At 46.6% G+C, this 1147365-nt stretch overlaps 15 protein-coding genes, 6 long non-coding RNA genes and 1 other non-coding gene across 55 annotated transcripts in view; 12 read left to right on the top strand and 10 right to left on the bottom strand.

The window, feature by feature from the left end:
- The window catches only part of BFAR (bifunctional apoptosis regulator), a 26822-nt gene extending 3321 nt beyond the window's left edge, over positions 1-23501 (top strand). For 2 of the 3 annotated variants that reach the window (XM_045776085.2, XM_045776086.2), the window contains exons 2-8: positions 9201-9535; positions 10904-11108; positions 12220-12389; positions 14499-14643; positions 19528-19701; positions 21187-21389; positions 22839-23501. In XM_045776085.2, the coding sequence (XP_045632041.1) occupies positions 9273-9535; positions 10904-11108; positions 12220-12389; positions 14499-14643; positions 19528-19701; positions 21187-21389; positions 22839-23031 (1353 nt within the window). In that variant the 5' untranslated portion in view covers positions 9201-9272 and the 3' untranslated portion in view covers positions 23032-23501. Of the gene's footprint in view, positions 1-4372; positions 4417-9200; positions 9536-10903; positions 11109-12219; positions 12390-14498; positions 14644-19527; positions 19702-21186; positions 21390-22838 lie in introns of all 3 variants that reach the window. The other variant, XM_087870331.1, reaches the window with a different exon arrangement.
- A 2843-nt stretch (positions 23502-26344) lies between these two features.
- Positions 26345-42202, bottom strand: LOC123778614 (group 10 secretory phospholipase A2-like). The gene is made up of 4 exons (XM_045776092.1): positions 42106-42202; positions 38668-38818; positions 36901-37007; positions 26345-26487 (listed from the first exon to the last, which is right to left on the bottom strand). The coding sequence occupies exons 1-4, from the start codon at positions 42200-42202 to the stop codon at positions 26345-26347; spliced, it is 498 nt and encodes a 165-aa protein (XP_045632048.1).
- A 47168-nt stretch (positions 42203-89370) lies between these two features.
- Positions 89371-95310, top strand: LOC123778608 (uncharacterized). Its single transcript, XM_045776081.2, has 2 exons — positions 89371-91136; positions 94737-95310. The coding sequence occupies exon 1, from the start codon at positions 89570-89572 to the stop codon at positions 91085-91087; it is 1518 nt and encodes a 505-aa protein (XP_045632037.2). The 5' UTR covers positions 89371-89569; the 3' UTR covers positions 91088-91136; positions 94737-95310.
- Positions 95311-100521: 5211 nt separating this feature from the next.
- On the top strand, positions 100522-128011 carry RRN3 (RNA polymerase I transcription factor RRN3). Of its 3 annotated transcripts, XM_045776072.2 has the most exons (19): positions 100547-100666; positions 100879-101023; positions 102178-102283; positions 103325-103381; positions 108391-108480; positions 108591-108720; positions 109123-109182; positions 109548-109611; positions 110817-110886; positions 113539-113637; positions 115672-115764; positions 116724-116862; positions 118314-118444; positions 119491-119621; positions 120556-120740; positions 122923-123031; positions 124273-124425; positions 125378-125465; positions 126132-128011. In XM_045776072.2, exons 3-19 carry the CDS (start codon positions 102188-102190, stop codon positions 126291-126293), a joined length of 1857 nt encoding a protein of 618 aa, XP_045632028.2. In that variant the 5' UTR covers positions 100547-100666; positions 100879-101023; positions 102178-102187; the 3' UTR covers positions 126294-128011. The 3 variants fall into 3 exon arrangements, with proteins under 3 accessions (XP_045632026.2, XP_045632028.2, XP_045632027.2); XM_045776070.2 differs by lacking the exon at positions 100879-101023 and having other exon boundaries at positions 100522-100666; XM_045776071.2 differs by lacking the exons at positions 100547-100666; positions 100879-101023 and adding an exon at positions 100673-100804.
- Positions 128012-129594: 1583 nt separating this feature from the next.
- NTAN1 (N-terminal asparagine amidase) lies at positions 129595-141216 on the top strand. 5 transcript variants are annotated; one of them, XM_045776101.2, is made up of 10 exons: positions 129595-129771; positions 134580-134682; positions 134759-134824; positions 135127-135235; positions 136299-136372; positions 137456-137509; positions 137995-138048; positions 139002-139099; positions 140380-140493; positions 140976-141216. In XM_045776101.2, exons 1-10 carry the CDS (start codon positions 129691-129693, stop codon positions 141153-141155), a joined length of 933 nt encoding a protein of 310 aa, XP_045632057.1. In that variant the 5' UTR covers positions 129595-129690; the 3' UTR covers positions 141156-141216. The 5 variants fall into 5 exon arrangements, with proteins under 5 accessions (XP_045632057.1, XP_087726405.1, XP_045632056.1 ...); XM_045776100.2 differs by having other exon boundaries at positions 129598-129771; positions 140881-141216; XM_087870279.1 differs by lacking the exon at positions 134759-134824 and having other exon boundaries at positions 129597-129771; positions 140881-141216.
- A 555-nt stretch (positions 141217-141771) lies between these two features.
- PDXDC1 (pyridoxal dependent decarboxylase domain containing 1) lies at positions 141772-194901 on the bottom strand. Of its 3 annotated transcripts, XM_045776098.2 has the most exons (24): positions 194691-194901; positions 182820-182894; positions 179108-179181; positions 178503-178565; positions 176469-176549; positions 174315-174461; positions 170894-171083; positions 167578-167646; positions 166199-166277; positions 164061-164145; positions 163179-163227; positions 162697-162798; positions 161712-161837; positions 158228-158278; positions 152579-152642; positions 150246-150334; positions 149174-149279; positions 147639-147810; positions 146880-146998; positions 146464-146585; positions 145192-145284; positions 145011-145107; positions 143995-144099; positions 141772-143492 (listed from the first exon to the last, which is right to left on the bottom strand). In XM_045776098.2, the coding sequence occupies exons 3-24, from the start codon at positions 179155-179157 to the stop codon at positions 143233-143235; spliced, it is 2319 nt and encodes a 772-aa protein (XP_045632054.1). In that variant the 5' UTR covers positions 179158-179181; positions 182820-182894; positions 194691-194901; the 3' UTR covers positions 141772-143232. The 3 variants fall into 3 exon arrangements, with proteins under 3 accessions (XP_045632054.1, XP_045632053.1, XP_045632055.1); XM_045776097.2 differs by lacking the exon at positions 182820-182894; XM_045776099.2 differs by lacking the exons at positions 179108-179181; positions 182820-182894; positions 194691-194901 and adding an exon at positions 179033-179086.
- On the bottom strand, positions 175864-175933 carry LOC123778622 (small nucleolar RNA SNORD45). Its single transcript, XR_006775971.1, has one exon. It is a non-coding gene; the product is annotated as a small nucleolar RNA SNORD45 (small nucleolar RNA).
- Positions 194902-211300: 16399 nt separating the features above from the next.
- On the top strand, positions 211301-218937 carry MPV17L (MPV17 mitochondrial inner membrane protein like). Of its 2 annotated transcripts, XM_045776094.2 has the most exons (4): positions 211303-211653; positions 214687-214757; positions 218579-218608; positions 218690-218937. In XM_045776094.2, exons 1-4 carry the CDS (start codon positions 211344-211346, stop codon positions 218867-218869), a joined length of 591 nt encoding a protein of 196 aa, XP_045632050.1. In that variant the 5' UTR covers positions 211303-211343; the 3' UTR covers positions 218870-218937. The 2 variants fall into 2 exon arrangements, with proteins under 2 accessions (XP_045632051.1, XP_045632050.1); XM_045776095.2 differs by lacking the exon at positions 218579-218608 and having other exon boundaries at positions 211301-211653.
- A 30619-nt stretch (positions 218938-249556) lies between these two features.
- Positions 249557-357069, top strand: BMERB1 (bMERB domain containing 1). Its single transcript, XM_045776093.2, has 6 exons — positions 249557-249801; positions 312020-312143; positions 344871-344944; positions 351720-351834; positions 353094-353176; positions 355817-357069. The coding sequence occupies exons 1-6, from the start codon at positions 249696-249698 to the stop codon at positions 355927-355929; spliced, it is 615 nt and encodes a 204-aa protein (XP_045632049.1). The 5' UTR covers positions 249557-249695; the 3' UTR covers positions 355930-357069.
- Positions 302869-317442, bottom strand: LOC123778618 (uncharacterized). Its single transcript, XR_006775970.2, has 4 exons — positions 315673-317442; positions 315206-315442; positions 305302-305478; positions 302869-304144 (listed from the first exon to the last, which is right to left on the bottom strand). It is a non-coding gene; the product is annotated as an uncharacterized LOC123778618 (long non-coding RNA).
- Positions 318153-351795, bottom strand: LOC123778617 (uncharacterized). Its single transcript, XR_015727907.1, has 7 exons — positions 351665-351795; positions 346051-346203; positions 337281-337343; positions 328097-336774; positions 327028-327132; positions 322286-322427; positions 318153-319333 (listed from the first exon to the last, which is right to left on the bottom strand). It is a non-coding gene; the product is annotated as an uncharacterized LOC123778617 (long non-coding RNA).
- Positions 357070-366376: 9307 nt separating the features above from the next.
- Positions 366377-405936, bottom strand: MARF1 (meiosis regulator and mRNA stability factor 1). Of its 8 annotated transcripts, none has more exons than XM_045776047.2 (27): positions 405821-405936; positions 402075-402276; positions 399222-399911; positions 398278-398452; positions 397127-397353; positions 395918-396035; positions 395187-395359; positions 393529-393957; positions 393169-393326; positions 392923-393081; positions 391283-391475; positions 390385-390563; positions 388823-388903; positions 386256-386492; positions 386010-386129; positions 385123-385298; positions 383599-383819; positions 382719-382861; positions 382414-382547; positions 381145-381347; positions 379861-380088; positions 376296-376526; positions 373907-374119; positions 372618-372678; positions 372405-372530; positions 370850-371020; positions 366377-369031 (listed from the first exon to the last, which is right to left on the bottom strand). In XM_045776047.2, exons 2-27 carry the CDS (start codon positions 402216-402218, stop codon positions 368787-368789), a joined length of 5235 nt encoding a protein of 1744 aa, XP_045632003.1. In that variant the 5' UTR covers positions 402219-402276; positions 405821-405936; the 3' UTR covers positions 366377-368786. The 8 variants fall into 8 exon arrangements, with proteins under 8 accessions (XP_045632003.1, XP_045632004.1, XP_045632008.1 ...); XM_045776048.2 differs by having other exon boundaries at positions 391283-391472; XM_045776052.2 differs by having other exon boundaries at positions 391283-391445.
- A 4045-nt stretch (positions 405937-409981) lies between these two features.
- NDE1 (nudE neurodevelopment protein 1) lies at positions 409982-442824 on the top strand. Its single transcript, XM_045776043.2, has 9 exons — positions 409982-410074; positions 417496-417621; positions 418621-418774; positions 424373-424521; positions 434747-434883; positions 436247-436426; positions 437676-437767; positions 439235-439386; positions 440174-442824. Exons 2-9 carry the CDS (start codon positions 417539-417541, stop codon positions 440265-440267), a joined length of 1041 nt encoding a protein of 346 aa, XP_045631999.1. The 5' UTR covers positions 409982-410074; positions 417496-417538; the 3' UTR covers positions 440268-442824.
- A 2-nt stretch (positions 442825-442826) lies between these two features.
- MYH11 (myosin heavy chain 11) lies at positions 442827-557077 on the bottom strand. 4 transcript variants are annotated; one of them, XR_015727877.1, is made up of 44 exons: positions 556946-557077; positions 540173-540534; positions 529672-529828; positions 509423-509450; positions 496785-496887; positions 495236-495256; positions 492918-493010; positions 491660-491723; positions 489606-489704; positions 486239-486382; positions 481702-481797; positions 479581-479699; positions 478653-478805; positions 477589-477762; positions 475911-476084; positions 474135-474249; positions 471512-471705; positions 470067-470188; positions 469830-469899; positions 469505-469665; positions 467992-468100; positions 466564-466695; positions 466261-466467; positions 465171-465308; positions 463976-464099; positions 463264-463435; positions 461548-461760; positions 460221-460365; positions 458092-458298; positions 456611-456715; positions 456370-456522; positions 455893-456141; positions 454066-454278; positions 453511-453723; positions 453109-453270; positions 452566-452694; positions 452198-452286; positions 451628-451751; positions 450805-451013; positions 449828-449936; positions 449577-449749; positions 449215-449284; positions 446016-446054; positions 442827-442981 (listed from the first exon to the last, which is right to left on the bottom strand). XR_015727877.1 is itself a non-coding variant. In XM_045776042.2 (43 exons), the coding sequence occupies exons 2-42, from the start codon at positions 540515-540517 to the stop codon at positions 446024-446026; spliced, it is 5838 nt and encodes a 1945-aa protein (XP_045631998.1). In that variant the 5' UTR covers positions 540518-540534; positions 556946-557077; the 3' UTR covers positions 442827-442981; positions 446016-446023. The 4 variants fall into 4 exon arrangements, 3 of the variants coding, with proteins under 3 accessions (XP_045631998.1, XP_045631996.2, XP_045631997.2); XM_045776042.2 differs by lacking the exon at positions 449215-449284; XM_045776040.2 differs by lacking the exons at positions 446016-446054; positions 449215-449284.
- Positions 557078-562687: 5610 nt separating this feature from the next.
- CEP20 (centrosomal protein 20) lies at positions 562688-578909 on the bottom strand. 5 transcript variants are annotated; one of them, XM_045776075.2, is made up of 5 exons: positions 578807-578909; positions 575294-575491; positions 573198-573282; positions 569009-569185; positions 562688-564664 (listed from the first exon to the last, which is right to left on the bottom strand). In XM_045776075.2, exons 1-4 carry the CDS (start codon positions 578832-578834, stop codon positions 569020-569022), a joined length of 477 nt encoding a protein of 158 aa, XP_045632031.1. In that variant the 5' UTR covers positions 578835-578909; the 3' UTR covers positions 562688-564664; positions 569009-569019. The 5 variants fall into 5 exon arrangements, with proteins under 5 accessions (XP_045632031.1, XP_045632030.1, XP_045632033.1 ...); XM_045776074.2 differs by having other exon boundaries at positions 569049-569185; XM_045776076.2 differs by lacking the exon at positions 562688-564664 and adding an exon at positions 567603-568408 and having other exon boundaries at positions 569049-569185.
- Positions 578910-604581: 25672 nt separating this feature from the next.
- LOC123778611 (uncharacterized) lies at positions 604582-613850 on the bottom strand. The gene is made up of 3 exons (XR_006775966.2): positions 613646-613850; positions 612599-612759; positions 604582-610158 (listed from the first exon to the last, which is right to left on the bottom strand). It is a non-coding gene; the product is annotated as an uncharacterized LOC123778611 (long non-coding RNA).
- Positions 613851-613938: 88 nt separating this feature from the next.
- Positions 613939-743591, top strand: ABCC1 (ATP binding cassette subfamily C member 1 (ABCC1 blood group)). 6 transcript variants are annotated; one of them, XM_045776062.2, is made up of 32 exons: positions 613939-614081; positions 653051-653227; positions 655689-655814; positions 660178-660315; positions 661710-661835; positions 672804-672865; positions 674123-674254; positions 682393-682623; positions 683275-683452; positions 684794-684955; positions 689429-689521; positions 691309-691512; positions 698370-698516; positions 700179-700266; positions 702977-703052; positions 705193-705319; positions 708249-708425; positions 710441-710608; positions 712311-712494; positions 716429-716476; positions 721801-721891; positions 724137-724272; positions 727159-727366; positions 729362-729672; positions 733834-734033; positions 735597-735723; positions 736285-736386; positions 738568-738714; positions 740578-740736; positions 741390-741556; positions 742575-742838; positions 743350-743591. In XM_045776062.2, exons 1-32 carry the CDS (start codon positions 614034-614036, stop codon positions 743456-743458), a joined length of 4713 nt encoding a protein of 1570 aa, XP_045632018.2. In that variant the 5' UTR covers positions 613939-614033; the 3' UTR covers positions 743459-743591. The 6 variants fall into 6 exon arrangements, 5 of the variants coding, with proteins under 5 accessions (XP_045632018.2, XP_045632021.2, XP_045632022.2 ...); XM_045776065.2 differs by having other exon boundaries at positions 613940-614081; positions 742644-742838; XM_087870260.1 differs by lacking the exon at positions 613939-614081 and adding an exon at positions 630924-631169.
- ABCC6 (ATP binding cassette subfamily C member 6) lies at positions 741556-797602 on the bottom strand. Of its 2 annotated transcripts, none has more exons than XM_045776069.2 (31): positions 797452-797602; positions 796159-796341; positions 794335-794460; positions 794073-794201; positions 790640-790765; positions 789404-789465; positions 786717-786848; positions 782265-782468; positions 780875-781052; positions 777958-778119; positions 776094-776186; positions 774417-774620; positions 773060-773206; positions 772324-772411; positions 771839-771914; positions 770005-770131; positions 769644-769820; positions 767332-767499; positions 766724-766898; positions 765135-765210; positions 763558-763678; positions 761594-761801; positions 760357-760667; positions 759219-759418; positions 757111-757237; positions 756258-756359; positions 755336-755482; positions 753426-753584; positions 753179-753345; positions 750481-750675; positions 741556-741709 (listed from the first exon to the last, which is right to left on the bottom strand). In XM_045776069.2, the coding sequence occupies exons 1-31, from the start codon at positions 797485-797487 to the stop codon at positions 741703-741705; spliced, it is 4413 nt and encodes a 1470-aa protein (XP_045632025.2). In that variant the 5' UTR covers positions 797488-797602; the 3' UTR covers positions 741556-741702. The 2 variants fall into 2 exon arrangements, with proteins under 2 accessions (XP_045632025.2, XP_045632024.2); XM_045776068.2 differs by lacking the exon at positions 741556-741709 and adding an exon at positions 744522-750149 and having other exon boundaries at positions 797452-797601.
- On the top strand, positions 773201-776037 carry LOC148110532 (uncharacterized). Its single transcript, XR_015727925.1, has 4 exons — positions 773201-774282; positions 774384-774649; positions 774818-774973; positions 775327-776037. It is a non-coding gene; the product is annotated as an uncharacterized LOC148110532 (long non-coding RNA).
- On the top strand, positions 782511-790657 carry LOC123778603 (uncharacterized). Its single transcript, XR_006775965.2, has 3 exons — positions 782511-785515; positions 786108-786265; positions 790575-790657. It is a non-coding gene; the product is annotated as an uncharacterized LOC123778603 (long non-coding RNA).
- On the top strand, positions 791503-794078 carry LOC148110531 (uncharacterized). 2 transcript variants are annotated; one of them, XR_015727924.1, is made up of 4 exons: positions 791503-791799; positions 792771-793180; positions 793351-793504; positions 793985-794078. It is a non-coding gene; the product is annotated as an uncharacterized LOC148110531 (long non-coding RNA). The 2 variants fall into 2 exon arrangements; XR_015727922.1 differs by having other exon boundaries at positions 791503-793180.
- Positions 797603-800174: 2572 nt separating the features above from the next.
- LOC123778600 (BOS complex subunit NOMO1) lies at positions 800175-853930 on the top strand. 2 transcript variants are annotated; one of them, XM_045776061.2, is made up of 31 exons: positions 800175-800429; positions 802752-802841; positions 804331-804376; positions 807130-807230; positions 808136-808242; positions 810342-810414; positions 812185-812337; positions 812867-813004; positions 813328-813417; positions 816254-816359; positions 816569-816719; positions 821082-821256; positions 822672-822813; positions 823863-823994; positions 825030-825166; positions 826656-826743; positions 828697-828760; positions 829627-829722; positions 832293-832511; positions 832600-832682; positions 833552-833711; positions 833836-833962; positions 835707-835820; positions 836693-836820; positions 837784-837925; positions 841187-841270; positions 842417-842527; positions 844370-844471; positions 845952-846071; positions 850420-850512; positions 853286-853930. In XM_045776061.2, the coding sequence occupies exons 1-31, from the start codon at positions 800265-800267 to the stop codon at positions 853415-853417; spliced, it is 3669 nt and encodes a 1222-aa protein (XP_045632017.1). In that variant the 5' UTR covers positions 800175-800264; the 3' UTR covers positions 853418-853930. The 2 variants fall into 2 exon arrangements, with proteins under 2 accessions (XP_045632017.1, XP_087726334.1); XM_087870208.1 differs by lacking the exon at positions 853286-853930 and adding an exon at positions 852716-852790.
- Positions 853931-1147365: the final 293435 nt, after the last annotated feature.

The following is a 1147365-nucleotide window of genomic DNA, read 5'->3' as shown; positions in this document are numbered from 1 at the left end:
TTGTTTATTTATTTAAGCAATCTCTACACCCAACGTGGGGCTGGAACTCATGACCCTGAGATCAAGAGTCACATGCTCTGGGGCGCCTGAGTGGCTCAGTCGTTAAGTGTCTGCCTTTGGCTCAGGTCATGATCCCAAGCGTTCTGGAATCAGCCGCATGGGGCTCCCTGCTCAGCAGGAAGCCTGCTTCTCCCTCTCCCACTCCCCCTGCCTGTGTTCCCTCTCTCGCTGCCTCTCTCTGTCAAATAAATAAATAAAATCTTTAAAAAAAAAAAAAAAGAGTTACATACTTTTCCAACTGAGCCAGCCAGGAGCCCCCTCACCCCTATTTCTTTTGTGACTGTTTCTGCTTATTTATCTCATGGAACCCCACGCTCACCCTAACAGCCACAAGCTGGAGTTCATGTTCCAAAACACAGTGTTGTCATATCCCAGTTATTTCCTCCAGTTTGGACTTCTCAGCTTCATAGTAGCAGCATAAAGGAGCAAATTAGTCCTTTGAACCATTAGCTATTACTGATTACCTCGCTGAAATAATGTGAGGTCAGGCTTTAACTCAGACCATGATTCAATACCTGGTTCTGCCCTATATTAATGAGGCCTCCCATTTTCTCATCTGTAAAATGGAGATGAGAATAATAATTATCTCATAGGATTACCTTTCACATTATAAGGACTCAGTAAATATTAGCAATTGTCATTATTCTTTGTTGTCATGTAATATATAATAAAAAGAAATAAATAGCCTAATTAAAGGCCCATATAAAGCCAAAATGTTCGTATTCTTTTTTTTTAAAGATTTTATTTATTTATTTGAGAGAGAGAGAGAGACAGCCAGTGAGAGAGGTAACACAAGCAGGGGGAGTGGGAGAGGAAGAAGCAGGCTCCCAGCAGAGGAGCCTGATGTGGGGCTCGATCCCATAACGCCGGGATCATGCCCTGAGCCGAAGGCAGACGCCCAATGACTGAGCCACCCAGGCACCCCAAAATGTTTGTATTCTTGCAGCGAAACATGTTTGCTAAGGAGTGATTGAGATCATATTTTCAGGCTGGAATTCCAATAAATTAGCCCTCCAAAGGATTAGTCCTAAAACAGTAGGTATGTACTATCGTCACAATTAACGTTTTGTGTATATAACTGTAATTATGTATCTCTGAACAAAGCATTTTGAAGATTATGACTTCTAAAGAGTTAACAATCATTACACAAAGTCTTTATAAGGTAAGGAATACAAATTGTCCACTTAAACTCAGAATTAATGCATTATTCTTTGATAAACTCAATGCAGATTACTGTCTTAATTGCCTTTGGGGCGACTAAGGAATCGAACAGGTGACAGCAGTGCTACCACCTCCTTCTAGAGAGTAGCCCTCTAGATGAATCCACAGATGAGTTCTTGACCAAGTCAAACAATTTTCCTTCCACGGGAGCAGTAGCCAAGTTCCCTGCAGGTTCTTTAATCACCCAGAATAATAGGGAGATTGTATGTATCCCAGCCCTTTTTCTTCCTTCATAGATTTTTCAAATAACTATAGCATGTCAGTTAGGTATTTCTTTGGGGAAACAAAAGGTTAGAGCGATAGAGATCTTGGAATTGCCCAATTCATCAGACTGTGATCAGTGTTTCCTATCAGTTGTGCCAACAGACCAAACCCATGAGCATTTTAGAAAAGGCCAACTAGGGGCGCCTGAGTGGCTCAGCCGTTAAGCATCTGCCTTCGGCTCATAGTGTGATCCTGGAGTTCTGGGATCAAGCCCCACGTCGGGCTCTTCTGCTGGGAGCCTGCTTCTTCCTCTCCCACTCCCCCTGCTTGTGTTCCCTCTCGCTGGCTGTCTCTCTCTCTGTCAAATAAATAAATAAAATCTTAAAAAAAAAAAAAAGGCCAACTATACAGTTTGTTCGTGTCATATTTTACATATTCATGTTTTCTAAAGCTTTATGCCATTTCTTGATGCTGAAATTTTAGAGATGATATTTTCCTCAGGAAGTAATATCTTTCCAGGTGCTTTAAAAGTTACATTGCTGAGATGTCAGAACAAGTTGTTGATTATATGGCATGAGCATAAGAACAACTTTCGAGATTCCTCACTTACACGGTTTGGGAAGTGTCACACATCTGGACGTGGAAGAAGAGACCACATTTACTGAACACTTCCAATGTGCTGGTGCTTACATGTATCTCCTTAGTGCTCATGACAGCTCTGTGAGGTCTGCTGTGGTGACCCCATTCCTTACATATGCTAATGGGAGACTTAGAGAGAATGACTAATTTTCCCACAGTCTCATGGCTCCTAGTGAAGCTGGGACTCAGAACCTGTCTTCTGATTTTAGAACCGAGGTGTAGACATCATTGTTACATGGTGCCAATAAACGTTAGCTATTATCAGAAAAAAAAAAATTACACTGTTTCTCAGAACCAGGAAGTAAATAACTCCAAAATATTAAAGCAGGTGTCTTAAAGGCCTGTCCTAAATATTTGATACATAGAAGAGCCCACAAACTCTCACTTCATTCATTTTGACCCCGATCTCTGGGAATATGAGGAGAATAAAGCCAACTTAGCATTTTTAGACTTGCCCTCAGATTCAGCCAGAGCCTTTCGCATGTGGAATCTACTGAACGGGGGTATCTGGCCTCTGAGTGTAAAACAGAATAGAAGCAGTCATTTAGAAAATTTTGTGGAAGACCTCAGAGGCACTTTCTCAGCAGTGATGGTAAGAAACCTGCCTGCACGTCAGGAAACAGGAAAACTGTAAGCTGATCGAACTCCTGAAGCTTGCTAGCCTAAGACCAGTTAACCTAGAAACCTCATACGCTCATCAGGAGACTCTAAAGGCATCAGCTCTGGGAGAGGTCATGAAAACACATATTCACCCAGATATGCCCAAGGTCAGGCAGGAAACAGAAATGAGGAAAACAGGTGGGTGAGGACTAGCGAACCAGAGCGGACCTGCCCTATCTGAAGGGTGCAGCTGCTGAGTTTCTCAGCTCCAGCTGATTCTTGTCGCTCCATATGACATCCCAGTCTTGTCAGGTCTTCTGACTTTTTTCAACAGAAGCCAGGAGTCTGGATTTTTATGTGAAATCAGATTTTTTTTATCCCCGGCACTAAATTCAAGAGAAGGGAGAGAGGAGGAAGAAAGAGAGGGTCAGGGAGAGAGGGAGAAAGAGCAGCACCATGTGAAAGCCTATCCAAAGGCCACGTGTCACCAAAGTGGAGTGGTGGCTCCCTGTGTGGAGACTTCCAGGACAGAGAGTGTGGAAGCTCCTGGCAGTAATACCGCATCACCTTGGAAACGCTCACCTGGCTTCATTATAACCACTCTAGGAAGCAGGGGGCTGTAGAACATTTAAGAAGTCTTTATCCTGGGGGCACCTGGGTGGCTCAGTTGGTTATGTGTCCAACTCGATTTCAGCTCAGGTCGTGATCTCAGGGTTGTGAGATCAAGCCCTGCTTCAGGCTCTGCGCTCTGCAGAGAACCTGCTTGAGAGGCTCTCCCTCTCCCTCTCCTGCTTGTACTCTCTTCCTCTCTCCCTCCCTCCCTCCTTCTCTCTCTCTCTCTCTCTCTCTCTCTCTCTCTCTAAAATAATAAATCTTTAATGGAGCGCCTAGATGGCTCAGTCGGTTAAGTGTCTGCCTTCAATTCAGGTCATGATCTCAGGGTCCTGGGATCGAGCCCCACATCAGGCTCCCTGCTAAGTGGAGAGTCTGCTTCTCCCTCTCCCTCTGCTCGTGCTCTGTCTCTCTCAAATAAATAAATAGATAAAATCTTTAAAAAAAAATATGTCTTTATCCTGGGGCTTCTGGGTGGCTCAGTCAGTTAAACCTCTGACTCTTGGTTTCGGCTCAGGTCATGATCTCAGGGTCATGAGATGGAGCCCTGAGTGGGGCTTCAACACTCAGCAGGGAGTCTGCTTGGGATTCTCTCCATTTCCCTCTCCCTGCCTCTCTGTTGCTTTCCACTGCATGAGTGTGCACGCTCTCGCTTGCTCTCTCTCTCTCACAAATAAATAAAATCTCTAAAAATGAAAAAAATAAAATAAAAATTCTTTATCCTGGTGGATAAACAGTAGTTTTTAACTTTATTTGGGTCTTGATCCTCTTTGAGAACCTAATAAAAACTGTAGATTTCCTTCAGGCAAGTGCTCACGTTATACAGTTTTATGCACAAACACAAGCCTGGCATGTAATCTCAGAGCATGCGCAGACCTCTTGACGTGCCTCTGCAGACATCAGTTGAAGACCCCAATTTGTATCCAGAAACCACAGCTCTTCAGAGTGACGCAGTCCCCAGAGGTTTGCTGTATTCTTCACTTCTGTGGTGTTCATCTTGTCATTTTAAACTTGTCTCTGTTTGCGGTTTTTGCAGACTTTTCCAAACTCCGGCATTCTTAGCCCTCAGTTTTGAACTAGGTAATTAACACTTGTCATTTCATGTGATGCTTAAACGAAAGTGTATCCCTGTGAAGATGGCACAGGGGGTAGAGAATGGAATGAATCTCCTCCCCTAGTCCTCTCTGGAGCCTTGGAGACAGGGAAAGAAGACAGTAGGCCACAGGGACATTCTAATGCTTACTTGTGAAGGAACTCGGAAAGAGCCAGCAAAATCCTCTCACAGCTCCTGCTGTGGGCCAAGTTTATAGAGAACATCTATAAACATCCTCAAGAACACTGGCTTTCTCAAAGAGGCCTTTAATCATTGCCAGTGCAGGAGGGTGTGTTGACCCACAGCTTGGAACTTCAGTGTCTGAGCTACATTTTATCACTTAAGAGGTACCTTCTTCCTCTGAAAGCGCTGCTTTCCCTCATGGAAATAACCCAAAAGCAGACAGACAGAAATAGCAAAAGATAACCGACTTTGGTTTAGATGTGTATTCTTTCTATGTTAGCTTTCACACTTTGAATTTAGGGTAACCTGAAACGAGCAGCGTTCCTAAGATGTAATCAAAGTCTATGCAGTTTCTAGTTTGTTAAAGACAATTTTAAGGCAAAGTTAGTGGCCACTTCATCTTTTCATTGTAGATGCAATACGTGGTTTGTTTCCTGTCATGAGAAATAAACTTTAAGAGATGGTAAGGTAAGGAACAGCTTTTACCTTCTAGTTTTCAAAGGCTAATTGGTGAGGGGCACCTGGGTGGCTCAGTCGGTTAAGTGTCTGCCTTTGGCTCGGGTCATGATCTCGAAGTCCTGGAATCAAGCCCTGTGTTGGGCTTCTTGCTCAGCGGAGAGTCTGCTTCTCCCTCTCCCTCTGCTCCTGGCCCCCCGCTCATGCTCGTACTGTCTCTCTCCCTCTCTCAGATAAATAAAATCTTTTAAAAAAATAAAAGGCTAATTGGTAAGAAATGAATTTCAATACATATTGTCATTTCTCTGCAAATGACTCTGAAATGCATACACTTGGCCTCATTCTTAACTCCCAACTACAGTTTTGTATCTCTAGCTGCTCATTGGACATTTCTACCTGGAAGTCTTATCATCACCTCAAACTTAAGTTTTCTGAAGTTCCACTTCTTTCTAAGGTTGGCCCCATGTGCTCACAGTAACCCATTTCCACCACAAGTACCTTTCTTCTTCTCTGGCTCTGACACCGAGGCAGCATCTTTGATCATTCTTTCTCTCTAGTCACTGGAGCCCATAAATTATTTTCTTAATGTCTCTCAGATACATTGATCCCTTTCTTCATCACCTTTCATTCCTCTGCTGTTTTCGTTTTTTTGTCGCCTTCGTCCCAGAAGTGATCTACATTTTACTTCTTTTTTTTTTTAAGATTTTATTTATTTATTCGACAGAGATAGAGACAGTCAGCGAGAGAGGGAACACAAGCAGGGGGAGTGGGAGAGAAAAAAGCAGGCTCATAGTGGAAGAGCCTGATGTGGGGCTCGATCCCGTAACGCCGGGATCACACCCTAAGCCGAAGGCAGACGCTTAACTGCTGTGCCACCCATGTGCCCCTACATTTTACTTCTAAGTCTTCCTAGTCTGGCCCTCCTTCCTGAGGGCATTTATCATCCTCAAGCGCAGCTTTGCTGATCTGATTGCCCCAGAAACCTTTATGAGTTCCCATTGGCCCACCTGTCATTAACTAGGCACACAAGACCGCCGTATCAGACCTGTAGCTCTGGGTCACTCGCTGATCCCCATGAAAACGCTGACCGCAGTGCCCAAGTCAGGCCCCTCTTTTCTGACTCTCTGCCCAGCCCTCACTGGAAACCTCGGGGTCTTTCCTCTGACACCAAATCCAGATGAGATCCTAAATATACCTAAAGGGCCTCCCCAATGCCCAGCTCATAGGACATGCTCAATAAATAGCAATGGTTCAGGGCACCAGGGTGGCTCAGTGGATTAGGCATCTGCCTTTGGCTCAGGTCATGATCCCAGGGTCCTGGGATGGAGCCTCAGGTGGGGCTTCCTGCTCAGCAGGGAGACTGCTTATCCCTCTCCTCTTCCCCTCCCCGCTGGTGCACAAGCGCTCTCTCTCCTTCTCAAATAAATAAATAAAATGTTTAAATAATAATAAGCAAATAAATAAATAGCAGTGGTTCAATTAATATTTCTTAGGATAATGCTCTCCCCATGGCAGTTGTTTAATCAGCATTAGCCAGATAAGGGAATTACTTTATCAAAATGATTCCTTTTTCTTAAAACCTGTATAAGATCTCCCTTAGCAATTTGAAGAGACTGCCCAAAGGAAAGCACTTAGGATTTTTTTTAATGCTCCTAAACATACAAATAATAAACAAATATGATTGATTATCAGAAATGATGTAGTTTTCATTAAGAAAATATTTATTTGAGCTCTTCCAGAAAGAACAATTGTTTGTTTTTCTAAAATTTTATTTTTAAGTAACCTCTACACCCAGCGTGGGGCTCCAACTCACAACCCCAAGATCATGAGTCGCCTGCTCCATTGACTGAGCCAGCCAGGCACCCCAAAAAGAACAATTTAGGCCTCTACAGAAGGTTGCTCCCCTCTGTTGTGAATAACTATATTAATTTAATTATTATGTTTTAAAATTTTATATCTGATATTTAATCTTTTAACTTTATATTTATCTTTGCCTAATTATCTTTTTAGTACTGATGAGGAATCTCTATTCCACTTTAACGCTGAGTTCAAAATTCAGTTGTGTTTATTCTTTGAGTTGAAAATCCCCTGCTGGTATTGAGCCAAAAGGAATATAATGTTTTTGCTTTTTTTTACAATTTCATATATATTTTTACAATTATTATAACATTATACATTTTCATTAAGAACAACCTGATAAATACAGAAAACCAAAACCAAAAGAATCACAGCCCTCCCCCTACCCAACATACTCACACCCACTACAAATACTTCATTGTATTTTCTATTAGTCTTTGCTTATAGATTTGCTTTTTTTTTTAAAGATTTTATTTATTTATTTATTTATTTATTTATTTATTTATTTAGGCAGGGGCGGGAAGTAGAGGAGGGAAAGGGAGAGGGAAAGAATCTTAAGCAGACTCTGCCCTGAGCACCAGCTGTCACTGGGTTCAGTCTCACGACCTGAGATCACAACCTGAGCAGAAACCAAGAGTCAGTTGCTCAACCGACTGAGCTACCTAGGTGCCCCCAGATTTGCTTTCAATATAATGCTCTATGTAAGTAGGTAAGTGCTCTGTGTAAAAGGTGATGCAATCCCAGGCCCCCGGTGGCTCAGTCAGTTGAGCATCAGGCTCTGGGTTTCAGCTCAGGTCATGATCTCAGGGTCTTTTGATCCAGCACCATATCAGGCTTCCTTAGTAGGGAATCTGCTGGGGTTTCTCTCTCTTTCTCTTTCTGTCTCAAATACATCATCATCATCATCATCATCATAATAAAAGGTGATACAATTCTCATGACTGTATTTGAAAAGGAGGTAGACTCCTACCGTATATGGTTTACTTGCCACATACCAGACTCTCTACGAGGCACTTCATTGCATACTCTTGTTTAATTCTTACACCTTCCCAGTGAGGGTAAATGCTTTTACCACCCCCACTGCCTCAGTGAGGAAGCTGAGTCTCCAAAACATCCAGTCCCCACAGCTAGCGAGTGGCAGAGATAGAGTAAGACCCCGGGCAGCCCAGCCCTGGAGCCTGTTTCTCAACCACTGTAACCGGAACGTGTAAAAACTTGAGCCCTGTCTGCATGACCACTGTGGGTGATGAAGAGTGGGTGACTTCCTTTGTCTTCACAATAGCGAGGTGAAGACACCCTGACCCGCCAGCGCTTCCACTGTGGTAATGCCAGGAATAGTGTGAATCATTTCTTTAGCCCCTGTTTACACCATATACCATCCTTGGCACTTTACTTTCAATGTCTCTCATCGTCTCAAGAAGCCTTGAAGGTTTCTGTTAACCACCATTACACAATCGAGAACACAGGGCTCATAGAGCTCAAGTAACTTATGCGTAGTCACGGAGCATGATCGAAGAGCTAGGATTCTGACTCCATTGTGTTCTGCACCATACTGTCTCTCCATAAAGCAATCTCCTAAAACCCAGATAGGAACAAGAAAAGTATGGTCCTTTGCCGTTTGCTTATTAGCAACATTAGCATGTTTCTGTGGCACCAAATTGGCCAAATCCAGAGGGCATGACATGTGTTTGGATCGATTTGGGGGAAAGGGTATATTGAGCCCCAGTGGAGTTGATCTGGCACAAGGCACCTCAGAAAACAAGGTTTCACTCACTTTTTGGTACTATTCCTATGGGAGCCTCTGCAATCATATGTTTATGAAATAAATAATTACCTAACGAAAAGGCAGATTTGTTTGGATAAAAAAGGCATTATTTACATGAACTACATCTGTTACTACCAACTTCAGACATTTTACTGGCCCAAAACGCTGTTTTGTTTTGTTTTGTTTTTTAAAATCATATACACGAAAAGACTTGAGAAATTGAATTGGGAAAACTGAGGCCAGAGGAATTACATTAGTGAAAGAGAAGGATCTAGAATTCTCCACCGCCCCCAAGTCCATCAAGCTTTCCACTACATTGTTTTGCTTCACCTAATTTTCAGAAGTATGACAGAGCAGGAAGAAATTCAGCGAGGTTTATTTGGTTTAGGGACTGTGAATTTTTAGACATTAAATTGGTCACATTTAAAAGTCGGCTTTAATAGAATGGCAGTAATCTCAAACACCTGCTAAACTATTTGTCCGAGTTCTGTTGTTGTCTTTTTCTTCTAGATTTAATGATGCTTTGCCACAGCTTCATAAGTCTGAAGTTTTCTGTGCCTGTGCATCCCAGAATTTGCTAAGATGGAGGAGTCTCCGCAGAACAATCCGAACACGATGACCCACGAGAAGGGTGACCCTCTCCAGAGCACCAGCCCTCAGATTTCCATTAGTGAATTTTCTTGCCACTGCTGTTACGACATCCTGGTTAACCCCACCACCTTGAACTGTGGGCACAGCTTCTGCCGGCACTGCCTAGCTTTATGGTGGGCCTCTTCAAAGAAAACAGAGTGTCCGGAATGCAGAGAAAAATGGGAAGGTTTCCCCAAAGTCAATATTCTCCTCAGGTAATGCTCAGTCCTTATCGGTAGCCCATACAGCTGGCACAGTGTGCCTGTCTTCATGGGAGCAGCCATGTTTGAGAGGGCCAGAGGCGCAGAGCACCCCCTCCTTCGCCGTGATCATTCTAGATCTGCTGGCATGTGAGTCAGGGAGCTCAAGGACTGCAGATCCTGACGCCCTTCCTCACAGGTGACCGTGATCTGTTTGTGATTGTTTATCACAAAGGAGAAAAAGAAACTCTGATTATCGGTTATTGCTTATTATCCTTTGTCATATAACACTTTATTGATCCGTATCCACCGAGGACACCCTGGGTCTGATAGAGAAAGTGGTATGACTGCACAATTCTGTGCTGATTTTCTTCATCTTTGACTAAACTCTGTTCCAGTTTTCATATCAATAGAGGTAGTTTCTCAGGCATAGTCTCATAAAACAAATGGCAAGACCTTTCAGATAGTAGGTTCTTTTCTGCTTCTGTCCATAATATTTATAATGTACTTGTGAGGTCTTTGAGGCTAAAATCCTTGCTTTTCTTCTGTTGGCTTCTTGATATCAACAGAGTATCAGAAAGTTCCATGAAAACATTAACCTAATATTCTCTTTCTCGTATGAAATATATTTACAAACACTTTGCTTTCACCTGTCAGCCTGGTTTACCTGAAGGTTGATCTTAAATTGAAAGAAGATTCTCTGATTATGTGTAATTGAAAATAGAGACCAGTAGGAGGACCTAATGGTCTTCCTCTTACTACTCAACTCGACCTGTTTTCTTTTTTATGAATTAATTTTTAATAACATAAGCAATACATAGATACCTTTACTTGTTTCTATTCTTTTTTAAAAATTAGAATAATTACTGATAAAGTTAAAAACCCCTTCGACCTCTCCTTCCCCATCTTGCCATCCTTCCTTCCTTCGTTTTTTCCTGAGTCATTTCAGTTATGATTTCCTTCAGATTTTTAAAAATACTTTTATACACATGTGTGCCAATAGGAAATGCAAATATTTCCTCACATCATGGTGTACTATCTGTATGGTTTTACATTTTACTGTTTTCATTCAATGATATGTATGTCTTAAATTTATCTATCTAGATACAAGTGATACCCAGTAAATTCATTTTTAAAACCATGTAGCATTCCACTGTGTGAATAGACCATGTTTTATTTGACTGTGGCTCTAACTCTGGACATGTAAGTTGTTTCTCATTTTTTGCTGTTACCATCAGGGCCATAACCAGCCTTCTTGTCCATTCTTATAAAGTGCTTGTATATTATTAAATATGGATTGTTAGTGTGATTTTAGCCTTTAAACATGAGAAGTATATTTAGGCAAACAACTGTCTTGTGATTTTTTTTTTCTATTCTCCATAGGGATGCCATTGAAAAATTATTTCCTGATGCCATTAGAATGCGATTTGAAGACATTCAGCAGAATAATGACATAGTCCAGAGTCTTGCAGCCTTTCAGAAATATGGGAATGATCAGATTCCTTTAGCTCCAAACACAGGCCGAGTGAATCCGCAGAGAGGTGGGGGATTCTTTTCCGGAGTGCTCACCGCTTTAACTGGTGTGGCCGTAAGTTTATCACTGTGTTTCTCTGCCCCCTCCCCGCACAGTTTCCCCTGAAGTTAATTCTGTTGAAATTGATGGCATACCTGCATGCGATGATCACCTCATGCATGGAGATCTGCTGGGTTGTGTGATTCTTCGGGGATGCTGCGTACTCAAGTAGTCAACGTCATAGTCAGAGCCCGGTTATTGTTAGCTTTATTCCATTTCATGCTCTTCATAACCTCTGCAATAGCCACCGTTATTACTCTCATTTTATCTGTTTATTTCTTTTTATTATTATTATCGTTATTTTTAACGTAAGCTGGAGGCCTGGCATGGGGCTCGAACTCACAACCCAGAGATCAAGAGTCGCATGCTTTCCTGATTGAACCAGCCAGGCGCCCCTGTTGTTCCCATTTTATTTATTTATTTGTTTGTTTGTTTATTTATTTATTTATTTATAAAGATTTTATTTATTTGACAGAGAGCCAGTGAGAGAGGGAACACAAGTAGGGGGAGTGGGAGAGGAAGAAGCAGGCTCCCAGCGGAGGAGCCTGACGTGGGGCTCGATCCCAGGAAGCTGGGATCACGTCCTGAGCCGAAGGCAGACGCTTAACGACTGAGCCACCCAGGCGCCCCTGTTGTTCCCATTTTAGAGTGAGGAGACCAATGCAGGAAGGTGTTAGAACTGGAATTCAAGACCATGTCTGCCTTGATAGTCCAGCCTCGAGTGTAGTAGCACTTTACAAACATCCCATGGAGAAACTATTTCCTTTTTAGTTCCATGCTACAACAATTTAAAGGTTACACATTTTCCAGCAAAAAAGGCACATGATAAGTCCATTATGTCAGCCAAGATGTTGGGATCAAGGGTGCAGTGCAGCCAGATGCTCTGCGCTGAGTCCTGTTCCTGTCCCTGTTCCCTCATGGCCTCACCCCCAGCAGTGAGAGGAGCCCCCCGAGAGTTCTGCTCCCTGGCTCTCTGGCAGTGGTGTTGCTTTGCTTCCTTGTACTGGAGTGGCCTCCTTCCCTTCATGCTCAGCCTCTTCTCTTCCCTTCCCTGTCCCACGCTCACAGATGGAGAAGCTGGCGTCTCTGACCTTTCTATGTGTTAAGGGCTCTCCCTCTTCCCCAGGTGGTCCTGCTCGTGTATCACTGGAGCAGCAGGGAATCTGAGCACGACCTCCTGGTCCACAAGGCTGTGGCCAAGTGGACAGCAGAAGAAGTTGTCCTCTGGCTGGAGCAGCTGGGCCCTTGGGCCTCTCTCTACAGAGACAGGTTTTTAGCGGAAAGAGTAAATGGAAGGTGAGAAGCAAGATCTTCTGACATTTTTTTAAGCTGCTTTATTGAGATATAATCCACATACTCTTAGGATTCAGCTATTTAAAGTGTACAACCCATGGTGTTCATCATATTCACAGATGTGTGTAGCCATCATCCCCGTCTAGTTTTAGAACATTTTCATCACTCCAAGAAGAAAGCTCTTACCCTTTTGCCATCGGTCCTCATAAGCCCCTCCCTCATCTGCCGGCAACCACCGTTCTTGCCGTCTTGCCTATTTAGACTATGTCGTGTAAATGGAAGCAGACAATATTCGTGACCTTTGGGGTCTGGCAGAATACTTTCAAGGTTCATCCAAGTTGTCGCAGGTGTGGGTGCCTCATGTATTTTTATAGCTGAGTAATATTCCAGTTTGTGGCTAAACCACATTTTATGTAGCCATCCTTCCATTGATGGACATTTGGGTTGCCTCCGTCCAGGGGCTGTTACGAACAGTGCCGCCATGATCCTCGGTATACGGGTTTTTGCGCAGACCTGCATTTTCAGTACTCTCTTGGAGTGGGATTGCTGGGTCATGAAGTAACTCCTTATGTTTAGCTTTTTGAGGAGCTGCCGAACTGTTTTTCCAAAGCAGCTGAATCATTTTATGTTATTGACATTTTGTGTGTTGCTTGATGATAAAAGAAGCTGGTATTTACTAGTTATTTAAAAATAATACTGTAGAACTATAGGGTATTGGAAGTGAAATACCCTCATAATTCTACTCTTCAGGGAAAACCACCATGGTCATCTTTCTGGAATTCTTTCCAGATTTTTTTTCCATGTTCATACAGAGATACACATAAATGTATATTATTTATTTGATTAAACTGAAAATACAATTATACTAACCAGACCTGTTTATATATGTGTATCTATATATGCACATATGTGTATATACCAGAGTCTATTTCATCTCTACCAGAACAAATCTGGGTTGTTTCCTCTTTCCTGTTCCAGGCAATTCCACACAGTGTTGTAGCAAATGCCCTGGTATGAGGAACTCCCAAATCGAATTACCAGGCTCAGGGGAGGCCTGCTTCTGCCCATCAGCGTATCCCCTTCCTCCCTTCCAGAGCACTGTCCATCCTTATTGGAGTCTTTCCTTCCCCGGAGGGACTGTGGAGGGATAGTACTTAGTACACCATGCAGTGCCAAGAGCAGCCACAATCCGCTTGTCCCGGACGGCCGTCCATTCACTGCCCCCTGGAAGTGGGCTTTCAGCGCTTGACCCTCCTTTGGGAAAGCCAAATGCTCCCACTCGAATCGTCTGTTTATTGTAGGAATTAGCATCTCTCCCAAATTGTGGTTAAAAAAAATTTTTTTTTCTCTACCTACCTAATACATCTTTGCATAATTGCCTTCCTTCCAGAAGACAGATTCCTAGAACTGGAGTTTTTGGGTCAAAGGTCATAAACCTTTACAACTTTGATAAATTTCCAAATTCCCCACGTAAGGACATCAGCCTCCATCCCTCCAGCGGTTGTGTGCCTGTCGGGCTCTCGGCTGCTCCTGCATCAGGGTGTTTTTAACGATGAGTGATTGTTGAGGTGGAGTCATGTTTTCTGATGAAAGGGATCAGATGAGGGATCTGCAATCATTTTTCTTAAATTACTACCCCCAAACAGCTACTCTTAAAATCATAACGTTTTATTGGATTTCTTTCCAATTTTATGTATATATATATGTGTATATATAAATACACATATATATACACATATATATACACACATACACACACACATATATATATATATATATACACATTTTGAAAAATAGAGCAATATGTGAGAGGCTGTGCCTTGGCTGAGCCACTTTATTCCTCCAAGCCATTTTTTAGCCACAGAATGGCCATCATGCCACCTACTGGGCAGAATTGTTAAATGGATCAGTGATGACTCATGAAAGTGTTTCAGAGAGTCACTAGGCATTTAGTGGTTTGCTGTTACTACTGCTATGTCATATACTAAGTATCTTACCTTACTCAAGCCTAACGTGTTTGTGCTGACAGGAAGCAAGCCTGACTGTGGAGAGTTTGCCTCCAGTATATAATCTCAAAAGAAATCTCCTCCTGCTGCTCCCCCTCCCCGACAGGTTGCTTTTAACCCTGACAGAGGAAGAATTTTCAAGGGCTCCATATACCATAGAAAACAGCAGCCACAGAAGAGCCATCCTTCTGGAACTGGAGCGTGTCAAAGCCCTAGGTGTGAAGCCCCCCCAAAATCTCTGGGAATATAAGGTGAACTCTTCATTTTTTTTAAGTTAAGAAAAGTATAGAGAATAGCCTCTCTGTCATCTGCCTGCCCACAGCTGAGGAAAACATCACAGACACCACTGAAGCCCCCAGCTCCCCACCCTCTCTAGAGGTACCATGTGCCTGCTGCAGAGCTGGGGCTCTTTATCGGGCGTGTTTCCCTACTTGTATCGGGGTGTGCGGATGCAGGCACTAGGAGCGCTGTTGCATGGGTCCGTAACCTCCACGGTAAGGGCACATGTCCTTCTGCAAGTAGCTTTTACCTCTCTGGCTCCAGTTCACTAATTTTCTCTTTCGAGCACATGCTGGTTGAGGCCTTGTTCTGTCAGTGAACCCTGGGATTCTTTCCAGTTTTGCTACTAGAAACAGTGCTGCCGTGGAAATTCTTTGGACGCTCTTATGCTTGATGGTATATACTGAGGAACGGGATTGCTAGCTCACAGGCGATACACAGCTCCAACTTTATGAGTTGAAGATAAATTATTCTTCACCGTGACTGCACCACAGATAAGATTTAGCAAATGCTGTACTGTGAAACCAATAGTTTTTATTATAAGGTATCTGGAATATATACCAACTTAGATCCTAAAAAAGACAGCTTGGAGAAAAATAATTACAAATGACCCATAAGTCCATGGGGAAAAACGCTCACTCATAATTAAAGAAGTGCAAAACGAAGTAAGCAGATGGCATCATTTTCTCCTCTCTGGTCTTGTCAAGGATAAGAGCATCCTAATCGGAGGAAAGACACACTCACATGTTCTTTGGATCCTAAACATGGTGCAGGCTCCGTGGAGAGCAATCTATCAATAACTATTAAAATTTAAACTGCCCCAACCCTGTGACCTGCAATTTCCCTTCCTTGGGCTCAAAGTACAGGCAGCCTGGTCTGGGGATCAAGGGCAGGGCGGCTGCGGTCCTTGACCTGCTCCTCCAGGGCCCCGTGTGCCCATCTCCTCCTTGATAAGTGACTTCATAGAGTCACGGTGAGAACTGAGCTTTGAGTCCCCAAACGTCATTCAGTGAGATGCTCCCAGCAGCATCGTTGGTAATAGCAGCACGTGGAAAACAAGCAAAGTGCCCATCATGAGGACAGGTTCAGTAAAGAGGGTGCACCTGTACATATAACCATTACAGAAGAAGGTAGGAGGTGGTGACTTGGTGTGCCAGTAAGGAAGGATGCCCAAAGTTGTCCTGTTAACTGCAAATAAAGAAAAGCACATTGGGAAAAAGATGCATTTGTATGTATCTGTATGTTTGCATATGCATGGAATATTTGTGGAAGGGTACACAAACTGTTAATGTTTTCATCTAGGGATTGAGACTTGGACAGAAGGGAGAATTTTGTCAATACATTTTTGTGCCATTTGGAAAACATTGTGTTGACTATGTACACATATTATTTTAAAACTAAAAAAACACTCGTTTCAGAATTTTTGGAGACTGGGCATGAAGGTCCTTAGGTAGAAGGTTTGTTGTTTTTTGGGTTATTGCTAACCCTCTATTTGAAATACTTGAAAGTAATCTTAAGATTAACCAGAACAAACAGGAACCAGTTCTGAACCCAGGCGGAATCTTATCAGTTGGCTCCTTCAGGTCTTCTAAACTGCCAGCCCCTCCTCAAGCATGGCCATTTGACAATTCACGAATTAGCTGAAAGGTCCAAACGTGTGTGATAAGATTCTTCCAGCCCTAGTGTCCGGGTGCAATTCCTATTCTCATTAGACATGAAAGAAACAGCCGCCCGCTGAAGTGCTATCATCATAACCACTCCACCAGGTGGTGGCTTTTCTTCCTCTTCTGATAGGAAGCAGCCAAGCGCTCACACCGGTTCAGTACTCCCACTGACACCAGCCCCACAAGTAGGTAACCTGCTCATCTCCCTTTCTCTTGTACTAACCATGATGTGGCTGGCCATATTCAGACTTTCTTTCTGGGACCAGTGCTCCTTTAGATCTTGCATATTCAACAAGAACAGTATTGGCCCCAAGGTGATTGATTGGTGGGGGGTAAAGAATAAAAAAAGTCTTAGTTTGTGATTTGTGTCCCCCTCCAAAAGACCACAGTACATAAACAGATGTGTAGTATATCTGTGGTATTCCCATTTCATGGGGAGGCAGGATTATGAGGGAAAAAAATGTTTTTCAAAGGCTCCTTAAAGGGGGATAATAAAAAAAAAAAACAGTTTAGGAAACATTTTTGAATGATGAATTACTCCCATGTCTATTTCCCACCTACGTTAGGATGCAGAGGTATTTACTTTGGAAAATTTCAAACATGAAAGCAGGGTAACAGTACAGAACTGCTAAGTACCCTTACCAGCTACAGCAACTTATGGTCATGTTTATTTCAGGGATCCCCCCACCTACTCCCACGCCTGACTGTTTTGAAAATCTAAGATACCTTTTTTTTCATAAGTAAATATTTCATTGTGAATCTCTAAAAAGTAAAGACTCTTTTTTTAAAAACAAAACTAGGAGTGCCTGGGTGGCTTAGTGGGTTAAGCATCTGCCTTACCTCAGGTCATGATCCCAGAGTCCTGGGATCGAGCCCCATGTCTGGGGCCCCCAGCTCAGCGGGGAGCCTGCTTCTCCCTCTTCCTCTGCCCCTCCCCCCAACTTGTTCTCTCTCAAATAAATAAATAAAATCTTTTTTAAAAAATTTAAAAACAAAACTAAATTCCCTGATACCAAATAACTTGTCAGTATTCAAATGTGCTACATCTTTTTTTCTTTCAGTTCATTTGTTCCAAACAAGGTCTACCTGTGGTTATTGTGTCTCTCAAGTCTCTTGTAGTGTGTGGATTCTCCCTCCCTCTTTTTTGTTACCCTGCATTTATTTGTTAATGAAACCAGATAGTTTTGCCTGTAGTTTTCCCACATCTTGAATTTGGCTGATTGTCTCTCTGTGGTGTCACCTGACAGGTTCTGCTGTCTCCTGCATATCCCATAATCCAGTAGTTAAATCTAGAAGCTTGGATTGGTTTAGGTGTTTGACAAGACTACTTCATAGGTGGTGGTGTTTTCTTCCATCAAGAGGGTCATGATATCTAATTGTTTCTTTCTGACGATAGCAGCCACCATGATCATTGATTCTTTACTTGCAAAATGGTGATACTATAATTCTCTCATTTCTTCATTTTTTTTAATAGAGCACAAGGTGGGGGGGGCAGAGGGAGAGAGAGGGAGAATAGCAAGCAGACTCCCCACTGAGCATGGAGCCCAATGTGGGGCTCGAGATCATGACTTGAGCTGAAACCCAGGCGTCCCTCAGTCCGTTTCTTAACTTCCACATATAAGTGAAATCTTACAGTATTTGTCTTTCTCTGACTTAGTTCATTTAGCATAATACCCTCTAGCTCCATCCATGTCACTGCAAATGGCAAGCTTTCATTCTTTTTTTATGGCTGAATATTATCCCATTGTGTGTGTGTGTGTGTGTGTGTGTGTGTGTGTGTGTGTGTATACCACATCTCCTTTATTTATTCATTAGTTTGATAAGTTTTGACATACAGCACACACCTATGAAACCATCATCATAATCAAGCTAGTGAACATATCCATCACTCCCCAGATCTGCCTCCTGCCCCTTTGTTGAGCCCTGCTCCCCCCCTTTCCATTCAAATAAGTGTATAGTGCTTACGGACTTGTCCAACTTACATTTCTCTAAAAACTAATGATACTGAGGATTGTTTATATGCTTATTTGCCATCCTTAATTATATCTTCTTTGGTGAAGTAGCCATTCATACCTTTTGCCCATTTTATTTGATGCTTAGTAGTGTCAAGGTAAACTGAATCACTTGGAAATTACTTTTATAATCAGGAAAAATATAAATACACATTCTTCATAGCAAAATTTACCACAGTGATAAAAATAAATCGCCCACAGTCCCACCTGAGAGTCAGACATGGTTTATGCTGCATTTTCTCTATTTTCTTCCAGACGGTTTTCTGTGCAGAATTTAAGTGGTCCTTTTGTTTGTGTGTTCATTCCACAAACACATCTGCTGTGAGCCAGGTGCTCCTCTAGGAGCAGATGTGAAGGAGGCCTGGCTTCTATGAGGCCAACAGTGGAGAGATCAGATTGCTACATGTCTTTGAATCTTGTTTCACCTAACAGTGTAACATGGGCATTACCCAAAACTGCACACATTCACTTTTCAGTAGCTGTACAAACTCTGTGCTAAAACATCTACTGTAACTTCATTACTTACATCGCAGATTTCACTTTCTCTGTTATGCACAATGCAGCACTAAACATTTTGTGCATAGAGCCTTCTGTATTTGTGATGACTTTTATTTTAAGTGGTGCACACTCATACACTGGTTAAATTAAACTTTTTTTTTGAGAGAGAGAGCATGCATGTGAGCGGGGTTGGGGGGTGCAGAGAGGGAGAGAGAAAATCTTAAGCAGGCTCCACGCCCAGCATGGAGCCCGACACAGGGCTTGATCTCACTACCCTGAGATCATGACCGGAGCTGAAACCAAGAGTCAGACGCTTAACCGACCAAGCCACCCAGGTGCCCCTAAATTAAACATTTTTAAGACTCTTTGATACAGTTTACAAAATTGTTTTCCAAAAAGGTTGGGTTTTACTAGCCACTAGGCATGCATAGGAGTATGCATCTCGGCTCCACACAAGCCCTCCTGACAAAGCAATGGAGAAAGAGTGGGTCTTTATTAAATGTAGCCCAACATATTGATCACTTGGACTCTTCTTGCCATTCATTCATTCATTCATTCATTGTTTGTGCAAACCACCCACGAAAGGCTGATGGCGAAGGGCGTGAGACTGTGGAAGGAGCACAGGTGGGGAGCTGGCCGCCATGATTGTAACTCAGCCCCATACCCGCCTTGTCCTGCGCAGGCTGTGAACCCAGGCAGGTCGCTGTTCCTGCTGTATGCCCTCAAGAGCTCTCCGAGACTCGGTCTGCTGTACCTCTACTTATTTGACTACACGGACACCTTCCTACCCTTTATCCACACCATCTGCCCTCTGCAAGAAGACACTTCCGGGGAGGACATCATCACAAGGCTTCTGGTAGGTCTGCACAGTGCTTGAATGGAATTATTCTGCTACTCCTCGGTGTGGTCTGGAATTGGAGATGGGACTGTAGCTGTCATGGAAGAGCCAACAGCACCCAGCCTTAAGACGAAACCCTATAAGAGCACATAAAGCAGCCCCTCCCCACTTCCAGAAGCTGGTTTTGTTTCCTGCATCACACACAGCAAGAGGGGCTACCCTCTGGACTTGAAATATTTAGGGGGGAGAAAAACAGCATTGCTTTTCTAAAAGAAGATAGCCTAGGTCTAGGTTGCCCGAAGGTTAGATCTGCGAGCCTTCCAGCTTGGTCATCTGTCTGTTAAGAGGATCCCCAAAGGATGATTATTTGTCCCACCGCAGGGCAGGGTTAGCAGCCCTCCCAGTGGCCTCAGAAAAGTAAGCCTCATCCACCTCACTGATGGGAGTTGTCACATCAGCTGACCACAGGCCCCTGGCAGGGATAGTTACCCACCTTGGCTTTTGTGTCTTCGGTGTGACCCATGGAGTCCTCCAGAATTGTTGGTGGACCGCACTTAGTGATTTCTCTGTGCCTGGTTGGTCAGTCATTTCAGGTAATGTCCTTTGCATTGCTGCTCTGAGGACAGTCTCTCTGATCTGTTATAATCAAAAGTCACATGGTTATAGGAATTGTCGTATATGATCCATACCCATAACTATTAAAACAGAATTCCTAAATCTCTGAAGACCCTTTTTAAAATACTCCAGTCAGGTGTCTGCCTAACTGACTTGAGCCTTGGATGTAGTTTAAAGCCTGCTGATGAGCCCCTTTGCACGGTGTTTACCTAATTACCAAGTTCCCTGCTCTTACCTGCCCTTGCTGGACTGGGAGCACAGAGACCTCCCTACCTCTCCATTTTAACAAGCCCCAACAACCCCTGTCCTCTCATCAGGCTCACTTTCTTCTTGTAATATTTAGTATCTGCCCCATTGTACACAGTCCTGCTGAGCTCCCGTAAGCCTTCTGGATGCCTCCATGAGTTGTTTAAATGCTCTGGTTAATTATTTGTTAATATCTGTAGTTAGAGCTTTTTATCTTCCCCAGAATTACTTTTTCAAGGTGTATGTTTAATTTTTCCCATGATCTGTTATCATTCCAATGTGGCTAAGATGTCAAACTTAGAAAATTGAGTCACCCATGCAGTGAGCAAGAAATTTAAAAACTGGTCTAATTTCAGTTCACTGCAACCTCATTATTTATAACTCATGCTTAGATTTTTACTTCTGAGTTTCCACCATTACATAAGAAGCATCTCTATTCAACTTCTTTGGTAACATTTATCCAGTGTGATATTAGTTATATTATAAGGTGAGCTGATGGATGGGAATTTCATGTTATGTTGTTGGATGTGTGGGTATTTTAATAAATGTAAAGTTCACCGTGAGGACCACAATATTTTCTGTAAAAGTCAATCCTCACGATTTTTTGCATCCTCTTGTGCTTATTTTTCTGTTACTCTAAAGGATCTTCGAGACCCCACATGGAAACAGTGGAGAGAATTCCTTGTCAAGTACTCCTTCCTTCCGTACCAGCTGATTGCTGAATTTGCTTGGGACTGGCTGGAGGTCCATTACTGGACGTCACGGTTTCTCATTGTCAACGCCATGTTACTCTCGGTTCTGGAATTATTCTCCTTTTGGAGGATCTGGTCAAGAAGTGAGCTGAAGTAAGTGTGTTTTTACATTGGAGATGGCTGGAACAGCAGACACTGAGAAGGACTTACTAAGTGGTGGAAGGTTCCTTTCTGAAGTAGTAGGTAAACGTGAAAACACGTTAGAAACACTGCTTGAGCAGCGAATAGGAAACCGTCCTCATGTTTGGGGGCGGGGAAGTTTTCTTGGTGCTCACTGTTCAAGAGTTTCTCCATGTATCATCCGTACTTCTTGGGGTGGGGGTGTGCATGAAGGATTGTATTAAGGAATATATAAGTGAGAAGAGGGTGCTTTACGGAAAGGGCACTGTGTAGAGATCTGGTGAGGAATCCTGTAGGCATGAGTTCTAATCCTGCTCGGCCACCGATCAGGATGGTAATCACTTCTCTGGATTAATGCGTAAAATAAGAGCATTGGGCTAGCTAGTCACAGTCAGGACTCTTGGTTGCATGTGATAGAAATCAGCCCGAACTGGCTTTCCCAAAAAGAGAAATGCCCCACCAAGGCTTCCTGCACGGCTGGACCCAGAGACCCAGATGCTGTCATGAGGACTGACCCTCTCCCTCTCACAGCCCTGCCCTTTGCTCTGTTGTTTGGCCTCAGGCAGCTCTCTTCACGCGGGGCCCATGGTCACTCCAGGCACAGATTTGAACAGCTTAGCAACCCTGGTGGAGGGAACACTTCTTTCCCCACAGCACTTATAGTCTCGGGGCTCCCACTCCTTTGCTCTGGCGCCGCCTGGGGCCCCTGCCCACCCAGACCTATCACACAGTTGTGGGGCATACCCTGCCCCCCAGCCAGAGGCTGCCTTCAGCTCCACCGGGACCATATGGAAAAGAAAAAGGGAAGGAGGCACCAAGAAGGAAAACTCAGACAGTGTTTCCAGAAGAAAGGGGGCGGCTACAGGAGAGGCGGAAGTAACACAGCCCCACACCAGCACCCTTACAGCCTTAAACATCCCATGACTCAGAGAGTTCTTGGCCTTGTCAGTCAGGAACAGTCCTATAATAGTTCCAAAAACCTGACAAGAATCTCCTGTTGATTTATTCATGCGCACAGTTCCTTGAGCCCCTCCTCTGCCCCTGGCTCTCTGCTGGGTGCTGCACACGTTTTGGTAAAGAAGACAGTCTGTACTCTGAAGGCCCAGAGCCTCGCAGAGAAAGTATGGATATTAAATCCATACAGGTGCGACCCAGTGACGAAGCAGGCCGGGCTGGGGTGGGGGGTTCCTCACCCCGCGTGGGGACCAGGAACAGGCACCACCTGCAGGCCGCATCCTAGGAGTTGAGGACAGTTGGTCAGGCGGAGGCCCACCTTGGGCAGCAGGGTCAGGAAGCAAGGTCTCTGCAGCACGGATAGCCAGACTCCGCTTGGGAAGAAGGCCCAGGGCCCGAGCACTTTGGCGTCATCATTAGAAAGAGCATCACAATTCCGCCTCTCAGATGCTTCTCTTCTTTTCACAGGACCGTGCCTCAGAGGATGTGGAGCCATTTCTGGAAAGTATCAACACAGGGGCTTTTCGTGGCCATGTTCTGGCCCCTCATTCCTCAGTTTGTGTGCAACTGTTTATTTTACTGGGCCCTGTACTTCAACCCAATTATTAACATTGATCTCGTGGTCAAGGAAGTCCGACGGCTGGAAACCCAAGTGTTGTGACTGGCACTGCCCAGGCCCTGAGGGGCTCTTCCAGCCTCCTTGACATCGGAGCATTGATGCTTGCTGGGGGGAGAGGGGGAGCAGACTTCCTATTTCTACACCTCGTGAACAAGGTGCTGCTTTGTCTGTCAGAGACTACAACCAGGTCCTCTCTCCCTCTGCCCGTGGCCTCATGGCAGCAGGGACTGACAGCCCAGAGCTCGGCCGACACAGCAACAGCACCTCGCAGCCAGCCTCCCTCCTCACAGGGACTGAGGAGGCCCGGTCCACCACGGCTGTCAAGGACCCGGGTCCCCAGAGGATGCAGTAGGGTGGCGGCAGAAGGCTGCCACGTCAGCAGTCCCGCTGGACAAAGGCTCCCGGCGCGAGTTGCAGCCTGAGGCTGAGCCCGAGACCCGGCTTGTTGGGGCCATGCCTGTCCTCTACGGCAAATTTAGGAAAACCGGGAGAAGATTTCATCATAGGCATAGACAGTTGCACATAAAAAATACAGAGAAGCCCAAATCTGATAGACGATTCTGTATTATTAAAGAGTTGCTAGAAGGTTTGTCAGTTAAGCATCTAAAAGGATTCCGTTTGAGACTAGACTGGTGGTCAGACTGTCGTCAGGTTTTCCACCTATAGTCATATAATCGCAGCAAGTTTGGATCCCTGACCAGGGGTTGAGTAGGATGTCAGGCAATAATGGAACGTAATTCACATCGGGCTGAGCTGCCTCAGTGCTACTTAAAATGATTGTTGCGGGCTTGGGTGGTTTTGTTTTCAGGAATTTAATATCCAGGATAATCTTTTTGTTCAAGGAAACATTTTGTATGTTGACCTCGCACTGTATAATATTACTGTCCTGTTCTAATGTATAAAACAGCAAGTATGATTACACCAAGTGCTGTAATTGTAAATATGAATGAAATGAAGCAGGGCCTTTTCTTTGCTTCCAGTGTAAAGGTAGCGGTGAGAACATGAGCCGTCGGAAGATCGGCCCCGCAGAGGTAAGCTGGCATCCACAGTGTTGTTTTGTGACTCCGTGAACCCTTCATTAATCCTCTGGACCTTTGAAGATTTCCCTCAAGCTTTGCATCCAAAAGTTTGAAGAAATCACTTGAAAGCAAAAATAAAGATTTTTGTGTAGATAAAAGTGCTATATAGAGAAAGAAAAGAGTTGCTTAGAAAACGTGAAGAAAATCTGCATTGCCCCATACAGCCTGCTAGTCACACTGAAGTCCCCCAGCCTGATGTGAGCATGGCACCAGGGAGCCACCCTTCGGTGTCTAACGAGAAAGGAGGGAGTGTTTTTCTTCCCCCTGCTCTTTCTCGTTAGGCCCCAGGCCTGCCTGACCTCCCCCTTGTCACTGGAGACAACACGCACTATTTGCATGTCCCTGGCCTGGTGCCTTGCACAGTTACTGTTCTCCTTTCCAGATGAGCACGGGGAGGCTGGTTGGCATCGGTGGGACTAGGCCCAGGCCAGACTGCCAGCCCAGTGCCCTCACCTGCACCCTGTGGGCTCACACCATCCCCACCTCCTCCCCACATCCTGCTTCAAGGATGAGTAATACCCACATATGCGCTGGGAAGGAGGAGGGGCAAAGATGGCCTCAAGCAGACGGGCTGGGCGGACTCTCGCTTCTTATCACCAGACTGGGGACAGGCACATTGAGAGAAGGGCCACTGGCTGCCTCTCTCTGCCCTCAGACCCTCTCAATCATAGTGGGCTTGGATACCTTAGAAGGCGCGTTTATTGAAAATATTCAGACCCTTTGATGCAAAAATTGCACTTCTGCAAGTCGGTGTCAGCAAGAATTCGTGTCCCCATTCAAGGTCCTTCTAGCTGGATTAAGAATCAAATTGACAAGAGACGGATCAACAGAAAATCAAATGTAACTTTGGATATACGGGGAATCCATCCAGACATGGCTGTTCCAAAGATGGGCGAAACAAGGCCAGATGTCATCCTGAACTAAGGTAGGGATGTGGGCTGTCAGCGGGAAGGAATGCATTTCACAGGCGTAAGAGCATATGTTCGGTAATGAGCTGTTTGTCCTGCCACGAAGATGGGCCACTCAGATACGATTTAAACCTCATTCTAGGACAGACCCCCAATTTAGATTCTTCTAGGGAGCTAAAGGAGGGGCAAAAGTTTCTCTTGAGCCCACAGGGTCTCTGCTGCCTTCAGCTCAATATAATCTTCATACCAAAGTGGCCTATCTTGGGGCGGCCTGCCCTTGGCCACGACACTGGGTTAAGGAACAGTAAAAAGAGGGATGGTGGGGTGTGACAAAGATGTATTCACTAGCATCCTCGTCACATCAGTAATCGATAAAAACTGGAAATATCAGTACCCAAAAGTGGGCAGTCTATAAAACAGTATGTTATACAGTTATTTAAAATGAAGTTTCCAAAGGTTTTTTAATGACCTCAAGAAAAACTTAAGGAAGTCCTATGCTGTGATCTCAACTGCATTTTTAATTATCACAGAAAACACTAATGATAGCACACAGAGATACTAAAAGTGGTTACTCTGGATTGTGGGAATTAGAGTGATTTTTTTTTCTCCTTTATATTTGTCTTTATTTTCCTTTATCTTTTTAAGCATTGAGTATATACTACTTCTGTAACCAGGAAATTTAACCATTAGGTGGAGTGGGTTGGAGAAGAATACTCTTTCTTAAGCTCTAACTACCACACTAGAACTTCATGGGAGTGGGCTTTTTTTTTTTTTTAAGGATTTTATTTATTTATTTATTTGAGAGACACAGAAAGCACAGGTGGGGGCAGGGGGTGGGGGGGAGGAGCAGAGGGAGAGGGAGAAGCAGGCTCCTCGCAGAGCAGGGAGCCCAACCTGGGGCTTGATCACAGGACCCTGAGATCATGACCTGAGCCGACGGCAGAAGCATAACCAGCTGAGCCACCCAGGGGCCCCAGGAATGGGCATCTTGTTTATGGCCTCTTCCCAGAACACAGAACAAGGCGAGGCATGTGGTAGGTGTTCGTTCATGTTTGACCACCCACCATCAGGAGCAGGTTAGAACACAAATCTCAGCCCTTTTCATAAAGGGCGAACCTCAAAAATGGTACCAAACCCAATACAGCCATAGGCATAGTTGTGGGGTTTTTTAAAATAAGCACGGGACTTTTGACCTTAAACTGGAAGCCACACAGGCTCCAGCCCCAAGTTCCGGGAGAGAAAGCAAACACGGGTTGCAGCTTTCACACTTGGCCTCCGTTCCCTCCTGCAAAGAACTGAATGAAGCTGTTGATGAGTGAAAAAGAGTATTTATTTCCTTATGCGAAAGAACATTCCAAGTTAGGCTAGTCAGTCACACTTGGGTGAGTCCTTTCCGCATAAGAAACGGGGGTAGAATAAGTACTTTAAGTTGTACTTAGTCTGGGCTAAGCAGTAAGCAATCTCCTTGTCACACTTGCACAAGAGCTCCTCGCATTTGTTCTTCGTTGGTCCTAGAAGAAGTGGGGAAACTGAGTTAGAGCAGGGCCTCGCAGACACTTGACAATAAACACTAGGGAAGCCAAGAATCTGGAGACAGGAAGGGTCATAAGTAGCATCTGTGTGACGCTTCGCAATTCACCATGTGATCTCCGTCCTGGCAACTTCGGAAGGGAGACAACGTTGGCCCCATTTTACGTAAAAGGAACCTGAAGTTCCCAGGGAAGTGTTTCAGATGTTGAAGTCCAAGGTCCATGTGACCTTCTGGCTTCTCTTCGCATCAGTATTACCCTACCTCCCCCTGAGGATCCGTGCAGATAAGCAGTAGGTGCCTGGGATCAATCCAGAGCATTTTTGGGGGTTACGTGCTCTGCTCCTTCCTAGCTGGGTGATCTTGCCTAAGGAGTCTGAGCCAAGTCCTCCCTGGAAACGGGTTGCGGAGAAGCCCATGTAAGGCACCCAGCAGGGGCTTGGCAAGGGACATGCATCCAGTCAATGTTGGCTCCACTCTTCCCTTCAGGAGTGTGTTCCATCTTTCCCTTCCAGCCTGAGCCTGCCTGGTGGAGACGCAGAGGCCGCCACTCAAAGGTAAGTCTCCTTTGGTCTTGGTAGTAATCCTGCCATCAGAGATTCACTGCTTGGGGTTAGAAAGATTTCCTGATCTTTAAGTGGTGTTCTACTAATCTAGAAGGTATAACGCCTGAAACAGTTTTGGAAATCCCACCTAACCATGCCACCCACTGCCTCTCAGTGTGGGCTTTGAATTATTCACATACATGGAAATACAAAACCCAGCCATCATCGAATCCTTCCAAATTCCCTCCAGAGGCACAGTGATGTACCAGCTTTGGAGTTAACCAGCTCAGTCATGGATGGAGCCGCTCTGTGCCTTGAGACATGAATTCATCCCTTCTAGGTGTTTCCTTAGGGCAATACGCGGATACTAATAGTATCTACTTATAAGGGCTGCTGGGAGAACGAAAAGACACCCAACAGATCATTTTACCCAGTGATGCAGGGCATACAGTAGACATTTAGTAAGCTGGAGCTGACCACCTCCTGCGGCCAGCTACTCTTTGAGGATCCTCTCATGTTCCTTGGAGTAGTGCCTGGGTGGCTCAATCAGTTAACCATCTGCCTTCGGCTCAGGTCATGATCTCAGGGTCCTGGCATCTAGCCCCACTTCAGGCTCCCTGCTCAGCAGGGAGTCTGCTTCTCCGTCTGCCCCTCCCCACCACTGGTGCTCACACTCTCTCAAATAAAAATAAATTTTTTAAATTGTTCCTTGGTGACCCTCACAAGGTGAAGTGTGAGACTTCCCAAACTCAGGTCTGTGGCAGCTTTAGGATTATTGCTTTAAATCCCCTCATTTTTAAATAGTCAATTATTAAATAAAGTATAATTTAATTATATTAAATGGTATTAAATTACATTAAATTCTAAAAAAATTAAAAATAAAAAAAATTAATTCTTTCATTGCCATAAATAGAAAACCAAAATCTTATACCATAAATATAAGAAACTGGTCAAAAAACAAACAAGCAAAAATAACAAAAACCAGTGGGGGTAAATTTCTAAGATTAAAGGCTAGTTAGATGCTATTGCCTACGTAAAGGCTGTAAGCCCCAAATCAGGGTGTCTTGGTTTAAAACAGGGAGATTAGGGCAGCTGGGTGGCTCAGTCGGTTAAGCATCTGCCTTCAGCTCAGGTCATGATCCCGGGGTCCTGGGATAGAGTCCTGTATCGGGCTCCCTGCTCAACAGGGAGTCTGCTTCTCCTGCTCCCTCTACCCCTCCTCCCTGCTTGTGCTGTCTCTCTCTCATGCTCTTTCTCTCTCTCTTTCTCAAATGAATAAATAAATTATTAAAAAAAAAAAAAACGGGAGATTAGCAAGTGTAAGAGAGGTCTAACCTCTCCAGCTGTCAGACCATCTCACAACCGAAGCTTGTTCCTTGCCTAACTGGAAAAATTAACAGAGGACAGAAAGAGAACATCCTTCTCATGTAAATTCATTGTGAAACTTCCCACAGTCTGGAAAACTACTGAAAGCGAGGACAAGAGACAAACACCCCCAAATCCAAAAGCCTGTGTTTAAACGCTCTGCAAAATGCCGTGGTTATAATTCCTTAAATTGGTAACAAGAAGTCAGGACGATGAACACCAGCGTTTATTGTGCATTTATGGGCAAAGGACTCTATGGTCCCCATCTCACCCAGCTCTCAGGGCTGTGCCACAGGCACCCCAACCTTCCAGAGGAGAAATTCAAGAAGGGGCAAGAAGACTAGATTCCCAACCGGGTCTCGTGATCCGTCTACAGGGAGGGAATGGGGAACGGACTCAGGGGACATGCCCACCCTTACAATTCATGTTTGTAACACAGGATTCTTTAATAGGGTTTTAATGACAGGAGAAACAGCTTATACTTGCAAAAAGTAAGGGGCACAAAACAGACTGCCATATATTTTTTTTACACTTGATCTTAGCCAAAAGGCCGAGAAGCAATGCCATGTATTTTTTTAATGATGCACTTGAAAAAGACAGGAAAAACACCATAAGGTTAGCCAAGGGGTTGTCTGTATAGTATCAATGGGAGTTTTGTTTCCTATAAAACTTACATTTTGTAATCTCAGACTTTTCTACTTTGAGCCCTATGATACTTTCATTACAGAAAAAGCAATCCCAAACAAAATTTGAAGGGTCACTATTTCAAGGTGTAATTTAAGATATCTGTTAGATTTAAAGTATCTATACCACCGAGTCGCAGTGCCAAAAAGAGATGACCCGTGGGGGCTTCAGTGGCCTTCCTCCCCCTCTCATATCCACCAGGTTCCCCCTTTACCCCTCCCAAGAGTCTACAAATAAACATGATTCACATTTTTTTAAGTGCTCTTGCCCTGTAAACTCCCCTTCCAGAAAAGTCCCCGAGCCAGCCCCCAAGCCCTTTCTACATACAAATTCGAGAGATGGCTCAAAGGTGCCATCAGACCCAACGGTTCTAGGACTTGATGCCACAGAACCCTCACACAGGTGCTCAAGGATTTATGATTTGCCACGGTCTATGCAACCACGGGCAGCAGTTGATGGGAAAGTGGTCAAAATCAAGTGCATTCACGTCCCAGACCAGTTGTTCTCAACCGTGGGCATTTACCAATGTCTGGAGACATTTTGGGGTCATCACAATGGGGGGGTGTGCTACTGGAGTCAAAATGTCAACAGTGTTAAGACTAAGAAATTCTGCCATGGGTTATTATCTTGCTTTATTTTATTTTGTTTTATTTTTTTACAAGATGTTATTTTTGAGTGATCTCTACACCTAGGTAGGGCTTGAACTCAGAAGCCTGAGATCCAGAGTTGCATGTTCTCCTGACTGAGCCAAACAGGCGCCCCTTATTATCTTGCGTGAAAAGAAAGAGGTCAACCCCTATGTTCCAAGATGTCCAAGACACGATGTTAAGTGAAAACAATGATAAAATATATGTAGCATGATCTGATTTTATGTGTGTGTGTGTGTGTGTATACACACACACACACACACACATCTGGTGGAAGAGATGCCCACCTTACTAGAAGCTAGCTAACGGGTGGATGGAGTTGTGCATGTTAAAAATGCACAACTTTCTACTTTATGATATTTCTTTTTTTGTTAAGATTTATTTACTTTAGAGAGAGAGAGAGTGAGCAAGAAGGGGGGAGGGGCAGAAGGATTGGGGGAGAGAATTCTTGAGCAGACTCCCTGCTGAGTGCGGAACCTGACATGGGGCTCGATCCCAGGACCCTGAGACCATGACCTGAGCTGAAACCAAGAATTGGCTGCTCAACCGACTGAGCCATGTTGGTGCCCCCTCTACTCTATGATATTTCCTTAACATTTGAGTTTCTCGCAACAAACACGAGGATGAACGGACAGATAGATGATGATTGGTAGATAGATTGTTGACAGATAAAAAATAATGTGTAAAAATCAATAACAGAACCAGACCATCCAGGAGCAAGCCTTCTGCCTGTAAACTTCCCCTGGGCTGCCGCACGAGAGACACAGGCACCCCCAGAGCAGCATGACCCCCTGGACTCCCGAGGAAGGAGCCATTGAAGCTCCAGGCTGGACTTGTTCCCACAGAGCTGGCTGTCTAAGGATAGACTCACTGGAACGAATACCCCAGCCATCTCCTCTCCTCTCACCTGTCCATCCGTATGTCCTCACCAAGACCACAGTCACAGCCTCATAACCAGTGCCTGGCTTCCATCCTTCCTCCTTCCAGGATATGCTCCATACAGCAGCCAGAGGAGTTCCGTTAAAATGCAAACCAGATCATGTCCCTCCTCTGTTTAAAACCCTGGCTCCCCATTTCAGAGGAATGCTTTCAACGTTGTGCACAATCTGGACCCTATCACACTGACATCATCACCCACCACTCTCATCTAGGTGACTCTACTCCAGCCTCACCATCCTCCTTGAGCTTCTTGGACCACCCAGACATTCATTCCTGCCTCAGGGCCTTTGCACTGGCCGTTCCTACCACCTCTTTACACGGCTCCTCTCACATTCCCCGGGTCTTTGTTTCAATAGCATCTTATCACTGCTTCTCTGGCCCCAGACCATTCTATATAAAAGAGTATCCCTTACCCTGCTCCCCTGCATTTTTTATTGAGGTGAAATGCCCAAAACAAAATTTACCATTTTAACATGCACAAGTCAGCGGCATTTAGTACCTTCACAATGTTGTGCAACCATCACTCCTATCTAGATCCAAAATATTTCTATCACTCCAAAAGAAACTTCATACCCATTAAGAAGTCACTCCCCATTATCCCTCACCTGAGTCCCACTAATCTTTCCAGGCAACCACTAATCTGCTTTCCATCACTATGGATTTGCCTATTCTGGACATTTCATAAAAATGGAGTCACACTTTATGTGACCTTTTGTGTCTGGCTTCTCTCTCTCAGCATCATGTTCTCAAGATTCATCCACATTTTAGCAAGTATAATACTTCACCTGCTTTATTTTCCAACACAGTACTTACAATAGCCATGAACACAGATACTATATCCCGCCCTCCTCCTTTTAGACTACAGAACCTTGCTTCTCCGTCTTGCCCAAAACCTAGCACGGAGCCTGGCACAGAGTAAATTCTCAATAATATCTGCTGGGAGAATGACCAGAAAGCCATACACTGTTTCCAATTCTCATACAAACCCAGCATCTAACCTTTATTATTCTCATTTGATGGATGAGGAAAACGGATTCAGTAACTTGTCCAACACCACAGCACTAAGTGGGGGGGGGGGGGCCGCGGGGGGACACCAGGATTCCAGCCAAGGATCAGTTGACCCAACGCCTATATCTGCCTTGTGCTCTGACCCTGCTCCCTGAACAAAAAAGTTTTTCTTTCCCTCTTTCTTTCTTTCTTTCTTTCTTTCTTTCTTTCTTTCTTTCTTTCTTTCTTTCTTTCTTTCGAGAGTGAAGGAGGGGGAGGGAGGAGGGGGTGCACAGAGGGAGAGAGAGAATCTTAGGCAAGCTCCACTCTCAGTGCGGAGCCTGATGCAGGGCTCGATCTCACAATCCTGAGATCATGACCTTAGCCAAAATCAAGAGTCAGATGCTTGACTAAGCTGCCCAGGCGCCCCAGAAAGTTTCTTTGAAAAGCAAGACTTGGTCTCATTGCCCCATGGCCTCGGCATCATGTTATTCAAGAAGAATAAAAACTTAAAAGGAAAAAAGAGCCCCCAAGGATTAAGCTTAAAATAAAGGCCTGCCAGTAAATATTATTATAGGCTTTAAAAAAATTTTAATATATTTAAGTCAGGCCCATAAATGGAAAATGGGCAACACCTGTAATTAGGTAAACGGCTATGTTCGGAGTATCTCCAAACAGAATAAGAGAATATTTTTAGCCAAAAACAAATGCAGAATAGATATTTTGGTTCTTTTCGTTTGGTTCAGGGAGGGCAGTTCTGTAAACAAGCATGAGCTCCACCAGCAGACACACCAATAAATAGTTTACAGACATCGCTTTCACATGCTCAGCGGCAAGTGGAACATGCAGGTTGAAGGGAGAAGGGAGAGAACTTTAACAGATTTCCCAGTCAAGTCCCATTTCACCTCCTCTGTGCCCACCCTGGGAGGGGGCAGTCTGGGGACAGAGGATGCACCCAGGAGGAGGCACATGACCACCACATTAAGAGAGTCACTTCTTTCTTTGAGCTTCATTCATTTTCCCCAACTCTAAATAAGAGGGCTGGACAAGATATGTCTGGGACACTTTCAGTTCTAAAAATTGGTATTATGTCTCCATATTAACTCAGCTTTGCTCTTATACCAACTGCTTCTTCATGCTAGGGAGATGCAGCTGAGAGTCCATGAATATCTAAGACCCTCCTTCCAGTAACCCTTATGTTGGCTTCCTTCCCTGCAGCGCTGGAGCTGTGGGTTTAATGGAGAGTCATGCCAGATCTTTCGTTCTCTCTAATGGAGGTAGTGGAGGTCAGAGAGAGGTTCAGATCAGGCAGACAGCTGGAGGAGAAGGGATGGGAAAGAGTAACAACCCAGTCCAATCTCTTTTTCATGCTATAAACCCTTTTTTCTCTTTGCAATACCCATCTTCCAGGTAAGGAAACTGAGGTGCAGGGAAGTCATCCATCTAGGGCCAAGTGACTCACAACCAGGGTACCAAGACTACTCAGTGGGAAGAATGAGTCTCTTCAACAAATGGTGTCAGAACAATGGAATATACACTTGCAAAAGAATTAAGTTGGATCCCTACCTCACACCGTATACAAATATTAACTCAAAGTGGATCGATGACCTAAATGTAAGAGTTCAAATTATAAAACTGTTAGAAGAAAAGCGGGGTAAGTCTTCATAATATAGGATATGGCAGTGGATTCTTAGGACACCAAAAACATAATCAACAAAAGACAAAATAGATAAACTGGACTTTATCAAAATTAAAACTTTTGCACATTCAAGATGTTATCAGTAAAATGCAAAGACAACCTACAAAATAGGAGAAAACGTTTGCAAATCACATATCTGAAAAGGGTCTATGATCCAAAATATATAAAGAACTCTTATAACTCAATAACAGAAAGACAACCCAATTAAAAATGAGCAAAGGGGCACCTGGTAGGCTCGGTTGGTAGAGTGTGTGACTCTCAATCTTGGGGTTGTGAGTTCAAGCCCCATGTTGGGTGTAGAAATTACTTAAAAATAAAAACATTAAAAATTTACAAACAAAAAATGAAAATGAGGAAAAGATTTGAATAGACATTTCTCCAAAGAAAATATAAAAATGGCCAACAAGCACATGAAAAGATGCTCAACCTCGTTAGTCATTAGAGAACTGCAAACCCAAACCACAACGAGATACACTAGACACCCCCACTAAAAGCAAACAGACAAAACAAACAGGAAGATAACAAGTGTTGACAAGGCTGTGGAGAAACCAGATCCCTCATACATGGCTAATGAGAATGTGAAAGGGTGCAGCTCCTGTAGAAAATTTGGTGGTTCCTCAAAAAGTAAAAAGAATTACAGATGACCCAGCAATTCTACTCATAGTGATATCCCCCAAAGAAGTAAAAACAGGTGCTCAAACAAATCCTTGTTCACAAATGTTCAGAGTAGCACTATTCCTGGTACTCAGAAGGTACAAAAAACCCAGTGTCCACCAATGGATGAATGGATAAACAGAATGTGGTCCTATCCGTACAAAGGGAATGTTACTCAGCCATAAAAAGGAATGAAGTTCAGCTATGTGCTACCACATGGATGAACCTCGAAAATATGATGCTAAGTGAAAGAAGCCAGACACCAAAGACCACAGACTGTATGATTTCATTTATATGAAGTATTATATATATATTTCATTTATATGAATTATATATATAATGTTATATATAATGCATATTCTGTTATCATATGTAATATACAGTTATTTATAACATATTATATATGTAGTAACAGAGTTCAATTTATATATATTATATATCAATATATATAAATAAATATATATTATATATTATATATATAAATTATATATATAACATAACAGAATTCAATTTGTATATATAAAAAATTAGAATCGGTAGATCCATAGAGATGGAAAGCAAATTGGGGGTTGCCAGGTGTTGGCGGGAGGGGGAATGAGAACTGACTGCTTAGTGGGGTTCTTTTGAGGGAGAGGGTGGGGTTGGAAGAAAATCTTCTGGAGCTGCACAGAGGTGATGGATGACATTACTAATGTATTAAATATCACTAAAGTTTATACTGTAAATGTTTAGTTTTGCATTATGTTTATTTCGATCAAAAATAAGAAAGAAAAGAAGTTACAGAACCAGTTTCTGGGTCAGCAGCCTTGCCTACCTTGTACCTATACTATTCTCATATTTATTTTTTTCTAAGGTTTTATTTTTAAGTAATCTCCGCTCCCAATGTGGGGCTCGAACGCACGACCTCAAATCGAGTTGTATGCTCCACCAACTGAGCTAGCCGGGTGCCCCATTACTTCCTTTTCTTTTTTTTTTTTTTTATTACTTCCTTTTCTTTTTTTTCTTTTTCTTTATTTTTGAGAGTGTGTGTGTGTGTGTGTGTGTGTGTGTGTGTGTGTGTGTGCCTGTGAGTGGGGGAGGGGCAGAGAGAGGGAAGGAGAGAATCCCAAGCAGGCTCCACACCCAGGACAGTGGAGCCTGACACAGGGCTCAGTCCCACAACCCCGAGATCACAACCTGAGCCAAAATCAGGAGTTAGATGCTCAACCGACTGAGCCACCCAGGCATCCCTACTTCCTATTTTTAAAATGGATTCAGTTAAATTTTAATTTATTTGAAAGGAACCTATACGTGGAAAAGGCCATCCATCAGAAGGAAGTCTTAAAAATAAATGCATCAGTCCTTTTCTTACTGCTTTGTTTAAAAAAAAAAAAACAGGTTAAAAAAAAAAGCAAACCAGTAAGGTTGCCCCGAGGGACACTTAACATTTTTTTTTTTTAAGATTTGCTTTATTTATTTGAGAAGAGAGTGAGTGAGAGAGAGAGCATGAGCAGGAGAAGGGGCACAGGAAGTGGGAGAAGCAGGCTCCCCACTGAGCAGGGAGCCTGATGCGGGACTCAAACCCAGGATCCTGGAATCATGATCTGAGCCGAAGGCAGAGGCTTAACCGACTGAGCCACCCAGGTGCCCTGACACTTGACATTTTTAATCGCTGTTTTATTTTTCTTTTAACTTCAGAAGTGGCTGGTCATGTAAAATGTACAACGCAGTTAGGATGGATAATGTTATGATTATCCTCACTAAATACATGCTGATTGCAGGTAAAGACAGGTAAGTAGTAAATGGGTAGGTAGCTAAATAGGAAGAATTTTTTAAGGCAGAATCCCGTTGATGAACGGAAGAGCTCTTGGATATAAAACTGCTCTCTCCATTAAAAAAATAAAATCAGCGTGTTCCAGGGATGTTAAGCTAAAGTAGCACTGAACTGAGACTTTCTCCTCCACAAAGTTAGAAGGATTAAAGGAGAGGGGTGCCTGGCTGGCTCAGTCATTAAGCGTCTGCCTTCAGCTCGGGTCATGATGCCCAGGTCCTGGGATCGAGTCCCACATCTGGCTCCCTGCTTGGCGGGAAGACTGCTTCTCCCTCTCCCTCTGTTGCTTACCCCTGCTTGTGCTCTCTCTCCGTCTGCCCTCCCACCCATCCATCTGTCCACTTTTTTATTTTATTGTGTTTTGATGCCTGTCAGAGTAATTGCAGAGATCGGGCACTTTACTCTGGCACAGATTCAGGCTATGTATTCCTTTTCTTTCTAAGCTTTGACTCCCGAGTAATTCATGAAGACATTCCCTTTGTAAAAGAAAGGAAACATCCCGGGAACGTGAACTTGCCTCCACCGCCACTGCCTCAGCCTGACCCTGTGCCTAGGGAAGACCACAGCCAGCCACCCGCAGCATGCCATGTATCTCTACATACCTTTTTCTGAGCTTTGCAAGTGTCTACACGTAGCCATGGAAAGTAAGCATGCTACTATGTTGCAAGCTTCTTTTTTTTTTTTTAACAGAAATTGTGATTTCCCGGACATTGTCACCCTGCAGTTTGCTTTTCCACTCAACACCTTCTCGTGTCAGCAGGTGGTACTACCTCACCCCTTTCTGCAGGCTGCAGAGGGGTCCCCAGTAAGAATACATCATGGGTTTATCTACCCACGCCCCCACCTGATGGACACTGAGGTCGTTTATACCTGGTGTATAAGCTTTTTAAGCTTTTGTCCCGGTTTCTTTGTCTATTTCTGTAAGTGCTCCGTGTTAAAGATCACTTACGGTAGACAACCCCCTAGGGGGTTGGTCCCTGGAGTGTTGGGAGCAGTGGTGAGCTACTGCGGCTGGGATGCTTGGGGCCGATTGGGGACGTAGGTGAGGGCACTGCTGGGGACTCACCGCACACGATGTTCTGATTGTCACACTGCCAGGAGTAGCGCTCTATCTTGGGTCTGCAGCCAGCCTGCTCAGCATGCGTGTAGCAGCAGTCGTGCCGATGACAGCACCTGTGGATGGTAGACAGGCGGACCAGCAGGTGGGTCTCTTGGCCATCCTCCTATGCCAGCACTATGGGTCAGTGAGCACACGCAGGGAGCCAGCGTCTTCTGGTGCAAGCTCTATCCCCAAGCATCCCCACCCTGGGGAATAATTTTGCTGACCCCAGTGTGTGGGGTCTGCCCTGGCTCCGTCCCCTGGCCCCTGCCTGTCTCACTCTGTGTCTCTGAGCTCCAGCTCACCTGCCTCCTCTCTGTGCTGGAAGTGAACCAAGCCCTGCCTGCCTCCTGACTGCGTGGGACCTGCCCTCTGCCTGGGACACTTCCTGCCCATCCTTCCTCCCTCCAGATCTCAGCTCAAGAACCAGCTCCCATCCCAAGATGTCATCCAGCTCCCGACCGACCTCCCCAGTCTATGACGGTCTCCTGGTTACACCCTCTCATAAAACTGGGTACCTTCCCTTCAGAGCAGGTTTATAACGAGACTGTCATTTTAGGGAGAAGGCTGATGAACATCTGTCCTCCTCACTGGCCAGAGCTCTGTGGGGACAAGACCATGTCTGCCCCACTCTCCACAGTGTCCCCAGCATCCAGCCCCAGGTCTGCTACATTAATAGGACCTCAGCCATCATCATCATCATAATAAAGATAATTTGCTGTTGAGCAATTCTGAGAAACATCCACAAACGTCCCCAAAACTACCCATCATTCATTAATTCATTCATTCACTGGTACTGTCTCCATCCAGCCACTAGCCCCACTGTGTCCAGAGCCCTCAGTGGGATCTGGCAGGGAGAGGTCAGCCAGATGCCGCTCTGCCCTTAAGGAGCCCCCAGTCTGGGGTGGGGATGGGGGGAGGCAGACAAGCCACCAGACACCACATGCATGGTGAGAAGTGCTGGAACGTGGGATAAGAGGAGGGAGACTCCGGGAGTCCGGAAGGGAAACGCCTGAGCTGCATCTGGGAGGTTATATAGGAAGCAGACGACCATGTACCCTGTACGGGAGTCTTGGAAGCAGGAGACTGAGCAAAGACCCGTCTGGAACAGTCAAACCCTCCAAGCAGGGAAGAGACCATCACACTGTGCCCTCCGCCACCTCCTACTAGCTGTGTGCAAATGGGTGAGGGCCGTGCCTCCCTGAGCCTCAGGAGACAGCCCTCCTGCCTGCCTCTGAGGATAAGCGAAAGAAAGTCATGGAAAGATATAAACCCACAGCCTTGCCCAGAATAGGTATTTCTCACATGGCAGCAGAGAGCAGTGATTAGGGGCATGAATCCAGCCAAGCTGCCTGGGTTTGGATCCCAGCTGTGGCCCCAAACAAATTACTTAATCTCTCCCACCTCAGTGTCCTCATCTCTGAAATGGGATTGTTGCGAGGACTGAGAGGGCTTCTCAGAACAGTTCCTGGTGCATAATAAGTCTGATTGACTTTTTGTTATTTTTTCAGCCCAAGTAATTCATCCCATGGCCAGGCTGGGGGGCAGCTGGCACCTGGGGTTTTTCCTCATTGGCCACATCACCCAGGAGGTCCTCTTCCTGGAAGGTTGCGCCGTGTGCTGGGAACTTGCTGGTCCAAACAGAAACCTCAGTTGTGGGTCTTGCCTTATATAGGCCTTAACTACCCCAGGGGGTGAGGGACCCTCTAAGCCCGGGCCCAAGCATGCACTCACCAGTCGATGGCGTCACGGGGCTGGCCATGGCCACCCAGGCCACAATAGCAGCCATACCTTATGTAGGCCAGGGGAGTGCGGGTGCCAACACAGCTCATGGTCCCTGCCAGTTCTAGAAGCCCACGCCGGTGCACGTGTGACCTCTGGGAAGCTAGAGGGAAACAAAGGTCAGATGTTGCAGGGCAGGGCTTGGGGAAGGGCGCTAGTCTGAGAAGCTTGGATGACTGTTTGGGTTTGAATCCTGCTTCTCCTACTTCCTCTCCATGTGACGTTGGACAACTTACTCAACCTCTCCATGCCTTGGTTTCCTCATTTATAAAATAGGGAGAATGAAATGACATCATACATGTAAAGCCCCTGGCACATGACAAGCTCTAACTATTATTAAAGTCTTCAAGGCAGCCCTAAAAGAGAAAACAAGTCACGGAGCCACAGCATCTGAAAGCTCCACCACTGGGCATTTGCACAGGCTGGCCCCTCTTCCTGGAATGTCCTGATTTCCAATCTCCTGCCCTTGACTACTACAAATGAAATCAGATGGCTAGTCCCACATCAAATGTCTGTCCAGTTGCCTGTGCTGGGCACTGGGCATCAGAGATGAGCTAAACAGGGTACCTGCCACCAAGGAGGGCTCCCCTGCAAGGGCTTTCCTGTCTGTGGGTCTCTCTTGTCCCCCGCCACACCCTTCCAGAGTCTGGCTCAGGGCCTTTTGTGTCTTCTCTTATTTCCACTGCCCAGGCATGACTTCCTCCCACACAGGACGGCCTGAGCCCAGCCATCTGTCTGGATTCCAGTGCGTCTCTAACACACAGCAGTGCACAGGAAGGGCGACTGGACCCCCTGCATTTCACAGGTGAGGAAGAGGAGACTGGAGCAGGAAGGCCAACCCCCATGGTCACACAGCCAACAAGAACCTGATCTTCCTGGGGGGCTCTGACCCAAGCTTCTGACTTCCAAACCGGTGCACCTTCCTCTTTACCCAATAACGGCAAGGGAAGGAGGCCCGCCAGGGTGACAGAGCTGAGAAGCACAATGGGCCCACTGCTTGGGGTCAAAGGCCTCCAAACCCCTGTGACAGGGACGTCCAACAATCCCAAAGCAACTCCTCCTTCTAGTGAAGGCAATGAAGGAGTCTGCTCTCTGGCATTGGTCAAAAAACCAAACAGAGCAACAGTGAGCCTCACCCCATACCAACCACCGTGCTCTGCAATCGACAGGCATCTCCTGTTGTCAACAGCATAGCCTCCTTGTCTCGTGGGCAGCTGTTATCCCACTTACGGATGGGGAGACTGAGGCTTAGAGATGCACAGGGCTGGCGAGGCTCAGAGCAGAAACTCATACGGGAGCCTGCCTGATTCCTGGGTATCCACTCTCCACGGCTCGGGGACTGAGGAGCCAGGCCAGGTCTGCGCATTGCATCTGCCCATAAATTCTCATCTCTTTTCATCTAAAACAAGTTTTCAGGGGCGCCTGGGTGGCTCTGTCTGTTAAGCGTCTGCCTTCGGCTCAGATCATGATCCTCTTGGGATGAGTCCTGCATCGGGCTCCCTGCTCAGCAGGGAGCCTGCTTCTCCCTCTCCCCCTGCCTGCCGCTCCCCCAGCTTGTGTGCACACACTCTCTCTCTGTCAAATAAATAAATAAAATCTAAAAAAAATAAAAAATAAAAAAATTTTTAAACAAGTTTTCATCACCCTGACTTTTTTGAGGAGTTCAGGCCAAAGTTAAACCCATTGTTGTTTTTCCTCGGTGGAAAAAGTAACATATTTGTGGGGGTGGGGGAATAGAGATGAGTTAAGTAAAAAGAAAACATAGAAACTAGTTAAAAGTTTCCCCTTCCTCTCTGGGAGACCAGTCCTCGCTCTCGCAGAACTGGCCAGGTACTGCTCCCAGCTGCCCACGCATCTGCCCGAAACTTCCCGTGGCTCCCACCACCATCCAGATAAAGCTCAGGGGCCTCGCCGCAGCCCCGAGGCTTTGCATGAGCGGGCCCCTCCCACCCTCCCATGTCCTCTCTCAACACCCCCACGCAGACCCTGCTCATCATTAACCTCTCCTCCAGTTGAGTTTCCCATCACGGATGCCCTGCGAGGCACACACCCTCACCCCATGCTCACCCAGCTCACCTGTCACCTCCTTCTGTCATCCGCCTGCCCCCAGGTGACCATAGGGGTTCTTACCACGCTGTGCAGCTGTCTGCTTATGGGAGTGATCTTCTCTTTATTTCTTTCAAAGATTTCATTTATTTGACAGAGAGAAAGCACAAGCACGGGAGCGGCAGGCAGAGGGAGAGGCAGAAGCAGGCTCCCCACTGAGCAGAGACCTACCTGGAACTCAATCCCAACACCCTGGAATCATGACCTGAGCTGAAGGCAGATGCTTAACCGACTCAGCCACCCAGGCGCCTCTGGGAATGACCTCGACTAGGAGCTCTTTGAGGGCAGATCTCTGCTGTAGACAGGTCCAGATCCCCTGGCACACAGTGGGCTTCCAGAAAAGGTCCCTTGACCTCCGGATCCACCAAGCCCATTGGAACATTCCCCATCTAAGCATACCTGAAATGGCCCCAGTCCTAACTCCATACCCTAAAGCTGTCCCCAGAGGTCCCCCACCCTGACCTGACCACACTCTGGCAATCTCAGGGTCCTGGACACAGCCCTGCAGAGAACCAAGGCATGGGGCAGCCGTCCAGCACTGAGTTTGGAACCAAGGAAAACACTCCCTCCGTGCCAACTTAGGTGAGGCAGGTCATTCTGGGGTCTGTTTGCTCTGTCTGCCCGCGACAGCCTCTACTTGGGAGTGCCAAGGCTGTCCAGGCGTCCCATAGGCCTGAGTGTGTGTGTGTCTCTCTGTGTCGGGCTGTCTGGTATGCCTGAGCTATATGCGTGTGTTCATATGTGTGTTCCCTCCAAGGTCCGTTTGCCTGTGTCCCTGTGTGAACCTGGCCGTGAACCGCACACCTGAGTGCCCAGGTGAGGCTGAAGGTGCTCTGTGCCCGCATGTCTCCCTGCTTGTGGTGTGACTGTAGAGTTTCCTGTGAGTGGGTGTGTCTGTACACCCCAGAAATAGGCAGGTGCGGAGGAGACCTCTCTAAGGGTGATGGCCAGGGGCAGGTGAGAAAGCCTTCTGTTCTTCACCTGCCCCTCCCACGTGTCCCCCTAGCAGCCCGACCTTAGACCTCGGGGACAGGTGGAGTGAAGGATCAGTTCACAGACCCCAGGCCAGGCGACTGGAGGGTGCCCCGGGGGGGGGGGGGGCAGGGCTGGGGGACGGGGTTCCTAGAAACCTGGTAAGGAATGCAGCAGTGGGGCGGGAAAGGAGCGCTGGGGGCTTCCGGGGCCCCGGGGTGGGGGGTAGGCTGATGAGTCGGAGGGGTTTGCAGAGGGACGGGAAGGCGGGGCTCCGCGTTCCTCCGGGGGCCCCACTCCTCACTCACTCACCGGCGCTGGGCCCGAGTGCGGGTCCCAGCAGTAGCAGCAGCAGCAGCAGCGGCAGCGGCGGCAGCATTGCGGGCGGGCTCGGAGGCAGCGGACCCATCCGACGGCTGCAGGTGCCGGCCGCTCTGGCGGCGGGTGTAGTCTCGGAGCCCCGCACCCCGCTCCCCCCGCCCCTCCCCGCCGCCCCGCCCGGCCCCGCCCCCGGCCTCTCCCAGCCCCCGGGCCCCGCGGGCAGGCGGGGCGGGTGCTCCCGGACCTCCGCAGACGGGCCCCTCCGAAGGGGCAATGCGCGCGCGGGGAGAATCGGTCCCCAGATGTGTCGGACTGGGAACTGCGGAGAATGACGGAGGGAGGGCACGGGTCGGTCGAGGAGTAAACCTGCGACAAAGGTGCTCTGTTCATGGTATCACCTGCAGCCCCCTCCCGGTGCTCACCTGGACGCCTGAGAGGAGCACAAGACTTGGAGGCGAAGGGAGAGGAACTGAACTGATCTTGAACATTTTAGTTTAGTTTTAGTTTAGTGTGTGTGTGTGTGTGTGTGTGTGTGTGTGTGTGTTTAAGATTTTATTTTATTAAGAAATCCCTACACCCAATATGGGTCAGGAACCCACAACCCCAAGGTCACTCTACCGACTGAGCCAGGCAGGCGCCCCTTAAACAATTGAAATGCAGGAAACTTGGCGCTCCTGATACCCCTGGAAATCAACCCCCTGCAGCCACCCCCACCATATCAGGGAAACTGAGGCGGTCAAAGATTGGCCCAAGACAGAGCTGGAATGCTGGGGGGCGTGAGGGGGTGAGGCTGCAGACGTGTCGGAGCAAAGCACATAGCCCATCGCCTTCCCGCCTCAGGCGTCTCACCAGCGTCTGCTCGAGGCAATGGGGCTGTGAGGGTCTACACAGCAGGTGCTCAGTGCTGCAAAAAGACGTTTATTCGCCTTGGTCCTGGGAGCTAGCCCTATCCAGTCAGTCAGCAAGTTCTGTTGATTTTGAGTCATAACTACTCCTGAGAGTGGCACCCCAGACCCCTCCCCATCTCCACAGCTAAGCCCTAGTAGAGATCATAGTAACAAAGGTGATGTCCTGGCGTACCCGTCAGAGTGTGCTGAGGGCACCAGACTCGTGATCTTAGTATCACCCAGACCTCCTGATGGCCCCATGTCACAGGAAGACACGGGGGGTCAGAGAAGCTAAGAACCAAGAATTAGGAGAGGCCAGATTCGAACGCCTTTTGGCATGGTGGTCAATCTCCATCTGCCTCCTGCTATGAAAACCTGAGGCATCGGGCCACCCAGCTGCCCCACACTGAGTTCACTGTCCCCCCACAGGAGCGAGCTCCTCAAGGCAACACGTGGGTCTCTCCTCTTGAACGCCCCACGTGAACCTGCCTGACAGGAAACAGGTGTTCAATTAAGGTTTGCCCACTAGGGGAGTATGGGTTTCCGACTCTCTCAAACACGGGGTAGAAAACATTTTCTTTCTTCTAAGGGCCCCCAGGAGTGACAGCAGATATAACCCATGTAAATCCAGGAGAAATGCTTTTGCTTTCAAGGACTTCCCCAATCAATATGTACAGAGGAAAACCCAACTTGTCGTGAAAGGTCCATTATAATGAACAAGTCAGGAAAATCTGTCTCCATATCAGAACTTTTGTACCCAAACTCTACCACTATAACTGGTTAGCCTACATCATCTGCAAGGATCCTTTACCCAGAATAATTTGCTCCCAATATGGGAGATAGGACTGAGGCATTGGGACCACCATCAAAGATATTAATGTCAGGGCGCCTGGGGGGCTCAGTTGGGTAAGCCATGATTTCAGGGTCCCGAGATTGAACCCCTAGCCTGGCTCTCTCCTGAGCATGGATCCTGCTTAAGATTCTCTCTCTCTCGGGGCGCCTGGGTGGCACAGCGGTTATGCGTCTGCCTTCGGCTCAGGGTGTGATCCCGGCGTTATGGGATCGAGTCCCACATCAGGCTCTTCCGCTATGAGCCTGCTTCTCCCTCTCCCACTCCCCCTGCTTGTGTTCCCTTTCTCGCTGGCTGTCTCTATCTCTGTCGAATAAATAAATAAAATCTTTAAAAACAAAAAAAGATTCTCTCTCTCTCTCTCTCCCTCTGCCCCTCCCCCTACCTCCCCATTAGTGCTCTCTCTCTCAAAATAAAAGAGAGACATACTAACGTCATACTCTCCTCAATTAACATATTAAAAATAACGAAAATTCTAAATCATGTGCAAAGGTGCCTCAGTTGAATGTGCTGAGAGATGAGGGGATATGACAGAATGGAATGGAGTCAGAAATCGGTTCATTTCCAAAGGGGGAGTTACACATACCAACGAACTGTGCCCTGGTGCCGGTCTCAATCTAACCACATCCTTGGCTTTCATCCTGGTCTGTTGACAAAGGCTTGCTGCCGATGTTTGGTAAGTAAAATGATTTCTTCTTCTGTGTGACAGAAGTGGGAATCTTCTACGACTAGAAGGTAGAGTAACTCTTCACATACAAAGGATCATCTGAATTTGGGTGCTTTCTCCAGCTCATGAGACCCCAGAAAACAGAAGAGTGAATCTTCAGATCCAGCACACCCTCTGATCTAGCTATTCCTAGGGAATAGCTCTAAGAAAATAAAATGCTCAGACGAGACGTATACACAATGTGGATCACTAACAAGGAGCAAAAACCTAGAAACAACCTAATCTTCTTACAATAAAATGATAGTTTGGGGTGTCTGGCTGACTCAGTCCGTAGAACATGCTACTCTTGATCTCAGGGTCGTGAGTTCAAGCCCCATGTTGGACTTAAAGTTCAGTTTAAAAAAAAATTTTTTTTTACTTAAAATGGTAGTAACATGATGAGATTTTCATATGACAGAATATGCATTCATTCTAATAGAGAATGTTCTTGAAGATTATTGAATGGCCATTTAAAAATACTTTTAAAAGCAGAAAGCTACAGTGTAATCCTACCTTTATAATTAGAATGTACAACTGAGCAAGAGCCGTGTACAAACATGTCTTTACGCACATACCCAATACACATACATACATGGGGCTCTCTGGAGGGAGAAGAAAAAAGAGATAGGAAAGATGAATGAAAAGTATCAAAATGTAATACTGATTATCCTTTTTATTTTAATTCCAGTGTAATTCACATACAGTGTGATATGAGTACCAGGAGTACAATATAGTGATTCAGTAATTCTCTGCATTACTCAGGGCTCATCATGGTAAGTGTACTCTTAATCCCCATCACCTATTTCCCCTATCCCCACATGCCCTCCCCTTTGGTAACCATCAGTGTGTTCTCTACAGTTAAGAGTTGGCTTTTTTGTTTGTCTGGTTTTTTTCTTTGTGTGTTTGTTTTGTTTCTTAAATTCCCCATAGGAGTGAAATCATATGGTATTTGTCCTTTTCTGACTATTTCACTTAGCATTATAACCTCTAGTTTCATCCGTGTTGTTGCAAATGGCAAGATTTCATTCTTTTCTATGGCTGAGTAATATTCCATCGTCTATGTGTATCCCATCTTCTTTATCCATTCATCTATGGATGGACGCTTGGGCTGCTTCCCTACCTTGGCTATGGTAAGTAATGCTGCAGTAAACATAGGGGTGCTAATATCTTTTCCAATTAGTTCTTTCACATTCTTTGGTTAAATACCTAGTAGTGTGATTACTGGATCATAGGGTAGGTCTATTTTTAATTTTTTGAGGAACCTCCATATTATCTGTCTCCCACAGTGGCTGCACCAGTTTGCATTCCCAGCAAGGATCCCACAAGGGCTCCTTTTTCTCCACATCCTCACCAGTACTTGTTACTTCTCGTGTTTTTGATTCTGATTGTTTTTGGATGGTGGAATTGCTTGAGTCTTATTTTTATCTCTTCATTTTCCAAATTTCTATGAGAACCTAAACTTTTCATAGTCAGTGATTCAGAAGGGAAAAAAATTAAAACAAAGTCGTAAACTTTAATTCAGTAAAGCTTGTCTCTTGAAAGGCTGTCTTGGTATTATTCTAAAAACACAAAGACCCAGGCATAAAAATAAAGATGTTCATCGGTTTTGGGTTTCTGTTTTGTGCTTTTTAAAAAGCTTTGTATTCCTGTGGTTACCAGGGGCTGAGGGGAGAAGAAGAAGAAAGTTGTTTCATGCATATAAAGACATATGCACTTACCTTCTGACTCAGCGATCTAATTCTAAGAATCTACTGGCAAAAATATGAAATGGCTTATGCTCAAAGCTATTGACAGTGACACTTTTATAACAGCAAAGTAATGGAAACAACACGAATGTCTACCAAGAGGGGAACAACACAGCCTCACAATCTTAATAAATTTTAATCAAGAACAGTAAACTTTTCTTGAGGTAGATCTCTGCATATCGCTATGCGAGATCTCCGGGATACAGTGTCAAGTGAAAAAAAGCAGGATGCAAAAATAGTATGTAGGGTAGGCCCTGTTTTAAGAAAAGGCAGAAGGATTGCTCTTTTCATTCCGTACCTCATGAGAGAAGTATGCAGACCAGAGGGGGCCTGTGCTTGTCCTCTAACCAAAGTCATTGATAAGACCTTTAGTCATTATTTCAGGACATCTTTAGACTAAACTTTTACAGAATCATGTAAAATATTCCATAAAGCTCAGTCACTCCCAAATATTTCCCTCATCCTCGTCCCGGGAGGAAATTTCCCATTTTGAAGTTAATGGATAAAACGTTAAAGAAGGGGGGGCGCCTGGGTGGCACAGCGGTTAAGCGTCTGCCTTTGGCTCAGGGCGTGATCCCAGCATTATGGGATCGAGCCCCACATCAGACTCCTCCGCTAGGAGCCTGCTTCTTCCTCTCCCACTCCCCTGCTGTGTTCCCTCTCTCGCTGACTGTCTCTATCTCTGTCGGATAAATAAATAAAATCTTTAAAAAAAAACAAAAAAACGTTAAAGAAGGGGAATAGGTGTGGAGAAACATTTACCAGAAAGTTAAACTTACTTTTTCAATGGACCTCTCCATTAAAAAGTAAAGGCAAACATTTTGGGGGAGGGAGGGAAGGAGGGAGGAAAGAAAGAAGGAAAGAAGGAAGGAAGGAAGGAAGGAAGGAAGGAAGGAAGGGAGAAAAAGAAATAAAGGGGGGAAGGATATAAGTACATATACGTATGACTTTTTCTATGTATAAAGTAACCATAACTAATAACTAATAAAAGTAAACAAAAACAATAAAAATGGTTACCTGGGCAGGGGGTGCCTGGGTGGCTCAGTCTATTAAGTGTCCAACTCTTGGTTTTGGCTCAGGTTGTGATCTCAGGGTCGTGAGATCGACCCCTAAGCTGAGTGCGGAATCTGCTTGAGATTCTCTCCCTTTCCCTCTACCCTTTCCCCCACTTGCGCTCTCTCTCTCTCAAATAAATAAAATCTTAAAAAAAATTGTTTACGTAGGTTATCTATAGGGGAGTGTGAAAACAGATTGAGGAATTAGTAGAGGATAGACCTCTTAATGTATTTTATTAACTTTGACTATGGATTCACGTAAAAGTTTTACATAGGGGCACCTGGGTGGCTCAGTCGGTTAAGCGTCCAGCTCTTGATTTTGGCTCAGCTCATGATCTCAGGGTCATGGGATGGGCCCCAAATCGGACTCCGCACTCAGCAGGAAGTCTGCTTGAGATTCTCTCTCTCTTTCTCTGCATCCCTTCCTAAAATAAATAAATCTTTAAAAGATAAAAGTTGTATATAATTTAGAAATAAAATTAAATTAAAAAGGGCAATATTCTTTAAAAATAAAAAGCAAACAGAAACAAATGTATCTACATACATAGTTGGGAGATAACCACAAGGAGAGGAATTATTTCAAGAGACTTTAAAACATAGTATTTTGACTGCACATCCTAAAGATAAAACACCTACCCCCAAAAATCCTTGCTGTGTTCAGCAAGCTCATTGGTAATGGTAATGGTGTGTAAATATTGAAACAAAGTGAATACAGCAAAGTAGGAATAAAGGAAAAAATGGCCTCATCCTGATAAAGAAATTTACTAGAAGTCACAACTAACATCATACTTAATGGTGAGAAACTAGGAGTTTTCCTGCAAGAACAAAGCAAGGATATCCCCTCTCACTACTTTTTTCAATATCATACTAGAAGTTCTAGCTAATTGCTATAGACAGAGTGTTTGTGTCCTCTCAAAATTCATACTTTGAAACCTACTCTCCATGTGATGGTGTTTGGAGGTGGGAGCCCGTAGGATGTGCTTAGGTCATGAGAGTAGAGCCCTATTCTGCCCTTATGAGAGACCCCAGAGAGCTCCCTCACCCCCTTCCTCCATGTGAGGGCACAGCAAGAACCAGCCATCTATGAAACAGGAAGCAGACCTCACCAGACGCAAAATCTGTCTGCACCCTGAACTTGACCTTTCCAGTCTACAAAACTATAAGAAATAAATGTCTATTATTTATAAGCTGCCCAGTCTTTGGTAATTTGTTACAGTAGCCTGAACAGGCTAAGGCACTAATGCAGTAAGACAAGAAAAGGAAATAAAAGCTATACTGATTGGGAAGGGAGAAATAAAACTGTCTTTTCCCAGAGATGACATAATTGTCTATGTAGAAAATCCTGGAACTAAGTATTTATTAGTTGCAGGATACAAAGTTAATATACAAAATTCAATCACTTTCCTGGTATACCAGTGACAAACAAGTGGAATTTGAAATTAAAAATACAATGCCACTTACGTTAGCACTACCGAAATGAAATACTTAGGTGCAAATCTTACAAAATATGTACAGGATCTATATGAGAAATACTACAAAACTGATGAATGAATTTAAGAAATGAAGAGACATTCCGTGGTCATGAGTAGGAAGGCTCAATATTACCAAGATGCCAGTTTTTTCCAATTCAATCTGTAGAGTCAATACAATCCCAATCAAAATCCCAGCAAGTGGGGCACCTGGGTGGCTCAGCTGGTTGGGCAGTTAAGTGACCAACTCTTGATTTTGGCTCAGGTCATGATCTAAGGGTCCTGAGATCAGCGTGGAGTCCACTTGAGATTCTCTCTCTCCCTCTCCTTCTAACCCTCCCACTCATGCTCTTTCTCTCTCTCTCTAAAATAAATGAATAAATATTTAAAAAATATATGTATGTTTTAAGATGCAAAAAAACAGGCACCATCCCCCCAAATTCCATGCTTAACCTCCCTCCCCCACCTTCCAGCACCTTCCTTCCCACCCAGAAGTTCTCCAGTGACAGATGGAATCTAATCAAAACAGAGATGCCAGCAGAGTATTCCGTATTTCTCTACAAATTTTCCCAAATAGGCAAGACTTTGATTTTCTTTTTCTTTTTTTGGTTTGTTTTTTAAATCGGTTGAGAACTTCCTTTTGTGTTTCTTTTTACCATTACTGAGATAGGGATACTACTTCTAAGTAACTCAAAACTGTTCCTAATTATTCAAACTTCAGGTTATACGTAAATAATGTTACTTTTTCATGATACCATTCCACCAGGCATTGAACATATGAACATTCTGGTGTATTTTTTCACACTGAATTGTCAGTGAATGGAATGCTTTTTTTTTTTCTTTCATGTAAGTCATCTTTTTTCAAATTTTGTGTATGAAATTATTTTTATAAAGAAAAACGCATTTATTCTGAAAAGGGTGTATTTATCTTGTTCTTACAGGTCTAAAATAAAAACTACATTGGGGTAGATTTAAATAGGATTGCCAGATTTAGGAAATAAAAATACAGTATGCCCAGATACATAGGAATTTCAGATAAACAATGTGTTTTTTAGTATAAGAATGTCTTAGGCAATCTTGGAGATAAAATTATATTTTAAAAAATGTTGAACGTTTATCTGAAATTTCTGTTTAACTGGGTATCCTGTATTTAACCTAGGAAACTTGAAGGTGCATAAAAGTGCTTATTAAAATAAGAAGTGGTATATAAATACAGTGGAATATCACTCAGCCATCAAAGGACTGAAATCTTGCCATTTGCAACAACATGGATAGATCTAGAGAGTATTAGGTGAAATAAGTCAGAGAATGACAGATACCATATGATTTCACTCACATGCGGAATTTAAGAAACCAAGCAAATGAACAAATAAAAAAGAACAGACAAAAAACCAGACTCTTAACCAGAGAGAACACACTAGGGGTTGCCAGAGGGGAAGTAGGTAGGGGGGATGGGTGAAATAGGTGATGGGGATTAAGGAGAGCACTTGTCGTGATGAGCACAGGGCAACTTATGGAATTGTTGTATTATATGCCTGAAACTAATACAACACTATGTTAGCTACACTGGAATTACAATTAATGATGATGATGATGATGATGATGATGATGAAGTGCTTATTAAAACCCAGTCTCTGAACCCTACCTGCAGAGCTCCTGATTCAGCTGGTCTAAGCAGACGTGGCTGATTTACATTTCTCACGAGCTCCCAGGTGAGACTGATACCACTCGGGGAGGACACATGCAAAACCAATTCAACCGCTTAGAAGCAGCCTTCATTTAGAAGTAATATTTGCATCAACATAGCATCAGGTGAAATCAAATGAGGAGGCAGTTCTAGTATCTAAATGGCACAGAAGCAGCAGAAAATCAATGTATCGCTTTCTAACTGTACACACAATTACCTTCACCTGACTGGACAGTACTGCGTTTTGGTGAGCTTTGGAACATCCTGGGAGCTTTTAAATTCTTCTGATGTAGGACGTGGCCCCTGGAAATTCTTCTAAGTCAGGTGGTTTGGAGCAGAGCAGAAGCACCTGTATTTTTTTTTTTTTTTAATCTCCTTAGGTGGTTCGCTCTTCTGGGCAACAGGATTGAGAACCACTGTGCCATAGTAACAAAGGCCCTGTTCCTGAGATCCTTCACCACGTAAAGAGCACGAAACGACAAGCTTAATTAGTGGGAAAAGTACAGATCTGAGTTGTCAACGTGGGTCCCTCCGAAAGTCGACGTTATTGTAATTAATGACAATCCATCCCATGTATTTAAAAAGCTGAGAGGTGGAGAAAGAGGCGGGTGTTTTATTTCTTCTCTGCAGAAAGAGGAGCCTTCGGATGGTTCAAAGATATCTTGCCTGTTTCTTAAAGTATCTTCTAATTCCTTGCCTAACAGCTATTTTTTAATAACAGGTAAGTCTAAGAAAAATTTCTCATAAAATGCCTTGGTGTTACTCAGAAGTTGTTTTTTTACTTTTCCTTTGAAACAAAGGTTTCCTTTATGTGAAGATAAGATCCTTTTGCTTAGAAAGTATCCTAATGGCTGTTGGGTCCTCAGAATATTCTGAACTTTAAAAGGATTAGAGAAATATAGTGAATATCTTAACTGGAGCCCTTTTTAGAAATGTTTGAATTTGGTTTATTTCACTACTCTGGTGACTCAGAATAAAGGTTACCGGAGACTTCAAAAAAACGTATGTTCTGAATTTCTCAAAAGGGAAAGCTCTCCCGGGTGCCCTATTCCTGAGACAGGTTGAAGTTGGTTCTTACAGGACAATTAGGATTTTCTTCACAATAGGGCCCCAGACAAGACAGTCCTCTCCAGATCTTTTCTAAAAGCAGTTTGTTGACATTGTTTTTAAATATCCACAACAAATAGCCTTTGGGGCTTTGTTTTTTGTTTTTTGGTGTTCTTTTTTTGTTTGTTTTGTTTTGGGTTTTTTTGGGCCCCGTGGTGAAAATGAGGGCTTTTCCAGAAAGTAACTTAGAGTATTCTGGATTCTTTTACTTAAAAGTTTATAATTTATAAAAAGATAGTGTAATTTATGTTTTTTGAGTCCCTCTCCAATCCTAATTGTGATTGACATTTCAGTGCATTTTCTTCTAGACTTTGTTGTGCATGATAGGTTTTTCTTTATTATTCTTGTTCTGTTTTTCCAGTTTTCTTTCATGAAATTTCTTTTTCATAATAAACACCTGTTTTTTATGAGTACCTACTCTTATTTAATAAATGGCTAAAATCAAGCGTTTTGTAGAGAAAAGTAAACTGAGGTAGTTTACAATTAGCCTTCTCGGTATATTTCACTTCAATTTTTTAAAAAGATTTTATTTATTTATTTGAGAGAGTGAGCATGAGCAGGGGGAGGGGCAGAGGAAGAGGGAGAAGCAGACTCCCTGCTGAGCAGGGAGCCCCCCCACCCCCGTTCCTGCCTCCATCCCAGGACCCCCTGAGATCAGGACCTGAGCCAAAGTCAGGTACTTAAACAACTGAGCCACCCAGGTGCCTCTCACCTCAGCAAATTTAGAATAGGTAAAACCAAATGCAAAGACAAGGGGCTACAATTACTAACCAAAAAAACAAAACCAAATAAAACCGGTAAGTGTATATATTTAAGAATATTTCAGGGGTGCCTAGCTGGCTCAGTTAGTAGAGCATGTGACTCTTGTTCTCGTGGTTGTGAGTTCAAGCCCCGTGCTGGGGGAAGAACCCACTTAAATAAGGAAATAAGTTTTTAAAAATATTTCAAATTACTTCTTCAGTAATTACTATTTGTTCACATGTTCAGCTTTTGAAAACGATTTCTGTAAAATCTTAAAAAAAAAAAAAAAAAGTACGCCTGGGTGGCTCAGTCGGTGACACGGCTGCCTTTGGCTCAGGTCATGATCCCAGAATCCTGGGATCGAGTCCCACATGTCCTCCTTACTCATCCGGGACCCTGCTTCTCCCTCTGCCCACCGCTCCCCCTGCTTGTGAGCTCTCTGTCTCCGACAAGTAAATAAAATCTTAAAAAAAGAAAAAATGATTTCTGAAACAAGCTTATAGATGGGCAACTAACATCAGGTACTCAATTCGGAAAAATTCTAATCCAAGATGCAATGATGGGTTTCCTCTTGGAAATCCCTGCTGTTGTGTTGGCTAATCAAGAGCTTACTTAGAAAAAAAGAGAAAGGGTGGCATTTTTCTCTGACGGCTTTTTTTGTTGTTGTTTTGAAGGCTACTTATTCATGAAACTGCTTCTGAATCTTTGCTTTGAAAACCTCTTTTTATACCAGGTAAGTAAACTTCAAGTTTTTTGTTGTTGTTGTTTTGTTTTTAATGACTGTATTATCATTTTTCTGGGTATTTGCACGGGATTCTTGAAAATGCAGCTTCCCACCATTATTTTACTTTCTCTCTGCTTAATCTGTAGAGCAGTGCTCGTCATTCTCAGATTAAGCTCATGCGTGGCTAGGAGACTTTTCCTGGTTGTTCCGGGTCATCCCTCCATCCATTCACCTGTGTCAGCCTCTAGTGTCACACCAAGAAAACTTTATTGCACAGATTTAAATAACTGTTGACCTCTTCCAGATCAGACTGGTGGAAGGCAGGGCTGATAAAGCTGGTGGGTCTGAATTTCAGTATGCAGGTGTGAGGTGTGCGAAGACTTTGAAGCCCTGTCCTCAGATTCTTAATCTGATAGGCCTTCCACAACTCTAGACTTTATTAGGAGGTTGTCCTAACTTTTAAAAACATTGTTCATAGCATCCTAGTGTGTCAAGGGTATCAGCAAACTTCTTGAATGTGTGTCATGATTTTGCAGAATTTGAGGAAATAAGTTTCTCAGTAGATTGGAAGTTTCTCTGTTGAGTCCGTTGAGGGCATTTCTCTATACTGAGACTGGGGACAAAAAGGTGAAATGCAGAAGAGCCCTCAATGCCATACAATGACAAATCTTCAAGGGTAGCTGTAGGGTCTAGAAGTCTTAGAGAGTTCTGATGAGTGTTCTGATCATCTTGAGAAATCTTGAGATCTACAAGAGAAGATAGGGTAGCCTATACCACAAAAGGGGTGTCTACTAGAGGCAACGTTGAGTTTCCTAAGTGTGCTAATTTAATCCTCTCCGTTGTCAAATGAGATGTGAGTATTGCCACTAATGAAGAAATGGAGATCAGAGCGGTAACTTACCCAGGAGGATGGGGTCAAATCCCCATGGCCTGATGGACAAGCATGGCCCCAAGGAGACTTTTCCTCGCTCTGAGGCCACTAAATACCTATGCTCTCTTGGCTACCTACCAGATTAAGAGCTAGTCCCTTTCGGACACTGAGACCTTAAGAAATGTTTACATTTAAAGCGAGTTCAGAGCGGCAACACATGTAAACACTTCACCACAACCACCACCACCACCCCCCCCCCCCGGGGGGGAGTGATTACATATCACTAGATAGTCAATGATCGGATTGTGACTCCAATTGTTGGGGTTTTTTTGTTTGTTTTTTAAAGATTTATTCGAGAGAGTGAGCACAAGCAGGGGGAAGGGCGGAGGGAGAGGGAAAGAGAGAAGCAGACTCCCTGCTGAGCAGGAAGCCCAACACAGGCTCTATCCCAGGACCCTGAGATCCTGACCTGAGCCAAAGCCAGAGCTTAAACGACTGAGCCACCTAGGTACCCTTCCAACTGTTGATTCTTAAGTTCAAATGGATTTTACTCTTTATGGATCATTTGTGTTTGTTTTTATAAAGTATGAAATGACTTGCCATATGGTGAAAATGTTTCGGAATGACCTCCAAAGCTTGTTTCCTGTAATCCTTAGCATGCCTCAGGAAAACACGGTGCATCCCAGTTTCAAAAGGAGTTCACTAGGAGTTGTTCAATAAATTCATGATTACTTCCCCAAAGTTATCAAAAGCCACGTAGAATGGAAGCTAGGTGTTCTCTTGTCTCGAGGATCTTTCATGGAAGGTATCCTAGATTATCCTATTGTGTTCTTTATACTATTCCCAGAAAACTAGATAGGATAGAACCCTAGTCTGACCAGTCATGCTCACTGAGTACAAGTGAACTTTATATTTAAAACAATGTCCTTCCAGAATGAAAAGTTCTTTAGACTGGAAACTGGATTTGTAATTGTTGGGCTCTTCTACCTGCCACCAGCAACATTCCACCATGCCTGGGATCCCACATGTTCCTAATTTAAACGTCATATTACAAGAGATCAGAGAATTTCTTGATTCAACACCGGGAATTCATCGTCGTCTCTATGTTAGGGTGTGTGCTGCTCATGATTGGAATGGCTTTGTCAACTGAAGAGTGGATAATTTTTCTCCTCTTACTAGTTCTTCTCTGGGTACTGATATTCAACATATGAATGCTATGGCAGAACGATGGAGAAGGTTAGTCAAAGCCCAGCAAAACAGGTTGGTGCCCACCTATAGAATAAACTTCCAGCTGAATCTAGCTGCAGGAGCCCAAATGAGCCTGTTAGCCATTCTTGTGTGCAGAGCCCGCCTCAAGTGTATCTTACTTTTATTGACTTTTCTTAAACATGGAGTAAATTTTAGTTTTTAAATGATAGCAACAGAAACTTTGCTTCCAATTAGTTCCCTTTTATTCTCAGAAAAGTTTTTCTTGTGTTGAGAGCAGAGGGAAAACTCCCCTTGATCCCAATTTCTCTCCAAATATTGGTGATAAAATAAAACAACCAACAGAAGAGGTAGGTTTAGTGAGAGTCTTCAGAACCAGTTTGCTAGACCTTTCCGAAGTCTCAGAATCGATGCCCTCTAGAATAACGAAGGTCCAAATTCATGTTCCCATTTAACTTTTTAACCAACCCACCAGTTAAAAGAAAATCAAGGATGACCCAGCTTTTCTAGCCTTTGCTCCTTGGAGTGCCAGCTAGGTGGGCCCCAGAAAATAGGAAGAAATCAGAGCAGCAATTGTTTACTAAAGTGGGCAAGATGGGAATGTCTTCTTGTCTGTTCCTAGGATTCTGAGATTGTATGTGCTGAAGCCTCAGGTCTTTGCCTCTTCCTCCCCAGGGTAGTTTCCCCTCTCACAGCCTGGCCCTATGGGGAAGAAAGCCTCAGAGCCAGCGCCTTTGGGACCAGATAGACATCCTTCGGTTCCTCTACATCCGTGGTTCTCAGCCGGGGTAGATTTCCCTTGGCGATGTGTAGCATCCCTTTTGGTGACCCACCCTGGGACGGGAAGGCAGGGAGGGGGATACTACAAGCGTCTGCCTGGGAGCCAAGCCCAGAGGTGCTGCTAAATGCCATGCAGGGTGGAAGCTAGCCCTCCCTCAGCACAGAATCTTCCCGGACTGTGACAGTCTGCTGGGGCTGCCATCACAAAAGATAGACCAGGGGGCTTACATGAAGGAAACTGGGTTCTGAGCTTTGGGAGGCTGGACGTCTCCTCTTGAGGTTCTGGTGGGTTCCATTTCTGGGAGCACTGTCTACCTAGCCACCTCCTCCCAGTGTCCTCGCACGGCCACTTCTCTGTGCAGGTACGGGGAAGAAACGTCTGGTGAGTCTTCCCCTTCTTAAAGGAACATCAGCGTTATCCAAGTAAGGATCTGCCACCCTTAGGACCTCATTTAACCTTCCTTCACCTCCTGATATGCCTTATCTCCAAATAAAGCCACCTGGGGAGTTAGGGCTTGAACGTAAGAATTTTGGGAAGCCATAATTGGGTCCATAACCAGGAACAAAGATCAGTAGTGGCAAGGCTGAAAAATCTGGTGCTCCGTGTTCTTCCTAGGTTCCATGCTGGGTCGTATATGAGGACAAAGGCTGGTTGCGCAGAGAGCTGGAACCTCCATGAGTAAGACTGGATTGTGACACCTTCTCAAATAATATTAGCACCTAACTTCAACCGTGTGAAAGTGAAGGGAGAGTAAGAAGGGTAAACTGAGATGCAGATGTTGTGTAGAGGTCAAAACTCACGCACTTGGTTCTTTGTACATACTAGTCCTTTGGGGTCATTGGCCAACAGTAAAAATGGCAATGCTAAGCATTCGAAGCCCAGTGTGTATTGTGTATAAACTAAGGTAGAAAGGAAGTGTCTGTTAGAAAAGATAATTCCAGGGGTGCCTGGATGTCTCCATCTGTTAAGTGTCCAACTCTTGATTTTGGCTCAGGTCATGATCTCGGGGTTGTGAGATCGAGCCCCGTGCTTGGAATTCTCTCTCTTCCTCTCCCTCTCCCCCACCCCCTACACACATGCGCATGCTCTCTCTTGCCCTCTCTCTCTCTCTCATAAATAAATCTTTAAAAAGTAATAACTGAAATAAATGGAGAGAGAGAATATGCCCATAGATGGGAAAATGCAATAACATAAAGATGATATTTCTTCAAAAGCCACTATAGTCCCATCAAATCCTAAGAGAGCTTTCCCCTGGAACTGGGCAAGTTGATAAAATTCATACTGACATGTAAAGGAACGGAGGTTGGTTTTACAATATAGAGCGATACCACGCAAGTGACGTTATTCTAAGTTTTCTAGTAGCCACATTTTAAAAAGTATAAATATCTGTAAGTGGTGAATCGCTGAGTTCTACTCCTGAAACCAATACTGCACTATGTTAACAAGAATTTAAGTTTTAAAAAAAAAGAGTATAAAGAGATGGAATTAACTTTTATACATGTATTTGACCCAGTGTATGCAAAATAATTTCAACACGCAATCAGTATGAAAATACATTGAGATACGTTATCTATTTTCTTCATACCAAGTCTTCAACATCCAGTACGTATTTTTTGTTTAGGAAACGTGTGGATAGGGACTAGCCGTATTTCAAGTGCTCAAAAGCCATGTGTGGCACAGTTACCATATTGGGTGGTGGTAGAGAGCTCAGAAAGAGGCTTTTGCGTATGTAGAAATTTAGTGCATGATAAAGTCAGCATTTCCAGTCAGTGACGAAACAACTAAGAAAGCCTCTGGGACAACCGGAGCCTTGTAGCAGGGCTGTGAATGCCTGGCCTGTGTTCCTTTAACGGCTGCAGAGGTCCGATTTCCAGCTACAAACACAGGCCTTTCTCTGGCTAAGGGCCTTCCGGGGTCTCCGGAGACCACTTTGTCATCCGCACAGGGCATCTGTGTTCGCAGGAAGGGCCTTCAGCTAATGACTGACCAGTGGGCAAACCAATACCCCAGTTCCCTCACCCCCTGATTGGCGTAAATCGTGCATTGATTCTCAGCGGGGTGAAGACCTAGTTGCCCAGAGAGACTGAGAACATGCCCTTCCTGAACTGTTTTGCCCTTCCTGGTCTCATTTCCCAATCCCCTGACAAGGGTGTTTCCTTTTACCTCCCAAATAAATGACTTGCCCTTGAATTCTTCGGTTTGCTTCTGTGAGAACCCAAAAGTAAGAAAATATCCATTTGGGAGGACAAAAACATAATTCCTTTTCTCAAATTATGCTGAAGATAAATTCCAAATGGATGAAAGTCTTAAAGCCTAGGGGTGCCTGGGTGGCTCAGCTAGTTAAGCGTCTGCCTTCGGCTTAGGTCATGTATCGGGGTCCTGGGATCGAGCCCCACATCGGGCTCCCTGCTCAGTGGGGAGTCTGCTTCTCCCTCTCCCTCTGCCTTTCCCCTTGCTCTTGTGCTCTTGCTCTCTCTCTCTCTCCCCCTCCCTCTCAAATAAATAAAATCTTTTTTAAAAAGACTTAAACCTAGAAATCACAATTATAAAATATTGAAAAGACGTTGCAAAAGATCATGCATTTATAATTAAGGATTAGGGAACGATGACTCCCCGGTGATACATAAAACCCAGGAAACATTAAAGATATAATGAAAAAGGGAAGGTAAAAGATAACAGGCCAGGAGTAATAAACATTTATATAGAGTTGATCCCATAGAGGCATAACGAAAACATGAAGCTGAAAGATGAGGTATACTGGAAGACAGCAAGAGAGAGAGAAAGAGAGAGGTGTGTTTCCATGTCATAAGAACCATAAGAATGAATAATACCAAACAACAACAACAAAACCCTCTTACGAACCAATCTGGACTTTGCAGTCAACATTTTCTCTGTCAAATAGCGCAAGACCACCGGCAGGAAGAAGACAAGCAGAGATGGAAAGAGTGCTGGTTGGATTACGTCCCAAGCCCAGACACTGAGCTGAGCCCCGGCCTGCCCCAGCGCTTCCTTCAAGCCCGTGGGCTTCCACACTGCGTAATCAACCAGCACATTCCTTGGTTTTCCCTGATGCCAGTTTGATTTGGGCGTTTGTCCTTTGCAACCAAGAGCGTGCTTGGACCCTTGAATCTGTCCTTTAAGAACATTTGGTTAAGCATCTAACTCTTGATTTTGGCTCAGGTCGTGTTCTCAGGGTTGTGAGATGGAGCCCTGAGACATCTCTGAACTGGGTGTGGAGCCTGCCTAACATTCTCCCTCTCTCCCTCTGCCCCTCTGCCCAACATCTGTGCTCTGGATTTCGGCTCAGGTCATGAGCTCAGGGTCATGGGATCAAGACCCACATCAGGGTGCACGCTCAACATGGAGTCTGCTCAAGATTCTCTCTTTCTCTCTCCCTCTGCCCCTCCCCCTGCTTGCATGCACGCACTCTCTCGCCTTCTCCCTCTCTCCAATAAACAAATACAATCTTTAAGAAAGTATTCAGTGTTCCCCCAAGAACATCTTTTTCCGGAGGTCCAAACTATTTAGACAGCATTGAAGTTACAGCAGAACCTCTTTGCTTGATGGCTGCTGGTTTGCCACTCTTTCTTCCGTTACCTAAAATCTCTGTTGTACACCTGAAATGAAACTAAGATCATTCTGTATGTTAACTAACTTGAATTTAAGTAAAAACTAAAAAAATGGAGGAAAAAGAAGAAATTACAACAATAACCAAAATCTCCAAGGAACACTAGCGTGTGCTTAAACCTCACAAAATGGGACCATAGAGTGAATGGACACCAGTATGAGCACAAGTAAAAAGTTGATACCTAATATATTCTCTTTGAAAGTACCACTTTAAAAAGGGGTCTTAAAAAAAAAGATGGCTTTTTTTAAGTACTAAATTTCTTTTTTTTTTAAAGATACTTATTTGAGAGAGAGCATGCACACAAGCAGGGGAGGGACAGAGGGAGAGAGAGGGAGAAAATCTCGAGCAGATTTCCCACTGAGCACACAGCCCAGTGTAGGGCTCCATCTCCAACCTGAGATCATGATCTGAGCTGAAACTAAGAGTCACTCAACTAACTGAGCCACCCGGGTGCCCCCAAAGTACTAAATTTCTTGAAAGGAGGAAAAAGTTCAATAGAGGGGCACCTGGGTGGCTCAGTCAGTTGAGCATCTGCTTTCAGCTCAGGTCCTGGTCCAGGGTCCTGGGATCAAGCCTCGAGTCGGGCTCTCCTCTCGACAGGGAGTCTGCTTCTCCCTCTCCCTCTGCCCTTCCCCAACACTTGCTCACTCTCTCTCTTGTTCTATCTCGAATAAATCTTTAAAAAAAAAGTTCAATAGAGAAATTATGACATAGAAATGAACAGATACCAATAACAAGAAAAAAATGAATTTTTAAGGTTTAAATGATACACTCTACATGTCATATGTAGGCGTCATTGGCTACCATTTCCTTAACGATCGTTGTGAGAAGGCTGGAATTTATTTCAGACAGCTAGTACTCTACTCAAATAACACTAATGATGTGGGGAAAAAAGGCAGAAGAAAAATTTATTAAATTTCCTGACTACTGACAGCCCATTGACAAGTCCTTGAAACAGGCAGAGTGACATTCCTCTAGGAACTCAGCCGCCTCAATGTTAATACTTTGCTAAGGGCAAAAGGCAATCTTAGCCCAACCCCTAGGATCCTGAAAGTCTACTTTAACATACAAAAATTCCTTTAGAGACTTCCTTTATCGCTACCCCCAAGATCTCTGTTGGCAGTCATCCTCCAAGCATATGACCCACCGATACATATCTGAAGGGTCTCATGACTCAGGTTTTATTAGACGGGCATAAATGACCTTTTGCTAACAACAGCTAACCCCTCAAGATCCTGGAAACCTTGCTTCCAAAATTCCTTAGAGACTTACACTCTGTAACCCCCTGCCAACTTGAAAGTACATAATGGGCCACTCCTCATGACCCCGGGGCAGCTCTTTCAGCCCACAGGTCCTATCCCCCTGCTTTAATAAAACCACCTTTTTGCACGAAGATGTCTCAAGAATTCTTTCTTGGCGATCAGCTTTGAACCCTAACATCCTTCCTATATCACTGACAGGGAGGACAACTTAGATGTTCACCCTGGAACCAATTGCAGGATTCCTGGACTGATGATCAAGAAGAAAGACGGTAGCCAAAAGGAAGAAACAGCCAAAATGTCCATCAGCTGATGAATGGATAAACAAAACGTGGTATTTGTAGAGTCTGCTTTTAAGTAACCAACTTGAACAATGGACATCTGTGTAGGATAGAAAGGCCTAAAGTGACACCCCCCCCCCCGCAGCTGAACACAAGTAGGCCCACTAGGTGACCCACCTCAAAAGATCCATGAGCCCTAGCTGACCCATGGGTTACTTTCAACAGGACACAGTTACCAAAAAAGGAAAATTCCATACATTCCCATCCGTCCTCACCTTCCCCCTTAAACCACAGCTCCCGCCACTGCTGGTGGCAGATAGTCTCTCCTCTTCTGTCCTGCCTGCAGCTTCCTTGCGCTATATTCAACAGACTTCTATCAAATTTGTTCTGCCTTGAGTGAATTCCTCCCCCACCTGTGCAGCCGACCTCCACGCAATCTGGTCACCCCACAGGATGTCCATACATTGGAAATGATGAGCTTAAGAAGGGATGAAATTCTGGCATGCCCTACAACATGGATGAACCTAGAACAATGTGGGTGCTAACTAAAAGAAGACAGACACTTCAATCTTGAAGGTTGCTGAGGGTGGAAGGTCTTATCTTCTGTGACTTCTTCCGCATGAGCAGGGGCACAGATATCCCTACCTCTGGGTCAACGTTGGTCAGTTGGGGCATTTAGGTACTGGACTTATGAAAGGCAGCGGCAGCTGAATCCAAGGTCGACAACATTTCGGAATCTCCTGAGTAGGAAGGAGCATCTGCTGGCTTGAAGTGATGGCGTGAAGGAGCCTTGACACCGGGAGGTCAAAATTGTTCAGGGGGGAAATGAGGAGGAGAACAAAGGGAAAAGAAATGTAGATAAATTTCCTTACAACTTGCAGCCCATTGATAAATACCTGAGATAGGCGGAGTGGGACATTCCTCAAGGACCTCACTGTTGCCTTAATGTTAATGCTCTGCTAGAGGCAAAAAGCAACCTTAGCTTGACAATAGCTAGACCTCCGGGATCCTGTAAGTCTTGTCTAACCTATGAAAAATCCTTCTGGAAACTTCCTTTATCTCTATCTCCCAACTTAAAAGAATATAATCAGTTTCTCGGCACAATCCCAGTGCAGCTCTTTCTGTCCCTGGGTCCTGTCCCTGTGCTTTCATGGAAACACCTTTTTTGCATGGGAAAGAATATAAAAAATAAAGATAAATTAAAAATAAAAGACAGACACAACAGGGCAAATATTGTATGATGACTCTTTTTTGAGGGACCTAGAATAGTCAGATTCATAGAGATAGAAGGTACAATAATGGTTATGAGATGCTGTGGGAAAGGGATGATGGAGAGCTAGCATTTAACAGATACATACTTTCCGTTTGGGAAGATAGAAAAGTTTTGGAGATGATGGTGGTCATGGTTGCACAACAGTGTGGGTATACTTAATGCTACTGAATTGTACATTTAAAAATGGTGAAAAGGGGGTAGGCGATGTCAGCAACATTGTGGCACAGGTGTCCCTATGCCCAACAACAAAAATTTGGCCTCCATCCATGGACAGAGTGACACTGAAAGAGTTGTGGGATCCAGCACCATAAGCCAAGGGACCCAAGAGGAGTCTTAGGAGGAGTCAAGCACTAGGCAAACAGACCTAGGTCCTGCCTGCCTCCCTGCCCCCAGTCCTTTGGTCTGCACCCTGTGTGTACTCCTGACAGCAGCAGCAAGAGCAGACTTTGGTAGACAGCTACCGAACACACACAGAAAGCTGGCCCAAATCTGTGGACCAGGGAGAGACCACAAACTAAAAAGCTATAAAGCTTAAGCACCACCTTCGGAAAAATGAAAGAGAGGCTGTCAGAACCCACTAGTGCATTGCAGCATCCAGAAAAGGCATACAAGCTTAAGAATTCTGCCATAAGCAGAGGGAGCAAGAAGCATGGAGCAGGTGTACCCATATAAGGTCTAAGAAAGCCTCAGAATCTCTAGCAGGGCTGACAGATGGTACTTCTCTCCAAAATGCTTCTGTAAGAACTGGAGAAGGTGACTGTTACTTCAAATACAAAGATAGCAGGGTGCTGGGTGGCTCAGTCAGTAAAGCGTCTGCTTTCAGCTCAGGTCATGATCTCAGGGTCCTGGGATCGAGCCCCACGTCAGGCTCTCTGCTCAGCGGGGATCCTGCTTCTCCCTCTGCCTGCTGCTCCCCCTGTTTGTACTTTCTCTCTCTCTCTCTCTGTCAAATAAATAAATGAAATCCTTTTTAAAAATGCAAAGATAGCAATACAAAACTTAAGGAACCTGGAAAATCAAGGTACCATGACACCACCAAAGGATCAGAGTAATTTTCCAGTAACCAAACCCAAAGATGTGGAGAGCTTTGATTTACCTAATGATGAATTCAAATAGCTGTTTTAAGGAAACCCAATGAGCTCCAAGAAAATTAAAAAAAAAAAAAAAACAAAAAGAAAATTCAATAAAATCATGGAAAACATTATATGAACAAAGTGAGATGTTTAACAAAAAGATAGAAATCATGAAAAAGAACCAAACAGAAATTGTGAAGCCGAAGAATACAGTGAAAGAAATGAACAATGCAGTAGAGAACTCCAAAAGCTGATGGACCAAGTGGAGGCATCCGTGAGATAGAAGACAGGGACTTAAAACTTATCCAGTTGGAAGAGAACAAAGGAAAAAGAGTGAAGAAATTATTTGTGATCTATGGGTTACCATCAAAATAATCATTTTGTGTTGAGTAACCTTTAACAAAAGAAAGAAGAGAAGAAATAACCACTTTGTGAATTGTTGGAGTCCTGGAAGAAGAGAGGAAGAAGGAGACAGAAAGTTTATTTGAAGAAAAATGGCTGAGAACTTCCTAAATCTGTTGGGGAGATTTGGATTTCCACATTCATGAAGCTCATAGGTCACCAAACAAAATCAACTTAAGAGATCTCCTTCAAGGGGTGCCTGGGTGGCTCAGTTGGTTAAGCATCCTACTTTTCATTTCAGCTCAGGTCATGGCCTCCGGATCATGAGATGGAGCTCTGCATTGGGCTGAGCGTGGAGTCTGCTCAAGATTTTCTCACTCTCCGTCTGCCACTCCCTGCTGCTCGTGCGTGCGCTCTCAAATAAATAAAATCTTTTTAAAAAAGATCCTCTTCAAGACACACTATAATAAAACTATCAAACATCAAAGACAATCTTCAAAGCAGCAAGTGAAAAATAAAAGCCTGTAACTTACAAGGGAACTCCCACAGATAGAGTATTGGTAATTTCTCTGCAGAAACCTTATAAGCGAGGAGAGAATGGGACGCTATAGTCAGAGTGCTGAAAGAAAAAGAAAATGCCAACCCAAAATACTTTACCTAGCAAAGCCATTTTTTGGAAATGAAGGAGAGAGAAAGACTTTCCCAGAAGGACCCCTGGCTGGCTCAGTTGGTAGGTGCATGTGACTCTTGATCTAGGGGTTGTGAGTTCAAGTCCCACATTAGGTGTAGAGATTACTTAAATAAATAAATAAATAAATAAATAAATAAATAAATAAATAAATAAACACACTGAAATGACTTCTCCACGTTGAAATGAAAAGACACTAATTAATACCATGAAAACGTAATGAAAATATACAACACATTGGAAAGGTAGGTATTTAGTCAATTCAAAAGACTTGAATACTGTAATATGGTGGAGTGTAATCCACTTAAGTCTAGTGTTAAAGTTAAAGAACATGAGTATTAAAAAGAACTGTAGCTACAGTAATTTGTTAGTGAATACACAAAATAAAAACAGGTAAATTATGACATCAAAAACATAAAAGGGGAGGGGCGCCTGGGTGGCTCAGTCAGTTAAGCGTCTGCCTTCAGCTCAGGTCATGATCCCAGGTCCTGGAATGAAGCCCCACTTTGGGCTCTCTGCTCAGTAGGAAGCCTGCTTCTCCCTCTCCCTCTGTCTCCCAGCTCTTGCTCTCACTCTCTTTCTAAAATAAATAAAATCTTTTTTATTTTATTTTATTTATGTATTTGACAGAGAGAGACAGCAAGAGAGGGAACACAAGCAAGGGGAGTGTGAGAGGGAGAAGCAGGCTTCCCGCCGAGCAGGGAGCCTGATGCAGGGCTCGATCCCAGAACCCTGGGATCATGACCTGAGCCGAAGGCAGATGCTTAATGGCTGAGCCACCCAGGCGCCCCAATAAAATCTTAAAACAACAACAAAAAAAAAAACCATGAAAGAGGAGAAGTAAAAGGGTAGAGTTTTTGTATGCAATCGAAGTTAAATTGTTAGGGTACAATAGATGTTTATATCTATATGATGTTATATGTAAGCTTCACAGTAAGCACAAGGCAGAAACCTATGGTAGATTTGCAACTATGGAAAACCATCAATTTACAAAGGAATGCAGAGAGAGAGGAAGAAAGGATCAAGGGAACTACAAAACATCCAGAAAACTGTTAACAAAATGGCAACAGTAAGTCTATACCTATCATAATTATTTTTTTAAAGATCTATTTATCTGAGAGAGACAGAGAGTGTGCACTCAAGTGCGTGTAGGGGGAGGGGCAGAGGGAGAGAAACTTCAAGCAGACTCCCCGCTGAGTGTGGATACCAACATGGAGCTTGATCTCATGGCAGGATCTCATGCTCTCAGGTCAGGGGATCACGACCTGAGCCAAAACCAAGAGTCTGATGTTGTTCTGAACAAAAGATTCACAATAGCTGTGTTTGGATTTCAAAAAGGAAAGAGAACTGTATTATTATTATAGAAACCTAATAGAAACAGAAGAGGAAAGGAATCTACACATAGATGAAGGCAATATTAGGCAACAAATGAGAATAAGACAAAGTTACATCAAATCAGGTGCTTAAAACATCCAGCCTTATGAACTGGGGAAGCCCCGTGGAGACAGCCAGGCTGGAGTCCTGGAGGCCTGGGTTCAGTGTCTTCCCCTCAGGTGAGCCTTCCACTGACCATTCCCATAAGGGCCATATTTACAGGGCAAATGACAGGGTTTAAGGTTAAACATTTGTTTGCCTGCATACAGTTTGGAGTGAGCTGCATTTCTGTGTTATCATGTTTCTATATTTTCAAGAATCCTCAGAGCCTCAGCTGTGTGTGTCTGCCTCCCCTCCCAGATTCCATTCTAGGGTGCCAGCCCAACCTGGAGCAGGAGGGGATGTGAGAAAAGATTTGTGTAGCTCTGGGTGTCCAGAACAGAAGGGCCAGTTCTGACCTGGAGGCCAGATAGTATATTTCAAACAACCAGGCTCTCAAGGTTCTTTACATAGCATGAGTCTCACAAGCAATATTCCTTAGCCTGCCTGTGTCCATGCAGGTCCAGGTGGTTGGTTATGTGGAATAAATCACGAACACAGCTATCCATATAGAACAGACATTTAACCGACTGAGCCACCCAGGCACCCCAACTTAAATATAAATGGACTAAATTCTCTAATCAAAAGACACAAGGTGGCAATGGGTTAAAAACAGAAAAACCAGCTATATGCTGCCGACAAGAGATTTACTTCAGCTTCAAGGACACACTTCGACTCAAAGTGAAGGAATGGAAAACAGATATTCTGTGCAAGTGGAAAGCAAAAGAGAGCTGGGGTAGCTACCCTTGTATCAGACAAAATAGACTTTAAGCCCAAATGGTTTGATACAAAGAAGTTCATTATGCAATGATAAAGGGGCCGATTCATCCAGAAGATACAACAATTGTGAATATGTAGGCACCCAACACAGGAACACCTAAATGCACTAAGCAAATACTAATAGATCTGAAGGAAGAAATAGACAATACCATCATGACAGGAGACTTCAGTACTCGACTTTCAACAATGGATAGATCATCAAGGAAACAGAGGACCCAAGAACTGAGTGACCAAAGCCTCAAATGAGATGCAGGTGGCCGTGGGGTGTTATGTCCCAGCCCAGCTGCTTTGACCTCGTGAAGATGGGCTTTGTGATGGGCTACACAGTGGACACAGCAACCTGGGCACTCTTCAATGTCTTTTCCTGTCTCAGGATCAGAATGTGAGGTCAGGAGCTGATGGGTGGCATCAGGAAAACCATGGTGCAGAATGGCGGCACCTTTGGCACATTCCTGGCCATTGGGATGGCCATCCACTGTTCATCAGTGCAGTGGTTGCCCGTTATAGGTACCCCTTCCCATCAGTCCCAGCTCATGTAATGTAATGAAACAAAAGTCTCGGGGGGACTGCTGGCTTGCTCCGTGGTGGAGCATGGGACTCTTAACTTCAAGTTTGTGAGTTCAAGCCCCACGTTGGATGTCAAGATTACTTAAAAATAAATAAAATCTTTAAAAAAAAAAAAAAAGGAAGAGAGGACCTGAATAACGCTATAGAGCAAATGGATCTAACGGATCTAACAGATATACAGAACATTCCATCCAACAGCACCAGAAGGCACATTCTTCTCACAAGCATATAGAACATTCACCAGGTGAGATCATATGATAGGTCACAAAACAAGTCTAAGCAAATGTAAAAAGATGAAAATCATACCAAGTATCTTTTCCAAACACTCTAGTATGAAACTAAAAGTCAACAAAAGAAAACCTGGACAATTCACACATATCTGGAAATGAAACAACAGCATCCTGAACAAACTGCTGGTCAGAGAAGTTGGTAATCAAAGGAAAGCAAACCAAAGTGAAGATGCAACATAGCAGCAACACCTATGGGATGCTGAAGGGGTAGTTCTAAGAGGGAACTTTACAGAGAGAAACTCAGCATTAAGAACAAAAGAAAGATCTCAAATCAACAACTTAACGATGGAACTAGAAAAAGAAGAAAGTAAACCCAAAGTTAGAAGGAAGAAAATAACAAAGATCAGAGCAGAAAATATATGAAATAGAAGCCAGAAAAATAATTGAAAAGGTCATTGGAACTGAGAGCAGTTTTTAAAGATAACCAAAATGGACAAACCTTTATCTAGATTTAAAAAGAGAGAGAGAAGACTCAAATAAATAAAATCAGAAATGAAAGAGTTATGCATACACATACTGTAATATTATTCAGCCGTGACAGGAGCAAAAAGGAAATCCTGCCTTTTGATTCAACATCGATGGACCTTGAGGGCATTTTGCTAAGTGAAATTAAGCCAGAGAAAGACAAATACTGTATGATATCACATACAGTGTTAGTGGTCTAGGAAAGCTGAACTCATAGAAACAGTAAAATGGTGGTCACCAGAGGATGGGGGAATGGGGTACAGGGAGGGGGGTTGGAGAGATATTGGTCAAAGGGTACAAACTTTCAGTTATTAGACAAGTTAGTTTGGGGGATCTAACATCCCCCATGGTGATTTTAATTGATAATCCTGTATTAGGGCCGTCTGAGTGGCTCAGTTGGCTAAGCACCCAACTCTTGATCTCAGCTCAGGTCTTGATCTCATGGTCATGTGTTCAAGCCCCGTGTTGGGCTCCACACTGGGTGTGGAACCTCCTTTGTCAATAAATAAATTAATTAATTTTTTAAAAATCCTGTATTATGTACTTGAAAGTTGCTAAGAGAGTAAACCTTAACTGTTTTGCCCAAGGAAATGGTAATTTTGTAATGTGATGGAGATTATTACCGAACTCTACGGTGGTAATCATTTTGAAATGTGTAAGTGTTTCAAATCAACATATCATACACCTTGAACTTACACAACGTTATATGTCAATGACATTACAAAAAAGCTGGAAGAAATAATTAAATGGCAAGTGTTAGGTGTATTTTACATCTAAAAAAATAGTGAAATAAAAAAAAACTAAAGAAACTAATCTGAAGTGTGAAAGTGGCTTCCTCTGAGACACTAAGTTGTCCTAGTTATCTACTCAAGATTGTGCCTCCCTATAAAAGAGCTGTCATGACATTGGGTTTTTTTTTTTTAAGATTTTTTTTATTTATTTGAGTGGGGGAGGGGCAGAGGGAGAGGGAGAAAGACTTCCTGCCGAGTCGGGAACCCGACTGGGGGCTCCATCCAGGACCCTGAGTTCATGACCTGAGCCAAAGTCAGATGCTTAACTGACTGAGCCACCCAGGCGCCCCCATGACATTGCTTTTTAAGAATCCCCTGGTGGTTGTGCAATTTGGCTTGAAAAGCTTTGTTCTATGTTCTTGCGTAAGAACTACTTTTCACCATCAGGTAAGTAAAGAAAGCATTTATTTCATTAAAATAATAAGTACTTATTATTTCATTAAAATAATAAGTACTTATTATTTCATTAAAATAATAAGTACTTATTATTTCATTAAAATAATAAGTACTTATTATTTCATTAAAATAATAAGTACTTATTATTTCATTAAAATAATAAGTACTTATTATTTCATTAAAATAATAAGTACTTATTATTTCATTAAAATAATAAGTACTTATTATTTCATTAAAATAATAAGTACTTATTATTTCATTAAAATAATAAGTACTTATTATTTCATTAAAATAATAAGTATTTTGAGTACTTACTCAAAAATATGAGTAAAAAACACTGAAGAACCTGAAGAATTTGAAAATCTTCTCAAATGCCATTAAGCTTTTAACAGTTCTTCATAAAACTTCTGACATGGTCTTCTTTTATTTTATTATTTTTTTAAGATATATTTATTTATTAGAGAGCGCGAGTGTGAGCGAGGGGAGGGGGAAAGGGAGAGAGTGTATCTCAAGCAGGCTCCCCACTAAGTGCGGACACCCCCCACCCCAATCAGGGCTTGATCTCAGGATCCTGACATCATGACCTGAGCCAAAATCAAGAGTCCTATCTTTAACCAACTGAGCCACCCAGGTGCCCCTGGTCTTCTTTTAAAGCTTTTTTTTTTTTTAAGGTTTTATTTATTTATTTGAGAAAGCATGAGAGAGAGAGAGAGAGAGAGAGAGAGAGAGAGATATCACGAGCAGGGGGAGGGGCAGAGGGAGAAGCAGACTCCCTGCAGAGCAGGGAGCCAGACGTAGGGCTTGATTCCAGGACCTGGGATCATGACCTGAGCAGAAGGCAGACGGTTTACCGACTGAGCCACCCAAGCTCCCTCTTCTTTTAAACCTTGAGAAGACTTGCTTGTATCAGAAAAAGTAACCTGAATTTTGTAACCTGAATTTTCTTCTCACATCTGATGACAAACTTTAATTCTATTAGTCAAAGGACATACTGTTTAATTTTTGGTCTGTAATAACTATCTTAGAATCTGTTTCAGGATCCTTCGGCGGGAATACAACAGTGAGCAAGATGGGTTGTTGGTCTTTACTTCATCGAGGTTTCAAGCCTGTGATTTAAAGGACAGACTGAATGCGTGGAATCTAACAAAACAAAGAAACCAAACAGACTTTCAATACAGAGAACAAACTGGTGGTGGCCAGAGGAGAGGTGGGAAGGGCAGGGGGAGGGTGCAGTTGCAGAACAGAGGTGATGAAAAGGTAGAAACTTCCAGTCACAAAACAAATATGTCACAGAGGTGAAAAATATAACATAGGGAATATGGTCGATATTGTAGTGACATTGTCTGGTGACAGTTGGTGATCACACGTATCGGGGTGAGCCCTGAGTAATGTATAGAATTGTTGAATCAATATGTTATATACCTGAAACGAATATAACATTGTATGTTCATTGTACTTCAATAACACAAACAAACACATAAAGGACATACGGAAGTATAAAACTTCAGACTCTAAAAGCCACCGGGCTAGAGAGGACCTCAGGACAGGGTTTTCTAAGCTTCTGGCTATGACTCATCAGTGAAAGCTTCCTCACACTTTCCTTATCAAATCCACTTTCTTAACACTTTTTTTTTTTTTTGCCAGGCGCTAATTCTATACCCTGCTACTGCTGTCTCGGTTCATGCTCTTAATGCTGAAATTCTGCCTAAATCTTAACTAACTGGTACCCTGATGACAGATGCTGTCTTCAGTCTACCTTTCCCACTACCTAACAGGGTACTCGAAAAGGGTACATCTGTTATCATTCCCTCACTTAGGGCCCTTCTGTGGTTTCCCCCCTGCTCACAAAATGCTACCCTTTGTATTATGTCCTAAACTCCTTGACCGTTGAACACCTCCTAGCCCCATCTGTCCAGTCTCCACCCCATTTCTCCAGCACTCTCTCCAAATACACAGGCACCCACACCAACTACGCTGGTCCGCTGACAGTTTCTTTAATATGCCAGAGAGTTTTCATTCTCCCTTGCTCACACAATGGCCTTGCCTAGCTGAAAGACCCTTACCCATGCCAGTCCCCCTTTTCCTCAGTATTTATGCTTAGAGCTATGAAAATGAATAAAGGGAGAGCTCACAAAGGTGGACTTGGGATGCTAGAAGGGGAGGCTGGTAGGGGGAGCCCTACCATCCAGGGTCAATTACAGGAAGAATTGTCAATTATAGATCCCTACCAGAAGAATCGCTACGGGAATGAATCATCAATTACGGGTCCCACCAGGAAAGATGTACATTGCATCTCCCACAAGAAATCGACCACCCCAGCAACTCAGCCAGTGAGAAATGATCATCACCCCGAACTCTTGCTTCTCTCCAATGGACTTTTGTGCAAAACAACGCCTCCCAACTTCCTCCTCCTTCCCCCGTAAAATACCATTCCTCTCTTTTATTACACTTCCTATGGTTTTGCCATAGCTTGCTTATCCCGGATTGCAATTCTCTGCTCTTCCTGAATCAACCATCATGACTGTTGGCAACATAACTGACAGTCTTATTTTTCAGGTTAACATGACTTGGTGATCAGAAGTGGGATCCAGAGAAGACCCCCAACAATTTGGAGGCTGATGACCAAACGGGTACCTCTCCGCACAGACCCTACTGGGCTCACTGCTTTCTTTCCAACCCTGGAGAATGAGGTAATTTTCTCCTGGATTTCAGGCCCCGTGTCTTGTGTTCAAGATCTGTTTTAAGGCCTTGGGTTTTCTTGTTTGTTTGTTTTTTACTTTGAGAATGCCTGTTTGCCCTTTGGTCCAAGTCCTGTTTGGAACCGGACTGTTCCAATAGAACCTTGCTGGCCTTTGCTCTGATTTCTTTCTGGAACCAGGCTGTTCTTGTTGAAACTGCTGTGTTTTCCTCTTTGCTTTAGAGAAAAATCTCTAAGAAATGGGATTCCCCCTCGCCCCACTGAAACTCAGGACTATCCTTTATGTTTAAAAACTCTGGTCCTGGGGCGCCTGGGTGGCTCAGTCATTAAGCGTCTGCCTTTGGCTCAAGTCATGATCCCAGGGTCCTCGGATCCAGCCCTGCATCGGGCTCCCTGCTCCACTGGGAGCCTGCTTCTTCCTCTCCTACTCCCCCTGCTTGTGTTCCATCTCTCGCTGGCTGTCTCTCTCTCTGTGTCAAATGTAGATAGATAGATAGATAGATACAAACAAACAAACCCTGGTCCTTCCACATACACATTTACAACTAAGTGGACTAACTTAACCAAAAGTAATTTAGAACTTCAATGGACATTTTGGAGAACTTTCGATCTCCCCATACTTGTTTTACCCAAAATTAAGTTAGAAAGCCATGGCTCCCTAAAACATTTTTTATTTTCATTTTTATTTTTTTTAGATTTTATTTATTTGTCAGAGAGAGCATACAAGTAGGGGGAGCGGCAGGCAGAGGGAGAAGCAGGCTCCCCGTTGAGCAAGGCGCCTGACATGGGACATGATCGCAGGACCCTGGGATCATGACCTGAGCTGAAGGCAGATGCTTCACCGACTGAGCCACCCAGGTATCCCCTGAAAAAATTTTTTCAAAGAAAGAAGAAAAAAGAAAAAAAGAAAAAAAAAAGCCTGAATGGAAAATCTATCATCATCATTATTATTATTGCTACTAATGATTATTATTTTAATAATATTTTAAATGGTACCTTGAGGCTTCTAATTTTGCCTCTTTGCAAAATAGTATTTCTAAATTACCTGAGGCACATAACTGAAAGAAGTCAAAATGGCTCTGAGGCCTCATTTCCCCTTCCCCACTTTCTGTATTTCTAGAAACAAAGCAGCCACCTTGAGTTCAGGCCCCACCTCCAGCACCATTTTCCTCTCTTCTCTCCGCCAAATTTACTCTTCATCAGACTCTCCCTGCTCCCTCCTCTTCTGAACCTATTAAAACCTACTTCTTTCAAGTCTTCTGAGGCTCTATATAAACGTCAATTTTCTTACATTCCCTAGGTAAGCTGTTGCGGTTCAGCACCGATGGCCAAGAAAGAATTCTTGAGACATCTTCGTCAAAAAAGGTGATTTTATTAAAACAGGGGGACTGGACCCATGGGAAGAAAGAGCTGCCCTGGGGAATGGCCCATTATATACTTTCAAGCTGGCAGGGGGTTAGGGAGAGCGGAAGTCTCTAAGGAATTTTGGAAGCAAGGTTTCCAGGACCTTGAAGGGGCTAGCTGTTGTTGGGAAAAGGTCATTTTTTACTGTTTAGTAAACCCTCAGTCACGAGACCCTTCAGTTGTGTATCCCTGGGCCATATGCTTGGAGGATGATTGCTAACATTGATCTTGGGGGGAGTAGAGATAAAGGAAGTTTCCAAAGGAATTTGAATATGTTAGCGAAGACTCACAGGATCGGGAGGGGTCGGGATAATGTTGAGCTAAGATTGCCTTTTGTCCTTAGCAAAGTAGTAACATCAAGGCACCTGAGCAGACAGAGGATGGTCACTCGACCTGTCTCAAGGGCTTGTCACTGGGCTGAAGGAAGTAAGGACATTTAATTTTTTCTTTTGCCTTTGTTTCCCACATCACCTGGACTAAAGCCGAATCGTAAGCCATAGTGAAAGAGTTTCTCAGAGTGACTGAGGACCCCCATAAGTTTGCTGAAGAATTTTAACATAGTTATTCAGATTTACCGACCTGGTTTCTCAGATTTATATCTGGTAGTTCACATGCTTGTTGGTGGGGACCAGGCCAAACGCTGGACGAAACTAGCCCAGTGGGAACCTCCTGAAGGGGATGTAGAGAAACAAACCCCTAACTTTTGGCAAGATGCCTGAGCATTTGCTGGAAAGCTCCACCAGGCAATTTATGCTGGATTGTCATAAGCCTGCTGATTGGTACAAAACTCAGGCTTTCACATAAAAGCCTGACCAACCTCTTCATATCTGTTACAATCAACTCCAAGTTGTCTTTTGCTTTTTTAAGGATTTATTGATTTATTTATTTTCTAGAGAGCACAGCCCGGGAGAGGGGAGGGGTGCATGGCACACGCACCCCCTGAGCACGGAGTCCAAAGCAGGGCTCGATCTCACCACCCTGAGCTCATGACCTGAGCCACAAGCAAGAGTCAGATGTTCAACCAAAGGATCCCCCCAGATGCCCCTGCAAATTATCTTCTAAGAATATTCTGGTCTTCCTTTAGATGTTGAATCTACCCCATTAGTAGCATTCAACGCTGTGTTTATCAATGAGCTGGACCTTTTTAGTTAAAAAGACCAGGTTGGGATGGGAAACGGCCCACTCCAGATTTAGGTAATTTGGCAAACTGGCTTGCTTGCATCCTAAATGAGTCACCTGAAAGGAAGACTTCTAAAATTCTCAATGTTCAACTGCGGCAAATGAAGGTTCTTTTTTTTTTTTTTAATGATTTTTTTATTATATTATGTTAGTCACCATACAGTACATCCCCGGTTTCCGATGTAAGGCTCGATGATTCATTAGTTGTGTATAACACCCAGTGCACCATGCAATATGTGCCCTCCTTACTACCCATCACCGGCCTATCCCATTCCCCCAACCCCCTCCCCTCTGAAGCCCTCAGTTTGTTTCTCATAGTCCATAGTCTCTCATGTTTCATTCCCCCTTCTGATTACCCCCCCTTTCTTTATCCCTTTCTTCCCCTACCGATCATCCCAGTTCTTATGTTCCATAGATGAGAGAAATCATATGATAGTTGTCTTTCTCTGCTTGACTTATTTCACTTAGCATTATCTCCTCCAGTGCCGTCCATGTTGTAGCAAATGTTGAGAACTCGTTCTTTCTGATAGCTGAGTAATATTCCATTGTATATATGGACCACAACTTCTTAATCCAGTCATCTGTTGAAGGGCATCTCGGCTCCTTCCACGATTTAGCTATTGTGGACATTGCTGCTATGAACATTGGGGTGCATATGGCCCTTCTTTTTACTACGTCTGTATCTTTGGGGTAAACACCCAGTAGTGCAATGGCTGGATCATAGGGTAGCTCAATTTTTAACTTTTTAAGGGACCTCCACACTGTTTTCCAGAGTGGCTGTACCAACTTGCATTCCCACCAACAATGTAGGAGGGATCCCCTTTCTCCACATCCTCTCCAACAATTGTTGTTTCTTGCCTTGTCTATTCGGCAAATGAAGGTTCTAAACAAAACCAAAAATCCCCTAGTTTCTGTTATTAGTGCAAAGAGCCGGGGGCACGGGGCCCCTGGGTGGCTCAGTTGGTAAAGCAGCTGCCTTTGGCTCAGGTCATGGTCCCAGCGTCCTGGGATCGAGCTCCGCGTGGGGCTCCCTGCTCACCAGAGGGCCTGCTTCTCCTTCTCCCTCTGCCTGCTGCTCTGCCTACTTGTGCTCTGTGAAATAAATAAATAAAATCTTAAAAAAAAAAAAAAGCTGGGGTATTACAAAAAGTTTTGCAAACTTCAGCATTCCAGCACCTTCAGTCTTCTGTGTCCTCCTAATTATCAGTGATGGGGCTCTTCGCGACCCTCCTCGTCACGGGCTCAGACAAAGCACTCTCCAGATTGGGAATGAATCTCTCCGTCCCTATTTATATGGGAGCCACCTTCATGGTCCTCAGCCCCACGGCTGTGAAGCAGCCCCTGTCTCCGAGTATTAAAGCAGTTCAAACAGTAGGGGTCTCTCATAACCCTCAGCACGGTCCTGTCTCTGAACCCATCCCTTTTGTCTAGGAGCTTTGAGAGACACACGCCCTTTTTTCCTTGATTCTTCTGGCCCTATTCATTTATTGGGCTGAGATTTCTTAGCAAAGTATCAAGCCGGAATTTCCTTCTCCCCAAAGAGAGAAATAAATCTAGAATTTGATAGCAGTAACCAAAATAGCCAACCAGGGGAAAGAAATGACCTTTTGGCACCTTTTCTGTGCTCTGTCTCTGAAGGCACCATAGCTGAGGCTGGGGACACTGATCATTTGTTCCTATTGGGTCAGCTACCATCCTCTTGACGGGAAAAATTCTCAACTGATGTTGGCAGAATCCACAGTGCATCTCCCATCAAGACTCAAATAGATCCCTCAGAACCTCTCCCCATATTTAATCAATGTCCTATAAGTAAAAAAGCCCTTCAAGGCATCAAGCCTATAATAGAAGATTATATAAGGCTCAGGACCTCATAATCCCCTGCCCTGGTTCTTGTAATACCCCTATTTTACCTGTGAGAAAACCCAACGTCTGAGAATGGAGGCTTGTTCAGGACCTCAAGCAATAAATTATTTTTTTAAAAAGATTTATTTATTTATTTGAGAGAGACCACGAGAGGAAAGAGGGAAACGGATTCTCCACTGAGCAGGGAGCCTGACATGGGACTCGATCCCAGGACCCCAAGATCATGACCTGAGCAGAAGGCAGATGCTTCACCAGCTGAGCCACCCAGGCGCCCCCTCAAGCAATAAACACTTCTGTCACCCAGGACCCTGCTGTTCCTAACCCGCATGTGCTACTGACCTCCATTCCCACTGAGAGCAAAATTTTCCCTGTAACTGACCTAAGGAGAGCACGTTTAGTGTTCTAGTTGATAAGGGCGCTAGTATCTTCCGGCCTTCACTTGGGAAGAATGGACATACATCTGGCCAGGAATTCCCCAGGGTTTCACAGAGAGTACTTCTTCTCACGAACCTTAAAATCTGATTGGGAGTGTTCTGCAGGCTCGATTTTGTTATAACATGCAGATGACTTGCTTCTCAGCTCCCCTTCTCAAACCTCTTCACAGGAAGATGGCATCCATCTGAGGTGGGACACAAAGGCAGAAGAAAAATTTTGAAATTTCCTTACCACCTACAGCCCATTGACAAGTCCTTGAAACAGGCATGGTGACATTCCTCTCGGGACTCAACTGCCTCAATGTTAATACTGCACCCCCTCCCCCAGGATCCTGTAAGTCTACTTTAACGTTTAAAAATTCCTTTGGAAACTTCCTTTATCTCTAACTGCCGCCCCCCCCCCCAAGATCCATGTTGGCCATCATCCCCCAAGCATATGGCCCACCGATATACATCTGAAGGGGCTCATGACTCAGGTTTTATTAGACGGTAATAAACGACCTTTTCCCACCAATAGCTAGCCCCCTCAAGGTCCTGGAAACCTCGCTTCCAAGATTCCTTAGAGACTTACACTATGCCTAACCCTCTCCCAACTTGAGGGTATATAATGGGCCATTCCTCATGAGCCCGGTGCAGCTCTTTCTGCCCACGGGTCCTGTCCCCGTGCTTTAATAAACCACCATTTTGCACCAAAGACGTCTCAAGAATTCTTTCTTGGTCGTCGGCTCCAGACCTCACCCCAACTCACCTCACCAATATCCCACAACCTCATCACGTCTGCTAAAACTTTTGCCTTCAAGACACACAAAGTCTCCAGGGGAAAATTGCTATTTGCTCCCATTCAGATGAGGCACTTAGAGCATAAGATCTCAGAGAAAGCTACATTGTACACCCATGAAAGCCTTTATGACTGCTTAGCACTGACACATTCCGTTTTGACATCCCTGTGACCATTTACAGCGAACTCCTCTAACCAACGCGGAATTGTCCTGGTTTGCTGATGGTTTTTATTTAAAGGAGAAAAATGGTGAATCCCAGTCGGGTGAATCCCACTATCACAACTCCCTTGAAATCATCAAGGTAGCTCCTTCACCTCCAGCTTCTTCAAAAACACAGGTTGAGTTAGGTGACTTTCCTCAGGCTCGTACCGTAGCCAAGGGCAAAACCGCCAAGCATTTATACTGATAGTGATTGGCTCTCAGGGCAGCTCCTGGCTTTGGAATATTATGGAAACAACGAGGGGTCCTTACCTCGAATGGTACGTAATAGTAAAAATGGATCCGATGTCCAAAATGTATTAGATGCCACACTTTTGCCAGCTGCCCTGGGGCACTCCAGACTTGTATTAAGTCTGGGGCATTGCAGACTCTACTCCCTGGAGGCCAAAGTAATCCACCTCACTGATACGTGCACCAAAAACACTGCTCTCAAGAAGACCAACAGCCAAACCTCGGTCAGAGTCCAAAGATATGTTCTCTCAAATGATAATTTCGGAAAAACTGACAAGAGATACCCAACGTTTGGCCTCAGAGAGGGAGAAACAATATCGAAAATCTAATCATTGTTGGTTAGATAAAAAGAGAGAGATGTGGTTTGGACCAAGTAACAATGTGGCCCCACTAGAAGTTCTAAAATTCCCACTAACAAGTGAACATGCATGAAACCATTGGTCTACCGACATAATCATAGTGTTCATGAGCCAGTATTGGTGGGGAAAGGTGAATAAGGCCCCAGAAAATGACTACCTCACTTGTCTTACCTGTCCAAAGTATAATCCAGGGAAATCTGTTCACGCAAATGGATTTCATTCTGCTTCCCCATCTCATAGATACAAATACGTTTGAGTCATGGTTTGTATGTTTTATCACTGGGTCAAACTTTTGTGGACAAGCCAGTGCTTCTGCTATTGGAAAACATGATCCCCCCTTGAACTTCATAGTGACCAGGGAACCCATTTTACTGGTTAGCTCCTTCAACAAGCGTGCACTCTTTGGCGGGTTTTTATAACACTTTCATTGTGCCAACCGTAGGGGCTGTGGGCAGGCTCTCCCAAGATGAGCCACTCTGACATGAAGATTATCTTTTTTTTTTTCTTTTTCTTTTTTTAGTAGGCTCCACACCTGACATGGGGCTTGAACTCACAACCCTGAGATCAAGGGTAGCATGCTCTACCAACTGAGCCAGCCAGATGCCCCAAGATTATCTTGAGCTGAAGGCACTCAAGACCCTGTGGGTGCAGAAGAAACGTTTGCCACTCCCTTATGTACACAGAAGAATATAAATCGGGGGTCTTTCCCAGAATAAGAGTTATTAGGAGAGATGACTTTTATCTGCATGACCCATCTGTATGGCAGGGAAAATATCTAATTACCAAACATCTGTTCTCCTTATTGCCCCGAGAATTGCATTTCTTTCCCCTAATGTCCTGGACCCCTATGCCCTTCTCCTTAGTTCAGGATGATGAATATACCTCATTTTGCCTGTTTTTGGAATTTCCATGTCTATGTGGATTCTCTGCATATACAAAATTAAATTCAATTTTCTCCTTTTAATCTGTCTTATGTTAGTTTGATTCGTAATCCAGTTAGAAGGACCCGAGAGGGGACAGGAACTCTTGCTCCCAGGCAACACCCTCCTTAATCCTGAGGGTTAGTCACACACTAATAGCACTATTAAGACTCAATAGGCAAGGGACGCCGGGGTGGCTCAGTCAGTGAAGCGTCTGCCTTCTGCTCAGGTCATGATCCTGGGGTCCTGGGATCGAGCCCCTTGTTGGGTTCCCTGCTCAACGGGGAGCCTGCTTCTCCCTCTGCCTGCCGCTCCCCCTGCTTGCACTCTCTCTCTCTGACTAGTAAATCTTGAAAAAAAGAAAGCAGCAAACCCAGACTGGACCTTACACCATCTGGTGATGTGAATGTGAAGATTTCCACATGTGGACGGACAGTTTTCCTGGGATGTCCTGACCAGCCCTGATACCTTTTCCTCACTCTTGCCTCTCCTTGGTTTCCCATGAAAAGACCATTTCCTTGTCCACATTTCCCAAAACTCTGTGAAAGGGGAGAAGTTTTCTTTTGATCATGGCCTTTTGGAAACAGCCTCATCATGATTCCTTGATTCTACTTGCCTTTTCTGAAGGGTTAGAAGGTTCAGAATTCATAAAAGTCCTTCTTTCATCTAAACAACCGAGGGCTGCTGGGTTCTTATCCAACTTCATGATCTCTGAATTTACAACTTTAAAGACTGTATAATTCAATAACATTTATTTTCAAAACAGGTTTTTTTTTTTTTTTTGGAGATAACGATACTCCAGCCCCCCTGCAACTCACCAGTGAGAAACTGTCATAACCCTGAACTCTTCTCTCCAAGGGACTTTTTTTAAAAAAGATTTTATTTGTTAGAGAGAGAGAGAGAGCATGAGCCGGCAAGGGGCAGAAGGAGAAGCAGGCTCTCTGGTGAGCAGGGAGTCCAATGTGGGACTTGATCCCAAGACCCCGGGATCATGACCTGAGCTGAAGGCAGACACTTAAGCGACTGAGCCACCCAGGCGCCTCCAAGGGACTTTGATTCAAAACAACCCTGCCCAACATCTTCCTTCTTTTCTACAAAATAATATTCCTCTCTTGCTTGTTGGACTTGCCAATGGTTTTGGTGTAGCTTGCTACTCCTGGATCGTAGTTCTCTGCTATTCCAGCATAAACCCATCTTTCGCTGATAAAATAACTGGAATTTTTTTTTAAAGATTTTATTTATTTATTTATTTATTTATTTGAGAGAGGGAACGAGCGTGAGCAAGAGAGCAGAAATAGAAGGAGCAGCAGAGGGAGAGGGAGAAGCAGACTTCCCGCTGAGCAGGGAGCCTGATGTGGGGCTCGATCCCAGGACCCCAGGATCATGACCTGAGCTGAAGGCAGACGCTTAATGACTGAGCCACCCAGGTGCCCCTGAAGGCTGTTTCTAAGTGCTCTGTTCAAATGCACCCAGAGCCATGGCTTTCAGCACATAGTATATGTTCAAATGCTTCAGTCTTGAAGCCCTGTCTCCTGACTTCGGGTCCCCTACACTATCCTGTATTGTGTATTTATTTGTCACCTAGTGGCCATATGACCTTGAACAAGTTGGTCCCCGTTTCTCAATTTCTTCAACCATAGAACACAGGTAATAATCAAACCTTCATAGTACCGTTGTGAAAATTAAAGGACCGTGCAAATGAAGAGGTTAGTGTTCACACTCCTGACACAAAGAAAGCACTTAAGTGAAGGTGTTAATATTATCATAAAGGTTTTAGTAATATGAGGACTTTAGTGTGTCTTAGTGTGTAAAGAGCTTATGCAAACTTCGAAGAAATCTAGAAGACTTTATGAAGAATCAGACTGACAGATTTAATTAAAAACAAAGATGGTGGGCTCCTGGGTGGCTCAGTCAGTTGGGCAACCAACTCTTGGTTTCAGCTCAGGTCATGATCTCAGGGTCGTGATGGAGCCCAGTGTTGGGCTCTGCACTGAGCACAGAGCTTGCTTGAGATTCTCTCTCTTCCTCCCCCTGTGACCCTTGCCCTGTTCATGCTCTCGCTCTAAAAAAAAAAAAAAAAAAAAATGGGGGTATAAGCTTCACATAGGTTCCTATACTGGGAACACTTCTCACTAGTGAGAACCGTAACCTAACACAAATGGAAAAGATGACTGTACCAAGCCTAAACTAAAAATGGACAAACAAAAAGAAATACTCTGAAGAATAGAATACAGTGTTTTTCTGCTGGACAATTAACTCTTTCTTGAAAAAGCTGCAGTAAGTACGAGAGAATGTGGTTGTTCCAGTCCATGAAAGATGGTCAGTGGTGAATCCTCTATTTACAGAGTTTTACTGAGCCCCGGAAGTTGAAAAATTGTAATTTCCTGGGACTACATTAGAACTCCATAATTTTTAGACTCTAAAATTGCAAAGTTTTCCTGCCACTATTAAGCAGCCCTATTGTTATTTTGTTTAAGTAATAGCATATTTGTCAAAGAGAAGTAAATAATATAAACTAATACTTTCTTTAAAACACCTATTTTATACATTCTGGTGTTAAAAATAGGTGTATATTTATCTACTGTATATTACGTTACGGGTTTTTTGATCTGCTGTGTCTGACCTGCAGTGGTTCTCTAGAGAAGTTGGCCACTTCAGACAAGGGATAGATTCAGATTTTGGAGACTCTATTTCACATGATGGGTGAAATATTTCACATTTCCAAAAGACTGGTCTTGTAAAAAAAAAAATTCTAGTGGCAAGTTGATTTATTTTTATTGGCTCTCTTATGCCAAGGAATCTTTGTCTTTATTTCCATGCATATTTTTTTGCCAGTAGTTCAACAGAATCAAATATCTCTAAGTCAGAAAAAATACAAAGATTGGAAGAATGTAAACAGAATTTGAGATCATAAAGATTTAATGTTTCATCATGATGTTTTCTAAAACAGGAAGGTTTTAAGAAATATTCAAACTGATAGTTTGCTAGATAATGCTGAATAGAGAGTCATACAATCAGAGAAATAAAAAAGGAAGAATATTTTGCCAGGGATTTTAGGTGTTATGTTTTGTGCAAAAAATATATATACCTCTTAGAGGATCACAGGAAAGTGTTGGAAGTCTAAACCCTAGAATCTTTCCAGATTTAGATGAATTTATGGCTTATGATAATGTTGATATACCTAATGATAGGAAGGAATCTGTGCCTTATTTATTTCATGAAATTTAAAAGGAATTTTTAGGGGTGCCTGGGTGACTCAGTTAAGCATCTGCCTTTGGCTCAGGTCATGATCCCAGGGTCCTGGGATCGAGCCCCACATCAGGCTCCTTGCTCAGGAGGGAGTCTGCTTCTCCCTCTCTCTCTGCTGATTCCCCTCCCCCTGTTCTCTCTCTCTCTCTCTCTCTCTCTCAAATAAATAAATAAAATCTTTAAAAAAAAAGAGCTTCTAGAAAACAAAAATAAAAAAAATAAATGGAATTTATAATGCTAGCAGGAAATTTCATTAGACCTGAGATACCATTCAGAATAAAAGAAGGAAAACTCTCTTCCTTACTTTTTTAAAAACATGTATTTATTTATTTTAGAGACAAAGAGAGAGAGTGTGTGCTTACACCCACATGGGGGAGAGGGAGAGGGAGAGAGAGAATCCCAAACAGATACCTCTCCCCTGCACCAGGTGCAGAGCCTGACTCAGGGCTTGATTGCATGACTCTGAGATTATGACCCAAGCTAAAATCAAGAGTCGGCTGCTCAATGGACTGAGCCACCCAGGCACCCCTCTTCCTTACTTTTTGATACAGTTAAACAGGTGCAACCCATCATAAAAGTGTCAGGTTATAAGTTAAAAGTGCTATCATAACAATACAGGAAAGATGTATTGACATGATGGAAGTGAAAGAAAAATTTTGATATGGCCAAACTTAGCAGGTTCTTGGGTTTGTTTTGTTTTGTTTTGTTTTGAAAGTTTTATTTATTTAAGTAATTTCTACACCCAACACAGGGCTGGAACTCAGGACCCCAAGATCAAGATGTTCTTCTGACTGAGTCGGCCAGGCACTCTGAATTTAGGAAATTCTTACCTGGAAGAAGACGATATTGACATACAGAAGCTCACGGCCAGAAAAATGATAATGGAGCAACTTTGGTAGGTGTATAAAAGAGTAGAAGCCCTCATTTCCTCCCTCTAAATGATTATCCCACATGTGTGTCTTGCTCTGCCATAATTTCACATGTAAAATTTCTGTGTCTGTGAATTCAAATGTAGCTTTTAAATATTTCCTTTTTTTTTTTTTTAAGATTGACGTATTTATTTTAGATAGAGAGCATAAGCAGGAGGGGCGAGGGAGAGGGAAAGAGAATCTCAAGCCGACTCCGCAATGAGCCTGGAACCTGATGCAGGGCTTGATCTCACAACCATGAGATCATGACCTGAGCTGAAACCAAGAGTCAGATACTTAACCAACTGTGCCACACAGGTGCCCCCCCACTATTAAATATTTTATAAAGGACTTACTATTTATTTATTTAGCAAATTCAATGAGCAGATGGGCTATTCTAATGTCTGTTTTAAAAACCTAGGCACATAAGGATATCCAAGGACATCAAGGTCAGATGCAATCAGGGTATTTACCACACAAATTAGCATTCACCCAATACTGATACACATAATATCGAATGAAGAAACACACTCTGCTGAAATCAAAAGGGTCTTGATGCAAACAGATCACACATTTTTATGCAACTTCTCAGTGTGAAATGACTTTTTAATCAGGAAAAAAGAGCATATAATCCTCCAATGAGAAAACCTGACAAGAGATAAAGCTTCATGCTTATTTGAAGGCCTTATCCCCTTGCTTATAACAAAGGAAAGTAACTTTGCAAGTATGCCTTAAACTTCGGTGAGTCATATGACTATACCCTCTGAGTTAGAAAATGAACAAAGGGCGCCTGGGTGGCTCAGTCCGTTGGCAGCCGACTCTTGATTTCAGCTCAAGTCATGATCTCGGGGTTCTGGGATTGAACTCCGTGTCGGGCTACAAGCCTGTCAGGGAGCTGCTTGAGGATTCTCTCACTCCCTCTCCCTCTGCCCTTCCCCCCCGTTTGCTCTCTCTCTCTAATCAATCAATCAATCAATCAATCAATCTTTAAAAAAATAAACAAAAAAGTAGAGAAACTGGAAATGTATGAACTGGATTAAATTATCACTTATTTAGGGAAATAGGCATACTTAAAAATATTAGGATATTAAACTGTCTTCAGATTTTAACTGGTGAGAAATCAGAATAGATCTGAGTTATAGCAAGCAGCCATTGATTTGGTTCTAAATATTCTGATCATTTAAGTCCGGCTGAAATTTCATCTTCAGTGATTTTAGACAGCATTCAATATCAACAATTCATATTTTAAAAATCATCATTGTGTTTTGATATTCTAAAATTGAGTCATGAATTTTGCTTAATTCGATCTTATCTAGGTTTGGAAGCTACCTTTATGTTTCTGTTTTGTTTTGTTTTTTTTACAATACCAGTCACAATATTGGGGGCCTGAAAAAGAAGTTTCAGTAAGTTGAAGGTAATTAAAAATTATCTAAGCTAGTAACTATTTCATGAGAAAATGTACAACATGGCGATTCTCTCTATTGAAGTGAGATACACTAGGAAGTATATTTTAAAAATATTTGCTTCCAGAGCGCCTGGGTAGTTCAGTACGTTGAGCACCTGACTCTTGATTTTGGCTCAAGTCAGGATCTCAGGCTGGTGAGATTGAGCCCCGTGTGGGGCTCCCCGCTCAGTGGGGAGTCGGCTTGAGATGATCTCTCCCTCTCCCTCTGCCCTCCTCACTCACGCACTCTCTCTCTAAAATAAATACATCTTTAAAAAAATAATTAATTAAAATAATTCCTTCCATTGAGGCCAGGAATATAAAATTGTAATAAATTCTGATTTGGTATAATTATTATATTTAAACTTAATGTTTTTTTCATTTTTCAATTTTTCAATATATTTCAACTACTTTTACATTGTAGGGAAAATTAACCACTAAAAAAATTATTTGAAGTATAAATGTACTGGCATACATTTTCTCTTTCACCTCTGGAACCAATATGACTTGGCCGGGCACTGGCTGTATGTCCTACTTATTTTCGTGAAAGGAAAGTCTTGGTATTTTGTATCTTTATTTCCTGACTAAATGTGTTTCCCTTCTTTAAATTAGTAGCAGAATTTCTCCCAAGAAACAGGCCTGAGTCTGTAAAAAAAATAGTATAGCATGCTAAGATTGGGAACCATCAAATCTCTCAATAAATGGGTACTTTGTAAAATAAATTTTGCTAAAATTCATACAAGAAAAGAAAAAATAAAACTCTTCATGAGAAACCTCCAGAATATGAAAGGTACAATGCTTACTAACTGAAAAATAAGTCTCCGGAGAAGGCTTGGCAAAGCTGTCAGGCCACAGGAAGAAAAGTTTTTTACTCAGTATTTACAGGACACCAAGTTGGCTCTAAAGTCAGGAGCCTGACACATATCCTAATATGACAAAGGTAACACAAACATTTTGTGCTACCTTAAAAGCATATAAACCTATTAATAATTACTCAACAATGAATTTTTTCTCTCTCTTTTATATTGGTACAGAGGGGTCTTAAAAAAAGGTTTTAATTTATTTGAGAGAGAGCATGCACAAGCACACGTGCATGAGTGGGGGGGTGCAGAGAGAGAGGGAGAAGCAGACCCCCTGCTGAACGGGAAGCCCAACGTGGGGTTTGATCCGAGGACCCTGAGATCATGACCTGAGCTGAAGGCAGATGCTTAACCAACTTAGCTACCCAGGCACCCCTAGAGGGGTCTTTTGATTGTGGGATTATTTTATTTCCCTCCAAAAATGAGGTTTTTCTTATGTCACCGTCCTATATATAGCAGTATTTCTCAAGAAATTTTCTTTTTTCTTCTTTTTTCTTTTTTTTAAAGAGAGGATGGGGGGGTGGAGGCAGGGAGGGGCAGAGAGAGAATCTTAAGCAGGCTCCATGCCCAGCACGGAGCCCAAACGTGCGGCTCTATCGCACAGCCCTGAAATCATGACCTGAGCCAAAATCAAGAGTCCAAGACTTAACAGACTGAGCCACCCAGGCGCCCCTCAACAGAAGTTTTCTCATCAAGTATCCCTAATGTCAAAAGCAAGCAAGCCCTGGGAAGCCTGGCTGGCTCAGTCAGTACAGCATGTGACTTTTGATCTCGGAGTTCTGAATTTGAGCCCCACCTTGGGTGTAGAGATTACTTAAAAATAAAATCTTGAAAAAAAAAAAAAAGGAAGATGGGACAGCTGGGTGGCTCAGTGGGTTAAGCATCTGCTTTCAGCAAAGGTGGTGATCCCAGCGTCCTGGGATTGAGTCCTGCATTGGGTTCCTTGCTCAGTGGGGAGCCTGCTTCTTCCTCTGCCTGCTGCTCCCCTTGCTGTGTTCTCTCTCTGACAAAGAAATAAATAAAATCTAAAAAAAATAAAAAGAAGAAAAGAGAAAGAAAGCCCCTATCCTGGAGATACAGCGCAAAGCCATGTCTCCTATTAGATATATATGGATATTTATTCTACCCCATAATATCTTGTGTTTGATATTATTGAAATAGTTAAATATATAAATATACAAAAAATAAATGTGAATCTTTCATATAAAAAAGTCTCAAATTTCTTACTACTAAGAAACGGAGCTTGCTTGAAGGTGTACCATGTTTATATGCACAAAGTCTTTGTCTAAAGTCTGGCACACTGTCTAATATTTCTGAATAGCCCACAAGTAATGAACTTTTATCTTGGGTATTTAACCCAAACCTTCTGCTTTCTCATTTATATTCTATTCCATAATACATGTTTACTTTCAAAATATTTATATTTTAAACAACTTGCTAGCAAGGAAAGTTGACACTGTAGGAAGATGGCCCATGTTTTATCTTGTGACATCAGGTATCCTTAGCATATTTCTGGGTTACCTAGGTTCAGAAGTAGTCTTATTCGTTGGCCAAGAATTCATGAAACATTGCTTCCTAAACTTTTAGAAACACGAAGAAAAAAAAAAAACGCTTATAAAGAGAAGGCACTGCTTTGTAATGCGTTTTATTTGTATTTTCTTTTTTTAAAGATTTTATTTATTTATTTGAGAGAGAGAGAGAGAGGGAGAAAGCATGAGCCAGGGGGAGTGACAGAGAGAGAGGGAGAAGCAGACTCCTCGCTGAGTAGGGAGCCCATGTGGGGCTCAATCCAGGAACCTGTGATCATGACCTGAGCCAATGGCAGCCACGCAATGACTGAGCCACCCAGACTCCCCTGTAATGCATTTTAAAAAACAAAGTACAATGATATGAAAATGTTGGGTTCAGAGCCAATGGTCAAGAAAGAATTCTTGAGACATCTCTGTTGCAAATAGGTGGTTTTATTAAAATATGGTGATAGGACCTGTGGACAGAAAGAGTTGCACTTGGGGTGTGAGGGGTGGCTCATCATATACTTTCAAGTTGGGAGGGGGTTAGGGGGAGCATAAGTCTCTAAGGAATTTTGGAAGCAAGGTTTCCAGACCTCGAAGGGGCTATTGTTAGGAAAGGTCATTTATTACTGTCTAATAAAGCCTTAGTCATGAGACTGGTCAGATACATATCAGTGGGCCATATGTTTGGAGGATGATTGCTAACAAGTATCTTGGAGGGTAGAGATAAAGGAAGTTTCCAAAGAAATTTGCGTATGTTAAAGACGACTTACAAGATTCTGGAGGTCTGGGTAACGTTAAGCTAAGATTGCCTTTTGCCTTTAGCAAAGTAGTAACATCCAGGCAGTTCGGTTCCTAGAGGAAGGTCGCTCTGCGTGTTTCAAGGACCTCTCAGTGGGCTGTAAATTTTAAGGACGTTTTAATTTTTTTCTTTTGCCTTTGTTCCCCACATCACAAATACCGGGTGTATGGAGGTAGAGAGGAACTGTCTATATTAGCTCCACAATTTTTCTGCAAATCTAATCTATTCTAAAAGTAAAAGGTTATTACTTTTTAAAGATTTATTTTAGAAAGAGTGAGAGATACAGCATGAACAGGGGAGGGGCAGAGAGAGAGGGAGAGAGAATTCTCAAGCAGACTCCCCACTGAGTGGGGAGTCCCGTCTGGGGCTTGGTCGTAGGACCGTGAGATCACAACCCAAGCTGAAATTGAGTCGGAAGCCCAACCAACTGAGCCACCCAGGTACCCCTAAAATTAAAAGGTTATTAAAAAAAATAATCTACCTTTAACAACTGAGGGACCAAAGGTCAGTGCCTGGCTATGATTTTTTATTAACAGAACCTGAATGACACCAGGTCTTATACTAGTTTTAATATTCTCATGCCCAATTCTCAAGCTTCAAATGAGCTCATTTTTAATCTATTGCGGTTTTTGGTCTCCAGTCGATTTTCTTATTTTTGACACAGTTTTCCTACCTTACTTTGTTGGGAATAGTGGGAAAAGCTGTTATTTAACTATTTCCAAGGGTCTGGGCAAGCAGGTGATCAAAAGTGGTAACCATCAAGGGGAAGAAAATGTAGAGTGGGACAATCCTCAAGAATTCACTTCTAGGTCTGGTATTAACCAGCACAAGAATGTAACTACCAGCAAACGGATAAGATCGCAACTAAGATTTAACAATAGATCCTAACCTGGCCACTTCATCAAAACAAAGGAAGAGCATTAACTCCTCAGAAGGAGCAGCACCTGGGGGCCACGCTGTACTCTCCCAGCTGGGGGAGGAGTTACAAGAAGAGGGTCCTTGCCCTTTGCTCTCCTTCGGGAAGTCACCCCTGCTCTCGAAGGCTGGGACGTGGGGAAAAGAACACAGCTACTTCACTCCCCGAAGACGGGAACTCAGACCATAGTCCGCAGAAGTGAATTTCCCACGCTCGCGTCCTGAAGTTTGCCAGACTCCATCCTGGCTGAACCCGGGAGTGACGCAGTGGACAGGAACACTGCGCATGCGGGGAGGACGTGCGCGCGGGCGACGGGGCATGCGTCCCTCTCTTGGGCGCGCATGCGTCCCTCTCTTGGGCGCGCCCTTTTTCTTTCTTACGGCAGGTAAGAGGCGGCCTCGCTTTCCCGCCCTCTCGCTCCGCCCCCTGCGCGGCGCACCTCGGGGCGTTGCCATGACGACCCAGGGGCCACAGCCGGCCTGTGGCGTTACAGCCCGCCCTGTCTCCTCTGAGGACCTGGCGCCCGCGGCGACAGTGGCAAGTCATGGAGCTTTCAAGAAACGTCGCGAAGGTCAGAAAGCACACGGGCCTCGGCCGTTGCAGGCATTTCTTCTGGCTGGGGGTGGTCTTCGACACGGTGGGAGCGACCCTGCTGTTCACCGGGGTCTTCGCGCACCTGCTCTTCTACGACCTGCTGCTCTACTTGGGTTCCATCATCATCTTCTTCAGCCTGCTGTGGTGGGTCTTCTGGTACACCGGCAACATCGAACTGACTCCCGAAGAAGAGTCCTTGAAGAGGCCCTTCGACATGCCCTTCACCATGGGGGGCGCGCTGAGCCACCGCTTCTCGCTCACCATCTGCAACATGTCCACCACCTTGACGCGGATAAGGAGGCGCTGCGGTCCCAGGACGTCCTTTCTTAGACCTGCTTCTCTGAGTATGACCGTCACGGGCCGGCTCGAAGACCAGCCGGAGAAGGAAGACCAGGGCAAAGACGGAACGACAGGTGCCCAGGAGAGCGGCGACGCGCAAAACCTGTGCAGCGAGGACCTGGGCCCCAAACCTGTCGGAAGTTTAGAGGGAGTTCGCTCCTCAGGCCCTGATGCTGGGTCTCTGGGCCCCGAGACTGGGCTGCCAGGGCTTGTGAAAAGATCGTTTTTCACTCATCTGGAGCCGCCTGAGTTCACTCCATCTCTTCCAGACCAGGCTCAGCATCCAGCCGTCCTCTCCTCCAGGAGCCTGCCTGTAGTCCCCCCGGCCTCTACCCGCCAGCCTCTAGCCGTGCGTGTTTCCAGTAGCCAGTCTGCGGCCTCCTTGGCTTCTACCAGCCAGCCTGCGTTCATCGTTGTCTCTGAGAGTCAGCCTGCTGTCCCCTTGTCCTCGATGACTCAACCTACAGTCGTCCCTGCCTCTCAGAGCCAGACTGCAGCGTCTGTGGCCTCTCAGAGCCAGCCCTCTTTGGCTGCGGGCTCGCAGGACCACTTCTTGGTTTCCACGGCCTCTCAGGTCCATCCCCTGGTGCCAGTGCCTGCACAGAGCAACCTCCAGGTCCTTTTGGCCGCTCACAGCCCCTCCCTGGTGTCTGCGGCGGCACAGAGCCACCACCAAGTCCCACTAAGCCAGCTGGAGAATCCTCCCTCAGCCTCCCAAACTCTGTCTTCAAGTGCTCAGGCTTCCCAGTTGGAGACCCTGGCCACCCCTGTGTCTCTGATCCAGCTCCTGTCATCCCAGCCTTTTCAGACCCAATCTGTGGACCTGCGGGTCTCCCTTGCTGTCCAGGACTTTCAGGCCTTCTATCACAGCCAACAGACCGTCCAGAGCATCTCTTCGGTCCAAGAGATTGCTCCCAGCCAGTCTGCGCCTGTCCAGGAGTTTCAGAAGAAGCCAGTCCCACAGGCTTTTGAGACCGCGCCACGAGCGGGCCAGGAGCTAAGTCAGGAATTCCCTGCCACCTCGTCCCCACCCCCTGAGTCCCAGGCTCCAGTTTCTCAGGCCCAGCAATCAGTGTCCCCTGAGAGCACACCCGCCCCTGCCTCAGAGAAGAAAAGTCTCCCTCCCTAGTACAGAACCAGACCCCAGCAGTCGGAGTGGCCACTCAGGCCTCGGCCAAGTAAGTGCCTTTGGCAGAATCTTCACCTGCAGTATTCCTGAATTGTTTCTGGGTCCGTCTTTTTTTTTTTTTTTTTTTTAAGATTTTATTTATTTATTCCACAGAGACAGAGACAGCCAGCGAGAGAGGGAACACAAGCAGGGGGAGTGGGAGAGGAAGAAGCAGGCTCATAGCAGAGGAGCCTGATGTGGGGCTCGATCCCACAACGCCGGGATCACGCCCTGAGCCGAAGGCAGACGCTTAACCGCTGTGCCACCCAGGCGCCCCTCTGGGTCCGTCTTCTGATGGAACAATCCCCTCTGCTGGAAAAGAATAAGGGAGTTGAGGTGGAGGGGTCTGTTCCTTCAGGGATGAGATCTTTTCCACTTTGGTAGGGTTTTGAAACCTCGTGCCGTTAAGGTTTTACCTACTCTTATCTGAGAGTGAGATCACTTTCTTGGCTTTGTAGGGACAGGGTGGCAATTAAGACATTCCATCAGGAGCTGTGGGTGGGGGGAAAGGGACTCTGCACTATTTCTGAAACAGGATGGTTTTAGGTGGTTCAGGGACGCAGCATTAAATAGCAGTGAGTCCTTCCATGGGAAGGTTATTCCCGTCTCAATTCTTTAGCTGTCTTTTTTGATTCTATCAAGGAGAGTGCCCTCAGTGTGGAGTAAGTGGTCTCCAACACCTCTCCAACATTTTGGTAGACAACAACTGCACCCAGCTATGATTTAATACCATGTGTGTTCAGGTTATTTCAGTGGATAACTTCTATTTATGCCGAGTAATACTGGTTTTTCTATTTACAGTAGTGATAGTTGCTTTTCAAAATACATTTAAGTAAAAGAAAAACAAAAACAAAAACAAAACACGTAGACAACTTAAACGTAAAAATTAAGCGTGTAGTGAAACTTGAATGATCCCGAAGTTTGGAAACAGTTTGGCTATTTGTAAATCCCATGAGCTTTCTACTAAATCGCAAGACCCTTTGGGCTAAACTGTTTAATGAACTCTATGGTTGATGCTACCAAGGACCAGTTCCACTTAACTCCCCAACCCCTTGTCAATTAGAAAGGTAGAAAAGGTCATGTAAAGGTCAGAAATGGTGAGCCTGCTTCTCAGTGGTTTGAGTGCTGTTATAATGGTATGCACTGCTGAGTATCCGTTTCCTGGTCTTTCTCTTTAATCCTATTCTATAAATTACCTACTCTGGAGGGGGAATATAGGGCAGAGCAGTATTTGGAGGTAATGTTAATGCTCCTTGTCTAAATGCTACCAACATATTATCCAAAAAGGTTATTTCATATTGGTTGGTTTCATTTCCAGGGTGGGGTACAATTGAGTATTCGATGGAAGTCAAACTCTTGATTTCCTTATAATTTTCTCCAGTTATCCTTCAAGAGAATGTATACAGGTGTATATGTGTATACACTCATATGTGTATACACCTATATACATTCTGTAGCTAATCTATAGGGACAGAGCTTTCCGGCTCTGTTGGTTTTGTACAGTTTGGACATTTGGATTTTAAAATGAAATCAGTGACTTATGTTTATGTCTATTAAAAAAATGAAAAAGGAAAACACTAACAAACCACAGTAATTACAGAAAGAAAAGATTTAGTGTGACCAAAAGAGATCGTTAATTTTTTCCCCTTAATCATATCCTTTCAGGTAATTTATATGGTTGAATTAAGTCTCAATGTAATTCCTGAAGAGGGCTTGAGCATTTAACTAACTGCCAGGAATATTGGTAAACATGTATAAAGATGAAAGGATACAGGCCTTGCCATTAGAAGGCTTTGTTATAGACTTTGTTCTCAAAGGAACAACTGTAAAGAGGAGAAAATTTTAGACAAGAAAGGAAAATGGGTTTACCTAATAATTCTTAGTGGAAGAATTATTTTTTGACAGGAAGAGCCTTGCAGTACCCTTCAAATAATCATTTCACTGACTTTCTAGTCAGGGCTAGGCATTACATGAGGCACTGGGGATTCAGAGTTAAGTAAGATGCAATAGGCCAGTAATTAGATAATAATTGCTAAGGTCTCTCCTGGTTAGTTCTGAGCTGAAAACAGACCTCTTAGACATTAACAGCAGTTTCTAACCCAAGTGTGGGCTCCATGGGCATTCATCTTGGAAAAACTTTCAGGCGTTTATTTACTTGTACACAACTTTTTTTTTTTTTTTGCTACAAAGATGACATCAGGTAGAATAAACACCAAATGTTATGACACATTTCTCTGTATTGACCGTACGATACCTACTTACCTAAGCCAAGAGTTGACAGATTTTTTCTATAAAGGCCCAGATAGTAAATATTTTAGGCTCTGTGGGCCAAGAAGCAAAATCAAGGATATTATGTGGCTGTTTATATAAGAAGAGAGAAAGCTGCCCCCGGTTTGCCTGGGTAGGCGGTAGAGTTACTTGACTCCAGTTGGATCATCTGGAGGCATCCGCCTAAGAGCAATTGGCCTGCGACAGAGGGTGAGGGGCGTGGCTTGGCCTGTCAGGCCTAAGGCCAACCCTGTGGTTCGCTCTGCCCCAGTGATACCCGGACCTGAGGGTGGGATTGTCTGCTCTCAGAGAACCTGGCCCTGTCATCTCGGTCCGCTGGCCTGAGAAGAGGTGATTTCCACAGTCTCTTGACTCCCAGATTGCGATTCCACTGGGTGGTGCCTGGCGTTTGCCAGTAGTGGAGTCTAGAATGTGTAGGTGGTGGCGTTCAGGCCCTGAGCAGACCACTGGCCAGACAGGCAGGCATTGGGAGGTCTGGGGGGAGCAGGGGTGGAAGCCGATGCCCAGGTTGGTCTTTGAAGCTCACAGTGCAAGGCCACAGCAACACAAAAACGCAGAGTGAGGAGGGGTGCTCCTGGTGTCTAGTGGGTGGAGGCCAGAGGGGCTGAGCGCAACACACAGGGCACTGGCCAGCCCGTCACAACACAGAATTATCCCACCCAAAATACTGTTACTGTGACGTTGACGAACCCTGATTTAGAATAATTTAAAAAAAAATTGATCTATAGTTCATGAGGTACTTAAGGAAAAATCTTTTTATCCTCAGAGGACTCGTTAGCTCTTAAATAGTCGTGGTATCTTCTATAGAGACCATGAAGATTTTATTCACCTTTGTTTTATTTATCTTTATATTCCCATTCTGAATCAACACAGACGTGGGGGCATTTATTAATAACATACAGCTAACATTTATTGGGTGTGTATAATACACTACACACTGTACTAAGTAATTTACAGGCATTGTCTCTTTTCTCTTAACAATTAGGTAGGCACCATTATTATGTCCACTTCAAGGAGGGTAGACTTGACGTCGATTGAAAGGTTAAGGCATTTTCTCAATGTCACACAAATAGTGGAGCTGGAATTAATGTGCAGTTGATGTATAATTTGTTACAAGGTGTAGATTCTAAGCTTTCCTTCCAAGTTAAAGTTATTAATGAGCCTTTTTTTTTTGTAAGCCTATCAGTTGTAACAGTCCAGATCAGTCTGTGGGTGACTTCCCTACCAAAAGCTTTACTCCCAGAGAGAGAATGAAAATCAAGAATTGTTCTGCTCTGTTTATACATACCATCTCACATAAAAATTGCTTTTTTCTTTCCAGAATCACCAATGTTTCTACAGATTTAAGTGCCAACTTTATAAAAGCACAAATACTTACCTAATCCTCCTTTCGGAAACCTCCGTGTGGGGCCCTGACCTATCTCAGACCAGCAGACCTACTACACTGCCTTTGCTAAGTATGCGTGTGTCAGTGTTGGGGAGAGTTTTCCAGCTTCAGATCATAAAGTTCTTTATTGCCAGAATTTTAAGCCATAATAAACTATGCTATTCCAAATGAACTTTGTTTTAAAACAAGTTGGTTTTTAAAATAGACTCTTGCAAAGCATTCCAGCATTCCAAGTGGAAAATAATGCCTTGCATACTCTGGGCGAAGACGAAAGTAAGTACACTTCCCACAGAAATGGACATTGGAAAATGTAAGTCTGTGTATTTAAAGGTACTTTGTGACCTCGCTGACTAATAGAAAAGTTAACACAATCAGTACATCGTAACATGCCACAATTTACATGTTCATTTTGATTGGAGGAAAGTGAATTTCTGATTTTCCCAAGGATTTCAAAATCTGATTGGGTTGTATATTTTAATGATAATCAAATAAAATTCATTTGAGAGTATCCTCCTCTTATATTCTTTCTTTGTATCAGTAGATTATTTATGCAAGAATGCTCTCATATATGGATAGTTTTCTTTTGAAATTTCCAGTTATAGGCAAAAGCATGTTTTTAGATGGGACAATACTTTTGATCAAAGCTTCCAAAAATTTAAACTTTTTATATTTCTTCCCCCTTTCTGTCCTATGCTTCCGTATTTCTGTATTTTTAATTAAAAAAAATTAACTCAGACCGGAAGACTATGCATTGCAGATATTTAGAACAAAGAATAATGGAAGGACATTACACTAAATGAAGTAAGCCAGTCACAGCAAGATAAGTACTGTATGGTTCCACTTAATGGTGTTTCTCATACGACGGAATTGAATTCACGAGACAGGAAGTAGAGGGGTGGCTGCCCAGGGCTGGGGCTGGGGGTGGGAACGGGGAGTTGTGGGATGGGTATAGCATTTCAGATGAAAGAAGTTCTGGAGATCGTTTGCACAACAGTGTGATTGTACTTAACACTAGTGAACTGTACACTTAAAAATGGCTAAGATGATGGGGCACCCGGGTGGCTCAGTTGGTTAAATGTCTGCCTTCTGCTCAGGTCATGATCTCAGGGTCCCGAAATTGAATCCTATATTGGATCCCTGCTCAGCGGGGAGCCTGCTGCTTTCTCTGCTGCTTCCCCTGCTTGTGCTTTCTTGCTCTTTCTCTCAAATAAATAAATAAAATCTTTAAAAAAAAATAGTTATCCCCATTTTATAGATAAGGCAGCTGGAGTTCTGAGAATATAAATCAGTTGCCCAAAGTAACAGATTAAACAACAAAGCCGAAATTTTAATCCTGCCCTATGTGACTGTGGTTCTACTAACGGGTGAAATTTCGCAAAACCAATGAGACAATTTCAAATATAAAAGCATTTAAAAATTAATCTCGTTAATGTGATAATTTACCCTTTCCCCACTTTGTGTGAATTAATACATTCGTTGCACTAAATAAACATGGAAGACTTATGCTTTTTATTTTATTTTTTTAAAGATTTATTTATTTATTTATTCGACAGAGATAGAGACAGCCAGCGAGAGAGGGAACACAAGCAGGGGGAGTGGGAGAGGAAGAAGCAGGCTCATAGCGGAGGAGCCTGATGTGGGGCTCGATCCCAGAACGCCGGGATCACGCTCTGAGCCGAAGGCAGACACTTAACCGCTGCGCCACCCAGGCGCCCCTATGCTTTTTATTTTTTAAATTTTTTAAATTTTCCAAGTGTTTTTTTAAGTAAGCTCCATGGCCATTGTGGGGCTTGAACTGAGGATCTGGAGATCAAGAGTCACATACTTTACTGACTGAGCCAGCCCCAGACTATATGGTTTTTATTCATCTGCACAAAAAAAGAGAAAGGAAAGAAAACTGCATTTTGACAAGTATCAAAATTCATAAATTATATCAGAGTGTGATAATAGACTGTACGTGGTATAGCTAAGGCTTCCAGTACTATTGTCCACAAATCCAGTGTGAATTCCCCGGGATCTTATCTCCCATCACTTGACTCTGCTGGACAGAATGGCACTGGGGCCATTACTTACAATTAATAAAGTGGTGTCCTACTTTTGGGAAAGTAGAAAAGGGCTGTAATTAAGAGCTTCACTCATTATTTCAGCAGTAGTTTGGTGAAATAGTAGCCTTTGATCAGCCTAATAATGAATACTTTTCTTGTGTTGTTTCTGAGTTGGGCTGAAAGGTGAGCTGTAAGTTTCATCCTGTGAGCTAGGTCAAGGCAATTGCTCTAGAGCCTACTGCTCTTCCCAGGCTGCCGTTCTTCTCCTTAATGTGCTTTTATGTCATACAGTATATATTTATCATGCTATTTTAGTCAAAAGGGCAATGGATCATACAGCTATAAATACAGTTCTAAGGCTTTCTTTATCCTCTATTACAGAAGTAGATTTTTAGTTAACATACACAGTTGAGATCTTGCATTGGTGAACGGAGTTTTTAGAAAGTTAATTGATTCATGAAATAATTGTTGACTTTCTGGAAAGGGGAAAGGAACAAATGGGATACTTACTGTTGGTTTTGCTATTTAGAAATTGTTAATCTGGATCTTCCCTACCATTCAGCCATTTGGAAAACTTTTTTTTTTTTTTTAAACATTTGTTGAGCATTAATAGTGACCCTCCTATCCACAGCAAGTATTCTTTGGAAGCCATTTGGTACAGTATGACCTCACCTGTCTAGATTATATTAGAGAAGTGCACTTGAGTCAGATTTGGTCAATGAGAAATTCTTTGTTGCCTTAATATATCCTTGTATCCTTACAAATAAATTCTCCTTTTCCGCTTAAGCTGGTTGAGATAGTTTCTGTTACTTTCATGCCAAGAAGCTTTAACCAACAGAATTATCTAGGGATGATTGTAAAATTCATCTCTCGGGGAAGACTGCTCTTTTGAAAAACAGTTTAATGGGTCTTCTGGGTATACAAAAGTAAAGCAAGAATTCATTCTGGAATGAAGAAGCTCAGAGCAATTATGAACAACTGCAATGCACAGTGATGTAAAACAATGACTACATTGTAGGCAAGGCTGTCTTTGCAGGCTGCCATGTTAATGCTTGTTTGCCTTTCTGTTGCTTTTGGAGGAGAGGTCTTTCCTTTTTTTTTTTTTTTTTTTTTTTTTTTTTTAGTACACGGGCTGCCATAGCAAGCACTCCTTTTTTTTTTTTTTAATTAAATTATCTGTACACCTAATACAGGGCTTGAACTCAATACCCTGAGATCAACAATCATATGCTCTACTGACTGAGCCAGCCAGGTGCCCCAGTCCTGATTTTCTTTGATTAGAGCTGGAGACAAAAAGAGATGGGACTCCAGGGAAGGCAAGACTGGATAAAGGAGGCATTTATCCTGGCAAGATGAATTGGCACATGGAATAGGGTGACTGAGTAGAGGATCCCCAGTGAAGGGACATGACCAAAGAACTCCCAACAGTGAATTATGCTATCTAGCTTTAAGATTTTCCTTGTATTATGATGAGGCTTCCATTGAAAAAAAAATTTTTTTTTGAGATTTTATTTATTTGACAGAGAGAGACGGCCAACGAGAGAGGGAACACAAGCAGGGGGAGTGGGAGAGGAAGAAGCAGGCTCCTAGCAGAGGAGCCTGATGTGGGGCTTGATCCCAGAACACCGGGATCACGCCTGAGCCAAAGGCAGACGCTTAACGACTGTGCCTCCCAGGCGCCCCTCCATTGAAAAAAATTTTTAACTCTGCTTTGGGAAAATACAGAAGGAGCTGTGCTCAAGGTTATGGAAAAGATGCCTCTCGGGGTGTATATGGGCACAACCACTTAGAAAACTCTTTCAAGTGTGTCTTGTATACCCTCTAAGCCAACAATGCTACCCCAGAAAAATTTCCACACACATGATTCAGGAGACTCTACAAGCATATTCATAGCAATATGTGGGGTTTTGGGAAGGAAAAAATAATCTAAATGTTGGTGATAGGAAAATGGATATATAAATCATGGTATATTTATATAATGGAATGCTACATGGCAGAGAAACACAACAGGGAAGGATTGAAAGAAGTATAATGCAGCATGGAAATAATTTTATCATGGAAAGATAAGCAAAAGTATATATAATAGTCTAGGAATAGGGGTTCCTGGGTGACTCAGTCGTTAAATGTCTGCCTTCTGCTCAGGGCGTGATCCCAAAGTCCTGGGATAGAGCCCTGCATCGGGCTCCCTGCTCCGCTGGGAGCCTGCTTCTTCCTCTCCCACTCCTCCTGCTTGTGTTCCCTCTCTCGCTGGCTGTCTCTCTGTCAAATAAATAAATAAATAAAATCTTTAAAAAAATAGTCTAGGAATATATATGGTAGTTAAATACAGAAAAGTTGAAATGGTTTTAAAAAGTTAGGATAGTAATTAGTTTTGGGAAGAAGCAGGGAGAAAGTGGGACCTGGGAGGAACACACAGGAAGCTTCAATAGTACAGGTTAAGGTTCTGTTTTATAAATTGGGCCGTACATTCACAGGTATTCATTTTATTATGTCGTATAATCTACATTAACGTATATTTTCGTGCATGTCAGACTTTCAAAAATGAAAGAATAAAGTAATTGTCAAATTGCTTGACAGTGCAGTGTTAAATTTCTGCTCACAGTGTATGAGAGTGCCGATGGATGTGATTTAACTTTTTTCCCTCTGCTTTGGGGATGGAGGGGAGGAGATCCCAGTTCAAGGGATGTCTTGGAGTATCTTTGTCCACTAAAGCGCAGTTTGCTCTCAGGACATTGATGATACCTGCCCAACATTCTGAAGGAACTCGAAACCAATGGCATAAGAAATGGTGGGACCGTATGGAGTTGGCAGAAAGATAGTTACTGATATTTACACTGTTGCAAAATAGAACAGTGCTTTATATTTAACAAGTTGTTGTGGTTTATCTAATGCCCTTTCAGTGGTTCTATACAGTTTCCAAAGGTTGCAACATTATCCATTCCTAGAAACTGAGGGGAGGGGCAATCCCTCTTTCCCTCGGCTTCTTTCCCACCCACCACGCCTTGGCACCTGCTGTTCCCTATGCTGGAAAACCTTTCGCTGCTCTATTGGTCTGGCCGACTTCTGGACTCCCTGAGAACTTTAAGTTCAAAGGCTAACGCCTCTTACAAACTGTCTCCTCTCATTCATTGATTTCTCATCCCAGATGACCACAGCTCGGAGCTTTCTGAGCAAATGGGTTGGTCAAACCTCAGTTTCCGCAAAGATCAGCTTGGATGTCTGTGAGGATAGCGCAGAGGGTACAGAGCCCAGGATGCCGGGTGGAGCAGCCTAGTTCGAATCCCCGGGCCGCCCCCATCTCTGTGCTGGTTTGGGCTAATTAGACCCTCGGTTTCTTTAGTTTGACTACGGGATGCTTTGACTCCCGAAAAGTTAATACTCGTGGAACCCGGCCACCGCTTAGCACCTCCCGGGCGTCCCCGCGCTTCCTTCATGACCCTGGGAGGTGCTGGGAGCCGCCAGATATCTCTCCTCTCCCAGTGCTGTGGCAGCTAAGCGTCGCACCCCGCGGGGCGGGGAAAGTCCTCCAACTGCGAGGAGGGGCCCTGACGCAGGGCGGGGAGGAGAAAGCTTTGGCGGCGCTCTAGCCCGCCTGGATCGCGGCGCTTTCACTCGGGGCTCCTGATTGGCTGAAGGCTGCCGCTGGCGCGCGCGTCTTCCGGGCCACAGGGGAGGCCAGAAGGAGCACGACTTCCGGTGCGAGGCGCAGTCGTCGCGGTTGTCCGGCCCAATGGCGGCCCCGCTGCTTCACACGCGGTTGCCCGGAGATGCGGCCGCCTCGGCCTCTGCAGTCAAGACGCTGGGCGCGTCAAGGACTGGGTGAGAGTCCGGGACGCTTCTGCGCATTTGGGACCGAAGTCCAGGACCGGGGTTAGGACAGAGGATGTGAAAGGGCCCGGGGCAGAGCTGATGAAATCGTGGGAGCAACGGGTAAATGGTCGTCGCAGGTTCTCAGGAGTAAGCCCATACCCCTTAAGTGGGTAGTAAAGGTGGGAAGAGGGCTGGAAAAATGAATCCGTTCTCCGTTGCAGGGTCCCCTTTTCTCCCCACGGAGCTCCCTCATAGCGCCCCAGGCCTGGGTAGTACCTTCTTTACTCATCTCTCCCGCTTCTTCGTCTAGACCTGGAAAGAGTTCCCTGGGCTCTTTGATTTATCAGGCGAATGCTGTCATTGATGGTAAACGGACTCGTAATTTTTTGTTGATGTTTGAAATTTGTTTCCACATATACGTTTTTTTAATCTGTCTTCCTCAACTTTAAAAAAAAATTTTTTAAAGATTGATTTATTATCTATTTGAGGGAGAACGTGAACAAGCTGGGGGAGGGGACAGGGAAAGAGAATCTCAAGCCGACTCCCCGCTGAGCTCAGCGCTGGACCTGGGGCTCAATCTCAGGATCCTGAGATCGTGACCTCAGCCGAAATCAAGAGTCTCAGGCTTAACTGACTGACCCACCCAGCTGTCCCTGTCTTTCTCAACTTTTAAAGCTCCTAATCCCCATAAAACATTTTGGGGTTTGACTTTGAGAGTCATTAGTAGGATGCTGTTTCTCCCCCTATTACTCTGCTCTGTGTAAAGGAAGAAAAGTTTGTGAAACACTTAGCAATTATGTCATTCATAGTATTTATTAAGTGCCTGTACTTTCTTGGTTATACACTGAAGACAGTAGTCCATCAAAAGAGACAACGTCTCTGCTCTCAACAGAGCTTACAGTCTAAGGAGGGAAAGACAGTGACTAGGTTAATAAATAAAAGAACAGCATGGTTTCAGGTAGAGATAACCTGAAGAAATAAAACAGGGTGATGGGGGGGAGAGAGAGGTTGGATTCTTTAGATTTCAGCCTCTCTGACACATTTGACCTTCAGCTTGAAAGAAGACAAGAACCCAGTGTGTCTAGATCTGGAGCATGAGGGTTTCTGATAAAGGTAACAGCAAGAGAAATAGGAATCAGCTTGGTAAGTTTGAAGAATAGCAGGAACACTATGGATGCAGTATGTTAAGTGGTTGGAGGTGAGGTCAGAGAGGTAGGAGGAGCCAGATTAGTGTAGGACCTTGAAGACAGCGACAGAGTTTGAATTTGTGTTCTAAGTGAGGTGGGGAACCTTTGGAGAATTTAACAGGAGAGTAAGGTAGCATGATCTGTTTTAAATTTTGGAAAGATCATTAGATCACTGAATGAAGAATGTTGGGAGGTTAGAGTGGCAGCAAGGAGGCCAGGTAGGAGGCTTTAGCGATCGTCCCACTGAATGATGTTGGCTCCATAAATGTTGACTATTATAATTCTATTATTCTCTGTCCTGCACTTAATAGTGTGATAATCTTGGTTCTACAGGCTCTCAGAAATGCTCACATTAGAGAATGATTTCTTCAATTCTCCCCCAAGAAAAACTGTTCGGTTTGGTGGAACTGTGACAGAAGTCTTGCTGAAGTACAAAAAGGTAAGAGGAAATAATGTGAGGTTTGGTGTCTTTCTCCCCCCTGCTTTATTGAGATGTAATTGGTATGTTGAGGTTTGGATTTTTGTTGGTTAGGATACAATTGTAGCCTTTATACAAAAGACCAGTAGACATAATAAAATGAATTTTATTCATCTTGTTGGTCAGTGTGTCTGATTGATCTGACTGATCTGTCTGATTGATCTGTCAGTCTTGAAGTCAGGTATTTAATGACAGCATTATGCTATCAGCTTAAAATTAGAGTAATAACCTCTTTGCTGAGGTTATATATCTTTAAATGCTTTATTCACATAGTATCTTGAAAAAACTTGAGCATGTGCTAGAATAAAAATCATTAGATCAGAGCATTGTCTTTCTTTAAAAAAACTTTTTTAAAGATTTTATTTATTTATTTGAGAGAGACAGAATGAGAGAGAGCATGAGAGAGGGGAGGGTCAGAGGAAGCAGCCGACTTGCCACTGAGCTGGGAGTCTGTTGTGGGCGGGATCCTGGGATTTCCAGGATCATGACCTGAGCCGAAGGCAGACTCTTAACCGACTGAGCCACTCAGGCGCCTGAGAGCATTTTATTTCTTAAGGAATTACCTAAGCATTGTTTTGGGTCAATAAACCAGTTCTGTCAATAGGGATTTGTTTTGGTTTTTGGTTTGGTTCTGTGTTAGTTTAGAAGTGATTCTACTAAATCTCAGCGATGGAGGAAAAATAGGAATGTCTGTTTTTATATGTGTAAGCATTTTAAATCCACATATGTGTATGGGATGGTGTCTTGTGCCATCAGCTGTTGTATTCAGGTGTCAGTACACAAGTGTACCTAAATGTGAACAACGTTTTCATATTCATTTTCTTTTTTTCCAAGCCGCCTAGCTCCACTAACGTGAGTTTTTACATTTTTGGAGTTACAATTTTACAATCCACTGATGTGTGAAAGTCATGATGTTCCTTTTGTAGTAGTTAAAAGTCCTGCTCTTGGTCTTTAACAGGAAACAAGCAAGCAGAACTTTTTTTTCCCCTCGTTCTTGTTTAGGGTGAAACAAATGACTTTGAGTTGTTGAAGAACCAGCTGTCAGATCCGGACATAAAGGTAATTAATTTACATTTGATCATTAGCAAAGCTGTTGCCACTTTGTACAGATTGAGTTTGCACTTTAGTCCTGTTCCATCCTCTAGAACTTGCCCTCTGAATGATCCATCACTGTAATGCAGCGGCTCTCCACCAGGGGCACTTTTGCCCCCAGGGCACATTCGGTGACGAACCGGAGACATTTTTGTTTGGCACGTCTGTCTTGGGGAGGACGGGTACTGCTAGCATCCAGTGAGGTGGGTGATGGGTGCAGCTAAACATCCAGCGTGCACAGGGCGGCCCTCCACACCAGAGAATTCTCAAATCTAAGATGTCAGGAGTGCTCGGGTTGAGAATCCCTGCTTTATCTTTCCTTTCTGGAACCTCTTTCCTCTATGCTGTATGCTGCTCTCATGTCTCTCCACCGTGAAAACAAAAACACAAGTTGACTTGTCTTTCAAGCTAGTACTCTTTCCAGTGTTTTTGGAAAAGTTTCAAGAGATGTACTTTTTAAGATATATACCTGTCATGTAGGCACAACTCAGTGAATTTTGTTTCCCTTTTCGTCCCCTTATTTCCCACTTTTGGAAAGAGGAGTCTCTTAACCATGGCAATGGTAGTCAGATTGCCTGGGATCAAATCCTTACCCTGTTGTTTCGCAGTGTGTGATCTTGGGCAACTTGTTTAAACCTCTCTACCTCTGTTTTTGTCTTTGTAAAAACAGAAAAACGATAGAGGTCTTTTAAATGTAGAGGTTTTAGAGGATCCAGTGAGTTAGTATACGAGAGACACTTAGAGCAGCCCCGACACAAAGGACTTTGTAGTGTTAGCTGTTACTCCTGCTGACAGCCCACACTTTCTCATTTCCCTGTGTGTTTAAATCCACTGTGAAGTCCTCTGCTGTGATTACTATGACAGAGATTACCAGTCATTTCTTACGTGCTGATTTCAGCAGACTTTTTTTTTTTCCCCCAAACTGTCATGAATTCCTCTTAACAGTTGACATTGTTGGCTGCCCACTTCTTAAAACTTCCTTCAGTTTCTGGGATCTTCCTGTCGTCTTATCCCTTACGTCTAATCGTTCTTGTGACTGGTTCTTAAATTTGGTGTTGATGAGCTTTCCAGACTTGACCCTTTCCTTCCTCTGAAGATTCTTCCTGGATAATCTCCTTATGCCCTTGTGGCTTTGGAATTCACCCATGGCCTGGTAACTTCCAGGTTTGTATCTATAGCTCAGATTGCTTTTGTGGGCTCCCGACTTGTTTCTTTTTCTGTTTTTTTTTTTTTTTTTTTTTTTTTTTTTAAGGTGTATTTATTTATTATAGAGGAGAGAGCACACGCACAAGCAGGGGCAGGGGTGGAGGGAGAGAATCTCCAGCAGACTCCTGCTGAGCACAAGCAGGTGCAGGGGCAGGGGTGGAGGGAGAGAATCTCCAGTGGACTCCTGCTGAGTGTGGAGCCCGACATAAGGCTTGATCCCACAACCCTGAGTTCATTACCCCAGCCGAAATCAAGAGTCGGGTGCTTAACCGCCTGAGCCACCCAGGCACCCTTCGTGACTTGTTTCTTAACTGCCAGCCCACAAGTATTACAAGTGCCCCAAATTTCTCACTTTTCTCTCTCCCAAACTCACTCCTCTATCTATAGTCTTCTTTATGGGCTTAAGTGATGTATTGCTTACCTATTTCTTGAGCTAGAAACTTTGGGGTCTTTCTCAACTTTGTCACCTCTCATTTCCATTGATTCACCAGAGCCTTTTCAGGAAAAAAAAAAACATCTTTCAAGGCATCTTGCGCTGTTGGTGCTCTTTTGTTCCCTAAACTCCTTTAGGTTATCTAGGTTCCAGTTCTCCTCTATCTCCCATTGCCACACTTGCCCCCCCCCCCATTTTACCCTCTGCAGTGCAGCCTAAATCATCTCTAAAGCACATGCTAAACGTCATTTTCCTGTGGGAAAACTTCATACCTTTTGCAGAAAGGCCCAGCTTCTTAGCATAGTCTGCTGCCTTTTTTCAGTGTTCAGTCTCACTAGATACTTTGTTCCATGAATTTGCCACTTTTTGTCTTTTTCTTTCTTTCTTTTTTTTTTAAGTAATCTCTACACCCAATATTGGGTGCCACTTCTTTTCATCTTTGTCTCTAGCATGTGCCTTTTGTGGCTGCAAGAGGTCCTCCGTATCCACTTCAGTTGCTACCTCTTGGAGCATGAGCTCTGGCTATTTGGCCTTTCTCCCTTACTGGCTTTGTGACTGAGGGTGAATATACTGCACTTCTGTGCCTCACTGCCCCCAGCTATAAAATGGGAACCAATGGTAGCACCTACCTCATGGGGTGGTCGTAAGGATTAAATGACTTATTTTATGTTAAAATCTTAGAAAGGTGCCTGGCATGGTAATTACTATATTAGTGTTTACTGTTATTATTACTTTATCTACAAAATTCCTATTGTTTGAGATCCAGCTGAAGTATCCTCTTTTTTTTTTTTAAAGGTTTTATTTATTTATTAGAGTATGAATGGGGAAAGGGGCAAAGGGAGAGGGAGAAGCAGACTCCCTGGTGAGGAGGGAGCCTGATGCGGGGCTCGAACCCAGGACCCTGGAGTCATGACCCAAACTGAAAGCAGACTCTTAACCGACTGAGCCACTGAGGCGCCCCTGAAGTGTCCTCTTTAATGGAAATTTCCTTGGTTCTCTCTAAGCACATGGGTGTTCATTCACTCCATTCCCCACCCTTCCAGCAGATCTTCGTAATTACAAATCTGGCTTACAAGGACTTTAGTAATTTATCTCTTCCCCTCTTTGATTCCCAGATTTGTCTGTTGACTTGCTTACCATATACTCCAGCCATAACTGAACTACTTTTGGTTTTCTGAATACATGTTTGTCACCCTGTGAGGAATGTAGCCCCAGAGAATGCCCAGTCTGTTTACAGACAGCAGAAGTGTCACTTCCTGTTCGAAGCTTTCCCTGACCCTCGCGTTCTTCTGTGGGTACAAAGGACTATTTTGTTGGTGTTCTTTGTTGTTGTTGTTGTTTTTAGGATTTTATTTATTTTTTGAGTAATCTGTATACCTAGTGTGGGGCTCAGACTCACAACCCCAAGATTGAGAGTTGCATGCTTCACCAACGGAGCCAGCCAGGCACCCCCACTGTATTTTTATCAGCACTTCTCATCGGTATCTTGACATACCAGCAGTTGCATCAGGTGTGTCTGTACTAGTTCGGAGAGTGCTGCAACTGATCTGCTTCTAATACTGGTTCAGTATTAATGCGCTGGAGTCTGCGACTAGTTTAATTTAAAAAACAGAGCAGTTTAAATGTTAGCTTTATAATTTTGTTGCACCTTTTTTTTTTTTTTTTTTTAGTGGAAAAGGGATAGGATAGAGTTACCTCATTTTTATTTGCACGTACCTTAGTTTGTCTTCTCTGCTTCAGGCCTTGGTGAGCTACCAGTAAAGTTATCTTTACTGGTCGTGAACATTATGTAATTACCATAGTGCACATGAGTTGCGATTTACTTGATTTTCCTGCCAGCTTACTTAGGGTTTCATCAGAAAAGAGTCAGTTTCATTGAAGTTTCTCACAGCACATTGCAAGCAGTCAGTGGTTGAATGAAGTTGGGGGAAAGGCGGTGGGCTCCTTCTCTGTGACGAGCAAGGCATTGTGGGAGAGTGGACACTATGTAGGCTTTGACCCAGTCAGACAGGTTTGAACCTGGTTCTTTATTAGCTTCTCAAATGGGCAGATTGCTTATTAATTTCTCTTAGCCTCAGTTTCCTCAGCTTTAAAATGGGAACACCAGCAGTCCATTTTCCGCATTGTTAGGATTAGTAAGAGATGCGTATGTGTGGTGTTGGCGCTGTGCCTGGCACCTGCCGTGTTCTCACTGAGTGATAATCCCTATCAGTAGTCTACAATTGCAGGTACAGCCCTGGCTGGTGGTAGTCTCTTGCGTGCGTACAATACTGTCTGTAATAACCTATCACCATAAGCACGTAGAATAGGCTCTTGTGATAGGTACAACATTGTATTGCTTTTGTTTATTTATATGTCCCTTCCCCTACTGAGTCTTAATCAGCATTAACCACTTCTTTCAAAATTGGGGGTTTTTAGTTTGTTCTTGTGTATATTGTGCATATGAATTAATACAAACAGTATATTTTATATTTATCTGATGGCATATTTTATACATGGCTTATTTTCTTTTAGCAGTTTTCCCATGTTACTAAAAGTTACTAATGATGAACAGTAATTTTATTGCCTGAAAACTACTTTATGGAGTAGTGGAGCCAACATTTATATATATCACTTTTTTTTTTTTTTTTTTTTTTGAGAGGAGAGAATGTGCACGAGCTGGGGGAGGGGGCAGGGATAGAGTTTCTTAAGCAGGCTACACACTCAGCACAGCCTGAAGCGGGGCTTGATCTCAACAACCCTGAGATCATGACCTGAGCCAAAATCAAGAGTCAGACGCTTAACCAACTGAGCCACCCAGGTGCCCCTATATAGAACAGATTTTAATATATAAGTCTAGTTACAGGTTGGGTTGAGAAACAGTTTATATGTACTGATGTCTCTAATTAGCTTAGACTGAATGTTAACATGTTTGCACATCAGCATGAATATAGAGGATATTGAGGTATTGTGGTCCTTGTGGTCTTACAGCGTTTAAATCTACTGTCATCGTTCTGCAGTTTGAAAAAAATTCCCACGGGTCAACATTTGAGGTGTTTCCACTTATTAAGGGCAAACAGAAGTGATCAGAATGAAGTATTGCATCTAATTCTTTTTTCCCTGTATGTCAGAGTTACTATGTAACACTTTTTTAAACAGGAGAAGGTATTATAACATCCTTGTGTTTTGATACAAACTAAGAAATTTTCATTCCAATTTTGGCTTCAGTGCAAGTTTGTGGCTTTTTTTCTCCTAATTTAAATATATTGGTAGGTGCTTGGTGCAAGATAGGAATCATCTTTTCAGTTATTTTAGAGGATTTGTGATTTTGAAAGTACTTTTCTTTGTTTACCTTAAGGATGACCAGATCATTAACTGGCTGTTAGAATTCCGTTCTTCCATCATGTATTTGACTAAAGACTTCGAGCAGCTTATCAGTATTTTATTGGTAAGTTTGCCCCTTACTTCACTGACTAGTATGTGATTGGGTACTTTGAAAACAGAATACACTGTATCAGTAAAATGTGTCCTTTGTGTTTCTCTTCCTCCTACCTCTAGAGGCTGCAGTGGCTGAATAGAAGTCAGACAGTGGTGGAGGAGTACTTGGCTTTCCTTGGCAATCTTGTATCAGCACAGACTGTCTTCCTTAGACCATGTCTCAGCATGATTGTTTCTTATTTTATACCTCGTAAGTGGTTCTTTGCTTTTTCATTTTTTAAATACCTCTTTATTAAAATACTACCTTCTCAGAACCCTGTGGGGATTGTGCCAACATGGAAAATTCTGAGATGTATATTGGCAGCAGTTTTGATACATGTCTATTCCCTGTAATGATTCCGTGGAAGCATCTAGATTTATTGCTGTGATTTTTTTTTATGTTGTAATTTGCTTTAATGAGATTCTCATGTAGTGTTAGAAGTCAGTAATTTTTAGCTTTAACTGTAAAGCTGCTTGACTTTTTTTTTCTTCTTTAGACTGCAAATTGAATCGTACTAAGTTTGGACGATGGAAAAAAGCACTTTTTTGTGTAGCTGTTGATTGCTTAGGTCGGTGACAAAAAGAATGACATATTTTGTTTTTCCCTCAAAAGCCCGAGTGGTCATTAAGGAAGGTGACGTCAATGTTTCAGATTCTGATGATGAAGATGATAGTAAGTATAAAGAGGATGAAAACAAGGGATGGCTCCTGTGTCTGAGAGAATGCATGCTGAATGATAACGTATAGGGCAACTCCAGGGTTTGTTCTAACGGGTAGACTGCAACAAATGGCAACCTTTGATGGAATCGTTTCTGTCCCATTTAGCATTAACATGTAATCAGTTGCCCTTAGTGCATTACTTATGTAATTAATCCATTTAGTCTTCATTGATGGTTGGTTTTGGAAAAGAATCTTACATTTAATATTTTGCTAATAAATGATTCAGTTTTGGTTAGTGTGTGTTTTTAGCTTAAAACACATAAGTTTTCAGTTTTCAATTTTATTTTTATGCTTATACTCTCACTTTTCTCCTTGTAGATCTTCCTGCCAATTTTGACACATGTCACAGAGCCTTGCAAATAATAGCAAGATATGTCCCCTCGTGAGTATCCTTTTGTTATTTATTTTGAATCATGGTCTTTAAGTCTCAAGAAAATTATAATCGGGCGCCTGGGTGGCTCAGTTGGTTGGCAGCTGCCTTTGGCTCAGTTCATGATCCTGGAGTCCCAGGATCGAGTCCTGCATCGGGCTCCCTTACTTCTCCCTCTGACTCTGCCCCCTCTCATGCTCTCTCTCTCTCTCTTATTCTCTCTCTCTCAAATAAATAAGTAAAATCTGTATAAAAGAGGAAAGTTATAATCAGTTAGTAGGAACTTCTGTGTTCATAGCACCAAAACTCAAGCTGTATACTACATGTTTTTGTGTCTTGTTGATACAGCATTCTACAAAATGGCATTTTAGCTCTCTCTTCATTGTCTTTATTTAAATTATTTAGAAATTAATTTAAGAATTAAGGACTTAATTAAAATTATTTAAATTCTTTCTTAAAGCTTGTATGGAAATTTTCCTCCAAATTTTGCTTTTATCTTCAACAAGATGTGATATCCAAAAATTTTCAGTGAGCAACCCCTGTGTGCTTGTGTCATGCCATATAAATAAAAATTGCAGTTCTAATATTGTATGTTGATTATATTTGAATTTTTTTTCCCTAAGGATTTATTTTATTTTAGAGAGGGAGAGCCTGAGCGGGGGGAGGGGCAGACTGCCCCCTTAGTCTGGAGCCTGACATGGGGCTCCATCCCACAACCCTGACATCATGACCTTTGCCGAAATCAAGAGTCGGTGGCTTAACTGACTGAGCCACCCGGGCTCCCCATATTTGAATTCTTAAAAAGTTACAGTTCTAAGAAAAGCTTGGGTTTCTTTTGGAGGGATGGACTTCAAGTTCCCTTTGTAAGTTTATTATTTGATAACTTAAAAAAATACTCAAGTTGATACTTTTTTCTCCTTTTTAAAGTCATACATGTGGGAAAGCACTAGAGTGGGAAACATTTAGATTTTAAACTGAAACTCTTTTGCTTTTGTAGAAAAAAGAATCCCTCTTTAATTTGCTATTGATAGCAAAGCTAGTGGAAGGCTGTTTCCTCCTAAGTTATTGTAGATTTTCTCTGAAGCTATGTGTTTAAGTTCCGATTATTTGAGGTAGTTACCATTTGCCTCCTGCATCCGTATTTGCTCTTACAATGGGAATGTCACCTTCCAAGAAAGTCTGGTTAACATGGATTAATTTTTCAATTTTTTCAATAGGACACCGTGGTTTCTTATGCCAATACTGGTGGAAAAATTTCCATTTGTTCGAAAATCAGAGAGAACGTTGGTAAGAAATCTTTTCAAGGGGAAAATAATGGAAAAGTTGTGATTTAGTTTTAGGTGATGTTACGTCTTTTTCTTAGCAGTTGTCTTCCAGATTAAACTCAAGACTAAGAATTTGACTCAGGGTCCTTTTTTAGGAACTCAGTGAGGATCCCAGTGTTTTTTTCCCTTATGCAAGTGAAGGACAGAGTCCATTTCAGAAATAGCTGAATAGGCTTAGTGATTATACAGATAAAAATTACTAGAAGGTAATAGTTTATACATTACCAATCGTAAACATGCCTTATTTGAACATGAAAGCAGAATCTTCTATGGATGAATTCTTAAGTTTTCGTGTAATATTTAGATGACCCCTGGTTTTCAGTAATGAATAATAAATAGTGGTTTCTGACTAAGCATAGCTTATTTTTTCCCAAATAAGGTATTATAATTATTAAGGATGGAATTAATAAGGTTTGCTAATGTTTGTGGTAGTCTGCTTCAAGTGGCATATTATAAATCTTGTATCTCTTATGAGTATAGATATAAAAATCCTCAACAACCCACTAGAAAACTGCATTTAGCAACATAAAGAATTATGCACTATGACCAAGTGACATTTATCCTAGCACTGCGTGGTTCATTTAATACCTGTTAAAATCAGTTGATAAAACACACCACGTCAGTAGAATAGATGACAGGAACCACATGATCATTTCAGTAGATGCACAAAAGCATTTGACAAACACCAAAACCCTTTCATGACAAAAATAGAAGGGAACTTTTTCAACCTGATAAAGGGCACCTATGAAGAACTCACGGGTAACATCCTACTCAATGGTGAATGAGAGCTTTCCCTTTAGATACGGAACAAAACAAGGATGTCCGCTTTTGCTACTTCTGTTCAGTATTGTACTTGAGGTTCTAGCAAAGGCAGGTGGGAAGAGGAAAAGGCATCCAGATTGCAAAGGAAGAAGTAAAAATGCCCGTATTTGCAGATAACACCCTCCTACATTTAGAAAAATCCTGAGGAATTCTCAAAGCACTATTAGAACTAAGACGAATTTTATAGAATATGTGATCGATACACAAAAGCCAGTAGTACAAGATAATTTAATGGGGCAAAGAACAGTCTTTTCCACAAATGATTGTGGGACAAGCAGACATCTACATGCAGAGAATGAAGCAGCCCCCCCCCCCCAAACAAAAATGAACTCAAAGTGGATGAAAGACCCAAATGTAAGCTAAGAAAAGAGCTCCTCGAAGAACACATAGGTGAGCATTTTTGTGATCTGGGATCAGGCAACAGTTTCCAGATAGGAAGCCTGACGCAAGGAGCCACAGAAAACCAGATGAGCTTGACTGCTTTACGATGAACCAGCTGTGCTTCGTGGGCACCTTCAAGAGAGCGAAGAGACCGCCCAAACAGTGGGAGAAAATACTGTGCATCGTGTATTGGATAAAGGAGTATATCTAGAGTATATGAAGAATTCTTTAATATCTTGATAATAAAAAGGCAAATAACTCAAAAATGGGCAACGATCTGAATGGATATTTCTCCAGAATTGATACACATATGGTCAGTGCACACAAGAAAAGCCCAACATCACTAGCGGTCAGGGATACGCAAGATGAAACCATAAGATCGCACTTCATACCCCCTGGGATGGCCGTACTCCGAGGGACAGACAGTCACAAGTAGTGGTGAGGATGTGGAGAAGTCAGAACCCTTGTTCCAACGCTGGTGGGAGTGGGGAATACGAGGTGCTGGAAGTGCTTTGGGAAGGCCCTTGACCGTTCCTCAGAAAGGTTAAACAGAATGGCCATACAACTTAGCATTTCCACTGCTAGGTGTCTATCCAGCAGAAAACGTTTGTTTACGCAGCACTTTACACGAATATTCAGAAGCAGCATTATTTCTAATAGCCAGAATTCGGAAACAACCAATGTTATGGGGCGATGAATCGACAAAATGTGGCATGTCTACACAGTGGGTGTTACTTGGGTTTAGAGGGTTTACTTGCTACAAAGTGAGTGAATCTTGAAAACATGCTAAAATGCCACACAGTGTAAGATTCCACTTCCATGACAGATCCAGAATAGGCAAATCCTTAGACAGAAAGTAGATCAGTGATTACTTAGGGCTTGGGGTGGTACGTTACTAAAAGATACCCTATTGTTTTTAGGGTGATGCAAATGTTTTAAAATGGGTTGTGGTGACAGTTGCACAACTCTGAATATACTAAAAACTGTTGAATTGTACACTTTGGATGAATGAATTATATCTCAACAAACCTGTTTAAAAAAATACTGTAGAAGTATACAGATTACAGATTTAATTAACGGGGGCGGGGGGTGCCACCCAGCTGGCTCAGTTGGCGGAGCATGAGACTCTTGATCTCAGGGTTGTGAGTTCGAGCTCCACGTTGGGTGTAGAGATTACTTAAAAATAAAATCTTTAAAAAACCAACCCCCCTCCCCATACAGATATAATTTACTGGGGGGCAATTAGATTAATAATACTGAACATTGTGTTGATAGAGGAACAGTATAGTTTCTGTGTTGCTGGATAGTCTATTTTCTCTGTTTAATTGAAACTAAAGATTGTGTAATTTGTGTTTTTTTTATGATGAAACATTAACCCTCTGTTGAAGTGTTTTGTCTTTTTATATTTTAGGAATGTTATGTTCATAACTTACTAAGGATTAGTGTATATTTTCCAACCTTGAGGCATGAAATTCTGGAGCTTGTGATCGAGAAGCTACTCAAGTTGGATGTAAGTATTTGATAATCTGTTTTTCTCATTGATTTTCATTTATTACATACATAGTCATAATTTGTGAAACAGTAGTAGATAGAGATGATGGAGAAGAATCTACATTTCCACCTTTGATTTCTTTGAACATTCCTTGAACTTGATGGATGTGCTGGTGGTTATAGATAGTCCCATATCTCATGGTTGGGGAACAAGGCATTAGATGGTCACACACGTGTGAGGGTACAGTTGTGGTAAACGCTATGAATGGGACACAGGCATCGTTACGTGCCAGAAAGCCTGATGTCATGCGAAGGGGTCAGGAAGGCATTCCTGAGGAAGTGGTGTTGAATTCTTTATACCTTTTTTTAAAGAGGCCTGCAGTGGGGTTACAGCAGGCATGAAGGAGAGTAGTGGATTCTGGTGACATGGGGGAGGAAAGGCGAACCAGTCCTTGAGACTGGGTTGAAAGTGGAGAGGTAGAGGGTAAGAGGGAGGTCCGCTCCCCGAGGAACAGAGTCAGTGTTCGCAGCAAGGAGGAAAGTCAGGAGGAGGTTGGAAGGGGAAGAGTGCCGTTTTGGATGGACTGGGGTGCAGCTGGGGCGCCCAATGGAGAATGGTCAGCAAGCAGTGGTAGCAGCGGGTGGGGGCCAGAGCGCAGCCGTGCTGTGGTGCTGGTGAGGGCGGGAGAGGGGAAGTGTGATGTGGAGTGGGAGCGCAGGCGAGTATGGGCACCTGCGGAGGGTCTGGAAGAAGGAAGGGTTTGGTCAGTGGTGTGAGCTACTCTTGACGTTTTTAAGGAGGATGAACAGACCCAAAGTCCTTGGATTTGGTGATTAGAAGAGAGTTTGCTGCTGTGTCCCTGGAGGGGGAAGCTGCGTTTCAGAGGGGGAGTGTGCATGGTTGGCAAGGGGGCGCTGCTGGAGGCCTTGGTGAGGGTGTAAGAGGGGATGGAGCAGGGCTGTTGGGGAGACTCGAGGTCTGTGGCCTGGGGAGCTATGAGTGATGGACGAGAGCCCGATACTGTGGGGGGGACAGGGTAGCAGTGCGGCAGGTCTGGGAAGAGCTGGAGGGTGGGCAGGCTGGCGCGCTGCTCACTGGGAGGAAAGCTGTCTGGCTAGCTGCATGTGCCATCTGTAAAGTCTTCCCATCGTCATTCTGTGCAACATTGGAGAGCGCGTTTAGCAAGAAGGTCATGTAGAGAGAGTAAAAAAGGCATGATTTAAATGTGTGAAACGAGATAGCTGAAGGGTCATATACCAAAATGAGTATTGAGTAATTCACATTGACTTGCGTTTTGTCATTTTCCTGCTCAATGGATGGATGATACGCTTCTTGTACAATATGTAAGAGTTGGAATGAATGAGTTTGTTGAAGCTTATTTAGACCAGCACACTGCATTTTGTAACGATTTTATAGAAGTATGTAGTGAAAGGGGTTTGATTTGTAGTCTCGTAAATCCCTTCGTGACCCAGACCAGTTTGTAGGTTTGCACCATAATTGTATATTGAGTTACGGTGCCAGGAAGGGTGCTCATGTGGACCCCTTTAAAGTATGTCTATCAGATGAATTTCCAGTCCTCAGATAAAGTAGTCGTATTTGTTTTTTTTAAGGGAGAGAGGGAGCAAGTGGCGGGGGGATGGGCAGAGAGAGAGAGGGAGAGAGAATCTCAGGCAGGCTCCACATTGAGTGCAGAGAACAGTGTGGGGCTCGATCTCATAACCCTGAGATCATGGCCTGAGCCAAAACCAAGAATCAGATGCTTAACTGACTGAACCACCCACATGCCCCAAAGTAGTTGTATTTTTTTTTTTTTTTGACTTTATTTATTTGAGAGAGAGAGCATGAGAGCGAGTGAGTGTGGGAGCAGGGTGTCGGGGAAGGGCAGAGGGAGAGGGAGAAGCAGGTTCCCCGCTGAGTAGGGAGCCCAGTCCCAGGACCCAGGATCATGACCTGAGCTGAAGGCAGACGCCCAACCGACTTAGCCACCCAGGCGCCCTAAGGTCGTTGTCTTTTCACTGCTTTCGTTGTTTTTTCCCGTTTGTCACAACGTAGGTGAACGCGTCCCGGCAGGATATTGAGGACGCTGAGGATGCAGCCATGCAGGCTGGCCGCGGGTCAGACGCCGCCGAAGGACTCTTCAGCATGGTCAGCGCTTCCTAACACGGCTCGTGATTCCGCGGGGGTGGGGGTGGGATGGCCAGCGGCTCCTCATCTTCTGCAAAGCTTTAGTTTAAAACAGTTGTTACACAAGTAGCTGCTGTCACGTTGCTTCCTGTGCAGCAGAGGGCGTTCGTTTCCAAGGCTGGGAATGTGGGAGTGGTGAAGTAGGTTTCATTCTTGTTCTTAACCTTTGTGCTCTTTGTTTTGTTTTGTTTTGTTTTGTTTTGTTTTGTTTTGTTTTGTAAACCACGTGTTCTGAAGGAGCTATACGTAGGAAAGCATACCAGTGTGATTTCTTCATTTTCCAAGTCTTAGGCCTTAATGCAGTACTTCTCTGCCTGGGGGGGCTCCCTGGAGGAGGAGGGCCTGAGAGGGGGATTTAGGCCATTAGGGACAAAGGGCATGAAGAAGCAGGAAAGGGCAGGGAAGGAACTAAGGGAGAGTTTGCTCTCGTTGGAGAATAGCTACAGCACGATGACCCCAGATCCTGGGAGCTTTGGATCCCGGTTGAAGCCAGGGAGACGGCCTCTGGTGAGCCCTTGTCAGCCGGTCATTTCGGCTCGGGAGGTCAGGGAGGAGTGCAAGGGCGGTACTCCCGAGAACCGGTGCTCCCAGCAGCTGGGGCAGGGGTGCCCCGTCCCGGGAGAGGAAGCCAGCACAGTGGATCCCCGGAGCTGGGGGTAAGCTGCGGTGTTCGCGTGGCCTTGCTTCAAGGGGGCCTTCCACGGACTCTCCGGATGGGCTCGGAATCTGCTTTTATTTGGGATGTCACCAGTGGTTCCAAGTCACACTTCTGGTGGGGAGCCCCTGCCTGGGGTGGGGGGGGGGGGGTCTGTGTCTTTTCTTTGTTTTACCTTTCAAAGGAAATAATCAGCTCTGAGAATTTTCCCTCTTACCTATTTTACTCCAGTTTTTAATGTCAGCTTTGTCCTTTCTCTTCAAAGGATGAGGACGAAGACACCGAACAGGAGGCAGAGGCTGACCTGCAAAGGCTCGATCACATGGTCCATCCTGTGGCCGAGCGCCTGGACATCCTGCTCTCTTTGCTGCTGTCCTACATCAAGGACGTCTGCTATGTCGATGGTAATGACCCGCACTCGTCACAGTAGCTGCATTTGAATGCGGCAGCACCCCGGGCTGTGTGCCGTGTGTTTTTACTACATGGCATGGTCCTCCTAGGGGTCCTGTACAAATCAGCATTTCGAGTATGAGGAAAAGAGGGTTTAGAGAGATCCCGTGATTTGCCAGTGTGACACAGCTTGAGAGTGGTGGGACTGGATTCGGGCTTGGCTGTATTTGTCTTCAGAGCCCCTGATGGTTTCGCTGACCGTCAGAGTCAGTGATTATGTCAGGAGTTTGGTCAGTTTTAGGTGGGGATCAGAGCACACTGGAGTTGTTCAGGACATCTGAGAGTGTAGTGCGCATTGATACAGGGCGCTTGGTGGTAGGGATTGAGTTTGGGGGTGTCGTGCTGTGTTGTGTTGTAGTGAACAAATTGGGTGCTTATTGCCGTCCTGGAACTTTGTCCGCAGCTTTTGCCAGGAAAACACGGTCCTTCCATTCACATCGTGAAGGTTTAAGAGTGGTAGTTGGCCATTCAGATAGTAGGACTTGAGTCTCAGTTGTCTGTGTTATTATTTTAATTTTTGTGTTACAAAAATAATCCAGTCGAGAGAAAATTTGGGAACTGTAGGAAAGGATTAAAAAAGACGATTTAAATGTCTGCATTTATACTATTCAGGGAACCATTAATCGCATTTTGATCTGCTCTTCTTTCTGTTAGCACGTGTGTATTTAGGAGTGTGTTTGTCAGTGAATTTGGGGGTCATGCTGTACACAGTGATTCATAATTCGCCCTTTTCCACCCGCCATGAACACTTTCTCAGACCATTCACTGTCCTTCTAGGTTGTTACTGATCATGTGGATTTAACTGGTCTCTTTTATTCCCCCCCCCTTTTTTTTTAAGATTTTTATTTATTTATTTGAAAGAGTGAGCAAGAGAGAGAGCACAAGGGGAGGGGAGCAGAGGGAGAGGGAGAAACAGACTCCCCTCTGAGCAGGAAGCCCGATGTGGGGCTCGATCCCAGGATTCCAGGATCATGACCTGAGCCAAAGGCGGATGCTTAACCGACTGAGCCACCCAGGCACCTCCTCCCCCACCTTTTTGCCATTATAAATGTGTAATGAACATCCTTGTGTATATATATGTCTGGTAGTGTGCTTCTGATAACTTCCTAGCAGTAGAATTAGTGGATCAAAGGGCTTCTGCCACATAAATAGTAAAATTGCCCTTTAGAAGGGCTTCCTGTTTATGGCATCACAGCAGTGTGTGAGGTGAGGGCCTGCTTCATCGTCAGTGCTGGATTATTACAGGTATAAAGGAAAATCTGTGCAAACTAAAAATGGCATTTTGTTAGAATCATAGCTTAATGGATGATGTTTCTTAATGGTATTTTATTTTTGGAAATTTGGTAAATGAATGTGGCAGCTTAAAAATAGTGTGTGAAGCTGAAATGCCAAATTTTCTCTTCAGGCAAGGTAGATAACAACAAAACAAAGGATTTATATCGAGATCTCATAACCATCTTTGACAAACTCCTGTTGCCCACCCACGCCTCCTGCCATGTACAGTTTTTCATGTTTTACCTCTGCAGTTTTAAATTGGTGAGTACTGTGTCCGCATGGTCTTAGCTTATTTTATTCTTGCCCATGATCTTCCCTTAAAAACTGGGGGTGGGGATCAGGGGGAGTAGGGAAGGGAGACAGGAGGTGAGTATGTCTTTTTCTTGAGCTCACTTTTCTGGTGCCTCCAATAAGATAGCTCGTCCTAGGCCGAGCGCTCCGCAAGTGCCATTCTGCATTTGGTCCACTAGGCGGTGCCCTTCCCTTTCATTCCAGTCCTGGCTATTAAAATCCCAGGGGATATTTAACGGTTTCTGTCCTTCATTCTCTCACTTGATCCTAACTAGCCCAAAACAACTTCTAAATCCAGAATTTTAAAACTTAGGCAGTGGCTTTCTGTTTTGGGGGGGAAAAATGGAAATACAGAAGACTGTTCCTTTGCCCTGTTTTGTAGCTTCCTAGAACAGTCAGGAGAGTTCTGGGCATGGGTAAGAAGGTTAAATTCACTTTGCCCCCAAGCATGTGTTAGTAGCTCTTGAAGAGAGCTGTTTGGGAGAAGTTGGAGGTTGTGCCTTTTGTTAAAAAGAAGCTTTAATTGGTCTTTTTTCTATGATTAGCGTAATTAGTCGAACACTGGCTGCCCTTGAATCCGTGTCTCTGTTTCTGGGTAAGGTCAGTACATGCGGTCAGAGACTGGGAGAGGACTTGGCACTGTGACGGGCCTGCCGCACGGTTCCCACTTGAGTGTGGGTTGTCCCTGCTTTCCATTTCTGGCTAAACAGGCAGGATCACTTGCCGATTCCAAAGCCCTGTCACTGAACCTATGAAATCTGTGGGGTTGAATCTAAATTTCAGCTCTTTTCGGGAACTTATTTAAGGCTGGGGAACAAACACCTTTTGTTTGTAATACTGTTATCTCAGAGTGTTGTAAAATTAAGAACCATGAGAGCTGCATGTATTGTTTATCTAGCCGTGTAACTGAGATGATAGCCCTTTCCCCTGTTGCTGAGTTACAGTCTTAGGATTCCGATAGCTAGAGATTTCTTCAACATTAAAGAAGATCAGAGCAGTACCTTCTCTTTTTATAGGGATTCGCAGAAGCATTTTTGGAACATCTCTGGAAAAAATTGCAGGATCCAAATAATCCTGCCATCATCAGACAAGCTGCTGGAAATTATATTGGAAGCTTTTTGGCAAGAGCTAAATTTATTCCTCTTATGTAAGTAACCTAATTTTCCGAGTGCTTTTTCATGTCACGCTTTAAAAAGATTATAGCATTTGTCTTAAATCAGAGAAATACCTGCTTTAATTTTTGTCTGCCTTTAACGTGAAAAAGCTCTGTTCCCCCATTCTCGGTAAGATATTTACATTTCCAAAAGGCAATTTCAGAATAAAATGTCTCCTTTAGATATAAAGCCTCATACGGAAAGCTTTTGTCGTCTGTTTTGCATGGTTGCACTTGAACATGAAGACCCATTTGTCTTCGTGGATATTGTACAGTGTTGTATACTGTTTTGATTCTTTTCATAGGTTTGTCATTTTTCATTTGCATTCCGAATCAGTTGTATCTGTTAAAGCTGAAGAAAAAAACCCTTTAAAGGTAATAGAAAGATCTGTTTAGGAGGCCAGCTCTGGGCCTACCTCTTCCAGTGATCCATGAAGATGTCTTTGGGCAAGGTTGCTATTACGAACCTTCCCCGACAACTAAAAGCCATCTGTCCACTCTGCCCTAAATTGTAGGCCACAGAACTTCATCAGAACCCCATAGGGAAGGGTGAAGTCAATCAGATGGTCTCTTCCTTATAAGATGTTGCTAATTGTGCCCTTTTCTGTGGCCATATTTCTTGGTGAGGGCAGGGGACTTCTCATGAGAGAAGTCCTTCTGAGTCAATAAGGAGACACTTGTCCATCCCTTGGGACCACAGGCAGCTTTAGGGGCCTGCCTGTTGTTCCTAGAAGGGCCCTGCACGCTGCCTTCCTGCCTGCCCATCTGTTTCCTCCCTTTGCTGCTTCTCTGTGCCCAAGGGTAATAGAGCAAGAAGCCTATGGACTGACTTTTCTTAGTCTGTAGTGAGAGGCAGTTGTGTGTTTTTATGTCACTCTTGTTTTTTTATGAAGCAGGTGAAGTTGACTTGAGTTTTTCTTTTCTCTAGTACTGTAAAATCATGCCTAGATCTTTTGGTTAACTGGCTGCACATATACCTTAATAACCAGGATTCGGGAACGAAGGCATTTTGTGACGTTGCTCTCCACGGACCATTTTATTCAGCCTGCCAAGCCGTGTTCTACACTTTTGTTTTTAGACACAAGCAGCTTTTAAGTGGAAACCTGAAAGAAGGTCAGTGATGTGGGATTGGTGGATGTGAACTGGATTTTCCTGGAATACTAGTCACCCTTTAGAAGGAAGAGCTGTTTGTTTGTTTGTTTGTTTGTTTGTTTTTTAAGATTTTATTTATTTATGTGACAGAGAGGCAGCGAGAGAGAGAGAGAGAGAGAGAGAGAGAGAGAGAGAACACAAGTGGGGGGGGGGAGGGAGAAGCAGGCTTCCTGCTGAGCAGGGAGCTCGATGCGGAGCTCGGTCCCAGAACGCTGGGACCACAACCTGAGCTGAAGCCAGACACCTAATGACCGAGCTGCCCAGGCACCCGACTTGTTTCTTTTTTAAGAATTTGATGAACACTGTGGAGTCGGAGTACTGCCCATGCACTCAAGCTTTGACACGTAACTTCAAGCAGCCCGTAGGTCCATCAGGCGCTTTAAGGCCCCTTGTTAACGGGATGGATTTGAGGTGGACACGTCTGTTTCCGAGGGTGGCATCTAGACTGACCGTGAACCGTGAGGGTGCTCTTCCTCGGAGGCTAGGCCCAGCACAGCGCTTCCCATTTGTCCTCATGCCGGCCAGGAAAGGCGGGCGTTGTTCCCCCGTGACGGGGACCCTAAGCACACGCAGGATAGTGACTGGCAGGATTAGATGAATATGGTTCTACAGCTTGGGGTCATAACAGTTATGCTGCTCTATCTAGGGACTTAAGCGTTAATCGACCGGTTTTCAATTTTGCTAATTTCTAAGAGTTGCGTGTAATTTAAATCTACCAGATGAAGCTTGTTTATCAGGTTAGTGTGACAAGGACAATGTCAGTTAAGTCCGTTTAAATGGTTTTATTTGCATGAATAATTTAAATGGTTTAATAGGCTGTTACCTCTAAACCAAATTTTCTCAACTTCTGACATTCGGGGTTCTCTAGTTGTTGTGAGGGCCGTCCTGGGCATTCTAGGATGGTTACCACCCTCTACCCACTAAATAACCAGTAAGCCCCTGCCCCCACACTCTCTTATGACAGCTAAAACTCCAGGCACTGCCACACGTCCTCGTGGGGCCACAGCTGCCTTGAGAGTTGAGAACCACAGCTCTCAACTGAACCTTGAATGTGTTGCATTGTATGTATTTACTTATATCCTGTTACTTCTCAAAAGGTTAAAACTAGTTGTATAAACTAGTAGTAGGACAAGGTTTTAGCACAGCGTAAGCAAAGCGTCTGCTTTTTTTGGTTTTATAAACAAAAGGTAAGAGTCTGGCTTAAAGAGGATGTAGTTCTTGTAAGCCATGGCAGTGTCCTACTTTTAGTTACTTTTATCAGAATATACATGGCTGGCTCAGTCAGAAGACCATGAGACTCTTGATCTCGGGGTCGTGAGTTTGAGCCCCATGTTGGGTGTAGCGATTACTTAAATAAATAAAACTTAAAAAAAAATAAAGTATCTTAAAAAATATATACTTAAGTACAGGTTGGTTTGTTTGCCTTTCAAAATGGTGGTGTCCTTCTTTTACTAACATAGGAAAGAAGTATATTTATTTCTTCCCGGAGAGTGGTATCTAATCCTTATTCTGCCTCCATAGTTTCCTTGTAAAAAAACACAACTGATTTATGAATGACTTTCACACACGCGAATAATTTGCTCCACTTCACTAGTAATTTCAGATGTGCGGGTCTTGCTCTTTGTTTGCTCTTGTCAGATTGGCGTGCGTATCTGTTTGTGGAAGTCAGGAAGGGGAAATTCCAGATTGTACAGTCATTACCTCTTGGGAATGGAGACTCCATGTGTTGGCTCAGCTTCGTACCGATCTCATGATTAACTGAAATCAGATCACATGGTTTTTTGTTGTTGTTTGTTTTGTTTTTTCTTTCTCTATAAACTCAGAATATGCTGAGTTTACAAATTTCCGAATTCCAGATTGTCATATAAGTTCCTCGCCCACTAGGGTTGTGGCTTACTTCCTGGGTCTTTGCAAGAATACACTGTTTCTTTAGAGAAGTTGACTTAGTCCAGAGTGAGTGTGGGTGAGACTGGTGGCCTGTGGGGTTCTGCATCGTGTGACGACATGGACCTCAATTATATAAAGCATTTTTGCAAGTAACTTTGTGAAAAATTCTTTTGATGTGTGAAATAATCCATGCTGCTTCAAGGTGTTTAGACTGTTACGTTTGTACTTGTTAAAAAATTTTATTTTTTAATCAAAGGTTTGAGATACCTTCAAAGTCTAAATTTCGAACGTATAGTGATGAGTCAGCTCAATCCCCTGAAGATTTGTCTGCCTGCAGTAGTTAACTTTTTTGCTGCAATCACAAGGTAAGTTATTGATACTTAATGGGTGGAAATTATTTAAAAATAAGTTTATGTTAGTATCGCTATTGTATAATTCTAGTAAATCTCTATGAAATTATTCAGTAAAATTAGTAACCATAAAACACATAAAAACCAGTCACCCCATACTTTCAGGAAACACTGCAGTTAAGGTTTTGTTTTTCTGCTTTGATGGTACTGGAAGTTGCTAGTGCTTTGTATTCAAAGATGGTAACTCAGCAGAAACCTCCGCGCTTGGAAACGAGTAAGGCAACCAGTGAGCTGAGAGGTACAGACCAAGGATGTTTCTTAGAGTAATCAGCAGAGAGCAGCCGCGGGAGGGGTGCACAGCGGCCGGAGACAGGCCGGCGGCAGGCTGGTGAGCGGCTGTCCTGTCAGGCCCGGTGCTCCAGGCCGTGCTCTGCGGGGGCTGCGCCTCTCGCAGAACTCACTGCGTCCCCTCAGTCCTAGTATTGTAGTGGTAAGTCCTGTTTCAAACCGGGACGGTGGAGGCCCAGCGAGACAAGGTGACTTGTGAGAAGTGGCTCCCTGGTGGGCGAGCCAGCGCGCGGACGCAGGCAGTCTGGCTTTCCCTGAATTATTCTGCTTTGAGTACAGAGTGAGTTGGGAGACTTGGAGCCCTTGATCAGTGTATTCAGGGTAGGATCATAGCTTAAAACCTTCAACACAGAGGAATCTGTGTGTTAGAAGACAAAGGTCATTCTTGTATCCCTTCGACCCCTTTAGACTGCTTGCTGCTCTTACTCAGTAATCTTATTTTCCCTTTCCTGGGCATGTAGTTCAAGGTGTTCTGTCACCTGAGATCTCAAAAATGGTAACAATTAAGGGAAGGAATAAACGTTAAGCAAGGGCATTCATGGAGAGGGAGGGTCGAAGGGTCCCAGTGCACTGTGGAAAGATAGGAGGCAGCAGATGAAGAGCAGTGGAGGCAGGAGCTCCTAGAATGTTCCGGGGGTGGGAGCCGACTATCCCAGAGGCTGTCGGTATGGGGTCAGGTGTGAGGCCGAGAGCAAGAGCTGGGACTGTAGGTCTGTGTCACACTGATAGGCCCGGAAAGCAGTACCCTGAAAGCATTGCTTCCTGCTTTGTGTGATTTGTTCTTGCATGTGTTATGTGTGACAACATCTGTGTGGTCACGGTTGTCACACACAAACAGGCATGTCCGTGCAGAGTTACTCCACGAGCTTAACGCCTTCTGTGCGTGTCTTGGCTTTGTTGCCCCGCAGTAAATACCAGCTGGTCTTCTGCTACACCATCATCGAGAGGAACAACCGCCAGATGCTGCCGGTCATTCGAAACACAGCCGGAGGGGACTCGGTGCAAACCTGCACAAACCCGCTCGACACCTTCTTCCCCTTCGATCCTTGTGTGCTGAAGAGGTGGGTATCGCAGCCCATCTACCGGCCGGAGCAGTGGGGGCAGGGAACACTTACCATGTGACGTGTATTTGCTTTGCCCAGGCGGAGGGCTTCTTTGTCATAAGTGGTGTTCGTATCTGTTAATCAGAGGCTCAGGGTCCCCTTCACATGTTTCATGGGCCCAAGGCCAGGAATGCCTGTGACAGGCTGCGGGGTGCAGACCTGTAGTGCAGGAAGACCCCCGGAGTGACACCAAAGGTTTTTCATTTATCTTTTGTTTTTCTGTAAACCTGTTGGTTTCAGCATGAAGGGGACTGGGCGCAGAGGTGCCCGCATGGCGAGGATGCTGCCTTTTCATGGCTCCCAGTTTTCTGCCAAGTGACTTGTTCCTCCCTCTAGAGACCACATTCCCTGCTGTTGCCAAGGATAAACAGCAGCCACGTAATTTATCTGGATGGGTGATGGTGAAAATCCACCAGGCCAGTCTTTAACTTGGCTTCTGTATAGGGAAGCAGGACTTTTGCTTACTATGCAGTTTCTAACTAGCAACACCACAAGTTAGGATTATCTGGTCCCCCAAGTCTTGGTTGACCAAAACCACATTGGTCTTTTTTCCTAGACTTAAGTTTTAGTAGATTTACTCTAGGAATTAAAAAAAAGAAATGTAATTCCAGAGTAATATAATTTTGTTTTCATTCGGACGTATTCTAACTCATTGTCAGTCCCGGCAGAGTGGAGAAATCACTTCACTTGAAAATAAAAAGATGAGAAACAGTAGCTGAATACACCATCTGAGTAGATAACAAGGAGCCACGTTATTTACGGTATTGACGTACAGTGTTTTTTGGTACAATGATTATTTGAGCCATAGTTTTTATTTTGGGTAGTGGATCCTGTGACAAAAAGAGCCAGACAAGTCTGACCTTCAGTGTGGCGTTGAACTTGATTTTGAAATGTGACCTCTGAACGGCAGGTCAAAGAAATTCATCGATCCCGTTTATCAGATATGGGAAGACATTAGTGTGGAAGAGCTGCAGGAGGTGAAGAAACCCAGTAAGAAGGTAAATATGTGGCTCAGCACACTGGGGGCCTCCCGCGTGGTTAGCGACCACGGGCAAATAGTAAACAGCAATGTCACACTTGAAAAAACACGCCATTTTATTCATCCTGCCTTTACAAACATCCAGGGTCGGGTTACGTTCTTAGAAAAAGAATTTTTCGTTTTTTGATGAATGTTTAAACACTTTATAAGTGGACTTTGGGAAGTGAAGGTTCGTTAAAAATCAGCTCAACAAATTAATATATGTACCACACGATCCTCACCACCAAGTACCAACGTCAGATTTACGTAAGTCCCATTTTTCATAAGTAATCATCGGAAGCCTCTTTTTTTCTTTATATTTAGCTTGGGTGGAGAGATCGTTCATTCCCTCATTGACATTGTGTTGGGTACAAGGGTGATGCCACTGAGCTCTTGAATGACACGTCATGCTGCCTGCCCTCTTTGAGCTTTAAATGTGTTTTAAAAAATCAGACCTAACAAGTTAGTTACGACGTGTGACGAGCAGTTGTGTGGGTGGTCGGTCATGAAGAAGTGTGTGTCAGAGGAAGCTTCCAAAATTAAGATATGTTTCTTTACCTTCCTCTTTCCGGGAGTGGCACATTCCTGAGGGGACCTTTCACACTGCCACCGGTGGTCCTGTTGATAACCTCTGTTCTTTCTACAGGAGGTGGTGGAAGATGAGGATGATGATTTTTTGAAAGGTGAAGTTGGGATCACCCCGAGCTCCTTTGACACGCATTTCCGAAGTCCCTCGAGTAGTGTGGGCTCCCCTCCCATGTTATACCTTCCAGACCAGTCTCCTCTGATCACAAGGATTTGTGATTGAGACGAGCGTTCTTCCCCATCGTGCCCTTCAGTACCAGGGCTCCCCCTGTTTGGACTAGAGCGAGGACATGCTTCAGGCATCTTAGTTCCAAGGTAGACCTACTCTAGTCTCTGAACGGACATGGTTTTTTCTTTTTTGCTCCCCTGCAGACAAAAGGAAGAGACTGGATATCATGTGCAATATTTTAGAATGGAGTTGATGATAAATGTTGAAGGCTTGGCATGTTTGTTTAATGTATATTTTATTTCTGTTACAGCTTTCTGACATCATTGTGAAATTTCTGATATTGGCAACAGCCTGTTTTAACTGATTGCATTTTTCACACAGGTTTTGTCTGAGCCGTAGTCACAGGACTGTGTTGATCTGATTTCTTTTCAGTGAAAAAAATGCTCTATGTAGATGCTATTCAGTGTCTTTAAAATGATTTACTATGGACACATTGTTGCCCCTCAGCTGGAACTGTATCTGTGTGTCGGGATTTCAGGGGGGTGCAGAGGGTATGGGAGGAAAGTGGGGAGGTGGCCAGAGCTGGTCCCTGACACTGGAAGCTGGACCTGGCACGGAAGATCTCCAGGGACTTTGGGGACCAGTGAAATCCTGGAGGGAAGAGATGGAGGATTGAGGGAAACAGAAGCAGACAAATCATATACTTGTGAGTTTAAAAATGGATTTACAAGAAACACGGAGTTCGGGGTAAATGGAATTCCCATGCACTGAGAGTGGGGTTGCACTTCTGTAAAACACAGCAAATGGCATTTTACCCTGAGGCTCTCAGGAGCTGTTAGAATTGTAACTGCTTGTTGTTCGTAGTGGATTGTTACTTGGAATTTTTTTTTTTTTTTAACTAGAATCAGTTGGTCATTTTGAGAATCTGTTTGTGCTAACGGGGTGGCTTGGGGAGCTTGGGTTATTTGGTGGAATGGTTTTGCTAGCCACGACAGACCAAGGTTACAGCTCCAGCCTCCATCTACTGGCTGTTGGTGTCGTGGATTTCAGCTCCGCGAGATCCTCCTCTGGGAAGGCTCTTTTTGTACTTTTATAACTAAACACTGAGAGAGAGGAGTCGAAACAACCTCACTTTATAACACGTGTGCAAACACTGCTAGACCCATTTTGTAGCTAACGCATATTTTAGCTTTGTTCCTTATTTGTGTACTTTTGTTACTTGTGAAAATGGACATCTCTAAACATATTTATTTTTCTGCCACTTTTCCTATTATTTAAAAGCAAGCGATATTTTCTTGATCACAAATATTTTGTAATGAACTTTCTCTTTCCTAGGGCTTTGTATGTTCTTGTGTAATTATATTGATGGCAATGTAGAGTAAATATGGTTTTGGAAAATAGAAATTTTTACATGGGTTTAAAAAGTTTTGGATATTGCAGATTTTCTTTTGGTGGCTTGGTAGAAAGTCATTTGAGAACCTTTGGGTTCTGTGTTCTTTTAACTGCTGGCAAAAAGGTGGGATTTTCGTACCCTGGGTACGAAATGAGTACATGAAAATGTGTCCCTAGAAGTTAACGGTAAGTGGGCCTTTGTGGGTTGAGAAGTTTTAATGTAGTTAAGGGTATCTTTATACATAAGTCTAATTTCAAAGGAGTTTGAAGGGAAAAACATTGTGAAAATAAAACAATGACATGGTTAATTTGGATCTTTTGTTCTTACACCAGTAAAGGAGTCAAGGGAGGTACCCCAATAAAGAGGCTTCTCACACAGATCTTATGGTTTCCGTGCTTTTTACTGATCTCTGTTAAAGCTCCGTGAGAAACCGCAGCTGAGCCCTTAGTCTTAACGAGGCAGAAGTCTCGCCAGAGCAGCTGCGGGTGCTGGGAAAGAAAGTACACAGTGGGGAGAGCGACTTCCAGGGGCTGCCACCGTGTCAGGGACGCCGTGAGCAGGCCCAGGCACAAGAGTCCCCCAGGCTTGAACTGGTTCCAGGAAAACAAACACTTCTTTGAAAAATGCATCATACATTAAAGGAACATCTGTGTGTGTGTGGGGGGGGGGGATGGTGAAATTTCCTTGGGAATTCTAGAAAAAGGATTTTCTATTCCTCTTATTGAAAAGCAGGCTTTCATTTTGGGGTCGGAGTTCCAGGGTCTATCCTGTTGTCTGTCTGCTATGGTCGGCTCTTCCTTAACGAGAAGTGGGTGAATTTATACAGGTATGAAAGGACCAGGGAGTTCTCAGGTGTCACAGATAAAACACTTGGCATCTCTCTAGCCAGCTGTGTGACCTTGAGCAAGTCCGATCTCCACTTGGAGCTGTATGGTGAACATAAGGATCAGCAGCTAGGGCTGGGAGGATTCAGTGAAAATGCGTGGAAAGGCAGGAGCTGTTTAGCTGCCTTGTGAGAAAGTAGTTAAGCAGGAAGCACTGCCACGGAAGGGTCTTTCCAAGGCAAGGGTAATGTTCATTCTCTCCACACCTATTGCCTCCTTGGTACCGGCTGAAGAGGTCTCAACTGGAGAGGAAGGGCCCGTGTTTGCCTCCTGCCAGGCATTGCTCATTACGGCGGCTCGTAGTTCTCGGGCCTAGAATCCCCTTGGGAGCTTTGAAAACCGAAGGCGGTGGAGTACAGACGCCATTCCAGCAGTGTTTGCTCTGTGAGGTGGCTCTTCGTCTCACCACTAGTTTTGTAAAGTTGCCTTTTGGTTAAGGTATTGTGGAGTTGGGTCTATTTTAAGGAATATTTCCAAATTTCAGAACAGAGAGCCTCTGGGTAAGAAGCCTCGCAGCCGGGGACCTATCCTCAGTAGGGACTGGATGGTATTTTGTGGATCTTCACTCCCAGGGTTCTTAGCCCATCAGTGAGTGCCTCCTGGACGCCAAGCAGCAGGTGTTATTGATGATTTCTAAATGTGTGGGGATAGCAAAGTTTCGACTCTGTTTTACTGAAAATTCCTATGGAGCAGCATAGCAGGTTCCCCAACTCGGATAATCTGCTCAAGGTCACGGTGAGAAGTAGTAGAGTCGTGATCTTGACTTGGGGCAGTCAGACCCCAGAGCCCACATTCGGGCCACGCTGGCTGATCCGCGAGCCGAGCCAGCGAGGGCACCAGGAGCCGAGGCGCCCTTGCGGTCAGCCCGGCTCCGCGCCTTCCCTGGTCGCCCACGCTTTCGGGACTACAGTTCCCGGCGCCCCCTGCGGAGGGGGGGGCTGGCCGTGGGCCGCTCCGTCGCGTTTGGACTACATCTCCCACAGGGCCGTGCGGCCCCGCCCCCGATTTCCCCAGCCGCTCCGGGCTGCACCGCCCCCCGCCGTGGGACTCCATTTCCCGGCGCCGCCCGCGGGGGGCGGAGCGCGGCGGGGCGGCCCGGGGGCGGGGGCCGCGGGCGGCCCGGGGCTGGGGAGGCCGCCGCCTCCCTGGGCCTGCCGGGGCGGCCGCCTCCGCGATGCCGCTGCTCGTCGAGGGGCGGCGAGTGCGGCTGCCGCAGTCCGCCGGGGACCTCGTGCGAGCCCATCCATGTCTGGAGGTGAGCGGGGCCCGGGTGGGGGGTACTTCGAGGCGGGTCCGGGGGGCCCTGCCGGGCGGGCCCGACCCTCCTCGCCCCACCGCCTCCAGCCGCGCTCCCGGAGGCAGAGTTTAAACTTGGCGCAGCGGAGCGGCTGGCGGCACGTCGGGAGCCCCGGCCGCGAGTCTGCCTTGGCTCGAGGCGTCTGTGGGTCTTTCCCCTCCCTGGGACCTTCGAGGGCGTCTGCCGAGGCCTCTCTTTCCCGGAGGAGGGGCCGGCGGCCCAGAGAGGTTAGGCGACTTGCCCGAGGTCGCACAGCGCCGCGGCCGGAGGGCGCCCGGGGACTTCCCGACCCCGGGCAGGCCGGTCTCCACCCCCAGCCGGGCTTGGCCTGTTGAGGCCAACCGGGGCAGCGCCCCTGCGCGCTGGCACCCGCGGGGGTCTGGGCCCCGCGGGGAGCGGCTCCTCCCGGCGGGACTCCAGGCAGGGGCACCCGGCCGCTCCCCTGGGTTTCTCCCCACCCCCCGGGGTTTAGGGCCCCGGGGTATTTTTAGCCAGAAGAAAGGGCCCTGCTTTTCCCCCAGCTGAGCCGCGTTGAGGACCACGCCCTGATGGAAGGGTTAGGTTTTGTTTCGTCTTCCTGCTTTTGTCCTCAAATAGATCTCTGAACCCTTAGTCCGTGCTAATGCAGACACCGTTTGGAAAGGGGTCCACACCTCTCACGTGCTCCAGATCTGGTTAAGGGGGAATCCGTCAGTTGATTGGAGATACGAACTGAGGAACAAAGCCCCTTCTCACTCAGACGTGAGGCAGAGGAGCTTGACCTAGCCTCGAGGCTCGCGGAAGGTCGTGGCGGGTTTCCTGCCAACTGTTGCACACTTCGAAATTATTTTGTCTCTACACTTGTGTTGATTTCTGCCTTGATATGCCCCCCAGAACAGAAGCTTCCCAAGCAGAGAGTGTGGTGTTGCTCTGTGTTCTCCGAGCCTAGGGCAGCCCCTGGCCATGAATCTGCACTTGGCAAAATATTTGTCATATCCATGAATGAGCAGAAGGACCCCTGAAAATGACCTGAAGGATGAGGAGTTACAGGGCTTTAAAAGGGGGCACCTGTGATTCTCAGCTGTCGTTTCCAGAAAACAGACGACCTACCCACAACTTAGCCGACCTCAGGGCCCCGTGCTAAGCGCTTTCCTCGGGCTGCCTCGGCTGTTCCTCGTTAACTAGCGAAGTCGGAGTAGGACTCGCGAAGGGGAAAATACTTCAGCTGCCTAAAGAATTTAGGTGACACTATTTTTATGTCTCTCTGAAAATTTCTGTGATAAAAAGTTAGAAAGGTGAGCGTTCGAAGCAGCACACGCCGTGAGGAGTCGGGAGGGCTATGATAGGGGGTGGCCGGCCCTCTCGAAGGCCTGCTGTGTCGTGGGGGCCAGTGTGCATTCCAGGAAACTGGGGGTGCTCACCTGTTTTGCATCGGGCTGAGGGAAGCAGGCTGCGTGCAAGGGAGAGAGCGGAACGGGGAGGAAGGAGAGGGCATTCTAGCTGGGCAGGTCCACCTGTGCTGCGTGGGCGGGGGGGGAGCACCCCGAGGGCTGGTCACGCGCCGGGTGCCCGGGCGCCAAGGGGGCGAGGGAAGAGTGGAAGATAGAGACCCAGGGAGGTGGGGCGCACGGGGCTCGAGGGCTTTCGGTGGGTCATTCAATGCATAGGCAGTGGGGTGAGGCGAAAGCTTTCATGGGTTTTTCTCTAACAAGTAGCGAGTCCCCTTTGTAAGAACTAACATATGTCAACAAGAAGACCACAGCCACTCTTCACTTTTTGACCTTGACAGAGGTTTTTCTTTATATTGGAATGATGTGCTTCTGAAAGCGCAAACTGCACTCTGTTCGGTGCTGTGTCTTTTTCACGGACCCATCTGGCGTGTGCGGTGGCAGCAGTTAGGAGCCCGTCCCTAGCCAGGCCTGGCCCAGCCCCCATCGCAGGGACGAGGCAGGACGTGCCCGCAGGACGTGCCCGCAGGACGTGCCCGCAGGACGTGCCCGCAGGTGCTCTCACTAGGCCCACTTTAGAGACGAGCGCTCGCTCGGAGGCACAGACAGGTGGAGTGAGTGGCCCAGCGTCCCACGTCCTGGGAGTGGTGAAGCCCACATGGAGACCCTGGCGGCGTGCCTTTGGCTGGAGTGCGGCGCTGCTCTGTCTGGACCCCCATGGGGGTCCCCCCTGCTCCGTGGGGCTACTTACATGTCATTACCGTGAAAGAAAATGGAAAACCCAGTTCCTCAGTCATACTGGGCACGTTTCAGGTGCTCGTGGTTAATGGCTACTCTGTGAGGCAGGGCGGGTCTAGATGGTGGTCAGCACTACAGAACATTTCCTGGGGCTGTGCTCTCTTCGAGCCTTTGCTCTTCCCTAGTCGCCCACTGGTGCTTGCTTAGTAGGCAGGCCCCCAAGTATCCCGCTGAGCGTGGTCCCATAGAATTCCGCGATTCGAATGCAGCCTAACTTAGTTCCTGCCTCTAAGCATGCAGGATATTTCTAAATCTTCTGCGTTATGTTCACAGAGCTAAAGCTTAATAATCCCCATAATTATTCCCACAAGTGAAATTGCTGGACTTAAAGGGTTTCCGAGGATAAAAGGGGTGTAACAGTCAGCATTTAGAAGCAGTGACGCTGGCAGCCATCGGGGAGGGTAGTGTGGATGGCGAGGGGGACCAAGGGGGTCAGGGAAACAGGCGGGCATGGGGATAGCCACCCAGTTAATCCCCACACAGGCTAAGGAGCAGATAGCGTCATCCCCTTTTCCCCGGGGGAGGAGAATTTGCAGGAAGAAATGACAGACGATAGCAGCAGGGGTCAGGGACACATGGTCCTACTAAGTGATTGGCTAAGACAGGGGTCAGCAAACTCCAGCCCTGGGGCCAGATGCTGTCTGTGGACAGCCCGTGAGCCACGAATGGTTTTTACATTTTTAAATGGGGGGGGGGTAAAAAAAATCCAAAGAGGAGTATTTTGTGACATGTGAAATTATATGGAATTAATTCAGATTTCGGTGTCGCCCATAAATAGTCTTCTGGGGCCACAGCGCCCGTCTGTTTGTTTACGTGTTGTCTCTGCGGCTCTCAGGCTACACAGCAGAGCCTAGTGGCCGCAAGAGGAGACCGCAGCCCAGCAGAGCCCAAAATAGTTACTCTCGGGCCCTTTTCAGAGAAAAGTTTGCTGAGCCCTGACATCGGCGAGTGGCGTTGTGGAAGAGGAGTTGGGAAACAAGGGGCTGCTGGAGAGGGGATTCCGGGGTGAATCCGAGTGTCCAGAGACTAGCAGACGTCGGGAAGACGGGGCTCCTTTATTTCAGGAGGGGTGGGGGTTCGTAAAGTGGCTCTCGGTGTTTTTCCACAGCGGGGAAGTTTGGCTAAACTTTTTTCCTTTCTTAAAGTGGGAAACAAAACATCGCGTTCTTGCCCTGTGCCATCGGCTCGTCTGCTGATTTATGCTCCTGTCTGTCTGGGAAATAGGAGCCTGGGCGGGGGGGAATGGGACGTCGTGATTTCCGGTCTCGGGGACGCAGGCGGCAGTTCCTGGCCCCACACACATGGCCTTGCTTTTGGGGGTGCGAAAGTGGGGGTCACAAGTTGCCTTCGCCCTCCTTCCCCCGCCCCCGAAAGAATAAAGCGAAAGGCGCGCATTCCAGGGATCACGGGAAGGAAAAGTGCGTCCTCCCGTGTCTTACTCTAAGGTGAGAAGGTGCCCTGGGCGTCAGAACAGTGAGTCATCCCGGTCCTGCCCGGCCGACACTGCGGTTCCGGGGCTCCTTCTGGTTGGTTCTGCCGCGGAGCCATTCATATTGCTGCCTCGCTTCCAATTCATGAAAGTTGATGAAAAGAAAACAACGTGGTGTAACTGATGAAGCTGATCGTGGTGGGTTGGTCGATTTATTCCTGCATCTCGTGTGTGACGAGGTCAGCGAGCAGCCCCGTGAGACCCTCAAGGGAAGGGGGAAGGAGGGGTGCAGTGTGCGTAGCCGGCAGTGATAGACCGTGGGGTACCAATCCGACGTCTCTGGAAAAGGTTTCCGTTTTCATGAAAGAATTTAACCCCCTGAGGTGGGGGTTTTATTCTTATTTTGAATGTTTTTTTAGGCTGACTGCCTAAGATGTTTGTTAGACCTCAGTTCTGGTGCCCTTGCGGAGGGTACGTCGCGTCAGGCGCGCGCGGGGACTGCGCGAGGACTTGCGCTCCTGGTCCGGGGAGCGAGTTCGGACAGCGGCCCGATCGCGGCCTCTCCTCGGGTGGGCCGACGAACAGCATAGTTGGAGCTTTTACATTTTTTTTGTTTTTTTACACTTTTGTGTCGTTTCCATTTATGTCGCCAAAGCATCTGCCTGTGGAGCCTCCGGCCTTGCTGGCCACTTGGCCGTGGCGAGCAGCGCGGGGAGGTGCGCGTTCAGTGTGCATACACAATGCGGGGGTCCCGAAGGGGGAGGACCAGACAGGGGACAGGGACAGTCCTAGCCTCTCTCCCACAGGGGCAGGGGCTGTGGCTGCGGAGCCGGCCGGGGCCCAGACACCCCGATTCCCTTCCCAGTTGCAGAGTTGGGCAGAGTCTCTGGGTCCTGAGTCAAGGCTCGTCTTGTAGGCGCATCAAAGAACAGAACTTGCCTGTTCCTTTGCCTTGTCCCCCACGATAGCGACTGCCGCCCCGGTAGCTTAGCCGGCCCGCCCAGCAGCGCACACACACCGGGCCCTGGGAGCGTGTGTCTCCCGCCACCTCACTGGGTACTCAGTCCTCACTAATTTCCATCACTATGTTATTTTTTTTCTTAATTAAACAGGAAAGAGCCAGACTTCTCAGAGGTCAGTCTGTTCAACAAGTGGGACCCCAGGGCCTTCTGTATGTTCAGCAAAGAGAGCTGGCAGTGACCTCCCCACAGGATGGTAGGTTAGGAAGCAGTGAATTGGGCGTTACCCCCCAAGGCTACGGGATATTTTATTCTATTTCTTTTTCAAACAGGCTCCATCTCCATTCTGGGTTCTGATGATGCCACCACTTGTCACATTGTGGTCCTGAGGCACACAGGTAGGACGAGAGGCACGAAGGAGACCGGTCCTTAAAGCAGCGCCCCACGTGGGGCCATCAGAGCCTGCGCCTGAGTGTCCCGGGGTCCCGTCTGACGCCCGGCCTTCTCACCTTCTCTCGAGTCTGCATGGTGGCTCCCTGTGGCCCTGGGCCGAAGGGTTGGCGGGGCAGCACGGATGTTTCTATTCTTTCTTCTTTCAGGCTACCCAGAGATGAGGCGACATGAAGGGACAGGACTAGGTGTGGCTCACGCCCCGGGTTCTCATCAGGAATAACCTGAGTCCTTCCACCCTCTTCTTCAGGTAACGGGGCCACCTGCTTGACCCACTGCGATGGAACCGACACCAGAGCGGAGGTCCCCTTGATCATGAGCTCCATCAGATCCTTTTCTGAGCACGCTCAGTGTGGAAGGTGAGCTCCGCACGCGTCTGTCTCGTGCTGTCAGGCACCGTGCACCATGGTGTGGAGGGGCTGGCCGTGGCAGCCACGCGGGAGGTCACGGCCACGGGGTCGGCTTTCTCCTGGGGAGCAGAACTGGCACAGCATCGGCCCCTCGTCGGTGGTTCTGGGGTCGGACGACTGGGTGACGGGTACAGGTCAGGAAGGTCTGACTTTGAACCTCCAGCCGTCTCTTCACTCACATGCTTTTAGAGGGTCACGTGTCAGACGTCGCTTTGTTAGACCCCAGATGCTGTCTCCCTGTATTCATTCATTCATTCGTTCGTTCAATCGTTCTTCCGGCGGTCGCTTGTCGGGGGCTCCTTCCCAGCCAAAAGCTGTTCCAGGGGCCCAGGCTGTAGCCGCGAACAGAGTGGACAGGAGCTGCCCCCGGGCACTCCCGTTCTCAGGCAGGGGGCTCTTTGGGAAGCCCCACGGGCTCTTAGGTGCTGGGAAGGGCTGGAGGCAGCCGGGGCAGGGGAGCTCTGCCTGGGTTTCATTCGTGTCACCCCGGCTGGGCCGGCACGTCCTGTGCCCCCCCCCTGCCCCCCCGCACGCTGCTCGTAACACGGTGGGAGGGATCTGGAACTAACATGGTCCGTCCGGGTGAGGGGGACGGGAGGTAGTGCGGTGAGGGGCCCGCTGCTGTCCCCGCGTCCGCCGCCTCCCCTTCCCAGCCCTGCGCGCCCTTAGGCAGAGACAGGGAAGAGGTTTCTGGAAGTACCCCGCACTGGGTGGACGTGCGAGGTAGTCCTGCGCCCCCAGAGCAGTGCCACTCGCCAGCAGACGCGGCCCCCCCTCGGCCCTCACGGCCCCCGAGCAGGGTCCCCGGAGGCGCGTGCAGCCCTGGCAGCCTCACCCGGTCCCCCCAGTGCCGCCCAGATGTGTGCTCCCTGCGCCCCGGCACCCTCGCGGCCAGAGGGAAGCGCTGCTCTAGAGCGACGCCTCGTGGCCACGGAGCTGAGATCGCACGCACCCCGGGGCCCCTGCGGCTGCCGCGAGCGGGCCTCTGACCACCGTCCCGTCTCTTTGCCAGGCTGGAGGTGCACCTCGTGGGCGGCTTCAGTGACGACAGGCAGTTGTCACAGAAGCTTACTCATCAGCTTCTTAGTAAGTACACTGCTTTTTCCCCAACTCGGGTGAAAGTCTGCACCCCCTGTTGCTTGCGTAATCCAGTCCTCGTTAGTGCAAAACCTCGGAGGGCCCCCCTGCTTGGAGCACCGGGCGCGGCTCAGCCGGGATTCGTGCAGAAGCGAGGGGCACAGAGTTCAGTTTTCAGGGGCTGATGGGCTGGGGGCCTGATTTCCCGAGCAACAGCAGTCGACAGGGTCCAGAATGGTCGGCACCGGACCGTGTACAGACAGAACCGCCCTGTGGCAGGAACGTCCATTTTAATCTGCCGAACCGCGAAACGCCGACGATGCCCTTGTTCTGCCTGCTGAAGCAGCGAGCGTGAGAGGCAGCGGGGCGGGCACGCTCGCGCCCTGGAGCAGACGCTGCTACAAGCCGTGGGCGAAGCGACCTGGCATCGTGGCTTAAGTCCTAGAAGGGTTTCATGTCCCTTGACCCAGTCATTCCCACCTGGGAAAGTAAGAAAATCATCTGCAACATGCACAGATTGATTTATGCCCAAAGATGGGCGGTAAGAACCTTTACATTAGGAAGGAGTCTAATGTCCATTAGTAAAGACACTAAGGAGCCATCAAGCAAGACTTAGAATTACGTGGGAAGGTACGTGTGTGCCGTGGGGACAGACAGCTGCCCGCCCGCTGTGGGCTTGGGGCACAGGCCAATGAGAGGAAACGCACACGCTCTTCACTGCTGGAATTATGGACGTTAAAAACCCATATACTTCTTATACTTGCCTGTATTTTTTTTTTTTTTTTTTTACAGTGATCAAGTTTTTTATGACTGTTGATCAGGAAAAAAGTTCCTGAAGAGTAAACAGCTTATGAGTCAGTGCCCCCGCCCCAGCCCTCAGCAGGGAGAGAACAGGGGTGGCCCCGGTCAGGTTCCTCTGGGCCCGAGGCGAGCAACAGGCCTGTCACTTGGCAGGCGGGGTGCCGTGGCGTCAGTCCGTGGGAATCTGGCCTCTGCTGACGGGCCAGCTTGTGGCTCCGCCGGCCGCTATCCCTCGGGCCCCTTCTCACCTTGCTCATCCTGTGTGTTGCTAACGGAGGACTCTCATTGTAGGTGAATTTGACAGACAAGAGGAGGACATTCACTTAGTGACATTATGTGTGACAGGTGAGTTCTGCCTCCCTCCCCAAGGCTGGCGCCCTCCCCCTTAAAGCAAGACCTCGCATGAGCACCTCCGTCACGGGAGACGGTCTGGCAGTGCTTGGCTGACACCGGTCCCACTGGCATTGCCTGTGGCCACGTCCCGCCCCTGCCCCGTGCCGCCTCTGTGGACACCCTGTCCCCCACCTTCAGTGCAGCTCCTCTCTCCTTCCTGGGGCTGGTCAGAGGTTTCCTCGGCTCCTGGGAAGGAGGGAGCAGCCGCCACACGTGGCAGACCTAGAGGCTCTAACTTGGGACAGGGCGCTTTGTGGACGATCACCCCCACTGTCCGGGGACTTGGCAGGAACACAGGAAACCAGTCCCTTTTGTATTCTGATTTGTTTCCTCCTTTTGCAGTGTGGCCTCCTTTTTGGCTTTAATTATAGAACATGACAGCGATTGTTATTTCTTAGAAATCAGATCTTAAAAAGAACTTTTTTTTTTCTTGTTAGAATTAAATGACCGGGAAGAAAATGAAAACCACTTTCCAATAATTTATGGCATCGGTGAGTAGCGCGTTTCTTTGAGGGTCAGAGGCCAGCCCCGTGCGGACAGGCCGGGCTCCGGTCCGAGGCTGGACCACGTTGTGAGCCCGCTGTGGGCACTTAGTGTGCGTTCCTGTCCTGGCTGCTCGGCGGGCCCCCGGGCAAGGAGCGCGCCTTCTCTGACCTCTGTCTACGAATCAGAGAATGTCCGCAGCCTGAGACCACGAAGGACACACACGGGGGCGGGTAGAAAGCGGAGCCAGTGGCACTAGTAACAGGGCTGCAAGCAGCCGGGGCCACGCCGCTCTCGCCGGGCCAGCCGGGCTCTCCGCCAGCCGGGGCTCCGGGCTGGGAGCGCATCTGCGTCTCAGTTCACATCGGCAACCTAGTCAGGTCTGCTTGAGAACAGTATTCCTCCTAAGGAAAGTGAAACGCTCTTCCGGCTCAGGAAAACCCAGAACCCTCTCCCGCGACAGCCCTTAGGCCCCCTGAGGTGGAGAGAAGGGTGAGGCTGGCTGTGTTTGCCGAGGCCGCATCTGTGGGAGTTTACCGAGCTGTGCGCACAGCTGTTCATTATTTCATTCCTTAGAACTGTGTGTCTGAAATAAAATTTAAACAAAACCCCCAGATTTGGCCACTACCCCAGGCCCCATTCTGCCCCCAGCCGCTCAGATCCGTGCGGTCACAGGGCCGAGCAGGGAGGTTTGCCCCGTGTCTGTCCGGAGGGATGGCAGGCCGCCCGTGGGCGCAGGGGAGCCGCACCTAGTCCGGCCCAGGCCCCAGCTCTCTGCGCCACGGGCTCGGCTGAACGGCTGCGAGTCCCTCTCCGCGAAGGGGGAAGCTACGGACTCTTCACAGTGGAAGCGGAAGAAGATGACTCTCCCCTGTCTCCGGGAGACTTACCAAGTTCTGTTACGTGTGGGAGAAATATAAGACCTTGCAAACTTGCCATTTGTGTCTCTTGTCCCCCACAGCTGTCAACATTAAGACTGCAGAGATTTACAGAGCATCCTTCCCAGATCGGGGTCCAGAGGAGGAGCTTCGTGCTGCCCGAGCTTTAACAGGAGGACCAGTGAGTTTGAAATCATCTTTGTGTTAAGGGGTTCAGGGGGGAAAAAATGGCACTGCAGTCCAAAGCCTCAAGTTTTATAGACCTTAGAAGTGAACAGTTTACAGCAGTTTCTTTAAAGCTATAAAATGATCAGGGTTCACCTCCCCCCCACATGCAGCACAGAAGAAGAATGAAGGATTTAGGCGGTCAGCTCAAGACCCCAGTTCTCTGCCTTGAAGGCGTTGAGGGGTAACGTTACGTGTGCCCCCGCCGTCCAGTGCAAAGAGAACGGACCCACTTTACTTTGTGCAACCTTCACCTATACATGTGTCCCGAGGAAAGGACAGCCAGGCAGGGGGGAGAAGAGGGGTCTCCCTGCACCCCGGCAGCACACACTCCTCTGGACCAAATGGATAATCCGAAAGAATGATCACTTTTCACAAGTCTGATCTACGGAGATGCTTTTAATACTAACACCTTAATTTTGGAAGTTAGAAAAATAAAAACCTAAGACTTACAGGCTGTGTAAAAATGCCTAAAGGGTCCTTCACCCCTTCTCTGGTGAGCAAGACCGGACAGCGCACTGACAGCCCCCCGAAGGTGTGTGCACTGGTGAGCTGTCGACACTTTCACCAGAAAATGTTTGGCTTCAGAGTGAAGGACGGAGCCAAGACAGGTTTTCGCCAAGCAGTTCACAGGGGGACACAGGTGGAACATTCCTTGTGCGCTTTCTCCAGCGGCACAGTCGCCTGGACTCCGCGCAGTCTAAGGAGCCCAAACCCCCCACTGCTGGTTAGAAACTGCCACTGGCAGATTTGGGAATTCAGGGAATTGATGGTTCGGTAAATGAGCATTTTTACCAGTTGGTTTCCCCTTGCTTTTGATCGGGCGGCCCGTGCTCTGCGCTTTCACGTTGCCAGTAAGTAGCTGTCGGGGCCCAAACAGCGAGGCAGCGTTTCCTGCAGCGCTGAGTCCAGCGACCGTGGACTTCAGTCAGGCTCCACCAGGTCTGCGGCCCGGCTCGGCTTCCTGGAAGCCCGCCCAGTGCCTGTCCCTCTGAGCCTCAGGTTTTCACCCAGAAGGGGGAAAATGCTAGCTTCCCAGAAGACTTGTCGGGACTGAAGGAAATATCTCCTGTTACTCAGTGCAGTAGCGGCTTGTTATTAGAGGAGACGTTTTCGAGAAGGGTGTCATCCAGGTAAACGCGTGACTGTGGGACTACACTGGGACTGGCGTTCCTGGTGGGGTCTGAGAAGCTGGGAACGCCCCTTACACTCTGTCTTTGAAATGTTCTTTCGTAGATGATTAGTATTTACGACGCAAAGACAGAACAACTGCGCATAGGACCGTACTCCTGGATGCCGTTTCCACATGTGGATTTCTGGCTGCAGCAGGATGATAAGCAAATACTAGAGGTGAGAATTTACAGGGTGGGTACATCTGAAATCTCTGCACCCTGGTTTCTTCATCTGTAAGGAAAAAAAAGTGTTTAGGGCGGAGATGCTTTCTTTTAGTGGGTAGTAGTGAGTTTGAGGACGACATCGGCAGAGCCTGTGTAACTTCTAGATCAGCGAGTCAGGTTCCGGCGAGGCATCTGTGGGGCCGGAAGGTGGCAACCAACTGCTTTTTTCTCATTAATGTAGGACCCCTGGCGTCTTGGGTAGTTTTATAGTGGGGATGCGCCGGGCGATCTGAACACGAGGATCCATGTTTAAGAGCACGGAGCTACTTTGACAGCTCTATCAGGGGAGGTGACAGAGCCCGCTTGTTGCCCTCTCATACCCAGAACCTTGTTTTTCCAGAACCTTTCCACTTCGCCTCTGGCCGAGCCACCCCACTTTGTGGAACATATTAGGTCTACCTTGATGTTTTTAAAAAAACACCCGTCTCCCACCAGCGCACTGTTCCCTGGAAACCAGGCCCTGCTCTACAGAAAGAACGAAGGTGGCTTATGGGAAAAGATCTCTTCTCCAGGAAGCTGAACCCAGGATCACCAAAGACGGCAACTTGTTGGCCTGACCGAGACCGTGGGGGTTGCACGGAACGCGCGTCAGACTCTACATCCGCTGAGGCCTAGGTCTCCTTCCTTACTGTCCTGCAAGTGACTTTCAAAATAAAATCTTATTTTGGCAAAGGCATTTGTTTAGGTTTACTTTCTGCCTCGCTGAAGCTGACCTCCAGCCTCCCCTTTTTGGTATGAAGGGCACCGGAGGAGCTGCCTGCCTCGCGATTCTACAAGCAGCCATTTCAGATACGCGGTGAGTACTTCTCATTCTGTTAAGTTAGGGGATAAAGGAAAAACGGTAAGTAAGTAAGTTTGTTTAAAAAGCAGTAACATGCACTAAAATTCTGTGAAAATTTATACATCTCACAGAGGGGTTTTTTTTTGGCCCCAAAATGTTTTAGAAGCATCAATTCGAAAACTGGAATTACACTCCTAGATGAAAGAGTTAAGGGTTCGGAAGGAAAAACAGAATCTGATCAGTGGGCTCTGCGATATAATTAAAATAATGTCCTAGGAAACTACATTTAATGTGAGAGTTACACAGAGCCACTGACAAGTCTGTTCTTCAAGGTATAAGGTCATTAAAATGCCAAATTGTGATATAGGTCAGCCCTGCAGAGACCTTTAGGTTTCTGAAGTTGCCGCCCTACAGACCGACGTGTGCGTGATTAGAAACTGAACTCACTGGTGACAATTTCAAGAACCTTTATTGAAACCAACATTCAAATAGTGTCTTAAGGGTGAAATTGTTTCAGCAAAACCAATTTAACAATTCCAAATATATATATAAAAACATTTAAAAATTAATTTTGTTAAAGGTGATAATTTCCCCTTTCCCCATTTTATCTGCTCTACTTCATTGCACCAAATAAACAGGGAAGACTTGAATCATCTGCACCAAAAAAAAAAAAAAAATTGCATTTTGACAAGTGCCAAATGTCCGAGATCACATCCAATCAGAGTCGTCTAAGTATAGGCTTAATATGGTGTAACTAAGGCTTCCAACACAACAGTCCCCACACCCAGTGTGAGTCCCCACTAGCTTGAGGTGTCCTGCAGCTTGACTAGGCCGGACTAAAGGCACCGGGGCCATCACCTATGATAAATGAAGAGACGCAGTACTTCTGGAAAAGGACAAACGGGCAGTAAGTACTTCCAGTTACTTCCGCAGTGGTCTGGCTTGAGCAGCCTGAGCGAGAGGACTTTTCTGGTTCTTGTTGGGCCCAAAGTCAGGCCTTTGGGGTGCTAGTGGGGAAAAGCCATAGAAGCTCCCACGTCACACAGGTCACAGGGACACTTATTGTAGACTCGGAACTTAACGGGGTGCCCCATAGCATAGCTGAGGTTAAGAGTAGCGTCTCTGTCGGGTTTTCCGATATTAAACATAGAAATGAGCACAGTCTGTACCTGTGTGCTGATTTAAAAGCTTTACCAATATTTAAAAATATATATATGGTCAAGAGTTTCACTCTTCATAGATAGTCCTTTGTTTACAAATAGTACATAAAGGGAGAAATGAATCTGCGGCAGGGGGCGTCGCAGACCGCAGCGTGGACCACCGCCCCGCGCCCCCTGGGGGAGCAGCAGCGGGGGCGGGGGGCGCAGACGCTCACAATCCCACTGAATCCTGTTCTCCTCCAAGCCAAGCCAACCCCGCTGTACGCGGCAACCTGACCAAACCGAGCACGGACCCCAACACGGCACACCGGGCCGTCTCTCCCATACGGCAGTACAGCGGAGACCCCAGAGAGCTCTAAAGCAAGCTGTCTTAACGAAAAGTTCTATGTAACCTCATACAACGTCTTATGTTTTAGAAAAGTAAGCGCAAGTGTTTCAAGTGGCAGGCACTTGAGATTCTAAGTGTTCTTTGTGAATTGAAGTGTTTATGGTAACGTGGGGGGAAACGGTACTAACTACAGCTGCGTAGACAGAAACAACAGCAGTTGCTCTGCCTACCCATGGAATCAGACACGTTAACTGCCCGTCTAAAAAGCCTGGCTTTCAGGCATGCATTTGTGCAAAAATCCCAGTTAAGCACAAATGACAGTAATTTCTCTTGCATTAACATGTGGCACGGTTCACATTTTCAGTCTAACTTCATCTTCCCTGAAACAATACTCAGTACAGTCTCAAAGCCAAACACGGAATTTTATCTTAAGCTGTCCGGTTCTTCTACCTGTGGCTGGTCATCCTCGGGGTGCTGGGTCCTGTTCTGGAGGGCCCCCGGCTGCTCGGCGTCCTGCGGGGTGGGAGCCCCGGGGTGGAGCTCGGGGCTGCTGGTCTCCAGGGCCGCCTGCTCTGGCCCACCGGACAGATGCTCCATGTTTTCCAAGTCTTCAATGTGGCTCACTGAGCTTGTCTCACTCAGGGCATCAGAACCCCTCAGGGACCTCTTGAAAGGCTTCTGGCCTAGAGAAAGAGCCACAGACCGTGCTGAAAGCTCTCTCTGCCAGGAGCAACTGCCTTATTCAGTCCCAAGTGCTTCTGGAGAAACCCCTGCCATCCCGAGCCCTGACGCCCCAGAAGTGATGGGGTGAGAAATGCGAACGCAGGACGCCAACGTGGCTTCCGAGGCTGGGAACCTCCGAGGTCCCCATCACGAAAAGCTCAGGTGAGTCAACACCAGGTTCAACATGATGCCAGCTCTCAAGTCCCTAACTTACCCTGTCAAGGGCTACGGAGAAATTTCTCCAAGGTTTAAAGCTCAAGGCAACAGACATGGTTAAAAGGACAGCTGGTCTTAGGTAAAGAAAAATAGGACGTTGGGTCAAAGCACCAAGAAAACAGAAGGATACAGGTAACACCTAACAGGAAAAGCCCCCAGGATGCAACAGTCTATGTTTCCAAGGGGAGCCACCAGTTCTCAGGGTTCGTAAACTCACACATGAAGATGTATGAAGATGTAAGGTACCTGGAAGTCTCTGCTTCGTGCGGGTGCCTGAGGGAGTCGGAGGTGGTGTGACTCCCGTGCCTTGGACCTTGTAGACGTAGGTGTGTTCCGTGGACTCCAGGGAGCCTGTGGAGGAAAGAGCGAGAAGGGTGTGCAGAAGCTCCTGGCACAGGCCACTCTGGGAGCTGACCCATGCAGTCTTGTTCCCCGAGAAGCTTCCTCTGCCATGCAGCCTCAATCAGACTAACAGAGCCTTTGGCCCTCCAGAAATGCGCTAGGAACTGGAGAAAGTCACCTCGCGGCGGTCCTCACAAGGCCCAGCCCTGCCTGCCGTTCCACCCTTAACCTCCCCAGGTATCCTCTGTCCAAGGGACAATCGTCAGCCAGCAGGATGGCCCGAGCATGCCTGGGGATCCACGTACGAGTGGGAAAGGTGCTTTAGCCAACAAGGAACAGATACCTCTCTGCTAAGGGCTGAGGCCTGGCGTGTTAAATCAGATTACAGTCCTAGGACAACACTGCCGTCATTTCCAAGGGAGGGGCCCCAGGCTGAGGGAGCTGTTCCCCCAGTAGAACAGGAAAGGAGGAGACTGACAGCAGGACATCCTCTTCCTCAAATCCCAGCAACTAATACTTGCCGGTTGCCTGGTCTGAAACAGGCTGGCCCGGGGCTCCCACTATGATCTCCTCTCCCCTTTCAGAAGCAGCCTCTTGCTGGGGCCAGGCACTGCTGAGACGGCAAGAAGTATTAACGCTGGGCGTTGAGCAAAAGACCCTGCGTGGAGAATGGGAACGGCCGAGGGAGCACGTTCCCCTGGGACTCCAGAACGGGGATCCGCTCTTGTGCCACTGCAGCCGTCGGGCAGGAGAGGGAAGACGCTACAGTGCAGTGTCCCTGTGGGCAGAGGCATCTCGTCTCCTGGGACAGGTTCCCCTGCACAGACCCAGCGCTGAGCACGGGCCGTGTGTGCGATCCCAGGAACCGGGTCAAAACTCTCAAGATGAATGAGACCTGGGAGGATGCTGGTCAGTCCTACCTGCTGTTAGGTTAAAGGTTCTTCCCTTCTGTGAAGCCTGTACTGGAGAAAACCAGTTCAGTACGGACCCCACGACGGGGATCTGCCGCAACACCCCCTGCAAAACACAACCATTGCTCATGACCATCCTGCCAGGGGCGCCCAGTGTGGCGGCAGCCGCGAGGTCTGTGCTCAGCCTCACCTCTTCCAGAAGTCGCTCCTCATTTGCCTTCTGCAGCTGAACCTGAGCTTCCTGAATCCCTTTCCGAACCACCTCTGTCATGTTTTCCAGAAGCTGTTAGGACCAAAAAAGACATTACTTGTCCAAGGCTTTTTTTTTTTTTTTTTTTTTTTTTTTTTTTTTTAAGATTTAGAGGAAGACAGAGGGTGCACGTGCGCCCAAGTGTGGGGAGGAACAGAGGGGGACAGAGAGAATCCCAAGTAGATTTTGTGCTGAGCACAGAGCCCGACATGGGGCTCGACCCCATAGCCCTGAGATCATGACCTGAGCCGCCATCAAGAGTCAGACACTCAACCAGCTGAGCCACCCAGGCGCCTCAGGTGCCTAAGCTTCGTGCCCAAGACCTACAACCATCACCACAGCATGGGCGACATTTTTCAGAATATTAGGAAATGGAATTCTGCACTTTCAAATGTCAGGATACAGAGTAAAAGAGGATTTTAACCAGAAGGGGATGCAGTGCCTGGATAAGGAAGACACGCCTTGGTGACCAGCCTCACTTGCCAGGGAAGGAGAAGAGAAATGTGATCTGAGTGTCTTACCGACAGAAGACACACACTGCTCAACATTCACGGAAATGGAGTCGGAAGGGACGGGGCGAGTTTAGAAGAACCTTTAGGAAGTCCACCCAAGAATGAATAAAGCTGGCTCCTCAGGCTCACAGCCCACTTCCTCCTCTCCCCTCCCGACCAGGAGTGGGCCACGCACACACCTTGGCCCCCTCAGACCCATCTTGCTTTAGTTCCTTTTCTCTGCTTCTGAGGGTTCTCTACTGACTCAAGTACCTGGTTCGCAGAATGACCATGAAGCTTACAGCCTGGTCTCAGTGCCAATTGGCCAAAAGAAGGTCTATTACTGGAGGAAAGTTCTGCTGTGAGAAACACGTGCCTCACGCAGCCCCAGGACCAGCTATGCTGGTCCTCTCACCCTGTCAGGCACACGTGACTGCGTCTTCCCGAACACTCGGCTACCCCTACCTCTCCCCCACGGCACTGACCGCCTCGCTGGCTCTGCGGCTCTCGGCCCCCCGCTGTGAGCCCACCCAGGGCAGGGACTGTGTCCAGTCCTCATGGGCTTCTGGATTCCTGGCACAAGCTTCAGCTCACAGGAAGCATTCGTGCACTTTCTGGGAATGAAGAGGTATTTCTGAGGGGAGCTGCGGCTGTTGGGACCTCAGCTAGCTGCCTGGAGAAAACCCAGAAAAGGAATGAGACAGAGATCAGGCTTACAGACCCGTGAGTTCTCCTCAATTTCTCGGGCTGTGACTGCAATGGTCTCCACTAGTTCAGAAATATCCACGTCGTCACTCGCCATGCCAACGTAAATACAGCTCTTCATGCTTTTATACTCCGGGCCTGCGGGAAGAGACAACCGACCAACTCGGCTTCCAAGTCCTCGGTCACGAGGCCGCCAGGGCCGTCTCCGTACGGCAGCATGACCGCGCACAAAGGAGCCTCCCTCACGGGGCGAGCAAAGTGGTGCCAAAACGGACACGGCACCCGGAGAGACCGCAGGAGGGGGAGGGAGCTAGCTCACTCTAGAAAGAACGAAACCAGCATTTCCTCTGAGGAGACAGAGTCCACTGTCCCTTAACCAGTTAGAAAATGGCCTTTCAAAGTTCAGAGTTGACTTATAAAAGTAGTAGTTACCCATTTTAAATGTAAGGTCAGATTCCAGCTCATTTAACTTTTTCAGGAGTCCAGCATGGATTTTTTCCCCTTCTGGATCTAGTTTCAAACTGCTCTTATCATCACTGGCATGTTCATACCTACAAACAATATCAAATAACAGTATTTCAATCTAAAAGATCAAAGCCTCTCCGTACACACGACTGCACGTGGCGACTTCCAAGAGTGTGAGACACATGGGCCCAGGAGCCACTTGGAGCGTCTCAAGGTCAGACACCGTCAAGAACATGGCAAGGAAGGCTCAAGGCTCTAGTCCATGAAGCAGAGAGAGGCCGGGTCTGGAAGGCTCATTCGTAATAGAAGTAGGGAGTCTCCCCCTCTGCCTGGAAGGAGACGGTCAACAGCCACGGGGTAACCGTGCGCTGAACAACGGAGGGCAGAGGCGTGTGCTCGGCCGGCGAGCTGGGTCCTGGTCTTCGTGATCTGTGACTCTGTGCACCATCTGTCAGTTGTGTCAGTACGTGTCCCCACCCCCCACAGTCACCTGCAAGCTGGCACAGGAAGCACAGGGACCCCTATTTCACTGAGGGCAAGGGTGGCTACGCGACCGCTGCGCTGGGCTTTTCTAAGTGCCCAAAACGTCTTGTTGAATTTCCGTTAGACATGTACGCTGGGACCACACGTATTCACCGTCAGTTGCTAAGCCAGCCCACACAGTGACCTGCCCGGCGGGCTCTATACGGCAGAGGAGGACCGCCAGCCGAGAGGCTGATCCCGTACCTGACAACCCCTATTCCAGGCCAGTTCGGGTCATCTACGTGCAGGAGACCTGCTGTTGCTGTCACCTCCTGCTTGAACTCCTCCCGTAGCTGCAGCGTGCAGGTCAGGACGGGCAGCCTACTCTGTATGCAGCTCACGAGCTGGTCCACATCCTCCCCCCGAGTGCCTAAAACTGAAAACGTCCCCAGAGTGTTAGACAAATGCATAAGGAATACGGTGAAAAACAGGGCAGGGCTCCCCTCCCCTTGTCAGGAGGTCAGTGGCTCCAGGGGCATCTGGTTAGCAGGAGCTGAAGCATTAACAAAGGAAAGAAAAAAGCCACTAAGCCCATATGGAAAAATCGGGTGTTATAAACTGACACCACCAGCTCCTGCAGTTGTAGACACAGCTCCCTCTTACACAGAAGACAGAATGAGCCCCCTGATGTCACACACTATGAAACTCCAACAGAAATCAGATTCTTCTCACAGCACTCCGCTCAAGTTATCAACATTGTACCGCAGGCTAAAAAGGACGAAGCAAGCACACGGCTCTCTCCACGTGAACATCATGGGGAGAGAGGGATTCTGGGGGGTGTGTGAGGGGAGGCAGGAGGGCAGGCTGATGACAGCAGCACCTAGGACAGCCTGAGAGCCCCCAGGGCTGCGGGGACCCCACATCACTACCCCGGCCATGTGACTCAAATGGGGCAAGGGATCACACTGAGCCTCCGCACGTGCTGCCTCGGGTGTCCTCAGCTCGCTCTGCCAGGGTGAGAGACTAAGCCTCTGGGGCTAAAGCCCCCCGCACAGCAGGTGCAGAAATCACTGGAACATCGGGAGGCCACCAGTCATCTTCATGGCGGGCTTTTCTCTGCAGGACAAATGCTCACCTTTGAACAAGTATCTTACCAAAAATGCTAAAAATATCTCATTAAAAAAAAAAAATCACAGGTTTTCTGAAAATCTTTGAATCATTTCAGAAAAAAACATCATCAGTTTTTAATGTATCTTTTGCTAGCGGATTTTTCAGGCCCACAGCACTGAGGCAGGCACTACCTGCGTGCACCCCGGACGCTCTGTCGTGAAAGCCCACGCACCTGCAGCCGTCCGCTTTCCAAAACCTCTACAGTGGTGGCCCCCAGCCTTTGCGGGTCCATCCGAACTGCCAGGGGAGCGGGAAGGAGCACAGCGCACGGGCTCCGGGGCCCGCAGAGTCTCCGTAGGCGGGGCAGGTGCTGCGGGTTCCGGAGTGGCGCACGTGCCCCTCACAGGCAGTGTGGACTCAGCACCAGCAAGGGACAACAAAGGGTCTTAAGACACCAAAACATAGGGAGACTCAAGTGACTGTACGAGTCTATTTCTGGGAAGTTACTCGGGAAAGCTCATCTACCTAAATGTAGCCAAAGGCAAACAAACAAACAAACAAAAAAAACCTCTTCAAAGAAAGAGAGGAGAGCATCCCAAGGAAAAGCAAATGAAGCCATGGCCCGGACTTGCACGGACATGTCACCGGCACTCCCAGAACGAGGGCGGGCGATCCCCGGAGACCGTTACCTGCGGCTGTCATCAAAGGGCTGAACCGGATGCACACGCCCTCCACTTCCAGGTCCATGACCGTGAGGCCGCTCGCGGGCACCAGCTGTTTGAGCTGCTCTCCCAGCTGCAGGGACAAGGGCACAGGCTAGAGACGCCCACGGGGAGGGACGCGCCGGGCTTCGCACCTACCCTCACCCACAGCCCCCGGCCCAGGAGGCCCCCGCGATCCCTGGATTCTCCTTGAATACTTATGGCCACTTCTTTTTAAATGGACTAAAAGTTTTACCCTTCTTGTTTCCCAAAACCACCACCTCAGTGTAGAAAAAGCTAGGAAATACAGGTGAACCAAAAGAATAAAATAAAAATCACCCACGACACACCACTGAGAAGCGCCCACGGCTGACGGCTGACAGAGCCGTCCCGGGTCCCTGCACGTTCTATCGCCATTAAACACGACACTACGTGCTGGGCAGTAACCTGCGGCTTCTCATTCACGTAACTTCTGACGACCATTTCCTTTCTGCCAGGACCATCCGGCTACGTGGCTTATTCTGGCTGTTCTGGACGTCGTCGTGTGAGTGGATCCTCGCTGACCCACCAGAGCCCCGAGCTGGGGCATGACCCCCGTTACCCTAGGCCTGACACAGCTGTGCTGGACACCCTGACACTGTGTAGAACATTCTATCCACAGAAAGCCCAGAGGCACAACTGCAGGGTCGAAAGGCAGCGAAGCACCGTGCGCTCGGTCCGTACTGTCACACTGCCAGGCGTCCGCGTTCGGGGGGCTCTGGCTCGCGCGCCCTGCCGCCGCGACGGACGCTCCCAGCTCCCAAGCGGCTGCCCTGCGGTCCCCGCGGGGCGTGCGGTTTTACAGCCGCGCTCGGCAGCCAGGAAACGGCTCCTGACGGAATGATGCTGGAAGGCCCTGCCCGAAGTCACGCAGCGTGTGGAGCGGTGAGCTGCTAAGAGCCCTGCGGGGCAGCCCAGCGCCTCCAGGGCAGCGTCCCTCCTGGGGGTCTGACTTCCCACACACAGCACGGGTCACTCCATCTGGGGTGGAGAAGAAGGGGCACACGACCGCCATGCTTACCCAGCGATTCAGGGCATCCCAGGAGTGTCTCTCCCGGCCGACTACTGAAGGTGCCATGTTGGGCACGGGGACGGCTTTGAGCACCGGATCTGACACCAGAACACAGAAGGGAGTCACCTTCTAGAAACACGGCTCCACGCACACCCCTCAAACCGTTTCACTGAGCTCCCAACAGAGCCCAAGAGAGAAGTCTCAAATATTACAGAAATAAAATGTGAGTAAACAAAGCGTGGCGTGTCCACACAGCGAGGTGCCCCTCGTCCTTAAAAAGGAAGGAGACTGGCTCACGAGCTCAATGGGGATGAACCTTGAGGACATTACACTAGGTGAAATAAGCCCGTTACAAAAAGACCCGTGCCGCATGACTCCACTGACACGAGGCACCCTCGGGAGTCAAACTCAGAGACGGAGGTAGACGGTGGCTGCCAGGGGCTGGGAGGGAGGCGGGAAACGGGGAGTCAGTGTGTAATGAGCATACAATTTCAGTTTTGCAAGACGTAAATGTTCTGGAGAGCTGCTGGACAACAACGGGATGTATTTAACACTACTGAACTGCACACATAAGATGGTAAACTTTTTTTTTACCACAATTAAAATTTTTTGAAAATGTGTACCTTACTTAAGCAGGGGGTTTTAAACTTCCACATGTTTTTCCTCATGAAAAATATAACGCCTAAATATAGTCTCACACATAGAATTTTTAGTTGCATTTAAGAATCTTTCGGGGCGCCTGGGTGGCTCAGCTGTTAAGCAACTGCCTTCAGCTCAGGTCATGATCCCAGGGTCCTGGGACTGAGTCTCGCATCAGGCTCCCTGCTTGGCGGGGAGCCTGCTTCTCCCCTCTGCCTGCTGCTCCCCCTGCTTGTGCTCTCTCGCACTCTCTCAAATAAAATCTTAAAAAAGTCTTTCAAGGAACTTTGAGAGGAAAGTATAACATTTTAAGTTACCAACTAGTCTGTTGACTACTGTGCGAGGTAAAATCAGAGAACCCAAGAGCACCCAGGGTGGGCCTCACAACAGAATCATCCTCCTTTCATTCAAATGGTCTGGGTGCCTGCTCGTGCCAGGTGCTGTGCTGGGCACGTGGGATATAAGGCAGACGAGGTTTCTGTCATCCCGCTGTTTATATTCTATTGAAGAAACACCATAAAGAAAGAAATGAAATCACCACATACTGTTGCTACTGCCATGAAAGAAGGTAGGGACTCTGATACAGTCGCCTTAGACAGGACAGACAGGGAAGGCCTCTCTGAGGAGGCTGGACATTATGGAGACCTGAATGGTGACAGGGAGCCAGCCAGAAGAAGAGTGAAGGGCAACGTGCTCGAGGCATAGGGAACAGCAAGTGCAAAGGTCTTGCTCTAGGACAGAGCAGAATGTTCTAGAAACTCAAGAGACCAGTCTAACTAAAGCACAGTAATCGAGAGGAGAGGTAGCCTAAAAGGAAGTCACAGGAGATGGCAAAGGCTAGACCCCAGAGGCCTCGCGAGGTACAGAGCTTGGACTTAATTCAACAGAAACAGTAAGATATTGAACAGTCTGGGCAGCGACAGGGCATAACGGGACTCCCACGTGTATCATCGCCCACTCTGACTGCATACAGAGAATGGTCTGGAATGGGGTATGTGCAGTACACGGAAGTGAGAGATCAGTTCAGTGGGTACTGTGGCTCTCCAGGTGAGAAATAACCGTGCCCTGGACTAGGATGGGGCATCCTATAAGAACAGCCTCATGTTATTCCCAATCTCAACTGCCAATGGCTTTAATGTATGTTTGCACTGTAGTTTAAATTACTCAAAAAAAAAAAAAACACAAAAAAACAAAACTATAAGCACAAAAAAAGAGAGATTTGGAGGCCTTACTTCATTCAGATACTTTGATTCATTAGGTTGTATGTACATGTGTATCCAAATCTCTATTTTCAAGGGACTCTTCTAACACTAATCCAGGGACTGGCAGTTGGAAACCACTAGGTTGATCATAGGAAACTGTCAGTAAAATGCTAAGGCATTTATTAGGCCTGCAGTTTTTGTGAAAATTATATATATATATTAGTGGGTTTTTTTTTTTTTTTTTTTTTTTTTTTTTTAGAGCAAACATGCACAAGAGCAGGGGTGGGGAGGGACAAAAGGAGAGGGAGAGAATCTTAAGCAGGGTGGAGATCATGAGCTGAGCAAAATCAGGCACCCCTGAAAATTATTAACATTTTCTGAAACTCTGACTGAAGATATTAGCAGTCAAAATATTTTGGACTATTTGTATAAGTTGAAATGGTTTAAAATTCAAAGCCCTTAAACACAAATACAAAAGTAACTCTTTTTAGAATCACTTACCTGAGCCTGGTAATTCCTGGCAAAACCTGAACACCACTACTGGAGAACTGAGCTCATCTTCCACCTGAAAAATCAATCTGATGTTACCAAGTAACATTAAATCCCAACACCTTGCAAAATAAAACAGCGACTTTGAAAAACAGGCTAGAGATAGCATATTTTCTTAATAAATACGTAAAATTCAAAGGTTAATTTCAGTTGCTACAGAAACAACAATTAAGGTTTAGTAAAATTCCTAGAAATAATTCTAAGCCGGTTCTGACAATGCATTGCTGAGTCGTGACATCGGACACCGGCACACTGAAATTAAAGCAGGAAGAAACTATAATAATAATAATAAACATACACCTGCCATTAAAGATCAAAGGAGGCAAGGAAAAAGTATAATTAGAATCAGTGTTGGGAGAGCTGAAGCTTTCAAGAATCCAGAGATTATGCTAACTCAAACAGGACTGGCTGCACTTTTTTTTTTTTTTTTTTTTAAGATTTTAGGGAGAAGGTGGCAGGGGAGGGTTGGGAGAATAGGCTCCATGCCCGGCGTGGTGCCCGGCGTGGAGCCCGACATGGGGCTTGATCTCAGGACTCTTGAGATCATGACCTGAGCTGAAACCAAGAGTTGGACACTTAACTGACTGAGCCACCCAGGTGCCCGACTGCAACTTTTTATATTCACAGACAAAATATTCTTCTCACTTTGTAAAACTTGTGAACAGGATGTAAGTCCTGCTGAAGCTTCATATTTTCTCAATCACGGAAGTGGTCCTTACATTCGGGATGGGGGTCAGACGACTAACTTCATTAATGGATTTCATTACAGACAAAACACATTCCCTGCATTACGATAAGCCAGCATGACGTTCAGGCTCACCACTGAGCAAACGCGCAGCTGGCCATCAGCTCCACCACAGGGCCAGGATACAAAGGAGCAGCAATGCCCTTGATGGAATATGGCACACAGGGACAGAAGATCTCTGAGCATTCAACAATTCCAGTCATAAAACCTATTTTCCAGGGGCGCCTGGGTGGCTCAGTCGGTTGGGCATCTGCCTTCAGCCAGGTCATCTCAGGGTCCTGGGATCGAGCCCCACGTCGGGCTCACTGCTCAGAGGGGAATCTGCTTCTTCCTCTCCCTCAGCCCCTCCCCCTGCTTGTGCTCTCTCAAATAAATAAAATCTTTAAAAACAATAAAAAACCCCAAACCTATCTTCCAAGGCTCTGCATATGAGGTCTCCATGGTAGGAATGCTAATGTGCAAAGCCACGATGCAGATGGCCCAAGGTTTTCTCTAACCTCTCACAGGACCACGCGGATGGGATTCAGATCCAGCGAGATGTGTATCCAGTCTACTAACTTACTGAGCTGATTCCTGTGCTCACCTATCATCTCCTTTGACTTTCACATAAACAAATCTATTAATACTTTTAAAGCTGGAGGGGCTTAATATCTAAATAGAATGGAGTAAACCTACGAGGGAAACAAAAGTACAAAATTCTCCAGCCATCCCCCATCCTCAGTTAGGATAGGGCAGGATGATTTGAGTGCTGAGACTTCTATATATAGTTTAATACAGTCTTTGGTTTCTTATTTCTTTGAGCTTGGTGGTCTCAAATGTCAGTACATGAGAAATACTGTCCAGGGTTATGTACACAGAATTCTGTTTCTAGGCACATGGCAGACTGAGATACTGGATTAAATATCCTGATAACCAAAAAAACCTTTAAACCACGGCTAGGCTCACAAAAACAGTGAATCTACAAAGAAGAGAAAGCAAAGAATATTATTGGCTGAGCAGGGGGCTGAAGGGAGGAGAGTGGGCACGGAAACCTGGCTTTCACATCTAGAGTCTTCAGGCCCATGTGCAGATGGCAGTAAGGGGCACATAAATCTGGGACCCTTGAAGAGTGCTCCTGGTGAAAAGAGGGAGAGAGAAAAACTACCCACTGATCAGCGAGAGGGCTTGCTGCTGCCTGAGACTCTGTCTACACAGGGAGAAAAAAATTCTCTCAGGAGAGATCAAATCATCAGGTGTGCACTGCACCGGGCTTGATCTCCCATGTGGCACATGAGTCCTAAAGCTGTGGAACTGACAGAGAGATGGACCTGGGCCAGTCACACAGGCAAAAACATCTAGCTCACAATGACCGGTTATGACACACACAGGGGAGCAGGAGTCAGCAGACATGATCCGGGGGGTAATCCGAAAATTGAAATACTAAAGCAATAATCAGAAGTGGAGGATAACAACCATGCTTAAACAGAGAAATGAAGACTAGGAACAATTAAAAAAAAAAAAACAAAACACAAAACCGAAAAGGGGGTACTGACTTGAAAACTAAAAAGAACATGCTGGAAGAAAGAAAGTCACCAAACTAAAAACTCAGCGAACAGCTAACGCAGATGAGAGGCAGCTCAGGAGCAAAGAAAGGCCTGGAGAAACTCAAGAGGCAGCAGCAAAGAGGCAGCGATGGGAAGTGTCAGAGGGACGCACAGAACATGGAGCGACAAGGTTCACTATGCCAACTCAAGGTCCAGAGTTAAGACTGCAGAAAGAGGTCATATCTGAAAAAACGAACTTGATAGAACTGATTAGAAAAAAAAAAAAAGAACCCTCAAGTTTAATAAGCACAAGTCCCAAGTTCTAGAAAATGCTCACTTAGCTACATCACGGTCGAAGTAGTAGAACCTTAAGGACGGAGACGATCTCTAAAGCCAGCAGAGAGGTAAAGTGTGCACAGGGGCATCCTGAGGTTCTCAGGGCTAAGGGGGAAACATCAGATTTCCCCCTAAATGCCGAGGTTAGAACACAGCCCGCGTGCTCAGGAAAGCCAGTCAGTCAGCAGCCCACGACGCGGCTGCTGAGGAGACGGGCATCGACCCGCAGACAAAGCAGCTGCCCAGGGCTCCTGGCACCAGGAAGAGGTGGTGGGCTGCTGAGCCGGGGAAGCGCATCTGTGCCTTGGGACCAGGAGGCTCTGGAACGGATGGCCATGTACACAGGCAAGAAGGCCTGTGGGAGCCTGGAGAAGGAGCTACTGTGCTGCAGACACAGCTCGTCTGCGACACCCTGGGTTCAAGTCCTGGCTCTGCCACCTACTATGATGGGACTCAGGACACGAACCCACAGTGAACAACAGAGACGGGAGTCACATCGTTCCACCACAGTGACGTCTCATGGGGACTCAATGACTGGGGATCTGTGGGACCACCACACAAATACTGTGGCGAGAGCAAAAAACATTTAATAATGGCTGATATTTTATGATGCCCTACAACCTTCATTTTGCTTTTTCACACATTATCTGATCCGCCCTTCAGAACAAGTCACCGAAGCAGGACAAATACGAAGTTCTCCTGTAAAATGACCGGGCGCAGAATGACCCAGTGGTTAAGAACACAGGCCTTGCAGTGTGAATCCCAGCTCCACCACGTCCTAGCTGTGTGGTCTGAGCAAGTCACTGAACTGCTCTGGGCCTGCTTCCTCACCAGGAAGGAGGGGACAGCCATTGCAACCAACTCACAGATTAGATTTATTTATTCGGACTTAAATACCTACTCTAGGCCAAATACTAAACTCGACACAGTATGAAAAAACCAAAAGACGAAAGTCCCTGCCTTTACAAAGAAAAACAAACAGGAACATATATGGTCTCAGGTAGTAAGAGCTGCCAAGGACACGCCCAGGGGACATAGTGATGGACGCTGGCAGGGCTGGTTTACGTCGGACTGCCAGGCAAGGCCTCTCTGAAGACATGACATTTGTTTTGTTTTCTAAAGATTTATTTATTTGGGAGGGGTGGGGGGGGAGCACAAGCAGGGGCGGGGCAGGTGAGAGACGAGACTCCTCAAGCAGACTGCCTGCCGAGCGTGGAGCCCGACACAGGGCTCAATCCCTGGATCCTGAGATCATGACCTGAGTGGAAATCAAAAAGTCAGATGCTCAGCCGACTGAGCCACGCAGGCGCCCCTGAAGACATGACTTCTGAACTAAAATCTGAAGGGTAAGAAACGAGTCATACAAAGAATGGAGAGGAACAGTGCTTCCAGCTAGAAGAGCAGACACGAAGGAGACTACGGGGAGGGGTAAATGAAAGAACGCCTGTGCTCAGCACACAACACGCATCTCACATAGCAGCTGTGATGAGGACTGTTACCAAAGCCGCAGGGCCGCACAGGGTTGGCCGGTGGTTGCACATCTCCTGAGAAGAGCATCCCCATGGAGCAGGGTTCCATGGCCTTACACAGACGCTCCAAACCCACTAGTGATTAACCAGCACCAGCAAATCTCCCAGCCTGGAGGGGGAGGAGGAGGAGGAGGAGGGAGACGACATGAGCCCGGAGCGGGCTCAGCGAGTGAGGGACAGAAAGTCCACTGGCCCAGTACTGCCTCGATTCCTGCCATCTTGCTCGTGCTAGTCCATGGTTTGGGCTCCTCTGTTTACTAAAGGAGTCCAACCGACATACCTTCACTGACAGCTGAGCTCACAGGCTTAGGCAGCTAAGAGAATGACTCAATGTCACAGGGCCTCGGTGGTATGGCTGAAATTAGAACCCACGTCTCCTGACTCACATGCACCCCTCTGCTTCTCCAGTGGGCCACTCTCCTCTCGCAAGCTAGAACTTGGGTCATCTCAGGTCAACTGAACAGGCTCCAAGCTCGGACTCTGAAGGCAACACAGAGCAGCCCCCCTCTCAGGCACTTAAAGCAAACTGTGTACTAAAATGCACATCAACTACGTTAACGTGAACCCCAAATTAACTCAAATATTAGTTTTGCACTTAACTGTGTCCTGCAGCACCCAGTGACCCTGTTTAAGTTGGAACCTGACCTATATTTTCTGAAATCCTAAAATACAGTGAAGCAAAGCATGAAAACATTCAAACCTGAGCTGATACTTCGTAGAAGCCCCGCTAAATCCTCATCTCCTTGTCTGGTAAGTACCCCGAGACCACACTGACAGTCTGCCATCTTTTAGGGGGATACCAAGGGAAGACAAGAGCAAGGCCAGGTGCCTATCTCTTCCTTATTCCCCGCTCTGTGCAAATGAAAACTCTGGTGTCAGAAGGTTTCAGAAAAAGTAGGCCAAAACACTGAGACAAAATGACTTTTCCTATCAGAAAGATGGGTGTTTTAAAATCGTTGGGCAGGTGTAGTCATTAATGTTTGTTACATCTTTGTGCATTTCTAAATTTCAACAGAATAAAACTATAAATGATTATATGAAAAGCACCAAAGGGGTTCAGCAAATGGCACAAATTTCTAGGCTTTGTGCTTTCTGCAGAGTTAGGTCATCAGGATGGGCCTGATTCTCTCCCAGAGAATGTGGTTTCACTACAGTGCTCACAATTACACTGAAATGCACCAAATCTGGAGATCATCCTAGCTTGAACTTAAGCTATTTACTTCAAAAACAGATCATATTAGGGGCGCCTGGGCGGCTCAAGTCGTTAAGCATCTGCCTTCGGCTCAGGGCGTGATCCCAGCATTCTGGGATTGAGCCCCGCATCGGGCTCCTCTGCTGGGAGCCTGCTTCTTCCTCTCCCACTCCCCCTGCTTGTGTTCCCTCTCTCGCTGGCTCTCTGTCAAATAAATAAATAAAATCTAAAAAAAAAAAAAAAAAAGAAAACCAAACATCGAATTATACACTGTACCAAGATTTTGATGTGGTTCACTTTCTTCAAACTTTCTTGTAACCGTTGACTCTGCAAAAGACAAAAGAAAAAAAAAAGCTTATAATTACTATAATTTCATTAAATTATATGTATTTAATACCTACTTATAATTTCATTAGATCAACACAACATATTAAAAAATGGTTTTCATGAGGGTCTTTGCAGGCCTGCAAACAAGGATCTCAGGCAGATAAAGCCATCTGTCACTTGCTGGCTCCTGAGTTAGGCTGCCAATTCTTGCTTTTCAACAACTGCAAACATTCCCCCGTCTTTCAGTTGAAAGTTACATGTAGTGCTTCCAGAAAAGTTTTATCTAATAAGACACATGTGAATCTGTCATATTAGCAACATAAGTCATTCATTCTTTCAAAACCTACTCACAGTACATGGCAACAAATGCAAAAACAAACACCTATATCAAACTAAAAAGCTTCTGCACAGCAAAGGAAACCACTGTCAGAATGAAAAGTCAGCCTATTGGATGGAAGAAAATATTTGCAAATAATTTATCTGATAAGGAGTTAATGTCCAAAATATATACAACTCCTACAACTCAAAAGCAAAAAACCAAAATCTGATTAAACAATGGGAAGAAGATCTGAAGAGAGATTTTTTCCCAAAGAAGACATCCGGATGGCCGACAGGTACATGAAAAGATGCTCAGGATCACTCATCATCCGCAAAATGCAATCAAAACCACGAGATATCACCTCACACCTGTGAGAAAGGCCAGTATCAAAGAGAAAAGAAATAACGAATGTTGGCGAGAATGTGGAGAAAGGGAACCCCAGAGCACGACTGGTAAGAATGCAAACGGGCATAGCCCCCATGGAGAACAGGATGGGGGGATCCCAAAACTTTAAAAACAGAGCTACTGTAGCATTCAGCAGTTCCACTTCTGGGGATTTATCCGAAGAAAGCAGAAACACCGATTTGAAAAGATCCCTGCACCCCACGTTCACTGCAGCATTACCTACAACAGCCAAGATACAGAAACAACATGTGACCATGAATGGATGGATGAATAAAGAAAAGGTGGTATATAATATACATACACAATGAAGTATTAGTCACCATAAAAAAGAATGAAATCTTGCCGTTTGTGACAACACGAATGGACCTTCAAGACACTGTGCTAAGTGAATTAATTCAGAAAGAGAAAGACAAATAGTGTATGATCTCACTTATACGTGGAATCTAAAACAGAACAAAAACCCCGCAAGCTCATAAACACAGAGAACAGACTGGTGGTTGCCAGGGGCAGGGGGTGGCGGTAGGAGGTGGGAAAAATGGGTAAAGGTGGTTTGAAGATACAAATTTCCAGTTGTAAAGTAAGTCACAGGGATGTCATGTTCAGCATGGTGACTCCAGTTCTTAACACTATACTGTATGTTTTAAAATTGCTAAGAGTAAATCTTAAAAGTCCTCATCACAGAGAAAATAATTCTGTAACAACGTACGGTGACATGTGTTAACTGGACCTGTAACTGTGGTGATTATTTCCCAATATACACAAATATTGACTCATTATGTCATACACCTAGAACTGATAGGATGTTTTATGTCAATTATAGCTCAAAAAACCCCTACAGAACTACTGGGTGCAAATGTACAAGGCACAGAACCTAATACTGGGGAAGGAAGAGCCAAGATAACTGAGGAAGAGCTGTTCAGAGCACGGCGTCTGGAATGAGCACACCTGAGTCGAAATCTCACCTGCAGGACAAGGAGTCCATCTGCCACTCGCTAGCTATTCAGCCTCTCTGTGCTTCAGCTCCCTCGATGATAAGATGGGGAGGAGAGCAGCTATCCGACAGGGCTGTCGTGTCAGGTGCCTGGAAACGGCCTCCAGAACACCGTGGGCATCACGTGTGTGATGACTTTCCTCCTCAGGATTCTACTGTTATCTCAATCCCAGGTCTCTCGCTATTGATGTGGGTAAAAGAGCATCTCCTTCAAGGGCTTGGGGTTCATTCATTCTGCAGTTGTTTACTGAGAGTCGGACACTGGAAAACCCCTCATGAAAACTACTGCTTAGTAACGCTGTTACCCGCGGACTTCATATTCTAGGGAAGGGCAAACAAGACCGCGCGTGCGCAGTGTGCGCCACGTGCTTCGCAGAGTAGACGCTCCTAACTGCTTCCCAGGAAGATGAGGAGGACAGTGCTGACGATGATGATGGGAGGAAGCAAAGGAGGAGGAGGATACAGATTCCTGCCCCCACGGATGGGGCAGAACGTACAGATAACCACACGAGCTACATCTCCCGGGAGTTCCACACGCGCTCGGAGCACCGGGGAGTCAGCGACAGGCCATCAGAGGTGGTCAGCGGTCCTGTGAGCAGCTACAGCGTCTGCGTGCAGGAGACAGAGCTGCAGTGACCTCAAGGGTTTGGTAGTTAACGTCTCATTATTTTCCTGTGCTCCGTAAGCCAAAGGGAATTGAAGAGCCTTCCCCTGACGCCCAGACCTCCCCTGAAGTGACTAAGTTACCACGGCAGTAAAGGCCTCTCCTTCTGAACAACCAAACCTCAAGATGTGAGCCGACAGCCCAGTGAGAACATTTTTTTAGAAATGTGCTTTTGTAAACCTAATGAACATAAATCTTGAAATTATCTGTGTAAAAATCAAACTACTTCATTTACAATGTTTCTGTTGCATCAGAGTGTTAGAATGAACGATCCTGACATTACGAACCAAAGACAGTTGCTACAGTGACAGATACTAATTTTCCCTAAACATAAAAATGACACGAGGAAGTCCTGATTCCATGGAGCACATTTAAAACAAAGATTTACTGTTAAATCCATCTGCATGTCATTAGGCACTACACGTACGAGCTCGTTCAGTCCTAACTACCTCTTATTACATCACCCCTGTCTTCCAGGTAAGCAAAGAGCCTTAGAGAGGCGACATCAAGCTTTCAGACTCAGCTCTCAAACTGCATGACTTTCTTTGCTTTCTAAACTAGAGCATAATCATACATTTTCACAACGAGAACACCTCATACAGAAGGAGAATTATAGAACTGTCCCTAGAGCCTTGCCACTTGGGAACCCAAGCCAGGTGGTATTAAAAACATGCAACCCATCCATCATCCACCCCTAGTGGCCATATTTCCTTCCCCCTCAAGAGACGGCCAGTCAGGGACCCCAGTTACCCACCCCCTTCCCTTTTGCTTCCTTCTCCACTCCTTGGCTCTCACCTTGTGACTTCTTTTCTCATCATATGCTGACATGGGCATTCATCTAATCTCATTTCATGTGGACACAATTGCTGGGACACCCCAGCTGTCCCTCCCAGAACTTCGGACCAGAAATGTACACATGCAATCTGCTTGCTTATGAGAAGCCAAATCCAGACGACAAGGTCATGGACGGCGGGTGAGGCAATGAGGCAACTTTCTGTTGCTGCTTTTGCCACAGAGGATTGGTGACTCATTTAAACTTGAGGTTTCTACTCACCAGCTGGCAGGCATGTTTAATCCTCTCCACAATCCCATCAAGCCCCAAGTACTGTAAAGACAACCACAGTGGCAGGGCACGGAGTTTGTCTGCTGGCTTGTTTGATGTAAGACCGGCAACTAAAGTCTAAAAAAGCCAAAATGGCTTTAGTGATCAAAGCCCATGAAGACACACAGCAGAATTATCCAGTTACCATTTCCTCTGCACTTAGTCCACGTCAGATGCTACACCAAGGACCCGGCTTGCCTTATTCATCTGACCACCTAACGGCCCCATGAGGGAAGTATTATAGGCAACCTAGGTCAGACAACTTGCTTTCAAGCGTTCACAGCTCAGGTGTGGCAAAGCCAGGATGACAATCTGGATGCGTCTCGTCCCAGAGCCGAAGCTCTTGGGCGCTCAAGAAGTAGCCCCTTCCAAGGCTCTTCTGAGTGTCCTCAAACACCTGGCCCTTATCGACTAAGCAACAAGTAACTGTTTCAGTAAGAATCACTTAAAGCTTATTTTGCATATGCCTGTCACTAATTGATCCACTATTAAGAACCACTTCTTAGAAAAAATATGTTACAACCTTCTAGACAATGGGGATCAAGAGCTTTAACTACTTTTAATAGTAACGTCACATCTGGGAACATATTCGAAGGAAATAATCTGAAATACAGAAAGATGCTCATTATTTTAGTAATAAAAATTCGAAAACATCTTAAAAGTTGACAAACAATGATTAAATTGTAGTATTTAAGTGACAGAATATTACGTAGTCATAAAATGTCATAAAAAGTTCTACATACACATAGGGGGCTATGAGGAGAATAAATAGAAAAAACGTATACAGTACTGTTTCACTTATGTTAGAAACCTTTTTTTGATAAAATTGTCACAGAAGTGGCATTAAGGAAATTTTTCTCTTTTTCCATATTCTGCTCCCAGACTCGGTAATGATTAGTAGCCATTCCCCAGTCCCTCTCAGTGAGAGTGAGCTTACCAAGGCAGGATCGTCGTGTTTATAGAGGGTGACTGCAGGGACAGCCGGCAAACCCAGCCATGGACCCGGAGTCAATGTCATGCTGTCACATTTGGTTGCAGCCTACCAAAGCGAAAACAACTTTTTGTTACAGACTATCAGAATACACTAAATCCAACACCCTTCTCCAGTCATAAAAAACACAAAAAGCCATCAGGGATTGGTTTCTTTCTTTTCTTCTTTCTTTCTTTCTTTCTTTCTTTCTTTCTTTCTTTCTTTCTCTCTCTCTCTCTTTCTTTCTTTCTTTCTTTCTTTCTTTTTTTAAGTAGGCTCCACGCCCAGCACAGGGCCTAACATGAGGCTTGAACCCACGACCTTGAGATCAAGACTGGAGCCAAAATCGAGTTGGATGCTTGATCAACTGAGCCACCCAGGCGCCTCAGGGATTAAGTGATTTTAAATTCCTTCTTAAAAACACAACATTTAGTAAATCAATCACATACCAGCACTGATGAGGAGACATAACCTAGAGCCAAGGTTGCCAGATTCACACTGGGGGAAAAAACACAAATTATTTATCACTGCTTATGCACTAGGCTTATACGTAAAAAAAAAAAAAAAAAAAAAAAAGGCTCTGTTGGTTCAAGCTGACATTTAAGTCTTTCAGCCAGATTATAAGCGTTTATATCAACAGAAAATGCGGTATATACTAATTTCAGCAAAACTTTGGAAATGCACTTTAATCAAATGTGTTTCAGGGGATGTCACCTAGTGATGAGTGTAATGGGTGTCTTATTTTCTATCTTTCATATCTATCATTTTCTAGTCATCACTCTTTCCCAGAGGGATAAAACAAAAGCCCAGCTCATACGGTGTGCTGGGTATGGATTCTGTAGCTGCCCCGTATCTGCCCCAGAGCCCTTCCGGGGAACCCCCATCTCCTCCGTCAGACCACGGCTTCAGGTGGAGGAGACGCCACCACCTGCTCCAGGGGCAGGCCGATCACCGAAACCATGGAAGCGTTACGTCTCCCTGGCCACGGTAACGGGCTCAGCAGGAGACCTCTGCTGCGACATCTGACCCTCAGGACACAGACCTGGAAAGCAAGCTGGAGCCCCTGCAACTACTCTGCACCGAAAGAGGAAAGTCTATCTATAGCTGGAGGCACCCACAGACGAAATGAGGCCAAGTGACTGGGGGAGTGGGTGGTGAGAGGAAGACACTGAGCCTAAAATAATCCTAACACCCATCTTTTTAGTTACGTGAGCCAATAAAATCTTGCCTCGCTCATGCCACTTTGGGTTACTTTGTTACCTTTACTATGGAACCCAAAGAGCCCTTAGAGAGAAACGTCCCCCACGGAGCCAGCCTCGCGCAGCACTCACCCCTCCACGTGAAGCCATATGCCATAGTGCTCACAGAGCTCTTTCAGACGCCCAATCTTATCTGTGTGCCCTACTGCCGCAGTTCCTAGGATGAAACACACAAAAAAGGATACTACAAGGAACAAATACTTTCTGAGTCTTTACAGCATGACAAAAGCTTTGAAATACATTATCTCTAAGAAGGAAGTAACATTTTATCTGTTTTACTGAGATTTTTCTATGTGACCTGGCTTACAATCAACTTTCACAAATTGGTTATTCAAATTCCGAAGTGTGCGTATTCTGCATTTTGTTTCCACAGAAGCAAGCTTGTGAATACTGTTACCTAAAACCTCTATATGCTTTTCTTTCTACTTGGTGTTCTTTCAGGAGCAATATATTCAAGTCTCTCACTAAGATGGTGGCTGTGTCAATTTATACTTGTAGTTTATCAAATTTTCCTTAGGATTTCCTTTCTATATTTCAGTTACGTTCATCAGCATTCTTAACGCCTGCTCTCTTAGTGGATTACGTGAGTTATAATTCGTGTGGAGTCTACCTTATTTCACACTAACAAAACTATAGTACTTCCAGTCTGTCACGATGTACCCAAGATGCCCTTCTCCACGCTTGTTATCTTGTCACTTTCTGGGTTATTTTTATTTAGGTGTGTCTATTATAAACGTAAATGGATAAATCTGCATGTTTTTTTTAAACCCAATACAAGAGGTTCTTTGTTTTAATACAGAACATGCATTCAGTTTAACAGTTTAAACATACTGAGCTTTAACCTGTTCCCTGGATAAATCTGTTTACACTATAGGTTGGATAGGCGGGTTCCTCTTCACAGAGCAGGAGTAAAACAGGACTCATGCATTCTCCCTACTGTCCTAAACTTCCAGTTAACAGAATCCCACCTAATAAGGTTGCAAACCTGCATCAACAGCCTCAACAAAAACAACCAATGCAAGTGGTTCTTTTGCAGGGTTTAGGTCTATAAACCATTTATAACTGATTTTTGTATATAGAGTGAGGTAGGAGTTAAGCTTCAGTTTCGTTTTTTTTTTTCCACGTGAATATCGACTTGTTCCAAGACCAATTGGTGGAAAAGACCCACCTTTCTTCCCTTGAAATACCTCGGCATCTTTAAACAAGTGACCAGATACATGTGAGTCTATTTCTAAACTCTCTTGTCTTTAATTAATCCACACTGTCCTGATTATCTGTAGCTTTATACTAAGTCTAAAAGCCAGACAGCCTAAGTCTGAATTCTGTTCTTTTTCAAAATTATTCTGGTTATCCTCACATCCTCTGTTTTCCATATAAATTTTAGAATCAGTTTATCACCTCCTGTAAGAAACTGTAGCCTGCTGAAATTTTGATAGGGACTGATGTGTACAATCTACAGATTAATTCGGGGAAATTAGACTTCCTTATATTGAGCCTTTCCGCTGTATTATTCCATTCATCTGGGTTTTCTTGAATTTATTTCAGCAACATTTATAGTTTTCAGCATACAAATCTTGCATGTATTTTGTTAAATTTATCCATAAAGTTTTCATGTTTTTGATGCTATTATGAATGGCATTTTTAATTCAATTTCAGTGGTTCATTGCTGGTGTGCAGAAATCCTGCAACCCTGATCAATCTCCTTATTGTTCCAATGGCTTTTCTGTAGTTTGCTTAGGAATTTCTATCTATATAATCAGGCCATCTGCAAGTAAAGACAGTTTATTCTTTCTAATATGTGTGTCACGTCATTATTTTTCTTACCTCATGCACTGTCTAGAGCTTTCAGTACAATGCTGAATACGATGAGGGAAGCAGAGCAGAAAGTGGTGGTTGAACTACCACATTCAAGGTGGACATTTAAGTACGACATTTTAAAATTCAATTTAGAAAGGAAGCGCACAAAAGAGAGAAGTACTTACAACCTAAATGAGGAAGTACACATACCAACAAAATAACTCCCCAAACTAACTAACAATTAAAGGGAATCTAAGGAGCCAAGTGTAGTATTGTAATTCTCACCACGATGCTGATACAAACTGCCTTAAACATGGGGCGCACAAACATTTGACTTTTTTTTTTTTTTTAGGCTAAGTACCTAGTCTTTCTCTCGTATGTCTAAAGTGGGAGATTCAGTTCATAATACCTACCAGCGTTTGCCACAAGCAACAGGGGCAGTTTTCCTCGTTCTATATCATCTTTAATCAGTTTCTCCAAGAAGGCAATATCCTAGATGAAAACGCAAACCACAAAAACATGAACTAAAAAAAAAAAAAAATGCTATACAATATTGTTGTATAAAAGCTATACAATAAAAAATTAGAACTTTCAAAAGAAGCAGATGACTCTCAAAATTAATCATGCAAATCAATTCTTATCTTTTTTTTTTTTTTTAAGTAGGCTCCATACCTAGTGTGGAGCCCAGCACGGGGCTTGAACCCATGACCCTCAGATCAAGACCTGAGCTGCAATCAAAAGTAGGACGCTCAACAGACTGAGCCACCCAGGTGCCCCTCAATTCTTATTCTTGACCATTTTTCTATTTCTGCTAATCACAGAGATAAAAATCTAAGTTTCCCTTGAAGACCAACTACAAAAATCAGTTAAATGAGATCAAAGTTAAAAACTGCAAGTGTACCGGACAAATCTTTCTCTAGTTTTAAATACTTATGTTTTAAAAAAATATTCTCTCAATCCCCCCCACCAAATAGCCAAAAATCTCTCTCTAATATTACTCATTGATGTATCCAAACCAGAAGATCAAACTACCTTGGAAAAAGAAATACAGAATCCTAAAACCTATCCCCTTTGTTTCTGGCTTCAGTATGGAAAGGCTTAACACTTGAATGTCTAAAAATAAGCAGAATATGGGGAGGGAGGGAAAAATAAAACAAGATGAAATCAGAGAGGGAGACAAACCATAAGAGACTCTAAATCACAGGAAACAAACAGGGTTGCTGGAGGGGATGGGAGTGGGGGGATTGGGTGACTGGGTGATGGACATTAAGGAGGACATGGGATGTAATGAGCAGTGGATATTATATAAGACTGATGAATCACTGAACTCTACCACTGAAACTAATAATACACTACATTAATTGAATTTAAATTAAAAATTTTTTAAAATTAAGGGGAAAAAAGCAGACTCCAATTCCAATCCCACATTACAAGAAAGAACCTCATTTTCAAAATCTGCTACTCACAAATTCAGACACCAATGATAACCTTTCAAAGGATGAGCTTTAGAAGAAACTTCTGGTGCTTAACTGGACTCCCAGGTTCCTACTTAAAGCAGGTGATACAGTAATGACAAGAGTCCTTAAGAGGCAGGTGTTTCTCACCTATACGCCAGCCAACCTTCACAGACATTCAAACATGGAAGCATGTATTATGCAATGGGAAGATATAAGTGATAAATGAACAAGCTAATAATTATCTGGAGGCCAGCAAACAGAACTTCAGTTGTAAAGGAAGATACGGTTTCAAAACACAATTCCATATTATTTTACAAACCAAAAAGAGAACTTACCATCTGATGCTGGGATCCAAACATAGTGTTACATGGCACACGACACAAGCAGGGGAAGGGCAACCCAAGCTACAAGAAGAAACACACGATTTTGTAGGAAAGACCTTTGTCACCATTCACTTATGCCCCCTAAAGACTGTGGCTCTAAGAAAAGTCACAATTACACTTTTTAAACAATCTCTCTCCTTAGGAACTCTTAATATTATAAATAGATGTTGAAGTACATCTAGAAAGTTTTAAAAAAGGGTGAATTTCCAGGGGCAGAGATTTTTTTTTAAGATTTTATTCATTTATTTATTTGAGAGAAAGTGCACACTGGTGAGAGAGCACAAGCAGGGGAGGGGGTGAGGGAGAGAAAGAAGCAGGCTCCTCGCTGAGCAAGGAGCCCCATGCAGGGTTAGATCCCAGGACCCTGGGATCATGACCTCAGCCTAAGGCAGACACTTAACAGACTGAGCTACCCAGGTGCTGAGATTCTTATAAGAAGATACAGACAATGTAATATTCTCTGTGTCAACGAAATGAATAACTACCAACTCATGTTCTAAATGAGTAACTATCTTTGTTATATTCTAGAATATACCAAAAAATAAAAACACTTTTCCAAACCAAGAAACAGCCCAGCTCTAAGCATTTTGGGAGATAATTTAGGATCCTTCCTCCAAGCATTAGTGATAAATAACGCCAGCAAAAGGCATTCAAAGAACAGTATCTCATTTAGGGATCCGCCCACTCTTAAAAAGCAGTAAATATGGATTAGCAGATGTACATTTCTTAAAAGAAACGAAGTGTTATGAATGGAGATAGTAATTGTCAAATAAATTTTAGATTCTTTATTTTTAGCTTCCAAATCCTTGAGGACTTTACAGTTTTAGAAATTTTTAAACAGTTGCAGCATATTGTTCTGTGTAACTAAGACTTGGTAGCACCATTTCGAGACCAAAAATTTAATGAGCATACTTTCTCCCCCCTTAAAGGATTTTCTTTTTAAATTATGAAAATGAAACCCAAGTAAAACACATAAGAATAAATATAGAAGTTTAAAGTGAAAATGCCCTTACACCCCATAAGCCATCGAGCCACCACTGTTAACAGGTTAGTATAAAACCTTCTAAATATCTAAGTATTTATATCAATATTTTTTTTGGTATGAAAAACATACACATACACACTTTCTTTTTTTTTTTTTTTTTTTAAAGATTTTATTTATTTATTTGACAGAGATAGAGACAGCCAGCAAGAGAGGGAACACAAGCAGGGGGAGTGGGAGAGGAAGAAGCAGGCTCATAGCAGAGGAGCCTGGCGTGGGGCTCGATCTCGTAACGCCGGGATCACGCCCTGAGCCGGAGGCAGACGCTTAACCGCTGTGCCACCCAGGCGCCCCCACACTTTTTTTTTTAAGTAAGCTCCACACCCAATGTGGGGCTGGAACTCATGACCCAGAGATCAAGAGTTGCCTGCTCTTGTGACTGAGCCAGCCAGGCACATCCCCGCCCCTATACAGCTTTTGAAGACTGGGTTGCTGTCCCAAGACAATTTTGGGTCCATAAGAACCTGGTCTGTCGGAGATACTCAGTCATTTTTTCCAGGTTTCTGTAAGGATATTATAAATCTCTTCGTTCTGTACATACTCAAAAAGAAGACACGAGGGCGCCTGGTGGCTCAGCTGGTTAAGCATCTGACTCTTGGTTTGGGCTTGGGTCACGATCTCAAGGTCCTGAGACTGAGCCCCATGTCAGGCTCCACACCCAGCATGGAGTCTATTGTCCCTCTCGCTCTGCTCCTCCCCCTGCTCTCTCATAAATAAATAAAATCTTAGGGAAAAAAAAGACAACATAATTTCTTGCCCCCAGTGACTATAGCTCATAATCAACCTAAGTCCCTGAGTTTCCCCCATGTATCTCCCCAGGAGTCCTCTATCTTACAAAAGACAAACCCTCGAATCCTACAGGTTTTGCCTTAAAACATTCTTGGCCAAGGAGCTGTACTTTTTTTGTAGCGCCCTAATTGAGCTACATATACCATGAAATTAAAAATTGGTAATGCTCTTTGATCTAGCAATTCTAGATAAACTTTGAAAATCTAAGGAATAGAATCTAGAAAATAATTTCTAAATATAGAAAAAGCTTAATACACAAAGATGTCCATAATAATCCTATGCAAAGAGCATTGCCTGAAAATGGCCAGAGAAAATAAAAGAATGTGAACACTCTAATTACCCAAAAGGGAAATAGTATTCCATAAAATCACTTGAAGGAATATTATGAAGATATTAAAAACAGACTGTACTTTGAAGAACTGTTGAAACAGCATACGTACCTGTTATAACACTAAGTGAAAAAAACCAGACATAACCATGTAAAAACACATAACCATGTAAAAACTCTTTGATTAAAGTCTGGAAAAAAAATGTTGACTGCGGTTGCCTTTGGGCAACTAAAACTAAGAATACACACACACATAAGGGGTGCCTGGGAGGCTCAGTTGGTTAAGCGTCCAACTTTTTTTTTTTTAAGATTTTATTTATTTGACACAGAGAAAGACTCAGTGAGAGAGGGAACATAAGCAGGGGGAGCGAGAGAGGGTGAAGCAGGCTTCCCGCTGAGCAGGGAGCCCAACGTGGGGCTTGATCCCAGGGTCCTGGGATCATGACTTGAGCTGAAGGCAGACGCTTAACGACTGAGCCACCCAGGTGCCCTAAGCGTCCAAGTCTTGATTTCAGCTCAGGTCATGATCTCAGGGTTATGAGATTGAGCCCCACGTTAGGAGTGTGGAGGCTCTTCAGAGGGGAGGGGAGTGGGGGAATGGGATAGACCGGTGATGGGTAGTAAGGAGGGCACGTATTGCATGGTGCACTGGGTGTTATACACAACTAATGAATCATCGAGCCTTACATCGGAAACCGGGGATGTACTGTATGGTGACTAACATAATATAATAAAAAATCATTAAAAAAAAAAAAAAAAAAAAAGGAGTGTGGAGGCTGCTTAAGATTCTCTCTCTCCCTCTCCCCTTACTCCCTGCTTGCGTGTGCATGCTTTTATTTATATATATATATGTATATATACATATATACACACACACATTTATATATACACACATATATTTATATATATATTTTCACACACACATATATATATCTGAAAATACATTAATATACCGTTATGTATTTTCTGATAATGACAAAACCATATTGTTTCTTTTCATTTGAAAAAAAACCCTGCAGCTTAAGAAATAATATGTCTACATACTTTATAAAGTTTCAGGACAGAACAAAACACAATTGCTTTAAAATATCTCCCTTATACCACATTACCTGATTACAGAGGTACTGGCCCAGGCCAGGCCTAGCAGCAGCACTAAGATATATAACAGGTTTCTTGTTATATAACACATTGAAACCATCCACTACAAAGTCTTCGTAACGGGAATGAATAGCAAGCCTACAGATCTTTGCAAGTCCTTCTCTTTCTTCTTCATGGAAATAAGCGCAGCCATTTTCATACCTGTTAAGAGACAGCCATATATCAGAATGGTCTTATCTTTAGTTAACTCTGATTTTACAATCCTAATCTTACAATCCTGGAAGTAATTCTTTTCTGAACCTAGAAACTGTCACCTAGAACAGTCAGAGAAGATAGGGATCACCCTCATCTGAGATGCTGACCACACCTTACAGCTGCAGGTTATACAGAGCAGAGGAGGGGCGCCAGGCTCCATCAGTCTGTTGAGCGTCCAACTCTTGATTTCGGCTCAGGTCATGATCTCAGGGTCCTGGGATCGAGCCCCGCATGGAGCTACCCGCTCAAGCAGGGAGTCTGCTTATCTCCCTCTGCCCTTCCCCCTGATGCTCGCTCGCTTTCAAATACGTAAATCTTAAAAACAAACAAAAAAAAAACCCAAAAAAACAAAAAAAACAGAGGCAATGATCTTTCATCCATACTCAACTCCACAGACAGCAGAAACTATCAAAAACAGTAGAGAATAAGAATCCCTCAGATATAAAAAGGCTGAAATCATGGTTTTGGCTGCTTCTACAAGAAGGCCAGCCCTGGATAACACAGTCAAGCTTCTTTGCAGTTTCAGCCCTAAAACATCCGAAGTAAATAAAATTGTCAAAAATGCTAGTCAACCTAACTTTTGCTTTCACTATTATCTGCCTGGGGCCAATTACTTCTCTCGGTCTGCCTTCTAAAAAAGGAGAGAATTTTAATTGCAGAGAGAGTATTATTAAAAGAAAATTTCTCCTTTGCAACAGAGTTAAGCAAACATATACTCTCACCACGCCAAGCTCTTTCCCAGTATCTGAAAATGAGTCTCTCAAGTTAAACCTTTCAGGGTTAGGCCAACATCCCTTTTCTTTAAAAGTAACAGCATGAACACAAAAATACCACTGGTCCTGTATCTTTTACTGAATCCTTACCTCCTATAATTCCTTAATAATGCCAACATTAGTATTTTGATCGGGATGGCACTGAAAGTGTAGATTGCTCTGGGTAGCACAGACATTTTAACTATGTTTATTCTTCCAATCCATGAGCATGGAATATTTTTCCATCTTTTTGTGTCTTCTTCAATGTCTTTCAAGAGTGATTTGTAGTTTCTAGAATATAGATCCTTTACATCTCTGGTTAATTCCGAGATAACATATGATTTTTGGTGCTGTTGTAAATGGAATGGATTCCCTAATTTCTCTTTCTTCAGTGACATTTTTCAAAGAACTGGAACAAACAGCCCTTAAATTTGTGTGGAACCAGAAAAGGCCCCGAATCGCCAAGGAACTGTTGAAAAGGAAAAACAAAGCTGGGGGTATCACAATGCCAGATTTCGAGCTGTCCTATAAAGCTGTGATCACAAAGACAGCATGATACTGGCACAAAAGCAGACACATAGACCAATGGAACAGAATACAGAACCCAGAAACAGACCCTCGGCTCTTTGGGCAACTAATCTTTGACAAAGCAGGAAAAAACATCCAGTGGAAAAAAGACAGTCTCTTCAATAAATGGTGCTGGGAAAATTGGACAGCTACATGCAAAAGAATGAAACTTGACCCCTCTCTCACACCATACACAAAGATAAACTCCAAATGGATGAAAGACCTCGATGTGAGACAGGAATCCATCAGAATCCTAGAGGAGAACATAGGCTGCAACCTCTTTGACATCGGCCACAGCAACTTTTTTCATGACACATCTCCAAAGGCAAGAGAAACAAAAGAAAAAATGAATTTGTGGGACTTCATCAAGATAAAAAGCTTCTGCACAGCCAAGGAAACAGTCAAAAAAACTAAGAGGCAGCCCACGGAATGGGAGAAGATACTTGCAAATGACACTACAGATAAAAGATTAGTATCCAAGACTTACAAAGAACTTCTCAAACTCAATACACGGGAAACAAATGAATAAAAAAATGGGCAGAAGATATGAATAGACACTTTTCCAATGAAAACATACAAATGGCTAACAGACGCATGAAAAAACGTTCAGAATTTTAGCCACCAGGGAATTCAAATCAAAACCACATTGAGATACCACCTTACACCAGTTAGAATGGCAAAAATTGACAAGGCAGGAAACAACAAATGTTGGAGAGGATGTGGAGAAAGGGGATCCCTCTTACACTGCTGGTGGGAATGCAAGTTGGTACAGACACTGTGGAAAACAGTGTGGAGGTCCCTTAAAAAGTTAAAAATTGAGCTACCCTATGATCCAGCCATTGCACTACTGGGTATTTACCCCAAAGATACAGACGCAGTGAAGAGAAGGGCCATATGCACCCCAATGTTCACAGCAGCATTGTCCACAATAGCTAAATTGTGGAAGGAGCCGAGATGCCCTTCAACAGATGACTGGATTAAGAAGATGTGGCCCATATATGCAATGGAATATTACTCAGCCATCAAAAAGAACGATTTCTCAACATTTGCAGCAACGTGGAAGGGACTGGAGGAGATAATGCTAAGCAAAATAAGTCAAGCAGAGAAAGACAATTATCATATGGTTTCGCTCATTTATGGAACATAAGAAGTAGAAAGATCATTAGGAGAAGAAAGGGAAGAAGAAAGGGGGGGTAAACAGAAGGGGGAATGAACCATGAGAGACTGTGGACTCTGGGAAACAAACTGAGGGCTTCAGAGGGGAGGGGGTGGGGGAATGGGATAGGCTGGTGATGGGTATTAAGGAGGGCACGCATTGCATGGTGCACTGGGTGTTATACGCAAGTAATGAATCATGGAACTTTACATCAAAAACTAGGGATGTACTACTGTATGGTAACTAACATAATAAAAAATCATTATAAAAATTAATGCCAATATTATCACAGCATAAAGCAAATCTCAATTTCATAACACACACTCACATTCCTTATGGAAGCATTTCCCTTCCACTGAAGCACAAGCTAATACTTTGATTAAAAATACTTCAAGTGCATTTTCCTACACTATTTTCTATCAACATATGCCAAGCTGGAATCCTAAAAATAAGTAACTCTGACATTATCCAAACTATATGTGCTTATGTTCTTGGCTCTTGAGATATGCTCATTCTTTCACTCACTTAATCCTCATAACAATATGATGACATAAATATTAATGTTATCCCCATTTAATAGCTGGGGAAACTGAGACGGTAAGAGATTAAGTAACCCTTCAAGAGGAAGGGGAAGAAACAGACAGGAACTTAGGTAACAGAGCTCCAGAAAACAGTCTGTACCCAACTCATATATGTCCTTACCTGAAAATTCTGCATAGCCATAATGTAGTGTCTGAAAGTATCCTGGTCGTAAGTTTTCTAAGCTTCTCTTTGTCCAGAGTCGAAATATAAGCTCCCAGACTATGCCCCAGCAAAGCTATATGACCTTGTTCTCCAATATTCTGGATTCTGTTAATCAAAACGAATTATATTAAGAGTATTATTCAAAATACAAATAAAGCAATAAAACAAAACTTAGAGACACAGTATTTTCACAGAAATCCATCAGACTCGAAATCCACTTAATGGCTTAGAAGGCAAAAATTCAGATAAATTTAGAAATTTCATGTATATAAAATATTGATCATCTGGGGAAGAAAAAGATTTTAAAAAATTCAAATCCTGGAGTGCCTGGGTGGCTCAGATGGTTAAGCATCTGCCTTTGGCTCAGGTCATGATCTCCAGGTCCTGGGATCAAGCCCCACGTTGGGATCCCAGCTCCACGGGGAGTCTGCTTCTCCCTCTCCCTCTGCCTCTCCCCATGCTTGTGCTCTCTCTCTTTCAAATGAATAAATCTTTTAAAAAAAAATTCAAATCGTAGGAGATAAATATCCTTATTTTTATTGAATATCCACTAAATATACAAACTAATTTTTTCCTTTTTTTTTTAAATTAAATGCCAGCTGTAAGAATTACAGAGCATAGTGCTGAGATACACCAGGCAGAAAATAATTTTTTCAAAATATCATTAGAGGACGATCAGTTCCCCACATTGAACAGCTGTTTATAACAATACGGCAAATTCAAGGGGAACCAGGTATTGTTTTATGCATAATTAAAATGGAAGGACTAATTTCCCTCACAAAGAGTTAAGTGTAAATCACTAAGAAGATGACCAAAAAATTGGACAGGATATTGGGCAAAGGATATATTTCATAGAAAAGGAAGTATAAATGGGCCTTAACACACATAAAAAAGACATTTAACCTGATTCAGAAAAATGCAAACTACAATTATGCTGACATATCATCTCTCACCTTGCAGACTGGCAACAGTCCTTACGTCTGCTAGGAGCCTTGCAGGCAAGGTGTGGGGAAAGAGATACTCTCATGCACTGCTGGTGGGGCTGTAAACTGGCATAATTCCATGGAGGGAAATTTGGCATTATTTATCAAAATGACAATTATACAAACTATCTGGCCCAGAAATCCCACTTTTAGGACTTTAATCTCCAGAAACACTTGCTTGTATGATAAATGACACACATACAGAGTTACTGGCAGCAACAACATCTGCGACAGTAAACATGAACAGCAGACAAGTTAAATAAAATATGGTTCATTCATCCAAAGTAAAACTAAACAGCTCTTACAGGAGAAAGTTCCTTGTGTACTGATAAACGACAAACTCCAAGACCTAAATGAAAAAAGCAAGGTACAGAACAACGTAACAGAGTATTTACACACTGGAGGGAATGCAGACACTTTGCTTGTGTACACATACATAGGAAGTATCTCCGAAGAATACACGAGAACAAGCTGGGGGTGAGGTGGGGAGGGGAAGAGTATGAAGGAAATTCCCCTTTTCATCTAAGGCCTCTGTAATTTTAGAATTCACATCAATTTTGGGTTCAGGTGACACGTGCCATCACATCACTGACTGAAAATGGCTTCCGTGGACTCTTTATCTTTTGAAATTTGAAAAAGGAGAATGCATTACTTATCTCCCTCAAAATTAAATTTAAAACAATTAACCATGAAACCAAATAAATAGCTAAGTTAGATGAATAAAAACAAATGGATGATTCACAGACAACGGGACCGGCCACCAACAGATTCAGCTGCGGCAATTCTTAGCAGCCCGAAGCGGAAGCCCGAAGCAGAAGCCAGCAGCAGAGCTCACAGCGGTGTTCTCTGCCCCCTGCCAGCCCCTAACACACGATGCCAGAGAAACTACAGGATTTAGTTTGAGTGAGTGCCTTCCTTTTGAGAAATAGGTGACCTAAAATATATTAAATGTCTCTCTGAAAAGGAAGAAATGAACCCTCTTAATATCATAGGTAACTCTGCAGGAAACAGAGCTCTCTGTTTTGGCAACCTGTAAGAATGCTGTTTACCAAAACAAAGGAATGCAATCACCATCGCAATCGAGAACACATATACTTTCAAAGAGAAGCTGCCAACCGTCCCGCATTACCGGGTGCTCTGGGGCGCCTCATCTTCATCTCCGTGCATCAGATTCTGAACTAACTGGAGGATGCTCACCATGTCTTGTCCACTGCAGAAAAAGGAGAGAGCTGATGGACAGGTGGAAATAGCGCACATCCCTCACCACTCTATTTCCTTCATTTAAACCAGCTTCCATAAGCTGTTTTCTTTTTTTTAAATTCAGTAGCTATAAGAAGGTGCTTGAGATACGCTAGACATCTTTTAAAAACAAACCTCAGGTTAACTGAATTCTCAATATAACCATGTAATTATTAAATCTTCTACCCAAAGAGGAGATTGATTTCTGAAAATTTCACCAGTAATACTTCAGCACTATTTCTCTACCTGTTCATTTGAATCCAAGGAGAATATTTAATAAGCGTGTTAAAAGAACCAGAAGTTTTTAAAGATGCTGGAAGATCACAACAGCAGCAAGAACACTGCAATGTCACTGGTATGGCTAGTCTCCTTCCACGCAGGAGTCCTGTCTGGTTGTTCTAACAGACTTACACACGTAATGCAAACACCGTTTATCACCACCTCCTTCCCAAACAGGGAAACTGGAGATCCACTCAGAGTGCAGACAGATTTAGTTCTATCCTACATATGTTATTAAACGCTTATTATATGAGGGGTTGAAAACTTAGGAGAAGAATGTGAATGGCTAAAGTAGTAAGCAATGGCAAGGCAACTTGTAATAACTGTAATGTAAAAATATTATCACTCCGTTAATGAGAATGTGCCTAATAAAAAGTTCTCTTTTGAAAAACAGCACTGTCAAAACAATGCCGCAATACCCCTCCTCCCCAAGGTGCTGACCCTCACATGAGAGGGGCTCTGGCTCTTGGACGTGGTGGAGAGAGTGGGTGCTAGTCACGTGACCATGAGCAAGCTGCTGAAACTCCCTAGGCCCCTACACTGCAGAATTGTGAGGACACAATCAGGGCATGAAACACGTTTAACGGTGTGCCTGGCAAAGCGCTATCGCAGACGCTGGCTTTCAGCATTACTAAGTGCGACACTCCTGCCCCATGGGTTTAATGCCCTCCCATTCTGAGAATGAGAGTTGTTCCTGCTAGCATCTCTTGCAGGGAAAACTTCTGCGGGATTAGTAGAACCCTCTCATTCCTTTCGGGAGATGTGGGAAGAGGGGACTGATAGGATTTGGTTCGTGCTCTCAGCTGCAGAGCCCACTTCGCATCCAGAGGGCTTCAAATCAGCACGGTTCAGGCTACACGCAGGAGCGCCTATCTTAAATATTAGTATCTGGGTGTGTTAGATAGTTACACTATTGACACACTGTGATCCTTCCTCCACGCTTTTCTTTTGCAACCTTGTATATATTCATATTCAGGTCAAAGGACAATTGAAGGGAGTTGTACTGTTTACCTATGTGCAGTTTCCTGGTTATTAAAAAAAAAAAAAAAAAAAAAAAAAAGCTTGAGGGAAGCTGGGCTTCCCTTAATTCCAGACTGAGTGCTAACATCCTGTGAACATTTCAGTTACACAGCTACTTATTTTTCTCTGATATTTCTCCTGCTAGCTTAAACCACACAGACTTGACAGATTTGCTTTAGTTGTCAAAAAAATAAATAAATCACTCTCCCTACAAATGATCGAAGTTGACATTTTCATTTTACTGTATTATAAAAATGATACATCTTATCAAATTAACGTACCTCTCACCATAAAGCACAGTCTACTGAATAGATTACGGGTTCCAAGGATGAACTAAGTGTGATAGTCGAGTTATAAGTTTGTGTATCGCTTTTGAGTCATGAGGTTGTTAAATTCTGAATGGGAAATTAAATTAAATCCTGAATGAGAAAGCGGGAGAAGCAGGCAGATTCGGCATTATAACCAACCAGCCAATGGCATTCTGTTTTCTGATGTTACACAGCACAGGACTCTCAATTTGCTTTGTGCTTATCACAACTAAAACTGTCAATCAACAATGGTTTGAAAATCTCGATTTAAAGAAAACACACATCCAACTAAAGTACGTATCTTCATTGCCACCTACCTGCCTTGGAGTGGCCCCGGAATATCTCCTGTTATCTTCTTTCCATTTTCCTCTTCTGCTCTTCTAATTTAAAGGAAATAAAAGACTATTTGTTCTATCTTATCAAATCTCTAACATTTGAACATGCAAACATGTGACGATGTTGCCTTCAACCTCTCAGTAACTGATGCAGGATTTGAAATACATTTATCACATGTCTTCCCCCATCCCCGTTGCCCTAGAAACCCCCTAGTTTGGGGTATAATTTGAATTTCAGGAAAAGAATATGAAACAAATAACACTCTACCCCATTTCTTGGTTAGCTGATGCTCTATATGACCTAAACACATAGTAAGGAGTATTTACAGCATTTAAGTCAGTATATTAAGTAAATGAAACTCTTAACAGCCAGAACTGAAAATTATGAGTCCTGCCCCTCAATTTCAAAATCTTATAATTACAAAGTACCTTCTAGCCAAAACAAACACCATCTTTAAATTCAGATGAAGCTAAGCTAAGCGTGACATTGTGAAACCAAGAGGTGTTTTTACCAGTAGGAAACCAGTGCCACCAGCTTCACAACAGGCTGAACACGTTTAATAGGGTCACTTCTGTTCCAGGCTCACCTCTGACTGTCCTCTAGCATCTTCATGGCCTCTTTCAAGTTTTTTCCCATCTCAGCTAATGTAGGGTCTGCTATCTGGGAAACAAATTTAAAAAAAGTTAAATTGTAATAATCCCATATTACTTCTGCAACATAATTCATCCAGAAAGATTAAGCTCAAATTTTTTTCTGAATTTATTATATAACATATGGATTTATTATAAAGTACATGTTTTAAAGGTTCTCTATCTTTGTTAAATTTTTTTTTAAAAACTTTATTTAGGGGCCCCGGAGTGGCTCAGTCCGTTAAGTGTCTGCCTTTGGCTCAGGTCATGATCCCAAGGTCCTGGGATGGAGCCCCGCGTCATCCCTGCTCAGCGGAGAGCCTGCTTCTCCCTCTCCCTGCCACTCTGCCTACTTGTGCTCTCTGTCAAATAAATAAAATCTTAAAAAATTAAAATTAAAAAAACTTTATTTTAGAGAGAGGGAGAGAGTACGCATGTGCAAATGGGGGGAGGGGTGCAGAGAGAGAATCCTAAACAGACTCCTCGCTGAGCATGGAGCCCAACATGCGGCTCGATCTCATGACCCTGAGATCATGACCTGAGTCGAAACCAAAAGTGAGATGCCTAACTGACTTACCTACCCAGGCCCCCCTAAAATACATCTGATTTTAAAATTCGAAAGTACAAACATGTAATGTAAAAAAGTCCACCAGTCCTACTCCCCTGGGGAAGACACTCAAGTTTGACATGCATCTGTCCAAACTCGCACCTTACCCCTATGAACCTCTGCAACTTGCTTTTTTCTACTTTTTAGTGAACATGGTTCCATGTCAGTATATATCCACTTCATTTGTAGTGGTAACACCATATTCCACTCTATGGATATATCATTATTTAACCAGTCTTGAATTAATGTTAGATTATTCCAGTTTTACACTCTTAGACGCAAGGTTCAGAAAAATATGTATAGTATGCTATTTGTTTTATTGCTGTAGTAGGCTGAAAAATGGCCTCCCAAAAGAGATTCACATGGTAATACCCTGGAACTTGTGAATGTTACCTTATATGGCAAAGTCCTTGCAGATGTGATTAAGTTAAAGATCTAGAGACGGTGAGATTACCCGGAATTGTCCCGGTGAGCTCTAAATGCAGTCACATGTATCCAGCTAAGAGAGAAGTAGGAGACTACATACATACGCACATACACACACACACACACACACACACACACGAGAAAGCTATGTAAAGACGCAGCAGAGGGAGATCTGAAGGTGCTGGTCTCAAAAACTGGAGTGACGGGGCCACGAACCAGGGAATGAGTGCTGGCAGGCAACATAAACTGGCACAAGAAAGGGACTCTCCCCTAGAACCTCTGGAGGGATTTCAGCCCAGTGATACAGAATGTAAACTTCTAGCCTCCAGAACTGTGGGGAAAGACATTTCTGTTGTCCTAAGGCACCCGGTTTGTGCTCATTTGTCACAGTAGCCACAGGAAACCAATATCCTCATAAATCCAGAAGTGATTCCATAAACTCTGCAAGCTTACACAGCTGGTCACGGTGACTGCCTCCAGAGAAGGGAACTGGAAGGATGGGCATCAGGTCAGAGGGAGTCTTTTCAGCTCACATCTTTTTGTTCTTTTCAGATTTTAGTACCAAGTGTACCTCTAGCTCCCGCTCAAAAAATAAATAAGACAAAATTTCTAAAAATCTTACAAAATTAAACAAACTCATTTTCCTTTCTTTCTTCTTAATCTCCCTTGCAGTCTTAAGGCAGACGATCTGGTTGTCTTGAATCTCAATACAAGCTGGGTTATAAATAGTTAAGAGACTTTCTTTGTCCCCCTCTTAACTCTTCCTTCCGGTGTATTTACGCTCTTTTCCCTTCAGACTGCCTCCTGTACCTTATCATATCTTATATGGAGTAAGTGTACAATAGGTTGTGTTACAGTTAGCACTGCAGTAACTCCTCAAAATTGTTTTGTATTGTTTTGTTTTTTTTCCTCAAAATAGTTTTGTATTGTTTTGTTTTTTTAAGAAAGGGAGAGGAAGAGAGAATCTTAAGAAGGCTTCATGCCCAGGGCAGAGCCTGACATGGGGATCGATCTCACAACCCTGAGATCATGACCTGAGCCAAAATCAAGAGTTGGACACTTGCTTAACAGACAGAGCGACCCAGGCACCCGTCTCCTTAAAACTGTTTTTAAGAAATGCTACTCGGTTTATCCATGTAAGTGTGGAAAAATGTTAACTTTCGGGATTTAGTCCAGGGATTTTCCACTTGTGTTCTTCTGAGTCTTAAGACTCCCCGGAAGAACTTTGGGGAAGTAGGGATGGGTAGGCAGTTGGGGCTTTTAGCTCCCTGCCCCCCCTTAAGGAGATCACATTTGTTTTATAACAACAAGAGTTTTAACTTTCACTTATAGAAGAAATCACTGAAAAAAGAAGAAAGATAGATAGATAGATAGATAGATAGATAGAAAGATAGATAGATAGATAGATAGATAGATAGAAAGAAAGAAAGAAAGAAAGAAAGAAAGAAAGAAAGAAAGAAAGAAAGAGAGACATGTAAACCTTTGGTGTACTGTTTGAGAAGTGTAGAAACTAAGACTCAGAGAGGTAAAGTGACTGGCCTAAGGTCACAGGGTTAAGAGATGACACAGCGGTGCCAGAAACCTGGTTTCCTGACTCCTGTTTCTGACCTATCACGCGGACTCCCAAAACAGACTGCAAAATAACCACGTAGCCACATCCAATATGATTTTACACAGGACAGAAAAATCATTTTAAAACTGGTGTTTCCAATATAGTTCACGATTTAACTGTAACTGTGAGATGGGTTAGAAAGCAATCTCAGATGGTCTCAGTGTTCTCAGTTAATGATTCTGAGTAGGATGAGAAACAGACAATGGTCAAGAGAATGTATCTGAACTCCTCAGTCCACTGGTCATGTTCCTTATTATCCTCATCCCCTGTGACCCTCCAGGGTGTTTCCAATCATCTGGCCAAATGAAAAGATAAACAGTTCTGCTTGATCAACCAAACTTCCATGTTTCATGCTTTTAACACTTGCCCTGTCTGAAATGTCCTTCTGCCTTTTCTCTCTCTAGCTATTAAATCACAATTCAATACTTCCAAGAAACTTTTTGTATTCTCTTTAAACGTATCAATACCATTTTTGCTAAACCAAAGAATCTGGACCTGCTGCCTGACAAGGATTGTATTTATGGGGACAACGAAAGAGAACACGTGACACTGGGGCCATTCTAAAATGCAAATGCCATTTAACCTTAGGATTCCTTAACATCCTTTACTGTGAATTGTTTTAGAGATGATCTTTCTAGTATATTCTCTCCAATTAGATTATAAGCTTCCTGAAGGCAGTGATTCAGACTCCTACTAATTTTGACTGTTTTTGTAGGACTAGGGGTCTCAAGTCAGCTTGATTCTTGGACTGTCATGTTATCTCTGAAACCCCTTAGGAAGGGACAGCATAATGGGTATCAACATACCAGCTCTAAGTGCAACACAGCTAACGTTTCCTACAGGATTGGAACAGTTTTTCAGTTGAGAGTAGACAAAACAGTTGACTTAGTTTAGAATTCACTTCTTATGAACAATGTGGTGACAAGACGCTTAACGCTGTGAAAGGCAGGAGGAAAATGCAGCTTTGCGTTTCCCCAAGTGAGTCTCTCTGTAGAGCACACGCTCATTCAAACGAATGGCTTACGTTTAAATTCTGCTGGCCCCTCCTCTCTTTTAGGAAGTGCAGTCAAGGGTGGAGCAGGTGGCAGAAAGTGGGTGGCTAGGGAAAATAACATTTATAGTTATCTTTCAGTAAATTAAATGTGAATATGATGGGACTCCAATGCCACACAACCTCAAGGGCCTGTGTTAACTGGATAAATCCAAAATATAGTGTTATCCAGCTGCAGGATAATAATACACCCTGTCAAGGAACGATCTAGGAAAAACGTCTATTTGTTAATCGGTTCCTTAAAACTAAAAACCATGTCTCCATAGGCTTCTAGTGAGGGTGGCCGTGCTTACCTAATTCACATTTCTTCCCCTCAGTACCTGCTACGGTGCCAGACAAGGCAGCTGTTAATCAACAACAGCAGGGCAACGGCCAGACACAAACCTAAACGAGTGAAAAATTAAGTTTGTATAAAGGTATCTATTCAGGGGACCCCTAGGTGGCTCAGTCAGTTACGCATCTGCCTTTGGCTGAGGTCATGATCTCAGGGTCCTGGGATCAAGTCCCACATCAGGCTCCTTCCTCAGTAGGGAGCCTGCTTCTCCCTCCGCCTGTTGCTCCCCCTGCTTGTGCTCTGACAAATAAATAAATCTTTTTAAAATAAATTTTAAAAAGAAGACTGTTTTAAAAAAAGATATTATTCAGTATTTATTTATTTATTTATTTATTTTTTAAGATTTTACTTATTTATTTGACAGAGACAGCCAGCGAGAGAGGGAACACAAGCAGGGGGAGTGGGAGAGGAAGAAGCAGGCTCCCAGCGGAGAAGCCTGATGTGGGGCTCGATCCCAGAACGCTGGGATCACGCCCTGAGCCGAAGGCAGACGCTTAACAACTGCACCACCCAGGCACCCCTATTATTCAGTATTTAGATTAAGACTATTTTAGGATTTTGAAGGGAAAAAGACAGTATTCTGTGCTAGGTTCCTAGGAAGAACGTCCTATCATTTTTTTTAATCCTTAGCACCAAGCACAGGATCTGGCAAGGAAAAAGGGCTCAATGAGCTTTGTGATCCTTAATAATTACTAATAGTTACTGGACTGCTTATTATATTCCAGGCATTATGCCAACTAATACTTTTATATGCATTACTTCCTGACTAACCCAAAGGCAGTTAGTATGCTTTAGGGCCAGTATTTTTTTTTTTTAATTTAAATTCAATTAATTAACATAGTGTATTACTAGTTTCAGAGGTAGAGTTCAGTGATTCATCAGTCTTATAAAATACCCAGCACTCATTACATCACATGTCTTCCTTAATGTCCACCTCCCAGTTCCCCATCACCCCAACCCCCCTCTGCTCCAGCAACCCTCAGTTTGTTTCCTATGATTAAGAGTCTCTTATGGTTTGTCTCCCTCTCTGATTTCATCTTGTTTTATTTTTCTCTCCCTTATCCTGTGATCCTGTTTTGTTTCTTAAATTCCACATATGAATGAGATCATACGATAACTGTTTCTCTGACTTATTTCACTTAGCATAATACCCTTTAGTTCCATCTATGTGGCTGCAAATGGCAAGATTTCAATTTTTTGATATCTGAATAGTATTACACTGTGTGTGTATATATATATATATATATATACACACACACACACACACACACACACCACGTCTTCTTTATCCATTCATCTGTCATGGACATCTGGGCTCTTTCCACAGTTTGGCTATCGTGGACACTGCTGCTATAAACATTGGGGTGTAGGGCGAAAATTTAAAATAAAGCCTGTACTACCCTAAAACTAGTGCTCTTAACCACTAGGCAACAAGGCTTTTCAAATTTATCAAATAAGTAAACAAAGCAACTCACACTTTGGAAAAGCCCTGCACTCAAGAGTTTTAATTAGAGCTAGGGCCTCCCCTCACCTTTTTAAAAGTAGGCTCCATGTCAAGCATGGAGCCCAAGGCAGAACTTGAACTCATGATCCGGAGATCAAGACCTGAATTGAGATCAAGAGTCAGATGCTCAACCAACTGAAACACCTAGGGGCCCAGGCCTCGATTTAAAGATGATACTTGCTTAATGTTTTCACCTAGATAAAAAGTATATCAGAAGGCTCTCCCTATTGGGAAAATTTCAGTGTCAACTAGATGACCAAAAACTTGCCATGCAAACCAGGGCATTTTCAACAGTGAAGGAAGCACTATTAATAATTAAGCCATGACAATAGGTATAAACAGGGACAGTCCTGGGCCAACCCGGATGTGCAGTTACCCTGGCCTTGACTAAAACTAAAATGTTCACTCAAGAGCTCACGCCTTTGTTCCACCTAGCAGAGCCCATGCAAATGTCTCTGGTCATGGCTGTCTGAGCTACGAGGTAAAATCAAAGACAACATATAATTTGCAAGTAGTGCACCTGAAGTGCAAGTATTGCTAAGACTTCTTTTCCTACCTACAAACACATCTGAATCCATTTTCCCCTCACTGAAATCCTGAGTAAAGTGACCTGACTAAAAATCCGGGCCTACCAGAAACAACTTCTGAAAAAAAGGTCCCTCTGTTAATGAAATGGTCAACAGATTCCAACCAACCCTTTCGAGGCCAGGGGTCTTCAGCTGCTTCTTTTCTATTGCTTTCCTTTTCTATTGTTGACCCTAACCAAGCCAGTCCAGGTTGTAAAGTATGTGAGTGTGGGGTTTTCAGGTGGTTTTCTAGGAAAGGGAGCTGGATACCCATGGCCTCTGCTCACCCTGGGTCCCTAAGCCTTAAAGAGGCTTGCGGCAATCATACTGTTAAAAAACCAACCAAAACGATGCAACAAAGCATTTACAGAGTGTGTGTACCCAATCACAAAACCACTAAATGCTCATTACTGAGGATTCACAGACAGCTATTAGACTGTTAGTCATTAGATTGTAAATTTATAAATTATATTTCAGTTATGGCTGATTCTGCTGTGTAATGAAGTGGATTCAGTATTTTTGCTTCAATTATATCTAACAAAGACGTGTGGTATGACTTAATGCAATTTCAAGGCTAAGAAGAACCATTCAATTGTTCATACAGTAATTGTCACAGAATTGAAACAGCTCATTTTGTAAAACAAGCTCCGCCGTTCATTGTATAAACATTTAAGAGCCATTTTTAACTAGTTGATTTTCATCACTTTCAGTCAGTGTGGAATTGTAAAATATCCTGCCACTATCAGAAGAAGAAATATTGGACTTGTAATGTTAAAACACCACCAATTAAAGTTCTCAATTTAAACGCTAGAGGAACAGTCAAATGCAAGGTAAAATAGTCAAAGTAGTCAGGGAGTAATTCTCAAGTTTTCTAAAGACTAGTAGGAAGTTCTAAATTTATCTGGAACAGGGCTGTTATGGATTAATGAAAAAATCATTTTTGCTTTTGGCTAGAATTTTATCAATTCAGTAGAAAGTTAACACTGGCACTATTCCTACCCTTATTTGGAATACACTCTATTTATTGTTTTGTTCTATTTCATTTTTTAAAAACTGCTGGTCATGACCTGCTAAGGTGAGCCGACATCCCATACACAGGATGTAACCTGTAGTATGGATGGTGGTAGTTACTAACAACCAGATAAACAATCATTTGTTAATAAAGTTTATTTACCAAGAAGTTGTTTATAAGAACCTTTCAAAAGTGGAAACTGCAGTAGAAAAAGAATGTTGGGGCATAAAATGTGGGAACTATTGCTCTATAGTCACTTTTAAAATGTTCTCAGCTTTCGAGCATGCTTAATCGAGCTCTTGTATACATTCTCTTCAGTCAAACCAAGTGTGACAACAAAAATCATGTATTTACTTTCATGAATTAGGGAAGAAAATAACACCTCGAACCCTGAATTCATAGACACTACTGTTCAGCAAAATCTAAGTTAAAAAGGGGGCGGGGCAGATTATAGGAACAGAAAGCATATCCAGGATTCACTGTAGAGAGGCACAAGGGAACTTTTAAGGGAGATGCAAATGTTCCATATCTTGATCTTGCTGGTGGTGATAGGTTTGTATATAATCGCCAAAACTCAAAATGTATCATTAAGGTGGGTATTTTTATTATACATAAACTGTCCCTCAATTTAAAAAAGGTGGGTGAATTGATTTAAAGTCATTTAGAAGAAATATTAAGCAAATACTAGTGCAAACGGTACAACGGATGTGGCAAAATTCAAAGATGGTACATGAATAAGTGCTATTTGGGAAGTACAGAGCTAACCCTTTAAAGAGAAGCAGCCCCCAGAGGAGAGGGAAAAAGGAAGCCCAAAATGTAATTTTAAAATAGAAAAATCTCAAAATTCATCAATAGAAGTAAATGATACTGTAGTTTCAATAAACTTTTTCAGGGGAGGAATGTTCATAATTGGGGAGTTCTAAGACTGTTGGCAAAGAACTAAAGCATATGAGAATACCAGCTGCTCACAATGGACAGAAGACTGTGTCATCAAATGCTAGTTTACAACACACGCATCAGACACGTTAAAAGAAAAAATCACCACCTGGGTGCTTGAGTGGCTCAGTCGGTTAAGAATCTGCCTTTGGTTCAGGGGGGCATGATCCTGGGGTCCTGGGATCGAGCCCCACATCGGGCTCCCTACTCAACAAGGAGTCTTCTTCTCCCGCTCCCTCTGCCTCCCACCTGGCTCCTGCCCTTTGTCAAATAAACAAACAAACAAAAATCTTAAAAAAAAAAAAAAAAAAAACCACCTTTCTTCAATCAATCAAAGCAATCAGAAAAAACTCTGAAATCCTGTTTCTTTCTTTTCTTTTAAAAGATTTTATTTATTTATTTGAGAGAGAGAGAGCAGGAGCCAGGGGAGGGGCAGAGAAGCAGACTCCCCACTGAGCTGAGAGCCCAACTTGGGACTGGATCCTGGGACTCGATCCCTGGACTCCAGGATCATGACCTGAGCCAAAGGCAGCCACTTAACCAACCGAGCCACCGAGGTGCCCCCAAATCCTGTGTTTCTTACATACAAAGTACTGGGGACTTTCAATCTTTCTAAACAAGGTAAATCCTGGAGAGTGACAATCATGCAACGATCATCAACTCTCTCAAAATCATTTATTTTCCTCCTGAGTGAAAACATAAATGTGCCTGCTATCCAGCACTAGTTCAACAAGTACCCCAATACTACACATCTCTGAGAAGCTCCAAGCACACAGCAGCAGCTGCTCCAGGACCACAGCTGTTCCTTTCAGGTCAAGGACAAGAGAAACTTTTTGACAGGGATTCTCTGGGAAGTTGATATAGCAAACCTGGCCTGCCTTTTTGGAATCTCAATGTCTACATTGTGGATACTTTTGCCTGATTTCAACAGAAAAGTTTTTCATTAAGAACTAGACACTACTGGGGCGCCTGGGTGGCACAGCGGTTAAGCGTCTGCCTTTGGCTCAGGGCGTGATCCCGGTGTTGTGGGATCGAGCCCCACATCAGGCTCCTCTGCTATGAGCCTGCTTCTTCCTCTCCCACTCCCCCGCTTGTGTTCCCTCTCTCACTGGCTGTCTCTATCTCTGTCGAATAAATAAATAAAATCTTTAAAAAAAAAAAAAAAAAAAGAACTAGACACTACTGTCTGTGTCTTCTAAGAATTGGATACTCTTGGAAAACCTTTTTAACTATCACGGACTCTATGCTTGAGTGTGTCTGTAAGAACACGAAGACATACTGTGATCACTGGCTCATTAGGTAGCTTAATATCCCTAGTTGAAGAGGGATATTCAAATATTGCATGGGGCATTAGTATTTAATCTTACCAATTCATCAAGAGGCAAAAAAGAACATATGGGGAAAAGAAGGGACAAAAATAGACGGCAGAGAAGTTAGAATCTGGTAGAGATAAGGAGGCAGCACTGAGTAACACCAGATCAAACCTGTCACAGAAGCATAAAGAGGGTTAAAAAAGGGCGTTCAAATCACTCACCTTAAGATATGTGGGAATGCTAGGGATCCAAGTCTAAATTTCAACAAATGTATTCCTAGAGACCACTTTTCTGGAGAATCAATTCATTCAGGCTTTATATATACCATGAATAAATGCTTCCCAACAACTACACAGATGGAAAAGTACCGCACACCAGACAAGCTCTATTTCTAAGACGTTTACTAGTTCATCTGGAATCACACACTTATTCTGGAACACAAAAAAACTGCCTACAGAAAAGCATGCCATCGTCACTTGAAAATAGAAGTCTTTCACTGAGATGTGCTTCTTTTAGGGAGCGCTTCCTAGGACTCGCTGGGGATGGAATCAGAAGATAAAGATATCCATTATCCTCACCAATATCACTCTGTCCCATACTGAACTGGAACTCTGTAGAACTCATGGGGCTAGCCTTATCTTTCTGAGGAAAGGAACCCATCGATTCCGAAGCCTTTGTGTGTTATCTATGTATCTTCAGACCTTTAAAGCTGAACTGTGTGAAACGCCTACATTCAACTGTTTTTAATGCACAAAACCCACAACTTCAGAGGAGTCCACCTAATACAATGTCCAGTCTAATAAGTAATTCAGTCTCACTAGGATCCTGAGATCACTGGAGCTAAATGTTCAATGTCATGGAGTTGCATTTATTTTTTAAGTAGGCTCCATGCCCAGCAGGGAGCCCAACACCAGACTTGAACTCATGACCCTGAGGTAGAGACCTGAGCTGAAATCAAGTCGGACATTCAACCCAACTGAGCCACCCATGCACCCCATGGAGTTGCATTTTAAAGTGAAGGCTTTATTTTGTTGTTTCTGCTTTTCAACATATAGGAAGAAGGTTATATTTGACAAGTGTACTCCTCTCTCAGTCCTTTTAAACTCAGAATGCATTTTCCACAGAAATAAAAAGTGGACAGGGTCCCAGGACAGACTTCAAGGACTATCCAATTTTAAGGCAACTAAATACTTAGCATTTAATAAAGCAAAATACAACTGCAATAACAGAAATCAAACCAAAAAAATTAAAAATACTGAATATTTTCATTTTGAATCTTACTTGGAAAAAGTAGATGTAAGCTAGAGTTTGGACATTTTCAAAGTGATTGGAAACGTATTTTTTAACATCTGATTTAACTTCAAATGTGAAACAGGTTTCCTTTCCCTTATTTTCTACCAGCAATTAATACAAGGCACAATCGTATTATAAAGTAAGCATTTACATTTCATTTATCTTTTTAAAAAACTCTAGAAAAGCCATGGTTCTGATATTCTACCTAAAGAATTTCTTCTATAAAAATCTTTCCTGGGGCGCCTGGGTGGCAGAGCGGTTAAGCGCCTGCCTTCAGCTCAGGGCGTGGTCCCGGCATTATGGGATCGAGCCCCACATCGGGCTCCTTCACTATGAGCCTGCTTCTTCATCTCCCGCTCCCCCTGCTGTGTTCCCTCTCTCGCTGGCTGTCTCTATCTCTGTCAAATAAATAAATAAATAAAATCTTTAAAAAAATAAATAAAAATAAAAATCTTTCCTGGTCACTCAATTCCATGCATTCCCCATTTTTTCCTTAATACTTTTTACCCCACCTTGCTATACAAAGATTTGTCTAAACATGCATGACCCTACCAGAACATAACCTCCTGAAAGGATCAGGTCTTACCCTGTGTTTCTCTCAGCACTGGGCTCTGACCACAGCTGGCCTTCAATAAAAATTATAAATCAAAGCAGGCTACTGCTTTAGGTGAAAACAGCTGACATTAAACTCAGGCAACTCCTCTCTATAATTTTAACTCATAATCCTAGATATGGTGGCACACACACCGGACTCGGGATCATCAACAGCTCTGTCACTGACTGCCTCTGCAATCTTGAATAAACCAAAAATCACTGAGGCCATAAAGTTTTAGGGTCAGGAACTTTGTACCATGTTTTCCCGGACACCCAGCATCTGGTAATCATTTACCACTTCAGCCACCACACACCTGTATGCAAAACCCTTACATTATGATGATATAGGGATCAGCTTTAAACGAATGGTAAAATTTCAGGCTATCATCTCCTGTTCCCTTTTCTATGTAAGGTCTACAAACTCAGACCACAGAAAATGGTTCTTTCTTTCATTGATTCATTCATTCATTTTCTTTTTTCACTTGAAGAAGGTTATTTCAAACATGTCTAATAGGGGTTCCTTTCGTTAGCTTTTAAAATAAAAAACAGGAATAGAAATTCTGGTAGTCTCTCTCAGTAATAATCAGGAATGTTCCAGTCATGTTCCTATTGCTTCTTATAAACTTTCAAGGATGAAAAATTTTCCAAAATCAGGTCCAAAGTGGTGGGGGTTTGCTCAGAATGAGTACAAGAAAAAGTAATGGGCTAAGCTGCAATGACTTCGATCAGAAGCAGGGTCACAGTTGCCTCTCATAGAGACAAGAATTAAACACGCAACAAGTGAACCAGCTCCACTCTATAGTGCTGCCCAAGAGAATCGTCTGTGGTCATGGAAATGTTCTACAACTGCACTGTCTGGTAGTGCGGCCACAAGCCACACGGTGACTATCGAGCACCTGAAATATGCCGACTGAGGAAATGAATTTTAGATTTTATTTAATATTAACTAATCTAAATTTAAGTAGCCAAATGGGGCTAGCGGCTACCATACTGAACAGTGCAGCTCCAGATTCTCTAAGTCAGTGGGTCTCAACCAGAGACAGTCTCCCCTACCCCCAGGGAACAATTTCTCATTTGGTGACTTTGGTTCTCACACTGTGAGAAATGCTACTAGTAGAGGCCAGGGATGCTGCTCAACGTGCTACAACGCACAGGACAGCTTCTCACAACAGAGCAGAAGGCCAGCAGGGCTGAGTTTAAGTTTACTCAAGGCTGGAATTAAAGTAAATGCAAATAATTTGCAATACACTTTGTCCAAACGTAACACCCAGGAAGAACGAGCTTTCCCAAGCAACAGGAAAAGGTCTAGGCTGCTGTACAAGTTTAAAGTAGCAGGTTTTTACTAAAAAGTGTATGTAGATGTGTTAACTTATTAAGATCTAAAACATCAGAATAGTTACTTCCTGTGGCATTTTTTAAACTTGATTATTAACGTAAGTAAACACTGTGAGACTATGTGACTGGGCCTTGTTCCTTATGAGGTGGACACAGAGTACTGGGGGCTGAGGCTCCTACACCTGCTCCTCCAGTCTGAATGCCTTGCCCCTTCACTGACCTGTCTTGCTTTCTTAAGACCCCACTAATTTCATATGCAATGGATAGTACTGTGAAAGAAAAGCAATCAAGACAAGAAAACGGCTCTGTCATCGCAGGCCTCACATCTACATATTATCTAAAGAGAACGCAAACGAGTACGGAATTATATTTGGACCAAAGGAAATGTAATGATTCTACTAAATGATGATGGACTACTACATTTTAGAGAGAGCAATTACTTGAAATTAGAGGATTGGAATCAAATAACATCGTGGTTTCTGTAGCCAGTATAAATTATGCAAGAATCAGTTTAAACGGGATCATTCAGAACTGCTCACTAGCTTATATTAGCAATGTAGAATTTAGCCCAGAATAGCCTATTCCTCAAAGAAACAGGAATAACGGACACAATTCTATGTTTTTACGTTGATTCAAACTATTTTTCAGAACATGAAATCCTCAACATTCATATTGTAGCAATTCTTTTTCTTTTCTGCCCACTTAGCACCAACAGAAATTGTGCATTACATGTGAGGCCCTCTATTGCTTCAGGGAATATAAAAATAAGACACAGTCTTAGTTCTGAAAAACTTACATTCAGAATTTCCACACTGGCCTAAGGCAGAAACTTCCAGCCCACACATTCTGAATTCCTCAAAGATCACTGCCATTTTTATGAATGCTCCAGACTGAAGCATTCTCGAGTTTCAGCACCTCTTCAGATCTTCACTTTTACGATCTTTTACCATCAATTAACATTAACAGGGAGAAACCAGTATCATTGACTAATTAAATGCCAGAAAAGGAGTATTTAAAGTGGGATTCCAAACCACTCTGTTTTTGCAGATTTGCCTATAAAAAACTATCCTTGGAAGAAATATCACGCCAGTTCTTTAGGCTTCTAACTGAAAAGACACAAAGCCCATCCTGTCTTATGAAACTGGACAGAAAACAACACTGAAGAGGCAATCTTAGCATCATTTTATATTCAACTACTGGCGTTACACTTATGATCTAGACCAGGGGTTCTCAGCCTCAGCGCGACTAACATTTTAAGAAGGTATTCTCTGGTATCGAAGGTGTCCTGTGCAAGGTGGGATGTTTTGCAGCAACCTTGGCCTCTACCCACTAGATGCCAGCAGCACCTCCCTACCCCCCCCCCCAGTTGTGACAATCAAAAAGGTCTCCAAACAAGCTGCCAAATGTCCCCTAGGGAACAAAACTGCAACCGTGGTTGAGAATCACTAACCTAGCCTGTAACTCAAGTACCACAAGGTAGACACTGTGTACTAATCAAAAGCCTGGAAAGACTTTATTCCTACCCAGAAAAACACTTAACATTAAAAACATTATCTTTTTTTTAAAAACATTTTATTTATTTATTTGACAGAGAGACAGCCAGTGAGAGAGGGAACACAAGCAGGGGGAGTGGGAGAGGAAGAAGCAGGCTCCCAGCAGAGGAGCCTGATGCGGGGCTCGATCCCGGAACGTGGGGACCACACCCTGAGCCTAAGGCAGATGCTTAACGACTGAGCCACCCAGGCCCCCCTATCTTTTTCTTTTCTTGACTGCCTTCCACCCAATTTATGAGAAACCTGAGGTGTAAGCTATACCACTTTGTGCACTGGCTGAACTGGTACAATTACTCCCTTCAACTTTCCAGTGACAAGGAAACCAATCTACAGCAGCTGCCACACTAAACACCACCACCACCACCACCATGACAAAGTATGTCATTTCTGCCAGTTCAAAATCAAAATAAGGCTGCACTGCTCCCAAATTCTGCATACACAGAAGAGCTGGGTCTGCACGAGCCGGCTCCCAAGCTTGAGGAAAAAGAACTTGGAGGGCAGGCAGAATGCCAGGTTCTGAAGACAGGTATCCATAAAGGGATCCAAGCACTGGTTCTCATTTACGAGCCCTAAATCCGGGACAATTAGAACCCATTCCCCTTGCCTGAGCAGTCAACCAGGGACATCCCGCTGCTGCTTCCCTCAAGGCGGACTAGAGGAAAGCAAGGCTATCAAGGGGATGTAGGATCCCCCCCCCTCCACGGAAAGGGGGAGCCACAAGCTGTGGAGTAGCAACCCCCAAAACGCAATTCACCATCTACAGGAGACCCACGCCTTACTTGACCTCGGTCGGGGGGGGGGGTGGTCTTCACAGGTGTTCACAAACTACAGCGTCAGAATCACGTGGGGGAACTTGTTAAACAGGCACATCCCCATCCCTCCACCATGAGGGTCCGACCCGACAGCCGAATATCTGGGTGTTTACCGAGGGCCCCAGGTGATTCCTAGTTACGCTTAAGTTGGAAAACCACCGCTTAAAGATTGTTTCCCCCCTAACTTGGAGACCACAGAAAACCTACACGCTTGCAGTTGGCTCCGAAACCACGGGGACTTCTGTCCAGGCTCTTCTGGGGCCGCAAGGGGTTAGCTCTGTCATCCCAAAGGGTGAGCCGAGCTCGGGCAGGCCCCAAGGTCGGCCCCGCGGCCCCCGTACTGGGCTCCGGGCAGAAGCGGCCCGGCCTCTCTCGGCCCACGGGGACCCGAGGGACTCCCGGCCCCGTGACGTGACCAGGCCTCAGCCGCGAGCGCCCTGCCGGACGCCCTCGCGGTCAGGCCTCCTCAGGCAGGGCCAGTTAGCCCCCGGGCCCCTCCCCGGTCACAATGGCAGCTCGCGACCGGGAAACAGTCGCCCCGGGGGCGAGAGGCCCCCGGGCCGCAGCGCCGCCCCCCAGCCCGAGTACGGACCTTCTCCAGTGACGCGTCCATGGCTGAGGCGGCCGGCGGAGCCCGATGGAGGCTCCGCGGTCTGGGCGCTACTTCCGCCTCCCGCGGCCCGCCGCGGTTTCCACGCTGGCAGCGCTGACGTCCCCCGCGGCCGCCGCCGGCGGGGCGGAGACGAGGAGGAGCAGCCTGGCGTCGCCGCGGGGTGGGAAATCTGCGGGTCTTGGGGAGGCGGGGCGGGGCGGGGCGGGGCGGGGCGGGGCCCCTCGGGGTGGGCGGGGCCCTCTGGGCTTCCGTACCTGGCCGTCACGCCGGCCAGCCCTAACGTTCCCAGGTGAGGGGGGGCGGCACGGTGGAGCCGCTCCAAACTTTCAGAAGTCTGTCGCAGGCGTCGGGGTAGACATATAATAACCGCAAGTGACCAATCTTGCACTGAGAGGCGGGAAATGCTAGTGACGCACCTGTACTTCCGGGCCCAGGCTTCTAAGTTTCCCCCACTGTCAACATCCCTCAGGAATGGAACAGGCCACGCACCGCGGAAGGGCGGGGCTGGCGAGCCCCCCCGCGCATGCGCAGGATAGGCAGTTTACTAGGTGCCCAGGGGTTTGCGGCGGGTTCAGGTGTTAGGTTCCCAAGTGACGCGTGCTCAAAAAAGGGGCTGGTGCGATCTGGAGTAATTGTCTCAGATCTTACCGCAGGATTCCAGACGGAAAAGACTTTGAGACAGCTGGTCCAGCTTCCTCTATTATGTCAAGCCATAATTATGACTTGTCAGGTGATAATAATAATAATAGTCAGCTGCTCCTATTCCACTTTAGAATGCAACAGCCCTATGATGGAGAGATCGTTATCCATTTCCCAGTGCCAGTTCAGGTAGTGTCGAGACCAAGCACTCTGACTGCAGCGCCTGTCCACTACACATACTGCCTCCATAACCGCTTCCACCCCTGCCGTATAATCATGATGTGTTTCTTACGAATGGGAGTGGGCATACATTTAATTTGCTTATTAAATTCCTTTAATGAGGAAAACTGAAATAGAGTAGTCTACCACGTTTGGAGCCAGTAGCACACTTCACCAAAGACCGATGACGTTACAACCACAAAACCATCCCCTTTCCTCTTTTGTGCGCATCTCTTCTGAAATCTATGTAAATGACTGGGTCACATTTTCAGTGTAGTAATTACATGTTTTGTGCTATCTAACTTGTGTTTGGTAAATTGCCCAGTTATATTAATAAAATTGTTTTCTACTAAAAGAAGCCTTGGGTGCCGGTTCAGACTGTACCGTGGGAACTATTAAGATTCTCCAAACAGTTCTGCAAACAGAAGGAAAGATTTAGGTCTATTTATGTCTTCCAAGATCAAAATTAAATGTACCTCTGCTTGAGCGAAACAAATCACTTTTTCCAACTTAGTAAGAAAATGTTCAGGGACATAGTACAAAAATGTTCAGAACCTGGGTGTCTCAGTCAGTTAAGCCGCTGCCTTTGGTTCAGGTCATGATGCCAGGGTCCTGAGATGGAGTTCTGCGTCAGGCTCATTGCTCAGCGGGGGAGCCTGCTTCTCCCTCCGCCTGCAACTCTCCCTGCTCGTGCTCTCTCTCTCTCTGACAAAAAAATAAAGTCTCTTTTAAAAAAAGAAAAAGAAAATGTTCAAACATTTAGAAAAAATTGAAAGAATTGTACAGTGAACAACCACATGCCCACTTTCTAGATTCTACAATGAACGTTTCCCTATATTTGCTTTATTTCATAAGCGTCTATCTATTCATCAATATGTCTTCTATTTTGATATACTTCAAAGTTGTAGACATCAATATAGTTCACCCCTGAACATCTCAGTATGGATATCATTAAAAATTCATAATTTCCAAAGCCACCTCCAAATATCTTTGCATTTTGTAGATTCTACAGAACAGAAACTAGAAAGATGAAACTAACCTTTTCTAGTCTAGAAGTAAACTTTAAAACATGAAAATTATTCCCCCATGAAAAAGTGGGAATAACTGGTTTGTTTACTATTTACCCAAATAGTGCTGGGTTAGGCAGCACAGACACTAATATGCACCCAAATATATTTGTTGGCTGCCACCTTGGACAGTTGGGTGCTAGAAATACAAAAATAAGATACGATCCTTGCCTTTAAGGAAACACTGTTAAGAGCAGAGGTTTTTACTTTGGGACCCAGGGGAAGGCCTGTGAAACTCCTGAAACTATACCCCAAATGTTGTTTGTGAGTGCATTTATCTGGGGAAAATGTATGGTCCATAGCTTTCATTTTATACTCAAGTCTATTAAAATCATTTGGCTTGTGGAGGGACAGATATGTAAGCTGATAAATTATAACTCAGCATTCTATGAGCTAGTACAGACATGTGAGAAAAAATACCATAGGAAGCCAAAACATGAAATCAGTCATTGTGAGAACATTTGGCTTACACGTGTGGATACAGACCTTTCCTTGATTAATAGGCAAAAAGCAAACCAAATAAAAAAAAGTTTGTGGTTATTTTTCCCTTTGAGTCCATTCACATGATTTTTGTAGTGTCCTGATTGATATTTACATAACCATATTGAGATGTTGCTTTTACCTTTAACTTTTTGAATCAACCAAGTGACACATATGGAAAATGTATTTACTATTCACCACGGCACTGTAAAATTAATAAATCACCAAAAAGTGGGAGGGAAGGGACAAGGTCAGTAGGAATGTAAGTGGAATCATCAATGTCTTCAACTTCATTTCGGAGTGTAAGTAAATACTCTCTAAAAGTGCTAAATCAAGATTCAAAGTTTTAAGTGTAATATTTAAAGGCATAAAGAGTGTTTGCTTTTATTTCCAGGAGAAATAAAATTTAGTAACAAAAATCCGGAGGTGGAGAGGATAGGAGAGCTGGTGCAAATGGCAACAAATTTTCCATTTTTCAGAGTATGGGAAGCAATAGATTCTTTCTAAATTAAGAAACAGATACAAAGATTTTTTTTTTTTTTTTTACAAAGTAGAAGGTGAAAACTATGGAATGAGAGGAGTTTAGAGATGAGGGAAAAGAAATCGGCAGTATCCCATTTTATATTCTTTTGCACTATCTGAATTTTTACCATTTTCATGCATTTCTCTTATGAATTAAAAAAAGTAAATTACCTGTGAAAAATAGATTTCAATCATTTTTTAAACCTTACCGGGCAATTTCAGAGAGAAGTCTGCAATTCCTAAAGGCGACTTGAGGTGGCAACGCTGAGACCTTGCTTTGTTAGTTTCGCCAAGTACATAAACATAGTTAAAAAACAAAACAAAACAAAAACAAAAACAGGTTTTATTGTTAAAATATAGGAAACAACTTAAAAGAAATGAATTGTCCCTAACACCCTATAATCACCGTCCCCTCCACGAGGGGAACCTTGTCACACCCCCATAAGGCCTCCAGGAGCCCCTGCCTGAAACAATCCCAGTTCCCCCCACCCCAAGAAAAAATAACCACTTTCTGACCTTTACAGCAATCATGTCCTTACAATTTCTTTGCAGTTTTATCACCCAAATGTGCATCCATAAACACTATAAAATATATCTATAAATATACGTAGTTTCTTAATATAGTTTCTATATATAGTCTTTTATATATACATACACATATATAGTCACTTTTAATCTATAGGTTTTCCTATATCTTTTTTTCCCCTTTACATTTGATTTGTTGAAGACATCAGGTTACTGTTCTAGAATTTTCCTTAGTCTGGATTTGCCTCTGTTCTCTGTTTTTGCTGCAAATTGCTAGTGGACTCTAAGGCTTAATCAGGTTCAGGTTGGAAGTTCTGCGGACCTATTCAGAGATGGCTGTTATTCTCTTCATCAAGAGGCATGCGGTACCTGGTTTTCTCTTTTTGTGTTGTTAGCAGGTGCTAACATTCTTTACTTTGTTAATTCTGACCTAAATGAGAAAAGCTGTGAATTTTCTTATGCCACTGATATTTTTATATCCAAGGAAGTTTGCCAAGATATGATTTCTTATCACCTTTTCGTTGTTGTTTGATGTAATTTTAAACTTGTAGGAAAGTTGCAAGAAGAGTACAAAGAATTCTCTTAAATTTTTCGCCCAAATTCCCCAAATGTTAACATGTCACCGCATGTTATTATGTTCTCTCTAATGAATACATAAATCCGAATATACACATATTTTTTCTCTGAATCATTTCCTAGTTGGTTGCAGATGATATCCTTTCATCTCTAAATCATTTAATGATATTACCCTATTCATATTTTGACAAATTTTCTCAGTAAAGTCCTTAGTAGAAAGTCTGGAATAGGGGCGCCTAGGTGGCTCGGTTGGTTAAGCGTCTGTCTTCGGCTCAGGTCATGATCCTAGGTCCTGGGTTGGAGCCCCGCATCGCATCCGGCTCCCTGCTTCTCCCTCTCCCCCTGCCGCTCCCCCTGCTTGTGCTCTGTCAAATAAATAAATAGAATCTTTTTTAAAAATTAAAAAAAAATAGAACATAAAAGAAAAAAGAAAGTCTGGAATAGTGTGCTCTCAAATAGTTCTTTAGTCTTCAAGTATCTCACAACAGACAGGAGTACAGGACAAGTACTTTGCAGACTGTCCATCAGTGTGGGGTTTCCGCCTTTGATGAGAAGATCCTAGTGTTAATATTTAGCATGCTTAGTGATTTTCCTCCATAAACACCTTGTATGACCAGAGCCCCCCCATATAAAAGTAGATAAATTTCTTATTATTCACAAATCTCGGATAATGAATAATCACGTTTTCCTCCCAAGAAGCCTACAAAAGATTATAAAAGTATTCTTTCAACGGCAGACTTATAAAGCAAAGGTATAAATATTGGATTACACAGGGGCCAGCTTTCCCTTGGTTCATAGAACACACTGTACGAACTCAGATTCTAGACCAAATAAATCTGGGCTCTTCAAACAGAAAAGCGACTGGAGTCGGGCCAGTTGCTTTACTTCGTGCTGTTTTCGTTTACTGATCTGAAAAGTCAGGTTATACTCACCTTTTAACGTTCTTCAAGCATTCTTGTGGTTTTTACATCAAAAAACACACAAAGGGGCGCCTGGGTGGCACAGCGGTTGGGCATCTGCCTTCGGCTCAGGGCGTGATCCCGGCGTTATCCGATCGAGCCCCACATCAGGCTCCTCTGCTATGAGCCTGCTTCTTCCTCTCCCACTCCCCCTGCTTGTGTTCCCTCTCTGGCTGGCTGTCTCTCTGTCAAATAAATAAATAAAATCTTTAAAAAAACAAAAAACAAAAAAACAAAAACGCCCCGTGGGGATCATCCGCGTCCTCCTCCAGTTACACTGATGGTCTCGAGTTTCCTCACATGTGCACCACCAACTCATTTCAATCTGGCTTCAGTGGCTTCCCTCCACCCAAACCTCACTAAAATCATCCCCATCCATGTGACACGATGTCTCCGCTGCATTAGGTTCAGATAATCGCCTCCGTTTTGAAACCAAGACTCCCCTTGCTTCCCAAGATCAAAATCTCTCGTAGTGCTGCCTGCCTCTTCTCTATCCTTCGTCCTCTATCCAACATTTAAAGGTTTTTTTTTTTCCTTAAAGATCTTATTTATTTATTTGGCAGAGAGAGCGAGAGCACAAGCAGGGGGAGCGGCAGGGAGAGGGAGAAGCAGGCTCCCACTGAGCAGAGAGCCCAAGGCAGGTGTCGATCCCAGGACCCTGGGCTCATGACGTGAGCTGAAGGCAGATGCTTAACCAACTGAGCCAGCCAGGCGTCCCTCTATCCAACATCTAATTGTTGGGTGTCCTCAGCACTCAGCCTAACACTTTTACTCCCCCTGCCTGTGTCCTCCGCTCTTTCCCTCAACATCGATACCAGTGTTGTTTTCAAACTGACAGTCAACTCGTTGACGAGTTGTGAAATCAATTTGGGTCGTGACTAGCAATTTTGAAAAACTGAATTGGAATAGAAAACATCATGGCACATTATAGGGAGTCAGGATAATTAGGAAACAATCCAAATGTCTGTCAACAGGCAAAAAGAAAAGTATTCGTTGCCTATCCATGAGACACCAGCCATAAAAAAGGAACAAACTACTGACACGTAGAACACCATGAAAGTCAGCGTTTTCTGTAAAGTTCCGGGTGGCAAATGGTAAATATTTTTAGGCTTTGGGGACCATTCAGTCTGTCACAACTCTGTAGAGCATGAAAGTAGTCATAGACAATATGTAAACAAATGAGTCAATGCTATGTCCCAATAAAACTTTATTTATGGACACTGGATTTTGAATTCCATACAATTTTCACATCATGAAATATTCTTCTTCTGTTTTTTCCCCCCTCCAACCATTTGAAAATATAGAGCCATTCTTAGCTCTTGGATTTTTTTTTTTTTGTAAGCCCTTGGTCTTTTATAAAAATAGCAGGCCAGATTTGGCCTAGACGCCATAGTTTGCGGGCTCCCTTCACAGACGAACTTCAGAAACATTATGCTGAGTGAAAGAAGCCAAATATAAATGAACACATACACTGTGTAATTCCAATGACATGAAATTCCACACAGCGCAAACTCACCTGTAATGACAGAAAGCCTGGGGCCAGGGATGCTGGGGAATTAACTGCACATGCGTGATTTGGGGAGGTGATTGAAATTTTAATTTTAATTGTGATGGTAGACAGAGGTATGTGCATTTGTCACAACTCATTTAACTGTACATGTAATACGAATATATTTTATTATACGGAAAAACATACTTCAATAAAGTTGCTAAGAAAATATCAGAGTGTATCACATGTCGTAAGGGTCACCATGTTTCTGAAACTTGTGATCCAGTTATGCACATTCATAGATGGGCATCGAACTCGTCCTCTTCTGCCCACACACAACGAGGGGCTCCTTGACATTCTCTGTTCCAGGAAAGGCACCATCACCCGCCCAGTGGTTCAAGCCAGGAAACGGGTGTCTTTCTCACATGTTTCTCTTTCCCCAACCTCTTCCAACGCAGATACCTCTTAAATATCTCTCATGGCTGTCCACATCTCCATCTGCACACCCTGACCATGCCATACCTAAGCTATCTCTGTAGCCAAACCATTCTGAACACAGTCACCAGAATAGTCTGTTAAACAGAGAAATCAGACCCTGTGCTTAGAAGCCTTGGGTTGTTCAAGGAGGGAAGCGTGCATCCTTCACATGGCCCACCAATATGGTGGCCTCCTTCTACCTCCTTGGATCTCAGCTCTCATTTCTTCCTTTTTCTTCTTCTTCTTTTTTAAAGATTTTATTTGAGAGAGTGAGCGAAACAGAGAAAGAAGGATTAGGGGTAGGGGCAAAGGGAGGAGAAGCAGATTCCCCTCTGAGCAGGGAGCCCGATGTGGGACTCAATCCCTGGACTCTGGGATCATAACCTGAGCTGAAGTCAGATGCTTAACCAACTGAGCCACCCCAGCGCCCTCCCTTGTGCCTCTAATACCGCAAACTCCTTCCGGAGAAATGGTTTTCTTTAACTGGTTTATTCTTTCCTTCCTTCCCCTTGTTAACATTCTAACCTCCTTGATAGAAGTTCAAGTATCATTTTCTCAGGGAAATGTCGTAAGTGTTCATACAGGCACCACACTTCTGCTGCTGTGAACTTAGCACAACTGTAATTGTCTGCTTAATGTCTGTCTCCCTTGACAGACTATAAATGCTATTTCTGCAGAGACAGAGTCTGTCCATACTATTATTTTGTCCCCAGGAACTAGCAGGTAGACTCCAAAAATGGTTGCAGAATGAGCAGATGGATGGATAATGAATCTACACACTGACGCAACGTGCAGATTTAATTTCCAGGCATTTCCAGTGTTTCCAACTGGTTGTAATGAGTATTACAGGTTAAAGACATTCCACGGGCCAAGCAAGCAATTTTACATCCCAAGTCTCCATAGCCCAGTGTCTGAGATATGGTGAGAGTTCAGGGAATGCATTGATTTATTTATTGAATTAATTTATTGAATGCATTAATTCAACAAATACTTTCTGAGAGTCCACTCTGTGCCAGGCAGTGTTCTAGGAATCAGGGGTACAATGATTGGGAGAGACTCTGCATTTGTGGGTCTTACTTACATTCCATTGGAATGGACAGATAGCAAATAGCCCTATAACATTAAGTGGTTGTAAGTGCCATCAGGAAAATAGAGCTGGATAAGAGAATAGAGAGTAAATTGTGAATGAATCCACCCCTTGGGCTGTAAATTTGAAATCTCTGCTCCAAAACATGGAAAATATTTGTTCACTGATAATTAGCTGGAAATAAAAGAAAATAAACCAAACCAACCACTACCAAGGACAATTTGTCATTCATTTTCAAGACCTTGAGGAAGGCATCGCCATTGATTTTTCTATTTCTTGAAGGACCTTTCTTTGATGTTTGAGCAGTTCTCGCCATTCTCAGACCTATCATCATCCAAATACCACAGGAGCGGGGTTGGGCATGAGGTCTTGGAAAATCTGAAGCAGATGTGTTAAGATTGATGCAGCCATATGAAAGAAACTTTTTAACCGACATTTTAAGCTACATTTCAACTAATGTTTGAGACTCTTTCTTCCCTAAAGTAAAACTTTAGATGATACTGAATATTTTAGCTGACATGGCAAAAAGATAACATAGCGTAAATTCACCTCATTTGTTTCAGATTTATTTAAGTTTTATGAAATAATTCAGCCTTCTCTGAAACTTTGTGTTCCAAAGGATAATGAATAAAAACATTAACCTATGGTAATTAAAAAGTAAAAAAATGTGCAAATGGTCAATCAACACACAGAAAATCAACTATTACTACTGATCAAAATGCACATTTAAGTGAGATAGGATTTTTGCTTATCAAAGTAACAAAGTTTTGGGGTTTTTTTGTTTTTGTTTTTTTTATAATAATATCTACTGTTAGGGGCACCTGGGTGGTTCAGTCAGTGAAGCGTCTGGCTTCGGCTCGGGTCATGATCTCATTGTCCTACAATCAGGTCCCAGGTCGGGCTCCCTGCTCAGTGGGGAGTCTGCTTCTCCCTCTGCCCCTCCCCCCACTTGTGCTCGCTCTCTCTCTCTCTCTTTCTCTCTCTAAGTAAATAAATAAAATCTGGAAAAAAATAATATCCACTGTTAAAGTGGGAAAAAATAAATACTCTTATTCATTACTGATAGAATTTCAAATTGTTATTAAACCTTTTATAGGTTTCAATGATACTGAGCAGAATGCATTTTGGCAATTTATCATCTACTGGCTCCAAATCCACTATGTTTGCCTGCTGTGTAACGATGGATCTGGGCCCTTCAAATACTTTCCCTCCACCAGCTGGTGCGATGTTAAGTTTTGTCAGTAGAGGGCGCAAGGGAGACATTGCAGGAAGAAAGGGTTTTGTTTCCAGGTTCTTCCTGGTGACGTCTCCAGTGCCCAGCTCCTGCAGCTGGTCTTAAATGTAAAGAAAACTACAGGGTATCTCCTCTACTCTCAACTCTCTGTTACAATACTACTTCATTTCTGACACCAGATGTGTGGTTTTCCACTCACCAAGCCGTTTTCTGAGTGTCCTACAATTTAACCCCATTCTGACACTGTCTACCCAGAGAACATGTCCCATCCCTCAAATGTTCAGTCCCACTTCAGATGCCCATTGCAAGTCTAGGTTGTCACCTGTGATTCTAGCCCACTGGCTATACATTGGATGTTCCAAAACACTCCTCCTAGGGTCCAATTAATTTGCTAGAGGGGCTCACAGAACTCAGGAAAACAGCTTACTTACTAGAGGTTATTAGAAAAGGATGTAAGGCAAGATGGAAGGGATGGATAGGGCAAGGTATGGAGCAAGGATGTGGAATTTCCGTGCTGAGAGCTCCACTCTCTCCAAATCTCCACATGTTCACCACCCCAGAAGCTCTCTGAACCCATGCTTTTTGGTTTTTTATGGAGGTTTCATCACACAGGTGTGGTTGATTAAATCATTGGTCATCGGCGATTGAACTCAGGCTCCAGCCCCTTTCCCTTCCCTGGAGGCAGGGGTTTGGGCGTGGGGCTGAAAGGTCCTCGGGCGTTTTATCTCAGTCCTGGCGGTAGGGCTGTCCCGTACACCTGCTCTTTCTAGACTCTTTAGACTTCTCTTATTATCCAAACCCTCATTATTCCAATTCTCCATTAACAATTCTGCGTAGAGTCCATCCCCATTATCTGTGGATTCCATATTTGCAAACTCAACTACTTGCAAGAGTTTACCCCAAATCTATACTCCTGATGCGTTTGCTGTCCTTTGAAGGCATGCGCATGCGCGCGGCAGCAACAACATTAAGTCGATTGGCGAGCGTGTTCCGGGCTGCATTCTGTCGCGGATCCAGGCGACACTGTGCCTTCATGGTGCAGCTCTCACACTGTAAACAAGTGTCCCTTTCACAGTCTACATAGGGCCACGTTTTCCACATTTTTGTGCTATGAGTGTATTCGCTGTTGAAAATGGCCCTTAAGCATAGTGCTAAGCGCTGAGCGCAGGAAGGCCGTCTGTCTCGTGCCCTCAGTAGAAAGCACCTGTAGATAAGCTTTATTCAGACATGAGTTATAATGTCGTAGGCTGAGAGCTCAATGTGAATAAATTATTTTATTCCGTTTTCAACAGAAACACAAAGCAAGGGGTATGGGTTGATCAGCTGATGAAAATGCTGGGACCAGAGCCTCCAAGGTACCCTCACCCTGGAAAAGTCATGGTTCAACAGCTGCTAATTTAAGTGTTCATAGCAACTTTATAGAATATAACTACTTTGAAAAATAAGAATCGACTGTATTACGCTTTCCCGTTTTTTTTTTTTTAAGATTTTTATTTATTTATTTGACAGAGAAAGCACAAAAAGGGACAGCAGCAGGGGAGTGGGAGAGGCAGATTCCCTGCTGAGCAAGGAGACCAACACGGGGCTCCATCCCAGGACCCTGAGATCATGACCTGAGCCAAAGGCGGACACTTAGTCGGCAGAGCCACCCAGGTCCCCCTGTTTTCCCTTTCTAATTACGATGTGATTTCTCTCTCCTATGGGATCAGACGGAGAGAGTACTGAACTCCTCCCTGGATCGGTATTCTACTAATTAGTTATTTCTTCCACATATTAGTGGAGTCATACATTTCCTATAGTAACTCGAGTTTCAGAGGTTCAAGAAAAACATAACTGGAGAAGAAAAGCCTCCATAATTAATCCACCTTTATGTGGAAATTCCTAAATTCATTTGCATTTTGAATAGGCACTATCTTTAAAGCTACCTCTAATGTTGGGTTTTCCATGATTTCAGAATTTTAAATTTCCTCCCTTTTAAATGCATTTTAGGAGGACTTAACTTGCAAAGCTATTTCTTTTTCCCAAAACCTAACAATGGGAAATTAATGAAATAAATTTAATTGCTCTATTATCCCACACCAACTGTGGGCAGAAGAGTTACTTAAAATAAAGCTGGTGAAAACAGAGTTTCTGAGCCAGAGAAACACTCTACTTCAAATATTTCTTCCAAATGGCACCATTTCAAAATGCCAAGTTGTAGGTTGGAATCTGAAGTCCACCATCCCTGTGGAGAAATCCATGCCATGTTTTAGTATTCGATTGAGGGCAGGATGGAAGGATGAGGAAGTGATCCAAACTTCTGACCAAGAGCAAAACACAGATGCAGTTTTAGCGTCAGTGTTTTGTATCAGCTCCGGCCAACATGGAAATGTTCTAAAACCCATCGCATTGATCCAAGCACCTTTCACTTAATTTGCGTCAACATCAAGGATATGAGAGTTGCCCAGGTCATAGAGACAGCATTTTTAGGCATGGTTTTTCCACATTAGAGCTGAGCTGTAATGATTTCATGACAGAATTGCTTAACATTGTTTCTGCTAAAAGGAGAAACTGAGGTTCTGGTGGGAAACAGGTTACAGCCTCTTCCCTTTAACCTCCCTTCCGACCTTTTCCAGCTGGAGCACCTGTCCTGTGTCTCCCAGGGCATGTTCAGACAGAGAGTAAGCAGTGGTGGTGGCCCTTACTCTTACCTCCATAATTTCAATCCCATTTGCCTATCCAAATAAAAATAACTTAAAAAATATTTTATGTATTATTTGAGAGAGAGAGAGAGCATAAGCAGGGGGAGGGGTAGAAGGAGAAGTGGACTCCCCAGTGAGCAAGGAGCTGAACTTGAGGCTGGATCCCAGGACCCTAAGACCATGACCTGAACCAAAGGCAGACACTTAACCAACTGAGCCACCCAGTTGCCCCAAAAATAACTTTTAAAGAGTAAGTCATACAGCAGTCCCTCCCACCCATTATGCCCAGGGGAATGCATTCCAAGCCCCTCCAGTGGATGCTGGAACCCTCGGACAGTACTGAAAACATATATGCTATGTTTTTTCCTATACATACATACCTATGATAAAGCTTTATTTATAAATCAGGCACAGTAAGAGGTTCCCAACAATAACTAATGATAAACTAGAACAATTCTAACTAATCTATAATAAATGTTACGTGAGTGTGGTCTCTCAAAATATCTTACTGTCCAGTACTCACCCTTCTGGTGATGACATGAGGTGATAAAATACCTGCAAATTGAGATGAAGTGACGTGAATGACATAGGCACTCTGACCTAGGGCTGGGCTACTATTCACCCTCTGATGATCCGTCACAAGGTGGACCATCCACTTCCTGACTGTGGCTGTTGACCTCTGGTCCCTGAAAGTGCAAATAAGGGGTGGGGTGGGAGTAGTAGTAATTAGGGTAGTATAATTTGCATAAAGTATAGCTCTTTTAACTCATCTGTAGCCACACTAAGCAAAGACCCGGTTCCTGCTGGGCACACCCAGCTTCAAGTCAACGCACCCCCTTCCATTTGGATCCCTGCTGGAGAGATTCCAGAGAAAGTGTTCTGGAATGAAGCGGTGGGTGGCCGAAGGAAAGAGGGAGGTTCCCATACTTTCCCTGTCAACTTCCCTTGAGCCTCATTTCAGGTGGCAAAGAAGAAGACGGTTTCCCACTCTCTCCCTATACCCAGAAACGAGTGATGTCTTAGAGGTGATCTTGAAAGGATTTGAGGAGCTTCAATGACTTTAAAAAAAAAAATATTTGTTTATTTGAGAGAGGGAGAGAGAGCATGAGCAGTGGGAGGAGCAGAGGGAGAGGGAGAAGCAGACTCCCTGCTGAGCAGGGAACCCAACAAGGGGCTCGATCCCAGGACCCCAGGATCATGACCTGAGCCGAAGGCAGATGCTTAACTGACTGAGCCACCCGGCACCCCACTGTTTTTTTATTTTTGAGGGGTAGCCTTAACTGATTGCTTCCTCTGCTCTTTGGAAAACACACCTATCTTGCAGCCTTTTAAGCAGAGAAGCCTTCTGTTTGTCAGTAGACATTTCAGAGAAATTTTCAAGAGGAGATAGAAGATTTTAGACACCGGGGCCCACAGGGTGGTTCTTATGAAGCCCCGATTCATTTAAGTAAAATGAAACAATCGCTGTTACAATAAGCTTCATTGTAAGCATCCTAATGTATTTTTAATGTGATCCTTTGTTGGACATTGAAACTCACTTCCCGCATCAGTGTTTATTCCCTGCTGAAAGCCTTCCTCATGAAATTCCTCTTTCACATTTTAACACGGCGCCGTGTTCCCCAGCTATCCCCCACTGTTCAGGGGTATTAATGTCACACGGAATGTGCCGCTTCCTTCTCGCCGAGGGCTCCGCATCACAGCTTGCAGAGACGATGTTTCATCGATGTAATGAACTCATTTATCTGAGAGCGCCTCCTCTTGTCTGAAGGCCAGGCACATCCTTCAGCACTTGCTTGAGTAATAGGCTGTCCTTAATAATCGGATTTTTTTAATTGTTTTTAAGAAGAGACAAGTATATAACCACCCATGTAAAATTGTCTCGGCCTTGCTGGTATTTATCTTTCTTTCAACTCCCATTAAGCAAATATGTCGAGCTGCTTGATAAAGATCACCATAGATTTTGGAGGATATATGTCCTTGCAGATTGTTGGCAGGGCCCCTTCCTCACTGGGTTTCTAGCAGGAGTAAATGAGCTAATGTGTTGGGTGCCTCCGGGTAGCAGACACATGTAGTGGGCTCTCGGTGATCGTCAGCACTGCCCTTTGGGGGTGCCAGATTTAGCCAAACAAATTTAAAAAATAGAGTGCTCCGTCAACTTTGAATTTCAGGTGAGCAGTGAAAATTTTTTTGGAAGTCTGTCCCAAATATTGCACGGGGCATACTTCCACTAAAAAAGTGATGCATTGTCATCTGAAATTTCGAAGTTAACTGGACATCCCATATTTCACCTGGCCACCACCCAAACCCTCCCCACCCCCACTTTCCTGCTTCCGGTCTCCAATTTTGCTCTATTATTCTAATAAATTTGGTCAAGGAAACGGTGTACGAATCATCAGGGAAATTTTCTTTGTTTCATAATGAAGGCCATAATTTCCTCCAGGCTGCAATTAGATTTTTAAAAAGGCGTGGAGAGTATAAATCCTTGCCACAAGCATGTAGTCTGGTGCCTGGCATATCATAGCGCTCAGGCATACTGATCTGTTGAGGGAATGAATGCAAAAGTGCTGGACAAGCAGATAGCCCTAATCTACACCCATGGAGAAAATGGGCAGTTTCACTTCAGCTAACAGGATCATTTGCTGTTGGAAGAGATCAGAAGGGTTACAGAGAAAGAAGACATGATAAAGGGGGTGCAGGAGGCTGAATAATGACCCTCCAGAGACATCCACACTTGAATCCCCAGAACCGGCGAATACGTTATTTTACGCGGCAGAAGGGACTTTGTAGATGACCCTTGAGGTAAGGATCTTGAGATATGGAGATTACCCTGGATTATCCAGGTGGGCTGAATATAATCACAAGGGTCCTTCTAAGAGGGAGACAGGGGGTCAGAGTCAGAAATGATTATGTGACAACAGGATGAGGCGGTGGGGCGGGGGGATGCCTGGCTGCTGACTTTGAGCAACTAGAAAGGGTCAAAGAACACAGAAATTGGCAGGTTCCCAAGAATTGAAGAGAATGGGTGTATTACGCGAGTAGGTCTGCCAGAACAAAATACCACAGACCAGGCGGGTTAAAAAATAAATTTTTCTCCCAGTTCAGGAGGCTAGAAGTCCAAGGTCAAGGTGTCAGCTGGGCTGGTTTCTTCCGAGGCCTCTCTCCTTGGCTTGCAGGTGGCTTCCTTCTCACTGGGTCCCCACACCGTATTTCTTCTGTGCATGCAGTGCCCTGGTGCCTCTTTGTGTCCAAATTCCCTCTTCTTACCAGGACACCAGTCAGATTGGACTAGGGTCGCATCCTGAGGGTCTCATTTTTCACTCAGTTATCCCTTTAAAGGCCCTATCTCTAAAGTCACATTCTGAGATACCGGGGGTTAGGGCTCCCACATATGAATTTTGGGAGGGACCCAATTCAGCCCATGACAATAAGGTGGGCAAGTGGAGGAAGTCTGCAACGGAACTGGTCAGTCCCCCAGAGTGGAGACTAAAGGGATAGATATACAGCAAGTCAGTGCGATGCAAAGTCATCGGGGTTGGATACCAGACTGGAAAAAGGACTTAATAATTTGAATAAGGTCTGTAGGTTAGGCAATAGTATTACATCAGTAATTATTTTCTGGTTTTGATCATGGTACTACAGTTATGCAAGATGTCAGTATTTGGGGAAGTTTGGGTGATGCCTATATGGGAACTCTGTACTATTTTTGCAACTTTTTTCTAAGTCTCGAATCATTTCGAAATGAAAAGTTAAAATTAAAACAAATTAAAATGAGGGGCACCTGATTCTTTCCCTCTCCTCCTGCCCCTCCCTCTGCTTGTGTGCACACGCTCTCTCAAACAAATAAAATAAATCTTTAAAAAAATTAAAACGAAATAAAACAGGGTAAATAAATAGGAAAGAGAGAATGAGAATAGGTTTGGATGTATTAGAGAAGGAAGAAAAAACAAGGAGGGAAAGAAGCAAGGAGGGCTGAGTTCCTTGGGGTCAGAGATGGTACCTGTGGCAGAGGTCCCCTGTGGTTGAGGTCCCTGAATTTTCGAGGCAATATTCAGTGAGTCACACACTGAAGAGAAGGCAGTAGGTCCCTCCAGCCTCACTTCCCATTCACGAAAGGCTTTGCATTTCAACTTTTGGATTTGTCTCCTAAGTGATGTGACAGCGTATTGTGTGCTTTGGAATGGTGAATTCCTTGCATATAAACATTTAACATACACCGCCCTCTTGGTACCCGGATTTTGGTATCCCTTCTTTCCCCCTTCTTTTTCTTCCCATCTCTTTCAACCTTTTTTTTTTTTTTTGAGATATAATACACATACCATAGAATTCACCCCTCAAAGAATCGCACACGCAGTCACTTCGCATCCCCGCCCCCCCACCGCCTCTCTGACAACTCCTAGCCTACTTTCTGTCGCTATGCACTGGCCTATTCTGGACATTTCATGGAAATGGATCATGCATTCCGTGGACCGGCCACATTTCAAATGCTCAGCCCTACAATGGCTAGTGGCCACGGGATTGGACGGCGCGGATTGGGTGTGCGCGGGGGTGCCCAATGGGTCTGGAGCATCCGGGAGGACAGGTGCAGGTGGCGGAGGCGGCGCGGAGGGCAGGGCCGGCGGGCGGGCGTGGCCCAGGGAGCCGGCGCCGCGGTGGCAGGCGGGCGCCCCCCGCGCGGGCATGGCGGGCTGGTGGCCAGCGCTGCTGCGCGCGGCCCGGCGCTACCCGTGGCCCACGAACGTGCTGCTCTACGCGGCGCTCTTCTCCGCCGGCGACGCGCTGCAGCAGCGGCTACGGGGCGGCCCGGCCGACTGGCAGCAGACGCGGCGCGTGGCCACAGTGGCTGTGACCTTCCACGCCAACTTCAACTACGTGTGGCTGCGCCTGCTGGAGCGCGCGCTGCCCGGCCGTGCGCCGCGCACCGTGCTGGCCAAGGTGCTGTGCGACCAGGCGATCGGAGGGCCCGTGGCCGTGTCGGCCTTCTATGCCGGTGAGGGGCCGGGGCGGGGACCAGGGGCCAGGGCGAGATTCCCTGAGGGGCGCCAAAGGATCTAAGGTTGGGGGGACTGGAGGCAGGGGCTGGCGGCTCCCGGATCTGGGGGCTGCAGGGGTCTGGGATGGAGCGGGAGCCAGGGGCTCTGAGGCCCGAGCAGGGCTGGAAGCTGTGGGGTGGCGGTGGGGCAGCATTTCAGGGGGTCTCCTGAGAAGGCCAGGGTCGAGGTGCCAGAGCTGAGAAGTCTGGGAACCGGAGATTAAGTGGGAGAAGTTGAGAGGTGGTGCTTGGAAAGGCGGGGGATGAATGGGCCAGGGTCCAGGATCCAGGATCGCAGTTGGGACGCCGGTGTTCAGTATAGTCGGTGGCTGGAGGTTTCAGGGGGGCCTGCGGCGTCCGCTAGAACTGGAGGGAGGCAGGGCTGGGGGTCCATTTCCCCCTAGAAAAGGTTCACAGAAATGTCCAGGCAATCATAGCCCCTAGCCATGGTGGCTGTCACCCCTGTGACACAGTTGTGGGACCGGGCTGTCCTGCTCCCCAGGAAAAATCCCTGCCTGGGGCTATGGGCCTCCTTTCCACTGGCAGACACTCCTTTCCAACACACCAACGGAATGCGGGGGGGGGGGGGGGGGCTGCGGGCCCATGGGAGCAGAGCAGGTGGAACCAGAGGTAGGAACAGATTCCCCCAGAAACTTCATGCTCAAGGCCTTAGTCCTGCTTTGATAACAAGATTTTCCTTTGGGGTTCCCTTCCCTTTGTGAAAAGCCAAGAAAATGTGAGTGGACCTTGGACCCTGCCTTGGAGAACGCTGCCTCTGAAGTCCTGGGAGGCCCCTCCTCAGAAAATCACCCTAGGGCTAAAGGCCAGACGTCAGGAATCTTCCTTAGGGCCTTAAATACCAAAAACAATGGGAGGGGCTCTGTAGCCTCCATCCTCCCTAGCAGTATGGATAGCCTGCAAAGGGGGGGTGGGGGACCGTCACCAATTACCCAAGAAAATCCTAGGGCCCTGGATCTGGCGTTCAGGAATAGAGAAGGTCTAGGGAAGGCCTTAGGGATAGAGAAGGGATAGAGAAGAAGGTCTAGAGAAGACCCAAGAAGGTCTTCTTTTCAGTGGCTTCTGGTGCCTTCTAAACCAGGTCATGGGGGTCACATCAGAGCCTTGAAGAAACCTACACTGCCCTCTGGATCTTATTTTGGGGAGCCAGACCCAGTTCCTTTCCTCACAAAGCCCACAGGAAGCATGAAGGACCTGGCCAACCACAGGGCCGATGGGGTCAGTGGGGTCAGGGAAATGAAGGACCTGGGGGGGGGGTGCTGCCGGATGCCTGGTCCCAAGGTGACTTCCAGGCCACATCTGCAAAGAGGCCCCTCAGGTCCATTACTGCGATGGCCTTGAACCCGGGTGAAGGAGTTGGGACTAGGGGCTGGGCCTTCGGGAATAGGGTTTCCATTTAATCCTCAAACAACCCAGTGAGGCAGACCCTCTTTGTTATTCCTGTGTTACAGATAAGAAAACTGAGTCTCGAAGGAGGTTAAGTGACTTTCCCGAAGATAACATAATCCATGCCCTGTTCTTTATCTTGAGTGTGGTCCTTATGTCCGAAGCCAGAAAGGGATTGGAGACACAGGGGCCCCAAGAGGCCTGTGATTTAAGTTCGAGGCTCCTGACACGGATTCCTACCCAGAGGGCCGCTTTGTTTTGCTTTTTAGATTTCTGGCCCAATTTCTCTCTCCTCCTCTCCTCGTGTGAAAGTGAAGGGGGGTGGGGTGGGATGGATGTTTGTTCAAGGCATTTCCAACTTGGAAATTGCCTATATCAGATGATTCTCTGTGCTGGGGCCACCTTAGGGAGCTCGGATTGTGATGGAGAGGTCTGGCTCGGAATCCACACCTCGGTTGGACTTGGTCCGATATTAACCTCCCTGAGCTTCGTTTCTGCCTCTGTAACTCCCAACCTCAGCGGGTTGTTTGGGGTGGGGGGAGCGGGTGTCCAATGAAATAAGGCACAGAAAGTGCTTAGCGCCTCATTAGTGCTTGGTAGGTGAAACCTGATATTACCCGTATGCACCTGGGTATTCTTATAAATCTTCAGAATTCCTTGCAACTGACTAAAGCCCCCTCTTATTTCCCCTTCCTCCTAATCGGATTTGAAGGAGACTTTTTAAAGCACTTTTATTTTTACTGCTTCCTAAAATAGGAGGATTTTGTCTTTGCTCCCTGAATTTCTTTTCAGGGTTGTTGAACATACAGAGTTTTCTGAATGTTTTTAGAAAGGCTGAACTGGTGTTCTTGCTTTCAAATTCTGATTGGAATCATTCTAATGAGAATGCTGATGGGAACTTAGTAGTTACCAGAATACTCAGGGTCCATCAGCCTTTTTTTTTTTTCTAAGAAGGAAATTAAAATTTTAAAATGTTATTTATTTATTTAAACATTTTGTTTATTTATTTGAGAGACAGCGAGAGAGTGTGAGTGAGAGCACAAGCCAGGAAGAGGGGCAGAGGGAGAGGGAGAAGCAGACTCCCGGCTGAGCAGGGAACCCGATGTGGGGCTCCATTCCAGAACCCTGGGATCATGACCTGAGCTGAAGGCAGACGCTTCACCGACTGAGCCCTCCAGACACCTCTAAATTTTTTAAATTTTAAACATTTTACAAGAAGTTTGGAAGGCAGAGAAGAAAAGTCACCACTGATCGTCCTGCTATTTGAATGCTGTGAATTCTCTCTCTCTATATATATTTTTTCTCTCTCTATATATATACTTTCATACCCTGCTATTTTCACTTCGTATTTATCATTCCTTTAAGATTTAGCTAGTTTTATTTTTTTAATTCTATTTATTTTTTTAAAAAGATTTATCTAGTTTTAGAATGGAGGTCATGTTGTTTTCACTGTTAGGTCAGAAGGGACGTAATGAACGAGAGATACTGGTGGGTACTTTGCATATTAGAAGAGAAAACTTGAACTGTTATACAGTCTTCTTCTACTGAATCGTGCAAGATTCCTGTGGTGTGTGTTTTTACAAATAGGTATGAGTATTCTCCAGGAAAAGGATGACATATTTTTGGACCTGAAACAGAAATTCTGGAATACGTACAAGGTAAGACAAGACTTTTGAAAAGGTAACTAAGATTTTTTACTCTATTTGTAACATTGGATACATTTTAAGAAAACTGTTCTTAAACTAGGCTCCAGTTGGTTGGCACAAGGGTATAGTATTTTGACGGGGAGCTCTTAAGTTTGTTTTGAAAGAGAAGTGAGAAGAAGCTTTAAGAATGTCTCTACGTTAGGAGACACGTGAGCGTCTCTGAGGTTTAGTCAATGTTCCTAATGATTCCTGCTTTTAAAATTTACTCTTGTTAGTGATTACAGTTTATTTAGTGAATTTTGGAGCCAAAGAGGTTATTGCAAAATAGGAAAAGTAGAACATTGAGTGATGAATGGAATCGTTTCCATTTGGGACCAATGTTCCCAGGTGTACATTCTGCTAAGTCCTTGTGGAGGATAATGTCCCCCAAGGTTACCTCTAGGCTTAAAGTACATCACCTGTTGTACTGTTTGCTCAATGCAAATATACGCACTCCAGTCCGACAAATATTTATTAACTTATTCAATGAAGGTTTATTGAGCATTATCCATAAGGCCTGGCAAAATCAGGGATGCTTTCCATCTCTGGCCTAGAGGATGCTTGATTTTTTTTTTTTTTAAGATTTTATTTATTTATTTTACAGACAGAGAGATGGCCAGTGAGAGAGGGAACACAGGCAGGGGCAGTGGGAGAGGAAGAAGCAGGCTCTCAGTGGAGGAGCCCGATGTGGGGCTCGATCCCAGGACCCCGGGATCATGCCCTGAGCCGAAGGCAGACGCTTAACGACTGAGCCACCCAGGCGGCCCAGGATGCTTGATTTTTATTAATCCCCATGAAGTGAATTTTCAGGATTGCAGGATATACACAGACTGGCCTTGGGCTTCACTTGTACTTAATTCCTTATCAGAAGCAGCGCCAAGCCACACCCCGCTATTGCCCAGTACTGTTTCTGGCATTTTCTGTTGAGTGACACTGAGCCCCAGAATCAGCATCGCCCACCTGATGGCTGGAGGCAGATGATAGGGAGCGTGGAAGCCACATGCTCGGGGAAAGTCCTTCTTTCTTTTAAGGGGAGAGAGTATTCAGAACTTGTTACTTCTCTTGGGGCAGAAATTGTGAGCCTGTTGCGACATCCAAATGTGATTGTCTTCTGCTTTATTTTGGAAAAAGGAACAAGTTGTCCCATTATGTCATGGATCCTATGGAGGTGTATACATTTACCGGTAAAAAAAAAAGAGCAAGCGAGCAGCATTGGGGAAGAAAGGGGCTTTAAGCAGGGATGTGCAGATGTCTCCGATTCTCCTCCCTTAATGAAGACACACAGGCCACCTTCGGTGGGAGTTGCACGCCATGCCGGGGATCCTGACCGTCAGGAATAGTGGCGGGAGAAACCAGCTAGAGGGTTACTGTGACCGAGTTCACATAAGAAACAGGGCATGCGAATAGGAATGACTGGAGAGCTATTCAGGAGGTAGCATTGGTAGCCCTGGGTAAGGGATTGGTGGTTGGGTAGTGGGCGAGGACACATCTGTGATGACCCACAGGTTTCTGGCTTGAGTAACTCCATGAGTGGTGGCTCGTCACTTGAGCTAGGATGTAGCAAGCCAATTGGGAAAAAAAGATAGATGAGTTCAGTTTGAGAAATGTTGAATTCTGGATGCCTTTAGAATATCCAAAGGGAGGGGCGCCTGGGTGGCTCAGTCAGTTAAGGGTCTGCCTCTGTCGTGGGAGCCCCTGTGTTGGGCTCCCTGCTCAGCAGGGAGTCTGCTTCTCCCTCTTCTTCTGCCCCCCCCGTCATCTCTCTCTCTCTCTCTCTCAAATAAATAAATAAAATCATCTTTTTTAAAAAGTAATAATATCTTCTATTTCATGCAGTAAGCGTCAGAGATGACTAATTTTATCTAAAATGTTTGATTTTTTTAATTAAAAAGAGATTTAAGGTAAATAATATATTCCACTATTTCTTGCTATAGAATAAGTTTAGCTGACATTCTTGTGTATTACAAAATTCCCCCCAAAAAGGGAAAGCTCTGTTGTTGTTGTTGTTGTTGTTGTTGTTATTTGGGGGAGGGGGAACAGACTGTATTCTTCAAAAATATTAGTGTTGTAATAGGTTTAAAAAAGGCTGAGGAAAAGATGGCAACTAAATGCACTACCTGACCCTAGACTGGATCCTGTACTAAAAGGAAAAAAAAATGGTATAAAGACCATCAGGGAGTCGATTGACAAACATGGCAGAAGGATGGTGGATAAAATAAAAGGCTCATTACCGTTGTTAAATGTACTGAAGTTGCTAACTCTGCAGTAGTTACGTAAAAGAATATAATTATTCTTAGAAAATAGATACTTCAGTATCTAGGGGTAAAGGGTAATTCTGTGTGCAGCTTATTCTCAAATGCTTCAGAGAAACAGAAAGATGGATGGATATAGATGGATCGAGCCAGGAAATAATAAAACAAACGGGCAAAATGTTAACTGTGGGTGACAACCGGTAAAGGGTATTCTTTGAACTATTCTTGTTACTTTTCCATCAGTTTGAAATTGTTTCCAAATTAAAGCTTTCAAAAAGTGTAAAAGAGACGAAGTAATTATCAGATAAATTTCTAAGAGGTAATATACCTGCGCCCCCCTATTGTAGCTGGTGGAGAGACAGAAATTGCATGCCATCCGCACAAAAACCGACCAACCAAAAACTCAAGCAGCACCGACATGTCAACAACAAACACACTAGGCATGTCCTGACTACCTTCATCCAAAGAACGGGGATTGGGCAGGGGCTTGATTCCTCAGCCACAAAAAAAAAAGCAATTCTACTCCCACTCACATATCCTCTAGGCTACAAGAAAGCCTTTTGTGTTACGAGATTCTTTTTGGATGCTTGTTTTCCCACCCCTAACATTTGTGCTCTTGGTTTCCTTGATCAAGCTTGATTAGAGAGCCTGGTATGAACCCAGTTTCTTCCGTATCTAATATTCCTAGCTCTGGGCTCTCCTCTGTGCACTTGGGAGTCTCCCTTTGGATATTCTATTTTTTTTTTTAAATTTTATTTATTTATTCGACAGAGATAGAGACAGCCAGTGAGAGAGGGAACACAAGCAGGGGGAGTGGGAGAGGAAGAAGCAGGCTCATAGCGGAGGAGCCTGATGTGGGACTCGATCCCATAACGCCAGGATCACGCCCTGAGCCAAAGGCAGACGCTTAACCGCTGTACCACCCAGGTGCCCCTGGATATTCTATTTTTTAAAAAGATTTTATTTGAGAGAGAGAGAGAGAGAGAGCGCACAAGCAGGGGGTAGGGGCAGAGGGACAAGGAGAAGCAGGCTCTCCGCTGAGCAGGGAGCCCGATGCTGGACTCAATCCCAGGATCCTTGGATCATGACCTGAGCCAAAGGCGGACACTTAATTGATGAGCCACCTGGACACCCAGTAGGACATATTACTAACAAATCATTCCTTGAAGAATGATAAATTTAAAGCTTTAGTGATGATCCTTTTATAAGTATATTCCCATAGCATTTGCTTGGGCTAACAGGAAGACGACAGTGTATACATATATGTTATTCTGAAAGCGGAGGTTTAACAGAAGTGGTTCTAGTTCTGGTAGCCTTTTCAGTCTGGACCCGTGAGTACGACTACTGTAATCGCCTCACGCCTCAAAGCTCTTCGCACGGCTCCCACCCTCTTCCACCGAGAGATCTGAAGGAATCTGATGTAATCGGCTTAGTCTGAAACACAATCTCACCTCTGCGTTCTCCCCGCCTGGTATTAATCTTTGGGCTTGTTTGTGTGTGTGTGATTGAAAGGCGTCCTGACCGAGTTTTTCTGTGTTCCAGAGCGGTCTGATGTACTGGCCTTTTGTGCAGGTGAGTTGCCAACTACTCGGAACGCTGATTTCCTGGCTGCCGTTGACCTGGACCCTAGCACACTCTTCCTTTCTGTTACAGCTGACCAACTTCGGCCTGGTTCCCGTTCACTGGAGGACCGCTTACACCGGACTCTGCGGCTTCCTGTGGGCCACTTTCCTCTGCTTTTCACAACAGAGCGGCGATGGCACGTTCGAGTCGGCTTTCGCCTTCCTTCACGTACAGGAGGCCAGGGCGCTGGAAAGGCCCCCCGAGAAATGAGAAGCCAAGGATTCCCTGACAATGACGATGTTCTTTTTCTTTCTTTGTTTCTTCTTCTTTTTTTTTTTAATGCGGTGGATTCCCTGCAGATAAAAGAGTCAACCTACCAGTTATGTGCTCCATTTTGGAGAATGACTCTTGCATAGACGCCATTGTTCCATTATCCACGAATACGTATAATTTTATCCTTTTTTTTCCCCATTCTGGTCTGAAAGTCTCACTTCTCTTCTATTTTTACTCCTCTCGTTATTTGGTTAATACTGGTAATAGTGACATCATGGCATTTGGCAGTTGTTCCGATTTCTATGCCGATATTTTAATGCCGGTTGATTTAAAGAACTTGTTTTGATCATTTACATTTCATGTCTAAAATCTCAGGTTATCCCCCCAAACACTTTTGGGTCAGTTCAACTTTTATACCAAAAGTAGTCCTTAGAGTAAATTTCTATTTACATAGAGCTCAGTCGAGGAGAAGATTGAATAACCGAATTCGTTTTTCTCAGAATACTTTGTATAATAATTTATTGTTAGTGCTGACACTCAGTTCCGGAAGTACATTTTATGCTGTCAAAAAAATAATAGTATCTAATTGGTGTGTCCCGTATGGAATATCTTTTACGGACATCTTCTACTTTTGTAATTTCAGAGTTAAGCACTTTTTAGTTAATGTGTCTAGTTTTGAGCCTATTCAGTTGACTCAAGGACCTCGTTTTCTAGACATAGGAAAAATTTCTGGCTTCTAAAAGACCTATATTGAGTGAAGTTTCTAAGAAAATGAACAATTTTTCTTCCTCTGGAAGGAAAAACTCTATTCCATAGATTTCCAGGGAAAAGAGTTACCCCAAATTTCACACTGAGGTTATATTTCTAAAAATCAGTGCTTTCCAGGGGTACTTGGTTGGCTCCGGTTGGTTGGGCATCTGATTCTTTTTTTTTTTTTTTTAAAGATTTTATTTATTTATTCGACAGAGATAGAGACAGCCAGCAAGAGAGGGAACACAAGCAGGGGGAGTGGGAGAGGAAGAAGCAGGCTCATAGTGGAAGAACCTGATGTGGGGCTCGATCCCGTAACGCTGGGATCACGCCCTGAGCTAAAGGCAGACGCCTAACCGCTGTGCCAGCCAGGCGCCCCATCTGATTCTTGATCTTGACTCAGGTCTTGATCGCCCAGTCATAAGTTTGAGCCCCACTTTGGGCTTCACACTGGGTGTGGAGCCTACTTAAAAAAAATTGATACTTCCCAATCTTTATCAGTAATCTTTAAGCTAGACATGAGAAACTTGATCCAGACTTTCAGATTTACTCAGTTTGTCTGACCTCAAAACCAGTGGGTCTAAAAATGATATGAATATTTCAAGAAGTTTCAGCAAACGTCACCTAAGAATTGTACCACAATGTCGCTGCTTCCAGTGGAGTCTTGCACAAATTTTAAGATGGGAAGCACTGAAATGTTATTACATTGATCTTGCGAATTTGTATGTAAGATTAATTGAAGAATGTATCCTTAAATTTTTTATGCACATAATTTGTAATATAAATTTATGTAGGTCCTAAGTATATAATGTCTACGTATATGATTTATTTGAATTTAGTAGGTATTAATATATTTTACATTTTGAGGACAATAGTAAGGAAATTTCTAGATAGCTCCTAAAATAATTTGTTATCTACATTGTTTTGAAAGCCATTAATACAATGGAAAAGCTATTTCATAATACCTAAGCCAACTTTGTCATTAAAAAAGTGTATCCCGAGTAACTATGCGAAAGTACTACCTGGCAATCTCTTTGATGAAGTTCAACATTATGACGGAAGAGCAGTGTTTGCATTTCGTATTAAAGTGTTTGGGAACACAGACCTTGTTTATACCGTCAAGGAAAAAGGCTTATTGTTCATAAACGAGTAAATCTTCATAAATCTTTACCCGATAATGTGCTGCTCTGTGCTGTAGAGAATATATATAGCGTGAATTCTCAGAATTTTTGCAAGTAATACACTTCTGATTTTTCCGCAATAGTACTTTTGTGTTTCCGTGTGAGAATTGGAAGGTATTCCCAGCAATGCAACATTTGTCTATTTTAAAATGCTGCCAATCTTGGTAAAACGCTCTCTGAACCTTCAGGGTTTGGAACCGAGCAAGGGGCCCCCACCCTTTCTCCAGATTTTCCTGTTCGGCGAGGTGTCTCTAACTTGGTTGTATGTTGCTGCCATGTTCCTCTGGCCCTGCGCTTCTCAGGCAAGCACCTATCATTCACTTCCCTGAACAGAGTTGAGACAGACTGGATTTTCAAAAACAACTTTACCTAATACGTGTAGAAAACAGAAGGGAAGTTTGAAAGGGGAGTTTGAGAAATGCCAAAGCATTTAAAAATTTTTTTTAAACATTTCTTCAAATTTAAATTCAGTTAACCTATAATGTATTACTGGTTTCAGAGGTAGAGGTCAGTGATTCATCAGTCTTTTATCACACCCAGTGCTCATTCCATCACATGCCCTCCTTTATGTCCATCACCCGGTTACCCCATCCTCCACCTCTCTCCCCTCCAGCAACCCTCAGATGGTTTCCTATGCTTAAGAGTCTCTTATGTTTTGTCTCCCTCTCTGATTTCATCTTGTTTTATTTTCTCCTCTCTTCCCCTATGATCCTCTGTTTCAAAAGCTTTTTTTTAAAAGAGCTTATAGGATACCGAATTCTTATCCTCTACTGAGTGAGCTTGAACTCAGGGATCGTGAATCCTGTCCTAGGTCCAGGCTTTGGGGCTAGTTATCCTGTGGCTCAAACAGCACCTCCCAGCATTCCTTTTTTCTGACTCCCTGATTGTCACTGATAACACCACTCACCACCACCACCAGGAAGGCCGTCGTCCTGGCCCTGCTACCGTTACAATTAAGAGTGCCCCAGTCCCATCTTACTGGACACCTGGTTTCCATTTCCAGGGTCGGAAATAGGCCTCTTACTTAGATAACTTAGAAACGATTTCTCAGTCCAGGGGAGATCTTTCCTTCCACACAAATGGATGTGACCATTCTTATCATCCACCAGTATAACCGTAACAAATAACCATAACCCTAAGCTTATGTAAGTAAGCAACAAATGTTATTAAATGGCCAGCATAGGGATGTAAAGAGGATAAACAACATGATGATAACTGTGTGGAAAGAATCGCGATCTACTTGGGAATAGAAGTAAAAACACTGATAATCAAGTTCTCCGGACAGTTTGTCCAATTCATCATTCAGCACTTGAGCAGTGCTTGTGACAAGTGGTCAATGGAAAGCTTGGGTATTACCCAAGCAAAGCCACCCAGCTGCAGGTTAGTGACATAAGCAGTAAGTACTTTGAAATCATGGTGCTCTGGGTAATCAAGGAAGGCTTCCTGGAGGAGATGCCTAAGCTGGGTCCTGAAGAACGGAAAGTCACAAGACTAAAGGTCTGTAAAGTGGAAGGGGGATGGAGGAGCAGAGGGGATGAGATCTTGAAAGACAAAGGCAAGAAAAGTTCCAGCATCGAGGGACATTTCCATCAACCGTTCCTCAACTTTGGATAATGTAATGCTCCTAGCCTGCTTACTTGGATTTAAACATCATGCATGATCTGCAACTTCTCGGTCTTTTTCATTTGTAGGAAAAATAATAAAGGTGATTCCCTTTTATCTATATCATGTTTGGGTGAGACAGAATTAGGCAATAGGAGAGTTTGCATATGTTGAAAATGTTCTGATACCAAGTTGGAGAGAAACATGGGAAAATATTTACTCAGAATAGGTGCAGTAGGTGATTTGGTAGACAAAGTAATGGATTTTTTTCCCTGAAGATTTATTTATTTGAGAGGGGGTGGGGGAGGGGCAGAGGGAGAGACAGAATCCCAAGCAGACTCCCGCTGAGCGCTGAGCCTGACGCAGGGCTCGACTTCATGACCCTGAGATCATGACCTGAGCCGAAATCAAGAGTCAGATGCTTAACTAAGTTACGCAGGTACTCCCAAAGTAATTAATATTTACCCGCTATACAGTCAGCGAATTTGGCCTTTAAAGGGTCATACGCATGAAGGATGCTTCAGGAAACTTTTTCCTCATTTGTACGGATGATGTTTCATGAACAGAAGGTACAGATACAGATGTAGTTCAAAGAGAAGAACATTTTCTCGTTCTAGGACTTCCTTAATTATAATTTTGGTTCTTTAATACTTTGAAGAAAAAATGTATTTCATTTCTTTCACAATAAGATCTGTAGATAGAGATTTCACTGTGGTATTGAGGTTGCGTGTAAATAACCGGAGCCGCTACGGTAACCACAGCCAACCTAATTAAAGGCAGGTGGACTCTGCCACTGAGATGCGTCACCCAGAACTACAATTTCTTTTTTTTTTTTTTAAAGATTTTATTTATTTATTTGACAGAGACAGAGACAGCCAGCGAGAGAGGGAACACAAGCAGGGGGAGTGGGAGAGGAAGAAGCAGGCTCATAGCAGAGGAGCCTGATGTGGGGCTCGATCCCATAACGCCGGGATCATGCCCTGAGCCGAAGGCAGATGCTCAACCGCTGTGCCACCCAGGCGCCCCCAGAACTACAATTTCTAACTCACGTATCATTGCTTGATTCTTTGTTGACTGTTCTTCTTCCAGGGATTGGCATCCCTTAGGATTTGTTTAAAGCTCTCAGAAATATTTTTCCCTGTGTGGGCACTTTACTTCTAGGTCAGGGGAATTTTACGTGAATGTCTACAGAGCGTGTCCCAAAACACATTCTATCCCGAACGCAACGAACATTCTGGAGGCGGCTTTCATTCGGAAATTCGGTTTGTCTTCTGAAAGTACTAGAAGGTTAGTAGATTCTTGTGCCTGAATATTTAGACTTTACATCGGCTACATTCAATTTGGTTTTACCCATAATGTTTGGAGTCTAAAGGAACCAAATCGCAGAAAGTGCAATTTTAAAACTTTTGAAATAAAGTCGTGTCTGGGTGGCTCGGTTGGTGACTGAGCACCTGACTCTTGATCTCAGCTCAGGTCTTGCTCTCAGGGTTGTGAGTTCAAACCCTACGTTGGGCTCCACGCTGGGCATGGAGGCTACTTTAAAAAAAATTGAAAAATTTCCTTTTAATACTGTCGATGGCAGTCAATGAAAGGGGAAATCTGTCGTTCAAAGATCAAGTATGTAATGGGAGTTTACAGGTGACAAGAAGAGCTGTGAACGGCAGCCAACCAACTGAACACAAGAGAGTAATTAATAATTGAGTAACATTTTGGGTATATATATCAGTTAAAAGCTTTTCTTTTCCTAGTTCCCGGTAAGCCTGTCTTTCCTTAAATGAGTCTTTAATTCATGCATATATTCTTCTTTCTCTGTCGAATGGTCACATCAAACCCCCTCTGTCCTTCGACTCCTCCCCCCCAGCCATGGCCACCACCCAAACACTCCAGGACAGCATCACTGTGGTGAGGCTAGGGACCAGAGCCCTGAAGTGGCACGGTGGCCGTGCTTTTAGAGAGGGGTAGCAGGGACCCCCTCTTTGGATCAGCTCTAAGGGAGAATTTTGAAGTGAGTAAACATTCCGCAGGCGGCTCCCGTTTGAAACCAGGTTTATCTTCTGAAAGTATTAGGAACCTAATGGATTCTTGCACCCGAAGACTTAGACCTTGCATTGCCCATTTTCTTTTCAGAGCTGCTCTCTTTCCTCCTGCTGCCCTTTTCCTGCAATCTCTCCAGCTATAATGCTGTGTCTTCCAAATTGGTCCTACCCTTGCCACTCAAAACTCCCATCCTCTTCCTGTGGCTGATTTCAGCTAGATGTGGAGAAGTAGTTTATTAAACTAATTTACTACGATGTGGATGAGAGCTTTTCTAGCTGAGGGTTTTATTTATTTATTTTTTATTTTTTAGTTGCTAGCACAAATCTCCGGATGGAATTTCAGGAACTACTGCTGGGGTGGGAAGGGGTGGAGAGAAGAGGATGTATCTTTGGCAGAAGACTTCTGATACGCTTTCTGTTATGCCGTCCACTTCCCACTGGCTCAGACCAGCCGAGCAAGGATCGTCACAATGTATTGTGAACTTTCCATAACGGTTGGTCATGATCTATTTGCATATTTGTGTTTCCTACCAGGCCGTGAGCTTCTGGAGGGGAGAATGTATTTCTTATTTATATTTGTATCTGAAGGGTCCAGCACACAGCAGAAACTCTGTTCACAGTGTTGAATGAAGTAACGTAGCTGGTGGAATTCTTATCTGTTGTTTTTTGATGGTGCTAAGAAATTGGCACTGATCTCACCTTTTTAAAAAAAGATTGTATTTATTTATATGAGAGAAAGAGAGGGAGCAGCGGGGAGGGGCAGAGGGAGAGGGAGAAGCCGACTCTCTGCTGAGCAGGGAGCCTGACCTGGGGGGGTGGGGTTCGATCCCAGGACCTGGGATCATGACCTGAGCCAAAGGTGTCAATGACTGAGCACCCAGGTGCCCTTGGACTATTCTCACTTTCGTTTTCATCCCCATATGCAGGCAGCTGTTCTGTCTTAAGCTCAGCACAGCCCAGACCATCACCTACTCCAACCCCAGGCTCAGACAGTTATGTTTTCTTAGGGATGCTTATGACTTGGAGGCTTTGGGTCCCCATACCCAACTTGCACATGTCCCTCAGAAGGGCATCTCTTCACACCTCTACAAGGCTGGATTGTTTGTCTTTGAGACTAGGTAGAATTATGGTAGTTGGACTCTCTGAATTACTGAGAAACCTTTTGTAATGGTTAATTTTATGTGTCAAGTTGACTAGGTCCTGGGAGGTCTAGATACTTGGTCAAACATTCTGGGTGTTTCTCTGAGGGTGTTTTTGGATGCGGTTAGCATTTAAATCAATAGAATGAGTCAAGCGGATTACTCTCCCTAATGTGGGTGGGCCTCATCTCATCAGTTGAAAGCCTGAGTAGAAGAAAAAAGGCTGATGTCCCCGAAGGTAGAAAAACTTCTTCCTGCCTGACTTCAAACTGGGACACTGGCTTTTTTTCCTGCCTTTGGACTCAAATGGAAACATTAGCTCCTTCTGGGTTTCAAGGCTGCTGGACTTCAGATGGGGACACACCATCAGCTCCGGTTCCCAGGCCTTCAGACTCAGGCTGGAACTAAAGAATCATCTCTCCTCGGTGTCCAGCATCCAAGTCACCTGGTAGAGGGATTTGCCTCCATAATCATGTGAACCAATTCTTCATAATCTCTCTCTCTCTCTCTCTCTCTCGTACATCCTATTGGCTTTGTTTCTCTGGAAGACACTGACCAATACCCCCCTTGTTTATGTACGTATTTCACAGTTTGTGGTTCACGCATTGTGCTTGTCTGTGGGCAATGACCACCAGCTCCTAACTGTTAACAGAATTACACTGAACATCACGTTCTGGGACCCCTGAAATCATAACGTAGGAGGTCATCCACCCTAATCCACAGCCTCTCTATGAGGACCACAAATCTCTATAACCTGAAAATAGCAGTTCAACCGGATAGCCAGATAATTGCCAAATAACAGAATGAGGCAAGTTCACTCCGGCTTGACAGCGGATAGAGTACGTATGTTGTGAATTCTGTGACTGTTGGGGGCTGAGAATGGACTCCAGTTAGACCGTAAGCCCTTTTGGAGCTGAGACCGTTAAGGGCTCGGGCTGGGTTCTCTGCTCAGCGGGGAGCCTGCTGCTCCCTCTCTTTCTGCCTGCTGCCCCCCTGCTTGTGCTCTCTGTCAAATAAGTAAAAATCTTAAAAAAAAAAAAAAAAGTACAGCAAATGACTCTGCCTATATTGTGTTATTGATGGTATGAATATTCTGGGAAATATGTAAAGGAAATGAGACATCCTGTCATCTTCCCTAATCATCTTTATTGCAAATATGAAATTTATGCCCTCACTTTGGATTGAGATACAAGTTGTCATTATCTGTTTATATGTGTTCTTTGTCCCTGAATTCTTTCCAAACGTTTGGCTTACTTCCTATGTATCTACATACGTACGTACTCTCATAGAGCTGAAAATTTAGAATTGAAATTTTTCCCAACTGGCTGCTCAAAAGCCATTCTTTTTGAGCATGAGTAAGAAAAAAATTGCAGTATTAAGGTTCCTCTTACTAATCCCATGGAGGCAAACTTGAACTTCAAGTTACTAAGGCTACTTTTTCCACCATCGAGTGAGGACTTGGCTCCTTTGATCTGGAGACCTGCTATTTTCTTCTTTTGTGATTCAAATTCTTTCCTACTGTCTTGACTGAAACAGATTTTCCTGACCATATTCCATGAGAATGTGTTCATTCTCCCCTGAGAATATGCATTTGAAAAATGTGTTGCATTGTTCTGGAGTTGAATTCGGCGAACATTTGTACATCTATCCTGTTTATGAACGTACACACTGACGTGCCTTAAGGTCACGTGGATCTTTTCTGTGGTTACTCTTTCTGTATTTCCTGCGTCTTCATTTTAGGTTCCTTTCTGTTGTTTCAGTATTAGAACCAAACTGTTGTGGGGCACCTGGTTGGCTCTGTAAGTTGAGCGTCGGACTTGTGGTTTCCGCTCAGGTCATGATCTCATGGGTCCTGGGAACAAGTCCAGCACTGGGTTCAAGCTCTGCGGGGAGTCTGCTTGGGATTCTCTCCCTCTTCCCCTCCCCGCATGCATGTGCTCTCTCTCTCTCTCAAATACATAATTTTTTAAATAAATTATTAAAAAATAATCAAACTGTTGTGGGTAGAAGAGAGAGACAGACACACACATGAAGAAACAGACTCTTAACTACAGAGATCACAGTGATGGTTCCCAGGGGGGAGGTGGGTGAAACAGGTGATGGGGAAGAAGGAGCGCACGTGCCATGATGAGCGCTGGGTGACGAATGGAAGTGTTGAATCACTGTATTGTACTCCTGAAACTAATATTACACTGTATATGAACTACCTGGAATTAAAATTAAAAAAACCAACTATTGTGGGTATAATGGGAATAGTAAGTAGCCATCAGGAAGTGAACTTGGGAGTATGGGAGAGAGAATTCCCTTCGTGGCACACAACGCTTGTCTTTTAGTTCTAGAATTTGAATGGGGATTGATCAAATGGAATTAAGTTCCATGTAAAGTTCAGGTTTGTTAAGTTTTCATGTATCATTCTATCTGACTATCTTCTGTGTAAGAGTTGTAAACTGGAAAATGGAAATAAAAATGACTAAACCAAAGTGAAAGTATTCCCTGTTCACTTGATTTCTTTAATAGCAAGCTTCCAAATTGAAGATCAGGAGAATGTTCTTACACACACACAAAAAGTATGTCAGTACAGGTCCTTGTACGTTTTGGCCAGTTTGTTTTATTTTAATTTTTTGCTACTAAAGGAAAGTGGGGCGGGGGGATCCGTTTATGCTGGGGTTGAATGCCAGAGAAAACGCTTTAATAATAGAGGTCTTAATAAAGAAACATGAAATATTACATTAATATACTGAACAGTAAGATATAAACCCACCAGGCAGAAATTATAATCTGTCACATTTTTGCAGACTGTTTTTACTCCATAATGATAAATAATAGGAAAATGAACCACGATTTCCAGGCTTTGGGCCAATAATGAATTTGTGAGAGTAGCGTTAGAGAATTTCCTGCAGGTGATGTGTGAAAATTTTGAATAGAGTTAATGATTGCGCGCGGTTTATTTTACCCTCTGGGAGAAATTGTAGAAAAACGATATATACATCTTGAGTCATTTCTCAACAGTTTGGAGCAATGATGCTTTCACCTGAAGAAATGAAAAACTTCTTACAAGGAAAAAAAGTGTAAAAAATGGTCAATTGTAAGGCTGAGGAGGCAATTTTTAACTGCAAATGCGGATGAAGAATGATGAATAATACTCACAAATCTTAAAAGTGAAAATCAACAATTTATTCCTCCCCACCCTGTTTCGCCCTCCCGTAGACTGGTTTCTTCATGGTCCTCTCAGAACGTTGACATTTGCCCATGTGTCCCCTCCTAGGATATTGTGTCTTTGCCTTTTTTCTTTTTAAATTAGAATTCTGCTCATAAATGCACTTTTGAGGGTGTGTGTGGGGCGGGGGCTTGGTTAGTATTCATTCCTGTGCTGGTTTCGGTCAGTAGAGGCTCTGAAGGCTCTCCCTTCTGTTTTTCCCCCAGGGTTGGGAAAACAGGGCTGGTGCACATGGGGTAACTTAGTGGGCTGGGCCACGTCAGAGCCACAGACATGTCCATCTTGCTGGAAAATGAGCACACAGGCGATGAGAACTGCCATGTAGATCCTGCACGGGGATCAAGGATGGTGTTGGCTTAGGCAGTCATCTGCGCCATCTTTGAACATTGACCTAGCTCCTCCTCGCTGGTGAGGTCCGGTGCTCAGTCCAGAGGGCCTGGGGCCCTTCAGTGCTCATTCAACTCCTTCCCAGAGGCATCTCTCTGTTTCTAGCCCCAGGGACCTCTCTGTTCTGTCTTCGTCTTCCATTTCACCTCCCTCTGTCTACCTCTCAGGGCAACGTAATCTCAGTCTTCATTGATTCTCCACAAATCTAATAATCATTGCTGGAATTCATGCCCTGAGCCCTTTGGGACTTGACTTTCGATTCTCAGAGGTAAATTACAGGACTGTAGGGGGTATTTAAAAGTCGTCCTTCCATGATGAGTTTCCAAAGCCCGTTTTTGAAATCCAGGGAGCTGATGATTGATTGACTTCTGGGTTATCTGTGCTGTTTCCTTGTGTCTTCCTTCCCTTGAGCTGCAGGGGCTAGGGAAGGGCCATGGATACAATATGTGGTGATGGGGAACTAAAAACAATTCTCTCTAGTACCTACTACGCATCCATCCATTGATTTTTTTTTTTTTTGAGTAGACTCTAAGCCCAGCATGGACCCCGGTGCAGGGCTTGAACTCAAGACCCTGAGATCAACACCCAAGATGAGATCAAGAGTCAGACGCTTAACTAACTGAGCCACCCAGGCACCCTTTCCATTTATCCATTTATTTAACAAGTAATTATTGAACTGAGTACCTACTCTATGTTTTACAATTGGTGTTCAAAGCCCAGCCCCAGACACCTTGCCCTAAGGCCATCTCTGCCTCTTCCGGCTATGACTATAGTTCTTCTCTCCTGATTCTCAGAACATTTATAGTCTGTACCATCCAACTCAAAGCTTAATAGTATATTATTGTGTATTGCAGGTCACCTCACGTATATCATATTTTTTTCTCCCAACAAAACTGAAGCTCACTTAAGTTAAGGACTATGTTTTAGATTTGTCCTGTATCCCTCCAGCCCAGTGCCTCGCCCAAAGGGGTTCAAGAAATACTTGTTGGTTGAGTTCTGTGTAAATGGGTACTGACATTGGCATTAATTGCATTCATGCACAGAAAGCTCCTGAAATTTAAGAAAACAGATTTCTTTGATTTTTCTAGCTAGTATAATAAATAATATGCCGTTAAATCTCAAGCTGGTGGAGAACAAAGAGGAGAGAAGGTGCAGGATGGGAATTAAGATCAAGGGCAATGGTTCTCAGCTGGGGATGAGTTGGCCCTCCAAGTAGGGTTGTCCGATTTAGCAAATAAAAATAAAGGACACCCAGCTAAATGTGAATTTCAGATAAACAATGAATATTCTTTTCATCTAAATATGTCCCAAAGGTTGCATTTGGGGCATATGAATAAAAATGATTTGCTGTTTATCTGAAATGTATATTTAACTGGAAGTTCTGTGTTTTATCTGGCAACACGACACCTAGGGGTCATTTGGCAATGTCTGGAGACGTTCTGGGGCATCACGACCCAGGGATGGGGGAGGTGCTATGGGCATCTAGTGGGCAGAGGCCATGGGTGCTGCTAAACCCCCCACGTTTCATTAGCTCCCACAACAGAGAATCATCTGGCCCCAAATGACAAGTGTATCAAGTTGAGAAACTTCTACAGGGTATAGAGAACCTAGTTCCAGGGGATTTTGTCTTTCGGGTGCTGTGAACACAGTGCTGAGGGTCTCTGACCTTTTTAAGGGTTTAAAGAAATGTCTGACACTTGAAATGTGTATGTATATACACACATACGCCTTTCGACATGTATACATACTCACACATAGGTATGGCTTCAAAATACAAAAAATCTAGGAAAATTAAAATGAATAAACTTATATGTCTTTAAAAAATGTCATGTTTTGGGACGCCTGGGTGGCTCAGTTGGTTAAGTGGCTGCCTTCAGCTCAGGTCATGATCCCAGGGTCCGGGATCAAGTCCCACATTGGGCTCCCTGCTCAGCAGGGAGCCTGCTTCTCCCTCTGCCTGCCACTCCCCTAGTCTGTGTGCTCTGTCTCTGTCTGAAAAATAAATAAAATCTTTAAAAAAAATTTTTTTTTTAAATGTTTGCTGGTCATCTGCAGCTCAATGTACATAATTCTATCATCTATATTCTTTAAATTTATTTTTAAATTCAGTTAATTAACATATACTGTATTATTAATTTCCGTCTATCATATATATTAAATGCGGGATGTGGGTGCATTTTAATACATTTAACATTATGTAAGGTAACCCTCTAAAAGAAAGAGTGTCCAGGTTTTACGGAGGTTTAAAAATAGCTCTGCTGAAGTCCAAAATATTGTTTCTGGGTTGGCGCATGGAAGAAGAATGAGGCATCAAGATATAGAGGATACTAGAATGTTAGGTCCACTTAAAGATTATAGTTGAAATAGCCATAGAATACTTGTTTGAAAGCACAGGATAATTAAGGACAGAAATTAGAGGCAAGGGAGAAAAAAAGAAAAGGCCTTTCTGGGGACATCTGACTGGCTGAGTCAGTACAGCAGGCAACTACTGATCTCAGGGTCATGAGTTCAAGCCCTGTGTTGGGCGTGGAGTCTACTTAAAAGAGAAAGAAAAAGTTTTACTGCACTATCACACATAATATGAAATAATTTGTAGTGTAGTGTCCCAATCCTACCTTCTTTTACAGTCATCAGATGGGTAAGCCATTTATGTCGTTCCCCCGAGAATAAACCCTTGCAATAGCTCTTCATCTCAAGCTGAAGGAAAGCCACGATTCTCACAACAGTTGGGAGATCCAACTCCGAACCACACACCCTAGGGTCTTGACCCTCTGACCTTCGTCCTTATGCCTATTCTCTTCTCCTCACATTCTCCAGGCACATGTATTGTGCTGTTGCTGTGTAACAGATTGCCCCCAAATGCAATTACAATGACAGACATTTACTCTTTCCTGGAGTTTCTGTGGGGCAGAAATCTGGGATGGGCTTAGCTGGGTGGTCCCAGTTCAGGGTGTCTCATGAGATTACAGTCAAACATCAGTGGGAGCTGTAGTCCTCGGACAACGTTGACCAGGGCTGAAGGATCTGCTTCCCACCTCACTCACATGACTGTTGGCTGGAGGCCTCAGTTCCTCCCAACACGAACCTCTCCACAGGGCAGCTCCCAACGGGGCTTTCCCGAGAGCGTGAGACGGAAGAGAAAGAACACTTGAGAGAATGCCAACATGTGCTATTTATGGCTGAGTTGTCAAGATACACTTCCACTTCTGCCACACTCTATTCTATACTCTTCTAAACCCAGCCCTTGAGGGCATGAATACCAAGAGGCAGGGATCATTGGGGGCCATCTTAGAAGCTGGATACTCAGGGTCTTTGCACAGGCTCTTCCCTATGATGACCTCGTGGCCAATTCTCTCAGGTTTTTCAATTCTTTGCTCTGATGTATCTTCTCAATAGGGTCTTCTACTCCTACCACCTTGGTTAAAATGGTCACCAGTCCCCTTTTCCCTTATACTATCCCAATCCTCCTTACTCTGATCAACATTATTTTTCAAAGGCACATAACATCTTTTACTACGATATATAGGTTACTTATTTATCACGTTTATTGCCTGTTGTATGTCTCCACCATTCTCTTCCCTCAAGCTCCAGGTGGCCAGGGTTCTTTGTCTATTTTGCCCACCGATGTATCTCAAGTTCCCAGAAAAACATCTGGCATATAATGGGTACTCAGTAGATATATATATATATTTTTGAAGATTTTATTTATTTGACAGAGCACACAAGCAGGGGGAGCGGCAGGCAGAAGAAGAGGGAGAAGCAGGCTCCCTGCTGAGCAGGGAACCCAATGTGGGGCTCGATCCCAGGACCCTGGGATCATGATCCAAGCTGAAGGCCAATGCTTAACCAACTGAGCCACCCAGGCGCCCCACTCAATAGACATTTTTGACTGAACGAATGAATAAAGAGCATTGGCAGAAACAGTTAATTTAAAAGTTGACTTAAAATTTGCTGATGTCTCAAATAAAAGAAACAGAGCACGTATCTAAGACTCTTATCTCAAAAGGGAAACTGGAACTTAAGTTTAGCCTTGCACAGGGTAGAAGAAGATAGAAATGAGAGATAAACCAGAAGTCTTTTAATAGCTGCATGCGGGTAAGAATGGACAAATCTGGCCCACAGAGTGCTTTTTATGGCACCCACAAGGTTTAAAGACTTGGAAGATTTCATATTAAAACTGGGTTTCTGGCATCTCCTGAAAAACGGGAAGATCTGGCCCCATGGTTGCTGTGGTCCTCCATTAAATGTCGTGCAATTGTATCTGCCTCCATTAGAAAGTTCACCATCGACTTCATCTCCTGTGGTCTTACAACATGCCCGATGTATTTATTTCCATCACCCACTAGCCATTGTAGCCAGGAGTTTGCCCTCCCTGTTTCCGATGATACACTACGTTGGTGACACTGGCCAGAAAACCACACATTGCTTATTAGCTTAGTTGATAAAGAACATAATACAATGAAGGGACATAGTGCTGTGACAATATTTCCCACATCTGTCCGCTGGTGTAATGAGGAACCTGTTGGTCAGAGATGGTCTAATTCCATCTTGCTCACTATTCAGCACATGTTATATTAATAGTGGTAACATTACAGTATGATTCAGATTTTCTATTCCATTTCTCATGGCAACAACCAATGTTTTCCTTCTGAGTCAGCATTACCTAGATGCCACTGCTGACCAAAATTAGACCATAGATTGTCAACCACAGAAATAGGAGCAGTTGAGAATTGTCTTAATATTGATTGCGTGTGTAGGTCATATAATTAGCCCATGTTTATAGTTCTATGATCTATGTATGGTTGGTACAGAGCCAGAAGGGAAACGCGGCAGCATTTCTCTGTTATGCAAGCGTCGTTACATTATAATGAATAGGTAATTTTACATTGGGCTGATGAGTCATATTACAGTAATCCAATATTTCCTTTGTGAAGTCCCTGAGGTTTATACAAGGAAATCTACTCTAATAATAAGAACAGGGATGCTGAAGCGTACGCCTCTCAGCACCTCCGTCTTTATTTACTAGTTGTGTGATCCTGGGGAAGGAGCTCAACCTTCCACAGCCTCAAGCTACTCAGGATTAAATGAGATTAACTATGTGGAAGCTTGAAGGACTGTACCTAGAACAGAACAGGATCGATCGATGTTAGTATATATATATTTTAATAGAGATTGATTCTTAAGATCCACTAAATGATAGATGAGCCCTTCTCTTGAAATTTATTTCCCTGGGTAGTAGGGGATTACATATTGTGTGCACACAGGACGCTTCTGGAATAGACGTAAATGGGGAAAAGAAAAAGATTGATCTCTTTCCTTTCTACTCTCAAGCCAGGCAAAGCAGACCGTGACCTGTTACTTGACATTTCTGTTCTGAATTGACCAAAAAAATTATAGCAGACCCCTAAAACATGTACTGGAATATATCCCATTTTTAAAAAAGATTTTATTTATTTATTTGACAGAGAGAGAGACAGCCAGAGAGAGAGGGAACACAAGCAGGGGGAGTGGGAGAGGAAGAAGCAGGCTCCCAGTGGAAGAGCCTGATGTGGGGCTAGATCCCATAACGCCGGGATCACGTCCTGAGCCGAAGGCAGATGCTTAACGACTGAGCCACCCAGGCACCCCTGAAATATATCCCATTTTTAATCCCAGTCTATAATTCAGCTATAAAAAGCTCACTTATCTTACTAATGCCATAAACCAGCAAGAGTTTGTTTTCATGTTCCCCGATGTCAGGCAATCCTCTTTTCTTCTGGTTGAAATGATTTCTATAACTTTATCACTTTGTAGTCCCCATTCCAATCAACATTAATTTAACAAATATTTAAGCTATGGCTCAGCCTTCATATGAAGCATGAGGGATTGAGGTGAGTCAGAGAAGGACCCTGTTCTCAATAGACAGACGTAAGCAAAATAGAGCTACCAGGTGTGTGTGTGTGTGTGTGTGTGTGTGTGTGTGTGTGTTAAGATTTATGTATTTACCTGAGAGAGAGAGAATGAGTGGGGAGAGGGGAAGAGAGAGAGAATCCCCAAGCAGACTCCCTGATGAGCATGGAGCCCCAGGCGGGGCTTGATCCCACAACCCATCAGATCATGACCAGAGAGAAGAAACCAAGTTCCACGCTCAACCCACTAAGCCACCCAGGGGCCCCTTAAAGCTACCACTTATTGTGTGCCCACAGACTGCAGACAAGGCTCTGTGCCACACCCTTTATATCCTGTACTAACAGCTGTGGTGTAGTGAAGAGTTGCTAGCTGCTTCTCCAGCATTCACTTCCTGCCCTCCTTCCCTACAGCTCCCATTTTCCGTTTGGGATCCTCAGGGATGGTAAGTCCACTCCCGGCTCCCGCTATGGAGCACCGTGACCAAGGTTAAGCCAATCGGTGCATTTCCTGCCCCTGACTCGTGATTGGTTCAGAGACTGCCATGTGACCCACTGTGGTCCAATTAGAGTGAACTTCCTTACTTTACCTGGGAAAACCAGGACAAAGGCGTGTTTGCTCTCATTTTTTGGTTTGGGTGTTGATATTAGGGGTGAATAACTCCTGTAACTGTTTTTATTAGCATGAGGGGAGGGCACAGAAAGAAGCAAGTATCACTGCCAGAACAATGATGATTTCATCATCTCCGGACCAGCCTACGCAGAAAGCCTACACTATCTCTGGGCTTCTCCGTTACAGTAGCTGGTGGATCTTCTTTATTATGGAAACCACTTGTGAATTAGGTTTCCTGGGACTTGAAGGAAAGCGTCACACATGATGTCATAGGAAATACCACACCCATTTCTTAGCTCAGTGGACAAGACTATTGTCTTCATCACCAAGCGAATACACACCAGAACTATGACTTAAAATCCACACTCTTTCTATGACAGTATATTCCGCACTTTTAACACAGTCTAAGAGGTAGATGAAAAGTACAGTAGTGACAGAAAGGAAGGAAGGATCCACTCCTGTGTGTTCACGGTGGGCATGGAGATCTTCCAGGAGGAGGAAAAACTGTTGACTGGCTCATGACATATGGCGAACAAATGTTTTCTATTTTATCTTCTTTTACCCTTCTGAACAATATACATTGCCAGAGAACCTAACCCAAGGGTCCCAATCTTTTCATGGATCCTTGAAGACAACATAGGGAACTGAAAGTAAAGCTATCATTCTAAAGCAGAGTTGCACAGTTAATTCAAACATTCCTCCTTTACCATTCCTAAGAGCTGTGTTAGCCTAGTGTGGCTACCCCATGGGCTTGGTCAGCAAGTCCTGTTGTCCCTTTAATGTCACTTTGGTCTGGACCCTTCTTTTGATCTCAGTGCCGTTGTTCATTGTTTCTCGTGTAAAGCCTTGCTACTCAAAGTATGGTCCACCGACCAGCAGGCTCAATATCACACGGGAACGTCTAAGGCTCTCAGAACCTCATCTAAGGCCATCTGGATCAGGATGTCCATTTTGGCACATTAAACTTTGAGAAGCACTTTTGTATTTTACCTCGAGAGCCTCCCAACTGATGATCCCTGCCTCTAACTTTATGTCACCTCCACTCCCCACGCCATTCTCCCGGGTACCATCAAATGACATTTCAGAAGTACTGACTATGTCTCTATCCCGCTAAATATCAGTGGTTCCTTCGCTGGTCCCTTGTGGCCTTCTGGATAATCTCCAAATTCCTTTGATAGAGGGGGCAAATGTGACTCTTTTCTACCCGGGCCGTCTCATCTCTTGCTGGCCCTTGACTCCTACTTACATGGCAGCTTAGCTGTGGGACAGCTCAGTGGTTGAACACATGGGCCTTCGTGGCCTATAGACTTGGGTTCAATATCTGGCACTCCTGGGTGGCTTTGGGAATCTCACTTAACCTCACTGAGGCTGCGTTCATTTGTTAAAAAGAAGAAGAAAAAGAAAAAAGAGGCGTGTGTGTCTGTGTGTGTGTGTGTGTGTGTGTAAGAAAAGCCATCTCATAGGCTTGTAATGTACACAGATCCAGAGCTCAGAGCCTGGCCCAGAGCAAGCTCTCAAAATAGTAGCCACTTTTGTTTGGACTTCCCCAAACTCATTAGACTCACACATTTGTATCTTTCCACGTGCTGTTCCAGCTGCCCAGTAATCCTTCACTCTTCACTTGATCACTCCTATTCATACCTCAAAACGTAGCGCAGTTGTCACCTTCTCCAGGAAGCCTCATTTGTCACCTTTGTCATCTAAATCATGCTTCTTGGCATTTGTGGCTTACCTCTATCATAGCACTCTTTATAGGCACCAAGTTACATGTGTCTTTGTTTAGTAAAAGGAAGAAATCATATACACCAACAAATGTAGCTTGTTTATAGATGGAACGTGGCAAAATAAGGCGCCCCAGGGCTTGGTTGAAACCTTTTATGCTCCTTCTCATGAGGGTTTCCCAGTATGTGCTTCATGACATACGGTTTTAAGAACCTTATAACTGTTATCTGACAAGAAGCAGATCCCACGGAGCACGGAGGCTGGCCCCATGCTCAATCCCAGGACCCTGAGATCATGACCTGGGCTGAAGGCAGATGCTTAACCGACTGAACCACCCAGGCGCCCCATGTAGTACGCACTTCTGGTGAGTATAACGTGGCATGGTGTCTTTGGAGGACAGTTTAATAAAAGGCATCGGGTGCCTTTGACAATGTGTATATCCTTTGAGTCAGCAATGTCACGTTTAGGAATTCATCCTAAGGGCAGAAAGGATGTCTCCAGGGCTTTACCTGCCAGACTGTTCTCAGAGTTTTCTTGATCATCCCGAGAAGTTGGGGATAGCCTGATTTCCTCAAAACCAAGGAGACTGGTTATGAAAATTACTCTGCAGGCAGCGGGAATGCAATGGAGGACTTGAAGCACACGAGTGGCATTGAATGTGTGTGCGCTTCGGGATAATTTTAGAAGCAGTGTGGAGAATGGTCTCTAGTGGGGGGAAAACAGAGAAGATGGTTTTTGCAAGAGTCTAAGTGAAAGATGATGCAGAAGTGCTAAAGCAAGGCCGGAGGAGTGGAGGGGACAGTTGGATTTGGGAGAGATTCCTAAGGTAGAATCAATAGGATTTGTTGACCGACTATGTGTGGGGGGGGGGACTGTGACATATTGGAGAGTGAGGTACGAGGGAAAAATGTGAGATTTCTAATTCAGGTGGAGCAGGTTTGGGGGAAGATCTAAGCAGTCTGATTTTGAACATGCTCAGATCGAGGTTATAAATCCCTTTTCTCGGCCATTGCCATGGTGATTCCTTGAGAAGAAAGGAAAGCTTTGAGAGGTGGTGTGAACTGTGGCTAAGTGTTCGGCCTCTGGGACTGGCGGGCTGAGATTGAATGCAGGTCCTACCGCTCACTAGTAAGCAGTTTACTTACTTATTAGTGAGGAGCTCTCTGAGCTATAAGCCCCCATCTTGTAGGATGCTGTTCGGAGTACAGAGTTAAGAAGGGTAGGTCTTGCGGCGGGCGCCTGGGTGGCTCAGTCGTTAAGCGTCTGCCTTCAGCTCAGGGTGTGATCCCAGGGTCCTGGGATCGAGCCCCGCATCGGGCTCCCTGCTCAGAGGGAAGCCTGCTTCTCCCTCTCCCACTCCCCCTGCTTGTGTTCCCTCTCTCTCTGCCTCTCTATGTCAAATAAATAAATAAAATCTAAAAAAAAAAAAATTAACAGTAGGTCTTGTAAAGTGCCCAGTATGTAGTAACCACTCAATAAGTATCAGTTCGAAAACAAACAAACAAACAAAAGGGGCGCCTGCGTGGCTCAGGGGGTTAAGAGTCTGCCTTCGGTTCAGGTCATGATCCCAGGGTCCTGGGATCGAGCCCCGCATCGGGCTCCCTGCTCAAGGGGGAGTCTGCTTCTCCCTTTGCCCCTCCCCCACTCATGCTCACGTGCACGCACGTGCTCTCTCTCTAATAAATAAAATCTTAAAAGTATTAAAAACAAAAACAGACAAACAAAAAAGCACCATAATACAGGGAGAGTCTCCATGCACCCTGGGGATTTTCCTCAGACTCCTTCAGTACCCTGTACAGGCACGTAGCCTGGGCTTCTCTCATAATAACTTCATGTCCCAGCACGGTCAAAACACCTGATGCCCTCTCCTTGAGCATTCCGTGCAGAAGCACCAGCCCCAGCTCTCTAGCAGATGCAGGATTTCGGGCCCTAAGTCTTGGGTATATATTTCCTTAGCTTCTTTTCTCTCTCCTAAGCCTCCTTCAAGAGTGTGCTTGAAAGCACACAGTGTGCTTTCTGGAATTCTCTTTAACTCTATTTGCTCTTCCAAATACATTCCCCTCTTTTACCATTTTTCCCAAGACTTCTGGGTATTTCTAAGAAGTGGTGGGGGTGGGGGTGGTGGAACACGGGAGAGGAACAGGGGCTGCAGATGGAGATCGGAAGCCATTGCTGTCGGGGCCACCACAAAGGATAGTTTTAACTAGGAAGGGGTGAAAAATGAGAAGAGAGACTATGGACTCTGGGAAACAAGCTGAGGGCTTCAGAGGGGAGGGGGGTGGAGGATTGGGATAGGCCGGTGATGGGTAGTGAGGAGGGCACATATTGCATGGAGCACTGGGTGTTATACGGAAGTAATGAACCATGGAACTTTACATCACAAACTAGGATGTTCTGTATGGTGACTAACATAACATAATAAAAAATTATTACAAAAAAAAGAAAAATGAGAAGAGAAGAGTTGGAAGAGGAGAAACACTGGAGAACCATCACTGAAGGGGGTGAACAATGGAGAAAGAGCTCGTGACAGAGATGGAACAGTGGGGGGTGGAACCGGAAGGACCCGAAGAGAAGAGTCCTAGAGGGCAGGTGGGGCGGGAGTTTCGAGGAGGGTCTGGCTTGTCAGGTCTTATTGTTTTGGAGAGATCAAGTGGGGTGATGATTGAAACAAAGCTACTGGATATGACAAGAAATGGGGATCTTCGAGCCATTTCAGGGGAATGGAGAGAGGTGACTTGCTGGAAGGTCATGAACCAGTCAGTGGTGTAGCGAGGATTGCACGCACACTAGAATGTTATAGTGTCTCTTGTGTGTTTGTGTGTGTTGGAAACTAAGGACATATTTCATTGTGCAAGAGATGAAACCTTAAAACCCAAACTCCTACTTACATGCTTAATTCAATATTCACTCCTCCCTAAGCTGGGAGGAGGTCTGTTGACACACTTGGTCTATTGAAGCCCATGTGCATTTATCTGAGATGCCAAACACGCACATCCAGATTTGCTCTATGGATGCTTATGGGCTCCTAAGACATCGATCACAGGCTTTACAAACAGAACACACCAACAAAACAACCCTGGTCTGATGACAGAAGAGAGTTGCGCTACTCCCAACTCTGCACGATGAAAAGTATACAGTTCTGCTTTGGAACCGACCCTAGGCAACCACTCACCCACTTCCTTTCTCTAGAGAGTTTCTGTAGATGTGCTTCCTGTATAGAGATACATCCTGGGCGTTCCACAGAAACGGAATCATGCCATACACATGTGGTCTGTTACGACTGGCGTCTTTCACTTAGCACAGTGTTTTCAAGATTGATCCATGTCGTAGCATGTTACTGATACTCTGTTCCTTTCTATAGCCAAATACTATTTCACCCTAAGAACATGCCACATTCTTTTTTGTCCATTCGTCTGCTGATGGACATTTCTGTCGTTTCTGGCTTTTTGCATCTCATAAATCATGCTGCTATGAACGGTGGTGCGCACGTTTTTATATGGTTTTTTTTTTCCATTTCCTGCGGGTGCATAGCCAGGATTGGAATCGCTGGGTCCTATGGTAACTGTGTTTACCCTTTTGAGAAGGTGCCAGGCTGTCTTCCTGTGGCTGCACCGTGGTACATTTCCGCCCGCAGCACGTGAGGGGTCCAATTTCTCTCCCCAGTATCTTTTAATAGATCTCTGTTTTGTTTCGGAGACTTCATTGGGTAAATGTCCTAAAGGTGAGGACTCCATCAACCAGCACAATGTAGTAGTGGTAATAATAATAAAAACAGCAAGGACGATGACAGCTGTATTGGGGCCCTCCATGTAACGTCGCGGGTGGTCTCATCTCTCCATCGCGGCAGTCCCCTTGCATAGTGTATTTAGAGGCTTAGAGGTAAAGAAAGTGAAGCTCAGAGAAATTAAGTGATGTGTCGCATGGGGTAACACAGCTGGCAGGTGGTGGCATCGGGGCTTGAACTCAGATGCGCCAGATTTCAAAGCCCGTGTTTTTGCAAGCCGTGCTGTTCCGATAAGCTCAGTGTTGTGTCCATTTGCAAATTGTTAACACGCTGGATAAAGGATCAAATTACCAAGATGATAATGCATTATTTTCCCTTTCAATCAACCCTAATGACAGTTATAAAAGTATGTGGCACTGGGCCCCGCGGCCGCCCTGGCCCTTTGTAATCATCCAGCATCCCCTACGAGTTTGGCACTGCCAGAGGAGTGAGGCGCTGAGCCAGGATGGGAAGCCAGGGCTGGAAGAGCCACTTAATAATTCCACGCAGATGGTTACCTCAGCCGGTTACTGAGCTTGAAGCATTACCACCCTAGACTAACGCAAACAGGGTTCTGGGCATGGCCGTGGCAGGGCTCCTTTTGTCCCGTAGGATTACAGAATTGTATTACTCACACATTTTTAGAAACAGAATTCATCGTCTTTCAACAATAAAACAGCATGTGCTCAGGAGCGATGATCGGAGAATTCAGAAAATTAAAAAGGAAAAGATTTCCCCCAACTCTCCACTCTTAGAAAGGACCACTATTAATATTGTTGTGTATTTGCTCCTACTCTTTTTATTTTCCACGCATTAAAAACATCATTAATTTTTTTTCTGATTGTAAAAGTAATACATATTCCTTGTGGGAACATTGGAGAATTCAAACGAAACATTATTTGTTATCTCAACAGTTCATAGGTAGTCACTCTTACCGCTTTGGTATATGTCATTTCAATGTATTTTTTGGGGGTGCTTTGATGGCTCAGGTCATGACCCCAGGGTCCTGGGATCGAGCCCCACCTTGGGCTCCCTGCTCAGTGGGGAGTCTGCTTCCCCCTCTGCCGTTCCACCCACTTGTGCCTGCTCTCTCTCAAGTAAATAAATAAAATCTTAAGAAAGCAAGTGTTTTCTTTTATTGGATATGTAAATATGTGAACAGATAACAAAATTGGGATCACAGTATTTTTTCATTTAATTTCTACTATTATCATTTTATGAAATACTTAATACAATTGAGATCACAGCGTACACTTGATCTTAACCAAAAGATCAAGAACAGTAGCCCATACTTTGGATTACAATGTGTGTTCTACTTTCCCCTTTTACGTTTGAAGAACATTGTGTTACAATGTTTTCCCCCTGACATTTCAAACTCTTTGTAAACATAATTTTGCGTAAGTACAGAATTCATTTAGCCATTTCCCTTTTGTAAGGTAGTAGACTGTTCCCACATTTTACAGAAATTATAAGAAATACCTTATGTGTGAGTATTTTTCTTAATATTTCAAATATTTCTTAGGGTAGATTCCTAAGAGTTGAATTATTGGATCCAAGACGTCTGGCTATTTTTTCTTTTCTTTTTTTTTTTTAAATTATGACATTAATTTTAATTTAATTTAATACAGAGAAGTAGAGATCGTAACATGACAAAGATTCCTGAACCTACTGACCACTTTGTCTTTAATTTATACACCATTTTATTTAGTTTTTTAAAAAAGATTTTATCTATTTATTTGAGAGAGAGAGGGAGCGCACACGTGAGCAGGGGGAGGGGAAGAGGCAGAAGGAGAGGGAGAAGCAGACTCCTTACTGCACAGGGACCCGGATGTGGGGCTTGATCCCAGGACCCTGAGATCCTGACCTGAGCTGAAGGCAGATGCTTAACCAACTGAGCTACCCAGGTGCCCCATTTAGTTTTTAATATTGAGGTATAATTTCCACACAGTAAAGGGCATATATCTTAAGTGGCCTTCTCAATGAATATCCATATTCACACATATATATCCATATAAATTATATATATATATGTGTGTGTGTGTGTAGCCACACACACACACACACACCCCGCTATGTCATCAATCATTTCAATATATTTCTAGTATTTTTGTAAAGATTTTATTTATTTATTCGACAGATAGAGACAGCCAGCGAGAGCGGAAACACAAGCAGGGGGAGTGGGAGAGGAAGAAGCAGGCTCCTAGCGGAGGAGCCTGATGTGGGGCTCAATCCCAGAACGCCAGGATCACGCCCTGAGCTGAAGGCAGACGCTTAACCGCTGTGCCACCCAGGCGCCCCACATTTCTAGTATTTTAACAAGTTCCTCTTCTTGTTTATTGTTCAGGAACCCCTAAAAGTAGCCACTATTCTGACACATATCACTATAGATAAATTTTGTCTGTTTTTGAACTTTACGTGGATGGAATCATTTATATGTACTATTCTGCATCTGGTTTCTTTTGTTTAATGTTAAGTCATCCTTTTTTTGGTAGTAGTTTGGTCTATTCCATTGCTGTGGCTATAATCACAAAAAATATGTATATATGGTAACTGTTAGGATGCGGAGAAATTAGATCCCTCCTACTTTGCCAGAGGGAATGTAAAAGGGTTCAACCACTGTGCAAAGCAGTTTGGCTGTTTCTCAAAAAGTTAAACATAGAATTGCCATATAACCCAGCAATTCCAGTCTTCAGTACCTTAAAATAGGCACTCGAACAGATATCTCTATGCAAATGTTCATGGCAGCACTATTCACCGTAGCCAAAAGGTAGAAACAACGCGGATGTCCATTAATGGATGAACGGGTAACCGAATGTGGTGTATTCATACAATGGAATGGCCATCAGGAGGGAAGTACTGATTCACGCTACAGCATGACGAACCTTGACAACAGTAGGCAAAGAGCAAGAGTCTGGACACAAAGGTCACATGGTGTATGATTTCATTCATGTGAAATCTCCCGAACAGGTAAGTTCATAGAGAAAGAAAGGACTGGCAGTTGCCAGCAGCTGGAGGGAGGGGGAATATGGGATAACTACTTAGTGGGCATGGAAGTCTCCTGAAAACGTAATGAGATGTTTTGGAATGAGACAGAGGGGTGATTGTACAACATTGGGAAAAGACACTACTACTAAATTGCTCACTTTAAAATGGTTAATTCTAGGGGCGCCTGGGTAGCGCAGTCGTTAAAGCGGCTGCCTTCGGCTCAGGGCGTGATCCTGGCGATCTGGGATCGAGTCCCACATCGGGGTCCTCCGCTATGAGCCTGCTTCTTCCTCTCCCACTCCCCCTGCTGTGTTCCCTCTCTCGCTGGCTGTCTCTCTGTCACATAAATAAATAAAATCTTTAAAAAAAAATAAAATGGTTAATTCTAGGTTAATGTGAATTTCACCTCAAAAAAATTTAAGAGTCAGACTTCCTATTTTTCTTTAAGGTTTGTGTTTTGGGGTCTTAGCTAACATAAGCTTCCACCATAAAAGAATAAAGATGTTCTTCTATATGATCTTATGATTTTTAAAAACTTTGCTTTTTCTCATTCGGGTCTCTAATCTACCTGGAATTTGTATATATGATATGTATATATGATAGGTGTCTATATGATACGAAGTACAAGGTGGACATTTTTATTTTAGCTTTCCATTTGGTTAGTCAACTAATTCACTACCATTTAGTGACGAGTCTATCCCTTCTGTACTCACTGGTAATGCCTCCTCTGTCATATACCAGTTTGACCCAAATATATGTGGGTCAATTTTGGGGCTCTCGATTTTCTTCTTACGTCTTAAGGTTTTACAATAAGGTTTTTAAAAAATATTTTATTTATTTATTAGACAGAGAGAGCGTGGGTGTGAGCATGGGGGAGGGGTAAGCAGACCTATTCAAGGCTCTATCCCAGGACCCTGGGATCATGACCTGAGCCAAAGGCAGACTCTTAACCGACTGAGTCACCCAGGTGCCCTACTGCCAGGTTTATTTTAAAGTCCTATTCCTGGGTGCCTGGGTGGCTCAGTCATTAAGCATCTGCCTTTGGCTCAGGTCATGATGCCATTGTTCTGGGATCGAGCCCCATATCAGGCTCTCTGCTCAGTGGGAAGCCTGCTTCTCCCTCTTCCACTCCCCCTGCTTGTGTTCCCTCTTTCGCCGTCTCTGTCAAATAAATAAATAAAATCTTTAAAAAAAAAAACAGTCCTATTCCCTATGGAGATTTCAACTACAATTATCACTGAAGAGAACTGCCATCTTTATGAGACTGATTCTTTTGTACCCTTGAATGTGGCATATCTCTTCATTTTTTTTAGTTCATTTTTTACATTGTTTACAAATGCAACATAAAAATCATTAATTAATAGTCCCAGTTGACACAAAATAATAATTTTCTCCCCAAAGGTTCTTGGGGCTTTTTTGTTATTATGATTATATCCTTAAGTTTGATTAATAATGTACAGAGATATTACTATTTGTATATGTTTACCTTGTTTCCAAAAACTTGGTCTTATTCATTTTAATAGCTTACATGTGGATGTGCTTGCTTTCGTTTTGCTTGCATTTTTATACAGGCAATTATAGTGTCTGAAAAAGAAAGTTTTGTTTCTTCTGTTTTAATTCTTTTTTTTTTTTTAAAGATTTTATTTATTTATTTGACAGAGAGAGACAGCCAGCGAGAGAGGGAACACAAGCAGGGGGAGTGGGAGAGGAAGAAGCAGGCTCCCAGTGGAAGAGCCTGACATGGGGCTCGATCCCAGAACGCTGGGATCACACCCTGAGCCGAAGGCAGACGCTTAACGACTGAGCCACCCAGGCGCCCCTCTTCTGTTTCAATTCTTATGCCTCATTTATTTTTCCCGTCTGACTAGGCTAGGATCTCCCGAAGTGGAGATGACAGGCTTCCTCGCTTTGTTCCTGACCTTAATGATCAGGCACAGGGGTTCAACAGTAAATGCTGAATGTTTGCTGTTGGTTTTGATAATTACTCTCTAGAAGGTTAAGGAAATGATCTTCTATTCTTAATTTGCTAAGAAAAAAAAAAGATAGATGTATATACAACTGCTATTTTTTTCAAATTCTCTTTCTGTATCCATTAAGGTAATCCAATAGGTTTTCCTTTTAATCTGTTAATAAGGTATATTATATCAAGAGATTCTCTGATACTGGGTCATTACTACATTTTCAAAATAAACCTCATTTGCTCACAATGTATTTTAATATTTAGAATTTTTGTACCTGTGTTTATAGATGAGCACAGTCTAGGATTCTTTTACTGTGCCATTTTAATCTTGTTTCAATATCAAGGTCATATATTGTCCTCACAAAATGAGCTCTGAAACAATTTTTATGAAATAAGGATTATCTGTTATTTTGTTAAATATCACCTATAAAACTGTTTGGACCCGACGCCTTTGTGGGACTAAGGAAGAAAATAAATTTTTATATTAAGAATTCAGTTTTGGGGGTGGCTGGGTGGCTCACTTGGTTAAGCCACTGACTCTGGGTTTTGGCTCAGGTCATGATCTCAGGGTCCTGGATTGAGCCCTGAGTGGGGCTCTGTGCTCAGTGGGGAGTCTGCTTGAGGATTCTCTCTCTCCTTCTGCCCCCCCACTTGCTCTCTCTCTAAAATAAATAAATAAATCTTTATAAAAAGGAATTATTGATTTGCCTTTTTATTTCTTAAATACATTTTAGTAGTTTACTTCTTAAAGTTATCTATTTCAACCAGTTAAAAAAAAAAACACCTTCCTGTATTTGTATTATGTCTCCCTTTTCATTCCTAATATTTCCATGAGTGCCTATCTTGGGGAGTCTTGAGAGGTTTGCCTTCTTCATTAGTATATTCCCCCCAAGGAATCAGCTTTTGATTTTGTGGCTCTCCTCTATTGCTTCTTGGTTTTCTATTTAATTTATGCTCTCATCATTATTATTTTCTTTTTTCTACTTCACAGGTTTTCTCTGTTCTTTTTCATTTTTAAAAAGATTTTTATTTATTTTAGAGAGAGAGAGAGAACGGGACAGGAGGGGCAGGGGGCAGTGAGAGAAAGAAAATCTCAAGCAGACTCTGTGCTTAGTAAGGCGCCTGCCTGAATGCCAGCTCGATCTCACAGCTCTGAGATCATGACCTCAGCCAAAATCAGAGTCAGACGTTTAACCAAGTGAGCGACCTAGGCACCCCATCTGTTTTTATTAAAGTGTTTTGAGTTGAACACTTAACCCATTTTTTTTTACCATTTTAACCATTTTTAAGTGTATAGTCAGTGGTATTAAATTCATTCATTTTTGGCAGCCATCACCACCATCCATCCCCAAAACTCTTTTCATCTTGTAAAACTGCAAATCTATACCCATTGAACAATAACTCTATTCTCCCCTTCCTCAGCCCCTGGCAACCACCATTCTACTTTCTATCTCCATGATATCTGACTCCTCTAAATACCTCGTGTAACTGGAATCACACCGTAACCATCTATTTGTGTCTGGTTTATTTCACTTAGCAGCATGCTCTCAGGGTTCATCCATGTTGTAACACATTGCAGAATGCCCTTCCTTTTTAAGGCTGAATAGTATTCCATTGTATGGAGAGACCATGTTTTGCTTATCCATTCATCCTAACCCACTTATTTTTAGTCTGATATCTTTTTAGAGTCAGCTGGAGTTAATTTTTTAAATTTAAATTCAATTAATTAACATATAATGTATTATTTGTTTCAGGGGGTACAGGTCTGTGATTCATCAGTCTTATATAACACCCAGCGCTCATGACAACACATACCCTCCCCAATGTCCATCACCCATTTTTTAATGAAGGCATTTAAGGCTGTACATTTATTTCTACCAAAACTTACAAGTTTTGATATGTCGTACTCTCACAGTTATTCAGCTCTAAATATTTTATGATTTTCATTCTTATGTTCTGTTTTGCTCATGGGCTACTTAGAAGTTGATTATTTTTTAAGATTTTATTTATTTATTTGACACAGAGAGGCAGCGAGAGAGGGAACACAAGCAGGGGGAGTGGGAGAGGAAGAAGCAGGCTCCCAGCAGAGGAGTCCGATGTGGGGCTTGATCCCAGAACGCCGGGATCACACCCTGAGCTGAAGGCAGACGCTTAACGACTGAGCCACCCAGGCACCCCTAGAAGTTGATTATTGATAATTTTTTTTAAAAGATTGATCCATTCATTTTGAGAGAGAGAAGGAGTGCGTGTATGGGGGGAGGGGTAGAGGGAGAGAATCCTCAACCAGACCCCCTGCTGAGTGCGGAGGCCAGATGCGAGTTCAATCCCTTGACCCTGAGATCACAACCTGAGCTGAAACCAAGAGCTGGATGCTCAAATGACTGAGCCACACAGGTGTCCCCATTGATAATAACTTTAAAAGGACATTTACTACCAGTGGCTAAATAATTTTCTTAAACAGCTAGGCTATTTTACACTTCCACAAACCAACTGGATACCAAAAATTGCCCCAGATGATATCTTAAAAGCAACAACAAACAACTCATATCCTATAGCGTCTTTCCCGCCCCTCCTGCCATACAAAACACTAGTGTAAGGAGTCAGTATAATAGAGAGGCTAAGTCTGGATTCAATTGCTGACCAGGCCACTTGGTAAGTGTGGGACTCGGAGCAAATCGTCTTTAACACCTCAGTTTCATCCTCTGTAAAACAAGGCCGACAAAATAGTATCTGTTTCACACAGTTATCAGGAAGTGATCACTCCTGGTCCATCACTAGCCATCACTCCATAAACTCTTACTAATTTTTATCAATCTAGCTGCAGATTTTACTTTGTACTTTTAAAGCTGCCACGCTGTGTTACTAAGACAAACCTCTGAGTTTCTGGAAAGTAGAGACCCGTGTTCCAAACAGCTGTGCTTTAACTGTGTCCAAAATATGTCCATGTCCCTCTCAAGTTCACGCAAACACCTACAGAGTTGACACAGGGCACCTGCCTAACAGGACTGTCCCATCTCATATTCTAGTTACACGCGGAGAAGCAAACCCCAGACATTCTGACAAAAATGCACTCGACCAAGCCCAGAACCCCACAGATTCAAGTCCACACGCAGGCTTCTGCACACTCCCCACCAAAGATGGATCCATCGCCCACAGCTAGAGATGCGCTCACCAATCCCACTCAAAACCCCAGCAGCCCGCTGGCAGATCACAAGCAGCTCAGAGTGCCCTGGCAAAGCATTACCATCGGCTCCAACACGAGCAGGGGCCTTGTTTTTCACTTCCTTTGGTTGGTTCTATTTTAGTTGTTGTTTGTGTTGTTCTTAGAGTTATCATCTGCCCCTCTTTCTCTCTACCCAACCCCCAAACCCCCCCTCCCGCCTCCATTGCGCATGCGCCCTGCATCCCTCCCCCCTGCTGGGTACCAGTCGGCGCTCCCCGGCCCTGGCAGCGGAAGAGATGGAGCAGCGTCACGAGCGCCCGGCCCCTTAAAACGCTGCTGGCTGGAGCCGCCTCCCTCCCTGCATCCCGCGGCGGGGATGGAGTAAAGGGGGACCCGTCGACCTGCCCGCGGGGATCAGCGATGGAGTTAAAGCAATCTTTGTCCACCCATCTGGAAACCGAGAAGCCTCTGAGGCGCTATGGGGCGGTGGAGGAGACGGCGTGGACAGCGGAGGGACTGGGGAGAAGTGAGTACTCGGCTGGAAGGGGGGGGACAGTTGGGGATCCGTGCGCCGGAGCCCGTGGTCGTGGGAGCGCGGGGATCGCGGGGAGCGGACCAAGGGGAGCGCCCCCGCAGCGGGGCTTTCGGCGCTGGGGGGATGCGCAGCGCTGCGCAGCGACGCGCTCTCCCGCGAACCTTTTGTTAAGGGGGACCCTCCAGGCTGGGCATCACCGGGAGGCTCGGGAAATCGCGAGGCAGCAAGCCGGGAGCCCGGGGTGGACTCTGTAGTCCCGGATCCGTAAGCTCGCAGCTGGTCTTGGAAAGTAAGGTCTTTCCCTGCAGCCAAGAGAGGAGAGTCGGTTCTCCGCCCGGGATGCGCTAGGACGCTGAAGCGGTTGGACCATCCTGGAAAGCGCCCACGTCCCTGTAGAGGGGGGAGTGTCCGCCGGGTTTCCGCCGTGTTTCTCCCCCAGCGCGAGGTTCAGGGCACACCAGAAATTCCCAGCGTTTCTTCCCCCGCCTTCTCCTAGGTCGCGGGTGGGAGGGAAAGGGTTAGGGGAAGGTTAACCCTGTGCACACCCTTCTCCTTTCTCCCTTGACTCATTCAGTCTTTGGTTTGGTATAATCCTAGAAGGCACTTCTGAAACGGGCCGACTTTACCTGCTGAATCTCTCTATGATATTTAGGTGTCAACAGTGTTTACAGATAAACGAAGGATTTTTGTTTTTCAATGAATAACAGTGGTTAAACCTCCTGCTTTCAGTATAGAGGCAGCCGCAAGGGCTCCAAGGGTCACCAGCCCTCCCTGCAAAGCCAGGGCGCTTCGTGGTGCCCCTGCCTTTGCATGGCTCCCCTAGCACGGTGCCTCCTGCCGGGCTGGGAAGGGCCTCTCACCCTTCTCAAGGACCCCTCCTTGGCTCTAGGTAATCACGCTCAGCACCAATCCCAGAGCTATGGACCAAAGTATTGTGAATGTGCTCTTTTTTGTCTTGACCTGGTAGAAGATAGTGTGTGTGCATGTGTGTGTGTATGCGTGTGTATGTGTATGCGCTCTTTCTCCACACCTGTTATTACAAATTCAGAAAATCTTCCTAGAATGGCTCAACTGTGTTCTGGTTCTCAAGGGTTCAAGTTGAAATCACAATCAAATGTCTTAGCTCTGCACCCACAGTGCTCCCAACCTTTTTCCTTCTCTTTCTCCTTTTAAAATCTGGGTCCTTCCTCCTGTTTCCTCCTTTCAAACCCCTTGGCTTTGGTGCTTTGGCATGACACCAGGACTCAGGGTCTCTGATTCCTACAAGCTCAGATTAATCCCCACAATGGCTGCCTCGTATTGATGGATGGCCAGGCACCAGGTCCTGTGCTAAGAACTTTGAATGCATCATCTCATTCAGTCCCCACAGCCACCCGCCGAGGTGAATACTGTGACTCCCCTTCCACAGCTGGAAAGACCTGGGCTTGCTAGGAGCTGTGACAGGCAAGCTTCAAAGACAGGATTTGAACCCAGAGCCCCTCTCTGCTTTTAACAGGAATGTTTATTGCTTTCACAGTTTCAGGAAGCGCTCTCAATCTGTTGAGAGAGGCTGAGAACACATCTAAATACGTGGCCACCCTGTTGGTCTCTGGAGCCCCCAGTGGCCTTGAAAGAATGCCGGGTCCTTGCACAGTACAAGCTGTGCTCTGGGTTGGAATGCTGGCTCTGCCCCTCGCCGGCTATGGGACTGACTTGAGGCACGTTTCTAAGCCTTACTCTGCCTCTGTTCTCTGAAATGCAGACGATAATAGGACCTACCTTAGAGCTCCACTGCAAAAACTCAGTAAGAAGGTGTATGTCGAGCTCAGAGTAAGTGCTCAGTACGTGTTGGCTGCTTCAATTATTTTATTACTGCATGTGTAGAAGTAGTAGGTTCCAGCCTTCCACCTTCGCAAGGCACCGCATAAAGCAACCCTCTGGACTCAAACTGCCGTGTTGGTCATTTCCCTAATAATTCTCTTGCAGCTTTTTATCTTCTCGCCATTTTATTAGGACAGTTTTCAAACGTACAGGAAAATCGCACCAAACACCTACTTTATAGCATTTTAGCTCCTGAAATTTTTATCCTTCTGAGTCTTAGGCTGCAAACTGTTAAAAGCCTGGCAGAAAGGCTTTCTCATCTTCTCTGTTCCAAGCCATCAAAGACTCTGACTTTTGCTTCCTATTCACATACAAGACCACAGTTTCTGATCTCCTTCTGCATGGATCCCTAAATCTGCTTCCCCCCCCCATTCAAACTTGAAATATTCTTAAAGCACTGATCCAGAGTCTCCCTTTTGAATCTTAAGTCTCAGATTGTTACCTTTAGAAAGCTTTGATCTCTGGACTTTTGTTTGCAACCTGACCTTTTTTTTTTTAAGTCTTTTTTTTTTTTTTTTAAGATTATTTTAGAGAGAGAGAGCATGAGCTGGAGGGGCAGAGGGAGAGGGAGAGAGAATCTCCAGCAGACTCCACACCTGGTGCAGAGCCTGACGCAGGGCTCAGCCCCACAACCCCAAGGTCATGACCTGAGCCCAAACCAAGAGTCAGACACCTAACCAACTGCGCCACCCAGTGCCCCCTGACCTTTTTTGATCCAAGTGGTTTTTTGAACTCCGCCTCAACTTCCCTGGGATCTGCGGATTCATATACTAACATGTGGGACCTCCATTTATTTCTTAATGAAGTGTGAAAATTAGTGCTTTTGAGTCTACGGAATAACAACTGCCAAGCCAAGGAAAGTTGTAATGCATGAAATGCTGGAGGCAAAAAAAAAAAAAAAAGAGGCCCATTAAAAATAAACCATGCTTGGAGGTCCTGGCTGGCTTGGTTGGTAGACCATGAGACTCTTGATCTCAGGGTCGGGGTTCGAGCCCCACATTGGGCATAGAGATTACTTTAGAAATAAATAAAAATTTTAAAAAAAGAAGACATACTTTAACATCTACCTATATTTAAATATTTTAGGTTAAACACTGAGTGTGTTACTTAAAAAGAATTTTTTTTAAAAAATTTATTTATTTGACAGAGAAAGAGAAAGCGCACAAGCAGGGGGAGAGGCAGAGGGAGAGGGAGAAGCAGACTCCCCGCTCAGCAGGGATCCCTACATGGGGCTCTATCCCAGGACCCCGAGATCATGACTTAAGCCGAAGGCAAACTCTTAACCGACTGAGCCACCCAGGCACCACTTAAAAAGAATTAAAAGGGGGGGGATTACAGAACCGGTCATTTTCAGTGTAAGTTGTATTAACTATTATCTTCAATTTTAACTATAGTTTTTAGATGGAAGATTCATATAGTACAGTAGCAAAGAGTGGGAGTTTTGAAATCAGGGTAAATGGGTCCAAACCAGCACTAATACTTTGTTGCTATGTTACCGTGGGAAATTCTTGAACCTCTCTGCGTGTCAGTTATCTCATCTGTAAAATGGGGATATGTTGGTTTGAGACCTTGGGAGCTTCCCCAGGGTGAAATTCAAAACTAGCCCCCCACACAGAAAGGAAGGAAGGTGAGGCCACGAAGAGTCAGGTGGTCCACCTGGATAGCTGGCAGGTGTAATAAGCAAGGAAATTTACAGATGGCTGCAAGACGAGTAGATCTCCATACCTGACTGCCAGAGTCTTAAAAAGTTTTTATGGAGGCCTGAACAGGGTTCAGTCTTGTGTATTTCCAGATGGTCTCGGTAACACCTTACTCTTTCAAGGCTGTGCCCTTGGAACGGCTCCCGCTGTGAAAATGCTTGCACATATCAAAGACAAAGGAGGCGGCAAGGAGTCTCCAGTTGCTGGGGGACCAGCTGTTGGGTCAGATAGCAGTCATGTCCTCTCCGTAACCTCCCCCAACAGGATAATCAGAATGACCACTTCAGGCTGTCAGGAGGATTAAATGAGATAATGTATATAATGCATTTAGCACAGAGCCTGGCACACTTTAAGTGCCTAAATAGTGCTGAATGGTTGTCACAATAGGACTTAAGTGGATGGTGCCCGACAACATGGGAGAAGGTTATTCCGGGCCCACCAGTCAGTTCTTGTGTATATTGCTTTGTAAATTGCAGATAATGATGGTGTATACACCACGTTCCTCCCCGTGGGAATGTATGGCGGAATAGCTTTTGAACCCTTGCAAAACACCTGGTATTTTCTCCTTTGAGAAGGATTCCAAGCAATTGCTCCCAACCATCCATCCACCTTAGACAGCATTTTCCCACTAGCAGTGATTTGGTTTTCTTTGTTTTTTCTTCTTTTTACTCAGTTGGAAAATGGATAGTGACATTTCAGTGTGGTTAGATATATAAAAATATTGCTTTCAACCAACTGTAATTAATTGAGGGAGACACAAAGACAAGGTGACTTTTGAAAAAGCGTGGAGCTTTTGTCGTGGAGCAGTTGTCTGTGGTCATAGCCGTTTCACGATAGGTTTGCACGGACCCTAAAGGATGATCAAGATTTTGGACAGGGGAAATGCAGGGTGTGTGTGGGGTGGCGGGTTAGGAGAGGCGTGGGGGGGGGGGGCGGCAGCACAGCGGGGAGGAAATGCCCCTAGAGGTAAAAGCCCTGGCAAAGCACAGAGGTAGAAATAAATGTGCTGAGAAGGGGGATTGGACTGAAGCGGAAAGCTCCACCACCAGGAGAGGTGACAATTATTTAAAAGTCCAGGGGTGTGTGCTGACTAGCAAGCAGATCAGTCCACTGGCCAATGTTTCAGGTATAAACAGTGTGGAGGAGGAAATAAGACGGATTGCCAGCGATCCACATAATCGATTCTTGGCAAAGGTTTGTGTTCCTTTCATCTGTCTGAAAAGCTATGCTAATTTCATTATCTCAATTTTATTTTGTCCTGGCATTATTTCTTTTTTTGAATGTACAGAATAGTAGGTGCACTTTATTAAAAATTGAAATTCATCTGAAATATAGAAAGTGAAAAATGACCATAATCTGCTTCCCCCTGCCCCTCCCCCACGTATTCATTCAATAAAGAGGTATCGAGAGTTTTCTAAGTGCCAGGAAGTGTTCTAGGGGCTGCGGATACAGTGTTGAGCAAGGCAGACAAGGTTCCTGCCCACGGGGAGCTTCTATTCAGGGAAGTGAAGGCGTCAGATAATACGTAGGCAAACAAATAATGTAGCTCAAATGCTAAGTGTTACATGGGAATTAGTAGGGGTGGGGTAGTTCCCATCTGGTGGCCCAGAAATGCTTCTCTAAGAAGGTGACATTTTGCCAGTAAATGTCAGGGATCAAACGCAAAAGTCCTTGCTGTGTTAGAGGAAGAGACAGAAGGCCAAGGTGGCTGGCACCCAGAGAGTCAGGGAAGAGAATGGAGATGAATTAGAGAGAAGCCAGACTGGGTAGGGACTTGTAGGTGTGGGTACAAAAAAAAAAAAAAAAAAAGTAAAGATTTTATTTCTCTTACAGAAGAAGCTACTGCCGAGTGTTAAGCAGGAGACTAACATGAGCTGGGTTTTGTTTTTAAAAGGTCACATAGGCTCCTGGATGGAGAATGAGACTTCAGTGGGCACGTGACAATCAATGTAATTAACCTTTGCGGTGGGCCTGTTCTTTCTGAATCAATCCCACTGATAAGTGGTAGGAATTTCTGTGAGTGTGAAACGTGTGACAAGGGGCAGGGGCAGCTTGGGCGTCTTGTGGGAGACCAAGGTCCGGGTTCAGATTGCGGAAACGTGACCGTTTCTGCTCTATGCTGGATGGAGAGCGGATTGTGTAACTTACTGGAGGAATTATTATAGCAGGAACGTGAAGATTATGAACATGATTGTATCTCATATGCACTTAGAACAAACCCAATTATTTATGTTTCTCTGTGTTCGTACTGTTGTTTCCTTGCTTTAAATTTATTTGAGAGAGAGTGAGAGAGCACAAGCAGGGGGGAGGCCAGAGGGAGAGGGAGAAGCAGGCTGCCCGCAGAGCAGGGAGCCCCATGATCACGACCTGAGCCGAAGGCAGATGCTAAACTGACTGAGCCACCCAGGTGCCCCTGTTGTTCCATTTCTGCAAGCATTTCCTTCTTACGTGTTAATTGAAGGAAAAAACTATTTGTGCCTCTTCTTGCTCTCTGATTAGTTATTAAAGACTTATTAATAATAATAGTAGTTAATGAGTTCTAGCTGTGAATTTGAGCTTATTAAATTCTCATAACAACCCTATTAAGTCAGCTGAATTCTCACTCCCCTTTTACTGAGGGGGACATCGGGGCTTCGGGAGGAGTTGAGAAACTTCCTGAAGGTCCTGAAGCTGGTATGTGGCAGAGCCGGAGAGCCTGGATTCTGGCCCTCTGTGACCGTAAATGTTCCTCGCCCGTGTCTGTTATGCCTAGCATAGATGCTGCAGAGAATAGAGATGAGATATGACACAGCCTCTACCCTTAAGGAGCTTCCAGATTTGGGGAGCGTGGAGACACAGAAGTAAAGAACAGCATCATAATATGTAATACCAGTTAACAAGAAACGAACGTGAAATGAAGGGACCGTGGGGAAATGAGAGAAAGGAGAGCTCTGTTCTTCCTGGGGGACCCCAGTGTGACAGCAAAGAGGAGTGTTTGCACCGGGCCTGAAGGCTAAGCAGGGTTTCCATAGGTTGCTAGTGGAGAGAAGTACATTTTGGTGAGCTGCCCAGCCCCATGCAGGGAGGTGGGGATCCCTAAGGCCAGGGTCCCTAAGGCTAGGTTGTTTTAGGTTTTTTTGTTTGTTTGTTTGTTTTCTTTTTTTCTTTTTCCTGTCTCTTCCCCATTGGCTCTCGAGTCCTGGGACTCAGGGTCTGTCTGTCTGGCTTACGGGTGTGAATCATCCGTTATCTGGATGAGCCTGTGGGTTGGAGACCGGCACAGGCAGACGCTAATAGCACAGCCGCTCAGACCAGCACTCACAAAGCTCCCCCAAGGATGCTGCCCGTGCTTCAGAGGCACAGAGAGGAAAAGACCCAGACCCCATCCTTAAGGAGTTCTCAGGCTGTCTGTGTTCCAGGCCTCCCTCTGCTGCTCCTCACCTCGTGATCTTGGGCCAGTCGCCTACCTCCCCTAGACCTCAATTTCCTCCCCTGAAAAATGGAAATGTACCGAATGCTGCTGAACCGTATGTGGCTAAGATGGCATATTTTACATTATGTGTATTTTGAGGGATGGTTCTGGGGTCTGGGAGAGGAAGAGGTTCTTGAAGTAGCCTGAAAAGATGAACAGTATTTCATTACTGATTGTGAGGAACAGCATTCCAGGCAGAGGGAACAGCATATGTGAAGACACACACATGAAGCAGCACGTGTGACCAGGGAACTGTAAATGTATGAGCAAATGCTTGCTAGGCTCTGAATGCACGAGGGAGACAAGATCAGAGCAGAAGGTGAGTGCACTTTGGAGCCCAGGGTAAGTCCACGGAAGGCTGGACGTAGAAGGCTCAGCTCCCCATTGAGACAAAACTTTCCTGCAGGGTCCAAGTGGGGCACCTAAGGACCAGACTCGTTTGTTTGAATGAACCAGAGTCAGACTTATTAATAATTATTTTTTTCTTAAAATGCCTCTACACAAAGGGATGGTTAAAGGAGAAAAAAACAATTATTCTAAGGGAAGTAGAGGGGAATGATTATAAAGACAACACGCACAGACTTCCGACGTGCCTGCCCTGTGCTCGTGTTTATATACATGCTCTCATTCGCTCCTTATAAAACACCCTATGATGGGAGGTACGTGGAGATATTTATTGCATTTTACAGATGAGGAAATTGGGACTCAGGGAGGTTAAGCCATTGCCTAAGGTCACTCTGCCAATAAACGGCAGAGCTGGAACTCGAACCCAAGCCTGGGTGCCTTAGTCCTGCTGCCTTCCTGAGCTCCTGGGAGTGGCTGGGGCTCCCATTCATTCAGCCGGTAAGGTCAGTTAGTGTTTCTAGTACATCTTCGTGTTTCTTAGTACTGCTTCTGAAAGACTTCTTGGGCAACAGAGGGGCCGATCCGTGCTGTGTTTGAGAGCGGATGCTCTGCCTACATTTGATTCCTGGCTTTATCCCTCCTAAGCTGTGTGACCCTGGACTGCTTACTTAACCTCTCTGAAGTTCAGTCTCCTCTATAAAATGGAGCTACTCACAGGACCTGCCTCATATGGTAACGGAGAAGATCCCAAGAGAAACTATGTGAAGGCCTTTGGCACAGAGCCTGGTGGTCTTGGGAAATGGGGGGATGGTGTTGATAGAACAGGACATAAAGTGGGCCTGAACTGGGTACATTCAGACAACTGGAGAGAAAGAGAGAATGAGGGACGTCAAAGTGGGTGGACCAGCCTCAGGAAAGAATGCAGTTGATAAAGCGGATGGCGACTGCTGGAGTCATGCATGAACTTGGCTGCCCCGGGAGGAGTACTGAGGTGTGAGGTGGGTTGAACAGGGTCACTACACTCGGCCAGAGGAAACGTGACAGGTGTCCAGAGCAGGACAAGGGATAGAGGTAAAGAAAGTAGCATTTTAGGAAGACTTGTCTGGTGGTGGTTGCACCCTGGATGGAAGGACAGGGAAGCTGGAGGGTTCTGGAATCTTCTGGTCATGAGGTCGTCGAGGCTAGGGTCCAAAGCAGTGGCAGGGGGTGGGGAGGAAGGGGTGAATGAGATATCCTGAAGGGAGAAGACCTTAGTAGTTGATTACAGATAGGAAAGAAGGAGGGTCTTCTAAGAGCCGCAGTGTGGTAGGCAGGGAATAACAGTATGGTTTAGTCAGGGGGTCTTAGGAATTAAATACACTGGGATCTGTGCTGCCCACTCTCACTTTCAGCAGGGTTTTAAGAGGTGCAGGGAGGGGTGCCTGAGTGGCTCAGTGAGTTAAGCACCTGTCTTCGGCTTAGGTCATGATCTCGGGGTCCTGGGATCAAGCCCCACATTGGGCTCCCCGTTCAGCGGGGAGTCTGCTTCTCCCTCTCCCTCTGCCCCTCACTCCTGCTTGTTCTCTCTCTTAAATAAATAAATAAATAAAATCTTAAAAAAAAAAAGATCTTCTTGATTTCATCTCAGGTCACAATCTCAGGGTTGTGAGATGGAGCCTGGCATCAGGCTCCTTGCTGAGCATGGAGCCTGCTTGAGATTCTCTCTCTCTCTCTCTCTCCCCCTCTCCCCACCCTCCCCCTGCTCTCCTGCCTCTCTCAAAGACACCCCAAAACCACAACAACAAAACCCCAAGAAGCAAAGAAACCCAAATGGTAATAAGAATGTCTAGATTCCATAATATCCAAATTGGGAAATGACCACAATTCTGTGCATTTGAAATTCCCGGACAGGTAAGCCATTCAATCACCTATTTGCCCATCCATCCATTCATTCCCTCATCCATTCAATGACATATTTATTGCTGGCCTCTTCTATGCCAGTTATTGTGCTAAGCTCTTGAGAATACAGTAGCGTTTTGAGTAAGAGGTTTACAGTCCCTCCCTTCAAAGTGATTTAAGGTCTACTAGTAAAAATAGAACTACCATATGATCCAGCAATCCCACTTCTGGGTATATATTTGAAGGAAATGAAAACAAGATATTGAAGAGCTATCAGCACTCCTGTGTTCACTGCAGCATTATTCACAACAGCCAAGATATGGAAACAACCTAAATGTCCACGGACGGATGAATGGATGGAGAAGGTGTGGTGTATGCAATGCAGTATTATTCAACCAGGAGAAAGAAGGAAGTCCCGCTATTTTACATTTGAGACAACGGATGGTCCTTGGGGCATTATGCTAAGTAAATAAATCAGACATCGAAAGACAGATACTGCATGATATCACTTACATGTGGAATCGAAAAAAAAAAGAAAAAAGAAAAAGCCAAGCTCATGGAAATGCAGCAGAGAAGTGGTTGCCAGGGGCCGGAGGATGAGGGAAAGAGACAGAGAGGTTGGTAAAAAGGGTATAAGCATCAGTTGTAAGATGAATAAGGTCTGAGGACCTAATGCAAAACCTGGTGACTACAGTTGATAACACTGTAGCATATAATTGAAATTTGCTAAGATTGTGGAACTCAAGTCTTCTCTCACATGCGCACACACCAGATCAATAGGTAGGGTGATGGGTGTGTTAATCACTAGGTGATAGGAGTTCTTTCACAGTGTGTCCCCATAACGAACCACCATGATGTCCACTTTGAAGATCTTACGATATCGTCAGTCAGTTAGACCTCAACCAAGCTAAGGAAAGGGGGTCTACAGGGAGCAGTCCCTGTTTCCAGCGGTGTCGAACCAAAGGGCCAAGACATGGTGCTGTCCGTCTTAGTCCTTTGGAAACAGGATTCAGGTCAGTTTGCTGACCCATTGTGCTCTTAGCGAAATGTTGTCCAGAGATGAATTCGGTTGTTTTGCTCTATGCATATTTTGAAGGCCCTTGAGAAGATGAGTCCTAATAGGGTCAAACCGCGTTTTATGGGCAAATCCAAGTGCAGTGATGTGATCCTGTCTTCTTGTGAGAAGAAGGATCGCAGAAACCCTGGGTGTCATAGTCGCGCCTCAGGGCTGAATGCCCGACATCTATCACACTGGCCAGCACTTAGAAGTCTCTCATTCAATCAATAGTTGCCGAATTAGATGGCTGTTAACCCACGAAGACTGAGGTGCAAAGGATTTAATCATATTCTGCAAACCTTTGAAATCATCGAACTAAAGAATAAGGCTAGCTGGAGTCTCGGTCAGAATCACCCGCCCATCTCCTGGTTTAGACAGTTTGCTGCCAATGCTGCAGTTAGGTGAGCACCCTTGCTTTTCTGCTTCCAGGGAAAGAGGCAAGATCTTCAGATCAGATACAGAGTAAGAGGAATAGGCACTGGGTCCTGGTTCCTGGGAGGTGGTGCTGTACTCACCATGTCATGATGGGTGTAGGCTTGGCTGGGTGCTTTACGCACGAGTCACAGCACCTTGACTATAAGATGTCACAGGGGCGGGACACATGGTTCAGGGTCACTCACAGCTCTTCAACGGCAGAAACAACCCCAGCATGGCCACGTTAAATATACTGGGCCATTAAAAGGCCTTTTAATTTCACGCAGAGAACACAGTCATCTTAGACGCCGCTGGTGGAACTGTTTTGAGCGTTGCAGGCTTTTTGGAAAGCAACCGGATAACATCTATTAAAATTTAAAATGCTCGTATGCTTTGACCTAGCAGTCCCGACTCCTGGGACTCTGTCCAACAGAAATAAAACACCAGCATACAAAAACATATGTGCAAAAAATAAAAAAAACTGGACACAAAATGAAGGCCCATCAGTAGAAGGAGAGTTGAAGAAATTACTGTTCATCCATTGATCAATGTTCTGAAGCTATTAAAAAGGAAATAAGCGGCGATGATAGTTGTCTTAGAGGTATGATGGAGGGAGGAAAAGGAGATCCAGGAAATGTATGTAACAGGATCTCATTTCTGTACAACAAAATTCTCTATGTCTCTGTCTCTGCCTGCCTGTCTGTGTCTATAGCACGTACAATATATCGCATGCGTGTGCGTGCACGTGCCCGCATGTGATCTTATTAGTAGGAGAAAAACATGGAAGGACGCATAATAAGTTGCGGCCATAGGCTACGTGGGGGGGGGGATTGGAGACAGGATGATGGGAGGGAAGAAAGAGGAGGTGGCAGCCGTCAGGCAAGGAAAAAAGAAAATTAAAGAACTACTTCCCTGGGCGGGGGGGGAGTCCTCTGATAAAATTATCACACTTAGATATTTGTGTTAGGCTACACATTGGTGGGACGGGGGAAGAGGCATCCTAACTTCAGAAAGGTTAAAATGTGCTGGGGAAGGTGGGTCTCAGAATCGGAGGGAGAGAATTTCATCTGACTTAATCCTCGCCGCAATCCTATAAAGATAAAGCAGTGTGTGTGTGTGTGTGTGTGTGTGTGTGTGTGTGTGTACACACAAATATATATCCAGGAGCAGAGGGATGGAAATCTTGCCCCATTAGTCAATAGAGAAGGGATTTGAGTCTCTGGACTCTCTGGTTAAGAAGTTCATGCCTTTTCCCCCTACAATTATTTGTAAACATCCAAGTATATTAAATTCCACTGGAATTTCATATTTTTTAAAAAAGGAAAGGCATCTGCAATAGTTTGTGGAGCTCTATTTTAAGAATCTGGGTCATCACAGGGTGGGCCATGTTCCTTTAGATCTTCTCTCTTTGTGCTTCCCAGTTTCCCCTGGTGCCCAGGGCTGAGAAATGAAACCACTCACTCCCCATAGTCCCGGTCTCAGAGACAAATTTGGGCAATAGGCGATAATCAGCAGAAGAGGAGACCTACCAGGCTTTCCTTAATTCCTGTTTTGCTTCCTGTCTTTCCTCTGCTCCGGATGCTGTAATTAAAGGCCGTAAGCTAGGTGGCTTATAAAAACCAGAAATTCATTGCTCAGTTTCAGAATGGAAGTCCAAGATCAAGGTACCTGCAGATTCCGTGCCTGCTGAGGAACCCCTGCGTCACAGCCTCTCCCATAGCTGTGTCCTCACATGGCAGAGGGTACGGGGAGTTCTCTGGGGTCTCCTTGATCAGGTCACTAATCCCATTGATAAGAGCTTCATCCTCAAGACCTAATCACCTCCCAAAGGTCCCACCTCCAAATACCATCACCTTGATGGTTAGATTCTTAACATGAATCTGGGGGACGGAGGACATAGGTGTTCAATCTCTAGCATCCTCCTTGGTCCTGGAAGGAATTAAGAGAGCCGAAAGCCCCACTCCAGGGGTCAAATGCTTTTAGCAGGGGGCTCTTAAAAGGCGGCCGTCATTTTGATAAGGAACAAAAATGACTCCCATTTTGGTTCCATTTGGGTCTTCTACACCCAGCACCGCGGGTGAGACCAGTTCACCCAGAGTGTGTTTGCAGCGCTCTGTTCGTGCTGGAGACCGGCCGCCCACCGCTGCAGGATCTGTCCATCCTCATCCTGTTGAAACAGACCTAGGGAAGGCGTCCCCGGAGCACATCCTGGTGGGTAAATCTGGCACAAGCACCATCCATCCGTAAGCCCAGGGCCGCCGGGCTGGGTTCCAAGAGCTAAGAGGTCCGCTTTCCTGGGGATCAGTTCTGCCTTAGAACAGGGGTTTTTTTATTTCCCAAATGCTTAGCCTGGACTAGTTTAGCTTTCTGTGTCTTTCTTCTCAATGGAGATAGAGTTTTTTTTTTTTTTTAACCAAGATAAAACTCACATACCATAAAATTAACCCTTAACCATTTGAAGTGTACAGGACAGCGGCATTTAGTCCGTTCACCGTCTTGTGCAACCTCCACCTCTATCTACTTCCAAGGACCCCTGTACCCATGAAGCAGTCCCTCCCCGCGCACCCCTTCCCCTAGTCCCTGGCCACTACTTTGTGTGTGGATTTACCTATTCCGGATGTTTCATATCAATGGAATTGTGCAGTGTCTAACCTGGCTTCGTTCACTAAGTGTAATGTCGTTGTTTTTTAAGATTTTATTTATTTATCTGACAGAGAGCGAGAGCAAGAGAGAGCACGCACACGAGCAGGGGGAGCGGCAGTCAGAGGGAGAGGGAGAAGCAGACTCCCAGCTGAGCAGGGAGCCCAACGCAGGGCTCAATCCCAGGACCCTGAGATCATGAACTGAGCCAAAGGCAGATGCTTAATGGACTGAGCCACCCAGGCGTCCCCCATTAAATCTCATTACCTCCGTATAGGCCCTGCCTCCAAATACAGTCACATGGCGGTTAAGGCTTTAACATAGGAATCTGGGGGGACAATGGAGCCAATAACAATAGACTTATTATTTAGGAGTGGACATCATGTTTTCACATCATGATGTCTTAAGGCTGGAAGGAAATTTGTGGAGTCCCTTTATCCAGGATTTCTCAACCTTGGCCTTATTGACATTGACATTTGGGGCTGGATCACGCTGCACTGTGGGGGCCGTGCACTGCAGGATGGTCAGCAACGTATCTGGCCTCTGCCCACTAGGTGCCAAAAGTACCACCACCACCACCACCCCCACTCCTGCCCAACTGTGACAACAAAAACGGTCTCCAGACGTTGCCAAATGTTCACTAGAGGGGTGAACTTGTCCCTAGTTGAGACGTGCTGATCGGATCGAATTCTTTTTTGATACAGATACCCTAATTTTGTGGATGCAGAAGAGTCCAAAGGTTTTTTGTTTTTTTTTTTTGTTTGTTTTTTTGAGTCCGAAGATTTTTCTACCCCTTCTCTGTACCTTGATCCCTAGGTTTCTGGCCTCTTCTCCGCAAGCCTCGCTGGTTTCTGTTCACATACACAGAAAACACCGTTGATAAAAACCCTACTGGATGTGCTCGGGAGTAAGCCAAGAGAAACCCTATTACGAGCTCCCTGAACCATAAAGAAATCTCCCCATGCAAAATGGATTCGATTTTCCTCAAGGCATTCCTGCCTGGGAAGATTTCTATTTACTACAAATTGAAGTGAAGAAGCAATTGTCACTTACACTTACAACAAAGAAAATGTTTCAGGTAGATACATAGAAATACTCCTTCAAACAACAGCCCTTAGCTCTGCTACCAAAATGAGGGGATTTATGTCAGCCCAGAGAACAGGGACTGGACGTTTTCTCTGGAAAACTCTGTCCAGGGACTGACAATTTTTATTGCCACCCCCAAAGAATTCACAGACAGTAATGAAAGGGACCAAGAAAACAGCACAACGGATGACAGATGACATCGCCATTCTTGCAAACTGAAATGAGCACTTCATTTGGCCGGATGGGGAGGAGACAGAATACATAGTTCTTTTAATGTTCTTGGATGAATTTCTTAGTGTAGACGTGTAATAAGAAATCAAGTATTCCTGATGATTCAGGTGTCTTCTCCTCTTCATAAGAAAGACTGTATATATGTCTGCCTATTTTTAAAAAAAATTTTGTTATCTTTTTTGTTATGTTCAGTTGGCCACTGTATAGTACATCATTAGTTTCTGATGTAGTGTTCAGTGATTCACTAGTTGCATGTAACACCCAGTGCTCACCACAACACGGGCCTTCCTTAATACCCATCACCCAGTTACCCCATCCCTCCACCCCCCTCCCCTCCAAAACCCTCAGTTTGTTTCCCGGAGTCCACAGCCTCTCATGGTTCATCTCCCTCTCTGATTTCTCCCCCTTCAGATTTCCCTCCCTTCCCGTTGTCCTCCATGCTATTCCTTATGTTCCACGTATGAGTGAAACCATATAATTGTCTTTCTCTGCTTGACTTATTTCACTTAGCATTATCTCCTCCAGTCCTGTCCATGTTGCTGCAAATGTTGGGTAATCGTTCTTTCTGATGGCTGAGTAACATTCCATTGTATATATGGACCATATCTTTATCCGTTCATCTGTTGAAGGGCATCTCGGCTCCTTCCACAGTTTGGCTGTTGTGGCCATTGCTGCTATGAACATTGGGGTACATGTGCCCCTTCTTTTCATTACAGCTGTATCTGTGGGGTAAATACCTAGTGGTGCAATTGCTGGGTCGTAGGGTAGCTCTATTTTTTTTTTAAGATTTTATTTTATTCGACAAAGATAGAGACAGCCAGCGAGAGAGGGAACACAAGCAGGGGGAGTGGGAGAGGAAGAAGCAGGCTCCTAGTGGAGGAGCCTGATGTGGGGCTCGATCCCATAATGCCAGGATCACGCCCTGAGCCGAAGGCAGACGCTTAACCGCTGTGCCACCCAGGCGCCCCTCTATTTTTAATACCTTGAGAAACCTTCGTACTGTTTTCCAGAGTGGTTGTACCAGCTTGCATTTCTCAACAACAGTGTAAGAGGGTTCCCCTTTCTCCACATCCTCACCAACATTTGTTTCCTGTTTTGTAAATTTTTGCCATTCTGACTCATTAAGGTGGTATCTCGTTGTGGTTCAGCCCTTTGTCTGTAATGTCATTTGCAAATATCTTCTCCCATTCCATGGGTTGCCTCTTAGTTTTGTATGGAACCAGAAAAGACCCCAAATCACCAAAGGAATGTTGAAAAACAGGGCTGGGGGCATCACGTTGCCTGACTTCAAGCTATATTACAAAGCTGTGATCAGCATGGTATTGGCACAAAAACAGACACATAAACCAATGGAACAGAGACTCCAGAAATGAACCCTCAACTCTATGGTCAACTAATGTTTGACCAATCAGGAAAAAATATCCAACGGAAAAAAGACAGTCTCTTCAATATGTGGTGCTGGGAAAATTAGACAGCTACATACAGAAGAATGAAACTGGACCATTCCCTTACACCATACACAAAGATAAACTCAAAATGGATGAAAGACCTCAACGTGAGACAGGAATCCATCAAAATCCTAGAGAACATAGGCAGTAACCTCATCGACATCAGCCACAGGAAGTTCTTTCAAGACACGTCTCCAAAGGCAAGGGAAACAAAAGCAAAAATGAACTTGTGGGACTTCATCATGATAAAAAGCTTCTGCACAGCCAAGGAAAGCGTCTGCCTGTTAATGTTCAATGTTTATGATTCTATTGCTTCTACAGAACATAGGATAAAAACTTATTTCTAGAGATCGTCTAGTTCTGTGTGATTCTCAGCTCTGTCTGCACATTAGAAGCCCCTGAGTAGCTTTTGATACAGTTAGCCCACTTCCCCACCTGCTTTTTTTTTTAAAAGATTTATTTACCTATTGGAGAGAGAGAGAGAGTGCGCATGCATGTGTGAGAGCGGCGGTGGGGCGGGGAGAGGGAGAGAGAATCTCAAGCCGACTCTGAGCTGAGTGCAGAGCCTGATGAGGGCCTTGATCTTACAACCCTCCGGTCATGACCTGAGCTGAAATCAAGAGTCAGACGCTTAACCAACTGAGCCACCCAGGCACTGCAAGAGTTTCCTTCCTCATAAAGGACTTCCTCCCCCAGACCGTGGTGGCCAACACCTGAAAACTCTCAGTAAAATAAATTATTAAATCCTAAATTGTAAATCTGTCCTTGCTCTTGGGAGAAACTTCAACCCACGAGTCCTGTTGCCCTAGATCTGCCGTCCATCTCTGAATACAAAAGATACTATTGCTATTATGATCAGCCAACACTATCCAAAAATGTGTCATGGATAGAGAGCTGCCTAACCTGTATCAGGTGGACCAGCCTCTCCATTAACGTAGGTCCTTTTCTGAAACACAATAAACTCTATTTAGAAAAGATAATTGTCCGCTAGCTAATGCATTTCTCAAAGAAACAGCCTGCTTCTCTATGATGATGGGGCATTAGCAGGAGAAATTCACCCATAGTTCTAATGGGGCATAGGGCAAGAGACAAGGCATATTTGAGGGAATACAGAAACACATTAATGTATCTTTCTTTGTTTTTGTTAAAAGATAATTTCCAGGGGTACCAGGGTGGCTCAGTTGGTTGAGCAGCAGACTCTCGATTTCGGAGGAGGTCATGATCTCAGGGTGGTGGGATCGAACCCCCCATCTACATCTGGCTCCACACTCAGTGGGGAGTCTGCTTGAGATTCTCTCTATCTCCCTCTCCCTCTGCCCCTCCCGCCTGCTCACAATGCTCTCTAAAAATAAATCTTTAAAAAAAAAAAGATAATTTTCAGAGAAAGGTAAAATAAGATCTCTATGATATAAAAATAAACACATGTTATGGGGCATCTGGGTGGCTCAGCTGGTTAAGCATCCAACTTTTGATTTCAGCTCAGATCATGATCTCAGGGTTGTGAGTTTGAGCCCCACATTGGGCTCCATGCTAGGCACGGAGCCTACTTAAAATTTTTTTTAAAAAACCCATGCTGAAGATTTTATTCTGCTCAGTCCATGATGCAAACAAGTACCCAATTCAACGGCATCTGAAGATTAGACTAATATATAGGTCAGGAATATTGAAATGAAGGGGTAAACAAAAATAAATCTGAGTTTTCCTTGAAGGAGAGAGAAGTCAGTTGGACATCTACCAGCTGGGTGAGGATTTGCATGTACATGAGAATTATTTTTGCCTTGTTACACTACTACTTGTAAAACAGCTCAAACACAAGGAAGGACTAGAATCAGATAACCTGGAGACGTGACCTCTAGATGCGTAATCTCCCTTCAAAGCATATTTCCCCTTACGCGACCTACGTCCTCTCCTGAAGAGGAAGCAGAGAGAATCCAGGTTCTGAATTAAGCAGCTTTCAGGCACAAAGAAAGCGACCCGTTTTCAAGAGTTAACGGTTAGGAAAATTATCCTTGAGAGCCGAAAATGATTTTTTTTTTTAAAGATTTCATTTATTTATTTGACAGAGAGAGAGACAGCCAGTGAGAGAGGGAACACAAGCAGGGGGAGTGGGAGAGGAAGAAGCAGGCTCCCAGCAGAGGAGCCCGACTCGGGGCTCCATCCCACAACACCGGGATCACGCCCTGAGCCGAAGGCAGCTGCTTAACGACTGAGCCACCCGGGCGCCCCGAAAATGATTTCAAATGAAACCCGGTCCAGGGAAAGTCTGTACTTGTAAATGAGTCCAGAGGGGACTGAAAAATGAGGGAGAGCGAAGTCTATTAATTATCCCGACGTTGATCTCTTGATGCCAAGTATTTTATTGACTTTCAAGCACCATCCGGATGTTCAGCTTGATTGAAGCTGAAAGCGGGTTCAGGGTCATTACCATATATCCTGTGGCTGATATCTACCAACCCTGGCTGGTTAACAATCTTCCTTTCAAAGAAACTGTTAAACACGGAACTGACACAGTAGGAATTCAGGGCGTGTTGGCCGAATTGCATCGAGGTATTTGATTCGTAAGCAACTGAGGCACGTTGCTTCCCTTCCTGAGGAGGTAGGGATACTGGACAAGATGCTCACAAGCTTCTAAAAATGGCCTTGAGAGAGAAATCACTTTGGCCTCTGTGGGATTGGAATCGGGTGTCTCCATTTACAGTATGTACGCAGCTGCCACTTGTATTATCTAAAAATAAAGCAAAGCAGCTTGAAGTTGGCACGTGAGTCAGAACCCCTCGGTGTTCGATTACTTGCTAGCTTGACATACGCGGCTGCTTCATATATAAAGATCTGGAGACTCCACACAGAGGCATATCGGGGGCAGGGTTTAAAGATAGAAACCCGTGCATCCATTTGTCTTTTTGCCACATTTATGAAATCAGCCATCTGGATGCTCGTGGCCCAGTAAAATGATCTCTCGTATGACCAGAGGCCTTTTCTCAAAGGCAGCATTTCCTAAGCCATGTTCTGAGAAAGAGTAGCTGTTAACAGGTTTTCTAAGAAAAAGGGAGGACTCCGGTCCATAAGCTTGGGAATTGCTGGGTGAAATTTAGGGATGCCCATGTCTTGACGGTAGGGATCTTCAGTAGGCTACCCGCACGTTGTCAATTTCCAAGCTGCAAGAGTTGGGCCTTGGAGTGGGTCTCCTGCCCTCTTCTGCCCGCTCTACTGCTGACCAGCATTTTTATCCTCTTCTTTTTGGCTTCTCTCTCCCTTTTCCCCAAACTTCCCATTGCCTGTGACACCAACTACAAATTCCTCTATCATAGATAGATAAATATAGATCTATTTTTTTTTTTTTTGAGAGAGAGAGAGGAAGGAGGAGTAGAGGGACAGAGAGAATCTTAAGCAAGCTCCACACCCAGGGCAGAGCCCAACTCAGGGCTCGATCTCATGACCTGAGCTGAAATCAATTAAGCTGGGCACTTAACTGACAGAGCCTCCCAGGTGTCCCACCTCTACCATTTTTTGTTGGTTGTTCGTATTTTCTTATATATATATTCAAAGATTTATTTATTTGAGTGAGAGTGAGAGCATGAGTGGGGGGAGGGGCACAGAGAGAGAGGGAGAGAGAATCCCAAGCAGGACTACCCTTCAAGCGCGGAGCCCGTCGTGGGGCTGGATCCCACCGCCCCCAGATCGTGACCTGAGCAGAAATCAAGACGCAGACGCTCAACCAACTGAGCCACTCAGGTGCCTCTCGTATTTTTTTTTTTTTAATTTGAGGATGTTACATTCTGCCTGGTTGACCCCACCCTCCTCAATCCACACCTTCTCTCCCTCCCAAGAGAGTTATTTCCCTCTATGCTCTGCAATTCATCTCTGATCTGGGTATCCGTGTCCTTCACATCCACCTCTGTAAAATGGGGATAATACGGACCTACCTCATCACAGTGATCGAGAGCAAGCAGTGAAGGTATTAGCAGAGGGGCATTGAACACAGTGCCCAGCATGTGATAAGGGCTTGATCATAACAACTGTTCTTATTGTCAATGTTGTAGTAACTCCCTTCTTTGTGCTAGGCCACCCTCCTTTCTTGTTGTGTGCTGACGCGCGATCCTACCTTGCCTTCGTAGCCGTCCATTGATCTCCCTGCTTCCGCGGATCCTTTCCTGGGGTGTGCACAGCTGATCCCCACCCCTCCTGTAAAGAAAAATGCAAATGTAGCTCCAAGTTCCCACCCAGATGGTCTCCAAGTCCCACCTACTTAGAAACACAGGTGTTGCTGAGGTTCCAGGCTCACCTCCTCCAGAAGCCCCCGTAATTCCTTCCAGTCTACCTCTTCTTTTGAAAAATCCCTTCCATTGTCTGACCTCCTATTACACCTCCCATCGTGGGTCCTTGATTTGTCTCGCCTCATTAATCCTAAGCTCCCCTAGAGCAGGGACCATGCCTTACCTTTGTTTTAATCTCCCTCTAGCGTTTCGGCCAGGGGTTGGCAGACTTCTCCGGTACTAGATAGTAGACATTTTCCGGGGCTAGATAGTAGATATTTTCGGCTGCGCAGGCCATACGGTCTCTGCGAACACGACTCGTGTCTACTGCTGGGTGCCCACAGCTGCCGCACATGGGAGTGCTCCAATGAATGGGCATGGCCGTCTTCCTTATAAACTTCATTTCTGGATGCCGAAATTTGGATCTCATGTCATTTTCCCACGTCCTGAGATATTCTTCTTTTGATTTTTTTTTTCCAACCATTTAAAAATGTAGAGGCCATTCTTAGCTCCGGAGCCAGAAAAACACTGACAGTGGGCGTCTTTGGCCTGCAGGCTTGTCAACCCCTTGCCTAGACAAATGCCAGGCAGAGAGAAGGCAGTCAGATCCCAAGTGAAGTTTTGTTTTCTGCCGGAGGAGAAAGTTCTGGCTGTTTTGGCTTTGCTCTTAGGCTGGCTTGCTCCCAATCACCCGTGGCAGGTTTTTAGCTCGTAGAGCTTATCCTGGAGGTAAGGAGAGTCCACTGCCAGAGAGAGACGTTGGTGTGGTTTAGTCTTCCTTTTATAGGTGCTCATTTGGGCGCTCTCCACAAACACGAGATAGGATTGTTGACAAGCCAATGGAAATCGACTCTGGATAACTGAGAGGATTTCCAGGTGTGGGAGCAACCCATTGATCAGTGTAAGGGGTTGCAAACAGTTTAAACAATGAAATAGAAGTGAATAGAAAATTTAAGGATGCATCGAAAGTACTAAGGGTAAATATGATTCTGTGCGATTTTTATCTCACTTCTGTTTACATGTGTATGTCTCACTGTGGGTCACATTTATATAAGCTTGCAGAGCACAGAAACTTAAGGAGAAAAAAGGGTTTACTGGAAGCTCGTGGAAATCCTTACAGAATGAAAAAAAGGCTAAATAGCCAGGCTTTTAAAAAGAAGAGGACCCATGAAAACTATAGAGTTGTGGGTACAAAATCCATCCATCCATCCATCCATCCATCCATCCATTCAGGTAGTAGAAAATTCAAGCTGAATCAGCACCCCCTTTCCCGTTTTTCATCCCCTAGACAGCGTGCTAAAGATTCAAACACCCAAGGAGAGGAGCGAGAGAAAAATCTCTGAGTTAACCAGTGTCAGTTCTGTTGCTTGAAAAGAATCCTACCTCCTGTGTGCAAAAACTCCCAAAACGAGAACCTATAAAAAGCACGCCAGACGCTACAAACTTTCCCCACATCCCAGTGCCTCCTCCCAATATTGACCTTTGCAACTACTCTCAGGCAGTGGACCCTCCCCGGTCACGGGACCAGCCCCATTAGCAAACAGTGGCTGCATGGGGGTTGGGGGCAGCCAAGCTGAGGTCAAAGCCAAATGTGTAAGTTGGTCCAGCTCCGTCGGTACCCAAGCCTGGGCTAAGAAGGGTGTGGAGTCTTGATTGCCAGTCCCAGCAGACAGCATTCCATGAGGGAGAAAGAATCTTAAAAATAGAACGGAGGTGCATGGTCAGGGAAAGGACAATGGCTGTTGCAGAGCAAAATCCCTCCAGCCCTCTACTGATGACCACTCAGCGAGGTTGTTTTTCCCTCTCCAATAAAAATAACTAGCTTTTTTATTCTGATAATAAAAGGGTTAATGCTCATAATTTTTTTTTCCCTAGAATCATCAGTTTATTATGAGAGGATATAACTCAGGAAGAGCGGATGGAAGAGGTGCATAGGGCAAGGTATGGGGGAAGGGTGGTGAGCTTCCAGGGGCCTCTCCTCCTGCTCCTTCACGAGTTCAGCCGCCCGGAAGCTCTCTGAACTCTGTCCTTCTGGGGTTTTATGGAAGCTTCGTCACCTAGGCATGGTTGAGTCATCATCTTTTTAATTAAAAAGTACTGAAGATTATCAAAGAAAGCAAATGTCATTTAAAATAATCCTGCCACCCTCAGATAACCACTGACGACATACTTTCAGACGTCCCTTTGTCCTCCTTCCTCTCCTTCCCCCACCCTTCCTTCTCCTCCTCCTCTGAATCACGCTTCTCAAAGAGAGACAAATCACATTTTGGAATCTGGTCCCTTTTCTCACGCATTTCCACTGTTTAAGGGTACATCCCCTCCCTATGGACAGAAGAGAGGATTCTTTTCTTTTTTTAGTGTTTGGAGGGAGGAAGCCTTCAGGCAAAGCTGCGTGTAGCTCAGAGCAGGTGAGAAGTGGCAGCTTAAGAGAAAACAGTGCATGACAAATTAGAGATAACTCTCATAATTTGAAGCCACAGTAACGGGAATGGGATATCACGGAAAGTCTAACTTGATTCAATAAACACACGTTTTGATTCTTTGTGTGCAAATGGCTTGCTGGGCATGGGGAGAAGGAAGGAAGCCGAGGTGAATAAGGCAGAGTTGCTTCCTTCAAGAAGTTCACCTTCTAGTAGCAGAGAGAATGACAGACAATGGCACATGCCAGCCGGAGGTAAATGCAGGAACCGGGCAGTACGGGGGACACACGGGAAAACGCAATTAACATGCAACTATCAATTAGTTCATTCTGATACATTTTCATTTCACAAATAGGAGGCATCGGGTGTGTCTCGCATCCCGGCCTCACCTGGATCCCCTCCTGGGTGGAGAACCTCTTCTGCTGGGTGCCTTTGCTTGGATTCTCTCCTTTCTCACCTGGGGAACTCCTCCTTCTCACGCTTTTAGGTGTCCACTATCAATACTCTCAAAAAGCCTTTCCCTGGGCTCCTGCAGGCTCAGTGCCCTTCTGTCTTGCCAGTTTTCTTCCCATCACATGGTTACTCTTTCCCTTAATTCTGTTACAGAGGGGATCACACCTGTTCTGTTGGCCCACTCAATGCCGGTTGAATGAATGAGAAATAAGTGAATATGTCCAATGTGAGAATACACTTGTTGAAAAACAAGATTCAACCGAATACATTGTAAAGATCTTACTGGCTTTAATCAACGATTCATGAATCGGGCAGCATCCAATCTAGGAGATAAAACGGAGCTCTGAAGAGCGGTACGAGGCAAAAGTTTTTATAGCCAGAAAAGAGCAGGAAGAAGAAAGTTGTACTAGGAAGCTGGACTGGAGCCTACAACAGAAAAAGAACATTAATGGGAAAAGTGGTGAATTCAAATCCAGTCTGTGGTTTAGGGAATAGTATTGTACCAATGTAAAAAACAATTTTTTTTAAGTAGGCGCTGGGCATGGAGCCCAATGTGGGGTTCCAACTCATGACCCTGAGATTATAACCTGAGCTGAGCTGGATGCTTAACCGACTGAGCCAGCCGCCCAGGCACCCCTAAAATTCTTCATTTTGACACACATGCCATTGTTCTATAAGATATTACCATGGGGGGAAATTGGGTGAAGAGGACATGGGTAACTTTCTGCAGTATGATTGCAACTTTTCTCAAAGTCTAAAATTATTCCAAAATAAAAACTTCACTTTAAGAAGGCAGGGAGAGGAGAAGAAGCAAAGAAGTCAGCCCGTGGATCTGGTCAGTGGTGCAGAAGCTCTCTGAAAGTGTGAATGCTAATGCCTTTTTGCGACCCTTGTTTAGAACTCCTTCCAGAATGCTGGGATAACTCAGGGCTTTCTGTTTCTGATTCTATGATATTCAATCCAGAAAGACTTTTCTGTGGTTAGTAAACTCATTCAAGTTTTGGAGGTATGGGGTAACACTTCGACAAGAAGCCAGAGGGACTACATTGAACTTTCTGTTCCCTCTCGGCTGGTCACCTATGAGGTGTCACCCACTTTCAAGGCTGGAAATGAACAAACAAAAAAGTTAGCCACGCTTGAGAATATGAGGAAAAACACTAAAAGGTTTTTTCTTCCCATGTGCCATATTTTATTACCTGATTTTGTATTTTTAAGAGAAATATCAGGTTCCCCCCGTTTTTAATCATAATTTTTATTTATTTATTTTTAAAGATTTTATTTATTTAAGAGAGAGAGGGAGAGCATGAGCAGGGGGAGGGGCAGAGGGAGAGAGATAAGTAGACCCCCTGCTGAGCAGGGAGTCCACCTTGGGGGTCCATCCCAGGACCCTGGGATCATGACCTGAGCCAAAGGTGGACTCTTATCTGACTGAGCCACCCAGGCATCTCTAATCACAATTTTTAAAAAGAAATATGAAATTCTCTCAATCTTAAAGCCTGACTTGACGTTAATTGAATAAAGACTAACCCTAATTCTCCAACACTCGCCGAGCACCTCAATTCAGTCTAAGACATTTATTAAGGTTCTACTGAGTGAATGGGACAATAGCAGCAGTAATCTAAAATATGTGAAATCCTGCATCTGGGATCAAATAATTTTCAGTCTCCTAGAAGAGGGTCTTTTGTGATCTCAGGAGTGTTTTAAAAGTCTCAAGAAAAGGAGCTCCTGGGTGGCTCAGTCATTTAAGCGTCCCACTCTTGATTTCAGCTCAAGTCATGATCTCAAGGTCCTGAGACTGAGCCCCTTGTCGGGCTCCACGTGCAGCGGGGAATCTGCTTGAGATTTTCTCTCTCCCTCTCCCTCTGCCCCGCCCCCTGTGCACGTGGGCACGCATGCGCTCTCTCAAATAAATCTTTTTTAAAAGTCTCAAAAAAATGAGCTTGCAAAATTAATTCCTTTCCGTTGCAATAAATGCATGTAGTATACTTTGAAGTGTATTCTGCAAAGTCAAGCTATACCATAATCAGATCATAGTGTCAGAACTTATGACTCATTTTGTTAATGTCTAACTGATTTTTTCTTTCTTTTGTCTAACTTGTAATCATTATAAGCTTAGCCATGGCCAGTGATTAATTATTAACTGCTTTGATGGAGAGCAGTGGAGCGTGAATGTGCTAACAAGTCCTTCTCAAACAAGCCATGAGAAGGGACCAAGAACTGTCAAGTTTCCAGGCCTAGCTGCCTTCCATCCAGTCAGTCTCTCTCCTGTAGTACATACTAAAATCACCTATGTCCAAATACCATCTCAATCCAAACAGAGATTCTAATCTCTGGGGAAATGCAATAGGCTTTTGACATAAATGACTTTTTGTGAAGCTGCAAGATCAAGATCACTAGTCTATTATACTGTGAACATGGTGAGGACTGAGCAGGAAAAATGGAGATCAACACTCAGAAAATTACACTTGAAAGGCTCTCCGTTGAACAGAGCAACAGTTCAGTTAGTGGAATTTGGTTATAATGAGTATTTTATGAGAAATCACTCACCTGGGCTCTGAAGCATCAACAATCTCTTGCAACAAAGAAGGCTTGGAATGAATAGGGGAAGAGTAGAAAAATGTCATCTGAAAAAATACACAACGATGGCCACCACTAGAGTATTCAACCATCTTGGTTTGCCTGGGTCTGTCTCAAGTTGAGCACCGATAAGTCCTGCATTCTAGGAAACCATCGGTCCCAAGCAAACTGGGCTAGTTGGTTGCCCTAGTACTACCTGTTTTATGGAGATTGCAAGGATTAAGAAAGCATTTGCTACCCAGTGCTACACAATTCAGCTGGTCACCCCCTGTTTATCCCTGGCACGACAAACCAGGTACTGTGCTGCTGAGGGTAGCTGCTTCAAGACATGGCCCCAGAGGAGAAAAATATAGGTATAGAATGAGCTGGTATATTGGACACAAAACAACCAAGTCAACAAAGCATTGCTAACGTTAACTAGATATCGAGATAGGAAATAGCTTTATTTTAAGGAATGCTCCCCCCCAACCCCGCTTCTGGGGTGTGAGTTTGAGCCCCACATTGGGTGTATAAGGAATGCTCCTTTGAAGCATTCACCAGCAAAGCATTTAACCAGTATACTGAAGCCAGGAGGCTTCTGGCCTGCCTTTCCATCCATTTTCTCAGAAAGGGCCGTAGTTAATGTTTGACTGTTCTTTATAGCAATTTCTGGCTAAGCAAGTTGACATTTTCCTTTCTCTTCAGGCAGTGGAGATGTAAGAGACTGAATTAATTTCGTGGCATTTATTGCAGGGGCTGCATAGATGCTGTCAGTAGGCTTTTAAAAAGTCTTTTAAAAGTCAGACATGCTCATTATAAAAATTCAAGCACTACAGAATGTAAAAAGTAGAAAGTAAAAGCCATTTCTCACCCTCAAACTCCCCTCAGATTTGGTGGACATATATTAACATATGTATTTCTTTAATGAAAGGAATTATATGTAGTAAACACAGCCTAATTTTTCTACTCAAAATATTGTGGCCAATTTCCTATGTCAATAACATGGAACTAGCTCATCCTTTTTTTTTTTTTTTAAGATTTATTTATTTGAGAGAGAGAGTCAGAGAGCATGAGCAGGGGGAGGGGCAAAGGGAGAAGGAGACAAAGCAGACTCCCCACTGAGCAGGGAGCCCGACTCAGGGCTGGATCGCAGGACCCCGAGATCATGACCTGAGCCCAAATCAGGAGTCTGATGTTTAACCGACTGAGCCACCCAAGTGCCCCTGTAGCTCCTCCTTTTTGACGGTTGCATAATTTTCCCATGTCTGGGTATACCTAACCAATTTCCTACTGATGCAGACGTAAGCCACGAAACATTTTTGCTCCTATTGACAACTCTATAATAAATACCTTTTTTAGTTTTTTTCACATCTATCCCATTATCTCCTCTGTATAAATTCTTAAAAGTAGAATTGCTCAATGAAAGGTGTTCAGTTAGGTTTGGATTGTGAGAGAGACATAAATCTGAATTCATTTTGTGGGGTTCATTTTGAGACTACATTGAAACTTCTTAATGAGGCTGAAAGAAAATATGATTTGAAGTCAACATGCTGTAGTAGAAAAAGTAGCAGATTGGGAGCCAAAATTCCTTGGTTCCACTCCTTGTTCACCCCTAACCTAACTGTCCGACCTCTGACAATTCACTTAAGCTTTCTCTTGTCTCCCCCTGTATCTTGTCTCCTGCATCTTCCATAACTGACAGAGTCCTTTTGTAAAATGTGAGTATGGCCCCCAGTTAAATCCATTAGGAATTCACCATTAGCCTTCAGGCTGCAGCCGGACTCCTTCCTAGCTTCCTTGCAGCCTGCCTTTCTAGGTTTTTCTCCTTCCACAGGCCCAGCCAGGACCTTTGATCCAGCAGCCATCATCTCCTCGTATTATTTTCAAGGCTTACAGTTTAATATGCTTTCAGGCTTTGGTGGAGGTTGTTCCCTCCTTCTAGAATACCTGGTTCCCACTTCTCTGGTGTGTTAACCCCTACTCATTCTTCAATAAATAGCCTGCGTTTCTTGCCTCCTTGGAAGCATTTCCTGATCCCTCCGAGTTGAATGGATATCTCTCCTTTTGGCTTTTGTGGACATAGCGTATTACCCCATGCATCCTCTGTAACGTAGCACTAATCATACTGCATTATAATGGCTAACTGTTTTGTCTGGGTCACATCCCTCCTTGGAGGGCAGAAACCATGACCTGTTCATCTTTGAGTCCGCAGTATCTATCACTGTGTCTGACACAAGTACGTGTCTGCTAAATCCTTGTGGAATAAAACAAATGATCTGACAAATAAGTGATTAGATTCAATGATACAAAATTCTGTGATTTTTATGAGAATTAAAAGTTGTAGGGAGCTCCAGAGCAACCACTAAAGGAATAACTGAAGATAAGATAGTGATGGGACTCCTCAGTGGCTCAGTCGGTTAAGTGTCTGCCTTCGGCTCAGGTCATGATCCCAGGGTCCTGGGATTGAGTCTCGCGTTGGGCTCCTTGCTCAGTGGGGAGCCTGCTTCTCCCTCTGCCTGCCTCTCTCCCCCTGACAAATAAATAAATACAATCTTAAAAAAAAAAAACAACACCCTAAAATAAGATGGTGAAATACAAACAAACAAAAGAATTAAAATGGCACACTGGAAAATATCCATTTAACATAAAAGAAATCAGTAAAGGAGGAACAGAGGAATAAAAAAGGCAGGAGACATAGAGAAAACAAATAACAAAATGGCAGGTGTAAATCACATCAATAATAACATTAAATGTTAATGGATTAAATGCTCCAATCAAAAAGCAGAGATTGTCAGACTGGATTGGGGAAGAAAAAAAGATCCAACTACATGCTGCCTAAAAAAGACATGTTAGATTCAAAGACACAAATAGATTGAAAAGAAAAAGATGGAAAAATATATAATAGGCAAGCATAAGAGAGCAGGAGTGGCTCTACTAATGCTGAATAAAATAGATTTTAAGACAAAAAACATTGAGACAAAGAGGGACCTTTTATCATGATGAAAGGGTCAATCCAATAGGAAGTTACAACATTTATAAACAAAGATGTGTCTAACCACAAAAGTAGAAGGGAAGAATAGCATGAGTTATATGTGTTTTCAGAAGCGTCCTTGGAACCTCCCCAAGTTCTTTACCTGGTGGCCTCCTCTCTATTCCATTCTAGGGTATCATTGTGCTCAGGTGCACCGTAGTGGTGGTTTTGATGCAGAAAAGAAATCACAGCAGCATCAGTAGGAAACAGCCTAAGGGAGGAGGCACCATCATTTTTAGGTGGGGCGGTGGGGGATGCTCGAGAGCCCATTCTCGACATCAGCACCTCTGGTCTCCAGACTTTCGTTCTCTTCTCTTCTCAGGTCTCTGTTCCCTCGGTGACTCTCTCTCTTGCCACTCCTCACTTCTCATTAGTTCTAGTCTTGATGCCACAGACCTTCCATTTTCTGTATCGAATTGGCACATTTTCTACTTTAATTCCTGTCCGACTCTCGGATGGACCATACCATCTTCTGGTGTGACCAGAAGCTCTAATTTAAATGATTGCCTTAAAATTCCCCTATCCTTCTCCCACTTCTAAGGAAGTAGACTCCCAAGAAGAATTCTCTGAGGGGGTTGAGGATTCTCTGAGTGGGATGCAAATTGGATAAGTCCAGAGTGGACTAAACAGCCCTGCCTAAAAAAAAGGAACCTGCAAAGTATAGGTAGGTCCAGGGGTTTGGGGCAGGTGCTTGGGACCTGGAGCCAGCTTGGCCAGAGAGGGGTCAGGGGAGAAATAAAGAGGAGATTCAGGGAAGTGTCAAGTGTGTATAAGGAGAAGAGATACAAAGCTAGAGTACATTTAGAAATTTTGCTCTGGGATGAGTCAGATAACCATCTCCTAAAGCTTCAACTAAAAAAAATACATTACTTACTACTGGAGCTGGGTTTGTTGTCTTCATTTTTTATTTTCGTTTTTGATGTTATTATGTGCCAAAACCAGCCTGAAGGTGGTCAAAGGCAGAAGGAGGGATGGGCCACACTGAAACTAGGTGGTCAGTTTGACCCGTCAGTGAATCAGCTTAACGCACCAATGACTCTTGGCTGAGCATTTACCAGCTCTGCCCAGTTACAGGGTTTCTAAGATGAACAAGACACTGTGCCTGCCCTCAGGGAATTCATGGGCTGGTGAGAGAGACAGACACATTAATACATAATGATATAATATGTTAAGTGCCTCATAAGAGGGAAGATCTGGGTACATTGGGAACTCAGAGACTTCTGATCCAGCTGGGGAGCCCAGGAGGGCATTCAGAGAAATGCCCCCATGCTCAGGTGACCGGATGAGGAAGAGAATGGGCAGAGTTACAGAAGTGCAGAGTCGTGCTTTCTGGAAACTAGAAGTAGTTCATTGTCAACAGAACATATCTTCTATGGGTCTATTCCTACCCAAACTACCTACCTACCTACCTTCCTTTCTTCCTTCCTTCCTCCCTACCTTTCTTCCTCCCTTCCTTCTTCCCTCCCTCTCTCCCTCCCTTCCTTCCTTCCTTCCTTCCTTCCTTCCTTCCTTCCTTCCTTCCTTCCTTCCATCCTTTCCTCCTCACACTCATCCTCCCTGCTTCCTCCCTCCTACCTCCTCACACTCATTCACTCACCTATGAGGGTTCTTTCCATGCCCTCTGTGTTCAAAACTTGCTGCTAGGAGCCAGGAGTAAAACAGGGAAGAAACAAACCTACCCATTGCCCTCATGGAGCTAATCATAGAAACGGAAATATAATTTCCACCTCTGGTAAATGCTTTGCCCGATAAGTCCAGGCAGGGTTGCCAGATAACAATGCCCAGTTAGCTTCAAATTTCAGACAAACAGCAAATCATTTTTAGGTATAAGTTTGTCCCATGCAACATTTGGGACATACTTATACTAAAGCGTTTTTCTGAAGTTAGAGTTAACAGGGAGGGCATCCCATATTTCCATTTGCTACACCTGGCCACCAGACATCCAAGATACTATGGAAGGCTGGGTCTGGGACAGAGGTGGGGAGGTGGCAGGAGATGGCGTGAGTGAGATCTGTATAACAGAAGCCTTTACCTGGGAGAGGAGTCCGGGAAAAGAAGGTGTTTCTGGAGGAGGAAAACGCAGGAATGGGGGCAGCAAGCATCCTGGACAGAGAGAGCATTTGAGACAAGGCCTCCCTAGGGCTTGAGGACAGAGGTTTAATTCACTGGGACATGGAGAGAGGAGAAGCAATTAAAAATGAATAAATAGATCACGTTTTTAAGGAGGGTGCTATAAATGTCAGGTACAGTGACTCAGGTTATTGATTCTGGAAGATTAGTCAAAAGGGTGCTGTATGCTGGACTCACTGAGCCCTTCTGTTGCCAGATGTCCAATAACTCAGATGCGGGGGCTGGGAAGCAGGCAGCCCAGGATTCTGGAACCTTGCACAGTCATCCTTAGTGCGTGGGACTTGGCCTGTAAACACCCATCCATGGAGAGTTTCAAAAACTGGAAAAGGATACCAGTCCTTTATCTGTAGTGTCATTTGCAAATATATTCTCCCATTCCGTGGGCTGCCTCTTAGTTTTTCTGACTGTTTCCTTGGATGTGCAGAAACTTTTAATCTTGATGAAGTCCCATAAATTCATTTTATCTTTTGTTTCTCTTGCCTTTGGGGATGTGTCATGAAAAAGGTTGCTTTGGCCGATGTCGTAGAGGTTGCTGCCTATGTTCTCCTCTAGAATTTTGATGGATTCCTGTCTCACATCGAGGTCTTTCATCCATTTGGAGTTTATTTTTGTGTATGGTGTGAGATAGTGGTCAAGTTTCATTCTTTTGCATGTAGCTGTCCAATTTTCCCAGCACCATTTATTGAAGAGACTGTCTTTTTCCCACCGGATGTTTTTTCCTGCTTTATCAAAGATTAGTTGCCCAAAGAGCTGAGGGTCCATTTCTGGGCTCTCTATTCTGTTCCATTGGTCTATGTGTCTGTTTTTGTGCCAGTACCATGCTGTCTTTGTGATCACAGCTTTGTAGTACAGCTCGAAATCTGGCATTGTGATGCCCCCAGCTTTGTTTTTCCTTTTCAACAGTTCCTTGGAGATTCGGGGTCTTTTCTGGTTCCATACAAATTTAAGGACTATTTGTTCCAGTTCTTTGAAAAACGTTCTCGGTATTTTGATCGGGATAGCATTGAAAGTGTAGATTGCTCTGGGTAGCATGGACATTTTAACTATGTTAATTCTTCCGATCCATGAGCATGGAATATCTTTCCATCTTTTTATGTCTTCCTCAATGTCTTTTAAGAGTGATTTATAGTTTCTAGAATAAAGGTCCTTTATGTCTCTGGTTAAGTTAATTCCAAGGTAACGTATGGTTTTTGGTGCTATTGTAAATGGGATGGATTCCCTGATTTCTCTTTCTTCGTTCTCGTTATTCGTGTACAGAAATGCAACTGATTTCTGAGCATTGATTTTGTATCCCGCCACATTACTGAATTGCTCTATAACTTCTAATAGTTTGGGAGTGGCTTCTTTTGGGTTTTCCATATAGAGTATCATGTCGTCTGCGAAGAGAGACATTTTGACTTCTTCTTTGCCGATTTGAATACCTTTGATCCCTTTTTGTTGTCTGATTGCTGTTGCAAGGACTTCTAGAACTATGTTGAATAATAGTGGCGAGAGTGGGCATCCTTGTCGTGTTCCTGATCTTAAGGGAAAGGCTTCCAGCTTTTCCCCATTGAGAATAATATTTGCAGTAGGCTTTTCATAGATGGCTTTTGGTATCCAAGATCTACAAAGAACTTCTCAAACTCAATACACGAGAAACAAATAAACAAATCAAAAAATGGGCAGAAGATATGAACAGACACTTTTCCAATGAAGACATACAAATGGCTAACAGACACATGAAAAAATGTTCAAAATCATTAGCCATCAAGGAAATTCAAATCAAAACCACACTGAGATACCACCTTACGCCAGTTAGAATGGCAAAAATAGACAAGGCAAGAAACAACAATTGTTGGAGAGGATGTGGAGAAAGGGGATCCCTCCTACATTGTTGGTGGGAATGCAAGTTGGTACAGCCACTCTGGAAAACCGTGTGGAGGTCCCTTAAAAAGTTAAAAATTGAGCTACCCTATGATCCAGCCATTGCACTACTGGGTGTTTACCCCAAAGATACAGAATAGTGAAGAGAAGGGCCATATGCACCCCAATGTTCATAGCAGCAATGTCCACAATAGCTAAATCGTGGAAGGAGCCGAGATGCCCTGCAACAGATGACTGGATTAAGAAGTTGTGGTCCATATATACAATGGAATATTACTCAGCAATCAGAAAGAATGAGTTCTCAACATTTGCTACAACATGGACGGCACTGGAGGAGATAATGCTTAGTGAAATAAGTCAAGCAGAGAAAGACAACTATCATATGATTTCTCTCATCTATGGAACATAAGAACTAGAATGATCAGTAGGGGAAGAAAGGGATAAAGAAAGGGGGGGTAATCAGAAGGGGGAATGAAACATGAGAGACTATGGACTATGAGAAACAAACTGAGGGCTACAGAGGGGAGGGGGGTGGGGGAATGGGATAGACCGGTGATGGGTAGTAAGGAGGGCACATATTGCATGGTGCACTGGGTGTTATACACAACTAATGAATCATCGAGCCTTACATCGAAAACCGGGGATGTACTGTATGGTGACTAACATAATATAATAAAAAATCATTATTAAAAAAAAAAAAAAACTGGAAAAGGTTCTGGGAGGCCAGTTTGTTTCCACCTGAATATAAAGTGCAGCCTAACCGATCTGTCTGAGCAACACCACTGAGGAAACCTTTCAGTAAAGGAAGCAAGTTTTCTTGGCCTTGTGGCTGGAAGATCACAGTGAAGAGGATGAGTGAGCGGGGCGCTTGGGTGGCTCAGTTGGTTAAGCTTCTGTCTTTGGTTCAGGTCATGATCTAAGGGTCCTGGGATCGAGTCCTGCATCGGGCTCCCTGCTCTGTGGGGAGTCGGCTTCTCCCTCCGCCTGCCCCACTCACTTGTGCTCTTCTTGCAAAAATAAATAAAATCCTTTAAAAAAAGAATGTTCTTGATGAAGCAATAAGAATTACTAATTTCTTTTGACTCTTGACCCTTGAGTACATGTCTTTTAAATATTCTGGATGATGGGATGGGAAGTACATATAAAGCACTTCTGTGTATTCTGAAGGAAAAGCACTGGAATTGTTTGAACTAAACGAGCTGCCTTTTTTTTTTTTTTTTTTTTTGTATAGAGTGCCATTTTTACTTTAAAGAATAACTGACAACTTTCAAGGCTTGGGTGTTTGCCAGACAATTTCTCAAAAGTGAATGAAGGGAGCCTGTCACTTCAAGGAAAACAACTGAGAGTATTTGTTGCCAGTGATAACTCTTGAGCTTTCAATAGGTGATCAAGGTTTTGGAAAACTAGCATCTGTTTCCATGAGCTTGACAGCTTCCCAGTACATGACTTCTCTGATGAGACTGGTAGTAATGTGAATTCATGGGATTTTTCTGATGAAATGTGTCAACATTTAGAGATTAGCATAACTCAATGAATCAATATTTTCTAAATGATCAATGTATGATATTACAAAATGATTCCTGGTTCAAAGATCTCTTCTGGGGTGCCTGGGTGGCTCAGTCAGTTAAGCATCTGCCTTTAGCTCGGGTCATGATCTCAGGGTCCTGGGATCAAGCCCCATGTCTGGCTCCCTGCTCAGTGTGAAGCCAGCTTCTCCCTCCCCCTCTGCCGCTCCCCCTGCTTGTGTGTGTGTGTGTGCACGCTCTCTCTCTCTCTCAAATAAATGAATAAATAAATAAAATCTTTAAAAAAAAAGATCTCTTCAAAGAGTAAGATAGACCAATGGATTTTCATGTAACAGAACTTCTTAAGTTCATTGATAAAGTTTCAGAATCCACATTGCAACTAACCTTGAAGGTACTACTTCTAATTTTTGGTGTAGTACAAAATAAGAATATCCACAATAATTTGGAAAGGCTATTAAAACTACAACAGCCAAATTATGGAAACAGCCTGAGGGTCCATCTACCGATGAGTGGATAAAGAAGATGGGATATATATATATATATATATATATTCAATGGAATATTACTCAGCCATCAAAAAGAATGAAATCTTGCCATTGGCAATGTCACCGATGGAACTAGAGAGTTTCATACTAAGTGAAATAAGTCAGACAGAGAAAGGCAAATACCATAAGATTTCACTCATACATGGAATTTAAGAAACAAAAAAATGAACAAAGGGGGAAGAAAAGAGAGACAAACCAGGAAGCAAACTCAAACGAGAGAGAACATAGTGATGGTTCCCAGTGGGGAGGTGGGTGAGAGGAGGGGGGAAATAGGTGGTGGGGATGAAGGCGTGCACTTGTCATGATGAGCGCTGGGTCATGTATGGAGCTGCTGAATCCCTATATTGTATACCTGAAACTAATATTATACTGTATGTTAACTAATTAGAATTTAAATAAAAACTTTTTAAAGAAGGCTCTTACTTTTCTTTGCTAACCACATATCCGTGTAAGACTGAATTTTCTTTATGTGCTCCAACCAAAACAATATAACACAACAGACCGAATGTAGAAGCAGATATGAAAATCTAGCCAGACATCAAGGACATTTGCAAAAATGCAAAACAGTGCCACTCATTAAGTTTTTTTGTTTTGGAAAACAGAGGGTTTTTTTTTTTTTAATTAAAAATATTTATGTTAGCATGTGATGAGTTTGTAGCAATTATTTTTAAATGAATTAATAAATCTTTCTAAAAGTTCTCAGTTTTAGGTTATTTATATAATAAATATTGATAGATGTATAAACAAAAGCTCTTTCGGTCCTCAATAATTATGTTAAAGGGTTGAGAACTATTGATGTATGGCCTGAAATAGGGATATAATTTTATTTTATTTTTTCGCATATGAATAACTAGTTCCCCCAGTACTGGGGAATAGTCTACCCTGTCTCTACTGATTTATAATGTAACCTCCTGCCTTTAGCACGTTTCCATATGCATGCACGCCTAGACTCTTTTTTATTATGTTTTTCTATTTGTCCATCTATATGTCAGTTCCACAGTATCTCAATTACTGTTGCATAATATTACCTTGCTATCAGGGGAGAATTGACCATTTATGATATGAGTCTTCCCACCCATGACCAAGATACATAGTTCCATTTATTTGGGTCTCCTCTTTATGTTCTCCAGTAAACTTTCATCACTTTCTCCCCAAAGATTTCACCTATTTTGTTAAATTTATTCCTACAAGAACTTTATAGTTTTATCTGCTGTTGTGATTTTTTAATTGAAATTTTTAATTAATTGTCATGAGAGTATAGGAATCTTACTGATTTTGGGGGGTATTAATCTTATACCCAGCAACTTTAGTAAACTCTTTAATATAAATGCTCTTGAATTTTCTTTGTGGACAATTGCACAACCTGCAAATTAACACTATTTTGTTTCTTTCTGTTTCTTATACTTTTTTTTTTTCTCATCTTACTGCACTGTCTCAGCCTTCAAGTATAATGTTAATAGTGGTGTTTTCATCAAATGCCATGACTCACTGTATCTGAATTCCTGATGATGCAGAAGGGTGTCTGTTACAGGGTTGTTCAGGTGTGCTGTTAAGGTGGTGGTGTGTGGTGGATGGGGTAGTCTAGCATGGTGGTTAAGAGCATGGCTTTGGGAGTCACATGATCTGAGTTCACATCATAGTTGTGTCATGTTCTAACTCTGGAATCTTGGCAATCATTTGATTTCTTACAGCCTTGGTTACTCCATTTGTAAAAACAGAATAAAAATAGGGGCTCCTGGGTGGCTCAGTTGGTTAAGCATTTGACTCTTTGTTTCAGCTTAGGTGGTGATCTCATGGGTGGTGGGATCAAGCCCTGTGTTGGGCTCGGAACTCTGCAGGGAGTCAGCTTGAAGATTCTCTCCCTCTGCCTCTCCCTCGATTGCTTATTTTTTTCTCTCTCTCTCTCAAATGAGTAAATAAATCTTAAGAAAAACAAAAATAGAAACTTACGATGTTTTTGTGAAGATGATATAAAATAAACATTAGTTTTTGTTTTGAGCCCTTCTACCTTGAAGAGGACAATTAGTCTGTTACTGAGCTCCCACTTGGGCAGTGGTGGATTTTGTCAAGATAACCGAGTCCATTTTATTGTTCTTTCCCTCAGGTCAACCAGGCAATTATCTCTTCAGTCTTATGTTCAAGTTCAAGGTAGTAAATGTGCCTATTCTATACTCATCTCTTTGTGGAGATCCTTTGAAAGGAAGGAAAATATTGGGATAAAGCAAACTTAAAATACTTTATCCTAAACACATACCACAATTGTTTATTAAATCTTGAGAAGTCAGCATCGACTTGAAAGACTGAATTTGGAAATTCATTTGGTGTTTTGGAAAGGCCCTTTGGCAATATTTAACAATATTTTAAATGAACCTCTCCTTTGCCCCAGGAATTTCCCTTTTAGGGATCTGTGTTTTACACACATTTGCACAAATGCATGAAGCTCTCTGTAATGGAATTTCATTATAGCGTTGTATCTAGTAATGAAAATGTGGAAACAACCCAATGTCCATCAATAGATAATAAGTCTGCCACTTATTATTTTTTTAAATGTTTCCTTTCTTTTTTTTTTAAAGATTTTATTTATTCATTTGAGAGAGAGAGCACAGAGAGGGAGAGGGAGGGGCAGACTCCCCGCTGAGCAGGGAGCCTGATGCGGGGCTTGATCCCAGAACCTCGGGATCATGACCTGAGCTGAAGGCAGATGCTTAACCAACTGAGTCACCCAGATGCCCTGGTAGAGCTTTAGAGCAAAATACTATGTAGCTATATGGAAAAGACTGCAGTAGATCTATTTTGAAAGTCAAGGAAAAGGTCTTCAAGCATGTCAATTAGGTAAAAAAAACAAAAAACAAGTTGCAGACTATGTAGAGTACATTCCCATTTCTGTAAAAGACACAACCTAGAACCCTGCATGCCTGCATATACGTATATGCCTTCCCAGCTCTCACCAATGGTTGGTTACCTCGGGGAGAGGCATGGGCCTGGAGGAGATGTCAAGGGAACGCTTTTCTTTCCTTTTTCAGTATACTTCTAGATTGTTCAAATTTTCTACAATGAGAATTAATTCACGTACTGCTTGTATAATTCTAAAACATTGCTGGGACCCTGAACCAGACCTTCTGGGAAAGACAGAGATGTCTCCTTGCAGGGTAGAATCCATTGCCATTGATATGGGTAAGATGCCTGCAGCGCCCCAGCCTGCCCCAAGTGGCAGAGTGACCTTGAGTAGGAACCAGCCTTGAGAGAAAGGGAAAAAAGGCCAGGTCCTGCTCCGAGGAACTGCTCAGAGGGATACGATGATGCTGAGGCCACATCTTCTCTATCTCTAAGGGGAAAAGTCTCTGCGCAGTACATGGACTGAACTGGATGCCTTGATGTTAAGACCCAAAACACGAACCCATGAGGTGAGCAGAGATGTTGTTCCTGATGCCCAGGGTTGGAAGTAGGGAGTGAGAAGATGTCTCAGGGGCCACCAGAACCATCCACTGGTTTGGCTTTGAGCCCTGTCACCCCTTTTGGAGGGACAGCCTGGGGGCAGAGGGCTGATCCTAGAAGAAGCTAGCTGCTTTCGACGCAGAGCGGCATGAAGCTGAGTCAAGCTCACATTTCAAGGGCACCTGTGGAAGCAGCATGACTCACTGCCCCCTCCACTTTCACACCTGGAGGAGGATATCACTGACAGGGAGCAAAGAGAGGTGACTTCTGAGGGCTGGGATGTAGGAGTCTCCTATATTTAAAACAAAAGCCAAGACACAAAAAAGGTTCAACAGGATTTTGAAATAGCATTTACTGCCTGTGTTCCTAGCTACAAAATCAATCCATGTGCATAATAATAATAATAATAATAATAATAATAATAATAATAGTTCCAGCCATTTTATTGGGCATTTGTCCTAAGTCAGACATGGTGCTTTAAACTTTACATACATTATCTCATTTGGTCTTTATAACAACTGGACGAGAGAAGTCCTAATGCTACGTCCATTTTACAGACATGAAAACTGAGAAAAAATTATAAAACCATAGAGAAGAGTATCACCCACAATTCCACCTTCCTAAGTTAACCAACATTCTGATGCATGTTTTCTTTCCAGTAATTTTTCATATTTTTCCCATGCAACTATTCACTTTTCCATATCCTGCCTTTTTTTTTTAACTTGGCACTATATATTGCAATCATACTCCCAATTCATTAAGTATTCTTCAATAACTTGATTTTAACCAGCCCCTGCAGCTGAACATTTGATATTTCCAATTTTTCTCTGTTACAGAGAATGCTGTGATGAGTATATATCTAGTGGTCTAAATCCCATGGATTATTCTTTCATGACAACCTTAGAAGGAAAAGATCTTTATATTGAGGTATAATTAACGTATAACATACTATTAGTTTTAGATGTACAACATAATGACCCAGGATTTGTGTATATTGTGAAAAGATCACCACACTATCTAACGCTCGTCACCACATAGTTGTGCATTTTTCTCATTGTTGTCATGAGAAGTTTTAAGATCTATTCTCTTAGCAACTTTCAAATGTGCAATACGGTATTATTAACTAAGGTCACCACGCTGTCCATCACATGTCCAGGACTTCTTTTTTATTTTTTTGAAGATTTATTTATTAGAGAGAGCGGGGAGGAGGGGCAAAGGGAAAGAGAGTCTCAGGCATTCTCTGCACTGAGCGTGGAGCCCGTCCTGGGGCTCGATCTCACGACCCTGAGATCATGGCCTGAGCTGAAATCAAGAGTCAGATGCTCAAGCGACTGCACCACCCAGGCACCTCAGAACTTATTTCTTTTATACCTGGAGGTTTGTACCTGTTGACCCCTTTTGCCCGTTTGGGGTAAATTAATTTAAAGGAGAACTCTGACCGTACATGCTTTTCTTTTTATGGAAGACAGCTCAGCCTGGCTGAGAGTCAGACAAGCCTGGGTTTGATCCCAGCTCTCCACTACTCACCAGCTGAGCAACCTTAGCCCATTTCCCTTTCTGGGCCTCCCTTCCGCATCTGTAACATAGGGCAATGTATTATTTCCCTTTCGGAAGGCTTGCCCTGAGGATAACTGATGTAATTAAGGCTTAGCTCTTTAAGAGGCCTAGGAAATATCTTTCACCCTCTTCCTGCCTCCCGACCTCCAAAGGACAAGACCCAAACCATCCATCAGGATCCAGCTCTAAGGCCACCCCCTCCATGAAATCTTTAGTATCTCTCTGGCTAGAATTATGTCCTTTCCCCCTTTTTCTCTTTTTCTTTTTGGTTTTAAATAGAAGCAAAATTCACAGAGCATAAAATTAACCATTAGCATATCATTTGGGTATTTAATACATTCACAATATCATGCAGCTATCGTTTCCACCAAGTTTGCAAACATTTTTGTCACCCCAGAAGGAAACCCATCAATTCCCATACCCCCATCTCTTGGACTACTCTTTCTGTCTCTGTGGATTTGCCTATTCTGGATATTTCTGCTGAATGGAGTCATACAATAGGTGGCCTTTTTGTGTTTGGCTTCATTCACCAGCTTTACTTCTCTGACATTGAAAATACTTGTTCTAGGGGCGCCTGGGTGGCTGTGTCGGTCAAGCACCTGCGTTCAGCTCATGTCACAATTCCAGGGTCCTGGGATCCAGCCCCGCATCGGGGCTCCCTGCTCAGCGGGGAAGCCTGCTTCCCTCTCTGCCTGCCACTCCCCCTGCTTGTGCTCTCTTCCTCCCTCCGACAAATAAATAAATAAAATCTTAAAAAAGAAAAAAAGAATGAAAATACTTGTTCTACACTTGCTTTTCCTCTTTTGCCTCATAAATTTCTCTCTTTCCATGGGCTTCAAAGCTCCTTGGGCCCAGGACATCCTCCTGTGTGTTCTCAACCCCGCCTCCCCACCCCTGCCATCCAGCAGGTGGTCCTGCCCAAAGGAAGCCCCCGAACCCCGCTTTGCTGAACCGGATGGGAAGTGCAGCCCTGAGCAATTCCCCTGCCTCGGAGGCTGAAGAGTTCGGGGAAGACCCTAGACCACGACAAATCATTACTCACTGTGAACTGACTCCGAGCAGCCCGGCTGGCTTTGTCGACACAGGCAGGATCCTTCTGGGCTGCTCTTCTGGGAGACCCTTCCCCTTCCGGCATTCTGACTGCACATCCAGAGAAGAACTTCAGGGCCTGAGTCAGAGATAGCTAAAGATGACCCCGTTGCAGGAAGAGCATCTCCTTTCCTGGCTGGCTCACTTTCTTGCAGTGCCTCCCTACTGCCCTCACGCTGGCAGCTGTGGGACGACTGGATTGTGTGGGTTCAAGATTGGGGCCACAGGGCTCTAGCCATCGCTCAGCTGATGGGGCCGTGAGATGGTATGAAGTGGATGGATTCGGGATATGCTTTAGGAGTCTAGTTAACAGACCTGCAGACAGACCAGGAAGAGAGAGGAACCTCCAGCCTTGTCTCTTGCGGGGTCTTAGCTCAAATCCAGGGCTGTCCTCCCTGTGTTCTCCTTTCCTCTTGCACAGCTCAATCACTACTCAGGGCTCTCAGGTTCAAACAACACAACTAATTCAACTGGCTCAAGCTCAAGAAAGAGGTTATTGGGGGCACCTGGGTGGCTGCGTCGGTTGAGCGTCCGACTCTTCATTTGGGCTCAGGTCATGACCTTGGGGTCTGGGGATTGAGCCCCACATTGGGCTCTGTGCCCAGCAGGAAGTCTGCTTGAGGATTTCTCTCCCTCCTCCTCTGTCCCTCCCCCTGCTCATGCTCACTCTCTCTCTCTCAAAAATAAATAAATAAATAAAATCTTTAAAAAAATAAAGTGGTTATTAGCTTATGAATAGACTGTGTTGACTTCAGGCATGGCTAGATCCAGGGGTTCAGAAATGCATCAGTTCAGTCTTGCATCAGCAGGACTCAGTCTTTTCATCTTCTCTTTATTCTGCATCTACCTGTGCTGGATTCATTCTCAGACAGGTGCTTTCCACGTGATGACACCAAGATCTCCAAGCTTACATGACCCATCAGCTAGCAATTCCAGCAGGGGACAGAGTCTTCTTCTCCAGTAGTTTCACTCAAAGTCCCGGGACTGACTTCATTGCTCTAACTGGGAAAATTTGTCCATCTGAACCAGTTACTGTGGCGGGAAAGAGGGAGAGAGGGGAAGAGGTGGCAGTGGAATATTTTGATTGGCCAGGTTCTGGGTCATGTGCCCAGTCCCCCAAAGGAAAATCAGGAAATGGATAGTGGCTGGGGCAAAAGAAAGACGTCACTCAGAGGAGCTGGAGGCCAGAGGCCTGATTCTGACCTTGCCATCAGTTAGCAAATCTCCTGGCCATTCAGGTCCTTCATCCATAAAAGGGACCGTCACACCCATTAGAATGCCAATTACTACCAGCTCTGGGAAGACATTGTTCTCTTTTTCCATCCCACTTGTTTAATTTCTTCAGAAAAGGGTTTGGATGATGTCTGAACCATTTCCACCTGATGTGACTTACAAGGAAATTATGCATGTGTTTTATATCCATTCTGGTCATTTCGGTAATTGGTTCTGAGACATTGTTTATCTCCCCCAGCTCCATCCACCTGTTTCATTGGAGGAAAATGGGGAAGGAGGCTCGTTTCCTTCTCAGGAAAAGAGAAGGGGAGTAAACATATATCCACCAGAAAAACAAAACCGAAGCCTAAAACCAATTTGCCGACTCCCAGATTGTCCATTTTAGGCATATTCAACTAATCTCTCCACCTGCAAACCAGTAATTCTTGGGAGCTGGCTTAGTTAGTGCGCAACTGAGGGAATAATTAGAAATCCAGAAAATCCATTATTTGAGAGGCCCATGTTGATGATTCAGAGAATATAAAAACTGGAAGACTGTTTTGCTGGGCTACGTGTCAGGATCCTTTCGGTTGTAGGTAATTGAAACCCACTCGATTTAGCCAAAAGGGGATATTGCTTAAGGATTCTGGGGTTGTATTAGTTAGGGTTCCCCAGAGAAATGCAACAGGCGATACGTATCTATATCTATATCTATCTATCTACCTACCTATCTATCCATATCTACATATAAACATGTATATATGGTTTATTATGAAGAATTGGTTCATGCGATTATGGAGGCTGGGAATTCTCATGATCTACCCTGCCGTCTGCTAACCGAAGACCCAGGGGACCCCGTGATGTAATTCAGTCTGAGTCCAGAGGAAGGCCTGAGAACCAGGGGAGCTGATGGTATAAATATCAGTTCTTGGACAGAAGAAGATGAGATAAGCTGTCCCAGCTCGGTCAGTGAAGTAGGAAAAAAAAGGGGTGAATTCCTCTTTCTTCTGCTTTTTGCTCTGTTCAGGCCCTCAACGAATTGGAGGCTGCCCACCCACGCTGGGGAAGGCAATCTACTGTTGCCCCTTGAACCACACGGGTTTGAACTGCTCACGTCTGCTTCTATGAGGATGTTTTTCAATAAATGCAGTACAGTCCTGCAAATGTTTTTTCTCTTCCTTATGATTTTCTTAATAATATTTTCTTTCTTTCTGGCCTACTTTATGGCAAGAATACAGTGTAAGATACATATAACATACAAAACATGGGTTGACTGTTTATCTTATTGGTCAGGTTTCTGATCAACAGTAGGCTATCCCTAGTTAAGTTTTGGGGGAGTTGTAAGCTATATGTGCATTGGACTCTGTGGGGAGTGGGGGGTCGTCGCCCCCTAAGCCCTGTGTTGGTGGAGGGTCAACTGCGTGGTGCTATTAATTAAATTTCCAATGACAGTGAGATCTTGTTACCTTTACCTCTTTTAAATAAAGCTGAGATGGTCTACCCCATAGCATAGCCCAGGTTAGGGGGCCAGAGTACTGGGGTTTGAATCCTGGACCCAGTATTCGCTGGCTGTGTGACCTTAGGCAAATTACTTCACCTGCCTCTATGTCTGAGTTTTCTCATTTACCAAATAGGTATGATAATAGTACTTACCTGATATGTGGTTTCGGGCCATTAATTGTGTTAATATAAGCAAAATGTTCAGAATTCTGCCTAGCAAAGAGTAAAGACTTAATAATTAAGAACTATTATCCTTACTGTAAAGTTTATTTCAATTATGGCTTGGATTATTTATCAGATTCTATGAAAAAAAATAGAAAGCGCTAGAAAGAGAAGTTTTGTGATTATGGAAAAATCGGGCTAAATAACCATTACTAAGATTGAATATATCATTGCTGTTGCCTTTGAGATTATTGTTCGAATTTCTAGATAGAAATTCAGCTTACAACCTTAAAAGCTAAAATAGAAGTTTCTTCTAAGCAAACTTGTACAAATAATTAGCTATTCTGCTCATTTTACCTGGCAAGAAAGACCAATGTTTTTTTTTAATCAAGTTTATCAGCATAAGTTTGGAACTTAAGAAACCTCTGATATCCTAGTTTATAAAAGACAAGTTACAGAGTCGCTTTTCCTAAATGCCTAAAGGACCCCCTTTTGGATAAAGGTTTGCAAACCTTTTCTTAAAGGGCTAATAGTAAATATTTGTGTCTTTGAAGCCATATGGTGTCTATCCCAACCATCCAATTCTGTGTGAAAGCAGCCACAGACAATACATAAACAAATGGGCACATGGCTTTGTTCCAATAAAGCTTTATTTATGGACACTGAAATTTGAATTTTGTATAATTTCCGCATGTCACGATCCATTCCTTTTCTTTTGATATTTTCCCCCCTAACAATTTAACAATGTATAAATACCATTTTTAGCTCACAGGCTGCACAGAAAGAGCAGCGGGCTGGATTTGGCCCCCGGGCTGTAGCTGGCAGACGCTGCTTCAGATGCTGGTTGTGTAGACAGTCTGGGTGCAGGCGGGTGGGAGACGGTAGGACTGCCCTTTGCTCCACAGCTCGGTTACTCCAGAGGCATTTCGGCCCCTGCTGCTCATCCTCACACATTTCTCTTACAAGGATGTCCAGTGTTCATGTGACGCTCTACAGGAAACTCCCAGAACTGTTCAAGCGAAAAGAGGACGCACTACATTCTGTTTCTCTAGGGGCGGTGATCCAGGCTTTCAAAATACCTCATTTGTTTTTGTCCATCTCTTGGTTCTTGACCTCCTTCCATGAAGGCCTTGCTCCCAGGATCCATGTGATGGCGGGTTCATGTCCGGCAGAAAATGGGACAAAGTTTCTCTTCCTCCAAGAGTTCACGTCAAAGTCCTGGGCTGGGTTCCTTGTGTTTTGTTATCGGGCCCCTTGCCCCTCTGAAGCAGCAGCCCCAGTGGCTGGGGAAATGGAATGCTATGCCTCTCCACAATCCCCAAGACCCGGGGCTGATGCCCACATTGGTTGCCCAGTGGAAATAGGGGTCCTATTACCAAAGAAAGCTGAATGGCCGTGGGGAGGCAAAACCAACAGCTGGCCACTCCACGTCAGAGACATCCCACGATGACATTTAGAGTCGAAATGCCCTGAACAAAATGAGCCCACGGCAGGAAATCGCCCTTCACACCCCCTCATCTCGAGGGGGTTGCTTGTCTACCCTTCGGCAAAACGCTCTTTGCAGGTTCCACCTTCTCTTGGAGCAGACCTTCTGGGCTTGGCAAACCTGGAGCTACAGAAAGGTTTATTTTTCATTTTCCGTGCAGTCGGGTGGCCCGGACGCCTAGCACTCCGTTGATTGAAATTCTGTTTAGGGGAAGCAGTGACTTGAATAGCTAACAGCCTGGCTCAGCCACTCATCGCTCTCAGTCCAGGCAGACAGAGTCCAACCCTGTAGCTGGGCTCAAAATAGCCTTTCCCTGACGTGGGCTCTCCATGATTCAGACTGGAGTTTTCCAGGCTCATGGGTATTGTTGACAGTTTCTCTCGCGCTTCTCTACCCCACGGAGTTTAGCTTTTCCTACCTTTTCCCAAATACCTTTTACTACTTCAAGTTTACCACAGGGTACACCTCATTGCCACACCGTTTTTCTTCCCCAACTTTTGCCAAACCCAGACTTCGGCCCTTGGTTACTGGCACCCACTTTAGAAGATGCCAAATGGGGGCGGCGGGGGAGGGGGGCGCTCCTGGGTGGCTCAGTCGGTTAAGCATCTGCAGACTTTCAGTTCAGGTCACTATCCCAGGGTCCTGAAATCGTGGCCTGTGTCGGGCTCCTTGCTCAGCAGGAAGCCTGCTTCTCCCTCTCCTTCTGCAGCTCCCCCTGCTTGTACTCTCTCTCTTACACACTCTCTCTCAAATAAATAATTAAAATCTTAAAAAAAAAAAAAAAAAGGAGGCACCAAGCAGGTGTAGGGGAAGAAAAAAATCTTTTTCCTCTATGCACATTAGGGTGCCAGGCTGGGGCCCTGTAAATTAAACTGACAAAAGAAGGATTATCGAGAGTGGAACTAACAGAAGTTTATGAACATGTGCACTGAGCATACACACGTGCTGAGCGACTCATGATAGTAGTTAGAACTGGGGCCTCTACAGTATCTTAACAAAAGAACAATAGATTTTTAGAGAAGTCAAAGGGGAAGGACTTGGAGCTGCCAGGCAGTAAATAGTGGGGAGGTAAACGTATGGGGGAAATTAATGGCAGGTAAGGGCTAGTTTTCAGCAGCATCTGTTGTGTAGATTTGTCTGGTGCTGATAACAGTCTAGAGTTCTCTCCAGTGATTAACCTCTGCCCTTCCTGAGCTCGAGGGGAAGGAGACACCTTTATAGATTGATGTCCTGCTTTTAGGCAAATCAGGGAAGGGCAGAGAGCTTGCTTTGTTTCTGGTTTGCTTGCTTTTTTTTCTTGAATGCCTTTAGCTCAAAATAATTCTTAGGCCAAAGTGGCAAATTTGGGGATGGTGTGTTCTGCTAGCCTTCACAGGAACCTTCTGAATGCACTCCAGGGTTAACTGAGGCCCGGGCTGGGTGTTTTGGACCCCGCTGTGTGTGCCTAGGGGTGTGCGCCCCCAAACACTCTGCCTCCCCACGACTTGAATGCCACGCCCCAGGCCAGTCGGCCCGTCTGTGGGAACAGGACGGGACGCCAGCAGGCCCTGGGCTGTCCCACACTCAGAAAGATCCCCAGGACAGGTTGCTGCTGAGCCGGCTTTGGCCAAGTGGGGAAAAGCAGCAGGCATCTACATAACCATGTTGGAAATGACTGCCTTTGTTTTATTTTATTTTATTGCATTTCTTGATTGTTTGCTATGACCAGGCCCTGGGTTAAGCACTTTGCACGCGTTGTGATGCATTTAATAGCAGGAGACTGGGCCGCTACTACTGGGATGTTCCCTCAACTGTGTGCTCTCTCACACGAGACAGCAACTGTGAAAAACACCGTCGGATCTCATCACTGCCCCACTTAACGGCCTTTGGTAGGTCAACCACTGGGAATCAAACCCCGATTTTCCACCACGTTCTCTGGCCCCTTCCTGTCTCTGCATCCCGCAACACTGCTCCCCTTTCTCATTTCGCTCCAGCCACGTGGACCTTCTCTGTCCTTGAACATGAAGCTTGTTTCCATCTAAGGCTTTGGCACCTACAGCTCCATCTGCCGGCCTCATTCCTTCCACCCATCTTCTCAAGCCTGCTCCTCCTGGCCAGAGCAGCCTTCCCAGACCCCAGTGTCTGAAAGAGTCCCTCATCCATTGCTTGGAAGCTCATAAGTGCATTTTACTCGCTGTGTAATCCTGTCAACTGAAAGGATATTGTCCATCTCTCCTTGCTTGTTTGTCCATCTTCCCTCCCTTAGGAAGCATGTTTCATTTCCATAGGCCAGCTCCTAGAACATTGTCTGGTGGATGGTAGTTATGTTGAACAGAGAGCCACCAAATGCCATATGAAGCCACGTCATTTGCCCAAAGCTCCACAGAGGAAGGACCCCCCCAAGGGGACAGAGCCCTGAGTGTTCAAAAAGGATGAATGAACTGAATGAAAAAAATCAGTGCCTATGAAAAGAATACAATCGGGCTGAACCTCTGCCTTGCTTTGGTGCCCAGTGTTTGTTTTTTTTAATTGTGTGTGTGTTTTGTTTTATTTTTTTTGATGTCTTCAGCTTTTTTGAAGTCAGGTTGAACCTTGGACGTAATGCTCAAATTCTGCATTCCTTGCAGCATTGCTGGGGAGCTGGCTCGGTGCCACCTCTCCAGTTCAGGCTGGGACACACAAGAAATTCTGGGCTTTTGCTTCACTGGTGTGTGATCCTCTTCGTCTTTTAACGCAGGAATAATTTTCTTCTGATTATGAAAATAATACCACAGTCCGCCCCTCAAGGAGGTACACGTAACTTCCCACCCTGTAAATGCGGGCTGTGCTTGGTGACTTCCTTCCAAAGAGGACAGTATGGGAAGGAGTGGGGCAGAGGGCAAGAATAAGCTTCCCCTGGAGGAACCTGACAAACTACTCAGCCGGGTGATCAAGGTCAGTATCAGCATTGACAAGTCATCTTGAGAACATGTGCCCTTGATAGAAAGTGATGAGAATGGCCCTGTTCCCTCTGTGGCCTTCCTCCTTCAAACCTGTAGCTCCAGTGTAAGGATCGGAGAAATATCAGACAAATCCCAATTATGAAGGACATTCTACAAAATAGCTGATGAGTACCGTCAAGGTCACCATTCAAAACAAGGAATACTGTCACACACAAGGACCCTAAATATCATGGTAGCCTGGATGGAATCAGGAATAGGAAAAGCACATTTGGTAAAAAATAAGGGATCTGAACAAAGTCTGGATTTCAGTTAATTTAAAAAAAAATCATTGAGTATTTCCAGTCCTGAAGCTCTTGCCTTTGTGAATGATCTCCCTGGTGGGGCCACAACTTACTTCTCATGCTGGACTTCCCATTCTGCACTTCCATCTCTGTGTTGGCTTCTCCTTCCTTCCTCTCCCATGATCCAGCTCTGCCCCTGGCTTCCCAGCGTGCCATCTGTGTTGGTGAACATTGACCATAGCCCACCCATGATCACATGCCATCCTTGCACTGGCTTCTCTGACCGAGGCTCTCTGACCCTCAGACACCTTGAATCACACCCAAATCACCCCCATTCATACCATGGCTTATCCCCTGCTATTCCCCTGTCTCACATTTTCTGAAAGAAAATAATGTTCTCCAAGCAGTTTATCTCGAAGTTTCCAGCTGGTGAAGGATGAAATGAGCCACATGATTTCCAGGCTAGGCAATTTTTAAAAACTGAAATATTACTTTAGACAGTCGCAATTAATTTTCCTCTAGATCCCAATCATTTTAGCCCCACCAAGCATGGTTTTAAGCAGCATCATCTGGTTCTCTATCCATCCTTGCGTGACCATCACCCTTCACTTACTTCTGAATTGGTTTGTAAATTGCAAGTGTTAGGGAGTCTTAGCAGAGAGGCATGAATCATGGCTTAGGATAGATTCATAATTCTCTATATTCATGAAATCATTCTGAGATTGCAGGGCTGGAGGATTTTTTTAAATGAACTTTGAATAACAGAATGAACCTGCAAAAGTGCTAAAAAATTTAGTTGTTTATGAAATGTTATTTTTTATTTTTTAAAGATTTATTTATTTATTAGAGAGAGAGCACGAGTGGGGGTGCAGAGGGAGAGGGAAAGAGTGACTCTTTAGGCAGACTCCATGCTAAGCATGGAGCCCAACACAGAGCTTGATCTCAGGACCCTGAGATCACAGCCAGAGCCGAAACCAAGAGTCAGATGCTTAACCAGCTGTGCCACCCAGGTGCTCCATGTTTATGAAATTTTAATTGGACCATCATCTTATTGTTATTACAAGTTTATCAATTTCCACAGTTTTAATTTGACATCCCTAACAATTCCCACTGAATTAGCAAGAATATTTGATTCTCTTATATGATCTCAAAGGACTTCTGAAACCAACCAAAGCCCTTCCGCTCAGGGCTGGGAGAAATATGACAGAGCTGTTTGGTGACTCATTGAAGGTCACTTAGAAGTGTTGGAGGGAGGATGCCAAGTGATGAAAAATGACATTACACATTGTTAAATAATCTGCCAGAACTCATGTGTTATCTCCTTCAAAGTCCCACCTTGATGTAACACACATTATTCAGATGAAAGCCATTCTGGAAATCCTCCTTTGAAACCGTAGTGCCAGTCTGTGTTGAGATCTTGTGAACATCCACAACAGTGGTAAATCTTTCCCTTGGAGAGGGAGTTTGATTTTTTGGAACTACCCAAAGTCATTCCGAGCCAGCTTGTGCAAATAAAGTGGGTAATCAGATCATGTGAATATAAAAACATGAATTTAAATGTGCTAAACTGCTTTTCTGCAATGCCTCATAAGCTGATTTGAAAGTGATTATCAAAGAGTTTGTTTATTAAGAACTCTCCTTATTCCAGAAAGGATTTAATAGTCATATAAGAGTCTAAGGAGTCTTAAAAGGCTTGAGGAATGTTGGTATTATTAGAAACATAAAGTATTCCAAGATGATTCCTTGAAGGATAGTATTCTAGAATATTTGTTTTCAAAAAAAGAATTTATTTCCATTTACCTTAATATCACTCCCCCACCCCAGGCTTACTGTTGGTTTTGTGGACCATGTAGGTGAGGCACACGACTTTTGGTGCTTCTCATCCTTCTTAAGAAGGCATGAGATGGGATGGTGTACGAGGTGGGGTATTCCTCATGAACAGAGTTCTGGGAAGGAAGGTAAAGGAGACGGGGCTCCCAAGGGACTGATCTCCTCTGTGCTTTCCCACCCCTAGCTCCAGCTATGGTGGAGTCTGAGGTGGGGTGCTTTCTCTTTCGATGGTGTTGGTGGTGGTGATGGTGATGGTGTGGTGGTGGTGATGGTCATGGTGATAGTGATGATGATGATGGTCACGGTGATAATGGAGGTAGTGACTGTGATGAAGATGGTGATGGTCATGGTCACGATGATGATGATGGTGATGGGGATGGGGACAGTCATGGTCATGGTGATGATGATGATGGTGATGATGGTGGTGATGGTGATTGTGATGATGCTGGTGATGATGGTAGTTATGATGATGATAATGGTGACAGTGGTGATGATGGTGGTGGTGGTGATGACGGTGATGATGATGGTGATGGTGAATGATAACTGACACTCATCAAGATCTAACTTGGTCTTTTTGTTGTACTAGCCTTAAAATCTCTGACTCAACCCTCACTATGACCAATGCGTAGTTTCTATTATTGTCCCCACTTACAAATGATGGATACTGAGGGTGCGTTAGGTTGCATAGTCCACTTAACAAGATGTCCACAGCCTAATCCATGAAACGTGTGAATATGGTACCTTGCATAGCAAACAGGAAGTAAGGTGTTCCTAGGAGCTGTCCCGAAAAGGTGGATCTAAACCAGTGATTCTCAGTCAGGGATAATCTTGTACCCCAGGGGATATTTGCAAAGGTTTGAAGACATTTGGGGTCGGTGGGAGGATGCTACTGGCATCTAGTGGGTAGAGGTCAGGGACACTGCTACACATCCTACAATGCACAGGAGAGCGCCCTTAGCAAAGAGTGATCTGGCCCTAACTGTCGATAGTCCTGAGGGTGATAGGTCCAAACAAAGAGCTTAGAGGCTGCTGAGCAGGGGTGAGATCAAAGTCTTGCCTTAGCTTTTGGTTCCTGAGCTTTCAAAATGAGCCTTCAGTGTTCTCACATTCTACTTCCTTACCCCCATTTTACAGATAAGGACACTGAGGCTTAAAGAGATTAAGTCATCTGCCCAAGGTTGCCAGTTAGAAAGGGGCAGAGCCAGGGTTTAAACCCAGGTTGGCTTGGCTCCGGCGCTTGTTTCTAATCCCAGTGCTGAGCGTGCATTCTCCTAATTACTTTTGCCATCTTGGACAAATCAGCTGTTGCTGAGAAAATAGAAACTCAGAGAAGCTAAAAAATGAGCCCAAAGTCACATCAGAGACTAATAACCATGGCCAAGATTTGGAGGCAAGTCAGCTTCCTCGGCTGCAAAACCTTCCTTGCGGGGTGATCATGAGTATAAAGAGAGTACATTTGGGAAGGCCGGGTGCAGCAGGAGGGATGATTACATGCAGGACCCAGCGGCATCTTCCTTCATGAGGCAGGCTGGGGGGAATGGAGCAGCCGGGAATGTTGCAATTAAAAGCAGTTACTTCATCTTCTTGGGAAATGATGACTCATTAAAAGCAACCGGCTGTTTCCTATTATATTCCCGTTATAGCGAGAAGGCGAGATGCTTGGTGCATCCCATAATGCAATGTTTGGAGTTTGAGATGAGCTTCTTTCCTACATGAATGATTGATGACAATAAAAGGCGGGGGTGTCACCAGGAGCCTTAGAAGTGCATCAGGATATAGTAATGGGGCTCAGATATATTTCCCCGGTATTTAAGACTGTTGGGTTGGAAGACGTGCCTGGGTATACTCGGTGATGAGCCAAGAGACTGACTCCCGACAGAGGGCTGGTGGGAACCCTCTGGACCCTGCTTCCAGGGCAGGTGAAGTCTTATCTAGAGGGACAGAGGAATGGCCTAGATGCAACCTGTTGATCTCCAGATCTGATGATCTTCATCTTGTTTCCTTCCCCACTTTAGTCTGGCTCCTTCCAGGAGAAGGACATCCGAGGGTAGTCAGAATGATGCTGGGCACCCTTTATCATGCCAGGCGCTGCAACAAGCACTTGACATCTTATGTCACCTTGAGAGCAGCAACTCTGTGAGGTAGGAGTCCCATTTTACTCAAGAGGCAACTGAGATTAGGAAGATTAAGTGGTGTGTCCAGATCACACACTTAGTGGTAGATCCAAGACTTGAACCAGAATGTGTCCAAATCTAGCATCAGGGATAAGCTGATGGTGTACTAATGACCTTCCTCCCTGACATGTAAGCTCCTTCCTGGAAAGTCAACTTGACGAGGGCAGGGATTTTGTCGGTTTTGTTCCATCCTCATTGCTTTAGAAAGGTATCTGGCACAAAATGGGTTTTCAAAGCATACTTATTAAAGGAATAATAAGAACGAATATTACAGAGACAGTTATAGAGAGAACTTGCTATGTGCCTGGCACTTATATAAATTACCTATGAAATGGGTGTGATTGTTCCTACGTTGCAGATAAGGAAACTGAGGCTGAGTCATCAATGGATGAGACCAAGGTCAGCATAGGAGCCAACCCTGAGACCCCAAAGCCCATGCCCATAACGATCCCCTTCACTTGCCCTCTTCCAGGGCTGGCCTGGCTCCCACAGTGCCTGTACCCACCAACTCTTTTCCTTTGCTCTTTGTTTCTTTTTTTTTTTTAATCTACCTTGATTTATACCTGCTCATACTAAAATTCAAACAATATAGCCAATAGCAATACACCAACATCAGTGTCTTGGTGATGCTGGCAATGGTGGGAACTAGGTGAAGGATATATGGGAAGTCTCCGTGATATCTTTGCAACTTATCTCCGTGATATCTATGAACCTAAAATTATTCCAAAATGGGAAGTTTATTTAAAAATTCAAACAATGAAAAAGGATGTATTAGGTGGAAGGGGATCCTCCTAACACTTGACCTCCCACCCCCCACAAGCAACCCCCAAGGTCCTTCTCTCAGGTGTCCTTCTGAGGATGTTCTAAGGATGCTAGACACCTCATAAATCTTCGTTGGGGCTGAGATTAGTATGCCCACTCACGTAATTGCCTCTGCCTCGATGCTATGAGCTGGGTTGAAATAATGACTCATTTGGCTGATGCATCTTTGGGTGAGAAAGTTGACACATGGTTGAGACTTTTCCTTCAGACTTGGGTTCTCATTTAATTTTCCAGTGACAACTCCAGAGTGTAGGCCTATTGCCCTTTGTCAAGGGACCCTCAGAACCCAATCCTGTTGTGTCAGGTCACATCGTCGGATATGGATCTGAGGCTGACGGAATGACCTTTAACACCCTTGCAACCCGAATCCCACTGTACAACAACTTTTCTGGGGTGGGTGAGAAGGGTACCCCCAGTGGTACTCAAGATGCTTCTAGCATCAAACAACATCAAATTACATTGTGGGAAAATTACTCCCCCCCCATTATCAACCTTTATGATTACCAAAGAAAGCCACAATCTGGTGGTTTGCCTTTAATGCCTCTCTAGCACTTGCTAACTTTCTAGGACTTGCTAATCCACCTTGTTGAGAAAGAAGAATTTGGCTTCAATCTGAGCATTTAGCTGGAATTTAACAACATTACTTTGTTTCCATTGGAATTATTTTTATGGCTACTTCCCAATTATGCTAAGTAATAGTGACTTGCTCTTTATAGATATGATATGAAATTTCCTTTGAGGAGCTTATTTGAGTGAAAAAAAAAAGCCAATCTAAAGAAACAATGAGTAAATGATAGGATAGATGGTGTCTTTCCTTGGGCAGCTTTAGCAAAATACCATAGACTGGAGAGCTTAAGCCATAAACATTGACTTCTCACGGTTCTGAAGGCTCGGAAGTCCAAGATCAAGGCACTGGCAGATCCCGTGCTTGGTGAGAACCCCTCCCTGGCTCATCGATGGCTGTCTTCTCACTGTCTCCTTACGTGGGGGAGAGCAGAGAGAGAGAGAAATCAAGCTCTGGCGTCACTTCTGATAAGGACACTAATCCCGTCATGGGGCCCCACCCACATGACCTCATCTAACCCTGATTACCTCCTAAAGGTTCCCTCTCCTAATACCATCCCACTAGGGTTTAGGATTTCAGCATATGGTTGGGGCGGTGGTGGGGGTTGGGAGGGGCAACAGCCTTTCTGGCTGCAGCAGATCCTGGGTGGTGCATGGCTGTGGTGAACTCTTTGCAGTGACTGAGGTTTTGGAAATGCTCTTCTGTAGCTTTTTGATCTACAACATGGGCTTTGAAATCGGACAGACCCGGGTCCGGGTTCCAGTGATTTTGGCCCATCTCCTATGATCTCTCCGAGCCTCATCTTACCAGTCTGTAAAGGAAGGGTAATAACACTAGCATACCCCTTCCAGGGCACCTGGGTGTGTGGGCACACAGCAGCACATTCACAGTAAATGCTCCATGTGCACAAGCCCTGGGGCATATACCAGGTGTGTGAAAGTTACAAAGCAGAAACAAGAGGAGGGCGGGGGATGTTCCGGGGGACCCTGGACTTAAATTCCTATTTGGATCCATGGTTGGAAAAGACAGATTAGAGAAGGCTTCTCTGTTCCCCGGCATGGTTTTACCCCTTCCTGCCTATATTTAAATCACAAGCTTCTAGGAGGTGGCCAGCCCTCATCTACTATCACCACCCCCTCCCGCCGTGCCACCATCCCCGCACAGCTTTGAATTTTCAAGGTATACCGTGAAACATGCAGGTGTGCCCCGGTTATGCCCAGTGCTCAGCTCTTGTTAGCTGGAGCTGCGGGGCTCATGAGGCATGCATTTCCCTTGTGTGGCATTTGGGGATAAAAAGATGGATTTAGCTGCCTCACCCCCCAGAAGTGACTCAGCTCCTGGGAGCTCAGTGACGGAAGCAGCAGTTGGAGCCCTGGGGACTTCCTTGCCTTAGTGCTCTGCTCTCTCTCTATACAGCAGCCGTGGAGCCTTGTAGGCACCGTCTTCTCTAGCCAGCCCGAAACACTTGTCCGTTTTTTTTTTTCCTTTAAGATTTTATTTATTCGTTTGAGAAACAGAGAGAGAGCACGAGAGGAAGGAGGGGCAGAGAGAGAGGGAGAAGCAGACTCACCGCTGAGCAGGGACCCAGACGCGGGACTTGATCCGAGGACCCTGAGATCATGACCTGAGCCGAAGGCAGACGCCTAACAGACTGAGCCATCCAAGCGCCCCGCGTGTCCATCTTTTTCTGGGATTTGTCCTCCTCATGGACGCACTCATTGGCAGCTGTTGGATGCCTGCCCTTTAGCTGGAAAATGGTGTCAGGAAGGTTTCCATCACATTAGCTCTGTCTCCCAAGTTCAGACTGAAAACAGCGACCGTGTGTGACGTTCATTTATTTAAGACCTGTACCAGGGTTTCCCAGAGTCTGGCCTGAAGACTTTCTGCATAAGTTCCCTGGACATGACTCCCCAGCCCGGTTTTAGCCTAATCTCTGCGGGTATCTCTGGGGGTAGACTCAGAGAATCTGCCTTTTTAACAAGCTGCCCAGATAATCACCAAGCCGGCTAATACTTGAGAACAGTGATTCCCCATTTACCTCACTCAATAGAATATGCTCAATTTTCCCTCTTGTCAAGATGATGACATACTTCTTAAGTGGGGAGGTAGTTCTTAAATGAATGTGATTATTACCACAAGGGCCCTAGAGTAGGACGGATCGGACTGTAAATTTCAGCTCTCCTACTTATTTCTTTTCTTGAGCTTCAACTTGCTTGTCTGTGAAGTGGGGGTGCTATTAGGGCTTGTTTTGAGAATCAAATAAAGTAATTTGATCCTAGCATATGATAAATATTCAATCAACGTTAGTTCTTACTGTTACTGGGTAAACCTTTTTTTTTTTTTTTTGTAATCTTTAAACTGGGGAAATTATAGCATCTATTGTCTAGGGCAGGGGTTGGTAAACTTTTTCTGTAAAGGGCCAGACAATAAATATTTGAGGTTTTGCAGACCATGCGGTCTCTATTGCTGTTGCAGCTACAAAGTTCTGCGGTTGTAACATGGAAGTGGCCATAAATAATATGTAAATGAATGAGCATGGCCAGTGTTTCAATAAAACTTTATTTGCACCATCAGGCAGGGGGCCAGATTTGGCCTGTGGCCATAGTTGCTAACCCCTCACCCAGGATGCTGTGAAGATTAATTAACATGAGGCTTATTGTGAGCCCAGCACAGTGCCTGGCACACAGCACTCACCATAAGAAGGGATCCTAACCATCCCACACCTGATTTGAGGTCTAGGCATTGCTCCTTTCTCCAGGAGAAGGAAAGCACCCACGAGCAAGACTTTTCAATACAGGTATCAACCCCATTCTCAGGCCCAAGTCACTGCTAAATGTTCCCCTCAGCACCTGGAGCCTGGCAGTGCCATTCCCTCCATCCTCCCTCGAGGACATAAGTAAAATGCCAACCCATGGGATGTGAGTAAGTTTTTGTCCCATGTTTTGCCCCAGGGTATGTGGCCATTTTCAACCTCTGTCCCGTGGAAATTAGGTTGCCCATATGAACCACGACGTGAGAAACAAGGATACTCATCCTTGAGGGGTGGTTAACACCACGCTTTCCCAACCACAGATGCCTTTAGCCCTTGCCCAGAGGCTATCCAATGTGCTTTAGAGAGAGAGAGAGAGAGATTGCACCCTGGGTTTGCATTCTGTCTCTGCAACATTCTGACTGCGTGATGTTGGCCAAGTCACTTCCTTCTTGAAGCGTCTGATTCATCAGGTATAAAATAGGGATTAAATGAGATCATATAAAGCCTCAGCACAGCATAGCACATGGTAGCTTCTGAAAAAGGAAGGAAGAGGTGCTAAGAGGTAAAGGGCTCATTCGAGGTCATGCAGCTGCCACTGGCTTCAGACCAAGGATCTCTAACTCTGCCCCTCCCCCTGGCTGCTTCCTGGGACCCCAGTGGCTTCCAGCTAGGGCTGACTCCAGGTGCAGTGACTAAAGCCCTCCAAGAGGGGATGTGGCCATCAGGGAGGTTGCAAGCCCAAGGCCGTTCTTCCCTGTGGTGGGTTAAATAACGCCCTCCCCAAATTCACATCCACCCAGAACCTCAGAATGTGACCTTATTTGGAAATAGGGTCTCTACAGAAAAGGACACAGAAGGACATGCAGAACCACAGGGAAGACAGCCCCATGAAGGGAAGAGGTTGGATCAATGCTGCCACAGGCCAGGCATTGCCAGGAGCCACCAGGGTCTGGAAGCAGCAAGGAGGAACTCTCCCCAGAGCCTTTGGAGCAAACACAGCCTTGCCGACACCTTGATTTGGGACTTCTGGCCTCCAGGGCTGTGAGAATATAAATTCCCGTTGCTTTAAGCCCCTGAGTTTGTGCTGATCTGTTCCAGCAGCGCTGGGAAACTAAGACACTGCCCCTGACTCTAAGATGGGGATGGACAGCGGGAGTTGGTCTTAAAATGTCTGCTTGCACGAAGGGCAGCAGTGATGGGGCAAAGTACCTGTGTTCTGGAGGCAGACGAGGGCTCAGCTCCCTTCCTAGCCAGCTCTGAGCCTTTGTTTCCTTATTTGTTCAACAGAGAACATCTTGATGCCGCTGGTTTATGGTGAGGATTAAAAGAGAAGGCACAGCAGAGCAGGCTGGTGGTGATGACCGAGGGCACCGTAACTATGCATGGGGGCTGATGTGCCTCGGTTAATTCCATCCTCACAGCTGCCCTGGGTGTCCTCACATGACACAGGAGGAAACAGTCATGTGATGTTAACTAAGTCTCCAGAGCTGGGACTCAAACCCCAGCCATCTGACTCCAGAACGCCCCCCAGCTCCCCACCCCTGGGCACCACAACTCTCTATTGCCCTGTGCCCAGAGTCCACGTTCCTCCAAGCTGGTCCTCTAGCCTGGTTGGAGCCTGGCACACAGTAATGCTCAATTAATATTACTATTTTTATCCTGTGTCTTCCTTCCTCCCTCCTTCCTCAAGTCGGGCCTCATTGCTCCAGCCCAGCCCATGGCTCCAGGAGCCATCTTGGTCTTGGGGGTGAGCGAGGGCAATAGGACCCCAAATCTGATTCCAGGAGCCTTGAGATCATGACTCAGCATGTCACATGGACAATTCCTAAAATTCCTCCTTCGACATCTGTTGCTCTTCTCAAGCCCCAGTCCTGAGACAGCTCCTCTGCTCCCCTTCCCTCTCCCTCCTCTTTCTTTTTTTTTTTTTTTAAAGATTTTATTTATTCGACAGAGATAGAGACAGCCAGCGAGAGAGGGAACACAAGCAGGGGGAATGGGAGAGGAAGAAGCAGGCTCACAGCGGAGGAGCCTGATGTGGGGCTCGATCCCGTAACGCCGCGATCACGCCCTGAGCCGAAGGCAGGCGCTTAACCGCTGTGCCACCCAGGCGCCCCCCTCCTCTTTCTGACACTCACCCCCACCACCCTCCCCGTCTCCCCATCCACCCCATTTCAGCACCAGCTCAGCCTGACAGCAGGATAGTCTTCAGGACATGCAGTGCTTGGAGGGCTGCGGGAGGGGACAGTAAATATCCCCGATTTAACATCTCGTCTGTCTGCCCACCTCCCCGCCAACCATCTAGACCATTGTTTGCTGCCCTCCTCCCTGGCTCAACACCGTGCACTGTCCATGTTGGGAAATCTGGGAATTCTCGGCAAGTATAAAGAGAAGCAGATGCTCTTTGAGGGGCCGAGCTGAGTGGGGACAAGATCTCCAGCAGGCCTACGGCTGCCATGCCACAGTTTCTTTGCCCTGACTCATTTCTTGGTCTTTCCCCTTGCCTTTGTCCTCGTTGATCTCCTACTAATTCCAAATTATCTCAGAGAGCATGAAGAAGTCCTTTCAAGGTGGGAATCAGCTATAGGTCACAGTTCTCCTCCTGCTTACTCAGCAAGGTGGGGAGTTCTGATGGCTGCAGGGGAGGCTTACGGAACAGATGTGTTGGGGGGACAGGTGATGGAAGGGTATGGCGATTTACCCCAAACCTGGTATCTAGTGGAGAACCGAGGGTCAGGCATTTCCCACAGATGACAAAGCAGCTGTGTGGGCTTCCTGCCGAGATCCAAGATGGCAAGGTGTTGACTTAACGGAAGTCTGCAAATCACAAATCCCCAGCCCCTAGGTCAGGGATCCAGGTCAGGGGTCAGGGCTCCAGGTCGTAGGAGGGAGACAGGTAGAGAGAGGACAGCTTTCCAAATCGACTTGGAGGTAAGGGAAAAGATAGATGCCAGGCAGCAAAGCCAAGGTGCTGGGTGTAGAAGGAAGGAGCAGATGTGGGTCAAGTGGAGTTGGCCTCAGAAAAGCAACACTGTCTTCTCCCCTCTATCTTTTTCTCTGCCTGTGAAAGATCTGAGGATGCTGCAGCCTTTAAATCCCAGCCATTCACTCTGGCAATGTGGCCTAGAGACACCTCCCAGATGCACGCAAGGACTGAGCTTTGAGAGTGCTCATCACAGGGCTGCTTATGGTGGGGAAAATGGAAAACAATCTAAACGTCTGGGGGTTGGTGGAGTGATTCATGCTACAGCCACAAATAGACCACATAACCTGTCCCACTGTTGCTGGGGAAGACCATCCAAGGATGTGTGAAATGCTCACGATATGTTACGTGAAAAGAACAGGTAATCCAATGTGAGACCCTAACTTTATATGACCAAGACCAGACCTGCATAATAGCGGAAATGTAGGTCTACAATGGTGTGGGTGTGTATGAACATTTTTAACTACTAACATTTTAGCATACATTTTCCCAGTTTTTTTTTTAAAGATATGTGTATGGGGGCACCTGGGTGGCTCAGTGGGTTAAGTGTCTGCCTTCAGCTCAGGTCATGATCTCAAGGTCCTGGGATCGAGCCGTGTCAGGCTCCCTGCTCCACGGGGAGCCTGCCTCTCCCTCTCCTCCCCACTTATGCTCTCTCGCTGTCTCTCTCTCTCTCAAATAAATAAAATCTTAAAAAAAAAATAGGTATGTGTATTTGCCCCTTATTGCAAGTTCGTACCCTTAACAACTCTTAAACAACATCAATTTTAGTCCGCCCTCCCATCCCCTGGTAACCACCATTTTACTCTGTTTTCTACGAGTTCGATTTTTTAGATTCCACATGTAAGTGATAATCATTTAATATTTGTCTTTTTCTCACTTTCCTCACTTAGTATAACGTGCTCAAGGTCCATTCTTATTGTCACAAAGGATATCCTCCTTCCTTGTGGCTGAATAATATTCCATTTGTCTATATACCACATCTTTTTAATCCATTCATCCATTGATAGGCATTTAGGTGATTTCGTATCTTTGCTATGATGACATACATGTGTGTATGTATGTGTCTATATAATATTCTGCATAGAAAACATATAAAAACCCCATATGTATTACCCTAAATATGCACACCACATATGTAATATATATAACCCTATAAATTACCATGTATATATTGGAAGAATGTACACGAAAATGTTAATGGGAATATATGTGCTGATACATATATATACAAATATAACATGCATACATATTGTTATGGACTGAGTCCTTAAGTACCCGCTGAATTCATATGCTGAAGCCCTAACCCCCAGGGTGACTAATTGGGAGACAAGGTCTTTGAAGAACTGACTGAGGTTAAATTAAGTCATAAGGGTGGGGCCCTGATCTGATAGGATTAGTGTCCTTATAAGAAGACACACCAGAGAGCTCTCTGTGTGTGTGCCCAAAGGAAAGGCCACGTGGGCCCACAGTGAGAAGGCGGCCATCGAGGAGCCTGGAAGAGAGCTCTCACTCCACACTGACCCTGCCAGACCTTGACCTGGGATTTCTAGCCTCAAAATAAGTATTTGTTGCTTAAGCCCCAGCCTCTGGTATTTTGTTATGACAACCCAAGTGAGCGAGTACAGTGCACACATAGATACATACGTGCATATATATGGAGTGTCCTTCCATATATATGGTAATACATATAGGGTTTTTTAAAAAAGATTTATTCATTTATTAGAAAGAGAGAGAGAACATGAGCAGAGTGAGGGCAGAGGGAGAGGGAGAAGCAGATTCCCAAATTAGCTGAGCAGGGAGCCTGATGCAGGCTTGATCCTAGGACCCCAGAGTCATGACCTGAGCTGAAGGCAGACGCTTAACTGACTGAGCCACCCAGGCGCCCTACATATAGTTTTTAACATATGGTTTTATGTATATTGCCATGTATATAATACTAACTATAAATACGAGATAGGAAAAATGTCCATCACCATGCAGATCATGGTTCTCTCTGGGAAGTGGGGTTATGGATGACTCTTTATTCTGTTCTTTTTTTTTTTGCCTAGCTGTATGACCTGAATTTACAACAAACTTGTATTATTTCATATTACTATTCCTTACATTACTTAGTACTCCTGTAAGATAATAATTAATAGTATCACTGTAAAATAGATTTAAAATGATTTTCTGCCTAAAGTTGGCCTTGGTCTTGAGGCTGGGACAAGGGACAAATGGCTGCAGTCAAGGGGAGCAGAGCCCCAGGAGCTGGGACCGGGCAGGGACCGCCAAAGCCACGTGTATAACTTTGAACAGGTTTGGTGAGTCCGCCAGAGCCTCCTCTTGCCATCGCAACAGGATTCCCAAGGAAAACGTGTTGTCTGGTTTCCAAAGAGCTGGCTCCTTACACGCACACGCGCGGCTCAGGCTGCCATCTGTGTGCCCTCTCGGTGCGCCAAGTGTGCCAGGGCAAGGCTGCTCCCTGGAACGAGGGCAAGGACAGTCCTAAGGGAATTCTTGAAAACTGGGGTGGCCTTGGGGCCTTGACACCTATGTTTTGTGTCTCCCGCACAGATCAGCTGGACATCATCTCCATGGCAGAGACAACCATGATGCCGGAGGAGATCGAGCTGGAGATGGCGAAAATTCAGCGCCTCCGGGAAGTCTTGGTCCGACGGGAGTCTGAGCTCAGGTTTATGTGAGTGCCTCAGGGAGGTGGCCGAGAAACAGAAGGGGTGGTGGAGAGGGGATCACCCAGAGAAACTAACATGTACTATTTATTACTGCAGGCCAGGCGCTGGGATAAAGGCATCATGTACGTTTTAAAAAAATCTTATTTGATTCTCAAGACTGCCTAGACTAGGAGTGGGTATCGGAGTCTTCCATTTTATTATTTATTTATTTTTTAAAGATTTATTTGGGAGAGAGAGAGCATGAGCACGGAGGGGAAGGGCAGAGGGAGAAGGAGGGAGAGTCTTGAGCAGACTTGGTGCTGAGCACAAAGCCCAATGCAGCCCAAGGCGGGGCTCGATCTCACAACCCTGAGATCATGACCTGCGCTGAAACCAAGAATCGGATGTTCAGCCAGCTACGCCACCCAGGCGCCCCCATAGAGACTTCCATCTTAACCCAGACCCCGAAGGTGGGATTGAATTCAAGCCAGCCTGACTCAGAGACTCAAAGAGCCCAAGCTCTTTTTATGTTTGCTTCTGAGAAGAGAAAAGGGGAGAGACAGAGGGAGAGATGGGGACCCAGTGGTGGTTCCTACGTCCACGTCGTTAGGCACACACACTCTGGGTTCAGATAGTTACGAGATCCCAAACAGCTGGGAGAGTTTGGGGCAGGTTCTCTCTGGGCTTCATTTCCCTGGCTTGTGAAATGGGGGGAAATGATAATACCTCCTGGGGTCACCGACAACCCGAGAATCACATGATTTGACCCAACCTCCACTGGAAAAAGCAGCAACATCACACTTTTTGGGCGTGCGCTGGAAGGTACGCGTTCCACCCATTCTTTCACTGACTTTACAGAGGCCCGTTACGGGATTATCTCCCATTTTGCAGACGGGAAAGACTGAGGCTCAGGGAAGTTAACCTGCTCAGGGCCTCCCAGCTAGTAAATAGAGCATTTAAGAATCAGATCTGGCTCTTCCTGCTTTCAAAACTCATATTCTCCTTGGATGACCTTCAACACATACTGCATAATACGACCTCCTCTCTCACCCTGTGAGATGGACCAATGGATCGACAGCTGCCATTTATTCAGCTCTCTGTGTGGGCCAGTCCCTGTGCTAAAATGCTTCATGGGCATGGTCCCTCCTCCCAGGAACCCTTAGAGGAAAGTTCTAGAACATCCCTACCATATGAATAAGAAATACCTTCCCTTGGATCTGGGAATAAGCTAAACCAATACATACATGACACGGTGAAACAATCCCTTCCTCCTCATGGATTTTTTTTTTCAGTTTTTGTTTTTCAAAAGAACTTGAAGGACTGGTTGTGTGGGAGAAGTATTAACTAAGACCAGGTGTTCTATTAAGACAGGTGATTCCAACCACTGAGATAGCCAGGACTGGACAGGAGGTGCCTGCGGGTTATCCAAGCACAGATGAGTGGCAGGAAGTTCTGTGTCTTTGTCGTGTGCAGGAGACCACGGAGCTAGACCCAAATTCTCAGGGATCGCCCGCAGAGCAGCAATTACTAAACTGAAGTAACGGGTATAGTCACCCCACGTAACAAACAGCAGACAAACAGCCAAGATCCAAGCACGGGATTAGGGAATGCAGAAATCTCCGTGTGACTCCTCCTGCAGATGAACTCAGGGCCAAGGGAAAAGCCAGAAAATATGGACTAGTTGAGAATTCACTGGCAGCAAGAGGGTTTGGGATGATTACAGTCTATAAATAATACAGGTGTGCCTTAGAGGTATTGTGGGTTGGGTTCCGGACCCCTGCAATAAAGCAAAACTTGCTATCAAGTGCGTAAGATGAATTTTTTGGCTTCCTGGTGCATATAAAAGTTATGTTTACACTATACTGTTATTAAGTGTGCAATAGTGTTGTCTTAAAAAAAAAACAACAACAAGGCACATGCCTTAATTAAAGCAATCCTTCCTTGCTAAAAAAAAACGCTAGCAGCCATCTGAGCTGTCAGTGAGTTATAATCCTTTTGCTGGTGGAGGGTCTTGCCTCAATGTTGATGGTGGCTACTGATCAGGGTGGTGATCGGGGGTGGCCGTGCAGGTTCTTAAGACAACCATGAAGTCGGCTGCATGGATGGAGTCTTCTTTTCATGAACGATTTCTCTGTAGCATGTGATGCTCCTTGATTGCATTTCACCCACAGAACTTCCTTCCAAACCAGAGTCAATCCTCTCAAATCCCATAGCTGCTTTATCCACTAAGTTTATGTCATATTCTCGGTCCTTTGTTGTCATTTTGACAATTGCATGCCATATTCACCAGTAGATTCCATCTCAAGAGACTTTTTTTTTTTTTTTTTGCTCGTCTATGAGAAGCAGCTCCTTGTCTGTTAAAGTTTTATTGAGAGATGGTAGCAATTCAGTCCCATCCTTAGGCTCCACTTCTCATTCCAGTTCTCTTGCTATTCCCACCACATCTGCACCGACTTCCTCCACCGAAGTCTTGAACCTTCGATTTGTAAAGAAACGCAGTATCTTCGAAGCGTAATAAAGTGGGAAACACAGTAGAACGAGGTGTGCCTGTACATGCAAATTAAGCCTTTCTTCCTCCCTTCTAGCTTTAATCCCAATTCATAAAAATGACCGTTGTTAATAGTGATGGTTTTTATTAATTCTGATGGACAGTTTTACGACTGTTCTTCTATTACTTAATATATAACCTTTAGTTGGGGCACCTGGGTGGCTTAGTCGGTTAAGCGTCCGCCTTTGGCTCGAGTCATGATCTCAGAGTCCCGGAATCGAGCCTGATATCGGGCTCCCTGCTCAGCGGGGGTCTGCTTCTGCCCCCTCTCCCTGCTCCTGCTCTCCCTCTCTCAAATAAATAAATAAATAAATAAATAAAATCTTAAAAAAAAATAAGGTGCTCTCTCTCCCTCTGCCAACTCCCCGCTCTCACACGTGCTCTCTCTCTTTAAAAAAACAAATAAAAGAAAGAAGACAGAGAGCATATGAGTTCTGCTGTGAAGTACTGAAAACTCCCTTCAGCAGGTGGGTGCTCAAGAGGGAGCAAAGGTGCATTTGCTGCTACAGGAACAAGGGCCGTCACGTCGCATTTACTGACCTTTGCATCCATCCGGTGTGCGTACGCTCTTATCCCAGCATCTGGCCCATGCCTGGCATGCAGTGAGCGCGTGATGACAAGAACAGCCAGCCTGTAAGCTCCAGCGCTGGGCCAAGCATGGCACTGAACTCTTGACTCACTGAATTTCCCCATCATGCCCACTCAGGGACAAATCTCAGCTGCAGATACTTGAAAGTAGCTAGGCTCACCGCTACACCACCAGCGCCTCAGTAGACACTGGAATAAATCAAATTATTCAAAGGCTACAGAAGGATGTCAGTGTCGACAGGACAGAAGAAGGGCTCAGTTTCATTCTCAGGGGGAGGGGCCGGCTTCCAGGCCCCTAGGGAGGCGGCGGGGGGGGGGGGGACTTGCTAGGAGCCTGTAGACAATTGTGGATTCTACGGACAGCTCCCCCGAGGCCCCTGCCTGGTGTAGTACGTAACCTTGCCGGGAGGTGCACCCACCTTGTTGGTCTCAGCAGGACATGATGGACCCAGGGGGACCAGGATAGAGATCACCGCCCACTCAGCCGAACAAACGCGGCTCATCCATCATCCGTGGCCTCCCCTGCTAGCAGGCCACATGTGGGCCATTCTTGAATTCAGTTTCCAGGCTGTGTTTCAGAGCCAGGCCCTTACACAGCTATAGGCTTCCTATTCGTGCATCCCTTTTAGAGAAGAGAAAAATTGGAGGTTAAATAATTTGCCCACTGTTGCATTAAGCTAATCAGAAGCCAAGCTAGGATGCTGTGATTCCAGAGTGTTGATTCAGTGAGTAAGGGGAGGGAGGAAGGAGGGAGGGGATGAAGGAAGGAAATTCTTTAAAGAGTATACACTGCGACCACGGTAGGAATCTTATTCATCTTCCTCACTGTTCTATCTTCCTAGCGTCTTGAAAAGAGCTTGGCACTTATTAGGGCAATTAATATTTGTTGAATGTGCACATTCCATCCCTACCCAGCAACTTCTCTACACACACATACACACACACACAGGAGGGCCCCTGGCACAGGGTAAGAGGGAAATAGAATTTCAGACCATTCTAAGCATTTGCAGGCTTCAGTGGGGAAGGTCTGAGTGACAGGAATGTGACAGCCGTTGACTGAAACCATCCCAATGATTGTAGCTGTAATAACCAGGAGGAGATTGGTTTTGTCACACCTGCTCCGAAGTAATCAAGTTAATACCCATCAGCTCCTGTGGAGACTGTGAGTCAGATCACATTTCATGGTCGTGGGTGTCTTCTCACTCTTATGTGCTGTATTGACTCTTTTAAGAATGGGTCCAGTGGCTGCTGCCCCCAACACCCCCAACGTTTAGCATTTTCCTTTCACAGACTTCCATGTTCTTCTCTTGCTGGTTCAACCTCTCCTCTTGCCAGGATGGTGAGGGAGTAGAAGAAGGAGATCTACCCAGTCCCCAGGGAACTAGCATGAATTCATGAGAAGTGGACTCAGGGGTTGTCCTGGCTCTCCTGTGTCCTCAGTGTGTGACCTTGGGCACATGACAGAGTACAGAAGAACTGCTATTTACTCTTTACTCCCTCTCTTCTTTGCCCAGCACTTCTAGAATGCAAAGGCAAACTCCTGGCTGGACGCCCACAATCTCACAATCCCACATTGGGTTTTGTCTTGTTTCACCATCTTGAATTAAGTGTGGTAGAAACAGAAAGGATTTTACCGAGGGAGGCTCAGTGAACAGGACTCAGGACTTTTCCATACTCTTGCTCTGGAGAGAAGCAATTTATTTGGAACCTAAAATGATGAGCTCTAACTTAGGTGGCCAGGTTGGCAAGTCAACCTGCCAGGAATTCGCGGTAATGCTTTGTAACGGTTCCCAGGGAGCACAGCAGTCAATGGCAGTCATCCTTCCTGCGGGCCAGCCCAGAGCACGCGTTATCACACCATCTGTGAAAAGTGCCTACTAATGAAAGGACGAATCAGGGGAACCCCCTGTTCGCTTTGACTAAGGCCCACAAAGTCAGGTTCGAGGAAGGGCTATAAGTGACCCTGGCAGGGAAGGCGTTATCTCCTCTGTCTTCCTTAGCTTGTCCTCTGGTTTCCAGGTTGCTACTTGGCAGCTGGAGAGCTCCCTCTTGAAGTTTGGTGACTTAATGAGCATCATTTGAATGAGTCAGTAAACCCCGCCCCCCCATCACAAAAAAACGCCTCTGTAATAGGTGCTAAATGTCCGGGAGATCAAGCTTGGAGCTTACTTTGTTCTCTCCTTGATCCTCTGTGCCTCCCACCTCCCCGTCCCTCCACGGCTGCCCCAGGTCCCTGCCACTCCCTCTTGCCTGTCCTACCGAGGCTGTCGCCAACCTTGGACTCATTTTCTCACCTTTAATTCCAGGCACTGAATCACACCATGAGCTTTCCATAACTCAGCAGCCTGTGCTCGCCTGCCTCGGCTCTCCGCATCGTCCCTACAATCTTGGTCATGCTGTTTATCTGGGCTTCAGATAATTAAGAATCCTCTGCCTCTGAGCAGGGGCAGGGGGTGGTTATCTTCATTTTACACCCGCTTGCGGGATTTTCATAAAAGGGAGAGTATGCTCTGTCTCTTGGCTTGCCCTGGGCAGTGGCGGCTTTTAATCAGGGAGTGTCAGAACTGCAGCGGGGAGGGTAGGCGGGTGTGTGAAGGGCGGGTTTCAGGAGCACAGTGCCCGCATTCCACTATTTCCAAAGCCTGGGCTTGGACCCCAATCACTTCCTTTCATTAAGAAGCACCCAGCAGGGTGAAGAGGTCAGGCTCTAGAATCCAGATGGCAGAGATTCAGGTAGGGGAGGGTAGAAGGCACATAAGTTGTAAACAACAGCTTTCGGAATACTTACTATGCTGAGCAGCGTTCTAAATATTTTATGTGCATTGATTCAATTAATCCTCACTACAACTATAGAGATAGACAACACCCACGCCCCAGCCCACCCCGCTATTTCCCATCTTATAGAGGAGGAGGAAACTGATGCACAGAGAGGTTGAATAACTTGCCTGGGGTTGCACAGCGTCCATTAAATAGCAGATATTGGTTTATCCCAGGCATTCTGGGTCCAGCGTCCATCCCAACCACCATGCTATGGGGTCTCTTAACTGGCTTTGAACCCCAGTTTCTACTTGTTACCAACCGTGTGGCCCTGGAGCAGATACTTAGCCATGTTCCAGCTTCAGTTTCTCCCTCTGTACAGTGGGGCATCGATGCTTCCCTGGCAGCAAGACAGCAAGAGATGAAAAGAGAGGATGTGTGTGAAAGTAAGTGGCTCTTCCTCTTAAGGAAATAAGCAAATCAAAATTCCCTTCCTCCTTTTCACTTAACACCGCGCTTTGAGGGATCGCAGGGGATCAGGGCTGCTGAGTCATCCCCAGAGAATACCCAGAACACACTCCTCTCCCCGAGAAGCTGGGGAGTGGCTCTCCACCAGTAAGACCAGCTCTACCCCAGGGCCTTGACACTATTATCACCAGTGTTATTTTTAAAAATGTTTTATACACCTGTATTTTGTTTGTTTGTTTGTTTTGTTTTCGTCTTCAATGAGCTGGTGATTCTCAAGTCTGTTAGGAAAAGCTTCAAGCCAAGGGCAAAATGAAGCATGTGCATTTATGTAACTTGACACATCTTAGCCACGTTCGGGAGTTCTGCATCACGCCGGTTGCACTCTGGGTTTTAAATAGCATCCCCTAAGAACAGGTCACTGTCGCCAGAGCCACTGTACATATCAGGTGGGAAGAAATGCCTCTCAATGCAGAAGATCTGAAAAGCAATTTGTTTCGGACAAAATGTGCACAGGTTTGAGGAGTTGGGTGGGGGAAGAGAAGGAGGGGAGGGGAATCGGAGGGAGAAGGAGGGAGGATGGAGGACATTGCAGGTTGGACCTCGGAGTGGAAGGACCATCCTGAATTCCTAAGCATGCCGGGAAGTAGGGATGGGTTTGGGAAACCGGACTGATCAAATGAAGAAAGATACGTCCCCCACTCGACAAGCTTCTGCTGTTCCAAGTTGCCTTTTGAAGTCAGAACACACTTCAGGAAAGGAAATTCTCTCTCTCTGGGAGTTCGGACTGTCCTGCCATCGAGGACTTCATTCTCTTACCTCCAAGGATCTCCTCTGAGCCTCCTGTGTGCTGGTGAGCTGGGAAGAAGATCACCATATTAGGCTCTTGTAATGGTTAGGTTTATGTGTCGATTTGACTGGGGCTGTGGGGTGGCCAGACAGTTGGTCATATATTATTCTGGGGGAGTCTATGCGGGTGTTTCTGGGTGAGAGGAAACATTTGGATCAGTGGATGGAGTAAAGCAGATTGCCTTTCCCAGTGTGTGTGGGCCTCATGCAATCCATTGAAGACCTGAATAGTGCAAAAAGGCTGAGAAAGAGGGAACTTTGCCTGCTTTACTGAGGAGCTGGGATATTGATCTTTTCCTTGAACTGAAAAATCAATTCTTCTTGGGGCTGGAGCCTGCCAGCTTCTGGACTGGAGCTATAACATCGGCTCTCCTGCTTCTCTGGCTTGCTGATGATGGATCTTGGGACTTCTCAGCCTCCATACTCATGTGAGCCACTTCCTTATAAGTAATTAACTGATTGATCAATCAATCAACCGCTCAATCAAACCTCCTATTGCTTCTGCTCCATGGGAGAATCCTAATACAGCCCTGTTTATTCTCAGAACCTTCCATCTGGATGCTTTCTCTGGCTAGCAAAGACCTAGGAAGTTGGAGAACACTGATCAAGATGAAGGGATACAGGCTCTAGCACTTTGTAGGACAGTCTGGCATTACCTAGTAAAGATGAGCATGTACTTACTCCACAACCAGCAGGTTCTCCCCCGGGGATACCCTAGAGCTGCTCTGTAGAACTGGGTAGGCATGGGCTATATGTGGCTATTTTAATTTAAATTCATTGATATAAAATAAAAAATACAGTCCTTCAGTAGTCCTACTGCATTTTGAGGGCTTGTTCACTGACTGAGCCTAATGGCTGTCCTATTGGAAAGCGTACATGTTTTCATAGAACATTTCCATCATCCCAGCACTGCCCTGAAGAAACTCTCACACGTGAGTGCCAGGAGGCATATTCCAGAATGTTCTTATCAGCCTTGTTTGTAAGAGCAAAACACTGGAAACAACTCAGGTGTTTGTCGGCAGCAGAATAGGACAAATTCGTGGTGGCCTAGTCATTCTGTGGAATTCTGTACAATGGTGAAAAATAGATGCCCCACAGGCATTCACCCAGATGCATCTCAAAAAACAAGGCTTTCAGCCAAGATGATGTAAAGGTCAAAATGAGTAAAACCAAAGAAGGCACAGACATTCATACAGAGATAGTAAATTAGAAAAAGCATTAAGATAAACTCAGCCCAGGGCTCACCTCTGAGGGACTGAGGGAAATTCAAGGGAACGGGGCCCAATGGGGATTCTAAGGGTCCCGTACAGGTTATGACTTAGGCAAGATGATGGGGACATAACTGTTTATTATTCCATAAGTGGCATAAATGTATTTTATGAACACTTCTGTATATAGTTCACACACACACACACACACACACGCACATTTTTCCCCAATTTTGTATTGTGGCAAAATACACATAAACAGAAAAATTTTAAGTATACAGTTCAGTGGTATTAAGAATATTTACACTGTTGTGCAACCATTACCCCTGTCCAGCTCCAGAACTTTCTAACTTGCAAAACTGAAATCCTGTACCCATCAAACAATAACTCAGCATTCGCCCCCAGTCCCTGGCAACCACCACTGGCTTTCGGTACCTATGATTTTGCCTACTCTAAGTTCCTTATATAAATGGAATCTCACAGTGTTTGCCTTTTTGGACACACATGTGCACCTTTTCTTTCTCTCTTTTTTTCTTTCTTTTCTTTTCTTTTCTTTCTTTCTTCCTTTCACATATATATAGAGAGTGCATGTGTGTGAGTGGGAGGGAGGAGAGGCAGAAGGAGAGGGAGAGAGGGACTCATAAGCCAGCTCCATGCCCAGCACAGAGCCCAATGCAGGGCTCGATCTCATGACCCTGAGATCATGACCTGAGCCAAAACCAAGAGTTGGAAACTTAATTGACTGAGCCACCCAGGCACCCCATGTGTACCTTTTTAAAGGAAAAATACTAAGAAAGGGAAGGAAGTTTATGATCTTTGATATCTTTGCATCAATGTCTCAGATACCTCAAACCCAATATGTCCAAGTCCAAACTCATGATCTCCATGCCATGCCCCGTCCCCACCAAACATAACTCTGCAAATAGCCCAGCATCACCATCTACCCATGGAAATGCCAAATTCTGAAGTTAGATACCATACTTGACTCCTTCCAATTTGCCACTTCGTGTATTGAACCCATCCCCAAATTGAGTCAATTTTACCTTCTAAAGTAATTTTTAAAACTGTCCACTTTCCTCCATCACTATGACCACCACCCAAGTGCACACTCCCATCTCTGTCTTGGATCTCAAGAGCCTCCCAGCCTTCCACCTTGCTGCCCTCCAGGCCAGGGTACCACAGCGAGAGGGAGCCTCTGGAAATGCAAATCAGACCATGGCTCCCAGTTCTAAACACTTTCCAGAATTTGTTACTGTGATCAAGCCTACCTGATACCGCCAGGTCCATTCCTGGCTCTTCTGCCCTGTTCTTTATCTTTCCTCCACCTGCAGGCCCCACCCCTGATCTGCACCCCATGGGGCACCCTTCAGTCCCCCCCAACACACACACACTCCATGCCCTGTCCTGCCACTGGGGCCATTTTCTGTGCTGCTCGCTCTGCCTGGACCCCTCCTCCCGCCACCCTCTTTGCCTGGTTAACTCTCCCTCTCCCTCCAGGGCTCAGATCCAGGGAAGGGAAGCCTTCCCAGTACTTCCCAGGCTGTGTCCAATATTCTCCCCATAACCACAATCCTTTCCTTAGAAGACTTTCCCTCTATTTAGATCCACATGCATTGGTGTGAGTATGTGCTATCTTTCTCCTACCAGACCCTGGCCCTGATGAGAACAGAGGCTGAACTGTTTTCACCCCCAGCAGTGTCAGCAGCCCCCAACACATGCCCAGACTCAGAGCAGGTACACAGTGAATACTTACCTCATCAATGAGCTGGAGTTCGTCTTCCTGCTCCTCCCAGTGTCTGAGCCATTGCAAGGGCTCCCCTGGAGCTGGCAAGTCCGGGCAATGAGAGCTGCCTGGCCCTCTAAAGGTTAGATGGTGGATCCAGTTCATAGAATTCCTACAGAACAACAGTGTGACTTTGCTAAGTGTATAAGTTTCCCATGGCTGCTATAACAAACTCCCATAGAGTTGGTGTCATAAAATAACACACACTGATGCTCTTACAGTACTGGAGGCCAGAGGTCTGAAATTGGCTTCACTGGGCTGAAATCAAGGGTCAGTGGGACCATGCTCCATCTGGAGGCCCCAGGGGAGAGAACCTTTTTCCTTGTGTTTTCCAGTTTCTAGAGATGCATTTCTCGTAGTCCTTGGCTGGTGGCCCCTTCCCCCCCATCCAAGCCAGCAGAAGGGAATCTTTAAATCTCTCTCCACTGACGTCATCCCATCTCTTCCCCTCTTCTGCATCCAAATCTCACTCTGTCTCCCTCTTAGAAGTCTACTTGTGAGTACATTTAGAACCCACCCAAATAACCCAGGAAAATCTCCCTGTCTCAAGATCCTTAATGTAATCCCACCCGCAGAGTACCTTTTGCTGTAGGAGGTTAACACACTCCCAGGTTCCAGGGATTAGGCCGAGCACAACTCTGAGGACATCGTTCAGCCAGCCACATGAGAAGAGACTGAGAGCAATTCGCATCGGGGCTCAGCATCGAGCTGAAGTCCCAGCGTGGCAGCAATGGTGACAGATAGGGCCGTGGCCAGGCTGAGCAGAGGGGAAGCACACTCCATGTGGAGAACTCGCATTGCTTGATCTTATGCTAAGTTCTCATTATTTTTTTGAAATCTCCCCAAGATGCAGCATCTTATGAGACAGAGAGAGAGGACGAGGGAGCGTCTCGGTGATTCAGCACAGTGGCCTGACAATCAAGGGTTTTCTCCCTCTCTCTGCGTGTTTCTGGAGCAGTGCTAGACTTGAAGGGCAGCAAAGCTTGGGAAGTGCTCGTCCATATCACCTGACGATCTCAATTGACGGTTCAGCTTTTGCTCCAGGCTTGGTGCGGAATCAGATAACACTGGACTGGGCGGCCTCATTTCCACATTGTCCCTTCACATGAGAGCCAGCCCTTCCGTGAGATTTCCTGGGCAGGATGCTCACCAAGAAAAGGACGGATGGAAGGTACAAACGGCTTAGCAGGTGTGCCTTGGTGTTTTGGGTCCGCGAGGTTCGCTGGCCCCCGCCTCCCGGGAAATGTAAATATCCTGATTTACATCTTTCACTTTATTTAATGGGCTCCTCTTCGCTGAATGATCAGATATGTGGATTTTTTTTTCCCCCTTCTGGAATTTTGACCCACTCTGGGTCATTCTGTCCTCGGTCCTCTAAACTCCTCAGGGGTTTCGAATTCGATTAAGTCAATCCAAGACACTCCCAGTTGGCTTCTGTCAGTGGGAAGGCAGCCTGTGTTTTCACTTCTGAGTGTCCTCACTTGGACATCATTGCCTTCTGATCAAGAGAGAGACTTATATTTGCTCTAAGTTAACTTATACCTACGTTTGAACTCTAGCTCTGCCATTTACAGGCTGTGCAGTCTAGGACAAATACCTTAACCTCTCTGAGCCCTACCTGTCTCACCTGTCAAACGGGGAAGGCTCCGACATCACACAGGGGGGTTATGGGGAGTAAAAGAAGTCATTTTTACATTAAGCACCCAGCCCGGTGCCTGCCACCATGTAAGTGCTCAGTAAATGTTACTTTCCTTTGCTTCTGGAAGAAATAGAGTTTGGAAATGAACGGATGCATTTGTAAGAGCAGACGTTAGGCCCACGCTCTTGATTATTAGTTGTACAGTTATTTATCTTGAATAGGGGGCACAGGAGAAGGGGGGGAGGTTGGAAGGTGGACTGAAGGTCTCCTCCATGACAAGGTTGTTCAGATTGGAGAGGAGAAGACTCAGGGGCACTTGAGATGTGTCTCGAGACAGTTGAAGGATTGTCCCGTGGAAGAGGGTGTCTGCTTCTTCTATGTACGACCAGGACCAAACATAGATGCTGCGGGTGAATTAGGTTACCATCTCAGCCTGAGAGAGGCCTCTCCAAATGCTTGCAGCTATAAAAAGTGGGAGCCTTGGGAGGTGATGAGTTTCCACACCTGGGGATATTCAAGCGTTTATTTATTCCTTCCTTTATGCAGCCGGCATCTACTATATCATTATCACGTGTCAGGTCCCGGGAATGTGGGGATGAACAGTGTAGACGAGAGCTCCGTCCTAATGCAACCTGAGGGAAGACATAAAAACTGCACGACTCCTGGGGGGTATACGGAAGCTTCAGATGGGCGATGGGGGGGGGGCAGTGAGTGTCAGGATGCTATGCTCAATTCTTAAGGTTATCATTTTTATTAATTTCCTTAACATCTCTTGAGCACTCCCATGTGCCACGCACGATCCTAAACTTCTTATATGGATCACCTGATTTCATCTCCATAGAACAAGATGAGGCAACTACTATCAGGAGCCACAATGAACAGAGGAGGAACTTGCATCTCATAGAAGTTAAGAGACTTGCCCAAGATCACCCCTCTAAGAACCAGCAGGGTTGGGATTCTAGATGCAGCAGGCTGACCCCAGCGCTTGGCTCTGTGGTGCACACCCAGGGCCAATCCTTGCCTTCCAGTCCATCCCCTCTTCTCAGAGAACCAGTCCCAGGAGTGTGGGGGGTCTCTGTCTCTCCTTACTCCCCTCCTGCGGGCCGGAGCTGACTGGTCCAGATTGGCTCAGTCTGGGCTAATCAGAGTCTCTCTCCTTGGGATACAGAGAGACTTGGGATACAGAGCGCCAGTTCGGTGATGGATTTGCAAACCAAAGACAGCGGGTGAGCACAGAAAGCCTGTCTTTGGCAAGGAAGGAGGACAGCACAGCTGCCTCAGGGTAACAAACAAGAGAAAACTGTCATCCCCGAAAGCAGACAATGAACTTGGCCATGACATTCCCATTCCAGTCCCCAAGCAGCTCAGCTGAACTGGGCCTTTGAATAAGATGTCGCATCTTCTTACCCCCTGGGTGTCCACTGTCCAGACTGTCGGAGAAAGGTCTCACACTTGTGTGTCTGCAGCCTGGGGAAACCCAAAATCTGCCGCTGTGATGTTAGTGAATTTCAGGGTTTCCCTGCTCAGCTCTTCTCTGCTCCCGGGCTTGGTTTCCTGCTCCTTGAACCCCACCCACGTGGGTAGGAAACTCGGATGCTTCACCAGTTTCCATAACGACAGAACATAACAAAGCCCTATGCTACTCCCACAGGTCATCCAAGGAGTTGCCGAACTAAACATTCGGAAAGGGCTCGCACCAAGCTCTTCACTCTTCACAGCAATTTAAAAACCCACAGTTGACATTCCCAGCTAACGAGATCCTTTTAGCCATCTTGTACCAAGAGGTTCCTTTTTCTTGGCCCTTCTCCACTTTGAGGGCCCAGGCTCACCCACCTTGCTTGCAGTTCTCTAGCTCAGACCTCTCAGTTCCAAGGAAGACAACTTCCCTTCCCTGTCTTTTTTTTTTAAAGATATATTTATTTATTTGAGAGAGGGAGTAGGGGGAGGGGCAAAGGGAGAGAGAGAATCTCAAGACGACTCCACAATGAGCACGAAGCCTGAGATCATGGACCTGAGGCAAAACCAGGAGTCGGAGGCTCAATTGACTGAGCCACCCAGGTTCACCCCCCTCCCTGTCTTACGCAGAGTAGTTTCACCTGCTTCCAAGAAGCCACGGTGCCAAAAGATGCTTGGGCTCTCGGGAACACTACCCCAGCTGTCTGTCAAGTTACGATTCTGAGCAAAAACTCTTTCTGCCCCAAGATAAATATGGGTACCTGCTGTTAAGGTGCTAACATTTCTCCCCATTTTTTACACCTTTATTAAACTATGGTTCATCAAATGAGCTTGAGGGGATCTCTGTTCCTTCTAGCCCGTGCTGGGAGGTTCTGTTGAAACGTTAATCGGTCGAGAACTCCATTTCCCAGAATCTTGTTCCTTGTCTGGATCCAGGTTAAAGGTGGGAGATCTCAGAGGCAGACAGGAAGTGCAGTGTTGACTCACTGAGGGCCACCATGTTTGGATGAGGAGGTAATCAGATAGAGAAGGCCATGGAGTTTCCAGCTCATCCTCACTCTCCCCGACTTCTCATCCAACTGGTTGTCCTGGCTGCCGGTCCTGCTGACCAACAGCAGCCCCCCATCTTCTAGACACTTGGCAGACAAGACAACAGCCTCCCGAAGACCCTTCTACCCGCTTTCCGTCTACAGCCCCACATCGCCAGCTAGATGTGCGTGACTTCACAGATGGGCTGGCTGGTGCCTCTTCGGTCTTCCACGACCCCTCCTAGACCTTTGTGTCCCCAGCTCCTTCCACGATGGTGAAAGGTCTAATTCCTACAGTGCAGCCCTTGCCCCATAATTCAAGGTGGTTCTGCTTCCCTGATGGAGCCCTGACCGATACATATCCAGAGCCTTTCCAAAAGAAGCAGCCGAAGGCTGGAGGCAGTGAATCACAGGGAATCAGCCAGAAAGCTTTAGAGAAAATGCCAACACCTGGGACTTATCCTAGAGTCTGATTTATTTGACCCAGGATGTGGTGCAGCCATTGCAAGTTTTAAAAGCAGCTGGGGTGAATCCCCCCCCCCACTGGCCACCCACTGCCTCGACCTCCCACTGTATAGACGTCCTATTACCTCTTCCCTGGGGAAGAACAATGCTGGTGGCTGTTGGTTGCTTGCAGATGACTCATCTTCTTACTTTCTTTTTGTAATTTTTTCTTGATGAAAATTGGTCTCAGCCTGAAAGTGTAAAATCCACCCAACATTAGCATGGCTCCTGGCATGGCAATAGCTACCTCTCTCTCCAGTGGCTTTGAACCGTGATCGGAATCAGAACGAAATGTATGTTTGTGGTCTCCCGTGGCACATGAAAATCCCAAAGCCATCTGTTGTCTTCATCATCGTGTCTGTTATCAAAATACACTGATTAAGCCTTTAATTGAACCTGGTGCTGTATTTATCGAGAAACTCACCATGATTAGCTTTCTAAAAGCTTATCACCGAAAGCCAAATTTATAATCATTCAGCGACCATCGCTTTCAATTCACTCCACTGCCCACTTACGTTTGACCTCTAAAAACCAACACGCAGTCTCCCTTTTTTGCTTTTATTTTTAAAAAGATCCAGTGGGCAGAGGGATGTGGGGATCAGAATGTAATATGATAAAGGTGGATTCTGGGGCCGGATGGGGCAGAAATTCACTCCCAGCCTTACAGCGGACTAACTGCGGAAACTTTAAGCCTCGAATCCCTCATCTTTAAAACTGGTGGAATTATAATTCACACCCGCTGGAATGAGGAATAAATGAATGCTCGAGAAGAACCTAGTATAGAGCCCAGCCCCTGTAAGCACTTCCTACGTATCAGTCATGAGGATGCTTACCGACGTCTTTCTGTGATTCCAAGAGGGAGTTGGAACTAGAGTTTGGCCCAAGACAAAAACTGTCCATTTATAAAATGAGATCTGAATTTCACTTTGAAAGCCACACTTCTGAACACGCCTGAATAAACGAACATTTTGGCTTCACATGAGGTTTCCCCAGATGGAGTTTGGTGAGCTGGACCAGGTTACGAAGAGGGACCTCTGCACCCTCCCGCCCCCGGGAGAGGGTGATTATCTGCTGTTGTTTGTCTCCAAGTGCTCGTGCTGCCCCTTAGGCCCACTAGGACTGGACTTTCGGGTGCTGGGGGAAATTTTCACTTACTGCTGGAACAATTTAGAGTAGAGGCGTCTCAGGCTGTGATGCAGTCTGGTTAAATTCAGGGAGACTTGCCCAGGGCATCATTAACCGCCTGGGGGAGTCAGCCCTGGCCATCTGTCGTCTGCCATCCCTCTGTCTGGTTTTCCCTTTGGTCACATTGAGCCATCCTGAGAAACTTCTAAAGGTCCTCTCCTCTTGCTGTGCTGGCACAGTTAACGAGAAACACGGCGTGGTCGGGGGTTCAGCGTTGGGGCTGAACCAGCCCTGGACTTGGAAATGGGACCTGGGTTGAGATCTTGGCTGTGTGACCTCCGGTGATGCGACTGGTCCAGTTTTTCCCAAAATGGGCAACGCTCTAGGATGATTTTAGGTGTTAGCTGGGGAAACATTCATTGAGAATTTATTTTCCTGTGTTTTAAGGAAAAATATCGGTTCTCCATCTATAGTGCTGTCAAAAGTCTTATATTAAAATATTTTCGTATGAAAAGAAAAATACTGAATAAGTAATAGTGGAGCAGGCTTGAGATCTGGCAGTCATTGTCATGGTGTTAAGCAAATGACTAACGTTTAAGAAACACTGACTTAGCCAAACTGAGCCTTCTTTCCTGCAAGAGGCATAAGAATACTTCCTCCGCTGGGGGAGTGAAGTAGTAGGCAAAAGCTAGAGGAAGCATAATGGGTGAGCGATTGTCAAGAGCTGCATTTGTGTAAGAGGTGGTATCCCAGCTGAGCAGCTAGGCAGCTGTGTGATCTTGGGCAAATTGCTTACCTTCTCTGTAACTCTTTGGTTTAGTGTTTGATGTTTTTTACCAAATATGCATCCTTTTTCCATGCCAATTCTCTGATTCTCTGACCCCAACTGAATATCCAACCATTAAGTCAATTTTGACACTACCTACCTGGAGTTAGGGTCAGACCCCACAAGTTAAAGGGCTCATTCCCATAAGACTGCCCTCACTTCAGACGCCTGTCACAAGTCCCCAGGGTACCTACACTTCTGTCCAGCCCACTACAAATTCGGGGTTCCCATGCCCCTCCCTCCCAGACTGGATAATTCGCTAGATTGAATCAAAATTTAGGAAAGCATTTTTGTTTGTGTTGCCTGGTTTATTATGAAGGCTACAACTCAGGAACAGCCAAATGGAAGAGAGGTGTAGGGCACAAGATAGGGATGGTGGGGTGATACAGAGCTTCCATACCCTTTCTGGGCACACTAGCCTTCCCAGCCCATGTGTGTCCACCAACCCAGAAACTGCTTGAATCTTATTGTTCAAGCATTTTTATAACTCAGTCTGCATCCCCCTCCTCTCTTCAGAGGGGGGAGTGGTTGGGGGGAGGTAGGGGCTGAAAGTTCCCACCTTCTAATCACGTTTGGTCTTTCTGGTGACCAGCCCTCACATGAAGCTATTGAGGGGTCCCACTCTGATCACCTCATTGGCATGAACTCAGATGTTTGTGCCTGAGGGGATCATTATGAATAACAAAAGACACTCCTTTCCCGCAGGAAATTCCACCAAGAGTTTTAGGAGCTCTGTGCCAGGAACCAGGGACAAAGACCAAATATATTGTATGATAGTTCCCTCTTATCCAAGAGGATACTTCCAAGACCCCCTGGGTGGATGCCTGAAACCATGGATACTACCAAACTCTACATATATACTATGTTTTTTCTTAGCCACACCTACCTATGACAAAGTTTCATTTATAAATTAGGCAAAGTAAGAGATGAACAACAGTAGCTTATAATAAAATAGAACAATATAACCAATACACTGTAATAAAAGATATGTGAATGTGGCTTCTCTTTCAAAATATCTCATTGTCCTGTACTCACCATTCTTCTTTGGGTGATGCGAGATGATAAAATGCCTAGGTAATGAGACAAAGTGAGGTGAATGACGTAGGCATTGGGATATAGCTTTAGGCTACCACTGACCCGACCATATGTTAAAAGTGCCCATGAAGGGCGCTTGGGTGGCTCAGTGGGTGAGGCGTCTGCCTTTGGCTCAGGTCTGAGCCCTGTGTCAGGGTGTCCGCTCAGTGGGGAGTCTGCTTCTTCCTCTCCCTCTGCCCCTCCTCCCACGCCTGCTCGTGCTCTCGCTTTCTCTCAAATAAATAAAATCTTAAAAAAGAAAGAAAAGAAAAGAAAAGAAAAGAAAAGAAAAGAAAAGAAAAGAAAAGAAAGAAAGAAAATTGTTTAGAGACCATCTGTTGTTATTCACACCATGGCCCTTGTGGTTGGGGGGTGTTGGGACGGTGGGGGTGTGCTCCTGTACTAGGTGTGAGTTGCAATTTTGGGTTGCTCAGTATCCAAACTCTAAATTCAGGGGACCCATTCACCGTGTCAGTTCTCATCAGAGAAGTTAAAACAGGGAGACCCCTGCCCCAACTTTCCCAAGCTGTACCCACCAGAAGACCCCACCAAGATCCCTTAGCAAATGACGCAGGGACAAAAGGCTGGTGTGGCTGCATCCGTTGTGTCCAGCAGCAACAGCAGGGGCGTCCTGCTCTGATCGGTCCCGTGGCCAGCCCCTGGAGTCCTCTTAATGCCTGCTCATTTCCTGAAGTCCCCTCTTCAGTTCTATGAGCCCTCCACCCACTCCACCCCACTGTCAGCCTTGTAGTCAATCCTGCTGGAGATTTGCTTGAGTTCAGCCGAGTCGATTTTTGTTGCCTGCAGCCAAGAACCCGAACCTAAACCAGCTTTCCCCCCAAGGGGCTCCTGCCACCCACATGAATCCTCCCTCTGAGGGAAGTCCTGATGGGGACAATTTTCTCCATCTTACGTCACTTTGAGTTTGTAGCACCTTGTATGGATTGCTAGCTGGCTAGCTTGGCCCTCAATTCCATTCTGGACAGAAAGATGTCATTAAGAAGGCGTTATAAAGGACTCATTATAACACTGGGGCTATAACCCTGAGATCATGACCTGAGCTGAAAGGAGACACTTAACCAGACTGAGCCACCCAGGTGCCCCCAAACAGTTTTCTAAGTAGGGTGAGCCCTGCCACCTGCAGGATTTTTGGTTTTTGTCTTTTAAGAGGGTTGTGTTGAATTGGTGTCACAGTTACATTTCTTGGAGCCGTAAAGGAGTTTCTGTCTTAATATGAGCACCAAAGTCAGACTACTTTGATTAACACCCTACCTCCAACTAGCTGTGTGGTTTTGGTTGAGTCACTTAATCTCTCTGAGCCTCAGGATCTTCAGCTATGAGAATGATGATCATATAAGAATCCACTTCTCAGGGTTGTTATAACCCTATGTGGATCCATTGGGATAATCTGTGCAAAGTACTTACTGCCTGGCACCTGGTGAATTCTGAATAAATTGTAGTTAAAATCATCATCATCATCACCATCATCATCAGGGTAATCTTTTCCCTACACAGTGCTCAGCTTCTCTTTCTAAATAAATGTTGAATAAATATTTAAAGAATGTTGAAGAGGCACCCCTCCCCAGATTTGCCCACCTGCTGATTCCAACCAGCGATTTTAAATTTGCAGGAATCTTGCCAGCTCATTGTTGAACTGTTGGAAGCTCAAAATCTGCCATGTGGTGGGAGTATTTACACCATGGAAATTGGCAAATGATACAAACCAAGTCTTCTACCTCCTCCCTGACTCCTAACCAGCTGTTAGATATTTGCCAGCAGCCCCCGCGAATTATAACCCTACCCTGCTGGGCTCTGGGGCATCCAACAGAGGACACTTGCTCTTTCTTTGTGTTTCAGCCAAGCCCAAAGGTCCTGCTTCTATACACACATGAGGTCACTAATCACCGTTGCTGAATAAACATGAGGCTGATTTACATGTTAATATCCTTCTCATCAAAAGCAGATCTGCTTCAGATGGTGCAATGAATCTAACAGGAACTTGGGGTGGTGATTGCAGAGAGTTCACACTCCAAAAGGATGCTTGGTGTTTTGGTACGTCTAGAGCTAAGGCAGAGTGTGGACTGTGCAGCCCAGTGCATAGACTACCAAAGATGGGTGGGGAGAGCAGTAAGGGAGCCCTTCCTGGGTTTGGGGCTTGCAAATTGTTTCTAAGATTTTTTTTTTCCCCATCCTTAGATGCTCAGTAAGGAATAACAGCTTTAGAATTCCTTTTTTTTTTTTTTTTTTTTAGATTTTATTTATTTATTTGAGGGAGCGGGAGAAGCAGACTCCCAGGACCCTGAGATCATGACATGAGCCGAAGGCAGACGTTTAACTGACTAAGCCTCCCAGGCGCCCCTGGAATTCCTGTACAGGGGACTTCAGGCCAGCAATGTTGTCAGAAGGAGGGAGCAGGGGATTGATCTGAAATCTGCATCTACCACAGCATGACCACTGTCCTTACTGACAGTGGGTGGGACAGGACAACAAGAGTGTGGCTTTCTACCAAGTTTTTTACTTACACTTTACACAAAATTGGGGGAAATTCCTATTGCCCATCTGAAAAACATTAAAATGTCTAAGTGGGTTTGCCGGCTAATGGAAATTATGGGATGGAACTGAAGTCATCCCCCAAGAAAGCCCACATCTTGGAGCTGCCCTTTGTTGAAAGCATTTGAAGAGGCTCCTGGTGGCAGGGATGGGGCAAAGGACAGGGGCGGCGTGGTCCTGGGGCAGAACGGGACAACCTGGTGTGTCTGCGGAGCACCTCTGGTCAGTGTGTTATAGCGGCAATTGTTAGAGCTCTGGGGTCAGACTGCCTTCTTTCAAATCTTGCCTTCATCGTTTGCCAGCTGTGTGATCTTGGATGCTTTACTTAACCTCTCTGAGCCTTCTGTAAGGTTAAGAATGATCATACCTGACCTATCAATTACATGAGATGGTGCCAGATCCAGTTCCTAACCGGGGTGCGTGCTTGGGTGAATGCTAGCTGCTGTTAGTCCCGGATCAACGTGCGAGATGGCCGTGGCAGTGGGGAAGGTAGATTTGGGAGAGGAGCTGGAGTGTTAGGGGGAACTCAGCAGGTAGCAGAGAACGTACCCGCTCAGGAGGGTCCCAGAGCCACCCGATGACGAAGGGGCTCAAGAATAGAAACTATTGATAGAATGCAAAGCAGGATCCCTTGAAATGCGGATGTTTAATTGGATTTCTCTGGGGGTGACTCACCGCCTTTGATAAATGCCATTGCCCTCATGAGATCTCTCTCATGGAGTTTGGAAAATTTTCCACCTGCACTTGCCGTCTTGGGGCCTTATGTTAATAAAACTCCAGGACTGTGTGTACTCTGTGCCCGCCTGCCTGCTTTTCCTGATCGCAGGCTGACTGCGATGTGTCAGGCACAGGGGACGTACGAGAACCCCAGAGGAAGGAGGCAAAGTGTCTTAAAGGGTGCACACGGGCTATTTGGGGAGAAACACCAGCGCCTAGGTGATTATCAGGAGGTTGGACGATGGGAGGACATGGGGTCTTGGCAGCGTGAAAGAAGAGCACCTGATTAGCCCGAGAGCATCAGGAAGGCCGCCCCAGGGGCTGCTTAGGAATTAGTCTGAGACGAAGCTGCTCTGGATTGGGGAAGACTTGAAGGGAGAACAGGCCTGAAGATTGCGGGTCAGGATTGACATGGGCATGCAGGTGGGCTACTAGCCCACAACGGGGGCTCTCTGGTTAGAGAGGAGGCCAAAGAGATAAGGCCACAGAGGGGCTTTGACTGTGTTTACAGTGATCCAAGGCTGGCTGAGTTTGCCTCTGAGAAAGCGGGTGGCCTGTGGTAATTTAAAACGAAAAACAAAATGCCTTAAAAAAAAAAAAAGATTTACTTATTTGAGAGAGAGCGCAAGCAGGAGGGGCAGGGAGAGGGAGAGAGAATTGCAAGCAGATTCCAAGCTGAACACAGAGCCCAATGTGGGGCTCAATCCCACGACCCTGAGATATGACCTGAGCCAAAACCAAGAGTTGGCTGCTTAACTGACTGTGCCACCCAAGCGCCCCACAAAACACAAAATGCTTTAAAAGTCATCCAGATATCATACCAAGTATCTTTTCTAATCACGGTGGTTTCAGATAACACATGCATATTGTAGGAAAAAACCTGAAATGCAGAGAAGCAAATGAACGACATAAAAATTCCTTCAAAATCATCATTGTAACATTTCAAATGGAGTCTATGCATAGGTACTGTGCAAAATCGGATCCTGACATTTGTTAACCATTTTTATATGGTTTATTCTCTACTATCCCATCTCTCCTGAGCATGATTTTTAATGTCTGTGTTATGAATTCCGCTATGCATATGTCCCATATTTACTTAAGCAGTCTGCGATTATTTGCAGACATTTAAGATGCTTTTGGTGTTTTGCTGTTGCAAACAAGTCTGCATTGCACATAATTATTGCTAAATTTTTATGGTACCCTTAACGATCTCTTTAGGATGAAATCTTAGAAATGGAATCAGTGGGCTCAAGAGTTTAAATGTTTTCAAAGCCCTTGACATAGGTTCCCAAATTGTCCCCAGTTTTCTCCTCTCATCAGTCCATGGCCCATATTTGTTATTCCTCCTTCAGGCTTTTCATCTCTGTCTTCTCAAACTCCCACACTGCAGGAAACCAGTCAACAGAGGGCTCTCCAGTGGCCATGGGGAGAGATGAGTCTAGGAGATGCAGCCATTATTCTGATTACTGAGGCCTTCAGGACAATACCCCTCTCCCCCAGCACAAAACAGGTCCCCCTGGGCTTGGAAATGAGCCTGAGGCTGGAACTCTGGCTTCCCTCTTCTCATAGGATTGCCAGAGAAAACACAGGACGCCAAGTTAGATCTGAATTTCAGATAAACCATAGATCCTGTTTTTAGAGCAGGTATGTTCCAAATATCGTGTGGAGCCTCGTTATACTAAAAGTTATTCCAATATTTATCGGAAAATCCAATATAATTGGGTGCCCTGGTTTTTGTTTGTTTGTTTGCTAAGTCTGGCAACCCTAACCCCTTAGCGTCTTTCCTCGTCTATTCTCTGTTGGCTGTATTTTCTCGAGGGGTCCTCTTGAGAAAATCTTGCAGTTTGGCCGGCCATGACTTTGTAATGGTTGTTCAGTTCTTCCTCGTAGAGGTTGAAAAATTATATATGGAACCATGAGCTACTATTGGGCATTTATATGATTCCTTTTCTCTCTTCCCTTCCCTTCTCCTTCCTCGCTCCCTTCTCCTTCACCTCCTCTTTCTTCTTCTTCCCTCCCACCATCACCTGTTTGAACCTTAATCTTTATTCACATCTTTAAATCTTTTAAAAAAAATTTTATTCATTTATTTGAGAGAGAGAGAGCACGAGCAGGGTCAGAGGCAGAGGGAGAGAGAGAAGCAAACTCCCTGCTGAGCAGAGAGCCCAATGCGGGGCTCCATCCCAGACCCCGAGATCATGACCTGAGCCGAAGGCAGATGCTTAACCAACAAGCTGCCCATGTTCCCAGTCCACATCTTTAATTCCTGGTGAGCCACTCAGCCAAGGGCCTCAAGGCTAGGATTAGAGAAACCCAAGGCCAGAACACCTCTCCCCTTCCTAGCTTGCTAAGCCATCCAAGGGACGACTTATGTGTCTCAGTCTAGGCTCTATCTTTGCAGGAGATTGGGGGATAAACATAGTAAATAAGGAATGAAATCTCAGAACTTCGTATCTCCTTTAGAGACACAAAGGACGCGCGCAGAAGGACAAATGCGGTTGCAGAAACTGCCAAATCACATTAGCTGGTGCCTGCAGGCAATCTGTTGGCCAACCTTCTATGCGTGGGGCACAGCCCAATTCCCCACTGGATCCCGGAGATGAGAGTGCGCTGGACCCTTAGTTAAAAGCAGCGGGACCTGGGAGAGCCCTGCCGGCTTGCCGCGTGGCCTTGGTGGCTGGTGCAAGTGAAAACTGAGTCAGGAAGCCTGGCACACAGTAGGCTCTTAAATAAGTATTTTCTGGATGATTGATTTATTAGACAAGTCAGCAAATCAATGCATCCGGGGTCAATATTCCCCTCTCTGGGCACGGGCTTCTTCATCCATATAAGGTGAGAGCTCTTCCAGCCTCAGCAACCCAATTAGTCTCTGATTGACACATGGTTCTTTCTGAAGATCAGGATGCAACAAAACATTTCTACAAAGAGCCAACCAGTAAAAATTTGAGAGTCCAGAGGGCCATAATACAGTCTCTGTCCCAATTACCTCTGCAGTTAAGCGAGAGCAGCCACTGACGACATGTGAACCGATGGGCGTGGCTGTGTTCCAATAAAACATTATTTATAGACACTGACCTTCAAAGTTCATGTAATTTTCATGTGTCCGGAAATTTTATTCTTCTTTTCATTTTTTTCCTATTTAAAAATGTAAAAACCATTCGAACCAAGGGACGCGTGGGTGGCTTAGTCAGGTAAGCGTCTGACTCTTGGTTTCGGCTCAGGTCGTGCTCTCAGGGTCGTAAGATCGAGCCCCGCCCGTGTTGGCCTCCGTGCTGAAAGTGGAGTCTCTTAAGATTCTCCCTTTCCCTCCGCCCCTCCTCTCCATCTCCGCCCCTCCTCTCCACCGCACGTGTGCATGCGCTCTCTCTCTCTCTCAAAAAACAAAACAAAACCCAAAAGCAGAAAAAAAAAAAAAAACCCCATTCTTACCTCATGCAATGTACGAAAGCAGATGGTGGGCTGGATTTGGCCTGTGGGCCATAGCTTGTCAACGCTGCTGAAGATTCATAACAAACTTATTGTCTCCGAAGGCTCCTGAGCACTGTAGACAGAAAGTTCAGAGTGAGGGTGCTCTTTCTTCCTGGTGTGCACATACGGGTCACCACATCTGCCAAACTGGCTTTCAAAGACCCATTGCCATGCCATGCTCTCACTCTAGAACCTAAGATGGCTCCACGGTAGGTCTTTGTAACCCAGACCCACCAATATGTCCTATGCAGGTGGATGCTTCACTGCCACACACTTGGGGACACCACACGCCTTTCTACAGTCAGCGTTTGAGTGAGCTGCCCCCCCTGCCTGAGTGCCTGGCGCCCATCTCCCCAGCCGCCCAGGTCATGCTCCTGTAAGTGGCCCTTCACGAGGAGAAAACTCCCTTCCAACTACTCTTATCTCTGTCCTCCCTGAGCTCCAACCACCATATGGGATGGAACTTGCATATTCCCTGGTGGAGAGACCAGACTGCCTAGATTCAAGTTCCTGTCACCTATTCTGTGACCTTGAACAAGTTCCTGACCTCGTCAGAGGGGTAAAAATAATAGTACTCACCTGGGGGGGTGGTCGAGGTGAGAGTTAATGGAGATGTTTTGTGTAACATGCTTAGCCCAGAGCCTGGAACCAAGAGGACAAAAACATAAATAAATGCCAAAAATATAAATAAATATGGTTATACTTCTCTATTGCTTGACATATTTTACAGGGAGGCTGTTTTCAAGGAATATGTATACAGCAACAAAAGATCAGAAATACCCTTCTAGGCCTAAGACAAAATTCACCAATATTGTTGATAATTTTTTCAGGTAAATTATTAATCGACATGTAACATGCACACAAGAGAGGGTACAGACCCCCCACGGTTCCGTGTGATGAGTTTTCGCAGTGCTAGTAATTTCCTTTGACTCAAAAGGGAGCCGCTCTAGAAAAGCTCTGGGGGAGAGAAGAGTCATCGGCACTCCAGGGAGGTGACATTCTTTTGGGAAGAGAGGGTTGCATCTAGGAATGAGGGTCAGGTTACAACCCAAAGGAGAAGCCAGTTAACATGCAGACCGTAAATGTGCCTCGGGGAGCAAACAGGCAGCTGGTTCCTCAGTGATGTGTCACAAAGACGTCCCTCTCATAGATGTGTCACCTATGCCCGTGGCAGGCCCCTGTCTGGGCCCTTGATCCCTGGCGGGATGCTGAGAGGTGGCTGGGCCCACAGGCTCCCTGGAAATGTCTCAGTACTTCTCCCCAACCCAGGGTTAGCATTTAAGCTCATTAATCCAAGAACACTAAACAAATGCCCATATTCATCCCCGAGCCATTCGGCTTGAGGAAATGAAAACAGCTTATGAAAGCGAGACTCATTCTCTGACGCAGGAATGGTGGTGAAGATTTTTCAGGAGTGTCTGCCAGGTGACAGGCCAGGGCGGAGGGGCAGGAGGAAGTGGCCTTTTCCAGTGCACCTACTGGGTGTGGGTGAAGCACAGGGCTGCCTGCTCCGCTCTGTGAGCTTTCTTCATGCTCGTGCAACCCCAAGACAAGGATGTTATTCCTTTTCCATAGTGAGAGCACTGAGCCCCAGAGCAGTAAAGGGACCTGCCCATATTGTACAGCTGGTGAGCAGTGGAACTGAGAGCTACACTCAGGTCTGGCTGGATCTGGGTGCTAGCAGAACATGGCCCCAGGGATCCCCTCATTTTATACATGAGGAAACAGAGCTCCTAGGGGAAGGAATGGCTTGCCCGAAGTCATTGTGGTATAATAAGAAGTATGTCTGGGCTTTGACCTCAGTTTCTGACACAAAGCTTGGGACAGGCTCATACTTTCCTGATAGGAAGTGCTAGGAGATTCTTTTGTGCTACTATTTGGTCTTAGACCAATGTTCCTGACATGAGGAGCCCCTGGGAGTTTTCTGAGTGATTAGAGTGTCTCCTTATAAGCTAATAAGATGACTGGTGGCTAGGGTCCCTATTTGGGTTTAGAATGGGGCCAGATCATCAGAAGGACCAAGGCATGGTTAGAAGCTTGGAACATTCTCCAGGGAAGGGAGAGGATCTGGAGACTGGCGTAAGAATGAATCATGCTGATGTGAAGAAGCCTCATAAAAATCTCTCAAGTATGACGTCTGGAGAGCCTAGAGAGGGCGCGGCAGCCCTGTGCCCCTTCCCCATACCTTGCTCTGTGCTTCTTCCTCATTAAGCTGTTCACCTGTATCCTTTGTCATATCATTTATGATAAACCAGCAAATGTAAATAAACGTTTCCTCGAATTTCACAAGCAGTTCTAGCAAAGCACTGAACCTGAGGAGGGGGTCATGGGAACCCCAATTTATGGCCAGTTGGTCAGAAGAACAGGTAATCCAGACTGGAGATCGGCATCAGAAGTAGGGGCAGGCTTATGGGATGGAACCCTTAACCTTAGGGTCTGTGCTAACCCCAGGCAGCGAGTATCGGAATTGAGTCACACCGTAGGACACCCAGTCAGGATCCGCCAAGAATTGGAGAATTGCTCGGTGCGGAGAAACACACGCATTTGGTGTCAGACGTGTAGAGTGTATAGAAAAACAGTTTTTCTTTTAGTCCTAGGAGAGGTTTGTGGTGGGACTTAGGCTGGGATCCAGGCTCCACACCTAGACCAGTGCTTTGTCTCTGGATGGGTGCTCTGTCTTCTCACCCATCCCCAGAATGCCAAGCATCCACAACTTATCAAAGAAGGAGCCAGATAAATATAATGTTTAAAAGTCAGCCTTTTCCTCTGTCAGTCTACTTCGACCTTCACATGGCGGTCTCTGCTGGATTTCCATTAGGCTCCAGACCGTGTCATGTTCAAAGATACTTTGTAAAGCAGCTGCGCTATTATGCTGACAGAGTTTGATCACCTCTCCCCGCCCAGGGCTGGTAAAATGACCGATTTTCTCCACCGTCCCAGCATGAAAGCCTAGGACACAGAACGACACAAGCTGGCTTCTTTTCCCTATCGCATTAATCAAGTTCTTGGAGATGACATCTCTCTCTCTCTGGAATAAGCTGGAACAAGCTGGCAACAGCAGAGTTTGATTTCCAGGACTTAGCTCTATTCCTGCCGAGAACTGGACGAACGTGCCTTATTCAAAAGTTCCAGCCAAGCTTCAAAAGTGCTTTGCATGAACTACTGAAATGCTTTTTTAACAATATAATTTAATGGCACTGAAATTCCATCATGATGTAATGCTTGCAATGAGGAGGATATACTGATGGGCAATATGTTTTATTAAAAGCACACATATCCATGCACATGTATCAGCGAAGATGTCTTCAACTATAAATAAAAGAACATTCCATTAGTAGTGTCTTAAATCTAGAGGCACCTGGTTGGCTCAGTCGGTTAAGCATCCGACACTTGATTTTAGCTCAGGTCACGATCTCAGAGATCGAGGCTTGTGGCAGGCTCCGAGCTGGGCTTGGAGCCTGCTTAAGATTCTCTCTCTGCCCTCCCTCAAAAAATTTTTTTAGAACCTAGTGTCTTAAATCTAGGATGACCAACTGTCCCTGTTTCCCTGGGATGGAGCAGTTTCCCTGGACATAGGAATTTCAGGGCTAAAGCCGGGACAGTTCAAGGCAAACCAAGACAGTTGGTCACTCTACTTAAATCATAAGGCCATTTAATATTTACTTACCAAGAAGTCCAGATGCAGCTTGTCTGAGCATCAGCAAGGTAGCTCTTTGCTCCCTTCCCCTTGCCGCTCTCACCACAGCAACTGCAGAAGTGTCCGGACGTGGGGTGGGGGCTAGCACTCGGGACTCAGATCATCTTGCCCAGGAGCGCCCCCAAGCAGACTTCCTCTTCCATCTCGTTGGCCAGAAGTGGGTCTCATGTCTACCTCTAGCTGCAAGGGAGCCTGGAAAAGTGGATGTCCGGCAAAGGCAGATGGGATTGCCATCACTGTTGCTGAGGACTGAATTTCTCCCCACGAAGTTCATATGTTGAAGCCTTGATTTCCAGTGTGATGGTACTTGGAGGTGGAGCCTTTGGGAGGTACTTAGGTAATGAGGGTGGAGCCCACATGAATGGGATTATGGCCCTTATACAAGAGACCCCAGAGAGATGATCTTTCTCCACCATGTGAAGCTCAGGAAGAAGGTAGTCATCTGCAAACCAGGAAGGAGGCCCTCACCAGGAGCTGAGCTGGCTGACGTCTTAATCTTGGACATCCCAGCCCTTCAGATCTGTGAGAAATCAATGTTTGTGGTTTGAGCCACACAATCTATGGTGTTTTGTTATGGCAGCCTGAGCTTATGAAGACAGCTGGTTTCCACTGGGGGCTGAAGACCTTGCTTCCCGAACAATTCAGGGCTCTGAGAAGAAGGTGGAGGGCGGTCAGTTCAATGGGCCATGAACCGTGTCAGCTGCAGGTCATGGAGCCATGTGGAGAGGAGACACCTTGGGAAAGTGAGCAAGAGCCCAAGATCAGGCTGAACCCCAACTGCCACTTCTCAGGGGGGGCCTTTGAGCACGTTGCTTAGTTTCCACTTCCTCGTCTGTAAAATGGGGATAAAAACACATCTCCCAGAGGATGGCTGTGAAGATTTAGATGAGCTTATGCACAGGAAGTGCTGAGATAGTGCCTGGCCCATAGTAAATGCTCAAAACATGGTGACTTTTTGTTTCCTTTAATGGCAGAACCCATCACTCCATTTTCCAGGAAAAGACCTGATTTTTATTGAGGTGAATTGTCTGATATATAGCTTGGGGAGGAGGAGGGGAACCAGCTCCTTTCCTGGGGGATGCTCGAGGAACCACCAGGCTTTGGGCTCTGCCAACTGGGGTTTGTCGGTTGAAGACCAGAGCTGGATTGTTTGGGACGGGAGGACCCTCCTTTGGCCACAAGGTGTGTGAAAGAGAAAGGGACAGAAAAAGAAGACGTGGAAGCCGGTAGCAAGAGAAAAATGTGAAGAAAAGAGCATGATTGAAAAGGGATTTTTATGAGGAGCTGCGTCATGACTCCCCATGAGAGCTTCCAAAGAATTCCATCTGACCTGTTAATGGAGGTGGATTTGAGTGTATTTCGGAGAACTCAAACTCAAGCTGACAGTTTCGAGATGGACAGAGAGTGAGGGCAAAGGACTCCCAGGGCAAGCCCGCCACACTTGGGTTACAGAAGGGAGAAAAGACTGACGTGAGCTACACGGAGACACTCAGCGTAGAACAGTGGCCTCTGGGTGCACGGGAGGTCAAGGTCACGCATCATTTTAGGTTCCTTTTTCGTACCCACTGGTGTTTTCCAAAAACTCTGCAGTGAGCAGGGTGTCTTCTATGATTAGATAAGAATTTATTTTAAAACTCTGATATAGAGGAATATTACCAAGAATTATTTTTAAGGTTGAACACGTTCCATTTGTCACATATTCTCCCAGCATCATTTTCTCTTTCTCTCCCTGCTTCTTTGTCATAGCGAATAGTTTTACTAGATACCAGTTACTGAGCATTTTACTCTATGTGTCCCAGGCACATGCTCAGCACTTGACATGCAGAATAATCTTGGGCAGCAAACTGTTACTATTCTCATCTTAAAAAGGAGGAAAGTAAGGCTCAGAGAAGTTCAGTCGCTGGTGCATGGGCCCCTTAGAAGGAGAGCTGTTGGGCACCAGGGCTCTTGCTTCTGACCACTGTCTGTCTCTCTTTTGTCCCTTTCACCACCTTTCCTTTCGTCTCTTGAAAATTATTAGTCAGGTACCTGACTCAGTTCCATGGTCATAACCCATGATTTTTCAGCGTTAGCATGATTGACATTCGGACCAGATCGTTCTCTACTGAGGCGCTGTCCTTTGTGCTGTGGGATGTTTAGCAACATCCCTGGACTCTACCCAGTAGGTGCCAGCAGCCATCCCCACACATGCCCAGTTGTTACAACCAACATGTCTCCAGACGTTGCCAAATACCCCCAGAGACAAAAGCATCCTCATTAGAGCCACGGATGGAGGCTGATCTCTGCAGTCGATGTGGCAAAGGATTCTGGAGCCCCTCCAGTTGAACGATTGCCGACGGGAGCCCACGGGAACAGGCTGTGCCCTTCTGGCAAGCCCCCCAGATCACTCAAGGCAGCTGGCACCTGCTAGGACATTTTAGGACAGGGCCTGACAAATGCTTGGTGGGGGGGTTCTGGCAACAGGGAGACGATCCTGTGGCTTGTCCCGAAAGCTGCGAGCTAGGATCAGAAGGGGCAATAACGGGCGATTCTCGGCCAGCAAAGGGCAGGAGGCCCCAAGCTGGTCTGTGGCTGGCACTTCCAAATGGGGGCAGCAGATCCCAGGAAGGAGGCAGGAAGATCAGTGGCCTCAGAGCAGTTGATTTCTAGCCTTGTTCTGTTCCAGCTTGCTGTGTGCACTCAGTTGAGTCCTTTGAGAACATGAATGCTCCCCTCTGTCTCTTCCTGATTGTAGGATGATGTGTCCAAACTGGCCCTTCCATCCCCTTGCCCCTCGCTTTACTCTTTTTCAGAGCATGTGACGTTCTATTGTATTTGTGTTCACGCTCCGTCACCCCACCTAAATTTCAGCTCCCGGGGGCAGAGGAGGCTGCCACATGCTTGGAGCCCACGACAGTGGTGGACACAGGAAATGTTCAATAAAGGCGTGCAGAGTGAAGGCAGATACCCTCCATGCCCCACGGGGAAGTGATTTAAAAAGACGTCTCATAAGCCATAGCCATGCCAAGCCCTTTGTACTCAGTGGTGACGCTTCTGAGAATGCACGGTCCCCACCCCAAATAATCCAACTTGAAGAAAAAGCCTTTTGTGAATCCACGTGTATCCAACAGTGGCTCAAATGGCACCCCAAAACCGAACCCAAAAACCCCACCTAAGTAATCAAGACAGGGGGGTAATTGAAGCAGCCCTGATAAATATACTTGGGGAAGTTCCGGGTACCCAGTACACACATGGTTTACAACAGTGTAAGTTAATGTTGTAGCACACCTACAAAACTGTAACACACGATGCAGCCCGAGGACTGAGATTATAGGAGTGAGCATCCTTGCACACAGTTGGCGGGAATATCATGCACCGTCCATCTGGAGGGCAATTTGGAAGTTCCTAATTAAAATGCAAGTGTTGGGGCACCTGGGTGCCTCAGTCGGTTGAGCATCCGACTCTTGGTTTCGGCTCGGGTCAAGATCTCGGGGTCCTGGGATCGAGCCCCGCATCAGGCTCTGCGCTCAGCACAGAGTCTGCTGGAGATTCTCTCTCCCGTTCCCTCTGCCCCATCCCAGCCATGCACTCTCTCTCTCTTAAATAAATATTTTTTAAAAATAAAAGATAAAATGCAAGTGTTCATGTCACTTGACCCAGTGATTGCCTTTCTAGGAATTAATTTTTCTAGGAATTGATGTATTTCTAGAAATCGATCCTAGAAACAACCCAAATGTCTGTGGCTGGGAGAATGGTTAAATAAATCACCATGTATCAATACAGCGGAATACTATGCAGCCATTAAAAACGAGGAGGTGTGCATGTCCTGACATGGAGAAATGCCCAAGATATATCATTAAGTTAAAAAATTCCAAAATGTTTTTGTATAATAGCAACGATGTCATAACTTATGGTATAAACAGGAACATTTTAAAAAATCTGGAGGAATATATACCAAAGCGTTGACAATGTGTTTTTTTTCTCTTTCCCTAAAGGATTGAGGGAGATTTCCTCTACATTGTGCATTTCTATAATGTTTAAAAAAATTTTTTCAACATAGCTGCTAATAGAAAACACTGAGTCTGCAGCAGAAGCTCATTCGTATGAGCGAACAGAAGTGAGGACGTGAAGACCAAAAGCAATTCCATCACGGGGTTATCAGTAGTGATCAGTCATTTCTAAGTAGTAGGATAATGGGCACTTTCTGTCTTTCTTCTTTTTCTTTTTAAATTTTGTATTTATTTAAGTAATCTCTACCCCCCACGTGGGGCTCAAACTCATGATCCCGAGATCAAGAGTCATGTGCTCTTCCCGCTGAACCAGCCAGGCGCCCCTGGTTTTCTTCTTTTGAGGGAGAACTTGTATAAAGAGCATGGGTGCTCTTTACAAAGGACAACGTCCTCCCCACAGTCTTTGTTCAAACTGGGTGATGCTCAGGGTGTAGAACGTTCTGTCAGTGTGACCTGCTGTGGGATTTGGTCCTGTCTCCCCAGGATGGATGACATCCAGCTCTGCAATGACATTATGGACCTGAAGCAGGAGCTACAGAACTTGGTCGCCATCCCAGGTAAGCACGTGGGACTCCAGCCGAGTCAAGGAGCTGCCCAGCGCCCCCCCTCACTGCCCCAGCCAGCCCCCCTTAGGTCTGAAAGACAGAGTTCATGTCTTCTCCAAGCACAGCCCCATCCTTGCAATGCGGCGCTCCCAGTCTGGTAGACACAGCTTCAAGTCTTAATTCTGGCCTCCTCCTTGACCTTGGGAAAGTCACTTTATCTGACACTCAATTTCCCATCCTCCAGAGATGGGGTAGTAACAGTCATAGCACTTAACTCTTTGGGTATAAATCCCACTGTGATGCACGGAACATGGCAAGCCTTGGGCTTAGCTTCACATCTGGTCCAAAATGAAGAGTCCCGCAAGTATTAATGATTATTACTACTACTATTCTAGCTGGGGGGGCAGGTAGAGTATGACTTTGGAGTCCAACCTAGATCTGTCGATTATTAATGACATGAACTGTAGCAACTTACTCCACCAAAACTCCGTTTCCTCCCCTGTCAACTGGGACAATAACGGTATCTACCTCGTAGGATCGTTGTGGGATTGACTGAGGGGAAAAACATGTATGATGCCAGGCACAGTTCCCATCCTATAGTAAGTGCTTAAGAAATTATTACTGTTGTTCTTGTCATTAACTGAACAAATTTCTATCCACCCTTGTAACATATTTATATACTAATTCGTGTTAACACGACAGTAACAAACCTATTACCATTTAACCTAAGTTCCTTTTTTTTGAACCATAATTATCTTTTCTAAACCCACAAATAATTAATGAGAAAAGTTGCATGTTAAAAAACTATTATGAAATCTCTTTCACATCTTGTTTACGATAGTGCCATATCTGCTTCGGTAGGTATTGAGTTGGAAAATATTGTTTTGCTTCAAGTATATGGAATAAAGCCAGATAAATACACACACACACACACACACACACACACACACACACACACACACACAATTTCCACCCACCCTTCAGGTCCTAGTTTATTTGGCCTCTTTTCCCAAGAGAGCCTTCCCCGCCCATCCAGGCTGGGTTAAGTGCAGGAATGAGGGCCTGGCAGGTGCTAAGGGAAGGTGTATCTTGAGACAAGTCTGTCTCAAGAACCTTACCTTGGAGGATGCCTGGGTGGCTTTAGTCGGTGACACGTCTGCCTTTGGCTCAGGTCATGATCCCAGAGTCATAGGACTGAGTCCCGCATCTGGCTCCCTGCTCAGTGGGGCTCTGCTTCTTCCTTTGCCTGCTGCTCCGCCTGCTTGTGCTCTCTGAAAAATGAATAAAATCTTTTTAAAAAAATATTAAAAAGAAAAAAAAAAAAGAACCTTGCCTGGGCCTTGGGAAGCAGCAGCACAGGCCAGATAAACAGCCATTGGCCTCTATTGGACTATGTTGGCCCTCCTATCCACTCAGTAAGTAGGTCTCAAGAGGCAGTACAGGTGCAAGCCCTGGTGATTCCCTACTCTAGCCGCTCACAAGTCAGTGGGAAGAGATAGGGCCTGGCGCACACTGGTACCAGCGAGCTGTAGCTGGGACTGAGCAGGAAGCACAGCCGAAGGCGTTGTCAGTCCAGGGGACACCTGGGTGGCTCAGTCAGTTAAGCGGCCAACTCGGTTTCAGCTCAGGTCATGAGCTCAGGGTCGTGAGATGGAGCCCCGTGTGGGGCTCTGCACTCAGCGTGGAGTCTTTGCTCAGGATTCTCTCTCTCCCTCTGTCCCTCTCCCACCCCACTCGTGCACACTCTCTCTCTCTAAAAAAAAAAGAGAGAGAGAGAAAGAGAGAGAGAGAATGCGTTGTAGAACCAGGCACTGTTCTAAATGCCTTCTCACTAGGAACGTGTAGGGCCATTCTTTGCTGGGGCTGGTGGGGGGCCCGTCCTGTGTGCTGTAGGATGTTTGGCAGCACCCCTGGCCTCGACCCACTAGATGCCTGTAGCACCTCCCCCTCACCTATGACAACCAAAAATGTCTCCAGGTGCTGCCAAATATACACTGGCAGGGGGGTGCAAAATTGCCACCTGTCTAAGAGCCCCTACTCTGTATTTTTGTTTTATTTTATTTAAGATCTTACTTATTCATTTGACAGAGAGAGAGAGACAGAGCACAAGCAGGGGGAGTGGCAGACGGAGAGGGAGAAGCAGACTCCCCACTGAGCAGAGAGCCCGATGCGGGGCTCGATCCCAGGACCCTGGGATCATGACCTGAGCCGAAGGCAGATGCTTCACCGACTGAACCATGCAGGCACCCCAAGAACCCCTACTTTAGAGTATAGTGACCTGGCTTTGAATCCAGACTGGCCAGACAGGTGGCCTTCATGTAGCAACTTAATTTCTCCCAGCCTTAAATTCCTTGTTTGCAAAATGAGGCCAATAATGCCAGCCTCCCATGGTCATTGTGCAGATGCCAGGAGGTGGGAGATGCAAACCGTGGGAGCACTCAGGACATTCTTGTTCCAACGGCATATGCGGATAGCAGACCCTTCAGACACTGCGGCTCCCACGAGCACTCACCAGGTGCCAGGCACGGTGCGGGTGCACAGCAAACAGTATAGGGTTTCTCTTCAAGGCAATCAAACTGTTCTAGAGTTGACTGCGATCATGGCTGCTTGACTCGATAGGGGACTCGTTATGGTATGCGAATTATATCGCAAGAAGACTGTTAGCATGGAAAGTCAAATGTCAGATGCAAAACAGTCCAAGAAGGGAGCAAAAAGAGCAATGTCTAGGCATCACCCACTAGAAATTCGATTCAGTTAGTGTGGAGTTCTGGCACGGGTCCTTTTCTAAAGTCTCATGTGGCCGTGAGGAGCAGCCACCCTGTGAGGACAACCGCTTCTGCTGTCCCATTTTATATCCCGCCCAGAACTAGCTTGAAAGGTATAAAAACCCACCCCAGCTGCTGGAAGCACCGAATGGGCAGTTACTGGAAGGACAGGGCAGGCTCCTGGAGCCCTGGGCCATTGTATGAGCTCCCTAAGGCTGCCCTAACAAATTCCCTCGAACTCAGCAGCGTAAAACCATATAAATTGTTTCTCCCTCAGTTCTGGAGGCCAGAAGTCCGGAATCCAGGTGTGGGCCAGGCCCTGCTCCCTCCAGAGGCTCTAGAGGAGAACCCTTCCTTGCTTCTTCCGGCTCCTGGGGGCTGCCGACAGTTCTTGGTGCTGCTTGGCTTGCGGCTGCCTTGCTCCAATCTCTGCTTCTGTCATCCCGTGGCTTTGTTCCTGTACTTCTATGTGTCCTCTCGCCTTCTCACAGGACAGCTGTCGTCGGATTTATGCTCCACCCTAGTGAATACGACCTCAGCTCAACTAATTACATCTGCAAAGATCCTATTTCCAAATAGGGTAGACATGACATTTGGGGGTGGGGGGTGGGAGGATACTATTCAACCCAATACTGGCCTGAAGCTCAACCCAACCTCACAAAGGTCCGGAACCAGAGACAGGAAAGCTGTTGGAATGTTCCCTCCCTCTCTGTCTGTCTCTGTCTCTCTCTCCCTGTGCTTTGGATGAGCCAAGCAAGCCCACTCCATCTCCCTCCCATGATCTTTTCACACAAAAACCCAACTCTTCCATGTTTAGCAGAACTCCTAGAACATGCAGATTAGCATATTGTATCCTTCCCGTAAACAGATCCTCCTAGTTCCAGTAAGACCCCTTGTCACACATCATGTGCTTGAGAAACAATGATAAAGGTTTATGATTATCCTGAAGGGCCAATAAAGGCGGGCGCAAAGACGAACAAAGGGTCTTTGTCTCTGAGCGTTGAGCCCCTTGCCGTTTTCTCTCTTTCACAGCAAAAACAAACAAACAAAAACAAAACAAAACAAAACATAACTTAACAAAAAAACAACTCTTAGGACCTCTGTGTCCTAATTTTCAGCCTCCGAGGAGAACTCTGATGGGCCTAACATGGGTCAATTTCTGAGATCACTCTTGGCTCAGCAGAACACATGGGAGCTACTGAGGCAAAGAAGACATGGGTGTGTGACCACTGGACCAGCCAGGGCCACCTCAGGCCACAGGCGCTCCAGTCGGGGTTGTGGCAGGCTCTAGAACACAGGAAGAAATGGATGGGAGCAGGGTTCTTTGGCTGACACAGTCCCTGGGGTGCCTGACTGACCAGAACCAGGACTAGGGTGAGGAGGACAAGGTACTCAGCCAGAACACAAAAAAATTCAGTAACCAGGACAAATACTATATTAATGCAATATTTAAAATACCAAAACAGGGGTGCCTGGGTGGCTCAGTTGGTTGAGTGTCTGGCTTGTGATTTTGGCTCAGGTCATGATCTTAGAGTCATAGGATTGAGCCCCACGTTGGGCTCTGCACTCAGTTGGGAGTCTGCTTGGGATTCTCTCTCTTCTTCTGCCCCTCACCCCACCCACGTGCACTCTCTCTGACAGTCTCTAAAATAAAATAAGTAAAATAAGTAAATACCAAAATACACACACACACACACACACACACACACACACACACACACACACACACACACAATCCATGATAAACAAAATACCAAAAGTTTAAATTAAGACAAGATCAGTACCCATACTCAGTAGGCGGAGTCCAAGGATGCCCAAACCTGCAGCACAGGGGGGTCCCGCATGAAGAGCGAATTCTGCCTGAAATATCATCAACTGCCTGGCTGAGAAACATGGGTTGGCAAGGTCATGGGACCGGTTAGCTACAGAGCTCAGGTCCTCAACGCCAGTCCCATTGATTTCCCCAGGAAATCAAGTTTTCCCAGTGACCTTTGTGTAGAAATTCACATATTAATATTTTCTTTCTTCTTCTGCTTTCCTACTTTACCTCTCCCTACCTTCTCCTCCAACTCCATGTTGAGTCTTTCTGTGTATTCCCTGGACCAGGGCCAGGTGACTAGAAGGATGCAGCTGAGTGTAAGGGGGTGGGGGAGAAACAATGCTCCTGGCATCGATAAAGGTATTAAGGAAAGAGATCACTGAATGGCCAAGAAATTCATGCCTCTCCAGCCAGGGTCAGAAGATCATTCACCAGCTCCCCAGTGGTGGGTGCAAGTATGTCTGGTTGGAGAGAATGCCTGGGGCCCTTCCTGCCTTGAGGGCTCCTCTGGGACAAGCCAAGATGTGACATCTCACTTCCACTGGCCCCCACTGCCACCTCAGAACTGGGGATGCATAGCCCCGGCTGGAGAGGCCATGGCACCTTCCCCTTGGACATAAAAATACTGTCTCCCTCATAGGGTTGTTGGAAAGGACTAAAGTTGTGGTTCTCAACCAGGGTGATTTTGCCCCCCCTGGGGACATTGGGCAATGTCCGGAGGCATTTTTGGTTGTCACGTCTGGGGTGGGGTACTGCTGGCATCTAGTGGGTAGAGGCCAGGGATCCTTCTAAACACCATATGGTCTATGCGACAGTCTTTGCAACAAAGAATGATCCAGTCTGGAATATCAGCGGCGCCAAGGTTGAGAAACAGAGATTAAACAGAAATGACAATCTCATGGGAATACAAATATAATAGCTGCAATTTATGAAGCACTTCTCATTTGCACACTTATGCTAGGAGATTTGCTTTTCATTCATTAAATAAGTCTTTCTTTCGTACCTGATTCAGTAGTATTTAAGAGGAGAGTATTTAATCATTAAAACGATGACGATGTAAAATGATAACTTATAATAGGAGCAGCTGACAGTTCATGAGCCCTTACTACATACCAGGCAGTGAGCCTATTTTCCTTGGTTTCTCTCCCTTAAAATTTGCAGCAACTTCATGATTATCTATGTTGAGAGACTGGATGCCCAGAGAGGTTGAGGAACATGCCCAGAGTTGCACAGCTAGGGCGGGGAGAGCTAGGGTGTGAAGGCAGGATTGTCTGGTTCTACAATGGGTGCTCACGGTTGTTGGAGGGGACGGCCAGGGAATCCAGTTAGGAATGCACACATGGTCCAGGAGGAGATGGCCTGGGCTAAGGTGGTGTGCTGGAGGAGATGAGAAGCAAGTGGGAGAGTCACGTTGGTAAGCACATGGAGATGTTAGGTATCAGGTGTGTGGTGCCAGCAAGCAGGGGGTGAAGCTGGCAAGCTGGCAATTCTCATTGGCAAGTAGGTGGATGATGTTGGCAAGCAAAAGGATCACATCACCAAGCAAGTGGTGGTGCCTGCAGGCAGGTGGGTGGTGCCTGGAGGCAGGTGGGTGGTACCTGGAGGCAGGTGGGTGGTGCCTGGAGGCCAGTGGGTGGTACCTGGAGGCCAGTGGGTGGTGCCTACAGACAAGTCTCCCCCACACTTTTTATCTTCTGAAGGGGTCTGAGCAGAGGGAGCCAAAGAAGGTTCAAGTTTCTGCCCTTCTTCTTTTCTCAGTCATCATCTCCAGCTCTGGGACTTTTGTTTTCTCTTTAGCCTTCTAGCCCTTGGTATCTGGGACAGAACTAGAGCCCGCAGCATGGATGATCTCCATGTGCACACTGGTTAGCCCTGGCTGTAGAGTAACTCCCTCCCACACCCCTGCCTGAGCCCTCCGAGCCCCCTGCCTTCTGCATGACCACCTTGTTGCATCATTACCACTTCCTGAGTACCTGCCACAGGCCCAGCTCTGTGCTAAGCCATTTACTAACGCCACTGCCTTTAAGCCCCACCGTGTGTCTTTACAGGAAAGGAAACTGAGCCTTGAAGAGGTCCAGTTGCTTCTTCAAGGTCACCCAGCGAGTGACATGACAGAGCCGGGATCTCATCCCTGGCCCCTGGACTCACGTGCTTCCAGCAGTTGCACTCGACTGTTTCTTTGCTGGTGTTTTCTTCTTCCCAGAAAAAGAGAAGACCAAGCCGCAGAAGCAGAGAGAGGATGAGCTAATCCAGAAGATCCACAAGCTGGTGCAGAAGAGAGACTTTCTGGTGGATGATGCGGAGGTTGAGCGGCTAAGGTGAGTGGGCTCCTGTCCCCACGCTCCGAGAATGCAGCCCTCAGCCTCCTCCCAAACCCATCTTCCGCTGCAGGGACTCACGGCCTGGCCTGACAAGTGTGGCCTCGGCAAATGCTCCCACACACTGGATCCAAATGAAGCCCCAGCCTTCTGGCCTGAGGACCTGTCGCACATTCCAGGGAAACTGGGATCCAGCTCCGAAAAGTCTTGCACAGGCCTGTGGGTCTTAAGTCAATGTTATTCGAGGAAGTGACCAGGGAGGAATGACATCACATGACACATGGCAGAGCTTCCTACACTTTCTCTTCACTGACCTTTGTCCCAAGGCAAACTGTTCATCAAGGCCACTTCTGGAAACTTCTGTGTGCTTCCGCAGAAACCCTGCCCCCTGTACTGACTTGCTTCCTTGCCTGCCCTCTCCACTTCCTCGCTTTGTTCTCTCCCCTGCCCTTGGTGGCTCCAGTGCCCCTCCCTAGCCTTTGGGGTCTCCTACTTACAGATGCACCTGCCACTTGATCTGGCCAACCATGGGCCCTGGAGCCACAGTGCACCTGCTCATAGGAAAGATGTGAATGTTGATTCTTGAGTATTTTTGTCCTGGAGCCAGGCCTTTGGAGCCCCCCACAAGGAGAGAGGCTCACAGGGCTTCCTCCAACCCAGAAGGCATCTAGCTCTTTATTGTCTGTGTCCTCCTGGGACCTCTGAGGCCTGGAATGCTCCTTGCCTGGCTCAGCCAGGCTGGGCCCACTGATGTTTTTCCTGGTGACTCTTGGAAGAGTTCAGGTGACTTGCTCTCTGACACTCGCCACGTACCTCGTGGGAGTGCAGATGTGTAGGCTGACTTAAAGGCAGAGGGTCAGGAGGGGTGTTACCTTACAGAAGCTGGGTCCTGCCATGGCCCTGCCTCTGCCCCAGGATCTCACCCTGGCCCCGGGGAGACAGTTACTCCACTGTTGATACATGTCTGTGCTTCAGAACAAGTTCATCAAAAGCAATATGCACACACCATCAACACCTAACACACAACAACATGGGCACACCACCCACACAGAACACAGAACAACATATACTCCCCATCCACATGTAACGCGCAGCATACGTGTACCAGCCGCGCATAGCACACAAAAGCATGCCCGCGCCAGCCAGAAAGCCTGATACATGGTCCCACACACTGAACCTGTGGCCGCATCTCCTCAGTTCCTTGATGCTTTCCTTGCTTACGCTACTTCCCTCCTGTCTTTACATGCCTGTCTCCACAGGGAGCAAGAAGAAGACAAGGAAATGGCGGATTTCCTGAGAATCAAGTTAAAACCTCTAGATAAAGTAACCAAATCTCCAGCCAGTGAGTGCCTACGTTATTCCTCCTCCTTCCCCCATCCAGGAGAAAAGGAAATTTAAAATAGGTCTGGGAGCCAGAGGGCGGACGACAAAATGCTTTCTAGAGCTCAGACTTGGGCACATGATGGCAGCAGGTGCGGTCAGCTTCATGGCCATGCTACCAGGGGAGCTGCCCAGGCCCCAATGCCCAGAAGGGCACTGTGCCTGCTTTCATGTTCTGCTATTGCTGTCTTGAGGTTCATAACAGTTTTGGAACAAGGGGCCCTGCATTTTCATTTTGCCCTGGGTTCGGCAGACTGGGTAGCTGGTCCTGGCAGCAGCTGTCCCTTATCAATCACAGGTTTGGTGGATTTCTTAGGAGTTCCATGGCCACTGAGGCAAAAAGGTGGGGGCAGAGGTTCAGGGAACTCCAACCTCTGTTGATACTCAGAGTGAAAGGGTTTCCGTGTGATATAAGTTCGGAAAATGCTATGTATTGGACCCTCTGTTTGGTGCCAATGTCTATTAGCATATAAAAGTGATAAGAGGTCCTGCTTCTCTTTGTTGACCCAGTGAGGCTACGTTTAGTTATAAGAAATGGATGCCCAATTCAAATTTGCCCTCGCAAAAAGGGGGGTTCGTTGGAAGAAGAGCAACAGGAAATAGCTTCGGGGACTAGACACTGTTAGAATGCCCTCATTTTCCTTCCATTTCTATTTCTGCCCCTCTTTGTACATGAGTTTCATTTTCTCCCACTACACAGGCCTTCTTCATGGGGCCTGAACTCTAGAACCGTAACTCAGCAGCAGCAAGACAACACTATCTGTTCTCTCTCCTGGTATCCAAACACATCAATCTCAGGGGAATATTCTGATTGGCCCTTCTTGGATCATGTTTCCACCTCCTGGGCCATCACCATCATCAAGAGGCTGGGATACTATGATTGGCCAGATCTGGGTTGCATGCCTACTCCTATAGCCACAGGGACATTGGCTATTACCAGAGTGAAGCGACTAGAAATCTTGCTAGGAAGACAAAACACAAAGGCCGCCACCATCTACTATGGCCACACACTCAGTTTTCCTTGACCATCTATTAAGATCCCATGAAAAGTGCTGTAGAGTGCAAGGGAATAAAGAAGAAGGTTCCTTTTGCAGGCCCCTAATATCCCAAGGTGTACGGTCCTTGCTTAAATCCAGCATCCTCGGTGGACTGTCTCTTCCATGAAAGGCAAATTAGAAAAACTCCACTAGCAGTGTGGGGAAGAAGCAAGAAAACTGCCTTTTATGCAGGGTTATGGATAGCAAAATGTAACCTGGCAAGAAATCAAAACACCCAGCCCATACCCCATGCAAGGGGCGAAGTGTCCAAATTTACACTAGTCATTTAGTGCTGGGATCTAAAGTTGAAAAATTAAAACTAATTTTAATTAGTTTAATTAAAATTAGTTTAAAACTAATTTTAATTAGCCACTGAAATCTTTGGGACCCCAGCAAAGCAAAGGCAAAACTGCTCAGTGGGGACCCTTCTGCATCCCACAATATGTAACCCACAGATAAAATAACCTCCATGAAAATGAGCTCTCGATAAAAATTGTATTAAACACATAAAATAAAATAAAAATTAAAAAATTAAAAAATTTTTTAGAAAAGGGGTGCCTGGGTGGCTCAGTCATTAAGCATCTGCCTTCGGCTCAGGTCATGATCCCAGCATTCTCGGATCGAGCCCCGCATTGGGCTCCCTGCTCGGCGGGAAGCCTGCTTCTCTCTCTCCCACACCCCCTGCTTGTGTTCCCTCTCTCATTGCCTCTCTGTCAAATAAATAAAATCTTTCAAAAAAAATTAAACACATAAAGAACTGAACCACCATGAGTGGAGTCAGTAGATGCCACAAAGAGAATGTCTGTCCTCCCAAGAACCAGAGATAACAGATTATCTAAAAGAGACAATAAACTAGGTATATTTAAAATGACGAAAGAGATAAGAGATGGGATAAAACCCAAAATGAAATAGCAGGAGGCCATGAGAAAAGAATTGGTAGATTTGCAAACAATCAGATTTCTAAAAAAACTATTGTCATGGAAGTAAAAACTCGTAGATTAAACAGAGCTGAAGGGACAATTCATAAATTGGAAGACAGAGCTGAGGAAATTAACCAGCATGTAATACAAAGAGACAAAGAGATGGAAAATGTCTTCTAAAACATGGAAGGTAGAATAAGAAAATCCAACTTACTTCTAACAGGCATTCTAGAAGTAGTGATAACAGAAAACAAGTGTTGGAGGTATCTGAAAAGATAATGTATAACCAATTTCCAGAATTGAAAGACACAAAGCCCCGAATTAAAGTGACCTGGACAAAATTTCCCATTTATTTGTTCAGCAAATATTTTGAATGCCGGACCCTGTGCCAGGCTTGGCAAATACAATAGCAAAGAGAACTGAATAGAATAAGAGCTTAAGGCTGTGATTGGAAGCTGAGGACTGAAAGCCAGTGGGCTCACAGGGAGTTGGGAACAGTCATTGGAACCTGATCTGTGGAGTGGGAGAAGGCCTGGCTAGGGGTTGGGATGGGACAGGGGCTGCAGATGGTCAGGGCTCTCCTTACATCACCTCTTCCTCTCTCCCTTTTTCCCTCTCTCCCTCTGTGCTCCTATCCTGCTGCAGGCTCCCGAGCAGAGAAGAAAGCAGAGCCCCCACCTAGCAAGCCCACGGTGGCCAAGTCTGGGCTGGCACTCATCAAGGATTGCTGTGGGGCCACCCAGTGCAATATCATGTAGCCCCCACGTGGGGTGCCCCCGGGGCCACGGGGACCCCCCCCTTGTCTTCATAGCCCCCATTTCACCGGGGCCCAAGAGCTCTCCGAGGCGGAAGGGGTTGAAGGCAAGCCTGTGACTGCCGCCAGGGGCCGTGGGCGTTGCGGGCGGGCCCGGCCGCCCTGTACAGAGTGTAGCAATAGGGAGTCCCTCACCGTCGCATGGCCCCCCCCAGAGCATGCCAAACCCAGGAGTCTGTCTCACTGTTTATCCAACCACCAGGAAAGGTCCTCCCTTGAAAAAGTATATCTCCACTTCTATCTATCTATATCTAACCCACCGTGCGAATGAACTGGGACAGGGGCATGATCCCCAGGTGTGTATAGTCGTGACTTTTCAACAATCTAGCACCATGTTGGACACATCTCCCATCCGCCCTTCTAGCTCTGCTGTCAGACCTGCCCCAGATGGGCACAGCTTCTGTCCCCTACCTGTCCTCTCCCAGGCGCTGTGCTCTGGAGGGAGGGCTCCACACAGCCCATGCATCTTGGAGACACGAGAGCCCATCTGTAAAGACTGAGCTTGTGTGTGGTGTTGTGGTTACGTCTCCTGCTTTCTCCCCTCCTGTGTCTGGGCACGGTTCACATCCGGAGTGTGTCCATTCGCTCTTGGCTCTTCCTTCCCTTGCAATGTCTGCCCCAGGTGTGTGGAGCACAGTGGGGATGAGGGCCTACGCTGGAGCACAAGCAGTGCTCAGAAGAGGTAGCAGAGAGCTAGAGGCTCCAACACCAGGCATGGGCAGATGAGAAGGGGACCCAGAGCAGATGCTGACTCAGGCGCTCTCCACCCACTGCGGGCCACTGGAGGGAGTGCCAGCAGGACACCACTCACCAGCCTAACACACAGACCTCCGGAAACAGCAGTGGCAGGTGGGAGAGGTGGCCTGACCCAACCGTGTCCCATCATTTGGTGGTGTATTTTAACCAGCCTAATAATTCCACCTGTGTAACTTGATGTACATTTGCTACAGCCAGCTCGGCACAATCCGTGTGATCTCTCTGTACGTGTGTGTCGTACCGGCCTAACGTAGTTAGCGTAACTCAAGACTCACTGATGTGCAATCATCCATCAGAGAAAATAAAAATGGAAACCACGTACACAGCATTTTTAACGTTTTTTTACTTTTTTCTTGATTATGGAACTCATCCGTGGACACAGTAAACCTTTTAAAAGTATAGAAAGTATAAAGAAGTTTCTTGTTTTCTGTTTGTATCTCCCACAAATTTTCCAACTCAAGACCACGCTGCCCTTTTGGCAGATTTCCTTCCATGCTTTTTTTTCCCCCCCATAATTGGCGTCATATTGTACCATTTTATAACCAGTTTCTTTTTTCATTCAGCGTTATATCACTATCATTTTCCCACATCATTAAGAGCTCTTTGTAACATTAAACACTCTTCACAAATATTTGCAATGACTGCTTAATAATCCATCTTGTGGCTATGCCATAATCTATCTAACTAACCCTTACCTTACTATCGGACATTTAGGCTGCTTCTACTTTTTCAGTATTAATCAAGAATGTCACAGGGTACCTGGGTGGCTCAGTTGGTTGGGCGTCCGACTTTTGGATTTCAGCTCAGGTCATGATTCCGGGGTCTTGGTATCGAGCCCCATGATGGGCTCCATGGTCAGTGTGCGGTCTGCTTGTCCTTCTCCCTCTGCACCTCCCCTGCTCATGCTCTTTCTCTCTCTAATAAATAAAAAAATCTTAAAAAAAAAAAAAAAGAATGTTAAGATAAATACCCTAGGGGACAGAGCTTCATCTGAATTTGATTTTTTTCTTAAGATAAAAGTAAACTTCTTAGGTCATCTTTCTCAAAAATCTTTGTAAATCAAAAGTGAATCTGAAGGTCTTTCAAGTCACACAGCAACTTTGCCCTTGACACAAAATATCTCTGACTGAGGACCCTGGAGCCTTGGGTTCCATGGCTCTCCCAGTGGCAGCACACCCTCAATCCCTCCCACCGTCTCAGATGTGTTTGTGCCTCAGTCCAGGCTTTGGCCTGCACACCACTTCCTACCACTCTGAAGCCAAAGAGGCTGCCTTTGGCCACTGCTCGTGCCCCCTCACTGGCCCTAGGGAACCCCATGGTCTCCTTCACTGCCCTACACCAAGCATGAAGCCAGACTCTGTGAGCTTCCCAGGACACTCCCATAACATGGTACCTCAATCAGGGTGGCTTCAAACAACACAAACGTACCCTCTCACGGTTCCTGAGGCCAGAGGTCTGGAATCAAGGTGTCAGCAGAGCCACGCTCCCTCTGGAGGCTCTAGGGAAGAATTTTTCACCATTTCCATCTGCTGGTGGCTCCTGGCAATCCTTGGCATTCCTTGGCTTCATCACCCCAGTTTCCGCCTCTGCCTTCACATGATTTTGTCCTCTGTATGTGTGTGTCTGTGTCCCATCCTTTTCTTATAAGGTTTCACCTTAAACCCAGGATGCTTTCCTGTAGATCCTTAGCTTAATGACTCCTGCAAAGATCCTATTTCCAAATAAGATCACATTCTAAGACAGCAAGTAGACATGAATTTTTTTTGGGGGGTATGCTATTCAAGCCACTCCATGGACGCTTCCCACTCTTGCAATAAAAACCCAGGCTGCAAAAGTTCTGCCACTCTTCCTTCTTTGTAGAAAACATGGGTCTCGGAGGTCTGATCTCAGACCAATTAGGGAGCAGTCACTCACTGATCCAACGAGCCAAAGGAGATCGAAACTCTCATAAAAATCCTGCCTCTAGTACATCCCCTGAGCCCTGGGGTACACCTAATTTATGTTCCTGCTATTTCTATTGATTTGTTTTAAACAAACAAAAACCCCACCATTTATTCAGGCTTTCAAAAAAGAGCAGAAGAAAGTAATAATTCAAGGTGTTCCTGGATCACCAAGGCTGCCTGCAAAGCCAGGAAACCTTGCAGACTCACTCATTTTGGAAGCTAGAGCAGAAAAGATACAACAGGAGAAACATTTACTGAGAGCCCCATGTGCATTGTTTCTGCAGCTACTCACATCAACCCCAGAGACAGATGTTCTTATCACTTCCACTGTTCAGATGAGGAAGTGGTCCCAAGTCCTTTGAGCAACGCCCTCTGGGTTGGTGGTGGTGGGGTCACCATTCATCCCAGCCCTTCTCCAGTACCCTCAAGAGGACTTTCTTTTCCTGTCAGAATTGAAACAAATCTCTCCTATTACCAACCAAACAATCTCTCCCATTACCAACCAACCAGCGCTCCATCCCATCTTCCCCTGCAGCCACCACCTCTCTGTCCATCTTCATAGCCTTACATGTTGAGAATTGTCCGCCATCTTACTATTTTCATTCCCTCACCTCTAGTCCCATCCTCACCCTATTTCAATCCAGTTTCTGTCACTCTTTTGTCCCTGAGCCCTCTCACCGGGGTTGTCACCATGTGGTTATGTAGGGAAGGAAAAATCCTTTTCTTTACCCATCTCCAGTTCTCCAGCTGGGGTCCTTTCAATGAGACAGGCCAAAGACAGAAGACCAAAAGAAAAACAAGCAGGAGTGTATGAACACGGGCACTGCACAAGTGCATGTGAGGGCACTCCACAATGAAAAACCCAAAGAGGTCTTTAGAACTTGAACTTACATACCATCCGAACTAAAAGAAAGGGGTTTTGGGCTTCTGGCAGGGTGGCAACTTATGGAAAGAAGGCCAGGAAAAGTATGGTGAAGAAGGGTTGTGTGGTTAGGTTTGTTATGCAAACCTGTCTTCTCCACAAATGAGACTCCTCTTCCTGGTGTGGGAGAGGGAAACACCTTTTACACTTGGAAATTTCCTTTATAAATGGAGATTGCCTTTATAAAAGGAGAGCTTTCTCTGCACTTCTTGGTTCTCAAGGGCCTTTAGCTCGAAATAATCCATATGCCAAAGGGGCATTTCTGGTGGTGGCATATTCTGGCAGCCCACACTGACAACCCAGTCACGCAGTCAGCCCTCACACGAGCTCTCTGGGATGTGTTATGGCCCAGTTGTGACACTGCCAACATTCCCCATTCTCTAGGCGAACCTCCCACCACCCAGGAGGACCTCTCTCCTGTCTCCTTTCTCACTTCCTTGACCTCAGGGCCTGACCCTCAGCATTCTGCTCTTCCCCCCTCCTGGCCTTAGAAGGCCTTTTTACCCGGACTGCTCCAGGATTCCTTCCTTCGTCTAGACATTTCTTCTGTATTCAGACCCACCTCCCTGACTGCTTCCTAGACTATCCATTTGGAACTGGAGGAGGCACATTAAATGTGACATGTCCTAAACCAGGGGCCAGCAAACTGTCCCATCACCTCTATTTTGTACATTGAGTTTTATTGGCAGATAACCAAGAGCATTTGTGTATATATCGTCTCCGGCTGTTTTGGGGCTACAACAGCAGAGTTGAGTACTTGTGACAGAGACCCCAGGGCCAACAAATCCTAAAATATTTATCTTGGCCCTTTAAGAAAAAGTTGGCCAACCCCCTTCCTAAACTGCCTCAGCTTCCTCTGCAGTTCCCCATCTCAAGAAAGATTATCCTAGGACATGACCTCGACTCGTCTATTCCTCCTCACATGCACACAATTGCCAAGTCTTTAGCTACTGCCCACTGAGTTTCCCTAGAGTCTGTGCACACCACCATGCCCCCAGTGTAACCGCCATCACCTTTTGCTTGATCACCCACAGGAGCTCTGAACCAGGCTCCTTAGCACCTGGTTATGCTCTGCACAGCGCCTAGCTGCTTTTCTGAATAATACAAACCTAACTGCCATTCCCCACTTTAAACTGGTGCCCACACCTTTAGGCTGAAATCCAGGTTCTCTCCTGTGGATGAAAAGGCCCTCTGGACCCAGCCCCTCCCTACATCCCTGGCCCCAGCACATCCTCTCAGCTGTTGTGCAGAGGCCACCGAAGTTTTCTTGGGGTTTTATGGTTCTTCTGGCTATGCCGTCTGTTGGCCCCCTTCCTGGGCCCTCACACGTTATTCCCTGTACCAAGAACTTCTCAGATTCCCTACCAGTTCTTTCTCTGTCAACCTGTGTGCCATGCTGAAGCCAAAATGACCTTCCTAACATGCAAATCTGGCCATCTTCCAGCTCTCCCGCACCTGCTCCCCACCCTCATAGTCAAGCCCTGGGGCTGGGGCCTGGTTTGCAAAGGCTTTTGTGAGCCAGCACCTCCAGGGCCTTGCCCACCTCCACCCTACCTATTCCTCCAGCTTCACACCCTCGCTCACACCATCGTTTAAGGGAGCAAACAGTAAGTGCAGCTGGGAAGGAAGAAGGAACACCTGGCAGTGTCAAGGAGGGGGTGTTCTGCAGCTTCCAACTTGACCCAGACATCATGTGACCTTAAAAAGGGCTCACAGGACCCTTTTCACAAAAGGTGCCCCCCCTCATCCACTGTTCCATCGCAGTGGGGGAGAGGTCATCATTTCCATGTGCCAGATGGGGAAACTGAGGCTCAGCGAGGGGAAGTGATTAGCCTAAGTTCACACAACATATCCGTGGGAGAGCTGGGACCTGAGTCTGAGAGCAGGGTGAGAATCGGGCTCAGTGTGTTTCTCATTTCTAACCCCAGCAGCCTCACACCCCAATCCCTGTTGAACTGTCCTCGAATGGAGGTGAGTCATGGCTACACCTGCCGCAACTGAGCCTATTCTCTAAACCTTTCTGTTCCGTGGTGGCTGCACAGCCCTGAGCTGTGGGAACGCACCAGCTCAGCTCGAATACAGTTTGGGAAGCAGCAGTTAGATGTGCCCACTGCCACCAGCCAAAGCTCAGATACCTGCCACCAACAAGAGGATAGCTGGGTGGGCGTCATGGGCTGGGGCAAGACACTCAGGAAAGCTGGCTTGAGGAACAGACATCAGGTCATTTTTCCATCCATTCATGTGTTTAATTCCACTAGTGAATGGAGCACATGGCAGGTACCAGGGAACACACATGAACCAGACAGGGAGGGTCTCACCTTCATGTAACTTACGTTCTAGTGAAGGCGATGGACATCCAACAGGAGGGCAGGGGTAGGCCTCCTCAATGGTGGTAAATCCGAACAAAACCCACTGACCAGCAGGATTAGCAAAAGGGAAAGCAATCTAGAAGGTGATGAAGGGCTTTGGATGTGAGTCAGCTCTGCCTGGGTGAAAATCCCAGCTGAAGCCCGCCCTCGGCGAGCCTAGGTGATCTCTTTGCCTCTCTGCACGTCAGTGTCCAGACCTGTAAGATGGAGAGAATGCTAGGGCATTAATGAGACATTAACTGTGCGGGAGGGGCTTAGAACAATGCGCGAAGTAGGTAAGGCACTTAAAAAAGTGATTATTGGCCACAGCTGAAGGTAGGAAACTGCGTGATCAGAAGGGCGCTCAAGCCTTTGCTAGGGTTCTGGAAGGCCTGGGGCGGACAGGGTGAGTGAGACCCGCTGGGTCCTGCCTTCATGAAGCGGACACTGAGCAGACACGTGAAGAGGCTGCAGTGACAAAAGTTACTGTGATCTGAAAGTCAGCTGGAGGCCCATTCCACATGCTTCCCCAAGATGTCTGCACCTTCCCCGGGGCTTACGGGCACCCCCCTCCCCATCACACATGACCTGGACTGCACCCCCACTAGCTCTGCACACCCCTCACATCCCATCCCACAGCTGTCTCCTCCCTCCTTCCACCAAGTCCAACATGGAACTCACCTCCTTTCCCCACTCACCGCAGAAACCAAGCTGCACAAAGCCTCAGGACATGAAGCCGACCTTCTGGAATGTTTATGGAGGTGGGTGTGGGTTCACATCACCACCGTACACACCAGTGAAGATCGACTGCTGCTTTTCCCACCAACTTTGCCACCAGCCCCCTTAGGGCTTGCCTCTGTCCTCAGGCCTCCTTGTGAGCAATTCCCCTCCCACTTTATTGGAACAATTGAGCTCCCTTGGGTTTTGATGAACGGTTGTGGACTTTCTGTCCCACTGCGATATAGGGGTAAGCGCAGAGGCTGCGGGAGTGTGGGAGGGGGCAGGGACAGGAGTCTGGGGTTCAGGGACGTCCCTGAAGGAGAACACACCTCTGCAGCGAGATGCAGTACGGAGAGGAGCTGGAGGAGGTGAGGCTGGGGTGGGGACAGGAGGCTGCCCGGGGCTGCTGGGAGCTCTCAGTGCCTCCACCGCCCCCCCAGGCCCCTCACCCCCCCATGCGGAGCTGGAGCTCTGCAGTGGGATGCTCTGGGTCTTAAGTAACCAAACTGAAGCCAAAGAGGCCGAACAATGAGAGCATTTCCTGGCTCCTGGGCTGAGATGTGGGGTACCTTGGGTCCAGGGGTTCACACGCTGTCACCTGGGCTCCGTGTTTGTCTGCCCCTCCTCCCACCTCCCTCGGGGGCTGGCTTTATCCTGGCAGCGTCTCCTGGTGAGGCTCACAGCAACAGCTCCAGGCCCTCGTCTTCCTCGGGGCCTCCCGGACCCCAACATGGGGTCTGCCAGGCCTGGCCAGCCTCATGGTAAAAGATAAACTGAGGCATATTAAAAACATAAGTTCAGAGATGCCTGGGTAGTTCAGTCGGTTAAGCATCTGCCTTCGGCTGTCATGATCCCTGGGTCCTGGGATGGAGCCTCTGTCAGGCTCTTTGCTCAGTGGGAAGCCTGCTTCTCCCTCTGCTGCTCCCCCTGCTGTGCTCTCTCTGACAAATAAATAAATAAAATCTTTTTTAAAAATATTAAGTTTCCCTGAGCAAAAATCAATTCGAATTGGGCAGTATCCAGTGGAGCAGAGAGTAAGGCACTCAGAGAAGCTGTAATAGGCAGGAGGGAGCAGGAGCCGGAAGTTTACTAGGCGCACAAGCAGGTTGGCTACTGCAAGGCCACCTTCCTTTAGGGGATGACAGGGATCTGGCAGGCACATTACCTGGCTGGTGCTGATCAGACTATTGGTTTAGGATTCCATTTCTGGGAGCGCTGAAATTGTAGTCAAGTTTCGGTGTGGTGGCATGGAGCTTAGCATAAGCAATTCCATTTTGGGCCTGTTGTCCTGTTTTTTAACGGTCACATGGCCAGCCCAGAATTACTGGCTGGGTCAGAGAGGGTGGTTCTCTGCTCAGCCCCCGCAGCCTCCTGGTCCCATCTGGAAACCTCAGTGTGGAGGTGGAAGGTGGGTGGACTGTAAGTCAGTCTATCAGGGCTCTTGCTGCTTTGAAACTTGGCTGCTGACCCTCAGCGGGTTTAGCCTGGGACTCCTTTCCTTCTTCCCCAGTCACTCTCTCCAGGATCGTGTGGGAGCCTGTGATTGGCTTCCAGGTGATGGATGTTGGCAAGGACCATGAGAAGCCGCTCCCTTGGTTTGGTTACATTCTGTGGGTCTCCCTCTCAGCCAACTGGAGATTCTCCTCACAGGTTTGATGAACTAAGCTGCCATTTTGAGGGAGCCCATGTGGCAGGGACCTGTGGATGGCCTCAGGATTTACAGATGGCTTCCAGATGTCGGCCAACAAAATGTGGGGCCCTCACTCAGGACAGAGAGGAGATGTGGGAGGTCGGCAGGGGTCAAGACTCATAGTCCATGTGTAAAACCCTATTCTCCTCCTCACGTAGGGAAGTGAAATAAGAATTCCACTTGAGAATGGAGAGGTCTTTCCTGATTCCACAACCGGGCCACACAACAGATTCGGAGACTGCTAACATGGAGGGCAGAGGCCCTGCAGGCCCGTGGGCAGGCTTGTCTGCACTCACTGTGAGCGACATCAGGAACTCTGAGGGAGGAAGGCACGGGAGGTGGGAGTGGGGGTTCTCCCATGCCAGGCCCCGCAGCCTGGCCAGGAAGGCTTCAGGGATGAGGTGGAAGGAGAGGCCTTCCCATGGGCTGCCCTGCAGCGGTCGGAGAAGACGGCGCCAGCCTGCCCTTGTGACCGCAGCGACGCTCCTGGTTACTCCACACTGTGGCGGCGTCTCCTGAGCTTCCCCTTGCCTCCTCTGTGCCTGAAGTCCCCCATTTCCAAGTACTTCCTTCCCAGAAAATGGGAATTCTTCTCCTCATCGTGCTGAGGAAAGTACTGGCTATTTCTGACTCGAGATCTTCCAAGCTCTTGGCCGTGTGCCCCTGAGAAGTGAGGGTTCTCTCTTTGCTGCTATTTCCATAATTTGCTGACCCTGTCCCAAAGGTGAGTGGTTGTTTCCTCCTATTTCTCAGGGCTGCTTTCTTCCCAAGGAGAGACTAGAACTTTCCTGGGAAAGGATTAACTCAAACGAATGGGCTCAGTTTGTCCCCAGAGAGTGGCATTAGGTGACGCTGATGCTCTTAACAGTGGCAGCCTGGAGACTGGCTGGCTATGGTGGGAGCGTGCGGTCAAGCGGTTCAGGTCAGGCAAGGTAGTGGTGGGACCACAGCGACCACTGGCTTATGGGGCAGTGAGTCAGCATGCCTGCTCCTCCTGCAGTCCCAGGACCAACGTGTGACCTGTCCCAGTGAACAGAGCAAGCTCCTTGGTGGGCGAGGCAGTGGGGATGCTTCTGAGCCATGACTGGGTCTCTGCCCACGTGAAGCTGCTAGAAAGCAGAGAAGAGACATCCCAGAGCACCATGCTCCTCATGGTGGAGGGAACAGCTAGGGCGAAGCATCAGGAGCCAGGTTCTAGATGTCCACACCCGCCTCCTCTGCACGGACGGGGTGCCTTCGCTCAGCCCACCATCTTGGAAGCCACCACCTCCAGACCGCATGGGAAACGCACAGAAACGCAGTACCCCGTTGCAAATCCCAGTCCAGACCTACAGAACCTCCCTGCGTCGCTCAAAAGGGGCATGGTGGCAGCTCAAGGTTTTCTGCAAAGATCTACCACAAAAGACATTTGGAAAGGACTGCCAAAGGTCTTTAAGAGCTTTTTAGCGTTGGAACTTAAAAAATGGCACTTCATGAGGAAGCAATTTACCCCAACATTCAAGAGTCTTCCAGGTCCTTTCAGATTCTTGCAAGGGGGGGGCAAGAGGGTGGGCGGTAGTAGTCTCAGGGGACGGACTTCACAGTGGAATCGATGGAAGGAGTCTTTTCCAAAAGGGCTTATAGGAAAAGAATGCCCCACAGTGACAAAAAACAAGATAGCCTGCAAAATGGATTTCTCTCACAGGGAGAGATTCGAGGGATTATGTCAGATTTCTAACCAGAGTCCTTTGTGATTACTGTATTTGCCCCACATGTGATTATACACTTGGCTGGAAGCCTCAGAGGGCGCTAACCATGGGGGGGGGGGCAGTAGTGCACACACCTGCCAGGGCTGTGGGCTAAGTGAGAAGGGCCCTGAAAATATCAGACTACTTCACTCTCCCCAAAATAGCTGGATTTTCAGAAGGGGTGAGAAGTTGGGGGAACCCAACGTGAAAAGAGGACAGGACAGGACTGGACTGGCTTCTTGTTCCTCCCCTCAGACAAATAACACAGCACTTGGAAAACTCAAATTAGATGCTTGCTTTGTAAAGTTTATTGACAACTGTTTGGTCCCAACACACAAAACAGCACTTGAACCACAAAAAAAGTGTTCAAACAAAGTAGACAGTTAAGAAAAACATCTCTTCCCCCAAGCCCGATCCGAAACAAATAGTGCAAGATGGGAAAGGGGGTTGTGGTGATAACTTTTTGTCTTTTTTTTTTTCTTTAAACAGATATATCTAACCTGGTACATCTTTCCACCCAGAAATAAAGAATTTCTTTGTCTTAATTCTCATACATCATTTCGTCACATCATTTAATTAAAGCCTCTTGATAAAAAAATAGATAGCAATCGGACTGGCCATTGTGGAGTACATCACGGACACAACGAGCTCACGCTGTTTATTCTCTTATCTTCTAACAGCGACGGTTAGAGTCACACACGCCTCCCAGACTGGCTGGTGACTCCAGCGAACAGTTGGGTTTGACCACTCCCATGACAGCATGGGCCTGCAGGCTCTTCTTTGACTGTTGCCCAAAGCAGCTGCTCTGAGACTGTTCCTCGTGACTTGTAATGGTGCCTCTGACGTTTTTAAAGTCAATCATGCCTAGGCGAGCAAAACTAAAGTCCAAGAGTGCAAACTCAGCCTTAAGAAGTCTCAGAATAAGGCAACTGAGGTTCTCGACGCCACCTTTCTCACACTGTTTAAAAGCTTCTTATAAAAAAAAAAAAATTGCACATCTGCATTTGACCTCCTGCCGTACTATGTCTGTAGGAGAAATGCCTTCATTCGGAGAGGCTTCGCACAGGGCCACACTGCTTGCGAGGCTTTTCCAGGGTTGTTCCATCTCGACTGAGGCCATGTGTGGAGAACTGGGAACCACTGGCTTCATTTTAAAGATTTTGGGGAACAAAAACCCGACTTGTAAAAATCTCTCTGGAGCCCTTGTTTTGTGGCATTTTATCAAAATGCTGGCTGTGAAATCAGAGCGCATTTTCTGGCTTTCTAGAAATTACAAAATATAAACATTTCCCCAAAAGAAACCATCTCAGTAGTGGAAGACCTAATGCCAACAGGTTCTTTCTGCTCTATGAATGAATCCGCCTTTTTGCCCAACAAATACAACCCATTGTAAATGTCAGGTTTCTCCAGGAGGGGTGAGAGGCCACCCGTCACCGGATGCCTCCGCCACCTCGAGGCGAAGGTCATTCCACAGGGCAGTGCTCCCTCAAAGGCTGGCTTTTCCCAAATGCCAACATCAGACACCACAAAAAACCCAAACATGCTTCCAACAGTGAGAAGTAACAGTAAAAGCAGACACTATTAAAAGACACTGAGCCAACACACACACACACACACGCTCACACATAAAGCTTCCCAGCTACCAAAACCAGGTTTAAAATTACAAATACAAGGTTAAGATGATCAACCTTGGCCTTCACACATATAGATAGGATTTCTGTCTCTTCCTAGTGGAAAGAGTATCGATGTCGCTCCTGTTAAAGCACCTCGCCCCTCAGCTCTGATTTGTAATTTATGCATTTCATGCATATTTTAGAAAATCAGACTCTCTTCCCAACACTGCCACTCAACACACAATACTGTGTGCTGGAATTCAAATGCTGACTTTAAATTCATGACACCAAGACCATCTCCTTTTCCTTAACCTAATCCATATCACACTGGAACGTAACATAAAAGGGAAGCTTAACATCCTCAACTTTCTAGAAAGCTCCTACATGGCACCCCGAAGTGGAAACAGTGTTAAAAAATTTGTGATGAAGCCACATTTATCAACTACAGACATAGTTCAATAAAACAAACAAGGCACGCTTACAAGTCACATGGAAGCCAGGAAGCTTCGTATCTAACCCAAAAATACATTCTCCCCACCTCGCCTGCCCTTCTGCTTCCATGTGGGAATGTGCAGGGCCGCAAGGTAGGCTCTGCTACACCACACACCGTGCACTTGATTCATACTGTCTGGAAACACCAGGAAGCAAAGGCTGAGAGGCTATCTTATGCTACATGTAAGATTCTACCACGGATGTAGCTTGAATGGCAGTAAAACCACTCCCTTCTAGCTGAGTTCTCACTGCTTTCTCCTTGTGGAACACCATTACATTTCCTAATCATTAAGAAAAATTTGGTAAGATATATTAAGGATTCCTTAACAAGGGCCAGGAGGTTTTGGGGTTTTTTTGTTTGTTTGTTTTGGTTTGTTTTTTCCAAATAATTAGGGGAGGAAAAAAGAAAGAAATACTTCAGCTCTAAAGCTGTGTTCAATGTAAAACCAAACGTTGTGGGATACATCTGAAGATGAACTGGCTTCTAGGGGGCTTGCATTCAAACAGAAAAGGCTGTGTTTTTTGAACCCACTTTTGTGTGCAGAATCAGACAGTGTTTCCCCATCCTAATTCTATGTTCAAAACGCGAGTCAAAGCTTGGTTATAGGTGCAAAGGAAAAATTGGCTGCCAATTTTACTCTATTTTTGGGTTGCTTTTTGGCTGGGCTTTCCACGGGGTCCTTGCTGGGCAGTGACTCTGAGGTTTCTGAGGAGGGGCAGGGAGGCACTGGGACAGCTGCTGAGATGCCGGAGGAGCCGGAGTCCGAGGCTGGGTTGTGGTTCTTTACTGGTACTGGAATTTCAATTTTTTCTTCTTGGTTTAAACTCATAATTTCTGTAAATGCCAAAAAGCAAACACATTCAGTTCTAGGACCTGCAAGATGTGTGGGGTTTTAGTTTCTCCCTCGTATCATCTCAAAGAATATTTTTAAGATCACCCACCAAACATCATGCCCATGCCGCAATTTACGTATCAGCTATGTGGCCAACACGTCACGTGAGTCAGATATTTAGAAATAAACTGCACCTCAGCTCTCCTTCCCTGGGATTACAAAGTTTTAGAAAGCTTCATTTTTGGCTGTAACTCAATGGGCAATGGTGTAGAAACATTTTTTCCCCCATTTGGATTCTCTGTCCTTTCACTGTCAGGTAGTTCAAGACCCATGAGCTTCATGGGACCTGAAGACTTTCCCACGAGGAGGGGCCTCACTGTCAGGAAGCCCCGGCGTGTACCACTGACAGAGGGCTGTGCCCCGCGTGGATCTAAGGTGGGCAGAGACAGACCGAGAAATGCACAGAGGCAGAATTACCCTAAATATCCAGGCAGTGAAACAGCCATTTTTCCTGCAGTGTTTACAGGCTGCTCTTTCTCTGCCTGAGCCCTGAGTCCTGGGCCTGCTGCGTATACAGGGGGCTGCTTTTGCTTCAAAGAGATGTTCTGTACCTCAGACTCCCTCAGCGTGTACATGTGCAAGGGGCCCTGGCACCAGAGGTGCAGAGAGGCCAGAGCAACGGAAGCAATGCTGAGCCCCAGCTCCCTTCTCAGGCCAGCACGCACGAGAATGGCACACAGACCTGCCCACGCCATTCCAATTCGGTTTCTCTGCCCGGTCCCAGGCGTATGGTTGCCTCTTGCGCAGACTAAATGCACCAGAGCCGCCACCCCATGCGCGGGCTGCTAGCCATCTCTCACCAGCTCCCATTGTGCGTCCCAGAGGAGCACATTCCTGCTTCTGTTACACGTGACATCTTCCAGTGGCAGAAGCCAGATCTATGTTTCCCTACCTCCCATTCTCCAGGTAAACAGCCTCAGTTCTTTTACAGGGCAACACAAGGCTGTCTGTCCCTGGTTTCCCCCTGGAACAGTAAGCAGAGTGGAGAAAAACTCATTGTGACAGACAAAGGCAACAAGGGAAGGGCCTGGACAGAGCAGATGGGTCACCTCTCCAGAGGTCAGGTGATACAGCAGCAAGACAAGGGGCTTGTGGTTCAAATCTCAGCTCCGCCACTTTCAGTCCGGTAGCCTGGAACCAGTGTGGTCTCCACAGGCCAAGCCGCACCCTCCATCGCCAGCCATGCAGGGATGCAGGGAGGAGGGGGTGTGAGCGTGCCTGTGAGCCCAAGCACAGGGCTGGCACCAGGTCAGTGCTCACCACAGCCAGCTTCCTGTCCCTTCTCAGCTCACCGTGCAGGCCCCGGAGCTCAAGTCACAGATGGCCCTCCCTCCCCTGCTCGTACCCTCACAAGGCCCCAACCTGGAGCCATCATTCACCTCTAGGCCGGACCAGAGCTGCTGTGTATGCACGTGGGGCACCAGGTGTGCCCACGAGCTGCTGTGCCTTTAGGAACGCAGGCAACAAAAGTCCAGGAAACCCTCCATACACACCTCCGTGGGCTTCTCCATGGCCCAGCTGTGGCATCCCTCCAGACCCACCATTGTTCTGGGCTTGAGGCTCCCCAAGCCACCCCAGGCTGTGAACCCAGCTTTGCAGGAAGACTGACCAGAAAAGAGGGTCCTGAATAATCAGCACAGGTATTCTTATGCCTGAAAATACAATTTCTCCCCACCTCCATCGAACTTTACCATACCGGCATCGTGCTTTGATTTTTAAACCCACAGAGAAAACCCCTGCAACCACACAGTGCATCCTACCAGGAGGCTCTGGGGGATGTTCCTCAAACTGAATGAGATCAGCAGATTGGAGGATGACAGGATCTGGTCTCAGCTGAGGGGACGGCAGGCACGAAGGGACGGGTGCACAGAGAAGGTCCACAGGGGAGTCGTTGGTCAGGCAGAGAAGCTCCTGATCTGTCTGGTGGGGCCCTGGACAGAGAAGGCAGGCCGGGGCTCGATTCAGGACAGCAGTCTACCACAAGTCTGTGCCTGAGGCTTTCTTTCTCAGCCTTCAAGATGAAAAAGGCCAGGAAGTACTCAAGAACTCAAGGTTAATAACAACAACAACAAAGCCATGAACAGAAAGGTCTGGGTCACTCTTTGGTAAATGAAATGCCACAAGCCAGGATCTCCTGATTTGTGTTCTCAGGAATAGCAATGCCCCAAGGGGCCAAAGCCAAAAAAAAAAAAAAAAAAGGATTCCACAATCAGCTTCCAAAGAGGAGAAGTAAGTCCTTAGAAGCGGTATAAAGTAGTTAAAATAAGCAAAAGCTCCGAAAATGCTAAGACATGGGGCCCAGTTCCATCACTCCCCAAGTGATCTTGGGTAAGCTCTTTAACCTTCCAGGACTTGGGTCCCTCATTCGGAGACTGGAAAGGAAGTTTCCCTGCAGGCTGTGCTGACAGCTGAGGGCAGGGAGCTCCATTCCCATGCTTTATAAAATGTGAAATGTGTCCTCCACACACAGGCCACAGTAACACTTCCAATGAGCGACTTACAGAGTCGTACAAAGATAAAAGTCTCATATGCAGCAATGGATTCAAAAGTCTTTCAATACAGTTACAACTGCTACAAAGCTCAAGCTAGTCGATTTCTATCTACAGAGGAGGCTCCACATAAAATCTGAGCGGATCAATGTTGTTTTAAGTATTATTAATGCATTATTACCAAGTCTTTCCCAGAGGGGCCCTGTGACAAAGACTCTCTCGATCCCACTTGAGCCTGGCCCTTTGAGCCTTCTTCTCCACGAGGCCTTGACCTTGGCCTTCCGTGTCTGTCTGGTCCTCACTGAGCCCAGTCTTAGCAAGCATCCTGGCAAGTCAGTTCTTCAAGAACTCCTCACCCCTGCTCTCTGACCAAAGCCCTCATTCCTCCACCCCTGATGTCTTCTCCTGGTGATGTGCCCCCACCGTCCCCCTCGCTCTCTGCTTCTTGACTAAAACATCCCCGTTCATCCTTGTACTCAGAGTTGCCTTCTATCTCCCTCCTCAGGTGCAGCAGAGTTGATCCTATTACAATAGTCTTAACATACTGTTTTAACAAATGTCGGAAAAATTATTTCCTCTGAAGCCTGAACTGGGCTGACATACTGTCATTACAGGACTGTCAACATCATTCAAGACCCTGAACCAGGGACCATAAAATACTATGAAATGCAGGCTCGTTTTTCTGTTACCAACCAAACACCAGACTGCTTTGGAGAATATATGAACATGGCCCACTGTGGCCCTTGCCCCCACCCACTCCCAGCCCACACCCCGGGGTCAGTTCTCCAAGAATTTCGCAAGCTTGGCTGTGTTGTGCCTTGCTTACCATCGCTGCCTGCTCCAAGTTCAAGTTCCACAGCTATGCCAGATTCAGGCACCGCTGGGATGTGCTCTGTGGCTGAGGGCTGGTTTTCAGGGTGGGTGGGGGCAAGCCCGAGTGAACTCAAACGACCTGGGGGACCAAGAGCAGCCGTCAGAGGGAAAAGTCAGTGAGAGAACCGGGATTTCTGAAGCAGGGAGGGGATGGGTGCTTACTTACTTTTCATGTCATTTTTTAACACTACAATTCTCTTATGACCATGTCCTTTTATCCAGACCACCTGCACACAAGACATACTACTGGTTAAGCAGTGGAAAAGGAGGGGAAATAAGCCCTAAATCCAGGAAGAATGGGACCTGTTGCACTGACCCTAAATATATTGGAAGTTAGAGAGGAATGTCAAGGAAAATTCTTCTATACTTTCATTAGCTTTTAAAGTAACAGAAGCTGGCAGAGACATGCTCCTTACAAGAAGATGTGTACTCTAAAAATGATGAGACTCAGCTTTAAAAATATTCTTTAGGGCTCTCAGAAAGACCATCTCCCCAACACCAGCTCTGGTCTGTTAAAGGAGATAGTTGTCACAGGAGAGTCCTTCCTATTTTCTCCAGAAACTAAATATACCCTAAGAAAACTAATGGGGATCATCCAGACCCCTCAAACTAAGCTCCTGGTCCTAATCCTGAAACACAGTCCTCTCTCCAGCTCCTCAGCCAAGCAAAAGCGGGAGCGGAGGCCCTTGGCTCCCAGCACTCCCCCACACGCGTCTGCACCAAGTTTCCATCTCAGCCTTCCTGGGTCCTTCGCTGCCTCTTGCATTACTTTCAGGTGGGTTCGGTCTCGTTATCACTCTCACCTGTGCTCCGGCCACAGCAAGGGTACTTGCCAAGCACCCTCCTCCCCTCCTCCTACTCTGGACACAGCAGTGACACTGGTGCTTTCCACACACAAACCTGAGGCTCCCTACTTCTTTCCTCCAGGTCCTTCTGCTCACAAGGCCCTCTGTAAGGGAACTCTCACTACATTGGTAGGCCCCTGCCTGGTTTTTCATGTCCTCAATATTCCACGCTACTTGTCACTGCTTATGCAGTCCCCTCTGCCCAGACTGTCCCCTCTTCGTCACATGGTTGACGTCTATAAATCCTTGACATCTTGGCTCTGGAACGAACCCCGAGCCTGGGCATGGGCCCTGCCCGTGGCCCTCCTCAGGGTACCCATGGATAACTGCACTGACCACACTGCCTCAAACCTGCCAGGTGCCCTGACTCTCCATCACCTGACACCTTTCTCAAGAAAGGGGCTGCAACTTACTCACCTGGCATATACAGATTTAATAAAGGCTTGCAGAATCAAGGAAAAACGCTAGAATCATCCCTTTAATGCCAACAGTATGTTTTTCAAAATGCCTGCCATTTCATTGTCCTGGCAGCATTTCATGACTGTGCTCAGGAGAGTGAGCCTGGGGTTCTCCAGGAAGACGCTCTCCAAGAAGCTCTGAGAACACCCACCTGAGGGATTGCTCCCAAGAGCTCCTCCACGCTACTGTAGCCATAGGTCTTGGGTTGCAGTGTTTCTCCGACATACTTGGTATAGGCCATGGAAAACTCATGGAGAAAAAGCTGCTGGTAGTGGTAAGTATGAAGTAAAGACCGCACGTTCTTGGCAAACAAATACAGGCTAGTGAGCTTTACACACTCCTCTGTCTTTTCGTTAGTGAAAACCTGGTTCAAGAGAAAAACACAGCATTAAAGACTTCCAGAGTGGGGCACCTGGGTGGCTCTGCTGGTTAAGGGTCTGCCTTCGGCTTGGGTAACGATCTCAGGGTCCTGGCATCGAGCCCTGTGTCTGGCTCCCTGCTCAGCAGGGAGCCTGCTTCTTCCTCTGCCTCTGCTCTTCCCCCTGCTTGTATGCTCTTACTCGCTCTGACAAGTAAATTTTAAAAATCTTAAAAAAGAAAGAGAAATTTCCAGAGTGACTGGCCTCCCGCCCCACCCAGGAGTCCAGGGCCTCCAGCTGAGACTGAAAAGGCACTGAGTCAACTTGAAAATGGGCACTAAGCCTGGGAGGAGGGGGCGCTCATTCAAGGATCTCCTCCCACAGAAAGTGCTGCCTGAGAGCAAACTTCCCTTCTATCTGTGTGTCTAAGATGGCAGAGGTCTGGGGAAACAGCATGTCAGAAAGGAAGGAAACTGGCAGACCTGGGGTCTCAAACAAAAGGCAGTGAGGAAGGGAGGCAAACCCCCAGAGTGAGAGCACTGCATCAGACAGCGGGGAATGAGGCCAATGAACCCCTTCACCTAAAGCAGGGATCCAAGAACTCTGTGCTGCAGGATGACCACATTAGTCTTCTTTAAAAAAAGGACCGGGGGGGGGGGCAGTAAGGGAAGAAATCCCAAAGCTCTTCTGGCTTCAAGTAAACAAATTTCTTTACCATAAACCTTTATAGAGTCTTTAATGTGCACTGAGGCTTTCCAAGGGAAGGGGTATATCCCAACCCGAGCTGGCCATGGAAAGTCTTCTGTCCTGGATCATCGGTTTACGCTGCCTAGAACCACTGTTCACACAACAGATAATTAACAGAGTTTCGAAAATGTTGGATGTGATACTGTGAGGACAAACCAGAGCTGGAAAGTAACTGAAGTGGGAAAAATAGTTTTTATTCAAGAGCTACTGCAACAAAAGGAAAGAACCTTAGTGCAGAATTGGGCTTCATTCTGAATACAACAAAGAAAAGTGGAGATTTAGAGCTAAGGAGGGAGGCGGGGTGCTGGTGGACAGAAAATTACCAACACATCCCAGGTCGCAGTCTAGTCTAGAAGGCGGCTCCCAGGAGCCCGGCCCGAATTTGGACAAGGGGAGAATTTCTGTCAATCCCTCTTAATTGTGTAGTTATCAATCACATGGTTATATGGTAACAATGGTACAGCACTCTTTTTCCACGTTGTTGGACTTATTGGTTAACACCCTATTTAGAATCATTGTCTTTTGGGGGACTGTATTAGGTTTTTGATGTTAAAGTTTCTTTGGCTTCATAAAATGAAGTGGTGAGGTTTGTTGTTTTTGTTTTTTTGTCTTGTTGTTTTTGTCTTTAACATGGCCTAGAATGTTTTTTAGGAAGTTGGGAGTTACTCTTTCAAGTTAGCTAAAAATCCAACTGTTAACAACCTATCTGGTCCTGGTATCTTTTCCACTGATAAAATTTCAATGATCTTACAGCCTCTTTTGTCGTAACTGGTCTAATTTTTTTTTCAAGATTTTATTTATTTGACGGAGAGAGAGAGAGAATAAGCAGGTGGAGCGGCAGGCAGAGGGAGAAGCAGGCTCCCCGCTGAGCAAGGAACCCGCCATGGGGCTTGATCCCAGGACCCTGAGATCATGACCTGAGCCGAAGGCAGATGCTTCACTGACTGAGCGACCCAGGTGCCCCAATTGGTTTAATCTGTACCTTCTTGGGTCAATTTTGATAATTGGGCTGGGGGCAGGTGAGGGTCTCATCTACTTCTGTAATATTCTCCTGTGATTCTTCCCATCTTCAGCGCTATTCTTAAAAGGCTACCCAGGGTACTAGCCTTCCTTTCTGACCGGTGTCTGACTGATGACAGCCCCCCGCCCTGCCCCCACACCATCCATCTCGTCAGCGCGAACAGCAGCAAACTGCAGCCTGGTGGAGCTCGAAAGCACCCCAGCTCAGGACTCAGGAGGCCAGGGCTTCCGTCTTAGCTGGGCACTCATTTGGGCAAGGTGCCTATACCCCTGCTCTGCCTCGGTTTGTTCAACTATGAAATGACCGACTGGTCCCTTCCCGCCCTATATGCCCTAAGTCAGATCACCAGGCACCCCAGGAGCAGCGCAGCAGATCTCAGTAAGATGGCGCTACAGAGCCGTTAGCAAGCATACCTCCACTAGGTAGGGCAGACTCTTCAGAAGTTCGGTCAAGGTCATGAATCCATATTCACAGGGGTTGAGGGGAACGCTATGGGTAGTTTCGTAATGTCTCTTGAGCTCATCGACAGAAAGGTGGGCGGTTCCTTCCCAAGACATCAGCAACACCAACAGCTGGGCGGTGAGGGCGCGCAGGGACTTGCGGTTGATCAGCTGAATCTGTTTGCCCGACTCCATGTCAGCAATCTGGGCGAACAAGAGTCCCAGAGTTTCCCAGCTCAAGAGCGGCACACTGGGCCACGGCCACCCAGCTCAGCTACTGTCCTTTGGGTGAGGGAGACCAACAGAGGGAAAACCTCTACTTCCCTCTTTTCCACGGAAGTGAGTGTGTGAGTTTGTTTCCGGCTGCTGTGGGACACCAGAGCGGGAACTGTTCCCTCCCTTTCTGCCAGCCCACAATCAGAGATGGCCATCACACCAGCCCTCTCTGCAGGCACTCATTCCACTCCCCTATGGACGGAGGTAAGACTGGCCAGCATCCAGGGGCCCAAGCCCCTGAACTCAAGGTTGCCGCGCTCAAGGGGGGAGGCTGGGCTGCAGGTGACGGTCCACAGGGCAGCTCTGCAGACCGACTCACCCCACCTTTGTGTCCAGAGTAGACTGAAGGACCACTCTGACTAAGGCACCCGCCGCACTCCCCTAGTCCATCATCACTAGCCAGCAAGCGGGTATTTTCCTATCTGACTACATGTCTCTCCCTCGCTTCTCGGGGAGATACAAGGTTGAAGTGATGAAGTGCACTGGAAGGGAGGTCTTCTGGAAAAGACACAGGTTAGCACTGGGAGACCAAACAGCATATGAAGAAACAAGCAAGGGCTAACCAAGAGCTGCAGGCTTTGGGCAGAGGAACGAGTCTGTGAACTGAGCCGTCACTGGACTTAAAACAGGCAGAGTCAGTATGCACGCGCTGAGGTGCTGGGAGGCAAACCAAGTTTGTTACAGAGTGTCCCCCTGTCTGCTCTCCCAGCCAAGACCGCAGGTCCCAGTGCCTCACTGAGGGCTAGGTCATCACAGGCTCATACTCTGTGGGGCTCTGGGTTCACAATCCTGGTGTGTCCCTGGTTCAGACACTCACCCAGAGCCAGGGCAGGAGGTTAATGGGTAGACGCCCCCCACCCCACTTCTCATGGTTACAGATTTGTGGAGATTCCAATAACAGATTTCCTCTGCAGATACAGGGTTTAATCAATCAACAGATTCAAGTCTAAGGGAATCCGAGCCATCTTCTCAGATGCCCAGACTATTGCTACAACTCCAGCCTTTCAAGGAGAAAAGATAAAAACCTGCTCTTTTGATGCTACTTAGAGACATCTCTTGATTCTGAACCCCTGCTACACAACAGAATCAGCTAGGGAGCTTATAAAAAAATGCCAACGCTCAGAGCGCACAGGGACTAATGACATCAGATTCTCAGAGGCAGGGGTGAAGTCTGGGCATCAGCATTTCCCAGAGGCTCCTGGGAGACGCAGCAGCAGTCAGGGAAGCACACGAGAGCCCCTCTGTTCCTTCCCCATCCTGACTGCTGACGCCCCAACTCCCCACTCCCTCACCCTCGCTCCTCAAAATCTCTGGTCACGGCTTAGACTTGCCATCCACTGGAGCCCACCACTGCCTTCACACGCTGGGTGACCGAGCATCCAAGGGGCCTCGCCCACACCGTGGCCTTTCCGTTCCTCATCCGCCCCATCTCCAGGCACACCCTCTCCTCCTTGATTCCACTCCAGACCCCCATTCCCAGGTCACTTGGGATTACCGGCTACCGCCCACTTCTCAAGCAGCTCATGCAAACCTCCCACGGAGACCGCAGGCGAAAGGAAGCCTGAGGCAGACGCTGGAGTGGGAGACCGGAAAGAGATTCCAATGATCGGCTCTGCTTCCCCTTCTCCAGCTTCGCCTGCATGGACTCCCATGTCCTCCCAATTTAAGTCCTCTCCCTTCTGCACACATTCCTCTTTCATCCACCTTGGTGCTGATGGGCCATTAATTTATTGCCATTCTGGTCATACTCCATAAACTCCTTTGTCCCCGTGCCTTTTCTTTGCACCATCTGGCAAACTCCCACCTTGAGCCCAACTGTCTGCTTTCCCTATGCCTGCACCAAAGCAGCCCTGCGCCACTGACCATCCCTCCTCTCTCCTGTGGAGCTCCCCCTACTCCCAGCCCCCTGCCCGATGTCCTGGCGGGTCCCATGCACCACAATGGCCACTTCAATCTTGAATCCTGTCTCCTTCATCCTCTCTCTATGCAGTTGCTCTCACTTTCCATGCAGAAAAACAGCTCATGGAAGGTACCTCCCTCCTCTTCCCAGTGAGGAACATCAAACTTACTGCATCTACCCTACACTCCCTCCCTCCGGTCAAAGTACTAATATCAGGGCTGTGCCTCCTTCCATTGAATGCCAATTCCCAGGTCTGCCTTCTTAGGACCCCCATCCCACCACCCTGTCTTGCCCTTGTGTATTTATCTTCTCTTCCTCGAGCAGATCCGTCCCTGTGGCTCTCACACATGCTCAAGTCTCTCCATCTGGGAGCAAAAGAGCCACAAGAAAGCGCACTGGCCCACTCCGTCCCACAGTCTCCCCTCACTGAGCTCTCACTCTCCTCCCTCACAAGTACACAAGCCAAAAAGCTGTCTGCATTACCTGTCACCATTGTCATGTCCTACTCCTCCGGCCTCAACCCACTCCATGTCCCCACACACTGGTGTTGACCCCGTCCTGGCCACGAACACTAAGTCCCCCCCAACTCAGCTAGGCCCAAAGGTCACATTAGTCCCTGTCTCACCCATCCTCCCAGCAGGGGGCACTGGGAACGTGCCACACTCCTAGTGTCCTTCCTGCTTTCCAGTAGCTCCTTCTCTGTCTCCTGTGAAGCTTCTTCTCCCTTTAACCGGACACAACATAACTGGATTCCTTCCACATCTGTAATTGGGGCTGCTCGCACTTGGTACGTTTTCCCTTTCACTTCTCCCTCCTTATAGTGAGCTGTCTGGGTCCCATGCAGGAGGCAGCCTGGAACTATCCAGCTGGTCTGCCTAGGACAGGGAGGGTCAGCTCAGCCCAGGGCGGGAAGAGGAAGTCACCCTCTCCAATCTCCTGTTAACAGCAACAAAGGCAGCTGTGAGCCTAGCCTGCTCCTACATCTACTCAACTGAGTCAATCTGGAAGGTGAAAGAGATCTGTGACCACAGTCTCCCCACAACTTCAGAGATCATAATCCGCTTAGGAGGATACTCAAGAGAAGAAACACCCTCGGATAAAACGGAGACCTCATCGCTCAAAAAGACATTACTTTGGCAAGGCCTCTAAGAAACATGCAAGAGCAAGACCAAGACCAAAACTCTTACCTGCCAAATTGGAGTCCTCTCCTACTCCCTAGTAAGGTATTAATGGCCTACAAAGCACATCCTGTGAGGCGTTAACCAGTGCCAGGGGTGAACAAGGAAATGCTAAGCACCAGTAAACATCACGGGCAACATGCTGCCGCCACATTTTCGCCCATGAAAATGAGAATCTGCTCACCTTTACCACATGGCAGAGTTTCTGAGTTAAAGCCGAAATTGAACTGACATCATAGTCTTGGAGACGAAATGTGTAACCAAAAGTTTTAGCATATTCTGTGAGCAGATCTGTCATCATAAGGCAGTTATCTTTCTGGGACCGCAGGAGTTTGACGAACTGGGCAGCCAGCGCTTTGAATCGTTCCACCTCTGTCAAAGTGAGGATTTTTTCTTCCCCACATTCCAATACCTTGGAAAACACACAGGAGGAAGAAGGCGAGGGTGAACAAGTGAGGACTGTTCATGGAATTAAATAGCACATAAATGTATACACTTAGTAACTAAGAAGCACTCTGGTGGTCTCTCACGGATAGAGAGCCTGGGTTTTGCAAGATTTTAATACCACTGAAAGGCACACTTAAAAAGGGGTTAACTAGGTAATGTGTTTTACCACACACAAGAAAAACTTTAAAAGCACTTCAGGGGTCAAAAATAGTAATACTAATAAAATTAACAACAGAAATCTGGTTCAACCTCACAGTGCCTAAGAGCTAAGCATTCTTATCACCTCATGTACTCATCCCACTGTCAACCTAAGAAATTTGAAAAGTATCGTGCCAATGGAAGAACAGTCCATTTAAGAAATCAAACTACTTGGGGATGCCTGGGTGGCTCAGTCAGTTAAGTGTCTGCCTTTGGCTCAGGTCATGATCCCAGGGTCCTGGGATTGAGCCCACATCAGGCTCCTTGCTTAGCGGGGAGCCTGTTCTCCCTCTGCCTCTCCCCTCAGCTTGTTCTAATAAAAAAATAAAATCTAAAAAAAAAAACCCCAAAACAAAGAAATCAGACTACATATTTTTTTTCAATAATTACCCTGAAAAAATTTGAAGAATGATTTCTTTACTAAAGGAAAAAGACCTCACATTGACCTAAAAATACTGAGCCAATGACATAGCTTCTCTGACGGAAATATTTAAGGTTTTCCTATTTCCTTTTTTTTTTTTTTTTAAAGATTTTATTTATTTATTTGACAGAGATAGAGACAGCCAGCGAGAGAGGGAACACATGCAGGGGGAGTGGGAGAGGAAGAAGCAGGCTCATAGCAGAGGAGCCTGATGTGGGGCTCGATCCCACAACGCCAGGATCACGCCCTGAGCCGAAGGCAGACGCTTAACCGCTGTGCCACCCAGGCGCCCCTTCCTCCTATTTCCTAACTCTCTACTTCCCAGGAAAAATAGACCTGGAAAAGAAAAATTTTCCCCACATAATATGTTCAGAAAAATATAACTGGAATCTCTTCACTCACTTGTAAAATATCAGGTATGGCTTCAAAAAGTTCAAGTAGTTTGGTAAACCCGTAGTACGCGAGTTTGCACTGCCGGCCAAAGTGGTGGTGGTAGGAGGGGATAAATTTGTTAAAGGGCATCCGGAAGTGTGGTTGGTGCCGCAGCAAATCAACAACATCCTTGGAGAACTGTTTTGTCCTTTCTATTTCATCCTGGGTACGCTCTTAAAAAATAAAAAATGAATCACAGTTTTCTTCCATTCATTTGTGTTAAACCTTACCGCTGTATTAGTCCTATGCACAGATGACAAGAGATACCGTCTTTGCCTTCCAAGCACAGACAACCTAAAACAAACACGTTCGTGTTCTCTCTTTCTGCACAATGGTTTTCAAACTCACTCAAGGGCACACCACCAGGAAGCTGGGAGACTATAATGGTATACGGTGAAAGACACATACACCCATGTAATCTGGCTTTGCAAGCTAGACGTATTTTCTCTAGCTCCCCGTCCCCCATTCCATATATATGAGCATGACACACATCCAAGTCTCTGTACTTGAAAAGGTGACCTAGAAATTATTTCTATAAAATTGCATTTCTGACTAGCCACACACTTTTCGTGTCTTCTTCTGATCTTCAGTTAAAATTGCTAGCAGAAGAGAGTATCAGGCAACAAAAGTTTAACAAAAATACAGGGGAGAAAAAGCTTCAACTTCCATTTTTGTTTCTATTAATTTTTAAATTACAATCGGGAAGACTGACATTACTCACTCCAAAAGCTCTGGAGTATTAGGATCTCATGAGCGTCAGTGTTCTGCAGGAACGGAGGTTAGGAATCACGGATTAGTAATACTGGGAGAACATGACAGGAAGTAGATTAATTTTACCTATTCCAGCTCCCAGACTGCAACCAAAATGACCAAAATGCAAAAGGTAAAATAAAACATTTGCTTGGATTTTCTTTCCTTCTCAAGAGTGCACAGTCAAGGAGCTCAGTCCAAGAGAACAGACAAGCGACAGCCATGGTACCTGACTCTCAGCTGGGTAATTATGGTGTCAACAGCCACAGACAGGCTGCTTATACCCTTCTTTTCCTTACAGTGAACTCTAAGACACCAGCTTGCTTTTCTTGTGGGCAAGTGGCTGCGCCTGCTCTGAAGAACCTCGGATCCACTGCACAGCGATAGTTCCCACAATGCACTTTCCAAGAAATCTTCAGGAACCATGGAGGCCCCGGAAAGGATACAGGATTCCGTGTGAAGGTAACCAGCACATTCAAGTCAACATACCTCTCTTAGGGATGCAAATCACCATTTCGTTATCTTGTTGGGACAAGCAGATGGTTGTGTCTGGGATCTCTGACACGATATCGATCAACTCACAAACACCATATTCGGTGACATCCCAGTCTTTTGAGAAACACCTAGAATTAACCAGGGAAATGGGTAAGGAATGAGAAATATCACTTGCCAAATTAACTTTTAAGTCTTCCCCAAAAATGCTAAATAGAAAATATTAGGTAATTATTTGTGGAAAGAAAAAGTGTTTTAAAATATTTGCTTTCCTTCCCCCTCCCCCCTTCTCATCAACTCACCAATGATAAGCTTGTGAGAACTCCCTCACAATGACCTGTTTGCTGGCTTGGGATTTGAGAAGTTTTAGTAAATCCTGAGTAAAGCGCTTCACCTGGGCCCTGTGCGTAAGGGTCAACAAACGTTTGGAGCCCATTCCGAGAATCTGCAAATTAAACAAAACAATCTGATTATTTATACCCATCAGACCTTGGCACATACGGACTTTCTGGCTGACGGCACTCTCTCTCTCTCTCTCTCTCTCTCGTTACTGCTCTCAGAGAACAAGTCCTTTTATGTATGGTATCTGCATTTTCAAACACAATGTGGATCAACAGAATGAAGACGGTCAAAATGAACAACTGCTCAAGTGCCTTGGACCCCCACCCCCTTTTCCTTTCCCTTTTACCCCTTTTCAAATAGTCATGACTATAGAAATAAAAAGCATATTATTAATCTGGGCAACTAATTTTGTCTACAAAAGACAACTAAGGTGTTCCAGGACATTTTATAAGTGGTAAAATGTTTTATAGGTAAGAAGCTATGGAACACTCTAAATTAATAGGGCAAAGACTCCTCAGAAAACAACGCTAGGCTCCAGCCCAGGAGCCGGTCTTTAACTCATTGATGAGAGCTAAGCCCATGTTCTCGGCAGCTCTTCTGTAAGAGTGAACAATCCTGGAGAGGCCTGGGCTAGGAAGAGGAAGGTCAATCTACAGAGATTAGAAGGAAAATACTCCTCAGTGTTCTGAGGGGCTTCTTCTTTATGTTTAAACTCAGTTTTCTGGAAAAACTGAGAAGCCACCTTGAATGAGGTTACCAGCCACCCTGTTTCTTTGAAGGAGCCGAAGCCACAGAGGGACGTTCCCATCATTTAACAAGTAATCCTTAAGCTTTCCTTACCTGCAACACATGAGGCACGGCTTCCAATAATTCTATCAGCTTAGAATATCCATAGTCTGATACCCGACACTGCTTTGCAAAATGGTGGTGGTAGGACGGGATGAAATTGCTAATGGGGATGACACAGGACGGCTGGCTCTTCAGCAGGTCAATCACTTCCCTGCTGAACTGGATCAGCTGGGGGTTGCCCACAGGACTTTTAGAACGCAGGAGCCAAGGGTCTAGATGGGGGGAGAAAGACAGAACATGGCTAAGATAGGATTTCACTTCTGAAAGATAACTAACCTCGCTCTCCCTCGCCTGAGCTCAACCATGACCAAGGAGGTGAGCCCAAAGGGCCGCTTTACTTCTCAGCGTCTATACTCAGGCCCTGTATGATCTACTTTATCAGCCCAACTTCTTTATGGGCTGGCAGACGCTTTACCACTACCTTCTTAAAGTCCTGTAGTCCAAGTAAAGCACAGTTCAGCAGAGCATTAACGTAAAGCAGAAGTGAAATTACACAGGATGTTTCCAACTTATAAACCAGTTGTATTTCAAAGATTCCTTTGTAACTTGGTCCCATGGAATGTATTTTTCCCACAGAAAGAAAGTTATAGACGGGCAGCAAGCAGGTAGCCCAGAAAAACCCTAACTAACCTGTAGGAAAGCTGAAAAGATTGCTCAGGAAACCATGGAAAGCAGTAATGTAAAACTAGCTGATATAAAACTGAGTAAGAAAGAGATTCTTGTATTTATCTTGACTGTCCATGTAATTAAGAAAAAGTTTTAATTATGAAAGTATACAGATGGAAACCCTTCTACAAGACTGGCAAGCTAATGACAAAGGAGGAAGAGCACAGTGTACGGGAGACTGCGTGGTCTAGGACTGAGGCGAAAGGCAGGAGAAAGCGGTAAGCAGCTCTAATACAAACATTTCTCCTTCCCTGGTAATCCTTACCATTCTTCCCATAGAGGGAGGAGCAAAGGAAGTGTTTGGGATCAAAGAGAAGTGTCCATAGGAAAGCAACAATTTTCAGTTCACGGGTGGTGGGATTAACACCTGCAGCCCAGGGAAGGCCTGGAACTCAGAAACTCACCCAAAGCTAGGTTTACATTTCCTGGTCCTTTACACTGAAAGCTAAATCTGTTTTCACATTTATCAAAGTTAGAACCATTGACCAAAACGAATTTCAAAGGTAAAATTGCATTTAGAGGTATTTCTTTCAAATACCTGAAACGATTTTTAAAAGGCCAGTCAACTGACAAGCCAAAAAGCCTCACAAGATTAGGTAGGGCTAAAGAGATTCGTAACTGTGAAATGTGGGTTTTAAATTTTTTTTACAGATTTTATGCTGGTCCTTCCAAAAAGTCTGGTTCTGCCAGACCTTCAGCACTTTAGAGAGTAGTTTCAGTTTTTAGAAGATCAAAGGAGACGTTCACAGTGCTCTGTGCTTGGCCAACAATGCTGCCGCACAAGATAAAAGCCAACAGCCTCCTCTCACGGTAGCCGGCGGCTCAGAAAAACCAGTGCCTGACTCCTACCCGTGTTTGGAGGCGGGGGCTTGTTGTGAATCCATTTGACCACTTTGACGCCATTCTGCGCAGTGGCAATGTTTACGCCCGGAACACAGGTGATGAGGTGCTCCAAGGGAACACCCCCTTGGTTCTCCTGCACTGCTTCCAGGTCACCAAACTCGGCAGCGTAACAATCTGGAAAGCTGAAGTGGGGAAAAGAAGGCTAATCAAATTAATGGAAAAGCAAAGCACCTGCTAAACAGAAATCTTTAAGATATCCATTCATAAATCATTTCTCCTTAAATCCTCAGGATCTGGGTTTGAACGTGAAAATTCAGGTCCCAGGGAGGGGGAGGCAATCACTGCGGCATTCACCTCTTTGATGCATTCTGAGGATACCAGAAATTCCTGGACAATGTTCCAGCAGAGGGGGTGAGAAATAAGGCCACTGGGTTCCAAGTCAGTTATTTACCTGCTTTAATGTATCAGTGGCTTTAGGGCAAACTCAGTCCCGTGTTGGCCCCCACAGTAAGTGTACTGCGTGGCCCACGAGATGGTTACGTGGCCTTCTGAAGCACACCTCTGCTGAAGCTTTCCAACCTACTACTTGAGGCTGTGTGCACCCTTGCAGCACGCATGGATACTTGTGCAGCACTTACACTGATCTCATCTCTGTGGGGAAGAAACGTTCCTGTTCGTTGTTTATATTTCTAAACATCAGCACACACACAATTTTCTTGTGGAAGTACTGAGCAAATGGATCCCATTTCAGATGTACTTTGACTGCAAGATGCTAAAAATGTTAGGATGAAGCATCCTCTAATACTCGCTTGGGAAGAGATGTGGGCAGAAGGCAGACTTTCTACAAAGAGAAGAACCAAGGCCTCATATCTCAATGGCTTTGACATGTTCACCTTAATAAAGGCACGGTGCCCTCGTGTGTCTGCAGAAGACTATGAACCTGGGGCGCAAACGTCTTCAAAGAGAGAATCACAAAAGGAATCTTATAGGAGTCTGGATCAAATTCATGCTCACTACAGAAAAGAGAACACAACAGTTAGCTGACATTTTTCTCAGTCGTCTATAACATTTGCAAGGTAATTTTAACAGTTATTCCACACCCCTATGCAAAAGGAGTTCTAAAGGGAAATGAGTTATACCTGAAGTCCTTATTGGAACAATGCTGTCTGCAGACAGGCTCATGATACTCTAACTCTTCAAATATAATTGGGCTGCAATTCGTCGAAGAGCCGTCATGCGACTGGGAAGACCCCAAGGGGCTCTGCCGGGCCTGACTGCTGGGTAGGAGACACACCAGTCTGCCATTCCCTTGTTCACGGATTGCGACTGTGTCTGTTAATTTATATAAATCTGACACATTCAACTTGTGTCCAAACCTAAAAGCGAGGAAAAGGAGAGAGATGCTGACTTAGAATGTTCTTCGATTATACAGAAACGCCTGTATATCAGATGAAATAAAGGGCTATAACCAAGAATCGTTCCTCCGTCTCTTCAGAAGTAAAACTGGAATACTTCTACTATAAATTCATTCACTACCAAACCAGTAATGCTTGGCACTTCCTCCGAGTCACCTCTGGCTCACTGCCCATTAGTCACTATGTCATTTGGTACTTATTCCTCGAACCCTGCAGTTTCTGTAAATAACCTCACCTAATGTTCTGAGATGGAAAGCTATCTGGTATGACCTCTTTCAAGCTGGCTCCCCTAAGCTGGAAATCCCTCTGTATTACACCCCTCTCACCATCTCTGCTCTCCTCCCTCAGAAGAGGTATACTCCTTTCCAGCAACTCCCTCGCCTCATCTATGCCTCAACCTCATGACCCACACTTCCCGAAGGTTCAACTCCTCAATCATGCCCCCGACGCAGCTCTTTCACACTTGGAGCTTAAAGGCACAAGGGGCGCCTGGGTGGCTCAGTCGGTTGAGCGTCTGCCTTCAGCTCAGGTCGTGATCCTGGGTTCCCTGCTTAGTGGGGAGTCTGCTTCTCCCTCTCCCTCTGCCTGCTGCTCCCCCTGCTTGGGCTCTCTCTCTCTCTCAAAACAAAACAAAGGGCACAGATCAGAAAGCAGATAGATCTGAGTTCACGTCCTGTCTCAATCTTTTGGCCTTAGTCACCTTCTAGAACTTTCTAGAACCAATCCAGGCCTCAGCTTTCCCAAATGCAAAATGGGAAGATAACAGCTACCTCACAGGGTTGATACAAGGATTAAATGTTATGTCTGGAAAGAGCTTTGGCACGTATTAAGCGCACATTCAACATGAGCCGCTCCTGTGGTTTCTTCCCAGGGCCCTACACTGATGCTCAGATGCGCCTCCCCTCATCGCCCTGCCCCGACCAAACGCGGTCTCACGCCCTTGCCCTCACTCATGCTGTCTGCCCCTGCACACACACAGCCCTGGTGCTCTCACTCAGTCTTAATAATCTCACAGTGCCTCTAATGGAAACAGCTGCTCTCTCAGGAGCCGCACTGCCATTTTGCCATCCAGTCTGTCAGCCTGCTCCCCCAGGATTTTATCCACAGGACTCTGCAGGGATGGCTCTCAAGTCACCAACAGCCACCTCCTCCCTGCCAAACCTCGCACCATCCCCACATGTCCTGATGTCACCCTCACCTCTGGGTTCTTTCCCACTTCCTGTCCCTGGTGCCATTTCATCCAGGTCTGCCTTTCTCTGGGTTCCCTCTCCCTCCCTATCTGCTCCCCTATCCCACAATCCCCTTTAGGAAAATAACTGTCACATCTTTGTATCTCGAATGTCCAAGACCAAGGTCAAAAATTCACTGTACCTCCGGAACATGCCTTCTTTTTTCTCCATTTCTGGTTTAACCATACAACCATCCGCCCAGTCATCTCTGGCAAAAACACTGAGAATCAAAATGACCTCTACTATTTACCTTGCCTGCTACATAAAACTAGTCATCAAGTCCTGTCTCACTGACAACTCAAACTTCAGCGTTCCAACAGCATCTGCCCAGGCCTGGGGACTGGTGTGGCACTGTCCCGCCTTCATTTCCCTGCCTGCCCTGTCCATTCCATCTCAGACTGAACCATCACCAGAAAAGTCTTCCTGAAGCGTGTTTCCTGCCACCACACCTCCCCCTTACTCCTCCACAACTCAGGACTCCCACGGTTCACAGAATAACAGTCCTGCTCCTTGTTCCTTCCATCCTCGTACCATTTTCTCCTCCATGCTCCTCCTTTATGATAGTTTTCTTTGTTCTATAATGATTTGTGTTTTCTCTTCCCTTCCAGACATAAGCTCCTCAGGGACAAGGGTTGTGTCCTCCCAGCTGTGCATTCTCCACAGAGCCTCACACTTTCATTCCACTAATACTTGCTGAACACCTACTAAGCCCCGGGTACTGAAGAGCCCATCCTAAGTCCTTGTCGTCCTGGAGCTTACAGGCTAGAAGGTGCATAAAATGCTCAATGAAGAAAAAAACTCATCAATTGGAAAAAAATGAAAGGACAGCTTTAGGGACTGAGGTCTAAATTTACTAAAAATGAAAGACATTTTTAGGAGGTATGTTAAAACCGAAATCTGAACCTGAATACCATTGCTTTTAAGTCTTTTCCTCCACCAGGCTGGAAATTCCTTAAGAGCAGCTACCACAATTTTATGCCAATCACCCATCAATATAGGAATTCTGGAAGCTGCCAATCAGTACCAACTGGATCAGTGAAAAAAAAAACAAACCTAACTTACTTTTTTTCATAGATATCTGTAAATTTAAAAAGAGGCAGACAGCAGGCAGGAGCATCCTGAAGAATAGACATTGTTTCTGCACTGTAAAACAAAATTTCACTTCATCAGAGAACCGATGTTATTGGACATCAACAGATGATTTCCAAGTTGTATTTAAAAAACTGAGTTCATAAAATTAACACAAGGTAAGCTGACCCCTGAACATGTGTTTGAACTTCATGAGTCCGCATACATGTGGATTTCTTTCGATAAAGGCAGTACAGTCCTATAAATGTATGTTCTCTTCCTTATGATTTTAGTAACATTTTCTTTTCTGTTACTTTATTGTAAAAATACAGTATATAACATATACAACATACAAAACAGATGTTAATCCGTTGTTTATGTTACCAGTAAGGCTTCTGGTGAACAGTATGCAATTAGTAGTTAAGATTTTGGGGAGCCAAAAGTTATACGTGGATTTTTGACTGCGTGGGAGGGGGGATCAGTACCCCTAACCCCTACGTTATTCAAGGGTCCGCACAACATAAATTTAGCAGTTTCTGATATGACAAAATTAATTTTCCGGAAAAACTTAAAGAAATGACTTTAGGGACAATGTAATTAAAGAATAAAAAGCCAGACACACTGGGATTTTTATCAAACTCAAGCATAGGGCTTCTCATACCTGTGTATCAGAAGAACGCTGACTACTCTGTGAGACAAACACCTTGTTAACTCAGAATAACGGGCAGAACAGCTTGAATGTCTCCTGCCACGTTGTGGCTCATGTGGTTCATGAATTCCACATGGGGGCAGAATGCCCAGAGTTGAGGATACACAACCAATTATGGTTTTAAAAAACAAAAGGCAGCCAAAAACACTCAGAGGAACTGTTGAGGGATTGGCTTTGAGCCACAGGGATTATGGATTTCTCCCCCTCTTCTTTTATGTTTCTGACCTTTCCAAAGTTTCTTCAATGAGTATTACTTTTATTCTAGGGGATAAAAGCCATAATTTAAAATAATGGTGAAGTACACATCACAGAAAGAGACCTTCGAATTCAGATTTTTAGGAAGAATCACCAAAGCGCATTAAGAATAAAATCATCACCAGATTCCTACAACTGACATAATCATAATGCAGACCTACAGAGTGTCTGTTTGATGTTAAGGATCTATCTGCAGGTTGAGAGCTTGGAGCTTTGCAGATCTACCTTTTACAGACAAACCTACCTTCTCCTAAGATTTGGAGGTAGTATTTCAGACTTACAAACTTTTATCGTAGACGGCTACTATTTTTAGAACCTGTTCTGGATATGTGGTGTATTATTTTACTCCTAACTGCCTGCCAAGTTGAAGCTGTACTTCACCTTTGAGTAATGCCCTGAACAAGAGTCGAATTATTCTAACCAGCTTATTGCTGACTTCTAGCTTATTTCTAAACTATATCAATTAAGAATAAGCATTACTGCATAAGTAATCGTCTAAGAGGGTTGGGAAAGTGATCAAATCTATTTTCTGATTTCCAAAGTTGTTTCTGGGCCAAAACGTTATTTCCTGAAATAAATGGTTTGTTTTTACCTCAGTAAAGAGAGTGATTTATTAGCAGCTCCTGTGGCAAGTGAGACCAGGATCTTCTTGCTGCCAATTTTGTATCTGTGGAGGCTATTCACCGCACTGATTGCTTCTTGTAAGTTCTCCATCTGAACAACAGCCTTGAGCTGATAATCTGTATGGGGGCTGAGCTCAACATTCTTCACCTACAGCAGTAAAAAGGAAAATGGAATGCTATGTCTACCCAGAACCCTGTCATTTTAAACTGAAGGTGAATCATTAAGAAACACGTCTGCGGACTTCCGTGCTTCTGTGAGGGAACTTGTCCGAACTCTACGCTTCTGCCCAGCAGAATCTAAGTGAACTAGGACTGGGTGACCTTCAGGGACAGGAAACTGGCCTGGCCTGCCTGCATGCTCTGGCACACATAGCTCTCCCACGCAGGCTCAGGAGCCAATACATGCGCGGAGTCTCTGCGGTCTTCTCTGGACCCTGCAAACACCTGAGGCACAGCCATTTTAATAATCGGGAAAAGGTACACTTCTAGCAAACAGCACCTAAAAACTGCATCGGTACAGTTAAGATGTTAACAAAAACAGCCGACATTACTTTAGAATCCTATTTCTGTATTTTAGCAGCCAGAGCTAAATAAAATCCATCAGCGTTTTATTTCCCAAAGTGCCACTTAAATCCCTGCCCGTGACCACAAGTGCTTCTCCACTAGGTCTCTCGCTCTCCGGGGCTATGTCCTAAAAACTGGATGTACAGTATCACCATGAGCAGACCACAGGAAAAAGGGTGGAGCTCAAACTCTCTCAGTCATCGTTATATTCTGGCTGTGGTTGTGTGTGTTGAAGGACATTCTCTCGACCTGGAGGGCTAGCAAAGGGTACAAGAAAGGCGGGAACAAGAGAGAAAAGGTTACCTTGCCGTGCCTGGAAAACGCTTCCTGCATGAGCTGCTGCAGCTCCTTCCGGGACAACCTGTAGTCGATGTTGCTGATCTGGATGTCAGCGCCATTTGCAAACGGGTCTGGGCTGTCGGCCCCAATGCTCGGATTTGCAATGTTGAAAGCAAGTGGGGACGCTCTGTTTAAAAGGTTTGGAGACATACTCCTGCTTAAGACATACATATTGAATTATTTTTAAAAACTGTGATTCTATTTATTTCACTTGTATCACCTAGGCTTTGTTCGAAACCATATATAGAAACAGCTTTCCACAACACAACCAAACTAAAGATTTGGTTTTCGGATGTATGTTTATCTTAAATATGCATGGATTTAGATTTATTGGCCGAAGTACTACCTGTTGACCCCTTATTAACAACAAGTACATGCTTTAATATCAAATATTCTTTCACTGGATTATTTAAAACGAAAGACAAAAATTACAGGTGGGCCTAATGAATTAATTTTCCACTTTGGGTATTTATTCGTGGTTAATTAGCCTGTGATACTAATGTAAGTCATCTCACCTCTCCCTGGCTCTGAAAACACTAGATATTCTTGCTCATGTGCGGCAGTCTTCCTCCATATCAGGAAAACTTAAACATGAATTTTATTTATTTTTTTAAAGATTTTTTTTTATTTATTTATTATTTATTTTTAAAGATTTTATTTATTTATTTGACAGAGACAGCCAGCCAGTGAGAGAGGGAACACAAGCAGGGGGAGTGGGAGAGGAAGAAGCAGGCTCCTAGAGGAGAAGCCTGATGTGGGGCTTGATCCCAGAACGCTGGGATCATGCCCTGAGCCAAAGGCAGGCGCTTAATGACTGCGCCACCCAGGTGCCCCTAGATTTATATGAGAGAGAGAGACAGTGAGAGAGGGAACACAAGTAGGGGAAATGGGAGAGGGGGAAGCAGGCTCCCTGCGGAGCAGGGAGTCTGATGTGGGGCTCGATGACAGAACCCTGGAATCACGACCTGCGCTGAAGGCAGACACTTAACCACTTAGCCACCCAGGCGCCCCTATGTGAATTTTAAAATGTAACTTTACAGATCCAAAGTCACTTTCTGGAAGGAGTCTTCACCAACTCAGCAGAAAAATACGATGCTTGAAGGAGTTCACGTGATGCAACATGGCCTTATGGCTCCTGTCCTCCAAGCCCCCGAAGTACTCAGTGAGTGTTTGGAGCACTTACGTAAGTGTTAGTTGGGTAATTACAGTGGTTTACAAGGACCCTTGCTTCTCAAACAGCTCCTGGTAATTACCCTATAAATAATAACCAATTTGTGTCCAGTTTGGGCTTCTTCCACAACATGACAAAGTGAGGAGGAAACGGTAAGGACATCTTAACATGCCTCCCATCCGGGCTAGGGACTCCCAGACCAGTTTCTCTGACCTCTGCTCACCCAGACTCCCACATGGAGGAGGGAGAAAGGGTGAGCAGCACTGCCCCCAAAGGTGAGCTAAGGAGGAAAAGGGGGCCTGGAGGAGGAGGAGTGGAAGATTCATCTTTTACTTTATGCATTCCTACACTGCTTGCATTCTTTCAAACAGGTGTTATTTCATAATCCCTCCTATTGCGAGTAACTACCCCACGATCAAGAAGCTGGACTCACCGAGAGGACCACGACTGTGCGGAGAGCAGAGGACTGACTTGCCTTGATGTGATCAACTTGCTAAAAGCCGATGGGTAACTCACTTGGAACGGGGTCTCCTCTTTATCTTTTTTCTCTACGGGAGAACTGGTGACACTTCGGGCACAGAGGTTCTCTTTTCTAATGGAGGGAAGAATTGAAGGGGAAGGGTCACTGGATTTCCTTCATGTTAGACAAGCATCTGTGAGAAAGAGTCATTGAACCTACTTCGGATTGGTTTTGTAAGCAGATTCTGCTGTCCCCGAGTTTCTGGGCACCGGTGCTGTGGCACTCAAGCTTCTGTGAGGAGTTGCCGCCAGCCTCGGGTTACCTTGCTGGGAGTCACTGTTTCTAGTGCCAGTCTTCGACTCCATGCGGCACAGCTCCTTAAAAGAGAGAAGTGCGGCGGAGGTGAAAATTTAAGTACCGACCGTGTGTTAAAGCCTGTCCGGAAAACAGGGAACTCTGAGTATGGTCAAAATGGAAATTAAAAAAAGGACACACCAAAAGCAAGCGGGCATCTCGAAAAGAGACACAAAGAAACCAAACCTACCATAAACTTCAGAAAGCAAGAGGTATCAAAGTTACCTGTAAACTTTTAACATTTGTGTTTTTTGTAGCAGATCCAGAATTTGCCTGCGACCCTTTTCCAGGCGTGGCTTTGGCACTGGAAGATTGTTCACTTGTATCTTTGATGAGGCACAATTTTGGATTCTTAAGTTTTTTGGGAGACTTCGCTTTATCGGCAATTGCACTGGAACTCTTTGTCTCACAGAGTTCTCTAGTTTTTGGAGTAAATGACACAATGATCCTATTACCAAAGACATCTTCATTTTCCATTCGCTTCTGAGCCCGTTCCGCACTATCTTGGTTTATGAAGCGGAGAATCGCACTGCAGCCTGTGATACTCAGCACTTTCCCACCACAATTATCAGACAGGCGCCTGAGCCTGTTGCTGATGCTCTTGCCATCTTTATTTGCTGGTAGGTTATAAACATAGAGCAGAGTGTGGCACTGCTGGTACAGAGGAGAAGTGTTACAACAGGTTAACTCAGGGGCACGCGTTCAATTACACAATTAGAACAAGGAGTGATCTCCAGACTTAAGCTAACAGCCTTAGCCTTGGAGAGGAGGTCAATGATTTAGAGGGGAGAAGGTAAACTTATTCAGACTGAAAAACACAGAAAGAGAGAAATGTACCCTCAACGATCACTCTAGTGGATGAGAATGGCAAGATTTAAAGTTCTGAATACTCAAGCCTTTTTTTTTAACCATGAAGAATAAGTGGAAATAAAAGTGGAAAATCTGTTACCTAAAATACTACAATTGACTTAAAGGCCTTTGAGGTTAGAAAAGGGAATGCCAATTTCTTTAGGAGTTACTTATATATTCTCCAAATAGCTTAAAAACAGCTCAACACTGTAGTAAACATGCTTGTCCCAATCAAGACTCAAAGAAACGCTCATCCTGCTAGAAATACGCTCATGTTCTTCTAGCACGTGGCTCAATGAGCTACAGGTGTAGCAATAACCACTACAATCTGTGCGAGTGCACACGCACGGTGAGGAATGCAACTGTAGAAAACAGCCCCAGGGGTTCCTGGGGCTTAAAGATTAAATGCCTAAAAAGTGTACAATTAGGGGCACCTGGCTGGCTCAGTCGATCAAGCCTCCAGACTCTTGGTTTCAGCTCAGGTCATGATCTTGGGATCATGGGATTGAGGCCCATGTTGGGCTCCACCCTGAGCATGGAGTCTGCTTGAGATTCTCTCTCCCTCTGCCCCTCCCCCTGCTCGCTCATATGCACACACTCTCTCAAATAAATCTTAAAAAAAAAAAAAAAAGGTACAATTTCTCTGTTTATTTGACTGCAACCACGAGTGTGTGCAAACCATCACCATATTCTTTGCCCATGACTGGAAGCAAAAGGAGTAATAAATGTTTCCATTACTTCCATCCACTTGACACAGAACACTGCTAGCTTTGGAGACACTGACAAGTGGCTGTTGGTAAGGTTAACCTACACATCAATTCCCTATGATACTGTGCAACAAAATAAAAGCAAAATCCGTATGTTATCAATTCTCTGTATATCTGTAAGAGAAGAACTATTTCTAAGCCTTATTTCAAAACTCTGGCCAGCCTCCTACAAAGAGCAGCCTCACTTTGTGGCCCCCGTTATGGGTGGTCTTCAGCCTCCATAATGTAACATCAGAATACAGCAAACAAGAACACAAACGCACTTACTGGCATTTTTAGTGGTAACCTGGGGGGCAGGTCGGAAATGAACTCTTCGAATCTGATCAGCTCGTTAGCATGATGCAGCAGCGCTTCTGAGGCCTGGTTTTTATGGACCAAAATTATGTGGAAACCATGCCTGTGTCTCAGGTCACTGAGTTCCAATGCAAAATTGACATCAGCTGGAAGAAAAGGTACAGCCCATCCCCATCCCCAAACGTTAGAAGGACTGGACAGAGACACACAACTCCACTGACACCCACTGAGAAAAAAGAAATGGCTGTACTGTATTCAGAGTTGCTCCCCACCTCCCACCCCTTCTTAAAATAGGAACACATTTCATATTCGAAGAATTAACACCACAGGACAATTCTACCACATGCTTATACTGAATTCCAAGACACATGTTACTTCCCATAGGAAAAGAGAGCAAATATTAACATTTCGGGGAGCATCAACTTTGGAAATGATTCTTTCTAGATTTTTAAAATTTGCAACACTGGGCCCAGGGTTAAAAAAAAAAAAGTTCCACTTTCTTTAACTGGCTTCACGTTTAGGGAGAAAATACACAAAACCCACGCACTCCATTTCCTCTCTAAACAGCTCTCAGACATAAGCATAAATACGTCCTGTGTATTTCAGCCTCTCTGGAGGCCTATTTTACTTTAACATGGTCTGGCTTCTACAACAAGGCCCATACAGTGAGTTAAGCTCAAATGAGCAGATGCTTCTGCACTTACTCGACACAAGAACCACAGTGGCTGGAGCAGTGTGCGTGTTTGCGAATCTTCGGAGACTCTGGCGGAGCTTATCGTCAGCCGCATTCTTTGCGGTAGCGTTGATGTGCGCAACAGTTACCTGCGTTAATTTAAAGTAAGGACAAATGAGCAACAGCTCAGGTCAAAAAACCACTATATATTCTGCCTGCATCTTAGCAGATGGTCCTGAGGAGAGACACTCTTATCACCACCACTTAGGAATGGAAAAAAATTATAAGTGGATCTCAATAATTTCAAATCTGTCTCTCCGTACAAATGAACCAGACCCGTTATTAACCCTACTTGCCTCTCTTATCTTCTGCTTTTGTACTCCATCCACCCACCTTTGAGAAAACAGGCAGAAAAGGAAGTGAAATTTGAAGTAGGTAAATTAGCTCTCACTAATAGCTTTTGCCTACAGCTGTGAAAGTAGCAGAGATTGGTATATGAAGAAGGTGAGATCAGGTGCTATACTGGATGTCCTTTGTCTCCACTAGACATCGTCTGTGGCTTTCAGGACCTGGAGTCAGGTGGTGGGAGAGGAGAGGCATCTGTCCCCAAGAGAGCTAAAATGTGCTTATTTCTGTTAAAGGCATCAGGCTTACACAGAAGTCTCCAGAGCAAGGAAAAGTTTGAGAGGTGCTTCAACTACGTGCAATACACAATCAGATTTATTAGTTTTTTTTAAGGAGCACAAATATAGAATTTGAGGCAGTGATATGGCAGTTATCAATAGAATTACTTGTCTAAGAGTCAAAAGAACTGGATTCTAGTTCCAGCTTAATAGACTTTGCAGCTAGACAATCTGGATTTAAATCCTAGCATATCCATTTATTGGCTGTGTGATCTTTAAAAAGTTGCTTAACATCTTGGTGCCTCAGGTGAATTTGTATATTTCAAATAATAAATCCTATGAGCCCTTTTCACAAAGCAGTCATGGAAGTCAAAAGAAAGGATATAAATGTAACCATCATACTAGCAGAGCACTAGTCACATACAAGTAAATTACTGGAAGATCAGTTATGAGTAAACGATTTCTAGTACTTTAGAAATAATCTTTTGCTAATTTTCTTTATTTGCAAAATCAGCACAAATGCGTATTAAACAAAATTTGAATTGAAATTCTTAAAAAAAAAAAAAACCTGCATGTGCTTATTCTTCTACCGTAATAGATTAAAATTATTTTTTTACCTGGCAATTATTCAGCTCTTGAATAACTTCTTTGTTTTCTTTACTAATGTCGCACACACAGATGAATTCGGCTTCTCTGTGGCCTTTAAAAAACTTCTCACGGATCCTCTGTACAACAGCAGTAGCTGAGCGGCCAGAGGGAACGGAACAGTTTTCAATATCCCAAAAAACTCCAATGGGGGGTAAGTTTTCCAGCACCTGTCCGGCTAGCGCAACTTCTGGTGACCCTTAGGAAATGTTAACACTTTCAATCACACATAGTGGAAAAAAAAATGGCAAACTAAAATAAAATAATAGGTAGCTACCTATCATTCTTAGTGGCAGAAAAATGAAATTACTGATTGATGTTAAGCTTAAGGATACCAACCTCACCGGTTGACCTAATAGCACAACCGCAAGTTCCAATAGTATTTCTAAGCGATTATTCCTATTTTTCAGGAGAGAACAAATCTAAAGGTCAAGTTACTTCAAGCCCACAGTAAATCCATTGCAAAGCATGAGCCATTCTCATGCTGATCATTATGCTCCTCTGAACACTAACTCGGAGGTAAACGGACACTGCAGCTCTGAGACCTGATTGTCATGCTCTGCCCACGCTTGTCTACCTGCTCAGTATGGAAGACCAATGAAGAGGTGACAAAGGGTGAACTTGTTACTGTCCTTGATTAAAAAAAAAAAAAAAATTAACACTGCATTAACATCTGATTTAATATTTAAAAAAATGTTTTCAAAAGATGAAATACATTAACTACTTTTCTGGGGAAATGATACTAGGTTTTTTCAATTCGTTTTTCATCAACCATTACTAAATCTTTCTAAATATTAAGGACATCTATGGAGTGCACAACTAACAGTGTGATTATGAACCTAGGTTGAAAAGGAGTCCCCTCGAGCACTGATTTCTCCAAATATACTCCCTATTTTTCTATACACAGCTTCTGGTCTCAAATAGCTGCAGTTCAACATAAAAGGCAAATGGCTTGTTGGTCTATAAGAATAAAAAGATTTTTACCAAGAGGTAGAAATGGAGACTCATATACACAGTAGCTTCAGAACCACAAGGAATCTTTTCAAGGCGATTAAATGCAGTGTTAGTATCAGATACTGAAAACTACTTAAATATGCACATTTTATACCATACTGTCATTTACCAAATTTCGAAGAAGCTTTGCCTAGACTGGTCGCCAATAACAACGTGGTCTCCTTCCCTGTTCCTTTGGTTCCACAGCCATTACACAGAGGAATAGTAACAGGTGCAGTTTGAGTATTTGGAGGTGGTATATTTGGCCAGACTTTAGCAGCATCAATTATACTATTTCTTGCCGGCTGTTTTAAAAATTTTTTTAAGAAAAGGAGGAGGTTTCAGATACATCATTTCAGAACCTAGAGTTATAAACAACAACTGAAAACACAGTCTAAGTGTTTCTTCTTTCCACCTGTTAACCTCTGATGGAATGTATTTTCAATATTTCAGGGCATTCCCAGAACTATTAGCTATCAATTCATGAACCCACTTCAAGAAGTGACTTGAAATGGTCTGGGAAGATATTCACACGATCAGACCTTTACGTTCTGGGGCATGTGTATCCTCCTAAGGCGACCCCAAACACACTTGATGTGAAGGTAATTGAGATTTTTACTTTAATGCCCGTGTGATCGAGGCCAAGTTCCAAGTCCCTCAAAGTCTTACAAAGGAACAACACAACGCAGCGTGACCTACATCACTGAATGGGTCTGTGTATAAGGTGAGCGTGAGTTATGAGAAACCACAATCGTGCTCTAGTCGTTAAAGACAAAACAGAACACGAAGGTTTGTCGAACTCGGTTTACATGTAGGAAACGGACTGATCACAAGAGCCTCTAAAAGCATAACTACATAAATAATGACTCTGCACGTTTTTGAATGGCCCTTCCCATTTTACCCTTTGCTTCTTTCAGGACCAAGAGAAGCTATGCTGACGGGGTGAAAGCTACCTCACAGGAGAATCTTCACCCCGTGCACGATAAAGATTTTTCAAGAAACATCTATCTACTTTAAGAAAGTCATTCCTCAAAGGTCAGCTGCACCCAAGAGAACAAATAAAAAGATACACACCTTGTTTAGACAGTCTTCGCAGTAAAGTGAGCCCTTTAAACAAACCGGAGGTACCACATTTAGGTGCAAAGAATTGGTGCACAAGTGAGGCGTTAGCTCCGACTGTGAAATGTGCTCTTCCAAATGCCCTGGAGCCCCGCTTGTGAAATCAGAACAGGGGAAATAGGCAGCAGAGGCGCAGCCCTGGAGAGCCGGGAACTGATGCAGCTTGTGCACATTACCATGGCATGACTGGAAATGAAGCTTTCCGCAACAGGGCAGGTGTTTGCAGGAAGAGAGATTACTTTCGAGACACATGCTGGGAAAGTCACTTGCAATGCCGGCCAAATTGTTCCTAGCTGAGGCATTCTGGAGTGAAGACGCAGACTGGAAAGCGAACCCTGACCCTACCTGACACGTGATGGTCCTGGTGCTCTGCGAGTCTAACAGTGCGCCCGGGTGAATCAAGCTACCGGTACCTCCGCTCCCACCACCACCGCCACCACCAAAATGCATTGGCGACGTGGAGGGTTCATTAGGGCAATGAGCACAGCAGCTTACTTTGGGGACAGGTGAAAGCTGTATTTTAGGTTGCTGAAGAGAATGGATATCTGGAAGTGGGACTGCTGGAAAAAGTTTAGAGCCAGCATGAAGGGGAGATGGCACATCCTTTAATTCCACAGCAACTTTCTTGTTCTCCATGTAATCTTTCTGGGAAGAGAAGATCAGAACGCCAGTTAATGTGACGACGCTAGTGACTTTTGGTTACTCACATCCTACTGTGACCCAAAAATGGAAATAGCGTTCAATTCTGTTTACATCACTCAACCACAACCAAACAATATGGAATGGCAGCTGAAACCAGGGGCATTCTTCAGAAGGGCCTGCAGGAGGCGAACACCGTAACAGACAACTAAAATCAAGACCGTATCCTTCCTGAATCTGAGGAGACTGGGGGAGGGTTCTGCTTACATGTTCAGCAAGGCAGGTTAAACCATCTGTGCCTCAGGGACTTCCCTTTGATAACTTCCCCTTGCCTCACAGGGTCTTCTAAAGACAAAACAGGTGGTATGAAAATGACACAGTCACAAACAGCATTCGATAAAGATGGCTTACAAGCCAAGCGCTTTGAGGAAAAGACTTAGTAGTTCTTGCAGTCAGACCATGAGGCATTTAGGAAAGTCCTCCAGACGATTCCAAACATTAAGGATAAGATCAGCCATCTGCCCCAGCAGCCCATCCATGGACAGGTCTTAAATGTGTTGTTGACGACATTAAGCAAACTCTAGGATATCATGACCTAAAGCCATAATGCCAACAATTACTTTGTAGCCGGGGACAAGAATTAGAGCAATTAGAAAACTATTTGGGAATAAGATCCCAGAGAAATAGTTTGTCATATGCCTCTAACATAGACACAGGAGGCCAGTAAATTTACCAAGGTTATAGCATGACACCTGCGTCAGAGACCTGGGTTTGAATGCAATACCCAGGAACTGTTTTAGGACCTTGGGTAAGTTACATAACCTCTCTACACTTCAGTTCCGTCAGCCTTCAATTGGGAATGACACGATGAACCTCCTACAGTTGTTAGAAGGATAAAACGAGATAGTGCACGTAAGCACGCAGCAGAGTACTTGGCTACTGAAAGGGGATCTAACTAATCAATAGCCCCTATTGGCTGACTGCAGGAACTATTAAGAGAAAGAGGACGTCCTGATATAGTGAGAGACATGCTCTTCCCTCAGAGCACAGAAAGGGCCATCTGACTACTATGATTTCACTCCTTTGGCTGTGGTTCTACACTCGTCTGGGAGAGTACACTCATTTAGGAGAAATCTGGATTTTTCACTTGGACATTTCCTAAAAGGGAGGAGAGAGCAACTGACTGACTGCCAACAAGCAGTGTGTTCTGCCCTCTTGGTAATTACAGTTTAGGTTGGAAATTACTGGCATTCTGATTTATGGAGATCTGGCTCTTAAAAAAAAAAAAAAGATGTGGCTCTTATGGTCAGGGTTATTTGAGTTGGTTCTCCTGAATTTACTCAATTCTGGGTGCCAATGATAAATTCAAGTTTCTGGATCTGTAAAGTTGAGTGCAATCCTGCACTGTGTGACTCTGTAAGGGCCAGATCCTCCATCCCAGGAATTCCTGTCTGAGCTGCCAACCCTGTTGCCAAGGGTCCCTAAAGTAAGTGACCTTAATTACTGATGCCATGCAAAAAAGATAACTATATAATGAAAAACTGAAGAAGACAGGGCATTTAGTTGAGTTTTTAAAAAGTTACTAATACCCTTATGTAAATTCATAGTAAAGACTCACTTAAATCCCAAGTGCACTAGCAAAAAAGACATAGAATAGAAATGTGGTAATATGGTGCATGGAATAAAATCAGAAAAAGTCAAAATCACTATGAAAAGGCAAAGGAAGTTACAGACACATTTAAATATTCAAGAGAAATCTGGAAGAGAAAAAGACTGCCAATAAGGGCCTATCACTCTTCCCTTGATTTTAAGACTCAAACCTCAGAAGGCTAGAGTGAAATAAAATCTATTTTATACTTTCCTTTGATTTGCCTCTGCAGTTTGGATTTTATCTTTGGAATCTGTGACTTCTCCAAGAAACAAATCTTCCCCAATGTTAACATTAAATATTTAAAGCACCTACAGGTCCGTAGAATAGGAATGCAGGAATTAAAAAATTTACGCTGTCCTTGAGTCAGGAATTATAATCATGTGCTACAAGGAGGACTCAGCAGGATACAAGGTAAAACTTAGCACAGACTCCAGGGAGAGAGACTGCCCCAGACCAAACGGACCGCATATCTATTCGCATAAGGAATTTCCTATGTCTTCAGTCTTGAGCATAGTTACCGTTTGGGGACTAAGTGGCAATGTCTGCTCAGGACGAGAAAAGCAATTAGAGAATTTCCAAAGCCATGGCTTAGCATCATTATTTTGTTGCAGCCATCCAGGTGTTCTACTGCAGGAGTCCTCAGTTCCGCTTCCTTCCATCATACAGCCATACAAAGTGGTTCAACATTCTTTCATCTTTCTTTTCTTTCATTCTTCCACCCTGTTAAGAATGAGATCTCAATGTTATTTATTTGCCTAAGTACAAATTTCACAATTAACATGTGAGACTTGGGGCGCCTGGGTGGCTCAGATGGTTAAGCGTCTGCCTTTGGCTCAGGTCATGATCCCAGGTCCAGGGATGGAGCCCCAAGGTGGGCTCCCAGATCAGGAGGGAGTCAGCTTCTCCTTCTCCCTCTGCCTCTGATCTCCCTTTGCTTATGCTCTCTCCATTTCTCTCTCTCTCTCACTCAAATGAATAAGATCTTTAAAAAAAAAAAAAAAAAGTAAGACTGCAAGGGCACCTGGGTGGTTAAGTGTCTGCCTTCAGCTCAGGTCACAATCTTCGGGTCCTGGGATCAAGAGCCCCAAGCTGGGCTCCCTGCTCAGTGGGGAGCCTGCTTCTCCCTCTCCTCCTCCCCTCAACGTGTGTGTGCACACTCCCGCTCTCAAATAAAGAAAAAAGTGAGACTGTAACTGTACTTATGGCACAACTGTATTTACAGTACAATGGTTCCCAACAAGTCAGATAATAAGGAATAAAAGTAGAATTCTAGCAAAGTGGCAACCTTCTCCAGCCCTGAGCAGGCTTTTTCTGTAGTTTTTCTTAGTTCTTCTCGACCATCTCTCCCTAAAGACTCTACTGGTGAGGGTGAAAAAGTTAACAAAGAGAGCATGTAATTTTAGTAAAAGAACAATTATGTGTCTTCATTGCCAATTACATAAGATTCTGAAATTGACTTAATAGCAACCTATCCCACCGTGTCGTTGATGTGACTGTGGAAGGTCCAAATTAAGTGAACTCTGTGGACTCTGAATTTGATTCTGCTACAGAACAAATCGAACCAATTTCTTCATTTACTTATTACAAAAGTGCAATCTGATATACCATCAAAAATCTAACCGAGAAATCTCAAGTAGCAGATGTGCTGTATCTACTCCAGTGTTCCCACATTCTTACAAGTCTTACACAGTACAATAAAAGCAGATCAAATCGATAATAGCTAGTGGGCCTGGAGGCAGCCTGCCAATGGTAAGGACAACTGAACCTCATCTCCAGATCCTTGCCATCCTACCAAACTACCACCTATTCTCCAACTACAGTGGCCATTTTAAGGGTATCAATTTATCAGAAATTTCATGTGGACATAAAACAATTTCTTTTAGGTCTCTCTCTCTGATAAGGTGCTCTTCTCAAGAGATTGTAACATCTACATAGTATGGTGAAGGGAGAGAGGAGTACTCTCTCTAAAATACAGAACTGATCAAATAAAACAAGGGCAGGCAAACTAGAGCCTGCCAGCCAAAACCAGCCCACAGCTTGTACTTAAATGACCTTCAAACTAAGAAGGTATTTTATACTTTTTAATTCGGGGGGGCGGTGAGAAATCAAAATAATAATATTTTGTGACACTAAATTACATGAAATTCAACTTCTTTCTCTAAATTAAGAGACATTTGTTTAAATACTGTCTGCGGCTATTTTTGCACGAGTATTTGCAACAGAAACTCATGGCCCACAAAGCCTAAAGTATTTACTATTTGGCCCTTATGTGGAAGCTACAAAAACTAAGTTTCAGTTTCTTCCTCTGCAGAGTGTGGCTAATTTCTCCCCCCTCCCCAGCATTGCTGAGGGGGGGAAATCAGATAAAGGACCTACCATCTGGGTTTTGTCTTCCCCAAGGCAGAGCTTGTGCCAAGCACAGGGCTTGCAACATAGTGTATACTAATTACTTGTTAAATTAAGGAATGAATACAGCAACTATTCACCCACCATGTAGAGTTAGGAGTCAGTGTGGAAGCAGAGATGGAGTTAACTGCCACAATGACAATAAATTATGATTGCTGTTTTTCCTACTAAACACAGATCTTGCATCCCCCAACGAGATGCTCTATAGATCACAGGAATCTGTGATATTCACAATACACAACTTCAACATGCTCTAAAATCTTTTCAAGGCCAATCCTGAAAGTGAGCTAACAGGTAGTGTGCAATACCAATTACAAAGCCTTTTTATTTAACATTATTTCCTCATTCAGTAATTATTTATTTAGTATCTACTATATAACAGGCCTGTGCTTGGCACAAGAGATACGATGATGAAAACAAACAGACAATAAAGTTCATTTATGTAATTTTTCCCCACAGTAAATCTGTGAGATAGACAAGGGAGAAATAATCCACAACTTTACAGAGTTGAGTAAACAGAAGTTTAATTAAGTTTTTCAATTTGCCAAGATCACATAATTAGAAAGGGGCCGGAGCCAGGCTTGTCCACCTCTTTGCACCACACCAAGGTGCCTCCGGTATTGCTCAACACAATCAACAGAAAGTACAAATATATTAGCTTGTTAGTGGCCTGAACCCAGAAAATTTCCCAAGCATTCCTGGGAATGCCACCAAGTAACTTAGGTAGCCAAAGCCAAGTTTTCTGTTGATTTGAGTGGAATTCTTTGAACAATTCAGATAATGCTTGAGAGCACAGACTCTGATGTCAGTCTGTGTATTAATCCCCAATTTTGCTTCCTGTATGTGTTGCTCTGGAGAGTTCACAACCTCTCTGAACCTCAGATCCTATGTGTAAAATGGGCCTGATAACAACTGTAGCATCCTCACGGGGCTGTTGGGATTTAATAAGACAAAGTGTAAAAGTGGCCTTCTCTTAACACCCAAGTTAGTCCTGGAACCACACACCACCCAGTCCTATTACTTTTTTTCACAGCTCTTCTACCTAAAATTGTTTATTTTCTTGAGTTTATTATATGTCTCCCCTACTTGAATATAAACTCCAAGACAGTAGACATCATGTTTTCTCATTCATTGCTGTATTTCTTGCACCTACCAGTGCCCAGTGCATATCAACAACTGTTGAACGAGTGAAGAGTTCAATAAACATCTAGGAACACCGTTTAAGTTTTGACTGCCCTGTATGCAAAACAGCGTTATTTACCGCTCAGAGAAGTGGGGAAGTCCAAAAGATACAAATGTAATTGGAAAGCTCTTGGTAATAACAGAAAGGTGTTTGGGAAACGAAAATATGTATCACAGTGTAGCGTTGCAATTAGTAGTGGGAGTGGCTCATGCCCTAAGGCAACTGAACACTATCCGTCAAACCAGAGACTACACCCTAGGGAGTGCTGAACTACTGACAAGAATGCAAAAACCCTCAGGGTGGTTGAAAAACACCCGCCCCTTCCTTCCTCTCTTAACCTTCCATCCGTGTACCCTGCTCCGGAAAGGTTGCTCTCCACACCTGGAAGCCCCACTAGGAGCAGGGGAACAGGTGCGGGCAGGGAGCCAAACACCTCCAAAGGGCAGCAGGGGCGCAGCAGTGACTGTCGTGAACGGACCTGAAAGGGAGACAACCCGTACCTACGGTGGGGGCCTGACTGGTCAGTCCCAGTCCTTCCCCTCGGAGTAGTCAACCTCCCCCACCTCCGCCAGCAAAGGGCAGGGGAAGGGGGGGGACGCTGTCCCGCCTCCAGCCGGTGGCCCCACAGCAGTGAGCCCGTCAGGAACTAGTCCCCAGAGCTGCCAGCCAACTCACCTCAGCCGCCGGCTCCACCTCCGCTCACATTCCGGCCCCGCCGCCTTCCCCCCGCCCCCCCAGGCCCTTTGTTTTGATTCCCGACTCCGCAGCTCCCGCCGCCGCCGCCAAGCGCACCCTCCACTTCCGCTTCCGCACCGCACCGCCCCTGTCGCAAAACCGACGCCCTTCTCTCCCCCCCTCGCTCCGCCCCTTCCTCCACCCCGCCCCAGACGCCGCGTCCTCCTCGCGCGGGGCGTGCTGGGAAACCCGGGGGGGGCGGGGCCTCGCGGCCCTGCAGCCTCGTCAGGCTCAGTCCCCTCCCGATAAACCCCTAAATAGGGACCTTCCCCGGGGGAGACCCCGGCTTTTTTGGCGAAAACCCCGAGTTTAAGGAGGACTTCTCCCTGGCTTATCGTGGTGGAGTGGAAAGGAACCTGAAAGCGAAGAATGAGGGGGCTTGTGAGGTGGAGCCGGGGGAAAAAAAACCTGCCAACCGGGATTTGATACAATTTGGCTCTTTCAGTCTTTTGAGGGAAGGCGATTTAAAGGGGATTTCGATGAAAAACCCGATGGTTTTGGCGCTCTCGCGCGGGCGCGCTCCCCATCTCCCTCTCGTCACGTGATGGCTCTACCTTATTATTTTTTTTAGTTAAATGACGCGTAATTTCCACAGTATCCTTAATCTACTGCAACCTAGTGGCGAGTGGAGAGAAAATAACCGCCAGCGGGGCTTCCCGCGGCGTCCTTCGGGCCGGCGGGGTTTCTCTCAAGCCGGCGGCCCAGCTGGCACAAAACGAAGTGTGTGCTCAGACTCGGCTGGGCACTGTCACCTACTATTAAGGGATCCTCGTGATTTCAGTTAGAAAACGTCACTTTTTAAAAGCCCTGGGCCAGACAGAGCCTGTTGCAAGTGCATGCAAACTTTCTAGGGACAGGGGAGGGAAAGCCCTGAGAAGCCTGTGACGGCTTGTTTTAGGTGGATGGATGTGACATGGTTGGGTTTTGGGGGATTTGAGGTTTTGTTTTTTTGGTTTTTTTTCGGGAAGGGGGGGTTGGTGCTTCACAATCTTTTACCTGAAATAATTTTTTTTTTAAAGCTCAGCACGATGGTCGTTTCTGAAACTTGCCTGCTCGCTCTTTTCTGTTGCCAATGAGAAAAACAAAACATAGCTAAATCGAGATATATTTAAGATGGGCTAGCTGAATACGACCTAAAAGTTCACTTCTGAAGTTTGCCGAGAAACATTAATTTTGCAGAAGAATAAGTAGAATTCTAATCACTGAATGAGTTTTTCCCCCCCTACCTGAAGTCAGGGTGAGGCAATTTCATTAGGCAATTTGCATCAAGTGGGGGGAAATTTCAGGGGAAGCTGATCCATCGCTGTAGACATCCTTGTAGACTCCTGTTGGGGAGGGCAAGATCAAACACGTAGCTGAAGCACCCTTTGTGCTTGCTTTTCATTTTCCAGAAGGCAGATGACAAGCACACACATCATCTGCCTGCTTAGGTATTTATTACTGCTGAGTAAATCTTCATTGTGTCTGTGTGTGGGTATTATTTTCCAAGTGGGAATTAGAACAGATGAAAAACAACCCTGTGTCTAGTGTGGTTTTTTTTTTTTTTCTTTCCCCAAGTATCAAACAAATGTGCTTCTCTTTAGAGGAGTTTTTCTTTTTATTCTAGTTATCTCTGAACACAGACAGAAGTAACTAAAAAATACAAAAAGGAAACAAAGTAATTGTGGATTTTTTTATTGCCTTTTTAAAAAAGGTTTTTTGGTCACGAAGCAATACAGAACAGACACATTTTGTTTGACTTTGCTTGGCATTCTTTCAAGTCCAGAGCTGTGCCTGTTCTCAACAGGTTAAATACAGTAAATAAAGCCGAATCAATTCTAAATGGAAAGTTAATGAAAAGTCTGAATTACAACTAATTTTTAATGAAATGCAGTTTTAGTGTTTTCTGTAGAAAACCAGCCCAAGCAGACTACACCAGCCCTGGGAAGCAATCATGAAGTGAAATGCAATTTGATACTTGTGAAAGAGTGCTTTCACATTTTTCTTAAGAGATATTTTCTTAACTATAGTCTCTGTTAATCTTACTCTATTTCTTTACTGGGCAAACTCTTTTATCAGAGTAAGAGTAACTTTAAGTTTTTCCCTGTCCAAATCATAATCTTCACATTTATGGAACCAGGATGAAGTTTTATTTTTGTGCTATTTAAGTGACCATTTTACATTCAATTCACCTTCTAAATGAACCTAGCTGTGACTAAAGGAGTTTCTCCCCCAGCAACTTCTCTTCTATGTTCGGTTTAGTGTTTTGAAATAATAAATTATAATGGAAGGATGTAAGCAAGAGAAACTGAGCTCTCTGCTCATTCATATCTAAAAGCTACAAGGAAAACATTAAATAAAGGGAGGAAAAGGTTTTAACATGCACCAAAATTTTCTTTTCATTGTAAAGGTTTTTACCCAATAACAAAGCCATTTCCCTAAACTATTCCTGAGAACTTTCATGATAATCATTTCAGTGTCCTCCCTGTTGTCTTTATGGAAAATGAAGGAAATTGGAAACTAGCTAGTTTAATTGACTTGATCAATGCCATTCAGGCAGGACTTGTAACTCATTGATTTGTACTTCAGTTTTTCTGTAAACTGGGTTGATTCTTCCCTGCCCAGAAACCTCACGGAGTGGTGCAGAATCAAATAAAATTCTGATGAAAGAAAGCATCAGAGGAAAAGTGTTGAGAGGAGGGTGTGTATGGTTTATTAGTGTTTGTGAGCAAGATGGAAGTTTCCTGAGCGACATTTTGGTACTTAACCCTGTTGATATAGGTAGTGAGGTTCCCTTTTGCATCTCTCAACTCCTTTAGGAACTAGAAAGGAGTCAAAACAAAGTCAAATTAGAGAAAGGTCATTCTTTACCAAGGCAGGGAGGCAGGAAAGGTTCTAAGAGTGGGGCCTGAGGCCTCAAAATAGCTAAAAATCTTTTTGCCTCTAGGGTAGTGCTAAAGAATATGGATATAGGAGTCAAACGGACCCAGGTTTGAAGCCTGATTTGTTATTACTAATTGGGACTCCTTGGGCAATGCATTTAATTTCCTACACCTTTGTTTTCTCATCTTTAAAATGAGGACCATAAAAGTGCTTTTCTGTGGTCTCAGCTCTATTGTCACCTCCATAAAGCAGCCTTCCCTGATCATCTGAAGTGACCCCTCCTGGCCCTTTCCTCTCAAACGACCTTGTGTATTCTGAAATTATTACTTACAAGCATCTGAAATTATTTTACTCTTTTCTGTTTGCTGATTTAGAGTCTTGCTTTCTTACAAGCATCTGAAATTATTTTGCTCTGTTTGCCGATTTCGTGTCTTGCTTTCTTAGTAGCATAAGCCTTTTCAGGACTGGCATCTTGTCTGCCATTTGTTGTGTTACAAGCCTGAGTTCTCAATAAATATTTGTTGGTGAACAGTTGGGATTGCTGTGAGAATAAGGAAACCCATGTGAAGAAGTTAGCATTGCGTCTGACACAGAACCAATGAACAAATCATGATCATCCAAGAATTGCACAGATTGTATTTAACTTTGTGCTAGGCACTGTCCTAAGTTTTACAGACTCCTTTAACTCATTTTGTCTCCGCATAACCCCGAGGTAGAATCCTATTATGAGCCATTTTACAGATGAGGAAACTAAGTCACAAAGCTTTTAAGTCACTTGGCCAAGATCAACCAGCTAGGAGTAGAGCTAGAATTCAAAGCCAGGTTCAAAACCAAACCCTTAAACACGAAGTTCGCTGCCTTTGAAGAAAATGATGTTGAAATTTTTATTTTGGGTGTAAAAAACATGGAGCACTGCTTAGCCTGAGCGGACCTGGATCTTTGTCCTTCCCTCGATTTGGGGAAAATGCGATCGGCGACTAAGGGAGGGACTCGTATTATCTTGAACAGCATGGCCCTGACGTCCAAGGCCGTCCCCGGATGTCCAGGGACCCGCCTGCATACTCCAAGGCCGGCCAGATCCCAACCAGGGAGCCGGAGCCTCCCAGGCCCCGGCCGGACCAGTGCCGCCGCGTGGCCACGCCGCGCCCGGGCCCTGGGAAAAAAGTTTCCAAACGGCGCTACTAGGCGCTGATTGGCCGAGGCGGACGCGGTCTCGTGGCGCCGCAGCCAATAGTCGGCGCCCGCCGCGGACGCGGGGGTGGGGGCGGTGGTCAGAGGCCGGGGGAGCGCGGTTCGCCGCTGCCGCCGCCCGTCCTCGCGGACCGAGCCGGGGTAAGTGGGGAGCTGCTGCAGTCGGGGGTGGGGGCCGTCCCGGGACCGTCGCCAGCGCCGGGAAACTCTTCTGCCTGCCCCGGTGCCCTCCGCGCTCTCGGGATCGCTGGGAGCCGCCTCGCAGGGACCCTGCCGCGCCCCTAGCTCGCGCGTCCCTTCCCGGCCGCCTGTACTCCGCCGGTCCCGGGCGCTGGGCTCAAAAATCCCGCTCCCTGGAACCTCCCTTCCTAACTTTGTTCCCTTCCACCCTTGTGTCCTCGCACCCAGCTCCTCGCCTTTGCCAACTTTCTCTTCTCTCCGACCAGCTGCCCTCCGCTCCCTCCATGACTTCCTCAGTCCTTCACGCCCTCCTCGTCCCCTGTCCCCGCTGCCTGGCTCCTCTGCCCTCTAACCCTTCCACCCCCACCCCAGGCTGCCCTCCTGACTCCCTTGGTCTCTTCTCGCTCTTTTTTCTGCCTCTTCTCAGCCCCCGCCACCCCTTTTCCTTCTGCTGCCCCAGACTCTCCCTCATTCCTCGTACCCCCCCCCCCCACCTCGTCCACTGCCCCTTGCCACTTCCACCCTCAGTTCAGGATTCTTTCCAAAAACCTCCCCCCCCCCACGCCCGCCACCCCCGGTTGGCATCTCCCTGCCTTCGGGAACGTGTTTGGAACAGTCTTTCCCTCTGCTTTTCTCAGATGTCTGCAGCAGGAAGGTTCAGATTTCCCCTGACAGCACTTTGGGGAAGGATTGGATAAAGGATGAAAACGCTTATTCTACAGTTTGAATGCAGTGGTGGGGCTTACCTGCCTCCCCGAGGTCGTGGGAAATCCCTCCATCACCTTGACACAGCTTTTTGGGAAGCTACCTTATCTTCTCCAGTCATCTCAGGTTCTCTGCCTCCTGAGGGTCTGAGCTTCCCTGATTTCTTTGTCCAGGGTTTGTACCAGGTTGTGCCTCTTTCTACTTTTAGCCTCGAGGTCTCTTTTAACTTCCTTTCTAAAGAAACGGCCTTTACAAGGTGCACTGGGCAGAGATTTGTCATTTTCTATGCTGGTTTTGTTTCGGTATTCTTGGATAGGACGGCATTTTAGGACACGGGTAGGGTGCTTTGAAGAGCAATTGAATCCCAGTGACTGACTCCCAGAGCCACTTATCTGACCCCACCACCACACTGGTATTTAACCAGGTTTGAAACTTTAATCTGTCCTCTTATTGTGTCTTTTGCGTAGGATTAGATTCTTGAAGTCTCAGGGGCGTCTGATTGGCATATTTTATCCTCTCATTTCAGATAATAGTTTAACTTGGCTTATTCTGTTAGGATGTTATTTTTGTTTCCAAAGTGTGTTCTTTTGCCTTAGAACATGTGAGCCCAGAGAGATTACACTCCCTTTCCTTACCAGATAATCTCCTAACATGAGTGGGCCTGCATACAGAAAGTTTGTGTCAGCCGCTAGGACTGTTTCTGCACCTAGTAATGATGTAGGTGCTTTCTGTCTGCCTCTCCCAGCAGTGCTTTAGCACTTAGTAGGTGTTTGGAAATGTTCGAGAAGGGATGGAGGAGAGGGAAATCACAGAAGGAAAAAATCTTTCCCTGGCATCTTTTCGTTTTTTTTTTTTTTTTTTAAGTTTTTATTTATTTATTTGACAGAGAGAGCACAAGCAAGGGGGGAGGCAGGCAGATGCAGAGGGAGAGGGAAAAGCAGCCACTCGTGGATCAGGGAGCCCAATTCGGGGCTCAATCTGAGGACCCTGGGATCATGACCTAAGCCAAAGGCAGACGCCCAACCAACTGAGCCACCCAGGCGCCCCTTCCCCTGGCATCTTGATTCAGTACAATAGAATTGTTCTGGAACAATAGCTGTTCCATTTTTTTTCATTCTATATTTTGACCTGAGTTTAAGCTTTTTAAAATTTCAAAGGCAGCACATGCTTTCTGTAAAAATCCATGTATAGTGTGTCCAGTACAGGTTCTTATCTCAGGGCCTACTTTACCCCCATCTGGTACATTCTTCCAGACCCTTTTCAATTCATGTATGCAGAGAGCTAGCTACCTTTATTTTTATTTATTTTTAAAGATTTTATTTATTTGAGAGAGATTGAGAGAACAAGGGTGGGGGGACAGAGGGAGAACCAGACTCCCCGAAGAGCAAGGAGCCTGATGGGGGACTCGATCCCAGGATCCTGGGATCATGACCTGAGCCCAAGGCAGACGCTTAACCAACTGAGCCACCCAGGCACCCGAGGAATACCTTTATAAACAAAAGTGGCACCCTTTCTTAACCTATCATGAACTTTCTTCCAAATTAGTTCATATACTTCTTAACAACTGTGTAATTTTCCAAATCAGTCCTCTGTTGACAGTTAAGTTTTTCCAATTTTCCACGTCAGTGAATGATGGCATACACCCTTGAGTCTATGTCCTTGCATGCCTAAGTATTTTCATAGGAAGATCATTATAGACTTTGAAAGCACAGAGACAGAAGTCAGACTTGCTGACTCTTGACTGGTTTTGCCCCAGTGATGCCACTTCTGCAAAATGCAGAGCCTGCGTCATAACCTAGAAGCTGTTGAAGTACATGCAGACATTTGGCCATGTCTTTCTGTCCCCTCCCTTTCCCTTCAGCTCTTCCCTTTGTTTTGATTGGGAAGGATTGAGGTTGGCGTGGAGAAGGGTGGTGAGTTAATTCTCGATAGTTTATACATGTATACTGCTCCTGACCAGCTGTGCTGGCTTTCTTCGCTCAGAAGAAAGCCAAAGGAGAGTGCTTTGTTTTCTCTAGGGTTTTGAAATCAAAGGTTGGTTGGGAGATCTAAGTTATGCAAAACAATACATACTTGTTGAACTTCTTGCTTCCAGCTTGTTCTTCCTTGCATGCTGTAGCGTATACTTTTGAGGTGCCCATTAGGTTTGTCCACAGAGCTCCTGGGGCACGATGTTATGATGGTGTATTGAGAGCACAAGCTCGGAGGCAGAATGCCTGTAACACTTGTAGCATAAAAGAAAGAAATGCATGCAACGCCGATTTTTAAGATGGTACAGAGTTGTATATACCGAGACCTAGCATTAACCTGTGCCTGCCACCGTGCCTTTAAAAAGACTGTGTGTGGGCCAGATGAAGCAAGTGAACAGTCTTTTTGCAACCCCATGGAGACCATGAATTTGAATTCAAAGACCCTCCAGTCACCCCCCCAACTTGCACTTTGGGTCTGGTTTGCCTCTGCTGTCCACTTGGACCTCTGAAAATGGCCGAGGTGGGCAGTGTTTCTGCTCCAGCTTCTAAGAACCCAAGTGATGTCTCACTTATTCTTATAGTTGAATGGCTTAAAGGGGATAAAGTTGAAGATAAGTTATTAACACCCAGCACGCGGTTGTTCAATTCAGTAGGGAGAGGGAGTCTTTCCACGTCCTCTTACCTGCTCTCTGTGGCAAAGAATAACGCACCTTGGAACTGTGAGACATTTTCAAATGGCAAAGGAAAAATCGTACATTTTAAAGATTGTTGTTTCGGAACAAAGTGAAGTTCAGCTGTTACTTTTTAGTCTCTGATATATTTTTCCTCTTCCCCTAAGGATTGTTTTTAAAATGCGGGGGGGGGGTTGAAATGCCAAGCCTGTGGTTTTTGCCCTTTAGCTGAAGGCGCTAAAGATGGTACAGGCCACGACAGGAGCTCAGGTCTCTGCTCAGCTTTTTTCCACCACCACCACCTCGCTACCCCCACTCCCAGTCCAAAACCAGAGCTTTCCCATCAGCACAGTTGTAATTAGAGCCTCTCGACCAATGGAAGTCCTTAAAACATCTCAAATTCATTTCTTTCCTGAGGATTAAGTTTTAGTCGTCACTGGCCATAAGTGTTTTATTTAGGAAGGTTTTTTCCTAAAACTCCTCTGTCATGAGAGTGCAGGATGAACGTTATTAAACCCTAAGAACACTATCAGATGCCCCTTAGCATGTACACCTGGGGAGGGGGTGGTTTCCAACACGATGCCCTCTGCTCCTGCCACTTCCCACTAATGAGATGCCACTCAGGTGCTGAGGGAGAGTGGGGTTTTCCCCATCCTGACAAGCCTCTTAAGGATTTACAGATGTCAACTATAAACTAGTCTTCAGAGGTTTCTGGCTTCTTGCCTTTCCTTAACCTCACATTCCCTTCCTGCTAGTGGTCCATTTCTTTCTTCCCCTTTGCTCATTCATTCCACAAGCATTTTTGGAGCGCCTGTTATATGCCAGGCACTGTTCTAGGCATTGCATTAAAAAAGCAAGATGGAGAAGGCCCCTGTGCTCAACAGGTGACATTCCAGTGGGGGAAGATAAAAACAAACTCAAAATGATGAAATAAAGCTGAGTGTAATATAATAGTGAAGGGCTAGAGGGGATATTTGGTGGGATATTCAAATAAGGTCTCTCTGGGGAAGATATTTCAGCTGAGGTCTGAATGACAAGAAGAATACCTGGGCAGAGATCTGAGGGAGAAGCATTCCAGGTAGAGAACAGCAAGTGCAAAGGCCCTGAGGTGGGAGCAAGCTTAGTGTGCTCAGGGAACGGAAAGAAGGCAATGTGGCTTGAACATAAGCTAATGGGGGCGGGTAGGGTTGGGGAATGTTTAGAGAAGTAGGCAGGAACTAATTACACTGAATATTGGATATGATATTTTCCCAAACAGTAGGAAAAGGCGGTCTACATCCATTGTTCCCAGTTCCTCACTTTTTCGTCCTACTACATGGGCTCGCGTACCATGCAGTTGAGACTGTCCTCGGTAAAATAATGGCCACACGGTACTCAGTTGCACGGGCTCTTGACTCTATAGGGGCTGGTTTGGTGACTTCATACTAGATGAGTTCTGGGCTCATTAGAGCTTAAGGCTTGAGCAGGGAGTATCCAGACCTAAGTTTACCCTTATCCATTGCCATGTTGATTACTGTTATTTACACCCTAGGTGCTCTGTTCTTTTTACTTTCAGCAAACAACATCTTTCACTACTTACCTTAATTAGGACCCTCTGTGGCAGCCATCCAACACTAACTGGTGTGATCAAGAAAGGGAGTTGGTTCTCTCTCATAACCTTAACGCAGGCGTGACTGGATCCAGGTGTTCAAATGATATCATCAGGACGCAGTGTCTCCACCTCTTGGCCCTGCTTTCCTCTGTTTTGGCTTCATTCTGTGGCAGACTCCTCCCTTGTGGTGGAAGGATGATCGGTGGCAGCTCCGGGCTTACTTCCTGCCATCTTACCCGAGTGGGAAGAGTTTCTGTCTTTGTTTTTTACTCTTAGCTTTATAGAGATAGAATTGACATAGAACATTGTGTAAGCTTAAGGTATATAACCTGGTGGTTTGATAAACGTATATATTGTGAAACCATTTCCACAGTAAGGTTAGTTAATACTTCCAGAGTGTCTTTCTCGATGGCTCTGCAAAAGCCCTAGGCCTACACACTGGTTTGCTCAGCTTGGGTTAGGGCCACCCATGAACCAATCATTGGCCTAGTTTGGGGTTAGATCCATCCTGTTATTGGCTCAGCTTGGGTTAGGCCCACCCGTGTCGTTGGCTCAGCCTGGGTTTGGTCCACCTCTGAGCCAGTTACTGATGCTGGAGGTAATCCCTCCTATCTTGTGCCTCCTGCTAGATGGTGATGTCAAGTACATCAGGATCCCATGGAATGAATGTAGGGTTGGTTTCCCCAAGATTGGAGTGGTGTTACAGAAAGATGGAAGATGAAGTGCTGGAATGGAAAAAGATCAACGAATGAGCAGCTTTCTACTCTTTCCAGCTTCTGTGCTTCCATCCAGCTTTCAGAGAAGCTGTTCCCCGGAAGGGGAGGGGTGGGGCCCATGGCATGTTGTCTCTGAATTAGGGAAGGGAGAGAAATGAGGAAGGAGAGAAGATGTGAGTACAGGTACTAACAAATCTAGTTCTCAATAAGGGCTGTGCTCAAATATAAATACAATTGTTTGTGTGTGTTTTGTTGTTTTGTTTTTTTTTTACCAGGGATTGAGAAGTTGGTGATTGTGTCCATGTCAATACTAACATTTAGCCGAATGATTCATATTTGTAGTAAAAAATATAGCTTGTCATGGGGCGCCTGGGCGGTACAAGTCAGTTAAGCATCCGACTCTTGGTTTCAGCTCAGGTTGTGATCCTCAGAGTTGGAAGATCGAGCCCTGCCGTCGGGTCTGCGCTCTGACCTGGAGCCTGCTTAAGATTCTCTCTCTTCATGCCCCTCCCCCAAGCGCTCTCTCTCTCTTCCAAACAAGACAAAAATACAACTTGTTATGCCTTGCAAAGTGAGGGGTCGCGTTCATTCTTTTGTCCCTAAGGACATCAGATTGTGATCTCCCTTGAGGGAAGGAACGGACCTTGGAGACATCTCATTTGGGTTCCTGATGAACTTTTGACAAGCTCAGAGACTTAAATTCAGAGAATAAGCTGTTACCCGGTAAGCTCTATCAGAGGGGAGTCTGTACACCGCCCGCCGTTCTTAGAGATCCGTTCCCCAGCCTCTGCTGTGGATCTCTCCAAGTCCTCAGAGCCAAGGTCCCATTCCCACCCCTTGCTCTCTAGCTACTGTCCCGTTTTTCTGCTTCTCACACCCAGCTCTCCAAAATTCCCTCTACTTCCTCTTCTTCACCTCCTCGTAACTCCTCCACCCAATTTATTCCTCCTCCCCCTCCACTGTGTTGAAACTATTCTTGCTCACATCACCAGAGACCGACATTTGGCTAAGTCTCCTGGGTATTTTCCAGTCCTTAGTTTCTCTGTTGTATCATGGATACTGTGGACCGCTCCTCCTTTTCCCCTTGGCACCATCTATCTACTCTCAGGACAGCTCACTGTCTGGTTCTTGTCTCTTCATTTGTCCCCTGTCTCCTTAGATGACAGTTTCTTTCTTTGCCTACCAAACACTGGCATTCCTCAGAGTTCCCATAAATAGTCCTCACTAGATTCTCCAGCAGTTCCGTCACAAGAAAGAGGGAAGAAGTAGTTACAGGCTCAGGACTCTTATATTTGTATCAGCCCAGAGTTCACTCCTGAGTTTCGGATCTCCTCTTGCTTCTGGAAGTGTCACTGGTGTGTCAAACTAGAAATATCCCAAACTGGGCTTATTATCCTCTCACCCCAAAGACTTTCCTTCTCCTGTTGTTCATCTCTGGTGATGGGGATGATGGTAGCACCGGTTGTCTAAACCAGAGCCCCAGGAGATGTCCTCTCCTTTTTTTTTTTTTTTTTCCTTGCCCCCCTTCCCCAAATGAATAAAATCTTGGTAGTTTTATCTTTCATGAAAGGTAACACGTGGATGGGCTGTATTTTGTCTGGATTTGGTTTCAGTTTTTGGCAATGGTTTATCATTTAATCCAACATAAAATTCAGGAGATCCCCCCCCCCAATTTAAGATGAGCTGTTTAACCAGACATGGGTAATAATATTAAAGCTTTCCCTCCTAGACACCATGCCACAGGAAGAGTGACCTCTTGCTCTGTTTTCACCATGGAGGACTCAGGAAAGACTTTCGGCTCTGAGGAGGAAGAAGCTAACTACTGGAAAGATCTGGCTATGACCTACAAGCAGAGGTCAGTCTCCCGAAGTCCACCCTGCTTTTTCTTCCCATGGCGGCCACCATTTCTTTGGGGGCCTCTTAGGTGACAAGCACTACGAAGGACTTGACACACATTCTGTCCATTAAATCTCAAAACTGCCTCATGAGGAAACCGTTATTACCCCGTTTAAAAATGAGGAACTGAGCCTCTGGGAGGGCAAGTAACTGGCCCACCGAGGTCACACCAGCTGGTAAGCAGCTGGGGGAGAGTGTGAGTGCCAAAGCCTCTGGTCCTAAGCACACTGCTGTGCTCCTTCCCATTCTGTTTTCTGGCAGGGTCTTATCAGTTCCAGATGCGTTATCTGGTCAGTCCCCGTGCCTGACAGTATGGGTTGTTGCAGATTTTAAATGTGAAACCAGTGATTCAGTGCCCATAACTGGGAGTAGTACGTGTGTGTGTTCAGCATTGTTTCTTTTTATTTCTCAAGGACTCTAATACTCTCCATGTGGAGGTCTTATTCCAGTCCCTCTAATTTCCTTACTCTTAATTTGACTTAAAGATAGCTCAGGTTTAGTATTTAAAAAAAAAAAAAGTTGCCTGACTTGTAAGGGTTGAGGAGCTGGAGTTGGGTGTCTGGGGTTGGCCAGGGGCACATTATAGTGATGCAATAAGCAAACATTCATATTAGGTCCAGTTCCTGCTCACAAGTCAATCCACGGAGGGTATGCAATCCCGATATATTTACTCCACGTTGAGTTCACAAACAAAATATGTTGAATGAATGAGCGGAGAGTGAATTGGTAAAGAAATGGCTTCGGAGTCAGGCAGACCTAGGTGCAGGTCCGAGCTCTGCTTCTGACTCACGAGACCTTGAGACACGTCACATCTTCTCTCAGCCTTACCTGTAAAATGAGGGTAAGGCCAGTTTCTGCCTCGAAAGGTGGTTGAAACACAAGCTAATCTATGCATCGCACTGAACAGCACGGGTAGGTGCTCAGTAAATGATTGCCAGTGCGTCTGGGACCTCTGTAGGGCAGAGAATACGCAAGAGGAGCTCCGAGAATTCCAGGAGGGAAGCCGCGAATACGAAGCTGAATTGGAGACACAGCTGCAACAGATCGAAACCAGGAACAGGGACCTCCTGTCGGAAAATAACCGCCTTCGCATGGAGCTGGAAACCATCAAGGTGAGAGGACATAGACAGCAGGTCCAGACAGGCTTCCGGCGTGGCGTGTGTGCCTGGGAAAGCGAGTCGGGCCGTGCAAGGGGCCCCCGGGCAGCCCTGGGCACACTCCCCGCCCCCTCCAGGACTGCTGGGTGGAAATGCTGGTGGAAATCTTTTTTCCCCCATTGGGAGGAGCTCTGTGAGAAGCGAGTCACACCTGTGTCCCCACAGTCATTCTTGGCTGTCTACCACATCCCCACCAGGCATGTGAAAGGTAGACATTTTTGGAGTATGGGGTGTCCCTGGGTTTGCTGATCGTTAGATTATACACAGTCCAGGGTTATGCTGCCCAGTGTGGGAACCCCCAGCCACTTAGGGCAACTGACAGTTAAGTTCATTAAAATAAATAAAAATGTAATTCATCGGGGCGCCTGGGTGGCTCAGTCGGTTAAGTGTCTGCCTTTGGCTCAGGTCATAATGCCAGGGTCCTGGGATCGAGTCCCACATCAGGCTCCTGGCTCCACAGGGAGCCTGCTTTTCCCTCTCCCACTGCTGCTCCCCCTGCTTATGCTCTCTCTGTCCCAAATGAATAAATAAAAAAAAATTTTTTTTAATGTAGTTCCTCACTTCTGCTAGCTACATTTCCACTGTTCAACAGCCCTACGTTTCTGTTGAGTATCATTATTGGACAGAGAGGTGGAAAATACTTCCCTCGTTACAGAAAGTTCTGGACAGTGCCAGTCTAGAGCAGGTTCCTCAACCTAGACACTGTGGACCTTTGAGGTTCGGTAGCTTTTCTGCAGTGGGAGCTGAGGTTTTCATGGTAGGATGTTGAACCGCATTGCTGGTCTCCACCCACTGCCAGGGGCTACCCTCTCCCCCCAGATTTTTGAGAACCCAAAATACTTGCCAACATTGCCAAGTGTCAGGAGCACCACTGGTCCAAAGGGTAAAGACTGCCTTTTAGACATTCTGTAGGGCTTAGCAGATAAACAGTCACACCGTGCCCTGCAGACCGCGGCTGTCAGCCCTCACGGCCAGGCAGGATCACCCGGCTAGCTTCCTGACCCTCGGGCCTGAACCCACCCTGGCCCTGAGATTCCTTATCTGAGTAAGCATGGGGGGGGGGGGGAAGCCCAGGCATGTCTGCATGTTTTTTCTTTCTTTTTTTAAAGATTTACTCCTTTATTAGGGGGAGAGAGAGAGCAGCAGGGGGAGGGGCAGAGAGAGAGAATCCTGAATCAGACTCTGCTGAGCACGGAGCCCAAGATCATGACCTGAACCGAAATCAAGAGTCGGCTGCTTAATTGACTGATCTACCCAGGTGCCCCTTCGTTTTCTAAAAATAAAGCTCCCCGTGTAAATTTTGATGAGCTGCTGGGCGGGGGGGGGGGGGGGGGGGGGGGGATGAACCAAGGGCCAGGTGTGGTGGATACTAGAAGATGTGTTCCTAGCGTTCTGGAAGTTTCGTGAGGAAGACAAACCTAACCCCAAAAACACTTAAGGAAAAGCTGCTCCGGTACATGGTACTGGTCGAGAGATCCTTCTGAGAGAAGGGTCTGCATGAGCTAGAGATAGCTTCACGGGCGAGCTGGGCGGGATTGGAGCTGGTGTTTGAAGGTGAGAGGAGTGTGTGTGCTTATGCACGTGTTGCTAGCAGGTTGGGGCGTAGAGGTTAGTGCAGAGTTAATTTGGGATAGACATAGACAACAATAGATGTCAAGCAGACCTGAGAATCCTGGCTTTAGTAGTGCATGGGAAAAAGTGGGACCCACAAATGGATTGGGGATTGAGGGATGGGGAGGGGCAGAGGAAAATCCCGAAGACCTCAGAAGCTGAGCAGTGGAGTGTAAGCTTTTCGTGTCGTAGACCACAGAGCCCACACTGGCCATCTAGAGATCAGTCTGGCCCACTGATGTTTTTTGCTTAGCCTTCCGTGGTTTGGTTTTTTTTTTAAAGATTTTATTTATTTATTTGACAGAGATAGGGACAGCCAGCGAGAGAGGGAACATAAGCAGGGGGAGTGGGAGAGGAAGAAGCAGGCTCCCAGCCGAGGAGCCTGACGTGGGGCTCGATCCCAGGACTCCGGGATCACACCCTGAGCTGAAGGCAGACGCTTAACGACTGAGCCACCCAGGCGCCCCAGCCTTCCGTGGTTTTTATGCAACTTTTTATCATGACGGTTTTCAAGCACACAGCAAGGTTGAATTTTCCGATGACCACCTGTATATCCATCACCTAGGCTCTACCAATAACATTTGCCACACTGGATTTTTATTACCTATCTAATCTATCCATCTATCAGTCTAGTTTTCTGATGCATTTCAAAGTAACTTGCAGACATCTATACGCTTCCCTGTAAATACTTCAGCATGCTCTTATTAACTAGAGCTGAGGATTTGTTTACAGTTCATCCTTTTGATAGTAAAATAGATATCTTTAGTGTTTTAAGATTTTATTTGTTTAGATAGAGTTCACCTGTGGGCAGGGGGAGGGGCAGAGGGAGAGGGAGAGAGCATCTCAAGTGAACTCCATCCCACCACAGAACCCTGAGATCATGACCTGAGCCAAAATCAAGAGTTGGATGCTTAGGCAGCCGAGCCACCCAGGCACCCCCAGTGTTTAAGTATTTAATATCAATATTCAGAGTTATTAGGCTTCATATAAAAATCTGGATTCCTGACTTCCTTTGAGAATCAGCATGCCAGGCCTGCTGCATTCTTCCACACCAGCGAAAAGCCAGGTAGCGGTTGCCAAGACCAAGCAAGCATTCACTAGCCCGTCCTGATCCCCACTGCTGTCCCCCACCTCCATCCCTGACACTGAGGGATAAGTGTCCTTTGCTTTATCCCTACACCTGGCCCACGCCACTCATTTTGTGGACAGCCCGACCCCTGCCACAGGCACTGAGGAGTCCTGGTGCTAACTTGGAGGGGACTCAGGGACAGGAAGCTGTGTGGAAGGAGGAGCGGCTGTATGAACCGTAGTTGGGGGAGGGACCGGGCCCTCCACGGAGGCAGACTCCTAGTGAACAATTATGAAGTAATTAACTTTTTCAAGACTGAGCCCTTGAACCTGCAAAAGACCTTTTCATGACAAACACCTGACAGATGCCTGAGGTACAGAGTTTAGAGCGGGAGAAGAAATAGAAATGCCAGGGGAAACAGAACTGCCACCGGGGCGCCTGGCTGGCTCTGTTGTTGGAGCGTGCAGCTCAGGGTCTCAGGGTCGTGAGTTCGAGCCCCACATTGGGGTACAGGTTACTTTAAAAATAAGTAAATAAACTGCCACCGGCAAGTTATCTGTCAGTCACCTCGGAGACATGTATTCAACTGAGTCAGACTTCTTGACAACTGGCTTATTCATCGCAAGCTGAATAAAAAGGCCTGTAAGGGATCAAACAGAGCGGCTGTTGATGCCTCCATCAGCTGACAGCTTATTCTAATTAGCCTCAAATGAAAGCACGACCTTTAGCAACGGCTTTTCATGTCCACAAGTTCAAAGGACAGCATTTGAATCTTTATGCTGGTGGGGAAGCCCGCTAACTGCATCATCTTGGAACCTGCATTTCAATTGAGGTTAATGACGTAGGACCCTCCGCACTCCTGTTTCGTTTGGAGATGCATGCAGATAAAGGGTGTGAGGCCGGCAGAGCCAGCCCTGGGAATCTGCCCATGCATGGGGCTCGGTCAGGGCCTGGTCGGCCCCTCCTTGCATGAGGGGAGTCGCTTCCTCTGCTCATGGCCAGGAAACAGTATCAGAGGGGACAGAGCATCGTGAGGATGCGGAATGTCCTCCCCGTCCCCACCCTGTAAATGATCAGCTTGTTCTGTGGGAGTTCTTCTCACGGTGCCCTCACCACACCTCTCTGGCCCAGGCACCATTATGATATCATTCTCCCCGTGCATCCCGACTGTTTTCTAGCAACGCCTTTGTTTACTCAGTTGAGGAAAGAAGAAGAGTGTGTCTGTTTTTCAAGCTTCTTTTTTCTTTTTTTTTTTTATAAGATTTTATTTATTTATTTGACAGATGGTGCAAGTAGGCAGAGCGGCAGGGAGAGGGAGGCGCAGGCTCTCCGCTGAACAGGGAGCCCAATGCGAGACTTGATCCCAGGATCCTGGGATCATGACCTGAGCTGAAGGCAGACGCTTAACCCATGGAGCCACCCAGGCGCCCTGTTTCGTTTTGTATTTTTAAAGATTTTATTTTTTAAGTAATCTCCACACCCAGTGTGGGGCTTGAACTCCCAACCCTGAGATAAAGAGTCGCATGTTCTACCAACAGAGCCAGGCGCCCCTCAAACTCTCTAATTAGATTTTGGGCTTTCCTGTGGGACGTGTTTTGTGTGTAGACGAAGGGAAAGCAGTAGGGGTGTTTGGTGAAGGAAGGTGATTTGAAAGAGTAGCCAGAGCAGAACGTATGTGTGTGTGTGTCTGTGCGTGCATGTGTGTGTGAGCACATGTGTGTGCACGTGCAGTCAATACCTATGTGGCCTGGAAGGAAGTGTTTGAGGGCAGTTTAGCATAGTTGTTTAATGAGCACAAGCCCCAGGGGCCCAGATTGGATCTTGGCTCAGTCATTTGCTACCAGTTGGCTTCGGACTAATGAAGTAGCCTCAGTTCCCATCTCTGACGTAGCATTAAATGAGCCAGCGTAAGTACTGTCCTGAGCCCAGAAGCCGGCCCAGGGTAAGCATGCGGTGACTGTTAGCTGCTGCGATTGGGCAGCGACAGATCGTGAAGTCATTTGACTGTTCCTTGCTTGGAAAGCACTAGTCGGATCACGCTAAGCTCTCTTGATAACTAGTAACAGGTTGTGTTTTGTTGGTTTGTTTCCTTCCTTCCCTCCTTCCCCCAAAGGTCCAAAAGCCCCTTCTAGCTCCCCCACGCTGCAGGGGGCATGTCGTGGATCACAAAGGTAGAACAGCTGTCAGACTAAGTCCATGGTCTCCTGTTCTTACGGTGAGGCACAAGCAACCAGAGTTACTGTGATTCCTGATAGGCAATCCAGGGATGTCACGGGAAGTGGATTTGTATTGCCCTTGTGGATGAGGCTTGGAGAGGTTTCTGTGGCTTTCATGGCTGTGGACACCTTGAGCAAAATAATGGCTTTGAAGATTGTTGGGAGCTTCTTGACTCCCAGAGGCGGCAGGGACTAAGTTTGGAGGGGGCGGGCTGCAAGGTGCTCGTGGGCCAGGAAGTGGGAAGCAGTTAGAACATCTTTGTATGGTGGCCCCCCATTCTCACCATCTGCCCTCACTTGCTTCAACATGTCTGTGGAGAAAAGGTTCTCCTGGCTGAGGTTAGGCTTGTGGCCTGGCTGCGGTGGGAGGCTGCGAGAAGGTCTGGAGCCTCCTTAGTGAGTGTGATGTGAAGACCGGTCCCATAAAGATCCTACGATAAGGGAGAGCTAAATCCCCTAAAGAAATCAGGGTGCTGCCGAGGCGTGCACACAAGGAGAATCGGACGCTCACGAGCTGAAAACAACAGTGTCCACTCCAGCACGAGAGCGTATGTTCCAGGATTAATCCCTCGGTGTTTTGAGATGACAGGAAAGGGAGATAAACACAGCTTATCAGAAGCCTTCAATCGCGCACTCAGTGTTGATTTTGTCCTCCAGGAGAAGTTTGAAACGCAGCACTCGGAAGGCTACCGGCAGATCTCGGCCTTGGAGGATGACCTCGCCCAGACCAAAGCAATTAAGGATCAACTGCAGAAATACATCCGAGAGCTGGAGCAAGCAAACGATGACTTGGAAAGAGCAAAACGGTACGTTGGGAAGGAGAGAACAGGTTTCGGAACGCATTCGTTTGGCCATTGGCAGGCAAATGTCAGGCAGGACTTCGCAGTGGAAGCGGCATTTGGGCTAAGACCAGGGGATGCCCGGGTGTCATGCAGGGGAGGGGTGTGCGGTGAGGACCTCGCAGGCAGAAGGACGAGCACGTGCTAAATACCCCCCTAAGGTGAGCATGTGCAGAGAACGGGGTTTCTTAAACTGACGTTCTGTTGTTTAGCAGAATGCTAACAGTCGTGACTCACGTTTATTGAGTAACTACTTGGTGCCAGGCCCCCTGTTTTCTTTAATGAAAACACTTTAAAAATTAGCTATAAATCGCATATAGTGGCATGCACAGGTTTGAACATACAGTTCCATCAGTTTGGGCAAATTGCGTATATGTTCACAGGACCCATGCTCTTGTTAAGATATGGAACCTTCCTGTTGACCTCCTCGTCCCCTGCATTGTTGTTGTTGTTTATTATTATTTTATTATTATTATTAGTTTACTTAGGCTCCACACCCAGTGTGGAGCCCAGTGCGGGGCTTGAACTCACAACCCTGAGACCCAGACCTGAGCTGGGATCAAGAGTCAGACGCTCAACTGACTGAGCCACCCAGGTGCCCCATCCGCTCGTTATTTGTTAGTGGTTGCTTTAGGGTCACAACATACACTTCGTTGTACCCCTTCATGTAAAGCGCAGCAACCTTGCAATCTCGCAGTTTCATTTTTATCCTCGAACTTCATGCTAGATTCGTAATACTGTTATGTCTACAAATGCTGTGGATTCCACGATACGTTGCTATAATTTTTGCTTTGAAGTATATTTTAAAGAAATTAAGAGAGTAAAGAGATAGGCTTTTATATTCACCCACGTATGTACCATTTCTGGTTCATGCCTTCCCGAGGACCTGGTTTTCCCTCTGTACCATCTCCCTTCAGCTTGAAGAACTTCCCGTAGGGTTTCTCGTAGCACAGGTCTGTTCACAGTGAAGTCTCCTTGTTCTAATTTATTTAAAAGTGTCTTTCGTTTGTTTGCCTTCATGCTTGAAAGATAGGTCCACTGGAGGTAGGATTCTGGGTTGACAGTGGTTGTTTTTTGTTTTCGTTTTTGTTTTCAGTGGTTTGTTCCACTGTCTTCTGGTTTCCTTGGTTCAGGTGAGAAGTTAATGGTCATTTGAATGGTTACAGCCCAGTATGTAATGCGGTTTTTTTCTGGCTGCTCTCAGATTTTTCTCTTAATTTTTTGTTGGCAACCGTCTATGATGTGCCTAGATTTTATATATACTTAACTTAAAAAAAAATTGTTGGATTTAACCAGAATTGATTTTTAAATTTCCTTAAATAATCTCCACACCCAGCGTGGGGCTCGAACTCACGATTCTGAGATCGAGAGTCAGCTGCTCCACTGCCTGACCCAGCCAGGCGCCCCTATATGTGTTTATCTTGATAGGGTTTTGCTGGGCTTTTTTAATCTGTAAATTTCTCATTTTGCCAAATTTAACTTCGGTCATTATTTCTCAAAGATTTATGCTGTGCTGTTTTCTCTCTCCTGTCCTTCTGAGACACCAACTGCACACACATAAGTTGTTTTGATCTTGTCACACAGGCCCTATTCCTTTTTTTTTTTTTCTCCTCCTTATCTTTTTTTCTTTTGGTTCTTCAAATTGGATAATTTCTGTTGATCTGGTCTCAAGTTCACTGATTTCTCTCCAGTCTGCTGATAAGCCAATTCCAATAGTGTCTTTAGAGATCGTATTTTCAGTCCTAGAATTTCCTTTTTTTTTTTTTTTTTTAAGATTTTATTTATTTGTTTGACACAGGGGGAGAGAGCACAGGCAGGGGAAAGCAGCAGGCAGAGGGAGAGGGAGAAGCAGACTCCCCGCTGAGCAGAGAGCCCAATGTGGGGTCCAATCCCAGGACCCTGAGACCATGACCTGGGGCGAAAGCAGACGCTTAACCGACACCCAGGTGCCCCCCTCTCCTTTTTCTAAATTTCCTTTTTTAAAAAAAAAATTGATTTATCTGACAGAGAGAGAGACAGAGACAGAGACAGAGACAGAACACATGAGCAGAGGGAGAGAGAGAATTCCGAGCAGACTCTCCGCTGAGTGTGGAGCCCGACATGGGGCTTGATCTCACAACCTGAACCAAGATCAAGAGTTAGGCGCTTAGCAGACTGAGCCACCCAGGCGCCCCTCTCTTTGTATCCTTGAACATAGCCACAATAGCTATTTTCTTTTTTTTTTTTTTTTAAAGATTTTATTTATTTATTCGACAGAGATAGAGACAGCCAGCGAGAGAGGGAACACAAGCAGGGGGAGTGGGAGAGGAAGAAGCAGGCTCATAGTGGAAGAGCCTGATGTGGGGCTCGATCCCAGAACGCCGGGATCACGCCCTGAGCCAAAGGCAGACGCTTAACCGCTGTGCCACCCAGGCGCCCCGGCAGTAGCTATTTTCAAGTCCTTTTCTGCTAATTCTAACACCTACGTTATCTTAGGGCTATTTCCAGCGATGGCCTTTTCTCCTGAGTTTGAGTCATATTTTTTGTGCTCTTCATGTGTCCTGTTGAGTAATCTTGAGTTCTGGACGTTATGAATGATGTGTTGCAGAAACTATGGATTATGTTTTTTATTTTTTGGGGGGCGGGGGGGGGGTCTGTTAACCAGGCCGAACTAACACGCCAGACTGTTCCCGCGTAATGGGCAGTAGCTGAAATCTGTTTGATTCTTCGAGCCTTAACCAGGCTGCTCCAAGTCTGCTGAGCGTGCACATGGTCCAGAGGTTAGCCACAGATGTGGGAGGAGTTTCGATGAGAATTTGGCGCTCCCCTGTAGCCGTGGAGTTCTGTCACTGGAGCTGTAGGCAAAACACTAACAGAGACGCAACATTCACCCCCTGCTGTTTCTTTCTTCCAAGTGTTGGCTCCCGTTCTTGCCCGTGTCTTCCGACCGTGGCTGTTGGACCCAGAGTTTATAGTTGTCGTGTATGGGAGCTTGGGTCTGATACAAGCCCCCTTCTCCTGATCAGAACTGGGATCTCTTTTCTCATCAGTTTGTCAGAACTCTTTGTATATTTTTGCCGTTAATCTTTTGTCCTGCGTGGAACATACTTTTCATAGAATAATCCAGTCTTTTGCCTTTGTCTTTGGTATCATTTTCCATACAAATAATTTTCATCTTTAGGTCATCCAATTTATGTCTCCTTTTTTAGTTTCTAGGTTTCCAGACTGCTCTAGGGAAATCTCCTTGATCCTTTGTGCATGTCTTCTATTAATTTTATTTGTAAGACTTATTTGTTTTATACTTATAATCTGCCTGGAATTTTTTTATCTAGTACAAGACACAGGCCCAATTTTCTTTCTTCCGTTCTTCCTTTTTTAATTTCAAAAATTTTTTTTATTTTTTTCCCAATTTTATTTTCAGTATGTAGATAGCCATTTGTACCAGTACTATTTATTAAGTACTCATTTTTTGCACTGAATATAACCCATCTCTGTCATATATTAATCTCTGACATATCCTGGGATCTCATTCTGGATTCTCTGTTTTGGTCCAGTGTACAATTTGTGAATTGCTATACCAATACGATAATGACTCGATTACCATGACTTCGCAGTATGCCTGCAAGCCCCTGGCATGCCATTGTTTTCACCCATATTTCATTGATCAAAGCAAGTCCCATGGTCCAGGTCAAGAGGTGGGACAGTACATTCCACCCGCAATGAGGCCATGGAAAGGATGCGGACGTAGGGAGGGTGAAGAATTAGGACCAATAATGCAGTCTATGGTGAAGACACGGTACATTCACTGGTTCCCAAATAATATACAAAGAGTAGAGTTTTTTAATGCAAATTCAAGCCAATAAAAATGGAAATTCAGCTTATTCCCCCCCCCCCCAAAAGAGCGTTCTATACCCACTGTTGTACATCTTCTCTCACATAACAGTAGGTCTTGGAGACCTTTCAGGACACAGAGCGTTCTTTGTTCCTTTTTCCCCCAAGTGCATAATATTCTATTGTGTGGCTGGTGTTGTACAGTACATAATAATTTATTTGTCCGGTCCCCTGTGGGTGGCTATCTGCTACGTTTGCATTCTGGTGCAGTGATAGGCGTTGCTGTAATGAATCATAAACACTGCTTGCACGGGTGTTTATCTGTAGGATAAATTCCCACAAGTGCGATTGCTGGGTCATGTATCAAGGGATACATGCGTATGTGCTTTTGATAGTTACTGCCCATTCGTTCCCTGTATGGTTGCATCACCTTATTACATTCCCAGCACCCGTGCACGTAAATCCCTCTTTTCCAGATAGCTTCACTAACAGTGGTTTTCAGACCTCGATTTCTGTCAGTCTAGTAAGTGACCGATGGGTACGTTTCTCGGTTATGAGTGACGTTGATTCCTTTTCCTAATTTAAGAACAGTTTTATTGCTTTTTCTGTGAACTGTGTTAGCTTTGCCTTTTTAAAATTGGTGGTTGTTTTTCATTTCTAGGAGATTGTTATATACTTGTGCTATGGATTGAAAATATTTGGAGTTTAGATTTGTCTTCCCGCTTTGTCGTAAACGTTACTGTCAAACGTTACTTGATTTCTCTGTAGTCGGACGTATCAGTCACAGTCGGAAGGTCATTCTGCAGTCCAAGGTTTATAAAGCGTTAGTCTGCGCTTTCTTTTTCTTCTCTTTCTTACATTTCTTTATATTTTTTAGGATTAAAGGCGCATTGGATTCACATTTTGGCCAAATGCTGAATTGTTTGATGTTAAAATTAGATGAGGTAGAGGCGAGGCCCCAATCATCATTAGAGAATGCATAAAGTTCTGGCATACTGAAGTTTTATGTTTTAAAAAAATTAAAAACAAGACAATTTTATTGTAAAATTTTAATAGTTATATTTGTAAAATTTGACCGTCTACTTCAAGAACAGTAATTTCTCAGCCCTACCAGCTATTTGCTTTTTATAAAAATTTTTTTTAAAAGATTTTATTTATTCATTCGACAGAGATAGAGACAGCCAGCGAGAGAGGGAACACAAGCAGGGGGAGTGGGAGAGGAAGAAGCAGGCTCATAGCAGAGGAGCCTGATGTGGGGCTCGATCCCATAACGCCAGGATCATGCCCTGAGCCGAAGGCAGACGCTTAACCGCTGTGCCACCCAGGCGCCCCAGCTATTTGCTTTTTAAAGTCCTTCTGTTGTACATCTGTAAAACGAAATGGCTTACTTTTAGGAAGGGGGTAACCCTGAAAGACTCAGGGCCTAATTGGAAGTAACTAAGAATTAAATACATTCCTTAAAGATTATTATTATTATTTTTTTTATTAACACATGAATGCTAAGGTATGGAAAAGTTGTACAAAGATTAAAAATGATTTTATCTAATGTTACTCTTCTATGTGGTACTGTTACATAGACATTAAAAAAAAACCCTCCTGGGGCACCCGGCTGGCTCAGTCGGTTAAGCGTCTGCCTTCAGCTCACATCATGATCCCAGGGTCCTAGGATTGAGCCCTGCATCGGGCTCCCTGCTCAGCTGGAAGCCTGCTTCTCCCTCTCCCTCTGCCTCTCCCTTTGCATGTGCACTCTCTCTCTCTCTCACATCAAATAAATAAAATCTTTAAATAAAAAAATTTCTTGTGATAAAAACACATCAAATACCATCTTAACCATTTTTTTAAAGATTTTATTTATTTGTCAGAGAGGAAGAGGGGAGCACAAGCAGGGGGAGCAGCAGAGGAGAAGCAGGCTCTCCTCTGCTTGAATTAAAACTTGCACCCAATAAACACTTTTTGCTTTCTCTGATTTTCACTACTTTGCATCCTCTGTTGGAATGGAATCATCCACTATTTGTCCTCTTGTGACTGGCTTATTTTCTTAGCATAGTGTCCTTAAGATTCATCCATGCTGTAGCATGCGACAGGATTTTTTTTTTTTAGGCTGCATAATATTCCAGTGTATGTACAGTTGACTCAACACAGGTTTGAACTGCACGGCACCACTCAGGGAATTTTTTTTTTTTTCAATAAATGCAGTGTAGTACTATAAATGTATTTTCTCTTACAATGTTTTTTTTTTAAGATTTTATTTATTTATTTGGCAGAGAGAGAGTGCAAGTAGGCAGAGCAGGGAGAGGGAGAAACAGGCGCTCTGCTGAGCAGGGAGCCCGATGCGGGGCTTGATCCCAGGACCCCGGGATCATGGCCTGAGCTGAAGGCAGATGCTTAATGACTGAGCCACCCAGGCGCCCCTTAAAATTTCCTTAATAGCATTTTCTTTCCTTTCTTTCTTTTTTTAAAAGATTTTATTTATTTATATGACAGAGAGAGAGACAGCCAGTGAGAGAGGGAACACAAGCAGGGGGAGTGGGAGAGGAAGAAGCAGGCTCCCAGCGGAGCAGGGAGCCTGATGTGGGGCTTGATCCCAGGACCCTGGGATCATGCCCTGAGCTGAAGGATGACGCTTAACAACTGAGCCACCCAGGCGCCCCGTAATAGCATTTTCTTTAGCTTACTTCATCGTATAGTGTGTAATACGTAGCATGCAAAATACGTGTTAATAGACTGTTCATGTTGTTGATAAGGCTTTTGGTCAATAGTAGGCTATTAGTAATTTAGGGGAGTCAAAAGTTCTATGCAGGTTTTTGACTCCATGAGGGGTCGGCAGCCGTAGCCCCCGCATTGCTCAAGGGTCAGCTGTATATACCACATTCTCTTTATCCATTTATGTGTCCGTGGACATTGGGCTTGCTTCTGCCTCTTGACTGTCGTGAATGATGCTGCTGTGAACACAGGTGTACAAATACCTCTTTGAGATCCTGCTTTCACTTTAAAATATATGCCCAGCAGTGCGATCGCTGGATCATATGGTAATTCCATGGGTTTTTTTGTTTCTTTGTTTGTTTGTTTTTAAGATTGATTTATTTATTTGCAAGAGAGAGCGGGCATGAGGGGCAGAGGGAGACGGAGAGAGAGTCCTGAGCAGATTCCACTCTAAGCACAGAGCCCGACACGGGGCTCTGTCTCATGACCCTGAGATCATGACATGAGCCAAAACCAAGAGTCAGTCACCCAGCTGAGTGAGCCACCCAGGCGCCCCTCCGTGTTTAATTTTTTCAGGTGCCTCCATACTGTTTTCCGTAATGACCCACCATTTTATATTCTCCCAGGCAGTGAACAAAGGCTCCAGCATTTCCACATCCCCACTGACAGTTGTTTCCTGTTGTTTCGGCAGTGGCCATTCTGATGCGTTTAAGGGGATACGTAGATTTTTAAAGCATTTATTGACTCAAAAAGAATGTTTTTAGGAGCGCCTGGGTGGCTCAGTCATTAGGCGTCTGTCTTCGGCTCAGGTCATGATCCCAGGGTCCTGGGATCGAGCCCTGCATAGGGCTCCCTGCTCAGTGGGAAGCCTGCTTCTTCCTCTCCCACTCCCCCTGCTTGTGTTCCCTCTCACACTCTGTCTCTCTGTCAATAAATAAAATCTTTAAAAAAAAGAAAAAAGTGTTCTTAGTTATCTACCGAATGTATTTCTTAATATGTATCTTGACTGAAAATCTATTTTCCTACTTAGCTCTTTTTCAGTTCTTAGTAACGTTACGGGAGATCAGATTGCACATTGTGTATTGCGTACACAGCATTTTACTCTTACGTGATAGATATGTTTTTAATACATCCGTTGACAGAATTTTAACTTATGGAGCACAGGAAGCCATTTTCACTACGGTCACGGCCACAGGATGCTTGCCTGTTTCTGGAAGCAGGTATTCACACAGTGACAATACCTCCAAGCACCAAGCTCTGCTGGTGTTACCAGTGCTGATTATATATAGCCGTGTCCTCATCGAGCCACACGGGTTCAGAAATGCTGCTCAAGGGGCGCCTGGGTGGCACAGCGGTTAAGCGTCTGCCTTCGGCTCAGGGCGTGATCCTGGCGTTGTGGGATCGAGTCCCACATCAGGCTCCTCTGCTATGAGCCTGCTTCTTCCTCTCCCACTCCGCCTGCTTGTGTTCCCTCTCTTGCTGGCTGTCTCTCTCTGTTCGAAAAAATAAAAATAAAATCTTAAAAAAAAAAAAATGCTTCTCAAGTTGCTGTATTTCTCTGGCATTCCAGAAGCCAGTAATAGATTTTAGCCAAATACTGAGTTGTTGAAACTTTTGATTCAGTTGATCTTGGGGGGTGTAGTGTGAGGTATGGAGCCGACATTAATTTTTTGTGGGGGCTACTTAGTAGACTCCAAACCCAGAATTGAAGCAACTGTCTTTTCTTTTCTTTTCTTTTCTTTTCTTTTCTTTCTTTTCTTTTCTTTCCTTCCTTCCTTTTTTCTCTTTCTTTCCTTCTTTCTTTCTCTCTCCCTTTCTTTCTTTCTTTTTCTTTCTTTCTTTCTTTCTTTCTTTCTTTCTTTCTTTCTTTCTTTCTTTCTTTCTTTCTTTCTTTCTTTCTTTCTTTCTTTCTTTCTTTCTTTCTTTCTTTCTTTCTTTCTTTCTTTCTGATTTTATTTACTTGAGAGAGAGAAAGCATGAGTAGAGGGGAGGGGTAGAGGGAGAAGACTCCCCGCTGAGCAGGGAGCCTGATGCGGGACTCCATCCCAGGACCCTGGGACCATGACCTGAGCGAAAGGCAGATGCTTAACCGACTGAGCCACCCAGGCCCGCTGAATCAGCCATGTTTTCATCAATGATTTGCAATGTCACTTTTATCATAGATTAAGTTCTTCTGTGTATTTGGATCTGTTTCTGGATCTCTGGGTCTCCCTGGTCTGTCCTTATAACTGTTTAACGCCGTCCCACACAGTGGTTCACCGTTGAGGCTTTGTAATAGTGCGTTCTTTATACCTGGGAGAGCTCCTTCTCTCTCTTTCAGGGTTCTTTCGGCCATTCTTATTTTGTTATCACGTGCTCTTTTAAATCAGACCCCCGTGCCACTGTCCCCAACAAGAACCTATTAATGTTTTTACTAGGACGTTGTTAAACTATCAGGTAACTTAGGGGGAATGAATTTCTTTGTGATGTGGAGTCTTCCTCTTCACAGACACCATATGTCTGCATTTCAACAACCCTTCCGTGCCCTGCGGTAAAATCCTACATGTTTGTTGTTACATGAATTCCTACGCATTTTCTTTATTTGTTGTTTGACATGTCAAGCCTTTAGGGTGATGGTACTCCTAAATGTTATTCCTTTGTTATTTTTATTTAAGCACTTTTGGTAACTTTATTTTTCTCTGAAGACCAATTGAGGGAGGGTGCGAATATAATTCAGAATGAATTGATCCTCACTTTGCAATTGGAGGACCAGCGCCCCGAGAGGTTAAGCTGCCCAAGAACGCTTAGCTAGTCTTATGTCGAAGAGCCAGGTGGTAGCTCCTGGGTTCTACTCCAAACATACACTTCTAACTACCATGAGATAACGATTAGCAGAATGTTAAAGGTCTTCCAAAGACAAACACGGGGTTAGTAATGAAAATTGCTGGAATTTCTGAGTACTCGTGTGCAAAACATCTGTTGGAGGCTTCGTGTATGACTGTACTTGCCCCTCGACACCCCCTCTATGTGGAGGTGCTGTTACTACCCCTGCTTTGCATGTGAGGAAACTGGCCAAGCTACCTGCTCCATGCCTCAGAGTTACACACATTTCTTTGTTACAGCCCTTCTCAGTGCCTTTAATGGTGTTCCAGTGAAATGTCTACACTGGTCACAAGAAGTGGTTTTTAGGAGGGCAGCTGAGCATTTTGAATTGTTTAAGGGAACTGAAAGATCTGTGAAAGTCTATTAAATAGAAAGACCTATTAAAGACGGTCTCTTCTCCCTGTTTAAATGTACATTAAGTTGTATATGGATTTTAGTAAGGTATTCTGAATACCGATTTGCATTGTGAGTCTCCAAAAGAAGATTTGCTGCTTTGGGCATTAGCTGGGCCCTCTGTGTCATCCTAATAAGGCGCAGGCTCATTGCTTAGTGTTACAGGAACATCTCTCATTTAATGCCCAGGATAGCTTTGTGTACCTCAAGTGGTAAGACAATTTCCATTCTGCAGGCGAAGAGCCTGGGTCCCAAAAGGTTAAGACACTTGTTCAGGTCTGTGGTGTCTCGGAAGTGCCCATACTGGGACTCACGCCCCCCACCCCCCCCGCCCCGGTCTGGCCTTTCTTATCTCCCAGGTTCGTAGGCACCAAACGGACGCTGCCGTTGGCTCTCTTGGACAGCTTTGTTTTTCTCTTACCAGGGCCACAATTATGTCTCTGGAAGATTTTGAGCAGCGGTTGAATCAAGCCATTGAAAGAAATGCCTTCCTGGAGAGCGAACTGGATGAGAAGGAGAATCTCCTAGAATCTGTTCAGCGGCTGAAGGATGAAGCCAGAGGTCAGGAGGCCTTGGCTTTGTTCTGTGCGCCCTCACCAGCGTTTTCTCCTCTCCCTGCCTGAGAACAGCTTGTCCTGCAGTGTCGCCCAGCGTTACCTTTGCTGGAAATCCATGCCCTGCTCAGCACACAGTCTGGTCAGAGGGTATAGAACCACACTGGGCTGGCTTCAGCCTTGGTCCCCACCCCGTGCTAAGAATTGTCAGGTGTCCCACCCTCTAAAGACCCCTTATGGATATTTAAACCCACCCCTGGCTTTTTGATCGGTAGGCGTATAAGAGTTTTGTGGGGAGAAAATTCTTGTTAATGGAATTGCTAGCTAGCCCATTGTTTTTGTGGCTTGCTGGCCGCCGATGCATGTGGCTTCGAGCTCTGACTTCCCAGCAGCATTTGCTCCATGGAAGTTACAGTTCCAGAGATAGATCTGCGTGCAGAAGAGTTTTTTTTTTTAACATCCCAATTAATTGTTCACAACATTAATTTAGTTTCTAACATATAGCCAGTAGGAGGATTAAAAAGAAAAAACTTTTTTTAATATACATTGGGTGCATGTATCCTTTTATTTTTATTTTTTTAAAGATTTTATTTATTTATTAGAGCACGAGCGGGGAGGGGAGCAGAGGCAGAGGGAGAAGCAGACTCCCTGCTGAGCAGGGAGCTTAGTGTGGGGCTCGATCCCAGGACCCTGGGATCATGACCTGAGCCAAAGGCAGACACTTAACCAACTGAGCAACCCAGGTGCCCCTAAGAAAAAACTCTTTAAGTTTGAAAGGCAGTTCTATAAATGTCCATCAGTAGTGAAGTGGTTAAATAAATTACATAGATTTATTTTTTGGAATATTAAACAATTGTTAAGATATAGATATAAGTAGAAAGATTAAGACATACTGTCACAGTCAGTAGATATATTTCTATTTATACTTAATAGGGATTATTCCTATCATACGCTTAATAGAGATACATATAAAGTCTTTGTCTGAAAATACAGAAAAAAAGGATTGAAAATATCTCCCCCATATTATAGTGATTATGAGTGAGGAAGGGCATTTGGGGATGGGTTGGGAAAGCATATTTTCACTTACTATTCTATATACCCCATTACACTGCAATTGTTTTGAAGTAAGAAAAGCATTAGTGTATCTATCAGTGCCATTTTAAAAAAAATTTTAAACTTTTTGTTTTTACTAAAAAATCATGTGGTTTTACAAGCCTGCTAGGCCAGGTCCTACAGGTTTCACTTCATCAAGGATTTCCACCTGTTTTTTGTTCTGGTACTTCTTTTCCCTGACCAGCGTCTACTGTTGACCCTCCCCTTCCCCCCTCACTCGAAGCAGGGACCTAATCTGAACCCTTGTCCTGGCTCAGATTTGCGGCAGGAGTTGGCTGTGCAGCAGAAGCAGGAGAAGCCCAGGACCCCCATGCCCAGCTCGGTGGAGGCCGAAAGGACAGACACAGGAGTGCAGGCCACTGGGTCCGTGCCATCCACACCCATAGCTCATCGGGGACCCAGCGCTAACTTAAACACACCAGGGACGTTCAGACGTGGTAAGGGAATAGCCGTCGAGAGGATTTTCTTTGCTCCACAGAGCTCTCCCAGGAGTAGGGTCCTGGATGAGAGAGACTGGGCCAGGCTATACTGTGAGGAGCGAACTGGGATGCCCACGGTGGGGGTGTGGTAGGGGGAGCAGAGCTTTGAGATAAGCAAGAAGAGCTTGGTTGTAAGGCAATAGGGAACAGTGGAGTCTGCGGTATGCGGGCGGGGGGGATGGAAACCTCATCTTGAGGGGGCAGCTGCCACTCTGTTCCTACCTTAAGAAATGTGGGCCCGGCATTAGCAGACATTTCCATCCTTCATCAGAAGCCGGAAATCCTCTTCTTGAACATGAAATCTCCCAAATTGCAAATTTCAATAACTAGATAAAAAAAAATTTGAAAAGCATTGTGTGGGTCTAGCAAGACATTGGTCTAGAAGTGGAGCCAGTGTAACCTGGGCTGCATGGTAAACAATGAAAGATTTGAGTTTTCTTTCCAGCTCGTCTGCTGATTAACTGAGATTGTTACCGGGCCACTTAATGGCAAGTAACAACAATAGACAGTTACTGAGCGCTCGGCGTGTCCTAGCCACTCTGCATCACGTGCTTTGCATATGTATGACCTCACTGAATCCTCACCACAGGCCCAATTTGCAAGTGCTGTCCCCATTTGATGGATGAGGAGACTGAGGCCCCGGTAAAGGAGCTTGCCTAAAGTCATACTGCTGGTAAATAGCAGAGTCGGGCTTCAGACCCAGGCCACTGGCTCCAGTGGTCACACTGTGTTATTCCTTAGCCTGTCCCCTGGGATCAAGAGGCTGGTGACACTTCCAGAATCCCAGTCTAGAGCAGGGTTTTTCCACACTTCAGTGGAAATGAGATCCTGCATCCTAACCAGCACCCCGGTGATGCTGGTGCCGCTGGTCCCTGGGTCCTACTCGGAGGAGAGAGAGGGGCTCTGGAGAGTTAAGCCCCTTATAAATGGGGTTTGCTCCAATGCTGTTCCTAACTATATGGAATTCCTAGAATTTCAAGAGGACTTGTCCTGATTTTGTTTTAAAAGAATAACATTTCCTATAGTAGTGGTAAGGCTGCAAAACGTTGGTCATCAAGTCGACCCTTGCCGTGTTAGCTAACCAGTGGGGGCGGCAGGGCACAGTTAGCTTACCGCGCCCGCCCCTGTGCTTCTGCACTTAGTGACGTTAGCGCACCCCCTTAGGACTGTGGGTCGGTATGACGTGTGCTTCCTTTTGCACACCCAGGTCTGGACGACTCCACGGGTGGGACCCCCCTCACTCCTGCAGCGCGGATATCGGCCCTCAACATCGTGGGAGACCTGCTTCGGAAAGTGGGGGTAAGACCGCCCCCTCCCTGGGGTTTGGTGTAGCTCCTTGCCTGTGTTTCAGGATATTGGAGAGAGGGGACCTTACCAGTTCCTTCCGCCTTTAGCAGAGACTCCCTGCACTGTAGGCAAAAGTCTGGTTCTCTTAGTGTCCCTGAGTATCATCTGAGCTTCTTGAGGAACACCCAAAGGTGTGACTCTGTCCTCCCTTCGAAACCTGGGCATGTCTTTCCCTGCCATTTTCCTTTGGAATTTGAAAAAATTTTGTTAGTGCCTATGATTTTTTTTTCTTACTTGGAAAAAAACCTGAGAAACATTTAAAAATTGCCTCCTCTTTTTAAAATTCTTAGGAAGTTAAAGACAAAATCTCGAAAGGCTGGAGCAAAAAAAAACTTTGTAGGTTTTATATTCATTACAGGGAAAGATTTCTTTAGTGCTTAAGAAATAACATAGGTATTCTTTGTGGTGGTTTCTTTTATTTTTAAAAATGATGGCCTGGAAGATGCCATATTTTAAAACCTGCCATGGGGCGCCTGGGTGGCTCAGTCGTTAAGTGTCTGCCTTCAGCTCAGGGCATGATCCCAGCGTTCTGGGATCGAGCCCCACATCGGGCTCCTCCGCTGGGAGCCTGCTTCTCCCTCTCCCACTCCTCCTGCTTGTGTTCCCTCTCTCGCTGGCTGTCTCTATCTCTGTCAAATAAATAAATTAAAATATCTTTAAAAAAAAACAAACCTGCCAAAATGTCTGTAGTCAGAATTGCAATGTCATAGAAGCTTGCAACTCATTGCTCATGTTTTTTCTTTCACCTTTTGTTTGTCTGGTTTTCTATTCTGTAAACACATTTCTCTATCTCTGTCTTTTTTTTTTAAGATTTATTTATTCATTTTATAGAGTGCACAGGCAGGACGGGCGGAGGGAGAGGGAGAGAATCTGAAGCAGATTCTGCACTGAGCATGGAGCCTGACGCGGGGCTCGATCTCATGGCCCTGAGATCACAACCTGAGCTGAAACCAAGAGTCGGATGCTTAACCGACTATATCACCCAGGCGCCCCTACACATTTCTCTGTTCATGTTTTGTACAGTTAGAGTATAGGGAAGTGTGGGGTGATCTCGGTGCTCTCTCGGTTTGCATGGGGTCCCTTTCCAGCAAGGCACATGGCTTCCACACAAGCCACTCTGTGCATGTTTATTAAGGTAAACAAAAGAGCGAATTATTCCACAAGTGCATGTCCTCTTTCCCATAGGCAGAGCTGGATAATTGGCAGGGCTAGTGATTTTCCCAGGAAGCTCCGGAATGTCTTAGGCCAGTGGCTCTAAAAGTTGGACATATGCTGGATTCCTTCCGGGCCCCACTTTGGAATTCCCGCGTCCAGCACCATTTGAGAACCCCTGTTTTCAGTTATTGTCTGTGTACAGGCTCTGGGTGAGAGGTGAGTTCTTGTCTTTGACCTGGAAGATGAAAGCGTATTTCTCTGCAGGCCCTGGAGTCCAAACTTGCATCCTGCCGGAACTTCGTGTATGATCAGTCCCCAAACCGTACGAGTGGCCCCGGCTCGGGGCGGGGAAGCAAGCACAGAGATGGCGGTGAGAGACAGCCAAGCAGCGCTGGCTTGCCTCTGGGTGACAAAGGGTCAGTACCTTTAGCTGTCCTCTCTGGGGAGGGAGGGGGGCCTCTAACCCCTGACCCATAGCCATTTGGGAGAAGTTGCAGGGGTATGTCTGTGAACCTTACCCTCTACCCCCTTGAGACAGAGTTACGTGGTGTCTTCTGGTTAAGGGCAAATGGCCAAGAAGAGGCTCGTTTTCATTATTTGATCCTGCAACCCCAGCTCCTGTCGTGCTGTGAGCATGTCCTGTAGAAAACCCTTGTTTGGGACTTGGGCTTCAAACACCGCTCTGCTTCCCCCAGAGGAGGGTAAAAACTCAGGAAACTGGCACTACGTTCCAGCCAGACTAGATTCCTGAAGCCAGTCACCTGATGGGGGAAAACACAAATCTGACCTCTGACAGCTTTGCGTGTTTTCTGACCTGAGAATCAGGGCAGCTTCTAGATTCATTAATTTTCTCAGCCGTGCCACCATCTTCCTTGGCCCCTAAGCACGTCACTGTGGTAAGACCCATGGCAGACAGATCGCGGGAAATGAAGCCTCGTTTTCCATGGCATGCTCACAACTGCCAGCCCTGTCAAAGAGGATATTTTTAGCGGGTCTTCTATGACCGTGCTTTCTTTGTGGCCTTGGGAATGTGCGAGCCAGATGGCCAGTGTCCTTTTCTTTGTTTCACAGGAGAGAAAAATGACACCCAGGGAGATATTGCTCCTGACTCTTGATAGTCACTCATAGAACTTTGTGGGCCCCGATGCTAGCCAGTCTGTAACAGCTGTCGTGTCCGCCTAATTTGGTTTGCTCTGTCTGAAGGTTGGGAAAACGCCTGGAATTTGGGAAGCCGCCTTCAAATATTTCCGCACCGTCGCTGCCATCAGCCCAGGGTGTAGTCAAGATGTTGCTTTAGGAAATCCACGGAAGCTGAAGCCCCATTGTGTCTGTGCGGGAGTCCTACCTTTCTTCCCCTCTTTAAACTAGGTTTTTGTGTTTTTAAGTTAGAGAAATAGGAGCAAACAGTCACATTAGCCAATGAGGCCATTGCCGGTGGCCCCTGGTAGTTGGCCCCGGGGAAATGTTGTGTCATGATCCCTATCCTGCTTGCTGGTGTGGACAGGGACAAACGGGACCCTCTGGAAAGGGCTCGAAGGTGCAGACGCCGAGGCTACCCCATCATTGTGAGCTGACCTGAGTCCTGAATGGTTCTGAGATGTGTTTTTAATGTTTGGAGATGCCTTAAAAGTGGGATGTGAGCCCACCTCACTCAGGCTGTCTTCCAGAACAAAATCTCCCAGGGCTCTGTGGCACAGGGAGGGTCTGTGTAATGAAATCATGTCTAGGAGAGAGGAGTACAATAGGCACATGCCTTTTTGAGAAGAAACTACGGTCTTGTGCACCTCTGGGACTTTTTAATCTGCCTCTCACTGAGGCATTGAGAGGTGTGCTTGTGTTTCAGAGGAGAGCTTGTGTGGACCAGGTCAGTGGAAAGTCTGTGTCCTGTTTAGATCGATCCTGATGGTTGGTCTTCCTTGAACTTCTGCCCTGGCCTGAGGGTGACCTCCGCTTGAGGACCCTGACGGTCTGCGGGGTGGCATGGCCTTGGGAATGCAGCCCCTAAGAGCAGGACATCGTTCAGAGTTTTGATGAAATAATCAGGGTGCCCTCCAAATAAGCTTAAACCACAGGATTGTTGTTGGAATCTTCCTTGTCAAAGAAGAAACAAACACGGGATTTCCACGCGGACGTTGTACGTACTCAACCCTGCTTGGTGTGAGCTGCCGTCTCACGCTTTTGGAGGCGTGTAAAAAGAACACGGGAATTCAGGAGCATGCATGCAGCCTAACGACCTTTTGTTACTAAGTTATTTTTCCAAAAGAATAGCAAAAATATCCTTGAGTTGAAGATAGAACTTTACAAGTGCTACTGAAATTCAACAGAGACTTGATCTCTGGTGCCCGGCTCCTTACCCTGGGAACGTTCTAACCTGTATCGGTGAAAGACGTACTTTTATTTTTTTAAAAGAACAATAAAATCAAGAGAAACAAATTTACAGTTAGTTTGTGGTGGTGGTCAGTAAACACTGCTTTGTTTGTGCTTTTTATGTTTGCTCATATGGTGGAGAAAAACTTGTTTTTTAACCCAGTAAGTAAATATGAAAAAAAAAAAAATCCTACTTTTTAAAAAAATTCCCTTCAGGTCAGCTTCTTAGAAGTGTATTTGGGAGATGTTTGTGCATTGCTCAGGGTATAATTTGCATTTAGTCATTGGCTTGAGTTTTTTAGTTGGCGTTATTTCTTCTCTTCTCAAATCTATTGGACCCCACGGAGTCGATGTGTGGAATTTTGTGTGTCAAATAGAACTCGTGCAAGGGATCTCCATCTGGAACAGTCAAGCTGAGGAAGGAAAGGACCCACAGCCTGGTGTTGTATGATGCCCTCAGTAAGAATGGTTTTTATGTTTTAAAGGGTTATTTAAAAAAAAAAGGAAAGATAAACATGTGACTGAGACCAGATGTAGCCTGAAATATTGACTCTCTGGCCTTCACAGGAAGTTCGTTGGCCCTGCTGGATGAAGTCTTATGTTTTAACTTTAAAATTCAAGGATCTCTTGTATTCTTCGCAGTATGTATGTGTGTATGGGTTTGGATTGATAAGGATGTTCTTTCTGGTCACGTTCCTACTTCCTGGGCCTGGAGCCTCCCAGCTCTGGGTGGAGAAGTCCCCTCACACAGACTCACGTGACCTCCCTGCTAGCGTTTTTTTTTTTTTTTTTTTTGCCAGCTGTGGGATCTCGGACAATTCGTTTCACCTCCCTAGGCCTCAGTTTCCCCGTTTATGAATGGCTTCACAGAGTCCCCACAAGGATTCGGTCAGAATGCTCTTCCCTGCATTCTTTCACTCTCGGAAACCACGGAAGAGCTGACTGCAGTCCAGTGATGTATAACCTTTTATTCGTGAGGGTGTCCTGAAGTACAATTGGGGTGCATATAAAACAGTGTAACATTCCTGCTCTTACCCGCTGGAGCAGTGTCTCCTTTTTAATTCCTGTGACTACCGAAGGCACTTGGTCTCCGTGAACTGTGTGCGTCTGAGGTGTGGTAACCGGGAGGGGAAGGAACTCAAACAGGGGCCCACTCGGCACGTCGGAAGGGTACACAGGTTAGGGAATGACTTGGGGGCGGGAGGCGGCGGCACCCACTTCGGTGACTTCCTCCCCATGCCATGTAAACTAAGTTGCCAGTGATCAGTTACTGTGGTTATGTCTTTCCTAAAAACTCACAATTTCGGCACAATTCACCGATCGGGGCAGTGGGTGTGTCTGTGTCGCCTGCTGGGTTTTTCTCGTTTGGTACGTCACTCAAAAGTTCCACGGATGCCCCGGACTCAGGGCGCTGGTGTTTCTAGTCATCGTGAGGGGTGTCTGTGATGTTTGGAATTTGAAGATGGATTTTGACAGTGCTAAGCAAGTCCACTGGGTTTGTAGCAAGTTGTTTATTCACTGGCTTTGGTTCCGTTGAAGTCCGCGTCGCGAGCGTCTGCTTCCTCCTCGGAGCCGTCCGCGTTTTCAATGACTCGCCGTCCTGCAGACCTTCTAGCGGGAACAAAAGAGGTCTCGTTTCCTCGCCTGCAGATTTAAGAGAATACATGTTTCTTGAGTATGGAAATCTCCCTCGAGATGGGAAGAGATTTTTCAAGGGGCAAAAAACAAATGCAGACAAACTCAAATGAGAGGCAGATATTCAGGTTGAAGTCAAGCCCTGACCAGTCTGAATACAGAATTTCATCAGCTGGCATGGGGGAGGGGAGGAGTAGATTTTTCAAAGCAAGATGATTGGCTTTTAAAAAAAAAAATCTGGCTTGTTCATCTGATGACCCACAGGATTCTGGTCTGCTGGGGTCTTCGATTTAGAAAAGAAGGAAAAAACAAGTGGGGGCTGACACGTTCCCATGGGTTTTTTCATACCCTGTGGGGCCGGTATCAAGGGGAGCTCGTTCTCATGCTCTACTTCCTTGCCTTCGGGAGGTTAAAAAGGGGGGAGTCTTTTAGGCTTTCAGTTGGAAGGAGGTGGAAATGAGCATCAAAGGCAGCCTTGAGGGGGGAGGTCACTGCGTGGATGCCAAAAGGGTACTCTTGGTTCAGGCAGTGCAGGGCCCTTGCTTGTGTGGAGCAGAATTCTTGGCATGAGTTCTCACAGGGCGGAGATCTTGTCTGATTTTTCCTCACTATGAAGGCACCAGTGTGGACGATAATAGGTACTCAATGAATATTTGTTAGAAAAGTAAGATTGGCCTATTAACGCAAGGTGTATTTTAGCTCTAGCTGGTAGGACACCTCTTTCTCTCTGTCCTTAACAGCTCCCATCTCTGGAGTGCCAGACGACCTGAGTTACTGCTCGGGCCTGCCCAGGTCACCGGAGGTGAGGCTTTGCTTAGAAGGGCAGGCAGGCAGAAGGAGCCATGAGATCCACCTGCATCCAACTTCCTCTGCTTGGAAAACATGTTTGCCATCTTTTCTGTGACCACAGCAAATACTCTTGTTGGGCTCTGGCCATCCGGCCCTGATTGACCTGAATCAGAGGACCTGTGTTGACTTATTTTAGGATGCCTGAGAGGAGTGCAGACTCTTTGTAACAAAAATGACCCGCTTGACCACACAAAGGCCGGACAGAAAAGCCACGAGGGAGAGAGCCCATTCCAGTTATCCATGCTTTAGTCAAAAGGGGCAACTCAGAGAGGTAAGATTGGAGGCAGAGCAAGGCCCAGAGTGTCTGATTGCTGAGAAGGGGAGTCCCAATGTGAGCCTTTCGGGGTCTGAGGGTGGGAGAAACATGGCTGGGAAAACCCGCTCAGGTTCAGAGAATGGTAGTTTCGCGGGCGCAGCCATCAGGAACCAATACTTCAAGTTGTAGCCACTCCCAGCTGAAGACTGGGGCCAGCCTCCCTCACAACAGAGGGAAGCTTGGAGGTGCCCAGCGCCCTTAGAGCTCATTTTCCGTCACTCTCTCTAGAAGGACCTACAAGTCTTCCTTAGCACAGTGCTTTCCAAGAACCTGCGTCCCAGAGAAGGGTCTCTGAGGACAGGACAGAAAATGTAGCAGCCGCTGCTTGCATGGGTCTCCTTCCATGGCTGCTCTCCCGGTTCAAACTTGATGGGACAGCCTGGGGCTGGGAAACTCTTTCTGCCCTACATTCCAGGCTCCGGGCACTCTGTACCTCTTGGGACAATCTGTATTTGCAAGTGAGAAGAATTGAAGTGAGAAATGGGTTCCCGTGATCTAAGAGGTAAATCGCGTCCTGGGTCACTGTAAGCCTCCCCCCCCCGCCCCCCCCCCCCCCCCGGCCAGATGCCAGTCCTGTGAGCCTGCCTCCCAGTTCAGGTGCCCTTCTTGAAGGAACGGATTTCAAATCCATGGCAAATGTTGGTGCTGGCTGCATCTGTCACATGAAGTAAGGGACCTCCTCTAGAGATTTTCTTAAAGGGTCTGATCCTGGAGCATTTGGCTTCTATTCACGGGCTCCAAGAACCGCAAGGCATAGTGGCTCACCAGGAATCAGCACAAGACTACGAGCACTTGCTTTGCAAGGACTCAGTGTCCCATCAGCTAGTCGGTCCCCGCGTTCCAGTCTGAGCTGGCAGGAACGCGCTGCTCAAAAGCTTTTAGAGGCTGAAAGCCCTTCCTAAAGCTCCTGCCAATACCTCAGTCAGCGTTAAGTACTTGGGTAGTGGCAGCAAAGCTGAGATTCTCCAAAAGAGCAGAAGGGGGACACCAGCCAGGGCTTGCTTGGCCTCTCGAGGAAGATGAGAGGGCCCCGGTGCCCCGCTTCACATGGGATAAAGTTGAGACTCCCAGACAAGTCGAGGCCTCTTAACTCTTACTTGGAGAGGGCTCTGTGTTCTCTCTTGAGTCCTGGGTGTCCACTCCCCACTCTGAATATGTGCCCACAAGATCTCTGGAAAAGGCTCTGCTGGGACCCCCGCTTGGCTCCGAGGTGGCCAGCGTGCGCCCTCGTGTGCTGGAAATGCGGTTAGCAGCCAGGCCTTGCTTCAGCCCCACGCAGCCTCAGCGACTGTATGATGCGCGGTGAGAGCTCATTTCTTTTGCAGACGTGTTTGTGAAAGCCCAGCTGTGGGGGGAGCCAGTTGCTGGGCTGTGGTTACAATGACCCTGTGCCCTGTGAATTCTGATCTGGAACCCAGACCAGCCAGCTTGAAGCCAGTGTCCGGGAATGGACCCAGATGGTGGAGTTGTCATACGCACTCCGTGTGGGGTCTTAACCAGACCAGGGAGGACAGCGCAGCCAAGTGTCCTAACAGTGTGAGATGCGCCCTCTTAGGTAAGAACAATCCAGGTGACACACACACAGCCTCTGACCACCGGTCTACACATGGTGACAAGGACACACTTGGTGCCGTGTCAGACGCCAAAGCGAAGTAGGGAAGGAAAATGGGTCAAGAGATGAAGTCTTCTTAGGCTGATCTTGGCCGTGATGAAAGAGTTTTGAACTAAGATCTCCACGCCTTCAAATTTTGCAGCTTTCTCACAAAAATTTGCAGGGGCCCAAAAAGGGGGCCACCAGGGATAGGGCAGGCGGGATGGCAGAAGAGAAGTGGAAACTGAGTGCAACACACATGAGCTGCGGAGCTGAAGGCATGGTACCTGGTGAGTCATTGCGGAGTTTCCTGGGGGAGGGGGGCTCTGAAACAGAGAGAGAGAGTCCCTGGTGGTTATATTCCGCAAACAAGAGGGAGTCCGTTGAAGTGCGTGTTTAATCATTAAAGGCATTCACTTCAATTAAATCATTAAAGGCACTTAGAAGGCAATCTTGCAGTGAAGCGCCCGCCACCAAGAGCTCTGAGGCGGGCACGTATAAGCCGTTGTTTCATTTGAAAAGCTCGTGTGGGGGAGGCCTGGCGTCGTGGCAAAGGCTGGGTATGGTGGTCAGGCTTTAACAGGAGCTCGTGTCGAGATTTATCGGGGCCGTAGAACCATGCAACTTGCTTTGCACTTCCTTGGCCTCCGAGAGCTGGCTAGGCTTGCCACCCTCACTCAGAGCTCTGGAGCTCGACTTTAGGTTTTGCACGTGTACAAGACTCGGGGCAGAAACGCTAGGACCTGTCTTCACCCGCCTTAGCGTGTGCTCATACTGGAGCTGTAGGAAACGGAGTGTTCAGTACTGGCCTGTGTGGCCTAAGAGGGTCGTTTGGGGCAGAATCCATAGGGGATGTTCAGCACACCTAAAGAATCATTGTGCCTGAGAAAAGGGAGCAGGGACAGAGCCAGAGTGGCTGACTGCTGCCCCACCACTCAGCCCTGCGCCGACGAGGGGCAGGGTCCTGTCACCAGCAGAGCAAACTCCAGGGGTCTGCGTGGTGAGAACTGCCCTCTTGCTGACCATCACCCTGGGGATTGTTTCCCAAGCCCCTGTTGGACCTGAGGGGTTATGTTTGGCCTCCATCTAGCAGTGGGACCCACAGCACCTCACCTTGCATGATCCGGGGTCTCCTTCCTGAAGCCCTATACCCTCCTGCACCAGCCCTTCTTTTCCCCACTCTGACAGGGGTTTGGGCTCTCCCCTTGTCCCTGCACTGGTTCTCAGAGTCTGGAGTTGATGTGGCAGGTGGTTTCCGATGGTTCCTGGGCACGCGTGCCACTGGGTAACAACTGCACAATGACTGACAAAGGTATCCCCTTTCCACCTTTTTAAAAACACATCCGATTAGGTCAGAGACCGTCTTTTTGGTGCTGCTGTTTCTGTTGCTCCCTTGTTAACAGAGAAGTAGGCCTTCAGGTCATGGTCATCAATTTGTAGCCACAGTGGCTAGAATTCATTATCGTTCTGTTTTCACCGTATTTCTATTTCATCGTGACCTGTTAATGCTGGTGATGCTGGTTTAACAATACAGAGGTGGTAGACTTTATTTGCAAATTGATGTGTGTATGATTAAAAGTTAATTTCACAGACACTGGGAGGTCAACGATGGTACAGGTAGTAAGAGGCTAAGGCAGAAGGGCCAAGGTGGTAGGACAGTGAGGTTGGGGAAACATCATCTCTGACTTAGTGATTGAAGGTTTGTGGCCAGCACTATCCCAGACACTGGGGATGAGTAAACAGACAAAACCTCTGTGCTCCTGGGGCCAGAGTGAAGGCTGCAAATGACATAAGTAGCAGGTTACATGGTGACAGGTGGGCAAGAAGGAGGAGGACTGCAGGGAGTGAAGTCGGAAGTTGTAGACAGGGTAACGTGGATGAGTCAGTGCCTGAAGGAAGGGAAGGTGGGATCCCCCTATGTGGAGAGCTGGGGGAAGAGCATTCCAGACAGAAGGAACCACCAGTGCAAAGGCCCCAAGGCAGCGTGTGTAGACTTGGAGGGCTCATGTAGGAGGCAGTGGACAGAGATCATTAGGGCCTAGGGGAACCACCCATCGTAAAGACGTCGCTTTCGATCTGAATGAGGTGAAGCCATTGGATAGTTTCAAGCAAAGGAGGGTTGCGACTCACCTCCATTTCAGCAGGATCCCTCTGGCTACTGTATTGAGAACAGACTATAAAGGCACAGCATGAACACAGAGAGAGGCCCACGAGGAGGCTGTGAAAGTTATCTACATGGTAGGAGAGGGTGGCTTGGACCAGGATGGCAAGAAACGGTTGGATTCTGGATGCATAGGATTTTTAAGGGAAAGTTGACCAGATTTGACAGATGGGATGTGAGGTATAAGGGAGAGGGTAAAATAAAGTATGACCCCAGCTTTGTGGCCTGGGTTAATGACCACTTGAGCATTCCAGTTGCTGAGCTGGAGAAGTCTATGAGGGAAGCTGATGTGGGGGTGAAGAGGTTCAGTCAGGACTCAAGGTGTGAGCTGCCGTGAGGCATTGGGTGGGAGTGGCACACAGGTCTGGGGTTCCAGGAAGAAGTCTCGGCTGGAGATAGAAACTAGGAAGTCACTCGCTGTGGGTAGAATTCAAAAGCCACCGGGCCAGTTGAGATCACGTAGGGAATGAGCAGAGATGGAGAGACCAAGATGGCGCCCTGGGGCAGGCCAATGGCAAGCTGGCTTGGAGATGAGGAAAGACAGCCAGAAAAACAGGAAGCAAACCAGCTGAGGGGAGTGTCTAGGAAGCCCAGTCAAGGACCAATGCTGCAGCTGAATCAGGTGAGGCCTATGGACTGACCATTAGGGTTTTGTGGTCAAGGGTAGGAGGGGAGTGGGTCTCAGAGGTTTTCTCAGCTCGTGGCATGACTCTGTTAAGGGAAAATGTTGCAAAGGAGAGGAGGGTAAGAATTTCTGGAGCAACGTCCTTGAGGTAGGTCTACCCGAGGTGTTGGCCTGAGTTGTTTGTTTCTGGACAGTGCAGCCCAGAACTGGGGATAGAGAAGAAATGAGCACAGCTTGTCGGGAAGTGGGTTAATGGGGGAAATGGGAGCTTGTAAGGATGGGCATGGAGAGTCAGTCTGGTTAGAAAGTGAAAAGCAGATGTCCGAGAGAGGGAGGATGGGGGAGCCTGAGGTCCAGAAGTGCTGAGTGGGGTCCGTTCTACGTGGCCGTCGAGAACGCCCAGCGGGAAAGGGTTGTACGCCTGTTTGCTTTTCTCAAAGCACTCTGAGCAGCGGAAGGTAGAAAGTGTGGTTTCATCTGGGTTGTGTTGTAACAAACTAAAGAAGGTGGCAGGCAGAAGACTCGATGCTTGATGGGCAAGTTAGAGCTAGTGCTGACGGCGCCGTGGAGGGATCGCGGAGGAGGAGGGCAAGGACGGGAGATGCTGGAGCAGCCCCCTGGAGGGCTCGGGGGCCCCAGCCTTCAGGGAACCGGTGGAAGTGGGAAGGAGCCCTGAGGAGCAGGGGGGTCGCCTACCCACCTTCAGGCCCGGAGGCGCAGGGGTGTGGGAGAGAACTCAGCCCCGGTTCGGGCAGCACACAGGCCAGCTCCTGTGATCGAGAATGACCCAGCCCCAGACCCCAGTGGTGACCAGAGACCCTGCGGAAGACCAGGGAGCCGCAGGGAGTCCAGAAAGAGGGTCAGGAGAGAAGGGACTCGCACTGCCAGGGGCCGGGGGTTGGCCGCCGCCGCTGTCCTGAGGATGGGAAGGGAAGGGAGGCAGCCGTTCCAGAACCCGAGGGAGCATCGGCGCCCACGGGCGTGCGGGCGAGTGGGAAGAGCCCCTGGAGAGGAGCGGGGCAGCGGGGAGAGGGCGCCCCGTGCGGCGGCCGCGGGCCTCACCTGAGCTTGCTCTTGAGCGCGGTCACCTCGCGCCCCATGGCCTCGTTGCTCTCCGTGGCCTCGTCCAGCTCCCGCTGCAGCTTCCTGCGGTTGGCGTTGATGCGCTGGGACTCCTCCTCCGCCTCCTCCAGCTGCCTTTTGAGTTGCTTGACCTTCGCGTTCCCTTTCTCCGCCTGTCGGGGAGAGGCCGGAGGGTCAGGAGGGGTCCCCCGAGGGTGGGCGCCGGGCGGGAGGGCCGGGCGCCGGCCTACCTGCTCCTTGTACTGCTCTGCCATCTTGCGCTCGTCCTCCACCTGCAGCAGCGCCTCCTTCAGCTTCTTGTCCTTCTGCTTCAGCGACTTGGCGGCCGCCTGCTTCTCTCTGCATAGACGGGGGAGAGGGGATGGCTTCCCTTGCCCGTGGGGTGTAGACCCGACCAGCACCGTGCCCGCTGTGCACGCTTTTCCTGCTCAGCCCCCAAATCAGAAGGGGATGCGGCCATACAAGGGGACGTTCTGACAGCTGCTCCGACACGGTGAGCGCGGGAGACGCTCGGTGAAGGAGGCCGGGCACGGGAGGGCCCACGGTATGCGATTCCGTTTCTGTGGTCTGTTCTGGACATTTCATAGAAACGGAAAGTTGGCCCGTGCGTGCTGAGGGCTGGGGGAGACAGGGCGATGGCGAAGGGGTACGGGGTGTCTTACTGAGGGGGCGAAAACGTTCCCTGGTTGACTGTGGAGAGGGTGCCCCTCTCTGCGAATACACTGCAAGCCACTGAGTTGAACACTTTAAACGGCTGAATTCTAGGGTACGGGAGTTGTCAGTAAAGCCACTACCAAAATAAACAGAATGGGTCGGAATCCTTGCAATCTGACAGTGATCATGGTGCTGTGACCTTCCTTTCTCAGTAAAATGAGAAGCCTTCCCCCACTTGCTTGTGCTGCATGGGCTGCCGATTGGGACTTTCTGGGTAGCCCTTAACACGACATCCTGCAAACGCAGGCCAGGGAAAGCCGGCGGGCTCCCGGGACGGCTGGCTGACCTCACGGAGGAGGCCTGCTACTTAGTGCTACTGGTAAGGGCCTTCTCCGGGCCAGGCCCACCCCTCCCCGGTGTCCACACACCGTTCTCCCAGCACAGCTGCAGTCTGGGTTTCCAGCTAGAACCGATGCCCGGAGAGCCTAAGGGACCCCTGCCCCCTGCCACCCACTGGCATGAAGGTTGTCTTTGTAGCCCGGGCCCCACGTACCTGGCCTCCTGCTCGACCTGCTCCTCCAGCTGGGCGATCTTGGCCTCCAGTGCTGCGATGGTGGACTTGAACTTGGACTTGACTGCCCCCTCCATCTCCTGCAGCTTGCTCCGGAGCTCCTTGTTCTGCCGCTCGAGCTGCTGCCTCGCACTCTCATTCTTCTGGGCGGCGCTGCGTTCCGTGGCCAGTTCGTTGTTGAGCTGCTCAGCCTGCGGAGGACAGTGAAGGTCATGAGGTGGAGGGCACAGAAGCCCGGGGTGGTCCACGGAGATGACGAACGTCTCCTCCTGTCCTGCCGCCCCAGCCTTCTTCGGCTTCTGCATGGGTCCCGGGAGCTGCGGCCCCCAGCAGCCACCCCCCACCTCTTCCAGCCACCCAGTCCTTTCTGGGCACAGCTCAAGAGGCAGTGTCCCAGGGCTCCCTGTTTCCAGGTCATGTGGTGGGTCCCCAGCACCTGTCCTGGAGCTGGTACTCAGTAATGTCACTGAGTGCTCACGAGTGTCAGGTCAGGGTTTGGGGCTGGGGACTGAGCATGAAGTAGACCCCCAAGGCCCTTCCTCCAGGCACACAGCGTCTACTAGAGGAAGCCAGACATACCCTGGCCCCCCGATGAGACACTGCAGGCTGGCAGGGTGCTGCATGACTGTGAGAGGAGGGAGTGGGTGCAGGGAGCAGACGTGCTGGCTCCCCGCTCCCCTCCACCCTAACCCGGGCCTAGCACACAGGAGCCTGCTGTGCATGTCACTGGACCAGTGTGGGCTTGTTACCGGGTGGAGCCCCTCTCTGGTGCCGCTCAGGTGCCCTGCCCCGCTCCGGCCCCCACCTGCTGCGTGGCCTTCCGCACGCGGTCACTCATGGCCTCCATGTTGCCTTGCTCTTCCTCCAGCTCCTCCTCCAGCTGCGCAATGCGGGCCTCCAGGCGGCGCTTCTCATCCTGAAGTGTGTTCCTAAGGGAAATGCAGCCACATCTGGGGCTCCAGCCTACCCCCGGCTTAGAAGATTCCCTCTCCTTGGAGGAGTGAGGCCTTAGGGTTACCCTCATTTGTAACAGGAAACTGAGGCTCAGAGAGGCCTAGAGACTTGTGCAAAGTCACACAGCTGGGAAGTGGGGAGCCAGGACTCCCATCCAGTTGCTATCAGCAGAGCCTGGCCTGGCACAAAGACCGGCTCACTCCTTTCTGTCCCCCGGTGCCCCACCCCCACCCCCACCACACTGTTCATTCAGAATGAACGAAACTGGCTACCCACTCAAATGGGGTGTGAAGACCCCTGTGAGCAGCTCGGCTGGACAGTCATTTTCAGCATTAAGATGGGAGTCCCGGAGGTTCTCCCGTGAGCTGCCATTCCCTCATTGTCTGAGCCTAGGCCCCCTCCTCCCTGCACAGCTCCATACCTTCCTGAGACACTGCTGGCCAGCTCCTCGGCCAGTTCCTCCTTCTCCAAGTCGGCCTGTTTGCGAGCCCTCTCAGCCGCGGCTAGGTCCTGGACGGTGGGGGGTGGGGAGGAAGGAAACCCGTTATCTACACGGAAGGGCTGAACCCCAGCAGTTTCCATGGCCACCCCTGAAAGCGGCTGTGCCTCCTCTGAGCTCAGGGGAGGCACTGCGTGTACATCAAATCCTCTCTGTCCCTGCACTTACTCTGGGGGTCCACCTATGTGGAATGCTGAATGAGCGAAAGAAATCTGTGGGTGCACACACCGGGGTGCTGAGGGCTCCTACCACGCTACCCCCATCTGAGGCTCTCAGCAAGAAGGCTTTACCTCCTGGAGCTGCATGAGATCTGCTTCTAAACTCTTCGCTTTCTTCTCGTTCTCTTTGGCGGTGGCAAAGATCTCATCTCTGGAGGCACGGGCGTCTTCCAGCTCCCTCTGGAAGTCCTTCATCTGAGCCTGCATGAGTCACAACAGGAAGGACAAGCTAAGATGTCCTCACTCCCCTGAGTTCTGCCCAAATTACCGTTCCGTGCCAGCCCCTAGGATTTCCCACGATTAACCACAGAGAAGTCCCCATGGCATGAGCACTGCCCACCAGCTCACAGGGCCAGGTTGCTGTTCAGGGGCACCGTTCTGGGTGGGCTCAGCAGACCTAAAAGATGGTGATGTGGTCGGAGGCCCATGGCCGAATGCCTGGGAACGGTGCCTTACCCAGGGCAGGAAATAGCCCCCAAATGCTGAACGGTGGTGGGGAAAACAGCAGCTACTAGGCACCAGTGACAGGCTGCGTCCTGCTGCTGCTGACTTCCCCGACCTTGGGGAAGCCGTCGCCTCCCGCCACCTGCGCCCTGCCTCTGAGCCACCACCCACCTGCAGTTTCCGAAGCTGTTTAATGGCTTCTTCCCTGCCCTTGATGGCCGAGTCGGCCTGCAGCTCCAGGTCTTTGAGGTCCCCTTCCAGCTTCTTCTTGGCCGCGGCTGCCAGGGCACGTTGCTTTCTCTCGTCTTCCAGTTCTGTCTCGTATTCATGAAGCTGAGCAAGGAGGGGAGATGTGCGCGGCTGGGCGGACCCATCCCCCGGGGGCCCTTTCCCCGGCCTCAGCCAGCGTTCAGCCAATCCCCGGTGTGCACAGCCCCCTGCCAGGGGGGTCTGCACCTCCCCAGGTTGCAGGGGACAAAACCAAGTCCCCATCGGGCCAGGACATGGTGGGGGGAGGAAGGACACTGGCTGCCCTGCCGAGCTTCCCCCCTTTTCCGAGCTGCCCCGGATTACCTGCCTCTGGAGCTGCCTCCTCTTCTCTTCGTTCTGCTCATCGCGGGCCTGGAGGTCCCGCTCAAACTGGCCTTTGAGAGCCTGCATGTTGACCTCGAGCCGCAGCTTGGCGTCTTCCGTAGCCTGCAGCTCGTCCTCCAGCTCCTCCAGCTGGGTCTTCATCTCCTCCATCTGGGTTTCCAGGGCCCGCTTGGACTTCTCCAGCTCGTGCACCTTGCACATGAGAGTTGACTTCATGAAGATGGGCAGGCAACCCACACTGACAGGAAGCTCACTCAGGTCCACGAGCTGGCTTCCTGCCCCCCACTGGATGCAGGGCCAGGGGTCCAGACCAGAGCCTTCCTCTGGGGGCCCTGGACTCAGACCCCAACCCCAACCACTGTTTCCAACCAGTGTGTGGGTGACAGTTGGAGGGACGGCCTTCAGTCCCGATGATGGTTTCACATCAAAGACTATGGAGCCAGCCCCACCGCAGCCCGCCCCAGGGACTGACAAATATCGGGGAGGGTGGGTTGGTGACAGGTGAATGAGCAATGACGATGAAGAGTGACTTACGTTCTTGCCCACGTCATCCTTGGAGCTAACCAGATCCTCCATCTCGGCCTTGAGCATTTTGTTGGTCCTCTCCAGTTCCTCTTTGGCTTCCAGAGCCTCCTCGAGGGCTCGCGCCAGGGACAAGGCCTTGGTTTCCTTTTCCCTGGCTTCTGCCTCGGCCCTGTCCCTCTCATCCGCGTATTTGGAAGAGATGCTTTTCTCCTCGGCCAACAGCTGCAGCAACACAACAGAAGCCTCGGAGGTGACCCCTGGCATACCCGAAGCTCAGCTTCATTTCACTGCCTTGTGTCCTGCTAATTTCACTAGCATCTGCCTTTGGTTCTGGTCATGATCCCAGGGCGCTGGGATGGAGCCCCGCATTGGGCTCCATGCTCAATAGGGAGCCTGCTCTCCCTGCTGCTCCCCCTGCTTGTGCTGTCAAATAAATAAATAAATAAATGAATGAATGAATGAATGAAAGAAAGAAAGAAAGAAAGAAAGAAAGAAAGAAAGAAAGAAAGAAAGAAAGAAAGAAAGATAGATCTCTGGAAAGAGTTAATCATAAGCTGGCTTCTGACTTCCAGGGCGACCTTGTGCCCAGTCACAACTGCTGAGTGTGTTTTGAAATCACTCATGCTGCCCATGTCGGTTAGAACATGCTGCTACTGAGGTCCAACTGACAGTTAATCCTGCTGGAGGCCAATCATTCTTTTTGGTTTTTTCATGGCCACTCGTCTCCAGCTCTCAAAAGTGCCCTAGGAGCCAGAGCAGGGACCTTCATCTCATCTGCAGAGTAGCCTATCCCACACTGACACATCCAAACCCAGACTTCTAGAAGTCAGCAAAGACAGGTAAGTAATAGGCCCCCAAACAGCACAGCTGACACAAAAGCCGTACACCACATGTGACAGGAAAGGAAAGACGGGACCTCAGGCCTCCGAACCGATAATGGAAAAGCAGAGTAGACACAGTGAAGACAGGCTGACCACACCGAGACGGAAAAGGGAAAAGCCAGCATGTCACCCAGAAGCCGGGGCTCCGAGCCCCCACGCCTCTGGCACCGGCCCCGTACAATTCCCAGACTGATTTTTAGGATAACCCCAAGTCACTTGCAAACCGAATGATGTTTGCTAAATCTGAGCGACAGCATAATCAAAGTCAGTATTTGGGGATCTGGGCCACACAGGTGTATGCATTCGTCAGAACTCGAGAGAGTGTACCCGTAAAAATTGGTGCATTTCCGTGTAGGTAAATTTTTATCTCATGAGAAGCAAAATTCTATCTTAAACAAGACCTCTAGTTAACGCAGCATGTTGAGGTATGCAGGCGGAGGTCTGTCATCTGCTTTGAAATGCATCCAAAAGGTAAGCTAGCATTGACAAGTACAGTTCATCATTATTCATAAACATGTAAGAACGCGAGCTTGGTAAAGCGTTCAGGATCTGATGCAGGTGGTGGGCATACAGGTGTTCACTGTTTCATGCTTTCAGTGTTGCTAGGTGCTTGAAATTCTGCATGATGAAATGTTAGGGGAAAGTGGTTATCCGAAGGGTAGAAGCATGACATTACTTGGAATCTTCAGGAGGCAGTCCATAAACACTTGTTGAGTAAATAAATCTCATGCCTTATCAGGGCTAGAAGCTAAGGCATCGTCGGCGTCATGGGGCCCTCACGGTGGCGGTACCTGGGAGGCACATCTGGGCGGTGCCGCTCTTCTGCTCTGAACTAGAAGCCCTTGTGTTTCACGGTCACCCGAGGCAAGCTAGCTTTCCCGAGCTGCAGGTACACAGCCTCGCAGACCTGCCCCAGCCCGTGTCCGCACGCAGCGGACCGCCCTCCAGCCCCTACCTGATCGAACTTCTTCTGCTTCTTCTCCAGGTTGGACACCAGTTGCCGCTGGTTGTCCAAATCGACGACCAGGTCGTCCAGCTCCTGCTGAAGCCTGTTCTTGGTCTTTTCCAGTTTGTCGTAAGCAGCTGCCTTCTCTTCGTACTGCTGGGTGAGGCCTTCGATCTCCTTCTGGAACTTCTTCTTGCCCTCTTCCAAGGCTTCCACGGTGCTGGCAAAGTCCTGCAGCTTCTTCTTGGAATCGGAGAGCTAAAACGGCAGGGTGCAGGGTCCTCCAGTAAGAGGAGGGCCTTTGGGTGCTTCCCCTCCCTGGCCCCACCCTGAGAAGAGACCACCTTCCACACGTTGCAGAAATGCAACATCAGGGGGAGCCAGTGAGCCAAGCAAAATGGCTCCAAGGCTCCACCACAGCCCCTCAGAGCTCCTGATCTCCCCCCAGGGCTCAGTCCTGGCAAAGCAAGGACACCCAGCCAGCACCTGGATGTTCAGAGTCGAGATGTGACGCTCCAGGTTCTGCTTGGCTTCCATCTCCTCGTCCAGCTGGTCCTGCAGACTGTTCCTCTCGTCCTCCAGCTGGCGCAACTTGGTGGACACGTGGAGCTTCTGCCGGGTTTCTTCCTGAAGCAGCTCCTACGGAAGGACAGACGGAAGTCCCAGGGACCCACACACGGGAAGTTCCTACCCCAGGTCCCTCTGGATGATGTGGCCCAATACCCACCTGGGTGTCCTGGAGCTGGGACCCAAGGGACGCCACGTCCTTGGCCAGTTTTATGGCCTTCCCCTCAGCCTCGTTCAGCATCCCTGTGACACTCTCCACTTCATTCTGAGGACGCCGAGAGACTGGTTAGAACCTCCAGAACGGGATCCTTCTTAAGTAAGAGAAGCCCTGTGGTATCCACCGGTGGAGAAATACCCACGAACGATGGGGCCCAATCACGGTAGCTCCGTGGCTCCCAAGGGAAGCGTATCGCCTACAAGTTGGGATGTCTGGTTCTAAGAACCTCTTAGAGCCCCAAACTGTATTGACTGAGCCCTAATCCCACGAAATGGATCCTGGATCCTAGATCCTTGCCAAGGGTGGCAAAAAAATGAAACAGCGGGTTTGAGAGGCCAGACACAGAGCTGCTCTAGACCCGCCTGCTCCCCAATGTTGGAGAAGAGGATGCCGACGACACCTCTGCTTCCAAGGGCCCTTTTCCCACCACCCTCTTCCTCACCCCTACTCTTGGCCCTTTCATGGGCCCTTATGGCCAAAACCAGAGGTGCAGGAGCAGGTCCTTTTGGAGATTCCAGCCCACCGTCCATCCCCTTCGCACTTACAACGAGGATATAAATGATCTTGACTCTGCTCCTCTAGAATGTTGCTTATGTTAGGAGAGCAGAGTCCCTGCTCTCCCCTGCACGTGGGGAAAAAATCATATTTAATGCTTCCCTTGCCTCCCCTGTCCCAGGCTATAAGCACATTAAATATTTATCAAAGGTCTGCCTATATCCAATGAATGGAAGTCAGGCCAAACCTCTAGTCAAAGCTAGATAAGACCAAAGACAAACAGACCTTGTCATTGCTCCTCTTAAAACCTATCAATGGCTTCTCATCACTCGGAGTAAAGACGAATATACGTATAATGGGGCCTTGAAGACCCTGTGTCATCCAGGCACGACCTACCTCTCTAGTCCCACTTTGCACGTTTCCCCTTCTAGCTCAGCATTCTCGCTCTCCTTCTGTCATCTCTTATAATTTCCCGCCTACCCCTGGGCCCTTGCACATGCTGTTCCCTCTGCCTGCTAGCCTTCTACTTATCTCAGACTATACCTCCTTCTTAGGGAAGCCTTTCCAGACTCTTCCTGCAGGCCAGGCCCCTTGTTACTTACACTAACTGCATCATTTTGCATTCATTCATGGGACTAGAAATGCCTTTCCCTCCACTGGGTCAGAGTTCTATCGGGCCAGGTGCCGGGTCTTTCTCACTGCTGTGTCTCAGCATTAAACATTGTGCCCGGCCCACAGCAAATGGGCCCACAGCAAATGCTTGCTGAATGAGCAGACGAAGAGAATGGAAGAGAGAGCCCATCTCTCCCTGAGGATGGCAACAAGAGGAAAGCGACTTGCTTTGCAGCAAGAGAGACTTCAGTTAGCTGCGAAGAGCGTCCTCCCGCGCAGAGCTGGGATCAAGGGAGCCTGGCTGCGCCGCGCCTCACCTGCAGCTTGTGGACCTTGTCGTTGAGCTCGGCCCGGGCGCGCTCCCCGTCGCTGCACTTGGACTGCAGTTCCTGCAGCTGCACCTCCAGCTTCTTCTTCTTGTGCTCCACCTCCTGCTTGGCTTGGCTCAGGACCCTCAGCTCTCCGGCCAGGTCGGCGTTCTCCTTCTCCAGCGTCTGCTTGTTCTTGTCTAGATTGGCCTTGGCCTGGCCGAGGAAGCAGAGGCGGGGAGGCGGTACAGCTCCGGCCAGGGACAGTTAAAGATCAGAAGCTCTGCCCCTTGGGGGCATCGTCCTCTTTCCCTTTCCCTCCATCAGTCAGGAAGGTTCCAGGGAGGGGAGGGACATGGCGGGGTGGGGGACACACAGTCACTCTAAGACTTTTTGTATTCTCTTTTTTCTAAAGCTCATGGGTTGCAAAGGATCCCACGAGCTACAGCCAACCTGCGGTCATGTCCTGGTTGACCTATTCTTAGTTGCCAACATTTTAATAAAGTAATGTCATGTAAAAATCTGGATTCCAGGGGCGCCTGGGTGGTTCAGTCTGTTAAGTGTCTGCCTTCGGCTCAGGTCATGACCCCAGGGTCCTGGGATCTAGTCCTGCATTGGGCTCCCTGCTCAGTGGGGAGTCTGCTTCTGCCTCTGCCTCTCTCTCTCTCATGAATAAATAAATAAAATCTTAAAAAAAAAAAACCTTTAAAAAAAAATCTGGGTTCCAGCTTCTTTACGAAAAATCCCAGTGTCCTGTACCGTGACGGGTGATGGATACATACGCATAGCTCAAAATTCATCGAACCCGACAGTTAAAATTGGTGGGTTTTACTGCATATACCTCAGGAATTCTCACTTTTAAAAAGCAAGACAAACATACTCAGTGGGGAAAAACAGCTTTTCGCCTTAGGTCAGGAACAACATAAGGATGTCCACACCCCTTTTATTCAACTTAGTACCGGAAGGGGAAATGTACATTGTAGTTAGGATGAGCAAAATCGTATTTGCCCAACATGCATAAAGCATTGAGACAATGTCCAAGGCTGGTATTCCGATCCCACTTGAGAAGAGGACACAAACAAGGGTCCTTTTACTCATCTGGAGGGTGAGGGGGGCTCGGTCTGGCACCGCAGTTTCCAGAATGGTCCTAAGACCACCTGTATGTGGGCGGAAGATGGGGCCAGGGGATCTGCCCATTAACAAGGCCACAGAGGAAATGAAATGAAATGGAAAGCAATGGAACAGTGTGGGGCCATTATTTTCACGTGCAGGAAATTTTGAGATTCTGCGAGCAGCGGCAGTGACCTAGCTCACAGAAAGGTGCTCAGTAAAACACCTCCCGAGGAATATTCACCTAGGCTAGTCACAGGAACAAATGCCAACTCCAACACGTTTTAGGTAATGCCACCCCCACTTAGTCTAGCTTGGGGGGATATCTAGAAAGTGCTGGGATGCGGGGAAGCCATAGCACTGAGGGTGAGGGACAGAATTCAGATCTTGAGGGAAAGAATCCAGATGTCGCAAGCTACAAAGCTCACCCCTCGGAATGAAACTCAAGGAAATTCTCCCAAGGGAGAGGAAGTTCCCGGTACAAAGCATTCAGAGGAGTGCTCTTTCGCTGCCCCACATCCCATACGCCCCAAATAGCCCAGCACGGGGGGCGGCGGGGGGAAGAGCGATTAGATCCTGTCATTCTCAAACTCTGCCAGAGAGCTGTTTCCCTCCCATCTGCAGAGAAATTATAGGATGTTGTCCATCTCAAGTTATCCTCCCAGAAGTTTTGCTAAACGGTGGCTTATCTGTGGGGGGCAGTGGATTGTAGACCCTGCCCTGGAGAGGGTATGAGGCAGGTTTACCCACTGCCTGCCTGGGTTCAAATCCCGGCTCAGGCACTAGCTGTAGGACCTTGGGTAAGTCCCTTCACCTCTAGGCACTCTGATCCTTCATGTGTTGGATGGGCTCCTCAGCACCTGTCTCACAGGCGGTTGTGAGGAGTAACTGACCTATGTACTTACTAAATGCCCTCTCGACCATTGTCATTACAGTGTCATACGGCTGGCTCTGTCTCAGCACAGACCCTGATCTGTAGTTATCGGAAGCTGTTGGCATATATGGTCACCAAAAAGCTCACCACGTACCCTCTTGAACTGCTCCAGCTGCTCGGTGAGCTCCTCCACCGCCTGGGTGTGCTTCTGCCTCATCTCCTGGACCTGGGCCTCGTGGGACCGCGTCTCCTCGTCCAGGGCCTTCTTCAACACCGTCACCTCCTGCTCCCTCTTGGCCCTGGGCGGGAAGAACACAGTGAGTGGCCGTTGCGTGGAGATAGGGCTTCACTTCAGACAGTGCTACACACAGGAATGAGCGCTCTCCCAGGACCCCGAGCTGAGGTCTCCATCGCCAGCCCTCCCTGGCTGTGTGACCTCGGGGGAGTCACCTAACCTCTCCGGACCCGGCATTTCCTCAGCTGCAAAATGAGGAGCATGGTTACTGCCCAGAAACTCTCAAAGCCAGCCAATAAATATGCAAAAATACTCAAAATCATGTTGAAGGAACGTTGAGTTGCAAAATGTTCCTCAAATGTTCATATTAGCTCTTATTTATTGAGCATTTATTATATGCCAGGCCCTGACCTAAGTTCTTGAATATTACCTTTAGAGTGACCCTCAGGGGCAGATATATGAATTCTTCCAATTTACAGATGAGAAATCTAAGGCTAAGAGAGGGTAGGCAGTTTGCACATGTTGGTACAACCACTGGGCGATAAGAGCCAGAACCTGGTCTGGCTCGGAGCCCATGTGCTTAAATACTGCACCGAGCTTTTCTGGATCGTGGACCAGATGGAGAGGGAGCAGGACACTGTGTTGGCTTCTACGCACAGGTAAAGGATGTGGCACAAAACCCCAGAGTGTGGGAAATCGGTCTCAGTGTTAGCTCCTGACCCAGGACGCGCTCAAATCCATCTGCATGTTTGTTGAATGAATAAGCGACCTACTTTCACTAAAGTCAGCTTTCCTTATCTAGCAGGTGAACTGTTTTTGTTGGGGTTTTTGTGGTGTGTGTGTTTGTTCTGGGGCGTTTTTTTGTTGCCGGTGTCTGCGATCCTCCAGTGAATCTTAGGACACATCCAACAAATGTTGTTTTAAAACATGGGTCACAGGACAGACACACGCTTGGGGACTGGGACCTGGAGGGCTACTGACACACGCGGACACACACATGAGAAGACGGGAAGGAATACCCAAAAATGTTGACTGTGTTGGGACTAAGGGTGATGTTTTTGGTGTCTGTGTTTCTATAGCTTTCAGATTGTTCTCGAATCGAGCAGGTCCTACTACCATGACGCAAAATTAGATGAATAAGGGTCGTGCCTCGATTCCAGACGGTGACTGTGGGGCCTGAGGAGGCCTGTGATTCAGGGTGTGCCTGGGGGCTGCCGCTCCTCCACCGCCCCATCCATGCTCCCACCTGAGCTCCTGCTGGGTGGCCGTGCTGTCCAGCGTGTCCTCCAGCTCTGTCTTCAGAGCTTCCAGCTCCTCCCCCAGGTCCCGCTTCTGCTTCTCGGCCTTGTTTCTCGCCGCCCGTTCTGAGTCCAGGTCCTCCTGGAGGTCTGAGATGTGACCCTCCAGCTCCCGGATCTTCTTCAGAGCATTGTTCTTCTGAGCAATTTCATCGTCGAGCCTGCCGGGGACAGATCACCAGGATCAAGACCCCTGGGTCCCTGGCCCCTGAGATCTCACGACGTCACCAAAGATTGTTTCCTGGGAACCAGAAACTCATGCTCCATAGACATCAAGCCACGTTCCACCCACGTCCCTGAGACATGGGGGACCCCTTCTTGCTAGGTGGGACTGCTGGCAGATTAGGACTTGTCTGATGTCAAAAAACAGACTGTGGTGAGTGTGTGTGTGTGTGTGTGTGTGTGTGTGTGTGTGTGTGTGTGTGTGTGAAAGCAGAGCCTGGTCCCAGACTAGTCAGGTGCCTCGTTCACAGCAGGAGCTTAATAGATGCTCTGTGAACACTAGACAGTCCTTTCTCCTTAGCAGCTACTTGTTTTTCTTTCTTCCTTTTGCTCAAACAGTGGCTGAGGGCCTGCTCCATGCAAAGCACCGGGTGTTGCTTGGGGAGCTATTAAAACCAGGGCCCCCAGTGTGGGGGACGCGGCGACCATGGCTCAAGGTGGGGCATAAATGCACTGTCTGAATGGCCTGGAGTGCATTAGGACTTTCGTGGAAGGCAGCTCCCTCCTGACGCATGGTGGAGCTGACCTCTTGCTGTGATGGAAGGAAAGGGAGCAACATGAAAGAGGGCTCAGAGGCAAGACTCCTCAGAGCAGGGGGAGATGAGCACCTCAACCGTACAGAGCCTGGGGACGGGAGCAGTAGGAGAGAAAGCTAAAGGGTCGGGTTAGGGACAGGGCGTGCGGAGCGGGAGCCTGGCCTTCTGTGCACAAGCCAGCGAAGTCTTCCGCGAAGGTTCACAGCCCAGGGGATGCTTCTGGTCCATCACCCTAGCGCAGTCCTGCAGCACACACTGGGAGCGAAAGAGCTGGCCAGGGGACCAGTCAGAAAGTTCTGGGGCTCAGATCCCAGCTCACATTCCCTCACCTCCCCCCACGCATGGCTTCCTGCTCAGGGACACAGAGATCGCAGCAGTGTCCCTAGCTGGTGTGCGCGAAGATGCTGCCTGGAAAGAGCGTGGCACAGTGAACAGGAAAATCCCCGTGAGCTGTGGCTGCAGGATTCCCGGTGCGAGGGTTAGCGTGAACCCGGCCAGGAGAAGGGCAAACGGGATGGGGCAGGGACACGTCTCAAAGGACCAGCAGAATCTGAGGGCTACTGCAGTCTGGGGGTGGGAGGAGAGCAGAAGGAGGGGCACGAGGGTCGTCCTGGGCTCAGGCACGCAGTGCCCAGACTCCCTGGGCCACTGTAGACGAGAAGGGCCTGGACATCCAAGAGGCAGATGGGGCAGAAGTAGGGGAGATATGGAGACAGGAGGAGTTTGGAAGGAAGAGAGGGAAGTTGGTGGCACGGTTCTGGAGGTGCAAGCAGGACAGGGGAGGCACCCAGGAGCACAGAGGCCTGCCTGGAGGAGGAGGAAGACAGGGCCCACTGTGGTTCGGCAGGAGGGCACGGGGCCCACAGACCCACAGGAGCACCGGACGCGCCCCGCCAGCCAGGCTACCTGCTCAGGGCGGCCTGCAGCTCCTCCTCCTTCTTGGCCAGCTGCATCTTGAGCTCCGCGATCTGCGCCTGCAGGTCGGCTATCTGCTCGTGGAGGTCACTGGCCTCCCCCTCCAGCTTCCGCTTCAGCTTCTCCAGCTCCTGCCGGCTCTTCTCCTCCTTCTTCAGCCGCACTACGACAAAGCCAGGCACCCTTCAGCAGGTGCAAACTACAGCAAGGCGCCCAGAGGGCAAGCCTTTCTGCTGTGGCAACTCACGGACACGCACATGAACACGCGTGCACGCGCACACACGCACACACACACACACACACACACACACACACACACGTAATTGTCACAGCCCAGACCACTCTCTTGCGGCAGGAAAATCAATGCTGATGTAAAGCGCCTTATTATTATGACTGGTGTGTTGGCTGCGGGAGCCTCGAGAGGGTTGTACCTCCCCTAAAATCATCTGCCACGCTCAGATTTGCTCTCTGATTTTATTTTTCTTTTAGGTTTTATTTATTTGAGAGAGAGCATGAGCAGTGGGGAGGGGGAGAGGGAGAAGCAGATTCCCTGCTGAGCAGGGAGCCCGATGCAGGACTCGATCCCAGGACCCCGAGATCATGACCTGAGCCAAAGGCAGACGCTTAACCGACTGAGCCACCCAGACACCCCAGCTGATTTTAAAACACCCATTTGAAACCCTCTTCGAGATAGCCAGTTTACCTTCCAGTTCTGAAATCATAGATTCGTGCTTATTTTTTAGCTTGGTAAGATTCTTGGCCTTTTCTTCCTCTTCTGCAAGATTCGTTGTCAAGTCACTAATCCTCTCTTCGAGGAGTTTTCGCTCCTTTTGGGGAAAAGAAAAAGAAATATCGGTAGGTTTTATTTTTTTTTTCCTCTTCTCCAGGATCTACATTTCATTTTTAGTTATTTCCAGATAAACAGTTGGAAAGAAAACCCACATGAACACCAAAGACAACCTCTAATATTAAAATATAAAGAGAAGTTCCTTAATGGTCATTCCCTAAAACCCAGCCATTTCCCATCTCATGCGACCTCTGACCCCCACACTTCATGTTCCAAGCAATCACACCCTCATCCCTGCCTACCACATGCCGGCTCTTCCCTGCCACAGGGCCTTTGCACAGATAGGACCACCTGCTGAGCTGCTCCTCCACTCCCTTTCCAACTGCTCTTCATTCTTCAGGTTTCCTCTTAAATGTCACTTCCTCCAGGAAGCCTTCCCGGAATACCTTGCTTCCATCCCCTAATGCTCTATTTTTATAATATGGTGAACACCTTCTTCAGAACCCTGATAATGAGGGCCATTAATGGTTAGGTGTTTCCTGCCTCCCTAGAGTATGAGCCCCACCAGGGCAGGACCCCCCTTCACCATGCATGCCCTGCACCCCAAACAGGGCCTGGCTCACGGTAGGTGCCAGCTGACATCTAGTTCAAAGAACTCAAGGGAGCCCAACCTCAGTGGAGCTGCTTAGTGGTTCCTGCCTTGGGTGACCTACTCATCCCAGGTGACACAGGGACTTTTCCAGTTTGGCCACTCAAAGTCCCACATTCCAGAAAGCCTTCAGTCCCAGGCAAACCAGGACCACGGTTCACCCTATTACTAACTGGAAGTGGCCTTGCGAGAATGCAGGAGAGGCCCCCAAGTCTCAGGTTCATGGCTGCCTTTGCCAACTCAGGGGTGTCTACTGGAATGGAATTTCTGAGACCTGCTCCATGGCAGCCCTGGTGCTGCTGGGACCGCTGGGGACTCCGTCCATGGGGCCCACCTGCCTCTAGATGGCAGTCAGAAGGCTGCCTCCAGCATCTTGCATTTGGCCAGAGAGGGAAAGCATCTGGAGCGCTTGGCCCCGGGGAGCCCGCCAGGTTAACGCAGACGCTGGCCCCACGCGCTCACTTTTGACAGCTTATTGTTCTGATCGTCCATGACCAGAATATCGTCCTCCAGTTTCTTGATCTTGGCCTCGGCCGTGACCTTCTCGAGCTGTAGCTTCTGCCTCGCGGCTTCCTCCTCCTCCAGCTGTTCTTCCAGGTCCTTTTTTGGGGAGGGAAAGAATCACAAACCTCGCTCACAACAGGGACCCTCTCTCGCAGCTTGGGGGGTTGACTTACGTGGAGTCTGGGCCTCACGGAACCCACCCCACCACCACGCACTGTGGTCTCCTTTTACTGGAAATAAAAGCTTTGGGAAACCACTGGCTTCGTGAAGCCTCAGTCTTTCCATCTGTCAAACGGGGATAGTAGATACTGTGTGGTTTCAAAACGTGCCCACCAATTCTCTGGTAGTCTTCCCTTCAGGAGGTGGAGGCTAATTCCTCTCCCCATCAGTGTGGGCTGGATTTAGGATGCTCTTCTAACAAATAAACCAGGAGGAAGCGATGGGGCGGGATGTCTGAGATTAGGCTGTAAGAGGCACCGTGGCCTCCTCCCCTGTTCCCTCTCTCGATTCGTTCCTCCTGGGGGAAGCCAGCCGCCATGTAGCTCTAAGGAGAAGCCCCCCACCCCACCCCCGCCGCTCCAGCGAGTTGCTGAGGCCTCTTGACCACAGCCACGGGAGCAAGCCACGGGAGCAAGCCACGTGGACACGGGTCCTCCAGCCCTGGGCTCACATCCCGACTGCAACCTCAGGACAGACTCTCAGCCAGAACCTCCAGGCGACCCCACGACACGCTGATTTGTTGTTCCTAGCTGCTAAGTTCCGGGGGTGTTTTGTCCTGCAACCCCAGCTCACTAATACAATTAACCCTCTCACGGGGTTGCTAGGAGAGAAAAGGTGTTCGCTCGCACACGGAGGGCAGGGCAGGAGAACAGAGCGGGCCCTCCAGGAGACCGCTCTGGCTACATGGCCCTGCCTGCGCAGATGGCCCATTGTCTCCAAGCCCTAGTCCCCCGCGGGGACATACATGACCACACGCACCTCCCAGGCCTGCAGGGAGGGTCGAACGATAAGCCACCCTCCAAGGGTAGCAGCCCCTGCAGGCCCTTACCAGCATCTGCTGGGCCATCTTCTTCTTCTCGGCCTGCAGCTGCTGGCCGCGGTCTTCCTCCTCCTCCAGGCGGGCCTCCATCTCATGCAGGATCTCCTCCAGCTCCTGCTTCTTCGCCGCCAGCCGGACCCGCATCTCCTCGGCCTCAGCATACAGCTCTGTCTCGGCCTGCAGCTGCTCCTGAAGCAGGTTCTTCTCCTCGGCCAGCTGCACGCGGGGAGCAGGGGGCGGCCGGTGAGCCCCGCGGGGACACACCCGCCCGCCCTCCCTCCGCAGCCCCGCCGCGCACCCCCGGGCAGCTACCTGCGAGTGTTTCTGCTCCAGCTCCTTGAGCTCGCTCTCGGCCTTCTGCTGCCGCTCCTTGGTCTTCTGCAGCTCATCCTCCTTGGCCTGCATCTCCTCCTCCTGCCGTGTCACCTGCAGCAGGGGCTTCACCTGCACACACGCCAACAGATGTCATTGGCTCTCATGGCACAAGGCAGGTGTAAGCTCTCCTACTCGCTCAGATCAGCGGTTCTCAACCAGGGACGGTTTATGCCATCCCACACCCCCGAGGGCACGCTTGGGGATTTCTGGGGACAGTTTGGGCCGGATGCTACCAACACGGAGTGGGTACGGGCCGGGGACGCCGTTGCAGATTCTAGAACGCACAGGGGAGCCCCCGCAAGACGGGATTATCCATCCCAAAACACCAACAGCACCGAGCTTGAGAAATCATACACTAGAGCAACCGGAAAGGTGCACGGTGTGAAGGAAGATGTCTCTCCTCCTCCCATTTAGTCCCTTCCCAGAGAATTACTGCTGACCAAGGGCCATATTTCATTCCAAGGAGAAAAGAAATCTCCCACGTTCTCCCTCCCCATCAAGGTCAATGCGCACGTTGTTGGCATTTCCCGCCAGTCTGTTTTCCTGTATGTTTAAAAAATACACCCGAGATCACGCTGTCCGATTTTCTATGCCACACCGTTACTTAAAACTACAGGAGGATTATGCCCCCATGCCGCTCTGTCAGCCTTACACCTTTGTTTCTTGATAGCTGCCATTTTTGTGGCACAGGATGGGTGAGAGGGGACATCCCTGTCTTACTCCTGGCTTTAGGGGAAAAGCTCTCAGTTTTGTCCCCGTTAAGGATGACGTTAGCCGTGGGTTTTCTACAGCAGGCCTTTATTATGTGGGGGTAGGTTCCCTCTCCACCTCCCTCGTCGAGGGTTTTTGGATAGCCGTCATTTTTAAGAGTTGCAAAGCATCCCACTGATAGTTGAGTCTGGTGGGGGCTGGGTGCTGACATTTTGCTCCTGTAAATAAGATGCACGACAAATGCCCCTGATTCCTGATTTCCAGAGAATCATGGTGCTTGACGAAAAAGCCAGTTGCCCAGAAGCCAGACCATCTGACTCCGTTGATGCAACGTTCTGGGAACGGCAACATCACAGAAAGGGAGGACGGATCGGCTATGCCGGGGAGGTGGGCGTGGCCAGAAAGGAGCAACCTGAGGGGTCCCTGTGGAAATGCTCTGGATCTGAGTCAGGGTGATCGATAACCCATGTGCCGAAGAAGGTGGGGTGGGGTGGGGTGGCTTCTGGGGCCCGAAGGACTGGGGACAGGGGAGCTCTGATTCTGAGCCCCCGAGTGCACCCGGGCCGGCAACCAAATGTGGTCCCACAGTGGGAGTGTCTGGAGCACAGAGCCCGGGCGGAGGGTCCCCACGGGTGCGGGGCCCGCGACACCCACCTTGGTGAAAAGTCTCCACCACTGCCAGTTCCGCAGCTTGAGGTAGGCCGCGCAGTTCCTCTGAATCACCTTCATGGCCGTCAGCTGTTGCTGCCGCTTGGCGAAGGCCCTGGGGCGGGGGAGGGGGTGCCGTGAGAACCCCCTCCCGGGGCGGGGCTGGGGGGAGCCAGCCCCTATCTCCACGCAGTCGTCTTCAGCATCCCGAAAGCAAGACGCGCCTGTCCGGCGTGTGATGTTGTGACTCGCGCAGGGACGTCCCCCCTGCCCCCCCAGTTCTCTCCAGCCAAGATTCTTCAGGAAACTCTAAAACTCCTTCTTCAGGAAGCACATGCGTACTGTCTGGGCAATGACTGCTTCAATCATCCGAAGGCCAGAGCCTTTCTCGGTGAGCAACGAAAACGCCCTGGACTCAGAGCCGTGGTCCAAACAACACCTAGGAAGTCAATCCACGCTACACCATTCCTAAGGGGGATCCTACATGTCTCCAGCTGGGCTGCATCTTCCCCAAAGCTCAGGGTCTGACAAACCTAGTCTCTCCTCAGGTGTATTTTCGAAATCTCCAATCTGACTCAGAACCAGAACTCTTTGGGTTTAAGGGCCGATGGGTTTGCCAAATCACCGCCAAGGGTGCTGAAAGGATTCTCTTTCTTCTGCTCAGCGGCCATCCTGGAACATGGGTGAACTTGAAGAAGGACGCCGCTCCAGTTAGTGGAGACGGGAGGGGGCATCGGAGAATTTAGTTATGGAATTTAACACTTAGATCAGTCCCTGGACTACAAAGAGCCCCCCCCCCCCCCGCCGCCCCGTTCTGGCCTTCACCATCTTGGTTCTGGCCTCCAACATCTTGTTCTGGCCTTCACTATCTTGGGGCCACTTGGCAATGAATGAGCTTACTGCAATGAGGGCTCTGCAGACAAGAGCGCGGTCCACACCTCACGGTAACACATGCCCCGGACAGAGAGCCACTCCGTCAGCCCCCTGCAGTCCTCTTTGGGGTGTGACTTCCCACAAGGAGCCCCATCCCTCGTGCAGACCTCAGGCCTCACAAAACAGAAGGGGCATCCGATCTTCCAAGACCCCGCCTTTGGAATTCCTTTTGAACACAGGGATACGAATACAGCCAAATCCTCTTTCCTCCAAACCTGACCGTATTCTCACACTTCTGAAATGACACCTGGCCCTGTTCTTAACCCTCTTCACGCCCTTCACTGACTCCTCACAAACAACCCCACAGGGCAGGAATGAGCACCCTCATTCTCAAGTGGAGAGATCGGGGCCTCAAGGAAAGAGTGAAACTTGCCCAAGTTCACCAGCAAGTAAGTGGGGGTGGTAGGACGAGAGCACTTATAACTAGGGCGCATCCCTACAGTGGGAGCGTTTTTGCTTCTGCAAGAAGCAGCCACGGCAGGTGGCTTCTTAGAAGCAAGAAACCAGAATATGAGGCCGCAGAGCGCCCCGAGCAGTGTAGGTTTCTGGGCCGTTTGCAGGGAGGCGACGGCACTCGGAGCCTTACTTCCTGGCCAGGTAGCCGCGACACATGGCCTGGAAAGCCATGATGACGTCCGTGATCTTCAAGTCCCGTTCCTCCTCCAGGTGTGCCAGGACCCCCGTCCGGAAGAAGATTTTGCTCTGGCCAATTCTGTACAAGTTGGGGTCGAGTTCCAGGGCTTTGATCTGCAGAAGGAAGGGGGGACAGGTGCTCTTGTTCTCAGCTGTGACATGTGTCCGTGAGGCGTGTTTAAGGAAGGTCCCATCCCAACAAGCTCCTGGCAGTGCCCCCAGGGACTGGGGGGGGAGTTGCAGTCAGATCCCTGGGGAGGGGCTGGGGCAGGGCTCACCATGAGAATGCAGGCCTGCTTCCCATCCATGAAGCCTTTGGGAATGGCGTTGGCAGCCAGGATCTCGTAGCTGGAGACACGGGGCAGATGCCAGTGATCAAACACCTCTCCAGCGTCCTTCTGTCCCTCCTCCTGAGCTGATGCACCCCCCTCTCCAGCATCCTGCCATCCCTCCATATGGCCTGGCTCACCCCCCCCGCCCACCCCAACCCCCATGTGTGGCCCCAGCAAGCTCACCGTTGGCGGAACTCCTGGAAGACGATCCTGTTGGGGAAGCCCTGACGGCAGATGCGAATGCCTTCCAGCACCCCGTTGCAGCGCAGCTGCTCCAGCACCAGAAAGGCGTCCAGCTTGCCAGACTGCAAGGGCAGAGAGGCCCGTGGACCAGGGGGGCTGGGACTCAGGGAGCAGCAAGCCCCAAATCTCAGGCCTGGGTGACCCACCTTGTCAGGCCACCGAGGTTGACAGAGGCACCAGGTGAGGTCTCAGCTGAGGGTACAGGTGCCACCTCTCTTGTACTCGGTGACACCAGCATCACCTGGCTAGAAGCTGGGGCTTCCTCCCCATCACCTCTCCTTCCCTCACCTCTTCTCCATCAATGGTTCTACAGCAGCTACTTCCAGGTAACTCCCAACGGACGTACTGCTGTCCACTGCCATCCACCCGCCATCAACACCCCCTACCTGCTTCCCTCTGCAACCTCCCATTCTGTTTCCATAACATCAGTCTGATCATGGCATACCCCTGCTTTTAAAAGCCCCCAATGCCTCCTCTGGTCAACCCACGAGAAGTGCCACAACCCAGCTCCTGCCAAGTGATTCAACCCCATCTCTCCCAATCCCTGCCTCACACCATCACATGCCAACGTGAAATGACCTAGTGTTTCACTGCCTAGACCTTTCATCTCTCAGCTCACATCTTTGGTAGGTCCCATTGCCTAGGATGCCTTCCACTTCACCAAGCTGATGCCTACAGGCTCCCAAGGCAGCATTCTCGGAGCCCCGAGGCTGGAGTGGGAACCCCAGCTGCACGGAGTTCTCATAATTGACCACACTACATCGTGCATAGCAGCTTGTGTGTTTCTCTCCCCCACCGGCTCTCCCGGGGTGAACATTACTGACATCTTGGGCTGGATGAGTCTCTGCTTTTCCCTCCGTGAGGGCTGCCCTGTGTGCCACAGGGTGTTTAGCAGCATCCCTGGCTTCTACACACTGGATGCAAACAGCAGGTTCCTCCCGGTTATGACAGCTAACAAAGTCTGCAGACATGGCCATGTGTCCCGGGGGAGGGGCACCACTGCCCCAGCTGAGCACCCTGCCCTAGAACTGTAAGGACCCTGCAGGCAAGGACCACAGTTTGTCCAGCCTGTATCGTCAGCACCTGGCACAGGTGCAGCGCAGTAAATCTTGACTGGGATGATGAACGGTTGAGTGACTGTACGCCCTGGATGGAAACTCCAGGGCTGAAAGTCCCTTCCGTCCCCTCACCTTCCTTTGCCTCCAGGATGGGGAATAGGTACCCAACTCAGACAACCTTCCACCCGCGTCAGATGGAGCCATGGGGTACGGACTCAGGCTTTCCTCCTGCCCCTCTCCCCTGGTCTGCCTCTCCCTTTCCCAAAGCCCCTAGGGTGCCCCCAGGGAGGACATCCTGACCCCCAAGGAGCCAGCCAGCAGCCTCACCCTCTTCTCGTGGTTGGGGATGATGCAGCGCACGAAGTTGGGTGTGGTGTTGCGCAGCGTGGTCATCAGCTTCCCCAGCTGCTCTTTGTAGAGCTGCCCCACCGTGCGGAACATGCCCTTCTTGGTCTTGGAGGCGCTGGGCAGCGAGCTCTCCGTCATCTTGGCCATCTGGTCCAGGCCCACGATGCGGTCCACTGTGGGGCACGTTAATGTTGGTGTCAGCCTCTGGCCCACCCAGGGGCCCGCCACCTCCACGATAGGCCAGATGACCAGGGCCAGAGGGTGGAGACCCTAAGTCCTCTGCTCTTCTCTGGTGGGAACTGCCCTCCCCCATTCTCTTCCACAGGGGACCAACACCTTTCCTCCAGCAATAGGTAGGGGGAGGGGTGCAGAGGATTGCTTTCCAGGTGTTGTCTATTTGGGAACTCTGAAAGCCCCTGAGTGACAAAAAGAACAAATTCTCTCTTATGCTGTCACAGAGACCTGGAAATAAATCCCACTCTTGCCACTGTGTTGGCCTGGTGCCACTTTGTGCCTGTTTCTCCTTCTACAAAATGGGGGTAACAACACATCTACTTCATAGGGCAGGAAGAAGCAAATAAGGCTTACCCTTCCTGCCTGCCTTTGGTCCTTTATCTACCAACAAGTATTTATTAAGAGCCTACTGTGTGCCAGGCCCTACGGATACAACCATGAACAAAACAAAGACCATGTGTCTCCACACACACCCCCAGCTCATATTCTATGGATATTCTAGTGGAAAGAGACCAGCAATGATGACATATGTAAGTGTACAATATTCCGAGGGGTAAGGCGTGCTTGGAAGGATAAAGCAGGGTAACGGGGGAGAGAAAGAGCAATGGGGGTGATCTCTCCTATAAGTTGAATCGGTGATCAGGTAGATATTCGGAGAAATAATATTCAGGGCAGAAGGTATTAGCAAACACTCCAAGACAGGAATCTGGCACATTAATAGGTACTCAACAAGGAATAGGTGGTGGTGTTATTGGTGGTGGTGGTGGCACAATCACCAAGGTTCTTTTTCTTTCGGAACAGAATGAGAGACTCCCACCATCCCAGGGGATGTTGCACATGCCAAGCCCAAACCACTGGCATTGCTGTGAATTTCCCTCAAGGTGCTGCTTTGGCTGTGCCCCACAAATTTTGGTAAATTGTGTTTTCATTTTTATTTAGTTCAAAATATTTTAAAATTTCACTTGAGAAAATTAAATAACACACCAAGACACTTCTAAATAACACATGGGCCAAGGGCCAAAGAAGACGTTTCTTTGGCCCATGTGCCATTTAGAAGTGTGTTGCGTAACCTCCATGTATTTTGGGATTTTCCAGCTATCCTTCTGTTATTGATTTCTAGCTTAATTCCACGATGGTCCAAGACCAGAAATTGTATGCTTTCTATTCTTTTAGATTCATTAAGGTGTGTTTTATGGTCCAGAATGTGGTCTAGCTTGGTGGAATTTCCATGTGAGCTTGAGAAGAACATGCATTCTGCTGTTGCTGGGTGAAGTAGTCTGTAGATGACAGTTCCATCAGGTTGGCTGATGGTGGTTCAGCTCAACTCCACTGGCATTAGGATGCCCTGTTTCAGCTCCTTGTACTCAATTAGGCCCCATGGAACAATGTCTTTGCTATTCCCTGGGCTCCTTGAGGGAAGGGCCTTGCTGAAACGGTCACAAATCCCAGGCTGAGATGCCATTACCCCATCCCAGGGCCTGGGACATGGTGAGCACCCAGTAAATGTTGGCACAACAGAACCTCTCCTCCAGCATTTTCTACCGTGCTTAAAACAAGGGTGTTCAGGATAAGCCCAAGGCCCACAGGCCCCGTCACAAGGACACAATCTGCTGCAGGCACGGAGGTCCAGGAACAAAAGCGGAAAACCCCACCACCCCTAACAGTCGTCATGGAAGCAGCCATGTACTGAGGGACTGCAGGGGCTAAGCACTTCACATGGATTATCTCTTCGCTGGTTCTCAGAGGGAACACAAGTGTGGTCCCCAGAGCAGCAATAGCACCCCCTAGGAATTTGTAGGAAATGCAATTCTCAGGCCCCTCCTGGACCTGTTGAATCAGAACCTCTTGGGGGGGGGGGGATGGCCCAGCTCTCTGAGTTTTGACAAGTCCCCCCAGGAGATCCTGATGCATGCTCAAGATTGAGCCCTGGTCTAATTCTACCCTCACAATAATCCTAGGAGAGGTGGGGTCTTAGTAAGAGTTTTACTAAGGAGGACACTCAAGCTTAATGATGTCAAGAGACTCGTCCAAGATGACACAGCTAGTGTGTGGCAGAGACGAGATCACAGTAAAGTCTTTCCGACTCCAGATGGGAAGTCACCACACCTCCTGCACTGTTTTCTCTGTTACTGCCTGCACCCTGATTTAGGACCTTCTCCCTGGGGTCCAGGTGTGGGACTGAGGGGTCAGGGGTCACCACTCCAGAAGTGGCTGAACGTGTCAAGAGTCATCACTAGCACCTGCACACCCTGCCCTCTCCCCACCCCCACGCAGCCCCCCCCCCCGGAGCAGGTGTGCAAACGGAGGCAGATGGAAGGAGGCAGAGCACTGCGTACCCTGTCCCCCAGCTCCAGCCGGCAGCCCTTACCGTCCTTCCACAGGTCGGCCACGAACTTGTCCGAGGACGCATTGAGGAGGGAAGTCACGTTGTCATTCAGCGGGTCCATGTTCTTGGTCAGCCAGGCGCTGGCATTATAGTCCACCTGCCCAGGATCACCCCACCGGTCAGGCGCCCCTGCCTCCGTTACAAATGACAGCTAGGGCCCAAGGCCTCCCATTTCCCTCCCGGATCTTCCCAGGTGGGAGAGGAGATGGCATTAGCAGCCACAGCGATGGGAATCCTCAAACCCCAGGAAGAGACCGACAGATCAGTACTTTAAAGGGCCCTGTGCACGGTGGGGCATCAGCCAACGGCACCCCTTGTTGACTCTATCCTCGCTTCTCTCAGCTTCCGGCAGCCTCCCCTCTGCAGAGCCCAGGAGGACCGCTGTGAGTTCCACCAGGTGGAGAGCTTTGCTGATGGCCAAGCCCCTCCCTCCCACCTGAAGCTCCCCTCTCAAGCAGAGAGGCCTTGGGCACAATCACATGACATTGGAGGACCTCATTTCCCCTCTCTGAGGAGTGTAATTGTTGAGTCTCAGAGAGGCCGATATATGGATATACAGAAAAAGGACCGATAAAGCTTTTTCAATTCCTGACTTGACCCCGGACAGTAGCCAAAGCCTTCATTTTATGATTGCGACCCTGAAACGGAAGGAACTTGTAAAATAGCTTTGGGGGGGTTATTATGGGATGCGGGTTTGTATGGTGGTCACCAGGCCTCATCGGAGAGGGGACTGAAAAAAGCCACTTGGAAAGCGGGAAAGAGGAAAGTGTTACTCGTGTGCTTATGGGAACGCACACTCCCTGGAGTTTGGGTAGGAGTTGGCAAACTCTTTTTGGTAAAAGGCCCAGATAGTAAATATTTTCAGCTCTGCAGGGCACCACATCTCTGTCACATCGTCGGGTCACAAGCAGCCAAAGACATTATGTAAACACAGGAGCCCTGCGCCCATAGAACTGTATTTACAGAAACACGCGGTGGGTCAGATGTGGCCCCGGACAACGCCCGGTACAGGACATTGCCTGTTTGCCTGAGGCTGGAGGGGGGCAGTGCTGGAGAGACAATAAAATACTCAGATCTGCAAGCCAGGCCAAGCTGCATCTCTTCTACTTTATCCAGAACCCTCGGGAGCCATAGGGGGAGCTCCTATGTATTTACAGTTCTCACCTGACGGTTATCATTATCATGCAGAAGAAGGGGGAGGAGGAGGAGGGAGGGAGGAAGAGGAGGAGGAGGAAGAAAGAGGACGAAGAGGACAAGGAGAAGGAAGAAGACAACCGTCACGTATCCCTGGACAGCACAGGCTGGCAGTGGTGAGCGCAAGTCTGTGATAAGGGAGAGGTTTGTTGGACCCAAAGGTGTGTTTATCGGTCGTCCCATCCCAGTTGGCCCTTCCTGTTGGGTTTAAATTGTAGCAGGAAGGATTCAGCATCTATACAGGAATTGCCTGGTCACCCTGGTTGGAATATATATATTGGAATATATATGTGTGTATATATATATATAAAATATATATATAAAATATATATATAATATATATGTGTGTGTATATATATATATACACACACATATATATATATACACACACACACACACATTGGTTATATCTATTGGTCTCCCTTACAGATGCTCAGACCATACATAGGAGGCCTTGCTTGGATTTGATTTACAACACATGCCTTTGGGCTCTGCCATTCCCAAACTCCTGCTCTGAGCACCCCCCGTGGACAGAGAGCGAGCCCTGGGGCCCACGGCTGGTACCTTCCCGGCGTAGTGGATGATGGAGAACTCCGTTTTGTCCTTGAGCTGCTTGGGCTTCTGAAACTTGGGGTGCTGGCCCTGCTCCGTGCATAGCTTCTCCACGAAGGACTTGTCTGTAGCTTTGGGGAACCAGCACTCCTCGTCCAGCAGGGCCAGCACCCCGGGAGGGTTGTTCTGTGGGACACCGGAAGGCAGGGTCATAGCTAGGGTGGCCCAAGCCTCGGGCTTGTCAGAAAGAGCTGGCCACCGAAACATACTGTAGGGAGCCCCCCTGGCTCTGTCACCTCTTCTGTCTACATAGAGAGATGGATTTATGTCTTCTAGGCCCACGGATCTATCCCCAAATTAGCCCGACGGGCGGGCACCCACAGAACCTGTTTGCTGCTGCCCCCTAGTGGACAGAACACACTGACCAGCCCAAAGATCTCACACTTGAATTTGTTGCTTTACATATAAATTCATCCAGGGTTCCTTTGACCAAAGCCCTTCTCTGTGGCCCAGACAGGCTAAGCCCAGGTGCCAGGAACATGGCCAAATTTACACACATGCCATTTACTCTGCTTAAATGGTCTTCATGTTTTAGACTCAGATCAGGGAAGTATTTCTTTTCTTTTCTTTCTTTCTTTTATTTTTTATGTAAGCTCTACACCTCACGTAGGGCTCGAACTCAGGACCCCGAGATCAAGGCACATGCTCCTTCGACTGAGCCAGCCAGGCACCCTGAGAAGTACGTCTTCACTCCTCTGTCCAAAGCAGGCCTCCCTCAGCCGTTCTCCGCATGGGCCTCACGAGAGGTTTTAGTTGATTTGTTTGTCTGGTTTCACCATCTGCTCCCTCGGGAGGGCAGGGACTAGGTCCACCCCGTCCACAGTTACATCCCCAGCCCCTCAAGAGGGGCCCGGCACACAGTAGGTGCTCAGTAAACACTCAACAATCATCGCTTGTACACCTACTGTGGGCGTGGTTCTAGGAGTCAGGGACACATCAGTGAGCAAAACAAAGACCCTTGCCTTGGGGATGAATGAGAGAGAGGGGAAGAGAGGGGAGGGGAGGGAAGAGAGGGAGGGTAAGGAATGGATGGGAAGGGAGGGGAGGGGATGGAGGAGAGAGGAGGGAGGGGAGGGAATGGAGGGGAGAGGAGGGATGGGAGGGAATGGAGGGGAGAGGAGGGAATGAAGGAGAGAGGAGGAAGGGGAGGGAATGGAGGGGAGAGGAGGGAGGGGAGAGGAGGAATGGGAGGGGAGAGGAGGGAGGGGAGGGGAGAGGAGGGAGGTGAAGCAAGGGAGAGAGCAATAAAAGAAGAAAACACCCTTGAGAATAAAATGTGGGTTAAGGGACAGTGGGATCGAGGGGCGCCTGGGTGGCTCAGTCATTAAGCGTCTGCCTTCGGCTCAGGGCGTGATCCCGGTGGTCTGGGATTGAGCCCCACATCAGGCTCCTCTGCTGGGAGCCTGCTTCTTCCTCTCCCACTCCCCCTGCTTGTGTTCCCTCTCTCGCTGGCTGTCTCTCTCTCTGCCAAATAAATAAATAAAATCTTAAAAAAAAAAAAAAAGGGACAGTAGGATCGAGCTTACAAGGACCCGGGGGCGGGGGAAGCCGGGCACCCGTGGGGCGAGGGCGGGGTCCGTGTGCAGCCAAAGGAGGCCTCACACGCATGCGAGTGTGGGGGAGCCCTCACCGGGCGCTCGATGAGCTCGATGCAGGGCTGCAGGTCGAGGCCGAAGTCGATGAAGTTCCACTCGATGCCCTCGCGCTGGTACTCCTCCTGCTCCAGGATGAACATGGTGTGGTTGAAGAGCTGCTGCAGCTTCTCGTTGGTGTAGTTGATGCACAGCTGCTCGAACGAGTTCACCTGCGTGCACGACAGCGGGGGGGCCCGGTGAGCAGCTCGGTCGGAGGACAGGGCGCCCAGGGAAGCTCTGCCCCGAGAGCGCACCCTGGCTGGCACCCTTGCCACAAGAGCCCATCTGCCATTTCGGAGCCCAGAGGGCTGAGCCCCAGCAAAGGCTGCCGAGAGCTCATGGGGCTGGCTCTTTGCACGGCACAGGGTCCCCACACACGTTGTTTTGAGGGTGCTTCTCTCCTGCCCCTGCACAGAGATTTATGGGTAGTAGAACAACTGTGTAAGGTCCTTCATCACCCCCACTGCACAGATGTGGACGCTGAAACTCAGAGAGAGAGTGATTCTCTAGTACATACGTCTCAGACTACCTGTCCATCTCCAGACCTTCCCTCTCACTGAGAATGCCCCTCCAGTCTGTGGGGGTGGGATCCAGTGGCCATGTTCCCATTACATGAAGTATAGGAAGACCCTGAAAACAGGGCCTGACCCAACTCAGGTGAGTAAGAGCCAGTGAGACTCAACTGCAAGATTTTGGTTGGAACTGTTGGGAACGGTTGGAACTGCTCAGAACTTCCAAGGTTGCTGAGAGCCATCTAGAGCTGTGGCAGCCATCTTGCCACCATGAGGGGAAAACCAGCTTGAGAACAGAACCAACGTGGAGGACGGGAAAGAGAGAGATGGAAGAGATCAGGTCTTGCCTGTTGGACCCAGCTGTAGCTCCGGCCTTAGTTTCACAAATGAATACATTTCCTACACCCTCAAGGGTGTAACCTTAGCTAGACAACCTTCCACTCTAAGTAGTTATCTGCCTGCCCTTCTCTGAAATAATGACTTCTCCAGAGGGAAACTTCATCCCAGAGAGCCAAGACCATGGCTGTCATGATCCCACCAAGCTGTACCTCAAAGATCTCAAATCCAGCAATGTCCAGGATCCCCAAAAACGAAGCCCCTTGCCGGTGAGTCTTGTCTAGGGCTTTGTTCACACGGCTGAGTATCCAGCGGAAAAGGCGTTCATAGGTGGCCTTGGCCAGAGCCTCTACGGCAAAGTCTGCCTGTGGGGGCAAGTGAGGGAACATGGTCATCCCCGATGGGCCCCATTTTCAGATAAGCCTGGCCAGCAGCTCAGATTTTTATTCCCCTCCTACCCATAATCAGTCCTTTAAAAATAAACAAAAAAGGAAATTATGCCATCTCTACACCCAGTAGAAAAGTGGCAGTAAGGAATAGAGTAGTCAGACCTAAGGAATGACTGCGTGGATAATAAAACACTTCCTGTCAGAGGGACCTGGAACAGAGGAAAGCCTGTTCCATCACAGGGACCACTTAGAAGTGGTCAGTTCTGCCTCTAGAAAGGGTACACAGTCATTTTCAAAAATGTATCTTTTAGGTCTGACCTTGTATGTGCAACTACGAGATCAAGATGACGTACCATGCTGTTCTTGTTCAGTACTGAACCTTCAAAACCTGATACGGGACTTTGAATATTCCAGTATTGAATGGATGAGGGATAAAGAAATGGACAGATGGATAAAAAGATGGATGGATGGATGGTTGGATGGACACATGGGGGGGTGAATGGATGGATGAACAGATGGAAGGATGGATAAATGGATGGATGAAAAGAGATACACGGACGGGTAAATGGATGGATGGAAGGATGAACTGATGAACAGATGTTTGTATATATGGATGGATGGATGCATACATGGATGAACAGATGCATGGATGGATGGATGGATTGATGGATGGAAGGAAGATTCTGCAGAAATAAATGGCGAGTGTAGAAATCATTTCACATGCAAAACTGAACAACAAGTGCGTCGTTACCTGTTCTTTTGTCTGCGCTTTCTGCACTACATCCCGCCCGACTTTGATACGTGGGGTCAGGATAGACCTGGTGAAATCTGTCACATTAATTCCCATGAGGTGGCAAACTTTCTGAGCAGCTGGATGGAAGAAAAAGTACACTTAATAAAGTGTATTACAAAAGAGAAGGCTTAGGAAGGAAGGCACATCACATGGGACATTTGTGATCTGTGTATACCTTGGATATTTTTCGAGAAATGGAGCATGATGGTAGTGAACATTGCATGAAAGGCTCCTGAAAACTGCTGTCATTGGTGACCTCATCCCCACTGTTTTGCTAAGAGTGGGATGGAGGTATGCCCTAAGTGGGGGCTTAGGGTCAGGCAGTTCTAGACTCAAGTTCTCGCACCTTTCCCACTTCCTAACTACGTGATTTTGGAAAAGTCTTTTCTCGGCTCATAGAAAGAATGGGGCATCTGGTACCTTGTGGGGTTGTCAACATGATTAAGTGAGGTAAGGCACAGGCCAACTACCAATAAAGATGTGTCCCACTGTGCCAAGATCTGTGTTGCATCATTATTTGTGGTGGGAAAATATTGGAAACGACTTAAATGTCCATTAATATGGAAACGAACAAATACATCACAGTATTTTCACAAGATGAGTACCCAAGAGTAGGTAAAGGAACGACTCTCGTTTTCTCTCTCTCTCTAGACCAATGGCTCTCAACTGGGGATGATTTTGCCCCTTCAGGACATTTGGCAATGATCAGAGACATTTTTGATTGTCACACTAGTGGGCGCTATTGTTGAGAAACCAGGATCCAGACAACGGTGAGTCTAGAGAAAAACTGCAGAATGACGCCTCCAGTGTGACATCACTCATGTAAACTAAAGTCACACTCACAAAGCAACAGCATATATTCAGATACATGCGTGTGAAAGCATAAAAATGCAATGGGAGGGGGACAGAGTTGCGGTTGCCTGGAAGCATGAGGAGGAGAATGGGAGCCTGCTGGGAGGACAAGGTGACGTCAATGTCGGCTACTCGGTTTCATTTGAAAGACAAAGCAGTATGAGAACACATTCACAAATGTCGATTCTGGATGGTGGACCCTTGTTACATTATTGCATTTCTGCGTTTTAAACCTTTTCCTCAAAAGAAAATAATTGTCGTCCACCAGGACTGCTTCCTCCACGCGAAGGCTAGTGGTGCCTGATGGTCTGCACGCGTGTGGCGGACGATACATGGTGTGGTTTTTGGGTTTTGCCCCATCTCTTTGTGAGGGGGGCCTTTGGGTTTGTCTTTCCCTGAAGTTTTCTCCTTGGTGAGAGAAGCCCTTTCACGTGCTGTATTTTGGAGTGTACCACGTGAGAGACAAAGGGCAGGTGCAATGGAGGGTAAGCTCCAGGGAGCTCGCAAAAGCAGCACAACATACGGCCTGGGCCGGTGGCTTGGAGACCGTAGGTGGACAAGCCGGGACTTAAGTTATGCTTTTGGCTCAGCCACCCACATGCATAGGGGTAACCACGCAATCTTTCCATAACACCAAACACTGCTGATTTGTAGGTAAGGCCGTCAAATTTAGAAAAAAAAAAAAAAATACAGGATGCTTAGTTAAGCCAGAATCTCACATAAACCACCAACGTTTACAAATTATAATTAGGTCCCAAATATTGCATAAACCATAAGATGATATATATCTTGTAATAAAAATATTTGTTGTTTATCTGAAATTCAGGTTTAACTGGGCATCTTATACTTCATCTGGAAACTAATTGCAAAGAAACTTGAGCTCTGTCTCCCCAGCAAGACCGTCTGTGCCATGAGGAAGTGGGATTGTACCCGCTCAAAAATATTTGTTTAACAAAACAGATGATGGGGGCGGGATTAGAATTGAAGCTCCCTAAGGATCCTTCCTGTCTGATCTGAAACTGTTAGTTCCCCTCCCCCCCGCCACGCTGTTTCGAGAACTTCCCACTGTAGGCTCTTGGGCAGTAAAAAGTCTAAAACAGACAGAAGTCAGTGAAAACAAGTTACCTCAGCTCTTGTTAATAGCCCCATCCAAAAACAACCAACGGCTTCACGTGGCCCTCTTCCCATCACAGAAGTTGTCAATTATTGAGAAAAGGCAAAAAGCACCTGTGTTATCTGGCATGGACGCCTGGTCTGTGTTTCTTTCCTTCTTGAAGACAATATTTCCAAGCTGCAGGACAGATGACACCACCTTCAGTATGGCTGGGGTGAGAAGAGAAGAGCGGGTAAGACAGACGTCAACACCAAGGTGCTTTGGAGGTTAAGTCTAAAATCTATCAGGGACCTTAGAGCCAACCTATGTCTTTTTCCCAAAAAGACTCAGCTTTGAGCTCCTAAGTCTAGAAGAAAGGCAAACTAACCTAACTTCCTGCTACCATGGTAGAAAACCTGGCTGGGGATAGCAGGATATGTTCAGATGATTGCCAAAAATCTTGTGTTATAAGGGAACACTGTGCAGCAGGGGTTGGACCAACCCATGGACAAAACTACAGCCCGTGGACCAACTCCGGCCCACTGTCTGCCATTGTAAATAAAGTTTTATTGGAACACAGCCACAATCATTCATTTATATATTATTAGCAGCTGTTTGATGCTACAAGGGCAGAGTTGAACAGTTGCAACAGAGATCGTATGACCCACAGAGTATTTACTCTCTGACCCTTTACAGAAAATGTTTGTTAACCCCTACTGTAGAGCAAGGAGAATGAATGATTTATAACCACAACCAATGAAACTGTTGTATCTCACAAATGCTGAACAAAAGACACCAAATGCAAACAAGAACATAACTACGTAAGTCTACTTAGAGAAAGTTCAAGAACAGGAAAAACTATGCTGTTAGAAGTCGGGATAATGGCTATCCTTGATTGGGGGAAACTACTAGAAGGGCTATGGGAAGCTTCCAGGGGGCTGTTGGTGCTCTCTTAGTTGAAATGGGTGCGAGGAGCACAGGTGTGTTCAGTCTATAAAAATTAATCAAACTGTGCACTTAACGATACGCACAGGTTTCTAAATGTAAGTTATACGTCAATAAAAGATATTGAAAGAGCAAAAAACAAAACAAAGCAAAACAACAATCCCTGTGCTTCTTAATATCGTCTGGCTGAGCGTATAAGGTGCTCATGCTAGGATCCAGAAGGGGGAGATTTTTTTCCTACTTGTTATCCAGGTGTCCTCAGATAAAACAATGTGTTCCTAGACCCATGGAACCCTTCTGACTCCATACTCAGCCATGCTACTGTTCAAACGGCTCCTACGTCTGAAATCCCCACAAGACCTTGAGTTACTGGAGAGTGGGGGACTGACCTATCATCTCTGTATTCTCGAAGCCTACTTCAGGGTCCAGACACACATGGGGAGGGAGGGAAGATGGATGGAGGATGAAGGATGGATGGATGGATGGATGGATGGATGGATGGATGGAAGGAAGGATGGATGGAAGATGGATGGATGGATGGATGGAAGGAAGAGAGGAAGATGGGTGAATCAATGAATAGATCAATAGATGGCTAAGCTGATCAGTGGATTGATGAAGGGATGGACATATTGATGGGTGGACATATTGATGGGTGGACAGATAGATGAATGGAGGATGGAAAGACAGATGACTAATTAATGCAAACGCTTGCCTTTAGTTTAACACAGATGCAAATCCCCCAGGGTTCTGGCTTCCAAGAGAAATCACTGTGTTCTGGGAACAAAGCCTGAGTTCCCAGCCTTCTCATTCCTCAGGCCAAACTCGGGGTGACAGCCCTTCGCAACAGCTTTCCTCACACCTCAAGGACCCTGGCCCAGCTCAGAAGGAGGAAGGCCCCGTTACTGACCACCCACCCATCTGCTCCCACTCACGACTGCAGACACCCTTCCTCCCCAAATGACCTACAGCTTCTTTTGATGGGAAACAACTAAGGCAGCTCCCTTTAACAATACCAGACGGGCTTTGTAAACTGTTAAGTGCTGTGCTAACAGTTTTTAAACTCCAAGTTTAGACTAAGGATTGCTGCAATGCCTACAGAGCCCAGGGAAGCGGTCTAACTCAGGGGGTCTCAATCTTGGCACTACTGAAATTTGGGATCAGATAAATCTTTGGTGTGGGGGGGCTGCCCCGTGCCTGCCTGCAGGATGGTCTCTGACCACTAGGTGTCAGGAGTGTTCCCTCTCCTGAGTTGTGAGACCCAAAAATGTCCCCTGGGGGGGCCAACTTCCCACCCCACCCCCAGGTCTGTGTCCCATGGCGCATCAGTCACCACACACACTTGTCTTAACGCTCACTCTGCGTTCCATCCACCCTGCTATTCACTTAACATTTTTCTATACATTCGCTTACTTCTCTCTCCTGAGCTTACTTTACTAGGAAACTGTATGGTAAGTGAAAGATCAGCTTCCCTTGCCATGGAAAAAGATGGCAACTACGAAAATAAATACAGGGAAAAGGAACAATATTATCAAATTCTAGTAAGACGCTGGGCCCAGGGGTCTGCTCTTTGTGGTGAAAGGGGGGATGAGCAAGGACCAGAGAGGGGGGCTGAGGACCTAGTGGGTGCCAAGCTGCTACTCTCTCCTTGAAAGTCATCAGAATTGAAAAGGTGCAGAGAAAGGACCAACATCCCGCAGTGGGATTCCACAGCACTGATAAGGACACCAGTCCGCATTTTAGGATACACTGGCCTCCTTCTAGCCTTGATTTCCATATCTTGGTTCTGACACCGATTTTTGAAAGGGTTTAAAGGACAAAAACCACCTTTCCACAGACAAAAATGGAACACAGTGAATCACACAATGGGGCTTGGGAGTTCCTGAGCTGGAGAAGGAGTCCAGCTCCACCAGCAACATGCTGTATGTCCTTGGGCGAATTCCTTCACTTCTCTGTGCCTCAGTTTTCTCATTGGCAAATTGGGGGTAACAATGGCCACATCGCTGGGTTCTTTTGATATTAAATAATGCATATAAAGCACTTAGCATATTGCTTTGTCACCTGATATCTTCACTTTAAATATATTAGAAGTATTTCCACAAGTCCATGTTTAGAAAGCAATTTAGAAAGCAATCCTTTTCTGGGGCGCCTGGGTGGCCCAGTCGTTAAGTGTCTGCCTTCGGCTCAGGGCGTGATCCCGGCGCTGTGGGATTGAGCCCCACATCAGGCTCCTCTGCTATGAGCCTGCTTCTTCCTCTCCCACTCCCCCTGCTTGTGTTCCCTCTCGCTGGCTGTCTCTATCTCTGTCGAATAAATAAATAAAATCTTTAAAAAAAAAAAAAAAAGGAAGCAATCCTTTTCTTCCTTAAGGCTGAATAATAATTGAATAAATCCTCACTGATCAACATTTTAGATTGTTCTGGTTTTTTATTACTTAATACGGGACATTTTGGTACCTTTTTTTTTTTTTAAAGAGGCATTAGCAAATGCCTGGCATACAGCAAGTACTTAGTGTGTGTGTGTGTGTGTGTGTGTGTGTGTGTGTGTGTGTGTGTGTGTGTTTAAGGCAAAGATTAGAAGCAAAAATGACTCGTGTCCCAAATAAAATAAATCATTCTAGGAGAGCCATTCAGGAAGGGATGCTGTTAACATTGGATTCTGCTGCGGGGCTCTGGCCAAAATCCACAAACACCACCCATTTGTCCACTGACCCACGGAGCCTGCTTTTTCTGGGCCCCCAGTTATCTCGAGGGAAGTTGCCCCTCCCTCTATGCTGTATTTCAGCAACCACAGCACTATTCTGGGGTTCCAAAGGGGTGTGGGCGTGGGAAGGAAGAAAAATTTTCCACAACCGTGTCCTCATGTTCCCAAAAGAGATTAACCTCGAACACTGGGGCACGTCTAACCCAGGACAAGTATTTCTTGAAGCACAGTGTGGAAACCAAGATTATCTCTTTGAGCTTTCTTGGTCTCAGAATCAAATGTGTTTCTTGGTCATTGGTTGGTGACATGGATCAACATGGGTCTATCACCAGAATGCACTTTCCAGGAAGAGCCCAAGTAAACCAGCACCCCCGCCCACCCTGTGCCCATATGTTCTTGAGGAGGCCAACATACTCTCTATCTCCAGCCCCAAAATGGAACAGAGACCATCACATAAGCCACTCAGAGCTTTCCGTAAGCCCAGATCACTGTGGATAACTCAGGAATATGCACATCAACCTAAGCCGACCAGTAAGAGTCCATGAGACTTCATTCAGGGACCCAGGCGGGGAATCCAATCTGTTCTGCTGGACATAAGCCCAAAGGATGCAAGGGCTGGAGCTGCAGCAGCCTTTCTGCTGCCAAGAAACTGCAGCCCACCTAAAGACAATATTGCTCAGAGATTAAGTTCTAGACACATCCTTTGAGCCCACAGAACCCATTGTACCTGAAACCCATATCCCTGAACTTTCCAGCTCTGCAAGTGGATCGTTTTCCTTTTCACTTAAGCCAATCTGGGTTGGTTGTAACTGAAAGAGCCTAACATATGAAGCCACTTTTCTAAAACACCAATAAGCCACCTAAGGTAATATTTATTTTCCTTCTTTTCTTCTTCTTTGTATTTGTGTATTTTTTTTTTTTTGAGGGAGTTGAGGGAATCCAGCAAGCAGAAATCTGTCACTAATTCTGGTGGTCCTGAGAGCACGACTCTAGGTCCCCTCACCAGCACCCAGTGTGAAGACTTACACAGCTGCTCCTCCTCAGTGAAGCCCATGATCGCCATGGCCTCCACTGTTTCCTGGAACATCTCGTCATCCTGGGCGGCCGGGATGGGCACGAAGCCGTTGGAAAGGAATGTGTAGTTGTTGAAGCCCTCCAAAAGCAAGTCATCTAGAAGGAGAGGAAGATAGGGTGGTGGTCACGAGGAGGGACTCTGAACATGAGAGGCAGGAACCTGGCGAAGGGTCTGGGCCATCCTAAGTTCATTCCCTTTTCTGAGACTTGTACAGTTTAAAACTTCCTCCTGCTCCATCACACAGAAGTCATCAGCAGCCACCACTGGCCTCATACAGTGGTGCAGGTTGTGCACTGCCCCAAGGTCCCTGGCAGCTGAAACCTAGCCTTGGCTCCACCTGCTAAGCCACGTCTCCCGACACAGGGTTGCATCTAGCCCGAGGAAGGGAAGCCTTTATCTCAACTGCCCCCAAACACCCTGCCTTTTAGAGCAAAGCTGCCTGAAGAGTTAGATCAGTTTTTATCCATCCACTTATGAAACTGGGTCGCATCATTAATGCACATGAATTTTAAAAATCAATTACTACCAAAAGGTTTATAATAAAAACACCATTCCCTGTCCACCTTTTTTCCAGTTCCTTCCTTACCCTATAGTACTGTTTTTATCTCTTTTAGCTGTTCCTTCTGGTACTTACCACTATCTCTCTATTTAACAGCTTAATATAAATTACACATAACATAAATTACACATTATATACTCTATGTCATATATCATATAGGCTTATATAAATTATGTTATGTTTATATATCATCTATAATTAGCTATTTCTGGATATTTCAAAATGAGATATTATCTATTGATCCCCTGCATTGGTGGATAAAGATTTAGCTCTCTTGTCCAATCTAGTCTCCTGGTTGTTTTTATAAATAAAGTTTTATTGGAACACAGACACTCCCATTTCCTTGTCTCTTTTCTATGGCAGCTTTCATGCTACAGGGGCAGGCAGACTGGAGTAGCTGCCACAGAAACCGTATGGTCCCCCAAACCTAAAATATTTACTATCTGGCCCTTCAGCAAAAACATTTGCCAACTCCTTGTTTATATCAGGAGACATGGTTCTCTGTAAAGCAGTATTCTGTGGTTACATTTTATGGCTGTTCTTGATTTCAGCTCTGGGGGCTTATTCAGCACCCCTCCCCTAAATTTATAATTGCTTCTCTTTTTCTTGTACTATTTGCTTTTAGCACACCCGCCAATACATCAAGTATCCTCTTCTAGATCAATCTTTAATGAAGCTGGATTTGATTATGGTTTTGGAGAGAAGTCAATGAGATATTTTTCTTTTTGAACAAAGGTCTTTTATGGGTCAAGTCACTTGGAAGGTGCCTGAGGTGAAACTGACCCAAGACACCAGTTAACTCCAGCCTTTGGATTAGTCACGATGCCAGATTAAAGTCACAAGGATTTGGGTCTTGGCCAAAATTTCATTATCCAGACTCTGGGTAAATTTACAAATGTTTGATCCTCTCAAAAAGCCTTACCTCTTTCCAGATCTATCATCAAGAATAAAAATAGCCCCTAGGAATTTCAGTAGTTAGACTTATCCTTGCCCAATTTCTGGAAGACTAGAGACAGAGCACAAAACTGGAACCCAGATCACCAAACAAGCAAACTGTTGACTTTGGTTTCAAAGAGAAAAAGAGATATACACATTTCTCCCTGGGCCACCTCATAATGTCCCGCACTGTAACTGACAATTTGCCTAACTTCCAGTGTACAACATCAGCATCTCCCTGCCTTTTATCCAAAATTTCTCCACCGCAGCCCCTATTGTATGCTCCAGACCGCCCAACATCAGAATTAAACAGTGAATGAGGTCGCCCCCTCGCGGCAGAATGTCGCAATACACTTCATCACAGCGAAGTTACCAGCAGTGCAGACATCCCTTCGCTAAGTTTGTTAAGCAAAATGACTAACCCCAGGCCCCAAAAGTGATGGGAAGCAAAGTTTGTATTGCTCTCATAAAATTTTAGTCTTAAAAGAATTACTAGAATTTACACTATACTATGTATATATTCCTTTTTTTCAGCTATGTGATTTGTGTATTCTTTTGAGAGTTAGCAAATTACCGTAGGTACAGAACATATAATTTCCCACTGGAATCTCATATACAGTATATTGTATTTGCAGGAAAAAATATTTTCCCTACTGGTGACAGATGTGAACTACACTGATGGTAGTGTTCACTTTGCAATATATACAAATACAGAATCGTTATGTGGTATACCTGAAACTACTATGTTATACATTAGTTATACCTCCATAAAAATATTTTTTCCCAGGAAGCCTGGGTGGCTCAGTTGGTTAAGCATCTGACTCTTGATTTCAGCTCAAGTCATGATCTCAGGGTCCCCGCACCCGGCTCCGCACACAGCGGGGAGTCTTTGAGATTCTTTCTCTCTCCCTCTGCCCTTCCCCCTACTCGTGCATGGTCTCTCTAAATAAATAAAATCTTTAAAAAGATATTTTTTCCCTGCTCCAAGGGTAAGAAAACTATAGCATACCACCTACTTTGTAAATAAAGTTTTATTGTAACATCATGGGCTTATAATTTGCCTATGGCTGCTTTTGCATTACAATGGCAGAGCTGAGCACTTGGGACAAAACCCCCTTGTCAGCAAAACGCCTAAAAGATTTATTATCCAGACCTTTACAGATCGTCTGTTGACCCCTGACCTACAAAGGCCACTTAAGTTTGCTTTCAAAACATGTATAATGAAAAGTGCTTAGTTCTTCCCTTCCAAATTCCTTACGAAACTGCCTCTTACATACTTCCAAGTTTTTTTATTTTTTTTAAAGACTTTATTTATTTGACAGAGAGAGAGAGACAGCCAGTGAGAGAGGGAACACAAGCAGGGGGAGTGGGAGAGAAAGAAGCAGGCTCCCAGCAGAGCAGGGAGCCCAATGTGGGGCTCGATCCCAGAACTCTGGGATCAGGTCCTGGGCTGAAGGCAGACGCTATACGACTGAGCCACCCAGGCGCCCCACTTCCAAGCTTTATAAACCGGCAAATATTGCATTTGTCCTTCTCCCTTCCTGGAAGGCAGACTGTGTCCAATTGGACTTGATTAGTCGTCTAACATCTAATTAGACTGTCAGCTGTGTCACATAGCAGGTGCTCAGTAAATGTGGCTTGAACAAAAACCACACTCACTGAAGAGATGATGACTCATACACCTGCCCCCCAAAGACAGTTATTCCCCTGATAGCACCTGAGGCTCTGGTTTAATAGCCAACCTATTAACCCTGGATCATGATGAGTGGGATGGCTGAACCCCCCCCCCCACCCCCCGTGATGCGTCCTCACAGGTCACTTACTTTTCATCTTGTCCTTGGCTCCAGCAATCAGGTAATAGAAGATATGGAACGTCCTCTCATCTCTGGCTTGGCGAATCGCCCGTGACTTCTCTAGCAGATCTGGTTTGAGGGGGGAGTTAAGAATTCTAGGGGTACCACAGGTGTTCCCCTTGCCAGAACCTACCTTCTTCCCCCATCCCTGTCTCACCAACCGCAGGAGGGGAGATCTCATTTAAGCCTTATGAACTATACGAGGAAGTAAAAGCAAATATTATTTGCATTTTCAACATGGGGTAGGAGAGGCTCAGGGAAGGAAGTCATTTTCCAAGAGCACACAGCTAGCAGGTGGCAAAGCCACATCTGTGGTGGCCAAAAGCACCCTGGCTGAGGGGCTGGGGTTCAACTAGCCTCAGGATGTGAACATACCCCTAATTCATCTAAGGCGAGAGCCCATTCCGCTGCGGGGCGGCACAGAGACACAGGGGTACCGGATTGGTGGGGGGAGGGCACATGTGTGGCTGGGCTGTTGTCCCAGGTGGATTTCTTCATCCCTAAGTGTGCTGTGGCAGGATGTTAGGGCAGGCCCACCTGTGCCCTGCAAACGTGGCAGCGCTGGCCTTCCTAGGGCCCTCAGACCGCCTGGCCCTTGCCTCAGCTGTCCCAGCCTCCTTCCAACTGTGGATCCTTAGCAGGCTTGTTAAAGTCCAGGGGGCCAGCCCACCCTTGAGCTCTGAGCCTGCAGGTCTGGGGCAGAGCCCACGGCCCGTATTTCTAACAAGCTCGCAGGTGATGCGGGTGTTGCTGGCCACACTACGTACTTTGCCAGCCACGGATCTAAAGGGCAGAAGCTGAGGCCACAGGGAGGGGTCTCTGCCTGGGACTTGCCATGAACATACGAAATGAACAGCTGAGAAGTATGTGCAGGGGTCTGAGAATGGGCTGTAGGACAGAATCTTCCCTGGGTGGGTGGGCCATGCAGCCCCAAGATCGTGGGGGTCTCAGCCCATAGCGGGCAACTGGTCTCAGAGTGGCCGGGCTGGTTGGGGGCCTGGGGCCTGCTTCCTCCGAAACAAACAGGAGGCTGTTCCTTTATGTCTAAAGAATCAGAATTCCACTGGCCCGCCAGTGCCCAAGGCCTGCTCGTCAGCCTCCCAGCAGAAGCTCCGGCCACGGCCGGGTCCTCTGCAAAGACAGCATCCCCACATCCCCAAGTTGGGCTGGAATTAAATGAGATACTGTGTGCCAAGGGCCCAGGCTGGTGTCCAGCACACAGCACCCCTGCGTTAGGCTAATGATCAAAATCCGGAAGTTCTGCAATCTTTTTTCCCAACTCTTGAGCTGGAAGAGGTTCAGAGTTTGCTAGATTTTGGAGAGACCACTGAGGATACCCTATACGAGTGTCATAGGACACTCTCAATGGTGCCAAGGGAGCCCATGGTTACTCCCGCGGCAAAGGACATCCCTGTTCTCCTAAGGGGACCAGAGAGATTACAAACAGGCTCTTGGGGGCTCGGCAGGTTTAACCATCAGCTGAGTTTCGGTTTTAGAAGTTACTGGAGTTCAGAATTTGTGGACCTGTATTGTCAGAGGCCTTGAGGGCAAAAACCACCCTGCGTGGTTGGACACAGTGTAATCCAGGGGCCCTGGGGGCACAGGAAAGAAATGTTCCTCCCCCAGGGCCTCAGCTGTTAGCGTTTTGCCCGTTTCCATATAGTCACGTAGAGCCTGGTTCTTCTGTGTGAATTTAAGGAGCTAACATTTGCTGCGGTACTGTTATCACTCCCATTTCACCGACGAGGCACAGAGAGGTTGAGTAATTAGCCCAAGGTCACACAGCTAAGGAGGGGTCAACCCAGAATCAAACGCAGGCTGTTTGGGGCTCACGTTTGTGTGACCACCACACCTCAGTGCCTGCTGTCAAGAGACAACGGCCTCAGGGCAGATCTGTTCTGGAAGGAACCCAAGAGCCTGGGGAGAGAGGGGCCGCTCTGCCACCTCTCTGGGGCCTCTCAGGCTTGGGGCAGGAGGTGGGTTGGGGGGCAGGTCCCGTGTGACCGAGGCTCAGCAAAGGATACACGTCTCAATGTTGGCTCCCACGATGTAACCGGTGACGTCGAAGTTGATGCGGATGAATTTGCCCTGCCAACAGGAAAACACAGTCATGGGGGTCTCCCCAGCCTCAGCCCCTCACCCCCGCACTGCAGGCAAGTGGAGAGAGAGATGTCCAGGGGCAACTGGAGATCTTGGGGGGACAGAGAGAGTTTCTTGCAAACACCCAGAACCTCACAGGTCAGCATGTCAGAAAGAACCACCATCTGCTGAGCTGGGATGATTCCGGGCCTGAGAGCCACAGAGGAACTTATAAAACATTCGTGAAACAATTTCATTTGGCTCTTGCAATGCTCCTCAGCTGGTCATGGTCATCCCCATTTTAAAGGTGAGGAAACTGAGGCTGAGAGAGGCAGTATGAGCCGCCCAATGGGCCAGTGCTCCTAAGAGGTAGAGCCATGGTGAGGACAAGTTTTGGGGCTGGAGGGCTCCCTCCCTGCCCCCTGCTCAGAAGCATGCTGGCCCCGCCACGCTCCTCCAGGCTCAAGGTCACCCAGCTGGGAATCAAGCCTCCTCTTTGGGACAGGGAACCACATCTTCGTGTGATTGACCACCCGCTTTCAGGGCTCTCCTGCCCCCGTGAGGCTCAAGTGAGAAAGGGAGCCCCTTGGAGTCTGGGGAAGTGTGTGTGGGAAGGTGGCACCTTCTGCCTCATTGACCTTCACCTCCCAACTAGACCTCACGGAGGCTGGAACCGCTTCTGATTTGTTTGCTACAATCCTGTGAGCCTGGCTCAGGGTCTGGTCTACAGCAGGTGCTTAATAAAAACTGAGCAAAGGAAAAAGCAAGAGGATGGTGCATATAACAGTTTATGAATGATCATACACAGTAGGTGCCTAATAAATACTTGCTGGAGGATGTATGTGCCTAGTACATAGTGGGTGCTCAATTCGTGTTTTGCTGAGTAAATGAGTATTAAGTGTTTGGCACCTACTAGGTGCTCCATAAGTATTTATCGAATAAATGTCAAATGCCTAACAGGTGCTTAGTATACAGCAGATGCTCAATGGACATCTATTGAGTGAATAGTGAATGAAGGAATGAATGAATGAAGGGATGTGTGGCAGGAGCCCTGGCAGCCCTGTAAGGTCACGACAGGACTGAAGATACAGAGCACAGTGCTGTCGAGGGACACACGTCCAGCCGTTCCGGTTCAGGCTCCCTGCACATGCAGAGTCTGCGTTCCCAGGCAGGAGAGGACACCACAGGCGTTTTGCTACTTACGAATCGTGAAGAGTTGTCGTTCTTGACCGTTTTGGCATTGCCAAAAGCCTCCAGAATCGGGTTTGCTTGCAGAAGCTGCTTTTCCAGCTCACCCTAAAATTCATTCACATCTAGTTAGTGGAGAAAGTAACCCAGGTAGTGACAGTTCTGCCCTAGACGAGGGCATCCCAAAACTCTGCCCTTAGCCTACAGGTCCTCTCCTATCTCCTACCCTGTTTGAGATTGCAATGCTAATGTCCAGATGTACTCAAGGATTTCAGAACAGAAGCAACCAGCCGGGCTCTCTGACAGCTAGGACATCTGTTCCCTAGAAAGGCCTCTTTCTGACAAGGGTTTGCTCATCTATCCAACATCGTTTCACTGAGAACCACTTCACAATGTTGAGGATGTCATTTATATCGTAATGAATTGTGCTCCCTGGAGCTGTGCAGTGCACAACCTGCGCTGCTGTCTATGGCAGTCCCGCTGCTGCTCACGGTTAACAAGCAGCTGTCCTCAAGCTAAGCACTACAATCCTTCTCCTGACGGTTTGTGTGATTTTTTTTTTTTTTTTAATGTTGCACGTTTTCTTCTCGGGACTAGTTTTCTGAAGTCTTTATGGAAGACAAAATAAGGAATGCACAAAACCCACCGGGAATACTCTTAACCGACTGCAAACAAAGCTTCAAAGCAGGTTGCCTGAGCTCCATTCATCAGGTTAAAAGCAGCTGAGACTGTACACAGCCCACCGGCCCCCTCTGAGGGGGCTCCTGTGCACAAACGCGGTCATGTGATTAATCATGGCAGGAAAAGGGCCAACGAGGTAAGTCATGCCAGGAAAGCGATGAGCTGCTTCTGCCCAGCCCCAAAACATGGCGTTGCAGACTGGCCCAGTGGCCTCCCCTGGGAAGTGCTGGACCTCAGGGTTTCCTCCTTGTTCCCTCTTGAATTCCCTGTCCCTTTCCCCAGGGCAGCAGGGCAGGGCTAAAAAGAAGCTGGGGACAGTTCTAGAAGGGAGTGCAAGCGCACAGCTCTCCCCTTGTGCCTCTGTCCTCCAGGAGGGCATTACGGGTAGCTGTCCCTAAAGGGGACAGGAAGCTGCTACTTATTTCTGTGTCTGTGCCTCCCCAGGCCCTGCTCCTCTGCAGCTCCCCAAAGATGAAAGGAAGGTGTCACCTCTGTGAAAATCCCGGGCCCAAGAAGAATCCCCATAACAGGGACCTGCGGGAATGTGCAAGGAGGGCAAAGGGCTTCCCTTGGCTGGTGGGAAGAAGGCTAAAGGGATTACTTCTGTCGACACAAACTTGGGGTACCAATATCCCCCAAAAAAGGTTCCCTTTCTAGAATGGGAATTCCAGCTGATGGGACCAAAAGACCTTCTCAGGAGAGCTGTAAACCTGGACATCTGGTCCCAAGCACTCATTGTTTGGATGATGAGACTGGGGCTCAAAGAAGTTAAGTGACTTGGCCAGGGTCACACAGGAGCAGATCCCAAAGAAGAATCCTGATTCTCCTTCTGATCCACCCATGGACATGGCCTCCCAGGGTCTCACTAAGATGCACTGAGTGTGATCCTAGCACATGCTAGGACCTCTGAGGATCTCTTGCAGAATGCGACCCATACGCCAGCCCCCACCCCCCCAAGCTCTGCGTTAGAGATGAGTTTACATCTGCGGAGGTCCAGGCAGGACCCCGTTGGGTGTTGCATAGCTGGGGCCTTACCATGCCACCAAAGCTAGTGCATCGCAAACTCCAAGTCTCCTGTTTCCGGAGCCTTGGGTCAAGCAACCGGCATGCAAAGACAGACACGCACTGCACACACATGCACGAGGACACACCAGTGCGCAGGGGACAGGGCTCAGGGGAGAAACATAGGGATGATGGCAGGGAGGAGGGAGGGAGGCAGGCCACAGCAGTGCCATTAACTGTCAATCAAGCCAGGGAAGCTTCAGGGCCAGAGTGTCCTAAAACGCTCAACCAGGTGGGACAGACGTTTCTAGGGCGGTCCAGTCGGGGGTACCGGTGGTGGATGCATTGGGGGGAATGGCGGCGGGGGGGATTCACTCTGAACTGGGGAATTCCATTCCAGGCTGGAGGACAACCTGGAACATTCCAATGGGGGTCCCGGGGCTGGCTCATGGGCCCCCACACCATGCGCTGGCCTCGGACCCCCCAGCCGGACGGTACTTTGGTGAGCTGGTCGGTTTGGGCTGTGAAAACTCGGGGCCCCCGCCTCTTCTACCATCAGCGACGGGACTCAGTGGTGCAACAGGGGCATGCAGTTCTAAGTACACTCCGTGCCTCCCGTACACACCAGGAAAACACTCCCAGTTACTCACGTAGGCAAGAGCTGGGCCTTGCTGTGGTTGAACAATACAGTATAAAACAAACGTCAGTGTCATTCCAATCGCGCGCACGTCCGGGGCTGGAGAATTAGGATTGCAATCCCCCCCCCCCCAAGACAGCCTGGATTCCCCAAGGTAATTGGGCAGCGGGGCGGGGGGGGGGGACTCTCCTTTGATTCCTGTCCTTTGCCGTTTTGCTCGTTCCTTTTAAGAATTTCTCAGGGACTCAGATATTTCAAAAGTTTTTCCCACTGCGGGGGCCAAGGTGGGCTCTTTGACACGTGATCAATGAGATACCATCCGAGTCGGGCTTGCAGGGGCAGAGAAAGAAGTGTCCGGCCCATCCTAGGCCCTTGGTAGAGATCAGTCACGATTAAGTATTATTATGTCTTATGTTGACTATTACACGGAAAGAAGAGGCAGCGGGAAGCAACGTTTAACGGCCGTGTAAACTTAACCTAGGATTATGTGTTCCTACACACCGGGCCAGAGACAGCGTGGAAATGCTGGATTTCCTGCATTCGTTGGAGGGAGGAGGGTTGGAGCCACGGGCGCCGCCCGCCCCAGACAAGCTGTCTCTGGGACGGCTCCGGAGCCCTCTGAGAGGTCTAGACAGCAAGACCCCCGAGCTGTCTTCAGGCTTCCACGCTGCCATCTCCCCAGCCCCAGACCTTCCGACAGAGACGCTGGCAAGTCCTTCAAGCAGCCCCACTGCGTGTCCCCTCCTCTGGGACAGATGAGGTAGGGCTAAGACGGAGGAGGAGGAAGAGAGGGATGGACCCCAGGAGGGATGAGTCTAGAAACTTGCTTTTCTTTTCCTTCCAAGCCCTCAGACTGCATCAGCGTGGGTTTATCTATATGACTATTTGACAGTGATCTCTCACCGTCTGGAAGCCCAGGGAATTGAAGGACAGCATCGCTCGGACTCACAGCTGGGCCCCATCCCATGTCACCCCGCACACAGGTGATGCTCGGTCACTGCACTGGACCAAAGCTCATAGCTGAGTGACACTGATATTCCCGTCCCCTGGGGTCCCAGTCAGAGGGGCACATGGAGGAGTGACAGGTGTGTCTCAGTTCTAGGGAGTTTATAGAGACCCATTGACAGGGTGATTCTCAATCAGGGTGCCCTAGAGGACACCTGGCGGTCCTACAGACGCGTTTGGCTGTCACAGCTGGGTAGTGGAGTTGCTATGAGCATCTTGTGCGGGAAAGGCCCGGATGCTGCTAAAATCCTACACTGCATAAGGCAGCCCCACCACAGAATTCTCTGGTCCGAAATGACAGCGGCACCACTATTGGGAAGCCCTGACTGAAGCAAGACTCCTCCCTGTGGCAGGAGAGGGCCCGTCCCACGTCATGAAACAGGACCCCTCAGGATGATGATCCCGCCTGAGGCGGACTGAAAGGGCTCACCCAGCTGGAAAAAGACCCCTCCTATGAGTTGTCGGGCAAGGGGCCCGTGAAACATGGACCCGGGCCTCCCAGTGGAGCCCAGAGACCCGTGCACTATGGCTCGGCCACTGACAAGAGCTGCACTCACCGTGATGCTCGTGTCCTTCTTGCCCTTGTGGGAGGAGGCCACCACGGCCAGGTACTGGATGACTTTCTTGGTGTTTTCCGTTTTCCCGGCTCCGGACTCCCCCCTGAAAGACACGGGAACAGTGAGCCACTGGAAAGAAGCCTACCCTCTTTCTACAGTTCCAGGCCCTTTGCCAGGTAGGGCAAGTTAGGCTCCCAGAGGGGAAGCGACTCGTCCAAGGTCATGCCACTGGCACAGAGCTACGCGGGGCCACACACGCTAGCCGCCACCTCAGTGTACGGCGCAGGAAAGGATTCAGATGAAAAGAGTAAAAGAGAAAAACTGACTTTTCCTACCAAGGTCCAAACTTAGGTTTATTTGGAGTTATCTACTTTTTGTTTAAGATACTTTATTGTTTTTAGGCCAGTTTCAGGTTCACAGCAAGGTGAGCTGAAAGAACACTGAGTTCCTCTATCCCCCGTCCCTCAACGTGTACAGCCTCCCCCACGACCAGCCCCTCCCCCACCAGAGTGGTGCATTTGTTATCATCGAGGAACATATGCTGACATATCATCACCCACAGTCCACAGTTTAAACCAGGGTTCACGCTTGGTGCTGGACTTTCTATGGGTTTGGACACACATAACATGACATGAATCCATCATTATAGTACCACACAGAATAGTTTCTCTGCAAGTCATCTACTTTTAAGACATTGTTAGCTCAGTTGACAGAAAGAAAGATCAGGCAAAGGGCAACCTTCCAGGAAGGAAATAGGTACCTCTTACAGTATAAGACTCTAAGGTAAAAGTTTTAGAAGCTTCCCTTACAGATGATCCTACCCGCCATTGGGCAGATATAAGTCCCTTCATCCTCTGGAGAAGCCCACTCTGATTGTAAGGTGGCTAGCTAATGATCTGAGTCAAATATCAGAGGATAAACCTGGTTGAAGTAATTCATGCTCAAGTGTAAATGACTGATATATTTAGATCGGCAGAGCATTGTCTGTCTTTTCAAAACAGCACTCCTACAATACGGCAGATTTTTTTTTTTAATCAAATGGCCTTCTTGAAACCTGCCTCTCTTGGCTACCAAAGATCATCATGGTGGGCTTGCTGCATCTGAGGGTTCCAGATGCTGACTCTGACTGCCGGGCTCCCTGGTGAATTGGAAGGACAGGGCCTCAACCAAAACTTTCTTCCCTTCTCATCCTCCCCTCACATCTTCTTTTGTTTTTCCTTTATTTGCTAGACTCTCTCATTTTCTGAGCTCAGTGAATCTCCTGCAATGCAAGAGATGATTTTTTTTGAAGTCTGGAAAAGAATGTGTCTACCGTGAGGTCAGCTCAAGGTTCTCCATGCTGAATCAGTGCCACAGCCCTAGTGCGGTCCCTGCTCTTTTTCCTAATTAGGAAAGAAAGAAATTAATTTGTCCTGCCAAGCACCCGTTAACAACTCTGCTCATGGCTAAAAAAGAAACACATGCCCTGAATTTCTGGACCTAGTGCAGTGGGCCCCGATGTCCGGACATCAAGTGTGTGATCTCCAGGAACGTCAGGCTTAGCATTGCCCTCTCCCTCTTCCTAATGGCCTTTATCCCAGTGGCCACATCATTTCATGTAGCCTCAGAGGCACTTTGTGAATGGGGAACCATGGAGTCGATTATCCCTATTTCTTGAGGGGCAAATAGAGTCCAAACCAAAAAAAAAAAAAATTTTTTTTTAATTTTAAGGAGAGAGTTGAATTTAGGGGAGGAGAGGCCCCATGCTAATTGTTTCACATGCATTATCTCCTTTAGCTTCTCTCCCCCAATCCTGAAAGTAGGATGAACCACTTCCCAGTTATTACAAAAGAGGAACTCTGGCCCAGAGTGGGTAAGCAACTTGCCCTAGGTCACACAGTGAGGCAAAGGCACAGTCAGAACTGAAAGTCAGGTCTGTGATTCCAATGCAATCAGGACACTTTCTACTATATTCTGCCTAGTCATTCCACAACACAGACCCACCCCTCCAGGAACTTTCTTTCTAAGGCTAGAGGAACCAATGAACCAAACCATTCAGTCATTTACACCTTAGTATGAATTACTTCCATCAGGCTAACATCAGAAAGCTTGACATATATCACCTCAGACTGAAGGGGCAGGTTCTGACCAGAGTAAGAGAAAGGAGAAAATACCTGAGTGTGGGAAGCCACCTTTATAGGTGATCCTGAACCTATCCAGATCTAAGACAGTACACACAGTGTTCAGATCCCCAGATCGTCCCCTTTCCCACAATAATCTCATTCCCCACCTTTGTTTTCAGCCTCTCCTACCTCTTCTCTTACAACAAAGATATTGGCACGTCCATGACTGTGGCCCTGGCCTTCGACCTTAGGAGGGAGGGGAAGTGGGACGTATACTCTGGGAATCTGCTTCTCCCCATGTGGGCTGCTTGGCTCAAAAGTTTCCAAGTTTTATTGATAAAAATAAATTGTCCTGGGAGGTTGTGCCAAAGAAAACTCCAGGGCTCCAGGCCCACGGGTGTCTGAAGATTGATGTGCTCGGGGCTGCTTTAGAAACGTTAATATCTTTGCTTTTCTGACCCCTGAACTCCGGGGGTGAAGATGCCTTCCTGATCGGCACACCCGAAACCTCTGTCCTATTTTGTAGGGAACTTGGTGCCCAGTTCCCTCCTCATGACCATATAAGGCCTCCTGGCCTTGTACTCCCCCCACTGCCAAGTCCTGCCCCAAACGCAATGGGCGCTTTAACCCCAGCTGGGCCAGCTTCATGGGAGGGCCCTGTGCTTGACTTCACACTCTCAAGTTGCCATCCTGAAATTCTTAATACTTTTTGAATAAAGGGCTCTGCATTTTCATTTTGCATGATTTTACACATCATGTGGCTGGTCCCGGGTCCCAGGGTTGAACACCATTAACACCATTTACAAGTCCATTTCAGCCCGTGGTCTGCCCTTGGCAGCAAAGCCAAATTAGCTCTGGGTTTCAGCGCTGTTCAGTCCCTGGTCCTCATGGGACTCCCGCACCTGTAGCCTGCGTGAGGTCTTCAAGCAAGTGCGCTGCCAACTCCTACACACCCTGCAAAGCCCAGATAAGCATCGCCTCTGTTCTGAACGCTGCCCTCTAGGCAGGAGCAATGCCTCCTTCCCCTACAGCACCGATCAGCGGAATAGCTCATTGGGCCTCAAGACGAGACTGTCTGAGTTCAAATCCCTGCTCTGTCAGTGACCTGTGTGACCTTGGGCAGGTCATTTAACTACTCCCATGCCTTGGTTTCCTTATCTACAAGCTAGGTACAATAAACGCACTTGCATGATTGTTACAAGGATTAAATAAGTGAACATGTATAAAAATATTTAGAACAATGGCAGGTGTACCAAAAGGTGAGCTATCATTACTTACAACCATTTCTTCCCTAATGTTTGCATTAATACTTATAATGCTTATATAATGTTTATATTCTGTTCATATCAGTATCTTCAACATTCATACTACTATTAAAACATAAATGCTATCCCATTTTTCCACTGTACAAGCCAGGAATCCGGAAACCATTCCTGTAAAGAGCCAGACAGTAAATACTTTAGGCTTTGCGGGTCATGTGTTCTCTGTCCCAACTACTCAGCTCTGCCATTGTAGCAGGAAAACAAGCACGGCCGCGTGCCAATAAAACTTTATTTACAAAAAACAGCAAAGAGCCACATTTGGCCCACTGGTCAGAGTTTGCCGACCCCTGGCTGTGGTCTCTCCACGCTTTCCTGTCCATTTTATTTTATTTTATTTTTTTAAACATTTTTATTTATTTATTTGACAGAGATAGAGACAGCTAGCGAGAGACGGAACACAAGCAGGGGGAGTGGGAGAGGAAGAAGCAGGCTCATAGCGGAGGAGCTTAATGTGGGGCTCGATCCCAGCGCACTGGGATCACGCCCTGAGCCGAAGGCAGATGCCCAACCACTGTGCCACCCAGGTGCCCTTCCTGTCCATTTTAGATTAAAGTTCAAAATCCTCCCCGGGGCCCGGAAGACCCCCCCCCACCTCCCTCTGACCTCCTGCCCCACCACCCCCTTCCCTTTTAATCCAGCCCCTCGTCACATACAGGTCACTCCTTGAACACCCAGCTCTCTCTCAGCCCAGGGCCTCTCCATGCCTCACCTAGGCCCCTGTTTGTTCACACTGTATGAACTACGTGCTAGACCACAGGACTCAGCTCGGAACATTGCATTCACTCACTTCCCAGGTTCCTGATGGCAGAATCATCTGCAGCAAATTATGAGTCCCAGCTGGGCTTACCTGGACCCCTGATTATTTTTTTTTTTTTTTTAATGATTTTTTATTATATTATGTTAGTCACCATACAATACATCCCCGGTTTCCGATGTAAGGCTCGATGATTCATTAGTTGTGTATAACACCCAGTGCACCATGCAATACGTGCCCTCCTTACTACCCATCACCGGTCTATCCCATTCCCCCACCCCCCTCCCCTCTGAAGTCCTCAGTTTGTTTCTCATAGTCCATAGTCTCTCATGTTTCATTCCCCCTTCTGATTACCCCCCCTTTCTTTATCCCTTTCTTCCCCTACTGATCATCCTAGTTCTTATGTTCCATAGATGAGAGAAATCATATGATAGTTGTCTTTCTCTGCTTGACTTATTTCACTTAGCATTATCTCCTCCAGTGCCGTCCATGTTGTAGCAAATGTTGAGAACTCGTTCTTTCTGATAGCTGAGTAATATTCCATTGTATATATGGACCACAACTTCTTAATCCAGTCATCTGTTGAAGGGCATCTCGGCTCCTTCCACGATTTAGCTATTGTGGACATTGCTGCTATGAACATTGGGGTGCATATGGCCCTTCTCTTCACTACGTCTGTATCTTTGGGGTAAATACCCAGTAGTGCAATGGCTGGATCATAGGGTAGCTCAATTTTTAACTTTTTAAGGGACCTCCACACTGTTTTCCAGAGTGGCTGTACCAACTTGCATTCCCACCAACAATGTAGGAGGGATCCCCTTTCTCCACATCCTCTCCAACAATTGTTGTTTCTTGCCTTGTCTATTTTTGCCATTCTAACTGGCATAAGGTGGTATCTCAGTGTGGTTTTGATTTGAATTTCCTTGATGGCTAATGATTTTGAACATTTTTTCATGTGTCTGTTAGCCATTTGTATGTCTTCATTGGAAAAGTGTCTGTTCATATCTTCTGCCCATTTTTTGATTTGTTTATTTGTTTCTCGTGTATTGAGTTTGAGAAGTTCTTTGTAGATCTTGGATACCAGTCCTTTATCTGTAGTGTCATTTGCAAATATATTCTCCCATTCCGTGGGCTGCCTCTTAGTTTTTCTGACTGTTTCCTTGGCTGTGCAGAAACTTTTAATCTTGATGAAGTCCCATAAATTCATTTTATCTTTTGTTTCTCTTGCCTTTGGGGATGTGTCATGAAAAAGGTTGCTTTGGCCGATGTCGTAGAGGTTGTTGCCTATGTTCTCCTCTAGAATTTTGATGGATTCCTGTCTCACATCGAGGTCTTTCATCCATTTGGAGTTTATTTTTGTGTATGGTGTGAGATAGTGGTCAAGTTTCATTCTTTTGCATGTAGCTGTCCAATTTTCCCAGCACCATTTATTGAAGAGACTGTCTTTTTCCCACCGAATCTTTTTTCCTGCTTTATCAAATATTAGTTGCCCAAAGAGCCGAGGTGGACCCCTGATTATTTTTAAAAGCTCATACCCTGCTATCAACATGTTGGTCCTCAAGTCACTTTGGCTGATTTTGACAATGGCCCCAATGAAATTTAATAAGGAGAGCTAAGCAGATGATGGTTTGGGGGCAAATGGACATATTTGCAAATAAAAGTTGAATGGCTACAGCCAATGCCCTGTCACTGGGTGCCGGCCATGTACAGGGCAGTGTGCTAGGGGACGAGGACACTGTCCCACCCTCACTGAGCTTACATTCCAGGAGAGGGAGACAGACACAAGCCAAGGAAATGAGTAAGTAATCAAGGTTGTCGAAGGGTCTGCTACGGCTGTATCGAGGTGGCATGACAGGGAACTGAGTCAGGGGGCGGCTGTCGGTGGGTAGCCAGAGGGGGAGCGGAGCCCTGCAAGATGCAGGTGGTAGCCTGATGCTTGGGGTGCAGTATTAACAGCGAAATCACTAACGAAAAGCCATAAAAACACAGTGCGGTGCTAAATCTAGCAGGTAAAGGACCCAGTCGTGAGCTGAAACACAAAGGCAGGGTCCCCTTGGCTGGGAATGCACGTGTCATCAGCATTCCTGGTTCTGAGCGTCCTGGTTGGGGGTTACAAATACATTTTAGCAAGTAGGTGAATTTGCAAATATGGAATCAAGAAATAATAAGGATCGATTGTATATATATCTTTATATATACTAACGTATATTTTTAAAGTCTGGAAACAATCACAGCTACCATCCACAGAGGGTAGTTAAATAAAACACAGCCTTTCTGAGCCTCTCAAGGAGGGAGGCTGGTTTCTGCATGATCAGACAGAACGCACTCCAAGATCCCCTGCTGAGTGGAAAGAGCAAGGGCAGACCAGCACATGCAGAATGCAACCACTGTGTTTTCTAAAACCCAGAGTTCTGGATCCTCCTGGGGAGGAAAAAAAACCCAACTAGTTCTGGGAACGGTGTATCAGCATTCTCCCATGGCATAAGTTCTCTGGGGCAGGATTGCAGCTGCCCCTCGAATGGGTGTGAGCTTTCCAGTTTGCCACAGTTCCCACCACTCCCTAATGTGACCCCTGACCTAATCCACCCCTTTCTGTTACCTGCCAGCCTCTCCGAGGCATTAGCATTTGTAAATCCTGATCTGGGGATACAATGAATGTCTGTAAGCAGCTTGCTGTAAATCTACCAGCCAGGCCTAAAAAGGCATTAAGATAAGATAATCATGGACATAGCTTACCATGAATATGATTTATTGTCTGTCACCCCATACATTTCTCCTTGCTTTTGCTTAGCATGGCTGCGGGCGAAGTTGGACTTTCAAAAATAACTAACAATGAACAATTATGTTCACTGAGTGTTAAATGACATCATCAGGCACTGTGCTCAGTGCTTTCCATGAATTAACTCACATGTTCCTCACAACTGCCCTGTGAGGCGGGTGCAGCTGTCCATTTTACAGGCAAGGAAACTGAGGCTCAGACAGGGTAGGTGGCTTTCTGTGAGAATACGGCAGAGCTGAGTCCTGGGCTCCCTTCTGTTCTACTTCACTGACTGCCCCTAAAATGAGAATCTGGACTGTTCTGGAGCCAAAATGACCCCATGCTGCCTTGCTTGGGGCAGCCAAGTGTTGTCAGAGCATCACTTAGGGGCCGAAGGGACCCCAGAGCCCCCATCACTTTACTTCATCAGCCAGCAGAGTTGGCTAACAGTCTGAGGACCCCCGTGCCAGGGTGGGCGCACTCCCAGCCTAGCCTAGGCTCCCCATGAGCTGAGCCCAGGGGCCCTCTCTCCAACGCCGGCATGTGCCAGGTAACCCCAGATGTGTTTCTGCACAAGGCCTGCACCCAGCGGTCAGCCGTCTGGGGGATGAATCCGACATGCTCCCTGCAAATTGTGCACCACGATCTCCAGGACCCCCAGCTCATGTTTCCCACCCCTTCTGAGCTCCCAGATGGGCCGCAGAGGGGAGGCACGTGAGCCCCTTCCTCTGTTAGCAGGGGCTCCCCAGAGCCACACCACCCTCTCTCCCCCCCGAAAGCCAAATGTGGGTGTAGACAGTTCAGAATCAGCCGTGCCTTCAGCGTCCCCTGGAAAGATGCCTGCGACGAGTGTTGCCATCCCTGCCGGCTTGCTGGCTGGCCCACCTGCTTCCCAGGCGCCTGACAGGCTAGATAAAAACCCGGCTTTCCCCAGCTCCGCCCCAGGCCACTGAGTCAGGAGTCTCCGGGGTGAAGCCAGGCCGTCAGACCCCCGAACCATCGCTCAGCAACCGAGGTGCAGCCACAGAGGTCTAGCAGGACCCACCCTCCGGGGGTACCTGGGATGGTTTTAAGCAGTCACGGTCCCCCAAATTACCTGACCAGGGAAGCCAGAACTGGCTCAGACATGAGGGCTACACCCAGCAGACAGAATGCGAAGCAGGTGATGAAGCTTAACATCACCAGGGACAGGTCACGTTCGTGTCACGTGGATGTCACGTGGGTTGACGTACCGCCTGATACAGTGGGATGTAGAAGGCACCTCACCTCCGCGTCATTCTCCCCCAAACCCATAACCCCAGTCTGACAACCGAGAACCATATCAGACAAACCCAAATGGAAGGATGATCTGCTAAATCCTGGTCAGTCCTCAAAACTGTCAGGGTCAGGGGCGCCTGGGTGGTTCAGTCGGCTAAGCGTCTGTTTTCGGCCCAGGTCATGATCCCGAGGTCCTGGGATCGAGTCCCACATGGGACTCCCTGCTCAGCGGGGAGTCTGCTTCTCCCTCTCCCGCTGCCCCTCCCCGTGCTCGTGTTCTGTCTCTCTGTCAAATAAATAAAATCTTAAAAAAAAAAAGCTGTCAGGGGTCATGAAAAACAAGGAACGTCTGAGAAACTGTCACAACCAAGGGGAGCCTAGGGAGACATGATGACAAGATGTTATTCTGGATGGGATCATGGAACAGAAAGACATTAGTGGAAAAACTGTGAAAGCTAAGGTCTCTAGTTTGATAGTGACGTACCAATGTTGTTGTCTTAGTGTGACAAATGTGGTGACGTCACGTGTCACTATCAGGAGAAACGGAGACTTGGCAGGTGGGATATGGGAACTCTCTACACTATCTTGGCAACTTTTTCGTAAATCTAAAATCATTTCAAAAGTATTCTATTTTTTAAAGTGATTCCACTTAAAGAATAATAATAATTTAACAATAATGTGCACGTACAGCCAAAATTGTAACCACAGTGCCAGGCAAATGAGGTTGGGGAAACATGAGTTATTTCTGGATTCCACCAGTCTCCGGAATCAGAAGACTTAGACCAGACACAACCTATGCTTCTGTGACCCTACTTCTGTCTGGGATCCTACTTCCATCCTCAAAGACAGAAGCTGAGGAATCCCAGAAGTTCTGCCCACAAAGTTGGACGTCATCATATATTTGCTTGGGAATAAAATTTATTTTTTTTTAAGATTTTATTTATTTATTTGAAAGAGAGAGAGAGCACAAGCAGGGAGAGTGGCAGGCAGAGGGAGAGGGAGAAACAGACTTCCCACTGAGCAGGGAGCCCTACATGGGGTTCGATCCCAGGACCCCAGGATCATGACCTGAGCCGAAGGCAGATGCTTAATCGACTGAGTCACCCAGGCGCCCTGAGGATAAAATTTAAAATGACCTAAGAGCTTCATACCTGGGGTCTGGTCAAGTGTTTCACTAATTCCACGGAGGGTTAGTGGTCCTCCAAAAGGGATATTTGTAAATAACACGGAAATGTGACGTCAGTGGAATGTCAAGCGGAAAAAAGCACGAGATAAAGATGTATGCACACAATTGAGTTCGTGTTTATGTTTAAAACTGACTAGCAAAAAAAAAAAGAGAGAGAGAAGGAGCTCCACCAAGGTTTACTGGGGTCAAGCTTGGTAGTGGGCTGTGGGTGAACTTCTTCCTACTGCTCACCTCTAGGTATTTATCTGCTTTACTCTTACAGTTACAAAAAAATTAAATGTATGTGTTCATGTGCATTTTACATTTCAATTTAATTTAAAAATTATTTATTTTGTCTTTGTGGTAGAAGGGAAAAAAAAAGAATAAAAGGAAGTGGAGAGAAGTTTGTTGATTTGCCTAAAGCTGGGGAGTCAGCAAACTTTTTCTGTTAAGGGCCCCTTGAGGCGCACAAATGATTTGTTGCACCTACTCAACTCAGCCATAGTAGCGCAAACAGAGCCACAAGCCACACAGGAATGAATGAGTGTGGCTGTGTGCCAATAAAACTTTATTTATAAAAACAGACAGAGGGCCGGATTTGGCCTATGGGTCACAGCTTGCTCCTCCTGGCCTGAAATCACAGAGGTCTAACTCAGGGATCCTTGGATCAGGGGAAGGGGAGGTTCTATTGCGGCCAGGATTCTGATTCCTAAGCCTGGGCTTTGCTCTTGAACACCACGGTGCCTCCAGCCGCAAGGCTCAACAAAACTCCAGCAAAACGCCACCATCTGTCAACCAGCCAACAATGATGCGGCACCGGCTGCGTGCCAGGACCCATGCTCCATTCTCCCCCAGCATTGCCCCTTCAACCCTCCCAACGGATATCCCCATTCTACGGATGCCAAAAATGAGGTTTGCAGACTTACCCAGCTTGCGCAAGAACAAACTGCTGGCATGCAGCGAGGCAGGAAAGCAGACCTCGCCCTGTGCCAAGGCCCCACCTCCGAACCACAAGCGCTGCCCTGTTGAGATATGTGTCCCCTCGATATTGCACCGCATTACCAAAAACACCTTAAAAAGTCCTGTAGGCTTTTATCAGGGAGTGTTTCTTCTTCAAAAACAGAGCAGAAGGGATAAGGGGAGGTGGGGTCAAAGTAGGAGGCCTGCTTGGGAGGAAACTCTGGCCAGGCCATAGGTGAGGTACCCAGTGGAATCCCCTTGGAAACCCTATAGTTTTACAAGAGTCAATGTGGGCCCCAGGGAAGGGTGGCAGGAGGCAGCTGGAGAAGACAATGGCCTGAGACCAGAGTCTGAGCAACCCAAGTGGGACATGCAAATCCAGGTGACTCATGACCAGACCCTGACAGCACCAGTGTGTGTCCCCAGGCCGCCCTTCCAACTTCCTTGAACGGTCAGAAAGATCTCATATACCTCTTTTCTATGCCTTCATCCCAGTTTGCAAGGTCCTGCCGGTCGGCTCCCTGACCACATCTTCCTACCCATCCCCTTCCCCACTGTGCACCAGCGCTTCCAACCTTCTCTTTTCCCCGAAAAGCAAATGGTCCCTACCTCAGGACATTTGCTCTTGCTGCTTCCCACCTGACACTCTTCTCCCAAGTTCTTCCAGGGGATGGCTCCTTGTCACAAAGTTTAAGATCATGCCTTACAAGGGGTTGAGCCAGCATGGGCAGGCTGCAAATATTTTTCTCTAAACCAATGTGCTAAATACAAAAGCCACCAGCCTGGGTTCTGGAAAGGCTCTTCCCAGACGGGGGTCTTCTTCTGGCGGACACACTCTAGCCAAACTGACCTCTTAATTTCTTAATTACAACATACTCTATCTGACCCCAGGGCCTTTGCACATGCTGGAACCTCTTCGCCCTTTTTCTTTGCTATTTCTGCCAAAAACATGACTTCATTGGAGAGGCCTTTTTTGTTTTCCCAATCAGAACACTTTCTATGTGTGCATTCTCCTAGTTCCTTACATGTTTCATTCTTTGTAATTTTCATAGTTTGTAATTACACATTTACTTGAGTGATTTAAAAAAATGTGTATGTGGTTCAAGGCAACACCTTAAAGATAACACCTTCACAGGGCCAAGCAGTAAATTCAAGTAGTCTAAAAGACGAGAATGTGATTACTGTCCCAGTGCTGTCTTCCGTCTTGAGAAGAGGGGTCCTGTTTATTTTTGGCTCACTCCAGGGTGCCTTATACCCACCAGGAGGCCTGGTCCATTAAATCTGAGTAAGGAGTGATGGTGGGGGTGGTATAGGGGTTAGGATGGGAGGGAAGGGTATGAGTTTCTCGTTGCTCCTGAAACGAGTTTCTACAAACTCAGCACCCATGAGCTCACAGTTCCAGAAGTCAGGCGTCCAACATGGGTCTCACTGGGCTAAAACCAAGGTGTCAGCAGGGCTGTATTCCTTTCGGGGAACTCTAGGAGAGAGTCCAGTTCCTTGGCTCTTCCAGCTTCTAGAGGCTGTTCTCATCCCTGGCATCCTCCCTCATCAAAGCCAGTAATCTCGGGTCAAGTTCTCACACTGCATCTCCCTCTGACCCTCTGTTCTGCTCCCACTTCCACTTTTAAGAACCTTGTGACGACACTGGGCCGTCTGGATGATCTCGATAATCTCCCTAGTTTGAGGTCTGCTGATTAGGAAACTGAATAGCATCTGCAGCCTTCACGCCCCCAGGCCACGTGACCTGCCGTACTCACAGCTTCCAGAAATCAGGATGCAGAGATCACTAGGGGGCCCATTATTCTGCCCACGACAGGAGGGATTTTTTCTGAGTATTGAAGAGTCTCTGAATGATTCTAAATTGAGTTAATGTCTTCTGACTAGTATTCAGGTCTTCAAAGACACTGACACCAACCACTAAGTACGGCGCAAATGTGCTCGCTCACTGTGACGTGTTAGGGCAGTAACTTAACACGAGCCAAGATTTCCGCACTAACAGAGATGTCCTCCACCTACACAGAGCTGTTATGCAATTCTGTGAAGAGTTCAGGGCCCAGCATGCAGTAAGTGCTCAATAAATGGTCATTTTAGAAAGGCAGGTGGTACAGAACAAGATGGCACCAGGGATCACCAACACTTCGGGTGTGCCTGCCTCAGCACGAGGACTTCCGTTCAGCAAATGCTAAGCGCGCATCTCCTCCATGCCAGATACGAGCGAGACGCCTGGAAAGGTCAACAAAGAGTTCTGCCCTCAAGGACCACTCTCTTTAGTAGGCTGGATCTCGACTGTAGACAAACAGGAAAAAACAGCTCTACTTACGTGCACAGAATGGACTGGTCCTCTCGATCTGAGAACAGAAAGAAAAAAGGCTATGAATTAGTATTAGCTCAGAGCTGAGGGTCTGGAGATGTCTGCTCCCCAGCACCGCCCCCCACCCTAAGCTCCTGCACACTGGCCCCATCAAAGGTGGCGAGGGGCCAACTGGGCTCATTGCCCAGGATGCAGGGGACAAGAGCAAAGCCGAGAGGACAGCAGGGCTCCTGTAGGTACTCCTCCCTTCCCCCAAGTCCTGGAGGCAGCCCTAGGAAGATGCTGGCACCTGATGAGTTCAGAAGGCAGTGGGCATTCCAGCCCCTCCAGCTCTTTGGGGGGGGTCCCAGGAGCCCACTCTGCCAGACAGAACAGACTGGGGTCCCACTCAGCCACTTCTCAGCTCTGTGGCCTTGGGCGAATGGTCTTAACCCCTCTGAGCCTCAGTTCCTGCACCTGGAATATAGGGTAGTGGACAGTTTGGGTTTGAAAACCTAGCATGTCCTCTTCTGGGAAGAGCATCATCCTGTGTTCCTCTGGGAGACATGCCTCTGGCCGCACCCCTGCTACCATATTCAGTCTTGGTGGGGAAGCACCGTGGGTGGACAGAGCCTTAGGGCCCTCACTTCCTGCACCCAGATCCCAAGAAGCCCATTCCTGCCATTTCTGAGGGTGGCTCTCCAGTCTTCCCACCCCATCGGTGAGCTCCCTGACAATCCTGCATACATTCCTTTCCTAGATAAAATGCTGTGTCGGTCTCTGTTGCTGACGATCATAGAACCCTGCTGGGGAACACAGGGCATCATGAGATTAAATGTGATTAAGCAGACATTACTGATCACCTTCTACTCTTAAAGTGGCCTCAGAGGGTAGAGCCAGAGTCTGGAACCCATTCCCTGCCCTACAGGGATGTGGGGAGAGTTACCAACACCCTCAATCATTGACGAATTAACCATAACCAAGAAATCAGAGCATCGTATCTGCTGATGAGCAATGCTAAAGTGACCAGAGTTTCTGAAATCCATTCCCTGGCTCCATCCTCGCTGTCCTGGTGCTCAGGCCTCTCATCTACACCTCTCCAAAGATCTCCCCAGATCTTGTCCTGTCCTCCTCCAACCCCTTCTCAGAGTGATCTTCCTGACACGCCGAGCTGCCAGTCACTCTGCAACTTAACACTCTCTCACTCTGGAAGTTTCTTTAGAAGTCCAACATTAATCTACCATCGGACCAGCACTCCAGTCCTGGGAAAAGACCCAAGAGGACTGAAAGCATGTGTCCCCGCAAGACTGGCCCATGAACGTTCACAGCAGTGTTATCGTCATAGCTAAAAAGTGCAAACGGCCCAAGTACCCCTCACCTGGGGAGCAGATAAACAGTACGTGCTGGATTCATACCATGGCCGTAAAGACAATGATGTCCTAGTGACACAGGCTGTGACACGGATGACCCTCAAAAACACTGTGCTGAGTAAAGGAAGTCAGACACAGAAGGCCGCATATTCTAGGACCGCATTTACACAAGACATGCAGGGCAGGCAAATCCGTGAAGTCAGAAAGCAGATGAGTGGTCGCCGGGGCTGGGGGTCGGGGGGCTGCAAATAGGCGTCTGGGGTTCTGAAATGGGATTATAGTGATGCGGACATAAGTCTATCCGTTTACTAAAGATCTTTGAAGTTTACTTGTAAAATGGGTGAATTTTTGGTACTCAAATTTTATCTCAAGAAAGCCATCTTTATTTTATTTTTTTAAGATTTGTTTATTTTAAAGAGAGAGAGAGCAGGAGCAGGAGGGACAGAGGGAAAGGGAGAGAGAATCTCAAGCAGACTCCACGCTGAATGCAGAGCCCGACGCGGGGCTCGATCTCAGGACCCTGAGGTCACAACCTGAGCAGAAACCAAGAGTCAGATGCTCAACTGACTGCAGCACCCAGGTGCCCAATAGAGCTGTCTTTAAAAAGCCAGTGCCCTGGGGCGCCTGGGTGGCACAGCGGTTAGGCGTCTGCCTTCGGCTCAGGGCGTGATCCTGGCGATCTGGGATCGAGCCCCACATCAGGCTCTTCTGCTGTGAGCCTGCTTCTTCCTCTCCCACTCCCGCTGCTTGTGTTCCCTCTCTCGCTGGCTGTCTCTATCTCTGTCGAATAAATAAATAAAATCTTTAAAAAAAAAAAAAAAAAAAAAAAAAAAAAGCCAGTGCCCTGGGGCGCCTGGGTGGCTCAGATGGTTGAGCGTCTGCCTTCAGCTCAGATCATGATCTCAGGGTCCTAGGATCAAGCCCCGTGTCGGGTTCCCTGCTCAGCCAGGGAGTCTGCTTCTCCCTCTGCCCCTGCTTATGTGCTCTCTAATGAATGAATAAAATCTTTATTTTAAAAAAAAGGCCAGTGCCCTGAGATAAGGCCCACACTCCTCAGCATGGCACCCAAGGCCTCCCATGACTGGCCTGGCCCACCTTCCCAGCCTTGGCACCCCGTGTCCTTCACTCTGATGCCCCAGTGACCCCCCTGAGCATACTCCTGCCTTTGTTCAGACTGCTCCCTTCTCTTGTTCCTGGCCCCTACCTGGTCCCTCAGCCTCAGAGATGACACTTCCTCCTTCCCCCGGGGCATGGATTGGCCTCTGGGATAGAAGGATCTACTTCCTAAGAATGGGATCTCAAATCCACACATCTGTGTCACCATCTCTGCCGTACCCAGTCTAAGAACCATCACTTTGAGCCCACATTGTCTGTCTCCCTATACTACTAGAAAGCAAGCTTTACTGGGGAAGTGGGAGCTTATATGTTTTGTTTAACATTTTATCTCCATGGGGCACCTGGGTGGTGCAGTCGTTAAGCATCTGCCTTCAGCTCAGGGCATGATCCCGGTGTTATGGGTTCGAGCCCCACATCAGGCTCCTCCGCCATGAGCCTGCTTCTTCCTCTCCCACTCCCCCTGCTTGTGTTCCCTCTCTAGCTGCTGTCTCTATCTCTGTCAAATAAATAAATAAAATCTTTAAAAAAATTTTTTTATCTCCAGTACCTGGCAAATAGTAGGTGCTCAACTCTATTTGTTACATGGATGGATGGATGGATGGATACATGGATGGATGGATGGATACATGGATGGATGGATGGACGGATGGAGGGACAGATGGATGGGACTGGAGGAGGCCATTCCTGTGTGTTACTGGGGAATAGAGAGGATAGTAATGACCACGTCTGGACGGGGGAGTTCTATCACATAAAGAAAATGCGGCCCACTGCAAGGCAAGATGAATGAGATGATTGGGCAAGTTCCATGGACCCTGTGTCACCTCCAATCAATTCTCCTTTTCTTCTCTCGGATTACAGATGGACATTCTGGTGACCTGGTTGAGCCAAATCCTCACACCAAAAGGCAGAAGTACCAAAAGACTATTTAATTCCTCTTTCTTGCTCTCACTTTTTCCACCTTGAGGTGGTAGGACGGGCCTCAGCTGCCTGCAGGGGCCGCGTTCAGGGAGTGTGGAGACCCTCCGTTCAGGCAAGTCTGACCCCTGAGCTGAAGGCCAAGGGGAAGGGCCCCAGGAACAAGAGAGAGAGATGGAGTGCTCTCCTTCTGCATCAGAACTCCATCCCCACACAGTCTCATCTTCTAGACGAGCTGCACTGACCCTTACCTACAGCCCCATCTTCTGCTACGATTCCTGGCTGCTCCATATCCTTCCAGAAGCATCCACATCAGAAACACCCACACCTGTGTCTAACGACAGACACCTAAGTCGGTCACTGCCACCACATCGGCAGTAGCAAAAGACCAGACACAAACCATTGACCTGGTCCGTCCACTGAAGACAAGCTAGTCAAACAACTTCTAGTATTTGAAATTCTGGTACAGACATGGAAGGACACATGAGGCAGCCAGTAAAAAAAAACCAAGAAGACGTTTACCCAATGATGCAAAACAATGTCGAAGATACATTAAGCTAAAAACAAATAGCTAGGAAACACAGCGATATGCCTTCTGTGTTTTAAAAAGAGGGATATAGGGACGCCTGGGTGGCTTAGTCGGTTAAGGGTCTGACTCGTGATTTCAACTCAGGGCCTGATCTCAGGGTCCTGAGATCGAGGCCTGAGTCGGGCTCTGCACTGAGCAGGGAGTCTGCTTGGGATTCTCTCTCTCTCCCCCTCTGCCCTTCCACCCCACCCCCAACTTGCATGTACTCCCTAAAAAATTAGCAGGATATCTATACACATGCATGTACACATATACACACATATGAACACACACCCTCAAATACTTGTATATGCATCGGCTATATGGGGAAGCCACCACTCTTGACGCAGCCCACAGTGGTTGTCCCTGAGGAGAGGGTCCAAGTGCTGAGAAGCAGAAGAGAAGGGACACCGACTTTCACTCCATCTGCTTTTAACCTGTTCACGTTTGTGCTGTGAGCACGCATAACCATTCCCTCATCTCACCAAAAAGTGGTCGATGGAAGAATACTCTTTAGTGCTCTTGAGGAAACCACTGTAACCCCAAAGCTTAGGACACGGAAGAGAGAAACGGCCACCACCCACAATGCCCCCAGTGGCTCCCCCTTCCGGAACGCTCACAGCGCCTCGGGCCTGTGCGGAGCTCCTGCGGTGCTGCGTGACCCATTTAGTTCCCATGGCGGCCCCGGAGGTGGCAACTAGCATCACCCCCATTTTACAGATGAGGAAAATAGAGCACAGAAGGTGACTCGCCCAAGGGCATGCTGGCTCCCTAGAAGGTCTGTCTGCTCTGAAACTCAGAAGGTGACCTTATTTAGAATCAGGGTGTTACTGGTGTAATTAAGGATCTCCAGATGAGACGATCCTGGTCTTAGAGTGGCATCCAAATCCATGATCGGTGTTCTTATTTCTGAGAGAAAGGATGATGAGATTAGAGACACAGGGACAAGGCCGCGTGAAGGAGGAGGCAGAGACTGGAGCGATGGGTCTACAAGCCAAGGATCGCCAAGGATGGCATGCCCCCCCCCTGAAGCCAGGAGGCAGGTGCGCCCTGGATTTTCCCTTGGAGTCTCTAGAAGGAACCAACCCTGCCCATGCCTTGACTTTGGGCAGAAAAATAGAAGAAAACAGGGCCTGGTGGGGAGAGACAGCAGTCAGTATCACCTCTCCCGTAGAGGGGAAATCTGCAGACGGAGGTGCCCTGTCCTGGCACAACCACGGCTCCTCATTCTGGAATTAGGGAATACGGATGTCTGTGCCTCCAACTTCCACCCAAAGGAGAGACCTGCTCAGGAACAGAGCCAAGTAAGAAACCCATGAAAAACTGATTCAGGAAGCGATGAGGGGTAGACGAACCAAGCACCCTGCGATCAGAACCAGGCAAAGAGACATCCCCTGGGAGGCTGGCCCAGACAACCTCTGCTATTTTAAGGAATGATTCTGAGACTGACTGACAGACGGACGGGCTATATTGATCCATCTGCTCCAGGGAGACAGACAGGCTTTCCCAGCAGCCTTGGGAAGCCTGGCCCAGAGCACAGCAGATTTATAAGGTCAGACGCTCGTCCTGGGGCCTTTCCCCCAGGTCTCCAGGAGGGGCAGCAGGCTCCGGGGGAAGGCTCAGAAGCTGCCAGGGCAGCTCCGCGATGGGGGTTGCCAGGGACCTCTGGCCGGGGACATTCCCATGGGAAACACACCGCCTCCAAGCGTGGGAAGCTGACAGAGCCAGGCTACGGGCAGAAGGAGGGCTTGATGTGGGCACCGCATGCTGACCCGCGACTTCCTGGGGCATTCTGCCTCCCTCCTGAGCCTGAGCCCGAACCTGGGTCTGACACAAGAGAGCAGAGTCCTCTGTGGGAAGCAGGGTCCCCCCGAGCTTTCCACTCCCTGCTTCTTCTGCCCACAGCACCCTCTTCCTGTCTGACCCATTTTCCTCCTTCTTTTTCCCATCGAGGTGAAACGCACCTAACACAACATTAACCAAGTACAAGTGAACAGTTCGGTGGCATGGAGTACGTTCACAGCGTTGTGCCCTATGCGTGGTGTACCTGGTGCGTATCTAGTTCCAGAACATTTTTATCAGCCCAAACCCTCAACCCGTTCAGCAAATCACTCTTCCCTCCCCACTCCCGTAACTGCTCCCAACCATTCATCTGCTTTCTGTAGAGACAGATTTACCTCTTCTAGACACTTCACATAAATACAGTTGTATAATATGTTGCCTTCTGTGTCTGCCTCGTTTCACTTAGCACGGTGTTTTTGAAGTTCATTCCTGTTGTGACATGTGTCCGAACTTCCTTCCTTTCCACAGCTGAGTAATATTCCCTTGTATGGATATACCATATTTTGCATATCCATTCATTCATCGATGGGTATGTGGGTTGTTTCTACCTTTTGGCTATTGTGAATAGTGCTTCTCTGAACATTCAAGTACAAGTTTTTTTTGAGAACTCGTTTTCAATTCTTTGGAGTATATACCCCAATCCGTTCTCTCTTTTTTTTTTTTTTAAGATTCATTTATTTATTTTAGAGAGAGAGAGCAAGCATGAGTGGGGGCAGGGGAGGGCAGAGGGAGAGGGAGAGAATCTCAAGCAGACTCCTCACTGAGCGTCGAGCCGGACACAGGGCTTGATCTCATGACCCTGAGATCAGGACCTGAGCCGAAACCAAGAGTCGGACACTCAACCTACTGAGCTACCCAGGTACCCCACCCCAATCCATTCTTGAAATGGCATCTTGAGTGTCACTTCTTCTATGATTTTCTCTGACTCTATACCTCCCTAGAGCTAAACTGGAGGCCTTTCTACCACATGCCCCCTCTGGGGCTGCCATGGACAGTGGTACAAGTTGTACACTGCATAACTCTAGGGGGAACCATTCACACTGGTCATTATAGATTTGTACATTTATTAAGACAACCTTCCAGCAGATGGAGGAAAAATGCCTTGAGAAAGAGGTGCCTTCTTCTACTTCTATAAAGGCACCACATGGCCTCCTGGTGGCGCTAGCTCTGATAGTCCAAATGTTCCCTCCATTGTAGCACCTAATCTCACTGTGATCATTGTTTGACCTCAAGACTTTTTAGTGGGGAAGGGTACAGATTATCTGGGAAAATAATGGATCATTTATCCATGATAGGACTCTATGGATGGATGGAAAAATTCTTTTTCCATCTTAGTAAAAATTATGTTACTTTTCATTATCTACAATAGCCAAACAGTAGAAACAATAAAAAATCCATCAAATGCTATGTGGATAAACAAAATGTGGTAGAGCTTACAATGGAATATTACTCAGCCACAAAGAGGAAATGTAGCCCTGACACCTGCTACGAGATGGATGAACCTTGAGGCCATGATGCTCAGGGAAAGAAGCCAGTCACGAAGGACTGTGTATTGTAGCATTCATTCTATTGATAGGAAGTGTCCAGAACAGGCAAATCTAGAAAGACAGAAAGTAGATGAGCAGTCGCCTGGAACTGGAGGTAGGACGGGAAAGTGACCACTAACAGACATACAATTTTGGGCAGGGGGGTGAGAGAAATGTAAAATTAGATTGTGCTGGGGTGCCTGGGTGGCACAGTGGTTAAGCATCTGCCTTCAGCTCAGGGCATGATCCCGGTGTTATGGGATCGAGCCCCACATCAGGCTCCTCCACTATGAGCCTGCTTCTTCCTCTCCCACTCCCCCTGCTTGTGTTCCCTCTCTCGCTGGCTGTCTCTATCTCTGTCAAAAAAAAAAAAAAAAGATTGTGCTGATGACTGCATTCCCCTGTAAATTCACTAGTGACCAGGGAACTGTATACTTTAAATGGATTACTTTGTAGTATATAAATTATACCACAATAAAGCTTTTTAAAATAAACTATGGTTATTTTACACCATCTCTAAAACAAGAGATATGACTCCTTTTTCTTTTTTTCAAGATTTTATTTATTTATTTGCGAGAGAGAGAGCATGAGAGCACAAGCACGGGGGAGGGGCAGAGGGAGAAGCAGACTCCCTGTCGAGCAGGGACTCAATCCCAGGACCCTGGGATCATGACCTGAGCTGAAGTCAGACACTTAACCAACTGAGCCACCAGGTACCTGTGAATCAAGAGATCTGACTCTTTAAAGTTCACACAGATCTATTTGTTTTTCAGAAGTTATAAAACTGGGGCACCTGGGTGGGATAGTTGGTTAAGTGTCTGACTCTTTGTTTCGGCCCAGGTCATAATCTCAGGGTCTTGAGATCAAGCCCCACATCGGGCTCTGAGCTCAGCAAGGAGTCTGCTACAGTTTCTCTCTCCCTTTCCCTCTACCCCTCCCCCGGTTTGTGCGTGTGCTCTCTCTCTCTCTCAAATAAGTAAATAAATCTAAAAAAAAAAAAAAAAAAAAAAAAGTTACAAAACTGCTTTTAATGCTTCTCTTACCGGCCCCTGAGCTGCTGAAGGCAAGGGCTGTGCCTGATCCCAGGTGCCAGGAACAGTGCTCGATACATAGTAGGTACTCACGAAATGCTTACTCAGGGCGCCTGGGCAGCTCAGTTGGTTAAGCAACTGCCTTCAGCTCAGGTCATATTCTCAGGGTCCTGGGATCGAGCCCCATGTCTGGCTCCCTGCTTTGTAGGCAGTCTGCTTCTCTCTCTCTCTGCCCTTCCCCCCAGCTCCTGCTCACACACTCTCTCTCTCAAATAAATAAATAAAATCTTCAAAAAGAAATGCTTACTCAATTGCATCTCTCTTTCTCTCAAGGCAATCGAGACAGAAGCAATGGTAAACACTTAGGTCTGTGGTCACATATTCACTCAGCAAACAAGTCCTGGCCCCCCCCTGGAAGCACGAAGTTCACGAAGACCTACTGAGTCTACTTTTAAGAGGCTTAGGATGTGGGAGGCAGATGGGCCAAGAAATGACCACAGGAAGTGAGCAAGCCTACAATAAGCATTTGCCCAAAGTGCTATGCACGAGAGGGTCGGTTTTGCTGCCGCCTGAGACAGAGATGCTAAAACGTCACAGCTGAAGTGATTCTGAGCTGCGTGAGAAGGACGTGGAGGAATCCCCGAGTTGGTGGAGACACTAAGGAAGCAGAGCACCTCAAGCAGAGGGCCTGGGACACAGCAGATCAGAGATGGAGAGAGGACAGAGTCCGGGAGCAGAGGTGTGCAGGGCTGGAGCGGGCATTCCAGCATCGCGCAGCCCAGAGCCCCGGGGCGCCCCTTACCTCGCGTGCACCCCTAAACGTGCCTCTCTCTCCTCCTCCCCAGACTCGGGGTCTGGCCTTGGACGTGCAAGTCTGCGGGTCAGCTTGCCGAGGAGATAAAGGACTCCGGTGGTCCCTCCCCCCAAGCAGGCCTGAGGACTCTCAGGGGACGCCCAGCTCCCCACAGACCAGCTATTTCGGCCCGATCCCAAACACAAGCTCATGGTTTATGGCTGGGGAGCCAGAGGCCTGCAGGCTGACCATAAAAGGAGAAAACCAAGCTGGGACTGAGAACAGACCCAGGCTCTCTGCTGCTCTTCCTTCCCATGCCAGGCTGCTAGGGGACCCAGCGAGAGGGAGGTGGCCAGGCCTATGTCCCTGTAGGGTCACCACTCCCCCGCCCCAGGCCAGTAAGGACTGGAGGACACAGCCTCCACTGTGTGCAGAAGAGCAGCGGCCTACCCATTGCCACACACGAAGGTAAAGGTCAGTGCTGGGCCTTCACTGCGGGCCGTGGAGAGATGACAGCTAACACCTGTGGAACTTGCAGTGAGCAGGGTGCGTGTTCCCCACACACTGTCCAAATTAACCCTGGCAACAACTGGGGTCGGCCCAGTTCTCAGCCTCACAGGACAAAACAGGAAACTGGGCACAAAGAAGTGGGGGCATTGGCAGAAGAGGGATTCAAACCCAGCTCCAGGGCCCCTGCCCCAACCCACCACTCTGCAGGTCAGGGGCCTTCTCTTGCTCTGGGCCTTCCTCTCCCAACCTTGTCCTCCAGCAGAGATGGTAGGAAGAGATTCTGGGTGGGAAGCGATACTCTGAGTGTTTGTGCTGGACCCCAGCTGGAATTTTCCAGACCCACAGGAAGCTCTGGCATCTTTTATAGCAGACCTGGCCAGGTGATGGCTGGGGTCTGGGGAGACCAATATTTTCATGGGGGGCTCTTGGGCCTCAGCTCCCACCTGCCCCACTCTCCTTCCTTCTCTCTGCTCCAGCCCCACCAGCCTATGGATCCCATATGCACCTCTTTGTTATGCCCACTGCCCCCCTCCCGCCCTTCCAGACTCTGACAGGCCCCAGGGTTCACCTCACAGCTCCCCAGAACTCCCTTCCAGAGCACAAGTATTTGTGGGGTGATTTGATTATATACCTGCCTTCTCCCACACCTTGTCCTCATCAAGTAGATGGTACCCCTCCTCACCGTCCCACCGCCCCACACTGGGGTCTCAACACTGTTGAATCAAAAGGGGAACAGGGAGCCAGATTCCCTCTGAGGTTGGGAGAACATGGAGGGAGGAGGCTGGAGCGTGCCTTTGTGCTCAAGCGTGGGCCAGAGCTTTCCAAGTCCTTTCAGCAGGCCTACTTCGTCAACTCAATATTTACTGCCTGTTAAAAAAAAAGAATTCTCCCTAGCCCTCTCCTGTCCATGTAAGTAAGACACCACAGGCACTCCATAAAAGGCTCATCAGAATCTGATGATCCTTTACCCTTCCTGGTTTCCTGGCAAAGAACATGAACTTCTCACAATAACTCAGAGCGCCAACCTCCATGTCCCAGGGCCTTAGCAATGACCAAGCCAGGAAGACGAAGCCACCATCTGCCTACCCCGCCACCAGGCCAGACACAGAGCTGAGAGCTGCTGCAAAATCTCCAAGAGGCCGGGAGCCATGCATCTGGTCCCCTCTGCGGGGACACATGGTAGCAACACGGTCTCTCAAACAGAATGACTTGGAATGACATCCTGGCTCTACCTCTTGGACTAGACCCTGTCCTTACGAGGAAAATAGGGATAAGAATCCACACCTTTCAAGGAAATGAAAACAGGGAAGGAAGACTGGATGCACAAAGCTTAAAATTACCTGCGGCACGTGGAAAGGCTCAGCAGTTGCTATGACTGTCACCGGGGCCATCATCCGCATCATCCCACATAGTGAGCTTGAGCAGTGGCTCTAGACTGCTGTCGATCTGTCCCAAGGGGGCAGGCTCTGAGGCCAGGTTCAGAGCTTTCTAATGAGAAGGCCTGAGCCAGTCCCTTAGCCTCCTGGGGCCTCGGTTTCCCAGTCTGCGAAATGGGGGTAACAGCACCCCACTACCACATGGCCGTGGAGGGAAGATCAATGTTTCGAGGGCAGCAGAGGGTGACATCTCCAGGTGGGACATAGGGCTCTAGGGCCAACTCACTCGGTGCGCTGGCAGTTTTGTCTGTCTGTAAAATGGGCGGGCTCATGGTGCTGGAGAGGGCCGAGCCACACGGGCTTTCCAGAGCCGTGAGCCGGGGCCAGGGTGGCGGGGGGACGTCGGTGCCCTCCCTCTCTCTGCCAAGCTTACAGAGCAGCCTCTGTGGCATTGGTGAGCCTGAGCTGGCCCCCAGGACCCGCCGACCTCGACCTCCCTCGGACAGAGGGTATGCAACTGAGTGTGGGAACTTGCAAAGCAGAGAGCTTAGAGGTTAGCTCATGCCGCCTCCCAGATTTCTCTTCTACTTGCAGGTTCAGCCAAGAGCCCCGGAGCTGACAGAGGCCAGCCAGCCGTGATTTCTTTTTTAATCCCCTGAGAGTGGCCCTTTGGTGCTAATTACATGAGGACGAAACACTTCCAGCTGTTATCTTGCACGGGGCAACAAATCCTGATGGCTCCACTCAGCACATCAGGATGAAATCCTAGTGCCTTTCACACCCTTCCCCCCGCCCCTGGGACCCTGCCGGGGAGGCTGGAGATCCAAAGTGGCTTGTCGGGGAAAGCCTCAGGGGTGGTGCTTTCCCCACAGGCATCTTGCTGATTTATCCCCGTTAGCTAACCATCCCTTCGCCAGGGCTGAGCCTTCAACACCCCGCACGTGTAAGAAGATAGAACTTCCGGGAGCAAACCGCCTTCCTCGGGACAGTCGGGGGCTCCGTGCAGCAGCCAGCTGAGCGGGCAAGCCTTAGGTTTGGGCATCAGATAAGCCAAGTTCAAATCCAGCTCTGACCCTTACGGGACCTTGGCAAGTTCTTTGCCTCCCCGAGCCTCAGTTTCCCAGGCCCTAAAACAAGGCTAATCATATCGCCCCTGCCTCCAGGTTTGGATTAACCGACAGGTCATATAAACACAGGCCCACGTGCACACGCACACACGGGAAGGATGGGAGGGAAAAATAAGGAGAAATTTTGAAAGGATTCCGTATTTGCTGTTTCATAAAAACCAGCAACAGAAATGTTATGGGGAAAAATAAAAACTTTGTTGGCCTTCCTGACTTTATAATGTAATATTGTTTTTATTCTAGATTCCTTATGTGGGCACTATAATAGTTTCAGGGCTTAATTTTATTTTATTATTATTTTCGAAGATTTTATTTATTTGAGAGAGAGCACGAGGAGGGGAAGGGAGGGGAGAGGGAGAGGGAGAAGCAGGCTGACCCACTGAGCCGGAAGCGCAATGTGGGGCTCGATCCCAGGACCCTGAGATCATGACCTGAGCTGAAAGCAGATGCTTAACCAACTAAGCCACCCAGGCACCCCAAGGCTGAATTTTAAAGATTTTAATCGGATCCTGTTCGCCTTGTAGGTTGTGGGTTAGGATTCACTGAGAATATTCCTATAAAGTCCTGAGCACAGAGAAGGCACACAATAAAAACCGATTATTATCGGGGCGCCTGGCTGGCTCAGTCAGTGGCACTGATCTTGGAGTTGTGAGTTGAGCCCCACATTGGGTGTAGAGATTACTTAAAAAATAATATCTTTGTGGGTGCCTGGGTGGCTCAATCGGTTGGGCATCTGCCTTGGACTCAGGTCATGATCCCAGAGTCCTAGGATCGAGTTCCACATCAGGGTCCCTGCTCTGTGGGGAGTCTGCTTCTCCCTCTGCCTCTCCTCCCACTCGCTGTCACATTCTCTCTCTCAAATAAATAGTATTTAATTATATTTAAATATAATATATATATTTTTAAAATATCTTTGAAAAAAATCCACTATTATCATTATCACCTCTTTGGAAAAGAAGGTTTGAGAGAATTTTCATTGAAACATAGTGGGTTGGACATTTGCCATTAGTGCTTCTCCCTCCCCAAACCTGAGTAAAATGACAGTAAAGGGATTTTTCAAGTTGAAATGAACTGGAAAAGAGAGAGGAGAGCAATGAAGTCTTGGAAGCCAGAAAACAGGATGAGTGAGGACAGTCCCAGGAAAGAAGCCAGCCATGGAAAAAGCTGAAAGCAACCTGATTTCATCACAGAATCCCCTGCCCCCCCTCCAAACCTCAGTAACTGGCCACAGCAGGGGGCTCGGGAGACAGGGCAGAAGGAGGACAAACACAAGGATTGGCTGAAAGTCTGTCTGAGAAGCTCCTAGACATGCCAGATACCTTCCATGCTCCCTGCAGCCAAGTGACTGCCCTTCCCCCAGCCCACAGGAGGAGGCAGATTTTATTCTCTCCAGAATGGTCTCTGGGCAGCACCCGAGACCGTATTGAAAGGATAATGTGCCAGTTTCATTCCACAGTTTGAAACCCTTGGCCTCTTACCTAGACCCCCACAATGACGGGAGACAGATCTTTACCCTCCAGGCAGATGATGGCACAAGTCTTCTCTGAAAAACGTGATCAGCCCAAGGACAAAAAAGATGGAAAGATCTATGAGAAGTGCCTAGTAGAATGGCCCAGCTCCAACCAAACTAGAGCCAAGCTCATCACCAGCAAGCTCCTCCTGCAAGCCCACAGCACGTCTGTCAACCTTGCCCTGAGGCATCCCAGATGACCGGGCAGCCAAGAACCAGCAGACGTTCGCAGAAAGCTATGGATACGTCAGCCAGAAGTGGAAACGAATCACTAGGGAAATTAAGCATCTTGAAAGACACAGAGCCTAGGCAAGGAGAAGAATCCTCCAAGGAAAAGGACATCACATCACGTGGAAAAAGAACGCTGTAAGAAAGAAATATTCGGGAAACAAAACAGAGTTCTTATTTCATATAGACAGAAATTAAAACTTAACAGGCGGCTTGTAAGATCAGGTTGAAGTAACTGCCCAGAAAAAAAGAATAAAAAGATAAAGAGTGAAAAAGGGACAGCCCCGGAGTTTAGTTCTGGACATGAGAAGACTTCTACAAAAGCAGAACTGAGAACACAGAAATAAATCATCAAGGAAGTAACTCACAAAAATTTGTCAGAATTTAAGGCCGCGAGTTTACTGATGAAGAGTGTCCATGAAATCTCCAGCACAATGGGTGAAGAGAGACCCGTGACAAATCCCATCATCAAGAACAGGAGGATAAAGAAGGGACTAAAAGCTTCCAGAGAAGGAGAAAAAAAAAAGGTTTTTTTGGTCAGACACAAAGGATTATGAATCAGATTGGCTTTTATCTTCTCAGCAATGAAGCAAGCTAGAGGGCTGTGAAGCCATGCCTTAAAAATCCTGAAAGAAAATGATTTGTTGCTTAAAATTTTAAACTTAGCTAAAATGGCCCTTACATATTAGAGACCCATCAAGTCTTCAGATGAGATATGCAGACTCTCCATCTCTCTCATGTACATCCTTACCTGATAAGGTACTAGAAAAGGTGCTCCATTTGAACAGGAGGGTAAAGCAAGGAGGAGGAAGACGTGGAAACCAGGAAACAAGGAATCCACCACGAGAGGGTTGAAGCCAATTCCATGCATGATAAGGAAGGTCCCAGATGTCAACTACCTGTCATAGAGGGTAGCCAGAGCAGGTAGGAAGGCTCCAGTAGTAATCACCGTCAAAGAGAAGCTATAAGTAGGGTCCCCAATATATATATAGACATAGTAAAAGGATATCAACACATTTAGAAAGGAGAATTTGGGGTAGAGCTAGTGATTAAGAACAATCATTCATTCATCAGCAAATATTAACTGAGCAGCTACTGTGTGCCGGGCACCAGTAGAGACGCCTGAGATACAGAGGTGAATAGGCAGACAAGGATGAGGTCGGCTCTTAGGCAGGGTATGGGTCCTCAGGAACTGAAGGGTTCCCGTAACACATTCAAACATGACATTCTCTATTCAGTGCATGTGCTAGCCGTCCGTCCCCAACCCCACCTCTTCACATCTCATCTTGTTCTACAAAGGATTTAGGAACAAGACAGAAAGCACATCGTGCATCCCAGCCGAGTGACCTTACACCCTGGGATCACGACCTTCATCAACGGAGTCACAAACTGGGCCTACACCTTCCTTCGCAAAATCCAAACTTCCGCTTTCTAGAGAAAAAGTTATTTTTCCCGAGCTTGCATTTCCCCCCCACGATTTGTTTCATTGGAGTGTACCATTAGTAGTTTTCTAGAACGTACCAGGTAATGCCAAAATGAACCCATACACAACAGCTGTTGATTCACATTGAAACTAAATGAAGTTTATCTTTTATGGACATGTGTGCTCTCACAGTTGTCACTTTCTCTTGGGGGGTGAAAATGTGTCAACATTTCTGAGTCATTTTCTTTTTCACGAGGTAACTTTGTGTTATAACATAGAGCCTAGAGGGAATGAAACATATTAACACCGGGGATCCTCTTCATCTAGTCTAACACTGAAACGTGATCACAGCACAGAACTAGTCTTCAACGAGGCCACCTCTGTGGATTTCAGACCCCACTGAGACAGCCTTCTCTGGCCTGCACGCTGCCAGCCACCAACCATCACGATACACACACAGAACAAAGCAGCAGCTCCATGACACTGCCCATCTCCCTGAAGGTGCAGCGCGTCACCAAGTCAATGAGCTTGCAAAGGCCACAAAAAAAAAAAAAAAAAAAAAAAAGTCAGGTCAATTCATGACTAGATATCCCAGAGTCGTCATGAAGGACAACACGATGGGGGCTTTATGAAGCACCCCCAAAACAAAAGAGCCCTTGGGAGAACAGCTGACCCTTCTCCTAAGTCTGCAAAAATTATTCTCATTAGCTCCTGCTGCAAAAATCAAATGTGACATGAAGAGCGTTGTGTTATGCGCTCATGGGATTCTGTCCAAATAAAAAAAAAAGTTCAAAAAAAAATCAGCCCTTAATTTTCTACTCAATCTAAGAATTCGCATCTAGTTGCAATTATAACCGAATTCCTATTATACGTAGATAAAATAATAGACAATTTGCAATGTCATTTCTCCAGCCCTATCAAACCTTTTCTCCCCGCTTACAGTGAAATTTTGGTCCCTGTTCGAAGTGATTTATTTTTTCTGGAATCACTTATTTTCAGACAATCAAAGTTTCCTGCATTTCGGGGTGCTCAGCTCAGTTATGACATGAAAGGCTGCATACCAAAGTGCTAATGGTGGTGATCTCTGGGTGATAGAATTATGGGGGCTGGTATATTCTCTTTAGCTTATATATGTTTTAATTTTTCTAGAATGAATATAAAATATTAAAGGTTTTTTAAAGTTACACATATGTATTTTAAGAACACTGCAGCACTTCGCCTTCTCCTCTGTGAACTGAATTTCATTTCATTCTGGTATTCAGAGAAAACGTGCTTGTGGGAGCTCCCCCAACTCCAGGAAAGAACCAGGAATAGTTCAAGCCAATTATGAAGGTCCCAGTCCTCTTTGCCAACCATTAATTTAGAAGCTGGCATGTGACCAAAGGTTTAGCCAATGAGACATAATTACAAACAATTACTAACATCCCAGTCCTCTGCCAACCATTGGTTTAGAGGTTGGCATGTGACCAAGTTTAAGCCAATGAGACATAAGGGGACGCCTGCTGAGGAGTTTCTGGAAAAGGTTTTTCTCCCTGATAAAAAAGAGACAGAGGAAAAGAACCTAACCTTCCATTTCCTCTAGGCTTTTGGACATCACTTTATGAGGACATGGTGGCTGGAGCTATGGCTGCCATCTTGTGACCATGAGGAAGAAGCCAAGAAAATCCCAAATAAGTCTGTTTTTGAGCTGCTGAATTAACTAACCCTGAAATCACTGACCTGCACTTCTTCTTATGTGAAATAATAAACTCTTATTGTTTAAGCCACTTTAATTGCTATATGGTATGCCATATTTTTGTGCAACTAAAAGCCCCCAAATGACATGAATACTGTAACTTTGTGATGTTCAGCTTCCTTAAAAAGGTGTGTGAACCATCACTATAAACTTGTCCATCAAGGGAGACCACAAACAAAAAAAAATTTTTTTTTTAAACAAAGACACACACCTAACTTCAGGAACCATCCCTCACAACCTGAGATTACATCTCCACGGCCCTTTCTGCAAGGCTCCATCTGCTGGTCTTTGAAGGTAAGGCAGCCCCATGTCTGCAGTGATCCAGCTTGGGTCCCACATCTGGGGTTTGGCTAAATCTGTCAGTAACTTGGGGGCACTTCTACTGAGCCCTTCAAGCTTGGACACACCTGGATCCCCGCCCTCAGGCACTTCCAGAACTGAGCTCTCAATTCCTGATTCAGAACACTCTTGGAGGTAGCTATTCCAGAGGTTGCAAAGTAATCACAAGGGCCAGGCTGTTAACACAAATGAGTGCCCAGGCCAGGTAAGGACAAGGGAACTGGAAAACTCATGCCCCTATAAAAACACAAGCACTTTTTATGTATAATTTCCCAATTGTTAAAAGTTGGCAACTACTTCAAGTATCCTTAAAACTCTGTGTGGAACAAACCAAACTTATCTGAAGGCTGGATGCAGCCTACCAGCTTCTGGTTCACAACCTCTGGACTAGTCACACCTCATTATCATATAACAATTACATACAACTTTAAGACTTCCCAAGCCCTTTTCTATTGCCCTTTCCCAAGTGTAAGGATGAGAGAACTCCTGTGTCTCAAGACCAGATCCATTTACAGGAAAGAAAATCCTCTCATCTTTCCCCAAAATCAATGACACTGGGATGGGTGCTGCCCTTTTTACAATTTAGCCAAAATACAGAGGAGGAAAGCAAGGGCTCAACCATTCTGAGGCAAAGGGATTTGCTGAGAAAGGACCAAGGCTGTTGAACAGGTAAAGCTCACAACTTAGAGATGCCCCAATTTATTTTTCGTGTCTTATTACACTGGCTAGGACTTCTAGTACAATGTTCAATAGCCGTGGTGAGAGTGGACATCCTTATCTTGTTATTCATCTTATGGGGCAAGCATTCAAATAGCATTCACTATTAAATATGATGTAAAATATAGGCTTTTTTGTAGATGCTTGTATCAGGTAGATGAAATTCCCTCCTTTTCCTAGTTTTCTGAGCAATTTTATCATGAACAGATATTGAATTTTGTCAGATGCTTTTTCTGCATCCATTGATATAATTGTGTGGTTTTTTTCTTCTTTAGGCTATTATATTCACCAATTTTTGAATATTGAACCAGCCTGGTATCCCTGGGAGAAGCCCCATTTGGTCATGGCCTGGGTTTCCAGTACTTTCAGAGACTCTGTTGCCTCTGTCATAAAGTGTAGGTAGTAACACTGACCCTATCTCACAGAATTGTGCTGAAGATTAAAAAAAAGAGAGAACATGTGTGTTCTTGTGAAAGGAGGTACATGCCTTGACCCAGAGTGCTATTCAGATAGAGGCCAAGAAGAGGCCCTGCAAAGGCAAACTTCCGTCGTTCAAGCTTCTGGCACACCAGGCACCACATGGAACACAGGAGATATCCTAATTCCATGTATCATAAAGCATGCAAAGTGATTTTAAGTGCCACTAAGATTAATGATTTCAGTTTTAATAGTCGTATATTCTCTTCAATGTGCATTAGAAAAAAACATTGCAGAGCTGCCTGGGTGGCTCAGTCGGTTAAGCATCTGACTCTTGATTTCAGCTCAGGTCATCATTTCAGGGTCGTGGGTTTGAGCCCTGCACTGGGCTCCGCACTCAGCACAGAGTCTCCTTGTCCCTCTCCCTCTGCTCCTCTCCCCACTCACTCACTTGAGCTCTCCCTTCCCCCTCTCTCACATACATAAATAAGTAAATAAATAAAATCTCTCTAAAAAAAAAAAAAGAAACAAACATAGCTGGCATGAGTAATATCTGGTTTCATGCATGATGATGATAATAGTTATACTTAGTTTTGACCGAGTATCAGGCACTGTTCTAAGCACTATGCAATCATTCATTTCATCTTCACATCAGCCCTATGGGTAGGTCACAGTTATTATAATCCTCTCTTGCAGATGAGGAAGCAGAGCACAGAGAGATTAAGTAGCTTGCTCAAGGTCACACAGCTGGTGAGTGGCAGAGCTGGGTTTTAAACACAGTCACCCCCATTCTAGAATCCATGCTCTTAACTAATCTAACATATTGCTTTTTTTTTTGTTCAGTCTGATCTAGATTGTGGGGGAGAGAGCTTACAACAAAAATTTTAAGTAAGTAATATAAGGAGGACATCATTTTTGTGAATGATGTCTAAAAACAGACAAAACTGATGGTGACAGAAGTCGGAATAGCAGTTACTTCTGAGGGAGACAGGGGGTACTGACTGGGAAGAGGTGTGAGGGAACTTTCTGGAAATATTTCACATCTTGGTCTGAGTATTGGCTATATGACTGCAGACATATGCCAAAATTAACTTTAGGCTGGACACTAAGTTTGTGTACTTTACGCCCTCTACTGTATATATATTTTACCTCAATTATAAGTTCATTAATAATAGTAATAATAATAATAATAATACACAAACATGGAGGTAATATGCAAAGGTCTTCAGTTTGGAGAAGCCTGCGTGAGAATCTCCACAAGCTGCAAGATGGACCCTATCACTCCCCTTTTCCAGATGGGGAAACTGAGGCCGGAGAGGAAAAGACCTCTTACACCACCCTCAGGGCTGCAAATGCAGAGATGGCTGGCTGGGCCCGGGGGCTGACGGCCACCCCCTTCCCTCTGGAGTTGAGGAGGGCACCTCACCATCCTGCAGACGGCTGGCCGGGCCCGGGACAGCAGAGGGGCTGGAAGCTGAGCAGCCCATGCCCGTATTTGCCCAAGCCGTCCGCTCTCCCTCACCCTCCCAGCCGTGCACCCAGATGTTCGGCTGGCTTTTTCCCTTTTTCAGTCACAAGGCTCCTGGGGCCCAGCTCCGCCTGCCAAACTCCACATTCTTGGCAAGGACTGCAGGCCGGCAGGCGGGCAGGAGGGGCCGGGGCAGAGCAGGCATCCCCGGAGGCAGCCCTCGGCAGGGAGCAGCCCCGGGGCGCACCCTGTCCCTCTGCGGGCGGCTCACCTTGCAGCATGCTCCGGTAGGCCGTGTCGGCGATGGCGTAGATGTGGGGTGGCATCTCGTGCCTCTTCTTGCCCTTGTACATGTCCACGATCTTCTCCGAGTAGATGGGCAGTTGCTTGTAGGGGTTGACCACCACGCAGAAGAGGCCAGAGTATGTCTGCCAAAGAGAGAACCCAAGCTTACTTGCAGCACGGGGCCGCGGGGAGAGCTTGGACACCCAGCCCGGGGGGTCCGGGCCCAGCAACGCCCACCACCGCGGGCACTTAAACACGTACTGAGCGCCTCTGTGTGCATTTGGTCACCGCATCTTCATGGCAAAACTGTGAGATGGGGAAACTGAGGCTCAGAGTCCTGGCATCACTGATAGGCTGCGGATGGGGGAAGAGAAGAACCCTGGGGTTCTGGGCCACCTCTGTTCTATCTTAGAGCTGTGTGCTTTCAGACAGTCGGGGTTCAGACCCCAGCCCCTCTCCCACACGCCGCCACTCACCTCCCCGAGCCTCCGTCTACTGGGCACTTACTGTTCCACGCACTGGGCTCTAAGCACCTCATGGGCATCTCTTCACTGAATCCTCTTATCTCCCCTGTGACCGTCACACTGTGATTTCCCTGCTGCCCATGTGGCAGATGAGGAAAACGGGGTTGGTGAGGTCATCACCAGTCCACCCAGATGGAGGGAAATTCGGAGCTAGCAAGCACGACTGTTCCAGCCCAGAGGTTACACACTCTTGCCCGTTAACAAAATACTGCCTCCTCTGTAAAGAGAAGGGACGAACACAGCTGTCCTTCAAAAGGAATGGCCCTGACACACGCCAGCACACAGACGAACCCCAAAAATGGTATACGCTGGGTAGGGAAGAAGCCAGACACAAAAGGTCGCCTAGTGTATGATTCCATGTATCCGAAACGCCCAGGACAGGCAAATCACAGAGACAGAAACACATCCCTGGTTTCCAGGGACTGGGAGGAGGGGGATGCGGAGTGACTGCTAATGGCTATGGGGGTTTCCTTTTAGGCTCATAAAAACATTCCAGGGGGGCGCCTGGGTGGCTCAGTTGGTTAAATGCCTTTGGCTCAGGTCATGATCTTGGGGTCCTGGGATCAAGCACTGCATGGAGCCTCTCCATCTGCCCCTCCCTCTGCTCATGCTCGCTCTCTTTCTCCCCCCCCAAATAAATAAATAAATAAATAAAATCTTCCCAAAAAATGTTCCAGAACTAGACAGTACTAATAATTGTACAACACTGTGGATGTGCTAAATGCCATTGAATTGTACCCTTGAAACTGGCTCAAATGGCGAATTCTAGGTTATATGGATTTTACCACAATTTTTAAAAAAATCGTTGTTCTGCCCCACCAAGTGCATAGGAGCATCTGAAAATAATCAGAATACGGAAAAGGTGTGAAGGCGCTCGGCAAACCCTACTGTGAGCCATGTGCGAGGCACTATCGTTGCTCTGGCTGTCCTTTACTAGACATCGGCTTTTCCCTGGGCTGAGGTCACAGCTCAGGCGACAGGCTCCATCCTGTCCCACAGGAACTGCTTTTCCCCAACGATACCATCAGTGCTGCCTGAGGCTCTAAGAGCCGGGAAGCAGGCCATCTCTTCACCTCCCCCTAGAAGGGATGAAAAGAGGAGCAGATGGCCCATCTCTGGGTGACACTCAGAGCAAAGCAAACACCAGAGAGGTTAAGCAACTTGACCAAAGTCACAAAGCGAGACCCTGGCAGCGCCAACCCCAGCTCGGCCCACTCCCAGGCCTGAGCACCGCCCGTGAGGCTGTTCAACCTCTGCCCGCCCCACAGAAAGAGAAACAATGCATCATTTGTTCATGCAGTCCCTCATTCATTGTGTCCTAGACACCGTGCAAGGCTCTGCGGTTAAAGAAGACGAAAAACACGAGGTTCTGACCACAAAGGAATTTCAGCCTGGGCTGCACTGATTGGAGGAGAAGCGCCCCTCCAGGGCTCAGTCTGCTAAGGGACAATGGTGTGTGATGCGCCTGGGTGAGAAGAGGACAGTATTCTTCAAAAGGTACAGGATTGGGGGGAATAATCTCCCTGGTTCTCAGCATTCCCCAAAAAAGCAGGAAATGAGGTCAACACAGACCTGTCTAAACATCCATCAGCCATTTATTGAGCACCTACTGTATACCGGGTTTGTGCTAGATGCTGGAGATAAATAAATCATTGGTGACTCCTGCCTTCTGAGAACCCACAGATTGGAGAGGGGACAAGGATATTTAAAAATAATGTCCCTAGAACAAGGATGGAGCTCAGGGAATGAGGGGAGCAAGGAAGAGAGGGCTCTAATCCACAATGGGGGTCAGTCAGGGAAACTTCCAGTGGGGAGGTGGTCCCTGCCCTGAATCTTAACAGACAAGGAGGTGTTAGCCTGCTGGGGAGGTACCGAAGGCACGGAAGGCAGGGGGGCGAGTGCGCACCCGCAGGGAAACTGCAAGCAGTTTGGTATTTCTGGATCATACAGGAGGAGACAAGCAAGGGTGAAGGGATTGGCTTCCGCAGAGGCAGGCAGGGGCCAGGACCCGCACTCAGCCTGATGGGTCTTCTGTCGGCCCGGGGGCCCCCTCCCCCATCTGACTGTCCAGTCCCCTCCCACCATCCTGCCAACACCAGTGCAAGTGCCCTGAGGGCGGAAGCACCCTCTTCCTCCTCTCCAGTCTGTACACAGGCCGTGGCATACAGTAGGTGCTCACTAAATGCTTGCCCAACAAAGACCTGAGGGGTACGTTAATTACAAAGATTCCCTGAAACAGGGCTTGCAATGCCTTCATCTCTGTGACCTAGGGCTTTGCCCTGGGCCGGCACACAGTAGGTGCTTGTAGATGTCTGCGGACCTGGTGACAAAGGCTCTGTGTCTTGTTCATCTGTGTCCTCGTCCCTAGCACGGGGCCTCCCCAGAGTAAGTGTCCAAATAACGATCAGTCGTTTGAATGAAGGTCAGCCAAGTCTTACCTCTCCTTCAGGCCTTAACTCCACTTCCAGATCCCCCTGGCTGTGCCCCCTGCCAACCGCCACACCCTTGTTAGAATATAGGTGTCATTTACAGCCCAAACCACCTTCTTACCAAGCCCTTGACCTGGAGGCAATGAAGGGCAGTGGTTAAGGGTCCAAAATCGAGGACTTGGTTTGAACCCTCATTCTGCTACTTCCTGCCTGTGTGACCCTGGACGAGTCTCTTGACCTCTCTGAGCCTATTTTCCTCCACTGAAAAACAAAGGTGTGTAATAGCAGATCCTTCATAGGCTTGCTGTGAGATAATGTTCACGAAGCATTTAACAGAGTGCGTGGTATATAGTAGGTGCTCAATAAATATTAGTGTCTCTACCCTGCTCCCTTTATTTCACAATGACAACAACTTCGCCAGCTTGGAATCTTCACGTGCACCATTGCTCCTATGTCTCCCCTCCGTCTTCTCAGAGCCATTTCCACCTCCTCTTTCAGGGCTCATCCTCAAGGTCACCCCCTGGACTGCAAGCTGCCAACGCGGTATCGCCAGCCCAGTACAGGGCCATGCACAAGGCAGACACTCAGCAAATACTTGCTGAATACAATGAATAAAAGAAAGAAGGAACGCCCCGGCTCTCCCAATTCCTTCTCCAGCTTTCTAGGAAGTATCACTTTACTCCTGTCTGCCCAGACCAGCTCCCGGGAAGCCCTTAATCCGAGCTTCCAGGCAGATCTGAATCTCTGCTCGGTTCAGCACATCTTCCCAGGGCACCGCGAGCCAAGAGGAAGAGCCGGGCAGGCAGCAGCATGCCCCACGCAGGGTGGCTGGGCTTCAGAATCCACAGGTCTGAGGTCTGCTGTTTAACCTAGGTTCATCTCTCCAGACCAAGACCCCTGCAGTGGGTGGTGTTTCTGCCTCCCTGTCCCCCACACGCCCCTCTCCAGCAGGTCAAGTTCAGAGGTTTCACTACGCCCACCTCCTGTGTCCCCGGCAGCATCTCAGGGCCACATGCCCTGAGGCCACCAGCAGGTCCCAGCCACAGGCCCAGGGTTTCCCTCTTGTGACCGTATTAGGAAGTGACTCTAGTTTTTCCCTGACACTTTATATGGTCAGCCACAGAGCCCTGAGCTGGAGATCGCTCCCACGGCCTCCTCCTCGCAGGCACCAGCGGGCGAAGGTGGAAGGAACGCAGGCTTTAAGTCACACAGCCCAGGGCAGAACCTTAGCTTGGCCCTCCTCCATGACCTGCGTGATTTGTGGGAGTGGCCAAACCACTGAGCCTCTTCTTCTGCATCTATAAAATGATGGCAAGGGGCACCTGGGTGGCTCAGTGGGTGAAGTATCTGCCTTTGGCTCAGGTCATGATCTCAGGGTCCTGGGATCAAGTCCCATGTAAGACTCTGTGCTCAGCAGGGAGTCGGCTTGTCCCTCTGCCCCGCTCCTGGTTTATGTGCACACGCTCTTTCAAATAAATAAATAAAATCTTTTTAAAAAATGATGGAGAGATGTACCTTCTTTACCAGGTTGTAGTGCGATGTCATGGCTTTCGGAACATCCTATCCTAAAGACAGAGTCCACCAAGAATGCAATTTACTTTAGCCTTAATTTTAAAGGTAAAAAAGACTAGAAACAACCTAAATACCCATCAATGGGGGAGCAGCTTAGTAATTACACACACTGCATTAAAAAGAGTACATTAGGGGCGCCTGGGTGGCTTAGTCGGTTAAACGTCTGCCTTCGGCTCAGGTCATGATCCCAGGGTCCTGGGACTGAGTCCCGCATCTGGCTCCCTGCTCAGCAGAGTGCCTGCTTCTCCCTCTCCTTCTGCCCCTCACCCCAGCTCATGCTCTCTCTTGCTCTACTCTCTCTCAAGTAAAAAATTTTTTAAAAAGAGTACATTTAGGGGCGCCTGGGTGGCACAGCGGTTAAGTGCCTGCCTTCGGCCCAGGGCGTGATCCCGGCGTTATGGGATCAAGCCCCACATCAGGCTCCTCTGCTATGAGCCTGCTTCTTCCTCTCCTACTCCCCATGCTTGTGTTCCCTCTCTCCCTGGCTGTCTCTATCTCTGTAGAATGAATAAATAAAATCTTTAAAAAAAAAAAAAGAGTACATTTATACATGTATATACATGCATATATATACAAATATGCATATGTTTGCCTGTATAGGTATAAAATATTTCTGGAAACCTATGTAAGACACATGCTCACGCCTTCTCTATGGAAGGGAACGGGAAGATGAGGAATGGGGATGAAAGGACAAAATTTTGAACATCCTGATATACTATTTAATATTTGCCTGTATTACCTATTCAAAACAACGTTTTATATCTGGCCAGATAGTTAATAACAAATACAAGAAGAAGCCACAAGACATGATGTATGCTTCTTATTTTCAAATATTTTCTTGTGGTCTTTGCATGGACAGCCTTGTGTTACTGAAAACCTTCTTTGGAGGAATAACAATTTGAAAGATCTAAACAGTGAGGTCACGGGGCTCAATATCGGGCAGCTGGCAGCTGTGTTTTCTACCTTCCGAGACCCGGAGCGGTTATATATACTTTTTTTCTACCCTCCAGGACCCTCTGGCGCTCAGGAGGCCTCTGCTCAGAGCCCATTCTCAGCATCCCTGGGCAGATATTCCTTCAGGTCCCTGGGCCAAGTGTCTAAGACAAAAAATATGGTCACCCGCTCAGGTTTGGAAGGAAGGCCTCTCCTTACCCCCCCAGTCTTCTCAGAACAGTGAACTCAGAATGAGGAAAAGATTCTTTGGGGTTCATGGGTGGGGAATTTGGGCCAGGAAACCCAATAAATAGGAGAGTCCATCTACCTTTGCTCTGGATCATGCTCCTAACCCCAGGGCCTTGGCACGGCAATGGAAAGTCCCACTGTTGACGGGGATCAAGCAGGTTAGAGATGAGTGAAGTGGGCCAGGTCTGAAGAAAAAGCAGGTGTAGTAACAACAACCAACAACACTCAGCCCCAGGATCTGGGAGACAAAAGGGAGCAGTGAGACCTATGGAGAAACTGCCCATACCCCGTCTAACAGGATGGTAACCTAACAACCTGGGCCCAGGGGTAGGTACCAGCTCTGCTTTTCCAAGCAATGCCAGAAACTGAGATTTTCTTGTCTTTTCTTGTCTTTTTTGGGGGGGCATGGATAGGGAGAAGTGATATGTCAAATTAACTCAATTTTAAAAAAATCACTCACTCTGGGCTAACAGCTAACAACTTAGTAGGTACTCAAGACATCCTAATTACAAAGTTGGACTTCTTCCTTCTGTGCACTTAAAGGCTGCCCAGCTCCAATCTAATGGCACCCGGGGCACCATCCCCACCTGCCCCAGCCCACAGCCATCACTCCAGCTCAAGGGTCCAGTTACCCCAGGGCCCTTTACCACCCACAGGTAGTCAATCACTCCGGTCCTGGAGGCAAACGAACCTCGCCTGGATCCCAGCTCTGCCCACTTACACCAGTAGGACTGAGCACAGCTGAGCCTCAGGGCCCTGGTCTCTGAAATGGGGTAACAGCCTCCGTCTCATAGGATCCTTGGAAGGATTAAATGAGCAGCTGTTCAAAGCGCTGGTCCCAGGGCCAGCTTTTCAGGGTTCAAGACCCAGCTGTTGCTCATCAAGTTACGTAAGTTTTCCAAGCCCCACTTTATCTGCAAAAATGAGACTGAAAAACAGTGTCTCTCTCTTACACAAAGAGAAGAACAGTAGTCGCCATACTAATGTCTTGGTGGGAGCTCATAACCCAGGAGTTTTAAATGAACAGCAGTTACCATCACTGTTGTGGGGCTACGGAAGCTCCTTTGAGAGTCTAATGAAATCGAAGACCCCTGCCCAGAAAAAAATGTACGTATACCCGAACTTGTCCTTAAATCCTTGGAGGCTGACAAACTCCTCAGTGCCCATTTGTGGGCACTGAGTATAGAACACGTTTAGGGGGGAAAAACACGTTTTTTGGTGAGAACACTTAACACAGTTGTGGTCTACCCTCTTAACCACTTTTTAAGTGTACCATACGGTACTGTTAACTGTAGCCACAAATCTCTGGAACATACTCATCTGCACGACCGAAACTCTGTAGCTGTTGGACACCTTCCTATTTCCCTCTCCCCCAGCTCCGAACGCCCGCACCCCACCCCCCCTACCCCCCAGCCACCATTCCACGCTCTGATTCTGAGAATGACGATTTTCAATGCCTCCCGTGAGCGGAACCTGGATGGTTCGTCCTTCTGTGCCAGCCCTATTTCACTCAGTATCTTGTCTCCCGGCTTCACCGATGTGGTCACCAATGGCAAGATTTCCTTTCTTAAGGCTGAATGATGGTCTATTGTATGGACACATCACATTTTCGTTATCCATTCCACATGTTGGAATCTAGGTCCTTTATTTGCATCTGGCTCAAGTGAGTCTTATCTTCCTTCCTATCCTCCCTTCATTAGAAAGCAGCCTCAGGGCAAGGGCTGGGTGTTGTACTCTCAGCGGGAGAGCCTGGAGCAGTCTACTGGACAGGCAGAGTCTGGCCCAGGTCCCTTCCCAGGCAAGTCACGTCAGCTCTCTGCCTGGGACAGGTCACGTGTAGGGTGGGAGATCTGCTTTGCTCTCAACGGTGGTGTAAAGGACAAAATGGGGCGGGAAGAATTTAGGACGGTACCCAGTATAGGCAAGGCCCACACTTTATTGAGTGTCCGCTGCCTGAAACCCTTGTCTCATCCCCCCGCCAAACAGTAAGGATGGAGCCAACTGCTGAGTGCTGGTGCTAAGATCCTGGCAGAGAGAACCCAGCGTCCAGAAGGGCAGAGAAGTGTGGACGGGGACTCAGAGTCACACACGTGTGCCATGTGTGCCATAAACAGGTAAGGCAAGAACCTGCATTTCAAGGATAAGGACACAGGACCCAGTGGCATCCACAGACTCTTCTAGAACCAAGAGGACAAGGGTCTTCATCTGAGTTGCACTTTGCAGAATGGAGGGGGAAGTTCTCTTCATTAGCAAAGGCGAAATCGGGCACCCTGGCTGCCTCAGCGTCACCTGCCACCGACCTGTGTCTCCCAAGGTCATGTACCGTGCTTCCCTTCCCCCACTTCCTTCTCTATCTCCTCCATCATGGACAACAGGTTCTATTCAAGTGATTAAACTGACCAGAAAGGAACGAGATCCGAGTAGGCACAGGGTCACAAGGCTGAAAGGCTTTTCTTCTAATCTGTCTAGAGAAGCACAGCAGGAATTTGAAGCTTTGATTCATTTTTTAATCTGCTGTCAGATTAGATATTCTGGGTCTCGGGACCTTCATATGCCCTTCATTTTTTTTTTTTTTTCTGATTTCTATTTGGGGCTCAAATGCTATGTGAGAGGACAGCAGGTGAGATTTATACACAGGCCCGTCCTTGACCTCTCCGAGGGAGAGAACACATCTGAGATGGGAGGCCTGGAAGAGCTCCATCTCCCTCCCAGCTCCCTGCAGCCTGGCCTCCTTAGAAGAGCCGGTCCTCTGCAGACAGCTCCAAGTCCATAGGATTTCCATGCAAGGAGTGCCTCAGACAAAGGGGACTTTCCCTGCGTAGTTAGGGAAGTTAAGGATAGGCTTTAGCTCTCTGAGATCAGCTTGCTCACCTGTGAAATGGGACAGTATACTTATTCCATGGGCATTGTGTCGATTACATGAGGTAAGATGTGTCAAGGTACACGACAGGGGCTAGAGGAGGTATTCGATAATTTCAGGTTGCTCCCCTGTTCCCTCTTGGCTCTTAAAAAAAGCTACTGTTGGGACGCCTGGGTGACTCAGTCGGTTAAGCGTCTGCCTTCAGCTCAGGTCGTGATCCCAGAGTCCTGGGATCAAGTCCCACATCAGGCTCCTTGTTCAGCGGGGAGCCTGCTTCTCCCTCTGCCTGCAGTTCCCCTGCTTGTGCTCGCTCTGTCTGACAAATAAATAAATAAAATCTTAAAAAAAATAAAAGCGACTCTTAGGCCCTCTGAACTATCCATATGAAGAATGGGTAATCAGTTATGATCCCTCCACAGGATAGATGACAATAGCCGCTGAAGGGCATGGTGGGGGGTTATAATGGAAATGTGGGAATGCTCAGCGATGACTCATAGACAGAAAAAAAGAGCGAGCCAGCTATGTGCGCAGACTTGTAAATATGTAAACATCCACCATTCTCACAAAGCAAGAGCCCAAGAACGCACCATTTTATCAGCTGTTACCTTTGGGGGAGGAATGATTTTTTTGTGTTTGCTGTGCTTTTCTGAATTTGCCAAACCTTCTGTAATAAACGTGACTTATTTTCCTAATTAGGAAATAAAATCTGCAGAGCATTTTTATAGATGACAAGGGATTTTTTTTTTTTTTTGGTAATTTTCACGTGGCAACACTGAAGGGGCTGAGCCAGAGGGTTTAAGGATGGAAGGGAGGGACCGTTTTCACAAATTTGCAAAGGATGCCAGAAAAAAGACCAAAACAACGACATAACCAGTAGTAACACCAGCATTCTGAGAGCTGACCATGTGCCCAGAGGCGTGCCAAGTGCTTTCTTTTGAGAGTAACCCACTCTGTGAGGTTGGTACTAATCTTCTGCTCACTTCACAGAGAAGACAAAGAAATTTCAGAGAAATTAGGTAACTCGCCCGTGGGATTAGCACACCCTTTCTGAGGGGCAAATAGACAAAGGCTGAGCTGGAGGACCCCCTCGCCAGCAGCTTGATACCAGGGGGCCACCTGTGTCCCTCTTGTTCTGGGGAGTTGGTCCAAACCCACAAGGAACCTGTGCACCCCAAGTCACATCGTCACCCTCAGAGCCTCCAGCAGCGATGCTAGTGTCCTATCCGGTACTGCCCAGTACGGCCGCCATTAGCCTCACGGGCTGGTGAGCACTTGACATTGGCCGGTGTAACCGAAGAAACGAATTTTGATTTCTAATTCGCTTACGTCTAAATGTCATTAGCCACATGTGGCCGGTGGCCACCATCGTGGACAGTGCAGCTCTGCTCTGCACAGGAGACCCAGAGGCATCCCGGCTCCAATCGAGGAATTCCCATTTGCAACCGGGAAGACCTCCACAAAGCCTAGCCAGATCCTCCTGTCTCCTCCCCAGCTGGCTGCCCAGGGGATCCAGCCTTCCCAAGAGATTATGAGCCCCTCTTTATTTCCAAGATGAAGGAAGAGCAGAAACGACTTCAGGGAAGTCTACTAAGCACCTACCAGGCACCTTGGCACTCTGCATAGACAATCACATGGCATCTTTGCTCCTCCTTTGTGTGGGGGAGGGTGGTTATTCCCATTTCACGAATAGCAACACTGAGGCTTCAGTAGGTGAAAGGGTTTGTTCGATGCCACAGAACTAGGTGGGGCAGCACTGAGGTGTGAACCAAGTTGGAATGATTCTATCTCACCACGTGGCCTCCCTCAGTTGAAACGTTCATCCTCCCAACCTGTATCCCAAACACATCTCGAAAGTTCTTCCTTCCCTTAGGGGTGCTGGAGGCCTCGGAGAAGTGCCTGGCTGTCCCCCCAGATACTCACGTAGATGAGTCCTGAGAAGTATCTCTCCCTTAGGTTGTGCAGTACAGAGGCTTCGTTGAGGCACGTCAGCTCGGCCATGTCCTCCACCTTGGAGAATTTGGGTGGGTTCATCTTCTGGATGTCATCTTTGCCAACCGTGACCTTCTTGCCGTTCTCCACCAGCTCGACAATCACCTCATCGCCTTTCTCCTCCTTGATGCTGGCGGCCTCGAAGCCTTGCTTCTCTGAAGGGACCCAAACCAGCTTCTTGGCAGCCCAGTCAGCCTGGGCCACTGGGCTGTTGACGAAGTTTTTGTCCACAAAGAGGAACTTCTCATCATCACTGAGCTGGCTCTTCTGTGCCATGGTGCCTGGTTGGTCCCCTGTGGAATAAAGGGACAGCATCAGCATCCAGCCAGAACAGAGCCCTACAGACAGTCGAATCCCTCACCTCCCATGCCTAGGAATGAAGTCTGCAGAAATATTCCACAAAGTACAGGGATGTTCCCTGCAGTATTGTTTATGTGGTCAAAGAATGGAAACAACCCAAAGCCCCTCAGGAAAGGATCTGCATCATTGCCTATTGTCCATCATCATGGTACTGGAGACATAAACCATGGTATTTTCACACAACAAAATGCCAAGGGTTATGAAGCAAGAGTAAGATCTACGTGCGTTGACATAGGAAGATATCCAAGTCTTGTTGTTTACCGAAAAAATAAAACAGGAGCGATCTTCAAACAGTTAAACACAGAGTTATCATGTGATCATGAACAATGCCGTTCCTAGGCATGAACCCCAAAGAAATGAAAATACACATCCCCAGAAAAACTTGAAGTGAATGTTCATGGAAGTGTTACTCACAATGGCTAAAATGTGGAAATAACTGAAGTGTCCATGAACAGAGGGAATGAGTAAATAAAATGTGGTCTCTCCATACAATGGAATATTATCCAGCCTGAAAAAGGAACAAAGTACGGATACATGCTACGGCATGAATGAATCCCAATAAAATTGTGCCAGGTGAAAGAATCCAGTCACAAAGGGCCACATACTGTATGATCCCATTTACATAAAACGTCCAGAACACACAGATCCATAGAGATTAAAGTAGATGAGTGGTTGCCGGAGGCGGAGGGGTGACAGCTGAGAAGGGTATAGGGCTTCTTTTTGGAAGTAATGGAAATGTTCTAGAATTTATTGTAGCTGTAGATGCATAGCTTTGTGAATATGCAGAAAAAACATTTAACTGTACGATTTAAATGAGTGAATTGTATAGCATGTGAATTATAGGTCAATAAAACTTTTAAAAAAATAGAAAGGAGAACGTAAACAGTAGGTATAATGCCCCCTTTTTATTTTAAAATATTTAGAATAATTTAAATTTTTAAATAAAATAAATATTTTATTTTATTATTTATATATTTATTATGTATATTTATTTCTAAATATTTCTAAATATTTCAAATAAAAAAATTTAGAAAAAAGGCAAAAAATTGGAGAAATACCCACTTGAATACATTTATGACGGGATATTTCTTTCTTTCTTTTTCTTTTTTTTTTGGAGAGAGCACAAGTGGGGGTTTGAGGGGGGGAGGGAAAGAGGGAGAGAGGAAGAAGATTCCAAGTAGACTCTCTGCTGAGTGCAGAGCCTGACACGAGGCTTGATCTCATGACCCTGAGATCATGACCTGAGCAGAAATGAAGAGTTGGATGCTTAACCGACTGTGCCACCCAGGCAACCCTAGGGATTTTTGCTTTCTATCATTTTTCCCCCAATCTTTTTATTGCAGTAAAAGATACATAAAATTTGCTCTCGACCATTTGTAAGTGTATAGTTCGGTGGCATTAGGTGCATCCATATGTTGTGCGACAATCACCACCATTCACCTTGAGAACTTTTTACATCCTACAGAACCGAAACTCTGACTCCATTAAACACTAACTCCCCACTCCCCTTCCCCCAACGCGGGGCGCCCACCCTCTACTTTCTGCCTCTATGAACCTGACTGCTCTAAGTACCCATACAAGTGGTATCGTATTGTATTTGTCTTTTTGTGACTAGCTTGTTCTGTTAGCATCGTGTCCTCAAGATTCATCCAGGCTGTCAAATGTGTCAGAATCTCCTTCTTCTTCAAGGCTGAATAATATTCCACCGTACGTATATACCACATTTTGCGTACCCCTTCATTTGCTGATAGATACCTGAGTTGCGTCCGTGTTTTAGCTACTGTGAGTAATGCTACTATGAACAGGGATATACTTTCAATTATCTATTTTTTATCATATTTGTAGTTTTATAATTTTTGTCAAATTTATGATCAACAAATATATATATATATATATATATATATATATTTTTTTTTATGAAGACCTTCAAATGGCCGATGCACATGAGAAAAAGATGCTCAACCTCACCAGTAAATGAGTTAAAGCAATGAGATGTTGATTTTCCCCTATCAGCTTGGCTGAGATGAAAACTATTGGTCATAATCAGTGTTGTCGAGTTGTAGGGGGTGGGCCTCAGCACACACCACACTTATGGATGGAAAACCTTAAAATCTATGCAAATGCTTGACCTGCAAGTGCATTTTTTTTTAAAGATTTTATTTACTTGAGAGAGAGAAAGAGAGCACAAGCAGGGTGAGGGGCTGAGGGAGAAGGACAAGCAGACACCCCACCCCAGGAGCCTGATGCGGCCCTCAATCCCAGGACCCCAAGATCATCAGCTGAACTGAAATCAGATGCTTAACCAACTGAGCCACCCAGGCGCTCCCTGTATTTGCATTTCTAGGAATTTAGCCTAAGGAAACAGACAAGGGCTGGCAGACGCATCACAATGTGGGTTGCAATGCTATGTGGAACAGCAAATCTACAAGCCATCTAGATGGCTTTCAGTGATACCTTCTTAACTGGGACATCCATTCATTAGAATGGGGTAATTCCCCTGAATTTTCACGGTGTGAACTTTTCTTTATGCGAAAATGTCTCCCTTTTCTTTTAACATATTTATCAAAGGGTCATTTACATGCCATAAAATCATTTCATTTGTAAATGTACAATTCAATGAGTTTTAGCAAATTTACGGAGTTGTCCAAGTATCTCTACGACAAAATTTGGAATGTTCCCATCACCCCAAAAAGGGTTCCTTTGTGCTGGTCTGCATCATTCCAACCCCACTGGCACCCACTAATCTATTGTCTGTCTCTATAGGTTCCTCTTTTCTAGACATTTCATATAAAGGGAATCATACTACATGCAAAGATACTTACAATGTATTTCTTTTTTTTTTTTTTTTAAAGATTTTATTTATTTATTTGACAGAGAGAGAGACAGCCAGCGAGAGAGGGAACATAGGTAGGGGGAGTGGGAGAGGAAGAGGCAGGCTCCCAGCAGAGGAGCCGGATGTGGGGCTGGATCCCAGGACTCCGGGATCACGCCCTGAGCCGAAGGTAGACACTTAATGACTAAGGCACCCAGGCACTCCTTATGATGTATTTCTAAATTACAATTATGTATAAATAGAATGCTCAGGGAAAACAAATAGACAAATCTTAAAAGCATTATGCTAGACCAAAGAAGCCAGACCCAAAAGGCTCTATTACTTCACTGATATGCAAGTCTAGAAAAGGCAAAACCATCAGGACAGAAAGCAGATCAGTAATGAGCTGCTAGGGGCAGAGAGGGGAACTGACCACTGAGAGGCACAAAGGAACCTTCAGGGTGATGAAATGTTCTATATTCTGATTATGGTGGTTATACAACCATACACATTCATCGAAACCCACTGGGCTGTACACTTAAAAGCCAATGAATTTTTTAAAAATTGCTGAGTTTTACTGTATGTAGATGATACCTCAATAAAGCTGATTGAAATATTTAGAACAAAATCTTTCTTGTAATTTTATATGTATATACATTTTTTTTCTTTTTTAGATTTTTATGTATTTATTTGAGAGAGAGAGAATGAGAGAGAGAGAGAGAGAGCATGAGGGGGGGAGGGTCAGAGGGAGAAGCAGACTCCCCACTGAGCAGGGAGCCCTGATGTAGGACTTGATCCCAGGACTCCAGGATCATGACCTGAGACGAAGGCAGTTGCTTAACCAACTGAGCCACCAAGCACCCTATATATACATTTTTAAAAGTCTAGAAAATGGGTGCCTGGCTGGCTCAGTCAGTGGAGCATGTGACTCTTGATCTTGGGGTTGTGAGTTTGAGCCCCATGTTGGGTGTAGAGATTTTTTTTTAAAGTCTAGAACACTATATATTAAAATATTACACTTGGTTCTATCTGGTCCAATACAAGTGAGTTTGAACATCCGTAAGAAAAGTAACTATAACGGGCGCCTGGGTGGCTCAGTTGGTTAAGCATCTATGTTCGGCGGAGGTCATGATCTCCAGGTCCTGGGATGGAGGACAGCATCAGGCTCCCTGCTCAGCGGGGAGTCTGCTTCTCCCTCCCCTTCTGCCCCACCCCCGCTTGTGCGCGGGCATGCTCTCTCTCAAATAAATAAATAAAATCTTAAAAAAAAAGAAAAAGAAGTATGAGAATGGAAAGAGGAGTATGTTAAACCCATGAGGCACGATGATTAACATAAATTTCAAAGGCCATCCCTGTAAGATGCTGGGCAACCCAGACATTGTTTTGAAAACAGGTAACGATGAGCGGAGGGGAAGCAAAACATTGATTCTGCCTTCCGATACAGATCATTCCTCAAGGTCACTAAGTAATTGGCAGAGAAAAGGCTTTATGTAAAATTTTAAGTCATTAAATGTCCTCTCAACCGGAGGAGCCCATGAGAGACAGTCTTCATCCTACTGTCTAGATGTGTCCATGAGGCCGGTGCTGAGACTCCAGGCTCTGTCTGGTCAGCCTGGCAGCCTGTTCCAGACCAGACCTGCAGGAGCTTGCCTCTGCCCCGAAACATGTGCTGCCAGCTGGCTCCCCCCACCTGCCCCATCTCTCCTCCCCCACCCACTGCTGCGGTGCCCCCAGGAACTGAGGCGCAGGCTGAGCTAGGATGGGTGGTCACCAGGACACACTGTGTGGTTGCCAACCCTACTTCAGCAGCGAAGAATTCACAACTCCTTTGAACCCACGCTTGGACCCCAAATCCCATGGAGACAGAGTAGCCCCACATCCCAGGAATGGGCAACTCGTGAGACGCAGACTTTGCAAAGCAAAATACAGCCACTTCTCTCTTTTCTGAGTGAAAATAACAATAAGAAAAGCCAGAAACTGATATGTTCAGAGAGGGCGGTTATTTCTTCCAAGAGTCCTGATCTAGCAGCTCGTTTTTAAAAAATATTTATTTATTTTAGAAAGAGAGCGCACGCAAGAACATACAAGCAGGGGGAGGGGCAGAAGGAGAGGGAGGGAATCTCAAGCAGGTTCCAACTCCCTGCTGAGTGCGGAGCCCAACTCAGGGGTCAGTCAGACCCCGACCTGAGCCGAAATCAAATGTTGGCTGCTTACCCAACTGAGCCACCCAGGCACCCCTCTAATTGTGCATTTTTAAGAAGATTGAAAAATGAGCAAATTATTCCCTAAACCTGAATAATCACTTCGTCACTCAAAAAAGTGAAATAAGGAATTGCACACAAACTTGAGTTTAACGACCACATTTCCCGCATTCCTGCACATTTCCTGCATCCCTCCCGCAACCTCACTTTTAACTGTTGTGAAAGAACACTCCCTCTACTTGGAAGAATTTCAGTTAACAAATGTAGAACAAACAACAAAACTAGAATGTAGCGGTTCCAGAACCCCTAATAAAATAATGGGCCCTGACAGTGACCATCGGTAGTTGCTAAAACCATGAGACCAGGGGCTTGCACACATCCCCGTGCACCAGCCTGCCCTGGGGGGTTGTGAAGTCACAGATGCCTGGGTCCATCCCAGAGCTTCTGAATCAGCAGGGCTGGGATGAGCCCCAGGGTCTGCATTTCTAACAAGTTCCCGGGTGACGCTGAGGATGTGGGTCTGGGTCCACACTTCCCGATCCACAGTGTTAGATGAGAAGTGGATGGAGAGCTTTACCCTGCGTGCATCAGGATGAGGTCACCCATTATGCTCATTAACCTTAATATTGCAATAAAGAGTCAATCAGATGTGATGTGCTTCCAGATGGGGACCCATACAAAGTGCCACTAGCATCAAGGAAATATTCTTCCAGAAAGGAAAAGGGGAGGGCGGGGGGCGGGGGCTCAAAGCTGACAAAGCCTCTGGGTCTAATATTCAGGAAATGAAGGGCACAGGGAACACGGTGAACCCTGTTAAGGCAGGGGGGCGGGGGGGGGCGGGGTTGTAACAAAGTCCACAGGTGGGATGGCATAGGACAAATGACTCCATTCCTTTAACAAAGCACAGAAAAAGAAGAACCTGTGAACTAGAAGGGGCTTCGAGACCCAGAGGAAAAACAGTAGGTGAAGATCCATGAAGACCAGCAGGTTTGATCATTACCAAAGGGGAGTGGCAGGTGCCAGGGGGGTGTGTCCTAGCATTCTCTCTATTCGTGCATACACTGGAATATTTTCACAGTGAAAAAGTCCAACAGAGACAATAAGACAAACATGGAGGGAGGGAGGGAAAGAACCCCCTTCTCCCCCTAACACACACATACGAGGCCAAATTAGAAATAAGGGCACATTTTGCATTTTTAAAAAGCCACCCCTTGCATGGAAAGCTTTGCAAAATTGAAGGCAATTGTGAGAAAAAACGAAATTCCAACAACCCCTCCAAAAACATAGGAGATGATCAAGAAAATCTGAGCATCAACTTGATATCCTTTATATTAGGGAATTTGTTGACTTTTTCGCAGCGATAATGGTACTATGATTTCATCTATTTAGTGTCCTTTCCTGGGGCACCTGGCTGGCTCAGTGGGAGGAGCAAGAGACCCTTGGGGTTGTGAGTTTGAGCTGCATGTTTGGTATAGAGATGACTTTCAATGACTAAACTTTTAAAGAGCATTTAGAGTCCCTTCCTTTCTGAGACCATGGGAATTAGTTGTAGCTGAACTGAAAAACCTGGGGTTTAGGGGTGGGGTGCCTGCAAATGGGCTCTGTTGTTCTGTTGACTTCTGCACGTTCGAGGTTTTTCCTTAAAAGGAAAAATATTACTACATAAAATCTGTACAATTCTCGTCTATGTGTAAGCAATGTCGGTATCACACCATCTCCTATTTGGCCTGTACGTCACCCCTGGGGCTAAGTTTTCTGAATACCCGCAGTGATAGTTAACGCTCACAGACCCCGTACAGGTGCTGGGCTGAACGGCTCACATGCAGGACCATCAAGTAACAACAGCACAGCCTTAGGAGTTGGGCGTTACAGTCAGCTCCATCTTACAGATAGGGAAACAGAGGCTCAGAGAGGTGAAGCCATCTGCCTGAGGTCACACAGCAGAGCCAGGTTCTGAGCCCACATCTGATTCCAGAGCCTGTGCTGCTCTGCCTCCCACACGAGCCTGATGGGCTTGTCCGAAGCTCAAAGGAGAATTTGCAATAAATGAACTGACCCTTGAAAGTACCCAACACAGTGCCTGGCATATTATACACATTCAAAACGGGACCCCAATCAGACGAAGGGTACTTCAGCTCCATACCACAGTAAGAAAAAAAATCTCACACACACATTTGAACAAAGAAGGGAGACACATAAAGAAGGGACTATGGGATTCTGTTTATAGGCGGTTCAAAACCAGGCAAAGCTATCCTATGGTGATCGACGTCAGACGTCTTGCATGGAATAATAGGACTTTCTTAATCTGTGTGCCTGTGACAGGGACGTGTTCACTTTGTGACAATTCATTGAGCTACATACCTACGGTGTGTGTACTTTTCTGAAACAAAGTATACACTTCCAAGAAAAATTGTGGTTTCTTTTCCTTTTTATCCTCATGATAAAATACATATGACATAAAATTGACCACCTTAACCAATCAAGTGCACAACTCAGGAGTGCTAAGTGCTCTTCATGTTAGTGTGCAATGCGAAGTGTTTAAAATAGTAGCCAAATATACTCAAGAGGGCCGGGGAAGTGTTTTGTTCTGTTCTGAGCAGCGTGACAACTAGGTGGGCTCTTTCAGATCGCGATGTCGGTCAGCTGCCTTAAAAGTCAGAAAAACAGCAAAACAGCAGAAACAAACAAAAAAACACAACAGAAAAATAAAAGGACACAGGAATTCCCATCGCCAGGAACCCTGTCTGATCCAGGATTCAGAAACACAAACAAGATCAAGGGCAAAGAGTCTATGTCTAACCAAAAAAGGAGAGAGAGAGAGGCTGGCTTGCTTCTCACGGCTTTGATGCCTCCGACAGTTACGAAGTGTGACATCTGCTTTGGTCAAAGGAAAGAGGAGCCTGGCTTCACCCTGGAATAGCGTTTCCCAGAGTGTGCTCCTTGGAACCCTGATCCCTCGAAAGAGTAGGGGTGGGGGTTGGGCGGGATTCAGGGAAGTTGAGATACTCTTCAAAAAGAAAAAAAAAAAAGATTCTGCGGCTAAATCCACTTGAAAAGTGCTAACCCCCCACCGTTTCCACTCCCCCCAAGCTCCCACCCCCCACCTCTGTCATGGAGAGGCACAGCTTGTATCAGGACATCGAAGACCTTGGCAGGTCCTGAATCCTAAAATCAATATTATACCTTTGGACCCAGGGCTCCCCCAAAACATTTGGCCACAGACCTCTTTTCCCACTAAACTGATGAAATCCTACTGATTTGCCCTTGAGAAAACTCCGTGAGCCTAGCAAATTAATAATACTCATATTAGTAGTCATAGCTGCTCAATCTTTATTGGGTATCTTAGCTATTATCTCATTTAATCCCCTCATAAACACCTAAGTACACCATTAACTCTGGCTTACGGTGAGGAAACAGGCATAGAGAGGTTAAGTAACTTGCCCATCGCGGCACAGCTAGCTATGGTGGACCCTGAATAAAGGTGTATTTCCAAGGTGATCTTTTCTGCTTTGACTTCTCTGAATCAGGCAGAGCGCTTGAGGACTGTGGGAAACATTGGCATGCCTGAGAAACATTCCCGATCAGGGTCGAAAGCTCCCAATAAGTCAGTTTGACCGGTCCAAGGACATGCCCCAGCTTGCACTTGGAGCCTTGAGCCTTAAAATTTGGGATGCTGGCAACCAGGCAAAAAGTCTCAGGTCAGGCATTAGGGGAGACACAGGGAGGAATAAAAAGTATCTGGCAAAATCCCAGGAGTGATCAGGGAGCACGACCCCACTGAGAGGATTTTCCGCGTGCTCCACAGAAGCAAAACCTGGTCTCCTGCTCCCTGCGTGGTCCTTCATGCCAAGCAGGGTTTTCAACGTTGGCACTGTGGACATCGGTGCTGATCATTCTTTGGTGGGGGAGGGGGCTGTCTCGTGCATTGGAGGCTGTCTACAGCATCCTTGTTCTCTACCCATTAGATGCCAGTGGCCACTCCTCCTGCCAGCTGTGACAACCAAAAGGCCTCTGGACATTGCCAGATGCTGGAAACTGTCCCCCGTGAGAACCACTGCTTTAGAGTAAAAGCAAGGGCTGTCTTAGGAAGACAAGGAAAGCTGAGGACAGTCGCCACTTCATCCACACCAACGTAGAAGGCCAAGTGCAGAAGGTCACACAGGTGGAGTGAAGACATCAGATCAGATGAGAGACACATGCTCAGGGGGCTGAACCTCAAGGAGACCCCCCCCCCTCTGAGCCCTCCTCGTCCACCGTCCCCCTCCTCCCACGTCCTGCCTCAGCTCCAGCAGCTGAAAAGGCCCCTGCAGTATTATTACACAGGACTGATGGGTACTCAGTACAGTCCATTCATCAGGGCTGCTCTCAAACGTTTTGAGAAGAACAAAGGACTCTTGTTGTCGGCGTCAGCAATATTCGGCAGCTAAGCGTGTCCGCCGTGGACACAGTCTCAACTTCCTTGCCAACCCCACACAGTTTCATTCTCTGAGCACCAGCAAGATATTCACTAGCCTCTGCGACACCAAAGGGTTACAAGTCCCAGTTCTGCTACTCATTTGCTGGGTGACTCTGTGCAAGTGTCTCTGCCTCTCTGAGCCTGGCATTTTTCATTTGGCGGGGTGGGGGGGGAGATGGTGGGCCGCCTAGCGCTCACATTTGATGATATCCGTGGTTCTGTATCCAAGGGTTGAAATTGGACCAGTTAAGACTGTTTAGTTGCTCTCGTGTGTTCTCACATCAGCTTTATTTTCCCCCAGGGGAATGCAGGGCTAAAAGGTCTTGCCCTTTCTGCTTCTGCACTAATGAAAAATGAATAAAATACCCCAGGACCCAAACAGAATAGGATTTGCACATCACCGCACCTGCTCGATAGCTTCCCTGAAGATTGCATTGCCAAGCCTCCGGCGCAAGAGCTTAGGCCAGAGACACAAACCCAAATGTCCCTGGGGTCAGAGGAGCAATGTAGAGTGACCCAGGCTCGAGGGGGCTGGCCAGAGCCCTCTCACTCTGCCTAGAGATGGCAACAGCTCCTACACTCCAGGTGGGGTCACCCGGTGAGAATGTGGGCCCTGCATTGCCAGATGGTCAACAGACCCAGAAGTCTGAATTTAGGTACAAGAGAGCCCCCCCTCAAGTTAAACCATTGCCTGTTTCATACAGACAAAATGAACGCCCTCCGAGCCCAATCTAGGACACAACCTACCTGCTGGAAGGACCTCTACATCAGACAAACAAGGTCAAGGCCTGGCCCAGGTGTGGGGGGAGCCAGATGTGCAGAGGGAAGAAGGAGAGGGACCAGGCTCCCTCAACGCACCAGTTCTCCCAGCCCCAAGCTGTCCCCACGAAGCTGATGGACTCTACCTCTGTTACTAATAACCACCATCATTACTGGACCCCTTCTATTCACCGGATATTGGGTCAGGCCATTCATTTTTTTTTTTTTTCAGAAAGTTTTTTTTTTTTTTTTTTAGGATTTTATTTATTTGACAGAGAGAGACAGAGAGTGAGTGAGCACAAGCAGAGGGAGCAGGAGAGGGCGAAGCAGGTTCCCCACTGAGCAGGGAGCCCGATGCAGGGCTTGACCCCAGGACCCTGGGGTCAGGACCTGAGCTGAAGTCACAAATGTTTAACCAACTGAGCCACCCAGGCGCCCCCGGGTGGGGCTGTTTATTAAATACACCAACTTCTTCTGTGTCCTAAGTGTTCAGCAAGGAGAGCATCATTTAGTATTCCTTTAAGATTATAGAGCTCCTGGAAAGTCAACTACATTAAAGGCCTTCACTGGTAAAAGTTGGAGCCAGGATTTAGACCCAGATCTGCCCGACACCCAATCTACTCTTAGCAGAAAAGCTCTTCCTTGCCGCATGGCCTGGCCCCCTCGCCATGCCCCCCACCAGTCACAACCCCCACCTCCCAAGGGTCCCGAGGAAGCCCCACTTCTCCGTAACAAGGAAAAGGTGGGCAGGGAGTCTGTCACTTCAGTGTTGCTTTTGACATCTAACTCATTTAAATACTGCGTTTAAAGTAACTCCGGAAGGAAGTGTTTTTATTTTTATTTATTTATTATTTTTTTAATCTTTTTTTTTTTTTAAGAATTTATTTATTTATTTATTTGACAGAGACAGCCAGCGAGAGAGGGAACACGAGCAGGGCGAGTGGGAGAGGAAGAAGCAGGCTCCCAGCGGAGGAGCCTGATGTGGGGCTCGATCCCAGAACACCGGGATCACGCCCTGAGCCGAAGGCAGACGCTTAATGACTGAGCCACCCAGGCGCCCCTATTTATTTATTTTTTAAACAACTAACTCTCAAATGTTTATTCACGTCTTTTGTTTTACCATTTAGCAACATCTGCTTTTAACTTTTTTTTTAATTTTAATGTTTTTTTTATTATATTATGTTAGTCACCATACAGTACATCCCTGGTCTGATGTAAAGTTCGATGATTCATTAGTTGCGTATAACACCCAGTGCACCATGCAATACGTGCCCTCCTTACTACCCATCACCAGCCTATCCCATTCCCTCACCCCCCTCCTCTCTGAAGCCCTCAGTTTGTTTCTCAGAGTCCATAGTCTCTCATGCTTCATCGGAAGGAAGTGTTTTTAGTTCATAGAGCGAAATTATTTTTCTCCCCTACCGAGAGAACTGGGTTGGCAAGAAACACCGTAGCTCCTACCGAGAACGCTTTTGGGAAAGAGAGAAGTGGTCATTTCTGACCCTAAAAGCCCCATTGTACTTTGTAGCTTACAAATCTAGCATAACACCGCTTACAATAAATGTATAGTCTTGAATGTGACAGACATTTCTGAATATCTATCTATTTTAAATGTGCATGCGGGGGCGCCTGGATGGCTCAGTCAAGAAGCATCCAGCTCTTGATTTCGGCTTTAGGTCATGATCTCAGGGTCATGAGATCGAGCCCTGTGTTGGGCTCTGTGCTGGGCATGGAGCCTACTTAAGATTCTCTCTCCCTCTCCTTCCTCACCTCCCCTGCTCTCTCCTTCTGCCCCTCCACCACCACACTGACTCTCACTCTCTCTCAAAAAAATAAAATAAAATAAAATAAATGTGCATGCCCTTTGACCTAGCCATTGCATTGCTGGGAATTTATCTGACAGATAAACTCATGTAATTAGACAAAAATAGACACAAGGATGGTCCCTGAAGCACTCATTGTAAGTGATGGGGAACAGGATGTTTCAGTAAGAAGCTATACTTTCAAATAATAGAGTATTATGCAGCTGATTTTTTAAAATGCCAAAACATGCTGATATAGAAAGATGCAGAAGATCTATGATTAAGTGGGAAAAAAATCCTAATTTCCAGAATACCAATATTTGTCTAAAAAAAGGAAATTCAACGTAGAAAGGTTTTGGAAAGATACATGAGAATACACTAACTGTGATCATTTCCAGGGATGAGGAGGGATGGGGAGGGGCAGGGGATCAGGGAGAAGGGCATTCTACCTGGAGACTGGGGAATGGCGGTCGTGACCCCAGGGGTCTCAGAGGTTGGCCTCTTTTGAGATTCTGTACCATCTGCTGCACGCTTTGCTGTTCCAGGGTAAGGAAGGAACGGGTCTAGTGACATGGCAAGTTCAAGTCTGCATGAGTGAGCAAGGGGTGAGTCCTGTGGCCCTTTCTTGGGGAACTTTGATGAGGGCTGTTCCTTCCAAGCTGCTGAATAACTGATTCAAGTCCAAGTTACGGGACTCCCCATGGCAAGAAAAACGGGCACCACTAGCTCCTTCCTCCATCGCCTGACCCTTACAAAATGCCCTTCCAATTCCTGCTTGACCTTCTCCAAACTCAGCCTTTCCTCCAATGTGTGGCCATGCTTAAATTCTTGACAGGTCAGGGGTGGAGGGCAGAGACCCCAGGGAGCCAAAGAGCCCTATGAAAACCAGACAGGTTTCCGTTCATAGGTGAGCTCTTAAAGAATGCCATCACGACCCTACATGAATCACAAATGGGCCAACAGCACTGGAATCTGTGATGTTCCTGGCACAGGGGAGGAGGTGTGGTCATATGAAAGCAGAAGACGATTCTAGCAAATAGGAATTGGGTTTATGAAGACATTATCCAAAAGGAAAATTAAGGACAAGTTTCTCCTTTGCAGAAAGGCCACACCATAGATAGGCTTTCTGGTTCTGCCAAGTACCAGCTCTGCCACATTAAGCAAAATCCTTAAGGTCTCTGGTCAGGTTCATTGTAAGTAACTGTCCACTGAAGCTGACCAGGGCCAGGCACTGCGTTAAGGGCTTCATTGGCATTACCCCACTTAAGCCTCCCAACAGGGTAATCCCTTGGGCTCTAGAGTTAGAGCTAGATCTGCAGAATCTGTTCCTTCTCATCAGCCAGGCAAGCTATCTTGAGCAAATTATTTAGAGCACAATAATAAAAAGGAGCCAGTAGTAATATCTACTCCAAAGGGTTGTTGTAAAGATGGTAAAAGGATGCCAGGAAAGAGCTTTAGCATGCTGGCTGGCAAAAGTGCTCATTAGCTCTTCTCCACCCCATTTTTCAGATGGAAAAACTGAGGTTTGCCGAGTCTACCGCAGGTAATTTCTAAATTTGCTTCTGACATTCTAGGATTCCAGGGGATTTAACTCTGGACTTGGTTTTCCAGAAAAAAATCTGATGCCCATTTCAGAATTACATGGTTGTGCCTACAACAGAAAATCCACCTGCCTGGATCCAATGTCCTGCAGAAAGAAGAGACACTTCCCCCCCTCTAAAAATAAAACTTCCAAGAAAGGCCACGTGAACACACAGCGGGAAGGCACCCTTCTTCAAGCCTGGAAGAGCGTCTTCACCAAGAACGGAATCTGCCAGGGCCTTGACATTGGATGTCACAGCCTCCAGACTCGTTCCTCTTCCCTTCCTTAAGCTGACAGGTCCTCATTTGGCTAACTGATTTAATGGTCATTGGCACTTGATGAATAGGCACGATTCCAATGAGCTGGTTTGGCCGAACCTTCTGGGTGCCAGAGCTCCGGGAAGGGGGAGACTGTGCCAAGAGGCTGACGTAGAAGAGGGGGACAGCAGGGAAACTTCATATTGAATGAAGGGACTTGACTGTGCAATGTTAGAGAAATTCATCAACGGACTGGAAAGGACTCCTCATGGTCTTTGTGAAGCCTTGGAGTTCCTAACCCCTGAGGCAATATGGTCTCACAGAGATAATTACCTTTCTACAGAACCAAAGGCTCTGTTTTCTATTCCCACCTGGGAAAGCAGTAGCTTAATAAACCTGAGTGGTCAAAGAAAAAAATTTCTTTTAAATAAATAAAACCTCCAAATAAGAGAGGAGCAGGCAAAAGTCATCCCCCTTCCCTTCCAAAGGCCTTCTCCTCCAGGCTCCCCCACTTGTTCCCGAAGGAGAAGAACAAGGGCCAAGAAATCCCCAGAGTCACGACCAACAAAGCTGCAATAGAACGCTAATTTGCGAGCGAGCTGGGGATGGCCTCGTAGAAAACGCTACCATACATGGGCATGTTTGCCTCAATCTCGGCCCCCGGACAGAAAAGTAATGATAACAAACCCATAACAAATACCTTGTACGGAATAACACGTCTATTTCAGATGTGAAAATAAAAAAACATGGTGTGTACCAGGCGAGCCCCAGAAGCTTCTAGCGGGAGGCCCGGCTAGTTCGTGGGTTGGACCCTCGGGATGGCAGCCCAGATGGCCCACCACCCCCACCACCGGGGGGAATAAACAATGCATTTTATTTTAAATTCACAAAAGGTCAGTTTGTTATTTTCTTCAAAGAGAAGGGGATAAACACTTGCCTTCCTAGAAGCATCTGGTCGCCCCCGGAAACCTAACTCCAAAAAGAGTTTGCAAAGACAAAAGATGGTGGGGTCACGGCTATAGCCTTGGCATCAGACAGACCCAGGAATGGGTTCCACCACTTGGCAGCTGTGTGACGCTGGGCAAGTTACTGAACCTCTCTGTGCCTCAGCTGCCTTTTTACTAAACAGGCATCATGATGCCTCCTTTAAAAGGTTGTTGTGGCATTTCAAGGGCATAAATTACATCAAACACTGCTACAGCGCCTGGTACATACGTATCCCACCGGGGGTGGCTAGCTCACTGGAAAAGCTCGGAAGGAAGACTTCCTTCCACAGAGATTCAACATCCTCTGTTACACGCTGCCATCCCATGCCTTTCAGTCCAGCGTCTTCAAGAAAACAAAACCAATCAGGAAAGACCAAACAAAACACTACTCCACACATCGGCTTACTCACGGTCTGCCTGCTTTCCCTTTGCCAAACCCTGGCCACTTTGAAATTTCATCGCTCAGTTCTTAATACTGTAACTCCACACTCTCTGTCTTGGGTCTTGAAATATTTTCTCTGATTTCTTGATCAGTGTGGCTTTGAATGGTGCCTTTTCTCAAGCAGCAAAACCCCCACCAGCTCCCTGTGCAGGGAGCCACGCTTTTTCTCACTTTGCCCACTTTGTGGGGCGTTGAGAGCAACACTTGTAGTGGCTGCTCCGCAGGCAATCCCAGCGCCTTCCTGCCTAACCCACCTGCAGGTCATGGATGCAAATTGAGCTCAGGCGTCTGTCAGGGTATTTGAAGCCCCTGGGGTCAACCTGTATAATTTTTTTTTTTTTTTTTTTTTTACTTTGGAGTTGGGGGGCCAGTGAGGAGGGGAGCTCGGGAAGAAAACTGGGCTGTAGAAATTAACAGGATCATAACCAGACCTACCTCTCCAGAGATATCAACAAGCACATCCTCTAAACTGATGAAAAACACTCTTTCTGCGGAGCACCTGCCCATGTGTTTTCAATTGATTTAACACATTATCAACAGAATTAAGCCAGGCTTCCAAATACACCTGGAGGGTTACTTTGCCTGCCTGTGACTGGAAATGACTTTTTCAGTGAAGTTCAGTTGCACTTTATCTGTGCCTAAAAGAACCTAAGGGAAGTTGGTCCTCTGAGATTTTAAGGGATCACATCTCCCAGATTTTGCCTTATAAGAATAGTATGGGACTTCTCCTCTTTTTTTTTTTTTTTTTTTTAAGCACAGTTTTTTTCTGAAGATTCAAGTGTAACTGGAGGTGGGTTCGGGCATTTGTCTTTAGTAAGTACCACCTTGGGGGTATTTTTCATTGGCAACCTTGGGATCCCAGATGCTGGTTTGGGGAAAACTTAGGCTGACAGGGCAGAAAAAAGAAAACTGTGAATCCCCCACCTCCTCACCATAGTCCTTGAGAGGATGAGAACCAAAACACCCCAGCCCCTGTAGGATGCCCCATGGGACCTTCAAACCCCCTACCCAATTGCCCCACCCCCACCCCAGGACCACCCTACTTACAGATCTCCCAACTGGGGGGACAGCAGAGAAGAAACTGGGTAGAGAGCTCAGAGCTGGCACACCTCCCAGGCAGGGGAGTCCAAATCTCCCGGTTCGCCCGGAACGCCTCTCTTTATAGACCCGGAGCTGCCCGCGGGTGGGAAAGGGGAGGCGGCCCGGGGGGGAGGGGGGGGGGTATAGAGGGGGAGGGTCCCATGCCGCTCCCTCTGCAGCGCCCCCTGCAGGGCCCGGGAAGCGCGGCGTCTGTGCCGGCCCTAGGGCGCACCTGCGGCCGCGTGGGGAGCGGGGCGCGCGCCGGGCGGGAGCGCAGGGGGCTGCAGAGCTCCCCGCAGAAGCCTTGGGGGCAGGTGTCTCACCCCTCTTCCCCGCTCTGGGACAGTCACCGAAACTCTGATTCCCAGAGAAAGGGATCGAGCGGCCAGAGTCTAGAGGGGATGCTTGAGAATGGCTTCGCCGGGTCAGCGCGCTGCACGGATTTTAACCGCTTCTTCCCCACGGAGGATGTGTGTCTGTGTGTGTGTGTGGGGGGGTCTGAATTGTCACCTCCCCGCCCCACTCCCCATTTTATTCCCCTTCCACTGACTGGACACAGGGCCAGCCGTACTGCATGAAGTGTAGAGAAAGGGGATTTTTTGAACTTTGCAAAGTGCGAGGCAGGAGCCCCCCCCCCCCCGCCCCGACTGCTGGGAATTGTTCGGAAAGGGGGACTTTTTATTTTTCCCAATTTGCCATCCCCACCTCCATCCACAGCAAAAGAAGGGGAAAAAAACCCGCTGCTGTCACTTCAGGCCTGGATGTGCCATTCGCTGACTACTTGACCTCAGGCAAGTCATTTCCTTGCTCTGAGCCTCAGTGTCCGCAGCTGAAAAATGGGTGCGTGTGTTGGGGAGGGTACGTTTATGTAATTTGCAAGGTGGTGTCAGGATTCAAAGAGAAAATGGGTGCGACCCCGCCCTTGCAATTCCCGACCTTTCCTCCCCTGAGAAATTCTAGCAAATGAAGAAGCTGCTTAAAACTTCACTTAAAACTCAGGACCTCTCTCTCCCCTCCTCCCCCTGCGTTTGTCTCTCTCTCTCTTCGTACATCTGACACAGTGTGTCTCCATCATGCTTTTGTCTTGCGGTCACTCTGTATGTCACTGTGCCCATCACTGTCTCTCTCTCTCTCACTTTGTCATAAGTCTCCCTCTGTCTCTGTCTCTGTGTCTCTCCCGGATGTCTCCCTCTGTCTCTGGCCCCGTGTCTCTGGCTCCAGATCTCTCTGGCTGGCTCTCTCCCTGGCTCTCCGTCTTCTCCCCGGTCTCTGTCGCTCGCACGCACACAGGCCATAAAAGGAAGCCAAGGCGGTGGGCTGGCCCCGCGCCAGGACAGGGACCCGCGCGCCCCGCTCCCCGCCCCGCTCCCCGCCCCGCACGGGCTCCAGCTTCCCGGGCCGGTCCTCCCTCCTGGGGCGCGACGGGGGGCGCAGGGCGGGCGACAACCCAAAAAGGGCAGGCGCGGGCTCCTTCCTGCAGGAATTCCCAGCGCCGCATACCAGCCCGGGGCTGCCCGCTCCCCCTGACTAAATATGGTGCCGAGCGGCGTCCCGGGGCGGCGGGCGCGGGGGAGGGGGCCCTGCCTCCCGTGGCTGCGACAGCGCCGCGCGGGGACAGCCCCCAGGCCCACGCGGGCTCCAGCTACTCCCGGCGGCCAGAGGGTTTGGGGAGAGGGTCAGAGGCGGTGGAAAGACCCCTGCCAAGCTCTGTGCCCTCGGTCTACAACTCCTCCCCTGGTAACCAAATCAGATGGGGGGGGGGCTGTATTAATACCCCTTTTGCAGGTGAGAAAACTGAGGTCTTAGAGGTGTGCAGAGATTTGCCCAGGCTCTCGCTGGGACTGGAGCCCACCGTTGCCAGGATTCACTTCCAGAGAGATTTTAAAGGGAAATGCCTTTCCGGGGTGAACTGGCTTAGGAGCTAAACAGGTCTCTGAGGTTAGTGGCCAGTACCACTTAAAGCCTCCGTGACTCAATTTCCCTACCTGTTTGTAAACAGTCTTTGAGATGATCCATGTAAAATGAACATATTGTGTTGCTTCCTGGTAGTTGTTATTATTCTCATTGAAACCAAGTAGGGGTTACAGGCCTGGGAGCCTGTCCATCCTACAGGGTCCCCGCTGCAGGGCTTAGCATCTCAGACCCTCTTGTCATTTCCTCATGCTTCCAATGTCAAGCTCTCCTGCTTTCTCACCCCTGAAAGCACACAAGTGACCTAAATCAGAGTCAAGATCCACCAGAGTTCAGCTGACTGCACAGCTAGGGGAAAGATCTTCAGAAAATGATGGATAAGCTGCTTCTCCACGTGCCTTTTACTGTCTACACTGTAAAAGGAGTGGAAATTGTCCCTGCGTTGGCTGGTACGGACAGGGTGCCGAGCGGAGGGTGATGGAAGAGTGAAGTTGACCACCATCTTCCAGTCCTGGAAAGAACCCAGAGCAGGCTGTTAGAATCAAACGTGCTGGCTTCAAAGTGAGAGCTGGCATCTTTACTGGAGGCCTTAACACTGGTACTTCAAAGGAGCTGCATTTGACTCGTTAAAGAACTTGCTGGTAAATTTTAACAGGAATCCTTATAAGCAATTATTAACAAATGGGGAGTTTATTTTTTAAACAAACAGTGAATTGTACTGCATTCTCTCTCCTCTTCTTTATAACAACCCCAGGAAGTAGGTACTTAAAATTTTTTTTTTCCCATTTTGCTGTTGACAAACCAGGTTGGTGAATTAAGTAACAAGCCAAGGTAGCATAGCTAGTTAGTGCTGGAGCAGGAATTCCAACTCCACATGTCTGATCGAGTCCGTGTTAAGTAGATGGGAGGTTTACACATGATCTGCAAGGCATCAGACCAGAAGCCACAGGACAGTCAGTGAACTGAGACTGTGTCTTCCCAAGGAGGAGCACAGATGGACAGAATCTTTGCCTCAACTACCTTACTGGGTTTAATATGATGATGCATGTGAAGGCCTTATGTAAAGTATTTCATACCTTTCCAGTACATTCTACAAGTGCTCGGGGACAGTATGTGTACATAACAGTCATTCATTAACTATCTGTCCAGTGCAGAAGCTCAGATGTTTGAATCTTCAAATGCGCATTGTTACAATAATGAAGTCAAATGCCTGTTTTTTTTCGAATGCCAGTTACTTTAAGATCAAGGGGGAAAAATACTTTAAAAAAGTGTTACTTCGAGAGCTGTCCAGTAAATTTCCTTGGCTTGTCTTCTTTGTGAGGTGCTGTGTAATGGGAGTTTCCATGAACTCATGAAACAAGATGGCAGAGGGGAAATTTCTCTCTTGGAGTCTTTCCCTCTTTACCAAATAGCTTTGTGTTTGCTGTTGGCTTCAGAAAGCCCCAAAATGTGATTCCCTCCAGTTTTTAATAATATCAAAGATCGGGTCCAAGCATGGTTTACTCTTGTGTGTGCTTCACAATCTAATTATTTAAAAGTGTAGCAGCGCTCAAGTCCTCCAGCCCAAGATTTGCACAGCACTGTGCCTCCTTGTGAATGAAGGGACATCATTCTTGGCCACGAGCCCGGCTCGGCTCCATCTCTTGCACAAAGGCACTTCTGTTTCTCTCATGATGGCACCACACTTCTCCAGGACAAGACCGCATGGCAGATTGACCTGCGATGCTCTTTCCCTCATCAATTTCCGATTCTGCTGTCTTGGTAACTCCAGATTCTCCACCCTCCATCAGGAAGGGTACTAAAATTCTCAAAAGTAGTTTTACAGTGTCTTACAAAACGAAACATATTCTTAACATATGAACCAGCAAATCGTACTCCTTAGGATTTACTCAAATGAGTGAAAAGCTGACGTCCATGCTAAAGCCTGCACTTGGGATGTTGAAAGCAGCTTTATCCGTAATTGCCAAACCTTGGGAGCAACCAAGCGGCCCTTCAGCACATGAATGGACAATCTGTGGTACACCGAGGTGATGGAATATTCTTTGGTGCTAAAAACAAACGGGCTCTCAAGCCATGAAAAGACGTGGAGGAATCTGCCGTGTATTATTACCAAGTGAAAGAAGCCAGTCTGAAAAGTCCACATCCTGTAGGATTCCAACTATACGACATCCTGGGAAAGGCAAAACTAAGAGTTAAAAGATCTGTGGTTGCCAGGGGTTGGGGGGCTGGAGGGATGAACGGACAGAACAGAGGGTTTTGAGGGCAGTGAAAATACTGTGTGGTACTAGAATGGTGGATACCTGTCATTATGCATTTGTTCAAGTGCACAGAATGAGCAGCACCAAAAATGAACCCTGATATAAATGATGGACTGTGAGTGATAATGATGTGTCCGTGTAGGTCCACCCATTGGACCAAATGTGCCACTCCTGGGGTGGGGTGGGGGGCATGAGTTGTGGGGGGGTGAATAGGAGGTATATAAAAACTTTCTGTACGTTATACTCAACTTTGCTGCGAACCTAAGCTCGCTCTCAAAAATAAAGTCTATTTTGGGGGGTGCCTGGGTGGCTCAGTCAGTTAAGCGTCTGCCTACAGCTCAGGTTATGATTCCAGGGTCCTGGATTGAGCCCTGAGTCCGGCTCCCTGCTCATTGGGGAGTCTGCTTCTCCCTCTGCCACTCCCTTGCTCATTCTTTCTCTACTCTAATAAATAAAATCTTTAAAAAATAAAAAGTATGTTTTGAAAAAGGTCGTTTTACCTTTCATTTAAAAAACAAAATGAACGAAGACCACACAATCCTTGCAGAATGGTTGTTAACAAAAATCAAATACCAAGTGGCTGGGAAGCATTGTCCCAAATGCCTTTAAAGGCATATTCTCACAATGTTAATCCTTCATGTACACTTGGCTTTAGGTTGAAAGAACACATCAAATTTTATATAATCATACAGGCATGTGAGTCATATACAATTGCGTTCTTGCACATAATTATAAAGCTATCAGTTTACTCTGTGCAAACATATATGCTAAGCTAATTTATCATCTTCAAACGCCACCTCTGCTCCTGTGGGTTTTTAGACTGCCCGAGTGTTATATCTCCAGTTTTCCTAAACTCCTCTTCAGTCTCAATTCCCATCCCATTTTTCTGTAAATCCAAATCTTCTCCTAAAACTTCTCCCTATTTCTGGAAGAGATCTTCTCCCAACAACCCCATGAAAACCACCAGCAATGATATACTGATTTAGTTTATGAAGTATGAGAACAGTTAATGGGTCCTCTGTATTTTTATTTGTCTTGTCTTTCCCTCAGTTTTTTTTTTTTTAATGTCTCAGCCCAGGCACCTTTTTCAAAGACTGGCTTATAAATTAATTGACACTGTTCAAAAATCCTGAGTATAAAAATTTCTAGAGCAGAATTTTCAACCTAAGGTCCTTTGTGGAAATCATGAAAATCTGTTTTGAAAAGAGGTGGTTTTCTCTTTTGCAAATATAAAAACATACTACTAAATATGCTTTTTCTAACCCCTAAATGGCCCCCCCAGGTTACAATACTGTCCCCCCAGAGATTGACACCATCAGCCTCCTGGATGAAGAGTAAGTGTTGCAGGGTGATGTGGCTGATGCCAAGGGCACACACACCAGGAAAAGTTTCCCTCCCTCCACCTCACTCTATTCCCTCCAACAACTAGGGCGCTGGAGATCCCGAAGGCAGGCCTGGGGAGCCACCTCCAACATTCTTCCCATCCTGGTGCCCACTTCTTGATGACAGAAGAGTCATAGGGACACCCTTTGCACAAAGATGAGCTGCTTAATTGTTTTTTTATTAATACATCGGAAGTATAAAAGTTGCCTAGGCACAAACAAGTTACAGAATAATGCATACAAACACACTATAGACTACATGTGACAATTCTGTTCAGCTTCTATTGTGATGATTTTCTATCAGTAACCAAAATTATAAACTCCAGCATTTTTTCATTATCTACTCCTGCATGACTGTAATTCCTGAGGTAAATTTAGCGTCCACTGCCAACATCCTTGGATGTAAACCAAGTCCTCTGAGAATAATTCCGATATTTATATTCCCACGTACGATACAATGGAATTCATAATTGTTATCAGATACTACAGATTTGATTTGAAAAATGGAAATGAGCCCTTGTGGTACTTCTGCATCTATATCTGTAATTCTAGCTCATCAATAGGGCCTCTCAAAATCCTCTGACTTATAAAGTATGGCTTAAGGGAATTTCTTTAGTAATTTTCTGCATTCAGATAAAAATTCTTAGTTCATCTGCAAGGACTGAACACTGACCAACACCAAATATGAACTCAAAAGTTTCAAAAGACAGCACAGAATCAATATCCCGAAGAGAATGCCAATTTTGCCACCTAGAGCCCTTCTCACTTGCCCTGTGAAAACATTCAGCTAAATGTTGTCGGTATATGGGCAGCTGTGCAGTTTTGTCTGAAAAGACTTTATGACTTCTGCCAATCAGGCGCTATTAAATATCACAGCTGTCAGTGACATAAGTCTGTAGATTCCATGTTATAAAAATATCTCAGTAAATGTCAAAATAGCATCTTAGAGATAGCACAGGAAGAGTTCTTACCATTTTTCTATCCCAAGAATACAAAACTCACATGCAATGAGTGCAGATAAGTAGGGACTGGCTCTTTCAGAGCTCACCTTGTGATTGCACAACTGAAGGCCACATGGAGGTTCAACAATGCCATCTTTTAAAAGGTGTTTTCTGGTATGTCTCCTAAAGCCTGTCTCTTCATGCTTATTCCACATTCTTTATATAATAAAATAAACTCTTTGTTTTACTTACAGCAAAATTAAAAGAATTATTTCCCCCTCTACCTTTCAATTAAATCTTCCAGTAGAAGCCAAAATGGTCTAAGGAAAGAAAAAGCACATTGTTACCTAGTTTAAAAGTTCAAATATAGGGGCGCCTGGGTGGCACAGCGGTTAAGCGTCTACCTTCGGCTCAGGGCGTGATTCTGGTGTTATGGGATCGAGCCCCACATCAGGCTGCTCCGCTATGAGCCTGCTTCTTCCTCTCCCACTCCCCCCGCTTGTGTTCCCTCTCTTGCTGGCTGTCTCTATCTCTGTCGAATAAATAAATAAAATCTTAAAAAAAAAAAAAAAGTTCAAATATAGACAGTAATTCAGATATTTAAACCAAATTATAAATAGCTATCTGAAAAATTGCTAATCATAAACAAAAAACCAAACTTCATAGGAATTCGTTTTTTTTCTGGCTTTAATGTTCTTTTAAATGTTTTTTTAAAACACAAATGGATTTTTCTACAAATCCACATAATTCCATCCTGAAGGAAATTTAATTAATGTAACCTTATTAAAGAGCAGAGCATATGGCTATAAAGACCTGAATTTTTTTTTTTTTAAATATACGGGGTACTAAAAATTCCTTCCAGTTCTCACAAATTTAAAAACCTTTAAAATACTTTCTAAAAACAATGTATTTTCTTTCGAGTCAAATCCGGTAAGCTAGATGACAGAGTTAGCTTTTATTCACAAATGTAGTAAAACAGGAGGGGCTAAATGTTTTGCAGAAACTCAAATTTCTACAAAGGACAAGTATTAGTGATGTATGTTGGTAATGTTGGGAGAATAAATATGTCACTTAATACACACAATTTTAAGAAAAAAAGATGCCCCGAATGGAAATGTCATCTCTTCACTGCTTGAGAAACAAGAGGATCTTCTATGTTAGTACTACTCCCCTTCTCCGTTCTTAGGTGGTCATCTGAAATGAACAGAAACCAAAGTCAATACTTACCCCAAGTCAAAGTAGGGAGTGTACAGACATGTCTACATGTATTTTTGGATGTTACGTACTACATATTGTTATGAGTTCTTTAGGTGGCTTAGGACAATGAAATAAACTCACCATTTAAAAAACATTATGGAAGAAATCAGAAAAATTTAGTACTAGAAACTCACTGTCAAGTGTTTTTAGGGGAATAGAGAGCACCGTGGAGCAAACCCACGTGTAAGGAGCAGTTACAAACTTCTCTTACATGGTATGTAAAGAATGGAATCTGAGAAAAAGGACAGGGTGTTCATTAGCATTTTGAGGGATGCCAAAGTTCAAAAATACCACCTTCAAATAGAAACACTACATCAAAAACTACTGATGTACTGTCTGGTGATGAACAGAACATAAAAAAAAAAAAGAAAAAAAAAAAAAAGAAATGCCTCTTAGCAGCACCCTCTTGTGGCAAGAAAAAAACCAGCAGAGTTTACATTTTCCTACCCACAACAGAAAATATTCAAGAAATTGTAGAAAATGTTCTTTTACCGAAGACACAACAATAAAGCTCCATGAGAGTTCAGAAGAACCTAGAGCCCCTGTGCCCACACCCTGTGCTCTGGCGATAGAAGGGGTCCTAGTCACTTCTGCTGAATTTTTGTCATGGGGAGAAAGGGGTAGAGGGTAGAAGTGCCCTGTATGAAAAGAACCTGAAGAGATTTAATAGCCAAATGCAACAAAAATGCAAGGCAAAGACTAAATTCTGAGAAATTGTGAGAAACTGAAAACATTCCCTAGACAGTTTTATGCTGGAAAAACCCATTTTTATGATTTTGACGACAGTTTGAGAAAAAGAATACAAATATAGACAGTTGTTAGAAACACGTAATTTTAGCACCAAAAACACATCCTGGATGTTCTAATTCTAAAGACAACCTGATTCTACACGCAGGCCTTCTAGAGCCCGTCAGGTGATCATCCTCATAAAGACTGGAGACTGTAAGTCTGGACCACGGATCACCATCTCCCTCATTTTTAGGCAGCTTTGCTGGACAGAACAAAATTAACAATATCCTGAGGCCACAGACAGTTTAGGTTTTCTAGAAAAGCATTACTAAGAAGTACGTGATTCATGCACTTCACAGATGTGCAGTAAAGTTGCACCGCTGATGGTCTTCTGTTATAACATATCTGGTCTTTTACTTACAGCAAGAACCTACAGTGGCTCCACTAGCTCGAGCGCCGACATCAGCAGCCCTAACGAACTGGTTACCATCCCAGAGGCAAGTGTGTCGACACAATAAACCCTGTTCATTTTGCCAGCTCTTTGGAAGCCGTGATAAAAGGGCTTTCGTGTTGACATGCTTCAGACTTACGTTCACACAAAAGACAACTTCATGTTAGTGTGTCACATCTCAGTTCGATGAGCTTCTGTAGAGATTAGGTACTGTAATCTGGATAGTAATATTTTAATATTTTCATAGCCTTTCCACGTTGTCAAGAAAACATGTTTCCACAAACAGTAGGCTAGAGTTGAGAAAGTAGACGCTGAAGTAAATGCTGAAGTGTGTTACTGGGACAAAATGCCATTTGTGGCTGCTAATTCTTCACGAATCATCGCACAAAGAGCTCACCATTATCAAGAAAATTTTTGATGGTCAAGAAAAATAATTTGCAAAATCCCTGTTCTTCTATTAGTTCAGCCATCCTCACCGAGCCTGCCACGGAGCTTCCACAGAACACACACCCAAAGCTCTACTGACTTGAACTGGATTCTCTGACGTCTCTGAAGGCCCCAAAGCAACTAGTGCACTCTCTCCTCTCTCCCTCCCTCCCTCTTTCTCTCTCTTCCCCACCCCCACATGCACCCACTCTCCAGCCCTCCCACCTCTGTGGTGTAAAGCTACCACTAGCTATTCTGTGACCCACGTCTCGAAAGAACAGAGCTGGGTTAAGAAATACTCTGTTATTTGTAACCTTTTTATTAGTCATCAGCCATGAATGAGATTGATTTGTAAAAAGCTTACAAGCCATGCAAAGACATGGATGGAGCTAGAGTGTATCATGCCAAATGAAATAAGTCAGAGAACGACAAATACAAATGACGTCACTCTTATGTGGAATTTAAGGAACAAAACAAATGAACAAAGCAAGAAAAAAGACAAACCAAAAAGACACTCTTAACTCTATAGAGAACACACTGATGGTTACCAGGCAACAGAGATTAAGGCGATGAGCACCGGGGTGTTGTATGGAAGTGAATTACTATATTGTACGCTTGAAAATAAACAAATAAAAATAAAAAGCTTTCAAGCCAGAAAAGTGATTTCTCAAGAGGTCATTTTTCCTTATGGGACTGAAAGTACCCATGTCATGGGTTTGCTGTGTTAGCAAGTGTTCACATGTACAATACCCCTTGGTGGCAATTAAATAGAGAAACTGGTATTATCATATATTCTTGGTACGGAAAGCCTTTTAGAGGGGAATTAGACAATATCTACTACGTTTTTAATATGCATATGCTTTGAACCAGCAACTGTACTTCTAGGCATCTAGAGAAATACTTGTATGGACAAATAATTCTACATTACGATATGGTAAAAGCAAAAACTTAAAAACATAAAAGTCCATCAGTAAGGGTTGATTAGCAATACTAGCAATAGTACACAAAGTTAAGAATGAGGTCGAAGTAGTTCTACACATACTGACAAGGGAAAACAAAGCAAATCTCAGGAGAACACATTGTACATATAAATCTACATGCGCAGAAATGAGTCCAGAAGGAGACCTCCCCCTCCCAAGCTGCTAACAGGGACCTTCTACGGAAGGGAGGGAGACTGGGGAGTTAGGGAGAGACAAGAGGGAAGAGAGTCAAGGGAACTTTATGTTGTATTATTTGAATGTTTAGAGATTTACTCGTCTACTTGTGGGGTTGTTTGTTTTTTTTTTTTGCTTTTTAAGTACTTGTCAAATAGTCAGCACTAATGACAGTTCTTTACAAAGCCCTGGAAAGGGAACTAGGAAAACTTCTTTACATTCTTTAAGTGGAAAAGTATACAGGAATGGCACTCAGAGGCGCTCATTCTGCTAAAAATGATCAGCTGCAGACTTTAGAGGAATCACTTAACCTCTCAGTCCTGGTTTTCTCAACTGTAAAGTAAGGAGGTAGGGGTGATTTCTTTTGCGATGGTCCATCAGCTCAGCATTCTAAGATACATAGATGAGTAACTCATAGTGAAATCAGAAATCACCCGCAAAAGAGGTCACCTTGCTTCACAAATACTTCATTTTCAGATCTTAGGCGACACAGCAAATATTTAATGGGATCAACACTGCTCACAGCAGTTTATGAAAACTATGAAAGGCAATTTGTATTTTAGATGTTTCCTAGAAGTTTATTTCAACATTCAAGATTTAGATTTGTTCTGCTAATCTGCTGCCTGAGCCCCACCTCTGACTGTCCTTCTTAGAAAGAGATCAGCTCTACCAAGGTTGGAAAGAAGGAGCTATAAACCATTCAGTTTAGATTATCAAACTGAGATCCTCTTGCTGATGTGATCACAACAACTGAAAGCTCACTTCAAGAGTGAACATTCTGAAAGAAATAGAGACTATTCTTCTAGGAATTTGTTATCTGTAGGTAACTACAGTCTTCCACCAACAGTATCCTAAAAATGCAAAGGATATAGACACCCGTGACTTCTCTAGCTTTATTCGGCAATCTTGCCTTTCTTCAATCTTGGAGGGGGAAAAAAAGTGACGATTTGATAAAAATCTATGTGAAAATCAGGTTTTTCCATACTTCAGCATAGAAACAATATCTAAGAATTTTGTCCAATCATTTCCCCACCCCCTCAAGATTCTCTTTCCAAAAACCGTTTTGTTTTTTGGAGGATAAGTAACACAGACTCAAACTATATTAGATTAAAGTAGAATTAAACTATGACTCAAAAGCTCAGGAAAAAATTCCTGAGAGGAAAAAAAAAATTTTTTTAAGATTTTATTTATTTATTTGAGAGCGAGAGAGAGAGCAAGCGAGAGCACAAGCAGATTGGCAGGCAAAGGGAGAGGGAGAAGCAGGCTCCGCGCTGACCAGAGAGCTCCACACAGGGCTCAACCCCAGAACCCCTGGGATCCTGAGCCGAAGGCAGACGCTTAACCGACTGAGCCACCCAGGAACCCCGAGAGAAAAATATTTAAGAAAAAAAAAAATGCTTGGGGCACCTGGCTGGCTCAGTCAGTGGAGCATGTGACTCTTGATCTCGGGGTTGTGAGTCTGAGCCCCATATTGGGTATGGAGATTACTTAAAAAAAAAAAAAAAAAAAAAGGAAAAAAACCTTGCTGACAGCTAAATGATGAATCCCAGGAAATTCATACCCCTTTCCTTTCTTCTGCTAGGTTGTCCGCCAAGATTTGGGTTTGGAGGCTGAAGTGAAGACCCTCTCAGAAATGAATTTTGGAGGTCATCCTTAGTTCCATGCAAGAAATGAGCTAAAATTCCATATAAAAGAGGTCTGCAGCAGGAAGAAAACCAAAATCAATTAAAATTGCAGATATAGGAAAAGCTTAACTCTCTTCTTTAAGGTAGCCTCTACCACCAAAACGGCCAGGTAATTCTCCAGACTTAAAAGAGACAAGAGGCACAGCTACTATCCAAATCACAAACTATTCATGCTTTTTTAAATTTAAGAGTACCATTTAACTCGAAAGACAATTAAAAAACCCATGTTAACAACTTAAACATCAACTAAACTGAAATACAATGTCAATCCATCAAGCCACAGGAATTCTGCCTTTCAACTTTCAAGTCCAGCTTGTGATTTCTCATTGCCTAGCCCTGTCTGATATACAAGAGGTATTCAGTAAACACTTACTGGGTGAATAAATCCTTGCCTAAAGTATGTCCCGAAAGCCAGACTGCCTGGGTTCAAATTCTGACTTCCCCATATGACCTCAACAAGATTCTTAATGTCCCCAGCCTGATACATGTTTCTTCCTCTATAAATGACGAAGAGTGTAGCCCTTACCTCCTAGGGTTGCTGAGGACCAAATGAGTTAATAAATACCAAGCGTTTAGAACTGTGCCTGGCACATATTAAATAGTATATAAATGTTAGCTATTCAGGAATTGAGTAAGAACTAACATTTTATAAGCTATTTTTAGGGAGGGAGGGCAGGTTAAAAAAAAAGCTATTTTTACAGTTTACAAAACACTCTAACCTCACTCCATTTTATCCTCGCCTTGTGGATGTCCTAATCATCATCCCAGTTTATAAATGAAACCACCACAGCTCAGGGAAGAGTTGCTGGAGATTCCTCAGTAAGTAAACAAACTTTCTACTTGAACTTCAAGTCCCATATTCTTTTCATGACAATATTCTGCCTGGTGATTTCTATTAGTACCCCAGCACAAAAGGAAGCTACTTGCTGACAAATGAAGAGAGGTACAACAGAAATGGTTTCATTTCCAATCTCATCATTGAAGATACAATTTCACTGATTTTTTCAAGCTATCTATTTAATAGTTGATGAGATAGTTTAAAGTATGACAATCCTTTCCTTTCAAAAAGTGGAGCCCAACTGCCCTCCCCTGGAGTGTGGGCTCAAGTCACTTCTATGAACCAAATAAGGTATTCAGTGACAGCGCTGTGCAACTTCCAAGACTAGGTCATAAAGCACTGTGTACGGTGGCTGCCTCCGTGCCTTCTCTTTGGGCCACTCTCTCTGTGGGAAGTCAGATGCCATGTCATGGGGACACTCGAGCTGTCCCAGGGAAAGGTATCCATGGGAGGAATGGGGGACTCGTGCAAGCAGCCACGTGAGCAAGCCACACAGAAGGGGATCCTGCAGCCCCAGCCGGGCCTTCAGATGAGGACCTCCCAGGCTACTTCGTAACTGGAATCTCCTGAGAAATGCAGAGCACCAGAACCACCCCGAGATTCCTGACCAACCACAGATAATAAATGATTGTTGTTTCAAGCCACCCAATTCTGGGGCACTCGGTTATGCAGCAATAACTAACTGCTTGCATGCCAACCTCTTCAGCCCGTGAGGAAAGCAGGAAAGTAAGTTTCTATATGTAAGATGCCTCAACTCTTAGGAAAGAAATATCTTATATTGGAACTCTTATATCCAATAATGTAAGATCCATCCTTTTGTTTAATTTTAAATTCATGGTTCCCAAAGAGCTAACTGGTTCAAGATTTTTAAGTTTGAACAATTTTGTTCTTAAATAACATCAATGAAGTTTTAAGATTTAAAATTTTTAAGATTCAGATACTTTTAAATATTATTAGAAAATATATAGCTTGCATATTTAACCCACAAATTTATGGATATTAAGATTTTTTAAAATAAAAGTTAAAAAAAAGAGAATTTTTTTTGAAGTCCAGGCTTATCATATCTTATTTGCAATGATGAAACACGAAAACTCTGAAAACTAGTTTTCTTCACAAATTTGGCACAAACTCAAAGGCTATTCTGACTTTATCCTACTTTGTGTAAAAATTCTTACGTTTTCCTGAAAAACATCTATGTATTTACAGAGAGCTACTTTGTGTTCACACCAGCACATATATCTAGTATTTGCTTTACTTTCTATATCACTTTTCCCCCCAGCTTTACTGAGGTATAATTGAGAAATAAAGTTGTAAGGTATTTAAAGTGTACAACATGATGATTTGCTACACACACACACACACACACACACACCGCGAAGGAATTCCCCTCATTGAGTTAAGTAACGTATCTATCACCTCACCCATTTACTTTTGTGTGTGTTACTTTCATGGGTGAGAAAACATTTAGATTCTACTCTCTTAGCAAATTTCAACTATTCAATCTGTATTACTTTTTAAAATCTGAAAACTTTACAATGGAGAGGTTTTGTTTTTTTGTTTTTATGGAAGTGGAGCCCGACGTGGGCCTTGAACTCAAGACCTGAGCTGAGATTAAGAGTCAGAAGCTTAACCAACTAACCTGCCCAGACAGCGCTACAATGAAAATGTTTTAAACAAAGCAGTAACTGTCTTTCAGAAAGCCAACTGTTGGCAGTATGAAGGTAAATTGGGAAAGAAAGTGACTCGAGACAGAGGAAGCAGACAGATGGCTTCTGAACAGTGCAGGGCAGTGGGAAGGACTAGGGAACCCGCAGAGTGACTGACTGGTAGAGAGAGGGTAAGGAGTCACAAATGTGCATGGACTCTGAGGTTAAGACCCAAATGGCTATATGAAGAACCTACAAGGGGGGTTTAAGAAGGTGAAAAGAACACATTTAATTTTTGGACACACTGAGTTTGTGATGCCAGCAGAAATGTGGGTCCGTAATTCAGGGGATCTGTCAGATTTAAAGCACGGAGGCATCATTAAAGACTCAGGCATACTTAGAAAAGTGGGCACGGGGACAGGAAGAAAAGTTTTATTAAGGACAAAACTTGGAGTGCTCATGATTTAAACGAACCCTAAAGGAGTCAATGAAGAAACTAAGAACACTATTAGCGACAGAAAAACTTAGACAGTAAAGGTTCATAAAAGACAAATGACAAAACGTGTTTTAAGGGAGAATAGTCACTATTACAAAATGTGACAGAAACTGAAGTAAAACTGAGCTTCTCAAATTGCAAATACAGATACACACCCACTCTTGGTGCCAGGGACTTGGGACAAAGTACAGGATAAAGGTGGCATACGATCCTGGAACATTAATTGTACAAAGATTTGTGAGAGAGTTCAATTTAAATGGTATGTCATTTATAACAGTTTTATAGTAAAACAGACAATTATACCATGAAGCAGAAAGAAAAAAATTCAAGAAATTTTTAGAAAGGGAAAACATAAGACTTCAAAGAAATTTTAGGGCGGGGGGCTGCTTTGAGCCTCCTAGGTACAATTTTTTTTTTTTTTTTTTTTTTTGCGCCATTCAGGGAACCTCTGGAAAAAGTTTAAGCAACTCTGAGGTAGGAATAGAACTAAGAAACTAATAGAAAGTGGTCAGCCTTCTTTTCAAGAGCATAGTTTCAATATAAATGGTGAAGGAAGAATTTAATATGCAGAGAAGGCAAAAGAGGGGAGAATAACAAAATGAAAGCAGACAGTTGGTTTTCACTAAGTTCAGTGGTAAAAAGGAGTTGACCGGTTTTTCTGGAGATCTGAGTGTATTCCTAAGCAGAAGTGAAGGATACAATCAGGAGGAAGAGTTCATCATGAGGAAGAAAACAAATGACAGAGCAAAGCCTCAGAAGAAAAAAAGGAATGCATCCAGAAGCCCAGAAGAGTGACCCTTAGTGAGACAGATGCTCAGGCCTCTGAAACCATGCGATTTTTAGCTCCAGAGAGCAGCGGCCTTGCCCCGTTTATTGCTACACACCTCGGATTTAGTGCAGTGTTAGACACATACTCGAACCAAATAAACACCTGCTCAATTAAAATGAAATAAAACCACTACTATGTGATTATGAGTCCAATACAATATCTAAAAACTTACTAAGTTTTTATTTTTAAAAACTTTATTTAAAAAAAACTTCTTACATTGTATTATCCTTTGATTCTTCAAATGCATTTAGTTCACGGATGAGAAACTGTCTGTCCAATGGAACTAGAGGTTGACCAGATTCTAGAGGAAAAATCATGAGTCTTTATTCATCTAAAAAGCACATATGATTTCAACCACTTACCAGTTATACAGATTTTTCAGATTTTGGAAGAGTGATGATGGCACAACCAAGGCAGATCCAACTGTATGGGATTTTACGATTTTCAAAATATCATTCTGTTATATGTATAACTTAATAGAGTTTAACACAAATTAATTTTTTAAATCCCCCAATTTTTGGTTGGGACCATGTTTCTGCATACTGGACTTCAGAAGTCTTTTTTGGAAGAAGCTTACAAATTAAACACAGGACAGTAACAATATTTGGTGGTAATTATTCTAAAAGTAAAATTAACCCAAATATGAAGTGCTAGCAAGGATACAAGGCAACTGGATACTCTCATATTTTGATTCACTAGTAGGAGAGCAAAATGGTCAACCACTTTGGAAAACAGTTGAGCCGTTTCTTATAAAGGTAAGCATGTACTTACCACACACAACCTGCAATCCCACTCTCGGCACTTTACCCAAGAGAAATGAAAGCTTACCTTCACATAAAAACTCGTGTGAATGTTTATAGCAGACTGATAATTGCCAAAAACTATACACAACTGGCGATCAACTAATAGATAAATCGGCACAGCCATACAAAGGAATGCTATTCAGGGGGAAAAAACCAACACAGCTGAATCTGAAATGCATTATGCTAAGTGAAAGGAAGCAGACTCAAAAGGCTACATTCTGAATGGGCTCATTTATATGACAGTCTGGAAAAGGCAAATGATAGGTACAGAAAAAAACAGATCAGTGGTTGCTAGGGGTTGGGGTAGGTGAAGAAGTTGACTAGAACAGGGCACAAAGAATGTTTTGAGGTGATAAAAATATTCTCTAAGTGATTGTAATTGAGGTGGTAGTTACACAACTGTATACTTTTGGTAAAATTCATAGAACTGTATACTAAAAAAAAAAAAAAAAAGGTGTATTGTTAATTATACCTCAGTTTTTTAAAAAAGCCAAGACACTTAACATGAAACTTGACTACTGTGACTACATTTCATTCTAGGGAAGCCCAGGTTCAAGACCTAATTCATTATATTTTCATAATTTTCTTCTTTTCTGAGTGTTAACAGTATTACATCGCCATCTACAACAAACTGAGGAAAGTGGAGGCTGATACTGAAGATCCTTAAATCACTAAAAATCACCAGTCTTTATTCAGTTAAGGTATGTGCTTAACGTTAAATAAAAGATCCAGAATATTAATAAAAAATCTATTAAATGGAAAAGTTCCAACCTCACAAAGAATTCATTCTCTTTTCCAAAATCTACTTCATGGTCTCTTTTTTTTTGGATGAGGCAAGACACAGTCTTAAAGCACAGATTAAACCTTTAACAAAGCAATCCTTCCAATCCCATTTCTCCCTCCAGCCCAAAGGAAAGTCTATCTTGATTAATGTGCATTCCTTTCAGTTATTTACTTTTCTTCAGAAATAAAATATAAGAGATAAATGTCCCTTTAACTGCTCACCTCCTCCCCCCAACACCATTTCTCTCCTTCCTATCATTACAGTGAGTTTGGAGTTTACCTTCCCAATCCTTTTTAAGTAGGTTCCAGGCCAAGCACAGAGCCCAAAGCAGGGCTCAAACCAATGGCCCTGAGATCAAGAGTGGGACGCTTAACTGACTGAGCATCTGAAACTGTGTGTATTTTTAAAGCATCTACATAGAAAAAAGCTGGCAGCAAACAAGATAAAATGTAAACAACTTTTTATTCTCAGTATCAGGAAATACAGATGATTTTTCAAAGCACGCACTTAGTTTAAGTGTTTAGGTATCATTCTCCTCTACAATACAATAAGCCCCATGAGAGCGTATTCAAAGCTATGGAAAGAGCTGAGGAGATTTTTATGCCCCAGTCACTCGGATGACACTGTGTGATAATGGAATGAGATTTTCAGCCTAAACATTTTCTGAGAAGTGAGGGAAGGGAAAAAACAGATTTTGTTTCAGGCAAGTAATAATAACCTCTTACCTGATATAAGGACAGATGCTGTGTACTTGTATTTGTTGAATTCCAGATACTCCCGAATTAGTTCATTAATTAGAAGGTTTTCATGAGACAATGGTGGTCGGGGTTCACTTTCATCATCTAGGGCACTGAAAACTTCAGCTCGGATCCTTGCTTTTAAAAGCCCTAATACTCCCCTTTTCTCCAACGTGTCCTTTAAAACTGTTAAACATAAAACATGAATGCTTCAATTGCAGAATAAATTTGGTTATTCTTAGGCATACTTTGAAGAAAAATGTTTAAAAGGTAAATGGCCTAATAGCCATTGTTTTGATCTAAACAATGTGCTGAATGGACGTTATCCGATTAGCATCATGTTTGTAATAAAAAATAAAGTTCTCAAGTTGCAATGATTTGCTATTTTAATATATTTAAGCAAATTCAAGTTTCTCTTTCTAGCATCCTCACTGTGGGAAGCTATAGTCTGGCATGCATCTTCAGTGAGGGAGGAAAAGACAGCACAGAATCAGCAGAATTATACTTGGCTTACTGGGGCCTGAAATTTACCCTGGCTCCTATATTTTCAAGAGCGTTTATCACTGCAGACAGGTTCCGTGTCACTAAAAACCTCTGGTCTAGAAAGATAATTACAGATAACAAGTACATCTCATAAAAGGAAGGAATTTGTTGTCTTCTGATAAAAACCTCTGATACCCAGAACCCTTGGGGAATGGCCCATTCTGAACAAAAAAGTGTTTCTTTGGGTTTTGTTTGTTTTTTAAAGACACCTATGAGTAACTTCCTAAAAAAACTAGTAGGATTTTGAAATTGTAAGCCTAGATAGAAATCTAACACGTGGCTCTATCACTGCCATCTTAAAGAATCAGGGATATATATGCTGAATGTAATCTAACTTCTTCTTGATGAGCAAGGGTCATATTGTAATATTAGTTGTGATTATGAGATTTAACTATAAATACTAGTATGGACACTGATGGGGATACAGCTGAATTGGCATCATTCCTTGCAGTGGTCTGGAACCTTTTTTTTTCACGTTGTCCCTAATGGCTAAATAAGAAATCCAGACAATCAACACATCTCACCCACAGTGCCTAGAACATAGTAAGAGCTCAATAAATACTACCTGGGAGCATTATAATACAGTACTATATACTATTGGTACATAAATTAATACTGTATTGTGCCCTGCCAAAGGCACCAAGTAAGCACACCAAAATAAAAAAAAATTCATAAATGGAGCCCAAGGAGCTTATCCATGTAGGCATAAACATAAAATCCCTTTATTTTTTTTTTATTTTTTTTTTAAAGATTTTATTTATTTATTTGACAGAGATAGAGACAGCCAGCGAGAGAGGGAACACAAGCAAGGGGAGTGGGAGAGGAAGAAGCAGGCTCCTAGCGGAGGAGCCTGATGTGGGGCTTGATCCCATAACGCCGGGATCACGCCCTGAGCCGAAGGCAGACGCCTAACCGCTATGCCACCCAGGCGCCCCAACATAAAATCCCTTTAAGATACAACAACAAAAACCTGGGTCATCTGATTACAGTGACATAAAGTAGACTAAATTTTAACCTTTCTTGCCCCTTGTTCTTAAATCATCCCCTCAACCTTTTTGGCAGGTATGCAAGTATAGTTATCACCCAATCAGACTTTGTAATAGGCCCATAAAAGGAAGGTCCAGCCTTTTCATATTCTTGGGATCATAACCAAACCCCAGTTTCCTAACTCCATCTTTGGAAATTAGATGGAAGAGATTTTTTTCACTGGCCAGGATCCTGTCCCTATTACTTTGAATTTACACACAGCACAGCCTCAAACTCAGCAGAGAAATGAGAAAGAAGCTGGAGTTAGGAAGCCTATCCTGTCTCATCACCAGCTCATGCCTCAGCTGCCCTCTCCAACATAATGAGTTCTACCTCTCAGAGGGAGAACCAAGTGAGGTGGAAAAATGTGAAAATGTTGTAATAAGGTAAAAGCCCAGGGGCACCTGGACGGCTCAGTGGGCTAAGGACTGACTCCTGATTTTGGCTCAGGTCATGATCTCAAGGTGTTAAGATCAGCCCTGCACTGGGCTCCAGAGTGGGCATGGAGCCTACTCAAGATTCTTTTTCTCCCTCTGCCCCTCCGCCCCTCCCCACCTCCCGCGAAGTGGCGGGGAGGTAAAAGCCCATACAATGTAAGATCATTGACCGGAAATATATTCTCACCGAGTTTCTCTGAACACAAAGCATATTCAGAACTGGGGAATGCAGAAAAAACAAAGGGATACATGTAGGGAGGGATACAACTGCGTAGGACATTCCTAATCCCGTGTTACATTTTCTTTTTCAGTTCCATACCATTTTGCCCTTCCTTTAATTATGCTTAAAACTCTGTACCGTAACAAATTCTTCAGACAGAAGTTCTTAACCTGGCCTAATATCCCAAAGTATCTTTAAATCCTCTGAAGCTGATGCAGTATTACAGGTGTTATGTATTTCGTGCAGGGAGGGTGCTCAGATTCACCTCAAAATCTGTTCTTGTGGATAAAGGCAGGCCTTTTTTATGACTATTCACCAGCCCAGTGCCCCAAATACACATTTGTATCAATGCTTACTGAATCCTATCCTCAAAGAAATTCAACCCCTCTCTGCCAGATCTTTAAAAATTACTGATTTAGAGCCCAAGGTCCCTGAACACTGGAACCGGTTTTATTAATCAGGTAGCAGTATCACCCGGTGATTAAAACCTGGAATTCAAGTGCAGCATATCCAAGTTCTCACGCACAGCTTCCTTCTAGCTAAGTTACCTTGGGCGAGCTATTTCACCTCTCTGCACCTCAATTTCCAAGTCTATGAAATGGGCCTAAGGTTGTCACATAGACTAATAGGTGACCCAGGAGCTGGGCAGTGTCTGACATTTAAGGCTCAGTCACCTATAATTACTATTATTTGCCTGGTCATCTGCGTTAAAACCAACGGTGCAAAAACGTTACCCATTTAATGACTCGCACCTTTGTGGAACTTCGTTGAAAAATACAGAATGGCCAGGCAACCTTCTACCTCCAGGTTTTCCCGATGGAGATCGGGACCTACGCCACAGGTTGTTATAAGGATTCCGTGAGACAAGTCAGCAAAAGGTTTAGGAGTTGCATCTAACCCCAATAATGGATGTGGGTACTGTATCATCAGTCCTCAATGAAAGCTGCGGCCCAAAGCCTCGGCTCGAGCGGGGTCCGACAAACGCGCCAGAGGCCCAACGTGCAGGACTATAGACCTCTCAGGAACCTGTGGGTCCTATAGCTCCTCCGCCAGCTCAAAGCTGGTTTCCAAACTGCCCCTGTGCGACCGTTTCCCTCACCCAGGGCGCCGGCGCAGCGGACGCCACACCAGCAGGACGCTCTGCGGGCCCTGACGCCGCAGAATGACCCCCGAAAAGGCGGCCTCTGTGTTCCGCGCGCCCTGCTTTCGTTCCATCCTTCTCACAGGCGGAAGGCCAGACGCCTTTCACCCGACAAACTTCCCACTCGCACTCACCAGCCTTCAGTTCGGCGACTGTCGCCATTTTTCAACCGCCTTCAGGGGCCCGCCTCGGCCGTGCGCACGCGCAGCTCCGCCCCGCTATGCGGTGTGGTCTACAGCCAATAGGCGCGCTGCTCTCGCGGCGCTCCTTCCCGCCCCTTTCAGTTTTCTCTCTCCCGGGTTGGGGTGGTAACTGTGCCCAGGGATCTTACCAATCAGCGAGCTCTCTAGGTGCTGAGGGAAGTGGGAGCAGGAGCCGGGACTGAGACAGGTTAGAGCCCTCACCTGTGGGTGCTGTCGGCTCTTGAGTGCTTCACTTTAATTTATTAATCCTTCCATGATCTGCCCACTGCTCATCTCTGCAGCCTCGGGGACTGTCAGTGGTTACCATGTATTAAGCCTGTGGTTCTCAAACTTGAGCGTGCCTCACAATCACCTGGAAGACTTGTTAAAACAGGGGCGCCTGGGTGGCTCAGTCGTTAAGCGTCTGTCTTCGGCTCAGGGCGTGATCCCGGAGTTCTGGGATTGAGCCCCACATCAGGCTCCTCAATTGGAAGCCTGCTTCTTCCTCTTCCACTCCCCCTGCTTGTGTTCCGTCTCTCGCTGGCTGTCTCTATCTCTGTCAAATAAATAAATAAAATCTTAAAAAAAAAAAAAAAGACATGTTAAAACAGATCGTAGGGCCCCACCATTGGGGTTTCTGATTTAGTCAATCCAGGTTGAGATCCGAGAACTGCATTGCTAACAAGTTCTGCGGTGATGCTGGTGCTGCTGGTCTGGGGATCACACCTTGAGAACCACTGCATTAAAGCCTTACTACGGGCCTGACACTGTGCTAAATGCTTTACACGCGTTGGCTCATTGATTTCTCTATTATGACTCCCGTTTTACAGAGGAGGAAACTGAGTCTTTGATGACTAATGAGGTTTAACCAAGATGATCAGCAAATGGTGGAGTTGAGATTTGAATCCAGGCAGGCCTCTTGCTCTTCAAAGTCTGTTCTCTTCCACTGGCACTTAATAATGGGTAGCACACCTGAGGAGTTCAAAAGCTACTTGTGAATAATTGAGGAACAAATAAACTCTACTGTCCCAAAGAAATGAAGAAGAAGGAACATGGGAATAATCTACCCAAACTGAGTGTGAGGTTCTGGGCTTGCATTTAGGAATCCAGTTCTGTGATTCCTTCCTTTGCCAAGAAGACCAACACCTGTGACCTAGAATCCTAGAACAGTGCCCTTTAAACTACTAGTAGGTCAACACATAGTAGGTTTTGAAATCTATTTATCAGTAGCTCCCAATGAACATATTTTCAATGAAATGGGATGGAACAAACAGAAAACAAATAAGTATTGGGGTAGGTTTTTTTGAAACTTTTGTTTTGGGTATGAATGTGTATCCTGATTCTTGGTGTATTTCTTAAAGCGGGTAGCAGTGAAAAAAAAGTTTGAAAGCCATTGTAACCTAGAGGAGTCCATTCCCATTCCAAAGTAGATTAATTTTGATTAATCTGTGGGACACAGATCTATTCTGTAAACTTAGAAAGGCCCTATTCTGTCCCATTTCCCTATTCTGTAAAACCCACAGAGCCTGAATTCCTGGCCAACATCTGAAAAGATTTATGAGGATTAACCAAATTCCATAGGTAGAATGTTTGAGCTCCTCAGAGAAAAGCACTCCTGGATATATTGATGAGAAACTCAGAGAGAGAGGCCAATAATAATGTGATTGATTGATTGGTAGCTGTAATCATACAATAACATCCTTTGCCACTCTGTATAGGACAGGCACAGCTCTAATGCTTTACTTCAAGTTCTCACCAGCAACTCACACAGCAATCACCTAAAACACTATGTTGGTGAGGATGTGGGGAAACAGGCATTATCATTCCTAGCTGGTATGTGTGTACATTGGCCCTACCTTCTCGGAAGGCTATTTGACATTATCTAATCAACCTTTCACACCCTCCAACCTACCAATTCCAGTTCTAAGAATATATCTTACAGATACGCTCACATCTAATCACCGAGGATATGTACAGAAGAATATTCACTGTAACACTGTTTATAGTAGACAAAATCTATATGTGCCCATCAGAATGGCCAGAATCAAAAGTAGTGACAATGACAATACCAGAGGCTAGTGAGTATACATTCATTGCTGGTAGGAAAACAAAGTGGTAGAGTCACTTTGGAAATCAGTTTGGCTAGCGCTGATTAAGCCAAACATATACTCACCATGCAACTCAGTAATCCCACTCCTAGGTGTTTACCCAGGAGAAATAAAAACTTATCTCTACACAAATCTAGTATGAAATAGTAGCAGATTTAATCGTAATTGTCCCACCTGGAAATCACCTAACTTTCCAACTGGTGAATGTATATAAATGAGCTATGGTGTATATCTATACCATGGGATAATAAAGGGTCAATAATAAAAAGGAGCTGGCCACTGATACATAAAACAACGTGGATGAATCTCAGACGTATCGCGCTTGGTGAAAGAAACAAGACTCAAAAAGCTACATCATGGGGGCGCCTGGGTGGCTCAGTCGTTAAGCGCCTGCCTTTCGCTCAGGGCATGATCCCAGGGTCCTGGGATGGAGCCCCACGTCGGGCTCCCTGCTCTGCTGAGAACCTGCTTCTTCCTCTCCCACTCCCCCTGCTTGTGTTCCCTCTCTCACTGGCTGTCTCTCTCTCTGTCAAATAAATAAATAAAATCTTTAAAAAAATCTACATCATGTAGGATTCCACTTACATAATATTCTGGAAAAGGCAAAGACCCTTTGGAAAAGGTATGGAAAGCTCATCAGTGATTGCCAGGGGCTGAGATAATGAAGGGCACTGTCCATAAGGATGCACTAGGACGATTTTTGGAGTCATGGAACTATTCTATGTCTTGGTTGTGATTACTTGATTGTATGCACTGATCAAAATTCATAGAGCTGTCCACTTGGAAGAATGAACTTTATTGCATGGATACCTCAATCAACTTGACTGTTTCAAAGTTACTGGAAATACCAATATCATCAGTAGGGAAACTGGTTAAGTAAATTAAGGTACAGTCATAAATGAAACAGTCATTTTAAAGAAGAAAGAGTTGTAAACATATACATATGTAATCATCAGCAATATGCACAGATAGAAATTTTTAAAATCACAGTCCAGTAGACAGTGTGCGGTATGTCACCAATGGTTTAGAGAAAGGAAAAATACTAAGCATTTGATTGCCTACATTGGAATACCTCTGGAAAGATATACAAAAAAGTAAAGCAAAAATTGCCCCTGAGAAGGAGGACTGGAATGCTAGACAGTGATGGTCATAGAGAGATGTATGTCTTAATCCATAGACTAAATCTGATTTAAATTTTGATTCAATTATGTGCACGCATTACTGTGCATAACCTGGTATGTGCAGGGGCAACCTCTTTGTGCCTCCTCTTGACTGCATGAAGTACCTTAACATGCTCAATTCTGGGAAATGTAAGGGATTTAATACCTCCTTTGACCAAGGAGAGAGAGTGGATAATCCATGTCTCAGGTGGACACTTCTTCTTTGCTTATTTATTTATAGCACAAGCAGGGGGAGGGGCAGAAGAAGAAGGAGAATCGCAAGCAGATTCTGTGCTGAGTGTGGAGCTGACACAGGACTGGATCTCACCACCCTGAAATCATGACCTGAGCCGAAATCAAGCGGGACACTTAACCAACTGAGCCACCCAGGCGCCCCTTGGGTGGACATTTTTGAGACATATTCTAGGTAGTTCCTTATGGGATCTCTATTGGGACTGAGCCCAGGGCAGTGAACATCTCAATAACCCACCACTGCATAGGCGTCTCCCTCTTCAGTATCCCCATTCACAGTTTCCCAGAATTCTTCCCAAAATAAACTATATGCAAATCAGCCCTTGACTCAGATTCTGCTTTTTTGGGTTAAACCAAGCAAGGGCAATGACCTTCATATATCTATGTGAAGTCAACGCAGAGTCCCTGCATGATGCCTCATTACTGCCGTCAGTTTTCTGACACAAGCTCATGGCGATGGATCATTTCAAGTGGAATAAATGGCCGCTTATGAGCTTCATGGAATCTGAATCCTGAGGTCTTATGATGACAGGATGAGAATTTTATCATTGTGTCTCACTTTTTATTTCATCGTTAGTTGATATTGTAAACCGATGCGGATGTATGGAACTGGTGTGTACGGAGAACGTTCTGAGCAAGGCAGGGAAAGACACCTGAAATGTCTCCTTCAACCACAGAACCTTGTTTTGATGTCTTAATAATACAGGTTCAGGTGTTGGCACATGGGACCGCCACCTGTTTCTGGAAATGAAGTCTTACCAGAATGCAACCCTGCCTGTCTTCTATGTGTGGACCGTGCTTGTTTCCATGCTATTAGAGCTGAGTAGTTCCTACAGAGACTACATGGCCACAAGCTTAAAATATTGAATCTGGCTCTTCAAGAAAAAGTTTGCTGACTCTTGACTTCTTGTTCTATCATTTTTCCAGGCAAAGGGTATCCGATGAACAGATCAGCCATTATTGGGGGCGCCTGGGTGGCTCAGTCAGTTGAGCGTCTGACTCCTGATCTCAGCTCTAGGTCTTGATCTAAGGGTCCTGAGTTCAAGCCCCTTGTTGGGCTCTGTGCTGGCGGTGGAGCCTACTTAAAAAAAAAAAAACAATAGGGGCGCCTGGGTGGCACAGCGGTTAAGCATCTGTCTTCGGCTCAGGGCATGATCCCAGCGTTATGGGATCAAGTCCCACATCAGGCTCCTCTGCTATAAGCCTGCTTCTTCCTCTCCCACTCCCCCTGCTTGTGTTCCCTCTCTCTCTGGCTGTCTCTATCTCTGTCAAATAAATAAAATCTTTAAAAAACAAACAAATAAATAAATATTTTCTGAGCAATAGCCAATAATAAGGAACACGACACCTAACACTTAGGAAGCCCTTACTATGTGTGTGTTATTTCTTGTCATCCTAAAAACAACTGAGAAGCAGGTAGTATCAATCACCCTTGTTTGTACAGAGAAACTGGCATTTGGGGAGTTTAAGTAACTTCTGAGCACTTGGCAAAGTCATGACTGGACCCCAAGTCCAGCGACCCCTATGCAGCTATTTTTGGTTATCCTGAAGTGAGAAACACCTCTCCCTCTTCCTCCCTCCTTTCCCTCCCTCTCTTGCTGCTGGGCCTTGGCACATGTCCATCCAGAAATTTCCCCTTCCTCCTCCCTAGTTGATTTCTGCTCCTTCATCAGGTCTCAGTTTATACCTCGGCTCTTCCTAAAACTTCCCTGGCCAGATTAAGCTCTTTTTCTCAATCTATTTTGGGAGGTGGGAGGGACTGAGAAAAGGGAAAGGTATGGAGACAAGAGAAGGCTTCCAAGTAGAGATGCACCAGACCCATGACCCCCTCCGAAACCCAGGGTCATGCCCCCTCCTTGGGGCAGACCACTTTCAGTGCCTGAGCCATGTTAGGGTCTAAAGGTCCAGCCTCCTTACCCCAGCTTGGGACAATTCTTTGGGATCTCCTCAACTTCAGAGCTTCCTGAGGGGGTAGGTTGAGGCCTTTTTGGGGACTGCGGAGCCGTCCAACTTTCTCCTCCCCTCCCCCAAACCCCCTCTCTAGATGTTGATCCCAATGGCCCTCTCTAACAAATGCACCACAGTCAGCTTCCCAAGGAATGTGTGACTCAATCCCAGAGACCCGTAATAAGTGTGGGGGCCTCTGGTTCCCCCCTCTGCTCCACTTCCCCAGGTTCTCGAGGGTGACTCATCACTCAGGAATTCTGGAGCAAAGGGCGTTCCCTGCACAACACCTGGAGGGTGGCAGGAACGTTGAGCATAAGTCATCCTCAGATGGTTCCAGAACTCCCCCACCCTGCACCACCCCCGTGGCAGTGCTGCCCACATGCACTGGGCTGCGATTCTATTTCACAGTTGGCGCCCACACTGATGGCTTTACAGGACAGAGGTCTTGCCTATAGTGATCATCTCTGGTACACACATTGGCAGATTGACCCAATGAACGAAGGTCTGCAAGGCAGTTTCTCTCACAGATGAAACTGACATTCCGAGAAGTAACCAGCCAGAGCAAGTAGACAGGGTGATGGAGCTGGGATTGTACCCCCGCCTTGCCTCCGGTGACTGAGAAAATGCAACCCATGGAGATGACAGGTTCCAGCTTCTGAGCTGTGGCATAGACATGGTTCTCACATTGGAATGTTGATGTGTGGGAGGTTCTAATGAGGAATTTTTTTTTTGTGGAGGGGGGAGTTGGGGAAGGCAGTGGATATTAATGTCAGCCCTTTGGAGGAAGTAAAATGGATCTGCCGTGTAAAATGAGAGCGCCACTTTCTAAAGGTCTTTTTCAGGGGGATGAGCAATACATTTACTCAATGCCTTGTTTACAAAAAGGATTAGAGATTCAGGAATTCTAGAGGTAACTCTTGCTGAAATGTATTTTATCAGAGGAACCCAGCTGGACAGAGTTGAGTTCAAACCAGTCAAGTGTCTTACAAAGACTTAGTCACCCCTCCTGGTGGGCATGCCTTTTCTTAGGACCTGCAGCAAGAGGTTGTAGAAATTAGGAAGAAAAAAAAATCTGTAGATGGAATTTTACAAATTGGAGTCAACTACATTATAGAAACAGTATCTCCTTGTCAGACAAGTCAAGGCAACTTTTGAAAATACGACATGCCTCCACATTGGCCATTCATGGCCCCTAAGACTATGGCAACCGAATCCAAACTGCTGATTCAAAGGGATGGGTCGGAATCCCAGAGAATTCAAATTCTTTCTGCATGTATTAAGGGGGAAATAGCTTCTGTCTTTATTTGCAATATCATTGCGCTGAGCACACTCCAAAAAAGGGTAGCGGCTGTTGTTTTTGAAGTAGTCATCCCTATTCTAGGTACTCTGTGAAACATTTTGCATGCACCATTTAATTTATCCCCAGGAGGTAGGTGCTATTTAAGGGTGCGAAGAGGAATGGAAGGCTTGGGGCGGGGGGCGGGGGGAGGTGCATAGTGACCTGCCGAAGTTCAGACAGCTGGGCAGAGACTTGACCACCCTCTCAGTCTAACGCCAGCTCCAAGGTTTTCCATCTCATTTGCATTATTGCAAATAATTTGATATTATTTGCAGATTATTGCAGATATTATTGCAGATTATTTGATATCGCACCTGGACTGGACAAATCTGTGATGTGTGGTTGCTTCAGTGAACTCACGGATCCATACAATAAGGACTTCTTCATGCTGGAGAAGAATGTAGTATAATACTGATGCCCTCGCCAAAATCTCCTCCAATTTTCCAAATTTTTGTCGCAGGTAAGACTTTTCTTTGCTCTCCGACCTCCACTCATTATGAGAATATACCTGCTAAAACCCAAGCAGAGAAGGGTCAAGCACTTTGTTCAAGGTCACATAGGGGATGGGTGGCAGAGCCAGTCTTGAACCCAGCCAGGCAAGGCGATGTCTGGCTGGGTTACCCTTGCCTCACCGGCTCTTGATGACACTCTTACAAACCCATCCCTGGCCGGTTGCAGCTCTGACTTTCCTATCTATGACACCACTGCTGGGTCCTGGTTATCTATTCAGCTTTGTTGTCACTCAGAAGTGGGTATGAATGCTGGCGAGTTATGTGTGCCTCAAGCATGAACCCGAAGGAAGGTAGAAAAGGTCTGTACAGCTCCTGCTTCACCTTGGCTAGCTCCTGCCTTGCGGGCTCCTCATTCTGAAGACTCTTCTTGTTCCCAGGCAGGCGGATGGGTGTGTCGAGACGGAAATGCTTGACTTCCGGAGACCATTATTCTAGAATTTCTTTCCAAACTATCAAGGCTGTCAGTGGAGAAATGCATCAGTAGAACGTGAGTGTCCAGGTAAGAGAGGTACCTCCGGTGACCCTAATCTTCCTGCCCGGCCATGTCCCACAAAGCCGACTCCACCTGCTTTTCATCCACTTTGACATCTGCCACATGGTTCTCAAACACTGTGGGTACATACACCCCTGGGGACTGGTTCTTGCTCAAGACACTGCACAGAGCCGTCAATGAGGAAGACAGCAATTAGTCATATATTTAAACACACACTGACAGCGGAGCTAGAATAAATACAGAGACAACAGGGACCCTGCCCCACACTGTGGAGGTGGCTGGGGGAAACTTGTCTATGAGCATCAGCATCTATTCTTTTGTAACAAAACTATCCTCAAACTTTGTGGCTTAAAACAGCAACTTTTATTTTTGTCCATAAAGCTGCAGTTTGGGCAGAACTGGGCCTGGACAGTGAGTCTGTGCTCCACATGGCATCAGCCAGGGCAGCTTGGCTGGGATTGGTGGGTCGACTTTCTTAAAGATTTCATTTTTTCGTACCATCAAATTCACCATTTTCAACGGTCCAACTCAGTGGTTTTGAGTCGATCCACGAAGTTGTGCCATCATCTTTAGGATCTAATTCCAGGACATTTTCATTCCCTTAAAAAGAAATCCTGTACCCATTGAAAGTCATTCCCTGTGCTTCCTTCTCCCTGGCCCCTGGCAACCACTACTCTACTTCCTGTTCCTATAGATATTAACATTCTGGGCATTTCATATAAATAGAAGCAGACAATACATGGCCTGTTATGTCTGGCTTCTCTCACTTGATGTTGTGAAGATTGCAGAGAATCCACTTTTCAGATCATTCATCACATGTCTGGCTGGCAAGTCAGAGCTAGTTATCAGCTGGCTGTCACCCAGGGATAGGGACCAGGAATCCCAGTTCCCCTCCCTGGGGGGGCCCTGCCATGGCTACTTGGGCTTCCGTATGGCATGGTGGCTGGGTTCCAAGAGTGAGCCTCCCAAGAGAGCCAGGCAGAAGCTTTCCACCTTTTATGAAAGTCACATAATGTCACTCCTTCCAAAGTCACGTCGTGGCACTCTGATGGGCTCGAGCTCACCTGGATTCAAGGCAGGGGAACACGGGCCACGCATCTCGATGCGCAGAGAGTGTCAAAGTCACCTTATAAGAATAGCGTGTGCTATGGGAGTTACAGTTGTCTATATAAAACGGCCAAGCTTCCCCAGGGAGGTGATGCTTGAGCTGAGAGCGAAAGGGTAAGTTGGTGTCGGCCAGGTACAGTGGTGCAAGAGCATTTCAGATACAGGGAACAGCGTGCGGAAGGTCCCCGAGGTGAAACATTGAGCACCTTTGAGGAAGTGAAAGCAGGCTCAAGTGACAAGGTCAGAGAGACAGGGAGGCACAAAGTGAATTCGAAAAGGCAGATTGCATAGAGCTTCATCATGTGCTTTAAACATCTGTTGCTTTTTGGGGCACCTGGGTGGCTCAGTCCGTTGAGCACCCGACTCTTGATTTCGGTTCAGGTCATGATCTCAGGGTTGTGAGATGGGGCTCCGCACTGGGCAGGGAGCCTGCTTAAGATTCTCTCTCTCCCTCTGCTCCTTCCATTCCCTCTCTAAAACAAAACAATCCCCTAAACACCTGTTGTCTGCACTCAGCTTCCATTGTCCATTCTTCCAACAACAACATCCTAAACTTTCATTGGGGAACTATTAACTCCCTGCTCTCCCCTTTCAGAGTGGCTATAGGAATGTGCATAAGACCCAGTTCTAGCCACTTACAACGCGCCACACACACCCAGCTCAATGATTGGCTCAGGAATGGACATGTGACCCCAGCAAGGCCAATGAGATTCACACTCAAGACATGGGCTGGAGCTATTGGGCAAGGGATGTAGTCTTTCTTTGGGGCTAACAAGGAAGAATTTAGCTGGCAATGCTGGGTGTCATCTGTGACCGTGAGTGAGAAGAACCCGGCTGACAGTGTCACCAACAAAGAGAAAAGCAGAACCAAGTAAGGTTGGTGAGGCTCTTGAGCTCCTGGACCATGACTGAAACCGAATTTACCACTGGATGTTTTATTTTATTTAGTTTTATTATTATTGTTTTTAAGATTTTATTAATTTATTTATTTGGGAGAGAGAGAGAGAGAGAGAACAAGCAGGGGAAGGGGCAGAGGACAAGCAGACTCCCCACTGAATGAGAAGCCTGACGCAGGATTCCATCCCAGGACCCTGAGATCATGACCCAAGTCGAAGTCAGACGCTTCACCGACTGAGCCACCCAGGTGCCCCTTATTTTACTTTAGTAACCTCTACGCCCAACGTGGGGCTCAAACTCACAACTGTGAGGTCAAGAGTCTCATGCTCCTCGGACTGAGCCAGCCAGGCCCCCTATCACTGGACATTTTAGATACATGAGTCAAAAGATTTTGGTTTAGGGTGATGGATTAGACTTTTTTATGCAAATCCATTCTCCCTATTGGTAAGAAAAATTAATGTTAAACATGACCAGATGTACAGACGCTTAGCAGATTTAAAACATGACTTGTGTCTGGGTCCCTGGCCTTCTTTCTTTATATTTTCATGCATTGCTCTAGGCTGCTGCTGCATATATGGTGGCCTCCAGCAAATTCGTGAAAGGACCCCTCAGTGCAACTTTTTAAAAAAACATCTCCTTTCTTGAGAAGACTCAACCACATCCCAAGAAGAGCACAGGCTGAAAACTGCAACCCCCACCTACCTACTCGGTGGGTAGTATTTATTCAGGGCACAGAGCAGAACTGCATGCCAGTGATGGCCTCATACCCTCCCCCATAGATGGACGCCATTTTTTAAAGGGTTGGTGAGGTGACCCAAGCTCTTTCAAGGATCCCATTCAAGCACCATAATGGTCAGAGGAAAACACAACTTCCAGAATCTCTTCCAGAGATCCAGGATTGCCTGGAAACACTTAGCAAAACTCTCCTCATATCCCATTCGTTTGAGTTGGGTCTCATTTGTATTCATTTCTTAACCGATTGAGGTAAAATTCACATAACGTAAAAATCACCATTTTAAAGGATACAAGTCAGCAGCTTTTAACACATCGACCACATTGTGCAACCAACACCATCTTTTTCAGCGCATTCGTGTCACCCCAAGGGGAAGCCCCATCCCCATTAGGCAGCCACTCCCCACTCCCTGCTTCCCCACCCCCTGGCCTTGCCAACAACTAACTACTTTCCATCTCCATGGATTTACTTGTTCTGGATATTTCATATAAATAGATGCATCCAATACGTGGCTTTTTATGCGTGAGTGGTTGTTTCACTTAGTGGCTTTCAAGATTCATCCACCCTGTCAAGCGTATCACGACCTCACTGCCTTTTGTGGCTGAGAACTCTTCCATTGTTTGAATCGACTAGACATTATTTATCCAGTCAATGGGTGATGGACACTGAGGTCGTTTCTACTTTTGGACTGTTAGGAATAAAGAGGCTGGGAACACTTGTGTACAAATTAATGTTTGAATACTTGTTTTCTGTTTTGAGGTATATGACGAGGCATGGAAGGACTAGATCATATGGCAGTTTTTTGTTTGTTTGTTTGTTTGTTTGTTTTGGTCTGTTTACCTTTTTGAGGAACTGCCAGACTGTTTTCCACAGAGAATGCACTATTTTACATTCCTATCAGCAGTGCATAAGTGTTCCAGTTTCTCCACATCCTCACCAAAATTTGTTATTTCTTTTTTTGTTTTTTCTGTGGTCATCCTAGTGTCTGTGAAGTGACATCATCGTGGTTTCATGTGCATTTTCCCAGTAACTAACGATGTTGAGCCTCTTGTCATCTGCTTGTTGGGCATTTGAGTATCTTTTTTTTTTTTTTTTAAGATTTTACGTATTTATTTGAGAGAGAGAGAGTACCATCTCAGGGAGGGACAGAGGGAGAGGGAGAAGCAGACTCCCCCGCTGAGTAGGGAGCCCGATGTGGGGCTCAATTTGAGAACCCTGGGACCATGAACTGAGCTGAAGGCAGATGTTAACTGACTGAGCCACCCAAGTGCCCCATTTGAGTATCTTCTTCGGAGAAATGTCTTTTCGAACCCTTGGCCTGTTTTTAAATGGAGTTACTTGTTTTTTTTGTTCTTGAGTTGTAAACATTTTGGGGTTTTTTTGCACATTCTGGATACCAGAGCCTTATCAAATGTATGATTTGCAAACATTTTCTCCTATCCTGTGGGTTGTCTTTTTACTCTCCTGACAGTGTGCTTTGGTGCACAAAAGTTTTCAATTTTGATAAACTGGAAAATATTATTCGTTATTATTATCATTAATCTATTTTTGTTGTTGCTGCTGCTTGTGTTGTTGGTGTCACATTTAAGAAGCCACTGCCAAATCCAAGGTCATGAAGATTTGCCTCTAGGTTTTTTTCTAAATATTTTATAGTTTCAACTCTTATATTTAGGTTGTTGATCCATTCTGAGCTAATTTTTGTAAACAATGTGAGTTCAAGGTCTGACTTCCGTCTTTTGCATGTGAATATCCAGTTGTTCCATGACTATTTGTTGAAGAGATTATTCTTTTCCCCAATGAACAGTCTTGGCACTCTTGTCAAAATCCATTAACAATGGATACATGGGCTTATTTCCAGACTCTCAGCTCTATTCCATTCATTTGTATGTCTATCCTTATGCCAGTATCAAACTGTTCAAGTATTGTAGCTTCATAGAAAGTTTGAAATCACAAAGTGTGAGTCTTCCAACTTTGTTCTTTCCCAAGATCCTGTTGGCTTTTCAGGGTTCCTTAAATTACCATATAAATTTTACATTTGGGTCTTTCACGTCTGCTAAAAAGGACAATGGGATTTTTAAAAAATTTTTATTTATTTATTTGAGAGAGAGAGAGACAGCAGAGTTGATGGGGGAGGGAAGGTGGGGCAGAGCGGAGGCAGAGAAAATCTTAAGCAGACTCTGTGCTGAGTGTGGAGCCTGACAGGGGGCTCGATCTCATGACCCTGAGATCCTGACCTGAGCCAAAACCAAGAGCTGGAGTCTTAACCGACTGAGCCACCCAGGCGCCCCAGGACATTGAGATTTTTATAGAGATCACATTAAATCATTAGATTGCCTTTATATACTACTTTCAGCTTAAAACTATTAAGTCTTCCAAACCAAAGACATGAAGAAGACCTATTTATTTAGGTCTTCTTTCATTTCTTTCAGCAATGTTTTATAGTTTACAGGGCCAGGTATCAGACAACTCGGGACAGCTCCTATACCCAAGAGCCTGCTGAAATTATTCGAACTCACCAATCCTAAGCCTTATTACTCTGCCTCTCCCATTCCTTCCCTTTGAAACCCCAATAAAGGCTCCTCTTGCCCACAGTTCTGCCTTATCCCTCTAGCTCCTGACTGCCCCCGGGACACCCCTGTGTGCTCCCTCCCCCATGGGATGGAAGGCTTTCTTTTGGGATCTGTGGGTATCATAAACTACCTTTTCTTTGTGTATATATATATATATATATATAATTTATTTATATTTTATTTATTTATTTATTTATTTATTTATTTATTTATTTATGAGAGAGAATGAGGAGGAGAGGGAGAGGGACAAGAAGACTCCATGCTGAGCTCTGAGCCCCATGCAGGGCTCAATCTCACAACCCTGAGATCATGACCTGAGCTGAGACCGAGAGTGTGACACTCAACTGACTGAGCCACCCAGGCACCCCTGTCTCTTGTAACAATTTCTTATTTAAAGTTTATTTTCCTGATATCAGTATAACCATTCCAGCTCTCTTGACCACTATTTGCGTGGAATACCTTTTCTATCCTTTGTCTTTCAGTCTATTTGTGTCTTTGGATCTCTAGTGAGCATAACGTTGGTTCGTGTTATTTGATTGTTCTGTCGACCTGCTCTTTAATCGAAGAGTTTAATCCATTTACATTGAATGTGATTACTGGTAAGTAAAGACTTACTTCTGCTGTTTTGCTATTTGTTTTCTCGGTGTCGTATCTTTTTTATTCCTCAATTCCCCCATGACTGCTTACTTTTTGGTCATTAGATAGATATTTCCTAGTATACCATTTTGATTCCCTTATCTCTTGTATTATATATTTTCCAGTTCTTTTCTTAGTGGTTGCCCCGGGAATTGCAATTAACATCTTAGTTTATAACAAGCTGGTGAGAATTAATACCAACTTAGCTTCAATAATATACAAAAATTTTACTCTTACCCAAGCCCCAGTTTCCTCACCTGGACATCAAGGGTCAGATCAGAGGAGGTACAGCCAACACTCAGGGGACATGGTGATCAATCAGTAGCAGTTGATTATTGTGGTTATTATTATTGGTGGTGCCACAAATGGGCAATTTATCAAGCTATCTTTGCCTCTGCTTCCTCACCTAGAGAGTTGGGATATTAATATACTTTCTTACAGGATTGTTGGGAGGATCGGACGGAGTAGAAAGCCTTTTGAATGCTGCCAGGCACAGACAAGTGCACAGGGAATGTTAGTTATCACTATTATTTATTCTTTTCTTTGTCACTGTGCTTTGGACAAAAGGAACTACTTAGAACAGCTCGAATATGCTCCCTTGTTAGCAGCTTCCATGCCTTTTTCTTAACTGTGCCTTCTGCCTAGGATACCATCCCCCATTTCCATGTCAAAACCCCAATTGTGTCCTCTCTTGTCCCACCAGCAGTGTTGTTGGTGCCACTGAAGCCTTTCCTCATCCCTCCATTGGGAATGTATTGATGTGTCTTGGGATACTTATTTCTGGTTTTGTGTAAAAATTCTATTTGTCTCTTCTCCCTTGAAGGAGCCCCTTTCTCTACTTCAGGTAACATGTAAACCAGAGCAGACCCCATTAGAGCACAGTTTTAGAAGGAACCAGATAAGGCCTGCCTGGAGTCAGGGAAAGCAAGCAACTGATCCTTTTGGTACCTCCCATCTGTCTGTTGCCAAGACACAGAATAAATGTATTGATAGGGACCAACTCCTGTGGTTTAAGGAGCTGCTGACTAGTGACCTCCTGTCCAGGGAGAGACTTTCCACACCAGTAGCTTCATCATTGCCTAATGGAGGAGGCCCTGTGGGCCCTTATCAAGTACAAAGGGAGCTGAGGAGCCTCCCCAGGCAGTTAAACTGATGGAAACACAATGGGCGGATTGCTACAAAGGCAGGCAGGCGAACAGGATGTACAGGCAGGACCTTTCCCTCCAATGAGATGTTTCAATTCCTTTCTGGGAAGCAGATAAGACAGTCGGCAGACCCCAAGCCCTCCCACTCTTGGTTTGCAAACTGAAATGCTTTTAGTTTTGTGAGCTCCTTTTAATTTTCAAGACTAAAGTGAACAATAGTCCTTCCAAGGCCTGCTGGATGCCAGGCCCATCGAAGGTGTTATCACAGCAAATTTCCCCTTAGAATAGAGGAAGGGAGCACCTGGCTGACTCAGTAGTTGGAGCATCGATCCTCGATCATGGGGTTGTGAGGTCAAACCCCACGCTGGGCGAGAAGCCTACTTCAAAACAAAACAAAACAAAACAAACTTGAAAAAAGAATGACAGGAAGGGGCAGGCGTCCCACCAAGCCTCAGGTCTTTCTCAGTTGGATGTCACCTCAGTGGGGCCTCCCCCAGCCACCCTACTTAAAATTGTACCCTGCCCCCACCTCCATGCCACGTAGCCCCCACCAGTCTCTAACTGTGCGGCATGATTTAACTTATTAAGGATGTTTATTAATTGTATGATGCCCTCCCCACCCTCCCTAAGAGCAACATCCTCAAAGGTGGGGGTCTTCATCACTCACAATATAGCAATCCTGTGTCATCCAATTAACCAGTTCCCTGATGGACACACAAGCTGTTGCCAGTCTTTTGCAATTATAAGCATACTGTGGCATACGCTTGGGCAAATGCCTTTGCTCATCTGTGTGTTTATATCATAGGACAGATTCCTCCATATAGAGCTGCTAAGTCGCAGGTACAGTCTAAATAGTAACAGATACTGCCAACAGCTCTTCCAAAGAGTCTATTCCCTTAGGCACCCTCCTATGGTATATGAGAGGACTCAATAAGGATTCGTGAGACTGGGGTACAGGTGGGGAGGATCCCACCTCCCCCATACTGACAAACTGCTCATATTTATAACTGTAGACTCTCCACGTCCAAGTGATATGAAAGTTCATCTCTTTCTCATCCAGATCTCCTCCCAAGGCAGTGAGCCTCTCCAACAGAGCCTTGTTTTGAATTCTTTTCTTGTCAGCGGCTAGGGTCATACGCCCCTCTTTGGTCTTCAGGAGAAATTGTCACTGCCAGGAATCTTCTTACTCCCAGGAAGTTCGTTATCTCACTGGATCAAAATCTACTTTCGGCAACCTCACTCCACCTATCCTAGCTCAGTTCTCAGGAACTACTCAAAACAGGGCTAATCTCTTTCCATGTGACAGCTCTTAAGATATTTGAAGACTGCATGAGATCTCAGAATTCTAACTCTTCTCCTCCCAGCATAAACCTTCCCAGCTCCAGCCAGACACATGCCCTGGGTAGGAAAAGGGCTGACCTGGAGGTCCTTTGGCTTGGTGGCCATGGCAGGGTCCTCCACACCTGGGTTCAAGTCCCTGTTGCCACACTGTCCAGCTGTCTGACCTTGGCCAAGGCACTTCTCAGACTTGGGTTTTCTCCCTTGGATAATTTGTATAACAGTAGTACCCACCTGGTAGGTTGCTGGTGGGGTTTCATTCCTCCATAAAAGACAATCTAAAACTATATTTTATGATTGTATTGTTATAAAGACAAATACAATAAGGGCAGAGTTCTATTTATCGTTTTTTTCTGATTTGAAAAGAATTCAAGTATTTTTCATGGGGCCCTAAAAGTAAGTATCATGGCCTTAGGCACTGTGCCTTCTGTAATTGGATGGGTGTGTGGGTCCTGGTTGCTGGTGAAGAAGAGAAGACAGGTGGAGTATATAAAGTCCTTAGCATAGCATAGGGCCTGGCTCTTGGTAACTTAATAAATCATGATCAAAAATTTAAAAAGGCTGTTCAGAGAAGAGAGTGTAACAGTGGGGAACGCCTCTCCAGGGATCCCATTATCAGAACTTCTTGGGATTTGCACACTCAGCTTCTTCTCAATGTAAGGAACACAGCCACTGGTCCCTTGTGTTTTTGCCTTGCCTGTGAGATTTTGTCAGAAAGATACATAATCTATGGCATTTGTTTTGAGAAGAGAGGTGTCTTAGTCCACCCAAGCTGCCATAACAAAATACCGCAGACTGGGTGGCTTATAAATAATAAAAAATTATTTTTCATAGTTCTGGAGGCTGGGAAGTCCAAAATCAAGGTGCCAGCATGGTTCAGTGAGGACCCTTTTCCTGGTGCATAGCTGGTGATTTCTCCCTGTATCCTCACGTGGTGGAAGGGGACCAGGGAGCTCTCTGGGGTCACTTTTGTAAGGATATCAATCTCATTTCCGGGGGCTCCTCTCTGAGGACCTAATCACTTCCCAAAGGCCCTGCCTACTGTTGTCGTCCACTGGATATGGATTTCAACAAATGAATTTGGAGGGTACCACAAATATTCAGACCATACCAAGAGGAAATATAGATTTATGGGTGTGTGTATGAAGAATTCTGGAAGGGGCGCCTGGGTGGCATTAGTTGGTTGAGTGTCCAACTCTTGATTTCAGCTCAGGTCATGATCTCAGGGTCATGGGATCGAGCCCAAGTTGGGCTCCCCGCTCAGTGAGAAGTCTGTTTCTCCTTTTCCCTCTGGCCCCTCCCCCTGCTCGCTCGCACGTGCTCGCTGGCTCTTTCAAATAAATAAATAAATATTTTTTAAAAAATTCTGCAAGTATAGACAACAGACTAATAATAACAGTTACCGCTTGGAAAGAGTCGGGGTTATGTAAATGGACGCAGGCATAGGAGAGAGACTTCCTAATGTGTACCTCTTTAGAGTTTCAATTTTCAAGCAATGATGATACAGTACTGATTTTAAAATCTTAATAATTCATTCTGAAAAATATATGCCTATGGTAAAAAAAAAATTCACACAGTTCAAAAGAGTGAAAAGCAAGTCTTCCTCTTACACCCAAGGAGTACCTAATAAAAAGATCCAACATCTTGCAAAAGATGTACAAAACCTCTTTGAAATATTGTAAAAAAATTTTTTGAGAGACATTAAAGTAGACCTAAGTAAATGAAGAGTAATACCATGTTAATTGATCAGGAGATTCAAGATGGAAAGGCATCAATTCCCCTTACAGTGATTTATAGATCAAATGCAATCCCAATCAAAAATCTCAGCTTTTTTTTTTTCCAGAACCTGATGATCTGATCCCAAAACTTATATGGGAATGGAAAGAAGCAAAAATAGCCAGATACTCTTGGGTGGGGGGAAACCAAAGTGAAAGATTTGCTTTACTGGGTATCAAGGCTTACCAGGAGACTTAAACAAGACACACAGGGCACTAGCAGTAAAGAAATACATTGAGGGTGTGATGAGCACTGGGTGTTATATGCAAATGATGAATCACTAAATTTTACCTCCAAAACTTAAAAAAAAAAATACATTGAGGGGCACCCGGTGGCTCAGTCAGAGGAGCTGAAGGAGCATGCATGCAACTCTCGGGGCTGTGAGTTCGAGCTCCGTGTTGGGTGCAGAGAGTACTTAAATAAATAAAACTTTAAAAAAAAGAAAGAAATTGATAAATTCAACTGAACTTAACTTAGAAACTCTCTTCATCAAAGGAAACTTCTTCAAAAGAAGATTAAAACACACACACACACACACACACACACACACACACACGGAGGAGTAGAAGATATCTACCATCTATATAAATGACAATTTATACCTAGACCAATCAAAGAACTGCTTTGAATCATTAAGAAAAAGACAGACGCTTGGTAGAAAGATGGTAAAAGATTTTAACATGCCCTTGCAAACAGTAAGAAATCCATAGGGCTAATAACATAGAAAGAAGTCTTTGGCTTCCTCTGTAATCATGGAGATGCAAATTAAAACCACGATGGGACACGACTACGCAGGCTACACATATTATGCGCTTTTTCTGTATGCTGTTATATTTTACCATGAGCATGTGTTTGAAAAATGCACAAGGTAAAAAAAAAATGCAAACAAACAAATGCATGCAAAGTAAATCTCCCTACCCCTGGACCTTCCTGGACCTCCCAGGCCCTCCCTCCAAACATCCTATGGTTACTAGTGGCTGGGAAGGCCTTTCAGAGATGTCCTATGTGTGCAGTAGCATTGATGGGTACCTGGCTGCCTTTCCTCAGATAATTAGTACCAACTTTTAGGGTTTGACCAGGGAAATAGAATCAGTGTGAGTGGGATGTGTTATTGAGATTAAACCTTACACAACTGTGGCAGTTGGTCGAGAATTCAGTGGACAGCTGCGACCTCTGTATTGGACGGAGGACCTCAAGTTGCTGTAGGATCAGCAACATCAGTTGCGGGAACAAAGAGCTACACAGGGAGTTGGGGAGAAGGAAGACAAACCAGAACCCACATCTGTTTTTATCGCTGTCTCTTTTATTACAGCGATTCTAGAACATACAATGTGGTATCTTGTTGTGGTTTGCTGAAATATTTTAAGATAACTTACAGAGGTCATGAATTCACCTTAAATACTCCAGTATTTACAGGGGCACCTGGGTAGCTCAGTCAATTAGGTGTCAGACTCTTGATCTTGGCTCAGGTCTTGATCTCAGGGTCATGAGTTCAAGCTTACTCAAAAAAGTAAAAATAAAACTAAAGGATGTCTTGATCTTGTTTTAGGAATGATATATCATCTGATATCTCTCCATGATGTTTATGGTAGCTTTTGGGGACTTTATTACATTCATTGTCATTGTTTCTCCAAATCCCTTTTTGCTAGTTGTTTTGGATTGTCTTTCATAATAAAAACTTTTCTCAGATATCTGGAGTCTTTGGCTGCCTTTTCATGTTTTAGAGTGAGGAGCAAAAAGCTTCTGGAAAGTTCTGCTGTGAAGAGAGGTTTGTAGACTAGCAAGCTCCATCATAGGGAGATGTGAGGGACCCCTGCCTATCATGGAGAGCTCCAAATATCAGTATCTGTAGATCTTCCTCTTGAGCTACTTAGTTTCCTAGAGAGAATTCTGCTGTCTCCTCCATGAAGGCTGTGGTAGTCATTGGTTTCATTTACCAAGTATTTTTAGTCTCCTTCCTTTCAACTATACCTGATCCCTTGAGTTGTCCTGGACGATGTAGATAGTTCGAACCAATGGCCAAGTGATTTTGACAAGGATGCCAAGATCATTCATTGAGGGAAAGAACAGTCTTTTCAATGAATGGTCCTGGGACAACCAGATATGCACATGCAAAAGAATGAAGTTGGACCCTTACCTCACACCATGAACAAAAATTAATTCAAAATCGATCAGTGACCTAAATATAAGAGCTAAAACTATAACAAACTCTTAGAAGAAAACATTGAGGTGAATTCTCATGATCTTGGATTTGCCAGTGGATTCTTAAAAAATTTTTTTTAAATTTATTTATTTTAGAGAAAGAGAAAAAGAGAACGTGTGCGGGGGGAGGGGCAGAAGCAGAGGGAGAGGGAGAGAACCTCAAGCTACTCCCCACTAAGCGTGGAGCCCAATGCAGTGCTTGATCTCATGACCCTAAGATCATGACCTGAGCTGAAACCAAGAGTCAGATGCTCAAATGAATGAGCCACCCAGGCACCCCACCAATGGATTCTTAGGACACCAAAACCACAAGCAGCAAAAAAAAAAAAAAAAGTCAAATCAGACTTTAACAAATTAAAAACTCCTGTGCATCAAAGGATATTATCTAGACAGTCAAAAGACAAGAGAACAGGAGAAAATATTTGCAAATCATGTATCTTATAAAGGCCTAGTATACAGAATATATGAAGAACACTTACACCTCAAGGACAAGGAAGCAAACAACCCAATGAAAACATAAATGACAGACCTGAATAGACACTCCTCCAAAGAAGATATGCAAATAGTCAACAAGTATGAAACAAAATGCACCACATCATTAGTCATCAGGGAAATGCAAATACACCCAGGAGGATAGCTACAGTGAAAACAAATAACCAAACAGAGAATAACCCATGTTGGTGAGGATGTGAGGATATTGAAATCCTCATACACTGCTATGGGGAATGTAAAATGGTGCAACTGATGTGGAAAACACTCATTCCTCAAAAAATTAAACATGGAGTCACCATATGACCCAGCAATTCCACTCCTAAGTAGATATCGAAAATCATAAAAACAGGTACTCAAATAAAGGCCTGTAGACACATGTGGATAGCAGCACTATTCGCGATAGCCCAAAGATGGAAACCGTCCAGATGTCCCTCAGCTGTTGACTGGCTAAATAAATTGCGGTATATTCACACAATGGCCTGTCATCCAGACATTGAAATGATGCAGTTCTGACATATGTTACAGCATGGACGCACCTCAAAAACACTACATTAAGTGAAAGGAGCCAGACCAAAGGTCGCATAGTATGTAATTCCATTTATAGTTGAACCTCATTATTCATGGTCGTAATGTTCAGAAAAGGCACTGGGAACACCAAATTAGTGCATACTGAATCGTTGTTCCTAGGGAAATACAGTTCCCATGAGCCTCTGGGCACAACGTTTTTATGAACTAATCAATACATAAACCCTTGGGGTGCCTGGGTGGCTCAGTTAGTTAAGCGTCTGCCTTCAGTTCAGGTCATGATCTCGGGGTCCTGGGATTGAGCCCCGTGTGGGGCTCCCTGCTCAGCGGGGAGTCTGATTCTCCCTCTCCTTCTACCCCTTTCCCCTGCTCACGCACATGCACGCATTCTCTCTCTCTCTCTCTCTCTAATAAATTTAACAATCTTAAAAAAAATACATAACCCCTTGATTTATATGTGCTTCTTTTTAAAGAAACCATGTTGCATATATATTGTTCATTCATTAACATTGAACTCACAGCCCACTGCATTATAACTCATGTTCGGAACAAAGCTTATCCAATACGTGTGCTTTCCTAGCTCACGAGACAGCACTCTAGCACTATGCTTTGGACCATTTTAAAAGTGAAATCACAAACAAAAAATACCAACAAAAATGCAAAATACACGGCACCAAATACGCCACAAAAAGGATACGTGTTCAGAGTCCTGAGCGTTGAAACAAGAAGAGTGTTGCCTTGTTTGACCTTGGTTGGGAACACGCTAAGCAACTCAAATTTTTTGCTACTCTGTGCATTTCCACGAATGACCCTGAAAGCAGCCACAAGTATTGATTGTGAGATTACAAGTAAATTTCAGAAAGTAGGCAAATTCAGAAATATGGAATCCACAAGTAATGGGGATTCATGTATATGAAATATCTGGACAAGGTCAATCTATAGAGACGTAATGCAGACAGATGTCTGCTGGAGGTGGGGGGGAGAGGGGTCTGGGGAGCAATTGCTTATGGGCACAGGTTTCTTCTGGGGTGATCACAGTGTTTTGAACTGAATGGAGGTGGTGGTTATAGAACCTTGTGAAGGTACTAATAGCGCTGAATTGTTCATTTTTTAAAAAGATTTTTAAATTTTAAGTAATCTCTACACCCCATGTGGGGCTCAAACTCATACCCCCAAGATCGAGAGTCACATGCTCTTCCAACTGAGCCAGCCAGGCACCCCAAGAATTGTTCATTTTCAAATGGTGAGTTTTATACTATGGGAATTTCATCTAAAAAATGGTGTGTCGCTCCAAGCTGGAGTATTTAATGACCAATGCGGGACCCTCGGAACGTCTCTTTTCCCTTCAGCATGGCGACCATCCACCTTTGAGACTGTGACTGCTCCAACAGACGGAGTGGACACAGCCCATGAGGACACGAAGCTTGAGCAAAGAATAGATCTTAGTCGTTTTGAACTACTGAGATTCAAGTGTTATATAACTACAGCATGACTTAGCCAATCTTGACTTTTCAGAGGTCTTAGCCTAACTGCCATCATTTTGGGAGCAGAGTAGGGATGGGAACTTGGGGTGGAGGGGTCTCATCTTTCCTAGGTACACTCTCCCTTAATTCTCCTGTCTTCAGTTCCACGACCCACTCCTTCCCACGCTATGCCTCTCCCCACATCCAGGCCAGCTAACACTTTCTGTCTTACGCTGTGGCTGGGGAAGATGTAGTCACCTGCTCTATGGGGTGGGAGGAATCCAGCCTTTCCTTCTACTGACTTCCACAGAGCACTTCCGCTTTCCATTGCAACTCACATAGCCTCCACGTGTAACTGGTTTCTCAGACTCCTCTGGCCTCGACGGTGGGGCTTAGCTTCATTCTTGCTGGCCTCCATCTTTGTGTTTGGCTAACTCACTTACCACTTGTTTTCCCTCTGCTAAAATTGTGTCCCCCTTCCTCATCTGATGTTGTTTCCTCTCCTGTTCTCTTTGACCTCATTAATTTAAACCTTTCTTATACCTTGACGGTCATTTCAGAGAGGTTATGGGAGGGAGCAGAGATAAAATGTGTTCAATCTTGCTTGACTCACTGGGGTCATGAGTGTTTTCCTGCTCATCCACTAATGAGGTGTAGACCAGCATCACCATTTCTGGTGGCTGTGTAGTATCCCTTTGTAGGGATATCCCCCCCCCAAGGATATTTGGCAATGTTTGGCCAAATATAGACATTTTTGGTTGTCACAAGGAGCAGTGAGGTGGGCTGCTACTGGAGTTTAGTGAGTAGAGGACAGGAATGCCGCCAAACATCCTACAATGCTCAAGACAGTCCCCCACAACAAAGACTTATCTGGGCCAAATGTCAATAGGGTGGAGGTTGAGAAACTGTTCCAAAGAATTTCTATTGTCTTGGGAATAAAATTCAGACTGTATAGCACAGTCTACAAGTCCCCCGCCTGGCTTGTCTATACTCCCCCTGGGTCACCATACGCCAGTCACAGGCATCTTCTTTTTGTTCCTGCAACACACCAAGCTTGTTCCTGCCACAGGACCTTTGTACTTACTTTTCCCCAAGCTCTCTTCCCCAGATTTTCTGGTTCCTGACAACTTCGTCATTCAGGTCTCATCTCAAATGTCACCTCCCCTGTGAGACTTACCTTGTCCAACCCATCTGACCCTCTCCCACAAACACTCACCCTTCCCCCACCCAAGGAACACACCAAGCTTGTTCCTGCCACAGGGCTTTTGTACTTGCTGTTTCCTAAGCTCTCTTCCCCAGATTCTATGGTTCCTGACAACTTCGTCATTCAGGTCTCAGCTCAAATGTCACCTCCCCTGTGGACAAGACTTACCTTGTTCAACCCATCTGCCCCTCTCCCATCAACACTCACCCTTCCCTCACCCAAGGAACTTTCTGTTACATTTACAGTTGACCCTTGAACAACACCTGTTTGAACTGTGCAGGTCCACACGTATGTGGACTTTTTTCTTTAAATGCAGTACAGTACTGTAGGTGTATTTTCTGTTCCTTATGATTTTCTTAACATTTTCTTTTCTCTAGCTTACTTTATTGTAAGATTACAGTATATAATAAATATACAGAATCTATGTTAATTGATGGTTCAGGTTATTAGTAAGGCTTCTGGTCAACAGTAGGTTCTTAGTAGTTACATTTTGGGGGAATCGAAAGTCATTCGCAGATTTTCAACTGTGCAGGGTGGGGGAGGGGGTGGCGCCCCTAATCCCTGTATTGTTCAAGGGCCACCTGTACTGTGTTTCCTAAAGTACCAATTCCTGAGACTGGGTTGTTCTCTCCTTTGTTTTTATTTGTTTCTTACTTACTAGATCTCAGCTCCATGAGAGCAGGGACCCTGTCAGTTTTGATTTTGAGTGTTTTGCCTGGTACACGGGTACTGCTCAGTAGATGGACAGAGGTCTTGTTTAGTGATCTTCAAGTATTTTCCTTGTGTTTCTCCTGAAAGAACTTCTAAGAACCATGTGCCCCTTGCACATTTTTAAGTTGACAGACGTCAACTTAAGTTTCTTTTATTTTTAATTTTTAAAATATTATTTATTTATTTGAGAGACAGGGGAGTGGAGGGGGGAGCGCACAAGTAGGGGGAGTGGCAGGCAGAGAGAGAATCAGGTACCCCGCTGAGCAAGGAGCCCCACTTGGGACTTGATCCCAGGACCCTGGGATCATGATCTCAGCTGAAGGCAGACACTTAACCAACTGAGCCACCCAGACGTCCCTATCATAAGTTAAAACAGCTGCAGCCTCATTTCCCAACTATTATATTCATATTTTAGACTATAACTTTTACTTCACGCTTTTGAATATACCTGCCATCATTGTTTAAAAAAAAAAATCCATGAGCAGAAGCCGCCACTCCAGAACCACCAGCCTCGCCCAGCCATGGTCAGCGCAGCCATGAATGGCCAGCCCTTGCGCTGTGTCTCCTCCGAGCTGTTTGCAGACCAAGTTCCAAAGACCACAGAAAACTTTTCGTGCTCTGAGCGCTGGGGAGGAAGGATCTGGTTCTAAAGGTTCCTGCTTTCACAGGATTATTCCGGGATCTGTGTGCCAGGATGGTGATGTCACATGCCATCATGGCATTGGCAGCAAGTCCATCTATGGGGGGAAATTTGAGGATGGCAATTTCATCCTGAAACACACAGGTCCTGGCATCCGGTCCGTGGCAAATACTGGACCCGACAACAAGCGCGTTCCCAGTTTTGCATCTGCGCTGCCAAGACTGAGTGTTTGGATGGCGAGCTTGTGGTCTCTGGCAAGGTGAAAGAGGACGTGAATATTGCGGGAGCCACGGAGTGCTCTGGGTCCAGGAAAGGCCAGAGCAGCAAGAAGATCGCCATTGCTGACTGCGTTCCTTCTCCTTGCTCCCCTCCAAGTCTAGCTGGGTTGCAGAGGGAAGTTTATGATTATGAAATAAAAACTAAACAAAACAAAATCCATGAGCAGAATCACACAACATCATGAAAACAAACGGAAAATTTTGTAGGGGAAAAAAATACCAGAACAGGCTCTTAACAGTTGGAAACTTTATTTTCCTCTTTTTCCCCCTCCTTGAACTCGTATTTCCATTCGTCCTCCCCCACAGACTTCTATCTTAAGGTAGTATATTTGAAAGGCTTTTTTTTATTAATCACCTGATCATACTTCTTTGCAAAAAAATATGTATGTGTAGTGACATTTATTTATTTATTTTTAAAGTCCTATTCTCCCAAGGGGTCTAATTTTTGAAAAGTGTCCTGTGTTCTTAAGGCTGTAAGCGCTAAAATTTTTCTCCGAATTATCACTGCAATTATTATTTGAAAATAATTGATCAAAACAATATAACCATACTACATTGTGATCAGTAATTGTTATATATTAAAATGTTTTATTCTTTCGTTTTGATTTATTTTTTTAAAAGTTTTAAGTTCTAGTTAGTTTACAGTGTAATATTAGTTTCAGATGTACAATATATAAAATGTTTCATTCTAAATAAGTCTTTTTTTTTTTTGAGTAAATTTTTTTTTAATATTTATTTGACAGAGAGAGACAGCCAGCGAGAGGGAACACAAGCAGGGGGAGTGGGAGAGGGAGAAGCAGACTCCCAGTGGAGGAGCCTGATGTGGGACTCGATCCCGGAATGCCGGGATCACGCCCTGAGCCGAAGGCAGACCCCTAACGACTGTGCCACCCAGGTGCCCTAAATAAGTCTTTTAATTAGATGAATGGGGCTGGCTATTTTTATGTGTATTTTTTTTCAGGTTCATCTACCTGTGGATGCATATTATTTGTGGCTGGAATGGGACAGAGTTTAGAATAAGTGCTAGTCCAATGTTTTGTTTTTATAGAAGTAAATACTGAGAAATGTTTTTCACATAAACAGGAGACTGGAATAGAAATATTGTCTTTGCTAAGTGACTCAAGGTCATAGTGTTTGACTCCTATGTAATTTGCCACGTATCACATTATAAATCATTATCAGAAATTATTTGTAGGGGCGTCTGGGTGGCTCAGTTGCTTGAGTGTCTGACTCTTGGTGTTGGCTCGGGTCATGATCTCAGGGCTGTGGGATCAAGCCCCATGTCCAGCTCCACGCTCAGTGCAGAGTCTGCTTGAAATCTCTTCCTGTACCTTTGGATCTCCCCCAGCTTGTGCTCTCTCCCTCTCTCTCTCTAAAATAAATACATAAAATTAAAAAAAAAAGAAATTATTTATAGTCACCTATCACTCAACAAGCCATGCTTCCTCCAGGGGGACTGAAAGCAAACAGGAAACCATCTGTATTGCAAAAGGATTTGTCATCTGGTCCTTGGGCTCATTCTCTTTCCTAGCCACACACTGTGATTTCACACAATGCCTTTGTCTGGCATCCAGGTTTCTATACGGCAGCACTTCCAAGTTCTCAGTAAGTTCTGAAATACTTCTCAGTAAGAAGTATTGCCTTACTTTTGTGAGGCTGAGGAAGAACAATTGTAAAGGAGGGAACACCTTGGACCTTGGGCACTTTCTCAGGGGTATTGGTTTTAGGAGAGAGAACACACCGACGCAGAGACCTGACCAGATTTCCTTTTTCTCCTCCACCGAGATGTAATTTATATACAATAAAACACACCCATTTAAAGTAGCCACTGTGATGAGTTCTGACAAATGTATATGCCTGTGTAATTTCCACCGCATTCAAGATACAGAAAGGAAATGTCCATCATTCCAGAAAGTTCTCTCATGCTCCTTTGCAGGTAATGCCTCCTTTCCCAAGTTCTGGGCAGTTAGTGGTCTGCTTTTTGTGACTATGTACAGCAGGTGGCCCTTCTCGACCTGTTCCTTTCACTCAGCACCATGATTCTGAGAGGGATCTAAGGTGTACTTCCTTTTCCTTGCTGAGCAGTTATCACTGGATGGATGTATTGCCAATTGTCTTTCATTCACCTGTTGACGGAGATTTGGTTTGTTTCCTGTTTGGGGGCTATTATGAATAACGCCCATTCAAGTACAAGTCTTTGTGTGGACATCCGTTTTCATTTCTCTTGCTTGACCATCTAGGAGAGAGCTGGGTGCTAAGTCTACGTGGAAGACAGATCCTCTTAACACTGTCCTTGCCAGCAGCACCCTGTTCAGAAAGCATGTTTACTCACCTGGATCCAATGAAGCTTTCAGATCTAAAGTTCACAGAATAGGGGTGCCTGGATGGCTCAGTCGGTTGAACATCCAACTCTTGATTTCAGCTCAGGTCATGACCTCAGGGTCGTGAGATCAAGCCCCCAGTCGGGCTCCACGCTCAGCGGGAGTTTGCTTGAGATTCTCTCTCCCCCTCTGCCCCTCTCCAACCCCCACACCTGCTTGTGCCCGTGCTTTCTCTCTAAGTAAACAAAAACATTTTTAAAAAGTAAAGTTCACAGAATATATAAGAGACAGAGGAACAAATAAACCACTCCAAGGAAGAAAATAAGGAGAAATCTGGAATGTGTGATATTCGGTATAATTGGCTTGTTCTCTTTAGCAACACAACATTAACAACAACAACAAAATGTGGGGGACTATCCTAGGTTGAAATACACTGAAGGGACCAAAGAACAGAATGCCGTGAATGATCTTTAATTGTGAGCAAGCGAAGAGTGGACAGAGAGAAGCAAAACTCAGCCTGGCCGTTCTTCCGGCTGGGATAACACACAAAAGAAAACTAATTGCAAAGGAAACAAGAGGCAGTATTTCTCCCGAGGATGATCTGCATCTCTAAGGTGGCAAAGTGACCTCCTTCTTTGAGCAACCATTCCCATCTTCCTAGCTGAGAAATTTTGTTCTCTAACATTCTGGAAAATTTGCAGTTTGAAATTCTATGGGTACCAAGGAAACACCTTTCTCTCCCCTGGAAGATCTGTCACCTGTACATGGAGAAGTCAGATAAGGGCTTTCTGAACACAACAGTCCACAGTAACTTCACTTTGTCGTTTCAGGGAAACACGACCCTGGGTCCACTTTGCAGTCGAGGCTGATATTAGCCCCATTATTCACGGACCTGTTTTGCTTTGTTCTTATCATACCCTGTTTCCACTGCCCCTCTGGCTGCCAAGCCCACCTTCAGTCTATTCTCCACCAGTGACCTGTTAAAACCTAATTTAAGTCACAGCGCCCCTCTGCTCAGTTCCCTCCCATGACTTCCCACCTCGCTCCAAGAAGCAGCCAAGTCCTACTCCCTCTCTCTGGTCGGAGAGGCCCTACCTGATCTGGCCTCATCTCCGCACTCCCTCCCTCCACCCACTCCAACCCTGCTAGGTTCTCTGCTGTTCCCCAAACTTGGCTATTTCTGTTGCAACTACTCAGCTCTGAGGTTGTAGGGCTGAAGCAGCCATAAAAAATGCATAAAGCAGGGACACCTGGGTGGCTCAGTCAGTTAAGTGTCTGCCTTTGGCTCGGGTCACGATCCCAGGGTCCTGGGATTGAGTCCCGCATCAGGCTCCCTGCTCAGTCAGGGAGCCTGCTTCTCCCTCTGCCTGCCATTCCCCCTGCTTATGCTGTCTCTCTCTCTCTCTGACAAATAAGTAAATAAAATCTTTAAAAAAATGCATAAAGCAATGCACATAAAGCAATGTAGGGGACTGTATTCCACTGAGACTTTATTTACAAAAAACCAAAGGGCTGGTAGTAGCCAGCTCCTGCCCAGGACACTGCCTGATGTGAGTTCCTGAAGGGAAACAAGGTCATGTCCTTATCCTAGGAGGAGAGAAGAGCCAATTTAATTTTTTCAGAGAGTGTTAAATGCTATGAAGAAAATAGAGCAGGAGATGAGGTAGAGGGGATGGGGCTACTCAGGGCAAGTACTTTTTTTTTAAAGATTTTATTTCTTTATTTGACCCAGAGAGAGAGGCGCGCAAGCAGGTGGAGTAGCAGGCAGAGGGAGAAGCAGGCTCCTGCTGAGCAAGCAGCCAGACACAGGGCTCAACCCCAGAACCCTGGGATCACCACCTGAGCCTCCTGGGACCAGAGCCGAAGGCAGACACTTAACTGACAGAGCTACGCAGGGGCCTCTACTCAGGGTAAGTTCTTTAGGGAAGGTTTCTCTGAGGAGGTGACATTGGAGCCGAGACCCGAGTGATGGGAACCACGGGCCACTTGAAGATGTGGAGGAAGAGGGTTCCAGGTGGAGGGATCAGCAGCGATGAAGTCCAGAGGTGGGCATGAGCTTGGTGTGTTCTAGGAGCCATCCTCTGTGTGGCTGCCACCCAGGGACTGAGGACAAAGGGGTGCATTGCCATCAGAGATGGACAGGAGCCTGGTCACAGACGGCCTCGTTGGATTTTTTTTAGCCCCTCTATTTTGCTTCTTTTATTCTTATTTCTTTGATGGTGGCAAAAATATACATAATATAATATTTGCCGTCTTGAGCATTTTGGAAGGGGACAGTTCTGTGGTATTAAGTACATTCACACTGTTATGCAGCTCTTACCACATCCCTCCCCAGGTGCTTTCCTCCTGCAGAGAACTGAGACTCCACATCCATTAAACACGAACTCGCCACCTCTCCCCTCCCTGCAGCCCCTGCCAACCACCGTTCTCCTCTCCGTCCCCATGAGCTTGACTACTCTGGGAACCTCACGTAAGTGAACTCTCATGGTATGTGCCCATCTTTGATGGCCTTCTCTCACTTCGCAGAGTGTCTTCAAGTTTGTAGCACGTGTAGAAATTTTTTTCCTTCTTAAGGCTGGATAGTTTTCATTGTATGTATCTACCACATTTTGTTTATTCATTGGTCTGCAGATGCTTGGGTTGCTTCCATTTCTTGGCTCTCGTGAATATGCTGCTAGGAAACATGGGGGTGCAAATATCTGTCCGAGTCCCTGCTTTGGAATCTTGTGGGTGCATACCCAGAATCACAGGATCATATCTGGTTGGCTTTTGTACTAAGCATGGTGGGAGGCTGTGGCAGGCTTTAGGCGGGGGTAACATTCTTCTTAGGACCCCTCTGGCTTGCTTTAGGACCCCTTTCTTGCTTTCAGGACCCCTCTGGTGCTGTGTGGAGCTCTGATTGTAGTGGGGAGGGCCAGGCACAGGACACCAAGAAAGAGGCTGGTGTAGCAGTTCATGTGAGGGGTGGCAGTAGCTAGTACCTTCCAGGACTGTGGCCAAGGAGGCCTCTACAGAGCAAATAAATAACATGACGCCTGCAAATAGTGAAGAGTAAACAGGAACAGGATGCTAGGATTCAGGGAGAAATCAAAAGGATCTCCCTGTCCTTCTTGTCTGCTGGCTCTGCTGGAGTTCTCAATCACGGTCTACCAAGGCAGCCGGGGCCTGAAATCTAGATCCTGCATTTTCATCACCAGCTATTTTGTTGGCTGTCAGTCGGGTGGCCTTGGCCCAGGGCCCAGAGCTGCTGGGTCTCGGGTTTTTCTCATTGTACAGGAGTCAAAGATGGGGAGGAAGGGGACGGGGAGAAGAAGGGAGGGCCTTCAGGTCTGGGTTGGCCGGAGGAGTTCAGGAAGCGCTTGGCAATTCAGGACAGGGCTGGGCCTCTCTCGACCACATCCCAGCTATGGGACCCTGCACATTACTTCATGTCACTTCACCCTCCATTTCTGTTCCTGGAAAATGGTACACTCAGTATTTACTTATTTTCTGGTTTAAATGTTCATGTAAGGTATATCTCTTATAGAGCCACGTACAACCACCTTGAGTGTCCAGCTCAATGAATTTTATTTTTTATTTTATTTTTATTTATTTATTTTTAAAGATTTTATTTATTTATTTGAGAAAGAGAGAGAGAGGGAGCACAAGCAGGGGAAAGGGGCAGAGCGAGAGAGAGAAGCAGACTCCCGGCTGAGCAGGGAGCCCAATTCGGGGCTTGATCCCAAGATCCCGGGATCATGACCTGAGCTGAAGGCAGAGGTTAAACCGACTGAGCCACCCAGGAGCCCCTGATTCTTTTTCAAAAATGTTTTGGCTGTGTAGTGATCTACTGTGTGCGTATGCCACAATTCATTCATCTTTTTGACTACTGATGGGCCACTCCCTTACTTCCAGTTTTTAGCTATTTGAATAAAACTTATGGACATTTCTCATCAATGTTTTTCAATGCACATCAGCACTCCTCTCCTCCCAGGAAGGAGCAGAGTTGCTGTGTCACGGCGTAGTTGTGTGTCTAGCTTGGGCAGAAAGTACCTAGCAGTTTTCCAAAGTGGTTGAACCAATTTACACTCCTGGTAATGGAGTAGGAGAGTTTTTGTTCTGCATCTTGGCAGAAACGTGGTATTTTCAATGTAGTCACTCCAGTAGGTTGTCATGGCTGGGGTTTTTATTTGCATTTCCCTGGTGACTAATGATGTTAAGAACCTTTTCCTATGTTTGCTCAATCAATATTTGTTAAAAGAATGAATGAACAAAATGTGTGGATGAAAACGGAAACACATCTGGCCCTGTCTTGCCCTGCTGAAAACCTACCAGTGGCTCCCCATGGCTCTTAGGGCCGAGCTGAAACCCCTCCCTTGGCCAACACGATCCTGCAAGTTCTGGCCCCTTCTGATGCCTCTTGCCCCGGATGGGTCCCTTCTGCTTCTGCTCTGGATTCCTGCCACCCAGACTGTCTTCCAGTTCTTCTGAGGACCTGCTCTGTCCTGTTTCTGTTTTCTGCAGCCTGGAACACAGTCCAGGCCTGACACCAGACTCATCACTTGTATCTCATCTCAAATCTCCATGCTCCCAGAAGCCTTCCTTGACCTCCACTGCCAGCAAGCCAGGACCCTTATTGGCTCTCTTCCACTTTTCTTCCTACCTTTACCACAGCTGTAAATGGCCTTTCTTTATGTGATTATTTAATCAACCTGATCCCCTACCATTAAAAAAAAAATACTTGAGAAAACCTCAACATTTTGGGGCACCTGGCTGGCTCAGTGAGTGGAGCGTCCAACTCTTGATCTTGGGGTCGTGAGTTCAAGCCCCACGTTGGGTGTAAAGTTTACTTAAAAAAACCACCACTAACAACAAAAACAACCCTAACACTTTCAGCTCCATAGGAACAGCAACTTTCTCTCATTCCTAGCAAGACCTGGCCTATAATAGATGTTCAGTAAGCATTTGTTGAATGTATAAATCTCAAAGCAACTACCCAAGGAGCATTATCACTTGAAAGTAATCGTCCCTTAAAAACACTCTCAGAGGAACCTGGGCCAATAGAAAAAAAAAAAGTCATAGAGGAGTGCCTGGGTGGTACAGTTGGTTAAGCACCCAACTCTTGGTTTCAGCTCAGGTTGTGATCTCATGGTCATGAAATCGAGCCCTGCATCAGGCTCAGCAGGGAGTCTGCTTGAGATTCTCTCTCTCCCTCTCCATCTGCCTCTCCTGCTCATGCTCTCTCCCAATCTCTCACTCTAAAATAAATAAATAAATAAATAAATAAATAAATCTTTAAAAAAAACCATAGAAACCAATCCTATCTCCCTCCCTAGGTCCTGTGGGGGGGGGTCTCATATTCAATCTCTCTTTTTGTTTTATTTGGTGCAGCCGATGTGTGTGTGTGTGTGTGTGTGTGTGTGTGCGTGCACACGTGTGTAATGGAAACTATACATCAGGCAGGGGATTGAGGAGGAGATGAGGGAAGAAAGGTGTCATGGGTATCCACAGTGAAAGCTTAGACTCCCAGGCCCCCGCCCCAGCTCCTGTACCACTGACTGCCTGGATGTTAACCAGTTCTGAGACGATATGGCAAAATGGTCACCGTTACAGATTCCTCCCTTTCCAACCAGTCTGCCAGAGTTCAACGTGTGATTTAGCCACCTACTGTTTGACAAATTAATCCCTGACAAATTACTCTCCCTCTTTTGGGCTCAGTCTCCTCAACCACAAAATGGGGATAATAATAACAACAACGCCACCACCACCACCACCACCACCTCATGGGGCTGTTGTGAGTATTTAAATTAATTCATGTTCTTTACTAAGAACACGGCCTTAGGAAGCCCCATGACTGTAAATACTTGTTCATTATGTGTACAGATGGTCCTAGACTTAAATGACGGTTTGACTTACGATTTTTTGATTTCACGATGGTGTGAAAGCTATACACATTCTGCAGAAACTGGACGTCGAATTTTGAGTTTGGGTGTTGTCCGGGCTAGTGAGATGCTGTGTGACACTTGCTCACCACGCAGCAAGCTGCAGCCCCCAATCAGTCACGCAATCCAGAGCACCTGTAACGGATACATGGACAAACATTCTTTCACTTTCAGTATGGTACTCAATAAATTACGGGACATATTCAACACTTTACTATAAAGTAGCTTTGTGTTAGATGATTTTGCCAACTGTAGGCTAATGTATGTGTTCTGAGTACATTTAAGGTAGGTTAAGCTAAGCCATGATGTTTGGTAGTTTAGGTGCATCAAACGCATTTTCAACTTAGGATATTTTCAACTTCCAGGGTTTATCCCATGTAACCCCCACAGGAGTTGAGAAAGGTCTGTATGTCTCCAGGCCTCAGTGTCTTTACCTCTTAAGGTGAAGATCAATAACAGGGCTGTTTCTTGAGCGCTGCTCAAAGGTGGTGGAGAAAATGCCAAGGTACTTTGTACCCATGTAGGGGCGACAACTGTTTGGGGTGGAGATTGGAGTCTTTGGGCCTTGAGTGCTCTGGTGTCAGATGGGTCCTGGGTTCAAATCCCACTTCTGCAACCGGCAGCTGTGTGACCCTGGGCAAGTCATTTCACCTCTTTGAGCCTCAGGTGTTTTGTACACATGTCGGGGGCGACAACTGTTTGGAATGGAGATTGGAGTCTTTGGGCCTTGAGTGCTCTGGTGTCAGATGGGTCATGGGTTCAAATCCCACTTTTGCTACTGGCTGCTGTGTGACCTTGGGCAAGCCACTTCATCTCTCTGGGCCTCAGTTTCTCCATCCGTGACGGGTAGACTACGAAGTGTATCCCCCTCCTACTGTCTCTCTGTCAGCTCTGGCGTCAGCGGGCGGGGTTGGCCCGGAGACCCTGCAGAAGTCACTCAACCTCTGCGCCACTACTGAGGATCCAATGAGGACGCAGCTAAGCCGTTTGGCACTCTGGGGGCTGGCCCAGGGCTCAGTACCTGGTTTCTCCCGGTGTTACTATTACTGTCGCCGTCGCCACCGCGGGACTGGAAAACGGGCGGCAGGGTCCGGCCGCAGAGGTCCCCGCCGCTGTCGAAAGACACGCGCCTCCGCCCCGGCCTCCCGCGGGGCCGTAGGGCCGGGGAAGGCGGGAAGGGCGCCGAGGGGCGCAGCGCAACCTCCCCGCGAGCCCGCGCCGGGCGGCAGGAGGTGAGCGGGGCGCCGGGGCGGGGCGGGGCGGGGCGCCGCATCCCCGTGACGCGCCGGCCAACCAGGCGGTGTTGCGGCCCCGGCCCCCTCCGCCGCTGCCTCCCGCCCTCCCGCCGCCGCCGCCGCCGCCGCCAGCAGCCGCCAGCCGCCGGGCCCGTCCGCCCGCCCGCCCGCCGCATGGCGCTCCGCGGCTTCTGCAGCGCTGATGGCTCCGACCCCTTCTGGGTACGTGCTCGGCGGCCGCCTGGGCCGCGTGGGCCCGCCGGGAGGGGGCGGCCGCCGGCTGGGAGGCCGGCCGGCGAGGGGAAGCAGCGGGCGGGGCGGGCCCGGCCCGCAGCCCCCCGGGCACCCGCGGCCGCTCGGAGCCGCGTTGCGCCGCTCTGCAGCCAGCCCCGGGGTGGGGGGTGGGGGTCCGCTCCCGGCCCCTCGCGGGTGCCGCTGATGGGGGGGGGTGTGGGTGGAAACTTGGGCGGCTCAGTTCCCGGGAAGCAGGGCGGGGGCTTTGCATGTGCCCTGCTCCGGGGGTTTAGGGGAAACGTGGGGGGCCAGAGCCTGGGGGAGAGGGCTTCCTGCTTTGCGGTTGCCCCCTGCAATTAAAAATAACCTTCCGCGGAAGGGGACGCCAGGGATGGGGGGCGGGGGCGGGCAGCACAGGGGGTTGTCTCCTGGATTAAGGTATCCTATCCGTTGTGGATTGGGGTCTCCCCTTTCACAAAGAACGCCCCTTTCCTAAAGGTCTGAGCTGGAAAGAGGCTCGCGGGCTGTGGGAAGGGATGTTTGCCCCCTTCCCGGTTGTGCTACCTCAACGTGACTCTCCTGTGGTTACGTATTTTTTTGCCATCTTTTACTTTCTGTCTGTCTCCTTAATTACTATAGGAGAATTTGGGGCAACGGGAAGAATTAGGGAAGTTTGGGGGAACAGCTAGGGAAGAAGGTAGGGCTGCTCACCCCTCCTGCCATGTCTCCCCTGACCCTTGGGTCAGTTTTGGGGTGCCCCCCCAGGATGCCCCGGACCCTGGTACCTTTGTCGTCACACCTCTGTAATGTGAGGCTTCTCTCTGTGGGGATGCACGTGGCTTTTGCCCTGGCAAGTTTTCCTTTGCGTGTTCAGTGCTGTGCTTGGCCCTGGCTTCCTAGTCCACTTTCTGTGGTTTAATCCCCACTGTCTTGGGCTTTATTTAGCTTCCCTGTAATGCGATTTACCCCTTTGTTCCAGGAGGGCACGTCTGTGTCACACTATCTTGATTATTGGTAAAAACAATAGGCAAATCTGGACGTGATAGTTTTTTCCCCTTTTGTGTAGGACTCAGGAGAGAAAAACAGCTTTGGCTGTCTCCAGCTGGTGATTAGCATCCAAAAATACCTCCTTGTCCCGTTTTGTGGCCCTTTCTTGCAGACTGCCTTTGGAGCCTTGAAAAAGTCATCCCTGAGGGCCCCAGGGGAAGGCTTTATTAATGGGGATATCAACCAAATACACCTCAGTATGTCTCCAGTTTTCAGGCTGGTGGGATCAGATTTATTCTCAGGCTGGAAATCAGAGAGATGCTTTTGCATTCAGGTCCTGGGGGGGATTGGAGGACAGAGTATTTGCAAAGTAGGACTCTGGAAAAACCTGTGGAGTCCCAGCTTCCTATGCCAGGTGTAACAGCACCAAGATTATTTCTGCAAAGACCCAGAGGGGGATCTGGTCTAGTGTTGCTGTGAATTTTGGAGTGTATCCTTGTTTATTTTCTTCTCCTAGGTTACACAGGGGGAAAAAATAGGCAACCATAAATTAGATTTTGCATCAGGATGTGCTTTATTGATGACAACTGCCAGTCGATGATTAACGAGGTTTTCCAAAGCGGAGTGTGTTTGGGGGTGCTCTCTGTTTATTTAGGTTAAGAACCTCACCCAGGAAAAGCAGTTGGGTTTTTTCTCTTTGGACTTTTTGCTGCAGAAATGATCAGGTGGTGGTTTTGCATGGGGAGGGCAATGGCTGGTCTTCACTGTCAGCCCTCCCTCTTTGCCCAGTCTTTGACCTTGCAGACTTTGTCTCTTCTCCTTCTGGATTTCTGGATGCCCCAGTTTGGGGTGGGGGTGGGGGGGTTGGAGCCTGGCACCAGCTTGAGAACTGGTCACTGCTGCCTGAGAGCTTCCAGGTAGCAGGAGAAACCAAATGGAATAGAAAGAAGGTAGTTTCTGTGTTTTCTAGGGTGGCGTACTCAAGGCCGGCCTCCCAGCCAGTTAAGCTGTGTGACCTTGACCAAGCCACTTCACCATTCTGTGCTCAGATTCCTCATCTGTAAAATGGGGGCAGGATCCAAAAAAAAAAAAAAAAGCCCTAACATTTGGGGCTTTTTATGGTTATGGTTGTTTGAAGAGTAAATGAGATCATCTATGTAAGAGCCTTGGCCTGTGCCCTGAACAGAGTTAAACAGATTTTTTTATTTTTTATTCGTTCTTTCTGAAGATGAAGTTGTATGTTTCTAGTTGCTTGTCCTTTCTTTGGACTCACTTTTTCTTCAATTGGTAGGGAAGGGATTGCCCCCCCCCCCCTCGCCCGATTTATGCCTGCCTTCTCCCTGACCAAGGTCGTGTGTTCAGAAATTAAAGGACTGGCCCACGTGAGACTCTTATCAGAGCTTTGTTCCTGGGCCAGTGCCTGCCTCTGAGCTTCACGAAATGTCCAGAAAAACCAGAACGTGGAAATGGCCCACAGTGAGGGTTCCACTGATTTAACCCCCTTCACCCGGGTAAATGTTCTGAGATGAGAAAGGAGGAGCTTCGTTACCCAAATAGATGCCAAGTTCACCAACACTTGGCTTGTTTTTGCCATCATTGATGGCAGGAGGGTGCTGTTTTGCGGCTGGTGTTTGTATGATGGTTGGGAGAATGGGCCTGGGCCTCTCCTTGGGGGTTAACTTTTAAAAAATTATTTATTATGTTGTAGACCCAGTGTAGAAAAATTGGAAAAATGTCAAAAAGTGGAAAAAAAAATTAGTAAGCAGTGCACACTGCCTCAGAGCAGAGTGCCTGCGTCCCCTGGCTTCAAATCCTGGCTCTACAGCTCAGGAGAGTTACTTCTCTGCATGCCTCAGTTTCCCTATGGGGCTGGTGAGACAATACCAAGCAAAGAGCAGTGATGTAGGAACAAATGAGCGAATCCTTGGCAGATACGTAGAATGTTGCTGCTTGGTATACAGTTAGTGCTCGGTAATTGTAAGCAGTCGACACCAGTTGGAATTCTCTAGTTAGTTTTTGCTGCTGCACCTGCTGTGGCTGGGGGTGAATGGACGTAGGAGATCCATGTTGCCGTTCATGGAATCCTGCTAGTATTTGGCTCCTGAGCTGGTATTTGCCTTGGAGAACTCAGTAAATCTCTGAATATTTGAATCAGCAACCAAGGGGTGGGAGAACAGGAATATTTTAGAAGCTATTAGAAATTCCCCGAGGTAGGATCTGGCCTTGGGAGTCCATGTAATTTGTCCCTTAATAGCTCCTCCTGGCTTTACAACAGTCTTTGAAGAGCCAAATTCCACCCCCAGCTCCCCCATCCCCCAAGTTTTCTGTTGGTTTATAGACTCATCCCTTTGCCTTCCTCCACCTTCCTGTCTTCTTCCCCTTTTTGTTTACCCCTCTTTCCAGTCTCCCCCCTCTCCCTTCCTTTGGATTTTTAGAGCTGAAAGGGACCCCGGAATCATGGGGTCCTCCCCTCACCCCACTTCCTGCAGGAAGGCAGGAATCTGAGGCCCGGAGTGGCAGTGTGATGGGCCCAAGGTAAGATGGTAAATGGCTTGGGGAGGAGAAAGGGGAAACCTGTGAGAGGACAGGGCAGGGCAAGAGCTAATTCGGGGTTCCCGGGTTGCCTTATGGCTTTGTCCTGTTCTCCTTCCCCCAGCTGGCCCGGCTCCATTGGGGATACTCTTGGAGGTAACTTTCCTTTTGAATGTGGTGATGGATTCAACTTTTAGAAACTGATGTCTCTAACCGGGGGGCAGAGGGGGGCAGTGCTCCAACCTAGCCTGTCCTAAACAGAACATCAGACCCTTCTGATGTCAGTTAATACCAGCCTTGTCCTCAGAGGCCCAGGCCCCAAACCCGCAGCATCCTTGACCCACCCCTCCTTACCCTCCCCACCCTCCCTACCCTCCCATTCCTCATCTCAGCTGTCAGCACATCTTGTTGCCTTTTTCGTCAAAATGTTTCCAAATCTGCCAGCTTCTCACCACCACCCACCCCCAGCTACCATTCTGGCCGGAGCCATTGTGGATCAGTTCACTCCAGGATTTGAACATTCTTTCCATACTGCTCTCCCTGCTTCCATCCTTGACCCCTAGAGACTCATCTCAACGTAGCAGCCAGTGGGGCTTGTTCCCCCTTCTGCTTGAAATCCTGCAGTGATTCCAGACTTCGCTCGGATAGAAGCCAAAAGGCTTAGGCCTGCAAGAGTTGACAGAATCTGACCCTGTCACCTTTCTGAGCTCCTCACCTGCCACTTTCTGTCTCACTTCACTCCTGCCACACAGATGACTAGACTGCCTCAGGGCCTTTGCCCTTGCATGGAATGCTCCTTTACTTTCGAATATTTGTTCAGATGTCACATTAGGCAGTTTTTCTCTGACTCCCTGCCACTTCCTCGTGCCCGCAGTCCTTCCCTGCACTCCCTCCTCTACCCTTCCCCCCCCCAGCCAATCTAATACATCAGATATTTTACTTATTTTGTTTATTCTCTGTAAACCCCCACCAACAAGTCAAGTCCACAGGAGCGGCATTTTTTGTTTTTGTTTTTGTTTTTGGCCTGTGTTTATTTATGGCCATAATCCTAGCACTTAGAATGGTGCCCAGGACCTAGTAGATGCCCAGTAAATATTTGTGGAAGGAATAAATGACAGGAAGCACTGGCATGGCTTTTGAGCTGGGCTGCAGCCTCTCTCCAGAGGTCTCTAAGGACAGACTAGTCACTGACCTGTCTGGAATGGATACCCAGGGAGACTGAGCCCTCTGGCTTCCACGCTTGACGGCATAGTCTATCTTGGAAGGGTTAGCCCTGAGCCTTGCCCCTCTTTCCCTCTCCCAGGACTCAGTGCCTCAAACATATAGGTTCAGTCAACATTTGAATTCGAGCGTGGGAAGTCCAGATCCAGCCCACTACTGGGCTGGTTTGGCTTTCTTTCACTTAGGGATTACTGTCATTGCTACTATTTACTGATTTTTGAAAGAGTTCACAGAAAAATATGAATTTCTGACTTATGAGAAATCACCAGCTCTGAGAGCAGCAGGGCCTGCATTTGTATGTGGCCGTGGTCAGCTGGGGCTGCCCTTCCCAAAACAGGCCTGCTGCTGGCCCCCGTTTGCCACAATTCCCTCTCCTCTTTGTGGCTTCAATTCTAGAGCCCAGCGTTGGTCGCTTTTTTCCATTGTGCTTTCTCACCTGGTCTGCTTCCTTCACCTGTGGCCAGTTAGTTGCGTGGACGTTGCCTGCCTCGAAGCCCAGGCTTCTGGTGAAGTGCCTGGGGCCCGTCCGACTTGTTAGTTTGATGGTGCAAAGACCCCTGGCTCCATCAAGGTCATGTTGGCTGGTGGGGGCCCTCAGAGACTAATCGCGGCTGCCCGAGGAAGTTGAAGCAAGCATCTTGGTGTGTCTGTTGGCTCTAGATTTTCATGGTGGGATAAGGTCTAGCTTTTATTATCCTATCTTAATGGTTAGTAAAACTCCAGCCCATCAAAACTTGCCTGAACATTTTACAAAAAAAAAAAACGTGCTCAAAAAAGGGATTGGAATAATGACAAGGGGTTGAACATCCTGAGGCGAGGGCTTCCCCCAGCCTGGCGTGGAAACTGGGACAGCGTCTCTTCTGATGGAGGCAGGGAACCTGTACTTAACGCTTGAAGGCTGAGGGTTGGGGCGAGGGAGGGGGCCTTGAGGGAGCCGGTTTAGGGACGGGGTGGTAGGTGTGAAGCACAGTTTGTCAACCTCAGCACTTGGACATTTGGGGCCAGGAAATTCTCTGTTGTGCCCTGTGGGCTGCGCTGCGGTACCCTTGGCCTCTACCCACTGGGCCCCAGCAGCATCTCCCCATGTTGTGATAACACGGATGCCTCCAGACATCGCCACACGTCCCTTGGGTGTTGAAGTCACACAGCCGTTGGTGTGGAGGGATCTGGAGAATACATTGGGGCGAGACTTGCCCGCATCCTTGCATTTTCCCGCGAGATTTTAGGCCGTTGAACTTCTCATGTAATTGGCTTACCAGGGTTGCCTTGGAGAAGCTTAATGAGACCGTAAGGAGGTTAAACTCCACAATTACTTGGAGAAGGAACGTGCTGGCTCTGCCATGCTGTTTCCCACCCGGGCCTGTGTTTCTCGGCGCTTGTCCATTCTGGCTGGAGGGTGTGTGATGACGGAGGTTGGCTTGGAAGCTTCACTCCCTCATTTTAAACTGCCCCAGGAGACGTGGACAGTCACAGAGCTGAGGTTCTGCTGAAGTGTCCCCTCAGCTTAACTGTGGGATTCGTGCCCTGGTCAAGGTTGCCAAGTCCTGGAAAATGGGTCTAGATGACTGGGGAGGTGGTAATGGACGTTTTATGGGGCTTTTCCCTTTCCTCTCTGAGAGTCTCAGTCTACCTTTTATTGGCCTCCTTGATTGGGGGAGTCCTCCTCTTTGGAGAGCATTTATTTATTTTTCCCAGTACGAAGAGCTTCAGAGTGCTCTTTAAAAACACTGGATTTGATCGCTTGTTCTTGCCACAGCCGTTTCTTACTCATTTAGTCAGTCTTTTGTGAAGTGAGCATCTATTATGTTCTAGACCCTGGGAATGCAGCCATGAACGAGGTAGATGAGGGGCATGTGCTCATGGAGCTTACATTAGGAATGACCAAGACAATTTTGGGCAGTAGGAAGTGCCACAGAGACATTAACTGGGAGGAACTGGGGGTGGGGTACCAGCTGTGATAGAGGGATATTCAGGCACAGCCTTTCAGAGGAAGTAACATTTGACCTGTGATCTGCATGGCGAAGCTGGCCGTGAAAGGACTAGGGGAAGGAAGTATTAGGTAGCGACAACCACAAGTGCAAAGGCCCTGGGGTGCCTGGAGTGGTCAAAGTATCACAGAGTTTAACTCAAAGGAACTACAGAGCCCATCTCATAAAAATCTTGCCTGCAGCATTCTGCAGAAATGCATAAAGTGCTAATAAAACGGCTTGTGGTAATAAGGGCCTGAAAATTCCAAAGAGGAAGCTTGGCGAGGACATAGAGCCGTACTTGCAGAGGCCTGGGCTTCTGATCCATTTATGTTGGAATGAGTCTCAGGTTTTCACAATTAAATTCAGAGCATACTTTTTTTGTGTGTGAGTCTCATCTGTTACTGAACCAGAGCTGAAAACCCTTCAGGGTCAGATCAAGTTGGGATTCCCCACTCCCCAGCTGCCCATGATTCTCTTCCAATGGCATTTCATGACTGGTTGAGATGACTTCCTTTAAATTGCTAGGAAACTCTTCTTTTAAAACTAGATGTTGAGGGGTGCCTGGCTGGCTGAGTCAGAAGAGCATGCGACTCTTGATCTCAGGGTTGTGAGTTCGAGCCCCCATTGGGGGTAGAGATTACTTAAAAAATAATAGAGTCTTAAAAACAACCAACTAGATATTGATATGATCTGGCTGATTGCATGAAGATCTTGCGTGGTAACTATTTGGATTGTGGTATCATTTTAAAAAAGGCGAATGGTCTAGGAGAATACAGAAGGAAAGTAAACGTTTTGAGTACACCCCCCTTCCCTCTTTTCCCAGAGGTACCTCTGATGATAGTTTCTTGGGTATCCTTCTAGAAAAATGCCAGGCATATGCAAATATGTATGAAGGGGTGAGAGGGTACATATATCTTTTTTTCCTCCCTAGGTGGGTTCATAGTCTTTTTTTTTTTTATTTTAAAGATCTTATTTATTTGACAGAAAGAGAGCACAGGTAGGCAGAGCGGCAGGGAGAGGGAGAAGCAGGCTCTCTGCTGAGCAGGGAGCCCAACGAGGGGCTCCATCCCAGGCCCCCAGGACCATGACCTGAGCTGAAGGCAGCCATCTAACCAACTGAGCCACCCAGGTGCCCCAGATGGGTTCATATTCTAAATAATGTTCTGTATTTTGCTCCCTACACTTAAAAACCGAGGTTGATTTTTTTTTTTCCTACGTTAAGTCCATGCAAATCGAAAGAAAAAGGAAATAACACTTGTTTACAAGCGACATTCTTCTGTGACTGTGCCTTACATTTACCTCAGTCCTACCTTGGCTGCTGTTGGCGTTGGTTCCAGAAATTTGGCAGGATACAGTGCTGTCTGGAGCATTGCTGGGTACTCATTTTTGCATAGGTCTGCAGGTTGACGTAAATGACTCAGCAGAATAAGTTCCTCCTTGAGGAAAGTCTGGGTTCACAGATCTGTGCTTTGAAAATTTGATAGCTCTGAGTGGCTGGTGGTTGCTGTCCACTAATGGACCCACCAGCATTTATGAAGCACCTGTTGTGTTCCTGGCCTTTGAGGCAAGAGTAAGCAAGCTGGAAATTGACCAGGTTCACGTTGCTTCCCTGAATCAGAGAGGATTTTTGTTTGGCTGAGTTAAACCTTGTATTCCAGGGAGTTCTGGCTGGAGAGTGCTTGGTTTTGCTCCCATTTTAAAAAGATAGGGTTCAGTGTTAAGCATTCTTTGTCTTCGCTGTCATTTCAAAAGAGCTTTGACATGAACAATTTAACAGCATGTGAAGTTTTACTCAGAATCCCATCCTGCTAATGCAGCTCGATTTAACTTTTTTTACACATAAACCTTCTGGCTTCATCCGTTGTCTTACTTACAAAAGCAACACTCCTTGTTAAAGAATAAACATCACAGGGAGAGTTGTTTTATTATTTACTTATTTATCTATTTTTTTAAGTAGGCCCCTCGCCCAGTGTGGGGCTTGAACTCATGACCCTGAGATCAGGCGTCACAGGCACTACTCACTGAGCCAGCCAGCCGCCCCCATCACAGAGATTCTTAAAAGTAGTGTTAACCTGATGCTCCCTGGAGCTACCCAGAAACCGAGGTCGTCTTCCAGTCTTTTCTGGGATCATAGAAATGTTCACAAACATAAATGTGTTTAAATAAAAGGGGTTATGTTAAAATCATTGCTCTGTTTTTTTATTTTTACTGAACATGTGATTCATGTCAATACATAGAATCTCACTATTTGCATAATAATTTTTCTGTGATATGTGACACGGTCTTTAATACAACATAACTTAATGAGGAACAGCTCAGAGGATCATAGGGGAATGGAGGGAAAAGGAATGGGAAGAAAGCAGAGAGGGAGACAAACCATGAGAGACTCTGGACTCCCGGAAACAAACTGAGGGTTGCTGAAAGGGAGAGGGATTGGGGGGTGACTGGGTGACAGGCATTAAGGAGGCCACGTGATGGGATGAGCACTGGGTGTTATATGCAGGTAATGAATCATTGAACACTACATCAGAAACTAACGATGTACTCTATGTTGGCTGATTGAATTTATATAAAAAACACATAACTTATTTATAATTCTTTGATATTCCAAGTTATAGATTTGTTATAATTAACTCGGTGTTTTTCCCTATTAATAACTGCCACTTGCATTATTTCCCGGTTTTCGTTCCTGTGAACGAAAGCGTCCTCATATATAGGTCAAAATTGTGTAAAATTTTTTTTAGTAGGTATTCGCTGGTTATTTTCCAGAAAGGAGAATGTAGCCAGTTCATTGCCGCTGACAATGAATGAGAATTCCCGTTTCTCTGCATCTTCCCAAGCCCTGGGCATCATTGAATTTGTTAATTCGATGGATTAAAAAAAAAATCTTACTTTCACCTGCATTTCTCTTTCGGTTAGAAACTGAGCGTCCCTGCAACCTATTTCCTGGTGTTATGTGTGTTCTTTTCTGTGCGTCTGTTTTCTGTGTCTTTTCTGCTCATCTTTCCACTGGTTTGCCTTTTTCCTATTAAATTGGGAGGAGCTCTTGATATATTGGGAATCTTGCCCCTATGTCTGTCATGAGTGTCCCAGATATTTTTCCACAAGCCACCGTTTGTTTACTGGCGTGTTAACATCTGATTCTTGTGCAGATTTGTGTGTGGTTAGCAAGGGTGTGCTGGACAGGGCAGGACCATTTTCAATCTTCCTGTTTTTTCATTTACTGGTGTAAGAATTTTCCCACGTTCCCATAAAACTTTCTAAATTATACAGTGTCGCAGCAATAGGTCCTTGTATTGGTGGACTGTAATTTACATAATTATTACCTGTGGTTTGACATTTAGATTGCTGTCTCTCCTTTCTTTCTTTTAAAGAAAACATTATGAGTATCACGTGGAGAATGCCTGTTGCCTTAGTTCTGAGAGCGTATTCTCAGGAGTGGAGTGAGTATCTCAGAACACTTGAAACGATTCCGCTCTAGCTCGAGCTTTTTTTTTTTTTTTTTTTTTTTTTTTTTAAAAGGGTTGGCTTACTTCACCATTCTAGCACGGTCTAAGGATACCCATTATTATGGTTGTTTTTATTACCGTGGGCAGATGATGGGTGCGTATTAGTAACAGCGTCTTCTCTGGTCCCTCCAGTTAGCCTTAGAGGCTCGAGACCAGTGGCCCCGAGGAAAGTTGGAGCTGCTGGTTGCTGGGAAGGTGACCTGGCAGTTCTAATTTGGTTAGATTATCTAGGAGCCCTTTGATGAGGCATCTTCCTCAAGATCATTAAGTCACTAACGAGGCCAGGGAGAAAAGACATATGGTAGATTAGACTCTGTCTGAGGACTGCTGTTACAGCATCTTGGGACGCTCTTATCTTTTTTTCTCCCACGGAGATCTCTGGGGTCTGGGTGGGCCACGCCACACTCGGTGTTGGCGTCCGCTGGCTCTCCTCCAGTTCACTTGCATACTTGGCGGGGGTAGGAGCTGGAGAAAGGGCTCAGCCCTGAGTCAGACCCTCTTTATTTTCAAAGGGGCCACAGGGAGGGATGAGCATTGGTCGCTGAAGGCCGGGGGCTGCCTAGACCAGAAGGTACAGCTCCACAGAAACCCAGGGAGGTAGATGGCTGGGGTCAAGAGGCCAGATTCAGGAGCTCGGGTTTGCACGTCGGTCCTACCGCTTCCCAGCATGTGATCCTGGGCTAGTTACTTAACTTCTGGGAGCCTGGGTTGACTCACCCATAAAGGGGAGGATCATGGTGATGTTGCATGTGTTACACAGTAGGAAGGAAGAGGTGAGGCGTAGAGGGTGCTTAGCAGAGCTCGAGCAAATGCTGCCTGTGGTTCTGGAGGAGGCTGGACCGTAGGGGACAGTGCTGGATATTCGGGGGCAGTGGAGAGGGCATTTCGGGTGTCATGATTCTCTTCTGGTGTATTATCTCCTTGCAACCCCTGGTCCCATGCAGGCCTTGGCAGAGTTGGAAAAGAGCCCAGTCTGACCGCAGGGATTCAGACACCTGTCCCCAGCATCTGAGACAATTCAGGTTAATTGGCCCAGTTGTTGCGGAGTGTCTGTGGTGGTGTTCCTGGGTGTCTGTGGTGTTTTCCGGGTCTGGGTGAGGCATACCCGGGTATCAGGTATCAGCTCTGAAATTGGGCTGATGTGTGGAGAAATTCATTTTCCCCATTGTTTTCTTTGTAGTTCAGAAGTAAGAAGACTTGCTGAAGTATTTAAACGGATGGCATACAAGTGAAGTTGTGACAATTCTGAGAGCCACTGACATTTGCGTACTTGGAAAGTTCCTGGTTTTCTGTTACCATAAACATGGGAGTGATTGAATTATTTATTTATTTATTTATTTATTTATTTATTTATTTATTTATTTATTAAAAATATTTATTTATTTGACAGAGATAGAGACAGCCAGCGAGAGAGGGAACACAAGCAGGGGGAGTGGGAGAGGAAGAAGCAGGCTCATAGCGGAGGAGCCTGATGTGGGGCTCGATCCCATAACGCCGGGATCACGCCCTGAGCCTAAGGCAGACGCTTAACCACTGTGCCACCCAGGCGCCCCTGAATTATTTAAAGGAACTTTTTCTTGGACTCTCTTCTTGGTCTGATATCATAAGAGATACAGTATATGAAACCTTACAGGACGAGTGTATTAAAAAGTGAAAATCCTCTATGATGACACTTTTCTGGAGATAATGTCTTATTGACAGATTGGCGTTTTAACTTTCAAATCAGCTGTTTTCTCCCCTTATGCTAAATAGATAATATCTTTTAAAAATAAGGATGGGATCCTGTAAAAACATATTCTTCATTTTTTTTTAAAGATTTTATTTATATATTTGGCAGAGAGAGAGCCAAAAAGCACAAGCAGAGGGAATGGCAAGGGAGAAGGAGAAGCAGGCTTCCCGCTGAGCTGGGAGCCCGACATGGGGCTCGATCCCAGGCCCCCGGGATCATGATCTGAGCCGAAGGCAGATGCTTACCCTCCGAGCCACCCAGGCACCCCTGTTCTTCTTTTTTTTTTTGGTTTTCACTTACTAATGCATCTTGGATATGACCCACTTTTAATTAACATCTTTACTTGATGAAATGTCAACATCAACCTAATTAAGCAGTTTGCTAATAATTGTTCCCTCTCGAGGCAGTTGGTCATAGCCTTGTTGTTTTAGCCTCTGCACAGGCAGCTCCTGGGAAAATGGGAAGCAAGTCTTGAGTGGGTGGGTGTTGGAGGGGCATGTCACGGACCCCCTTGCAGGAGACGGAACCTCTGAGGTTCAGTGCTTATGGTACTGGGCACTCACCCATGTCCTGTCCCCAGTCGGTGGTCTCTGAGGATTTCCTGAATAGTCTTGCCCTGGGCTTGACCACCTCCACTTACAGGGTAGACAAGGGAAAGTGAGCATTTGGTTTTCTGCCTTTTTAGGTGGAATAGGGAGTTGGGAGAGGCTGCCACGTATGTAATTACGTAATACTTTCCTTTAAACCAATTCACTTTTTCTTTTAAACCTAAATCAGTGTATCCCAGACACAGTTGTCTATCACTTTAGAACACATGCGAAGTCAAAGGGTGGCCATATTCATGTGTTTACCGAATAACTAATAACGAGGTTGTTACTGAAATGAAAAAAGAGGGTATTGTGCAAACTGCCCAGATCTGAGGCTCTCAGCACTCAGTGATTCTGCCCCCGGGGGACATTTGTTTTAGGTCGTCACAACCGGAAGGAGGGTACTCCTGGCATCCAGTGGGTAGATGCTGCTGTTACACAAGGCCCAGGGAAGTTCCCCCCGCCCCCCCCCCCCCCAACGACAACAAAGTTAGGAGGGCCCACATTTCACCGATGCTGAGCTGGAGAAGTCCTTGCCTGGATTCAGGCCACAGGCTGTGGCGTTCTGGGTCATGTCATGGTTTGCTAGCTGGCTAACTCTCTGTGCACTTCTGTCTTTTCTGGGTGACTGGTGACCGTGTATGTGTGACACCGTATACAGCTAGCCGTGGCCAGCTAGTGGTTTTCAGGCCTGTCCCCACACCTGATGTCAGAGCTCCAGTAAACCCGTGTAGTAGTTTACAAGCGGATATGAATTCAGGATACTGTTGCTCACCCCCCACCCCCACCCCGAGGACCATACGGACACTGGGGAGAAGGGAGCATATGGACCCTGAAGTGGTTGAAATTCTTAACCCTTTTGCCAGGCACGTCCTACCCGACTGCGGGTTTCAGAAAGCACGCTGTGTTTGCAGAGAGGGTTTCTCTGTCTCTCTCTTTTTTTTAAAGATTTTGTTTATTTAGTTGAGAGAGAAAGAGAGCACAAGCCAGGGGCGGGGGAGAGGCAAAGGGAGAAACAGACCCCCCCCCCCCCCCGAGCGAGGAGCCCGATGTGGGCCTTGATCCCAGGACCCCAGGATCATGACCTGAGCTAAAGGCAGACGCTTCACCGACTGAGCCACCAAGGTGCTCCGAGAGGATTTCTCCTGTGGGGCCAGGCAGACACCATGGCCTGTTGGTGACCATGCCCATTGGAAAGGGCTGTACTTTGTCAACTGGGAGATTTTATTGCCTCCGCTCTGCCTGGCTTTGGCAAAAACAGCCTGGCCTGGGGAAGGAACAGTTGGAGACAAGCAGGCAGCTGGCAGGGGGATGTGGTCGGATGTGCCATTGGCAGCTCTGCCCCAGCTGGCCTGGTCAGGTAGCTTGACAATTACCGCCCCCCCCCCCCTTGAAGTTAATTGCCCTGTTATGGAGCAGTAGTGAGGAGGTGGGGCCGGGGTGATGATGACTGTCTCTCAGGGCAGTTTTTCATTTTCCCTTCTTGATTCTGGGAACTTAGGAAAAAGCCTCTTGCTGTCCCTAAAGGTGAATTCGATGAGAAAAGCGTCTGGGCTGTCCTGCATTTCATCGACTCCAAAAGGCCGGCAGCTGTGACACGCATCCCACTTTCAGAGATGCCGTGCTATGCAAAAATGGCCAGTAGAAGGTGGTAGGATGCACGGATTGGGAGGAACCGGTGTCAGAGGAAAATGCGAAGAAACATGGGATTTATTTATTATTTATTTCTTTATTTATTTTATCTTATTTTATTTATTTATTTATTTTAAGATTTTATTTATTAATTTGACAGAGAGAAACAGCCAGTGAGAGAGGGAACACAAGCAGGGGGAGTGGGAGAGGAAGAAGCAGGCTTCCAGCGGAGGAGCCTGATGTGGGGCTCGATCCCAGACCGCCGGGATCACGCCCTGAGCCAAAGGCAGACGCTTAACGACTGCGCCACCCAGGCGCCCCTCTTTATTTATTTTAGAAAGGATTTATTTGTTTGAGAGAGAGCACAAGCAGGGGGAGGGGCAGAGAGAGAGGAAGAAGCAGACACCCCACTGAGCAGGGACCCTGATGCGAGGCTCGATCCCAGGACCCTGAGATCATGAGCTGAGCTGAAGCCCGACGCTTCACTGACTGAGCCACCCAGGCACCCCCCACACAACGTCGGTTTTACAATCGATGCATTATAACAGCTTCCAGTCCCTCCCTCCCTTCTTCCCACTACTGTGAATCCTTTTATTGCCTTAGGTCTGATGCTGGAAATCCACCCCTGGTGAGTGACACATGCGGCCTCCTTGTCTCACGTAGACCACAGTTGTGAACATGCTCAGAGGGACATAAGAGTCCAGGTTGCCAGTGTAGCTTCCGTTCAGATCCCGGTTCTGCTGCTTGCTGGCTGTGTGACCTTGAACAAGTCACTTGACCTCTCTGTGCTTGGGTTTTCTCATGTGCAGAATGGGGATGATAGCAGTGCCTACCTCACAGAGTTGTAAACTTAAAAGAGTTCAAGTGTGACCAGTGCACTAGCCCCATTTCTAGGGGTGTTACTGTCACTCCTCATCCCTTGTCATTGTTGAAATTGTCATCATCCTCAGTACACAGCAGTCCCTTGCTCTGGTCCAAAGGGGAGTCTCAGGATCCTGGAGGATGCTGAGATGGGGAAGTACCGGGCGGTGACGTGGGTCTAGGTTGTGTCTCGTCCCCCCCTCCCCCCCACCGTCAGCCTCTGTTAACTTCTGCTTCTCTGGGTAACACGGCCTTCTTGGCTCAAGTCAGGAAACCTTTGGACTCTGTGCCTCAGTTTCTTTGTAACATGGAGAACAGTAATAATACCTGTGTCATCAGAGGTTTGTTTTAGGGATTAGACAAGATGAGGCATGCACAGTGCTGTGATCTGTGCCTGGGCTGGGGAAGGCTTTGCTATGACGGTATCTAAACCTTTCTAGCAAAAAAAGCCACCCCCTTCCCCTTCCTCCTTAAGCACCGTTTCCTTGATCGGAGCCCTCCCCTAACCCCGCACCCGGCTTTTAGGCAGTCCTTACTTGTAGATGATGTCTCTGCCCTAGTTCTTAGTCTAGAGCGTGGACCCCAGGGGCCGGTGCCTGCCCCTTGCTACTGATGGCCTCTGCAGGGCTGGGAGTGGCTCCTCGCTTTGGTTTGTGACTACTGGGTCATTTTCGACAGGATCCTCTTTTGCTTTGCTCTCCCCTGCCTGGGAGCTTCCTGGTTTTGGCTGTGAAAGGGCCAGCGTGTCTAGATTGCTCCTTTTCTTGCTCTTGGAGTTATTTCCTTTGGACCTGTGCCCATAACTGGCCTTGTTGGGTTTCAGGCCGGACGGAGTCTCTGGCTTTTCTTTGCATGTTTCCGGGTTGCCCTTCAGATAGATTTATTCACTCCTCCTTCTGCTTGTCCAACACGTATTGAATGAGCACCTGCTGTGTGCAGGCTAATTGGTCCTGCTTTGGGGAGAGTCCAGGTAGGAGGGAAAGAGACACTTGGAACTCCACAGGGAAAATAGTTGGGAGCGTAGACTTCTAGAGCATGTGCCAAGTGCCAGGGAATGTTCTAGATGCTTTATGAGTGTGGGGTTTTCATCCCGACAGTAAATAACCTATGGAGAAGGGACTGGGGTTATTCCCATCCTATGGATGGGGAAACAGAGGTGAAGTCACCCAGAGTTTGGCTGGGAACCCCTGCCCTGTGCTATAGGAACAGAAACACGGGGGTTGCTGCAGGAAATAACACGTTTGGGTCTTGGTGAATAATGGCGGAGATGGGCACTTTAGATGGGTGAGGCCTCTGCACCAGCTGGCATCTGAAGCCGCCGTGGAGGGATGAGAAGGAGCTGACCACGCGGGGGCATTCCAGGCCCAGGACAGAGCTGGTGGGAAGAAGCCGGGTGAGATAGAAGAGCAGTGAGAGACCTTCCCGGCCAGAGCATCAGAGGCTGGGGGAGGGTGTCATGGGCTGCCGTGGGGGCACAACTGTGCCTTGCAGGGCTACGTTAAGACTGATAACCTAGTTAGTATTAACTAACCCTTCTGGTGCTCTTGAGTCCCAGGCCCTCTTTGAAATGCTTTCCATTGAACCCTCAAAACAGCCTTAAAAAGTTGGTGGACTATTGTCCCCATTTTACAGGTGGGGCACCCAAGGCCCAGGAAGGTTGTGTACCTTGTTGAAGGTCCCACTGTTCCTCTGTAGCAGAGCTGGGACAGAACCGTGGCTGTTTGGCCCAGAGTCCGGGCTCTTAGGCGTGGCACTGTCCTGGCACCGAGATGGGAGTGTCCCTAGTGGCCTGTTTTAAAATAGCCATTGTGGGTGCTTCCAGGTCAGCGGCGGGACAGAAGGACTCCGGGGTGGGCCAGAGTGGAGTCTTTTCCAGCAGGCTGTGCCAAATGACTCTGGCCCAGGCTCTTGGGTGGCTTCGGCATTGTGGCACATGGCGTTCTGAGCTGTCGTGACCGCAGTAGCAGTAACAATGTGGTAGAGGTGGCAGAGGTGAACTCGGCCCCCGGCGGTTACACCGTCCCCCAGCACACAGGGTTCACAGTCAGGTAAGAGGTGGGTGACCAAAAGTCAGAGAGGTGGAGTGACTTCCTCAAGGGCACACAGCCAGGAAGGACTGTGCGAGGTCTTGAACCCGGGCGTCGGCACCAAAGCCAGAGCTCCCGACTACCGCCTGCGACGTCCGTCTCCCCCCTGCTGCGACGCAGTCTGGCACGGACAGGGAGCACGCAGCTGGGATTTCCGCTTAGAACAGAGAGACCGTGGCGTAGGGAGGAGGGCGAGCTCGGATGCTCTGGGCCAGGGGGCCGGGGCGTCTCGGGGGACTTTTGGAGGAAGACAGTGGCTTTCCCAGTTTCCTGTTTTGGGTTGTTCTGGAGAGAAGGGACTGAGAAGAGGGAGCCAGAAACTTAGCTCTCGGTTTCACAATGCTCAGGCGCTTTTGCAACGTATGGGTGATGCAGCACTTTCCTGGTGGGAATCCCAACAGGAGCTTCGGTTTTCCTTTGCTTAACTCGCTCAGGCCCTGGCCTGTCCTCCTGGCCCTGTGTGTCACCCGATCCCCTCCTGGTGCTTTGTTCTGCTTGTTGATGGGCATACACACCCGAAGCTTGTCCAGCGACCGTCTTGGATCCTGCTCTGCGATCCCCTTAGAACGCTGTTGCCCCGTCTCCACAATGGCACATGTTGGCATGTTTGCGGCCCTTAGGTTTTGCCTACTTCGGGAAACCTGCCCTGAGCTCCTAAGTGGAAACGATGACAGTGACAGCCGCTAATAGGTCACCAAGTGCCCATCTCTTGTCCCCTGCTTGACTTCTCAGGGAAGCAGGACTTGCAGTGGTGAGCCAGCCTGCCTGTGTTAATTTCCACTCCTTCCACTTCCAGGCTGTGCCACCTTGGGCAAGTTGCTTTCCCTCTCTGTGCCTTGGCTGCTTTCTCTGCAAGATGGGAACATCCCACTGGGGGATGAAAATGAAATCATATAATGTAGATTTAATCCTCATGGTGATTCTGAGAAGCAGGTGTTGTCCCTGCTGTGAGGACAAGGAACCTGAGTTTTCTTCCCCTTTGCTAGGTGAAGTAACCCCTCTGTCTGTTCTGGGGATCTCTTGTCATTTATGTGTAACTTTTCAGTGACCCTTGGTACTTTTAAAATCTTTCGTTACACTTATTGAGGTACTCATCCTACCTCCTGTACCAGATTCTAAGCTTCTTGAGGGCAGGATACAAAGGTAGATGTCGTGGCTCCACTCCTATTACAAAGCAGGGCTCAGTAAATGTGTTAAGTGAGTGGACAGGCAGATGGATGGTCTTTGGACTCACTAGGTATTGGTGGAAGGAGTGGGGCTGTATAGAAAAACTATTAGGACAGTGGGTCTCAGGGCCCCTGAGTGCCTCAGTTGGTTAAGCGTCTGCCTTCATCTCAGGTCATGATCTTGAGGTCCTGGGATCGAGCCCCGCAACGGGCTCCCTGCTCAGTGGGGAGTCTCCTTCTGCCTCTCCCTCTGCTGCTCCCCCCGCTTGTGCTCGCTCTCTCTCTCTTGCTCATTCTCTCAAATAAACAAAAAAAGAAAAAAAAAAAGACAATGGGTCTCAACTGGAGTGATTTTGCCCCCCCCCCCCATGGAGACATGGACATTTCTAGAGACATTTTTGTTGTCATGACTCGGAGTGGGGAGGAAGCTACTGGCATCTGGGGGGGTAGAGGCCAGGGGTGCTGCCGGACATTCCACCATGCACAGGACAGCCTCACAACGGAATTGTCTGGCTTCAGATGTTAACTGTGCCAAGGGTGAGAAATCTCGGGTTAAGGGGGCATGTAATCTAGTTACAAGCAACATAGCAATGGGAAAAGACATTGCATTCACATTTATTTATTTTTTTTAACAAGTGCAAACGAGCCCTGTCGAGATGATGTATCTTCTTACCGAGGTGATGAAGTGGGGCCGGTGTGTCCTTACTAGTTTGTTTTTAAGAGGGGGAACGTTAGGTTCCAAAGACAGCATATGGGAGGTGAGAATTCACATAGTTAAATTGACCCTGGGTCTTATTCATCTTTTTTTTTTTTTTTAAACCGCTTTGTTGAGATACAGTTCACAGACAATATGAGTCATGCATTTGAAGTACATAGTTTGGTGGTTTCTGCGTAGTCACAGAGCGGGGCATCCGTCACCGCACTTGATCTTGGGACCTTACTTGTCTTTGTGTCCTTCAGCCCTGGCCGGCCGTGTGCCTGGTGTGATGGTCACAAATGTTGGCCGCATCTAATTTATCATTTGGGGAGACTCTGGTGTGTCTGGTCTCTAGCTTTCCCAGGTGCTTCTGAGTGCCTGCCATGTGCCAGAAGCTGCGGTAGGTGGGAGGTGAACAATCCAGGCCCACCACCTGGGCATTCACTGCCTCTGTCGAGTTGACAGCCCAAGGGGAGGGCAAGAGAGGGGGAAAAATCATGTTCGAGGTAAACAGTGTCAGGTCAGGTCATATGAAATTCCTGACCTTCAATGATGTTTGACCTATGGCCAGGGTTGGCAGACGTTTTCTGGAAGGAGTCAGGTGGTGAATAGTTTAGGCTTTGCGGGCAGGGTGAAATCAAGTGACCGCACTTGGCAGCAGGCAAATCATCTCTTTTACATTTTGTATTTAGAAATGTGAAACCCGTTCCTAGTTTGGGGGACAAAACAGGCATAGGGTCAGATGTGGTGCATGGGCTGTAGTCTGCCAACTCCTGACCTATGCAAATGGCATTTGCATGAATTTTGTTAGGCACGTGTATTATACATAATGTATTACATACTGTATTGTATATTCGGTAATATACGTAGAATTAAAGTATTAAGATAGCATGTAAAATATCAAGTACTATCTGAAAGACGTATTTAATGACTGTATGTGAGTGCTCTACCATAAATGTGTGGAGCTCCATGAGGTGGTTAAATGAGGGATTGAATGTGCTTGATGGGGGTGGGGAGGGGGCAGGCCTCCCTGAGGAAGGGCTGCTTCTGTTGAGGCCCGAAGGCTGCCTCTGAGTTGAAGCCAGGGCAATGAGTGGGAAAGGGCTCCAGGCAGGGAGAACAGATTGTGCAAAGGTCCTGAGGCATAGAATGGTCCAAGAGCAGCAAGTGAGGCGCTTCAGGCAGAGCATCAGGATTGGGTTACAGTTTAAAGCTATCCCTTTTGCTGCGGGAGGGGAGGCCGGCGACCGGTTAGGAGCCTGGTTAGTAACCCGGGTAACCCAAAAGATATTTGCCAGGTGTGGAATGGATTGAATGAATCCCCTATCTTCTAGTGGTGCACCACTTTTTACTTTGATTATTTCATATTCATAAAAGGACTTCGTGTTTATCAAAGAGATACCAGAGTGGTTAGGTTATATTCAAGCAAATCCATGTGCTGTCGTTTCCCTGATGATTTCTCTACTATCCACTGTTGGAACCAGTAACATCTGATAGAAATAGAAGGCAGGCCATGTGTGGGGTTCTAATTGGTTGCCACATTAAAAAAAAAAGTACAAAGCAGGTAAAGTGATTTTAATGATTATTTGTAAAGATTTATTATTTGAGAGAGAGAGCATGTATGAGCAGGGACAGAGGCAGAGGGAGAGAATCTCAAGCAGATGCCCCACTGAGCGTGGAGCCCGACACGGGGCTCAATCCCATGACCCATGAGATCATGACCCGAGCTGAAACCAAGAGTCAGACATTCAACCTACTGGTGCCGGGTGTCTGATATATTTTATTTAACTCCATATAGGCAATATGTTAGCATTTCAACGTGTAATTTATGAGATATTTTGTGGGGTTTTTTTTTTTCCATGCTAAGTCTTTTAGATCCAGCGTGTGTTATAGCCCTTCTCTGTTTGGTCTAGCCTCATTTCAACTGCTCAGTAGCCCAGTGAGGGAGTTAGTATATTGGACGCTATAGGTTTAGATGGTTTCTGTTATTTTGTTAAAAATCAAACATTATATAATAATATTTGTAGAACTGGGGGCGCCTGGGTGGCTCTGGTTAAGTGTCTGCTTTCAGCTCAGGTCGCGATCTGAGGGTCCTGGGGTCGAGCCCCGCCTTGGGCTCCCTGCTCAGTGGGGAGCCTGCTTCTCCTTCTCCCTCTGCTGCTCCCCCTGCTCATGCTCTCTCGCTCGCTCTGTCAAATAAATAAATAAAATCTTAAAAAATAATATTTGTAGAGCTATAAGCCACAAGGAATGCATACTCCTGCATTTAGTGATTTTTTTTTTTTTTTGCCCAGCTTTATTGAGATGTTGACTTACCACATCTGTAAAGTTCAGGTGTATGATGTGATGATTTGATAAATGTGTATACTGTGGAGTGATTATACAGTAAGGTTAGTCAGCACCTCCGTTCCCTCACATTATTACCCTTTCCCCCCTATTTAGTGGTGATAATTTTTAAGATCTACTCTCAAAACAGCTTTCGAGTATATAATAAGTATTGTTAACTATTATCACCATGTTGTATGTTAGATCCCAGAGCTCATTCATCTTATAATTCCAGGTTTTTACCCTTTGACCAACGTGTCCCTGTCTCCCCCACCCCCAGCCCCTGGCAAGCACCATTCTCTGTTTCTAGGAGTCCAGCTTTTTAATTTTTTAAATTTTTATTTGTTATCTATTTTTAAAGGTTTTATTTATTTATTTGAGAGAGAAGGAGAACACACGTGGGGCGGGGCAGAAGGGGGAGGGAGAGGAAGAGAACCTCAAGCAGACTCGCCCCCTGAGCATGGAGCCCCACGTGGGACTCGATCTCGTGACTCTGAGATCATGACCTGAGCCAACACCAAGAGTCGCTGCTCAACTCACTGAGCCCACCAGGCACCCCTTTATTTTATTTTTTAAAGTGTATTTTAAAAAAAATAATCTCTATGCCCAGCGTGGGGCTCAAACTCAGGAGACCCCGAGATCAAGAGTTGCATGCCCCACCAACAGAGCCAGCCAGGTGCCCGGGGTTTTGGCCTTTCTCTGTTTGGCTTACTTCACTTAGCGAAAAGCCCTCACGGTCCACCCGTGTCGTCAGCCACGGCAGGATGCCCTTATCGGTTAGCGCTGGGATGATACCCCATCGGGTCTGCACACACCCCATTTCCTTTATCCCTCCATCGGCCAGCGGGCGCCACGGTGGTTCCCGTATCTTGGCTGCTGGGAGCCATGCGGCAGGGAACGTGGGGGTGCACATCGCTCTCCGGGATCGGGATTCCGTTTCCTTCCGATACACTTCGTGACATTGTACAGACTGGATTCCCACAGGGATGGCCGGGCCAGCCTTCATCACCGCTTTTATGATTCTCATTGTGTATCTCGGGGTTATCAAGCTTAACCCGCACCACCTTGCTTTCCGCCTGCAAGGCTTTAGTAGCGATTAAGTGAAGCTGTTGACCTTCGGGTCAGGCTTTCTGTGTTTTCTTCAGCTTGAGGAGTAATTTCTAAGGGGATTCCTCCCATCATTGTTTGGAATAGCCAAAGATTGGCAGCAACCCAAGCGGTGGGCAGTAGGGGCCTGGGTAAATAGACGGTGTCCCGCCCATTCCGCGGGGGAGTGGGGATGCTTCCAGAGGAAGGTAAGAAGTGAGGACAAGGCCAGCCTCCAAGATCATTTTTTTTTAAGTGAAAACATCAAGATACAGTCATCGGATTTGGTGTAAACCTCTTGGGTAAAGAAATGGAAAAATAAGACTATGTAGTTGTATTTGCCTAAAGAATTCCAGAAGAGTACTCAGGAAACTCAGATGTGGTTGGGTTTGTATGTGGGAACGGGATGCCCGGGACCCTGCAGGGGGAGAGGGAGGCAAGAGTAACTTTTTACTATTTGACACACACACACGCAAATATACACATATATTTGTACACACGCATATATTTAAATTGGAGTCTCATTCTGCCTTCTAAAATCAATTTTAAAAGAAGTTGATATTTTCTGTTATTTCTAGCTCCTGCCATTTATAAACTTGTTTTCTTTTTTTAAGATTTTATTTGTTTATTAGAGCACAAGCAGGGGGAGCAGCAGGGAGAGGGAGAAGCACACTCCCTGCTGAGCAGGGAGCCGGGTGTAGGGCTCCATCCCAGGACCCTGGGATTAGGACCTGAGCTGAAGGGCAGCCACTTAACCAACTGAGCCACCCAGGCGCCCCTGCTCCTGCCATTTAATGACATTTCCAAAGCACCTTCCCTGTGGGGGAGGCAGGGATTGTCCTTTAGAAAGTGCCCTGGGCCTTGGGCGAGCAGAACCCTTGATGAGCAGAGCAAGTGCTGTGGGGCTGGGTTAATTCAGGGCAGGGCTAGGGCAGGGTGCAGTGGGGCCACAATGGCCAGGGGTATGGAGGCTTGAAGGAGCGTCAGCTCGGTGAGGGCACAGCCAGCCCTGGCCTCTGGCTGGCTCCCTCCACACTGTTTGCTGGGTGCGATACCATGCACACACTGCATGTTAAAATGATAATATTTTGCATGTAACTCATGAAAATGTGGCAGGGACATAGGAAGAGGTAGATCTGGAAGTAATCCCAATAACAGCCGTGACATTTATTGAGCGCCTGCTGTATGCTCCGGCCTGTACTTAATTGTGTGCTTATTTGCTTCATTCCATTGGTATCCCCACTTTACAGCTGCGGAAACTGAGCTTGGTTGCTTGCCCAGTGACACGTGGTGAGAAGCCGAAACTCTTCCAGATAAGGGGCGTGTTTGGGGAGTATGGATTCTAATCTTGATGGGGGGAATCTGTTAAATGGGGTTTCTCAGCCCCAGTACTGTTGCTCTTTAGGGCTGACCACCTCCCTGTGGGGGGCTGTCCTTGCGGTATCATGTTTGGCAGCATCCCTGTCTGGCTTCTGCCTGCAGAATGCCCACACTGTAAGTTCCATCCCAGCAGTGACACCAGAAATGTCTCAACATTGTCAGACGTTCTGTGCGGGAAAACTTGTGGAGGCAAGTTTGCAGAGAACCAGTCTCTGGAAAAAATAAATCAGATGAAGGCATGAAATCCATGGTCCCCACGTCACTCAGAGTGAAAGTTAAAAATGCCTGTAATGGCCTGTGAGTCCTGCATAGTCTGTCCCTCCCTGTCCCTTGCCTTCCTCCCTGACTTCATTTCCCATTAATGTTAGGTATATTGCATCTCTTTCGTTGTTGCAAAATACCAGATGTGTTCCTACCACAGGACCTTTGCACTTGCTGTTTCCTGTGGGTTTTCCCCCCCAAAATGGTCTTTTGGCTTACTCCCTGGTTTCTTAAGTGTGTTACTAAAAGACCCCTTCAGTAAGGTCTTGCCACTTCTCTGTGTCCTTTTGTCATAACACACATACACACACATGCACACATATACGTGCATGTGTGTATATTTATACATGCTATATGTATGTATTTTATATGTGTATATTTTTTCCTTTTCTCTTGTTTATTCTGTGTCCTCTTACAAGGCTGTCAGCTCCAGGAGGGCAGGCCCTTTGCCCTGCTGTTCACAGCTAGGTCCTCTGCAGCTGGAAACAGTGCTCAGTAAACGGATGAATGCTGTGTGTCCTGTGTCCCCAGACTGCTGTGTCCCCAGATCTGTTCCTCTGGCTGGCACACGCCTGACCCCTCTCCTGTCCCTGTAATGGGATCAAATGGAGGATTTCGTGAAGCTCCAGAGTCTGATCAGAGGAGAGGAAGTGGCTGGGGACAAAGTCAGCAGAAACGGTCAGGGCCGGATGGAGACCATGAGGGCAGGTGTGTGCTTCGTAGGGAGGGGCCCATCATGGGGAGAGTTGGGGTCAAGGGAGGTTGGAGCACGCTGCCTGCTGCTGTTGACATTTGGACACCTGTGACAGGCAGCCATGGCTCTGTGTTCTGCTTGGCTGTCAGTCCTTCTAAGACAGGAGTTGTGGCTTGGCAGGTAACCCCCCGTCCCTGTCTTGCTAAGATGTTTTGTTCTGCACCTTGGGTGTCAGGGTTCAGTGAGGATTTGGGGCTCTTGTTTGTACAGGGCCATGCCCTGCCTTCCTGGGGGCTGGGGGTAAGGTCTGGATGTGGCCCTTCCACCCCCCCCACCTCCCCTTAATATTTCTGGGCTTTATTCTTAGCTCTGGTGAGTCAGAGGCTGAGGAAAGGCCGCAGCTCAGCCCAGCAGCAGGCACGGGCCATCGTAGCCCCCGTGACGCTGGCACCTTCTGCCCTTCTCCCCCCACACACCACCATGGGCTGCACCGGCCTCTCGCGGTGCAGCCTTAGACCTCCCAGTCTCTCTGGCCTGTGCCGGGGAAAGCGGAGGCCCCATGCCATCTCTGTAAACAGAATTCATGTCCAGAAGCCCAACAGGCCCTGACCGACTGACCTGACTACCGGCTCCCCTGCGCTCCTTTTCTCTGCCTGCTTCTGCTTCCGAGCTGTCCCTTTGCCGGGTACCTTGCCCTCGGATTGGTTCTGAATATGGCTCTGTAAGCGACCAGTCACCTCACCTCTGCTCCTCAAAGACGGGGTTCATTGCTTAGTTGTGTCCCACAGATTTCCTTCTGTGCCTTTGCTGGGGCCCTGAAGCCGGCCTGTCTGGGTTTGAATCCAGGGCCCACCCATGTGCCTTCCGGCAAGTCTTCTTGCCTCTGTGCGCCTCTGTGTCCCTCTCTGTAAAATGGGGACGATGCGGGACCTGCCTCATAGGGCGTGGCTCTGACCACGAAACAGAGCGATGGACGTTCAAGCAGACACATGGGCGCCTGGATGGCTCAGTCGGGTAAGCGTCCGACTTGATCTCAGCTCAGTTCTTGATCTCAGAGTCGTGAGTTCAAGCTCCACGTTGGGCTCCACGCTGGATGTGGAGCCTAGTTAAAAAAAAAGAAAAAGGCAGCAGCACAGTGCCTGGCTCCTTGTCCGTGCTTTGTACAGGCTTCTGTCCTAGTCGCGCTCTGATCAGCCTGAGTTGTGGCCCCATGGGTTCGCCCTGGCTTCGTGGCAGACCCCAGCCTGAGCTGCCCAGAGCTGATGGGACATCTCTGTGCAAGCTAAGGCCTTGACCCTGCTGTCTGCCCTGCAGATTCCGTATTAGATGTATTTGCAGATGAAGGACACCAGGGCCAGAGAGCTTAGCTAATTTTCTGAAGGTCAAGGGGGCAAAAGTGAGTGTTGGTGGCTGGATTCAAACTGAGGCCCTCCGACTCCAGGGCCCTAGGCTTTGTTGCTCTTGCTTGTATTCATCTTACTTATTCCCTCCTTCCCCTCTGCATTTTTGAAAAGGTGGATACGCACACCTCTTCTCCCCTGTGCCTTTGCCCCTGCCGCCCCTCTGCCTTGGACATGCCCCCCCCCATCTTTGCTCACTTGGCTCTTTCTGATGCTTGCACTCTGCTCTGCCGATATGTCACCTTCCCGGACCCTCACCTTGCTACTTGCTGTCCCGACAGCCTTTCCTTTCCTGTATAGCGAACAGTGCTCTTTGCAGTTATGAGTTGTGACCTTCTGTCTTTGTAGGAGTCTCAAGGGGGCAGGGACCATGTCTGATTTATCCCCACATTCCCCTGATTAGTCCAGAGCTTGGCACTGAGTAGGTACTCAATAAATACTTGTTGTGTGATGGAGAGAATGAATGAATGAATGAATGAATGAATGAATGAATGAATGAATGAGTGAATGAAAAGAAAGAAAGGAAGCAAGCTAGCAACCAACCAACCAAAACCTGTTTTTATTGGTTTCTTGGCCAGGAACTGAACCTGGAACCTTTTGGGTCATGTTTAATCCTCCTGCTTGTTCTGTAATAGCTGGGTTCTAGAACTAGTCTCATTTCACAGGTAAAGAAACTGAGGCCTGGTGGGGCCGCTGCTTTAGGGTGGTAGGGGCAATTTTTGCCTCCCCAGGGGCTATTTGGCAATGTCTGGAGACATTTTTGATAGTCACAGCTGGCCGTGTATGTTGCTTGCAGGTTATGGGACCTGAGTTTCTGTGAAATGGGTTTATAGCACCTGCCTCCTCAAGTTGTTTGTGAGGATTCAATGGGATGTGTGCTTACTGGCATCTCTTGGACAGAGGTCAGAGACGCTGCTTAACATCTTCTGATGCACGGGCTAGCCCCCTCAAATCAAAGAATTTTCTGGCTGCAAATACCAGTAGTGCCAAGGTTGAGAAACCCAGGTTTCAGGCTCAGATCTGTGACGAGGTGGAAACTGGAACCTAGACTCTCCAACCTTGTGTTCTTTTTTTTTTTTTTTTTTTAAGATTTTATTTACTTATTCAACAGAGATAGAGACAGCCAGCGAGAGAGGGAACACAAGCAGGGGGAGTGGGAGAGGAAGAAGCAGGCTCATAGCGGAGGAGCCTGATGTGGGGCTCGATCCCATAACGCCGGGATCACGCCCTGAGCCGAAGGCAGATGCTTAACCGCTGTGCCACCCAGGCGCCCCCCAACCTTGTGTTCTTTTTTTTTTTTTTAAAGATTTTATTTATTTATTCGACAGAGATAGAGACAGCCAGCGAGAGAGGGAACACAAGCAGGGGGAGTGGGAGAGGAAGAAGGCAGGCTCCCAGCAGAGGAGCCTGATGTGGGGCTCGATCCCATATTGCCGGGATCACGCCCTGAGCCGAAGGCAGACGCTTAACCGCTGTGCCACCCAGGCGCCCCCCAACCTTGTGTTCTTAACCATCCCCTCGCATTGCGCCCGTTGGAGAGGTGGGGGCAGTTGTAGCATATTTCCATGTCTGGGTCAAAACATTGCTTCTCCATTCTGCACAGATGCACTTGGACTCCCTAAGGCCTGAGGACGTGTAGTTGATGCCCTGCCTCAAAGAATGTCACCTTCCAGGCTGGCTCAGGCTGGGCGGTGAGGCTGTGGCCGTTGCAAATCCGCTAGAGTTCCAAGCACCTGGCTGAGAGGCGGTGCAGCCTGGGAGGTTAGGGCTCACTGTCAGCCTCTGTGGGTTCAAAGCCTGGCTTTGCCTCCTTCCGGCTTTGTAACCCTCTGCAAGCTCCATGACGTCTCTGGGCCTCAGAATCCCCTGGTCCGAAAAGGGTGAGTTCTGAGAGTCCTGATTTTGTAGGGGTTTGAGTGGACTCATGCTTGGAAAACACTTACCACTGTGCCAGACATTTCAACTACTGGGCGCCCAGTAATCATGTGCTTCCTCTTTGTTCCCAGCCCAGCATTTAGAAATGTCTGCCCTTAAGTTCCTGCTGTTGCTGTTTATTTATTCAAAATGCGAATTCCTTTTGTTATTATCGGTACATGCAGAGTGAAAAATACAAACAGTGCTAAAGATAATAAAACAAAATGAATAGTGTCTTCTCAGCAGCTCTAGCTCTGCCCCCCGGAGATAGTCCCTGTTAGCTTTTTGAGGTTTTCTTTTTTTTTTTTGTATCCTTCTAAGAAAATTTCCCTGCCTTTAGAAGCATCTCTATACCCTTTTATACCAATTTTAAATGGGAACAGTAGTACATGCATGTGATTTAAAAAAAAATGCAAACCGAACATTCTCTAGGAACACAGAGGCATCTACACTTGGATTCAAATTCCTGGCTCCCCATGCTGCTTGCGAAACTCGGTCTCAGTTTCTGTATCTGTAAAATGGGTTTCATTCTAGGGCCTGCCTCCCGGAGTTGTTAGTGAGGATCACATGGGATGTAAAGCACTTGGCTCGGTCCTGGCACAGGCCGCTAAGAACCTCCTCCGTAAGCCTTCAGTCTTTTTGTTTCTGTTGATGGAGGAAGGTGCCACGTAATTTCTTACGTGCAGGTCATTGCTCGACTATCGTCCTGGCCCAGAGCTCTTTTCTGAAATAGCATCCAGCCCCCACCATTATTCTCTGCCCCCCTGTACTCTTCTTTAGGGCATGTGCTGCCATTGGACATGCCTATAGCTGTTAATTTATCTGTTTAGTATTTGCCTGTTTTAATAGAATGATCCCCTGAGAGTATGAACTTGACCTCCACATGTTACTGGAACATGGTAGTCTCCTGATACATAATTGTCCATTGAGTGGTAGAAAGCCACCTATCATGAATTACTGACACAATCACATGGGGGAAAGGACCTTCAGACCCCACTGGAATGCCACATTCAAAGTAGGTCCTTGTAACTAAAGAGGTCAGAGCAACCCTCACTCCCAGATGCAAGTGACCGAGGGCCGCGGTTCGGATTTGTCATTGCGTACCCTCCTGTGTTGACCATTGGCTTGCCTTCCTCTCTGGAGCCATCCCTCCTGTCCCGAGGTCAGCCAGTAGGGCCCTGGGCAGGGCTGTTTCCCTTGTCCCTGCAGGCCCTGGCCTGGCGTCCCTCTAGAAGCTGTGTCGGCCGGGCCGGAGCGGCAGGCTGTGGGGGGAAGCCCTGTGGGGCCCCCGCCGAAGAGATACCCCAGCAGACGGCACTTTGGGGACCGGCCTGATGGAACTGAAAGGGCTGGTCAGCATCAGGACCACTCTTTGTGGAGCTTGGCAGCCCTGGGGTGGCTTCTGGACCTGACCCAGCCGAAGGCAGCCATGTTGCCTGTGTGAGAACCATTGAACGGAGCTGAGGAGGGACCCAAGGAAACCTGAGGGCACGTGTAGGCAGAATAACCGCCCCTCCACAGGTGCCCCTGGCCTGGTCCCCTGAACCCTTGAATATGGGATGTTGCACAGCAGAGAGGAATGAAGGCGGCGGATGGAAATAAGGCTACCACTCATGGTCGACCTTGAGAAGGGCGGTGTCCTGGGTTATCTGGGTGGGCCCAGGCATCATGGGGGTCTTTGTCAGTGGAAGAGGGAGACACCAGAGCGTAAATGAGGAGAGGTGTCAGCCTGACCAGCACTTTGTCTGATGCTCTCAGCTTTGAAGATGGCAGAAGGGGCCATGATCCGAGGAATGTGGACGGCTTCTCGAAGCTGGAAGAGGCAAGGAAATGGGTCTTCCCTTAGAGTCTCCCGACAGAACACAGCCCTGCCCACACCTTGATCGTAGCCCACGGAGACCCCTTTCAGATTCCTGACCTCTACAACTGTAGGATTCAACAAGTGTGTTACTTTAAGCCGCCAAGTTGCTGGTGATCTGTGACAGCAGCCGTAGGCAGTGAGGACAGGGAGTGGGTTCTGCACTTAGTGATGATTGGAGGACTCACACATTTTCCTCTTGGCCCAGATTTTTCATAGACACAGGCACAGCTCCAGAAGGCCCTGCACAAATTCCCGTGTGCCCCATCACGAGGAGCCAGCACGGGGTGGGGGTGGGGGGCAGCTCAGTGGTCAGGCTTCCTAAGTTTGAGCCCCAGCCTCGTCACATACAAGCTGGGTGACCTGTGGCAGTTTAGTTTTCATCTCTGACTCTGTTCCTTCATCTAACAAAGGAGCATCAAAATAAAACCTCCCTTCTAGGTAGTCATAGAGGTTAAACAAATTAACTCACTTCAGACGCATAGAAATAGTGCTGGCACATAATTAGTGCTCAGTTAATGCTAGGTGGTATTATTATCAGTAACAATATAAGTTCACCATCTTAAGAGTATAATGGTATAAACTTCGTTTATTTTTATTACTGATGTAAGACTTAAGATTACTGACAATAGTCCTTTATTGAGTGTGTGGGACCCTGTGTGTATGTAATTTTATTTGATCTTTGGGATAGCTCTAGGAGATAGGTATTCTCAGCCTTAGAAATGAGGTTCAGAGAGGTTCAGTAACTTGTCTAAGGTCACAGGCAAATAGAGAAGAAAACTAGGTCTAGGAGACAAAGGGATAGATAGTCTTTTGGGGAGATGGCGTGAAGTGATGAGAAGGAGAATAGGAAAAGGGGAGAACAGAAGGAAAGAAATGGACCCTAAAAAAATCATCTGAAGAGGTTGTATGTAATAGTAATAATCAACATTTATATGGGTTTTTATGGTCCTTCGGGGAGGAGACAGTAGTAGCCCCATTTTGCTGGTGGGCTGTTTGAGCCTCAGAAGATCATTGATTTACCCAGAAGTATGCTACTGGTAATGGTATAAACCCTAAATTCATGCATGTCAAATTCTGAATCGTATTGTTGTATAGAAGTTGACTCAGTGGATCAGAATTTGTGTTATTAGGATGCTTTGTATTGAGAGAGCAAATTCATTTTAAACTTGCATAAACACAAGTGAATTTATTGGAGAGGTCCAGTGGGAAGGAGGACTACAGGATAAGTTTGATCCAGCAGCACCTCCCTTCCCCTCACCCGTGGCACCAAGTGCCAGTTTCTGTCATATCCACCTTTTATAATGTCCACTTCGTTCTCAACTCTCCACAGAGGTGACACTCCTTCCTTCCCCTCCCAACTTTCGGTGCTTCCCTTATAGATAGCCAAGGCACCTGTAAACTGTACATCCTCACCCTGCATCACTGGGGACAAGAGAGTGGTGTCCTTGCTGTGATTGGGTTGATGTGGATCAAGCTGTCTTAGTTCCTGGTGCCTCAGTTTCCTCATCTGTGAAATGGGCATAGCAGCAGTCCTTGTGAGGACTGGGGGACATGCCTAGTACATCGGTGCTCAGAGTGTGCTGGTTGTCATTATTCTGCCCTGAGAGAGAAGGGTATGAGTTGACAGCACTCAGTGAAATGTTAAGAACTCCCAGACCTCATGGGCCAAGCAGCCTTGAACTTGTGCCACCCCCATCCTCAAGCATCAGGGCTGAGAGTGGTGGTGGAGGGGGGCACCCATAAAAGGGTGACGAAGCAGTCGTATCCTGTGAAGAGAAGCCTGGGTTGGGGGAGCGATGCACTTTCTGTATCAAGATTTTCTCGGGCCTGGGTCAGCGCTGGTGACTGTTTTCTGGACTCGCTTCTCCTGGGGTTGAATTTTGTCACCAGTATTGGGCTGATGGCCGCTCCATTAGCAGAATCAGAGAGCCTGGTTTCTGAAGCTCCTGGATCCAGAGGCAGAGCTGCTGGATGGAAGAGCAGGGTAGCTGTCGGCTCTGGGGTCTCGAGCAGCGAGTTGGCCGGCAGACTCTCCGTGAATCATCGCCCTTCCTTAAGCCTTCCAGTGGCCTGCATTCGCTGTTTCCTGTCCAAACCCCAAACAGCAGGGTCACACTGCTGGTCTCCAGGGGAGGCCAAGGGGTTCTCTCTGTACAGAAGATTCATTACAGCCCCAGCCAGCGAGGGACACACTGGAGGCCCGGATGCTGTTGTCTTCACTCTGGTGACAGTTGTCAGGGCTGCTGTTGGGTGGCTGAGGCGGGGTGGGGGCAGGTGGCATATTGGCCGCCCGTGAAATTTCACCTTCACAAGCAGATTTCCCCTTTTCACATGAACCCCCCCCTCCCTCCGGCCTCTCCCTCCAGGTCGGGGTGGGCATGTGGCTTGGAGCAGGAAGCTGCCTTCCAAAGGGCTGACGTCTGCCTTCGCTGAGCTGAGCGTTCTTTGGCCTCTCCTTGCCAGGAGTTGTGTGTCCTTAGATGCTCCCCGGTTTTCTCTTGCTTACTTCCTAACTCGAGCGTTTCCCTGTCCTCTAAGCCTCCCGCGTCTGGGCCGTGCCGGGGGCAGTGGTGGGGATTATAGTGAATTCTTGGCATCTGCTACTAGCAGTCACCCCTTGTTTCTAGAGTATGCCGTTCTGTGTGAAGCCCCTCTCACACACTGTGCCGTTTGCTACTGGCCAAAACCCCTCCAGGCCCTTGTGTTTTCCTGACCATTTTCCTGGGGAGGAGACTGAGCTTGGAGAAGTGAAGTGACCTGCCCAGGTTCGCAGGAGGTCGGGGCCCGAATTTCAGTCCACATCCACCTGACCAGGAAGCCCAGGGTCATAGCCAGGCTCTACCTGGATGGATTGTTATTTATTTTTTTAATATTTTATTTAATTTTTTGATAGAGGAGGAGAGAGAGACAGAGCAGGAGCGGGGGTAGGAGCAGAGTGAGAAGCAGACTCCCCGCTGAGCAGGGAGCCCAAGATGGGGCTCAATCCCAGGACCCTGGGATCGTGACCTGAGCTGAAGGCAGACGCTTAATGACTGACTCACCCAGGCTCCCCGATTGTTATTTTTTTAAAAGCAAAGTAGGAAATAATGTTTGGAGGGGCAGGGAGGCGAGGCATGGCATGAGCCATTTACTCAGTAACTTCTGGGTACCTGCCTGGTGAGGACGGTAGGAGTCAAGAGTAGTTACACATGGTCCTGGCACTGAGGTCCTTGCGTGGTCCTTGTAGGACAGAAGTTGTGACAGGTAAGAAAACCATTGCGAAGGTTGGGGGGTGGGTCTCATGATTTGGAGAGTGGGGAGGAAAGCTTCCTAAGGAGATACCCAAGTTGGGTTTTGAAGGATGTGTAGGAGTTTGTTACAGCAGAACGACATTGCAGGGAGAGCCTCTAGCAAGAGGTATCCCAAAGAACCATTTATTTGACCAGCAGCTAGGGAGTGCCTTGAAAGCAGGGACCATGGCCCTCCCGAATCTCCAGTACCTTGAATAATGCTTGACACATGCATGACAAATGCTTCTTTGAGCGAAGGCCTGAGTTGACACACTGGGGAACAGGGTGGGAGAAATTGTAGGAGAAACAGACGGGGCTCCGATGGGGAAGACCTCATGAAGCATAGCAAGGATCAGCTTTTGAACGTGATTGTGAGCCATCTGAGGTTGCTACCCAGAGGAGAGAGGACAATCCGATCTGTCCCATTTATTAAAACAAATGTTTAAGTCTGACTTTTCTTCCGAGCCGGAAAATCTTACTGCTTTCAAACTCACACGAAAAGATCTTCCATTTCCCTCATTATAAAGGGAAAAGGAATTTAAGCTACAGTGAGGTATTTTCCACTCCCACATCTGCAGAGATCAAAAAGCTTGTAATACATGGTGTTTGGAGAGGAGTCACCCTTGTACCTTGTTAGGTAAAGTGTAAACTGATATCCCCTTGGAGGGCAGTGTCTAAATTTCAGATGCATGCACCTTTTGTCCCAGCAGGTTCACTTCTGGAAAGTCATCTTATAAATATGCTAGCGTGTGTGAAATGAGGCACTTACCAGGTTATCAGTTCACTGCTGCTCTGTTGGTCTCTTAGAGCAACCCAGTGCCCTTGTCAGCAGCAGGCTGGTCAAATACAGTCGGGTCCATCATCCAGTGCAAGACCAAGCACCTGGAACAAAGAATGAGGAGGCCCTTCATTTGCAGTGCAAGGGTGTTATTAAGAGAACAAAGCTGGGCGCCTGCCTGGCTCAGTCAGTAGAGCATGTGACTCTTGATCTTGGGGTTGTGAGTTTGAGCCCCCCGTTCGGTGTAGGGATTACATTAAAAAAAAAAAAAAACTTAAAAGAAAAAGCAAGGTACAGAACAGTGTGAGGAGTGTGCTTCCTTCATTCGATAACAGAAATAGGTATTTTTGTTAATATATATGCATAAAATATTTTCTGGAAGGTACTCACAAGACACCAATCATGGGTGCTTCTAGAGACAGGACCCTGGGGGGTTAGGGACTGGGATAGGAAGATGGCTTGTCACTTCTACCTTTATTCAAAAGAAATACAATTAAGTTCTCAAGTATAGAACATATCTGTTACTGAAAAAATCGGTTTCTAATATTAAGTTTAAAAAAAGCAAGGTACAGAACGGACTATGTATTGTACTTTTTGGGGGAACAAAATTGATACACTTTATCTGGAAGATATTTGGAAGGATGCACAAGATGTTAATAATGGTAGTTTTGCCTGGGGGGTGGGATGGGGGGTTGCAAATTCAGAGAGGGAGACTTCTTTTTCACTACATGTATGCCATTTTGTGTCGTTTGAAAAAAATTTAACACATAGACCTTATGACCTGTTAAAAGTAAATTAATAGGAACATGGATGAATGAATGCCTGGTTGGTTGGGTGCATGGGTGGGTAGATGTTGGGTGGGTGGATGCATGCATGCAAGGGTAGGGAGTGGGTAGATGGATAGATAGGTGAATGGGTGAGTTGGTGCGTGGGTGGGTAGATACATGGGTGAGTGGTGCCTGGGTGGGTAGATGAATGGGTGAGTGGTGCGTGGGTGGGTAGATACATGGGTGAGTGGTGCGTGGGTGGGTAGATGAATGGGTGAGTGGTGCGTGGGTGGGTAGATACATGGGTGAGTGGTGCCTGGTAGATGGACAGATGCATGGATGCATGGGAAGGGAGTGGGTGGATAGACAGATGGGTAGATGGATGGATGGGTGAGTGGCTAGGTGCGTAGATACATATCTATGGATGCATGTATGGACGTCCAGATAGGTAAGATAACTTTGGCTGTAGTGGGGAAGGACTGGACTGAGTGGGGCCAGGAGGGCTGAAAGCAGGGAATGGTTAGGAAATTATTGCAGTAGTCCAGGCAAGGAAAGATTGGGGCAAGGATCAAGTTATAGAAATGTCTCACACAGGAACCGAGCTTCTGGTATACATAACTGCATATATTAAGGCCCAGCATTGTTTTTACTAGAAGGGCAAATTCCTTTGGAATGTGCTTTTTCTGGCAGCTGCTCAGAAACGGTTCTGTATTTAATAACCACCAACAGTTTAATCCCCTTTTCCACCATCACCTTAAGAATTACAAGTGATGTGAAACCAGTTAAAATAATCAGTCTTTGATAAATACCACACTTATTATGTACAAGACTGTCTTCCAAATGCCCAAATCCACAGAGGCATGACCTTTGTCCTTTTTTAGGATTTCTTTGTGTCTAGAAGTTTCCTAGCTAATCCCCTTGTGTGCATTGACCTTTTAAGGTTTATTTTTCCATGATTTCTTGTTCTGGGTGCTGGAGAAATAACTGTTTCTGTCACAGAATAATTACACCTCTGAAGAAGCAGTTTAGGTACCTGGTTTAGAACCAGAGCTCGCTCACTCGCTCTTTTTAAAAGTCAAATCCTTTCTTTTCTGACCATCTTAATAGCCGTTTTGAAGTGTACGTGTCAGACTCACTGTTGTGCATGACTAGGTCTCTTTCCTGAGTAGCTCAGAGCATTACTTGGATCAGATTGTCAAACGTGTTTTTTAAGTGAAATGATCTTTTTGTTCCCATTACCTTCTTTTCTTCAACGGTCTTGAATGTGGCTTGAACGGTTGAATCAGAGCCGTAAGATTTCCTGGTTTTTTGGAGTTCCTCGGTGGTCTCACTTACCTGATTGTGGGAGGCTGTAGGGATCAGACATAGCAGGAGTTTTCTGGAGGGCGCACCGTCCAGTGGTGGGGAGAAAATGCTAGGAGGGAGATAGGCTGCATGGGGCCTGGGGCCAGCTGGAGCCCACGGGCCTCATCCTGAGGTGGGCTGCTCCCCAGCTCCTGCTGATGGTTGTGAAGCAGGAATTTGAGCCCAGTGCCATCATATTTTTCTTATTTTCTTTTTAAAAATTTTATTTATTTATTTGTGAGAGAGAGAAAGCACGCACACGCACAAGCAGGGGGAGCGGCAGGCAGAGGGAGAAGCAGACTCCCCACCGAGCAGGGAGCCCCATGCGGGACTCGATCCCAGGACCCTGGGATCATGACCTGAGCCGAATGCAGTTGCTTCACTGACCGAGCCACCCAGGTGTCCCAAATTTTCTCATTTTCTAAGAGAAGCCAGATCTATACTTTCATATGAAATTTTCTGATTTTAAAATGCTGGCAGCTAACCTCAGATTTTTAAAAAAAGGATGCTTAAACAACAGCAATAACAACAAACCAGCTGTGGGCCAAATTGGCCTGGGGGGCCACCTGTGTCAGATCTTATCTGACCCAGTCATGGTAGAAATAGGAAATTAAAGCCATAAGGGAGGGTAGTAACTTTCCCCCAAGTTGTGGAACTGGTCAGTGGTCAAATCAGGACCTGAATTCACTTCTCCGTTTACAGAAGTCCTAACTGTTGGCTGCAGTTTATTCTTGGGCTGATATACCCGATCTCTTTATTATGTGTCCGCTTATCTATCTGGCATGTTTCTAGTGAAACACACGTGGGTTCTTTAAAAAGCAATTGAAACAATCTGTTTCTGAGGCTGGATACCTTAGTGGTTCACCGTAGGGACTTCAGAACCGAATTGACTGGGTTTGAATTGGGCTCCAGATCTTACCTGCTGTGTGATCCTCGAACAAATCACCAAACCTCTCTGTGCCTTTGCTTGCTGTTCTGAAAAAGGGGTGATGAAGTACTCACAGAATCAAGGGGGATACAGCAGATAAAGCACTTAGAATAGAGCCTAGCACAGAGGACTGCAATTTGGTCATTACCCATGATGCTGAGGCTGCTAGTGGTGGTGATGGCCGTGATGATGATGATGATGGAAGCGGTGGTGGTCACAACGATGGTGATGTTGGTGGCGCCGATGGCAGTGATAGGGACAAAGAAGACGACTTTCTGTAAAGAAGGGGGGGTCATCAGAAGGGGGAGTGAAGCATGGGAGACTATGGACTCTGAGAAACAAACTGAGGGCTTCAGAGGGGAGGAGGGTGGGGGAATGGGATAGACTGGTGATGGATAGTAAGGAGGGCATGTATTGCATGGTGCACTGGGTGTTATACGCAACTAATGAATCATCGAACCTTGCATCAGAAACCAGGGATGTGCTGTATGGTGACTAACATAATGTAATAAAAAAAACATTAAAAAAAAAAAAAGACGACTTTCTGAAGTCCTCAGTTGGCAAAATTGTAAAGTGGAATGATGCATAGTGATGAAAGGACTCTTCAGTTGACAGAAACCTTCCGGGTTTCTTCAATGGCAGACACCATGTTTTTTTAAAAGATTTTGTTTTTTAGATGGCTAACAGACACATGAAAAAATGTTCAACATCATTAGCCATCAGGGAAATTCAAATGAAAACCACATTGAGATACCACCTTATGCCAATTAGAATGGCAAAAATGGACAAGGCAGGAAACAACAAATGTTGGAGAAGATGTGGAGAAAGGGGACCCCTCTTACATTGTTGGTGGGAATGCAAGTTGGTACAGCCATTCTGGAAAACAGTGTGGAGGTCCCTCAAAAAGTTAAAAATAGAGCTACCCTATGATCGAGCCATTGCACTACTGGGTATTTACCCCAAAGATACAGATGTCGTGAAGAGAAGGGCCATATGCACCCTAATGTTCATAGCAGCATTGTCCACAATAGCCAAATTGTGGAAGGAGCCGAGATGCCCTTTGACAGATGACTGGATTAAGAAGATGTGGTCCATATATACGATGGAATATTAGTCATCAGAAAGAACGATTACCCAACATTTGCAGCAACATGGACAGGACTGGAGGAGATTATGCTAAGTGAAATAAGTCAAGCAGAGAAAAACAATTATCATGGTTTCACTCATTTGTGGAACATAAGAAATAGCAGGGAGATCAGTAGGAGAAGGAAGGGAAGAATGAAGGGGGGGTAAACAGAAGGGGGAATGAACCATGAGAGACTATGGACTCTGGGAAACAAACTGAGGGCTTCAGAGGGGAGGCGGGTGGGGGATTGGGATAGGCCAGTGATGGGTATTAAGGAGGGCACATATTGCATGGAGCACTGGGTGTTATACGCAAATAATGAATCATGGAACATTACATCAAAAACTAAGGATGTACTGTATGGTGATTAACATAACATAATAAAAAATTTTAAAAAAAGATTTTATTAGAGAGAGAGCATGAGAGAGAGATCACAGGCAGAGGGGAGGGGTAGTAGAGGGAGAAGCAGACTCCCCTGCTGAGCAGGGAGCCTGACATGGGGCTCGATCCCAGGACCCTGGGATCATGACCAGAGCTGAAGGCAGACGCTTAATGACTGAGCCACCCAGGTGCCCAGATTCCATCTTTTATACGATAGTAGAACTTGCCCCAGGTCCCAGGACTTACCTGTTCTGTGAGATGAGACCTACCTTTATGCCTTATTTTTTATTTCATGGTCTTTTTGGCTCCTGATCTTTCTAGTTCGCACGTTCTACCCGAGAGGGCCCCGGGTGTAGGGTCTTGTCTGTTCTCTTAAACCCCCTCATATTGCGGTTTTGATCTCCACACAGATGCCTGTCCCTCCTTGGTGCAGCCCGTTGACCCTGCATCTGTTTCTGTCTGCAGGCGTGGGATGTCACGTGGAACACCAGCAATCCCGACTTCACCAAGTGCTTTCAGAACACGTTCCTCGTATGGGTGCCTTGTTCTTACCTCTGGGTCTGCTTCCCCTTCTACTTCCTCTATCTCTCACGCCATGACCGGGGCTACATTCAGATGACCTATCTCAACAAAACCAAAACTGTAAGTCACTTGGGATTTCTTCCTGGTGGGGGAAGTGGGGTGTGCTTGGGTTGGGGACCGGTGGTTGGTGAAGACCGACACGTTTCTTCTACTTAACCGAGTTCCTTTTTCTAGAAGGCAGACTTATGACGTGGTGGGTGAAGGCTGAGGCTCTGGGTTCGGATGTGGGTGGAGATGCAGGCTCTGCCTCGTCCTAGCTGTATGACCTTGAGCACATGTTTTAACCTCCCTGAGGACCCCCCTTCCTCATTATCACAGTGAGCGTGGGAGGTTCGACCTGGAGAGATTATCAGGAGGTCTTCCTACCTGACCCGAGGCTATCTTTTTTATTTAAAAAAAAAAAAAAAAAAGGTTTTACCTTGAAATAATTTCAAACTGTGGAAGGGTGGCAAGAAGGACCCCAGGAACTGCCCACAGCCCTGAACACCCATTACTCATGGTCACCAAGTTCTAACATTTTGCCACCCTTTTTTTGATTGGCTCTTCCTCTCTCCTTAAACACACGTATGATTTATTCTTTTTGAATCATCTGAGAACCGGTAGCATCTGTGCTATCTTTACTCGTTGGTTCTTCCAGTGTGTCTTTTCTCGAAACAGGGACATTCTCATAGGTAACGACAGTACAGTTACTCAATTCAGGCAGTTTAGCGTGGACATAATACTTTTTTAAAAAATCTGTTCATGTTCCAATTTTGTCACTTGTCCTAATCCTGTCCTAGAATTTCTAGGACCGCTCCCCCAACCCCTTTCAAGATCCAGTCTAGATTCATTCATCGCTTTTATTTTTAATTTTTGAAAAAGATTTTATTTATTTATTTGAGGAGAGACTGAGTGGGAGGGAGAGAGAGAGAATTTGAAGACTTCACGCTGAGAGCAGAGCCCGACGTGGGGCTCGATCTCACCACCCTGAGATCATGACCTGAGCTGAAACCAAGAGTCAGACGCTTCACTGACGGAGCCACCCAGGCTCCCCTCATGCAGTACTTTTAGTCATGGTGTCTCTTGGGTTTTCTTTAATCTGGAAGAACACCTCAGCTTCCTTTGACATGTATTGGAAGAGCGTGGGCCAGTTGTTTTAGAGGGAGTTTCTCAGCTCGAGCCTGCATGATGTGTCCTCGTGGTGAGGGTAACGTGTGTCTGGCTGGAAAACCACGGAACAGGTGTTGGGTCCCTCGGAGGGTATTACACCTAGCTGTAATGTTCATCCACCCCGGATTGAGGGGGTTCATTTTGATCGTTGGTCAAAGTGTCGCCTGGTTTCTCCACTGTACAGGGGCCGTTTCTCCCCTTCGAGAATAAGCATTCTCAGGGAAGACATGTGGAGAGCAGCTACGTGTCGCGATCCTCATTCCACTCTCTTTTCCACTTAGCAAGCATCTCACTTCATTTTTAAGGCTGTTTCCCAAGACTTGGTTCCCCCAAAACAGGAAAACTTGGATGTTTTTTACTGAAGCTGTCGCTTGGCCTGCAGTACCCCCATCCAAACCTGTCTCATTCATACCACGCAAAATCCTAACGATTTCCCTATCCTATCTAGATCTCAGACCTTTGGGAGCACTTTATACTTTTTGGGGGGAGCAACATCTCCCTTTAAAGTGTAAAACAGATTTTACAGAGAAACAAACAAAAGCCTTGCTCAAAAAGCCTCCATTAGCTTCTCACCACAAGGAATGAAATCCTCACGGTGGCCTGCCTGATCTGGCCCCAGGCTCCTCCCCAGCCATCTACCACACTCATTGCTCATTCCACAGCAGCCATAAACCTGTCACACCTGTTCCCTACCCCAGGGCCTTTGCACTTGCTGTTCCTTGGAACTGAATTGTTCTTTCCCTCAAATGTCTACATTTGGCTCTTTACCTGTATGTCACCTGATGGCAAGGGCCCTCTCTGACCACGCCCTGTTACCTGTTTTATTTTTCCTCACGTCACTTATCACTCTCTGGCATTATAGTGTATATTTTTTAGTTTGTTTCTTGCCCATTTTTTCCCCACTAGAATCTCCACTTCACGAAGGCAGGGACTTTTGTCTGTTTTGTTCACTGTTGTATCCTTGGCGCTTTGAAAAGTATGTGGCCCATTAGTAGGTCCCCAGTGAATGTTGTTGAATGAGTGCTTACTGTGTGAGGTGCCTTACGCAAGTGTCCGGGGTGGCAGGTGGAGATAAGTTGTAGACTGAGCTCTTGAATTTTCCGGGGACGGGAAGAACAGCAACCAGACGAACAGTCATGCCCTGGGTGCAGGAGGGCATCATACACTGGTTACAGACTAGCGCGTGATGGCCCAGAGGGTAGCTCCCCGTACCTAGGACTTGTATATGCTCCAGAGGCTATGTGCTGTATCTAAGGACCACAGCTGATAGTTCAGGGGTTGGCTGGTCCCCCCAAGGCTGAGCTTTTTGCAGGGGGACTGGGGGAAGTTCCAGTGGTGAATGTTGTAAGACATGTATGTCCTTCTCTTCCAGGCCTTGGGATTTTTGCTGTGGATCGTCTGCTGGGCAGACCTCTTCTACTCTTTCTGGGAAAGAAGTTGGGGCAAATTCCTGGCCCCGGTGTTTCTGGTCAGCCCAACCCTCTTGGGCATCACTATGGTAAGTAGGAGCTAGCTCTCTGCCAGGCACTGTGGAGGCCAAAATTAGTGGCCAGTGTGTAGAAATGAGAAGATCTCACAGTAAAAATGCAAAAATCTGGCTTCTCTTGAAAAATTCAAAGATGGCAATACCAGCCTCATCGTCTTCTGGAGCAACAATCAGCCGGAGCTGAGAAATGAGTGCAGCCTTTAAAGGTGCATGTGCTGTGCGCTTGGCCACAGTCCTCACCGTGCCCTGTTGCCGTCCTTGCCACTGCGGCTGAATGGCGGGCGCCGTCTTTGGTGGTGCCTGCTGTGTGCTGCTTTCATACTGGCTAGCTCAGCCATTTATATTAATTGTCTGGGACCTAATTGCCTCTTGAGTTTTCAGCCTCTGGCTTACCGGGTGGGACGCCAAGCTGAATAGGAAACTACCCTGCCTCATGGGGGTCCATTATTATGTGGGAAACACAGCCAGGGCAACGGCTTTCTCACAGCTGACATATTTTAAGTAAGTCCTTAATGTGTGCCTGGCACCGTTCTTGGTGGTTTACGTGTCTTGACATTAGAAATTAGAATTCATCTATTCTCAGAACAACCTTGTCCCCGTTTGGCAGGGGAGGAGACTAAGGCATAGAGACATTAAATGTCCTCAGGGTCATACAGCTAATGCATAGCTGAGTGGGGGGTGGTTGCTGCGGAGGCCATGGTTTTAGCGCCCGCCTGCCACAGTGATGTGCTCCGAATTAAGGGCCATTCCCGCGTATGCACCCAATACCTTGGTCCTAAAGTTCGCAGCGAGCGTAGCCCTTGCGTGTTTGACAACAAGGAGGGAAGTAGGTTCGGGGCAGGGTGTTTTGATCTGGGAGAGCAGTGAGTCCAAGGAAGGGTTAGAGGCTGGGATTGAAGGAGTGGCCATCTGTGAAGCTGGAATGTGGAGTGGGGCTTTAGGGGGTGGACAGCAGAGGTGACAGAAGATGGGAAAAGAAAAGCAAGTTGGAGCCAGATTGCGGAGGGCTGTGAATCCTTTGTGTTAAGATTTTATCTGAGAGAGAGAGAGCACAAGCAGGGGGAGTGGCAGGCAGAGAGAGAAACAGGCTCCCTACTCAGCAGGGAGCCTTGTGCGGGCCTCCATCCCGGGACTCTGGGATCTTGACCTGAGCCACGGGCAGCTGCTTAACGGACAGAGCCCCCAGGCACCCCGTGGCCGTGAATCTTTATTGCACTTGATAACATTCCTTATCCCTTTACATATTAACTCATTTAGGGATTTTTGCTCATTATTTCTATGTTCATAGATAAGCCAGTTGAGGCACAGAGAAGTGAAGGAACTGACCCAGGGTCACACCGCCAATAAGTGGTAGAACTGGCTTCATACCCCGGCATCTGCACCACTGTTTGTGGGGTTCTTTGCCAATACCTGGCTCTCCCTGTGGGCTTCGTTCACCTCTGTGTCCCCATAGCTGGGCACCATGCCTAGCATGTAATAAGACTCCATAAACATGTCAAGGGAATTGGTAAATGAAGAGCTTGACTTTGCTGGCCCGAAGGTCTTAGACTGTATGTTGGGCAAGAAGGTGCAGAGGTAGACTAGCTGTGGCTGGAGGGGCTCATACTCCCTAAATTTTCCCTGTTCCTGGTCTTTTCTTCATTCATGAGTATGTGATTCTGGGGACACACGTGTGATGGGCTGAGGGTCACCGAGCTGTATGCCATTTGAGGCTCTGAGCTAGCTAAGAGGTGAACTGGCCTGTGAGAGCCTCAGTATCTCTCTTCCCCTGTGGGCTCAGTGGCAGAATAAAGGATCAGCCCTGCTGTTCATGCTACGGTGACATTCTCTCTACTCCCCTAGGGGCAGGAGTATACAGGTACTAGGAATATGGGATGCCAGTAGTCAGCAGATATATTTCTATCCTTACCGTGTGCCAGGAATTGGAGATAAGACAGATACAGTTCCTGTCCTCATGGAACATATGTCCATTTGTGCAAACGGATACTCATTGATTCCCCCAAAAGGCACAAAGTGTTTGCTCTTGTGCAAAGTGCCATGGGGATGAAGTTTGGCAAATGTGTTTGGTCTGGGGGCTAGAGAAGAAGGGGTGATGGAGCTGAGGCCACACGATGAGCAGGATATTAAAAGGTTGAAGAGGCTGAAGACAGAGGACTGTCCAGTTGGAGAGAATGGCACGTGCAAAAGTCCTGGGGTCAGAGGGAGAAATGGAGGAGTTGGTCTCTGTGGCTGAGGAAGAGGGAGGAAAGAGAGGAGGAGAGCGGGACAGCAATAAGGGCAGAGGGCTGACCCTGTAGGACCTTGAGCTTCAGGGTGAGCGGGTTTTGTTTTGTTTCTTTTGGCATTCCCAAACGTGGGTTTTAAAACTTTTTTTGTGCCACAGGCCCCTTTCTCCTTTGCCAGTCAGGTCTGACGATCATGTTCCTAACATAAATACAAAGGATCACAACGGAAACCAGTCATACACACACGTACATATGTGAAGATTTTGTGATGACGTCTGTGTTTTTACTTGAGCTTTAATTTAAATATAGTAAAACTCACTTTCTTTTAAATACAAGTTCATGAGTTTTGACAAAGCCACACTGTCAGGTAACTACCAGCTGCATAGTCGAGATCTAGAACAGTCCCATTGCCCTAAAAAGTTCCCTCGTGCTGCCCCCGCTGTGTGGTCAGCCCCTCCCTCCACGGCCCCATGCCCTGGCAACCGTGGGTGTGTTTTCTGCCCCTGTCACTTTGCCTTTTCCAGAATGTCACATGAATGGCGCCCTGCTGCCTGGGGCTGTGTGAGGCTGACTTCTCAGACCTGCTGTTCAGCCCCGTTGTGTGTGTCCAGAGGTGTTTGTTAGTTTAGTCGTTCTGTGTGTTTGATGGTATGGTTTCATCACACGTTGTCATCCATTGTTCAGTCGCAGGGCACCGGGTTTGGAAAACCAACTGCATAAAAACACAGTTAGCAAATGATTAAAAAAGTAAAAACATACGTGCATTTCAAATCAAGGTCTACCAGCAGGTAGGATGCCTCCTTAATTTCCAAGTCGTGATGACCGTATATGATCGTGGGGGACATCTTCACCTGTATATTTTCAGATACAATTTCTAATGGTGACAGAGCCCCAGGGACCACTAATGCTGTGTGGTTTATTGCCTTCACTTAATGACCGGTGGTGCTGATTTGAGGGAGAGTGAGGATGTGATTGTTTTCCTATCCAAGTTCACGGACCTCTGGGTTCTAGCCACAGCCTGTCCTTGCACCCCAGGTTAATACCCCCAGTTTTAAAGGGAGACGTTTGGAGCAAGGGTGTGGCATGTCTGGCTCTGTGTATTGAAAAGCCGAGGAGTGGAGAACAGATTGGATTATTGGAGCAAGAGGTGAAGCTGGGAAGCAGTGGGGGGCCCATGGGGTCACCCAGAACAAGGGGAGGGAGCTGGGGCCAGGGTGAGCAGTGGACGAACTGAGGATCGGCCTTGGTGGCAGAGGCAGTGCCAGTTGCTGATGGGTTAAATGTGGGAAGTGAGGGAGATGGGGGGCCCCCCAGGAGGATGGATGAGGACAGACAAGCGGATGTGCTTCTGGGGAGTAAGGGCAGGTGCTGTGGGTGACCTTTAGCTCCTCGGAAGTCTGCCTCATGACCAGCTTTGGGGATTCTCCTGAGGCCAGCTTTGCTTGTCAGGGGAATGGCCGCGGCCTTTCTCCGTCTTTTGAGAAAAAGCCGTCTTATTGCTTATTTTCTCTCCCTGATCGTTAAGTCGTGTGTGAAATGGAGTAATAGCTTCAGATATTAGGAATGAAATAAAATCCCAGCTCCCCCCACCCTCTGTCATTCTAATAAAGTTCCTTGCAGATGAGATGTATAAATATAGGCAGATAACAGAACCTTTATCTCCTATGAAAGAGAACAGATTTCACTGTTGCCCGAGGGACAATAATTAGTCTCTGTCAGGGCTGGGACTACCTGTAAATGAAGGGTCGGCCCCCTGCCTGTTTTTGTAAATAAAGTTTTATTGGTGCTCAGCCATGCTCATTCATTCAGGAAAAAGCGGGCCTCTCTCTTGTAAACTGAGCTTCCCTCCACTTTGCCATCCTATCCCAGATCTATACACGGTCTCCTTAAATTCCCACCACTTTCACGTTAGGTGCTATATATAGTCCTCTCTCTTTTGCAGACGAGGCAGCGGAGGCTCAGAGAAGTTCAGTGACTTGTCCAGGGTCACCCAGCAAGGCAAGAGCAGAGCTGGTACGGGAGCCCACTCCTCCCCGGGCTGTTTTTTGGTGCCACTGAGCTGAGGGCAGCCCTACTCCAGGACTAACATCTTCCAGGACTATGGGGGCCTGGTCTTCTGACAACTCCTATTGTATGTTTCACTCTTGCAGCTGCTTGCTACCTTTTTAATTCAACTCGAGAGAAGGAAGGGAGTCCAGTCCTCGGGGATCATGCTCACTTTCTGGCTTGTAGCCCTACTGTGTGCCCTTGCCATCTTGAGATCCAAAATCATGACTGCCTTAAAAGAGGTAAGTGGTGGCCTTATTCCACATCTTTTTTTTTTTTTTTTAAGATTTTATTTATTTATTCGACAGAGATAGAGACAGCCAGCGAGAGAGGGAACACAAGCAGGGGGAGTGGGAGAGGAAGAAGCAGGCTCATAGCGGAAGAGCCTGATGTGGGGCTCGATCCCATAATGCCGGGATCACGCCCTGAGCCGAAGGCAGACGCTTAACCGCTGTGCCACCCAGGCGCCCCCCCCTTATTCCACATCTTACTGCAGTGGCCCCTTGGAAGAGATGCTTGCTCCTTGCAGCTTATGTGGAAATTGTGCATTGCTATGGGAACTAGAGGTTGGGTGCTACCTGGGCCCAGCTTCTTTACCAGGGATTTCCCTAGCTCATCCAGACTTTGTTCTAGAACCTTCTTTCCTCAGGGCCCCACTTACTTGGGTAGCTTCAGGGGCCCATGTGGATTCTCCAGAGGTGGGAGCCATGGGCAAATGCACCCCACCCTCTGAGCCTCTGTCAGCCGTGAACAGCAAGGCAAGTCAGCTCTAGATCTCATCAGTCTGGAACAGAGCTGAGTGGGGAGTGGTGTTTGCAGAGCGGCTGCCCCCCTATGGGACCCGATACCTGTCCCTGTGTTACCTCAGTGCCAGCAGCCAGCACTCTGGCTAAGAAGTCGTTCCCATTGGCTGCCATACGCCGCTCCTGGGAACTCGGAGGAGTGTGCTTTTTCAGACGCTACCTGCTACCCTGCTGTTCTCCGCCTCCTTCCAGCTAGTCAGTAACTGAACCTTTATTCAGCCCCTGCAGTGTTCAGTATGGATGGTGTTTAGTACTGAGGGTAGCCGACATTTATTGAGGTCATGTTTCCAAGGTGCCAGGCAGGGACTAAGGTTTTTTTTCATGAGTAATCTTATTGACTGCTCACAATTACTCTGACGGGGTTTCTGAGCCTCAGCACTCATTGACGTTTTGGGCCGGAGATGCCTTTGTCGTAAGGGGCTGTCCTGACCTTTGTAGGATGTCGTGGAGGGGAGGGGAGCATGGCATCCCTGGCCTCCACTCACTGGGTTCCCCGGGAGGCAAAATCGCCCCCGACTGAGAACCGCCGATTTGTTTATAGACGGGAAAACTGAAGTGCGGAGAGGTTGAGTGAGTTGGCAACATCCGGGGGCTGGTATGAGCGGAGCCAGGCCTTGAATGTGGGCCTGCTTCATCCCCACGCCCGAGCCTCCCTTCACCACGTGGGCCGCCCTCACCGGGCATCCGGGACTGCACTGTGATTTAACCCCCTCTCTTCTGTTGGGGGAGGTGGCTCAGGGCAGGAGGGCTTGTTCCTGGGTCTGCTGCCTGCTCCCCCGGCCTCGGCAGGCTGCTTCCAGAAAGTGATCTTCTCTTCCTTGGCTTACGTTTAGGATGCTGAAATCGACGTGTTTCGCGATGTCACTTTCTACATTTACTTTTCCCTCGTGCTGATGCAGCTCGTGCTGTCCTGCTTCTCGGACCGACCGCCCCTGTTCTCTGAAACCATCCACGACCCCGTAAGTGTGATCAGAGACGTGTGTGTGCACATGCGTGTGAAAATACTGCACCTTGCCAGCTCTTGTGGATTAGACATCTGTTCTGTGCCAATATCGTCCACCTGGGATCTCATTCCATCTTCCCCAAAGGCCCAGAGAGAGGTCCTATCATTGTCCCATTCCACAGATGGAAAAACAGAGGCCTAGCTGTGGCTAGGAGGACTTAAGGAGGGAATCGGATTCATAATTGTAAACTGCTGTGTCTTGCAGGCATGTAGGTTTTCTCATTTGATGGACATAGTGTTTTTAGAACATGTGAGCAAACATTTAAAAGTTAGGAAATTTCCCATAAATTGTAACTATGCAGGTTTTCTAGAAAAATGAGAAGTTCTGACAGTGTTAGGACCATTATCCCCCACAGCAGCAGTTTGACCTCAGCTGGGGTGCGTGGCCCTACTAAAGTACTGCAATCCCCACCACTCCCTCTTGCACTATATAATCTTGCTTCCTTCTTTTGCTGTCTGTGTCAGGCCCCTGAGGGATTTGAGTTGGTCTGTTCTGTCAGTTTGGGGCACATGGAAATCCTGTATGTACCCATGGATGTGAGTGGGTGGGGTGGAGATAGGGCCAGTGTTCTAGCTGGTGAAATAAAAGGGAACATAGTCCTTTCCTGTTGCTGCTTCTGTTCTTCCTTCCTGTTTCCCTCTCTTCCTTTCTCCTTCCCCCTCTCCCTCCTTCTCCCCCTTCTTCCCTCCCTCCCTCTGTCCAGTGCCACGTGCAAGGCCCCAATCTGGGCGCAGGGCTGTGGTAGTGAATAAAGCAGTTCTTACCCACCTGAGGCCTGTGTTGTCATGCGGGTAGGTGGGGGTGTGGACAAATAGTAACCCAGGAGCTCTAAGTATTGTCAGTTAGGTGGCAGTAAATCCTGTGGAGGAGAAGAAAGCATGGAAAGGAAATTGATATGTTGGTTGAAGGTCATGGGTAGTTACGATGTGATAGGAGCCATCAGGGAAGGCCTCCCTCATGAAACCTCACTGGAGCAAGGGAGTGAGCTGAGTGAATACCCAGAGGAAGAGTGGTCCAGGCAGAGGGGTGGCAAGTGCAAAGGCCCTGGGGCAGGAGCTGCCATGAAATGTCAAGGGAACAGCAGGAAACGCCGGTATGGCTGGAGCAGTGGGAGGCCAGAGACAGCCAAGACATGGCATCTCACAGGTGGGGACAGTTGCCTGTGTTTGCCTGAGCCACTGGATTTTAGTCTGAGTGGGAGGGGAACCTGTGGAGCATTTATTTGACACTTTGTTTGTGGTTAGTCAGCTGTTAACTGGTGAAATTGCAGCGAGAGCAGTTTTCAGCTGCTGTGGTTCTGTTGGGTTTGGCCTGCGCCTCAGCAAAAGGCCGAGGCTGCCTTTGTGGGTGATGAAGGCACCTGTGGGGAATCGGCTCGGAAGAGGTTGACACTTGCGAACGTGTTTGTTGAAACCCGTGTCCCAGTATGTGTTCTGAGAGGCCCCAATCTTGGACTTCCCTGCTCAAGGAGGAGTGGTGTTGGAGAAATTTGCAAAGTGTGTGTGTGCTTGTGTGTGTGTGTGTGTGTGTGTGCGTGTTTGTGCACATAGCTGTCTGTGCGTGTTTGTGTGTGTGTGTGCGTGCGTGTATTTATGTTCATGTGTTTGCACGAAAATGTGTTTGTGTGCATGTGTGCGTTTGTGTGTTCTTGTGCGTGTGTGTGTGCTTGTGTATAAAGTTCACAAGGGCAGTGACCATGCCTGGGGCACCCACTGGAACCCAGCTCACGCTTGGCAGGAAGGACGGGCTCTGACATCTACGGCTGTTGGATCCCCTGTACATCAGTGTTTGCGTACCTGGGTGTGGGTGTTTGTCAGTGGCGTGTCCCTATCAGGAAACTTTTATTAAATGTCAGGCTCTGCTGGGGAGCTGGAGAGCACACAGGACGAGTCATCCTCACCTGAGTGGGTGCAGACCCTGAGCTGCTCTGAGGGTAAACTGAGCCCGGGGAAAGCTGGCAGGGCGACCTGGAGCTCACCTGGCTCCCCAGGCTCCCTGTAACACCTGAAAACCTGCCTTCCAGAGGGGACTGTCTCAGATGCTCTATGGGGGAGGGAGTTTCTGATTTCTGGTTCCCTCTGGGGATTTGAGTAAGTTCCTTTTGCTTCTTTCCTGGATGCTCGCAGAGCTGGCTTCTTCCTCCCGTTGTACTTTCTGCGTTCCCAGCAGCCGGGGCTGGGGCCTGCTTTGCCGCACCCGGGCAGCTGGAGGCTGGGCTTGCAGGGGCCGGGGACACCCTGACTCTTGTCCCGAGCCATTCTTTTTATTAAGAATCTAAGCTTAGAGAAGATGGTCGGCCTGTTAGACTCTAACTTAACCCTAAATCTGATGGTGGAAGCAACACGGTGTGACGGAAGAGGAGCCCCCTGTTGGAGTTGGGTAGACCCGGGCTCCCTTTATCCCTTCAACGGACATTCATTAAGCACCTGTTGTATACTGTGCTTGGTTCCGGGGACTCAGCGGGGTGTGAGGTCGGTGTGGTTCGTGTCTTACTACAGTTATCTACTACTTATAACAAACCACCCTGAATTTGGTTCCATAAAACAATAGCAGTGTATTATCAGGTTTCATAGTGCTGGGTGTTGCCCGGGCTCAGCTGGGCGGCTCCCCTGTGGGGTCTCTCCGACAGTAACCAGCCTCACTCCTGTGTCTGGTGGTTAGCGCTGGCCCCCGGCCCGAGCCTCCAATGGACTTGACGGTCCATGTCTTTGTAGCCTGGGTGAGGTCACGGTGCGGTGGCTCGCGTCTCAGGACGAGTGTTTCCAGACAGAGAGCCAGGTGGAAGCTGTGTCACTGCTTATGACCCAGTCCTGTCCCATAGTGTCACTGCTGCCACACTCTCTCGATGGAGGCCATCCCAAAAGTCGGCCAGGGTTCAAGGGGTGGGGACACAGCCCCCACCTCTAGATGGGGGAGAGGTCAGCTCTTGTCATAAGAAGAGCTCATGGGATGGCCGATGATGTCTGGCTGTCTTTGGACAGTGCAGTCTACGGGGTATCTTCAGGAAGCTTGTGGCCTCGCAGGGGACAGTCATCGAACGGGCGAGTGGACAAACAGCCGTGTAACTCCAGTCGAGATGAAGCCTGGGAAGCCTGAGAATCAGGATCTGTGACTTAGATTTGTGACTTCAGGCAAGTCCCTCCTCCTTCCGGAACCTCAGTGCCACCTTCTTGAAAATGGGTTGAGGCTGCATTTGGTGCTCGCCACAGCCCCTTCACGCTGGGATCTGAGGCCTGTGATCAGCAGGGGAGGACACTGGCGGGTGCTTTCTCGGCCTGTATCCCGAGCACCCTCAGGGTTTGCATCACAGTGGAGCCCTGAAGATGCGGAGAGTCTAGCCCAGCTGCTCTCCTGAGGTCGGAGCCTCGGTCATATGCTGCTTGTCCTTGGAGGGAGCGTTCAGCCATGCTTCCGGCGTGGCCGGGATCAGGCGGGGCCTCCAGGGGAGCTGGCAGCGCTGGGCTTCTCTGGGCTCTCTCCTGCTGAGTCACCGAAGCCGGCGTCCTCCCCAGCTGGCCCTGTGCCCTCTGCATGACTCAGATGTCTTTTCTGGCCCGGGTTTTTTGGTGGGGTTGCTCCCCTCTCTCCTCCAGGCCCTGGGCTGCCTGGAATTTGGGAGTGGCTGACCAAGCCTCACAGGGCTCCCCTGGGGTTCCTGTCCAGCCCCAGCCTGTGATCCTTCAGCTTGCTGGCCCTGAGGCCCCTGCTTAGGGTGGGGCAGGTGGAAGGAGGGTGTTTCCGTTTGCACTTGGAGGCATCAGAGGCAAACGTGGTCATACCGTAGACCCCCCCCACTTCTGAAAGTGGGGTCTTCGGACCAGCTGCATCAACAGGCCCCAGGTGCTGTTAGAAATGCAGAGTCTTGGGCCGACTGAGCCCTGCTGGGTCAAAGTCTCATTTTAACAAGATCCATGGGTGGTTCACAGTAGAAAAGTGTGGTTTAGCACGTTTAGGAAAAGTGCTCCGCTCATTTGGCGTAAGAGGTAATTTTACCCCTGTCCATAAATGGAGTATATCCCCCCTCCCCAGGTATTTTGCTGGGAACATGTCAAACTCACAGAAAAGTTGAAAGAATGACACAGCACCCATCTACTCACCAGTCTGATTTCACTGTTAACATTTTGCTAACCTTGCTTGATCACGTGTCTGGCCGGCCAGCCGACCAGCCCGCCAACCGGCTAAATTTTTTTGGTATCTCAAACTTACTCCAAAGTCCTTAGTATCCTTCCCCCAAGCACTTCACCGTGCAAACCATTAGCTAGAGTTCCATGTCTGTGTAACAGTTCTCTCGTATTTCCTTAAAAAGCAGGATTTACGTAATGAAATTCCTGAGTGTGAAGTGACCGTTTGACGTGTGCTGACAAATGAGTAATCCAAGCCCCTATCAAGATCTAGAATATTACCAGGACCCCAGAAAGTTCCCTGCCGCCCCTCCTGGTCCGTCTCTACCCCACACACCCCAGAGGCAGCCACAGAGCTTGGACTGTTTAGGAAAGCGTCATAAACCCCGTGTTTAAGGCTTTTCTCCTTTATGCTGTTGGTCGTTAGTAATTCATTGTCATGTGGGGCTGGGGGTGGTGCCCGGTGCTCAGCCAGACTCTGAGGACTGAAATCAACAAACTTGACCATCGAGGAGAGGGCTGTGGGCTCGCCAGTGGGCTCTGAGGCAGGGAAGTGCTGGGGGCGGAGGGGCCGGAGGAGGGGTTCCCAACTCAGCCTGGGGCTCCAGGGCCAGCGTCCGGGGGAGGAGGGGCCCGCGTCCAAAAAGTGAGAGGCATCGGCCAGGCCAATAAGGCTGCATGGGAAGGTGCTCCCGGCAGAGGACTGAGCATGTGCAGAAACCCCCCCATATAAAGGAACTTGTGGGTTTTGGGAGCTGCGTGGTCTGCTTGGCTGGGCTGGAAGGGCCAGGGAGCCGAGTGTGCAAAGTCAAGGAGAATTGTGTGTCACCGTGAGGACTCACGATCTTGACCTGATGGAAGATTCTCAGTGTGGGGAGTGACATGTTCAGGTTGGAGGTGTTTTGGAGGACCCCCCCCCCGGCTGAAAGGAGGGGGTGCGTGGGACATGGAGAGGCTAGTGGCACTTAACAGCCATTCCAGCAGCGCAAGTGGGTTGGGAGGGAGGCTGAGCTGGACAGCAACCCTCTATGTTGGTTTATTTTTATTTATTTATTTATTTTTTAAACTTAGTCCTTTCGAAGCATCTGGATGAGGCAGGACTGTGAGTCTCCCTTCATTGTACAGGTGAGAATACAGAGGGCCAGAGTGGTGGCGTTCACAAGGCTGGATCAGAAGCCCTTCTCTTGGGTTAGCTCACCGGAGCGTGCATCACCTGGGAGGCCTGGTACACCATGGACCACTGAGCCCCACCCCCAGAGTCTGCGTCAGTAGATCTTGGTGGGACCCAGGCTTTTGCTTTTCTAACGGATTCCCCAGGCACCGTGTCTCCTGGTGGGGGGGGCCACATTGGAGCACCCCTGCCCTGAGCTGTCCTGCTGTATCACGCACCCCCTTCCTGCTGGGTGTGAAGGCAGTGCAGAGTGGGAGTTAACCAGCAGGAAACAAAAAAAAAAGCAGAATCAACACCAGAAAAGCGGTGCAGGGATCCAGAGACGGTGTGACAAGAAGGCCAGAGTGCTGAAGGACCCAGACAGCGTCCCCAAACTGCCTGGTGTGAGCTCATGAATGACTGGTCCTCGAAGAACCAGTGCCTGGGGCTATTGTACCAAATTGGTTTAAGCCACATGGTTTCTGCCAAATCAGCCAGTGCCAGATACAGATGCCAAAGAATGCGGCTTTCTCCGTACGTTGCATAAATCAGACTTTCTTCTCCCTCTGCCCTTCATTCAGGGCTTGTCCGAACTTTTCTCCTTTCTGAGTGAATGGGGGACCCGGTAATAAGTCTCCCCCATCCTGGCTTGGGAGCTACTCTGCTCCAGCCTCTGTGGCTGGGATGCCCGGAGCTGGCAGCTTTGAGAATGTTTTGCTTGGTTTCAGTTGAACAGGATATCATCTGGGTTCTCATCCAGCACCCATGCCCTTTGTTCTTCTTTAGTTAGCAGTTCTTGGCTACTTCAGAATTCGAATTGTCTATGATCATAGAAGGCCTTCAGTGTCAGATAGGGACTTCCAGAAACCAGCTACCAAACTTAGAGGTTTCCTTCTCTGTGCTGGTGACGTGGGCCTTCTGTCGGCCTGGTGTGGCTTCTCATAATCTGAAAATCCCTGTTTGGATCCAAAGGAGGGAGGAGGCGAATTGGACAAAGCTCTTGGAGCATGCAAATTAGGAACTGTGAAATGGTCTTGTAAACAATGCGATCTCATTGCATTTGCTGGGAGAATTTTCTCGCAGCAGCTGGGATTTTCACTGGCCAGAGTGAGGATTAATCTTTTCCCTCAGGGCTATCGTTTCTTATAGTCTCAGGGGTACGACTCCGTTTGTATATGGGAGGGTGGAAAGGGAATGAATTTGCCTTCGATTCCACAGTCAAAATGTTGCTTCGTTCCTGCCCGATGGCTGGAGTTGCCTAATTTTGAGAGAATGCCAGGATTTGGGGACCTCGCCTGTTGTGCATGTGCCTAACACCCTGCTGTTCGCTCCGTGTCGCCTTGCAAATGAGAAAAAGACATTGTACCCTGTGTGGGTGGATGAATTGGGGCACGGCCCTGCCTCCTTTGGGCTGATGCAGCCCCTTACAGGCACGGGACTTGGCGGGGGGGTCTCATTGAGGTGGACACAGGCTGCATTTCGGCCCCCACCTGCCCCTCCACTGGGCATCTCTGCAAGGTCTGTAACTCGCACAGCGATGTTCCACGTTGATGCCGAGACTGAAAGACCAGGTTTGGAGGCAAAAGGCCGTCATTTGAGCTCTGGTTTTATGCCTTAGTGACCTTAGTGACCCCTGTTTCAGGGTGTTGTGAGCTGTGATGTGAGCAGGGCTTAGCCTAGCCAGCTCTCTTTGTAAGGAGCCAGACAGTAAATATTTCAGGCTTTGCTGACCACGTAGTTTGTGTTGCAACTACTCACGTCTGCCGTCGTGGCTCAGGAGCGGACGTAGACAGTATGTAAATGAGCGGGCATCGCTGTGTGCCAATCACACTTTATTGACCAGCAGCCAGCCTGTGGGCCTTTCTTTGCCAGCCCTTATGGAAGGCATCTGGCACGGTGCTTGGTGTGTCGTGGGGCTGTGAGAAATAGAAGACATTATTATTGTTTCAGATTTTAGTATTAATACTGTGTCTTCCAGCTTTCACTGTGTGCCAGGTACATGTTAAGGAATCTTAACGTGCTTCATCTCATTTAATCTCATCACCAGGTACTTTGGCTAAGGTTCCACAGCTGGTAAGTGGCCGGCCTGGGATTCAGAGCCTCCCTCTGACCTCCTTGCTGTTGGCCACCTCCCGCGTAAGCAAGTCCCCCATCTCTCTCTGTCACCTTCATTTCTCTTCTCTGTTGTGGCGCTCCCGTTGATCCTTATATATTTATTCCCGTTGGCTTGCTAATTGCCCATCCCCCCCCCACCCCGCGCTCCCCCCACCCCCAGGTGAGAAGCGTTATCAGGTGGGGACCTCGCTGTCTTGTCTCATGCATAGCTCTGTCCCCAGCCCTGAGCTACCTCCTGGCATCTAAGTAGGCCCTCCGTAAATATTTGCTCAAGAAATAAATGAGTCATTGTCAGCTGTGTCCCACCCCCTTTCCACTTCCCCTTCCCCGCTGGGACCCCACCTTGTCACACTGGGGTGGAACTGGGCTGCAGTTGAGGAGCATTTGAGATTGACCTGATAACCCACCCACCACCAGCCTCCAGAGCAAATGGCACCGCCTCCCCTGAGAATAATGTTGCCGCCCTGGGTTGGAAAAGCTCCAGCTTACAGCACAGTCCCACAGACTTATTTCGCTTGTCCCTCCTAGCAGTCGTGTGAGGTCGGCTGAGCAGCCACACGCACCACTCCCATCTCCCAGATTCGAAACCGAGGCTTTGAGGTGGAGGGACGTGCCCCAGGTCGTTCAGCGAGAAAATGGCATCCCGGGGATTTGAAACCTGGCTCCAAAGTCTGAACTTACTCTCCTTTAGGTTGGTCTGGAACACAGGTCTTTGAGGCAAACAGCATCTGATTTCCTTATTATAAATCTCCTGAGGCCAGGGCCCCAGCCCAGAGGCACCGATCTAAGCTGGCATGGGGTGGGACCCTGGCCCACCCGTGTTCCTCAAGCTCCACAGGTTGGAATCCGGCGCAGGCAGGACTGGGAACCTCCTGACACCCCCGTGGCCCCAGAGTGGAGCCCGGTGGTTCTGGGCCCATGATGCGGGTTGGCGTCACTGGGGAAGCTTGTCATTTAGCTTTTTATGCTGGAAGCTTCCCCACATGTACAGAAGTAGACAGCAGCGTATAACAGACGCACCTCACTGTGGAGACACTTCAGTACATATCTCTGAAAGATAGGGATTTAAACATATCTAGTAACTTTTTATTTTGAAATAAACGTGACTTACCAAAGGTTGCAGAAGTAGTAGAATTCCTGTCTGCCCTTCGCCCAGCTCTCCCCAGTGAGAATATCTGAAAGATAAGGATTTTAAGTAGTATAACAGTGACTCCGCTCTCTGGCCTAAAAGCATTCATAATAATTGTTGGGTATCGCCAGGTATTCCAATAATCCACTGTGGTTGCAAAATGGCTCATTGTCTTAATATTCTGTCATTCATCCTTCGTGTATTAGCTGGACTATTTTTTAGGCGAGGAGGGGCCAAGAGGGAGAGGGGGAGAGAGAATCTCAAGTAGGCTCCGTACCCAGTGCAGAGCCCTATGCGGGCCTTGATCTCATGACCCTGAGATCATCACCTGAGCCGAAATCAAGACTTGGACGCTCAACCCACGGAGCCACCCAGGTGTCCCGGTTGGACTATTTCTATGCAGACACTTCCCCTCATCTCTTTGGTCACCCTGCAGTGAAGTTCATTTAGAAAACGTGGAGAACACGCTTGTCTCCTGCCCTTTCCCTGTTTTCTAGACGGCGGCTTGGTTCACGTGCATCTTTTCATGAACGGCACCAAGGGGTTGCCTTTTGTTTTTCGGTGTCATTGTGAGAATGTGTCTTTAAACATATATGATCGTCACAGTCCCTTCTACTTACTTTCCTGATCGAGGCTCACATCATCCCTTTTCGGGCAAGTTCGGGGCCACTTCTGGTTGTTTCTGAGGCCTTTTGACTCCACACGTCTTTAGCTTCCTTGGTATATCAGGTGTGACAGGACATTCGAGGCTTACCTGGGACATTTCCTGCCAAACCACTTTGCCAAGGAGACTCTGGGAGTGAAAAACAAACAGAAAAACTTGATGCCCTCGTCCCACCCCAAACCAGCTTGATCGGAATCTCTCGGAGGTGGGGACCAGGTGTGGTGTTGTTTGTAAAACACCTGCATCCTGGATGGAAAAGCACTCTGGTAGAACGTGTGCGCTTGCCCAGCTCTCCAGTGCGGTCTCTGAAAAATGCTGGAATGCGGAGCGGCCTCCTCTGTTAGAGACCTCATCACTGCATGGTGCCCCCCCCTTCACGAAAGCGTGTATTTCACAATATAGACCTGAATGTATCAATGTGGAAAGTTGGCCCTCGGGTGTGGTCTCAGAAGCTCCATGCTGACATCCCTTTCCTGGTGTGTGTGTGTGTGTGTGTGTTGTTGGAGCTCATCTCTGTGCCTCTGGGAAAGAGGTTCTGTGAGAGCTTGCTTGGAATGTGTTGATGACTTCCCTTTGCACTTGCAATGAAGACCAAAATCCCTTATATGGCCTCCAGTGTAGACTGCTCAGCTGCCTCTTGGTTCCCGGAGTAGGTTATGCTCCCTTTTGCAGCAGGACCTTTGCACACACTCTCTCGCTGCCGAGACCGCCTTGCTCCTCCCCTTTCCTTGTTTTCCTTCACTCGGTTTTCAGACCCCAGCTCAGGGATACCTTCTCTGACCTTTGTCGGCTGGATCAGCCGCCATCCACTTATCGGCTCTCTTGCTGTGATCTCCCTAAGATACCAGTGACCTCACTGGTGCACTGACCTAGCTTCAGGGGACGATCCTCACTGCAGTTGGGGTTGTGTGTTTGCTCACAGGATCATTTGATTGATGTCTCTTTTTGAAGCCTGTTAGGGGCTCACAGTCTGTGTCCACTGCTTCTAGCTGCGGGAGCCTGGCGAGATCATTCTGTCCCTCTGCTCTTCTGTTTCTTTAACTCCAGAGTGAGGATGATATTTTTAACTACTTAGTAGGATGGTTGCAAAGATTAAATGCGATCATTCGTGTAAAGCACCTAGAACAGAGCTAGCTAGTAGAGAAGTTAGCAGGTGTTACTATTACTCTAATACACTACAGGCCTCCTGAAGGCAGGGTTGTGTCTGCTCAGATTTATATACGTGGTGCTGGACATGTCATAGGTGCTCAGAAAATATTTGTTGAATGAATGAATGAAACAGGAATAATAGTAATTAGCACCCTCATAAGGTTCTGCGAGGATATAGGATAATGCTGGCACTTTGTAGAGTAGTTGGTGTTCAGACAATATTCGTTGAATGAATGATCAGTGAATGAATGGGGTAACGTCGGGGGATATGGGCACACCACAGTCACCGGGTTGTTGTGGGAATGAATATAAGACAGGGCGGGTAGGTGGCACACGGTACCACTTTTGCACATAGTAGACACTCAGGATATATTTCCTGGGTGAAACTGGGGAGCTGCCATGTGTTTCTTTGAAGGTTACTGCAGATCAGGAGAGACACCCTTTAGGGGTGTGAGTCATCAGTGTGAGGGTGACTCCTGGTCCTTTGGAGAGTAAGACCGCTCTGCTCACCTGCTTGTTGCCAAGCGCCGGCATAGATGAGAAGTTTAACTGACCATTTCCTATTTCCTCCCACCCCGTGTGTTCTCTCCACTAGAATCCCTGCCCGGAATCCAGCGCCTCCTTCCTTTCCAGAGTCACCTTCTGGTGGATCACAGGGTAAGGCCAGCCTGGTGCCTTGGGCCCGCTGTCCCTCCATCACCCTTCACCTGTGTGCTGAGCGTGTCTGCCCCGGGCCTGGGGCTCAGACACTGACCTTGTGCCCACGTGCACGGACTTGACGTGCGTGAACCATACACGGTTTACACGTCTGTGCGTGGCTTCACCCAGGGCACTTAGAAGCCGTGCGCTCTTGGCTTTTGGATTTGGGTATTTTTTTCTTTTAATGTCAGGTATAAATACAGTTATTGGCATTGTTTCAGAGAAATAAAATTGCTATTAGAAAAATAATACCCGTGCCCCATAAGAAATGTGGGTGGGTAAGGGAAACATGCATTGACCCACAACCAAAAACACCCGCGGCAACACTCATTTTAAGCTCCCTTCTTGTCCGTTTTTTTCTGCACATTGTCAGCATTCTTACCCAGGATTCTATGAATCTTTCTCCCCCCCATAAGCACTGTTCCTTATCTTTATAAACTTTGCACAGACTTTTTAAAAAATCAGATATTGTTCAAATTAACAGCTAAGGAACATCTCTGGGACAGTTGGGGTCATTTGAGTGTGGTCCGCAGATCATGTCATCCTGGCTTGTATTTCTGATTTTGATGAATCGCTCTCCTCTGTGAGAGCATGCCCTTTTCCTGAATGGGCTACACACTAACATTGAGGTGTGGAGGTGCATAGAGTCCACAGCCTATTCTGAAGGGGTTGGAAAAAAGTCTGTATGTGGATGTTTATACATAGAGACAGAGAATAGTATAGCAGATGTGGCAAAACGTTAGCAGCGGTGAGCTGGGGGAGGGGTAGGTAGGAATTCCTCATACGATTCATGGGATTTTTCTGTAAGTTTGGTATGATTTCAAAACACGTTAAAGTGATAGGTTCACTTTCTATTACGAAAGCGTCCAAACACGTAGAAACACTAGTCTAATCAAGCTCAGTGAACTCATCGCTCGGATTTGACAATTATTAATGCTTTGCCCCACTGAGTCTTAAACACATTTTTTCAAAGTAAACGGAAGCCATTGTCATATCTGTATCCTGAATATTGTGTGTCTTTAAAAAATGAGGCCATGTTCCCTAGGCGACCTAATAGAATTAGCGTTGATGACTTAATGTGCCCAGACGTCCCGTGCATATTGCGATTTTCTCAAGTGAGTGCTGCTGTTCTTGGCAGGGGGCGGTGTGGGCAGCGAGGGTCATCATCCTCTTCCTCCTGACTCTCATCGCCTCCCCCTGGTGTTTTGGCCCCAGGCTGATGGTCCGGGGCTACCGCCAGCCCCTGGAGAGCACTGACCTCTGGTCCCTGAATAAGGAGGACACGTCAGAACAAGTTGTGCCCGTTTTGGTAAAGAACTGGAAGAAGGAGTGTGCCAAATCCAAAAGGTAAGTGCGAGCCTCTTGCCACAGGGGAGAGCCGGGCCCTCTCTAGGACCACCCGGTCACCCCTTTCCTGCCACCATGGCTCGGAATGGTGGCGGCATCACCGCTTACTAGCTTCATGGTCCTGGGTGAGCTGCTTCGCTCTTCCCAGCCATGGTTGGCTCATGTGCAGAATCCAGGAAGAGCCTTCCACGTAGCTAAGGCAGTGGATAGACAAGAAGAGTGAAAGATGTGCGCGGAGCGGCTGTTGATGCTGTTTGCTCGGGCCCTCGGCAAGTGCGTGCCTGGGGCACGCGACCCCACCCTGCCCGAGACAGCAGTCACCTTGCTGGTCGCACTGAGAGCGTCTGGCGTCCTGAGTGTTCTTGCCCTTCTCAGTGTCTTGGCTTCAACACACCAAGCCCGTCACCTGAGCAGGTGTTCTGCCAAAGAAGCCCCCATCAGAGGTGCTTTTGACTAAAGTTTTTAGAGTGGAAGGCACAGAGGGTTCTGTGTAGCCCCTGCCTGCACACGTGCATAGCCTCCTTCATTATCCCCAGCAGAATGAGACATTTGTCGAAATTGAAGAACCTATGCTGACACGTTATGATCACACCTGAGCCCGTAGTTTGTATTATGGTTCACGCTTGGTGTCCTGAATTTTATTTATGTATTGTTTTTGAAGATTATTTATTTATTAGAGAGAAGGTGTGCCTGAGCAGGGGGAAGGGCAGAGGGAGAAGCAGGCTCCCCGCTGAGCAGGGAGCTGGACATGGGGCTCGATCGCATGACCCTGGGACCATGACCTGAGCCGGAGGCAGACGCTTCACCGACTGAGCCACCCAGGAGCCCCGGTATCCTGAGTTTTAGACACTCCTCCCACGTTAGCTGTGTGCCATCGTGTGACCTCTGTCATCAGTTTATTTTGGGAATCAGGCCAGGGCCTCCCCAGCACATACTTGATTTCGTCAGATCTAAGACGTCCTCAGTTATATGAAATAGCATTGTATTACATGCTGGTAAGAAAGTAGAGTGGCTGTAACAGGAGTGTAGGTCATTGACTTAGCGTGTGTCCTGTGTCCAGAGGAGGCATTTGAGAACTTGTGAGTGACATGGGGACAGTAGAGGGTGGTGGTAGGAGCAGAACAAGCAGTGCCTGTCATTACTCCTGTGGTTTTAAGGGGTGGGCCTACTGCTGACCTCTTAGCAGTGGCTGACGATGGTGCCAGCCTGCTGTACGGCGTTTCCCACAGACCAGTTGTCTTTCCAGAAGAAAAACCTAGGGCTTGAGGTTCAGTTGCCAGAACACCCAAGTTATAGGTTTTGGGTCAGGCCTGGCTGGGGGGTGGGAACTGGGGACATTTGTGCCGTTGGCCACTAGGACACGAGCAGAGGCCCTTGTGACACTGAGGTGGTGGCCCATTTAGGGTGGCCATGGACACAGGAGACACTGTCTTAGGGGAGGCAGGTTGAGCATAAGGCTCTGTGGGCAGGCATCGTGAGATGGGCGGGTCCCTGGTTCCATCCCCAGCCTGGCCAGTGGCATCCTTGATGAGCAGGTTGCTACAGATGGTGTGGGAGAGGTTGCCCCCGAGGCTCCATGGAAGGAGGACTGGGCTTGAACAAGAAGCTCTAGCGCCAGCCCAGCCCTTAACTGATTCATTCAGTAGATCTGACGTCTCCTGCTACAGTGCGGTCTGTTCAGGCCCTCTGTGTTCAGACGGTGGGACCAAACAGACTCCTCGTTTGGGGCCACCTTACTTTCCCTATAGGAGACAGAGAGGACAGGAGTCAAACACACACCGATGGGGAAAGTTTTGGAGAACGTCGAGTTTTACGAGATTACAGCAAGGAAGTAGGGCAAGAGTGGCTGTCTTTGGGGATGGCTTGCTCAGAAGGTGACATTGGAGCAGAATTTCGTGTTGAAGGAGGTAGTGGGTCGAGTGCATGTGTGTGGGAAGGGTTTATGGTCAGAGGGAACAGCTCATGCAAAGGTCCTGAGGTAGAGGTGAGTCTGGCGTGCTTATGGAGAAGGGGGGACAGTGTGGCCTGAGTGGAGTGTGTGAGGGCCAGAATGGAAGAAGGTAAGGTAGGAGAAGCATTTGCAGGGGTCTCACCAGCTGTGCCAGTGAGTTAAGGTTTGATCCTAAGTGCAGTGAGAAGTCACAGGTGGGTTTTATGCATGCCAGTGGCATGTCCTGAGTTTTGTTTTATAACCATTGCGGCTGCCCTGGGGAAGGTGAGAGAGGGGGCAGGGAAACCAGGGTGGGGGCCTTAGGGGCTGTCGCTCAGGTCCCTTTGTGCCCCAGAGCCCCTGTTTTCTGCTCAGAGGGCTTTCTGACAATTCAGTGAGATACACATCATGGATAAGCCCTGTCATGGGCTTGGGTAAACCCTGGGCAGGTAATAGTATACAAGTTGTGTTGATTCATCTGGACGCGGCACCAGGTTGGGCGTTCCCATCTTGCCTGTGAGGACGTGGTGAGCTCTGGCTCCTTGGGCTCCAACACGGGCCACCCGGAGAGGCACTGGCTCTCTTAATACCTTGGTTCTCAGCTTGGGGGTTCACTGTCTTGGGTCACTGGCAGGTGAGTCATTGGCTCTGCTGCAGAGGCACAAACCAGATCTGGCACCTGTAACCCCTATGGACATGGTGGGCGAAGGGAAAGTCCTGTTCTCAGCTGGGATTCCTTGGTGTGGCATCTTGTGGCCAGGCCTCATCACATAGCTGGGGAACAGACTGCTGGTAGGAGGGAGAAGCTACAGAGGGGCCCTGACAGACCTTGTGGGGTGATGGATGTGTTCACCATCTTGAATTTGTGGACAGTTTCACAGATGTATGTATCCATATAGGTCAAAAATCATCAATTCATACGCTTCCAATATGTGCAATTGAGCATACATCAGTTAAACCTTAATAAAGCTGTATACATATATATTTAAAAAGCAGAAAACGTGCTTAAAAACAGGGTGACCATTTTTGCTTAATTGTCTCCATTTTGTAAAGGAATACAAACAGAAAATAACAAAAAACAACACAGACCGCCAGCACGCCCATGCTGAACTGTGGTTCTGAACCTAGCAGACTCACTCTTCCCTTGAATATAAAGATTTTCCAACATCAGTGCAGTTACTTTAAGGTAATAATGTCAATAAAAATAGTGCACCCATATAGCTAAAATTATAAAAATTAACAAAATGCCCTCACTAGGCTTTAAAGGAGAACGGAAACAAGGGATTTGTAATAAGACCACGTCTATTTCAGTGAGTAAATGCTCAGGCACCCGCTGGGAGAACGGAACAGAGGGTCGCTGCTTGCCCCTGTGACAGCTGCAGATCCCTCCACATCTCTAGAACCACCCTCGGCCCCCTCACGAAGAGGTTTTGCAGGGTCGTGGCCAACGCCTGGCAAAGTTCTGCATGAAATACACTCTCCCCTTCCTTTCAATAGTAGTTGCATTCCTGAAAAAAATTCGAGGTGTATTTCAACTTGCAACAACAATAAAATACACACTATGGGTTTATGTCTGAAAATGGAGTTAGATTCCACACCTGGGTAATTTCAGGCAGGCTTTTCAACTTACATAGACTCCTCTTGGGCTCTTTTTTGGGGGACTGAAGTTCTGTAGGTTACAGAAGACAGAAGGTCTGGTGTCTGGCCCAGTCAATTGCCAATCAGAATGTGTCATTTGCAAAACAACCCCTTTTGAGAAGCTCTGTTTTTGAGGAACAGAAACAGAAAGGTGGAGGGGGGGACTTGAGAAATGGGTAGGGTGGTGGTAGAGGAAAGCTTGAGTCATTTGCATTCCTAAGCAACACATTTAAAATCCTGGCAGGGCTACCTGGGGAGGGGGGGGGGGACGGGACGACACCCCCCCCCCCCACGACACATGCTGTCCCTGAAAACTGTTCTTCCCTATATCCTTAGTGCTAAGAAGAGAGAAAATGGGCATCAAGTTCGTAAAATCCATTCTCTGCAATTGTAGGTCAGGTCTGCTCTTCCGTGTTATATTGGATATTTATTACGGGTCGAAGAGCAGGAGGACGCTTAGAGGACATCCAGAAATGTAGAAATTTCAGTTGAGCTAAGACCTTTTTTAAGCTTGAGATTTGACCTTTCCTAAAAGCCTTCACGACAAGTGAGACAGTCCTTAGTAGCGCCTCGCTGCTCTTTGGTCGGTTCAAGCCCCCTGCAGTCTGCTCCCAGTGCTGTTAGGCTCCCCTGAGGTTCTTGCCTGTTCGTGGGAGGACTGCTAAACCTGATTTCCAGTCCTTAGCTCCAGGCCTTGCTCATCTTGTTGCCCCCCCCCCCCCCAGGACCCTTTCCTTCTCCTGATTCTGTCATCCTGCAGGTCACTGCTTTGATGTCACCTCCTCTGGGAAGCCCCCAAGAGAGCAGCAGTAACAGAGCCTTGTGAAGTCCTGCTTGCTAATTCTTTCATCTCATGAGGCTCTGTGATGGTAGGGCTCTGTCCAGAGTTTGACCCAGAACATGTGTTTAGTTCATTAGTGGACAAGTGACCAATGGGCATCTCTGCCCACATTGGAATCTGATCTACTCAGAGAGTCCCTTTTTCTGCCCAGCCTTCAGTTTACCCACCCCTTTCTGTTCCCTTGCTCTGGACGGTTTTCCCCTGACTCAGACCTTTCCCCTCCAACTTTCCTTTCCCCTCCCAGCCAGAGCTCGCAGATGCCCCGCTTGCTTCCTCTCCCCTCCTGGAGCACTTCCCTCCTTTGTAGGTCTCTTGTTCATGGGATAGTTTTCTTTCTTGACTTGGCCTTACCTGATCCTTCCCACTGTTCTTGACCTTGTCCACCCAGGCCTGAGCTTTCTTCCTCTCTGCCTGCCCGAGACCTTCCCCCTGACCCTTTGGCACCTGTCTCTTGGCCACTGGAAACAGCCCTGGGTCACCAGCAGCCCACGCAGGCCCAGGGCCAGGTCTGGCTTAGGAAGTGGTACAGAGAATGAACAGGGAGGGCTGAGCCACTCCCTTCCTCTCTGCCTGGCCCTCTTTCTTCCTTGCCAAGGAGGCCTGCATGTACTAAAAGGAATTATACTAAAAATCCCAGTCAGAAACCCAGCTTTAGGGCAGGTCGGTGAAGGGAGTAGGGAAGATCTTCCATGGTGACATTGACAGTGTGGTTGGTAGAATAACGCATACACAAAGATGTCCATGTCCTGATCCCCAGAACCTTACATGGCAAAGCAAAGGGCCTGACAGATCACCGGGTCCTTGTAAAAGGAGACAGGAGGTCGGGGAGTGGGGGGATGCTCTGCAGCTGCAACTGGCTTTTAATTGGAGGAAGGGGCCACAAGCTTGGGAATGTAGGAGGCTTCTAGAAGTTGCAAAACACCAGGAAACAGATTAGAAGGAATGTAGCTGTGTGGGCCCCCTTCCGATTTCTGACCCCCACAACTGTGAGACAATAAGTTTGTGTTACTTTAAGCCACTAAGTTTGTGGTCATTTGTGACAGCACACATCGGAAGTTACACAACTTCTCACAGAGTTTAGGTTTTATTCTGGATTCAGTGGGAAGCTATGAGTTGAAGTAGGGGGACGATGTGTTTTTAAGAAGGTCCCACTGGCTGCTGTGCAGGAGCTTGGCTGTCAGGGAACAAGAGTGGGAGGAAATGAGGGAGTAGGGAGGAGACCCCAGTGGTGGTCATTTGCATGGGTCAGGGCCTTTGGGATGTGGACAGAGTGGATGGATGTGCACACATATCCTGGGAGTGGGGCAGATAAGACATACGCCTAATTAACCCCAGAGCATGGAGGAGATTCCCATTTTTCTGGTCCTTTCCTGGGGTGGGGGATGAGCTGAGGCAGATTGGAAGGCTATGGTTGCCAAGAGAGTGTCAGGTGGTTTAAATAGTCAAGTGTGTGGCATCGACGTGACAAGGGAGAGCCTTCTGAAATTGAATACTGTTCAATATACTCATGCCATGGAAGGATCCTGTAAATTACAAATGTTTGGTTAGGTGAGGATGAAGCATGTGTTTCAGTAGTGGAGCCCATGGCAGGCCATTTGAAGATGTTGACTTGACTTTAATTTGGGAGACAAGAACTAGGAGGTATGTCTGTTGCCGCATAATACATTGCCCCAAACCTAACAGCACATTTACTATCTCACATAGTTTCTCTGGGTCAGGGATTCAGCCTAGCAGGGTGGTTCTGGCTCAGCATCTCCTAAAGTTACACTCAGAATTTCAGCTGGGGCCGCATCATCTGAAGGCTTGACTGGGGCTGTAGGCTCTGCTTGCAGGTTGCATGTGACTGGTAAGTCAGTGCTGGCTCCTGGCACCATCTCACCATGGAGCTCCTCCAGTGTCCTCCTCTCATGGCAGTTGGCTTTGTCCAAAGTGAATGACCCAAGAGAGGGCAAGACAGAAGCCACTGTGTTTTCTATGACCTAATCTTGAAAATGGCACACACTCCATTGTTTCTGCTATATTGTCGTCTGAGTGAGAGGGGATTATGCCAGGGGCCTGTGTGAGGGCTCCAGTTTCTCACCTCCTTGCAGACACTTGTTATTATCTGGCTTTTTGATGATACACCTTGTGGGTGTGAAGTAATATCTTACTGTGGTTTTGGTTTATGTTTCCCTGATGACAAATGATGTCAAGCAACACTTCATGGCCTATTTGCGTATCTTCTTTGCCCCTTTTTAAATTGGGTTGGTTTTTTTCCTCTGTATTATGTGGTAAGAGTTCTTGACATGTTCTGGTTACAAGTCCCTTATCAGATATTTCATTTGCAAATATTTCCTCTCATTCTGTGGGTTGACTTTTCACTTTCCTGATTGCGTCTTTTGAAACATGACATTTTTTTTTTATTTTGACAAAGTCTGGTTGACCTTATTTTTTCTTCTATATGCTTGTGCTTTTGGTGTTGCATTTCAGAATCCATTGCCAAATGCAAGGTCATGAAGATTTTCACCTTTCCTTATTATTTATTTATTTATTTATTTATTTATTTGGGAGAGAGAGAGTGCACACATGTGTGTGCAAGCTGGGGAAGGGGTAGAGGGAAAGAGAGAATTTCAAGCAAACTTACTGCTGAGCATGGCGCCTGAGGCAGGACTCGGTCTCATGACCTTGAGATCGTGAACTGAGCCGACATCAAGAGTTGGATGCTTAACTGACTGAGCCACACAGGTGCCCTCACTTGTTTCCTTCTAAGAATTTTGTAGTTGTAATTCTGTGTTTAGGTCTTTGATCCATTTCGAGTCAATTTTTGTATATGCAGTGAAATAGGGTTCAGCTTCATTCTTTTGCACATGGCTGTCTGGTTTCTCAGTACCATTTGTTGAAAAGATTGCTCTTTTTTATTTAATTTTTTTAAAGATTTTATTTATTTACTTGAGAGAGAGTGAGCATGAGCCGGGGTGGGGGCAGAGGGAGAAGGAGAAGCAGACTCCCTGCTGAGTAAGGAGTCTGACTTGGGACTCTGATCCCAGGGACCCTAGGATCGTAACCTGAGTTGAAGGCAGACACTTCATGGACTGAGCCACCCAGGCGCCCCAGAAAGATTATTCTTTTCCCATTGAATGGTCTTGACACCCTTGTCAGAATTCAGTCAGGTTTATTTCTGGTTTCATTGATAGTGTGTGTCTGTGTGTGTGAATGCTTACCTCTCCTCATGCCTATCTTGATCACAGTTGTAAGTTTTGAAATCGGAAAGTGTGCATTCTCCAACTTTGATTTTCTTTTTAAAGATTGTTTTGGCTATCCTGGGTCCCTTGAGTTTCTGTATGAATTTTAGAATCAGCTTATCATTTTCTATTTAAAAAAAGAGTCAGCTGGGATTCTGAGAAGAGAGTGCATCAAATCTGTAGATCACTTTGGACCTCACCCTTTTCAATGCCCTTTGTGTATATTAACCCATTTAATTTTCACAGCAGCCCTGAGCGGGATCGTACTTGTATCCCCATTTAGCAGGTGATGAACCTGGGCTGGTTAGGGAACTTGCCTGACAGTCACATAGCTGGCTGGCCAGGGTCCTGAGTCTGTGCTCCTCAGCAGTGTGCTCAGCTCCTTCTCTGCAGTGACTGGTTTTCTTTGGCGGGGCCTCCCCGAGGGGCGCAGTGCTCTGGCCCCCTTCCCCCAGCCGGCAGAGTCCCTGGAAGACCCCACAACTGCTCCACACTCCTTGTGTTCCAGGCAGCAGGCGAAGATGGCGTACTCCTCCAAGGATCCCGCCAAGCCCAAAGGGGGCTCGCAGGTGGATGTGAATGAGGAGGCTGAGGTTTTGATTGTCAAGTCCCCCCAGAAGGAGCGGGAGCCATCTCTCTTCAAGGTGTTATACAAGACCTTTGGACCCTACTTCCTCATGAGCTTCTTATTCAAGGCCCTCCATGACCTGATGATGTTTGCTGGCCCAGAGATCTTAAAGTAAGACCCCTTCCCGCTCAGCGGGGCAAGTCTTTGTGTTCTTGACCTTCCACTGACAGTACTCCTAACCTCTGCTTTGGGGTAACGCGGCACGCTCCCATGGGCTTAAAGCCAGGCCTCTCTGTCTTCACCCGCTTTGCCTAATGCTTTGCTTTGATACCATCTGAACTCAGGCCACTTTGGTTGCAAGTAACAGAAACCAATTTCCCCTGAAGCCAAAGGAGAGAAGAGAAGGATTGTCTAGGGAAATCAAGAACAAGAAAATGAGCCAGATTGCATCAAACTGCAGCCTGAAAAGAGAAAGTCACAAAGGAGGTCCCCTCCCTCCTCTGTTTACCTCTCTCTTTTTGTCTCTTGGGCCCCACATACTGCTTCTCTTTGCCATATTCTCTGGTCGCCTCTGGGTCACTGACTGGTGATGAGCCGGAGCAGTCAGTACAACAAGCCTAAGGCTCGGGCACCCTGTCACCAGCCGGCCGGGCCACCTGCACGGTCCCATCACCGCTGTGGGTTTGTTTTAACACGCATGAAATGGAACGAGTAACACCCCCCTCACCTGGCTCGGGAGACAGTCAAGATGCGGAAGTGTGAGGACTTTTCCCTTGTGCGTGTTCGTCAGGCTCCCATCGTTCTGTCCTTGCTCCCGTACAGGTTGCTCATCAACTTCGTGAACGATCAGAAGGCCCCGGACTGGCAGGGCTACTTCTACACCGTGCTGCTGTTCGTCAGCGCCTGCCTCCAGACCCTCGTGCTGCACCAGTACTTCCACATCTGCTTCGTTAGCGGCATGAGGATCAAGACGGCCGTCATCGGGGCCGTCTACCGGAAGGTGGGTGCGGTCGGCCGGAAGGCAGGTGAAGGCGGGGCCTGACGCCCGGGGGCTCACATTGACCTCTCCTGCTGTAGCCTCAGAATCTTTGGGGACTTGGCTAGATCACCCCAGGGCCACCGTGAGGGTTTCAAGCCCAGCTTCTGGAGCAGTAGTGGGAGGGTGGCCCACATGACGGCAGCTGGCAAGGATTGACCATCAGGCAAGAGACCTTAGCAAAGGTAATGTGTAGCAGCTCCTTAACGCCTGTGTCAGCTGCACGAAACTGAATTTCTTAGGTGGCACTCGGCTTGGGAAAATCCAGGTTCAAATCGTCATTCTGGTGTTGATATTCTGAGCTTTTTCAACTCTGCATTTGAACTGAGCAGGTGGTCCTTTCCCTGGATAGTGGAGTACTTAGCAGGCATTCGTGCACGTCCAGCTCTGAGGGAATTTCTTGGTTCTTTCAGTTTCTTAGCTTCTGGGGCAAAGACACTGCCTGACCCCATGTGTTGAGAAGAGACTGCCTAGCAGATAGTCAGGAGATGTGGGCCAGTTTATTGGTTCTCAGCCCTGTCTGTAAGTTGGACTTGCCTGGAGAACTTCAGCAGCTCTCACTGCCCAGGCTGCACCACAGACCGACAAAATCAGGATCTCTGAGGGTGGCACCTGGGCACCAATTTCTTAAATTCTCCGGGTGATAGTGTGAAACCATGTTTGAGAACCAGGACAATGTTTGGAAAATGGCTGGAGATGTTTTTTGTTGTCCTAACTGGAGGCGGAGGCATCTAGTGGGTAGAGGCCAGGGATGCTAGAATACCCTACAAGGCACAGGCCAGTCCACAAAGACATATCCAGCTTCAAATGTCAGTAATGCCACGGTTGAGAAACCCTGACCTTGATCTTGGTCCTTGAGTGAAACCTGTGGACCAGCAGCATCTGCATCATGTGGGACCATGTTAGAAATTCCGTGTCCGAGGCCCCACCCCAGTCCTACCAAATCTGAAATGACACTAACAAATTTCCATGGTGATGTGTGTGCACCTTAAAGTGTGTGAAGCCCTGGTTTAGGTGGCCTCGGGGTCCCTTCTGTATTGCAGAAGTCAAGACAAGAGAGTAAGCGTCCTTGATAAGAGCTGGGGCTTCAGCTGGGACAGGTGAGCTGGGAGACCTAATAGGGGTCTCCATAGTGATGGTGGTGTGGGCTCAGCAGTGAGACTGCCTGGGTTCAGATGTTGCAAGGCTGGAGAAGAGAGAGAGGCTTTCCACTCTTGAGCTGTCTTCTTCCCACATGGGCCTGGGGGGAGGGCCCGGGCTCTCGCCTGCCACACTCACTCTCTTTCCCTCTCTGTTGTCCTGCAGGCTTTGGTGATCACCAACTCAGCCAGAAAATCCTCCACCGTCGGGGAGATTGTCAACCTCATGTCTGTGGACGCCCAGAGATTCATGGACCTGGCCACGTACATTAACATGATCTGGTCGGCTCCTCTGCAAGTCATCCTTGCTCTCTACCTCCTGTGGCTGGTGTGTGTTTGATGTCGTTCTCGTTGCACAGAGGGAGGGACCACCTCACGTGGGCAGTGGGGGTGAGGGAGTGGGTGTTGGTGATAAGAACCTCTGTAATTCACTGGGTTTTTTTTTCTTTTTTTTAAAGATTTTATTTATTTGACAGAGATAGAGACAGCCAGCGAGAGAGGGAACACAAGCAGGGGGAGTGGGAGAGGAAGAAGCAGGCTCACAGCGGAGGAGCCTGATGTGGGGCTCGATCCCATAACACCGGGATCACGCCCTGAGCCGAAGGCAGATGCTTAACTGCTGTGCCACCCAGGCGCCCCTGGTGTTTTTTTTCTTGACATCATTCACATTTTATTTTCTGGTCTGTTGGATAATTCCTGGGTATTTTATCTGTTTCCTTGGTTGTTGGATTTACGCTCTTTTTGGTGGCATGACACTTATTTGTATTTGTCCTTCGTTCAACCTTATAACATAAACACCATATTTCTCCCACTGTATTTCCTCCCAAACACTAACCAGATTCCTTTATTCACTAGTCTCGAACCGTGTTGGTCAAGATTCTCTGAACTGCAAGGGATAGAAATCCATTTTAAAATAATCTCATAAGCAGGGTGCTGGGTGGCTCAGTTGGTTAAGCATCTGCCTTCGGCTCAGGTCATGATCTCAGGGTCCTGGGACAGAGCCTGGCGTTGGGCTCCCTGCTCAGCGGGGAGTCTGCTTCTCCCTCTGCCCCTCTACCCTGCTTGTGTTCTCTCTCATGTGGGCACGCTCTCTCTCTCTCTGTCAGATAAATAAAATCTTAAAAAACAATAGGCTAAGCAAGTAAAGGGAATTTTGTGGGTGCATTTTACTGCAAAGCACAGGGTATGGCTTCAGGCATGGATGGATCCAGGAGTTCACACAGTACTGTAAGGACTCAGGCTCACTCTTTAATCATTTCTTGGCCCTACTTGCCTCTGAGGTGATTTCATTCTCAGTGGGATTTCCCTCGGTGGCTTCCATACCTTCAGGCTTTTATCATCTTTCCCAAGAGCAGTGTCAGAGAAAAGAGACTATTGCATTCCTCATTTCCTGAGCCCGAGTCCCACAGAGCCCTTTGCTTGACTGGGCACAGCCCCAGTCACATCCCTGTACCAATCACTGTGAACCAGGAGGCAGAGTTCTCTGATTGGCCAGCCTGGGCCACATGCCCTCTCCCCGGGTGATAGTGTGGAGGTGTGATTGACAGCCCCTCCTCATGAGGAGGGGCAGTTCCCAAAATGAAAAGTTAATGAGGTTCTCATGGCCTCCCCAACACATGCCTTATCCTTTGTCACCTCTGAGCCTTTCCGTGTGCCTTCCTTCTGCCAGGAATTCCTTTCTCTCTTTCGCTAAGGATGAAGTTCTACCATCTTTCAAGGCTGTGACAACTGCCATATCCAAATTCTTTTCCCTCTCGATTAGATGGATTTCTTCCTTTTTAAAATCCCAATAATTTAGTATAGGAGCGCCTCTGATATTACCTTCTAGAATAGTTTTTTTTTGCTGCTCGGTATAGCTGCCCCTCCTCTCCTGATAAGTGTGTTGGTTACTCATGGGCTTAGTGTCTTGGTGTTTTGTTTTGTTTTAAAGATTCTTTGTATGTATTAGAGAGCGCGTGTGCACATGAGCAGGGGGAGGGGCAGAGGGAGAGGGACAAGCAGACTCCCCGCTGAGCAGGGAGCCAGATGCGGGGCTGGATCCTGGGACCCTGGGGTCATGACCTGAGCCTAAGTCAAGACGCTTAACTGACTGAGCCACCCAGGTGCCCCTCAGTGTCTTGTTTTTGCCTTATTTTTTATTTCCCTTGAGTGTGGTCCCAGCAGGGCCTGGTGCCTATTAGGTGTGCAGCAAATTATCCGTTGATTTGACTGTAGTTTACATTTTTTTGTCTGTTTGTACAGCAGAAGATGAGTGATTATAAATTGTTTCTAGTACTGAAACTTAGAAATAAATATCAGAACCTAAATGTCTTTTTGGGTCGACATCTTGGGGTATCCACTTGAGAAATGTCAGCCACGGGTGAAATATTTTTGAAACACTTCTTTTAGAATCAGCCTCCAGAGTTGATTGATGAACCGTTAAGAACATTGTTTTGTTTCAGATGAGGGGTGCTGAATGTATTATTGACATTTGGGGCCAGGTAGTTTTTTGTTGGTGGGGGGCTGTCCTGTGCATTGCAGGACGTTCAGTAGCATCCCTGGTCTGTTTGCACTGATACCAAGAACACAATCCCCTCCCTCCCTCCCACCCTGGCCGTTGTGACCCAGATGTCTCCAGACATTGCCTGATGTCCCCTGGGGGCAATTTTTCCCTGTTTGGGAACCACTGGTTTCGATAGAAAATAGGCTTTCTCCGTTCGATCATTAAAAACACAGTCTAGGATAGTGATGGTGGTGTGGGCTCAGCAGTGAGACTGCCTGGGTTCAGATGTTGCCTCATCTGTTGATTAGGTTTGTGACCTTGGTACTTACTGTCGCTAAGCCTCATTGTGTCCTCATCTGCAAGTTGGTGCTGGTAATGGTACCTCTCATCATAGGGATGTTGCGATGAAGGTATGAGTCAGTGCAGGTTACGTTCATAGAATGGTGCCTGGTGTATAGACACACTCAGTGTCTTTTTTTTTTTATTTTTAAGATTTTATCTATTTATTTGACAGAGAAAGACAGTGAGAGAGGGAACACAAGCGAGGGGAGTGTGAGAGGGAGAAGCAGGCTTTCCACCAAGCAGGGAGCCTGATGCGGGGCTCCATCCCAGGACCCTGGGATCATGACCTGAGCTGAAGGCGTGAGCCACCCAGGCGTCCCCACTCAGTGTCTTTTAATTAGGGTTTGCTTTCAGAGTTCATTCTGAAGGCTTTAGATTGTTGGTAGAAATCACCTTCATTCGTGAAGGTGGGTAAATCATCACCGGGTGGAGATACTTCGCAGAAACCGTTATGAGCAACAGCAGCATTTTTGGGGAGACTAGGAGTGGTGCCCCTGTGTGTGATGACTTGGAAGAGACTAGCATTCCTGGTTTTCTGAATGCTTAAGGTGAAGATAAAAATCACATTACCCTCTATTTCCATCTGTGTGTATCCCCTGAGTACGTGCACTGGGCCAGTTTCTAAAGCTGTCTCTTTTTAGGTGTGGAAGTTAAAAGGCGGAGATCTGTATCTTATCTTGGCCTCTTACCTATCTCAGGGGTACTTTCCTTGTCTGCATTTGGGGTAGTAGAACAAGTCTACAACTTCTTGTCTGCATATCACCAAATCCAAAAGCTCTGAAAGTTTTCCTTAACTCATGTGGTACCATAACCTGACCTGACCTGATGGGAAGTATTTATGATCTTGATTATCCTCTCAGTGCGAATATTCCTATTTTGCTGCGGAGAAATCAATACGTTTGATTACCGAGTGCTGTGCTAGGGCCCCAGGGGGCGTGTAATGCAGTATGTGGACACACCTGTGTCAGCAGTCCCCACGACCATGCCAGGTTGATGAGTTGCTAGGAGGACTCATGGCTCTAAGTTATTACAGCAGTAATAGCAAAGGGCGAAGGTGCAAGGGGAGGAATCAGGGGGAAGCAGGACAGACTTCCAAAAGTCCTCTGCCAACAGACTCACACAGGATGCACTTAATTCCCTAGCAACCAGTTCTCACAACGTGTGAAATGTTGTCAGCCAGGGACGCTTGATAGAGACCCAATGCCCAGGGTTTTATTGGGGGTTGGTCACACAGGAAGCCTCTGCCTGGCACATACCAGACTTCTAGACTCCCAGAAGACAAAGGGGGTGGGGGGTTCAGCATAAACCATTATTGTTTGTACAAAGAGTTGAATCCCAGTGAACCACTCATACCAGTTCTGAGAATAGCAGGAGCCCTCCCCAAATCCAAGCTCCCAGATGCCAGCCAAGGGCCAAATTTGTAAGCAGGCCTTCACACAAGATAAACCATCAGGCTGGCTTTGTTGACTCTTCTCTGTTCAATGCCTTATTACCTTTCTGAAGTTCTTTAAAAAAAAAAAAAAAAAAAAGATGTATTTATTTGGGGGAGAGAGCGTGTGTGCATGAGTGAGGTGGGGGGGACTGGGGGAGAGGGGAAAGAATCTCAAGCAGACCCCCTGCTGAGCGGGGAGCCCCACATGGGGCTTGGTCCCAGGGCCCCGAGATCATGACCTGAGCCGAAACAAGGATTGGAGGCTCAACCGACTGAGCCTCTCAGGCGCCCCACCTTTCTAAAGTTCTAATTTCCAAAACTCACCTAGCCTCCAGGGTTTCAGGTAAGGGACCTGCGTGTTCTTAAAGGGGTTGTGAGACCCCAGGAGATGCTCAGGAATAAATCCGAAAATTCTTAACAGCCCATCGTCCGGTAAAAGTGACATAGCTTCCCTGAAGGCAATCAGCCAGGTCTGCAGGGTCGGCGTCGACTGGCTCAGCCAGAGAAGCCCTGTGTTGAAGGCCTCTGTTCTCTTCCTTCCGTAGAACCTGGGCCCGTCCGTCCTGGCTGGGGTGGCTGTGATGATCCTCATGGTTCCCCTCAATGCCGTGATGGCCATGAAGACCAAGACCTACCAGGTAGGGTGTCTGTCTCCGTAGGGCTCCAGGCTGGGCTCTTGTTGGGGCTTTTCCATTTGGGTTTTAGCTGAGTTCTTCGCAGCCCCCGGGGGTTCTCAGCCCCGCATGGCTGCTGGAATCCCCTGAGGAGCTTTCCCAAATGCTGATGCCTGGGCTCCATTTCTGGAATTCTTGTTCACTTCATCTGGGGGGGGGGGGCAGGCATCAGTTTTTTGTTTTTTATTTTTTTTAAGATTTTATTTATTTATTTGACAGAGACAGCGAGAGAGGGAACACAAGCAAGGGGAGTGGGAGAGGGAGAAGCAGGCTTCCCACCAAGCAGGGAGCCCGATGCGGGGCTCGATCCCAGGACCCTGGGATCATGACCTGAGCCGAAGGCAGATGCGTAAAGGCTGAGCCACCCAGGCACTCCGGGCATCAGTTTTTAAAGCTTCCTGGGTGATTCCAATGGATAGCCAAGGTTGAGAGCTCCTGAAATAGATCTCAGGCCAGTGCCCAAAATCACATCTGTGAGTCTCTGAGAAGTTTCTTATTTCCCACGGAATCCAGTCATTAATGTGTTTTCTGTGCATTTTTGAGAGTTGAATAAAAATTACTCTCTGACTTTTTCCCCTCTTACCTTATGCTAGGCGTAGTGTTCAACTATTTTTGGAAATGTTTCGTACTTCTTAAGTTTTTAAATGTCCAAGTAACAGAGCTCATGCCTTCTCTTCATAAGAAATGTTCCGTTGAAAAGTGTATAGATTAAAAGGGGATATCCCCTTCCCTATCCTCTCCCTCCCAGTGAGCATGCTGGAGCAAACCCTTCTAGAACTTTCCGTGTATTTATAGAGAGAGCTGATTATACAGTTAGGTTTGGTGGGCCTAAGTGTGTTTCTTTGTGATGTTACCACCACGTGTATTTTTATACGCATGGGTCCGTTTGGCAGCCTGGTCTGATCATTTGACACCACGTTTCAGGGATCTTTCCTATAATCTGACTTCATTCTCTTGAACTGGCGCCAAATGGTCCGTAACTGAGAGGGGCCAGAGTTTATTTCTCTGCTCCCCTGTTGATGGCTGTTAATGATGTGCCTGTGGAATTGGAAGTGAGAGCACGTGGCCACATTGATGATGCAGGAGGGGAGATGAGTCCCAGGACTTGGGCCTTTTGGTTCGAGGTGCACCTCAACAGGTGCAGGTGGGAGGAGATTAGGCAAGGAAGGGGCCCTGTCACCTTTCGTCCTCCCGATGCCATGTAGGTTTCCCTGAGTGGCCCACTTTTGAAACAGCGTCAGTCGCTGGCTTCGACCTCACAGGACTTAAAAAGCAGCCTCATCCGTGACCCAGGAGTGACCAGAGCCCTGAGTGATGGGTTCTTGTGAGCATGAAGTGGCCAGATGCGTGTCCAATGCTTAGAAAAGTGCAAAAGGCAGTATGGCTCAGTAGAGAAACTAAGGAAGGGGGGGGGGACAAAAAAAACCCAGCATCGTTACCTCTCTTCCGCTTCGATCAGCGGAGTAGGGTCCCTGCCCTCCTTCCCTGAACACCTGAGGGGTTCTACTTCTTTCTGCTTCTCAAATCTAAATTTAATAGGTGTCTCCACATCCCATTTAACATGATCCAAAGCTGGTTTTTTCCCTTGGTAAGAAGAGTCATTTGTGCTCTCAGGGTCAAGAGGAGGAAGGTTCATAGGGATTTCGGGGTCGGCTTTTGCACCCGTCCTTCACGGATGGGGATGTGCTGGCCTGCTGCTGGGGCCAGAAGTGGGTCCCCCGCTGTGGTGCTGACTGCTCTTCTCTGCGAAGGTGGCCCACATGAAGAGCAAAGACAATCGGATCAAGCTGATGAATGAGATTCTCAACGGGATCAAAGTACTCAAGCTTTATGCCTGGGAGCTGGCCTTCAAAGACAAGGTGCTGGCCATCAGGCAGGAGGAGCTGAAGGTGCTCAAGAAGTCGGCCTACCTGGCGGCTGTGGGAACCTTCACCTGGGTCTGCACACCTTTCCTGGTGAGTGAAGCCACGTTCACCCTGGCCCACCTCGTTGGGGGTTTTGGTGTGTTTTCATACCTGAATATGTTCAAAAGGTCACGAGTTCAGCAAGGCCTTCTCCTACCACTGCTTTGAAAAATGGCCACCCCCCCCCCACACTTTATTTTATTCACAGCACTTAGCTTCCAGCCCAGGGATACTGAGAAGTAGCCAGTTCGAGATCTGCCTGTTTATAGGTTCACGAGGAGATAAGAAATTTGTGCCAGAACGTCAGGCAGGTCTCTCTGCTTCCTTCGCAGAGAAAGTCTTGGTAAGAAAAACATGGCAGCAGAACTAAACTGTGCTCTTGATGCCGTAGTCGAGTGACATTGTGGTGTTGCCGACCAGTCACAAGCCGGGGATTTGGCAGTGCCAAACACACTCTAAAATGTACTTACTGTCTGTCTGTCTGTCTCCAGGGGCAGCTCCAGGAAGGCAGGGATTTTGTCTTCTGTGTTCACTGCTATACCCTTAGTGCCTAAAATAGCGCATAGTAGGTGCTCAACAAATATTTGTCATTCGTTGGTAGAAAAAAATTGAAACCATACAGAAAGTCATAAAATGAAAAGTATATTGTCTTCCCTTCCGTCTGTGCCTTTCCTCCAAAGTGTTGGAGAAACACTGGCAAAGAGCAAAAGTGAGCAGACTTCTCTACCAAGGACCCGCCAGGGAACATTGTAGACGTTCTGTAGGCTCTCGGTTGCATCTGCTCTTTCCTGCAGTGTAGCCGTACGTAATACACACGTGCACGGCTGTGCCTGCATTCCTGTACAAATTTCTTTATAGATATTGAAATTTGAATTTCACGTAAGCTTCCTGTGTCATGAAATGCTATATTTTGATATTTAGAAAAAATTATCTAATTATGTAAAAGTATTCAAAGCCCGTGGGCCAGACAGAAACAGGTGTGGACCCCTGGCTTAGAGTTGGGGTACCTGCTGAACCTGGCTGCCCACTCATGGTGTGACCTGAAGCTAGTCAGTCTGCCTCCCTGCCTCTGGATTCTTGCATATGGAACATGAAGGGGTTGGGCCACGGGGGTGTCACACAGGCCCCTGCCTGCCGCCCCCCCACTCCCGTGCCCACAGTAGACATCCACAACCCATCGTGGGGTTCTCTCCTACCGAGTTCTGTTCGGGCCACCCTCCCAGTGACCACTGTCAGCTGACTGGAACTGGCACACGAAGTGACATCTTTTAGCCGGTCTGGGACTCCGAGTTCTCTTAGATCCTTTCCGGCTCACACATGCCAATGTTCCAGGCTAGAAGGTTCTGCCAGGTCATTCTTTGAGAACACTCTGGTCTCCCCAGCTTTCCCGGATCTCTGATGGCTTCCTTTGATTTGTAGAAGTAAAAAGCATCAGACTGCGTGGTAGTTATGTAGAGTGTTCATTTGATTATTTTCCTTTAAACTGTGAAATAGTCTCAGTGTGTTTATAACTGTGAAATATTTTCCTTTGTGTATGTGATACGTTTTGTTTTAGGCATAACAATGCATTCCCCTGGTAAAACTAGTTAAAGCTGTTTAAAGCTGTTTCAAACGGTCCAGGACAGGGTTTCTCCACCTCGGCACTGTTGCTGTTTGGGACCCAATAATTCTTTGTTTCTTGGGTGGAGAGGGGCTGTCCCGCACATTGTAGGGTGTTGAGCAGCGGATCTGGGCTCAACCCCACAGACACCAAGTGGCACCTGTTCCCCCACCTCCCCAGTTGGGACAAGAAGTATCTCCAGACATTGCCAGGTGTCCCTCCAGTTGGGAACCACAGGTCTGTCTTCGTCCACAGACCTCCATCACCTAGCTTCTCTCTCTGTACCGGTTTCTTCTGCGTATTTGCAGCGTAACAGTGACTATCCATCGTATATGTAACGAAACTTATGTGTCTCTTTTATTTACTTGGACACACATGATGGCAAGTCATGCAGAAATCCAAAGCATTTTGAATTGCATTTTTTTAATAGGAAAAGCTGTGCAGCCAGAGAGAGAAAGTGACAGGGTTTAACACTTGGGTTGTATTACACTTGGGGTGGGGGGGTCTTTTCCCATAACCCCTGGCTCTGCACATTGGGTCCTCTGACCGAGTGTCCGGTTTCCTACCTTGTCACCAGAATGTGCTGACCTTTCACTTAACATCTCCCGTCCTAGTCTCCATTAGGAGGCCATGGCAACAAATGCTTAAGAGCACGACTGGCTTTTCTTGACCTTGAATTTGCCACTCAGTATGGGGGTGGGGAGAAGGGCAGGGGCAACAGGCTTCCAGAGATGGAGTTTGTTAAGCTGTTTGGCATGAAACAGATGAGCCTGGGTGTCATTTGGGGACTTTGGCTCTGGCTGAGACACTGAAACCTCTGACTACATTAGGATAAAATATGTAGCGTTTGGTTCCCTTGAAAGGTGTTTGCATGTTCTTTCCACTGGCGAATTCCTGTGCTTCAAGGATGATGAGGTGTTTACCCACCGGTAGGTGTGATGGAAGACAGAGGCCCGGGGAGGTCAGACAAGAGCGGGGATGCCATTTTGGTGGGATTGATGGGACTGTTTTTCTGAAATACAGAGCCTGGCATCAATCATGTACACTTAATGCACTTTCCTAAAATAGTATCCCCAGACAGCCGTCAATATAGCATTTTGAGTCTTGGAAGATTCTTGAGCTTCTTGCTTTCTACTTACCCTTATCTCCCTTCATAAGGATAATTACCATGTAGAATGGTAATTACCATTGTGTACTTCTCTGCTGATTAGATCATACAGGGACCTTATCTTTTTTTTTTTTTTTTATCCTTGTATTCCTAAAACAGGGAACTTGGCAAATGGTGCACATTCAGTAAATGTAATATAATATAGGGGAATAACTGAATGAGTCAAAGATTTGAATAAACTGTTTTAGTCAGGAACTATGTTGCAATTGGCAGAAACCTCACTCAAATTGAGTAGAGTGAAAAAAAAGAAAGTGGGATTTTTGAGTCACAAAACTGAAAAGTATAAGAAATCGCTGGTTTTGAGCATGACTGGGATTTCAGGCATGGCTGGATCTAGGTGTTCCAGAGGGAATAACCCCCCTCTCTGTCTCTCAGCTCTGCATTCTCCATGGTGTTTTCTTTTGTCAGGGAGCTGCTCACCACATAATTACAGTTCATCCTGTCATCTGAGTAACCGCTCTGGGGAGAGGGCCCATTAGCCCATTTTCCCATTAGTCACCACAAAGCTGTGGGATTGGATCCCACTGTGGCATTGCAGTTGGCCACATGCTTATCCCCGAATCACTGGGGCCAAGGAGACGGGATGCTTGGGTAGACAAGGGTTGTGTGGCTTCTGTGGGAGCTTGGGGTGCGGCACGAGCAGTTCATCTATGGCTGAAGCTCGTAGACTGAGATGGGGGAAAGTTCTGTCCCCCAGAAGAAAATTGGAGTATTGTTAGCAGAAACAGGAGTGGATGTTTGGCAGACTGAACAAACAGACATCCATGCAAAGAAACATCAGGTTTCTTAGGAGTTGGGCTGGTGTAGATGGTACATTTGTTTGCCGCGTGTCTCAGCAGGGAGGCACCGTTAGCTCTTGGAGTGGGACTTGTTCTTCATTGTTTGCAAAAAACTTGTCACATCCTTGACTCTCACCCATCACGGGCACTCATGTCCACACACGTCCAAATACCCCCTGCTGAAGAGAACTCACTTGATACCTGTTTCCCCTAGACCGTGAGTCTCAGGAATGCCAAGCCTGCCGTGCTCCTCACCACATGGTGCTGGTACGCAGTAGGCGCCCAGTTATTTGTTGATGAAGCATGGCCTCCACTTCCTGGAGAAGCCAGGGCTGTGGAACTGATGGGCCACGTGATGTTCCTCCCTCTGTCTGCTCTGTGCTGCCAGCGGCCACCCCGATGATGGTGTGTTCTGGTGGCGAGACACCTGGGGCCTGGTTTTCCCCACTCCTGAGGAGACACCTCTGGGTGTGTGCTCTTCTGCCGCCAGGCACATCCAGCCCCTGCCCACCCATCTGTGCACCTGTCTGTGCGTCCGCAGACGTTCACGGAGTATCTGGCCACGATCCGTGGCTATACAGACAGAAATGGCTGCCCTCGGGGAGTGGCGGTTCATTCTAGTTGGGAGAGACAGACCATCAACGGTAGGCATAATAAATACGCCATGGAGCACACTAACCTGTCAGAAGGGCTATGGAAAAGAAAAAGATTGGGGGGCGCCTGGGTGGCACAGCGGTTGAGCATCTGCCTTCGGCTCAGGGCGTGATCCCGGCGTTATGGGATCGAGCCCCACATCAGGCTCCTCTGCTATGAGCCTGCCTCTTCCTCTCCCACTCCCCCTGCTTGTGTTCCCTCTCTCGCTGGCTATCTCTATCTCTGTCAAATAAATAAATAAAATCTTTAAAAAAGAAAAAGAAAAAGATTCAGGCCACGGTGATAGGGAGGGCTTGCAGTTTTACATAGGATGGTGACGCTTGAGTGAGCGCCCAGTGGAGGGGGGGGGCTTCTACCTGGGAGCAGAAGGAGCACGTGCAAAAACCTGTGGCAGGATGGTGCCGCCCCGTGGAGGCTGGTGGGGCGAGAACAGGAGCTGGGGGGAGAATGGTCGGAGAGGAGCTCAGGCCAGTTTCAGGGAAGGGATTTTACAAACCAGGTAGGCCCTGGGGCCAGAGTCAAGACTTTGGCTTCCCTACAAAGTAAAATGGACTGACTTTAGAGAGGTGGGTTTTTTTGTTCTCACTATTTTTACGGAGCTATAATTTACCATTTTAAAGTGTACAACCCAGTGGTGTTTAATATATTCACAAGGTTGTACAACCATCAACACTCTGTAATTCCAGAACGTTCCCGTCATCCCAAAAGGAAACCCTGTAGTCATTGACGGTTACTCTCCGTTCCCCCTGTCCAGGCACACGCTCATCTGCTTTCTGTCCCCGTGCATTGGCCTGTTCTGGACACACCCTGTCAATTGGAATCACACAATACGTGTTTTTTTTGTGTGTTCTGGCTTTTCTTTCACTGAGCATCATATCTTCAAGGGTCATCTGTGTCATAGCAGGTTTCCGTGCTGCATTCCTTTTTATGGCTGAATACTGTTCCTTTGTGGGGATATATTCGGGGCGTTCTGATTAAGAATATCTTTAGGTGAGAGGCTGGTGCGTCATCCAGCTTGTTAATGTCAGAGCCAGAAAGGAACCAGCTCGACTTCACAGCGCCCAGCTCTCGGGACCCAGCTAACAGCTTCTTTGGAAGAATGGACCAAGGAGCTTGGACTGAGTCCTATAGCCAGGAATAAAAACGGCTGCCATATATTGCATTTTGCTGTGCCCCGGGCAGTGTGCTAAGCACTTGGCATAAGTGCCTGATTTCTTGCTGCCAGCAGCCCTGCGAAGGTGTATCCTGATTCACATTTTGTAGATAGGAAAGCCGAGGCTTGCTTGGAGAGGGGAGGTGACATGCCCAGGGTCATACAGCTGATACGTGGCAGAGCTGTTGGTTTTCATTTTTAAGCTGTGTTACCTTCCAGTAGGTAATAAGGAAACGAGGTGACTGTGACCCTGCAAGTGCACTGGGCCACATCCACAGCAGAGGCAGGACTCAAACGCCAGTATCCTGACTTCCAGGCATTCTGCTCTGAGCTCAGAAAGGCAGGACCTGGGCAGTTGATTTCTCACAGGGAAAGCCTTTCTTTAATGGCTCTGGGATCCTGGGGATAATGTGGGCGTGGGGACTTGCATCCATCTCTCGGGGTCCGGGGTTGTGCAGATTGCTTCCGATAGCATGTTCTGGGTGATCTCGTGGGATGCCTGCTATTAGCCTCGCCTGGTGACACCTGGCACCTGTCTGTCCCTAGCAGTAAAGGAGAGTCACGGGAATCCACCCGTTGATCTCATACCTCCCTCCCAAGCTGAGCTGCCCGGCCCTGGATTATTGGGAGTGTCCTCCCTTTGCCCTGGCGAGGGAGGCGAGGAGCTGCTGTCTCAAACATCCGAACCCAAATTCGGTCGGCTGGGAGCCTGGGTAGTAGAGTCCCAGAAACCACCACAGGGCTTAATGCGAGTCTAACTTTGTGAGGAAGGGAGTACCTTTGCCTGTTAGTTTTGCTTCCCCCCCCTTTTTTTTTAATGTTCCTTTCCTGGGGGTATAAAATTATTCTGTGAGCTGGGATGAATTTTAAATAGTGCCGTTAACTGTCCCACCTCCAACCCCATTTCATGGATGAGACATGTGAGGCACGGGGAGGCACCTTGCCCAAGGTGTTCCTGTGTGCCAGGGATTGTTCTAGACCCTGAGGATACCCCTGTATGCAAAACAAAGTCCCTGCCTTCGTTTCCACTGTAGTGCAGGAGACAGACAGTAAATACATACGGTACTGCAGTAAAAGGATGTGATCGTTGCTTTGAAGAAAAATAAGCCAGGATAAAAGGAGAGAGAGCAAGAGCAGGGGTGTTTTGGGTGGAGGGGTAGGGCAGCCTCTCTGAAGGACCGGAGGGTGGAACCAGGCCACCATCCGATGGGAAGGTTGTTTCAGGCAGAGAGGCTGCAGGGGAGAGGCCCGGAGGTGGAATTGCGCTGGGTGGTGTTGAGGGGTCCCCAGAATGTGTGTCCAGCGTGCTTTGGAGAAGGTTGGGGCAGGGGCCAGGACTTGCAGCTCCTGGTTGCCCATTTATCTGGTTCGGTCTTTGGGTGTTTAGTGAGTGTCTGCTGTGTGCTAGACACTGCTTTAGGCATTTTCTGCTCCTCCAGCGGCCTGTTGCAGGGTGGGCTCGAACTCTGCAGGGGGTTGGGGGGAGTGCAGCTGCTCCTGCGATTGTGTCTGTGACACAGGGACACAAGTCAGTGCTGGATGCTCTGCTTACAGGTGGCCCTGTCTACATTTGCCGTCTACGTGACCGTTGACAAGAACAACATCCTGGACGCCCAGAAAGCTTTCGTGTCCTTGGCCTTGTTTAACATCCTCCGATTTCCCCTGAATATTCTGCCCATGGTCATCAGCAGCATTGTGCAGGTACAGGCACAGCTGGAGGGACTGGAGGGAAGGGTTCTCTGGGGAAACCAAGTAAAAGGGCACATGGATCCCTCTCCATACAGCTCCGTCTGCATTACCCGTCCCACTGTGCCCAGTCAGAGGCTGGGCGAGGCTCACAGCAGTGGCTTTCGTGCTGTTTTGGTCACGCCCCAAAGAAAGGAATGCATGTTTCTTCTTGACAGGGAGCTCAGACTTGAACGTACAACACGGATATTGCATACAACCAGGTTTCCCGAGCTCTGTAAGATTCTGAAACATTTATCCCGGCCTGTTCTGATGCATCTGTTCCACCCCGCTCTTACTCTGCTTTTTCAAAACTGCATCTTGTGACTTACTAAACCGATATCACAACCCACTGATAGGCCTCAACCAGCCGTTGGAAAAACCCCAAACTAGACCCCCCCAGAAATCCTAAAGACCATGGCAGTGACTCTGTAAGGTGAGGAAACTGTCCACTCAGTCACACTTGTACTCTTTGTGAAACTCCTACACTTTCCAGCTTGTGGTATTTTTTCGTATTTTTCTCCTCAGCATTTGAACGCATTCATACTGAAAGCCCGATTTTCAGCTACACAGACAAATGAACCTTAAGATTTGGTTGTACAACTGTATGCTTTCATTAAAAAAATAAATAAGCAAATAAAACCCCTTTTTGTTATGAAAAAATTCAAACATACACAAATGTAGTTAGAGAACAAATAGCGTAATAACGAACTCTGTGTAGCGTTCACCCAGATTCGACATTTTGCCACACTTGGCTCATCGAATCCTTTTTCTGTCTTCCCCTCTCCTGCTTCCTTCCTTCCTTTCTTTGCTGAAGAATTCTTTCCTTCCTTCCTCCCTTCCCTCCTCCCTTCCTTCCTTCCTTCCTTCGTTATTTTTTTTTTAAGATTTTTTTATTTTTAAGTAATCTCCACATCCAGCTTGGGGCTCAAACTCATCACCCGAGATCAAGAGTCACATGTTCCACCAAGAGAGCCAGCCAGGCGCCCTTGAAGAATTTTAAAGCAAATCCCAGACCTCTTGACATTTCACCCATAAATCCTTCAGTGTGCATTTCTTCTGCTCTTGTTCTTTGGTGGTTTTTTGTTTTTTGTTTTTTTTTTTAATTTACTTGTGTGAGATAGAACTGTATCACACTGTGTGAATTTAAGGTAGCCAACGTGTGTGGCAGAAGAATGACTGCAGGAACGTTAGCGCCTCTGCCACATCACGTGATGTTCGTTTCCTTTTTCTGGTGGCGGCCATGACATGCTCTCTTGTAGGCAGCTTGCGGTGTGGTGAACGTCATCACCCTGCAGCAGAGCCCCAGGACTTCTTTCTTCCCCGCTTGCAAGCTGGTACCCTTACTCGGGCTGCTGCGTTTGGTTACTGTTTCTGAAGTCCCTTGTCATCTACGACCATCCCCCTGCCTTCTTTTTAATACCCGTTATGGGCTTTGAAAGGAGAACAGACAAGAACCAAAACCCGTTCTGTTTCCCGTTCTACGGAACACTCTCATAGGAAACGAGAGCCGCCAGAGATGAGGGAGGATGTGGGCCCCTCGACACCCAAGGGAAACCACCGAAAGTTAGCCTCAGGCTGTGTTTTTGCAAAAATACTTTTAAAAATAACTGTACCCTGCGATTGCTTTTTGTGTAGGCGAGTGTCTCCCTCAAACGCCTCAGGATCTTTCTGTCTCACGAGGAGCTGGAGCCTGACAGCATTGAGCGAAGGCCCATCAAAGACGGTGTGTGCATTGGGTCCCTCTGTGCCACGGAGGCTCCCCTCGGGTTTGGCTGTGAGGCCCCAGGGAGCAGGAGCTCTGCAGAGCCGGGTGGGCCTCGCGCCTTATCTAGCACATCCCAGGCGGGTGAACTTCAACTTCTGTTTTCTTGGTGTTTTCTCACTGAGAGGCAGCCAGGGGGGTGAGGCCTCCCGCCGAGGGGCCAGTTCCAGGGCTCAGATCTTGACTCTGTTCTGGGCAGATGGGAAGGCACGACAAGGACGTTGGAGGCTGACCAGCTCCAACCCACCAGCTCTGTGTACTTGGGCAGGTCAGTTGCCTGCTCCGAGCCTCAGTTTCCCTATCTGGGTAATAGAAATGAAGGTGCTTTTCCTTGTCAGGGTGTTATGTGGATTTTTATTGGTAGGGTTCTTTCTTTTGTAGCTTATTTTAATTTATCCTTTCCTAGTCAACCTCCCTGAGTGAGGATTTTATTTCTAGCTCTGTCTCCAAGCATTTAATAGTAAATATCAATGCATCACCAGCCGTGACTACTTTTCACTTAAACGACACTCCCGTCATGCACATTGTGTTTTAAGGACGTCCGTGCTCAGCATAGCACACAGAGGGGCTGTGGAAACCCCCCGTTTTACAGATGAGGAAACTGTCCTAAGTCACTTGCCTGAGATCGCACAGCTAATAAGAATTAGAGGTAGGATTCACACCCATCGCCAGTCAGTGGAATCTGCTCTTACCCACTGTACAGTGTTGCCCTGTGGAGATTTATAGAGCACCTACTGTGTGCCTAGCACCACAGCTGTATGAGGTCCATCTCATTATTATCAATCCTGCTTTACCGATGAGGACAGTGAGGCCCAGAAAAGTTAAGTAATTCGCCCATGGCTGTTCAGCTAGGCAGTGGCAGCATAGGGATTGGACCCTATGCTGAGGAACGAATGTGTGTATGCGCTGGTGTATAAGCACTGGTGTGAGCAGTGCCCGGCACCCAGTAGGCTTTCAGATCTCTTCCATGGTGTGTTGAACACGGAGCGCAGTGCCTGCTCCCCAGATGTGGTGGTCGTTACTTCCCTAGTGTGAAGAGACAAGGGATCTGGGACCTTGTCAGCTCAACCCTAGAGGCCCGGTTCCTCAGCCTGGGCCCTACTGACATTGGAGGCCCAAGCGTTCTTGTCTGGGGCCGTCCTGAGGTCAGTTGCCTGCTCTGAGCCTCAGTTTCCCTATCTGGGTAATGGACGCTGGGCAGCACGGACGGCCTCGACCCACTTGATCCCAGTAGTACCCACCCCAATTTCGACAAACCGAAACTGTCGCCAGATATGATGTCCTTTGTCGGGGGGCACAGTTGCCCCCAGTTGAGAATCCCTACTCAGGGGATGCTGGAATCTTCTTCCCAACATCCCTGGCCTTTGCTCATGGGTTTGTGGCATCCCGAGGACCTAGTCTCCCCCACTGTCCTGTAGATGGCCCGGTGCCATCTCCTCCTGGGTCACAGTTCTCTGCATAACACAGGGCTGACATGTGGAACAGCCCATGGTGATTGCAGGCTCCTGAAGCTGCTCCCAGCTCCCTGCAGGTGTCCTGTTGGAAAACCCCCAGGCCTCAGCACCCCCTTCCTAGGCTGGTTGACTTTTTGAGATGTTTATCCACACTCCATGGGTGCCAGACAGGGTCACCTTGGCAGCTCCCAGCCCCGTCTGGTGGTTTTCTAGCTTGTCTGACTCAAGTAGCTTTCCTTAAATTACTTAAATAGCGCCTTCCCGTTTCCTCCTTGCTCTGTGTTGCAAGGGGGCAGGGGGTGGGGCGCGAGTGAGGGAGGTGAGGTCAGGTTAACCAGTAACTGCCTCTTGCCAGGAGTTTTTGTTTCTTTGGGTTACAGGGGAATTTCTCTCTCTCTTTGATAGCTTAAAAACACGCCCATCTTATCTCTAGGTAGTTTCAAGGAGGCTCAAGACGGAGAGTCAGAACTTGTTTTTTTAACACGAAGTAAAAGGACAGGAAGGGGAGGGAAACTAAACGAAGACAGAGGGCCTGGAGCTTAGACTCCGGAGCTGCTGTTGTCCGTAGAAAGCCGGCTTTGTCTTATCATTCTTCCCTCCCCCATCCACCCCGTGAAACCCCACCTCCTGTTCCACAGCCTGCAGTTTCAGTGTATATGACTTGTGTTTCAGAAAGATTGACCTGCTGTGTGATGTGAGCAGGGCAGGAGGGAGAAGGGATGCAGGGAGAGGCGTTAGGAGACAGCCCTACAATCCAGGTGCTTTGGCTGAGGACCCCACCTTTAACATAAGGGGAGGGCTTGGGATGGGGTGAGGGCCCAGGGTCAAGGGTCAGCCTGATGGAAAGAACTGCCTGTTCCCCATTCACCTTGCCTTCTGCTCGACCCCCCAGCCAGAGCTGCCAAGATGGGGTGAGGGAGTTCCTGGAGCCTTAAGTAAACCCCAAGGGGTCCCCCCACCTCTGCCAGATGGGTATCTGGGTGGTGCAACCTCCTGGCGTTCAGGGCAGAGCCCTGTTGTGGTTTCCGTCTGTTTTGTGGGTCTGGTTGGGGTTCTTTAGAAACCAGCTGTGATGAAAGGAGATAAAGCCCTAGTGCAAGTGTCTAGCATCTGGCATTGAACTAAAAAGATTAGGGGAAAAAAATGAGAGCCTCCCGTGGATGCTCCGTCTCCGGACTTCCGTCTTTGCCTGACATGTTGTTGCTGGTGTTTTTCAGGCGGGGGCGCAAACAGCATCTCTGTGAAGAATGCCACGTTCACGTGGGCCAGGAGCGAACCTCCGACGCTAAGTGGGTAAGCCAGGATGTGGAGAGAGCCACAAGGCTGTGGTCAAATGTGGGTTTGACTTCCAGCCACGCTCTAGCTCTTTGACGCTGCATAGGCCACTTTGCCTTTCTGGGCCTCAGTTTACCCATCTGGGAAATAGTTCCAGTCATTCCTGCTTGGGCTACAGGAAGGAGCTGGCACAGAGAGTTCCCTTGGATTATAAATGACAGAAACGCTACACGGATAGGCTTAGGCAACAAACAGGGAAATTTTTGGGTTGCATCACTGAGAGCCACTCTCAGGTACAGCGTGATCCAAGGACTCAGTGCCCTCAGGATCCCCGCCATCTTGTCTTTGTTCAGTTTCCCTCTGTGGTGCTTCCTTCTCAAGCTGCCTCTCCCTTCATGATGGCAAATAGCCCCATCAGCCTGGAGTGTACCTCTTACCTGGGCTGGAGACCCACCTGCCTCTTATTGGTCCAGATTGGGTCATGTGCCCCTCCCTGAGCCAATCACGTGCCAGGAGAGACAGCACACGGATTGGCCAGGTTGGGTCTGCTGAAAGGAATTCTAGTCAGCAGGGATTTGCTTTTGGGATGGAATCGCTTTTCTCTGTCCCCTTCAGGGTCCCTGGCTGCCTGAGTCACCCTTTCTTGCCATGTCCCCGTCTGGGACCCTGCCCACCCAGCCCTTATTTTCCCAAAGCATACAGTGTCCGGGGAGTTGACCTGGTTCTCCAGGCCAGTGGTCCAGCACCTCTTCCTCCTTTCTGAACTGGGGAGGCCTTGCTTGGTGGCTCTGTCAAGCTTCCCCAGAAGAGTCCCCAAAATACAGGGCCGCGGGGACCTTTTTAGGGACCACATTTTTCCCTCCAAGCCCCTTAACAATTATCCCCTCACTGGGTGGCCAAATTATTGCTGTGTGTTAACTCGGGAAGTGGGAGGAGGTGAGAAAAACTCTCTAGAGAAAAGAATCTTTGTAACACCTCCCTTGAAAACTCCTGGTGGGACTGCATGCTTGGGAAGTTCTTCCTTATGTCTCACTTAACTCCTGCCTGCTTCAGTTTTAGCTTTTCTCTCTTGTCTCTTTGTCTCTCTTGCCTTTTTGTTCTAGTCACACACCCCACGCCTACCCTGGAACTCCCAAAACTTGTCCCAATCCAAACCTTTCCTCTCCTCAGCCTATAAAAATATCCCATCCCCACCTGGACAGTCACAGGGGCTGCCTCACTGGGCTTCATGTTCTTTTGTGGCCCTATCATCCATTCCCCCCTCAGCCTGGGAACAAAAGCGTAATTGGTGGGACCATTTGGAACCACTGCAAAATCCGACAGCATTTCCACTAATATGTTGAGACCTGATAGCATCCATTGAAAAGCACAGCCAAAGGAAGTAAACCCAACGAGGCCCTGGGCTCGGGGTGCCTGCCACTCCCCGGAAGCATGGAATCAGCCCTGACTTGGCAGCAAGCGACGCCCCATGTCCTCGGGCGGGCAGTCTTGCTGGCCGAGCATTGAGCTCATGGTACTTGCGCACCACCACCTGTGAGAGGGTGATTTCTGTACAGACCCGTTTCCGAGACTCAGTCATCCATGTCAGGTCCCGAGGTGTGAGCATCTTAGCACCTCGAACTTTGATGTCTTCGGGTGTGGCTGCCCCCTACCCCCTCCTCAGGACCGGCCTTACTTCTCCCTGCCTCGTCCTGTGTCGTCAACATGTCAGTCCCTGACCACACCTGTTCTTTCACACCTTCGGGCCTTCTCTTCAGCTGTTCACAGGTTTCCGTGTCTGGTGCTGCTTTCCCTCAGAGTTCACGTTGAGGTGTCTGTCCCTCAGGGCACCCGCATTGTTAATACTCCACCATCCGGCTCCTTTATTGTGACCTGACCGCCCCCCCACCCCAGCCCCAGGTGTCTCCCGCTGCTCCTGCTTCTCTGAGGTGTGCGTGCATCCCAGTGCCTGTCTAGAGCCTCACACACCTGGGCCCGCTGAGACCAGTCAGTGAACTCAGCTTAGCGGGAGGAAAACAGCGGAAGTAATTTCCAGACTTTCAGGGCCCGTAACAGCCCTGCCTTCCGCTTCTCTTCACCCGGGGTACATCCAACTGTGGTGGGCCGCCTCCTGTTCAGGCGGGGGCGTGGCTGAGGCAGAGCCCTTGTGTCATTTCAGCATCACCTTCTCCATTCCGGAAGGTTCCTTGGTGGCCGTCGTGGGCCAGGTGGGCTGTGGAAAGTCGTCTCTGCTCTCAGCACTCCTGGCCGAGATGGACAAGGTGGAGGGGCACGTGGCTGTCAAGGTAGGACGAGGACCGGGCAGGTGGGGGGCAGCTGGGGTGCTGCTGGCCTGAGGGGAAGGGCGAGTGCGATGCTGTTTCGTTTCACAACAGCCCCTATGCAGGAAGTAAGAGTAGCGAGGAACTGCCTCCTCTCCCATTTTCTCTGCTCTTCTCTTTGGCCCCCTGGAAGGCAAGAGTTGATGTCACTGATTTCCTGCTGTATCCCAGCACCAAGAATCGTGCCCAGCAAGTAGTAGGCGCTCAGTAAGTACTGAGTAAACACATGGTGCTCCCTGGTCCCCCGCGGTCTCTTGGTCTCTCTGCATCTCTAGCCCTCAGTGTGCACCTCGTGGTCTCTCTTCATGCATGAGTCTTTATGGCTTGCTCTTACTGTACATGGATCTCTCTCTGTATCTCTGTTTTATAAATGTAGCAAAACTTAAAATTTTTTATTTGTGTCTTGGGGATATTTTCTCAGAGAATTGTTTTTAAGAGAACTTTTTAAATCCTGAGCATTCCTTGGGTTCTTAATATGGGACTAAAAGAAGGACTATGGTTTTTATTGGTTTTTAAAAATACGGCATACTTTAAACTAAGTTGGGATATTCCTCAGGAAAGAGTTTAAAAGGTGGCCTTAGTGAACAGATGAGTCTCCTTGGAAATCAAGAGCCTTGTTTTGCATTTAGGTTAATCCCCATGAAGGACTTTCCCTGGTGTAAGAAGCTTCCCTCGAAGTTTTGCTGACCCAGCATTTCTTGGAGCATGGTCTACAGCAAACTCGTCTTGCAGTTGTTTGGGGAGTAGAGTTCTGGGCTCCAACAGCCTTGGGAGATACTGCAAACTCAGATTCCCTCCCTCTCGGAGACTTAAAAGTAAACATTAAAAAGTAAAGGCTCTGAGGGGCGCCTGGGTGGCACAGCGGTTAAGCGTCTGCCTTTGGCTCAGGGTGTGATCCCGGCGTTATGGGATCGAGCCCCACGTCAGGCTCCTCCGCTATGAGCCTGCTTCTTCCTCTCCCACTCCCCCTGCTTGTGTCCCCTCTCTCGCTGGCTGTCTCTATCTCTGTCGAATAAATAAATAAAATCTTTAAAAAAAAAAAAAAAAAGTAAAGGCTCTGAGAAGTCCCGCAAGGAGAAGAAAACTTAGTTCAGTTAACCCAGTGTGTCCCAGACGTATTTCCCACACTCTTTATTATCTGTTCAACAACTGTTTGCATCCCCAGAAATGATGTCTCTCGGAATCTCCTCTTGGGAATGCTAGTTTATGCAGTTGTTTTTATTTCATAGCAAAATCCTTTCTTTGTTTATATGAGGCCCTTTAGCCGGGTACGCATTAGTAGAAAAGTACACGTTATAATCGTTGGATCTAAACTAATGACATTTAGCTGTTAATTTAAGAAATGTCCCATCACTGCTTTCAAGTACATGTTACTAAAGTAAGATTAATGAGCAGTGTGACCTCGGTTGATGGAAGAAAACTCCAAACCATCCACATTGTGTTCTTGTTTCATTAGCGAGTTTCTACCCCCGTGGCACTATTGACCTTTTGGACTGGATGATTTTCTGCTGTGGGGGGCTGTGCTGTGCTTTGTGGAATGTTTAGCAGCATTCCTGACCTCTATCCACTAGATGCTGGTAGCATCCTCCACTCTCTAGACATGGTCAGATGTCCCCTGGAGAGCAAAATTGCCCCCGGTTGAGAACCACTGTTTTAAAGTCAAAAGCCTTTAAATACAAAAATGATGCATCTAGAAGTTGAGGGTGGGTGCACTGAGTATTTGGTTTGTTGTGTTGACAGATTTGTAATGGGTTGCTTCGCCCTGCAAAGGAGCATGCTAGAAATGTGCTTAAAATATTAATTTTTTCCAAATATTTTTATTTGGTGGGGCTGTGCACACCATGTCTGAATTATCTGTAGGCTCTGTGGTGACACTTTGTGACGTTTTGGCCTCTTGTAAGTTAGAGTATTAGAGTCAGCAGTTTAGTTATTTATCTGAGAAAGAAGGTTAAGATTGAGGACACCTGGGTCCCACTCCCAACCTTGTCCCCCCCAGAATTCTCTTAGGTAAGAATCTTCACTCATTCCTCTTGCCCTTTTAGTAAAGCCCACACTCCTCACCAGGACCCCTAGCCTGGTGTGAGCTGACCCCTGCTCACCTGCTCGTTCCTCCCCGTCTTCCCCCTCACACGATGTTCCAGTCATACTGGCCTTCCTGTTCCTGGGATGTGCCAGGTTCTTCTTGCCTCTGGACCTTTGCCCATGCTGTTGCCCCTGACCGGAATGCTTTTCCACCTCGTTTGTCACAGCAACGTATCCTTACCTGGCCGTCCTTGTTTAAAACTTTCTTACTCAAATACGTGAAACAGATGCCCTCACCCGAGCCCTTATTCTCATGACATTCCGGGCACTTTAGCACATGGAAATCAGCACTAAACTTTGGAAGTGGACGATTTTGATACTGAAGTCCTTGTTTAAATTTCATCAAGGAAATTTCCCTAAGGAATCCTTCCCCGATGACCCAAACTTGGTCTCTCTCTAAAGGACTTCTTGAAGGACTCATACATTTTTCTCTCTTAGCATTAACCATAACTGTAATCAAATAGTTTTTTTTTTTTAAATCATCTCAGGGACTTATTCTTGAGAAGCAGGAGTTTTGTTCTCTGCTGGAGTCATTCAGTGAATACTTAGTAAACACGGAACTATAATCTCACCAATGTGGATTTCCACTCCTGAATTCCTGATACTAGAGTCTGTAATTGACCTAGTGTGGGGTCTGATCCCAGCTCCGGCATCTGAGGCTGTCGTGACTCCATGTCCCCCCTTCTGAAACAATGGGTGCGCTGAAAGTATCTTGGGAAGTAGGGCCCTCTCGGTGGGTGCGCTGGCTGGCCGCCATCTTGTTAACCAAGGCTGTCTGTCTGTCTTGCTGCCTTCTGTATGTGCCTCCTAGGGCTCAGTGGCCTACGTCCCCCAGCAGGCCTGGATTCAGAATGATTCTCTCCGAGAAAACATCCTTTTCGGCCGCCAGCTGCAGGAACGGTATTATAATGCTGTCATTGAAGCCTGTGCCCTCCTCCCAGATCTAGAAATCCTGCCCAGTGGGGACCGGACAGAGATTGGTGAGAAGGTCAGTACGGCTTCAGCATGGCCCCTGTATCAGCCACAGAATTCCAGGAGCTGATGCCAAACACTTCTCCAATTTGAGGGTGTGCGAGTTGACCGTGGGTGGGTGACCCACACTGGGCTCAGCTGGGCGGCTCTGCTCCACAGCGCAGGCCTGCCGAGCTCAGTTCCAGCCTGTGGGGTTGGCTGGGGTCTGCCCCACGCACCTTACTGGGGCTTCAGCTGAAGGGATGGTAGCTCTGCAGGGGGAAGGTCTTCTCACAGTGAAGCCCAAGAGAGCAAGAAACAAAAAACAAACAAAAACCCCACATGATATCCCTTAAAGCATATTGTCTGTCGTTTTCACTTGATCTAAACTGAATGACAAAGCACCAGGAAGTGCCCTCTACCTTTGCAGTCATGTGACCGCAGAATCACATAACAGAGGGCACTCTACAAGGAGGGGAGGCATATCAGTGATTCAGAGGTCCACAGTCCCTTCCAAAACAAGGATCCTAGTAAAAGTAATGATACAGGAGCTAACAGTTGTTCAGCATTTACTGGGCGCCAGGCACTGTGATAAAGATTTTATATGCATTCCATCCTTACAGCAAGGCCATGAGATGGGAGTTACTGTTATTTCCATTTTGTGGCTAAGGAGGAAGAAGCATAGGAGGGGCTAAGTGACTTGCCCGAGTCCCTCCCCACCTCAGGGCCTTTGCATGTGCTTTTTCCTCTGCCCGGCCGCCTGTTCCAGCACCGCTGATGGTTATCTGGTGTGTGCTTGGGGAGTACAAATGTTCCACGGCAGCACCAAGGAGCTTTCCTTTCTCTTTAGTTACGAGCCGGTGACTCCCCCAGCTTTCTAGTTGCTGAACAATTTCTTTTGAGGGAAGTCTACAGCTCCTTGGAAAAAAAACAACTGTTAGTAGGGCTCTTTGGGTTTGCAGTTAGCAGAGGAGCCTGGGCAATTTTTGTTCTTGTTGTTTTAATGCACGTATCTGCTTCTGCTCCTTGGAGACTCCCTATCTAGGTCCCAGTACCAAAATCTAGAGCGAGAGATTATAATGGGTTTGGTGTCTGCCCCTGGGCCAAAGAGCTGTGGCCAGAGGGGCCATCCAGAAGAACCCTGGCTGCCAGGACCCCAGCTCGGTGCCTAGGGTGGGCGGGCATCTCTCAGGAGACTGGGCAGTTAACCTGTGGCGGGGGGTCCACTTTGATTCCCCACCCACATGTGGAAATGACATTCGGTAATCTGTTGCCAGGGGAGGGCTGGGACTGCTGCTGTGGGCTCCATGGAGTGCTTCCTTGTGAATTAGAAATCAGTGCCCTGGGGTGCCTGGGTGGCGCAGTCGTTAAGCGTCTGCCTTCGGCTCAGGGCGTGATCCTGGCGTTCTGGGATCGAGCCCCACATCAGGCTCCTCTGCTAGGAGCCTGCTTCTTCCTCTCCCACTCCCCTTGATTGTGTTCCCTCTCTCGCTGGCTGTCTCTCTCTGTCAAATAAATAAATAAAATCTTTAAAAAAGAAAGAAAGAAATCAGTGCCCTTCCTCCTGGTGAGTGGGGCTGGATTTTGGCACCCCCAGAGCACAGCCTGCCTCGGCTCTGTGTGCTTCCACGGAGAGTGGTATAGATCACAGCAAGCTCGCAAAAATGTCAGCTGTTACCCACTCTAACAGCAGCAGCCACAATAGGCTCATTCCCGCAGCTGCTGGTGCCTTCCTTTAGCCTGCCATTATTTGCCGCCACCAGCCAGCCTTTTGCTGAATCGCCACTCCGTGCTGCGTGTCTGCTCAGCAGCTCACATGGGCTCTGGTTTTCTCTTTTGCTTATTTTAGGGTTGAGGCTAGACCCCACAGTGGGCCTTGAACCCAGTTCACGCAGATACGATCTCACGCCTTTGCCTCCTGCTCCAATGAGAGGAGGCGGTGTAGCACTGCAGGGCCGCCAGCCTGGGTCGGCTGCACCCTGAGTGGGGCTCCCTGTCTGCAGGTCGCAAGGCTCCCCGGGAAACCCACCCTTCTGCTGTGTCTCTCCCCAGGGTGTGAACCTGTCTGGGGGCCAGAAGCAGCGTGTGAGCCTGGCCCGGGCCGTGTACTGTGACTCCGACATCTACCTCTTCGACGACCCCCTGTCGGCCGTGGATGCCCATGTGGGAAAACACATATTTGAAAACGTGATTGGCCCCAAGGGGATGCTGAGGAACAAGGTGCCTGCGGAAGGGGCAGGGCTCGGGTGTCTGGCTGGCTTGCTCTTCGCTGAAGTCGGAATGTGTCCCCTTGGTCACTCCTTCACCTCCCACTTTCCAGGATTCTTCTTCTTTTTTCTTTTTTTTAAATTGGACTTAAGAACACATTTCTGATGCTTCCCTTGGATACCTTCCCAGGACAGCTTTCTTGCTCTTGTCTTTCTAGGGGAAGTCCTTGACACTGGCTTGCAGTCCTTGTCTCCATGTGGCCAACAGAGCCCCCTCTTCCTGATTTAATTACAGGGGTGGCCTCACAGAGGGAAATCCCATCCCCTTTGAGCGGGCAGCCCCCCCTTCCCTGCTGAGGTGGCTGTGGGCTGAGGGATGGAGGTTGGGAGCAGGGAGACTGCCATAGCACCGTAACATGACAGGAAATGGGTCTTCACCTCTTGATGGTGATGATTATTTTTAGGGGAATTACAGGGTGGTTGGGAGGGAGCACTGGTTCTTTTCTTTTTCTTCTGGAGAAAAAAGTAATGCACATGCCCGTGGGGAAAACAGAGGAGATTCAGAAAAACATGAGAAAGAGAAACAAACAAGCAATTGTGCACAATCCCACTTTATAGAGATTTTATTTCTTTCAAGTCTTAGAAGGTTTTTTAAATAGGGTCAGCACATCATATATATATATATATATATATATATAAAATAGGCATCGTGCCACTTAACCTATCATAAGTGTTCCCATACACACCCTAAAAATTCTGTACAAACATAATTTTTAAAGAAATTTTTGTTAACAGAATAATACATGCCCGTGGTAACAAAATCAAAGGGTGTAAGAATATATGTAAAGCAAATTTTTAAAAAAAGGCCCTCCCTTTTCCTGCACCTGAGTTCTTGTCTCGAGAGCAGGGGTCAGCAGTCTGGTTTGCTGCCTTAAGCTAAGAAAGGCCTCCACATTTTTCAGTGATTGGGAAAAAATCCAAAGAAAAATAGTATTTTGAGACCTATGAAAATGAAAATTGCATTGAATTGAAATGCTGGTGTCCATACATGAAGCTTCATTGGGACACGGCCAGATCATCTTTTTCTGTCTTGTGTTCGGCCACCTTCCCGCTGTGGCAACATAGCCGGTCGTTGCCATAGCGACCAGAGGATTCAGAAAGCTGAACATATTAACCATTTGGCCCTTTAAGGAAAAGTTGGTCAATTCATGCAGTTTGCTGAATGTCCCCAACCATGACATAACTGGATAAAATACATACACATGTACAAATTTTGTAGCGGGTGTTTTGGGGGGGTTGTGATGGGAGGATTACTTTAAAAAATTTAGTCCATTGCATGTGAATTGTTTTGTATCGGGTTCATTCTTTTATTCAGCCACAGTGCCTTCCCCTCATCCTTTCCGTGGTTGTTCACAAATCATCTTTGCCATCACCCTTGTGAAAATTGCAACCCCCACCCTCAGCCCGTCCCCTTTGCTTCATGTGACACCCAGCACGCACTTTGTTGTACTTCTATCCATCATTTCTCCCCCATCCGAGGAGTGTGAGGCAGGGACCCGTTTCCCTCGCCGCTGTCCCCAGCTCCTGGCAGGCACGTGTTGAATGAAGGCACCCACAGATCAGAGCTCCCCAGGCGCCCAAGCTTGGCCAGCGAGGTGTCCGGGCATGCAAGTCGCACCTGGGCGCTGACCCGCCGGTCCCCGTTCTGCCCACAGACTCGGCTGCTGGTCACACACAGCATCAGCTACCTGCCCCAGGTGGATGTCATCCTCGTCATGACCGGTGGCAAGATCTCCGAGATGGGCTCCTACCAGGAACTGCTGGCCCGGGACGGCGCCTTCGCCGAGTTCCTGCGCACATATGCCAGCGGCGAGCAGGAGCAGGCCGAGCACGATGATGGTAGGGTGCCCGGGGTGCCTCGCTGACCCCCCCCCCCCCCGCTGCCTCCCAGAGGTTCCCCCAGCCCCCCTCCGGCATGCCTAATCAGTGCTGGGCCAGCCCCTTCAGGACCCCTGTGGACGGACCATCTCGGGCTCTCAGGGCTGACTTAGGAGGGGGTCCCAGTGCTTTACAGCCAGGGTGGTGGACCTGGGCCCAAGTCCTCATCCTTTGCTGCGAGGTGGCTCTGCCCTGCCGAGCTTCAGGGCTCTCATAGCAGGAATGGGGACAGTGATAATTATAGTCCTGGCTCTTAAGAGGCTGTGGGAAGCAGTGACCTATGTGGCATAGTCCAGAAGAGGTGCTGGGGTCGTGGGGGGGGACGCATCGTGGCTGAGCGTGCAGGCTGGCAGTTGGCAAGACCTGGGTTCAAGTCCCACTGCTGCTCTTGCCAGGGTTCTCCCAACCCTTCTGCACCTCAATTTCCTCACTGATAAAGCAGCATAACAACAGGACAACCTTCTGGCGTTTGGTGGCGATTTAATGTGCTCAGTTCCGTAGAGCCTTGGGCATGGTGCCTGGCACAGAGTGTTCTGTACGCGACAACTGCTGTCATTACTCCCCTGGGAGGAGTCCCATCATTTACCCCCGTGCACTCGGTGCCTGCCAGGTCACCACAGACCAGCCCGCTCCCCAGTCACTGCACCTGCCTGTTCACCCAGGCCAGGGCTCTGAAAGCCAGGGCCTCACCCTGTCCTCTTTGAAGGCTTCTGTGCAGAGACTTCTGAGAATCTTTTCTCTCTTCTCGGTTGGCTTAAAATTCAGGGGATTGGTTTGCAACCTTTAGGCTGCCCTGTGTTTTCATCAGTCAGACTGGAGTCTCAAAGCCTCCTCTGCTCCCCTTTCTTCTTGGAGCTCTTACCCCACAGAGAGGGAAGAGGTCATCTGACACCTTTTCTCCTTTGCCTTCAGCTGTTGCTGAGAGAGGTCACTGGTCCTGCCCTGATTTCGCGCCCCCTGGAGCTAATTAATGACATACTCCCCGAGCTTTCGGGGCACGTTCCTTATTCACTCTGCCCCCAGGCAGGTCTCAGACTGTCCAGAGGGGCAGGGCTGCCCCCTCGGGCCATTCACACCGGTGCTGGTGTTCTGGAAGTATCTGTGATGGGAGGCTAAGACACAGCCAGTGCTTGCCGAGGGCCAACCGGGGCTCCTGTTCTCTGCAGGAGTTACCTCCTGGACTCCTTCCAGCGACTCAAGAAGGAGTAAAATTGTTACTCTCAGTTCCCTGGTAAGGAAGCCGAGGCTTAGGGAAACCTGTCCCTTCTCTTCCAGGGGCGGCTGGGTTCCCGTCTCTGTGACTGGGGCTGGTCCCTGAGAAAGAGCTATTTATTGTTCATCAATGTAGTCATTCCGCAGAATTTAGTGAGCATCTCCTATGTGTTAAATGCTTGTGTTATTTTCCTAGGGTTGCCCTGACAAAGTAGCACAGACTGGGGGGCTCACATGACAGAAATGTAATCTCTCAGTGTCCTGGAGGCTGGAAGCCCCATACCTGGGTGTTGGCAGGATTGGTTCTTCCTGAGGCTCCGAGGGAGGGTCTGTGTCCCCCCCCCGCCCCGGCTTCTGTGGGTGTGCCGGCGCTCTCTGGCCTTCGCTGGCTTATAGAGGCCTCACCCCAGTGTCTGCCTTCGTCTTCACCCAGTGTTGTCTGTGCCCGTCTCTGAATTTCCCCTTTTTGTAATGACATCAGTTATGTGGGATTAGGGCCCTGCTAATGACCTCCTTTTAACTAATTACATCTGCAAATACAGTCATATTCTGAGGTACTGGGGACTTTGGACTTCAACCTATGACTTTGGAACGGGGGTACAATTCAGCCCATAACAGTTTTGGGGAGACAGAGTGAACAACATCTAGACAAGTCCCTACCCTCGTGGAGCTTAGGATCTGGTGGGAGAGACGGGCAAAAACGAATCAAGGAAGCACTGGCTTCATAGAGCACTAAGCGCTCTGAAGAAAAAACCGCAGATGATGAGCTAAGGAGTGGAGTGTTGGCGGCACGGGGCAACCCAGGTGGGGTGGTCAGAGGAGCCCTTTCTGAGGAGGTGACAGTGGCCTGGAAAGGAGCCAGCAAGGAGAAGATCTGGGGAACAGTGTTCTGACACAGGGAACAGCAGGTGCACATCCCTCAGGCCTTGTGTGGGATCCGTCTGCTGAAGGACCAAAAAGGAGGCCAGTGTGGCCAGACCGTGGTGGGCAAGGGACAGTGGTGGGAGATGGGCCTTCAGGGTGAGGAGTTTGGGTTTTAGTCTCCATGCAGTGGGAAGCCACTGAATGTCAGAGAGGGGGAACAGCTTGTCCAAGGACACACAGTGGTTCCTGGAGGGGTCGGGACCTCAAGTCTGGCCTCTAAACTTCAGTCCTCTGCTCCTTCCTTCAGTTGCCTCCGTGTCTTCCCAGGGTGGGGGTGGGGGGCTCATTTATTCCTCTGCTCCGGTTTGCTATATGGGTCCTAGAGGTTTGTAATAAGTGCTTTATTGAGATAGAATTCACATAACATTCGATTCACCCATTTAAAGCATACAGTTTAGTGATTTTTGTTATGTTCAGTGTTCTGCAACCATCATCAGAATCACCCTCAGAACATCCTCATTGCCCCTACAGAAAACCTCGTAACCGTTACCAATCCCTGTACATTTTCTCCTGGGCACCCACGCATCTTTCTGCCTCGGGATTTGTCTGTTCTAGACATTTCACATAAATGGAATTCTAGACTGTGTGGTACTCTGTGCCTGGCTTCCTTCCCTCCGTGTGAGGTTTTCGTGGCTCACCCATGAGGTAGCATGAGTCTGCACTTCACGTCGGTCCGTTGCTGGGGAATGCTATGCCACATTTTGTTTTTCATTCATCACTTGATGCCCTTTTGAGTTGTTTCCATGTTGTGGCTGGTATAAATTGTGCTGCTGTGAACCCTAGTGGTTTTAAAAGCAAAGCATTTCCTTTTGCCAGCCTGAGGCAAGAAGTTCCTTCAGCTTTTCATTCCTAATCAGGATGAGTTCCTGCATGTCCGAGCTCTCGAGGTTGGGAAGTTCTGCCTTAAGTCTAGCCTGCTTCTCTCCTGCTGCCGAGTCCACAACTTCTGATGGGCAAGCCAAGGTCACATGTTGGGTGGGGCAACCTCAGGATCACTGTAGCTCACAGACTTGCTTCAGTCAGGTGAAAAAGACCCCGTGTGCTTGCTCAAGTGACACATATGTGTTCAACTGAATCTTTTTTCCCAGGACGCGGTCTCTCTCCTTTCTGTCCAGGTGCACAGGGAGCGTCCTTAAACTCTTGACCACAGATGGTTTTTTCCCCTTCCCTTCCTCCGCTGCCAGCAGATCCAAAGCAGTTGATGCAGAACCGCAGAATGCTGCCAGTTACTTTTTTTTTCCCTTTTCTTTTTTTCCTTTGGCCACGTCAGCACTTAATTTGGCAATGAAAATGCCATGTGCCACCCTCGCACTGCTGTGGGGCATTTTCCCAATGCAGCCACGTGGCCTCGCACCCAGGTCCTCAGCCTGCGGGTCTGAACTCAGACGGGGCAGCCCCTTTTCTCTCTGGCTCTCTCGGGCTGGGGGCGGCACGGTGGTACAGCTTGGCACCAGGGCCCGTTCTTGCCTCGCTGTAGCCAGCTCCCGAGAGCCTGTGACCTTGGATTTGTTTGAACCACATTTTTGGCTTCTTCTAAAGGGAAACTTTTTTTTCCTTGTTGGATTAATCAGGTCTTTTTTAGAACACCCAGGCTGAAGGGGGAGAGTGCTTGGTTTGGAGAGACTCTTTCCCCACTGGGGTAGGGAAGAGCAGATGTACCAGGAAATAGGCATCAGATGGGGAGATGCTGACCCCCCCACCAGGAATATTTATCACACTGATGGGTCAGAAACTTTTTTTTTCTTTTTTTTTTTCCTAGGTGGCCAAGAGAGTTACAGATTCACTCATGAGCCTTTGTACCTGGAAGGTGAAGAACATTTCTGTTTACTCGGGTTTCTTTATTAGGAACCTTAAGTCTCGAGCAGTGGTTTCTATTGGGGAACATTTGTGCCTCCCAGGACACATGGCAATGTCTGGAGACATTTTTGGTTGTGACAACTGGGGTGAAGGGGGGAGGGGCCCTGCCAGCAGGTGGAGGGTAGAGACCAGAGATGCCTCTAAGCAGCCTGCCATGCACAGCACACCCCCGCCCCCTCCGGAAAACAGAGCATCATTTGGCCCCAACATCCGTAGTGCCAAGGCTGGGAAAGCCGCTGTGCCCCGGCTTCACGCTGCCCCACGTTCTTCCCTGTCGTCTTGGGAGAAAGACTGTTTTTCCGACAGTGTACCCACTTCTCAGACCCGTGCTCGATTCATCTCGCAAGCTCTTGACTCATTTTCTCCATCTTTCAGATCTTTGCCGAAAGGTTTTCTTTTTCTTTTTTTTTTTTTTTTTACTGATCATAAAATCAGCATGTCTCACTTTAAACCATTGGAAAGTGCAGAACAACACAGAGAACCAGGAAAAAGAATGTCCGTCCACTCGCCCACCCGTCAGAGGAGCTGTCTGTGTCTGTCCTGCCTCGGCCTTCTTGAGACGAGTAGCATCGTACCGCGCTCTCAGCCATCAATTCTGCTTGCTTGCTTTTCCGAATAGTGGGTCATAAGCACCTCCCCCCGTTACAAATATCTGTCATAAACACCGAACAGCTGCCGGAGAGTCCGTCGTACACACAGCACATTCCTTTAGGCTGTTCTCAGTGGCCGTATTTCTTCCACTTGAGTATGGAGAACTTTCTGGGCCTACGCGGGTGGATTGGGCTGGGTGATGCAGCCGGTCAATTCCGTTTTTGGTCAAAAACAAAGCGTTGACTGTAAAGCACTGACTTGGATTCTTCCCTCGAGGGAGGCTGGCCTGCTGGCCCATGCCCAAGCAGAGTTCCAGAACCTTCTTGAGAATAAACAGTGAGCTCTGAGGTGCTGGCTTTAAGAGCCAATGACTGGCTGGACACGGAGACCCGGGAGTGGTACTTAAGAGGTTCAAGAGCATGGACAGTGCCAGGCTTGTCAGCATGACAGCCCATACCTGATACCTAGAAGCACTTGAGAAACATTTATTAGATTACAGGTTTTGGGCCTTTGCTTAAAAAAAAATTCTTAACTGTTTTCCAGCATCCCTCAGCCCCGGCCCCCTTCATTTTCCCCTTCCTCTGCTGTAGTTTTCTTTGTAGCTCTAAACATTGCGTGACAGCTAATGCTGGATCTACTCCTTTGTGTGTTCTCTCTCTCTCTCTCTCTCTCTCGTAATTTAAGCTCCATGAGGGCTTTTGAGTCACTTCTGTATCCTCAGGACTGGAAAGAGTGCCTGGCACACAGTAAATGCTCAGTGTAATTTGTTAAACAAATGAATACATTATGCCTTAATTATTTAAGACATGTCCTATGTAAGCGTTGAACATTAAGAGAGCTATATAAATATTCCAGATTAGAGGAAAATATGCACCAGTTTTACCCATTTCTCTAGGGCTGGTTTAGAAACCAGCTTTGCAGGTATGGGCTTATGAGATGGCATCATGGTGGCTCATGGGGTGCCCAGTCTGGCGCTGGAAGGTCAGCTCTGCTTGTTCACCTGGCCATTCATTTGTTAATCTGCATATCTGGTGTATACAGAGTGCCTGCTGTGTGCCATGGGGTTGATTGTACAGTGCACGTCTTGTGCAACCACACCTGGCCATCTGATGTGCCAGGTGCTGGGAATAGAGTAGTGCGTAAGACGTACTCTGTGTTCTCAAGAGCTCAGTCTTGAGGGTGTCTCCCCTCTTTTGGGGGAGACAAACACCAAGTAATCAAGGACATGGTGGTGCTAAATGCAGTGATGGACGTGAACGTGGGGGGGTATGAGAACCCCAAGAAGGCATCCTCATCCCAGCCTGGGAGGGGCCATGATGAAATCTGAGCCCAGTCACCTTCTCTTCTCCTTTCCTTGGCTCTGTGTGCGTCTGGCTTAGAGTAAGGCTGCGTGTGGCCCAGGCCCCTCAGGAGCAGCATCTGTCATCAAGGATCTGAAGGCTGTGGGCTAGAGCCGAGACCCGTGCTGTCTCCCAGCCACCACACCTGCACTGCCCAGCTCTAACACTTGACTTTTTTCCCTCTGCTGCCATGAAAACAGGTGTAGAGAGAGGGTTGGCCTGCAGTTTTCCAGATCTGCTTATGGTTAAACACGTTCATCATCTTTGGCAAAAGAGCTGGCCCCATGTGGTGTGCTTGTCAGGATCTATCCAACACGCGTGGGGTGGGGATAGTGAGGCACAGGTGCTGCAGGTCCCTCGGCCATCCCTGCCCCTCATCCTTAGGAGAGGACCTCCATCCATCCCCTCTGGGCATTTAAATGGGGGTTCTGGGAGGGAGTGTTGCCTTGGTTCTTAGCACTGTTCTGGATCTTGTGAATTCTCAGGTGGCAAAGTGGTGGACGAGGAGGGGGAAGGTCAGTGACATGTGGGTTAGACGTAGCTGTGCTTGCAGGAGGAGGCTGTAGACAGACTGGGCCTGTTGCTGGGTGCTCAGAAAGAGGCCCTCCACCGTCTGCATTTCTACCCCCTTCCCTTGTTCATCCAGCGAACATTTATTGGGCACTTACTGTGTGCCAGGCTTTGCGGTGGGCATTTGGGGAGATAGTCTGAATCGCCTGATCTCTTGCTCTTCAGCTGGGTGGCCTGGGCTAAGCTTTACTGTCCTATAGGTCAAAGGACCATGACCCAGCATGCCTTGGAGGAGATCCTATTTGCAGAGTGCTTGGCACATAGTGGGTGGACAGTGCAGGGCCCACGGTCTGATTTTCACGATCCCACCCTCACCTCCTGGGCATGGTCAGGACCTAGGCAGGCCAGGGCAGTACGGGGTGATGTGTGCCTGACGGAGTCATTGCAGGTGGCTGTGGGCGCCCGGGGCAGGGATGTCTTTCAGCCGAGTTTCACTGTGGAAGGCTGCCCTGGCTCCCTCTGGTGAGGTAAAGGCACAAACCAGCCGCTGGAGCGGACCCATCCCTCCTGCTTTCCTTGAGAGCAGGGTGTGGCTGAGGGTCCAGACAAAGGGCTCTTTTGTAAGCCACGGAAGCCGACTCCTGCCGCTTCAACAAGGGTGTTTACTGGAAGGGGAAGCAGATCACCCAGAAATCAGAGGCCAGACCAAACAATCAGGACTCAGGAAATGGGAACTCCGGGAATCAGACTCCTTTAGGACAGATCCGCCAGAACTGTCTTTGGGCCTCAGGGGGCCGCTGATGGTTCAGAGTCCTGGGGAAGGGGTTCTGATAGGCTGACCTTGGGCAGCGCCCTTCCCCGCCTCCCTGCCTGTGGCCTGCAAACGTTGTAGGAAGAGGAAAGAGCTGATGCCTTGCAAAGAAGGCAGAGTGGTAGACCAACCCATGTTCCCATTGCCTTCCTAAGACTCTCTGTCTCTCCCCTTGTAAAAAAGAACTTTCCAGCTACCCCCGCTTGTGTATCAACCTGTGGGCTAATTGGATGGAGAAGGGGGTCACGAGAGGCCACTTTGAGGTCTTCCATCCAGACTTTAGGGCTCATCCTGAGTAGGGAGCAGAAGGGAAGTCCGAAGCTTATTGAGGCTGGCTTGCATAGCCAGGTGGGAGCGAGGAGCTCTCTGAAGCCCCTGCCACAGGCCGTGTCTCTGGGAATATTTTCAAGCATCCCTTCCCCCACTGCTTGTTCAAGGCTAGGCCTGGGTCTCCAGTGCTGCGTGTGTTTATGAGCCCTGACTGCAGGCACCTGCATGAAAAGTCCTGCTCGTCGCAGTCTTCTTTTTGATTTAGTTTAGTGCTTTTTTTTTTTTTTTTAAGAATAAAAGATGCTGCCATTAAAAGAAATTTGTAAAGCAGAGATTCTCCCTATTGGCTGCACCCCGGAATTATCCATAGAATGTGTTTAAAAAGGCGAGTAATGCTAAGCACCACCGTGGTCTGTCACTTCCCAAGCACCATGTGTGGCTTCACTCATCCCACTTAGAAAGGGAGTAGCTGTGGTCAGTTGCCCTTGGCAGATGTGAAAGTTGAGGCTCAGAGACTTTTATTGCTTCCCTAGTACACACAGCTAGGAAGTAAGAGAACACTCCATTCCTGACTGCGCTCTGACTCAGCATGGGGGCCCGGCCTCCCCGCAGGCAGAGTGCTTGCAGGGACCAGAGCTCGGCCAGGGGCATCCCCGGGTGCTTGCATCGTTCACAGCTAAGATGAAGAATCGCCCGCCCCCAACCTGGCAATGATTCCTCGCCCCGCTCTGCTGTTTGTTTTCCATTTCTTCCTGTGACTGTCATCGTCCGAAAGAGCCTGCCTTTTTTGCATTCGGTTTCAGTTCGAGTTCTATCAGCATGTTCCCGGGGTTACCCTCTTGCCCCTAGAGCTGTGTATTTGTCCCCTTCTGCCACGTCTCCCCTGCGTGCCCTCCGCTCCTCTTCCGGGCCAGCCCAGGGGAGCCCTAGGCTATGCGTCTCTCCTGTAGGCTCTCTTCCTGGCACCAGCATGAGATCAGGGCTAGGCCGGGGTAATGATAACGCATCGCTGAGTAGTCGGGGAAATGAAAGGGATAATGTATTTCAACACAGCACGGGGCCACCACTCATGCAATAAATGTTAGGCACTGTCATTGAGGTAATGGTGATTAGTGTTGATGCAGGGGTGTAATTCCTGGGATTGGGGCAGCTGGCTGGCTGGCTGGTATGCCTCAGGGTGGCCGTACCAGTTGTCAGGGTAAATGGCACTGCTCCAGGTACCCCCTACCCCAGACCTCTGGACCTCCCCGTGGTCTGGGTTACCCCTTGGCTCTGGGAGGTGGGGATGGGGTGCCCTCAGACGACTCCTGTTGGCTGATGCCCTTGTCAGAACGGGTCGTTACTTATTTTGGGTATCCCCTTTGCTTGGGATGCTTGGGGACTAGGGCTCTGTGCACTGTTGCCCACATGGCTCCTTGCATTTTGGCCCCTTGGGCTAAGTTTCGTGCAGCTCTCATGCTCTGTGCTGAACTGCATTATACCTGTCACTGCTGGCAGCCAGTTCCCTGTGCTCATGGGGTCCTCAGGTTGGTTGCAAGTCACCATCTCTGCCCCAAGGGAGCCAGCTAGCCCCACAGACCTCCTGCCCCTGTGCCAGGATCCTGTCTGTGGCCTCAGCCAAGCACGTCTTGCTTTCTGAGCTTCCTGGTAGCCAGGTTATCCACCATGTCCCGTCCAAGTGACCGGTTTTCCTGAGCGTCTTGGCATCCAGCTCTGGAAACCACACCTTCCCCCTTTCTTCTCTTGTGACAGGGTTAACAAGTGTCAGCAGTCCAGGGAAGGAGGTGAAGCAGATGGAGAATGGCATGCTGGTGACGGATGTCGCGGGGAAGCAGCTGAAGAGGTATGAGCAGAGAGGGAGACCCATTCGTGTGGATTCTCCAGGCGCCAGTGTTTCTGCCCCCTGCTTGGAGGGAGAGAAGAGGAACAAGGTCACACAAGCTGCTGGCTTCTGAAAAACGCCTTAGCTCCCAGGGCATGGAAGATGAGGGTTTTCTGTCTCCTTTCCCAAATCGCTAGGAGACCTCTAGTTTCAGGGGCATGAAGGGGGTCGGGGCCTGGCACTGCTCTACCAGGGGGCACAACTCACACAGGCCTCAGGATGTAACCATCTATCTGCACTTCTGACGCTCAAGTTCCCTGCAAGATGTGGGTCCTTGCTCAAGTCATTCAGAGGGGCCTAGAATGTTCAGGTCTTAAGAGCTGGCATTTGAACCGAAATAGTCATGGTAAGATCACGTTTTATGCGCCCTGCGGAGCCAGGCACGGTGCTAAGCCCTGTGCAGTTTGTTGAACCTGGAGGTAGTTACTCCTGTCTTCCCATTTTACAGGAGAACAAATGGAATGCTCTCCCTAAGTCATGCAGCGAGTCAGAAACTGAGCTGCGACTTGAACCCAAGCCCTGCCTCTGAGCCGGAGCTCCAAAGCTCTGTGCTTTTGCTGCTTTAGAGGAGGTTGCTTTCAGCTCGGTCGTTTGGGATTTAGAGGAGCAGCATTCCGTGGACTTTGTTGCTTAACCTCTCTGTGCCTCAGTTTCCTTATCTGTCAGACAGGGTCTGTGGTGTACCTACCGCAGAGGGCTGTAGTGGGACAAACTCCACGTAGTGCATGTGAAGCACTTAGCACAGTACTTTCCTCCATCAGCACCCAGTAAAGAGCACTCACTTATTATTGCACGAGCTGGGGCTACCTGCAGTTACTTCTCTGTTGTAGGGACTTTTCACAGAAATGGGGCTGGGAAGGAAATTGGCGTGAGCAGCTCTGCCCATTAGAACACTGCCTGTAGTACCCTCCTAGACTCTGATTTTTTTTTTTTTAAGGTTTTATTTATTTGAGAGAGAGAGAGAGCTAGTGGGGCAGAGGGAGAGAGCTAGGAGGGGCAGAGGGAGAGAATCTCAAGCAGACTCTGCACTTAGTGCAGAGCCCGATGTGGGGCTTGATCTCACCACCCTGAGATCATGACCTGAGCTGAAACCAAGAATCGGACACTTAACCAGCTGAGCCACCCAAGTGCTCCTGACTCCGATTTTTATTATGTGGGACAGGTGGATATATTTCCTGCTCTGTTGGTGCCCTGTCAAGGTGGTGAGCTAGGTGTATGTGTGTAAATCACTTAGGATAGGGCCTCGCCCCAGGCGTGCAGGGGCACTGCCAGGATTCAGGCAGGTGGCCAGTGTGATCATTCATGGTTGCTGCCCTCTAAGAACTTGTGGGGACGGCTGAGATGAGGCAGCCCCTGCAGGTGGTCCTGGGACTTAGGGGCATTTGACTGTGGGAGGCTTGCCAGGGAGAACCATGGGTGGACTGAGCAGGAGCGTAGGGAACACTGGGCATATCAGTTGCTTTGCAACTGATGACCAAAGCTCATGGCTTGGAATGTCTGGGCACGCTTAGCTGGCTCCTCTGCTCCGGATCCCACACAAGGCGCAACAGATGTCCGCCAGGCTGGGGTCTCATCTGAAAGCTGGGCTGGGGAGGGATCCACTTCGAAGCTCACATGGCTGTTGGCAGGGTTCTGTTCCTCAGGGGCTGTATTACCTTCCTCAGTCTCTAACTGGAGCCCTCCGTTCCCAGCATCCCGGGCCTCCAGGCTGCATGCTCGCTTCATTGACGCATGCAAGCCAAGAAGGCGGTAGGGAGCGTCAGCAAGCAGGATGGAAGTCACACGCTGTCCTTTGACTGTGTGGCTCTGAGCTGCGGCTGAGAGAGGGTGTTTCTGCGCATATGCCCATACGTGTGTGCACACGTGCACACACACACCCATCCACCTGTGTCATTCTCTAGGGTTCCAAGTCCCCAGGAAGGGAAGGGACTATCTTGAGGAGGTCTCTAAAGAGAAGGTGGGGCCACATGATCTGTGAGAGTGTGTCGTCTGTATAGAGCTGATGACCACCATTGGCGGGCAGGAGGTGCTTTCTGAATCGCGCCTGCGTAACGGAACGGTTCCTCCGTGGGGCCATGTGTCACCAATCCCATCTGCGTGTCACAGCTGTAAAATCAGAAGATTGAGCTAGTTTGGTGCTTTGTTGCAGTTGCCTACCTGCCCAAGGCTTCCATTTGGTTGACACCATGTGCCTTGGTTTCCCCAGACAGCTCAGCAACTCCTCCTCCTACAGCGGAGACGTTGGCCGCCACCACACCAGCACGGCTGAGCTGCAGAAAGCGGGGGCCAAGAATGAGGACGCGTGGAAGCTGGTGGAGGCAGACAAGGCTCAGACGGGGCAGGTGAGGGCTGGCTCCCCCAGTGAGGGCTGTGGCCAGCATCACCCCGCATCACTGCGGGTCACTGCGTGCCGGGTCCTGTGCACAATGCTTCGTTGATGTTAAATCATGTCTTTCTCTCAACGAGCCTATGCAAGTGCTATTTTCCAGCACCAGAAACGGGCGACAGAGCCTAGATGACTCGCCCAAGGTCACAGCCAGGGGGCGGCGGAGCTAGGATTGGAACACTGGCAGTCTGACTCCAGGGCTGACTCTCACCTCCTCTGAGCGGCTGGGGGCTTTTGTTGGCTGGAGGTGACATGGGTGCTTTAAGTCACACCTTTCCACTGCCTTGTAGATCCGATGAAGTTGTCTGTAAGATAACACCTCTGTCACTTCACCTCATGTGACCGTGTGTGTGTGTGTGTGTGTGTGTGTGTGTGTGTGTGTGTGTGTGCGGGATTGATTTGTTTCCATTTGTCTTTCAGCCCTAACGATTCCATTGTAAGAAAGTCTGAGTTTGGTGCCCGTTTATCTCCTGAGTGTCTGGGTCCATTGGGGCTGCTCTCACGGAAGGCACAGGCTGGGTGACTCAGGCAACCTGCTTTCATTGCTCACACTTGCTAGAGGCTGGCAAGTCCGAGATCACGGAGCCAGCACGTGTGGCGTCTAGTGAGGGCTTGCTCAGAGCGAGGCTCGGAGACCGCCATCTGCTCCCTGTGTCCTCAGGGTTGGGAAGGGGCGAGGGTGCTCTCTGGAGCCCCTTTGTTAAGGGCACTCATTCCGTCGTGAGGGCTCCAGCCTCACGATCTGACTGCTCCTCAAAGGCCCCTCCTCTGTGTACATCGCACTGGAGGTTAGGATTTCAGCGTGCAAACTGGGAGGGACACAACGTTCAGGTCCGGAGCACTAACACATCGCCATCTTGTCTCTGTCACAGGGACAGTCGGTGTCAAGCTCTTGTTTTGGTGTTTTGTTGTATGTGTTTTACAGTCCTCTACTTTTGGCACATGTCAGTAATTTTCCGTTGATAGTAATGATCCAAAGTTTATTTTTAAAAATACATGTGGTATGTTTGAAAAAAAAAATAGGGAATGGAATTTTTCAAAGAAGAAGTGCAGGGGCACCTGGGTGGCTCAGTCGTTGGGCGTCTGCCTTTGGCTCAGGGCGTGATGGGATTGAGCCCCACATCAGGCTTCTCCACTGGGAGCCTGCTTCTTCCTCTGCCACTCTCCCTGTTCCCTCTCTTGCTGGCTCTCTCTCTCTCTCTGTCGGATAAATAAATGGAATCTTTAAAAAAAAAAAAACAAGAAGAAGAAGAAGAAGTACATGCATAAACAAGCCACCCGTGAGAAGTGGAACAGGAATGAGAGACTGGGACACTGTTTTCGTGGATCTCCCTGGATGCATCCAGAACCTTCTAGAACCCTCTGTTCCAGGCTGCTTCTCTCCTCTTCCCCTCACAACCACGGCCAGGGGCAGAGGTGGCTGTAGTGCATCCTCCCTCCTTGCTCTTGCTGGTCCTCTCGGGAGCCAGAGTAACGACCACAAATCAAGGACCAGAGAAGCACTGTCAGCCCTGTTTCACCCTGATGTAATCCCACACCACCCAGAGGAGCTGGGTCCCAGTGTTGCCTGCCTTTTCTATACCAGCAACACAGACTGGTCACTTGTCTGAGTCGGACCCAGAGTTCACACTCAGAAATTTCTGAGCCCACGCCCGCCGTGTCTGCTGCTCACGAGGAGTCCCCGAGTCCTGCAGTGTAATTCTGGGATCTGCAGATCAGCAGGCTGCTTGGCTTCGTGACGAAGCCAAATGGTGACAGTAAACATCACAATTCTGGGACACCTCCTCCCCCCACTATTTCAGTTTGAAAAACAGAAAAGTCAGAAAGAAGCACTCAGTGACGTAGGAGGCCTCTGGCCTTTCACCTGTTACCTTTCAACCAGGCTGTAATTCAGACAAATGATTTTTATGACCCAAAATTCAGCGTGAAAAGCTTGAAATGCCAATGAGCACATACACAAGGAAGGATACCTGGTGTTGGCTGAAGCCAAGCCAGGCAGGTGGGTGTAGTGTTGGCCCAAAGCAGGTGGCCGTGGCCTCTGGTGTTGAGATCAGGCAGCCCTTTGGACGACCACACATCATTATTTAGCCCTCATGGAACTTCCAGGGAATATGGGGGTGGAAGAAGTCTTGGCACCTCGTGTTGCTGGGGAACAGGCTAAGTGAGCACCAGCCAATGGAAGCCAGTGGAAATGATGTGGAATTGGTGTTCGCTATTCAGAGGAAATGAGGGGAGGAAACACTTGGGTGCTTGGCAACATGCCACTCTATCCCATTTGCTTTTTGATGGCGTCCTGATGGTCCTGGACTAAAGCTGAGAATCCTAAACAGGATCTCCTAGCCCCTGTGTGGTCTGAGCACTACTTCTCCAGCTCGATCTTGTTCCAGCCACACTTGCCTCCTTTCATTTCCCGTAACATGTTACATTCGCTCCTACCCCAGGGCCCTTACACATGCCGCTCCCTCTGCCCTGAGTGCCTTTTTTTCCATTTCACCTGGTTAGTTAACTCTTTGTCATCACTTCCTCAGGGAAAACCTCTCAGGTCAAGCTGCCCACTTTTATACTCTTGTGGAATCCTGCACTGCCCCAGCTCTTCTCCATAATTACACATTTATCTGGCTGCCGAAAACCTGTCTTGCCACTTGACTGGAAGCTCCGTGAGGGCAGAGATCTTGACTTTATCTCCTACTGACTTTGTTTGCCGGATAACTAAGGGGAATGTGCCATGAGTATGAGCATAGGCTGGGGGGACAGGATGGCCCAGCTGCTGCTGGAGTCCCTGACCACGGGGGGGCGCTGGTGTGGGCAGCCTGCAAAGTGCCTGCTCTCGCCTGGTCTGCAGGTCAAGCTGTCCGTGTACTGGGACTACATGAAGGCAATCGGACTTTTCATCTCCTTTCTGAGCATCTTCCTTTTCCTGTGTAACAACGTTGCGGCTCTGGCCTCTAACTACTGGCTCAGCCTCTGGACAGATGACCCCATCGTCAATGGGACCCAGGAGCACACTAAAGTCCGGCTGAGTGTCTATGGAGCCCTGGGCATTTCGCAAGGTGAGGGCCCTCCCCTTCCCATCCTGCCCTGCCTGCCCAATTTAGGCATTTGAAACTGTTTCTTCTTCTGTGTCTTATTATGGAGTCGAGTCCCCCCATTTGTCAGGGTTTCGTGGACCCCCAAACTAAGCTGAAGTCACATGAACAGTACCTATCCCTTAATAGACAGTCAGATATTGTAGAGTGAATATTTCTTGAATGCTTTGTTTCACAGGACCCTAGGAGACAGAGAGAAGGTCTAATGTGCCCATTTTACAGATGCGAAAGTTGAGAAAGGCAGCTCCCCCACCCCAAGCATTAGCAAGCAAGGGCCCTTGCTTCTTGCTGCTCTGCGAGGGTGATGGGGCTTCTGTAAAGTCTCATTTGTGGACTCCTACCTGCTGTCTGAGGGTGGGAATTGGTTTATGCTGGTGGTTCTCAGTGCAGACTGTGCTGTCCCCGGGGGACAGTTAGCCACGTCTGGAGGTACTTAGAGCCATCACAGCTTTAGAGTGGGGGTAGCGTTACCAACATGCAGAGGCCAAGGATGTCGCCAGACCCCTGCAGTGCACAGCACAGCCCCCACAACAGAGAATGATCTAGCCTCAAATGTCAGCAGTGACGAAGTTGAGAAACCCTGTTCGCCCTTTCTGTGGGCCCAGGAAGGTCCCCAAACATGTCAGCATTATTAGTAAGAGCTGATGTCTGCTGAGCCCTTCCTTGGTGCCTGGTTAGGTTCTCAACACTTCTCTGTGTTTTTGCAGCACGGGGCCAAGAGGTAGCAGCTATTTTACCCATTTTAGAAATTGAGACTCTAAGGCTCAGCGAGGTTAAGTAAGTTGCGCAAAGTCACACAGCAAGTACATGTCAGAGCTGGCATCGAATGAGGCATTCTGGCCCAGGAGCCCGTGCTCGTAATCACTGTGCTACACGGTACGTGAGCTGTGTGTCCAGGTGCTCGTGAAACAGCGGGCATCTATACATACCTACGTACATTCAGTGTCTGATACGTAAGGATAGACATAAACACGTGTATCTGATATTGTTGAGTACTTTCTGTGCACTAAGCACGTTGCCCTTTACGTTGGACTGTGCTATAAGCTAAGTGTCATTGTCCCCATCTCACAGATAAACTGGGGTGCAGAGAGACTGAGTGACTTGTGGGAAGGTCGCACAGCTGGTAGGTTGCAAAGACGGGATTTGGCCCTGTTGGCTTCAGAGCCCACCGTTTTAGCCTCTGCTTCCTTGAGTTAAATCTCTCCATCCCTGTGAAATCTTTGCAAAGAACAGGTGCCCTGCTGTGGGTGGTGTGGGGGAGCCACAGATGTCTCATCATCTCCAGAAGAGCAGACATGGATTTCTTCTATTTCTTAATCCCTAACCACAGGGCAAAGGACTGGCCTCGAGCTGTCACTGCGGGAAGGTGGGGCACAGGGAGGGTGTGATGTTTACCTGGGCTCACACAGCAGCAGCATCTGTTCTAGGACCTGAGCTGTCCACTCTGGTAGCCACTAGCCACCTTTTAAGTGCTCGGTAGCCACAGCTGCCTAGAGGCTACCACACAGGACTGCGTAGATACAGAACGCTGGCGTCATCACAGAAAGTTCTTTGCATGGCACTGGTCTAGAGGAGTGTGGTACACGGATTCAGAGCATGACCTTGGAGCAGGCTGCCTGGGTCGGAACCCTAGCTCTGCTTCCGATTGGCTGACTCTCTGGAGGGCAAAGGAGTTCACCTGTCTTGACGAGTGTTGTTCTCTCTGTAAAAGGGGTGCTAAGAGGATTTATACAGAGTCAGTGTGAGACGTAGATTCATGTAACACTCTTGCATAGTGTCTAATATGTAGTGAGTCCTTAGTAAGTAATAGCCACTACTGTCCTCCTCTTCCTCCTCATCATCATTCTTAGAAGCTGAGAGTCCAGGCCTGTTGCATCCACATGGCTGCTCCCCGCCCACCCCCCCGCCCCCAGCTTGGCCCTTGTCCCATCGTGGTGTTTACCTTGAGAGTATTTGTAGGTATCTCGGTGTTCGGCTACTCCATGGCGGTGTCCATTGGGGGGATCTTCGCTTCCCGCCGCCTGCACGTGGACCTGCTACAGAACGTCCTCCGGTCGCCCATGAGCTTCTTCGAGCGGACCCCCAGCGGGAACCTGGTGAACCGCTTCTCCAAGGAGCTGGACACGGTGGACTCCATGATCCCGCAGGTCATCAAGATGTTCATGGGCTCCCTGTTCAGCGTCATCGGCGCCTGCATCATCATCCTGCTGGCCACCCCCATCGCTGCCATCATCATCCCGCCGCTGGGCCTCATCTACTTCTTCGTCCAGGTGAGAGGTGGGGTCTCGGCGTGCAGGAGGGGCCCTGCTGTGTACGCTACTTCTATGTGAGTTAAGGGGTCATTTCATCTGGCCGTTTCCCTAGTGCGGAGCTGTTGGGGATTTGCTGGAGGAGGCTTCAATTTGTTTTTGTCAGGTTTAACTACCTATCAAAGGGAGCGGAGCTATAATTCATTATAATAGTATTAATAATTTATAATAATACTGTTAGTAAAATTGATTATTAAAATTAAGAGAGTTCTCAGAAAACTTTTAGGTCCTAAGCCCCCTGCAGAAAGTGGAGATGTGAATAACAGCACCTTAAACAGGATAGATGTTTGTCTCTCTCTCTCATGGTAGAAATGTAGAGGTGGGCCATTCAGGGCTGGTATAGCATTTCCACAAGTCTGTTAATATCCTGGACTCCATCGCTGCTTTTTTTTTGTCCTCCCATCTTTGTATAAGACTTCATTCTTAAGTTGATCTCATGGCCCAAGATGGCTGCTGGAGCTCCAGCCATCAATCTGTAGTTCAGAAAAGAGGACCAAGGACGGGGAACAGAGCAAGGGAGTGTGTGACAGCTGAGTCCTCATGGTCCCTTAGGTTACTGAAGCATAAACTGTGCTTGCAGCTGTAGGTGGGCGTGTTAAGGCCCTGGTGGCAGAGCTGGGAGTGCGAACTCACATCTGTCTGATCCTAAAGCTTGTGTTGGTGACCACGGTGCTGCCCTGCCCCTTCTTGCCCTGAAAAGCTTAGCTGCAGCACAGTTCCTGGTGGGGGACAGCAAATTAGATGGGAACCCAATGACTGCAGCACAAAGTAAGAGTGAGAACCGCGAAGTGCCCCCTATATCAAGCTGCGCTGTGGCTGCTCACGTGGGGCCTGGAGGCCTTGGTCCAGCCGGCCAGCCCCCAGACTCCAGCACGCTGCGGCCCAGTGGCTGGCGAGCATGAACACAGGTGGAACCAGAGTGAGTGGGTCTGGTTCTCGTGCCCTCATTGTGTTCTTCTTAAACTGGTACCAGCTTTTTTGGAAACTCGTCCTGCATTTACTGAAAATATGACCCGTGTTTGTACCCTGGCCGTACATTTCCCTGAGGGGCCCAAGTCAAAAGAACAAAACAAGCCACACGCTATGTTAGCGGCGACTCACGTAGCTGCCGCAGCAGGACACCTGGAGCCCATGTGCAGCCATTGCGTGGCCGGGTCTGCCGTCCGTTAACGGGGACGATGAGGGAGACGCTGTTGTAATACCACCGGTTTTATTTTTAAAAAACAAAGACAGTTCAGCAAAGGATCCTGTTGTATACGCATTGTTAATATTTCTAAGCAAACACAATGCGCATGTGCATGGCTGGGAAGGGAAGCAGCGAAAGGAAAATAAGGGTTGGGTTTATGAGAGAATTTGGGTTTTTAAATTTTTTTATTTTTATTTTTTAAAGATTTATTTATCTATTAGAGTATGCAAGTGGGGGGAGAGGCAGAGGGAGAGAGAGAGGGAGAGAGAATCTCAAGCAGACTCCCCCACTGAGCGTGGAGCCTGATGTGGGGCTCGATCCCACAACCTCGAGATCATGACCTGAGCCAAAACCAAGAGCCGGACACCTAACTAACTGAGCCACCCCGGTGCCCTGCTTGTGGTTTTCTTTAATGGTTTTTAACTAAATATACCCTTATTCTACAGCCCAGCAGTCTCTTCTCAATATATATGCAAAAGGAATGAGAGAATACATCCAGGACAAAAAAAAAGGTGCTAGAATGCTCTTAGCGTCTTGGTTTGTGGTAGCCCTAAACTAGAAACAGCTTGGGAGTTTTGACCCAGAGGATGCAAGAATTTTCTGGGATGCTGGAGATGTTCTAGATTTTGGTCAGGTAGTGGGTGTGCAGTTGTAAATAAATGTAAAATTCATCACGCTGTGAAGATTTGGTACATTTTCCAGTGTGATGGAAATGTATGTTCTATCTTGATTAAAAAGTGGGTTTTAGATGTACATATGTTTTCTTTCCTCAGAAAAGATCTAAAGGTTGTACACTGAGATTCTAATAATCTCAGTCTTATGTAGTCATAATCTTAGTGCTTATGTCAGAATAATAGACATAATGTAATTTTTTAAAAAGATTTATTTATTTATTTTAGAGAGAGACTGGGAGGGAGGGGCAGAGGGAGAGAGAATCCCAGCCAGACTCTGCCCTCAGCACCGGGCCCCATCTGGGGCTCGATCCCAGGGACCCAAAGATCATGACCTGAGTCGAAACCAAGAGTTGTACACTTAACTGACGGCACCACCTGGCACCCCCGTAATTTAGTTTTTATTTAATCTTTCCATCTATATCATCCCCCCAAATTTTTAAATGGGTATCCCTTACTGTTTTAATTCACAAGCAAGTCATTTTTATATAAAGGTGATGCAAGAGGTAAGACGACGTGGAGTTGTGTTGGGGCTTCCTTGTTGCCGGAAGGAGGCATTTCTGCTTTGGGGAGTATTTTGGCCTCCATGATAACCTCCCAGCCACAGGTCCGGGTACCTTAGCTCACAGCCCGCTGCGTGGCTCAGGCAGGTGCGTGTTGAGCATTATTTTTATTCACGAGCACTGGGCACTTAGTCTCTGAAAGAGTAAGGTGAGTCTGGGGGGTGGATTATGTCTCCTGAAATGGAGTTTAAAAGGGAAGCTAATAGTTATTTTAAAAAAAACAAACAAACAAACCTGAGTTTAAACACAAATACGTCTCAGGTTAGCTTTGTATAGTAAATGCAATTCTGAGCGCATGAGAAGTGGAGTGCGTTGAGCAGGGCAAGCTCTTGGGAATGACTTCCATCCGGGATGCTTAGCAAGAAAGCCTAGGAGAGGCGGTGTCACGGCTGAGGGTAACACGGCACATCCCGCAGGGCCGAGGCGACCGGTTTGTTCACGGCAGTGAGAGGTCACCTGACCTGTCCTCGGGGACTGGCAGAGCCACCGTCCTGGGGCTGCCCGGGTTGGCGTAGTCCTGGGTTAGCTTACAGAGTTGCTGGGGCCCAGGAGGCCGCCCAAGTGTGGGTTCAGATTACCGCGTGCACTGCCGTCCAGAAAGAAGCTGCTGACCTCAGAACCCCTGTTAGGTTTCCTGCTCTCTGTGGGAGGTCTCTGCCCCAGAATGGCTCTGGGAGGCGGGGAGGCCGTGTTGCTGTCCACCCTGTGTTTCCAGGTCTTGTTCACCTGTCTACCTCTGCCGCTTGTGGAGTGGCTGCAGTTACGTGGGATCCTGCGCACGTCTGGAATGGGGATACTGATAGGGAGACTAAGGCCACAAGAACTGTGTCCTCAGATGACCAGGCTGTCCTCTGTTCATGGCTCTTCGAAGCTTCCAGTGGGCGAGGTGCTTTTGTTCCTTCTGCCCTGCTTAGGGCAGGAGCAGAGCAGATGGCATCTGCCCACGGCGTCAGGTGGAGTCGGGGTTTGAACTGAGGCCTGGTTGTCCTCAAAACCTGTGCCGAAAGCCACGCCACTGGGGCCATAAAACACTGGAGGTGAGTGGCTTCGGGGAGGCTGTAGAGCACACAGGTTAGCCCCTCACAGCCCGCCTGTCCGAGTCCAGGCCCCAGCTCGGCCGCTCGTAGCGACATGACCTCGGGAGAGGTCAGCGAGCTTCTCTGTGCCTCGGTTTACTGAGCGTCAGCAGGAGCGAGCGCCTGCTGGATCTCTGGTGAGAGCTCAGTGAGCCGATGTCTGTGAAAGTACTTACAACCATGCTAGGCCTGCGGCGCCCGGCTGGCTCAGTCGGTGAAGCGTCTGCCTTCGGCTCGGGGCATGATCCCAGGGTCCTGGGAGCGAGTCCCGCCTCGGGCTCCCTGCTCAGCGGTGAGTCTCCTTCTCCCTCTCCCTCTCCCCACTGCTCGTTCTCTCTCTCTCTCAAATAAATAAATAAAATCTTGGGGAAAAAAAATTAAAAACAATTCTGCTAGGAGGGTGGGCTCTGCGTGAGCCTCAGTTCCTGTCACTGTTGTGCCTTTGCTGCTGTCCCCGTTCCGCCCCTGCTGTCACCCCTGTGCATGCAGTGAGCACAGCCGCCCGCGAAGAGCAGCCCGGCCCCGGCGCTTCGCCTCCCGGAGGTGACGTGCTGGTCCAGGCTGTCTCCGGCGCAGCCCCAGGGACTCGGCCACGGGGGCCTTGCCGACTCCGTTCTGTCCCCCAGAGGTTCTACGTGGCCTCGTCGCGGCAGCTGAAGCGCCTCGAGTCGGTGAGCCGCTCCCCGGTGTACTCGCACTTCAACGAGACCCTGCTGGGCGTCAGCATCATCCGCGCCTTCGAGGAGCAGGAGCGCTTCATCCGCCAGAGTGACCTGAAGGTGGACGAGAACCAGAAGGCCTATTACCCCAGCATCGTGGCCAACAGGTGGGCGCACGAGGCCCCGTGGGGGGAGGTGGAGGACTAAGAGCTTCACCCTCATCCCTGGAGGAGGAGCGTGTGAAGCCAGGCTCAGGCCCTCACACACAGGCTGGTTAGACTTGGCGGGAGGACAGGACAGAATGACCATCGAAAGCAGACAGGAGCGCTGCAGCTCCGAGCGTTGGGTAAGGGCCGGGGCCAAGTTGTTCCGGAGTCAGAAAATATTGCCGAAGCTCTCCATGAGCCGTTGTCCTGAAGATACAAGTTCATCTGTGACGGGCAGACTCAGCCAGTATTTTTGTGTCCTGGCTCTCGGCAGAGGGGTGGTCACGCCCACCCCCGAGTGATGAGCCCGGGAAGCCATTCCCCAGTCTTAGGTTGGCCCACGTGAAATTGCCGTGCCCAAAAGATCATGACTGGATGAATAGCATCAGCCAAAAAGAAGGGACAGAAGTTTGCTCCTTGTTGATCAAATTCAGAAAAGTGTGTGATTGATCCCTAAAAGGGTACCTTCTTCACTCAAGTCCTGATACGTGTTTTGAGACGTGGGATAGAAAATTCTGGGGAGGGGGTGACAGCACCCTGGAAGCGACCCATCCTACCCAGCCGTCAGCCCGTCATACACAATATAACCCTCTAATGTAAGATGAGGCAGGGAGACCATGAATTGACGGAGACCCTGCCTTCCTCTGAAGAGTTCTTAGAGAGTTTGTCAGATCTGGCTCTGCCTTTGGGAGAAGCCACACCCCCAGGAGGACCAGTCACATGATCTTAAGGGCTAGAGTGACAAAAAGATCAACATCCCCATTTCCCTAAACTGCTTTATACCTCAGAATGTTAGTATTCTTAATGCCATGGGATATCTTACAGAAGTTAGCTTTAAACCAATAATATATCTTTTTATACTTTAAAAGGTAAAATAATACATTTTAACATTTCTTAAAGGAGGATGATCTGGCTCTGGAAACATTACAGCTACGTTGAAAATAGTAGCTTATTTCTCTCCCTCCCCCCCCTTTCCTGCCAAGAGAAGGTTATTTTAAGTAATCTCTACACGCAGTGTGGAGCTCGAACCCACAACCCCGAGATCAAGAGTCGCACGCTCCACCGATCTGGCTTCATGAGATCACCAGCTAGGCATCCCCAAGGGAAGGCTATTTTAAATCAGTGGTGCCTCTTACAGTTGATGACTTCTTAGTATTTAGGAATTTTCCAGGACATCATTTTAAAGATGGGTATACATGGGTATATTTTAAAGCTTCCAGTGAGAAAAACTTGGTTCTTAACAAGGCAAGCTCCAGTTTCCTGGGAAGTCGGATTCTGAAGAACTCTGTTTTAATCCCTGGGGTTGTCCGATTAATGAGGAAGTAGCAAGGCCGTGTCCCTTTAGCCACCCTTCCCCTGTGAGCGGACAGAGAAGGCCTTTCTCGGGAACTCTAAGGGAAATTACTGCAGTTAGCAAAGTGCCCCCTTCCCCCCCAACTTGAACCAGAAATCGGATCTCTGGAAAGCTGACTCCAGGTGTGTGTGTGTGTCTGTCTGTCTGTCCACCTGTGTGTCTGCGGACAGGTGGCTGGCTGTGCGGCTGGAGTGTGTAGGAAACTGCATCGTCCTGTTCGCTGCCCTATTCGCCGTGATCTCCAGGCACAGTCTCAGCGCCGGCTTGGTGGGCCTGTCTGTGTCATACTCACTGCAGGTAAGAGGTGGGGCTCTCAGCTGGATTTTCTAATTCTCTTCATGGGGGAGTCAGTCGTCAGGTTCTTGGACCTTTACTTTGAATCTGGGCAGGAGCTGGGGGAGCGGATGGGGGCTGAGTGGCGTTTGAGAAGTCCGGTGACCCACTGGCGCTGGGGGGGAGATGAGGCACGTGGCCAGGATTCCCCCATTAGTCAAGGAAACCCCTTGAAGACCCAACAGGATGCCTCCAGCTGTAGGAAAAATGCAGATCTGTCTATGACTTTCCCTCCTGTCACGGCTTTAGCTTGGTCACCCAAATTTGAATACATGGTATTTCCCTTTACCATCTAGTTTGCAATATTTTCTGATGACCTTTCTGATGACTTATGTGGCCCAGGGGTTATTTTGAAATGTGTTTACTTACTCAGTACAGTGTAGCCCGTCCGGGTGATGGCGATACGTAAGGTTGATGTTTTCTGGACCTTTCTTACCTAACACATTCCATAATTCATAATTACTTTCCTAAGATAAGGCAACCTGTGCTCACTCTAGAAGCTCCATGTGACCCTTCCACCCGCAGGTGACCACGTACTTGAACTGGCTGGTTCGCATGTCGTCCGAGATGGAGACCAACATTGTGGCGGTGGAGAGGCTGAAGGAGTATTCAGAAACGGAGAAAGAGGTAAAGCCAGCCCCTGGCCTGGCCTCTCCTGACCTCTTCTGTGTAACTTAACCCGGACAGTCCACACAGCCATAACCTGTGTGCCTTCGACGGGCGTCCTCTTCAGCAAGAATTGTCTTCTGTTACTTGTCACGTATTTGTATGGGGGACTTCTGTTATGGAAAATGAGACACTCGTTTCCTCTTTTAAGTTTAAAAATTAAGTACCCATGAGATGATTCAAAGCATGGAAAGTCACTAACAAGAGGCTTAGTACGTGGATATTGTAAAAATGACGCCAGCGGTAAGGATTTGACCCAAGTTTGGGGAGCCCTGAAGTTATTCAACCAATGTCCCCATGTTATAGATGGAGCAAAGGATGGCCAAGGGAGGGACAATGGCTGACCCAAGGTCACACAGCTGGGAGTAGGGCCCCAGTGTCCAGACTTCAGCGCTGCATTGGCAGAAACTGCCTTTTTCTGCAGCGATGGTAGTGATCATAACCATAGGACAATAATGCCTGGGGAGACACCACTATCCCCCCCACCACCAGTAATGATAGCGACCCATACTGTGCCCTCGGAGGGGTGTCAGGCCCTGTAGCACACATTGACATGGAGTAATTCATACAGCCTTCCCGTAGCCTCGTAACTCCCATTCTGTCATGAGCCCTGTTTTACAGGTGAGGAAACAGACAACAAGGTTATGTTACTTTCCCAAGATTACATGGCTGGTAAATGGCCCACCCAGATTTTGCATCTGTGCCATTGGCACACTGCCTCCCAAGAAAGTGCCCCTTGGGAATGAGACCAGGGGCCTGGTCAAAACTGTCTTGAGGGATCTGCAGAGATGAGCTATGCCCCATCCTTAACGCTCTCACGCTGGTGAACCAGGTCCCACTTCATCAGAGAGCATTATTCAGAGTGGTGTGAGCGCCCCCTGTGGAAATAAGTATGTATTACACAAGGGGTTTTCCCACTGCACCAAATTTTTTTTTTTACAGCAGCTTTTAAGATCTAATTCACCTGCCATGTAGTTCATCATTTAAAATATGAAATGAAGTTTATTTTTTAGAAAGTACCATGTTTTTATTTCTTTTAATTGTTTATTTTTATGTTTTTAGAATAAGAACATATTTGAAAAATACAAAAGAAAGTAAAGATCATTCAGGGTCTTACCACTGCTAAAAATATATATTTATGTGTTTATATAGAATATATTTTTCTAGCTAGAAAGTTCCATCCACTTCTCTCCAGTGCCTTCCATGTTCTTACAGCTTATTCCCTTCGTTTATATACCTAAATTTATAAAAGGGATATATGCTTGTTGTAAAAAAAAAAAAAGAAAAATTAATATAGCAAGTTTATGGGGGAGAAAGGATGAAAGCTCTCTTTCATCCTCTCCATTTCTCAGCTTCCCCTAAGCTAGCCCCAATCCTGGCCCAGAGCACATCCAGTTGTAGCGCTAAGGAAATGTTGAACTGAGCTAAGAAGCCCTTCAGAAATAAGGGCTGTGTGATCCTGAGCAAGTGACTTACCTTCTCTGTGTCAGTTTCCTCCTGTGCAAGGACCCCACTTATGGGACTATAGTGTGGATTAAATGAGGTCATGTGACAGTGATCTTGGAAAGCATTAGCCATTCCTTTTATAGTGCCCTCCACACACAGGAGGCATTTGGAGTAACACCTTTCCCCCTGTGTCTGTCCAGAGAAGACCACTCATTGATCAGTTCAGTCCGTAAATATTCGTGGAGTCCCTGCTGTGTGCTGTGGGCCCTGGAGTATGGCAGTGAACAGTGAATGAACCTGTCCTCATAGAGTGGACATTCCAGGGGGCATGGAGAACAGAATAAGCAAATGAAAGCACACCTCAAGTGCTAGGAGGTGCCACGTGGTGTAAGGGAGAATGGAGCAGGGGAGGTGATGGGGGCACAGAGCCAGGGGGTGGGCTGAATAGCCCCGAGATCAGCAGCACGTGAGGGAGCATGCCCAGAGGGGAGTTTGGGGAAGAGCCTTCCAGGCAGGGTGCAGAGGCCCAGAAGCAGGGCACGCAGGTGCATTTGAGGAATAGTGCAGCCTCGTGGGGAGCAGAGGGAGCCAGAGGAGGGTGATGAGGTCAGAGCGGATGTGTAGCCAGCTCACCTGTAGCCTTGAGGCTCCTGAGACGGACCTCAGATTCCTTACCCTGCCCTCCCCCCCCCACAGGCTCCCTGGCGAGTGGAGGAGATGACTCCGCCCAGTGACTGGCCTCAGGTGGGCCGAGTGGAATTCCGAGACTACGGCCTGCGTTACCGAGAAAACCTGGACTTGGTTCTCAAAAACATCAACATCACCATAGATGGAGGGGAAAAGGTGGGTGCACCTCGTTTCCCCTAACCGTTCATAGCAGGGCGTCGCTTGCAACCAGGCAGGTATAACCAGGCACATCATTTCCTCAGTTTATCAAAGTCCAATTCCGTGGGGTAGCATGGCCTTTTCTGGGAGGGGCTTGTGGAAGTAGAAGCTGCTAGAGTTTCCCAGCCGCATTGCATACTGTTAGTGGGGAGCCAGATGAGGCCTGCAGGTACGTTTTGAAAAAGATCTGAATGCGTTGCAAATACTGAAATGTGGTATGTCTTATATAAAAATCCATTTCTTCTTTCTTTTTTTCTGAATGAGTGAGCATGCACGCTTATGGTGGTAGGAAGGGCAAAGGGAGAGAGAAAGCATCTTAAGCAGGCTCCATGCCCAGTGTGAAGCCCAACGCAAGGCTGGAGCTCATGACCCTATGTGATCATGACCTGAGCCAAAATCAAGAATTGGATGCCTAACCAAGTGAGCCCACCCAGGCGCCCCAATTTCCTGCTTTCCTTGAAACATCAGTACATCTAACAACACTGGGCTTTTACTCCCTCCCTGGTTCTTTCTAGACGAGAGCCTCCCAGCTCACCCGGTCCCTCCCCAGCTCACATATGTGCCTACTTGGCCCCTGTAGGCATTCGAGTTTGCCACCTCGAGAATAGAAAGATGCCATCATCACTACTAGGGATGGCTCAGTGAACGTGTGAAGTTGTCAGAATTCTGGAATGTATTCCTAGTCCCAAGCTGTTCCTGGAAGATGTCGTTCCTCTGAGACCCTTAGACCCTCCTCAGGAATCAGACGAAGGGTCTTCCTGGCTGTCTGCCAGAGGAGAGGACAGGGTTTCTTTCATCTCTGAACATACGTGTTTGCTAAACCATTCTTATCCCAAGGCTCAGAATGTTCCATTCCCATGAGATAATTTCTCTAACTTATAACAAGGGGATGAACAGAGTAGGTGGTGTTCTCGCTGAGGTTGTATGGCTTATGTTCCATCATGAGACTCAGCTCTGTGACATTTCTGTTAGAGGCTGGAGGAGGCCTGCCTTTCAAGAGCCCAGATGAGAAGGCAAGAGTTGTAATTGGATGTCAGGAATGTCAGTCATTGGCCACTGAGCAGGGAGCCCCATTTCCTGAAGAGAGGATGAGTGGAGACCGGGTCCTGTCCCTAACGTCTTGTTGCTTCTGCAGCTGGCATGGAGGGAGGGTGTGCAGGGGTATCTGCTTGAATCTTTGAGCTACTTTGACAGCTCGGGATGAGAAACTCACCATCAAAGGATTGAAAAACAGTATGGGGGAAAATGCCTGATTATTAACATTATTTAGAGTTGAAAATAATAAGGCTTTATTGAAAATACCTTCTCCTTGAGCCCTGTCGCCTTTGGAGGTCTGTACTAACTTATCAAAAGAGCTGAATATCGTTTTAACTTATAAGAAGAGGAGGCACAGAGAAGGAAGCCCTTTTTTTAATTTAAGATTTTATTTATTTATTTGAGAGAGAGAGAAAGTTCACGTGCACAAACTGGGGAAGGGGCAGAGGGAGAGGGAGGGGCAGATCCCCACTGAGCAGGGAGCCCGACATGGGACTCGATCTCAGGACCCTGGGATCATGACCTGAGCTGAAGGCAGACAGTTAACCCACTGAGAAGGAAGGCGCCCCAAGAAGGAAGTCCTTGACCCTTGGCCAACACAGCTCCTGGAGGAGTGTCCCTGGGAAGCTGCCGACAGGGAGGAATATGGTGGGCATCGGGTCAGCCAGATGACTGAACGACTTTAGGGCAGACACCTGAAATGTGGGCCCTGTGTGGGGGGCAGGCGGGAGGTAACCCCCAGACACGAGCATCCTCACCTCACCCTGGGCCCTTCCTATCCCACAGGTTGGCATCGTGGGGCGGACGGGAGCTGGGAAGTCGTCCCTGACCCTGGGCTTGTTCCGGATCAATGAGTCTGCTGAGGGGGAGATCATTGTTGACAACATTAACATTGCCAAGATTGGCCTACATGATCTGCGCTTCAAGATCACCATCATCCCGCAGGTGGGGTCTGGGTGCACCGAGGGCGGGAGTGGGGCGCACTATGATGTATGTGTGTATGTGTTCGGGACAAATGTAGATGTATTCCTCCTTTATTATTTTCATTGAAATGATACTGTCTCTTTGCCATTGAATCTCCTCTTAGGATATAAATCACAGTGGGAACTAACCGGGTATCATTCCTTCACTCCTGCCGGCTCCACTCAGGACAGGAATAAGCCTTCCAAGAGCCAGGCAAGAAATAGGAATTTTCTAGGCTGATTGCTGTAGGTGTGATTCCTTCATGTGTTGCCTTGTCTTGTTATTTTATCTAAAATTTCTTCTAAGATTCTCTTTAGGAGGCAGGGAACAGGGAGGAATCCACAGTACTTTACGATTAGGAATTACCCGTGCTGCTTCTCCCTTCCAGAAGTTTCCGTGTATTGGAAGCTCTGGGAAGTCTTGCCAAAAGAAGTTTATTTTATTTCACTTAACCCAGAGTTTTCCAAACCTTTTCCCCCAATTACTAACATCTCCAGAAATAGTGATCCCAAGGAACGCTGGAACCCCATCTTGAGCGATTCTGGTTAGAACTGTTCACGTTGCACCTGTTTGCCCCAGGTGTAGGCATCATGACGTGAGCCTCACCTGCCATCTGCTGTCTTCTCCCCAAACAGGACCCTGTTTTGTTCTCGGGTTCCCTCCGCATGAACCTGGACCCGTTCAGCCGGTACTCAGATGAGGAAGTCTGGACGTCCCTGGAGCTGGCTCACCTGAAGGACTTTGTGTCCGGCCTTCCCGACAAGCTGAACCACGAGTGTGCAGAAGGCGGGGAGAACCTGAGGTAGGCAGGGGATTGAGCCCTGGACCGGGTCTCCTCTGTCGAGGTGTTTAAAGATTCTGTCCGTTTACATCTGTGTCAGGCCTAGGTTTGCGTACCAGCTCTGCCGCAGATGAGCCATTTTCTCTTCACTTCTTGTAGCCTCACTTTCAGCATCTGTAAAATGGGTTTCAGTCCACTCTCATCGCACCATGAGGTATAAAACCAGGATGGCTGACATGGTTCCTTTCTTACACTAGGTTTAGTCAGTTGAGAGGGATTGTTGTTCAACTATTGAAAGACTTCCTTCTCGGTCAGTAAATAGCACTTTCCTGAGCCCTCTGAGTCGCCACCCGCTGACCCAGCTGCCCTGGCCCTTCTCCCAGGATCCCCAGGATCCCCCCGTGACCCAGCAGCTCAAGTATCCCTGCCTGGCGCCACAGGGAACCTGAGTCCTGCCCCAGTGCCCTCCATGCCTCATCCGTCCCTGTGACAGCCAACCACCAGTCCTCACATGTGTTCCACTGCTCAGACACTAGGGCTGGTCAGCCAGGCAGCTCTGCTATCCTCAGCTCACTCATATGGCTGGGGGTCTGCTGGGGCCGTGAGGGTCGGCTCCCCACGTCCCTCATCCACCAGCGGACCAGCCCCAGCACATTGCCAGGGCGATAGCAGAGGCTCACAAGTGAGCAGGCCCCGGTGTGCGTTCCCTTTGCGAGCTTCTGTCGCCTTGCTTGCCAGCATCCCGTTGACCAAAGCAAGACCCATGGTTGAGTCCAGAGTCAAGTGGGAGGACCCTAGAGAAGGCACAGATACGGGACCATTTTGTGACCTGTCATACCGCCGTGCTCAGCTGGTCACTTATTTTGGATTTCCCCTCTGAGCCCTGTTCTGAGCACGATGCCGAGCCCAACTCTAGCTCCACAGCGAGACTGTCCTGAGCGGTCCCTGATGTCTGCCGTGGCCGCAGGTGCGAGGAACGGGGAGTTGCAGGGCTCTCCTGGTCTTGGCCACACCGAGTGTCCCCTCCCTCTTCTCCCAGCTCCGGCCTGGGCTCAGGGTTCGGGATGGTTTTGACCCTGTGTCTCCTGGTCTTTCTGTGCTGGTCAAGTGTTGGGCAGCGCCAGCTTGTGTGCCTGGCCCGGGCTCTGCTGAGGAAGACCAAGATCCTTGTGTTGGACGAGGCCACGGCGGCCGTGGACCTCGAGACGGACGACCTCATTCAGTCTACCATCCGGACGCAGTTTGAAGACTGCACCGTGCTCACCATTGCACACCGGCTCAATACCATCATGGACTACACAAGGTGATGCTCCCTGCACAGACACTCTGGTCCTGGGGATGTCCCCATTCGTTCAGCACCGTCCTGTGTGTAGTGACAGCCCTTCCTTTCCCCTGGGTATTTCTGACATCACTCCATTATGTATTCAATCCATACACACGTGTGGAGTGCCCGCCACATTCTCGCCCTATTCTAGGCACTGGGGACTCAGCAGGGAGGTATCAGACAAGGAGCCTGCCTGAGGGACCTTCTAGAACAGTTGGGGGCTGGGTGCGGAGACAGACAGTAAACACAGGAACACACCCAATGGTGCTGGGAACGAAGTAGAAAAGGTGAGAGCCAGTCCTGGGGTCGGCATTACGGGACTCTGAGCAGGAGGGGTGGAGGAAGGCAGCCAGTCAGAAGGCTACTGCAGCAGTCCTAACAGAAGGTGTGAGGCGACTGACCCAAAGCAGGGATTTGTTCAGGTGGCTCTTGAGGGTACAAGGTGCCGACCCTCCCCTTGCCCTCACGTCTGTGTCTCCTCCTCTTGCAGGGTCATCGTCCTAGACAAGGGAGAGATCCGGGAGTGCGGCCAGCCCTCCGCCCTCCTGCAGCAGAGGGGTCTTTTCTACAGCATGGCCAAAGACGCTGGCCTGGTGTGAGCCTGGAGAGCGGGCGCATCTGGTCAGAATAGCAGGGCCAACACGCCAGCGTCCGGGGATGACGTACTGAGGCACCGTCCTTGGGAGCCCAAGCCTCCTATATACTGAACCGAAAAAAAAAAAAAAACCAAAACACACAAAGGAGCCACCGTGTGGCCCCCGGGCTGGAATTGGCTGTGAAGAAGCAGGAGAGACAGAGATGCAGCCCACCCAGAACGCTCCCGCCCTTGCCTCCATTGCCCCTGCAAGACGCACGTATGTTCTCCCGCCCCTGGGAATGCACGCTCGTGCTCTTGGTGCTCGTGAGGACCTTTCGGCAGCCAGACTGCCAGAGAAATTGGTTTCATAAACTACGCTAGTGACCAAATCCAGCCAACTGCCTCAGATCTCTCCAGCCAAAGTCAACAGATTCTGTCTTTGAGAAGCTCCCCGGCCCCCGACGGCTGTCCCCGGCACCCCCCAGAGTGCTTTGTCTCCTTGGGGCTGCAGGTGGGAGGTGAGGGGCCTGGGAAGATTGCTCTCACCTCGGGCAGTACCCCGAGGGCCAAGGACGCTCCTCTTACCCACTGTCTGGTCTTCCATGCGCTTAGACGCTGGGAACCCGCGTCCCAGCTCTGCTCTCCTGGTACTTGCCTCCCAGGCTGGGGTACCCTCCTGTCCACGGACTTCTCACTAACGGGACTCGGCAGGACTTCTGGGCTGTCCAGACCCGGAGATCATCTCAGTACCGACTCCCCAGCCTGGCCGCTCAGCTCCTCATCCACTCCGGTCTCCTTGCTTTCTTGCTTCCTCTTTCTGCCCATGGCTAGGATGGCTTTAGTGCTCTAGTCCCTGAGAGAGAAGATCTGCCGGCAGTGATGAAATGGCCAAGGCCAGGAGCGCTAGGTACCTCCCAGGTACGACTGGTTGGGACTGAAAAGAGCCCTGTTGAGTCTCTTAGATTTCTTTTCTCGCCCTTGGCATCTGGGTAGCTTGAAGGATGGCAGTGTGGAGAACTTGACGTTTCCTGACCGAGTCACTTCCAGGACAAGAAAAGAACCCATTCACGAATATCAGTGATGGCTTTTTCTTTTCTCTCTTTTTTTTTTTTTTTTGGCTTTTTTGTTTTTTTGGCTTTAAGTGCTGCTCCAAGGGAGAAAACAGTCTCGACTTTAATTTCTTGGGCGGAGGTGCTGTTTGGGGAGCAGCATTCCCAGGGAGTAGCCACAGCGGCCGCCATGTGACAGGTGGTCCACGTGTTCCTGGAAGAAAACGGAGAAGCAGAGTCCTTCGAGGTTTCTCAGAGACCAAAGCAAGACCCACGATGCAGAGGAAGGTCACTGCTGCTCCAAGATTCATACTCGCTATGAATTACATGGCTGACTTCACACCCAGAGAAGCATCTTTTTTTTCTTTTAGGTGGAAATATATATTTATTTTTTTGTAAGTTATACCATTCTTTCACATTAGATAAACCAAGTTTTTCTTGGGGATCTTTTTCTAATGACTTAACACTGGAAACGTGAACATTTGCAAATAATTTACAGTAAAAAAATTATTTTGTTTCATACTGAATAATTGTTCTGTTTTCTTTGGGGCATTAGCAGAGAGTTCTGCCATGTCCTTCAGAAGTCTGGACGGGGTTATCCTCTTGGCTGCTTCTTTCTTTCTCTTTGGCAAAACCGTTGTCTCCAGTGGGAGCTCTTGTCCAGGAACGGGACCTTAGAGGTGAAGAAGCAGGTGGGGTTTAGCAGGGAGTCGGCATGGCACGGTAGACAGAGCCTGGGCTTGAACTCTGCCCTCACGGTTTGCTGACTGTGTGACCCTGTGTAAGTCACTGCACGTCTGTGCCCCAGCTGCCTTGTCTGTAAAATGGGGCTGATCACACCTGCCCCGCGGGATTGTTGTGGCACGCACAGCCTTGGTCCTCTAAGACACAAGTCAAGCAAAAGTCCCACGTGGCCAAAGTTACCCTAGAAAATCTCCTTGCGTTAGGATAGGGCAGGCTATGCTGTGGTAGCGAACCAGACCTGAACTCTTAGGAAATGAAAGCCAGGGTTTATTTCCCGTGCATTTTTTGATGAGCGTCAGATGACGCACCCCCGTTCTTAAGTGCCCCAAACCGGAAGCGACGCAAGTCCGTTCCACTCAGCTGATTGGCCAGGATCAGTCACGTGGCCGCAACCGCACCGCAAAGGAAGCTGGGAGATGCTGGGGTGCGTAAGGAAGAGCAGAACCTCCTCCCGTGGTCGTTCCCGTGGTTTCTGAGTTGTGGCTAGCGGGGAAGTGAGGCCGGCGTGTTAGGTTTCTGAGTTTGCACTGGGTGAGTCTTGGTAGTGAAGAATTGCTGTATTTGGGGAACAAGCCATGTGTGCTGCACCCTGAAACTACGTACTGAGTAACCGCGCGAGGGGGCGTTCTGGCGCTGCCGGGCTTCCCTCCAGCATTGCTGCCCTCGCCACGCCCCACCACCACTGACACCATTGTCCAGCGTTGCCGTGCGTCCGCGACTGGAGCGTGAACATGCTCAGTAAAGAGAAGCTGGTCAGCTTACTCCCGTTGGAAGGGAAGTATCTGGACGTGCCACTTGGGGTGTCAGTTTTAGATGTGCGGTCCCAGGTCAGGTCCTAACCAGGCGTCCAAGCGTGTGACCTGGTGTGTGCCTGTGGGTGTGCGTTGTGGGACAACCGGTCCTCAGGAGGGTTGCGGGCCTGGGTTGAAGCTCACGCTGCTGCTTCCTGAAGAGGAGGCCGCATGCAGCCTTAACCCCGGAGAGGGTGGCGTCAGAAGCCCCAAGGCGGGGGCAGGGGCGCCTGATCCCCCGCTCGTCCAGGTAAGTGCTTCCTTGCTGTGGAAGGAGCAAAGGGGGCACCTCCCATGTGCCAGGCCATGGGCTCGGTGCTCGGGCTCGGTGCTCAGCCTCGCTCCCGTGGAAAGGGATCCCCAGGCCAGAGAGGAGTGGAGAACTGGTGTGATGCTTCCTGTGTGGGTCCCTCAGCACACTCCAGCGAAGCACTCAGAATCTGACCACTTCCCTGCCTTCCTGTTGCTGCTTTGTGGGTACCTTCCTCCTGCCCCTGGACAGCCACCTCAGCGATTTCCTGCTGCCCTGGCCACACCCCCACCCCACTCCCATACAGTCTGTTCACCCAGTAGCCCTCATGCACCTGTAAAAACACTCCATCATAACCCTCCAGTGGTCCCCATCTGGCGACAGCCAGCTACCCCAGCTTCCCGTGACCTCTGCCCTCAGCTCCCCTCCAGCCACCTCACAGGTCCTCCAGCCACACGCCCCTCTGCTGTTCCTCCAGCATCTGGGCACTGCCCTGCCCTGTGTCTCCCCGCTTCCCCAGATGTCAGCATGGCTGGGTGCTTCCCTGTTTTCTTTTACAGTGGCAGCTTCCCGAGAACAAGGCTTTGATTGGTTTACTCCTTAATGAACACCCACCATGGGCACACAGCTCGCACCCGGTGACTGCATTCTCTGATCCAAGACCCAACTCTCCATGCCGGGCCCTGGGCCAAGTGTGACGTCACTGGGGCCTCTAGAACGTGCCTTTCAGGAGCTGCGCTTTCTTCGTGGGTACAGCTGGGATCCTTGTGTTCACCTGGCCAGGTGGCTGTGAGGAGGGAAGCCGAGCCAGGTAAAGCACCCAGCGCCACGCCTGGCCCTCAGGACACCGTCCTACATGGTGATGCCTTTCATTCATTCATTTGTCCCTCGATCCATCCATCCCTCTACCCATCCAGCCGTCCCTATATCCATCCATCTGTCTATCATCCATCCATGCAGTCGTTATTTATGGAACACTCCCATGTGCTATGCACCGTGCCAGGGGCTGGGAAGCAGAGTGAACACATATGAACAAATTCCTTGCCTCAGAAAAGGAAAGGAGCTCATTCCTTCCCTTCAGGGGGTGTTGCCAAAGTGGAATTCAGCTGTCAGTGAGCTGACATTCTAGACCTAAAGAAGTGTGCACGAGGCAGCAAGGTGGTTAGCACATGGGCTCTGGCGCCAGGCCACTCAGGTTCAGATACCCGCTTATGCTCTGTCTGCATTTTCTCGTCTGCGAAAGGGGCCTCATGAATGCATCCTGGTAAGGTGATAACCATGGTACCTTCCTCCCTGCCTTGTAAGGATTCACTGAAAGGCTGTGGTGGGCGTTTGCAGTGACACGAGGGGACACGGGAGGTTAAAGGACCGACCGAGACAGGCACTGACCACAGGTCTGTACACGGCTTTTCCTGCAGCTGTGTTCCCCCCCCCAAGCCTGTGGCACGGTCTCCGGGGAGCCGTGGTGTGGGCCCCCCCCACCCTCGTCAATGCTGGCTCCCATGGCGCACACTCCGCTTGCTGGCAAACCACCTCCCTCCAAGAAAGAGGCTGTGGTGGCCCTCGAATGACCCCGAGTGCGTTTGCCAAACACCCTGCTGCTGCTTTTGCCTGCGGTCAGTCTGCCCGGATGCCAGGGGCCCTGCTCCAGGCAAAGTGCCACGTCTGGTCCCTTCCTGTCCTTCCAGGTTGCGCAGGAACCCCCGTGCGATGCCTTGGGTCGTGGTGTTAAATAGACCCAGGACAGTAACCACCCCCTGCTCTGCCCCTTACAAACCGGGTGACCTTGGCAGGTCACATGAACTCTGAGCCTCATTTTCCACATTTCCAAACCGGAGCTGGTAGGTGCTAGTAATGGTGGGGGCAGGCTTTGGAGGCAGGTCTGGGGGCGGGCAAGGAATACAGCCCTCTGACCCCACTTGGAAGGCATCCAGATGAGCTGCTGGCCACACATTGGCAGAGGGACGTATGCAGAAGCTGCAGTTAGAGTTAGATTTCGTTACCTCCGGGCTGAAAACCCTCCACCGGGTGGACCTGTGGCCCGGCTGGGACAGGGAGTGGGGGAGGTGCCCCCGGCCCTTCCTGATACACCCACACAGCCACTGTCCATGTAGCTGGATGTTCGGTGGGTTGGGTTAGCCCAGTACCTCTCTGCCGGGTGATTGATTCCCCAGGGGACCTTTGGCAGCATCTAGAGACATCTTTGTAATGACTGGAGATGACCATGCTTTTGGCATCTAGTGAGAAGAGGCCAGGGATGCTGGCGAACATCTCACAATGCGTGACCCAGAATTAATGAGCCCCACGTCAACAGCCATGCGGTTAAAAAAAATCCTGGCGTCTGTACCCTCTCCCCCATGGAGGACCCGAGGAGGTCCTCAAACAGAATAGTGTTGACAATAACAGTGAAAGTTGGTTGAGCAAGGACTTTGTGCCCAGCTCAGCTCTGAACACTTACACGTATTAACTTTATCCCCGTAGCAAGGCCATGAGGTCCGGAGGAACCCCGGGCTGCCAGAAAGTTCCCATCCAAGGCGTGGACTCATTTCTCATGCTGCCCTTCACCGCAGCGTGTCTGTGTGACCTCAGGCTATTTTAGACTCTGCTCCCTCTTCCCGCGCCTGCAGCCAGATTTAGCAGTGCTGTGTTGTTCCCCGTCGTGGAAGCAAACACCCGACCATCTCTGCCGGGGTCCTCAGGCTTCTAGCGGTCTCCCGCGGACACTCTCCAGCTGTTCCACCCGCTGCTGGGGCTCCCCCTGCGCCCCACCCAGGAGCTGAATTTTGGTCTTTCACACACATGAAATGTGTGCCCTGAGCAAATTCTCTCCATGGGGGGCCCGGGAGTCCCTGGCTCCGCAAATCTTGTTTTTGGCAGTGAATGTGCTGGTGTTGGCCTCGGACCTGTTTCTCGGTGTGGGGGGTGGTGGCTTGTGTGTCGGTTCAGACAAGACACCCTTTGGGGCTCATTGATGAGTGTGGAGGAACGGCAGCAGGAGGTGTGGAGTTCTCTGGAATCCTACAGGGAGCTTTAAAAACACTTAAGAAATAGCACATCAGCGTGTGGCTGCGGGCGGGAGGAAGGCGGCAGGTATGGTCACAACGTGGCAACCAGAGGGGTCCTGGTGGTACTGGACGTGTTCAGCATCCCAACCAGTGGTGGCGAGTGCAGGAGCTTGTGCAGAAACACGTGTGTGCACACCCGTGCACAAATCCTAGTTAAAGTGGGGAAGTCCGCACAAGATCGGCCAGTGGTACTAATGTCAGCATTCTGGTTATGATACTGTACTACCGTTTTTCAAGATGGTGTTATTGGGGGGAAGCAGAGTAAAGCTACCCAGGAACTTTCTGGATTATTTCTTATAATTGCTTGTCCATCCACAACCATCTCAAAATAAAGGGGGTTATTTGTAAAAGGTACACGCTCCATTGCCCCAGCCCAAGCCTGAGCCCCAGGGATGTTGATTTCCAGGGTCTGCGTTGGCACCCAGGCATGGGCGGGTTTTTGAGTCCCTCAGGTGAGGCCCCTGGGCAGCCAGCGTCAACTTTAGCTCCGGGGTGGACCGGGTGGACGGAGCTGGATCAGACCGACCTGGGCGTTGCCGTGTCCTCCCGGATCTGTGATGATGGGCCACTTCCTCTGCCATTTTCCTCCCAGAGAGCAGAGGGGTCTAGACCCAACCCTGCAGTGCCACTGATGACCCCGGTCACTGGCACCCCCAGGGCACAGCAGTCTCTCTGGGCTGATACAACGAGGCAAGGCTTGAGGGCTCAGACCAGGCCTGACTCCTGTGCCAGCCTATAAAACAGGCCTTTCTGGGCTAGCAACTGGGCGGGGCTGCCACTCTCTGCCACCTGCCCCTTGTCCATGACCAGTATCCTGCAGGCGTAGAGGGAAACGAGCAGCTCTTACCAGCACAGTCGGTCCTGGGCGCTCTGCTGCGGAAAGCCGAGCGTGTCTGCTCTGGCTGAGTCTGGCCTCCCCTGTGGTTTCCAGACCCCAACACGCAGGGTGGACGCATTTGCTGGGCATGAGTCCTTGGCCTCCTCCCTTCCCCTCTGGGCATCAACTCCTGCAGACTGGGCACTCGATAATCCATTCCAGCGCCCCCCCCCCACCCCGGCTCGAAACCCTGCTGCCTTCCTCTGCCGCTGCGGGGGTGGCAGGGGCCCGGGGAGCCCCGAGGGCCAGCCGGGAGAGGGGTGCGTACCTGGCGCAGTCCATCACGGAGCGCAGGCGGTGGGCGATGAGCAGCACCGTGCACCGGGCGAACCAGCTGCCGAGCGCGGCCTGCATCTGGAGCTCCGTGCCCGGGTCCACGGCGGCCGTGGCCTCATCCAGGATGAGGATCTGGGTTTTCCGGAGCAGGGCCCGCGCCAGACACAGGAGCTGCTTCTGGCCCACACTGGGAATGAGTGGGAGAGTCAGGGTGGACATTTGTGTGCCTGCATGTCAGGATTGGCAGGGTCTGCCCACAGATGGGGTTCCCCCGACAGCTGCAAAAGTGGGGGGGGGGGGTACACGTGCACATCTACACGTGGGTCGGTCCACAGAGCTGGTAGCAATCCCCATCCTGCCGTTTTTGAGCAGGGTGACTCGAGGCAAGACATTCAAACCCCAGCGGTGAAACGGCTATTTCTATTTTTATTCTGGGGTCTTCACCTGGTGTCGGACACACGAGTGAGTGCGTGTGCATAAGCTAAGTCACTTCTCACGATGACCACCAAGGTGGTTACTGTATTAACGAGTCTTGTGGCTAATGAGGGTGTGAGGACATCGTAAGTCCCATAAAAGTGCTCTGCAGTGTGCTTACCACAGAGAAAGCCCTCAGCACCCGGGAGCTTCTCCTACTCTAATTACAGACGGGGAAGTTGAAGCGTGAGGTCACACGGTCTGTCAGACCCCTGACCCTCGAGACCCAAGGGTGTCTGGGGCTCTTTCCTGCCGTGCTTTGCTGCTTCTCAATGCAAGGCCTTCCAGCAGTGTCTCTGGAGAACCAGGAGCTACTGTGGCCGTGCTGGGGGCCCCGGGCAAGTCTCAGGCCTCCTGTGCCAAATGCTGCAAAATGGGATTAGTGAGAATGTCCCTCTGAGGACTACAGGGAAGAATTTTTGTTCCCTATATCCAGGCACTGTTTCAGCAACTTGATGCATGAACCCCAGGAGATACTAACTGCAATTTGCATTTTACAGATAAGGAAAGTGAGGCCCAGAAGAATAACTTGCCCAGGGTTCTAGAGCTGCTAACTGGGGGACGCTGGATTTGAAGCATGTCTGAACACTTAACCACCAAGCTATGCTACATCTCCAGTGTCTGGAAACTATTAGCACCCCCAGCCCCTGACCCTAACACCTTTGGGGGCAGATGGGTTTTAGCATCCAGAACGTCTTAGTTGTTTTGTTTTTTTTTCCCCAAAGATTGTATTTATTTGAGAGAGAGAGAGAGAGCACGCGTGCATGTGAGCTGGGGTGGGGGTGGGTGCAGAGGGAGAGAGAGAACCTCAAGCAGATGCCTTGCTGAGCACAGAGCCCAGTGCAGGACTTGATCTCATAACCCGGAGATCATGACCTGAGCCAAAATCAAAAGTCAGATGCTTAACCGACTGAGCCACCCAGGCACCCCCGGAATGTCTTGATTTTGAAAAAAGCACACACCTATACACCTGGCTGCATTATTCACAATAGCCAAAAGTTGGAAGCAACCCGAGTACCCATCAATGAATGAATGGGGAAGAAAGATGTGGTCTCTCTATACAACGGAGTATCGTTCAGTCTTAAAAAGGAAGGAAGTTCTGGGGCGCCTGGGTGGCACAGCGGTTAATTGTCTGCCTTCAGCTCAGGGCGTGATCCCGGTGTTATGGGATCGAGTCCCACATCAGGCTCTTCCGCTATGAGCCTGCTTCTTCCTCTCCCACTCCCCCTGCTTGTGTTCCCTCTCTCGCTGGCTGTCTCTCTTTGTCGAATAAATACATAAAATCTTTAAAAAAAAAAAAAAAAAAGGAAGGAAGTTCTGACACCTGCTACAATGTGGAGAACATTGTGCTGCGTGAAATAAGCCAGCCACGTAAATGAGGTACCCAGAGTAGCCAAATTCCTAGACACAGCAGAATGATGGCTGCTGGGGCTGTGAGCTGGGGAAAACAGAATGGTTTCCTTAATGGGTACAGGGTTTCACTTTTGCAAGGTGACACAGTTCTAGACATGGATTGCACCATGGTGGGAATGTACTCAACAGTTCAACACTACCAGTTGTACATTAAAACATGGTAAAGAAGCTGAATTTTATGTGTATTTTACCACAATTAAAATTTATTTTAAAGGACATAGGCCAGGGGCGCCTGGAAGGCTCAGTCGGTTAAGTGTGGGACTCTTGATTTGGGCTCAGGTCATGATCTCAGGGTCATGAGAACAAGCCCACATTGGGCTTGCACTGGGGGGTGGAGCCTGCTTGAGACTCTCTCTGTTTCCCTCTCCCACCCCCACTCGCACGCACTCTCTCTCTCACAAAGACAGAAAAAACATATACCATATGTTACTTGGTACCCTCAGTAAATGTGGCCTTAGCACCAATATCAAACACAGTACTTTTACAGCAAAATAAATGTTGAGCGGGATAAAGAAAGACGGTAGCCTTGTGTCGGTAAAGCTGGGTTTTGTCACCCAAATACATTTAGGGACTGAATTTAGGAAAAAGAAACTGGCTCTTCAGAGACTGTGTTGGCATTTGGGATTGCTGCTAAGGGATGGGATTCATACTGTGAGTACTGACTGACGGGGCTGACGGTCCCACAGGGGAGGCAGATATCCAGGGCATATTATCCCAGGGCTGAGGCATTTGGGGGGAGCCTTGGCCACGCTCCCCTCTCCCCCTAGCTCCTCCCAGGTCCTGGGGTGGGGGGGCAAGCCTACCTCAGGTTGTGACCTTGCTCGGCACACTCATACTGGAGCTGGCCCGGCAGGCTGGCCACCACGGCTCTGAGCTGCACCATCTCCAAAGCTTCCCAGATGGCTTCGTCCGTGTGCTCATTCAGCATGTCCAAGTTCATCCGCAGAGAGCCGGGGAACAGGGTAGGGTCCTGGCCAGAAGGGGCAGTGGGTCAGAGCCGGGCCCTGCCGTGCCTTTCACCTCTGCCCACCCCCTTCCCCCAGACCTCACCTGCGGGATGACGGTGACCCTGGACCGCAGCGTGTGCAGCCCCACGTGGGCGATGGGGACCCCGTCGATCCAAATCCCCCCCTCTGCCGCCTCCAGGAGCCGCAGGAGGCCTCCGGCCAGGGAGGACTTCCCAGCCCCCGTCCTGCCAACGATGCCCACCTGTCAGGGGATGGGAGGCAAGGCTTGTTCTGACCAGGCCTGGCCAGAGGAAGGCAGGCCACAGGCCAGAGAGACCCCAGCATCTCTGTGAGATGTTTACCCTGCATCCGAGATCCATCTGTCTATCTATCATCCTTTAAGCATCCGTCCTTCCATCTGTCCCTGTGTCCTCTCATCTGATTACCTTTCCGTATACCCATCCCATTCTATTCAACCTTCTTTCTGTATATCATTATCGTCCCTTCATTTCTCCCATCTTTCCCTCCATTCCACGACCCTTCAAACTATCCCCCCACCCTTCCGTTTCTCCCTCCTTCCATCCTCATCCTTCCTTCCATCCCCATCCCAACCTATCGGTGTCCCATCCTTCCATCCATCTCCCGTCCCAGCCCAGCCATAGCTCCTCCTCTCACCCATTCGCCCATCATTGTATCCCCCCCCATCCTCCCTCAGTGTTTACTGTTGCATTCTCAATGTCTGACACCCGACAGAGGTTCAGCACGATTTGTTTAAGAAGTGAATGACGTGTCACCCATTGTAGGATAGGCACTGTTCCCGCCACCAGGAGCACCGAAATTAAGGAGTCCTTGCTCCGAAGAGCTCCCTGTCTGCTCTGGGAAATAGTGCAGCTGAGCACACTTCATTTGAATACAGTGTGATGAGCCAGCCCCCTCTATAATCAAACTCTGGGCCTGAAGCTGCCTGGGAGTGGGATGAGGGTTAATGGGGTAATCAGAGAAGGCTTCATGGTGGAGGGGATTCTTGAGTGGCATCTTGAAGGATGAATAGGAGTTTGGGGAGGGGGAAGAGTCCAGGTAAACTACACTAAGTGCTAGACTGTAAACTCCCCGAGGGCAGCACCGGGTGCCCACATGGCCCAGTGAGTTGGCTGCTCCACAAGTGTTGGCTAAGCCCCAGCAGGCCGATGCACGGAGGCTTCGGCCAAGGTCAGGAGTTTGGGCTTTCCTCTAAGAGAAGCTGGGAGCAGACGCAAGGTCTCAAGCACAGGAATGACATACTGAAATAAAGATCGTAGGAAAACAGACTGGAGGTGGTGAAATGGGAGGCTGGGGACTCAGTTAGGGGTCTGGAGCCATCCAGGGGGAGGCAGGAGGGAAGGGCAACCGGGTGGGGAGTTGATGGGACTAAGCATCTGTAAAATGGGATAATCCTAGTACTCCTGCATAGGGTTGTTGTCAGAGTAAAACTGCAAATGATAATTAATAAAAGCACTGGTAAACATTTCTGCAGCGCTTGCTATGTTCCAGGCACTGTTCCAGACAGTTTCTACGTATTAACTCAGTTAAACTTCACAACAGCTCTAGGAGAGTGACATTCTGATTTCCATTTTACAGGTAGAAAAACTGAGCTTAAGACGTGACGTGACTTGCCCAAGGTCAGCCACAGCAAAGCCAGGAGCTGAGGCCATGCAAACTGGATAAGGTATGTGGAGCATTCAGCCCTCTGCCCTGGCACGTAGTAGGTGTTCAACTAATGTCAGAGGCAAAAAGAATGAAGGGAGTCGCGGAGATGTCTCTTTGGGACACCAAGGTGGGCGAGTGGTGCATTTCACCAAGATGGTGGCAGCTTTGTGGGAGACTGTCAGTTCAGCTAGGGTGTGGTGGGTCTGCAGACAAGGGGAGCTGAGGTGGGGTGTGGAGGAGGCAGTGGGTGCTCAGGGCCTGGACCCTGGGCAGTGCTCACCCTGGGTCTGGCCTCCTTGCGGAGGAAGATGTGCGAGAGCCGCTCACCTTCTCTCCAGCGTGGATCTTGAAGGACACACCCCGGATGGCCAGCGGGAGCTCGGGGTGGTATCTCAGCCCGAAGTTCCGGAATTCGATCTGCCCTCCGTGAGGCCAGGGGGGCCGGGCTGCACAGGTGGGCAGCCTCCAGGGCGCCTGGGGCAGGAGGGGCAGGGGGTCAGAGGAGCCTCTCTCTGAGGTGTCTCACGAAATGGCACACCTCTTTGAGGTTCAGTTTCCTCTTCTTCAAAATGGGCATATTTACTGCTTTTTTCAAGGGTCGTGGGGGGCATGGAACACAGCAGAGCTAAAAACAAGTGGTATCTGGGATTATAAAAATAATGCTGGTATTGGCTACTCCATTATTATTATTATTATTAGCTGCTATTAATGGTCAGATAATATCCTCTCTTCCTCTAGAAGGGGTAGACACTCCCCTTTGTCTTTGTGAGGCAGGCGAGATTGTGCAGGAAGGGGTCATTAGCTGCCGCGGGCTATTTCTGTGACCTTGAACGGGCCTTCCACCCCCTGGAGGTGTCAGGGGGCCCGTAAGAGCAGTGGGCACGTATGGAGTGCCCACAGTGTGCCTGACCCGCAGTCCTTCATCGTGGGATGTCGCATGCCCCTCCCAGCATGCCCACACTGTCGCCTCGCCTTGTCACTCCTCTCTCCTGTAATCTCGCTGGGATGCCTTTGTCATGTTGCTAGCATGCTGCTGTTACGTTGCTGTCCCAGTGCTCTCACTCATGGTCCCCTGTCCCTCAGAGGAATGGTCTGCTTTGCCCAAGTGAAGAAGCAAAGGAACAAAGATTGGTCCTGGCTCCAGACCCTCTGCTCTGGCAGTAGCTCCAGCTTCCCGTGCTCGGGGCTCTCACGCCTGGAGCAGATCTATCCCTGGGCCCACACCCCCGGGCCGTCTTCCACCCATCACCTCCTTGGGCGTCTGGACATAGTCCTTCATCCGCTCCACCGACACGATGCTGCTCTCCAGGTCCGTCCAGCTGCGAACAGCCCACTGTATTGTCTGGGTCACCTGGTGGGAGAGAACACCTCAGGCTGGCTTCAGCCAGGCCAGCCCACAGGCTTGCAGTAGCCGTGCCCCTGGAGACAGCCCCCCAGGTCCTGGGACAGACGAGGGGATGGGATTTGACTGCAGCCGCCAGGACCCCCCTCTTCCTTCAGTAGAACTGGAGTATGCAGAGTAGAAAAGAACTTGTCCAACCCATCTTGATACGGGTGGGGAGAAAGGACCAGAGAGGGTGCGTGGCCCTCCCAAGGACACGCAGCAGGACCCAGGTCTGCTGACTTCCATTCAGAGAGGTTTCTATCCCCTGATTTCCCATCATTTTGCCTCATTGTAAAATGAGGCTAACGAGAGTATCCCTGATGGGGTTGTGGGCAGAGTTAAATGAGTTAGTATATGTAAAGCTGTTAGAACAACACTTCATTCATAAAGAATGCTACTTAGATATATATTTTTGCTTCATAGATATGATCTGACATTAAATATTGTCATTAATAGTTAACAGAATTTAGCAGTGCATGGGTAATGTACTCTATATACCTTATCCCAACTACTCTTTACAATGTGTGAGGAGATCACTGCCCCATTGTTCAGATGAGCACACTGAGGCTCTGTGAGGGAAGTCTCTGGCTCAAGGTCCAGGAAGGTCACCCCAGCTAAGCTTCTGCAGAGCTGTATTTTCCTCACTGGTTGGCAGTTTGGACTCGGCTCCTTTAAGGTCCCACTGGCAGGGGTCTGTGTGTCTTGGGTGTTGGGATACCTGGAGGGCGGCGGACACCGAGAAGCCCACAAGGCCGGCGCTAAGGTGGGCCTTGCTCAGCACAGCACACAGGGCGGCCGCCAACACCAGCACATTCCCCAGCAGCTCCATGTTGGCAGCCAGCCACCTGCGAGGGGAGGCAGGTCAGAGCCGGGTCAGCAGGGGGCCCTCTGTGCAGGACTTGCTTCTCGGGGCACAGGGACTGGTCATTGCACCAGCCTGAGTCCCACAGGGGTCCCAGCAGTGGCCCCCTCCACACCCCAGGCCCCACCCAAGCTCAGTGGATGGGGGAGGTTGACGATTTCCTGTCTCACCTGTGCCCAGCTCTGAGCCTGGCACACAGTAGGTGCTCAAGTGAAGTTTTGCCATGGTGCCAGTTTTCTGTCCCTGGGATATGCCTGGCCATATTCCTTGTGCTCCCCCTGCCTGAACCCAACCTCCATCTTATCTTCATGGCCACGTCGGCTTGAATGTTGCCTCCTCTAAGAGCCCTCCTGGACTGTTCCTCCCTTTCTCTCTCACATGTAATTGATAACTTTATAGCAGTTACCACGCTTTATAATAAAACTATTTACTCAGTCCGTGACCATCAGTCTCCATCGGCGGACTGAGCTCGGCGCAGGCAGTGGCTTTGTCTCGTTCATGACTCTGTCCCCAGTAACTTAGCATAGGACCCAGCACTTAGTAGGTGCTCCATGACTAATATATTGAGTGGATGAATAAATATGCAACCCCTCCTACTGGATTCCTACTCTACCATTCATTCATTCAACAAACACATATTAAGCATCTACTGTATGCTGTGCATGCTGGAGGCGCTGGGGACACAGTGTGATCCAGTTTTAAAATCCCTGTCTTCAGGGAGCTCTGAGCTTTACTACATACACTATCTCGTTTCCAAACAACCCCACAAAGTGGATTATTGCTGTCCTCACTTGTCAAGTTAACAAGTCTTTGAAGCCACATCGCCCTGCCAGATACCAGAAAGCACGAACCTCTTCCAACAGATCATGGGTTTTCAACAAGGCAGCCAACAAATGAATAAATAGGCCGCTTCCTAGGCGGCTGACCTTGAGACAGTTCCTTTGTTTCTTTAAACCCCAGTTTACCCATCTGTGGAATGAGGTACCGTTTGGCTTCTTAGAGTTGAGAGGATTAAATGAGATGTGCCATATGTAGCACGGAAATCACTGGGCCACCCACATAGTAGGCGCTTTCTAAATGTTCATAAGCTCCTTCTTCCCTAGGCTAGGACCCCAAGAAGAGGCAGGACAGGTCACCCAGAAGGCATATGGGAGTGGGGCACTGCCCACAGCCACACGGCCTGAAAGCTGCAGCTGGCCAGGGACCCGGGGCATGAAGGAGAAAGGAATTCACATTTGTTGAGTGCCTACTGTGTGCTTGGCCCTCTCCACACTATGGCACCTGGATTCAAAGCCTGAGTCCACCACACATTTGCTGTGTGGCCCTGGGCAAGTTCCTGAATCTCTCTGTGCCTGAGACTCAACATCTCTAGAACAGTCTCTGCCTGGTGAGTTGTTAATAGGACTAAATGAATAAATCCATGTAGAGGGCTCAGAACTGTGTGGGGCACGTAGTAAGCTTGTTAGGAATACCAGCCAAGTGGATTTCCTGAATCCTGACGGCCACCCCACGAAAGCCATCCCCCTTTGACAAAGGAGGCTCAGAGAGGTGTGTAACTTGCCCAAGATCACCCAGCGAGGAAGTTGCCGGGCTGGGATTGGAGCCCATGCCTGTCTGTGCTGAAAGCCTGCGTTCCCGAAAGGAGGCTGAGAAGGCTTGTGCATCTCCTCTATCACCGAGGCAACAGAGGCTGGTCCAGTGGCCTGGCCACAGAGGCTTCTTCCCTCCTGTGGACATCTCTACCTCCTGCCCACCTGCTGCGGGGGATGCCTCAGGCCACATTCCACCCACTCCCGGCGCGAGGCAAGTGCATGCCTGGTATGCAGTCTCACTTTTATCCCCGCCTTGCCGTGTGACCTTAGGCAGGCCACTGAGCTCTCTGGCCACACAGTAGGACCCTCGGTCTTACTCTGTGGGGACAGAGATGGAGTATGGTGTCTTCTCTGCCCCCAGGCCCTTCCTACCTTTCAGCCACCAGCCGTGGGAAACTGACTCTCTGGCTTTCGTCCACGTGTGTGTCATTCTGAGCCATAAAGGGGCACTGGGCCCGGAAGGCTCTGACCACGGCGCTGCCCTGGAAGGTCTCGGCCACATGGGAACACACGAGCGAGTGCCTGGCTGACTCCAGGCGTCTGAGCTGGCACAGGCTGGCCGTGTACAGGCTCTGCAGTGGGACAGGTGCGGAGGGGAGAAGTCACAGACACAGAAGCACAGGGGAGCCTCAAGGACAGACTTTCTGACCAGGCTCTGCTACCAGCTTGCTCTGTGACCTTGGCCTAGTTGCTTCCTGTCTCTGGGCTCCCATCTCCTTGCAGAATCAGAGTTACATTGTCCTTTTTAAGATCACCTGGGAAGCTCTAAAACCTTCCCGTGGCCTCATCCCAGAACTAGTAAGTCCGAATCTCTGGTGGGGTCACCTTGGCCTAGGTATGTTTAAAAAAAAAAACCTGGGTGATTCTCAGACACAGCCAGGATTGAGAAATCACTCCTGGTATGAATGTCTCATTCCCAGCTCTGAGGCCACCTGCTTCACTTAGGGCCAGTCCCTGTGGGAACAAAACCATAAAGGACACGGAAGGCAGTTGGCCAAGTGGAATGCATTCCCTTAACCAGAGCCCCCATACCAGGCCCTGGGAACAAGTAATCCGCAATGTTATTTGGTTTGAGTTGCCACTTGTGTGCAGGCAAGGAGGACTGGCGTCAGGTTGTGTGCTAGGCTCTTTACAAATAGTATTTATTAACGTGAGGAGAGCGTTCATGGGCTTCACGATTGACAGATGGGAACACCTAAGGCCTGGAGGGACAAAGCAGCTGGTTCAGATCTCTATGGCAAGTAAGTGGCAGGGCCTGGATTTGAACCCACCTCTGCCTGCCCCCACCACTGTCCCTCCCCAAGCCAAGTCAAGAAGACTGGAGAGAAGACAGCGGTGGTTGTAGGTTGTGGTGTCTCAAATTGTGGTGTCTCTGCCTCTGGGAATTCTTCTAGGGATGGTGCCCAGATGCCCACTGGGCAGAAGCTTGTACAGGGAATCCTGCCCAGAGACAGACGACTGCCTGAGCTGACCTGAGCTGGCCCCAGGAACCTGCTCAGTCTCTCCCTACCTGAAACCCAGCATAGAGGACCAGCAGCGGCAGGATGGCCACAGCAGCCAGTGGGGTGGCCACTGTCACCACCAGGATGACCTCCAGGAGTCCGAAGATATAAATCAGCAAGGACCGGATTTTGTCTGGGATGTCCACATCGACTGTGTCTGTCTCCTTGGAGAAATGATTCAGCAGTTTCCCGAAGAGGGTCCGCTCAAAGAAGCCAATGGGAGCCGGCACCACATCCCACAGAAGTCTCTGGAAAAGCAGGCTGGATGCCCGGATTCCCCCTAGGAGCACCATGGTCATGGAGGCAAACAGCCCAAGGGCTGGGGAGAGAGAGAGGGTATCAGAGCATGAGAGCTGAGACCACCCCCCAACCACCGCATGGTGGCCACCTTATGATCTGACCACCCTGACAGTCCCCTGACGGAACCACCCTACAGTGGGTTAAATAGTGTGCCTCCCCACCCTGCAAACTCAAGGCCACCAGGAACCTCAGAATGTGACCTTATTTGGGAAGAGGATCTTCAGATTTGTTTTCCATGAAAGATCTTGAGATGATATCACCCTGGATTTAGAGGGGGTTCTAAATCCAACAACTAGTGTCCTTACGAGAAGAAGAGACACCCAGAGGCACGGAGAAGGTGATGTGAAGACAGGTACAGATACTGCAAGCCAAGAATTGCTGGCCCCTAACAGAAGCTGGGAGAGAGGCCCAGGACCGATGTTCCCTCAGAGCCTCTGAGAAGAACCAGTCCTGCCGAGAGCTTGGTTGTGGGCTTCTGGCTTCAGGACTGTGAGACCTAAGTTTCTGTTGTTCCCAGCTACCAAGTTGGTGGTAATTTGCATCAGTCCTAGGAAGCTAATATACCCCCTTCCTCCCAATGCTGATCCGTGTGCTCAGGGTGCGGCTCACTTCCCTCCCTGTCTTATCCCTGGCCAATCCAAACGCCGAGGATGGCCTCTCCCCGCCTGAGTCCTCAGCTGCTCCCAACCACGGGGGGCCAAGATCCTGCATTTATTTGCTGATGAGTCTGGTACAGATTCCGGGGCTCCAGGAGAGGGGGGGATGTGCCATATCCCCCACTCCCCCAAGTCTTATCTGAAGGATGCAGGTTTGCACTTGGGCCCAGGATGTTTGCCCAGATGTCCAGGGAGGACAGGGGAATCCAGGGACGGGCAGAGCAGGGAGCCTTGAGCATCTTGGAGGGGGCTGGGAGGATGAAGGGCGAGGAAGGCCGGCGAGGGGTACCTTGGAGGCAGCCCAGGAGCCCAAAGATCCAGCCCCGCAAAGCCGCCTGTGTCTGCCGCCCGTCCACAGTGGGGTCGTCCGCCCACAGGCTCAGCCAGTAGCCGCAGCAGAAGGAGGCCACTTGCTGGCAGAGGAAGAGGAAGAGTACGTAGAGGCAGAGGGGAGCCCTGACAGCCCGCAGGTAGGTCAGGTACATGGTGGCCTTCACCTGTAGCACATGGAGGGGAGACAGGGGCAGAGAGAGGCCCCGGGGGAAGGAAGGGAGGAAAGACCACGTGAGGCCCTCAAAACACATCGACAGGGCAGATGGAACCACGATGCAGACCTTACTTGTCTTCTCTCGGTGCCTCCCACCAGCAGTGCCATCTCTCCTTCAGGCCCCACCTCGCCTCCAGACCCCTTCCCCTGCAGAACCCTCAGAGGGCCCGTGAGAGCCGTAAAGGGGACAGGCTGTGGCCCTTCCTGGCTTGGGAGTGATTTATTGAACACAGGCTACAGGACAGGCATGTGTCTCTGCCCCCATCATAATTCCCACCTGACAGATAAGGAAACCAAGGCACGAAGAGGTTAAGACCCTTGCCTGAGGTCCAGCTCCCATGAATCTGAAGTTCTTCACATGGCTATAGCCAGCGCAAACTTCTGGAAACATCAACCCGACCCCATCTTGCTGTTGCTGACCTGCTCGTGGCTTTCTCTTGCTCTCAGAAGAAATTCCAAACTTCTAGTCATCTCTCTGACCTTACCTCCTACTCACTATCTGCTGGTCTCATGGGAAGCCTCTTCTTTTCTCTGGCACCCTAAGCTCCTTCCCACCTCAGAGACTTTGCACCTGCTGTTCCCTCTGCCTGGAATGCTTTCCCACTGCTCTTTCTGCGGCTGGTCCCTTGCTTTAGGGTTCACCTCAAGTGTCACTCTTCAGAGCATCTTAATCCAAGCAGGCTCCTGACCCTCAGTTGGCTGATCCCCATCTCATTGCCCTTCTTTTTTTTTTTTTTTTTTTTATAGCTTCTATCATTATCTGCTATTACCTTGCTTAGTAGCCCGATTGTTTGCTGACTGTCTCCCGCCACTAGTATACAGTCTCCACCAGAGCAGAGACATTGCCTGGTATGTAATGGGGGTTCTATAAATGTGTTCTGGGTGGATGGTTGGGTGGGACAATGGGTGATTGGTGAGTGGGTGAATGGGTGAATGAATGGATAGATGGGTGGATGGATAAATAGTGAGTCTGTAGATGAGTGGGTGCATAGGTGAGTTGATGGATGGATGGGTAAGTGGGTGGGTGGGTGGATAGATGGAAGATGAGTAGATGAATGGGTGGGTGGGTGGATGGATGGTTAACTGAGTGGATGGGTGGATAGATGGAAGATGGGTTGATGGATAGGGAGGTGGGTGGATGGATAAGTGGGTGCGTGGATGGATAGATGGAAGATGGGTAGGTGGACGGGTGGATGGATGGAAGATGAATAAATAGATGGATGAGTGAATGGGTGGGAGGTTCGGTGAAATGGGTAGATGACTGATTAGGTGGTAAGTGGCTGGATGGATAAGCAGGATGGATTGGGTGGGTGGTGAGGAATGAATGAGTGGGTAGGTGGATGGATGGGTGGACAAAGCAGCATACAAGAAAAGAAATAGTATAAGCTGCAGATTCTGACTGTCCTAGATTTGAGTCCCAGGTTGCTCCCTTGCTAGCTATGAGAACACAGACAAACTCTTTAAGATCTCAGTTTCTTCATCTCTAAAATGGGGCTACCATCATCTAAGTATAGGGTGGTTGTAAGCATTAAGAAACATGAAGCGTCTAGAGTCTTACTTGGCACACAGCAGGTGTTCAATAAAGGTGAGTCTACCCGCTCCCTTCCCAGTGCTGTATCTGATGGGAGGTCTTGAGCCCTGAGGGGTGGAGGGGGGTGGGCAGCTGTAGCAGTGGACACAGAGGGGAGGGAGCAGCTGGTGGTTACCCTGCCCTTCCGCACGCCGTCCTCTCCTGTTGGCCGTCCTGCCCACTCGGGCTCCTCTAGGGCATCCCCTGACTGGGCCTCTGAGGTGGTGCCGTCCTTCTCGGGGACTAACTTCAAGGACCTGCCATTGAGAGGAAAGGAGGACAAATCAGTGTCTGTCCATGGGCTGTGTGTGGACCCTCAAGGCCACTGGTAGCCAATGAACCCTGAGCTACACTCTCCACTCACTTGTTCACTCACACGTTCGTTCTACTAGCATATTGAGCACCACGGGGCGTCGTGCTCTGTCCTCCCTCTGTGGTGCCCGGCGAAATGCCACCTCGTACCCCAGAGGCGAGCCAGCCTATTCTTCTGATGCTGTCCCACTGAATGAACTTATTTGCCCAACTTTGGAATGTGGTTTTTCCGAGTCTTTGTTTTGGCTTAAGTTTTGCTACAATCATTTTGTTTGCCCCTGCTGTTTACCCTCAGATTTATCAGTCCAGTTTGGCAGAATGTCCATTTTGCACAATTCAACATTGAGGATTTCTTGTATGTTCCTTTCATCTGTGGACAAGTGGGCTGCCTTAACCTTAAACGTGAATTGCCATCTGCTGACTGTGAAGCCATGGGCAGCTGACTTATCCTGTCTGCGCCTCAGTTTCTTCAGCCGTCAAATGGGGCTAGTCTATGTTTGCCTGTCTAGCTACCATTCAATCTTCTACCCATCCATCATTTATCAGTCTATCATCTATCTATATGTTCATCTGTGAATATCTATCTATATGTCTGTCTATCTATTTTTATCATCTATCTGATCTTACGTAAGATTATTGTGAAGACAGGTGGGACTGTCCACTGTGTGACCCAGACGTACTCTGGGTAGCTAGTTGGCATGGGGAGAAGCTGTGCCCAGCCTCTACTTACCCCCAGGGACCAAGGCCCCTCCAGATCCCCCTGGGGTCCCCCGACAACTGACACTTAAGCTCACACTGCCTAGCGCCCAGGGGTCCACTGTTGTGTTTTACAAAATCACTTTTCGTGAAAAGCAAGAGCACCAGGTGGCTCGGTTCCTCTGTGGCAGGCAGCCCCCGATGAGTCCAGCTATGGCCTGGCCAGAGGGGGCTGGAGAGAAGGGGACAGCAGGCCTTCCGGTGAACCCCCTGCCCCGTGTGTTCTGGCCTGCGCCAAGTGCTCCCATGAGTGTAGACTCAAGCCCTTTGTGCGGCAAGCTTGTCAAGCACGATGACCAAGCAGGTCATTAACACCTGTGGCGAGGAGCTTTCTTTGGAGCCAGCCCTGCTCCCCTCTGGCAACAAGCCCACCTGACAAACTGTAAGGCATTCGTCATGTTTGAGGGCACACTGGGCATTCTATGAACTGGCCGCTTGAGGACTTCATCATTTTGGCCGGTTGATTATCAAATACTTTAAGTGAAGAATCCCGCAGCTGAGCACCACGGTGGGCACTGAACAGGGGTGGGGTCCGGAATAGTTTGGGCCGCCCTTAGCTGCCTGAGATGCAGCTGGTGACCCAGGGACCCTGCCCCACGGCCTCAGCCCGTGCCCTCCCTGCACTCAGCACCACAGCGGACTCACCTCTCAGGTCCACCTGTGGGCCTCCCGTGTCCGGCAGAGCCTCTGGGGTCCATGGACTCGGTCGTGAGTTCTGTTTCTGCAAGGTCAAAGGAGGCCCGTCACGTGATGGGGGTCAGCACTCGGCGTCCAGACACTGGCTTTGACATCTGCTGGCTATATGGCCTTCACCTGTCTGAGCATCTCTCCTCCGACCTGGCTCCTGCAACTGCTCTCCACCCTCCCTGGGTTCTTCTGGGAACATTATTCCTCCCTCCCTCCCTTCCTTCCCTCAGCAAACATGATTGCACACGTGCTACGAACTTGGGGCTGGAAAGCAGTAGCAAATACTATGCATGGTGAACTGCTCCATGTTCCCTCTGATAGCCTTGCCCCAGCAGTTTCTTGTGCCTGGAATGTTCTTTTCTGGTAACTGCCAGCCAACCCCAGGAGTCACCTCCCTGAGGAAGGACCCTCATCCGACCGTCCCCCAAGCCAGATGGGTTCCATCTCCAAGCTCCAGGAGGATGACATGGTAAGTCAACGTTTTGGACTTTTACCAGGGTGAGCCAGTGCTCAACAGATGTTTTCAGCCAAGGCAAAGCCTGGGGCTGGGGGCCCCTGACTGTGTGTCCTTGCTTTGTCATGGTGGGGGGGGGGTGTTGGGGTGAGGGCAGCATCCAGCCTGTTCATGAAAAGGCACATGTTCTGGCGTCAAGCTGCTTGGTTCAAATGGCCAGCGCTACCACCTAGAAGCCACGTGAGCTTGGGCCAGTTCCTTCACCTCTGGGCCTTGGTTTTCTCATCTGTGAAATGGAGGCAAAGACAGCTCTGGCCTCGCAGAGGCATTGCGACAATTAAATGAGCTCGTGCATGGGAGGAGCCAGTCACCGTGGGGGGGCTCGCATCAGCGGCTTCACTTCTGATGTGTGGTCATTTTTGCAGCACGCATTGTGTTTTCTGGTTATTAGAAGTTCTAGCTACAGGACGCCTGGGTGGCTCCGTCGGTTAAGCGTCTGTCTTCGGCTCAGGTCATGATTTTAGGGTCATGGGATTGAAGCCCATGTTGGGCTCCTTGCTCAGCGGGGAGCCTGCTTCTCCCTCTGCTTGTGCGTGCTAGGTCACTCTCTCTGACAAATAAGTAAAATCTTAAAACAAACAAAAAAACCAAAAGCCCCAGCTAGTGTGTCGTGGGCCTTCTGGCCTCTAGCCACCAGGTGACCACCTTGCTCTGCCTCTGCAGCGTTAGGACCCAGATGTCAGATTTGAACACCCCCACATTCTAATCTTGTGACCTCAGAAAATTCGTCTTTGCCCAGTGTGCTCACTAGTAACAGGGCAGCAGAGGCTGCACGTGCCTCATTGGGCAGTGGCCCGGATCTCACGAAGTAACATCCGTAGACGCACTCAGCCCCATCCCTGGTTCACAGAAGGTGTCACTGGCTCCAACTGAGGGGAGGGATGTCCTCCTCGGAGAGCCGTCTGCTTCCAGGCCTGGGCCCCCACGGAGGCTGTGGCCAGAGGGTTCTAGTCACGCCAGGGGGATCCTGGGAGCCTTCTCCCCTCGGGTGGCAGGAGCCAGGCACAGGCAGCCAGCAAAGCACAGCCAATACCTGCATCTCCACTGCCTGCTGGATGTCTGGCTGCGTCCAGAAGGCCCACCAGGGCCCCCTTCCTGTGCAGAAGCTCCTGGTAGGGACCCATCTCTGCAATGGCTCCGTCTTCCAGCACCATGATCCAATCAGCCTGGGGCAGGACGTGGAGTGCGTGGGTCACGAGAATCCGTGTCTGGGCAGGGAAGGGGTGGGAGTTACACTCCTGTGTTTGACCAGTCTTCCAGAGCTGGGGGGAGGGGCAGGCAGTGTCCTGGGGCTCAGCGCGGGGAGAGCTCCCCTCCTTGTATTCCTGCTCCCTTTCTCCACGGCCCAGCAGAGCAACAGAGGATCTCCTTCAAGCGGTGTCTCAAAACAAGGAGACACAGGCTTCCCCCAAACCTGGCCAGTGACCTGAGGTTGAGCTGGAATAGTCTAACCATGACCCGAAAGCAAGAATTAACTGTCATAAGCCACTGAGATTGGGGGTCGGTTGTCATGCGGCATTGTCAGAGCCAGAGCTGACCATTGTAGAGGAAAATGAGACTCGAGGAGCACGGCGGGCAGACGGGGGTCAGGACGTCCCCTGCCTTTGCCCTGTGAACGTTGACACGTTTCCCCGAACTTACCGTCCCACGGAGCAGCCCACTGGGCCCAATGACCTGGTCGAAGACGTGCTGGCCAACATGGGCATCCAGGGCCGCCAGGGGGTCATCGAGCAGGTACACGGCAGCCTTCCTGTACACGGCCCGGGCCAGGCTCAGCCGCTGCTTCTGGCCTCCAGAGAGAGTCATGCCCTGTGGCCACAGCAGAGGGACAGGGGCCTGGTGTACAACTGTTCATCAGAGTGAGGGCCAGCTCGCTGTGCCTGTCCCCTGGGGCCACCTGCCAGCTTCACACGCTTGCTCTCGAGCCAGCGTCCCCCTCGGCCTCCACCCAGCCTCGCTTCCCGGAGGAGTTGTCCACACGCTCTGCACCTACGTCCTCTCCTCCCACCCACTTGTCCCTTGAATCTGGCTTGCGTTCTCCTTTCCCCATCGTATGGTCCCGCCTTCCTCAGGGACACCAGTCATCTCCCTGTTGTTCAACCCAGTCCTTATTTTTTCTCTTTCTTTCTTTCTTTTTCTTTCTTTCTTTCTTTCTTTCTTTCTTTCTTTCTTTCTTTCTTTCTTTCTTTCTTTCTTTCTTTTTCTTTCTTTTTTTCATTCATTCATTCGTTTGTTCATTCCACTCACATTTTCCACATGGCTACTATACACCCAGTGTACTAGGCTCTGGGGATACAGCAATGAACAAGACCCAGTCCCTGCTCTCATGCATCTTATACTGTAATGAGGGTGGGGTGGGAGACACATCATCAATAACAAACAAGTGAAATATATCACCTGCGGGAAGGTGTTATGTGCTATGAAGACTAAGAAAGTAGAATTAGTGTGTACGCTGAACCAGCATGAGGAGGGTTGCTGTGCTGGGTAAGGTGGTGGTCAGGTAAGGCCTCTCCACTAAGGGGACATTTGAGTTGAGACCTGAAAGAAGTGAGGGATGAGCCATGTGGACCCCTGGGAAAGAGCTTTACAAGCAGAGAGAAGAGCAGGTGCAAAGGCCCTGAGGTAGGAAACGTGCTTTGGGTGTTTCATGAACAGCATGGAGATCCATGTGGCTGGGGTGAAACAGGAAAGGGGGAGCAATGATAGGAGATGGGGTCAGATAAGTGGGGCCAGACCTTGAGAAGCCTTGTTACCGACTGTCAGGACTTTGGCTTTGACTCTGAGGGAGATGGGATGACCTTGGGAAGATTCCAAGCAGAGGAAGGATGTGGTGTGCCCTATATTTGAACAGAATCCCTTTAGCTGCTGCATCCGGATTAGCGTACCTGGAGTGAAGACAGAAACAAGCAGGGCAGCCATGTAGGGAAGATTGATGGTGAACGATACCAGGACACTCTGGGTCTCCCCTGAAGGTGGACTCAGCAGGATTTGCTGATGATCAGATGTATGGGTGTAGGGAAAAGAGGAAAATCAAGGATGACACCAAGGTTTGGGATCTGAGCTCTGGAAGGATGGAGCTCTGGTCACTGGGGATGGGGGTGGGCAGTTCCTGGGGGAGCATTGGTTTGGTTTAGGATGTGACAGCAGGACAGAGGTGAAGGAACCTTCCTTCCTTCTGAAATACCCTCCCCGTCCTCCTCCCTGGACACTCCTTAGCTGCACACGGGGTCCTCCAGACCCTCTCCTGGGCCCTCTCCTCTTCTAGCCAGGAAACCCACTCATTCCCTTAATAGTTGCTCCTACCTTTTCACTCTCCCCTCCCTAATCCCCTAATCCTGGGCAGGGCAAACTTTTTCTGTAGGGGGCCAGACAGTAACTATTTAAGCCCTAGTCTCCATGACAAATGCTCATCTCTGCCCCTGTCATGCAAAGCAGCCATGGACCCTGGGTAAATGACTGGGTGTGGCCGTGTCCCAAAAAAACTTCATGCACAAAAACACACAGTGGACTGGATTTGACTTGGGGGTCATAGTTTGCTAACCCCTCCCCAATCTATAACTCCAGATGCTTATATCCTGTCTATTGGACTTTTCTGCCCCAGACCCTTTGATGAGGCCCAGAGAGGGGAAGCTATTTGACCAATGTCACCCAGAAAAGCAGGGCAGGGCAGGACGGGAGCCCAGGTCTCCTGACTCCCTGTTGCTGAAAACCCCTTTCCACCAATCCCTACCACACCTCTGCTTTTGTCTCTATTTGCAATCATTCGCTCATTAGTCACTATTGATTGAGCTCTTCCTATGTGTTCAGCCCTGAGCGAGGCCCTCTGTCTGCCCCATTTCCCTGCTCCCTGGTCTCCTCTTTGTCCCTCCCTCCACATGGCCCCACAGGTCAGGGAGGCAAATGGTCCGGAGCTCTGATGCCTCTCTGTGCCAAGAAGTCCCCAAGACCCTCACCTGCTCCCCAATTTTGGTGTGGACCCCTGCAGGGAAGCTGCTCACGTCTGGCCACAGGGCGCAGGCCTCCAGAACCCTCTCCAGCCACAGCGGGTCCAGCTTCTGCCTGAAGCACACATTCTCTACCACGGACGTGTTCTGGACCCAGGCCTCCTGGGGCACGTAAGCCACGGAACCCTACAATGCAAACTCATTTGGCCATTAAGAGGCTGATAGGGATGGAGGTAGGAGCGATTTCGGAGAAGGTGGAGAAGTGGGGAGGGGCAGGGAGGAAGGGGGCAGGAGTGGGGGGCATGGGGAGGAGCCAGAGGGCTTTTATAATGGGGGACATTCTAGTAGACAGGCAAGGGGGCAGCCTCACCTTGATCCTCACCGATCCCTCCACCTTTGACAGCTCCCCGAGGAGGGCAGACAGCAGGGAGGACTTCCCTGCCCCCACGGCACCGACAACAGCCAGCAGATGACCCTGGGGCACAGTGAGGTTGATCCTGGCAACACAGGAGGGGAAACATGTTCCTGGGTAGGGCCCAGTCTGAGTCTGCACAGGACTGGGCAACCCCAGACGGAGCCAGCATTTCCGCTGGAGACTCATCCAGAGGTCCTTCCCTCTCCCGGTCCCTGTCTGGCGACTCAAGCAGCCATCCTTCCCCATGCACATGCATATGCATGCACACACGTGCACTCACACAAGCACACACACACTACAGCACACATATACACGCACGCAGCCTCCCACACAAAGTCAGGCAAGCACACACCATGCACACCACACATACCACACATGTGCAAACGCGAGCACGGACACGTGTGCACACGCACATCTGCACAAACACACAAGCACATCTGTTCTAACACATGCACACATATGCTCACACCTGTATGTGTACACGCACCTGCACCTATGAACACCTGCATACACGTATGTACACACACACTCACGCACACACTGCTGCGGCAGGGCGGTTTACCGGCCTTGCTCTTGTCTAGGTTACTGCACTAGGCTGGTCACCACTTGCCCTCTGCCCCTGCCCGTGTGCCGTAGCCCATCCTCCACCCTGTGGCCAGAGGGACCCATTAAAACCCAAGGCAGATCATGAGGCTCCTTTGGCTCAAGCCCTCTGCTCCCCGTTTCACTCAGGAGAAAAGGTAAAGTCCCAGCAATTCATGAAGGATGCCCAACCTCTTACTGCTCTGTCCCTTAGCTGCTCTTCCTCAGCCACACTGACCTCCCGTTTCTCAAAGACCGTAGGCCAGTGGTTCTCAAGCTGGAGGGATTATGCCCCCCCTCAAGTGTCATTTGTCACACCTGGTGGGGTTTGCTGCTAAAAGCTAGTGGGTAGATGCTGGAGGTTCTGCTAAATATCCTACAAAGCACAGGACAGTCCCTACAACAAAGAAATCTCCAGCCCTAAGTATAAACAGTGCTGAGACAGAGGAAACTTGATCTAGGCACACTCCTGCCTCAGGACCTTTGTACTTACTGTTTCCACCGCCTACAAAGCTCTTCTCCCAGACAGCTGCAAGACTCATTCCTTCCCTTTATCATGACCTTACTATCACACCTCTCCCTCGACATCACTCCCTTACCCTGATTTCTCATTTGTGTGCTCCCATCAGAAGGTAGGTCAGCCCCAAGGGAAGAGTGCCTGTGTTTGTCTCCTTCACTCTGTCCCTTGGGCCTCCAGCAGCGGCTGGCACACAGCAAGCGTTTAATAAAGACTACAGAATGAGTGACTGACAATCGACATAAACACTGCCCAGTGTATTTTCTTTCCCTTCTTGCAGAGTGTCGGGGTTGGGCTGGGGTTTTCTGTCACAGAGACCCAGCCAAGGTTGGGGGCTGGAGGTGACAATGAACCCGGGGACCGACACAGAAGGCAAAGAAGCAGATATGGCAGGTAAGGCTGGGCCGTGGGGTTCCTCTTGGCCAGGCCCCTCTCGGTGTCATCTTGGCCAGTCTGGGGAGCGGGGAGGTGTCTCCTCCCTGACCGGGGAGGCTCATACTCCCTGTTCTTCTATTTCCAGGAGTCTCGCTTCCCCAAAACTCTCTGCCCGGGGCTGGTCCTACCAATTTACCCGCCAGCCCCAGCTCAGATTAACCCACCCTTCAGCGCCCGGCTGTTGGAAGCTGCTGGAACCTCTGGCATCTCCCTCCTGCTGACGGGAAGGTAGTTACCAGGGAGGCTGTGCTGTACCTGTGCAGACAGGGCGTGCTGTCCCGGGACCAAGCAAAGGTGCCGTCGTGGATGCTGATGCACGTCTCCCCAGCAGCTGCGGGTGGAAAGGGGAAAGCCAGCCAAGCCGCGTTTGGTGAGTCTCATCGCGCAACAGGGCCATGCCCTCTCTCAGTCTGTTTTCTAGCTTGAGGAACACATGGCCATGCTTATGTGCCTGGCCTTTCTGCATGAGGGCAAGGGCCTGGTCGGTTAGAGGGTTTGCGGCCGTCTGCCCAGAGTGGCACACAGTAGGTGCTCACGAGTTGCTGCTGAATCATGGGGAGAAAGCAGCATCACTGTGTCTGTTTCCACAGTACGTGGCTGACAGCCTCATCCGCATGTGCCATCCTGGCGCCAGCAGCCCCCCAGCTAGGACCCTGGCATTTGGTCGGGGGAGGGGGCTGCAGGGGTGCTGCTGGTCCCGCCATCCCTCCCGCACCCCTCCAGCTGAACTCTGCACTCACAGCATCTGGAGGGACTTGAGTCCACAGCCCCAGGGTCTACTTCTTCCAGGCAGAGGAAGGTGGCCAGACGGTCAAAGGACACCCGGGCCTGCGGAGACCAAAGCCCCAGGTCACTGATGCCCGAAGAGCAAAAAAAGAACTCAGGCTCTGGGTGTCTGATGCCTCAGGATGTGGAAAAGCTTCTGGTGGCCCAAGCCTGATGCATTTGCAAGGCATTAGCACAAAGCTTTCGGGGTCACAGGAAATGGTGCGCACGGAGGTGGGGACACGATGGTGACAGTGACCTCCCAGCTCCTCTCCCCTAATTAGCATAATAAGGACAATCGGGCTGCCATCCTGCAGATGAAACCCAGGAGGAGGATGGCAGCTTTTCCAAGGGAGTCATCAGACCATTATCAGAAATGATTCCAAACTTCGTCCACCTAGGGCGGCCGTTTAGATAGGGACGCGTCAGCGAGACCACTTGCTCTCATCGCCATCACAGCGCAGTGTGAGTAGAGACAGCAAGGGAAGAGAATCCACATAAAAATGCTTGCTGTGAAAAGGGAATGGGTGGCCTGGCATGACGCTGTATCCTCTGCCCCTCCCTGCTTCCCTGCTCTGTCTCCCTGCCTCTTCCTCCCTCCCCTGTCCGGCCTCCTCCAGTGTAGGCAGTGTGGGGCGGCATGGCGTCGGGCCTTCCCGCTACACCCCTGCAAGGCTCCCCCCACAGGGCCTCCCCACCCCGCTGCCTCACCTGGACCACGGAATTGATGGACAAGGGCAGGAAAACCTGAGCCTTTCTGAGGATGGTGAGGACCGTGAGGGTCACAAAGGCTTTCTCAGCGTCCATGGCGTTCTCCTCGGCCACCAGCGTATGGACAGCAAACAGAACCAGTGCAGCCTGCGGGGACACACCGGGGGTAACAGTGAGCTGGGGGCCTGGCCCGGGAACCCGAGCAAGCGGGACATCTCCGAGGGCCTGTGTGGCTAAGCCCACCATGTTGGAATGGTCTCCTCCATCTGCCCCTCACCCCAAAGTCTGCCAGTCCCCCTGGCCTCACTCCTACTTCATGCAGCTGTGCAAGTGTTTCTTAAAAAATACAAGTGTCTTGGTGAAGGGAGCTGCGTGTGCAGCCCCTGTTCTAGGACCAGCAGCTGTGGGTTCCAGGCATCTGGGGACATCATGCCGTTTGATCTTGGTAGCATGTGGGAGGTTCTAGACATGGGTGGGACCTGTGGTCCTAGAAGGCCTTGGAGATGACCCTGGAGTTGCAGGTATCCGCAGCACTCGAAGGGAGGGCCCTGGGCATTGGTGGCGTCTGTGGTTCTGGGTGTCACTGCGTGATGTCTGTTCTAGGTGTTGGTGATGTTTCGGTTCTAGGTGTCACTTGGTGATGACACGATGGTCACTTGGTGCGATGGTGACTCAGTGATCCTGCCTGGGGAGCTCTCACGGTTCTGAGTGATGGTACTTGTGGTTCTGAGTGTTACCAGATGCACCCCCCCCCCGGGGGTGGGGGGTTCTAATCCTTCTGGAAATACTGGTTAAGGCCCACCTGCCACCAGCCTTGAATATCTTAGGAGGAGTTTGGATCATTTATTTATTTATGTGGCAGTGAGTCATTGCAGTTTGTCGGCAACAGCATGAGCGGAGTCAGAGCTGTGCTTTAGGAAGGCAGATCAGGTGGCAATCTGTGGAATGAACTGGAGGACAGGATAGGCACTGTGGCCCATGCGGGGCCGCTGCGGCCGTGGGTCAGCTGGCGTTAATGTGGACGTGGGGTTCTCCCCCTGCAGCTTCCTGCCCCTGTTGCCTCATCCTCGTGCCAGAAGCAGCAACAGTTCCAGATTCCTGGAACCTTCTACAGGAGAATGACGGACCTTATTAGCCACTGCCACCTTCAGGGGAATGGTCTAATTGGTTAGCTAACTCAGCACAAAGCAAGGATCCCTGGCAGAGAGAAGGATCCAGGAGAGGTACATTTTGATGGATGGGGTGGTCTGCAAAGAGGAGCTCCAGGATCTTGGAGGGTAGGGGGCCCCACCTACCTCATCCCCCTAAGCACTTCCTCTTTTAGTCTATGCTCTGCTGAGAGACCAGGTGAGCTCACCAGAAACGTGGACACTTGGAAGGACACCAGAGATACAGAAAAGAGGAGGTTGGAGGTCCTCAAGGCGCCCAGCTCCTGGCCTCGGATGCTCAGGATTCTTTCTAGAAAGGCTCCCTCCCAGCCATGGGACTTGACTGTCTTCATATTCCTGATGATGCAGCTGGTGAGCCGTGCCCGAGAATCCTTCTGCCTCATGTGCTCTTCCTAGGACCGGAGGGAAGAGGAGGGCAGAGGTGAGGGAAACTTCAAGAATTCTCCTTCTGCAAAACCATCACACCCCACCTTCAGCAAATGCTGTTGATTCTTCCCCCATGCCTGGCCCCAAGCTGTCTGCCTCTCAGCATCGTTGTCCCCACCATCCTGGCCCAAATCACTGTCATCTTGCCCCTGAACCACTGCAGGTGTCTCCTCCCTTCTGTCCCCGTGCTTCTGCCCTCATCGTGGGTGACAGATGATGTGCCATCACAGAGGGAAGCTCCCCAAGACCAGGGAAGGGGTGGAAGAGTCGGAGCCCTGAACCAGCCTGGGTGTGGTGCCATCTGGAAGGCTTCCTGGAGGTGAGAGTGACATGTGAGCTATGAGGAGGAGGTGCTTTGTGCATGCTGAGTGCAGAAAGAATGGGTGGATGAGGTGGACAGGGGAAGATGGAGGGGACAGCATGACCCAGAGGACAGGCAGTGTGGTGTAGGGGAGGGGGAGGTGGCCTGGACCATATTGGGACTTGGAAGTCAGGCGGAGGAGTTCAGGCTGTTTCCCTGTGTTTCACCAAGGAGGGGCAGGTGTGGAGAATGTCTTAGAGGAGGCCAGACAGGAGGCTGCAGAAACAGTGTGAGACCGATCTCCCTCCTCCTTCCCTCCCTCCCTCCTTCTACCCTCCCTCCCTCCTTCTAAGTGCCACGTATCATTCTAGAAGCTGAGATCACATCAGTGCATATTTCCTCCTGGTGCGAGGGTTCCAGTCTTAAGAAAGAGAGACAGCAAATGGAAGAGCAAGGTACAAAATGACAAGTGCTCTGGAATCAGACATCACAGGCCAAGTGGATGAGCAGCTGAGTGCTAAGGGAAGGACACGTTGCTATGGTGACTGGGGGCCAGTGAGGGCTTGGGGTGGGGGAAACAGGGACGTCTTGGAGGAGGGCGTTCCAGGCAGAGGGAGCCAGGGGCACAAAGGCCCTGAGTGGAGCTTGAGGGTCAGGGCAGTGGAGTGAGCCAGGGCAGAGGGCCAGGAGGTGAGGCCAGATCACAGCTGGCCTACTGGCCACCACAGGATTTTGGCTTGGACTCTGAAGGCGATGGGAGCCATCATGGTTCTGAGCTGAGAGGGGTGTGTGAAGAGGCCCAGGTAGGGATGAGGACAGAAGCAGAGCCCCAGGGAGCGTGAGGCAGGGGCAACATTCTGGATGCATCTGCTGACAGATGGCATGTGAGAAAAAAAGATGCATTTGAAAGCTGACCCATGACTGGCTTGTGCCCTGAAGGCTCGAGGGGTGCAGCTGCCATCCACCGAGATGGGGGTACTGGGTGGAAGGCGGAGGTCTGAGTGACGGGAAAGGCTCACACCACCATGTCCCCCCTCCCCTCCTCACTCCCTGCACCTGCGCCAATGCCAGTCCCATGACCTGCTGGCTTCCCCTTCCCACTGCCCGCCCAGCGTGTCCCCTCTCCCAAATGTCACACCTGGTGCTGTTTCCTCTTCTTGGTGATGAAGAAATTCAGAGGGAGTAGGCTCATGAAGACAGCGATGGCAGTGAGGGCAGAGGGTCCTAGAAGCTGGAGACAGAGGGTGGGATGCCACAGGACATCCCCAGGGGCCCAGCTGACGATCCCAAGGGATTTGGTCAGACTTGTGTCCTAAGGCAAGGGACGCCAGGGAAGCTGAGGCGAGCAGCCACCGGACGCCTGCTGAGGATGGAGTCCTCCTCTGTCATGGAGGGGAACAGTGCCCCTCCCCCAGTGCTGCTGGAGGCATATTCGAGTAGGTCATGCTTCGAGACAGGACAGTGCAAGGGTGCATGCCTGGCCAGAACGGTGAAGTCGGATCTCGGGAATCAGGGTCTGAGTTCAAATCCTGGCCCTGGCACTTACTGGTGTGGCCTTGGGCAAGTTACTTACCCTCCCTAAGCTGCCGCGTCCTCGTCTGTGAAAGGGCAATCGTTGCCCATCACATATAGTAAGTGCCCGTGTCATACAGTCAATTATTATCTTAGTCTTCGTTTCACCCCTCACAAGATTGCCAGATTTAGCAAAAAACAAAACAAAACATAGGATGCCTAGTTAAATTTGAATTTCAAATGAAATAACGAATGTCTTTTTAGTGTAAGTATGTCCCGTGTTATATTTGGGATATACTTATACTAAGAAATTATTCAGTTTCTCTGAAATTTGTATTTAACTGGACGTCGTGTATTTTGTCTGGCAGCCCTCCCCGCCCCCCCAGCTTTGTGACTTTGGGACAGTTATGTTCCCTCTTGGGTTTGGTTTCTCTATCTGGAAAATGGGGTGGGGATGAGGTAAGTGATTTCTAGGGGGTTGTGACTGTTTGAAATTCCACCCGAGGTCATCTGCACCCAGTTTCTAGACAAACCCCACCCCTCTTCAGACCAAGGCCCTCAGTTTCCCTTCTGTGTCTGTAAGGACACCAGTTCCGTAATCTCCTTGACAACCGACCAAGCCAGTTTCATTTATGCAACAATTGTGCCACCTAGTGGCCAAGTGGAGAAGTGCCCAGAAGACAAACAGCCCCCAGCCAGGGTTGGGAAAATAATCCAAGAAAGGTGAAGAGAAGGTGAAGCTTTCTCTGGCAAAAATAGTATCACTTGGAAAACATACTACAAATGCTAACTGTGGCAACTTTGATGTCCACCACTCCCCCGTTAGCCAGATTTCAGGGTGACCCTCTAATGTCAGGGGACCATCTGCCAAAAGGCCAGGGAAGCGATGGGTGAGACTTTTGCAGATTTGCTTGAGTCAGGGGGTCTGCCCAATCGTACACTCTGCATTTTCCTGAGTGTCCTTCCTTGCCCTCTCTCTTCCTGATAATAACATCTAACATTTATTTGTTTATTTTTAAAGATTTATTTATTTATTTGGAGAGAGAGAGGAGAGAGAGTGAGAGCATGTTCAAGAGGGGGAAGGAGCAGAGAGAGAGAATCTTCACTCAGGCTCGCTGCTCAGTGGGGAGCCTGACCTGGGGCTCGATCTCACAACCTGTGATCTGTGAGATCCTGACCTGAGCCAAAACCAAGAGCTGGACGCTCAACTGACTAAGCCAGCCGGGCACCCCTCCCATCTAATATTTATGTACTCCAGGTCAGGAACTGTTTGAAGGTGTGCCTACTGCATGCCGGGCCTTGGACACAAGGTAGCAAGTCAGACGGGGTCCTGGCCCTGTGCCCCACGGGGTCGGGACAGTAGGAGGGGATGTAGAGTGACCATGATGTACAGTGACCTAATGCCACTGAATGGTATTGGGGAGTATTCCACGCTCACCACCAATATGCCATTGGTACCCCCGCCCCAGGGTCTCTGAACTACGGCATACCTGCCAGAGGTAGACAAAGCAGGCAGTCATCCAGATGATTGTCATCCACAGCCCGTTAAGGTACATGGTACTCTCCACCAGTCGCTGTACATCCACGGACACCAGGTTGACCACGTCACCCACGGCACTGGTCTTTCTGGAAGCGCTGGACAGGACCAGGACCTGGGCAGGGTGGGAGGATCGAGACCTCAGTCCGAGGGAAGGACAGGACGAGTGCAGTGGGGGATGGCAGGGGGGCCCACCGCACAGACGGAGCAGGGGCACCGCAGTCTGGCAGGCCTGAGTCGAAGCTTGTCTGCCTTTGCTGGCACAGGTAGGTCTCTGTGCACTCATCTGTCAAATGGGCCAGTAAACCTCCAGAGCCGCCCTCCCAGGGGCCGTCGTGACAATTCAGAGATGACAAAAACGGAAAGGCTCTGAGATCCCTAGAGCCCTGCAGGGATAAGTCAGTAGCATAACACGTCAAACCCTGGGGTTTATGACGATAGTGGTAGTCCTTTGCTGAGTGCTCCCTGCGTCCCAGGCCCTGTGCTACGTGAGCAGTGTAACTGTTTTCTGGGCTGGAGCACATCCCACAGACAGACAGAGCAGGGACTGTCGTATTTCATTCCATCTGCAATGCCATGGATAAAATGCTCTATTTTTGTATCACTAATGGAACAAAAAAAAAACCAATGCAATTAACTTAAAACACACAAGACACGTCTTGATTTCAGAAGGGTTAAAAAAGTGAGATGAGAATCAATGAAATGCAGAATGACTCATTGCATTTTACAGCCAGGAAGCTGAGGCACAGAGAAGTTGACCAACTTGCCCAAAGTTGGAGGGCTTATTAAAGGCTAGGCTAAGCTTGGAATCTGGGATATGGCCAAGGCCAGACACGAGCTAGACAGGATGGCAGACTAACCCTGTGGGCATTTATTGTGCCCCTCACACCCTAACCTGGTTCTCTGGCAGCCCCAGATGTGCCCCGGCCCTGGGGTCACAGTGGACCCCATCCAGCCTGTTAAATTCTAGGTTCTATTTGCAATCCTCTCTGCTGAGTGTGTGAGGGAAGAAGTAAGGGGGTGAAGGAGTGAGCCCAGAATGAGTAGAAAATCTCCCCAAAAACCCCAAAACTTCATTTTGGGCTTCACAGTGAACTGAGTACTAAGAATATAGCTGTGAATGACAGAGGCTGGCAGCTTGCTCTCCCAGGAGCAGAGTTTGAGCTGGAAAGGGAAATTAAAGACTTACATAGTTCATTCTTCTTCCCCCCCCCCCAAAGATTTATTTATTTATTTTAGAGAGAGACAGAGCAAAGTGAGCATGCGTGCATGAGCGGGCAAGGAGCAGAGGGATTGGGAGAAGCAGACTCCACACTCAGTGGGGATTGACAAGGGGCTTGATCCCAGGACCCTGAGATCACGACCTTAGCCAAAATCAGGAGTCGGACGCTTAACTGACAGAGCCATCCAGGTGCCCCATAGCTCATTCTTTAATGACAATTATGAGGAGTGTTAGGAAGAAATGTTTTAAAATATTATTCAGTAATATTAGTAATATTATTCAGTAATAATAATTACTATGATTGTTACCTATTAGCAAGGTAGACTGTGGGCCAGGGCCTTTTTTGTGATTTTCACAGGAAGGAAGGGCCAGGCAGGGGAAGCAGGATTGGCTCTTCTGAATAATCGTGATGGGCTCTGGGGCTCAGGAGCTGTCCCTCATGGTCCAGTACCTGGCCCTGGGGTGATGAGGGCAGGTGTGTGGCGGCCCAGAGTGTTGAGAGCCCCATGAAGGGGGCAGTTGGGAGGGTGAGCTCTGGATGGGTTGGTTGGCACGTGAAAAGCATGCGCCCAATGAGTCATTTACTACCTCTAGGAATGGGCTAGCCCTGGGCCGGGGAGGAGTCCCTCCAAGGTTGCCAACGCCCCGGATATCAAACCACTGGATGCGGAAAATAAGAAGACACGGTTAATGTGGTTAATGCGGAGGCAGGCCGGCAGGAAGAGCCGGGGTCTGACCTCTCCGGAGATGAGCAGTGGCCTCACCCTGTCTTCCTTTCAGCCTCAGCTCAGCAGGTGGACTCAAGACCACCCGGGCCACACCAAGCTTGAGCTCATGTGCGCTTGGTGGGGAGACGTGGATCTGAAACCCAGCGGCCAGGCAGTCTGGGGAGCCGTCCATGCAGCCATCCAGGAGCTGTTCTCCCTGCACCGCTTCTTCCCGGGGAACAGCGCAGGTGCAAGAGGAGACTCATGGGGACTGGCGCGCCCTGGCTCAGGTGCTCCAGACCCCACAGGAGCCAATATCTATGGCGGGTAGTCTCATGAACTTCACTTTCAGGGCTCCCGAGGAGATACGAGTCACTGCACCAAGAGAAGCCCAAAGCTATGGCTCCCCGCCAGGTATTTGTACTCCACTGACAGAATTTTCAGCCCTAGTGAATTTACCAATGGGTCGGGAGTCATTTTTACCATAAGCAGTGTTGCCTGGTAACATAGCTGACAGCCCACCTCTGTCTGGTTTCTGCACAGCCCCAAGATTAGCCCCTTCTCCTCATGGGGGGACGAGGGGAAGGTAGGTAGATGAAAAGAAATGCAAAGGGTGTCCAGGTAGTAGGAACAGCAAATGCAAAGGCCCTGAGGTGGGAGGTTGCCTGGTATGTTTGTGGCTGGAGTAGGTTGAGCAAGAGAGAAGGTGTGTGATGTGATAGAGTTGGAGAAGTCCCAGGGTCAGATCACTCAAGGTCTTAGGGAAATAACCAAGGAGGTGAGAGTGTAGTGAGAGTGACCACAAATAAGTAAAGTAATGAATGAGTGCATTTTCAGGCACACATGATATCATGTGACCCTTCTTGGCTAGAACATTTATATAGAAATCGGGACAAAGCAGGGGGGATGGGAAAGTCCCACCCCTCTCCCCCAGGGCTCACCTTTCTGTACACCAGGCCCATGATGGCTGTTCGCAGCCTCATCTGCAGCACCTTGATCCTGTACATGAAGTGCTGCTCCAACAGCGATTGCAGGGAGGCAGAGAGGAACATCAGCACCGCGAGGAGATACCCCTTCCAGGCGGGAGTCGTGGGATTGCCCATAAACTCCAGAAAAAGGCTTTTGAGAGAGGGAGGGTACAAGTGGTGAGAGAAGGCATGTGTGGCTGTTGCCTTTGCCCGAGCCTGGCAAGGTGTGGAGAATCAGACAGCGTGGTAGATATTTTTGCCAAAACGGCTGCAGTGATTCCTCCCACCATCTGCACTCATTTTCAACATGACTGCTGTTCCTCTGACCAAGAGGTGAGCGTTTTATCTCCACCTGTCATGGCTGAATTGTGCCCCTACAAAATACCTATGCTAAGTCCTAATCCCTGGTACTTTCAAATGCACCTGTATTTGGAGCTCCGGCCTTTCGGGAGCTGATTTAGTTAAAATAAGGCCGTTAGGGTGGGACCGTAGTCCAGTCCCACTGGTGTCATTCTAAAAGCAAATCTGCACGCACAAGGAGATACATTCAGCATGCACACACAAAGGAAAAGCCACGTGAGGACACAGCAAACCAAGAGAGAGGCCTCGGATAAAATCAGTCTTGATTTTGGACTTCCAGCCTCTGGAGTTCTGAGAAGATAAACGTGTGTTGCCTAAGCCGCCCAGCCTATAGCCCTTTGCTGCGGCAGCTCCAGCAAACAAGTACGCCAGTCCCTGAATCTGGGCCGGCCACACAAGCAGCTTCGGCCCAGAAAACACAGTGGGAGTGAGACTGTGCCAGCCCCAAGCCTAAGGGGTCAAGAGAAAATGCAGCTTTCGTTCTGTGTCTTCGAGCCCTGCCAGAGCAGACAGTGTGGGGCGTGAAAGATGACGTGGGGCTGAGACCAGCTGTCCCAGCTGAGACCAGCTGAGACCAGCCAGTCCCCAGCCAGCCTCCCAGCTGACCGCGGGCACCTGAGTGAGCCCAACTGAGGAACGAAGAACTGCCCAGCGGAGCCCAGCCCAAATTGTTGGCCCACGTTATCATGACCCCAAGAAGCGGTTGTAAGCCTCTCGCTCTGGGGCTGTTTTGTTACACGGCAAAAGCTAACCAATTCAGCCAGGTTAGAGTTCATTCATTTTCTCTCCCTGAGGTTTGTCGCTTTCTCATTTATTTATTTATTTATTTATTTTTCCCTTCCTCAGTATCCTTTCCACCCACCCTCCAGGGCTCTGAGCTCCGGGGGACTAGGCAAAGGCAGAAGGAGAGCTGATGCCCCCCACCCCCTCACCCTGGCTCCGGAAGGACACCATTAAGGAAGGGACCGCCGGCCTCAGTGAGATCCCCAAGGCCTGGACCCACCTGAGGAGCTTGGGGATAGAGAACCTGAAGACATCACAGATGACAATGCTGAAGGTCGCCAGGAGGAAGGTGGAGCGGGACATCTGCCAGAGGGCTCTCAGCAGCGGGCCCCTCTGGCTCCCCTCCTGCTGCAGCAAGGGCTCCGTCTCTGGGGTCTCTACGCCACGGCTTCCTTTCCTTTTAGCTGCTCTCACCTTGGTGCGTCTTCAGGGAGATGAGATATTGGCTCTGGGTCATCGCAATAGACTGAATGTCTCCCCCCCCCAAACTCATCTGTGGAAACCTAACACCCCCCCCCCCCCCGTGTTCTGGTATTTGGAGGCGGGGCTTTGGGGAGGTGATGAGGTCACAAGGATGGAGCCCTCATGAATGGGATTAGTGCCCTGATAAAACAGGCCTCAGGCAGCGCCTTCCTCCTCCCGCCAAGTGAGGACAGAGCATGGACACAGCCGTCTAGGAAGCAGGAAGCAGGCCCCACCAGACACCGCATGGTGGTGGTTTGATCTTGGACTGCCCAGCCTCCAGAACTGCGAGAAATCAGTTTCCGTTGTCGATCGGACGCTCAGTCTATGGTACTTTGTTAGAGCCGCGTGAATGGACTAAGACGGTCCTTTTAAATATTGTCAGAGGTGGTTGCTGAGCGTCCAGCAAGACCAGGAATCACAGGGCCGTTTTCCTGGCAAGGGGGACGAGTGGGTGTGGATCCAGCTGTGCTCCCTCACCTGTTCTTCTCTGTCCCCCGAGGACCCCTTTATGAGACAACTGGGTGGGGGAGGGGCCGGGCAGGAGGGCAGCCCTAAGGCGTTCGGGCTGGTGATGGGAATGCACACGCATTGAGCACCTCCTGTGTGCCAGGCATGCCTTGGTCCTCCGAGGAAGCTGGCAGGCAGGTGTGATGCCCATTTCACAGATGAGGAGATGAAGGTTTAGAAGGAACTTGTCCAAGGGCCCGTGGCGGGGAAGTTGAAGCACTGGGATTTGATCCCAACTCTGTGCCTTCAGAGCCCAGGCACTTTGTGAGTCGCTGATGCAGCTCCCCCTCTTCCCTCCCACAAGGGGCTAGCCCGGAGGTGGTTTAGAGCTGGTCTAGAACCAGTTTAAAATTACAGCTGACGTCTGTGGCCCTGGCCCTCTCGGTCTGGATGAAACTACAGGTGGAAGCTGGGGGTGGGGGGAGCCAGCTGGGCAGGTCCTCAGCTACTGAGAGCCCAGGGCTGTGTGGCTTCGGGCAGACGACTGCCCTCTTTGGGCCTCTGTGTCCTCGTGCTTGAAAGGACGGGGCTGGTCCCACTCTCTGCGCTCCTTCCCGCTCTGACAACCTCTGGGGTTAGCAGTAATTTCAGTGCCTGTTTACAGAGCTGGGACCTGGGGCCAGGCCCTGGGATCAGCCCTTTGCCTGTCCCCGTTATCGATTTTTCTTGACTCCCTGCCTGGTGGCTGTCGTGGGCTCCCCGTTGTACCTAGGAGGACGCAGAGGCTCTGAGAGCTGGTGGCAGCTGCTTGAGGTCACACAGTGAGGACCGAGCAGGGATTTGAGCCCAGATCTCAATTCATGGTGCATATAGCACCTCTTTGTGAACCCCACTCACAAACATTTTTAGAAAGAAGGGAAAAAAAAAACCCTGATCTTGGTGAGCACTGGGGGCCAGAACTTCACTAAGCCAAGGCCTTGCCCCTTGACCATGGCCCAGCTTCTTGTTTGGTTTGGCGTCTCTGGAGGGTCTGTTGCTGAGCAGGGCATGGCCTGCTGCTCAGAAACATATTGGTGTCTGGGTCTTGAATGCCAAAAAGATGTCACCTTCTTGTCACCTGGCCACCCCTCCCCATCAGCCCATCGTTTTGTTCATTCCCTTCAAAGCTGTGCTCACCCTCTGCAGCCCTCACCTTTATGCATCTTGTTAGAACGCCAGGTGGGTGGACTTTGCTCGTATTTTCCCCACATTCAGCTCCTGAACGCAGTAGGCACTCAATAAATACTTGCCAAATGAATGGGAAAAAACAGATGTGTGACATGTGCCAAGGGCGTGCCTGGTGCATAAAGTTATAATGATGTGTGGAAGGGAGGAAGGCAACCTGGTCTGGTGGACAGAAACTGCCTGGGAGCCAGGAGCCTGAGATTCAAATGCCTGCTCGGACCCCTCCCCCCTGAGCCTCAGTATTTCCATCTGTTAAATGGGATGGGCCAGGAGGTGACTGTGAAGGCCTCTTTCCAGCTGGATGTCTTGCTCTGTTCTGCTCTGGCTGCCTGCCCCAGAATTCTGAATCGCTGTGTTCAACCTGCAGGCTTAGTAGCCAGCTTCTTCCTTCCCAGCGGGTCTCACGTACCATCATGAGAGGTCTCTAGAATGGCAGGACTAGCAAATGACCACAGGAAGAGGCAGGGGGTGTGGGCGAGTGGCCAGGTCCAACAAAAGGGAGGGGTGCAGACTGTGGCAAGTCAAAGAGCATGTGCCCTGTCCACTGGGGCATCTGCTACCCAGATCCACTCCCTTGTTGCCATTTAGGGATGTGACCTGGCACTGCCAGCCTCCTTTATTTTTTCATTTTTTTAAAAGATTTATTTATTTATTTTGGAGAGCGAGCACAAGCAGGGGAAGGGCAGAGGGAGAGGAGAGAGGGAATCTCAACCAGACTCCCCACTGAGCACAGAGCCCAATGCGGGGCTTGATCTCACGACCCTGAGATCATGACCTGAGCCAAAATCAAGAGTCGTACGCTTAACCGACTGAGCTACTCAGGTGTCCCCTGCCAGTCTACTTTAAAAGAGACCAGAATTCCAGATTTTTACATGAAGTCTCTAATGTTTTAAATGTTGGCAACTTAAAAAAAAAGTCCCAAATAACAACAACAGTAAACACCAAGTGGAACAAACATACCCTTACCAACCTCATCTGGTCGGCAGTTGGCTGGTTCCTGACCTCTCAGGATGACACCCTCTCCCTTCCCCCCAGAATTGCAAAATACTTAGGAAAGAAAGCCAAAGTTCTCTCTGTGGGTAATCAGTCAGCTCTGAAAATAACTGAGCTGGATCTCCGTCTGGCCATGCTTTCCTCCTTTCTTTCTGTCAATTGCTACGGATTCTTAAACTGTTGTGAAGAATGTTGCTATCCCAAGTTCTCATGCCCCTAGGGGAGGTCACAGCTGGGAGAGAGCGGGCAGGACCTCGAGGGCCCTTTTGAAAGAATTCTGCCACTTAACAATCTTGCATGAGTGGAGGGGAGGACAACAAGATATGCCTGGACGCCTGGAGAGTGAGTTGCTGTTTTGATTTGCTCCTATCATTTACCGATTTTGTGGAATCACACCCTACGGTGGCTCTGAAGGGACCGCCAAGGGGGGGGGCGTGTCTTGCCCCCGGGCCATGGGATTGGTCCCTGATTGGCACACGACTCGAGCCAGCCAATCAGAGGTCGTCCTTAGCATTTTCTATATGGATGCTAGGAGAGACACTCATTTTGTGGGAGTTGCCACACTGGCGGGATATGACACAGGTCGACGCAACAGACATCAGCTAAGCTGAGAGATAGAAAGAAGTTGGACATATTATGCAAGTCCTTGGATCCAGCCACACCTGAGGCTAGACTACCTTCTCTGCTAGTGAGCCAATAGACAGGTTCTCTCTCCCTTTTTCTAATTTGGAGGATTCAGCTATCTACACCAACCACCAGAAATCCTAGCGTATACCGGGGAACCCTGTAACTCTTCCCACAGAGCTAAGTCACTTTTGTCTGTCCCCTGAAACACCAAGGTCATGGGATTTGTCCAAGGTCATCAGCTACTCAATGGCAAGACTGCATTTAACTCACGTTTAACGAATCCTATGTTGACTGCTCTTTTCTGTAGGTCAGAGGTTCCCACACTGGGTACCTCAGCGTCAGAGGGGACGACAGAAGTTTCCAGAGATGCCACAGAGGGCAGGAGTGAGGCAGAGTGGACAGGACTAGAACGAGCTTGAAATCCTCTGGATAACGGATACTGTTTGAGCTTTTACCATTTTTGAGGTATTTACTAAATTCTTTTCCAAAATCCTTTTTTTCCCTCCCCCATGAGCTATGAGCCAGGGCCTGATGGCATGCCCATTGGACAGATAAGAAAACTGAGGACCAGGAAACCAGTACTTCAGGTTAAATAGTAAGTAACTGCGTGCATGTTATAAACCACCACCCAACCCTCCACTCCCCCACTCCCCGCACCCGCCTGTTTCCTGCCTGACATCCCCCCATTCAAGCTTCCTTCTGGGGGTCCTGAGGAGCACCCACTGTGTCCTTTGGGAGCCTGCAAAGCACTCTGGGAGGAAACGTCCCTTGACCCTGGTCAGTTAATGCTTAGTGGGATCTGCTGGCAGGACTATGGCAGTGAAGCCCAGAGTAGTGTCTGGGGTTGTATTTGGGGCCAGATGATGAACTTTGCCGACCAGGCATGGGGCCACGCTCTCATCTTTCACACACTCACCGCTGGGCCGCATTGCGGTGCCTTGTCCACTCCCTTTCGAGCTGGGAAACAAGTTCTTCTGAGGAGTTTTCTCGGCTAAGTGACCAGAGGTCTTCTGGCCCCAGTGGCCTTCTGTAGCCCCTCCAGACCAGCCTGTAAAAGAAGGTCACCAAGGCAAGGTCCCGCTGCCATTCCCCCTGCAGGGTCCTGACCTGGTAGCTGTGTGACCCTGAGTAAGTCACTTTACCTCTCTGCACCTCTGCTGGCCCCTCAGGAAAATGAAAGCAATTAACCTAACCACACCTAACATTTGTGGGGCACTTCTCAGTTTACAAAGACCATCTCATTAAATCTCATGCAATAACTATTGACCCATTTTACAGGTGAGGAAAACAAAGAGAGGTTCAGAGAGATTAAATGACTTAACCAAGGGACGACCTGTGTGGCAATGGAAATAAACCTCCCTAGGGGTCAGAAGCCCAGAGTTGGACACCTGAACTCCCCCCTCAGCTTTCCCCGTTATAAACTTTTTTCTGAGTTTTCTTTATAATGCTTGCTGCAATTATAATTTACTTTTTTGGTCTGATTATTTATTGAGTGTCTTTCTCCTCCACTGGATGGTAAGCTCCATGGGGACAAAGAGTATTTACCTTTATTCTCCTTCTCTATATCCTCGCCACCTGACATAGGGCAAAAAATTTGTCAGATGAAGCCACTTACCAGCTCTGTGACCTTGGGCAAGTCACTTCCTATCAGTAGACCTCCATTTTCTCACTTGAAAATGAAAGAGTTTCCCAACACTTAAGACGAGCACATGAGATGACTGTAGATGGCGTAGTGTTGGAGGAGGTCACGGAGAAGATGTGACCTCCAGTTGTCCTATAAGGTGGACGTGGGCAATTGGAGTCTCCTCACCCCTCCCCTGTGCTTGGAAGGTTATGTTCTGCCCACTCTGCCTGCACTAAACACCGTTGCAAGGAAGCAGCCTTGAGAGCGCAACGTGTTGCTGAGACCGTCTGGACGGTAGATGTGACCGAACCCCGTTGAGCCCTCCACATAAACTAAGATTCTGGCCGGCAGGGGCAGAGATCCACTTGTCTTGTGGCCACCCAGGACAAGCCTCATAAGTCCTCTCACTTATTAAAGCTGCCACCTGCCAATAGGAATCGCCTACCTCCTTCTTCAGTCTCTCCTTGCCCTCCAGGTATGGCGGCTAGTTTGCGAACCAACACACATACCCAAGAAATTAATTACTATAGACTTCTACAGCGGGAGTGTTGCTTGCTTCTCAGATCTCTGTGATCTTTCTGATAATACCAAGGAGAAGGTCTTATTTGATGCTCGTTCTTAGTTCCCAGTCTGAGACTTTCCAAGCTCCTTTTTTTTGGGGGGGGGGGGCAGAAGGAGGAGAGAGAATCTTAAGCAGGCTCCATGCCCAGCACAGAGCCCAACGCAGGGCTCGATGTCACTACCCTGAGATTATGACCTGGGCCAAAATCAAGAGTCAGACGCTTAACCGACTGGGCCATCCAGGCGCCCCTCCAAGTTTCTTTTTTTTGTTTAACCCAGGGCAAAGTCAGGCAATCTAGTGCTGATCTAGAAGTTATTAACATGGCTTGGTTTTCACTGGAATTTTGGGGGAAGGAGAGCTACGTGGCGAGTGATTTAATAGATTTTTCCAACCTGGCAGTGATAGAAAGTTTCCTTTTAAAAAAGTTTATGAAAGTAGAAAAAGTGAGTTGATTTCCAGAAGAAAGACATTAAGAGAGGAAAATAATACCCCAATAAGGCAAAAAGCTTAAAGAACGGTCCATAAATGCCACATTTGGGAGACAGAGGGCTAGGTCCTCTCTAGAGCTGGTCAGCAAACCTGTGCGCACCTCCCACCCATTCCTCCCCCCAGGGCATCCTATTCCGCGTGCATTTAACAACCACTTTGTACAATACTCATTAAGGGCCAGACACTGTGCTAAGTGCCTCACAAGACTGACTTCACTTGATCCTCACAACCCTACAAGGTAGATACTTTTATTCTCATTTTACAGGCACAGGGACTGAGACACAGAGCAGTTAAGTAGCTTGCCCAGGGTCACACAGACAGGAAGTGGTGGGGCTAGGATTCAAATCCAGATGCTACCAAGATCTGACTGCAGTGTTGCCAAGAGGGGACCCAGCAGGTGGGCACACCCTCAGCGTTGGCCCTGGAGAAACATCTGTCTTCTCCACCAGCCTGGGGGCCTCTGGGGAGTAAAAATGTGGTCTTTTACCTCCTCAGCCCTGGGGTTTAGCACATAGTAGGTGCTTCTTAGGTGTTGGTGGAATGCATGAAGCCGAGTAATTGATATGATTTTGTTGAGCACCTGCTGTGTACCAGCACTAAGCAATTTACATTTAATGAAGGTAGAGTTGTTCCCCTTATACAGAGAGGCAAACTGAGACCCTGAATGTTTGCCATATGGGCTGGCTAAGAGCAAGAGCTGGGACTCAAACCCAGACCTCACTCTAGTGGGGGAATGGGAATGGGATGTGGATATTGGGCACATTGAAATCTGACCGAGAAGCAACGTGGCTGGGAAGAAGAAAGCAACGAGGCTGGGAGGATAGGCTTAGAAGGAAACGTCTCAGGGGGAGAGCTGTGATGATGAATAAGAGCAGTAGATGCGGGGCGGGGGGCACCATCTCGCCCCCTTTCCTTTGACTTTACTTACCCAGAAACCCACCAGAACGTGACCCTGGAAGGGAAGGAAGCTTCAGTCTCTGGACATGGATTCTGTAAAGACAAGAGACAGGGTGGAGGGAGGACTCGATCTCACGTTCCATGGCTGGTGTAAGGCAAGGGAACCAAGGTCAGGAAGACGGGATGAACGGACCATGAGCTTGGTACTGAGAGGGCTCACTGACATGCCCTGCCTACTTGTCGGACGCGGACACCACTGGGCTTGGTGCTTCCCAGCAGGCAAGGCGAAAAGGGACTATGCCACAAGTCTGACAGCATCCACAAGAACAGTTTCCCAGAGAAGCAACTATTATTAATACTGAGACCAAGAAGTTCTCAAAGCAGGAACATGCATGACACAGACACCAACATTCTCGACAATATCCCTCAGGGAATATGGCGAGAAGGTGCAGAGGGATCGGTCCTGAGATCTTGCCTGCTGCTCCAGAAAATTCCCATGCATCTACACCTTTCACCAACAGGGCACAAGACTGCCTGTTTGCCATCACGGCTCATTATCAATTTTTTATTTTTTTCTTCCATTCTCATACAACAGAAAAGCTCTACCGTACTTTTCACTTGATTACTCACATAGCTGAGCTTTTTTTTTGAGGTAATCTCTCCCTCGGAAAATTCTTTCCTGATTTCACAGGCTAGCTCAGGGCTACCTGTTGTCAACTCTCAGGGGCCATGAACTTCTCCTGCAGGGCACTTGTCCCAGTTATAATTTCACACGTGTTTGTAGAATTATGTGGTTAATGTCTGGTCCCTTGACTTGGCTGTTAGCTGCATGGGGACGGGGACCCCATCTACATGTTCATCCTAGATCCTCGGCACCTAGCTGGGGCACAGAGCAGGGGCTGGCAGACTGCCGTCCCCAGGCCAGATCCCGCACACTGTGTGTCTCTGCAAATAGAGTTTTATTGGAACACAGCCACGCTCCTTTAATGTACTGTCTGTACCGCAACAGCAAAGTTGACTAGCTGTCATGGAAACCATATGGCCCACATAGCCTAAAATATTGTCTATCTTGCTCTGATCAGAAAAAGTTGGCCAACCCATGACACAGAGTAGATATACAACGCCCATTCTGCTAAATGAAAGAATGAAAAAAAACATTATTAAAGGCTTGTGCTTTGGTTTCGCTCCCTTCTGTCTCACAGGGGGACCGAGACCAGAAGTAGAACAGGGACAAGGGAGGCACCGGGCTGGAGGCACGGCAACTTACAGACTGCTGGGGGTCTTCAGGGAAGAAGGGGGGGTGATCGACAAGGCAGGACAGCACAAACTGGGCCGCCACCAGCGATAAGCACAGGTAGGTCGACAGGTGGTAGAAGGGGTCATTCTGGAAACCCTGTGGGAGAGAAAGCAGAGGGCCCCCTGAGTGTGGCATGCTGAAGTCTGAGCCCGACGCCAGCAAAGAGCACAGACTGGGCAGGATACCTGTTAGGGGAGAGAAGGTCAAGGCTGAGTGGGGTTTCTGAGACCAAGAGCAGTGCCCAGGCGGGGAGTCAGGGCCATGGGGGTCTGAAAGCCAGGGTACCCGCATTCCTGGCATCCCGATGGATGAATACCTGACTTACACACGTTCTGACTGTACAAATGGTGGACAGGTGTTTCTCCTTAGCCAGGTGATAATTGGCCTCAGCCCCTGGAATGTGCATTGGGGGGACACTTTTCCTTCCTTGTGCCATGAAGGAATGCCTTTCTCCACGCCAGCCCCCACCGCCATCTCTCATTCTGCTTGCTCATGGCCGGTGTTTTCTGGTTTGAGAAGGGAACTGGTTTTGGGGCTCCTGGGTGGCTCAATCGATTGAGTGTCCGACTCTTGATTTTGGCTCAGGTAAAGATCTCAGGGTCATGAGATCGAGCCCTGCATTGGGCTCCGTGCTCAGCAGGGAGTCTGCTTGAGATTCTTTCTCTCCCTTTTCCCTCTCCCCTTGCTTGTGCCCCCCCCACAATAAATTTAAAAATCTTTTTAAAAAAGCAGAAGGCAGCTGGTTTTATTGAGCATGTATTTGCTCTGCCTCGTGCCTTTGCAGGACTCTTTCTTTTTATTTAAGTAGGCTCCACACCGAGTGTGGAACCCAGTGCTGGGCTTAAACCACGACCCTGAAATCAAGACCTGAGCTGCGATCAGGAGTCAGATGCTCAACTGACTGGGCCACCCAGGCGCCCCTGTGCAGCAGTCTTTATCGGCATTGTCTCACCAAGTCCTTCCCCACCCTGACCCCAGCAGGAGTTTCCTTGTTCTCTTTATTCACGTGGAGACCAAGGCTCAAAGAAGCAACAACACCTTGCTCAAGGATACGCAGAGGATCTGATCCAAACCACGAGCTTTTGCTGACACGCCATGCCACGACTGCTTTGGCATCCGCTGCCCCTCAGGTGAGAGCACCTTAATTTGCTTTCCCATGCTCAGGTGTGTGGTTTATGCAGCACTGACTCCATTCCAGGCTGGGCAGATGACTGAGGTCTCATCAAGGAGTATGTTCCCGTCCCCTGGCTACTGTGATTGCGTTAGGAATGGACACCGGGCCCACACTGGGCCCATGAGAGCTAGAACCATTGGGAGATCTTCCATCCGGTTTGCTACATTGGCAGAACATAGGTCTGGAGCAATCAGTGGCTCTTCTTGCCACCCCACTGGGGAGCGAAGCTAACAAGGCAGAGCCAAGAGACAGAGTGAAATGGAGATCTGGTGTCATCTGGACACCTGCATCAGCTAAGCCCAGGAGATCCCCCCTTTACGAGCTAATAAATTCCTTTGGACTCTTCCTCCCTTAAGCTAGTGTGAGTTGAGTTTTTGTGGCTTAAAACAAGAGCCCAAGTTTCAAACTGCAATTCCTCCACTGGATTTCTATACTCTTCTGTTTCTGTTTTTTGCAGAGAGTAGGCAATTTGATATTCCAACTACATTATGGCCCACCTTCCCTCTACTGCCATTTTTACCACTGTTTCTATCAGGAAGTTTGTTCTGAATCTGGGGGAGATGGACTTGGGCTCTGCACTCCTGGGCTGTGTGACCTTAAGGAAGCCGTTAGCAATTCTTAGCTTTGATTGCCTCATCTTTAAAACGGGACTGTTAGAATCTGCCACAGCGCGTTCTTGTGAGAATCCAATGAAGCCATGATGGGAGCCTTCCGCAGGGCCTGGCTCATGGTTGGGGTTCCAGAGTGTGGGTGGTTGCAATATTATTATTTCGGTGCTGTGTCCGTCAACTGTGGGAACGTTGCTTTTCACAAATCAGTGGATGGCCTGTGGAATTTTCCCATCAGTTACAAACTCAGTTACAAAGATGCCTTTGTAAACATCTGTCCTCGAGGACAGAATGGTGTTCCTCTGGCTTTGCCTTTCAGGAGCAGGATGGAGCAACCATTTAGCTGGAGAAATCGTGAACTACAGCCTGTGCAGATGTCTTGTGTGGCCGTCTATGCAAGCAGTTTTCAACTGGGGCAAATCTGTCCACCGGGGGACGTTTGGCTCTGTCCGTAGACACTCTGGGTCACCAGAAGGGGAGGTGTGCTGTTGGCATCTAGTGCGTGGAGGCTGGGGATGCTGTTCAACACACCACAGTGCAAGAAGGGCTCCCCCCCCCCCCCCCCCGTCTCTTCTTGCCCACTGTGTCCTGAGGGTGAGAAACCCTGGCCTAGGCTACTTTTCTCTTTGCAGATAAAAGGATCCATGTGTCCCTTCACATGCAAATGTGCCTTTGCAGGACAGTTAACAGAATGGTGGGCGGGGATGCAGAATGAGCACATTCTGGCGGGTGAGCGCGTGGGTGAGGATAAGGGAGAAGGAGGGGAAATGTGCACGCACGGACAGAAAGAGTGTGTGCAGGTGTGTTTTGGAGGAGGCCACAGGAGGGGGGCAATGCCAGGCTCCTTACTGCGTCCGCTTTCCTTGGAACGTAACTTCCACCCACTCTTCCCGCACTAGGAACCTTTGCAAGAACACACACTTGAAAGAGTAACGTGTCGTGGAGACCATCTGGACGTAGATGTGACTGAACCCCATTAAGGCCTCTATACTCGAAGGTTCTGGAAGGCAGGTGCAGAGATCTACTTCTCTTGCAGCACCTGGGACAAGCCTCGTAAGTCCTCTTGCTCACTAACCCTGCCCCTTACCATCTGGAGCGCCCTGCCCTGTGTACAGGGCCACTTTCAGATTTCAACGGGGACACTCCCACGGTTGTGAATCAACAGTGTGCCAGTGCCCGGGGCGGGGGGCGGAGGGGGCATGTGGGAGGATGTGGGAATGGATGTGCAGCGTGGGAATGTGGGACACACATGCCTGAGTCACGTGGGAGTTTGAAGACACGGACACACTGGCTGGCAGCAAGTGTGGACGGCTGTGTGCAGGTGTGTGGGTCTTAGTCTGTGGTTGTGTGATGCACAAAGGGGGGCAAAACAGGTGTGTGTTGGGGGTGCAAGTAAAGTGTGTGACGTGCGCGTGTCAGGCAGTGGGAATTTGTGTCCATGAAAAATGTATGGGAGGATGTGTGCACCTGTGTGAGGGAGTGCATTGACGCATTGCTGGAGTTTAAGCAACTGTGGTGTATGTCTCTGTGTAGACAATAAGTCGTGTGTGGAAAGGCGAGGAGGAAGGACGGGACACAAGGCTTGAAACTGGCATATCGGTCCCCCCGGGCCTCCACTTACCCCTTGCAAGGCCAGCTGCGCGGCACTGGTAGCTGGCAAGGGAAAGCAGAGCAGCCAGTATCCAAACAGCACCCCCGATGCCCGGACGCCCTTCTTCCTCTCCATGTGGATCAGGAACATGGCGAAGGTCTGGACAGGAGAGTCAGGATGGGCCCCTTAAAGTGGTGAGGGAGAAGAGGAGCCCCGCTCTGCCCCACGCCCTCCACCAGGGCGGGAAAAGCCATGGCCAGAAGCAAGCCCAACAAGCCTGGGTCATGATTACCATCGTAGTGAGCCACACGGTGGGACGAATGAGGAATTCCGGGGCCTGGGGCATTCCCCGCTGGATTCTCCAGAGAGCCACAGACACACCGGAGGCACACAGGATTATGAGGGCGAGCCCGAGCACCTGGGAAACAGGCTTAGATCAGGCTGGTGGGCAAGAAGAAAGGCGATGGCGAACTGGACAGTGACCCTGTGCCCATCTGGACAGCAGCTCTGGATGAGGGACCTGTTAGGGTATCAGTGTTATAATTTAACAGTGCCGGTGTAGAGATGCCTCGGGAAAAGCAGTAGGGCTGCTGCAGATGGATCTTGACCTGTAAGTGTCCATAAATAATGTGCCACAGGGGCCTGAGCCAACCCAGTGTTTCTTGGGTACGCCAGAGTGCACTGGAGAGACGCCTTAAGTATAGAGAAGTGGCATGAAACGACATTCACTCAGCAGGTGAATAAGGTCCACTCTCTTCAAGTCCCTTTTGAACCCTCCTATTAAATCAAGGAGAAACTCTCTGTTGGGACTGGTACGCCCCTAGACCCTTCTCTAAGATGCGGTGGTCTCTTTTGAACGAGAGAATGTGACACAGTGCACGCAGACGAGAGAGAAGATGGGACCTGGGCGCATTGAAGAAACAATGAATCACAGAACACGACATCAAAAACTAATGATGTACTGTGTAGTGACTAACATAACATTTGGAAAAAAAAAAAAACTACTGCAAGCACCTCAGTTAGTGTAAAGCAGGGCTCAAACTACTACCGGCAGGCTGAGTTTGACTAGCTGCCTGTCTTGGTATCACCTGTGAGCTAAGAATGGTTTTGACATGTTTCTTTTTTTTTTTTTTAAGTAGGCTCCACGCTCAGCGTGGAGCCCAATGCAGGGCTTGAACTCACGACCCTGAGATCAAGACCTGAGCTGCGATCAAGAGTTGGAGGTTTAACCGACTGGGCCACCCAGGTGCCCCTGGTTTTGACATTTTTCTATCATTGAACAAAACTCAAAAAAAAGTATACTATGTCATGACGTGAAAATTATATGAAATTCAAATTTCAGTGACTATCGATAAAATGTGACTTGAGACACAGTGATGTCTACTCATTCAGTGTTGTCTGTAGCCGCTTTCCTGCTGCAGAATAGTTGGGGTGGAGACCACAAGACCCTCAAAGCCTCAAATATACTATCTGGCCTTTCAGGAAGAGTGTGGCAACCACTTGACAAGTGTTCAGCAATAGGACAAAAATTGACAAGGTGTCACAGGAATAAATGAACCTTGAAGGACATTCTTGTAGAAGTCTGGAGAAGGGGGCAGATGACCAGAAAGGCTCACAGGTGGAATGCCAGTGTTTTTGTAACACGCAAAGACAAATACATAACAATTTTAAGACCTGGTTTTTAGAACTCCCAGTGGAGAAGCATAAAAATCAACGCATGACTGTTAAAAAACTGAAAAAGTTCACCCCAGCGCAATCCTCAGATCACCTCGTGGACCCCAGGAGGAGACACTGCACACTTCGGGGCAATGCCAGGCTATGGTATTCATAAACTGGCCAGGAACGTACGAGGGTCCGGATGCGTGTGTCTGCAGACACATGGATTTTATGATCACGAAATCTGTCTGGGGCAGATCTTGTTCCACAGAGATTTGCCTCCGTAGCCTTAGGAGTATTGCTGTGTTTGACGAACAGGTTCCCTTCTTGTCCCCACACTGCGTGCTCCTTGAAAGGAGGAATGTCCACTTCTGGGGGCTTTCAGCCCGGTGCCAGCCCGCTCCCCTCCCCCCACCTCCCACCCCCTGTCTGCTTCCAGGCTCCCAGAGGCAGCAGTTACCAGTTTGGCCTTGAAGAGCAGGGACACCCGGAGGTAGCCTTGGCCATGGCGGTGGAGGCAGAGGAGGTAGATGGGGCCAAGGACCCAGAGGTACATCGGGGGCACCCAGACCCCTGCCGTTCTCAGGAAGCACACGTTCAGGAGGTGGACAGCAGTGGGCTCAGGCTCCGTCCAGTTCCAGACCTGAGGGAACACCGGGGTCCCCCTTGTGATGGTACAACGCAGGGGTCCCAAACCCACCTGAGTAGGAGGCAAGGCAACCTACTGGACTCCTTTTTTTTTTTTTTTTTTTTTTTTTTTTAAGATTTGATTTATTTATTTCACAGAGAGAGACCGCAAGCAGGCAGAGCAGCAGGCGGTGGGAAAGGGAGAAGCAGGCTTCCTGCTGAGCTGAGCAGAGAGCCTGACTCAGGGCTCCATCCCAGGACTCTGGGATCATGACTTGAGCCAAAGGCAGATGCTTAACCAACTGAGCCACCCAGGCACCCCAAACTTTTGGACTCCTAACATTGATGTGAAAAACTCCAAGCACTGTTTAGAATACCTTGAAATTCTCAACTCCTTTAATGCTAATAACATCAACGCCAAGAAGTAGAGGCAGTGATCAATACTGCACTGCAATTACCAATACAAAATCAATACTGATTTTGCATAGAAGGAAGTGGAGGACCAGAAAGTGAATAGCTTGGGTGATTGTCATCCAGCTGGAAAGGGAGGGGCCCATTATCTTTCTTGACTGTTCCTCACTTCACCACTGGCCAACACTGTGAACTTCAACTTCCCTGTGCCTCAGTTTCCTTCCCTGCAAAGGGGAGGGGCGGTGTGAAGAGATTCTACCTCTAAGGGTTGCATTCTAAAGCACATAGTAGGATGTTGGGCACAAAATAAGCCCTCAATTAACATCAACTATTATTAAGGCCTTAACTATCTGGCCCCTGAAATCCTGGGGGCTGGCGACTCTCATTCCCTCCCCCTGAACGTCACTCCCCAGAGTCCTTTGCTAAGAGCCAGGATGAAAGAGGCAGCCAGCCAGAGAGGCCGGGGGGTGGGGTGGGGGGTGTCCTGAGGCTTTATGCAAATACAGGTCAAAGGCCACCGGCAGATGGGAGGTCTGGACGCCCCATTAGCGGTGCTGGGGGGTGGGGCGGGATATGTTAAACGGGTCGCCCTCCCATGCTGTTCTTATGGCTGGGAATTTGGGGGTCTCTCCCCTCCCCAGTATCGCCGCCTGAGAGAGCTGTCGGAGAGATCTACCCAGCCTGGAAAAAGAGTGGGGCAGGAGGGGGCACTTACCTCCTGTCCCACACAGGGCTCTGCAGGCGCAGCCATGGCGCGCCCGCGTTGCCCTTCCGTCTGTCCGCCCCGCGGTCTGTCCGTCGGTCTTTGGGTAGCCTCCTCCGCCAAGCTCCGGGTCCTGGAAGGGGCGGGGACTGGTATGCTCGGCTGAGATTTGAGCCCGGGGATTGCCAAACCCAGGGCAAGGTCCAGCCGCGGGGCAGAGGTGGGGCGAGTAGGGGTGAGAAGAGGCGATTGGAGGGGGCGCTCTGGCTGGCCCGAGCGGGCACGGGGGGAGGGGATTCTGGAGCCCCAGAAAATGCAGTGACATCCCCGTAAAGCCCTCCAGCAACACTTGTCTGCAGGGTGGTGGGAAGATTTTCAGATCACTAATAAAGAGTTTAGCACCGTGTCTAGCACACAGTAAATGTTCAATAAAAACTAATAATAATAAAACTAATAATAATGAAAACAATAAAAACGATTATTAGCATTAGTATTGTTATTTCATGCATAGGTTACTAAGCAGGGGTTCACAGTGCCATATCAGAAATATAATATGGAAAGATGGGAGCTACATGCTAAACGAAAAAAAGAAATTATAATACAAAATAGGCTATGGTATTTTTGCACAAAAAAAAAAAGTATACGCTTATGTTGGGGAAAGTAGTGAAGAAGTCAAATCTTTGCCTTCCTCTCCTGGGTCCTAAAGCAAAGTGTGTTTTCCTTCTTTCTGCCACAAACATGCATTCCCTTCACAATGGAAATGAAAAGACAGCTTTTTCAGACAAACCTGGTACTCAGTTTGGACAAAGCAGTAAAACCATCTGCACTCCCCACGCTGCCCGGTCTCTTCTCTGCAGGTTTTTACCCTTGTCCTCCTTCATGCCCTCCACCGTGTGGGCTCCCCTTTTGGGTTTCCTAACCCTGGTCTGAGGCCCAAGTCAGTGCGCCTTTCAGCTGTCCTCCTGGCTGGGTCTTCTGGAAGAGCAGGGACACAAAGTACAAACTCAGTTTTGAAGCTGAGTGTGGCAGGTCCGCTGTTTACATTTATAAGTTAAGTCTTTATTTGAGATGATTTTGGTGGAGGGTGATGGAAATTAGGGGGAGGCTTGAGCCCTCTCTCCCTGGGATCCTGCCCCCAAATGGCATTGCCACAGTCCTAGTGCTTTATTTTATTGTATATTTGAAGAGGAATTCGAGGGGAATGGTGGAAATTTTAGGCAAACATTTAGGAAGTGAGGAAGAACATAGAGGAAATCAGTTGGGTGAGCCAAAAACAGAACTCAGGCATCCCAAAGCCTACTTTCCATTCTCTGGACAGTACATGGCTGTGTGCAGAGCCCTAGGCAAGTCCCTTCACACTCCCCCCTTCCTTGTTTCCTATTCTGTAAGGTAAGAAATTTCCACAGGCCAGCATTTCCTAATTCGCGGCTTTCAACCTCCTGGGGATTTGCCAAGACAAGCCAGGGATTCATGCTAGGGAGAAGAAGGGGCACTTGTTCCAATTATACTTATAAATAACAAACCCTAGGAGTGCCTGGGTGGCTCAGTTGGGTAAGTGTCTGACTCTTGATTTCAGCTCAGGTCATGATCTCAGGGTCATGAGATCAAGCCCCACATTGGGCTCTAGCTGAGCATGGAGTCTGCTTGAGAGTCTCCCTCTCCTTTTCCCTCTGCCCCTCCCCTCTCTAAAATAAATAAGTAAATAACCCTGATAAATAAAATAATTTAACTAGTTTCTCTTTATAACCAAAGAGTTGAGAATTCCACTGTATTTCGAGAATGCAGAGTGAGAAACTGAGATCAGATGTGCTCACGATCGAGATACTCAGTGATGTATCATTTCATTGTAGCCATTATGAAAGTTTTGACCATTGCATAGTTTAAACTTGCTGTGATTCATAGTTGTACATTGCTTACGTCTTAGTCACAATGGCAAATTCTAGTGGGAAATTTTCTCTCTTATCTGGTCATGTAGAAACAAAATATAAAAACTATCAAAATAAAGCACTTGATTCTTTTTTAGTACAAGTGAGAAGAATTCCAATATCAGGTCGGAAAAGCAATTTTTGTCTATTTTGATGTGGTGACTTGCAGTTAAATTCAGTTTTCGTCATAGTATACATTCAGTCTTGGGAAAAAACACAGCATGCTGAGATTTGAACTTATTTTCCGACAATTCATGCTTCTGGTCACAGACAATGCCAAGTAAATTAACTGCTTGATTTGTGGCTTAGGGGAGGAAAACCCTCAAATTTGTTCCTATACAAATGTTATTAGAGATGAGATTAAAATAAGTTTTAAATGCCCTTTTCTAACATTATGCTGACCTTAAATGACCTATATATTGATTTTAAAAAAGCATTGATCATTTATCACAGAAAAATGCACCGACTTAAGTTCCTAAAGGGTTTTTTGAGATTATATATCGTCTGTGAAATATATGAGCCAAAAAGATTCAGAAAAGTTGCTCGATACTTAGATCAACAGTCTTTAGTTATTTCCAGTTTCAGCGATATTGAATTCCAAAGTATAATTCAACTTTGGAGTTTGCGCCTGTACTCGGGCACCTTGCAACTGCACCTGCCAGACGGTGCGCGGAGTCCTCCAGACCTCCAGAGGGCACAAATGATCTCCTTTTGTTGCTGAGCATGCGTCGTAGTTAACTTGTGTGGGGCGGTGGGCTTGGGGCCCGAGCGCGCACGCGCGGCGGTGGGGGGCGGGGCCTGGGCTGTCAGCCGCCGGCAGAAGAGGAAGCCGCGGGTCGCGCGCGGAGCAAGGGGCGGGACCGGGAGGCCTGCGGCGGGTCGGGCGGCAGAAGCCGGACCATGCGGGCGTGCGGGGATTTGGGGCCGCCGGGGCCGGTGGCAGTGGCCGCCGCTGTGGTGCTGCTGCTGAGCGGCGTGGGTCCGGCGCGCTGCTCCGAGGACATCGTGGTGGGCTGCGGGGGCTTCGTCAAGTCGGACGTGGAGATCAACTACTCGCTCATCGAGGTGAGCGCCCAACCCCGCGGCCCGGGCCGGAGCTCACCGTGTGACCCTGGGCCAGTCACTCAGCCTCTGCGGCCTGCGGTGGCCTCGCCTCATCCACCAGGCGGTTGCCACCTGCTCCATATTCTAGGAGTCCTTGCCTCCCTGAAGGCTTCGCTTAACGCGGGCTCTCCACCATCGCGTCCCCTCCCTGTCGCGCTAGGGTGGAGGTTCCTGTCGTGGGGTCAGCTGCGGAGTGGGGTTGGGGGCCTCGAGGTGTGCGCGCAGGGGGGTGTGAGGGACATTTTTGGTGACGATGTTGGTAGTTCATAGCTTTTATCAAGTCACTCAAAACGAAGGATCCCGCAAATCAGGACCCCAGGTTCTTCAGAACTCAAACTCCTTCAGAAACCCACAATGCAGATCCAAGATGATAGGGGACTCTGACCGTCCCCAGAATCCAGGCCCCAAATCTCTTAAAAACCCACTCTCAGCAGGACCCAGACCCCAGATCCTCAAAGCTCAGACCTCCTGAAACTTGGATTTCCTGAAACCCCTGTTCCAGAACCTAGACACTGCAAGTCTTATCCCCTAGTCCCACAACTCAGAGCCCCCAAAGGTTCTAATCCACTCCTCCTCAAACCCCCCCAGGGATGCTTTTAAAGGGCATTGATTCTCCTCCCAGAAGTCCTGACCCAGTACATGACTGTTGGCATCTCTGGGGCTGGGAATCTCTATTTTTAATCTCCCCATTCCTCCCTTGGGGACTCTCTTTTCCTCTGTAAATGGAGAGTCATCAGCTGCCCTGATTGCCTTACTGGGTAGTTATTGGAATTACACTAGAGATTTGTGCAGAAGTCTTTTTATTAAGTTGTAAAGCCCCATGCAGTTACATGATTATCAGCCCAGTGGGATTGTGACCCAGAAAGCTTTTGTGAAGAGGAAGGTCACTTGTCAGGATAGATGGGCCAGAGGGCTGGCCTCTATTTAGGAGGGTACTGATGATGGGGCGGGAGAAGGAGATTTGAAAGAGAAAAAAGGAAGGGTCTAGGAGATGCCAAAGAGAAGGGACTGGGGGGTGGGGACTAAGACCCCAAAAGCTGAATGAAAGTACATTCGAGCTTCTCCAGTTCTGGCAGCTGAAGAGCTGCAGTGAAGGGTTAAACCAGTATGTTCTACAAATCTGGTTGCTGAGGTTCTCAGCAAATCTGGTCGAAAATTGGTTCCACACCCCACTAGGTTTTTCACCTGGCCTTGTTCCAGATCCCAATTTTTGTTCCTGTGGAATGGCGTTGGGACAGAAACAGCAGAACCCAGTTCGGTGTATTTCCTAAAGAAGATAATTATCACCTTCAAGACCCCTCTGTCTGTGGCTTCTCTGCTGTTTTCGATCTTAAGTCAGGTGTTTAGTGAATCTACCCGCTGGCAGTGGCAAGATCCCCAGGTTCTGCTGGGTGCCCATGTCACCTGCTAGATTGCCTCTCAGTGTGTGGGCAGAGGCGGTTTCAGAAAGTGCCTTGCAGGCTTTTTGCAACTTGTAGTTTCTTAGGGGCTCTGGGAGAAAAGTAAAGGCAGAGAGATGTTAGTAGTACAACGCAGTAATACAGTAAAATAATAAGAATACTACTCTTTTTTTTTTTTTTTTGAGTCATGCTGTCAGGTGCTTAATATGCATAGAATCTGTATAATCACCAGGAAGGGGAGTGGCTCTTTTCTTACCCCTTAGAAACTGGACCTCAGGAGGTTAAATGACTTGCCCAAGGTCACACAGTACATGGAAGACCCAGACTTTGCTTGAACATCTTAAAAGGTTAACAGATTGTGTTTGGAAATGCCTGGGATGCAAGAGCTTTAGAGATCCTTGAGAAGACATATATGAAATGTCTTTTGATTTGTTTTTGCCTGAGAATGAAAATAAAAGAGAAAATTAAAAGTTTCTAGATGAGTGTTACTCCCAAGTATTGGGAATCATTTGGGGTAATAATGCAGGTCCTTGGCCCTCACCCCAAACCTTCTAGTTTAGAAACAGAAGTGGGGCTTGGGGATTGCATTTTAATAAGCACCTTATTAACAGTGAATTTGAAAATTTTGTATAGATAGAGACAACGTAGAGACAATCACTAAAAATAAACTGAAAAAATTGACTTGTTGGGTAGTGTTTAGATGGTTTCTAACCAGGAAAATCTCTAATCACATTATTTTGGGAATATTTACTCTCTGTCCCTAATGCATGGTGTTAATAGCAGCATATAGTAGGTCCTCAGCAAATGCATACTGACTGAATGCATTCTGCGTAATGTACTTAGCTAATTCTCTTATGACTTTTCTGCTTTCCTTGCTTTCTAGATAAAGTTGTATACCAAGCATGGGACTTTGAAATACCAGACAGACTGTGCTCCTAATAATGGTTACTTTATGATCCCCTTGTATGATAAGGTAAGAGAGACTGCTGTAGTGGTTTATGATGGGAAGGAGTTAATGTGGCCCACAGGACTGTACTAACCCGAGCAGCCTCGATTTACCACATGAGCAAAAGCTGGTCTCTTTTGTAAATTATTAGTGGAATTTGACAATGCTGGCCACATTTCGAGGGAGACAGCTTATAAACTGGTTTGATTGAATACAGAGGTTCTCAGTGTCTCCAGGGACATTTGGCAATGTCTAGAGACATTTTCGGTTGTTCCTACTGCTTGGGGTTGGGGGAGTGTTCCAGTATCTAGTGAGTCGAGGCCAGAGATGAAGCTGGGCTACCTATCATGCTGCAGAGGACAGACCAGATGTCCGCAGTGCCAGCCCTGAGCAACCCTGATTTAATAGGGTTAAGTTTGTAAGCACCTTAAAATACTGTTTAAAAAAATGATACAAGTGATAACGTGAATTTATGAGTTTCGTGGAAAACAACAAAACAAGGTCCTTAGAAGTTCATGAAGTAAATTTAACCTTTACCCCCTAATTTTTCATCCCTCTGTAGTGATAACCACTGATAAAAGTTTGTTGTGGATCCCGAGACTGCTTTCTCTGTGTTAAGATTAAAAAGATGGCCACATATATGCATGTGTGTAAAGATGTGTATCCATGCCTTCCCCTACTTGCACTACCCCCCCCCACTCCTACCACCCACCCCCCGCCCTGTTTCCTCTCCCCATTTCAATTCTTTATTTGGAAACAGATTTGTAGCATGTTACAGAAATAATCAATATGCATAATACTTTTGATTTTGTTTTTTATATCAAATGGAATTAAACAGTAGGAATTATTCTGCAATTTAATTTTTTTCCTTATGATAGCATCTTGATACGTCAGCGTGTATGGATCTATTGCCTTCTTTTTAATGGCTGCACAGCACGTCGGAATCAAATCAAAACTGTAATTTATGGAACTACTTCTCTGTTGTTAGGCATAGAGGCATTTCCCAGTTTAAAAAGTTCTTACTGACAGCACAGCACTGAATATTCTTGACCTTACATCTTTAGGCACAGTACATAGGGCTGACTTCCAGAGGTGGGTCTTAAAATATGTTTTGTTTTGTTTTTTAACTATTCCTATCAATCTCAAGAAACCAGGGTGTGTGAATAACAGCCAGTTTTAAGAAATGACTTTCGTTTCTAAGGATACACGTGGACACTAGCAACCTTGGGCATAGGAGGGGTATAAAACACGAGTGGCTGAATATAATGCCTTTCGAACTTTTCCATGGGTGTTAACTTGGTATCTCCCGATTGGTTGAATGGGGACTTCTGGGCATCTAGATTCAGCTTGTGGCCTTGAAGGCAATCAGGGAGCCCACAGCTACTTAGAACACAGGGTGTGCTTAGAATTTCATTGCAGGTGTAAAAATGCTAGATTAAACAGTAGCGCTGAACTGTATTAAACTAGTTGAGAGGTCATCAGTTTTCATCCATTTATCTTTCTTCCCCTCTCTTAGGGAGATTTCATTCTGAAGATTGAGCCTCCCCTAGGTTGGAGTTTTGGTAAGTTAACTGAATAATCAGACATAATCAGACATACTCTTTACAGGATTAGATTATATACCAAATATTAATTTAAATTGGCGGAGTGCAGACGCTGTTAAAATATTAAGGATTCATTTTTAGTGCAGAACAGAGCTTTTTCCCCTCCTTGTTACTTTAGAGTAGATTGGATTTATCTTGGACCTACCCTGAGGTTTTCCGTCATCTTTATTGAAATAGGTGTCTTTTCCCGAACCTTTCTCAGGAAGCTCTGTTTTTGTAGTTCCATTCAGAAAGTGACGGCAGAACAGTATCTAGAAGTCAGGAGTCCCAGGATGGTCTCTTAGCCCTCTTGGTGTTTTTTAGGACCGCAGTATTAAACATTGTGAGATTTCACATGGAAGTTCAGATCTGCTTCTCAAAAGAGATCAGAAGATCTGGTGACCTTGGGCATTACTTGTTCTGCGATGACCTTGGACAAGTTACTTCCTCCTGGGTCGGTGTCCAGCCTTCTTGCCAGGGAGTTGGGAGAGTGGCGGTAACTGCTTCACACCTAACTTGGAAGATTAATGGGCCAGTGACTGAGAAAGACCGGCACATAATTAGCAAAGAATAAATACTTAAAAGCATTCTGCACCCATACAAACAAAAGCTCAAAACTTTCCTGATATATCTGCCTTTTAGCAGAGCCAGAGATACGGGAATGGGCCTGAGATAAGGAGAGAGGGTTCTGCTCTGTCACAGCTGACGTTTCCAAAGAGTAGATGTGCGCGATCCCAGTTCTGTTGCTTGGGGAGAGGGGTTGGGAGGGCATGGTTGTTAGTGTCAGGCTTGCTCGTGCGTTGGAGGAGGAAGAATTTAGTCCCTGCTATCACGAAGTGAAGCCAAGTGAAGCTCAGGTCAGCCCACAGCTCATCTGGCTCTGTGGGGGAAGTTCTTGTCGGGGGCACCTGACCCGTGCATTCCAGAAAGCTGGAGGGGAAGGAAACCCAATGCAGTGCTCACACAGGGGTTGCAGATCATCCGCGGCCTGTAGGAGTGTTTTGTTTGAGCCCCCTCCCCTCCTGCCCATGCTTTTTCTTTTGAGGAGCTTTTTTATTGAATTATGCTTTCAGAAAAGTGTACTCGTCATAAGGCTATCACTTGAAGGTTCCCCAAGTGAACGCACCCATGTAACCTCTACTCTGATGGCGAGCTGGAACCAGTACCCAGTAGGGCCCCATCCCAGGCATTGCCTAACTGCCCCACCCCACCCCGCAGGTGACCCCTGTCCCAACCTCCCAAAGTTCTGGATGAGTCTTGTCTATTCTGAACTTTATATAAATGGAATCCTAAAGGGGTACATTTTTGTGTGTGGTTTCCTTCTCTCGCCATTGTTCATCACATTCATCTGTATTATGTGTGTGGCTTCAGTTCGCTCATTCGATTACTGTGTGAGCGTAAAGTGATTTACCCCTTCTGTTGATGGACATCTGGGCCACTTCTTGAATTTGGCCGCTAAGTATGGTGCTCCTGCGAATGTCCTTGTTCCTGTCTTTCGGTACCTGGTTTTGTGTGTTTGCATTTCCATTGGGTCTGTACCAGGAGGGAAATTGCTGGGCGAGAGAACATTTACATGCCCAGCTCTAGTAGATAGTGTTAAATATCCAAGGCCGATGAAGCAGATTGTGCTCTCCAGCAGCGTGGAAGGGTCCTAGGTGCCCCACAGTCTCACCAGCCCTTGGTAACGGGGTGGTATCTCGTTGTGGTTTTGATTTGCATTTGCTTGATGGTCAGTGAGAGTGAATGCTTCTTTTGTATGTTTACTGGCCGTTTTGATAGCCTCTTTTGTGAGGTGTCTGTTCAAGTCTTGTGTGCATTCTTTTACTGGCATCTTCCCACTCGCACACGCTCTTATTTCTTCATTTTATCCGAAATTCTCTTGATTTTCCCATTTTTTCTCTATTTAATCACTTTATACTCCACCTAACCTTTTAAAAACTTTAACCCGTATTTTGACGACCTCTTCAGTTTTTTAGACAAAATGAAGTAGTTGCTGATATTGAAAAATCAGGAGATGGCACATAAAATCCAGAGGTCTGTCTTTTCTTCAAAGGTTGACATTTGGCAAAAGCTGAGTAGTGGCTTCCCTTTTCCCGTTCACCATAGTCCCCACGTGGCCTGTCCCCCTACTTGGTTCCTGTGGGTGTTGGAGTTTATGGTCTTGGTTTAATGTGGCTGACCTCCTGCACTTGGTCAGGGGGCCGTTTGGAGCCAGGCTTTTGGCGGTTGAATTGGGGCTCTCTCACTCACAAGCTCTGTGACTTTGGGGAGGGGGTTCTTTAACCCCTCTGTGTGTCAGTGTAATCCTCAATCAGTTGTGGATGTCATTACCTACCTGTTAAAGTAGCTGTGAGGAGCACATAATCTTAGCCCGTGTCTGGTCTGTGGTAAGCATCCAATAAATGACACAGTTTGGTGCTTACTGCATTTCGATGGGGCTCCGAGCTGCAGCTCAGCTGAAAGACTGTTACAAAAGCATAGTATCCTCCACACACTGTTTCACTTTGGGGGGGAAACTGGGTGTCCACAGGAAGAGATGGGAAGTAGACTTCCCTGCATCCCTCTTGGTACCTTTGGATTTTAAGTGCGAGTGTATTAAGTGCTCAAAAATAAAGAAAATGAAAGTTAACCAAGAAAAGGTGTTTTGCCTAGACAGGTCCACCTTGTCTCAGAACTAAACTGGCTCTCGTGTCTTGTCCCCTGTTCCCTGCCCTCCCTCCTTCATTTCTTAGAGCCAACGAACGTGGAGCTCTACGTGGATGGTGTGAATGACATCTGCACGAAGGGCGGGGACATCAACTTCGTGTTCACGGGGTTCTCTGTGAACGGAAAGGTTAGGCTTCGGAACCTTGTTGTTTTCACGTTTGTTCTGTATTATGTAATGAGTCTTCTCTTACCTTTAAAAAAGTAGGACTCTTTAACGGGAACTCTGAGCCCCCAAGGGACCCATAGATAATAATGTTCAAGAGAGTCTGAGAACAGGTAAAATTTTGTGTCAAAGCGAGTGGGTGTTTCTCGGGGTCAGATCTAAGTTACTCGTCATCCCCTGTAAAGGCTGGGTGGATAACTGCCAGGGATGGCCTTGTGTGGGGTGCAGGATGGGAGGAGCGCAGGCCCCAGGACACGCGGCCACCTGTAATCACTGCGGGTGAATGAAGCCGGCCTCTTGCGAACAGGTTTTGCATTTGCTTTGGTCACTCCCTCAGGAGCTGTTGCAGTAAACTAGATTCTCCAGGAGTTTTTGGGCCCCTAGGTGGTGTGAGTGTAGAGGGCTAACCGTGTGAGTGGCAGCTCTAAGTTCAGATTCTCAGGGGAGTTATCGTTCCTCTCTCCATCCGAGGTTGACCCGTGCCAGTTGCCTTGCTGTCCTTTTCTTCATGGCAGGTGCATTTCTTCTCTGCCTTCACACTCTTGGTGAGGTGAGGTGGTCCTGCCCTCATGTGTGAGTTTCTGGCTAGCAAGGAGGATCATGGGCATTTTTCTTTCTCTGTAGATGAGAAAATAATGGCGCATCTTTAGCTGATAGTGTCTTAGATTCGGTGAAACAGAGTATTATTCCCTTACTCAGCCCCTATCAATGTCCAGGAAGGGTATCCATAATCTTTGTAATCTTTGCAAAGGAGTTTTGACCCAAAGAAGGTTATAAGCTCCATGCAGGGAGCAGGAATGGGATGGACAGTGCTGCTAAGAGGAGAACTTTGCTACCGTTCTGGGTCCTGACCTCCTTCTTCTTGGCAGGTTCTCAGCAAAGGGCAGCCCCTGGGCCCTGCAGGAGTCCAGGTATCCCTGAGAAACACGGGGACCGAAGCAAAGATCCAGTCCACAGTGACACAGCCTGGTGGAAAGTGAGTCATGCCCGTGTCATGCTGCCTCACAGGTCGGGGGAGGGAGGGAGCCTGTGACCGGACCTGGGAGACCTGGGTTCAAATCCTTATTTGGCCTCTTAACTGCAGACAAGTTCATGCCTCTCAGGGCCTCAAGCTCTTCTTCCGTAAAATGGAAGTCATCTGACCTGTTGCCTCCAGCGTTGACGGGATGAATAAACATGAGCTAATGTCTGTACAGCACCTGCTGCAGAGCCTGGCACATAGTAGGCCATCATAGTAGCCAGTTGGGACTGGCTCTGGAGTCTGAAAACCGGGGTTTGAATCCTGGTTCCCCCACTTACTGGGTTTTACCTGGGGCTAAGTTACTTAATGCCCTTGGGCCTCAGTTTTCTTCTTTATAAATGATGATGGTGTAGAACCCTCCCCTTAAGGTTAATAGGAAGATTAAATTAATATTATTTCAAACTGCCTGGCATGGAATACATGCTTAATAGTGTTAGCTCAATATAGATTTGCTCCATTATGATTTTTTTTGAATTTTAAAATTTTGCTAGAGTGGGAGAGAGAGTACATGTGAGAGGGAAGGGGCAGAGGGGGAGAGAGGATCCCAAGCATGCTCCATGCCCAGAGCAGAGCCCAATGCGGGGCTCCATTTCACGACCCAAGATCATGACGTGAGCTGAAATCAAGAGTCCGACACTTAATCAGTTGACCCACCCAGGCTCCCCTCAATTATGATTTTTAAAAATCATATTATCACTATTATATCAAAAATATTTTGTAGTTGGAACTGACAATATTTAATTAACCTTGTTGAGTCAGATTTAAAGTATTTATTTAATGGATTTATATCGTTGAGTTGTAAGTGTTAACAGATGTGCCAAGATTAATTTCAGAATAGTTCCAACTGATAATTTTGAAAGCATTTGAATCATTACTCCTTCAATATACAAAGCCGACTTAACTGCAAATTACAAGTTTATAATGAGTCTGTCAGTAAGCTATCTATCCAGTTTTTCAATGAGGATTGTTGAAATTCTTTTTCAGTGTGGGGATAACATTTATTTCTACTTGATGGATGCCTGCAGGAGGAACATGGGGCTTCTGTCTTCTCTAGGCTAGCGGAAGTTTGCTGTTGACCTCGCTGGGCAAAGGGACTTGAACTTGTTGAATCTCCTTCATCATCACTGACTAAAACAGTGATCGTAACTTGCAGGAGTAGAGGCTAAATCTCACGAAGGCCAGAATCTAATAGTAATTTAAATTTTATTGTAGCGAAGTGATTTCCACGCCGTGTCCAATTATGACAGGCAATACTTGATATAATAAAATACCACCACAGGAGAAGAAATTAGATGGATTTTTTTGTAGTCCATTTCACTAGCATTAGCCCTCTCATTGTCTGGTGCTTTGCACATTTGAAGAGTTAAGTGTGTCAGAATCCTGGTGCCAGTGTGCCCAGCCTCAGCTCCTGTCATTCTGGTCTTGATTTGCCCATAGTTACTTAACCGGTCTTCATCGGAGTCTGGTTTGGTCATTGTAGTTTGTGCAGGAGCCCAGAATGGCTCACACTGTGTTTGTTTCTGATAAAAGAGCTAAACTCTTCTGCCTAGGATTCAGAGCTTGTTATCACTTACCCTGCCCACGCCGTTAGCATCGTCTTGTCTTAGCATAGGCCTCGGCCTGTCAGATCTGTTCTCTCTTCTTCACCTGGGACTCTTCCCTTCCCACCTCTGTTCCCCTGGACACTTCCTTGCCTTCTCTTTGCCTATTCATGCCTATCACTTCTGCCACAACGCACTTGAATATTCTGTCACTGATCCCTGCTGTACCACAGTGACTGGTTTTTAAGGTCAGAAATCCTTGGGTTGAGGGAAACGTAAAACCTCCTTCCTGTCAGTGCACGGAACACCTCTTGTACACAGAAAGTACTCAGTAAGTGCTCCCCGATGTGGATTCATAGAGTGGAGGATTTAATTTTGTTTATGCTCATTTAACCAGCTAATGGCAAGTTTCTGATAATCCAAACATTATTTTCTAATGCTTCTAGTATTAGCCATAAATAAGAACACTCGGGCTGTTGAAAGAAAGTTAATTGGTTATTTTGTATTTCTTAGGTTTGCATTTTTTAAGGTTCTTCCCGGAGATTATGAAATTCTTGCAACTCATCCAACCTGGGCGTTGAAAGAGGTGAGTATTTCATTTGTGTCGATAGCTGTCCCAACAGTGCTCTGGTTTGGGGACAAGCATACGGGGTCCTGTTCAGGATGTGAAATGGGCTTATGGTTTTTCTGGAAGTAGATGAGAAAAAGACGGTGCTGCTGATTGGTTTGGTGGTATTTATAAGATAAAACTCACTGTAGCAGATGTTCCTTCTGTTGTTTTTGGTTTTAGGTGACAATGTTGTCTTCCTGCTGTGAAATAGGTCTGTTATTAACTGTAGCTATTTTAAGCTGAATCAACACCAGAAGGACCTAGTGAGATTTATTTGTTGTTCTTTTTCCAGCCTGAAACAACAATCTATAAATATACTTAACGTGCTAGAAACTGTTGTATGTGTGCCCAAGGAGAATGTAAAAGAATGTCTGTTGTAGTTCTGTTTGTACTAGCAAAATATCGCAAGCCACCTCAATGTCCATTAGGCGGAGAGCAGAGTGGGGTTTCGTCACCCAGAATCCTGTAGGACAGCAATAACGAGTAAACCAGAGCTACATGGATCAATAGGAGTACATTTAAAAACATGAAATTGAGGGAAGAAGGCAAGTTGCCAAGGGTAAGAAAACACGGTATTGTTTATACGGTAATTAGAAACACTCAGGGTACTTGCACTTATGGATAGAGTCCTGTGTAAGAAAAAAAAGTACAAGGACGGCATGGCAGCGGCAAACACCGTATTCATTATGACACTGATGTCTACAGAGGGAGGCAGAAAGGGATGTCGAGGTATGCAAGGCTCCTGAATTGTACTTCTGCTTTTCTTTCTTTAGCTGGTTAGAGTCTGTGTAGGTGTTCTTCAGAGTAGCATTTGATGGAAGTAGTTTATGGTAAAAGATCAAAAAAGGAAGAAACAGACCAGGTGAGGGTTTGTAATCACTACAGGAAAACAAACCGAAGTTAAGGTTTAAAGGACGTTCCGACACATTAACTTTTATATTAGTTTTGAGGCTGTGTTTCATTCTTGCTAAGGAGCTATGGGAATTGTTACTTCAGTTTCTCCGGTGTAGGTTTTATGCATTTATAATTGATGGTATGGTTTCACACCTTGCCTTACCTGTACACTATTTATGACTGTAGGTTTTCAGGGGGTTAAGAATGTTTTTTTTAAAAACTCACGGCTTATGCATTACGATTCGAAGAAATTTTAAGGCTTATACTGTTAATCATACGTATAAAGGAATTTGAATCTATTAATATAAGATTGCGTTTCAAAGTAGAGCACGCTGTTGAAAGTCAGGGTAACAATTGCCCTTGGCGAGTAGTTCCTGGAAATGAGCTGAGGGGTGCTGGTTACAGGGCGTGTTCAGTTTGTGAAGATCGCTGCTCTGTACCCCTAAACTATGTGCACTTTTCTGTATGTAAACTGTGCTTTGACAGCTTTAAAATTATATGCACATATACCATTAAACATGGAAAAAAGTAAATCATGCTCGTTTTCAAAAATCGCAACAGATCAGACAGCGTAGAGGAGTGGTAACACAGGTGGAAAATTTGGAAGGTGGAAAAGTGTAAAAGAGGTGAAATGTTAACCACGCAAAGGAAATCATCATGGTTGACATTTTGCCACATTTCCTTTCAGTTCATTTTGCTCGCAAACACGTGGGTGTGGTCCTGCTACGTTCCCAATTTTCCAAGTGTTCCTCCCCCACCCCTCCCATTAATATTTTAGCTTAAGCACGTCTTCGTGGTTGTTAAACACTGAGGGTTTGTCATTTGGGAAGGTAAAGTCCCCTTCTTCCGTAGGCGAGCACCACCGTGCGGGTAACCAACTCCAATGCCAACGCCGCCAGTCCCCTCATAGTGGCCGGCTACAATGTGTCTGGCTCTGTCCGCAGCGACGGGGAGCCCATGAAAGGGGTGAAGTTTCTTCTCTTTTCATCTGTGGTTTCCAAAGAGGTAAGTAAAGAAAAGCGAAGAACAGACGAGATTGGGGGTGGGGAGGGGGCTTGCCGACGAAGAACACTATTGAGACACAGGTCAGAGTGGACGTATAGTCTCAACATTTAAGAGCGTTGCGTTTCTTGGTTGACTCACAAGAGATTGAATGTCTGTGGCGGGAGTGGACTGTGGTGGAAAGTACACAGTCAGACCCAGGTGCGACAGATCACAGCTCGGCCTCTTGCCTGTTGCGTGGGCCAGCCACTTGTCCTTCCTGAGCTTCATTCTCTTGACTGCAGGATGGTGGCCCGTTGTAGGAAATGATGATCACGTCATTTTTTCCCAATAAGACTGTGCCAGTTTTTAACTTCTCAAACTTGAGTGTAAAAGTCGTTGTTTGCTTTATCTCCACTACTAGGTCCTGTTCAGAAATAAGTATTTTGTGATATAAAACTTGTAAGAATTTTCCTGTAGTGTGGCTCTTTGATGATAATCAGAACATACGAGTGGAAAAGGATGTCATTTTCCTTTCCCTGCCTTGGCTTAGGATGTCTTGGGCTGCAACATCTCACCAGTGCCCGGCTTCCAGCCCCAAGATGAAAGTCTGGTGTATTTGTGCTATGCGGTCTCCAAAGAAGATGGCTCGTTCTCCTTCTATTCCTTGCCAAGTGGGGACTATACTGTGGTGAGTGGAGGAGATTTGCATTCTTTGTATGTTTTAGACTCTTAAGACACAGTGAGAGTCAATGCCATTGGAGTGTTAAGAGAAATAAATGATTGCCCTGCAGTCACGTGACCATTTTATTTAGTGTAGTTATTTAGAACGAGACTGACCCTGCAGTAATAGCTGCAAAAACTTTGGGCCTTCCTCTTTTAGGATCGGCAGCAGTTATGATTAATAGTTTCTCTGGGCTTGCCTTGAACCCCTTGTCATTTGTGGCCTGCTGGGTCGTATTAATATTGAATCACGTTGTTGGCTGTTAGTAATGAACAGACCCTTCCTTCTAGATTCCCTTCTATAGAGGGGAGAGGATTACCTTTGATGTCGCTCCTTCCAGACGTGACTTTACAGTGGAACATGACAGCCTGAAAATTGAGGTAAGACCTCCCTGCCTTCGGAGGGACAGGTGTTTGAGTTTCCCATCCCTGGGCACAGGTGTCGCAAACATGTTTGAGAAGCAAACAACTCATACTTTATCTAGAAGGGCTGGGCTGTTGGAAAAAACCAGAATCTTGTGCTCCGTTCCACTTTAGCCTGGGATCCACTCTCATGTAATTTCTCCACGTGGAGAAAGTGGAGCCCCAGTTATACCTACTTTGTTCAATGAAGTGTGTTTATTGAGTGCCAGTTTCAGACAAGTCAGGTACTGTTCTAGGGGTGGGGGGACAGTGGGGACCCAAAAGGCACAAACTTGTCTTCTTCCAGCTCTTAATGGCAGAAAGAGACAGTATACTTATAAATAGGTAAATTAGGTAGTCTATTAGAAGGTGATAAGTGTTCCGTAGAAAAATAGATCAAGAAAGGAGGTGACACAGTTCCATGGTTGAGACAGATGGCAGTCTTCCCAGGTGTTCTTGGGGAGTCCTCGCTGTGAAGGTAATGTTTGAGCAACCACCTGAAGGGGGCGGGGGAGAGGCGGGATACCCCACTGACATCTGCGGGAAGAGCGTTTAAGACGGAGGAAGTGACAGGTGCAAAGATCCTGGGGCCAGAGTGTGCCTAGAGGGCGTTGGAGGGGGACCCCAAAGAGGCCAGAGTAGCTGGCATGGAGGGAGTGAGGCAGAGAGAGATGAGGGCAGATTGTATGGGACCCACTGGGCCACTCTGGGTTTGGTTTTGAATGGGAGAGGTGTGATCTTCTGGCTGCCATGTTGGGAAGAGGTTGGCAGGGGGCAAGGTGCAAGCGAGGGACCAGTTGGGAGGCTGTGCAGCTTGGGCTGCAGGGGGGTGGAGTGAGAGGTGGGGTGATGGTTGGGGTGATACACGGCCCAAAAAACTCTCTAAATCCTAGAATAGATTGGCAAATGTGTTTTCCATTGCATTTATATCTTTAATTACAGGAGGAGATAATGGTTACTGTAGAAAATTTGCCAGATAGAGCAAATCCCCCAAAGAAAATAACAGTCTTTCATAAATGGACCTCCCAGTGTTACAGTTATTGAAAAAATTAGATTTTAATCACTTTTCTTTTAATGTTGCATTTGGAAGTACTGTATCGAAGTAGCTGCAATTGGCAGGAACAGGCTTTTAGGTCACATGCTCAGTGGGGTTCTGACGGCCTTTTAAGATTCCGTAAAGCGCTCTTGATGGTTGTGCACACTCGAGGTGGGTAGGGGTGAGAAGGTGTCCTTGCTTGCTTCAAGGGGCTTGCATGGAAGGATGGGGCAGGGGAGGGACATTCCCAGATCTCGACCAAACACCAGTTTCTAAGCAGAGACATGAATGAAATTTCAGGGGGCAGCCTGTAAGCTGCATGAGGTCAGGCGCATTGGTAGTGCCTCATTCTTCACGCATTCCTAACGTGACTTAGTGCCTGGCTCAGAGTAAGCGTCTCGTAAAAGTAGTTGTTGAGTGAATAGAGTAATCAGTACGTGGATAAACCACATCTTTTAGAAGAATCAAGAAGGGCCACCTGGGTTTTTAAAATGCCATTTAATTTTTAAGAAATTCTCTCAAACACTGTTGTAGGTATGAGTGCATTCATTCATTCATTCATTCATGAGTGATTTATTGAGTGCCTACTGTGTACCAGGAGCTTACATTCTAATAGGAGGTAGACAAACAATAAATCAATCAAGGATATTTCAGATATGGGTAAGAGTTTAATGAAGCTAATAAGATGGGCTAGTGTGATAGTGAGGGGCCAGGGTGGGAGGCAGGGGCAGGGGGCCCCTGAGATGGGGTGGATAGTCAGGGGAGGCCTCTTGGAGGTGGCGATGGTTTGAGCTGAAACCTGAATGATGAGAAGGAGCGGCCTCCTCCCCAAACTTCTCCAGATGTGGGAGAGAATGATCCAGGCCGAGAGGGCAGCTGGTGTAAAAGGCCCACATGAGGAGTGCCTGTGGTGCACGCATGTGGTCAGCTTGAGGACCCAGAGATCGGGGTGGCTGGACCACAGCGACCCTGGGGAGAGCAGAGCCATGGCGCTCACAAGTGGGGGCACAGACGTGGGTAAACCAAGCCCAGAGCACCGTGAGGAGGGTGGCCTAGGTGGAGTGAACAAGGACTTGAACTCGAGTTGTGGTGGGAATAGATGGGACACCTTACAGGGGTGGGGTGGGATGCATAGGACAGATTGAGGTTGGAGTGGGGGGAGGGGGCCCGGGGGACGCTGGGGTTTGAGGTCAGGAGATGGGAGGGTGGTGCGGTTCACCAAAGTGGGCGCACCTGGAGGGGAGGAGACGGGATGGGAAAAACGAGGGTGGGGGGTGGCCCTCTCAAGTTTGACTCCACGATCTTTAACTGGGGGAGTAAGCCTATAGATCTTTTTTTTTTTTTTTTTAAGATTTTATTTATTTATTTGACAGAGACAGCCAGCGAGAGAGGGAACACAAGCAGGGGGAGTGGGAGAGGAAGAAGCAGGCTCATAGCGGAGGAGTCTGATGTGGGGCTCGATCCCAGAACGCTGGGATCACGCCCTGAGCCGAAGGCAGATGCTTAACGACTGTGCCACCCAAGCGCCTCATAGGTCTTTTTTATTCAGTTACTTGACAGATATCCGTGTGTTGCAGTATAAGAAAGCAGACAGAGCCCTGGGGAGAGTGCAGCGGTGTGGGAACAGCACGAGCTAGGGGAGCCGGGTGGGGTCCGGCTGGCCTTCGGGGCTCCAGTGTGGGCGGCTGTGCTGGGCAGGCGAGTGTGAGCAGCACTGGGTGAATGAGGGAGGCTTTTGCACTCGGGCACATGTGAACCTTCCTGTTCTTCATCTTCCAGCCCGTGTTCCACGTCATGGGATTCTCTGTCACCGGGAGGGTCTTGAATGGACCCGAAGGAGAAGGTGTTCCGGAGGCAGTAGTCACTCTGAATAACCAAATCAAAGGTGGGCAGCCGCATTGCTCCCCATCCCCCACCCCCGCCCTGGAAGTATTTCCCAGGGCTAGTTGTTGATCACGGAGAGAAGCGGAAAGGAAAGAGCCTTAATGACTCTGTGAAAATATGTCGGCTTTTTGTCTCAAGCATTCCTGTGTAGATGGAGGGGTGTACAGTTGTGTTTGGCTCATCTTCCGTTTGCATCTTTTTGTTTTATAGTCAAAACAAAAGCCGATGGCTCCTTCCGCCTGGAGAACATCACCACTGGGACGTACACCATCCATGCTCAGAAAGAACACCTATACTTTGAAACTGTCACCATCAAAATTGCACCGAACACGCCTCAGCTGGCTGACATCATTGCAACAGGGTGAGGTCGTCGTGTCCGGGTCTGGCAGTGCCAGTGTGGACGTTAGAGGACAAGGTTACCTTCGGTCTGACTGTGTGCTTCTGCCAAGGATCCACATCGGGTTTCCGACACCTGTGAGAGGTTCGGGCTGAGAAAGATTAGTGCTAAGTCTTATAGATGGAAGGTACTTCCATGCGGCTGCTTAGGGAGCGTTGTGTTGCTTCAAAGTTAACATGGGTCTAAGTCTCCTGCCTGACTCCACATCTGTAAGACCTTCCATGGCTTAAGTGAGGACTTTGGAAGATAGTATAGGTGCTTGAGAGAAGGTTTTAAGATGCTTCTGGTCAATGTGACAGCTCTTCCTGCTTTGCTGTACTTACTGTGAGGATGTGAGGGGACATCCGGTAGTTGAATTTGTGTGGTTTTGTCCTACAGTGATACCGTGTGGTTCAAAGAACCCAGGCCTTGGCGTCAGATCTCAGCTCCTTCTCTCAGTTGTGTGTAACCTCCAGCACGGGGGTGCCCCCATTTCTCTCTGAGACGGCACCGGGTACTCACTGAACTCTAACTTGAGCGGAGCAGGGCGGATCTTCCTGGGGGGAGGCGGCATGAGCAAAGGCACACACAGTCTAGAGCAGCACGGCGTCTGTGGATGGGAGCATACGACTTGTGTCACTGGGCAGGCCAAGGAGCGTGACGGGGCTGGAGGGGCAGGTCTCAGAGGACCTCGTCACACCCCATTGGAAGAATGGGGCTTTCTCCCCCAGGGATCAGGGGGCCAGCAATCGATTTTGAGCATGGAAGTGACATGCTTAGATAATTGTTTGCAAAGAGGCTCCCTGGCAGCCGTGGTGGGGGACGACTCCATAGGGGACAAGACTGGGGCATAGAGGTCGTGAAAAGAGACTTGATGAGGGCTTGCCTTGTAGGGAAGTCAGGGGTGGGTTAGTGAAGTATTTAGGGGTTCCCAGTTTGAGAAACTTGGAATGGCTGTGGTGCCCTTGCTGCAGGCAGGGAGAGGAGCGTGTTAGGTGCCGAGGGTTCAGCAGGACCACTAGGTGGCGCTCTTCGACAGATGCCTGGACAGATTGTAATTTGGAGAGTCGGGCCCGGTGGCAGCCAGAACCTTAGATGTGTAAGAGCAGGTAGAACTAGAAGAGCAGGCCAAAAGTGGAATGCCGGTGTCTGAGGGGTGGCCTCAGGAGGATCCAGGCAGTGGGTTTAGGTATGAGGTCGTGCCTGACGGTCAGGGAGGTCCAGGAGCTGAGCCCCGAAAGTACACTCTGTTGCTTGGCTACTGAGGAGACATCGGTGACATTTTCTGTAGACAGGTGGGGGTCAGGGTCAGGGATTCTGTGACAACTGGGTGATTAGGAAGTACATCACCGGTGGAAGCCAGTACTTTGTTTCACTAGAGCTCAGAAAATCATTTTGGGTTCACGCCCTGCCTCCTTTTCCCTCATAAACATTTTTGAGCAACTCTGGGTGAGGCCCTGTGACAAAGCCTGGGTGTGTAGCAGTGAACCCAACTAGTGTGACAGAGACGGGGCTTTCATCTTCCTGGGGAGACAGACTTGAGCTGAGTAACCTGTGATGGTAGGTTCTGGTAGGTGTGCAGGGAAGAGGGCTGGGGCTGTGGGAGGACCCTCACTGGTTTATTGAACGCAGGGGACTCACAGTTAGCTGAGTGAGACACTTCCCAGGCAGCAGGAATAGCATGTTCCAAGGCCCAGAGGGGAGGGAGAGGAGCTTTCTGAAAGGCGGCCAGCATAGCTGGAGGCAGTTGGTGAGGTTGGAGAGCCTGCAGCCGGATGTGGAGGTGGGCTTTTCCCCCCAAATGCAGTGGAAAGCCGTTGAAGAGTTTTTAGCAAGGGAGTCATATGCATCAGGGCATTTTCAAAATAAAAAAAATTTTTCTCCCCTGGCTGTGGTGTGGAGAAGAGATCGCAGGGAGTCCAGGGTTATACAGTGGAGGGACTCCATAGGAGGTGGTGACAGTTGTCTGGAGGCGATGCGGTGGTGGCGGGACCAGGGTGCTGCAGGGGAGGGCGAGAGAGGTAGATGGCATTTGACAGATGACGTGGGGAGGCAGTCAGCAGGCCTTGTGCTGCTGGGGTCCCAGATTTCTTATTTAAGCAATTGTGTACATGGAGGAGGTGCTATTCATGGAGATGGGGCAATATATTTGTATTTATTTTTTTCCTTAAAGTGAAATATTTGGGTCAAAGAAAGAAAAACAATATTCATCGAGCATCTTTGGGAAAATTCATTTTCCTTTTGGGCCAACATAGCACATTTGCTTTTAATTCATTTATATTTCTTACTTTAAAAAAATTCCCAATTTATTTGAGAAGGAAATGCTTTGACTTCTGTCCAAATGATTATGAGAATAGAGTAATCTCGCAATGCACCAGAATTAACCAATTTCTATCCATAAATGTATTAAACCCTGATGAAGGAATTTGTTGACACAAATCAATTTTTAAGGGATTCAGTATAACCAAACACTATCCTACCAGCTTTTTAGTTTATTTTTTTAAACCAAAACCAATATACATTTGAGGTTTGGGATAACAGGACACTTCTCTTTGAGAATATGAGCTGAAACAGGCCAGATGGTTAAAATACGTAAAACTTAAAGAAGCAGAGAGGTTCAGCTTGGAACAAATACAGTGACATTCTCTGTGACATGTACACAAATCTAGAGAATATGAAAGTTCCTTAATAACTCTTCAGTATTCCCTTTCTATCCTTTTACTCTGAATGTCCCCAGAAGGGGGAAGTGAGAGCCAAAATGTGTGCCCTTCAAATCTAGATCAGAGACTTGCACACTTTCTCTGTAGAGGGCCTGAGAATAAATAGTGTAGGCTTCACACGGGCCATACAGCCTCTATGACAAAACCCAGCACAGCCAATTCAGAAATGGACGGGCATGGCTGTGTTCCCATTAATCTTTATTTTGAACACTGAAATATGAATTTCGTATGCTTTTTATGTGTCAGGATATTATTATTCTTTTGATTTTCTGCCCCTCTTAACCCTTGAGAAGTATGGAAGTAGGGGCTCTTGGGTGGCTCAGTCGGTTAAGCATCTGACTCTTGATTTCGGCTCAGGTCGTGATCTCAGGTCATGAGATCGAGCTCTGCATCAGGCTCCACTGAGCAGGGAGTCTGCTTAAGATTCTTTCTCTCTCTCTGCCCACCTGCCTCTTTCAAAAAAAAAAAAAAAAAAAAAGGAAGTAAAAGTGGGAATAGCATTCCCAGCCCACGGTCCATACAGAAACAGGTGGCTGGCTGGACCGGGCACATGGGCCCTCATTCCTTGTCCCCTGCTCAGGATTGTGAGCTCGTGTGGCAGACTGGTCCCTTCGTTCTAAAGAGGTGACTGGCTTGTCCTCATTCTCAGATTTCACACACACTATCTCCCACCCCTTTGTTGTTTTCCGCCCCTTCTTATTTACAGTAGGGTGGGTGTTCCAGCGTCGAGGGTACCCCCTAATTATCCTGCATCGAAGCTGCCTTTCATTATTATCTTTCTGTCACAAGTAGCAACTGATTTTTATCCAAAATGATTCTTAAGATTAGAAAATATAATCTTTTGTCAACTGAGGATACAGTGGCGGCCTCCAGCTGTGGTGTCTCCTTACACTTTAACACGTCAGCTGCTAAAAAGTGAGGAATGTCACTCGAGGCTGACAGTCTCTGTGGCTCTTTCCCAGCTTGGGGACACGCCTCTCACGTGCCCTTCGTCTCAGCGCGCACTGCTCATTGAGAGCCTCCGATCCGGGTCATTACCTGAAGGGGCCTCTCAGTCATAGGTCGCTTTTGCGGCTCCTAGCTCGTAAGCAGTTCAATTTTGGCTTTGTAATTATTTTACATTTAATTTGCTTTTGTGTTCCCATCCCCCCCCTCCCCCCCCCCCCCCCGATCGCTTTTGTCCACGAATTACATATAATCACAATGCGAGGAAGGCGTCTTTGATGCCTCTGCCCCGTTTCGCCTGGGGGATTTAGGCTGCTTACAGGCTCAGTCCGAGGCTGCTGCACTGTCAACGATCCAATTTACCTGAAGCATTCTTATCATCGACAGATTTTCTGAAAATTGCTTCCGCAGCGGGAGATTGCGGATGTCACCCAGAACACAGAAACTGCCCCGCCGTGGGCCTCCGCTGTGCCTTTTCCCTTGCACAGAGAGAGGCTCAGTCTTCCTTGCAGCGGTTGCTTTTTGAAGCTGGAGTCATTTGGGCTGCTTTTCTGCCTCTTCATTAGGGCGAAACTAGTCCCCGGGACCGGGGCAGGAAGAGGGATGTGTCGTTTGGGTTGGTAAGTGCCTTTCCTGTGATAATTGAGTTCTCATGCTGGAATGAATGGTCCCCTTGTTGCAGGTTCAGTGTCTGTGGCCAGATATCAATCATTCGCTTCCCTGACTCCGTCAAGCAGATGAGTAAATACAAAGTTGTCCTGTCGTCTCAAGACAAGGACAAGTCTTTGGTCACCGTGGAGACGGATGCTCACGGATCATTTTGTTTTAAAGCAAAACCAGGGACCTACAAAGTCCAGGTATGATGAGTTTTGTTCTATTTAAGATATTTGAAAGAAGAGGCAGTGATTTTTAAAGGGTTATTTTTAGCCACAATGGGGTGACAGAAGGAACATTTCTATTCCCAGTTTCTTATTTTGAGGTCTTTACATTCCTGCATGTCACCGTGGAGCAGACAGGCACCCAGTTTGGAAATGATACACAGGCCTCTCTTTTTTCCAGTCCCCCATGTTTGTTAGGAGTTAGCTCCAGGCTCCCAATCACACCTCCACCTTCTTAGGCATCTAGCTAGTATAGAAGATCCGTAAGTCCCCAAATTAACCCTCATTAATGGCAAGTCCACAGAGCATGGCTTGTGGCACCCAAGGCCAGCCTAGAGCTGGTGTCTCTCCACCTCGCCCTGAAATGAAGATGGCTGGTCTGGCACCATGTGACTTCTCCATTAAGGCAGGTGGAGAAGCTGGGGGGACCCTGGCCTGTGGTCTCACCAGGCGGCTGAAGGCCTGAGCACAGGTTGGGGCAGCAGGCAAGAGAGGAGACAGGGCCAGAGGTCAGCCCACTGTGCCTCGGTGCCACGGCCCTGCCCACAGGGAACACTGTGTCTCAGTGGAACTCAGGCTCCCACATGTCTAGTCAGCTGCTGCTCTTCCTCCCTGACGAAGAGCGGGTGAGGGGAGGGAGAGGGCTGGAAAGGCCGCCCCCCCCTTCCCCCGAGACTGCGCTGTCCTCTAGAGCAAGTGGGAGCCCCCTGCGAGGAGATGGGGCGTGAGGAGAGTGGTTTCCCTCCTTTCACCAAAGGGTGTAGGTGTGTTCATAGGTCCTTTACCAGACAGCTGGCTCTTGTAAAGTTGGCCACTGACAAGCCTTTGGAAGCCCTTTTGAAGCATAAGGGACTTTTCCAACAGCCAGCCACCTATTTCCAAGGAGGAGCAACTGTGGGGTGTAATCTTTACTAGGGAGGACATAGGTGACCTCTGGCTGTTCCCCAGTCCCTTTTCTTAACCTGAGAAAGGACACAGAAGAAAAAGAAGAAGGTGGCCTGATTCCCCCAGGGGGACATCCACGTAGCGTTGACAAGTTCATAGCTTACGTCATGAGTGGCCTCAAGCCAGGAGAAGGTTCTGGGACTTAGTGTGGTTCCACCCAGTGTACAGGTGACTGATGACAGCCATGTGCCTCTGTGGGGTTATGCCAGATAGACTTTTGCGCACTTCGTGGCAGGGCTGAAGGCTAGTTCTTTTGGATCTGAGTAGAAACACGTTTTCTTCCCATGGCCTGTTTGAGGATTTGTTGTGATTATAAAACTAGGTCTAGCAGTAAACTTCTGTCCTTCAAATATTTAGCCTTAGGCTCTGGTGAATGTTCTGGTGCCCTGTAGGCGGGGGGAGCCGCAGCCTTGACGCAGATACTGACGTCCTCCCGTGTGTCCCTGCAGGTGATGGTTCCTGAGGCGGAGACCAGAGCAGGGCTGACCTTGAAGCCCCAGACGTTCCCTCTTGCTGTGACCGATAGGCCCGTGATGGACGTGGCCTTTGTGCAGTTCTTGGCATCAGTTTCTGGGAAAGTCTCTTGTTTGGGTAAGATGTCAGTTGAAAGTGAGAACAGATAGTTTCAGAGAAGTAGGCAGTTAGAAGTGGGATTTTGGTGAGCTTTTCCCTGTTGGGTGGCGTTCAGGGTGAATTGCCGAATCCGCGCCCGGAAGTGGTTTTCGCATCTGTATTGTGTACAGTTTTTTCTGAGTAAGCACCACACAAGTCACTGGATGCGTTTCCCTTGGAGTATTTTTGCTTTGGCTCCTGAAAGAACACATGGATTGCTTTTTTCCCAGCTCTCTCACTCCCCAGCTGTGAGATAGTAAGCTCAGCCTCAGTTTTTTCTTCTGTAGAATGGGAATACTACGGCTCTCGGAGGGTCTTAGTGAGGCTTTAATACGGTCACATCAGGCAGTGTGGCACAGATGTTAAGAACAGAGTCTGAAACCAGACTGCATGGGCTTGCCCCCTCTCTGTGTGACCTGGAGCAAGTCACTTAAGCTCTCTGTGCTTTGAGTCTCTCATCTGTCCTACGCAGGTAATGACAGTACCTGCCTCGCAGGTTGGTTGTGAGGATCAGAGGAATTAGTGTATTTATAGCCCATGTGAGGACCTGGAACACAGCAAGAGCCGTGTAAATCTTTGCTATTCTGAGTGATAGGATTACGATGACAGAGGGCCCAGTTCTGTGTCTGGAATGAAGTGGGCATTCAGTGAAGTTCCATCCTCTTTCTCTTTTTTCCTCTGGCTTCTGGTGCTCCATAAATACTCCTTCCCCCATTTCACCTTCCGTTTCACTTAGCAGGTGCTCTATGATACTGTTTTCCCTCTCCTGTCTTCTGCGGCTCACACGGGGGTGTTCCATAAATGATGGGGTCACTTTTACCCTCGGTGGCTCTGTCGTTGGGTACTGATGCCTGCACAGGGGGATGCGTCTTAGGGCAGAGCAGATGCGTGTTGGCTGGAAAGGAAGCCTGCTGTCACTGCCCTCGGGACATATGCGGTGGCAAGCAGCACCCGGAGGTGGAGGGTTCGAAGCTGGACTGTGGCTGGCGAGGGCAGCCACACGAGGCTCTCCTGTCTCTGCTCTGCAGACACCTGTGGTGACCTGCTGGTGACGCTGCAGTCACTGAGCCGCCAGGGCGAGAAGCGGAGTCTCCAGCTGTCTGGCAAGGTCAACTCAATGACGTTCACCTTTGACAGCGTGCTCCCCGGAAAATACAAAAGTAAGAACCAAAAGCGGCATCTTGTGGCCCTCACCTACTTCCTGTCTCAAAACTTTCCAAAACTCAGCTCTCGAATTGCATGCCAGCTGCATACCTTTACTTGTCTTCCTTGCCCCTTGACCTTGAACGTGCGTTATTTAGCAATGGGTGATAATTCAAGAACTGCTGTTCCCTGCCCTCACTGCCACCTTGTCAGGACAGCCCACATACGTCTTCTGTTTGGGGAACGTGCCCTCATTCGTGCCATTTTATTTCTAAGCGCCCGAACAGAGGGCGTGAAATAATAACACTGATGTGTCCTACCACATAGCAGCTGTGTGACCTCCCTGAGACTCAGTTTCGTCTTCTAAAACAGCAGTGATACGGCCTTTCTGTAGAGCGCAAAACAAAATGAAATACGGTGTGTGCAGCGCCTGGGGAGTAGGTGCTGGCTAGCGTTCCTCTCTTTTCCCTGCTGCTCTCGAGAATCCACCCGCTGGCTGTCTTTCTGCGTTTTTGAAGCTCAGTTTGGAGCAGCTGGCAGTGAATAGCTTATAAAGTAGGCTGTTTTATCTGGGAAATTATATTTTCTGTTCTGTCAGGTGTTGGCAAACTATGACGGGGGGCCAACTACCTGTTTTTATAAATAAAGTTTTATTCAGACACAGCCACACCCATTTGCTTTTGTGTTATCTACAGCTGCTTATATGCTACAAAGGCAGAGTTGAATATTTGCACGACCTGCAGAGTTGGAAATACATACTTTCCTGGCCCTTTACAAGAAAAGTTTGCTGTCCCTTAAATATCTGACTTGTGAGCATGCCCTTTAGACACTATCGAATTTCTTGCTGATGCTAATGACCACTGGTTTCATTTTTCTCTTCAGTACTTACTTGTTCTAAGCATTACTAGTTATATATGTGTGTGTGTGTGTGTGTGTGCACGCACGTGCACATATATGCACATACACATTTAAAAAAATTAAGTCATTGTAATTTTTACTCAGGGAGGTAGTGTGCTCTGTGCCCATGTGTGTCTGTATCGTGGCTTTTCCAGTAAGCATCATGCATGAAGATTGGTGCTGGAAAAACAAGAGTCTGGAGGTGGAAGTTCTGGAAGATGACGTGTCAACGATCGAGTTCAGGCAGACGGGCTACATGCTGCGATGTTCCCTTTCTCACGCAATCACTCTGGTATGCCTGCCTCGTGAGGGTTCTCCTATTTGGAAAGCAGGAAGGTCCTAGCATGCCAAGAAGATTATAACCGTCGTTAAGTCAGATGTCCTTTTCTGCCCTCCACTCACCCCCCTATTCAGGAAAGCACAGTCAGGGAGCTTTTAAAACCCCTTAGTGGAAAGATGCCTTCATTGGGAGATTTTCTTGTCCTGGCCCCACGTGAAATTCTAACTCTGATGCGTGATTTGGGACGGCTGTAGTGTGGAGCGCATTGGTTTTTTGTAGCCCTGGGATCATAATACCCACTTCTCGGGGTTGTGGTGAAGTTTAAGTAGCCCTCTTCTGTATTTGGTTTCCTCGGTGTACACTGCTATTATTATTATTATCAGTCGGTCCCGCCGAGTCATTTTCTCTGGTATATTTATCCCGGGGCAAAGGACAGAGTGGCTCGGATCCTACTGTCTCGTTGACGGAGTCTCCGTGATAGGCAGTGTGCTCGCTGAGTTTCAGGAAAGAGAATGGGTGTGTAGGCCTGTCTAGGTCCATTCATGAGTTTCAACTTTTTGGCTTCTAGCAATGGCAGATGTCATTGTCAGGTTTTGGTGGAGAAACTGAGCCAAGTGGCAGGTAAGCCACCGCTCATGTTAGACCCTTGGAGGGATGGCAGCCTGTGTTTCCAGTGCCAGTCGATTGCCCTAACTGCTTCACGACAAAGGCTCCACAAGCAGCGTGGCTGCAGGAGATGGGTTAGCTGGTACCCAGTCGAGAGGAAGTGGTGGACATTTAGGAGGTTGTTCCTTTCCTTCAGCTGTTCAGCGGGTTTCTGTTTCCCTCCGGATGAGATCCGCATTCCATAACGGTGGCCAGCAAGGCCCTTCCCTCACCCCCAGGCTCTTCTCTCTCCACCTTGCTGCCCAGGCCCCGGCACACCAGCCTTCTCTCCACCTCCACACCAGGCTCGTTCCCTCGTCTGGGCCTTTGCACACGCGCGTTCCTCTGTCTGGAACGGCGCATCTTCTCCAGCAGTGCCCGTGTCGGTTTTCTCTCATCATTCAGGCTGCATCCTTGACGTTGCCTACTCAGGAGGGGTCCTGCCCTGAGCCCAGCCAGCTGAGATGCTCCTGCCACGTTCCCGCTCTGTCCTGCTTCCCTGGCTGTTTTGCCCACCGCTCTTATTAGCTGAAATCTCTTTTCTTTGTTGACCACATTGATTTTCTGTCTTCCTGTATTAGAATGTAAGCCCCCTGAGAGCAGGAGCCACGTCAGCCACCAAGGCCCAGCCCTGGGTTTGTTGAATAGCAGGTGCTCAATAAATATTAGTTGATTGAATGACAAAGAGCATGTTTTTGTGGGAAGTTTTTGAAGGTTTTTAATTTTCCTGTGGCACCCAACTGCTCAAATGATTAATGGGTAAAACACATGACTGGTTCAGAAACAGAAATATTATTAATCATCTTGGTGTCTCCATCTCTCCTAGTAAGTCATTGTATTGGCTTTGGTCCCTTAGGAATTTTATCAGGATGGAAATGGACCTGAGAACGTGGGGATTTATAACCTCTCCAAAGGAGTCAACCGATTCTGCCTGTCCAAGCCTGGTGAGTCTGGAAGGATTGATGGGCTCTGAGTTAGAGAATGGAAAGGCACCGAGGATTGTGGTAAAGGCCTTTTTTCCTCCCTGGGTTCTCTTTGTGTCTTGCTATCAATTTCGGTTGTGGTTAGCGTACCCTGGATTTTCTGTCTCTTTCCGCTGGAGGGAGTGATATTTCGACCCAGAGAATTAGAGCTGGGGGCTGGAGAGCGTTCTTGGTCTCCGGGGTTTGAGTTGGGTAGAGACGGCTGGGCCCTTTCCCCTTGAAAAATACTATACCATGGGCCAGTTACCTCTCCTTAAAACTGACTTAAAAGTGATCTTTTGAAGATAAAAATTGGACCATCTCCCACCTTGCCTAAAATCCTTCAGTGGCTTCTCTCCCTTTGGAACGACTTTATTGAGGTGCAGCTTGCAGGCCATAACATTCACCCATTTACAACATACCAGGATTTTTAGTAAACCTACCCAATTATGCGACCATAACCATAATCTGGTTTAGAGCATTTTCATCACCCTGGTGATATTCTTCATGCATGTTTACAGGGAATCTTTGCTCCCAGCCCCAGGCAGCTTCTAATCTATTTTCTGTCTCTATGGATTGGCCTTTTTTAGACATTTCATGTACATGAAATCCTGCCATCGTGGTATTTTGTGTGGCTCCTTTCACTTAGCACATTTTTGGTGGAAGTTCCTGTTGGGGAGGGTATTAATGATCTGTTCCTTGTTGTTACTGAATTCTGTCACGTGGATAGATCACATTTTGTGTGTCCACTCACCAGTTGGTGGACATTCCTGGTTTTTGGCTGTTATGAGTAATGTTGCCATGAATGTTTGCATCCCAGTCTGTGTGTGGACATCTGTTTTCATTTCTTTTGGGTTAGATACCCAGGAATGGAGCTGCTGGGTCACAGGGTAAATTTATGTGTCATTTTTAAAGAAACAGCTGAACAGTTTTCTGAAGGGCCTATGTGTTCCCGTTGATGTTTCCACCAGCAGCACACAAGGGTTCCTGTTTTCCCACATCCTCACAAAAGACCTTTACGGTCTTTTTTGATTTTAGCCGTCCCAGTGGGCGTAAAGTGGCAGCTCACGGTGGTTTTATTTTGCATTTTCCTGGAGAATAATTCAGTGACTTCTCTGGGTTCCCGAGGTAGAGTACACGCTCGTTGCCGCTGTGTAGCCGTCCCCAGCACGATACCTGGCCTGTAGTGGGTGCTGGTGCTCTGGCAACATTTGTAGGATGAAAGAGCAAAGTGAACGGAGAAACCCATTTCTTTCCTGGTAGGAGTTGCACGGGGGCTTCCTTGGTGGGATGAAAACAGCAGAGGTACTTGGAACTCATTTCAGGTTTCTGTAGGAAGCGTGGCCAAAAGGTGGGTTAGTGACCATTTGGGGGACTAAATCGTTAGGCTTCGCTCCTTCCCGATGCTGTATTCCTCCGGCAAACGACATACGCTCCTAGTCAGAGCTGTTACCCTACGTAGACTCGTGGCATGAAAGTGTCCTCTGCGATTGTTCCCATAAATTCCTGGGCCTTCCTCTGCTCCATGCTCTGTTTTAGGAATGTTTCTAGGAAGGAGGTCAGGCTGTGGTTATCTTTTGGATCTTTAACAGAATCTGTTAAGTGGAAAATTCTCGGTCTCATTTGAGGTCGAAATGTACTTCCTGTTCCTTCGTGTGCGCATCCCCGTTAGCTTGGTCTGTGCAGTTGAAACTAGTGTGAGTTGTTCAGTTACGGAAAATGAAATCCTGAGCTTGTGAGGGGCCATGAAATGGACCGGGTTGTTGAGAAGAAGCTGCTTCCGGCAGTGGAAAAGCATCTCTGATCCCATAATAGCACATCTGCCGCGTGTTGTGTGTTCGAGTGAGAGGCGCTGCCTGTGGGCTTTCGGTGCTGGGAGGGCTCAGTGTGATAGACACCCTCCTCTGAAAATGACTTTTGATTTCCTGGGTGCAGGTGTGTACAAGGTGACTCCTCGCTCCTGCCACCGCTTTGAGCAAGCATTCTACACCTATGACACGTAAGCTGGGTGTTCACTGCCCCGTGGCGTGGGTGAACCTCCCCTGCAGTAGAGTGGGCACACAGCTCTTCTTTGGTTATTTCTGAAAAACAAAAGCATATTTTTTTCTGGAAGAGGTAAAGTTAGGTATTAAAAAGAATTTCCATGTAGGGATTTTCAGATATGTATATATCTGAAATATATATATTAATATATATATTTATAATATATATTTATATATATTATAAATATATAATATGTATAATATATGATATTATAATAATAATATAATTATTGTTATTTAGAAAAAGAGTGAGAGCGTGAGCAGAGGGTGGGGAAGGACAGAGGGAGAGAGAGAATCCTAAGCAGACTCCTTGCCCAGCACGGAGCTCGATACAGGGCTCAGTCTCACAACCCTGAGATCATGACCTGAGCCAAAATCAAGAGCTGGGCGCTTAACTGACTGAGCTACCCAGGCGCCCCGACATTTGGATAAATTATTGAGGACATGGAGCTGCGATCTCTTTCCCCAGAGTTCTGTAAACCCAGGATGGAAGGCTGAGGTTTTCAAGTGGCATAAATACCATCTTGGTTAAATCTTCCAGCCCTCACTGATGGGAGTTTCTCAAACTCCAGCCTCCCATTTTTACATTGTTTACAAACCCTGGAGGGTTTCACCGGGAATTGGAGGTGTCAAGTTTTAGAGCGAAAATAGTTTATGCTTTAAAACACTGATAGGTGTGTCAGGGGTTACCTCACCCCAAACTTAGAGCAATTTCATGTAGTATATTTCAGGGTCAGAACAGTTGCCCATGAAGGGTGTGTCTGTGATCCTTTGGGAACAACTAGGTGATGTTGCTGGTGTTTTCTTTCCGCTTGATTTATAGGTCATCACCCAGTATCTTGACGTTGACAGCCATTCGCCACCATGTCCTTGGAACTATCACCACTGACAAAATGATGGATGTCACTGTGACGATCAAGTAAGACTCGTGCTCCACGGTGGTCTGAGCGCAGGAGGGTGGTGGACGAGGCCCGGGGACTTCTCTGACAGACACTTGGGAAATTATTTTTGATTTCTTATCTCTAGGTGTGTATACAAATGGCCTTCCCTCTTACTGGACATAGCCGTAAATTCACCACAGCCTTGGTCCTCTCCTTTTATGATTCCGGAATTAACTGAGGATTGAGGGAGAGCCTTCTGACAGCTCGTTTCAGTGCCTTAAATTTCTGTTTGAACCCTTTACACTTCCTGTCTTGGCTAAGGGGGGAAAAATTCTCTGCCTTGTTCACTGTATTTCAAGTGTTTTAGCAAATTCAGAAAAATTGCCTATTTTTCTCGAGACCTTTTCTTGACGGCTGGGCAAGGAGAGATGGCACCTGATAGACACAGGGTCGTGAGGGAGAAGGTGTATGAAAGGCAGTCCCTCACCGAGGGTCAGCTTCACGCGAATGTTCCCTTTGAGAGGAATTTTTACAATGTGGTGAGGTGCCTCTGACACCCTGTTTTTCTTGAGAAATGAAAGAATTTTGGCCACATGACCGTCTTTGTGAGAGAGAATGGAAACCTTGAGTAACTTTTCTCCCTCCTTACTTGAAGCGACCTTTTCGCCTATGTCTCCATCTCTCTGTCCATCGCCTTTTCCACTCCCCCATCCATGCCGAAAATGTCTGGAGAATCTTCGCTGTTCAGGGCCAGCCCCTGTGTTCATGGGACTTAGGGTCTCACAGGGGACACCGATAGTCGTCACGGTGTTGCACACGGTGTTGCACCTACAGTGAGGGCTTTGTATTGGGCCCCCTGAGGATTGGGGGGGCCCGCAGGGGAGGCAGGCTGGTAGGGCCAACCCATGGTAAGGGTCTTTGCTTTGTGCATGGACAGTATGGTGTGTTTTGAGTAGAGGGATGACTTTTTGCTTCAGAAGGCTCCCCCTGGCTGCTGAGTGAACAGGTGAAAGCAGCCCACAAGTGGACATCCCTTGAGGCAGGAGTCCAGGTAGGAGCTGCTGGGGTTCAGCCAGACAGATGGTAGTGGGCTGGGGAGCAGTGGGCGGCTGGGACGTTGTTGAGCAGATGGAATTGACAGGATGTGGCAACACACCGACCAGTGGGGTCAGGCGGGATGAGTGGCGGGGACAGCTCTTGGCTTCTGACTGAGGAGAATGGGTTGAAGGGGTGCCCCCTTCCCCAGGAAGCCAGGTGTCTAGAAGATGGACTTGGGAATGTTTCTTGTGGGCCCAGAACTGTGCCTGGTGCTGGAACAATGCCTTTCACTATTCTCCTGCTTGGAAAGTAGCAATTACTGGTGGGACTTGAAATTCATATTCTTACTAGAAATTATAGTCGTGACCCTGTGTTACCTTATTTTCAGTCTTTATTGAGTTCATTCTTGTAAGCTCAGAGGGGGTTTGGTTTTGTTTGCTTGTGCTGGGGCTTGTATGAGATGCATGTTCCAGCTAGACATGGCTGCCTGGATCCCTCCTGGGGATCTTGTGCTCCCCGGGTCCCACACTGGTCTCCTGGTTGTTGCCCTCCACAGACCCACTCTTTATCATCTTTCTAGATGGTCCTTTCTCCTGCATCCTGTACCCAACCAGTCCGTGCACAGATCCTTGGCTTTACAATTGAAATATGCCCACCATCTTGTCCCTTCTCAGCGCTTTACCTCCGTACTCTGGTCTGAGCCACTGTCTGTTGCCTGGATCTTTACCACAGCCATCCTACCTGGCATCCCTGTTTGGGTTCTTGCTTCATGACAGTGTGTTTTCCAAGCAGAAGGCAGAGTTTAGCCTTTGGAAGAAGACATCATGTCATGCCTTTGCCTGCAACTCCAGTGGCTCTCCATCCCACTCCGAGTGAAATCCAGGGTCCATGCCAAGGCTTGTGAAGCCCTAGTCTATCACCTGCTCCCCCACGACCCTCTGACCCATCCGATTCTTCCCTGGGTCCCTCTGTCCAGGCCACCTCAGTCTCCTTGCTGTTTCCCCAGGGGAGCTCCCTCTCAGGCTCCAAGGGCTTTGACCTTGCTGTTTCCATACTCCTCACCCAGGGAGCCCAATAAAGAACAGCACCCCCACATTCCCAGCACTCTTTCCTTCCACACTGCTTTATTTTTCTCCGTTGTACTTCCTTGACATTTTCAGTCTATCGTCTGCCTCTTCCCACTGGAATATGGATTCCACATGGTTAGGGAATGTCATCTGTCCAGCTTACCGGTTCTCTAGCAGTGTTCTCAGTTAAGGTTGAATGAAAAAATACGGTGGTATGCAAAGACCTCTGCGTCCCACGGGAAGTCGGATGTTTTCTTCAAGTCATAAAGTAGTTCATCCCAGCCAAGATCTACTAGATCCTGCCACCGTCACAGAGAAGTTCAGTTTTCATTTTTTAAAAAACTATTGGTGTGTTCAAACCAGAAGCAGGGTGTGCCCCCGTGGTGCTGTTATAAGGGGTTTGTTTTTTCCCTTACGGATGACTCCTTGTTGAAATGTCAGATTGCCACCGACTACAGGGATAAGTGACCACGTGCTCTGGGCTGCTCCTTCCTTTCTTCCAGATCTTCCATTGACAGTGAACCCGCCTTGGTCCTAGGCCCCCTGAAATCTGTGCAGGAGCTGCGGAGGGAGCAGCAGCTGGCCGAGATTGAGAGCCGCAGGCAGGAGCGGGAGAAAAACGGCAAGGAAGACGCGGGAGAAGGGAGGAGCAAGCCCCCCGTCCAGGAGATGGTAGAGGAGCTACAGGGCCCCTTCTCCTATGACTTCTCCTACTGGGCACGGTAAGCGCTCTCTACGCTGCCGTCCGTCCTGACGGCCTTCCTAATGAAGGGCAGAGCCAGCCGCATGCAAGTATCTTCATCGTTTTAGGTCTGGAGAGAAAATCACTGTCACACCCTCGTCTAAAGAGCTGCTCTTCTACCCCCCATCCATGGAAGCCACCGTCAGCGGAGGTAAATGTCAACTCCGTGAGCCCGCAACACGTCTCTGCATCCGTTCCTTTACCTGCATTTAAAAACGTATTCCGTGTCGTTGATATCACGTAACTGTCTTTGTAAGGCTCCCTAAATCTCCTTCGGCACAGAGCTGTGACTGCTTGGCGAGTGAGTGAGTGAATGGAAGGTGTCAGTCGATGAAAGTAGCTGGTCATTAGAATTTGGGCCATCTCTTTGGAGAAGGACCACCAACTGTTTTCCCTGCATTTTTAATTTGCCACCAAAAGGCAAGTGAAAAAGCAAAGCCATCTCTTGTTGATACGTGAGCATTAGCCGTCATATGTCTCAACTCTTCGTGGTGTGATATTTGTTGGTAGGGGCGAGGGAGGGTCTTCTTAGGACCAGGCAATGAGAAGTGATGGCTGGTGGAATATTTGTTATTGGGCTTCCGACCGTTTCCTCTAGCGGTATGGGTTCATTAGATCCTGGGCATGTACGTGATCCGTGTTTGGAAGGGGGGCATACTGAATAGAGTGGCTCTCCAGGGGGCAGCCCTTTTGGGGTGAGCTTCCGCCTTGGGCCCAGCTACATAGCCTCTTAACCTGCCAGAAAGGCCTTGTGACAACGGAGAGAGGGGTAGCGAGAACCAGCCTTTTTTAGATTTGCTTCCTGATGTTTCCACCTGTTGAGCAAGGCCTTTCAGGGATAGAGGGAGGTGTGGGCCCCCCTCCGCCCCCTGATTATTACAGTTTCTGTTATATATTAACCTCATTTGGAACTAGCTTCAGATACCTCCATTTTAGGCCCCTCTTTAGTGGGAAGCCCCCAACCAGAATGCCCCCTTCCACTGCAGCTAAGTCCTGTTCTTCTGTTTGTTCCCTGTTTAGAAAGCTGCCCAGGGAAGCTGATTGAGATCCATGGGAAAGCCGGCTTATTTCTGGAAGGCCAGATCCACCCAGAGTTGGAGGGAGTCGAGATCGTCATCAGTGAAAAGGGGGCGAGCTCACCCCTGATCACAGTCTTCACTGATGACAGAGGTGCCTACAGGTAAGCCCCAAGGAAGAAGCACTTGCTTGGGACCTGGCGGGGAGCCCAGGCTTCCATGGGGCCGGCGAGGCCTCCTGCAGGTGTGACACACAGCCCTCTCCAGCGTCTGCTTGCTTCTGTCCAGTGTCGGGCCCCTGCACAGTGACCTGGAGTACACCGTATCCTCACAGAAGGAAGGCTACGTTTTGACCGCAGTGGAAGGAACCATCGGAGACTTTAAGGCGTATGCTTTGGCCGGCGTAAGCTTTGAGGTAACATGTTTTTAAAAAGCGGTTTTATTGAGGTATAATAATTGACATACAGTAAACTGCACATAAAGCATATAATTTGATCGTTTCAACATATGGGTACACCCATGAAAATAGTGACAATCTGGCACCCCACTAAGTTTCCTTGTACCCCTTCCCCCCCTTGTGCCCCTCCCTGCTGATCTGCTTTCTAATCCACAGAGGATTGCATTCCATTGTTAAGAGTCAATAGTTTATCTAAGCCAAGACGCAGTAGAGATCTGGAGTTTGACTATAGAAAAACCTTTGCCTAGGCCAAACCTAGAAAATAAAAAGGTAATTCAGGTTGGTTCCAAGGCAAAGGAAATAATAGGGGAAAGGCAGAGAAAGTGATGGGTTGCCCAGCACATGCTTGTCACAGTAAGACCAACCGGAATGTTATTTAGGAATGGAAGGGTAAAAGCATTTCAAAGGAGCCATGTCTGTTCGGTGTACTCCAGGTCGCTGTGCAGGGGCCCGACACTGGACAGAAGCAATGGAATGCAATCCACCGTGGATCAGATTGCATTTTCTAGAGTTTACACAAATGGAATTGTACAGGATGTACTCTTTTTGGGGGCTTCCTTTCACCCAGTATAATGTGGAGACTTATTGACTTTAGCTTGTTTGCATACTTTCTGGCAAGTGTTTTAAGCTTTCATCCTTAACTGTGTTCTGTGTAAAAGGACAGAATGTTCCTAGAGCGGTATTTGATGTCATTTTCTCTTCCCTCCGTCCTTCTTGGGAAGAAGCATGGTGTATGGTGTCTAGAGTCAAGTCTGGAGGTCCCTGAGTGTGAATATTTTCAACATAGAGGTTCAAGGAAAAACACAGATGACATCACATACAAATTTCAAATTCTCTTGTGCAGGATGCATTTTAAAGCAAATTAAAAGACATTCCAACCAAGAAATACTCTTTAAACCATAAGTAATACCCCAGATTATCAGGAACTGCTAAAATCGATACGCTAATGACAACCCCATAGAAAAAAGAACAGTAAAGTATAGGAAAAGGCAGTTCGCAGAGTCATAGAAGTGACTGGTGAACATAGGAGAAACGCCCAACTTCAGCAGTGACTGAGGAACGCAAAGGAAGTTACCGTAGAAACACTGGGTTTTAGGTTAGATTCGCAGTGGTTAAGACAATGTCCATTTTTTGGAGAGCGTGTAGGGTCCCGCGTGTGGATGAATCACGGAACTGTAAGTGGTCACAGTCACTTTGGCATGCCGTGTGGTGTCGTCTTGAATTCGGAGTGCATGATGTCCCAACCGTTCCCCTAGGATTAGGGGAAACCCTAAGTGCACAGAGATACACATGTCCCAGGATGCTTCGATGGTCCCCTCTTTTCTGTTGTAAAAGTAGGTGGCCGTCCACCTGCTGTGGCCGGTCGCCCCCTGCTTTAGGATGCTTTAGGGCTGCAAGGCCATGTGGTGGGGCCCCATGCTTGATCCACCTGCCCTCCCTCCCCTCCCCCGCTGTTAACTCGCCCATCGGTCAACACTAGCCGTGATGCTTATACACTCGTGTGGACATAGAGGCAGTTCTGGAAGGCCGCACACCAAACTCTTAACATGAGTTAACCCTGGGGACAAAGACTAAACCTTCTTCCCCCATTGGATCACATAAAAGAAACACAACCCAGAAGAGTTACCTCTTGACTTTGAAATGTTATCTTCAGTGGGTAATAGGAGTCCACCTTGCTCTGCTGTTCCATTTTCGCCCCCAGATAAAGGCCGAAGATGACCAGCCCCTCCCTGGGGTCCTCTTATCCCTCAGCGGTGGCGTGTTTCGTTCCAACCTCTTGACTCAGGACAATGGCATTCTGACATTCTCCAACCTGGTAAGGTGTCCTATAATTTACCGCCTGCTGGTCTCCCCCCCCCTCCCCCCCCGAGAGCGTGGGGACACGGTGTGCGTGACTTAATGTATCGCTTGACAACGTGAGAACAGAGCCCCAGCGTGGAGTGTTTTATGTTGCTTAGGGGACCAAATGTAATTAGAGTATTGCTCTTACTAGAACTTAATGTTGCTGATTCATGTTCCCTTCCGCTGACACGTCTTGTTTTCTGGCCGCCGGCTTGTCACGAAGACAATGTAATTAATTACCCTGGCCGCAGCGGCTCCCCTCCTAGGCGTCCCTCTGCTAGACCACAGCATCCCGTTGTTGATAATGCCGAGGCTTATTTGGTGGTTAGCTTGTGTTTCTTCTGCAAACCACAGTCCCCTTGGGGGGAGGCTAGCACCGTCCCCTTCGAGATGTCGTCCGGGGCCCTGACCGACGGGACTCAGGAAGTGTATATTACTTGGCCATTCCGTGAGTCCTGGGAATAAAGTGAGGGCTACAGGGACATCGCCTGCAGGCGGTGAGGTGTATCTGAAAGATCAGACGCTGTGCAGCTGCAGATCTTCCCTCCACTGCTTAGTTGCTGTGTCTTCTCAGGGGAGCTACTTGACCTCTCTGAGCCTCAGTTTCTTTATAAAATTCAAATTGGCATCTGCTTCACAGAGGTACTGTGGGCACCTAACACCGGCTACTATTAGAGTTGTCGATAGAGTTAGTTTACGGGGGAGTTAGAGTCACCGTTTCTGTCTGTGCAGGAAGCCCTGGAGCTCTGGTGGCCACATTCCGGTCCCCGACGACCGTAGTCGCCCCTGGTTCAGCCATAGCTAGATGTGGCAGTAGAGACTCAGTTTGTGCTTGTCTCTCGGCAGAGCCCTGGCCAGTATTACTTCAAACCCATGATGAAGGAGTTCCGGTTTGAGCCGTCCTCACAAATGATCGAGGTGCAGGAGGGGCAGAACTTGAAGATCACCGTCACCGGTTACCGAACGGCCTACAGGTGTGCAGCCCGCCTGCTCCCCGGGCCTCCGGGCCTGGACTGTGGAGTTCCACTCGGGCCTCTGTTTCCTGGGAACTCTGCCTCACCCCCATTCGGGAGCCAGAGGGGATGAGATAGCAAGTGCAGAGAGTTTTAACTGCTGCCTTTTTCTTCGGATTCTTCAAATTACTGCTCTTTTACAAAGTCCCTATTCTGAAATTGGCCTGAGAGAGCCCGTTTAGTTGCTTAAAAATTTTATTTTTACAAGAGCTTGAAACTCGAATTAAATTTTAAGAAGGAGGAAATGAACTCACTCGAGTAAGGCTTCAAAATGTTGAAGAGAGGATAAAATGTTACGTTTTCCTCCATTCCTTATGTCTCAGCTGTTCGCGTTTTCCAGTGTTTCAGAGCACTTCCGGAGACGGTTTGCGCAAGTGCTGGTATACTTACACGATATACTGTATCGTAGCTGTGTCAGTGTTACGGAGCTATAAGTATATTTACGTACTCACCCACCGCACACATGTATTTGTAAAGGTATACGGAAGCACTTGAGGTGAAGACTGATAGATCAGAAAGTTTAGAAAAATGGGCCATTTTCAAATGAATATGTGGCATGAGAGAAACTGATTTCATTTCATTAGATGCCTTATTATTTAAAATACAGCTTAATGAAAATAAGATAAAATGGATTAAAATAAGGCTTAGCCCTTTCTAATTGTAATTTTCTGGAGCATCCCTTCAAACGTAAAAGAAGAGAGATTGATGACAGTCTTTTGGCTGGCTCAAGCCTTCCGGCAGGAAGGTCAGATTTGGAAGTGACACGGCCGGGACTCAGTGCCTGGGTCATCAGGGTACAGTTCTCCCCTGGGCTGTTTGGTACTGTAAATTGTTGATACACGCGGGACACTTGACCACAAATCCTTCATGTGCGTCAGGAAACCATGGGGATATCGTGTTCCGTTTCTTCTCTTGTCACTCTAGTTGCTACGGTACAGTTTCTTCTCTGAATGGAGAACCAGAGCAGGGTGTAGCTGTGGAGGCCGTGGGACAGAGCGACTGTAGTATTTATGGAGAAGACACCGTGACAGATGAAGAGGGGAAGTTCAGATTACGTGGATTGCTGGTGAGACTTTGGACATTTTTTGTTAGTGGGTCTTTTGACACTGTGAAAGGAGGTTTGGGGCTGGAGGGTTAGGGCTCTGGAACCCTCCTAATCCCTGTCTTACATGGCACAGCTTACCTTTCATTGAGCACATTGGGTTGGGGTTTTGTGGCAAAATAAAGTTGGAAAACAGTGGGTCTGGTGCAGCTTTTGCCTGGCATTGGGCGGTTCTGGCGTAGGCCAGGGCTCGTAGACCAGATGCCTTTGGGGCCAGAAGAGGCGTGTGAACTGCCGAAGGATGCTGGGTGCACACTAGGGAGTGGTGAGGAGTGCAGAGAACTCTGGGGCAGCTACCGCTCTGCTCCAGCTCTTTATAGCCACGTGGGAAGACAGGCTCAGCACTGCCAGATCATTTGAATTGTTAAAAGACAAGTCAGAAGTTCAGATTTCCATGTGAGAACTCCTGACTTTTAGGTGTCAACTAATTAAAAAGAAAAAAATCCCACAAACCCACAGCTTTGTTGTGTGGGCCACAACCAACTCATTTGTCCTTTTGGCTGCTCAGTTGCAACATTCAGTTTAGGATTCATGGTGCCTCCTCAGTTTGTATTCGTGCATTCATTCATTTGCTCATTCAGCGGACACTACCCGTGTACTGTGTGGTCACTGCGAGAGTGTCGTTGGATAGAACCTGCTGGATTGGGCCCCTTGGATCTGGGCTTGGGTCCCCGGGCTTTCAGATTCACACACAGGATGTTCCTAGCTGACCACAGAGACAGGCACACAGATGTCCGCAACAGGCTAACGCTTGCCCAGATCACGTGAGCTGAAATGTAAGCCAGTTTCCCAGTGTATTTAGATGCGTTGGGGCAAAACTGTTCTTTCCCCAAAATAAAAATACTCATGTCCGGGGCATCTCAGTGTCGGAAACTGGGGTACCTGGGAGGCAGGTTGGAAAGTTGCCCGGTAAGCTTGGGGTGTTCAAGCTGAAGGAGGAGGATGGACTTGGGGGTGTCTTCTCTGACTGTGCGGAGGACTGGAATTCTGATGGTCCAGCTGGATGCACACCAACTGGGTGCGTTCTGCGCACCCCACTCTGCCCACCATTCCCTCCGTCTGGCATGTTCTCAGCAGAGTCATCCACGTGACGGTTACCTTGCCGTGCTTAGGAGTCCACACAAGCCTTACCGCCATGCTCCTTTCTCGCTGTCATCCGCCCTGTGGGGGGGCCCTGCCCCCGAGGAGCGTGCTGCCTCCAGGCCCGCTCCCTTCCTGTGGCAGTGGTTCCACGGAGACCAGACAGCCGGGACACCACGGCCTCATGCCACTGCCGCCAGGGCCCAGGGAGGAGCATCCGGTCGTGGGAGCCAGTGCTTGGCCTCACGAGTTCAGTGCAGGCCCAACCTTTGCAGCTGGTCCTTTGTTGGCTGCACGAACGCCCTTCTGCTCTGTCTGCTCCGGTGTGAATCCCGCCTCCGTCATCGCTTAGCTGTTTACGTTCAGGCAAGGGGTTTGTCCTTTGTGAGTAGTTGTCCACAGTGAGTAGTTGACAACGTCGACAAACAGAACCTTCCCTCGAGGTGGCCCTCACCCAAACTGCCAGCTCAGGTTTTGGTTTATAGCTTGCTGGACGGCAGCTTGAGACGGGGTCTGGGTGGGTGCCTGTGGAGGTCGGGCTTCGGAGAGCCTCCCTTCCCCCAGGTGAACTCTATCTGTGTTCTTGGCCTACCTCACTCTTTCGGTTGCGGGGACCCAAAATCTTCATCGCTTTCTGGATTCTCCCAGCGTCTTGCTGGCCCAGACGTGTTCTTCTAAACTCACCGACTTAACACATTTTATGTAATTAAGCCGAATATAGTTTCTTTCTCCGGCGCAGTAGATTTCCATTTTAGTTGGTGCTCTGAAGACACCCTCCTCCTCCTCCTTCTAATAGGTGTTCGTTTATTAGTGCTCTCACTGGTTTTTAGAGTCGCCCTGGGGGCTGCCCATGCCTTCGTGTGCCAGTCCACAGTTCTGGGGGGACATCCTTAGCCATTCCTCAGCCAGGGTTTGGGATTCGAGTTTGCCAGTCTCCCAGAGGACACGAGGCTGGAGATCCCATATTGGTTTTCTAAGGATCCCGGCCTCAGGATTCGTTCATTCATTTCACCTTTCCCCGCACTGTTGTCAGGAGATCTTGGGTGAGAAGCTGCGGCACTAGATTCCACTGCCAGAGGATGAGGGTGAATCTCTGAGTTCGTCAGCCCGGGCCCTGAGCAAAGACGGGGCCGGTTGGGATGGAGCAGCTGCCCGGACAGGCTCCCGGTGGCCCGGCCACGGGAGCTAGCAGGCAGTGCCGGCCCCTTTTCTGCCCAAGTGACTACTCTCGTCCCTTCCTCTCTGGGGTACAAATAGCTCTTTTGAGCTGAACCCGATACTGCCAGTCCTGACTGAGCTGTAAAGTCAATGAATGTGTCTACTGGCGATCATAAATTTGTTCTCAGTTTTTAAAAAAATAATAGCTTTATTGTCTTGTAAAGGTGCCATGTGCTCATTATAAAATAGCTCAGGCAACATTCCAAATGGACAGAATCTTGAAAGGGGAAAAAACAGACCCTACAGCTATCAAAGCACACATTATTTTAGGAGACCAGAACTCTTTTATCCATGCTAGTTTAAAAATAAACAATCACATCTTAGGGTTGTCCCCTGATAGCTGCATATAGACACCACTGAACTCGGCCTGATGCTTTAGATCCTAATGTGTGAGCGGGTCAGTTGTGCTATTGATCAGAAATTGGTTGCTCCGAAAGCTTTCTTAGAATAATGATTTATTTGGTGAACTTTATGTATGCCTGTAAAACTGAGCAATAGAATAAAAAGTTTTTGAGAGAACAAGTATTTTTAAGAAGAAAATTCTCAGATCGCACTTGGCAGAAATTATTCGGGAATGTCATCGCTGATGTCACCCCACGAGTATAGGCAGGCAGGGGCGGGTGTAGATGGCTAGGGAAGAACGATTTTATCAGAATAAGCATATCGTGCTTAGCAGTTTTGAAGTAGGAAGCCAAATCTAATTTTTCTTGGGGATTGAAGGAGCTGCAGACGTCCAGATACATGTTCCTTCACCAGGTGCTTCTAAAAGGGACTCTTAAGAAGGTTAACGGGCCGCAGACTGGGACTGGGGGTGGGGTGGGGATGGCGACGTGGTTGTGGTGAGGGCCTGTGGTCAGAGCAGGCTTGGATGAGGTTCCGGGCTGCGAGCCCCCTGCTAGAGACCTGACCCCTGGGTTTGCCTTGCAGCCGGGATGTGTGTACCACGTGCAGCTCAAGGCAGAAGGCAACGACCACATCGAACGGGCACTCCCCCACCACCGGGTAATCGCGGTAAGCCACGGAACAGCGGCGGCTGGATGGTGGTATGAGCGCTCCCCTGGCTGCCTGCCTTTCCTCTGATGTGGGGGGAGCTCTGGGTCCTAATTAAGGGTCCTCTTAGAATGGTGCTGTCTTCACAAGCGGCATCTCCTGCGGGGTTTAATGAGCAGCAACGCTGTCATGAATCCGGAGGGGAAATTGGAGCTGTTGTCTCCTCACTCCCCCCGGCAAACTCTGATCATCATTCTCCATGTTGAGGATCTCAAGGTCTACGTGGCATTTCAGATCAAGGGAGGGTAATAAAGACAGCATGGGCTTAATTGGTGGCAAGGGCACCCGATTTTCTTATATCCAGATGACCTTGTTTTTTCCACTTGGTGGAGTCTCTGGATATTCCAGATCATGACTTAGCTAATTGATCCCTAAAGAGGCAGTTCTCTCTCCAGGTCACGAGAAGGAGCCGGGAATCATTTGAAGTGAAGCTTTTCTCCCACAGAGTGACTCTGATATGCTAGACTGGAGGGTTTGGGTGGAATGGTGGGGGGGGGGGGTTGCTGCCTCTTGGTGGCTAGATTAGGTGGCATTAGGCATGAAGGTTATGAGGGGCAGGAGAGGGTGGGCCATTTAGGACCATCTGGCTGAGAAGTGGATTTTCTTGACGTCTTTATGGCATTTGGCATTTGAAATGGCTATGAGGACAGCATCTTACAGTTGCGTGTTTCCCTGCCATGGTGGCTAAGGCCAGGCGGACAGTCGTGGGGACCAGGGGTTGGCAGATACGGAAAAAGGGACAAACGGGAGGGCACACACCCACCCGTGGGGCAGCTGTGCCTCAGCTCCTGCTGATGGCTGCCGGGCAAACACATCTGTCTCTGTTTTCTAGAGAGCCTGAAAAATCTGGCTTTTTGTGCGTATGAAATTTCTCTTTAAATTGTTGGCAAATAATGGAAACTTAGAAAAAAAAATCCTGTGCTAGTCAACGTAAACATGTCGCGGGCCAGCCGTAGCCCACCTCCTTACTGTCAGTTTGTGCCCTTGGACTTGGACTATTGAAGAGATGAAGTTTGCTATGAAACAGCGCCTAGGACGTCACCGGCTGGAGTAGAAGTTCCCCTCCCAGCTTCCTCGCCTCCAACATTGTTCCTGGTTTCTTTCTAGGTCGGTAATAACGACATCGATGATGTAAGCATCATAGTTTTCCGGCAGATCAATCAATTTGACTTAAGTGGAAACGTGATCACTTCCTCTGAGTATCTCCCTACATTATGGGTAAGGCTGGCTTTTTACGGTGAGAACGTTGTGTTCTTTTCGGCTCTGAGAAGAGTGGGAGTGGGATGTGTGGGCCTGCCTGGCGCTCGCTTTAGCTTGCTGACGGTGGAGGTGCCGAGGGCTGAGGTTGAGAATCCTGGCGTACATCTGGGAGAGTGGTTGCTGATGGCCCGGAGAGAAAGGCTTTGTACTTTCAGATAACTGTTTGTTTAGCTAGCCTTAGAAATAATTCTTTGGAAGCATTGTAGCAGCCTAATGAAAGCTCCATACAACCTAGAGTCTAAAGCGGAAAGGTAATTTTAAGGCAGAGTGCCTTGTAACTTTTAAAATTCTGTCCAGGGTGGAGGCGGTGGGCAGGGGACTAGGAGTCGGGCAATCTGAACTGTGTCCTGCTCACCCCACTGCCACGGGTAGTCACTCCATTCTTGTGGACTGTGGTTTCCTCCTCTGTGAAACACAGGAGTTGGGACTCAGTGACCTGTCAAGATTTCTTCAGGTCCTAACCAAATCTTGTCTGCAGTTGATGAAATGTTTATACCCTGCTCGAGGATCCCTTGAAAAATGTCCGTGAATTGCCATGGGAGTGTGTTTCTCAGAGGTGCTTGTAATTTTATACACGATGACACGTTAGACTTGGCTGAGAATGTGCGCTGAGGTTTTAACTTACCTCTTAACTTGCTCTTCCTTCCAGGTTTGCAAGCATGTTGTCTATGGAGGCCAGGCGGGCAGGGCCAGAGCAAAGCGGACTGGGTGGGCCGTGGGGCAAACTGGAGCAGATGGGAGGGGATGGCACCCCCCTCCCTGTCTCCATGTGATTGTTGTCCTGTTGGAATCCTGGCCCAGGGTTGGAATCACTTCCCAATTTTCCAGAGAAGCTGGAAGTTAGAGTTACTTGAAATCACCTGGTTTTTAAACATAGGCAATGAATTCAGATTTGCTCAGAGCGCCATATAGGGCACAAGAACACATACGTGGTCTTGGATGTGACCCATTGGCCTTCAGTCTGTGACTTTCATTTTAGGAAAACACCCATGACTTGTCTGTTCTATATAAAAGTGTTAGCTTGGGCCCTGGGGAGGACGACTGTGACTTTCTCCTGTGGCAGGTGCAGGGAGGAGCCCCCAGAGCCTTCAGCCTCAGCCAGGACTGTACCTCCTTTGCCTGTTCCATTGCTTGTGGTTGTGAGAATGAGACAGGCCAACGAGAAAGGCTAGAAGCAGGACTGAACTGCTTCTGGAAACAGCCTGGACAACCAAATGCCAAAGGGGAATGTGTTTTGAGCTTAAGGAATACTCGTGGAGTTGAGGGTACAGCATATGGAGAGACGGTGCCAGGTGGGCCGGACCCTTAGTGACGTGGGTTGAGCCCCAGGCGCCGCCACATGTAAACCGTGCCACGTTAGGTGGTGCAGGCTCGGGGCCTCCCGTCGGGTAGTGGTGACGCCTTTCAGAGCCAGCGTTGGTGACGACGTATGTGTAACATGCCTCTTGCTTGCCCGGCATTTATAGCTATAGTAGAAGCTACTCCTCTTCATATTATCGTTATACTATTTACCATCTTAAGCATTAACCTGAGTTGCCAGAATCGATTTTAAAATCGTAGCATTTCTATGCAGGTCACAGAACTGTGAGTCTCAGGGGATGGGGGAATGCATTATGTATTCTGGCCGGGGGCGGGTGGTTTCTCTGTCCAATAACCACGTTGCCAAAGAGCCTTCTCTGTGCCACCCCCCGCCCCTCCCAAGAAATAAGCCATCCCGAGGAAGAAGCGAAGTGTTTGAAAGGAAATGTTTATTGCGTTTTAATTTCAAAAGCATGCCCTGCTTTGTGTTCTGCCCTCCAGGTAAAGCTTTATAAAAGTGAAAACCTTGACAACCCAATGCAGACAGTTTCCCTGGGCCAGTCCCTCTTCTTCCACTTCCCGCCGCTGCTCAGAGATGGCCAGGTAACGAAGACCTGTGGCTGCGTTCCAGCCGGGGTCTTCATCTGAGTAACTCCACTTCTGAGTTTAGGGAAAGACTTCTCTCGTTTCCCCACCCCCTCATACCTCTTTGCAGAAACGGTCGACATGCTCTCAGAATCAAAGGAGATTGGGCTCTGTAAGGTTTATTTTTTCTTAATTTGCTCTTTTTCTGTTTACAAAAATAGTGCACATCCATGCCAGGAGATTTTTTTTTGGGGGGGGAGTGGAATCAGATACAATCCCATCATCTAGAAAGAACCTCTGTTCACCTGCTGATAGGTATTGTTTGGTCTTTTTTCATTGTGTGTTCTTGTGTGTGTGTAAATATAAACTCACACGTGTATTTGTTTTAATAACGCAAGGCTGGGACTCTTTTGTATGTTGTTTTATAGTCTGCACTTTTCAGTGAAGAATATATCAGAAATCTTTTCCCCATCATTAAACCTTTATAACGTGGTTTTTCATGGTTGCACGATAGTCTATAATATAGGAAATGCTGTAATATTTAACCAAAGCCTTAACGGTGGACATCATTTACTGATTATAGAATGTTTATTATCAAGTGTATTTGGACACAGCAAGCTATTGTAGTTGTCATGGTGAGAGCAAACTTTGCAAAGAATTCGATTCTTTCCTCGTGGGCCTGGCATGTGTTTGACAGTAGTGAACCTGCATATGACGTTCCCTGTCTTGGCTTCTTACCACCTGCCCCAGGGATGATAAACTGTGGCCCTTTTTTGGCATGAAATGGCTGTAAATGGAAATGGAAATGGCTGTAAAATAATGAAAAAGGTTCCAGTGGACGTTTGGAGTCACTCCCCATTTCTCGAGATGCCCTTTGTAATCGCCACCGTAGGCAGCACCGCTCTGGGGAACCCACATGGGCTTCAGGGTCGGACTCCACCTGGGCTCACTGCCTGCTGTGAGGTGGGAGCAATAAGCCCGACCTTGTCCGTGGCTGAGAGCAGAGCGGCGTCTGCCTCGTGCAGTGCTCGTGGCGCCTAGCATGCAGCTGGGGCTCCGCACGCAGGGCTGTGACCGCCACCGGTACCATTCCAGAGATGCGGTGTTCTTAGAATTTGCCGGCTAATGAGCCACTTAAGTTTCGTCCCTTAAAAGTCAACCTCATTTTGGATTGAGAGCAGTCTGCTCAGTCGGATCATGTATTTCCCTCATCAGAAATGGCTCGGAATAACTTTCTGTGTTTCATAAAGTCGGATCCTCAAAGGACCACAATTACGTCGCTGTTGAATATACTCATACAGCAGTGCCCCAGGCTTTGAAAGCTCTATCAGACGACGCCGTCTCCGAGATGCCGGGGACACACGGCTGTCGCTGATGGAATAGCCCACTGAGGTTCCTGCTCTGAGGTTGCTGACCTCGGTTTGGATGTGTGAACTTGGGGATTTCTTTAAAAGCATAAAGTCCTTTATAAAAGTGACTTATTTTTGCTTGTGCACAGAACTACGTCGTGCTGTTGGACTCCACGCTCCCCAGGTCCCAGTATGACTACGTCTTGCCTCAGGTTTCTTTCACGGCGGTGGGCTACCATAAACACATCACCCTGATTTTTAATCCCACGGTAAGGAAAAGGGGGAGTTTAGAAACAGCCGATCGGGGCGGCGAGAGAAGGAAAACCGCACAACCCGTGCTCCGGGGTTATTAGCGGAGGGAGGACAGCTGTTTGAGGGCCCCCAACTTCGGGTCCCTTTTGCATTCTGGATTTCCCTAAACGCTTGTCTGCTTTCTGAAGTGCTGATGCCTTCATTTCCCTCTGAGGAGGAAGCTGTCAGTGAGGGCAGGGGATGTGTTTAGGTCAGCGGCTCAGGTGTGACTCTGGGAGAAGGGTCACCATGTTGTCATGATGGGGGTGTTGTGGTCCTTCAGCAGGAGGCACGGGACACCTGACCTGCCCAAACTTCTAGAACCAGGTGCCAGTTTACAGGAAGTAGAGAGGACGCAAGAGCATATAAAGGATGCCTCAGGGATGTAGTCAACAAAGTACAGGTTGTGGGAAACTGCGGGACATTAACCTGGAGCTTGATTTATTTGGCAAATTGCAAGAGAGAAAAAAAAAACTCACACAGATGGGTGGGGTACCTGTAGATTAAAAGAAACTTGCCCATTTTAAGAATTTCTGCTATTTTATTTTTTTTCTTCATTTTTTAAAAAAGCTTTTATTTGAGAGAGAGGAAGAGAGAGAGAGTACAAGCAGGGGGAGGGGAGATGGAGAGAGAAGCAGACTCCCCGATGAGCAGGGAGCCCAACGTGGGGCTCGATCCCAGGAGCCTGAGATCATGACCTGAGCCGAAGGCAGACGGTTAACTGACGAAGCCACCCAGGAGCCCCAAAACTTGCTTGTTTTATCAGCTGCTTGCAATATGTAGACCTCATTGGATCCCGTAGCAAACAGACTAAAAAACAACGGGACAAACAGAACACACATTCATGAGATAATTATTTAGACCAGTGCCTCCCAAAGCCGGCATGCGGTAGAATCATCTGAGGATTAAACACACAGGTAGGTAGTAAGGGGAGAGCCTGCGCGTCTACAGAAAACAGAAGTCCGCTCCCGAGCTGCTGCACTGGGCACTGTCAGAGGCCTTTCCAGCGTGAAGAGTCGGAATTCTATTTTTTTAAAAAGCTGTGTGCAGAGGAGCATATCTAGCTACTCCTTGGTCCTTTTAGCAGCTGTGGTACATAGCACTCCTCTGTGTGGCCATTCGTAGTATGTTCAGGCAGCCCCTGCCGGATGGACTTTCGGGTTATTGCTGGTTTCCTGCTGTTACAAATAACCCGTTAGTGATCGGCCTTGTGCGTGCATGTGTTTGAATGCTTGTCAGTCCATCTTTGGAATGACTCTCGAGAAGTAGAGTTGCTGGATCACAGGGTCATTCGTCTGGCATCTTGCTGGATGGGGCCGCTTCCCCTCCATGGGGCCGTCCTGTTTGCATTCCCACCAGCGATGTATGAGAGCACCCCTTTCCCCAACAGAGTATGTGGTCGAAGTAAAGAATTTTTGCAGTCTGGTGGATGAGAAATGGTACCTCCACGTGGCTGTCTTCTGCATTTCTCATCTTTCCATGTGTTTAAGAATCATTTTCTTGTTCCCCTTCTGGAAAGTGTTGAGTTTTTTCTAGATTGTTGGTCTTTTTCATCTGTTTTGGAAGCCCTTTGTCTAGGAGGGATTCTTACCCCTTGTGAGATATGTTGTACCTATTTTCCCAATTTGTTTTTTCATTTTATCATTTTTCATTTCATTATGCAAACATTGGTTTTATTTTTTATGTTAAATGTGTCAGTCTTTTCCTCATTGCTTCTGAATTTTGAGTCATAGTTCGGAAAGTCTCCCCCATTCCCAGTTTTTAGAGGAATTTCTTTTTCCTCTGGTACTTGCATGGTTTCCTTTTGTACATTTCCATCTCTATCCATTTGGAGTTTTTCTTGGTGTAGCGTGTGAAGAATAATTCCAAATTTATCTTTCCTCCATGCAATCAAATTACCATTTTGTGCCATCCTAGGTGGGAGGTAGGTAAGAATTATTTTCCGCCATCTAGAGATGAGACCCAAGGAGAGACTAAGCAGTCTAGGTCACCGGCTTGTGCACAGCAGAGCTAGGATTTGAACACAGCTCTTCTGCTGCTTTCTGGGCATCTCTGATGAGGGGCTTGTGCTCAGTGACTTGGCAAATATGATCTTACCTGAAGTAAAGAGTTTTTCTGATGACTCCAGGAGGAAGCACTTTCCTCGTTCCCCATAGTGGAGACCTGGTTAGAAGGTGCCAAAGAGAGGAGCATGTAGGGAACCATCTGTCCCTGTGTGGAGGCACATTGCCAGCCCAGTGAGAGCAGGGGTCCCTGTAAAGGGCACCAATGGTGACTGTCTGCGACATTCCCTAGGGCCCCCGCCAGGAGATTCATCTGAATCCAGGGAGACACTTGGGCAGCTGGTGGTGGGAACAGACATGCTGCTGGGTGGCAGCCAAACAGCCACCATGCCCCATAGCTATTGCCAAGAATGCTTCTGTCACTTTGTTGCATGTGGGACCACGGTGCCAAGTGACACGTGCAGGGCATGCCCGTTCCTGCCGGGCCCGTGCAAAGGATTCACTGCTGATGCCTACAAGAGGCCTTGTTGGTACGTGCCGTTCCTTTTACAGAAGCTCAGAGAGAATAAGTAACCTCCCCGCGATTAATCAGCAGAGCTAGGACTCAGAATGAGGTGGTTTGTCTTACATCACATGGTTTCTAGAACACTACAGCTTCCTGATGGGTGGCTCAGCACTGTGCATTTATGAAGGCCTGCATAAGGACTCTGCTTTACTCTTCTGTTGACGTGCAAACTGAGAACCACATCATTTTTACTATTTCATGCACTGCTTGGCATTTTACGTAGCTGATCTCTTTGAACCTCACATTCCCCTGCAGTAGGTGCTGTTCGGATCAGTGCCACTTAATAGTGAATGAACTGAGGCTTCCTGTGATTGCCCAAGGTCACGTGGCCAGACCCGAGACTTGAGCCTTGCTGTCTTCATCCCTCCGCAGCGTCCCCATTAAGTATTTATTTCTGGGGAAAAGGTGCTGGGATCCAAGACATGTCAGATAATCCAGGAGTAGGCAGTTGGAGGTGGAAATCGGCTCCCATCCTGATTCTTTGACTTTTAAGAGACCATCCCATTCTGCCTCAACCATCTCGAGTAAAATGGCCCCATAGTCATTCTCCAGCCCAGACACTCTTAGGTATTTTGGTTACAGGACCCTATTACCCTGTTCAGAGTTGTGGAGAATCTGAGAGAGTTTTAGTTTATATGTGTGTAATCTATCTTTATTTATTATATTCCATTAGCTGTGAGAGTGACGATGTCATCACACGTAGCTTCTGAAACAGTCCACAGTTCACTTGTGAGAGCACGAATGTGAAAAAGACACATGATAGCGTTGTTATGAAAATGGTTTTACCTTGAAGATCTCCTGAAAGGGAGGGAGTTTCCAGACAATACTTTGAAAACCAGTACTCCGTGCCCTTAACTTGTTCTATCATTATCTGAAAGTCTCCATTTATTTGTTTCCTTTGTGTGGGTGGAGTGAGCTAGGGTGCAGGTTTGTTTGCTCATACAGAGACCCAAAATCTAAGGGGCTTCAGGAAGATGGAAGTTTGTCTTCTTTCAGCATCCAGGACCGTGCAGTCCAGGGATAGTATCAGGGACCCAACCTCCCCCCCTCTTGGGGCTTTGCCATCGCCTAGCAGCTCTGCCTTCTCACAGGTGGCATGCCTGGCAAGCAGGAGGGGAGGACACACCACTGCTTTTAGAGAACAGCCCAGATGTGTTACCGAACTCTTGGCGTTCGTGTAGCCTCGGCCAGAATTCCGCGGCTGTCCCAGCTACAAGGGAGGCCGGGAAGTGTGTGTAGTCTGATGGCCCAGATGAAGGTTGGGGGTTCTTTTGGAAGAAGGGGTGAATGGCCACTGGGACACAAGTGGCAGCCTGCCTCCTCTCCTCACTGGGGCTAATCTCTGGGACCAGCTCCTTTGTCACTGTGCGCCTGAGCCTAGCACGGCGTGTTCCCAGTACTCCCTTGTAGGAAAGAGCCCCTTTGTGTGGCTGGGACTCGGCACAAGGTGGCCCTTCTCAGCCACGGGAATTGCCTGCTCTCCACAGCGCTTGCTTTGCTCAGGTAGGAGAGGACACATGCCTTGTTACCGGCGTCTGTCTGCCCCAGAGCAGCAGAGAGCAGCCGGGAGAGTTTGGGTAGCAGAGGATTCACCTGAAAATGTACCAAGGTCACTGCCCTTGCTGCCTGTGGAGAGCAAGAGCTGGGTCACGTGGGGTGCTGGGATCCTGGCCAGGTGGGCCGGGTGGGCTGCGGGGTGGTGGGTGGCGGGGGAGTGGAGAGACAGTAAAGCAGCAACGGTGCTCTTGGTGTCTGCAGAGGAAACTTCCTGAGCAAGACATCGCACAGGGGTCCTACATCGCCCTGCCTCTGACGCTGCTTGTCCTGTTGGCTGGCTACAACCATGATAAGGTAGGAAACCCAGAGGCCTGGTGAGAAAGTGCCATGTGCCGGGCAGTGCCCTCCCGCACAGCTGGGAGGGGGCCCGTGTTACAGAAGTTAGCACGTTTCGGGGCCGGAAGGGTCTGTGAAGGCCTCAAGTCCTGTCCCCTGTCTGTCTTTCCTTCTTTCTTTTCCCTTCCTTCCTTTCTTCCTTCCTTCCTTCCTTCCTTCCTTCCTTCCTTCCTTTCTTTCTTTTCTTTTCTTTCTTTTCTTTCTTTCTTTCTTTCTTTCTTTCTTTCTTTCTTTCTTTCTTTCTTTCTTTCTTTCAATTTTTAGTTTATTATTATTTTTTAATGTTTCAAGTATTTATTTAAATTCTAGTTAGTTAATATATAGTGTAATATTCATTTCAGGTATAGAATTTAGTGATTCTTCAGTTGCACCCAACACCTAGTGCTCATCACAAGTGATCCCCATCACCTGTTTCACCCATCCCCCAGCAGCCTCCCCTCCTGCAACCAACCCTCAGTGTGTTCTCTATAGTTAAGAGTCTGTTTCTTGGTTTGCCTCTCTTTTTTCCCCATGTTCATCTGTTTTGTTTCTTAAATTCCACATATGAGTGAAATCATACGGTATTGGTCTTTCTCTGACTGATTTCACTTAGCGTTACACCCTCTAGATCCATCCATGTTGTTGCAAATGGCAAGATTTCATTCTTTTTGATGGCTGAGTAGTATTCTGTGTGTGTGTGTGTGTGTGTGTGTGTGTGTGTGTGTGTGTGTATCCATTCATCAGTTGACAGACACTTGGGCTGCTTCCATAATTTGGCTGTTGTTGATGCTGCCATAAACAGCAGGGTGCTTGTACCTCTTTGGTAAAATACCTAGTAGTACAGTTGCTGGGTCATAGGGTAGCTCTATTTTTGACTTCTTGAGGAACCTCCATACTGTTCCCCAGAGTGGCTGTACCTGTTTGCATTCCCACCAACAGTGCATGAGGGTTCCCCTTTCTCCGCATCCTCCCCAACACCTGTTGTTTCCTGTGTTAATTTTAGCCATTCGACTGGTGTGAGGTGCTATCTCATTGTAGTTTTGATTTGTATGCTTTGATGATGTTAAGGATCTTTTTATGTGTCTGTTGGCCATCTGGATGTCTTCTTTGGAAAAATGTCTGTTCATGTCTTCTGTGCATTTCTTAACTGAATTATTTGTTTTTTGGGTGTTGAGTTTGATAAGTTCTTTATAGATTTTTGGATACTAACCCTTTAGTAGATATGTCATTTGCTAATATGTTCTCTCATTCGTTAGGTTGGCTTTTAGTTTTGTTGACTGTTTCCTTTGCTGTGCAGAAGCTTTTTATCCTGATAAAGTCCCAGGAGTTCATTTTTGCTTTTGTTTCCCTTGACTCTGGAGACGTGTGTAGCAAGAAGTTGCTGCGGCCAAAGTCAGAGGGGTTGCTGCCTGTGTTCTCATTTAGGATTTTGATGGTTTCCTGTCTCACATTTAGGTCTTTCATCCATTCTGAGCTTATTTTTTGTGATGGTGCAAGGGAATGGTTCCAGTTTTTCGTTCTTCTGCGTGTGGCTGTCCAATTTTTCCAACACCATTTGTTGAAGAGACAGTCTTCTTCCCCTTGGATAGTCTTTTCTGCTTTGTCGAAGATTAGTTGACCATAGAGTTGAGGGTCTGTTTCTGGCTTCTCTGTTCTGCTCCATTGATCCAGTACCGTACTGTCTTGATGATTACAGCTTTGTAATACGGCTTGAAGTCTGGAATTGTGATGCCACCAGCTTTGCTTTTCTTTTTCAGGATTGCTTTGGCTATTTGGGGTCTTTTGTGGTTCCCCATAAATTTTAGGATTGTTTGTTCTAGGTCTGTGAAAAATGCTGGTGGTATTTTGATAGGGATTGCATTAAATGTATAGATTGCTTTAGGTAGTGTAGACATTTTAACAATATTTGTTCTTCCAATCCATGAGCATGGGATGTTTTTCCATTTCTTTGTGTCCTCTTCAGTTTCTTTCATAAGTGTTCTATAGTTTTCAGGTACAGGTCTTTTATCTCTTTGGTTAGGTTTATTTCTAGATATCTCATGGTGTTTGGTACAGTTGTAAATGGAGTAGATGCCTTGATTTCTCTTTCTGCTGCTTCATTATTGGTGTATAGAAACACAACAGATTTCTGTACATTGATTTTGTATCCTGTGACTTTACTGAATTCGTTTATCTGTTTTAGCAATTCTGTGGTGGAGCCTTTTGGGTTTTCTACATAGAGTATCATGTCATCTGCGAATAGTGTAAGTTTGACCTCTTCCTTGCCGATTTGGATGCCTTTTTTTTTTTTCATTGTCTGATTGCTGTGGCTAAGAGTTCTAGTGCCATGTTGAATAGAAGTGGTAAGAGTGGACATCCCTGCCTTATTCCTGCCCATAGAGGGAAAGCTCTCAGTTTTTCCCAATTGAGGATGATATCAGCTGTGGGTCTTTCATATATGGCTTTAATGATGTTGAGGTATGTTCCCTCCAGCCCTACTTTGTTGAGGGTTTTTGTCAAGAAAGGGTGCTGTACTTTGTCAAACCCTAGGCCTCCTTTCAAGGCCACAAACCTCTTGTGACATCTTCCCTAACACCTCAGTTGCTGGTCCCTGCTGATCCTCCCGGTGCAACGGTCTCAGCTTTGTCTTGAACCTGAGTGATGGCCTGGCAGAGGAAGGAGGTGTACTGACATGTGAGGCTCCAGTGTCCTCCTGGGCAGAAGTGTTCTCCTGGCACTGCCCCCCCCTCACTCTCTCTCTCTCTTTTTCTAGCTCATCCCCTTGCTGTTGCAGTTGACAAGTCGACTGCAGGGCGTCCGAGCTCTTGGCCAGACAGCCTCTGACAATAGTGGCCCGGAAGATGCAAAGAGACAAGCCAAGAAACAGAAGACAAGGCGGACGTGAGGAGGAAGAGGGGCAGGTGAATCTCATTCAGGACAGGCCACCGCCAAGGGGCCACCACCCGCCCTTGGCTTCAAGCGTGCGTTCGACTGAGCTCACCACGAGCTGTCTGCCCCATGCTGCCATCACCCTCGCTGCCCGGGCCTGCCCTCCCCCCTCCCCCCATCCAGTCCCTCGGTGCAATGCAATGAATGGACCCTCCTGTCACTCTGCTGAGCACAATTTATTTTCTGAGTTGAAGATAATTTATTTTTATTATTTTTTGTCAAAAAGTATTTAAGCTGTGCTAGTGGTGTGAGAATGTATCTCTTAATCTTCAGCGTTCATTTTTTAGAATTCCAGTAAACACAGGTTTTTGGTCCACTAATGAAGGACCTGTCGGATTTGCCTTGTCCCTTAACCTCCCTCTGCGTCCGAGATCCCTGCTGGAAACTGCACAACCTGTAACTACTACTAGGAGGGCTTGTGAGGAGGTAAAAATCAATAAAGCCGCCCATTCATGTGTGTTGTAGCTCATCTCGGATGTATCTCTTTGGTGACAGTGGCATAAAGCAGGGGTCATAAACAGATGCCTTGAGGGGCACACAGGTCCTGAGTGAAGGGCCGGGGCAGGAAAGTCCTCAGCAAGGGGGAGGTGGCCCACGGCAGCCGGCTTTGGTCTCAGCCATAGGAGAAAAGGAGGGAAGGATTTGTGGCAACGTGAGGCGTGTGCCCACCCCGTCTAAAGGAGCCCGAGCATCTGGGCTCCAGCTCACCGGTGCGCTGTCGGAATGTGCGTTCAGGTTCTAGAGAAGCCAGAAAGACAACGTTTTGGGTGAAACTGGAGTTTTAAATGTTTGCGACAAATTCAGTTTATTAAATAACCGCACAAACTGAACAGAATGCCTCTGTGGGATGGGCGAGGCTTGAAGCCTGTGCGTTTGCATAAGGGATCCGCAGGAAGTCGCAACATGTACTGAGTGCCGCAGTTGACTGGCACCGGGGGTATGAAGGTGGGGGGAGTCGGTGACACTCAGGACGGGACCACGTCTGCTTCGTTTCCTGTATCCCAGGCTTGGCGTGTACTGAGCATGTGTAAGCAGTGAATGAGCGCATGCATGCTTGCACGGATCGGCGGGCACAGGCGCCTACCTTCACAGAGCACACCATCACTGAGTGGAAGACCGGCCGCTCAGGGGACAAGGGCCATGTGGTGACCTGAGGGCCTACTGGCAGAGGAAGCTCAAGTGGCCGTGGGGGTCTGGGGGCACAGAGCAGAGGTCTGATACCCCTGAGGGCTTACGGGGCTTCCTGGATGTGATGTTTAAGTCCAGAAGGATAGGGAATGGAGAGAGGAAAAAGAGAGTGCAAGGTCTTGTTGCGTGTCACTTGCCAGTGCAGAAGGTCAGCCGGCGGATTCCCCAGTCTTGGCTACCTGCAGAGTCGCCGCGTGTCTAGCTGCTGGCTCTTGGCTGTTTGCCATGTCATGAGTTTGCTTTTTTTCTTCTTTTTTAGGGAGAGAGAGAACACAAGCAAGCGAGGGGAGGTAGAGGGAGAGGGATTGAATCTCAACCAGGCTTCATGCTCAGTGTGGAGCCTGATATGGGGCTTGATCTCACAACCCTGAGATCATGACCTGAGCGAAAATCAGGAGTCCGATGCTTCACCCCTGGAGTCACCCAGACACCCCTCCTGGGTTTGCTCTTTTACAGTGGCAGGAAGTCAACTCTCTGAGATCTGGGATAGTTGAGCTACATAATCCAATTCTTGGAGTGTTTTCTAACTCTTATTCCAAGTGGACACCCAGAAACATCCCTTTTAAATGTTAATGGGGCTTTTTATTGACATGGTGTAAAGGTTAAGAGCTTGTGGAAGATACTGCTAAATGTCACTATGTCCAGCCAGTTCCAGCTGCTGCCGGTAAGTGGCAGTGTTCCCCCGTCGCTGGCTGCGGGTCACCCGGCGACACGCCAGCGCTTCTAAAGGGTTCTGCTCAGGCTGGGGGTAGAAAACGGGTGCGTTTCTCAGTCCATTTGAAAGGTGGGCTTATTCTGTTTGTGATTTTCTCATTTTTGGGCACTCTCGGACAGAATTCCTCCAATTCGCCCTGGGAGGTGGACAGCTTAATGGTGTTAGAGGGTTTTGAATGGGACCAAAGTTCCCCGAGAATTTTTTTCCCCCCTGGCAATTTTTTTTAAAGTCCAAAATGGTGGGTTCTTCCACTGCTTGCACATTTTTGCTTACTGAAGTGGCGATAAAACTTCACTGAGGACACCCCAAAGACCTTCAGGGAAGTGTCATTCTCAGGTGCTGGCTTCCCTTGGCTCTTGTGGGTTTTCTTGTTTTGGATGTTATCAAGTCACCAGCGAGGGTGTGGGGGGATGGGAAGGGCCGAAGGTGCGGTGCGCTAGAGGAGGAGGGGTGGCGGCTGCCTCAGGCGGGCAGAGGGAAGAGGCAGTCTTGTGTTAACTCTGACCGTCTCCCTGGGAGGAAGGAAGATTGACGAGAGTAGGCCAAGGTGAGTGAGTGCCGTCCTGGGGGAAGAGCACCAGCTGGAAAGACCAGCCGTCCTTGAGTGGCCACCATGTGCCGGGCACTGAGCTACACCCTGCATGCGCGTGGTTCATTCGATATTCATGACCTTGTGGGGCATACATGTTTCATTCCCATTTTACAGAGAAGGACACTGAGACTAAATCCAGTTCCTTAATAGGATTTCCCTTTCCTTAAAAGCTGGAGCATCCTGATGGGAAGAGTTGGTCAGGACTTGGGGGACAAAGTGGTTGCATTCCGTTGAGCCTGAGGCTGAGTGTGCATGAGCGGTGAGAACCGTATCTCATTCACCTGCATGTCCAGCCCCCGGCACGTAGTAGTTGCTTGGGATGGGTACCAGCCTCAAGAGGGGCCCCAGTGACCCTACGTGGTCTCTTCCAACTGGGACTGGCCTGGTGTTGTCAATGGAATGAGGCAGAAATGGGGGGTGATGCTGACTTCTCAGGCTTGGTCAGGAGAGGTGTTGTGCCTCCCACTTTGTCTATGGGTGCAGCCAGCCTGCCTGCCTCGCGTGAGGGTCCTCATGCAGTCCTGTGAACAGGAGCTGAACCTTGTGGTCAGTAGCCCATCCAGCCTCCCAGCCACCTGCGTGGGGCACCTTGGAAGTGACCCTCCAGCCCCAGTCAAGCCTTTGGATGATGCAGCCCCAGCTGACATCTGACTCGGCCACTTCAGAGACCCCAAATGAGTGCTGCCGGGCTGAGTGCCTCCCAAATCCTGACCCACAGAATCTGTGAGTACTGTACATGATTGTATTAGGCCTCTAAGTTTTGGGGTAACTTGTTCTGCAGTGTTAACATAGCCAGAACTGTTCCACGGATGGTCAGTGACTAAGAGACTTCTAGCAAACTGATGCATTTCTGCTTGTGTGTTAGTCCAGGCTCTTTTGGTTTCAAGTAAAAGATAACTCCAACTAGCTTAAGCAACATGGGCCATCTCATTGATCATGTAATTGAGAAATCCAGCCTTTAGACATGGCTGGATCCAGGGTCAGTCTTAGTCTCCTGGCTCTGCTTGCCTTTCTGTGTTGACCTTGCTCTTTGCTCCATCAAGGCTCTATGGGCAGGACTCCAAGATGGGCTCTGTCTGTGGAAACTGACAGACGTGTAAACCAGGCCCCAGGCCCTTTGCTCAGTCACTGCTCTCCCTCAGGGAGGGGCAGGCTCTAGGCACACAGGACAACAGTTAACTGTGAGTGGAATCTGGGAAACTGGCCTTTGACTTCTGCCGATCTGTCGTGCTTCTCTGGGAGATAGTCACCCAGCAGTGTCAGGCCTTACATCATCCCCATTTGTAGGACCAGAAAGAAAAGTTCATCTTGAGGCACTGGTGTCAGTCCTGGGGAAGGGGCAAACTACAGAATCGCTGGGGCCTGGCAGACCCGAGCCACGCCTACATCATGCCATTGGTAGCCGCACAGAAGTAGGAGGCGTTGAGTGAGCAAAACCAAGAGAAACCAGCTCCACTTTCTTTTCTTTCTTTCTTGTTTTTAAAGATTTTATTTATTTATTTGACAGAGATGGCCAGCGAGAGAGGGAACACAAGCAGGGGGAGTGGGAGAGGAAGAAGCAGGCTCCTAGTGGAGGAGCCTGATGTGGGGCTCGATCCCAGGACTCTGGGATCATGCCCTGAGCTGAAGGCAGACGCTTAACTACTGAGCCACCCAGGTGCCCCCCAGCTCCACTTTCTTTAAGACTTGATGACAAGGCCTGGTTGAAGTCACTCAACGATTTGGGGCGTTATCTTTTCATTGGCAAAATGACCAAGACCTTATCATGACATAGAGGAGGGAGAAATTAATCTATTGTGCTAGGGGCCAGGAGGCTCCTTTCCAGCCTTAGAACTTTGTGGAGTGGGGGAAGGTAGGATGTGACCTCTACCACCCCGCCTGTCAGTGGGAGATGGTGTTTATGCTTCATGACACAACGATGGGATCATGTTTAGATCATGAACATTTTAACTGCACTCCTGCTATAATGAACACCTGGGGTCATTTAAGATGCCACCTGTTTACATATCCTTTTGGATGGATGAAATTGTTTTCACTGTTCCATTGTGTAGATGAAAACATCAGTCTCACTTGCATTTGCTTTTTGGAATTTGAAGATTTTGTAAAACAGATGAATGCATTAGAACAAGTGGTTCCCAGATCTGTGCAGAATCCAGGCCTCTGGAGACTGATGGCTGCCCCTCCCTGTCTAGTCTCTGCCGAGGAGCCGCTGGCAAGAGGAAGGAGGCCCATAGCTGCTGCATTTTCACCGTGCGATGGCTCTTTGAGCCGAAAGGAAGAGGTGGCCAACAGCTGCTGACTGGTCACAGTTGGGATGGGCCTCTCTTGCCTCCTTTTCCTGGGCTGGGTGGGCAGGAATAGGGAGAAAGAACATTTTGCTGCCTACTAAAAATGCTTCTTTCCTTGTATACTTGCAGGAATGCCTCACCTGAGTGATAATTGATACTTAGTTGTAATGGCAAAGATCTGTTCACACAGGAAGATGAGCTCTAAGACTTGGATTGGGTGAATTGCAGGGGTCAGCAAACTATGGCCCTGGGCCAAATCTGGTTTGCCACCTGTGTTTGCAAATAAAACATCATGGGAATACAGCCATCCCTGTTCAGGTACAGATTGTCCATGGCTTTTTTTTTTTTTTTTTTTTTTTTGCCCTACGATGGCAGAGGTGACGCGTTGTAGCAAAGACTGTACGGCCTACAAAGCCTAAAATACTTACTATCAGGCCCTTTCTCGGAAAGGTTTGCTGACCTCTACTCTAGTGGGCGCTTTGTAAGGTTTGATCTTTAGGGGGAGTCATGTATTAACTGAGCATCTAGCCTGTGCCCGGCACTGCTCTGTGTACTGGGGATTTAGGGGTGAGAAAGAACAAGCAGGCCTCAACTCTCCTGAAGCGGAATGCTGATGGAAGAAGGGAGGGGCAATGAACAAGTAAATGAAATTTCTTGGATAATGATGAGTGTTATTAAAAAAAGTGGAAGAGGTGATGTGGTAGAGGATGACTGGTATCAGGGAAGGCCTCTGAGGAGGTGACATTTAAGCTGAGTCCTGAAGGAAAGGGGTTACTTGCGCCACGATCTGCAGGAAGAGCTCATCAGGTGGAGGGGTCTGTAACTGCAAAGGCCCTGAAGAGGAAATGAGCTTCGTGAGTTTGAGGAACACCAAAGAGGCCATGCCCTGGGTTCATTAATCTTCAGAGGATGGGCAGGAGGAAGGAAATGCCAAAGAGACCAAGAAGTGGCTTCTGAGGTGGGGGAAATCCAGGAGAGGGTAGCGGGCGAGTGGTTGGTACTCCATCCACTCAGTGATGAATGAGTGAGTACTCATTAGTAATAATACTGGTCATGATCAATCCACATGGACTCATATAGAGACCATGTCAGCGACTCATGCTTTTCTTCTCTTTAGGATGAGCCATATGAAACTACCATTTTTATAGGTCAAAAATGGTTGAATAGTCAACCCACCATACATGTATACTGAAATTAAACAAGTGAATGGCGGGAGGTAGGTTTCTCACTGTTGAAGTAGAAGGTGACAGGCTACAAAGAGCTAGAATGATCCATGTGGGAATGAATCAGAGTTGGAGACACAGTATGAACTCATGTTTACCTTCATATATACAGATGGCTGCATGGAGAAATATTTATTCGTATGTGCATACTCATAGGTTAGTGCCCTGCTCTTTCAGCTGAGGGGGTGGCTAGAAGGAATGCCATCCCAGTAGTAACCAACACCTAGTGCCCAGACCTTCATTCTCTAATAAACACCACTCTCCAATAAAAGGAATGGGGACTCCTTGGGAAATGTCTAATTCTAGAACAGGGGTAGGAAATACATAAGATGAGCCAGGAGCATCCTGCAGGGTTAGAAAGTAGGTGCTTTCTGACTTTCTTTGCTTTCCTTTAGCATAAAAGGGAGTCCTAAACAAAGCAAAACAAAATGCCATATTGATGGGGGCATTCCCCAGGGACACAAGAGCCAACTGAACGAGCTCCCAGTGGTCAAAGCCGGAACAGTCTGAACAACAAGATAAAGTAGCATCGGATTATAATCCAAAATATAAAATAAGTACCTATGATTCTGTATTGACATAAGTAAATGATTGAAGAGTAAATAAATGGTGGAGAACAGGGGCGCCTGGGTGGCGCAGTCGTTAAAGCGTCTGCCTTCGGCTCGGGGCGTGAACCCGGCGTGCCGGGATCGAGTCCCACATCGGGCTCCTCCGCTGGGAGCCTGCTTCTTCCTCTCCCACTCCCCTGCTGTGTTCCCTCTCTCGCTGGCTGTCTCTCTGTCACATAAATAAATAAATAAATAAAATCTTTAAAAAAAAATGGTGGAGAACAGACAAATCTGTCTTGTAATAGAATTCCAAATTTACGTAGCTCCTTCACCCTCCAGGAGATGGACAATAACCCCCACTCCCCAAGTGTTGACTTCTCGTAATGACTTCTTTCAAAGGGGACTGTGTGAAAAAGGGGGAGACAGAAGAGTAGTGAAGAAACCTAACACAACCTCAGCCCAGTGGTCAGGGTCAAGGTCAACAGCGATAAGTCATCTTGAGAGTACAAACCCTTGATACAAAGTGATGTCATTGAGACTTCCTCTGCAAACTTTCTCCTCCAAACGAAAAAGTCTCATCTAATGAGAAAAATATCAGACAAATCCCAGTCAAGGGACATTCTAACAAAACACCTGACCAGTGTTCCCTGAAAGTGTCAAGGTCATGAATGTGGTATCCTGGCATAGAAAAGAAAAGGACGTTAGGTAAAAACTAAGTCTGAATAGATATGGATTTTAGTTAATAATAATAATAATGAATTAATAAGTGGGGCACATGGGAACTCTGTGTACTAAGTTCACCATTTTCCTGAAACCATTGTAAAATGAAAAGTTTAAACATTGATTTAAAAAAAAAAAGTTGAGCTCTCAGCCTTAGCACCATCTTCTTGGAAACCTCTGAACCATGAGAGCCAAGTGGAGGAAGAAGCAAATGCACAGGCTGAATTGAAAAAGAAGGAGGAGGAGGCAGAGGTCCAAATAAAGTGCCAGTTCGTGCCACAGAAGCAGAAATAAGGAAAGCCAAGGGCAGGGACGCTGTTACGAATTGTTGGACTGAATGCTTACTTTCTAGAACTTGATTCAATGGATCAATAACATCCATCACCATCCCAAGGCAATGACCACCTCCCCCCCTTTTAAAAATAGGTTCCATACCCAGCGTGGAGCCCAATGTGGGGCTTAACTGAGATCAAGACCTGAGCTGAGATCAAGAGTCAGACACTTAACCGACTGAGCCACCCAGGTGCCCCGCAATGACTACCTTTGAGACCTTGCTTATACCAAAACAGTCCCTTTCAGTCCTTTGCCCTGGACCTGTGACTTTTGGGACTCATTCTGTTTTCGTTGGTGGCTGAATGTAACATGTGTACAATACATCATCTCTTCTGCCATCTTAGCTGAAGGGAAAAAAAAGTTGCACACCGGCAGTGTCGTATGCTCAACCTAGTACTTGTGTTACCCGGTTTAGTTTGTGTGAGTGAATTCGTATCATGCCCTCTCAGCTCTGTCACCTGACCCTGCCATAACCAGTGGCTCTGAGGTATGAGACAAAAAACCCAAGTCAGGAAATGGCCCAGCATGCAGACTGCACACATTGCTGTACCCGAAAATGCCAAGAAGATAGGCAGGGGTCAGCAAACGATAGCCCAAGGGACAAATCCATTTGGCCACCCATTTTTGTCAATAAAGTTTTATTGGAACACAGCCATGCTCATTCACTTCTGTATTGTCCGTGGCTACTTTTGAGTGATAACTGCAGAACTGAGTTGTTGCAACAGAGATCGGATGGCCCACAAAGTATTTACTCTCTGTCTGGTCCTGCAGAGGGTCGCAGGTTCTGTCATCATCCGAAGGCAGGAAGGGCGAGGCATCCCCATCTCGGGACCAGTCGGTCTTTTAAAAACGGAGCACACAGCTGGGCAAAGCCCAAGGTTCTTTGGGACTGAAATGGATCATTAATATTGAATGTTTACAACCTACTTGCTCCAGATGATTCAATTTAATTTCTCCTGCCTGTCGTAACAGAGCTTCCACGTGCGGGGGTCAGGGCTGTATGTCTTCAATGGCTTTCTGAGGCTTCAGAGCATATTGATTCCGTGAAATGTACATTTCTCTGAAAAGAACGTCTCTTGACATGACAGGAGATCACACATTGCTTGTTTCCTGTCCCTTTCATTCCCCTCTGAACATAATAAAATCATGATCCCAGCATCACCAAGGGACACTCCTGTCTCTTGGAAGCAGGGCTCTTTTGCTTGCTTTCTTTCTCAATCTCTTTCAAGCCAGTGACGCAGGGTAGAAATTTTTACTGGCTTTGGAGCCAGTCAGATGCGAGTGCAAGTCCTTTGTTATTTCCTGGGCTGTTTGATTTTGGCCGAGCTGCCTCATGTCCCCGAGTCTTAAGCTGTTCTGTAGTAAAATGGGCATGATGGTTGTAGTGCAGGACGCTTCTGAGGATTCGGTCAAGTGATGCTCCCAGAGCAACCGCTACAGGGCTTACTGCATGGTATCATCCCTTCTCAGAGGGATGACAGTTGGCTGGTATCCCCTGGTGTAGCTGTGGCCACGTTTTACAGCCAGCCATTGGGGTTGATGGGTCCATGCCCATACCATGACAGATGTTCAATATCTGAGAAACCATCCCTGGGTAGAGACAAATTCTCCTCTTCCTTTCAGAGTGTCGGACAATTTCATTGGTCTACACCGGTGCAGATACCAGTTGGAGCCCCACCCAGCTCCTCTTTCCCTGGCCCCCTTCCCCTAGCTGCCGTGAGCGCTGGCTGCTAGGAGCTCACAGCTGTCCCCTGTTCCAGAGAATTGCCCTCTCCAGATGGGAGCGCCTCACCCCAGAGCTGATGCCATGCTCCAGTGACTAACGGACATAGCAAGAGGGGTTGCTGGCTCCTGCCTCACGGTGGTGCAGTCTGTGATCGAGGGCTCCCAGGGGGGAGGGGGGGCCCATCACACCAAGGCTAGGGCGTATGGAGCATGTTTTCTCTCTGTTCCTTCCCCTTCTGCTTCTTGTGGCCTTCACTTCCCTTCTCCTGAAAGCCCTCCCTTAAAAACCCACATCTGCCCAAGTCCATTTGTAGCTCTGCTTCTAGAAAATCTGGCTCAAGGCCATCAGTGCCTTGTTTTTACAGACCCAGATCTTTCTGCCAGAATAGTGGTCCATCCCTGGGGTCCTAATGAGAAAGGGTGTGAGGGGTCATCTGCATGGAGCTGGTTTGGTGGGGTTTGCAGGCAGGCAGAGATTCTGTGGGGGATGTGACTCAAGGGTTTTGTCAACTATCTTTGTCCTTTGACACATGCAAAAAAAATAAAAAAATCTGGGATCAGACTCCAGGATTTCCTCCACACCATACCATGGCTCTGTTGTCTCTTGTGCTATGGGAAGGCACTGAGTTTGAAAGGAGCGTATCTATATGTATGATATGTGAATGAAATTATTTGTGAGTACACGCATTTATGTGTGGGGCTCTGTGTGTGGGGGTGTGCGCGTGAGCCCCGCTTCTGGCCCAGTGCATCTGCCTGTCTGCTGCCCTGGGACCCTCAGGTGGTGGCCAGCTGGCAAAGAAGGAGGGCACTGGGATGCCTTGTTCATCGGGACTCTTGACCATCCCCACCATATTGGGCCTCTTGGCCTCTTGGGCACCACTTGGCCTCTGCTGGCTTTGAGAGCCTGCCTGAGATGCCATCTGGTCTGGGAAATGTTCTCAGCCTGGGCACAGCCCACTGACCACTGCCTGCTGGTCTATGACTTCTCCATCCAGGAAAACAGCACGGCCTGACCTGAGTGAGCACTGGGACGGGCCACGTCTTGGGACAGACTGCTTTGGGGTCAATCTGGTTTCTGGACCTGGCGCTGCCACTAAGGTTCAGAGGAGGTGGGGTCAGTGACTGGCCACGGGCTCCATCCTAAGGCTCACTAGGGGAAAGCTAGCCTCTCTCTGGGTTTGCCTAGTCTGGACCACCTCCCCCCAGGGGGTGGGTTGGGGGACGATATTAAGGTTTGGAGCAGTGTTGTATTAGTCAGCACTCAACGTTTGCAAGGGTTAGAGACCCAGCTCGACCTAGCTTAGGCAGATGTCTCCAAAATCCAAGGAAGGGCAGGATGTAGCTGTGCTTCCAGATGGAACCCTTGGAACCAACCACTGCACTCCTTCTTTACTTAGGCACAGGACTATGGAGTTTATAGTCTTTTTTTGGTTGATTCTCAGACTGGTGAGGGAACTGAGTTTCCGAGCGACTAGGCCTCCCACGATCACAAACCCCAAAGCCTGAGCTATTAGCCACCAAGCTTTGCATCAAGGTATTAGTTAGGGTTGGCTAGACTGCTGTAACAAATAGACCCAAAACCGAATGGCGCACACAGGACATAAGTTTCTTTCTGACGCGTGTTATGGTTCAGGATGGTCCCAGGTGAACAGGGAGGGCTTGGTCTGTGTTACACAGTTGTTTGGGGCATAAGCTCACAGCGTCTGTGCCATCTCCACCATGTGGCTTCTAAGGTCACCTTGGAGACACAGCATGGTGGAGCACACGTGGTGGAATTTTATGGACCAGAGCAGAGGAAGTGGCACATCGGTTCCAACCCCGTTTCATCGACTTGGGCTCGCTGTGTGGCTCCACCTAGGTGCAAGGGCTGCTGGGAAATCTGATCAGCTGTGTGCCCCGTGAGAAAGGGAAGGACCAAATCTGATGGGTAGCCTACAGTCCCTGCCACACATAGTAAGTATTACCATCATTTCTTGCTCTCTTCTGCTCCTTGTTCATAAGTAGTTTTTGTACTCAGAGCCGTAACGTATATTCTAGTTTTATTTGTTTCATTTATCATAATCCTTTTTCTGTGTGGCTCCACTGAGTTCCCTAATGATCATGGTTATGGGCTGTGTGCACCAATTGTTGGACAGTTAACTTGTTCTAGGTTTTTTCAGATAATGAAACAGTAAACACCTTTATGCAAAAAACCTTTGGTACTGTTGAATTATTTCTTTAAATTCTCAGGAGTGGGGATACCAAGTTGAATGAGTGAGCATTTTTATGGCTTTTGACACTGATTACCTTATTGCTTTCCAAAGGGCTTATGGCCATCTACAATGATGCTTGCAGTGTTGCCAGCACTGGGTGCAATAGTTTTTGTTTTTGTTTTTTTCTCATTTATTGTTGTGAAATGGCTCTTTAGTTTTCCAGGTCTTAACCATTGGGTAGAAAGTGTTTGTGTGTATGTATTCGGCCTAAGTCATATCTGCTATAATTATCCTTTTCTTTTGTCTTTGGGAGTGACAAGGCCATTTACTCAGGGAACAAAAACTTAGGGAGTACCTGTTATGTGCCAGGCAGTTGTCTAGGCCCTGGGTATATGGTGAATCAAAAAAAGACAAAGACCTCATCCTTTATATTCTAGTGGGAAGACCAACATTGGTCAAGTAACACGCAGATAAATGAAACCATTTTAGTTAGTAAGACATGCCAAGAGGAAAACAGGACTGGGTGATGGGATGGTGACTGGGGCTATTCTAGATTGGGGCCAGTATTCAGAGAAGGCCTTTCTGAGAAGGTGGCATTCAAACCTGAGCCCTATGTGATGAGAAGGAGCCAGCAGAGGGGAGAATATTCCAGACTGAGAGGACAGCACATGCAGAGGCCCCAGGGTAGGAGTAGGAAGGAGGAGGTGGTCAAGAAATAGCAGTTGGAGCAGTCTGGTGGGCACGAGTGAGGAGAGACAAGACCAGTGACATCAACAGGGATGAGATCACCTATGACTTTGCAGATGTGATAGAGACCTGAGATTTTTTCTAATGGCCCTAGAAACCACTGGAGGACTATAAGCAGGGGAGGAAAATGATCTGATTGCCATTTCAGAAGGATGAGTGTGGGGAGAAAGGACTGCAGGGCAGAGACTGGAAAACTTTTCCTGCAAAAGCCCAGGACACATGTACTTTAGGCCTCATTCCCCATGTCTGGTCTCTATGGCAACTGCTCAGCTCTGCCATTGTGGTGGGAAAACAGCCCTAGATGGTACATATGTGAAAAGATATGGTTTTGTTCCAAAATAAATATGTATTTATAAACACAGGTGGCTGGCCAGATTTGACCCAAGGGCCATCGTTGGCTGATCTCTGCTGTAGGGGATTAAGAGCCCAGGCAGGGAGACCAGCCAGGAGGTCACTGGATTAAACCAGAGGAGACACGATGGCGGCTTGCACCAGAGTGGTGGAAGTGGAAACGCAGAGAGGCAGTTGGATCTGGGATGTGCTGTGGAGGTTGAATTGACATGAACTGCCCTGCCTGGGGGACCCTTCTGTTCTTCATAGAGGACTCTGGAGAAAAGTCAGGAAAGTACGGAAAGTTTTAATATTACAGTCTTTGGAGGGGGCTAATCGGATGCTTGAAATGTGGTTATTCCATGTCTGGAGACCCAGTAACTTGTCTGAGTCAAGCTAAGGGGTGACGAGGCCAGGAATCTGACTTCAGTCACAAGCTATGACGCTCTACGCCACCCAGCTCCGGGGAAGACTCTCACCCTGCCCGACCTGCAGCTGATGCTTGGGGTTCTCTCCAGGCTCTCTGCAGCCTCTGCACAACTTGGGGGCCACACAGCCCTAAGCCTCACTATTTCCCGGCGGTATAATATTGGGCAGGTCACCCTTAGCTCTGAGCCTCAGTTTCCTTAACTGTAAACCAGGGTCAGCCTAGAGTCCCACCTCTGGTGTTGTCAGGAGGACCAGGTAAGCCTCCAGCCTTAGGACTCACTCACAAGATGGCAGGTGGCCCTTGATACTAAAAATTCTTCTGTTGATGTTGCCTTCGAGGATGTCACTCCATCTTGCTATCTTATACTTTAAAAGGGCCATTCTGTGACTTTTGAACATCTCTGTTCTGTCTGATCCATTGGCTGTCCGTTTTTACTGTTAACTCAGTTCAGCTTTATTTCCCAGTCCTGGTTGGGGGGGAGGAGTCTTCCTCCTTCCTGAGGGTTTGAGCGGTGCCAGAGCAGAGCCTGGTCTTTTGTTCAACACGGTATGCCCGGCCCCCAGCACACTGCCAGGCACATGGGGGCTGAATGTAAGATCCTCCATTCGCTGTGAACTCCCCAAGGGAAGCCCTCATGAGCTCAGTGACTATTGGATTCTCTCCCCACTCCGGCACCTGGTCCTGTGCCTGGCACACAGTAGGGGCTCAGTAAATGACAACGGAACTGTTTGAACCACATTCACATTAACACTTAGGAGAAGCTTGTTTCCTTCAAGCTTGGGATCTTTGCTTTTTTTTTTCTGTGCCCCACGGCATTCAGGCGTAGTGTGGGCTAGGGCTCCAGGGTTCCCTGAGGTGGCAGGCCAGTGATGGCTCCCGGACCCTGCTCCAGCCAGTGCTGTCGAGGTGCAGGGGGTGGCTGCATCAGCACCATCTGGGAGCCTGGGACAAATGCAGACTCTCGGGCCCTGCCCCAGCCCTACCGAGCAGGAATCTCTGGGGGTGGGGTCCAGGAAGCTTCCTGGTGATTCTCATGCACAGGCAAGTTGGAGCATTGCCTTTATTTCTCAGCCTGGGGGAAGTCATGGAGCCCTGTCAGAGAGAGAACCCTGCATGTGATGCTTCATTGGTCTGACCCGGGCCAGCATTTATCATGTAATAGTCTCCCCTTTGGTGAGTGGCTTTGACAAAAGGAGCCATTGCTTAAGCTGGTCGGGGACCAGGCACTTCATCTGCTGTATGTGTCCGATCCAGCAGCTTGCTCATTCTTCAAGTGCCTTCCTCCAGCGCTGAGTCCATCCATTGCCTTGGACACAGTGAAATGACTTCTCCCTAACAGACAGTTGGCTACTTGAACCCCATCTGGGGCTGGTGACGTGGGACTCTCCAAAGGCTGGTCCTCTGTTGGAGGAGTGGTGAGCTCCCTGTCGTAGGAGTTGTGCAAGTAGAGGCTGGATGATCACTGAGCAGGGATGCTATCAGGAAGAGCCCAGCATACAATCTGGGGTCAGACTGGATGATTTGGAAAGTCCCTCTCCGTATTAATATATAGCTCTGGCCCTCTCTTTTTAAATTTTTTTTTTTAAGATTTTATTTATTTATGTGACAGAGAGACAGCCAGCGAGAGAGGGAACACAGCAGGGGAGTGAGAGAGGAAGAAGCAGGCTCCCAGCAGAGGAGCCCGATGTGGGACTCGATCCCGGAACGCCGGGATCACGCCCTGAGCCGAAGGCAGACGCTTTAACGACTGCGCTACCCAGGCGCCCCTGGCCCTCTCTTTTTAGCACCAGCTTCTCCTTTCTCTTCCCCAGTGCTTGTTCATCACACCATCTATGCCCAGCCTCAGGCTGAAAAGGAATAAGGATGAACAATACCCGCCATGGTAGAATGTAAGGACCATGAACTTGGGGTCATACCCTACTGTATTGAAGTATCCCAGGAGTCATCTCAATAGATGTGTGACTCGGGCATGTGTAGACCTTCCTGTTGCCCCACCCACGTCCCTCTGGCTTCTCTGTGTGCTGGAGTAGGTGAGTACTGGCTCCCAAGAGTCAACTAGTAAATTGTCAGGAATTTTGTGAACATTTTCAGGAATGTTGCAAGCCAATGGGCATCACGTTGGTAGCTCGAAATTGGCCATCCAGGGAGTATTTATACCGTAGAAATCAGCAAACATTACAAATCTGGACTCTTCCTCCTCCCCAGTGTGGAGAACCAGTTTTTTGTTTTTGTTTTGTTTTTAAGATTTTATTCGTTTATTTCAGACAGAGAGTGAGAGAGAAAGCGTGAATGTTTGCGGGGGACGGGCAGAGGGAGAAGCAGAATCCCCGCTGAGCAGGGAGCCTGACACGGGGCTTGATCCCAGGACCCTGGACATCATGACCCGAGCCAAAGGCAGAAGTCCAACCTACTGAGCCACCCAGGCACCCCAGGAGAACCAGTTGTTAAACACTGACCATCACACTCCTGCTCGAGCCTTGCTACATCAGTAAGGGTTGGTCAACTTCCAGGGGCTGGTATATCTGTCTCTCCTTGTCTGAGAGCTTTCTGCAAAGCTCTGGAATGCAACTCTGTCCTTGCAGGGGGCAGGCTGGCAGGATCTGGGAATTAATGTTCCTGAGAGCATCCCCCAGCCCATGACTGACAGGTGGGTAAATACCTGGCTCCCTTGCCTCGTGGCTGGGAGGACTCTGAGATACATGTTTCTTACTGACATACAGTGCTGCCCAACACAATGAGGCTGCAGAGCCCACAAACAGAGGTGTCTTAAGAATAGGCTTTAGTTGGCTGCCTCTCTTTCCTAGGTCTCGTCCATACTTCTCTACAGGTATCTTCTGCCCCTCCCTAATCAACTACTTGTACTTGAATCCTTGCCTCATGTCTGCCTCTGGGGGAGCCCCAACTAAGGCTGCCTATGACTTAACCTGTCTGGGCTTCGGTTTCCTAATCTAGACATGGGGGATTAATAATTGACTCATAGGCAGAGTTGAAGGTTAATTCAGCACAGGGGAAGTGGGGAGCTGAGCCTGAGCAGAAATGGGTCTACTGTGAAGTGCCTAGAACAGTGCCTGGGGTGTGTGCAGGAAACATGATTGACAGTGCCTGGTGCATAGTGAGCACTCAGCGAGGGGTCCATTAGCATCCCCTGTGGCTCCTCTGACTCGGTGTATCTCCTTCCATTACATGAGACCAAACCTACCCAAAGCAGGCTGAAATAAAGCTAGATCGAAGTGGCATATGGAATGGAAGGAGTTGTTGCATGCTCCAGAGACTAGGGACTCAGTAACACCAAGATGCTTTGTATGTCTGTCCATCTGTCCTCTGTTGGTGTTAACAGCCCTTGATGACTTGGTTTTATTCTTTACTATCACGGAAGGGCTCCTTCCATGGATGAGAGTGAATGAGAAAAAACCTTTGTGGCACCAAGCTGCTGATATTTGGGGATTTATCCAACACGGTAACATAGTCATTCTCCCCTGACTACTATAGAACTTTCTGTATGTTATCTATAATTCTCTGAACTGCCTTACAAGGCAGACATTCCTAGCTCTACTTATCAGGTAGAAAAACTGAGGTTTAGAGAGGTTGGAGCGCTCGCCCAAGATCAGCCAACCTGGTAAGTGGCAATGCCATGCTTCAAACCCACTTCTGACCGATTGTAGAGCCTGCTTTCTTGCCCCACAAGCCCTGGGAGTCTTAAGATGTAAATCAGGATTGAGGGGGCAGGTTTGGAAGAAGGCAGCAGAACGGACAAATAGGATAATGTGGAAGTCAGTGTCAATTTATCCCATCTCCTGCCCAAACTGCAACTGTGCAACGTAACAGATTACATGAGGAGTCTTGCATTCATTCAAATGAGCGGCTCTGGAGCATTTGCTAAACACTCCGGATGTGTCTTCAAAGACCCCCTTCATATTTCATGCCGGCAGGCAGAGCAGGATGATAATGCATGCTAATGCCCTTTCCTGGGAGTCCATGAGGACTGTTCGCTTTAGTTCTTCATTAAAGCTGCATGTGCACTTCTGAACGAATGATGGCCAGCATCTGGACCAGATGTTGGAAGGGCCACAGCTGGGCGGGCCTCAATTCTCAGCTAACTGGCTTTTTCCCATTGAGGCTTCCATGCAAGTTTCCCTTGCTCTCAGGATGAAATAAATGCTAGTGTCCCTAGTACATCTCCCTTCTCATGAGAATGGCTTTTACCCCCTTTCTCATCCTTGCCATTCTGACCCCCTAGTGGGTTTTGCCCAGCAGGTCCCCATTTCCTCTACCCCCACAGCACCTGGCAACAATGATAATATTATTATATCTAATAGTATGTTATTATATTTAATAATAATTATAATCTAATAAATGCTATTATTATATCTAATAAATAACAGTATTATATCTACTAGTAATAGTAATAATTAAAGTAGTAATAGTAATAATTAAAGATTTTGGGGGCACCTGGGTAGGTCTGTTGGTTAAGCACCTGACTCTTGATCTCAGCTCAGGTCTGGATCTCAGGGTCGTGAGTTCAAGTCCATGTTGGACTCCATGGTGGGCGTGCAGCCTACTTAAAAAAAAAAAGGATTCTGTAAGTTGGGCTCTACCACTTGCAACAAAAAGCATTGAGAGACTCTTCAAAGATGAAAGAGTCCTTCAAAAGAAGTTGGTGGGGCTGATACTGAAACCACTATATTATTAATTATTATTATTATTATTAATTATTATGTCTAATGATAGAAATAACAGTAGGATGCTATTTCATCTAATAATCTAATAATATACTACTAATAATACTATTATGTCAATAACAATGCTATATCTAGTAATAACAGTAACCATTAAAGTAATAATAATAATTACAGATTCTTTAGTATGCTACGGGTAAGTTGCGCTTCTATTACTTGCAAACAAAAAAACCATCCAGAGATGAGTCCTTCAGGAGAAGTTGGCGGGGCTGAGAGTGGAACCAATTTGATCATTCATTGGCTGCAGGGACTGACAGTCAAATACGCTCCACCAATGACAAGAGGGCTGACAGCTTCCTTGGGACCGAAAATGAACCCTGGGCAGTAGAGCCTTGGAAAGAGGAAGAGGCGGGGCTTCTGCATGAGCTGTGGGCGGGAGATGAGGTGGCTTCCGGGGGGGGGGGGCTTGAGAAGGTGTAGCTGGAGCTCAGGCTTAAGCTGTGAGGGCCAGCAGTTCCCACAGTGAAACTCGAACGTGGCCCCTGAAGTCAAGGAGAGGCGGAAGGAAGAGGCAGGCCACTCTAGAGGGGTAGGTGGCGGTTTTAAAAGGCGAGGGAACTTACTGAGGAGGCTTGGCCTGGGCGGCCCCAAGACGAGTAGATTGGCACGTGCCGGCCAGCACCTGCGGTTTCTCTAGAGGCCTCAGTGGGGTTCAGTCACATCTGTGCTCCACGTGGTGTCAACACCACTATACCCTCTCAAGGCTGCATCCTCGAAAGGGCCGGAAGAGTGGGCGGAGGGCACACCCCGGACAGGGCAGGGGTGAGTAGCCTGCCATTGCCCAGCCGGCTGTCTCGCCTTCTCAATGACCTCGAACAACAAGCTGGACCCAGAGGTAAAGAAGCAAGCCCCCTGCAGGGCTGAGCTGGCGAAATGAAGAGAAGAGGGTGGCGGGCCCTCCCGGAGTCTTTGCTCCATATCCACCTACTCCCGTTTGCGGCCCCCCCTTCCCCCCGCTGGAGTTATCTACTCCGTGTTAACACCTGGGATCACCAGGAACCACCACGTGGCACCACCGGGGAGGAGAGCAGAGTAAAAAGATGAGAAGCCGATCCCACAGTATTGTTTGGGCTCTTGAATCCTGCTGTGCCTGAACCTAGCTCTACCCCCGGACTCGTGACGGTATCTGAAACAAATTCACCGTTCGCTTAACTGATTCCAGTTGTGTTACTGTTGCTTTGCAATGGAAAGAGACTTGGCCTTTACCACCTCCAAGATAAGCAGGCAGGAGCCCGCAGACGGCTGTATTTAAGCGTTTAAGATAATCAATTCACAGCTTAAGAGGAAAAAAATCCCAGGGCTGTAGACTCTGAGCACACCTCCTGGACAATCACTCTGAACCAAGGAAGAGTGTGGACTGCCAAGTTGCTATCAGCAGCCTGAATCCAGAGGCTGGACTGGGCCAGGTGGGGAAGGAGGGACATGCACCACAGACTGACAGCCAGGAATGGCAGCGGCATAAATCAAGGCTGAGGATTGGTACCTGTGTTTCCTTGGAGGAAGGCGCAGCGTCTGATGGATGAGAAGGGCTCAGCTTGAGTCCGAGGGACCCTGATTACAGCAGTGCTTCATTTTATGTGGTGAGGTTCTTGTTGAAAAGATAGTGGAAAAGAGAAGTTAAGAAAACTAGGTTTTATTTTCCCATTGGTTTTTGTACATGCAACAGTTTCATTTGTTGAGCCCCTACAATGTGCTAGACGCTTTGCTTTGTTTGTTTTATATGGGGTATTTACTCCTTCCAACCAGGGCTTCCCTACTGGGGACAACCAGCTGTACATGTTGGCTACTGCACAACTCCAGAGGGAACCATTTGCAGCATAGTCTGTGACTAGCACCCTTGGAACTGTGCAGTGTACAACCTTTGCTGCAATATGGGCTAGTCCTGTTTCCAGAAAACTGTAAGTTAGGTGATGTTATGTCCCTTACTTTTTTTTAATGAGGGAATAGACACAGAGGGTAGGTGACTTGCCCACGATAACATAGCTGCTGGGTGGGAGAATTCCAGCTCAAACCCCTGTCAAGTTAACTCACTTTCCATTTTATCCTTTAGCTGTTTGTCAGTTAAAATACTGTCTAGGATAAGTTCAGTTGCATCTGTATCTCAGACTTGGAATATGGGCGAGTGGTCTCATATTCATCTTGACTCCCCCAACTCTTAGCACAGTACCCATATCCAATGGGCGTTTGGCAGGTGCTTGTTGAATAGAATTGGCAATGGATGCAGTGACAAGGGTCCATGAAGAAAAATTCCTCTAGGAGGCTGGACAGAGGGAAAAGGATTTGGAGAGGAATGGGTGTTTTCTGGCTCTTGGTAGAAATAAATCCAGCAATATGCTTTGAACTTGTTGATGAAAAGGCTGATTTTTGCAGACATCACCAAACCTTGAGAACTTCCTGGGAGCCAGCCAGCCTCTTGATGGAGCACACAGCCAGGCCTGTCTGGCTACTTGGAGACTTGTTTATCACCCTGGTGTATCCTTCACTGTCCCTAAAACACAGTAGGAACCCAACTGTGTGTGGAATGGGATTCAAAAAGAATCGTATATTTGTGGGGCAAATGTTTCTTTGAGATGCTTAGCTGGGGGAAGATAGGGTCTGGGGACTGCAGTTTAACCTGAAGGTAGAAAAACCCGTTTGTAAGACACTAGAGAGATTTGCTATTTCTTTCTGGAATTGGCCTTCCTATGTTTGACCTGTACATTGTGGATTTTTTTTTTTATGTTATGATAGTCACCATACAGTACATCATTAGTTTTTTTATGTAGTGTTCCATGATTCATTATTTGCATATAACACCCAGTGTTCATTAGAGCACGTGCCCTGCTTAATACCCATCACTGGGCTACCCCATCCCTCCGACCCCCTCCCCTCTGAAACCCTCAGATTGTTTCCCGGAGTCCATAGTCTGTCATGGTTCACCTCCCCTTCTGATTTCCCCCACTCCGGCTTTCCCTTCCTTCCCCTAATGTCCTCCATGCTATTCCTTATGTTCCACATATGAGTGAAACCATATGATATTTGTCTTTCTCTGCTTGACTTACTTCACTTAGCATAATCCTCTCCAATTCCATCCATTCGATGCAAATGATGGGTATTCATCCTTTCTGATGGCTGAGTAGTATTCCGGTGTATATATGAACCACATCTTCTTTATCCATTCATCTGTTGAAGATCATCTTGGCTCCTTCCACAGTTTGGCTATTGTGGACATTGCTGCTATGAACTTTGGGGTGCATGTGCCCCTTCTTTTCACTACATCTGTATCTTTGGGGTAAATACCCAGTAGTGCAATTGCTGGGTCATAGGGTAGTTCTATTTTTAACGTCCTGAGGAACCTCCATAGTGTTTTCCACAATGGCTGTACCAGCCTGCATTCCCACCAACAGTGTAAGAGGGTTCCCCTTTCTCCACATCCTGTCCAACATTTGTTTCCTGCCTTGTTAATTTTTGCTGTTCTAACTGGTGTAAGGTGGTATCTCAACGTGGTTTTGATTTGAATTTCCTTGTTGGCTAATGATGTTGAACATTTTTTCATGTGTCAGCCATTTGTATGTCTTCTTTGGAGAAGTGTCTGTTCATGTCTTCTGCTCATTTTTTGACTTAATTATTTGTTTTTTGGCTGTTGAGTTTGAGAAGTTCTTTATAGATCGTGGATGCCAGCCCTTTATCTGTAATGTCATTTGCAAATATCTTCTCGCATTCCATGGGTTGCCTCTTAGTTTTGTTGACTGTTTCCTTTGCTGTGCAGAAGCTTTTTATCTTGATGAAGTCCCAAAAGTTCATCTTTGCTTTTGTTTTTCTTGTCTTTGGAGACCTATACACTGTTTTAAGTAAATTTGAATTAAAAGCAACCATTTACATGTTAGAAGAGGTTACATTAAAAATCCTGATTTTGAGCTCCTCTTAAAAATCCGACTGTGAAAAAAAAAATGAGACTGTGGGCCCGCATTCCTGCGGGGCAATAATCAGCTAGAGGTGAGAAGCAGCTGCCCCCTTTAGACAGAGCATGGGCTCTTCAGTTCACCACTACTCCTTATTATGTTATGCCCAGACAGCTTCCATCATTTCTGCTAGTGACCAGTTCTTACAGACTTTTGAGTTTGGGAGTCTTATTTCAGAGCCTAGACAGGAAGATCATCCATTTTTGTTTTTTACTATAGCTTGGTGTTTTATTCCCTAATGAGGGAGTCACAAAGATGGGATAGTTTCTCATAGCTTTTTGGAGAGGAGGAAAGTGAGTCCAGGTAGAGGTTAAATCACTTATATGAGGCCACATGGCAGGACAGTGCGGTCCTAGAGAGTTGTCTTTTTCCTTGTAGACCATGACAACAGCTTCTACTGCCCTTTTTGACTTGGCCTCCAGGGAACTCAGAGCCATATTTTCAGAGCTAGTAACTGATCTGACCTATAAATCTTTTTTCTACCTTCTATCCTGTTCTTTTCCTGTCTTTACCTCTTATTCTAAAATATTTTTCTCCAAGTCCCAATTTAAAATTTATATTAAATAATTTTGTCATACATATTCCTGGAGTCTACTGTGAGTTCTGTGTGGGTAATTAATAATAAATAAAATGTAATGAATTTTAAAATTCCAAGAAGGGCCTGAGTCACACCAAACTTCATGCTGAATATTGTCGTAGACTCAGGCTGTGGCTCTCTCCTAACCAATTGCCAGTTTTTTCTTTCTTTCTCTTTTTTTATCTCCCCCCTCCCAGCTCTTTTCCAACAATACTTTGCTTTCCTGGCATTGAAGTGGCCCCGCCTTGAATGGCACTATGGGGTTGGTCTGGTGTCAGGATGGAGTTGGCAGACTCTGTCCTCAGGCTGTGACGGTGGAGGTGGAATGGGGGCAGATTTACTACCTGCCTGGCATCTGGGGCTTGGTTGGAGGAAGAATTCTAAGCTCTGCTGACTTCAGTTCTTTCTCCTGTAGTTGCACCGATGTGGCCATTCTTGCAGAGATGGAGAGAGAAAATTTCCAGCCAGGAGTTTCTGGCTTGTTTGCTTTTGAGCTTGTTCCCGCACATCCCCTTCTCCATCTCATCCCCCCCAACCCCAGTCTGTGGACACTTTTTAAAGAAACAGTGGCAAGGCAAAATCAAATCCAAAAATTCAAAGCAGAGGGGCCGTTTTAATTTGCTTTGGCCGTTCCAAGGGAGGGAAGCGAGCTCACCTGTCTTGAGCTCCTACTCTGTACCAGCCACCATGCTACGAGGTTAGCTTGAGTGCCTGCTGCTCTTTCATTTCAGAGTGAATTAGAAATGGCTTAGCAGATGCTGCAAGCCGTGATCCTGGCTGACTCCTGTAGCTGCATCTCCCTTCTGCCTCCAGCCGAAGTGGCCTCCCTTCACCCGCCAGGACAAGAGCAGTCCTCCCCAGCCTTTTGAGGTTTGCACGTGCTGCTGCTCTCTGTACCGGGAAGGCTTATCCCTTCTGGTCTTTGCTTGGCTGCCTCCTTCACACCCCAGATCTCGGCTGAAGTATCCTCTGAGGCCTTTCTGATGCTCAAGTAGATGATTATCTCACAGAAGCCTCCTTCTTCCTTCACAGCACTCTTCAACACTTGAAAACTTTTTATACGTGATTTTTTACAAATATGTTCCTTTTTTTATTGTGCCATAGGTCTGTTTTTTCCATTGTATTGGCAGTTTTGTGGAGGTGGAATCGTATGTCTCGTGGCCTGCTATATGCCCAAATGCCTAACACATAGTAGGTGCTTATTAAAAATTTGCTGAGTGAAGGGACATTTGATCCCACAAATTGAGTGTTATCATTGTTGTAATTATTATTAACAGCTACTGCTTATCAGGCATTGACTATGTGCCAGGCATCGTGCTGATATTTTATGTTTAGCATCTCATTTAATTCCCACAGTGATCCTGGGGGGGTGGATCGCGTTATTCCCATTCCTCAAAAGAGGAAACTGAGGTTCAGGTCTTTTTCTCAAAGCCACCCAACTACTTAGTATAGAGCTGGAATTTGAACTCATGTTTTTCAGTGCCAAAGCTGTGATCCCTTTGTTCTCCCGCCGTGTTCCCTTGCAGAGGAGGAATCCTCTACTGCCAGGACTTAGGTTTGACGTTCACTGAGGCATGTGAGTCCTATGGGGGTGAAGGGATGGGCTTGCCAGGTGGGAAGACCCTTTAGGCATCAGCTAGGCAGAAAGGTCGAGGTGGAGATGGAAGAGAGGATCTTGCTCCACGTAGCTGGGTGAGCCAGAGGAGCTGGCCGAGGGCTGGGCTGTGTTTGGCTTTCACATCAGCTCTTTTAGCTCAGGCTGCCATGACAAAATACCATAGACTGGGGCTTAAACAGCAGACATTTATTGCTCAGAGCTCTGGAGGCTGGAAGTTCAAGATCAGAGTAGCAGCATGGGCAGGTTCTAGTGAGAGCTGTGTTCCTGGCTTGCAAATGACTGCCTTCTCTCTGTGTCCTCACGTGGTGGAGAGAGAGAAAGAGAGAGGGAGGGAGGGATCTCTTCTTTTTCTTATAAGGGCACAGTCCTATTTAATTAGGGCCCCACCTTTAGGACCTCTTTAACCTTAATTACCTCCTAAATTGTTTTTCCAGATACAGTCACATTGGGGATTAGGGCTTCAGCATATGAATTTTGGGAGAACATAATTCAGTCCATAGCAAGACCACAGGGGGCTTTTGGGAGCCCAGGCTTTGGGGCCAAACATAGCCTCAGACCCTGCCTAGCCATTTCCTACTTGTTGGACTCTATTTTTCCACTCCCCTCACTGTGATTCAGGGATATCACAATCTGCCCTGCCTGCCTTATAGAATGCTAAGGGGTAAATGATATAACATATGCAAAAATACATTTCTTTTTATCTGTATTACTTATTGTCATTATCACTGTTCTTGAGCAGGCCAAGCATAATTTCTCTCTTCCTTCCCACCCTTGAGTTGTTTGGAAGTTATTTTTAAAAGTCTTTGAAATGTCCATTTCTGTATTTGGCAAAAGCAAAATGGAAATTGATAGCATTGTCACCGCGGGAGCCCCCCCTCCCTCTGCTGCCTGCCTTGGGGGAACAACTCAGGGAAGAGGTGGAGGTTTCTGTTGAGGCAGCTGGTTTGTTACTCCGTGAGTGTTTTCTGTGAGACCTGATCAGCTCTCGTCGAAAGCAATTTCTCCTTTTCTTGTTCCTCCTCCATGTCACATCTGGATTCAGAAATCCAGGCCTCAGAAGTTCAGACCCCAGTCTGGCCACATCTATCTGCAGAACCCTCCAACATTCTTTCCACCCCAGGGCGTTTGCACGGGCTCTTTTTGCCTGGAGCTCTGGCACCTTATGTCATGGTTATCTCCTTCATTGACATCTCTGTCCAAGTGTCACCTTCTTAGAGGTCCCTTCCCTGACCCCCAGTTGAAAATAAATCCCTTTTGCTGTTCAGTCATGGGCATAACCTCGATGAGGGTTACTGGAGAAAAACAGGGTGCCTAGGTAAGTTTGAATTTTGGATAAACACCAAATATTTTCTAGTATCACATGGGATTTTTATTGATTGTGGATCTGAATTTCAAATTTAACTGGATGTCCTGTATTTTATTTGCTAAGTCTGGCAGCCCTGCCCTCAAAGACACATGTTGAATGAGTGAATGGGAAGCTCTTGGCACAGAGCCTGGCACTCAGCAGGCTCGAGGTAAATGTTAGCTGTCATCTTCATCCTCCTCCTCATCTAATTGCTTCTTGGAACTACGGTCTCCCTTCTCCCTTTCCCTCTTTGGAGACGGGCAAGAAAATGTTTCCTACCAGAGGGCCATCACCTGGCTCCTTAGAATAGTAAAAATATTCTCTGCCACAGCTTTGGAACCCGATTGCAGTGCTGTTTGGCAGGGAAACGCAGTGAGTTATCACAGAGCGTTCCCTCCAGCGCTGGGTCATGCAAATATTTATTGCAAGCGTTAAATAATAAATGCAACAGCCTGCCCAATGGTAAATCTGTCATGTTTGGTTTCAGCCAGAATTTGTGACGGCTCTGGAATTGCTGCCCGTTCCACTGCCTCCGCCTGCCCTCCAGAGGGGCAAGGCAAACCTCCGAGTTCTCCAGGGCGGAATCGGCGGGGCTGATGAGACAGCTGGATGCCAGAGGGGGCGGCGGGGGATGCTCAGCCAGGCATGGAAGCTGGCAGGTAAGGCCGGGCTGCAGCCCAGGAATCAAAGCCGACGAGACGCCGGGCAGGCCCTGCCCCTGGCCGTCATGCAGCTGCCACAATTCTCAGGGGGCGCCGTCTCATTGTGCACATCTTGAGTGATCTTGCAATATTTTCCTTGATGCTCATGTTAGCTTTACTCTGGCTGACTGGTCAGAACTGGCCAGCTTTTGAAAGGAGCTAACTTCCCGCCCTCTTTTCTAGACTGAGCCGGCAGGTGAGGGGAGGAATGAGACCTGTGTTAGATGCAGCAGTGTTTTCTGAGCCACTGTATGCACTGAGGGCCCTTGCACATACCCTGTCCTCTAACCCTGGTGTTACAACGTCGCATGTAAACACTTGGATTCTTGAGCCAGACAGATCTGAGCTGGAATACTTTCTCTGCACTTATGGGTTGTACCACCGTGGGCAAGCCACGTAACCTCCTGGAGCCTCTGTTTCTTGAGCTGTAACACGGGGGAAATGATGGTGCTCACTTCCTAGGGCTGTTTTGAGGATTAAGTGAGATCATGTAGGTGAAAGGCTTAGTCCCCTGCCCGGGACCTGGTGAGTGCTTTGCGAAATGCTAGCTCTGGTGGTGAATAAGGGACTAGAGAGGAAAAGACCTTGCCCAGACCCACAGACAGGGGTGCCTCAGGCAATGAGGACTGTGTAAGTCACATCTTGGAATATGGGGTGAATGGTCACCCAGTTACACAGTAGTGGAATTCAGGCTCACCCTGGGGTTTTATGGCTCCAAAAATAATGCTCTTTCTTCTACCCTGGATCTGCCCTATCCATTGTAGGATGGTGTGTAGTATGGCCCATATGCTGACTGCAGCCCTTGTGGCCTGGGATTGGTGGTGTCCTTGCAGTGGTGGGGAGTGGAGTTGGAACCCTGGGTGGGGCTTCACAGAGTGGGGATACCATGTAGGACATGTTTGGCTTCCAACTCCTACAAACCCAACTTGAAGAGGTTTACACAATAATGGCAATTATAGTTTTGTGGAAGGTGACCCTGCGGTGAGTACACCCAGTGGGACAGAACATTAGTTATGCAGTGGTGGATCCAGTCTCTTTCCACTTTTCTGCTTTTGTCGCTTGCAGCAGGTTGCTCTTCTCCTCACAGTCTCAGGATGGTGCAGCTCTTGCCCTTGTCCCTTTTATGATCACTGCCCTAGAAGCTCACAGCTGAATCCTCCTTGAGTCTCATTAGTCAGAACTGTGCCACATGTCCTTTTCTCAGCCAGTCACTGGTGAGGACAATAGAATGTACCATGATTGGCTTAGACCAGCAGTTCTCGAAGTATGACAGTGTGGTCCCCAGACCAACATCATCAGCCTCACCTGGGAGCTGGTTAGAAATGCACGTTCTCTGGCCCCACCCCAGAAACTCTGAGCTGAGGCCCACAGTCCATGTTTGGATAAGCCTTTCAGGTGATTCTGATGGACATGAAGTTTGAAAAACTCTGGCTTGAGCCAGGGATCTTTTTCGGTGAAGAACCAGATAGTAAATATTTTAGCCTTGCAGCCACAGCTTGTAGTAACTACTCAGCTCTGCTGTTGTAGTTCAAAAGCAGCCATATATAGTATGTAAGGGAACGAGCCTATTTATGGACACTGATACTTGAATTTCACATAACTTTAAAATTTTAGGAAATATTATTGTACTTTTGATCTTTTCTAACCGCTCAAAAATGAACAAGTCATTTTTAGCTCCTGGGCCACACAAAAACAGATGCCTGTCCAGGTTTAGCCCACAGGCCATGGTTTGCGAACCCTGGCTAAGACTGATTGAGATTCATCTTCTGAAACTGGGGAGGGCCCTCCTTCACTTGAAACACAGAGAGCCCCAGTTTCTTAAGGAAGTTGGAATTTGGTTTATAAGGAAGAAAGGGCACATAGCTCTTGTATGTTTACCTGTAGTGTTTGCCATAGTAGGGCTCCCAGATGGTCCCAGAACCATTCCTTCCAAGAGCCAGTTTATTCAATGTCTTGCTTTTAAGGTCTTGACTTAGTTTTATTTCTTAGGCAGATTCTTCATCTATTCACTGAAGACAGTCTTCGCTGTCCTAAAAAACCTGGACCTAATCCATTCTTGTATCTGAAACTCACATCTCTTCTTCCCAGGTGGCATCAGAGCCTGGGAAGGAGCAGTACCTGTGTTCAGGACACTGTTTCAAACATCTTACACATTCTTTGTGGTCCTCCCAAGACGGAAATCCCATCTGCTCTTTTGTAGGTGGGACACCTGAGCAAGGAGGTATCAAAGAGGTTAGAGGCCCAGCGTTTAGAGCTACATTGCACTTTCCCCATTCTGCTACTTCATACTAGTTCTTTGGGCTACTCCCTGGAGGATCGACAGTCCCATGGTCTGGCTGCTGGCCTCCTTCTTTCCTTAGGAAAAGGTAATAATGGTGACAATGGCAGCAATAGCCGTAATTCTCCAACAGGTGAGTAAGTGCTCACTGTCTTCCAGACGCCATCCTAAGCGCTTCTGTACATCACCACCTTGAATGTGGATCTGCGGTATAGGTAAAGAAGGCAAGGCACCAAGAGGTGAAGTAAGCCACGATCACCACCAGTGAGTGGGTGGCTGCCCCTGGGCCACAGAGCCCAAGTCTGATTAATTAGTAGGAGGAGACCCATTATTAAAATAGAAGCAAAATAAGTCAATCAGAGAAAGACAGTTATCATATGATTTCACTCGTGGGATTTAAGAAACAAAACAGGAGAGCATAGGGGAAGGGAGGGAAGAATAAAACAAGATGAAATCAAACCATAGGAGACTCTTTTTTTTTTTTTTTTTTAAAAAGATTTTACTTATTTATTTGACACAGAGAGAGACAGCTAGCGAGAGAGGGAACACAAGCAGGGGGAGTGGGAGAGGAAGAAGCAGGCTCATAGCGGAGGAGCCTGATGTGGGGCTCGAACCCAAAACCCTGGGATCACGCCCTGAGCCGAAGGCAGACGCGTAACCGCTGTGCCACCCAGGCGCCCCACCATAGGAGACTCTTAATCATAGGAAACAAACTGAGGTTTGCTGGGGGGGCAGTAGGTGGGGTGATGTGGTAACTAGGTTGGGCATTAAGGAGGGCACGTGATGTGATGAGCACTGAGTGTTATACACAACCGATGAATCACTGAACTCTACCTCTGAAACTAATAATACACTATATATTAACTAATTAAATTGAAATAAAATTAAGTAAGATTAAATACAGAGAACACTTTACCTCTGCCATTCTTCCTCCACCCCCTGCTCCAGGTCTTTTGGACTTGGACATAACAGTTTAGTTTCGCTTTCATTGCTTTCTGCCTGACTAATTGACATCTCATACCTCTTTTATTTTTTTAATTTAAAAAAATTTAATTTAAATTCAGTTAGCCAACATGTAGTACATCATTAATTTCAGATGTAGTGTTCAAAAATTTATCAGTTGTTTATAACACCCAGTGCTCATCACATCATGTGCCCTACTTAATACATGAAAAAATGCTCCTTATCACTTGGCACCAGGGAAATACAAATCAAAACCACACTAAGATACCACCTCACGCCAGTCAGAATGGCTAAAATTAAAAGACAGGAAACAACAAATGTTGGCGAGATGCAGAGAAAGGGGAGCCCTCTTACACTCTTGGTGGGAATGCAAGCTGGTACAGCCACTCTGGCAAACAGTATGGAGGTTCCTCAAGAAGTTAAAGATAGAGCTACCCTATGACCCAGCAATTGCACTACTGGGTATTTACCCCAAAGATACAGATGTAGTGAAAAGAAGGGGCACCTGCACCCCAGTGTTTATTGCAGCAATGTCCACAATAGCCAAACTGTGGAAAGAGCTGAGATGTCCATCAGTAGATGAATGGATAAAGAAAATGTGTTTCATATACGGAATGGAATATTACTCAACCATCAGAAAGGATGAATACTTACCATATACATGGACATGGATGGAACTGGAGGGTATTATGTTGAGCAAAATAAGTTAAGCAGAGAAAGACAATTATCATATGGTTTCACTCATACGTGGAATATAAGAAACAGTGCAGAGAATCCTACCTCTTTTAAAGAAATATACTTTTAAATTTTAGAACCAACTATATAGAGCCCTCTCTACATAAGAGGATGGGCGGGAAGGGGGAACATTTGTTTGTTTTCCTCCTGGTGCACAGAATCGAGAATTGAAGTTTCTGCCATTTGGCACGTGCCATGGACTGAATTGTGTCCCCTTGAAGCCCGAACCCCCAGTATGAAGGTATTTAGAGGTGGGGCCTTTGGGAAGTAATTAGGTTTAGATGAGGTCTCGAGGGTGGAGCCCTCATGAGGGGATTAGTACCCTTATAATAGGAAGAGGGACCAGAAGCCTCTCTCTTTCCACCACGGGAGAAAGTGGCTGTCCGCAAGCCAGGAAGAGAGCTCTTGGCAGAAACCCGCCATGCCATTGCCCTGATCGTGGACTGCCAGCCTCCAGGGCTGTGAGAAAATAAACCTCTGGTTTAAGCCAGTCTGTGGTATTTTGTTGTGGCAGCCCAAGATGACTAAGAGCATGGGAGTTTGGTCCTTCTGGGAATGTCAGACCTGCTGGGAATGTCAGAACAAAGGGTGAAAGGTGGCAGCCTCAAACCTGCCCAGTTCTGTGCCTTCTATCCCTCATCACCGCCGGCCTCTCCAGTTCAGGGTAAGGCACCACGGAGTTGAGAAGGGCTGGAATTCATGAGAGGAGCCTTGGGAAGTTAGAGCAAACAGAGCATCATCAGTAATGGCCGTCTCCCTAGAACTTGCTGGACTTGAGGCACGAAACTACAGGTTCCAGGAAACTACGGTTTAAGCACATGGGTGTTTTCCTCCTATAACAAGATGGAAGTGGGGCCTTTGGGGTTGTTTCTTTGGCTCTGGTTAGCATCCCCGAGACTCTCCTGGCCTCCCTCTTGAGGCCCAAGACAGCCTCCATGGCTCTCCCCTCATGTCCTTGTCTGGTGAGGTCAACAGGCAGGATTGGGAGGTGATGAGATGTGTGGAGGTTCGGATTGCTTCTCCTTGCGTGAGTTATTTGTTGCGCTAACAGATTACTTTAAAATTCGGCAGCTTAAAGGAACAAAGATTCAGTATCTGTGGCCATCAGGAATCAGAAGCACTTCAGCTGGGTGGTTCTCGTTCTGTGAGTCTTGTGAGGGTTCTTTCAAGGTGTTGGCTGGGGCTGCGGTCTTCTGAAGGCTTGACCAGGGCAGGAAGAGGCCTCACACACGTGGCTGGCAAGTTGGTGTTGGCTGTCAGCTGCAGGCCTCTCCACAGGGCTGCTCGGGTGTCCTCACAGCATGGCAGCCATGTCCTCCACAGTGAGTGATGGAGAGAGCACAAGTAGGAAGCTGCAATGCCTCGCATGTTCTAATCTTGGAAGTCACACATCGTCACCTCTGCTGCCTTCTATTCATTACAAGTGAGCCACTAAATGCAGCCCACACTCAAGAGGAGGGGAGTTAGTTTCCATTTTTTGAAGGGAGGAGTATCAAAGAACTTGTGTACCTATTTTAAAATCACTGCATTCCTCATCAACCTTTTTCTTATCAGAGGGGAGATCTTTCCCAGGGGGCCCCCTTCCCCAGATGCCTCTTCTATCTCAGTGGCTAGTTCTGGGCTCCATGCCCATCCCCACAGGGGACTGATCCATCATTCCTAAGAGAAGACTCTGAACAGAACTGGGGTTCCGTCAGTTAGCAAGAAGAATTGGGGTGGACACGATGGCTTTTGGGTGGCTACTGACAACGTCTGCTACAGTATTTATACATTTCATCTCTAACTACCCATAATTTGCAAATAAAGAAACTATGGTACAGGGAAGTAAGTAATTCCCTTGAGGTCACACAGCAAATAAGGCGGGAGAACCCAGGTTCATCTAGCGCCAAAGCTTACACTCTTTTGTCTATACTACTTCTATCAAAGTACTGGTTCTCAACTGTGGGGAGGCAGTGGGGATTATGTCCCACAGGGGGCTTTTGGCAGTGTTTAGGGACATTTTTGGTTGTCACAACTGGGGTTGCTGTTGGCAGCTAGTGGGTAGAGGCCAGAGATGCTTCTAACCATCCCATAATACACAGGACGCCCCCCCCCCCCCCAGCCCCGCAAAGAATTATCTGACTGAAAATGTGATTAGTGCTAAGTTTGAGAACCCCGGTATTAGAACAGGTTCTTTGAGAGCAAGGATCATGCTTTGTCATTTCTGAATCCTCCCTGTTCAGCCTGATCCTGGCACACTGTAAGTGCTTGATAAATACTGAGTAAATGAACAAATGTACTATACTGAATTCCAGATTCAAGGAGTTATAGACCTAGAGAACTGCAGGGTTGTGGGGTGTGGGGAGGAGCACTCCCACTCCCAATGGACTCACCCAAGCCCCCAGCTTCCCCTGGTTGTAAGAGGCCTGGTGGAAATGTGGTCCTGCATTTGAACTTGGTCCAACATAGCCTTTGCCTCACATGTGTGACGGGAGCTGACTGATGGATGGAGTCAGGGTTGGTCACCTGTTCGTCTCTTGGATCATGGAAATAGAGGGAATAGACAAAGACACACTTCTCTGAATCTGCCCATTTCTAAATGGACTATCCACCAGGGAGGAAATGCAATAATTTATTTCTCACCGCCCTTCATTCCTAGTTCTGCTCTTTGTAGGCAGTTGCTGGTGCTTCCGGGCAAAGATAATGAAGATTCTTTCTTGTACCAAACTCCTTTCCCCAGGAGACAGGGCCCCAGCATCAGCCAAAGCAGAATGCTGGGCTCTGGGAGCCTGGCTTGGAGCCCCGGGATGGAGGGGCTTCCTTGGGACCAAGGCTGGACTTGCAGTGATTACTAATTATCTTACAGTTGACATTTCAGTGCCCGCCGGCTGCTTCCTCGGATGTTTGTGTATCATGTCAGGTTATGAGAAAAAGCAATAGTCTGTAATGGCTAGGCAGGCCCATTTTCTTTTTTTCTAAAGGTCAGTTTTTACAGCAAGGAAAGAGCCCTAAGTTTACTCTGAATGTGTCCCTGGGTTGGTGCCACAAGCAGAAAACCCATCGTATCTTCACAGACACTCCTGAGTTACTATCTCCATTTTGCAGTTGAGGAAGTGGAGGCTCAGAGAGGTTGAGGGGCTTGCCAGAGATCCCACGGACAGTAAATGGTCGAGCGGGGATTTGAAGCCAGGTCTATCTATCCTTCCCCCAACCCTGCAGTCCCCAAGTCCACACTGTATTCCCTCTGCCATGCCCTTGTGGCCCCCTGGGCCCTGTCTTCAAAGTCTTGGCTGCTGCTGTTGACTGAATTCTTGTGTCCCCCTGCCCCCAAACACAAAGGCATATGCAGTGATGGTTTCAGGAGGTGAGGTCTTTGGGGGGAGATGAGTACATGAGGATGGAGCCCTGGTGAGTGGGATTAGTGCCCTGATGAAAGAGGCCTTGGGGAGCTCCCTCACTGCTTCTTGCCACTGAGGTTCTGTTTTACAGATAAGGAAACTTAGTTCCAGGGAGGTTAACTTGTTAAAAAGTCATGGAGAGTGACAGAGCTGGATTTAGCCACAGACATATGCCTCCAAAGCCCAGATTGCCCACTGCACTGAGACATACTGTCACAGACAGTGTCTCTTGCTTCCACATTCGGTGGGGATGGCAGGCGGTGGGCCTGGAGGCAGGTTTGGTACTAGTCTGATAAACAGGATCAAACTTACTAATTGGGTGCATCTCAGATGAGTATAGTGATAGGCAGGCATGGAAAGAATGGAGCTGGGGGAGAAGCCCCCTTACTCTGGGGGACACCTGCCTGCAGGATCACTGCTGTGGGCCTCCCATATCAGTGGGTGCTCAAGGAGTCACACCCCTGCTTAACTCTGAGTGCAGGCACTAATGGTACATGGTCATCTAAACCTGGATTCATAACTGCTGAGGAACCATGCAGCTGGACAGATCTGGTCATTGCGAGCTCTAGCCAGAAAGGCTTCCTTAACTGTACGTCAGTTTTCAAACCCTAAATGTCAGCTGATGCTGGAAACAGGAAGCCTAAAAAGTGAGGGCATCAGAACAGATCCTAAATAGAATTGCATGTCCATCACAGGCAGGCCACATACCCTTGGGTGTCTGCTAGGGCCTGTTTCCCATGTAGCATCGGGGAGAGCCTTTCTGTACCAGCCCGTGAAAATAAGCATTTCTTTACCTTTCTCAGTCTCATTCCCCAAGATTTACCTTAGTAGTTCTGCTGCCAAGAATCACTTCCTCAGTCATTGGCTTCTTTTTGTCCTATGCAGGCACAAGATCTTCGAGGGTATGTTAGCATTTCTCCTTCCTACAGCCCACACTAGCTACTCACTTGCTGTTGGTTGGCCAAGGACTGACTTGTAGAGCCCACTGTGGACTCTCAGTGTTGCTGGCATTGTTTCGTTGCGTGGTCATCACCACCACCCAAGAGAATTGGTTTAAATACCCATGTCAAAGCAAAGACATTCTCACTGAGGATCTACAGCAAGTCCCAGTTGAGAGGATATTGCACTCCACTGTCTCCTGAATTATCTGGACCTTATTATTGACCTTGACCATTGAGCTTTCTATCTTCATGTCAGCTTTCACCTGGCAGAGTGCTGGCGTGGTATTTGCTCAAAGAGGGGGCGGGGATTTAAGAATGAAGCCATAGCCTCTTTTTAGCACATACCCTGAGAAAGGTCAAGCAAAGTGTGAGGAGTTACATAACGCATTGGAGGCATAAGCTAATGCTAAGGTGGAAATTATACTACAACATATAAGTGTATCAAATCAACACATTGTATACCTTAAACTTATACAGTGTTATATATCAATTATATTTCCATACAAAAATTACATGTGACCAGAATAAAAAGAGTTAAATAAGGCGACATTTGTGAAGGCAAATTTGGGGTTCCAGTAGCAAACTGCCCTTTCTCCCAGAAACATAAGCTCCCTTGCTGTGTGAATTTCCAACTCAATAAATATGGCCTCAGCTCCATGGCTGCAAAGCTGACTTTTCTATCCAGTGAAGTACTCTTAAAAAGACCCTGTGCAAATCCAGAAAGATTGGGGAGTAGGTCAAATAATTTCTTTTTTTTTATTTAAAGATTTTATTTATATATTTGAGAGAGAGAGGGGTGGAGCACAGAGGGAGAGTGAGAGGGAGAAGCAGACTCTCTCCTGAGCAGAGAGCCTGACATGGGGTTGATCCCAGGACCCTGAGATCATGACCTGAGCCAAAGGTAGACGCTTAACCGACTGAGCCACCCAGGTGCCCCCAAACAATTTATTCTCTTGAAACAAGGTTACCAAAGCACAAGACATATGAGTGATAATGAGCAAATATATTTCATATTGGTCTCCTTACCCCTGTTTCTCATTAATGCCTTTCCTCAGCCTCTTCCCTCAGACCTGCAAGGGTCCTTCTCTGGCTTGTTAATGGGAGACATGGATGGAAGAGAGAGATCTGGCCTGTGTCTCTTCAAGGCCTGATCCTACCTTTTTCTCATGTTCTAGGACATTTGAACATCCAGTGGCTACCACATGGCCAGCTGACTGGGAAGCTCAGTTTTTCTCTGGGTCTCCTGAGGATCTGATTTGTGGATTGGGCTGAGATCAGACAGCCCTTGAGATCTAGGTGGGCAGGGTCTGGCTCCTTGGCTGCTGGCAGGTGCCATCTGGCTGTCCTGAGGGTGCCAAGGAAAGTGGTTCCTATTCTCATAGTGTCTGAGGGGAGAGTGGGTGGAGGGCTGGGTGGTTGTTGGGTTGGGAGTTGGCAGGGATGGGAGCAGGTGCAGAGTGCCAGAAAGGTGTGGCCAGCAGCACTCAGGGCTTTCAGAGCCTTTGCCAGGAGGCTGTGTCTAGACAGCTACTGTCTGATCCTTCCCCCCATTTCCCCCACCATCCCCAATATGCATCTCCCTGGCCTGAGACTCCCACAGGTGATGCAGGGATGCTGTGTAGAATAAAGTCTAGATTGGCTGTGTGTACAGTACTGGGCTTCATTCAAAGATGGAAAGCAGCCTCTCTTAGTCTGATTGGGCTGACGTAATAGAATACCATAGACTGGGTGGCTTAAACAACAAATGTTGATTTCTTATGGCTCTACAGTCTGGAAGTCCAAGATCTAGGTGCTGGCCAATTTGGTTCCTGGTGAGGACTCTTATTGCCTTGCAGATGGCCACCTGCTTGCTGTGTCCTCACGTGGCTGAGAGAGAGATATCTCTCTCTTCCTCTTCTTATAAGGTTAGTAATCCCATCGTGGGTTCCCTGCCCTCATGACCTCATCTATTCCTAATATCCAACAGCCTCATCTCCTAATATAACATTGGGGGTTAGGGCTTCAACATAGGAATTTTGGAGGGGGAGCATATTCAGTCCATAACACAGATCCGTAACTCAGCCCTGTTCCGTGTGCAGGAAGCTGCTAGTCTTGCCAGGAGCTTTTATGCCTTGATGAAGTATGAGGAAAGCTCCCTAAAATATACAGTCAGGGATTGTGGGCCCCAAAGAGGTTTTTTGATCTAAACCTGAGACCCTAGGTTGTCAGAAATCCAAAGCCAAGGTCAGGGAGGGAGGCAGGAACCTAGGGGGGCCACCAGGGCAGAGGCTGGCCTCCAGCAGAGCCTGGTGGAGTGATAGAGGTTGGATGTGTGTTTGCGGGGTGGAAGGGCCCAGGTAAGGCCTGGGGTGGGGGTGGCGGTGGGGGTATAGAAACTGGATTGGATAAAAACACAGTGAGTCAAGTAGGGACCCACCGGGTGGAGATAGGAACTTGAATGCTTCCCTGCACCTGTTGTCTCATACACATATTCTCCACCCAGGTGGGCTTGGGTGTGTTCAAGAACAGAGGAACAAAAGCCAGAGGATAGGGCTCGTAATCCTGCTCATCTTTTCCAGCTCTGCGACCTGGAGCAAGCCACTGAGTTACCAGAGCCTTAGGCTTTTCATTAGTAAAATGGGGGAAATGGCCTGTAGGCCTCACATGGCTCTTGGGAAGGTCTTGGGTGATGATGGATGGAAAAGTGCCTTGTGACGAGTAGAGACATTCAGCTGCATCTTCTGAGCATCAGAACCTATTGTTGGGGGGTCCACAGAGGGGTTTTGAGTGGGTGGTGGACCAACAGGGCTTGTAGGCTCATGGCTGGAGCCCCAGGCCTCTTCTGGCCTGCCCTGGGTGGGAGTGAGTAATGCACATTTCACCCTAGGCTTGGCCAAGTCATTCACTGGTCTGGTCTTTTTGCCTCTCTGGGGGCATCTGCTGGTCATGGCATAATTGAAGCTATTTTGTGGGTTCTGTACTCTCTCTGTTGGGCCCATGGGAGGCATTGATGGTTCTTGCCCTCCCTCTGGCTGTCCCATTGAGATGGAAAAGTGAGGAGTATTACTGTCTGTCCATCAGGTGTGTCTGTCCATCCAATCCATCTGTTCATCTACCTATCATCTTTAGACAGGGAATTTCAGGAAGAGACTCCCTTTTTGCGAGCAAAGAGACCGAACCTGAAAGGGGGGACTATTTCTCAGCATCAATGACTGAGCCCCATTTTCTGGACAGGTCCTGTGCTAGTGATTTGGGGTTGAATCATTTCCTTTCTGTCTCCATGTATTTCAGACCCGGACCTGATAGGACTTCTCCCAAACCTCTCAAACTCTTGAGCTGTCACACCTCCCCTTCCACAAGTACCCTGCCCCAGGTCATGTCTAGTGGGAAGGCTAACGATGGTACTGCCACAGCATTCCACCCACCGTGGGGGCTCTGCCTGCCAGCCAGCAGTGACTGAGGCTGCTCCAGAGCACATTTAGAATACAATTCCTGGGATCCTTCTTGATAGCAGCTCCTAGGTTGTGTTGTTTGGAAACAGACTCTGAGATGGTGATTTGCCTGCAGGAAGTTCACAGGGGAGATACTCTATGAAGGAGTGAGGGAAGCAGGATGATGCAAAGGGAGAGGCTGGACTGGGAAGAGGGTGGCTCTGGAAGCCTCAGCTAATTCAACTTGGAGCTCTGAAGCTGGGAAGGCCTTCAGCCTTGTGCTTAACTAACTAATCATGAGATGGGGACTTCCCCCTTGGGTGAGGCAGCTCCCTTTGACCAACGGGGGTTTCTGAGGAAGACTCAACGGTGAGCTGTTAGGAGCCAACTTCCTGGCAGCTGGGGAATGAGCTATGCAGACTTGTGGAGTGCCTACCGTAGTCCCTCTCCTTCCAAGTCACTGTCTCTGATGTAGAATGACCTAGTGATGGGTGTCTGGACCCAAGGATGTGCAGGACCCAACTTCTCTCCTGCAACAGCTTCACCCTCTGCATGACTGTGTTGGCAGCTGCTCTGTTCTTCCATGTTGACCCCCCTGGCCAGAGTTGCCTTACTCAGGGGAGGGCATCTCAGTGAAGCTGGCCCATGATGATACCTGTCTTTATGGCTATAGGTGATTGAGCAGTTATGGGTACTTGCACTAGGCCGGTGTAATCACAAATCTTCCCTTGGGGAGAAGTTGTGTTTAGGACAGAATATTATTCAGCACTCCCTTGAGGACGGGAGGCCCATGATGTCAATCTTGGGAACTTTGGTGGTTGGGGAGGAGGCCAGTTTGCAGTGGGAGAGATGAATCTGATGTGCAGAGGGAAACAGAGGTGAAAGACATGGCCCTATGAGCCCTGGTGAGCTCTAGGGCCCTGGTTCCAGCTGTTCCTGACATCTACCCTCTTAGCTGTCTTCCGCCTGGTGTGGTTGTTTAACTTTGCATTTAACTATTCTTTTATTAAATCCCAGTTTTTGCTTAAGTCAGTTTGAGTTGGATTCCCGTTAATGGCCACCAAGTGAATCCCAATACATGTAAAACTGTAAAGAGTTGTTCTTTTAAATGTGGCTCTGTCTATCATGATTAACTCTTTTGTCAATTCCATAAAGTTCCAACTTAAACCCCTCTGGGTGTGCCTCTAGAGGTCACGAGCTGGGGTCCCAAGGGCTATTTCCAGCCCTCAAATGTATTTTGTTTGATTGATATGATGTTTAAAAAAATTCAGTTGTAATCACTTAACAATTGGGAGATGTATATAGTATCTGGCCTTTTAGTTCCTCTTAGTATATTGGAAGATCTGGCAGCATTGGGCCTGTGTTCCCATATGGAAACAGCTGGCAGGTACAAGCTAAGAAACAGCTGACCCACCTTTCAATGGGGCATGCAGTCTGGTTTGCCACAGACCCCACCATTCCCTATTACTCTTCATTCCTCCCTCCTCCTTTGTTTATGTACCTGCCTGTATTCTGCAGCCATTTTAGTTTGTGGTTCCTGCTTAATGCAAACCCCCAAGTAGTATGGCCTTTTCTGACCTTGTCAAGCTTCATGTTCCAGAGGGGGCCACAACAGATACTGCTTGCTGCAGAGGGAACAGATGCAGTACAGTAGGTAGGGGCTCTTGGAAAGCCTGCAGCTCTCTGAAATCACAAAGCTACACAAATGTGAATTACCATCATCATTATTAATAACAACCAAAAGGACAGGAGACAGGAAGTCAGCCCCCACCGCACCACCTCCCTAAGCCCAGAAGGGTATTTGCGCCATCATGGTGGCATTTATCATCAGCATTGACAGTTATTATTAAACCATGTCAACTTGCAAATGCAAAATGTTTACCAAACGAACTAACGTGAGCTGGCAGAAATAATATCTAGGCCCTGTCTACCTTTAACTGTTCTTTCTATAAATTGCTGTGGCATTTCTCCAGGGCTCTGAGTCAACGAAGAAAAGAAATGACTCTTCTGGCTTGTTGAAGGTGTTACTGGTTATTCTGGCTGATCTCCTGTTTGTCCCACTGTCTCCCTTGCCACAGCTGATGTGGAGTCTTAGAATTTGGATACCGGACATTCTGGCCAGCTCTCTCCCCTGGTAACATTTATTAAAAGGTGGGTGAAATGTCTCTCCCTCTGTGTCTGTCTCTTTCCCAAATTGAAGCCGATTGACTACAGGGCATCATTTTCAAGCTCAGAGTACAGGCAGAGGTTTGATAAAGCAGCTTGCTGTGATCCGCCAGTGGGCCACACCTCGAAAACATGGTCTTCTATAACTGTGGCTGTGGCTGCCTTACTGATCCTAACTCTCATGTTATTGAGGCTTTATTTAATGCACATGCAGGACCCACCATAGTCTGGCCTGTCTGTCTGGGTCTCTGTCTGCCCTGACCTCCCTCCCTGCCGTATTTATGGCTGGACTGGGTAGGTTCACTCTTCCGTGCTGTTCCTCTGTCTGATACAAATGTTATCTCCTGCTGTGACTTGCTGCAAACATCTCCTCTCTTACCAGACGTCCTTTGATGTTTAAGGAGTCTGCAGGACTGGAGTTTTTTGTTTTCAATGGTTTTTTTTTCTAAATGGAAGTATAGTTGATACACAGTGTTCTATTAGTTTCAGGTGTAGTCAGATTCAGGTTCTGTCTGTGTTATGCTGTGCTCACCACAAGTGTAGCTCCCATCTGCATGCCACACAGTACCATTGAGTATATGCTGTACCTTTCATCCCTGTGACCTATTCATTCCATAATGGGAACCCTGTATCGCTCATTCCCCTTCACCCGTTTTGCCCATCCCGAGACCCAGGTTTTATAATTCTGATACTCTTAGCTCCCAAGACACCTGGTGGGGCAGTGTGGCTCAGGGGTAGGAGAATGGCTTGGAGAGAGAATCCCGTGGGTTTGAGTCCTGGCTCCTCTCCCTTTTAGCTATACCATTTGGGACAAGTTACTGACTGGTGAGCCTCAGTTTCCTCATCTGTAAAATGGGGCTAGTGATAGGCCCTAAATCTTACTGTGAGGATTAAATGTGATAATGTGTATTAAGTGTATAGTGTATTAATACAGTGTTTGAGATGGGTCCAAAGACCGACTGACCTGAGGTAGACCCAGGAAATCCTTTAAACTGAAATCACATCTCCTCATGTTTTGACTTTGCAGCTCCTTTTACCTGAAACGTGAGTGCAGAGAAGGATGTAGCTAATTGAAGGTTTTGGCTAATCAAGCCTTGCTACCCTCTGATGGCTTTGTGTTGATTTTGGAATGAAGACCAAAATCCTCAACGTGGTTTACACGCTCGCTTATGGTTGGGTCCCTGCTTGTCTCTCTGGCCTCCTCTCCTGCTTCTTCTCACTCCTCGGGTTTGACATACTGCCAGAGGGCCCTTGAACAGGCTGCCGCTTTTGTCGTGCTACCTTAATCCACATTAGCTGCTCATTTAACTCCTATTCATTCTTCAGAACCCAGACACTATCTTTGGAAACCTTCCATAACTCCCTGTTGTCAGACCGTATCCCTTCCCTACAGAGCAGTGACTCGGGTTTCTGATCATACATCTATTACTCTGTTTATTTGACTAATGTCTAGTCTAATTCCTCCACTGAACTTCGAGCTCTGTGAGGACAGGGTCCAAGTGTGTGTGTTGCTCATTGCGGCATCCCTGGCACCTGACCTAGCGACTGGCCTGGAATGGGCCTCCACTAAATATTTGTTGAATGCATGGGTGAATACGTGACTTGCTGTTTTAAGAATGTGTGCAGTTAAGATATTTGCTTGGGGTCATGAAGTCCTACTCTTAAAGAAAGAAGGGCCAGAGACAGGGATGCCTGGGTGGCTCAGTCAGTTAAACATCCAAATCTTGATATTGGCTCAGGTCGTGATATCAGGGTTTTGAGGTCGAGCTCTGCATGGGGCATGGAGCCTGCTTAAGATTCTCTCTCTCCTCCCTCTGCCTCTCCCCTGCTCACGCATGCACTCACTCTCTCTCTCTCTCAAAAAAATAAATAAAAATACTTTCTAAGAAGGGCCTAGAGACAAATCATTGGAAGACAGAAAATAGCATGGTAGGATTGGGTTGATCCTGGCACCTGGGAAGTGGACTGTTAGGGTTTGTGAAGGGAGTTAGCATGCTGAGTCTACTGATGGACTTCCTTCTCTCTATGGTTAGACTGGCTTCTGACTCAGGAACGAAGTTTTATTTGAGAATAGAGCTGCTGCTGGTGAGGTGTTTTTTTTTTCTTTCCCACCTTGCCCACTTGTAAATGGAGTGTTGATAAATGGGTGGCTTTACCCACCTTAGGGTCTTATGTGGTTAAAGAGAATCTTCCATTTATTCACCCAAGTACTTCTTGAGTGGCTAGCATGTGCCATGTGCTGAAATAGGTGATGGGGACTGTAAGGAACGTAAATTTGGAATTTACACCATCCCATTTACACTTGCAAAGTGCTTGGCACAGAGCAGGCACTCGATGCAGGACAGCCACAGAGGTGAGCATTCATTACATTTCCAGAATCTCCTCTGTGGTTGGTGATTATTCTCATGTTGCCAAAGTGGGAGAGGCAGAGAGCTAAATTTTTGTGACACCTCATGTCCATACAGATGTTTGCTGCAAATATATGTTGCCCCCCCTTTAATATGTGTATAAGTAATTGAAAGCGAGCAGTTTATGGTGCGGTATAAATGAAACTAGCTCCGCCACCATTAACTTGAGCTCTGCTACATTATTGAGCAAACTTTCCTCAGGGCATTGGGGTAAATTATTGCTCCTTCAATCACATCGTGGTCCTTCGAGGACCAATCGGTAGGCCAACTTTTATTACCTTTTGTTTTTTTTTAATCACAACAGGGAAATGATAGGAAGGCATTGGGAAGGGAGACTTCTCATATAAGATGAAATGAGCCAAGATTGGAAGATGACATTTTTATTTGCCTTACAAATGGAATGGATATAGTGTGAATGGCATTGCGAATGTGATAAAGGCCTCTGAGATCAGCAAACCCGAACCATTCACCCTCCTGCATAGGCAGAGAGGCTTCTGGATGGGTTGGGCTCTATTGCAGTTAGTGGCTCTAATTTTTCTGTGGCAAGGAGGTTGGAGTCGGAGGGTATGCATTTCATGGCTATTGACAATTAGCTTTGATTCCACACAAAATATTTGTTGTTAATCCGTTAGGGTCAGGGTCTTTCTGGGATTTATGAGTTTTTCAAGGGTCTACCAAAATGTTTGTGACCCCCTCCCCCACAAAAAATTATTGGCTCCAAAATGCAAAAAGAAAACAGTGAAGTTGAAGTTAATGAATATTTTAAAAAATTTCCTGCATGCTGTGCTACTTTGTCAATATTGCTAATTGTTAAATTTAGTGTTCATAGAGATTTCATTACATCTGAAAACGCTGGTAGATTAACGTTTCCCACTTTCAAGAGCTTCTGAATATGCAAATTGCCAAGAAATCATATCCAATCAAAAATTAAGTCACTTATTGCCAAATAATTTCAGAAGCAAAATTTAGAAATTTTCTAAAAAATATTTGATAGCAAAAAATCTATTTAATGCAGGATGTAGGTAAATTTGTAATATGTTTGAAATGCCGTTTATTGACGTCTCCAAAAATAAGTGTGTCTAGGGGTATACAAAATTCTTAAAAAGGCCTTGTCATTTATCTACCCTCCCTCCTCAACCACTAGTAAATTAGATAGAAGCTTTTTGTAACCATGGCTCTTTTGTGAAGTGTTTGAGCTTTCTGGTAGATTAGATTACTGTTCAGTAAATATTCATTCTCTCCCTCTTGACCTCACTGGTGTAGGGTGAGGCCGCGTAACTTTGTCCTGGTGGTGAGTGTCAGTTACTTCTCCACCCTTTGACTATTGAATTGACCGTGACTTTCTTTGGCGAGTGGGATGTGAGCAGACCTAACTCCAGAAAATGCCTGAAATGTGCTTATGTGATAAGGCTTGCCTTCTTGTGCTTCTGCCTTCTCTGTGAGAACAACGTGCCTTACTTAGTTACTGGCCTTGGAAAATTGAGAGACTCATGGAACAGAGTTACTCCCGCATAACTGCCAACCTGCAGCCTCAGCACAGTTGCCTGAGCTAACGCACAAAAGCATGAATGAGAAGTAAATGCTTGCTGAGAATTTGTGGTTGTTTGTTACACGGCATTAGTGTGGCCGTAGCTGACTGATGCATCAGCCTGCTTACTGTGGCGCTTACTTAGGTTTCTGAAGGGATCACAGTTTATTTTCAACCATATTGCTGATTTGTTTGTTATTTTCAACCACAATGCAGGGGTTATAACTCTGAAACAAGCTCAGCTGCTTTGCACGTACTGTTTCCACTGCCTGAAAAGTTTGTTTCCGTGCTCTTTGTATAGATGGCTCTCTTTTTAGCTTTGGCTTGGGCTTCACATATTACTTCCTTGGAATAATCTCCTCAGATACATTATTTAAGTACCATCTGTGGCAAAGCCTGTTATCTGCATATCCAAACATCCATAGTCCTTTTTCTCTTTCTTCTCTGAAATAAAGCCCTAATTCTTTGGGTTGTTTTTTTTTTTTTTTAAAGATCTCAAACTTAGAGAAAAGTTACAACTGTAGTACAAATAGTTCCTCACCCCCATCATTTGTGAATAAGTTTCTGACATGATACCCGTTATTTTCTAATACTTCACTGTGCATTTCTTACAACAAAGGACCTTATCCTATATAATTATAATAAAACCATCAAAACCGGGAAAGTCACACTGATACATCGCCACCATCTAATCTACAGACATTCAAGTTCTGCTGACTATCCCAATAATGTCTTTTACAAAGGATCCAGTCCAGAGTCCTCCGTAGCACTTAGTGATCATGTCTTATTCTGGAAGAGTTCTTAGTCTCCTTGTTACTTTCTTGACCTTGGTCTTTCTGAAGGGTACAGGCCGTTTATTTTGTATAAAGTGTCTCATTTTGGGATTGTCTGACGTTTTCTCATGATTAGATTCAGATTATATACCCATCTCAGGCTTCAACACCCCATGCTTGGCCTCTGTCCCTTGTCATGGATGCTTATCTTGCTTGATTCCTTTTAATGATTTTAAAACTGAATTTTTGAGGAAGGAAAGAAACCAAAACCCTGATTTTAATTAGGGTGGCATGGACTCAGCTAAAAAAACAAAAAACAACAAAAAAAACCAAACACCAAACCCACAGTTTCCAGTTTATGATGAAACTAGCCATGGTTTTGTGATTTAGTTTTGGCCAGTGAAATGCAAAGAGAAGGGTATATGGACATTTTCTCAGAGGAAGGGGCATACTTTTTTTTTGCCCATTCCTACTGCTGCTGGCCTGGGATTTGGATGCAATGACTGGAGCTCCAGAAGCCATATTCAATCAGGTAGACAAGTCCAAATGAAAAAGGAGAGTTCCCCAATTAAGCACATGGTTTAAGAAGTAGATGAAGGAGAACATGGCAATTGATTGGATGTAGAGTATAAGGAAGAAGGACTCAGAGATCACGTTCAGGTTTTTGGCTTGGGTAACTGGGAGAATGGTGACGATATTCACTAAGAAAGGGGGCCAGAAATGGAGTAAAATTGTTTGGGAGGCAGAATAAATTCATTTTTGGACAAGTTGAGTTTGATGTAACCAACAGACATCTGATGGGCTTCTCTATGGTCACAGGCTCTGGAAACAGATTTCAGTACCAGTACAGTAGACAGAGAGGTCAAGTAGTGATTCTGCTCATTGGTAGGAAGGGAGGCTGAAGGGGAGATCTTGAGCATCTTGTTCTCAGTGCCAGCAACCCTTCACGTTTACTGAGTACTGATCAGGTGTCACATACTGTGGAGACTGAGCTCCAGGGGTGACGATGGCTGGAAGACACTAGTACAAATCACTGGAGTCTTTATTCCAGAAGAGAGTGTGGGAGCAAAGCCCTTCTCTGGATCTTTAGCTTGTCTATCCTTCCTGGGAAGTGAGGTCCAGATCTTTTTTTTTTTTTTTCAGTGAATCCCAACCCTGCTCTGTGTTTCTGGTGAACATGCCTCACCATATCCTATCCACAAATCAGTTCTGTGGGAAGGTACTATTATCATACCCATTTTACAAGTGGGGAAACTGAGGCTTGGAGAAATTAAGTTGCCTGAAGTTATTTGGACCCAAGTAGCCTGACTTAAAAGCTTCAGCTCCTAACCACTAGGCTCTCCTGCCTCCTAGGAGCTCCTGCCTTGTGAATTTTTACTCCCTGTGGTGTTTCCAAGCTTACGAAGAACTTTCACATCTTGTTCTCCTGTGGTTCTCACAGCAGCTCTGTGGGACAGGTAGGGCAGACACTGTTATTCCCCTCTTGGAGGTAAAGGCACGGATAAGATTAAAGGACATGCCCAAGATGACCCGGCCCATGAATGGCAGAGTTATAAGAATTATGATCCTTTGCCTTACAGAGCGCTTTCCCCCAGTACCATCTTACGTGTCCTTATTAACCTCTTTGAAAGAGATCTGCCCTTTATTTAGGCATTTTTAGCTACCCAGAAGCAAGTAATACCATAAGCTGGCATTGTGATACTCATTTCTTTTTTAAAAATGTACCTGGGATTTTGGTTTTATTCAAGTTTGGTGAGACCAGCAGTTCAGAGAGTGATTGCCATTGTAAAGATAGCTTGTTACCTATAGTTCCCAACAGAAGGGGCCTGCCCTGCTATATAGGGCTGCGTGGAGAAGCACCAGGGTCAGTCAGGAGGCCGGAGGAGCAAAGAGAAAGTGTGGGCCCAAGCATTTATTGTGGTTTCGTGGACAAGGCAGGGTCGGCACACTGAGCAAACATGGGATTGGCTAGTTTGAATAACCTTGGAAGGCGTGGGCTCTAGGTACCTATGTGATACCTGGCCTTGGTATGATTTAAGGCAGAGAGATAGTGTCCCAGACTGTGGGAATATGATAAAAGAAGGTGGATAGGGGGATGTGGATTGGGGATTGATTGGTTCACATATCAAAGGCATGCTCAAAGGCAAATTGTTTGCTGTCTATAGAAATTAGCTAATCCTGGGAGGGACAGTCAGTCCCTCCCTGGGTCCAGAAGGCTGCAAAATGTCAGAGCATCATAAAATATAGAAAATGAAAAACATGATTAATCCAGTTTCATAGATAGAAAATGCAGGCTCAATGGATTAGGGAATTAGTCTTGCGTACCCAGTGTGTTGCCCTCCCATGGCATTGGTGTTGCTGACCCACAACTTAGTTGTTGCAGAGGCTCTGTGTATAGTGAACCACTTCCCAGATGGCTGGTTGGAGGTGAGGGGGTCCAATAATCAAATTACCCCAAGCAAGGAACAGTGTAAACCAGACATTCTCCGGAACTAGGGATTATCACAAAGAAATTGAAAAAAAAAAAAAAAAAAACACCCCAAATAAACAAAAAGAAGGCATGCCACCACAGTTCTTATGACACGTTAAGCCAGTCTTTATAACTTCAGATTCACAAAGATACTGCAATGAATTTCCAGTTGTGTTAATTAAAATTGGCCAGTCCTTTATAACAGGGTTCCTCTGACATCAAGAAAGCTATTACTTGTCTTCTTTGGGTCATGCAAGGATTCAGTGTCATTATAGACAATCTTAGCCAGCCTTTGAAAAATAGAAAAACTGCAAGAAATTGATTTTCATTAATTGGAGTTGCATGTTTGGTGAAAACAATCTTGAGGTTGCTTAATCTCCTGGTCAGTCACTTGTGTCTACCCTCTTTGTTTTGTAAGTTGTTCTGAGAAGAAGGTGCAACAAAGCTTTTCTGACCTGAGCAAGCCTACCGTTTCAAGATCTCTGGTGCCCAAAAGGATTGCTGGGAGGAAGGTGCATCAGTTTGCATAGAGAATTTTCTAGTAGGAGGTGGGTCAGAGAGGCTAGCCTAGTGCTTAAAAGCTTGGGCTCTCTTGTCAGACTGCTTATCTTCAAGTTGTGTTTCTGTTACTTATTTGCATATGATCTTAGGCAAGGATTTTAATCTTTCTGTGTCTCAGTGCGCTCATCTGTCAAATGGGATGACATGGTGATGATTAAGAGGATTTATATTTGCATTTATGTAAATATGTATTCATGTTCCTCAGAATAGGGCCAGGCAGGGAGTAAAAGCTTAATAAATACAGTCATTAAAATCAGTTGTTTCTCATTCCTCTCCTAGCCCCATCTTTATGAGATGTGGAAATCTATTTGGAGAGATGGGAATATTCCCAACTACTGCCTAATGGCAGAGAAAGAAAACAAAACTCCAGAACTAAAATTACCTCAGAGGAGAGGGGGTGCCCTAGCCCTTGACCCAATTTACACTAGAGCAGGAATAGAGTGGGATGGCACCAACTCAGGTCTGTAAGATAGGATCCTGAGCCCCTACAGGGAAACAGACAATGAAAGGTTTTAGTGTTCGGATGTAAGTTGAAAGAGTTGGCACCCGGGAGCTGAAGGGTGGAGGAGGATGGCTGTGTTCTGTGTTGGGTCTGGACCGCGTGGGTATCCTCACAAAGTAGGCAGACAGCCCAGCTGTGCGGAACTGGCTGCCAGCAGCGACACCTTGTGGCAGCCCTGGGGATGAGCGGGATGCACACGGGGTGGCCAGTAGGTGGATCAGACACCTCCGGTTCCTCTCTGTCCTGAGCTTGGAAGTGACCTTTTGATTAACTACATCTTCAGGATTTTTGTACCATGGGAAGGGAAATCTAGACGGATATACTAGATTTCTGGCTCCTGGAAGCATAGTAGGAAGGCATGAAATTAATTGGTGAAATTTGAGATGGGACTGTTTCCTGGGCTAACAAAGTGAGTCATTCTGGTGAACACGGGGGAGCTCATTTCACCCTCATAACAGATCTTCAAGAGTGTGTTGCTCTGCACATCCCTCGTGAAGCCGCACTGGCCCTACCTGCCCTGATCCCTCCTGTAGCTGTGTGCTTGTCCCTGTTAGCTTCTGACCTACTTGCTCCGCCCCAGCCACACTGGCCTCCATTCCCTTGTGCTTTCCCACCTCGAGTCTTTCGCAGCTGCAGTGCCCTGTGCCTGGAATGCTCATCCCCACACCTTCACGTGACATCTCATGTTCATTTCTTGGTTCTCACACACCCTAAACCATACCCTTTCGGGGGTTTTTCCCATTCACGCCCCTTCCTCCAAGTTAATCCTTGTCACATCACCCTCTCTGACTCTGAAATGGCCTTTGTGACTTTGTGGTTTGCACGGTTAGAGGCTCTTTCCCCCCCTGGCATGGAAGCTCTGTGACAGTGACTTCGTGAGTTTTGTTCAAGGTCAAAACCCGGGGGGCCTCAACAGTGCCTGTCACATAGTATGTGCTCCATGAATATTTGTGACAAGAGTGAACGATCCCTCATTTTATAGATGAGTTCCTGAGGGGTAGACATGAAGCAGCTCTTCCACAGTCACACAGGTAGCGGGTGCTTCTGATGCTCCCACGTATCCTAACCCTCAGCACTTGCGTGTCTGCTTGCCCAGCCAAGTGCATTTGTGTTTCTTTGCCTGAGGACTTTCTCTGGTTGGTACCTTCTTTGCCCACCATGTGAAGTCTGGGGGAGCTCCCCCCTCTGCCGGGGAGTGTTCCTCTCTTAGGGCCTGCTGTGTGTTGTGGATGGCTACTCCCACTCGTGCCCACAGTGTGCGAAGGCTGGTTGCGTGCGTCTTTCCCCAAGGTCATCAGTGTGAAATCGGCCAAGGAAGGAGTATTTACACCATGGAAATGGGCAAACACGACACATCAGGGCGTTTTCTTTTTTTTTTTTTTCTGGACAGTCCGTCGCTGCAGGCAAACCAGGACATGACTGGCTGTGTCTCAGCCAGGGTTTTCCTGCAGGATTCAGCCCTGGTTGTCCAGAGTGGTAATGTGCTTGATGGTTCACCTTCCACTCCCTGCCCTCCCTCACCTGTTTTACTTCCCCCACCATGTTTCCTTTTCCTCCCAAATGAACCACCTGCATTTGCATTCTTGTCTCAGGGTCTGTTTCTGCGGAAATCCAAACGGAGGCATACAATAAATAAGTGGTGGAGCCAGATTTAAACCTTGGCCCGTCAGACTCCAAACCCGTGCATATTTCATTAACACCCACCGACGCGCCTGTCTTCCTTGTTCTTTGCTTGTCAGGGTGGCAGGCATTCTCTGGATATGGAGGGGCCTCTGGAGGAGTGAAACAAATGCATTCTATTGATGGAATTAGCTGGCAATTAGAAGTTATCCTTCTTATGTTAGGGGCTGCATTAATTAGATAAAATATGAGGAGATATAATTTACTTAGTAAATTACTATGTGTGTATATGTATGTATGGTTTTAAAACATTGTCATGGTTTCCATAAAACTTGTAGGCACCAAGACAGATCTTGTTGCTCTCTTGTGTGATGGTTCACATCATGCTTGTTATAATTTACTGTTCATAATTTCTAATTCTGTTTAAAGACTGGTTTGAATACGCAAGGGCCTCACCAGGTGGTGTAACAGATTTGACACACGGGTGGGCTTAGGTACAAGCTAAAGAGACCCTCAGAGAGGTGTTAGGTACAAACAGACCCTCAGCTGAAAAGAGGCTGACGGGCAGACTAGGAAGAGCTTAGGCTTTGGGGCTTTTGCATTGGTCAGGAAACTTTTGTTCACAAATGAAGGAGACTCAGCTTGAACTGGCCCTAGTCCTTCAGGAAATCAGAAAAGAAAAAGAACTCGGCAAGAAATTGGGAAGTTCATGGATGCAGCATTAGCTTCAGGTATGGCTGGATCAGGGTTTGCTTGTTTAGTAAAGTCTTTCCCTCACTAGAATATAAGCTTCATAGGAACAGGGGTCTTCTCTGTCCTATTCATTGCTGTCTCTCTATTATATAGAACATTGCCTGGCATATAGTAATAATACTAGCAAATATTTACACGGCACTTTGTAAGGAGATAACGATGTTCTAAGTGACCTACACATATTAGCTCATTTAATCCTTTCAACCCAATGAAGTAGATAACCATTAATTTTGTTCCCCATTTTTCTAGATGGGGAAACCTAGGCACTTAGGAATCTTATAGTTAATAAGCAGGGGAGCTGGGATTTGAACAGAGGTCCTCTTCCTGCAGAGCTGTGCTTGTAACTGTAGTGTTTTATTAATTCAGCACATAGTTATTGATTGAATGAATAAGTGTATAATGATATAACTTGTCAGACATAGGATATCCAATGACTAATCATGATGGTGTTTATTTGGGCAGCCTCTGTCTTCTATGTCCCATTAGCTCAGGGTCCTGACGTCTTCCGTCTTCAGGACTCAGCATATTTAGCCCTGACTGGGGAATGTTGGAGGGTCAGAATAGGTCGTGCTCAAGGAAATGAAGTTGGAGATATTCATAGAATCATTTTTCTTCTGAATGAGGAATTTGGGCATTATGGATAGATAAATCTTAGCCTGGGTTTTGATAGGTCTTGACAGAATTATCTGGAACAAGAGTCTGACAAATGGGAAACACTTGGAAGGAAAACACCCCAAACTCAGACTTTTTAATAAGTCTTTCTGGACAGCGGTAGGTAATTATGTGTCTCCCCTCCCCACCTTTGTGATGGGGAGCCAGAGACAAAGCCATCTGATGTTATCTGGATGGGAATAAAATATGGTAAGGTCTTTTAAGCCTCAGGGGAGTCATTAATGTTGTTCAGCAAGCATTTCCGGTTCTCTGTCTTTTGGGCACATGGAGGACCCTCCATTTCCTACTAGTGGTGGACATGAGTATGTGACTTGCTTTGGCCATTGACATAGGCATGGAAGTGATGGTTGATTTTCAGGTGGAAGCTTTAAGAGCCAGTATGTGAGGCACTGCACTCTCTTTTCTCTGCTGTAGCTGCTGGCAACTTTCCAGGTAGTGGCTGCTCTGTATGCTTGGGTCTGTGAGTGAGGTCAGCACTGGGCAAAGCGTCCATCTGACCTGTAAAAAACAGGTAGTATGAGTGAGAAATACAATTTTGTTGTTTGAGGTTAATGCCAATCAGAGGTGTTTTGTTTCTGAAGCATAGCCCTGCGCATCCTGGTTATCAGCTGTTACACATGTAGGAAGTGGTCATCGAGTTCAGAGGGAGAGGGATAGAGGAACGATCACAGACTTTAAAATCAGAGGGATCAAGTTCGACTTTCTACTCACTAGCTGTGTGACCTCGGATAAACTCTTTACCCTCTCTGCGCCTTGCTCCACCTTCTCATCAATGAAATCGGAGTGTAAGAACGGCTTCATGGCATTAGCTCGAGTATTAAAATAGGAAACCTGTAACAGAGTAGATGATGATGAATGTTAGCTATTATTTTTGCTATTATGTAGCAAAGAGTAGATTACTTTGGCTATTTTTAAAAAACCTGTCAGTTCAGGATAGAGTGGCTTAATTAAATAAACTGTAAGCAAACAGTGATGGGTTTTAATTCTCCTCTACTCTCCACTTACGGCTGGAATTTGACAGTTATCTGAAGACTGACGAGCTTGAGGACCAAGACACCTGTATACAGTAGCCTCACCTTTTGTTCTTCCCATCAGTATAATTAATTATTTTAGGACATTCCTGCTAACCCATTCTTCATCCCCAAATCCATCTAGCCTGGAGCTTTTATGGCTCTGATTATGACTTAGCTTCCCCTGAAGGTCTTTAAAGTTAGACAATGGGATATTCAAAGTCAAAGCTGTCTTGGTATCAGAAAATCTGAGATGCTCAGAAATTACTAGGATTTCTCTAGATGTCACACAGAACATACTACTTTGGCAGAAGTGGATCCAGGTTTTGAGGGGCCTGAAGCTTACAGATCTCTCTTCAGGAAAAAGAACGCAAGACTATGAATATAAAATTAGACACAAAAGGGAATACTTGTTTAGAATGAGAAAATAAAGCAAATTTTTGGAGCCTTTGGATATTTACATTCTATTCTTCTGAGATCTCTATAGGTAATTAATCAGAAATGTGAATCTGGAGATGCTTTTTCTTGCAACCTGGCTTTCCTTCCCCACCTAGAGCTCTCCAGAGGTACACCATGTAAAGGGACCCACGTAAGAGAAAGGTCCAGAAGCCTAAGCTTCACTAGCTTCATGGTAAATTCACCTCTGCTCTCTGAGGAAGTGGACAACAGAGGTCTCCTCTGAATTTTGAGAAGGATATATGTATGTCCATGTTTATGAGATCCAAATATATATAGAAATCTGACCTAATTTTCCTTTGGGGTGAGCTTGAAGCTTTGGGTTGCTGCTTTTCAGACAATATAAAACCATTTCCCAAAGTCATAAAATCTTCTGTCCCTACCTTTCCCCCCATCACGTTGCCTGACCCCAGGGTTTGTCATCTTGTGCTTCTTACACACACAAACACACACAGACCCATACACAGCAGTCCTGCTGTTAGAAGGGAGCTGACTCCTGAGGGGCCAACCCTTGGTTGGTACATCCTCTACCAGTATCTTGGTACACCTCTGCTCATTACCTGACGTCTTTCCATTTCTAGGCTGGTTTCCTTTTTTTTTTTTTTTTTGACTTTGCCAAGACTCTAGTTAAACTATGATATAGAATTTATTTCTGTATCAAAATACAGATAGGGTGCTGGATGACAAACACCCTGTCTATATTTGACTTGGAAGCTTCTCCCGACTGTCAGGTGTAGATTGTTCGAGTGACAGGGTGTTCACGCAAAGTGTTTCCCCAGTGGGTATGAAGGGCCTCGTGGGATGGAAACTAAACAAACCAGATTCCCTGAGTGAACAATTATTTGTGCACTCCTGTCTGCATGGAAGCAGCGTGCACTGATTCTCTGTTCTAAAAGTCTTCGTGTGTGTGTGTGTGTGTGTGTGTGTGTGTGTATACCTACTGTGTTCCAGGAGCTGACAGAAGCAGTGATGAGTTACCACATATATTTGTTTGCAGGGGCCGCTGTAACAAATAGCATGGGCTGGGCGGCTCAAACAACAGAAGTTTATTTTCTCTGGAGGCTGGGAGTCTGAGATCAAGGGGTCAGCAGGTATTGTTTCTTCTGAGGCCTCACTCCTTGGGTTGTATGTGGCTGCCTTCTTGCTGTGTCTTCACGTGGTTTTTCCTTTGTGTGTGCGAGCCCCTGGTGTCTCTCTGTGTGTCCTGACCTTGTCTTCTTATAAGGACAGATTGGGCTCGAGTCCCACCCAAAGAGCCTCATTTTAACTTATCTCCTTAAATGCACTGTCTCCAAATACAGTCACATTCTGAGGTATGAGGGGTTAGGGCTTCAGTATGAATTTTGGGGTGGACACACAATTCAATCCATAGCACCGTGGATGGCTGGAGAGAGCGCCACCCTGCCTCCGAGCATGTGAGAGCTGGCTGGACTTGCACAGGGTCACCGCTCCCCACACTCTTCCCCTTGGGAAGGGCGACCTAATTAGTGCTCCTCCGAGCTCCTTCTCCTCCTTCAGTCCCCAGTTCTCTCTTCCCCCGCACGACCGAAAGAGGTCATGTGTCTTTTTATAACATATTGGGCAGGAGTGCAGGTTCTGGGTTTAAGCTGAGTGACCGTGATCAAGTCATTTCACTTCACTAACCTCAGCTTCCCTTTTGTAAATTGGTGGTTGATATAAGTACCTTCGCTCCCACATTGCAGATGGGTTAGGTGGGTTAACGGGCATCGCACATGAGACATTCACCAAATTCCCGCTACTATTAATAGGATCATTTTGGTTGCAAAGGTCATTAGAAGTAATTTAGTCAATAAAAAGGAATTCACTGACTCCAGTAACCAACTCTGGGAAGGGTAGGGGTGCATTTGAGCAGGAGGGGCGATGGGAACTGTGCAGTAAACCATTCCCTGTGCCTCTCCTATCTGTTTTCACTCTGGTGGCCTTGTTGTTTCAGATTGCTTTTCTTTTCTTTTTTTTTTTTTTAATGTTTTTTTATTTTATTATGTTAGTCACCATACAGTACATCCCTGGTTTCTGATGTAAAGTTCGATGATTCATTAGTTGCGTATAACACCCAGTGCACCATGCAATACGTGCCCTCCTTACTACCCATCACCAGCCTATCCCATTCCCCCACTCCCCTCCCCTCTGAAGCCCTCAGTTTGTTTTTCAGAGTCCATAGTCTCTCATGCTTCACTCCCCCTTCTGATTACCCCCCCCTTTAACTAGAACCATGGCTCCAGTAACCTGCCCTGTTTCAGAATGGAAGAGACTTCACATGGTTACAGTGAAAAATGCCAGAGAAAGACTCTCATTGGCTAAGCTTAGTTCACGTAGTTGCCCACGTGGCCAGGTCAGAGGCTAAAGTGCGGGTTCCCAGAGAGCTTCTTAGAGCAGGGGCTGCTTGGTAGACACAAATAACAGATGCCTCCTATCTCATCAAAATGTTCTCCGCATTGTGTAGAAATTAAACAGATTCCTCCCTTTTCTCTTTTATTCTGACCTTCATACCCACTTTCTATTACATAAGAGAGTAATCCAGAAAAGAAAGTCAGCTCAACTGAGGGACATGAGTAGTGAGGAAAACACATCTTAAAGGACATGAAGGAGGAATGGTGGCTGAGGCTGGCGTGGCTCCAGAGGAGAGGCTCCCTGAACTCAAGTCAGGCAGGTGTATCTGTTCCTGAAGACAAGACACATTTTAGGCTGCGATTCACATTGAAGGTTGGAAAGCTGATTAGAAATAGGCATGAAGGGTTTTAGCAGTGCATCTGCCCCCTGACCTCTCCAGTTTACTTTTAGAGTGTCAAGAACTCTAAAGGTTGGACATATTACCTCCACGCAAGCTAGCAGATTATCCCGCCACAGTTTTAGTGCATGCAGGCAGAAGACATGAGACTCCTGGGCCGGAGACAAAGGGCATTATTATTGCTGGCATGGTGAGAAGCATGTGCTTCATGTTTGTGCCAGTTCCCCCGGACCCTTAAGCTCCGCAGGGGCGGCATGAAGGTAGACTCAGTGACGGTGTGCACACAGTGGGTTTGCATCACAGCTGAGGGATCTCAGTCTTTTCATAAAGGTGCTCCCAGTTTTAGCCTTGGAGGGAGGCACGTCCTTTATAATCCTGGCCAGCAAACAAATCTTTCTGCTCTGTTACATCTGTCTTCCAACGCTGCTAGCTGTACAAACATCCTTGTAAAGATAGTCTGGAACAAAAGCTGATACCAGGTGTGCAGAAACATGAGAGATACATGGAGAATTGTCTTCCAGTAAGGAGAAGATCTTTCCTAAGGAAACTATATCTGAAACATGAGCAAAAATTTATTCATAAAGAACCCAAAGGTCCAACATTAAGTGGGAGGTGAAGCAGGCTGTTGTTGCAAATTTTCTGCTGTTTCTAAAAATGTTCTGACGATCTTGGAATGGCAAGTGGAAATATTCAACTTAAAATATAAACTGGAAATTCGGGCTACAAAACGGAATGTGTTTTTGTTAACTATGTAGAACAATCTATTATAGAAAATAATTGGGAAGGAAATTTGCTGAAATCTCAGTAGTCTTTCTCTGGGCAGTGAGTCCAGGGGCAATTGTTTTTTTTTTTTTTCTCCTTTTGTGTTAAAATTTTTTTCAGTTTTTTTATAATGAACATGTATTACTTTTATAATAGGAAAAAAAAACCCAAGATAAAATGATTTTTGAAAGCAGCACCTAGCACTCGCAATTTGGCAAAACAAGGGAAGAAAGCATGAAATAAGCAGGAAAAAAAAAGGTTTCCGTTAAATTAGATGTCCAATTAAGCGATTTGCTTGGCTGCAAAATATCTTTTTGACAGACAATTAGTTCTGGGCAAGTCAAATGTTTCAACGGTGCGGTCTTATGGGGCAATTAAAATAATTCATATCTGATGCGCAGAAGTGTTGTGGTAATTGGGAAACTTTCCTGAATGGCAGTTGAAGCTGGACTGGTTGTGTGTTATTTTTCTTCCTTGAAGTTGTCTTGATTGAAGAATTCAAGTCATTTCCTTGGTAAGCTATGTAGCTGCTCCTGCTAAGGGGACTGGTGGATTGTAGGACAGAGTTTCCTCTTGGCTGGAGGAAGTTGCGTTCGTGGTAGAACACATGGTTCAACAGTAGTAACATTAGCAACATTTGTTATGGTATCATCCACATTTGTTATGGTAACAAATAATAGTTATCAGCCACAATCATAATCCAAATCTGAGTGTTCATGCTCTGCCAGCACTAAGTGATCTAGCACTTTATTTATCTATTGCTTTCTACACCTGTCCTATGCAGCAGATTTGATCCGGGGTCTCCCTGTTAAAGAGGAAGAAACTGAGGGCGAGAGAGGTTAGGTTACTTGTCCAAGGTCACACAGCAAGTAAGTGATGTTGCTGGAGTCTGAATCCATCAGTCTGATTCTAACGCCCTTGTTCATATATTCTTGGACTTATGTACTGGAATTTCTTGGAAAATAATAATATTTTATACCTTTCTCTGTACTTTCCTGGATGAGGTAATCTGACTTCCCCCAAGGCAAGCAAGGTATACTGTACATGCTCCGTTTGAGAGAGATAAAAGCTGACACCCAGAATGGGTTAGGAATTTCCATAGGCCACATAGTAAAAGAGGAAAAAAAATTCTGTTTTTGAAATAGCAGGACTTGTATATCAGTGCTGTTCGTATATTTTAATTGGTAGTGTTTTTTATATTCCATTAAATTGGATGAGAGGTGAGGTGCTATATTAGCCAAACTTCTACAGTTACATCTTGCTCTTGTTCTGCAACTCCAAAGCCCACAAACAGCACTGGACTTCAGACACAGCTGGGTCCAGGTGTTTAGGTGATGTACTTTGGAATCTCTCTGATCTGTGGCTTTCAGCTTTGTTTTCATTCATGTTGACTTCATTATAAGGCTCTTTCCTGTGTCATCAGTAGCTCCGACTTTCCTCTTATCAGCTTTGTAAAAAACTTAGAAAAAGCACTTATATTGCCAAGAGCCTTGACAGAATCTTTGGGGCTGACTCTTGTTAGACATTTAGGGTCATGTGCCCATCTCTGAACCAATTATCGTGGCCACGGAAGTAGAAGATGGTGACTGGTCAGTCCTGGTCATGTGCTCACAAGTAGTGCCAGGGAATGGTGTCAGTTCTGCCCAAACTACAGGGATGAGTAATGAAGGAAGGTTTTTTTTTTTTTTTTTGGCCCCAAAGAAAGCAGAAATGCTGTTACCAGCAAAGGAGAGGATGCAAATTGGACAGAAGTACCGGTTGTATCTGTAGTCAGCCTGGAATACGAGGAAGAACCTTACATAGGGGATCAGAAGAGCTCGTTGTCTATTCCTGGCTCTGGTATAAACTGGCTGTGTGACTGTCATCAATCACGTACGCTCTCTGGGCCTCAGTTTCTCTAACTGTATGATAAAAGGGGCTGGCCCAGAGGTCTGTTCTTCAGTCTTATTTCAGAGGTTTCTGAGTGTCTGGTCTTTTGATTTGCAAGTAGCAAGATACTCTTCTTGCTGACTTCTAGCTTTCCTTTAGAATGTCAGCTTTTGTTGCATGTCAACGATGCTTGTTCTCAGGTTGGGAAAAAGTCATTTTGTTAAACCAGGTGTGTACACTGGTAGTTGAAATCAGATGCTTGCAAGGTTTTGTCAGATTCATGCCCGGGGGTTTGAGATTGGGCCATGCCTGTCTTGAATTTCATTTCTGGTCACGATGTCTCTGCCGCTCCCGGGGAAGCATGAGCAGCATCCACAAGAGCAAATTTAATCAGCAGATGTCATTTGGCAATTGGTTGATTATGTTTGAATTTTTGCTACTAATCTCATTCTAAAGAATAGTTTGTTTAGTTCTGATTTTAGTCTTAGAAAGAAAGGAAAGAAGGGGCAAAGTTTGGGAGGAAAGGCTGCCAGCATTTATGGAGTCTTTTAACAGTGGATATAATTTTTACATTATTCCCTGGGAGACTAGTGATGGTGTCTTCCTATGACAGATGAGGAAACTGAGCTTAGTGATATTGGACTGTTAGCATATCAGATTCACATCTTTTCTTTTTTTTTTTTTTTTTTTTTAAAGATTTTATTTATTTATCTGACAGAGATAGAGACAGCCAGCGAGAGAGGGAACACAAGCAGGGGGAGTGGGAGAGGAAGAAGCAGGCTCCCAGCGGAGGAGCCGGATGTGGGACTCGATCCCATAACGCCGGGATCACGCCCTGAGCCGAAGGCAGACGATTAACCGCTGTGCCACCCAGGCGCCCCGCACATCTTTTCTTGATATTCATTCAGCAAGTATCTGGTAAGCTTCCACTATGAGCTGGGTACCATTCTAAGTGCTGACAATGCAGGAATGACAAGACAGACACATTCCCTGCGCTCATAGAGCTCACAAAATCATTGGGGATGCCAAAAATAAATAAGCAAATATATAAAGATTTCCAAGAGTAAGAAGTACTCTAAATAAACCAACACTGGCAACAATGTGATGGAGAATATCTGCAGTAGGGAATGGCTAGTGCCCTTGGATGGGGTAGATAGATCAGGGAAGGCATCTAGGAGAATGTGAGCTGACACTTGAATGAGAGGAATCAAACAATTGGGTGATAACCTGGGGAAAGATGTCTGAGCAGAGAGTAGAGCAAGTGCAAAGGCCCTGAGGCAGGCATAAGCTGGTACAGAAAGAAGGGCAGTGTGCTGGAGGAGAGTGAGTGAGAAAGGATAGTAAGCAGTGATATCGGGGGACTTAGGCAATGGCCAGATTACACAGCTCTGGGAGGCCATTGTGAGGAGTGGTTAAGAGAAGGTCATCCTCATTCTTTCTATGATTCCTCTGATAGCTTTTTTGAGGTATAATATATATACTATTATTTTTACCCACCGTAACCATAAAATTCAACAATTTTCAGTTGCTCATATGTAGAGTTGTATAAGTATTACAAAAATCCAGGTTTAGAATTCCCCCATTATTCCTTCAGTTGTGCCTGTGTTTAGCCTTTTAAGTCCTAATGCTAAGTATTAGAATAAAAGAATAAATTCTTTTTTTTCCAAACTTGATTGTCATGTAATTGAAATGTAACATTATGTAAGTTTAAGATATATAACGTGATGATTTGATACACTTACATATTCAACCATGTTTCTGACATCACTCTAGGAGGAAGTTCTTTTGATGTGCTGAATGGTTGTTTCTGATGGTTGAAAATGGAAGGGTCAATCCAAGCACTTCATTTGCAAAGTATTTTTACTGAATGCAATTTGGATCTCATACTCACTCTGAGAACTGGGTATCACTAGCTCCATTTTATAGATATGTGATGGTTGCACAGAGACGTTATGTAACCTGTTTGAGATCACACAGCAAGTGGCTGAGAATCCTTCTGACTTCATATTCAGTGTTTTTTTCCTCCACTGTCCACTACTGTGTTGCTGATTTCTGGTCACATAAATTAACCAGTCGAGTCCTGACAGGGTTGCATGTTACATCCTTTCTTGGCCTCATGGGGCACAGCCAGACACTACCAAGGCTGGAAATGAAAAAAAGGTTCAAGTACAAAGGTTGCATGGTTTCTCCAGAAATACATTCCTCACAGTGTCTGCACAGGAGGTAGAGTGTAGGGATAAGGGATTTGGAAAGTAAATAGAAGCAGGCAGTCATGAAGGCTTTCTTGTTCTCAAGGAGTATTGGCAAGAAAGTTCAGATCATGTCTTTGGTGAAAAGTTCTTATGTGTGGGCAACAGAGTCATTCCATGTGTATGACCTGCGTGCAGTCAGGGGAGGGGCCGAATTCATCACCCTGCATGGAGTCCTCTGAGATGTGAGTGGAGGGTCAGCTTGGGAATTTTGTAGTGGTGTGGGGCGGGTGGTGGTCAGAACCCAGCAGTGGGAGCTGGGATGGAAGTAGACCCACCTAGTCAGACTTCAGAGGATTTAAGTGAGTGTAAACAGAGCTGAAGGAAGAATTTACAAGATGCTGTGTTAGTCTGGCTCCTCTGAAAAATAGACTCCACTGTAGGATTAAACCTGTGTGATTTTTTTAAACATTTTAAAAAAAGATTTTATTTATTTACTTGACAGAGACAGCAAGAGAGCACAAGCAGGAGGAGCAGCAGAGGGAGAGGGAGAAGCAGGCTCCCTGCTTGGCAGGGAACTCGATGTGGGGCTCAGTCCCAGTACCCTGGGATCATGACCCAAGCTGAAGGCAGATGCTTAACTGACTGAGCCACCCAGGCGCCCCAAACCTGTGTGATTTTTATTAAGAGAAATGCCTGTGATGGAGCCAGAAGGCTGGGAGAGCCCCCAGATGGCACTGCAGATGTCACCTCCAGTGAAGGAGAGAGGGAAGGAAGTTAGGGCGCAATCGCCATAGAGGAGTCCTCCAGCCATCTTTGGGGACAGGAACCTTGTGTCTCTCAGGAAGGAGTATCCCTGCAGTACTCAGTCATCACAGGGAGCGAGCAGCCTATGGAAGCGTATGGGTTTCAGAGCACAGCAGCCTGGGCTTCTGGTCAGCTACACCCCCTAGAGTGGGAAGTCTGAGACTCATTCTCAGGGCCACCACTGACCCATGCAGCATCAGGCTGGCAGAAAAGCTGATTTGGCTCATGGAATATTTACATTTAAAAAACTAGTTAGGGGGCGCCTGGGTGGTGCAGTCGTTAAGCACCTGCCTTCAGCTCAGGGCGTGATCCCAGCGTTCTGGGATTGAGCCCCACATTAGGCTCCTCCGCTAGGAGCCTGCTTCTTCCTCTCCCACTCCCCCTGCTTGTGTTCCCTCTCTCGCTGGCTGTCTCTGTCAAATAAATAAATCTTTAAAAAAAAATAAAATAAAAAATAAAAAACTAGTCACCAGCATTCAACAATCTGTATATCTTATATTAAAAAACCTGTTTTTTTTGCTTCTCTTTAAAAAATAGTGGCAATATGGCAATATTCCACTTCCATTACCGCAAGCCCCCTGGAATGGAGTCCTTGGCGTCTCCTTCGGTGAGGCACATGCTGTCCAGTTTGCTGTAGTCCCCACCAGGCCTTGTCATCCTATCTCCAGTCTTCTTTGTTTGTTTGTACTACATATCTGCCCCCCACGGGCCTTTAAGTTTGCAACCCTGGCCTTAAAGCCACCTGATAAATTGAAACTACCAAAGTCAAGTTCAGCCATGGAATGGAATGGGTAAGAGCAAAGCTGGAGATTGGGAGATAAGACTAGAGATTGGCCAAACAGGAACAGAGCAGGACGCCAGACCCGTGGAGCTCATGTGCTTGCTGGAGAAGTCACTGAGAGCCCAGGCGGAGAACAAAGGAATGGATTCTTCTGGAGAAATCTTAGTTGACACAGATGTGTGATCAGGTGGTCAGTCCAGGAGTCACCTTCCATGGTTGATGCTTGTTGAGAGCTGTGTTTCACCCCTTCCCTGCAGCAATGAGGACCAAGGTAGATCTAAGCTTGTATTTGCCCAGCACCCATTAGTTTAGGTAGCACTCCTCCCTTCTTGTGTGGTTCAGCAATGCTGCCAGTCCTAGGCATCTCTCCTCTCCTGTGACAGCCTGGGGGTCTTCGGCTGGGTTCCTCCAGACCAGGCCCTGAAATGAAGATGTGCGTGAGAGTGGTTATGTGTAAGGTGACTCCAGGAAGCACTGGTGTGAGCATGAATGTGTATTAGGGTTCTCCAGAGCAACAGAACCTGTAAGATATGTGTACACACACATACTTATTTATAACATAATAGGATATAATATAGCCTGTGTACATATTTATAATATAAAACATATAATACAATATTTATTTGTTTGTTTGTTATAAGGAGTTGGCATACAGAATTGGGTCACACAATTATGGAGGCTGACTAGCACTGAGATCTGTAGGATGAGTTAGCACGCTGGAGACCCAGGAGAGCCGATCATATACTTCCAGTCCAAAGGCCAGCAGGCTTAGGACTTAGGAAGAGCTTATGTTTCAGTTGGCGTCTAAGGCAGGAAAAACCTGGTATTTCAGCTCAAAGACAGTTGGGCAGGAAGAATCCTCTCTTACTTGGGGGAAGGTTGGCCTTTTTGTTCTGTTCAGACCTTCAGCTGATTGGGTGTGACCCACCACATTAGGGAGAACAATCTGCTGTATTCAGTCTACTAATTCAGATGTTAATCTCATCTGTGAGATACACCCTCACAGACACACTCCACTTGATCTTAGCCAAAAGGCTGAGAAGCGATTCACAGACACACTCAGAATAATATTTGAACAAATACCTGGGAACCCTGTGGCCCAGTCAAGTCTCAGACACATAAAGTTAACCTTTACAGGGAGAAATGAGATAAGGGAATTTAAGCCAGTATAGGGTGTGGTAACGAGCAAGCTACTTTTATGGGCACCGGAGGCTCATTTCTTTTGGTGAGCTCTGGTTGATGGTATGGAACACACCTCAGAGTGTCCCCCCTGAATGGTAAGAAGACTGAGATACCCATCTTCCACCTCCTGTCTGACATTGCCTGAGGAATGCTGCTAGGGACTTCTACTTCCTATGACTTCTCTTGGCCAAGAACAAGTCCTCAGGTGGAGAGTCTCAGGTGCTTGCAGTGGGATGCCTTTGGCTTGTATGAGGATGATGAGGGCCCAAAGGACACGGATGGGCATTGTCAGCATCTGCTGTGATGGGCAGTTGGCACATGCCTGGTCTGTCTGTTGGACCACCAGCAGCACATAGCATAATCAGGGTCCATCAGGGTCTCCCTCTGGGATTAATTTATTATGGTCCTAGGTTAGGGAGGATGTGAATATGGAGCTGTCAGAATCTACTTTTTCTCCTATAGAGAGAGATGGAGAATAAGGCTGAACAAAGATGAAGAAGAGGAATGGAGAGAAAGTCCATGTGTTGGTGGCTGTGAGTTTTGTTTCTAGTCCCTGGAGCTCTGGTTCTTATCTCTCCCTTATGTAAACTACTACCCCAGCTGGATAACCCAATGTATTCCTTTCTTGATTAATTTAGCTAGAGTTGGATTTCTGGGCGCACAATCAAGAACTCTTACAAACAGTTATGGCATGTTGGAAGGTGGGGGCACTGAGAGGGAGATTGGATTGAGAGAGAGATTGCCCTGGGCCTACGAGCTTTCTCTACTTATTAGCTCCCAGTGCCTGAAATTTAAGGCGCTGGAAGGAAGATGAGTTTATGGTGGAAATTTGTAACCAACCATTAACTAGAATGGCACATCTAAGCCCCTGTGCCTGACCAATTGTTAGGTCTTAACGAAACAGCGATAAAAAAAAGAAATTTTAGTTTCAGTGCTTAATTAGCCATTCTTTTCCTTCCTGACTTTTAGCTTTATGACTTGAGCTTCTAGGATAGGATTTTATTACACTGAAATACGAATTAAGCCTAAACAAGGAGTCTCCCCATGTTTCTGCTCCTTCAATTTAAATTTAGTCTTTGTAGGACGACACGAAGTGCTACATTAAATATCACATGTAAGGACTGTAAATTTTTTAAAAGAGAGACAGAAGCAAGCATTCATCATTGTGATCTCTGTTCTAAACACTATGAGAACTCATATTAATTTAAAACAACAAAAAAAGTTAATGCTGTTGTTTGTTGCCTTAAAAAAAAAAAGGATTTGTCTGAAGTATTCTAAGAATAGGCACCAAAATATGCAGTGATGGGAAGTGATAGTAGCTGCCAATTGTCGAAAATCTGTTAGTACCCTGCTAGGTCCTTGACATTCCATATCTCCAGTCATCCTGTGAGGCTTTGAGGATGGTTCTCTCCAGTTTCCGTTGAGCAAATGGTGGCTCAGAGAAGGCTTAAGCACAGTCACAAAGAGAAAAGATAGGGCTGGGAGCCAGTTTGCATTAAGACCCTGGGATTCCAAAATTTACGTGCTTCCCACTTGCAAAGGGTGTGTTTTATGCATATGATGGTGTAGGTGGTGGTGTATGTGATATGTGTTTCAGTGCTGGACATCGTGCTGGGTGCTGCACACAGTAGGTACTCAGCAGTACTTTTGTTCAGTGAATTGGGAATGTGTGGGTGAACGAGCCCCATGAGACTGAGGGGGAATTTATCTTTCCATTATATCTGAGCAAGGGTTTGTTAAGTAAGGTAATTATATGTGTGTCCTCATGGAAATTGTATTTATGCCCCCACATGAAACAAGGATTCTTCTTTCTTTCTTGAAATTCAAGATAAAATAAAGAGCCTTACTGACATCTACCCCAAGTCCTGTTTTGTAATGGGGCAGAGTATAAATAAATCTTAAGAAGAAAGCATTAATGGTGTCTTGCATTTGCACAGCACCTTACCATTTAGAGAGCATTTGCTCACCATGTCCCTTTTGATCCTTCTAGCAGGCCTGGGTGGTGGAAACGAAGGTTTGGAGAGGTTGGGGGGGGGGCTGCCCCAAGACGACACTACAGTCAGGTGCCCAAACCAGGACTTGAGTGGGGTTCATCTGACTCACAGTTCACACTTCCTGAACAAGATTTTGGAGTGGTGTAAAGCTCTCTTGAGAAAAACAACTGTTTTTCAGGCATTTATAGCCCACTTTAGCAGCACTCAACTGCATGCCTCTGATCTCTATGCTAATTTTGGGTACGCCTTATCTCTTAAATAATCCAAGGGTATGCATGTGGATGCTTCTTGATTTGAAATCCTCATGTGCTTATAACTAATGGGGTTGTAAAACGTGCCGCAGAATTTACACTTCCCTAATTCAGCCTGATTTCTCCCATCCTTCCACGGTAGCAGGGCTACCTCACCCCTGCTTCTACTCTTGATTGTCCAGAGGGAAAACACAAAGTGAGACACTTACGTTTTTTCTCCAGAATATTGGAGCCCAGAATAGACAGATGGGAGAGAGTGGAAGAATTTGAATTAGAAGAAACATTTCTAATTTTCTCTTCTCTCAAGCATTAAAAGTTACACGCTGTCTGGAGGGTGTGTATTCACTTTACTTTTTTTTTTTAAAATATAAAAGTAAGGCAAAACAACAAAAAATGAGACACTCTGTAATTGGAGTAACCAGCCATGTTCTGAAGGTGCAACAGCTAAACCAGAAATCAGTGGCGCATTACTGGGGTTCAGGATGCACAGACAGAGAGCTGATGCCAGCTTTATGTCTGCTTGTAAAAGTTATACTTGTTCACTCTGGAGAATTGGGGTTCTAGGGAATTATAAAGAAAACAAATGTAAAGTTTTATCAGGCTCTTGTCAGCCATTGGGCTGGTTGGTCAGAAGTCATTACTGTTATAGACATTGATTGCTTAATGAGAATTAACTTTTCGGGAGCCTTTGCCGTGATGGTGATGTTGGCTAATATTTATTGAATGGTTGTTCTATGCTGAGTCCAGGCTATGAGGTTTACATAATACGATCTCAGGCACACATTTACTTTCTTTTTCTCCAGGTGGAGAAACATGCTCAGGGAGGGTAAGAGCTTGCCCACGGTTAACAGAGGAACTGAGTGAGGAGGTTAGGGTTTCGGTTCAGACCGTCAGACGCCAGCCCCCAGGGCCTTTAGCACTTTATCATCCATGTGTTGTTCAGTGGGTAGCGTGATTCAGTTTGGGTTTGAAGGGGAGAGCATGGGAGAGAAGTAAAAGTACCAAATGGGGAAGCAGCAAGGAAACCAAACGCCATTTGCTGGTCATGAGCTGGATTTAAAAAATAAAGCAAAGCTGATGCCTTCACTTGAGAATTGCCACTTCCAAGCAGCCACTGTGGAGTATGTGCCTTACTCTGCTGCTGCCCCTAAAGCTACAAACTGAGCAGCCTCTTTTACCAGTAATCTTTAGAATTAAGAGCATGTTGGCCCTCTGCGGGTGGATTGGATTTTTAAAAAACAGCTGGGAGGTCACTTGTGGCCAACCCAGGTGACAATGGCAGATGATGAAGCTTGTTATTGTCACTTCTGTTGAAATGAAATTTGCCTCATGGTAATGAGAGCGATTTTCTTGTGCGATTCTGGAGAGCAGTTAGCCCAAAGCAGTGGTTTTAAAACATTTAACAAACGGCCCCCACGAAGAAAGGAGAATGCATTCACGCTCAGTGGAGTATAACCTGAAACAGTCTCACCAAGGGTGAAAGTTCCTTTGAAGTGTTAGGTTTTATCTTAGATATTTATGAATCCTGGATTCTGCTTTGTGCCCTGTTTTAAATTACTTATGCAATGAAGTCTCTTGATGCTCTAGGAAGATGGTCATGTTTGTACTGTATAGCTTTGTGTGTCCCAGGGATACAGTAGGGTTCCCCTGGGAGTACCTATGCCTCAGTTTGAGAAACATGGCTGTATCAGAGGGAGTCACAAACTGTGACTGAGGCTGCTGGTTGTCCCTGAGGTCATTCTTCCCCCTTCCCCATGCTTTTAAATTCCAATGTTTTGAGTAGGAAATACAAAGTTCAAAAATGAAATGGTATTAAAAGTGTAGTAAAAGTCTGGCTCCTGTCCCTGCTCCCCTGAGGTAGCCAGCTTCCAGGATGGCCTCAGTGATCCCTGCATACTGGCATTCACATACTTGTGGCTTCCTCTCTCACGTTGTGACAGGGTCGCTGTTTGTAACCAGTGTTGCAGAAGAGATGGCATGTCACTTCCGAGATTAGGCTATAAAAAACTGCACCGTCTGTCTTCAGGGATTCTTCTCTCCCTCCCTCCTCCCCCTCATCTCTCTTTCTTTCTGTCGGATTCATTCCTCTGGAGGAAGCCAGCTGCCATATCGTGAGAACACCCAGGCACCCTAGGGAGAGGCCCATGTGGGGAGGAATTGGGATGTCCAGCTAATCGCCAGTGAGGAACTGTGGTCTGCCGGCAACCACGAGTGAGCCTGGGAGCTTACCTCTCAGGCCCAGAAAACCTTCAGATGACTGCAGTCCTGGCCGCCATCTTACCTGGGGCCTCACGAGAGACCCTGAGCCAGAACCACCAGCTCAGCGGCTTGTGGGTTTCAGATACACAGCCACTGTGAGACAGTAAACATTTGTGGTTTCAGCTGCAGTGTTGTGGGGAATTTGTTCAACAAATAGATACCCAGTCCATCCCGCTCTCAAGAGTTCCTTAGGTTCTTTCTAGAATTTATATGAGTGAATGCTAACAAATAGAACTACAAATTCTTCTTTTCCCCTTCACTCAAAGCAGTCTATTATACATACTGTTCCATAGCTTGCTTTCCTCAATATGATATTTTTGGGAGATATTAACTACAGAGAAAAGTATAGAGAATTCTTCCCTGTTTTGTTTTGTTTTTCGTTTTTGTTTTTACAGCTGAGTAGTATTCCATCAAATGGCTACACTGTAATTTGTGTAGCTGGTTCCTTATTAATCCTGTACACATGTATGCAAGTGCATTTGTAATATCTGTTTCTACAGGGTGAAATTTCTCAGTCTAAAGGGTACGAACATCTGTGATTTCGATATTGTTCAATTCCCTTCCATAGGGATTGTACCAAGTCCCCTGTTTTCTGCCTCTCCCCCCTGCCCCCTCCCCCAGCAGCATATGTGAGTCATTGGCCGCTGGTTGGACCTGAACTGATTCAAAAATGAAATCCTTCTGTTCCAATGAGCTGATGAAGCGCACATCCAAAGACTGTTTCACTTAGGACTAAGGCAACCTTCCCCATTTAAGTGGTTTTGAAATTGGGTATTTATAAGTGAGACTCGTCTGTGCTCAAGTGTGCTGAGGTTACAAAATACAACTTTTCTTTGAAGACCAGCTGCCACATGCTATTTATCAACAGCTGCACATGCACAAAGTGGCAGCAAGAAGGGCACATGGAGTCTCTTTCGCTGCAAAGATGAGCTGCATCAGTGTGTGAACATGCAAGCAGTGGAGTCCTGAAGGATTCCAGAAGGGTTTTCAACAGTGGCAGCATCGTCGGAATAAGTAGGTGCCTTCCCAAGGTGACAGCGTTTTGCCATTTGTTTATAAGGTACCAGTGATTGCAGGTTAGATCACTGATTTGATAACAGCTCTTTGGGGGAAAGGAAACACTACATTAAATGCTCACATTGATTGTAAGATGACTGTGTTTTAGAAATGATGAAATGTGAAAGAGCGTGTAGCTTAGATTGATGGAAACACACTCAGTTCAACTCTGTTCAGTTCAACCCCGTTGAATGCAAGGCTGTATTGGGTGCCTCTCCCTTACCTCTTCATTTTTTAAAAGATTTCATACTGGAAAGGAGGAACTAAGTGAGCCCAGAACTTCTGAGGATAACTGATATGATAGGGCGGAGAAAGCCTGCGCTGGAACCAAACTATCCTGGGTTCGGATGCTAGCTTTTACCAGTTAGTACCTGGGAGATCTTGGGCAGATCACTAATTTCACTGTTTTTTGAGTCTTGTTGTTCTCATCTGCAAAGTAGGGACATTTCTACCTGTCTCAAAAGGTGTGTATTATTTGGAATGTTTGTGGTTGTAAGTGCCAGAAGCCCAAATCAGAGTCTCTTCAGTGCAAAGGAGGAGCTTAGTGGGAGGATCCTGGGTAGTGCACGAGAACAAGAGGCCCCAGAAAGGCAGGACAACCACCAGGCCTTGGACAACTGGCTTTAGGATTGACGCTTCTCCAGGATTATATTGCATCCCTTGTGCAGAACAACATTCTCCATGAAACAAATTTAAAGTGTTATTATTTATTGGTTCAGTGGCAGGAGTGAGATGAATCCTGTTCTCTTGGTCCTAAGGTCCAAAACCCCACAGAACCCTTTTGCCCAGCTTGGGTGATGTGTCTGTCCCTGGGTCAAATAACTCCATCGGGGCAGTCCTTAGAAAAGAGATGACAGGGCAGAAAATACCACAGATACTGGAACAGAGTTGCATGAGGGTCGCGTCCATAACATACGTAGCCCATAGTAAATGCTCAAGAACTGGCCAGTGTTAATAAGAATGATAACAATCAACACCGATGGCTGGCATTTATTGAGTTTTTTTTTCCATATCAGGCACTGTGTCATGTACTTTGCATGCATATCTCATCAATAAAAACCTTTGCATTTTTACTCCTTATCACTGGTAAATCTTTATCCCCTCCTGGAACCATTTAAAAATTGACAAGCCATAAATGACTTCCCGAGGGCTTAGTGGACACAAAATGAGAAGAAAGCGTGCTTGAGTCCATGTTTCCTGCCCAGAAATGAGCGAGTTTCTGTTTCCTGTGCATGAAGGAGAGACTGTGATATTGGATACCACTAAACTCTTAAAAGTAATGGCTACCCACCAGTTGGAAGGGAAGGGGCCACAGTGAATAATAAATGTGTTTGCTGCTTTTTTGGGGTGTAAGGAAGAGAGCCTGCACATCTGTTGGGACAGCTTACTGTGTTGTCTGCTTGGGCTCGAGATTTCTGGCATCGATATGGCTTCTTGGCTCTCTTGAGCCCTGAATCTGCTTCAGAGCCAGAAAGCCCCAAGACTTCTAGGCTCTGTGATTACTCTGGGCTTTGGAGACCAGTTCCTTTAGGAGCACAATAATGGTGGAAACCTGTACAGACGAAGGAGACACCAGAGTTTGGGGTAAGCCTGCTGCTGGTTAATGATACTCGTGGGCAGTGAGGTGGGATTAACTTTCCAAAGAGTTTTGGCTCCTCTAGGCCTAGGAGTTCTGGGTGAAAGAGATTCTCTTAGTCTGTCCTCTCTCTGGATAGCATCTGAGCTGGATGTTTCACATTTTCCCCTCCAGATTAACTTTCCATGCCCCAGACCTGCTGTACCCCAGCAGGCTGCCCTACATGGACTATATCACCTGGGCTCCCTCACTCTCTTGTGGCTGGTTGGGCTTGGCCAATGGAGGACCCTCATAGGATAGTAGAAGATGGGAGGAGAGAGATGTTGGCGTATTTATTCCTCTGGCTCTTCCCAGTTGAGTTGCCATGGGTTAGCTGCCTCTCTCTGCTGGAGACCACAGCTCCTGCCAGGCAGCTCTCTCTGACAGCTATAGCTCCTCTCCTTGGGTTCCACAACTGTTTCCTCTCCTTTGCCCTCCACGTTAGGGGTGGGAATGGGTCCTCCTTGTTACTAGTTCTGGGATAGTACAACATTCTAGTTCAGTTATATTATCAAAGACTTGAACTCTTGCCATCTTTCTGCTCTGACTTGTAGAGTGTGGCCTTTGTCCCAGTCTTCAGTGTTGACAGTATGGCTGCCATAGTGCCAAACATCACAGCCTTACACAACAGTTCCAAAGACAGGAGAAGACTTGTCCCAGTTGTATCCCTTTTTAACAGCAGGGAGAAATTTCCCCAGAGCTCCCAGCATACTTCCACCAGCTCTCATTGGTCAGAGGTGGTGACATGCCTGTTCCAAAAGCAGTCACCAGAAAGGGAGGGTCAATATTACCATGGTTGGTTTGGATTAGTCAGGATTTACTCCTTGGGGCCAAAAGGGGCCAGACTTCTCCTGAATCATGTGACTGTTCAGTACCTAAAAATTGGGGTTCCCTTAACAAAGAAGGGTCTCTTTCTTAGGTAAGCATAGCAGCATCTAACAAATGAAGGAAAAGCTTGTGAGGTATGGTGAGTCGTGAGGCCAGAGACTGGGAAGGTTCCAGAATATGGCATCCTAAGGGCAGCCCAGGAATTTCAAAAGTGACTCTCCCAATATCATAGATTCAGTTAGTGGCCAAGAAGTTGAGGCGCCAGAATGGGTTCATTTTCTCCCCAAATCCTTTCTTCTGAGACCAGCAACCTGTAGCTGCAGAGACACCTTATGGAATCAGTGACAACTTACGCCTTCAAAATTGGTGGCAGTGCCTAGAATGGGGCTGTCCTTGGGCTTTCATCTGTGAGGCACTTGGCAGCATACAGAGTGTTTTGACATCTGTGGTCTCACCTGCCCTCCACTTCATAATGGGGAAATTGAGGTGCAGAAAGGTGAAGGGTCTTTTATTCAAGATCGTACTGCTGGAAAGTGGGAGTGACTAGATTTGAGCCAGATCCTTTAACTGAAGGTCTCGGTAATCTGCTTTCCTGCCTTCCGTATAACTCCGTAAGTTCTACAGGGTGGATCCTCAGTCATGATGCACTGAAGGAGTGGATGAATGCAAAAAAAAACAAAAAACAAAAACAAACCAAAAAAAAAAAAAGTTGTGCAGAGATAAAAACCCAGTTGTGACTCTCCTTGTGGGCCCATGAATAAAGCAGAGTTATCAAATAGAGATGTACGAGCTGCCAGGTAGAACTCACGGGGTTTATGGGGCTGTGTCAGGCACCTCTGACAACACCACGTATATACCTTGCAGATGAATGACTTCATTTCTTGTCCCAGATGCATCACTGGTGGGTAATATTTATGCAGATAGAAAGCCATTCCCCTTTCTTTATTTTGTCCTGGGATGTTTGTACCCATTTGATTTTCTACCTTTTGACTTGACACTGTTCTTCAGGGGACCGCATTATGGGATGCATTTCGATAAACAATGCTGAAGTGACAGATTTCGGCTTTAAATGAAATTGTGTTCCATAAAGTGGGAGACAAAGGCTTATAACTCACCATCGGCTACAGACATTTCAGCGAAAATTATCTTTCATGCTTTGATCTCCACTGTATCATTTTACTGAGTGGCCTCGTGTGCTCTATCAATCAAGCCCACTGAAGATGCAGGAGAATCACATTTAAAATCAAATGCAAGTCATAGATTTCCTCTGCCCAGGAGGAAGAAAAATGTGTCATGAATCCTCGTTTCAATCTTTTGTGATTACAACTGAATTAGTTTTTGAAAACTCCAGAGGATGAAGTTTTCCACTTTCCAACTTTCATATTATTATTATTTTTTCAAGGGGGGTGATATTAGATCTGTATAGAGGCAGACCGAAATGATTTAGCTGTGAGATCACAGTCTCGCCTTCCATCTAACTGTAGGTTAGGGCCTTTTAATATTCCTCTGACGGGGATTTTTCATGGAGGAAAGGATGTTAAGAAGAAAGATGCTTCCTAACAAGAAAACATTTAGACAAGGACGATATGACCTCGCTCACTCATTCTTGCCTGCTTTCTCGGCGAACGTGGCAAATGATGGGGAGCCAGAAAGGAAATGCTGTTTGTGGATTTTCTTTCCGTTTTCGAGGCGCTTGGCCCAGGATGTCTCATTTGATATCCACATATCCATGTGAGGTGGGCAATCCATAGCCCGGTTTTACAGATGAGGAAAAAGAGGTCAAGGAATACGCTCAAGGTCAGTAGAGCTGAGATGGGACCCCGAGTCTACATGATTCAGAATAACACGCTTTTAAAATTTTTTTTGAGAAGGAATGTTTCTTGTTGATTTCCTTCCCCTTCTATAATTTTAGTGCCTGGCACGTTGTAGGTGATTGAAAGCACTTGTTCAGCATCTGAACCAGGCGTCAGCAAACTTTTACAGTAAAGATGCAGGTAGAGAATTTCTTCGGCCTTTCGGGCCATAAGGTGTCTATAGCAGCTACTCCTTTCTGCTCTTAGAGCATGAAGGCAGGCAGAGACAACATGTCAGCAAATGAGCGTGGCTCTCTGCCAGCAAGACCCTACTGATGAACTCTGGAGTTTGAGTTTCATGTAATTTTTGCATCACGAAATATTCCTCTTCTTTTGATTTTTTTCCATCATTTAAAATGTAAAAACGAGTCTTAGCTTGAAGGCCATAGAAAAGCAGGTGGCTTTACTATGGATGTGAACTGTACACTGTAGCTCGCCGACCCCTGGTCTCAATAATAATCACGTTACTTTAATCATTCCGCCTGTAGGTGAACAAGAGCTATTGTATCTCAAAGGTCTAGGTTGGTGCCTGGCACAAACGTTCTTTGTCTGCGGAGGAAAGGTTCATTTTGAGAGGATTCATAGCCTTCCCCACCTTTTAAAGAGAGGCCAGCTCTTGTCCTGGCTGGTGCCTGGGGTATTTATGATGTAAAAAGAAAAGAGGAAAGGAAAAGAGTGAGGATGGCTGAAAAGTAGAGATGGAGGGTTAAGCTTGAAAAGGGTTGAGTGGTGTTACGGAAGGGACAAAATAATGTCAGCTGTCTGAGGAGGAGAGATCTTTTGGGGTTTGTTCTAGGGAAACTGAGAAATGCAGGTAAACCGGGGACGCGGGTAAGGGATTTTAGGGAGTATCATTGAGGATTAGTTTTTTTGTTTTGTTTGTTTGTTTTTTGTTTTTAAGAAAACCTTAGTTAAAAAAAAAAATCTATGGTTTTGGTTGTCCTAGTGATGGGAGGTAGAAGGAGATAGTTTTGTTAGATGTCCTGCCAAAAACAAACAAAAAAACCCAAATTCTGCTTGGTATTTGAATGGGTTAGAAACTTGACATTCATTTGAGTTAGAAACCTATTTATGATTTTCCGATTCTAGAACCTTATGCTTTACATATAAACACTGAACGAACACCGAAGTTGCCAGGAACAGAGCTACAGGGTACATCCAGAGAAGATTGCATTTTGTTTTGCGTGGAGTGTTAAAATGGAGGAGTCGCCATTTTGGGAAACCGTGATACTTGCAGTCACACCACAGCGACACATATCTGTTCATTCTTGGGTTTGTGTGATTGGCCCATCCAGTTACTCCACACATAGGTGTGAGCATCCGACTACCTCATTCTGTCTTCCTAATGGAAACCTGTATTATTTCACTATAAATTATTTCATTATAAATTCCTTTTTCATATTTCCTTTTTATTATAATCAGGGCACAATAGCAGTTGATTAGTTAAAATAAGGGTAGGTCGTTTCTACTGTCAATGAATTTCTTTTTAGGATGATAAAGAGGGCTTTTCAAAATACTAGCTAAGGCATGAGGACATTGGACCTGAGGAAGCCAAGAGCACCTGCCTTGTGATACTCTTTGGGTTGATACATGGGGAGCTGCTTTTCAAATACTTTCAGGTTGCTGGACTGTGTTGCAGAGACAGGGTTCCTGATTATATTTGGGACCCAAAAGCATCAACTGTAGGCCACTTGACAGAGTAAAATAGACAGATGCTTCCTCCAGGAGCAACCGCTTGCTTACCTCCTATTTTCCTTTTGTTTGTCATGTAAGGCCAGACTCCTTGACCTCCCGCATCGGTGCCCCTTGCTCTGGACACAGTTTTTTAAGTGCTTCAAAATCTCCATTTATTCGTTTTGAAGACAGCCTTCACTTCCCAGTCTAATTACAGTTGGAGTTCACCATCAGCTCAGGTCGCACCCACTCATCCTTTCTGGGAGACTGAGGATCTTGTCTCTCCCTGGAAAATGACTGTTGTTGGTTTTCTTCTTTAGGCAGCCAGAACCATCCATCCTTTTACACATGGGACCTTGATAAAACTGGCATCTCAAGCTCTTCCTTCTTTAGGTTGGTTTTTCTTCTCTAAAGGGCCCAGAGGTATTATAAATGAAAGGTTGGCTGGGCTGGGCAGGCATTTTATTCTGATGAAATTTCCACTGGGATTTGCTATTAATTACAGTAGAGCATGGGATCTCAAATCAGATTACCTGGGATCGAATCCTGCCTCCACCACTTACTAGAAGCTTTGTGACTGGGTGAGTGACTCAGCCTCTCCTAGAGGCACTTTCCTTATCTGCAAAAGGGTAGTGGTAGTATTTTGAGGATTAAATGATATAATGCACAGAATATGCCTAGGATCCAGTGCTTGACATAAATGACCCAGTCAGTAAACATCAGCTTTATAATGGCAGTTATTACCTCTCAGGCTACAAAATCATGCTATGAGATTTCATGCTCACGTTCTCTTAAATGTTCTCTAAATTACTCAGTCAAGCAAAAAAACTCTTTTCTCATTTTATGTGTGCATGTATGTGTGCATGTGTGTGTGTCTCCCTAATATCCCTTAGTGAGTTTTCCCAAGTTGTTGTATGTTCTCAGGGATGTAATTCCTTTGACTTCGCTGTCTTTCTAATAGCAGTAGTGGGTGCATTCAGCACAGGAATGCCCATGTCTGTGAGGCCTGCTTTCCTTCACTTTCCTGATTGTCTTCCTCCAGGTGGGCATTGGAAAGGAGAAATGTTGGGGGAAGGGCCAGCCATCTATCACTATCTTAGTCAGTTTGGGCTGCTAGAACGAAATACCATAGCCTGGATGGCTTAAACAGCAGATGTGTAGTTCTCACAGTTGTAGAGTCTAAGATCCAGGTGCCGGCAGGTTACATGTCTGGTGAGGACCGTCTTCCAGGCTTGCAGATGGCCTTCTTGTTATGTCCTCACATGGCAGAGAAGGAGGGGGCTCTCATCTCTTCCTCTTCTCATAAGGGCACTAACTCCATTATGGGGGCCCCATCCTCATGACCTCATTTAAACTTAGTTACCTCCCAAACACCCCACCTCTAGATACCAACACTGGGAATTAGGACTTCAACATATGAATGTGAAGGGACACAAACATGCAGTCCATAGCACTTTCTTTTCTAAAAATCTCCCTGAAGACCCCTCTGTCATCCTTGGTATCCTCATTTAACAAATGAGGAAATTAAGACTCTAAGACGTGAGTTGAGTTGCCTTGCATCGTCCATGGCTGCACAAGTTACAGGTGCCGCTCCCTGGATAATTGCATTCAAACATGGGAGCAGAGTTAATCAGTGCCTCATACTCATCAAGGGAGCATGGTCCCTTATTAGTAATAACAAAGTGGGGAGACCCAGCTTGACCTTAAGATGTGTCTGTAGTTGGGGTTCAGGTTCATTTGATTCTCAGATCTGCCACTCAGATGTTCAAAAAGGTATTAACAGCACCTCTGGTGCTCAGTTTTTACATCTATAAAATGAGAATAATAATCGTGCCTTTTTATTGTTGAGAGGCTTTTATGACATGATGCAGGTGAGATGCTTATCAGGAGCCTGATACAGTCAATGTTCAATGTATGTTGGACGTTATTAGCTAAGATGTATAATTAGCAGAGGTTTGGCTTTTATTAGTGGCTGGTGTTCCCTCCTTTCATTTAGGGAGAGCAGAGTCCTAAGGGGATGGAGACATAAGTCGCATTCTGGATTGGGGAATGTTTCCATCTAATGTCTAACCAGTGGGTAAAGCCAGGGATTCCATGAGAGTCCCTGTCTTAAAGCAAAAAATGGACATGGAGAGGGAGGAAAAGACGCTTGGGGAAGTGGTCAAGGAGGCGGGAAGGGAGAAACCATCTCCAGAGTGCTCGGCAGGTGCCGAGCATTTTCCTTTTGTTGTACCACTTAATTGCAGAACCACACTGCAAGGTAGGTGATAATTCCCATTTTACAGATGAGAAGAAAGAGGCCAAATTAATTACTGGTTCAAAGTATTACAGTTAGAGAGGGGTAGAGCCAAGATTAGAACCTGCTGCTGCCCAGATGCCAACGCCCATGTCGATACACTGATGCAAACTTCCCCTTCAGCTAGCCTGGTCAGGTAAACTGAGGCATGCTGTGACAGGAAGGCTTAAGGAGGAGATGTCATGGCTGCTCCTTAAACATCCTGCCCTTCCCATTGCTAGTTGCCAACTATAAACTCTTTCAAAATGTGATAACGGTTTTGAATTTTCCTGTCATATCAATTTGATATGAGAAATTTGGGATTTCCAAATTGACAGAGAAACCCGATTTTAAAGATGCTGGAAGGCAAACATCTGTGAAATCACAGGAACAATGTCAGCATCTGTCCTGGTGAAAAGAAATTGCTGAGGTTCTCAATTTACAGCCAATCAATCTTGGAAGGCCAGGATGCTCGCACATTTAAATGCATGTTGGAGCTATAGGAATGGCTAATTAATTTAGTTTGCATGCCTATAAGATTTTTCATTGTTTCCAGTTAAAAAAAATTCTTCTTTAAATAGGGAATGTGTGCATATGGCAAAAAAAGTTGAAAGAGTACAAAAGAAGTGTACAGTGAAAAGGAAGTCTCCTTTCCCATCCTAACCACTGGTTCCCCTTCCCCAAACTTAACAGGTGGTGGTGGCTACTCTTGAAACTTACCAGGAGATACTCTCTTTATATAGAAGAATACATGTATATATAGTTTCCTTCCAGTTTTTTAAAAAATGTAGACAACAGCAAACTGTACACATTATTCTGTGTCTTCATTTTTTCACAAAACAGTATGTATTTGTTGCACATCCGTACATGGGGAGGTGCCTCATTCTTCTTAATGGCTGTGTAGTATTCCAGCATGGGATGCGTATCAATTAACCGGTTCCCTTATGGTGAACATTCGGGATGTTTGCCATTGCCTTCCACTGCGACTTGTGCCTGTAAGCGTACCTTGTGTACAGATGTGTGTTCATCTGTGGGACGGATGCTTAGACGCGGAGCCCCTGAGTACAGAGGATGGGCATTTACAATACTGCATCTTCAGTTCAAAAGGAACATTTTCTTATTTACCTTGGAGGGAGCATCACCTTCTTCAAGGAGATCAGGTTGGTGGAGCTCGGTGACCATCCAGAGATGCTCTGACCATCGTGCTCCGTCCCGGCTTCTTCATCAGCCCGAGAGATGGAATGATGTGTATGTGTTACATCTTTGGGGCTTTTCGCTGTGCCATGGAGATCCTACGCTCAGGGAAAAACAAACTCCCACATGTTTACTGTTTCCCCATTCCACAAGGTCTGATGTGTTTTTTCCTTTATCCTAAACTTCTTTATCCTGTACTTTCCTTCTTTATCCCAGTCCTGCATAAGCCCCCTTTGACTCCAGGGCTCATACACACAGTCTTGGCAAGTCACGTTAAACCCAAACCTAGAGTTCTTGGATAAAAAGTCAATTCAGGATTCTCAAGGCAGCCTGAATTTTAAGCCTTAATCAGTTGAAGATTTCTCGCATTTTTCCCTTCCCACTTTGGTGTAGGGCTTTCTGCTGGGTGCTGCACCAGCCCCTGTGCCGGACCACGGCGGCCCTCTTGCCCCAGCTGCTGGAGAGTTGGCCGCTGACATCTCAGGGTTCAGTTGTGCCTCTGCCGAACTATACATAGTTTTTGGGAGTCCTTTGTCCTCCCAAAGACATCTTGAGCCAGGGACTGATTCTTGAGGGTTATAAAGGTCATGTCCCATGCCTCGATTTGGGATACCTCTGAAGGGGGTGCCCCGGTTTCAAGACTCCTTGTGGGATTGCCTCAGATGTCTGTAGCAACTGTTCCACAGTTTCACTCCTCCCTCTACCCGGTGTGACTTTCCTCCTTCCTTACAGTTACTGCTCCCCAGTAAACCTCCTGCACACAGATTTCCATCCCTGCATTTGTCTCCCCGAAACCTGACCTTTCATGGGCTTGTCAGAGCAGGGTGTGGGTATGGGGCAGGAGGGCTACCCCGCTGGCCTGCTGAGAGACACCTGCCCCCAAGTGCCCAAGTGCCCCTGAAAAGGGGTAATGTCTCTGGTGCCCATGAAGTAGGTCCTCTGTAGGGAGGGTTCTACCTGAATGTGTCTTCTTTTGACCTGCTTTCCAGTTGTGTGCTCTGCTGCCCGGAAACTGAAGAGTGTAGCGTCTTCCTCATTTGTGCACCCCAGGTCTGGGGTGTTCAAATCCTGCATGTTCCAAAGAAAGGTTTGGCCCTTGACTGGCTGCTGGAGATAATCCTTGGATTATCACAATCCTTGGAATGTACTGCCTGATGAGAGTGTCTCTGTTTACCTGGGTCTTTGGGACATGCCAGATAATCTGTGCTAGCAATGTGACTTATGGTGAATGTGTCAGGCTTGGGGCCCCATGGTGGTATCTGTTTGCCCTCTGGAGGGGCTGAGTAACTAAGACCATCCATGAGGATGCTCCATGCCTGTGTGACCGACGCTTAGTATAAACTCTGACCACCAAGGCTTGGGTGAGCTTCTTTGGTTGTCAACACTTTATAGGTGTTGTCACACATCCTTGCTTGGAGACGTAGGTGTTATCTGTAAGACTCACTGGGAGAGGACAATGGGAAGCTTGTACCTGGTCTCTCCTGGACCCAGTTCTATGCACTTTTATTTTTTTAAATTAAAAAATTATAAAAGTTTCTAAACATTTTCTCTAGCTTTTTTGAGATATAATTGACATATAACTTTGGGTATGTGTAAGGTGTACAGTGTGGTGATATCACGCATGAGTATTGTGAATGATCACCACGGTAAGTTTAGTTAGCACTTCCGTCACCTCTCACATTACCTTTGCTCTTGTGAGAACATTTAAGAACTTTCAAGTATACAATACAGTATTGTTAACTGTAGTTCCCATACTGTGTATTAGATCTCCAGAACCTGCTTGTCTTATAACTGAAAGTATGTATTCTTTGACCCACATGACCTCACTTCCCCAGCCTCTGACAACCACCATTTCTCCTCTTTGTTTCTAGGACGTTGGCTTTTTTTTTAGACTCCACATATGAGTGGGATCATACAGTATTTGTCTTTCTCTGACTTATTTCACTTAACATAGTGCCCTCAGTGTCCTTTGAGGTTATTGCAAACGGCGGGATTTCCTACTTTTTAATGGCTGAATTCATTATATTCGTGGAATCTAATTGTCCATCAAAGGGCATTTAGGTTGTTTCCATGCCTTGCCTCTTGTTAATAATGCTGCAGTGGACATGGGAGTGTGGGTATCTGTGTGAAATACCCTGATTTCATTTTCTTCAGATAAGTACCCAGATACCCAGAAGTGGGATTGCCAGATCATATAATAACTTTACTTTAAAATTTTTGAGGAACCTCTGTACTGTTTTCTAGAATGGCTGTACCAATTTACGTTCCCACCAACAGTGCACAAAGGTTGCTTTTCTCCACATCTGCACCATCGCTTTGTTATCTCTTGTCTTTTTGTTGATAGTCATGCTAACAGGTGTGATGTGGTATCTTACTCTGTTGGTTAGTGCTGTTGAGCACCTTTTCACGTACCTGTTGGCCATTTTTGTATGTCTGCTTTGGAAAAATGTCTGTTCAGTGCCTCTGTCCATTTTTATTATAAAAATTTGGGAGGGGGATATAAACTTTTAGGTTTATTCACCTAGTGGCTTTCAAATACACGATGCGATACTCTTTGGCAGTCTCCTGCACAGCTTAGGAAGCTGGGCACTCATATGCTTTCACTTCCCCTGTGGGAGGAATCACGGGCCAAGAAGATTCCCCCTGACACTGAGCTGTGCTGCCCCGTAGGAGGGGTGATGTGGATAAAGTGAAATTGTTCCTTTTACCTTCTTCAACACATCCAATCTCAGACTTTTTTCCCCTCTAGTGTTGTGCTAGAACTTCTCCCTGGAAAGCTGGACTTCCACAAAGGCTGTCTCACTCATGGATGATTTTCTGAATTGGTGTTCTTTGGAGGAAAGATGGTAGAAAATGGTTATTTTGCCATGTTGATCTGCCCTATGCACTCTTTCCCTTTGCTATTTCAATCTGTATCTCTTCAGTTGTAATAAGCCATAACCATTGTATGATGACTTTTTGTGAGTTCTGTGAGTCCTTCTAGCAAATTGTCAGGCCTGAATGTGATCTTGGGGACCCTGATAATAGTCACTGTAGGCAGAGACCATCTTTTGTTTAGCTTCCCAGTGAGGGAGAGGTCATGGGTGATGGGTGTGGTGGTGAGCAGGAGAATATTCCAAAGTTCTAGGTATTGTTCTGGGTGTTAGTGATAGAGCTATGAACCAAAGGTCTTTGACTTCTTGGAACTTATGTTCTAGTGGGTAAGATGGACAAAAAAATCCCAAACACATAAAACCAAGAACTCGACAAATACATATTAGCATCTTGTGAAGAATTGATGAGTTTCTGTGAACTTATAAAATACTTACCTGAGTCTCCCCAATCCTGTGAACTAGCTCCTGATTGCCTCTCCAGATCTCTCTAACCACATTCTTCCCATCTTTTTCAACATCCAGTGTCCTCTAACACATGACACTCCTTCTCACCCCAGGGCCTTTGCACATATTGTTATCTCTAAATGAAAGCTTTCTCTCACTTTTTACATGGGTAACTCCTTATTGTCTTTCTACTCTTAATTAAAAGTCATGACCTTAGGGAAACCTACCTGGATCCTCCCTCCCTCCCCAACCATTTGGATCTACCATAATATACTCATAGCATGCAGTACTCTTTCTTCATAACTTTTTCTCAGTGCTAATGTCCTTATTTTTTATTTCAGTCCTTCTTCTGAGTGACTGGAAATTTGGGTGTGTTGATGATCCAGATGAATCATTTAAGCAAAGTGTTATGATCCCTGTAAAAATTCAGAATCTGGCATTAGATCTTGTCTCTAATTTTGCCAAGTCACGTTCTTCTCTGTGGGTGTCTGAGTTTCGACTCTAGACCTGCTAGCAGGAGGTATTCTGGTGAGCAGCTGGCTCCACTGTCTTCAGGATCCTTCCTCAGCTGCTTGGCTCTTCCATCTCTGCTGACTTGCCCCTCTTACTGCGTGTTGTCCTCCCTTCAGAGCAGCTGTCAGGAGAGCTGGTGAGAACTTGAAATGTTCCTACAGAAGATGAAGAAGAGGGGGATCTCAGCAGGTAGTGAGCCCCATGCCCATAGCTGGCAGTTGTGGCTTCTAATTTTAGGCCCAGGGAGGAAGCTGATTTCTGTGATGAGGGTGGCCGCATGCTTTACCAAGGACCAAATTCAGCAAATACCTAAAATATGTATGAAATTTGTTACAAATTTGGGTTTTCCTAGCATTTATGCTTTGGGATTACTTGTGAGAGTTTGCTGTGTGTCTGCGTTGCAGTATTAATCATGGGTGGCATATTAATTCTCTAAAATGACAGCCATAAGGGATCAAGGCGATTAGGGCTGATATTATCGGACTAGTCCTTTCTTGCTTGCTGAAGTTAGATAACATGAGCCTGGTGTGTTCGTCTTTGAGGCATCAGGACATATGAGGGTTGGGTGCCTGGGTGGCTCAGTCAGTTAAGCATCTGCTTTCAGCTCAGGTCATGATCCCAGAGTCCTGGGATCAAGTTCCGCATCGGGCTCCCTGCTCAGCGGAGACCCTGCTTCTCCCAGTCCCTCTGCCCCCTGCTCATGATCTATCTCCCTCTCTCCCTCACTCAAATTAAAAAAACAACACAACAGCAAACAGTCCTATGAGGATTTGCTTTGGGAATGCCCAGGCCCTCCTAGCCGTTAGTGTCCCCAGGGTCTTCTCTTTGCTGATGTGGCCTTGGGTTCTCTGCTTTCTACTGGGTAACACGAACATACTGATGAATATACCAACCACCCTCCCTACATGTTCCTGCTTCCTTCCAGGGGTTAACTCCAGAAGATGAATATTTTGTCATTAACCTGACATTTTTACAGAGATCTCCTTCCTCCTTCCACTATAGGATGTTTGGGAAAGGTCAACCTCACCATTTACTAGGTTTATAAAATTAGGGAAACCCCTTCATCTTTTTGAACCTTATTTTTGTATTGGATGCTGCTTTTGATTTGTCTTACTTGCTCCACCATTTTTTTTTCTAGGAAAGCTTTTTCCTTCCTATGATTCTCCTCCCTCTCTTTTTACCCTGTGGTTCCATGGGGTAACTTAGATGTTTATTCATTAATTCATTCATCGTATATTCACTGAACATTTTCCATGTGAAAGACCCAGTGCCAGATGCTAGAGAAGTGATGAGCAAGGCAGGCCCAGCTCTAGGAACTCAGGGATGTGTAAACCAAAACTTGAGGGAGTGTGGAAAAGGTGGTATGGTAGAGGTAGCAAATAAGGCCCAGAAGTGGGCCCAGTGAGGGAATGCACCGTGTGGAGCAGGGTGAGGTAGAGAGAGAAAAGTTTATGGAGGGTAAGATTCTTTGACTGGCTCTTGAGGGTGAACAGAAGTTTGCCATGCAAATGGGGTGGGGGGAAGGGCACACCAAGTAGCTCAGTAGAGGACGTCTGTACTTTTTGCTTGTTCTGCATTCATCTGCTGCTCCCACAGTAGGAAATATTTACTTCCCACAATCACTGGTCCTCAGGGTTCATACTTAGGCAGCACGCACAGGCATATAGGTTATTTACAGCCAGTGTCCACTCTGACTGGTGGGTCCCTGTGACGTGCTGGTTGGTAACTATGAATGTCACCCTTCTCTTTCCATATGTCTGGGCTATGTGGTTTGTTAGGGACTTTTTCTTACCCACCTTTTTAGGGGTGGGTGTGGGATCCAGTTCTGGACCATCAACTTACCCAGCATCCTAACCACAGTGATTGACTTGGGTTTGGATCAGTTGGTGTGACCCAAGCCAAGTGTCTGTCCGCTGGAGTTGCAAAGTTGGTTGAGTACAAGCTGAAAGTTGTTGAGGAGAATTGGCATATGGGAGGAGCTGTCTGAGAATGAAGCCCTCACAAAGGGGAAATGAGCTCAGACGTCAAGTACAGATTCCTGTCTGCATCATCAGAACTCATCTTAACTCCTGGATCTAGCCATGTCTGAATCTACCCCTAGGTATAAGTTAAGAAGCCATATGTACTTTGTTTAGGCAAGTTTGATTCGAGTTTTATTTGCATCAGAGAAAATCCTGACTATTGCAAATCATTATGCAGCCAACTGCATTTATTCTTACGTCTGAGATGTTCACAGTGAAAATTACAACAAACTATTTCTGAGACATCTGTTGGCAGCATCTGCCATTTTCCTGCTGTCTCCTCTAACCAGTGTTGTCCAATAGACAGCTTGGCTTGATGTAGAAGCACAACGGATTTGGAGTCAAATAGATACATCATTTACCAATTGAGCAGTCTTAGGCATCATACTTAAAGTTTCTGTTCCTCTGTTTTCTCATCATTAAAATGGGGATAACACAAAGTTGGCATGAGGGGTAAATAAGTTATGTCACCATAGTAACATATGAGCACATAGCTAAATATCTCATTCTGTCTGTCGCATGTGGAGAGGAGTGGAGAATATGTTGGCAGTGACTTCTTCCTGTCCTGTTCCTCTGTGCCTTGACATAGGAAGTCTTTGACCAACTGTGATTTGGAAGATGCATCACACCTGCCGGGGAAATAGTGGAATGAATTTAAGTTAAGCTAAGGGAGAAGTGCTGGTTGGGTTGCTTGGCTTCTCTAGCATTCCCTAAGCCTTCACCGCAGCTCCTCCTGTATCTTTTTGCTCCTGATAACAGCTGTTTATGAAATGCTGGGCTAGACTCACTTCTGGGGGAGGAAACAGATGCACGAGTCCTTGTGGGGAGCTAGCAGGCTCAGAGGACCAATGGCGCTTCATCCATCATGCAGACAGTTTAGCGCCAGCCTTTCCTGAGATGAATCTCATCATGCCTTCCATTCCCTTACTGTCTGCTAGGGACTGAATGTTAGTGTCCCCCTCAAATTCGAAGGCTGAGGCTCAATCTTCAGTGTGACAGTATTGGGAGGTGAGGTCTTTGGGAGATGATTATATCCTGAGGGTTGAGCCTTCATGTATGGGGTTCATGCTCTTAGACGAAGAGACATGGAAGAAATGCTCTCTCTCTGCTCTGTGAGGACACTGAGAGGACAGCTGTCTTCAAGCCAGGAGAGCTCTTCCCAGAACTTGCTCGTGGTGCCACCTTGACCTTGGATTTCCCAGCCTTCTGACTTGTGAGAAATAAATGTCTGTTGTTTAAGCCCCCCAGGCTGTGCTATATTGTTATAACAGCCCAAGCTTCCTAAGATAGTGTCCCTGACACTGCATTCCAGAAATGGAGTGCTTGGACTGTACACACTAGAACTTTGGTTCAGGGGGATGAAGAACATGGACAGTATATATAATGATATAAACCATGTTCCCCAAGATAAGGGATACAGAATTGAAGCAAATGTCACAAAACAGTGTTTTTCTGATTCCATTCTGCCTTTTCTGTGAGAATTCAGCTGCTTTCACATTCCTTTCAGATGGTCCTGAGAATCCAGGGAGTTTTCTTTCTGTGTCAGAATATAGCAGTCTTGTACATTCTACCAGGAACACCATTTCATCCACCAACTATTTTCTCAGCTGATAATTTTTTTCCACCCCCATTTCTCCTTCTTTAGAAACTCGCCCTTCCCAGAGTGCTGGAAAATTCAGAACTCTATACATAGGATTCTTTTGGCACTGGGCATGGCCTATTGTACCAGGGGGCAAATACGGTATCAAAGCCAGGTCATGTGGACTCTCTCCCAAGAGCTTGGAATTTAGAGTCTTTGAGCTGATCTCTGGTGGGTTCTTAAATGTAGAGGGGATGTAAGATTGATGACAACACAGGCATGTCTGGCCCATGGGTATCTATAGCAGTGGAGGTGGGCAAAAGGGGGTGGGTGGGGAAAGAAAGTCATAAACAGGGGCATGGGAAGGACAGATGGGCAGTCCTGGAAAGACAGAGGCAGGCTGTGTTGGCCTCTGCTGGTTTCTACCATGAAGGCTTGCTGTACTTCTTTGGGTTTTGTGGGATACCCTGTTATGGGTTGAATTTTGTCCCCCCAAAAGGTATGTTGAGGCTCTAACCCACTGTACTCAGAATATGACCTTATTTGGAAACAGGGTCATTGCAGATGTCATCAGTGAAGATGAGGTCGTACAGGAGTAGGGTGGACCCTTAATCCAACTTGACTCATGTTCTTGTAAGTAGAGAGGAATTTGGACCCAGGCACGGACACAGGGAAGACCAGCAAAGATGAGGCAGAGATGGGAGTGATGCTACCATAAGCCAAGGAATGCCTGGGGCTTCCAGAAGCTGGCAGACAAGGAAGGATCCTCCTGTAGAGGCTTCCGAGGGATCACGGCCCTGCCAACACCTTATTTTCACACCTCTGCCCTCAAGAACTGTGAGAGAATGAATTTCTATTATTTTAAGCCACCCAGTTTGTGGTACTTTGTTGTGTTGGCCCCAGGAAAGTAATACACGCTGTATCCTTCTTGAGTGAGCGCTGTACCTTCTAACGAGTTTGTCTCCATCTAAGGATCTAGATCCAGATGTCAGCCTGCAGTGACATCACAGGACAGAGGAATGTATTGAACTGTACCACAAGTGAGTGATCAGCGAAGGCCAGACTGAGTAACTACAAACCAGATGCCCTGGGCTCTTCCATGGATCAATTACTAGGTGAAGAAAGGGGTAGAGGGGAAATCTGTAGATTAAGAGGAACTCAGAAAGGTGCATCCTGAAGAGAAGGGCACCTCACCTCTTTGGCATTCTCCTCCAAAACGCACAACTCCAGTATAATTGTGAGAAGCTGAATTGAGGGACATTCTGCAATATTCCTGACCAGTACTACCCCAAACTGCCAAGGTCATGAAAAACAAGGAAGGCCTGAGAAACTGTCAGAGACCAGAGGAGCCTAACGAGACATGATAACTACATGTAATGGGGGTTTTGTGGCCTATGCTTTTTGAGTCATATCCAGAAAACTTGTTGCCAGAACCAGTGTCAATTCACAATAGCCAAGATATGGAAATAACCCAAGTATCCGTTGATGGATGAAAGGATAAAGAAATGTCACACACACACAGAGGAATATTATTCAGCCATAAAAATAAAGATATCTTGCCATTTGCGCAACACGGATGAAGCTGGAGGGCTTTATGCTCAGTGAGATAAGCCAGACAGAGAAAAGCAAATCCACCTGGAGATGCTGGATGATCCCTGAGCCACAGCCTATATGTCTCTGAGGAGCTGCCTTCTTCAGAGAGAAGGAGGTGGATGGGGCAAGATGTGAACTGGTTTAGTTTTTGAATTTTATCAAATAAAGTAGACTCTAAGAAGAAGAAGAAAAAAGCTTACTTACATACTACACTTATATGTGGAATCTAAAAAAGTCAAACTCATTTAGAAACAGAATGTAAAACGGTGGTTTCCAGAGTGTAGGGGAGATGGGGAGATGCTGGTCAAAGGGGTGTAGACTTCCAGTTATAAGATGGTTAAGTTATGGGGAGGTAAGGTACAGCATGGTGAGTGTGGTTAATAATGCTGTATTGTATACTTGAAATTTGCTCAGAGAGTAGTTCTCAAGTGTTCTCATTACACACACAGACATAGTAACGAAGAGAGGTGATGGATGTGTTAATTAACTTAATCGTGTTTTTGCGATTATTTTTTTTTGCGATGTATACATGTGTTAAATTATCATGTTGGACATCCTTAATATATACAATTTTATTTGTCGACTATCCCTCAGTAAAGGTGGAAGGATAAAAGAAAGAATGGAATGTGGTGTCCTGAATGGGATCCTGAAGCAAAAACACAAATTAATGAACAAACTGGTAAAATACAAATGCAGTCTGGGGTTTCGTTAATAGTAGCATTGACTTCTTGGTTTCGACAGATTGCCACAATAATGCAAGATGGTAACATTGTGGAAACTGATGCTAGGTTAGGGGAAAATGGGAGGTCTCTGTGCTATCTCTGCAGATCTTCTGTAAATTCGGAATTCCAAAATAAAGTTTACTCAAAAAAGAAAAAAGAGGGGCACCTGGGTGTCTCAGTCAGTTAAGTGTCCAGCTCTTGATTTCAGCTCAGGTCATGATCTCAGGGTCGTGGGATCCAGCCCTGTGTTGGGCACCCCGTTCAGCAGGGAGTCTGCTTGGGCTGTCTCTCTCTCTCTCCCTCCCTCCCTCTACTCCCCCCCAAATAAATAAAATCTTAAAAAAAAAAAAGAATAAAGACATATCAAGTTAAAAAATTAGGCCAGTCTCAATGATGGTGTCTCTGGAGACACACGTGGGTAATAACACTATAAAGAAATGTAAAAAGGGATGACTCTGAAAGTTGGGCCTTCCAGTGGGGGTGGGGCTGACAAATTTGCAATTCTTGGCCAGTGAGAGGAGGTTGCAAAGATTTTGCCTTATAATCCAATAAGCTATGCATTTGTTTTGTGTGGTTTTCAGGGTTTTATTTTTCAGTGAACAGGTTTAGACGGTGGATTTCCATGATAGTTACTGGGTTGTCCACTGCTGTATCCCTGCTTACCTCTGCTAAACTAGTGGGATAGCCTTCTAGCTGGTCCCCAGCTTACTCTCGGCCTGTCCATCCCAGTCTTCTTGCTGCAGCCAGAGGGATGTTTTAAAACCTCAAAGCTGGTCATCTGTTGGGTGTCAAGGAGAACCATTAACTGAACAGATCCAGAAGCCATCACACCTTGGTCCTTGCTCACACAGCCCTGTGTTTGTTCAGGCATCAGATGATAATGTACCTGGGGAATGTGGGGCTTGTCCTCAGCCTTTGGGGTGATTCATGAAGGCCATTCTCCTTTGCTAGTGGTTGGTCTAGATGGACATGTAATCCTGTCCTGGCCGATGAATGAGGTGGGGGGGGGGGGTTCTGGCTGCTTTAAAGGGCTCCCTGAGAGAAAGAGGTTTAAATGAGAAGAGAGAGTCCCACTCCTTCCTTCCTGCCTTAGATGTGTGGTGGGAGATGTGAAATTTATGGGTCAGCCACCATCTGGCGACAATGAGAGGAGACCTCATCCCATGTAGAGGATGGCAGAGCAGGACAGGAAGCCTTTGGGTTCTTGATGACACTGTGGAGCACCTGGGTGATTCCTGGAGCTCAATAAATGAGAGTGTAAACTCCAGGTAATTCACACAGTCACTGAGGTGGGCTTTGGGCTGCGCCAGAATGCTTGATGGGCTTTGACCATCTCCTACTTAGACCAAAGGGGAGGTTTCAATTGACATACAAGTTGTGTTTGCTGATGTATTTATTTCCCTTTCCCCTTCCCCTTGATTATGAGGCTTTGAGCCTAGGGAAAGTATCTGATTCTCCTGAATTTCCTTAGGCCCTGCCCAGTCCCTGGTACATAGCTGGTGTTCCATAAATGGATTATACCATTTGCTCAGAGTAGGGTTTGAGTGAAGAGAGAGAGACCCAGAGTCTGAAGCCCAGGTAGGAACGTTGGTCTGGGGAAGTAGAGCATGGGCATTATATAATAAGTTCCCTGGGCTTGGTGCTCTGTACCCGTTTCATAGATAACAAAATATAGGCTGAGAGCAGGGCAGTGATGTGTTCAGTGAACACCAGGCGGGGCTGAGACCAGAACATTAAGCCTCTTGGTTTGCAGGCTAACTACCCTGATGTAGATGGCTTTTCCCACTCTCCTATATTGGACATGTGTGATGGCAGGGTAGAGAGGGGTGGCCTCAGACTTCATCACCTGTATGCTAGCTGTGGCTTTCTCATTGATCTCTGAGTCTTGGTTTGCTCATCTGAAAATGGTGTATCAGTTTTCTGTTGCTGTGTAAAAATTAGCACAAACCTAGCAACCTAAGATAACACCCCCTCCCTATATTTATTATCTTTGTTTGTGTGGGTCAGGAGTTTGAGCACAGATTAGCGGCGTCCTCTGCTCAGGGTCACCCCAGGCTGCAGTCCAGGTGGCAGCTGGGGTTGTGGTCTCATCGGTGGACAGACTGGGGAAAGATCTGATTTCAGGATCACTTAGGCTATTGGCAGAGCTTATTTTCTTGTGGTGGCAGGACTGAGTCCTGGATTTCTCCAAGACTTTCAGCTGGGGCCTCTGTCATTCCTAGGGTCTGCTTGCATTCCTTGCCACATGGTTCTCTCACCACATGGTGGTTTGCTTCTTCATAGCCAGCACGGAGTCTCTCTCTCTAGTCTGCTAAGCTGGAGCCACACGTAATGAAACATAATTGGGGACACCTGGCACCTTTGCACTATTCTCTTGGTTAGAAGCAAGTCACAGGTTCTCCCACACTCAGAGGAGAGGATTGTACAAGAGGGTCCTTAGGTATGTCTGCCACAAACAGGTGTCACAATCAGGAAGTAAAAGCCTTCGGGACCATGCATGGCACATACCGGGCTCAACGTGATCATGCTCATTAATATGAAGAGGGAATGGACAGACATTGAAGATGAATTTTATTCAGGTGTTTGCCAAGGACCAGTCCTACCCATGCATGCCCCTTTGGGTAAACCTTTGATTTGGGACTCACCTTAGCTAAGAGAATCATTTTTGAAACTTAGCAGCAAAAATTACAGCCCAGAGAATTCTGGGCAGCTGCCTCTCAGGTTTCAGGTAAATGATTTTGGCCTGTCCTGAAACTGGAATCATTTCGAGGGGCTGGTTTCCTCACCCTGGATCTACCAGCAGCAGATGCTCCAGTGGAGGACATGTGTCCACTCTGAGCAAGGTTGAGAGAATCAAGTTAATTTCTTCTATGACCCGAGGCAAGTTTGAAATTGGCTTTTCCAAGATGAAAAGGGAAAGGCGGGAGCAGCTTGCGAGGCTCCCAGCTCCCCTGCTCCTCTGCCTCCTTCCCATCAGGGCTCACGCAGTTTAATTGGGGTGGGATTCCTTCTACCAGGCAAGGCAGTCTGCCTCTCTCACTGCAGCGCACACCATGCCAGAGATAATTTCTTGAAGCTGCTCCTCTGGGCTGACCTTTGGGCAACCCCACTAGGCTGGTGTGTGTACCCTGGTGTTCCTTAGCAACGTCGTAGAAGTAGATGTGAGGGACTGTCAGCAGCATGAGGACTAGGAGAGGGCAGAAGGGGTAAAGAAGTATGTCTTGCATGGGAGGTACACCTTTGTGGTCCTGTAACTGCCAAATGGGAGGGTGAAATATGGCCTCCAAGTCTTAGTCTCCAGCGATGGCGCTTTCACCTCTAATTTGGATGGTGTGTTGAGGGCGGGGTGATCATATGTCCTGGTTTGCTGGGACAGTCCCTGAAATGCATGCTTTTTGGGTTTGTCTGTCTCAGAAGCGTTCTGGTTTGGACAGTAAACTAGATAATCACCCTAGTACAGGTTTTCCAGACCTTAGCACTATTGATCAGCATTCTGGGCTAGATGATTTTTTGTCTTAAGGGGCTGGTCTTCTGCAGTATAGGGTGTTTGGCAGCATATGTGGTCTCTACCCACCAGATGCTGGTAGCATGCCTTCCCCCAGATCATTGCCAAATGTCCCTTGGATGGAGGGAGGAGTCCTGTCTCGCCACCATGGCCCTAGCTCAAGGGCATGGTTGAGTCCTTCCTGCTCATATCATCTGGGGGTAAGTTGAGTACTTTATTTTCTGGGGGGAAATCCTCTGCATAGGGATTCTTTGTTGATTTTGCTGTTCAGTCTCATACCCCTTTTTCGTAGGCCAGCATCCGCTTTTCTTTTGGGGAATGTCCCCTTCTTCATTTTCAGTCTGTGTGGGTGACTCCAGGGAAAGGGGTGTCTCATACCCATGTTGGGGATATCAGAGAATGCCTTTGTCCTAGCTATAGTGGCTGGCTCAGGAACCGGCATGTAAGTTAGGCCCCCGAGTGTCAGTCGCAGGACTTCTGTGAGATCACCACAGAAAGACGTGCTCTCTTTTTGTGGGGGTTGCAAAGCGGGTGCAGGGGAAACCGGGAGCTGCTGGGGGGCATCTTCAAACTGTCGAGGGGAGAGCCCACCCAAGGGTGCAGCCACAGGAAAGCAGAGCTGCAGGAGGAGAAAGCCAGCTGACCACACTGTTTAAGAACAGATACACCGCTGAACCCGAAGACAGATTTCACCCGGAGTCAGTTTGAGTTGAGGTTTTGTCATTTTGAAACTCAAAGAGGCCATGTGTTTCCATGGGATATTTCCCCGTTTCCTTTCCCAGTCAGTGTATTATGTCACTTTAATTCTGTTAATGATCAGTTTTGTGGCACCTCAAATGGGGTCGTCCCAGAACCTTCTGATCTTGCTCGCTCAACACTCCCGCTGCTGTCTTTTGCCTCATTGTTCTTGGTCTCTCTCCAGAATGCAGAGAAACATTGCTCCTGTTCCTCTTCACCTCCCTTCTGTCTCTCCAACACGACACCCCTCTCTTAACGTGACCCACATTTACGAGGGGATCCTGTCACTTGTGGTGCACCTGCCCAGAAACATCTCGTTTGCTGCAGTGTGCTGTACTAGATTCTACCCAGGCTCTCTGATGCTGAAGATGAGTGCTGATGAAAATCTAGAAAAATAGACAAAACCACAAGAAGTCCCGTCCCGAGACCCAGAGTAGATAACGTTTGGATTATTCCCTTCCTTTTGTTTTTCTGCATGTTTCCACACTACGAATTGAGTTCGTAGTCTGCATGAACTTTTACATATATTTTTCCAAATTATAACATTATAACAGAGATATTTCCAATTAAAAGTTGTGAATGTTATTTTTAATAATTTGAGGAGTTTCCATTGTATGACCATAGTATAATTCAAAAAAATGTTTTCCTGTTGGTAGATACTTGATTTTTCACTATTGGCAGGAATGTGGTAGCATCCTTGGGCATGCATCTTTGTCCGCATACTCGATTGCTTCCCTAGAGGAAGTTCCTAGTAGCAGGCTTTCTAGGTCAGTGTGAGTATTTGTTGAGGCCCCTGATATATACTGCCAAATGGCTTTCTAGGAAAACTGTAATCTGTTTACATTTCCACTAGCAGCGTGAGAGGGTCAAATATTAGAATCATGACTGCAGTTACTGATAGAGATCCAGCTAGTTCAGGTATTGACAACAATATTTTAACACCAGTAGCACTTCCACCAATAGTAATAGTTGAATAGGCTTATTGGGAACATGTAATATTCCAGCTCTTTTACAAAGAATTTTACACATTATCTCATGTATTCCTTCCAGGAATCTATTGGTTAGAAATCATAATGATTCCTCCATTTACAGGTGAGGGTAGATGAGGTTAAGCAACTTGCCTAATTACCATAGCCAGTAAATGCTGGGTCTTAGATTTGAACCTGGGCATTCTGGCTTCTGCGAGTGTTATTCTTTTTTTTTTTTTTAGCAAGATGGACGTGACTGGCTGAGGGTAACTCCATCCAACGGTTAGCTGCATCGTGCAGTTTGCTGAAGATGTAACTTGAGCAAGAGCATTGCTACACATTGCAAATAAAAGCCAGGGCTCTGGTATTAACGTTTTCCAGTCTCCTCCTCCTAAGGAAATTGTCACCCTCCCAGCTGGTTGTGTGGCTGAGGGAAACGACTCTCCCAATTCCAGACAATTCCCATTAATGACATCTCTAAGCAGGTCCACTTCCCTCTAAGGTGCCCTCTCCGCAAAGTGCCAGATGCTTGTATTTCCTGGGAAAAGCAGCTCTCTAAATGGAGTTGGGTGGTTTCTCTTTGTGAAAATGGGGACTTGCCTAATACTGGACATTATTTTTTAGGAGGGCATTAGCGCTTTTTGAAAAGTCACTCACTTGATTTTTACTGTATTTCCCCTGGCTTGCAGGGCTAATGCCTGGCTTCCGAATTGTGTGACTGGACTAGCAGCATCAGCGTCACCTGGGAGCTTGTTAGAAATACAGGTTCTCTGGCATTGTCCTAGACGCACTGAGTCAGAGTCTCTGAGGGTCAGACCCAGAAATCTGAGCTTTAAGAAACCCTCCAGGGGACTCTGGAGCATGCTCAAGGTAGAGAACTATTGCCCTAAACCTTACCTTCCTCCTTTACGAAATAGTAGTAGTAGTAGTAGTAGTAGTAGTAGTAGTAGTAGTAGTGACATCTGTCCTGTGGATTATAGGGAGCATACATGAACTTGGTTGAGCCCTTGGCACAGTGCCTGGCATCCAGTAAGCACTTAATAAGTGGTAACTGGCATCACCACCTCTGAACTTGTCCAGGGTTGCTGTGCTGGACCTGTGGAGTCTTTCTGTGCCCTGCATCCTCTCCTTTAAGGGGCAGCCCTTCTCCTGCCTGTGGGTCTGGTGAGGCTCCAAGCATCGTTGCTGGCTCCCCTACCTCTGTCACAGTGCGACCAGGGCACGGCCAATCACATGCTTGTCTTCTGGGGATTTTGCTCTCAAGGAAACTTCTCCGGGATGTTCAGTGGTCATTCCGTGACACTCCAGTCATGTACTTCTCAATCTTTAATTTGCTTACAACTTGGCTGAGGAACCTGTGAAAGTGCACCTTTGGATTCAGAAGGTCCAGGTGGCTCTGAGAGTCTGCACTGCTAACGAGCTCCCTGGTGACGGTGACTCTGGCACTGCTGGTTTGTGGCCCACACTTGGAGTAGCATCCCTAGAAGGGTGGTTCTCAGTTTTAACTTCACGTGAGAATCACTGGGGCATCTTTGGGGTGAGACAGTCTAACCACACCAGTTAAACTCCAACTTCTGAAGGGGAGGTCCCAGCATCAGTGGTTTCTAAGAGGCTCTTCAGTTGATTCTTGCTTGCTGCTAGGGCTGAGAACCACTGCTGTGGAGAGCCGGTCCAGGTGTTCCCGGCAGGGAGGTCCTAGAACCTCCTTAGGTCTGGGTACTCTGTTTATTTCTTTGATGCTGTGAGTTCCCACTTTTAAATTTTTGTTTGATTTTACTTCTGTTGCTTGTAGCCAAAGAACCTTAAGTGCTCGAGCTTTAGAAACCAGAAGCAGAATAAAGGCTAGAGTTGTTTCTCTGGCCTCCCAATCTACGGGTCCTTTTGCAACACTCCAGGCTTTTCTGGGATGGGCTTTTGGTTTGATCAGGTGGCACCATAGGGGTGTGGAATGTCCCCTCTTCTCTTTGCCCCCTTCAAGACCCACCTGGGAGACTGCTTCTCTCCGGGACTGCTTGACTCTTTTCTCAGTCGCAGCTCTGGATTCTGGGGGGTGACCGCTTCCTCAGTGCTCATCAGGACATGTCAGCTGCTGGGAATGTGAACTGGCCACTCACCTGTCCAGTGATGCGAATGAGGACTGACGGTCTGTACCAGGCCTTCTTCCTGTCTAGGGCATGACTTGGACAGCTCTTCCACCTGGACTTCTCCAGGAGGTGACAGTTCCTTGAAGATGACTACGTCTACTTTGCGGAGCTCATACTCTCCCATTCCAAGTGGCCTTTCCCTGAGCTGGAACAACTGACTGTGATCTGGAGATGGTGTTGCCAGGGAGACCCAGACGCAAAGCATGTGTCCCGGGTGGCTTGGCTGTAGCTCTGCCCCGAGGGCCATGTCCGGCTTGTGTTGTCCCAGTCTCTCTTCTTGGAAGATGTGCTCACCTCTGAAGTCAGTGAACCCCTCACAAGCAGAGCTGCTGCTCCCCAATGTTCACCAGTGTAGAAATACCCTGCGGTAAATAGCTGCTACTCCTGCCGCCCATGCCTCCTGCCTCTCCATGACCTGCACCTAAAGAGTTAATGCCTGCCCCAGAGATCCCTGGAGATTTCTCCAGGGTCTGCTCCCACTTCCCATTCTGGTCCTCGGTGCCCCTGCCATAGAAGCGTTACACATAGGATACCACCGTGCCTGGAGAAGCTGATCCTTAAGGCCAGAAGTACCAAGGACAGGGGTGCAGATGGAGTGTGAGGGTGGCAGGCTCAGCTCTGAAAGATCAGAAGCTAAAAGGGCTGCGAGCGCTTGCCTTTGGGGAGAGGGGCTGGCCTGGGAGCAGAGCCCTGGCAGGAGAGCTTTGCTTTTTATTTCGGGTCTTGTTTCTCATGTGTTTGTATTGCTTTGATAAAAAGAAATGTAAAAAATCTTGGGGGCATCTAGGTGGCTCAGTTGGTTAAGCATTTAAGCGTCTGCCTTTGGCTTGGGTTGTGATCCCAGGGTCCTGGGATTGAGCCCCATGTTGGGCTCCCTGCTCAGTGGGGAGTCTGCTTCTCCCTCTGCCCGGCCCCGCCTTGAGTGCATGTGCTCTCTCTCTGTCTCTCAAAAAAAAAAAAAAAAGAAAAGAAAAGAGAAATGTAAAAATTCTTGAAAAAATCAGACGTGAAAGTAATTCCTCCACAACCATTAGCAATAATTAATGGTATATTCTAATTTATATCCATGTACCCAGTTGTCTCCGTGTCACCTGATTCACTTCTAATTCTTACTGTAACCTACCAACGAGTCCTGGCTGGTCCAGGACTTTCCCAGTGTTAGCACAGAACGTTCTGTGCCCCTGGACCCTCCTCAGTCCCAGACACACTGAATGGGACAGCCCATCACTCCATTGCAACCCCAAGGGGCAGCTATTGTAACCAAATATGTTTTACAAGGAAGGAAACTGAAGCTCCAAGAGCTTCTGTAGCCGACGTCGTGGCCACACAGCCAGTTAGTGGTAGACACGGTGGATTAAGGGTCATCTAACTCGTTAGTGGTAGACACCACTAAGTAAGAGTCATTCTACTAGAGGCGGACACAGTTGTCCTACTGCTAGTTAGTGGTTGACACAGTTAAGGGTCACATGCTTGTTTAGTGATAGGCACAGTTAGTTAAGGGTCACCAGCTAGTTTAGTAGTAGAACTTAGATTTGAAGCAGGCACTGCCTGATTCTGAATCCTGTGCTCTTTGTTCCACTACATCTCACGCAGCTTTAGAGCTGAGAAGACTGTAGGATCACGTGTCCAATCCCTTGTTTGTAGACAGGGAAACTTGGTCCCACAACGGCAAAATGACCTAATCAGGGTCACATGGAGAGTTAGTTTCCTGCTTGCAAGGGACCATTGGGCTGGAGGTTAGGGGAGATTTATGCCACTACAGGGACCCATTAGGAAACTTGCCATTTGGCTTGAGAAGAGATCAAGGTGATGGGTAGTAAGGAGGGCACATATTGCATGGCGCACTGGGTGTTATACACAACTAATGAATCATCGAGCCTTACATCGAAAACCGGGGATGTACTGTATGGTGACTAACATAATATAATAAAAAATCATTATTAATAAAAAAAAAAAAAAAAAAAAAAAAAAAAAAAAGGAAGAGGATGGGCACGGACAGGAAGGGTATCTGGGGCCCCGGGGCCTGTGCCCAGGGTGGGGGCTGGGCTAGGGGGCAGGCTTCTTCTCCTTAAAATTTACATAAACAGCAGCAGCAGCAGCCTGGGGGAAAACAACCCAAACAAACTCTCAAAGGATGTTTTGGACTTAATCCCGGGATCGGAAGCAGCTCGGTAAGATAAATAAGATAAAGTTGGTGTGCCTCTAAGGTTGAGCGATCATATCACTATTGCGTTTGAAATATTCATGAGGGGAAGGGAGGTATGAGAAACAGCTACAGAAACATATTCTGCTTTGAAAAGGCAGAATCCAAAGGCATGAAAAATGAATCGGGGGAAATTAATGTTGGGGTGGTGGGGAGGGGGTGGGCTGGTAGGGGGACAGTTACTGCCCAGAGGGAGTAAGGAGGAGATGTGGGGATGTTTCAGGCTGGGCTGTGATCAGAATTCTCTATCCTGCCTGGAATATTTGAAATGTCAATCGTCTCATATATCATTTGAAGTCAACACTTGGTCGCAAAATGGATGGTTCCAGCAAGAATTTAAAAGCAGGGTGGGGTTGTGGGGGGAATATGAGATAGGGAAGGCGGTGGTGGGCGGGAGAGATGGAGGAAAATCTGTAAAGTGAACCAACTCCTGTAAATCACGGGTGAATTTCTGATCTCTCAGAGAGGGCTTTGTAGAGGAACAAGATGCCAGTAGACAGGAATTTCTAAACCTGGCTCTGCCTAAAATCTTGGCCATTTCTTGCATGTCTCTGAGCCTCAGTTTCATTTCTCCCTTTGTAAAGCCAGGAGATTGGGCTGGCCTCTACTGCAGCATTCAGGGGCTCTGATTTTGTGATGTACTTAGCAATCAAGGTTCGCTTCGGGCAAAGTGGTCAGGGGTATTCACTGATCGTGGGGCATGATGCTTTTGGTTCGTGGCAGCTTTTGGCAGAGCCTCTCAAGTCTACACAATATTAGTGAGTTCAGTGGGGTTTGGCCCCTTAAGGCAAGTCCTTGGAGTGTCTACAGGTACAGACATTCTGGTGAGAGCTCTGGCACAAAGGCAAATGAAGTCCGTCTTAGAACACTGCTGCGCGACCGTTGGAAGACTAGATCTGATGTACGTGCAGGGGCACGGACGGATCTTAAAAACAGAGTGCTGAGGGGAAAAACGTCAGGGACAGAGTCAGTTCTGCACGACACGATTTCTCCTGGTTAAAAGTGCACTGCACGTCAACCATCACAATATGTTCAGAGCTCCATGAGGGCAGGTCCTCTTGTCTCTTTTTTTCACTTTTGTTTGCCTGGCGCACAGCCAGCAGTCAGTGTTTGATGAAGAAATTCACTTCACAGAGATACATACACATCCGAGAGAGAAGGAATATATCCAACAGAAGAGGATTTGCTCTCTGTGATGGTGCTGTGCCAGCAACCAAGGAGCAATCCTCTCCACTTTTGCACGTGGGGCTAACTCGAAGTCCAGGCTCCCATGGGAGGGCTGCTGGCCAGGCCGGGTTCCGTTTGCTGTTTGTCGCACCCAGCAGTGGCTTGGCTGCGCTGCCTCTGGCCCATCCAGGGTCCTACCTGCTCATCTCTTGGCTTGCCATCTTCCTGCTTTATTGCCAGGGCTTCCGTGTATTTGTTTGTGTAGAAACAGACTCTCTGATGCATACCTCACCTCATGTATCCTCACAACACTTACTAGACCAGTGGTTGTCAACCAGGGACAGTTTTGCTGCCCAGGGGACATTTGGTAATGTCTGGAGACATCTTTGATTGTCACAACTTGGGGGCAGGGGTGGCCATGTGCTATGGACGTCCAGTGAGTAGAGGTCAAGGATGCTGTTAAACATCGCACCATGCTCAGGACGGCCCCCACAGCAAAGAACGATCTGGTCCAGAATGTCAGAAGTGTTGCAGGTGAGAAAGCCTGCCCCAGAGGTCAGCTAATCTGTTAGCCTCCCTTTTACAGGGGAGGAAACAGGCATGGAGAGGCTCAGTCATCCTTCCCAAGGTCCCTGAGCTGGTGAGCAATGGAGGCAGGACGTAAAACTGACTGGCTCCAGGCCCTTGCTCCTAACCAGTGCCTGGGATTGCTTCTCGGGCCCAAACAGAGGAGGGACGGCTTTTTCCTCCTTCACTCAGGCCTGCTACCAGCAGGGTTCCCAGCTGTCCTGTTTTGCCCAGCTCTGACTGGTGTCCCAGGATGTGGGACTTTCAGTGCTCAAACTAGGACAGATGGCTGCTGTAGTACCACCAGACTCTGAGCAGCTGAGCCTGTGACCTGATCACGCTCTTCAACCACCGAATTCATACTGTGTGCTAATCGCTATTGATACAGGGACCAAACTCCAGATTCATCCTTAGGGGATTTTTGAGATTGTTTGAGAAATAGATCAGTTGGAGATGGTGTGGTAGAGGGGGGAAAAAGACCCCATGGTTTGATGGTAAGGTCAGAGTCCTCTCTGGGTCTCAGTGTGCTCCTTCATAAAATGGGTCACTAACAAGAGCCACAACTCTGAGTAGTTACCTTGTACCAGGTACCGTGGTAAGCACTTTGCTTGTGAGACATGTTACATATAAGGTGTTATAGGGTTATCTCATTTAATCCTTACATAGGAGTGGGTAGCTCCTTGGGCTAAATGACTGGCCCACGAAGCCAGCTGGTGAGTGATAGAGGCAGGATGCAGACCCAGATTGTCCCACCCCGAAGACCACACTTTTATTATGTAATGCCATCTCCTGCGGCTGTTTCCGAGGAGATGGGAAAACATGCCAATTAGGACTGAGAAACAGGAGGTGGCCTCAAGGGCTGCACGGTAAGTGTGTTCGCAAAGGCTTGTGTGTTTCTCCGCCACCTAAGGACCTGAAGCATCACTGGTTCCCCAGCACCTGTGTGAAGGGTCCCCCTCAGCTGACCTTGCCCTCCACCTTCTGAACACCTCGCTGCTCCCTCCCCTCCTCAGCAGTGTGTGTTTGATGTGATCAGTGGATTTGAAGCATGGCTCAGGCCCCAGGAACCTTCTTCTTTCATGGAGAGGTGGAGCTCCAGCCTCCCAACAGCAGCTGGCCTGTCTCTTCTCAGCCCTACCATATGAGGCTGGCACGATTTGCAGGATTTGTGTGTCAGCTTCAAAAGCGCCTGAGGCTGTGTCCACCCAGTGAGGGTCCTTGATTTGTTGCTGTGGTGTACTGAGGCTTCCAAGGACAGGGGTCTGCTGGGGAGTCGAGAGGCTGATTTTCTTTTTTGTCTGCATCTGAGTACCTCATTCTTGCATGCTAATCATTCTGAGAATAAAAGGGGCTACTATTTATCCCACTTATTGCGTGCCAGGCATTGTGCAGAGCACTTCACACGGAACGCTTCCCTCATCTTCCTTGGCTGCTGGTTGTCCTTACCCTGTTTCACGTTCTCACTTTTCTGTAGCTAGTCACTGTATTCTAAAAACCTGGGAAAGTGCCCGGCAAAGGTAGTTACTCAGTAAATATTGTTGAATGAATAAATGAGTATGTGTTAGGCTCTATGCTAGGCTCATTATGCATACTTTTATTTTGCTTCAATCTCAACAATAATCCAGTGAGATAGGCACAGTTTTAATCCCCATGTGACAAAGGAGGTAATGTACTCAGAGAGGTCAAGTAATCTCCCCCCAAACACACAGCCAATAAATGTCAGAGCAAGAATGCAACCTTAATTCTTCCTCCAGATCCTACATTAGTGCCCTATACTATCGCCTTTTTTTTTTTTTTTAAAGATTTTATGTATTTATTTGACAGACAGCCAGCGAGAGAGGGAACACAAGCAAGGGGAGTGGGAGAGGAAGAAGCAGGCTCCCAGCGGAGGAGCCTGATGTGGGGCTCGATCCCAGGACCCTGGGATCACGCCCTGAACCGAAGGCAGACGCATAACGACTGAGCCACCCAGGCGCCCCTATACTATCTCCTATATATGGAGATATACTTTCAGTCTTCACACGTTGTATATCCTTTATAATACATACAGGTGTATACATACCCTTGTGTAGATGTATCAGTCACTGATAGCTGTGTAATAAACAACCACAAAAAACTCAGTGGGTTATAAAAATAAGCATTTCTGTCTTACATATAGGTCCGTGGTTTGGCTGTGGAGAGTCTGCTTTACACTGTAGGATTACTTTCAGGTCTGATCCCTCTGTTTCCTTCTGAGGCCCAGACTGGGGAAGCAGTGGTTTCCTGGTAAACCCTTGCAGCTTCCAGGGGGTGAGCAAATACAATTGATGTTTTTAAGGCCTAAGCTGGAAACTGGTACACAGTCACTTCTGCCCATGTCCTATTGGCCAAAGCAAGCCCAGCATTAATGGGGCAGGGAATTATATTCCTCCATGGTGGAAGGGATGGGAAGGAGTAAATACTTGCTTAATGGTCGTGTATACCAATCTATCATATTTGGGATGTGTCTTTATTTTTTGCTCCCATGAACCCAGCTTCCGTGAAGAGCTGTATTCTCCTTACTTTTACTGGGTGTTAGTTTCCTTGTTTAAAAAACGAAGTACAAATTGTAGCTTCTGTTCAGAATTAAGTTTTGCTATTTATTTGAGTGACGCTAACACACCTGAGCTGCCACATGTAATTAAGTGACATTGACAAGGTCTTGAGCCCTGCAGCCAGATTTCCTGGGTTTCCATGATTACTGTGTGACCTTGGAGAAGCCTTTCTGAGCCTCAATTTTGAGTAAAATGGGGATGGAACAAGCACCATGCATCGGGCACCGTGAGGATTAAATGAAGAGATGCATGGACAAGTTTAGCATGGTGCCTGGCTCTGGAGCGCACGTAGCTATTGTTATTAATATTGGTACCCCTCCTCCATAAAACCAGACAGCGCAGGTGTTCTAACGCTGCTCAAGGCTGTTACCCAAGCCTGTCACCTGCCAGCTCCCAGACTGTGTCCCTAACTCAGTCTGTCTCCCAGTTACAAGCCCAGCTTTTCCTTGTAGACTTGGCCTTGGGGTTTGGTCCTCCTGTTTTGGCTTGATGCCCTCCCTAGAGAAATGTTTGGAGCCATCTTACCGATTTGCATCTTCTCGGCTTCCCTGCCTGGTCAGACCCTTGGAACACAGGTCTGGTCCCAGTCTGGCACTCCCAGTTCCCTGGGCCATTAGGCGCAGGTTGGGAAGTTTCAGCGGGAGAATGGGTGACGGCAGAACCTTCAGATGGCCACAGACAGCAGCAGTGTGGACGCTTGTGAGTCGAAAGTGGTGTTCTCCTCACCTGAAGCCCCCCTGGGAGCTGTCAAACCTAGAATCTTTGTAATTTAGGTAGTCTGTTTGTAATGGTCTCAGGAAAATCCATTCTGCCTACAAATGTGGTGACCTTTAATTTTTTTTTCGGAATTTTCCAAGATGCACATTTGACTCTTCCTGTCAACGTGGAAGGCTCTAATGCCGCCTGGGGCAGTTAGATTGCATTTGCCAATCGCTTTCTGCTGTAGCCAATTTGTTTTTGATCTCAAGGTCGATTTTGAATAATTTTAGCTGGGCTAAGTCTCTTGCATTGAATAACTTAGAAATAAACTATTAAGGGAGAGGCAGGAGGGGCTATGGGTAGCTGTTTCTCTTTTGCAGACATTCTTTGATTTTGGTAAAAAAAAAAAAGAAGGCGGCTAGCTCTGCCATTCATGACTAGGTGGCCTCGAACAAGGGAGAAGGGAGTGGATGCATATCAGGTGCCCAGTGTGAGCTGGGCACAGTGCTGGGCACTTTGCACTGGCCGGCTAGTTCATCTTACCTTGTGAGGTGAACCTGAGGTTTGCCACGATGCAGGTGAAAACACTGAAGTTACAGGACCTGCAGGGCTGGGCCTGGGTCTGATTCCACGGTGCACGTTCTGCCCCCAGGAGCGTTCTTCAGCAACACTGCAGTCAGACTGCCGCAGGCTGCATTGGGATTTGCTGTGTCGCCTTCTGCTGCCTTATCCTTCGGATTGGCGCCACCTCCCCCACCCACTCTGAAACCGTGTCTGGTTCACCTGTTTTCCGGGCAGGGGGCTCTGTGCCCGGCATGGCATTGGCATCCTTGATCCCACAGTGTAGACTGAGAAGTGTGCATGGTGTAGCCTGGTGTGTAACACATAGCCTTTGGAGTGGGGGTGCCTGGATATGAATCCCTGCAAGGTGTGTGACTGAGGCTGGGCTCCTTCCAAGTCTGAAACCGGGATGTGGGTGGGTGTGGCTTATGGAGGGAGAGAAGAGAAGTGAGGGAAAGAGGATGGGGCGGGGGGTGGGGGGGAGACAGAGAAAGAGCCCAGTGCTACGGCCTGAATGTCTGTTGTTGAATTTATGTGTTGACTCCTATACCCCACAAAGTGGTATTCAGAGGTGGGGCTGTTGGGAGGTGATTAGGACAGGAGGGTGGAACCCTTCTGAATGGGATGAGTGCCTTTATAAAAGGGACCTCCTGCCTTTTGCTATGTGAGGTGACAGCTGGATGCTGTGTCTGAACCAGGAAGTGGGTTCACCAGACATTGAATCTCCTTGCTCCTTGATCTTGGACTTCCAGGTTCCAGAATTGTGAGCAATAATTTTCTGTGATTTACAAGCCACACAGTGTGTGGTCTTCTGTTATAGCAGCCTGAGCAGATTAAGATACTAGATAAAGAGACTGAGGCATAGCTGAGGTATGTACCTTGACTCAGGTCACATAGCTTGTAAGTGGCAGGGCTGAATTCTAGTTTAGGCAGTCTAGCCCTGGAGCCTCCAGAGGAGATGAGTCCTTTGGGACTGTTCTGATTATGGGACTTTTTTTTTTTTTTTTTGGTCATTCTTGGTTCCTTGAATTAGCCATCTTTTCTCTTGTCTCTGAGCCGTTGCATACTGTGTACTCCATGCTGGAAATACTTTCCCTCCCTTTAGCCTGATCTGCTCTGGTTCATCCTTTGAGTCTGAGCTTAGGTTTGGCCTCTTCTAGGAAGCCTTCCGGGTTATCTCCTCCCACTTGTATTATGACCTCAAAGCATCTGTTAAGATATAATGCAATTGCCTGATTGCTTGTCTGCCTCCCCCAAACTATGGTTCCAGAGTAATGGAGATTTTACTTGTCTCATCTATCATTGTAACCCCAGCCCCTGGCATTTTGTCTAGCACATAGTCGGTACTCGATAAATATTTATTTAATGACTGAAGAAGCATTTCAGATTCAGAACTGAAACACTGGAGGCTTAACAGAAGTTATTGTTCAGTTGAATTAGAAGTACATGGACTAAATTCTTTCTGGGAAGGTGTTATAACCAAGTCCATAGCCCTGGTTGAGTAGAGTCTGCCAGAGCCTGTGGACAGAGCTGGCCTCCTCCATCACCCCAGCTGGGAGGCCCCAGGAATTAAAGAAGGTTCTAGCTGAGAGTTCTTCAGAAACTCTTCTGACATTTTTATTTAATCGCTGCTCAGTTCATTTATTTAAAGTAATGAATTTATTTCTTTTCATTATGAAAACAAGAGAATCACATTGCCTAAAATTTGGGAAACACAGCAGAGAAGCCCAGCCCACCATCACTTGGGGAGGTTCATTCCTTTCATGTCTTCCCCTCCCCCATATAGATGTTTCCTCTCTTTCTATCTTTATTAAATGTACTTCTAACCGTACTATGAATATAGTTTTGTATCCTGCCACTTTTTTTTTCCACTTAGCAAAATGAGACTTTTTTCGGGTTTAATTACATAGCTTTAAAAAGAACCATTGCCACTTTTCCTCCTTTTCTCCCCCTTAAAATTTTTTTTATCGAAGTAGTATGTATACATAGTAAAAATTACAGGAACGGAAGGGCTCCTAATAAAAGCAGCAGTTCCTGGCCCCTTCTCTCCTCTCTCCCTTCCCTGAGTCCTGTCTCCCAGAGGCAGTTGCTGGAAATGCTGTTTCCATTTTTAGGTCTTCTGGTGTTTATCTCTGTAACTTCAAATAAGATGCTTATGCAGCTGTTTCTTGATTTATCAATTTAAGACATTTTCTATTGACTCTCTGCCACAGAAGATGAGGATTCAGCGTATTGACATTGTTTCTCTCCTCTTCCTTTTCCTCCACATTTTTTTCTTTGAAAAAAGTCATACATGCCCATGGAAAACCCTGCCAATAGGATGAAGGGATCCCTCCTACCCCGATACTTCTGTCTTCACTCCACACCTGTTCCCAGTTTCCCGTGTGTGTGTGTGTGTGTGTGTGTGTGTGTGTGTGTGTGTGTGTCTGCCTGCCTGCCTGCCTGCCTGTCTGGAGACTGTAGGTGGCTGCAAACTTTTTGACACTCCACCATTGAGAAGTGGAATCTTTCTCCCCTCCTCTTGAACCTGGGCTGCCCTCTAACTGCTTTGACTAGGAGTGCCAGAGAAGTGATGCCATGCTGGCTCTGGGCCTAGCCTTTAAGTGGGCTTCCCTCCTCTTCAAAGTCTTGGTCTTAAAGCCCTGAGCCACCATGTAAGAAGTCCAAGGATCCTGCTGGAGAGATGTGTGCGGAGACCCTGAGATGACAGGAGAGGGAGAAGGGTCCCGTGGAACCCAGCTTCCAGGGATCCCCACCAAGGCAACTAGCATGTCACCCAAGCTGTTTGGGCCCTGGAAGTCAACTGAATACCGTTGAGTGACCCCAGTGGACACCACATAGAGCAGAGGACTTGCCCATCTGGGTCCTGCTTGTGTTCCTGACCCTCAGAATCATGAAATAATAAGTATAGCTGCTGTTTTAAGCCATTAAGTTGAGGGATTAACCAGAGCAGTATCTTTCCAAAGATACTCTGTGAGTCACAGATTTTGGGAGGAGTTATCTCTGCCTAGCAACAGGACCTGATAGAAAGTGTACACGCTAATGCTGTATTGGGCTATGTAATCCCAAGGAAGGACAGATGATGGCAAGAGGGAAGTGAGGCTGAGAAGAAGAGGAAGCATGTGCAAGGTGGCACCTGTGACCGAGTGGGCCACAGCTTGACAGAAACACAGCTTGTCCGATGGGACACCTCTAGAGAAACTTGATGGACTTACTGCATCTCGGAATTGTCCATCGTGAGGGAGGAAGGGTGAATCATTGTTCTGCTGACTCCTTCCTGCCTCCTGTGTTTATTGGTCAAAGTTTGCCCTACCCTGTACTTCTTCTTTTTTTTTTAATGTTTTTTTTATTATATTATGTTAGTCACCATACAGTACATCCCTGGTTTCTGATGTAAAGTTCGATGATTCATTAGTTGCATATAACACCCAGTGCACCATGCAATACGTGCCCTCCTTACTACCCATCACCAGTCTATCCCATTCCCCCACCCCCTCCCCTCTGAGGCCCTCAGTTTGTTTCTCAGAGTCCATAGTCTGTCATGCTTCATTCCCCCTTCTGATTACCCCCCCTTTCTTTATCCCTTTCTTCCCCTACCGATCTTCCTAGTTCTTATGTTCCATAGATGAGAGAAATCATATGATAATTGTCTTTCTCTGCTTGACTTATTTCACTTAGCATTACTCCTCCAGTGCCGTCCATGTTGCAGCAAATGTTGAGAACTCGTTCTTTCTGATAGCTGAGTAATATTCCATTGTATATATGGACCACAACTTCTTAATCCAGTCATCTGTTGAAGGGCATCTCGGTTCCTTCCACGCTTTGGCTATTGTGGACAATGCTGCTATGAACATTGGCGTGCATATGGCCCTTCTCTTCACTATGTCTGTATCTTTGGGGTAAATACCCAGTAGTGCAATGGCTGGGTCATAGGGTCACTCAATTTTTAACTTTTTAAGGGACCTCCACACTGTTTTCGGGAGTGGCTGTACCAACTTGCATTCCCACCAACAATGTAGGAGGGATCCCCTTTCTCCACATCCTCTCCAGCAATTGTTGTTTCTTGCCTTGTCCATTTTGCCATTCTAACTGGCGTAAGGTGGTATCTTAGTGTGGTTTTGATTTGAATTTCCCTGATGACTAATGATTTTGAACATTTTTTCATGTGTCTGTTAGCCATTTGTATGTCATCATTGGAAAAGTGTCTGTTCATATCTTCTGCCCATTTTATGATTTGTTTATTTGTTTCTTGCGTATTGAGTTTGAGAAGTTCTTTGTAGATCTTGGATACCAGTCTTCTATCTGTAGCATCATTTGCAAATATATTCTCCCATTGCATGGGCTGCCTCTTAGTTTTTTTGACTGTTTCCTTGGCTGTGCAGAAGCTTTTTATCTTGATGAAGTCCCACAAGTTCATTTTATCTTTTGTTTCTCTTGCCTTTGGAGATGTGTCATGAAAAAGGTTGCTTTGGCCAATGTTGTAGAGGTTGCTGCCTATGTTCTCCTCTAAGATTTTGATGGATTCCTGTCTCACATCGAGGTCTTTCATCCATTTGGAGTTTATCTTTGTGTATGGTGTGAGAGATTGGTCAAGTTTCATTCTTTTGCATGTAGCTGTCCAATTTTCCCAGCACCATGTATTGAAGATATTGTCTTTTTTCCACCGGATGTTTTTTCCTGCTTTATCAAAGATTAGTTGCCCAAAGAGCCGAGGGTCCATTTCTGGGTTCTCTATTCTGTTCCATTGGTCTGTGTGTCTGTTTTTGTGCCAGTGCCATGCTGTCTTTGTGATCACAGCTTTGTAGTACAGCTCAAAATCCGGCATTGTGATGCCCCCAGCTTTGTTTTTCCTTTTCAACAGTTCTTTGGCGATTCAGGGCCTTTTCTGGTTCCATACAAATTTAAGGACTATTTGTTCCAGTTCTTTGAAAAATGTCATCGGTATTTTGATCGGGATAGCATTGAAAGTGTAGATTGCTCTGGGTAGCGTGGACATTTTAACTATGTTAATTCTTCCGATCCATGAGCATGGAATATTTTTCCATCTTTTTGCGTCTTCCTCAATGTCTTTCAAAAGTGATTTATAGTTTCTAGAATATAGGTCCTTTACATCTCTGGTTAAGTTAATTCCAAGGTATCGTATGGTTTTTGGTGCTATTGTAAATGGGATGGATTCCCTAATTTCTCTTTCTTCAGTCTCATTATTCGTGTATAGAAATGCAACTGATTTCTGAGCATTGATTTTGTATCCCGCCACATTACTGAATTGCTCTATAACTTCTAATAGTTTGGGAGTGGATTCTTTTGGGTTTTCCATATAGAGTATCATGTCATCTGCAAAGAGAGACATTTTGACTTCTTCTTTGCCGATTTGGATACCTTTTATCCCTTTTTGTTGTCTGATTGCTGTTGCAAGGACTTCTAGTACTATGTTGAATAATAGTGGCGAGAGTGGGCATCCTTGTCATGTTCCTGATCTTAAGGAAAAGGCTTCCAGCTTTTCCCCCTTGAGAATGATATTTGCTGTAGGCTTTTCATAGATGGTTTTTATGAGATTGAGGAATGTACCCTCTATCCCTACACTCTGAAGGGTTTTAATCAGGAAAGGATGCTGTATTTTGTCAAATGCTTTTTCTGCATCTATTGAGAGAATTATATGATTTTTGAATTTTTCTTTCTGGATAAAATCTAAGACACTGATAGATTTGCAAATGTTGAACCACCCTTGCATCCCCGGGATGAGTCCCACTTGGTCATGATGGATAATCCTTTTAATGTACTGTTGGATTCTATTAGCCAGGATCTTGTTGAGGATTTTGGTGTCCATATTCATTAGGGAAATCGGTCTGTAATTCTCCTTTTTGATGGGGTCTTAGCCTGGTTTGGGGATCAAGGTAATATTGGCCTCATAGAATGAGTTTGGTAGCTTTCCTTCTGTTTCTATTTTTTGAAATAGCTTTAGGAGAATAGGTATTATTTCTTCTTTGAATGTTTGGTAGAATTCCCCAGGAAAACCGTCCAGGCCTGGAGTTTTGTTTTTTGGATGGTTGTTTATCACTGACTCAATCTCTTCATAATTAATTGGCCTGTTTAAAAAATCAATTTCTTCCTGATTCAGTCTTGGTAGTTTATAGATTTCCAGAAAGGCCTCCATCTCTTCCAGATTGCTTAATTTATTGGCATAAAGCTGTTGATAAAGGTTTCTAATAATCCTTCCAATTTCATTGGTGTTGGTTGTGACCTCTCCTTTTTCATTCATAATTTTATTAATTTGGGTCCTTTCTCTATTCTTTTGGATAAGCCTTGCCAGTGGTCTGTCAATTTTATTAATTCTCTCAAAGAACCTGCTTCTAGTTCTGTTGATCTGCTCTACTGACTCCTGGTTTCTAATTCATTGATTTCTGCTCTAATCTTGGTCAACTGCTTCCTCCTGTGTGGATTAGGCCTGTCCCTCTGTTGCTGTTCCAGCTTCTTGAGGTGAGAATATAAAAGCTGCATTTTAGATTTTTCTATTCTTTTGAGTGAGGCTTGGATGGCTATGTATTTCCCCCTTAGGACTGCCTTTGCAGTATCCCATAGGTTTTGGACCATTGTGTTTTCATTCTCGTTGGTCTCCATAAATTGTTTAAATTGATTTTTGATTTCCTGGTTTATCGAATCATTCCTGAGCAGGATGGTTCTTAGTCTCCAAGTGTTTGAGTGTCTTCCAAGTTTTTCCTTGTGGTTGAGTTCCAGTTTCAAAGCATTGTGGTCTGAGAATATGCAGGGAATAATTTCAGTCTTTTGGTATCGGTTGAGACCTGTTTTGTGTCCCAGAACATGGTCGATTCTTTTTTTTTTAAGATTTTTTATTTTTATTTATTTGACAGAGATAGCCAGCGAGAGAGGGAGCACAAGCAGGGGGAGTGGGAGAGGAAGAAGCAGGCTCCCAGTGGAGGAGCCCGATGTGGGACTCGATCCCGGAACCTGAGCCGAAGGCAGACGCCTAATGACTCTGCTACCCAGGCATCCCAGAACATTGTCTATTCTTGAGAATGTTCCATGGGCATTAGGATAGAATGAGTATTCTTTGGTTCTGGGGTGTAGTGTTCTATATATATCTATGAGGTCTAACTCGTCGAGTATGGCATTCAAAGCCCTTGTTTCTTTGTTGATTTTTTGCATGGGTGTTCTATTTCTTATAGTGGAGTGTTGAGGTCCCCTACTATTAACGTATTTTTATCTATATGTCTCTCTATTCTGGTTAAGAGTTGGCTTGTGTATCTTGCTGCTCCCCTGCTGGGGCATATATATTTATAATTATCATATCCACTTGTTGGATACATCCTTTAAGAATAATATAGTGCCCTTCCGTGTCTCTATATTCTTTAGTTTAAAATCCAATCTGTCTGATATGAGAATTGCTACCCCAGCTTTCTTTTGAGGTCCATTGCCGTGAAAGATGGTATATTCCATCCCTTTACTTTCAGTCTGAATGTATCTTTAGGTTCAAAATGAGTCTCTTGTAGACAGCATATGGATGGGTCATGTTTTTTTATCCAATTTGCAACCCTGTGGCGTTATGGGAGCATTTAGGCCATTTACATTGAGACTGAATACTGAGAGATATGATTTTAATGATGCCATGTTGCCAGTTAAGTCTTTGTTTCCATAGATTGTGACTTTCTGTTCTGTATCACTCTTGGGGTCTTTTTACCTTTATAGAACCCCCCTTAATATCTCCTGTAGGGCTGGTTTCGTGGTTACGAAATTGGTCAATGACTGGTGATTCTGGAAGGTTTTTATTTCTCTATCAATTCTGAATGACAGCCTTGCTGGATAAAGGATCCTTGGCTGCATGTTTTTCTCTGAAAGAGCTTTAAAAAATGCCCCCCACAGCCAGCCCTTTCTCTCATTCCAGGTCTGTGTAGACAGGTCTGACGTAATTCTGATACCTTTGCCTTGGTATGTGAGAAATTTTTTTGCCCTGGCCGCTTTCAATACTGTATCCTTGGATCTAATATTTGCGAAAGGCACTATGACGTGATGTGGCGTAGGTTTGTCGTGGTTGAGCGTGGGAGGGGTCCTCTCTGCCTCTTGGACACGAATGTTTGTTTCTCTTGCTAGATTAGGGAAGTTTTCAGCTACAATTTGTTCAAATATCTCTTCTAGACCTCTGTTTTTCTCCACCCCCTCGGGGATGCCAATGATTCTGACATTGGAACGTTTCATTGAGTCAGTAATCTACCGTAACCTACATTCTTGAGCGTGGATTTTTTTAAGTCCAGATTCTATTTTAGCTTTGTCTTCTACTAACCCATCCTCCAATTCGCTGATACGTTCTTCTGCCTCATTCACCCTGGCCGTCAGAGCCTCTAGTTTTGACTGCATTTGGCTCATAGAATTTTTAATTTCTGCCAGATTTGCTCTCATTTCCGCCCTTAGAGATTCTATATTCTCATTAACATTTTTGTTAATACTTTTTTCAAGTCTACACATCATCTTGACCATTGTTACTCTGAATTCCATTTCTGATAATGTGGTTATATCCATATCCATTCATTCTGTGGCAGAGGCCACAGACTCATTGTCTTTTCTTTGCTGGGGGGGATTTCTCCTTCTCGTCATTCTGATAAGGAGGGGTTGCGGGGTTGTCCAGAGCCCAAATTATTGACCAGGACCCAGGCCGTGTGCCCTTGTTTTATAGGGATCCTAGGGATGTGGGCTTCTTGATTTTTCAGCCTGCCTTCTGGGGGAGGGGCCTGCCATGCCGATACTCAGGCAACCCTGTTTGGGTAGAGTCTCCATGTCTGTGAGCCGGTGTTTCCAGGCTTTTGTTCTCTGGCGGCTTTCCCTGGCGGTTTGCTGTGCCTCTTCTGAGAGTCAGAGCAGCAGTGGCCAAATCTCAGCCTCTGTCTCAGAACAGAGGGATCACGGACCGTTCTCCACTGATGTTCTGGCCACTTTAACTCTGTTTCTGTTGGTGCTGCTCAACCCTGCAGCGTCCTGGGATGTGCGCCCCACACCTGGCGTCCCAGCCCTCACTTCCAGGGCCAGCGCGTCTCTGTCCTTTGTGTTTCTAACACTGCCAGCCGCCCCCGCGCGCTCCTGGAGCTCCCGGTCTCAGTCTGGTTCCAGTGAGCACACCGGAGCTCCGTTTCAGTCTGGTGGTGCGCGTTCCCCGGCTCACGGTCTCAGTCTGCTCTCTCGCGGGTGCTGGTCCGCGAGTCCACCCACTCCCCCATGCAGGTGGCTACCGCTTCCCAGCGCCCGAACGCGGCGGCTCCCTCCCCCTTCCGTTTATCTTCTGATATCTGTGCGTGGTTTCATGGCTCACCGCTTCGTACCTCAATACTCAGTGCTGGAGATGATCATTTGTAGAGATCCAGATGTACCTTCCTGCATCTCAGGCTGATTCCGTGGATGTTCAGGCTGGTCTGGTACCTATCCAACTCGACTCAGGGGACTGGCTGAAAAAGGGGTCCCCTACTCCTCCGCCATCTTAACTCCCTCTTCTACCCTGTACTTCTGACTTGGCTCACCCAGCCCCTCCTGGCAGCTGCTGGCTGTGATGGAGGCCAGCCCTTGCCTCCACCCATGGTAGACTGAGTAATTTTTTATTGGATGCCAGACACAATGAATTTTACCCTGTTGGCTGTTGGATATTTTTGTGCCTGTCCCTGTCCTAGATGCTTAGGATCTGGCATCAAACAAAACAAACATCCCCACCGTTGTTGAAGTTTTGTGCTAGTGTGGGGAGTCAATGAGTAAACAGCAAGCATAATTCACATTTGCTGTTATTATGCTGTTACATACATATCTTTATGAATACCTACCCCAAGCAGCCATCATTTTTAGTGGTTGCATAGTATTTGATTGAATGGTTATATCACTGTTTAATGGTGCATTTCCCTATTGATGGTTCATCAGATTACTTTCTCTAATTGGAACCATCAAAAAGCGGAGAGGCTTAGGACTCTAAGTTCACCAAACAGAGGTTGAGAGTTAATTCTGAGGTCTGTTGGGGGAACAGCCACCCCTACACCTGAGTCCAAAGATTGCTCTTTCTTGACATGAGAGCTGGAACTGCCTGGATTCAACTGTCTACCAGATATGCCCCTGGCCAGCCAAAGAGATGGTGGAGGATTTTAGGATGGCAGGGAGGACCTTAGATACCCCCTTCCAGAAAGTCTGCAGCTCCTTGACGAAAACCTATGCTCCAACATCCAATATCTCTTGAATCTATAGTTTCTCTTCTGTTCCTATGCCTCTGTATCCATTTGGGCTCCATTTTGCTGGCTGGCTTTGAGTCAAACCCTTTGTCTCCTATTCCATCGATCTCCAGGCTCAGATAACAGTTATGTCGTTTGCGTTGAAAGATGTGGTAGGCGCTGTTGGTGCCTTGCCCATAAGGTCTTGAAGCTCACTCTTCATACCACAAGTACCTGCAATAGTGGCTGGGGCTTTCTACAGCTGGCCTTTGTGGGGCAGCCTGGCAGTGCAGGGAAATGCACACGCAGGAGAGTTTACCCCAACCAGTGGTAAACCAGTGGTAGTTGTCTTGCCTTCCTCACCTCTAAGCTGAGGCATACTCTGTGCTGGCTCCCAGAAGTCCCCAGTGGGACTGAGCTCCACTTGTCCACATTAAGCTGCTCAACACACCTTGGATTGGCTTCTTCCCCTTCCCTGTCTGCTTCTCCTCTGTCATGCCAGTGTTTCCTGGGATCATTTCCTAGATAAACCCACTTACCTCCAAATCCTTCTCTTAGGAGCTGCTTCTGGGGAAACCTACCTGACATAATGAAGAATACCAGGAGCCATGAAGGTATATATAACACGGGAGGATCCAACCTACTGTTGACAAGTGGTGAAACCTGATTTCCCTGAGCCAGTGACTTTCTAAGCCAGGACCTGAGGAATGAGTAAGAATTATCTAAGCAAAGCAGGCATGGGGAGAATCACATGGGAAAAAATGCCAGGCCTAGGGAACAGCATGTGTGAAGGTCCTGGGGCAGGAGTGCTAACGTGGCCGGAGTGCAGACTGTGAGGCCCAGTGTGACAGCTCTGTTGGGAGGATGTATGGCCTGCAGGTGGATTTGAGTCTCTGCTTTTACATGTCTTTCTCCTTCATTTTGGTTCTCTGTCTGTATACTTTTTTGAACCCCACTATGGTCTAGCTTCATTTAAATGCATCTGAAATGAAATCTCTAATGTTAACAGTGTTGTCAGATGCAAAGGCCTCATTTCTCTTTGGTTCTTTTTCACAGAACGCTATCTATGAATTTCTGGGTAGGATATGAGGATTGTGATTGTTTTGATTGTTTTTTTCTGTATGACCACATTATGTTAATTTCCTCATTGTCTTAGGGTATGAGAACATAAAAGCAATAACTCATTTATGTGAAGACTGAATGTGCTGAGAGGTTGTCATGGAAACCAGGGGGAAATTTCACATTGGCTTGAGTAAATTGAATAACCCCTGTTAAAAGATTGAACACAGAACTTATTTACCCAATTGTGTGGTGTGTGAAAAAGATGAGAAAACCAACAAGATAAATGAGATTTTGTGTGTGTGTGTGTGTGTGCGCGTGCGTGCATGGTGGGAAGAGAGGTGAGGATGAAGAGGGTGAGGGAGTGCTAGGGACGGTGTTATCTTTATTTAAAGAATTATTCCCCTACCGAAGGCTGTATTTTTGTTGCTAAATAGGAGTGGGGTCTTGGAGTGGTAGAGAAGGGATAGGTGGAAGGGAAATGGTCTGATGAACTTGCTCCCAGGAAAGGTGAGCGGATGGTGTTCCCTGACTCTTGGTGCCAGAGCCCTGTGTGTTTTTCCCCCTTGGAGCATGCTCCGAAGAGTCTTGGTCAGAGCAGTTGGACAGACAGGATCACTTTCAGCATTTTCCCTTTGCCTTCGGCAGGGCTGTTTACTGAGTTTCAAGCTGATTTTCAAAAAAGGACTGTTGCTTTTTATTTTTTAAAGCAAAATGCTTCATCTCTTCCCAAATAACTGCTAAAAGAAAGGGCATGGAGGACACATGAGCAACAGAGTTGTGGAGGGATGTCATACTTGCTTGTGATAATAGCTGTGGGCAGGGCTCAGGAAGCTCTCCGAGCCTGGGGGGCAACCTCCTGCATGTGGTTTTGTACGCAGATTGGGGAGGGTGTTTGACAGTTGCTCCTTGAAGGTTGTCTTGGGCCAGCTAAGAGATCGGGTCCCAGGCTCTGGAAGCCACTGCTGGTGGTTCTTCGGGGCCACCTTGATGTTGCATCTGGAGGGCTTACCGTGAGATGCTGTTGAGGGGCAGGTTTGTCAGCAGCAGCTTCCACCCCCAAGCACCACAGTCCTACCCTCTCACTATATCTCTTCCTTCTCACAGCCCGTTTCCGCACCGTTTCCAGGAGCCGGTAATGCGGAGCCCCACTGTGGTAGGTTGATTGCAAAATATGTCCCAATGATTTCCCTGCTTGGATTCTCACTGTTTGAGTCTGTGTGGGCTGCTGTCGTGAATTACCACAGAGCTGGGTGGCTTAAGACACCAGAAACTGACTTCTTGTGTCCTCACATAGTGGAAGGAGGGGGAGAGAGCTCTCTGGGTCCCTGGTTTCAGTTATTTATATATATATTTTAATAAGAATTGTATGTATTTAAGGTGTGCAACATGATTTGATATACATAGTGGAGTGATTATTATAGTCAAGCTCATTAACACATCATCTCCCCCCAAAGTTACCATTTTTGTGTGTTTGATGAGTGCATCTGAAATCTGTTCTATTCTCTTAACAAATTTCCAGTGTTCAATGCAGTATTATTAACTGTAGTCATCATGCTGTACATTAGATCTCTAGAACTGCGTAACTACAACTTTGTACTCTTTGACCAACATCTCCCATCTCCCCATTTCACCCACCCTCCCCACACCTGGTAACCAAAATCTTTTGAAAATGATGACATACATTTGATATTCACAGGAGATGGTCCTCAAGTGTCATCTTTGTTTGATGGATGGGGGAAACAGAAGCCCAGAGAGACAAAGTGATTTGCCCAGGGTTGTGCAGCTCGGATATGGCAGAATCAGAACAAGAACCCAGGTCTCCTGGTTCCTCATGCAGGACCTTTTCTTCTGTCTCAGACAGCCCCTACAATTCGCTTTCTCTGGGGGAGAGGTCCCCAGTATACTGACATGTTCTGAGTAAACCTTACCGAAGCTCCACACAGCATTTACTGCAGGAACATTTAATTAGGAAAAAATTGGAAAGACCCTGAGTGTCCAACTGAAGGGGAGTGGCTAATACTTATGATCCTTCTATACAATGGACTATTATGGATTATAAACAATATGCAAGAAGCATAATAACATAAGACAGCACTCATATTGTAATATACAATGGGGAAAGGAAGCAAAGTGACAACCATGTAAATTCCATACATGAAATAAAAAAAGAAAATGCAAAGTAATAGCGAGTCTCTAGATAGTATGTCAGTTCAGGTCCCCTGAGAAGGAGGCAATACAGGAATTAACTGTGCAAGACATTTATTGGAGAAATGCCTAGGGAGGACAGAGGAGAGGGAGCAGGCGTAGGCAGGGAGAGAGCCTTCAGGTCATCATGCGCATCTGACCCCGATGAAAGGAGAGGAGGAAGGAAGGGGACTTCTGCATAGTTCTGAGAAAGTTTCAGCCAGGCCAGTAGGCATTTCCCAAGACAAAGTTACCTGTTGGACTAATTCAGCACTGGGATAGAATAGCTTGGTTCTAGCTCTCCTGCTCTGTTCAGTCACTGACTGGGAAAAGGCCTGGGGAGGGTGACCTGGTATGACCACCATGGTGGGTCCACAGGTGCAGCCGCTGGAGACCGTTGGTCAGCTCCTCTGCCTTGAGCAAGTTCCCCGGAGGGAGGGTCTGAGCAGGCCGTGGCTGGTGCGTTATTATGGTGGAAGCATTTGGGGAAGGCACATCATAGTGGCTTTGAGAAGCTTGTCTTTGGGCTGACTCTTTCCCCACATACAGGCTGGCCTCATTAGCACCCATCGTTTCCTGTTCTTGTGGCCCACAGCATGCACAGTCATTTGGACAGAAGGGGTCTGCCCCCCCCCCAGCTCCCCACGACAGGAGATTGTAACAGCTGCCACAGAATGAATGGAAGGACTTTGCCAAGTTAATCTTCCCTGATTTACTGCTGGTACCATATCCATTTTGGAAGGGACACTTAGTAGTATTGAACGGTCTGATGATTTTAGAAAATGATTTTTGGTGAGCACAACTGCCGAGGAAGGTAATTAAGGTCAGGAATGGGTCCTTGAATCCCCTCCCTGTGGTTTTGAGGTCTCCCTAAATACTCTGGTTCAGAGCTCCATGAAGGAAGGAACTCTCTGACCACTGAATATCCTTCACCTCAACCAATGCTTGGCTCTCAGGAAGTACTCAATACATTGTTTACTAAATTAAAAGAAGGGTTAAAAGGAAAGGAAACGATATGCAGAGTCTGTGTACCTCTCAGTAAACATTGAGAATCTGTTGAACCTGGTCCCACTCAACACTGTCCCTGCTCGCCTTTACCCCCAACAACGCTTGTGATGGTTAATTTTATGTGTCCACCTGACTGGCCCACGGGATGCCCAGATCAAACATTATTCTAGTGTGTCTGTGAAGGTGTTTCCAGATGAGATTAGCATGTGAATCAGTGGGCTCAGCAAAGTAAATCCCCCTCCCCAGCGTGGGTGGTCCTTATCCAATCTTTGGAGGGCTTGAATAGCACAGAAGGTGGAGGAAGGCTGCCTTGCTGCTTGAGCTGGGACATAGTAGTTCATCTTCTACCCCTGGACTGGGATTTATACTGTCAGCTCCCCTGGTTCTCATGCCTTCTGACTCAGACAGAATCACACCACTGGCCTTCTTGGGTCGCCAGCTTGCAGACGGCGGATTGTGGGGCTTCTCCATAATCACGTGAGCCAGTTCTTCATAATCTCTCTTTCTCTCGGGAAATTATGATGAGGAACTGTATAATTGTAATAGATGTATAATATTGGTTCTCGTTCTCTGGAGAACTCTAATACAAGGCTCTAGAAAATTTGTTTCTTCGCTGCCTTCCTCTTGTACCCCATCACCTTGTCATTTCTTTGGGATCTAATGTCAATAGTTTTTGATCTCCAGCCCAACTTCTTGGCCATACCGTCTAGAGTTTGGTAGTTTTTAATTTATTCCACCTTCCCTGGGCGTCAAGACCTCCAGGCAGAGTTCTTGGTATGGAACTGTGAAAAAGATAATCTTTAGATCATCTGCTGCTGCATAACCCTCCCCCCCACCCCCGACCTGCTCACATACTAGCCAGAAACAAATATTTGGTATTATCATTCATGACTCTGTGTTGACTGAGAAGTAGGTGTTTCTCATTTCACATCTCTCCTGCACTTGCAGTCAGATAGTGGTTGGGGGTGGAGACATCTGAGGTCTTGACTGGGCTGGCCATCCAGGATGGCTCAGACACATGTCTGGCAGTTGAGCTGGCTATTGGCTGGGAGCTCAGTTTCCCTGGGGCACTTTCATGTGGCCTCATCACATACTTTGGATTTCTCATAGCATAGCGGCTGGGTTCCAAGAATGAGCGTTCCCAGAGATAGGAAGTAACAGCTGACCGTCTCTTAAAACCTGGATCCGAAACTGGAACAGTGTGATTTCCACTATATTCTATAGGTCAAAGCCATCACAGAATTCACGAGTCAAGGGAGAGGATGTAGATCCCATCTTTTAATAGGAGGAGTGTCCATATGTGTGGCTATTTGAAAATGGCTACAGATGGCCTCAGCTGTTGACGAGTGCAGAGTTAATATAGAGATAGGGATAATAATATAGAGATGGTGATAGTAGTATAGAGACAATGGTGATAGTGACAAAGTTAATAGAGACAGCAGGCTAAACAGGAGCCACGCAGAGATCTCAGGTTATAGTCCCTGGAACCTGTAAATGTTACCTTGTGAGGAAAAAGAACACACAAGTGTGATTGAGTTAAGAATCTTGAAACAGGGAGATTATTCCAGATTATTGGAGTGGGTTGTTAATCCATTCTTGGGTGCCCTTATAAGAGAAAGGCAGAGGGAGATTGCACGCACAGGAGAGGAGCAGGCAGTATGAAGACTGAGACCGGCTTGGTGCAGCCATAAGCAAAGGAACGCCTACAGCCACCAGAAGCTGGAAGAGGGAAGGAACAAATTCCCCCTGGAGCTCCTGGGGGCAAAGTCCCTCTGACACCTTGATTTCAGCTCAGTGAAACTGATTTCAGCCTTCTGGCCTCTGGGGAACTGGGAAAGAATACATTTCTGTTGTTTTAAGCCACTGAGTTTGCTGTGATTTCTTACAGCAGCCTCTGGAAACTAATAGAAAACCAGACAAGGACAAGAGAGCGTGAAGAGTGTTGTGGAAGAGAGAAGTGTGTAGGTGTGACCTGAGACCCAGCCCAGCAGGGACAGAAGGGGGCAGGAAATGCTTCTTGAAGACATGATTCCTCTTCATCCCTAAGAACTGTGGCATAGGGCTGGGTGGATGAGTTCTGGGGCCCTTCCTTCCTTCCTTCCTTCCTTCCTTCCTTCCTTCCTTCCTTCCTTCCTTTTTTTTCCTGTTAGTGTTTTTTTGTTGTTGTTGTTTCATTTTGTTTTGTTTTTGTTTTTTTGTTTTTATAATAATTTTTTATTATGTTAGTCACCATACAGTACATCCTTAGTTTTTGATGTAATGTTCCATGATTCATTATTTGCGTATAACACTCAGTGCTCCATGCAATATGTGCCCTCCTTAATACCCATCCCTGGCCTATCCCAATCCCCCAACCCCCTCCCCTCTGAAGCCCTCAGTTTGTTTCCCAGAGTCCATAGTCTCTCATGGTTTCCCCCTTCTGTTTACCCCCCCTTCATTCTTCCCTTCCTTTTCCTACCGATCTTCCTGCTATTTCTTATGTTCCATAAATGAATGAAACTGTATGATAATTGTCTTTCTCTGCTTGACTTATTTCACTGAGCATAATCTCTTCCAGTCCCGTCCATGTTGCTGCAAATGTTGGGTAATCATTCTTTCTGATGGCTGAGTAATATTCCATTGTATGTATGGACCACATCATCTTAATCCAGTCACCTGTTGAGGGGCATTTTGTGGGGCCATACCTTTCTGTTTGCTTCTCAATTCTGCCACTCACTAGATGCATTTTTAGGTTGTTGCGAAGCTTCAATGAGTGGATTCTAACTTGTAAATGCTGGGCATATAGCAAGCACTTTTAAAAAGCCACTTACCATTATTTACTCTGTGATTTGGTGAAGGATACTGTTCTTCTGGTGTAGAAGTTGGTTCCTCTTTTAGCCATGATCTGTGTCTCTTTCTGGCTACTTTCTGTGGTGGTCAAGCTGATTATTTCACTGTCTATGTATCTTACATACTGCCCAGTTGCCTGCCAAGGTGCTCTACCTTGTCCAGAAGAACCAAACAATGACCTCCCAAGGGGCCGAGACTTAGGGTGTGCTCCTTGTCTATTTTCCTAGTATTCTAGGCTTTGTCTCTGCACGGAGTTAAATCCTCAGGACTCCAGGTACCAGATCTTCAGGAAATCCTCTCCTGAGCAGACCTTAGCAATACTCCTTGACTTTTTATCTCCTGTAGTGAAGTAGGTCATATGTACAGTGAAATGTACAAACCCTAAGTGTATAGCTTGATAAATTTTGGCATAGGTATAAAACTATGTAACCACCATGTAGATCTAGAACATTTTAAACACCCCAGGAAGCTCACTCGAGCCCCTTTCCAGTGAGTATCTCTCAAAGGTAACTATGATTCTGACTTCTTCCGCTTCGTGGATCTGCTTATTCTTGAACTACATGTACTCTATGCACTTTTGTGTGTGTGTCTGGCATCTTTCGTGCAACGTTATGTCTAAGGTTCATTCATTTTGTGTGCATAGCCCTGCTTCATTGTTTTAATGGTGTATCATTCCACTGTGTAAATAGTTCAGGGGCGTTTGGGCTATTTTCAGGTTGTGGCGATTACTAATAAAGTTGCTACAGATATTCTTATATGAAACCTTTTGGTGGATGTATGCACTAATTTCTGTTACATATATACTCAGAAATGAAAGTTGCTAGGTAACAGGGTATACATATTTTCAGCTTTAGTAGGGATAGCCAAACAGTTTTCCGGGGTGATTATACCAATCTATACTTCACTGAGAAATGTGTGAAAGTTCCAGTCGCTCTATTTCATTGTCGCTATTTGATATTGATATCCACTTGACCCTGCAGCACCTATTGAAAAGACAATCTTTCCTCACTGAATCACAGTGCTGTCTTTGTCACACATTTTCTGGACTTCCTTTTCTGTTCCACTGTCTCCCCTCATGCCATTTTGCTGTGAATTATTTAAACTTCATAATAAATGTTGATATTGGGTATTATAAGTCTGTAGCTTTGTTTTCCTACAAGATGGCCTCGGCTCTTTTTGGTTTTTAGCATTTTCATATTAATTTTAGAGTCATTTTGTCAATTCCTCCAAAAAACCTGCTGGAATTTTGAGCAGGATGGCATTGATTCTATAGATAACTGGGGAGAATTTCCATCTTAACAATATTGAGTTTTCCAATTAATGAACTCTCTGTTACTTGAGACCATTTATTTCAGTCTTTAATCTCTCTCAGAAGTCTTTTGTACTTTATGGTACCTGACCCAGCTATTCCCTGTTTTTTTCTTTTTTGATCAAGTGGTAAGATTAATGGATGGACATGAGCTTTATGAACTGTAAAATGCTGTACCCATTATCAACCAGGGAAGAACACATTTGTATTTGATTTTAATGAAGTCACCTTCACATCCCCCTTTAGTTTGCGCTGATGGCTCTGAGTTACGTAATCGAGCTATCTAAAGCCTCTAAGATCTCCCCTGCATATCCAAGTCACTCTGGGCGCATTCCGCACCATTCCTAGGTTCAGCATGGCCCCTTCTACTTTATCTCTCTTTTGGAAAGTTGCTGTCCATTGTTCACATCCATTGACCCATGCATTTGTGTACTGAAACAGCGTTTACTGAATACCTGCTATTGGGTATGTGTTAGTAGTTATCTACCCAGTAGCCTTTTCTCATTCTTTGCTGAGAGGACCCTCATTTTGCTCAGGTGCCAGTTGCTTTTATGGCCAGAGAAGATGGACTCCTTTCTTCCCCATACCCCAGAGCTTGGGCCTCAATTGGCTTAATCCAGGCATGCTTAACCCGCTGGTTTTTAGCAGCGACTCATTTGGCATTGGCGTGTTCTCTGTTCTTGGCAGCAAGCTGTAAGGATCAGAACCCCCAATGCCCTGACATTATTGAATTGACCTGCCTGGACCACCTGGGTTTTTTGTGGAAGGTATAATAAACCTGTGTCATTTAAATCACTTTTAGTTCAACTGTCAGTTACTTGCAGCCAAAAGTACCCTAACCAACTGTCTTATTTTGGGTTCTCACGGAAGCAGACTCTGAGGCAAGGAAGGATTTGAGTGGAAGTAGTCTATTAAGCTAGAGAAGAGGAGGTGAGGGCACAGGCTGGGAAGGGAAGGGAGCTGAAAACTAGTACATTAACACGTTTGTTACCACTGTGGGGATCACAGAGTTTAATCTCTCTGGTTAACTCTGGAAAATGGCCTAGAACAGGCGTTTGCCAACTATGGCCCATGGCAGATCCGGCTTGCCAGCTGGTCTTGTAGAGTTCCGTTGGAATACATTCACACGAGTTCATGCCTGTATTGTGTGTGGTTGCTTTTGCACTGCAGCGGCAGAGTTGAGTGGCTATGAGAGAGCATACGGCCCAGAAAGCCTAGAATTCCACTGTCCGGCCCACCGCACAAAAAGTTTGCTGACCCCAGTGTAGGACATGCACTCTGGAGTTATCTCACCTGAGGGGTGAAGGAGTCTTGCAGTCAGTCACCAGTTGAATCCTTTCCCCAGGGATGTATTGATTCCCGGGTGCTCCTGACCTGTCCTATGCACAGGCACAGTGGGCCCGGGCCACTGTCAATGGATTCTGCTCCAAGCAAAGAGATGCAGATATTAGCTGTTGGCGACTGGGCAAGTGTAGACACTAATGGTAAGGTTCGGGGTGGACTGTGTCCCGGCAGGCCCGTCGCACCAGTGTTCAGGCATCCAGATGTGGCTGAGAACTGCTTCTGACCTCCAGTGCTGCATGGTTCCAACGCAAGGTTGGAAACTGCCAAACATTTTATAACTTAGGAGAGTAACCTGGATGTCAGCTGTGATTTGTTTGATCCTCAAAGACCTAGGTAAAATTTACTCTAGCTAGTTCCTGCTAATTCAGGGAAGGGGTTCTTCTCAGGGTCCCATCTGCCTCTTGCTCTGGTATTCCCCATGCTGCCCGTTTGACCCCATATGGGCCCCAGTGCAGAACTTGGGTTCCTGCCCAATGCCTAGAGGAAGCCTACTCACAGGTTGTGAGTTTATGGGACTCCACTGAAGACTGGCACATGTAGGCTTCTAGATCCTTCTTTCCTCTCCCCAACTCTGCCCCTCTCTCCTTTCTTATGGGGCTCCAAAACCTTTACTCTTTTTTTTTTTTTTTTTTTAAAGTAAGCTCCACATCCAGCATGGAGCCCAATGCGAGGCCTGAACTCACCACCCGAGATCAAGACCTGAGCCAAGATCAAGAGTCAGATGCTCAATTGACTGAGCCACCCAGGCACCCCAAACCTTTAGTTTTTTGTTACACAGGTTATCTCTTTCCAGTGTCCACCTCCCAGTTTCCTTTCCTAAATACTCCTACGGTCTCAGCAGAGCAAGGGACTCACTTTTGATCAAGTTTAAAAAAGGGTGCCACAAAACAAAATTATTTTTTATGTTTTTCCTCTAGACAAAAACACGCTTCTTATTTGCAGTATCGGGTGAGGCCCCCTTTGGAAACATTTTCCTGCATTCTGTGATTCTGCCAAATCCTCTAAGTTTTATCTCTTCCTTTGCCAGATGGGTTTCAGGACTCATACAGTCAAGTGAGTGGAATACATTTTTGGCATGCTCTCCTGTTTTGCTTTCTAAAACAGAGACCGTGTGTCTCACCCAGTATGATGTTAGATCTGTATAGTAGGATACTATTACATTGGGTCAGCTCCTGGGAAGTACTGTCTGTCTTGTTTTCATGACAGCTGACGAAGTGTGGCATCTAAATGCAGTTTGGAAAGTTCCTCTCTCTATATATAAAAATTCCCAAGAGTTTAGGTCTTTGCTTTACATTTTTTTTTTTTTTGAAAGGAATGGGGTGGGTGGGGAAGTAGTTGGAGTGCAAGTAAAAAGTGATTAATACTAAGAAACTGGAATCAGGTTCAGCAAATTTTACAACGTGAATTGTGCTTGGAAAATCTAACCAGCAAAATATTCATCCTAGGGACCTGGTTCTTCCTCTTCCATGAGGAAAATCCTAGGTCAGTTTCATCCCCTATATGCAAGTGGAGAGTTCAGGAATCTGATTTTGGTTTTATAAAAATTGTTCTTTTTCATTCTTTCCAAATGATCTGATTTTTTTCTTAGGTCATTTAGAAGTAAAAATGGAAAGGTTAGAAAATTTAAATATTTTAAATATTTTTGTATTCATTTCCACGAAGTCCCTTAACCCTCTCAGTCTGGTGTCACAGTTTTGTCTTTTAAACCATCTTGTGTGTCTGCTGGACTTATTCTGCATTGAAAATGAGAGATTACTTTTGGTTGGAATTTTTAGGTTTTAAAGAGGAATTTCTCTCTCATTTTAAGTCAGAGACTCAGAGAAGATCTCTCGTAGGATTTTATAACTGTTTTATAGTTATTATATAACTATTATGGAACTATTAAAAACAGTGGATCTGGGAATCTGAGTTTCTTTTATTTATTTTTTTGTTATTTCCAGCATTATTGAAATATAATTGACAAATAACATTGTGTAAGTTTAAGGTGTACAATGTGATGATTCGGTATCCTGTATCTTGAGAAATGACTAGCACAGTTAGGTTAGTTAACATATTATGGCCTTACATAGTTACCTGTGTGTGTGTGTGTGTGTGTGTGGTCAGCATTTAAGGTCTACTTTCATAGCAACTTTCAAGTGTACAAAATTGTATTATTAACTTAGTCATTGTGCTGTACATTAGATCCTATCATGTACTCATAACTGGAAGTTTGTACCCTTGACCCATATCTCCCCATTTCTACCACCTCCCAGCCCCTGGCAACCACCATTTTACTGTTTCTGTGAGTTCAACTTTTTTTAGATTCTATATTTAAGTGAGATCATACAGTATTTGCCTTTCTCTGACTTATTTCACCCTGAATTTTATCTGTGTTGTTGTAAAAAGAAGGATTCCTCCCTTTTCGTGTGGCTGAATAGTATTCCACCATGTGCATATCACATCTTCTTTGTCCATTCATCTGTCAGTGGACACTTCGATTGGGTCCATATCCTGGCCATTGTGATTAATGCTGCAGTGAGTACAGGGGTGCTTCTGATACCTCTTTGAGCTCATAACTTCATCCAGGAACCTGAGTTTAAAACATATCTCAGGCAGGGCTGGGTACACAATTTGCAGGGCCCAGGGCAAAATGAAAATGTGGGGCTCCTTGTTAAAAAAAAAAAAAGTAATGGGCATTTCAAGACACCAGCAGCAGAGCGGGGCCCTCTGAGCTTGGGGCTGTGTGCACTTAGACAGGATGCATCCCCACGGAGCTGGACTTGACCTCAGGGAACTGCATTGTGATCAATGTTTTCAAAATTTCTTCTTCAGGTTCTCTGGCTGTGACATGGACATGAATGAAGGGGTTAAAACTGGCACCAAGTATGGAATTTGGTTTTGTTGCTTATGTGAATACAGCATGGAAGGTTTTTCGAGTGGCATGTATCCAACTCTTGTTATGTACTTGCATATTACTATACACAAGTGCTTTTGTTCCCCAGGGAACATTTGGCAGTATCTGGAGCATTTTTGGTTGCTACAACTGGTGACGGGGAGGTGGCTGCTGCTAGTAACCTGTGGGTGTAGAGCCCAGGGATACCACTGGACATCCTGCAATTATAGGAGAGCCTTCCCCCCACACAAGAGAGAATTATCTGGCCCCAAATGTCAGCAGTGTTTGGGTTGAGAAACTGCTATACATTACATCCTGGGCTTGTACCCACTCTCTGGATGTGAAATCTGAGGCATAAGGAAGGCTAAGCACTTTTATGTATTATTTCTTTGTATTAAAAAAAATCCATCTTGTTCCAGGAAGGAACAGTCAGTAGAGTTTCTAAAGATACATACAGTATAAAATAAAAATAACTAGGAAATCAGTGGAAATGTGTTTTCAAGGACACCCTGTAGACTAGGACAGATATTCAGGCTTAAGTTTGTCCGGTGAGGTTAGCACTTGTGCACCGGGCCAAGTCAACATCCTTTTAGTGGTGTCTTGTCTCCTTCCTAATTTAGAAAAGGCAAACCCACCTGCTGTCATGAAAAATACCTTCTAGAAGCTACCGAGTAATTGGGTGATATTTCTGGATTTGTCTCCCTGTCTAATGTACATCAGTTAAACTTTTGACTCTTCAGTGCTTTCTGGAGAAAGTAATAATCGGAAACTAAATCGACTTGGTTTTTTTCTCCCCCTTTGCCCCGTATTTGTAAAGATTAATCTTCAGTATCTATGAGTGCTGGGTGATTTGCAGAAACTGCAGCCGCTTTATCAATATCAACCTGGCCTCCATTGATCAAACCCTCATTTAGGTGCTTGCTGCCGGCTGCTGGAAACAGCCCAGGGACAAGGAAGGAAGGGGAAAGGCCGCTTAAGGAGGCCAGCTCGCCTTGGAGTTTTTGCTGTTTTCTGAGACGATCTTGAACGTCACTGGGCAGAACAGTCAATTAGAGAGGGGCCTTGAGGTTGGTGCTGTGGGTGAGTCACTGTGTGGGAATAAATCCTGACCATGGCAAACGCAAGTAAAGTGGTGTCTGGACTGTCCTGGCTCGGTTGTTTCTCTTCTTTCTCTCCCCGCACTGTATTCCCTCTGCCTGTGTCTGTGATCTCCAGGGGGCTTGCAAATGAGGTGACGCCTCTCCAGTTGGTTGGAGGAGTTCTTTGTGTTCATCCAGAGGTAAAATGATACATATAAATGAGATCAGTTTGTATTTGTCCTTCTGCATCTGGCTTATTTCACATAGCATAATGTCCTCCAGGTTTATCCACGGTGTTGCAACTAGCAGGATTTCCTTCTTTTAAAGGCTGCATGATATTCCACCGTATGTATACACCACATTTTCTTCGTCTGTTCATCTACCAATGGGCATTTAGGTTGTTGGCTATTGTGAGTAATTCTGCAACAAACATGGGAATGCAGGTATCTCTTCAAGATTCTGATTTCAGTTCCTTTGGACGAATACCCAGAAGTACATCTAATGGCAGTGCTATTCTATTCAGTTTTTTGAGGCACCTTTATACTGTTTACCACACTGGTGGTACCATTTTACATTCCCACCAACAGTGTGCAAGAGTTCCATTTTTTCTACTTCCTCATCCACACTTACCTTTTTTAAAAAATAATAATAGCCGTTCTAACAGGCATGAAGCAATATCTCACTGTGGCTTTGATTTGCATTTCCCTGGTGATTAATGACATTGAGCACCTTTTCATCTACTTGTTGGCCATTTGTATGTCTTCTTTGGAGAAATGTCTGTTCTGGTCCTTTGCCCATTTAAAAAATTTGTTTGTGCTTTTGCTGTTGAGTTGTGTGAGTTCCTTATATATTTTGGATATTAATGATGGTTTGCAAATGTATTCTTGCATTCTGCAGGTTATCTTTTCATTTTATTGTTTCATTTGTTCTGCAGAATGGGAGGTGATGGTCAAAGGGTATAAAATATGAGTTATGCAAGATCAGTCAGTATGTTCTGGAGATTGACTCTGTAGTGTAGTGTCTCTAGCTGATAATACTATATTGTACGCTCAGCAGTTGCTGAGGATAGATCTTATATTAAGTGTTCGTACTACACACAAAGTGGTATCGACAATTGTAATAAAGGGGATAAGAGGAAACTTGGGGAGGTGATGGTCATGTTTATGACCTCTCTGGTGGCGATGGTTTCAAGGGATGTACTTGTCCCCAGATTCCTCGAGTTGTACAAATTAAAGATGTATAGCTTTTTAGATGTCAGTCATACCTCCGTAAAAAGGTCTAACAAAAAGCGATATAATGCTTATCACTTTTTGAGCAGTCACTATATATTGTTCACTTTATATAAACTAAGTCTAATTTTTCTTAGTAACTTAGGACGGCTCTGCACTGCTTCTGTAATTTGATTTATAAAAGCCCACTAGATGGGAGCCCTGTCTACTTTTGCAACCTTATCCTTCACCACCTTCTTTTTATCTGCTCCATTCCAGCCACACTGAACTTTATGTTGCTTGACTTGACCTTGCTTACTTGCACTTTTGGGCCTTTGCACATACTCTGCTCTGGGCTTAAAGGATTTTACTTTCATTCCCTCAACTCACCAATATCTTGCATGGGGCAAGGGCATTGCCCAAGGCTGCAAATATTGGAAAACTTTACTCTAACAATGTGGTTGGGCAGGGTTTCACTTGGCTTGAGCAATAATAAGCTCGGCAGTAGACAGGCCATGGCTGGTTAGAGTGTCAGAGATGCCATCTGGGACCCCGGCTCTCTCCTCTTCCTGCTTTGCCATACAGCTTCCACCCTCATGGTTGCAGAATGGCTGCTGTACCTCCAGGCATCATGGCAGCAGGCATGGACGCTGAGGAAGGACAAAGAGTGTACAGGTACACTCTGCCTTCCTTTCACTGATCAGAGCTACGTCAGGGGTACTTTTATTCTAGCGAAGGAAGGCAGCCAAGAAACAGGAAACAGAATAAATGAGTAAACTGTATAGTACTGTGGAAAGGGACAACCCCTCTGGAAAATACAGAGCAAGTAGAGGGGTTTGGGGGACACGGTTGGGGTGGTAGAGGCCGGGCTTGGTCTCATTGAGATGGTGACGTTAGCGTGAAGACTTGAAGGAGATGAGGGAGCCAGCCCGTGTATCTGAGGGAAAAGCATTTCCAGGCAGATAGAATGGCCAGTGCGCTGGTTCTGAGGCAGGAACGTTTTGTGTTTAAGTCAGAATAAGGGAGAGTGTGTGGCTGGAGGAGGGCGAGTGAGGACGAGTTGCAGGTGATTAGGTCCTCATGGGAGGAGCAGGTTTTGGGGATCAGGAGCTCGGTTTTAGACATGTTATGCTTGAGCTCCTCAGGGGCAGAGCTGACATTTGGAGCTCAGGCCTCCCAGCCCTTCCCATTTTGCCACATCTGCTGGCCAGGTGACAAGAAGGCCCAGGGCACAAACCTGCGGGGCTGTAGCAGAAGGCTTAGTTTTCCACGGAAGGACTATTTGGCCACTGCTTAGGTTGCAAACAGAAGTGCTCTGGATTGAGTGATTTCACATGGGATGGTTGTCTTTGTCACACCCAGTGTCAGAGGCCTGCACATGAGATCATCCTTATGAAGAACAAGGGCATGCTTCAGAGTCAGGCAGAGAACTTGGTTCAAATCCTGGCTCTGCTGCTTATTAGCTGAGTCACTTTGGGTGAGTGATTTCACCTCTCTGAGCCTCACTTTCTTAATCTGGAAAAAGGAGTTATTAATGGTATCCCTCTATTTCGGGTGATGGAGAATTAAATGAACTAATGAATACACATGGGTTAGCATGGTATAGATCCATAGACACACCATGACAGTGGAATGGGAGACCCCAAAGGGAGTGGGGCTACTGAAGGAAAGCAAACATCCTCTCCCATAATCATGAGGTGATGGGTGCTTGGGAAACAGTAGAGATTCCACACCTCCCTAGGGAGGCCTCATACCCACAGCAACTGAAGAGAGTTTTCACCAGCCCAGACTGACTGACCTGCCTGCCTCATAGGACTGGACCTCTTCCAGCTGCCAACCTTTGCATGTCATACCCCTCGTTGGAAACGTCCTTCCTGCTCCTTAATGGCTGGATGTCTGTTCCTTTATGACCCAGCTCAGATGTCTCCACTCTAACATGCTTTTCGTTATTGTTACAGTCTATAGGATGCTGTTTTGTCCAGGTCCCTTCTGCACTGCTTGCTGGAACCAATAGACACACCAGTAGCAAAACTTTTGGGCGAAGGCTGGGGAGGGGGGCCAGGGCATGGACTGCTCATGGGATGATGGCAGGGATCACCACAAGATGGCGCAATTGAGCCATCACTGTCAGTTGGGACACCCTATGGCCAACATGGTTTTTCTTTGTTTCCATTTTCTATCTTGATGAGAAATTTGTGACTTCCAAACTGTCCTAGAAGAAGTGAAACTGTCTGGTATTCCACAGTTAACACAGGTGTTTTCACATACCTCTGATAGTCCATTCACATCAACCAAAATTAAAAATTCCACCCCCACATCTAGGGGAATCAGAAGGAGAAAGTCACATACCTGCCTCCTTGCAAGTAATTTGGTACTTGCCGCCTCCCCTTTTTTTGGATTGTATTTATATCTTGGATTAGAGTGTGAATCTCTTGAGGGCAGGACATGGGATCCATGCTAACTCAGTAGAAGCTCCATAAAGTTTTATTGAACGTTGTCAACCTCTCTAGGGTGTAAAATCCAAGCAGCCTCTTGGAAAGCTAAAAAACCCCACATGCTTTGAAGCAACTCTGCTCCATTTCCATACCGATTGAAAGGAAAGCAATAAATCCTTTACGGCCAAGAGCCAGTTCTCTTCATTTCCTCCTGGAAATGCTATTGATGGTGGCTGGGGAAGTCATTTGTCTCACTGTCTCTCCGTTGGCAAGGTCCGATTACTCATAACTCTTCCTTATGCTCCCCCAAGGGTGCAGGGGGCAGTCTTCAGAGGCCCAGCATGCAGGTGGGGTTTAATGCACCAGAGGAAAATTACAAAGTAAATTAAAGAAGTTGGGTGGCATCACATGTCCAGGCCTCAGCCCTGTTGTTCCTCACTCTACCTGCAGAGCGGTCCTTGAGTAGATTTGTGCGGGCAAACCTTGAAGTTGAGATGCTCTTGCAAAACACCACAACATTATTGACAGATTTGACTTAAAATAACCAAATTTTGTAATTGATTATGTGCCAAGTTGGATACCACATTGTGTTGGATTCTTATACAGCCTAGTAGAAGTTGGTGCCAAGACTGAAAGAAAAATCAATGGGAGAGAAACGGAAATTTGTTTAACAGTTAGAACTTATTTATTTTAAAGGTTTCCTGTTTTTAGGATTTATTCATTCTTCCTGCCGCTTGTTCATGCATATATCTATTTAACAAGGTATTTTAAAATTATTGTTATATTGCTGTTTATCTTATTTTATTAATTAGTTTATTAGAGAGCATGTGCATGCGCAGGGGTGGGGGAAGGGGCAGAGGGAGAGGGAGAGAGAGACTCTTAAGCAGGCTCCATGCTCAGCGCAGAACCTGACTTGGGGGTGGATCTCACGACCCTGAGATCATGACCTGAGCTGAAATCCAGTTGGATGCTTAATAGACTGAGCCACCTAGGTGCTTCTATTGTTGTTTATTTATAAGGAATTATGTAGCTCAACATTTGAAAGATAAAGAAGATTTTATAGCAAAAGGTAGTGTCCATTCCCACCCTTGTGCCAACTACTCTTTTCCTTCCTGGGAATGACAACCACTGTTGATAGTTTCCTAGGTTCCCTTTTAAAAATAGAGAATACTCGTAAATGCATATCCGTCATCTGTTCGTCCATCCATCCGTCCATCCATATAGTTTGTTTGTTTGTTTGTTTGTTTGTTCAGGAATGAGGAAAAGGCAAACATTACTTGATGGCAGACCAGCCTTGTTCCCCTGATCCGTTGGAAAAGAGATTTGGAAGTGCTGTCCTTGCTGTTGGGCTAGCTGCTCTACGGCTGGAGTGTTGGAATGTCAGAGATCTGTCAGGGAAGACCGGGCATTTTCCAAAACAGCTAGGTGTAGCTATTCAGACTTTATTTTGGTCTAGCCATATGGTCTTGTATTTGAATCCAAAGGACAGGGAAACATTCAACAAAGGAGAAAGGAGAAAACAAAAGTGAGACAATGAGGAATGGGTGATTGGAATCCGACATTCTTGGGTCCAAATCCCACTCCTGCCCTCATTTGGAGCTATGCAGTGATGTTGTGTAACTTCTTGGAGTCTCAGTTTTCCTGTCTGTGAAATGGGGATAACTATATCATTCCCTGCAGGTTAAAGGCTAGCATAATGCCTAGATGTAGTCAATGTTCATATGATACTGCTAATAACTTTGTTAAGCCCGTGTGATTACCTTGGTTTTTGCCAGAAATAGATCTTTAGGTTGATGATTTAAGGTACAGTGTAACAGAGAGTCAGATGCTTGGCAGCCAAAGGTGCATGGTACAGGGCAGAGACTCGGAATGTGGAATGGAGGGTGGCAGGGGACAGTTGCAGCTCGAGTAGGGGTGGGTGTTGAGCTACAAAGCTCCTAGAGCAACAGTAACCTCACTTCTCACTGTGGTAGGAACCTCTGCTCCTGGCAGCTCCCTACATCCCTTGTGGAAAACTTCCTACTGCTGTCTCTGGGTAGGGTATTCGTGCTTCTGGCCTGGGTTGTGTCCTCACTCCTTGCAGCCTTGCCTTCCATCCACCCTCCCTGTTGCATGTGTTGGATCTTTCTAAAACACTAATGTCACCTTTCACTCCCTTGGTCAGAACTCCCCATCATCTTCAGGATAAATTTGAACTGCTTAGGACACAAAACCTTTGCTACAGACTGAATGCTTCTGTCCCCCTAAAATTCTTATGTTGAAGCTTAATCATCAGTGTGATGGTTAGGCCGTGGGACCTTTGGGAGGTGATTCGATCATGAGGCTGCAGCCCCCATGAATGGAATTAGTGCCCTTATGAAAGAGGCCCTAGAGCTAGTCTCTGGATCCTTCCACCGTGTGAAGAGAGACTGAGAAGATGGCCATCCAAGAAACCAGGAAGGGGGTTCTCACTAGGCACCAAATCTGACAGTACGTTGATCTTGGACTTCAGCCTCCACAACTGTGAGAAATAAACGTGTGTTGTTTAAGCCACCCAGCCTGTGGCATTTGTTAGAACAGTTCAAGCTGACTAAGATACCTTCACGAGGGAGCCCTTTCTTACTCCTTCCACCTCGATTTTGTCTTCTTCCCCGAATGCACCTAAGTCTTGAGGTTTGGTGCCTTGTCCTTTCTCCCTGAGTCCTCTGCCCTTTCTTTAGCCAGCTTCCTCTGCTCTTCCTTCAAGACTCCCCTCAGACACTCCTCCACCGAGGTTTCCATGACTTCTTCAGACCAGCACCTGGTGTCTGTTGACCTGGTGGGGCACAGTGGGTGCCTCCATATATCTCTTTCCACGAAGTAGCTCAAAGGGGAGAGGAGGGATCAGAGGGTGAGGGTTGGGACTAGAGGTCCTATAAATCCATGAAGCTCGGAGCTGAACCAGCTCCGTTTGCTTTTGTGGCTCTTCTCGTCCTAGGGTAATCCCTCAGGGTGGCAAGGCTTGCTGGGAGTGCTCAGCAAACACGGAGAACCCCAGCTCCTTCACCAGGGTGTTTCCTGTCCCATTGGACAGAGGGTGAACATCCATTGTATTTTAATTTTGGTTTTACTTTTTGTTGTTTATTTTTGTCTTTGTTGGGATTTTAAAAGATAAATATTTGGTAATATTTATAGACATATAAATAAATAGGAATAAAAGGAGTTGCCCTCCTCTCTGCATTTGATGTGTTTTGTCTTGTGTTCTGACCTCTCTGTCAGGTGTATTGTAGACTAAACTTGAACTTAATTATTTTCATCAAACTATACATAATACACAGTGGAGTTTTTTATGGCATATAAAATTAAAATTCTTCTTTCTAATTTTGGAATAATTTTAGATTTAGAGAGAAGTTGCTGTGACAGTACAGAGAGTTCCCGGTTTCAGTTCCTCCGAGATTATCATCTTACGTTGCTGGGGTACGTTTGTCACAACTAAAGCACCAACACTAGCTATTAACTCAAAGCCAGAGTTTATTTGGATTTCACCAGTTTTTCTGTGAAGGTCCCTTTTCTGTCCAGGATCTTAGCCAGAGCCCCATGTTGCCTTAGTCCTCTTCCCTCCTTAGTGTCCTCTGGACTGTGTCAGTTTTTCAGTCTTTCCTTGTTTTTTCTTTTCTTTTCTTTTCTTTTCTTTTTTAAATCTCAATAGTTTCAAGGAGTACTGTATTTGAGGAGTTTTGTAGAATTGGATTTGGAGATTTTAAGCAAGGTCTGGCCACCCACCCGCCACATCAATGAGAACCTCTCTTGAAATTTACCAATGGCATTAAATTCCAGGTGAGTCTGCCATCTTTGGTGCCTCTGGAACCCTGGAGAGACCCATCTTGGAAACAGAGGTCTCACAAATCAGATGCTTTCTCTGGAGGTGGTTTTGTCTGTAGGTTCATCACAAAGTTGGATGAAATTTTGGCCAAGGCCAGGGCAGCAGGGTCTGTGCTAAGAAATTCTAGATCTACTTCCTTGCCATGGGAGGCTGAGTTCCAAATCCTAGTCTGTGTGCAGCCTGCTTCACCAAATAATGAGGCACTGGGTACTTTTTAAGGCAGCTGACCTTTGGAGCAAATTATCCAAGGAAATCTGATTAGCTAGTTCACTGGGTTCCTGCAAAATGGATCTTGGTGTATTTCTGCAGCAGAAATGTCAGCATAATTGGAGTTCCTGGAGCTCAAAGAGCTTCTTTCTCATTGTTTCCATCCTTTAGAGAAAAAAAAAACACAAAAAAACAAAAAACAACCCACACCAAACAAACAAAACCCAAGCCCCTAAAGAATTATTCTTTGACTTATATTCTTTGCTTTTGCACAGTTCAGAAGCGGCTTCTGGCTGTTTTGACGACTTTATTAATCAGGGGAGCAGCCTGAGCATCATTTAAACAAACAAGCCAAAAAAAAAAAAAAATCCATCCCCATGTAGATGATGTGAGCTTAATAGAGATGGCCCAGCCAAAGACCTAAAATAAATAAACTGCCTTTAATTTGAGGGAAAGAGCGTGGGGTGGTAATTACTTGAGGCTGTGTGCCATGCGATGTAACCAGATTCGAAACTCACTAATTTCATTATTTTAATGGAAGTCTGCATCCCATTCATTAGGCTGACATATGAGTAGCCGTTAGTAACAGTTCATTTCCAAAGCTATGGTGGATAAAGGGTGATGGGAAACGAGTGAGGGCTAGGCCTGGTGGAAGTCGACGGTGCGCAGCAGGTCACGTGTGGTTGGCATTGGTGGAAGGGGCGGCGACGAGCCGGTTTATCAGTTTGATTGGAGGCAGCAAACCATAGGGGTCAAAACAGGCCTTGGATCCAGAGAGACCTGGGTTCAGATGCTAACTCTGCCACATACTGGCTGTCTTTTCAGGGCTCATGGCGGGCATTTAATTAATGGGAGCAATGACAGCAACTGTGATGCTCTTGTTAGGTGACAATTTTGCCGAGCTTGGAGGTTTTGCTGAGGTGAAGGAACGAGGCCGATGGGAGTAAAGTAAGTTGTCCAAGTTTTTCCTCTTACTCGGATCCCCGATTCCCAATATGATGCTTTTAAAATGTATTTTTAAAAATTATTTCATCTTTTTAAGTAGGCAATTGATTTACATGATTCAAAAGTTTAAAAATAAGAGTATGCCAGGGTATCCAGTGAAAAATGTCCCTCCTACTTCTGACACCCCCTTTCACAGGCAGCCATTGTTAGTAGTTTATTTATCTTTGTAGAATTTCTGGCATATAAAAGCGAATACAAATATATATGCCTTCGTTACGTTGTGACACAGACAGTTCTGTATGCTGCCTCTTTTACTTATAATGTATCTTGCTTCTCTGTCCACATCAGTGCAGAAAGAGTTCTTTTTTCTTATTTGTAATGATAGGTTTTTCTGTTCTGTGGCTTTATCTTGGTTTATTTTATTTTCCCCCTCTTGATGGACATTCAGGCTCCTTCCAGCCCTTTTCTATTACAAACCATGTTGCAATGGATAACACTGCATGTATGTCATTTTGCACAGGTGTGTGAATGCCTGTCAGATATATTTTTGAAAGTAGAATTGCTGAATCGAAGGGTGAGTGCATTTGTGATTCTGACAGTGGTCAAAGGTCCAGAGGTGCTGGGGGTGCCACAGCTAGTTTCCTCACTCTCCCCTGCTTTATATGTTGAAACCTAGTCTCCGGCATGAGGGTATTTAGAAGGGGGCCTTTGGAGGGTGATTAGGTCATGAGGGTAGAGCTCTCATGAATGGGATTAGTGCCCTTATAAAGGGACCCAGAGAACTCCTTCCCCTTTCACCATGTGAGGACTCAGTGAGAAGATGGCTGTCAATGGGCCAGGAAATGGGCTGTCATTCGACACCAGATCTGCCAGCACCTTGATCTTGGACTTTGCAGCCTCCAGAACTCTGAGAAATAAATGTCTGTTGTTTATTAGCCACCTAGTCTCTGGTATTTTGTTGTAAGGGCCTGAATGAACTAAGACACCTGGTTGCCAGTTAAGAAAGTCTGAATGGTAAGTTGTTGAAAGAACATGATAAGGTGAAGGCTCAGTGATAGTAGCGTCATTGGAAAGACAGAAGATGGGGAAGCCAGGTTGTGTTGGGAAGAGAGCGTAGAATTTCAAGTAAGATGGGCCTGGGTTTGAATCTTGACTATGCTACTCATAGCTGTGTGGCCTCAGGTGGGTTGCTTCACCTCTCTGAGCTCAGTATCCTCACCCGTAAAATGGGGATGATAGTATTTCTGTCAGAGGCTGCCGGGAGGATTAAAGGAGAACATACAGACAGCAGTTAGCAAGGTGCCTGACACATAGTGGGTGCTCAGGATGTAACTGGGGCTTCTGGGTGAGTAACTAAGACCATAATGATTCATAACTAACCAGCATTATATTATTATATTATATTATATATGCTATCCTGTATTATCCTATATTAGTGAGGAATAACTAACATTTATTGAGTGTTTACTATGTGACAGGCACTATTCTTACTGCTTCCCATGAAACATTCTTCTTACGTCTCATGACAGATCTGAGGAGTATTCCTTTCATCTGCACTTTATGGGTGACGAAAATGAGGCACGGAGGGTGAGTGCATTATTCAGCAAATTTTCTTCAGACCAAAGCAGCCTGTCTTGAAGGCTCCGCTAATCCCACTTGTTGTTCTCTTGATCGGTGCATTTTAAGTAAGGAGCTGGCTGTCCCGAGAGATGGAGGACATCGTGGGTGGAACATTTATTCCCCAGAGCAGGCAGCTGCCTTCTCGTGACATAGTGACCAAGTCCACCTTCCTCCTCTCTTAGGGAAGATACCATTCTGATCTGAAAAGTTCAAGGTTCACTTGCTGCTCAGCTTCTCTCAAAATGGTCCAAGACTGATGGCGTGTGATGAGTACAAAATCGAAGGAAGATTTTTATCCTTATGTGAAGAATAGATACACTGCCCAAACAACTTCGCTCTTGATTAAAGATACCCAGGATCCATCCTCTGAAGGTTGGGATCTTAGGGAAATTTAAATAAGAATACACTAAAAAGTAAGCTCTGTGAGGGCAGGGATTTTTGTTTTGTTCACTATTATAACACCAGTGATAAGAAAAATGCCTGGCTCCATAGGAAACACGGGTAAATGCCTACATTCAGGGGAAAGAAACTTTTGCCGCACAATCCTAAGAGATTAGGGTAGTGCTCTTGTCCTAGAAACCAGGCAATATCCCTACCACACCCAACATCAGTGACCATATGTACACACATAATCGGGTAGGAGAGAAAGGGGCCACTCTTCTGGTGGGAGTTTTGATTGGAGGCATCTCTGCCTCAGGGAGTGAGGCCAGCTTCGTGAGCTCTTGGCATCTGATGATGCTTGGCAGTTACTTGTAAATGTGGAAGAATGTGAGATTCACTTAGACATCTGACATGCAATGCCAAATCTCTAAATTCCTAAATTTATTTACCAGCTAGGGGAAGCCTATTCCCAACTATAATTTTATTTACAAAGGGCTCTAATCTGGTGTGAAGTCTGAAGGCATGTTTGTTTAACAAGTTACTCAATTAGCCAGCAAGAAAAGAACAAAGGAAAGTCATTATGCAGATGTATGCCCATTCAAAGCCATTGTGCCTGTAGATGCTTTCTTTGCGGAGAAGGAGGAGAGATTCCAAGCCTGAAAGTTTCCTGTCCCTGCTGTGTTTACTGCTAATTCTCTTCTAATATTAGATCACTAATGATTAATAATATTGCATTTCAAAACTCTTAGCTTTGTCAATTTTTTTCCATCTAAGAGCATATAATTATAGGTTATTTTAAAATCTGGGAAAGGAAATCAACCATGAACCACACTCTAACTCATCCACAACCACTTTGATAGATTTCTTCGAGGATTTTTCTACACATAATTTTACGTATTTGTAATCCTAGTGCAGATACAGTTGTGAGTTTTGCATTTTCCCCCAATGGAGTATTACAACTATTTTGATTTCTTTTTTTAAAAAGATTTTGTTTATTTGAGAGAGAAAGAGAGTGAGAGAGAGAGAGCAGCGAGAGAGAGCACAAGTGGGGGGGGGGCTGGAGGAGAGGGAGAGGAAGAAGCTGACTTCCCACTGAACAGAGAGCCTGATGCAGGGCTGGATAGATCCCTGGACCCTGGGATCACGACCTGAGCCGAAGGCAGACACTGAACTGACTGAGCCACCAGGGCACCCCAACTATTTTGATTTCTGTTATGAAACTTTTAAGCATACAGAAAAAGAGGTAGAATGTATAATAAACACCCATAATTTGATGGCTTAGAATTAACACTAATATTTGTTTTATTTCTTTTGTCTTGTGTGTGTGGTTTTTTTGTTTTTCCCCAGTGAAGTGTTTTAAAATAAATTACACACGTCATGATATTTAACCCTAAAACACAGGTACTCAGCCGGGGATGATTTTGACCTGCTCAGGTGATATTCGACAATGTCTGGAGATGTTTTTGGTTATCACAAAGGGAATGCTCCTGTAGTGGGTAAAGCCCAGGGATGCCACGAAACATCCTGTAGTACACAGAACAGCTTCCCGCAATGGAGAATCATCTGGCCCCAAACGTTGGTAGCAGTGAGGTTGAAAAACTTTGCCCCAAATTATAAAGAATACCTTTTCTAAAATTTTCTAACCACAGATCACCATTATTTCCAACAAAATTAAACATAATTCCTTAAAAATCATCTAATAATGAGTCCATTTATTTCCAAAGAATTGCCCTGAAACATCTTTTATAGCTGATTATAGCAAACATTTTCCTATCTTACTAATGCTTTTTACGGAATTTTACGCCAGATTACTGGGAAATGGTCTATTGAATGAATTCACCAAATTTTATTCAAAGGATTCATTATTTTTGGGGCATTAGTTCTGCTTTGGGGGTTTAAAGAAATATTTATATAAAAAACTACAGTTTACTTCTTTTCAAACGTTATGCCTTTTGTTTCTTTTACTTTCCTTTGTCCTAGCTAGGAACTTCTGTAAATATTGAACATAGGTGATGGGAGTGGTCATCCCTGTCTTGTTTCTGATTTTAGGTGAAAAAGGTTTAATGTTTTACCATTAATTATGATATTAACTGTAGGTTTTTCATAGACGACTCTATCATATTAAAGATGTTCCCATCAATTTCCAGTTCATTGAATGTTTTTATCATGAAAGATCGGTTATTTTTGTCAAATGCTTTTTCTGCATATTTTGAGATGATCACATGATTTTTATTCTCTTAGTGTGATGAATTACATTTACTGACGTTCATGTTATTCTTGGAATAAGCCCTACTTGGTTATGATGTATTATCCTTTTTATATATTGCTGGATTCCTTCTGCTAATATTTTGTTTAGAATTTTTGTGTCTGTCTTCATGAGAGATATTGGTCTGTTATTCTCCTTTCTTGTATTATCTTTGTCAGACTTTGGTGTCAGGGTTAGGCTGGTCTTCTAGATTAAGTTAAGTGATCCCTCCTCCTCTGTTTCTGAATTTGTGCAGAATTGATATTCTTTTTCCCTTAAATATTTTGTGGAGTTCACTATTGAACCATATGTACTTGAAGTTTTCTTTATGGAAAGGTTCCTATTACAACATTAAATTTCTTTAATAGATACAGGGTTATTTATTTTCTTTGTTTTCAGGGTTGGCAATGTGTGGTTTCATTTAGTTAATGTAAGTTATCGAATGATTGCCGTAATGTTGTTATAATATTTATCTTTAAAAAAGTATCTGTAGGATCTGTATCAGTGTTTTATTTTCATTCTTGATGTTGATAATTTGCTTTTTCTCTCTCCCTTTATTACTGTTAAGACTTTGTATTTACACTTTAGTATTTTTTTCTTCTACTTACTTAAAATGGAAGAGTAGATTATCATTTCTTTTTTTATGTTAAGTGCTTTATTTAAATTAATTATCAAAATGACACTATGAAATGTCATTTTCACCATTTTATATATGAGGGAACAGTCTTAACGGAGATTAAATGATGTAGCCAAAATCACATATTATATAGACATGATAGATAATCATTTCAATACATTTTTCTCTAATATAAGTATTTAAAACCATAAATTTTCCTGTAAGCTGCTTTAGCTTTATTCCACAAATTTTGATTTGTTGAGTTTTTATTATTATTCACTTTAAAATATTCTCTCATTTCCTTTGTGATTCCTTCTTTAATCTATGGGTTAAGAAAGTTTATTTATTTCCCAGTACTTGGGGGATTTTCTAGATATCTCATTTTTAATGATTTCTAATTTCATACTATAGTGTTCTTCTGTATGATTTAATTCCTTGATATCCATTAAAATTTGTTATATGGCTCAATGTGGACTATTTTGCTGAATGCTCCAAGTTCACTTTAAAAGAATGTGTTTTCTGCAGTTTGAGGTGGTATCCTATAATATTATGCCAATTTGGTTGATAGAATTGTTCAGATTTTCTATATCTTCACTGAATACTTTGTCTACTCATTCTATCAATTACTGGGAGAGGACATACATTGTCCAACCATGACTGTGGATTTATTTCTATTTTCAATTTTGTCATTTTTTTCTTCATGAGTTTTAGAACTGTGTTGTTAGGTGAATATATGTTTGTCATTGTTTTATCCTCTTAATGAGTTGGTCCTTTTATCATTTTGAAATGTCCTTAATCCACAGGCTCTTTGTTTTAAAGGCTATTTTGTCTGATGTTAACAAAGTCATATCATATTTCTTAATTTCAGTGTTTTCATGGTATATTTTTTCTGTCCTTTTGCTTTTTACCTATCTATATAATAAATTTGTGTTTCTTGAAAAAGCATATATGCTTGAAAAAAAGCATATATGCTTGAACAAAAGCATATATGCTTTTTATATCCAGTTTGAGAATCTCTGCCTTTTGATTAGTGTTTGTCCATTTCCATTTAATGTAATTAATGATATCATTAGGTTTATGTCTCCCATCTTGACATTTGTTTTATATTTATTTTATTTGTCATTTACTTCTTTGTTCACTCTTGTCTTCTTTTGGGAAAATTGTATATTTTTAAATATTACATTTATCTCCTGTGTGGATAGGTAGATTATATCTTTCTTGTAATTTTTTAAGTTTCTGTAAAGATTACAGTGTACTTCTTCACTGTATACTGTCCAATAATATTTAAGTACTTCATAAACAGTGTAAAAACTATAGTACAGTATAATTACACTTATGTCCAATTCTGTGTTTTGTGCTTTTGTTTTCTTTTTTTCTATAGTGATATAGCTGTAAATCCCATAGTACAGTATTATTATTTCTGGTCCATACAGTCAATGTTAATTAAAAATAATTAGAGAAAATATAGACATAATATTAAAGGTCCACAAAAGGTCTTTTCTGTTTACACAAATATTTACCCTTTCTGATGCTCTTTATTCTTTTTTATAGATCTAGGGTTCCAGTTGGTATAATTTCCCTTCAATCTGAAGAACTTCTTTCAGCATGTCTCAGCTTTTGTCTTTCTGAGGATATTATTATGTCATCTGTTTTGGAGGATATTTTTTGCTATATGCAATTTCTTTGCTTCCATTTCTTTTTCTTCTAGTACTTTAAAGGCTTCTGTCTTCTAGCTTATGTTAGAAAGTCAGCCATTATTTATTTTCCTTCCTTTATATAATGTGTCATTTTGCTCTTTTTGTTTTTTTAGATTTTCTGTTTATCATTGGTTTTCATGATTTTGACTGTGATGTGTTTAGGTTTAATTTTCTTTATGTTTATCTTGGATTTCACTGAGACTTTTGGATTTATAGATTTATGTATTTCATCCATTTCAAAATGCTTTCAGCTAATATCATCCACCCCATTTTTTTTCTCTTCTCCTCTGGGACTTCTTCACACCACTTGATACCAAGTTAGACCCATTGATATTGTTCCACAGATGCTGAATATTCTCTTCTAATTTTTTCATCATCTTTTCTCTTCGTGATTTAGTTTGGGTACTCTATTGATCTTCCCTTCAGTTAATGGATAGTTTCCTCTGTTTTTTCCCCCCAGGTTGCTCATTTAACAAATTATTCATTTCTAATACTGTATTTTTCATTTCTAATTATTCCATTTGATTTCCAACTAACATTTCTAACATTTCCTGCTGAACATAACTCTGCTGAAATTTCCTGTCTCTTTATGCATGTTGTTTACCATTTCTATTAGATTTTTTTTTAAGATTTTATTTATTTGAGAGAGAGTGCACAAGAGAAAGAGCACGAGCAGGGGCGGGTAGGGGCAGAGGTAGAGGGAGAAGCAGACTCCCTGCTGAGCAGGGAGCCTGACTCAGGGCTCAATCCCAAGATCCTGGGATCATGACCTCAGCTGCGGGCAGCTGCTTAACTGACTGAGGCATCTGGGCATCCCCCATTAGATTCTTATTTTTTTTTTTTTTTAAAGATTTTATTTATTTATGTGACAGAGAGACAGCCAGCGAGAGAGGGAACACAGCAGGGGGAGTGGGAGAGGAAGAAGCAGACTCATAGCGGAGGAGCCTGATGTGGGACTCGATCCCGGCACGCCGGGATCACGCCCTGAGCCGAAGGCAGACGCTTTAATGACTGCGCCACCCAGGCGCCCCCCCATTAGATTCTTAAAAGCATTTTTATCATAGTTATTTTAAGGTCCTTGTCTAATAATTTCAATATCTGGATCGTTTCTGGGTCTGTTTCTATTGATTATTTGCTCTCTTAACTCTGGGCCACATTTTTTCCTTTTTAAAAATTATTAATGTCCTTTAATATTTGGTTGTTTGGTGGATGTTTTATATCAAAGATATAAAAAATATCTACAAGACTAAAGTAAAAAATATTTACTTCCAGAAAAGACTGTGCCTTTTCTTGTGTTAGGCCATTAGTGTGGGAGCTGAGTCTGTCTGGCCCGTAGTTGAGCTCAGCCTGGACTTCATTGCAGCTTAAGTTTTTTTCAGTTTACTACTGGTTTCAGCTGTTTTGATGGTGGGATCAGAACTTTCTTTTTAATGAGTCCTGGGATCTGGACACTGGTTAAATTACAGAAAACCGCTTGAGAGTCAAAGCTGAGCCATTAGCTTTTGGCACCATAAGGAACTTCTCATGCTTTAAAGTTTAGATGCCTGCCCTCAGAGTCATTGGAATGTTCTCCTTGTTCTCCAGTCTCATTCACCCTGCTTTCTGAACCTTGTAAGATCTGTTTTAGCCCTGGTTCTCTGCCCCTAGGTATTCCGAAGGGGACAGTTCTACCCCTTGTGGAGTCCAGAATGCCTTGAGGAGATGTTCTTTTAATTTTCCTGCCTTTCCTCCAGGGTATAAGCCTGGCGTGCTTTGCTGGGTGCAAGTCTGGTGTGCTTCAGAGCATCTCTGCCTCACAGCTTGTCCAGAATGCTTCTGGTGGATCATTCTCAGCTCTTTTGCCTTGCCTAACTCTTTCCTTTCATTTCAGAAAAAACAGCTGCCTTTCACTTTGTGGGGGCTTTACATGTTTCAGGGGAAAGTCTCTCGCTTCTTTCACTCCTGCTTTGGTCTACTGTCCCCAAGTATTAGTAAAGACCTCTGAGAAAGTGATCAAAGATGGGTGAAGACCTGCTCCATGACCAGGGTTCCTTGGGATTCTAATCTGTCTTGCCAGCCTGTGAAGGGCCATTACTAGTTTGCTGGGAGTTCAGCTGTTTTCTCCTTACCCCATCTATCACTGCTCTTCCTCCTGTAGTTCTGCCAGGGTAAGATCAGTGGTAAATTTCTTCTCTCCTCTAAAAGGATACATGCTTTCTGGAATTTAGTTCATTTGGATTTATCTGTGTCCTGAGCTCACTGAAGGGTTTTTAAAAACTGGTTTTGTAGCTTATCTGGATTTTTGTTGTTGTTATTTAGGTGAAAATGGCATTCTGTGGTGATTTTCTATTTCTGAATAGGGTATGGCATGCCTATCGATTATACTTCATTAAAGATCTGCATTCATAAACCCTTTTAAAAATATTTATGATAATTTTCTTAGCATAGATTCTAGAAAGTGGATAAAGGGTTAAAATATCTACAAATTTTCATGACTCTTCATCAAATGTGGTCCTGTTACTTTAAAAAAATGAAAAAAGGAGAAAAGGAAGCAACACCAATTTTCAGTGAATAGCCTTTTGGATTCATAAGCTTTGAGTGTTAGAATTTTATTTTGCAAATTTATTGGATGAACATATTACATAAATTCCACATCTTTAATTTCAAATATCATACAGGATCAAAATCCTATGCCTTTTTTTTTTTTTTAAAGCAGGACTGACTTTACGTGGAGATTAAGTGAACGCATCAAGCATCAGAGTTGTTTGAGCAGATACCAATGGCTACTGCCATTTATTGAATGATTATGGGGAAAAATGGCAATTTAATCCTTACAGTACCCATGTGGAATGTATCATTTGATTGCTTCTTAGGGAAGATTTACTCCTTATAGTGGAGCAAACAAAAAGCTCAGAGGTGGTGGGACAGGATTAAATCCAGACTGGTCTGACTCCAAAACCTCAGTCAGCCGCATAACCTTAATGTGATGTTTATCATATGTGAACCCAGTTGTTAACTGTATCAGTCAGCTGTTGCTACAGCAGTGCTGTACAACAAACATCCCCTCCACTCCGACTTCAAACAGTAGTCCTTTATTCCCACTGATCTGTGGGTCAGCTGTGGCAGTTCTACTTCCAAATGCCTCAGTATTCCCCTTTTGATCATTTATTGAAGAAAAACGCATCGAATACCTCATACTTCCCAGGTACATGTGTGGGCTCTAGGGAAGCAGCAGTGAATAAAAAGGGTAAAAATTGTGCCCTCACGAAGCTTGTATTCTAGTGGAGGAGACAGACAGTATACAAGTAGAGTGTACCATATCTAGGATGGTGATGATTTCTAATGAGGGAGATACAGAGGGGGAAGAGGACACAGTGGGGTGTCTGGTAGAGATGGGAGTTGCGGTGGCAGTGTGTTTTTACCCATCACCCATTTCTCAGCATGCTGTCAAACCTCAGGCTTCCTGTTCATTTTTATAATGCAGAGCTGTTTAGCTACCGCTTTGTTTCACGGTCTCCTTCTAAACTGTGCCCTGGGGGGGCCCTCACTTTTCATAACCAGAGCTGCCTATCAAAAAATTTTGCTAAAGAAAATATATTTAGTCTGGAGAGAAATAATGTCTCTCCCTTAGGGGCAGAAGCAGCTGCAGTCAGTAGTAGTTTTAAAATAGCATTTCTTTTTCTCTGTCACTCATGATTGCACTCTCTTCTTTATTTAAAGTTGGGGATCAGAGGTGAAGATGGGTAGGGAACTTACTAAGGAAAGGCAGCTGATATTTTGGGGGCACCTACTAGGTAGGTGCTAGACCAAGCAGATGTCTTCTGTATAATCCTTGAATTACATGTTATTATTCCCATTTTCCTAATGAGAAAACTGAGTCTTTCACAGGCAAAATAATCCACCCCCAGACACACAGTCAGCAAACTGCAGGCGCAGTGTGTGATTCCTAAGTGTGCACTCCCTGCTACCCCCAGCCACCCTTCTGTTCCTTTGGACTACACGAGAGGTGTTTATTCTCAAACTGCTGTTGTGGCTTGTCCTGGGATGCTAGCTTTGTGGTCCTAGGTCTCTCTCCCATGTCATTGTTAGTCTGCGTGGTATGGACCCATTACTACCGTAATGCAAGGAGGCCGTCAGGGCTGGGGGAAATGAAAGAGTTCCCAGGGTGCCAGGCAAATGAATGCATTCCACTGATCTTGTTTGGTTCCCTATGGGATCATCCATCATGATTTAACAATCTGAAGTCCGGAGAAGCTACAGGCAGGCTTCCTGCCCAAAGCCACAGAGAGAGTGTAATTGGTGGCTGAGAAACTGGTTTATTCTTCTGTTAATATTACCAGTATCATGCCTGTGACACTACATTATATACTATATTATCATAGAATTTAGACTCCCTTCTGCTTCCCTGCCATTTGCTTATGGGAGGCCTTGTTTTTCCTTGTCCTTTTGTAAATCACTAAGAACAGATTCTGTAGAAGTAACATAAGCAGATTATTTGTTGAGGGCTCACTGTGTGCACAACAGATGCTGGATACAGAAGAACTTTGGTTTTGTTCTTGTCCTCAGGAAACCTATCCTCTTATTGCGTCATCTTTTAATTTATTTAAAGGCAATATTTGAAACACACAAAAGAACATATATGAGTTATGTAAGTTACAAAGCATGTTAATAAAATGAGGATCCATGAAATCACTTAATAACTAAAATTATCAGTACTGCTTGATCTGCTTGGATATTACTTCTCTGTACCATCCCCACCCCATTCTTATACAGAAATCCACTATCCTCTTTTCCGTTTTTTCGTTCTTTTTTGGCTTTGGCAACTTTATCACAAATGCATTATTCTCTCTATATATTTATTTTTGCTGGCTTTTGAGCTTTGTAAAAATGGTATCAGACTATAAATATTTCTCCTTCCAGATAATAGGACTTCACAATACTTGAATGCCAGTGTCTTCCTCCTGACTTAAATGTCAGTGTTACAATTGTTCCAATTTTGTATGTTTTTTAAATCTCACAAATTAGAATGTTATTAATATTTAATAAGGCAATGTTTTATATTTACCTACTGGTTTAAGAGTTTATTTGCTAACTATTCATTTCTTCTTGCACCCAGGACCTTTTTTCTACACTATTTTTCTTTTTGCATTTCATTTAGAATTCCTTTAGTGAAGATTTGTTAGTAGTTAAAACTCTGTTTTTGTTTGTATGGAAATGTGATCTCACGCTTATTCTTAAAAGACGGTCTGCCTGGTGCATGCTCCTAGAGTGATGGTTGTTTTCTTTTGAAACTTTGCAGATCTTATTCTAGAGTCTTCTGGCTTTCATTGCTGAGGCTAAAAACTCAGTTGATGACATAATGATTGCTCTTTGGAAGGTAATCTTTTTCCTTTTTTTTTTTCTTTTTTTTTAATCTTTCTCCCCTGGGAGCTTTTAGGTCTTTTCTTTATCTTTGATATTTTGCGGTTTCGTTGCAGTCTGTGTGTCTGCCATCTACGTATGGGTTTCTTTTTTATTTTCTTGTTTATATAATGTTGTGCTTATTGTATCTGAAGATTTATATGTTTTGCCATTTCTGGAAAATGCCCATCCACTATCACTTTATTATTTTTTTATTTATTTTTAAATTTTTTGAGAGAGAGAGAGAGAGAGAATCTTAAGCAGGCTCCACACTCAGCATGGAACCTGATGTGGGGCTCCATCTCATGACCTTGAGATCATGACCTGAGCCAAAATCTAGAGTCAGATGCTTAACCAACTGAGACAGGCAGGCACCCCTACTATCACTTTATATACTGTATCTCCTCTAATCTCTCCACTCTCTCCTCCTGGGACTCCAAAGAGACATGTATTAAGTAGTCTGTCTTGCTCTAACCTCTTCTTAGGAACCTCTGTAGAGAGTAAGCCTCTTTAATAGAGAGTCTGACCTCTCTATTAAATGGTTAATAGTTTTCATCTCCTTGTCTGTCTGTGCTGCATTCTGGAGAACGTCTTCAGGTGCGTCTTCAAGTTTCAATTCCCTTTTCTGCTATTTTTAAAAAATCTGAACTGAGTCTTTAAGTTCAACAGAGTCTATCATTGTTTTTATATTATTAAACTTTTTGTTTGGTTCTTTTGCAACTATGGTCATTTTTGATCATCTTTGATTACTTTCTCATTTTCTGATATTTCACATTTCATTTCTTTAAATACGTATGTTAAACACAATTATCTTACATTACGTATCTGGTTGTTTCTACGTTCCCAGTATCCGAAGTCAGTGGAGGTAAAAGTATGTTGTTTATTATTTCTGCTGATTCTCACGGTTGCTTGTTTCCCAGTGAGTTCGGTGGACTTTGATTGTGAGCTCTTGGAGGTTTGATCTTAATATGTGGAAAGTCCTGAGGGCTTCCGTAGGAAAATCTTTCCAGCACAGATGATTTAACAGTTGGCTTCTTGGGGGAGCCTGGGGAATACTTTGTCTCCCTTTAGAGAACTGGCCTAATGTGGGAGTCTCAGATTTGAGCCCCACTTTGCTATAGTCAATAACTGGTTGTTATTTTAATAATGAATATTCACTTATTAAATATATATTTTTTAATGACACATGCTGTCCTGGGTGTTTGGCAGATGTTTTTCTAACCCTCCCCATAACCTTGTAGCCCACTTTGCTGCTGAGGAGATAAAGGCTCAGTGAAGTGGGAATGCCGCCATCGTCCTGCCTTTGCACACAGTCTCTCCTCATCATAATCCCTCATTTCCTTCAACATGTGGCTCAAATGCTGCCTCCTCAGTAACACCATGCTTGAGCCGAGCTCAGGTTCGTGCTTCCCTGTGTTCTCGGAACACTTAATATGGACCACCTCTTAGAGCACTCATCCCATTTTGTGGATGAAGCATTTGAGGTCGTTTATGGACATTTGTGGAGAACAGGCCACAGGCTTATGTGAGTGTCAGGAAAATGCTACTGTAAAAATGTGCCCCAAAGACCCGCTGAAAGTCCCTTACTCCCCTGCCCTGGTCCTCCAGTGACCTCAGGTAAACAGTCTTTTAAGTAGGATTTTGATCACAGATTGCATTTGGAGTGTTTTTAGTGGGTCACCTTGGTGCTTCTTGAGGTTTTTGGTGCTTTTATAAGCCAGATCTTTGACATTTTATTGACCTATAGTGTTTCTACAAATTGTTTAAAGGGATCTTCAGAGGATGTTTATTTTCACTTCTTTTATTTGTTGAAATAAGCATTTCTACAAACACCTCAAGAACAAATACTGTCACATTTTTTCTCCCCCAAATTATTTTTATTTTTTTTAAAGATTTTATTTACTTATTTGACAGAGAGAGAGAGACAGCCAGCGAGAGAGGGAACACAAGCAGGGGGAGTGGGAGAGGAAGAAGCAGGCTCCCAGCGGAGGAGCCTGATGCAGAGCTTGATCCCAGAACACCAGGATCACGCCCTGAGCTGAAGGCAGACACTTAATGACTGAGCCACCCAGGCGCCCCTTCTCCCCCAAATTAAATCAGAATTGCTTGAAATTCCACCTCCTGGGTTGGCCAGAGGTCCCATCTTACCTTTTTGGGTCTTCCCTCAACCTCTACCATGGGTCATCTGAGAATCCCAGGGTTTTATGACAAACCCCAGCTAACATCATATTCAGTGGTGAAAAATTGGAAGTTTCCCTGTAAGACCAGGGTTCTTACGTTGTTAAGCAAAGAAGTCCTCAGCACCCCTAAGTAGAGAAAAAGCTCTGGGATTCGCCAGCCTGTTAGTGCTCCTCACTGCCACAGATGGCGCTGATGAGCACTGAGCTGTACCTTTGGGCTTCCCTGCTTCAACTCTTAGAGTAACCCTTCTCCCTCACGTCTGCATTTGACTCTCTGGGCTCCCGCAGCTCCAGCTCTTGGTACCACATTCTTTCTTTCATGCACAGAGCTTTCTTTCCAAGGACTCTCCCTTTAAGAGGTCTCGTTCCAGATCAGGTTTGTGTATCCATCCACCACTCCTGTGCCGTTTCCAGGGACAGGGGATTAGGAAGATCAACTCAGGGCCAGGCCATTTTTATTTAAATCTCTGAAAGAAAAAAAGAAATTAATTTGCTTCTCTTTTCTGGACAATAGGCATTTACTGCCTTATTTATTTATTTTTTTTAAGCAATATGCAGTGGAAAAGGAAGGACTAGACTTTAGATCCACAAAGAGGGCAGTCATCCTTCGTGGCAGAGAGTGCTACTTATACCCTGGCATTTATTTTCTCCTATTCCTGTTTCTAGTAGAACCTCACAAGCTCTAGCTGAGAACATGACCATCCAGCAAGAGACTCTATTTCCCAACTTCTCTTGCAGCTATGTGTGGACGGATAAGTAAGTAATGACTAATGGGATGTAAGCAGAAGTGATGTTGTGACTTCAAGTCCTGTCATTTGAAAGGGAAATGCTTGTATTCTATCCTCTCTACTCTAATCCTACAGGCAGGGAATTCATTGGGGTTCTGGTAAGCCTGTTTCATTCAATCATGAGGACAATAATCTGGAAGAAACAAGACTGATAAGAGAAGAAACCTGGGTCCATGGCTGATTGCAAAGGGGAGAAGAACCATGACAGCCCCAGAATATTTACCTCTGCCCCAATATGTGAAAGAGAAATAGATCCCTATCCTATTTGAGCCATTTTGTCTTGGGTCACTTATTCCAGCAACTCAGCCAAGTGTCCCAACTAATATCCTCCCTAGTGGGATTGGAGAACGTAAAATCTCTATTTCCACAATGAATCAACCTCTTCAGGATAAACAGGAGGAATTTAATGCACCTCTCTTCATAAAGTAGCAACAAGCAACACACAAGTGGGATATTTGCATGTTATCTTTGGGTTCTGAAGCCTGTCTATCAAATGGAAGGAAGAAGAGGGAGATGGAGTGATCTGGCCTCATAGTCACACATGCATAGAAGACGAGTCATTTGGATAGCAGCCTGCAGTGGGGAGGAGAGCCTGGGCTTTGGAGTCAGATCAGCAGTCAGTCAGACAGGGCTAAGTCCTGTCCTCTATCGCCTAGCTGTGTAAGTCACTACTTCCTCATCCATAAGATGGGAATGGCAAAGCATATGTTATGTACTTGGGGAATTAAGCAAGATAATCAACCTATACGTTCTGGCACAGGGTCTGTTAAAAATTAGATGCTAAATGGAAGTAAGTACCCTTCTGATGTCTGGTCTCAGTCATTGTACCAGGCTGCCTCCGTTAAGGCATGTATGACTCTGCAGGATCCCACCCACTTTTACCTCTCTAGGTTATCTTGGGCCACCTTTCCCTCACTCACAAATCTGTGCGACGACCTCAAGCCCACAGCTAGCTTCTCTTTAACAGTGTTTAACACTCCATGTTCTTTCCTGCCACTGGATCTTTGCACTTCTTTTTCCTTCGCTTACAACCTCTTCTCATGGTCACATCTCAGAGAAGCCCTCCTAAGTCCAGTTGTATCTAAAATAGTCCCCTGCCCTTCATGGCAGATGGGATAAAACTCCCCATTGCTGGATGTCCACATCAGAATCCCTGGAACCTGTGACCATGTTAGGTTGCATGGCTAAGGGGAGTTAAGATTGCAGATAGAATCAAAGTTACTAATCTCCCTACACTAGGGAGATTGTTCTGGGATATCTGGAAAGGGTAAATGGAATCGTAAGAGTCCTTAACAGTGGGAGAAGGAAACAGAAGAGGAGAGTCAGAGAAAGAAGTGTGACAATGGAAACAGGGTCACAGAAATGCTCCGTTATGGCCTTTGAAGGTGGAAGAAGGGACCAGGAGCCAAGGAATGCAGGTAGCCTCTAGGAGCTGGAAAAGGTAGGGGAACGCAGTCTCTCTTGGTGCCTCCAGAAGGAACGCAGTCCTGCCAGCACCTTCATTTTGACCCTGAACTACAGAACTATAAGATAATAAATTGTGTTGTTATAAGCCACTAAGTTTGTGGTAACTTGGTACAGCAGCCATAGGACACGAATGCCACCATATACCAGCCCATGGCCGGCACTCTCTAACACATCACCCACTTTATTTCTGTCCTAGCACTTATCACAATCTATACTTGTCTTGTTTATTTGTCAGTTCGAAGACACCAGTCAAATGTGTGTTTTATGGAGACAGAAATGTAGTCGACCTCATTCACCAGGTCACTTAATGGATTCAGTATTTACTGGACAAGTGCACACGGGTGAAGAACTGAGTGGAACCCCTAGAACTCATTTTTTGGGCCTCTTGTTGGGCCTCTTGTTTCAGCATGGACACTTGGCATTCCTGAGGGCCATAGGGGGATGGAAAGGTAGCATGGCCGGGGACCATGTGGTAGGAAAAGCAGACCAGGAATTCCGACTGCTGGCCAAACCAAGTCCTAACATTCAAGTTCTGTTGGGGAGTGAGGCAGGGCGAAGGAGATTAAAACCGAGACTATCTTTTAAGTCTTTTTTTTCCAGCCTGCTTTAATCGGCTGTAAATCTTTAGCGACCATCAGGAGGGGAGCTGAACGTCCCACATGCTGCCTTTTCTTGGGAAAACTCCTCATGCCGGGACACTCACAGTTTTAACTCTCTGCAGCAGTTGTGCTCATGCACAGTGAGAGCCGGCCCTCTGCCGTGGCGGAGTGTGTGTTTGTTTAATTAGGGCGCCGAGTACAGCCTCATCCGGTGGCAGATGTTGCCATGTGTAATATAATAAATAAAAGTCTTTATAGGACCCAGCAGGCAGTGGAGCCTTCAGTTAGCAGATGGCGAAATATTAAACTGGCAGAGCAATAACTTCACCGCCGGAATCAGCTGGTCCCTGCCCAGATTTGCTCCGACATGAATCAACTTCATATAGGATGTGTCACTCAGCTGTAGATTCATACCCTCACCTGCCCTCCCTCCCTTTCCCTGCGAGCGCCGTTCTTTCCTTGGCATCCCATTATTAAAGTCAGCTTCCTGGGGAGTGGAATCTTGTAACCCCATTAGCTGGTCGATGAGAGGAGCTGGCTGGGCTGGACCGTAGGGTTCCTTTATGGGGGAAGGAAATGCAATAAGCCTGGCGGCTGTCCTCCAGCGCCAGTTTCTGCTTGGCTTCCAATTAGCCAGACGTTCGTTACCTGGCCCTTGGGCCCTTGTGGTGTGGAGGACCATCCCACTTGGCTCCAGGAGTCTGCCCATTTAGGGTGGGGTCCGGGGGAGGGGGAAAATGGCTAAATTAGCTCTGGAGGACCCCAGCGAATTGGAGAAAACAGGCTTTTTGGTTTGAAAGGGATTGACTAATATCTGTGTGATTGCTTAAGGCATGGGGAAAGGGACATTGGATTTGTTTACCAAACACTGGATTATACTACTCATGTTTATGGAGGGCTTGCTACATTACTGCCAGGACTCTGAGTGTGGGCTTTGCAGACCTAAGTCCATTCAGTCTTCATGGTAACCCCATGAGGTAGTAATTACAAACCCTTTTAGCACTTCCTGTGTGCCACACGTTGTTCTAAGAGCTTTATGAGGTTATTCATTTAAGAGGTTATCCACTGAGCCCTCCAAATGTCAAACCTTAAACCCATTTCTCACATGGGAAAACCAAGGCTCTGAGAGGTGAAATGATTTGCTCAAGCTCACACAGCTTGGAGATGTCAGAGCTGGGATGCAAGCCAACTCTGACTAATTTGGAGGTGATATTCTTAGCAATTGCATCATCCTTGATTCTAGGAGACTTAAAAGTAAACTTTGGCAGAATACAGTGAATGTATAGGCAAAATATTACCCAGAAAATGGGACAGAGATTTGAAGCTCGGAAGGAGGACATGGGACCTGACCTTTGTTGACATTAACTGAAATGAACTTGACCACTTTTTCGCAGATCTTTGAAATACATTCTCTCCTTTCATCCTTATAACAACCCTTTGAGGCAGCTAGTATTATAATTTTACTGATGAGAAAATTGGGATCAGAAGAATGATTTGACTTGCCCAAGGTGGCACAGCCAGTGAGGAGAGGGACCTGGATTTGAGAAATAACCCAAAGGCCCTCCATAGGACTATCATTAAATAAATTATGATATGTGCATACCTTGGAATATTATGTAGAACTTGTCTGAACAAAGCTCTCACTGTATTCATGTAGTAGTTTTTCAAAAGGCCTTTTGGAAGAGGTTTTTGGAAATATGAAGAATTTAAATAAGCAGAAATGAGGGAAAGGCATTCCAGGCAGAGGGAACAGCATGGGCAAAGGCCTGACCAGTACAGACACTTGGGTGTGTGTGTGTGTGTAAGTGCGTGCACAAGTGGAGATGGAAATGAAGCCAGTGGAGACAGGGAACTGTAACCCCAAAACCCAAAGACAACCACCATTAACACTGGGTATACTTCCTTATACTCAGTCATGCAGACAGGCACAAAACACATACATACCTGTCTCTACAAAATGTTACATAATTGAAATCATGTTGAATATGTGATTTTGTTTTCTAGTTTTCCACCCTCATAAAATTAGTACCAATTTCTCAGATCATTAAACCTTTTTTGTAAAAATCTTTATAGGAAAACACCTCAAAATAATATTAAGAGGGGAAAAAAGCAGGATCTAAATTCATAAGTTTGTTACACTTTCAGTTGTGTTAGCTAACTACACATGTGTACATAATGTCCACACACTCAAAAAATACCATATTTCCATATCTCGGGGGGGGGTGAGTTTTATTTTCTTCTTGGCATCTTTCTGTATTTCCCACATTTTCAGTAATGAATTTTTATAATAGAAAATTTTACATAGCTACATAATATTCCAAGGTATGGGCATACCATAATTTAATTATAGCCCTATTGAGGGCCTTTGGGCAATTTCTACAATTTTATAATTATAAATAGTGCTGCATTAGGTATTCATTTGTTTGTTCAACAGATACTCAGGAGCCTGTAATGCGCCATATTATCATGGTGCACCTATCCGCTTATGTCGTGCAACTCCTGTCATTTCACATACGAGGAGCTGAAGAGCAAAGAAATCATTAAGCTAGTTGGGGGCAGACATGGGTCTGTGCCTTCAGGTCTTCAATTCTGAGGCTTTATCTTTGCCAGACTGACTCCCCCAAATCTCTAGTCCCCCTGTTGCAGAATCATGGCAAATCTAGAGGATCGCTTTGGATATACTGAGTCACAGAAACTTCCCCCAACCCCAGCTTTACTGAGAGGTAATCGGCATAGAACTTTGTTTAAGTTTAAGGTGTATAGCATGACGGCTTGATGTGATACACATATATATTGTGAAATGATTACCACAAAAAGGTTAGTCAACACCCCCATCACCTCACATTGTTAACATTTGTGTATGTGTATGGCAAGAACTTTTCAGATCTACTCTCTTAGCAACTTTCAAATATACAGTTTGGTATTGTCATCTGTAGTCACAGCCATGCTGTACATTAGATCCCCAGAATTTATTCATCTTATAACTGGAATTTGGACTTTCTGACCAACATTTCCCTATTTTCCTGCCCTGTCCCCCTCCAGCCCTTGGCAACCACCATGCTACTCTGTTTCTATGAGTTTGGCTTTTTTGATTCTACTTATAAGTGAGATCATATGGTATTTGTCTTTCTGTAGCTAGCTTATTCTACTTAGCATAATGTCCTCCAGGTTCATCAGTGTTTTCACAGGTGGCAGGATTTCCTTCTTTTTATGGCCGCATATTATTCCTCTGTGTGCGTGCGTGTGTATGTGACATTTTCTTTATCCATTCATCCATTGTGGGGCACTTAGACTGCTTCTGTGTCTTGGCTGTTGTGAATAACACTGCAGTGAACATGAGGGTGCAGATATCTTTGAGATCCTGTTTTCACGTTCTTTGACTATATACACAGGCGTGGAAGTGTGGGATCATCAGGTAGTTCTATTTTTAAATTTTTGAGGAAACCATACCATTTTCCACAGTGGTTGTACCAATTTCTGTTCTTACCAGCAGTGCACAAGGGTTCCCCTTTCCCCACACCACCCCCCAACATTTGTTATCTCTTCTCCTTTGGATAATAGCCATCCTAACACGTGTGAGGTAGTAACAGATCTCTCTGAATAGCATGTGGAATGGTATTTTCTTGGTTCCCACCTTATGCCTGGTGGCATCCTTGTAGGTGCGCCCACCCAAACGCGTTGTAGCCTGTACTCTTAAACCACTAATGTGTCTTCCTGGGAACTTGTTCTCCCTCTGCTTGGGAGTGTGCTTATCACAGGTGTGGCTTTGTGACACCCAATCTGATTGAGATGTTCCTTGCTTTCCAGCTTGGTGCCATTTGAGGTAACTCATTTGAGGCCCAGCTCAAACATCACCTCCTCTCTGAAGTTTTCCAGACACCGTCAGACAATGTTCACAGCTCTCTTTATGTTTCCTGAGTGCTTCGTTTATGGGCCCATGTTTAGTCACATCATTCTGTGTGACAGTTAGGATTATTGCCCAGTAGATTTGTATTCCCTTCCCCATCTGGTTGTCGGTGAAGGTTACTTCCTCACTCCATGATTTGGGGCTTGGCTGTGACTTATTTTTGCCAATAGGATATTAGTGGGCATGACATGAGCAGAGGTTTGAGATGTGACTGAGTTGTTGGGCCTGCCCTCTTCACCTCTAGCATGGTTGTAAGAGGAGCATACTTTGAGTAACCTGCTAGTCACAGAAGAGACGCTTGGAATAGACTGAACTGAACTGGTGGCTGGTAGCCAAGCCCTGCATGGATCAGCCAAACCCAGGCCAAACCATAGATCCACGAGCAAGATCTAAATGCCCATTGTTGCGAGCCACTGGCTGTGTGCTACGTAGCTCTACAGTAGTTGACGAATACATGCTATTCCACTTTCTTCTAGTCATTGCTTTTCATGTCTCATATATTCTCATTGGGGCACATTTTCCATGAGAAAGGAGACAATGTCCATTTTGTTCACTCTGTGACCCTAGCACTTAGTATACAGTAGGTGCCCATTAAGTATTTATTGAATGACTAACCACCCCCAGAATACTTAGCACAATACCTGTACCCAGTCAGCGTTTGGTGAATGGGATTGTCCAACCATCCAAATCAGTTTGTGTTGTTTCCCGACAAATACATCTTTAAACTCAAGTTGGCACATGGGCCAGAAGTGGTTAGCGGAGACACATCTCTCCCCATTCCCACTCTCCTACCACACAAAAGATCCTCCTTGTGAGGTTACACACAGCGAAAACAGATGATGTGTCAACTCAGTAATTTAAACCATGAATCTGTACTTGCTTAAAGATGAACTTGTTTGGAAGAAAAATGAGAAAAATGCCTGTGACCGTCCAACAGAGTCCCCGGATAAGTGCATCAATTTCGGTTCTTGGCAGGTCCGGCACACATAATAAAAAAAAAAAACTGCTGAGGTCAGCAGCAAAGGGAAGCCACACTTTGTATTCTCACAAATACAGTTTTGGGGATGATAATCATATCTATTAGCAAGGGTGACACCAGCGTGGGCCTGGCAGAAAAATGAGCTCTCCCACATTGCAAAATGAGCAAAGTAGAGATCGATAAATCATAAAATTAGTTGAGACATCATCTATCTTTCGTGGCTTTCCCTTTATTCCTGCCATGGTCCCTTAGGACATTAATTCATTTGTTGCATTCTATCATTGGGAAAACACGTCAAGGTTTAGAGGCTGCTTTTAAGTTAGGGGAGCAGGGGCAATAATATGTGTCATTAATTAGGCAAGATCAGGAGTTTCAATCCAAACTCTGACTTCCATAAATTGAGTTTTAGGACTGCTTCTGTGTCTTGTATTAGTTCATCAAAAAGAAGTGTTATTGAAATATGCCCTGAGAGGGGAGAGAGAGGGGGCCATGTCCTCTGCTCACCCCGAAGAAGCAATAAATTTAGAAACAAACCAGGTGATAAGGCAGATGCAGTCTGAGTTGTCTAAAGATTTGTTCCGTTATCTGCATGTAATTGAAGTAAATGTGGGAATCTGGAGGATACAGAACTTGGAGTATATGTGTGTGTCATCTAGTGGTCATATTCTTGATTCTAAGACATACATTGAGCAGATTATTTTAAGGTTTCTAAAATCATGATGTATTTTTCGTTTGTGATGTGCATTTAATATAGGCTTATTAAATTACATGGAAAGAATCTGGAATCCAGGAAACTCAGGAGTTATTAGGTTGAATGTCTCAGTTATCGATTGCTGCATGTAAACTAGCCCCAAACTTACTGGTTTGAAACTAATTTATTATTGTTGTGATTCTGGAGGTTGGCTAGGTTCAGCTGGCAAACCTTCTGCTCCATGTGACGTTAGCTAGAGCTGCAGTCATGTGGGAGCTCAACTCGGCTGGAGCATCTAACATGGCTTGCTCACATGGTTGCAAATTGGTGCTAGCTCTTGGCTGGGAGCTCAGCCGAAGTGCCTCAGTTCTCCTCCATGTGTCTTCTCTATGTGACTTGGGCTTTTCCCAGCATGGCGGCTAGTTTTTAATGGGCAGGAAGTAAATGTTGCCAATTCTCTTAAGGCTTAGAAGGTCTGGCACCTTACTTCCGTCCCATTCAATGCTCATAGCTGCTCATAAGGCAAGCCTAGCCTACAGGAGAGGAAAAACAGGCCCGCTTCTTCACATGAAGAATGCCATCTTTGGAAACTAGGAACCCAATGGACTCTGGTGCAAAATCTAACACAGACCCACTTTTGTTGTGGTCCTTTTGTGAATCAAAATGACTCCTTTTCTTTCTTCTCTGTGCAAGGAAACTGGGCGTGGCTAAGCAAAAAGAAAGTTTTTGCCAGAGGGGAAAGACTGTACTCTGAAGAGAAGAGTGGTCAGTGGTTTCCAATACCCAGAATAAAACCCAGACCACTTGCTATGGCCTACAAAGGCCTTTTTGATCTGGACCCTCCGTAGCTCCTGCCTAGCCCTCTCCCTCTTGCCACACTGGCCTTCTTCCTGCTCTGTTAGCATGTCTTGTGTACTTCAGGGCCTTTGCACCTACTATTTCTCAGGCTCTAATGATGCATCATCAACAGAACTTGCTCTTCTGGAACTTTCAAAGAGGAAAGACAAAACCTGTCAACAAGTGGGGATAGATGTCAAGAGACAGCATTATGAGGATAAATAACAGTGGGTAAGGGGATGGAGAGTGGGTGACTCACTTTTTAAAAAAGATTTTATTTATTTATTTTAGAGAGAAAGAGTGAGAGAGAGTGCATGCAAATGGTGGGGGGCAGAAGGAGAGGGAGAGAATTTCAAGCAGACTCCCCACTGAACATGGAGACTGTTGCGGGGCTGGATCTCACGACGCTGACATCATGACCTGAGCCAAAACCACGAGTCAGACACTTAACTCACTGAGGCACCCAGGTGCCATGTGGGTGCCTCACTTTTGATAGGGTGATGAGAGAAGGCTCTTGAGCAGGTGGCTGTGAGTAAAGACCTGAATACACTGAGGGATGAGCCATGCAGGTATCTCGTGGCAAATGGGGCAGAGGAAGGAGCTGTTTTGAAGGCTCCAAGGTGGGCAGATATCTGCAGGGCTTAGAAATGGGGGCTATAATCATAAAACATGCAACAATAGGAGTCTTGAAATTAAATATGAAAGTCATGCAGCGGAGGCAGCGATGAGTTCTTCATGGGGGGTTTCCATGATGAGGGGGCTTCTTGAGATAAGTATGCTCAAAGGAAGTATTTATTGACTTGAATGGAAAGGGCCTGTCCTCCACTTTTGTTCTGCTCTGCCCACTGCCTCTTGGCATTAGGTTTAGTGCTTGGCAAGGCTCTGCCAACTTGATTTCTCTGGAAGAGCAGACTGCTGACGTGAGGGCAAAGTGCCAGTCCTGTCGGTAAGGAAATCTCTGTGTCCCTGTTGACACTTCTACAAAGGCCAGAAGAAGAACTGCAAGTTCCCATTGTGATCTTTTGTGTTTTGTCACCCCCAAGAAGATCCATCTGAGAGTTTTGGGATCTTTCCTTGGATGGACCTGGATTTGAATTCCACCACGGTTTTTACCACTATGGGATTTTCATAAGAGTTGCCCAAACCTGGACTCCACGGGGTCCATGCTGATGATTCTCAGATTTGGGTTATTTATGCCTGGTATTATGTCTCTTTCCTTTCTGTTTTCAAAATTTGTTTTAGTTTTGTACACATAAAGCCTTTACATATTTCCAAACCAAGAATGGTATAAAAAGGTATCCTGGGGCACCTGGGTGGCTTAGTTGGTTGGGTATCTGCCTTCAGCTCGGGTCATGATCCTGTGGTCCTGGGCTGGGTCAGGCTCCCTGCTCAGTGGGGAGTCTGCTTTTCCCTCTCTCTCTGCCCCTCACCCCGCTTGCGCTCCCTCTCTCTCTCTCTCTCTCAAATAAATAAATAAAATATTTTTAAAAAAACTCAAAAAAATAAAAATAAAAAGGTATCCTCAGAGCATGGGGGTGCAAGGCAGGGGTGCAGGGTGAGTGTTTGCCCTGGCAGGAGTGGGGCGCTCGGGCACCAATACTATTTACCATTGCCAATACGTAGTGGGAATAGAAAGCAGATGCCCTTGAGTTGCTTCCCCCCCTCATTCCATAAATGCTTTTTCATTCATATGCCATTCAGCGTGTCTCATATATCTTTAATAAACCTTTTATTCTGGAATAATTTTCGATTTACACAAAAACTGGAAAGATATAGCACAGAGAATTCCCACATTTACCTTTCATCCAGTTTCCCCTAAGATTAGCATCTTACGCAGCCATGATACGTTTGTCAAAACTAAGGAATCAACATTGATATACTACTACTGAATACTAGGCTGTATAGACTTTATTCACATTTTACCACTAATGTGCCCCCTTCTGCCCACCTTTTTTGATCCATAATCTAATTTAGGACATCACATTGTGTTTAGTACTGAGTTTTATTTTTGTATTTAAAATTCTCTACAGACAGTGCAGTTTATTGGCTGCATCTGGTGGGGTGGACCACCCCACACTCCTTCTTTCTTGGTATTCTACTCCATTCGTTGCCTCCAAGCATGCCACTTCCATTCCTGTTACTCTCTCCACCCAAGGGGACCATTTTCTGCTGGTTTATCCTTCTATTTCATTTCGCAAATATAAACAATTATATTTACTCGTCTCCTTCCTATATAAAATCCTATACTCTCTTCTGAACCTTGTTCATTTCATTTAAAAACTATAAATTGGAGACCATTCCATATTGGGAGTATTGAGCTCTTCCTTATTCTTTCCTTAAAAATCTGTATGTTTGTTTGTTTATTTATTTATTTATAGAGTGTGAGAGAGCGAGCAAGGAGGAGGGGCAAAGGGGGAGAGAGAGAGAGAATCTCAAGCAGGCTCCACGCTCAGCACAGAGCCCATCATGGGGCTCGATCTCACAACCCTGAGATCATGACCTGAGCCAAAATCAAGAGTCAGATGCTTTACTGACTGAGCCACCCAGGTGCCCCTTCCTTATTCTTTTACTATGATTTTATAGCACTTTTTGGGGTGGATGTACCATGGTTTATACAGACATTTCCCTACTGGTAGACATTTGGGTTGTTTCTGTTTATTGGGCATTACAGTACTGCAAATAATCAGTTGTGGGGAAGAAGGTTCGGCTGGGAGGAAGAAACGTGGTATTCATTTGAAATCCCACAGAGAATGGAACAGAAGTGCCTTTCCTGTGGAAACCCAGGGACCCCTAATGCGAATGGGACTTTCTTTTTTTTTTTTTTTTTAAAGATTTTATTTATTTATTTGACAGAGATAGAGACAGCCAGCAAGAGAGGGAACACAAGCAGGGGGAGTGGGAGAGGAAGAAGCAGCCTCATAGCGGAGGAGCCTGATGCGGGGCTCGATCCCATAACGCCGGGATCACGCCCTGAGCCGAAGGCAGACGCTTAACCGCTGTGCCACCCAGGCACCCCCGAATGGGACTTTCTGACCAGAGTGTCTTTTGCCATGGCCTTGACTGGGAGGCAGACTGCGAAGTTGTATGCTTGGCAGTAAGCGAGGAGCCCTAGAAGCGAGGCATCAAGATCTGTACTTGCACTTGCTCTGCAGCAGTTACCGGGAGAAAAAAATATGCCAGCTCAGGAAATGGACTGTAGTCAATAAGGCCTTCATTGCAAATATTCTCTTGGAATAATTGATGAACTCCCTGCAGACCTTGTGGTCAGGTGCAATTAGAATCTTCTCCCGCAGAGGCCGAGTGCCATTTACCAGGTGGGGGCTATGGCCTACGACAGGAATTAAGGAGGCCCTGGGGACGTCTGGGGACTGAGGCGGGCACAGATGGAGTGGAGGAAACAGCTCGCTGTTGGGGAAAGAGCTGGGCGGTGCAGATGGGCAGACCTGGGTTCGAATCTTCCCTCTGCTGGTTTTTCAGGTTAAGTTACTTTAGCTCTTTTCCTCAGCTGTTAGATGGGGGGCGGTAAGGACTGTTGTGGGGCTTAAGCGAGCTAAAGTGTGTAAAGCATTTACTATCCTGTATATAATAGATGACAGGTAATTTGGGAAGAAGTTTCAACTCCACAGGGTACACACACAGGGCAGTTTTTTTTTTTTTTTTTTTTATCCTATTATCAACTGTGTGTTAAATCTCTCTACCCCACTGGGTGGCAGGTCCCTTATCTTTCTTATTCCTTTCAGGTATTACAAATCTCTGTCAGGCCCAGCTTAAACCTACCATTTCAGATCCAGTGAAAAGTTCTCTCCCTTCCCAGTGGCAGGGACCTGAAGAAGTGGGGGGTGTTCACCCCTTTATGCCTTTACCTCTCTCCTTGATGTGTTGAGGGGGAGGAGGGAGAAGGAAGCCAGCAGGCATATCCCTTCTGTAACTCGGCAAGGCTATTGCTGTGAGCCGGCATTTCTGATCTCACTCTGGCCGACACCAGGTCTGTTCATAGCTCAAGACTTGCAAATGCTGCCGTGGCTCTGTCCTTGGTGGTGGGCTTGGTTCCAGCTTTACCTGTGCCCCGTCTGCCACTGAGACCCCAAGAGAGGGCCAGCCCTGCCTCCCTTTGGCTCTTTTCTTTTCTTTTAAAGATTTTATTTATTTGACAGAGAGAGATACAGGAGAGAGTAAACACAAGCACAGGGAGTGGGAGAGGGAGAAGCAGACTCCCCACTGAGCAGGGAGCCCAACGCGGGGCTCGATCCCAGGACCCTGGGATCATGACCTGAGCCAAAGGCAGACGCTTAACGACTGAGCCACCCAGGCACCCCTCTTTTCTTTTTTTTTTTTAATTGAAGTATAATTAACATACAGTATTGTATCAGGGAAATGCAAATTAAAACCACAGTGAGGTATCACCTCATACCTGTCAGAATGCCTAAAATCAAAAACACAAGAAACAAGTGTTGGCGAGGATGTAGAGAAAAAACAACGCTCGTGCGCTGCTGGTGGGAGTGCGTATTGGTGCAGCCACTGTGGAAGACAGTATGCAGGTTTCTCAAAAAGTTAAAAGTAAAATTGTCTTGGGCTCCTTTCATCATCCATGGATCCAAACTCCCTGGATGCCTCCTAGCCTTTCACTGGCTTCCTCCTGTACCATTGAGTCACGGGCATCCCTGAAGAGCTCTGAGGGCACAGGGCTGAGAGGAGGGATGCTCCCTTCATCCTTTTCTTGCATTCTCTGTTTACAGTAAACGTTCCGAGAGTCCTCACTTGGCTTTGCTCTAATGACAGTACTGAAGGGGCTTTGTGGTTCTGTAGCTCAGGGATGGGGATGCTAGGCCCCCTTCTTCTGGCCATCCCCATGCCCAGCTCCAGGGTAGTTGACTGTATGATTTATTGTCCAAACTTGGACACTCCCGAGTGTGAAAGGGAGCAGGGAATTATTAATAGTTATCCCAAGACAACAGGTATAAATCGGGACCATCCTGGGCAGGCATGGGATGTATGATCATACTCTCTAGGAGCAATTTTTCTCAGAGATCTCCTGCCCTGAGCTGTGAGCCAACTACTTGCCACTGTCATCAATTCCAGAACAATTGGAAAATTCGCACTTGATTTCCTGCTACAGCAGCAGTGCTAACCAGGCAGGGCCTGGTGGTGAGGATTAGTGGGAGAGCATATTTAAAGTGCCCAGCCCAGCTGCCAGCACACAATAGGTGTTCCTAGTAGGTTCTCTTGCCTCTGTTCCTCATTCCGTCCCACAGCAGCTCTATCTGACCAGTCTGCTCTGAATTCAAAGCCCAATGATAATAGCTGACATTCATTGAACACTGACTATGTGCCAGGAGCTATGCTAAGTACTTTATATCTTACCATTTTCAAGCCCAACAACCCAAAGGTACGTAAGTATTATCATGTCCATTCTATGGTAAGACAACAGAGGCTCAGAGAGGTTAAGTGCCTCCCCAAGGTCACACAGCACATAAGGTGGCAGAGCTGCTGTAGAAACACCAGGACTCCCTGACTACACAGTTCATGCCTTTAAGCATTCTGTTGCATGAGGAATTGAGAGAATATAAGTGTGGATGGGGCTGAGCCTTTTAATTCCTGAGCAGACAAGCCAGAGTCCCCAGGCCTGTCACCCAATGGAGGGAAGTACAGAAGTTGTCTCCCTGAATTGGAAGTGGAGCCAATGCAAGAATGAGAGATCAAGAGAGTTCTTGGATCTCTTCCCGAGGGGTCTGAGGTGGTGGGAAAGGACCCAACCATATGCAGGAGGATATGGGAACTGAGACTGGGAAACCTGCCGCCACATCATCTGTTTCAGCTCCTCTGGCAGATCTCAGATGATGGAGGGCATTTAGAACACCTGAGTCTACATAGACTGATTCAGTCGATTGTCCCATTTTGTAAGCATTTTGACTTGGGTTCATTGCAGCTTTTTGCTGACATGCCTCGGCTTGGTTATGTTCCCAATCAAATGCTGATTGACATGTTTACATCAAGTTATCTCTAAGTATCCAGCTCTGTGGTGGTCCCTTGGCGGGGAATCTGGACTGTCATGAAGGAGTCATTCCCTAAATATAAGCTCAAGATTGCTTCTATTTATTTATTTACTTACGTTTGCCATGCTTTTGGTGTCCTGGAACTTCGCATGAGGGAGATGTCTTAGTTAGCTAGTTCTGGAATACTGCCACATAACAAACTATGTCATGTCGAACATGGATTTAGCTGGGGCTCTGGGGAGACAGCTGGGGAGGCTCTGCCACACGCATCTGGATTGGCTCATGCAGCTGTAGGTCATCAGGGGCTTACCTGAGCTCGGACGGGCTCAGCTGGGTGGTTCTGCGGCAGGTCGCAGGTCTGTGGGTTGGCTTGAGTCTGCCCAACTCTGTGTGTGTCTCACTGTCTTTGGACTAGGGGGCTAGCCAGGGCTTGGTCCTCTCATGGTGATGGCGGACATGTCCCAACGCACATTCAGCTGCAGAAACCCCTCTATGTCTCCTGCTTGTGGCATGCCTGTCTTCATCCTTTCTCAAGGGGTAGGGAGAAACTACCAAGCACATGGCAACGACAGTGAGGTTAGGGAGGAGAGAAGGACCCAGAGGGAGTAAGAAGAAATTGTCATGAAAGACTCCCGCTGTCTCGATGTTGTTGAGAGAGCTGCCTGCTTCTCTCCCAGTGTCTGTCACGTGTCAGCAGCAGAGGAAGTTGTGCTTCCCTCGAGGAGCTGAGGGATTTTTATTGGATGGATGCCATGAATCTCATGTTTCCCTTTTTGCCCTGGCCAGCAGGAAGCCCAGAGTTAGATTTCAGCTCATCTCTACCTTATGGCTCTAGTCACCATTTCTTCCTTTTTTAAAAGATTTTATTTACTTATTTTGAGACAGAGGGAGAGTGAGAGAGTGAGAGAGCACAAGCCAGGGGGAGGAGCGGACTCCCCATCGAACAGGGAGCCCAATGTGGGGCTCAATCACAGGACCCTGAGATCAAGACCTGAGCTGAAGGCAGACACTTAACCAACTGAGCCACCCAGGCGCCCCTGTAATCACCATTTCTGATGCTTACCTGATGTAGCCCACCTATAGCTTCCTTTTATCTTCTAAGACCCACTCACTTGTTTCTTTTACCTTTTTGTATTGCATACGTTTTTGTTAACAGTTACTGTTCTTTTCTTGAATGAGGTAGAGTATAAATGAGCACACCTAAGTGCTAGATGAGGGGAACAGATGATCCATTCCACTAATATTTACTGCACCTCTACTGTGTGCCAGACTCTGTACCTGGTAGGGAGGTTATCTGGTTGAGTCTTAGACATTCCCTGCCCTTGAGGAACTCACATGACAGTAGTCTGTAGGAGCGTTTCTCGGTGTCAGCACCATTGACATTTTGGGTTAGATAATTTTTTGGTGTGTGCGGGTGTGTGTATGTGTGTGCGCGTGGTTGTCCTGTGTATTGTGGGATGTTAGTAGGATCATTAGACGACAGTAGTACCTCCCCAGCCCTCGTTAGAACAATGAGAATTCTCTCCATATTTGCCAGGTGTCCCCTGAAGAGCCCAGTGGCTCCTGGTTTAGAAGAACTGGGCTCCCATAAGTACATTTGTAGGAGGTTGGGAGGCCAGGGAAAGTTTGCCAGAAGAGGTGAAGCTGGAGTGGAGGCCTGGAAGCCAGTTGGAGGAGCCAAGGGAAGGGGAAGGAAGAGGTCATTTCTGTTACGGGAGCGCCGGGTGTTGGTGGAGCTTCACAGGCTGGGCAGACGTGGTGAGAGAGGAAGTCAGAGATGCGGGTGCAGCCAGGTCCTGAAGGTCGGGTCTTCCTGGCTGTGACACAGACCTTGGACTCATTTGATTCTGTAGGTCAACTTGCAAGATGTCTGAAAAGTTACCATTGTCAAATGTGTAGATTCCTGGGCTGCACTCCAGGAATTTTAGTCCAGTATGATTGGATACGATGAATAATGCTATTATAAACATTGGTGTATATGTTTTTATGTGGATATATGTTTTTAATTCTCTTGGATATGTACATATGGGTGGAGTTGCTGGGTCATATGGTTAACTCTGCGCTTTAACCTTTTGAGGAGATGCTGGCTTTGTTTTCCCAAGTGACCTCACTATTTTAAATTCTCATCAGGCATGCATGACAGTTCAGGTTTCTTCGTATCTTCACCAGCACTTACTGTTGTCCGTATTTTTTATGTCCCTTCTAGTGGGTGGGACATGGTATCTCACTGCAGCTTGGATTTGCATTTCTGTGATGGCTAATGATGTCTAGCCTCTGTTCATGCACTTATTGGCAAACGGTGTTGTAAAGCTTCTTGGGTTATTTCACTATAGAAGCAGAATTGGGAACTACCTGTCTGTGTTTAGGGAAAGCAGAGGTGCTTGCGAGGTTGTGTAGTTGGGAAAAGCTTGTTGCAGGAAGCTGAGCAGCTTAGAGAGGTTAGATTTGTGGTGGGACCCGCTGAAAGCGTGAGACCCTCTGGAAGTCCCCGCAGGAGGGATTGGAGGGAGAAGAGCAGGAGAGCAGAGAGCCCAGGTCGAAGGCTCCTGCACGGGTGGAGTGGAGGAGTCTAACTGGGGAGAGACGTGGAGAATTGGAACAGACTGGACTCCAGGCCGATTAAGTACTCGGGTGGGGAAATGCAAGAGATGGGAAGGAAGAGTCAGATTTCAAATTTGTTCTATTTCAGTGGCAGAAATGGGGAATCCATTCAGGGGAAGAAAGTGAGGATGGCTCAGATCTGGAATAGGAACAGAGGAGAGGTAGGGACATAAATAGTGTAAGTTCAGGGTGTGTCCCCTTACTTTCTCTGAGTCTCTCCTGGCTCAGAATTTGGGGTGAGAATGCTTTGTTGCTGGATGCATATGAAATTAAGTTTAGTAATGGATACAGCCTTGAAGGCTATATTGACATGTACTTTATTCATACATCTAATTTATTAGCTAGTATTATTACTTACATTTGGCTTTCTCACTACAAGACTGTCTTATTTGCCTTTATAACCATCTCATGTATTTGTATAACCTCAGTGCCTGTAACTGATCAAGGCCTGATTTAAAATTTCCTTCTCTTCCTGTTCTTAGCAGTTGAGCACTCACTGTGTGCCGGGAGTTGTATCAGTTATGTTCCCTCTGCTTCCAACAACCCTGGAGGTCCCACATCTTTGGTTTGCAGATGAACAAAACCAGCCCTTCCAGAGTTACTTGGCTGTGGGCTGAGTAAATTTATAGGGCAGTGGGGGAAGGGAACGAAAGTTTATTGATTCTATGTTGTATGCCAGAGTATGTAGTTTTTCCTACTTAATCCTCCAATCACCCAGTAAAATGGGCGTAGTTATCCCCATTTTGCAGATAAGGAATCAAATTGCCCAAGACTCCACAGTTAGTGAAGTGACAGGGTCTGACTGCAAAGCCCCTGGCCCCCCACTGTAGCACATCGCTTCTCCTGATACCTTCAGGCAATGGGAGATGGGATAGTGGAGGGGAAGGGTCTGCAAGATCTGGCAGGTGAAGCTCAAGGTTTGTCGCCTTCGGTACCACCCTCTGCACCTAGATGGCGCTCAAGGCTTGGCTTCCAGGACACACCTGGGACTCCAGCCCACCTCTGGTGAACAGGCTACAGGTTTTATGCAACAATTTATTTTAAGGAAAGGAAGAGACTTAAAAAAAAAAAAAATTCCTCTGTTTTGTTTTTGTTTCTGCCTGCAAAAGGAATCTACTGCCTCTGAGCCTGCAGTTCATTTTTGTAGCTACATCAGCCTAATGTGCTGGCACAACCCTGTGTGTGTGGGGGGGCGAGGGGGGGGGGGCGGTGCTGGTGAGGGCCCTGGCAGGGTGAGACCTTTACAGCAAAAAATAAAGTGAAATGGCCCCATCATAGAGAGCCGCCTTCTTGACCCTTTCATCAGAGTTGCCATGGTTTATAGATGTCAGCAAATTCCCCCATCCTGGAAAGCAAGGCGTCTGCCAGTCAGAAGAAAGAATTTTGTCAGAGGTGGAGAGAGTTTCTCTTTTGGAGTCTGACCCCTCATTTTGTGGATCTATAAGATGGATGGTAAGTCATGGGTCTCAACTCCAGTCTTTCAGTGAAATTTTGCTCACTTCATTTGCCTTTTCCATTTTTTCTTTTTCTTTTCTTTTCTTTTCTTTTTTTTTTTTTTTAAGTTTAAGCATTAGTTGCCTAGACTGGGATTTGCAAACATGAGTGAAGTGGGTGACAGGTAAAGCATAGGGAGTGGTGAGGACTCTGGCAGGGTGAAGGTGCCTTTCTCTGTTTAATGGGGCAACTGTTACTCAGCCCCACCTATGGGGAGATACCATATTGCTTACTTAAAAATTTTTTTTTGTCCCGATTTTTTAAAAAGTGAGAAATAGGGATTTTTGTATGATATTTCTTAATGTTTAACAGTTCTCAGCAAAATAAAAGAAGGGGGTTGGTGAAAATACTCTTTGTGGTTTCTGGTATAGACAAACTGGAATGGCCTCCTGCCATATCCTTGTGTGCACGTGCGTGCGTGCGTGCATATGTGTGTGTATGTAGGAGGATTAGAAGGAGAAGTATGTATATACAGTAACCAGAAACATACCTGGTTAGCCAGGTGGCTGGAAAGAAGGGCTATGTTCACTGGAGGACTAAGCAGATCTCTGGGAGTCTTGGAGGGGTTCGTGGTGGGGGAGTCTTACGTGTTCAGGGTTTTGTCTGGTTTGGGCAGCACCCTGAGGAGGGGAAGACAAGGGTGAGGGATGGTCTGATTGGAGTAGACATTGCGGGGGGAGCTAAAATGGGGCACAGTGCATCAAATCAGCTCAGAAGGGTTTTGCCTGGTGGGTTGGGGAGGAAAATTGGCTGGGCTTTCAACTCCTGAGAACCATGTTCAAAGAAGACAGAACTGTACGAGAAACTGAGGGTTGTGTCATCTTTACTTTCTATTTTTTTGTTCATGATTATCCTTAAAGCCTAAATGTGGGAAATATGGGAACTCTCTTCATTCACATTGTGGGTCTGGATATTATAAGTCTAATCTACTCCCCCCTGCCTTTTTTTTTCTTTGGCGGCCACAGAGCTTGGAGTCCAGTTGGAGTTGAAGTATCTAAAAATTGTGCAGAACCCAGATGCATTTCCTTTTGGTCTTCATTTCTTATCGCATATATATTTCCCCTGGCTTTGTCTTTTAATTGCATTTTCCAATTTTATTGTGTTGTGTACCTTCTCAGAAGCTGCCTCAAGTCCTTTGTGGAATGAATAAAAATGCGTGTGTAGTGGGACATTTGGCTGACTGAGCTGAGGGTTTAGATGCTTTTACTGTGAGCAATACTTCCCTCCTCTGTCTCTTCCTGGGCCCTGGAGCTTTTGTTATGGGAAGGAGAGAAACAGAAGGGACAGACTGGCATCCGTTTTCTATCTAGCCCTCTCTGCTGTGTCTGAGGTCCTCTGATTAGAGGGACAGAAACTGACAGCTGTTTTTCATGGGAGGCTTGGCGTATCCCAGTCAAGGTGTGGTGGCCCGGAGTTGTCAGAACTGTCAGGGGGACTTTATGGCTCTGGAGACAAGCAAAGCAGCTTCAGGGCCTGGGTAACAATTGATGACACAAGGTTAGTGAGGTGCCATTCTCCCAGGCTCTGGAGGGAGTCTTGCCATTCGCTCTTCTCAGACAGCTCAACAGATTGGAAGCTTTGGGGGCATCTGGTATAATCTGTTGGCTTGAAACAGCAGTGAAGCTTCCCTCAGCCTCTTTGTGGGCAAATGTGTGCCAGAGCAGACATGAAAGAGTTTGGTGGACTCTCATTGTTAAATGCAGATGGACACATTGTGGACACTCTTCAAGTGGACTAGAGACCACTTTGAGAGGGGTTAATTTCTATAAACCATCCACGTAAATGGGGCACATGTGTTGTCATTTGTGTATAAAAGAAAGTATGACGAGTTTCTCAGGACCTGTCAACATCAGAAACATACATCTCCATTAATCCAGCATTTCCACTTCTGGGAATCTGTTCTACAGAAGTGTTCAGGTATGTGTGGAATGACATATGTTCAAGATGTTCTTTACAGCGTTGTTTGTAATAGTGAAAAAGCAGAGCCACCTAAATGAAATATCCATGAGTAAGGGAGTTGCTAAATTACAATCGAGGGCCATGTAGCTGTTAAAGAGAGGAATTTATGTGTGCTAACATGGAAATATCTCCCAAATGTACCAAGTTTATTAAGCTATTGATCTATATTTATATATATAAAACTATATGTAATACATACGTAATTGTATATAACTACACATGGAGCTCTATATAAGTAAATATATGTGTACATGTATATATGTGTGTGTGTGTATATGTGTGTGCATACATATAGTGTGTATATGACCTTATGTATATACAATAAATATGCCCCCCAAAGGAAGGCATCTGGGTTTGTAGACGGGCTGCTGATAACTGATGTTGAAACAAAGGCAAAAGAAAAAAAAATTAAATTTCCTTAGAGTCCATTGACAAGTCCTTGAAATAGGGAAAGGTACCTTTCTCTAGGGACTCTGCTGCCTTGATGTTAATGCTTTGCTAAGGGCAAAAGGCAATTTTAGCCTGACACTGCGCCCCCCCCCCCAAGGATCCTGTGAGTCTACTTTAACATATAAAAATTCCTTTGGAACCTTCCTTTATCTCTACCCCCCAAGATATGTGTTGGCCATCATCCCCAAGCATAGGACCCACAGATATACATCTGAAGGGTCTCATGACTGAGTTTTTACTAAACAGTAATAAATGACCTTTTCCTAACAATAGCTAGCCCCCTCAGGGTCCTGGAAACCTTGTTTACAAAATACCTTGAAAGTGTGTTCTGTCCCTAACCCCCTCCAAACTTAAAAGTATATGATGGGCCACTCCTCATGACCCCAGTACAGCTCTTTCTGCCTGAGGGGTCCTGTCCCTGTGCTTTAAAAAAGCCACCTTTTTGCACCAAAGAAGTCTCAATAATTCTTTCTTGGCTGTTGACTCCAAACCCCAACATCTTTCCTACATCAATAACTAGCTGATCATAAAAAGTCATTGTCTGTGTTTAGGGTCATAATCAAAATATTCAACCACCCATAGGATATGGACACTGACTCCCCAGAATGGATGTTGGGGTGCATCCTGGAGAACCAACCCTTACCATGTCGGTGTTAACCTTTTAGTTCTTAGATCAGGGTGGAGCAGGGGTCTGGGAGGTCCCAAGAATGGCTGTTGACTAACAAGTATGGAAGGATTTCAGTATTTTAACCACTGGTATGGCCATACTGATGCTCCTGGTTAAAGATCAGCCTTGCCAATGGTAATCATATTTTAAAATTCTGTTAAAAATATGGCGGGCTTCTTATACCCTTATCTGTGAGTGTCAAACTGTGAAGAGGGCTCCACAGAGCAGAGGTGTCTTCCCTGGCCCTGAGCTGTGGACTTGCTGCTCTGGGAACCAGATCTCTGCCCTGGACATTGCCTGTGAGTCCCGCTGTATCACAACTTTTAAGAGAACTAACCCAATCCTGCAGAAAACTTGGTATAATTAGTTGTTAATAACCAGAGCCCAGGTTCCCCACGGTGCAAATTGTTTCCGTATTGATCTCCACCTGCATTGTCAGCACTCTGGAAAGATTGAACTTTAAGTGCTTAATTCAGCCCCATTCAACCGATAATTTTGGTTTTGTCCTCCAAACAAAAGCACCGTTGTTTGTTCTTCTTTTTTCCTCCCACAAATAATAAAATCAATCAATTTCTCCCCCTTCCCCTGCCCAAATCTAGTCTGCTCCTGTAATCAATACATTTCGAAATGTCAATGTATTCCTCTGTGAGGAGTTGGGGAGGGGCTGAGGCAGGACGGGAGGGGACTGGAGCTGATGGGAAGACAGCTTCGCATCTCCAGACAAACAGCTTGTCATTTAAATCTGCTCACAGCAAATCTCCACCTATGTCAGATCTCTGGGCTTCCCCTGTGGGTCTGTGGTGGTAGAAATGGCCTTTTGGATGTGGTTGACCAAAATACACATCCAGCACTTTCACATTTGCTTCACAACCTCAAAAGCAAACTGGTAAGCTTTTGGCTTTTTGTATTTATCAGGTAAACTGTGTTAGGTTTACTCTCATCCCATGCTAGATCACTCACCCTGAGTCCTAACTTTATCCATGAAGCTCGTGTCAGTGGGAGGCTATGGAGGAAACAGGGGAGCGGAGATGGGGAGAAATTCAGAGCTGGTCTGTTGGATGAGCTGGCGCTGAACTAGCCACCCAGATATCCACTTTTCCTTTAAGAATGCAGTAATGTTCCCGAATAATGAGAGTTTGGACAAGTTATCAGAGGTCATTGTCTGGGGAAAGAGGCAGTCACATGGAGTGTCCACTGTGTGCCAGTGGTTTTATAAATAGTACTTTAATTATCACAGTAAATCTGCATCCCAGAGATGAAGAAACATGGAGACCAGGTGAACTTCGTTGAAGTCATGTAGAAGGTAAATGACAGAACCACATTAGAAACCGTACCACCCTGACTCTGAAACGTGTGCGCGTGCGCATGTGATCTCTCTGTGCCTCATTTGCCTCATCCAAAAAGAGAACAAAAATCGTACCTCCTCATGGAGTGGTTACAAGGATTAAATGAGCTATGCTTATAAAGTGTTTAGTCATATTAAGCACTTAAAAATAGTTGGCATTGTTATTATCAGTATTATTATTCCCCTGATATGCATAAAACATTTGCTTTCAAAAATCTTTAAAAAAAACATTTGCTTTCAGAGATTTCGGGTTTGCTCAGTTGCAAAAACTTTTAAACATTTTTTATCCTTAAAAAAATGAGTGACATTGGAAATAAGAAAGATAGTATGTCTGTCCTAAAGAGATGACTGTCTAGTTTGGGGGGAATAGAGAAAAAAGAAAAAAGAGCAAGTTACAATACTGGGTCATGCTTCTTATAGAAGGAACATGCTGGAAGGAACATAGGAAGGAGGCCTTACATAGCCTGGGGAGTGAGAATTGCAAAGGCCTATGGGGGGATGTGAACTTATGAGACATGACGATGAGGGTGAGCTGAGCAGCCAAGGAGGGGGGAGGGAATTGTGAACACAAAGAACTGCATATTCAAAGACATAGAGGTAGGAAGAGACTTCCAGGGGACTTGCAGATAGGCAGTGGCATGTCACGGGAAGGAGTTTGCTGAGAAGTGGCCACAGAGAGGGCTGGGTAGGTAGGCAGGGTTAGATCAGCGTGGGCCTTCCTGGCTGAGGAGCAGAGATTTTATTTTGGAGGTTTCCTGAATCCTTGAGGGTTTTTAAACAGGAGATTGGCAGATTCATAATCATGTTTCAGAGGATGACTCTGCCCTGCATGTGGGGCTCTGCTGGGTGAGACTGGAGGCAGTGAGACCACACGGAGGCTGCCGTAGTGTTGGAAAGAAGATGCTCTGAGCGCCGGGTGTGCGTCAGAATCAGCTGGGAATGGAGAATAAGAGGCTGGGAGAGCCATTCAGACCTGGAATCCGTAAGAATTGAGGGTCTGTTGGATGTGGGAATGAGAGAAAGTCTAGAATGATTCCAGTTTGAGTGGTTGGTGGAGCCACTGACCAAGAAAGGAGGCAGGAAGAGAAGCCAGGTTTTAAGAGAAAGATAGAAAGTCAAGTTTTGGACACTTTGGTTTTCAGGTATCTGGGGCATCCAGGTGGAGATGAGCAGGATATATGGTGTCTTAGCTTCATGTGCAGAGCACAGTGATTGGCGGCTAATAAATAATAAATATTTGAGGGAATGAGTAGCTGGCTAAAACCATAATGTGGATGAAATCGTCCAGGAGGAACATGACTCAAGCAGGGTGCAGAGGGAAGAAGCGTCCTGGGGAACATTAACTACCCCACAGACCCCCAAACTGTGAATTAAGAGATGCTTTACATTCAGAAATCATAAGCATATCGATCAAGCAAAGAAGATTCAGGGTATGGCAAAGAGTTGTTTCCAGTGCTGATGTTGGCCTATAAAATTTATAGACTAGCTAACTTTTTTCTTTCTTGAAAGTAATAGCCAACATTTATTGAGTACTTTCTGTGTGCTGGGCCCTGTGTCAAGAGCTTTCCTATATTTCTTCATTTAGCACTCACGACCCGATGACAGGGAGATGCTAGGTTTATTCCTCTTCTAGAGATAAAGAAACTGAGGCTTGGAGACATGAAGTAGTTGCTCAAGTCGTGAAGCTGGCGTGCAGTGGGCTTGGGAGTGAGACCCCAGCCAAGACTTGACTCTCAGCCAAGATTCTTCAGCACTCTTGTTTCCCTGTATTTCCAGCCACTTACAAATCAAGGCTGAGGAAAAGGTACTTTGGTTCTTAAGACATTCATGTTGAGAGAATGCTACTGTTTTGGAGCAATGTGGGAAACAGAAGCTGCTATGCTCTCCCTGTCTATTTTTGGGTTTTTCTAGTACTGTACCCTCCATTTGTCTCACCCCATCTCTTATGATATTAAGTTGATGGCTTTCCCAAAGCTGCCAGCTCTGGGGGAGAGGTGCTCAGTTTCTCAGGCATGTCCTGGAGGATTGCTCTCCTTCTGGATGATCCAGTGAGAGTGCTGAGACCAAGGACGAGCTAGTCCCAAGGTCAAGTGGATGAACAGATCCTTTTTTTTGTTGGCCTGTGGAGACCAATTAGTAATTGTGGATGAATGGATTCAATTGAATGCCTTCAATGAGCTAAGTCAACTAGGAACAGCTGTCAATTCCTACATGAAGGGAGGGCCTACCTGGACTCAACATAGCCCCTTGTCCTGGCTTTGGTGGCTTTGGAGCAGCTCCTTCAAGGATCACACAGGAGAAGGTCTACCAGTACTCCCGTGCATTTATTTTTTTGAGCAGTGTGTTTTTCCCACTTCCCATCCTTTGTAGTAGAAAAAGCAGTCTTGAGAGTCATGGAGACACAGCTTTGGCTTCTAGTCTCACTTCTGTGCATGCTCTTAACCTTTTTGGACCTTCATTTTTAGATCTGAGAAATGGAGCCAGTGGAGCATATCTGGCCATTCCCTCATCGTGGACAGGAAATGGGATAGCTTTTTTTTTTTTTCTTTCTATCATCATAGGGCCTGGTACAATGAAAAGTGCCCAATGTTTAAGAGCCCTTTTTCCTGAAAGGAATGAAAGGTGTATTTCCCAGATAATCTGTAGCTGGATACTTATTCCATGACCTCTGGAAATTTTGATATTTTCGTCGAAATAAAACCTGATATTAAAATGACCTCCGTGTTTTGTCCTCACGTTGCAAAAGCAATCAGAACTTGTCCGAGGAATTTAGATGTCGTAACTTGCAGACCATTGCTTCTCACCAAGTGCAAGGCCACTTGATAGAACTCAGTATGTGTACCTCCATACTGCTTGTGCAGAGCTGTATTCCAGCTTAACTGAAGAGCACCCTTTCCCCCTGAGAAAGCACAGAGGTGGTACAAGGTGACATTCACAGCCACACACGGACCCGTGGTTGAAGAGGCATAACACTAGCTGGAATGTATGCTGAGGATTCTGAGAGTCTGGGACAGTTTTGGATGTGGCCGCCTTCCACAGGTGGATGTCTGGGCAGCTCCAAAGCGCAGGTAATGTGATGTGATGTGATGTAAGGTTGAAGTAGGGACAGGTCTTAGCAAGATAATGTGGGAAGAGTGAGTTGCTCTTTGAACTCTCAAGATTTTTTCTCATCTTGCAGTCTTGGAAAGTCAGAGTAAAAAGTGTAGAAGGTGCGGGATGTCCAGAATTTAGAAATAAGGTATCCTCTGTCGCTAAAATCGGAAGTTAATAAGCAGCAGATCAGAGAAAAGAAATTCAAAGTCACTATAACAACAACAGAAGCAAAAACAACACATAATGCTAAGTGCATACTGTTTGCCTGGTGTTTCTAGGCTGGAAGTTCGTCTAATTCTGGGCAAACATCCTGAAGGGCAGAACACACAAGAAACAGAATAAATGAAACCGAAAAGAAAGAGGAGAGAGAGTGCAGGGTGGGGGTTCAGCAGTGCTGTTGTCCTTTCGAGTTGGCAGTTGGGGGAGTTCAATGAGTAAATAACACTTGAGCAAGACACTCGCTCAGATCCTGAGAAGAGCATTCCACGAAGAGGGAACCCCAGAGTGCCTAAACCAGGAAGGGTTTTCACCGGAACTTGAGCATGGCGACACCCTGATCATGGACTTCCAGCCTCAGAACTGGAGTTCAAGTCCCATAGTCCACGGGGTTTTTGGTAAAGCAACCTGAGCTAAAACATTCCCATTTACTTTGCACATTTCCTTCTTGAGTTGTGGCCAGGCGACCTTGTTCGAAGCCCCAAACTTCGCCACATGCTTGGTGATTCTTGGTTGTGAATCTCTACCAAATTCTCCCGTGCAGAGTGTCCCCTTTCTCTTTACTTGAGCTTTGCTGTCCGGTTGCTAATATTTGTTTTTGTGTTTTCTTTCTCCTTGGCCAGTATGTTGAGGCGGGATTTGTCAGGTGGTCATTGCTGCCCGTGGAAGCTTTCTTTCTTGCTTTTACAGAGCTGCTGTGGTAGGGACTTTAGATGTGCCACCATTTGTGGTCCTTTCTCCTGGGCGGAGAATTGCGCTTCTCTGCCCCTGGCAGGAGATTGGGTCCTGCGCACGGAAGTGATGCGTGCTGCTTCTGCGCAGAGGTGGAGGCGTAGGTGTGTCATCAGCGGTGTGGGGCTCCCCCAGGGCTTTTTCCCTGATGGAGGTACACCCCGAAGCGTCTGGTGAGAGGAGGTCCCATGAGCTCCACGAGAGCTGAGCCACCACCCAAAGGACAGTGGCTGCCTGTTCTAGAAAGCTGCCCGGACTCAAAGAAAGGACAGTTACGGTGTCATGGTTCTGTGATTGTGGGGTGTGTGTGTTGTCACTCTCACATCCCCTGGCCCATATGGAGGGACGCCACTTTCTCTTCAGATCCAGGTTGTCAGGTTGGGCAACGCCCTGCCTTTTTTGCTCAGCAACACGGTGTGAAGTTAGAACTAGAAGCTTGCAGGCAGACAGATGTGCACAGGATGACCTTGGGCCAGTGATTTTTCCTTTGTGCATTTTCTGCTTTTTTGCACATGGAAGAGATGTGGACCCACCTTCTGAGGTGATCATGGGAATTAAGTGCAGTAACGCATACGAAGTGGGTGGCATACAGTAGGTGTTTAATGAATGCTTGTTTTCTTTCTTCTTTTCCTGCACCATCATTAACTCCAAGATTCCCTGCCTGTTTGTCTTTTCCCAAGGATTCCACCCCTTTCCTATAACCAGTGTTTCCTTGTTGCCAGGATTTAGTGCCAAGTAACCATTTCCCCTGCCGCGTCCTCCGACTTGTGAAAGATGAAATCATCAGCTAGGCAAGGCGGGGATTGATCAGATGAGACACCCAGCAGATGTCCAGAGAGTATGAGTCCCCACTGCTGCGCCGTCTTGCCTCTGTGCCAGTTTCATAATCTGTATTAGGAAAACACGGTCTGGTTGATTGCCCTGTAATAGACGTTCACAACATTAGCACTTGTTTCTCTTTCTCCTACTTCTCTGCGATATTTGTTTTCATTTCCAATTTGCATTCAATTCAATTAGATGCTTGTTTTGACTCAGACACTGAGCCGGGTATGGGGGACACAGAGGTAGATTAAGGCAAAGCTCCCGCCTGCAGGAAAGTCACTCTGGTGAGGGGAACAGATTTGTTAGCCAAACCAGCCAAACATCCAACCAAGAGAACAAAACCCCAAACACTGTGATAATCACAAAGATGTGAGCAGTGCATGATAGAGAGAGAGGACAGAGGAGTAACTCATAAATTCCACTGGGTGTAGGAGTGGGAGAGGGATGAGGAAGACTTTTTCCTCAAGGTTATGTTTCAGCAGGGTTTTGATGGGTGAACAGGAGTTCACCAAGTAGATTGTGGAGGAAGAGCATTTAGAAAAAAGAAACAGGGGCACCTGGGTGGCACAGCGGTTAAGCGTCTGCCTTCGGCTCAGGGCGTGATCCTGGCGTTGTGGGATCGAGCCCCACATCAGGCTCCTCCGCTATGAGCCTGCTTCTTCCTCTCCCACTCCCCCTGCTTGTGTTCCCTCTCTCGCTGGCTGTCTCTATCTCTGTCGAATAAATAAATAAAATCTTTAAAAAAAAAAAAAGAGGATACTCAATGTCCTTTTAAAAAAAAAATAGAAAAAAGAAACAGCATTTGCAAAGGCCCAGTGACATGAGACATAAATAGCTCTGGGTAGTCTATGAGATTTGGTGTTTAATAGAGCATAAAGGGCCAAGTGGGAAGTGGTAGGAGATAAAGAAAAAGGTTATACCAGGCAGGCCAGGGGAAGAAGACACATTTGCGAGTTCATGGGTATTTATTAGAGCTGCTTCTCTTTGAGATTGACCCTTTATTTACTTATACTAGCCACAAAGTCCACAGTTATTAAGATTGTATTTGTTGCCTTGCCTGATAATGTAGGATGTTTAGCCCTCAAAGGTCTAGATGGAGCAGAAGGCTCTGGAGATGTGCTGGAAAGAGCATTGAGTCAGGATAAAGATGGACTCCTGTTTAATCCTGGCATGCTTTATTTGCCCCTGTTCTCGAGTAGTTACCAGAGGTTTCCAGAATCTCCAAAATCATGTTTGCCTCACTGAACGTCTGTGAGGATTAAAATGAAAGAACTATTTAAAAGACCCAGCCCAGAACTTAGCATCCCTTGGGTACTCAGTACATCTTCCATTTGGAGAATTCATTTACAGTAGGCCCCCCCAACCCCATCCACTGTTTCGCTTTCAGTGGTTTGGTGCCCCGCGGGCAACTACCGTCCACAAGCTGACGATCTTCCTCCTGACGTGTGGGCAGAAGGTCAGTAGTAGCCTAGCATCAGCTCAAGCGCCTACATCATGCACCTCACTTCAAGTCCTCACACGGGCATCTTACCATCTCACATCATCCCAAGAAGAAGGATGAGTACAGAGCAATCAGGTATTTTGAAAGAGAGAGACCGCATTCACCTAAGTTTTATTATAGTATATTGTTATAATTATTCTGTTTTATTATTCGTTATTATTGTTAATCTCTTACTGTGCCTTATTTATGAATTAAACTTTATCATCAGTGTCTAGGAAAAAACAAGGTACGTATAAGGATTTGGTACTACTCCTAGGCATTCACGGCAGGTGGGGGTGGGGTCTTGGAACGTAATCCCCGCAAGGTAAGGTCGGACTGCTGTATTTGTATTTGGGAATTGTGTTCAGCTCATAGAGAAACAGCTGAAAATTATTACAATTGATCTTTAAAGAATACAATTATACCTTTTTCCTTTTTGAGAAAAGTTTTTGATTCTTTTTCATGACAAACCTTTCACTGCCCTCAAAGGAGGAAAACAAACTTCACGCAAAAAAGAAAGAAACTTGAAACAATATGACATTTCTATGGTAGCAAAACCTCAAAGGTCTTACCTTGAGATTATTTTGGTAAATCCATTTACATTTTTTACTCTCTCTTCCCCCCACAAATGTCATGTGTTAGAACACACTGCTATTTTGACATCTCCATTGTGATATTTATTTTAAGCCATCAGTAGAGTTTTAAATATCTCTGCAGTGAACTCTGGCCTTTGTGGAAGGCAAACTAATTATTTGCCAAACTGTTCCGTAAAACAAGCCTCTGGTATTTGTTTCCTGGCAGCTCAGGAAGGAAATGAGAAGCCAGTGGCTTTTTAAGGAAGAGGATGTGCGGTCAGACAAGAGCTCAGGAATGTGGGGTCCAAAGTCATCTTGTCCACCACGTTTTGAGAGGAAGCCCCAATGGTTCTGGAGAAAGCTGGGACCAGAGTTTCACATAAATGGTTTTGCAGAGGACTCAGCTAAACAAAAGCTGAGGTGGTAATGGGTAAGATAAAGGTTTGTTGTGGCAGATGTCAAGGGCTTACTGAAGTCTCATAGAATCATTTGATGGTTCCAACAACTCTGTGAAGTAGAGAGTTTTGGTCCCTTTTTATAATTGTGGAAACAGAGGTTTAGAGAAAGTAAGTCTCCTGCTCAAAGTCACAGAGCCAGGAAGCGGAGAGCGGTTTTTTGTCTGACACAGGACTGTGTGATCTTAACCAAGTGGTTCTGCTGCCTGAGGGTCTTCATGCTGTGTGACTTTGGACAGCTCACCTAACCTCTCTGAGTGTCTCGGTTTCTTCTTCCATCAGATGAGGAGGGTAGTATCTCCTGCCTACCTCATAGTTGTGCTGATCATATATAATTCCTGAGGTGAAAGCATTTAGAGAAAATAAGTGAAAGTAGAACGTTGGGATTAATTGGCTTTTGAGTATACTGGCTTCCATGTCTTACCTTGTTTCCAGCTCCCTCCTGTCCCTTACCTGGCCATCAGTTTCCTCATAGATGGCCCCCCTTGGACCAGAATACATGTCCCTCATGGCCTTTATCTTTTTCTGCCTCCCCATCTCAGGCTTTTATTTCCTCCTTAACTTCTGAAGTTCTCACTGATGCTCTCATTGTTTAGGGATATTATATGTTCCCTGGTGGAGGTAAGCACTAGGGGTTTCAGGGTACATAAAGAGAGGCAACCGACCAGCTTAGTTTGTTTAGTGGAGCTTCCTAAAGGAGCTGACCTGTGGGGGATGGAGAGGATTTGGGGAGGGGGAGAGAGGAGAGGGTGTAGGGCATTGCAGGCTTGTGTAAAGCACCCTCTGTTCCAGGAGCCACAAGTATTTGCAGAAGACAAGGTGGGCGTGGTGGAATGTCTGTATTGTCTGTTAAAAATTGGATGAGTATTTATTCCCCTTGTCTCCCCTTGTCTCTTCAACTAGACTGTTAGTCCCAGGAGAACAAAGATTGCACCTACCTTAATTCCGTGTCCCCACAGTGCCCTACCTGGGGATAGGTGCAGTGTTAAAGACTCAGCTCACTGATTTATTAGTGCTCACGTGCTAGTGAGTCGCGTTGTATTGAGTGAAGGGGGCAGCGTAGTAACACAGAAAGGACATAGACTTCGGAGTCACTCAGACCTTACACAAGTCGCTTATTCTCTCTGAGCTTCAGTTTCTTCATCTGTGAGATGGGGGCATGCATGCCTACCTGCTCAAGAGGTGGAGGGAGCACACTCAGCATGGGCTAGTTCTTACTGTTTGGCTACCTCTCCTATGAACTGATCCTGACTGCTTCATGGAAGCTCCAACTTCTTTGATGGCAGCTAGGGACGCGTGAGTTATCTAAGCAGAGAATTGCCAAAATTGGCCACAGCTCAAGCTCACTGCTGCCACACCAGGAGAAGCTGCTTTTCCATCTCCCTGTCCTGGAGTTTGCTTTCTTGGCAGGTAAGGTAGAGGAGAACATGTGGATGCAGGAAACATTTTGTTACACTCCCCTCTGCCAAAGTCTGTGGGAGTTATTATAGGCTTAGAGGACCTAGGAAGTGTTCAGGCTTAATATAGTCCCTTTTAACCACAGCCCTTGACCTCCCTCGGGATTTCACCCTTTGCCTTTTAGAAAGTATGCCCCTCAAGTGCACGATCTTTGGTTTGTATCCCAAGAGCCTAGGGCAGTGCTGGGGCTCAGAGCAGGAGCTCAGTCGTTGTGTTGAAACAATAAGTGCACGAACCTCTCCCAACCACTATCCCGTACTTGCCCTCAAAATGGAATTAGCTCTGTCAGGTTGTCTCATCCTGTTACTTCTCTCTTCATTTGCATGTGCCTGTTCTTGCTGTAATATCATTATCATGGAGGGTGGTACATAGGCGGGGCAGCCAGGAATGGAGTTCTGTCACATCCAGACATCCAGGCAGGCCTCCTCTACTGTCTGATTCCTTTGGTCAAACTTGACCTGAGTCCTGGGCCCAGGTGGGTCTGGTGCCTGCAAGAATGTATATGCTTTGTGGTGTTTGGTCAGCGTGTTCCTGATGTTCTGCTGACCCATGCAGGTGCCTCTATTCAATGACTTGAGATACTCTCAAGTAACTATTCCCAAATGGATGGATTTCTCTCCCTTTAATAAAGGATCCATGTGTATTATTGATGGTCTCAGCGGCAGAATCCCTGCCCCTCTCCCACCCTGAGAAACTGGCTGAGATCACCAGGCACCAAGCACCTACTATGCTTGGTCAGAGGCACTCCCTGTCCATTGTCTTTCCCTGCTTCATTGGTATCTTCTTTGTTTTCAGGTACACAAGTACATCTATGAAATAGATCCACATGTCTGACTCTTTTGCTTGTGTCTTTAAAGCTCTCCTGGCTGGTACTTTATTTTTTATCTTTTGAAGATTTTATTTATTTATTTGAGAAAAAGAGACAAAGAGCGGGGCAGGGAGAAGCAGAGGGAGTGGGAGAAGCAGGCTCGAATCCCAGGATCCAGAGATCATGACCTGAGCTGAAGACAGATGCTTAACTGACTGAACTACCCAGGCACCCCAATCCTGCCTGGTATTTTAAAAGACAGTTGAAACAATGGTAGCTGCATTCATCTTGAAAATTCACTTTCATTCTGATTGTATTATTCAACACAACGTGACATTTTCTTGCAAGAGATATTCTAATTTAGGAGCCAGAAGGTGAGTTAGCACTGTCATGATAAGAGTAATAACTTCCAGAAAAAAAAATAATTTTGAAAAGAATTAGTGGGTGCAACCCATCTGCCTGAGTTTTGCTGTTAATTACCACCTTGCCATCCCTCATTCCGAAGGACTAACTCATTTCTAGCTGAGCTTCACTTTACAGTGTGAGGCCGGTGGTGGGATGCAAGCCTCACACACAAGTAAGGACGTCGGGAGAACGGGCTCCACTGGCTGAGCTCTTGGTGGTGAAGCGTAATGAAGTGGGAGTCTCAGGGATGTGGGCTGGAGTCTCCACCGGCTTTCTGTTTTTATTTCACAATCAATAAAGCCACGAATGAGAGAGAAATATATGTTGGTTACATTACTTTAAAATAGCCTGGCAAAAATATAATTTCTTATTGATTAGTTTCCCATCGAAGGCAAGGTCTGTGGAGAACAGAAAATTGACTGTTGAAAATTCTAAAATAAAGAAAGTAAATGAGGGATGATGTTTAAATTTTTAAAGGGGAGTAAAGGGTGTAATCGATGTCCTCGAATCTGCCACTTAGAAAAGTACCGGTGGAACAGAGATCTAAGTTGTTCTTGATCTGATTGACTTACTTTCATTTACGCCAATATTTAAAAATGTGAAATAGACTGGCTTTGGAGAGCAAAGGCCATAGAAAGATGTTTTCAGGTACCCTGGAAAGTAAAGAAATGTAGGAGTGAAAATTATTTCTGGAAATTAGGTAGGGAATTGGGGGGGGTTGCTTTGCAGTCTTGACTCTTTTTGGGTACAAGCAACAGAAATCTGATTCAAGCTGGTTTACACCAGTAGTCCTCAAGTGGAAGAGATTTTGCCCCGCAGGGTATATTTGGCAATGATTGGAGACATTTTTGGTTGTCACGGCTGTGGCTGAGGATGGCTATTGATTGACATCTAGTGGGTAGAAGCCAGGGCTGCTGCTAACCATCCTGCAATGCACAGGACAGCCCCCACCCAGGCAAAAAAATTCAGTAGTGTCGAGGTTGAGAAATTCCAGTTTAGGAAAAAAAAAGTAGAATTTTTTGACCCATAACTTAATAATCCAGGGTAGATCTAGCTGGACCCAGGTGTGCAAACAGTGTCATCGGAAGCATCTTTTTCTCGCCGGCCTGCTACTTTCCCTGTAAGCTTCATTCTTGGGAAGATTTTTCCCTCATAGTCCCAAGGTAGGATTCAGTGGTTCAGTCTAGTGAAAAAAGAGCTTATGTCTTTTATTGGTTTCCCCGCAAGAATCCTGAGACTGACTCTCATTTGGCTAGCCCTTGTCCCATTATTCCTGAACCAATCATTGTGGGATTAGAGTAGGTTAACTGGCCAGACCTGAGACATACACCTGCCTCTGACTCTGGGGGGGAGGGTGTTGGATTGGTTGGATCTAAACCACTTGAACAAAAAGGGTGGCAGGTGTTTCTCCAAAAGAAAAAGTGAGGTGCTATTTCTGGAAAGAATAGATGCTGAGCAGCCAAAGAACAGATGTCCATTACATTTATTCTCTTAGGAAATTCAGAGGAGCAGTGGCATGGGGGACACTTGGACCCCTGTCTTCCATCCCTTTCCTCCTCATCATCCAAAGTTATTTTTAATACTCCTATGATCATTTTTCTATCTCTTTTAATACTAATGTTACATTATAATAAAATTCTCTGTGTATATATACCCATCTGTTTCCCTAGATGATGAAGTCCTAAACACAGGGATTCTGTCTAATGCACCTTTGTGTTGCCAACACCTTGCACAGGGTAGAGCACCCAGTAGGTTAAAATAAAACTTTTTTTTTTTTTTGAAGGACGGAGTAATAGCTCAAAAGTCAATTTGGTCCTTTCATACTATTGATCACTTATGAATCAGATGTTTATTTAGCGGCTACTATGTGCCCAACACCATGTCAAACCCTGGAGACATAGCAGGAAATAGGGCAGGTACATGTGGGGGGGAACATTGCTGGCATGGCAGCCATTGGACAAGTGACAAAAAATTTGCATGCTGCAAAATGGAGGTTCCAAGAGCTATGGAAACCCCAGCAAGGTCCACCTTAGAGTGGGAGTCTGTGGAAGTGATACTCAAAGAGGGTAGTCTGGAAGGTGGCTGAGAGCTTGTTTTGCAGAAAGTAGGTGGAAGAGCTTTCTTTGCAGAGGGAACAGCCTGTACAAAGCCTTGAAATGGTGGTGGGATGCATGGTCATGGTTTGCAAGATGGGGTTGCATTTCAGCTCTGATTTTAGGAAGGGTGGCCTCAGCTTGCCACCTCGGTGAGTGTCTCAGGCAGTGACTGTTTAATTTCAAGGAACAGAAACTCATTCAAAGAAAGTAAAGTGAATAGGAAGTTTTATTGTCAGGACACAGAAGGTTCTCAGGGAATCCAATGTAGCAGCTGGACCTCATGGGACCTGGAATGTTGTTAACCAACCGTTGTCTCCATCTTGCTCTCTGGAGCTTATCTCTGCACATCTGCTCCATCCTCCTCTCTGTAGACCAGTGTCTGCCATCAAGATCTCACGTTTTGCTCTTGATTGCTTTCCACTTGCCTGTGGCTCTGGCTCTTCCTCTTCATGACCTTACTGTTCCAGCTTCTACTGTTTCACGCTCTGACCAATTCAGCCTCTGTCTCCATTGCAAATTTCCAAATGTCAGAATCTGATAGGCCCAGGGGGTGGTTGGCGTCTGGTCTGGTCCAGTCAACTGAGACCAGGTAAGGGGTGTCACATGGGTGCCTCTGCCATGCGTAGGCTAGATTAGGGGATGGGATACGGAAGGGATGCAGATGGGGCAGAACTGATGGACCTTTCTGGAACAGTGTGGCGAGGCCCTGAGGATGATGATGACGATGCTGCTGCTGGTGCTGAACATGTGCCCAGCTTCTCCACTAGCTTTATACTTGTTAGCCTGTTTAGCACGACCACCCAGCGAAGGATTAATATTTTTCTCTTTTACCAAGGAGACAACTGAGATGCAGTGAAGTACATGAACATTGCTTCCATTGTTGTGTTTGTGAAATGTTAATTGCCTAACATGTCTGGATTCTAACCTCAGGGGAAATGTCACCCTCAGGTAATAGTCTGGGGTATACAGCCACAGTAATTCTCACCGCACCAGTCATTCTCTCCTCACTCAGGATACTCAAGCCATGTTGGTATTCTTCTGGTTTCTCAAACACACAGTCTTTGCACCTGCTGTTTCCTTTGCCAGAAATGTTCATCTCTCCCACTGTTGACTTGGTTGACCTTTATTATCCTTCAGGTAAGCTGAGATATTTTTTCTAAGTGAAGTCCTTCTTCACTCTTTGAACAGTATTGGTTTCACCCTATTTTTTCTGGCTCATGGCGCCCTGTTTTTTTCTCTTAGCTTTTATCAGAATTTGTAATTTTATATGTTTTGTACAATTATTCTGCCTAGACTGTTAACTCTTTGAAAGGGAGGAATCCTATCTGCCTGGCATCTGGTAGGTGCCCAAAATTGGTTAAATTGATTAAGTAAATGTAATTATCCAGAGGGAAGATTCTTTGCAAATGTTGTTTACAAAGTGTAAAACCCTAAGTTATTGTTTAAAATTATCGCAGCTTTGGAGGTAGGAGAATGCCTTAAATGGGGATAACTGTGAAGTTCGACAAGGTTGCTGAATTGAAGATGCCCAAGTAACTCATACATAGTTAGGAAGATCCATTCTCTGCTCTATGGTTTTTTTCTTCTGTTATTTTGGGAGGATTCTCAGGGTCAGCCTATAGCAAGATTTGGGGAAAGTAAAGGGAAACTAATGTTTACTGACAACCTACTAATGGCCAGGCATTTGTGAAGCACTTTATAAATACCATCTCATTAAATTATCTTGACAACCCTGTACACGGTCTCATTCTACTTCCCTTCCAGCCTCTGTCAACTGTGCCATCTTTTCTTGCAGAGGCTGGGGAGCTAAGAAGCACATTTCCTGGACTCCTGCATCTAGGGTCCTGGCTATGATTCAGCTTCCGCAAATCGGATGTGCTGCTGTACATTGTACGCAGACTGCGTTAGAGGGGAGAAAGGCGCAGTCTGGCGTGGATCATTGCGGAGGCAGGGTGGTTCTGCAGCCATTCACTTCCTGACGTGGTGACCTCTAGTAGCAGGTGGTATTTTCCCCCAGTCGTGGTAAGGTAGGGAGATTTGGTGAGCAGGGGTTTGTTCTTAGAAGTGCTTCCATTGGTTTTCTAAGTCACCTTACCCCTGGTAATAAATTTCCGCTTTCTGCTTAAAGTAGCTGGAGAGGTTTCTGTTGTGTGCAAATGATCACCACCTGAAACACTGGGTTTCCCACACCCTGCTCCCAACCCCCATTTTACAGATGAGGATATGAGGTCTAAGCATCAGGGTTCACTTGACTTGACCCGGCTTTTGACCCTGCTTTCACAGCAGGTGAGGGGTGGAGAACTTGAAACCAGACCAGCTGTTTCCTTTTGTCCATCTTCCCTGCTGCTCCCTGTTCTCTCCTGTGGGCCCCTTTTCTCTTTTTCTCTCCTCCCATATCCTTCCCCCATACCACATGTTGTTCCAAACAGATGGGATCTGACAGGCAAACTCATTCCAAGGCCTTAAGGCCATGATGTAACCCATCCCAGGCATTTCTGCATCTTTCAGTGGGTCGAGGGGAGAAGGCGATGCTCAACCCCTAAGACGTGCCTTGTAAATGGAATCCCAGGCCCTGTGGCAGCTGCCTGAGGAGGAGGTGAGGGGGACAGGGGAGAAGTGTGATGGAGGGCCTGCAAGGATGGTCAGGAAGAAGCTTGGGTTCTCCTCTCTTGATTGTCCTGGCCTGATTCTCTCCAGGCACGTGTTAATCTTCCCAATTTGCTGACAGGGGCTTGCCCCAGGGGGTAAGCTTCCTAAAGCTTTGGATTCAGGTTTATAAGCCTGTTGGAGCACACCCCGCCCCCTACTAACCGACCCCCAAGAGCTCTCCTGTCAGATTCTAGACATGCCAGCTAATTCCTTTCTATAGATTCGCTTGGCTTTATTAGGAGTAATGGTATCGAGGGTATTTTTCTTTATAGACATTGTAATTAGTAATTGTTTTGAAGGGCAATCGCTGTTAAACTACTTATTTTTTCTTTTCCTGGAGGACAGGACAATTTCCAAGACTGATTATTTCACAATTGAAATTCCATGTCTCCCAGAGGTAGATTTTTATAGCGGTTGATAGAAGCAAAATCCTTTCTTTTTATTTTTTTTCCATTACACAGACACACACACAGACACACACACAAACATTCCTGGGAAGGGAAGTGGAAAGACAAAGCCTCCACTGAGTCTTCAACGGCTTTTATAGACAGTCGCCTGGTTCTCTGGCTAATGGGATAGATGATAAATGCTCCCAAGATACCATTTCAGTCAATTAATTAGTTAATGTTTAAAGATGGAAAGTGTCATGTAGATAGAGAACATTATGAGTCTCTTAATAAAAAAGACTTAAAGTAAGAAAAAATGGGAATGAGAAGATAGTGCAAGTTCTGCCTTTGAACTAGAATGTATCGCTTTGTTCTGTAGCTGTAAGCAGCTCCCCACTGTTGTGTCCCCAAGATAAGGTTCCTTACTCAGGTGGGGAAGTTTCAGGATAGTCAGTATGGTGAGGTAACTGATTATTTTTCTGTACGTGGAACTTCGGTAGGGAATATCCAGAGCTGGGTGTGTTGTTTGGGGATCCAGAGCTCGGTTGGAGCAGTTCCCAAAAATCAGTCCTGCTCAGAAAAGACTGGAAGATGGGGGCGTGGCATGCAGGCCCTATCTTTAGGAAGCCCCAAGTTTCAAGATCCACAAAGTAAAATCCAATCCTTTCTTGTGAGGCTTTTGAGCTTTGAGCTGGAGACAAGAAGTAAAGCAAAGGGTAGGACCCTGGGGTGAATATTATCCCAAATGGTGTTAATAAAAGAAGAGGGTCCCAGAAAAATAACTACCAAAGGGTCCGTTTCCCATGATTTTGCATGACTTCCTTCCATGCTGGGTGGGTGGCCACTTGAGTGAGGTTTGGGGTGAGCGCAGATAGCCCGTGTCAAATACAGGGCTCGGCGGTCCATCTACTACAACCATCCCAGACAGATGCCTGCATCACCTATTCTACTTTGACCTCATTTGCCTATTGAGGGGATCCCAAAGAAAAGGCATGAAGCAGAGAAGCACAGGCACAATGGTTTCTTGAAATTTCCACTCTATCCAGTTATTTGACAAATTAGCAATGTTTGATTTGGAAGACACGTCCCAGGTATGACATACTCATGATTGTGGGCTGATAAAAGACTTTTTCTTTCCTTGTCACAGCTGCTCAGACATTTTTCATTATGGAAGTTGGAAAACAATTGATTAAAGCATAATCTCCTGTCTTCCCACACAGTACCTAGTATGATGGAGAATTCAGGCTCTGGCATTAGGTAGTTCTGTGGTCAAAAGTCGGGCCTTTACCTCCTGGATGTTTAAATGTGTGGAGTTGACTGCCCTGCTCCAAGCCTCAGCTCCCTCATGTGTAGGTGGGGATAATAAAAATACTTATCTTGGGGGAGGATTCAAGAGGAAGTTAGTTATTCAGTTCACTCTACACAGGACATGGCAAGCTTGTATTGACATGGTGGTCTCAGGACAGTCAAGCAGGAAACCTCCTTGCTTTCGTGAAGTTTATATTCTCATGGGGAGGCAGACAAGAATTGAGAGAAGTGGGTTAAAAGTGGTAGTGGGCTCTGAAGAAAATACAGTAAAGGAACATGGTGGAGAATGGCTGGGCATAGAGGGTGGGCAACTTAGCTAGGGAGACCCTCTCTGACAGGACACTGAATTGAGCAGTGAGGGATGACAAAGAGTGAACCGTGGAAATATCTGGAGAAAAGCATTGCCGGATAGGGAACAGCAAGCACAAACGTCCCAAGGTAGGAAGAATATGGAGAGGGCCAGCATGGCTGTCGCATGTTAAGGGATGTAGGAGCATGGGCAGAAAAGTCGTTAAGGGGACCAGATCAAGTAAGACCTCACCAGCTGCAGTCAGGAGTAAAACCTGCATTCTCCACCCTGGTGCCTGGCCCGGAGTCAGTGCTCATCATCTGTTTCCCCTCTTGACACCCCATTTCCCTTAGGTTGAATTTTGGTCAAGATATCAAGTTACCATTCTGGCTTCTTCTTCCTCTCCTAGAGCTAAAAGGATCTATTGTTTAGTAAAAGAGAAATCTCCTTTTCTCACCATGCCCTAGACCATGGAAGGGAATGGGGAAGGAACTTCATGTGTCTTGGAGGGAGGATCCAAGATGCATAGGAGACTGTGAGTCCCCAATGAGTAGGCAGAATATGAGACATTAATCAGCTTGGATTTAGAGATCTGTAAATGAGTCTCCACCATATTAACTAAAATACAGTACAGCTTATATGAGCTGGACTTCAAGAATCTGGAACTCTCGAATAACCAGGACACACACTCTATCCGTTGCTTTTAGGAGAGGGGCAAAGACAAGGAATATGAGTGTTAGCAAGTACTTTTTAAAATAAAAACCCCACACTCTGAAGATCTCTGCCAATTCAACCTAATTTCTAACAGCATCTTTAGTTCTCTGGCCTGTAAGATGCTCATCTCTCTCAGACTCAATTTCTTTGGGGGAATTTATTTACAGTGGGCAGCAATGTGGGCTAACCTATTGATTCTTTTTCCAAGTAATAAGGGAGGAAATAAATGACATTTTCAGTTTTATCACTCAGCTCACTAGAAAAGAAAAGCCCCCCAAACAAAACCACTGTGTGCTAAGTCCTGGTTAATCAAGTTTTTGTCGTGGTTGGCAGACAAAAGCTGAACAGATTTCTTCCAAGTGTGGTGCAAAATAGGGCTGGATTTTACTGTAATTTTGTCATTAGGACCAAAAGAAGAAATCACATCAATCAGAGATAATTTCCCTGAGCTTCCCAGAGGGGTATGAAAGGAAGAGTGAACTCCCTGTTGCTCTGAAGTGGCAGCGAGTGACCGTCCAACAGATGAATCGAACAGATGGGAGGAAGTGTCAATGTGAAATTGATATGCACCCTGGTGATGGAGAAGGAGAAGCTGCTTAGATAGTAATGCAGGGGATGCATAGAGTGGAGATCTTGCTGAATACCAATGGCCTGCTCTACCCTTCATTTGGCATCTGGAGAATGACAGAGTATAGAGAGTCATTTGGTTAAAACCTCATGGTAGAAATAATTAACAGTGAAATTAATTACTTTAATAAACATCATTAAGCATTTATTATATAACAGATACTATGCTTAGGTGGTAACATAAAGACATATATTGGACTTTTCCTCTCCTAGAGGTCTGGCTTCAAGGTGATGAGGTGGGGAGACATATGGGGAGGGGCAAGGGACATCAGTGATTAAATTCAATGTGATAAGGACCATGACAGAGGGGACACAGCTCTGGCCTGGAGATGCAGAAATGGCTTTCTAGCGAAGATGTCTGGAATAAAATATTTTCTAATTATAAAACTATTACATGCTTTCTAAAGTTGAGACCCTGTATTAGTTATCTATTGCTATTTAACAAGTCACCCAAAGCTCAGAGGCTTAAAACAATGCACATTTATTATCTCATAGTGTTTGTGGGTCAGGAGTCTAGCTGTGGCTTAGCTGGGTCATCTGCTTCATGCTTTTGCAGAAGATTGCAATCATGGGCTTGTTCAAGGTCTGTTTCTGGTCTCATCCGAAGACTCAACTGGGGAAGTATCCATTTCCGATGGCTCAGTGATCGTTGGCAGCATTGAGTTCTTTGCTGGCTCTTGGCTAGAGACCATCCCCCAGTTCCTTGTCACATTGGGTTTTCCCAAAAAGCAGCTTGCATTATAAAAGCATGCAAGATGGGAAGATAGTAGAGTGTGCTAGCAAGATAGAAGTTATAATTGTTTCTAACCTAAACATGGAAGCCACGCTTCTCACCTTTAGACTTAGAAGCAAGTCGTACTCCAGGGAAAAGATTGCACAATGTCGTGAACACAAGGAGGTAGAGATCATTGGAGGCATGCCAGAAGCTGTTTCTTGCAGATCCCAGAAGTGGATCCTGGAATGAGGACTCATTTTAAACTGATCTGTGAGGAAGTGTTTCCAGGAGAAACAGAAGCAAGTGTGTGATAACAAGCACAATCCTGCAGAGGAGAACATGTGTTCAATCTACAGAGGAGATCTGCAGACAGTACATTTTGAATTTATCTTCATCAGGGGATAAGGGAGGTGGAGTATTTATACCCCTGCACCTGCCATTCATTGGATGAGGGGTACTTTTATGGACATATATTTCCAGGAACTTGTGGCTCTCCAAGCACAAAGAAAAAGTGGGTTTCAGTAGGCCAAGGCTGTTGAGATAGGCTTGGGGACTGGTGTGCATGACAACATCAGAAGGATCCTAGGAGTGGGAGAGCAGTGACAGCATCGGCTATTCATGTTCATTGTAAGAAATTGTGAAAATAGAGACAAGTATAAATAAATGGATAATTCTGTAGGAGTAACTGCTACAAAAGGGAATCTTAAAGGTGGAGCAGGAATGAATCCCGGAAAAGGAGGTGGGAGGGGTGATGTAGGCAGAGAAGAATCAGGGAGGGAATTACAGAGGTGCGCAAGCACAGTACTATAGAGGATCACTAAGTTGATTACCAGAATAGATTCTAAGTAAAGCAAAGGGTGGGGATCCATGGACCACAGAAGGGGTTTGTCTGGCCTGCATACTGTTTAAAAATTTTTGAGCCAGTACTGAAAAATGGCAGATCCTACAAAAAAAATCTGAATTTCCTAATTCATTTGAAAACTTAGAAACACTCACAATGCTGAGGCTGTATTCCCATTGGAAGAAGGGGTTGAGCCTGTGAAATTGCTGTTTTTGAACTGGGACATACATTTATGGTTTTCTCTGGGGCCAGGACCCCTCTGCTGTGTCCCTGTAGACCACTGAGATCGGGACCCCTGGTCTGAGTGTGTCAGGGGAAAGGTGGAGGGGAGGCTGGCATGAGCTACATCAGTTAGGGCCTCAGACATCATGCTGAGTACTGCGGAGCATGTCCTGGGGCACTAGGGAGCCATAGAAGTTTTTAGCAGATTGTGAGATTTGTGCTCTAGAAAGCCCTTACCACTTGACCTGACTGACATACCAAACAGACCTGGGGATCAGTTAAGTTCTACATCATACACTTTAGATGGATCTCACAAGAATTAGGTTGATTAGAACCCTTGTTCTTGACATACCATCAGAACTTCTCTAGGAATGACTCTTTTTAATTTTCTTTAATTGTTTAAGCATTTACTAATCTAATAAATGCCCTTGCATGTATCATCTAGCCCGGGTGCTATAACACTGACAACTCACACCCATTCCTAGCTCACCCGTTTGTGGGATTTTCTCATCTTTGTTCACCAACCATTCTCCATCACTAACTTGGTAAAGGTTAGATAAGCTGGAAAGTCACCTGATCAAGCTATTTTTAAAGAATCTATCAAATGATAGAAAGACCCTACTTCAGCCAGCAGCCGATTTTAGGTCTTAGAAAGTTGGGCTTGCCCATAATGCCTGTCCACTGATTCTAGCTGTGCTGTCTGTTAACTTCCTTCCATTTACCTGGGATCTGGTAAACATAATCTTCATCCAACATGTATTGAGCCTCTGCCTTGGATAAAGCACTGTGGGAATACCAAGGTGGGTAAGACAAGGTTTTCTGCCCCAGTGGAGTTCATAGTTTAGTAGAGGAGAGAAGACAAATACACAAATAATTATAATACAATGTCAAGAGTGCTGTGTACTATAAAGAGAGGAACAAGCAAAGTGTTATTGGAATTCAGGGAGAGAGGCAGAGATGAATTCCCAGTAGAGGAATTTGGAACAGCTTCACAGAGGAGGTAATGTTTGGACTGTGCCTTGCTGGGAGGTGGAGATGGTGGTTGCATAGATTGGAGAGGGAGGATGGGCTCGTGCTATCCAGGCAGAGGGAACAGCATGGACAAAGTCCTGGGGGTCAGAAAGCACCCGGTCAGTGGCACCCAGGGATATGCTTATGGGCATGGATTCTCATTGGTGAGGAGTCCAAATGTGGAAGTCATGGTGAATGAAGTGGCAGAGGAGGCTACAGCCTTTCATGGCGTAAATTGTTCATCTGCCAATCTGTCTTCCCCTCCCCGGCAGCTGTCTGAATTCTTTCACATCCATCTCCCCCTCCAGGACACCTTCCACGCTTCCTCTCTTTGGCTTAGGTGCCTCCCCATGTACTCTCGAGTCTCCCTGGGTTTACTTCTGTCCTAGGCCTTAGCTCTGTCCTTCCTTGTCCTGTCTGTGTTAAGACTGTGCGTTTATATTTTGGTCTCCTTCACAAGACCATGAGCAGTGAGGGCTGGAATCATGACTTCTATCCCACCCTATCATTAGTACTTAGCACAGTGCCTGGCATATGCTGGGTATTCAATATATAGTTGTCACGTGAGTGAATGCTTCCTTTTCTGCTGCAATTACTATTTCTCTCCTTCATTGTCTTTCCCACTGGACTTAGAATGTGTATTTAGTTCCCTCTACTTTGCCCTCAGCTGTCACTCAAGGTCTTGACTTTGCGTTATTCTAGAATGTATTTTCATTTTATGCATTACCTTTGGACACAGATTCCAGCTCCCATACTGGCCTATCCTGCAAAGAGGTGGTTTGGACAAATTTCATTTATTCCACCAATCTGCTCTGGTTTGGGCCCCAGTATATGATCCCCTAGGGATTTTCCAATTAAATAGTTATTTATGAAGTGCCTACTACCTGCCAGATGAGGGTAGCCCCACAATACCCCTGGATTGACCAAGCTTGGCTGCCCCCCTACATCTCACCTGAAAGAGTACAGGGCTAGAGTAAATAGCAAATTCCCATGGAGGAGAGAGGCCTGATGTGTCAGCCAGATTAATTCATCCCTTGCCACAATTAGATGAGCATTTGGGCCCTTCAGGCGAGTCCTGATGGCAGCTACCTCTTCCACTGATCATCGGCAATCTATCTGGGCTCTTGCAGGGGGGAACGAGAGAATGTAATTCTGAAGTGGAACAGAAAGAAATGTAATTGGATCAATGGGCTGTTAATGATGCTATTGAACAGCTTTCTGCCAGAGCTGGGTTGTGAATGGGGCTGGCCACAGAGAACCTGGCCATGCCATGTGAATGCTCCACTTTGATACAAAGCATTCTGTAGACTGTAGAGTGGTTTTTGTATGCGTGATCTCATATAATTCATTATAATCTTCCTTGGCCAGAGATGAGGTTTAGGGTGTCAAAGCAGGCTCAGCAGACATTTGGCTTTGTGTGTGGGGATGGGAAGAACGATCCACGTGGACATTTGTACTTTACAGGATGGTTGCCAGCATTGGATAGCCTTTTGTTTATTGCTGCAGGGTTTCTGACTGGGGGGAAATGGCAAGCAAAGTGAGTGCCTCTCATAGGGGAATGGATGAGTAAGTTTGTGCCCATGAAGAAGAGTGAAGTAGGGCTGTATCAGGTGACTTGGGGGGCTTTCTATAAGGAATTGGTATGTATGATACGATCCCATTTCTACAAAACACACAGTGACCATCCAGGCTCATATATGTCCATATATCTGCCTAGAATTAAGTGAGGACGGGGAATATATGGAAAATCACTGATTGGACTGTTGATAGAGGGTTTGCAGGCAGGACGGGTTTTGGGATAGGGATGGACATGAGAGGGGGCAAGGCAAGCAAGCAAAAAATGATAAGGAAATAAAAGCACGGGCTCGCCCTCTCTCTCTCCCTCTTTTCACACACACACACACACACACACACACACACACACACACACACACACACACAGCATCTGTTTGATCACACATATGTGTGGATTTATGTATAAGGCAAAATAACTGAAAAAAAAATGATCAGTGAATCCAGTGACATTATTTCTATTCCCATAACACGTATCAGGGACCAACTCTGCGCACTGTGCTTGGCATGGGTGATTCAGTGATAAGGCGTAGGACCCATCCTTTAGAAAGTACTTCGTAATCTATCCAAGTGCAGTACAAGCTAGAGAGGTTTGCAATTCTGGCTGCACTTAGAGTAGTCATGGGAGATTTTAAAAAATTCCAGTGCCTGGGTCCACACGCCAGACCAATTAAATCTGAATCCATAGTCTGGACACCTAAATTTTAAATTTCCTCTGATATGAGGGTTGAGAACCACTGTCTTAGAACGTGAATTCTGATACCTTCAGACATATTATTCGAGGCCAAAATATGTATGAATAATTCTAGGCTAGGCTTTTGCAGACCTTGCATTTCTTTAACAAAATGCCAAAGCTAAAGCAAAAATGGTAAAAATCAGTTTTGGCCCTTTTAGGGTGGCACCTGAATGCCTGGCAGTGCTGTCATTCCAAAGGTACTAAGCTAAAGGGGGAAGCAAGGGGGGGATGCTAAAGTATGGATGGAGATGAGAAGGGGGTGGTCTGACCTCATGACCCTTCCCCCTTCTCTGTGGGCTCCCAAGTCCCCACCATCTGCTGAAGGTCTTTTTTTTTTTTTTTGGCTTTATGGCATTCTGATAAAAGCAGTACTCGAATTAATTGGGGGCTCTCCCTCTAGGATGTTGGCACTTGCTAATGAATTGTTTTCCCACTTAAAAATACACGCTCACGTCGCTTAAGGAGACTCAACAGGTGAAGCCCAGTAATTAAGGATCTCTGCAGGAAGGGGAAACAGAAAGTAGCAGCTGGTTCTTTTTAACAGTGCCATTAATCAGCCCCACCTGCACAGGAAAGGTGAGGCACCAATCATGACGCAGGCCCAGAGGACAGGGCCCATGCTCCTCCTCAGGATTTTCACTGTCCCACGTTTCAGAGCCTTGGAAGGGAAGGTGCAGGGCCTGGCAGTGCAGAGGCATGCAGGATACTAGGATGCAAAATTAAAGTTGTACTCACCCTGCAGGGGAGCCTTTCAAGAGGAAGAAGGCAGAAGCTGCAGGCCTGTTGAAGCTTAGGTAGGAACTCCTATGACATCACCTCTTTGAGATTTTTATTGGTCAAAGCAAACCACTTGGCCAGCTCAGGTGAAAGAGGGCGGAGGAGTAGACTCCCTGCCTTTATGGGGAGAGGAGCAGAGTTGCATTATAAAGGCATGTGCATATAGGGATGGGAGGAACTCGGGGCCCCTGTATTGATCACTATAAATCTAATTTGGCTCATAAGTACCTCTGAGACTAACCTTTGTCGTTTCCTAGTCCAAAAAAGCAGCAGACCTGCAAAATCCCCAGGGATTCTCAAGTACCTGTAACTTGGATTTCCATATTTTTATAGAACTTCAACTGTCCTGTTGTTTTTGTTCCATCTTTTTTTTTTTTAAAATATTTTCTTTATTTATTTGAGAGAGTGAGTGAGAGAGAGCGTGAGTTGGGGAGGAGCAGAGGGAGAGGGACAAGCAGACTCCCCGCTGATTAGGGAGCCAGTGTGGGACTGGATCCCCATCCCGGGACTACGGGATCATGATCTGAGCCAAATGCAGATGCTTAATGAGCTGAGCCACCCAGGTGCCCCTTTGTTCCATCTTTTGACACACCTGGTCCATCCCCAGGGTATCTATATCAACTCTGGTTGGTGCCACGCTTCTACCTATTTCTGTCCCCAAATTAGACATGCCCACCAACTTTTGTGTGACAGCATTTAAAAAATTACTGAATTAATTTTAAAAATTCAATTTTATTTAACATATAGTGTTATTATTAGTTTTGGGTATACAATATAATGATTCAGCAATTCTGTATATTACTCAGTGCTGATCACAAGAAGTGTCTTTAACCGCCATCTCCTATTTCATACATTCTCCCCTCTGCCTCCTCCCCTCTGGTAACTATCAGTTTGTTCTCTGTATTTAAGAGTCTCTTTTCTTGTTTCTCTCTCTCTCTTTCTTTCTTTCCTTCCTTCCTTCCTTCCTTCCTTCCTTCCTCTTTCTTTTCTTCCTTCTTTTCTTTCCTTCCTTCCTTCCTTCCTTCCTTCCTTCCTTCCTTCCTTCCTTTTTAAATTCCACCTAAGAGTGAAATCATATGGTATTTGTCTTCCTCTGTCTGACTTATTTCACTTAGCATTATACCCTCTAGATCCATCCATGTTGTTGTAAATGGCAAGATCTCATTCTTTTTTATGGCTGAGTAATGCTCCATTGTGTGTATGTGTATGTATATATATTACATATTTCTACATATTATACCATATATTCTTTATCCATTTATCTGTTAATGGATGCTTAGGTTGCTTGCATCATTTGTCTGTTGTAAATAATGCTGCAATAAACATAGGGGTGCATATATCTTTTCAAATTAGCATTTTTGTTTCCTTTGGGTAAATACCCAGTAGTGTAATTACTGGATCATGTGGTAATTCTATTTTTAATTTTTTGAGGAAACTTCATACTGTTTTCCACAGTGGCTGCACCAGTTCACATTCCTGCCAGCAATGCATGAGCGTTCCTTTTTTTCCACATCCTTGCCAACACTTGTTGTTTCTTGTGATTTGATTTTAGCCATTCTGACAGGTATGACGTATTGTCTCATTGTGGTTTTGATTTGCACTTCCCCTGGTGATGAGTGATGTTGAGCTTCTTTTCATGTGTCTGTTGGCCATCTGTATGTCTTCTTTGGAATAATGTCTATTTATGTCTTCTGCCCATTTTTAATTGGATTATTTGGGGGTGTTTTGGTGTTGACTTGTTTAGATTCTTTATATATTTTGGATATTAATTCCTTATTGAATATATCATTAGCAAATATCTTCTCCCATTTGGTAGGTTGTCTTTTTTCTTTGTCGATGGTTTCCTTTGCTGTACAAAAAGCTTTTATTTTGGTGTAGTCCCAAGAGTTTAATTTTTTCTTTTGTTTCCCTTGCTGAAGGAGACAGCTAGAAAAATATATCTACAACTAATGTGAAAGAGATTACTGCCTGTGCTTTCTTCTAGGAATTTTATGGTTTCAGGCCTCACATTTAGGTCTTCAATCCATTTTGAGCTTGTTTTTGTGTGTGGTATAAGAAAGTGGTCTAGGTTCATTCTTTTGCATGCAACTGGCCAGTTCTCTCAACACTATTTGTTGAAGAGAAATGTCTTTTTCCCATTGTGTATTCTTACCTCCTTTGTTGTAGATTAATTGACCGTATAATTTGGGGTTTATTTCTGGGCTTTCTTTTCTGTTCCATTGATCTGTGTATCTGTTTTTGTGCCTGTACCATACTGTTTTGATTACCACAGCTTTGCAGTATATCTTGAAATCTGGGATTGTGTTACCTCCTGTTTTATTTTTATTTTTCAAGTTTACTTTGGCTATTCAGGGTCTTTTGTGGTTCCATACAAATTTTAGGATTATTTATTCTAGTTCCGTGAAAAATGCTGTTGGTATTTTGATAAGGATTGCATTAAATCTGTAGATTGCTTTGAGTAGTATGAACATTTTAACAATATTAGTTCTTCCAGTTCATGAGCATGGTATATCCTTCCGTTTGCTTGTGTCTTCTTCAATTTATTTTTTTTAAAAAGATCTTATTTATTTATTTGAGAGAGAGAGCACAAGAGAGAGAGAACAAGAGAGCACAAGTAGGGTGGGGGAGGTCAGAGGGAGATGGAAAAGCAGGCTCCCTGCTGAGCTAGGAGCACAATGCAGGGTCTGGTCTCAGGACCACCACCTGAGCTGAAGGCAGACGCTTAACCTACTGTGAGCCACTCACGTGCTGCATCTCTTCATTTTCTTTCACCAGCATTTTATAGTTTTTAGGTATAGGTATACCTCCATGGTCAAGTATATTCCTAGGTATTTTATTACTTTTGGTACAGTTGCAAATGGGATTGTTTTCTTAATTTCTCCTTCTGCCACTTCTTTATTAATGTATAGAAATGCAACAGATTTTTCTATTTTAATTTTGTATCCTGCAATTTTACCAAATTCATGTATTGATTGTTAGTTCTAGTAGGTTTTTGGTGGAGCTTTAGGTTTTTCTATATATAGTATCATATCATCTATAAATAATGAAAGTTTTACTTCTTCCTTACCAATTTGGATGCTTTTATTTCTTTTTCTTGTCTGATTGCTGTGGTAGGGATTTTCAGTACTATGTTGAGTAAAAGTGGTAAGAATGGACATCCTTGTCTTTCTTTTTTTTTTTTTAAGATTTTATTTATTTATTTGACAGAGAGAGAGACAGCCAGGGAGAGAGGGAACACAAGCAGGGGGAGTGGGAGAGGAAGAAGCAGGCTCCCAGTGGAAGAGCCTGACGTGGGGCTCGATCCCAGAACTCCAGGATCACGCCCTGAGCCAAAGGCAGACGCTTAACGACTGAGCCACCCAGGCGCCCCCCTTGTCTTGTTCCTGATCTTAGAGGAAAAATTCTCAGTTTTTCACCATGGAGTATGATGTTAGTTGTGGGTTTTTCATATATGGACTTTATTATGTTAAGGTGTATTCCCTCTAAACCTATTTTGTTGAGAGTTTTATTATGAATGGATGTTGTCCTTTGTCACATGTTTTTTCTGCATCCATTGAAATGATCATATGGTTTTTATCCTTTTTCTTATTGATGTGATGTATCATATTGATTGATTTGGAAATATAGGACCACCCTTGTGTCCCAGGAATAAATTCCATTTAATTGCGATGAATGATTTTTTTTTTGGATGTATTGTTGGATTCAGTTTGCTAATATTTTGTTGAGGATTTTTGCATCTGTGTTCATCAGGGATATTGGCCTTTAGTTCTCTTTTTTGTTGTAGTGTCTTTATCTGGCTTTGGTATCAGGGTAATACTGGCCTCATAGGATGAATTTGGAAGTTTTCCTTCCTTTTCTATTTTTTGGAATAGGTTGACTAGAATAGGTATTAACTCTAAATGTTTAGTAGAATTCACCTGTGAAGCCATCTGTGTGTGATGACATTATTATGACATAAGGAGTACTTAGATCTGGTTACCCTGAGCTTGGAGGGCCCTTCTTCGTGATAGCTTATCAGTTTCTTCCAACTGTGGCTTAGCCATATTATGCTTCTCCAATCTAAATCTTGCAAACAACTATGCATTTATATTCCATGATCTCCTGTATATTCCAGTTGGTGTTAAGCCAACTTCCGTGATTTTCATTGTCCTGATACTTTTGGCATAAGCCTGTTTTTCTATAGGTAGTTAGGTCTATCTACTTAAAAAGTAAAATTGAATCTGAATACCCTAATCTTCTTTAGATCTCTATTCAAAAATCATTTTCCTAGTGAGTCTTTTCCTGGTCCTGTTATTTAAAATTGAAGCCCCTCCCAGCCAGTTTCAGGCCTTTCCCTTTTATTTGTCCTCTCCATAGCATTTAACACCAACTGTCGTTCTATATGCTATATTTATTTGTGTATAGTCTGTCTCTCCTCTTTCTAGAATGTCTCCAAGACATTCTAGACTCCAGTAAGGTAGGGGATGTTTGCCTGTTTTGGTTACTGTTACATCCTCACCACCTGGTAGATACTCAACAAATAATTACTGAATGAATGGATAAATCACCTCTCTCCATTTCTCTTTATCTCTATCTCTATTTGTCTCTATATAATCCTGTCTGTATCTACCTATCAACATCCATCCATCCATCCATCCACCCACCCACCCACCCACCTACTTACCTATCCTTCCTTCCACCCATCCACCCACTCACCTGTTCTTTCTTCCATCCATCCATCCACTCACGTATCCATCTTCCTTCCTCCCTCCCTTCCTTCCTCCCTTCCTTCCTTCCTTCCTTCCTTCCTTCCTTCCTTCCTTCCTTCCTTCCTTCCTTCCTGTGATCCTGCCTGGTTAACACATTAACATGACTTAAATGATAATCAGAAGAACTGACACCTCAGAACAGATAAATTACTATCAGAGAATTTTTTATGACTTTTGCAGCCTCCTTGTTCTTGCTGAGCATCTGTCTTTGAGGTGAGGCAAGACTGTAGTGAACATTAAGGCAGTTCTTTTGCTAAACAGAGCCCAGGCTCTGCTATTAACTGAGAGTTATCATTAGGGAGCAAAAATTCTTTCATTCCTGAAACTTTAAAAGACTGAATCTGCAAACATCAGAGAATTTTTCCTTTTAATCTGCGAAGCTTTGCAACTGGGGGGGGGGTGGTGCTGGGTGGGTTGTTTCATGAGGTGAAAATCATTCCATCTTTAGATTATCCTTGAGGAGATTTGGGAGTTGTTCTCTGCCCCTCTATGCTTCTCTGTTTTTAAACATTTGCTAAGGGATTTTTTTTGGTGTGAATTTGGCTGTCACATAGTGAGGCAAAGGTTAGAGAGAACTACATTCTGGTCGGTTTGTTGAGGGCAGTGCTGGTTTAATATGAAAAAAGGGGAGGGCTGTCCATTCTGTCTCCTGTCACTGGTGGCCATAATCTGCCTCATGGGGCTGAGGTGGGAGCATTCGTAGGGCTTCTTTTCCCTGTGGTTACAGCTCTGAAAGCAGACTCACAGCACAATGCCCATGGCTGTATCTTGGTCAAACCATTGTTGTGTTTGATACAGTGATGATTTTATTTTACTTTTTCTTTTGGACTAAGCCTCATTATGCTTCAGCACTGGTCTTTCAGGGCTCCAGAGCAAGTAGGAGTTAACATAGCAGAACGAAGCTTGCCTTCTTTAGAAGGGCATGCTTTTGGGCTTGACCCTTGACTGGCATCAGGGAACTCAGCTTTTGGATTGTTCCAAATGCTGGTAAGGCTCTTTTGCCCACCAGAGGCACTGAATACCTGCTTCCCTTTTACAATCTTGAGATTTCAGTAGCGGTGTCTGGTTGTTATGCCTATGTGACCAGCCCCCAATAAAACCTCTGAACTTTGAGTTTTGAGTTGGCTTCCCTGGGCAGAAACACTGCACACATGTTGCTGATCTTTGCCCAAGGTAGGAGCGTGTTCAATGTGATCCCTGGGATTGGGGAGAGGCGGGGAGAATGTGGGGGGCCTGTTCATGGATCCCTCCACACCCGCCTGATATGGTCTTTTCCCCTTGCTGATCACGAACTACAGCCGTGACTACAAGTGCCTCTCTCAGTCCTAGGTGCTAATCTTTATGGCGCATCAATGAATGTGTCTGTTTTATTTGCCTGTAAGCTTTTCTGCCTTTTATCTCCACATCTTGCTTTCATTCGTTTACATTTGATACCCTTAGGAGGCCACCATTTTGTGCTTAATGGATATCTTTCTATTTGTGTATGTTCCTGTAGCATATATATATGTGTGTGTGTGTGTATATATATACACACACACACACACACACACTACACACACACGTATACATTTCTGTTTCTAGCTTTATCAAGATACAATTGACATGTAACACGGTACAAATTTAAGGTGTACGATGCACTGATTTGCTACACTCAAATACTGCAAGATGGTTACACCATAGCGTTAGCTAACATCTCTGTCGCGTCATATAAATTACTATTTCTTTTTTGTGGTGACACTTAAGATTTATTCTCTTTGCAACTTTCAAGTATATAATACATTTGGTATGTTAGAGTGCCAGGACTTATTTGTCTTATTTCAGCATAGTTGTCTATTAATTATGGAATAGGATTCTGAATCAATATGTTATTTTTTTTATGTTTTAGGTTATGCAGTACAGTTGACTCTTTTGGGAGGGGTGGTGTATAGTTCTATGAATTTTAACACATGCATGGCTTCACGTTAGCCCTTTCACTGTGATCAGGATACCGGACACTTGCATCACCCTGAAGAACTCCTTCCAGCTCTTCCTTTGTAGCCATACTCTGTCTCCACTCATAACTCCTAGTGACCCCTGAGCTGTCTCCCTCACTACAGTTTTGTCTTTTCAGGGGAGTCCTATAAATGGGATCATGCAGTCTGTAACACTTTGAGATTGGTTTCTTTCAGTCAGGATAATGCCTTTGAAATTCATCCAGATTGTTGCCTATCTCAGTAGTTTGTTTTTATTGGTGAATAGTATTCTGTGCTATGGATGTTTGTTTATCCGTTCACTCATTGAAGGACATTTGGATTGTCTCCAGTTTTTGGTGGTCATCAGTGGAGCTGCTAATAAACATTTGTACATCTGTGTATAGGTTTTTGTGTGAACATAGGTTTTCATTGTTTAGGGTACTCAGGAGTGGGTTGACTGGGCCATATTATAAGTGTATGCTTAACTTTATAAGAAACTGCCACACTGTTTTACAGACTGGCTGTGTCATTTTGCATTCCTGTCAGCAATATATGAGCATTCCAAACTGCATGTCTGCCAGGACTTAGGATTGTCAGTTGAATCTGTATCTTTTGAAAGTGCCCCCTCCATGTTTTATTTTTAGTCAAGGTATAATTAACATAAACAGCACACATTTTATATGTGTAGCTTGATATTTTGCATATGTATAGACCCCTGTATAATTGCCACCTAGATTAAGATACAGAATATTCCCAGCACTGCAGAAATCTTCCTTGTGCATCTTTAAAGTCTGTCCTCCCCAAGGGGAACTCCTGTCATGACCTCGAACACTATTGATCAGTTTTGTGTGATTTTGAACTTTATTAAAGGAATCACATGTTATATACTTTTTGTGTTTTGCTTCTTTGCTGAACGTTATGTCTGTGAGAGTCATCTGCGCTGCATTCAGTTGTGGTTTCTCCATTTTCGTTGCTGTATAGTATTCCATTGTATGTATATCCATCAATAAATAACAACTGGGGTTTCCAGTTTGGGTTATTATGAATTAAACTGCTATGAACATTCTTGAAAATGTCATCAGGTAGACACAGCATTCATTTCTCTTGGGTATAGTTCTAGAAGTATAATTGCTGAGTCATAGTGTTTATATTTGGCTTTAGTAAATACTGGCAAACAATTTTCCAAAGTACTTGTGCCAATGGATTCTCCCCAATACGTACAGTAACAAAAAACTGATGCATGTGGACTTGTCCTAATGACCTCATGCTGTTTTTTACTCCCCCTCCTCCCTTGCATTATAGTTGTAAGGGCCATCTTTACTGCTATATGGACATCTAACATGTCACTTCTAATACTTTGTGGTGCTCACTCATCTACTTTTGCTTGTCTCTTTCTCCAGCGATGGACACCCTGTGGCCTTTAACTTTATAAAACCACAAATAACATCACAATGATTATTTTCATATATGTTGTTGTAAGAAGCTTGGTAAGAATTTCTTACAGAGCTGCTCGTCTTTGGATCTGCGACTCTGGCTCTGATTAAATAGTAACATGTTGCTTGGGCCACGCCAGTGTGCATTCCCACCAGCTGTGCATGACGGTTCTTATATCCCCATGTTCCTGCCCGTACTTTCCTTTTTGAGCCATGTTAGCATATGAGGTATGAAATATGCCATTAATATTTTAGTTTGCATTTTTCTACATACACATACATTTTAGCATCTTTTTATATATATGCTTAATGTTTATATGTGTGTGGGCTGGGATACTTGAGAGCAGGGATTTTAGCCTTGGCACTTTTGACTTTTGGGGCAGGGATAATTTATTATGGGAGTGGGCTGTCCCATGCGCTGTAGGATGTTTAGCATCATCCCTGGCCTCTACCCACTAGTTGCCAGTTGTGACAACCAAATTGTCTCTAGACATTGCCAAATAACCGTGTGTGTGTGTGTGTGGGGGGGTTGCTTCCAGTTAAGAATCAGTGCTGTAACAGGACCAGAGTAAAGCAGATACTAATGAAGATAAAATATCCAGTAGTATAGACCATAGAATTTAGCTTTTAGGGGTAGTGGAGGTAGAGGAGCATAGACATTTTTATATTCTCAGACCTAACTAGATCCCAGTGGCATCTTGATCTGGACTATTAGTCTCCCACATTTTACTGATCTCCCCATTACCCATTGATTCTTGTCTTGGAGATTTTTAGGCCGAGAGCCAGGCAAACCTGGTTAACAGTGACACCCAAAGGCACATTGATGTCGGGGATTGAGAAGGCCGAGTTGGTGGGAAGTACACAGGGGGACTCACCAGAGGGAGACTTGTGGTTGGGAAGAAGTGAGAATCCTGTGGCCAGAGAAACAGTGCCCTTCCCGGGAGCTAGAGATGGGCCTCAGAGTCCGAAGCTGGGTAGACCAGGAGCAGATTGGGTGATGAGCCTGACACAGGGCAGAGAGGAGGTTTGCTCTTCAGAAGGTCAGATGCTCCAGTGGACTTCTTTCCTCTTCCCTGAAAACTACAAGGTTGTTCCTTCCTCAGTGACGTAGTGTGTGACTTTTCTTGTGCCTGACATGTTTGTCCTTTTGTGCTCAAGGGAGCCAGCAACTTCTCATCACTTGGGACTTGGCTTAGATATCACTGCAGACCACCCTTTGTTTACTGTCATATCCTCAGCCCTGAGAACGGTGTTGAATGGGTTATGAATTTACCATCTTCATCATTTCACAGATGAGAAAAAAATTCAGAAGGCTTAAGAAACTTTATTAAGGTCACACGGCTATTATGTGGAAAAGTTGGGGTTTGAACTCAGAGCTGTTTCAAGGCCATGGTCTGTCTTATCGTTATATTGTATTATTATGAGTATAATGTATCCTACTATACATTATGCTATAGTTATATACTTACACTACTATGCTATCATTACACTATACTTAACCTCCATTGGTGAAATAGGATAAGCCTTGTCCAAATTAGCAAATATTCAAGTAGGAGTCTGGCAATGTCCTGGACCCTGGGATGCAGTAGAGAAGAAGGAAGGGCTTTGGCTTTGTGGAACCCACAGTCTAGTCAGACTGACCCATATGGAGATGGTTACAGTAGAGTGTGACGAGTTCCAAGGTAGGAGATACACCTGGTGAGTAGGAGTTGGCCAGGCTTGAAGAGCAGGGGATGATGAAGAAGACTGTTACAGGAAAAGAGGTGTTGCACGTGAGAAGAACCGGTGACTTTGAGGAGCTGGAAGGAGTTCTAGGTCACTGGAGGGTTAGAGAACCTACTGGGGGGGGGTGAAGGTGGGAGTCTAAGAGATGAGAACTCTAGGGACAGAGAATGTGAACTTTGTCCCAACGGCACCAACCTACATCAGTGACTCAGGTGGGATATTACAGACATCTGGGGTTTGGGTTTTTCTAGGTAGATCCTCTTTGACTCCATACCTCTAGTACCCAACACAGGCTTTAATGGAGTTTTATTAACCTTTTGGTCACACTGGGCCAGACACATGAGCTGAATTAACTAACCACTTAATTAATCACTTAATCAAATAACTAACCAATTAATTAATTCATTTAAAAGATTAGGTATTGAGTGCCTGATATATACCAGACACTTCTAAGTGACTGGGGAGGCAGCAATGAATGAAAAAACAGAACCCCTGCCTTCATAGGTCTTACATCCTACTGCAGGAAAGAGAGAGAATGAATAAGTAAAATGTTCGGTATGTCAGGTAATATGTGCCATGGGGAAAGATAAAGCAGGGGAGGGGTATAACAAGTGACAGGGACAGGAGGGCCTTACAGAATTAAATAGGGCAAGAGAGAAGTTCTCACTGAGAAAGTGACATTTGAGCAAAGTCCAACAAGAAGTTGGCTAGAGAACAGGTACAAATGACCTTGAAGCGTCCTTGGCATGTTTGAGAAACACCAGGAAGTCGAAGGGCCTAGAGTGTCTTGAGCTCAGGGGTGAGTCTTAGGAGATGAGGTCAGGTAGAATGAAGCCAAGCTCATCATCTCTGTAACCTAAAAGGTGAACATCCTCAAAGTCCCCTGGAAATTATAACAAGGTTGTTCAGGCCGCGGACTGTCAGATGGGGCAGTTGGTGCTGAATGGCTGATGTTAATTACACATCTCCAGCTCAATTTCCCAGCCAGGGTGGCTTAACTTAGATTAAGTCTTTGATTTAATACAAGGTTTGCGTCCCATGTGCTTAAGGATATGGCTTGATTTAACTGTTGAATCTATACATTGACCTTCTAGTTGGGGGTTTTCTTTTAATCTTTCAGTTAGATTTAAAGACGCCAACTCTATTTGCAGAGGGATGGATAGCATTGCACTTCAAGGACTTCTGCATCTATACAGAGAGCCCAAAGGGGATTCAGTTGACTTGGTCTTCCTTTAGGAGAAGCCCTAATTGTTCTGGGATAGAATAGTTTAAGCCCTCTCCCTGGAAATATGCACCATATACCTACAGGGGGACAAAAGAACCCCAAAGGAGAACTTTAAAGGAGGGAAAGAAGTAACATGGAGCCTCAATGTTCTTTACATGAATATCACATTGATTTTTGGTTAAAAAAAAAAAAGAAGGAATTGGAGGTTGGGAAGAGGTACCTCCAGGTTTGGCTGTTCAGCCATTCAGCCGTTCAAAGAATATTGAACAGCTACCACATGCCAGGTACTGTTCTGGGTGTTGGGACCATGTTACCAAAGTTGACAAAAATCTTGACCTTGCAGGACTTACATTCTAGTGGGGTGGCAGGAGGCAAGAGACAGTTTTAAAAATAACAGTATGTTGTATGTTAGATGGTGGTAAATGCTATCCAGAAAAATCAGGGCAAGCGCATGTTGGCAGTATTGGGGTTCCAATTTAAAATAGGGCGGTTAACTCTTTTTGCTTGCTATGAAGGGAATTACTGGGAAAATTGGTTAAATATGAATAAGTATTAAGTCAACATAAATTTCCTGACTTTATATAGTAGTTACAAGAAAGTGACTTTGGTCTTAGGAAATAACACACTGAAGTGTTGAGGGTAAAGGAATATCATGACCTCAACTCACTCTCAAGTGGCTCAGAAAAAAAATCACAAAAATGTGTGTATATAGAAAAGACGATGTAGGGGCGCCTGGGTGGCACAGCGGTTAAGCTTCTGGCTTCGGCTCAGGGCGTGATCCCAGCATTCTGGGATCGAGCCCCATGTCAGGCTCCTCCGCTATGAGCCTGCTTCTTCCTCTCCCACTCCCCCTGCTTGTGTTCCCTCTCTCGCTGGCTGTCTCTATCTCTGTCGAATAAATAAATAAAATCTTAAAAAAAAAAAAAAGACAAAAAAAGACGATGTAGCTAGTGTAGTAAAATACTGACTGGGGGAACTAGGTGGAAAGGGTATATTTGAGAGTTCTTTATGTGAATCTGACAGCTTTCCTGTTAGTGTGAAATTATTTCAAAATCTAAAATCAAATGACTAAGCAAGCAAAGTAGTTGGGGGACCATCACAATTTGTTCTGCTCATCTCCTGCCACTCTTCTCCCCCATGTTACACACGGTAGCTTTCCTGAATTATGTGTGATCCTCTTTTCTTCTTCGCACTCCCCGATCTACCAAACATGTCCTTTAACGGTTTCCTTCCTTTGTTTCCTCCGCTGCCCTCATCTGTGGAAACTTCTTTATGTCATCTCCTACCCTTGCCAGTAAGAGAATAAATAACCCTTCCCCTTTATCTTGTCTTTTTCTTATATTACTGCATGGAAAACACAGTACTGTTTTTATTTTGGTGTCGCGGTTTACCCTTTCCTTCTGATGATGAGTGCCGTGGATCTTATAGGACCTGGTCTCATCTTTCTATCCCCAGCCTAGTCTGGTGCTCAGCCCATGGTAGAAGCTCAATAGAGCATTGTTGATATGAACTGAAGGGTCTGAATGGAGAACAGGAGCTTAGGGAAGGAGTGGCATGATGAAAGAAGGGGTCCTGTTGGGACAACCTAGTAGTCATTTGACTCAGCGGAAAGACCTTTTTATAGAGCTAGCTACTGACACCTCTGCAGTCAAGGCATCACTATTTTGGGAATCCTGCAGGGCTGGGAGACCCTGTAGAACATTTATATTGTAGAGCTGGCCACCAGTGATTGGGTGCAGGGCAGGGGCGGGGGTGTGATGGGAGTAAGATAATGAATAGAATTATGACTTAGGTTGATCTGAAAATAAATAGATAGTGGGATGTTGACCAGTTAGCCTTTTTCATTAAACGATCAAGACTTCTTTTGACCAAGATCCTCGTTAAGTTCTCTCGCCATGCTGAACTCAAAAAAAATCACAAGGCCTAAGGGCTCAATGGAAGCTCACAGGTCACTAGTCCAGACCTCACGGCGTGCTGGCGCCTCTCATTACGTTGATGCCCCTGGTCTTCAAGCTCGGGAGGAATGTGACCCTGAATGTTAACCTTTCAAGTCGAATGCAGGAGACTATTAACAGATCTATTTCTGTCTCGCTGGGTACCCTGGGAATATTCTTTGTTGTATGCGACACAATTTTAGTTGTTGTGACTATCAGTATAGTTCAAGCAAGGCTGTTCCCTAAAATCTGGAGACCCAGGCACAAATTGATTGGAACAGAGGAGAATCATGTAGGGTCTGTAGGGATCTGCTGATGACGGAGCAAAAGAGAATGCCGTGGAACAGAATAGCACGGTGAGTAAAAGAGGAGGACTCCTCTTCTTTTGAGTGCTTGAGTCACAGCCCGGTCACTGACCAGTTGTGAGACCTCAAGCAAGTCAGTGGTCCTCTCTGAGCCTCAGTGTCCACATCTGTGAAATGGGGATAGTCATTGTACTTACTTCAAAGGGTCCATGTGAGGATTAAATGAGTTAATGTGCATGAAGTGCTAGTGTAGTGCCTGACACCTAATAAATGCTCAGTAAATTTAGTTAATAATAATATAATAAAAAACAGACATTAAGTAATCTAATTTTCTGATGTGTCTCTTCTATTTCATGAGCACCTCAGAGCAGGGGCCTTGTCTGTTTTAACTGTAATATCCCACACCCTCTGCAAGGGCTGGCCCAGGGAAGGTGTTTGGCAATTGTATTTCTGGAACCGAGACCCACCATCCAGATTTTGTCTCCAGGAATGGTCCTGTGCCTATCCCAGCTGTATTCTGAGCACCTGGCATGGCAGCTGGCACATAGTAGGACTCACACATTTGTTGACTGGTAGAGGAATGAGCATAAGAGGCAGTGAATATGGTTTCTGAGAGGTGTCCACGCTGAGAGGTGCACGCTTCAGAGACTGCTCAAAGCTGCTGGCCTTTCTGGTGTGTGTCTCACTACTTCTATATACATATATAACATTGTATTAAACATGGTTTACTTATATGTACACAGTAAATATTGTGGAAGGTTGTGTGTCAGACTGTCACCAGCAGTTTCCTAAGGGATGGGGACATTCACTTTTTACTATGCACTTATCTGTTGCTTGATAGTTTGATGATAAGCATGTATTATTTTGGTGATTAAGACACCAAATAAGATAAAGAAATAAAATCTTGAGTTGCGTAGATAGCTGAAAAAGGAGACAAAAGATGAGGAAGAAGGAAGAAGAACAGAAATGAGCAGGTTTTCTGGAAAGAAAAATATCAGGCACAGGTAGAGAAGCCATTGGCCAAGAGTTTTGTCCCTCAAAACCTCAGGTGTTAACCTCCTGCCCCAAAAAGGCTGCTGTCTTTTCTTGGTTTCGCCTTTAAGTTTTTAGGTGCCCCCAGAAGAGAAGTAAACTGGGCACATTTTCACACTTAGAGGGCAGTGTTTTGTTTGGGATCATGCTAACAGCTCATGAGAACAGCTCCCAATTATGAACACTCACTGTATACCACATCAGCCAAAGACACTGTTTATTAGGAAAAATTTTGCAGTTGGACAGATCTGGGTCAGAATACCCGCTCAATCATTTGCTAGTTTGACCTTTTTTATTTATTTATTTATTTATTTATTTATTTTTATTTAGCTTTAAGCCGTAGCGTTCTCATCTGTAAAAGGGCACCAGTAAGTATCTACCTTCTGCATTGCTTAGAGGTTTAAACGAGGTGGTGCTGTGAGACAGCCTGGTTCTTGGCACAGTCAATACACTTGATAGCCATTCTCCGGACAGCCATGCCGACATTCAGTTGGTGCGGATAGCCAGCCAGTCAGCTGCTCAGTCACACTCATGTTCTTCTCCTGTCCAAAGAGTTATCACTAGAACTTGTTTTCTAATTCCCAAATGCTCTTCTGGAAACTGCATGTGCTGTTTTTAACATGGTCTTCCCAAGAGGTCCCAACCTGGTGATCCCACACAGTGCATTTGGCAGACTTGGCGCTTGGTGAGTTTCCAGTAGTTTTGTTAATCAACTGTTCTCTAAGCCTGCATTTTAAATCTGCTGTTTTTTGATCTGCCCAACAATTTCTTCAGAAATCAGTGGTTGGCTGTGGTCCTCGGCTATCAACTTTCAACTCCTCTCTGTCTCCTTTGGGGCCTCCCTAGTTTTTTGGTTTCTCCCAAAGATGTCAAAGCCCAGATCTTTGATGGCAGCTCCATGGACATAACGATGAATTGTGAGACTTTGTTCCTCTAGCCTCTGAACTCATTTAAAGCAATGAGCCCATACTAGCTTCTTCTTTATGTTCGATTTCCTGTTCTTCTTAATGGTATGTTTTTCATCTTTTGCTCCACTTTTTTTTATTATCAAAGATATGGTCACGCGTGATTTTGTCCTTTTCTCTGTTACCCAGGGGTCACCTGTTGTTTTGCTCCCAAGTCTCCCTCTTCTAGTATCCGCTTTTCTTCCGGAAGGAGATTCAGATGGTGTTCAGTACACCCTGGACTCCAGGGTATGCCGTATGTTTTGGCCTGGGCAATCAGGACATCGTTTTCCCTTGACTCCAGTGATTGGTTCAGAGATGGCATGTGACCCAGTTGGTGTGTCTTAGATGTTCTAGCCTCTGCTGGGGAAAGAAGCAGAGGCTCTTTTCTTCTAGAACAGCTTGTAGTAAAGTAAAGTGAGCCTAGGTTTCCAGGGGCCACTACCTGGGGCCTGATACCGTGGAGAACTGAGTTAAGAGAAAGTAAGTCAAGATGCTCGTGAGCTATTCCAGAAGTTAGTTCTTCCTTTGGACTTTTTAATTCTGTAACCCAATAAATCCCTCTTTTGCTTCATGCAGTTGGAGTTGGCGTTCTTGTAAGTTATGACACAGTGTCCTAACCAACACATTTAAAAAGAAACAACCCCCCAAACAACTTCTCAGTGATCCTTTAAAACTCAATTTTTTAGATTCAAGTTTTTATTTAAATTCTGGTTAATATATAGTGTAATATTAGTTTCAGGTGTAGAATTTAGTGATTCAGTGCTTATATACAACACTTGGTGTTCATTGTAACACGTTCACGCTTTAATCCCCATCACCTATTTCATCCATCCCCCGACCCACCTCCCCTCCAGCAACCATCACTTTTGTTCTCTATAGTTAAGAGTGTTTTATGATTTCTCTCTCTCTTTTGTTTTCCTCCTATGTTTATTTGTTTTGTTTTTCTTAAATTCTTCATATGAATGAAATTATATGGTATTTGTCTTTCTCTGATTGACTTGTTTCACTTAGTGTAATAGTCTCTAGCTCCATCCATGTCATTGCAAATGGTAAGATTTCATACTTTTTATGGCTGATATTCCACACAATATTCCATTGTGTGTATATATACCATATCCTTCTTTTTCCATTCATCAGTTGATGAACATTTGGGCTCTTTCCATAATGTGGCTGGTGTTGATAGTGGTGCTATTGAACATCAGGATGCACGTGTCCCCTTCGAATCAGTATTTTTCTATCCTTTGGGTAAATACTTAGTAGTGCAATTGCTAGCTTGTAGGGTAATTCTATTTTTAACTTTTTGAGGAACCTCCATACTGTTCCTCAGAGTGGCTGCACCAGTTTGCATTCCCACCAACAGTGCATGAGGGTTCCCCTTTCTCTGCATCCTCGCCAACACCTGTTGTTTCTTGTGTTGTTAATTTTAGCTATTTTGACAGGTGTGAGGTGATACGTTATTGTAGTTTTGATTTGTATTTTTTTCATGATGAGTGGTGGTGAGCATCTTTTCATCTGGATGTCTTCTTTGGAAAAATGTCTATTCATGTCTTCTCCCCATTTCTTAACTGGATTATTCGTTTTTTGGGTGTTGAGTTTGATAAGTTCTTTATAGATTTGTGATACTAACCCTTTATCAGATATGTCATTTGCAAATATCTTCTCCCATCCTGAAAGTTGCCTCTTAGTTTTGTTTATTGTTTGCTTCACTGGGTAGAAGCTTTTTATTTTGATGTAGTCTCAGTAGTTTATTTTTGCTGTTGTTTCCCTTGCCTGCAGAGACATATCTAGTAAGAAGTTGCTATGGCCGATGTCAGAGAGGTTACTGCCTGTGTTCTCCTCTAGGAGTTTGATGGTTTCCTCTCTCATGTTTAGGTCTTTCATCCATTTTTAATTTTTTTTGTATGGTATAAAAAAGTGGTCCAGTTTCATTCTTTTGCATGTTGCTGTCCAGTTTTCCCATTTGTTGGAGAGACGAAACTCAATTTTGAGAGGCCCTTGGCTTTTTGGGATTTTTTTTTTTAATATTATTCTAGGATTTATGCCTTTCTGACCATATTCTTGACATTTTTTGCCGTTAATCCTTGGTGTTTGTTTCTTGATCATGAATCCCTTCTTGTGTGCATTGTAAGGTTTTAAGCAAATCCCTAGCCTGGACCCATGACTTCTTTTATTTAATTTTTTTATGACAAAAATATTTCATTTTGTCACACATCTAAATTTAGAAATAGAGGAAAATGGGAGAAAAAGAATCCAGTGGTCTACTACTCAAAATCAGTTAACACTTTCCCCACATTCTTTCCCAACTTTTCTTGTCCTTGCCTTGAATTACATTCTATAATAGTTTGGCATGTTGCTTTAAATCCTTGAAATCATTTTTGCCAAGTTGATACATGCATGTGACATGAAATTTCAAAGATCCCACACACTCTTCTGCACCTTGCATTTTTCACTTACTAGTAAATCTTGGCAGGGGTTTTATGTCAGTACAAAGAGAGTCTCCTCATTCTTTCGTTATGTGGATGCAGCAGATGCATAATTTAAGGAAACCCCTGCTGTTGGACAGTTGGTTTGTTTCCAGGTTTTGTGCCATAACAAACCAGTGATGCACATCTTTGTGCATGAAACCTTTGTGATAATTTCAAAGAATGCACTTTCTGAAAAGAAGGAACATGGTCAAATGACAGGAATGCTTTTTAAGACTGCTGATGCCGTTGTGGAATTACCTCTCCAAAGAGCTACTGCATTTGCTGCTCGCTCCAGTAGCAGATGAAAGGGCTATGTATTTTTGTTTAGGTCTGTTTGGCACTGAGATCAATGCCTGGCACGTAGTAAGTGCTTAATATGTTAGATATTATTACTGCTGCTCTTAATATTTTTCATTTTTACTCTCTTCACTCCTTTTTTTTTTTTTACCTCATTAGTATCGTTTGAGCACATACTGTCAGTATTTCATTTGTGTAAACCTGTCTCCTAAGCCTGCAGACTGTGTTCTTAGAAGCATAATCTTTTCTCTGAACTTTAGGAAATATTCCTTTCCCCTCTCAGAGAATAATATAGGACATAATTCTGAAAAAGAGAAGGAAAGCAGTGATGTCTCCTTTGGAGAGGTTAAGATCTAAAATACTACTTTCTCTTAAGTTTCTTGTTGCTCTCCACTTTCTTAGGGCCTGCTTCCTTAGCACAGGGCCCGCTGTGGGGTAGAGACTTAATTTTTGGGTGAATGAATGATTGATTGATTGTCAGGCTCTTTGGTCAGTGTCTCCATTTGTCAACGGTAAGCTTGATGAGGGACCTGACCACCTTTTCCTTCTTTCTTTCTTACCAAAAACATATAATGAATATTTGTTAAATAAATGGATGGATAAATCCAGGTGTCTGGATTGCTGCTGAGCTAATTATAAAACAATCCTCATATTGTAACTCGGTCCAAAACTTGGCTACGTCCTTAGCATCATCTCCTGGGATTCTTGTAAAAATTGTGAACAGGTTGCTAGAGATCACTTACACTAGAAACTTTAAGGAGGGATCTGGATTCTGTACTTGAAAACTTTCCCTGGTGCTTCTGATGTGGCCTTCCTTACAGAAGATCATGGACCAGGGCTCTGGGTGCTTACTGGTATTTGCTCTCCCAGTAGCCCATTATGATTTTTTGTTTCTGAAGTAGCCTCCTGGCTGCTCTGTGGGTGAACTTATCTGTGAAGACACACTATTTCATGCTGATAAGCCACCCTGACTCTCCAGCAGCTCCCCTGGCTTTAATCCTACTAATAAACCTGTCCCCTGGCCTCTGAGGCTGTGCCCTTTCTGTCTTGCCTGTTAAGGCTGCGGCAAACAGCTTTTCCTAGCATCCTACCACAACTCAGTTTTATGACAAAGTTTTGCTTTCTTTTGGAGTAACAGACTTGATGCTCGTGATTTCAATCACCAGGCTCTTGCTAGCCAAATGGCTCGTCCAGTTGTTTTTATGGGGCTCTGGTGATTCCACCATATTGTGCAAGTAGCACACTGGGAGGGAATTAACATCAGGCCATTCCCCTTTGTGTGCAGACACTGTGCTGGGCACGCTATGGGCATTTATATCCATCAGTGGGTTTCATTATTCCACTTTTCAGGTGAGGAGACTGAGGTCAGACACACGAAGTAAATGGCCCAAGGACACTGGTTAGCAAGACACTAGGATTTAAACCCAGGCCGGTAAGATTCTAGAGTCCCAGCGTAGAGCTGGGGAAGGGCTCAGAACATGCAGGTCCAAAGGGGGCTGGGTAAGATGCAGGAAGCAGATGATCTGTGGAGGAGATGGACCCCTGGCCAGGAGAGTCCGAGTGGATGAGCCAGGAGGGGGTCCCGGAGGCTATCAAACTGGGCTTGAAACTTACAAAAGGGCTCCTGAGACTTTGCTGTAGGAAGGAGGGAGCACTAATAAGGCACTTGGGTAGGCAGTCTGCAGGCTGCTCCAGATCATAATGTGTCACTAGCCTCGCTTGCCATTTAATTCGATCACTCAACAAACATTTATTGAGTTTCCTCCTGTGTTCTGGAAGTGCTGGGGTGCTGAGAAAACAAGGTGGAATAGGTCCCTGCTATTTTGGAGCATATATAATACCATATTAATAATCATCATAATCATTGCAACCAACTGTTATTGAGCACTTAAGTGCTAGGCACTGTTTTAATTACTTTACATATATTAATACATTCAATCTTAACAACTACCAAACGAGGCTAGCACTGTTATTATCTCTGTTACAGTTGGCCTGTGGGAGGCTCTGCAGGGACCGGGGCCAGTACTCCTGGCTTCCATAGTCTGTCCCCTGATTCACTGGACTGTGGCCATTTTCTCCAACTTCTTTCAATAGCTTTTGATAACTTCCAGTTTCATTTACTGTGTTTTGTGCTCTTAATTGTTCTCACAGGCATTTCTTAAAGAGTCTGCTTTTAAAATGTGAAGCATTTAATTGGCCTCTGTGGTGTAGAAGCAGGCACCTGCATTTTGTAGACTGTCATCTGTATGCAAATTACTGAACAGCCTCCTAGTCAGTCAGCTGGGCGGAATTCAGGGCTGCCCGGAGACCCACTCCTGGCTTCCTCTCGGACCTTCCCCTCACGCCTGTGACCTGAGACGTTGATTTGGCATCTGTTGAATTGATCAATTCAATATGACACATTTTTCTTTTCTTTCCTCCTAAGTGTCCAGCCCAGCGGGGTTGACCAAGACATATATGACACAAGGAACCTGCCCTTGAGAAGTCTACAGTGTAGCTGTTGAGACAGGACTTATCTAGGATGGAATACTGCGATTATCACTGCAATGCATAATTAAGTACTAAATTATGCAGTAGGGATTGCCAGATGCTACGTAGGTTCAGAGAAGGGAAATAGCAGCGTGGGTTTCATGAAAAAGGGAGGGAAGTTAGGTTTTGAAAGATTTGGATAGGTGGGAAAGAAAAGTGCGGTCATTCCATGGGGTTTGGGATATAGGGGAGGTTCAGTGGGATGAGGTCTGGAGCCAACAACCGAGAAAGAATTCTTGACCAAGAAAGAATTCTTGAGGTGTCTTTAGTGCAAAAACGGTGGTTTTATTAAAGCACGGGGCCAGGACAATGGGCAGAAAGAGCTGCTGCACCGGTGGTGTGAGGGGTGGCAGATTATATACTATGGGATTGGGGGAGGTAAGGAAAAGGGAGCTTTCGAAAGGATTTTCATATGTTAAAGAGGACCTACAAGATATTGGAGGCCTTGCCATTGTCCAGTTAAAGTTGTTTTTCCCTCTAGCAAGTCATTAAGACAGTTGGAAGCTTCCTGGAAGAATATCACACATATCCCACCCAGGAGTGTGTGTGGGGGGTGGGTTGCAGGGTGTCAGCTTATGCTTTGTCCTCAGCTAGCCTTCTGTTCCCTCATCAGTTCCAGGCAGGAGGCACAAGGGCCGAGGGATGATGGTGGGAATGGCCTGGCCTCTAAGAAGCATGGATATTAGCATTCCTGGAGCTTGGAGTTGTAGTGGTCTTGTGGAAGGGAAGAGCTTTCAGTGCCAACCTCAACAATAGTTTAGTTATTTAGTAATAGCTAGACTTAAAGTGCTTTATGTGTGCAAAGGACCATTTATACTCTCCCTTTTGATCTTCAAGACACTGGGCAAAGTATATACTATGTTCATTGTACTTCATGGAAACGGAGGCTCAGAAAGCTGATGTAACTTGTTCAAAGCCACAGTGGAAGTGACAGAGCTGGGATTTGAATGCAGGCAGTCCAGCCTCAACCTCCAAGCTCTGGACATCTCTGTTATATTCCTAATACTGCTAATTATTCCTCCTAAAAAGGCTCAGAAGGGTTAAGTTACTTTTTCTTGATTATAGGCAACAGAAGGCATTTGAGCTAGTTTAAGCAGAAAGGAGTTTCTTGAAGGCCTTGAAGGTGCACAAAGACTGTCTCCAAGGGCTGGAGGTTGGGCTTGCCAGGAACCCCACTATAGGGCTGGTCTTTAAAGACCACATTCTTGCTGTCACCGGCACCAAGCTCATGTTACTGAGGGATTCAGATTTTGTTTTTAAAGATTTTATTTATCTGAGAGAGCGAGAGAGCACAAACGGTGGGGAGGGGCAGAGGGAGAAGCAGACTCCCCACTGAGCAGGGAGCCCGACGTGGGGCTCGATCCCAGGACCCGGAGCTCATGACCTGAGCCGAAGGCAGATGCTTAACTGACTGAGCCACCCAGGCGCTCCATGAGGGATTCAGATTTAGTTGGTCTGGAATGTGGCCTGGACAGCAAAATTTTTAAAACCTTCCCATATGATTCCTTTTTTTTAGTAATATTTTTTTATTATATTATGTTAGTCACCATACAGTACATCCCTAGTTTTTGATGTAAAGTTCCATGATTCATTACTTGCGTATAACACCCAGTGCACCATGCAATACGTGCCCTCCTTACTACCCATCACCAGCCTATCCCATTCCCCCACCCCCCTCCCCTCTGAAGCCCTCAGTTTGTTTCCCAGAGTCCACAGTCTCTCATGGTTCATTCCCCCTTCTGTTTACCCCCCCTTTCCTCTTCCCTTTCTTCTCCTACCGATCTTCCTACTTCTTATGTTCCATAAATGAGTGAAACCAAACCTTCCCATATGATTCTAACGTGCAGCTGAGGTTGGAAAGTATGCTTTAGAGTAGGTCAACATTTATTTTTAAAATGTGGCTTTGCACTTATCAACTATAACTTGGTCAAGTTATGTAGCCCATCAGAGGTTACTGCCCTCGTTGTAAAACAAGGCTAATAATATGCGTTTCCTTGGGTTATGGAAAATGGGACAACATAGATAACAAGACTCAGTAAGCACCATTGTATTTCTTTATGATGCAGTTTTGTTTTATTCCAAGGAGGTAGGTTCATTCATGGCAATATAGAAAAAAGGGGAAAAAAACCCACTTTGAGTCCTACTCCTCCTGCAGTTTTTCATGTTATTGCTTTTAGTTTTTGTCTTCTTCGTGCTGCACATATTTTTATTTTGCTTTTTAAGCAGGGTCGAAATCACTGTGAAATACAATCTGTACCCTGCTTTTCTTTGCTCAACTTTCATGGTGATGAGGTAATAACCACTATTTCAAATCTGCTAAGGGTTTAGAATTTTGAATATTTCACAAAATTAGGGTGGATCTCCTGGATGGAGAGTCACAGAGAATTGTCCGCCTCCCTTCTTGTGATTTTCTTGGTGACAGTTTGGTCCCTTTTAGGCCCTCTCTGCAAGCTCTGGAGCATTCAGTCTGGAGATGACCCTGAAGGCAGGCACACGAGTCTGAGCTGGCTTTTCATCTGGAAGGTCATGCTGCTCCTTACATTACAGGGCAGAGCTGGTGCTATCTTTATGAGGGATTAAACTTTGTTATTTCTGGGATGAGAGCATGTGTTCTCTGTTACGACAATGAGGGGATGTCTGCCTTCACCTCATTCTGTCAACTACCCAATTACTCCCCCTTGCCCCGGGGCTCACACCCTTCACCTCCAATCACACAACACTGTCCTCACTGCTGGAAGAAAGAAGCAGCCCTATTTTCCATCCAGTTGCTCTCACCCACAAGCCTAGCCTTTCTGGAGTTTCAGGGCTGTGGAAGAGGCAGTGTGGTGGATGGGGAGAGGCCTTTGAGATCTCATAGCCCTGATTTTGACTCGAAGATCTGCAGCCTGTTCTCTGATGGACTTCTGGTGAGTTACCACCCACTCTGAGCCTCTGTTCCCTTTTTAAAAGAGGAACAGTGTTCTCTCCACCTTGTAGGATTGTGTGAAGGTTAACAGTAAACTCATTTATCCACTCAAAAATATTTACCGGTCACTGTTTTAGGCCACAGGCTGTCTTAGTTGCTGGGAATATTGGCAGGCAAGCCAGGGGGATCATGCAGTTTGGCAGAGAGGAGCTTGAGGTAGAGATTACAATCCTGGGCGGTTCAGGGTCAGATGGGAACTCCGTGAGCCTCTGGAAGCACATCGCAGTGACACCTAATGTAGACATGGGGATTTAAAGAGTATAGTACAGTGAGCTGAGGTGGCAAATTCATTCTTACTGCTTCTCTTTAATTATGGAGGAATTCTGGGTAAGATATAACAAGAAAAAAGAAATGTAGCCAAGCTCGGAAGAAAGAAAGCAGAGCTGCACTTGTAGAAAGCTAGAGGAAGTTCAGAGCGAAAGTGATGAGCAGGAGTTGGATCTAGAAAGCTCCAGCTCGCCCCTGCCTGTGGGGAGCTCCCGGCTTCATGCACTACTTACCCATCAGTGAAACGGCATCTCAGAACCGCCACCTGCTGGCTTAGGGGTGCAGCAAGCAAGCCAAGCTTCTGTCTGGCGCTGTGGGTGGGAAAACAGTCCCCTGAGAGAAGCTAGAATTCCACGGGGCCCTGTGTGTGGGGCAGGTTCTGGCTTTGCCCAGTCACACAGCGTGGGAACACTGAGCATTCACAGAAAAACTGGTTCAAAGGGCTCCGGTGGGGGTGCACCTAAGACTACCCAGGGAGCATCTTCCTACCCTAGGACCTTGGTACAGGCTGCTCCCCCTGCCAGGGTAGTTGGTCCTGCTCACCCTCACAGCTGGCTGCCCCCTTCTAATCTGCTTCAGGGGACAGTGTCCTGACTCAAATGTCACTTTCTCAGAGAGGTTTCCCCTGACCTCCAAGATGAGATCTGCGACCCCTGCTATGCATTCCTGACTCCTTCCTTTTCATTTTCATATTCTTTACGTCAAGCACAACTTAATAATTGTGTAATTATGTGTTACACAGCTGCTTCTCCTACTAGATTGTTTGCTTGTAAAAGTAGGAAGCTGGTGCATTTGTCTTTTTAGCTATATGCTGCCATTCCTAGCATACTGCCTCGCCCAGTCAGTGCTCAAAAATGGATATTGAATGAATGAATGAATGCGTGAATGAATTTGTTTGTCCTCAGTGGACATTATGTGTCCACTGTCCCTGTCTCCTAACAACCTCAGGTGAGAATAAAACAATAACAGTGTTACAATTCATTCATTCATCCATCCATCCATTCTTCATGCTTAGTAGTTACTGCAGAAAGGAAACATACATTCTACTATAGCAGTGTCACTCAGATGTTAGTGTTCATGGACACCTCCTGGAGAGCTTGCTCAGAGGCCTGGGCCCCACCCCCAGAGTTTCCCATTCAGTAGATTTGGGTGGGGGCTGGAGACTTTGCATTTCTAACACAGTCCCAGGTGATGCTGATGCGGCTCCTCTGGGGGTCGTACCTTGTGAACCACTGCTGCACGGCATCCTTACTTTGGCTTGTTTGGTTTTGAAGCCAGAGTTACAGCATATACCCCCCCAGTGAATGCACCCGTCACCTTGAAACTTAGCATAAACAAGTGATGAATGCGATTGATGCCTGATGATACTTAAGCGTTCTTCCTGGGACAGGTGGGCTTCCTGTTTTTCTTGTAAGGGGGGAGCAAGTGGAATGGGGGAGAACTTGGGCTCTGGGGCCAGAGCCACTGCGTTCCAACCCTGGTGCTCCCACTGGAAGTGCCAGGACTCCTGACAGTTAAATGATTTCCGTGACTCAGTTTGCTATTCAATAAAATGGGATGAGTTGTAGGACCTGTTTCACAGGGTGTGGGAAGTTTACTTTCTGCAGTGCCTGGCATATAGGAATTATTGCAAAAGTGTTACTTTTTCTAATGGGAAAGGAAAGGAATATTTAACAGTACATGTTAGGCACCCTGTTACAGGTTCCCACACACTGGGTCTCATTTAAGCCTCTCAGCAACACTGGAATAAGTTTGATTAGCCTCATTTTATAAGGGAGGACATGGAGGGGTTAAGTAGTTTGTTCAGGAATATGTATACAGTACGGTTATCAGGGGTTGGCGTTGAGCCTGTGTCGTGCTGCACACTGTTACTGCTGCTTGGCCGGTGCTCACTGGGTCTCTAGGAAACAGTCCTGGGAGGGGTGGACAGCTCCACCATAGCACAGAGGGAGGGTCCTGTCCATTCTGTCAGCTTAGAGGTGCCTCATCTCCTCCAGTTTCCTTCCTTCCCATGTGTGCACACGCTGCTCTCCAGAGGCCGCGGCTCTGCCCTTTCTCATTCGCACTGAAGGGTGAGGCTGACAGGGAAGAATTTCAGAGGTGCCTCAGCCAAGAAGGCTGCTGTCCATCACACCGAAAGAGTGGCAGTCTCCATGGGCTTTACCCACCTGACGGTGATGACGCTTCCTGGAGAGCCACACGGGCAGGACCAGAAGCTTCTAGTGGCCCAGATTCCCACCTCTAAAGCAGGTTCAGCAGCAGCTGCCTGACTTGCAAAGAAACCAGGCTCCTGGCTCCCATCCCAGGGCAGGAGGTGGCTTTGGCCTCCCTTTTCCAAGTGGGGGCTGAGTGGAAATGACAGCTCTGCCTGACAGGTTTTAAGTTGGCCCAGGATCTTTTTCTTGACTGGTGTGGGCCAAACGCTTTTGAAGGTGTTTGTAGGAAAGCATCCTAGTGTGAATGGGGCTGTCAAGCAGGTTGCTTGGATCTGAGTCTTGGTTCGCCTGCTCCCTGGAGTATGGGACCACCGTGCCTGGCAGGTGGGCAAATACCCTTCCTTGATTAGGAGACTTTGTGCATCAGCAACATAGGCACCTCCCTTGGGGTGTGAGTTGTGGGCTACGGGAAGTTCCTGGACTCTTAGGTCCTATTTACTTAATTTTTAAAACACGTAACAGGTTGTGTGATGCCCCCACTGATAACCCTTATGGCTGTGCATTGCCCTCAGGGGCAAGTCCAGAGTGGCTTATAAGGCTGTCTTAGCATGGGTTTGCCCAGAAGTGGACCATGTGATAATGGATGTGAGAAGGGGTCATTTATTTGGGAAGGATCTCAGGAAACACCCAGATAGGGGTATGGAAGTAAAACAGGGAAAAGAAAGTAACCAATAGAAGATCACTTTCAAGCACGTTATCACCGTTGTTGCCCATTACTGCAGTGGGCAATTGAAGTAAGACCCTGCAGGGCAGCCCCTGGGAAGGGTGTAGAACTTGAACTTGGGAGAGCTGGGGTATTTATCCTCCAACTCTTTTCAGTCATTGATTGGGGGCCACTAGGGTTTGAGAGCATGAACTGGCTGGCCCTTCTGGCCTGCTAAAGTGGGGCCAAAGTGGGACCCAGACCCAGAGAAGACCCTCAGGAAATCCACACTGGTGCAGGCATTTGGAGGCCAGCTGTCTTCCACTGCAGAAGGGATACCATTGGGGCACCAGCAACATCTCTTGTGCCATCTACAGTCTGGTCCAGCCTACCCCGTTAGCCTTACATACACTCAAGCTCACACACACACACACACACACACACACACACCCTACAATCCCCATACATACCCAACCTACAACTCCCTCCACACAACCTACCACCCCCCCATAACCCAAAAAATACACACATATGCATAAAATCCGCAACACACATATAACTCACAACCCCCCATTACCCACAATATACACTCATACACAGCCCACATACACAGCCCTCCACAGCCTACAACCTTATTATTACCCAATTTTACACATGTGGTAAATGAGACTCACAGGGTTTATGAGTTATTCCAGGATAGACCTTTAACTTTCTGACCTGCTGGGACCAGACCCTGGATTTCCTCAAACCTGCTCAGGCACATTTACCCATTTACTCCATGAGAATGGATATGGACTCCCTTAAAGTGTTTACCTTGGGAAGCTTCACGGCAAGTTCAGTAATGCGGCTGTTCCTCAAAATGTTTTACTTTTAAAAAATAAAAATATCTATTTAAAGCAGAAAACTAATATATGCTCTTCTTTTCAGGTAGTTTTGGAAAAGGCCTTTGAAACAAGTCAAAAGTGGCTTCATTTCCGTTTTTAACCAAAGCAGGATTTGCTGGCCTCATTTGTCCTTATTTGTAAAATAGAAGTGTTGGACTAGGTCAGACTTCTTCCTTGTGGGTCTGTGACACGCCCCTGATGAGCTTCAGGAGATCTGCAGGTATTTGGAAATTTCTGAAAAAAAAAAAAATACACGTGTGCACATTTTTTTCCTGGGAAAAGCACATGTAACGTTTTCAGATTAATATAGTTCTGTGACCTCAAAGTGTTTCTCAATCATCGTGCTAGATATTCCTTCAGGGCTCTTCCAGAGGAATTGTGTTAAAATCTTTATGAAATGTCAGCAGGTACCATAAACCTGAGGACCAACAATTATTTTTTAAGAGTTGGCAGTAGGAGAGCGGGACAGAGGCGGTATATCTTGTATATTTTATGGCCAACATTCAGTAGTCTTATCAGTTGACAGAGATTTTAGTTGTTGAAGCACAATGCTGGGCAGAGTCTGTTTTCATCCCCTGTGGGGTAGGGGCCGGTGGGGAGTGTCAGTTGGCCCAATCCTTTGGGGATGCAGTTTGACAAAATGTATGAAGAACTTTCAAACATTTATATCTTTGATCTAGTAATTCTACTGTTAGCCCTGTGACATGGGGAAAAGAAAGGATTGTGGAAATGTGTAGTGTAGGAAATAAGTATTCTCTAAATCTTGAGATCATCATGGTAGAGCCTCAAAAATATTTGATAAAATCTGACATCTGTTACTGATATTAGGATGATTGGAATCTGAAAGTGCATTTTTTATTAACCAAAAAAAGAAATCTATACCAAACCAACAGCTAACCAATATTATGCCTGTCAATGTGGGGAAACCCTAATGACATTTCCACTGAATATAGGAACAAACTACTCTTTCTCTCATTATTTACATGTGCCCTGGGATTGCTCGCCAATGTAATTATAGAAGAAAATGAACTAAGGATATATATTGGAAAGGACATGGCAAAATAATCATTACTTAAAATGATGGGAATATCTACATAGAAAATCTCAGGGAATGAACTAAAACCTATTAGAAATAATAAGAATTTGGTAGTTTGGTGAGCCTTACCATTTCTTTACTGACAATAGTTGCATAGAAAATATAATCATTGGACTTTACATCAAAAACTAGGGATGTACTATATGGTGACTAACATAATATAAAAAATTATAAAGAAAACAAAAAACAAATGCAGAATTGCAAAAAAAATAAATAAAATTCATTATTTAATATTATAAATAAATCTTTGGAACTCAAGATACCAAAAAATATAATCATTTAAATATAATCATATATATAGTCATCGAGAGTGGTCACCAACAATATAAACCATCCAGCAATAGATAATTGACATGCAGGCCCTATTGGAATATATTTATAAAGTGCAGTAAATGTTATAAAAGACCACTAGATGTGCTCTAGAGTGAGGTGCCTAGGATTTGTAAGCCACTTCCTACTCATGTATAAATTTAACATTAACCCATAAGTTCATAAATTTTTATGTGACAGAAATGATTTCTGAATTTTATATGTATGAATGATTATGAGAAGACATGGAGATCCATGGGTGAATTTTGTAATCCACTTAAAAATTTCTATAATAGGCATTTTTTTAATTCAGTGATACACAAATAGCACTTTTTAAGAATTGTGGGAAACAGGAAGGGAATGGACATGATGGGTGGCCATGCTGAGCTCCCACTGGCTTTGTGCTTTCAGCAGAGTGGGGGTTATGGTGTGGCTGGTGCCTTTCCTCATGTATTAGTGGAGAACTTCCAGAAATCACCCATTACTGCCTTACAGATGGTTATAGACTCTGATGCTCCTGAAATGGACATCGTTTACATAGAGGGGGTCTTCTTAGGCCTAGTCCTTTGTCCTGCCCTCTCCACCCCTCCCGTCCCCCCAGATTTACTTGGAAGTTGCACACAGGAAAATATTACCCATATCTGGGTCTGGCCACTGGCAACCGGACCTTAATTCTGGGGGGTTTTGAGGTAGGGGCAGTGTGAGTCATTGGTGGGCTTTGTGTTGGTTCTTACATCTCTTCCTGGGGTTGGTGTTGGGTCCCACGACTTAAGGAAGGACACAGGGAGGCAGTGACCCAAGCTAGTGACACTAGCTTTCAGGACAAGCGGAGACTGACTGATATTCTACGTAATAACTGCTTCAGCAGCTCAGAGTCAAAACACCACAGAAATCTAAGTCTGAAAATGTCCTGAGATGTCTAGACCCTTCTTGCATGCATTTCCCTTACAGCATTCATTCAGTGACATTTGAATGTCCCCAGGGGTTTAAGCATGGTGCTGTGAAATTTTCCGCTTTTGTTTATTTTCTGATTTATTACCCTTTTCCCTCGCTCGAGTGTGGACTCCGTGCAGGCAGGAAACTAGTCCGTCTTGTTCACTGTCAAATCTGCAGTGGCATCAACAGTGCCCAGCACAGGTAGGGCCCCAGTGGATATTTATTGAACGAATAGAAGTGAAAAAGTAGTTACTATTTCCAGAAGCTCACAGTTCAGTGGGGGAAAAAAGGGAGAATATAAATCATTGTAGTGCAAAGGGATAGTTCTCTAGCGAGGGCATGCCCAAGTGGCAAAGAAATCTAAGAGGGAAGGCAAATCCTGCAGGAGATTTCTGAGGAGGCCTCACCATGGAAAGGGCATCTGAGCTGCCACTTAAAGAAAGAGTGAGTATTTGTCAGATGATTAAAGTAGGGGAGGGCATTCCTGGAAGAGAGGTGTATGGGCCTAATGGTGTCCCCCACCCCAACCTGTCTGTTGAATTCCTAACCCCCAGTACCTCAAAATGTGACTCTATTTGGAGGTACGGTCCTTGAAAAGGTACTTAAGGTGAAATGAGATCATTAGGTGGGCCCTCATCCAGTGTGCCTGGTGTCCTCATAAGACGAGGAGATTAGGGCGCAGACCTACACGGAGGGAAGACCATATGAAGATGCAGAGAGAAAAAGGCCAACTTTAAGCCAAGGAGAGAGGCCTCAGAAGGAACCAGTCTGCTCTCCCCCTTCATCTTGGACCTCCGGCTTCTAGAACCATGAGAAAATACACTTCTGTTGTTTAAACCACTCCGTTTGCGGCAGCCCTGGCAGACTAATACAAGGGCGTCGTGTGTGCACAAGCGTGGAGGTGGGAGAGAGCATGGCTTCTTTGGGAACTCTGAGTCTTTGGGTATAACTATAGTAAATCGTTCCAGGGAGAGAACTACCAGGGCTGGCTGGTAAAGAGAGAAGGAAGGTAAAGAGAGAATGTCAGACTTATCTGCCTACATGAGGGAAGCAGGCCTGGTGTAGGATACTAGGGAGTGGTAGGGTCTGTGTGACCTGGAGAGCACAGGCATCATCTAAAGGGGCAGATGTGGACTGATTCTGGCTGATGGATGCTGTGTGGGAACAGGGGCTGCGTGTTGCCAGAGTTCGTGTTTTCCAAGGTAAATCAAAAATCTGAACTTTGATGTATAATCTCGTGATTTGTAAAAGCTGGCAATTAATTTAGTATTTTGACTCTGTGGGCCACAAGAGACATACAGTAGCTCGATGAAACCCATGGGCTGCCGATTTGTAATCTTGGAACTAGGTAAAGATTCATAAAGAATGTTGCATGGATGAATGCATACCAAGGAATTTAATTTTTCCCATTTGACAGGGGGAGCAGTTGGTGAATCCTGAGACAAGTGACTTGAACTCATGCCGGTTGGTGGTGGCTGAGAGCAGAGCTCAGCAGGCTTTTTCTTAAAGGGCCACATAGTAGATGTTTTTCACTCTGTGCGCCACGTGCTCTCTTGCAACTATTCAACTCTGATGTTGTAGCATAAAAATGGTCATAGACGAAATGCAAGCAAATGGGCGTGGCTGTGTGCCAATGAACTTTATTTACCGAATCTGGTGGCTGGCCAGACTTGGTCCATGAGCTATAGTTTGCTACTCCCTGGGTTAGAGGGCTGGAGACTCAGACTGGGGGGTGTGAGTGGAGAGAATAGTCTAGGTAAGAAATGAATTGAGGCTTCGGTAATGGAAATGGGGAGGATGGGACAGATTCTAGAACGTTAGCAGGTAACGTTGCTGATTGATAAGTTGGTCAGGGAGAGAGGAAGAAGAACCATAGGTAATGGTCAGGTTTCTGGCCTGACCAAGGGGGTCAGTTTGAGCCCCCGCCGCTAGTGCCCATGGCCTCCCACGCCAGCTCATCCCCCTTTGGGGTAACCCTGATGGATCCCTTCTTCCTGTGGACCCTGACCCAATGGAAGGAATTTCTTAGATCACAAGTATCCCTAGAATTGTCCTGGCCTGCCACGGCTGAAATGGCAAACAACATTCCGTCCAGAGCAGATGCAATGAGAACATTTAGCACCTCTTGTCTTCAGGTTATTACAGAGTCTCTGGCCCCTGGTCTTGGGGTATGAAAATGGACCTCCAAACAATTAGAGTAACAAGGTGCTCTGCGGGGATCAGGGCATGCTAGGACTTGCGATGCCAATTAGCAAATCTCTGTAGGTCCCCGCTTTCCTGAACGGCATGGAAAAAAATGTCCTAAATTGTACTCTGAGCAGCGGCAGCACGGCCAGGCTGGAAGTGCATCTACCAGGCTCTGGTTCGTGCCTGCAGAGCCAGGAGCCCACTTTGATGTGTTCCGAGTGGCCACTGGAGCCACCGTGGGGTATCAGCGGATGCTGGACTCTCTCTTCTCTTTTTTCTGCCGGAGCCCGCAGTTACCTCGAGGAAGCGGAGCGCTGTGGAGGGTGAGCACCGGGACCTGTTATGGAGCTAATGAATCCTGCTCTCAGGTTTATGGTGTCTGCTGCAGCTGCTGCTGAGAGGTGTGTACAAAATGGTCCCTGGGTACTTAAGAGGGAGAAGAGGTAAGAGTCTATGGCCTGGTGTTCAGGGGTCTGGGCTGCCTCCGGCCTTGAAGAAAGTGGCAGAACAGGACTTTGAGAGGGTGGCCCTGGGGGATGAGAGGGAATCTGTGTGGGGGTCAGACTGTATTTGAGACCCAGCAGGCCTGGTACTGTAGCCAGAGGTGAATACGATCTTGAAAATCCAGGAGCCTGATAAGGAAGATCCAAATATGGGAGAAAGGAGGCTCAGCCATTGATCTCTGTGGCAGAAGCTGAACTGGGGCCATCCACACATTTTATTATCCTCCCAGCTCCTTGAATGCTGGGTATTGTCAGGAATGCAATGTAATTAATGTTGAGTGTTCGTCATGCTTAGGGCTTCATCTGGTTTTTTCCTACTTTTGTCTCTTCTACCTAATTTTCTCACTTTAAAAAAGTATATTTATAGTTGGAGGTGGATTGAATAAATCTAAATTGAGGTCTGGGTGTGTGGGTCTATAACCCACACTTGTCTGTGCACTCATTGATTTTATAGGGGGAAGCATTCTTCAACACGGAAGTTTTAGGTATCGTGGCTGACATGAGAGGTTCAAAATCCTCTAGAGGGACCCGATTATATCTGCTTCTGAGCCCCGCTATGTCCGGGGTCCCAGGAGAATGAAGTTTCTGACACCAGCTGAAGGGGGCACTGTGGGCATTGGTGCCCAAGCGGTGCTGCTGTGGGGCCAGCACAACAAAGTAGAGCGTCCTGTACTGGTGGACCGCAGATTGGTTCCAACTGTGACCCCAGAAAGGGAATCATAGGATTCAGCTCCCCAGGGGTTTTAGGTCAGACAGTTCTGTCAGAGACAATCAACACTTCCTTCTCTTCTTGGGAAACCTAAGCACCAGCACCACATCCCCTTCATGGAGAGCCTAATCCGCCAACCCGCCCCTGTTGTTTGAACTCCAGCATCGCGGGCACTGAAGGAGACACATTCCATAAGGTCCAGAGAATTGGAACAGCTCTGGTCAGCTGTGGGGCTCCATATGGTGGAGGAGGGAGGCTGTTGGTCTGGGACTTCTAGAATAGGTCGGGTTTAGGTAGGTAGATGGGGGCTCATTCCAGCTGGGGCACAATGTAGTGGGGAACTGGGGGGAAACCGGGTTGGGCAAGTGGAGCAACTCACTGGCTCCTCCCTCTGTGTATGTCCTGTCTCACGTGACTTTGCAGCTCCCTGCACCAAAGGAATGGAGTATATTTCCCCGTCCCTTAACTTTGGGTTTGGCCGTGTGGACTGCTTTGGCCAATGGAATAAGACGAGGGTCACAATGTGCCGGTTGCAAGCCTGAGCTTTAAGAGGCCTCACGTGTTTTTGCCTGCTCTCTTGCATCCCTGCTGTCATCATAAGCACATACCTGGGCTAGTTGGCCAGAGCTAGAAGAGGATGAGACCCACACAGAACAGAGCCAATGACTCGGGCCAAGCCCGATGAAATCAGCCGGCCCAGCTGAGCCTGTATCAGCTGACCTGCAGATGCAGCAGCTATGTGAGTTCTCTCTGTTGCACGCCGCTGGGATTTTGCGGTTGTTACTCAGCAGCAAGCAGAATCGTAGCCACAGTAGCTGCTAGATGGGTGAAGGAATTCATGGGCGTCACCCAGTTCTGAAAGGATGCACTTGCTTCTAAAAGCTGTGCACCCATGTGTGGGGTTATTTGTATTAGCCCCTTTTCCCTTCTAGTCAAAGTTTCCCGGGAGAGATCAAGTCAGCAGCAGAATCACGGCTCAGGTAGAATACCTCTTACCTCCAGGCCAGAGTGCACGCAGCACACGATCTTCATGTTCCTGATAGTCATGCAGCACGCTCTGGAGGTCAGGAAAACTTTTCCTTGCAGGTTGGTGAGGTCTTAGGGTTTCAGCAGACACTAACACTCAGCTATTACCCAGACTGATGGGGCTGTTTGCCGTAACATTTAGCAACCTCTCCATCAAATAAATGGCTGGAGAGGCTCTTGACACTTCTAGTACAAAAGAAAGAGGAGCCTTATTCTGTAGCTTTATGAGGTTGGTCAAACGAGACCCATTGAGGGATCCATGTGGGTTGAGGCTCCATGGCTGACTTTTGGGTATCACCCTGGCTAGCACAACTTCAGGGTTTCCTATGTGTGGTTCTGTAGGACAGAAGGGGCAGGGACAAACCATGGAGCCATCTGGCTGTGTGAGTCACCCACTCCAATCCTTAGTTCCCTTGCTGTCCAATGAGCAGCTTTGTTATTTGCGATTCTGTCATCCAGTGGACTTCCATTGTGATTGATGGAAGGAAAAGGTGGGAAAAGGTCTAGAGAGAAAAATAATGGGTTTGGCGTTGAGGATGAGGGATTGCCTGATTTCCTTTATTCCCTTTTCATTTCATTCATCTGCCCTCCCTATAATTCTGGAATTCTGTCATTCTGATGAGTGTCCCTCAAGGATCACATCAGGTGGTACTCATTGGGGTCACCTGGGGAACTTTTAATAGAACACCATTTCCATCTGTGTTGGGTATCTAAGTCTCTTCCCCCCTGTGCTGTCACCCTTTACACATTTAAATGACTTCTTGTCTTTGCCACCCCCCCGCCCCATAGTTTCTGACTCCACTTCTGTCTGGTTACTGGTTCTTCATCTATATTCACTGCCAAATCCTTTGAACTGCTTGCCTGCACACCCTGCACTTTGCTCTTACTCAGTTCTAACCACCAAGTTTGTAGATCAGTTCTTTGCCTGCCAGTTGCTTTCCTGTCTTTAGGGTTTGGCTAAGCTATTCTCATGTCTTAGAACATTTTTCTACCTGAGGTCTCCTGTGCTTGGCCCCTCCTCATCTTTTAGGTTCCCATTCAAGTTTCGTTCTTCAGAGAGCACTTCCTTTACTCTCCTGATCAAAATTAGATCCCCAGTGTTTCTCTTTCTCATAGCATACTATTCTTTGTTCTTCGAATTTCTATGGCAATTTGAAATTATATACGATGGAACGTGCTGATCAGGAGTTAAATGAATTAAAATGAGGGATTATTAGGTTAAACAATATGTGTAGACAGGTATCTGTAAACAAGAGTAGCAATGTATAGTGGTTTAAGAGTATGGGATCCAGACAGCTTGAGTTCAAGTTCAAATTCAGACTTACCCCCTATATAACACTGGGAGAAATCACTTTACCTCTTTGTGTCTCAGTTTCTTAATTGGTACAATAGGGAAGATAATAATAGTACCTACCACTAGAGTTGTTTTGAAGTTTAGTGAATTAGTATATGTAAAGTGCTTAAGATCGTGCCTGGCACATATTAAGTGTTTGCTTATAATAATTATTATCAGGGAGTGACAACTGGGAGAGATTCTATGTGCTAGGGAATATTTTGTGTATTTTGTTTTGTTATTATGAATAGTATTGAAATAGTAGAATTAGGCAGTCATAAACTGCTCATAGATGAAGTCTTTGCCAGAGAGATGGTTGGAGAGCCAAGCATGTAAGGAAGAAGAGGTGTTGCAGTTCTGACATTTTCACTGTCACAAGAAAAGAGAATCACTGGAAGGAAGTCCAGGAGTAGTTTTCTTAGAGGACCATATGGGGATCATTGAAAAGTTTGAATCTATGACCCAAAGAGAATTTGTTTAGTTTTTTATGCAAGAACTTCTTGGTGGTAGTACCTTCTATTAGTGTTGTTGAAACCAGCATATATAAATAGAATGTTTGTGAATTCACAATGCTCCACTTGTCCTTGGCATTGATTCATGGAGGAAATCCTTGACTGAGTGATAATGGAGGTTATTCTAGCGCCATTTGTAAGCTGGCCTGGGTTACTAGCCATTGTGACATTCTTTCGCCTTGATTGCTTTCTTTACTTTTTTGCTGGATCACCAAAAAATGTTGACCCACCTGGAGAGACTAGGATGTGAAGTCAACCTCTTGGAATGGTGAGCAGGGTCAATGAGTATGTCCTGACCATAAACCCTGCCCTATGGAAGGAAGCTCTGGGCTTGGGGACAGAGAGATCTCCAGAGAATTACATATGGGAGAAGGGAATCCTCATGTAGAGAGGAGAGTACAGTCAGGCCCTGAGGTAGGAATGATCGTGGCCATCAAGGAGCTGAAAGCCCAGCAGAGCTGGGCAGAGAAGGTCTTGGGGGAACGCACAGAGAGATGAGGCTGGACGGAGGACCATAGCTATGAAATCATGGGCTAGCAAGAGAGGGCCACTTTATGAAGAACCCCTTAAATACTTCTCCTGGGTTTAAATTTGAGAGTGGGAAAGGCTTTTTTTTTTTTTTTTTTTTTTTTTTGCGAAAGACTTAATTGTCTACAACCAAATGTCATCAGGCTGATTATCATTTCTTAAGTCATTATTCACTTGTAAATTGCTAGGGCTGCTGCATTTTGCATATGGAGGAATTCTCCTTTTGGAGTTAAATATGCCTAGTAACAATTTGAGTTTTCATTTGATAATGGAAAGATTTCATATAAAATGTGCACAAAAAGACAAAATTTGGGAGGCTGAGAGGGTGTGTGTGTGTGTGTGTGTGTGTGCCCACATGCGCGAGTATACACGTATGATGGTGATGGTGGTGGTGAGGCTGGCATTGGTGGGAGGCAGGGGAGGTTGGGAAAACTGACTCCATTGAGCTAAAGACGGTGGAACTAATTCCCAGTCTCAGTTCTATACCCTTAGAAGCCTCTTGGGTCTCGAATGGCAGATGGAAAAGATGAAGGGACTGAACGACTCTCTGACATCCTTACTCAAAATATTGTCCACATAGTAGCAACAATGGCATCGTCTGGGTGCTTATGAGGAATGCAGCATCTCAGTTTCCACCTCAGACCTGCTGAATCAGAGTCTGCGTTTAACAAGATCTCTGGATGATTCTTATGCATGGTGCAGTTTGGAAGCTCTGCATTACAGGACAACAGTGAAGTGGGGGAGGGGGAAAGGACCTGGCTGATTTAGATGGTGTATGTTATGAAGGCTTGCCCAGTTTGTCAGTGTGGTGTGGGCTTCAGAGTGAGATAGACTTGGACTTCTGTCCTGGTGCCCCTTTTTGCCTTGGGAGAGTCTCTTGGCAAATAGGGGCAAGAGATAGAGCCCCATCTTCTCCATACATACATTCAACAGGAGATAATAAGACCTAACATGCAGTATGACTATGAAGATTCAATAAGAAAATGTAAGTAAAGCATTGGGTACAAACCTGAGGGTCCATAAATGGTAATTCTGCTCTACTTACCCCAAGACACTGAGGATTGTCCTTTCTGAATAGGTGAGCAATTAGGAGGCTGTTAAATGACAAAAGAGAACCAATATCTGGTGAGCACTTTCTGTGCTACTAACAGTGTCTTAGATCAGGGATCTTAGCCTGGAACCAGGCTACCTGGAGCAAAGGCTGCCAGGAGACAACTGGCTGGTTATATAACCTCTCTGTGACTCAGTTTCCTCTCTGTGACTTGGGGGTAATAATACCACCATTTCTTTGTGAGAATTACAGGAGTAATACATACATGTTTGGTGCTTAATGAAGAGTTTGGAATATAATGAGTAGTGAATAAACATGAGCTATTATCAATATACTTATTTATCCTCACTGTCACCTCTGGAGGAGAGCATTTCATCCCTATTTCATATTTGAAGAACTGCGTGGCTAAGGAGTTTGCGTAGGGCCACACGGCTGGTAAAAGGTAGAGTCTGGATTTGAACCCACCTCTCTTGGCCTCAGAGACCATGTACCTCCTCAACTCATAGTTCTGTTCTGCTAGTATCCAGGGCCAAGGAGAGTGACCCTAGAGCCAGACCAGCTGCCCCAGGAGTCGCTGTGGACTTCCTTCCTTACGGAAGCAAAGGCAAAAGCAAATGGCATTGAAAGAAATCAAAGTGCCAGCCCCAGGAAACTGAAAGGCAGACTCTCAAGGCACTTGTGCTGGTATTTAATGCATCCCTTTGAACCATTCTTCTCCTAACCTGTCAAGGGCAATTTGGAAACATGTGCTCATGGAGGTGAGTGTTGACTGCTCCCTGACACTCTCTTGTATTATATATACAGTGACGGGCACACAGACTCAGCCCCGTCGTGACTTATTTATGGGACAGCCCGGCCGCAGCGGAACTCGTCTCAGCGCTGGCAGCAGACTTCACTCGAAAAAAGGAAATGCACGATTTGGGGAGATTATATTTTTCCATATGTTCGTTTAAAAAAAAAGGTAATTTTCCAATTTCAGGTTAAAATGAACAGAGACCTTCTACTAAAGTAGAGATCAGAGGTTTGGGTTCCCTGTAGGCCAGGGTACCTTTCAGGTTCCAGTTCTGTCTTTGCCTCTTACCAACCAAGTGACCTTGGGTGCTGCTTCACCTCTCTGAGCCTTAGTCTCCTTATCCCTAAGACCAGCATTCTGATTGTTGTGGAAGGATTAAATGAGATACCACATGTAGAGAGCTCCGTGCAAAACCTGGCACACGGTAGATACCTAAAGTCCATTTACTGGTATCAGTAACCGTCATAGTAGTGGCTTTGTGACCTGGGGTAAGTTGGTTCTCTCTCACTGCCTCAGTTTTTTAAAAATGAGAAGGTGGGGCAAGATTATTTTGAGGTTCCTTCTAAATCAGCCGTACCGCATACTTTTTTGAGGTTCCTTCTAAATCAGCCGTACCGCATACTTTTCTTCAGTCCCTTTGTCTTGTGACCCCTCATGCATAGGAGAAAGAACCCATCTGAATGGAATTCATCTTTGCATCTATCCCATCATCTGTCTGTCTGCCTGTATTCTACCCAGATCAGATGCCCATTCTTGGACGACTAAGGAGTAATAGGAAAAAGTCTCAGAACATTCCCATTCCCTTAGGCTAAGCAGAGTGTAGACTTGCCGTTTGGGTGGATATTGAGTTTGTGGGCAAGACATTGTCTTTTGAGCTTATTACAGCTTTCCTAAGCACAGTAGAGATCTTGGCCTTGGCTTATTTGCTGGATATGATGAAGTCGTAGAATATAGGTGAGGTTCAGTGGGGTGGAGTCCGGAGCCGACGACCAAGAAAGAATTCTTGAGGCGTCTTTGGTACAAAATGGTTTATTAAAGCATGGGGACAGGACCCATGGGCAGAAAGAGCTGCTGCCCCGGGTTGTGAGAGGTGGCTGATTATATATCATGGGGTTGGGGGAGGTGAGGAGAAAGGGAGGCTGAGAAAGCCTCCTTTCATATGTCAAAGAAGACTAGCAGGACACTGGAGGCCCCACCACCGTCAAGCCAAGGCTGTCCACACTATCACTGTGTCCTTATCAATGAGCTGCAGGTCCTTTCCTTAGTTTTAGGGCAGCCAGGAGTGCCGAGGAATGTTGCATACATGGCGGGGGGGGGGGGGGGGTTGCAGGGTGTCAGCTTCTGCTTTGTCTTCAGCCAGCCTTCTATTCCCTCATCAGATATTTCATGGTTGTTTGACTTCCTCTCTTTCTGCATTTGCTGACGGTTTGAGAGGAGTGGGCTAAGGCTGATGAAACCCACCTTACTCTCAAACTGCTTCACCAAATGACTAAGGTTTTGCTTTTTTTCCCCTCAGACCGACATCTTGAAATAAAATCGTGATTAATAACACCTCTAAAGGAGGCATATTGCCTAAAATATCTTAATGGATTTGATGAAATTTATTCCATAAGAAGAACTAGCGGAGAGATGTAATTTCCATGAGTAATAGTTAGCATGAATATTATGATGCTCCCTGGGAGGGGGAGAGAAAGGGAAGGAGAGAGAGGGGAGAGAGCACAAGAGAACTCAAACCTGACAGTGTGTTGTTATAAATGACAGTAGTTGTTCCTTGCATTCGAACGCTGCTCCTGACCCCCAGAGCACTCAGAGGCAACCTTTCTTACCTCATACTTACAGCCACTTTGTGAAGATGAAATGCTTTTCCCATTACACAGATTGGGAAGCTGAGGCTCTGAGAACTTGCCCAAGTCCTCCGACCTCTGGTAGGTGAAGAACCAGGGTTCCCACTGGGTTTTCTAGAGGCCAAGGTCAGTGTTCTTCAAACCGTAAGGCGGCCTTCCTAGCATAAACCCCCGCCCCGCCCTCATGCCCTGGAATCCTTGAGAGGGGAGTATTTGGTGGACAGATTATCCACCTTAACTGGAAACTGTCCCAGAAAACATACCCTTATGGCCAATTTTCAGAAAGCTGGAACCCACTTTATTCTAAAACTCCATAGGGAAAACAATCTTCTGATTCAGAGAGTACTTCAAGATCTTATAAGGCCTGAGCATCTTGTGGTTAAGAGCATCAACTGTTCTTTTAAAATTCCAGGAAACCTTTCTGCTTATTTTGAGTTCCCTGGTTGCTCGTATCCCGAATAAGCAGATGTTTGCTGAACTTGCGCCGCACTCCAAGTAAATACTCTCCTCTTGCAGAGGAAGCCTCTTTGCTTTCTCCGTTTCCCCTTGTGCTTCTCCAGTTTCTTGCTGTGTTGGCATATGTATTAGTCTAGAGCAGTGCGACTTATTAATTAATTGATTATCTCATTCAGTCAACTGTGTTAAGCAGGAGGATTTATGACTAAATGTGCTGAGATGATTTCCCGTGGCCGGCCTGCGTCTTGGGTGGAAGAGGAGATGTGCTGAGAGCAGCCCTCCCCGTTCAGGGAAGCTAGTGTGGCAGCCCCAGTTCCCATGCAGCCCCTCTGGAACTCTGTCCAGGATTCTCCTGACCACCCGCTCATCCGCACCCTCTAGGACAGGTAGGGAGGACAGGGAGGGAGGAGGTGGGAAAGAGAAAAGTGAGAGAGAGAGAGAGAGGAGAAAGAGGAGGAGGAGTAAAAAGAGGAGGAGGAAGAGGGATTTGAGGGGGAGGAAGGGAGGGAATCCTCATGCAGGGCAGGGATGTGTGGCATCTCCTCATCTGCTTCCTCCAAAGGCCCTTGTCCTTCCAGCTGGGTGTCCCGCTTTGCATTCACTGCAGGTCTGTTGACAGAACTTTCTGCGCAGAGGAAAAGTCATTTTTATGCAGCATTTATATCCTTGCGGTGCCAGGGTAGTCCTAGGTGGATATATGTTGTGTAAATAAATTTGCTCATCGCTTTAACTGCAAGGGAAGGGGTACATTTCTTGAGCTAAATCGCCCCCATCTCTCATTCCCACTCCCTGCTTTTGGTAAGGCTTATGTTTGTTTGCTCATTTGCTTATTTGGTCAGTCTGCCAAGTCTGTGGGTCTGGGATAAGGGAAATAAAGAGGGTGTAAGAGACTTTGAATTCTGTTTCCCAAAAGGAAATAAATGTGAAGCCTAAATAGCATTTCGGGAAATGCGGAGAAGGGCATTCATGTCCCAAACCCAAGGAGGGGCTTGTGCCCGCATTACTGTCTTTGTTCCTTAATGCCACCGTTGAGTGGGCCAGGAAACAAGGGAGCCATAGGGCTCCACTGAAGGCTAATCAAAGAAGAGGAGAGACTGCAGAGGTAGATTTCCCAGAGGTCCCTGACTCTGAATTCTGGCGTTAAACGCGGAGCCTCCTGTAGTCTCTCTGGACGTCACCAGGCGTTCACCCATCCTCCTGGGAAAGGAGAACGCGGTTACTTATATTAGAGCAGCATCTCCTGGAGCACGGGATGCTCTTGGGTGATTCCTGGGTGAACTGAAAAAACTCGCAGAGTTTTATGTGTAGTTTAGTGACTATTAGAAGACAAAATATAGCCAGCACATCGAACCTCAGCAGTAACATAAAGTTTCCTCTTAAAGTAAATTAAGTAAAAACGTAGACCGTATTTGGAGAGAAATATTAAGCAGAAGATAGGGCAGGTGGCGCACCAATATGGCAGAAACTCGTGAAGACGGTACTTTCCCCTTGCCGTGTTCAAGGAGTTAGCTACGGACTGCCTTGGAGACGTGCCTGGGCACTGCTTCTGCTGTAGAAGCTGGAAGGCCAGGTATTTGCTTTCCATGATTCCTAGAGGATAGAGGGTGGGCTCTAGACTAAGCTCAGCCTATAACATGATCCTCCCTAGGACCCTGAATCTAGAGCTACTGAGACCACGACAGGGACTGTGGAGGAGATAGACACACTCCTCGGGGCTTCTCCTGGGGTGAGATTTTAACTATAATTTTGGCTGTTTCCCCCTGATTCTTTCCCATTTTCAAAGTCTAATTTTCTATTTCCTCTTTGACTGTGTGAGCTGTTGGCTACTCTTCTGATAATGCCTTTTCTGTTTAAGTTACATAGAGTCCATTTCTCTTATTTATAACTTGGAACCTATTCCCAGGAGCTGGTCTGTCTAGTGCTCACAGCACGGATTCTGGAATCAGGCTACTTGAGTTCAGATCTGGGACCTGCCACTTACTAGTCATTGCTCTTTAGACAGATTCCTTTGTAAGCTTTTGCTTACCCGTCTGTAAAATGGGAATTATAACAGTGTCCACCTGATGAATTCACTCCTGTGACTTATATGAGATCAACATCTAAAATCAAGTCTTTCGCAGAGCAGACATTTCATAAATGCTATTACAATGGCCAGATTTGGAGTGATAGAGGGGCAAGAAAGACTTATTTCAGACCCTTTGTGCCTACTGTATTTATTTTGGTAATTGGTTATTTTCTGTTTCTCTTCAGTAGGACTTTATGTGGGAAGGGATCCTTGTCTGGCCCACTGATCTATCCCAAATGCCTAGAACAGTGCCGGGTATAAATTAATTATACATAAATTAATGTCAAAAGTGAATGAATGAAAAAGAGCTAGTCTTATTTTAAATCTCTGTCTTTAACTCTGCCTTTGGATTTTTGAGTGGGAGAAGCTAATGTCTAGATGACAAAGAATTGGGGCTATCCAGCTTTTATTAAAATAGATGCTCTTGGGTTACCTGGGTGGCTCTGTTGGTTAAGCGTCTGCCTTTAGCTCAGGTTAAGATCTCAGGGCCCTGGCATCGAGCCCCCTGTCGGGCTCCCTACTCAGCTGGGAGCCTGTTTCTCCCTCTCCCTTTGCTCCTCCCCAGTGCTCACGAGCGCGCGCTCTCTCTCTCTCTCATAAATAAAATAAAATAAATAAAATAGATGCTCTTTTGGGGAGGGGATAGCACCCCTTCCCCTTCCTTCCGTTGTTAGTCTTCTTTGTTCTCACACATCTTTCTTTACAGTTAGTCCATCTTCCTTTTTTCTCTCTCCACCTTCCCAGTCACTCAGTAGAACTTTGTACATGCTCTGGAGATCCATCATCAGGGTCTGAAGGTAGCTGAATAAAGGGGGAAAAACCAACGTGAAAAACTCATATTTAGGGAAGAGTCTTTTACCTAAGCTGGCCAAGGCTGCCCCTTTATTCTCTGGAATAGAAGGTATGCAAATGAGGCTGTTGTTACAATTATTAGAAATGTGAATTCTGGCATTAGACAAAACTAGTTTTTAATCTTTCTACTATGTAGTAGTGTGATGACTGTTGGGAATTCATTTCACTTCTTTAATCCCTTGGTGTTTTCATCTGCAAGACAGGGATGATGGTGGTACCCATCCTCCTACGGAAGTTACAAGTATTAAAGAAATGATGTACCTATGTGTAGTCCTGGGTGCCGTGGATTGACTGAAGCACTCAGAGGGAAGTATTGTTTATTAAGATCTTCCTAATTTATTGGGGTGCCTGGCTGGCTCAGTCAGTGGAGCGTGCAACTCTTGATCTCAGGGTTGTAGGTTTGAGCTCCATGTCGGGTGTAGAGATTACTTAAAAATAAAAATCTTAAAAAAAGAAAAAGATCTTCCTAATTCACCTATCCTAACCCCTTGCCAAGGACTGGGGGAAAGTATTTATATTTCTTTTTTTTTTTTAAAGATTTATTTATTTATTATTGAGAGAGAGAAAAAGAGGGGAGAGAGAAAGAGAAGGAGAGTTCACACACATGAGTGGGGTGAGGGGCAAAGGGAGAAGGAGAGTGAATCTCAAGCAGACCCCACACTGAGTCCAGAGCCCCATGTGGGGCTCAGTCTCACAACTCAGGAGATTATGACCTGAGCAGAAACCAAGAGTTGGACATTTAACCGACTGAGACACCCAGGTGCTCTGGAAAGTGTTTATATTTCTTTTTTTAAAATTCAATTTAGTTAACATAAGTGTATTATTAGTTTCAGGGGTAGAATTTAGTGATTCATCAGTTGCATATAACACCCAGTGCTTATTCCATCAAGTGCCCTCCTTAATGCCCATCACCCAGTTACCCCAGCCCCCGCCCCGTCCCTCCAGCAACCTTCAGTTTGTTTCCTATAGTTAAGAGTCTCTTACGGTTTGCCTCCCTCTCTGTTTTTATCCCATTTTATTTTTCTTTGCCCTCCTTTCTGTTCATCTGTTTTGTTTCTTAAATTCCACATATGAGTGAAATCATATGTATTTGTCTTTCTCTAACTTATTTCACTTAGCCTAATATCTTCTAGTTTCATCCACATTGTTGCATATGGCAAGATTTCATTCTTTTTGATGGCTGAGTGATATTCCATTGTATATACATACCACTTCTTCTTTATCCATTCATCTGTCGATAGCCATCTGGGCTCTTTCCGTAGTTTGGCTATTGTGGACATTGCTGTTACGAACATTGGGGTGCAGGTGCCCCTTCGAATCACTGTTTTTGTATTCTTTGGATAAATACTTAGTAGTGCAGTTGCTGGGTCATAGGGTAGTTCTGTTTTTAACTTCTTGAGGAGCCTTCATACGGTGGAAAGTGTTTATATTTCTAATGGCCGAATGCATTTTGGGTGTTCATTTACAATTTTGAGGGGGCAGTTTTAGAAAGTTCCTTCCCATTCTGCGCAACCATTTTATTGAACTAGTTTAATTTGTGTTGCCTCTTTTCTGTGATTCCCTCCCCCCCCCCCCCCATTTTTGGCATATGGGAGTTTCCTTATCCATTTAAGACATTTTTGACCTAAGGTATGGTGGCAGTAAAATGACATGTTTATCTGTGTTATTCAGTAGGAATCCTCATCTTCTAGGGAATATCTGATGATTCCATCATTCATACCGAGGAATGAGGATAAACAATGAGTGAAAACCTTTAGGGATCATGGAAAACAGGCTGAACTCTGGTCAAGGGCAGGCACACTATCCTACAAGATCCTGTTGATGTGGGGCTCTGGCTCTGCTCCTGGCTGGGAACTGCATCTTTTACTCTGTTTCCTTTGCTGTCTTCTCTCTACTTTTTCCAGCCCCTCTTATGCTTTTTTTCATTTGCTCAGTGACATTATATTTCTCTTATTACAGGGCATTTGTATATTCTCTTCTGTCTGCTTTGAATAATTACCCTTCTCTTCGCCTTTCAATTCATTAACTTCTGTGCGTCCTTTCGATATCCTCCTAAAATCACGTTCTCCTACATCCTTGTGGCATTAGGAGAAAGGCATACATTAGTACCAGATGAATTAAGAAAAAGGCAAGGAGTAATTCTGTTGGAGATCAAAATATCTCTTTGTTAAACCAGAAAAGCTGATGTTGGAAAATAGGGCTCAATTCTGTGGATAAGTGAGATTCTTAACACTAAGCCCAGAATTAACTGCATTCCCCGGCGGCGCTGGTCCTCACAGGATCCCCAGTGGTGGGCCTACCTCTGTAAAACTGAAGCATGATATGACACCAAAAGCACAGGCAACGAAAGGAAAATTGGGCCACATCAAACTTCATCACTTGTGCATCAAAATATACTGTCAACGGAGTGAAGAGGCAACTCATGGAATGGGAGAAAGTATTTGCAAAACTTCTATTTGTGGAAGGGTTAATATTTAGATACTGTGAAGAACTCTACAGTACAACAACAAGCAGCCTGATGAAAAGATGGGCAATGGACGTGAATAGACATTTTTCCAAAGAAGATACACAATTGGCGGATAGACACAAGAAAAGATGCTTAACGTCATTCATCATTAGGGAAAGGCAAACCGAAACCACAGTGAGATACCAGTTGACACCCATTAGGATGGCTATTATCAAGAGAAGAAAAGAAATACTGGCAAGGGTATAGAGAAATTGGAACCCTTGTATATTGCTGATAGGGATTTAAAACGGTACTGCTGTTGTGGAAAACAGTACAGTAGTTTCTCAAAAAATTAAAAATAGATTTACCTTCTGGTTCATTAATTCCACTTACGGGTATATACCCCAAAGAATTGAAATTTAAAGCAGCCCCCGGGGGGGCGCAGTTGGTTAAGCATCCAACTCTTGTTTTCAGCTCAGGTCATGATCTCAGGGTAGTGAGATCAAGCCCGGTGTGGGGCTCCGAGTTCTGTGAGTAGTCTGCTCAAGTTTCTCTCTCTCTCTCTCCCTCTGCCCCTCCGTGCACACACACGCTCTCTCAAATGAATAAATAAATCTTAAAAAAAAAAGAATTGAAAGCGGGAACTCGAACAGATATTTGCACCCCCATGTTCATAGCAACATTTTTCAGATTGGCCAAAAGGAAGCAACAACCCAGGTGTGCACTGATGGATGGATGACTAGATAAAGAAAATGGGGTATGTGCATACGATGGCAAATTACTCAGCCTTAAAAAGGAAGGGGATTCTGACACGTGCTCCAGGGTGGACAAACCCTGAAGACATTATGGTAAGTGAAATAAGACAGTCGCCAAATGACAAATACTGTGTGATTCCACTAATATGAGGTATCTAAAGCAGTCAAACTCCTAGAGACTGGAGGTGGAGATGGTTGTCAGGGCCTGGGGGAGGGTAGAATGGGGAAGTATTTAATGGGGACAGAGTTTCAGTCTGAAGACGAAGAAGTTCTGGAGATGGATGGTGATGACGGTTGCACAACAGCGTGAATGTGCTTTAATGCCACTAAGTTGCATACTTAACATGGGTGAAAATGGTAAATTTTATGTTATGTGGATTTTGCCACAATAAAAAGAAAAGCATAAGTGTGGAGGAGCAAGCAAAGCAGATATTTCTATGGGGGTGGACCGCTAAGAGGAAGGAGAAGGAAGGCGAGCCAGTCACAGTCCTCTCCCTAACTCACCAGTGGAGGAAGCTGGAGGGAGAGCAGTATTGTTGCATAAATGGGATTCTCCCGTCTCAGGAAGCAACATAGGGCTGGAGAAGAAGCATCTCCCCAACACCATCCTGAACCTGAGATTTAGTCAGTTTTCCCCTGTTCTTCTTTTACGTAGAACCCCACATTTTTTTCTGCATGGCTCTTAGATAATAATTGTACTTCTGTTTGTATAATCATTTAATATAAATGCGTGTCATTAGGTTGAACCATATGAAATTGCCACTCTTGTAAATGAAAAAATGGTTGAATATTGGCAATCATATGGTTCAGTGCTCAACAGAGAGTGAGCCCTGGGAGCAAAAGAATGGAACTGGTTTAGGTAACCCATTCTACACGTGGGGCTTAGCATAGGACCTGGTGTCATGTAGAAGAAACTTTATATCTATCTGTCTGTCTATCTATCTATCTATCTATCTATCTATCTATCTATCTATCTATCATCTATCTATCTCTACATATCTCTATATCTCTATATCTTTCTATCTATCATCTATCTATCTATCTATCTATCTATCTATCTATCTATCTATCTATCTATGTATGTCTTAGAACAGATCCTGGAACATAATTAGAGCTCTAGCAATGTCAGTTTTTATTAATATCATCAATATTAATCTTATTATTACTAATGATGTAGTAACAATCACTTGAATCAGAGAGTATTCCCAGGAACTCAGAAGCACAAAAAAAGAAATAAAAGATAGTCAGCTAAAGTACCAGAGGTTTCTTTTTTTTCCACTTCTTTTCTTTTTTGTTTTAAGATTTATTTATTTGAGAGAGTGAGTGTGAGTGGATGAAAAGGCAGAGGCAGCAGGAGAGGGAGAATCTCAAGCAAACTGTCCACTGAGCGTGGAGCCTGACGTGGGGCTTGATCCCATGACCCCAAGATCATGACCTGAGCTGAAATCAAGAGTTGGACACTTAACCAACTGAGCCACCCAGGTGCCCCCAACCCTTTTTTGAGAGTTGATTCTAAGGAGGGGGGCACAGAGCAATTTCGAATCTCAATGGCAGGAAAAGGTAGTAGGAAATAAAGAGGGAGAGAGGAAAAAGCTTAGTCAAATGCACTCCTACGCTGTGTGAGAGAGGGTAAGGGAGGTGCCCTATTTCTCTGACACTTCAAACCTTAGATACTGCTCGTAAAAAATGGAGTCAATCTTAAATAGAATGGGGGAAACAGTGACACTGAATACAAATTAAAACAGTCGAATGGCAGAAAATTCTGGGGATATGAGTTGGAGCGAACCTACCAAGAAGGAGAAAGCATAACCCCTACATGCAAGAGGCATGCAGTAAAAGATTCTGAGATGAATTTGTTGAAACAGAGCAAATTAGCATTTGGAATTTGGGAGCTTAGAGGCTATGGGCACAAGTTGACACAACCCATCTCTGACAGAAGCATTTCCGCCTAGACAATGATATGGCACAGAGCTTTTAGGTCAGCTCAAAGATTCCAAGACATCAAAGGGAATATGGACTCAGTGTGATGCATGGAAGTCCCTGGAGAAAAAGAAGAGAAGTTGCTCTCTGCATAGCAATATCCCAGATCACCTTGGAGAGAGGAATGACACTCTGAGTGGAATGAATTATGGATGGGACCTTCTTAATAGTGACAGTGGCAAATGATAAGGATAATGATAACAAGCCCCTCTGTGCCAGTGTGTTCTAAGCCCTTTTAGCACAAAGACCACATGACCAACATACGGTATCAGTCCTATGTGCCCGAGGTCTTCATGGCAGCAGAATCCTAAGATGACCCCCGTGACCTCTGCCTCCTGGTAATAGTGCCCGGAAGAGCCTTTCCCCTTTAGTATGGGAGGACTTGCAGCTTGCTTCTGCCAACAGAATATGGCAAAGGTGATGGATTCCTTGATTAAGCTATGTCATATGGCAAGGGTGATGGGATGTCACTCCCTTAATTGTCTATGTGTACTTATATTTGTATGACTCTGAGAAGAATCATTCTCACTCCTGCTAGCCTTGAAGAGGCAAGCCACCCTGAGTTCCACAGCCACAAGAAAATGAATCCTACCAATAATGTGAATGAACTCAGAAGCTGATTCTTCTCCAGTCAAACCTCTAAATGAGAACTCAGCCCAGCTGATACCTTGATCACAGCCTAGTGGGTCCCTGAGCAGAGGAGCCAGCTAAGTCATCTCCAGACTCCTGACCCATGGAAGCTGTGAGATAATAAATATGTGTTGTTCTAAGCTGTTAAGTGTATGGTAATGTATTACACAGCAACACAAACCAATGCATCTTTTGTCAAGGAATCAGAGCAATGACCTAGGTTTTGTGATTCAAATAATACATCAGTCTCCCAAAAGAGCCAAACCAGAGTAGCGTGAGTGACAATATGTGTTGGGGCCCCCTCCTGGTATGGAACTACCTATGTCCCAAACGTCTCTGCCTTTCTCATGATGCTTTTGAGACATTCTGAGTTCCTTATTCCAGAGTTTATTGTCCCATAGCACTCTGTACTTTGCCATCAGACACTTGTGACATAGAACACTTGCTTATCTGTCTGTTACTTATATTGAAATATAAGTTCACTGAGGGATGGGACTGAATCTAGCATCTTCAGCTTCTAGCCCAGTGCATGGTCCAATAAATATCTGTTAAATGAAAATTTGAACATGTGGGTGAGCAAATGACTTACTGTACACTGTCAATAAAAGTGTCATAGCCTGGTGATTAAGAATAAGAAGCTAAGGCATTGAGAAATCCACCCAAGATATCATGACCTGAAAGTGGTATATAGCAAGGGTCTGCACACCATAGCCTGCCGACCAAATCTAGCCCATCACCCATTTTTCTATCAACCACAACAATAGTTTTTACATTTTTAAGTGGTTGGAAAGACCACAAAATAATATTTTATAATGTGTGAAAATTCTAGGAAGTTCAAATGTCAGTGCCCATAAATTAAGTTTTATTGGTACACAGCCACACTTATTTGCACCAGCCACCTATTGTCCAGTGACTGTTGAAATGTGGACTTGAGTAGTTACAACAAAGGTTGTATTGCCTACAAAGCCTAAAACATTTATTATCTAGCCTTTTCAGAAAAATTTGCCTCTGAAGTCAGGCCTCAAATCCAAGCTTACTTCTCTGCTGTTTAGCCTTGGAATGTCACTTAAATTTTTTGTTCTCTCATCTGTAAAATGGATAAAACATTACCTAACTCAGCATAGTGAATGAGAATCACTCACAATGTATGTAAAATTCGTGAGCACAAAGTACATTCCCAATAAATGTTAGTTACGATCATCGTCCTATGCCATATCACGTCCAGTTCATGTCATGAAGATTTATTCTCTAAGGTAAATATTTATGTTATGAAAGATGGCTCTCTGGTATTTCTAGATACTTACTGATTATTTTTATTGTATTTTTAAAAAGATTTTATTTATTTATTTGAGAGAAGAGAGAGAGAGAGAGAGAGAGCGAGTGAGCATGAGCAGGGTTGAAGGAGGACAGAAGGAGAAGCAGGCTTCCTACTGAGCGGAGAGCCCGACATGGGGCTTGATCCCAGGACCCTGGGATCATGACCTGAGCAGAAGGCAGCCACTTAACCGGCTGAGCCACCCAGGCACTCTGATTCTTACTGATTATTGTAATTAAGCTTCTGGTGATCGGAATGGGTGAACTCTGTATCCACCATCTTCTGCCAGTCCCTACCAAGCAGAACAATACATTCCTACGCTTATTCGTGCATGTATATTTGTGTGTGTGTGTGTGTGTGTGTGTGTGTGTGTGTGTGTGTGTACGTACATAATACACATTGCACTTGGTGGATGATTCTCACTTTTGGTGAAATGCCATGCTTTGAAAGGCTCATGACCAGACAACATTGAGAATTTGGACTCACGGAATGTGCTAGGTTCTAGTATCCAATATATGGTCATGCAAGCCAAACTTTACATGACTCTCTCTTGGGTAGTATTATCTATAAATAGAGTTAAAATGCTTTCCCCCCACTAGCCTTCATGGTACCTGAAATTCTTCTACTGGATATTCATTACTCAGGTTCTCAAGTTATTTTAATCTTTAAAAATATTCTAGCACCTAGCGGAGTGCCAAGTATCCTGTAGAAACATTTCAAGTGAAAACTGGGCAGGATTGTATGAAAGTATTGCTGTGCTAGTGGGTGGTCCAGTGGTGGGTGTATGTCTCAGAAGAAATGAATATTCTTCAGGAATCTCACCTCCCTTGCTCTCTATGAGGCCCTAATGATGGTTGCATTTTCAGAGGAAAATAACCAAATGCAAAGAGAAGGACTTACTATTGGCATCCAAGAGATTTGGCTAGAGTAGGTGTTTTGGGAGGTCAGCTCTCATCCATCCCAATAAAGCTCGATTCGAATTTTCTAAAATTCAGTGTGTATAGGAATAATCTGTATAACATGTTAAGAAGGAGGGTTTCTAGACCTCAACCCCAGGTTCTATAGGTCTGGCATAGTGGTTTTTCTTCCTTTAAAAGCACCTCAGGTGATCCTGATGGAGGTGGTCTGTGGGCTGTACTTTGTGAAAGTTTGACCTAGGTACAGTTGACTTTCAGACTTTGTCAGTTCCATTGTAAGTCGATAGTGATTGGCTTTTGCCAGTATTCCTTTACAGTGATGGGTGATCCCAAAGGTGACCCCACCTCACCAGAGGTGAAAATCCATCCTCTGTCATCGTGGAACCAGTTCGCCCCAGAGTTCTCACAACCCAGAGTGTTGGAAGTGTAGCCACGGGGCTTTCTGGTCAGATGAGTACAGTGGTCTGTACATCAAGCCACTTGTTTAAGCCAGAGGTGCCTCTTCAGGTCTTTGAAAGTGACAACTGTTGCCTCCTGGTCACTATACTATTTTCCAGAAAGGTCCTCAGAAGGAAAGTTCTGCTGCAGCAGTGACCACTGACTTCCATAAAGAGTCCCATCCCAGGGCCAGACTCTCACATCTGGATCTAAAACAGCAACTGATAGCGCTATAAACTTCACAAGAAAAGATTCCTTGGCCTTAGGCAGGGAAGCATTATAAATCTTGCTGAGAACTTGAGACGCTGGTTAAACTCATTATTTGCTGTTCAAGACTCTCCTCTTGCAGTTTTCATCCTTTGTTAAATTTATAATCTCTAAATCCTTAGCCAAGATCCAAGCCTTTAGGGAGGAAGCAGCCGGAAGATTTAAAACTTATCCTGTCCCCAGGGATGTTAATGGTGAAATAGACTTTGGTAATACGTTCTTAATTGTCACCATAAATCAACATCGTACAATATGTTAAGTTTGCCCATGTAAATTGCCGATTGGAGAGCCTTTTCCATGCTTTGGAGACAGTTTTAACTTTGATGAGACAAGTGGTCTGTCTACAAGGATGCAGCCCAATAAACATACTAATTTATTCCCCGAATACATGCCCTGCTCTTTACCCTCAGAGAAAGTGTCGTACTTGCTGAAGGAAGAAGCTCCTAAGTGTCGAGTGTTGACGTTACAACATACAAAGAGAAGGGCATTCTTGCCCCTGGGCTATAGTTTTTCACTGAAATCTTTTGTGCCTTAAAATTGTTCCTTTAAATGTGTTCTCTGGAATATGTCAGCCAGCTTATGCAGTCTTTGAGAATTTCTCTGAGGATATCCCAATTACTTTTTTTGTTGTTATTTCATTTTTTAAAAAATTTTTTTGTTATATTATGTTAGTCACCATACAGTACATCCTTAGTTTTTGATGTAAAGTTCCACGATTCATTGTTTGCGTATAACACCCAGCGCTCCATGCAATATGTGCCCTCCTTAATACCCATCACCAGTCTATCCCATTCCCCCATCCCCCTCCCCTCTGAAGTCCTCAGTTTGTTTCCCAGAGTCCATAGTCTCTCGTGGTTCATTTCCCCTTCTGTTTACCCCCCTTTCATTCTTCCCTTCCTTCTCCTACCGATCTCCCTGCTATTTCTTATGTTCCATAAATGAGTGAAACCATATGATAATTGTCTTTCTCTGCTTGACTTATTTCACTTAACATAATCTCCTCCAGTCCCGTCCATGTTGCTGCAAATGTTGGGTAATTGTTCTTTCTGATGGCCGAGTAATATTCCATTGTATATATGGACCACAACTTCTTAATCCATTCATCTGTTGAAGGGCATCTTGGCTCCTTCCACAATTTAGTTATTGTGGACAATGCTGCTATGAACATTGGGGTGCATATGGCCCTTCTCTTCACTACGTCTATATCTTTGGGGTAAATACACAGAAGTGCAATTGCTGGATCATAGGGTAGCTCTATTTTTAACTTTTTGAGGGACCTCCACACTGTTTTCCAAAGTGGCTGTACCAGTTACTTCTTTTTTTATGTGTGCGTTGCCTGCATTTCCTTTCCTGTCAATTCATTCATCAAACATTTGCTGCATACCTACTCTGTGCCCTGTTCTTGGCACGAAGCTATCACAGAGAATAACATAGCAAAGAACCCCACAAAGGAGGACAACAGACGACTTATTTTTATAAACAAAAATATCCAGTTCTGTGATGAAAATAATAAACACTCTTCAATTTCAAAGAGGCTGTTTCAGGGTGGGTGGTTCCAGAAGTCTTATCTGAGGAGTTCACATCTGAAGTCCGACCTGCAGGGAAAGAGGCAGCCCTCTACAGTCCAGGGGAAGAAGAGTACAGGCCAAGGACCAGTGAGGGGAGGGACCCCAAAGAATGAGATGGGCATATTTGATGTGTAGTTCAAAGGCAAAGTTGCTGGCGTGTGAGAGAGGGGTCAGTGCAGAGAGATGGAATGGGAGAGAGGGCAGGGGTCAGATCGCAGAGGGCCTGACACCAGAGTGGATTCTAAGCATGAAGGGAAACGCTGTAGGTTTTGCTGTCCTGCTGTGATTTACATTTAAAAGACCAGTTCCTTCTGCAGAGAATGGCCTGCAGCAAGGCAAGTATGGAAGCTGGGAGTTCTCCAGGCCAGGGATGCACACCAGGAGGGGAGGGGTGAAGGATGGGCGGAGAGAGGATGAGGCAGTTGATGGAGTGGAGGGATTGGCAATGGGAGGATGAGGAGAATGGACGGGATCAGTGGTGACATTTGAGGTTTTGGCTTAAGTAGCTGCAGGAAGGGTGGTGCCATTTACTGAAATGGGAAAGAGACACTTGCCTTTTGCTTGGAGTTTTATCTGGGGAATGGGCGCTTGTCAGTTCCATGTTGGCCATGTGGAGTTTGAAGAGCCTGGAAAACACTGAAATCGGGCTGTCGAGGCTGCAAGTCATATTTGTGCCTGGAGCTCAAGGGGCGGGTCAGAGTAAAAACCACTATGAGTGATTTGAAAGGCTCCAAGCTGAAGGGCAGAAAAATGACAGCTTCCATCAGCACTGACATTTTATGAGCACAGATAATTAGCCAGGCCCCCACCTGGCAGGGGCATGGTGCAAGTCAGCAGGTAGAGCGCTGGAGGCCGAAGTTCAAGCTGTCTGCACTGTGTCCCTGGCATCTCACTTGCATTCTTTCATGGTGCTTCCTGTATGCAAATTGCTCATTCTTTCTCATTCAACAATTACTTCTTGCGTGCCCACTGCATACCAGACTCTGTGCTAAGCTCTTGGGAGAAGAATATATATAATATATATTACAAAGCAGGTCAAGATGGGAGGGACACATACACCCATATATGTCATCTATATGATGTCCTGTATAAATACTTGTGTGGAATCACCTGTGCCCCATTTCATGTCTCACATGTCTGTGTTCCTGCCATCTGGACCTGCTCTGCCAACTAAGTTGTAGTTGTTTGGGGGAGTAGTTTTATAAGGGTTAGGAGACCAAGGTTTGGATCTCAACCCTCAAACTTGCTAGTTCTATTATATTTTTGAAGTTAATTTTGCTCTTTTAAACTGTCATATAGTAAAAAGTAATTTTCTGTGTATGACTAGGTTCTACGAACTCTCACATAGGTATATATTCTTATAACCACCACCACAATCAGAGTACAGAACCGTTCCATTGGTTCTGTATCCTGGAAAATTCTCTCATGCTCTTCTGTTGTGGTTGTAGTCGACCGCCACTCCTGACTGACTACACCATGAAGGACAGGGAGTAGTGCCAAGTTCTTTCTGAGATCTCCTTCCATGTTTCAAACTCTGTGGCCTGTGATCCCCAATATGTTGGTTCACATGGAAAAGGCCACCCAAAGGTGCCTAACTTGAATGAGAAGAGAGTACAAGGAGAAGCTGAACTTAGATTTATGGAGTGGGGCACTGCCCGCAACACAGCCAGCCTCAGACAGGAAACAGTGAAAGCCTGAGTCCAGGCACTGCTCACCTGGAGGGCGTGCCTGCACTTTACCCTTGAGTGCTCACCTAGAAAACCTGGGCGAGAAACAGGCTGGCAGTCCATGGAGAGATGAAGCCATGCATGCCTAGAGGTAACCCGGTAACCCCAGGGGAAGGAGAACCCTAAAGTTCCCGAGCTGTTCCCTGTGAAATGAACTCTGGAAATAAAAAGTTCCATGTTAGAAAAATAATTACATTTCTTGCTCATCTCTTTTGGACTCTGATTTTTACCAAAGATGAAGGATGACTTCAGAGGGAAAAGTGAGTTCCTTGTGGTGGGTTATGAGTGTGTTGAGGCAGGAAGTAGAAATCCATGTAGTGGCAAGGTTTTAAAGTAGACTTTGAGGCTAATGGCAGCATGAAGTTACTCACAGGATCTTCCCACTAACATCTGATGCACAGAAGGGAGCAAGAAAGTAAGTTAACCATCCCCAGGACTGCGGGTGGTGCTGAGCAGGGGACACGGGGACCTTGGGTCGGAAGTCAGCATTTTGCCTTTTCCTTTCCCAGCCTCCTTTCCCTGAATTGTATGGCACATTAAACCCTTAAACAATAACAGCTTTCAAGATCCACGATGCATCATTAAATAAGTTACGGAGCTAATTAAAGGGGGCCCTGTCTCCCTGATTTCATTGTACTAAATCACCTGTGCCCCATTTCAGCAAGTGTTTCTAAGCCAGGAATTTGCCCATAAAATGATCTCACATTAGCCTGGCATGTTGGGTTTCATTTCCTCTTATGCAATTATCTATTAGTAATTGGAGAAGGCATTACCGCAGAATAAATAATTGAACATAAATTAGATGACGTTGGAGTCACACTTTGGCTGAAGAGAGGTGCAGTATGTCACGTTATTTAAACGTTAAGAGTGCAAAGCACCCTGTCTCTGCAGCCATCCGTCCCTTTTCTGCTGGCATGGAATTCTGGTTGTTGTATATCCTCTTTTCATAGGTGAAATGCAGACCCTGAAAAGGTCAGACCATCTGTTCAAGTGTAAGAGAAGTTGGCAGTAAAGTCGGGGTGTCACCAGGAGAGTTTTAACTGTCTGACAAGGGGCCTCACAAGGTGGCCTTTATTTGGGGGGTGGATTTATCGTGCACCGTCCAGGACCTCCCAGGCTTAGAAGTGTTCTACATCAGCACAGGAGAGCAGAATATTCTCTCAGGTATGGAGGAGAGAGCTTGATTCAAGCAGACTTGCAGAAATGGAGAAAACACCCAAATGCCAACATATTCATTTAAAATGAGGAAATATGGCAGCCTGAAAGCAGGTGCAGATAGTGCCCTGCATAACTCCAGGGGCCACAATTCATATTGGGGTTCTGGCCAAGGGCATGCTTTTGTGTCCTGGTCCAAGCTTTGTACCCTTGAAGGCAAGTGGCTGCTTGATTTTACAGTTGAAGAAACAGAGGCCAAGATAAATATATTTGAAATATACCTAAGAAGTATATTTACCAGTGGCAGAACTTGGGCCCAAACCCAGATCTTCTGGTTCCTAGTTCAGTCTTACCTCTCACTGCCTGTTGACTTTTTAGGTTACATACCATATGACTGCATTTATATAACATTTCCGAAATGACATAAGTTTAGAAAGGGAGGAGCCAAGGCTTAGAGACAGGGAGGGGTGTGGATGGGGAGCGAGGTGGGTGTAGTTTAAAAGGCCAACATGAAGGATCCTTGGGGTGACAGAAGTGTTCTGTATCTTGATGTGATGAAGGATACATGTACCTATGCACGTGATAAATTCGCAAATCACTAAATACCCACAGATAAAAAACGGGGAAATCTGAATAAGATCAATAGATGTCATTGCTATCAATACCTGGTTATGATATTAGACTATAGTTTTGCAAAATGTTACCATTGGGGAAAACTCGGCATAGTGTACGTGGGGGCTCTCTGGGTTATTTCTTATACCTGCATGTGAACCTACAATGATCTCAATGAAAATTTCAACTACATAAATGAACGAGGGTTTGGTATATAATAGCATAGATAAATCCCAAGTATGCTATCCAGTTTTCTGATGCTTGAAATGTTTATTTAAAAAACTGCTTAAAAACATTGGGAAGTTTTTATTATGAAACTTTTGAAACATATAGAAAAGTAGAAGAGACAGTATAATAGACACCCATATAGCTTTCCCCTAATATTTGTTAGCATTTTGCCATATTTTACTCAATCATTTTAAAGTAAATACAGACACGTAACACTTAACCCCTAAATATGTGACTCTGCATCTCCAGAGAATTAAGATCATTTTCCTATGTAACCACAGTGCCATGACCACACCTAACAAAATTAACCGTTCTTTAATATTCTCTATTAAGTTGGTCCATAATTAAATTCCTACAATTTTCTCAAATTGTATTTTTTAACTATTGTTTTTTTAAAACCAGTATCCAGGGGTGCCTGGCTGGCTCAGTTGGTTAAGCATCTAACTCCTGATTTCAGCTCAGATCATGATCTCAGGCTCCTGGGATCGAGCCCTGTGTCAGAGCTCTGTGCTCAGTGGGGAGTTGGCTTGAGATTCTCTCTCCCCCCTCCCTTTGCCCCCCCCCCGAAATAAATAAATCTTAAAAAGAAAAACAAAACAGGATCCACAAAAGAATAATGGGTTGTGTTTGGGTTTTACGTTTCTATTAGTCCTTTACAGCTAGTGTCCATTCTCATACATTGATTACAATATCTTTAATAACCCAAGAGCAGCCTTGGGATGGCTGTATTTTTGGCAACCATCCTCCAAAAGACTGTCTTGAAAAGACTTCTCTTACGAAGTTCTTATTAACACTACCTTATCTTCATAGGCTGCTATTTATCTTATGAATATATTATCTCATCTGATTCAGTAACACTGAATGCTCCCGTTTTCTCAATTAGAAACTTGAGATAATACTCGCTTTCATTCAGGTATTAACAAGATTCTTCTTATTAGCCCCACTTCACAGATGGAGGAAACTGAGTTTGAGAGAGGTTAAGTGGCTTTCCCAAGGTCCCCATTACTGGCAGAATCAGACCCGTTGGGTCAGGCATCTTTCTACTGTGCCATTTCCTAGGACCACACACAGAGAGAAAGGGAAGCCACAGCGCTGCACATTGCATTCCACCTATGGCAGTTTCTGGAGCTGGACTACCGGCCTGCCATAGTTAAAAATGTGGCAGACTCTTTTCTTGCTGCCAAAGGCAGAAATGGGATTTACCCAACATGGCTAGAGGGCTGGAAGGCTGGGCTCCATCTCATCCCTGCTTTGACTCATTATTTTTGCAGGTGCTTCTGGTGTCCCACACACATCCCTTCTGCTCTCACCATTTGCATGGAATTTGGCTGCTTTGCTTGAAGGGCCTTTGTGGTCCCTAGAGCCTACTTTGCCCATGCTCATGGGAAACTGTAAGGAGTGGGAAGTTAACACCTCTCAGGACTAGGCACCAATCTACAATGATTGAAAGTTGGGGAACAATTTCCAGCCCTGATGACTCAACAGTGCATATTCCACACTGGTCCCAGGTCTGCCAGTATGGCTAAGCCCCAGTTTCCCACAGTGGTAATTTGCCTGGTAACATACCCTTCATACTGGTTTCTTCCCCTTACCTATCGCACTTCTTTTCACCCTACTCATGTGTCCTTGGATCACTTCCTAATAAATCATTTGCATTTGAATCCTTAATTTTAGGGTTTGCTTCTGGAGGAACCCAAATGAAGACACTTCCCTAGGTCTTTGGCTGAAACCACCAGGAGTTGTGGCTTTTGTCTTCTTGGGCACACAGTTCATGTTGACTTGCCAAGAAAATGGTTTGGGATGAAAAAACAATTAACAACCCAGGATGAAAGGTTTGCTCCCACACATGAAAGCCATTTGGCCCGGGCTATAGAAAGTTATCTGTGGTCAGATCTTGCTCGGAAGGAGAATGAGGTCCCTAAGGGAAGGACACCCTTAAAAGATATTTTACCATATCCATTAAGGAAGGCCTATAAATTCTAGGACTTGGGGGCTTTGCAAGCACAATATTCCTCCCCCCCGCCAGGAAAAAAAAGCCTGCATAAAACTCAGCTTTTAATCAACAACATGTAGTTAAACTAATATTGGTTCATTGGGTAGAGTGAGAACTACTGACAGCAACTTTTCAAAGGGAGAAAGTACCAATCTGATCTATGTTGACTGTAAAGCATCGTTTCTTAAGCAGCTTAGCAGAGGTGAGGCAGGGCAGATTTATTTAGATCGTTAACCCTGGAAAATAAAACTGGAGTCCAGCGCGGGGTTTGTAAAATGCCCGCCTCGCCCACACCGGGGTGCTTTGTTTTCCAGGGGAAGAGGGAAAGTGATGGAAAAGGCAGGGCATTTGTGTATTGCTGCCCACGGAGAAGCTTTGGGTGGTACGTGTCCCCCTCCGGCTTTCTCTTCTTCCCAGAGATAGTTGGGCTTCAATGTGCATTACAGCACATATCTTCCTGGCTTAGACCTGCCTCTCTCTCCTTGGTTGGTACGGTTTATTGGCCAGTCTGTGCAGAATAAGGATTTTTGGCTGTAACAACAAGACAGCAGTTTAATAATCATAAATCCCAGGCAGATCTACCCAAAGGGGGTATGAGTGGATAAGATGTGCAGACTGACAGGGGCTAGCCTGCCTCTCCCAGGAAGTGCAGGTGCAGTGGGCAGCATAGCAGTGTTAGCTGGGTTGGACACGTCTCAGGCTTATGACCTGATTGGCCCTTACATGCTTCAAATGTTAAAGTCTGACATTTTAAAAAACTTGGAGGGGGGGAATAATTTTATTTTTGCTGAAAATTTGCAAAGATGACATAGATCATTCCTGTATACCCTGTACCCAGATTTCTGTGTTGTTAAAACCTTATATTATCATGGTACATTGGTCAAAACCCAGAACCCATCACAGGGACATCATTATTATCCAAACTCCAGACTTAATGAAGATCTTGCCAGGTTTTCTGTTCATATCCTTTTTCTGTTCTGGGATCCAGTCCTGGAGGTCACGGTAGATTTTGTCGTCACGTCTTCTGAGACTCCTCTGGTCCAGTGACAGTTTCTTGGTCTTTGTTTTTCTTGACAGTTTTGAAGAGTACTGGTCAGGCATTCTGTAGACTGTCCCTCAGTTTGGGCCTCTCCTGGTTAGACTGGTGTAATAGGCTTTGGGGAAAGATAGAAAGAGAGAAGTGCCCTTCTCATGCATCATGTTGGGGGTATGTGCCATTGACATGACTGGTCACTGGGGAAGTTAACCTGAACACCAACACCTGATTCATAAATACCTGTTTTCTGTTTTCAGGGCAGGAGCATGGTTGATGGGATACTTTTTGCCAGCAGGCAGGGGTGTCTAAGGGTTGAGTTAGATAGCACATTCCCAAGGCAGATGAAGACAGCAGGTCTGGGGCAGGAAGGCAAATCTGTTGATGGGAATTAAAGAAGATTCTGTTGTGCTCCTGCCCATAATGGAGTCACTGTAGGCAGTCCGAGAACCTGACATTACATGTGAAATAACTGTGTTCCAACTTTGGACAAAAGCAGCATAGGACTTTGGATGTTCGTAGACATTGTGGGTATAATATTCAAAAATGGGAAAACCCCAAATGCCTTTCACCGTGTGAATGGATAAATGAATAGAAGTACATTCATATAATGGCAGTCATGAGAAAGAAGAAACTACCAGTACGTGCAACAGCGTGGATGAATCTCAGAAACCTCACTCTGACGGAGAGAAGCCAGACATGGAGGAGCACATACTGTTTGATTCCACGCGTATTAAATCCTAGAACAGCGAAATGAGTCTATGGTGACAGAGAGGACTGACCATGAAGGGGCATGAGGACACTCTTTAGGGTTTCATATTTGATCAGGATGGGGGTTATATAACCATATACACTTGTCTAAACTCATCAGGCCATACCCTTAAAATGGATACATTTTGTTTTACATAAATTATACCTCCATGGTCCTGATGTAAAAAGTAAAAAGAAAAATAATTAAGGACAGAGTCTTGGAAACTCAAGTTTTCATGCAAAGAGGTAGAGGAGAGGTCACGGGGAGAAGCTGAGACCAGGAATGTGAACCACTCCAAGGGTGCTGAGTCCTCTGTGTAAGTGGCATGTGGGGATGGCACCAGGGTCTTAAAGCCACTCATTCCCCAGGTCCTCTTTCACAGTGCTCAGTATGAGATATATCTGTATCCCTGAATATACAGTAATTTTCATTTTCTTAATGAGATGGTTAAATACTTTTTTTTTTGGCCAACTTAAAAATATCAATTTCTAGAGATGGAGATAAACAAGTCAAATGTCCACTTACGTTTAATTTATTTAGTTCATATGCCAATTTCAATTTGGGTATAAAATAACACATTATTTGGGGCCTGGGTGGCTCAGTCCATTAAGTGGCTGACTCTTGGTTTTGGCTCAGGTCATGATCTTGGGGTTGCGGGATTGAGCCCCACGTCGGGCTCTACACTCAGTGTGGAGTCTCCTTCAGATTCTCTCTCCTTCGCCTGCTCCCTCCAGCTCATTCTCTTTCTCTCTCAAATAAATAAATAAAATCTTAAAAAAAATAAAATAATAGGTTATTTTAAAGCATAGCTTTTTTTTCTCATGCTCCCATTTCATGAAATGATTTCATGTGGACTCTTTATATGCATTGGGCCGTCTGTGTCTCCACCACTGCCTCAGCCACCCAGAAGAGACATTCGTTCTGTTAGTGAGTGCTGCTTTATGCTCGCCACAGTGGGGACCCATTTGTCTCAAGGCTGGCCGGCCCTGGACATGGCTGACTCGCAGGGGTGCAGGAGTGGTTCGTTAGCCAGTTGGCTGTGTAGCACGTTCAGCACAGAGGGGCTACAGACCCGGTAGAAGTGTACGCACTCCTCTACTCTGTAGGGAGCATACCCTAAAAGGATGGCCTCTCCGCCCACTAAATTTCGCCAGAGAGATCACTTTCGGTTTTAATCACCCGGGGGGATTCCACTCATGAGGTCTGTGAAGCCCAAAGGTCTTTTGGCTGCTACTCCTAGAATTCACTTCTGAGTCTCTCCTATAAAAGCAAGGTCTGTGGGAAGATCCCAGGGCTCTCTGGTGGCCTGTTACCTTACAGATAGCGAACTAAACTTGACTTTTTAGAAGCCAAACTCAGGAGTCTGGGGAGGGAATCTTGTGCCCTTGGGTCAGACCCTTCCTGAGTCAGTTATTTGAAGACAGCAGCTAACTAAGGACTGAATAATAATAATAAGAAATCTCAATATTGGTGCAATCTTTGTTCAAAAAACCGGTTTTTGAGCATTGAAACCAGTTAACCGTACAGCTAATTCCAAAGAGTTGTACACATGGGACCAGAAGAGTGAAAATATAATGTAACTATACCTGTAAAGCAAGCCTATACCATGCATATACATTTGTAAGTGTTTGCAATTCTGTCACATTGGCTGACCTCTCTGATAGGAGCAGCTGTAGTGTTCACTGATTGCTCCCTCCATTTGTAAGTAACTACAGTGCTCTAGACAATTTGTTATGGCCTGGGGATGTAATAGTTAACATGGCAGTCTCATAGGCCCTTGATAACTTATTTAGGAATGTGTTTCAAGATCCCAGAACACATCAGAGTATTTAGTACTCTTCTGTCTTTGCACCTGCTGCCCCCTTTGCTACGGGTCACTTTTTCCTAATACTTCCTCCTCTATCTGCCTGTCAGGCTCTTACTCATCCTGAGAAAACCCAGGTGACACAGTACCCTTTTTGTGTGGTTTTCCCTATGCTCTCCTTGTTACTCCTCGCCAGCCCCTGATAGGATTAACTCCTCCCTGCTGTATGCTATACTCTACCTTCTAAGTACTTCTTTATTATTATTATTATTATTATTATTATTATTATTATTATTATGCTGAATTGCAGTTGTTTATTTGTATCTTTCTTTCTCCCATAGACTAGGAACATCTTTGGGAAGAAAGTGTATTTTTTTCCACTTCTGCATCATAATGCCCAACACATACTAAGCACTCAGAAAATGTTGCGATGTGACCTTCTAAGCAAGTTCAATGTCTAGTTGCTTACTGTTGAAGTCTGTTTTTAAGAGCTGAAGGGTCACCTAGGTGACTGGCATTCTACCTGGTAATTCAGCTTCCGTACCCACTCTTAAGTCTTCAGAGGACCCTCACAGCCAATTGGCTTTTGCTACCAACCAAGGTATTGGTCAAACCAATCATCTCTCCACTCCAGTTACCTGCCCTATGTGCTTTTCATGAGAATCTACTGCTTTGCCACCCCCTTGTGCTCTCAGAGTTGTCTCATCTGTTCCCACCAGAAACCCAGTGGGGCAGACGGGGACTGTCACCCTCAGTCAGAGAAGAGCTCAGAGAAGTTGAGCCATTTGCTAAGTTGTACACTTAGCAAGTAGAAAGTGGGAATTGAAAGTTGGATTTTGTGATTACAAATCTAAACCAGGATACTTTTTAGAAAGTGAAGGGTCCCTTGTCAACACATCGGCATGTATTATATGTGCTGTGTATATTGTATGTGCTGTGTATTATAGAGGAGGCTGAGAAGGTGAGGGTTATTTCTTAGAGGAACAAGCAGACACATGTAAAGTGCAAAGAGACAATATAGAGTCAACATGGAAGATACAGGAGAGTAGAGAAAGAGAAAAACAGCCCTGGACAGTCAGGCGCTGACCTCATACTCACAGCTGGTCCTTGGTGCTCTCCTGGTGAACATCGGCAGTTGCACAAATGACCAACATCAGACAAGGCCACCCTGTGGATATAATGGAGCAAGACAAACACAAGAACATTCTGTAATCATGTGGTGAACACAAAACGGGACCACTGTCAAAACCACAAAAAGCCAGGCATCCTTACTTCCTGGCTTATGGGAGTGACTTCTTCCTTATCACTTATAACTACAGCTCGACTTCATTCCTCTTGACCACAGATAAGATTCATTAGGACCCCCAATCATAGAATTATCATCATCCTCACTTCCTGATACATCCAGTCCGGAGTGAAGCCTTGCTCCCTTGCAACCTTTCCCAAGTCACACAACACCATCTCAGATCCCATAACAAGTTCCTGCTAATACTAATAATACTCTCTTACTAAGATGCCTCATGGCATCTTCTTCATGGTGGGCCATTCTCCTCATTGCAGTGGGCCAGTAAAGCCAACCTTGTTTGACGAAGTGTGTTCCTGGTGGTCCTCGACTCACGGGCATACAAGAAATGGAAAAAGAAACCCCAGATGTGTGGTGCAGATAATGGTGATTCAGAGGCTTCCCAGGAGACCTCTGGAAGTCTGTCAATTCCAGTTTCCTCCATGGGTCTTGTCTCCTTTGTGAAAGAAGCTGAGACCCTCTTACTTCTTTCTATTAGTCATGGTGTAGAACAGGACTTTTCAGCCTTGGCTTTGCATTGGAATTACTCGGGTAGCTTTAAGAACAGATACCTGGGTTCCAACTCCAGAGATGCTGGTTTAATTGGTGTGGGTTGTGGCCTGGGCTGTGGCCTGGGCATCAGCATTTTTTAAAGCTTGCAGGTGAGGCCAATATGCAGACAAATTTGAGAATCACTCGTACAGTGTGATTTCAGTGTGTGTGTGCACGTGGGTGTAGAACAACGTACGAGGATGTGAATGTATACTTGACCGTGAGTGCTTTTGTGTATGTGATATTTGTGATAGAGGAAAAATGTGTTTACGTGTGTTGTGTAAAATGGGGTGCTCTCTATGTGTGTGCCACAGTGAGGCAGGCCTGAGTGTGTGAGAGTGCGCACTGTCTGTGCAGCCCTGTGGGAGATAAGGACCTCAGATGGCTGTGGCGGCCCGTCGCACCTGCAGTTTATCCTGGGGATGGCAGCCAGAGGGCGTCTATGCCAGGCTCGTTGGCAGCTGGGGAGGAGTTGCCAACTGGGGAACTGGTGGGGGGAGGAGGCCCAGTTAGCAGAGCAGGGCCTTGAGCAGCTGGTGGGAGCATCTAAAAACCCTGTGGTGTGGCAGTCACGTACCAACTTGAGGAGGCTGCTCTTGTGATTCCCGTCTTGTGATTGGGAATAGATTGAGTGCATGAGTCTTTTACCTTTAAAAACTTATCTCCCCAGTTAATTTTGCTTAGAGCATTGGTTGCGGACTTCTGCGGGCATCAGAGTCACCAGGAGAGATTGTTAAAACACAGCTTGCTGGGCCCTCCTCCCAGAGTGTTTGTGTACATCTGGGAAGTGGCCTGAGAACTTGCATTCTAACAAGTGCCCAGGAGATACTGCTGGTGCTCATGGTCTTGGGACCACAAGTTGAAAACCACTGTGATTGAGAACAGTGGTTCTCAGTTTCCCTGCTCACTGGGCCCACCTGGCAAGTTACCTGTTCCTAGTTTTCTATCTTGGACCACTTCATTCAGAATATGTGTGTGTGTGTGTGTGTGTGTGTGTGTGTGCACGCACGCACGCGCGTATGGCCTAAGCAATGGGAGTCCTCAAAACTCCCCTGATGATTCTAATACTCAGCCAAAGTTGAAACCCTGCCTAGCAGGTAAGCTTCATGAAGGCAGACATTTTTGTCTGTTTCTCTTTTGTTCACTGGTATTATCTCCAGTGCCTAAAAATTGCCTGCCACTCAGTAGATGCCCAGTCAACGTTTGTTGAATGAATGAGTGAATGTTATTTATGAGGTACCAGCTCTCCAAGACTGAGAGTTAGCTGTTAATTCAGCATTTATCTGAGCACCTCCAGCAGGGAAGGAGGTGTATGAGAGTACAATTTCTTGCCTGTCCACATTGAGATTCTTGAACTATTCGCTTTGTGTGTGTGTGTGTGTGTGTGTGTGTGTGTGTGGCAGCGAGGAGCCTACAGGGGTTAAATAGCATGGGTCTTCTAGAGCTCTGGAGCTCCCCACCCTCATGTCCCTGGATTTGATTAAGATTTTAGCTTTGTTCTCATTTAGCTCTCAGGAAAAACATCAGTGATGAGGAGCGCATGGACCCGCCCTGGGCAGGGCCTTGGCTCTGTCCTCCCCAGCATCCGGGTCCCAGGGATGGGGATGCCTGCTTCCAGTTCACATTTAGTCCCGAGCAGTTGGACGTGATTTGTGTCACCCAGACCTCTTTGCTGCCAGGGCTGATGCCATGTACCTGGACATCAAGTTTGAGTTCAGAGCTCTTTTATCATTGTTTCTTCTGTTTATTGCTTACCAAAGAAATGTATTCATAACTAGTTTTTGCTAGAAAATGGGACAAATCTAAGGGGGAGGTATGATTTTATTTCTCTTGCTATGTTGGGTCCTACTTTTTTTTAATAAAGATTTTATTTATTTGAGAGAGAGAGCGACAGAGAGAGAGAGCGCGCGTGCACATGGGTGGGGGGAGGGGCAGAGGGAGAAGGAGAGACTCCCGAGCAGATTATGTGCTGAGCGTGGAGCACAATGTAGGTAGGGCTGAATCGCACAACCCCCAGACCACGACCTGAGCCAAAATGAAAAGTCAGACGCTCAGCCGACTGAGCCACCCAGGTACCCCAAGGTCTTACTTTTAATGAAGACCTCTCCTTACAGTATTCACTCAGGAAATGTTTATGAAGTGGCTGTAATGTGCCAGACAGACTCTAGGAACTAGGGATAGCATGTGAGCAAGACCTGGAATCATAGGTGGGACAGCATGATCCAGTAAGACTGTGCTGATGGAAATGTTTCCTATCTGTATCATCTACTTAAAACATGGCTGGTGTGACTGTGAAATTGATGTTTGTTTTGTTTTATTTGAGTTAATTTACACTTAACTTTAAATAGCCACATGCTCTTTACCGTTGCTGCCGTATTCAACCAGACGGGACTGGTAAGTGAGGGTGGCGCATCGTCTAAATATATGCTGACAGCATCTCTTCTGTGCTTTGTATGAGAAATATAAAGTGCTTTGAGAACATTTATGAGAGGCATGATATGTCATCTGGCGGAAGAAGAAGGCTTCCCCAAAAAGCAACATTTATGATCCTTCAATTCTGCTTAGAACTTCTCTTCAGTGGAGGCCTCAAAAATATTACTGTGAGGACCTGATGCAGTTTCATTGTTAAATCCTTTTTTTAAAAAAATTATTTATTTATGAGAGAGAGTGCGTGCGTGCGTGAGCACATGTGTGGGGAGGGGCAGAGGGAGAGGGAGAAGCAGACTCCCTGCTGAGCAGGGAGCTGGGGGCGGGGCTGGATCCCAGGATTGGACGTGAGCTGAAGACAAGACACTTTAACCAACTGAGCCACCGAGGCACCTCTTATGACATCCTTTTAATTGTCCTTCGTTTCTTCTCTCTCTAGGAATCCTTCTTACTCCTTAGCCCAAGAAAAGCATCCCCATGCAAATAAAGCCATAAGAGGAGCCCTGAGTCCACGAACCCAAACACTTCACCATATCTGGGTAAGTAAAAATGAAAAGTTGTACCACGTCATGTTTACTGGTTATCATGTTAATGTAAGTATTTTCCCGTGGCATTAGAGATTCTTCTTAATCGTAATTTTGATGGCAGTCATCATGTTTCTTTCTGTGGCTCTACACTGTCATGTATTTCATCAATTTCCTACCTTTGGCATTTGGGCACTATTTTCTTTTATCCCCAATATAAATAATGCTGTGATGAACATCCTTAGCACAGAAAGCCACGCTTGCATTTCTGACTATTTTCTTGGGGTAAATTCTTTGAGGAGAGGAGGGTGATTACTGAATCAAACGTCATGAGGGTTTTTTTTTTTTTTTATTTTAAAGGTTTTTGATACATGTGGCAAAAATTGTTTTCTGGGGCACTTGTACCAATTCGTAATTTCTTCAGCAATGAATGAGAATTCTGGTGTATTCTGCTATTCTCTTTTAAACTCATATCAAACATGTCTGCATGTTGCTACGGAGACTTTATAACCATTATTTGTAGTGGCTGCATGAAGCTTGATTGCAGGGATGTGCTATAATCGTCCTCTCTCAAAAGAGGTTGCTAATTGATGCTGTTCATGCTGGGCTCTCCCTGGCCCTGCCAAATGGAGTGCCTCCATCAAGTCACAGCTGTCTGGAATCCATCTGGCCCTCCAGGGCTGTTCTGTCAACTTTCCACATCCATGGGCAGCATTTCTTAGGCACATACTTTCCTTTAATGATACTCCAGGAAATAGGGGTTTCTTGGAGTAAAATCCAGCCCACAGAGGCAACACTGGCCTTTGGCTGGACAAAAGATACCTCAACTAGGGTATTCATTTCTGCCTGAAAAGAAGGAGCACTGAAATGGGAGTCAGAAGATTTAGGATGAGACCTGAATTTTTTTTCTTTCCCCCTGACGTTCTGTATGCCAATTAGGACTTTTTAGGATAGAAACAATGGATAGAAACCCAACTCATACTGCATAAACAAATGTGATAATTTATTATTTCATATATAGCAACCTTCCTTATATTCAGGGAGTATATTCTAATATCCTTAGCAGAAGCCTGATGTAACAGTACTGAAACCTATATATACTGTGGTTTTTCCTATACGTACACACCTATGATCAAGTTTAATTTATAAATTAGACATAGCAAGAGATTACTGCAATAATTATTAATAATAAAATAGAACAATTATAACAATATATTGTAATAAAAGTTTTATGAACGGGTCTCTTTCTCAAAATATCTTAGTGTCTTGTACCCACCCTTCTTCTTGTCATGATGTGAGATGTTAAAATGCCTACATGATGAGATGAAGTGAGGTCAGTGATGTAGGTCTTTTGACATAGTGTTTAGGCTATTGTTGACCTTCTGATGATCATCTGCTCTTGGTCTGTGGTTGACCATTGGTAACTGGACATGGAAAGCAAAACCACGGATGAGGAGGATGAGCCTATAAATGAAGAAATTAGGGGAATTTAGTTTCAGGTATGGCTGGATCTGGATTTGTAATAATGCTGCAGCCTTGATCTTGCTTTCCAATATCTCCATTCTGCATCTCTCTACATTCGTTCAATTCTCAGAAGACTGTCCTTTTATGGTATATCACCAAACATGCTCTTAAAGACCCTAGTACTAGGGCCAAATTTTACTTGCTTTTTTTGTAAACAGAATTTTATTGAAACACAGCCATACTTACTGGTATATGTATGGCCTATGAGTGCTTTTGCCCTTGAGCCACAGAACTGAGTATCTGCGACAGAGACTGTAGGTAGCCTGCGAAGTGGTTAATATTTGCTATCTGGTTCTTCACAGAATATTTTTGCTGACATTTGCCTTAGTAGAAAGATATTAATCCTCATTCTCAAAAATGTCTCCATGCTCAATCAATGATTAGCTCCCCAGCTACCCTCTCATTCTCGGTTTCATATCATGGTTTCTACCTAATCTCTTGAATCTTGGGTCCCGTTTTTTGGACCTTCGAAGTGGCTCAGATTATAATCATTCTAAAATATTTTCCTTGAAGTTCATCTTGACCCTAATGTTAAACCTTGACCCTAAACCCCAACTCTAAACTTAAACCTTAACCCTAGCCTTAATCCTCAGGGAAGTCTGGGACTTCGAGATTGGTAACCATCATCTTAGAAAAACTTCATGAGCCATGCTGTTCAATGGATATTGTGTGTATTCTACACTGAAAGAGGAGAGATGAGAAGAGTTGTATTTACAATTTAAGAAGTGCTTTGATCATTGGAAAGGCTGTGTTGCCACAGGCATGCTCAGGTAAATAATTATTTTAAGCAAGTGACAAACATGTTCCTTTATGTCAACAGGAAAATACAATCCTGGCTCATTTTTGGACCATCTGCCTTATTTTCAGAGCCCTCATGTTGTGAAGTGCCCGTTAACGTTTTCAGCCGTGTCAGAATGGAATTTTATCCCCGAATCCCAGTTGGTGGTGTTGGGATGACCTAGCTTCATTCATGATTCTCCGACATCCTGGGTCTACAAAAGTGTAAACATAAACTGTAGGAAACGAAAGAATATATTCAGGAAGACATAGGAAAGGAGAACCGGATGGGAGGGTGGGAAGAACAGGAAATAATCAGATAGTAGGTCCCAGGCACCAATCCCATGCCATAATCTGATCGAATTCATCTTCTGCTTTAAATTCTTCAATGGCTGCCCAATGTTTACACCATAAAGGCCAAGTTTTTTGATGTCACCCACCACCCAGCATCATCTTGCACTACCCTACTCTGGAATCCTAGATTTCAGTGCTATGGAATTATAGGAAGTTTCTCCAATGCACCTTGCTGGGTTATGCTTCTGTGCTTTGTCCATGCTCTCCTCTCTTTCTGGAATGCTCTTACTCTTTTTATCTGCCTGGATAAATCTTGCCTGTCCATCAAGATCCTGCTCAGGTATCATCCTCCATCAGGCTTCCTGTGACCCCTTCCATGCTCCTCCTCTGCGTGCCATGCAAACATCAATCACGGTACTCATTCCTTCATTCGGCAAGCATTTACAGGGCTCTGCTCTGTGCCGGGTGCTCTGATAGATGGCGAAGATTAACAGTCAGTGTCCCGTCTCAATCCCAAGTAGTTGTGGAAACAGATAAATCACCAGGAAACTACCCAACCGTGCTGTAACTTGGGAGATTCAAAGGGCTGTGGGCTACGGAGAGAGGCAGCTCCCCCAAGTGTAGGGGCTGAGTGTTCTAGGAGGGCCGGCAGCATGATGGAAGTGTGCGTGTGCACAAAGAGTTTGAAGCCCGGGAGGCATAAAAGCAGTTTGGGAAGGGTTAGTTGTGGAGGGAGTTAGGCAGGACTTCAGGTCATGAAGGGCTTTGCCAGCCAATATTAAGCATTAGGACTCTGTCCTTAGAACTGTGGGGAAGCCACTAAAAGTTTTAAGCTGGAGAGTCATATCATCACTTCTGTATTTTGGATATATTTGTTTTATTTTCTTATTGTCTCCCACTCTAGTATTAATATCAGCTAATGTTACTGGAGGCTACCGCAAGAAAGACACAATGTTGAAGTCTTTATATGGATCACCTCACTTAGGCTTGTTACTATCTTATAAGATAGGTACTGCTGTATAAACTTACTATTTCATCATATAGAGATTCAGAGAGATTAATTAGCTCGCTACAAGTCATGCTTTCAACCATTAGAATAATTCTGCACTTTATAATTACCTAAAACTTGAGATATTCGTAGTTGCTACTCGAGAGAACTTGGAGCGCATTCTCTTATATGATCTTATTCATCCACTTGGTATTCTTTGAATGCTTGTAAAGGCTTCAATTCCATTTCATGAATGATGACACCAAGACGGTGATTTGGCCACGTCCTGCCAGGCCTGGGCTCGGTCCACCTGGAAACCAGGCTCTTGAGGTTCATTCCTGTATATTGTTAGCCTTCATGGCTTTGGCTTCACCTCACAGAAAGCACATGGCTGCATTATTCTCTTCAGACAGAGAATCAAAATAATAAGTTTCCCTTCTCCTTGGGGGGAGGAGTGGGCAGGGTCCCAGAGGCCATGTCCATTGGTGTGCTTGGTACCGCTCCTCTGATCGGGGAGAGCACATCTCTTGGGGGAACACAGCACTTTGGGTTTGGCTGTGTGAGACCCAGTCACCTAGGAGTTGTTGCATTACAGAGATCCTAGGCTTTCTTCTTTTAATTCCTCCTTTCTTCTGTTTTCCTTCTTATCTCCTTTTTGTTTCTTCTTCCTTCATCACGGTCACCCTCACCAACATCATCACCATCAACCAAAACATCAGCATCATGATCTCTGCTTATCAGGGTCTTGTCATGGCGCTGTTGCCTTTGTCACCACGATCACCAAATCATCATCATCATCATCACCACCCACTACCACATCAACATCAACACATCATTGTCTAATCGGGGTCTCATCTTTGCATCACTGTTTCTGTCATTGTTGTCATCATGGGCACTGTCACTGCCCTCACTCCCTTTCTGTGAGTGTGTGCTCTGTGCCAGGCACCACGCTGAGCACTTCCATGCTTATCTCACAGCATCTTCAAAACGAACTTTTGTGCATGCTTATCCCCCTTTTACAGATGACAGACCCGTGTCTCAAAGCGGTGAAATAATTTACCCAAGGTTAGTAAACAGTTACCACTTTTGCCATTGTCTCTTCCACAGAATTAAGATTCATCCCAATGACAGCAGAAATTTCAGTTTATTTTTAGGAATTAAGGAAGTGACAAGGTTGCGCTCTCATGCTCTGTGAACTGGAGGCTGCCATAAATCCAGCAAGGGAGATTTAGGGTTATTATTCTCTGGCGACAGTTGTTCCCTAATTCAGAAGGGCTGTTCTTCTTTTGACTAATCGTTAAATTTATGTTTATGATTATTATTTCTAAAGGGAAATTAAGAGTTGAATGTTTTAGATAATAAATCAGAGCCATGATTCAAATGAGGATTTGCCTGATTCCAGTGCCTGCATTTCCAGCACCATGCTGTCCGACTCCCTTTGGTGATTATGGCAAATGTAAGTCCCATGGTTCCCAGGCTTATGATTATCTATCTTACCAGCATACCTTGTTTAGCTCCCTGTACTGTTAAGTGCTTCATGGCAACAGTTTCTACCAGAAGGTTCTACCTGAATTGGTGGCCTCATCTCCCAACTCCACCCCTTCCCCTTCCTTAGCCATCATCCAGCTTTTATAAGGAGATGGCATAACATGGTGGAAAGACCTATGGGAATTCAAATCCTGGTTGTAATACTTACTGGCTGCCTCACTTGTAACAGTTTACCTCCCTAGTCCCAAATTTCTTCATTCTTCCTCTATAAAATAGGAATAACATTATTCCATAGAGATGTTGTGAAGCTTAAGTGAGAATCCACGTAAACCGTCTGACATGTATTAGGTGCCAATAAATGTTGACATTAACTCTCCAAAGTGAACTCATCCTTCCTTCCCTTTTGCCTGCAGCACGCTGCTAAAGGGCTAGTTGAGATCTTCAATATGTAGGAGGATAAAGCTGATGGGTCTGAATGGTTCAGGCCGTGGCTGGCAGAGGGTTCTTTGGCAAGTCCACTAGCTCGGCTAAGAATCCTTTTCCTCATCCTTTTAACATCCAGATGTCAGCTACTAACGTATACTAGTCTCTGAGTCCCCCTTCACACCTCTCAAATAAAAATCTACTCATGTGAGAGCGTTAAGAAGCCGAGGAGAATTTACTGAAGATGTTATAGGGAGACAGGGAGCGAGTGTCTATATCATGTCGCCTGTAGCAAGCAGAGTGAGAAATCCCCCAGTCTCTTAGAGTCTCATCACCCATGTGTCTTTCTTTCCTCACACCCACTGCAGTGCCCTCGATCCCTTCTTTTCTATTACCAGAGCAATTCTTCTCTGCCCCAGACTTGCAAATTCAACTCACAACAGTGCTTGGGGAAATAAAAGAACCTCAGGGTCACTGTGATCACCGTTTATCCAAGGCACTTTGGTGTTCCTCTGTTGTGACTTGTGCATGACTTTTGGAGCCTCGTGCTCCACTCCAAACTGTTAATTAAAGTGTCTCCTAAACAAATATGATGCTCTTTTCATGAGAAGTTATCATCCCGGTGGGTAAGTGAATAAAATCCTGCTCCACCTCGTTACATGTAAAATGAGGGTGTTCGTGGATTCCAGACAGCTTCATCATTTAAGTCTGTTTATATTCAATAAGTTATGGGCTTTCGGTCCTCTCGGGGAAAAGAAATTCCATGGTGGTTTCAATATTTGTTTAAACATAAGTCTCAGAATCCGACCCTCCCTGGCTTGGATGTAATTTCATTGGAATTCGAACTCAATATCCATCATCTCTATACATCTCCATACATCTCTATGCTTGTTTGTTCTTGTGCCATGTGGACACGTACACATGAACCTTGGAATTCAGACCCATTTATGACCTTATTTCTGCTTTTTCTCTCAGATCTATTTCATGTCTGCTCATTAATTAATTAGCCATTTAATTAATTATACACATGTGTGTAGGGCACCATCTATGTGCTAGGCACTGTGGTAGATACTGAAAATATGGGAAAGAAAGGTGGACGCGACCCCTGCCCTTACAGGCTTACGTGTGTGTGTGTGTGTGTGTGTGTGTGTATTAATCAATCACATAAAGTAAGGACAAAATTGTGGTATGTGTAATGAAGGAAAACCCTATACCAGGAAATTTGTCGGAGATGTCAGGAGTTTCCTAACCTCTGCCTCCGTCTCCTGTTTTGAACCCTGACCTCTCTCTCTGGACTTAAATTTTCTGTTCTTTGGGAGGTCCCAGTGGTCTCATTATGTGTTCTGGAGGTGAGATAGAAGGACATAAAGAGATGAATACAAATAATGTAAGTGGCAAGTTCAGAAGGATAATCCTGAAAAAGGCACTCACCTGGCCTGGAGGTAATCAGGGAAAGCTTCCTAGAGGAGGTGATGCCTAGGCCGAGTTTTAAAAGGCAATTAGGAGCTAGACAAGTAAAATAGAGAAGGGGAAGAAGGGTGGTCTAGGCAGAGGATACCACTTGAGCAAAGGTTCAGGGAAGAGAAACAACTGTGGTATAGGTGTGTGTGTGTGTGTGTGTGTGTGTGTGTGTGTGTGTGAATACAAGGGGTTTCATGGAGTGGGGGGCATACTGTGGTGAGCAATGAGGCCAAGAGGGCTGCACAGGCCAGTCAGAACCTCCAGTCAGAGCTGAGCTCCCACATGGAGCATGATCACAGAATTCTGTAGTGAAAGCTGGAATGTCAGCTTTAGCCGTCCCAGACACTCACCCGCTTCATTCCAGGCATCTCTTTAAAGTCTTATTTGTTGAGCCCTGTTTTCTCATGGCTGTTTGTCCAAACATCTCTCCCTACTTAGCCAGGTAATCTGTCCCTTCTCTGACAGTAACAAGGATGTGCATCTTGGGAGAGGCTGCCCGGAGTGGCCAGAATTACTCCAGGGGGCGAAACAATGGCGGAAGTGTAAATCACACAAGAAATATTGAACTTTAGAAGCCAGTGAACAACAATATGCCACTTTATTCCACTCCTGCTGGAGGTTTATATATGTTACTGTCACTTTTATACTGTTCTCCACCACTGGTAATTTTCTCTCAATCTAATTTTTATTTCCCAAGGGTCTACCAAGGTTAAAAGTGCTGGAAAACCAATGACTATTCTTTTGCCAAGGGATACTAAATTAAATTAACCGTTGCTGGTGGCCAGCTCTGGTCAGCACTATTTATATGTAGATAGGCAAAAACCCCTCAAGGCATTGCTGCAATTATTAGTTGTTCATTCCAGATGTTGACCATAATATGAGAGGTCATGAACAAAACTGGAATAAGGGGAGGATTTCTGTAGCTCAAGCACCAGCTAGTCAATGGTGAAACATTTCCTACAAGCTTACTGAGTTGAGTCTGAAGGTAGAGCGGGTCTTGGTCCCGCACTGACAATGAAGACAGGGATGGAGGGGTTAAATCCTGGGGTGTGGGCATTGGTTGGCATCTTGCCAGACTGTCCAATCAGAACAGTCAAAATTTGCATACTGCTTCCTGGATGGCCAGCATAAATTATTTCCAACAACAGACCCCTCCCCTCATGATTAGTGTGTTCCTAATGATTTTTTCCAGAGAGAGAGACTCTTTTGAGGAATTCTTGCAACAAGGAACCTTCTCGCTGAGTGGCACGATGTTTGTGGAAAATATAAGAACCTAATATTCGAACTTGCCTTTCTTTGGCCTTTCACTATCAGAGGGTTACAGAGGACTGCTTCAAAGTGGCAAGTCTCAGAGCTTTGGTCCATTCCTCTACTCCCTTGCTCCCTTCTTTTTCTTCTCCAGGGCTAACGGGACTTAACCCTGGCATTCCTCTTTAATCTACTACCACTCGTGTTAACCGTCACTCCCTACAACTGAATGGTTTCTGGGCTGCCTTCTTTACTTACAGCCTGTATCTGTGCTCTAAAACCCACGTGAATGGCTCAGTAAATCACGCCCCCCAAGACAAATGAAATTAAGGAAGGAAGAGGGGGCTTAGTGAAATAAAAGAAGGTGGCTGTTATCTAGGTATTTCAGCCTTCTCTCCATTCGGACCTTCTTGCTTAGGATAGGAGTCTCTTACCCATCCTGGAAGGTCTGCTCCTGGGCTGGGTATTGTTCTCATGATGGTTTCCTCTAACACCATGATTTAGCAGAATGGTTTATCAATTTCTCTCATATATTCTGAAGTATTTTGAATATACTGAGAAAAGTAGTACTTTGGAAGATAGGCTGAAGCACAGTCAGTCCGATACCCTCCAGGATAGTTTTGAAACACACCACTGGGGATTTTAGGACCACGTTTTCTTGGCCCCAGTAGAATTGTTTTCCCTTAAATTTCCCATAGACACCGTTCTTGGCTTTCACCAAAAGCTGAGACACTGCTTCAGGGACCCCCAAATTATTCCCATTATTGAGAATTTTGTCCGTCTTATCTCTCTGTGGTCCCATTAGAAGCCCTGTGTGAAAAAGTTTTAGAATTAAGTCCCGGTCCTTGTGCACCATCCAGACAAAGGAGTATGTGGAAGCTATTATCAAGCCAGCATTTGCTTGCCAAGCTGTTTTCCTTTCTTTGGCTCCATCTTTCTGGAGGAAGGGGTGCCTTCTCCCTTGCATTAGGCCCAATCAGTTTGCCTGCGCCCACTTCTACCCAGAGAGGCATAAGTTTACTGCTAAATTGCATGAAGACACTGTGTGCTCAGTAAGAAGAACCTGCCCACAGGAGGAGTGTGCATATGGAGGGCAGGGTGTGGGGGCAGGGTTATCAGTTCTTTCAGACACACTTTATAAGGTCAGTGGCAGTATTTGTTGAAGGGCCAGGAAGATGTCTGCCTTCCCTGGGGAATCATTTAAGGGATGAGTTTCCTTTTATACCTTGCCTGCTGCCAGGGGGCTCAGAATCAGATGGTTTCATTGGAATAAATGTGTAGGATCTTGAGGTATAAGTCTCTGCATTATATTTTACCCAGTCTTGCCCTAACCTCTGAGTTCTAACTTCATGTTTCATTTTTACCAAGTCGGTATCCTATATACTCTGTGGCAATAAATAAAAAAAAAAATGCTATGGCCAAAGGCAGTAACCTGGAGAATGAATGGAGCCAGTTGTCCTGGGACAGAGTGTTCCCTAGCACACAGGAAACACTTTCACTCTTCTTCCACCAGTTCCTGCTGCTTTAGTAATGTGTCCTTCTGGGCTGGCTGGACACTGGGAATGACATGAGGCAGTTCTCATTACACCCAGGGGCTTGCCCATCCCTTGATAAACAGGGTAAATGAGGGTAAATCTCATGATAAATCAAAGGGGGGGGATGTTGTTCAGCTGACATTAAAACCGGGTTCACTGGGGAAAGTATTTTCCCACAGATATCATAAAATTATTTCAGGAAGAGAATTCTGGCTGGAGAGAATTCTGGCTGGAGAGGAAGCCCATTTTGTCACTGTCTGACCTGAGAAAGCACCCTTCCTTGAGCGAACCGCCTCTTTCCTTGACTCAAACATCAAGTAAGAAGCTTAAGAGAACATTCCCCAAAGCAAAATTCCTGCCAAAATTGCTTTAAACACTGAGTCAATATCATTTAATTGTACATCCCTCTGCACAAATCAAGCAAACCAGCCAGATACATATGCGCACGACTTTATTCGTACAGGCAGTTTAAGAGTGTTTGTCTCCGTACTGGAGAAATTGGTATAAATAAACTGTGGCCACATCCTCCTCTAAATGGTGCACACGTGTCAGGCTGCAGGGTTCATAAATTAGCCTTTTGGAGAGTTCAATCATAATCGAATATACTTAATATTCACACATTGTAATTTGAACATTAAAGATCTTGAACAAAGATCACGATCTTGGAAGGTATTAAATTAAAAAAAATACTCCCCCAGAATTGCATTTATTAGCTCCCGATTTCTGATTTATGTTTCATTAGCCTGTGGTGATAAGTATGGAGCCGTATAAAAGAAAAGCACGAATCCCCATTTTGGAACATTAAATCCAGATTTTTGACGATAACCTATTTTTGTGCTGCTATTAGGGGAGCGCCAGCTTGTACCCACATCCAGTTATTAATCTGTGAAATGTTTTCTCTCTGGTGTGTTATGTTCTTTCTAAGTCTGCTGCACTTAACCGTCACCGACTAAGTGGGTTATTAAATGGGAGCGAGAAATGAATCAATCAAGTATATTCAAATGCTCAGTCTCCAGCATTGTTCTTTGACTTCATTATTTAGGCATTAAATTCCATGCAACACCGGATGTAATTGTCAATACAGAGGGGCTTGATTTGTGGGGGATGAGTTCTCTTTGGCAATTACAGTTTTAGGTTTACAGGCACACCAGAAATCCTTGCTACATGATAACACTATTAACATGGCTTCCGTAATCACATCTTTCAGTGGGATCACAGCTGGCTGTGTTGGGGAGCTGACATGTTCACTGAAGAATGGAGCTGGTCTTTGCAGTCATACACGAAAGTATGTGTATGCCTGGCCACTGGTTACGCAGTGTTTGGGGTAGGGTTCTCCCTGGCACCATAAGGCAACTGTTCTTACTCTATTTACCTGGCTTAGTCAGAAGGAAAAACATAAGGATGCGTAATGTTAAGAGCCAGACAGCCTGGGTTTGAATCTTGACTCCACCACTTCCCATCTGTGTGACCTGTGTGGCCTTGGGCAAGTGACTTAACCTCTTTGTGCCTCAGTTTCTCTTCTGAAAATGAGGTTAATAATAGTATTGTGTCATTTTGAGTTCCTCAGAAGCAGACCCTGAGACAAAGATTTGTGTACAAGTAATTTATCTCAAAGGCTCCGAAAAGCTAGATATGGCAGCAGGGATATGGGCCAGGGAAGGGAAGACAGCCAGAAAGGGTCTTGTATTCAGCCAGTTGCCACTGAGGCAGCACAGAAATCATTCTAGGTGACTCTGGTCGACATTGCATAGCACACAGCGTAGAGTTAGCCCTCTGGAAGGATGAGTGCACTGGGGTATTAGTCATTGTTGAAGGATGTTCTCAGGGGAGGAGCAGCAGTGCATACCACGCGGGAGGGTGAAGCAAGCTTTGACAGCCCAAGAAAGCCCTGGCAGAGAAGCAGGTGCTAGAGACTGGGAATTGGCCTGCGTGTCCTCCAGTGATACAAGGGAGCCTCCCCCAGCATCTGCTCCAAGTACCTACCTCCTAGAGTCATTTTGAGGGCTCACCGAGTCCTCCAACTTTATAAAGCTCTCAAAACAGTCTAGCTTTAATAAGCCAGCGTGAGCATTTACCACCACGTACGTCACAGGGTTGGCATGAGCACGGAACAAATTGCATAAGTGAACCCTGAATCAGCACAGTGCCTGGAACACATGAAGTGCACGAGAGATGTTTGTTAAACAAAATACATCTCCTTTATACATCTCTGACCACGTGCCATTCTTTGATTAGTTTATTTCCTCCTCTCTGCTAGCCCTTGCTGGTCAGTGTTAGTCTGAGTCTGTCATGGGAGAGGTCAGAGGAATCTTTGCAGCACCTGAAGCACAGAGGCTGGAATCTGGCTGCTTTCCTTACTCACTGGGAGCCCTTGGGCAAGATGCTGGGCTCTTCTAAGCCTTAGTTTTCTCATTTGTGCAATGGGTATCATAAAAGCACTTTCTCAAAGGCATGTTGTGAGTATAAAATAAATGATGCTTGTGAAGATCTGCAAAGTGCCTAATAAGTAGTAGGGGACACAATCATCATTTTTATGGTTACTTTCAGTAGTAGGAGTAATAGTAAGTGGTAGACCCAAGATCTGAACGTAGGTCTGTCGGACCATATCACATGCATTGCTTCTGACTAGGCTGTTGGATGGGGGTGCTTTAGGAGGTGTGGGGAGCAGCCTCTATAATGACTCCTAAGGGTCCCTACCTCCCAGTATTCACATCCTTGGGTAACCCCCCCCCCCCCCCCGAGTGTGAGCTGGCTTCTGATAAATGGATCACAGGAAAAGGGATCGGACGGCACTTCTAAGATCAGGTTACAGAAAGATGAGGTTCCTTCCATCTGGATTGTACATTCTTTCTCCCTTGCTCAACTGTGAAGCCAGGCGCCATGTCATAGACTGTCTCATGGAGAGCCCACATGGCAACAGCTGTGGCTAACAGCTAGAGATCAGCCGACACCCTCAGTCCAGTACCACTGAGGAACTGAATCTTGCTGACAACCGTGTGAATGATCTAGGAAGTGGAGCCTTCCCCAGCTCAGTCAGCCCACGATGACTCCCCCCTCGTAGAGATGGAGCTAAAGAACCCAGCTAAGCTGTGCTTGGGCGCCTGGCCCAGAGAAACTGAGATGATAAACACTTTTTCTGCACTAAGGTCTGGGGCAATTTGTTATGCAGCAATGGACCATGAATACAGAAAGGATAATTTCCTCTGAGGTTCCTCCTACTTCCAAGAATTGATGATAGTTAATGTCCAGTTTGATCTGTCACCCCGGCATGAAAAGGGTCCCTAAAGGCTCCTCAGAGCACAGGTTGACAGCCACCGTGTAGGCCTTATTCCTCAAAGGAGGGACCTGAGTTGTAACATATCACATGCATGTGCTGATCACCCCCATTTCCCAAGTTGGTACATCAACTAAACTGGGAGGAAGGATGCTGTATGCAAGGGAATCGGAGCCGGGAGGCCCTGCTTTTGGATGCGAGGTATTCCAGGGAATCGAGTGTGGTCACTGTGTGGATGTCAGGCAGAATGCAGATTGCCATGGGCCCCGCTATCTCCATCTTAGGTTGGAAACCTTTGAACACTCAGGTGAAGAGAGCCAGAACAGAAATACAGGCTGAGGTTGGAGCGGTTGAATGGTGGCCGGGAGGGAATACCGAGTGGCTTGAAGTGAGCATGATCTGCTGCTGCAGGGGGGAGCATAACCCAAGGGCATTTTAGGTGAGGACGCATGAAACAGGTGAATGCAGCACAGGGTGCCCAAGCTTTCCTGAGGAGCAGAGCTGCTGGGGTAAAAGTTCAAGAACATATTCCCAGGTTCCGTTCTAGACAGGCGGAATCAGAGCCTCTAGGTTGGAGGTCTGAGATGCTGTAGATTGCACATGTACCCTGGGTGATGGTTATCAGGCAAGGGGGAACCTAGCATACTTATTCCTGGCTTAAGCATCCGTTCATCCATCCGCTCATCCACTCATCTGCTCATTTAGTTAACCAGCGAGCACAGTGTCTAGTATGTGTCAGGCACCATCGCAGCTGCCAGGAAATGCAATGAAAAGTGACACATGGTCCCTGCCCTTTAGGAGCCCACAGACGGGTCTGGGAACGGGCATGGAAGAGTCCTTTACAACGTGGCATGATGAGATAAATCTGACAAGGGAATAAAAAAGTAAAGGCAACTATTGCATACTGATTCCCCGCCCCGAGACCTGCCTCATTTAACTTCTGGTCACCAATTCTTCCTACGTGGTTATTTAAAGTGAAAATAATATAGTTTAAATACGTCCTTGCACATTCCCTCTTAGGGATAGTTGAATTGTTCATCTGATTGTTTCCAAGGATTTCCAAGGGACATACTGCCCCTGTACTCCCAGAATTCTAATTAGCAAGCCAAGTAGAATCAACTGGATTTTCATATATCCTTTCCGCCAGAAGGACTTTGGCCACAGTCTTAGTTTTCCTGCCTGCTGCATTCCTTCCTCACAGACAAAAAGTACCACCAGCCTCAGGAAATGAGCCCCTTGAAGCAAAATGATTAGCCTTGGCCTCAAACTGCTTTCAAAAGGTTTGCAAACAATACAACGGGAAAGTCTGAGGAACAGGGCGGGTTTCTTTCTTCTCCCTTTTTAAAAATGATTGAATCCACTGTCTTCTGAAGATGAGTATTTCTGCTGGGCAGATTTGCTTTGTAAATTACAGACTTGAGTGGCTTCTTTTTTTTTTCTTGCTTCAGTGAGCTGGGAATTCGACATATTTGCAATCAAATAAAATGTGAGCGTTCTTGACAGGTTGGAATTCTGACAACTCTGGGGCTCAGACGTATAGAATGTGGTATCATGTTCATGCACCATACGTTGGTGGGGATCATCTGGGGGTTGGGGCGAGGTTCTGTGCTAGTGATGGGCTAATGTAGCAGTGACCAAGGGAGACAGGTCCCTGCTTTCAAGGGCTGAAAGTTGAGGGGTGAGACAGATTTTATATAACTAATCAGAACAGGATATATAAGTGCTCAGACGAAGAAGACATGCAGTCAACAAATTTAGTGAGTGTCTATCCACTCAATAATGCCGGGCCTGTTTCTAGGTGCAACGAATATAGCAGTGACCAAAATAGACAAAAATCACTGTTTTCATAGAACATTTATTTCTGTGTGTATGTGTGCGGGAGATATGTGCTGTTTTCCTGATTTATTTTGCTTGTCAGATGGTGAGTGGTGTGGAGAAAACTTTTAATCCAGGAAAAAGGGGTAAGGCGTGTATGTGTGTGTGTGTTTTGTGTGCTCACAGCCATACGTGTGTGTTTGTGTGTGTTTCATGCAAATATGTGTGTATATGCACATTTGGTGAAGAACATGATTTTAGATTAGGTAGCTATATGAGCTTTCCATTGCTGCTGTAATAAATTATAAATTTAGTGGCTTAAAATAGTATGATGTATTACATGACAATTCTGGAGGTCAAAAGTTCGAAATGGGTCAGCAGGCCTGTGTCTTTTCTGGAGGCTGTGGGGGAGAGTTCGTTTTCTTGCCTTTTCTAGCTTCTAAGGGCCACCTGCATTCCTTGGCTCATGGCCCCTTCCTTCAGGAAGAAGTCTCTCTCTCTCTCTCTCTCTGACCCTCTTACCTCCCTCTTATGTTGACAATGGGCTGCTTGGATAATCCAGGACAAGCTTCTTAATCACATCTACTTGTGTTGACAATGGGCCTGCTTGGATAATCCAGGACAAGCTTCTTAATCACATCTACTTAGGTCCTTTTGCCACATAAAGTTCAGGGGATTAGGATGTAGGCATCTTTGGGGAGCCATGTTCAGCCTAACACAGTAGCCAAGGAGAAACTCATGGAGTTTTAATCAAGTTCCTGAAGGAAAGGAGGGCGGGAACCATGCAAATAGCTGGGGCAAAGTGGGTCCTAGGAAGAGAGGGTCGTAGGCGAGGTTGGAGAGTGACTAAGAAAGTTTGAGGAATAGCAGGGAGGCCAGGGTGGCTAAAGCAGAGTCACATGGTGGGGAGAGTAGTGTGAAGAGGGTCGAAGAGCTGGTGGGGGTCAGTTACGTGTAGTCTGCATGGAGGAACTGGCTTTTACGCTGAATGAGACTGGGATCGCACTGAGCACTGGGTTTGAGTGCTGTGTGTGGGAGGAGCATCTACGTCAGACCGAGAGGGCGCGAGAGCAGGGGAGTCTTCTCAGAGGAAGGAAGATACAAAGGGAGATCTGCCGGCTTCCCAGAGATGTTACTACTCATTCTAGATAATATTTAGTGAGTGCTTCGTGTCATCTGCCAGCTGAACACTTTCTAGATGGACCTCATGTAATTGTTTACTGCCAAAGGAGTCCCTCACACCACAGATCGCTTTGTGGCAAGTAGATTGATTCTTCTTTTACAGAAGGGGAAACCGAGGCAGGAGGCTTCGTATTAGGGCAAATAGCTAATAAATACATTGGGGCTAGAATTTGACTTCGGATCCTTCCACATCCAGAGTCCAGACTTTTTGCTCCACTGTTTCACGTGGCTACCTCTTCATTTCCAGTTGAGTGGAGAGTGCAGGTCAGCTTCCATGACCACTGGTACTTGAGAAGGAGGGAGGCAGGCCCACGTCAACCTTGCTTTTTCTGTTGGTTTGGGATGTTGGTGTGCAAGGAGTGAGGTAAAGGAAGGAGAAATACAGAAATATCTCTGGAGAATCTGGAGCCACTATTTTATGTCCCATTTATCTCTTCATGAATTGGGATGCCAGCCAGGGAATGGGCCAGATGTAGGCACTTCTCTTGTAGGTAGCCTAAGTGAGTGATGCTGAGAATGTGCTAGCATTACTGACCTCATTCACTGAGTCCTGACTGTGTGCTGGGTGCACAAGGTTCATGCAGAACAGAACAGATAGGTACTGTAGTCCTTCCTGTTTGAGTGGAGGACAGACACTAAGGCAGGGAGACTAAACAGGATGGTCTGATGGAGAATAATGGGGGGCAATTGATATGGGTGGTCAGGGAGAACCTTTCTGAGGAGTTGACCTTTCTTTGAGACCTGAAGGCTGAGAAGCCACCAGCTGTGGGAAGAGGCAAGGAAAAAGTGTCCTATGCAAAAGGAACAGCATGCGTGAAAGACTTGTATCAGGATGAGGTTAGTGGGAAATGGAAATTGGCCCCTGACATTGGGGCTGATTAAGGGGGCCACTCTGGACACTATCAAATGGATTTCTCCAGACATAGGCCCCGTAAGCAGGACAATACATTGGATTTTGCTCCAAGTGGGATGGGAAGACTTGGAAGTGGAGGTTCAGAGCAGGGAATTGCCCTAATCTGATTTACAATTTGAATGCTCGCTGGGGTGTTGGGTTGTTGGTAGGAGTAGTTGGGAAGGAGGGTGAAGGAGAGCTATCACAGTCATCCAGGTGACCTGGAGCAGTGATGTCACCAGAGGTGGGGAGGTGCAGCTGGATTCCAGACATGAGGGGTCAGGGAATGGGAGGAACCAAGGGTGATTCTAAGATTTTCAACTTGAACAACCAGGTGGATGGTCATGGTGCCTAGGGAGGGCTGGAGGAGAAAGTGGTGTGACACTGGGGGACACAGGGAATGATGAAAAGAATTAGAAGACTCCCATGGAATTAGAAGACAAGAAGTAGAAGTCAAGGTATGCAGCCAGACAGAGGCGGGGATGGTGGAGAAGATGAGTGGGATGACAAGCGGTTGAAGAAGGCTAAAGGGAGGGTCCACCAACGCTCTCTCAGCATTTGGTGCTTTTGGCGACAAGCTTGTGTTTGCCAGGGTGAGGGTCTCCATCGAACTGCTTTCACCGTATCGTAGTCTCCACCTTCCAGGAGTGGGTGTGATAGTGGAGCAGAATGTCTGGCATTGTAAAGCCTTTGGAGAATAAAGAGGAATGAAGCCTGAAAGATGCTTCCGAATGCTTCTGGCGGTGGGCTCGCTTGGGGACCATTCCCCCACCATCGTGGAGTCTAACGCAGGCAGGTATCCAGTGAACCGAATGCCCATTTGTTTCCAGATGAGGAGCCGGCTCTCTGGGTGGCGTGGTGGGGGGAATCGCTTACAGCATGATAAGAACAGCAACACTGCCAGCCTAGATAGCAGTTTGGGTTTTCCAAAGCACTTCCTGCTTTTCATTTTTCCTTTATTTAAAAAACTCTTTATTGAAGTATAATATGCAGTCAGAAAAGCATACTTAAGTGAACGGCTCAGGGATTTTTCACAAACGGAATACACCCATGTGACAAGAAATAAAACATTTTCTGCCAAAGCATTTAAAAATTTCAAAACCAGGTACTAGAATTGACTATTTCTTTGAAGTCTCTCCTGTCAGTGGCCAAAATCAGGCGCCAAACTGCACTTTGGTCAGCCAGCCCCAAAGTTGTGTGTGTGGGAAATCGGTTCCCTGTGCCCTCTTGATCAGCGCCCCCATGATCGATCCTCCCTGAATCCACCTGTGTGGTGCTCCCCTGTGGCCCATCTGACGTGGCCAGTGTTTCCCAATGAGACACTAGCATTTATGTTTCTTGGGTTCTCTCATTCACCGAGGGCATAGCCACCTTCTCAGAGCCTCCTTTTTATCTAAAATGTGTAGATATACATGTCTTACCTCCCCCTTGGTCTAGGTAGTGAGAAGCAGTGCAAAGAATATGGAGTTTCTGGTACAAGCCTTGGATTTCTAGGTCTGAGAAAGTAATCTGGTGAAGAATGGACTGAATCAATAATAGGGTCTTTATTTTTATTTTATTTTATTTTATTTGGAAGAGAGGGATTCAGGATTCTTTGGTGTGTCAAGGACAAGGGAACATTTTTGTGGTTTTTCTTTGTTCTTTTCCTCTGAGTTTTGAATATCCTGTCAGGCAGGTGGCATGGGGTGCTGTAGCCTGGCAGTGAAGAGCAGGGCATCTGGAGTCAGTCAGACCTGAGTTCAAATCCTCCCTCTGGCTCTTGCCAGGCAGGTGAACTTGGCACACTGCTTAACCTTTCTGAGCCTGTTTTTCCATCTGTGAAATGGAGATCAGAAGAGGAACCATCCAAAGGGCGCTTACAGAGATTGAAGAAGAGATTACTTGTGAAGGGTTCCCTGACAGTACTTTTACCACCACTAGAATGATCATTACCAGCACCGAAGCAATAATAATTGCCATGAGAATGATGTTAAACTTCTTCTTGTTGTGTGGTTATTGTTCTTATTACTCTTGCTATTTGGCGGGTGATGAAAGTGAGACCTGGATTAAATGACCCGTCCGAGGCCACAGGGCAGTGATCATCCCCTGGCTCGTAAGCCAGAGCTCCTTGCACTCAGCACATCTCCCCCAGTAAGCACACCCAGGCCCCTTTCCCAGCCCATCTGGTCACTGATGGCAGCTCTGATGAAGCAGCGGGGGCAGCTGCCAGCCTGGGAAGAGAGACTGGGCAGCCCTCTGTGCCGGGCATCATTTCATCAGATGACCTCCAAAGCTGGCTTTTCCAGTCGACCATCCGGCCTCCAGAAGAGCAGCATTAAGGAGTTAATGGGGCTTGGCGGAGGCGCTGGGCCATCTGTTCTTAATTACCCAAAGTGCACGAGGCCGAGGGCAGGCTGGCCTGGGGGTGGCTGGGCACTGCCAGCGTGGTTGCGTTGGCTGCCCTCTCTCAGCTGCCTGGCCTCGTGCCTCCCAGCAACCCCGGATTCCCGAGTCCCTCACTTCACCTTCTTCTGCCTCTCCCACCTCTGAGTCTGAGAAGCAGACACTTATGTACCAGAACCCCGAGTGAGCAGAGGCAGAGATGGAGAGCAGAAGTGGGGTGTCGGGTCTTGTTCTCCAGACGCAGAGCCTGAGGCAGGGATTCTTGTGCAAGTGGCTTATTGGGGGAGAGCCCTCAGGAGGAAGTGTGGGTCTTGCCTCTGTGCAAGGGGGGAGGTTGAAGCAATTCTCTGGAGTGGGGTGTGTGGCTGTGAATAATTTTCACGGAAGCTGGGGGAGGGATGCACCCACCAGAAAGGAAATCTGGATAGGGTACCAAGAGGAGGGTGGGGAGGCTATAAGGCAGACCCTTGAAAAACAAGCGCCTTTGGAAAGAAACCAAGCCTGTTGTGTACTTTTTTTCCCCCCCTGACGGGAAGCTGGATTATGTCCCTCCCTCCTCAAGCCCTGATCCACATAAAACCCTTTTGCTTTTCATCAGAGGCAGATGCAGTAGCTGGTTAAGAGAATGGACTTGGCATGCAGATTTGGGTCTTGTGCTGGCTGACCTTGGAGAGGCTACCCACCCATTCTGTGTTTCAGTCTCCTTGCCTATAGAATGGGAGTAATAGTGTTCCTTACCTTTTGGGGCTTTCGGTAAAGATTTAATGATTTAATGGTGCTTATAAATTACTCGGAACATGCTGGTTCTTATGACATTCTTAATTAATGGTGGTGGAGGGAGTGATGTTGGTTCTTCTTCCTATTCTACCTCTCACTTCTTTCCCCCTGTCCTCTTCCTCTTTCCTACTATTATTGCTGCTGTTGGTAGGGCTGATGGTGTTGTTACGGCCTGACAAATTAACGGGGCTTGGTTCAGAGTGAGGCAGAGTTTGGTTTAGGGGAGGAGCCCAAACCCATTCCCAGGTGATGCTGTGTTATTTCAATAAGACAATCGTGAAAATCCATGTGTACACTCTGTGTGTGTGTGTGTGTGTGTGTGTGTGTGTGTGTGTGTGTGTATTACAGGGGCATCCTTGGTTGGCCTTCCCCTGGGAGCAGAAAATATGCAGTCAGGCAGCACAGAATTCACGTGTGCACTTTGTCTCTTATAAGCTGTGTGGCATTGGCAACTTACTCATCCTCTCTGAGACTCCGATTTCTTTATTTTTTTTAAATTTATTTATTCGAGAGTTAGAGAATGAGCGAGCAGGGGGAGGGGCAGCGAGAGAGGGGGAAGAGAGAATCCCAAGCAGACTCCACACTGAGCACGGAGCCCCTGGGGCTGGATCCCACGACTTGGAGATCACAAGCCCAGCTGAAGTCAAGACTCAGACATTCAACTGACTGAGCCACCCGTGCGCCCCTGAGACTGAGATTTCTTATCCATAAAATACCTAATGTATAGATGTTGTGAAGATTGATGAGATGTGGCCTTGAGCCTGGGCCATGTGCACTGTGGAAACGCATGGCCTATGGACTTGTCTGGCTTTCCGGCGCATTGTAGATGTTTAAAAATGAGTTTTTCTTCTCCCATTAAATGTTGGTGGATGTGGGTTGAGTTCAGCTCCTTCTGTCTTAGACTTTGAACCATTTTGCTTGTCTCTGGTATCAGTTAGCCACAGCCTCAGGCCCCTTCATTTGGGGCTGTGGAATCAGGCTCTGCCATGGTTCTGACCATGGCTCTAGCTAGCTGCTCCAGGCTGCTGTGTGCTCATGTCAGAAAGACACGGGTTCAGTGCCTGCCATGCCCCTTCCTGCTCCTGCCTCTTCACGTGTTAAATGGAGCCATTGATAGGTTCCTTTTAGCATTGTTGTGTGGATGAAATTGGATAATGCAGCCCAGCTCAGGACCTGTCCCACAGTGAAAGGAGAAGCACTGCCAAATGGTGTCATTAATGGTACTGAGGAAGAACTGCCTCTTTGTGGCCTGCTTGATTAAAATGCTCAGAACCTTCTAGAGATTCTAAAACATTAATTCAGTAGTCAGGGCTGTGTTGGCCACCTCCCTGCTCTGGATCCAGGCTGCCTTCATTTGCACCCTTAGATCCTGGCTCATGAGTCCAGCTTCCTGGTGCACATGGCAGGATGGGAAGATGAGCCTAGTTATGAGGATGTGAGTGTTGCCTGTCCCTGTGATCGTGGCAGGGTTTGATGCCTGGGATCCCTGTGGTCTGATAGAGATGGTGCTGGAGCGGAATGTTGGATATGTAAGTAGAGTGCTGGGGACCTCGGCCAGGATCATGGCTCGATTGTAAATCTGCCGCAGAGCTCCAAGTTGCTGTTCTGAAAACGGCTTCCCTCCTCTCCGTCTGGCAGGAGCCAAGGTTGTCATTAGTGCTGTTTACCAAATATTTCCAACTTTCCAGTCCTCTACTAGGATTAGGTTTCCATGTCTGCTTAAAGTTAGATGAGGACAGAGGACTGCTGTGGGCTCAGTCAGCCCCTGTGGATGCATGGCACCAGTGAGAAGGCAGTTTGTTACATCCCACTGAGATTTGGGGCTTGCTTGTTACATCAGCATAACTAATGTGCCCTGACTGATACACCTAATAGCTGCATACAGAGGGTGGGGACGCTGCCTGATTTTTGCACTGTCTTTTCCCCAGGGCCTGCCACAGTGCCTGGCACAGGTCAGCAGCCAAAAAATACCTTGTGGAAGAATGAGAAAAACTTGGGTGCCACCAGATCTAAGTTGGGTCCTGGCTTTGCAACTTGTCGGCTTTGTCAATTTTGGGAGTTCACTTAATCTTTGTAATCCTTAAATTTTCTCATACTTGGAAATGAGAATACCATTCCTTGCAGTGTTACCTTAGGATTTATTCTGATAATGTGAAAGTTTCTGACACACAATAGGCACCCAATACATGACAGATAACGAAAATCTTTTGTTTTGAACAGAGAAGGAAGGGATGGAGGAGAGAGGACCAAGCCCGTATATAAGTATTTACTCCTGTAAGATGGCTTAGGGTGAGAAGGAACTTGTAGGTGGCATTAATAAGGGAATGAGACCCCAGGGGTGAGTGACTCCAAAAGTGAGGAACGGGAAAGGGAGGGATGGGTAAAGCAAGGAGTAGGCAGATCTTTCTCCTCGGAGTCCTACAGAGCTAATTCAAATGGTACAAAACATCCCCAAATATTTGATCAGAAGCCACAGCTAGTACGTTTTTAATTACCCTGCCAATAAAGATTCCTGGGCAGAACGGTCTTCGATGCACAGTAATGTTTTGCAATGTTTTTAGTAATTGGGTTAAGATAATTTATTAGAGTACTGACTGCATGTGTTTCAATAATTGCTAAGACTAGAATATTAGCCTTTCCTCCCTGAATGCAAATCACTCCCCAATGGGCCAAAGCATTGGAGAATATGGTCTTGAATATGCAAATCACTTTGAGACAAATTCTGAGAGCTGACCACAGAGCCTATGGTGAGTATTTATTTTAAATCTCCCTTGGACGTTCCCTGCACTGTGAATGCCACGTTTGGGGCTGGTTTTGTTGGCCAGGTCACAGGCTGTGGTGGGCTGACCCACTACTGCTTCTATTAAAATTAAAGGGAACTTGAGTGCAAATGGGAGGTGAGGAGGGTTGACAAGAGACCCGCTGAGGTTGCCAGCAGCATGAGAGACATAGTTAATGGCTAAAACAGATTTTTCCCTCATCTCTATTTTCTCTTCTGAGCTTGTTGGGGGAAAACAATCTAACCCTATTTAAGAAAAATAATCAGCCGAAGAATTAACAGAGGAATTGAGAGGATGAGAGAGTCTTGCCGGGGGAGGGGAACATGTTTGCAATCAAGATTTAAAGGTAATAAGCTTCCTAAGGTTAATTCGGTTTATCTGGCATGAACACAGCACCGGGGAAAAAGAACTCACTTAATAGAAGCTTTGCATTGTCGGGAAATAACAATAGTGGGAGCTGTATGTATGGAATGTGTATAGTGCCAGACAGCATCCCAAGCACATTATGTGTATCCAGTTCATTTAATCTTCACAGCAATCCAATGAGGGGAGGTATTATTATCCCTAAGATGAAGTGGAGTCTTGGAGAAGGGAAGCATGTTGGTAAGGTGTCCCTTTCTGTAAGTGGAGGAACCAGGATTGGAACCAAGACCTCGGAACCCTGAGCTCTTGTACTGACTGCCCCCCCCCCAGGCTGTGCTGTAGCAACCATTTACTAAACAGTCACTGTGTTTTGGGCAGCAAGCTAGGTCCATTGCAGGTCCTGGTCCATTTAACTGTTTAAGTGCTCATTAAGATGTATGTCACTGCAGTTTGGAAGATGAGGAACAGAGGTGCAGGATCTGTGGATCTCTGAGAAGTGGTGGGGTTGACACTGGTGAGACGTGGTGGTGATTTTCATGGAGTGGACAGACATCTTGGATGTGAGAGGCAGAGAGAAGGTTTTAGAAGTTGCAAACCTAGGAAAATACCTATAGCCCTTAACTTCCTCATTCATAAAATGGGGATGATAATTGTACCAGCTTTAAAGGCACTTTGTGCCATGCCTGATGCATAATGAGTGCTTAAATATTGGTTATTAATATCTCTTTTATGCGATAATCATAATCAGGATTTTCTGACTACTTAAGAAATGCAAAAGGGTAATAATCGGTCACCACCATTTGGAAAGTAGTTCAACCTACATCTCCAAAGAGTAAATAAACCTTCATACATATATCCCCAACACAAAGAAAGAAAAATAAGGCACACTCTTCCACTGTGGACCCCAAGAAAGAAATGAGAGTCACCATATCTCTGTATTAATTGCAAAATGACCAGAATCTCACCTTTGTTATTCCACTTTTATCTCTTGGGGGGCTACCCTGGGGGTAGAGCTATTCATGAAAGACAGTGAGAAAGGCAAGTGATAAGGGGGTTCTGTATAGAATCCCTCTTCTCACCATCCACCTGAGTGTTGGCAGCATCTCCCAGTATCCCCACGACTACAAAAAATAGACAAGGAGGAGAGTGGGATACCCATTGTACAGGTGAACGATGAGGCTTAAAGATGATAAAAGACTTCATTGTGACTGTAGCATGACCAAGTGGTAGGGCAGAGGCTCACACTTAAGTCTCCTGACTTTGTATCCCCTGACCTTTCTCATTCTTCCCAAGAATCCTGGTGAAAGGTAACAGGTCCTAAATTGGTGGCTGGGCTTGTTGAACGTCCCCATTCTGTCACCACTCCTACTGTCACATCACCACAGGACTCATTGCTGAGAGAGCCATCACCCCTGTCACAGCCAAGATAGTTTTACCTAGTGTCTCCCTCCTTACTTCCTGAGCTTTTTTGTCAGTTGAGAAACTTTGTCAATCCCATCAGCCTCCCCAAGTAAAGAATAGTCTATATAATAAGAGGACATTAGAGCTTCCCCAGAAGTTTCCTAATGGATAATAAATTATGAGAAGAACATTCTTTGCTATGTAATTAATGGAAATTTACCATTTTTAAGGTTCCTCTGGGAAATTTTCCATGTCAAATGAATTTGTTGATGGGACCCAAGAGGGAGGATATCACAACTGCTCCAGTGTGTACTTCTTCATTAGTCGGCTGCTGGAGGTTAAATCTTCAGTCACGTCTTTGGATGGCTTTGATCTCTGATGACAGTGTTAACTCTATTTGCTCTTTGGTATCACTCTGGTATTTTAAAACAGTCTTTTAAGATAGCCTTGCTAATTATTTTGCTGGAAGTTTAATTAAATCTTGTCACAGAGGAATATGCTATCTTGGGGTATGGCTGCTAAACATAAGTCAAATTGCTAAGAAAAAGGAGGCAGAGCAGATATTTATGCACACAAAGAATGGTGCAGAAGATAGGTTTCGTTACTAAAGGACACAGGATTTACAGAAGTTCAAATCCCTTTATCTGAACCACGTTCAACTTCTGGAGAGAATGCCAAGTCTGTTTTAATTTTGCGTTTAGAACCAGATGTATTGTGATCAGCCAATTGGTGTTTTTATTTAGTTTTACTCTGAGACCATAAGGAGAAGGTTGCTATCTTCAGGGGGCTTATGGTCTTGGAGGGGGAAGAATATGGAGAGAGGTGTGGTATATTATATACAGAAAGTCAGATGTCCAAGAATATTCATTGTGGCAGTACTGGTAATAGGAAGATTCTGGGGAAAAGCCTCCTGAAAGAATGAAGTAGATTCAATGTAAGGCTGGAATTCGTATTTGATGTGGAATTCATCCCATTCAGTAGGGACTGATCATCAGGATGTGTTTAAGATGAAAAATAGTGATCGAACAGTATAGGAAAGGGGTTGGAAAACTTTTTCTTAAAAGGCTGGATAGTAACTATTTTTTAAAATTAATTAATTTATTTTTAGAGAGAGAGCATGTGAGCTGGGGGAGGGGAAGAGGAAGAGGGAGAGAGAGAATCTCAAGCAGACTCCCCTCTGAGTGCAGAGCCTGATATGGGCCTCGATCTCATGACCCTGAGATTATGACCCTGAGATCATGACCTGAGCCAAAACCAAGAGACAAGACACTCAACCAGCTGAGCCACCCAGGCACCCCTAAAGGCTGATTACTAGCTACTGTAGGCTCTGTGGTCTGTATGGTCTCTGCCCATGTCACGCGAGAGAGCCATAGACATTACAAATAGCACCAGGCCTGTGTTCCAGTAACACTTTATGCGTAATGAAATTCGAATTTCAGAAATTTTTTTGTGTCACAAAATATTCTTCTTCTGTTTTGTGTGTGTGTGTGTGTGTGTGTGTGTGTGTGTGTGTGTGCATGTCCCCCAACCATTAAAAAATGTAAAAATAATTTTTGGCTTGTTGGCAATACAGAAGACTGGAGGCAGGCTGGATTTGGCCTACAGGCCACGGTTTGCAGACCCCTTGTGTAGAACATGTTGGCACTTATGTCAAAATACACACACAGAACATACACATATACCTACACACACCAAATACGATAGATGTAGTGTTTTTGAAATACCCCTTGGTGATTAATTATTCCCTTAGAAGCCAGTTTCTTTCTTCATGGCACCCCTTGAGTTATTAAAGCTAAGCCATGAGCTGAGAGCATGAGATTGCCCCAGAGAAGGAGAGGGCCACATGGAATGGAACAAAGAGGTCATCATTCAACCTCGAATCTCAAAGATGACTTATTTATTTTTTCCCAGTAAATGGCAAGAAAATAATCTTCAGAGTGAAACTTCATTCAGAGATAAAGGTTTTGTGTATTTGTTTGTTTACCCTTTCTTTCTGAATTCCAAAAGGTCTTTTTGTGCAACAAGGTGCAACCCCGGACAACTTAAACCATAGGGTTTTAGGACAGGGCATGTGTTCCACTTGGTGGAGGTGCTGGAGGAAGCCCATCTTGTCCCGGAGGAGGAGTAGAGCTGGTGGGAAGGAGAAGGACCTGTGCATGTCTCCAGTGTCCCCTCCATGATGGATACGTGGTGGGTGCTGCTAGAAACAGGAAAATAATTCTGGGGGCCTTTCAGAGTGTGGTGGGGCATGCTCCTGATTTCCTGCAGTGCAGAGTGAATATTTTCACACCCCTGGCCTTTAGAAGCTCTGTTTCGGTTTGGTAGAGGAACAGTGAGGGAGAAACATGGGATGAATTCCCTGCAGTGTTTGTCCAGAGGTCCCTCTGAATTCTTTGCAGGGTGATGTGGAGATTCCAAGAAGAACTGTGGACCATCTGGGGTCAGAACAAGGAGCTCTGAGAAGACAGGGACTTTGAAACAAGGGGTGAATGGCTGGAAAGAGAAGTAGGTTCCAGTATGATATCTCAAACATCGAAAGAGACCCACCATCTCTTCTGAAGGTGTCAGGGACAGACCAGTCCAGCCATATTGTTGCAGGCACCAGAAAAGTCCCACGAGATGTCTGTTGACCTGAGACTTCCTTCTTCTCCTCCTCTGAGGAGACATACACTTTCTCCTACATGCAAGGGACATCTTGTGGAAAAGAGAAGCAGTCCTACTGTAGAGTTGACTCTTCAGATTTGATTGAACGTTTATCCTAAAAAGTCTGACCCAACTCAGGACTGTTTAAACTTCCTGAGATGAGGATATAAAACCTGGTGTGTTTATTGTTTTCCATACTACCTGGTGGAATGGGGCTCTGAGCAAGATGAAATCAGGGAATCTGAAGTTTGCTGCATTTGTAAGACTTCTTTTGTTTTTTTCTTGAGAAATTTTAGGTTCACAGGAAAGTTGAGAGGAAGGTACAGAGAGATTTTCTGTTTTCAATCTACCCCCACACATGCATGGCCTCCCTCATTATCAACATCACTTTTCAGAGTGGTACATTGGTTACTATGGAAGTCACCCAAAGTCCATAGTTTACCTTAGAGTTCACTATTGGTATTGTACATTCCGTGTGTTTGGGCAAATGTATAATGACATGTATGTATCATTATAATATCTACAGAGTATTTTCAGTGCCCTGAATATCCTCTGTGGTCTGTCTATCCCTCTCATCAACTCTGCCGCTGGAAACTATGGCTCTCTTGGTCCTTTTCATAGTTTTGCCTTTTCCAGAATGTCATATAGTTGTAATCACACAGTATGTAGCCTTTTCAGATCAGCTTGTTTCATTTAGCAATATACATTCAGGATTCTTCCATGTCTTTTCATGGCTTAATAGCTCATTGCTTTTTAGTGCTTAATAGCATTCCATTGTCTGAATGGACCAAAGGTTATTTATTCCTTCACCTACTGAAGGACATCTTGGTTGTTTCTAAGTTTTGGTAATTGTGAGTAAAGCTGCTATCAACATCTGTGTGTAGATTTTTTGTGCAGATGTAACTTTTTAACTCCTTTGCATAAATACCAAAGAGCTAGATTGCCAGATCATGTGTTAAGAATAAGTTTAGTTTTGTAAGAAACTACCAGAATTATTTACAGTAGCCAGTATATGGAAGCAGCCCAAATGTCCATTGATAGATGAATGGATAAAGAAAATGTGGTATATGGATGGATGGATACATAGATAGATAATAGAATATTACTCACCTATGAAAAAGAATGAAATCTTGTCATTTGTGACAACATGAATGGACTTAGAGGGTATTACGCTAAGTGAAATAAGTCAGACAGAGAAAGACATACACCATATGATTTCACTTAAATGTGGAGTCTAAAGAACAAATGAACAACCACAACAAATAAACAGTCTCTTCAATACAGAGAAGACATTGGCGGTTGCCAGAGGGG

This window comes from Ursus americanus, chromosome 2, assembly GCF_024610735.1.
Source record: "Ursus americanus isolate L20-20 chromosome 2, mUrsAme1.1.p, whole genome shotgun sequence".
Lineage (NCBI taxonomy): Eukaryota > Metazoa > Chordata > Mammalia > Carnivora > Ursidae > Ursus > Ursus americanus.
This window is presented reverse-complemented; position numbering and strand designations above follow the sequence as displayed.

What these genes read in the sequence shown, in the direction of transcription:
- LOC123778614 (XM_045776092.1), bottom strand. Translation starts at nt 42,202, where the DNA reads ATGGGTCCGCTGCCTCCGAGCCCGCCCGCAATGCTGCCGCCGCTGCCG. An exon ending in CCCCGTGACGCCATCGACTG is followed by an intron (nt 37,008 to 38,667) that starts GTGAGTGCATGC and finishes TACCATCCACAG; the next exon opens with GTGCTGTCATCGGCACGACT. An exon ending in CAATCAGAACATCGTGTGCG is followed by an intron (nt 26,488 to 36,900) that starts GTGAGTCCCCAG and finishes CACTTCTTCTAG; the next exon opens with GACCAACGAAGAACAAATGC.
- LOC123778608 (XM_045776081.2), top strand. Translation starts at nt 89,570, where the DNA reads ATGGAGCTTTCAAGAAACGTCGCGAAGGTCAGAAAGCACACGGGCCTC.
- RRN3 (XM_045776070.2), top strand. Translation starts at nt 100,578, where the DNA reads ATGGCGGCCCCGCTGCTTCACACGCGGTTGCCCGGAGATGCGGCCGCC. An exon ending in AGAAGCTACTCAAGTTGGAT is followed by an intron (nt 113,638 to 115,671) that starts GTAAGTATTTGA and finishes GTCACAACGTAG; the next exon opens with GTGAACGCGTCCCGGCAGGA. An exon ending in TTTTTTGCTGCAATCACAAG is followed by an intron (nt 123,032 to 124,272) that starts GTAAGTTATTGA and finishes GTTGCCCCGCAG; the next exon opens with TAAATACCAGCTGGTCTTCT.
- NTAN1 (XM_045776101.2), top strand. Translation starts at nt 129,691, where the DNA reads ATGCCGCTGCTCGTCGAGGGGCGGCGAGTGCGGCTGCCGCAGTCCGCC. An exon ending in GAGCTTTAACAGGAGGACCA is followed by an intron (nt 139,100 to 140,379) that starts GTGAGTTTGAAA and finishes GTTCTTTCGTAG; the next exon opens with ATGATTAGTATTTACGACGC. An exon ending in ATGATAAGCAAATACTAGAG is followed by an intron (nt 140,494 to 140,975) that starts GTGAGAATTTAC and finishes GTCTCCCACCAG; the next exon opens with CGCACTGTTCCCTGGAAACC.
- PDXDC1 (XM_045776097.2), bottom strand. Translation starts at nt 194,711, where the DNA reads ATGGACGCGTCACTGGAGAAG. An exon ending in CCCTTTGATGACAGCCGCAG is followed by an intron (nt 147,811 to 149,173) that starts GTAACGGTCTCC and finishes GGACGTTTTCAG; the next exon opens with TTTTAGGCACTCGGGGGGAG. An exon ending in CACGAAGCAGAGACTTCCAG is followed by an intron (nt 143,493 to 143,994) that starts GTACCTTACATC and finishes CTCTTTCTCTAG; the next exon opens with GCCAGAAGCCTTTCAAGAGG.
- MPV17L (XM_045776094.2), top strand. Translation starts at nt 211,344, where the DNA reads ATGGCGGGCTGGTGGCCAGCGCTGCTGCGCGCGGCCCGGCGCTACCCG. An exon ending in CGTGTCGGCCTTCTATGCCG is followed by an intron (nt 211,654 to 214,686) that starts GTGAGGGGCCGG and finishes TTTTACAAATAG; the next exon opens with GTATGAGTATTCTCCAGGAA. An exon ending in TGTACTGGCCTTTTGTGCAG is followed by an intron (nt 218,609 to 218,689) that starts GTGAGTTGCCAA and finishes TTTCTGTTACAG; the next exon opens with CTGACCAACTTCGGCCTGGT.
- BMERB1 (XM_045776093.2), top strand. Translation starts at nt 249,696, where the DNA reads ATGGAGTTAAAGCAATCTTTGTCCACCCATCTGGAAACCGAGAAGCCT. An exon ending in AGCGGAGGGACTGGGGAGAA is followed by an intron (nt 249,802 to 312,019) that starts GTGAGTACTCGG and finishes TCTCCCGCACAG; the next exon opens with ATCAGCTGGACATCATCTCC. An exon ending in GAGTCTGAGCTCAGGTTTAT is followed by an intron (nt 312,144 to 344,870) that starts GTGAGTGCCTCA and finishes CTGTCTCCCCAG; the next exon opens with GATGGATGACATCCAGCTCT.
- MARF1 (XM_045776047.2), bottom strand. Translation starts at nt 402,218, where the DNA reads ATGATGGAAGGAAGCGGAACTGAGGACTCCTGCAGTAGAACACCTGGA. An exon ending in AAGAGCTGAATAATTGCCAG is followed by an intron (nt 396,036 to 397,126) that starts GTAAAAAAATAA and finishes AAATTAACGCAG; the next exon opens with GTAACTGTTGCGCACATCAA. An exon ending in AAATCACTCTCTTTACTGAG is followed by an intron (nt 388,904 to 390,384) that starts GTAAAAACAAAC and finishes TTTGTTTTACAG; the next exon opens with TGCAGAAACAATGTCTATTC.
- NDE1 (XM_045776043.2), top strand. Translation starts at nt 417,539, where the DNA reads ATGGAGGACTCAGGAAAGACTTTCGGCTCTGAGGAGGAAGAAGCTAAC. An exon ending in TGGAGCTGGAAACCATCAAG is followed by an intron (nt 418,775 to 424,372) that starts GTGAGAGGACAT and finishes TTTGTCCTCCAG; the next exon opens with GAGAAGTTTGAAACGCAGCA. An exon ending in TTGCCTCTGGGTGACAAAGG is followed by an intron (nt 439,387 to 440,173) that starts GTCAGTACCTTT and finishes CTCTGTCTGAAG; the next exon opens with GTTGGGAAAACGCCTGGAAT.
- MYH11 (XM_045776040.2), bottom strand. Translation starts at nt 540,517, where the DNA reads ATGGCACAGAAGAGCCAGCTCAGTGATGATGAGAAGTTCCTCTTTGTG. An exon ending in AGAAGGACACGAGCATCACG is followed by an intron (nt 495,257 to 496,784) that starts GTGAGTGCAGCT and finishes GTTCAACCACAG; the next exon opens with CAAGGCCCAGCTCTTGCCTA. An exon ending in CACTGAGGAGGAGCAGCTGT is followed by an intron (nt 481,798 to 486,238) that starts GTAAGTCTTCAC and finishes TTCTCACCCCAG; the next exon opens with CCATACTGAAGGTGGTGTCA.
- CEP20 (XM_045776074.2), bottom strand. Translation starts at nt 578,834, where the DNA reads ATGGCGACAGTCGCCGAACTGAAGGCTG. An exon ending in AGTCGCCGAACTGAAGGCTG is followed by an intron (nt 575,492 to 578,806) that starts GTGAGTGCGAGT and finishes TATGTTTAACAG; the next exon opens with TTTTAAAGGACACGTTGGAG. An exon ending in AGCATCTGTCCTTATATCAG is followed by an intron (nt 573,283 to 575,293) that starts GTAAGAGGTTAT and finishes TTTTTCCTCTAG; the next exon opens with AATCTGGTCAACCTCTAGTT.
- ABCC1 (XM_045776062.2), top strand. Translation starts at nt 614,034, where the DNA reads ATGGCGCTCCGCGGCTTCTGCAGCGCTGATGGCTCCGACCCCTTCTGG. An exon ending in TCATCAGCAGCATTGTGCAG is followed by an intron (nt 698,517 to 700,178) that starts GTACAGGCACAG and finishes CTTTTTGTGTAG; the next exon opens with GCGAGTGTCTCCCTCAAACG. An exon ending in AGATCACCATCATCCCGCAG is followed by an intron (nt 740,737 to 741,389) that starts GTGGGGTCTGGG and finishes CTCCCCAAACAG; the next exon opens with GACCCTGTTTTGTTCTCGGG.
- ABCC6 (XM_045776068.2), bottom strand. Translation starts at nt 797,487, where the DNA reads ATGGCTGCGCCTGCAGAGCCCTGTGTGGGACAGGAG. An exon ending in TGGGCCTGGTGTACAGAAAG is followed by an intron (nt 778,120 to 780,874) that starts GTGAGCCCTGGG and finishes CACCCTGCCCAG; the next exon opens with GTCCTGGTCCTGTCCAGCGC. An exon ending in GCTCCTGGGCTGCCTCCAAG is followed by an intron (nt 760,668 to 761,593) that starts GTACCCCTCGCC and finishes CTCTCTCCCCAG; the next exon opens with CCCTTGGGCTGTTTGCCTCC.
- LOC123778600 (XM_045776061.2), top strand. Translation starts at nt 800,265, where the DNA reads ATGCGGGCGTGCGGGGATTTGGGGCCGCCGGGGCCGGTGGCAGTGGCC. An exon ending in TCAACTACTCGCTCATCGAG is followed by an intron (nt 800,430 to 802,751) that starts GTGAGCGCCCAA and finishes CTTGCTTTCTAG; the next exon opens with ATAAAGTTGTATACCAAGCA. An exon ending in ATTCTGCCTGTCCAAGCCTG is followed by an intron (nt 826,744 to 828,696) that starts GTGAGTCTGGAA and finishes TCCTGGGTGCAG; the next exon opens with GTGTGTACAAGGTGACTCCT.